General features: G+C 41.2%; 1 protein-coding gene, 2 non-coding genes and 1 pseudogene across 5 annotated transcripts; 2 read left to right on the top strand and 2 right to left on the bottom strand.

Annotated features, from left to right (window-relative positions):
• Positions 1–204,158: 204,158 nt before the first annotated feature.
• TRNAA-UGC (transfer RNA alanine (anticodon UGC)) lies at positions 204,159–204,231 on the top strand. Its single transcript has one exon. It is a non-coding gene; the product is annotated as a tRNA-Ala (tRNA).
• Positions 204,232–215,755: 11,524 nt separating this feature from the next.
• On the bottom strand, positions 215,756–1,142,541 carry AGBL1 (AGBL carboxypeptidase 1). Of its 3 annotated transcripts, none has more exons than XM_070358226.1 (23): positions 1,142,188–1,142,541; positions 1,070,778–1,070,841; positions 1,068,232–1,068,378; positions 1,063,698–1,063,829; positions 1,058,234–1,058,327; positions 1,011,177–1,011,214; positions 983,015–983,223; positions 973,405–973,570; positions 971,910–971,977; positions 964,944–965,060; positions 963,342–963,922; positions 960,864–960,947; positions 960,539–960,625; positions 958,023–958,171; positions 955,647–955,734; positions 944,340–944,484; positions 926,462–926,615; positions 783,761–783,941; positions 631,654–631,783; positions 614,088–614,219; positions 606,294–606,470; positions 472,308–472,471; positions 215,756–219,159 (listed from the first exon to the last, which is right to left on the bottom strand). In XM_070358226.1, the coding sequence occupies exons 1-23, from the start codon at positions 1,142,236–1,142,238 to the stop codon at positions 218,949–218,951; spliced, it is 3,369 nt and encodes a 1,122-aa protein (XP_070214327.1). In that variant the 5' UTR covers positions 1,142,239–1,142,541; the 3' UTR covers positions 215,756–218,948. The 3 variants fall into 3 exon arrangements, with proteins under 3 accessions (XP_070214327.1, XP_070214328.1, XP_070214329.1); XM_070358227.1 differs by lacking the exon at positions 1,142,188–1,142,541 and adding an exon at positions 1,078,178–1,078,315; XM_070358228.1 differs by lacking the exon at positions 215,756–219,159 and adding an exon at positions 399,405–399,477.
• On the bottom strand, positions 701,750–703,008 carry LOC102268698 (inositol polyphosphate 1-phosphatase pseudogene; annotated as a pseudogene).
• On the top strand, positions 913,688–913,791 carry LOC138984545 (U6 spliceosomal RNA). The gene has a single exon (XR_011461830.1). It is a non-coding gene; the product is annotated as a U6 spliceosomal RNA (small nuclear RNA).
• Positions 1,142,542–1,153,433: the final 10,892 nt, after the last annotated feature.

Below are 1,153,433 nucleotides of genomic sequence, written 5' to 3'. Positions count from 1 at the left end.
CCCATTTTGGAACCAGTCCATTGTTCTATGTCCAGTTCTTAGTGTTGCTTTTTGACCTGCATACAGATTTCTCAGGAGGCAGGTCAGGTAGTCTGGTGTCCCCGTTTCTTTTAAGAATTTTCCACAGTTTGTTGTGATCCACACAGTCAAAGGCTTTGGTGTAGTCAGTGAAGTAGAAGTAGGTATTTTTCTGGAATTTCTTGCTTTTTCTATAATCCAGTGGATCATAGAATTTGATCTCTGATTTTTCTGCCATTTCCAAGTCCAGCTTGTACATCTGGAAGTTCTTGGTTCATGTATTGTTGAAGCCTAGCTTGGAGAATTTTGAACATTACTCTGTTAGCATGTAAGATGAGTGAATTGTATGGTAGTTTGAACAGTCTTTGGCATTGCCTTTCTTTGGGATTGGAATGAAAACTGACTTATTCCAGGCCTGTGGCCACTGTTGAGTTTTCCAACAACACTGGTGTATTGAGTGCAGCATTTTCACAGCATCATCTTTTAGGATTGGAAATAGCTCAGCTCGAATTCCATCACCTCCACTAGCTTTGTTCATAGTGATGCTTCATAAGATCCACTTGAATTCTCCTTCCAGGACATCTGGCTCTAGGTGAGTAATCACACCATTGTGGTTATCTGTGTCATTAAGATCTTTTTTGTATTATTCTTCTGTGTATTCTTGATACCTCTTCTTAATATCTTCTGCTTCTGTTAGGTCCATACCATTTCTGTTCCTTATTGAGCCCATCTTTGCATGAAATGTTCCCTTGGTATCTCTAATTTTCTTGAAGAGATCACTAATCTTTCCCATTCTATTGTTTTCCTCGACTTCTTTGCACTGACCATAGAGGAAGGCTTTCTTATCTCTCCTTGCTATTCTTTGGAACTCTGCATTCAGAAGGATATATCTTAATGTTTATATTCATTTTTTTTCATGTTTAATGTTTATATTCATTTTATATTCATTCATGTTTAAGTTATTCATGAACCTTTCATCCAGTAGTTTTAGCAGCCATGATTGATCGTTGTCTATGTTTATTACACTAATGGGTGGCTAAATCTGATACAGTAAATTCCCTATATATGAAGGAGTTCCATTCTAAGAACATATTTGTAAGTCCAGTTTGTTCATAAGTATAACAAAGTTAGCCTAGGTACCCAGCTAACACAATCAACTATACAATACTGTACAAAACTAACACAATCAACTATAGTACTGTACTGTAACAGGTTTGTAATGCTTTCTGCACAAGTGATGCATAAAAAACAAATGTAAAAAATAGAGAAAATATTTCTAATCAAACAGTACACTACCTTGAACAGTGCAAGAGTACTGTTCAACAGCTGACATATAAGGGCTGACATGCACATTTGCATCTTTGAATGTTTGCAACTTGAAGGTTCATGTGTATTCTGTCATTACATCTACTCTTATGAACTTGGAATTCTTCTATAAAGAACTTTTACTCCTCTGCTATTAAATTATCTTGAAACATAATTGGTATGAGAAAGGCAGCTTAGATGCTTGATTTTACTCTCTTGGGTTTCTCTTGTGGCTCAGCTGGTAAAGAACCTGCCTGTAATGTGGGAGACCTGAGTTCGATCACTAGGTTGGGAAGATCCCCTGGAGAAGGAAAGGCTACCCACTTCAGTATTCTGGCCTGGAGAATTCCATGAACTGTGTAGTCCATGGGGTTGCAAAGAGTCAGACACGACTGAGTGACTTTCACTTTCACTTTACTCTCTTACCTTTTCTTTAAACTGGTTTTCAGAATGAGTTTATGCCTTGGCAGTGTCCTAAAGTGATTACTGAGATTTATTTTTGTGTCACTGTGAACTTAAGTGTGATGAGTTCTTTGGTGCTCTAAATGTTCGTTATTTTTTTAGTGAGATATTTATCACAGTGATGCTTATGACCCTTTTGGGTATAATCCAGTTAGGCATTGATAGCTTTCTTGTTTTCTGGTATATATAGATTATACTATATATAACAATATATTAAAATAATCATACACCATAATCAGTGAGAATAATTCCAGGGATGCAAGGATGATTTAAGCATATTTCTATAAGATAATAAAACTAGGTATGCCTGTTATCCATATTTATATTAAACCGAGCTCCTAATTCGATATTTTTGTATCCTTAAGGGCAAATTTTATATATCAACTTGGTAGACCATGGTACACAATGATTTGTTCAAACACTGGTTTAGAGGTTTGTTGTGAAGGTATTCACAAAGATGCAATTAACACCTAAATCATTAGACTTTGAGTAAAGCAGATTACCCCTCCATCATGCGAATGGGTCCCATGCAATCAGTTGAAAGCCTTAAGTGAGAAAACTGAGGTCCTTCAAAGAGGAATGGATTCTGCCTGCAACCTGCTTTGAGAATCATGACTGTATCATCAACTCTTCCGTGAGTCTCCAGCCTCACACTTCCCTGAAGATTGTGGACCTTCTAGTCTCTGTGACTGTCTGAGCCAGTTCCTTAAAATGAACCAGTCTCTCTGTCTCTGTCCATCTATCTACCTATCTCATATAAATTATTATTCCTTTTTGTCTAGCTTCTAATGGCTCCGTTTGGTGAAGATTTCATGACGTATTTTACTTCACCAGTTCCAATAATAGCCATTGGGGTATCTAAGTAGTTTTCAGTCATATGATATATGAAACTGCTGCAATAAATAGTCTTGTGCATACTTTATTTCATATTCTTGTCATGTATTTTAGGAGTCAATTTTTAGAAGAGAAATCCTGGTTCATATGATTTTTTTCTAGGTATTTTCCAGGAATTTTAAGAATCACTATAAAGAATGCTTTTCAGTCACTTCTATTTGGGCGTGATTTATCTTTAAGTCATACTTTGAATCTGAAACAAAAGCCATTTTGTGTATATCAAATGTAGCACTGTGTATCCGAAGGGTTCAGATGAGAAAATGAAGAATTCAAAAGTAAAGTTAAGTTGCATCCCAAAGGGTAAAAGTTAGTCAGCACAGAAAGGGAAGGAAATGTTTGCAGTGAAAATTGTGTGTACAGAGAAGCAATAAGAATGAGGGTTATAATTTAACTGGAGGTAGATCTGTACATCTGTGAAGAGAAAGCCCATTTCTTGGAGAAATGAACTAAGAGAAGATAGGCTGAAAGTCTATTTAAAACAAATGCTCCAAAACCAATAAACAACATTTTTCTTCTGCCTCCAACTAATGTGTTCATTGAGAACAACCAACTGTGTCTGTGGCTAGAGTAACTGACATATAATTGGATTGCAAACATCCTATATTTCATGCTAATTTATTCAAAAAGAAGATGATTAGACAAGGAATTGTGGGAGTTGGTAACATGCCCCAATATGCCTGTATGACTTCAGGAGGAAGGGACAGAATATGAAGAAGTGGAATCATTGGAAAGCAGTAGGGTTTAGAGAGCATGAAGGGAAATTGGGAAAAGAATACCTGGTCTTTATAACACAGCTTGGTGACACTTTAACTCTTCATTTGATTCTATAAAATATATTTCATATTTCACATGATTCCTGGATCTATTAATACTTCAGTGTTGCAAGTTGAAACAATTTTCTGTAGTCTCATTTCAGTAACTATCTCAAATCCTGCCCGTAAAATATTCTTGAACATCTATCTAGCCAGTAAAAGGATCCAAGAAAGGCCAGCATATATGCATTTTCTTTACCAAATTCCAGGTTCCCCTCTCCTCCACTATCTCCCAGAGTTTGTTCACATTCATTCTTTGAGTTGGTGATGCTATCTAACCATCTCATTCTCTTCTATCCCCATTCTCCTTCTGTGGCCAGTCTTTCCCAGCCATCAGGGTCTTTTCCAATGAGTTGGCTCTTTGCATCAGGTGGCCAAAGTATTGGAACTTCAGCTTAAGAATCAGTCCTTCCAATGAATATTCAAGGTTGATTTTCTTTTGGACTGACTGCTTTGATCTCCTTGCTGTCCAAGGTATTCTCAAGAGTCTTCTCCAGCACCACAATTTAAAAGCATGAATTCTTTTGCATACAGCCTTCTTTATGGTCTAACTCTCACATCTGTGTGTAACTACTTAAAAAATCATAGCCTGAGATATAGTAGGTAGGTGATCAATAAAAATGGGTCAAATGAATGATTGAAGCAATGGATTTAAATAAACACATTAACTAGCAGGTCTATATATCCTTGTAAGAGCCTTATCAACTGGTTAACTTTTGCTGAGTGACTCATGGACTTGGCATACATCAGGATCTCCTTAAACATCCCATGGGTGAGTACAACCCTCACCTCAATCTTCTTCTTAGGACCTAAGTGTTCCAGAAGGAATCCATTGGGCTTGCTAAACTCAGTCTGGTTGATATTTCTTTTTATGAGGGCCATCACACTGCATCTTTTGGTATTTTTCATTCCCAAGATTGGAAATATTTTGAGGCACACATTTCCTTTCTTCATGTACCACCTTATATCCCAATTGTTGTCAAAAACAAACAAGGAGAGTCCTTTGGCTTTGAGACTTTATTTGTTCATCAGTATAGGGAAGTGAAGAAACAACAAACCAGGCTGATGGAAACATTCAGCTTCTTCGTGTCTCTACAGTCAGGTTCTGCATTCTTTTTATTTCCTTTCTCAGATGATATCTGCTATGGACTAACTGTTTGCGTTCCCCCAAATTTCAAAGGAAATTAAACCAGTCAGTCCTAAAGGGATCAACCCTGAATATTCATTGGAAGGACTGATGCTGAAGCTGAAGCTCCAATACTTTGGCCACCTGATGCAAAGAGCCAACTCTTTGGAAAAGACTCTGATGCTGGGAAAGATTGAAAGCAGGAGGAGAAGGGAACAGAGGCTGAGATGGTTGAATGGCATCACTAACTCAATGGACACGAGTTTGAGCAAACTCTGGGAGATGGTGAGAGATAGAGAAGCCTGGCGTTTTACAGTCCATGGGATTGCAAAGAGTCAGACATGATTTAGCAACGAAACAACAACAAATTTCATTTGTTAAGATCCTAAAACCCACTGTGATGGCACTTGGAAGCTATACCTTTGGGAGACAATTAGGTTTAGATTAGGTCATGAGTGTGGGATCCTTATGGTGGGCTTAAATCTCTGATAAAATAAGGATTTCTCTCTTACTCGCTTGAGGATATACCAAGGAGGTAACCATCTGCAAAGCAGAAACAAGCTCTTGCCAGAACCCACCCATCCTGGCCTCCTGATATTAGACCTCCCAGGCTCCACAGTGGAAATACAGCTTTATTCTTTACGTTTCCAGTCTATAATATTTTGTTATAGCTGCTGAACTGACCAGGACAATACCTTAATATTTCACTGGCTTTCAATGATACTTTAATCTCAGAATGGCTTCACCAAACCTTTCTTCTTGAGACCCTGCTTTGTCCTCTATAATAAGAAGTCCAGTTCATGGAGAATAACTCCCTTTATGAAGTCTTCTCTCTCTAGTAAAGAGGCCCAAGAGTACAATTAGGGTGAAATAGCTGTTGGGTTCCATTGTTCATTTACATTTGAAGCCCGAATGTGTGTCATACATTTGTGGAGACCTTTGGGCTAAATGACCCCCATCACCTCAATCCCCACCTACCTTCCCATCTCTGTAGGAGTGACTATTTTATGCCATTTTACAAATGCCTCTGACAAGCTAAAATTAGCAATAAAACTGTCTTCAATTACCTGCTTAAAAATAGTGCCTGAGCTTCCCTCATGCTGTTATAAAGTCACTTTAACATGCTAAGCAGATTTCACACATTAAAGTCAAAAGAGCACACACTAAGAGTCAAATAGAATTAGATGGTTCATTCATGAATTCATCACCCTTGGTTCCCATACCGTTTTACTGTTACTGACAGTTTTTCTGGCTACCCTTCCCCTTTCAACTTTGCCTCTTTCCCCTCCTCCTTGTCTGCACTTTAATGCTTATCCTAGGTTCTCTACTGAGAATCTGCCTGCCAATGCAGGTAATGAGAGTTTGATCCCTGGATCAGGAAGATACCCTGGAGAAGGAAATGGCAACCCAGTCCAGTTTTCTTGCCTGGGGAATCCCACGGACAGAGGAGCCTGGCAGGTGCTAAAGTCCATGGGGTCACAAAAGAGTCAGACATGACTCAGCAACTAAACAACAGCAACTGTCTCCTTAGACGTTTTATTCAAGTCCATGCTTTCATGATCATTTACATGCCAATGAGAGTCAAGTATACTCCTTTAAGCCTGGACGGCTCCTAAGACTTTTGACCTAAGCACAAGTACTTAGATGTTTCAAGAGTTCCACAACTGAGCACAACATATCCACCCACCAAACATGTTTCTCCTCCACTATCCTGTATCTTGATCTCCCGTGGCTCAGTGGTAAAGAATCCGCCTGCCAATGCAGGAGATGCTGGAGATGTGGGTTCAATCCCTTGCTTGGGAAGATCCCCTGGAGGAGGCAATGGCAACCCACTCCAGTATTCTTGCCTGGGAAATCCCATGGACAGAGGAGCCTGCTGCTGCTGCTAAGTCACTTCAGTCGTGTCTGACTCCGTGTGACCCCACAGACGGCAGCCCACCAGGCTTCCCCATCCCTGGGATTCTCCAGGCAAGAACACTGGAGTGGGTTGCCATTCTCTTCTCCAATGTGTGAAAGTGAAAAGTGAAAAGTGAAAGTGAAGTCGCTCAGTCGTGTACGACTCGTAGTGACCCCATGGACTGCAGCCTATCAGGCTCCTCCGTCCATGGGATTTTCTAGGCAAGAGTACTGGAGTGGCTTGCCATTGCCTTCTCCACAGAGGAGCCTAGAGGACTGCAATCCATGGGGTTGCAATGAGTCAGACACAACTGAGCACACACACACGCATCCCTTGTCTTAGTGAATGGCAGCACCTGTGTTTCATGTCAGAAATCTAGGAGATGTTGTTGTAAATTTATATTTCTTTCTTCCTACCCATATTCCACCTACCATAAGTCCTATCAGTTTTGCAGCTTTGTCTCCCAAATATCTCTCACTCTCTCTTTCTCTCTCTCTCTTTTTTTTAACTGTCCTATACCAAGCTACAATTATTTCACTTGGACTATGGCAACAGCCTCCAAGTTATTTCATCCATGAGAATTCTACTCACTCCTTCAGCCCATCCTTTGCACTGTAACTTGGAACTTTTAAAGCACAAATCGCTTATGCCCCACTTCTCAAACTCTATTTTAAAAATAAAACTTCAAAAGCTTCTCTTTTTGCTTTTAGGGTAAGATCAGTTCAGTTCAGTCACTCAGTCGTGTCCGACTCTTTGCGATCCCATGAACGCAGTACGCCAGGCCTCCCTGTCCATCACCAACACCCGGAGTCCACCCAAACCCATGTCCATGTCGATGATGCCATCCAATCATCTCATCCTCTGTCGTCCCCTTCTCCTCCTGCCCTCAGTCTTTCCCAGCACAAGGGTCTTTTCCAATGAGTCAGCTCTTTGCATCAGGTGGCCAAAGTATTGGAGTTTCAGCTTCAGCATCAGTCCTTCCAATGAACACCCAGGACTGATCTCCTTTAGGATGAACTGGTTGGATCTCCTTGCAGTCCAAGGGACTCTCAAGAGTCTTCTCCAACACCACAGCTCAAAAGCATCAATTCTTCAGCGCTCAGCTTTCTTCACAGTCCAACTCTCACATCCATACATGACCACTAGAAAAACCATAGCCTTGACTAGATGGACATTTGTGGACAAAGTAATAAAGACTAAGGCATATTCTGGACCATGCCTCTTTTTCCAGTTCCCCTTATTATCCTTTCTCTTCTTATCTGTACTCTTGCTATAGTGTTTTTTGGTTTGTTTTTAGAATTTGTTGCTTTTTTTTTTCCATCCTACTTCCTACCACAGGATGCTTGCATATACTATTATTCCCTTTTATATGGAAATTCCTTCTGTATTCTCTTGACCTATTAAATCAAGGCCTTGCTTCTTATAGATGGAAAAGTGACTTAATGTACATCACAATCATATGTATAAGTAAACAAAAATTACCATTAAAATGCTTTTTATAAAGTGAAAAATTTTAAATATAAATATGCACTAATATTGGCATTACTAGACACGTTACAATGCAACCTGTGTTGGAATAGTATACAGTCATAAACTTAGAATATGCTTATTAACAAGTTGAATAATAAGAATGCACAATTATACAGAAACAAAATTCTAATTCTCTTAAACTCAAACAAATATGTGTTTGTGTATGCTTCAGTACATTTACACAGAGAGAAAAGTTGTGGATATATATCCACATATATGTAAATAATAATGTTATTGAAATGAAATCATAGTTGACTTTTATTTTCACATGTTTGCTTTCTATATTTTGCATATCAACTATGTATTGCTATAGTCTTTATAAACATCAACCTTTGAAGTTGTTTCATAAAGTGTAAATTTTTAAGTAAGTTTTAAGAGATTAGTGGCAGAGGTGTTGGACAGGGAAAGAGTGGGGACTCAATGTCCCACTTCTTCACACAGGTGTAAAAATGATTCGGGACTCTACATGGCAGGCTGGACAAGTATGGCAGTTGTATCATGGATATGATTTCTATTTTAATCCCCATCCTTTCCCTTTCTGAAATAAACATCAGGGAACCTTCTTATGGATCATCCTGACTATAAAAAAAATGATGGCCTTTTAAAATAGGACAAATAAAAGGAAAACTACAAGTTGACTCTTTTCTGCTTTGGGCTAAATTCTTCTCTTAGCTGTATGATAATCAATAAACTTTGACCCTATAGGAGACAAAGTCTATCTTTTGAGATTAGATTTTAAAAAGCAAGGTATGTGTTATGTCTGCCAAGATGTGGACAGGATTTGTAATATTAGAAGAAGAGAAAGAGAGATAAAGAGAAAGAGATAGATAGATGGAGAATATTAACATCCTTTCTTAAATTTTAACTTATGACCAAAATTATTTATAAAGCCTTTGGCCTTTGTAAAACCATACAAATATTTGAATGAACAACAGAAGTTTAAAAAAAGAAAGTAAAAAAAAAAGTTCAAAGATGTAATAAACTTTTGTTAAGAAATTAGCCATGGTGAATTTTTAGCAGGGACCACTGAGCAACCCAGGTGCTAATGGTAAAGAACCTTCCTACCAAAGCAAGAGACAAAAGAGGTGTGGGTTTGATCCTTAGGTTGGGAAGATCCCCTGGAGGAGGCATGGCAATCTACTGCAGTATTCTTGCCTGGAGAATCCCATGGACAGAGGAGTCTGCCAGGCTACAGTCCTTAGGTTCGCAAAGAGTAGGACAGGACTGAAGCAACTTAGCACCCACGTACTGAGCAACCAGTCTTCACAATCAGAGAGACACAGGTTTGAAATATGGCCCTTCTATTTCTTGTGCAAATTTGGACAAGTTACTTACTGTATTTCTCTATGCCTCCATTCTATGTAACACTTATCATGAGGAGTTTTTTTAAACATGAGAGATACTGTCTGCAACACAGATGAGTATTTAATCACACTAATTTTTAATAGGACTTTTACCTTAATCCAAACCTGATTGTTTAATGTTTAGGACTGGATTTTGCTGGACACAGGAAATAATGATATGCCCTCCTTGTCAGATTTTACAACTTCAAACCCATGAACATCAACAATAACCTAGAGCTCTGTAAGGCCGATGAGAAAGTTTGAGTTTATATTAAAGTTGTCTGGAGGGTAGGCAGGTGGCTCAGTCCTCTAGTTATTGAAAATCCATCCTTAGTTTAAGCTGGGCAACCAAAAAAACATGGCTGTCTCTCTTCTGCACTCCTTTTCTCACCATCCATTCTTACAATGATGCCTTTAAATGAAGGGCTATTTGACATTACAGCCAATGTTTGCTTTGAGAAATAATAAAGAAGCATTCTAACAAAAGTTGTTGCTGTAATTTTTGTAAATAGCATGTTGAGAACCAAGTCTGAATCAATCCAAATTTTATCTATTCCTCTCTGATCTCAGCACCAGGATTATTCATACTTCTGATTAATGAGTTTGCTTTCATCTTGTAGACAAATATGTAGTTGCTCATTTCCCCCACTTTCCTTGCTATTGCAAAACACAGTGAAACATGCTTGAAAGAGTGGTGGACATTTGAAACACATTTTCTGAATTTACCTTTCTCCTGGGATCATTAATTTGTTCTTTCATTGGAAGGACCGATGCTGAAGCTGAAGCTCCAATACTTTGGTCACCTGAACACAGAGAGTCGACTCATTAGGAAAGACCCTGATGCTGGGAAAGATTGAAGGCAGGAGGAGAAAGGGGTGACAGAGGATGAGATAGTTGGGTGGCATCACTGACTCAATGGAGATGAGTTTGAGCAAGCTCCAGGAGATGGTAAAGGACAGGGAAGCCTGGCGTGTTATAGTCCATGGAGTCGCACAGAGTCAGACGTGACTGAGCGACTGAACAACAGCATTCTTTTGTAAATTTCACATTTCCTCTGCACTTCCTTGTAAGCCATCCTAAGGCAGTTTTTGAGGAAACATAGAGAAGAAAGAGGACAGAAAGAGAGGGAGGGAAGAAATAAGAATGGAAGCAAGCAAAGAAGGAAAACATCAATAAATGGTCAGTGTCTATTTCACTCATGTTTGTGGCAGAGCTGCAATGAAAAATTTTGATTGTAATAAATTGAGTTGGAAAATAGATATTCAAGAAAGACGTAAAGTTATATGATGTAAAGTTATAGGACGTAAAGTCACCACTTTGGAAGTGGGTTCCCAACAAAGTTATTAGTCTTTCTTAAGTGAATGAATAGCAGCACTAAAGCCAGAGCTTGGACCTTCCCATAGTTAATTGCTAACACAGTTCAGAAGCAGCAAAGGCAAATCTTTGTTTCACAGTCTGTTGTAGTCTTATTGCTTGTGAGTATCTCATTATTTTCTGCAACCTAAAGTAGGTATGGATGGCAAAGATTTAGGTTTGCCAGTCTTAAAGTCTGCAGGGTCTTTGCCAGTCTAAAAGTCTGCACAGGTTCTGATGCTCCAACAGAGGGGAAAGAGCCAGCACTCAAGCAAGCAAATAAAAGATACTAGATCAAAAAGATACGTTTAAAGACAGTACATATACCAGCCCCAGGGCACTTCAAATATTTATAATTCTCTACATATTTAATCTTTAAGAGTTCTTGAGATGCTATGTTCAGAATGTGATAGTAACATACTCAGCTCAGTGCTGATCCTATCAAAGTCGCTGAAGAAACAAGAGACAGTGAGAGATGAAGGAAATACATGAAAAAGACAAAATAATCAGAACTCCTAAGGCAGTCCACATGACTAGATTCACAGAGTGACAGAATTAAAGGGGACCTTGGAAATCCCCTCCCTGTGTTTCACAAAGAGAACAGTAGGACATAGGGAGATTTCCCAGCATGGCCATATTATTCAGAACCGGATATCTTTGGAGTAAAAGCACAGTGCTTTCCAATGAGATGAACATATATAATGACTTGCCAAAAACCAGAGAATATTAACTCAAATGACACAGGTCAGCCACAATATGGATGAGAGTAGCACATAACATTGTATACTTCAAGGGGTGATACTAGTTACATTATTATTAGTAAAAGTGTCAGCTATCAATCAGTATATAATTATTATGGGTTCATCTTTGTGCCACACTAGAAGGAATGAAGGGGCTTCCTTGGTGACTCTGTGGTAAAGAACCCACCTGCAGTGCAGGAGACATGGGTTCGATCCCTGTGTTGGGAAGATCCCCTGGAGGAGGGCATGGCAACCCACTCCAGTATTCTTGCCTGGAGAATCCCATGGACAGAGGACCCTGGTGGGCTATGGTCCATAGGGTCACAAAGAGTTGGACATGACTGAAGCAACTGAGCACAGCACACAAAAAAAGAAGGAATGAAGAAAGTATAGAAGAAACATTGCGTAAGGACACCGTCACTGGCTTCAGTGAACTTCCATTTTAATTGGGAAGAGAAAAAAATCACTGAAAAAATACAACAAATGATTCATGGTTGTCCAACAAGGTGCAGATTTTATGGACGAAGATGTTGTAACACTCACGGTTATGCTACAGTGCCTCTTGTCTCAGTTCAGTTCAGTCCAGTCTCTCAGTCGTGTCCGACTCTTTGTGCCCCTATGGACTGCAGCACTCCAGGCCTCCCTCTCATTCACTATCTCCCAGAGCTTGCTCAAACTCATGTCCATCGAGTCGGTGATGCCATCCAACCATCTCATCCTCTGCCGTTCCCTTCTCCTCCTGCCTTCAATCTTTCCCAGCATCAGAGTCTTTTCTAATTAGCCAGTTCTTCTCATCAGGTGACCAAAGTATTGGAATTTCAGCTTCAACATCAGTCCTTCCAATGAATATTCAGGACTGATCTCCTTTAGAATGGAGGGATTGGCTCTTCTTGCAGTCCAAGGGACTCTCAAGAGTCTTCTCCAACACCACAGTTCAAAAGCATCAATTATTCGGCACTCAGCTTTCTTTATAGTCCAGCCCTCACATGCATACATGACTACTGGAAAAACCATAGCCTTGACTAGATGGACCTTTGTTGGTAAAGTAATGTCTCTGCTTTTCAACATGCTGTCTAGGTTGGTCATAGCTTTTCTTCCAAGGAGCAAGCATCTTGTAATTTCATGGCTTCAGTCACCATGTGCAGTGATTTTGGAGCCCAAGAAAATAAATTGTCACTGTTTCTATTATTTCCCCATCTATTTGCCATGAAGTGAGGCCATGACAGGTCTCTTTTTTAGCCCTGACTTATTGAAGGCATCAGTCTTCTCTAAAAATCCCAATAGGTGATTGTCCAGAATCTGCTTAATTTTCTGATTGACAAATCATTTTTCCTAATGCAGCCCATTCTATTTAAGAGCATTCTAAATTATAAAAACATCTCCTATATATGATCCCAGATTCCCTCCTTTTCCACATGCATATAATCCTATATATAAACTTAATTTCTCCTTCTATGTGACAAAACTTTGGATATTTTAAGATACTAATTTTGGCTTTCTTCCATCTTGACTATGAATTCCTTTAATCATTCCCCATATAGTATGGTTCCAGGTTCCTCCTGCACCTGAAAACTCCCCAGAATCTAATCCAACACTCCAGGTGTGGTCTCAGAATGGAGTGGTAAGATTGCCTCTTGTTTTGAAAAGTGGATTCTATTTCTGTTCTTGTTGCCCAAAGTCGCATTAGCATTTTGGCAACTACATCACGCAGTTGACTCATACTGAGCTTAGAGTCAATTAAAACCTCTGTCTTTTTCACATGTGTTATTGATAAACCCCCTCCCTATTATTCATGTGTGTGATTGTTGATGGTTTTTATTTTTAAATTTACATTTGTGCCTGATAAGTTTCATGATGCTATGTTCAGTCTGTTGTTGAAGCTTTTGAAACATTTTTTGGATCCCGTTTTAGCTCTCCTTCCTGGCTCTGTGTTCACATACAGGTTGATTTACCAATATGCATTCTCATTTCTAAGTTAAGGCCAATTAGATGTAGGTCAAAGCCATGACTGGGGATTTCCAGGTAGCTCAAAAGGAAAGAATCCGTCTGCAATGCAGAAGACTCCAGAGACGCGGGTTCGGTCCTTTGGTCAGGAAGATCCCCTGAAGGAAGAAATTGCAACCCAGTCTAGTATTCTTGCCTGGAGAATCCCAGGACAGAGGAACCTGGTGGGCTACAGTCCATGGGGTTGCAGAGTCAGACACAACTGAAACACACTCACGCAAAGCCACAATTAAAGAGTGACATTCTTTTAAGGTAAAACCTGTTCATTTGTTATCTGTCTTTGGGTCTTGTCATAGTAAAGGAAGACTTGAAGGTGAAGCATTCTATGGTTGGAGAGTAGTGTGAACACATTAATTTAGGAGGGACACAAACATTTGGTCCATACTAAGAAATACCCGCCTGCCATTGCAGGCATGGGTTTGATCCCTGGGTCTAGAAAATCCCCTGGAGAAGGAAATGGCAACCCACTCCAGTATTCTTGCCTGGAGAATCCCATGGACAGAGGAGCCTGGCGGGCTGCAGTCTACGGAGTTACAAAATAGTCAGACACAACTTAGTGACTAAACAACAGAAAACCCATATGTATTATGCTTAAATCATCGTAGCCCTGATCTACACACTCAACAGTTCTATTAAGGAGGGAAAACAGCGTGGCATGAAGTTGGATTTACCTTACATTTCTTTTTTAATTGAAGTACAGTTGATTTGTAATATTGTACTTGTTTCAGGTATACAACAAAATGATTCAGGTACATATAGTTTTTCAGATTATCTTTCCAGTATACATTATTACAAGTTATTTAATTAGTTCCTTGTGCTATACAGTAAATCCTTGTTTCTTATCTGTTTTATGTATAGGAATTTATGTCTGATAATCCCATACTCCTAATTTATCCCTCTCCCACCCCCTTGGTAAACATGTTTGTTTTTTATGTCTGTGAGTCTGTTTCTGCTTTGTATGTAGATTCATTTGTATTATTTTTAGCCTACATATTAAGTGGTAGCATATGATATTTGTCTTTTTCTGACTTACTTCCATGTCGATGCTACCTTACTTATTTTTAATGAACTTTGTGACCCCAAACAAATGATCTAATCTCTCTGAACTGTAATTTTTCTATCTGTTAAATGACCTTTGCTAAGTTGCTTCAGTTGTTCTCTTTGTGACCTCATGGACTGTAGTCCACCAGGCTCCTCTGTCTGTGGGATTCTCCAGGCAAGAATACTGGAGTGGGTTGCCATTTCTTCCTCCAGGGGATCTTCCTGACCCAGGGATGGAAATCATGACTCTTACCATCTCTTGCATTGGCAGGCAGGTTCTTTATGACTAACGCCCCCTGGGAAGCTTCTAAGTGGGTCTAATATTATCTAATTTGCAGAATTTAGTAGAGATGAAAATGACCAATAATACTCTCTTGGCACATCACAGTCATTAAACTAACATTACTCCTTACACACACCCACAAAAACAAATGGCAAAAAGATAAATAAATAAAAATGAAATCAAAGATCACTGTCATGCCAAACCAGATTGACTAGAAGAACAGATAAAAATTATATAAGGAAGTGTTTTCAAAAGCCGTTCTTTAGCCAAGTTTTCACCAGTCATCAATATGTAAACAGTAAGCTTCTAAAAAATAACATTTATTGGGTCTTTCACAGGCCTCCTTTCTGGCAACACTTCATTTGTTATAAGTGTATGTTAAAAGAGGTATGGATAGATTTCTTTAAAAATATTCTGAACTTAGGTTTTCTCCTCACCCACACTCACTTTCACCTCTTCATTCCAAGTCAGTGAGGCCTGAGGTGTGCTTCACATCTCGAGTTCTCTTCCTTCATTCTGCACTAGAGGCAGGGAGAGTGTCACAGTCCCTGTGGGTCCCAGGGAAAACAGGAGCTGATGACAAGGCGAAGAGATCTTGGGTGGTTCCCCAGTCATTTTTCATCTGCTCTTTTAGCATTGAGAGATGTGTGGTAAAAGATGAAGTCTTGTGGCCCGTGCCCGCGGCTGCCTTCCTGATGATTAATAACCTCATGTAGATTAATATTTAAAAGTGCACCGGCAGTTGGGGGCAGGGGGCGGGGGGAGTAATTCATGAGATGAGACAGAGATCGCCTCTTCCCTGTCACGAGCCTCTCAAAACGCTATTCAGAGCTAAGTTGTGTAAATGATGAAAAATAAAAAAAGAGAGAAAAAAGGAAGAAAGCATACTCTGGTGTATTAAAATTGAGCTTGTGTGCAAGTGCAAGTCCTTGGTGGATACTTTCCCACCAGGATGATTTTATCTGGCATCTTTCTCTATCAGGTGGGAATAAGACCATACTCCCCACTCTTGCCCCACCCCTTCCCCCCCACCCCATCAAGTTCTACAGATTTTAAAATTAAATTAAGAAACTACACCAATAGGACTGCATAATAAGCACCCGGCACTCCTTGTGCTGTTGCTGAATGTTCATGGTAATGTATTATAAGATTGCAAAAATTAGTGAAGACGTCTTGTTTCTTGTGATCCTGTGGTCCATGCCAGTTGCCCGGATGCCTGGCTTCCCAGCCTGGGGGAGGAAGCAGTCCTAAGTATCTGGCTGCTTTCCGGCCCCAGCATCTTTCATCCAGCCTGGAATTAAGACTTGTGAGGCAGGCAGTGCATGAGTGCTCAGTTGCTTTAGTCATGTCTGCCTCTTTGAAACCCCATAGACTATAGCCTGCCAGGCTCCTCCATCCATGCGATTCTCCAGGCAAGAATACTGGAGTGGATTGCCATTCCCTTCTCCAGGGGATCTTCCCGACCCAGGGATCGAACCCAGGTCTCTTACCTCTCCTGCACAGGCAGGTGTGTTCTTTACCCCTAGTGCCACCTGCCTGATAAATTCATCTGAGAGTCAGGATTGTGGGGAGGGCACAGATGTCAGGAAAGACAACATTCACTTGGAAATATGTTTGAAAGGAAGTGGCTGGTGTTTGGGGTGTTGGGAAGGCAGCCCAGAAGAGGCTGAGTCCTTCTGAGGGCTGGAAGGATCTGGCTCTCTCCTTTCTGTGGTGTTTGGGGAAGTGCTACCATGGCCAGAGGGATACAGCTTGGGGACTGAGATGGAGCCAGAGCTCTGTCTTCCTCCAGCTGCTTCCCTGTACCATCCCTGTAAGCAAGAGCTGCTGAAGAGAAAATCCATTAGCAGCCTTCCCTTGGAGCGCCGAGGGCAGTAGCAGCCCTGTTAATCCCTGTTTCCCATTCACTCCATGCCAGTGCTCACTGAGGCAGCCAAATGGAGCTGCCCACTTTGCGGTACCCACTCATTTGACTTATTAGTAACATGGTAATTATGTTGGAAAGGGATGAAGGGCAACGAGGGGGAGGTGATGGAGGCAATTTGTCCAAGATGGGATGACAGCCCAGCACCTCCGCCTCAGTGCCCAGGAGAGAGGGCGGGGCAGAGAGGAGGGAAAAGGTGGCTCTAATCACGACTGAGCTGTCTTGTGTGCCTTTTTAGAAACTTGCTTATGGGGAGTGGCCTCTATAATCAGGCCAGTCACCCACTGGTCCTTATGAAATAACTACCCACAGCAAAGCTGAAAAAGGGCCTTTGGAGGGTGCACTGCTGATGGATATTTCTCAGACAGTTATAGCTGCCTATTGTTTTAAACTAGCTTAATGATATCTCTTTCAAGAGAGTTAAGCTAAATTTAGATAAGCTAGTATGAAGTTTTGCCCAGCAGCTGGGATATTCAAAATGGGAAGCATCCTTTATGTGATCCTTCAATGAATATTTGTTGAAGACATACTATGTACTTGGCACAGATGCTGGGGACAGAGGAATGCATCAGACAGACAGATTTTGGTTGTTGACATAGAGCTTACAGTTTTGTAGTGGGGCAGAAAATAAATCATCAGATAAATAAGTACTTTTAGATTGTACAAAATGTTGCTGTGATGAAAAATGGGAATGTTTTTGATTGAGTAGTAAGCGAATGTTCTGTGAGTGGTGGTGTTTTTGCTATGTAATAGAAATCTGGGGGAAAATAGTATCTCTAGCAGATGGCTGAGCAATGTAAAGATCTTAAGTTGGAAGTGAACTGACATTCTGAAGGTTGGCGCCAAGACAGGAGGGCCAGAAGCAAAGGAAACAAAAGGTGTCAAGGTCAAGGAAGAGGTGAGAGATGCAGCCAGGGGAGTCAATCACATGCCATGATGAGTTATTTCAATATTATTCCAAGAAAATGGGAAACTGTTAAAGGATTTCCATCAAAAAGTGGCATGATCAAGTTCATATTTTCAAAGCATCTCTCCAATTGCTGAATGATGAATCAGTCATGTAGAAGCAAGAGAAACTAAGAGAAGTGGGGGTCTATTAAGCCAGACAACAGTTTATAAAAATGACAACATTCAAAGGAAACAAGTGGATTACAAAGGATGTGGTGTCACAGCCCCAAAGAAAGGAGGTGCTGGAATTCAGCAGCTATCATGTGTACTTTTTATATTGTCCATTGGCTTGACAATCTTGCAATGGATTTTCCATGTTGCCTATTATACTCCTGATGGGTACGTATCCCCATTAAACAGATGATAACACAGAGATTTAGAGTGATATTTAAAATATAACTGATTCATTTTGCTATTCAGCAGAAAGTAACACAACATTGTAAATGAACTATACATGGATAAAATTTTTTAAAAAATAAAGTGACTTGTCCCTCATTCCACATAATACTAGGTGGTAAAAACAGACCTTTATTTATTGGAATATACTTGCTTTACAATGTTCTGTCTGTTTCTGCTGTACAACAGAGTGAATCATCTATATGGATACATATACCCCTCCCTCTTGGATCTCCTTCTCAACCTCCCCATCCCATCCCACCTCTCTAGGACATCACAGAGCCCTGAGCTGAGTTCCCTGTGCTTTACAGCACATTCTATTAGCTGTCTGTTTCACACATGGTAGTGTGGTCAGGTACTCAGTCATCTATAATTCTTTGTGACCACATGGACTGTAGCCTCCCAGGCTCCTCTGTCCATGGGATTTCCCAGGCAGAGATCCTGGAGTGTGTTGCCATTTCCTCCTTCAGGGGATTTTCCTGACCCAGGGATCAAACCAGTGTCTCCTGCATTGACAGGCAGATTCCTTACCCCTGAACCACTTGGGAAGCCCACAAATAGTAGTGCTTAAGTGTGTGTGTATATATATATAATATATATATCATTATATTATATTATATATAGGCTTCCCCAGTGGCTAAGCAGTAGAGAATCTGCCTGCTAATACAAGGTAAGAAGGAAAAAAGACAATCTTTAGAATAGGATAAAATATTTTCAAATAAAGCAACAGACAAAGGATTAATCTCCAGAATATATAAACAGCTCATGGAGCTCAATATATTAAAACAAACAAATAATCAAACAAATGTGTGGAAGACCTAAACAGATATCTCTCCAAAGAAGACATACAGATGGCCAAGAATCACATGAAAAGATGACTAGAGAAATGCAAATCAAAACTACAATGAGTTATCACTTTACACAGGTCAGAATGGCCATAGTCAAAAAATCTATAAACAATAAATGCTGGAGAAGGCTTGGAGAAAAGGGAACCCTCTTGTATTGTTGGTAGGAATGTAAATTGAAAGAGAATTTGAACCCAGATGAATCACATCTGAAATATGTGTTGCTCCCAATATACTACACTGCCTGTCTTTTGGGGAGACCCTCTCCCAGGCACCAGATCAGATCAGATCAGATCAGCCGCTCAGTCGTGTCTGACTCTTTGCAACCCCATGAATCGCAGCACGCCAGGCCTCCCTGTCCATCACCAACTCCCGGAGTTCACCCAAACTCACGTCCATTGAGTCAGTGATGCCATCCAGCAATCTCATCCTCTGTCATCCCCTTCTCCTCCTGCCTTCAATCCCTCCCAGCATCAGAGTCTTTTCCAATGAGTCAACTCTTTGCATGAGGTGGCCAAAGTACTGGAGTTTCAGCTTTAGCATCATTCCTTCCAAAGAACACCCAGGGCTGATCTCCTTCAGAATGGACTGGTTGGATCTCCTTGCAGTCCAAGGGACTCTCAAGAGTCTTCTCCAACACCACAGTTCAAAAGCATCAATTCTTCGGTGCTCAGCCTTCTGCACAGTCCAACTCTCATATCCATACATGACCACAGGAAAAACCATAGCCTTGACTAGACGGACATTTGTTGGCAAAGTAATGTCTCTGCTTTTGAATATGCTATCTAGGTTGGTCATAACTTTCTTTTCAACGAGTAAGCGTCTTTTAATTTCATGGCCGCAGTCACCATCTGCAGTGATTTTGGGACCCAGAAAAATAAACTCTGACACTGTTTCCACTGTTTCCCCATCTATTTCCCAGGAAATGATAGGACTGGATGCCATGATCTTCGTTTTCTGAATGTTGAGCTTCAAGCCAACTTTTTCACTCTCCTCTTTCACTTTCATCAAGAGACTCTTTAGTTCTTCTTCACTTTCTGCCATAAGGGTGGTGTCATCTGCATATCTGAGGTTATTGATATTTCTCCCGGCAATCTTGATTCCAGCTTGTGTTTCTTCCAGTCCAGCGTTTCTCATGATGTACCCTGCATATAAGTTAAATAAACAGGGTGACAATATACAGCCTTGACGCATTACTCCTTTTTCCTATTTGGAACCAGTCTGTTGTTCCATGTCCAGTTCTAACTGTTGCTTCCTGACCTGCATATAGGTTTCTCAAGAGGCAGGTAAGGTGGTCTGGTATTCCCATCTCTTTCAGAATTTTCCACATTTGATTGTGATCCACACAGTCAAAGGCTTTGACATAGCCAATAAAGCAGAAATAGATGCTTTTCTGGAACTCTCTTGCTTTTTCCATGATCCAGCAGATGCTGGCAATTTGATCTCTGGTTCCTCTGCTTTTTCTAAAACCAGCTTGAACATCAGGAAGTTCACGGTTTACATATTGCTGAAGCCTGGCTTGGAGAATTTTGAGCATTACTTTACTAGCGTGTGAGATGAGTGCAATTGTGCGGTAGTTTGAGCATTCTTTGGCATTGCCTTTCTTTGGGATTGGAATGAAAACTGACCTTTTCCAGTCCTGTGGCCACTGCTGAGTTTTCCAAATTTGCTGGCATATTGAGTGTAGCACTTTCACAGCATCATCTTTCAGGATTTGGAATAGCTCAACTGGAATTCCATCACCTCCACTAGCTTTGTTTGTAGTGATGCTTTCTAAGGCCCACTTAACTTCACATTCCATGATGTCTGGCTCTAGGTCAGTGATCACACCATCATGATTATCTGGGTCGTGAAGATCTTTTTTGTACAGTTCTTCTGTGTATTCTTGCCACCTCTTCTTAATATCTTCTGCTTCTGTTAGGTCCATACCATTTCTGTCCTTTATCAAGCCCATCTTTGCATGAAATGTTCCTTTGGTATCTCTGATTTTCTTGAAGAGATCTCTAGTCTTTCCCATTCTGTTGTTTTCCTGTATTTCTTTGCATTGATCGCTGAAGAAGGCTTTCTTATCTCTCCTTGCTATTCTTTGGAACTCTGCATTTGGATGCTTATATCTTTCCTTTTCTCCTTTGCTTTTTGCTTCTCTTCTTTTCACAGCTATTTGTAAGGCTGCCCCCAAACAGCCATTTTTTTTTTGCATTTCTTTTCCATGGGGATGGTCTTGATCCCTGTCTCCTGTACAATGTCATGAACCTCAGTCCATAGTTCATCAGGCATTCTATCTATCAGATCTAGGCCCTTAAATCTATTTCTCACTTCCACTGTATAATCATAAGGATTTGATTTAGGTCATACCTGAATGGTCTAGTGGTTTTCCCTACTTTCTTCAATTTCAGTCTGAATTTGGCAATAAGGAGTTCATGGTCTGAGCCACAGTCAGTTCCTGGTCTTGTTTTTGCTGACTGTATAGAGCTTCTCCATCTTTGGCTGCAAAGAATATAATCAATCTGATTTGGTGTTGACCATCTGGTGATTTCCTTGTATATAGAGTCTTCTGTGTTGTTGGAAGAGGGTGTTTGTTACAACCAGTGCATTTTCTTGGCAAAACTCTATCAGTCTTTGCCCTGCTTCATTCTGTATTCCAAGGCCAAATTTGCCTGTTACTCCAGGTGTTTCTTGGCTTACTACTTTTGCATTCCAGTCCCCTATAATGAAAAGGACATCTTTTTTTGGGTGTTGGTTCTAAAAGGTCTTGTAGGTCTTCATAGAACCGTTCAACTTCAGTTTCTTCAGCATTACTGGTTGGGGCACAGACTTGGATTACTGTGATATTGAATGGTTTGCCTTGGAAACGAATAGAGATCATTCTGTCATTTTGAGACTGCATCCAAGTACTGCATTTTGGACTCTTTTGTTGACCATGATGGCTACTCCATTTCTTCTGAGGGATTCCTGCCCGCAGTAGTAGATATAATGGTCATCTGAGTTAAATTCACCCATTCCAGTCCATTTTAGCTCGCTGATTCCTAGAATGTCGATATTCACTCTTGCCATCTCTTGTTTGACCACTTCCAGTTTGCCTTGATTCATGGACCTGACATTCCAGTTTCCTATGCAATATTGCTCTTTTACAGCATAGGACCTTGCTTCTATCACTAGTCACATCCACAGCTGGGTATTGTTTTTGCTTTGGCTCCATCCCTTCATTCTTTCTGGAGTTATTTCTCCACTGATCTCCAGTAGCATATTGGGCACCTAGTGACCTGGGGAGTTTCTCTTTCAGTATCCTATCATTTTGCCTTTTCATACTGTTCATGGGGTTCTCAAGGCAAGAATACTGAAGTGGTTTGCCATTCCCTTCTCCAGTGGACCACATTCTGTCAGATCTCCCCACCATGACCCGCCCATCTTGGGTTGCCTCACGGGCATGGCTTAGTTTCATTGAGTTAGACAAGGCTGTGGTCCTAGTGTGATTAGATTGACTAGTTTTCTGTGAGTATGGTTTCAGTAGGTTTGCCCTCTGATTCCCTCTTGCAACACCTCCTGTCTTACTTGGGTTTCTCTTACCTTGGGTGTGGGTATCTCTTCACTGTTGCCCCAGCAAAGCGCAGCAGCTGCTCCCTCACCTTGGACAAGGGTATCTCCTCACCGCCACTCTTCCTGACCTTCAACGTGGGATAGCTTGTTCAGGGCCTCCTGTGCCCACACAGCACAGCAGCTCCCTGGACGTGGGTAGCTCCTCCCGCCACCGCCCCTGACCTCGGACGTGGGGTAACTCCTCTTGCGCCGCCGCCCTTCGAGCATGGGGTCCTCCCGGCTTCTGCCCCCCTGACCTTGGACGTGGGGTGGCTCCTCTCGGCCCAGCGTGTGCGGTGGCAGCCGCCTGCGCTCAGCGCGCCAGGTAGATCTCAAACACGGACTCTAGTCTGTATTACTGCTCTACCTCTTAACACCTAGAACAATGCCTGGCAAATAGTGAGCACTCAGAAATATAGTTCACAAATGAATGGCTGAGTAAACTGATAAAGGAAAGCTGGATGATAAATTAGACTATTTTCGCTCCTTCTGCCTGGGGTGTAGATTGGTCCTACGCACCATGTTGTCTAAAACGAAGGACAAGCAGTACGAGATATGCAGGAGGTGGGATGCTGAGATGGGGAAGTGGGAAGGACCGTATCGATTAGGGAAATGACTTGCCTGGTTATAGGTTAATCAATGAGGTGTGGTCTCAGGACTCACCTCTCACTCTCAATCCCAAGAGGCTGCATGGACCCCACGAAGATGTCAAAGGACCTGGATATAAATCCTGGAGATGATTACCCATAAACCTCAGCATTCTCCTCAGAAAAGAGGATAATATTACCCATCCTTCAGCAGTGTGGTGAGAAATACATGAACTAATTAAATAAGAAATGCCTCCATGTCCTGGCTATTATAAACAGTGCTGTGATGTACATTGGGGTACATGTGTCTCTTTCAATTCTGGTTTCCTCAGTGTGTATGCCCAGCAGTGGGATTGCTGGGTCATAAGGCAGTTCTATTTCCAGTTTTTTAAGTAATTAGCCTCCAATTAAAATAAATAAATTTAAATTAAAAAAAAAAAAAGAAATGCCTAAAAAACAAGTCTTGGCCTGATAAAATTTGATGAGCTCATCAAATATCAGTTTCAGGGTGATACACTCTGATCATATATTCTTGAATATTAGTAGTAAGTCCATGCAGAAGTATTAGAAATTACTCAGATTTCTTAATCTGCTAAAAATATGTGCACCAATGAGGAACATATCCTGGGCAATTTCTTTGGAAAATGTGCTATTTATCAACTCACAGAAATTCCTAATACACTTATTAATTCAACCAAGATTTTCTTAAAAACTATAAAAATGCAAGATGATTGATATTTTGCAACATTTGGGGAACCAGAGAATAGCACTGACAATCCTGAGGATACTTACCCACATGACTATTTCATATCTTGCAGTGTAGTGGGGGAGAGAGAAAATACATATGGGCTGATAGAGGAATTGTCAAAAGTAGTTTTGATATATGGGAAAGCTTCATTCGTTGGTGGCTGGTTTTACCTTGTAAAGACTACCCAAAGTTTACACATCTATACCTTATTCTACACTTACCAAATAGTTCTTAGGTGGCCCTGCTAAGTTTTCGCTGGTAGCACAGCAGTAAAGAATCTGCCTGCCAAGGATGAAGGAAATGTCAGTTTGATGCCTGGGTCAGGAAGATCTCTGAGAAGGGCATGGCAACCCACTCCAGTATTCTTGCCTAGAGAATCCCAGGAGGAGCCTGGTGGGCTACAGTCCAGGGGTTGCAAAGAGTCAGACATGACTGAGAGACATGACTGGGCACTGAGCGCTGCTAAGGATGAATGTTGTTACCTGGTTCATTAACTGCAGGCATACATGACTGTCTCCTCAAATTGACTATGAGTTATATAGTAAAAGGACCTCCTAGATTTATTCTTAACTATTCTCTTATAGCTCAGTCAGTAAAGAATCTACCTGCAATGCAGAAGACCCAGGTTCAATTCCTGGGTCGGGAAGATCCCCTGGAGAAAGAAATGACAACCCTCTCCAATATTCTTGCCTGGAGAATCCCATGGACAGAGGAGCCTAGCAGGCTATAGTCCATGGGGTCACAAGAGTCAGACATGACTTAGCAACTAAGCCACCACCATCGTTACCACAGTTAAATCTTTGCTAATACAGCTTTAATGTCAGCCAAGGTGCTCCTTCAGACTTAAAATCTAGTGAGATTGGCTTGAAACCTCATTTTTGCATTTTCCATGTGAAAATTCAAAGCAAATTGATCCCATGATTTTTCTTTTAAATTACTTGAAGGCTTGAACTGGATTCTGTTTTCTTTTCTATGATATCTTCAGTTCTCCATATTGCTTCAATAAAGTGACTCCATCTTCTTACTACCTTTCCAAAAGAAGATCAAACCCACCATTAAAATAACTAAGATCACAGAAAACTTCATAAAGAAGCTGAAAGGAGAGTTGGGAAAGAGTAGGGGACAGGGATAGAAAATATTTCATGCTAGAAAAGCAAGCAAAACAATTGCATATTATACAGATTTTTCTCCAAAATTCCTTTCTGTTCTCTCTGATGCCTACCATTTCTCTCTTTGCTATTTATTTTTGAAGTCCCTATTCTTTCATTCCCTGATCCTTCCATCTTCTTCCTCTCTTCTCTTCCACATATTTGCAAGCATGTTGCATTTACTTATTCTTCATGCCTTTAAAGTAGTTTTGCTTATGTCTCTGAGATTGGTCACTGACAGACAAGACCTTGAATTTGTCTCTATACCATGTTCATCAAGATACAGTTTCAACTAAAGACAGCTTGCCTTCCTGTTGTAGCCATGTGTTTCATGGGAAACAAACTCACTCAGAAGGAAAATGCAGATAGTGGAGTGCAGCTTATTACACCAGCAGGTCCAAGGCAGAGTCTCCTCTTAGCCAAGGACCCCAACCAGTTTTTGTGAAAACCTTATATACTCAAAGTGTACGTGACCAAACCCACCTCCCCAAATTCCCTGAAACTAGTCTAAACAAAGGAAAAGAAAGATACAACCAAAGTTAACTCATGATTCATATACCTGAAGCCTAGGTAGTTAACAGTGGACAATTATCAATAGGCCTGTGGTCATACCCCAATAAGCATAATAGAATTTATGATTCTATTCTGTTACACAGATAATTAGGTATTCTTTTATGTGACCAAGAGTCTAGGTATGAGCCCTTGGGCTCTTCCACCCGAGGGGTCTTGTTTTCCAGTTGGCATGTCATTTCCATAGATACTGGGCATATGGATCAAAGTCCACAGTCCAGCCCAAAATGGAGTCCTGCTTTCAAGACGGAGCCTGTTCTGTCTGTTTCTTCCTTCATTCCTAGTAGGAATTCAGGTGTCCACTGCTCAAATACTTGTTGGTTTTCAAGCTGCTTCCCTGTACCATCCCTGTAAGCAAGAGCTGCTGAAGAGAAAATCCATTAGCAGCCTTCCCTTGGAGCGCCGAGGGCAGTAGCAGCCCTGTTAATCCCTGTTTCCCATTCACTCCATGCCAGTGCTCACTGAGGCAGCCAAATGGAGCTGCCCACTTTGCGGTACCCACTCATTTGACTTATTAGTAACATGGTAATTATGTTGGAAAGGGATGAAGGGCAACGAGGGGGAGGTGATGGAGGCAATTTGTCCAAGATGGGATGACAGCCCAGCACCTCCGCCTCAGTGCCCAGGAGAGAGGGCGGGGCAGAGAGGAGGGAAAAGGTGGCTCTAATCACGACTGAGCTGTCTTGTGTGCCTTTTTAGAAACTTGCTTATGGGGAGTGGCCTCTATAATCAGGCCAGTCACCCACTGGTCCTTATGAAATAACTACCCACAGCAAAGCTGAAAAAGGGCCTTTGGAGGGTGCACTGCTGATGGATATTTCTCAGACAGTTATAGCTGCCTATTGTTTTAAACTAGCTTAATGATATCTCTTTCAAGAGAGTTAAGCTAAATTTAGATAAGCTAGTATGAAGTTTTGCCCAGCAGCTGGGATATTCAAAATGGGAAGCATCCTTTATGTGATCCTTCAATGAATATTTGTTGAAGACATACTATGTACTTGGCACAGATGCTGGGGACAGAGGAATGCATCAGACAGACAGATTTTGGTTGTTGACATAGAGCTTACAGTTTTGTAGTGGGGCAGAAAATAAATCATCAGATAAATAAGTACTTTTAGATTGTACAAAATGTTGCTGTGATGAAAAATGGGAATGTTTTTGATTGAGTAGTAAGCGAATGTTCTGTGAGTGGTGGTGTTTTTGCTATGTAATAGAAATCTGGGGGAAAATAGTATCTCTAGCAGATGGCTGAGCAATGTAAAGATCTTAAGTTGGAAGTGAACTGACATTCTGAAGGTTGGCGCCAAGACAGGAGGGCCAGAAGCAAAGGAAACAAAAGGTGTCAAGGTCAAGGAAGAGGTGAGAGATGCAGCCAGGGGAGTCAATCACATGCCATGATGAGTTATTTCAATATTATTCCAAGAAAATGGGAAACTGTTAAAGGATTTCCATCAAAAAGTGGCATGATCAAGTTCATATTTTCAAAGCATCTCTCCAATTGCTGAATGATGAATCAGTCATGTAGAAGCAAGAGAAACTAAGAGAAGTGGGGGTCTATTAAGCCAGACAACAGTTTATAAAAATGACAACATTCAAAGGAAACAAGTGGATTACAAAGGATGTGGTGTCACAGCCCCAAAGAAAGGAGGTGCTGGAATTCAGCAGCTATCATGTGTACTTTTTATATTGTCCATTGGCTTGACAATCTTGCAATGGATTTTCCATGTTGCCTATTATACTCCTGATGGGTACGTATCCCCATTAAACAGATGATAACACAGAGATTTAGAGTGATATTTAAAATATAACTGATTCATTTTGCTATTCAGCAGAAAGTAACACAACATTGTAAATGAACTATACATGGATAAAATTTTTTAAAAAATAAAGTGACTTGTCCCTCATTCCACATAATACTAGGTGGTAAAAACAGACCTTTATTTATTGGAATATACTTGCTTTACAATGTTCTGTCTGTTTCTGCTGTACAACAGAGTGAATCATCTATATGGATACATATACCCCTCCCTCTTGGATCTCCTTCTCAACCTCCCCATCCCATCCCACCTCTCTAGGACATCACAGAGCCCTGAGCTGAGTTCCCCTGTGCTTTACAGCACATTCTATTAGCTGTCTGTTTCACACATGGTAGTGTGGTCAGGTACTCAGTCATCTATAATTCTTTGTGACCACATGGACTGTAGCCTCCCAGGCTCCTCTGTCCATGGGATTTCCCAGGCAGAGATCCTGGAGTGTGTTGCCATTTCCTCCTTCAGGGGATTTTCCTGACCCAGGATCAAACCAGTGTCTCCTGCATTGACAGGCAGATTCTTACCCCTGAACCACTTGGGAAGCCCACAAATAGTAGTGCTTAAGTGTGTGTGTATATATATATAATATATATATCATTATATTATATTATATATAGGCTCCCCCCAGTGGCTAAGCAGTAGAGAATCTGCCTGCTAATACAAAGGTAAGAAAAAAAAGACAATCTTTAGAATAGGATAAAATATTTTCAAATAAAGCAACAGACAAAGGATTAATCTCCAGAATATATAAACAGCTCATGGAGCTCAATATATTAAAACAAACAAATAATCAAACAAATGTGTGGAAGACCTAAACAGATATCTCTCCAAAGAAGACATACAGATGGCCAAGAATCACATGAAAAGATGACTAGAGAAATGCAAATCAAAACTACAATGAGTTATCACTTTACACAGGTCAGAATGGCCATAGTCAAAAAAATCTATAAACAATAAATGCTGAGAAGGCTTGAGAAAAGGGAACCCTCTTGTATTGTTGGTAGGAATGTAAATTGAAAGAGAATTTGAACCCAGATGAATCACATCTGAAATATGTGTTGCTCCCAATATACTACACTGCCTGTCTTTTGGGGAGACCCTCTCCCAGGCACCAGATCAGATCAGATCAGATCAGCCGCTCAGTCGTGTCTGACTCTTTGCAACCCCATGAATCGCAGCACGCCAGGCCTCCCTGTCCATCACCAACTCCCCGGAGTTCACCCAAACTCACGTCCATTGAGTCAGTGATGCCATCCAGCAATCTCATCCTCTGTCATCCCCTTCTCCTCCTGCCTTCAATCCCTCCCAGCATCAGAGTCTTTTCCAATGAGTCAACTCTTTGCATGAGGTGGCCAAAGTACTGGAGTTTCAGCTTTAGCATCATTCCTTCCAAAGAACACCCAGGGCTGATCTCCTTCAGAATGGACTGGTTGGATCTCCTTGCAGTCCAAGGGACTCTCAAGAGTCTTCTCCAACACCACAGTTCAAAAGCATCAATTCTTCGGTGCTCAGCCTTCTGCACAGTCCAACTCTCATATCCATACATGACCACAGGAAAAACCATAGCCTTGACTAGACGGACATTTGTTGGCAAAGTAATGTCTCTGCTTTTGAATATGCTATCTAGGTTGGTCATAACTTTCTTTCCAAAGAGTAAGCGTCTTTTAATTTCATGGCCGCGGTCACCATCTGCAGTGATTTTGGGACCCAGAAAAATAAACTCTGACACTGTTTCCACTGTTTCCCCATCTATTTCCCAGGAAATGATAGGACTGGATGCCATGATCTTCGTTTTCTGAATGTTGAGCTTCAAGCCAACTTTTTCACTCTCCTCTTTCACTTTCATCAAGAGACTCTTTAGTTCTTCTTCACTTTCTGCCATAAGGGTGGTGTCATCTGCATATCTGAGGTTATTGATATTTCTCCCGGCAATCTTGATTCCAGCTTGTGTTTCTTCCAGTCCAGCGTTTCTCATGATGTACCCTGCATATAAGTTAAATAAACAGGGTGACAATATACAGCCTTGACGTACTCCTTTTCCTATTTGGAACCAGTCTGTTGTTCCATGTCCAGTTCTAACTGTTGCTTCCTGACCTGCATATAGGTTTCTCAAGAGGCAGGTAAGGTGGTCTGGTATTCCCATCTCTTTCAGAATTTTCCACATTTGATTGTGATCCACACAGTCAAAGGCTTTGACATAGCCAATAAAGCAGAAATAGATGCTTTTCTGGAACTCTCTTGCTTTTTCCATGATCCAGCAGATGCTGGCAATTTGATCTCTGGTTCCTCTGCTTTTTCTAAAACCAGCTTGAACATCAGGAAGTTCACGGTTTACATATTGCTGAAGCCTGGCTTGGAGAATTTTGAGCATTACTTTACTAGCGTGTGAGATGAGTGCAATTGTGCGGTAGTTTGAGCATTCTTTTGGCATTGCCTTTCTTTGGGATTGGAATGAAAACTGACCTTTTCCAGTCCTGTGGCCACTGCTGAGTTTTCCAAATTTGCTGGCATATTGAGTGTAGCACTTTCACAGCATCATCTTTCAGGATTTGGAATAGCTCAACTGGAATTCCATCACCTCCACTAGCTTTGTTTGTAGTGATGCTTTCTAAGGCCCACTTAACTTCACATTCCATGATGTCTGGCTCTAGGTCAGTGATCACACCATCATGATTATCTGGGTCGTGAAGATCTTTTTTGTACAGTTCTTCTGTGTATTCTTGCCACCTCTTCTTAATATCTTCTGCTTCTGTTAGGTCCATACCATTTCTGTCCTTTATCAAGCCCATCTTTGCATGAAATGTTCCTTTGGTATCTCTGATTTTCTTGAAGAGATCTCTAGTCTTTCCCATTCTGTTGTTTTCCTGTATTTCTTTGCATTGATCGCTGAAGAAGGCTTTCTTATCTCTCCTTGCTATTCTTTGGAACTCTGCATTTGGATGCTTATATCTTTCCTTTTCTCCTTTGCTTTTTGCTTCTCTTCTTTTCACAGCTATTTGTAAGGCTGCCCCAAACAGCCATTTTGCTTTTTTGCATTTCTTTTCCATGGGGATGGTCTTGATCCCTGTCTCCTGTACAATGTCATGAACCTCAGTCCATAGTTCATCAGGCATTCTATCTATCAGATCTAGGCCCTTAAATCTATTTCTCACTTCCACTGTATAATCATAAGGGATTTGATTTAGGTCATACCTGAATGGTCTAGTGGTTTTCCCTACTTTCTTCAATTTCAGTCTGAATTTGGCAATAAGGAGTTCATGGTCTGAGCCACAGTCAGTTCCTGGTCTTGTTTTTGCTGACTGTATAGAGCTTCTCCATCTTTGGCTGCAAAGAATATAATCAATCTGATTTCGGTGTTGACCATCTGGTGATTTCCTTGTATAGAGTCTTCTCGTGTTGTTGGAAGAGGGTGTTTGTTACAACCAGTGCATTTTCTTGGCAAAACTCTATCAGTCTTTGCCCTGCTTCATTCTGTATTCCAAGGCCAAATTTGCCTGTTACTCCAGGTGTTTCTTGGCTTACTACTTTTGCATTCCAGTCCCCTATAATGAAAAGGACATCTTTTGTGGGTGTTGGTTCTAAAAGGTCTTGTAGGTCTTCATAGAACCGTTCAACTTCAGTTTCTTCAGCGTTACTGGTTGGGGCACAGACTTGGATTACTGTGATATTGAATGGTTTGCCTTGGAAACGAATAGAGATCATTCTGTCATTTTTGAGACTGCATCCAAGTACTGCATTTTGGACTCTTTTGTTGACCATGATGGCTACTCCATTTCTTCTGAGGGATTCCTGCCCGCAGTAGTAGATATAATGGTCATCTGAGTTAAATTCACCCATTCCAGTCCATTTTAGCTCGCTGATTCCTAGAATGTCGATATTCACTCTTGCCATCTCTTGTTTGACCACTTCCAGTTTGCCTTGATTCATGGACCTGACATTCCAGTTTCCTATGCAATATTGCTCTTTACAGCATAGGACCTTGCTTCTATCACTAGTCACATCCACAGCTGGGTATTGTTTTTGCTTTGGCTCCATCCCTTCATTCTTTCTGGAGTTATTTCTCCACTGATCTCCAGTAGCATATTGGGCACCTAGTGACCTGGGGAGTTTCTCTTTCAGTATCCTATCATTTTGCCTTTTCATACTGTTCATGGGGTTCTCAAGGCAAGAATACTGAAGTGGTTTGCCATTCCCTTCTCCAGTGGACCACATTCTGTCAGATCTCCCCACCATGACCCGCCCATCTTGGGTTGCCTCACGGGCATGGCTTAGTTTCATTGAGTTAGACAAGGCTGTGGTCCTAGTGTGATTAGATTGACTAGTTTTCTGTGAGTATGGTTTCAGTAAGTTTGCCCTCTGATTCCCTCTTGCAACACCTCCTGTCTTACTTGGGTTTCTCTTACCTTGGGTGTGGGGTATCTCTTCACTGTTGCCCCAGCAAAGCGCAGCCGCTGCTCCTCACCTTGGACAAGGGGTATCTCCTCACCGCCACTCTTCCTGACCTTCAACGTGGGATAGCTTGTCTAGGCCCTCCTGTGCCCACACAGCTACAGCTCCCTGGACGTGGGGTAGCTCCTCCCGGCCACCGCCCCTGACCTCGGACGTGGGGTAACTCCTCTTGGCTGCCGCCCTTCGAGCATGGGGTCCTCCCGGCTTCTGCCCCTGACCTTGGACGTGGGGTGGCTCCTCTCGGCTGCGTGTGCCGGTCGCAGCCGCCTGCGCTCAGCGCGCCAGGGTAGATCTCAAACACGGGACTCTAGTCTGTATTACTGCTCTACCTCTTAACACCTAGAACAATGCCTGGCAAATAGTGAGCACTCAGAAATATAGTTCACAAATGAATGGCTGAGTAAACTGATAAAGGAAAGCTGGATGATAAAGTAGACTATTTTCGCTCCTTCTGCCTGGGGTGTAGATTGGTCCTACACACCATGTTGTCTAAAATGAAGGACAAGCAGTACGAGATATGCAGGAGGTGGGATGCTGAGATGGGGAAGTGGGGAAGGACCGTATCGATTAGGGAAATGACTTGCCTAAGTTATAGGTTAATCAATGAGGTGTGGTCTCAGGACTCACCTCTCACTCTCGATCCCAAGAGGCTGCATGGACCCCACGAAGATGTCAAAGGACCTGGATATAAATCCTGGAGATGATTACCCATAAACCTCAGCATTCTCCTCAGAAAAGAGGAATAATATTACCCATCCTTCAGCAGTGTGGTGAGAAATACATGAACTAATTAAATAAGAAATGCCTCCATGTCCTGGCTATTATAAACAGTGCTGTGATGTACATTGGGGTACATGTGTCTCTTTCAATTCTGGTTTCCTCAGTGTGTATGCCCAGCAGTGGGATTGCTGGGTCATAAGGCAGTTCTATTTCCAGTTTTTTAAGTAATTAGCCTCCAATTAAAATAAATAAATTTAAATTAAAAAAAAAAAAAGAAATGCCTAAAAACAAGTCTTGGCCTGATAAAAATTCTGATGAGCTCATCAAATATCAGTTTCAGGGGTGATACACTCTGATCATATATTCTTGAATATTAGTAGCAAGTCCATGCAGAAGTATTAGAAATTACTCAGATTTCTTAATCTGCTAAAAATATGTGCACCAATGAGGAACATATCCTGGGCAATTTCTTTGGAAAATGTGCTATTTATCAACTCACAGAAATTCCTAATACACTTATTAATTCAACCAAGATTTTCTTAAAACTATAAAAATGCAAGATGATTGATATTTTGGCGAACATTTGGGGAACCAGAGAATAGCACTGACAATCCCGAGGGATACTTACCCACATGACTATTTCATATCTTGCAGTGTAGTGGGAGAGAGAGAAAATACATATGGGCTGATAGAGGGAATTGTCAAAAGTAGTTTGGATATATGGGAAAGCTTCATTCGTTGGTGGCTGGTTTTTACCTTGTAAAGACTACCCAAAGTTTACACATCTATACCTTATTCTACACTTACCAAATAGTTCTTAGGTGGCCCTGCTAAGCTTCGCTGGTAGCACAGCAGTAAAGAATCTGCCTGCCAAGGATGAAGGAAATGTCAGTTTGATGCCTGGGTCAGGAAGATCCTCTGGAGAAGGGCATGGCAACCCACTCCAGTATTCTTGCCTAGAGAATCCCAAGGAGGAGCCTGGTGGGCTACAGTCCAGGGGGTTGCAAAGAGTCAGACATGACTGAGAGACATGACTGGGCACTGAGCGCTGCTAAGGATGAATGTTGTTACCTGGTTCATTAACTTCGTGCATACATGACTGTCTCCTCAAATTGACTATGAGTTATATAGTAAAAGGACCTCCTAGATTTATTCTTAACTATTCTCTTATAGCTCAGTCAGTAAAGAATCTACCTGCAATGCAGAAGACCCAGGTTCAATTCCTGGGTCGGGAAGATCCCCTGGAGAAAGAAATGACAACCCTCTCCAATATTCTTGCCTGGAGAATCCCATGGACAGAGGAGCCTAGCAGGCTATAGTCCATGGGGTCACAAGAGTCAGACATGACTTAGCAACTAAGCCACCACCATCGTTACCACAGTTAAATCTTTGCTAACACAGCTTTAATGTCAGCCAAGGTGCTCCTTCAGACTTAAAATCTAGTGAGATTGGCTTGAAACCTCATTTTTGCATTTTCCATGTGAAAATTCAAAGCAAATTGATCCCATGATTTTTCTTTAAATTACTTGAAGGCTTGAACTGGATTCTGTTTTCTTTTCTATGATATCTTCAGTTCTCCATATTGCTTCAATAAAGTGACTCCATCTTCTTACTACCTTTCCAAAAGAAGATCAAACCCACCATTAAAATAACTAAGATCACAGAAAACTTCATAAAGAAGCTGAAAGGAGAGTTGGGGAAAGAGTAGGGGACAGGGATAGAAAATATTTCATGCTAGAAAAGCAAGCAAAACAATTGCATATTATACAGATTTTTCTCCAAAATTCCTTTCTGTTCTCTCTGATGCCTACCATTTCTCTCTTTGCTATTTATTTTTGAAGTCCCCTATTCTTTCATTCCCTGATCCTTCCATCTTCTTCCTCTCTCTTCTCTTCCACATATTTGCAAGCATGTTGCATTTACTTATTCTTCATGCCTTCCTTAAAGTAGTTTTGCTTATGTCTCTGAGATTGGTCACTGACAGACAAGACCTTGAATTTGTCTCTATACCATGTTCATCAAGATACAGTTTCAACCAAAGACAGCTTGCCTTCCTGTTGTAGCCATGTGTTTCAGGAAACAAACTCACTCAGAAGGAAAATGCAGATAGTGGAGTGCAGCTTATTACACCAGCAGGTCCAAGGCAGAGTCTCCTCTTAGCCAAGGACCCCAACCAGTTTTTGTGAAAACCTTATATACTCAAAGTGTACGTGACCAAACCCACCTCCCCAAATTCCCTGAAACTAGTCTAAACAAAGGAAAAGAAAGATACAACCAAAGTTAACTCATGATTCATATACCTGAAGCCTAGGTAGTTAACAGTGGACAATTATCAATAGGCCTGTGGTCATACCCCAATAAGCATAATAGAATTTATGATTCTATTCTGTTACACAGATAATTAGGGTATTCTTTTATGTGACCAAGAGTCTAGGTATGAGCCCTTGGGCTCTTCCACCCGAGGGGTCTTGTTTTCCAGTTGGCATGTCATTTCCATAGATACTGGGCATATGGATCAAAGTCCACAGTCCAGCCCAAAATGGAGTCCTGCTTTCAAGACGGAGCCTGTTCTGTCTGTTTCTTCCTTCATTCCTAGTAGGAATTCAGGTGTCCACTGCTCAAATACTTGTTGGTTTTCAATAGAGTTGGGCTCTTGAGGAGTTACAGCCACTCTTTCTGCATCTCTTGTATCTCTGCTCCTGTACATTTCAGCCAGAATGAATTCTTTGTAACCAGGGCTTATGGACACTTCTTTATATTTGCATATTCTAATTTCAAAGCCTTGAAAAAGTCAATTTCCCCCTTGCACAGATGAAAGTGAAAGTGTTAGTTGCTCAGTCATGACCGACTCTTTGCGACCCCATAGACTATAGCCTGCCAGGCTCCTCTGTCCATGGAATTCTCCAGGCAAGAATACTGAAGTGGGTTGCCATTTCCTCCTCCAGGGGATCTTCCTGACCTAAAGATTGAACCCAGGTCTCCTGCATTGGAGGCAGATTCTTTGCCATTTGAAATTGCAACCTATTTTACAAATCAGCTTAAAAAGTAGCCTTCTTTAAGAAGAATTCCCTATTGCTGAGCAAGTTCACCACCTCTTCCCCCAAATGTGGGGAATATTCCTGGAACATCCCTGTGAACTTCTACAGTTGGCCTTATCATTCACATTTTAAGTCTGCTCATTCTCTTCTCATTTCCTTTCATCTCTGATTAACTGAAAACAAAGTTAATTTCATCTCTTTATCCTTATCTCCACACATCATATGTTATTTATAAAATACATTAACTGGTTGCTAAATGAAAGAATTAATAATGAATCAATTCATGATCAATGAATACTGTTGTAAATGATGATCTCTATCACTGTCTGTAATAAATATTATAAATATTAATAATTCTGTAATAAATATTACTGCATGTATGTGGAATCTAGAAAAATGATACCTATGAACCTATTTGCAAACCAGAAGTTATAGACACAGATATGGAGAACATATGGATACCAAGGGGAAACAGGGTCTTGTGGGAGGAACTGAGAGATTGGGATTGATGTATATATGCTATTGATGGGCTTCCCAGGTGGCCCTAGTGGTAAAGAAGCCGCCAGCCAATTCAGGAGACATAAGACACTCAGGTTTAATCCCTGGGTTGGGAAGATTCCCCTGGAGAAGAGAACTCAACCCACTGCAGTATTCTTGTCTGGGAAATCCCATGACAGAGGAGCCTGGAGAGGTACAGTCCATGCAGTTGCAAAAGAGGTGGACACGACTGAGCACACACTATTATGCTATGTATTAATTAGACAACTAATGAGAACCGACTGTGTAGCACAGGGAACTCTACTCAGAGTTCCATGGTGATATAAATGAGAAGGAAATCCAAAAAAAGAGGGGGTATATGTAAGCATATAGCTGATTCACTTTGCTGTACAGCAGAAACTAACCAATATTGTAAAGCAACTATACTCCAATAAAAATATATAAAAAACAATGTCTCTTTTTCAAAGAGAAATAAAAATGAAAATGCAACAACATTCTCTCTCTCTCTCTCTTTTTTTTTTTCCTTTTCTCTTCGTGGAATTGCCACAGGTTTGGCAGCAACTGGACTGGTTGGTTGCAAACACTATGATGTGTTTTGGCCCTTGAATCCTATACATTATGGCATATGAAAAATAAAAAAAACATAATTTCAAGATGATAATTTGAATGGAAACAGATGGTATTTCAGTAGTGATGCTCATAGATTCTTCCATCTTGCAGGTCATATTCCCTGCTCCCTTCCCTTGGGAAAATATTACATTCGCCACATTTCTTTCTCCACCTCCCTATTCCCACCCCTCTGGCCATATGTTTCATCATGAGGGCACTTAAAATATCATAGAATTGGCCTAGCTTCATGATATTTAAAAATGAGATGTGGCAATGTATTAAACATATTTCAAACACATGGGGTACATAGAAGGAGAGAAAGGCACCATAAAAAGTTCACACCATGTTATTTTGAGTGGAGGTCAGCAAGAAAGTAGGGGACATAATATAAGGAATTTCAGATAACAGAAAAACTGGCTACTCTGGCATAATGCCTGAAAGATGGTGTTTGGCAAATGTGTGATCAATGTTTTTGAGAAACAGACCATCAATCTGAAAATGTACATTTAAATTTATAGAAGCAAAAATCCCGGACCGCCCAGAGAGCTTAACTGTCTGTCCTCTGGTCTAGAGAACAGGAAAGGGAAAGGTCACCCATCTGGTTCCCTGGACATGGGGCTGCTGCTTTGCTGGGATCATCTGCCTCTTGGCCCACCATGCGGGGAACTTGGCTGGACTTGGCTGTGTTGGCAGCAGGTGAAATATCAAATAGGAAGATGATAAATAATAAATGGACCCATATTTCATACTTGGATGGAGGAAAATGTTAATGGAGTTAGGGAAAGTTTGGCTCCCTTGTTTCAAACAGCCAGGCTTTGATTAATTCAAGATTGACTAGTCAATCTCCAGAGGCCTTTGGATGGTATTTCTCTCTTCCAGAATGGGTAGAAAAGCTGACTGTGTTGGAGGGTCTGCATGATTCAGCTCCTTCTAGAGGTTCAGCAATTATAAGTCCAGCTGGCTTTTGATTTCCCACTTTCCCTTAAGACAAGCTTGGTGTCAATGTATGGCAAAAAGCACTACAATATTGTAAAGTAATTAGCCTCAAATTAAAATAAATTTATTAATTTTAAAAATAAAAAGATGCTATCCACCCCCCTGCAAAAAAAAAAAAAAAAAGACAAGCTTGGTAGATGTGAGAACTACCCTCTTCCTATGCTCCCTGCTTGTGAAAAAAAAAAAAAATCCTTCTTATACTTATTATACAGGGCTATGAGTACCCCAGGGGGCACAGGGATCTGCAGTGAGTATTCAACACCATTGGGTTATCATGGCATATCTTTTAGTGCAAAAGCTTTACTCTAATGATCAGAAAGAATATATCACTTTTGTGTCAAAGTAAACATAGATATGAAACCGAACATAAGACAAAAGTCCATCATAATTCTAGAGATAAAACAATCATAAGGTTAGGAAATAAATACTTTAAAGAAGAGTCTGGGCTTCCAGCAGACCTCTTTGTTTACATCTTCCGGTCCCTCCTCATATCTTCTCACTTCCCCCCAGCTACTAGTTCCCAGCAGTGAGTTGTGGTGGAGGGCTGCACCTAAGCCTCTTCTGGCAGAAACACTGGTCGTTCTGGTGGAAACAGAAGAGCAAATCACTTCTCAATTTTCATCTTGTTGGTTTCCCTCTAAGGAAATCCCTCTAAGGAAATCACACGACTCTCCCTGTCTTCAAGGAACTGATATTCATTTGGGTTTGGGACTAGGTAATGTGGAGTTCAGATCCACAGTGGAATCAGCAGAGTACCTCTTGGACTTCCTGTTTACTAATAAGTAATTGGAGGAACTGGCGCTAGCTCCTGTGTTCAGGCAAATGAGCTACTTTAGTGGTAATGGAGATGCTCAATAAGATAAGACAGTTGGCATCATCACTGATGGCAATTGTGGAGACAGAAAACAAATACAGAATATTGACTCTGAGACCCTGTGGACTGTAGCCCACCAGGCTCCTCTTTCCGAGGAATTCTCCACGGTAATTCTACTGTAAAGGTAAGAATACTGTAGTGGGGTGCCATTCCTTTCTCCAGGGGATCTTCCTCACCCAGGCATCGAACCTGGGTCTTCTGCATTGCAGGCACGTTCTTTACCATCTGAGCCACCAGGGAAATCCCATAGAATATTGAATATTGTGCAACTCAACTAATGTGCCTCCTTTGGAAGTTAATTGGGAAGAGATAGCTGGGAAGGATGCTCATTATGGTGTCAGTCTCAGGACCTTCCTGCAGAAACTCTGCTCCTGTTCTCTTTTCCCTGCAGTCCAAACTGTCTTCACTCAGGCTTGAAACAACATTTTAAATTACTTCATATTTCCCATACCAGTTCCTTCCTTTCTAATTCCATAATTAGATCTACTTTCCAGGATCCACTTTTGTAGTTGCGGGATCTACTTTCGTTCAGGCTCTCACTTTACACTTTAGATGTGCTACCAACTCAATTATCTTTCCATCCCTCCTCTAAGCTGCCTGAATGGCTTTTAACTACCACTCTGATCTTGGCACTTCTGTAATCAGAAATGGCTCCTTCCAATGGTTCCACATTGCCTAGGAAACAAAGTTTAAGCTCTTTCAAATTGTACATAAAGGGCCCAATCTATGTCACATCGCCCTCCCTCCTCACCCCCTCCATAAAGCTATTCAGAGCAGAGAGCTCCAGTTTTCATCCTCTGATACGCATACCCTGTTTTGCCACCTGCCTTTTCCATTTATTCTTCCTGTACTGCTGGCTTCTACCAGTGCTAGTTAACATTGTCTTGAAACTTTCAAAGAAGTCTTTCCTGATAATCTCAGCTTACAACATCCTGGTCTACTTAGGAAGCTTATAATGTAGGCAGAGTAACCACTATACACTGTCTTGAATTAGAAACATGGACCCCAATGTTCAAAGAAGCACTATTTATAATAGCCAGGAATCAAACTAAAAATCTATCAACAGACGAATGGATAAAGATTTCACTCACATATATGATGATATATTACTCAGTCATAAAAAGGAACCAAGCTGAGTTGTTTTTTGTAGAGATGTGGATGGACCTAGAGACTGTCGTACAGGATGAAGTAAATCAGGAAGAGAAAAACAAAAGTCAGAAGTAAAGAATCCACCTGGCAAGCAGGAGACACAGGTTCAACCCCTGGATTGGAAAGATCCCCGAGGGAAGAAAATGGCAATTCACTCCATGATTCTTACCTGGGAAATCCCATGGACAGAGGAGCATGACAACTATAGTCCATTGGATTATAAAGAGAAATCTCATGGACAAAGGAGCCAGGCGTAGCAGAGTCAGACATGACCTAGTGGCTGAACAGTAACAACAAACCTATTTACAAAGCAGAAATAGAGACACAGACATAGAGAACAAACATATGGGCACCAGGGGAGATAGGGGAGAGTGGGATGAGTTAGGAGACAGATATATATACACGATTGACACTATTTATGAAAGAGATAACTAATGAGAACCTTCTGTAGAGCACAGGGAACTCTATTCAGTGTTCCATGGGGACTACATGGGAAGGAAATCCAAAAAAGAAGGGATATATGTATATATGTGACTGATTCCCTTTGCTGTACGGCAGAAACTAAAACAACATTGTAAAGCAACTATACTCCAGTAGAAATGAAAAAAACAGAGAAACATTCTGTCAGTTCTTTCCTCTTCCCAACTATGTAAGAAACACTAGAAGAGCAGGAAGCTGTAGCTTTGAAAGATCCTGATGCTTAGTGGAGTGCTTTGAATACAGTAGATGCTCAATAAATATGTGTTGAGTGAATGATTGAATTTTAATTTCCTAAGTATGATAATGTAACTTAAACCCTTTAAGATGTAAATATTCCAGGCAACATACTGTCACTTACAGAATGAATTGTTTGCTTATAAATGCTGCTTGGAATAGAGATTAATCACACTGTGGAAATTACCCTGCATAAGTAGAGGTGAGGTTTCAGACACAGAATGGAGAACTAGTTTAAATTCATAAATTAAATTTCTGAAAGAAAAAAAAATCACTGCTTTCTGTAAGAGATACATCAGCTTATAGACAAGTTCAAGCCCAGAGCAAATTTCTAGCTATCTTTCAGGAACAAGTTTGTTTCCACCATAACAACTACAGAAGTCAGCCAGTGGGGTGGATTGAGCTCTGGTTTCCCTGAGCGTCAAATATCAAATCCAGTTAGACTGATAGATTTCAACGGGCAGGTTGAGAAGGCTTGGTTTGCCCGTATGGCACCTAGTGTCATGTGCAGGGCAGCAAAGGACACAGAGACATACAGAACCGGCTTTTGGACTCAGTAGGAGGAGAGGGTAGGATGATTTGAGATAATAGTACTGAAATATATACATTACCATATGTAAAAGAGATAACAGTGCGAGTTTGATGTGAGACCCTGGGCACCCAAAGCCAGCACTCTGTGACAACCTGGAGGGAAGAGGGTGGGGAGGGGAGTAGGGGGGGCTTCGGGGAGGAGGGGCATATGGATGCCTATGGCTGATTCATACTGATGTATGAAACCATCACAGTATTGTAAAGTAATTATCCTCCAACTAAAACAAAACAAAACAGTAAAGACAGGCTATTCCATTTCTAGTAGTCCAAGACAGAGGAAGTGGTATGGCAGAGGTTAACGCAGAGCTGATGATACAAATAAACATTAATAGAAGACATAATGCATGACTCTTGGTTGAAAGCCGTTTTTTACAGAACTTAATTCAAGTTCCTATTTATTTGCATTGGATTTTACCTAATCCCCTATTTGTGTCCATCCAAGATACAAGAAATGTCATTTATTCTTTGGCCAGACTTAACTGTGATGGCTTCTCAGATATTTCTTGCTTTTGACCATCTTGACAATTTTGAGGATAAATTGTCAAATATTTTGTAGAATGGGCTTCCCTGGTGGCACAATTTTAAAGAGCCCATATGCCAATGCAGGAGACACAGATTTGATCCCTAGGTTGGGAAGATCCCCTGGAGGAGGAAATGGTAATTCACTCCAGTATTCTTGCTGGGACATCCCATGGACAGAGGAGCCCGGCGGGCAGCAGTCCATGGGGTCTCAAACAGTTGGACATGACTTAGGGGCTAAACAACAAGTAAGTATGCAGTGGCCTCTTCCTGTTGTTTTTGCATATTCCAAGGGGACGACAGAGGATGAGATGGCTGGATGGCATCACTGACTCAATGGACGTGAGTCTGAGTGAACTCCGGGAGTTGGTGATGGACAGGGAGGCCTGGCATGCTGCGATTCATGGGATCGCAAAGAGTCGGACACGACTGAGCGACTGAACTGAACTGAATGACCAATGACATTGAGCAGCTTTGCATATGTTTATTTTCCATCTGTATATTTTATCTGGGCAAATATCTGTTTAAATATTTTGTTCATTTTTAGTTGGAAAATTTTTCTTCTTGAGTCTTAACTTTTATTTTTGTAAATTTTGAATACAGATTCTTTATCAGATAAGGATTTTGCAAATATTCCCTCCCAATCTAGTGCCTGTCTTCTGATTCTATTAAGAGTGTCATTCCCAGAGCAGAAGTTTATAATTTTCACAAAATCCAAAGTAGCAGTTTTTTCCTTCAGGAGTCACACCATGGTCTTATATTTGAAAACTTATCACAAAACTCAAAATTCGGTAGATTTGTCTCCTATGTTTTCTTTAAGGTATTCTACATTTTACATTTAAGTCTGCAATCCATTCGGCTTTTTTATTGAGGTATTATTGGCATATAACATTACATTAGTTTCAGGAATAGAACATATTGATCTGATATTTGTATATCCCAGAATACTCCATGGATACATTGTTCTTGATCTGTCTCCTTCAATCTCTGAACCCTATTGGATATATTCCCCTCTTAGGAGAGATGGGAAACCTGAAGGGGACTGGAATCGAAGGAATGTTCTTCCTGGTATAAGCCTTTGGCAAAGACTTTCTCCCTGGAGAGTAGGATTTGGTTAAATAGAAGTCTCTGAGCTTATTTCACAATGAGTATGCTTCCCCTTTCTCTGCCAGAACAAGGAAAGAGTCTGTTAAAACTTCACCATGAGAACTGGATAGAGTTCTGGAGATAAAACCCATGAATGTATGAGACCCCTCCTAAGAAAATGGTCTTCAGGATCTTTCCCCTTTCAAGCTTATCCATAATCAGCCTCCTGCAATTTATGAAATTTCCTGCCTAAATGTTTCTGTCAGGGGTCCCCACAACTACCCTAGGTTCAGTAATTTAGAAGAAACACTCATAGGATTCAGAATATCATCATACAGCTAGGATTTCTGACAGTAAAGTGACACAAAGCAAAATCCTCCAAGGAAAAATGCATATGGGTGAAATTTGGAGGAAACCAGCCATAAGCTTCCCCCAGTCTTGTCTCAGAGGAGGCACCCAGGATGCTCTTAATTCCTACAACTAGGAGTTGTGACAATGCATATTCAATGTTGCCTGTCAGGGAAGCTCATAGAGACTCAGTGCTCAAGGTTTTTATAGGGGTCACCTTCAGCCTGGCACATACCAAGCTTTCAGCCTCCCAGATGGGAAACAGGTGTCAGCTAAATCACATGGTTTATATAAACAACCTAGGCACCATGAGTGAACACTGTTCTCTGAACGGTGAGAACCCTTCCAAAATTTGAATTGCCAGGAACCCGCTGACTTGCAAGCAGATATCTCAAGGAGAAGTCTCAGGCCTGCTATGCAACTCTTCTGCGTAGTGTTCCTACTAGTTTATGATCCCAGTAGCTTCCATTTCCAGCAAGTAGATCTTGCTGCTACTGCTGCTAAGTCACTTCAGACTCAGCTGCTAAGTCACTTAAGTAGATCTTAAGTGGCTCTATCTCTCTGGATGTGTCTCTGTGTGTTAGTCACTCAGTCGTGTCTGACTCTTTGCAACCCCATGGACTTCAGCCCGCCAGGCTGCTCTGTCCATGGGGATTCTTCAGGCAAGAATACTGGAGTGGGCTACCATGCCCTCCTCCAGGGGATCTTCTCAACCCAGGGATCGAACCCAGCTCTCCCGCATTGCAGGCGAATTCTTTACCAGCTGAACCATCAGGGAAGCCCCCTGGATGTGTCTGTCTCTCCAGATTTCAGGGTAGTGGTCTATCCTGCAACCTCAGTTCTCTGAGAGGTCTAAGAGTAGTCATTGCTTTGCAATTTTTCCAGCTTTTTATTTTCTTTTTTAAAAAATTTGTTTGGCCATAGCAGATCTTAATTGCAGCATGTGAACTCTCTTAGTTGCAGCATGGGAGTTTTATTTGTGGCATGTGGGATCTAGTTCCCTGACCAGGGACTGAACCCAGGCCCCTTGCGCTGGGAGCATGGAGTCTTAACCACAGGACCACCAGGGAAGCCCTTACAGCTTTGTCTTATTGGAAGAATGGGAATGATAACTTTTAAGCCATTTAAATAGTAGAGCTGAAATCAGAAGCTCCAAGGTGAAATTTTAGTATCACAAATTCTACCTCAGAAAAATTCTTGCACAATTCTGCAGTTAACAACAGACAGGACTTTCTCTTCTTGGAGAAAAAAAGATTAAAAAAATGAAAAATTCAAGAAAGGATGTCCATAGGATACATGTATGACTGGCCAAAGAGAGATATCCAAAATTAACTGCTGAGGGACTGAAGCAGTACTTCTTACTGTCTACATATCAAAATCCCATGTTGGTGGGCGGGCATTCTGGAGGATACTACTGCTCCAGACCCATCCAAAACCAAGAAAATAAAAGTTTTTTTAAAGTACATGGAATTCAGGCAAGAAATTTTTTTTTCTGACTCATGATTTAATTTTTTTCACCTATACAAAGTGTGCAGTCAGATTAAATGCAATAGCCACAATAACTCTGTCTTGGACAAGTTTTTTAAGATGTGATTTAAATTGTACTGTTTCAAAAGAACTCATTAAATGGACAATCCTGGATATTTCTTAGACTACTAAACCATGATTTGGGGAATAGGAATGAAAAGCCAAGTTTAAGAACCCATGATATTAAGAACCCTCCGGATATTATCATGTATGTTCAAGTTTGAGAATCATTAACCTAATATTTTAAAGACATAGGTAGAAAATATTTTAAGTGACCCATCCGTTATCTCTTCCATAGAGGCTGTAGAGATTTAACCATGTTACCAAGGCTTCCCTTGTGGTTCATACAGAAAAGAATCTGCCTGCAATTCAGGAAATCTGGGTTTGATCCCTGGGTCAGGAAGATCCCCTGGAAAAGGGCATGGCAACCCACTTCAGTATTCTTGCCTGGGAAATCCCATGGACAGAGGAGTCTGGTGGGCTACAGTCCATAGGGTCACAAAGAGTCAGATACAGCTGAAGCCACTTAGCACATATACATCTATTTAAAGGCTTTTGAGAAACCTACCAATACTCTATAAAGATGGAAATATCCAAGAGTTGTCACAATAACTGACAAAATAGTCAGGGAAGCCAAGTCTTAATAAGGAAGAGAGGAAAATTTCTCAAGAATGAAACTACTGGTCTAAGATTGATTTCCTTCAAGCTCAAATTAGACTAGGAGCTGGCAAGGTCTGCCAGTTAAGCAAGGCTGGAAAGGGTATGCTGCCAATGACCTCCCCGACCAGGACCACCTGGCTAGGTGCAGAAACACAGATATCAAGCCTGTGTCTGAAATAATAATAATGATGTTAATCAGGGAAGAAAAGCAAGATCATCAGAGGCCGTTAATCATCAAGAAGCAAGATGGTACCTGAGATATAGCATCTACTAGCAGATCAAGAAGAGAGAAACAAATGTCATCAAGTCTAAGATGGCCTGAACCAAATCCTTAGAGAGGAACTTAATTTACAGCAGATTTTTATACCTAAAGCACATGCTGTGGGTAGATTAGGCACATGCATGTAGAACACATATTGTCTAACCTTACTTACATAAAATAGTCTTAAACAAACATTTCAAGATTATCATCTAGGAACTTCCCTGGCAGTCCAATGGTTATGACTGCCTTCCAATGCTGGGAGTGTGGGTTCGATCTCGGGTCAGGAAGCTAAGATCCCACATGCCTCACAGCCAAAAATCCAACACATAAAACAAAAGAAATCTTACAACAAATTCAATAAAGACTTTAAAATGATCCACATCAAAAAAAATTTTTTTTTAATTTAACTGTGTTTTTTTAAACTGTGGTTTTGCATTGTTGAACTTTGCTGTTTGATACTGGAATACATTCTTAAATAAATGTGGTTATATAATATATCATTTTAATGCACATTTCTCACTTTATGTTTTTTTGCTAATGACATAGTACTTGCTGTGTATTTTATACTTATTTTAGACTGGGGAAATGTTAGACAAAAAGCAAATTTGAGCTATTTTCTTATTCAAGTTCAAAACAGGTCGTAAAGCAGTGGAGACTACCCACAACATCAACAGCACATTTGGCCCTGGAAATGCTAACGCATGTATAGTTCAGTGGAAGGTCAAGAAATTTTGCAAAGGAAATGAGAGCCTTGAAGGGGAGGCGCATGGTGGTTAGCTATCAGAAGTTAACAACGACCAATTGAGAGGTTCACTGAAGCTGATCCTCTTACACCTACGTGGGAAGCTGCTGAAGAACTCAACATCGACTATCCTACAGTCGTTAGACTGTGGTGTGCAATGAGAAGTGGATTGTAAAGACAACCTGTGACAATCACTTCAGTGGTTGGATTGAGAAGCTTCAAAGCACTTCCCAAACCAAACTTGCACCCAAAAAAAGGTCATGGTCACTGTTTAGTGGTCTGCTGCCCTTCTGATCCACTACAGTTTTCTGAATCCCAGTGAAACCATTACATCTGAGAAGTATGCTCAGCAAATCGATGAGAGGCACCAAAAACTGAAACTCCTGCAGCTGGCATTAGTCAACAGAAGGGGCCCAATTCTCCTGCAGGACAACGCACGGCTGCATGTCCCACCACCACCGCTTCAAAAGTTGAACGAGTTGGGCTATGAAGTTTTGCCTCATCCGCCATATTCACCTGACTTCTTGCCAACCAGCTACCAGTCTTCAAGCATCTCCACAACTTTTTTCAGGGAAAATGCTTTCACAACCAGCAGGAGACAGAAAATGCCTTCCAAGAGTATGTCAAATCTCTCAGCATGGGTTTTTATGCTACAGGAATAAACAAACTTATTTCTCATTGGCAAAAATGTATTGATTATAATGATTCCTATTTTGATTAAAAAAGATTTGTTCGAGCCTAGTTCAGTTCAGTTCAGTTGCTCAGTCGTGTCCAACTCTTTGCGACCACATGAATCGCAGCACGCCAGGCCACCCTGTCCATCACCAACTCCCGGAGTTCATTCAGACTCACGTCCATCGAGTCAGTGATGCCATCCAGCCATCTCATCCTCTGTCGTCCCCTTCTCCTCCTGCCCCCAGTCCCTCCCAGCATCAGAGTCCTTTCCAATGAGTCAACTCTTCGCATGAGGTGGCCAAAGTACTGGAGTTTCAGCTTTAGCATCATTCCTTCCTAAGAAATCCCAGGGCTGATCTCCTTCAGAATGGACTGGTTGGATCTCCTTGCAGTCCAAGGGACTCTCAAGAGTCTTCTCCAACACCACAGTTCAAAAGCATCAATTCTTCGGCGCTCAGCCTTCTTCACAGTCCAACTCTCACATCCATACATAACCACTGGAAAAACCATAGCCTTGACTAGACAGACCTTTGTTGGCAAAGTAATGTCTCTGCTTTTCAATATGCTATCTAGGTTGGTCATAACTTTCCTTCCAAGGGGTAAGCGTCTTTTAATTTCATGGCTGCAGTCACCATCTGCAGTGATTTTGGAGCCCCCCACAATAAAGTCTGACACAGTTTCCACTGTTTCCCCATCTATTTCCCATGAAGTTCACCTGACTTCTTGCCAACCAGCTACCAGTCTTCAAGCATCTCCACAACTTTTTTCAGGGAAAATGCTTTCACAACCAGCAGGAGACAGAAAATGCCTTCCAAGAGTATGTCAAATCTCTCAGCATGGGTTTTTATGCTACAGGAATAAACAAACTTATTTCTCATTGGCAAAAATGTATTGATTATAATGGTTCCTAATTTGATTAAAAAAGATTTGTTCGAGCCTGCTGCTGCTAAGTCGCTTCAGTCGTGTCCGACTCTGTGCGACCCCACAGACAGCAGCCCACCAGGCTCCCCCGTCCCTGGGATTCTCCAGGCAAGAACACTGGAGTGGGTTGCCATTTCCTCCTCCAATGCATGAAAGTGAAAAGTGAAAGTGAAGTCGCTCAGTCGTGTCCGACTCTGTGCGACCCCATGGACTGCAGCCTACCAGGCTCTTCTGTCCATAGGATTTTCCAGGCAAGAGTACTGGAGTGGGGTGCCATTGCCACAGTTACTTTTTCACCAACCTAAATAGTTTCCAGTGTAAACAAAATGAATCAGCCATATGTATACATATATCCCCTCCCTTCCGGATTCCTTCCCATAAAAGTCTCCACAGTAGAGCTCCCGATGCTATATAACACGTTCTCATTAGTTACCTATTTTATACGTAGTGTCAATAGTGTATATGCTTCAATCCCAGTCTCCCAGTTCCTCCCACTCCTTCCTGTTCCCTTAAGGAAAGATGAAATACATTGATTTCTTTGGACCCAACTATGTGATCTGTTTTGAACACTTGTTTATAGGCAGATGTAATGTCAACAAGATTTTGGAATATGTTTGCAAAGTGGGGCTTATCTCTACTATTGCCATGGACATCACGTGCCCCAGTTAGCCTGATAGTTTGAGAGGAGACTCACACGGAGAAGATACTGAATTGCAGATATGAAAAGAGAACCAGAGCTGCTGCTATGGCCAACAAGTAGATCTATGAATATAAAGATTATTTTAAGCCACCGAGTTTTGCAATGGTTTGTTATCCAGCATTATTTTAATAATAACTGACTGACATAATAGTATAACTTACAATTAAAAAATGTAAAATCAAATGAAATATTCAAGTGTTGTTGTTTAGTCACTAAGTCATGTCTGACTCTTTTGTGACCTCATGGACTATAGCCCACCAGGTTCCTCTGTCAATTGTATTTCCCAGGCAAGAATATCGGAGTGGGTTTCCATTTCCTTCTCCAGGGAATCTTTCTGACCCAGGGATGGAACCTACATCACCTTCACTGCAGGTGGCTTCTTTACCACTTTGCCATCAGGGAAATTGTCTAAGTAAACGATGATATATTCATGAAATGAATTTGCAATCACTAAAAATAATATTATAGAAAAATATTCCTTGGCATATAAAATGCTCATAAGCTTTCTAAGTGAATATGTGGCTATAAAGTGAATCTGTGGCTATAACATACTGTGCTTAGTAATTTTTTTTTTTTTGGTAGAAAATATGTGTGTAGATTTCTACCTGTATACATCAATCCATTTATATATAAATTCAAATTTTTGCATGAGAAAGATTGAAAAGTTAAATATTAAAATATTGACAGTGGTTATTTAAGAATGCTGAAATAATAGATTTTCCTACCTTACTAAGTTTCACATGTTTTCCAATTTCAGAATTATAAGGGAAAGAGGGAGTTTTTTAAAAAAACTAAATATTCCTTGCAGACAGCTGTAGATTTCTCTCCAGTATTTCAGATATTGAGTCAGTCCTCTGCATGCTAATATTGATTGGAAACATCTGAGAGCATGTCTGTACATCTCAGTATTTGTAAAATCTGAATGGATAAACATTGGAATAAGAATGAAGATTTTATTGGTGTCATTAAGTGTTTTTGTCAGCCTAGTGTGTCTTTTGCAATCTGTTATCAACTCTTCTTTCTTGATTCAGGGTGGAACTTTCTGCGAAACAAAAATGTTGACACAGTAGGCACTTACTTAGTGTCTCTTTGGTGATTATGTGAATATGTGGTTGAAAGGCTGAGTCACTGATGGAATGAATGTCAGATGGGTCAGAGATTAGCAAGCAAAACAAAGGCTTTAGTCCAGCCCCACTTGTCTGCAAGGGGAGCAGGGGGGAGGCTGGCTCAGATAACGGTGGAGCTGGATCCATGTTCCAGAGGATAAGAGATGGCTCTGTACAATCTATCATGTGAGTGCTACTGTGATAGTGTTCCTCTCATAAGGAACGGTCTCTTTTAGAAACTTGTTAAGCCTATGTCTCAACAATATATTAACATAGGTAAATGGCTTGAATGATATATCTAAAGGCAAGATTTAGAGGCAAGATCCTCTAAATCTTTGTGCCACTAGAATACTCCCTTCAGAATAGTGTCTTCTTTGGGGACTTCCTTGGTGGTCTAATGGTTAAGACTCTGTGCTTCCAATGCTAGGGATATGGGTTCGACCCCTGGTTGGAGATATAAGATCCCACATGCCCTGGGGCAAATAAGCCCACACACCACAACTGGAGAAAGCCCACATGCCACAACAGACAGCCTGCACAGCATCCCCACGCCCCCCCCCTCCCCCCAAAAAAAGGTGCTTTCTTTAAGTGGATGCCTGAGCATGAAAAAGTTTGGAAAAATACTTGGAATTGGATCAATACTATATGTCATCTAAAATAAACCAAATAATCCGAGAACTAAGAGAATCTTCCTATCTCCAACAGACTTGCCCACATTTTTACTAGGAGTGATCTGAGTTTGCAAGATCAGCTGGTCTCAGGACTTCAAAACAATCAGAATCTTACAAACAACTCCTAGTAATGAAAACGCTGACTGATGCTGACCAAAGAAACAACTTCATGGGGACAGGAATCTGTAGTCTACTGAGCATTTAGATTTTTCTCTATATATTTAATTTCCAAACCATATCAACTCTTCCTTGCTGTGCAATGTGGAAGGCTAGCTGAATTTTCTGGAGTTACCTAAGCACGGTGCTGGGGAAATGCTGAGTGAGATGAAGCTGGAAGAGCTACCTTGTACTCCTTAAGTGAGAGAATTAACTCAAGACTCCTGATAAGTCAGATAATTTATGTAGTCTCCTCTAAAAAGGGCTTCCCAGGTAGCCCTAGTGGTAAAGAATCTCTGCCTGTTAATGCAGGAGACCCAAGAGATATGAGTTTGATCCCTAAGTCAGGAAGATCCCCTGGAGTAGGAAGTGGTAACTCACTCCACGATTCTGGCCTGGAAAATTCCATGGGCAAAGAAGCCTAGTACAGAATCGAAGAATAATGATGCCTGGCCACTGTGAAAATGAATGAGATTAGTCACATAAAATGCCTGGCAGGGATGTCTATTGCAGGCAGATTCTTTATCAGCTGAGCCACCAGGAAAGCCCTATCTGTGATATAGTAAACACTAAATAAGTATTAGAGTTCTCCATGACTTTTTCCCCTACCTTTTTTCTGTCTCTACTCTGTCCCTCCCTATTCTCTCCTTATTTCTGTCACCTCATAAACTAGGAATTACAGAAGAATATATATTTGATAAGGGAAACTCACATGTCTGGTGACAGAGATCCACATGAACCACAATAGGATAAATAGAACCTGAAGAACTATTGTTGCAAGTGGATTGAATAGACACTGACATGCTTAAATGAACACATTTCACTAGCATGTAATTTCATTCTATTACCAGCCTCAGAAACTTACCATTCCTGCAGCAAAAACTTGTTAGGTAATATAAAGAAGGCATGAATTTGAGCAAAGTCTGGGAGATAGTTGGAGAAGGAAATGGCAACCCACTCCAGTGTTTTTGCCTGGAGAGTCCCAGGGACAGAGGAGCCTGGTGGGCTGCTGTCTATGGGGTCGCACAGAGTCGGACATGACTGAAGTGACTTAGTGGCAGTGGCAACTGGGAGACAGTGAAGGACAGGGAAGCCTGGTGGGCTACTGTCCATGGGGTCACGAAGTCGGACACGACTTAGTGACTGAACAAGAACAACAAAGAGAAGACATGGAATGGTTTAGATGGCAAGATTATAGGAGCATTTTTAGCTGCAAGATACAAATCTATGAGTTCTCCTTTTTCACAAAGAAAAATTTTCACAAAGTTTTATACAAGAAGTAGTATGTAATATTACAATTTCTTCTCTAATCTTTTCCCAACTTAACTCTTGAAAGTGAAAGAGAAGTCGTTCAGTCATGTCCAACTCTTTGTGACCCTGTGGGCTGTAGCCTGCCAGGATTCTCTGTCCATGGGATTTTCCAGGCAAGAACACTAGAGTGATTTGCCATTTTCTTCTCCAGGGTATCTTCCCTAGCCAGGGATCAAACCCGGATCTCCCACACTGAAGGCAGATTCTTTACCGTCTGAGCCACCAGGAAAACCCAACTTTACTCTTCAATTCAGTTCAGTCATTCGGTCATGTCCGACTCTTTACGATCCCGTGAACCACAGCATGCCAGGCCTCCCTGTCCATCACCAGCTCCTGGAGTCCACCGAAACTCATGTCCATTGAGTCAGTGATGCCATCCAGCCATCTCATCCTCTGTCGACCCTTCTCCTCCTGCCTTCATTTTTCCCAGCATCAGAGTCTTTTCAATTGAGTCAGCTCTTCACATGAGGTAGCCAAAGTATTGGAGTTTCAGCTTCAACATCAGTCCTTCCAATGAACACCCAGGACTGATCTCCTTTAGGATGGACTAGTTGGATCTCCTTGCAGTCCAAGGGACTCTCAAGAGTCTTCTCCAACACCACAGTTTAAAAGCATCAATTCTTTGGCTCTCAGCTTTCTTTATAGTCCAACTCTCACATCCATACATGACTACTGGAAAAACCACAGCCTTGACTAGACGGACCTTTTTTGGTGAAGTAATGTCTCTGTTTTTTAATATGCTCTCTAGGTTGGTCATAACTTTCCTTCCAAGCAGTAAGCGTCTTTTAATTTCATAGCTGCAATCACCATCTGCAATGATTTTTGGAGCCCAAAAAAATAAAGTCTGCCACTGTTTCCCCATCTATTTCCCATGAAGTGATGGGTCCAGATGCCATGATCTTAGTTTTCTGAATGTTGAGCTTTAATCCAACTTTTTCACTCTCCTCTTTCACTTTCATCAAGAGCCTCTTTACTTAACTCTTACTTACTGTCTAAATAATGCAACCATTTCACAACTGATAAAGGATACCAGAAAAGAGACTTCTTTTCTGTGTGTCTTCTTTACCATTGCAACATCCACATCATCATCAATTTGAGCCTGAGTTCCAACTCCTGCAGAATACTTGGTGCCAATGTTGTGTATTTTCTGGGTCCAAATGTCCTTCCTATGACTCATGGTATCCATCCAGCATTTCAAATTACATGTATTTTTTTTCCCAGGAGAGAGACATAAAATCATGTAGATAAGGAATGTGGAAGAACACACACACTCACATTATCATATGGTTACAAAGACATCATCTCTAGGGGAAAAACGGCAGTTTCTACAGATTCCTGGATAGAATCCACATTAAAAGGAGGAAAATGAACAGTTTATAACAGACTATAAAACCTCTTCCAAGCATTTCCCTCCAGTTTCACTTAAATTTCAACATCAACAAGGCATTCCCCCAAGCACCATTATGTAGGAGACCTACCTACCCCTGCTGTTCAGATATGATAGGAGGCTTCGAGCTGTTCAATATCTTTTTCACCAAGATTCATTAAGGACTCAGCAGAGTTGGTCTTTATTTGCAGTGTGGTCATATATCAGCCTTGCAACGCACACACACACACACACACATAAACATATACAACTAAAACAAATTCACTTGTGCAAAACTATATATTTTTATGAAATACTGCCTATATGTCATTGATTCTATTAATTCCATCTCAAAATCAATTCATTGTGTTTAAAAAGAGCTAGCCATGAAATTGTCTGAACCTTTTATTGTGCTTTTTCACTGGTGTGATGACTGTATACTAAAGAACACATACCTATAAATACATCCTTCTGGGGCCTCAGAACTCAGCAGAAATGAGAAAGAGAGGCAAAGAAGAAAATTAAAAATTAGACAAAAGACAACCCTGAGGAATGAGCCAGAAAGGGGAGCAGAGAGAGATGACAAATTACAAAGGAAACTGCAAAGCATCCGTCCTGAATTGAGGTCCATTGAGCTCCCAGGCAGCACTAGTGGTAAAGAACCTGCCTGACAATGCAGGAGACTTAAAAGATGTGGGTTTGATCCTTGAGTCAGAAAGATCCCCTGGAGGAGGAAATGGGAACCCACTCCATATTCTTGCCTGTAGAATACCATGGACATAGGAGCCTAGTGGACTGCAGTCCATAGGGTCACACAGAGTAAGACACAACTGAAGTGACTCAGCAGGCACGCATGCACAAGAGAAGCGCATTAGAGTAGATCAATGGGCCAGCCTTGTTGGTGCTCTTGTTATGAGCCCAGAAATGGTGAAGAAGAGAAAACTGAGCCATGGCTGGGTTACACATCTTGCCCCAGGTCATAAAATAATAAAAAGAGGCTGTGATCTCAGGTAGCACAGGGTGTGGCCCCCAACCACCCCTTCTTCACAGTGGCTGGGAAAGAACCCAGAGAGGTGGGTGGTTGACATGGGACTGGGAATGAGAACAGTGCTAGGTACCGAGCAGGTGGCCGATGCTTATTATGTATTTCATGTGTCCTGAGGGGATTCAGGTAGTGGAAACCAGTAGGGAAAAATGTCTAAGTACATGGAAAAGGACCCATCATAAAATAAGGGTGGACAATAGGGAAGTCGGGAGAGAAGAGAAACAGAAATGATTAATTCAAGTAACAGAAGCCTTGAGTTTTTTTTTTTTTTTCCCCAGTATAATTGGTTTACAATGGTGTGTTAGTTTCTGCTGTAAAACAAAGTGAGTCAGCTGTACATATATATATACATAGCCCCTCCCTCTCGAGCCCCACTCCCATTCTACCCTTTGCCACACCCCTCTAGGTCATCACAGAGCACCAAGCTGAACTCCCTGTGCTAAACAGCACCTTCCCACTAGCTATCTGCTCTACACATGGTAGTGTATATATGTCAATGCTATTCTCTGAAATTGTCTTACCCTCCCTTCATCCAACAGACTCTAGGCTCATTCACATCACTACAAATGATCAAGTTTTGCCCCTTTTTATGGCTGAGTGACATTCCATTGTATATATGTGTCACATCTTCTTTATCCATTCCTCTGTTGATGGACATTAAGGTTGTTCCATGTCCTGGCTATTGTACATAATGCTGCAATGAACACTGGCTTACATGTGTCTTTTTGAATTATGATTTTCTCAGGGTATATGTCCACTAGTGGGATTCCTGGGTCATGTGCTGAGTTGTTTCATTCATGTCTGACTTTTTGCAATCCCACGGACCATAGCCTGCCAGTCTCCTCTATCCATGGGATTCTCCAGTCAAGAATACTGGAGTGGGTTGTTGTGCCCCCCTCCAGGGGATCTTCCCAAACCAGGGATCAAAACTGCTTGCTTATACCTTCTACGCTGGCAGAAGCGCTTTACCAATAGCACCGCCTGGGAAGCCCCAAAGCTGTGCTGAACGTGGGGATTAAACCAATGATCCTGTGATTAAGACTCTCATGCTCTACTGACTGAGCTAGCCTGGCCGCTATTTTTAATTTTATAGAAATGCGAGCCATTCCATGGGGGTCAGAGCCAGTCTCCACACAGTTATCAAGAGTGGCCTCCATCTTCACAGGCAACTCCCATGTGAAGTAGGGTGGTTAGATTCTGGGCATTGATCGTTTTTGCAACTAGTTGAACTCAATATCCAGAAGAGGGTGGCTCCTCAATAATTCAGTGTGTTTAAAACCTACCATGTCCCTACTCCAGGTCAGACAGGGATGACACAAAAATCTGATTTCAGTCTTTGGAATCAGTTCAGAATCAGAACCCCAGGATCTGCCACTTACTGTGCAACGACTCTTTGGCAAGTTTCTTTCTTTCTTATTTTTCTCTTTTTTGGCCGTGATGGGTCTTTGCTTTGGTGCACCAGTGGGTGGGGGGTAGTGCTTAGTTGTCCAGCAGCATGTGGGATCTTAGTTCCCCAACCAGGGATTGAACCCGGGTCCCGCGCATTAGAAGGTGGATTCTTAACCACTGAACCACCAGGAAGTCCCTCTTTGGCAAGTATCTTTACCTTTTCCCTTCACATTCTCTCGTCCTGAAATGTGACTAATAGTTGCTAGTATAGCACCTGTGGCATCCTAGCGGCTCAAAAGTGGGTAGTTGTTGAAGATGTTCTGTCCTGATTTTCAGAGTATTCCTGCACAGCCCATGACACTGATGGAGTGCACAGCTTTGTAAGGATGAGAAATGCATAAGCCGACAGTCACCTGGGAGCATGCAGGATGCCCTGGGGGACACAGGCGTGAGCTCTGGAGGCAGGCTGCGTTTCTCCCACCTGCAGGTTCAAGATACTGCCTCATTTTCAGGGAGCTCTCCTTGGGGGTATCAAAAAGGTTGAAGTGACAATTCAGCCTTCAGCTGCCTCAGCAATGCCTGAGGAAGGATAGAAAGACGCCACGAGAGACTTCAAACTTGACTCTTAAAAATATCTGAGAAAATGGTAGGGTTGTATTGTTTAAATATAAATTTCATCAGAAGCCTGAGAAATAAGTCTGAAGCTGGCAATTCAGGCTGCATACCTGAAAACAAACCTTTGTCAAACTAAGAACTCTCTCACAAAGCAGTTCCTCGTGTTAGTTGGCATTCGTTTGTCACACAGTAATTATCCTATTAATCCAAATTAGACCCTTATCTTAGGCTCTTCATCCAATATGTGAATATAACAATTACTGTGTTGGTGGGGGTGAGAAGGAGGGTAATTTCAGAAACATGCCTTGTCATGAGAGCATTTTTTTTTTTTTGCAGTAGAAAGAAATAAAACTTTAACATCTATAAGAACTAGTATAGATGCATGTATCTAAGAAATAAAATAAATTTTCGGTTTGTAAAGATCTTCGGAGTTCTTACAGTGTTGTTTTGTTGTTGCTTAGTCGCTTAGCGGTGTCTGACTCTTTGTGACCTCATGGCTCCTCTGTCCATGGAATTTCCCAGGCACGAATATCGGAGTGGGTTGACATCCCCTTCTCCAGGGGATTTTCCCGACCCAGGGATTGAACCTGCATCTCCTGCACTGCAGGTGGATTCTTTACTGTTGAGGCACCAGAGAAACCCCAGAGTGATCTATAGGGAGATTCAAAAAAGGCAAGCAGACTCAGTTACTGGGGATACCATGCCCTCTGGCACCTCATTCCAGACGCTTCTATTCAATTAACCAGAGACGTCGATAAAGGACCTTCTTAATACAGGGTTGTATGACACAGACCCAAAGGACAATAGCAGTGACATTCATGTGTGTGGGATTTTCCAGATGCCAGGAGTGGCTCTGTGCATCTACTTGGCCGAATACACTGGGCAGGGGAATAATAAGGCAGATACATGAGCTCCATTAAAAGAGATTTTATTCAGTAGGTTTACAGTAGGGTGCCAAGTTCTGCAGGTTTTTACAAAGCTCTATAGGTGATTCTGAGAGTTAAGAGTAGAAACTACAGTATGTGTGTTGCGGGGAGGGGACGGGTGTGTGCTCAGACGCATGTACTCAGTCGCTCAGTCAGGTCTGACTCTTTGTGACTGCCTGGACTGTAGCCTGTCACGCTCCTCTGTCCATGAGATCTCCCAGGCAAGAATACTGGACTGGGTTGCCATTTTCTGATCCAGGGGACCTTCCTGATTCAGGGATCAAACCTCGTCTCCTTTACTGCAAGAAGTCTGGTGAATTGCAAGTGGATTCTCTACTACTGAGATACCCAAACTACTGCCAAATACAAATCTTGCCCTAATGATGAAAATCACCTGGGATATTAATTAAAAAGGCCAATTTCCTGGTCACACTGCAGACCCACTGTATTTGGAATCTCCGAGTTCCAGGCCCAGATACTATATTTTAACTACTAACAGGTCAGTTTCAGCTTCTGGCCTGTTGCAAACCTATGCATCAATGCTTTGATGTCTACAAATCAATTTTCTAGCATCATCAGTCAGTTCCTAAAGGGAGCCATTTCTGAGTTTTATTTCTGTTCTTTGACCTACTAGACTTGTAATTCTGGGCAATACCTGAAGCACACAAAATCTCAGGTGACTAATTTGTGAAATGATCAGAGTTTATTGAAAAGACTAAAAAGTAACAAATGTAAAATCTTTAGCAAACTGGTGGTGATTGAATATTCATTTTTCCTTGCCATGACTTTATCTACCTCTTTGTTTTGTTCGTTTTGAGCCTGTGGGATCTTAGTTCCTGGACCAGGGATTGAACCCACACCCCCTACAGTGGAAGCTTGACGCTTTATTGGACCCACCAGAGAAGTCGCTATACCTTGTAATATGAATGTAAATTCACAAATTAGAGGGGATATAAAATATAACACTCTGATCAAAGAATCATGATCAAAACAAATGTGAGGTCATATTTCATTTTTACTAAAAAATAATGATAACACCAAATTCAGATGAAGTTGAAATGAAAGTGGTACACTCATATATTGCCACAAGCAATGCAAATTTCAGGTTCTTTTGAAGATTTGATATGCTTTTAAAATTGTAATAAAATACTCAAGATTTTTTTCACTTGGTCATTTCCTATGGAAAGTAACCCTAGGATGGAAAGTAACCCTAAGGACGGAAAGCACTGTTTTAATCAGGATGTTTGTTCTGGCATTTTTCAAAATAGGAGAGATTTTAAAGCAGCCTGAATGTCCAGCAATATTTAAGACAAGGTATGTGCTTGCATGCTCAGTCATGTCTGACTCTCTGTGACCGTATGGACTATAGCCTGCCAGGCTCCTCTGTCCATAGGATTTTCCAAGGAAAATCTTCTGGAGTATGTTGCTAGTTCTTCCTCCAGGGGATCTTCATGACCCAGGGATTGAACCCATGTCTCCTGCATTACAGGCAGATTCTTTACTGCTGGGCCGCTGGGGAAGCCCTTAAGAAAAGGTACATTCTTTTATATGTAATACTATGAAGCCACTAAGAGTAATTATTAAGATCATTGAGTAATAAAGAAAAGCTTTTGTCCTGTGATATGAGAAAGGAAGAGTAAAAATATATGTCTTATATGATTACAAGAGTAAAATACTTGGGTAAAATACAAGGGTAAAATATTTATGTACAGAAGATATGGAAAATTAATAATTAAGTTGCTATGGGATGAAGAACTTGAGTTTTTTTTTAATTTTTATTTTATACTGCATTACCATTATAGTACTGCTGTATGTTCCATGACTACTTTAAAATATTGCCTGTCCTTTCTATTATTTGAAAGAAGACAGCTCATAGGAATTGTTCCATCCACAGAAAGTCCTAATATAAAACCACTTTGATGATCTCTGACCATTAAAGAAAAACCTAATTTGTATTATAGGGCCATCCTGGTTAGTCAAGAGATCTTAGGCAGAAAATCAGAATCCAGTGAAAGGAAACCACAAAAGGCAATATGACAAGGGACATTCCAAGCTGGATGCAAGAAAATGAGCTAAGTCCAGAATGACTGGCCAAATGCAGGATGGGAAGAGGGTGTTGGCTTATAAGACAGTCATACCTGGAGAGGCTCAGAGTTATGAACACTGACAAGTTTGTAAGCTCATGAAGAATGATGAGATTAATCTGGCTCAAGGGTCCAGAGTGGAGTCACAGACATACATTTTCATGTATTTTAGAAAGAGTCTGGGTTCCTATTATACAGAGTGAAGTAAGTCAGAAAGAGAAACAAATATTGTATATTAAGGCTTATATGTGGAATCTAGAAAAATGGTTCCGATGAACCTATTTGTAGGGCAGAAATAGAGACGCAGCATAGAGAACGGACATGGCTGGGGTGGGGTAAGTGTGGGATGAATTGGGAGACTTGCATTTGCATATATACACTACTGGGCTTCCCAAACGGCTCAGTGCGAAAGAAGCCACCTGCCACTGCAGGAGATGCAGAAGATGAGGGTTTGATCCTTGGGTCAGAAGATTCCCTGGAGAAGAGAATGGCAACCCACTCCAGTAGTCTTGCATGGAGAATCCCCTGGACAGAGGAGCCAGGTGGTCATAAAGATTCAGACATGCCTGAGTGGCTGAGCACGCACGCACACATATACACTACCACATGGAAAATAGAGATCTGGTGGCAACCTGCTGTATAACACAGGGAGCTCGGCCTGGTGCTCTGTGATGACCTAGAAGGGTGGGATGAGGGGTGGAATGGAGGCTCGAGAGAGAGGAGATATATGTATGCATATGTCTGATTCACTTCATTGTACAGCAGAAACTAATACAACATTGTAAAGCAATTATCTTCCAATTAAAATAAATTTTAATAAATAAATAAATACAGTCTGAGTCAAGCGCTGACCCAAGCGTTTGCTGGGCTGCCCCAGAGAAGGCACTGATCCAATCTTCCTGCTCATTCTCTCATCCCTATTCCCAATATGCTCCAAAGCTATGCCTGGTTCCGTGGGCAGAGTTTTGACCGCATTACATAATTGCTGTATGAATTGGCTAGTGCCACCATAACAAAGTAGCACAGACTGGGTGGCTTAAACCACAGAACCAGTCTTCCCAGCTCTGGAGGTTAGACGTGTACAGTCAAGAGTTGGCAGAGTTGGTTTCTTCTGAGGCGTCTCTTCTTGGCTTGTAGACGGCCATCTTCACACCATATTTTCACATGGTCTGTCCTCTGTGTCTGTGTCCAAATGTCCTCTTCTTAGAAGGACACTAATCATTTTATATTAGGACCCACCTAAATGACCTCATTTTAACCTGATCACATCTTCACAGACCTTACCTCCAAATAGTCACATTGTCAGGTACTAGGGATTGGAACTTCAACATAAGAATTTTGTAGAGACAGAATTCAGCCCATAATGGTTGTCATGCTTTGTTGTTCAGTCACCAAGGCATGTCTGACCCTTTGTGAACCCATGGACTGCAGCATGTCAGGCTTCCCTGTCCTTCACTATCTCCTGGGCTTTGCTCAAACTCATATCCATTGAGTCAGTGATGCCATCCAACCATCTCATCCTCTGTTACCCCTTTCTCTTGCTGTCCTCAATCTTTCCCAGCATCAGGGTCTTTTCCAGTGAGTAGGCTCTTCCCATCAGATGGCCAAAGTATTGGAGCTTCAGCTTCAGCCTCAATCCTTGCCATGAATATTTAGGGTTGATTTCCTTTAGGATTGACTAGTTTGATTTCCTTGTTGACCAAGGGACTCTTGGAAGTCTTCTCTAGCACCACAGTTCGAAAGCATCATTTCTTCTGTATTCAGCCTTCTATATGGTCCAACTCTCACATGCGTACATGACTACTGGAAAAGCCTCACCCCAAATCCCTGAATAAACCAAGCAAATGAACCACACAGGAGAATGTTCATCATCTTGTGGGTCTGTTCAGCCAGTGAGCAGATAATAGGAGATTTGTGGGGCATGCAGGGTGATCCTGACTCTGTTCTTGAGTCACAAGTGTCTGCAGCAAGTATGAGCATTCACATCACATTCACAGAATGGTAGAGAAAGTATTTTCTTTCTAAAGTAGAATTTAATATCTCATTTCAGTTCCCATTTTGACAGACACAAACATTTACTCTCAATAGATTGAGAAGCATCTTTGTCAGTTGGGTCATGTCTCTCTTGTGTTGGGGAACAGTCAGAAGATGCCAAGCTTTGCTGGGGAAGGAGGTGAAAAAGATCTATCATCATCCAATCTTCACAGATTGTTGCTTCTCATTCTGGAAACTGGAGGCCAAGTCACTGCCTTCCTCAGCCATGTTGTGATCATGTCATGAACATCCTAGGATGTTCTTCTGGAATCCTAGAACATCCTACAGACCCTGTGTGCTTGGAGACACCAAGAACTCTCACTTTCCATTAGGGGCTCTGGGAAATCTGAGGCCCCCGGTAGGGGCAGGGGCAGAACCCAGGTCTTCTCTTTCAAGCCTATGGAATCCTAAGACCCAGTCTAGACTCCAGGATACACAGCACCATATTTAGGGCTCCCAAGCAGCTGAGTTCTCCCTTTCATCAGCTAACTGTCTCTTATCCACATAGTCCATAAACTTTCTACCTAATCTGCAGGCAAGTTTGCCTGACTCTTTATCTCTTCAAAGTAGCCTGAGGTTTATGCCTTCAATTCTTTGCGGTTTAGGATTTTGAAGATAAACTCTTATGTTTTCCAGTTCCCAAAGTATTCCTCTTCAAAATCCATTTTGAAACACAAAAGCCTGAAATTGATTTCTTTATTTTCTGGTCTCTGCAGTAACAACTCCAACCCAAGGCAGTGGGTCCTTTGCAGTCTATTTTGAGTGGAGAAGAGCCATAAGGTTAAAAAAAAAAAAAAAGATATGAAGGAAAATACACCATCAAAATAATGTCCTACTAGCTACCTTAACCAGTGAGGAAAACATGTGGTCAAATTCATCTAAAACCCAACAATGTTGCTAACTATGAGTTCTTAGGCATGATCTCTACTGTGGAGAGCAGGGAAATAAAAAAGAATCTTGAGGCTTTACAGATGCAATTCAATTGCTCACCTTCTTACTTCCTGGCAAGGTTGTGTCTGTCAATGGCTGGAAACTCTATTTTTATTTTTATTATCTTTCCAACTAACCCATCAGCTATTGCACATCCTAGCCCAGGGCTTCTCAAACTCTAACATGGATGCAAGTAACCTGGAGAGCTTGTCAAAATGCAGATTTGAGTTTAGCAGATCTGCAATGAAGCCTGAGATTCATTATCTGTAAAGCACTCCAGGACAGGAAGTATATACTTCCTATTACTTATGTGGTCAAAGGGTCCCCAAGGATGGAGAATTAGATTCTACCACGAGTTTTCAGCACAGAGTCAGAGCAGCCGTTCCAAACTGGAGCCTCTCCTCAAACTTCCAGTCCATAGATGGTGAATAGCACCAAGGTCATCTAAAGAAGCTCCAAAGTCTTCTAGAACAAGAGGCCATGCCTTTGAACATGGACATAGCTCCCAGGATGTTGAATACAATACTCACCTTTAGCTCACTCAGAAGCAATCTGCCAGAATGTTCATATTCAGAGAGGTATCCCTAAAGTTACTTGCTACTATCCCTAAAGTTACTCTGAGAGGTGACAGTTGGGGCAGCAACAGCATACCCAAGAATTTGATCTAAAAATGACTTCTCAGAATTTATATAGAGCTTCCCAGGTGACACCAGCGATAAAGAACCTGCCTGCCAGTTCAGGAGACCTAAGAGATGTGGGTTCAATCCCTGGGTCAGGAAGATCCCCTGGAGGAGGGCATGGCAGCAAACTCCATAGAGTGGAAGTGCAATAGAATCCTATGAACAGAGAAGCCTGGCAGGCTACAGTCCATAGGGTTTCAAAGAGGCAGACACAACTGAAGTGACTTAGTACACATGCATATATATATATATGGGCTTCCCTGGTGGTCAGACGGTAAAGAAACCGCTTGTGATGCGGGAGACCCAGGTTTGATCCCTGGCTTGGGAAGATCCCCTGGGGAAGGAAACAGCAACCACTCCAGTATTCTTGCCTGGAAAATTCCATGGACAGAGGAGCCTGGTGGGCTACAGTCCATGGGGTTGCAGAGTCAGATGTGACTGTGAGACTAACAGAGACAGATATATATATGTACATACACACACACATATAGATATGTATACACATTGGAATATTGCTCAGCAATAAAAAAGTGAAATAATTTTTTCAATAATTCATGTTGTCATTTGCAGCAACATGGACGGACCTAGAGATGATCACACTATGTGAAGTAAGCCAAACAAAGACAAATGTCATATAATATCACTTACATGAGAACTCTGAAAAAATGGTATTAATGAACTTATTTACAAGAGAGAAATAGACACACAGACATAGAAAACAAATTTATGGTTACTAAAGGTGAAATGGGGGGAAAGAGGGATAAATTAGAAATTTAGAGTTAATATATACACACTACTATACATAAAATAGATAAACAAGGACCTACTGTATAGTATAGGCAACTATATTCAATGTCTTTTAATAACTATAATGAAAAATAATATGAAAAAATGTGTGTATATGTATGTATATACATATAAATGTGTCTATACATGTATATATATATATATATATATATATATATATATATATATAGGCTTCTCTGATGGCTCAGAGAGTAAAGAGTCTGCCTGCAATGAAGGAGACCTGGGTTCAATCCCTGGGTCAGAAAGATCCCCTGGAGAAGGGAATGGCAACCCACAGCAGTATTCTTGCCTGAAAAATTCCATGCCCAGACAAGCCTGGTGGGCTAGTCATTTATATATATAAACTGAATATATAAACTTTGCTGTACACTTGAAACTAACACAACATTGTAAATTAACTATACTTCAATTTAAAAATTAAAATTAAACAAATAGTTCAAAACATAGAGTACCAGGGGTCACTGCCTATACTTAGAGCACAAATATTACAGAAGCTTTATTTCAATTGCAATTTCTCCATATGCAGCTTACCCTGCTAGCATGTAAAACATATGTAATTTTTATTTTTCTGTTTTGTTCATGCTGTTTGCCCTCTGTCTGCAAGAACCACCCAGACTCTCTGTTTGCTTAGTTGTTTGTATTTTTTAATCTTCAAGTCCAGCCCCTCATCCCTTGAGTTGTGTCTCTTGCCAAGGGAGTGTTGATACAGGGGCCGTGTTGTAATTTTTGTTTGTTTGTTTCCTTTTACATCATATTAGGAGCTCTTTACATAAATCATTTTTCTCCTTTCTCGCCACCTATTACAGTGCATCGTCTAAGGAAGATAACAGTAACCACTTGAATGAATGAGTGACTTTCAATTTCAAATCCTGCCAAGAACAGATCAAGGATCTGTTCCTCCACTAGGTTCCTCCACCGGGGTCTGAAGAAGAGTCAGAGATCATCGTGAAATTGGGTTTTGTCACTGATGAGAGTAATTAAGAGCTAGGACTATCTACACAAAATGATGCACTTTGTACCTCAAGTGCTCAGAGTCCGGCAACTACAGAGAGGTAAAGGCAAACGTGTTTCTGCTGCCCAAGGCTTCCAGGGGAAACTCACTGCATCCTACAGATCACAAGGGGAGGCCCAGAGTGATTATTAGCTTTTGAGGATGGTGGATTCATCTCTGCAAAAGCCAGTTTCAGGTTTGTTCCTATTAATCCCCTGCTTGATGAGAACGGCGGGGCGCACTGCTAATGGTTTCTGGTTGCTTGTGGGCTGATGTGAAATGCATGTGATAATTAGCTAACTAAATTACTTCTGTTCTCATTATTTTTTATATAAAGCAGTTTTATAAGGATGGCTTTTTACAGTGATTTCTGGTCTAATTTCTCATTATCACCATTGGAAAAAAGAGATAATATTTTCTCCCCATTTTCTGCAATATCTCTCCCACTCACCACGCTTGACACCTTCCATATTCACCCATGTATAATCTACTGCATGTTAAGCATGAAACCCTGTGGTTGCCTCAGTCTTCTCTTTTGGATCACTGCACTATCATGACTGTTGGATTTCCTCCTGGATATTCAGATGAGTGCAGGTTTTTTTTTTTTTTTTTTAATGACTCTAAATGTGGAGCGGAACACGAGTGATTTATCCAGAGCTTTCTGCTACTATAAACACTAAGACTTCCACCCCACAGCATGTTAACATCCCAGATGTATGACATGAGTCGCTCTCTGGGAATTGGCCCATCTGTTCTAAGTCTCAGCCACCTGGTGATTATACAGAAGGAGCAGCATGGAGCTTTTGTCCCCGAATGGCCATTAGGTTTTAGGGCTTTACAGATCCCTGCATATGCAACCTGCTCTGGAGAGCTCCCTATAGGGTTTTCATAGTGTTTTGTGTTGTGTTCAATGAGCTTCCTTGGTAAAGAATCCGCCTGCAATGCAGGAGACCTGGGTTCAGTCCCTGGGTTGGAAAGATCCCATGGAGAAGGGAATGGCAATACACTCCAGTGTTCTCTCCTGGAGAACTGAGCAACTAACACTTTCATTTTCTTTTCTTTTCAATGGGTTGAATTTGTACCTCCTTTCTAGAAGCAGTTTCTTATTTTTGAACAAATCAATGGGCAGCTTTATATGTGAAAATTCCTAGAGAATGTTGTGAATTGGATTATAGGACTTTACCTGTCTGTAGCTCAGCTACTTCATCAACACAATAAAACATTCTCTTGGGTTCATTTACCTGAAATGTGATCAAATGGATACTGCTATATGGTAGATCAAGATTCAATGGTCATCCTCAGTTACCATGGCATAACTTGTTAAAGATGACCGGAGATCCTTTGGGCTTCCCTGGTAGCTCAGCTGGTAAAGAATCTGCCTGCAATACAGGAGACCCTGGTTTGATTCCTGGATCCGGAAGATCTGCTAGAGAAGGGATAGGCTACCCACTACAGTATTCTCGGGCTTCCCTGGTGGCTCAGTTGGTAAAGAATCCACCTACAATGTGGGAGCCCTGAGTTGGGAAGATCCCCTGGAGAAGGGAATGGCTACCCCTCCAGTATTCTTGCCTGGAGAATCCCTTAGACTGTATAGTCCATGGGGTCACAAAGAGTCGCGGACATGACCGAATGACTTTCACTATCAGAGATCCTTTGACACTTCTTCCCATGACAGGTAGGGGTCAAATTCTCCATTCTTTCATTTGAGTTGGGCTCAGTGACATACTTTACCAAAAGAATTATACTTTTGAGACTTCTGAGGTGAGATATAAAACACCTTTCAGCTTAGGTCTCTTGGCTTGCTCCCTATCCTTCCTGGAGGGTGCCAACCATCATGTAAAGAGTCTGACCTTCTCACACCATCATGCATTCAAGAAGCTCACGCTCACCATTTGGAAGGTCACATGGAAGGAAAGAGAGAGATGCTTAGCTGGCCCCTCATGACCAAGCCATCTCAGTTCAGACACCAGACATGTGACTAAAGGTGTACCATCTTGGATGTTCAGCTCAGAATTTTCAGATGGCTTTAGGTCCAGTCTAGCATTACAGAGCCAAGCAAGAACCATCCAGCTGAGTCCTATTACTCTATGTAGCCATGGGAAATCAGTAGAGTATTTGTATAGGCCACTAAGTTTCAGATGATTTGATTTATTCCAAGAGGTAGCTAGAATATATGAGAAAACAACTCTGTTTCCTTATGTATTAAACAGAAATATCTATGCTGAACTGCTGTGATTATTGAGAAAGTTTAAGTATAAACTGGTAAATCCTTAGCACATTACTTGGCAAGAGTAATATCTTTAGATCAGCTATTCATCCCTGGTGTTGTCAGCTGGGGTAGGTTTGGGTGGCATAACATAAATCATAATGACCTACTGGGGCTTCCCATGTAGCTCAGTGGTAAAGAATCTGCCTCCCAATGCAGGAGACAGTGGTTTGATCCCTGGGTCGGGAAGATCCTCTGGAGAAGGAAATGGCAACCCACTACAGTATTCTTGCCTGAGAAATTCCATGGACAGAGGAGCCTGGTTGGGCTACAGTCCATGGGATCACAGAATTAGACATGACTTAGTGAGTAAACAACAATATTGGGGAGGGATTTTCCTGAATAGCAGGACAGTCATCTGAATGCCCGAGGAGGCACACAGTAATATCTAGACTACCTGAAGCTTAGTTCAAGTCCACCTAATGTCTAGTAAGCTGCTGCTGTTCCCACCAACATTACTATTCCTGTTCCTGTATTAATCCAGCCTATAGAACTTGATTTCCTGATTTGTGGTCTGCTTTCTCCTGACACGATGAACAGTCTTCCTAGAATCTCAAACCCTTTGATTGGGGCTTTGAAAATATCCCAAACCCTTGCCAATCCCAGTTAGTTTCCTCTGGAGTCTGGACTTTGTCCAAGCAGCTGCTGTCCAGAGTCTTAACTCATGTCAGAACCAGTGGCTTAGAACCAAAACATCACTAACATTGAATATCAACACTCCCTTTAGACTAATAAGGAACAAAGAACAAAACCAAGTCTTGTGTATGAGGGCAATTCAGAATGAGCCAAAGATCATCTCCCTCTGGGCGGCAGTGAACATTTATTAGCATTACCCCCAGTAACTCTAATAATGATTTCTAATATTCAGAGAATAACTCAACATGATCTATGGGAAACGTAATCTAATGAGCTACATTCTAGTCTTACACATATTGCATACAGAAGAAATGGTGGACTGGGGCTTGAGAGAAGGTCCCAAGACACAGGAGTGAGGAGAGACAGGATTCAAACTCCTTTAGCCACTGGACTCCAGAGCTTCAAAAAGCGCTAGCCCCACACCTGGTCTTGCCAGTCCTCCTCCTGTCTCTTTGTTTTCTTTGCAATTCAAGGACGACAGCTTAAATGCATCATGACCCATACTGTATGTGTCATCATGGAGTTGCAGCAAAGAAAGTGAAGTGGGAGAGGATGATCACGTCCCAAGCCTTAGGCAAGTGTGAGTTCTTAGTTTCGCCAAGGAAAGAATTCAAGAGCAAGCCATGGTAAAATGAAGGAAGGTGTACTCAGAAAGAAACACATCCCATAGATACAGTGTGGGCCATCTTGGAAAGCACCAGGGTATATGGGCTTATGAGTTCTTATGTGTGTACGTGCTCAGTTATGTCCAATTTTTTGTGACCCCATGAACTGTAGTCCACCAGGCTCCTGGGATTCTTCAGGCAAGAGTACTGGAGTGGGTTGCTATGCTCTCCTCTAGTGGATCTTCCTGACTCAAGGATCAACTCAGGCCTCCTGAATTGCAGGTGGATTCTTTACTGTCTGAGCCACCAGGAAAGCCCTCAATGTACTTTGGTACCATCCAAATGGAGATGGTTTTACTTAACATTTTAATTAACTATAATATAGAGAGCCATGTAAGTCTAGACTACACCCAATCCTTTAATTAACTCCATCCTAACTGACTGCTTCCTTGGAATCAGGTCCAATGAGACTCTTTAGCACCACCTAACAATCTTTTCTCTACTTCCTCAATTAGAGAGGTATAGCCTGACTCCTTGCGTTTCTTTCTGTTAGATCAGTTATATTCTGTATATTTGTGTACTTCTCAGTAGCACTCCAGGCTGATTATACTTGGTCTCTCCATAAGCCACGACAGCTCATGGCCATCCTTTATTTAACCCTCAATGTTCTTGTGTTCCCAATGTTTGGTCTGAGTCAGCTCCTCCAGCCTTGGGTAAGAAAAGCTAGATGACTTCAGAACAATCTTCTCCCTAGGCTAACTTGTCCAGGAGGTACTTAGCACATCCTTCTACATGATGTTCTATTCTCTCAAATCACCAGGAGCTTATCTTCAAAACACTTAGAAGAGTTGCTATTTTCCAAGTATAGTTTTACTCATTTGATTAAAAACTCTCTCCCCTCTTAAATTCCATGGGGCAGAGTTCAAGCAAATTTTTTATATCTCATGCCTAGAATGATGTCTGGGATGAAGCAAAGATGCAATAATATTTTTTTAAGTGGATGAATACTGCATGCATAGCTGGACTCATACAGACCTTTGCTCATACCCTAGTTCTCCCAATTTTAAGTAAGCAATTTGCTCTTTTACTAGAATTTATCTATAAAAAGAAATGAAAGAAAGAAAGAAGGAAAGAAAACAAGGAAGAAATAAGGATAATAAAATTCCTAATCACACAGTTTTTCTGTGAGGATTAAAGGGGAAGATATAATTAAAGTGCTTTGATAATAGTGCTGTTGTTGTGATTTAGTCGCTAAGTTGTGTCCCACTCTTTTTGGACCCCATGGACTCTAGCCCACCAGGCTCCTCTATCCATGGGACTTCCCAGGCAAGAATACTGGAGGGGGTTGTCAGTTCCTTCTCCAGGGGATCTTCCCGACCCAGGACAGAACCTGCTTCTCCTGTATTGCAGGTGGGTTCTTTATCGCTGAGACACGGGGGAAGCCCATGGAGCCCAGGGCCTGGAAGACAGTAACTGCTCAGTGTCCTCACCTCATCTAGTGTGAATGTTTCATCTTAAGAGAAAAATCTAGAGAACATGATAAGCCCAGCATCACACAGTTTATGGCAGATACTGCCTTGTGTTTTTCCCATATCAGAACCCTCTTTTCCTCATTGCTTTTCTAAATAACATACTCAAATTCCCGTTTGGACAAGATTCCTCTGACTACAATGTGTGTGTGTGTGTGTGTGTGTGTGTGTGTGTGTGTTGGGTACAGCCCCCTTAAACCCCTTTATCAAACCACACCCTGAACAATACTTTCTCCCTTAGTGGAATCTGATGTCCAGTGATCCCACACCTATAATGGAAGCTAGGAAAACATGATACAATTCACATATCTATTTATAAGGTTGGGTGGGGGAAGGTTATTATAATTCTAACTCACTGTTTTGCTCCATAAATTAAATCAGACAGTACCCGTGGATTTGCTTTGACATATTATAAAACACTATCTATGTGTTTGTATTATTGTATTAATAATACAAGCTTGTCAAGCCTGGGTATGCCGCATACATGCCTTAGGGTGCAGGCTGTTTAGTAAAAGACATCGCTTTTGCATGACACCTGTGTTCAGTGCCTCAGTCACCCGCGTGTTTTCTCTCCCTTCACAACAAGGGCTTCTGAACTTGGGCTTGTTTTACAGGAATCGGAAATAATCAGAAAGCAGCAAGAGAGAGGTCCATAGGGGGGCAGCTTTGGCTGGGAGGCTGCGAGTCTGTAATTCACAACTCCTTTCCCTGTGACGAAAGCAGCTGACTGACTGACAGCCTGGGGAGGGAGCCCTTTTCTGGCTGGTTCCCTGGGCTTCATTTACTTCTGTACTCTCCCTGTAAAGTATTCTTGCCTGGAAAATTCCATGGACAGAGGAGCCTGGCGGATTACAGTCCCTGGAGTCTCAAAGAGTCAGACATGACTGAGTGACTAACATTTTCATTTTCTCCCTGTAAAAGAAGGGAGAAGAATATTTGGTCTGAGATGCAGAAAAGGTTTTGGAAAGCTTCTCTCCCCAGTGCTGATAGCTGCCTGCAATTATAGTTATTCATCACGGTCTGAGCAGAGCTAGAGACCTGACTCTAATTTCTTGGCTTAAGTAGAATTTTCTCTCCCAAGCCTGACTTATTGTCTCGTATTTTTAAAAAGGGAGAGAGCATCCTTGCCTAATTGAATCAAGGCTCAGTGTTACAGACTGTATGTTTGGGACTCCAAGAACTCATATGTTGCAGCCTTAACTTCTAAGGTAACAGTATTTGGAGTTGGAGGCTTCGGGAGATACAGTCTGATGAGGTCATGAAGATAAGCATCGCATGATGACATTACTACTCTTATAGAAAAGACAGCAGATGAGATAAATAGAGAGAGAGAGAGAGAAAGCTCTTTCTCTTCAAAAAGCACACACTGGGGAAAAGCCATGTGAAGACACAGTGAGATGGTGGTTGTTTATTGCAGAGAAGAGCCTCAGAATGAAACCCACCTTGCTGACAACTTGATGCTGGATTTCTGGCCTCTAGAACTGTGAGAAATTTCTGCTATTCAAGTCATCCAATCAATGGTATCTAGTTATGGCAGCCCAACCTCCTCCAGGATAGTAAGTTATAGGCCACCACCTGATGAAAGAGATTAAAAAGGTGTCACTTTGGTGACTTCAGAGGAAACTGGCTACTTGGTGAATCTGGCAAAATGTCCTTTTATTTATCAGCTACAGAGGGCTAGGCCAGGGCCAGAGGGGTAGGATTTTTTGTTTGCTTTTCATTAGCACTTCTTTCAGCTGCCTTACAGTCAAGCTACTCCAGATTTGAAGCTGTGAGATGAAAATATCTCCTGCAGTATCAATAAACAAGAAATGTCACAACGATCAAAGATTTCTGGCCTCCAAATGTGAATGAGGGCTCCCAAAACTGCGATCCAGCGGATGCTGCCATTCCCCTAAGTGATTGCTGAGGAGCAAGGGGAATGCAAGAAGCAGCCATCTGCCACTCCTTAAGGTGAACAAGGAAACAGGATTTGGTCCCAGATAGTTGAGGTTCGTGAAAGGAATGAATTCAGTGAGCCTAGACGCTTGCATCTTCCCATACACAGAATGCTAAATTCCTTAGCTGGATATTTGACCTTTGATGTTCAGACTGCCTGCTCCCTTTGTTGCAAACTTGCATATGGCCTTTCTCAGAGCTACTGAGATGCTGTCTCCTGGGCTCAGAGTCCAAAACATTCCTACTAAATAGAATAACTCTCTACTTTGAGGTTGTGACTAGTTTTCAGTCAACAAAGCTCTCTTAATGACCTCAGACTCCAGCAGAGGCCAGTACAGTCTCACATTAATTTTTGCCATTTTTAAACCCCTGTGGGTGGTAACTTTCATTATTATATTAGTCTTCATGTCCTTCAGATCACCCTGGAATCTGGAACTGAGCATGAGGACAAATGAACTGATCATTTCCTTAGATCCTTGCAGTTAATCTTTCGGTTCATCTTTGACTCAGTTCTCCAAGAGTATGGGTCCAGCTGGAGTTATAAGCCCCTCAGCCTGCACTTTGGTGCTTTTATTTTCCAGAAATGATTAGGGACTTTCTTCTTTCCTTAGACTTGGGACTTTGACAAAACCTCAAGTGCTAATATTTGCCCAGCAAGAAGAGTGAAAGATCCAGGTCTAAAATTAGAGAAATCATATATTTAAAATGGGTAACCAACAAGATCCTGCTGTATAGCACAGGGAACACTGCTTGATGATATGTGGCAGCCTGGATAGAGGGGAGTTTGGAGGAGAATGGATACAGGTATGTGTATGCCTGAGTCCCTTTGCTGTCCACCTGAAGCTATCACAACATTGTTAACTGGCTATACTCCAACACAAAATAAAACATTTTTTAAAAGTTTAAATGTAGCTCAGCCATCACTCAGTCTTCCCAGAACTCAAGGCTCTGGGTTTGTCAAAATGAAAACATTAAACAGTCTCATAGAATATTTAGGCTCTCTCTGAAAATAAATGAGACTCGACATATTTCCCAGCCTCTTCATAACTTGGGAAAGGATTTTTAAATACATCTTTCTCGACACCAGCTGTTCACAAAGTATAAACCAGCAACATCAGCATTGGGTGAAAATTCATTAGAAATGGAGAATGTCACATCTCCTCAACACCGATCAGAATGGCCATCATTAAAAAATCCACAAACAACAAATGCTGGAGAGAGTGTGGAGAAAAAGGAACCCTCTTGCCCTGCTGGCGTGAATGAAAACTAATACAGCCACTAGGGAAACAGTATGGAAATTCCTTAAAAAACTAGGAATAAAACCACCATATGGCCCAGCAAAAACACTCGAGGAAAACAAAACTGAAAAAGACACATGTACCTCAGTGTTCATTGTGGCACTATTTACAATAGCTAGAATGTGGAAGCAACCTAAAGGTCCATCAACAGATGAGTGCATGAAGAAACTGTGGTGCATATATATGGTGGAATACAACTCAGCCATAAAAAGGAACACATTTGGGTCAGTTCTAATGAGGTAGATGAACCTAGAGCCTATTGTACAGAGTGAAATAAGTCAGAAGTTCAGTTCAGTTCAGTTGCTCAGTCGTGTCCAACTCTTTGCGACCCCATGGACTGCAGCACACCAGGCTTCCCTGTCCATCACCAACTCCTGGAGTTTACTCAAACTCATGTCCATTGAGTCGGTGATGCCATCCAACCATCTCATCCTCTGTCATCCCCTTCTCCTCCCACCTTCAATCTTCCCCAGCATCAGGGTCTTTTCCAATGAGTCAGCTCTTTGCATCAGGTGGTCAAACTATTGGGAGTTTCAGTTTCAACATCAGTTCTTCCAATGAACACTCAGGACTGATCTCCTTTAGGATGGACTGGTTGTATCTCCTTAAAGTCCAAGGGACTCTCAAGAGTCTTCTCCAACACCATAGTTCAAAAGCATCAATTCTCCAGCACTCAGCTTTCTTTACAGTTCAACTCTCACATCCATACATGACTACTGCGAAAACCATAGCTTTGACTAGATGGACCTTATCCATAAATCTGTTCTCTGTGTCTGCATCTCCACTGCGGCCCTGCAAATAGGATCATCAGTACCATACTTCTAGATTCCATATATATGTGTTAATATATATAATATACATTTTATATAATAATATTTTTATATAATATATTATAAGATATAATTATTATACTACTACTAATATTATTATATATATTAACACATATATATGGAATCTAGAAAGTTAGTACTGATGAACCTATTTGCAGGGCAGCAACGGAGATACAGACATAGAGAACAGATTTATGGATAAGGACCAGGGGGAGGAAGAAGAGGGTGGGATGAATGGAGAGAGTAGCATAGAAGCATATACAGTACCATATGTAAAATAGATAGCCAATGGAAATTTGCTGTATGACTCAGGGGACTCAAACCAGGGCTCTGTAACAACCTAAAGGGTTGGGAAAGGGTGGGAGGTGCAAGAAGGAGGGGACATTAGTACACCTATGGCTAATTTATGTTGATGTATGGCAGAAATCAAACCAATACTGTAAAGCAATCACTCTTCAACTAAAAATAAATACATTAAAAAAAAGATATGGAGAAACTCAGATCTCATCCAAAACCTGCTATGTCAGAAATTCTGCAGGAGGAACCCAGTGATCTGTGGTTTACAAGACCTCCTGGAGAATCTAATGCACATTCAACTTTGAGAACTATTCAACTTTTTATTCACCCTGTTTGTAAGCATCTCTAGGATCATTATCACAGTCTTCCTGCCCAGGTGATGGGCTCTGGTTGGGTCAACTGTTTTCAAGCTTAGGGCCGCTGATTCCTATTTGATGAACAAGATATCATTTCTCTCCACTTGAATGTGAATGGGGAAAGCTGAGGTCTGGATCACTGCTGACAATCTTACATGAGGAGGAAAGCCAGTGGGAAGACAAACTCCACCACGAAGGAGCACATGATAAAATAATGGAAGTGAGAAAGATGGTATTGATGACCCTATTTGCAGGGCAGCAATGGAGACCAGGACAGAGAACAGACTTGTAGAAACAGTGGGGGAAGGAGCGGGTGGGACACATTGAGAGAATAGCAAGGAAACATATGCACTACCATATATACACTAGATAGCAAGTAGGAATTTGCTGTGTGACATAGGGAGCTCAACCCAGTGCTCTGTGGCAACCTACAGGGGTAGGGTGGGGTGGGAGGTGGGACAGAGGCTCAGGAGGGAGGGGACATACGTATACCTGTGACAGACTCATGCTAATGTGGGGCAGAAACCAGCACAGTATTGTAAAGCAATTATCCACCAATAAAAACTAAAATAAAATAATAGTACCGAAATGGACCTAGATTCCTGATACATTCATGCCTGAAATCTGAATTGCTGCTAGAATTTCTAATTAAATAATACAGTAAATTCTCCTTATTCCTTAGCCAGTTAGAGTTGGCTAAGAGTTAGAGTTTTCTCTTATTTGCAACCCCCAAAGCACCCTGACAAATAGTGATAACAGAGTCCAATTAGGAGGCCATTGTAGAACCAGGGAATATGCAGTGTTGGCTTAGAGCAAGGAGGTGGTAGAAGTGGGAATAAAGATAAGTGAAGAGTTCCTACATATTTGGAAATAAGAAGCTAAGGAATTTAATTTTGAGTGGGAAAAGCTTTAGACTAATATGAGAATATAAGAATATAATATAATGTAATATAAGAATCAGAAATAAACCCCAGGTTCTTTTGTAATTTATTTATTTATTTGGCTGCATCAGGTCTTAGTTGCAGCATGCAAGATCTTTCTTCGTGGTGTGGCGTGGGCTTAGTTGCCCCACAGCATATGGGGTTTTAATTCCCTGACCAGGGATTGAACCTGCGTTCCTTGCATTGGAAGGTGTATTCTTAATTAGCAGACCACCACAGAAGTCCTAACTCCAGATCTTTTGATCTGGGGAGACTTTACTAGGGTCAACCCTCTCCCAGCTTCCATCATGTATCTTACCCCCATGCCCCACTTTTCATCTCTACTGTAATCCTCTCTCTTAATTTGTCTTTAATCCTTTCTTTATATCTCAACCTCATCTTTTATCCATTTCTAGCTCACATTATTTTGCTACCCTTCTCAGATTTACCCCCATCTCATCTTCCATTAAAAATATTCAAGCAAATATACATAAATAAATCAAACCTTAATAATCTAAACAAAGAATTCAAGGAATATCCTTTCTTTTAATTCACTAAGCAAACATAGTTTTAGGCAACACTTATGACTGAAGTCTACATATGCTGAGATAAGAAAGAAATGAGCTTATCCTCTATATTTTTATGATCAAGAACACGAACACGTGTCAGCAACCTTTGCTTCTAAAGGTTCATATAGTAAATGTCTGTGGTCATACTATCTGTTCCAACTACTCAACTCCACCATTGTGGAGTAAAAGGAGCCATAGACCACATGTCAATGAGTGGGTGTGGCTGTGTTCCAATAAAATTTTATTTATAAAAACAGATTTCAGGACAGATTTGACCGTGGCTAGACAGATTGCCGGAAGAAATATCAATAACCTCAGATATGCAGATGATACCACCCTTATGGAAGAAAGCGAAGAGGAACTCAAAAGCCTCTTGATGAAAGTGAAGAGAGTGAAAAAGTTGAGGAGAGTGTAAAAGGTTAAGGAGAGTGAAAAAGTTGGCTTAAAGCTCAACATTCAGAAAACTAAGATCATGGCATGTGGTCCCATCACTTCATGGGAAATAGATGGGGAAACAGTGGAAACAGTGCCAGACTTTATTTTGGGGGGCTCCAAAATCACTGCATATGGTGATTGCAGCCATGAAATTAAAAGACGCTTACTCCTTGGAAGGAAAGTTATGACCAACCTAGATAGCATATTCAAAAGCAGAGACATTACTTTGCCAACAAAGGTTCGTCTAGTCAAGGCTATGGTTTTTCCAGTGGTCATGTATGGATGTGAGAGTTGGACTGTGAAGAAGACTGAGCGCCGAAGAATTGATGCTTTTGAACTGTGGTGTTGGAGAAGACTCTTGAGAGTCCCTTGGACTGCAAGGAGATCCAGCCAGTCCATTCTGAAGGAGATCAGCCCTGGGATTTCTTAGGAAGGAATGATGCTAAAGCTGAAACTCCAGTACTTTGGCCACCTCATGCGAAGAGTTGACTCATTGGAAAAGTCTCTGATGCTGGGAGGGATTGGGGGCAGGAGGAGAAGGGGACGACAGAGGATGAGACAGCTGGATGGCATCACTGACTCGACGGATGTGAGTCTGGGTGAACTCCGGGAGTTAGTGATGGACAAGGAGGCCTGGCGTGCTTCGATTCATGGGGTCACAAAGAGTTGGACACGACTGAGTGACTGAACTGAACTGAACTGAGACAGATAGCTAGCCCCTGATTTAGACAGATAGTAATAAGAATGTGAGGATGCAATATAGAGGAGATATTAATAGAGTATTTTTAAAGTGAACTGAGTACTTGCCCAGAACCTCTTTACTGACCTTGAGATACCCAAACCCTATAATGAATTTACAGATAAATTTACAAAGAATTGACTCTTCACAATGTTGAATCTTTATTATCTACAAGGAATGTGCCTTTCCTTTGTCTCAATTCTTCTTTTATGTCTCTCAGTAGGGTTTTACTGTTTTCTTCCAACAGACACTGAACATTTTTCCAGCTTCTTTCCAGATTGTTTATCTTTATATTGCTCTTATAAATAGGATCTTTCCTGAATTTGGCTTTCTGACTTTACTGTTTATGTCTAGGAAGCAATTGATTTTGTATATTCATTTTTTAACTGGACAACTTATACACTCTCTTACTGTCAAAATAGTTTATCGGTTGATTCTCTTCCCAAATATAAAATCATATCATGTCAAATATTAATAAATTTGCCTCAATTTTTTAATACTCAATACTTTGCTCCTTTTCTTATTGTTCTGATTAACATTTCAAGATAATTTAAACAAAAGGTGGTTTGTTTCCTTATTCTAATGATAAGACTTCTTACATTTCACTTATCTGTCATGATAAGTGATTTACCTTTGATTTCATGTATATGTATCAGATTAAAGATTTATAAATATATTTCAAATTTACTGAAGTTTCACTGGTAAAATAAATAAATATCCCAGAAGTAGATCCTTGTATAAGTGTGAATTAATATAGATACAAGTATTCACGAAATCAATGGAAAATGATGGATTATTTAGTAACTGATACTAGTGGAATATTATCCATCACCAGACCATGTATTTGGACCCCCATCTTATACCATTCCCCAAAGAAATTCCCAGTGAAATAAATATTCCAATGTACAGGTAACATAGTATTGCTAGTAAAATATGTTATTCATAAATTAAATATATGATAAAAATGGATTTTTACCAAAGTTTTTTTTCTTTCAGTGCAGACACCAGAGATAACAGATGAAGGATTCATGTCTTTAATACCCAAAGAACATTTGCAAATTTAACAGAACATACATAGAACCCAATAAAAATTTTGAGCTTCCTGCTGCAACATTCAGAAATTCTGTCAGCATCCGTTTCCCAGGAAACTCAACCCACAACAGTGAAATACAGATACTTTACGATGCATCGTTTGTAGTGACAAAATGTGGAAACAATGTGAATTCCAATTATAGGTTGAATATTTTTATCTTATATCCATAGCATAGAATATTATACCAGAAATAAAATGCCTAGAGCTGCAGAAATGTATGTGGATAACTTTGCACTAGGGATTTTGCTGAGGGAGATAAGTACTATATACAAAATAATGCATATTATAAAGATATTTTGATCAAATAATGTCAAAACTCATAAACGATATTTGTGTATACAAATTTATGTATATGTCCTGAGTCTGTATGTGTATATGTTCATACACATATGGTTGTATGTAATTACATAAGCGTGAGCAAAAATTAGAGAGAACCTGTGCTAGGTTACTATGTGGGAAAGATAAATGCGGAAGGGGATGGAAGAAGAAAGAAGCAAGTAAAAAATAAATATTAAAAATTAAGCTTAGTTCATATGTACTATTTTTTAGATTCCACATAAAAGCGATAATATATGATGTTTGTCTTTCGCTGTCTTTACAAAAGAGATATAGAAAACAAATTTACGGTTACCAAGGGGGAAGTAGGGACGGGGGAAACTGGGAAATCTCAATTGACATATACACAACACTATATATAAATAGATAACTAATAAGAACCTACTACACACAGAACTCTATTCTTTCTGTAATGACTTTTATGGGGTAAGATCTAAAGAAGAGTTGTTCATTGTTCAGTAGCTAAGTCGTGTCTGACTCTTTGTAACTCCATGAATTGCATTACACCAGGCTTCCCTGTCCCTCACTATCTCCCTGAGTTTGGTCAAACTCATGTCCATTGAGTCAGTATGTCATCCAGCCACCTCATCCTCTGTTGTCCCCTTCTCCTCCTGCTCTCAATCTTTCCCAGCATAAGGGTTCCTCCAGGGAGTCAGTTCTTTTCATCAGGTGGCCAAACTGTTGGAGTTTCAGCTTCTGCATCCGTCCTTCCAATGAATATTCAGGACTGATTTCATTTAGGATTGACTGGTTGGATCTCCTTGCAGTTCAAGGAACTCTCAAGAGTCTTATCCAACACCACAGTTCAAAAGCATCAATTCGTCAGCTCTCAGCTTTCTTTATAGTCCAACTCTCACATCCATACATGACTACCAGAAAACCCATAGCTTTGACTAGACAGACCTTTGTTGGCAAAGTAATGTCTCTGATTTTCAAAATGGTGTCTATGTTTATCATAGCTTTTCTTCCAATGAGCAAGTGTCTTTTAATTTCATAGCTACAGTCACCATCTGCAGTGATTTTGGAGCCCAAGAAAATAAAGTCTGTCACTGTTTCCATTGCTGCTGCTGCTGCTGCTGCTAAGTCACTTCAGTCGTGTCTGACTATGCGACACCATAGACAGCAGCCCACCAGGCTTCTCTGTCCCTGGGATTCTCCAGGCAAGAACACTGGAGTGGGTTGCCATTTCCTTCTCCAATGCATGCATGCATGCTAAGTTGCTTCACTCCTGTCCCACTCTGTGTGACGCTATGGACAGTAGCCCACCAGGTTCCTCTGTCCACAGGATTCTCTAGGTTTCCATTGTTTCCCCATCTATTTGCCATGAAATGATGGGACTGGATACCATGATCTTAGTTTTCTGAATGTTGAGTTTTAAGCCAACCTTTTCACTCTCTTCCTTGACCTTCATCAAGAGGCTATTTAGTTCTTCGTTTTCTGCCATAAGGGTGGTGTCATCTGCATATCTGAGGTTATTGATCTTTCTCCCGGCAATCTTGATTCCAGCTTGTGCTTCATCCAGCTGGACATTTGACATGATGTACTCTGCATATAAGTTAAATAAGCAGGGTGACAATATACAGCCTTGATGTACTCCTTTCTAGATTTGGAACCAGTCTGTTGGCCATGTCGAGTTCTAACTGTTGCTTCTTGACCCGAATACAGATTTCTTAGGAGGTAGATCAGGTGGCCTGGTATTTCCATCTCTTTCAGAATTTTCCAGTCTGTTGTGGTCTGCTCAGTCAAAGGCTTTGACATAGTCAATAAAGCAGAAGTAGATATTTTTCTGGAACTATTTTGCTTTTTCTATGATCCAGCAGATGTTGGCAATTCGATCTCTGGTTCTTCTATCTTTTCTAAATCCAGCTTGAACATCTGGAAGTTCATGGTTCAGGTACTGTTGAAGCCTGAATTGGAGAATTTTGAGCATTACTTTGCTAGCGTGTGAGATGAGTACAATTGTGGGATAGTTTGAACATTCTTTGGCATTGCCTTTCTTTGGGATTGGAATGAAAACTGACCTTTTTCAGTCCTGTGGCCACTGCTGAGTGGTATGAGAATGGAGGTAGAAATATGAGAAATATGGTAGTACTAACCACAGGATTTACCTAGTGTGGATAATGTTTGTAAACATAGAAACCTGAAAACAAATTGTCTTCTAGTGTACGGGACAGGGGGTGCTCCCCAGGTGACACTAGTAATGAACCCACCTGCTAATGCAGGAGACATAAGAGGCGTGATTTAGATCCCTGGGTTGGGAAGATCCCTGTGGAGGAGGTCATGGCAGCCCACTTCAGTACTGATGCCTGGAGAATCCCATGAACAGAGGAGCTTGGTGGACTACGGTCCGTAGAGTCACAAAGAGTCAGACACAACTGAAGTGACTTAGCACATACAGTAGAGAAGATATTTTTCTTCTAGGTCTACCTTTTAAATCGCAATTTAAATCCTCTTTGACATGGATTAGTCATGAGACAAGAGAGAAGCTAAACTCTGCTAATTAATATTTTTCTATTCTTTTTCCTTTTATTGCCTGCCATTCTTGGTTACACATTTAAATTATTTTGTTATCTGATGCATGAAGACTCATGGTAATTTGATCTTCTTTGCATTTGTGCTCTTTATCATGCTAAAGATTTTTTGTCATTTATTTTTGTGTCTTGGATTTAACTTTGATTGATACTCATTTGGCAGTGCCATGAGACATGTGGGATCTAAGATCCAAGACCAGAGATGAACCCATGCCCCCTGCATTGGAAGCTGTGGAGTCTTAACCACTGAACCACCAGGGACATCTCTTCTTCCCATTTTCTACATCTTGTAAGCCGCGGTTCTTACTATTATATTCAAGTCTTTCCATCTATTTGTCCCTCCCTGCTTTTTAGCTTTATCTCCGTCACTTCCTGCCTCAAAGTTTCTGTTTCACTTATGGAGTTACTATAGCTTACACATTTATCATACTGTTTTATGCTCCTGAACCTATACCCACATTTCAAATACTTAACTCTCCTTGCTTATTTTCTGATAAATCTAATTTTTTCATAAAAACTCAGATTGGAATTTATATTCCAAGAACACTTTTATTAAAGTATAACTTACATGTAGAAAACTACAAGTAGTGAGTGTAAAGCATGGTAGTATTCACTCACAGATTGAAAAAAAATCATCATATAATCCACTGTAGACAAGGTAGAAATTTATTTGCTTGTGAGATCACCTCTTTCTGCACTCATAATCTCTGTCTTGCTCCCTTAAGGTTCCACTCTCCTAACTTATCACCACTAGTTGGTTTTATTATTTTTCTTTTCAAATTTTTACCATTTATATGCATGAAAAGATATTGTATGGGATTGTACTCAATATTATGTAATAATCTATAAGGGAAAGGAATCTGAAAAATAAATCTGTCTATACACACACACACGCACGCACACACACACACACACACACACACATATATATCAGTCAGTCAGTTCAGTCGCTTAGTCACATCCAGCTCTTTGTAAACCATGGACTGCAGTACGCCAGGCCTTCCTGTCCATCACCAACTCCTGGAGCTTGCTCAAACTCATGTCCATTGAGTCGGTGATGTCATCCAACCATCTCATCTTCTGTCGTCCCCTTCTTCTCCTGCCCCCAATCGCTCCCAGCATCAGGGTCTTTTCCAAAGAGTCTGCTCTTTGGATCAGGTGTCCAAAGTTTTGGAGTTTCAGCTTCAGCATCAGTTCTTCCAATGAACACCCAGGACTGATCTCCTTTAGGATGGACTAGTTGGATCTCCTTGCACTCCAAAGGACTGTCAAGAGGCTTCTCCAATACCACAGTTCAAAACCATCAATTCTTCGGCGCTCAGCTTTCTTTATAGTCCAACATCATACACGACAACTGGAAAAACCATACCCTTGACTAGACAGACCTTTGCTGGCAAAGTAATGTCTCTGCTTTTTAATGTGCTGTCTAGTTGGTCATAACTTTTCTTTCAAGGAGTAAGCATATTTTAATTTCATAGCCACAGTTACCATCTGCAGTGATTTTAGAGCCCCCCAAAAATAAAGTCTGCCACTATTTCCACTGTTTCCCCATCTATTTGCTGTGAAATGATGGGACCGGATGCCATGATCTTAGTTTTCTGAATGTTGAGTTTTAAGCCAATTTTTTCACTCTCCTCTTTCACTTTCATCAAGAGGCTCTTTAGTTCTTCCTCACTTTCTGCCATAAGGGTATCATCTGCATATCTGAGGTTATTGATATTTCTCCCGGGAATCTTGATTTCAGCTTTGCTTCTTCTGGCCCAGCATTTCTCATGATGTACTCTGCATTTAAGTTGAATAAGCAGGATGACAACATACAACCTAGATGTACTCCTTTTCCTATTTGGAACCAGTCTGTTGTTCCATGTCCAGTTCTAATTGTTGCTTCTTCCATACAGATTTCTCAGGAGGCAGGTCAGGTGGTCTGGTATTCCCATCTCTTTCAGAATTTTCCACAGTTTACTGTGAACCACACAGTCAAAGGCTTTGGCATAGTCAATGAGCAGAAATAGATGTTTTTCTGGAACTCTCTTGCTTTTTTGATGATCCACTGAATGTTGGCAATTTGATCTCTGGTTCCTCTGCTTTTTCTAAAAACCAGCTTAAACATCTGGAAGTTCATGTTTCACGTACTGTTGAAGCCTGGTTTGGAGAATTTTGAGCATTACTTTACTCGGACATGACTGAGCTACTTCACTTACTAGCTTGTGATACGAGTGCAATTGTGTGGTAGTTTGAGCATTCTTTGGCATTGCCTTTCTTAGGGATTGGGATGAAAACTGACCTTTTCCAGTCCTGTGGCCACTGATGCGTTTTCAGAATTTGCTGGCATATTGACTGCAACACTTTCACAGCATCATCTTTTAGGATTTGAAATAGCTCAACTGGAATTCCATCACCTCCACTAGCTTTATTCTTAGTGATGCTTTCTAAGGCCCACTTCACTTCACATTCCAGGAGTCTGGCTCTAGGTCAGTGATCACACCATCATGGTTATCTGGATCATGAAGATTTTTTTTTTTTTTGTACAGTTCACCTGTGTATTCTTGCCACCTCTTCTCAATATCTTCTGCTTCTGCTAGGTCCATACTTTTTCTGTCCTTTATTGTGCCCATCTTTGCATGAAATGTTCCCTTGGAACATTTCTAATTTTCTTGAAGAGATTTCTAGTCATTCCCATTCTATTGTTTTCCTCTATTTCTTTGCATTGATCACTGAGGAAGGCTTTCTTATCTCTCCTTGCTATTCTTTGGGACTCTGCATTCAAATGGGTATATCTTTCCTTTCCTTTGCTTCTTGCTTCTCGCTTCTCTTCTTTTCACAGCTATTTGTAAGGCCTCCCCAGACAGCCATTTTGTTTTTTTGCATTTCTATTTCTTGGGGATGGTCTTGATCCCTGTCTCCTATACAATGTCATGAACCTCTATCCATAGTTCATCAGATCTGTCTATCAGATCTAGTTCCTTAAATCTATTTCCCACTTCCACTGTATAATCATAAGAGATTTGATTTAGGTCATACCTGAATGGTCTACTGGTTTTCCCTACTTTCTTCAATTTAAGTCTGAATTTGGCAATAAGGAGTTCATTATCTGAGCCACAGTGAGCTCCTGGTCTTGTTTTTGCTGACTGTATAGAACTTCTCCATCTTTGGCTGCAAAGAATATAATTAATCTGATTTCAGTATAGACCATCTGGTGATGTCCATGTGTAGAGTTTTCTCTTGTGTTGTTGGAAGAGGGTGTTTGCTATGACCAGTGCATTCTCTTGGCAAAACTCTATTATCCTTTGCTCTGCTTCATTCTGTACTCCATGGCTAAATTTTACTCTTACTCCAGGTATTTCTTGACTTCATACTTTTGCATTCCACTCCCCTATAATGAAAAGAATATCTTTTGGGGATGTTTGTTCTAAAAGGTCTTGTAGGTCTTCATAGAACCATTCAACTTCAGCTTCTTCAGCATTACTGGTTGGGACATAGTCTTGGATTACCATGATATTGAACAGTTTGCCTTGGAAATGAACAGAGATCATTCTTTTGTTTTTGAGATTTCCTCTAAGTACTCCATTTTGGGCTCTTTTGTTGAGCATGATGGCCCCTCCATTTCTTCTAAGGGATTCCTGCCCACAGTAGTAGATATAATGGTCATCTGAGTTAAATTCACCCATTCCAGTCCATTTTAGTTTGCTGATTCCTAGAATGTCGATGTTCACTCTTGCCATCTCCTGTTTGAGCACTTCCAATTTGCCTTGATTCATGGACCTAACATTCCAGGTTCCTATGCAATATTGCTCTTGACAGCATCGGACCTTGCTTCCATCACCAGTCCCATCCACAATTGGGTGTTGTTTTTGTTTTGGCTCCATCTCTTCATTCTTCCTGGAGTTATTTGTCCACTGATCTCAAGTAGCGTATTAGACACCTGGGGAGTGTCTTCATCTTTCAGTGTCCTAACTTTTTGCCTTTTCATGCTGTTCATGGGGTTCTCAAGGCAAGAATACTGAAGTGCTTTGCCATACCCTTCTCCAGTGGACCACGTTTTGTCAGAACTCTTCACCATGACCAGTCCATCTTGGGTGGCCCCACACAGCATGACTCATAGTTTCATTGAGTATTTAAACTGTATGCTTAAAGACTTCTTCAGTGCTTAATTGAGCATTTACTTTGTCAATGTTTTCTTTCTTTTTTTTTCTTTTTGTCCATTAACCTCATACACATTGAGAACAAGCGCACTTCTCAAAGGAAATAGCTGGGAACAAAGTAGGTTCAGTCTAAGCTCTCACTGGACTTACTCTTTGATAGCATTTTCACTCAAATACTGTTTGTTTTGATACATTAGAAACTATCTCCTAATAGTCCCCTAAAACCCACAAAATCTAAATACAGAGAAATCAGAAAGTATAGAGAAAATTAATATTAATATAATATCTGCCTTCTATTAAGAGCCATTCCACTTTCTCTTTAAATTTGGGCTAATTTTTTTTTTATTCTTTAGGCCTGCTTATATTTAAGTTTTCTGATGCATTTGTGATGCATGGTGATTTGATTCCATGTGTGGTTCTTTCTCTTTCTTTCTAGTTTCTTTTTTTATTTGCTGAAACTATTCTTCTTTGAGAAAAATTATGTGAGAAATAATTTTTTGAGTTCTTCATATTTCAACATATGTTAAATTTGTATTCACATTTGACTTCTTTTGATATGTGTAAAATTCTAAGGACAAAATTATTTTTGCCTGAAGCTTTGAAAACATTAATTTGTTGTTTTCTGGTGTAGAGTGTTGCTGAAGAGAAGGCTAAAAAGTCTGACTGGTTTTTTTTTTTCCCCTTTGGGGAACAATATTTTTATTTTTATTTTTTTGCTTTCTGCTTGTTTGTGTGTTTTATCATGCTCTGACACTTTGGAACATTCTTTTCTTCATTTGTAGTATAGATGTGGCTGCTCTCATTCACATGACTTGGCACTTGTTGGGTTCCTGAAAACTGAAAACCTCTTTCTTTCTTAAATTCTGGTAAGATTTTTTCTTTTAGTTTATTTAATACATACTCTATTCATGCTTATTTTCTTTCCTGTAAACTCCTATTATAAAATTGTCATATTTCTGGTTAGTTCTCTCTCTTAGTTTTTTCTCAAATAATACATCTTTTTTCTCTTGCCAAACTATCTAGACTTAAATTTTTTTAACCCATCTTCCCAAGTAACTTTAAGCCTAAATGATATATTTTTGTTTTTCTCTTCATTATTACCTTTTGTGAAAGTGCTAAATCATATTTTATGTAATTTCTTATTTAATCTCCATAATGAAAAAAATCCTTTAAAGATTTTTTTCTGTTAATGATATGCTTTACTTTCAGTTTCAAATAGTCCATTTCTAATGAGTGTGTATGTGTGCAATTGGATTTCTTTGTGCATTTGATATCTGACTTGTTACTGAAATTATATTGGAAAATAGCATACTTTTATAAATTTGCCATGTAGGTAACTCAATTACTAAATTGTCATACTTATATTTTAATTCCCCCTTTTCTAAATAATATTCTTATTTCTTCTTTTTCTAAATGTATTGGTTGGAATTTCTAGGAAAACTTTGAATATAGCTAGATGAGTTTAAGGATGCATACTATATAGAGAATACATGCAATAAAATATATATATTACAGCATGTATAAAATAAAATTTTATATCATTTAATCATATTGAAATAATCAACTTTGAAGTAGTCATCATGTAATGTTAGTATTTTTCTATTTATAATTAGTGCAAAGCTTATTTTTTGTGACCGCACCACTTGGCTTGCTGGATCTTAGTTCCCAGGGCAGGGACCTAATCCCTGCCCTCTCCAGTGGAGGTGCAGGCTCCTAACCACTGGACTGTCAGGGAAATCTCTGCACTAAGTTTTTTTAAAAAATGTTTTTGAATGTAAAGTAATAATATAAAATTTATTCCAATTATTTTTCACATCTACTAATATCTTCTCTGGAGCTTCCCACGTGGTGCAGTGGTAAAGAATCTACCTGCCAATGCAGGAGTTTCAAGAGATGTGGATTTGATCCCTGTGTCAGGAAGATCCCTTGGAGGAGGAAATGGCAATCCACTCCAGTATTCTTGCCTGGAGAATCCCATGGACAGAGGAGCCTGGTAGGCTACAGTCCATGAGGTTGCAAAGAGTTTAAAACAACTGAGCAATTGAGCATGCACACACACACACACACGCACACACGCGTGCACACACACACACACACACAGTGTCTTCTCTGCTTATTAAACTACATTTTAATATATTAATATATATCTTAATTTGGGCTAGCCTCACATTCCTGTAAAGACTTTGTTAAACTATATGTTATTATTTTAACAGATTATTTTATATTTTTGTTTTATTAATAAATTTATATTCTTAAAAATTAGCCTGTAGGTTTTTATTGAATTATCTTCATGGTTTATTATGAGAACTATATTAATACTTGATTTATAAATTTAATTGAGAAAAAATATATTGCTTTCTACAACACAAAAAAATTTAGAGAGCATAAGCATCATTTGTTTTTTGTTTTTAAGAACTTAAAACTCTTTGGACCCATCATTTTGGAAAAAGTGAAAGTTGCTGACTCATGTCTGACTCTTTGTGGCTCCATGGAATATACAGTCCATGGAATTCTCCAGGCCAGAATACTGGAGTGGGTAGCCTTTCCCTTCTCCAGGGGGTCTTCCCAATCCAGGGATCAAACCTAGGTCTCCCGAATTGCAGGTGGATTCTTTACCACCTGAGCCACAAGGGAAGCCCTTATTTTGGAGAAGGCCTTCAATAACATGTTAAATTTCTTTCTTTTAATAAATGCATCATGTTACATCTTATGTTTTGAAACAAAGTACAGACAATATCTTATTTTATATAGCTTTTCAATGTTATTCATATAATTTTATAGTACTATTTCTTTTAAGTGTTTAATCTCTTCCACATTATAGCCCCTTGTTGGCATATAAATTTATTTTTAATTTCCTGAAATTTGTTTGATTTATAAGAATTTTGACTATTATTAAAATTACTCAAAACACTAGCCTTATGTACAAAAAGCCTTATGTAAAAAATGGAAAAATCCTTACATCTGGCTTTTTAATTTTTAAAATTTTCTAATATATTGATTCAGACTTTTTGCTTAAAACTTATTGTATTTTTACCAAGGTTTTCTTTTTTTTAATTATTTATTTATTTTTTACTTGAGAGGACTGGAGGAGGGAAAATGAGTTATCATTGAAGGGTTAATTCTCATTTTCCTAGTTCAATAACTAATGAGTGTGCTTCTAAAAATATTTTTTGCCTCCTTTAAGTTTTCATGGATATTAATTATTCTAATTGGCATTAATATCTAAGACTATAGTTGACATAATATATTGTCTTTGATCCTAGAGCTATCTAATAGACTGTTTTCATTGTTCTGTGGCCAAAAGCATGTTTTGAAACTCATCCACTGACATACCTTCCCACAGTGGTGATGCTTTAGGAAATAAGGACCATTTTGCACTTGTGCTTTATAATATCAAAAACAACAGCAGCTTCTCTTTAGAATTTATTGTTCCAAAAGAAATTGAATATCTTCTTAGAATATCTTCTCAAGAGACATGGCTCTATTTTCTATTTTAATTGCAAGTAGTTCTCTATTTTCTATTTCAAGTAGGTATGTATTTTGTAAACATTCTCTAATGAGCATATTTTTTTAGTATTGAAGTACTTGAGTCTCATTTGTAAATAATATTTCATCTTCTCCTTTGCTATTATTAGGTCAATAAGTCTTACCCAGCTACTATTATGATGTTCAACAGTCAGTTATGCCCCTAGTCCAAAAAGTTGTTTCTAATGTAACATAATCTGAGAAGTCATATATTCAATTTACTGTATTAGTACCTAAATCAAAAAATTTAGGAGATTTAGAGTTTTTCATAAGCCAAGGCTCATGAAAAATTTGGGAGTCAAGACTAAGTAATATTCTGTAGAGTATCACTTTTTTAAACAAACTTTTGTATCCCTCAGTTCAAAAGTAAGCCATAATCAAAAAATCTTCTAAAAATGAGAGGAACTGGGGCCATTTGCAGCAATATGGATGGGCCTAAAGGGTGTCATACTGAGTAAAGCCACATAGAGAAGTAGAAAGATCTCATGACGTCTCTTACATGTGGACTCTAAAAAGAAATGATACAAATGAATTTACTTACAAAACAGAAAGAGACCCACAGACTTAGAGAAAAAACTTATTGTTGCCTGGGGGAAGGATGAGGGGAAGGGATAGTTAGGGAGTTTGGGATGAACATGTACACACTGCTGCTGCTGCTAAGTCGCTTCAGTCGTGTCCGACTGTGTGCGACCCCATGGACTGCAGCCCACCGGGCTCCTCTGTCCCTGGGATCCTCCAGGCAAGGATACTGGAGTGGGTTGCCATTCCTTCTCCAATGCATGAAAGTAAAAGTGAAGTCGCTCAGTCGTGTCCAACTCCTAGAGACCCCATGGACTGCAGCCCACCAGGCTCCTCCATCCATGGGATTTTCCAGGAAAGAGTACTGGAATGGGTTGCCATACACTACTATATGTTAAATGGATAACCAACAAGGACCTACGCTATAGCGCAGGGAACACTGCTCAATGCTAGGTGGCAGCCTGGATGAGAGGGGAGTTTGGAGAAGAATGGATACATATACATGTATCACTGAGTACCTTTAGCCGTTCACCTGAAACTATCACAACATTGATGGTTAATCAGCTATACCCCAAGACAAAATAAAAAGTTTAAAAAAATCAGTGCATTTGGGCCAGAATTAATAACATGGTATAGTAATAAATTAGTTCTGATTAGAGCTGTGTCCTTTAGTCCTTTGAAATGACTAAATGATCAAAGAAGGGAAATGAAGCTTAGCAGAATTTGATGGACAGGAATTGTTTCAACACATCACACATGTATGGAAAGTCTATACTGTTTCAAGGTACTTACTCTGCCATTGATTTCCCTTTTGACCTTTCAGTAAGAGCAGGCTCATATTCACCAGGAAGTGTTCTCAGGACTTGGAATATGACAGCTGCTATCAAGAATCCTGTGGGTATGTCAGAAGATATCCTTTTGGAACAATGCATTCTAAAGAGAAGCTGCTGTTGCTTTTCATATTATAAATCACAAGTGCAAAATGGTCCTTATTTCCTAAAGCATCACCACTGTGGGAAGGTATGTCAATGGATGAGTTTCAAAGCATGACTTTGGCCAGAGAACAATATTTTAGCCTTCACCAGATGAATCACTGAAAAAAGTGTGTTAGTTGCTCAGTCATGTCCAACTGTTTGTGACCCCATGGGCTGTAGCCCACCAGGCTCCTCTATCCATGGGATTCTCTAGGCAAGAATACTGGAGTGGGTTGCCAGGTACTCCTCCCAGGGATCGTCATGACCCAGGGATTGAATTTATATCTTGCATCTCCTGTATTGGCAGGTGGATTCTTTACCACTGAGCCAACTGAGAAGCCCCATATTGTCTATGAAAGTGAAAGAAAGTGAAGGCGCTCAGTCATGTCTGACTCTTTGCGAACCCACAGACTGTAGCCTACCATACATTGTAGCCTACCATAGACTGTAGCCTACAGGCTTCTCCATCCATGGGATTTTCCAGGCTGGAATACTGGAGTGGGTTGGCATTTCCTTCTCCAGGGGGTCTTCCCAACCCAGGGATCAAACCCAGCTCTTCTGCATTGCAGGCAGATACTTTACCCTCAAGGCTGACCCTCCTTCTCACCTTTTGTCATCTAGCCTGTTTCCTATTTCCTATTACTCATATTTTTCAGCGCCTGGTTCCTATGTAAAACATCACGTCTTTGATTTATGATTGCATCTCCTCACACCTAGTTAACATCAGTTTTTGTTCTTGTCTCTGTCTCATAATAATAACAGGTTTCATGAGAAGTCCTTTCTTTGTTCTGCAACAGCAGGGAGTATGTATGTTTAGCTATTCAGAATCACAGAAACGTTCCATTTGAGTAGGACCAAGAGATTATTCCTGGTGGCTCCATGGTAAAGAATCTGCCTGCAATGCAGGAGACACAGGAGATGTGGGTTAGATCCCTGGATTGGAAAGATCCTCTGGAGGAGGATATGGCATCTCACTCCAGTATTCTTGGGCTTCCCATGTGGTCCTAGCGGTAAAGAATCTTCCTGCCAATGCAGGAAACACAGGAGATGCAGGTTCTATCCCTGGGTTGTGAAGATCCCCCGATGAAGGAAATGGCAACGCACTCCAGTATTCTTGCCTGGAAAATCCCCTGGACGGAGGAACTTGGCAGGCTATAGTCCATGATGTTGCAAAAAGTTGGGCATGACTGAGCACACACACACACAAGATTATTACTTTGTCAACCGTCTTACAAGTACAAAGTAAGAGTATGGCATTCCTAAGTTTATACACAGTGGTCTACAGGTGATGTAGGGCTTGAATCTAACTTTTCAGAGTCTAATTCTGTGTGTTTTCTCCTCTATCAGTTATTTTCCAACTTTGCAACACCCCAGCGTGCTTTAACCCACTGTAGTGTTCTTGCCTGGAGAAGCCCAGGGACAGCGGAGCCTGGTGGGCTGCCGTCTATGCAGTGACACAGAATTGGACACGACTGAAGTGACTTAGCAGTAGCAGCAGCAACATGCTTTAAATGATGTATTCTGTTGAGTCAAAGAATAGAAAACTTATTAAAGAGAACTAAATTAAAACAAATGCTGGAAAATGAGACTTTGTCTGTGCAACTTCCCCAATTCTTATCCTTTAACAGACCAAGAAGCAAGCCTGCAAACATGTAATTTGAAAACCGCTGCTGTAGAAAGAATTAAACAACAGAAAGGGCAATCAGGAGTGCCAGGGGCTGAGGAAGTAGGCAGTGGGATAAGTGTGTGGGGAAGAAATTGCAATTTTAAATATGATGCTCAAGGCAAACCTCACTGAAAAGGTGACACTTGAGCAGAGATTGAAAACAAGTGAAGGAGGCATCCATGTGGCTATCTGGCAGATGAACATTCCTGGTAATGGAAAGAACCATTGGAAACTCCTGAGTATGTCCAAACCACAGTCAGAAGTGCATTTGAAAATATGAGAGAAAAGGTTTAATCTTCTAGCTCTCCAGGTCAAATCAAGGAGCCCTGGTCATAACTGTGGTGACAAATGCAGCTAAATCACTTTTCATATCATCTTTATTGATAAGCCAAGTACTTCTATCACTCTTATCAGGCAAAGACTTTTCCAACCTTAATTTCTTTATAAATCTATTAGCAAGGAGCTTGTCAGTGGGTTGGTTCTAGATGATACCATTTACTGCTATGGTTTTAGACACCTAGTTACATGCTTGAGAACGATTAAACTGAGAATGTGAAACATCTTGGACACAATCATTATGTGCATATGAAAGTGAAAGTGAAAGTCACTTAGGCATGTCTGACTCTTTGTGACCCCATTGACTATATAGTCCATGAATTTCTCCAGTCCAGAATACTCACGTGGGTAGCCTTTCCCTTCTCCATTGGACTTTCCCAACCCAAAGATCAAACCCAGATCTCCCACATGGCAGGCAGATTCTTAACCAACTGAGCTCTCAGGGAACCCCTTATGTGCATATAAGATATATCATAGACAAAGCCTTGTCTAACTCAATGAAACTATGAGCCATGGCATATAGGGCCATCCAGAAGGATGGGTCATGGTGGAGATTTCTGACAAAATGTGGTTCACTGAAGAAGGGAACACCTTCAGTATTCTTGCCTTAAGAACCCCATGAACAGTATGAAAAGGCAAAAAGATAGGACACTGAAAGATGAACTCCCCAGGTTGGTAGGTGCCCAGTGTGCTACTAGAGATCAGTGGAGAAATAACTCCAGAAAGAATGAAGAGATGGAGCCAAAGCAAAAACAACACCCAGTTGTGGATGTGACTGGTGATGGAAGCAAGGTCCGATGCTGTAAAGAGGAATACTGCATAGGAACCTGTAATGTTAGGTCCATGAATCAAGGCAAATTGGAAGTGGTCAAACAGGAGATGGCAAGAGTGAACATTGACATTTTAGGAATCCCTGAACTAAAATGGACTATTGCTACTGGTAAGTTGCTTCAGTCATGTCCAACTGTGTGCAACCCCATAGATAGCAGCCCACCAGGCTCCCCTGTCCCTGGGATTCTCCAGGATGGGGAACACATGTATACCTGTGGCAGATTCATTTCGATATTTGGCAAAACTAATACAATATTGTAAAGTTTAAAAATAAAATTAAAAAATTAAAAAAATAAAAAGAACAATGGAGTGGGTTGCCAGTTCCTTCTCCAATGTATGAAAGTGAAAAGTGAAAGTGAAGTCGCTCAGTCGTGTCTGACTCTTAGCGACCCCATGGACTGCAGCCTACTAGGCTCCTCCGTCCATGGGATTTTCCAGGCAAGCGTACTGGAGTGGGGTGCCATTGCCTTCTCTGAAAATGGACTAGAATGGGTGAATTTAACTCAGAAGACCATTGTATCTACTATTGTGGGCAAGAATCGCTTAGAAGAAACGGAGTAGCCATCATAGTCAACAAAAGAGTCCAAAATACAGTACTTGGATGCCATCTTCAAAATGACAGAATGATCTCTGTTCATTTCCAAGGCAAACCGTTCACTGTCACAGTAATGCAAGTCTATGCCCAGACCAGTAGTGATGAAGAAGCTGATGTTGAACGGATCTAGGAAGATCTACAAGACCTTCTAGAACTAACACCCAAAAAAGACATCCTTCTCATAATAGGGGATTGGAATGTAAAAGTAGGAAGTCAAGAAATACCTGGAGTAACAGGAAAATTTGGCTATAGAGTACAGAATGAAGCAAGGCAAAGGCTAATAGAGTTTTGCCAAGAGAACACAATGGTCACAGCAAACACCGTCTTCCAACAACACAAGAGAAGACTCTACACGTGGACATCAACCAGATGGTCAACACCTAAATCAGACTGATTATATTCTTTGCAGCCAAAGATGGAGAAGCTCTATATAGTCAGCAAAAACAAGACCGGGAGCTGACTGTGTCTCAGATCATGAACTCCTTATTGCCAAATTCAGACTTAAATTGAAGAAAGTAGGGAAAACCATTCGACCATTAATGTATGACCTAAATTAAATCCCTTACGATTATACAGGGGAAATGAGAAATAGATTTAAGGGACTAGATCTGATAGACAGATCTGATGAACTATGGACGGAGGTTCATGACATTGTACAGGAGACAGGGAACAAGGCCATCCCCAAGAAAAAGAAATGCAAAAAAAGCAAAATGGCTGTCTGAAGAGGCCTTACAAATAGCTGTGAAAAGAAGAGAAGTGAAGCAAAAGAAGAAAAGTAAACATATACCCATCGGAATGCAGAGTTCCAAAGAATAACAAGGAGAGATAAGAAAGCCTTCCTCAGCGATCAATGCAAAGAAATAGAGGAAAACAATAGAATGTAAAAGACTAGAAGGCAAAGGCACCCCACTCCAGTACTCTTGCCTGGAAAATCCCATGGGCGGAGGAGCCTGGTAGGCTGCAGTCCATGGGGTCGGACATGACTGAGCAACTTCACTTTCACTTTTCACTTTCATGCATTGGAGAAGGAAATGGCAACTCACTCCAGTGTTCTTGCTTGGAGAATCCCAGGGAAGGGGAGCCTAGTGGGCTGCCGTCTATGGGGTCGCACAGAGTTGGGCACGACTGAAGTGACTTAGCAGCAGCAGCAGAGATCTCTTCAAGAAAATTAGAGATACCAAGGGAATGTTCCATGCAAAGATGGGCTCGATAAAGGACAGAAATGGTATGGACCTAACAGAAGCAAAAGATATTCTAAAGAGGTGGTAAGAATACACAGAAGAACTATACAAAAAAAGATCTTCATGAACCAGATAATCATGATGGTGTGATCTCTCACCTAGAACCAGAAATCCTGGAATGTGAAGTGAAGTGGACCTTAGGAAGCATCACTACAAACAAAGCTGGTGTAGGTGATGGATTTCAGTTGAGCTATTTCAAATCCTTAAAGATGAGGCTGTGAAAGTGCTGCACTCAATATGCCAGCAAATGTGGAAAACTCAGCAGTGGCCACAGGACTGGAAAAGGTCAGTTTTCATTCCAATCCCAAAGAAAGGCAATGCCAAAGAATGCTCAAACTACCGCACAATTGCACTCATCTCACACGCTAGTAAAGTAATGCTCTGAATTCTCCAACCAGGCGGCAACAATACGTGAACTATGAACTTCAAGATGTTCAAGCTGGTTTTAGAAAAGAGGAACCAGAGATCAAATTATCAACATCTTTTGGATCATAGAAAAAGCAAGTGAGTTCCAGAAAAACATCTATTTCTGCTTTATTGACTATGCCAAAGCCTTTGACTGTGTGGATCACCAAAAACTATGGAAAATTCTGAAAGAGATGGGGATACCAGATCACCTGAACTGCCTCTTGAAAAATCTATATGCAGATCAGGAAGCAACAGTTAGAACTGAACATGCAACAACAGACTGGTTCCAAATAGGAAAAGGAGGATGTCAAGGTTGTATATTGTCACCCTGCTTATTCAACTTATATGCAGAGTACATCGTGAGAAACTCTGGGCTGGATGTAGCACAAGCTAGAATCAAACTGCTGGGAGAAATATCAATAACCTCAGATATGCAGATGATACCACCCCTATGACAGAAAGCAAAGAAGTTCTAAAGAGCCTCTTGATGAAAGTGAATGAGGACCGTGGAAAAGTTGGCTTAAAACTCAACATTCAGAAAACTAAATCATGGCATCCAGTCCCATGACTTCATGACAAATAGATGGGGAAACAGTGGAAACAGTGACAGACTTTATTTTGGGGAGGCTCCAAAATCACTGCAGATGGTGACTGCAGCCATGAAATTAAAAGACGTTTGCTCCTTGGAAGAAAAGTTATGACCAACCTAGACAGCATATTAAAGAGCAGAAACATTACTTTGCCAACAAAAGCTCATCTCGTCAAGGTCATGGTTTTCCCAGTAGTCATTTATGGATGTGAGAGTTGGAGTATAAAGAAAGCTGAGCACCGAAGAAAAGAATTGATGCTTTTGAACAGTGGTGTTGGAGAAGACTCTTGAGAGTCCCTTGGACTGCAAGGAGATCCAATCCCTCCATTCTAAAGGAGGTCAGTCCTGAATATTCATTGGAAAGACTGATGTTGAAGCTGAAACTCCAATACTTTGGCCACCTGATGTGAAGAACTGACTCATTTGAAAAGACCCTAATGCTGGGAAAGATTGAAGGCGGGAGAGGAATGGGACAACAGAGGATGAGATGGTTGGATGGCATCACCGACTCAGTGAACATGAGTTAGAGTAAACTCTGGGGGTTGGTGATGGACAGGGAGGCCTGGTGTAATGTAGTCCATGGAGTCTGCACAATTCAGTCGGACACAACTAAGTGGCTGAATTGAACTGAACTGAACAACATCTAGACATGTGGTCTTCAAAGATGCTGTCTCTATATGTATATGAATAAAACTATAATTCAAAAAGATTTCATGCACCCTTATATTCATAGCAGCACTATTTGCAATAGACAAGGAAACAATCCAAATGTCCAATGACAGATAAATGAATAAAGAAAATGTGGAATATTACTCAGCCATAAAAATAAAAGCGTAAAGAGGATATGATAGATAAACTAATAAGAAGATATGGAATATTACTAAGCCATGAAAAGAATGAAATAAAGCCATTTGCAACAGCATCAGTGTACCCAGAAATTATCATTGTGAGTCAGAAAGAGAAAGATAAATAGCATAGAATATCACTTATATGTGGAATCTGAAATATAACACAAATGAACTTATCCAAGAAACAGACTCACAACATAGAGAACAGACTTATGGTTGCTAAAGCAGGGAGAAGGGGGCAGGAGAGTGTTGGACTGGGAGTTTGGGATTAGCAGATGCAAACTATTATATATAGAATAGATACACAACAAGGCCCTATTTAATAACACCAGGAACTTTATATATATATATACTGTTTAGTCAGTCCTGTCTGACTCTGTGTGACCCTATGGACTGTAGCCTGCCAGGCTCCTCTATCCATGAGATTATCTAGGCAGGAGTACTGGGTTGGCCAGGCCCTCCTCCAGGGGATCTTCCCGACCCAGGGATCCAACCTGGGTCTCCTGCATTGCCTGCATTGCAGGCAGATTCTTTACCTCTGAGCCACCAGGGAAGCATATATATATATATATATATGCAACTAAGTGATTCCGTTATGTGTGTGTATATATATATATATATGCATATATATGTGTGTATATGTGTATATATATAACTGAATCACTTAGTTGTATTCCAGAAACTAACACATTGTAAATAAATTATATTTCAATTTAAAAATAAATAAAAAACAAAGATGCTTCCTCCATAGTAGAATGAGTTGTTTTTTGGAGTCTAAGAAGCTGTGTCATGTCTCTGACTAAAGATTCAGGGAGGTCATTCCCAAGAACTGAGTTTAATCAAGATATCCAGTATTCCACAAAACACTGACCCACTCTGAACTCCCCAGGTTCCTGGACCACACCACTCCTTTCCCCATTGGTTTTCCCTGCCCTAAGTCCTTCCTCTGACCTTCCCTCCTTCATCACCCAGTCCACCTGGACAGCTTCTGTTCTTCCTCCAAGATCCAGTTCGTTGACACCTCTTCCACAGCCACAGTGAGGGACTCTCTTCTCTGTGCTTCTTCAACATCTGCGCTTCCCGTCTTAGCAGTGCAGTCTGCATCCTACCATTGCTACAGAAATGTTCATGGCTTCATCTTATAGCAGATGGTGAGCTCCTTGTGGACACACGCCGCAATTGATTCATTTCTGCATCCATGGGCCAAGTTCATCTGATACACAGTAGGCTCTTAATAAATGTCTATCTAACAAATGTGTGAATGACTCATGCTAGTTCAACCCTATTATACTGGTCCATGCTGTGGAAACTAACAGTTTGGACTTCCATGGAGACAATTTCTGCATTGAAAATCAAAAACTGAAATCTCCTGATATTACTTGTCATTGGGATGATAAAAAAAAAAAAAAAAAAAAAAAGCAGACCTCCTTTGGTCTCACCCTATATGAAGCAGACTTGCATGGAACCAGGTTTGATTATATAGGTTATAGGTCCTGGTAACTAGAACAATTACTCTCTTTCAGAAGATGAGATTTATAGTTCAGGGGAATAAAATGCCTTACCAGAGCTGCATTCATTTATTTATTTATTCCGTGCATTCTTATTGAGTTGCAGAAACTATGCTAGACACTTGAATATATCAGAGGAGGCCAAAAAAAAAAAAAGACCAAGATTTTTGTTCTTAAAAAACTTGCATTTCATCTGCAGTTAACAGAAATAAGTCATTGACTTCTTTTTAAATAGAGTAGAATAAGGGAGATCGGTAAATGGAAGGAATCAGGCAGCAGGTTTTAGTATTAATAGAGCAGTGAGCCTAATCAAGAAACGTGACCTTTGGATGGATATTTAAAGGAATAGAGAACTCATGAGACATTTCAGCTCAGCAGGGTCTTCTATGGATTAGAACCTCCTGTAGCAAGGAGCCCAGAAAAGCAATTGAAATAGCTGAGCAAATCCAGCAAACATTCCTGGGACCATTTGCTACATTATCCAAGTACCAGTAGCCTGCAGAAACGACATCTATCAAATATTCTAATGGCATAGCCATCTTTCAAGATCAATCCAGTCTATGCATTTTAAAGATAGAAAAATGTTTCCATCACCACAGTGCTTTGCAAATATTTTTAAAGATCAAGGAAATTGGCCAATTTGAAAATGCTTAAAATGGAACATTTTTTATATCACCTCCTATATTACCCATCCCTTAACAATACATTTTATGAAGCCTGCACAAGGGGTACAGTTATGCTCCACCACCACTTCATGGGATGAACGTGCTGAATAAATACTGTTGGTAACAGATGACATGATGATGGATTCATGATGAGTTCCCTGGTGGTAGCTATGCTCTGGGTAGCCTGGTATCCTTTCATTTTGTGAGTTCCTATCATATTTTGCCACATGGAGAAAATTGACTCGGACAGAGCTACCATGATTATTGCTATTCTTTTATTCTTGTCAGAAGCTGCCATTTCAAAGTTCTTTCCTCTCTGGATAGAAAAACAAAATAATGAGGCCAGGTTTTATCTCCTGGGAGGCCACATTCATTTCCATTCACTCATTGTTTACATTCTGCTGGTCTGCAATTTGAATGATGCTTGTGGATTGGCCTTACCAAGATAGCTAGGGCAAAGTGAGTCCCTAAAGCCTGGATATTGTGAGATGTGTAGGTTGTGCTTATGTGACCTCAGAGGTTCTAGTTCTTTCAGCATTATATCCATATACATGTGCTGAGACATTTGATAGGAAGCAGTTTGGGTCCTTGTTTGTTTTATTAAATTTCTGATGGTTCCATGCCTGTCTGCTCTTAGGTCTGTCATCGTAGATCAAGTGCCGTAGTGCTCTCTGCGGCTGAAACCTATCAGACCCCTGACCTGTCAGATTTTGTGTTGTTTTTCTTTTATGATAACTCACATTTATATAGCTTTCTCAGATGAAGAGTCTCTTTGTTCAAGACTAAACCAGATTATAGTAAGTCCCCTACATACGAACCTTCAAGTTGTGAACTTTTAAAGGATCTGTGTTCGTATGTCCAGTCAAGTAAAGTTAGTTCACGTGTCTGGCATAAACTGCCACATGAGTGCATCCTCTAGAAATGGTTGAACTTTTGTTTACTTCACTATGCAGTACTGGATAGAGGACAGTAGTACAGTATCTTTATTTCAAGCCCAGGATGCCAGGAAGCAAGTACAAAAGCAGTGGTGATGTAGCTGGTACTACTGTACTTTTCAAGGTATTGAACTGTTAAGATTCAGTTCAGTTCAGTTCAGTCGCTCAGTCGTGTCCGACTCTTTGCAACCCCATGAATTGCAGCATGCCAGGCCTCCCTGTCCATCACCAACTCCCGGAGTTCACCCAAACTCATGTGCATCGAGTCCGTGATGCCATCCAGCCATCTCATCCTCTGTCGTCCCCTTCTCCTCCTGCCCCCAATCCCTCCCAGCATCAAGTCTTTTCCAATGAGTCAACTCTTCGCATGAGATGGCCAAAGTACTGGAGTTTCAGCTTCAGCATCAATCCTTCCAATGAACACCCGGGACTGGTCTCATTTAGGATGGACTGGTTGGATCTCCTTGCAGTCCAAGGGACTCACAAGAGTCTTCTCCAGCACCACAGTTCAAAAGCATCAATTCTTCGGTGCTCAGCTTTCCTCACAGTCCAACTCTCACATCCATACATGACCACTGGAAAAACCATAGCCTTGACTAGATGCACCTTTGTTGGCAAAGTAATGTCTCTGCTTTTGAATATGCTGTCTAGGTTGGTCATAACTTTCCTTCCAAGGAGTAAGCGTCTTTTAATTTCATGGCTGCAATCACCATCTGTAGTGATTTTGGAGCCTCAAAAAATAAAGTGTATATTTTGTGTGTTTGTTTGCTATGTATTGTTTGTGTGAAAATTATTATAAACATATTACAGTACAATATTAGATAGTTGACTGTGATAGGTGGGTACTTAAGCTAACTTTGTTGGAGTCAAGAACAAATTGTCCTTTTGAAGCCCTCTTGGACTATAACTTATTCATGTGTAAGGAACTTACTATAGTGATAAGGTGACTTAGTAACAAGATATTTCTAGTTTTTCTCTGACCCCATCTAGTTTGAGCATTCAGGCCTTCAGCCCATCACCCTCTGAGAACCTACAAGGAAATCTCAAAGATGCTTCTTGCCTACCAGCTGCTATCCTCCTCTGCTTTATCCTGTGTGGATTTTTATCAGCTACTCAAATCATCAGAACTTCTCAAGTAGACAAGGATGGTTTCTGTTCTGGTTACCTTTGTATTGTTCTTGTTGTTCAGTCACTAACTCACGTCTGACTCTTTGAGATTTCATGGACTACAGCACGCCAGATTCCTCTGGCCTCCACTATCTCCCAAAGTTTGTTCAGATTCATGTCCATTGAGTCGGTGATGCTATCTAATCATCTCATTCTCTGTCACCCCCTTCTCTTTTTGCCTTCAGTCTTTCCCAGCTTCAGGGTCTTTCCAATGAGTCAGCTCTTCCCATCAGGAGGCCAAAGTATTGGAGCTTCAGCAACACTCCTTGCAGTGAATATTCAGGGTTGATTTCCTTTAGTATTGACGGGTTTGATCTCTTTACAGTCCAAGGGACTCTTCAAGGTTATCTATTGCCTCTTAACAAACACACTGAAACTTCTGTTCAGTTCAGTCGTTCAGTCGTATCCGACTGCTTGCCACTGCATGGACTGCAGCACACCAGGCTTCCCTGTCCATCACCAACTCCTGAAATTTGCTCAAACTCATGTCAATCAATTTGATGATGTCATACAATGATCTCATCCTCTGTCATCCCCTTATCCTCCTGCTTTCAATCTTTCCCAGCATCAGGGTCTTTGCCAATGAGTCAGCTCTTCACATCATGTGGCCAAAGTATTGGAGTTTCAGCTTCAGCATTAGTCCTTCCAATGACTATTCAGGACTGATTTCCTTTAGGATGGACGGGTTGGATCTCCTTGCAGTCCAAGGGACTCTCAAGAGTCTTCTCCAACACCACAGTTCGAAACCATCAATTCTTCAGCACTCAACTTTCTTTATGGTCCAGCTCTCACACCCATACATGACTACTGGGAAAACCATAGCTTTGACTAGACAGACCTTTGTTGGCAAAGTAATGTCTCTGCTTTTTAATATGCTGTTTAAACACCCTCTTCCAACAACACAAGAGAAAACTCTACACATGGAAATCACCAGATGGTCAACACTGAAATCAGATTGATTATATTCTTTGCAGCCAAAGGTGGAGAAGCTCTATACAGTCAGCAAAAACAAGACTGGGAGCTGACTGTGGCTCAGATCATGAACCCCTTATTGCCAAATTCAGACTTAAATTGAAGAAAGTGGCGAAAAACACTAGACCATTCAGGTATGACCTAAATCAAATCCCTTATGATTATACAGTGGAAATGAGAAATAGATTTAAGGGACTAGATCTGATAGACAGAGTACCTGATGAACTATGGACAGAGGTTCGTGACATTGTACAGGAGACAAGGATCAAGACCATCCCCATGGAAAAGAAATGCAAAAAAAGCAAAATCCTGTCTGAGTAGGCCTTACAAATAACTGTGAAAAGAAGAGAAGCAAAAAGCAAAGGAGAAAAGGAAAGATACAAGCATCTGATTGCACAGTTCCAAAGAATAGCAGAGAGATAAGAAAGCCTTCCTCAGCGATCAATGCAAAGAAATAGAGGAAAACAACAGAATGGGAAAGACTAGAGATCTCTTCAAGAAAATTAGAGATGTCAAGGGAACATTTCATGTAAAGATGGGCTCGATAAAGGACAGAAATGGTATGGACCTAACAGAAGCAGAAGATATTAAGAAGAGGTGGCAAGAATACACAGAAGAACTGTATAAAAAAGAGCTTCATGATCCAGATAATCACAATGGTGTGATCACTGACCTAGAGCCAGACATCCTGGAATGTGAAGTCAAGTGGGGCTTAGAAAGCATCACTACAAACAAAGCTAGTGGAGGTGATGGAATTACAGTTGAGCTATTTCAAATTCTGAAAGATGATGCTGTGAAAGTGCTGCATTCAATATGCCAGCAAATTTGGAAAACTCAGCAGTGGCCACAGGACTGGAAAAGGTCAGTTTTCTTTCCAATCCTAAAGAAAGACAATGCCAAAGAATACTCAAACTATTGCACAGTTGCACTCATCTTACACACTAGTAAGTTCAGTTAAGTTCAGTTCAGTCGCTCAGTCGTGTCCGACTCTTTGCGACGTAAAGTAATGCTCAAAATTCTCCAAGCCAGGCTTCAGCAATACATGAATCGTGAACTTCCTGATGTTCAAGCTGGTTTTAGAAAAGGCAGAGGAACCAGAGATCAAATTGCCAACATCCGCTGGATCATCAAAAAAGCAAGAGAGTTCCAGAAAAACATCTATTTCTGCTTTATTGACTATGCCAAAGCCTTTGATTGTGTGGATCACAATAAACTGTGGAAAACTCTGAAAGAGATGGGAATACCAAGCCACCTGAGAAACCTATATGCAGGTCAGGAAACAACAGTTAGAATTGGACATGGAACAGCAGACTGGTTCCAAATAGGAAAAGGAGTACGTCAAGGCTGTATATTGTCACCCTGCTTATTTAACTTCTATGCAGAGTACATCATGAGAAACGCTGGGCTGGAAGAAGCACAAGCTGGAATCAAGATTGCCGGGAGAAATGTCAATAACCTCAGATATGCTGATGACAGCACCCTTATGGCAGAAAGTGTAGAGGAACTAAAAAGCCTCTTGATGAAAGTGAAAGAGGAGAGTGAAAAAGTTGACTTAAAGCTCAACATTCAGAAAACTAAGATCATGGCATCTGGTCCCATCACTACATGGGAAATAGATGGGGAAACAGTGTCAGACTTTATTTTTTGGGCTCCAAAATCACTGCAGATGGTAATTGCAGCCCTGAAATTAAAAAACACTTACTCCTTGGAAGGAAAGTTATGACCAACCTAGATAGCATATTTAAAAGCAGAGACATTACTTTACCAACAAAGGTCTATCTAGTCAAGGCTATGGTTTTTCCAGTGCATGTATGGATGTGAGAGTTGGACTCTGAAGAGGGCTGAGCACCAGAGAATTGATGCTTTTGAACTGTGGTGTTGGAGAAGACTCCTCAGAGTCCCTTGGACTGCAAGGAGATCCAACCAGTCCATCTTAAAGGAGATCAGTCCTGGGTGTTCATTGGAAAGACTGATGCTGAAGCTGAAACTCCAATACTTAGGTCACCTCTTGAGAAGAGTTGACTAATTGGAAAAGACCCTGATGCTGGGAGGGATTGGGGGCAGGATGAGAAGGGGACAACAGAGGATGAGATGGCTGGATGGCATCACCAACTCGATGGACATGAGTCTGAGTGAACTCTGGGAGTTCATGATGGACAGGGAGGCCTGGCGTGCTGCGATTCATGCAGTCGCAAACAGCTGGACACGACTGAGGGACTGAACTCAACTTGACTGAGGTTGGTCATAGCTTTTCTCCCAATGAGTAAGCATCTTTTAATTTCATGGCTGCAGTCTCTATGTGCAGTGATTTTGGAGCCCTTCAAAATAATGTGTCACATCGGTATGAAAAGGCAGAAAGATATTACACTGAAACATAGGGGCTTAAAACAGTCACTCTTTTATTTGCCTGTGATCCTATTTTGTGGGCTGGGCTCAGCGGATCTTGCCAGTGCTCACTCCTGGAATTCCATTCAGTGGGCAGTCAGTTGGGCCCTGGGCTGAGCTGGGATGCTGGCACATGGGCATCTTGGCCTGTGTGGTCTCAAGCCCCTCCCATTCCATGGGAACCTTCACTTGTCTCTCCATGTTCTCTTGACAGTGGTGTGACTGGTCTTGCATGGAGACTCAAGGCTCCCAAGAGCACAAAAGCAGTAGTTTCCAAACACTGATAATGAGTCACATTCTTTCCATACCCAAAATATACTCTCCTTCTACCCTATTGGAGCCCAGAGTCAGACCAATTTTAACTTCATGCTTGGACTGAAAGTCCAGAGTACTGTCTTCTAAATCAGACCCAGGTGTAGGGGGGTTTTCATCTGTGACTTCCTCAGGGTCAGTTCAATATGTACAAATCCTCTTAATCTGAAGACCTGAAAATTCACCCCATCCATCAAAAGATATGACACAGAATTAGATACAGCAGCAGGATAACAAGAGTAAAAGAAGCTGCCTATCAACCTATCCTTCCTATCACTTGTTCATGGAAATTCTGAAAATCTACCTTGGCATGCATCTCCAATTCTTCTACCCCTGGAACAGAAAATATTCTTGTATAAGGGCCCAGTGGATTCAATTCTGGGCTTCCCAGGTGGCCCAGTGGTAAATAACCCACTTGCTAATACAGGAGGCACGAGAGACAGGTGTTTGATCCCTGGTTGGGACAATCCCCTGCAGAAGGAAATGGCAACCCACTCCAGTATTCTTGCCTGGAGAATGCCATGGGCAGACAAGCCTGGAGGGCTACAATCCATGGGGTCGTGGGGTTGCAAAGAGTCAGACACAACTGAGCACACACACAGATTCAATTCTACTCCTTGGAACGTGTGTGTGTGTGTGTCTTGGCTGTGCTCTCTGAGCTACTGGTCCTGACCTCTGCATCATCCTTCATTTTTCCTTTCAAAAATTAAGTAACCCATTTGTAGCTAAAGGCATTCTCATCCTACTGCTTCCTGTCTACATAAGTTCAGATGTCCAAAAACCTCTTGCCATTTGAACTGTCTCTGTTTCTTTTAGTGCAAGCTCCCTTTAATTGTTTAAAAACTTCGTAGGTTTTCTACAATCATGTCAGTGTTTGCTTTGTCCCTCCTCCCGCATCCCAAATATCTTCAAGACAAGTCATACTCTACTTTTAGCTGCTATGATAAAATATCTTTAACATTCTTAGCAATTTTTTTTTGTCATCTAGTTGAATCTATAAGGCACCACATTAAATCCTTCCAAAGTTTTAACAAAGGATTTTACACTTGCATTCTCAATTTACTCTTGACCCTAAGGAAACCCTTTACTGCAGAAGGGCTGGATTTGATTCTTGTCTTGAAGCCATTTCTGTTTTTTGTTTTTTTGTTTTTAATTCATTCATTCATTTATTTTTGATTGCACTGGGTCTTTGTTGCTGCTCACAGGATTTCTCTGTTGCCAAAAGTGGGGCTACTCTTCATTGGGGTACATTCTCATTCCATGGCTTCTCTTGTGGAGCACAGGCTCCAGGGCACGTGGGCTCAGCAGTTGTGGGATCGTCCCGGACCAGGGATTGAATTGGTATCTCATGTATTGGCAGGCAGACTCTTAACTGCTGGACCACGAGGAAGTTCCCTGTGGCCATTTCTTACTTTGAGAATATTTTTTCAAACTAGGATCTGGAAATGAGAAACAGTTTTGCTTTCCAAGTTCAGATTTAATTTCTTAAATATTTAGATTCTGCTCCAAAACTGAACAGTTTATTCCTTAGTTAACCCACCTCTAATATAGCTACCAAAAGTCAGCTGGCATTTTTAGCTTTTGATTTAGATATTTCCTCAGCTAGATGCGCAAATTCATTGAATATATTTTCTGTATTCCAAGTTACATAGGTGAGAGTGTTGCCAAGTGTTTTGCTACTGATTAGCATGACTCTCTTTCCTTCTAACTTCCACTTAGAAATTTTTCCCTTGCCTTTCTAGCCTCTGGCACATGTATTACATATTTCTTATGGTGGCAGCCCATTTAAAGTCACCAATGTCAGTTTTAGATATTTATTATTGCATAACAAGGGCTTCTCTGGGCTCAGTGGTAAAGAATTCACCTACAATGCAGGAGACGCAGAAGATGCCTGTTTGACTGTTTGATCCCTGGGTTGGGAAGATTCCCTGGATTAGGAAATGGCAACCCACTCCAGTATTCTTGTCTGAAGAATCCTATGGACAGAGGAGCTTGGCGGGCTACAATCCATAGGGTCGCGAAGAGTTGGACGCGACTGAAGTGACTGAGCACATACTTGTTCGCAAGGCCCAAAGAACCCTGGTGGTGGTGGTTTAGCCACTAAATTATTTCTGACTCTTGTGACCCCATGGACTGTAACCCACAAGGATCCTCTGTCCATGGGATTCTCAAAGCAAGAATGCTAGAATGGGTTGCCATTTCCTTCTCCAAACAAAGAACACTAGAACACAGTGAATTCAAACACCATCATTGTGCTTGTGTGCTTAGTCACTCATCCGGTCCGACTCTGCGACCCCATGGACCGTAGTCAGCCAGGCTCTTCTGTCCATAGGATTCTTCAGGCAAGAATACTGGAGTGGGTTGCCATTTCCTAATCCAGGGGACCTTCCCAACCCGGGAACCTAGGTCTCTTTCATTATAGGGAGACGCTTTACTGCCTGAGCCACCACAGATACTTGGTCTTTGCAGGTTGGCTGTATGCTGGGGCACTTCTCCAGCCCTTAGGCCATTTACAACTCTTCGTTAGTTTTCACTTCCTACTTGCTTTGATTCTTGGGATTAGGCAGAGGTGACAGCTTAGGAAATTCTCAGGTCTTTTTAAATGTACATCCTGTCCCGGATATTTCCAGGACTCTCCCAATTTTCCAGTGTATACAGGTGATTTTGAGGGATCTAATTTCCCAAAGAATTTCTCTTCCAAGACTGCTTTTCCCAGACTTTGGCTGCTCCACTGTTGCTTCAACCATTATCTTTTGCCCCAGGTGACTGTGGTTTGTTGAATTGCTTTACACTGTTTTTGAGGAAAGCTTGCTGCTTTAACCCTACTTGACACTGGAGCTGCGTAAAACAAAGGCAAGTGACTTGTGTCAGGCCTTGAGGCAGCCTCCAGGCAGATTGAAACAGACAAACACAATTCTTTTGCAAATAAGATCTATTCTGCTCCCTCCAAAATCAGTGACTAGGGTCCCACAAAAAGAATCTAAACCCTGAACTGTCTCCAAGACCACTTCCAATGGTAAACAGGAGGGGCAAAAAAAAAAAGAAAAAATGAGACATAACTTGCCTTTTGGTTCAGCAATCAGTTGGTTGCTCTAAACCTTTATTATTTTCCAGAGTTCTGACCGACTTGATTCTGACACCTTAGCTCAATTTTTCTGTGTTTCTTTTGGGAAAACAGGCTATTGGAACTGTCTACTCTCCCATGTTTGCTGACATCACCTCTATTTTTATTTATTTGCTTGTTTTTTTTTTTTTTTTCTAAAATGTCACCAGTAGACATTGAGAAAGAAATAGAGATGTAACAGAGAAAGAAACTTCTACTGCATTGCTGTTCTACCCAAGAAATTCACTTTGAAATGAAGGTCAACCTGGACTTGCAAAATTCAGTGGTGAAAGGCAGGTAGAGGTGTCCTAAAAGGACTTGTGGCCAAGCTATCATTCTCTCTGTTTCCTTCTAGACATCTCCATTCTAGCTGACATGATTCAACACTTTCACAGTCACCATACTGATCTAAGCAACATAAAGAAGTCCAAAAAATTATATTTCTCCGGCAGCGTAGCAGGGCTCTCAATTTTTCTGTTTGGGACCTCAGGTAATTTATTTTGGCAGCATATGTTCATTATCCAACAAATATATAAGAAGTTCCTAATACATATAATACCTGGTTCAAATGCATACTAGTTTACATATTAGAGGTACAGAGAAAAAAAAAAATCCCTGACCTTATGGAACTTATTTTTTTGTAGTGCAACAGTAGAAAAAAATAACATGAATGTATGCATTATGTGGTATATTAGTTTAAAAAAAAAAAAGGAGAGTAGGGTAAAGATAGTAGGGATTGGGATAATGATTCCAATGGAACGTGGTTATAATTTTAAGAGAATGGTCAGAGTAGACCTACTTCAGAGTCGTATTTCAGCCAAACTGAGGACTGAATGGAAGTCAAGCCTCAGAGATACTGGAATCAGGACCTGGAAAGTCAGTGGGTACACAGGTAATCCTCAAAAAGGTGAATGGTATTGGACCATCTGTGTATGTCATCAGATACAAAGATGACACCACCCTTACGGTGGAAAGCAAAGAAGAACTAAAGAGCCTCATGATGAAAGTGAAAGAGGAGAGTGAAAAGTTGGCTTAAAACTCAACATTCAAAAAACTAAGATCTTAGCATCTGGTCCCATCACTTTGTGGCAAATGGATGGGGAAACAATGGAAATAGTGATAGACTTTATTTTGGGGGCTCCAAAATCACTGCACATGGTGATTGCAGCCATGAAATTAAAAGACTCTTGCTCCTTGGAATAAAAGCTATGACCAAACTAGACAGCATATTAAAAAGCAGAGACATTACTTTGCTGACAAAAGTCTATCTAATCAAAGCTATGATTTTTCCAGTAGTCATGTATGGGTATGAGAGTTGGTCTATAAAGAAAGTTGAGCACCAAAGAATTTATGCTTTTGAATTGTGGTGTTGGAGAAGACTCTTGAGAGTCCCTTGGACTGCAAGGAGATCCAACCAGTCCATCCTAAAGGAAATCAGTTCTGAATATTCACTGGAAAGACTGATGCTAAAGCTGAAACTCCAATACTTTGGCCACCTGATGTGAAGAACTGACTCACTGGAAAAGACCCTGATGCTGGAAAAGATTGAAGTCAGGAGGAGAAGGGAATGACAGAGAATGAGGTGGTTGGATGGCATCACCGACTTGATGAACATGAGTTTGAGCAAGCTTCAGGAGTTGGTGATGGACAGGGAAAACTGGCATGGGGCAGTCAATGGGATCACAAAGAGTTGGACACGACTGAGTGACTGAACTGGGTCAAATTACCAGAATCTAAACAATTATGTGCAATCAGACAGTCACTTTATACAAAGGTAGCCATAGGGCCCTCTTATAGAAGGAATGGGGTATTTTCACGAAAGCAAAGGTGACTGAAGAATTTTACTATTCTTATAGTAGAGAGCATATTATGAGTAGTGTGGCACAGAAACAATTTCTTTCAAGTTTAACATATTATTTTCTCTGACTATATCAGTCAGTAATAGCCCCAAAGATCAGCTCAAGAAACCAGCTACATCTGTGTTGTGCAAAACAGTAGCCCTTAGCCATATGTGACTATTAAACACCTTAAATGAGTCTAGTCCAAAGCGAGATGTACAATAAGCACAAAATACACAATGGATTTTGAAGACCAAGTGCAAAAAAGAACGTAAAATAGCTCACTGACATTTTTTATTATTACATGTGTGGAAATACTGCATTGAGTGAAATATATGGTTGAAATTAATTTTGTCTTTCTTTTTTTACTTTCTTTAATGTGAATATTAGAAAGTCTTAAGTTATTTAGCTCACATATTTCTATTGGATAGCACTGGACTAGATTCAGAGTACATTTTGACACTGAATGAACAGCATAAACAGCATATGTGCAAACATTGGGAGGAGAACACATGGTTTAGCAAACACTGTCAATTCTCTTCCAAGTTCTTCTTGGATCTCTGAATTTATCTCCACCTTCTTTGCACTTTGCTATAAGTGGCGTGTGTGTGCGTGTGCTCAATCATGTCCAACTCTTTGAGATCCCATAGATTATAGCCCACCAGGCTCCTCTGCCCATGGGATTCTCCAGGCAAGAATACTGGAGTGAGTTGCCATTTCCTCCTCCAGGGCATCTTCCTGACCCAGAGACCGTGTCTATGCATCCTGAGGTTCCTGCTCTGGCAGGCAGTTTCTTTACCCCCTGAGCTATCAGGGTAGCCATAAGTGGCATGTACTTCTAGATAAACGTCTTTTGCCTACTGTAACCACCTTATCCTGTATGCCTGGGAGCTTCTATCCCTCTAGGAGAGCTTATAACTAAAGGCTGACTGTTACAGGATTAAGAAAGCCTAGCTCCACTGCTTTGAGTTTTGATAAACTGAGATGCAAACTGCAAACACTCCAGAGCCGTCATGGAATCAGGCTGAGATTAAACTTTGCCTGAAATCACCCTTGACTAACTTCTTGCCCTTCCCTGTCCTGTTTCTCCCAATCTTTTATCAGTTTACCTTGGGACCACTACCTTAATAAATCACTTGCAAGTGAATCCTCATCTCAGGCTCTGCAGCTTGGGAGTTTAACTAAGACACACGGTGACTTTTTTTAAGGGCGGTTGGACAGTTTAGTAATCAGGGTATAATTCCCAATGAACAACATTGTTTCCTGTGCTCCAGAGTATTTTGCTTAGAGGCATGAAGTCTACAGAAGTCTACAACTGCAGGGTCTTAATTGATATCTCTGTTCTCCACACCGCTGTATTTAAAATGGATAACCAATAAGGACCTACTGTATAGCACATGGAACTCTGCTCAATGTTACGTGGCAGCCTGGGTTGGAGGGGAGTTTGGGGGAGAATGGATACACATATATGTATGTCTGAATCTCTTTACTGTTTACCTGAAACTATCACAATATTGTTAATCAGCTATACCTCAATACACAATAAAAAGTTTTTTTTTTTTTTAAAGGTATCTTGTTCTCAAATGTTAGACAAGTAATAGTAAGTGCAGACTAGTCTGAAGAATGATGTTTAATTGGGAACTGCCTTTTCTTTGCCTACTGAGAAAAGTAACTTTATTCTAAAGAAGCCCAAATTGATCTGAAAAATAATCCTCTGTCTTAGGAGAAAAGTGCATTTGGACTATTCTTCTTCCAATGCCATGTGTAGATGTGTGCAGGGCACGCACGGCATGCCGTGAGACATCTTTGACTAATTATATAAGTGCCCCAGGGCTTGCCAGCTCTATTTGTCAAATTAAATATGGATCCATTCACAAGTTCAACTCTGGCAAAAGCAAAAGAGACTGACAAACAACAACAGCAGCAACAGCAACAAATAAAGTCAAAATAATTTAATAAACCATGTTGAAGTAAGTACAGAAATTAGAAGATATTGAAAAAGAGTGGAACTTTAGTGAAAATCCTGAGAGGCAAGAAACATAAATAATAAAATCCATTTATTTTCCCATGTTAAAAAATGACATGATTTGAAATAAAGATCTAAATTTTTACCTTCTCTTAAGACTGTTCTGTAGTCTTAGTCTAAGAGGTGAGCCATGGATTCTTGTTTGGTGCAAATGTATGTTTTCTATAAGAAATGTCTCTCTAGCCTATTAATACATCTCCTTTCTCCAATTTTCTCACTGACTAATCCCTCACTTTGTAATTATGGTTATATCAAGGCACTGTAGATATTAGTTAAAAAATATACTGAGAAGCAAATGATGCAAAATATCAGCAATATCAGGAAATGTTTAGAAAGTTACTTCCTTTAATACACAAAGCTGACATATGGAATGGTAAGGGGAGGTTGGATTTTTTTCTGGCTTACAGAAAGTCCAAGGTGTTTTAGTGGGAACCAAAGAAGTAAGCAAATATGTTTGCCTGGAAATGAAAAACCCCTTTTTTAACAACAGCAAATATTTGCCTTCAGTGGAGAGCAAATCAGTGTCACTCTTCTGGGAAGGAGCGCTGGTTATATAAAAAAGGCGACCCTGAGATGCCATCCTCTGCCATTCCTCATCTCTATAGTAACGCATCATGTGGGAGCAATGCTTCTAACTGTGGGAGGTGTTTGTACATGAGTGAGAGGCTGTGGCTGTGGCCAAGCAGAATGAAAGAGGTCAAGTAAACTGACAACAGAGAAATACATACCAGTGGAGGCACTGGGAGATTTTCCCAAGGAAAAAAAGAGTAAATTTTGTTCGTGAGGACACAGTACATTGGTGAATTTACTCCACATAGTTAACAATGCCATTACACAGATACATTGATTGATTGATTGATTTTTTATTTTTTTTCATTGATTTAAAATAAGGAAAAATGAATATGTTCAAAACAGCCGAGCTCCTCTGTCCATGAGATTCTCCAGGGAAGAATATTGGAGTTGGTTGCCATACTCTCTCCAGGGAATGTTCTCAACCCAGGGATTGAACCCATAACTCTTGTGTCTCCACCACTGGCAAGCAGGTTCTTTACCATTAGCACCACCTGGAAAGCTCATTACACAGATAAATTTATTTAACATAAGGAAAAATGAAGAAGCTCAAAGCAGCTTGATGCATATCTGGAAGCTACCAGCAGAAATTTTTGCTGAGCTTACTTTCAACATCATTGCTTTCTCTGCTCATTCCTCGGGTGTTGGCCTTGATGGCAAAAGTGTCTTTGATTATTCTTAAATGCCAAACATCAGTGATTTTGTTAATGATGTACTATATATCCGTGCACAGAATTTTAAATACGATGAAGGGAAAGGAAGAACGACTAACTTTATTACTAATTTTTGATAAGAAATATTTCTCTGAAACTCTTCGGTGGAAATAAAAACAGTATCTGGATATTAGGTTCTTAAAACCAGTTAACTATCTGGACATTGATATTCATAGTTGAGCTTCCCAGGTGGCTCAGTGGTAAAGAATCCACCTACCAATGCAGGAGTCGCAGGAGATGCAAGTTCAATCCCTGAGTAGGGAAGATCCCCTAGAGGAGAAAATAGTAATCCACTCCAGTATTCTTGCCTGGAGAATCCCATGGGTAGAGGAGCCTGGAAGGCTATGGTACATAGGGTCCCTTAAAAGTTGGACATGACTGAAGTGACTTTCCTCCTTTGCTTTTTGCTTCTCTTCTTTTCACAGCTATTTGTAAGCCCTCCCCAGACAACCATTTTGCTTTTTTGCATTTCTTTTCCATGGGTATGGTCTTGATCCCTGTCTCCTATACAATGTCATGAACCTCAGTCCATAGTTCATCAGGCACTCTATATCAGATCTAGTCCCTTAAATCTATTTCTCACTTCCACTGTATAATCATAAGGGATTTGATTTAGGTCATACCTGAATGGTCTAGTGGTTTTCCCTACTTTCTTCAATTTCAGTCTGAATTTGGCAATAAGGAGTTCATGATCTGAGCCACAGTCAGCTCCTGGTCTTGTTTTTGTTGACTGTATAGAGCTTCTCCATCTTTAGCTGCAAAGAATATAATCAATCTGATTTCAGTGTTGACCATTTGGTGATGTTCATGTGTAGAGTCTTCTCTTGTGTTGTTGGAAGAGGGTGTTTGCTATGACCAGTACATTTTCTTGGCAAAACTCTATTAGTCTTTGCCCTGCTTCATTCTGTATTCCAAGGCCAAATTTTCCTGTTACTCCAGGTATTTCTTGACTTCCTACTTTTGCATTCCAGTCCCCTATAATGAAAAGGACATCTTTTTTTGGTGTTAGTTCTAAAAGGTCTTGTAGGTCTTCATAGAACCGTTCAACTTCAGCTTCTTAAGCATTACTGGCTGGGGCATAGACTTGGATTACTGTGATATTGAATGGTTTGCCTTGGAAACGAACAGAGATCATTCTGTCGTTTTTGAGATTGCATCCAAGTACTGCATTTCGAACTCTTTTGTTGACCATGATGACTACTCCATTTCTTCTGAGGGATTCCTGCCAGCAGTAGTAGATATAATGGTCATCTGAGTTAAAGTCCTCCATTCCAGTCCATTTTAGTTCGCTGATTCCTAGAATGTCGACATTCACTCTTGCCATCTCTTGTTTGACCACTTCCAATTTGCCTTGATTCACATGCGAAGAATTGACTCATTGGAAAAGACCCTGATGCTGGGACAGATTGGGGGCAGGAGGAGAAGGGGACGACAGAGGATGAGATGGCTGGATGGCATCACTGACTCGATGGACGTGAGTCTGAATGAACTCCGGGAGTTGGTGATGGACAGGGAGACCTGGTGTGCTGCGATTCATAGGGTCACAAAGAGTCAGACACGACTAGCAACTGAACTGAACTGAAGTGACTTAGCACAGCACATACACATACAGCCATCATAATCATACTTTGCTTTATAGAGTTTGGGAGAAAATGAAATAAGGAATCCAATATGAGTATATGCTCCCAAAGGGGTAGCTCTCCTCACTATTCCTGTTTTTGTTGCAATTATTGTTGTTATTTTTGTTGCTATTGTACAGCTCCTTTAAGGGATGATCAAGACCAATACAAAAAGTATTAGAGAGTCAGATCATGCAAAAACTCAGCACTTCTCTTTTTGCCACTCAGATTGACTTTATTCTGGATTCTTCATTTCTATGTTTCAGTTAGTGGATGCTCCCGGAAAGTGATCTCCAGATACTTGAGTTGTTTCTGTACCCTGTAAAGGACATTTGGTCCTAATGTTAGGGAAATGACTCATGGCCCTTTGATACAAGAAGAGAGACACTATTTCATACTGGATGAAGCCTTAGAAGGAGAGCTTTTCTTTTTTTTTTTTTTTTAATTCATGAGTAGAAAATAGCCTGTGCATTGTGTAGCTTCTGGTTTTTCTTACAAGTGTGACAAAATGAGTACCCTAATCAAGATATGAAATCCCTTGCACTCATCTATGAATTATAGATCATTATAACTTAATTTAGTTTAGAGATGGAATGATCTCTCCATTCTTCCATCAGAACATAAGCCTATGAGGGCATGAACTTTTGTGTTTTGTCGACTGCTCCATCCCCAGTGCCAAGAATAGTGATTTACAACTAGAAAATGTTCAATAGATATTTGTTGAATGAGTGGGTGATCTAAAAATATGAAATGGCTAGGCATATTCCAAATATTTACATTTTTGATATTATAATTATTATAATTAAAATATTATTTTACATATGAAACTAACCTTTAACAGGTCTACCTGAAAGTGAACACTTGAATACAATTAATTCAATTCAGTTATATAATAAGCACATTTGAGTGCAAATGGACCAGGTAATTTGAAAGATAATATGGATACAAAAGTGAACAAGGAAGATAACCTCTATCTGCTTGACAGCTGGCGCTAGTTGTAAAGAACCCACCTGTCAATGCAGGAGACCTAAGAGATGCAAGTTCAAACCTTGGGTTGAGAAGATCCCCTGGAGAAGAGAATGGCAACCCACTCCAGTATTCTTGCCTGGAAAATCCTATGGGCAGAGGAGCCTGGTGGGCTATAGTCTATAGGGTCACAAAGAGTCAGACATGACTGAAGTGACTTAGCAAGCATGCAAGGTAGTTATATTATAATAGAGCTTCCCAAATATTTTCATTTTTTCCAGTAGAGAGAAGTTCTCACAAAGAAAATCTGATAAGTTACTACATTGAACTTTTTGAGGTGAATTGAGAAGCAAATAACATTGAAATTGCCCAGATCCAAAGTTATCACTGAAGCAGAAGGCATCAGATGAGAAGGCATGCTTTTTAGTGTCTTCATTTCATAGATGAGGCAACATCTTGAAGATAAGGATTTTGTTAAGATACCGTTTTCTGGGACCCTTTGCCCCCCTTTGCTCAGCCTAGTACGTCCCCATTCATTATTCAAGGCCCAGATCAAATGTTCCTGCAAGAAACCATTCCTAACTCCTTCAGGCTGAGTTGGTTGCTAAGACTGCACTTAATTCTTGCTTCTATTACAGCAACTAGAACAGTCATCTGAACATAAGAACATTCGATGCACTTATTAAAAACCCAGATCCATGGGACCCATCTCGGTACAAATAGATCAGAGATACTGATTTTTTGTGTGTATTACCTGACAGTCCCTCTGTGTTTTGTTTTGTTTTAATTTTTATTTTATATGGGAATATAGGTGGCTCAGATGGTAAAATAATCTTCCTGCAATGTGGGAAACCCAGGTTTGATCCCTGGGTTGAGAAGATCCCCTGGAGAATGAGATGGCTACCCACTCCAGTATTCTTGCTTGGAGATTCCCATTAAGAGAGGAGCCTGGCGGGCTGCAGTCCTTGGGTTCACAAAGCGTCAGACACAACTGAGCACACACACACACACACACACACACACACACACACACACAAATCACATAAATAGGTGGGGGATGAGCTGGTAGACTCAAGTGGTTTGACTCATATTACAGTGCTCACCTGTATACTGCAATAGAGGGAGGGAAGCTCCTTTAAGCAGACTCCTAATATGTGATACAAGGGAAATGGGAAGGTGGAAATGATATTCAGGGCAGGTCTCCTTGTTCAGCTTTTCCCCCACTGAGTCTGGCAATCCCAGTGATAAAATAACTTCTCTGCCCGAAATGTTCAGGACTGAGACACACTGAAACATCAGGGTGCTTCTCTGTACCTCTTCCTGATTCTGCCTTTGTAATGGACTTTATAATCACATATCCATTAATCTGAACACTTCTTAAGAGGTAATCATAATAACTCGCCTAGATCTAATGTTGTAGAGAAACATTTTATGGCCCTAGGATACATTTTCATCCAAGTTATTAAAGTCCAATTACATCATGTTTTCTTCCAAGGAATGCCAAGTACTTGAGGGACAATACTGCAGTCACTCTCATTCGTCTATTGGAAATAATTTACACAGAGATAGCCTTGATATTGCAGAAAAAGCCCTCTGCTCTTCCTCCCCAAAGAGATGGAAAAGTGCACTTGCTTGGCTAAGATTATACAATAGAATTACACAGGGAATATTGGAAGGAGAATGCAAATTCTCTCTTTTTCATTAGTTATTACATGTAGCCTTCCTTTATGAAAATATCAGATCTGTATATTGTGCTTTTGCTGAACGAGAATCTACCACGTTGAGTGGTCTAGTAAATTTCCAGTAAAAGGAATAAAACGTAAGCTTTTCTAAATATAATTTCTGTACTATGACTATATTATGACTCATCGCACCAGTGCCAGCCTTAAACCAAGCAGCCCACTGGAAATAATAATGAGAGAAATACTGATAAGACTATTTGCCATTTACTACTGTGTCTCACGTTTGGAGTAGATTAAAGGCATTTGTAAAGACTAACAATAACCTCTGTAAGGTACACTTTATTTTTCTATCTAGGGCTGTGAGTCTCAGATGCTATTTTTATATGGAAGTTCATACAGCTAGTAAGGGGTGGTTACCAGAATTTAAATCAAATGTCTCTATGTCTAAAAATCAAGACCTTTGTGCTACTCCATGCTGTTCTAGTATACATGACTTGGGAATTAAGGAGAACTCTATTTTGCTGAATTTGAACAAGTAGCTTCATATCTCATTGAGTGATTTTTTAACTAAATATAATATCTTCCCCTCCAAATTCTACAGCAAACTTCATGCAACTCCTCTAGAAGAGAAATACTCCCAGAATGAGGGGCAAGCCCTTGTTATCCACTAGAACCAGATAAAGTATACAATTATCATCACAAGACAATGCATGTGCCTTGGGACTTTGCTTACCTAGTTCTTCAATCAAAATAAACCCTCAGAAAACTTGCGGAAAATTCTTCCAACACAAAAGAAAAATCAGTTTAAAGTGAAAGTGTTAGTCACTCAGCCATGTCCAATTCTTTGCGACCCCTGGACTGTAGCCCACCAAGGTCCTCTGTCCATGGAATTCTCCAGGCAAGAATACTGGAGTGGGTACCCATTCCCTTCTCCAGGGGATCTTCCTGACCCAGGGATCAAACCCAAGTCTCGGGCATTGCCTGCAGATTCTTTATCATCTGAGACATCAGGGAAGCGTTTCTTTACTATAACTGGGTTGCAGCACTTTCAATGTTGTTGAAAGGTTCAAGCCACCTCTCAGTTCAGTTCAGTTCAGTCGCTCAGTTGTGTCCGACTCTGCAACCCCATGAATCACAGCACACCAGGCATCCCTGTCCATCACCAACTCCCAGGGTTCACTCAGACTCACGTCCATCGAGTCAGTGATGCCATCCAGCCATCTCATCCTCTGTCATCCCCTTCTCCTCCTGCCCCCAATCCTTCCCAGCATCAGAGTCTTTTCCAATGAGTTAACTCTTCGCATGAGGTGGCCAAAGTATTGGAGTTTCAGCTTTGGCATCAGTCCTTCCAATGAACACCCAGGACTGATTTCCTTTAAATAGTAGCAATTTCTTCTATAGTTGTTTGCAGTTAAAGCAGGATCCCAGCAGGCACATCTCTGTTGGCTCAGATGTTAAGGAATTCATCTGATTCCTTAGGATGGATCTAACAATCCTAAGGATGCAGAAGACCAGGGTTCTATCACTGAATCAGGCAGATCCCCTCGAGGAGGAAATGGCAACCCATTCCAGTATTCTTGCCTGGGAAATCCCATGGACAGAGAGGCCTGGTGGGCTACTGTCCATGGAGTCGCAAAGAGTCAGACACCACTGAGCAACTTTCACTCCCTCACCCCAGTAGGGACAGAACAGTATCTTACAGCAAATTAGAATACTCTGAACACCAATGGGAAATTCATGGAGAAAGCATGAAGAGAGCATGGGGTTGGGTCAGTTTGACCCAGACTCTCCAACATGCCAAACCTTTCAGATAATAGAGCATGCAATGTTGTTCAGTCATTAAGTTGCATCCAACTCTTTGTGATTCCAGGAAAGACTCACATCCAACTCTTTTCAAGCTCCAGGAGTTGGTGATGGACAGGGAAGCCTGGCATGCTGCAGTCCATGGGGTCTCAAAGAGTTGGACACGACTGAGCGACTGAACTGGACTGGAACTCTTTGTGACCCCATGAACTGCAGCACGCTAAGCTTCCCTGTCCTTCACTATCTCCAAGTTTGCTCAAATTCATGTCCATTGAGTCGGTGATGTCATCCAACCATCTGATCCTCTGTCACCCCTTTCTCCTCCTGCCTTCAAACTTTCCCAGCATCAGAGTCTTTTCCAGTGAGTCAACTCTTTGCATTAGGTAGCCAAAGTATTGGAGCTTCAACTTCAACGTCAGTCCCTCCAATGAATATTCAGGATTAATTTCCTTTAGAATTGACAGCTTTGATCTCCTTGGGGCATGCATATTTCAATTTGAAAGGATTTAAAAAAAATGATTATTTAATAAAATGAGGATGAAGTCAGCAAATAACTGGTGAGAATTAACATTTAATTTCCAAGTGTGCCCTGGGACAGAGATCAGGACTGAAGCCATTGCAATTACTTGGGAATTCACTGTCAAAAACATTAAACTGATTCAGGCTACAGAGAAGTACCCATCAGTAATATGAAGAAGGTCTAAGTGGCCTGGTCAGAAAATAAACAGTGTAGCAACACTATACAGGACCAAGGTTGAAGATTAGAAATTTCAAAATCAAAGGCAAAATATTCAGCCAATTACCTTCCAGCTCAGCATCTTATAGCATCAAAGTGCAGGGCCGGAAAGAGATTTGAGACGTCCTCAAGGGTAATCAACTCCCTCTAGGTTAGAATATTTTTCAGCCCACACTGAACTGATGGATTTTGACGTGTTTTTAATTTCAGGTTTCACTTTTTATTTAGATTCTAGCTTTCCATCTGGTCTTGTCCTGCTCCCAATGCCAAAAATAATTTTCTTTTTCATTGACCACACTGGACATGTTTGGGTTGGGATTTTAACGTGGCTCCTCCCATTTCAACACTAATATTGTAAAAGAGGGAATGGCAGGATACAGCCCCAGCTCACATTCAGTGTTGCCCCCGCCCTTGCTTCTTAACCCCTCATCCTTCCCTTGCGCATCATTTGTACATAAATCCTTCTTACTTGCAGACTGTAAAACACATTTCCTTCAAGCTAAGCCACTATGTCTTATTCAACCTCTACCCCCCTAAGCATATATTCAGTACTGAAGTTACACACATTTTACTAAACCATTTTCACACATATAATCACTTTTTCTCCCAACTCCCATGGGAAGAAAGTACCCTAGAAAAACAGTTGATATGGAAATTAGAAAAATCAAGAAATTGGTTTTATGTTACCACATTCTTGTTGGATTTTTTTTAACCTTGCTTGGATTGAATACTGAGTCAATAATACAAGTATCTATACATATAAATGTGTACAACACACACACACAAAATGTAAAAAACTAATTTAAAGGGTCACCTTGATTTAAAACAGCATTTCTGAGCCTGTTCTTTTTCTCAGCATTTATATTTCTAAATAGAGCTATCTCTATAAAAATTAGAGATAGTAGCCTCTATTGGGTCTTTTATAAACCTCAACAGAAGAAAATTAAATTGACCATTGTTTTTTTTTCAAGTTTCATGGTGAGATAGTTCTATGGAAAATAAATGGAATATGTACCAGCTTGTTCTCATCTCAAAAACTTTGATGACTCTTTTATAGATTTTCTGCAAAGTAATTAAAGTCCAATTAATTGGGAAAATGTACACAATGGGTGTTCCAAATATATCTCCAACAAAAGCAACTTTTATTACCTTAAACGAAGTGGCTAAGCCAATGTTGCAAGTTTAAATTCTGAGCTCCTAAGCAAATATCTGAGATATTTGCACTATTGCACAGTGCTGGCTCCAAAATAAATGCCTCTGCAGTAGGCAGGTCTCTCACCTCCTCTGGGAGTCGATTACAGTTCAAGCAGAATACTGATACCTCTTTCACAGCCAATGGCTATACACCCAAAATTATGCCATAAACACAATCAATATGAATGGACAGGAGAATTGGCCACTGATAGGAATGTAAAGGGAATATTTCTTTGATGCAAAGAATGACCAAGTCATTTGTCTGTTCTCTAAATCTCAACTTTCGCTTTCTAAACATACATAAAGTCAGCTACATAATGTCCTCTTTTGCTTCCATTTAGGCACTATTTGTAAATAATACTAGCTATAGTCCCAATTCAGTATTCTCATTGGAATAACACAGTAAAGGGTTTTTTAGTGCATCTTTTCTCTTTTTTATTGAAATATAATTCATATACTATAATACTGACCCTTTAAAGTGTGCAATTCAGTGGTTTTTCAGATATTCTCATGGTTGTACAACTCTCACATTATCTAATTACAGGAAATTTTCACTAACACAGAAAGAAACCTTTTCCCATTAGCACTCTTTCCTCATCGACCACCTACCACTCCCCTAGAGGCGGCCACTGGTGGTAAAGAACCCCCCTCCAATGAAGGAGACATAAGAGATAGAGTTTCGATCCCTAGGTGGAGAAGATCCCAAAGATCCCCTGGAGAAGGGAATGACAACCCACTCCAGTATTCTTGCCTGGAGAATCCCATGGACAGAGGAGCCTGAGGGCTACAGTCCAGAGGGTTGCTATCATTCAGACATGACTGACGACTTGGCTGGCATGCAGGCAATGTATCAATATTTCTATCTCTATGTATTTGCCTTCTTTGGACATTTCACATTAGTGGAATCACTATATGTAGATTTTTTTTCTGGTTTTACTTAGCATAATAGTTTCAGATTCATTCGTCTTGTAGCTTGAATCACTACTTCATTCCTTTTCACGGCTGAATAATACTTCATTGCTTAGGTATACCACATTTTTTTTACTAGATTACAGTTGCTTTACATTGCTGTATCAGTTTCTGCTCTTCAGCAAAGTGAATCAGCCATTTCTATACATACATCACCTGTTTTGTCTTTTCTTCCCATTTAGGTCACCACAGAGCACCCAGTAGAGTTCCTTGGGCTATACAGCAGGTTCTCATTAGTTATCTATTTTATACATAGGAGAAGGAAATGGCAACCCACTCTGGTACCCCTGCCTGGAAAATCCCATGGACAGAGAAGTCTGGTAGGCTACAGTCCATGGGTTGCAAAGAGTCCGACACGACGGATTTCACTTCACTTAGTGTACATATGAGATTGTTCAATCTCCCAATTCACTGCACCCCTTCTCCTCTCACCTTGGTGTCCATATGTTTGTTCTCTATGTCTTCTTTGCAAATAAGACCATCTGTACCATTTTTCTAGATTCCAAATATATGAGTTAATATGATATTTGATTTTCTCTTTCTGAGTTACTTCATTTTGTATGACAGTCTCTAGGTCCGTTCATGCATTTCCAGTTCAACACAAGCAATGTGGGGTGAACCTCTGTGTCCTTCAATTGCTCAGGGATTCAGGCCCTACTATGTGATGGCTTTTCTTCAGTACATAGTTCAGGGCTGCCCTGGCATAATCCAGCTAGCAGGCAGGAGGGAGAGAAGGGGGAACATGCATTTATTTATGTACAGCTTCTGTTACTTAACTATAAACAAGTTACTTGCTCTCTCTATCCGTCAGCAAGAACTTTTCACATGCCTCTTATGTGCAAAGGGGTCAGAGAACCCTCTTACAGGAAGAGAAAGGGAGTTTGGTAGGCATCTAGCCAGCCTTTAAACTTTTTCTAGGCTTTGCCTCTGTTTGACCTTTTCTTCTTCCCTTCCTGGCTCTCCTCCTTTTGCCAAATTCATCTATCCTGCAGATGTGATATTCTAAATTTTCTTCTTTATGACTTTCATTCTTTCCCCCTAGGAAGGTAACACATTCAGTTTCAGATTCGACAAACATCATTCAGCATCTACTACATGGCAGGCGTGATGCAAGGAATTGCCATCTGTGTTAGGCCATTTGATATAGAAAGAAGCATTATCATTTGTTTTAAGATGAGAAATCTAAGACCCGGGAATTGACTAAGCATACATAAGAAGTAATTTGTCGTGTCAGCATTTTTATTTGCTCCTGGGATGCATTTACTTATATATCTAACTGAGCTGATTCTCTTACCAGTAAGCATTTTACATACTTCTTTTTTTTTGGAATCCAGTAATTTCTTAATTCCTTTGTTGTTTATACTCACCTTCCCAACTTATCTGGTTATTTCTAAACAAATCACCTCACTCTTTCTGAGTCCCTATTCATGCCTATTATGAACAAGACTTGTGATGACAATATTTTTGTATCAAGAAAAAGCATGATGTTTTGGAAAGAAATCAGAAACAACAACATAGAGCTAGTAGTATCAATTTTTAAAGCTCTTACAAAAGCTCAGAGTCCTCACAAATTTTCCATAAAAACTGATTTTCTTGAGGAAATAATTCAGCTAAGTAATTTGTTTTTCTATTTTATTGGGGTTCATTTGGCTGTTGTTGTCGAATGCATTATTTCTAGAGTCTGGCATCCTGTGCTTTCATTAAAAATGTGTAGTGTTTCAGCTGCATTATGGTTATAGATATTTCTAGCTAGGCTTAGAAGCTGGTAGCAATGTAAAACATGACTTTCCTGGAAAAATTTGCTACATGTTTCTGATGACTACAAAAATCATTTTTCACATTAAATGTTTTTGTATCTCTATGTTTTAATGGGCATCATATTCATGGCTCTTTTTTGAAATATCCTTTCTGTAATTTCATTTGTCAACTGATTCTTATCCAATGCAAGAGAATTTAAACTAATTTTCTACCCTCCCTAGGGTTTTATGTATATAGATCATGACTTAGTTCTCCCTTACCTTGTGTCATATTCTTTGGTACTTTGGGGCCACCCACATACACTCTAGCTAAACCTCAGTCCCCTGTCTCATTCTTGACCCATGAAACCAAGATTCACATCTAGCCCTTTCTTTTTTTTTCTTCGAATTCTCATTCTTCACAAGATCTAGTCTGGGTTTTGGAATCTTGGCTCTGTGTGATCTTTGGTAGGTTGGAATAAATCATCTGAACTTTTTCTTGACCCCTAACCTTGCAGTCTGGAGAAGGCAATGGCACCCCACTCCAGTGTTCTTGCCTGGAGAATCCCAGGGACGGCGGAGCCTGGTGGGCTGCTGTCTATGGGGTCGCACAGAGTCGAACACGACTGAAGCGACTTAGCAGCAGCAGCAGCAGCTGTGTGTGTGTGTGCTCAGTTGCTTCAGTGGTGTCTGACTCTTTGCAACCCTATGGACTGCAGCCCGCCAAGCTCCTCTGTCTATGGGATTCTCCAGTCAAGAATACTGAAGTGGGTTGCTATGCCCTTCTCCAGGTCTCCACCCAGAGATCGAACCCAAGTCTGCTGCTTTGCAGGCAGATTCTTTACCACTGAGCCACTGGGGAAACCCAAAAGTCATCTCTATGTACCAGCTAATGACATACCTTGCAAAAAGGTTGCTAAGACCAAATGAGTTTCTTTGCTTCAGATCCCTCTCTTCTAATGTCTAGTACAGAGTTGGTACTCTTAACTCCATAGATATGATCTTCCTATGTAAATTGTCTATTGCTACATGAATAACTATAGTGAACAGTGGCTTAAGTTAATACAGATTTATTAATTTATAGTTTCTGTGAATCAGAGTCTGGGTGTGGCTTAATTGCACTGGTCCTTTATCAGCGTCTCTAGAAGGTCATACTTAAAGTGCCAGTCGGGGCTGGAATCTCATCTGAAGGTAGAACTGTGCTTAGACGCTCAGTCATGTCTGACACTTTGTAACTCCATGGACTGTAGCCCACTAGGCTCCTCTGTCCGTGGGGATTCTACAGGCAAGAATATTGGTGTGGGTTGCCATGCCCTTCTCCAGGGGGTCTTCTCTTTTTTTTTTTTTTTTTCCAGGGGGTCTTCTCAACTCAGGGATCAAACCCAGGTCTCCCTTATTGTGGGCAGATTCTTTACCATCTGAGCCACCAGGGAAGCCCAAAGGAACAACTGAGGAGGATCTATTTCCAAGTTGCCATAGTTACTGGCAGAATTCAGTTCTCCAAGGCCTGTTGGCCTGATTGCCTCAGTTCCTAGCTGGCTTTTAGAGGCTGCCCTTGATTCCTTGCCTCCTCAAGAAGACAACTTTTTTTGTCAAAACCAGCATAGGTCAAAGAGAATCTGCTAGAAATATGGAGGTTAGGAGAGAGGCATTTGATCCCTCGGTTGGGAAGATCCCCTGGAGAAGGAAATGGCAAACCACTTCAGTATTCTTGCCTGGAAAATCCCATGGACAGAGGAGCCTGGTGGGCTACAGTCCATAGGGGTGCACAGAGTCAGATATGACTGAGCATTCACACACTCTCTCTAATCTCTCATAACCAATCACTAAGGCAGCATCTCATCATCTTTGCTATATTATATTACTTAAAAGCAAGTCACCAGACTAGCCCATCCTCAAAGGCAGGGGATTATACCTAGTATGGATATCAGGAAGTAGAGATCATTGAGGATCATTAAAGATGCGGCTTGACATACTTCCCAATCACATTTCCCCCTAAATCACAGTAAGAGAGCTCTATATTGAGATTATACTATGCCTTAGCCAATATACTGAGAATTTAGTACATAAAGAGATATGAAGCACATTTCTTTGTCACTAAAGGACTCATAGTCCAGGGGTTTAGGTTCTTTTTTTTTTTTTTTTTTTCATTAAAACTCTTTTACAAAAGGAACAGAGATATTAAGTGTGTGGGATTTACAAACATGGTTGGTGGCTCTCTCTCTGTAATTTAATAATCAGGTTTCGAGAACCCATGAGAAAAAAAAAAAAATCCATCAAGTCCATCAATCATAAAATCATAGACTCCAGGCTTGAAGGAGACAGTCTATTAACTGATCAATCAATATCTACTGTGTGCTTTCTGTTTTCAAAGCTTTTCCTAGTTGCCAAAGTCCAGATTCTTAAGGGGGTTGAAAAAGTTACAGCAATTGAAAAGAAGCTTGAGAAATTGAAACTGAGAATTAATTTAGCTTTCAATTATTTTGATATATAAACAAATGTTGAAACAGGCTCCTTAGGGATCAGGGAAATAGAAGGAGAGGATACTTCAGGGAGAGAGAGAGAAAAAATAAATAAATAAAAGAATGAAAAGAAGAGAAGGCACTGCTGGGAGGTCTCCAGGACACAGGGAATCTAATTAGGGAAGTTGGCCATGCATTTGGTTATCTCTGAGATACAATGTATGGAAATCAGAGATAGGTATGCACAGCAAGACTCTAGAGTGCCAAGGGACCAGGAAATATGATTAGACCACATACAAATCATTTACGTTCAGAAGAAGGTTAGTGGATAAGGGACTAGTTCATTCAAAGATGTGTAATTGAACAGGTAAGAATAAGAACAGCAAGTATTTTCCCTTCTTTTTATTTTTGTTTTCAATTGCAGCCTTATACAGGTGATAAGATTGGGATTTTAGAAAAGCATATTTAATAATGAATATTTTATATACCTGGCTCTTTTTATTTTATTTTTTACTTATTTTTTATTAAAGGATAATTGCATTACAGAATTTTGTTGTTTTCTGTCAAACCTCAACATGAATCAGCCATAGGTGTACATGTATCCCCTCCCTTCTGGACCTCCCTCCCATCTCCTGCACTATCTCATCCCTCTAGGTTGATACAGAGCCCCTGTTTGAGTTTCCTGAGCCATACAGCAAATTCCTATTGGCTATCTATTTTACATATGGTAATGTAAGTTTTCATGTTACTCTTTCCATACATCTCACCTTCTCCTCCTCTCTCCCCATGTCCATAAGTCTATTTTCTATGTCTGTTTCTTCATTGCTGCCTTGTAAATTCTTCAGTACCGTTTTTCTAGATTCTGTATATATGCATTAGAATACATATATCTTTTTATTTCTGACTCACTTTACTCTGTATAATAGGTTCTAGGTTCACCCATCTCATCAGAACAGACTCAAAAATGCATTCCTTTTTGTAACTGAGTAGTATTCCATTGTGTATATGTACCACAACATCCTTATCCATTAATCTGTTGATGGATGTCTAGGTTGCTTCCATGTTCTAGCTATTGTAAATAGTGCTGCAATGAACAATGGGATACATGTGTCTTTTTCAATTTTGGTTTCCTCAGGGTATATGCCTAGGAGTGGGATTGCTGGGTCATATGATGGTCTTATTTCTAGTTTTTTAAAGAATCTCCATACCGTCTTCCATAGTGTCTGTATCAATTACATTCCCACCAACAGTGCAAGAGTGTTCCCTTTTCTCCACACCCTCTCCAGCACTTACTGTTTGTAGACTTTTTGATGATGGCCATTCTGACTGGTGTGAGATGATATCTTATTGTGGTTTTGATTTGCAATTCTCTAATAATCAGTGATGTTGAGCATCTTTTCATGTGTTTGTTAGCCATCTGTATGTCTTCTTTGGAGCAATGTCTGTTTTTTGATTGCCTTGTTTGTTTCTCTGGAATTGAGTTGTATGAACTACTTGTATATTTTGGAAATTAATCCTTTGTCAGTTGTTTCATTTGCTATTATTTTCTCCCGTTATGAGGGTTGCCTTTTCACCTTGCTTATAGTTTCCTTTGCTGTGCAAAAGCTTTTAAGTTTAATCATGTCCCACTTGTTTACTTCTGCTTTTATTTCTGTTACTCTAGGAGGTGGGTCATAGAGGATCTTGCTTTGATTTATGTCATCGAGCAATCTGCCTGTGTTTTCCTCTAAGAGTTTTATAGTTTCTGGCCTTACATTTAGGTCTTTAATCCATTTTGAGTTTGTCTCTGTATGTGGTGTTAGGAAGTGTTCTAATTTCATTCTTTTACAGGTAGCTGTCCAGTTTTCCCAGCACCATTTATTGAAGAGCCTATCTTTGCCCCATTGTATATTCTTGCCTCCTTTGTCAAAAATAAGGTACCCATAGGTGCCTGGGTTTATTTCTGGGCTTTCTATCATGTTCCATTGGTCTATATTTCTGTTTTTGTGCCAGTACCATACTATCTTGATGACTGTAGCTTTGTAGTACAATCTGAAGTCAGGAAGGTTGATTCCTGCTCCATTCTTCTTTCTCAGAACTGCTTTGGCTATTTAGGGTCTTTTGTGTTTCCATATGAATTGTGAAATTTTTTGTTATAGTTTTGTGAAAAATGTCACTGGTAATTTGATTGGGATCACATTGAATTTGTAGATTGCATTTGGTAGTATACTCATTTTCACAATACTGATTTTCTCTACCCAGGAACATGGAATATCTCTCCCTCTGTTTATGTCATCTTTGATTTCTTTCATTCAGATCAGATCAGTCGCTCAGTCATGTCCGACTCTTTGCAACCCCATGAATCGCAGCACGCCAGGCCTCCCTGTCCAACACCAACTCCCGGAGTTCACCCAGACTCACGTCCATTAAGTCAGTGATGCCATCCAGCCACCTCATCCTCTGTCGTCCCCTTCTCCTCCTGCCCCCAATCCCTCCCAGCATCAGAGTCTTTTCCAGTGAGTCAACTCTAAGCATGAGGTGGCCAAAGTACTGGAGTTTCAGCGTCAGCATCATTCCTTCCAAAGAAATCCCAGGGCTGATCTCCTTCAGAATGGACTGGTGGGATCTCCGTGCAGTCCAAGGGACTCTCAAGAGTCTTCTCCAACACCACAGTTCAAAAGCATCAATTCTTTGGCGCTCAGCTTTCTTCACAGTCCAACTCTCACATCCATACATGACCACAGGAAAAACCATAGCCTTGACTAGACGAATCTTTGTTGGCAAAGTAATGTCTCTGCTTTTGGATATGCTATCTAGGTTGGTCATAACTTTCCTTCCAAGGAGTAAGCGTCTTTTAATTTCATGGCTGCAGTCACCATCTGCAGTGATTTTGGAGCCCAGAAAAATAAAGTCTGACACTGTTTCCACTGTTTCCCCATCTACTTCCCATGAAGTGATGGGACTGGATGCCATGATCTTCGTTTTCTGAATGTTGAGCTTTAAGCCAACTTTTTCACTCTCCACTTTCACTTTCATCAAGAGGCTTTTGAGTTCCTCTTCACTTTCTGCCATAAGGGTGGTGTCATCTGCATATCTGAGGTTATTGATAATTCTCCCGGCAATCTTGATTCCAGCTGTGTTTCTTCCAGTCCAGCGTTTCTCATAATGTACTCTGCATATAAGTTAAATATGCAGGGTGACAATATACAGCCTTGATGAACTCCTTTTCCTATTTGGAACCAGTCTGTTGTTCCATGTCCATGTCTTTCATTAGTGTCTTATAATTTTCTGTGTACAGTTCTTTTGTCTCCTTAGGTAAGTTTATTCCTAGATATTTATTTCTTTTTTTAACAATGGTGAATGGGATTGATTCCTTAATTTCTCTTTCTGGTTTTTAATTGTTAATATATAGAAATGCAAGCGATTTCTGTGTATTGATTTTGTATCCTACAATTTTGCTAAATTCACTGATTAGCATTAGTAATTTTCTGATACTATCTTTATGGTTTTCTATGTACAGTATCATGTCATCTGCAGTGAGAGCTTTACTTCTTGTTTTCCAATCTGGATTCCGTGTATTTCTTTCTCTTCTCTGATTGCTGTAGCTAGGACTTTCAGAAATATGTTGAATAAGAGTCGTAAAAGTGGACACCCTTGTCTTTTTCCTGATCTTAAGGGGAATGTTTTCAGTTTTTTGGCATTGAGAATAATGTTTGCTGTCAGCTGATTATATACGGCCTTTACTATGTTGAGGTAGGCTCCTTCTATGTCAATTTTTTTTGAAAAGTTTTAATCATAAATGGGTGCTGAATTTTGTCAATGGCTTTTTCTGCATCTATTGAGATGATCATACGTTTCTTATCTTTCACTTTGTTAATATGGTGTATCACGTTGATTGATTTGCATATATTGAAGAATCCTTGCATTCCTGGAATGAACCCAACTTGATCATGGTATATGGGCTTTTTGATGTGTTGCTGAATCCTGTTTGCTAAAATTTTGTTGAGCATTTTTGCATCTGTATTCATCAGTGATATTGGCCTGTAGTTTTTTGTGTTGTCTTTGTCTTGTTTTGGTATCAGGGTGATGGTGGTCTCATAGAATGAGTTTGAAAGTCTTCTTTCCTCTGAAATTTTTTGAAGAGTTTTGGAAGCGTAGGCATTAGCTATTCTCTAAATGTTTGATGGAATTATCCTGTGAAGCCATCTGGTCCTGGGCTTTTGTCTTTTGGGAGATTTCTGATCACAGCTTCAATTCCAGTGCTTGTAATTGGGTTGTTCATAATTTCTATTTCTTCCTAGTTCAGTCTGGAAGATTGAACTTTTCTAAGCATCTGTCCATTTCTTCCATGTTATCTATTTTATTGCCATATAGTTTTTCATAATAGTCTCTTATAATCCTTTGTGTTTCTGCATTGTCTGTTGTAACTTCTTTTCATCTCTAATTTTGTTGATTTGATTCTTCTCTCTTTTTTCCTTGATGAGTCTGGTTAAGGGTTTGACAATTTTGTTTATCTTCTCAAAGACCAGCTTTTAGTTTTATTAATCTTTACTATTGTTTCTTTCATTTATTTTTCATTTATTTCTGCTCAGATCTTTATGATTTCTTTCCTTCTACTAAATTTGGGGATTTTTGTTCTTCTTTTTACAGTTGCTTTAGGTGTAAAGTTGGGTTATCTATTTGATGTTTTTCTTGTTTCTTGAGGTAGGATTGTATTGCTATAAACTTCCCTCTTGGAACTTGTTTTGCTGCATCCCATAGGTTTTGAGTTGCCGTGTTCTCATTGTCATTTGTTTTTAGAAATTTTTTGAATTCCCTTTTGATTTCTTCAGTAACCTGTTGGTTATTTAGAAACGTGTGGTTTAACCTCCATGTGTTTGTGTTTCTTGCAGTTTTTTTCTTCTAATTGGTATCTAGTCTCATAGTGTGGTTGCAGAAGATGCTTGATATGATTTCAATTTTCTTAAATTTACTGAGGTTTTATTTGTGACCCAAGATGTGGTCTATCCTGGAGAATTTTCCATGTGCACTTGAGGTGTATTCTTCTGCATTTGGATGGAATGTCCTGAAGACATCAATGAGATCCATCTCATCTAACATATCATTTAAGACTGTGTTTCCTTATTAATTTACTGTTTTGGTGATCTGGCCATTGGTGTGAATGGCATGTTAAAGTCTCCTACTATTATTGTGTTACTGTCAATTTCTCCTTTTATGTCTGTTAGTGTGTTGGTCTTATGTATTGACGTGCTCCTATGTTGGGTGCATAGGTATTTACAATTGTTATGTCTTTCTCTTGGATTGATCTGTTGATCATTATGTAGTGTCCTTCCTTATCTCTTGTAATCTTCTTTATTTTAAGGTCTATTTTGTCTGGTGAGGATTGCTACTGCAGATTTCTTTTGCTTTCCATTTGCATGGAATATAATTTTCCATCCTCTCACTTTCAGTCTACATGTGTCTTGATGTCTAAAGTGGGTTTCTTGTAGACAGCATATATACAGGTCTTGTTTTTGTATCCATTCAGCCAGTCTGTGTCTTTTGGTTGGAGTATTTAATCCATTTACATTTACAGTAATTATTGATATATATGTTCCTATTGCCATTTTCTTAATTGTTTGGGGTTGATTTTGTAGATCTTTTTCCTTCTCTTGTATTTCTTGACTATATAAATCCCTTGAACATTTGTTGTAAAGCTTGTTTGGTAGTATTGAATTCTCTTAACTTTTGCTTGTCTGAAAAGCTTTTTATTTATTTATTTGAATGATATCTTTGCCAGGTACAGTAATTTTTGTTGTAGATTTTTCCATTTCAGTACTTTAGATATACCCTGCCATTCCCTTCTGGCCTGCAGAGTTTCTGCTAAAAAAGCAGCTGTTAAGGATATGGGGTTTCCCTTGTATGTTACTTGTTGCTTCTCCCTTGCTGTTTTTAATATTCTTTCTTTGTGTTTAGTCTTTGCTAGTTTGATTAGTATGTGTCTTGGCATGTTTCTCCTGAGTTTATTCTGTATGGGACTCTTTGCACCTCTTGGACTTGATTGACTATTTTCTTTTCCATGTTGGGGAAATTTTCAACTACAATCTCTTCAAAATTTTCTCATATCCTTTCTTTTTCTCTTCTTCTGGGACCCCTATAATTCGACTGTTGGTATGTTTGATATTGTCCCAGAGGTCTCTGAGATTATCCTCAGTTCTTTCCCTTTTTTTACTTAATTCTGCTCTTGAGAAGTTATTTCCACCATTTTATCTTCCAGCTCACTGATTCATTCTTCTGCTTCAGATATTCTGCTATTGATTCCTTCTAGAGTATTTTTAATTCAGTCATTGTGTTGTTTTATCCCTGCATGTTTATTCTTTAATTCTTCTAGGTCTTTGTTAATTGATTCTTGCATTTTCTCCATTTTGTTTGCAAGATTTTTGATCATCTTTACTATCATTATTCTGAATTCTTTTTCAGGTAGTTTGCCTATTTCCTCTTCATTTGTTTGGACTTCTGTGTTTCTAGTTTGTTCCTTCATTTATGTAGTGTGTCTCTGCCTTTTCATTATTTTTCTCTTTAAACTTATCGTGTTTGAGGTCTCCTTTTCCCAGGCTTCAAGGTTGAATTCTTTCTTCCTTTTGGTTTCTGCCCTCCTAGGGTTGTTCCAATGGTTTGTGTAAGCTTTGTATAGAGTGAGATTTGTGCTGAGTTTTGTTTGTTTGTTTTTCTTGTTAGGCTGAGCGAGATGGTAATCACGTCTGTTCATGATTGATTTTGTATTTTTGTTTTGTTTCTTGCTGAGATGAGGTGTCCTGCAAAGGTGCTACTGGTGGTTGGGTGATGCTGGGTCTTTTATTCAAGCGGTTTCCTTTGTGTGAGTTCTCACTATTTGATACTCCCTAGGGTTAGTTCTTTGGTAGTCTAGGGTCTTGGAGTCAATGTTCCCACTCCAAAGGCTCAGGGCTTGATCTGTGGAAGGAACATGAGTATTACCCAGTTCATTGGTTCTCATCTGGGGGTGTTGGTTGACTGCTGTGGGGATGACGCTATTGGTGTCTTGTTGGGCCAGAAATGCCCAATCAGGCATGATAGTAGCCATTTGCTTGGTCTCTCACCAGGAGGTCCCAATAAGGAACACAGTGGAGACAAGCTGCTGCCAGACCAGTGTACCTGATTGTCTTAAATAATGTTGAAAGGTAAATGTACATTGAAGTCTTGGGAAAGAATAAACAAGGTTTTCAGTGTTCACAAGTTTTTGTACCTTTTTTTTTTTTTTTTTAGTGTTCAACTCAAAGTTTTCTGATTCTGGTTTATATAAATTTAAAAAAGAGTGTGAACAAATATAATTGTGGATTGTAAATGAGTCTATCAGTCAAAACCTTGCATTCAGTTTTCAAGTAAAAGATGGAAGACTGACCCAGTGAATTTATTTTCATTTGTTTTAAAATCTATATCTACGACAACATATAAAGAAATCAAAATCAACAATTTGATTCCTAAGTATACACCTAACAAAAATGTATATATATACATATATTCACAGTAATGGAGGAGGAAATAGAAATCCACTTCAGTATTCTTTCCTGGAAAATTCCATGGATAAAGAAACCTGGTGGGTTACAGTCCATGAGCTGCAAAGAGTCGGACGTGACTGAAGCAACTTAGCACTCACACACACACGTTTGCAGTAAGTTCATACCAGCCCTATTTATAATAGTTAAACTGTTACTCTCCAGATGTCTGGTAACAATACAAAATATAGATGAACTGGGCAACAGTTGAATCTTGATGTTATATACAAAAATGAGAACAAATAAAGCACAAATGCTTGCAAAAAATAGGTGAATTTCCAAACACAACTGAATAAAAGTCAGACCCCAAACTAGAAATCTGCTTATATAAAACACAGAAACAGACAAAACATATGATGTAAGAGGTCAGTATAGCAGATTGTTTTGGGGAGAGGGTTTAATGATAGGAAAGGTACAGAAGGTGGGTTTCTGAGGTATTTAATACTGTCTACTTTTTGCTCTGGGTGCTGATTATACAAGTACACTCCATGAATGCATATATATAGAATCTAGAAAAATGGCACAGATGAACCTGTTTGCAGGGCAGGACAAGAGATGCAGGCATGGAGAACAGGCATGCGGACACAGTGGGGCGGGGCTGGGAGGGGTTAGGAGAGCAGCACTGACGTGTGCATGCATGAGAGCCAAGCCACTTCAGTCACAGTCCACTCTGTGCCGACTCTGTGGACCGTAGCCTTCCAGGCCGCCAAGTGTGAAATAGATAGCTAACGGGAAGCTGTTGTATAGCACAGGGAGCTCAGTTTGGAGACTGGGATGGGGGTGGGGGGTGGTGGGAAGGAGGCTCAAGAGGGAGGGGATATATGTATACATACAACTGATTCACTTAGATGTGCAGCAGAAACTTACACCACATTGTAAAGTAATTATACTCCAATAATAAACTTTAAAAAATAAAAAATGGAATGCATTTGAGTCAGTTCTAATGAGGCGCATGAACCTAGAGCCTATTATACAGAGTGAAGTAAGTCAGAAAGAGAAAACCAAATATCGTATATTAAGGCATATATATGGAATCTAGAAAAACGGTACTGATGAACCTGTGTGCAGGGCAGCAACGGAGACACTTTAAATTAAAGACGCTTGCTCCTTGGGAGAAAAGCTGTGATGAATCTAGACAGTGCATTAAAAAGCAGAGGTACCACTTTGCCAACAAGGGTCCGTATAGTCAAAGCTGTGGTCTTTTCACTAGTCATGTATGTATGTGAGAGTTGGGCCATAAAGAAATGACAAGAGCTGAAGAATTGATGCTTTCAAACTGTGGTGCTGGAAAAGACTCTTGAGAGTCCCTTGGACTGCAAGGAGATCAAACCAGTCAATTATAAAGAAAACTTTTAGATTCACAAACCTCTGTGTCTCCCTTCTTCACACACACACCCAAGGTTTCACTGAAAAATAACATACATAGAGAAAAGTGTGGATAGCACATAGAATAATTGTAAAGCTTCCCAAAGTTTCACAAATTGAACACACACATGTAATGAGCACCTAGATAAAAAACAGAACACCAACTCTGTCTTTGGACCTTTCCCTGCCAGGCTTCCTTTAAATGACTACAACGACTCAACTGCAACAGCTCTCCTGCTTGCTGCAGCAGAAATAACAGGTTGATTTGCTTTGAGACTTCGTTTTGTAATGTCCCAATAATTAGGCTTAGGAATGTTTTGCTAACATATTGGTTTCCTTATCTGCTGTGGGTGAGGGGGTAATGCATATTTTATTGCCTAGCATAGTGCCTGGTGCTAGTTGGTGCTCAGTAACAATCTGGAATAAAGATTTAAAAGGAAAACAAGACTTGATAAACAAAACATCTTAGGAATAAACAGTGATTTGGAGAAGAGAAAATAGACGCCAGGCTACTGAAGACAGTTTGCATTCAGGGAACTGTGTCTGACCATTAACACTTTTAATTAATATCAGTTTAATATACTCCTGCTTGATATTACAGTTAGGGTTATAATGTTGATATTTTGAAACTAACTGTGTGGGATGTTGCATCACCTTTGCTTTTCATTTGAGGATAATAAAGAAGATGTTACAAATAATTATCATTAAAATGGTATACACCTTATTCTCAGTGAGTTGAGGACCTCTGCTCTATGTAAATTTCTCCACCCACTCACTTTTCTTGGAACACGTTTGGAATGTTCATGCCTCTTTGCATCCTTCAAGCCATTACTTCCTTTTGGAAGGGCCAGGAAGGAAAAACTGACTCAATAATAACATATTTGAAAAGCCAAGGCAGGACAGAGGTGGTCCTAAAATGTGTGTTGCTACTGCTGCTGCTAAGTCGCTTCAGTTGTGTCCGACTCTATGCGACCCCATAGACGGCAGCCCACCAGGCTCCCCCATCCCTGGGATTCTCCAGGTAAGAACACTGGAGTGGGTTGCCATTGCCTTCTCCAATGCATGAAAATGAAAAGTGAAAGTGAAGTCCTCAGTCGTGTCCAACTCTTAGCGACCCCATGGACTGCAGCCCACCAGGCTACTCCATCCATGGGATTTTCCAGGCAAGAGTAGTGGAGTGGGTTGCCATTGTTAGGCAGGCATTTTACAACATCTAGCAATTTAGGCATGTTTAAAGCTGTCATTTACAACAGACAGACTTAGAATTAAGGATGGCAGTGAAAATCACTACACAGAGCACAAAAGAAGGCAAGGATGGTTAGCAAGGAATATTCAGACTGAGACAGACAGCAATCTTGTCCCCATTCACTGAAGACTCTGGATGAGGGAGATGAACTTAAGCTAAGTGTACTACCTATACTTGCCCAATAGGCAGGATTTTAGTAAAAGACTATTTCCAGCAGGTTGTTGGTCAATGGGAAATAAATATATATAGTACTGTGTTTAACATAATGGATCAAACAGTGTTTTTCTGGGAGATGGGGAGTGGAATTCAAAAGATTTAAAGTAAAATAGGAAACTGTTTTTACATTAATCAAACATTTGCTGAGTGTCTAATACAGGCCTGGTATAGTAAAATGCAGAGAAAACAAAGTTGATAGTCTTAAGCCTTTGTATACTCAGCTCACAAGAATTTTTTCAGTTAATTCTAAGTCCCTAGAGCAAGTAAAACTGAGATTGAGATTCTGGATCTCCTTGATAAGTGCTGAGGGCCTGCTAGGGACCAAGATATCTGGGGGAATCATAAGCAGATAAGTTGTGAGCTAACAGTAAAGAACTGTGTGGACATGTGAGTGCTAAGTTGTTCCATTCGTGTCCGACTCTTTGAGACCCTATGGATTGTAGCCCGTCAGGCTAGTCTGTCCATGGGATTCTCCAGGCAAGAATACTGGAGTGGGTTGCCATGCCTTCCTCCAGAGGATCTTCCACACCCAGGAATCAAACCCACATTTCTTATGTCTTCTGCATTGGCAGGCAGATTCTTTACTGCTGAGCCACCGGGGAAGCCCTAAGGATAAAGAACTGATACAGATCTAAATAGCCATGCACCTCCATCCCTGTCCATAAATAGTGTATAAAACATATACCAAATAAAGTCAGACAAGGAAAAATATCACATGATATCACTGATATGTGGAATCCAAAACATGACACAAAGGAACTTATCTACAAAACAGAAACAGATTCATAAACATAGGGAACAGACTCATGGTTACCAAAGGGAAGAGGTGCAGGAAGCAGTAAATGAGTTTGAGACTAGCAGATGCACACTGCTATATATAAACCAGACAAACAACAAGGTCCTACTGTATGGGACAAGGAACTAGATTCAATATCTTGCACTAAAGGACAATGGGGAAAATATGAAATATTCTGAATATTTTAGAATAAATCAGTCATTTTGCTGTACACCAGAAACTAACCCAACATTATAAATTAACTGTGTGTGTGTGTGTGTGTGTATGCAGTAGCTCAGTTGTTACCGATTCTTTGTGACCCCATGGACTGTAGCCCGCCAGGCTCCCATGTCCATGGAATTTCCCAGGCAAGAATACTGGAGTCAGTTGCCATTTCCTTCTCCAGGGAATCTCCCTGACCCAGGGATTGAATCTGTGTCTCCTATGTCTTCTGGATTGGCAGGTGGATTCTTTACCACTGAGCCACCAGGGGAACCCCATTATATATATGCATATACACATATGCATTCATACACATATGAAAATACTAGTGTATACATATGTTTTGTGTACATATGCATTATTTTTATACACATGTAATTTCGTATATATGCAATGTTTTCTTCTCTACTTCTTTTCTGTCTTTTCTTCTCATAAACTTTGGTTTCCTAAGCATGTGAAAAACCAATTTTCAAAAAACTAACAAAAGATATGTCTGAAATGAACAAAAAGTACCTAAGGGGCTTGAAGGATTTCACCCTTGGGAAAAGATGGAAATGACCAAGCATGTGTAAACAGCTGGGATGCTGAGGGATTCTCAGAGGTATATGATTGACAGTTTTCTGCAAGGATAATAGCTTGGTCTTCTATGCCATCACACTAACAATGCAGGGAGCTTTATTTAGGAAAAGAAAAAAAAAAAGACAAGAAGAAAAGGACTTTTCTATATTTCAGCCAAGAAAATTCCAATTCAGCTCTTGAGTATTAAGGAATGGACATTCAGGGTAAGCAGGATAGGCGATGACAGCAAGGATCTTAGACCCTCTACTTCTTTGTCCTTTTGTCTGTTAACACTAGAGTTCCCTTAGGCTCTCAGATTCAAGGAAACTAGGTATCTTTTGGGGAGTTGGGGGGAGAATGGATACATGCCTATGTATGACTGAATCCCTTCATTGCTCACCTGAAATAATCACAACATTGTTTGTTAATCAGCTACACCCCAGTACAAAATACAATGTTTTAAAAAATAAAGCTAAAATAAAAATAAAGTAACAATAGTAACAGAAAAGTTATGTAAGTCTTCTCCCCCTGCACTAGTTTGTAAGCGGATCCTCTTGTATCTTTCCAAAGAATTGAGATTTCTGGCTTAAGCAACAAATACACCCTAGAATCATAGATGATTATTAAAGTGTCTCTAGAACTCTCTAGTGGGCTCTCAGGCAGCCTGTAAACCTGCCTCTATATGCCAAGGAACTCCCTTGCTCTTGGGCACTTTGGATACCTACCCGGTGCCATCTTTAGAGGTAGATTTCATTGTATCAGGGCTCCCAATCAATCCTCTGACCCTTTTAAAACAACCCCAGGGAAAGGGAAGCTTGACATGCTGCAATTCATGGGGCCATAAAGGGTTGGACATGACTTAGTGACTGAACAACAAACAGATATTTCACCTCTTGGCACCTCAGTTTCTTTGTGCAAAATGGAAGTAATAATAGTATTTATCTTCTGAGGGTCTTGTGAGTGAATGAAACAAGTACATATTGACACATCCCTTGGAGTGCCTGGCAATTTATGCTATAAGTAATAGTATTTTCTATCATGGATATTCAGTATATGCACTGAATCATAGTCTTTTTCACTCCCTCAAGCCACCATTTTCTCTAATCTGGAGTTTTGCCTCAGCCTTCTAATTACCGACTTGCTTTTACAATATCTTTGCTCTCTTGCTTTCTCACTGTCTTCCCCAAAGGAGCTGGAGTATTCTATTTAAAAGGAAGTCATGCTCAAAGTTTCCAGGGTCTTATCCACTTCAGAATAGAAGTCAGGTTCTGGCCATGTTCATCAAGACCCCATAATAAAATCTGATTATTTGGAACCTGCACAATCCAACATGCAGCTGCCTCTTTGTCTGTTTATTATGGAGCACTGCCCCTTGCTCCTCCCCGGTCACACCCCCTCTCTAGTTCTCTGTGGTTCTGCCGCAGGACCTTTGCACATGTCATTTACTTCACCTGGAAAGCTCTTTCTGCATGTATCCACATAGTTCCTTTTCTCCTTTTCTTCTAGTGTCTGCTTAAATGTCATTTTTTAATCATATTTTGAAATCAGATAGAACATTCTTAAACATTTTCTTAAAGATGAGGAGTCAGGGTGAAATCCTGTGGTCTGAATTCCTCAGAATTCATATGTTGAAATCCCAACTGGCAAAGATGATGGTATTAGGAGGTGGGATCTTTGGGAGGTGCTTAAGTTATGAGGGTGGGGTGTTCATGAATGGATGAATGCCCTTAGAAATGTGATCCCACAGAGTGTGTTAGTCCCTACCACCATTTGAGGACACAGCAAGAAGGTCCCAGCTATGAACCAACAAGAAGGCCCACGCTATGCTGGCACCTTGAGCTTGAACTGCCGATCTGTGAGAATTAAAATGTTGCTGTTTATAAGCTAACAGGCTTGTACTTTGTTATACCTGAATGAAGACAAGCACCATGCAATCTCTATCTCATTTTATTTGTGTATAAAACACTATTGCTGTGCCATATTATTTATTTATTTGTTTCTTAAAAATATAATTAAGGCTTTAATTACTATTCTGTCTTTTTCATTGTTGTAAACTTATCTCTAAATCCTAGCAAAATACCAGACACAAAGTAAGACTTAATGAATATCTGTGAGTGGAGAAGCAAATTCAACGTTTTTGCTTAACTTTAGAAAATATTTTAATAGTTTGCCTATGTGGACAGATTAAAAGGGAAAGCCTTTACAGTCTCTTCAATAGAAGGGGAGGAGTTGATAAAATTTAGCTTCTATATAAAATAATAGTTAAAACTCTCTTCAGACTTAAAGCAAAAGGAAACCCTCTTATCTTAATAAAAGTATTTACCAAAATCCCATCAGACTCTACAGTAAATGCTTAAGAGTACTGTTTTTAAAATCAGAAACAAACAAAAATGATGCTGACAATCACCACTTCTATTCAAAATTTAATTGGCAGTCTTCACCCATAAAGGAAGAAAAAAAGCAAATAAATATTGGTCATAAAGGAGAATAAAAGAAGCAAGGGAATCCACAGCCAATTTATTAAAATTGACAATTTTAAAACTATAGCTAGGTGCTTAAATATAATACCAAAATAAAAATAAAGTGAATTCTTATACACTAGCAATACAGAGCAATAAAGTATAATTTTAATGCAGTAATTGCATTGCCAAAATATTAAAAACTTAACTGTTAGATAAATCTAACAAAAAAGATACATGGAGAAAATGGCAAATCTTTATTTGATGGCACTTAGAAAGGTAAAAGTAAAGAACTTTTAGTAGGTATAGTCAATATTTTAAATAATTGTCTGCAAATTCATCCAAAAAACTTAATGCCATTGGAGTCTACATTAAACAAATATGAGCAGGTAATTCAAAGAGAAACAAGAATCAAAAGTAAGCAAAAAACAAACAAACAAACAAAAAACACCAAAAACCTGTATCCAGGAGATGTTAGTATTTGTTTACCAACAAATAAAACCACAAAGGGATACCAATGTGCACGGACCACACTGCAAACAATGGAAGGCAGACACCACTGGAAGTTTTCATGCATAAAGAGCAGCTAGCCATTTCATGCGTTTGTGAAAATGCAAACTGATACAACTAGTTTGGAAAAGAAGTTGGCATTGTCTTGTAAAGCTGAAGGAACATATTGCTTGTTTAAATATGTAATATTTACATAAGTGAATGGTACAGATCAGCGACAATAAATACGCCATAGTCAACAGCAACCTACTCCAGTATTCTTTCCTGGAGAATCCCATGGACAGAGGAGCCTGTCAGGCTACAATCTATGGGGTGGCAAAGAGTCGGAGAAGACTGAGCAGCTCACTACTACTACTATCACAGACAAATGGCTCCCCAGATGGCTCAGTGGGCAAAGAACCTGCCTGAGATGCAGGAGACACAGGAGATGTGGCTTTAATCCCTGGGTCGGGAAGATCCTCTGGAGAAGGAAATGGGAATCCACTTCAGTATTCTTGACTGAAAAATACCATGGACAGAGGAGCCTGGCAGACTACAGTCCAAAGGGTTGTAAAGAGTTGGGCATGACTGAGTGACTACACACAACACATAAGCACATCACATCTAAATAGACACAGATCTTAAAACACATCGTTGACTGGAGAAACAAAGTTCAATCAAGTAACTATGGTTTGACACCCATAATATGAAGTCAAACACACATACTCACATACACACATTCCATATGGTTTATGGAAATATAAAAATATATGATGAAAACATAATGGTTGAAGAATATGATAAAAATAAAAAATAGAAGAATGGTTATCATTGGCAGAAATGTATCTCACCATATTTGCAAGAGAAAGAAGATGGAAAATATGATCATATCAATAGATGCACAAAAACTATTTGATAAATTTTAACTCCCATTCATGATGAAATCTGTCAATAAACTAGAAAGAAAAGGGGAACTTTCTCAAGCTAATAAAAGGCAATGATGAAAATCTAACCAAATCCTACCATTTCTATTGAACAGTATTTATAGAGAATTCAGCAAGTGTAATAAAGCAAGAAAAAGTTAAAAGGCAAATAAATTGGAAAATGTTAAACTGTCTTATTTACAGAGAATAAAATCATAAATATAGAAAATTTCTAAGAAATCTACAAAAAATTTCACTGCAACTAATAAGTGAATTTATCTGTGTGGTTAAGATGGAAAAATTAACATATAAAAATCAATTGCATTTTATATACTAGCAACAATAATTGAAAATATAATGTAAGTAATATTATCATCAACTACAAATCAGCACTTGCCATTGGAACTTGCCAACTACCTCTGCAAGGATTAAATAATGTGCTGCTTCAGCTGTTGATTTTCAATAACCTCTGAAAGGAGTTCAGGGTGGAGAGCAGAAACAAGGCACTCTGTGCTCTGGGAAAAACTGGCAGGACAGGCCTTCAGACACTTAGATATTTTCAGGAGGCAATGTTTTGAGCACAATTCTTGTATCTGCTCATATCTAGAAAAGCACTAACATCTTTCGTGATGACAATTGCTCCTCACGATTAGTAGGAAGAGCAGTTGTTTCCGACTCTTTGCAACCCCATGGACAATAGCCCGCCAGGCTCCTCTGTCCATGGAATTCTCTAGGCAAGAATACTGGAGTGGATTGCCATTTCCTTCTCCAAGGGATCTTCCTGACCCAAGGTTTGAACCTGAGTTTCCTGCATTGCAGGCAGATTCTTTACCATCTGAGCCACAAGGGAAGCCTAGCAATAATGTTCTGCAAAAATATATGTGGTTGATTGCATGGACTCCCCCTTTACCAAAATCACATATATATTGACCTTCCACCCTATCTCTTTGGAGAAGTTTTTCAGAATTATCTGAAATTCTGTCCTCAGGGCTGTAGTCCTCATTCTGCAACAAATAAAACTTAACTCCTTATACTCACACTGTTCATGTTTCTTTAAGTCAGTACTATTGGTAGTGCCATCAAGAAAATATAAAACATTTAAGGATAAACTTGCTATAAAGTAATCAAGATAGTAAGTGAAGTGAAGTCGCTCAGTTGTGTCCAACTCTTTGTGACCCTGTGGACTGTAGCCCACCAGTCTCCTCCGTCCACGGGATTCTCCAGGCAAGAATACTGCAGTGGGTTGCCATTTCCTTCTCCAGGGGATCTTCCCAACCCAGGGATCGAATCCAGGTCTCCCAAAATTGCAGGCAGACGCTTTAACCTCTGAGCCACCAGGGAAGCCTGAAGATAGTAAGGTATTAGCAAAAGTATAGACATACAGATCAATGGGTTTGAATAGTGAGTCCAGAAATATATCCAAACATGTATGGTCAACTGATTCTCATAAAATATACCTAGGTAAATAGAGAAAATTATGGTTTTATTGTGGTTGTTTTTAAGCAAATGATGCTGGAACCATTGGTGTGTCTATGTGTTCACTCATGTCCAACTCTTTGCGACCCTATGTACCGCAGGTCACCAGGCTCCTCTGTCCATGGGGTTTTCCCAGCAAAAATCATTGCAATGGATTGCCATTTCCTCTCCAGGGGATCTTCCTGACCCAGGGATCGAATCCAGGTCTCCTGTGGCTTCTGCATTGGTAAGAGGATTTTTTTTTTACTGCTGGGCCACCAGGGAACCATTGATACCCACATGGAAAAATCTGAATCTCAGCATATAACTTTCATACAGTAATGAACTCAAAATGAAACACAGGACTAAAAGTAAAAACTAAAATTATAAAACTTCTAGATGCAAACATAGGAGGAAATTTTTAAAACCTACAGCATCAACAAAATTAGCCATAATAGAAAAAGTTGTTAGACTTCATTTAAATTAAAACCTTTTCCTCTTTGAAGATACCACTTGAAAAACTAAAAAGGAAGCTATAGAAGAGGAGTGAATACTGACAAAAGATACATCTGATAAAGAATTATATACAAAATAAAGAAAAAAACTTCCAAACCCACAATAAAAACACAATTGACTCTAATAAATGGGGCAAACTCTTGAAAAGAAACCACACCAAAAAGTTTTAGAGATGGCAAATAGCATATGAAAAGATACTCAGTAGCCTCAGTCATCAGGGAAAAGCTAATTATAAACATAATAAGATGTCACAGTATACACATTAGCAAGAAAATTAAAAAGGCTGATGATGGTAAATGCTGGTGAGATAAGCGATAACTTAAATTTTCACATCATTGCCGGTAGGAGTGCAAAATGATCCAGTCATTAGAAAATCATTAGGCAGTTTAGGGGTTAAACATAAATGAGCAGATAAACCTCAACCATTCCATTCCTAGATACTTACCCAAGCAGAATGAAAATAGATGTCCACATGAAAACTGGTACCACAACAGCTTTATACAGATGCAATTCAAATGCTCAGCAACCAGAGGATGGGTAAACATAATGCAGCCTATCTATGCCATAGAGCACTATTTCATAATAAAAAGCAGCAAGCTACTAAAGCAGGTAACAGCTGGACCAGCCTCCACGGGTGAAGCATGATGTTGAGTGAAAGCCTTCAGATATAAACACTGCATGTTCTCATTCATATAAAATCTAGAAAATGCAAACTAACCTCTTTTGGCAGAAGGCAGATTAGCAGTTGTCTGTCAACAGCCAGGAGTGGAGGCAAGGATAGATTTCAAAGAGGAAGAGAAAAAAAGTATAATGTAAATTTATTGTTGTATGCATCTTACTCATCACATGTGCACTTAAAATGGATACTCTTTATTGTATACATATTATACTGTAGTAAATTTGACAAAAAGGGCATCATTAAGGAAATGAAAAGGCATCCACTGACTGGTAAAAATATTTCTAACATATAAAGATAATTATAATTTATTTATATATAAATATTATAGAATATATAAGCATATATGTTAGAAATACATAGTACATATATATAATAAGTATATAATATACATTATATATAAACATATTATAGGAATGACATATACATATGTATACATAAATATATAATGTGATGTATAAATACATGTGCACATATGTCTATATTATTTATATTTATATATGCTATAGAAAATATATATTATAGGAATGATTTATCACATATATATACACAAAAATCTTGTATCTGAAATATATGAAGGAAATTTTTAATTCCATGATAAAAAGACAAGCTAATTTGAAAATAGAATGGACAAAAGATGTCAACAGATGAGTTACAAAGAGTATATAGGAATGAATGACCAATAAGCACAAGAAAAGATGATCAACAGCATTGATCCTTCTGGAGTACATTTTAAAATCACAGTAGCTAAAATGAAACAAACAAAAACAAAACCACTAAACTAAACTTACCTAGTGGATCTGGATTAAATAAAACACTCATGCACTTCTGGTATGAATGTAACATAGTGCAAATTGCTTTGGAAATGCTAAGAATCTAGACCTGTATACAACAATTTTTACATACAACCCAACAACTTCTTGTCTACTTATTCAAGAGAAATAACAGCAAACATCCACATGAAGTATATGCTCATACTTGTACATAAATATATTTTTAGTAGTTATATTAACAACTAAATGCAATGGAAGCAATTCAACTGTCTCTCAACAGGAGAGTGGGTATGCAAATTGTGGTAGTCAATGCAATACTACTCAGAGCTAAATAGTAACTTCCTACATACACATGATATAACATAGATAAATCTCAAAATTATTGCTGTGCAAAAAAGTCAGAGACACCAAGTACATACACAATGCAGGATTATATTTATATGAAATTTTAGAACATTTAAGACTAATCTTTAGTGACAGCTTATATTGGTTATTTGGGGCATAGTGTGGGGCGAATGGCCATTGATTGCAAAAGAGCACATGGGAACATTTTGGAAGTAATGGACATGATCTTTATCTAGATTACAGACATATATACTTGTCAATATATACTCTTGGAGGGCACAAACAAAACCTTATGTGCGCCAGGACCCAGGAGAAAGGAGCAGTGACCCCACAAGAGACTGACCCAGACTTGCCCGTGAGTGTCCAGGAATCTCTGGTCTCTGGCAGAGATGTGGGTCGGCGGTGGCCTGCTGCAGGTTTGGGGCACTGAGTGCAGCAGTGCCTGCGTGGGACCTTTTGAAGGGGGTCGCCATTCTCTTCATTACCTCTGCCATAGTTTGGCCTCTGGTCAAATAACAGGGAGGGAACACAGCCCCGCCCATCAAAAGAAATTGGATTACAGATTTACTGAGCATGGCCCTGCCCATCAGAACAAGACTCAGTTTCCCCCTCAGTCATCTCTCCCATCAGCAAGATTCCATAAGCCTCTTATCCTTCTCCATCAGAGGTCAGACAGACTGAAAACCACAATCACAGGAAATTAACCAATCTGATCACATGGACCACAGCCTTTTCTAACTCAATGAAATGATGAGCTATGCTGTGTAGGGCCACCCAAGATAGATGGGTCATGGTGGAGATTTCTGACAAAATGTGGTCCACTGGAGAAGGGAATGGCAAACCACTTCAGTATTCTTGCCTTGAGAACCCCATGAACAGTATAAAAAGGCGAAAAGATAGAACACTGAAAGATGAACTCCCAAGGTTGGTAGGTGCCCAATATGCTATGGAGATCAGTGGAGAAATAACTCCAGAAAGAATGAAGAGACGGAGCCAAAGCAAAAGCAACACACAATTGTGGATGTAACTTGTAATAGAGGTAAAGTCCCATGCTGTAAAGACCAATATTACATAAGAATCTGAAATGTTAAGGTCCATGAATCAAGGCAAATTGGAAGTGGTCAAAGAGAAGATGGGAGGAGTGAACACTGACATTTTAGGAATCAGTGAACTAAAACGGACTGGAATGGGTGAATTTAACTCAGATGACCATTATATCTACTACTGTGGGAAAGAATCCCTTAGAAGAAATGGAGTAGCCAACAAAAAAGTCCTAAATGCAGTACTTGGATGCAGTCTCAAAAACAACAGAATAATCTCTGTTCGTTTCCAAGGGAAACCATTCAATATTACGGTAATCCAAGTCTATGCCCTGACCAGTAATGCTGAAGAAGCTGACGTTGAACAGATCTATGAAGACCTACAAGGCCTTCTAGAACTAACACCCAAAAAAGATATCCTTTTTATTATAGGGGACTGGAATGCAAACGTAGGAAGTCAAGAAATACCTGGGGTAACAGGCCAATTTGGCCTTGGAGTATGCAATGAAGCAGAGCAAAGGCTAACAGAGTTTTGCCAAGAGAATGCACTGGTCATAGCAAACACGCTCTTCTAACACATGGTCACCACCAGATGGTCAATACTGAAATCAGATTAATTATATGCTTTGCAGTCAAAGACGGAGACGCTCTATACAGTCAGCAAAAACAAGACTGGGAGCTGACTGTGGCTCAGATAATAAACTCCTTATTGCCAAATTCAACTTAAATTGAAGAAAGTAGGGAAAACCACTAGACCATTCAGGAATGACCTAAATCAAATCCTTTACAATTATACAGTAGAAGTGACAAATAGATTCAAGGGATTAGATCTGATAGACAGAGTGCCTGAAGAACTAGGGATGGAGGTTCATGACATTGTACAGGAGGCAGTGACTAAGACCATCTCCAAGAAAAAGGAATGCAAAAAGGCAAAATGGCTGTCTAAAGAGGCCTTACAAATAGCTGTGAAAAGAAGAGAAGCTAAAGGCAAAGGATAAAAGGAAAAATATACCCATTTGAATGCAGAGTTCCAAAGAACAGCAAGGAGAGATAATAAAGACTTCCTCAATGATCAATGCAAAGAAATAGAGGAAAATAATAGAATGGAAAAGGCTGGAGATCTCTTCAAGAAAATTAGAAATACCAAGGGAACATTTCATGCAAAGATGGGCACAATAAAAGACAAAAATGGTATGGACCTAACAGAAGCAGAGCATATTAATAAGGGGTGGAAAGAACACACAGATCTATACAAAAAAGATCTTCATGACCCAGATAATCATGATGCTGTGATCACTCACCTAGAGCCAGACATTCTGGAATGAGAAGTCAAGTGGGCCTTAGGAAGCATCACTATGAACAAAGCTAGTGGAGGTGATGGAATTCCATTTAGCTATTTCAAATCCTTAAAGATGATGCTGTGAAAGTTCTGCACTCAATATGCCAGCAAATTTGGATGACTCGGTGGCCACAGGACTGAAAAAGGTCAGTTTTCATTCAAATCCCAAAGAGAGGCAATGCCAAACAATGTTCAAACTACTGTACAATTGCACTCATCTCACATGCCAGCAAAGCAATGCTCAAAATTCTCCAAGCCAGGCTTCAACAGCATGTGAACCGTGAACTTCCAGATGTTCAGGCTGGATTTAGAAAGGCAGAGGAACCAGAGATCAAATTATCAACATCCATTGGATCATAGAAAAAGTAAGAGAGTTCCAGAAAAACATCCACTTCTGCTTTACTGACTATGCCAAATCATTTGACTGTGTGGATCACAACAAACTGCGGAAAATTCTTCAAGAGATGTGAATACCAGACAACCTGACCTGCCTTCTGAGAAATCTGTATGCAGATCAAGAAGCAACAGTTATAACTGGACATGGAACAACAGACTGGTTCCAAATCAGGAAAGGAGTACAACAAGGCTGTATATTATCACCCTGCTTATGTAACTTATATGCAGAGTACAACATGAGAAATGCTGGACTGGAAGAAGTACAAGCTGGAAACAAGACTGCCGGGAGAAATATCAACAACCTCAGATATGCAGATGACACCACACATATGGCAGAAAGCGAAGAACTAAAGAGCCTCTTAATGAAGGTCAAAGAAGAGAGTGAAAAAGTTGGCTTAAACTAAGATTATGGCATCTGGTCCCATCACTTCATGGCGATAGATAGGGAAACAATACAAACAGTGAGAGACTATTTTGGGGGGCTCCAATATCACTGAAGATGGTGACTGCAGCCATGAAATTAAAAGAAGATTCCTTCTTGGAAGAAGTTATGATCAACCTAGACAGCCTATTAAAAAGCAGAGACGTTACTTTGCCAACAAATGTTTGTTTAGTCAAAGCTATATTTATTCCAGTAGTCAAGTATGGATGTGAGAGTCAGACTGAAAGAAAGCTGAGCACTGAAGAGTTGATGCTTTTGGACTGCGGCAATCCAACCAGTCCATCCTAAAGGAAATCAGTCCTGAATATTCATTGGAAGGACTGATGCTGAAGCTGAAACTCTAATACTTTGACCACCTGATGAGAACTGACTCATTTGAAATGACTCTGAAGCTGGAAAAGATTGAAGGTTGGAGAAGGGAACGACAGAGGATGAGATGGTTGGATGGCATCACGGACTCAATGCACATGAGTTTGAGTAAACTCTAGGAGTTGGTGATAGACAGGGAAGCCTGACATGGTGAAGTCCACGGTTCTCAGAGTCATACACAACTGAGTGACTCAACAGAACTGAACTGATACTTGTCAAAGGATGTCAAATAATAGACTTAAAATGTGTGCCTTTTATATTATGTAACTGTGACTGAACAAAATTGAGTTTAAAAATTCAAAAGTGGGGTTACTATAGGGCATGCAGAGGACTGGTAGTAATGATATTTTGCTTACCATGTGATATGATGTGTGTGTGCAGGACAAGAGCATTTTTTAAATTGTATTTTAAGCCTTCTATATGTATACAGTACATGAGTGTTTATTATGAAGGACATCGAAGATGTGGGGAACTGTCTGGACCCAGGAAGCAGAATTTGGGGGAATAAGATGTTTAAACTCAGCCTCCCCTTAATGTAACTCAGCTCATCTAACTCTATGGGACTAATGGTTTGAAATGGTGATAGATCCTGTTTTGTTCCAAAAAAGCTTCAATTCTCCTGGGCACAGAAGCTGGTGTTCATATGAAGCAGGTGTATTATAGGGGGATTCAAATTAAAAGCAGTTAAATCACATGAGGACAATTCTATCAAATTCACAAAAGTATAACTCTCCTGGAAGTGTGAGCTTCCCAGGTGGCTCTAGTGGTAAAGAACCTTCCAGCCAATTCAGGGGATATGACAGACATGGGTTTGATCCCTGGGTCGGGAGGATCCCCTGGAGGAGGGCATGGCAACCTATTCCCGTATTCTTCAGCCTGGAGAATCCCACAGAAAGAGGAGTCTGGAGGGCTGTGGTCTATGGGATCACAAAGAGTCAGACATGACAGAGTAACTTATCACACACACGTGTGTAAAGAACCTTACAAGTCACAGAGAGAGAACTAATGCCAAGAAGATAAACAGAAAAAAAAATCATGAACAAAATACTCATAAAACAGACTCAAAGAGCTGAGAGACATAAAAACATTTATTATAAGTAATTAATGAATTGCAAATAAAATAAAAGTCAGTTTTTCTGCCTAATCAAACAGTCAGAGTGCACTTAGAAGGACACTGTCCAATGAAGTTAAAAGTATATATATAAAATTTTTCTGGAAAGCACTTTGTTAAAATATATTAATAATTCTAAATTTTTCATGGGTTCTATTCAAGCAATTAATATTGTGGAATATTTCCTAAGGAGATAGTAAGAAGTGTGAATAAAGGTTTATTTGCTCTTGAGTTTAACTTTCATGTTATACACTTTAAAATATATTGGATATATTTGAAGGAAATGTTTAGGGAGATGAGAAAAGGGCTAGGTGGGGATGAACAAAGATTTTCTTAAGGGGCCCCCCCCCTTGCAGGTTAATATTAAAAAGAAATGGAGAATATATATTTATGAAGACATTTTCAAGCATGATTTATATTTAATCATTAGAGAAAGCTTACATGTTCATCAGAAAAATAAATTATGCTTATGCAATCATATAGCAAACCCATAATGTAAAATGAAAAAGGATCAACCGATTGAGAAAATGTAATGTACTGCAAATGTAGTCTAATAAATTTGAAAAAAAATAGACATTTATACACATCTGAGAAAAAGATAAACATCTTAAGTGTGAAAATCAACAGATACGTACAAAATAGGAACAAAATAAGATATTTAGAAAATGATAAATGTATGTAAAATGTATATGTATAAATTCAACAGATGCTTATAAAATGAATAAAATATATTTATAAATGATAAATATGCACATATATGCATTATGCATGTATGCATGTGTTTATGAATAAATTCAATCCTATTTGTAATCAAAGAGATACAAATTAAAATAAAATACAAATGTTGTCTGTCAACTTGGAAGAGTGTAAGAGGAGAAGAGAAATCATATTGTTGAGATGAGTATGACTAGATATTCTTATATCCACTAGTGTGAGAGAGCTCTGCTTTTCCTTTTAAAACAATCTGGCAGTATGCATTAAATATGAGATCGAATAATTCCATATTTAGAAACTTACCCTAGAAATAGGCATGAAAAAATTGGTGAAACAACTGTTTATTCCATCACTGTTTATAATAAAATATTTAAAATAGTCTAAATGCCAACAATAAGCTATTAGTTAAATAAATTCTTGACAAAAGGCCATGATGCTACTTAGCTATTGAAAATGATTTTGGTGGAGAATGTTTAATGGTTTTGAAAATTTGTCATGGTATTGTTAAATTATAAACAATGTATGCCCAGTAATCTGAAATTACATCTGTTTATCTCCAGGGTTGCCTGGTGTCTCTAACAGTAAAGAATCTGTCTGCAATGCCACAGACCCAGGTTCAGTCCCTGCCTCGGGAAGATTCCCTGGAGAAGGGCATGGCTACCCACTTCATCATTCTTGCCTGAATTCCATAGACAGAGGAGCCTGGAGGGATACAATCCATGGGGTCGTAAAGAGTCGGACATGACTGAATGATTAACACGTTCACTTTCATATATATCCACACATAGACATTACATAAATGCACTCATATTTAACTGGAAGGATTATAATAAATAACTTACTGATACATTAATAATGCTAGGTAAAATAATAAATGAATATAATTTTAAGAAATTACCAGTCCTATGTGACAGAAATAAAATATTTTATCCTATTTATAACAGTATTTTGAAATTTTTTCTACATTGAATATGTGTAAACAATAGAATAATAAAATATATTTTATAACTTTAAAATGTTCAGTTTCTTTCTTCATTTATTCAGTTATTCATAAGCACATTTAGCAATTATTATTGAAGAGCTGCAAACCTTTTATTAGGTACCAATAGCACTGAGTAAAATTCCCTCTTTTGTGGGGCTTGCACAGTTATGTAAGTAATTCAAGTATAGTGAAGCCCTGCAAGATAATACAGAAATTTCCAACATTTTAAACACTTTGGCCATACAGGATAAGAACTGACTTGGAGCCCTTGAGAAATTGTAACAGGGATCAAATTAGGCTAAGATACTCAGAGGATGTTTTCCTGAGGCTGAAGGTTAAAGGCTAAGGATGGGTTAACTAAGCAAACAGATAGAGAAAGAAGATTTAAGACAGAGGGACCATCATTTGCAACAGTCCCTTGTGGCAGGAGGAAGCCTGGTCCATTAGAAAACTTACAAAAATCTTGTGATTGAGTCTGGAGCATTGAGAGCCATGGGGATATTTGCAGAGAGAGTCTCAAGTTATAAAACTAGATAGAACGAGATTGTTTCTTAAGAGCAATCAGAAGCCATTGGGGATTTTTATCTTAATGCTGCTGTCAAAGGCTCTTTGGGTGAGGAGGCAGTATAAACTTGGTTCTGCCTCCAGAACTTCAGAGCAGCATGATGAGAAATGTGTATCTGGAGTCTTCCAAGAATCACTTCTTCTAGAGACCTCTTAATCCTTTGCCTAAGCTCCCTAACACCATGAATAGTCCCATATTCCCATAAAAAATTCTTTTATTTCAGATCCCTGCTCAGCTGATACAAAACAACTACCTAGAAATCTGATTTCTCAGTCTTCAACTCACTAGATGGTTCCTGCTAACCAACATGAAGTAATTTCCACCCCAGTTCTCAGCTAACTTGCTTGAGATTGTGTTTTCATCCTGGCCCTGAGTGGATATTAAAATAACGATACCTGTAATTATCTACCGTTGCTCATCTCCTCTCTGTTCTGATCAGCTTGTTATTATTATTTTTATTTTTGCAGAAAAGGGTTATATAAATATTCATGGCACATCGCAGATGTTTTCACAGCATTTAGAACCCTGGGAGGTGGGCGGATTTATAATTCCACTTTTCAGAGAGGAAACAGACTCAGAGATGTAAAAGGAATTGCTAAAGTACAAACCTGGGAAAGGTAGGCTTCTAGACACTGCAGTGAAAACCCCTTCCAGTACAACACACCCTTTCTCGTTATGAGTCAAGTTGCTGTTATTCAGTCTCTAAGTTGTGTCCAACTCTTTGCAACCCCATGAACTACAGCACACCATGCTTCCCTGTCCTTCACTATCTCTTGGAGTTTGCTCAAACTCATGTCCATTGAATTGGTGATGTCATCCTCTGTGGTCCCATTCTCCCCCTGCCCTCAATCTTTCCCAGCATCAGGGTCTTTCCCAGTGAGTCGGCTCTTCACATCAGGTGGCCAAAGTATTGGAACTTCAGCTTCAGTATCAGTCCTTCCAATGAATATTCAGGACTGATTTCCTTTATGGCTGACTGGCTTGATCTCCTTGCTGTCCAAGCCCTCTCTCATTCTCTCCAGAAAAGGGCTTTGTTCAATATGAGGTCCTAGATTGCTGCGGCTGCATCTCTGTAATTCACTCTGCAGAGCAGTTATCAGAGCATGTGCTTTTTTAGGTGCCTGAAATGCCTTTGAATGATGTGATATTTTTCCTATGATTGTGGTAGTCCAACCTGACATGAGAAAGCTTGGGAGACACTAGTTCCCTGAAGAGCAGTTGGGCTTTCTGACACTGAGTGACTAAGAAATGACATGAAGTCAGTTGAAATTGCTACTGTAGTTAAAATGTCCTTTTAAGTAATTATATGGAAAATAGATTTCTCACCATCAAGAACCTTCCACTGTTGATGGGATAGCAATGAACAATGGTTGATTAGGTTCAAAAAGTAAGTTTAGGTCTCACGGGTATAAAATTATTAGGGACCTGATGCTACGAACATGTCATCAAATTCCTCATGTGGTAATTTAATGCCATTGAAATTAGAAAGAAGAAATCATGACAATAGCTAATATACACTGAGTACTAACTAATGGGACTGCTAAGTGCATCTCTTCAACATTTTATTTAATCTCTACAAGAAGCTTACAGCACTAATAAATCCTATTATTACTATTTCACAAGCACAAACTGTTTTAGAAAGATTTTGAAGTTCACCGAAGGTCACACAACAAGAAAGTTGTAATTCTGACTTGTCTGATCCAAATTCTTTGTTTAATCACTCAGCTATTCTGTTTACTCAAATTATAATGAAAGGGACAGATGACTACTCCAGAAAGCTGGTTCTTTTTCTTGAGACACTACATTTACCATTATTGGGGTGGAGGCAGGGGGTGGGGGAAGAATCAGGGAAATTATTTGCAGGACTGTGCAAAACTTAGTTTTAGGGTAATGAAGAGAATTAGAATTTCAATATATTCATATAGAATACAAGTAAGAAGCCTAGCTTTTGTAAATCAGCATACTTGCATTAGCAAGATCAGGACATTTTTTTTTCCTATAGGGAAAGGGGAACCAAGCATATGCAAATGTTTGGTTATCATGGAATCAAAGAAATGCAAATGAGCCTTATGATTCGTACATTTAATGGCAAGTGTCCTAAAGCTCCATGTTTCCATGTATAAAACAAGGATATACATGGACAATAACGTGATATAGTAAAAGTACAGTGGAGAAAACTCCCTATTTCAAATCAGTGTGCGGGCGCTCAGTCATGTCCGACTCTTTGCTACCCCATGGACTGTAGCCTGCCAGGCTCCTCTGTCCATGGGATTTGCCAGGCAAGAACACTGGAATGGGTTGCCATTTTCTACTTCAAGGGATCTTCCTGACCCAGGAATCTGTGTCTCTTGTATCTCCTGCATTGGCAAGTGGATTCTTTACCATTGGTGCCACCTGGGAAGCATTTAATAATGTAAATTAAAACACATTAATTAAAATAAGCATCTTCATTTCTGATAGACCATTAATCACCTAAGTCTAGTTGACTATAAATCTAACTCTAGAACTACACCCCCCAAAAATGTCACTACTTTGTGGGAGTTGCCAGATTTTCACCTTTTCACCAGGTCGTATGCCAAGTCAGCTACTTCCAAGGATGCCAGCTATCGCACCTGTGAAACTGCTTTCTTCTTCTCTCCTCAGCATGAGAGCTGATAAGTAGAGTTCATACAGTGATAATCATCTGCCAATAGCAGCTTTATGATATACTGTGCTAAGAAGGATTCTGAGGTCTTATCCAAGATGAATAGAAAACTATTATGATCAGCTAGTGCAATTGGCCAGGCTTCAAAGGGAGAGGACTGACAAGTTCCTAGATATTTGTCATCTCTGAATTAAAAGATGGAAGTTTAACTTTTACAGATTTAAGAAACTTCCATGATTTTGCAACCAAATTAAATGAATAGTATTAGACTGGATTCTTGTTTTTAAAAACTATCTATAAAAGATATTAGGGAAGAAGTAAGGGAATTTGATGAAAGTGAAAATGGAGAGTGAAAAAGTTGGCTTAAAGCTCAACATTCAGAAAACGAAGCTCATGGCATCCAGTCCCATCACTTCATGGGAAATAGATGGGGAAACAGTGGAAACAGTGTCAGACTTTATTTTTCTGGGCTCCAAAATCACTGCAGATGGTGACTTCAGCCATGAAATTAAAAGACGCTTACTCCTTGGAAGGAAAGTTACGACCAACCTAGATAGCATATCCAAAAGCAGAGACATTACTTTGCCAACAAAGGTTTGTCTAGTCAAGGCTATGGTTTTTCCTGTGGTCATGTATGGATGTGAGAGTTGGACTGTGAAGAAGACTGAGCACTGAAGAATTGATGCTTTTGAACTGTGGTGTTGGAGAAGACTCTTGAGAGTCCCTTAGACTGCAAGGAGATCCAACCAGTCCATTCTGAAGGAGATCAGCCCTGGGATTTCTTTGGAAGGAATGATGCTAAAGCTGAAATTCCAGTACTTTGGCCACCTCATGCGAAGTTGACTCATTGGAAAAGACTCTGATGCTGAGAGAGATTGAGGGCAGGAAGAGAAAGGGATGACAGGGGATGAGATGGCTGGATGGCATTGCTGACTCTATGGTCATGAGTCTGAGTGAACTCCGGGAGTTGGTGATGGACAGGGAGGCCTGGCGTGCAGCGATTCATGGGGCCACAAAGAGTCGGACATGACTGAGTGACTGAACTGAACTGAAGGGAATTTGACAAGGACTGGCTATTAAAAGATTTTAGGGAACTGTTACCTTCATGTGGAAAGTGGTATTATGGATATATGTTTTAAAATTAAAATACTCTAAAAATTTTTAAGTATTTTAAAATACTTTAAATAAGTATTAAAGTATTTTAAAATGTTTTTTAAGAAGTATTCTTCTTTTCAAAAAAATGCATGCTAAAATGTTTAGAAATAAATTGTCATGGTGCTTGCGATTTACTTTTAAATACTTTACCAAAATAAATAGCAAATATGACAAAAACAAATAAAAAAAGATGGAGGTTTAATAACCTAAGTAATTTAGGAAGATAAGATGACCATATATTTTACTTTCTTAGTGGCATTAGATGCTGGGAAGCCAATAATTTATTTTTCCATTTTTCTTTTTTTCTTTTTCCTTTTTAACTAATTCAGGAGCTTAGTCAGGTTTCCCCCCCCCCCCCTGGCTTGAGCCTTTTCAGTTCAAAAGGACAGACCTCTCCCCTATTTCTACATACCTGGTTTAGTAAGAATAGTAAGTGAGGCAGGATCCAGCATTTATGTCAATGGTGAGGTTGAGGTTATTCCTCTTATCAGGGTTTTAACTTGATTGCAGGTGACCTTGGAACCAATTTGCCTAAGAAAATCTTTTTGTTGTTATTGTTGCCTTGTTGTAGGAAAGCAGTCCTTCTCATGTTGGTATTCTGGGGTTCCCAATGGTGGGTTTCAGTAGAAGGGTCTGGGACTTCCCTGGTGGCCCAGTGATTAAGACTCTACACTTCCAATCCAATCTGGAATCTGGATTCCCAGATTCCAACCTGGGATCACAGGTTTGATCCCTGACAAGGGAACTAAGATCCCACATGCCTGCCTCGTGCCACAGCCAAAAAATGTAAAGGAAAAAAAAAAAAGTAAGGTTCAGATCCATACCAGATGAGGTCCATAATAGCAAGACAATCAGAATGAGTTTGCTTCAATGAGGAGCATCTCCACCCAAACTCAAATGGCCCTGTATTTCCAGTGTAGAACTCAGATGCTGGATTCCAAGGAAATAACAAGCTTAATTTGCTCTTTGATATAATTTAGGATGGGAGGAGGAAGGGAGGAAGGGTTTTTATTCAATGAGATGAAGAATGAGAGTATGTCCTAGAGCATAGACAGCAAAAAGTTGAAGCTGAGAGGTAAGGAAAATATGTTCACATTTCAAAAAAAAAAAAAAAACAACTCCATTATAGTCCCTTGGCCTGGCTTCACAGATAATGGGAATTGCCCATTTCTTCTTCTGTCTCCTTTTCCCTTTTCTCTTGTCTTTTTTCTTTTTCTTTCTATTCCTCTTTATCTTCCTCTCCGCTCCCCGCCCATTTCTCCTTATTTACTCTCTCAATCATGCCTTGGTTCTAATGGGATATAATACTGGCATTTCTCATACAAAATGTTATTCCTGCCCAGCCTGGCTTGATTTCCTGCCTGTTCCAGGAAATAAAGCTGCAACATGTAAAAGGAAAGTTGAGAATCCTTATACTTTTTTTTTTTAATTCATGAACTTCAAGAAGGCAAAATAATTGTTCTCCTGGCTCCTTTTTGAAGGGGTTATGTTAGAATACACTCTTGATTTTCCAGATATAAGGGTTTTTCCAATACAGAATCATGTCAAACCCTTAAAATGAATATGACAAAACAGTTTACTTTCTAACATCCCCCTGCAAAGCTTAAGAAAATTCTCCTATACACCATTATAGCCACGTTGTATTTATAACTATTCCTTGCACTTCCGCTCCAGCAGGGGTCATTCATTCTATTCCATGACGCCTTTATCCCCGTGTACTTAAATATTGTCTTTCACATTACCCTGCTACTTTATCTCCATGGAAAGTGCCTTGATTTATAACCTAATCATCTCCTACTGGGTTATTGACACCATCTGTTCTCTGTGTGTTAGACATCATATTCTGTACCTTTGGGGCCATTCTTGAGTGAATCATTTGTTATCTTTTTCTAAATCCTAACAAATATGATTATAATACTAGTAATAATTTTATAAATAAACAGATATTTCCTACACTTAACACAGATATCATCAGTCAAATTTATTTGAAATGACCCTTTCCTTATATTTTTGTTACCTCCAGTTTAGGGAGCAACTCTTAAACCAAAATTGGGGGACCTTGTAAGACTTCCTTGAGTAATATGGGATCATTTTTAAAGTAGGAAAGGGCTGACTCTTAGTTGGTTTTCTGGTTGTTTATATTGGGTGGGGAAGGGGGTTGAGGTGGGATTTGAGGATAGGAACGTATTTGTTCCTTAAGGTTATGGCATTTAGAGTCCCTTGTCTATTCAATTCTGTTAGCCGGGGTTCTTTGGTTATAAGTGACAGAAAGCAAACCCAAACTAGTGTAAGTATAAATAAAGTTTTATCGAAAAAAACATGTGAAAAGCCTACAGAATCAAGGTGGAGATAAACCTCAAAGCCATAGGATATTAAGTAGAAGGATGGTAGACCCTGGGATATGAAAACAATAAGTTCTTATTTCTGCCCACTGACATCATTCTTTAGTCAAATCTTTCCCAGGCTGATCCTTAGCTCTCACACAAACCATCTTCACCAAAAAGGAAAGGAACCGGAAAAGACCCTGATTCTTGCTTTGGTAATATTTCTGTCATGAGACTTGGAGATGGCAGGGGAAAAAATATAATTATTTGTCTTCATCAGAACTACATGGCTAAAAATGAGGACAAATAAGTTTCCTAAAACAAAATGAAAGCAATCATAGGCAACCTGCTAAACCATCTACATTAGTGAAGCTGTAACAGTGGGCCGTGTTCATTAGATGATTTATCATAAAATGCTTACACATTCAGGATCCCAGGGACTCACTATGAATAGAACAGTCATTTTTAAGCAGGGATAATTTTCCTCCGGAGGACATCTGGCAATGTCTGGAGATATTTCTGGCTACCACAACTGGGGGATAAAGGGAAAGGGACAGATGTGTACTGGTATTCAGTAGGTAGAGGTACAAATGTTTCTAAATGTTCTACAATGCACAAAATAATCCCCCACAACGAAGAGTCATCCTGCCCCAAACGGCGGTGGTGCTGAGGTTAAGAAACCCTGGAATAAAGGTTAAGAGCCTAGTTTTACATGTTTGCTTTCTTATTCTGCTGCTACTTGCTCTGAACTTAACCTCTCTGGGCATATCTTTTCTCAACTGTAAAATTAATAAAATGATACTGAGTCTTCCAAGTTGTTTGAAGTAACATACGTACACACACGTGCATACACACTCTTCTGCACACACACGTTTTCTGGCTCAGATATTCCATTAGCTTGATTGCTTGCAAAGATGCCTTTCTCTTCTTAAATTGTGATGATGTTTTTTACCCTTAAATCACTCATAACTATTTCTGCAAGATCTCTTATTCCTGACTTTAGAGGTAAGAACTCTGAGCCCTTTCACTGGGAAGCTATCGTCTTCAGAGAGCTATTGTTCAGAAAAATCATTGAACAGCAATTGAACGAGGAAAGCAGTAAGTCAAAAAGGACTAACCACAGAGACTTGGCCATCTTACTCCATCCTCTAACCTTATAGTATACTAATCCTCCACTAACTCCCAGGGATATGAAAATGCACAGACAAACAATGAGGTGGAGGCTTTTTCCAAATCCTTAATCCAAATCCCAAATCCTCTGGTAGCTAACATTTGTCATGTATGTTTCTGATTAATGAAACTCTTTGCTATAACCTTATAATATGTATGTATTCAGAATGGTAGATTATTTCTAATACATCTAGTATACTGGATTATGTGCCCATCTACAGTATTCTTTCCTAGTAAATCCCATGGACCGAGGAGCCTGGCAGGCCACAGTTCATGGGGTTGCAGAGTCGGACACAACTAAACATGAGCATAAAAGAGAGGGAGGAAATTTCTCACTGGTCAGAGGACAGTAGAATACTCAAAGAGCACGTGTGCAAAATGAATTGATGAGTCCGTGAATGAGTAAATGAATAAGTGCTACAATAGTTATTTCAATTAAAATATTTCTAAACTTGGGGTTTGGTCCTCTTACAAGAATGTGAATGAAATGAAGATTCTGCAACCTGGAGATCATCATACTAAAGTGAAGTAAGTCAGACAATGACAAACATGTGATATTGCTGATACATGAAATCTAAAATCAAATGATACACTTGAGCTTATTTAAAAAAAAACGAAAAAAAAAAACAGAAATAGACTTATAGACATAGAAAACAAAAACAAACTTACAGTTACCAAAGGGGAGGGGGAGAGGGGTAAATTAGGAGTTTGGCATTAAAATATATACACTGCTGTATATAAAATAGTTAACCAACAAGAACCTACTGTATAGCACAGGGAACTCTACTCAATATCTTAAAATAATCTTTAATGGAAAAGAATCTAAAAAAGAAGATTATATATATATATATATATCTACACACATATATATATATGTGTATATATATAGCCACAAATTTAAAAGATGATTGCTCATTGGAAGAAAAGCTATAACAAACCTAGACAGCATATTAAAAAGTAGATACATCACTTTGCCAACAAAGGTCTGTCTAGTCAAAGCTTTGGCTTTTTCAGTAGTCATGTACAGATGTGACAGCTGGACCACAAAGAAGGCTGAGCGTCGAAGAATTTATGCTTTCAAACTGTGGTGTTGGAGAAGACTCTTGAGAGTCCCTGGGACAGCAAGGAGATCAAATCAGTCAATCCTAAAGGAAATCAACCCTGAATATTCATTGGAAGGAATGATACCAAAGCTGAAGCTCTGATACTTTGGCCACCTGATATGAAGAGCTGACTCTTTGCAAAAGACCCTGATGCTGGGAAAGACTGAAGACAGGAGGAGAAGGGGACAACACAGAATGAGATGGTTGGATGGCATCACCAACTCAATGGACATGAGTTTGAGCAAGCTCCAGGAGGTGGTCAAGGACAGGGAAGCCTGGTGGCTGCAGTTCATAAAGTTACAAGAGTCAGACATGACTTATGGACTAAACAATAACAACTACTACAACAATAACTTCAACTGTGTGTGTGTGTGTGTATATATATATATATATAGGCTTCCCTGGTGTCTTAGTAGGAAAGAATCTGCCTGCCTATGCAGGAGACGTAAGTTAGATACCTGGGTTGGGAAGATTTCCTGGAGAAAGAAATAGCAACCCACTCCAGTGTTCTTGCCTGGGAAAGCCCATGGACAGAGGAGCCTGGCGGACTATAGTTCATAGTGTTGCAAAAGAGTTGGCCATGACTTAGCAACTAAACAACAACAACAACAACAAAAGCTCTGTCTCTCCATATATGTGTATATATATATATATAGTCACTTTTCTGTATACCTGAAACTAACACAATATTGCAAACCAACTATGTTCTAATAAAAATTAAATAAACACATCAGATCAGATCAGATCAGTCACTCAGTCATGTCCGACTCTTTGCGACTCCATGAATCACTGCACGCCAGGCCTCCCTGTCCATTACCAACTCCCTGAGTTTACTCAGACTCACGTCCATCGAGTCTGTGATGCCATCCAGCCATCTCATCCTCTGTCGTCTCCTTCTCCTCCTGCCCCCAATCCCTCCCAGCATCAAAGTCTTTTCCAATGAGTCAACTCTTTGCATGAGGTGGCCAAAGTACTGGAGTTTCAGCTTTAGCATCATTCCTTCCAAAGAAATCCCAGGGCTGATCTCCTTCAGAAAGGACTGGTTGGATCTCCTTGCAGTCCAAGGGACTCTCAAGAGTCTTCTCCAACACCACAGTTCAAAAGCATCAATTCTTCAGCGCTCAGTCTTCTTCACAGTCCAACTGTCACATCCATACATGACCACAGGAAAAACCATAGCCTTGACTAGACAAACCTTTGTTGGCAAAGTAATGTCTCTGCTTTTGAATATGCTATCTAGGTTGGTCATAACTTTCCTTCCAAGGAGTAACCCTCTTTTGATTTCATGGCTGAAGTCACCATCTGCAGTAATTCTGGAGCCCAGAAAAATAAAGTCTGATACTGTTTCCACTGTTTCCCCATCTATTTCGCATGAAGTGGTGGGACCGAATTCCATGATCTTCGTTTTCTGAATGTTGAGCTTTAAGCCAACTGTTTCACTCTCCTCTTTCACTTTCATCAAGAGGCTTTTTAGTTCCTCTTCACTTTCTGCCATAAGGGTGGTGTCATCTGCATATCTGAGGTTATTGATATTTCTCCCGGCAATCTTGATTCCAGCTTGTGTTTCTTCCAGTCCAGCGTTCCTCATGATGTACTCTGCATATAAGTTAAATAAACAGGGTGACAATATACAGCCTTGATGAACTCCTTTTCCTATTTGGAACCAGTCTGTTGTTCCATGTCCAATTCTAACTGTTGCTTCCTGACCTGCATACAAATTTCTCAAGAGGCAGATCAGGTGTTCTGGTATTCCCATCTCTTTCAGAATTTTCCACAGTTTATTGTGATCCACACAGTCAAAGGCTTTGGCATAATCAATAAAGCAGAATTAGATGATTTTCTGGAACTCTCTTGCTTTTTCCATGATCCAGAGGATGTTGGCAATTTGATCTCTGGTTCCTCTGCCTTTTCTAAAACCAGCTTGAACATCAGGAAGTTCACGGTTCACATATTGCTGAAGCCTGGCTTGGAGAATTTTGAGCATTACTTTACTAGCGTGTGAGATGAGTGCAATCGTGCGGTAGTTTGAGCATTCTTTGGAATTGCCTTTCTTTGGGATTGGAATGAAAACTGACCTTTTCCAGTCCTGTGGCCACTGCTGAGTTTTCCAAATTTGCTGGCATATTGAGTGCAGCACTTTCACAGCATCATCTTTCAGGATTTGGAATAGCTTAACTGGAATTCCATCACCTCCACTAGCTTTGTTTGTAGTGAAGCTTTCTAAGCCCCATTTGACTTCACATTCCAGGATGTCTGGCTCTAGGTCAGTGATCACACCATCGTGATTATCTGGGTCGTGAAGATCTTTTTTGTACAGTTCTTCTGTGTATTCTTGCCATCTCTTCTTAATATCTTCTGCTTTTGTTAGGTCCATACCATTTCTATCCTTTATCGAGTCCATCTTTGCATGAAACGTTCCTTTGGTCCATACTATTTCTGTCCTTTATCGAGCCCATCTTTGCATGTTCCTTTGGTATCTCTGATTTTCTTGAAGAGATCCCTAGTCTTTCCCATTCTGTTGTTTTCCTCGATTTCTTTGCATTGATCGCTGAAGAAGGCTTTCTTATCTTTTCTTGCTATTCTTTGGAACTCTGCATTCAGATGTTTATATCTTGCCTTTTCACCTTTGCTTTTCGCTTCTCTTCTTTTCACAGCTATTTGTAAGGCCTCCCCAGACAGCCATTTTGCTTTTTTGCATTTCTTTTCCATGGGCATGGTCTTGATCCCTGTCTCCTGTATAATGTCACTAACCTCATTCCACAGTTCATTAGGCATTCTACCTATCAGATCTAGGCCCTTAAATCTATTTCTCACTTCCACTGTATAATCATAAGGGATTTGATTTAGGTCATACCTGAATGGTCTAGTGGTTTCCCCTACTTTCTTCCATTTAAGTCTGAATTTGGCAATAAGAAGTTCATGGTCTGAGCCACAGTCAGCTCCTGGTCTTGTTTTTGCTGACTGTATAGAGCTTCTCCATCGTATAATGTGTCAATATGACAATATTGCATATATGCTATTAAATACCTTTCCTTTCTCACAAGTAAATTGCTTTAAGTCCTAAACAGGTGAGAGTTGAGTCTTTGCTCTGGTTTTGCAGTGCCTCCTGCTATCCCCGTGTTTCATAATACATACCAACCTAGTTATTTTGATTCAAATTCAATCCTAATATGTGTTCATTCAAATCGGCCACCTATTCAAAGTTGACATGATATTTTAACACTTTTTTCTCTCTAAAATTGTTCAGTGCTCAACTTAAAAAATATAAATGTCATGAACCTTGGTGTTCATTTTAGTTCGTTTTTCAATCTTTATGCAGAAAGGGATAGAATTCGTGTATTTTAGAAAGAATGTCTCCTAAAATAGTCTTCCTCAAACTTTTGTGTGTGTGTGTGTGAACAGGAATCAAATGGGGCTCCTGTATATGATGCAAGATTTTGATTCAATAGCTCTGAGGCAGGGCCAGAGTTCTGCATTTCTAACAAGCTTAATGGGTGGAGGGGGTGGGGGAGGGTGCCATGCTGCTGTTCTAAGAAGCATACTTGGAATACCAAAGTTCTATATAGGCTGGCCACAAAATACATTTTGTAAATGTCTGTGGATGTTCATGGGAAGAGCCTATCTTGACATATGAGTCATATTTTCAATGGTATGTTCTCCACAATTTGAAGTATGTTTATTTTGCATCATTGTTTTGCAAAGTGAATTTGTGAAATGAAAGTTCCAAGAACTGCTAATAAGGATTCTTAAGAAAAGTGCTTTGTGGTCAAAGGTGAGGAGTGCTAACTCAACAAAGTAAACAATTTCTTTATTTCTGGAATCTTAGATGTGCCAGTATGCCTCAAAAATCTGTAGGCATGAGGGGCATTATGCAGTTTTTCCCAAGTCTCCTGAGTGCTAAGTCACTTCAGTCATGTCTGACTCTGTGACCCTATGCCCACCAGGCTCCTCTGTCCATGGGATTCTTCAAGCAAGAATACTGGAGTAGGTTGCCATGTCTTCTTCCAGGGGATCTTTCCGACCCAGGGATCCAACATGCATCTCTTATGTCTCCTGCATTGGCAGGCAGGTTCTTTACCACCAGGGCCATCTGGGAAGCCCTTTCCCAAGTCTAATTGGTTACACACACAAAGAAAGAGTCCCTCATGGAGGATCATTTTGGAATACCATTCCAGAGAGCACATAAATCCAAGTCTATCATACATCTTTTCACCCAAAACCTTCTTCCTGACTCTTACCCCAGTCCAGAGCTGGAATTGACTATTTTCAATTTTGCCAAGGCTAAAATGCTTTGTATCTATATATGTTTTTATAAACCTGGGTGTTACTTGTCTTTCTTTTCAAACACTACGAAGTTGTTTGGTGAGCTGTTTCTGGGATAATTGAATTTGAAAACTGAATTTGCAATTTGTAATAGAAAATGGTATGGCTTCCCTGGTAGCTCAGTGGTAAAGAATCTGGCTGCAACTCAGGAAAATCAGGAGATGCGGGTTCAATCCCTGGTTTGGGAAGATCCCTTAGAGGAGGAAATGGCAATCCACTCCAGTATTCTTGCCTGAAAAATCCCATGGACAGAGGAGCCTGGTGGGCTACAGTCCATAGAGTTGCAAAGAGTCAGACATGACTGAGCTTAACAGAGAGAGAAAATAAAAAAAGTAACATCCTCTGACTGCAAATAAGGACTCACCAACATGTCACAAAAGGTTTATTCAGTGTTTTATGGGGAGAAATGAAACACATGATGGATTTATCCTCACTTCCAGGCTTTCTGTAAGTTTGGCATTGGATCTTTCTCAACGGCCATGATTCTTCTACTGCTTCTGCTGCTGTCTCTAGGAGCACTGAGTAGAGACCTTGGTCTCCATAGCGATAGAGCTCTGTTGGTCAGGAATACTATCGTAAAATTGCAGCATGGACACTCATCGGCTCCATTTTGCTTCTCAGAGAGACAAAGACAATTCAGACTCTGGGTGGATTACAAGTATTTTCACAGAGGCCGTGGCAATGACCCTCTCATTGTCAAACCCCACTCAAACCTGATCTGTACCCTATGGAAACAAAGCATTTCCTAAGAGAGAGGTAACTGGGTTCATTTCAGTCAGACATTTCACACTTGTAAATGGTACGGCATTGCCTACTGTTTATAGATCTGAGTCGGAAAACAATATAAAGAAAGAGAAGCTCCAAAATAGAGTGACAACAATTTGACTGGATATGAGATTTAGAAGAGGAGCCTGAATAGGAAAAAAAAAAAACACAAACAGGAGACATCAACTGGAGTCTTGTGTCTGCATCTACTTAATGAATAAGGAGGTGTTAACTCAGACTGTGGAAAGCAAGATAAACAGCACTCTGTTTTTTCTAACTTTGTTTTTGATTCAATATAAAAAAAGTTAAGGAAGTTGGAGGCCTCCTGTTGAAATATTTTTAAAACTATTTTGAAATATTATCCATGATCCACTATATATTTTCCCCAAACCTTAAAAGAGTTCTTGTTATCTTTAGAGATGACACAATTAAAGTAGAACTGATCCCATTTCCCCTGAATAAGATAAATGAATAGAGCAATAAAGATCCAGTGTGGCTGTGTAAACATCTAATCAATGACCCACTGGTTAAAGTTAAATCTGTTCTGGAAATAGAGACGTGGGGAGAGACCCAGATGAGCATAATGTGCATCATTATTTTGGCTTTGAAAGAGAGAGATAAGGCTGGTGAAAGGATGTTAAAGCAAATGAGAACAGAGAGGAATGGCTGAGGTGAGAAAAAGAAGGGAAGAGTGAAGAGAAAGAGAAGAAGAGAGGGAAAGCTCATTGATAAACAGGAAGTAAAACAACATTGGCTTATCCATTATCTGTAATGTAGAAATTAAATTTTAATTCATCCTAGCCTAAAAGTCACACGATTTTAATTCATCCTAGCCTAAAGGTCACACAACAAAACAGAAAAAAGCTTTGAGTACATGTATTGTAATAATGATCTAACAAGCAAATCTCTTCAAAACAAGAAAAGGCAAATCCACATCCATATTGAGGCATGTGGAAATTCTATTAGTAAAACCAGAGAATATCCTGCCTTTGTGCAAGGACAGTTTTATAGGGGGAAGAATGCAGATGGCAAGACATCATTGAAGGTTATGAATGGCCTTTCAGTCATTCATTTTAATTATTTTTTTTATTTCTATAGATTTAATTTTATCCCTTTGTTGTTGTTCAGTCGCTAAACCATGTCCAACTCTTTGCGGCCCCATGAACTGCAGTATGCCAGGCTTCCTTGTCTTTTACCAGCTCCTGGAGCTTGCTCAAACTCACGTCCATTGAGTTGGTGATGCCACCCAACCATCTTGTCCTCTGTCATTCCCTTCTCCTCCTGCCTTCAACCTTTCCCAGAATCAAGGTCTTTTCCAGTGAGCCAGCCTTTCACATCAGGAGGCCAAAGTATTGGAGTTTCAGTTTCAGCAACAGTCCTTCCAATGGATATTCAGGGTTGACTTCCTTTAGGATGTACTGGTTTGATCTCTCTACTGTCCAAGAGACTCTCAAGAGTCTTCTCCAGCACAATTCGAAAGCATAAATTCTTTGGTGCTCAGTCTTCTTTATGGTCCAGCTCCTACATCCATACATGACTACTGGAAAAACAATAGCTTTGACTATACAGACCTTTGTTGGCAAAGTGATGTCTCTGAGTATTAATATGCTCTCTAGGTTTGTCATAGCTTTCCTTCCATTAGACATTAAAAATATATTTAATCAATATGACAGAACCAATAATTCTTCTTTATTTTTAACAGCACATTTTCATACATAGAAACATAAATTTTAATGTTTGATGTCAAGTACTAACATCTATTAAAATTTTGCCACCTTTTATTTAGGATTCTTTTTTTTTAATTGTAGACTTATATAAGCGTCTAATTAAAATCCCATATCATCTCATTGCCTTCCCTACCTTCTCAGAAAGGTAAGAAATTTCCCTTATGGGGTTCTATATATTTAATACATTTGTTGGCAACTATATACAATATATATTATTGTTTTGAAGGTTTTAACATTTAAGATATAAAATATCTTAATCTTAGTATCACTTTGCAACTTGCTTTCTGTTCTTGGTATTATATGTTTGAGGTTTATTCATGGTGATAATTTTAGATCCAGTTATTTTATTTTAACAGATACATAGTATTGAATGGTATATGAAGTTTATTTCTCTTAATGATGGAGAGTAAAACTGTTTGCATATTTTTGCAATGACAGACTGTGCCAAAGTAAATATATTTTTAAATGCCTTCTTAAATATATGTCTGAAGTGTTGCTTTATAGAAATGAAAATACTGTTAATGTTTGTGTACTGCTTTAATTTTATATTCAAATCTTCACATAATTTTTTTTTAAAAACCAGGGATTTATTTTTGTATAGAAGGCATAAATCTATGTGATTTATCATTTTCTATAATTTTCTAATTGTTGCAGTATTCTCTACTAAATTTTCCCCATTAACTTGTAATAGCACTTCTATACATCCCAAATTCCTCTGCAGGTTGGTCTGATTCTTCTTTCCTCTTTGTAATGATAATTAATATGCTTGTCCACACCTATGCTAGTATTAAATGGTTTAAATTATTTCCCAGGTTGTGCTAGTGAAAAATCCCATGGATAGAGGAGCCTGGTAGGCTGTGGTCCATGGGGTCGCAAAGAGTCAGACAGGACTGAGCGACTTCACTTTCACTTTTCACTTTCATGCATTGGAGAAGGAAATGGCAACCCACTCCAGTGTTCTTGCCTGGAGAATCCCAGGGACAGTGGAGCCTGGTGGGCTGCCGTCTATGGGGGGACAGGACTGCAGCGACTTAGCAGCAACAGCAGCAGCTCGTGGTAAAGAATCCTCCAATGCAGGAGACTTAAAAGACTCGCGTTTGATCCCTGAGTTGGAAAGATGCCCTGAAGGAGGGCATGACAACCCACTCCAGTATTCTTGCCTGGAGAATCCCAAGGACAGAGGAGCCTAGCAGGCTACAGTCATGGGGTTACCAAGAGTTGGTTACAACTGTAGAGACTTAGTACAGCACCACAGCACAGTGATGCTCAACCAGGGTGATTTCCCCACCTCAGGGAGCATTTGGCAATGTTTGGAGACATTTTTGGTTGTCATTACTGCAGAAGTAGAAGCCAAGGATACTACTAAACATTCTATAATGCATTGGACACTTTGCCCCCAACAAGGAATTATCTGGTCCAAAATGTTACAAGTATCAATGTTGAAAAATCCTGATGTAACATAAGTTGAGAGCCTGAGCATCATACATATTTGAAATCTTAACTATCCATAGTTCCATTGCCTTTTAACCTTTTCACTGTTTCAAGAAGTATATTGGGTGCTTGGTTTTTTATTTCTTTATATGAATTTTAGGAATAGATTCTTAAATCCTAAGAAAAACCCTTTTGACATTTAACAGTAATTAAGTTTGCTTTTAACTTTTGGAATAATATGGTAAGAATTGACCGTTTTGTTATATTGATTCTTCCAATTTACTATGGTATAGATCTATGCTCATTTTGGTCTTTTTAAAAGCCCTTTAGTTAAATTTTATATTTTTACTCTGAAAGATCATTCATAGTTTTGTTAAATATATTACAAGATCATTACTTGATTTATTTTTGCTGTTTCATATGTAATCTTTGTTTTTCCCCTGTGCTATACAATAGGTCCTTGTTGGCTTTCCATTTTGAAAATACCAGTGTATACGTGACCATCCCAAACTCCCAAACTATCCCTCCCACCCCAGCAACCATAAGATGTAATCTTTCTAATTGCATAACTTATTGTTGTTGCTGATCTATAGGACTCTGATTATTTTCCATTATTATTTTATATTATAGTATATACTAATCTAACATTCTTGCTGACCTTGTTCATCCTAATAAATAATCTTCTGTAGAGATTTCATCTATCATCTGAGAATAACAAGGAGCTTTGAACTTTTTTCAGTCATTACATATTATAAATAATCTTGTTCGTCAAGGCTGTAAATTGTCATCTTGCTTATTTAACTTATATGCAGAGTACATTATGTGAAATGCCAGGATGGATGACTCTTAAGCTGGAATCAGGATTGCTGGGAGAAATATCAATAACCTCAGATATGCAGATGAAATCACTCTAATGGCAGAAAGCAAAGAGGAACTAAAGAGCCTCTTGATGAGGGTGAAAGAGGAGAATGAAAAAGCTGCCTTAAAATTAGCATTCAAAAAACTAAGATCATGACATCCGGCCCCATCACTTCATGGCAAATAGATGGGAAAAAGTGGAAACAGTGACCGATTTTATCTTCTTGGACTTCAGAATCACTGTGGACGGTGACTGCAGCCATGAAATTAAAAGACGCTTGCTCCTTGGAAGAAAACCTATGACCAACCTAGATATTATGACCAAAAGATATGACCAACCAGCATATTAAGAAGCAAACACATTGCTTTGTTGACAAAGGTCCATACAGAAAAACTATGGTTTTTCCAGTGGTCATGTATGGATGTATGAATATTGAAATGGGTTGCCGTGCCCTCCTCCAGGGGGTTGTCCAAATCCAGGGGTCAAACATGTGTGTCCTGCCTCTCTCCAGTAAAGCGGATTCTTTACTGCTAAGCCAGTGGGGTAGCCTTCCATATTTATATATACAATGCTATTTAAGTACATGTGTATTTGATTTTATTTCAAATAATAGATTATTTTCTAAAACCATGACTTCCAGCTCTCACTTCCACCATAAATACATGAAGTTACCTGTTACTCCACAGCCACAATAGCATCTATCTTGTTGAATTTAAAATTTTTTACTTTTTTTGTCATGGTGGTGGGGGGTAAGGCTTGGGATTCCATTTCAATATATTAAAAATATAATCTAATGGATTTTTAAATTTTCCTCTTCAAAATCTAGTGTTTAAAATATTTTGAAGATTAGTTCGTTTGATCAAGTTTTATGGATTTAATCAAGTATATTTCATCATACCCTTTCAATACTTTAAAAACCTGTTAAATTTGTCAGTATACCTACCTTACATTCAGTGCTTATTTTCATCTTTCTTTTTCTTCATCATACTTCTCAGATTTTGTCTATAGTGTCTTTTTAGAAACTAGTCTTTAGTCTCATGTTCAAATCTTTTCTTTCAATCAGTTTTTACTTTTTTTCATTGTTTTTATCAACTATTTCTGCTGCTTTCTTTGGGTTTACTAACTTCTATTTCTTACTGCTTGAACTGAATTCCTAGTTCCTTCGTTCCTGACTAGTACTTTGTTTTCTGATAAGTGTAGTTGGGCTTCTGTTAGAATTGTAGGTTGCACTTTAAATGCTGTTTTGTTAGCAAGCTACCTGTTTTCACATGTAGGGTTTTCATTTGATTATGTGATTCAGTTTTAAGTGTTTGCTGATTTTTTTTAGCTTTCCTGGTGGCTCAGTGGTAAAGCACCTACCTGTCAAACAGGAGACATGGGTTCAATCCCTGGGTCTGTCAGGAAGATCTCCTGGAGAAGGAAATGGGAACCACTCCAGTATTCTTGCTTGAAAAATACCATGGACAGAGGAGCCTGGGCTCACAAAAGAGTCGAACATGAATTAGCAACTAAACAACTGTTTTTCTTAGAATTTCAAAATATTTTAACCACAATGGATATTTAATAAAATTGATTTTAACTTTAGATATATGTGATATTAAAGCTTTCTCTCATTTTAGTAAACTTTTTACCAGAATAAATATATTTATAAAATTTGCATAAATCTTAAGGCAAAAATAGGGCTGTGGGGTTTATAATATATGTAGCAATAAAATGTATGACAGAAAAATCACAAAACCAGGAGAGGAAAATTTATAGTATATTTTTGTATGAGTTTTCTACTATGTGAGAAGTAATTTTAGTAGGGTTTAGACTCTGATAAGTTAAACATATGTAAAGTAATTTTAGTAGGGTTTAGACTCTGATAAGTTAAACATATGTAAACATATGTAATACATGTAAATATGTATTAAAAGATGAATAAACCCTAATAAATCCTAAAAAAGCCTCTGATATACTAACAGGACTAAGTACTCTGTTGATATTAGTTAAGTAGTGAGTAAATAAAGATATAATAAAAACACAATATTCAATCAATCCATAAAAGTGTGACAAACAGGGAAAGTGCAATAAAGAACATAATGAGACAAGTAGAAAAAAAATAGCAAGATGGTAAACACAATCATATAAATGATCATATTAAGTGTAAATTATCTAAAAATTCTATTAAAAAGGCAGAAATTGTTAAATTAACAACACATTAAGAACTTACTATAGATTCCTTGCAAGAAACACACTTTAAAGAAGCAAACAGGTTAAAAGTAAAATGATGGAAAAAGATGTATCACGCTCATAACTGCCAAAAGAAATCAAGGTTGTGTATTTTCAATATCAAAGTAAATAGTGTTACTGAAAATAATGAGCATCATTTCATGATAGTTACAGGCCATTAAAAGGGCATACAAATCCTAAACTCCCATGTTCCTAGTGATAGAGTTTCAAGTATAAGAAGCCAGAATCAATAGACCTGCAAGGAACAATAACAAAAATTGTCCCAATAATAAGTGCACAGCTGACTAAATGTTCACAGTTTTCACTCTCTTCAGGTCAACTTATATGATATCACTTGCATTTCAGAAGTTCCTTTTGTCCTCTTCACAGTAAATTATTTCCCAAAAGTAATCACTTTTCTGAATTCTAATCCTACCAGTATATTGCACCTTCTTTTAAAATTATTCTAAATCGATAAATATGATCCATTGTGTTTGCCTGTTTTCACTCAACATTATATTTGTGAGATTAATTACATATGATGCTGTGTCTAGTGGCATTTTGCTCATTCCCATCCTTGAATATTATTCCATTGAACTATCACACAACAGAGTATTCACATATTCTTCTCTTGATGAATATTACATTTGTTTTTTGGAAACGTTACATTTTGTTTTAGAAATTTTGCTGTCATGAGAATCCTCATACTTGACATTTGAGAAACATGAATTAGTTTGTCTTGAGTATAATAACAAAAGTTAGGCTAGCTACCTGGAGGAGGGCATAGGAACTCACTCCAGTATTCTTGCCTGGAGAATCCCCATGGACAGAGGAGCCTGGAGGGCTACAGTCCATGGGGCCGCAAAGAGCTGGACACGACTGAACGACTAAGCAGAGCACAGACTAGCTATGTCATAGGTATGCAGATATGTATCTTTAGTAAATATGTCAACAATTCTATCAAGGTGGTTGTGCCAATGAAATACTTCCACTGATTCCTATCCTCACAATGGGTACATGCCTTTACCCAGTTGTAACCATCAGGGTCACAACTGGGTAGAGGCAAGTAGGGTTGAAAACTTAAGAAAGTGCTCACTCTCATTGAGTTCTATTGAGTTCTGTACTCTAATCTATTGCATGAACCTAAGAGGGTTTCTCCTTAAGATTTAGATGCCAAGAGCACAAAATGAAAGGAGGCACTCACCTTCGGATTTGTGCAGACTGTGCATCGATCAAATATAAAAGTACGCTCTTTCTCAAAATTTGCACCTTAGATGTCTCACTTCTCAGCCCTGCTTGATGTTAGTTTGACATTTGCTCAGTACATGTGCAGTAGCCTTGTGTTATAGTTTTATTTACATTTCCCTGACGATTAATGACGTCGAGTACATTTTCGTATGTTTACATACCATTTTGATGTACTCTTTTGTGAACTATCTGTTCAAGTCTTTTTTCCAATTTAAACTTAATTAGCTTTCTCCTGTTATTAATTATTTGTAGTTATTTTTATATATTCTGCCTGGGTCATTTGTCGTTGGTTTTTTTCCCATTGTAGATATCTTCCCTTACTCTGACTTTTTACTCTTGAATAGTTTCTTCTAATAAACACTGCTTCTAAATTTTAATTGAGATTAATTTATTAATATTTTTCCTTTCTTGGTTACTGCTTTTCTGTCCTACTACAAGGTCACTAATGCATTTCTTTTCCTTTTGAAAGCTTTATTGTTTTGGGTTTCAAATGTAGATCTACAATTTACTGGGAACTGATGTTAGCACTTAATGTGAGATAAGGTCAACATTACATTTTTTATATATGGGTATCAGTTAACTGAGCATCATTTATTAAAATTATCATTCTCTCCCTATTAACTATAGTGTCATCTTGTCTCATATGAGATAAACTTATGACTATGATCTCTCTAATCTGTTCCAGTAGTCTGTTTTTAAAAGCTCTATGTGAATTTCTATGACATTGTAATGTCTTGCTTTCTGGTTTTGCAATTTCTTTAACTCTGTTTTTCCTCAAGATTGTTTTGAATATTCTTGTCTTTTTTAATTTCGATATACATTTTAAAACATAAACTTTCTTCACTCTTCCCTAATACAAAAAAATGTATATAATAATATAATTAATCTGTTCTAACTGGAAATGTATTTAATACATAAATCAATTTGGAGAGAATTAACACCTATGTAAAGAAAGAAAGTGAAGTCGCTCAGTTGTGTCCAACTCTTTGCGACCCCATGGACTTGTAGCCTACCAGGCTCCTCCATCCATGCAATTTTCCAGGCAAGAATACTGGACTGGGTTGCCATTTCCTTCTCCAGCAGACCTTTCCTACCCAGGGATTGAACCCAGATCTCCTGCATTGTAGGCAGAGGCTTTACCGTCTGAGCCACCAGTGAAGCCCATTGTTATAATTTATAAGCATAATGTGGCTCCGTTTATTTAATTCTTTAAAATTTTTCCATAGTTTTGTATATTTCAGAGTAGGAGTCTTGAAATCTTTTATTATAATTATTATTAAGGATTTGATGTTTAGCAGCCAGCATAAAAAGTATCATTATTCAAATTTTATTTCCTTTTCATTTGTTACTGGTACAGAGAAATACAATTAATGTTTTATAAGAACCTTGTATCAAGCAACTTTGATACATTTACTTATTAGTTTTAATATTTGGTAGATTCTTTTTGAATTAAAATTATGTAATTGTAAACAATTATGTCAACTGTAAATAAAATTGTAATTTCTACCTCCAATCCTTACACTTTGAATTCCTTTCCCTTTACCTCATTGCATTGGCAAGTAACTTCAGTAGTGATAATAGTCTCCTTTGCTGACCCAGTATCTGGGGCGGAAGCTTTTAAGATTTTACTATTAAGTATATTTCCTACAGATCTTTTTAAGATATTGTTTAACAAAGATTACAGTTGGTTTGTTTACTTGTTCTATCACTTATTCAATAAAGTATACTAATAATCTTCTACCATACTGTGTATTTTTCTATTTTTTTTTAGTTCTTACAACTTTATTTTATGTATTTCAAAGCAATATTTATATAGAAGTTTAATATGATATAGGTAGATTGCTGCTGCTGCTACTGCTGCTAAGTTGCTTCAGTCGTGTCCGACTCTGTGCGACCCCATAGATGGCAGCCCACCAGGCTCCACTGTCCCTGGGATTCTCCAGGCAAGAGCACTGGAGTGGGTTGCCATTTCCTTCTCCAATGCATGAAGTGAAACGTGAAAGTGAAGTCACTCAGTTGTGTCCGACTCTTCGAGACCCCATGGACTGCACCCTACCAGGCTCCTCTGCCCATGGGATTTTCCAGGCAAGAGTACTGGAGTGGGGTGCCATTGCCTTCTCCATAGGTAGATTAACCCTTTTATTATTGTGTAAGCCACTTCTTTGTTTCTAGCAGAACTTTTCTCTTAGACTGTGATATATTAATATGGACTTCCCAGGTGCCACTAGTGTTAAAGAATCTGCCTGCCAATACAGGAGATGCAAGAGACACAGGTTTAATACCTGGGTTGAGAAGATTCCCTGGAGAAGGAAATGGCAACTCACTCCAGTATTCTTGCCAGAGGAGCCTGGTAGGCTACAGTCCATGGATCTGCAATGAGTTGGATATGACTGAGCAACTGAACACACACACAACTATTAATATATTCAAGCCAACTCTCTTTTAGTTCAGTTCAGTTATTCAGCCACGTCTGACTCTCTGCGACCACATGGACTGCAGCACACCAGGCTTCCCTGTCCATCACCAACACCCGTAGCTTGCTCAAACTCATGTCCATCGAGCTGGTGATGCCATCCAACCATCTCATCCTCTGTTGTCCCTTTCTCCTCCTGCCTTCAATCCTTCCCAGCATCAGGGTCTTTTCCAATAACTCCCTTCTTCATATCAGGTGGCCAAAGTATTGGGAGTTTCAGCTTCAGCATCAGTCCTTCCAATGAATATTCAGGACTGATTTCCTTTAGGATGGACTGGTTGGATCTCCTTGCAGTCCAAGGGACTCTCAAGAGTCTTCTCCAACACCACAGTTCAAAAGCATCAATTCTTTGGTGTTCCGCTTTCTTTATAGTCCAACTCTCACATCCATATAAGACTAATGGAAAAACCATAGCTTTGACTAGATGGACTTTGTCAGTAAAAGAAAGTTTCTGCTTTTTAATATGCTATCTAGGTTGGTCATAGGTTTTCTTTCAAGGAGCATGTGTCTTTTAATTTCATGGCTGCAGTCACCATCTGTAATGATTTTGGAGCACTAAAAAATACAGTCTCTTACTGTTTCCAATGTTTCCCCATCTATTTGCCAGGAAGTAATGGGACCTGATTCCTTGATCTTATTTTTTGGAATGTTGAGTTTTAAGCCAACTTTTGCAGTCTCCTCTTTCACTTTCATTAAGAGGCTCTTAAGTTCTTCTTTGCTTTCTGCCATAAGGGTGGTATCATCTGCATATCTGAGGTTATTGATATTTCTCCTGGGAATCTTGATTCCAGTTTGTGCCTTGTCCAGCCTGGCATTTCTCATGATATACTCTGCATCTAAGTTAAGTAAGTGAGTGACAATATACAGCATTGACATATTCCTTTCCCAACTTGGAACCAATCCATTGTTCCATGTCCAGTTTAAACTGTTCCTTCTTGACCTGCATATAGATTTCCCAGGAGGCAGGTCAGGTGGTCTGGTATTCTCATCTCTTTAAGAATTTTCCACACTTTGTTGTGATCCACACAGTCAAAGGCTTTGGCATAGTCAATAAAGCAGAAGTAGATGCTTTTCTGGACTCTTGCTTTTTCTATGATCCAATGGATGTTAAAAATTTGATCTCTAGCTCCTTTGACTTTTCTAAATCCAGTTTGAACATCTGGAAGTTCACAGTTCACGTACTGGTGAAGCCTGGCTTGGAGAATTTTGAGCATTATTTTGCCATTGTGTGAGATGAGTGCAATTGTGTGGTAGTTTGAACATTCTTTGGCATTGCCTTTCTTTGGGATTGGAATGAAAACTAACTTTTTCCAGTCCTGTGGCCACTGCTGAGTTTTCCAAATTTGCTGGCACATTGAGCAGCACCCTAACAGCATCATCTTTTAGGATTTGAAATAGCTCAACTAGAATTCCATCGCCTCCACTAGTTTTATTCATAGTGATGCTTCCTAAGGCCCACTTGACTTCACATTCACAGGATGTCTAACTCATGATGAGTGATCACATCATCGTGGTTATCTGGGTCATGAAGATCTTTTTGTACAGTTCTTCTGTGTATTCTTGCCACCTCATCTTCATATCTTCTGCTTCTGTTAGGTCCACACCATTTTTGTCTTTTATTGTGCCCATCTTTGCATGAAATGTTCCCTTGGTATCTCTAATTTTCTTGAAGAGATCTCTGCTGCTGCTAAATCACTTCAGTCGTGTTCAACTCTATGCGACCCCATAGACAGCAGCCCACCAGGCACCCCTGTCTCTGGGATTCTCCAGGCAAGAACATTGGAGTGGGTTGCCATTTCCTTCTCCAATGCATGAAAGTGAAAAGTGAAAGTGAAGTCGTTCAGTCGTGTCCAACCCCATGGACTGCAGCCTACCGGGCTCCTCCAGCCATGGGATTTTCCAGGCAAGAGTACTGGAGTGCGGTGCCATTGCCTTCTCTGGAAGAGATCTCTAGTCTTTCCCATTCTATTGTTTTCCTCTATTTCTTTGCATTGATCTCTGAGGAAGGCTTTCCAATCTCTCCTTGCTAGTCTTTGGAACTCTCCATTCAAATGTGTATATCCTTCCTTTTCTCCTTTGCCTTTAGCTTCTCTTATCTTTTCAGCTTTTTGTAAGGCCTCCTTAGACAACCATTTTGCCTTTTTGTATTTCTTTTTCTTGGAGATGGTCTTGATCAGTGCTTCCTATACAATGTCTCAAACCTCCGTCTATAGTTTCTCAGGCACTCTATCAGATCTAATTCCTTGAATCTATTTGTCACTTCCACTGTATAATCATAAGGGATTTGACTTAGGTCATTCCTGAATGGTCTAGTGAATTTCCCTACTTTCTCCAATTTAAGTCTGAATTTTGCAATAAGGTGTTCTGAACCATAGTCAGCCATAGTCAGCTGCAGTCTTGTTTTTGCTGACTGTATAGAGCTTCTCCATCTTTGGCTGCAAAACATATAATCAGTCTGATTTCAGTGTTGACCATCTGGTGATGTCCTTGTGTAGAGTCTTCTCTGTGTTGTTGGAAGATGGTGTTTTCTATGACCAGTGCGTTCCCTTGGCAAAACTCTGTTAGCCTTTGCCCTGGTTCTTTTTGTACTCCAAGGCCAAATTTCCCTGTTACTCCAGGTATCTCTTGACCTCCAACTTTTGCATTCCAGCCCCCTATAATGAAGAGGACATCTTTTTGGGGTGTAAGTTTTAGAAGGTCTTGTAGGTCTTCATAGAACCATTCAATTTCAGCTTTTTCAGCATTACTGGTTGGGGCATAGGCTTGGATTACTGTGATATTGAATGGTTTGCTTTGGAAACAGAGATCATTCTGTCATTTTTGAGATTGCACCCAAGTACTTCATTTTGGACTCTTTTGTTGACTGTGAGGGCTACTCCATTTTGTCTAAGAGATTCTTACCACAGTAGTAGATATAATGGTCACCTGAGTTAGATTCACCCATTCCAGTCCATTTGAGTTTGCTGATTCCTAGAATGTCAACGGCCACTCTTTCAGTTAGTTCCTGGCATGTTGTTTTTCATCCATTAAATTGCCATTTTTAATGCTCTCACATTTAAAATGCATGTCTGGTAAGCAGCATGTGTTCCTTTTTCCTTTAATCCAATTTTATTATTTTCTGTACTTTAATTGGAGTGTTTGAACCATTTATTGCACTACAAAAATCATTATAATTTAGTATACAGCCAGTATATGATTTATTTTTATTTTAGTTTCTCTTGCTTTATATGCCTTTTTTTCTCCTTGTTTTGTAATTTTATGTTAACCACTACACACTATTATAACATATATTAGAACTTCTGTCTAGTCTATCTTTCTCCATTGTAGGTTTCTCCTCTATTAAGCATAGTATCAGCAGATAAAATTATTTCAATCAGAAAGGGAGCTTTTAAAACTCTGGGTTGCAAGTATTATGACTCTTTTTTATTGTATACTTCACCCACAATTGGTGTCTACCTTTCTAGGTCTTAGCATGTCAGACCAGGTGTTAAGGTGATAGTCCATGTCAGACTCTTTGTGACCCAAAGAACTGTATCCCATGAGGCTTCTATGTCCATGGGATTTTTCTGGCAAGAATACTGGAGTGGGTTGCCTTTTTACTTCTCCCAGAGATCTTCCTAGCACAGGGGCTGAGACTGCATCTCCTGTGAATCTTGCATTGCAGGCAGTTTCTTGACTGCTGAGCCTCTGGAAGAAGTCTCTGCTACAATGTACTCTATCATAAAGAGAAACATAATTCTTGTTGCTATTATCTTTTTATTTTTTAATTTAATAAAGTTATCTTCTATTATTTCTATGCTTTTGATTTCTTGAAAATCATCACCTGTTGGAAATTTTACAACATTTTTGATAGTTTTTGTTCTCTCCATTTTTTAAAATTTTATTTTATTTTTAACCTTTACATAATTGTATTAGTTTTGCCAAATGTCAAAATGAATCCACCACAGGTATACCTGTGTTCCCCATCCTGAACCCTCCTCCCTCCTCCCTCCCCATACCATCCCTCTGGGTCATCCCAATGCACTAGCCCCAAGCATCCAGTATCGTGCATCGAACCTGGACTGGCATCTTGTTTCATACATGATATTTTACATGTTTCAATGCCATTCTCCCAAATCTTCCCACCCTCTCCCTCTCCCACAGAGTCCATAAGACTGTTCTATACATCAGTGTCTCTTTTGCTGTCTCGTACACAGGGTTATTGTTACCATCTTTCTAAATTCCATATATATGCATTAGTGTACTGTATTGGTGTTTTTCCTTCTGGCTTACTTCACTCTGTATAATAGGCTCCAGTTTCATCCACCTCATTAGAACTGATTCAAATGTATTCTTTTTAATGGCTGAGTAATACTCCATTGTATATATGTACCACTGCTTTCTTATCCATTCATCTGCTGATGGACATCTAGGTTGCTTCCATGTCCTGGCTATTATAAACAGTGCTGCGATGAACATTGGGGTACACGTGTCTCTTTCCCTTCTGGTTTCCTCAGTGTGTATGCCCAGCAGTGGGATTGCTGGATCATAAGGCAGTTCTATTTCCAGTTTTTTAAGGAATCTCCACACTGTTCTCCATAGTGGCTGTACTAGTTTGCATTCCCACCAACAGTGTAAGAGGGTTCCCTTTTCTCCACACCCTCTCCAGCATTTATTATTTGTAGACTTTTGGATCGCAGCCATTCTGACTGGTGTGAAATGGTACCTCATAGTGGTTTTGATTTGCATTTCTCTGATAATGAGTGATGTTGAGCATCTTTTCATGTGTTTGTTAGCCATCTGTATGTCTTCTTTGGAGAAATGTCTATTTAGTTCTTTGGCCCATTTTTTGATTGGGTCATTTATTTTTCTGGAGTTGAGCTGTAGGAGTTGTTTGTATATTTTTGAGATTAGTTGTTTGTCAGTTGCTTCATTTGCTACTATTTTCTCCCATTCTGAAGGCTGTCTTTTCACCTTGCTAATAGTTTCTTTTGATGTGCAGAAGCTTTTAAGGTTAATTAGATCCCATTTGTTTATTTTTGCTTTTATTTCCAATATCTTGGGAGGTGGGTCATAGAGGATCCTGCTGTGATGTATGTCAGAGAGTGTTTTGCCTATGTTCTCCTCTAGGAGTTTTATAGTTTCTGGTCTTACGTTTAGATCTTTAATCCATTTTGAGTTTATTTTTGTGTATGGTGTTAGAAAGTGTTCTAGTTTCATTCTTTTACAAGTGGTTGACCAGATTTCCCAGCACCACTTGTTAAAGAGATTGTCTTTAATCCATTGTATATTCTTGCCTCCTTTGTCAAAGATAAGGTGTCCATATGTGCATGGATTTATCTCTGGGCTTTCTATTTTGTTCCATTGATCTATATTTCTGTCTTTGTGCCAGTACCATACTGTCTTGATAACTGTGGCTTTGTAGTAGAGCCTGAAGTCAGGTAGGTTGATTCCTCCAGTTCCATTCTTCCTTCTCAGGATTGCTTTGGCTATTCGAGGTTTTTTGTATTTCCATACAAATTGTGAAATTATTTGTTCTAGCTCTGTGAAGAATACTGTTGGTAGCTTGATAGGGATTGCATTGAATCTATAAATTGCTTTGGGCAGTATACTCATTTTCACTATATTGATTCTTCCAATCCATGAACATGGTATATTTCTCCATCTATTAGTGTCCTCTTTGATTTCTTTCACCAGTGTTTTATAGTTTTCTATATATAGGTATTTAGTTTCTTTAGGTAGATATATTCCTAAGTATTTTATTCTTTCCATTGCAATGGTGAATGGAATTGTTTCCTTAATTTCTCTTTCTGTTTTCTCATTATTAGTGTATAGGAATGCAAGGGATTTCTGTGTGTTGATTTTATATCCTGCAACTTTACTATAGTCATTGATTAGTTCTAGTAATTTTCTGGTGGAGTCTTTAGGGTTTTCTATGTAGAGGATCATGTCATCTGCAAATAGTGAGAGTTTTACTTCTTCTTTTCCTCCATTTTTTTAAATCAGTGAGTTTAGGTTGATCAGTTCAGGTCATTCAGTCATGTCCGACTCTTTGTGATCCCATGGACTGCAGCATGCCAGGCTTCAGAAGGGAGCAAACCTTTCTTTCTTATTGAAGTAAAATTGACATACAATGTTACATTAGTTTCATAGTACAACATAGTGTACTATGGTGTACAACATAGTGATTCAACATTTAAATATATATATTTTCATAAAGAAACAGGCATATTAGGGTTTGTGGGCCATATAATATCTCTTGCAACTATTTAACTCTGCTGTTGTAGCCTAATAGAAAGCCGTTTGTTGCTAATCAGTAGCTAAGTCATGTCTGACTCTTTGCAACCCCATGGACTGCAATCCACCAGACTCATCTGTTCATGGAATTCTCCAGGCAAGAATACTGAAGTGGGTTGCTATGCCATCCTCCAGGGGATCTTCCCAATCCAGGGATAGAACCCGTGTCTCTTATGTCTCCTGCATTGACAGGCAGGATCTTTACTGCTAACACCAGATGGGAAGAACAACTTCACAAATTGGGTCTTTTTAAAATTAGGAAATCAAATGAGAAATGTAAGTCTAATTTGCCCTAATTCATTCATCTGCTAATTGGGGAAGCTGAGATTTGAACCATGGTGCTCAGTCGAGATTTATACACTTTTGTCTACTGCATCCACATTTCTTTGCTTCATGTTGTAAAACAAAATCTGATTTTATTTGTTTACTCTCGGCAAATGAAAAGACAACAAAATATCAAAAATAAGTGCATACATTAATAGAAAAACTTTCCTGGAATTAGCTTACAATATCCTCTCCCTTCCTACCTGAATCTGTAGTCAGACAACCATTTTAAATGCCATCTGCAAATTATAAGGTCTCAGAACAACATAAACTATTAAGTACCTGACATAAAGTCTACTGAGAATAATTTATGAAATATTTGCTATAAATTTCAAAGGAATACTAACTATTAAACATCAACAATATAAATTGAGGCCAGGTCTCTGAGACTAGGTTGTCAGATTTCAAGACTAGAAATTATGCAGATGTGAGTGACTGTCCTTTAATTCTGTGATTATTCAAAGCAATTATTTAAATATGAAATTAAGTGTCTGCTCTAACTCAAAAATATACATAATGAACAGGAGTCAGGAAGCTTTATATTCATTAGAATAAGCATCAGGAAACATATATTAGGGATTTATCCCATAACTCTTTTCCATCACTCACAAATTTAGCATTTAACTTCCAAAGAAATAACAATGGCAGATCTTCATGTTTCTAACTGATTAATTAAATATTCCTGGCTAGATTTGAGCCCTGACAAACAGTATGCTCACAAACCTAAATGAGAAGATGCACATTTCTGAGTCATAAGCAGAGGGCATGCAAAGGCTAAATTAATGCTTACGTGTGTGCCTGCCTGTTCAGTCGCTCAGTCGTGTCCGACTCTTTGTGACCTCATGGACTGTAGCCGACCAGTCTCTTCTGTCCATGGAATTTCTCAGGCAAGAATACTGGAGTGGGTTGACATTTCCTCTTCCAGGGCATCTCCCCCACCCAGGGATCGAACTAGCATCTCCTGTGTCTCCTGCATTGCAGGCCAGTTCTTTACAGGTGAGCCATCAAGGAAGCCAAACTAATGCTTAACTCCTTTCACCCACCCACACACTCTTTATGAACATCCCCTAAGATACATTAATAATGATAGCAAGTTTATTATAAATGAATAGAAGGCTTGTGACCCTGTGTTTTTGTTTATGGGGGAAAAGCTAAGCTAATACTTTAAACTATATAAAATAGAATTGGAGTAAATCTTACCAGGAAGAAAAATAAATCTTAAATGTTACACCCTTCAGACACAATCAAGCCTTCAGATTATGTGACTAGCATTGAATTTTTATTAAATTCAGTGTTTTACTTTTCTGGTGATCAGGCAAGACCCAATCTGCTAAGTACATCAGTAGTGCATATGAAGTTTCAAGACAAATTTTCCAGAGATCCCCTCTAACCCAATAGCAGCCCCTCAGCGCTGTCTGTAATAAAATTTCAGGTCACAGCCAGCGAGCCAGGAGGGCGCCAAGAATCTACCTTTGAAAGAAATTTGGACTCAGTGTTGAGAGACAGGAACTATATTCCCACCTTATCTCCAAACATCTTTTTGACTTTGGGCAATTAAGTTAATCTTTCAGAAATTCCAAATCTGAAACTGTAAAATGAGAATTATAATACCTGTCTGCTGTTGAGTAGATCAAATCAGATAATGCACATGAAAGCTCTTTAAAGTGGAAGTGCTATACGTTTGGGAAGAATTATTCTTCTTTGACTCTGAGCTGCCCTTCAGCTGAATTCACTAGTTAAAAACCTTGTTCAAGTCCACAAGTAACTTTTTAAAGACTTTTTACAGGACTCCCTAAACTGCTGACTAGTAAGAATGAATCAAGCTAGAAAATATGATTAAGTAAAGGAAAAGTACACACACACCACCACCATACACACACGCCATTCTGCCGTTCAGCATTTCAAGTTGAACAGTGTTAATATGCTGTAAAAGTCTACACTGTTTTCCTCCACACTATGAATAGAAATCAAATTTTAACTTTTCTCATATCTTAATGTATTGTGAACTCTTTTCATGGTATCAAATGTTTTATTTATAACTTCATTTTTCAACTGTGCATTAGATAATTTTATGAGAATTAGAATACCTATTTGTTTATTAATATCATACTTTTTTACTTTTCCATTATAAATATGGATGTGAACATTTCATGATTTTTATAGAAATTCCATGACACCATATATCCCTGTTTTCCCAGGATATGATTGGTTAACACTCGTTGCCCCACTGCATTTATAGTATAGCCTTTCACTCACAAAAGTGTCCAAGTTTGGTCAATAAATTATATTGTCATTCTATCTTGGTGATCCATAATAATTGCCCTTAAAGCAACTCCTGAAGGCAGAACTAAGTGAAAGATAATGATTAATTAAACTTGTTTTCTAAGTAATGTGAAACACATATATTCATCTCTGACAGTGAAGGCATTAAAAATATTCTAGTTCTAATAAATGCTGGAGAGGGAGTGGAGAAAACAGAACCCACTCACATTGTTGGTGGGAATGCAAATTGACAAAGCCACTATGGAGAACAGTATGGAGATTCCTTAAAAATAACTAGGAATAAAACTAACATATGACCCAAGAATCCATTGGTATATACACTTAGGAAACCTTAATCGAAGATATACATGTACCCCAGTGTTCACTGCAGCAGTATTTACAAAGGCTAGGACATGGATGTAACATAGATGTCCCCTGACAGATGAACGGGTGAAGAAATTTTGGTATATATATATATATATATATATATATATATATATATGCAATGGAATATTACTCAGCCATGAAAAAGAACACATTTGAGCCAGTTCTAATAAGGTGGATGAACCAAGAGCCTATTACACAGAGTGAAGTAAATCAGAGACAGAAAGACAAATGTTGTATATTAACACATTAACACATATGGAATCTAGAAAGATAGTACTGATGAACCTATCTGTAAGGCAGCAATGGAGATGTAGACACAGAAAATGGACTTGTGAACATGGGAGCAGGGGGTCAGGGAGGAAAGGGTGGGAAGAATTGAAAGAGTAGCACTGAAACATATCCAGTACCATGTGTAAAATTAGATGCCAGTGGAAATCTGCTGTATGATGCAGGCAGTTCAAATTTGATGCTCTGTGGCCTCTAGAGATGGGACGGGGTGGGAGGTGAGAGAGAGGTTCAAGAGGGAGAGGACATGTGTATACCTACAGCTGATTTATGTCTATATAGGGCAGAAACCAACACAATATTGTAAAGCAATTATCGTCCAATTAAAAATAAAGAAAATTAAAAATAAAAAGCAAAAGTTAGACAAAAAAATATTCTGCTCCTGTCTGTAGGTACTACATGTTCTTGTAATATTTCAAATACTGTATTTCTGTCCTTCCCTATTCCATTCCTCCCATGAATTCCATATGTCCTCAAAATTGCTAAAAGCCGGAACAAAAAGAAGTCCAGTGTAATGATATCTTGGAATGCATCTTTTCATCATCAGAAACAATTTTGAGTTAGTCTCTTGACTCTTAACCTAAAATTTGCTTTCTCTGCACATGTTGATCCTTCAATCTGAAACATACTTGCCTTGACTCTATCTCGAGAAGACATTTTTTGTGAGTTTTTGTGTTTTTGTTACTGAAGTTTAGTTGATTTACAATAGTGTGTTAGTTTCTGGAGTACAATAAACTAATTCAGTTATATATATATAATATGTAGTACATACATATATATTGCATATATAATAGATATTAATTTCAGATTATTTTCATTATAGTTTAAGATATTGAATATAGTTTCCTGTGAAATATGGTAAGATCTTGTTATAAGATCTACTTTATGCATAGTAGTTTGTATCTGCTAATCCCAAACTCCTGATTTATCCCTCCCTTTGCCCCTTTCCCCTTGGTAACCTGAAGTTTATTTCCTATGGTAGTGAGTCTGTTTCTGTTTGGTAAAAAAACTTATGTGTATCACTTTTTAGTTTCCACATAATATTATATGATACTTGTCTTCCTCTGCCTGAATTAGTTGACTTGGTATGACAGTATCTAGGTTCATCTATATTCTGCAAATGGCATCATTTGTTTCTTTTAAATGCCTGAGTAATATTTCATTGTATTATCATATCTTCTTTAGCCATTCCTCTGTTGATAGACACTTAGGTTGCTCCCATGTCTTGCCTATTGTAAACAGTCCTGCCTTGAACATTGGGGTGCATGTATCTTTTCAAATTATAATTTTCTTCATATATATGCCTAGAAGTAGGATTGAAGGATTGTATTGTAACTCTGTTTTTAGTTTTTAAAGGAACCTCAACACTGCCTCCATAGTGGCTGTACCAATTTATGTTCCCACCAACAGTGTGGGTGGGGTTCCCTTTTCAAGAAGCTAGACAAAATGTTTCTTCTCCTCCTCTGCCATGCTGATCTTGAAGACTGTGTGTTTCAGATGTGTAACTTGGGGAAGAAAGAAGGTTATTTCATCTGTATCTTACCTGAATTAAATGAGAGATAATCCTTTATTCTGTTAAGTCATGGAGATTTGAAGGTTGGTATGCTTTAACAGAAAAACTTACTTATCCTAATTAAAATGAATATCATTTCCAAAAATAGGGTATCACATGACAGAAGCTTGATGTATGTGATATTGGTAAGGGCATAAAGGCTGAAAAGATGATCCATGCTTCACAATGAAAACATTGAGAACAGAACATTTCCCCAAGTTTGCAATGCTAGGGAAATTTTTTTAAATAACTGTTATTAATGATATATTAGCTACTACTATGAATTTAGGAAAGTTGTTACAAGAAAGACATGAGCTGAATAAATTAACCTGTGTACAAGCAGAAATGAGTTGGAATGAAACAGAAAGAGTCTGGAAATGTGGAGCCTTGTAGGGTTGGAAAACTATTTCTGAAGCTCAAACTGTAAGAGAAGAAATTGGAAAAGACTTTGAATGACAAATGTCCAGACTAACCTTGTAGAGGGATAAAATGATTCAGGGCAAAGATCATATGGAATCTGAGAGCTTTAAGGTAATTTTAATTAAGTTGAGAGAGAGGTATGAGGGCAAAAATAAGTAGGCTAATGACTGTAATATATAATATCTCGGAAGCTATCAAGGCCCGATTACTAGCACATGGAGCTGGGTGAAAGTCAATGAATTGGAATCCAGCTACATTTTCAAAGGAATGAATCTAAGAAGATACAAGTTTGCAAAATGGCTCTGCCTGAAACTTGAGACAATTCTAGGACCTCTGATGAACCCCTCCTACAGCCAGGAGGGAATAGAGAGGAAATGGACAAATGAAACTTTCTAGAGAGCATGTGCAAGACTTGACTAGAACTCCACTCCACCAGGGGTTAAAAATCTTCACAGTTTTCAAGCAGAATCACTATGATCAGTATCTGCTGCCTCCATCACCTTTCTTTTTCCAAGTGTGTTCACTACTGTCATCTTATTCTGGTTACACCATTGTGTACTGAGTGAGAGAGAAGTGAGTGAGTGTGTGTGTGTGTTTAGTGGGGAGGAGCTTAAAGAGGAGAGTAGCATTTGAGTTACCAAGTCTCTGGGTTCAGAGTTGACACTGCGGTCTTAATGAAGAGAACAGGGTACATTGCCCAGTTTGAGATCAAGGCTTGTGCTGTTTACTGCCCACACACCACAACTACTGAGCCTGTGCTCCAGAGCCCTAGTGCCGCAGCTACTGAAGCCTGTGTGCCTTAGAGCCGTTGCTCTGTGACAAGAGAAGCCACCACAATGAGAAACCCGAGTACCACACCTAAAGAGTAGCCCCCACTTACCACAACTAGAGAAAGGCCCATGAAGCAACAAAGATCCAGCACAGCCAATAAATAAATAAAGGTTTAAAAGAACTGTTGCACCTCCATTGGCATCAAAATCCAGCCTAAATGAAGGCCAGCACATTTGGTTGGCTTCCCTCATCGTAGTGGGGTTCAGTATTCCCAACTCAGGCAGAGTAAAGGCCTCCCAGGTGGTGCTAGTGGTAAAGAGCCCACCTGCCGGATGCAGGAGACATAAGAAATGTGAGCTCAATCCCTGGGTCAGGAAGATCCCCTGGAGGGCATGGCAACCCACTCCAGTATTCTTTCCTGGAGAATGCCATGGACAGAGGAATCTAGGGGGCTGCAGTCCATGCGGATCACACAGAGTCAGACATGACTGAAGTGACTTGGCAGGCAAAGCATCGAGGCAGTACTTCTGTAGGGAGGCAGTATACTAGGCTTGAGGGGAGAAATACTTCCTAGAAAGGCTATGCAGAAGTGCAAACAGGAGAATGTGGAAATGTCAGAAGTGGCAAAAAGCAAGAGCCAGATGGAGAGAGGGAAGTATAAGGGATGGCATGAGAAGCAGGCTTTAGATCGGGCTCTTTACAGCAGAGCAATGCTGGAGTTCCGCTTTTGCCTGAAAATGACTCGTGCCCTGAGGTCCTGAGAGAAGACAGTTTTTTTAAAAAATTTGTCTTTGTTTTGTTTTAGTGAAGTTCCCCAGAAAAATGAAGCCAAATTAGTGTAGAAGCTCAGTCTTCTTTTGTCAGTAAGATCATCTACACATTTTCCTAGATTCCACATACATGTGTTAATATACAATATATATTTTTTTCTCTTTCTGACTTCCTTCATTCTGTATGACAGACTTATTGGCAAAGCAGAAATAAAGACACAGACATAAAGAACTAGTGTATGGACACCAAGAGGGGGACGGAGGGTGGGATGAATTGGGATTGACATGCATACACTATGATGCATAAAACAGACAGCTAACGAGGGCCTGGGCTTCCCAGGTGGTGCTAGCAGTAAGGAGCCTGCCTGCCAATGCAGGAGATGTAAGAGACGCAGCTTCAGTCCCTGGGTCAGGAAGATCTCCTGGAGGAGGTCATGGCAACCCACTCCAGTATTCTTGCCTGGAAAATCCCATGGACAGAGGAAGCCCTACAGTCCACGGGACCGCAGAGAGTCAGACAAGACTGAAGCGATGTAGCACGCACACAATGGGAACCTAACATACAGCATGGGGAGCTCTACTCAGTGTTCTGTGATGACCTACATGAGAAATAAATCCACAAAATAAGAGAAGATATTTGTATAGGTACAGCTGAGTCACTTTTCTGTACAGTAGAAACTAAGTCAATGTTGTAGAGTAATGGCAAAATGAAGATTTTTTTGTAAAATCCAATTTTTTTTTTTTCTTAAAGATCAGTCTTCCTTCTTGGATCTGTTAATCTCTACCAAGACAGAGTCTGCTTTTATATACCCAGACCTAAACAGCCAGAGTATCCCTAAAAGACTTTGTGGTGCTTCAACTTTGATCCCCCCAATTAAGAGAACTCCGCCATCTGCTTTGAGACTTCACATCTGCTTTGCCCAAATCCCCACAAGGTGATAATTACTTGGGTCAAATCTCAATTTGGTTATACATCTTAGGCTAGATGCTTGCAATTGCCGAATCTCCCTCCAGTGATAAAGAATAGTTCCATCCTTTCCCACCATATGAGTAGGAAAGGTTTAGCTTTCTATAGTATAAAACCTGATTACACAGGCTTTAAAAAATAAGACTTTGCTTTTCTCCCACAACAACAGGAGAAGTAGGCAATTCCTGTCATTTCAGTGAGTCAGCTCTAGTAGGTCTACTGGGTCTGGCACGCTTATAGCCTTTATCTTCTGATCACAGAAAGGTTGCTGCAGCTCCAGCCATTGTATCTGAATACAAGACAGGAAGTCTATGAAAGGAGTAAAAGTTGTTGGAAACCACATCCATTTTTGTTCATCAGAAAAGCAAGCATTTTAAAGATTACTTCTTCCCACCCCTTTCCCAGCAGACTTCCATTTCAATTTTATTGACCAGATTTGGGTTACAAGTCTTCCCATAGATGCTGGGAAACTGGGAATCGGGTTTATTGGGATTGTCTTTGAATAACCTTGTCTTTGGCTGGGATCCCCAAAAGTTGAATTTCTCACAACAAGGAATGCTAGGAGACTAAATGATCCAATCCCTACCCTGCTCCCTATGGAGCCACGTAACAAATAGAAATAATAGGGGCTTCCCTGGTGGCTCCGCAGTGAAGAATCCACCTGCCAATGCAGCAGATGTGGGTTCAATCCCTGGGTTGGGAAGATCCTCTGAGAATGAAATGGCAACCCACTCCAGTATTCTTGCTTGGGAAATACCAGGGACAGAGGAGCCCATGGGGCCACAAAAGAGATAGGGCTTAGTGACGAAACAGTAACAACAACAGGTAGTAGATGGCATATGATACTTCACAGGTTGAAAGAAAAGAAAATGTTAATAGTCCTGCTAACATTCTTCCTATACTTAAGTACTTAAGTGAAAGTGCTGGCATAAAGCCTCGTATATAGTATGATGCTGAGTCTGGATTCCTTGGAGCTGTCCAGCTCAGAGAACGTGCCAGAATGCACCAGATAATAGCCAGTTTGCCACAAGAATAAAGACGTCTAGAATTCCCACCTGCTACTACAAGGCTTGCCACAGAGTGAGAGCTTTGCTGTTGCTTCTTACTTTTTTCTTTTTTCTTTTCTTCCTTTTTTCTTGTCATTTTTTAAAACAAGTTGTTATGTTTACAGTTTGGAATCTGTCCTCTCAGAAGCACTTGTTGACAGAGCGGGGCTACAGCGAGAGTGGCTGACACGCTCTGGATTAATCCGCACGACAGGAACCCGAGCTGGAGCGCCTGCTTAGCGGATGCACCACGCATCGGACACATCCATCACCATCTGTCTCGCCTCCAGCCTGCTCAGCCGCTTCCCACCGCCTTCGGTCCCGCGCTGGTGGCCAGGGCTCTTCAAATGCCAAGAAGGACGGGACATGAGGCTGCTTTCGTCCAAGCTGTTTCGGAGCTTCCCACTGCTGAAATTAGAACTCTTTTGCTTGTATTTGTAAACTAAGTGGATGTGACAGGAGAGTTGTGGAAGAGAAATAAATCTGGAACGTTGAAATCCCTTTTTAGAGTCACATTTCTAATCATACCTGCCCTTTAAAACCCACGTACAATCATCACGGTAAGTTTCTCTGTTTACCAGTCTCAATTGCTCTCTGCAATCCCCCAGCGTGACAGGAACAAGATTTCATTATCACTCAGACCTGACGCGGGGCTGAACACAAACATAGGGCTCTCAGTGTTTCCATAAACTCTCACCTTAACAGAGCCGAGGATGGAGCGTGGGCTACTCGGAAACGCGGTGAGGTTAGAGACCACCGTGCGGCTGCCTGCGGTGGTGTGGCCCCAGGGATTTTAGAGAAGGCAGGGTAACAGCAGGAGTGGACCCCAGCTTGCCCCTGGAGGAGTTCAGCATCTCTGCCACCACCCAGATTGTAGCAGCGGAGAAGCTTCTCCCATCAGCTACTTGTTTCCAGGCCTAGAACGGGCCTTGTCCTCATTGCCTTCTCACTGGCCATGCCTTTCTGAGTAGGTCAGCTGCCTTACAGTGCAGTCCCTGGATTCAAGCATACACTTAAATTTTCTTTTCCCACCATAAGTGTTTAATGAATGGCTAAAGAAGGTCCCCGTCGGAAAGGCCCGCATCCCAAGTAAAGGCCAAATGCAGTAATATTTCAGAGTTGAAACCATGCTTCCTTCATGCTAGGACGTGCCATGTCATTTATTGAAACAAAACAAAAACCAAGCAGGGCCACCACGTTTGTGAATAGCTGCAGTTTGTTAAAGTTCTCTTAAAACATATGGGTGAGGGGAAAGTAAAGATAATCAGAGGGTCACTGTAAGAAAAACCTTTATGTCTGGCACCTGGGAGACCCCTGGAGAGGAAAAGAAAAATATAGTATATTAACTTATATATGTGGAATCCAGGAAAACAGTACAGGTGAACCTATTTGCAAAGCAGAAATAGGGATACAGACCTAGAGAATGAACGGGTGAACACATGGAAACCAAGACAGGGGAGATGAGTTGGAAGATTGGGATTGATGTATATATACTATTATTATAAAATAGATAACTAATCAGAACCTATGACAAAGCTAGACAGCATATTAAAGAGCAGAGACATTACTTTGCTGACAAAGGTCCGTATAGTCAAAGCTATGGTTTTTCCAGTAGTCATGTATGGATGTGAGAGTTGGACTATAAAGAAGGATGGATGCTGAAGAATTGATGTTTTTGAACTGTGGTGTTGGAGAAGAATCTTGAGAGCCTCTTGGACTGCAAGGGTAAGAGGAGAAGGAGTTGACAGGATAAGATGGTTGGATGGCATCACTGACTCAATGAACATGAATTTGAGCAAACTCCAGGAGATAGTCAAGGATAAGGAAGCCTCACGTGCTGCAGTTCATGGGGCCACAAAGCATTGCACACAACTTAGTCATTGAACAATAACAACTGTATAGGACAAGGGAGAAAAAGGAAGTACAATAAGTTTGTAGGACATATATTAAGCATACACTTAATTTTAATGTCACGTGTAAAACCACTTTCTTCCCCAAGGTAACTCACAGCACCCACATTATCGTCTAAGCCAGCTAACTTTTAAACACTGCAAGGTCCTCTAATTCCTCTCTGCTGTCACACAAGACATGAGGAGGGGGCTCCATAGTCAAAAGGATGGGATGGAGGCATCTAGAAGGTAGGAAGGTTGAGGAGTCAGGAGAAAACTAGCTGAGTTCATTTTCATGCCCTTAATAAAAAGAAGTCTTTTTCGGCTTGGAGGACCGATGCTACCCAGGTTACAGTGTAACTGTATTATCTGCCTTTTACATTTTAATGTAAGACCAATGTTTGTTCAATTTATAATTACATAAGCTTGGGCAATGTGGTGGGTGGTACCAAGGGAAGAACAGTCCAGAATGTTGAACTACATTTTATCCTTTTAACCACAATTTTTTTTTCCAAACACGGTGTTTTTGAAGTATTTATGAATATACGTAGGGTTTACTTTGGTTGTCTATGAAGGTTGTCTATGAAGGCTTATTATCTCCTTCAATTTGTGTCTGTGCCCAGCAAGGATCAACAGCAACTATTAATCCTATTAAGCATTTACTGTTAGCTACCTATGAGACACGCAGTACTTTGAGGACTGTATTAACTGGTTCCTGGGGCTGTAATCTTAGCCACCACACTATATTGACCCCATAACACATAGATAAAACATAGCAGCAGTCAACAGATACTTTTTTTAGCTATGCGTGACTCGAGGGAGAGCTTTCAGGGGGGAGTTTGCTTTCCGGTTACTCCCTTTTTACCTGTGTGTAGCTTAACATGGAGGGACATGTAGGAAAAGAGAAGAAAACCCATTACAAGCACAGCACACACCAGCAGGTTCATTCTCCCTCCCCTCAGTCCATTTTATGATTCACGCCCTCGGGTCTATTGGCCTAAATGGATGACCCCCTAAAACTAAGTTACTTATTCTTGGCCAGTGATGATTTATTAGAATTTTTCTTGTTTTAACTGCTTTCTGGATACTTAAAGAAAGATAATAAAAAATATATATATTATGTGATAGCTCCACTTTGCCAGTGGTAACATGTGGTTAACAGCACTCTGAGCCTGCAGACCCATTCTGCAACTTTATCAGAACAGGCATCTTCTCAGAGAGGTGAATTCACTCCTTCCTCTCATTAGCTCACAGAACCTTTTGGTTACATTTCATATTTCTGAACTTGAAGCACACGTTTGAAAAGACAATGGATGAAAACCATTCTATTAAAAAGATGGAGCAAGAAAACAGTGCTCTCTGATGACTGTATTATTTTGTTTCTGTGACTGAGATTCATCATAAAATCTACAGACGAAGGACATTGGAAATGATCTGGCCCAACTTTCTGGACTTTTAGACCGAGAAACTTAAATAAAGCCACAGAACATGTTTTGACAGTTAAAACTTAGGTCTCCTGATATTCAAAACAGAATTCTTTCCAGTGTATTGATTCCTAGGGCAAGGGAGCCTGTGTTTCGTGAATTGCATAAAATAAGAAGGATTACAATGGAACAGATTTAAGGAAAAAACCCAGGAGTGGGTGGAATAGAGCTGCTCTTTAAAGAACCAGATATATAGTGCTGTGAAAGAAAACACAACTGCTTGGCTAGAACAACGTGATTGAGGAAGGGCAACCTTTAAGGTCATGCTGAGAAACCAATTTGAAGGTCAGTTATGAGCAAGTCTGCAGAAAGTCTCAAACATCAGAATTAAAGGTAATGCTGTGTTGCTGATGATTCTATTATTATTCATTCAATTGCATTCACAAATTATGCCTCAATATTTAGAAGATTGACTCAAACTTGGCCTTAAAAAAATCACCATGGAGACCATAGCTAACAATTTTGTTTCCACCAGAAAGTCTCTCATAGAGAGTCAAGCCCAGAGCACTTAAATACTGGCTAAAAAAAAAACCAAAAAAACAAAAAAAAAACACTTCCCATCTGAAAGAAAATCAGTCTGGATTCATGTAACTAAACTTAATGGAAGGAAATTTCTCCAAAAGGTTAATTTCTGCCTTCAGCAAAGCCTTCATAATGGGCCATTATATGGTAAACAGTGGAACAGAAGAATGGGGAGCGTGCATATTTGATGTCTTTGCAAAGCAATTTGGAGACAAGATACAAAACAAAGGTCCAGTCCCTGAGAAGCAACCCTATCCTTGCCACAGGAGGTGATCTATATGTGACCTAATTGATGGTTTTTCTCTAAAGACTTGTGATTTGATTTACTTTCAGGATTCTCTTTCCTAACAATTTTCTGGCCTCTACTCCCAAGCAAATCTACACAGCAAGAAAAAAAGGAATGCATCTCCATATACCCTTTGCATATAGGCCCAATACACTGTCCAATCAGCTCCCTGTCCATACAGTCATCCATTTCAGAACCTGAAAGATCTGGACTATTGACATTAATCAAATGATTTAGTAAAGGCCTGAAGTCTCCTGCTGCTGCTAAGTCGCTTCAGTCGTGTCCGACTCTGTGTGACCCCATAGACGGCAGCCCACCAGGCTCCCCTGTCCCTGGGATTCTCCAGGCAAGAATACTGGAGTGGGTTGCCATTTCCTTCTCAAACCCACTGTTAAAGGTGTTGACAAAACTGTAACACTGGGTTTAGACAATTGCTTGGTTGTTTATAAGCACATTAGGGAAATTCACAGGATGCATAAGCAATAGTGGATATAAGAGGGCTCTTAAAGGGAATGTGTTGGAAGGGGCTTTGAACTAGGTCTCGGGAATCCTGGGTATGAGCCCTATGTCTTTCCAGCTTAGTGACCTCAGGACTCATCATCTTTCACTTCAGAGTCTTCATCAGTAAAGTGTACAAGCTACATAAGACTCACTAAATTCCTTCCATCTTTATAGTTCTGTGATTTCACAGTTACACTCATTGTGTCCCTTAGAACGTCAAACACAACCACAAATAGGCATTTAATAAACATTCCTAGATAGCATCACATATGATTTTTTTTTACTTGTACGTATTCCCCCAAACCATTCCATATTTTAAAGTACTCAGCTAAACACTCTGCAAATTGCACATTTCATTTCATTTATATATTTAGGCAACTATGATGCCTTCAGGGTTATGGTTATAAATGATGGTATTGACTTGTTTTAAGAAGCAAATAACTCCAGGAAAATGTGTCCCAATAGAATTCAAAGCATTTCCACCCAAAGTCCTCCTCCTCAACCACAACCACAACCACACACACACACACTTAATGTAAAGTTTCAAAATGTGAAAAATTTTTAATATTCATGTTAGCATGAGAGAATACAACAAACCAACAACATCATCAGAAAACACTGTTAGTCATTTTGTTGGTGTATTTTTTCCATTAAAGTAATTAACACTTTTTTATGTGGATGCCTATAAAAATAATGTTGAATTTTCATGGATAATTCCTGTTATCATTTTAGTTCCTAGATTCCAAAATCCTAGAATGCAAACCCCAGTTTGATGTCATAGCAGGTGGATGTATTCCTTTAAGATGCCAAAAATTACACTGTAATAATTGCTTATTTTTTGAAGAGATTTTTCTATAAGAGAAAATATTTTTTAAACAAAAGGATCAAACCAAACTGATTATTTCTAAGTAAACATCAGAGGCCCACCTTGCTTTTTGGTGATTATAAAATAAACTTATCTCTTAAAATAGAACCCCCTATTCAATGGGTCTCCTCTCAATGCTAATTGCTAACCTGACACTCTTCTTTCATTCATAGGCAGGCCTCTTCTACTTATTTAAGTGTTGAGTATGTTGCTACATGCATCATCCCATCTGTTCAGAGTTGTCTGAACTGAAAGGCATGACAGGGTTTTTCTTTTCACTCTGGAAGGTTTTTCAGAGATTAAATTACTTGTCTAAAGTCACACTCTCAGCAATTAAACTGGAACAAGAAACCACATCTCCTAATTCACATCTCAGCAATATTTTCACTGTATTTGGCATGATGGAAAGGAGTGAGCCACACTGATTGTATTATTCTTTGTCATTTACTCGTGATCTTTTTATTAGATTTGAGGGCAAGATAAATAGAAGTTTGATGGTATGGTTCCTTGTAAGCATAGTACAAAAGTGAAAAGGGAAATGCATAATAGATTGTTCAAATTCGAGAAAGCCAAATTACACATATACATACCTTTGCCAGATTATCTGCTTACCAAAGTTATCATTCAGCTAAAGGTTGTATATTGGGGAACTGGGGAAAGGCATGTAGGTGGTCTCAAGGCAGAGGCATCTAGTGGTTTACAGAGTCCAGAGACAATGCTCTGTGTATCTGTGAATGATATATAAGGCTTCAACTGAACACCAGAAATGAATGTTGATGGCCATAAGTATGGATATTTTTGGAAGTTTGCCAGTTATATTTAAAGCTGAAACAATGGCTGTCTGGACACCCGAATTCCTTCAAAGAGCACCAAGCTGACTGGTAATACCAAGCAGTTCTTGGATTTTAGAAACTCCTGAGTATTTAACTGGTTATCTGAAAGGGATTTCTGGACTCTTATGTAATTTTGTGACTTTTTAGTCTGGGAATCTCATGTAAAATATAAGTAGAAAAGTTAAGTTTGTTTATTCCAGTAAAATACTCGATTGCCAGAAACTTTGTGATTGAAAAAGTTTGCGATAGATGAGATAAAGGGGCACTTTTTAAATCATCTAAAGGAAACCTTGGGCTTCCCTGGTGGATGAGAATCCAAGCGCCAGTGCAGGGGACATGGGTTCGATCCTTGGTCCAGGAAGATCCCACGTGCCGCAGAACAACTAAGCCTGTGTGCCTAAACTGCTAAGCCCGTGCCCGAGAGCCCGTGCTCCATGACAAAAGGAGCCACCACAATGAGAAGCTTGTGGGTGGCAAGGAAGAGTAGTCCCTTCTCACTACAACTGGAGAGAGCTGGCATGCAGCAATGAAGACCCAATGCAGCCAAAAAATTGTAAAAAGGAGCCTATAATCCACATATGCAAACACATACATGTGAAAAAACGACTGAGCAATAGACCACACATACAGACTGATCTTTATGACTCATACCTTCTTCCACGCATGTAAAGGCTCCACTACACAATACCATGTTCTGGAAAAACCAAAAGCAGTGGGTCAAGCCAGTCTGGATTGAAATACCCACTCCTCTCCATGTTCACTGAATAATCTCAAGCAAGTGGCTCGACATATCTGAGTTTCAAGGAAAATCAGTTATTGTCAAGTTCGACACAGACTACAACTGGGTCAGAATTTTTTTTTTTTTTTTTTTACAATCAAGGCATCTTTTGAACCAGAAGCTCTCTCATCCTCCTGTATGAACTGTGTGCTTTCTCTGTCTTTGGTTCTCTCTGTCTCTTCTCTACCTATGATTCCTCAGCATCGCACTTTCTGCCAATACAGGGGCTCAGCATCTTGACATCTTCAGTTTTCATACTGTTCTTCTTGGGCTCAAATTTGCCTTGTAATTTTTCAGACTGCTGTTCCTTGAGCTAAATAAATCATTATCTCAATTCTCTTAGTTAAATGGCCCATAAAGGGGTCTGATTGGCCTAGCTCATTTTTGAAAGGTTTATTTTTATTTCATAAGCTATAATTATATGAAATAAAAAATATAAAGTTATATATGTGTGTGTGTGTGTGTGTTAGTCACTCAGTCATGTGTGACTCTTTGCGATCCCAAGGACTGTAGCTGACCAGGCTCCTCTGTCTATGGGATTCTCCAGGCAAGAATACTGGAGTGGGTAGCCATTCCCTTCTCCAGGGGATCTTCCTGACCCAGGGTTCAAACCTGGGTATGCATACACACACACACACACACACACACACACCTGCTGCTTTTGAAGTATTTGTTCACCTTTGGTCTAATAATGTCAATGGAAGCCTTAAGTGAGATTGTACAATATTCAGTTAGGTTTCTCTTTCCATCAGTGGCTTTGAGAGGAGTGAGTGCCCCAGAGGTCTGTCATAGGAAGATAGACACAATGACTGAAATTTCTAATACACTGGAGCTTTGAAATTTTCTTATCAGTGACTGCTACTGATTATGATGATCAATCCTGGATTCTACTCTTGACCTCTAATCTATGTCCTATGCACCTCTCGTCGATACCTTCTGTCTAGATCTTAGTCTTAAAATAACTTTCTCTGTTGTTTGTAAATTCAGCTTCTGTAAGGCATAAGGAATAGAGATTCTTAGCTTATCTCAAACAATTTGTTAAAATGATATGCAACCAGGCTTCCTAGTGATGGAAACTTTGTTCAGGTCTTGACAATAGTTCAAAGAATGATGATGCAGAGACATTTTAGTGGCTGTCCCATGGCTTACTATCCTTCAGACTATTGCTTTGGTGCCTTGGCAATTCTTTACTTCAACTCCTATTGTTAGCACTGTTTTTATATGTGTCTCAAAGTTAAACTCTTCAGCAAAGAAAAATCTGGTTAGCTTGGGAAAGTCACCATCAGGAAAAGGGCACTCTTGTTGGTATTGGCTACAGCTTGTATACCAGGTCACTTCATGAGCCTAAGGACTGCCTATAAACAGGCTGTTTGGGGGTCAGGAGTTAAATCCATTGTATTCAGGATCATGGTGTTACTGCACAAAAATATAGCAATCTACACATTATTGAGACTCTTGGAAAGAGGTTGTGTACATGGAAGGTGCCCTGATATTCAGAAGAGGTCATTACAACCATCAAACATCTTGCTCGGCCTGAAAGTTTCAAAGACTGGACACGCTTCAAGGTTCAAAAATAGTTGCATTCATTTTGTTCAGAAAAAGACATATATTGAGGATAAAGTAAGAAAAAATAAAGTCATGGAGATGGAAGTTGGCAGGGCAGATCATAATGAACTCATTCAACTAAGCTCTGTAGAGAAAGGGGATAGAGACTTGCAAACCTAGAGAAAATAAAAGGGGATAGATTAACAGAAAAGAAGCATGAGAAGAAAATGAGGGCAGAGGAGACAGAAGAAAAGAAAAATAGGAGGAAAAGAGCGGAGACGAAGCAGATATTAGTGTTTCCTTCCCTTAGAGATAAGTCTTTCTGTTCTCCTTGGTCCCATGAAAACAAACTCTTTTCTCAAGAAAAGAAGAAAATCTCCCATCAGTGACAACAAGCCTGTCATCACTGGTTTGGTGGAGAGCAACTTAGCGTTGGTAAGAACAAGGCATGAGATAGCATGAACATATGTATAATGTAGCAAACAGCTCTGAGATGAAAGAAAGAATATTGGTGTTGGTGTAGGGAAAATATTTAGGTTTGGTTTTAGGAAAAGTTTCTAACTAGTAGCATTATAATACATTTCCTTAAAGGGACCAGATGTTCCTATGATCACCTGGTGAGTCTTATGATCACGTGTCATGTCTGTTAGGACAGTGGTTCTCAAAATGTGTTCCATGGACTAGCAGGGTCATTATCACCTGGGAACTTGTTAGAAATACAAATCATTGGACCCCATCGTATACCAACTGAATCAGAATCTCCAGAATTTGAGCTCAGCACTGTATTTCAACAAGTCATTGAGGTGACTTTTAAGTGGCTAAAGTACAAAAGACACACAAGAAGGAAATGTTATGACTGTTTTCCTTAGGCACTTGGTGAAAGTCCAAAGCTGAGAAGTGAAGTTAGGTATCCAGGGAACCTATGAACAACTAGACTCTGGTTTCTTCCCTCCCACAGTCCCCCTCTATTTGTCAGGCTTCTTCCCACTTCTGAACCCTAATAAGTTCCAGAGATATTATGCCCCTCTCTTAAATAGAGAGCAAACCAGGAGCCTGAAAATACAACCAGCCTGCTAAGCTCCCTTTCCACTCATTAGATTTTCTGGGATCATGATTAACAATGAATGGACACAGAGCTTTTCAATAGAAGAAAAGAAAGTAAAGTCGCTCAGTAGTGTCTGACTCTTTGTGACCCCATGGACTGTAGCCTACCAGGCTCCTCCATCCATGGGATTTTCCAGGCAAGAATACTGGAGTGGGTCGCCATTTCCTTCTCTAGGAGATCTTCCTGACCCAGGGATTGACCCAGGTCTCCCGCATTGTAGGCAGATGCTTTACCGTCTGAGCCACCAGGGAAGTCTTTTCAATAGAGGAGTTCTTCAAAGGTAATATCACAAGGAAGAGGTCTCTACTTCAAAGTAATATGCTAGCCACAAACCCAATCAATAATCTCTGGGCACTCTCTCAATAAAATTGAGGCTTGAAGCATTCTGCTAAGATTTTACCCCCTTCTACTTTAAGTGGAATTAAAAGTTTTCCGTGTCCTTGCCAATGAAGATCATTCATTTCGCCATTGAGAAAGCAATGTCCTTTCAGGGAAATCTGTGTGTGGCATTGATCAGCTGATTTATCATGGTGCAAACATCTGTGTATGTGTATGCACATGTTTGTGTGTACATGTTACACATGAATAGGCATTCTGTCTAGGCAGACGGAATGATTTAATTTTCTAGATTTAATTATTTTCTAGATCTAATCTAGAAATCCTATGTCCCTGCTACAAATGTACAAATTGCAGGCAAATCGCCTACAGTAGCTGAAATACTCTTACGGAAAAATCTCTTTTGTGTACATAAATGTTATAAGCACTTTAGTGTGAAGTACCGTCTGGGCTGGAAACTCAGGGAAGGCATAATGACATCACAGCCTTGTTGGGAAAAGTAGAAGGTCTTTGTTGCATTCACATGGATTCAAATTTTGATTCTGCCCCTTATTAGTCACACGATGTAGGGCAGGTTTTTGAACTTCTCTGAGTTTTCATGACCTAGTCTGTACAATGAAGAAAGTAATCGTTAACCTTAAGTTTTGTAGTGAGCATTTTTGTGAGATAATATTGATCAACAAATTGAAATTAGAGAGTGGCAAATGATGAATGCTGTGATAGAAAGACATGGCCTGGCTCTCAGGAATCAAACAGTGTGCTTGTAGAGAAATGACAGACACATGTGAAGCATCAAATCTCCATAAAAGAGATAAATGGCCAATCAGTGGAGCATGAAATGATATGGATAATTATGTAATAAATGGTTTAAGGGGTCATAGATGGAGGAACAGAGCGAACAGGAGTTATAGGAGAAGATATTCAGATGAGGGGCAATTTAAACTGGCCCTTGAAGGGAGGGAGGAAGAGCAAGACAAGGTGATAACATGCAGGATAAACTTAGGAGATGGTGAATAGCCCATTTTGGCTAAAAAGCTGGCTCTGGGGCCACGTGTATTTGAAGATAAGCCTAGAAAGGCAGGCTGGAGTGGACTAAGAAACCTCTGAATGTCAAGCTAATGCATCATATGGACAACTGAAGGAGACCGTCGTTTCAATTCATTTTAATCTGTCCTAAACCCACATAATTCAATAGATCTAGTTATCCCTTCTCCCTATTTATCATGTTTTCAAAGTTACCTTGTATAAGAGGGAAACAGGGGCAGGAGATAAGATATGGGCATATCACCGGATGACTGATGTTGAGCTCTGATGATGCTATGGCTTTGTTCCTCACCCCTCAGGCCTGCAGCCTGTGGCTTCTTCCTGCTGCAATGTTCTGGGGAGGAATCCTTTTGCATTTTTTGTGTTTTTACTTTTCATATGCTTTGGTCACATTTCCCCAGTGAGATCAGAACGGCTTTTTTCCTCCCAGGTCTTTTATCATAGCTCTAATAATAAACTTGTTCGTATTTCTTGGGCTTCTCTGGTGGGTCAGATGGTAAAGAATCTGCCTGCAACACAGAAGACCGAGGTTCAATCCCTGGGAGGAATGGCAGCCCACTCCAGTATTCTTGCCTAGAGAATTCCGTGGACAGAGGAGCCTGGCAGGCTTCTTCTTACCATTCCTAAATCAGTCCTCTATCTCAACTCTTTATTCCGAACTTCAGCTTTTGCATTTGTAATTCTTCTCATTGGTAATGACTCCCGAGAAATTTTTACTCATTACCTCTTTTCCACGCTAGATTGTTTCATTATGAATATTTTATTTAGTTTTATATAATGAATAAAAATAGCTAGATTCCCTTTTTGATCCTGGTAGATATTCTGTGTCACTTAGTGGCATAATTTATAGCATTTACATTTATAACTACAATTATTAAATGTTGTCAGTCTTGTTTCTGTTTAGTTCTTTTTACTGTTTAATTTCTTGGCTTTGTTTTCTTGTTATTCCTTTTGTTATATGAACTGAACACTTTTACTGTAGTTTTATTGGTAGATTTCCAATGTTAATACTATTACTTATGATATTAAGACATTCTAAAATAAAATACTATTATTAAAATCAGCATTATTTTATATTTATTAACCTTTGTCTTTACTGAATTTCTGATTATAAGCTAACTTTGCCTTTAAGGATTTATCTTATTTCCTAACTAACCAAAAAATGTAATCCAAAAAGTGGAAGGTTGAAAACTATAAAATTAGCTTAATACCTCCTTGTGACTGAGTATAGGTACTTTCAAATAAGCCTATATGGAGACTTCACTGAAGAGCCTCTTGATGAAAGTGAAAGAGGAGAGTGAAAGAGTTGGTTTAAAGCTCAACACTCAGAAGACTAAGATCATGGCATCTGGTCCCATCACTTCATGGCAAATAGATGGAGAAACAATGGAAACAGTGAGAGACTTTATTGTTTTGGGCTCAAAATCACTGCAGATGGTGACTTCAGCCATGAAATTAAAAGACGCTTACTCCTTGGAATAAAAGCTATGACCAACCTAGACAGCATATTAAAAAGCAAAGACATTACTTTTCCAACAAAGGTCCGTCTAGTCAAAGTTATGGTTTTTCCAGTGGTCATGTATGGATGTGAGAGTTGGACCATAAAGAAAGGTGAGTGCCGAAGAATTGATGCTTTTGAACTGTGATGTTGGAGAAGACTCTTGAGAGTCCCTGGGACTGCAAGGAGATCAAACCAGTCAATCCTAAAGGAAATCAGTCCTGAATATTCATGGGAAGGACTGATGCTGAAGCTGAAACTTCAATACTTTGGTCACCTGATGTGAAGAACTCACTCATTGAAAAAGACCATGATGCTGGGAAAGATTGAAGGCAGAAGCAGAAGGGGACAACAGAGGATGAGATGGTTGGATGACATCACTGACTCAATGGACATGAGTTTGAGTAAGCTCCAGGAGTTGGTGATGTACAGGGAAGCCTAGTATGCTTCAGTCCATGGGGTCACAAAGAGTCAGACACTACAGAGTGACTGAACTGAACTGGAGACTTCACTGGTGGTCCAATGGTTAAGACTCTGCACTTGCAATGCAGAGGGCACAGGTTTGATCCCTGATCAGGGAACTAGGGATTTTGAGCTCAGATGGTAAATAGTCTGCCTGCAGTGCGGGAGACCCAGGTTTGATCCCTGGGTCAGGAAGATCCCCTGGAGAAGGAACAGCAACCCACTCCAGTATTCTTGTCTAGAAAATCTCATGGATGGAGGAGTCTGGCAGGCTACAGTCCAAGGGGTCACAAAGAGTTGGACATGACTGAACAACTTCACTTTCACATTCCAGGGAACTAAGATCCCATATGCCATATGGTGGGACCAAAAAAAACCCCATATAAGCCTATATGGATAAGCATTGGTTTATAAAGTTAATTTTCCATATAGACCTGAGCACTAGCACAGTACAGCCTTCAATTCAGGTGGGAAAAAGATACCCAGGGACATGGGAGTGGAAGTCTATTTCGTGAAAATTTCATTGTGTCTCAAATCTATCAGCAGACATTGCTAGATCCACTGCTGTTGATGGATACATGGATAGAGAACACTGTGAGAGTGGGGGAGGCAGCCCCTATCTGCTTCTCCTTTGTCCTACTCTGATCCCACTGGTACCTCTGACAGTGAGGCTACTTCTTAAGCTAGAGGTAATCTTAATGCACCATCTTTGCCCTATTACATGAAATAAGGTGTAATGACATCAATTACAAAGCACTGGGAGAGAAGTAGCTCCACTTACTTCTATTTATAAACTTCTTCCTCTTACCATGAAAACTCTGCTCTCTGCAATGGTTACCAAATCAGTGTCCTTGAAGGCTCCATCCATCTTGCCCTTTTTAAAAATTTTATTATTGGAGTTTAATTGCTTCACAATGTTGTGTTAGTTTCTGCTGTTCAACGAATCACTCAGATGCATGCATATATTCCCTCCTTCTTGAGCCTCCCTTGATCCATATAAGAGTTTTTCCTTAGGAACTAATGTGCACTTGTATGTGAGTGTGTGTGTGTGTGCATGTGTGTGTGTGTGTGAACATGGGGTAGGCAGCCAAACACTAACCATCTTAGGGTTTGAGTGTGGACTTTAACTTTTAGGATCTTGATTTTCCTTGCTAAGTGTCTCTGGTCCTGCCATCCTATAGTCACGGCAGATGAGGAAAATACCAACCAACTGACCAACAGAAATAAAAAGCATTCAAAAGAAGATCAGGAAGACTCTGGTCAAGTTTCGTCGTGGAAGAAACTTTGGCTTATACCAAATGACATGGAAATCCATTCCCAACAGAGGGAAGAGAAGATAAGAGGGCAAAAAGTGTTCCTCTTGGTGCTGTTTGCTGAGTCACCTTGTAGAGGTGATTGGCTCCCTGAAAGCCCTGGTAAATAGAAGTTAAGTGACGTTGAGAGGCAGTGACAGTTTAAGATTTGGAAACCAGAGAGCCTGACCTAATAAAGTAAATTAAGTATCTCTTAAAATGAGGCCATGGTTATATGGTGCTCAGAGGTCTCTGGGGGCTCCCCAGGTGGCTCAGTGGTAAAGAATCCACCTGCCAGTGCAGGAGACACAGGAGACAAAGGTTGGATCTCTGTGTTGGGAAGATCCCCTGGAGGAGGAAATGGCAACCCTCTACAGTATTCTTGCCTGGAAAATCCCATGGATGGAGAAGGCTGTTGGACTATGGTTCATAGTGTCTCAAAGAGTTGGACACAACTGAGCGATGAGCACCATAGGTCTCTGAATAAAAGCTCACAATGAACCCTGAACCCTGTATTCCAGAGTGGCTGCAAAATAAACTCTAACAAAAAAAATATATAGTCACTGTGAATCCCTCATATTGTTCAGAATATTCATAGACATGGTAGAAACCTGTGTAACCATTTCCTGACTCACAGCAGACACTTTTAGGAAAATCCTGCTGATTGGCGCCCCAACCTAATTTTGTTTGGGTGGGACCATATCCATCCATGAATATGTCATTTACCTTTAAAAATATTTCAAGATTTCAGTGTGCTTCATGTATTCCACATGCACATCACCACCCATCACCATCAACCCACCGAGAGATTCCTTCAGACGATCAGATGGCATTTTAACTGAGAACAATGGAAGGAAGATGGAGCAACAGTAAGGTTCATGGGTGCACTGAGAGAGGATAAGTCTTGAAGAAGTTTGAAAATACGATGCTGAAAATGAATTTGAGGAAGAAAGCATGAAGACAGGTTTGTCTCAAGATGATAAAAGAAAGGAGCCGCATTGCCGAGGAGGACCACTTACTTTATGGAGGCTTTCTACCACAAAGACCATGGGAGGGAAGGGGACACAGAGTTCACATCCAAACCTGGCCTCTGTCTTGGGTACTTACTTTGCACACACTCCTAGGACTTGCTGTCCTCATTCACAAAATAGAGGTCATGACAGTTACTTACCTAGCAAGGATATCATGAATCGTAAACACTCAGCCTAAGAAACGGTGCATGGAAAAGGACCATGGTCACTTGTTGTTGTTGTTTCATGATCATTATTATCATCACCATTTTCATAGACACATAAAATGGCTGAAACTTCCAAGCTGGAGTGTGGGAACTGTTATGCCCTAGAAACAAATTTTTGCAAATTTCCTGCTTCCACTGAATTCTCCTTGACAACCTCTACCCACAGTCTTTTTATCCAAAATGAGCAAACCTCATCTTCCATTTACTCAAAATATTGTTATTTGAGATGGTCTTCTTTTACTAAAGATTTGAGGGCATAGGTATGGGGTCCAATGAGACCCCACAGAATAAGAAACAAGTTAAAATCAAACATCTCATGTGATTTTTTTTTTTTTTAATAAATCAGAATTTCTCACGACCTTCCTTTTCTCCATGGAGCTGAGCCTCTGCCCATGTTGGGAAGTCCCCTCCCTCCCTCTTCTTTCCTGCTAGAGCCCAAATCTCTGTTTCTATATATGCACAGAGAAAGAGCTCTTAGTCCTTTTACCCTCACAATGTTCACATTTGCATATATCCCCAATTCATTGAGCCACCTCCTTTAAAAAAAAAAAAGAGTATAGTTGCTTTACAATGTTGTTAGTTTCTGCTGTATGTACACATAGGTCCCCTCCCTCTTGGCCTCCCTTCCCCATCCCACCCTCTAGGTCATCACAGGGCACTGAGATGATCAGCCTACGCTATGCAGCATCTTCCCACTAGCTATCTATATTACATGCAGTTCTGTACATATGTCAGCACTAGTCTCCCAATTTGCCTCACTCTCCCCTTCCCTCACTGTGTCCCAGTATCCATTCTCTATACCTGTATCTCTATTTCTGCCCCGCAAATAGGTTCATCTGTACCATCTTTCTGGATTCCATACATATGCATTAATACACGATATTTGTTTTCCTCTTTCTGACTTACCTCACTTTGTATGACGGACTCTAGGTCCATCTGCATCACTATAAATGACCCAATTTCATTCCTTTTTATGGCCGAGTAATATGAAGCCACTTCCCTTGATAAAAATTCCCTCTGCTCTGGATCTTTACCCTTAGCATCTGTGAGAACTAGAAGCAGCCAGATAAAGTGAGCAGAGGTAGTTTTCTTGTGCTGACTTGTGTTGTTGTTATCCAGAGACGCCTGTCTCCTTGTATGTGGTATGAATGCGCCTATCCCAGAGGCTGGAAAGTGAGATGCTCTTAAAAACTAGTAGCATCCTTTCCCTACCTAGCCCTCTTGCACACATATCGCCCTGAATCACCAGATTGAAACGCCGTTTCATTTGAAATCCAGAGTGTGTGCAAAGAGGAAGCAGAGTCCCAAAGCTGAGAGACGAGGTCAATGAGGGCAGCTGGCCCTGGCCCACGCAGAGGTTCAGGGACAGCAAGGGCACTGTTACAAAGCACTCTCTCTGAACAGCCAACAAAGACCAGGGATGAGTGGGCGGATCGAGTGTGTGGCAGAGAGGAAATGAGCCTGAGAAGGGGGTCACACCTCTGCTCCATGGCCTGCCTCCTATCCCAGGTGGCATCACACCCCCGTTCACAAGCGCACTGGCACCTCCGGAGCCTCCCGCAGCCCCATCCTCGCGGAAGAGAATGCATGAGACTCTTCCCCACACCGCCCCCCCCAGTTTGCTGACTCAATTCATCCCCCACCACTTTTAGGTCTTCCTGTTTATGTTGTCACTTGGTTTCATTATTTATTTTTAGCCCTGATTTCGGAAGCTTTTATTCTGCTGGGCTTTGGCAGGGTATCAACAGCATCATTCTGGGCTCTGAAAAGATCATTGTACAAGCCTGGCCTCAGGCCCTCCGGGGACAGAGCGCTAGTGTGGGCCACCTCATGCCTCCTCTTCATCCTCCTGGCCAGTCCAGGGGTGCTGGCGTTCCCCATAGGCCGGCTGGCTCAGTGGCCACGAATATGAGAAAGAGACATGACCTTAGATTTCACCTGGCCCAGCCCTCACTCTCCAATGGAGAAATGGAGACCCAGAGAACCGAACCATGAGTCCCAAGTTTATCCATGAAAGTGATAGAGTCAGACCCCACCCCGTGGGCTCTTTTCAGTCTCATGCTCTGTCCCATACACTAGGCAACAATTTACAGAACAAAATCAGTGGTTCTTAAATGATAGGAGCAACCAGCATGCCTTCTCCATTTATTTATATATATATATATATATATATATATATATATAATCGAAATAATATATGGAAGTATATTTTTTCTGGTCTCTGAATGCATGTACATTCCTGATAAACAAAAAGCTAGAACATCAGAAGGAGTTCCTCTCATGGTATCCACATGTCCTTCTATTTGTTATTGTTTTGCTTTAAGAAATACAAAAACATTTTTTTTTTTTTTTTGCTGCGAGCGGGGAGCAGTAAGCTTGTATGGCTTGCCTCCTCGGACTGCCTGCGTTAGCAATGAAGAAGGGACACGCTTCAGTTCCCAGGACAATGGTCTCTTTGACTGGGAATATACCAAAGCAGAATTACAAGTGTGCAAGAATAAACAAGGCTGGAGTCAATCTAAAGTTGTCTTGCACTCTGTTTTATTAAACTCAATGCATTTCCGTTCCTATGTGCAGCGCCTAGGTTTGCTTAATTATAGATACCCGGGGTGAATGCTAATGGACACAGAAGACAGTCCTGGATTGGAAACCAAGGCCCTTTTCTGACCTCTACAGGCCATTCGGAGGAAAAAAAGGAAACTGCATCTGGAAAATTACAGAGTAAGAGGCCCCACAGACCAGGGTCTGAGGGAGGTTTTTCCTGGATGCTTCACTGATGCTGCTCTGAGTTGGCCGGACACGTGTGTGCCCTACTTTCCTGCAAGCTGTGCTATCCATGTCTAATAGGTTACTGAGGCAACGGGTAGGAGGTCATTCTCGCGAGACATGCAGGCTGGAGATGGAGATCTTGATCATTCAATGTTTATGTATTTAACGAAGGCCCATCATTCTTTGAGCACCATGCTAGGCCCTCAGGATACTGCAGTGAACAAAATCATTTCTGTCCTTCAAAAAGATACAGTTTGGTGGGGGAAACAGAAGAGTCCCCAGGGAAAATCTTGCAACAAAAGCTATGATAGGGTTCCTACAAGGTGCTATGAGAACTCAGAATCAGATCATGGGAGACTATGTGGATGAGAATAGAATTGAAGCACACCATAAATAAAATTTGGCACACAAGAGGAAGCAGAGAGAATAAATGGGTAGAGTGAGTTCTGGAAACCAAAAGTGACTTTTAAGACCTCCGTATGGGTTTGTGTTAAGAGTGGAGACCAGGTAGTTAGCCAGTGGCTGGATCAAGAAGGACTCAAGGGGCTTCCCTGGTGGTCCAGTGGTTAAGACTTCACCTTCCAATGCAGGGGATGCAGGTTTGAACCCTGGTCAGGGAGCTAAGTTCACTCATGCCTTGTGGCCCAAAACTCTAGACATAAAACAGAAGCAGTATTGTAACAAATTCAACAAAGGCTTTACAAATGGTCCACATCAAAAAAAATCTTTTAAAAAAGAGACGAGCTCAAATGCCAAGTCACATTAGCATGTTAACCTTAGGACAATGGGAGCCCAGTGAAAGATTGTAAACGGCAGAAATAGAAACAGATTTTCCTCCCAAATCTCCTGTCTATATGGGAATAAAGGGCTGGAGAGGAGGCAAAGCCAGAGATGAAGACTGTAGTGAGGAAACCATTGATGAAACCCTGGTGAGGAATGGACCAAGGAGAAAGAGGAGCAGATTCTAAACAGAGCTAGGAGGAGGCTTGAAATTGTCCACTGAGTGAAGCAAAAAGTGCCTGACTTGGTCAGACATTGGGTCATACGTCAGGCACACATGGATTCCCATTGAGATGGTCAAGTTCAGGAACCAGGATATAGAGACTTTGCTGGGAGGAGGCTCTGACATTGAACTTGTTCAGTTTGAGGTTAAAGTAGAAATTATACAGGGATGTCCTGGAGGCTGCTGCTACTGCTAAGTCACTTCAGTCGTGTCTGACTCTGTGCGACCCCATAGACGGCAGCCCACCAGGCTCCCCCATCCCTGGGATTCTCCAGGCAAGACACCGGAGTGGGCTGCCATTTCCTTCTCCAGTGCAAGAAAGTGAAAAGTGAAAGTGAAGTCGCTCAGTTGTGTCCGACTCTTAGCGACCCCATGAACTGCAGCCCACCAGGCTCCTCTGTCCATGGGATTTTCCAGGCAAGAGTACTGGAGTGGGGTGCCATTGCTTTGTCCTGGAGGAGGAAATGCCAAATCACTCCAATATTCTTGCCTGGGAAATCCCATGGACAGAGAAGTCTGGCGAGCTAGAGTCCATGGGGTCACAAAGAGTCAGACATGACTTAGCAACTGAACACACACATATTTAGTGATGTCTGGTATGAGTTGTTTGTATTTGAGTCAAATACTGAAACCAACACTAATACATCTTTCTAGTGACAGAGGGAGATGGCCCTCTCCATGGCCCCTGAGAGGCCTTTAGGGTTCTTGGAAGAGATACTCTTCCCTGGAGTGCAGGCTCTGGGTTAAAATCATCATTCTGCTCCTTAACAGCTGAGTAATCTCAGGCACACAATCTCGGACAGCAAAGAGATTCAACCAGTCAATCCTAAAGGAAATCAACCCTGAATATTCATTGGAAGGACCGATGTCAAAGCTGAAGCTCCAATACTTTGGCCACCTGATGCAAAGAGCTGACTCATTGGAAAAGACTCTGATCCTAGGAAAGACTGAATGCAGGAGGAGAAGGGGACAACAGAGGACGAGATGGTTGGATGGCATCACCAACTCAATGGACATGAGTTTCAACAAACTCCATGAAATGGTAAAGGACAGGGAAGCCTGGAATGCTGCAGACCATGAGGTCACAAAATGTTGGACATGACTGAGTGGCTGAACAACAACACATCTTAGGCAAGTCCTGACCATTTTGCTCCAGCATCGTCACCTATGGACTGAGCATAGAAAGAGGGTTTATCTTGTAGGGTTGGGTTGTGTGGCTTAAACATGGTAACAAATGCTATGGAGTCAGACTACGGTATGTGGCAAGTATTCACATCCATCCCATTTTAGCAGCATCTTTTGGTTGTTATGTACTCTTACTGCCCAACCCTCTAAGGAAGTAAAAAGGATCATGGGTTGGAAAGTCAGACTTCTCTGGGGGTTGATACCAGTTCAGTCACTCAGTAAAAGTGTCCTTCTGTATAGGGCCAAACCTCTTTTTGAAAATGGCATCAGTTAATGCCCCTTTATCATGTAAAGTAGTCATGAGAATTTAAATGAGTGACGATGAGCAGAGTAGGAACACAGGAAGGCTTTTCCTCCCTGAAACCTTCTAAAATAACTTCTTCAGAATGAAATGTGTGTGTGTGTGTGTGTGTGTGTGTGTGTGTGTGGTGTAGGGGGGTGCTGGTTGATATTATTCTATCCAACATTATCCAATGAGCCCCCACACCCTCAAGGTCACACTGCTGGCCTCTGTGCTTTCTCACGCTGCCCCACGGCCAGTCCAGAATGGACCTCAGGGTCCCTCTGGCCCTGACCTCCAAAGTCAAGTCCACATTCAGACACTTCAACTGAACTGCTCTGAAGAACGGTGCTTAATGCTGATTATTTTGTCAGAGGGATGCTCATGATACATGTCTGCTCTTAAGAAATCATTTTAACCCGGTAAGGCCCTACACAAGATTATAAAAGATCAATAAAAGCTCCTTATCAGAACAACCAGTTTTGCTCCATGCATTTTAATAGTTCATTGCTTTGCTCTGTTTGGCTACTTGTTACAAGAGGCAATGTGATTAAATCGGTAATTTTCTCAGAACCATGCATTCTCTTCCAAAGAGAACTGGATCTTTTTCTCCATGACCTGAACAGGCTCAAAATATACACAGGCGAGAAGACCAGCCTATGTCAAATGCTGATGAGAGAGCCTCACATCCTACCCCCAGTTCTATGTGATAGAACGGAGTAAAATCATCATTTAGTTACTTCCTGCCTTTAGAAACAGGAACATAATGATAAACCTTTCTTCACTTACTTTGTTTTCTTTCCAAAAACATTGAACCTATATATATATATATATTGTGTGTGTGTGTGTGTGTGTGAATCAAGATCACTTTCAGCTCTCTTGTGTTGGAACATGTGTAACCGATAATTTTAAGCTATATACAATTGAATCTTTTTTTATTATTAGGTGCATAATGGCTGCAATATGATCCATTTTTATCTAAAAATTTCCTTTAAGCGGTTTCTTTTTTTTTTCTAAACAGCACTTTTTATCAAGAATCAGTTGGGCACGTGTCCCATGTGGAACCGAACTACAACACAAGCAGAAGAGGACATCTGTTGCGAAGACAGCAGCAGACTGCAAACCTCATGAATCCTTTTTGCCCAAAAAGGCCTGCGTGGTTAGTACCCGGGCTACCCTGCCATGTGTTTTTCCAAGGCCAGAGCCTTTAGAGGGCAGGGGCGGTTTGTACCAACAGGGCCAAATGAATCCATCACTCTGATGAGGGTGCAAGTGTTCAGCTCCACCATGCCAGTCTCTTTCCTGAGCAAGGATGACTCGTGTCAGGCATTTATTTCATGGAAATTTCTTATTTTGGCAGAGGGTACAGACTCCCCTTGGACTATGAAATTGACTCTACAGCTCTCTTACTCAGGGTGGGTCACGGAAGCCATGAGTGAGAATTCCTCCCCTTCGGGTGTAATGTGACCTTACTTATGTTGGCAAGGCTCAATGTAAGCTTTAACTCAAGGACCAGGTTCTGTTCAAATGTTCTCTGTAGCTCTGAATCCCTTTATTGGAAACCCAGGAGAAACTGGAGCCAATGGATGGGATTGAAAGAAGCACCCAGGCAGCCAAGTTGGCACAACGCACCTGGAGTCATGTGCCAGTTCACAACAAAGAGAGCCTGTGTGTTCAGAGCACCTTGATGGGGACGCAGCAGGAGACTCTCGGAGACTGCACCTCTGCTCTCACTGCTGTATCTAAACATTTGCATAATCTAGGCAAGGACAAGGCCACCCTGCTCCTTGGGAATCTAGCCCCACACAGGGAACAGTCTTCCATGGCAACCAATGGCTTGAGATGCTGGGCTATACTTGGGCAAGATGTCAACTGTAATGAAACCGATTACCCTTCCTATAACACACACTCTGATTTGAGAGGGGAAATGGAAGAAATTCCATAAATTTCCCAAATTTATGGAATTTCATTGAGACATTGGGTGTCCAGGTTTGAGACCTGGGGGAAGATACATTTTTGAGAAACTTTAATATTTCAGGTACAGGGAAACTGAGAAATAATAGGTAGGTCCATGCAACTTAGAGTTCTCTATTCATTGGCCAGTGGGGATGGAGCTGTAAAAAAACACATAAATAAATAAAGCTGTAAATGGCAAGCAGGCTATAATAGGAATTTATAAATCGTACATTAGGGTCACAGAAGAGAAATTACATAACTTGACTTGGGGTGATTAGGAAAGGTTTTATGTAAGAAAAATGATATTTGAAGCAGGTCTTGCTACCCCAAATGAGGTAAAGGGAGAAGCTTGTCAGAGACAGAATGAAAATGTGAGCAGTTTTAAAATAATCATGAAGGGCATTATGGTAGCTCAGGTAGCCCTAGTGGTAAAGAATCCACCTGCCAATGCAGGAGAAGCAAGAGAAGATACCTGGGTCCGGGAGATCCCCTGGAGGAGGAAGTGGCAACCCATTCCACTAACCTTGGTTGGAAAATCCCATGGACAGTGAAGCCTGGAGCTACAGTCCATGGGGCGACATGGGTAGAACTTGAATCTAGAAAGAAGCTGAAAAATCTCCCGCACAGGGAAGTGTCATGAAGAGACAGCAGATCCCACCCTTAGAGGATCAACGATGTTTGATCCTTAGGGGATTGTGAGAAGCCTGTGCTTCTCTACACATGATGATTATCCTGGGGGTGAAAAAGGCCCCCACCCCATTCCAGCCCTGCCATGCAGAGCCCCAGATGACAGCTGGCACAGGACAGCCACGTATGTGGCCTGGACTCCACTTCACCTCTCCAGACACACTTCTTCGCACAGTCTGAACCACATGTGCTTCCCATTAGCACTTTCAATTCCCTGGAATTCCTGAATAATCACAGTTGGCTCAAAATTTGGTAGAACACTTTTCAGGACAATTGGCTATTGTGGTTTGGCCAGCAAGAGACACATCTGGCTGAACTGGAAGATCCATATGTGACCTGTGATGAGCCTCCCCTCCCCTTACTCTGCTCCCAGACTCAAGATCAGTGAAGTGTAACACACAACAGCCTCGTGTCCTAGCAGGAAGGGAAGAAAGTCTGCTCTCCCCGACTCTCCTGCTCCGTCCAAGCTAACTTCTTCCCAGTTGACTTGAGTCTGGGTTCAGTGGCTGAGGACTTCCACCTGGGTCCCCAAGCTCACAGAGTGTAGCTTGACTTCTTCTACTTTCTTTCCTTATGTATTTCTGGATTCTAGGAGTTCTTTCTTTCCAATGGGACATCTTATGGATCCAAGTATTCAACGTGGCCCCAACTGCATTTCTTATCTTGCACCTTATCCCAAACCTGTGAAGCATTATTCACTCAGTCATCTCTGACTCTTTGAGACCCCATAGACTGTAGCCAACTAGGCTCTTCTGTCCATGAGATTCTCCAGGCAAGAATACTAGAGTGGGTAGCCATTCCCTTCTCCAGGGGATCTTCCCAACCCAGGGATCAAACCCGAGTCTCCTGTACTGCAGGTGGATTCTTTACCATCTGAGCCATCAGGGAAGCCCTGCTGCTCTAATGATACACTCAGCATGGTCCTGAGACCATCGAACAACCAGCATAGCAAGGGTGCAGATCGATCAGTCACAAGCATGTGGTACAGCAGGAATGATACGTACATGTCGACATCAGTTCTGGTCAAACCTTTGCTGAAAATCTTTGCCTCCACGCAGCATGTTCAGAACAAAGGCCAACATTTCCATCAAGGCAGGATAAGTGTTGTTGATCTGATAGATGTCTAGTTTGTCAATTTCATCTCCCGTCACTCCCCTCCTTTCCCCACATACAAGCACATCTTTTCCATCAGTCACACTGAACATTTTATTCCAACTCTCACTCCACCACAGGGCCTTTGCACAAACTCTTCCCACTTCTTAAGATGTCTTTCCTCTTCTTTATAACCAGGAAACTCTGACATATCCTTCCAACATCACCTAAACTATCATGTTTTGGAGTAGACTTCGCCCACCACTGCTGCCTTCACTGGATGTGGTGTTTCTGTATCATCCTCTGCAGCCCATAATTCTGCTCTATTGCAAAAAAATGTTTATTGTCCATCTTTGTCCCTGAACTTTGAGCAACTTCAGGACACAGTGAGTCTTTTTTTCTCTGCAGCTTTAGAGCCTAATGAACAAGACAGGCTTACCAGGTGGCTCAAGTGGTATAGAATCTGCCTGCCAAAGCAGAAGGTGTGGGTTTGATCCCTAGATCAGGAAGACCCCCTGGAGAAGGGGATGACAACCCATTCCAGTATTCTTGCCTGAGAAATCCCATGGACAGAGGAGCCTGATGGGCAAGAGTTCCATGTGGTCCCAGGGAGCTGGACATGACTTAGCAATTGAGTACACATAAAAAGAGCATGGCACATAGCAGGTATTTAATATATATTTGTTACAATAGCTGGATCAATAAACAGTCCATATTCTTGGCTTTTCCTGAGCACATCACATAGAAATTTACCTGCCCTACGCACATTCTCAAAAGCATGCTAAATAAACAATTTTGAGCTGAGATGCAAATTGATGATGTGTTAGGATTATTTCCATTCCTCTCACCATTTACATATTCAACAATGTTATCTTCTTGACCCTCAAAGCAATGAAAAAAACAAACAAACAAAAAATAGAAACAAACAGAAGCATTATTCCATCCTCTATTTAAGAGTGGAAATACTGAATATGGAAGAAGTTAAGAGATGCTTTCAACTTGGATTTGAATTCAGTGTCTTTGTTATTTCCCTCAAACTTCTCGTGTATGTTACAGAAATCTGAATACCTTAATATAAAGAATGAATTATTATTTCTGAATGATGGCAAAGAAATTTGAAAAAGAGTCAGAAAAAAAGGGACTATTTATAATAATAATAATAATGTAATAATAATATCTACTTCCTAAATCACAGCACACATAACTTTGTCACATCCATTGGGGCTAAATTATAGCAAAACATTTTTATTTTTCTATGGCTTTCTGCTGTTCTAGAAGTGTGGACTGTTAGTTTTCTCTGAAAGTATTCTGTTTCCAAAATCTCTTAGCAGTGCTAGGTATACTAGGAAAAGTTTCTTTGGCATGTTTTTGATCCTCAATATGCATCGTTTTCACTTCAGATTAAATTTCCAATTTTTAACCTTGCCTACTTCACTTTCACTTTTCACTTTCATGCACTGGAGAAGGAAATGGCAACCCATTCCAGTGTTCTTGCCTGGAGAATCCCAGGGACGGGGGAACCTGGTGGGCTGCCGTCTATGGGGTCGCACAGAGTTGGACATGACTGAAGCGACTTAGCAGCAGCAGCAGCAGCTTCAAATAAAGACTGCATTTTCCAACCTTCCTTTCAGCTACTTCTGTTCCTAGGACCACTTTCTGGATGGTGAGGTTAAGTAGAAGTGGTATGTATAATTTTGGAAATATGAAGAAGATGATATCCTATTTGTGTCCTTCCTAATGCTGACTGGGAAATGCAAAGTGTGATGCTTCTGCAGCTGTCTGAGACCAAGAGGAGAAGCAACACACAATGAGGGCTAGAAGGCTGCTGAAGCTGAGTGCCTGGCACCAGGCACTCATGGTGCCTGCTCTGGTCTGCCTATATCCGGAATTCCACATGACAGACAAATGGACTTCTGTCTTACAAAAGCTACTATGCTGTTTTGGATTGTCCATCTCTTGCAGCCAAACCTAATCATCACAAAATACGAATGGCATCTGGACAAACATACATTTGCTTTAACATATTATCTCCACTTTATCCTCCCTTTTAATCTGCCTTCCCAGTCTCTTCTCATCCTTTATGCTTTAGCCCTGCACATCGCATTGTTTCTATTTTCAAACTGTTTCCATCTTTCTGTTGCAGGGCCTTGCTGCGTTTTCACTTGCCCTAAGTGACAGCAGCCTCCTAGGCTCTGCTCCGACAGAAACTCCTGCCCTGATCCCCTCCAGGAAGAGAGAGTATTTCCTAACCAACCAACTCCATAGTCTGTTTTGTTAACTGAGAATACTTCCATAGCATGTTCTGCCTGTGTTACGGTGTAAAATAAACCAACTTTATTGTCTACAATGTGCCAAACTCTGTACTTTTACATACGATTTCATTTCATCTTCACAATAACTCTGTAATATAGACACGCTCATCTCCACTGAACTGTAGTTTAGGGAGATTTGATTACTTGCCTTGGTTCTCATAACAAGCAAATGCCAGATCTCGGATATGAGCCACATCTATCTGAGTCTGAAATGAATGAAGTGTCCACTGTGCCTTGCTGCCTTCTAGGATAATGGTAAGTGGCCTGAATTTCATAGCATTTTCAAATTTGTAAAGACTTTGGCCATGTTTTATTCATGTAAAGACTTTGGTCATGTCGTATTCACCATTATGCCCCTTCCAATAGGACAGCTCCTGGCCTTTACTGGATCTGCAAAATAGATACTATTAAAACAGACCAAGGATGATTACTCAGTTGTACAGTCTTCCATGTTCAATCACCCAGCAAGGGAAGACCCTGTCAGGACCCTCAGAGTCTCAAGGGGGCTCCTGCTGTGGGTTGAGGAGCTCAGAGGGTATAATAGGAAGATAGCAGGAGGCTATAACCCTCATATAGAGAACAATGTGAATGATCACTTAGAATTTTCATTGAGAAGACACGAAGAAAGTTGAACTCCTTCTACTTCTAGTCCATTCTGGTTTCAAGCAGAGATGGAAAAGAGCTCAGAACAGTCTTTAGAGGACCCATGGAAATTTTGAGAGTCTCCCATTCTAGCATAATGACAGCATACATCTAGCCATCTAACTACTGGGTTGGCCAAAACATTTGTTCGGGTTTTTCCATAACATCCGATTGAATGTTTTGACCAACCCAATATGTAAAATGCTGTGATTAAGAAGTAGCCACCCTCAACGCATAGTGAAAGTAGAACAAAATCTGGCTGTAGGGATGTTGACTTCACTCGGGCTTTCTGTGCTGACGCTGTGTGTGTCTGATGGCAAAGCAGCAGCATGGCAGCTAATTCAGTGGCCAGAGGCACAGAACTTGCAATGAACCTCAGAGTTACGGGATGGCTTTTCTTCCCTTCCCTGTCCCCTCCTCTTCTTCGTCTCCCTCATCCTTGTGGAAAGCACACTCTTGGATCTGCCGGTCCAGCTCTGAGAAGCTCCCTTCCTGGTCCAAGCTGCTGTCGGTTCCGGTTCCGTACTCAATCTCTTCCAGGCAGGGAGGCTCGTCATCCAGTTCTGAAGCTATGCTGCTGTTGCTGCTGCCTCTGCCGTGAGTTCCCAGAAAACATGGAGAAGAAAGGAAGGAGAGGAAAGGAGGGAAGGAAAAGGGAGGAAAAAAAGAGGGGAAGGGGAATAAAAATGGAAGTGGAGAGGAAGGAGGGGAAGACGAAAAGAGATGTTATCCAAAGAAAAGAACATTTATAATTGGTTGGAAAAGAGAGGGTGGGGATTATCTTCACTGAGTTCTAATCTCAAGAGCCCCCCGCTCCTTTCAACGTGTTGCATATAGCTCCCTGTGTTCTCAACCACTAGCTTGCAACGGGGGAGGAAAATCTGTAAAATCTACAGGCTCCCTTCTTCGTTAGCTAGCAGAGTCTGCATGTCTAAGTCCAATCAGAAGATTTCCAATCACGAGTTAGGAATGGTCTCATCTATTTAACATCATCAGGGTCCTTGAGGCTCAAAGTGAAAAATCAGAGGTGGCTGTCATTGACTCTCTGTGAATGTCATGTCAGTTATGCCCAGGAAAGAGTGGCACTGGAATGCTGATAGGTAGGATGCAAAAATCTTTAATGTTTCCCACTATAATGAACAGCACTATAAGTCATATTACACAGCTAGCCCTTCATCATGGTGGATGCCTGATTGAAATTTAAAAAAAAAATTAATCCAGGTGGACATTAAAGGAGAGAACAAGTGGAGAAACAGCACTCTCTTTCCACTATGTTTGAACGCCTGCGTCATCTCCCAGATCTCCCTCCAGTTTATTCACAGGTGGAAGATGACAGATACTGACCAACAGGAGTCAGACGGGAGTGGCAGGAATGAACAAGCCTGGACCGTGTATTATGAGCGGGAGAAATTTCCTCCCAAGGAACTGTATTATCCTCCTCATTTGCATGAGGTACCTTCTTTCCTGAAGACTTCTTAATCACTCCCTACTTAGGATTTAACCAATTAGGATTAGCAGCAGGCTGGGTTTCCACTCCGTGATTTATAGAAGGCAAGCTCTTCATAAATCAGGCAGAGATGTTCATCCACCTGCCTCGCCATAAACAATGAAAATAGGGAATCAGCAGCATGGTTACATTTCAGCTTGGGAAATGAATCAGAGGCCAGTTTCTTAATTGTTCACTAACGTTAGGAGCCACTGCATGCTCTCTGGGTACTCAGTACCCTAAGCTGAAGGTCTGGGGGAACATTTCATGAATGGACAGGAAAGAGAAGGAGTCTGAATCTTGATTCCACAGCATCACAGCATTAAGTTGTTATCATACCTTACAGGCTGAATGGTGGGTGATAAAGCAGTTGGGTAAAGGAAGGTAAGACCCGTCCAGTCGTAACACAAGCTCAAGTTGGCAAGGACACCAAGTGCCTTTAACACAACCGCCAACATGGTCAGTGTTGAGGGGACAATGCCGTACAAGGTCAAGAACCTGACTTATGATCCTGACCAGGGGACCTTGGAAAATCCCTTTCACCTCACAGAAGGGCAATAATAATAACTCAAACGTTGTTATGAATACCAAATAAGAGGACACACGGATGCAACCTAGTGGAGTGCTCTCCAAAATAAAACTGATCAACAAATTGTAATTCCCCTCTATTGTGGATACTGAAAAAGATGGTGAAATGTGGTGGTGAAGGTGAGTAGGAACTGAGCTGTGCTGCTTCACTCCTTCATTGCTGCAATTACTATTACAAAACCTTCCCAATTGGCAACACTAATAGTTTCTCTAAAACATACTAATGCATGTATATGGAATTTAGAAAGATGGTAACAATAACCCGGTGTACGAGACAGCAAAAGAGACACTGATGTATAGAACAGTCTTATGGACTCTGTGGGAGAGGGAGAGGGTGGGAAGATTTGGGAGAATGACATTGAAACATGTAAAATATCATGTAAGAAACAAGTTGCCAGTCCAGGTTCGATGCATGATACTGGATGCTTGGGGCTAGTGCACTGGGATGACCCAGAGGGATGGTATGGGGAGGGAGGAGTGAGGAGGGTTCAGGATGGGGAACACATGTATACCTGTGGCAGATTCATTTTGATATTTGGCAAAACTAATACAATTATGTAAAGTTTAAAAATAAAATAAAATAAAATAAAACATAACTTTTATGATGCCATTTCAAATTAGCACTATTTACAGTAACTTGCAAGAACTCGGGCTTGCTTACTAATGCAACATGAGTATCAGTGGATGGGATGTTCTTAAAGGGTCCAGTTGGCAGGTGTCCATGAGTTAACAGCAGAGTCATTCATCCCCTCGCAAAGCCCTGCCTTCCCTCCACTGTGGACTCTGCTCCAGTCTCCCATGGAATTGGACCTTGCCTATGACAGGCAAGTTAGCAGACCATTCCTATTGTGATCATTCAAACATACCAGGCTGAATGTGTTTTCAAGTCTTGATTATTCACACAGACAATTTCCTATATCGAAAATAATCTTCCAACTCCTCAACATCCAGCCAAATAAGATAGATCAACTGTAAAAGCTCATCTTAATTTCCATTGAATGATTGTTTCGATGACTCTCTTATTGAAATGTCTTCTTCTAAATATAAATTTTCATATATTCACTTAATTTGTTTTGATCTTTAATAGTGTTTATATAGTCTTATATTGTGATAAGGCCCCTGCCTCTGATTCATATTTATATCATTCTATATTGAAAAGCAGAGACATTACTTTGCCAACAAAGGTCCATCTAGTCAAGGCTATGGTTTTTCCTGTGGTCATGTATGGATGTGAGAGTTGGACTGTGAAGAAAGCTGAGCGCTGAAGAATGGATGCTTTTGAACTGTGGTGTTGGAGAAGACTCTTGAGAGTCCCTTGGACTGCAAGGAGATCCAACCAGTCCATTCTGAAGGAGATCAGCCCTGGGAGTTCTTTGGAAGGAATGATGCTAAAGCTGAAACTCCAGTACTTTGGTCACCTCATGCGAAGAGTTGACTCATTGGAAAAGACTCTGATGCTGGGAGGGACTGAGGGCAAGAGGAGAAGGGGATGACAGAGGATGAGATGGCTGGATGGCATCACTAACTCAATGGACATGAGTCTGAGTGGACTCCTGGGGTTGGTGATGGACAGGGAGGCCTGGTGTGCTTTGATGCATGGGATCGCAAAGAGTCAGACATGACTGAGTGACTGAACTGAAATGAACTGACAGAACACCTAGAATGTGCTGAAAATATAATAGAAACTCTTTGCATCTCCATGGACTATAGCCCACGTGGGTCCTCTGTCCATGAGATTTCCCAGGCAAAAATACTGGGGTGGGTTGCCATACCCTCCTCCAGGGATCTTCCCAACCCATGGATTGAACCTGCGTCTTATACATCTCCTGCATTGGCAGGGATGTTCTTTACACTAGCATTACCTGGGACTCCCAGATAGGTGATAGATAGATAGACAGATACCTGAAATAGATAGTAGATGTATGAGATAGATAGATAACTAGTCCCCTGTGTATATTACACACACCTACTGTCATTAGCAAGGCAACTGGAGAGGGTGGGAAGCAGGGCTCCTTCCCTGGCTTCAGAAAGGTGGCAGAAAAATGTCTTGACTGTGCACATCCATGAGTTTCAGCAATGCAGCGGGAAAGTGTGTTGCTTGCGTGCTTATGCTGAAGTTAGGCTGGGAGTGGGCAAGTGCCATGACCACTCTCACATGCCAGCCCCAGCCAGGGAGGAGGCGGGTACTGCAACCACCTGGGCTCTCTGGCTTCAGCAGGGCAGCGATATAGTACCATGACCACTGGCTCCTGTCCATCTTAGCAAGGCAGCAGGAGGGTGCTCTCTCCAAGCTTACTTGCCTATGCCAGCAGAGTATGTGGAGAGGGCACCTATCAATACCTCCATCTCTGGAGAAAATTTTCAAAGATCCCTGCCCCTCCAGCACATGTTTTTAGATTAGCAAATGAGTCTCTCTCACATACACTCCAGGCACTTTTCAAGCTGCTATTTTTCTTTTTTTTTCCTCTGTGTCTCAGGGTGGGTAAGACAACATGTGAGTCGTTTAGAAGGGAAGTCTCAGATTCTAACAGCACTTTGGACACCAGCCTGGTTGGATCCCTTAGCCAAACATTTTAGCGGTTCATCCCTCTGGTGCAGACCCCAGGCATTGGGTAGGACACCAGCCCCTCGCTCCTCTGATAGAAGCACTAGCTCAATGAGATTTCTCCATGTCCTCTGTTGCATGCTGGTTTTCAGGCACAATTCTTGCCAGGGCTCTGTCTCAAACTTTCCTGCCATTCTCAATGTGCTCCTTTAATTCTTTGTAGTGGAAAGCAGGTCATTTAATTTTCAGATCTTTTTCAGAGGGAAACAATTAGTATGTAGCTGTAGAGGTGTGGCCATGAACAGAGGTAGGGTCAGAATCATCCTGTCCTGTCATCTTGATCCCACATTCATAAGTTTTATGTATGAATTAAACCATTAATTAATAAGCCATTAATTAATTGTCAGTACATTTTAGTAATTTTAAATAAATATGGATTCCTTTGTCATTCATATTTATAAATAAGTATAATCAGTTCAGTTCAGTCGCTCAGTCATGTCTGACTCTTTGTGACCCCATGGACTGCAGCATGCGAGGCCTCCCTGTCCATCACCAACTCCTGGACTTTACTCAAACTTGTGTCCATTGAGTCAGTGATGCCATCCAACCATCTCATCCTCTGTTGTCCCCTTCTCCTCCCACATTCAATCCTTCCCAGAATCAGGGGATTTTCAAATGAGAAAGCTATTTGCATCAGGTGGCCAAAGTATTGGCATAATATATAGCTTAAATATATAAAATATTGCATAATACATAGCTTAAATATATATTGAGGTGTCGAAAAGTTCCCTCATGTTTTTCTGCATGATGCTACTGAAAAAACAGGACAAACTCTCTGGCTCATCCAATAATTAGTGTATAATGAACAATGTATAATATATTATAAAATTATATATCATTAATATATTTATATATTATATATAATGCATATTAATATGTTATGTATCTATATGTTAAATACATTTATATATTTTTATATATTTATAAATTAAGAAAGCCTGTGCTTATGTGCTCAGTAATGTCTAACTCTTTGTGACTCCATGGATTGTAGCCCACCAGGTCCTCTGTCTTTGGGATTTCCAGGCAAGAATACTGGAACAGGTTGCCATTTCCTCTTCCAAGGGATCTTCCTGACCCAGGGATCAAATCTGCATCTCCTGTGTCTCCTGCATTGGCAGGGAGGAATTTTACCACTTGTGCACCTGGGAATCCTTCAGTAGTTTAATTATATCTCTCACTTATTTGCCCAAATGTGTAAATATCCTGATGAGTTAGAGAACCACAAAGCATATTCAGGGACTCCCCACTTCTAGATAAACAGAAGGTTCTCCCTTTTCCTCTTCATAGCCCTCTCTGGATATTATATATTAAAGAAACTGAAACATGGATGAAATGTGGAGAGAAGAGACCAGACTAGATGGGGGCCTACTGGTCAAAGTGGTGGTATGTTCCCTGGATTTTCTTTTGGCCTCACATACTCTAGTCTTGGACCTAGAAAAGCTGACAGCCTGGCAATGCTAACAAGACAAAAAAATCCCTGACAAGAACTTGCTCTCTTTATCCAAATGATTAAAAAATGGAGTGACTTCACTAAAAAAAGTTTTAAATTATAAAAGCTCTATTCCAACCAAACCCCACAGTGGGTTAAAAAAAAAAAAAAACAAAAAAACCCAGCAGTCCTAGCCTTATCCTGCCAATAGAGGTGTGGTGAGGCTAGATTTCTGCTCTCATCAGACTGCATTCTAATGTCCAAAATTACAAGGAAGCTAAGGAAGCATCAGAGAAGGTAGAAAAGAGCCAAAACTTTCATCTCCAATGGGCACGAACATGGTTTCTTACCCGCTGATACCAGTGGGGGCCCTGTAGGGGAGCATGAACTTCCAAACACAACTATTGACAACAAGACCATTCACTACCAGTTTTAAAGCAGACCAATAGCACAAGGTACTCACACTGCTTCCACCCAGAACAATACTAGTGAAGGCCTGGTTAAGGCAAAAGCATTCACTAGTGCCCAGTAGTAGTAATTACTTTGTTGGCATTACTTTGCCAACAAAGGTCCATCTAGTCAAGGCTATGGTTTTTCCAATGGTCATGTATGGATGTGAGAGTTGGACTGTGAAGAAGGCTGAGCGCCGAAGAATTGATGCTTTTGAACTGTGGTGTTGGAGAAGACTCTTGAGAGTCCCTTGGACTTCAAGGAGATCCATCCAGTCCATTCTGAAGGATATCAGCCCAGGGATTTCTTTGGAAAGAATGATGCTAAAGCTGAAACTCCAGTACTTTGGCCACCTCATGCAAAGAGTTGACTCATTGGAAAAGACTCTGATGCTGGGAGGGATTGGGGGCAGGAGGAGAAGGGGACGACAGAGGATGAGATGGCTGGATGGCATCACTGACTCAATGGACATAAGTCTGAGTGAACTCCAGGAGTTGGTGATGGACAGGGAGGCCTGGTGTGCTGCGATTCATGGGATCACAGAGAGTAAGACACGACTGAGTGACTGAACTGAACTGAGTAGTAGCAAGGAGTTCTCAGCACCATGGGTGTCCATGGAGCCTAAGGGAAACCTAGAGTTTCACTTTCATGTGGTAATAACAAGATTCCTTCCTTTCCTGTCTGAGTGGTGTTGTAGGAGCCCAGTCCAAGCAGGAGAGTTTAATAAGGCCTATATTCTCATGGGTCTTATTCTCATATACAAAAAAGATCTTCATGATCCAGAAAACCACAATGGTGTGATCACTCACCTAGAGCCAGACATTCTGGAATGTGGAGTCAAGTAGACTTTAGGAAGCATCACCAAGACAAAGCCAGGAGAGGTGATGGAATACCAGTTGAGCTATTTCAAATCCTAAAAGATGATGTTGTGAAAGTGCTGCACTCAATATGCCAGCAAATGTGGAAAACTCAGCAGTGGCCACAGGACTGGAAAAGGTCAGTTTTCATTCCAATCCCAAAGAAGGGCAATGCCAAAGAATGTTCAGACTACCGCACAATAGCACTCATATCACATGTTAGCAAAGTAATGGTAAAAAATTTACAAGCCAGGCTTCAACAGTACATGAACCATGAACTTCAGATGTTCAAACTAGATTTAGCAAAGCCAGAAAAACCAGACATTAAATTGCCAACATCCGTTGGATCATAGAAAAAGCAAGAGAGTTCCAGAAAAAAATATCTACTTCTGCTTTATTGATTATGCCAAAGTCTTTGACTGTGTAGATCACAACAAACTGTGGGAAATTATTCAAGAGATGGGAATACCAGACCATCTTACTCGCCTCCTGGGAAATCTGTCTGTAGGTCAAGAAGCAACAGTTAGAATTGGACATGGAACAACAGACTGGTTCCAAATTGGGAAAGGAGTGTGTCAAGGCTGTATATTGTCACCCTGCTTATTTAACTTATATGCAGAGTTCAGTTCAGTTCAGTCCCTTAGTTGTGCCCAACTCTTTGTGACCCCATGGACTGCAGCATGCCAGGCCTCCCTGTCTATCACCAACCCACTGGAGTTTACTCAAAGTCATGTCCATTGAGTTGGTGATGCCATCCAACCATCTCATCCTCTGTCATTCCCTTCTCCTCCTGCCTTCAATCTTTCCCAGCGTCAGGGTCTTTTTAAATGAGTCAGCTCTTCACAGAGTACATCATGAGAAATGCTGGGCTGGATGAAGCACGAGCTGGAATCAAGATTGCCAGAAGAAATATCAGTAACCTCAGATACACAGATGACACCACCCTTATGGCAGAAAGTGAAGAGGAACTAAAGAGCTTCTTGATGAAGGTGAAAGAGAATGAAAAAGCTGGCTTAAAACTCAACATTCACAAATCTAAGATCATGGCATCTGGTCCAATAACTTCAGGGCAAATAGATGGGGAAACAATGGAAAAAGTGACAGACTTTATTTTGGGGGGCTCCAAAATCACTGCACATGGTGACTGCAGCCATGAAATTAAAAGACGTTTGCTCCTTGGAAGAAAAGCTATGATCAACCTAGATAGCATATTAAAAATCAGAGACATTACTTAGTCAACAAAGTCCATCTAGCCAAAGCTATGGTTTTTCCAGTAGTCATGTATGGATGTGAGAGTTGGGCTGTAAAGAAAGCTGAGCACTGAAAAATTGTCGCTTTTGAACTGTGGTGTTAGAGAAGACTCTTGAGAGTCCCTTGGACTGCAAGATCAAACCAGTCAATCCTATAGAAAATCAGTCCTGAATATTCATTGGAAGGATTAATGCTGAATCTGAAGCTCCAACACTTTGGCCACCTGATGCGAAGAGTTGACTTATTGGAAAAGATCCTCATGCTGGGAAAGACTGAAGGCAGGAGGAGAAGGGGACGACAGAGGATGAGATGGTTGGATGGTATCACCAACTCGATGGGCATGAGTTTGAGCAAGCTCCAGGAGTTGGTGATGGACAGGGAAGCCTGGTGTTCCACAGTCCATGGGGTTGCAAAGGCTCGGACACGACTGTGTAAATGAACTGAACTGAACTGATATTCTCATAGAATAATACCCAAATTGTTCAGATTTCACTCATTATATCAACCAAGACAACCAATAGATGCCAACAGCAATATGACACAGATGTCAGAATTATCTGACAAGGATTTGAAAGCACACACCATATAAGTATTCCACTGAGTCATTGTGACAGACAGGAAAAAATAACTGAATGTCCTAATAAAGAAATAGAAAATATCATCGAAAAATAAGGAGCATAAAGAAGAATCGAAGGAAATTGTAGAAGTGAGAAATACAATAACAGAAATGCAAAACTTGACAAAGAAACAGAAAGTACCAATAAGGAAACAGAACATATAAAGAAGAACCAAATGGAAAATTTAAAACTAATAAATATAGATATTTTAAAAATACATTAAAAAATTCAATGGTTGGGCTCAACAGTAGAATGGGAGGAACTTAGGAAAGAATCAGTGAACTTGAAAATAGAATAGAAATTATACAATGTGAATAACAGAGTGAAAATAGATTAAAACAATGAAGAGAATATCAAGACAAGATCTACAATATTCATTTCAGCAGTCCCAAAAGAAGAGAATTAAAAAAAAATATTCAAAACAGTAATGGCTGAAAACTTTTTAAACTTTGCAAAAGACATTAACCTACAAATACAATACTGAGCAAGTAGATAAACCCAAGGAGACCTGATAAGACAGGTAATAAGTTTGCTGAAAATTAAAGACAAACTAAAAATCTTGAAACTAAAAAAAAAAAAAAAAAAGAGAAAGAAAATCTTGAAACCAGTGTGAGAGAAAGTGTAGGGTCACAGCACTATAGTGGAAAAATAATTTGAATGGCAGCAGAGATCTCATCAGAAACCATAGGGGGAATGATAAAACAGAACACCGTTTTTCAAATTTGAAAAAAAAAAAAGATCTACCAACCCAGTACTCTTAAATACAAATATATATATACATAGCCTTCAAGAAATGAACAGAAAATAAAGACATCTTCATATAAAGTAAAATTTTGAGGATTTGTTGCCACCCTACCTTAACAGGATGGCTAAAGGAAACCCCCTAAACAGAAATGAATGAATAAGATTATAATGTTGGAATATGAGAAAGGGAGAAAGAATAACAAAAGAGTAAAAATATAAATACAGGCAATAGATTTTTTCCCTCTTGAACTATTAAAATTATGTTTGACGGTTGGATCCAAAATTACACAGTTTGTAATACAAAATTATACAGTGTGTTACAGTTCATATAAATATTTAAGCTAATTATATAATAAATGAGAAGGTAAAGGGATGTACAAAGGAGGAAAGTTTTCCACACTTGAACTGGTAAAAATGTGACACCACTAGGTTTTAAGTTATGCATATAAAATGTAATAGCTACAACACAAAAATATATATGTAGAGATAACACTCAAGATCTTATAAAGAAATAAAAACAGAATTGTTTAAAAAACCCACTAACAAGGAACCAGGAAAAAACAAAACTAGAGACTAAAAGGGAGAAAGAACAAACAATAAAATGGAAGAATTAGCTACAACTTATCAATAACATTAAATGCTATACAATTGTCTATCCAGTTCAGTTCAGTACAGTCACTCAGTCGTGTCCGACTCTTTGTGACCCCATGAATTGCAGCATGCCAGGCCGCCCTTTCCATCACCAACTCCTGGAGTTCACCCAAACTCACATCCATCGAGTCGGTGATGCCATCCAGCCATCTCATCCTCTGACGTCCCCTTCTCCTCCTGCCCCCAGTCCCTCCCAGCATCGGTGTCTTTTCCAATGAGTCAACTCTTCGCATGAGGTGGCCGAAGTTCTGGAGTTTCAGCATTAGTGTCATTCCTTCCAAAGAAATCCCAGGGCTGATATCCTTCAGAATGGACTGGTTGGATCTCCTTGCAGTCCAAGGGACTCTCGAGAGTCTTCTCCAACACCACAGTTCAAAAGCATCAATTCTTTGGCACTCAGCTTTCTTCACAATCCAACTCTCACATCCATACACGACCATTGGAAAAAACATAGCCTTGACTAGACAGACCTTTGTTGGTAAAGTAATGTCTCTGCTTTTGAATATGCTATCTAGGTTGGTCATAACTTTCCTTCCAAGCAGTAAGCGTCTTTTAATTTCATGGCTGCAGTCACCATCTGCAGTGATTTTGGAGGCCAGAAAAATAAAGTCTGACACTGTTTCCACTGTTTCCCCATCCATTTGCCATGAAGTGATGGGACCAGATGCCATGATCTTCATTTTCTGAATGTTGAGCTTTAAGCCAACTTTTTCACTCTCCTCTTTCACTTTCATCAAGAGCCTTTTTAGTTCCTCTTCACTTTCCACCATAGAGTGGTGTAATCTGCATATCTGAGGTCATTGATATTTCCCCCGGCAATCTTGATTCCAGCTTGTGCTTCTTCCTTCCCAGTGTTTCTCATATATATGAATTAAAAGAAAGATTGTCAAAGTAGATTTTAAAAATGTGACCCAACTGTATGCCATTCATAATACTTCACTTAAAGTATCATGAAATAGATAGACATAAACCCAAAGGATGGAAAAGATACACCATGCAAACATTAATCAAAAGAAACCAGGAGTGTCTGTATTAATAACATCAAATAAAATAGTCATCGGAGCAAAGAAAATAACAAGGGAAATAAAGGGATATGATGATAAAAATGTCAATACATCAAAAAGTCAGAGTATTCTTGTATGCATGTGTACCAACCAATAGAAGTACAAATTACATGAAGCAAAATCTAATAGATTTGAAAGGAGAATTAGACAAAACTATCATTATCATTCAAGACTTCACTCCTTTCTCAACAAGTGATTAAACAACTAGAGAGGAAATCAGTCAAGGCATAGAAGAGTTCAACAACATCATTAACCAACAATATAGATCTGATATTTATAACATACTTTCCACCAAATAACAGCAGAATACCTATTATTTTCCAATGCTGATAAAATATATATCAAGACAGACCATATCTTGAGCCATAAACACATTTGAACAAATTTAAAAGATCTGAAATAGTGCAGTCTGGGTTCTCTGACCAAAGGAATCAAGCTGGAAATAAAAAACAAAAAGAACATTTCCAAACATTTGGAAAGTAGATAAGAAAATTCAGGAGGTCAAAGTATCTGCATATATATTCATATATGTGAATCAATATATCAATATATCAAATTTTGTGGCACACAGAGAGAGCCATGGTGAGAGGAAAGGTTATAGCAATAAATGCATACCTTAGAAACGTCTAAGTCATAAATCTAAGCTACACCTCAAGAAAGTAGGAAAATAAGAGCAAAATAATCATTTCATGACAAATAGATGGGGAAACAATGGAAACTGTGACAGATTTTATTTTCTTGGGCTCCAAAATCACTGCAGATGGTGACTGCAGCCATGAAATTAAAAGACACTTGCTCCTTGGAAGAAAAGCTATGACAGATCCAGAGAGCATATTAAAAAGTGGAGACATTACTTTGCCAACAAGATCTGTCTAGTCAAAACTATGGTTTTTCCAGTACTCATGTATGCATGTGAGAGTTGGACTATAAAGAAGACTGAGCACCAAAGAATTAATGTTTTTAAACTGTGGTGTTGGAGAAAACTTTTGAGAGTCCCTTGGACTGCAAGAAGATCAAACCAGTCAATCCTAAAGGAAATCAACCCTGAATATTCATTGGAAGTACTTTTGCTGAACCTGAAGCTCCAACACTCTGGCCACCTGATGTGAAGAACTGACTCATTGGAAAAGACCCTGGTGCTGGGAAAGAGTGAAGGCAGGAAGAGAAGGGGACAACAGAGGATGAGATAGTTGGATGGCATCACTGACTCAATGGATATGAGTTTGAGAAAGCTCTGGGAGATGGTGAAGGACAGGGAAGCCTGGAGTGCTGCAAGTCCATGGAGTTGCAAAGAGCCGGACATGACTGAGTGACTGAACAACAACAATAAATACTAAAGCAAACAGAAGAAAGAAACAATAAAGATAAGGGCAGAAATCAATGTAATTGAAACAAAAACAATAGAGAAAATCAATGAAATGAAGAGCTGACTGTTTGAAAAGATATATACAACTACCAACCTCTATACTGAAAAGAAGAAAGCCACTAATTACCAATATCAGGAATAAAGGAGGGACTACAGATTTGGGGCTTGTCAGGTGGCGCTAGTGGTAAAGAACCTGCCTGACGATGCAAGAGACACAAGAGACAGAGATTCGATCTCGGGTCAGAAAGGTCCCCTGGAGAAGGGAATGGCAACACACTCCAGTATTCTTGCCTGGAGAATTCCAGGGACTGAAGAGCCTGGCGAGCTACCATCCATAGGGTTGCAAAGACTCGGACATGACTGAAGTGACTTAGGTCACACACACACACACTGCTGCTGCTGCTAAGTCGCTTCAGTAGTGTCAGACCCTGTGCTACCCCATAGATGGCAGCCCACCAGGCTCCCCCATCCCTGGGATTCTCCAGGCAAGAACATTGGAGTGGGTTGCCATTTCCTTCTCCAATGCATGAAAGTGAAAAGTGAAAGTGAAGTCGCTCAGTCGTGTCCGACTCCTAGAGACCCCATGGACTGCAGCCTACCAGGCTCCTCCATCCATGGGATTTTCCAGGCAAGAGTACTGGAGTGGGGTGCCATTGCCTTCTCTCACACACACATACACATACACAAAGATTATAGACACTGCAAGTATCTAAATAAAAACTGATGCCACAAAAAATCCCCATAACCATAAATTTGACAATTTATATATGAATCAATTTCCCCTGAAAGCAAAATTACCACATTTCACCCAATATTATATATAATTTGAATAGCCCTGTACCTAGTAAAGAAATTGAATTAATAGTTTAACACATCTTGAAAAAGAGTTTTCTAGAACCAGATATTTTCACTGGAGAATTCTACATAATTAAAGAAGACTTAAATAAACTACACACTCGCTTTCAGAAAATAAAAGAAGAGGAAAGACTTTTCATTCATGTTACGAGTCAAGTATTATTCTAATACTTAAAGCAGACAAAGAGAGTGTAAAGAAAGGAAAATACCGATATTTTTCGTGACTATAAATGCAACATCCTTAACAAAACATCAGCAAATTGAATTCAGTATTCTATAAAAAGAACTGCATAAGCTGACCAAATGGGTTTAATTCCAAGAATGTAAGATTGGCTTAATATTTAAAAATTAAGAAGTGTAATCCACTGTATTTACAAGCTAGAGAAGAAAAATCATATGACCATATAAATTTATGGGAAAAAATTGACAAAATTAACACCCATTAAAGATTAAAAAGTCTCAGACAATATAGTAATAGAAAGAGACTTCCTTGTATAGGTATAAAATAAAGCATCAAAAACAGACACTACAAGGTTGAAATCATTTGACAATCTGGTAAAGACTGCTGAGTAAGCATTTTTTAAATAATTAAGAAACTAGATAAGTTCTGGAATGATAATGAAAGCAGAAGTCATTCTTGATAAAGAAAAGATAAAATTGAAAATTAAACAGATTCTCTCTAAAAAAAGAAAAAGAAAGAAAGATACAGTGAACAACCCAGAGGAACATTTAAATGGAACAAAAGACCCTTATTAAGCAGAGAATTAATAAACAATAAGAAATATGTCTAGAAGTAGATTTCAGAGTAAATTGGTAAGAGGCAATATTCAAAAAGATAATAGCTAAAAGGTGATAGTCCTCAAATGGAAGAAATACCCTGGAAAGAAGTAAGATTTGAAAAAAAAAGTTCGCAATTAGATACAACAGGATGGAAACTAATTTAACAAAGGAGAAATCTTTGCCAGTCCAGGTTCGATGCAGGATACTGGATGCTTGGGGCTGGTGCACTGGGAGGACCCAGAGGGATGGTATGGGGAGGGAGGAGGGAGGAGGGTTCAGGATGGGGAACACATGTATACCTGTGGCAGATTCATTTTGATATTTGGCAAAACCAATACAATATTGTAAAGTTAAATAAAATACAATTAAAAAAATAAAAGATAAAAAAAATAAAGAAAACCAGATAACCCCCAAAAAAAAATAAATAAATAAAAGATGGAAGATTAGTTTGAAAATAATAGGTTGATTTGCTTCACTTTGGATAAAAGGCTTAAATAAATATCCTGAGCTTGCTAAAATTGCTTTAAAAATCTAGTCTTCCTTTCCTGTCAACATAGGCTTTGCAAGAATGGTTTCTCTGCTATGAGTGTTATCAAATCGAAACCTAAAACTTTACGTAGACATTACACCTTACGAGTAGCATGTCATCAGCCCTGTAATTTTTGTTTTCTTTTTTTCCTATGTTATGTTTGCTATTGTTTACTGAAATGTCATTTTGTCTATTGAATCTAATAATATAAAGTTTGGGCTTATATTAAAAAAAAAAAAACAGGAGAAATCTTAGAGAAATTGAAAGATAAAAGACGGATCACCCTTATATGAATGACAATCAACAGTGTGGTGGTTGTTCAGTCGCTAGGTCATGTCTGACTTTGTGTGACCCCAGGGACTGCAGCCCACCAGATTCCTCACTCCCCCACTGTGTCCCAGAATTCACTCAAATTCATGTCCATGGAGTCAGTGGTGCTATCTAACAGATCTCCCACTAAAAAAAAATAGAGGAAATTATATGAAGGAAACTCTCTGTGGTATCTCTGCAACGTGTCTATGAGTATAAAATTATTCCAAATTGAAAGTTTCATTCTAAAATGTTCTAAAAGTAATAATAATGTTAAAGCTAGTCAGAAAAAAAAAAAAGAATGACTATCTTAAAGATGCTAAGGGCAACAAATCCCATACTAGAACTATATATTGAAATAAAAGCAAAAATTTTATTTTTCTTGAATGAGGGTGAGCTAAATATTTTCCCACACACAGGCCATCAATGAAAAGACTACTAAAATATATACTTCAGAAAGGAAAAAACTGAATTGATAAAAGTAACAGGCTCACAAGACATGATTCTGCTACAAATACTAAACACTTGTATAGACTGAGAGGAGTCACATACAGGCAATAAGAATAGTGATTTAAAATAGTCACTGACCAAAAGAATGTGAGCAGAAGTGATGTTTGTCACTTGCCTCCAGAAGTGCCCTAAGCAACCTTCCATGGGCTCTCTAAAAATATTTACATACATATCATATGCATCATAATATTAATATCACCTGTAATATGTAAATAAATGCAAATGCCATAAAATGACTGTTTTAATGGGAAAATAAAACTGAAATGTTTTAAATTTGAAAGGATAAAAGAGAGGCTGGAAGGATAAAAGAAGGAAAAGAAGAAGAGAAAAAAGGAAAACAAAAAGGAGAAGGAGGGAGGAAGAAGGGAGAAAAGGGAACAGACAAAAAAGACAAACTGACCAACCTGTTGCAGGTTGCTATGTATATCTCCTGCCGCCACTTGGTCCATTATCTTATTCCTTTGAACAAAATTGCTTATCTAAAAAAATACAGTCAGATTGTCCTTGACACTCCTGCCAGTCTACCCTACCTTGAAGGTAAAGCCTGCATCCCACCTCTTCTTCTAAGTCTTCCCCAAGAACAGTAGCAAGCTGCCTTCCTTGTCTTCTTTTTTTTTCTTTCTTAACTTGTCCAAGCACTTAGCTTGACCATTCTCTTTGACATTTTGCTTATGCTGTTGTCTCATATTACTGTCAATGTTAATAAGCAGTTCCATGTGTGCAACCTTCTGCCAGTTGCAAGACTTCTGGTTGCACTGCCCTTGAGACCAGGGCAATGAGGATACCAGGCTGGTCCCATCTCATTAGCTGTTTGCTCATTCCAGGTAACTCCCTGTCTTCATAAAGAGCCTCACCCAGCAGATAAGAATAGCACATATATTGCTTGGGACCAGGGAGGGCCTTCTTCTTAGTGCAGCATTCTACATGGCAGAGGGCAGGCTCAAGTTATCAAAGCAAAGCTACCAATATCATTAAGAGATGCTCTCTCTGCAGCTTACAGATTCCGCTTTCACAGGACCAAGTCCATTTGGTAAGGAAGAGGAATGATACTGTCAGCAATATTGTGGTGTCCGTGATTCTCCCTTTCACTCTTTCTCTATGTTTCAAAGATGATAAATTCAAGAAGAAGCTATCATATATGCAAATTCAATCAAATATAAATTAAAGGAAATCACATGATGCAGAAATCAAACTGTGCCTCCAACAATAAGGTGGTCCTTAATACACAGATGTGGAAAATGTATGGAGAAAATATCTGAAAACTGTTTTCATTGCCTTCCAAATGCTTTGCTATCCTGTGTGTGCATGCATGCTTAGTCACTCAGCCGTGTCCAACTCTTTACAACCCCATGGACTGCAGTTTGCCAGGCTCCTCTGTCCATGGGGTTTCTCCAGGCAAGAATACTGGAGTGGGTTGCCATGCCTTCCTCCAGGGGATCTTTCCCACCCAGGGATAAAACCCAGGCCTCCTGCATTGCAGGCAGATTCTTTACCATCTGAGACACCAGAGAAGCCCTTGCTATCCTCTAAAAACACATTAAAAAGTCACCTTCGGTAGTGCTAGAGAATTATGTGGTGCAGTGAGAAAAATGTAAAAGAGGAAGAAAACATACTGTCATACAAATGACTGGAGGAAGGACTCCTGGTTTCCAAGCCCTAGTGAGAAACAGGAATTTATCTTCTCTGAGCTTTACTGTCTTCATCTGTAAATTAGGTATCTCATTGGCTTTCTTCTTGAAACGATATATAAGGAGCAAATTTCATAGCACAACACTGGACACATCGTTACTTAACAGAATCTGTATTCCCCTCTTCTTTCCACAGTGTTGGGAGATAAGGCATGAAAATATTTTTATTTTGGTGAGTTCATCACCTTCATCTTCAAGTATAAACCCATCAGTGCAGCTTTGAACACAGTTTCTGGGCAAAGCCATTAAGAAGACTCCATCCTTTGCAATTCTTCCAAGCCAGCCTGTACAGCAATTTGCAACTTTATGATGTGATAAATAGAATTTCTTTGTTTTGATTTTTCATTTGCATATTTATTGAGATATGACGATCTTAATTAGTTCTGCTTTTTGTGTGTTTGTTTGTTTTCTCGGTTGGGAAAAGACAGCTTTCTGTAGAGCAAAATGATTCTGTATGCTAACAGGGTGAACAAAACTTAGCCTGTGGCGTTCCTTGATGTGAATGCTGCTTAGAACACAGCTTTGTGGATTCCCTTTTCCCTTGTTTTCTCTTTAAATGCCGAGGTGATGTTCAAGACTTGGGTGAGGGCCAGATCTCAAGAGGCAGCTGTCTACTGAGAAGCAGTAGAACACTTTTTAAATTCTAGACACTTAGCTTCATCCAACACTTTCTCCCCAGCCTACGGATCACCTGTCTGCTTCCTGGAAAAGCTGAGCCCCATCATATGCCTCTTCCCAGTGAAACACAGCCCTGTTGCCTCTTGGCTTCTGTAGAAGAAAAAGAGGAAGTCTGAATCCCCTTGTTAATTGCATCCCAGGGAAGTATTTGGACATGTTGTTCACATCATGCTGTTGCAATCTGACCTTTGGGAGGATAGCTCTGTGAATGCTGTGTCCCACTGAGGAGGTACCAGCAGCCTATTAGACAACTCATAAACATCTAAAGACAAACAAATTATTCCCTCTGTGCATATCTCACCATCATCACCCAAAACAATTAGCAGGGTTCCCTAGTGTTTCCTATTTGCCAAGTTCTTCACATCATCACAGTCTGTCATTGATTCAACACTTGTAAGAGGAAGGGCATAATTTATTACTTTGCCTTTCTCTTTTTTTTGGTCTTGTTAATTGTTGACTTCAGTAATGGAGTATTTCAAGTATACAGAAAGCAGCACTAGGCACTATTAGTAAAGGAAAAATAAATAAATCAGTAACATTGTTATCACCTACTGTGTATTTGCATTTGCTCTCATTTCATTGAAATTTAAAAAAAAAGAAAACAAGCAAATATATAGGGTGACATTATCATTTCTGTTTCAGCTGGGAAAAGAGAGACCTTGGGTATTTAAATAATTTTCTCAGTATTTTAAATTTATACATGGCATAGAAGATGTATAATCAGATAAGATGAAGGGCTTCTGTAACCCAAATGAGCTGAATGGCTTAATTCATTCAACAAATGTTGACATATTAAACCTACTTTATCTCAGGAAAAACTGTAATGAAATAGCAATTCAACCGAAATCAAAGTCATGAAGTCTGTCATATGGTTTAGAGGTCTAGAAAGAAAACAAATGTTTTTTTTTTTAATTGATTTGTGCATTATTTTAAATTGGAGTATAGTTGCTTTACAACGCTGGGTTAGTTTCTGCTGTGCAGCAAAGTGGGCCAGCCGTACATGTACACGTGCACCGTCTTCTAGGTTTCGTTCCCACACTGGTCACTCCAGAGCGCCAAATAGAGCACGCTGTGCTATAGAGTAAGTTCTTATTAGTTATACTTTACATATATTAATGTCTGTGTGTGTGTGTTAGATCATGTCCGACTCTTTGCGACGCCATGGACTGCAAGCCACCAGGCTCCTCTGTCCACAGGGTTTCCCAGGCAAGAATACTGGAGTTAGTTGCCATTTCCTTCTTCAGGGTATCTTCCCGATCCAGGGATTGAATTCATGTCTCTTGCATCTCCTGCTTTGGCAGGTGGATTCTTTACCACTGTGCCACCTGGGAAGCATATACATATATATGTATGTGTGTGTATATATATATGTCAACCCCAATCTGCCAAGACCCCCTTTCCTCCTTAGTAACCATAAGTTTTGGGGACTTCCCAGGTGGCACTAGTGATAAAGAATTTGCCTGCCAATGCAGGAGACCTGGGTTTGATCCCTGGGTCAGGAAGATACCCTGGAGAAGAAAATGGAAACCCACTCCGGTATTCCTGCCTGGTTAATCCCATGGACAGAGGAGCCTGCTGGGCTACAGTCCATGGGGTTGCAAAGAGTTGGACATGACTGAAGCAACTTAGCACAGCAACCATAAGTTTGCTTTCTACATCTGTGATTCAATTTCTGTTTTGTAAATAGGTTCATATATAAGCAATATCATATATTTGTCTTTATTTGCCTGACTTATTTCATTTAGTATGACAATCTCTAAGTCCATCTATGTTGATGTAAATGATATTATTTCATTCTTTTTATGGCTGAGTAAAATTCCATGGTATGTATATATACATCTTCTTTATCCATTCTCCTGGACATTTACGTTGCTTCCATGTCCTGGATATTATAAGTAGTCCTGCAATAAACTTTGAGGGTGCGTGTATACTTTTGAATTATGGTTTTCTCTGGATATATGCCCAGGAGTGGGATTACTGCATTATATGGTAGCTCTATTTTTAGTTTTTTTGAGGAATCTCCATACAGTTCTCCATAGTGGCTGACCAATTTATATTGCCACCAACAGTGTAAGAGGGTTCCCTTTTCTCCATACCTTCTCTAGCATTGGTTTGTAGGTTTTTTGATGATGGTTATTATGATCAGTGTGAGGTGGTAACTCATTGTAGTTTTGATTTGCATTTTTCTGATAATTAGTGATGCATACCATTTTTCATGTGCCTCTTAGCTATTGTCCAACTTCTTATTGAATAAGTTAATCCATGATGGGGTAAGGATGGGGACCAAATTCTTCATAAAATTAGAAATACAGAATAGCAGAGGGTGAGAGTGGGAGAGAAGGCGTTAATGTGAAATGAAGGAGAGCAAAATACATGGGGAGGGGAGAGAGAGAGAAAGAAAGAGACAGAGGACAGTTTAGTGAAACTTGTTCAACCAACTTGTCAACAAGAATTTACCCCTAAGTTCTCATACCTGATATGATAAATGAGTTGATGTAAGTGGCTTGAAGGACAAGGTATGTAAATGTAAGATGCTGGTTCATTATAGAGGACAGTTAATGACTAAAAATGGCAATTATATGAAAGAAGATATTTGAGTGGCCCACTGATGATTCAGACATGTACTGTGAATTATGTATCATTATTTTCTGAGTCCTTCTCTTTGGAAACTCGCTGGGTGATTATAGAATTGGAGCTGGGGTACAAGGCTGTCTGTGTGTGTGTGTGTGTGTGTGTGTGCTAAGTTGCTTCAGTCGTCTCTGACTCTAGGCAACCCCATGGACTGTAGTCCGTTGGACTTCTGTGTTCATGGGAATCTCCAGGCAAGAATACTGGAGTGGGTTGCCATGCCCATACTCTGTGGCTCAGGGACCCAAGGAAGCTAACTAATTCATATACGGTCCAAATAAGGATAGTGATGATCTACTTGATGTCAGTTGATCAGACAGGATATTTTAGGGCAAGACAGTTTGCCACTTTAGAAATGAATGATGATGGTTTTGTTCAGACTACTACTGTTAAAGTGTCCAAAAGATAACCCATTCTTACGTCTGCTTCCCATCATTCTCACCATATTATCACAATGAATGGCTCCAATGGTCCCTTGAAAGTCCATTCTATTAAACCAGCAAGTCATCACTTTTAGCTACAGCATAACTGGGTATAGCTAAAATATTTTACCATTTGATACATTCCCATGAACATTGGAACACATGGTACAGTATAAATTTCTAAGTATCAGAAACTAAAATACCTTACTCTGACACTAGACAAACTGTGGTTTCTGTCTCACTCAGCTGCAATGTTGCAAAACTCATCTTCATCTTTCAAAAACTTGTAAAAGAACACTTTCTCATTGTCCAAAAGAAATCAGAAAATTTGAAAGAAATATGTGTTCATTGAAAACACTTAAATTTTTGGTTAGCTTTGGTCCACCTTTCCATGCTAAGTGGTATCACCACTTCAATTTTATTTTTTTAATTTTTTTAAATTTTATATTAAAAGGACTTTTCTTTCTTACATGCTTCAAAGCCACAAAGAAATAAATTTGGTTACTGCATATATAGTAATCAACATAAAGGGCACTATGTATGATGGGAAAGTCAGGAGCGGTTGCTCAATACAGCACAACAAATTAGGACAATTTAAAATATGGACATAAGTTTTGATCCTTCAAAAAGTTAAAAGATAATTAACTTATGCATTTATTTTCTGACTCACAGTTTATAGATATATGTCCCTTAAGTACCACTCTGCACTTACTTGTTATAGAACTCTTTATGTTATAAATGTTTATCTATTAGTCTCACTCCAGGAATGAAAACCATTGATTGCTCAGCCAATGAAATATAGTTTGACATTCTGAGCTTTCCTTACTTCAGAAAGTATCCATTTTTAACTCCTCCACAGTTTTCTCTTTCTGACTTGATTTTATGTTCTGGTGAACAGGTTTGACTCAGAATGGCTCACGAAAGATACGCAGTAGCAGCGCTGGAGGTGCACACAGCGAAAGCTAGGTCTAAAGCAGCCTGAGGCCAGGAGCACGCTGAAGGACCTGAAGGCTCAGGAAACAGATGATTAACGCCCAGCGCTATCTGGTGTCCCCAGAGAAGTCACTGGACAAATCTCCTGTCACTAAAATTTAGGACCACCCCGCCCTCTCCCATCCCCAGAAAACTCATTTTGTATCTAGATCCTCTTGGGTTGCCATCCTCTGTCCTCAAATCTCGGACATCTATAAGTCGATGGAACTTATAAAAAGCCAATAACTTTGAATTTCATTATTAATATTATCTTTAAAATATAAGTGCAAGCTTAAATTCTAATATTCTTAAATTCGAGACAGCTGGTTAGACGTTCTACCCTACCTAAAAAAAAAAAAATGTAAATACATAATTTTAGCTCTATATTTTAGATGGGTTGCTTTTATTGGTTTCTGTTTATTTATATATTTATTATGGCATCCAGTAGGTTTTCATGAGTTATCTATTTTATACATATTTTTGTATATATGTCAGTTCCAATCTCCCAATTCATCCCACCCTCCTTTCCCCACTTGCTGTCCATACATTTGTTCTCTACGTCTGTGCCTCTATTTCTACTTTGCTTTGACAGACAGTTTCAGTCTCCTGAGCATTTAGGTTCAACTGGACAGCCCAGTTCTTCTTCATGAAGTATCCCCAAGCGGGCCTGGCCACTGGCAGTAGAATGATTCATGGATCATGGTACTTCCTTCCCCCGCTGGTCCCAGGAATTGAAATTCTGTAACTCCCTGGGCCCAGAGAAAAAAAATTCCACTTTCCTGAACCTGGAGAGGGACATGGCAACCCTCTCCAGCATTCTTCTCTGGAGAATCCCATGGACTGAGGCGCCTGGCAGGCTACAGTCCATAGAGTCACAGAGTCAGACAGGACTGGAGTGACTTAGCACGCATGCAGCAAAGACCTGGAGGTTCTCACAGAGATGTGTCCAGCCTTTGTCATGCAGAGGCAGGAAGGGTGGTGAAAGGTTGTAACCTTAGGTCTTCTTCTTTCATTGTTTTCCCATTCTTTCCCAGAGAGTTTAGAGTAAATGGGAGGAAAGTGAACGCTTGCTGAGGTTTGCATACATCCTTGTAAACCTATGTCTCTCTGTTGAGACCCCGTTATCCTGAAAAGAGAAATGTTTTCTTTCTTTATTTTCCCCATTCATGCTAACTCAACTGGAGATTTATAAAAGTCCTTTGATATTATAAAGAGCTTCCTAAAACTCACTGTATCTTATGAGGTCCCTAGTCTGAATTGTGTGAGCTCTAGCTAGAAGAATTTGCAGTGGTAGCCTGGAACAAAGTCAGGGAATTCAAAGTAAAGGAAACAGCAGTTGTAGAGTCCAATGTTGAGAACTGGTGTTCATAGGAACTGTGTTGAAAGGGACGTGTATAGCTGTGGTTCATGCTGAACTCTCATTTCTACAAACACTTCCTTCTCTCCAGATACAGAATGACTGGACACTTTAGGAATTAAAAATCTAATATGAGGACACAGCAGAATGGAACGCTCGAGGGAAATAGTGGCTTTAAATGATTAGGTAGGAAAGTGCTGAAGGAGGTGTTTGAATCACATGACAATATATAAATGTATCAAATTAACATGTTCTACACCTTAAATTTGCACAACATCATATGTCAAAGATAGTGCAACAAAGAAACTGAGATTTACTGTGGTTTGAATGATGAAAATACTTAAAAGTAAGAAACAATTCAGATAGACTGATATGTAGATATATATACTTTCCATAGATGTAAATTATTATTTATATTTATTTTAATAAATAGCTTTTATGCAGCCGGATCTTCACATAAAGTTTAAATTTACTGATAACCAGTATTTTTTCTTTTCAGTTTGTATTGGAATATAGTTGCTTTACAATGTTGTGCTATTTTCTGCTGTCCAGCAAAATGAATAAGCTATATATATATATATATATATATGTAAATACACACAGATATATACATACACACACATATAAACATATATTTGCTACTGTTCTTTAGTCACTAAGCTGTGTCCAACACTTTTGTGAGCCCATGGACTGTAGCCCACCAGGCTCCTCTGTCCATGGGATTTTCCAGGCAAGAATACTGGAGTGGGTAGCCATTTCCTTCTCCAGGGAATCTTCCTAACACAGGGATCAAACTTGTGTCTCCTGCATTGGGAGGCAGATTCTTTACCACTAGCACCACCAGGGAAGTCTTTATATATATACAACATGCACACGTACACACATACACATATATATACACAAACATATGCATACATATAGCCCCTCTTCTTTGGATTTCCTTCCCATTTAGGTCACTGCCGAGCGAGTAGAGTTCCCTGTGCCATCCAGTAGGTTCTCATTAGTTATCTGTTCTATACATAGTAGGGTATGTATGTCAATCTCCCTTTCCCAGTCCCTCCCACTCCCCTTCCCCCTTGAAATCCAAATGTTTGCTCTCTCTGTCTGTGTCTCTATTTCTGCTTTGCAAATAGGTTCATCTTAAGGACTTCCCTGGTGATCCAGTGGTTAAGACTCTGCCTTCCAATGCAAATAGATTCATCTGTACCATTCTTTCTAGATCCCACCGTACTTTAACACATATTTTAAGCAAAGACATTGCACAACGGACACCTCGTGAATTTTCAGCAAACCTGGTTGCTTTCCCCACCCCTTTTCTTAATAGAGTTTTGGTCTATGCCATTTTCTATCACAGAGGCTTGATATCACATATCTAGGGAGAAAAAGGAGCTTCCACAGTCTCAGTTCTACTTATTTCTTCATCCACGTTTTTCAACTATATTCTCCTACATGATCCCTCCATTCAAGGTCACTTGGCCTTTCACCTCTCTTCATATACTCAGGACTGTGCTGTTTCTCTGATTTGACTCATCCTGACTCTGCCTCAAATGCTCTCCTTCTCCCTGCTGGTAACCGAAACCCCCGCTTGTCTTAAGACCAAGCCCACATGTTCTTTCTTTCACACATGCACACAAAAGTCCATGATTATGCAGGATAGAAATAATTCCCTGGTCAATTTGAATGCATTTATTCACTGTGTTTTCCCTTACAAATCAGAAACATGTTTCAGATTACCTTGTAACTCTCATCAGTATTAGCCCCTACCTCATACATAAAAATTGCTCAAATCATACACTATATTAAGAAATGACAGAAAATCTCACTTTTTTAATGTAAGAAAAATATACTCTGCCTGCAAATTAGGGTTATTCCCATGTCTCTGCTGATTTTTACTGGCCACAGACAGAAATTGAAGAGGTGAGGTGTTCAAGAGAATTCGTACTTTAAACAATGAAACTGCAGAAGACATGGTGCTAGAATGGGCCGTTTCTTTACAAGAACATTTGCTAAAACTTCAAGCTAATCAGTGTTCTTAGGTGAGATTCTAGTTTGCTTGCCATAGGCAGATACTGGTGTTCTCTGTCTTAGGAAAATAAGAAGTGCTTGAATAAGATGCTTACAGCTAAGATGAAAAAGGTAAAAATGGCTAGATGTTGAAAATTTGCAGGATGCGGGGGGCGGTAAGAAATTGGAGAGATTATTAAGAAACAAAATCAGTATTGCTATTTAAAGACTCTGTTTTGTTATCTTGGAAACCTTCTCCCAAATTCTATGTTTCTATCAGACTCTCAGGTTTCAGATAAAAGGATTTTGTGTTGCTATTGTTACACAGACTAAAAGAATTCTTTACACAGGTCTTTTTGTTGTAAGAACAAAATTGAATCTCCTTGCCTTCTGAAACACCCAGGGATTCCAAGGAGTTTAGAGAGCGATGAGTTCCTATCTCAGTTGTGGGAAGAAAACCAGATGGCTCTTGATTTCAGGACATAAATCTATATCCAACACCACCTACCACCAAATTGGGGGCAAAACCTGCCATTTTGTGGATGTTATTCTATTTTTGGTTAAGAGTAGCACATTTAATCTATGGATTATCACTTTCATCACGCATGTTTTCATGACATTTAAGTTACATGATAGCCAGGCAGAATGGCCATGATGGCATCATTGACTCAACAGACATGAGTTTGAGGAGATAGTGAAGGACAGGGAAGCGTGGCATGCTGCAGTCCATGGGGTTGCAGAGGGTCAGACACAACTGAGTGACTGAACAACGACAAACATCTCTGGAAGAAAACTCTGGTTAAGTATGGTTTCTTATAAGAATGAAGTAGTTATGTTTATCAGCTACTAAATGTTGTAGAGGGTGGTGATCTGTTTTGCCATGAAGTAGATAAATAATCTGGCTTCCCAGGTGGCTCAGTGGCAAATAATTCACCAGCCAGTGCAGGGGACATGGGTTTAATCCCTGGGTCAGGAAGATGCCCTGGAGTAAGAAATGGTAACTTACTACAGTATTCTTACCCAGAAAATTCCATGGACAGAGGAGCCTGGTGGGCTACAGTCCATGGAGTCACAGAAGAGGTGGACACAACTTAGCAACTACACAACAACAGATAAATAATCAACACGTGACATTTGAAGAGAAGTGAAGTATTGAGAATAGACTCTCATGTTGTACAGACTACGGAGAAATCAAGTCTTTTCACAAAATGTGGGAGAGAAAACTGTTCAGTACCTTCTGAGGGAGGTTATCCTAACCCCAAGAAGTCTATTTTAATTTATCCCACACTCAGTTCTAAGGGAACTTAATTAATAGGGTATTAACAGTAGAATCAATTTTGCTATAAACATGACTGTTGACCTTCAAGGAAATACTTTGATTTAAACAGTTTACTAGTCACAGCTTGAGTTGGGCTCATGAAAAAAAAAAAAAAGTTATAATTGTAAGTGACAATTATGGCCTTTTAAAAAAATATTAAAAGCTCAACTCTGTAAAGACAGCCTCTGAGGATCATAACTGAGGAGGAATTCCTTTCTCAGGGAATCTTCCCAACCCAGGGATCGAACCTGCATCTCCTGCATTGCAGGCAGATTCTTTATAATCTGAGCCACCAGGGAAGACTGGCAGGACATAAAAGACTGCAAATATCCCGTCCAAGGCAGATTAGAGAGAGTTTGTTACAAAGAATCAAAAAATAAATATCCTTCTAGGAGGGGCTGGGATAGTTTGTTATAAGCATCATGATAAAACATATTATGCAATGTACTATAATACCACTTGATATGATATAAAGATGCCACAGCAATTTGACCTAAGGCAGGAGTCAGTAAGTACCACTTAACAAAGCCATGGCACTGTATTATAAGAATTAAAACAAATGATAGTTTCTATATACATGTAAAGTTATTTCACAGATTATACAACACTATATATTTAGTTCATATATATTAATAGAAACTATTATACATTAAACTCTGTTTTTATCACTGTAAATTATTTTTAAAAGTGTCTTTAATATAAATGAAAATAGCAGTAAATAGGTGCTTTAGCATCAGCCAGTAGCATCTGCTATATTAGGTAGCTTTTTCCATTTACTAATTACTGAGTAACATAGCAGTAACAATAAGAAGCACGATAAAATGCATCTGCTGTGGAAAGCTTACTGAGAATTGTGTGGCTAGACACTTTAAATAAATTACCTCATTTAACTCCACGGCATTGCTTTATACTTTGTTTTTCACTTCTGATTTCAAAATATAAATATTCTGTCTCTGATCTTTCCTGTGCCTTAAGCCATGCACATCCCAGACTTGTGAAAATTCTTACTAACTCATTTAATCCACTCATTCATTCAATAATCATTTATTGATCATCTATGAATGTTCTTTTCTTCATTTATCTATTTACTGATTTAGGGGAGAAAAGTTAAGAAAAGCCAGCTTTCATCCACTTTTCATGTGCTGAGAGCTGTTGATGTAGAAGGGAATACAGAAGAGCCAGGGAGGGGAATGGGGTCAGACATACTCAGAGATCAATCACAGTGTTGTTCACTGAACATTCTATCAGAAGAGGGGGCAGTGCAGACTGGGAGATCAGAATGAAACAAGTGATTCAGTTGGAGGGGCTGGGGAGGTGTCCTCAAACAGGGAACGCATGAGCTTTGATCTGGGCTAAGACTAGTGGAAAGGACACCCCAGGATGAACAGTAACAGATAAAAAATCCTGGAAGAACATAGTCCACATAGCAACAGTGAGCCTTTTAGAGTCGGAAGCATAAACTGTGCATGGCGCTAATAGTAAAGAATTGGCCTGCTAATACAGGAGGCACAGGTTGGATTCCTGGGTTGGGAAGATCCCTGGAGAAGGAAATAGCAATGGACTCCAGTGTCCTTGCTTGGAGAATCTCAAGGACAGAGAAGCCTGGCAGGCTATAGTTCATGGGGTGAAGAGTTGAACATGACTGAAACACTAAAGAGCCTCTTGATGAAAGTGAAAGAGGAGAGTGAAAAAGTTGGCTTAAAGCTCAACATTCAGAAAACTAGGATCATGACATCTGGTCCCATCACTTCCTGGCAAATAGATAGGGAAATAGTGGAAACAGTGGCTGACTTTATTTTTCTGGGCTCCAAAATCACTGCAGATGGTGATTGAAGCCATGAAATTAAAAGACACTTACTCCTTGGAAGAAAAGTTATGACCAACCTAGATGGCATATTCAAAAGCAGAGACATTAATTTGCCAACAAAGGTCCGTCTAGTGAAGGCTGTGGTTTTTCCAGTGGTCACGTATGGATGTGAGAGTTGGACTATAAAGAAAGCTGAGCACGGAAGAATTGATGCTTTTGAACTGTGGTGTTGGAGAAGACTTCTGAGAGTCCCTTGGATTGCAAGGAGATCTAACCAGTCCATCCTAAAGGAGATCAGCCCTGGGTGTCCATTGGAAGGACTGATATTGAAACTGAAACCCCAATACTTTGGCCACCTGATGTGAAGAAATGACTCATTTGAAAAGCCCCTGATGCTGGCAAAGATTGAGGGCAGGAAGAGAAGGGGACAACAGAGGATGAGATGGTTGGATGGCATCACCGACTCAACGGACATGGGTTTGGGTGGACTCTGGGAGTTGGTGATGGACAGGGAGGCCTAGCATGCTGTGATTCATGGGGTTGCAAAGAGTCGGACATGACTGAGTGACTGAACTGAACTGAACTGAAGCAACTTAGCATGCCCATGTGCATGGAAGCATAAACTGTGTGTAGCTAATGGTGGGACATGAAGTTAGGAGCTGCTCAGCCAAGGAAACTAAACCAGCCTTAATTTCATTTTGTGTTTATAAAGAAGATGCTGGAATGCACTCCCTATCCCATTAGCATTAGATATAATTATTTAAACATATCTTGTTAGAGATTAGCTGTTTAATTTAAAAAACATAATTAATTGGAGCAATGTGTTAAATACTAATATTTGACATCATTAATGAGGGGATAATTATGTGTGCTATTTAAAAACAGCACAATACTAATATTTTCTTGTCAAATGAAGCAAAAGCTAACTATAAAGCACCTTAACTCTTTGACTTAATTCATTTTGGAATTCACATTCCTGGCAATAATCACTCAAATTTAAAAAAATGAACTTATTTTAAATTTCTCCATGCAAACTCAAGTAAATATAAGAAAAGTGGAGGCATATTTGCATAAAGAATAGGTAAGAAAAGGAGGGTAAGGGAGATTCCCATTGGGTACATGTAAATTACATGAACTCAAACTTAGCAAGACTTGGAGAAAATGCCCCCATAGAGTTGCTATTTAGCTGTAGAATATCATCAGGGTCCAAGAGAAGCCTGATTCTAAAAGAACTTGTTTTGCATTGATGGGGAGAAGTGTTGATGGGTCAATATTATGGACCACTTAGTAGGTGCCAACATCATGGACTGCTTCATAGGTAATATTTAACACGTTATATACACTGTTCCTCTAAGTTTTACAAAAGCCCAGTGGGCTAAGTGCTACACATATGCTTAATTTTTCTGAGAAGGATGAACAGGTTAGGATTTGCCCAAGGTCACTCAGCTAATAATCAATAGTGTCAGGGTGCATCCTGAGGTTTTGCTGACAGTTTTACACCGGGAGACATTGTACACTGACATCAGAAAGTTATAGTTCAGAAGCTAATACAGCAAGTCATTAAATATGGACATGGGTATATTTTATGATTTGACTTGAACATTGTAACTGAATCGTATACGGCTGTTCTTTGCTGTCTGTTATCTAGCAAAGAGTATCTGTGGAAAATGAGGTTCTGGGGTATCACTCTGGCTTATGTACTTCTGGGAGAGTAATTAACAAATGAAGTATAGCCAATTCCTCTAAAAAATAACTCCTGTTCACAGGATGCCAATAAATATTTGTGAGCTAGATAATGACATCCGGTTAAATTGTATTAAAGTGTTATTTTGTGAAGGTCAAGAGAGGTCCAGTATTGGCCAGTTCATATGTTTGAACTTAATGCTATTAGATGATTCTATTGAAAGGTCACCTTGAAGACATGAATAGCATGGAGTTGGGGAAATGAAACAAAAGATGATTTTGAGTAGTCTTGCAGTGATCCAGGGGAAAAAGAATGACTGCTTCAGTAAAAGTCATGTCTGCATTGATGTCTCTATTTCTGCTTCACAAGGAAGATCTTTGACACTGTTTTTTTCTAGTTTCCACATATATGTGTTAATAAACATATGGATACTAAGAGAGAAAGGGAAGGTGGGATGAATTGGGAGATTGGGATTGACATATTTGCATTATTGATACCATGTATAAAATAGATAGCTAATGAGAACCTACTGTAAAGCACAGGGAACTCTACTCATTGCTCTGTGGTGACCCAAATGGGAAGGGAGTCCATAAAAGAGGGGATGTATGTATACATACAGCTGATTCACTCTGCTGTACAGAAAAACTTACACAACGGTGTAAAGAAACAATCAAAAGTAGTTTCAAATGTATTTTTGAATTTACCAAGGCTAGATTTATGGCTCAGGATGTGATCTATCCTGGAGAAGGTTCCATGTGTGCTTGAGAAAAAGGTGAAATTCATTGTTTTGGGGTGAAATGTCCTATAGATATCAATTAGGTCTAACTGGTCTATTGTATCATTTAAAGTTTGTGTTTCTTTGTTAATTTTCTGTTTAGTTGATCTATCCATAGGTGTGAGTGGGGTATTAAAGTCTCCCACTATTAATGACAACCCTGTATGCGAGACAGCAAAAGAGACACAGATGTATAAAACAGTCTCTTGGACTCTGTGGGAGAGATGGGGTCGCGGGGGGGATGATTTGGGAGAATGGCATTAAAACATGTATAATATCATATAAGAAACGAATCCCCAGTCCAGGTTCAATGCAGGATACAGGAAGCTTGGGGCTGGTGCACCGTGATGAACCAGAGGGATGGTATGGGGAGGGAGGTGGGAATGGGGTTCAGGATGGGGAACATGTGTACACCGTGGCGGATGCATGTTGATGTATGGCAAATCCAATACAATATTGTAAAGTTAAAATAATAATAATAATTTTTTAAAAGCCCAAAAAAAAAAAGTAGTTTCAAAAAAGCCATGTCTAAGGAAGCATTAGAAAACTCTGCAAACTGAACTAACAAGATGATCAAGTAGAGAGGAGAAGCGAGAGAGTGAGAATTATCAGGCCAACGCTGAGATTTTTAATCAAAGAATCTGGGAACATCATCTGAGCTAAGATTCCTCCCAACAAAGAATTATCTAACCAGAGATTCGCTTCCTCTTTCTAGAGAGTTTATCCTATATTCCATGTTTGAGTCCATGTTAATTCAAGAAATACCTTTCTGTCTTAAAAGTAAACAGGCAAAGAAAAAGTGACAAAACCCAGACTCCTGAATTTGCCAAATTGAAGGCAGCCCTGCTGGTGACGAAAAGACCCCAGGAGCCTGCCTGCCACACACCCTTGGGGTCCGCATGCTCAGCAGCGTGGTGTGTAGCCCGTCCACTCAGCAGATCTTAATCGGCTCCTACCGGGAGCCAGGCTCAGTGCCAGCTGCCAGGTCTGGGGTGAAGCACACACCGTCTCTCTCGGCCTCTGTCCCGCCGCTTGTAGGGGAGACTGCAGTTCACTGTGCCAATGTGGCGAGAAGCATGCAGACCCTGATGGGCAAGGGGCAGCATGGGCTGGGGGAGAAGTGTAACAGGGGTCTTACCTGCTCTAATGGCTGTTGATGTTCCCTGCACACACACACACGCCACACTTGTGGACTCAGAAACACAAGACAACCAACCACCATTTCTAGGGTACCCTGAAGAGGAAACTTCTCGCTACTGCTCAGAGTCCGAGAACTTTGGCCTCCCGTCAGCCATCTTTGGGCTTCCCAGATAGCTCAGTTGGTAAAGAATCTGCCTGCAATGCAGGAGACCCCAGTTCGATTCCTTGGTCAGGAAGATCCGCTGGATTAGGAATAGGCCACCCACTCCAGTATTCTTGGGCTTCCCTTGTGGCTCAGCTGGTAAAGAATCCGCCTGCAATGTGGGAGACCTGGGTTTGATCCCTGAGTTGGGAAGATCCCCTGGAGAAGGGAAAGGCTATCCACTCCAGTAACCTGGCCTGGAGAATTCCATGGACTGTATAGTCTGTGGGGTCACAAAGAGTTGGACATGACTGAGCGACTCTCACTTTCACCAATCCTTAATCCTCCTGACACACCAAAATCATTCCTAAAGTTCTGTATCTTCTGATTCCCTGCTTGGAATGGTTACAAATTTGCTTTCCCATTTCTTCTTTTATCCACATATTTATAGTAACAGTTTTGAGTAACAGCTCCCATGAATAGCAATTCTAGGTGAAGGATCTTCTGCTGGGTGGATATAAGTGCTATAAATGGTCTGATTTCTGTTTTTATTATTGATATATTCCTATTAGTCACTCAGTTGTGTCCAACTCTTTGCGACCACATGGACTGTAATCCACCAGGCTCCAATATTCATGGAATTCTGCGGCAAGAATACTGCAGTGGGTAACCATTCCCTTCTCCAGAGGATCTTCCCAATCCAAGGATCAAACCCAGGTCTCCTGCTGCATTGCAGGCAGATTCTTTATGTCTGAGCCACCAAGAAAGCTCTTCTAGAGTCTGCTTTCCAGTATTCCTTCAATAAGAAAAGCTTTTATTGATATCTAACACTGAGATTCCGCAAACTCTGAGATTCCTTTGCCTGTTGTTACCAGAAAAAAAAAAAAAAATATATATATATATATATATGTATGTTTTGAATTTCTCTGATAAGCTCCCTTGCTGAAGGAGATTGACCACTGCCAGGACCAAGTAAACCATGTTGCTCTGCTTTTCCTTCTAGAACCTCCTGCATCTGATGTTTGCTTTCTGTTGCCTCCTCTCCAGATTTTCCCCAAGTGAATTGAAGTTCGTCCCTGAGGTGGAAGGACAGCCTAGGCTCACGGATCACGTGGTAGCTTCCCCCAAAGTGTAAAAGGTGCTGTGGCCGCCAAACAGAGCCACTCCTGGGGCCACCTCTGACAAACACCCGAAAACACACCTGTGTACTCAGTCACTAAGTCATGTCCTCTAAGAGTCCTCTCTTTGCAATCCCATGGACTGCAGCGAGCCAGGCTCTTCTGTCCATGGAATTTCCCAGGCAAGAATACTGGAGTGGGTTGCCATTTCCTCCTCCAGGGGATCTTCCCGATCCAGGGATTGAACCTGCATGTCCTGCATCTTCTGCATTGGCAGGCAGATTCTTTGCCACTGAGTCACCTGGAAAGCCCTGAAAACACACAGCAGAGCCAAATAAAGAACATTTTCACAATTATTCCTGGAAGAGCTGAGAAAAGCTCCTTCTCAGCATCCTCAGAATAGTGTTTTCTGGAACATAAGGCCAAAGGAAAAGAGTAATTTATTGTGGGGATTGCGTATTAATTAGTTTTCCGGAGTTCCTTGGGTAATTACAACCTGTAACATTTGTAATTGATTTGATGAGATTAAAAACGGATGCTTTGGTTCATCAGTGAAATTAGCAAGTGGCCCAGGAGAAGTTGGAGGAGGGCTTGTCTCACCTGAGAGATGAGGAGCCAACTGGTCTCAGTACAAGCCCCAGACAGCACCTTCCCTGAAGCTGAAATTGCCCCAGGCATCTAAGACTGCACACTCAGCACGTAAGTTCTCTCCACAAAAGACTATATGGGGTGGGTGGCCAAGAGTCTGAGTGGCTCTTTAAAAATCAGAGGAGAGCGTGTCCGGGTCTGGTGAAGTCAGACCTACCTCAAGCCCACCTTGATACTGATCAGGGCAACAAGACTGACATCATTAAAAATCACTCACTTTGTAAAACAAGAGGAAGGGGCCCTTCTCCAGGAAGGGATAAGATAGGATGAATGGGGCCAGGATGGACAAGGAAGCTGTCTCCTGCCAGACATACTCTCTGGCTGAATCCTCCCCTCTTGAGGCCTGCAGGTAGCCTTCTGTTCTTCATGACGCTGGACAAAAGACTCTTGACCTCTCTCTGCCTTACTCATGCCTCTGCTTCCTTTGTCCACCTGTCACAACCTTTGGGACTGCTGTGAACTGCAGCAGCAAGTTGGCTCTTTGGGGGTCTGGAGGGATACCTGCTGAAGGTCCTGGGACTCAAACATCCCATCTCAGAGGCTGCCCCCAAACTGAGAGGTCCCGTGGGTTGACAACACCTTGTTACAGAGGTGACGAGGTTCTGATAAACAGACCTGTGGAGGTTGTTGATCGGAGACCAAGGATGGAGATTCAGGAAAAGAATGAGTAGCATATCCGAACAAAATGGGCTTATTAGTTAACATTTATGGAACACTTTCTATGTATTAGGCGTTTTCTGTGGTTGCTTGTTGGTTATAACAACAGAGTTGAATAGCTCTGAGAGAGCTTATGCAAAGCAATACATTAAAAAAAATAGTGTAGCTGCTTGACAATGTTGTATTAGTTTCAACAATACAGGATAGTGAATCCTCTATACATATACATACATCGCCTGTTTCTTGGATTTCTTTCCCATGTAGTTCACCACAGAGCACTGAGGAGAGTTCCCTGTGCCATACAGGAGGTTCTCATCGTGAATGTGAATGTGTTAGTTGCTCAGTCGTGTCTGACTCTTTGCGACCCTGTGGACTGTAGCCCGCCAGGCTCCTCTGTCCGTGGGATTCTTCAGGCAAGAACACTGGAGTGGGTTGCCAGTTCCTTCTCCAATGCATGAAAGTGAAATTGAAAGTGAAGCCGCTGTCTTGTCCGACTCTTAGCGACCCTATGGACTGCAGCCTACCAGGCTCCTCCATCCATGGGATTGTCCAGGCAAGAGTACTGGAGTGGGGTGCCATTGCCTTCTCCAATAGTGTATCTATGTCAACCCCAAAAAAGATGTGGTATATACACAATGAAATACTACCCAGCTGTAAAAAAGAATATGTTGCCATTTTCAGCAATATGAATGGACCTAGAGGATATCATATTTAGTGAAGTAAGTTACACAGAGAAAGAGAAATGCTATATGACATCGCTTATACGTGGAATCTAAAATATAACATAAATGAATCTATATGCAAAACAGAAACAGATTCAGAGACATAGAAAACAAATTTATGGTTACCAACAAGGAAAGGGAGGAGGAGAAGAGACAAATTAAAAGTATGGCATTATCAGATATACAATATTATACATAATATAGGTAAGCAATAAGGATTTCCTATATAGTATAGGAAATTATACAGACTATCTTGCAATAACCTATAATCAAATCTAATCTGCAAAAATACACAAATCACTCTGCTGTATACCTGAAACTAGCACAGTAGCTTAGTTGTACCATAAAGCAACACAAAAGTGTAGTTTTTGTAAGTCAGTTACACATCAGTAAAAAACTTTTGATTCAAAATAAGCCAGAGATACTGACTTATACAACAGGTTTGCCAAGCTCTACTCTAGAATAAAACCCTAATCACAAGAGCACACCCTATACACAAGAGCCCATATTCATTCTTTCTCCAGGGTTTCATGAACATGATAATTTGTGGGCTGAGACATAGAGCTCCGTGTTGAAATCTGAGGACTATTTTCTGCTCCAGGAGGGAGACAGTTTGCCCTTTCTAGTGTTCTTTACTTTTCCCCATAGACATGGAGTAAAAGTGGAGGAAAGGCTCACCAAGATGGGGTTGGCTCCACCTAAAATACAGATGCATGCCATTAGAAATGTCAACCTTTTTTCGCTTTGATAATGGGGAGAAAGACTGTGAGAAGAGGGTTGGTAACCACACAGCCTGCATTGCAGGGGTAGGTTATCATGAAATAAATATTGCTTAATAAGTAATCCAAAGAAGTGACCAGAGAAAAGTTGCTAAACTATAGAGCACGAAGCTGGCCTCAAGTCTCTTTGCTTGGGTTTATCTCTAATAGCTGACACTTACAGACGGCAGATAAATGCTCACAGTCTTCTGGGTTCAGAGCATATGGTTGCCCATTAAGAATGGGACATGTCTAACTGGACTCAGAGATGCAGAGACTCATGTGGTCCTGCCATGGGTGGGGTTCATGCCTTCTCACTTTCTTTTTTTTTTTTTTTGCCTAATCACTTTCTACTTACTCCTTCCCCAATACTGACAGGAAGCAGAGTTTCCAAGTATCTTTCAATAAGATGGTGAGTCATCAGAGGTCACTGGTTTTATCCCACATCTCCAAGAAGAACACTAATTTCCTACAGAAGAGATGGCTATCTGCCTAGTCTCTTCCTCATGGAAGAGTGTGCCAGCCAGGTCTGGTGCATATTTTTAGCAATATCTTTTGTGTTTTTTGTGTTATTCAAACAGAAAATGGTGCGGAGCTGGGCACCTGCCACCTATTTTCCTCCAAGAAATGTGACTCAGGTTTTCTTAGCTTGTCCACTGTTGGGTGGCACTCAGGATGAGTGCAGTGAAGTAGGGAGCCCTCAGTGGGCACAGGGACATAGGGGTGAAGACTGATTATGGGGTTTCACACACTTGAACCCAGTTAAAAGTTTGAGATTTGATTAATTGATCCATGTACACTACTCATATGGACCTGGGAAGATTTTCTTAAGCGGAGTGAGTGAGATAAGTGGACGGAATTAGATCTTAAATGCCTCTTCATACCCTAGAAACTGAAAAGTAATATTAAATAATGATAATAAAGAGTATATCACTATTGCTATTGCTATCATTGTGCCTGGTCCTACATACCGATTAGTATCCATCTGTTCATTCAAACTCTCAAAAACCCTAACCCTAGAGACAGGTGTTATCACTGCATTTTAGAAAGGAGGAAACTGAAGCTCAAGGAGTCCAAAGCATGCTCATAGGAAGTATCAGATGAAACCTGGTCAGCTACAGATGTAATCTTTCTTTGGCCCAGAACCAACAGCAACTATTTCCATGAAGGACTCTCTCCTACAAGAAAGGAGGTTCCAGGGATTGTTGTTCTTACATCCAGAGCACCAAATCTGGATATTGCTCTGGGACCCCAGGGCAGCAGCATCTCCACTCTGATTCCCTGTTAGGTCTGAAGTCCTGCCCTGAATCATGGACCAGGTTACTAGATATGATCTTCCCACCTCCTTCCCATGGGACCTTCCTTGTGGTTGAGCCCTGCCTCTCTCACTGCTCTCATCCGCTTGGATGGGCCTCCTGCGTTATAACTGGAATCCAAAATGACAGCTCCCTAGTAACTGGAACTTCATGTTTCAGTTTTCAACATCTTGAGTATAAATCCTGTCCTGGATCAAACTGGAGTTCACTATATTCTCTTATATCTGGTGACAGAAGGGCCTCCAGGATTGAGGCAAATAAAATTCTGTATTCTGTCTGACAAAGCTTCTAGGATGATTGAGTTGCCAAAGGATGACTTGTTTCCTTCTTAACCAATTGCCTGATGGTGGAAGGTGAGTGATGAAGAGGAAATAAGATGATATCTCAATCCTGATCCTCCAGCCTAGATTTCTCTGATCTCCACTGAGTTTTTAGTGATAACCCCTTCAGGAGCCCCTTTGTCTATCTTTAATCCAGCCTTTGAACATAGAGGCCAGAAAGTTGGAGGAAAGCCAGGGGTTCAATATCCTATGTGATCGTTAATTTCTTGCCCATAGAAAACAAATCTGTATGTCAGTGCTGTGCTAACATTGCATCTTTAACATCATGGCAGTAGCTTTAGGCTAGTAAGCATTAACAAAACAAACTGACTTTCACAGAGGCAAGTCAGACACTAAAGAGAAAGCTATGAGGCTCACTGCTAATCCCAACTACTAATTCATCCCCTCCTCTCTTTTAGAATCTTGTATTAAAAAGTAAATAAAATAATAAGCTCCAATTAAGCCATGCCAGAAGGTATGCTATGTGTCTAAGGGACACTGGCATATTTGTCAACCGTGATCTGGATATAGAGATGTTATCTGGCTCTGGGCTTGTCCCATGAAGCAGGCATGGTTGTAAGACCTAGATCTTATTGATGGCCGCAGTAGCAGAATCTGATGGAGTGGATGCCCTAAGCAGAGACTGGGGAGGCCCAAGATTGATTTCATGCTTTATTGCTATTAAAAGATTCTTAGCATTTAGGTTGAGAGAAACTGTGGGGCTTTTACTCTGGAAGTTAAAAACAAAAAATCCAAGAAAGAATAAAGCATTTCTCTCTCTCTCTAAGGGGGTGTGTGTGTTAAGTCGCTTCAGTTGTGTCTGACTCTTTGAGACCATGTGGACTGTAGCCGGCCAGGCTCCTCTGGCCATGGGATTCTCCAGGCAAGAATACTGGAGTGGATTGCCATTTCCTTCGCCAGGGGATCTTCCAGACCCAGGGATAAAACCCATGGCTCCTGCACTGTAGTCAGATTCTTTACTCTAGAGCCACCGGGGAGGTCCCCTTGCTCCTCTCTCTCTCTCTCTCTCTCTATATATATATATATATATATTATGTATACTTAAAAATATAGAATATAGGTATAGATTTTGGGTTGGCCAAATGAACTTTTGTAATATTTTATGTAAAATATTACATAAAAATACAATAAAAATACAAAAAATACTTTTGTAATATTTTATGGAAAAAATAAACTTTTTGGGCAACTCTCTCTCTATATATATATGTTTCATATTTTTAAAACTTGTATTTATTTATTTTTGTGTTTATTTTGTCTGGGCTGTGTCTTCGTTGCTGTGCGAGCTTTCTCTCTAGTTGCAGCAAGCAGAGGCTTCTCTCTAATTGCAGTGTGTGGTCTTTTCATCACAGTGGCGTCTCTGGTTGCAGAGCCCGGGCTTTAGGCACACCAGCTTCAGCACTTGCAGCTTCCAGGCTCTAGAGTGCTGGCTCATAGCTGTGGCCCTTGGGATTAATTTGCCCTGTGGCATGTGGGATCTTCACAGATAAGGATCGAACCCAAGTCTCCTGCATTGGCAGGTAGATTCTTTACCACTGAGCCACTAGGGGAGCCCCGGTTTTATATTTTTGATCTCTTTTCAATTCAAAGTTCTGTCATGATCTCTTAGTTTTCTGATTTGCAAAACAGTAACAGCTGGCTTTGTTACTTATCAGACAGGGACATCATAGGGAACGACAAATGAAGTTATGATGTTGGAGGTCATACTTGGAGATACTCTGAAAGCATTTTTAAACTGTTGGATTGTTAACAATAAGGATGTCCATAAAATTATTTTTTAAAGATCATGGAGTGAATAGACCAGAAAGTAGCATATATTGCAATGAAAGTAAAAATAGGGATCTTTATTAACTCTTGTCTGCGACTGTGTGTATGTACGTTTGTGTATACTCGGTCACTGCATAAGATGTACTACACCATGTGAGTTGCATTAACAAAAAGCATTTAGAAAACTCTGTTCTAAAGATTGACCTTAGATCAGTGAAAGGGTGGAGGGAAATGCCCCATTCCTTCTCCCCATGGCTTATCCCACACAGAGGGATTCTTCTGATTCCGGGTCATTTAACTCTTAACTGGCAGATGGTATTTCCAGCCCCTCTAACTGGAACACATTCATCCACTTTGATTCCCTCTCAATCAGAACCAGGAGATTTTCTCAAATCAGGAGGGAAGTGGATTGAATGAGGAAGTGTAGGAAGAAGGAACTAACCGTAATTTAGTACTTATTATGTGCTCCCCGGTGGCTCAGTGGTAAAGAATCTGCCCGTCAATGCTGGAGACATGACTTCAGTCTCTGGGTTGAGAAGATCCTTTGGAGAAGGAAATGGCAACCCACTCCAGTGTTCTGGGAAATACCACGGACAGAGGAGCCTGGAGGGCTACAGTCCACGAGGTCGCAAAAGAGTCGGACATGACGTAGCAACTAAGCAACAACATGTGTTGGTTACTGGCCCCAAAATATTGCAAACAAAATGAAATAAACTTTATGGCAATTCTAGGGCAGATACCTTACTTACTTACTTTCACACATAAAGAAGTAGAAATTGAGGGACACAGCACCATGATTTTTCCAAAAGACTTCACTATTTAAAATCACTTTTTACCTTTTTTTATTTGAGTGTAGTTGCTCTACCATGCTGTGACAGTTTCTCTGCAGCAAAGTGAGTCAGCCACATGTATACATATATCCCCTCTCTTTTTGGGTTTTCTTCTCATTTGGGTCATCGCAGAGTAGTGAGTGGAGTTCCCTGTGCTATATTAATGCATATATGTAGAATCTAGAAAAAATCGTAAAGATGATTTTATTTGCAAAGCAGAAATAAAGATGTAGACTTAGAGAACATGGATACCATTGAGGGAAGGGGTGGGGTGGGATGAATGGGAGACTGGGATTGATATATATACACTACTGATACTACTCATAAAATTTACCTGGTGGCTTAGATGGTAAATCATCTACCTACAATTTAGGAGACCTAGGTTTGATTCCTGAGTCAGAAAGATCCCCTGGAGATGGGAATGGCTACCCATTCCATGTTCTTGCCTGGAGAATTCTAGGAAGAAGAACCTGGCAGGCTATAGTCCATGGGATAGCCTGGAGAGTTGGACACGACTGAGCAACTAACACTTTCACTTCCTTTTATAAAATATCTAAATCATTTTTAATTGAAGGCATTGTGTTAAGTGAAATAGGTCAGAGAGAAAAAGACAGATATTTTGTGACATTATTTATGTGTGGACTCTAAAAAATATAACAAAAATAGTCGATACGACAACAGCAAAAAAGCAGACTTTTTTAGAGAAAACCCTAGTGGTCATCGGTGTAGGGGGAGGGACACGGAAGAACGGGAGGTACAACTACGGGTGTAAGATGGGCTACAAGATGTACAACACGGGGAAAACAGTCAATATTTTGTAATAACTAGATGGAAAGTAACCTTTAAAAATTATATAAAAATAAAAAAGATTAATTACTTAAAATCATTTTTCCTCTTATTTAAATAATCTCTTGGACTGTTACTTTGGCCCGCGAAAAGGATTGGGACACACTGGCAAAACTGTGACTCCCCATAAGGGCACTTTATGTTATTTTATAGGAAATAATACATGTAGGTACATCAGGTTTCACAATAAACCAAGCACTTCCATAGTTTTGTCTAACTTGACCCTCACCATATATTCATCAGATGGGCAGGGGAGGAATGTTCCCATTATAGAGACTGGGAAATGAGAACTCAGATGGCAAATGAGCCACATGCTTAATAAGAGATGGAGTCAAATCTTGAACTAAGTTCTTGCTTTTGATTCCACTGTTCTTTGAACCATAACTACTATTGTTACATGATCATAGAGACCTTTGTGTATTGAGTCACATCCAATATTTTTCATTATGCTGGAGGCTAAAAAACAACATTACAAAAGAAGAGAGGAACTCACATTGTTATAAATCTGGAGTGGAGAGTTTTAAGACATCTTTAAACACACTCAAAACAAGTACATATTTTAAATTTGTATTTTCATTATGAATATCTCCTGGCACTCAGTGAAAACTAACCAGATTACTAAATCCTTATACAATACGGAGAATATTGTTCAGAAATCAACTCATCTGATTCAGCAGGGAAACATGAAAGACCAATATGCATTTGCTCCTACATTGTATCCACCAAGCTCTTAAAATGAAAAGCCAAAGATAAGGCTTTTCTCTGTCTTTTTAAACAGGGAAAATTAATTGCTCCTGCAGAGATGAAAACTTTACACTGGAACAGAAACCAGTGCAAAATGCTTTTTTCTCCTGTTCCCACCTGTGGAGAATGAGGATTTGGCAGCAAATTGGAGCTTACACAGAATAAGTCACAAAGACAAATACCAGATCCCTTCCTAATTAGGAAGTGGATGGTCTGTTAGACACTGTGCTCAGAAGATGACTGTAGGTAGAGCAGAAATGAGAGGAAGTGTTTTAGAATATTTACATGTTTGACAGTGATTATCTTCACATGGTCTGCATTTATATAACTAGACCAGTCTAGGGAACTGCTAAGGGAATATTGAGAATTAAATAAACAAGAATGTTGGTCATAGAGTTTGAGATTTTCAGCTGGCATAGGAAGTGTGTCTATGTATCTTTCTATTTTGTCTGCAACCTTTGCAGATAAGCTCACAATACCACTCATAGTAGAATTCAATACATTAATTTATGAATGACGTCAACTTGACCTGGTGGTTATTGTTGACCAGGATTCAGATCTAGGGTCTTTGATTTTCGCTTCTCCAATTGAGTGGTTTTAGTCAAATCAGACCATCAGTTTGTCTCAGTTTTCTCTATCTGAAAAAGTGGGGAATGGAAATATTTCCCTCTTTGACTTCAGAAAATATATTAAAAAGAGGCATGCAGAGTTTGAGAGGGACATGCACATGCTGCTATATTTAAAATGGATAACCAACAGGACCTCCTATATAGCACAGGAAATTTTGCTCAATGTTGTGTGGAAGCCTGGATGGGAGGTGAGTTTGGGGGAGCATGGATACATGTGGCTCAGTCCCTTTGCTGTCCACCTGAAACTATTACAACATTGTTAATTGGCTATATTCCAAAAAATATAAAGTTAACAAAAAGGGGCATGGAGGGCGTCTTCATAGGAATTCATATACACTGTTTGTGATTCAAATCAGCAGCTCTTCTGTCCTAGGAATTTAATTATTGCAATTGTCCTGATAGAGTGCCTGGGTGAGCTTTGGACTGCATTTGGAATCTGCTCTTTGAGTTCTAGATATGCCTCTGTTGATCAATATTAATTTGAGAAATCCATTTCAATATCACTTAAACCATTTTCTCATCTGAATGAGAACACTGGGACATAAGCATCACAAGGTTATTGGTTGTATCAGATGTGAAAAATATGTACCATAGTGCTTAATAACTGTAGTTGCATTTGAAAACTAAATGTGACATGTGGCAAGCATTCAGATAATCTGACCCATCATTTTCCATAGATAAAAGAAAGTCTTTCCAGAAAGATTAAGTACAAGGTGATCAAACTCTCTTTTAACACAAGCGGATGGCAGGGGATCTGGAGCTCAATTTGGGGAATGAGTTCTGGGAGCTAGGATCTTAGGCATGGGAGAAGGTCAGGGCTGATCATTATTTTGAAAAGCATGAAGATAACTGCTCTAGGAGTGATCACTGAGAAAGTATAAGATTGCATAGAAGGATAGGAGTCACTGAGGAATCAGATCACAAGCATTTCACCCTCTTTGCATGGAGCCTGTGGGAATAAGAAAGAATTGTGGGGAGTCAGTTTGCTGCATCTACAGAGACTTCATAATTCCTCTAATTATGGCCAGCCAAGGAGCTCGTGAAGGCTTGTTTTATTAATGTGCAACATCCCACTCGGAGGACTGATGTTGAAGCTGAAGCTCCAATACTTTGTCCACCTGATGCAAAGAGCCGGCTCATTGGAAAAGACGCTGATGCTGGGAAGGATTGAAGGCAGGAGGAGAAGAGGGTGGTGGAGGATGAGATGGTTAGATAGCATCACCAACTCAATGGACATGATTTTGAGCAAGCTCTGGGAGATAGCGGAGGACAGAGGAATCTGGTGTGCTGCAGTCCATGGGGTCATAAAGAGTTAGTCATGACTTAGTGACTGAAAAATAACAACAGACATCCCCAGAGCTGGACTTGTTCGGTTGACAGATTGAGGTTCAGCTGGACACTTTTGAGTGTCTCAGTACATACTCTTTGGAGGTGCTGACCACACACCTGAGAGGTGGGTGCCCTTAGGGATCTTGGACATTTGGTGACACTTTACTTTCATGATTCCTATTCGCAGGTCATGGGAAAAAAGCAAATGACAATGGCTATTCTTGGTTTAGTTTCTTGAGCTGATTTCCTGGTTAAGTCAGTCAAAGATGTTTGTCTGATTTAATGAAATGACTCCTATAGGAAAACATCACATGGGTTGTTGGGTGTCAGATATAAATCACTTGCTGTTGCTTAGTTGCTAAGTTGTGTCTGACTCTTTTGTGACCCCAAAAGTCTGACTCTTCTGTAGCCCACCAGAGGACAGGCTCCTCTGTCCATGGGATTTCCCAGGCAAGAATATTGGAGTGGGTTGGCATTTCCTTCTCCAGGGGAATTTCCCAACCCATGGATCGAACTGCATTTCCTGCTGGGAAGGCAGATTCTTTATCACTGAACCACCTGGGAAACCCTTATAAAGACTGCACCTACTCAATTAGCTGCTTATCCAAAGGCAACTTATCTAGTCTCTCAGTCAAGGCAATTAAGGGAACCCATATTTAAACATTCACTTGAGCCAAAAACTTTGAAAACTTCCAATGTTGTTTTTACAGCCAACTGGCCAAATTGAAGGATCAAATCCAATATCAGTTGTGATGAAATAGCAATCTCAGTCTAGCTGATATATTCCCTGCAGTACAGACAGCACCAACATGCTAGTTTACTCCAGAAGGAATCAGGCTAGGATTACACTGCATCTTTATTCCTCATGGTTTCTCCCACTTGCTTATTCATCAGATGCTTTTTTTTTTCACCTCCTCTTCCTTCTTGCTTTCAATATATCCATTCAAAACATGTCTGAAATAAATCCCAAGGCTCCTAAGAATATTTCTGCTCATGTAAGCGTGTGTACAACTTCCTTCCTCATGCTTTCACACAAGGCTTTCCTTTAAATGCCAAAGGAAAAGAAGACTTTCATTGTATTTTGTTTTCTTCTCTCTTTTTGGCAGATATGCTTTACTTGTTTCTTGCTAGAGTTAAACACAGGCTATGGATCCTTTTTTCCCAGGCAGAAAAAGGTAATGGAAAAGCTTAAATCCTGGCTTTGCCTATTTGATCTTCAACATGTGGCTTAAATTTTATTAACCTCTGACTTCTTTTCTGGAAACTGAGGATGAACAGTAAGATAGAACAAGAGCATCACATGTCGTCCATAAAGAGCACCGGATATAAGTGGCTATAAATTGATTTCCTTTCCCTTCCTTTTCTTATTAGACTCTTTTAAGACAATGTAAGCTCATTTTTTGAAATTATAAACAGGAATCTCTTAATGATCAAAGATATCTTTGTGTTAGGAGGTCTCTAAAGCACTTGCCATCTGAACAGGAGTGGGCGAGGACAGTAGAATGAAAGGGGGAAATGTCGCTTTGCTGCCTTCATTTCAAAGCAGGAACTTGTGGGCAGTGGAATGGCCTGTTTACCAGTTCTCCTAGATATAAGCCCAGATAAGCATCCAGGAACTGCCAAGTCAAGAAATGATGCTAGTGTCTTCTTTATGAATTCTCTGAGGAAGTGGAAAATCAATTTCAATAGTGGTCTAGAGCCAGGAAGGATCTAAAGATGACTCTGCTTAGACTTTGACCAACTGAGATAAAACATGAAGATTGCTTGGTACATGGCATTTCTAGTCACCATCTCTAATTGAGTCAGAAGAGAAGGTTGTTACTGTTAATGTTAGAAATATTTTTCTGGAATCAAATCAGGGCAAGATTTGGTAGCACTTATTTCTGTCTCCAGGCTCTACTTATGTATCAGATATACAAGATCTAGATAGGAAGTGTGTCTCTTGTGGTTTTTGGTCTGTGCCCCAATTCCTTGTCTAAAATAGAGGAACTCTGCCACAGCACATCCCATTCAACATTGCCGTATCTTAGAGGAAATGTCTACCAATTCATTTCTAAAGAAGGAAATTAAAGTGCAGAAAATGGCCATGATTACTGATCAAGGCCATTCAGAGGCTCTGAAGCAGGAGAGGAAGATGCCTGATGCTGGAATCTCAATGATGAACAGATGCAGGGACATTGTCATGGCCTTGGGGGTGGCCATCACCATGACCACTTCGAAGATGTCATAGGTGGCTTTTTGTGCCCTGATGCACCACTTCTGCTGTGTTTTCCCCTGGCACACATGGGAGTTTAGGGAATTATCAGAAAGTCCAACAGTCTTAAGTACAGCTTCATAGGATTTACTCTGTTTAAGTCAAATTCGGAAGCATTTATTACCTTGCCACCAAAGCAGTTGACAGCTAGGATACAAATGCTGCTCCAAAAATTCTTTCAAAATGATGCCTTCACTTATTTGAGACTGTATGATTTGAAAGACTTTGCATTTGGAACATTCTAAACTATGGGCTAAGGTAGGTATACCACTTTCTTTCATTATCCTCTCTCAAAAGCACAGGCCATTTAATTAACAAGTGAAGGTGAAAGTGTTAGTTGCTCAGTTGTGCGTGACTCCTTGTGACCCCATGGAATGCAGCCCACCAGGCTCTTCTGTCCATGGAATTTTTCAGGCAAGAATACTAGAGTGGGCTACCATTTCCTTCTCTAGGAACCTCCCTGACCCAGGTATCGAACCTGGGTCTCCTACACTGTAGGCAGATTCTTTACCGATTGAGCTATGAGGAAAGCCCCAGTTAATAAGTACTTTTTTTTTTTTTCCCTATTCTTCTTCCTTTATGAAACTGCTTATTTCTCAATATCTGTTTCCCATCACCATGGTGTGTTTCCAGACCATGAATTTGTATCACCCACTCATATCTACTAATGACTCACAGGTCCTACTCTTTAGTTCTGTTGGATAGAAACTCAGATACAAACCAAACCAGGTGATGTCACAGAATGAAACTTGTCTCTGAACTCCAAGGGTGAGTAGAAACCAATTTAATATTTTCCTAGGTCGCTGTATTTCCTTACAACATCATCTTCATGATTCCTTTACACATTTGTACTTCTTAAGCATTATTGTTAACTAGATTTTTTTTGAAGTTATGCTTAAAGTCATTGTGCTTTAGATTTTTTTTCTTTTTTTTCTAATTTTATTTTATTTTTAAACTTTACATAATTGTTTTAGTTTTGCCAAATATCAAAATGAATCCGCCACAGGTATACATGTGTTCCCCATCCTGAACCCTCCTCCCTCCTCCCTCCCCATACCATCCCTCTGGGTTGTCCCAGTGCACTAGCCCCAAGCATCCAGTATCATGCATCGAACCTGGACTGGCAACTCGTTTCTTACATGATATTTTACATGTTTCAATGCCATTCTCCCAAATTTTTTAAAATTTATTTATTTTAATTGGAGGCTACTTACTTCACAATATTGTATTGGTTTTCCCATACATCAACATGAATCCGCCACGGGTGTACACATGTTCCCAATCCTGAACCCCCCTCCCACCTCCCTCCCCATACAATTGCTCTGGGTCATCCCAGTGCATCAGCCCCAAGCATCCTGTATCCTGCATCAAAACTGGACTGCTTTAGTTTTTCCCTTTTGAAATTTTTAATTCTTTAAAACATATTAAGAATCTTCATTTTTTGCATAGTTTCCTATTTATGCATAGGAACCTAGAATGTTATGTCCATGAATCAAGGCAAATTGGAAGTGGTTAAACAGGAGATGGCAAGAGTGAACATCGACATTCTAGGAATCAGAGAATTAAAATGGACTAGAATGGGTGAATTTAACTCACATGACCATTATATTTACTACTGTGAGCAGAAATCCTTTAGAAGAAATGGAGTAGCCATCATAGTAGAAATGCAGTACTTGGATGCAATCTCAAAAACGACAGAATGATCTCTGTTCATTACCAAGGCAAACCATTCAATATCATGGTAATCCAAGTCTATGCCCCGACCAGTAATGCTGAAGAAGCTGAAGTTGAATGCTTCTATGAAGATCTACAAGACCTTTTAGAACTAACATCCAAAAAAGATGTCCTTTTCATTATAGGGGACTGGCATGAAAAATTAGGAAGTCAAGAAACACCTGGAGTAACAGGCAAATTTATTGAGCTTCCCTGGTGGCTCAGATGGTAAAGCGTCTGCTTGCAATGCGGGAGACCCAGGTTCAATCCCTGGGTTGGGAAGATTTCCTGGAGACGGAAGTGGCAACCCACTCCAGTATTCTTGCCTGGAGAATCCCACGGACAGAGGAGCATGGTAGGCTACAGTCCATGGGGGTTGCAAAGAGTCAGACATGACTGAGTGACTTCACTTCACTTAACAGGCAAATTTGGCCTTGGAGTACAGACTGAAGCAGGGCAAAGGCTAATAGAGTTTTGCCAAGAGAATGCACTGGTCACAGCAAACACACTTCCAACAACACAAGAGAAGACTCTATACATGGACATCAGCAGAGGAGGAAATCAGATTGATTATATTCTTTGCAGCCAAAGATGGAGAAGCTCTATATAGTCAGCAAAAACAAGACCCAGAGCTGACTGTGGCTCAAATCATGAAAACTCCTCATTGCCAAATTCAGACTTAAATTGAAGAAAGTAGGGAAAACCACTAGACCATTCATGTATGACCTAAATCAAATCCATTATGATTATACAGTGGAAGTGAGAAATAGATTTAAGGGACTAGATAGAGTGCCTGATAGAGTGCCTGATGAACTATGGGTAGAGGTTCATGACAATGTACAGGAGACAGGGATCAAGACCATCCCCAAGAAAAAGAAATGCAAAAAAGCAAAATGGCTGTCTGAGATGGTGTTACAAATAGCTGTGAAAAGAAGAGAAGCAAAAAGCAAAGGAGAAAAGGAACCATATACCTATTTGAATGGAGAGTTCCAAAGTTTTGCAAAGAGAGATAAGAAAGGCTTCCTCAGTGATCAATGCAAAGAAATAGAGGAAAACAATAGAATGGGAAAGACTAGAGATATCTTCAGGAAAATTAGAGATACCAAGGGAACATTTCATGCAAAGATGGGCACAATAAAGGACAGAAACGGTATGGACCTGACAGAAGCAGAAGATATTAAGAAGAGGTGGCAAGAATACACAGAAGAACTGTACAAAAAAGAAGTTCATGACCCAGATAAGCACAATGGTGTGATCACTCACCTAAAGCCAGACATCCTGGAATGTGAAGGCAAGTGGGCCTTAGAAAGCATAACTATGAACAAAGCTAGTAGCGATGATGGAATTCCAGTTGAGCTATTTCAAATCCTAAAAGATGATACTGTGAAAGTGCTGCACTCAATATATCAGCAAATTTGAAAAACTCAGCAGTGGCCACAGGACTGGAAAAGGTCAGTTTTCATTCCAATCCCAAAGAAAGGCAATGCCAAAGAATGCTCAAACTACCACACAATTGCATGCATCTCACATGCTAGTAAAGTAATGCTCAAAATTCTACACACCAGACTTCAACCATATGTGAACCGTGAACTTCCAGATGTTCAAGCTGATTTTGGAAAAGGCAAAGGAACCAGAGATCAAATTGCCAACATCTGCTGGATCATCAAAAAAGCAAAAGAGTTCCAGAAAAGCATCTATTTCTGCTTTATTGACTATGCCAAAGCCTTTGTCTGTGTGGATTATAATAAACTATGGACAATTCTGAAAGAGATGGGAATACCAGACCACCTGACCTGCCTCTTGAGAAACCTGTATGAAGGTCAGGAAGCAACAATTAGAACTGGAACATGAACAACAGACTGGTTCCAAATAGGAAAAGGAGTACGTCAAGGCTGTATATTGTCACCCTGCTTATTTCACTTATATGCAGAGTACATCATGAGAAACACTGGGCTGGAAGAAGCACAAGCTGGAATCAAGATTGCTGGGAGAAATATCAATAACCTCAGATATGTAGATGACACCACCCTTATGGCAGAAAGCAAAGAAGAACTAAGGAGCCTCTTGATGAAAATGAAAGAGGAGAGTGAAAAAGTTGGCTTAAAGCTCAACATTCAGAAGACTAAGATCATGGCATCCGGTCCCATCACTTCATGGGAAATAGATGGGGAAACAGTGGAAACAGTGGCTGACTTTATTTTTTGGGAATCCAAAATCCCTGAAGATGGTGATTGCAGCTATGAAATTAAGATGCTTGCTCCTTGGAAGAAAAGTTATGATCAACCTATACAGCATATTAAAAAGCAGAGGCATTACTTTGTCAACAAAGGTCCGTCTTGTCAAGGCTATGGTTTTTTCCAGTAGTCATGTATGGATGTGAGAGTTGAACTATAAAGAAAGCTGAGCACTGAAGAATTGATGCTTTTGAACAGTGGTGTTGGAGAAGACTCTTGAGAGTCCCTTGGACTTCAAGGAGATCCAACCAGTCCATCCTAAAGGAGATCAGTCCTGGGTATTCATTGGAAGGACTGATGTTGAAGCTTAAACTGCAATACTTTGGCCACCTGATGCGAAGATCTGAGTCTTCAGACGCAGAAGGAGAAGGGGACAACAGAGGATGAGATGATTGGATGGCATCACCAACTCAGTGGACATGAGTTTGGGTAAACTCTGAGAGTTGGTGATGGACAGGGTGGCCCGGTGTGCTGTGGTTCATGGGGTCGCAAAGAGTCAGACACGATAGAGTGACTGAACTGAACTGAACTTAAGAATCTTCATACAATTTTTAAAGGTTATTTTCTATTGGCAGTTATTTTAATTATTTGTAATTTTCCTGGGTTGTACAATATATCCTTAAGCCTACCTTACATCCAGTAGTTTGTACCTTCCCCTCCCAGGCCCAATATTTCCCTCCTGCCTCCCTACTTGTACCCACTACTTTCTTCTCTATGTCTGTGAGTCTGGTTCTTTTTTTGTTATATTCATTCAGTTTCATTTCAGTCACTCAGTCGTGTCTGACTCTTTGCAACCCCATGAACCACAGCACGCCAGGCCTCCCTGTCCATTACCAACTCCTGGAGTCCACCCAAATCCATGTCCATTGAGTCGGTGATGCCATCCAACCATCTCATCCTCTGTTGTCCGCTTCTCCTCCTGCCCTCAATCTTTCCCAACATCAGGGGCTTTTTCAAATGAGTCAGCTCTTCACATCAGGTGGCCAAACTATCGTAGTTTAAGCTTCAACATCAGCTTAAGACATGCACTGTCTTACACCTCTTGTATAGCATCCTACAGTGTGCTCTAGATTCAGACATTGTGAAATACCAAGACACTCAGTGCTTACATTTCTGTGACTTTCCCCTTCCCTTATTACAAATGGCTCTAGATTCACTGGGATCTGTGTACTTGGCATTTGTAACAAAGCTTAGAAATTTGCATGTAAGAGATAGATTAGTGATTCAGAACTTTAAACTCAATCCTACCCATTTCCTTTGTTTTAACTTACATCTGATCACTTATTTTCCTCTCCTTCTATTCAATATATATTGTATATTTGAACATCTATTTATCTTTGTTCAACACCATAAATAATAAAATTGAACCAAAAATACCTGACACCAAAGCGCCACGTAGTCCACACATTTTTCCATTTTATTGTTCTGGTTTTTAGAACCTGGCTTCCCCTCAGAAGTTTTTTCACATGAAAGGGAGTCTTCTCTCAAGTAAAGCACTATGTACCTTCACTAATATATTGAAAACCATTACTGTAATAAAAATAAAAGTGTCAAATGAAGTTATATGTTTAAACTAGGCTTCCCTGATGGCTCAGTCAGTAAAGAATCTGCCTGCCAATGCAGGATAGATGCCAGAGATGTGGGGTCAATCCATGGGTTGGGAAGAGCCCCTGGAGGAGGAAATGGCAACCCACTCCAGTATTCTTAGCTGGGAAATCCCATGGACAGAGGAGTCTGGCAGGCTACAGTCACAAATTTAGGGTCACAAAAATGTCTAACACAACTTAGTGACTAAGCCACCATTTTTTAAATTATTGTTTTTAGTACTGCCACATACAGAATTCTTCATTCCTGGGGTGGCCAGCACATATGCATACCATAAAATTCAGGAAATTACTGTCACCTACCTGATAGGAGAGCTGATCTGTAAAATGTAGTGATAGCAGACTGCCAACTCTGGGCGAGAGGAAAATTGAAGTGCCAGCACTTTCAGCACAGCCTTGAAAGAAGTGCTAGGCTAGGAGTATTCACACTCAGACCAACATAAGCAAAGAAAAATTAAGGGCCAAGTGAAGCTTCATTTAACTCTATAATGTTAATGACGATTTGTGATTTTGAAATAGGATTTGTCCAATCCTAAGAAATGGACAAAACTGAAATCTTTAGAACATGAGACGGAAATGTTTTTATAAGAGGACCCTTCTCTCTTGCTATCACTCCACCCACTCCCAAATTCCACATCACAGCCACACTGATATAGCAGATGTTTCCTGAGAGGGCTTTGCATTCTTATCTCATGCCTTTGCTTTTGCAGGCATTCATGTATTTGCACATTATGAATATATATTCACATATTCACTCAGTGTGTATGTGTGCAAAGTTGCTTCAGTTGTGTCTGACCCTTTGTGACCCTATGGACTGTAGCCCGCCAGGCTCCTTTGTCCATGGGATTTCCCAGGCAAGAATACTGGAATGGGTTGCCATGCCCCTTTTCAGGGGATCTTCCTGGCCCAGGGATCGAATACACATCTCTTATGTCTCCTGCATTGGCAGGAGGGCTCTTTACCACTAGTTCTACCTGGGGAGCCCATATATTCATAAATTTAGATGTAATTTCACCAAATGATAGCTCTGTTCTTCATCTTGCCAAACTCCTACTTCATCCTTTCAAATTCTCTTCTGATATCCCTTCTCTGAGAAGCTTTTCTAATTCTGCAGCCCAAGCTTCACAGGAACATCCTGGATCAAGAATGAGCCTATACAAAAATTTTGCCTTATATCATTCTCTGCATGTTTTTTCTCTGCAACAAATCCTTTCTTTATGAATTCCTTGATATCCGCTCTAGCATCCGATTTATTGCTGATTCACCAGTTTGAGCACAGAACCTTCTTTGGCAAACAGTAAGGTACTCAATCACTGTTAGCTAAAAGATTCATGAAAGAAGTAGATGAAGGTTGCATTAACCACCATTCCCTCTAGCTGGTTTTGCTTGCAGAAACAAGAGCCCAGTTTACATATCTCCTTTTCTTTAAGTGTGTGATCAATGCCATATTGACATGAAATAACCATTGTTTGGGCCACGAGGGGATGGCATTCGGTACTGAGGTTCAACAAACAAATCAGAAATAGTACACAAGGAAGTGATAGATAGGCATTGATCACTGTCACTGTAAGAAAAATCTATTGTCCTTCGTTTGATGACTCTAATTCATTCAATGGAATGTTTATTTTGAGCCATATTCCGGCTCTCAGAAGGCAAATGGTCTTGTTCGTACATTTAGAGGTATAATAAAAGGAAACTGTGGTTTGAAAGCTTAGAAGGGAGGTAAAGAGAATGACAGAGTAGGAAGAGATGTTTCTTGCAGCAAAACCCTGGGAGAGGAAAAGCTGGCTGAGGCAAGGTCATCTGAATGCACAATAGCAATGAAAATATAAACGGTAATGGCCGAGTTCCCAAACACTTGGTTACATACCAGGCTTAGAACTATTTCATATATATTAATTAATTTAATCATTTAACCATGGAAAGTTTGAAGTGCAGAGAAGCTACTTACCCCAAAGTAATCCCAGGAACCAAAGTAACTCAGTGACCCAACGAACTCATCCTAAAACTACACAGAAAGAAACAGGCAAACCTAGGGTTTCAACCTGGACAGGCTAACTACAGACTCTAGACATTTCACATCACAGACTGGGGAAAAGGGAGGTACTGAGGTACAGAGCATAAGACTTTGATGAGTATGACTTGGTATGACATAAGGTTGTAAGGGATGAAGCTAAAGTTTTGCTTTGGGAAAGTAATGCCATAGTTAGCTGTGGGTACATGGGATTTTTCTCTTGGTTATATTGAGTCAAGGAAACTAAATACAGTTTATCTAACCTTGTTCATCCACCTCAGTCCATTTACACTCTACATTTTCTTTAAGACTATCATGAAACTGAGAAGATAGACGTTGATTCCATTTGCCTGTATTCATGTCCCTGGTCTAATTATATTGAGTGTCTACTGGTAAAATGCTCAATTTAGTGACATACTACTTCCAAAATCATAGCATAGCTTCATCTGCAATGTAGTGTAATAAAAAATGTGGGGCTTGGAGTCAAAGCAGTTGGAGTCTTCCATGTTGTAGGACTTTGGACAATTCAAATAGCCTTTTTGAATCTCTAATTTCTCTTTGGTAAAAGAAGAAGTGAAATTTTGGCTCTCTCCTGGGGATGTTGATGACTATCAAATGAAATATTACATCGTCAAGCAGTTCCTAAACTTCAGGGGGAGGAGGTAAAGTGTTATGCCAGGATTTGTCAATGTTGTGTTCATTCAGTATTCACTCAACAGCTGGGTGCGTAACTCCCACAGTGCGTCAAATCTGTTAGGTGTGCTGGGGATTGTATAGTGAACAAGTCCTCTGCTCCAGGGAGAACAAATGTTTGCATGGGGTGGTAAAGAGAACAGCAAGAAACAAGTAAACACATGTAATTGTTTGAGAGTCCAAGTGTTATCAAAACATCAAAATATGGATATGTTTTCAGTTGTTTTCGCTATACCATATTCTAACCACTAGCATGGATTGACTGCAGAACATTAGTATGGTAAAGTGTCCTTTTCAAACATCCGGACCACAGTGGTATGGAATTCTGGGTGATGTGCGGTGCTGTCGAGCGCCCATAGTAACCCCGACAGCAGGCACACGGAGGCACATGGAGCACACGCTCGTTGAATGCTCCACTAAGTGGATGGCAGTGACTGACACTTTGCTGATGTCCCCTTGCCATGAAATAGTTATAAACGAGTTATGACATTTGGAATTAAAAGGTAACTCACAGTTTTAGAGAGTTCAGTATCGCGAAGTTAGTGGAGGCAGGCTAGCACAGTAGCGTGAGGGCAGACCCTTGAATGGGATGACCTAGGGCTTACTCTCAGTTCACACCAGTGATTATGGCCAAGTCACTTAAGCTCTGTACATATCCACTTTCTCATCTATAAAATGGGAGTAGTAAAAGTACCAGAGGCCATAGGGTGGTTGATCATGTTCTATAAACCAGCAATTCCCAACTTTTTTGGTGTCAGGGACTGGTAGACAGTCCCTGTCTACCTGGAAGACAGTTTCTCCATAAATGGGGGTGAGGGATGGTTTGGGGATGATTAGAGTACGTTCCATTTATCGTGTACTTTATTTCTATTTTTATTACATCAGCTCCACCTCAGATCATCAGGCATTAGATCCCAAAGGTTGGGGAGCCCTGATATAAACTAATACAAAATGTATTTAGAATGGTTCCTGAGTGCATTGAAGGCTCAATATATGCAATACATTTTGGTTATTGTTGTTTTCCTTCCTCCGTCCCTTCTTTCCTTTCTGTGTTTCTTCCTTTTGTCAATTGGAAACTTAGTCTTCCAGTTCCTTTGCCATAAGTCAAAGCAAATAGCGGAAAAACAACCAGAAATCAAGGTGCTATTTGGTTCTTCCTTCTATTACAGCTTGCAACTGTAGACTCGGGTGGCCCCTCTGGGCTTGGATTATTTTTTTCAAATGGGTCAGGCTAGAAATCAAGTTGATCTTTCCTACACAATTTGAGATGAAAGAAACTCTGAGCCTCTGGCAGCTGTTTATCTCATGGATACTCTGGTTTCTGTCTTTATGCAAAGCTGTGTTATCTAACTAGTGAGAAATCCTCTCGATCCAAGAGGCCCACATTGGGGACAAACAGGTGACATTTTGCTGTTTTGATTATTGGGAATTAATCATAAAAACTACCTTTGGTTGAAACCCTATCATAGACCAAATTCTAGGCTAAGTAGCTTACATATAACATTTAATTCTCATGGCAAATATATGAAATAGTTATCATCCAGCTTTTATGTTTGAGAAGAAGCAGTTACGTAACTTGTTTAGAATCACACAGTGGATTCTGGATCTATCTGACCTCAAAGCCCATGTAATTTCCTCTAGAAAGCATTCCACAGACAGCATCACCTTTCTTAGATTATGACCTTGCCATTCCTACGATATATACAGAGCTTTCTAAAATTTAAAATCCCAAAGTCTTGCCATTCATAAGGGGCACCATGACTCACAAACAACATGAACACTTCCCAGCACCTACACACACCAAACCCTTTACCTTGAGTAAGGGATGGTGACTTTCCTTACTTATCACAGGAAGGGAAAATATGGACATTTTCGGTAAAGGCACTGGTGGTGAGCTTTTCCCAGCAACAATTACTATGGCTTCCTTGTCTTTTCATAAATGAGACATCTATTTTACTCCCAAGAGCTTGGAGCTAGAGCCTGAGCCATGGTTACAGCAGCTAACATGGTGCAAATGTTTAAAGCTCTAATCAGATATCCAGTCATTGGTTACATAGTCACTTTTCCTTTTGATGAGGAAATATGCAATTCCTTAGGGATGAATGTCAAATGTTCATAAATAGAAAAGCATCTGAAATTTCCATGAGCAACACTTATTTATAGGGATCATTTATCCAGACTCTCTATGTGCATTTCCAGCTCCACTATTTATCTGTGGCATTATCCATCACCGTGTAGCACTCATATATCCACATGCTCTTTCTATTTATATGCATGGAATCTATCTCGCTAATTGTTCTCAAATCTCTAACTAGTGAGTACCGTAATTCACCTCCTGCCAGATGGCAGCACGTGTTTCTCCATGACTTCTAATTCTGTCCACAGTAAACCTATCGGCAAATCATTTGTCTGTTCATTCATGGTTTCTTGCTACATCAATCAGCAACTTCATTTATTTCTATCTACAACATAAATGTGGGGTTCTTTTCCATATACAATGCATTTTCCCCATTCAACTTTCCTCATACTTCTTCTTCTGACCCTCTCATGAGTGTCTGCCTGTATGTACATTCTCAGCAAAACCAATTATTGTTACCTAATGCTTATGACCAAAATGGTGAAAAGAACATCTGTTTTGGATTACGGTGATGTGAATTCAAACCAAGCTCTTGCTTTAAGCTAATTTCATAAACTAAGTCTCTTCATTAGCAGGACCTGATTAGTACTACAAATCTTATAGTTTTGTTTTGTTTTTGTAGGTGGGGGGGGGCTAAGCTGTAAATTACAATATCTGCCTATAAATATGCACTAGATCTTCCTAAGAACTTATCTGCTTAATTTGCTTAGCACTTATTCTGTGCAATGACTATGCTTTGTATTTTTCAAGTCACTTAATCTTCAAATAATTCTAAGAGGTAGCTACTGTTGTTACTTTAATAAAATGAGAAAACTAAACGCTATCAAGGTTGGTAATTTGCACAAGAACGCACAACTAGGAGAACAAGGAAGAAGTGAAGTGAAATTAAAGTCACTCAGTCGTGTCCAACTCTTTGCAACCCCATGGACTATACAGTCCATGGAATTCTCCAGGCCAGAATACTGGAGTGGGTAGCCTTTCCCTTCTCCAGGGGATCTTCCCAACCCAGGGATTGAACCCAGCTCTCCTGCATTGCAGGCAGATTCTTTGCCAGCTGAGCCACAAGGGAAGCCCAAGAATACTGGAGTGAGTAGCCTATCCCTTCTCCAGCAGATCTTCTCAACCCAGGAATCGAACTGGGGTCTCCTGCATTGCAGGCGGATTCTTTACTGACAGAGCTATGAGGGATGCCCAAGGAAGCAAGGTTCTAATCCTTGTTTTTCTGAATCCAAAATGCCAGATACACTTTTAATTGCTGAATTCTCAGCACTTAGGACAGTGTCCAGGGCTTCCCTGATGGCTCAGTTGGTAAAGAATCTGCCTACAACACAGGAGACTGCCTGCAACGCAGGAGATCAGAGTTCAATCCCTGGGTCGGGAAGATCCCCTGGAAAATAAAATGGCAACCCACTCCAGTATTCTTGCACGGAGAATTCCATAGACAGAGGAGCCTGGTGGGCTGCAGTCCATGGGGTCGCAAAGAGTTGGACACGACTGAGTGACTAGACCACCACCAGGACAGTGCCAGGCTCTGTAGCTCTCACTTGACATCTACAAGCTATTGCTATCATTGGAATTAAATTACACCTCTGTTCTTGTGATATTTAGTGACCATATAGTTGGTTTCACCCTATGGATAAATATGACAGTTAACTCATAAATGCAGATGAGTGCTTTAGAGTTTCAAACACATCTGTCTCTTCCCAGAAATACTGATGGCATATCGAGGACATTGATGAAACCATAGCTAAAAATAGCTCACATTTTGGTGTGCTTGCTATATACCAACAGACAATACTAAATACTCAATACAAATTACCTTATTTGATTTTTACAATAAGTCTAGGAGGTAGATAACAGTGTTATCCCAATTGTATAAATGGGGACACTAAGTAACAGGGAAATTTAAGTAATTTGCCCAAAATTATAATTATGGTAACTATTTAAGCTAAGATTTGAATCCCAGCATTCTGTCTCCAAAGCCTCCTTATAGTTGAGCTAGTCGCTAAACATCTTTAACCTACATTTAGGGTGCTAATATGATGGGGATGATAATATTGGCTAACACACAGGATTTTGAGAATTAAATGAGATGCTGTGTTCTTGAGCCAGTCCTTGCCACTTTGAAGAGTGAGCTCAGTGTATATCAGTCAGTACCATTAGTAGCTACTAGATTTCAAACTCCCTGAGTACAAATATCATGTCTAGTTCATTTCCATTTCCCCCACAGCACCCGGACACTGTTTGTTGTCTATTATTGGTGCATAATAAATGCCTTTGAATGAGACTGAACAGAGAATAGGACTCAATCAGTAAAGATCAAATCTCCTATGAGGAATTTAAGAGCAGTAGCCTTCAGGAGTTTCTAGGGGCTCAGGAAAGGTAGGGTTACTTTTAAGTCCCTTTCCATCCATAAGACAAAATATTGGGTTGGCCAAAAAGTTTGTTTTGGTTTATCCATACCATCTTATGGAGAATCTGAATGAACTTTTTGGCCAACCCAATAAATGAGCCCCTTATCATAACCTTCTTAATATCTGGCTTCCCAGATGGTTCAGTGGTAAAGAATCCACCTGCCAAAGCAGGAGATGCAGGCTTGATCTCTGGCTTGAGAAGATACCCTGGAGGAGGAAACATCAACCTGCTTCAGTACTCTGGCCTGGGAAAACCCCTGGACAGAGGAGCCTGACAGGCAACAGTCCACGGGGTTGCAAAGGAGCTGGACATGGCTTAGTGAGTCAGTTCAATTCAGTTCAGTCACTCAGTCATGTCCGACTCTTTGCAATCCCATGGACTGAAGCACGCCAGGCTTCCTTATCCATCACCAGCTCCCAGAGCTTACTCAAACTCAAATCCATCGAGTTGGTGATGCCATCCAACCATCTCATCCTCTGTCATCCCCTTCTCCTCCTGCCTTCAATCTTTCCCGTTATCAGGATCTTTTCAAATGAGTCAGTTCTTCGCAGCAGGTGGCCAAAATATTGAAGTTTCAGCTTCAGCATCAGTCCTTTCAATGAATATTCAGGACTGATTTCCTTTAGAATGGACTAGTTTGATCTCTTTGCAGTCCAAGGGACTCTCAAGAGTCTTCTCCAACACCACAGTTCAAAAGCATCAATTCTTCGGCACTCAGCTTTCTTTACTGTCCAACTCTCACATCCATACATGACCACTGGAAAAACTGTAGCTTTGACTAGATGGACCTTTGTTGGTAAAGTAATGTCTCTGCTTTTTAATATGCTTTCTAGGTTGGTCATAGCTTTTCTTCCAAGGAGCAAGCGTCTTTTAATTTCATGGCTACAGTCACCATCTGCAGTCATTTTGGAGCCCAAGAAAATAAAGTCTGTCACTGTTTCCATTGTTTCCCCATCTATTTGCTATGAAGTGATGGGACTGGATGCCATAGTCTTAGTTTTTTGAATGTTGAGTTTTAAGCCAGCTTTTTCACTCTCCTCTTTCACTTTCAGCAAGAGGCTCTTTAGTTCCTCTTCACTTTCTGCTATAAGGGTGGTGTCATCTGCATATCTGAGGTTATTGATTTTCTCCCAGCTTAGTGAGTAAGCAACAACAAAAACATTCTGACGAAGCCCTAGCTCTTGGAATCCCACTGAGTTCCTAAGGGCAGGAGCAACCCAACCCTCCCACTGCCCACACTCCCCCTCCAAAGAATGGGATCGCCAGAGAGACAAGCACAGCCAATGTCAAGGAACTGGTAATCAAAGAGCACCTTAATCACAACCTCTACATTAATATTGCCTTCTACTCACCAGAGACACAAGCAAGAGTCTCGATTTACCTATGGCAGGTGGCAGGCCTATGGAGAAGTTCAGAAGCAAAGAAGAGTGTTCATCCAAACATGTGGATATCTTCATACACAAATGAAAACATGTTCATAGAGGAAAAGAACAATCAGTGATGGTGGAGGCTACCAAAATTCAAACTCGCTGGGACTGGCTGTTGAACAGCAACTCCTGCTGCAGAACCAAGTTCCAAAGCATAATTTGTAGTCATGTAGCATGAATACAGTGTAAAACGTTTATAAATCAGACCCTAATGAACAGCGTCTGTGCTTTATAACTGCATTTAACTGTTTCTCACTTCTCTGCTGGTAGAAAACAAGAATGCATAAAAATATACTAAGAAGAAAGAGGAAAATCCTATTCCTAACATAATTTCACTTGCAAAAAGGGAATGAGGGAGAAGCACTCCTCTCGCTATGTTGTGATAATTAATAGTAATAATGTTTCTACTGCCTTGAGAACTCATCAGGTTTTGGGTAGTCACCTCAGGGCTATACATGCATCATCTGTAGTTCCAAACTATGGTGCAAGAGTGGGCATCGTTTTCCTTTTAAGGATCCCAAACTGCAGTTCAGAGAGGTTTAGTAATCTGTCCAGAGTTCAAGCTGAGCTATAGGACTTTTGATATCCAGCCCCCAAATCAATTATGAAGGTACTGCAAAAAGACCAGACTGAGGCAAAACTCAGAAACAGACACATGATCATGTTTCATTAGTTTCTACTCCAGATTTAATTCTCTGACAATCCTGGATGTAAGGTCTCATCATCTCAGCAAAACTGAGCTCAGAGTACGTGTGTAACTCTTGCAAGGTCACATCTGTTAAATGCTGGAGTGGAATTTGGAATCAAGTGTGTTGTCTCCAAATACTTATCAGCCCTAGAACATCAAGAAGATGGAGGTGTGAGTGAGTTTTCTTCTATACTTGCTACCATGCCTTCAAATGCTCGTGAACATCTGGGTATCCCTTCTTGTAGATTTTCTGCCAAGTATCCTTTCTGCTTCTAAGCTGACTTTCTCAATATCTGGAAGGGTTGGTTGACCTGCTTAGGACAAATATCGTGCACTTAGCACCCTCACAGAATAGAACTTGTCAAGATTTCAGAATATTTAACCAAAATCGAACAGCTTTGGTAGCAGCAACGTTTGACCTTAAAGGGCTGCTTCTCAAGTAGTATGGATTTATGACCTAATAGCTGTTCATAGCTCAAGGAGATCAAACCAGTCCATCCTAAAGGAAATCAATCCTGAATATTCATTGGAAGGACTGATGCTGAAGCTAAAGCTCCAATATTTGGCCACCTGATACAAAGAGCTGACTCATTAGAAAAGACCCTGATGCTGGGAAAGATTGAAAGCAGGAGGAGAAGGGGATGACAGAGGATGAGATGGTTGGATGGCATCACTGTCTCAATTGGCATGAGTTTAGGCAAACTCAGGGAGATGGTGAAGAACACGGAAGCCTGTCATGCTGCAGTTCGTGGGATTTCAGAGTAGGACATGACTGAGAGACTAAACAATAGCAACAAGCTGTTCATAGGAGATGGATTTGGAGGGGAGGGGCTAAAGGTCCCTCTCATTTGAATACCACTTTTGCATGAGGACAGCTCTCTTTAATAAAAAGAAAGATTTGGTAAAAACAGATACCTAGTGAGGAGATGCTAGATAGCACAGAGAGCTCAGCCCAGTGCTCTGTGATGACCTAGATAAGTGGGACGTGGGGAGTGGGAAGGAGGCTCAAGAGGGAGGGGATCTTTGTAGAGTTGTAGCCTATTCACTTCATTGTACAGAAGAAACTAACACAATATTGTAAAGCAATCATTCTCGTACATATGTATTTTATATATACGTATATATATATATATAAATCAATAAATTAAATACTGGCAAACAAATTAAAAATAAATTAAGATAAAAAGAAAGAGTTGCTTTTATTGTGGAATTCATGTCCTATTCATTTTTGTACCCTAGTATCTGGCACATGAATGCTACATTAATAGCCATGGATGTTCTTTGCATATGTAGAGTGTCTGGACCACCACTTGTCTATAAAGATCTCCCTGGGGTGTGACCAGAGCTGCTACAGGCATCCAAGGTGACTGGCAAGGCTGGAAACATTGCATGGATTTTTCCAGAGCTAAACCCATGCATCACCTCTATAATGTCTCAGAAGGCAGGAGGCTTGTTTTTTTTTTTTTTTTAACCATTGGATCCCAAAGGCCTAGAACTGTGTCTATATATTATACATTCTCAATGAATGTTTGGTGACTAAATAATAGCCAGAAAGTGGAAGCAACCAACATGGCCTTCAACGGACGATTAGATAAAAAAATGTAGCACACATATACTCAGCCATTAAAAGGAATGAAATTGTCATTTCATTTGCAGAGTGCCATTTGCAGAGATGCGGATGGACCTAGACAGTCAGACAGAATGAAGTAAGTCAGGAAGAGAAAAACAAATATTGTATATTAGCCCATATATATGGAATATAGAAAGCTGATACCCATGAATTTATTTGCAAAGCAGAGATAGAGACACAGGGGAAGAGAGCACATGTACGGATACCAAGACCGGGATGGGGGTGGGAAGAACCAGAACACTGAGATTGATGTATACACTATTGATACTATGTATAAAATAGATAACTATTTTATAATAAATATATGAGAACCTAGTGTACAGCATAGGGAACCCTACTCAATGCTCTGTGGTGAATGGGAAGGAAATTCCACAAAGATGGGATATATGTTTATATATTGCTGATTCACTTTGCTATACAGAGGAAACTGACACAATATTATAAAGCAACTAAACTGATCATTTTTTTAAAAGTGATTCTTGCTACATTGTAATTTAGTCAGCCTTAACTTCCTTTCCACACACATAACTGCACGCGCACACACACACACACCCATATAACATGCATGAAAATCCATGAATTTGCACACCGGTAGGCTTTGACCTGAGAATGCCTTGAGATCAGAAATTGTTTTGTGTTTCTGTCTGGCCCCAGGATTTAGAATGGTGACTGGTACAGCCTTAAGGGAACATTTGTTTGGGCTGGTAAACCATCTCCCAAGGATGTTTTCCAGGGCTCCATCCCACTGAGTTTTAAGAGGCTCTGTATATCTAATTTTTCAAAGCTTTTCTTCATGTTAGTATTACCTTCTCATCAATTATTTCTTCATTTTTATTCTGAATTTTTTGCCTTTTTCCTTGTTATACCTTCATCTACCACTAAACACCATGTCGCTCCTGGGGATTTATGTTGAAATCTCTGCTACAGAGTGTATCACCAGCATGGGCTTCTATTACACTTCCAAAGTAGTACCAAGGGAGCCCACTCCTCGTACAGTGACTATAAGGTGTTACTTGTACAAAATGAAAAGGGATGAACTGCAAAAATTATTCTGGAAAGAAAGAGGAATTCTGGTTAGTTAGGGCGCACAGTAAAGGCAAGAGCCCAAGACTGCAGCGTCCCCTCCCCCCACACACAAAACTGAAAGAAGAGACTCAGCTGCGGGATGTGGTAAAGAAACTGTAAACTAAAGAGGGAGCCAGACACACACACACACAGATTTAAGGCTGAATTGAGTATGCATGCATGATAAGTCACTTCAGTCGTGTTTAAGTCATTGCAACCACAGACTATAGCCTGCCAGGCTCCTCTGTCCATGGGATTCTCCAGACAAGAATATGCTGGAGTGGGTTGCCATGCTCTCCTCCAAGAGTCTTCCTAACCCAGGGATTGAATCCATCTCTCTTATGTCCTCTGCATTGGCAAGTGGGTTATTTAACACTAGGGCCTTATTCAGTCTTTATTTCAATCTATACTTATTGAGTTCCTTCTAGATATCTGTTGCCAGGATATTGGGTGCCAGGACACACACAGTCCCTGCCCTGTTATGCCTTAGACCCTAGTGGGGAGCGAGGCATGGATAAGATAATTACATAAGTATAAAATAAAAAGCTGATGAGTCCTGTAAATGTGTGAAAGAGGCTCCGATCTATTTGGAGGAGTCTGGAAAGCTTTTGCCAAAGAGGTTATTTATTTATTTATTTTTGTGCCTCACAGCAGGCGGGATCTTAGCTCCAGACAAGGTATTGAACCTATGCCCCCTCTGGTGGAAGCACAGAGTCTTAACCACTGGACCACCAAGGAAGTCCCCAAAGAGATCGTTTTTGAGTTCAGATTCAGAGATGGGGAAGAGTTAGCTAGGCAAAGGAAGGTGAGGGGAGTTGAAGGGAATTTAAAACAGAGAGGACAATACGTGCAGAGATTGTATTTGGGGAAAGAACACGTAAGAGGAAATGTAAAGAGACCAAGTGTCCAGAGCAGGGAGGCAGGAGAGCCGCCTGAGAGGAGGCCAGAGAGAAGGTAGAAATCCCTCACTGACTAGGAACAAAGGCCACAGAGGGGACAGTGACGTTCACCATAAGAAGGGTTGTTGTTGTGTAGCTGCTTCAGTTGTATCCGACTCTTTGCACCACTGTGGACTGTAGCCAGCCAGGTTCCTCTGACCACGGGCTTTCCCAGCAAGAATACTGGAGTGGGTTGCCATTTCCTTCTCCAGGGGATCTTCTCAACCCAGAGATCGAGCCCGCCTCTCTTGCTTGACAGGCAGATTCTTTACCACTGAGCCACCTGGGAAGCCCCATGAGAAGGACAGGAAGCTGTTACTGGGACTTAAGTCAATGGGTGATAGGAGACATTTGCACTTTTCAAGTTGACTCTGGTTAATATGGAGGAAATGGTCTGTTTGGAATAAACAATAGCAACAGGATGCCCAGTTGGACAGTAACTGCAGGATTCCAAATAAAAGATGATGGCTTGGACTAGCAGGGCAACGGGTTGAGGAGGAATGGGGTATGTTTGAGACATACCGAGATATAAAACTGGCAGGATTGCTGATGGATACAGTGTGGTGGGCGGGGCAGGGGGGGAGGGGGCAAGTTTCCAGGATGGTTTCTGGATTATGCAACTAGATGACTGGGGGTGTTACCTGTTGGGGCTTCCCGGGTGGCGCTAGTGGTAAAGAACACACCTGCTAATGCAGGAGACACCAGAGACACAGGTTTGATCCCTGGGCCAAGAAGACCCCGTGGAAGAGGAAACGGCAACCCATACTGTGTGAGGACTGAGTAGGCATGGACAGGAGCGTGCAGTTGTTTGGGTCCAACACTTGGTTTCCTCACCCTCTAGTCATGAAAATTCATGCAATAGATTCACCTCTCAGAGGTCAGTTTCCTTATTTGCTGTGTTAGAATAATGCCTTGTCTGTAGAGTTGTAAGAATCAGATGAGACAAAAATAAAAAAAATTGCGCAATGCAACACTGGTTCTAATCTCGTGTCCCACAGATAACAGTGGTCACTGCATTACTAACTTTGTGATCTCAGGCCAGAAAATTGACCTCTTTTCTCATCTGTGGAATGGAATTAATCATAGTGGCTTCCTTGCACTTTGCTGTGAAAGATAATGCAGAAACCGTGCCTGTTCCAGAGTGGTTGCTCAGTACACATTACACATTAATATTAAAGTTCCAGAAATGTACTTGATTTCTGTTTGGCTGGATGAGTAGGAAATAAGTGCATGAAATGAGGGGGAAAAAAAGTAGCCAGGAGCAAACATGAAGACACTTGCCTGTTTTTGTTAGTGTCTGTCTTTGCTGAGGCTGTCTTTTTCAACTAGACCTTCACTACCATCTCTGGGATGGAGATGAAGCTTATTTCTACTTCCTCTCCTGGTCACCAGGCAGAAGGTCATTGAAGAAAGGATCCTTTTGAGACTTCCCTGGTGGTCCAGTGGTTGGGAGTCTGCCTTCCAATGCAGGGAACATGGGTTCGGTCTCTGGTCCAGGAAGATCCTATATGCCATGGAGCAACATGCATCAAAACTACGGAAGCCTGTGTGCCTAGAGCCCATACTCCGCAACAAGAGATGCCACCGCAATGAGAAGTCTGCACAGCACATCTAGAGCCTGGCTCTCGCTCGCTGCAACTAGAGAAAGCCCGCGTGCAGCAACGAAGACCTAGTACGGCCATGAATAAATACATAACATTTTAAAAAACAGTCCAAATCAAAAAAAAAAAAAATGAAAAGACGCTTTGTCCACCTGGAAATGCTTGTGCTGGGAAGGGTACAACAGATGGCTGCGTTTCAGCACACTCGCAGAAAGAGGGCATTCTTCTTTAGAAAACTTAAAGATAATGTCTCAGCCTCCAGGGAGCCAGGGACAGCAAAGCCAAGAGATAATGAAAGAGGGAGGGAGGTGGACAAAGACACAGCCTGGAGCTAACCATGAAAGACAGGCTGCCTGCCTGCTGTCCACCCCTCTGCGGCAATGTCAAGTCAGGGCCCATCAAAGCTGATGAGAAATCAGATACAGGGACTACGAGAGGGTACATTCCAAGGAGTAATTCATCTCTGGAGGCTGAACCTACGTAATGTCCTTGCTAATCTTGGGCTCCCGGGTTATGAAGCCTGCCATGAGGGATGAGTTATATTTTCAATAAGTCATTCTAGCTAATCAGGCCCTCTCATGGTGAGCTGCTGAAGAAGAGACAAGAGGAGCCACTCTGAGCTTCTGAGCACGGGGCCCAGATGAGGAGAGAAAACTCAGCGGGGGCCTCCTGACCCCAAAGGGTGCTGCCATCCCCACTCCCCTTGCCAGTTGGCCCAAAGGGAAACACAGACCGCAAAAGCACAGGAAGATGACGGAATCGGTGTTTGATAAGGTTATGATTAAATCAAGGCTTTTGCTCTAATTATACTGCATTTAAATAAACGCGGCCTAGTAATTGTAATTGATGTGCAATTAAACGTGTATTTATATCACCATTGCCTTTCCCTGTGCAGCTGTCTGTTCCTGCTTCTCATTGAGGCTGGGGACGCTGAAATCTGCCTGATGCTCAGGAGGAAGCCCTGCTTCTCTCACGTGGGTTCCTGATCCAGGAGGCATAGCAGGAGCCCTGGGGCACACTTAGAGATGAATTACTCCTTGGAATGTACCCTCCCGTAGTCCCTCTATCTGATTTCTCATCTCCAACATTCCAGGGCCTGAATGATATTTGCAGGTCTTTTCAATCAGCCGTTCCAGGAGAGGCCAGGGGCTGAGGGTCCTTCTGCCCCTCAGAAGGTTTTCATCTTCTCATCTCACAGCTATGGAAAATATCATTGGTGTTATCAAAAAGCCGTGAGGGAGATCCTAGGTAGAAACTCTGTGAATTTCTAGGTGTTTCAGCTATATGGAAGATAAGACCCAAATATGGCAAGGTGGAGGAAAAGGGACAGGTAAGAAATTATATGAAGATTCAAGCTCAATTTACATTTCAGTGAACACTTATCAGTGCTGGTAGCTAGAATACATCATAAGGCTGAAGAAGATATGCCCTCAGGATGTTCATCACCTGAGCTATATGAAAGTAAGAAAACAGCTCAGGCAAAGAATTAAACCAGTGTAAATCAAAGAAGGTTGGGGGCATTAATGCTGAGCTCACTGCTGACTGCATATTTGAGACTTAGATGAATATCATAAACCTTTAGTCTCTTTCCCCAGAAGTCATGATGCCAGGGCTTCTCTTCACCCATCAGAGTGCTAATTAAGAGACGAGAGAAATACCACCGTCTACCTCATCTGTTTTTGTTCTCCTGTTAAAGGACACCATGCATCTCCCTGACAGCTAGTCATTACAGAAATGTATGGGCACCCGGACTTCTGCCAGAGACAACGAAGACCCCTAAAGATCCCAAGCAGAACCCTCAGCCATGCTGGTGCTAAGGAGGGGTGCATCTGCTCACCAGCTACTATGGCTGATGCAGATTTTAACTCCCAAAGGGGTTCAGTGAGGCAGACCTCAGTGGAATGAGGTGTCAGTAGACAGAACAATGGGGAAGAGGGAAAAACAACTAATCTTGCATTACTGCAACTCTCTGAGGTCACTTTCAAATCTAAGGCACTTGAAAGGTGAAAAATGGTTTTCAACATACTAAAATAACGCAGTACTTTCTACTTTCTTTCACTCTTCCTCATTACCAGGCACTTCTCTATGTGATATTTAATTGCCTTTATCCTATAGCAGGGATTATTATCTCTAAGTGACTCATTTAAAAAATGGAGACCTAGAGGGGTTAAGGGCCTCTCCAAGGTCAGAGGACTGTGCAAATGATAATGCCGGGACTAAAGCCCAGATATGTACTTACAAATCCAATGTTCTTTAAAAGTCAGTCAGGTAAATGGGCACAAAGCATCTTTAAGGATGATGGAAATGTTTTAAAGCTAGAAATGGTGATGTTTGCACAGCTCTGTAAATGTTCTAGAAACCACTGTACACTTAAAATAATGACCTTTATGGCATGTAAATTATATTACAATCAGCTTTTAAAAAATAAAGGCAACCAAGAGTAGTAAGCAGGGCCTGAGTTTTGTGTTATTATACCATGGTTCAGATCCTAATTCCAACTCTTAAATCCTGGGCAACCTTGAACAAGTTCCTTAACAAGTTCCAGAACAAGTTCTGTCCACATCTATTTCTTCTTCTCTACAATTGGAGTATTATTATCCACTTCTCAAGACTGCTGTGAGGATCTGGCACCAAAGCAATAGCAGCTAATTTTATTTCTGTTATTTCTGATGCCTAGGAATCCTGACATAAAAAATAAAGTCATTAGCCCTTCACTGCTTGCTTAATCAATAATCATATTCATATCAAGGCTGAAACTTGGATGAGCAAGAGACATATGATATTGTTTTGATCAAAGTCTCAAATCAGTACATTTCACCATCACTCAGTTAGCAACTAATTAGCTCAGCAGACCAAGGGCATCTGCATATTCACCTTCTCCTGCACTCAAACTCAAACTAAACTTCTTCTCAAACTTGACTATTCATAAGTATAGACTGGAGAGTTGTGAATTGGATGCCCTGGTCCCACCCTAGATCTAGCTAGTGTGTGCTCGGTTGTGTCTGACTCTTTGTGACCCTCTATCCATGGGAATATCCAGGCAAGAATACTGGAGTGGGTTGCCATTTCCTTCTCTAGGGGATCTTCTCAACCCAGGGCCTGAACCTGAATCCCCTGTAACTCCTGCATTAGCAGGTAGATTCTTTACTACTGAGCCCCCGCTAAGAAGACTCCCACCCCAGAGAACCTGATTTAAATCTGGTATGGAGTATAGACTGGGCATTGAGATTACTGAAATCTTCCCATGATTCTAATTGCTGCAAAGTTAGGAACCATAGTTCATCGGCTTTCAATTCTGACTACAAAACAATTCTCTTGAGGAGCTTAAAAAACCCAAGCCTGAGCCTCACACGCTAAGCTTCTAAAATAATAGATCCAGGGTGGAGTGTGGACATGCTAAACAGTCCCCAGGCGGTTCTAAAGTGCAGCTTGGGTGGAGAACCACTGCTTCCTATCTTGATAAGCAAAATGCCTTATGGGCGAAGGATTTATTCCACAGCCCTTCCCTCCATTCCTCTCCCTTGCATCCAGGACAAGAGTTCACAGGGTGGTATGTCAGGTATTCCTGTTATTGCCTATGAAACTGTGACCTCAGCTCTTAGGCCTGATGCAGTGAAGCAGGCCCTGGAGTTTTCAGTAATCCCAAGAACATAGGAAGAATATTATTAAGGAGAATGAGTCCATGTGCACGTGGACTCAGTTTTATCCAACTCTTTGTAACCCCGTGAACCGAAGCCTGCAAGGCTCCTCTGCCCATGGGGTTTCCTGGATGGGTTGCCATTTCCTCCTCTGGGGGATTTCCCGACCCAGGAATCGAACCCCCATCTTCTGCTTTGTCAGGCAGATTCTTTATTGCTGAGCGGCTGGAGAAGCCCATTAAGGAGGATAACTGATGCCAATTCAAAAGGAGCATGGGCAGAGTAGCTGAGTGTTCTTCAAGCCACATGGTCCACATAGGGCATGGAGACTGGAAGCCCATAAGAATAGAGTTTCCAGGAAGTGCAAGAGGTCATGGGGTACTGAAGAGACGCTCAGCAAAATGTCAACCACCCACTCATCCTTTCAACAGATGGGAATGGAGTTGCTCCACTATGGTAGGATCTGTGATGATGAGGAGCAAGGAAGGCATAACAACCTATTCAGAACTTAACAATGAAAATACAAACCTGCCTCTGCTGTAGTCAAACCATTCACTAAATGGAGTCTGAGCTGACTACCATCCCTGTCATCTTGTGTTATACCCAAATCTCTGTTATGTACTTATTTGGCTGCATTGGATCTTAGCTGTAGCACACAGGACCTTCGCTGAGTCATGTCGGATCTTTCCTTTCGGCCCATGGACCCTCTAATTGTGGCATGCTGACTCAGCAGTTGTGATGCATGGGCTTAGTCGATTGTGGGCATGTGGGGTGTTAGTTCCCTGACCAGGCATAGAACCCATATCCCTTGCATTGCAAGGCCGATTCTTAAATGCTGGACCACGAGGGAAGTCCCTCAGATCTCCACTGGTCACTGTTTCATTCATCCAGAATGGCCCCCACATTCCTTGTTGCCTAGTTCACTAATCACTATTCTTATTCCTTCCTGTCTTGGGCTCAGATTGATGCCTTGACTTTCTTTCCAGTAACTGCTCCTGTGCAGACCTAAAGTCTTTCTTTATCAAACCAGTTATCATCCTAGAGACCTTGAGGATGGGAGAATCAGGGGGTTCTATGAGTCAGGTAGAACTAACATGGGCAGATTTGGTCAGAAACACTTGCTCTTGTAAAGGAGTTCTCAGAAAACTCTGGGAAGACAGCAAGTTTCATTCACTGGACAGGTGAAGCATGTATTCTGTCACGTCAACCACATTTCCAGCTCCCAAGGATTATGACTGAGCAGTCATGTCCTGTCCTTGACCAAGTGATGGAAGGACCTGTCTTCGCTGTTTGCCCCCATCAGAATCCTTTGTGGCCCCATCCCACAGGGTCAGGTAGGCAGGGTGAGCCAATCCTGGTAGACGTAGAGCTGAGATAAGATCAGCATATACTCCAAATCCTGGTGATTTGTATTCTCAGGAAGTAAAGAACCTACAGGTCCAGCTCCCAATTTTCTCTCTGGGCTTTATATCTGTGCTTCTTTCCTCCACTTCTTGCCCTCTCTCCCAAAATAGTAAATGAGAGTGATGCTATCAGGAAAGCACTTAGGCGGGATAAGAGTGGGTGATGATCCTTCCACTGCTGTGATGTGTGACATCACTCACCCCTAATCAGATGGCCTGAAGTGCATTATCTATCCAGTCCACTCAACAATGGATCAGAAAGCCCCTCTAAACACACTTTAGAGGTGCTCTCAGAGGACTATTATTAATTTCCTACACTCTGATACCCTTATCAATAAAATGGACATGGCAATAATTAATGTGAGAAGTTGCTTCACATGGTATCTAATTTACAAATGTTACCTATTATTTATGTTGTTGGTGAACAGAAGGGAGTTTTTGTGAAAATTTTGTAAAGGTTTTGGAATGACCACATGATGTGAAGAGGAATGAATGAGCATCTGTCATGTGGTATGTATTATCGTAAGCATACTACTTATTATCCCATGTAAGCCTTACAACAATATATCATATAGATACTCTTATCCTTCCTACTTTATGGATGAAGGAAATTATCACAGAGAATTTAAATGACCATACCAATAAACATTCTCTGTGTTAATAAAAAAAATATTTGGAAGATTCCAATGAACATGTCCTTTGCATACTGGTAATTTCTCTGATACTTAATCCATGCCAAGTACAGACACTATTTAATACAGTTATGGATGAAGGAATGAATAAGTAATGCCCATAGCCTAAGGCAGCAAGTAGGGTGACATCTTCCTACTTCCCAGGCCTTGAAAGTGACTGTCTTTCTTAATCCAGTGATCAGAGCATTCAGCCTGTGCCAAATAGATGCTGGGAAATAGACTAATAAAGTCTTATCCTTCCCACTGTGCTCAACTGGGTTGAGAGAGACTGAGCTTCACAACACCAAGTAGGTGGATAACCTTATACTATGAAACCCACGAAGCAATAGCACTGAAGTCTCCCAGGCCAAGGTGATTGGCTGGTAAAGCAATGGAATGAATGACAAATCCTTCTCTATTTTCAAAACTGTAAAATGATCAAAATGTCCATCAAAGAAGAATGGTTAAGGAAGCTATGGTGCATATATACAGTAGAATATTATCATAAAAAAGAATGAATTGGGGACATTTGCAATGATGTGGATGGACCTAGAATCTGTCATACAAAGTGAAGTTACTCAGAAACAGAAAAGCAAATATTGTACATTAATATATATAAATGGAATCTAGAAAAATGGTACAGCTGAGCCTATTTGCAGGGCAGGGATAGAGGCGCAGAGAATGGATAAGTGGGCACAGGGAAGGACGAGGAGAGTGGAATGGACTGGGAGAGCAGCATTGACATATACGCAGGACCATGTAGAAAACAGACAGTGAGTGGGAAGCTGCCGCACAGCGCAGAGACTTCATCTCTGTGATGACCTAGAAGGGCAGGATGCGGTGTGAGAAGGAAGGAATAAATGTATACATATGGCTCATTCTCGTCATTGTACAGCAGAAACTAGCACAATATTGTAAAGCAATTAGACTTTCATTTAAAAATAAAAGATCAAAAAAAGCAGCTCCTGCTATGACCTCCCGTTAAAATTCAATCATGTCACTGACTTACTACTCTACTTGTAAGGCAGACATGGTCTTGTTAAGGTAGCAGAAGCTTTGCTTTCCTGGGATGAGGATTTGGCCTCAGAGTTATTGGGGCTAATGGTCCCAAGGGGTCCTAGATGCTAAGCCTGACATAACCTGCACCATTTCTGACACTTTTGGAACTTGGGATAAAATTGACCCGAGCTGTTACTTCCTCTGTTCCAGACATGATTCCATTTTCATCCATTATTAGGTCTATCAGGATTTCAGCAACATTATTTTCATGTGACTTGCTATTCTGATGCTTTCCTTGTGGTTTGCATGAGATTGCCACCCCCAAAACCATTAGAAAGTGCCACCTTATTTTCAGAATGCATTGTTGTGTTTACCTAATGTCCTCAGATTCAGCGGCTGCCAGCAATCGTGATTTCAATTCCCCAGTTCCGTTCTGATTTGTATGTGATTGTTCTAGTGGGAGGCATGGCTACTTACCATGCACAATGTACTCCTGATGTGCATAGAGGTCTGTAGATTTCAGCAGCCAGAGGACAGTCTTCTTAGCCACTTTTCCTGGGGACTTGCGATTTTGGGAGGCAGAGCAGAGGCTTTGGCTTAAACTGGAACCTGGCACCACTATAATGTTCTGTAAGATGGACTCCTTCAAAATTTTACACCGGTAGTCTTCTCTCCATCTCCTTAAGAACTGGAAGTGGTAAAGCGAGGCATTCCCAGGCTAGCTTCCAATGAGAAAGCTCCCTTCACTGAGTAGTGAGCTGCACTTCATACTCAATAAATGCCCAGGTCTGAACCCAGAGTATCCATACTCAAACTGGACTAGGTCTGTGATCTCAGCCAGGTTGATTATTTCAGCTGATTTCTGCTTTCTCATCAATAGGGCTGCAAAGATCAAAAAAAGCAATAACCTGCAAAACACCTAAAATCATGCCTAGAACATGAAAGATTTTCAGGAAATGTTGGCTTTTCTCTATATTACTACACTCTCCTTTGTCCCTGTGGATGTTTCCATTGCCACCATTAAAGACTGAAGGATAAAGATAGTTAAACTAACCATCCCAAACTTCTCCTATGGAAACTTAATCTAGCGTGGAACTACTTTCCCATCATGGATTCTCTGCCTGAGCCCAAACAAATCTATTAAAAAATCAAGTTGTATTGTTTCTTGTTTACTGCTGTTGAATGATAGACTCTCAGTGAATCCATTCTATGATAGATTAAGCTACAACTACCTGAGGGAGTTGAGGGAGACCATGAGGGAGACCATGCGTGTTTTATTGCATCCAGTTCTGGGGACTAAATAGTAAAAGAGGTGTTACATGCACCCAATGTTCATTGCAGCGCTATTTACAACAGCCAGGACATGGAAGCAACCTAGGTCCATTGACGGATGAATGGATAAAGAAGATACGGTACATGGATAGAATGAAATATTACTCACCCACAAGAGGGATTGAAATTGGGTCATTTGTAGAGATGTGCATGGACCCAGAGTCTGTCACATAGAGTAAAGTAAGTCAGAAAGAGAAAAACAAATATTGAGTGTTAATGTGTATATAAGGAATCTATAAAAACGGTACTGATGAACCTATTTGCAGGGCAGGAACAGAGGCACAGATACAGAGAAGGGACTTGTGTACACAGCAGGGGAAGGAGAGGGTGGAACAAACTGAGAGAGTAGTATTGACATATACACATTTATATGTGTATGTCATATGTGTATGACCTAGAGGGGTGGGATCAGGGGAGAGGCTCAAGAGGGATGGGATATATGTTTAATTTTAGCTGATTCACATTGCTGTACAGTGGAAACTATCACATTGTAAAGCAATTATTCACCGACTAAAAAAATTAAAAAGGGTGTTAGTACTCCAAATAATGAATTATAATCATGAGGAGACTTGATACCACATAATTAAAAGGAGGAGCATGGGATAGTGCATCTTAATTTTTTTAATGGGGTATACATGATAGCTACATTCTCATTGACTGATTCATGCTTGTCTTCTTTCAAAAACAAGGTTTTGAGACAAGACTTCTAATATGGCAAATCCTCTCAGCAAATTTCCCCCAAAATGAGCTACGAGACTGGACAAAGTTGTTAAAAACACATACACAATTTTAGGACATTGGAAATTAACCAAATGCCTATATTGAGTTTGGAAGCAATTATTCATGGAAAAAATACTGAATTTGGGGTACAAAAACTGAAAGGCTGTGTCATTCTTTCTATAAGAATGAGCCAGTTCATAAAAACCCAAGCTTCACTGATGGTGAGGGCCAATTTTATCTGCAACAAGCAGACAAGAGAGAAACCCTGTAACAGCTTTGTCGGTAACGTTAGCCATCTCTGTAACAAATGAAAGAAAGACCTCTTGCTCACTTAGAGGTGTGGACTTAGCTAGGCAAGTAGGAAACTGGCAGGCTAGACAGAAATTTAGCAGAGAAATTTGATAAATGACACAGCAAAAAGGGGTCTTGATCTTCCCCACTGGTCTCTAGTTGACTAGGAAGTTGTGCACACATGCTAAGCGGAGCAAAGAGAATCTATGTTGTTTATATATTGATGTCTGACCCTGTCCTTGCATATGTGCAATAGGACCTGGGAAAGTAAAAGCTGGAGCTGGCTTAAAAGCTGTAGGAGGTTCTCTGGTGCTCCAGCGGCTAAGACTCTGCATTCCCAATTCAGAGGCTCAGGTTCAATCCCTGGTCGGAGAACTAAATCCCACAATACTATATCTAAGACCTGGCACAGCCAAAGAAAATAAATAAATAAAACAAAAATAAATATTTTAAAAAATTGTATGAATTTGAATGTGCGCCCCAACATATACACAAATTCATTGATAGAGGGTAGAGACTTTCTGAATTGAGGTATTTAGCACAGATTTTCAAATATCACTGTTTGATCATGAAGTTATGCAGAAAAAAATGACTCCTAGGAAATCATGAGTAAAATAAAAATTTTTAAACAAATCAGTAGAAACAGTAGCAGTCACATACCACAAGTGAAATAGATTTCGTAGGTTTATTCATAGCAAGTTACTAAGAAAACAAAACAAAATTTTTAAAAAAGACTATAGAGACAAAAATTTCTGCATAGACAGGACATATCAGAATTCAGTTACTGTCATTCATTATCTAAAATATTCCCACTTTCAATAAAAATTATGAGACATGCAAGTAAAGGGAAAATATAAGGCATAGAGAAGGGGACACCAGAGAATAAGACAGTTGGTTAGCATCACCACTCAATGGACATGAGTTCGATCAAATACCAGGAGATGGTGGAGGACAGGGAAGGTCTGGCATGCTGCAGACCATGGGGTCGCAAAGAATCGAACATGACTTAACAACAGAATGAGAGCAGCAAAGGCATACTCAGAAAAGTGTTAAAAAGAAGTCAATAGAAAGTGTTTTTGAGTGGGGCCATATATTGGATTTAGCAGACAAAGATTTCAGAGTAACCATTACGAAGTATGTTCAAAGGACTAAAGAAAACTATGTTTAAAGTGTGATGACAGTGATCAACAAACAGAAAATCTCAACAAACCAACAGGAATTGTGAAAAGTGCCAACTGTAAATTCTGGAGTTGGAAAATATACTAATGAACCACGTGGCAAGAAACGGTGGATATTCTCTAGGAACTGCAAATCTGAAGGTGGCAGCATTATACACAGTAACGCCAAGCTGGAAACAGTCATAATGCCCATCAGCTGGTGAATAGATAGACAAAGTTGTGTACCAACACAACAGAACACTAACCCACCACAAGAAAAGAAAAATTACCAACACGTGCTATTCATATAAGATGAATAAATCTCAGAAACACTACACTAATTGAAATAAGCTACATGGGGAAGACTGCAAAGGGCATGATACTATTTATATGACTTGTCCAGAAAAATATATATATAAAAAATAAGAAAGATTAGCAGTTGCCTGGGTTGGGGCTGGGAGGACATTGATTCTAGGTGGAAACTTGGGCTAATGGGGTGGGAAGATTGATTCTTGGTGGAAATTTGGGGTGATGGTAATATTCCAAAGCTGGACTGTGGTGATGATTACACAAACTTTACTAAAAATCATTGAATCTCATACTCACCAGGAGTGAAACTCATTGGATTTAAATTATATCTCAATAAAGCTGTTAAGAAAACTCTTTAGTATAAGCCTCTTGAGGTCAAGGGTCCACACAGAGCTCAGTTAGGACACTTTAATTCACTCAAGTAATTAGGGTTGAAAAGCAAAAACTAAACACTTCATCATTCTAGGTTTCCTTATTCCCTTGCCTTGGGGACACTGTTTGAGATCCCTCCTTCCCAGCTTAGTGTCTTTGTAGATCACTTCATAAATGGGAACAAATAAACCCCTAGTTGGTCAGTTAGTTTATTTAGTTTGGTTAATTTTCCACTGCTAAATGCCCAACAATTTTTTTTTTTTTTTTTTTTTTTTTACAGCAGAAACTCTCCAAATCTTCAAATCTAACCCCACCTCTTTTTCTCATACCCATCCCTCTCTCTTTGGCCTTAGGGTTTGCAACTTGATGTTTAAAAAAAAGAAAAAAATCCCACCCCATGTTGCCTGCATTTAGAGTATACAGCTCTTGCTGTTGTAACATCTGTCACTCTCTCCATAGCAGGGCCATCAAACTGTCAGGGCTAAGTGAAGTTTGGCTGATTCAATGTACTCCTCCTTCGGAGATCCCTGTCGGAAGCATTGGGCTGTGGTGGATACAGATGTATGCTCTTTGGGTGACTTGCTTTTTTAGTTGTTGCCCATTAAAGACCCTGTTACTATTTGCTCATCTATAGCATTGAGTCAGAGGCACGCAGTCAATACTTGTAGCTCGTTGCTTGGAAAACTGCCTCCAAATGCACTCTCCCTACCTCTCTTCCAGTCACAGTGCCCTCTCAGCCCCCAAGGTGTGAGGCCTGACCTGCTGGCAGGAGCCCTGAACCCAGACAGCTTATTAAAAAGCAGGGACATTGCTTTGCCAACAAAGGTCCATCTTGTCAAAGCTTTGGTTTTCCCAGTAGTCATGTATGGATGTGAGAGTTGGACTACAAAGAAAGCTGAGTGCTAAAGAATTGATGCTTTTGAACTGTGGTGTTGGAGAAGACTCTTGAGAGTCCCTTGGACTGTAAGGAAATCCAACCAGTCCATCCTAAAGGAAATCAGTCATGAATATTCATTGGAAGCACTGATGCTGAAGCTGAAACTCCAGTACTTTGGCCACCTGATGCGAACTACTGACTCATTTGAAAAGACCCTGAGATTGGGAATGATTGAAGGTGGGAGAAGGGGATGACAGAGGATGAGATGGTTGGATGGCATCGCCAATACAATGGACATGAGTTTGAGTAAAGTCCAGGAGTTGGTGATGGACAGGGAGGCCTGGCATCCTGCATTCCATGGGGTGGCAAAGAGTCCAACATGACTGAGAGACTGAACTGAACTGGCCTTCCCAGGTGGCACTAATGGTAAAGAATGCACCTGTCAGTCCATGAGATGCAAGAGATGTGGGCTTGATCTCTGGGTTGGAAAGATCCCCTGGAGTAGGAAGTGGCAACTCACTCCAGTATTTTTGCCTGGAAAACCCCATAGACCGAGGAGCCTGGCGGGTTACAGTTCAGGGGGTTGCAAAAAGTCGGACGCAACTGAGCAACTGAGCACACAGCACAGGGCACTTGTAAGCATCTTCCAGATGGGATTCATTGAGTGTGAGGTCATTAAGGAAGGAGAAAAAGGGGAGTGCAGCCCTCTAATTAATGATACTGATGGGCAATTGCACACTGGCAAAAAAAAAAAAAGAAAGAAAAAGGCTACACTTTGAGCAGAATTGCAGGCAGCATTCATCTGGTAGCAGTAATCAACAGACCTCATATCAGTGAGGAATTCTGCACTTCCATTTGGAAAGAAAGAATGCATTCTCCCATTGAGTACTGGGATAATTGGTAGAATTAAGGAAAACTACATCATTCCATTTGGATCCAGTGCTAATTGGAGTGAACAGAATAATCAGCTCAGCAGCATGAAGCACAGTTTCTTACCTTCCTGCTGCAGAAAGGAGACTTTCTCTACACAATGAGCCGCCGTGGCCCCTTCATCAGGAGTTAGATCGCCTGCTCATCCAAAGCGCCCTGTGGGATGTCCCTGCATCATGTTTTCTGCCAGCCCGTTACTGATTCAGAAAAGCAAGACTTCTAATTTGTTGCAGTGGAACTGGAAGGCCAGCCCACAGCGAGACTGGGCTCTGCCTGGCTGCTGAGCTCAGGCAGAGGTGTCTGCAATATCACAGAGCGAGTTTCAAGGGCTTGATTCATTAGAGAGAAATCAATCTATCTGAGGAACTCAGAGTCCAAAACAAAGTTCTTAGGCAATTCCCGAGCCACCACTTCAATAAAAGCCTTCCGCTTCCTAAAAGCAAAAACACTCAAGACAGGTGAAGTTGTACTTTCTTCAATATTGATAGCTGAGGTCTCATGCCCTTCCTCAAGAATGAACACTGAATTCTTTCTCACTGCTGATAAGAGCGGACAAAACAAAGCTGTTTTCTTTTTCTAAGAATTCAGATGATACTGTTTTTCTCCTGATGGATTCAGAGTTTCTGATTTTTCAACCCATCCACCCCCAAATCCATTCACCCATCTCCCTTGCCTTTACTGAACATCTGAGCCAGACTCTACTAACTGATTGGTTCCATTTTATAGATGAGGAAATGCAATTTTAGAATAATTAAAGAACTTGTTCCAATCCCATATCTAATAAGGAGTGGAGCTGGTATTTTATAAATGTGATTTTTCTGACTCGAGCCCAAATCCTGGTATAAATAGTGAAAATGCCAAGTTTCAGATTGATTAAAATTAAATTTAAAAAAATGAATGAAAAAATAAACTTAAAAAGAGCATTCATAGGCCCTTCAAAATGCTAACATTCCAGCAAAACATTCTCTGAAATTCTCACCTGAATTCATATGTGCTTGCATTTTTACACACAGAATTTTCCACACACTACATTATTTTCCCTTTCTGACCTAACTCCTTATAGTCCTTCCATTTTCTCACTTTTGCTAACAAAATCTTTCTGGAAATGATCTCATTAGCTCAAAACGAATGATATATACTTCAGCAATAATTATATTTTATTTGGCCAATTGCCCTCTTCCTTTTTGTAAAAGGGGAACAGCCACAGAAATGCAGAATTGCTCCTAGGGCTTGAATACAGACAGCTACCATCCCCCACTCAGACTGATCCACTCTCCCCAAGTATAAGCATCACCCGGCTTGTTTTAGAACTTTTTGATTGGTAGGGAAAATTTTAAAAATTTTTAAATTTTGGGGGGAAAAAGTGACCTTCAAGTTCTACTTTCAGAGGATAGCTCTTTTGGCAAAGGGCTTTTGGCTGCTGATGGCAAACTGCAGGGAAACTAATGTATACCTTCCATTAAAGGGTTGGGCTCTATCCTAGAGAAAAAAAGGACAGGGACACAGATGATTCAGATCTGATGAGAGAGGGACTTCTCTAGTGGTCCAAGAGTTAAGAATTTGCCTGCCAATGCAGGGGACACAGGTTCGATCTGTGGTTTGGAAAGATTCCACATGTCACAGAGCAACTAAGCCCCGCACCACAAGAGAAGCCCCCTCACTGAGAGGTCCACTGGCCGCGACTAGAGAGTAGCCCCACTCACCACAACTAGAGAATGCCTGTGCAACGAAGACCCAGTGCAGCCAAAAATAAATGAATAAATGCCATTTTTTTTAAATGATAAGAGGAAAGATATATTTTAAAATAGAGGATGAGCATGAGATAACACCTTTGTCTAAGACTAGATAATGCATTTGGTTAGGATATTTGGGGATGTATTTTTTAGGAACTTAAGCTTTGTTGACCAGGGACATTCGTAAGAAATAGTTCCCATTTGAACAAATTGCAAAGACACAAGCCAAAGGAATACTTCCTTAATGGAGAGGGTGGAATTCCCATAAATTGATAGATGGGGTAGTTTTCATGTTTTAAGATGACAATACTTGCCAGTTGGACCAGAAAACTTTAAGGTCCTGATCCAAACCCAATGCACTACATGCCCATAGCAGATACAGCCATGGGATGGATCATGGGTGGGAGAAATGTATTGAAATTCGTTATAAAAGCACAACCAGGTAGAGTTAAGGTACAGAGAGGAGTAGGAGACTTATGTGTAATATACGAACAATCGTGTTTATTTTGCTTGAAGTTGAAATATCAAAATACCTCCTATGCACATATATGGAAGTGTGGAATTCCGTAGTATAAAACCACATACCCTTGTTGTCAGAAAACCTGAGCTCAAATTATTCTTTTATTATTGTTTTGAGGCACATCAGTTCACTTCTCTGAGATTTATTTTCCTTATTTGAAAATGAAGTTGTTGGACTAGAAGTTGTCTTCTTTCCCAAGCTCTATCACCCAGCTTTTCAATAAAAGGAAATGAAAATGTACATTAGTTAGGTTTCAGAATTAATTCAGTTGTGGGCTTTTTGATAGATAGTGTACAGATCTTAAATTTTGAAATCTTGTTCTCTCCCAATAAAAATATGATGATCTGTATAACTGAGCAAAAGTCTACTATAAATTTTCTCCCCAAGAAGATGTGAGAAAATTGTGACTTACTTGGAAAGACAGTTTAACATAGTAATTTTATGGAAAAAGAGTCTGAGTTAAGATTTGCTTTTTATAAACACCTTGAATTACAGTAAGGCAACCTCAGAAATAAAGTTGAATGATTAACTGTATGACTTTGGAATCTGGCTTGACTGGGTTGAATGCTTCTTGCCCTAAAAGAAAAGAATTAAGAGCAAATTTCTTTTCTTTTCATCCATCTATCCTGCTGCTGCTGCTGCTAAGTCACTTCAGTCGTGTCCAATTCTGTGCGACCCCATAGACGGAAGCCCACCAGGCTCCCCTGTCCCTGGGATTCTCCAGGCAAGAACACTGGAGTGGGTTGCCATTTCCTTCTCCAATGCATGAAAGTGAAAAGTGAAAGTGAAGTCGCTCAGTCGTGTACGACTCTTTGCGACCCCATGGACTGCTGCCTATCAGGCTCCTCCGCCCACGGGATTTTCCAGGCAAGAGTACTGGAGTGGGGTGCCATTGCCTTCTCTGCCATCTATCCTATATACCAGCAGTTCTCAGGCAGGAGCAACTTGAGCCCCAAGAAACATATTAAAATGTCTAGGAATGGAGGGTAGAGGCATTCTTTGATATGGGGGAAGCAGAAAGGGAAGCAGGCATGGGAGAAGCTGATGACTTGGCACTGAACACAGCACATGTGAGCTGTTTCTGGGACAAACCCATGGAGGTGTCCAGTTGGTCGCTGGAAGAGATGGAAGAAATTCCCATCTGCCTGGAGTTGGGGAAGGGTGTGGAAAAAGCTTCAGAGAGTGTTGACATTTTCATTAAGGCTACTAGGTATTCGCTAAGCAGATTTTTGCAAGAGGGGAAGAGAACAACACTCCAGGTAGGGATTATACAATTAGAAAGCCAAAGGATAAATCAGGGAAGAGCAAGCTTTTAAATAGGGTTGAAGGAAGGGGAGCCAATGGGATGACTTCCCTATGTGACATCCCACAGTCCATGGGACTTGTCATGGAGTGATCCTTTCTATGGGTGAAGGAGTGGCTGTGTGACAGTGATGTAGTATGACTTTGTGAATAAATCTGCAGACTCTGAAAAAAAAGTGTCTAGGAACAGTTTTGGTGTCATGACTGAGGGAGGGAGCTTGCTACTGACGACTACTTAGTAGAGGACACAGAGGTTACTAAACATCCTGTAAGGAGCAGACGAGCCCCTCACAACAAAGTATTACCCAGCCTAAAATATCAGTAGTGCTAAAGTTGAAGGACATGAATTTGAGCAAATTCTAGGAGATAGTGGAAGACAGAGCAGCCTGGCGTGCTACAGTCCAAGGGGTCATGAAGAGTAGGACATGGCTTAGCCACTGAACAACAATAACAAGTCTGTGGGAGGTAGCCAGAATCCTGAGTCCCCAGCCATAGACCGTGGAGACCTTCCTAAGATATCATCATGGACAGCCAGCCATCTGCCATCCCTCAGCAATATTGCTTTCATAGCCTAAAAATCAAAAACTGTAACACTGGAAGAGGAAAGGGTTGGAAAAAAATGAACGTAATATCCGGGATCTTCCACGCTGTTTTACCTCTAATTGATCTAAAGAGAAGCTAAGGGAAATAACAAAGTTTAACTCCGAAACAACTATAGCCTCTTATATAAGAAGCTCTGTGAATACTACACTACTTATAGACTTGTGATTTGTCTTTTTATATGAAGAGTATCTTGTTCAAAGTAGGAAAAAATGCAAAGAAATGTTTCAAAGGGGAAATGTGAAACTATTTTTTAGGTTAGAACATGGAAATTAGGGCTAAGTTGGTCAATCAGCCAAAAAGATTCCCAAGGCAAGGTAAGATCTTATGGGACTGCCTTGAGGCAAAGCCAATTCAATTATTTTCTGCAGCCTAACTGTCAGGACCCAAAAACTAGGTAGAATAATGAAGTGATTAAAACCTGTAATTGCAATTTAATGGGGGAAACAATTCATCATGAAGATGGCAATATTTTTACGCTCCAGACTGCACAGAAAAGACACAAACAAAGGTAGAACCTGGGGGCATGATGAAAACCTGAGGGAAGTGCATCTCTTAATAAGAGAATATAGAACCAGCCTGAATGAGGAGCTAGGTCTTCATCCAATGATGTTCTGTCTTCTGATTTAATGACTGAAACCCAGGCTTCTTGTTCTTGCTCTAACCTGAGACCCTGTTGAGGATACACTTCTAGTGAGATCTCTATAAAATTTCCTGGATTTTACCCAAAGCAAACACTAGTCAGTGCGCTCAGTTATCCCTTGATGTTTTGCAAGTCTTTTTCTCATACCATTTCTATCTTTGAACCCATATTGATTTGTGAAAGACGTGGGAGTCGCTCAGTCATGTCCGACTCTTCACAACCCTGTGTACTACAACCCACCAAGTTCCCCCGTCCATGGGATTCTCCAGACAAGAATACTGGAGCGGGTTGTCATTTCCTTCTCCAGGGGATCTTCCTGACCCAGCGATCAAACCCAGGTCTCCTATGTTGTGGCAGATTCTTTACCATCTGAGCTACCAGGGAAACCCATATTGATTGATTTGTTTCAAGGGTTAATCAACCAATATTTTGAGCTTTAAGGATTAGACTGTCTTTTGCAGCTCTTCAAGTCTGCTGTTGCATCTCAAAATCAGTCACAGAAAATGTGTAATCAAATTAATGTGGTTGTGTTCCAATAAAACTTTATTTACAAAAAATAGGTTGTGGGTCAAATATAGCCTGGAGGCTGTAGTTTGCTGACCTTTGTTCCACATACACAATAGTTACTAAAATAACATGTTAAGCAAAGTAAGAATTAAGAATAAATGACCAGTATACAATAACTTCCTTCATTTTTTAAAAGATTTTTTGATGTGGACCATTTATAAAGTCCTTATTGAATTTGTTACAATATTCCTTCTATGTTTTGATTTTTTGGCTTTAAGGCATGTGGGATTTTAGCTCCCAGACCAGAGATTGAGCCCACGCTCTGTGCATTGGAAGGTAAAGTCTTAACCACTGGCCCACCAAAGAAGTCTTTCCTTCATTTCTTGAAAGATATGGTGATCATTCTGTACTAAATGGCATTTTCTTCCAATAGCTAAGAAGACTTTTGGACCAGCTGGTAATAAAATGTACTAATGAGTGTAGGAATCCTGGGAGTAGAGTGTCTGGAAAATGTATAAAGCATACTTCATTTTATTAATTGTTCATCCTTTCACTCACTCCAAACAAGATCTGTGTGGCTATCTGTTCCAAACGCTTTTCTAGGTTCTAGGAATACAACATTGAACAAGAACAAAATTATTCTTGCTCTTTTGGAGATCATATTCTAGTATGAGGAGGCAGACAATGAACAGATACATACATAGGCAAGATAATTTCTAATCAAGAACATTCCAATAAGGAATAAAACAGTGGTGTTGTATGGACCAGATGCAGGTGGAATAGTTACTACTACTGTTTGGGAAGCTAGACAAGGCTTCTCTGAGATGATTCTTTCAGCTAATGGTGATAAATTTCATTAAAAGAAGAATTTAAGAAATAAAAGAGACATTGGTATGGTTGGAGCATATAATCGAAGTGAATGGGAGGGTACCAAATAAGAGGTGAGAGAGATAGGCTGGAGCCAGGTCATGCCTTGGGACCAGGTTTGAGAATCTGAACTCTATTTCTAATGTGAGGGGAAGGTACTGCGTGATTTGAAGGTGGAGATACATAGTCTAACTAGATTCGAAGGTGGAGATACATAGTCTAACTAGATTCTTCAAGGATAGCTCTGACTAGTGTGTGAGAGTAGACTCTAGAATGGTAACAGGGAAATAAATTAGGAAACTCTTGCATGATAGTGGCTTGTTCTGAAGAGTTTTCATTGCATTTCCATTTGGTTAATTTATGCATAATTAAGATCTTGGTGGAAACTGGTATTTTAAGCTCTATTACCTTTTAAGAAATTACTTCTACCAAAGGAACCAAGGTCTGGGTCTGTTGAGAGCAGGTCTTTTGTTACATTCTACATAAACATCCTGGATTTCATCAGTTTCTACTTTAAGGATCAACTATTTGACCTATTGCACAAATTAGCTGTGGGATTTCAGAACACAGTCTCCAATATTTCAGTTCTTGAATACGTTTTTAATCTGGTACCACACTATAGATTTTAAATAGGCAATCTCTGTTTAGCAGCACAAACTTGAACTTCTGTTTCTCGTGTATTTAAGGGTATGAGTGGTTTCTTCTGGAAGACAACAGAATAAAATGAAAAAATGTTTGGCTGAGAAATAAGCTAGAAGCAGCATGTTTCTGCTCAATAGCAGACTCAAAGGTAAGAAATCATTTTTCTTTCACTTTGTGAGTGGGATCTGATCATATGCCTGTGTGAGAAAAAGTGGGCTTTTCTTGATATAACGCAGATATATCAGTTGGATAAGATATATGTCTATGTATGAACTTGGGTCCAGCTTCTGATACCAGCTCTACATCTACCTCTTTGCAAGCTAATGCTCTATAGCCGCTTGCAATGACATTGAAGTGTCCTTCCTCATGCGAAATAATTCCTCCTTTAATCAAAAAAGCCCCATGATCTTTTAGCCATTGCTACAAACCACTGCAGGTCAAGGCATCCTGATTGCCACTCCAGCCTTCCTACCTCTTATAGTAATTACACCGGGCACATCTTCCTTGCCTCTGATGGCTAAGTGCTGCCATCTAGCCTCAGTCATTCTGGCATCTCATGATCAGCACTGATACCGCAGAGCTTTTTTCGATGTTAATATCTCCCGCTGTCAAACCCAGCCTAGAGAGGGCAACACACCACTGAACTTCTCAAAGATCCTGGAGCTGCCCCTCTTCAGCACATTTCTTATCGCCTTATTGTACAGTTCTCTCAAAGGGTAAACCTCAGAACAGTCACACTGACATCATGTGGGAGGACTCTGTTGGAGAGGGAGAGGGTGAGAAGATTTGGGAGAATGGCATTGAAACATGTAAAATATCATGTATGAAACGAGATGCCAGTCCAGGTTCGATGCACGATACTGGATGCTTGGGGCTGGTGCACTGGGACAACCCAGAGGGATGGTGTGGGGAGGGAGGAGGGAGGAGGGTTCAGGATGGGGAGCACGTGTATACCTGTGGCGGATTCATTTTGATATTTGGCAAAACTAATACAATTATGTAAAGTTTAAAAATAAAATAAAATTAAAAAAATAAAAAATTTAAAAAAATTTAAAAAAAAGGAAATATAAATTTTAGATCCCCAAATCTAATGGCATACTGAATTAGACTTTGGGGATGAGGTCCAGAAATTGATGTTTAACAAGTCTTTCTAAAGATTCTGTGCAGGGTTAAGTTTGAAAACCACTGGCTTCATGAAAGGAGTGTCCTCTGGGATATCACCTCTTCTAATATTTCCACTGTTCTGAGTCTTCTGATTTTATCCTCAATATTCAGCAAAGGCAATTTGATCTCATTATTGTGGGCCTTTGACGTGCACAAGCTTTGAGGAGGTGCACTGAAGATTTTTACTTTTGTTTGCACAGACACATGCACACAGAAATAAACTGAAGAAATCTGAGATCAGTGTGTTACATAAATGTTAACGTTCTAATTGTGATACTGGATTATTGTTTTGCAAGAAGTTACCACAAGGAGGAACTGAGAAAAATGTACTTGGAATCTCTCTGTATTGTTTCTTGCAAATACAGGGGTCTACTACAATGATCTACCTACTGTTTGTCTGTCTATCCATGTATCTATTGATCTATTCATATTTTGGGTTCCTACCAGCATTGAATAAGTGATTCAGTTTCTTCTCAGCTTCATCAGCATTTGGTGTTAAATTATTTATTTTTTTTAGCCATTTAATACATAGAGATATTCCATTTTGGGTTTTGCTTTTTTTTTTTTAGCATTTATCTGAAGGATAATAATCCTGAAAATATTTTCATGTCCTTATTTACCATATGTACATCCCTTTCAGTGAAGTGTCTTTTGACCACTTTCTAATTGACTAGTTTGATTTTTTTTTTTTACTGTTGTTTTGAGTGTTCTTCTAGATACAAGTCCTTTGTCAGATAAGTAGCTTTTGCAAATATTCTCTCCCAGTTTGTACCTTGTCTTGTCATCCCCTTCATATAGTCTTTTACAGAGCAGAAGTTTTTAATTTTAATGCAGTATAGCTCATCTTTTTCTTTTCTTTTTATCGATCATGCTTTTGGTGTCAAGTCTAAAAACAGTTAATTTTTAACAAAGTGTGAGGTTTAGGTTAAAGTTCATCTTCTTGCCTATGGATGTCCAATCATTCTGGCATCAGTTGTTAAAAAGTTTTCCTACATTGAATTTCTTTGGTACCTTGTTGAAATCAGTCAAGCATATTTATGTGGGTCTATTTCTGGGTTCTCTATTCTGTTCCATTGATCTACGCATCTATCCCTCTGCCAATATCACACTGTCTTGGTTATTGTAACTATAATTCTTAAAGTGGGTAGAGTGATTCCTCTCATTTTATTCTTTTCATCAAGATTGTCTCAGCTATTCTAGGACCTATGCCTTTCCATATAAATTTTACAATAGGCGTTTTCAATAGCTACAAAAAACCTTCACTAAGATTTTGATGGGTGTTTTATCAAACCTATAGATCAATTTATGGAGAATTGTCATCTTTACAATTGGAATTGTTTTGCAATCCATGAACACAGTGTGTCTCTTCATTTTAGATCTTCTTTGATTTCTATCATCAGCATGTTGTAATCTTCACTATTCAGGTCTTGTATGTGTTGTGTTAAGTGTCTTCCCAGGGGTTTTATTTTCTTTGGAGTAATTATAAATGATACTACATTTTAATTTCAGTTTCAGCATGTCATTTTTAGTATATAGAAACATTTTTTATTTTCATGTATTAATCTTACATTCAACAATCTTGTTAATTCATTTGTTAGTTCTTGGTGGACTCACTGGGGAAGCAGGGAGGGGGGATATTGTATAGAATTTTTCTAGTCCTTCCAGTCCTGTGTTGAACAGTAATGGTAAAAGTAGACATCCTTGCTTTATTCCCAGTCCTAGGGAAAAGCATTGAGTCTTTTGTCATTAAGTATGATATTAGCTATACTTTAAAAAGTATAATCTTTAAAAAGCTATACTTTTAAAAGTATAATCCACCTTCATTGGAAGGTGGATTCTTGACCACTGGACCAGCAGAGAAGTCTCCTGAGCTATAAATTTTTGGTAGATGCTCTTGATCAAGTCAAACTAATTCTCCATTTCTAACTACCTGAGAGTTTTTGTCATGAGTAGGTGTTGGTTTGTGACAAATGCTTTTTCTGCATCAATTCTATCTGTTCATGTGATGTTTCATTTTTGGTCTGTTAACAGTGTGCATGCGGCAAACTTCTAGAATCTGCTCTAGGTGTTTTTAACAGACCACTGAACTCAGAGTCTCGTGTGTCTCTATGTCAATACATCCTCCCCTACCCAGTATTAGATATCTGTCCCTACCCCAGTCTCACCTACTCAGGATGCACTCCCATACAGAGTCTCCTGGTTCTCACTCATACACACTAGGAAGCTCCTGCAAATCCTTCCACATATAGGCTCTGTTGTCCTGGAGCAAAGCTGTTCTTCCCTAATCCAGCTGCACTAAACCCTAACTCTGATTATTGCCCTGGAGGCAATCGAGGAAAAGGGGAAGCTCTTAAGGAGGATAAGCCTTATCTTAGAAGACTTGCTCTTCAGGTGACAAGATTGCAAGCTTCTAGGCAAGAAGAGTCTGTTTTCCTGCAACACATGAAAGGAGGTTGCCTCTGCTAGCCTCAAGAATCCAGGAGAATTTATTATTTGTAGACTTTTGGATCCAAATAATAAATGCTGGAGAGGGTGTGGAGAAAAGGGAACCCTCTTACACTGTTGGTGGGAATGCAAACTAGTACAGCCACTATGGAGAACAGTGTGGAGATTCTTTAAAAAACTGGAAATAGAACTGCCTTATGATCCAGCAATCCCACTGCTGGGCATACACACTGAGGAAACCAGAAGGGAAAGGGACACGTGTACCCCAATGTTCATCACAGCACTGTTTATAATAGCCAGGACATGGAAGCAACCTAGATGTCCATCAGCAGATGAATGGATAAGAAAGCTGTGGTACATATACACAACGCAGTATTACTCAGCCATTAAAAAGAATACATTGGAATCAGTTCTAATGAGGTGGATGAAACTGGAGCCTATTATACAGAGTGAAGTAAGCCAGAGGGAAAAACACCAATACAGTATAATAACGCATATATATGGAATTTAGAAAAATGGTAACAATAACCCTGTGTACGAGACAGCAAAAGAGACACTGATGTATAGAACAGTCTTATGGACTCTGTGGGAGAGGGAGAGGGTGGGAAGATTTGGGAGAATGGCATTGAAACATGTAAAATATCATGTATGAAACGAGATGCCAGTCCAGGTTCGATGCACGATACTGGATGCTTAGGGCTAGTGCACTGGGACGACCCAGAGGGATGGTATGGGGAGGGAGGATGGAGGAGGGTTCAGAATGGGGAACACATGTATACCTGTGGTGGATTCATTTTGATATTTGGCAAAACTAATACAATTATGTAAAGTTTAAAAAAAAAAAAAAAAAGAATCCAGGAGAATTTAAAGATTAAAGACTTTCAGGCATGTCCAACCAAATGCCCATATCCTAGGTTTAATGGTTGACTCTTCCTCTATCAAGACCCTAATTCTCAAAGGTGATTGATTCATTGAAGGGGAACATTCAGGTTCATTTACAGCTCAGCTATCCTTTTAGCAGCCTCTGCGATTTTCAGTGGCTTATACCTCATAGTTACAGAAGATGAGAGTCTCCTTAAAATCTGTTATAAAGGCATCCCAGGGTTCATAGCATGACTCAAGCGAGCAGTACACTGCCCTTAACCTATCATTTTCTGTTGCCAAGGCTACCAGCATTATTAACAGAAGTCATACTACTCTACTATCCTTATAATAGGCATCAGGTTCATTCTGTTCCATCACACAGCCACTGCATAATCCATGTGTCACCTTCCACCTACAGCTCGTCCTAATTATACATAGGTAAAGGCTATACAAAGGGATGCCCCTAAACAAGACATTATCATCATCCCGTTCTGGTACCATTATCTCAGCCTGGGTTCTAGAAAGATTAATACCTATGCACTGCTATTCATTGGGAATATAAATATCAGGGGAGCATGAGGAAAGTGAGGGAAAAGGGTGTGGGATAGAAAAGGATAGGGAACACTCTGAGGGTGTGTCACTGGCCACTACTTGTGATCAAGAGCAAACAATTTCTCTAAGTTGGCAGGTTGTTATTTTCCAAAAAGATGACTGGGAAGTCTTTATGAAGTAATTGGTTCACAGGAAAACCAATAAAGAGACAGAAAGGGAGACAAATACATTCACTGACTCCCATTCCCTAATGGTAATCAGTTCACTCTTCAGATCAGTTCAGTTCAGTTCAGTCACTCGGTCGTGTCCAACACCATGGACTGCAGCACACCAGGCCTCCCTGTCCATCACCAAGTCCTGGAGTTTACTCAAACTCGTGTCCATTGAGTCAGTGAGGCCATCTCAAACTCTGTCGTCCCCTTCTCCCCCTGCCTTCAATCTTTCCCAGCATCGGGTCTTTTCCAATGAGTCAGTTCTTCACATCAGTTGGCCTAAGTATTGGAGTTTCAGCTCCAGCATCAGTCCTTCCAATGAATATTCAGGACTGATTTCCTTTAGGATTGACTGGTTGGATCTCCTTGCTGTTCAAGAGACTCTCAAGAATCTTCTCCAACACCACAGTTCAAAAGCATCAATTCTTTGGTGTTCAGCTTTCCTTATAGTCCAACTCTCACATCCATACATGACTACTGGAAAAACCATAGCTTTGACTAGATGGACCTTTGTTGGCAAAGTAATGTCTTTGCTTTTTAATAGGATTTCGAGGTTGCTCATAACTTTTCTTCCAAGGAGCAAGTGTCTTTTAATTTCATGGCTGCAGTCATCATCTGCAGTGATTTTGGAGCCCCTCAAAAATAAAAAGTCTGCCACTGTTTCCATTGTTTCCCCATCAGTTTGCCATGAAATGATGGGACCAGATGCCATGATCTTAGTTTTCTGAATGTTGAGTTTTAAGCCAACTTTTTCATTCTCCTCTTTCACTTTCATCAAGGGGCTCTTTAATTCTTCACTTTCTGCCATAAGGGTGGTGTCATCTGCATATCTGAAGTTATTGATATTTCTCATTGCAATCTTGATTCCAGCTTGTGCTTCGTCCAGTACAGCGTTTCTCATGATGTACTCTGCATAGAAGTTAAATAAACAGGGTGACAATATACAGCCTTGACGTACTCCTTTACCGATTTGGAACCAGTCTGTTGATCCATGTCCAGTTCTAACTGTTGCTTTTTGACCTGCATACAGATTTCTTAGGTGGCAGGTCAGGTGGTCTGGTATTCTCATTTCTTGAAGAATTTTCCACAGTTTGTGGTGAGCCACATAGTCAAAGGCTTTGGCATAGTCAATAAAGAAGAAGTAGTTGTTTTTTCTGGAATTCTCTTGCTTTTTCGATGATACAATGGATGTTGGCAATTTGATCTCTGGTTCCTCTGCCTTTTCTAAATCCAGCTTGAACATCTGGAAGTTCATGGTTCACATATCATTGAAGCCTGACTTGGAGAATTTTGAGCATTACTTTACTAGCATGTGAAATGTGTGCAGTTGTGTGGTAGTTTGAGCATTTGGGGGCATTGCCTTTCTTTAGGATTGAAGTGAAAATTGACCTTTTCCAGTCCTGTGGCCACTGCTGCATTTTCCAGATTTCCTGACATATTGAGTGCAGCATTTTCACAGCATCATCTTTTAGGATTTGAAATAGCTCAACTGGAATTCCATTACCTCCACTAGCTTTGTTCATAGTGATGCTTCCTAAGGCCCACTTGACTTCACATTCCAGGATATCTGGCTTTACGTGAGCTATCACACCATCGTGATTATCTTGGTTGTGAAGATCTTTTTTGTACAGTTCTTCTGTGTATTCTTGATACCTCTTCTTAATATCTTCTACTTCTGTTAGGTCCATACCATTTCTATTCTTTATTGTGCCCATCTTTGCATGAAAATTTCCCTTGGTATCTCTAATTTTTTGAAAATATCTCTTGTCTTTCCCATTCTATTGTTTTCTTCTATTTCTTTGCACTGATCACTGAGGAAGGCTTTCTTATCTCTCCTTGCTATTCTTTGGAAATCTGCATTCAAATGGGTATATCTTTCCTTTTCTCCTTTGCCTTTAGCTTCTCTTCTTTTCTCAGCTATTTGTAAGGCCTCCTCAGACAACCATTTTGTTTTCTTGGGGATGGTCTTGATCCCTGCCTCCTGTACAATGTCATGAACCTCCGTCCATAGTTCTTCAGATCAGATCTAATCCCTTGAATGTATTTGTCACTTCCACTGTATAATCATAAGGGATTTGATTTGGGTCATACCTAAATGGTCTAGTGGCTTTCCCTACTTTTTTCAATTTAAGTCTGAATTTGGCAATAAGGAGTTCATGATCTGAGCCACAGTCAGCTCCTGGTCTTGTCTTTGCTGACTGTATACAGCTTCTCCATCTTTGGCTGCAAAGAATATAATCGGTTTGATTTCAGTGTTGACCATCTGGTGGTTTCCATGGGTAGAGTCTTCTCTTGTGTTGTTGGAAGAGGGTGTTTGCTATGACCAGTGCATTCTCTGTTATCCTTTGCCCTGCTTCATTCTGTACTCCAAGGCCAAATTTTTCCATTACTCAAGGTATTTCTTGACTTCCTACTTTTGCATTCCTGTCCCCTATAATGATGGCACTAAATCCTCTAGAGTTCAGGACTGTCATACATGGACATCCATCAGGTCCTATGATCCTACATATCTCAGAGATGATTAGCAAGCTGTAGCATAGAAGGTGAAAGTGAGCAGCACAGGTAGGAGCTCAGGAGCTATTGGGCTATGCCATTGTGGTATTGGCTGGAGTCCATGGATAATTATTGCAGAGGCAATCAGGGAATAATCAGTAACCCCAAGGGCTCTGGAGCTTAGTGACACTGATAAGATCTGAGGCAGCATCTTAGAGGCACAAAGCAATAGTTCACAGGATCGATTTAAGACTTGCATGAAATAATACTCATAATATTCTTATTACTACAAGAAGAAAATAGTCAATGCTCAATAAGTAGCACCTACTACTATTATCAGTAGTAATAATGACTTTTACACCATCCGCAAGCATCCATAGCCATCGCATAAGAGGAAAAATAACCATCAGCATAATATACTACTGTGTAACACAAATATTCAATTTGTGTGCCTTATCTTCAACAATTACCTTTTAAATCCCTTACCTTTTTTTTTTTTTTTTTAACATTTGATCTTGCTTTCTCTTCCCATCTCCATTACCTGGAATTACCTTCGGTTTTTCTACTAAAACATTGTCCTTTGTTTAAATCGAATTTATTCTCAATCTTGGGATTCCAGATGTCAACATTACCCTCTCTCCTACATCTCACATTCTTGCTAAAATATGCAAGGCACAGAGTAAATGTTTAGAACCTATTAATCTAAAACCCCTATTCTGCTTCCTCTTCTTCTTTGTATTACTATTACGACTGCTGTTGCTTTTACTACTAGCAACACCACCCACTATCCTTAGTATCATGGTGCCTTAAAAGGACAAACAAATATACTTCAAAGCTGGATTTTTGTCTTCATCCTTTTCTGCCTCAACTCTCTGTAATTCCGCATAAAAATGCTGCTAGGAAAAGGCACGGAATTGTAACAACATAAACAAAAACTCTATTACAAAAACTACCAATTCACCTAAATTTATTGAGCACTAAAAGGCACTGCAGTGAATGCTTTATATGGCACATGCCCTTTATTCTTCATAATAATCCCATGGTGAAGGTATTATTATATCTAGTTTGCAAATAAGTGAACAGAACCTTAGAAACCTTAAATAACATGTCTCCCAGCTTAAGAGAGGCAGAATAACAAACAACAACAGCAAAAAAGAGGGACAGGACCCATTTGTGTCCATTTATAAAATCACTGTGCTCAGACACAGGCTGGCCTGCCAGTCCCATGCTCAGTCACTCAGTTGTGTCTGACTTCACTACCCCATGGACTGTAGGCCTCCAGGATCCCCTGTCCATTGAAATTTCCAGGCAAGAATACTGGAGCAAGTTGCCATTTTCCTACTCCAGGGGATCTTCCCAACCCAGGGATAGAACCTGGGTCTTTTGCATCTCCTGCAGTAGCAGGAGGATTCACCACTGAGCCACGAGGGAGGCCCACAAACTTCCATATTTGGCCCCTAGGAAACACTCACCCCATAACTCTGTTTACTCCCCTGAAAACTTCCACACTTAACCTCCATTCAGTCACTCACAAAGTCTCTGTTCTGCTCAAGTTTTCACCACCCCATCTATGTTATATCCCTCCATGATAGCTCCCTAGGGGTATGATAACAAAGTCTCATAAACTAGGTGGCTGAAAACAACAGAAATGTCTGGTCTCCCCCTTCTGGAGCCCAGAAGTCTGCAATTAAAGTGCCAGCAGGACTATGGTCCCTCAGAAACCTAGGGAATTGTGATTGCTTGCTTCTTTTAGCTTCCGGATCAGATCAGATCAGTCGCTCAGTCATGTCTGACTCTTTGCAACCCCATGAATCACAGGACGCCAGGCCTCCCTGTCCATCACCAACTCCCGGAGTTCGCCCAGACTCACGTCCATCGAGTCAGTGATGCCATCCAGCCATCTCATCCCCTGTCGTCCCCTTCTCCTCTTGCCCCCAATCCCTTCCAGCATCAGAGTCTTTTCCAGTGAGTCAACTCTTCGCATGAGGTGGCCAAAGTACTGGAGTTTCAGCTTTAGCATCATTCCTTCCAAAGAAACCCCAGGGCTGATCTCCTTCAGAATGGACTGGTTGGATCTTCTTGCAGTCCAAGGGACTCTCAAGCATCTTCTCCAACACCACAGTTCAAAAGCATCAATTCTTCGGTGCTCAGCCTTCTTCACAGTCCAACTCTCACATCCATACACAGGAAAAACCATAGCCTTGACTAGATGGACCTTTGTTGGCAAAGTAATGTCTCTGCTTTTGAATATGCTGTCTAGGTTGGTCATAACTTTCCTTCCAAGGAGTAAGCGTCTTTTAATTTCATGGCTGCAGTCACCATCTGTAGTGATTTTGGAGCCCAGAAAAATAAAGTCTGACACTGTTTCCACTGTTTCCCCATCTATTTCCCATGAAGTGATGGGACCGGATGCCATGATCTTCGTTTTCTGAATGTTGAGCTTTAAGCCAACTTTTCCACTCTCCACTTTCACTTTCATCGAGAGGCTTCTTAGCTTCCGGGATTTGCTCTAAATCCTTAGCATTCTTTGGCCTGTAGATGTGTCGTTCTGATCTCTGCTTCCATCACCACATGGCTGTCTTCTACCTGTGTGCCTCTCTCTGTATCACTGCTCCTCTCATCAGGACTCCCTTTAGATCAGATTTGGGGCCCACTTTATTCCACGATGATGCATTTAATTTACATATTTGTTATAAATGCAAAGATCTATTTCCAAACAAGATCACATTCCAGGTAGCAAGGAGTTAGGGCCTCAGCATGTCTTTTTGAGGAGGGGACACCATTTCAATCTATATAATCTTCCAATTAGTGTGCATGCATACATGTACACACAGGCACACATGCACACACACACCATCTTATTTAACAGCTCAAGTTCATCTGACTGCATCTCTCACATCTTTGATGCACATTTCCACCTAAGTGCAGATGTGTGTCAGGAGCAAGGAAATGACCTGGCTCTTGCCCTCCATCTTAGATGAGGAGATCTGGGATTTTTTACCTACCCTGACACTTTGCAGGTACCTGATCTTGATTGATTTACGTACCTGATTCAAGACTTTGTTTCTACAATGTAAGATGAAAATAATAATGCTTTCTTTTTTTTTTTTTTTTTTACAAAGTCCCTAGGAAGGTCTAACAACCTACAGAAAAATATTTAAATGAAAAACTATATGTGTGTGTGTACCTGGAAATCTGTAGGGTTAGGTCAAATATTTCAACTCTCATCATATAGATGTATACACACCTGGAAAAATATTCAGTATTTTCAAAGGTAGAATAATATAACTTTTACCCTTTCTGACCATTGATCTCTAGGAAGGGGACAGTTTTCCTCTTCCTGGAGTCAACTGAATGACTCTTGCAGGTTTTTACTTTTTCTTTGACACTTCTCCATTTTAGTACCTCCAGATTTTCCCCTCAACTTAATTGGCTTCAAATATGCTGCTTTTCCTAATCCTGAAATGATTTTTAAGTGGCCCTAGTCATTACTTCGGAGGGCAATTGCAACCCACTCCAGGACTCTTGCCTGGAAAATCCCATGGACGGAGGAGACTGGTAGGCTGTAGTCCACGGGATCTCGAAGAGTGGGACACAACTGAGTGACTTGACTTTCACTTTTCACTTTCCTGCTTTGGAGAAGGAAATGGCAACCCACTCCAGTGTTCTTGCCTGGAGAATCCTAGGGACGGGGGAGCCTGGTGGGCTGCCATCTATGGGGTCGCACAGAGTCCGACACGACTGAAGCGACTGAGCAGCAGCAGAGCAGTCATTAGTTTTGCTTTTATCCTTCCCTTCATAGTGAAACTTCTTAAGGAATGTTTTTAACTGTGTTCCAATTTCCTTTTAACTGATTCTCCTGATATTTCTTTGGCATCCATTGTCACATGTCAACTGAGCTGCCTTTATGAAAGTCACAACACCGTTAAGTGACCTTGGCATTGAAAGCAACTAGCTGGGTGCCAACATATCTCTTGTTGGATTCCAAGCCTCTTGACAGTTCTGTTGTGTATCCCAACTGGCCACCCCTCCTTCTGGACTGTATCTTGACTTCTGTGTTGTGATAGAAGACTTGGTCCTCTTGCCTCTGTGAATAAGATCACTCAATCTTATTTGCTTCTACACAGAGAGCTTTTCCTCTCTGTCCTATAGATGGGCATCCCCCAGTTCTCAGACATTCATAATACCTCCTTTATTTAATTTCTCTGGAAGATTTTTCTGTGGCTTTGACTAACACCTACTATTCATCTTCCCACCGTTCCTTCTTCTTCTGTGCCCATCCCATATTTCTGGCTAAAAATGGAAACCACTCTCCAGCATCTGAAATACTGGTATGGTGCTCCAGGAGCCATCTCAGACTCCATGGATCTAAAACCTAAATGACCTGCTTCCTCCTTGCTTCTCCTTCATTCCCTTCACCAAAGCATCCTTGACTGAACTCCTCAATGCTATAGATATTGTTTTCTTTGTCTCTTTAATTCTTTATTCAACATCATAGAGTGCTTACTGTGCGCCAGGCCCTGTACTGGGCTCTGCAGCCGATACAGATACAAATATGACAGTGTTTATGCCTTACAGAGTTCATTGTCTTGAAAGCTACATCACAGCGTGCCCTGAGAATTTTGACACTTTGGGAGATGCTGAAAAAAATCCCTAATTCAGTTCTGTCTTTTTGCTCCTCCCCACCCCCACCATGCTATATAGTAGGTTCTCATTAGTTATCTATTTTACTGGTCAAAATGCAGGACACAGCTCTTCTGGGTTTCCCCTGTGGCTCAGCAGGTAAAGAAACTGCCTGCAATGCAGGAGACATGGGTTCAATTTTGAGTGGAGAAGATTCCTTGGAGAAGGAAATGGCAACCCACTCCAGTATTCTTGCCAGAAAAATCACATGGACAGAGGAGCCTGGTAGGTTACAACAGTCCATGGAGTAGCAAAGAGTCAGACATGACTGAATGAGCACACACACACACAATATATAGATATGTCAATGCCAGTCTCCCAGTTCATCCCACTCCGCCCCACTTGGTGTCTGTACATTTGTTCTGTACATGTGTGTCTATTTCTGCTTGGCAAATAGGTTCATCTGTACCATTTTGCTAGACTCCACATATCAGTTAGCTCAGTTCAGTTGCTCAGTGGTGTCTGACTCTTTGCAGCCCCATGGGCTGCAACATGCCAGGCTTCCCTATCTATCACCAACTCCCAGAGATTGCTCAGACTCATGTTGATTGAGCTGGTGATCCCATCCAACCATCTCATCCTCTGCCATTCCTTCTCCTCCTGCCTTCAATCTTTCCCAGAATCAGGGTCTTATGCAAGGAGTCAGTTCTCGGCATTAGGTGGCCAAAGTATTGGAGCTTCAGCGTTAGTCCTTCCAATGAATATTCATGACTGATTTCCTTTATGATTGACTGGTTTGATCTACTTAGATGTTCTTTTAACATCATGTCTCTGGATTCATCTCTGTCTACTCCATCTTCTTTGCTTCCCTCTCAAACCCTCCCCAGACCTTTGAGATTTATTATCCCCTCTTCTGTCCACAAGTTGGACCCACCAAAGCCTGATTTATAACACATAACCTGGGGGACTGTTTTCTCTTTGCTACAACTATTCTTCCTAAAAGTGCAATTAGGCACCTCTCTGCTTCTTGATAACTAGCAGTTTTCATCAATGGGTGATCTTGACTCATTTCTTTTTTTCTTGACTGTATAAACAGGCACACCTTGCCAGGAATGATTAGTCTCTTCAGTCTCTCTTATAACAGAAGTTTTCCCCAAGTCCTTACAAGTAAGAAATAATTCTTTACAATTTTTTTTTTTAAGAAAAAAAAATAAAGGAATATCAATACCATACTAGAAACTGGGAGTGGGCCCTATTAATTTCTTCCACTGACCTAGCCCAGCTCACCTAACACTTGCAAACTCATCCACTCATATATGCCCAATTTAAAAAATAAAATAAAATAAAGAAAAAAAAGTTAAAAGATCTCCTAAACCGTTCAATCCATAAAAATTTCTTGAGTCTCTGCTAAGTGCAAACTAGTTAGATCATTACTGTGTAGATATTAAATATAAGGCTGTTTATCAATCAATGACCTCATAAATAAATGTCAGTTATCTACCAGTACACAATATATTATATTATATTGTTACAAAATAATTCCCAGGAGATACAGTGGTGATCAACTGGCATATAAGAGGCCACCTTATGTTCTGACTAGTCTATGTAACTTAATGTAGAAACACAAGAAGCTGAAAGAGAGAAGTCAAACAAAATTTGTTTGCAAATTATTACTACTAAGAACCTACTATATAGCACAGGGAATTATAGTCATTATCTTGTAATAACCTAGAATGGCAAAGAATCTAAAAAAGAATAGGTATATATGTATGTATAACTGAATAATTTTGCTGCACATCTGAAACTAAAATAATATTGTAAATCAACTATATTTCAATTAAAAAATAAATCAAAATAAAATAAGTCAATGAAACTTGATCAAGTGTGTCTGTGATGATTGCTGGGATATCAGGATAATTAAGATATACAGAGTTTTTGCCTTGAGGGGGTATGTGTGTGTATATATATATAAACAGGGATAATTTCCTAAAGGAAATCAGTCCTGAATATTCATTGGGAGGACTGATGCTGAAGTTGAAATTCCAGTATTTTGGCTACCTGATGCTAAGAACTGACTCATTGGAAAAGACCCTGATGCTGGGAAAGATTGAAGGCAGGAGGAGATGACAGAAGATGACATGGTTGGATGGCATCACCAACTCAATGGACATGAGTTTGAGTAGCTCCAGGAGTTGGTGATAGACAGGGAGGCCTGGTGTGCTGCAGTCCATGGAGTCGCAAAGAGTCAGACACGACTGAGCCACTGAACTGAACTGAACAGGGATATAGATATTAACAGTGATAACAAAATCAGATTTGAATCAGATTATCCAGACACCACAGTCCCAACCCCTACTCTAAGTAATATTTTCTCCTTTTCCACTTTTCTTTCACCTCCTGGAATATGAAGTGTCTCCTCTGAACTCCATAGTTCTGGGACCTGGATCCTTCTTGGGTGAGGACTTGTGTATATCTATGGTATATTAACAGTCTAAGTCCTCTTTTATCTTCCTGTGTAGGCTCAGTTCCTGTCTATCTACCCCATCCCTTCCCATAAATCTACAGCCCCAGTCTTCCCAGGCCTTAAGCCAAGGCAGGCTGGAGTCATTGGTAGGTCAGACAGAGATCTAGACCTAGTTCTAGATCTAGACTAGATCCAGATCTAGTTCCACAATCCTGCATCTGCTATTCACTCCCTTTCAGTCCGGGCCTAGGGCCAATCACAGGCAAAAAGGGAGATTGTTTCTGCCCTTCTCTTCTAGTAGGTGCCTGGCTCAGAGGGTTGGGCTGGGTTGATCATCTCAACGCAGATCATTAGTTTTCTCTGGAACTGGAGATCAGTCCTGAGTCTTCTGGGGTTTGACTAACCCCGAAATCTCATCTTATTTATCCCCAGCCCCCTCTCTTTCTCTGCAATGTTGCCCCTTGTCTAATAACTGGTGTAGAGCTTGTTTCAATCTCAACAGATCTCCTTAGAAACAAAGAGGCTGCCAACCACAAGAAATGAGAGCTGGGTGAGGATTCTGGAAGCCTTGTGTGTTGATGTGGAAGGGATGGAGGCCAGAGAGGCCATTAGAATAAGGTGCTTTGGTGTTGATCTGCCTTGGAAGACAGCAGAGAAGTGGACAGAGGTTCCAAAAAATATGTGTGATTCCTTTACTGAAAGGAAATAAAAAGATAGAACCGATTTCATCAGAACATCTTTTCTGGTTCAGAAATATTATTAAGGATAACTTGGTTGTTGAATTTACATCATTAGAAAAATTAAAATAGAGAGCCATGCTGTGTTTTGAGAACAGCAGAATAGAGCTTCATAGCAAAGCATCTAAACCCCCCTCTTTATTAATTTTTATTGAAGTATGGTTGTTTTACACTAGTGTGTTCATTTCTACTCTATAGAAAAATGAATCAGCTATGTGTTGCTCTTTTTTGAATTTCCTTCCCATTTAGGTCACCATAAAGCATTGAGTCAGAGAAGGCAATGGCACCCCACTCCAGTACTCTTGCCTGGAAAATCCCATGGATGGAGGAGCCTGGTGGGCTGCAGTCTATGGGGTCGCTAAGAGTCGGACACGACTGAGCGACCTCACTTTCACTTTTCACTTTCATGCATTGGAGAAGGAAATGGCAACCCACTCCAGTGTTCTTGCATGGAGAATCCCAGGGACGGTGGGCTGCCATCTATGGGGTCACACAGAGTCGGACACGACTGAAGCGACTTAGCAGCAGCAGCAGAGCATTGAGTAGAGTTCCCTGCACAATAAGTTCTCATTAATAATCTATTTCTAAAGCCCTTTTTGACGACTCCCTAAAGACCTCTCCAGCCTCATCCATTGAGGCAGCCCACCTCCTTGGACTTGACTCATCATCAATCCTATCTTTCTGAAGACACCATGTCCTCAAGACAATTTATGACTCCCTAATCATGGGCTTCCCAGGTGGCACTAGTGGTAAAGCATCCACCTGCCAATGCAGGAAACTTAAGAGATGCGATTTCCATCTCTGGGCCAGGAAGATCCCCTGGAGAAGGAAAAGGTTGTCCACTCCAGTACTCTTGCATGGAGAATCCCATGGACAGAGGAGCCTGGCAGGCAATAGTCCATAGGGTCACAAAAAGTCAGATAAAACTGAAGTGACTTTGCACAAACGTGCCGCCCTACCTTCTTTCAAGAATATCTTCCTTCCTTCTCTACTCTCCTACCAGCTCCCTGCTCTCTGTTTCCGCTAGTTCAATTTATTGGAAAGTTCTCTTAGCCTTCAAACCCTGCCCAAAATTTGCCTCCCCTGTGAAGTTGTTTCTTTCTGATCTCCCTGTCCAATAGTACTCCCTGCTTTTTAATACTTCTGGGCTTTGCAACTTAGATGTCCATTGACAGATGAATGGATAAGGAAGTTTTGGTACATATACACAAAGGAATATTACTCAACTATAAAAGGAACGCACTTCAATCAGTTCTAATGAGGTAGATGAACTCAGAGCCTATTATACAGAGTGAAGTAAGTCAGAAAGGGAAAGACAAATGTCGTATATTAACACATATATATGGAATCTAGAAAGATAGTACCGATAATCCTGCCTGCAGGGCAGCAAAGGAGACACGAACATAAAGAGCAGACTTTTAGACACAGTGGGAGGAGAGGGTGGGATGATTTGAGAGAACAGGTAATGAAACCTATACATTACCACCTGTAGAATAGATGGCCAATGGAAGCTTGATGTATGATGCAGGGAACCCAAAGCCAGTGCCCTGTGACAACCTAGAGGGTGGGATGGGGAGAGAGGTGGGAGAGGGGCTAAAGAGGGAGGGGATATACATATACCTACGGCCGATTCATGTTGAAGTATGGCAAAAACCTTCACAGTATTGTAGAGTAAGTATGCTCCAATTAAAAATGTAAAATATATATATACTATTGGGCTTTCAGATACATATGCCACTGTAAAGATCACACTCTTATTAGGCTCACTTCTTTAGGGGCCAGGCATGCATACACCTGGAATGCCTTGTGGGCAGCAATTACGTTCATTCATTAATGTACCCAGCAGAGCGCCTGGGCTCATGTGAATCCAAACTGGTTTGCATAGTATTTCCAACAATACAGAGAGGAGGAGGTGAGAGGCAAAAGGCAATTTAGGGCATGTATTTACTTGTGAAGTTCAGCTATGATGAATAAACTTATAAATCTGAGACTGTGGGAACCCACTGACTGAAGCGCATATGAGAAATCACCTCTGGCTGTTTAGCTAGATCCGTGGGTTTGGGTTCAGTTACTCAGGGGAAATTCAGGATACCCTGACTTCAGAGGTCCTCAGTGGCTTGAACACCACAAATTATTTCAGAATTCCAAGGATGATTCCAACACCAAGACACAGTTGAGGATTCTATTCATCATTTTAAAGAAGCAGCTTCAGTTCAGTTCAGTTCAGTCGCTCAGTCGTGTCTGACTCTTTGTGACCCCATTAATCGCAGCACACCAGGGCTCCCTGTCCATCACCACCTCCCGGAGTTCACTCAAACTCACGTCCATTGAGTCAGTGATGCCATCCAGCCATCTCATCCCCTGTCGTCCCCTTCTCCTCCTGCCCCCAATCCCTCCCAGCATCAGAGTCTTTTCCAATGAGTCAACTCTTCGCATGAGGTGGCCAAAGTACTGGAGTTTCAGCTTTAGCATCATTCCTTCCAAAGAAATCCCAGGGCTGATCTCCTTCAGAATGGACTGGTTGGATCTCCTTGCAGTCCAAGGGACTCTCAAGAGTCTTCTCCAACACCACAGTTCAAAAGCATCAATTCTTCGGCGCTCAGCCTTCTTCACAGTCCAACTCTCACATCCATACATGACCACAGGAAAAACCATAGCCTTGACTAGATGGACCTTTGTTGGTAAAGTAATGTCTCTGCTTTTGAATATGCTATCTACGTTGGTCATAACTTTCCTTCCAAGGAGTAAGCGTCTTTTAATTTCATGGCTGCAGTCACCATCTGTAGTGATTTTGGAGCCCAGAAAAATAAAGTCTGACACTGTTTCCACTGTTTCCCCATCTATTTCCCATGAAGTGATGGGAAGCAGCTTAACAACCCCCTTTTCTCTTTGAGGCTTCTTCTACCATAAGTTTCGGTGCACTGATGGAGTGGATTGTGCTAAGCACTAAAGAGAGTGGTTAGAATTAGGAAGAGACTGCAATGGCTTCTGTGTGTGCATATGTGTGTGTGTTTGTGTGTGTGCATGAGTGAGTGTTTTATTTATGACAAAGTTAGTGTGCTATGGGAAAAGAAAGCATCTGGACTACATTCTTTTTGAAACTGAGTGAGGTGTGCAGAGAAAAATAATTCAATATAAAAGTAAACAAATTGTCATATGGTTAGGCTAGAAATCAGGAGACCTGAGTATTCATCTTGGCTTTGTCACTAATTAGCTATTTGCCCTTAGACATTATAATCAAAAGCCATTTATTCTGAAAGTACATTAAAGTTTACAAAGTGTTTTTCCATATGTTGATTGATCTGAGAAGCAAGCAAGAGAGCTATTTTCCCATGCTTTCAGAGTTGAAAAATAATAAGCTTTGGAGTAGATAAGTATCTTGAACATGGGTATAGCCAATTAATATGAATTAGTACACATGCCAGAGATGAAACTGATTCCAAGTCAGAAACTTAAACTGTATGTTTTCTGTAACTCTTTCCAAACCCAATGATAGGTATTACAGTGTTAGTTCAAAAAGACTCAATTAAAATTGTTGTCACATGTTACACTAGCCTCTGACTTTCTTTTTGCTATTGTGTTCCCAATAGGTATTTCCAACATCATGTAATTTGGAACTCACCCCATTAAAATCATTGGAGTCTAAGATTATTCCGTGATCGCTGGCTGACAGAAGGGCCATGCATACAAATATTCAACTATATTTAAATACAACAAGAAAAGAATCTGGAGAGATTTTTATACAGAGAAATAACAAAGAAACAAAGAAAATGTAACAAAGAAAATGTTACAGGGCCATGAAAGAGAAGTCTGGAGAAGGACTCACACTCACATTTGTAGCCCCAAATCCTGTTCCTCCAGTTGTTACATATCTAAACTTTCCAATAGCCTCCTGACTGTTCTCCCCATAAAAGATGGGGAGAGCCTCCTCTGGGTCCATACTTTTATTCTACTAGAGTAACTTAAAAACTCACATCTGCTAAAACATCTTCAATTGTCCCTCATTATCTGTAGGACAAGGACCATGTTCCTGGGCAGAATTCATATGACATTTCTTTTCCTAACTACTTTTTGGAAAAAAATATTTATATATTCATTCATTTGGCTCTGCCAGGTCTTAGTTGCAGCTTGCAAATCCTTAAGTGTGGCATGTGGGCTCTAAATCCCTGACTAGGGGGTGCAGAGTCTTAGCCACTGGACCATCAGGGAAGTCTCTTCCTGGCTACTTTTGATGCTCACCCTTTTCTATCACTCCACCTGACCTTTCTCCTCTAGACAGATTGGATAACTTCAGCTTTGATTAATAGTTCAAGAGTTATCCATATATTTGCACACTATCTTCCCCTTTTGCTTGTAATAACCCTCCTTGGTCCATCTGCTTGGTAGACAACAGCCAGCCCCTTAGGACTTGGTTCGTATGTTGCCTTCTCTGGTACTGTAGACGAAGTTAAGCACTTTCTCCTCCGTATGTCATAGAAACCCCATTTCCATCGATTTCCCCTTTGAAACTGACAGCCTCTTGCAGTGAGATTCAGGTATCACTCAACTTGGTCACTATCATCCCTACGTGCAGTGTTCAGCACATATCAGAAGTATAATCGTATCTGCTGATCAAATGAACATTTTAGAGATAAGCTGGTATTTAAGAGTAAAGACATTTCTCCACAAAGAAAGAAACCCAGTGAGAGGGGGAAAAAAAAGAAACCTTCTCTGAGCTGGCTCCTCACAGTACAGAGAAGCTTGGATTCTTAAGGATTCTGAGAAATGGGGCTAATTAATCAAAGCAGCACTAGAGAGTGAGATGACTTTAAGTCATTTAGTCCTGCCAAGACTATAATATTCCCCACAGTATATCTCCTAGTGTATTATCCTGTCATACGTTAAATATTCTTGGTAATGGGGCCTTTCAGAGGTGGTGATTAATAGGGTTTAAAGAAAGACTGAAGATAAGAACTACACGACAAGGAGGGAGCGATGGACACTGTGATGTCTTTGAGTCTAGAAGGTAAAACGGGCATCCTCTCTAGGCAGTGTGTGCTGGACACTGGTGAGAAAACCTTTGGTTGTATTGTAGCTAAACGGCAGATGAGAAAACCCCTACTCAGTCAGAAGGACTAACTATGAGCCAAACAGTCAAGGAGATTGTATTACAGATAATGTGTGTGTTTGTCTCTTTTTCTCTCTCATTGCAGAACTGAAAATCTGCTTAGTCCTAAAGAAAGGAGAACTAGTGTGTTTTTATAATAGCTTCCCAGGTTTGAACTCATTGGAGACATGATCAGCAGGACTGCCAAATCTCTCACTTCAAGGTGGAGCAAACCCAGAGCTGAATTAATGTGATATTTTCATAGGCTTTAAAAAGAAAAAAAAAAATACTGGAACCCAATATTTCCATGCCAAGTATTTTTGTTAGAGGTGATCATTTATTTATCTTGTTAACAATCTACTGATCCAACAGAGACTTGACCAATTAAACAATACACAAGACTCATACCAAGGAAACACAAGGCTAGATTCATCATTCTTTGTCCTCTTAGAAATTTTCCAGCCTGGGTGGTCTGAATTTTAATATTACAGTGAGAATGTGTGGTCTATCAAACTGTTGTAAATTACTGAGCCTAAGTACTTTTAATTTAAGTAAAGGAGACCTAAATGCTTTTAGAAAATGATCTGGCATGACTGGAAGTTCCCCAAGTCCACGTGTTCTTTTCCTAATGCCCAGGGAATGCCTGGATTGCTCAGTTACTAATCTCATGGGTTAGAGAAATGTCCCCAGAATGGTCCAACCAAATGAAGCAGCGTTGACGCTAGACCTACTCACAAGTTCGCACACAGCGTTAGTGTATCAGATTAGCTGGTTTCTGAGTAAGAATACAAATGAATGGGACAAACACCAAACGCACTTCGATAGGAAAAAAAAAAATCTGGGTGATGGTGTAGCTCCAAGAATGTGTATGTGGGGGAGAGGGTGGATTTAAAGGTGTTATCCTTGGATATGATAAAGATAGGAACTGATGGGGTAGAAGGAAATCACTGAAGTAAAATTCCCTCTGTCTCATATTTTGTCTGGGAAAGACCTTAGTAGTAAAAACTTTCAAGTCACCAGTTCTAAAAGGAGAAAAATGAGAAGACCAACATGAATTATTTCACACACACCCAAATTAGAATGAGCCATTGTTCTTCAGTGAAACAGATCTTGGATTGAATCATGAATCTATTACTTTCTAGCTAGTGACCTTAGGCAAGTTAATTATTTCCCCTAATCCTTACATGATGAGAATAAAATGAGACGATGAATGTAATACACTTCTTCTTTTCTATGTATTCATGTATAATTTTTTGAGTGGAAAAGAGCAACTCATTAAAGAAACCATAACATTACAACTCTGTTTGCCTTATTGGCATCTCACACAGTGTTTGGCCCAGTTGAATGTGATCAATAAATATTCACTGTGCATATAATTGAATGAATTGTCTAAATAAAAAGAGAAGATTCATCCATGATCACTGAAAATAAAGAAATTATAGAGACAACTAAAATTGAAGTCAAGACAAGAGAGGTAAAGAAACTATGATTCACATGAGAACAGAAGTAACTAAAGAAACAGTGGAGGGCTTCCTGCTGATTCAAGGGTAAAGAATCTGCCTGGCAACACAGGGGTCATGGGGCCGATCCCTGGTCTGGGAAAATTCCACATGCTTGGAGACAACTAAGCCCACGAGCCACAGCTACTGAGCCCATGAGCCACAACTACTGAAACCCCCTCACCCAGGAGCCCATGTTCTACAACGAAAGGAACCATGGAGGTGAGAAGCCCACACGCCCCAACTAGAGAGGAGCCCCTGCTCGCCACAACAAGAAAAAGCCCGTGGGAAGCAAAAAGGACCCAGGGCGGCCAAAAATAAATACATAAAATTTAGAACATAAATGTATGAAATGGCCAATTAATAGCTTATAAAAAAGAAACATTGGAAAAGTTGGAAAGAAAGAGGGAAGGAAAAAAGAAGAAAGAAAGGAAATCACAAAATTGTGTATAAACAATCAGTTTTTCATATTAGCAGATGTGGAATAGATTTACATCATATTTTATTCCTCTTTCAGTTCCTATGGGGCATTATTAAGGATGAAAGATCAATGGGATTTAGAAACAAGAACTTGTCTGCTACACTGAATCGATGCCTTACTATTAGAATCTTGGCCAGCTCATGAGTGTTTCTAAAAGCTCTTCTGTGTTTTTAAACACCTCGTGCAGGCACTTCACAGAGAACACCATCTTCTCCATGGGAAGGGCATGGGTGGCACAGAGAAGCATCGTTTCTGGAATTCTCTCAACTGAGAAATGCAGACCATACCATGGGTCAACCAGTGTCTGGGAGTCTTATTTCTCAAGATGGTTGTTCTGTATAAGAGTTATGGATTCTTCACTAGTTTCCATTCTGCTCCAATTACTTTAGCATTTTATCTTCTCATATCAATGTGTTTATCCCTTGTAATAGGCTTGCAACTTCCCTATAAGTCTGAAATTGCACCAAAATAAAAACTTAAGACAAAAAACTAAAATTATATAATATTTGGAAATATTGATTAAATGACCAATAAAATTGTGTTATATTCTTGGAGAATATATGGCTCTATTAAAAGTTATTTTCAAAAACAAAATTCTTTCTTAAACAGTTTTTAAAAAAGTTATGGATTGAAAACCTACTGGAAGAAAGAAAAAAAAGGAAATAAGAAGAGAAATACCACATAATAATTGCTCCTTTGCAGTAATTGTTTTTTTTTTTTTTTTTGCATTTAATCTCCCTGTAATCTATCAAGGTCAAGGTTCTTATATAACAATAATTATTATTATTATATATATGATAAAATTGAGGCTCTGAAAGTTTCCACAGCTTGCCCAGCTTTATACAGTTGCCAACTGTGGGGCCTATATCCACACTCTGATTGTTCTCTCTCCCTTTAAAAAAATATTGGAGTAATAGTTGTTTTATGATGTTGAACTAGTTTCTGCTGTACAGCAAAGTAAATCATCCATATCTTTTCTGGATTTCGCTCTCATTTAGGTCACCACAGAGCATGAGTAGAGTTCCCTGTGCTAAACAGTAGGTTCTCCTTAGTTATCCATTTTACACATCATAGTGTATATCTGTCAATCCCAACCTCTCAGTTTATCCCATGCCCCTCTTCCCTGCCTTGGTGTCCTTCTGCTTGTTCTCTGGGTCTGTGTCTCTATTTCTGCTTTGCAAATAGCTTCATCAGTACCATGTTTCTAGATTCTACACATATGCCTTAATATACGATATTTGCTTATTTCTTCCAGACTTACTTTGCTCTGTGTAACTGTCTCTAGATCCATCTGCATCTCTGAAAATGGCAGAATTTCATTGTTTCTTACTGGGGGGTGGAAGGCTTGGGACAGAACAGGTGCAATATTTGTGTTACTTCTGCTCTGTGGCACATGCTTTATGTATCGTTGCTCATTTGATACGTCTAGTCAGGCTTTTTTTCACCCAGGTGTCAATAAGAAAAAGTGATTCAGAAAACCCAACTCACGTATTCAAACTGAGGATTCACTTATGATCATGAAAGTTCCATATCTTGGATACTCTCTCATTCCAGCCAAACTGAGACAGTTGGTCACCCTATCATCCATCCTCCAATGTCAACACACATTCACAATATTCAGGATTTCTAAGATATATAGAAGCTTCGCAGGTGCTGCTATAAAGAACCTGCCTGCCAATGCAGGAGATGTAAGAGATGCAGGTTTGATCCCTGGGTCAGGAAGATCCCCTGGAGAAGGGCATGACAACCCACTCCAGTATTCTTGCCTGGAGAGTCCCATGGACAGAGGAACCTGGCGGGCTACAGTCCATAGGGTGACAAAGAGTCACCAAGACAACTGAAGTGACTTGGCATGCATGCACGCAAGGTATATGGTAGGCTGTGGCCTCTAGGCTTGAAGTATAAAATAATGGGATGCTCCAATCCATTCTTCAGAGAAATACAAAACCACAACAGCAAACATAATTACTTTTTCTCCTTTATAGTCATCAGCACAAGCACAAGCGTTAACACTGGTGGGTCACCCTCTCTGCACCAGGCACTCAGCACTTCAAATGCTACATCTTTCTCAGGGTGCTCCAACAAGTTTTTCTGCTATGAAGTAAAATGGTGATATGCATAGGGCATACTGTGATAAAAGCACGCATTGTCAGAGACAACCAGGCAAAAGTGAAATGAAGTCCCTCAGTCGTGTCCAACTCTTTGCGACCCCATGGACTGTAGCCTATCAGGCTCCTCTGTCCATGGGATTTTCCAGGCAAGAGTGCTGGAGTGGATTGCCATTTTCTTCTCCCAGGGATCTTCCCGACCCAGGAATCAAACTCAGGTCTCCCACATTGCAGGCAGACGCTGCAAGGGCCCTCATTTTCTCAGAACTTGTTGCCCATCTGCAAACCTGATGTGCCCACTGTTTAATCCACGTGTTACCTGTGCAGAGGACTCTGACTGGACTTCATTCTCCTAATTTCTTTAAATTCTCACCAAGATCTATTTTCAAGATCAAGAAACTGGGTGGGACTAGGGAAGGACTCTTGGCATTCCACAGCTAGTACGTGTTCGAGCTAGCTTTGAGCCAGACTACACGGACTTTTTCTCAGAAAATATAGAAAGCAATTACAAATTTTAGGGAAAAAAATGGACCTCGATGTATCCTCAGAAACTCTATGCTTATTGAGATACTAATAAAGAATAATGTGTAATACATGATATATGCTATATAACATACAGTATGTAATAAACATATTATATTACAACATTATATTAGCCTACCAGGCTTTGAGGAGCCTCTCAAGTCCATGGAATTTTCCAGGCAAGAGTACTGGAGTGGGTTGCCATTTCCTTCTCCAGGGGATCTTCCCAACTCAGGGATCGAACCAGGGTCTCCCACACTGCAGGCAGACGCTTTACCATCTGAGCCACCAGGGAAGCCTTTATTATATTATTAGTATACTGCTGCTGCTGCTGCTAAGTCGCTTCAGTCTTGTCTGACTCTGTGCAACCCCATAGAGGGCAGCCCACCAGGCTCCCCCATCCCTGGGATTCTCCAGGCAAGAACACTGGAGTGGGTTGCCATTTCCTTCTCCAATGCATGAAAGTGAAAAGTGAAAGTGAAGTCACTCAGTCGTGTCTGACTCTTAGCGACCCCATGGACTGCAGCCCACTAGGCTCCTCCATCCATGGGATTTTCCAGGCAAGAGTACTGGAGTGGGGTACCATTAGTATTCTAGTTATATATTATAATATATAGTATGATTATAATATGTAATTGTAGAAACTATATAATTATAATACTGTAATATTATTATATTGTTATAATTATATTATTAATTATGCAATTATGGTATTATAATACATGTGTTATATGATATTATAATAAATATTATTATATTATAACACAATGTAATCTATGCATGCATGCTCAGTCATGTTTTGAGTCTTTGTGATCCCACATACTGTAGCCCATCAGGTTCCTCTGTCCATCAGAGTCTCCAGGCAAGAATACTAGAGTGGGTTGTCATTTCCTCCCCCAGGGGATCTTCGTGATCCAGGGATTGAAGCTGTATCCTCTGTGTCTCCTGCACTGGCAGGCACATTCTTTACCACTAGTGCCTGCTGGGAATCTACCTCTATATATAATAATCTTTAACTATAATGTATTTATAAATTGTAATTCATATAATTAAATATGTAAATTGTGTATAATAAATATAGAATATATTTATTATAAATATAAATATTATATTATATTATAAATATGCAACAATACAAGCACTTGTATATTATTTTCCATGCATCAGCACTATCCTAAGTGCTCTAAATGTAATTTAACTCAATTTATTATCACAACAATCCTAGAGATAGATGGTGTCACTCCCATTTTACAAATAGGGAAGGGGAGACTCAGAGAGGTTATGTGACTTGCTTAAGTCCACAGAGCTAGCAAATGTTAGAATCAGAATCTGGACATAGCCAGCTCCAGCTGTGACACTAATCTGAGGTGTATCTCTTGGGATTTCCAGAACCAGGGCATATATATTATACAGTATTAACAGCTTGATTCTTCCTTGGGGAGCTTCAGTTTTGCTCAGCCACTGTGTAAGTGAAATCTCTCCCTAATTTTTCACTCCCAGGTAACATTTAGAGCCCTATGTGTCTCCCCACCCCGCCACCCTGGCTGAGCTTGCTTAAGAATGATCTGGTGGGTCCATCTGGAGTGGTCAAGATGGCTCCAGGCTCCAGTTTGACCCACAATGACCTAAAACATATTACATTCTCATTGTCAGAGTCAATGGTACTACAATGGTCAGACAATTTCTCATTGCCGGAAACCAAATGGTATTACAATGTGTTCTCTCTGGAGGAAGAGCTGGTTCCAAGTCTTGGCATGTATCTTTGTGTTTCCAGAAGCCACCCACTCTTCCATCTAATCCTTAATCCCCAACAGATTCCCCCAATCAGTCGAGCCAAGGTGTGGATATGCAGGCCTTGAGCTCTCTTGAGCTCTTGGCAGGAAGAATCCTCTGGGAAGGAGGCCCTGAGGTCAGTGAAGACCTTAGTGGTGTTTCCCAGAGTCTGAGATGTTGCAGAGCCCCGACTCCAGCATTACGGGCTGTTTTGATTTTCTCAGCCGATGTGCCTGTCAGGAACTAATTAGGACAAGGATAGTGTGGATGGACTTTGGGGAATTGCAGATGAGTTATAAAGGGCTCAGTGCTGTAGCTGGTTATGGAAAGTCTTTCAGTGCTTCTCCTTTGCATTTAGAGCAAAATTAGCATTTCATTTAGAAGAACATACTTCTCTCCTTCGAAACACTGTGCATGTTGAGGCATAGAATGGGGTGCCATAGGCATGGGGTGGTGTAGAATGGGGTAGGAATTTCAGAGAATAGTGGGAAAACCAATGACCATGTCACACCAACCTCAAGGGCCCGTATTAGGTTCTTGATGTCTTCATAGCAGCTAGAAGTTGTTCCAAGCAATTCTTGATTCTGTCTTCTATGAGACATATGACCAGCCTGCTTCTAATGAGCACATGTCCACATCTGAGTCCAATCTGTTCTAACCAGCTCCTCGGCAGGGTCCGCAGAGGAGGTCAGATGTGGCCCTCAGCCTGAGGACCTCTCCTCTCATGCTGAGCTCTGTTGTGCAGGGGGTGAGGTGTGCCGAGCAACTAGGCTCTTGAAGTCGGTTTGAGGGATGCTGGGAGGATTCAGAGAGGAGGTTCACGTGTTGCTTTTCTTCAGTTAAGTCACTATCCTGTGAGTTAATAGAAAACTTCAGCCTCTGGGGTCTATTTGCCTGGTGCTCCTTCCAGACATAAAATTCATTTTGAGAAAGAGGGAGGGAAAAATTTCTTTTTCCCTTTTTCTTGTAAAAATAATGGATTGTTATAATTTGTCATTGGCCCATGCGTGAGACAGCTCTGCTCAGTTCACCAATTATTTCCTGGGGCCAGAAAAGACCATCCGAGTCTTCACAATCATTTCATCTAACATGCTATAGAAGCTTGGCACTGGGCGTCCCTCGGCCTGCCTGTGGGACTCTGCTTACTCCCCAATGGTTCCGTCTCAATGGCATTTCCCTTGTTGGCTAATCTGAACTTTTACTGTGTCAGCTTTGAGCCCTTCTCATAGTCCATGGTTTCTGGCTGCTAATGCTTCTTTTCTCTGTGGATAGTGATCTTGGAAAAGAATCCTTTCAAATGGCATTTGTCCTTAAATACTAAGATCCCTTCTAAGTTATGTGTACAGTCTTCTAACGAACACATGTCTTCATCTGAGTCCTACCCGATCCTTCCATGCGGGCTTAAAAACTCAGGATCTTAACTTCTACCCGACTCTTTCACATTGCCTCATGTCCCTGTGTTGCCTCCCCCAGGAACAGTGGGGAGCTATTCCTGTGCAAGAGAGAACAGCACGACCCAGGTTGTTTGAGGTGTGTCTTGGGCCAGAGCCTAGAGAACTGGCATTGCATGTTTCCCAGTTTAAAATCACATTAAATTGCAATCAGGACACATGGACAGCCTTCCCATTTGGCTTTGCTTTCTGCAATTTTGCATCTTTCTCGAGGCCAGATTTGTGGTGGTGGCAGTGGTTGTTATTATTTTTCATTTGGGTTTTTTGTTGTGTGTCTGCCTCCATCATTGGCTTGATGCACGAAACTAGCAAAAGGGGAAACACGGTGACTTAGAAAAGGATCAGACTGTTCTGCATTACATTCTGATTCTCTCATTAGCCAGCTGTGTATCTGCAGGCCCAGTTTCTAAATCCCAGGTAATGCCACTTACTGGAAGTTGTTTTTTTATGACAGCAAACATAAGATATACTTAAAGCTTGTTATAGTATATACCCTTAAAAGATAGTGGTCTCCTTGCCCCTTTCTCAGATTCTCCAATATATAAATAATTGATATTGGAAAGTATTGTGATTCTTTTAACCCCCTTAACATTTCTTTATAATTATAAATACACGAAATTAAAAATTTATAGTGCTGAATTTTCTGTCCCTTCCCTTTGTCTTCTAGCCCATAGGTGACATTATTTTCTTAGGAGAAGCTTCTTTCTTGTCTCTCTTCCTGAGATGTCTTCAACAAACCACCGATGATGGACAAATACTAAACCAAACTTTCTTTCCCTATGCCTGTGGTCCTCAACTGCAGAACTGTTGGCATGCGAGGTCAGATAAGTTTTTTGTTGAAAAGGATGTCCTGTGCACTGTAAGATCTGTGCATCCCTGACTCTACTCACTAGATACCAGTAACCCTCCCTCTGCAGACGTGACAATCCCGAAGGTTCCCACCCACTGCCAAGTGTCTCTTGGAGGGGGTAATCTCCCCAGGTTGAGACCCAATACACCATGCCCTTCTCATTCTCGTCCTTCAAGAATTCCAAAATAAATATGCTTCTTACCAAGAAGCAGAAGCAGTATCACCACACTGTTTATAAAATCCCAAAGAGCTAGAAGATGAATGAAAACTCAAAAGAGAGACACAAATGGCCATGCACAGTTCGAATGGATCACCCATGAGAAGTCAGAGTTGCCTGTAAAGTTTTCTGAAATGACACAGGATAAATATTCATCCATGTACATATTAGTGCTACATAGGATGCTTTTGGGGCTTCCTTGGTGGCTTAGTGGCAAAAGAATCTGCCTGCAGTGCAGGAGATGCTGGTCTGTAGGTTCAATCCCTAGGTTGGGAAGATCTCATGGAAGAGGAAATGGCAACCCACTCCAGTATTCTTGCCTGGGAAATGCCATGGACAGAGGAGCCTGGTGGGCTACAGTCCATGGGGTCACAAAGAGTCAGACACATCTTAGTGACTAAACCACCATCACCACCATGATGTTTATTATATTAGACAAATCTGAATTCCTTGCCATAGTATTGCCCCTTCACATGGCTGGAGTTTCCTACACACACACACAAACACACAATACAAAAGAATATCCACTTCTCTAGGGAAACTTTCCCTGATTTTGGAGCAAAAATTAATAACAAGTCAAATAAATGCTAAATGTAGTGCTAAGTACCTTATACATCTTATACCATCAAAACTTTGCAATAGCTCTGTGATAAGTGCTTCATTAAATCCTTTTTACAGATGAAGAAATCAGAGCTCAGAAAGGTTAAGGACAGTGGTGATGTTTCATAATTATTGAGTGACTGAGTTACATTTGAAACCCAGGCCTGTCTTGCTACAAATCCCATGCTAACCGTCACCCAGCCTGTATATCTGTCTGATCGCTCCATGAATTACATTTATAGCATGATATTGAGATAATCTGCTTATTTACCTCTCCCTCCCATTAGACTGTAAGCAACTTAAGGCCAGGAACCATAATATGTATAGTCCCAGTTCCTACCTAAGACAAAGAAACTGAATCTCTTGATGAGTTTACAAGTGCTAAGTTGACATTTTTTGTTGCTGTTCAGTTGCTAAATTATATCTAACTCTTTGCAATCACATGGATGCCAGGCTCCTCTGTCCTCCACTATCTCCTGGAATTTGCTCAGATTCATGTCCATTGAGTTAGTGACGATATCTAACCATCTCATCCTCTGCCACACCCTTCCCTTTTTGCCTTCAATCTTTCTCAGCATCAGGGTCATATTAAGTGCTACTTATATGTTAGACTTAAGATAAAGCAGGTAGAATTATATCACTACATTGGGTTCTCTAACACTGAAATATGGCTTTAATTTGCAATTTAAGGAATGGATGCTACAGATCTGTGACTGAGCCTAGGCATTTACTCACTGAAGTTTCATGAGGCAAGAGATATTACTGAGGCCCTGCCAAGTGGTAGGCTCTCTGCTAGAAACCAGAATATAACGGTGAAATGGCAGACACAGCTTTGCCATCATGAATTTCTGTCTTATTAAACACTGAAGGAGCGATTTTTGAAGCTGTGAGATGGTCACTTGGAGGGTGATCCCCATCACACATAAAAGTTCTAGTTATCTCTTTTTTTGTCTGAAGACAAGGAGGTACCAAGAAGAGACATCTCAGTGGCCCTTTGCTGGAAAAATTTGCTTTAAAAAAAAAAAAAAGGTCCCCAACACTAATCTTTAGTGGGTAGTTCACTTATCTCACCCCTTAGAGCGTCACCTGGTGTAGCCTAATGCAGCGACCGCTGCTTCTGATAAAAAATAATTGCCTCCTACCAGGTCCTTCAGTCTTTGAGACCCGTCTTTGCCCCCATTCCCTGAGGTTCCACTTCCTTCTTTGTAAGTGACCTCTTTTTTTACCATCATCCAGGTAACTGTAGAGCAAATATTTTCAAATGGGAAAAACAGAATGCCAAACGTGTTCTGAAACTCACTTGCCAGGAGGCGGTGCCAGCATATGGCTCCCGCTTGAGCCTGGCACAGCTTGCCAAATTCCATGTTTAAATTATATCTCACATCTTAAAAATCCCCTAAAAACCTAAGTGGCCAGTTTTCTAAGCCAAACTGTTAAATTAGGTTAAGTGGAGTAAGAAAGGTATAGTCTGACACATGAGAGAAATCTCTGAGTACCAAACATAGATATAGGAGGCTGAGTTCCAGATTTCAGGTCTCTGTCCTAGAAGCTCTTAAAGGAAATACTGACCCTATCAAATCACTACTCTTCAAGGGTGTACTATTTGCAGAGACATAGAAAGGATATAAAGTAAAATTAAAATAAGTTTAAAAATCCTTGATTCAAATGATACACCAATAAACACAAAACTCTCTCTACATGGTTTCAAACATTTTGTAGCTCTATGGCATATGCTTTGCTACCTAAGGCCCATTAAAAATATCCCCAAATAATATTTGTAGATAACATGTGCCTATTAATTGCCAAGATCCATAGCAAAAACAATAATATTCTATCAAATGATATTAATCCAATTATTTCCTGGTGGTGCAGCTGTTTGCTAAAGAGAAACTGTCCTTAAGACACAAATTAGTAAACAAGCATGATATTGGGTGCTATATGAAAAGAAATTAAAGTAATGAAAAATTACTTGATGATCTCAAAAGGAATCTGCTATTTTGAGATACCCATATACATGAAGGTATTAATACTAAGCTGTATTTTATACCTTGTAATTATGTGGATATTTTTCTGTTCTTCACTGGAACCTTAATTTTCTGATCTAAGCACTGCCAGTTACATGGTAATTAATCTTTGAGCTTTTTGATGACTTCAAGTATTATTCAGCAGAAATCTGCAGAACCATTTCATTATAAGGTAATGATTAATTTTGTATACAATTCTCTAGCACTTTTCAGCTAAGAATTCCATAATGGCTTACAGATGCAAGATTAAGACGTTGGGGCTTTTTTTTTTTTTTCAGTTCAAAGTCAACAAAAAATCAGAAGTGAAGGTCAAAGTGCTTATTCCATTTCCTCAACTACCTTACACCTATAGAATTCCCCTAGAGCATGAATTCTAGAATCTAGCTACATGTGTTCCCCAACATGTATACCTGTGGCAGATTCATTTTGATATATGGCAAAACCAATACATTATCATTAAGTTAAAAAAAAAAAAAATAAACTGTAAAAAAAAATAAAATAAATAAAATTTAACCTTAACACACACACAAAAAAATAGAATCTAGCTAATTCAATCACAATATCTGAGGATTTTTTTTTAAATAGAATTAGCTACTCTGAAAACAAGTGAAAGCGTTCAGAAATTTGTGTTCATGGGGTGATTAAGCGCATGAACTATCCTGATGAAGAGAGAAGAGAAACTTACTTTTTGTGCAGTTACTTAGTCTGGGTTACTCTCTTAACACTCATCCTTTGGGCTGACCCATTTCCATGTGCTTATGCATTTTTGAAGAAAACAGAGTTAGATTTACTTAGTACAGAAGAAAAAAAAAATGTCTAAAACGTCTGCCCATAGCAAGAGGCCCTAAAATGTTATAACTGCATTCAGATGCAAATAAAAGGAACCAGAGATGATTCCTATTCAAACTAGACAGAACTCTGAATCTGCAATCTGGCGACTATCCAGACACTGAGTGCTAGGAATGAACCCTAGTGTGTAAGAAAGAGTTCCCAAAACGAAGACTCACCTCAGATAAATACATTTATTTATTTATCTTTTTTACTTTTTCCCAGATGCCCATCCAAAGGAAAACTGCCAAGCAAAAGAACTTCTTGCCAAATTCCTCATAAATTCTTAAAAGTCTCCTCTTAGTCAGGAGGTCTACTTAAAACAACAATAAAAAAAGAACAAAACAACAAACAAAAAAGTACCACCAATAATAATGGAATATCTGGTCTCTGTTTGTTTGTTTTTTTTCTTTCAACTCATCAATAAATATGAGATTCTGGGCTTTACAACCTAAGAATCTAAGTACATTCCTTAGATATCTGGTCATATTACCTACCACATATGTGGTGTAAATAGAACAAGTTACTTAAATTGGCTAACCTTCAATTTTCCAAATGTCAAGTGGGAAAAATAATATTTATCACCTATGGTTGTGGTAGCACTGAAGTTCGGCATGTAAAGCGTCTTAAATGTTGCTGTTGTTCACTTGCCAAGGCATGTCCAACTCTGCACCCCCATGGACTTCAGCATGCCAGGTTTCTCTGTCCCCTCCCATCTCCTGGAGTTTGCCCAAGTTCATGTCCATTGACTCGGTGATGCCATCCAACCATCTCATCCTCTGCCACCCTCTTCTCCTTCTGCCTTCAATCTTTCCCAGCATCAGGGTCTTTCCCAACGAATCAGCTGTTTGCATCTGGTGGCCAAAATACTGGAGCTTCAGTTTCAGCATCAGCCCTTTCAAAGAGTAAAGCATCTAACTTATTGCTATTACAGAGTAGTGGTCTATCTAGTGGGTGGTAACTAATCTTAGTAACAGAGGATAGCAGAGTCTTCTTTATTCAAATTTCTAAGAATGTCCAGGAATTAAAAATTATTCTGAGATTTAAAAAAAAGGTGTGCATTCTGTGTATTTTTATGCAATATTTACAATATAATTCAGGTTGTATAGACGTTATAGATTGACTTACTGGACTCTATTCCATCTCCTTTGTAGCATGCACTAAAAGTTTACCTAATGCTGTGAAGCTAAAGTCTAAATTTCCCTGACTCCCTCACAGTTAGGATTGCAGGAGTAATCTGGCTTCTAAGAGCAAAGAATCTCATTCAGGACTTTGAAGGAAGAAGGAAGCGTGGTGAAGCAGTGGCTGTCTGCCTCTTCTGACAAGCATGTGGTTGAGCAAATTATTTTGTTGTATTTCTGTAGAAATAGTGAAAGTTTGATTTTGTGATTGGCAGTCTAACAGCTACCAAAGGTCTGCAGTGACAGCCTCAGGATTTCACTTGGGATAGTTTCACAAAGTGGTTGGGAGAAGGAAATGGCAACCCACTCCAGTGTTCTTGCCTGGAGAATCCCAGGGACAGAGGAGCCTGGTGGGCTGCCATCTATGGGGTCACACAGAGTCAAACATGACTGAATCGACTTAGCAGCAGCAGCAGCACAGAGGGGTTGGGCATTTCTCCTGGCTGCATTGCTTATGACTGCATACCACCTAAGCGTAGCTATGTGAACTATCAGGAAATTCCATAAAATAATTATCCCTAACAAACCCTTCTCTGTCTACATGAAAACCATAACTAATACCTTAGCAGAGTATCTTTTGATAACAAAGTCATTACAAAAAAAAAAAAAGCTTTCTCAGACATTCAACTTCTTATATTACTCTGAGCTCTCCACACCCACTAGGTACCTTCTTTCCATCATAGTTTGGTTCAGGTTTGGTTTTAATCTACTTTGCCAATGTATTTTTCCCCTTCCTCTGCTTAAATATGTGAAACTTTAACTTAAAGATCCTTGCCTCTAAAATTACATCTACAGTGGTTTTGCGTGTGTGTGTCCTGCAGACAATTTGCCATTCTGCCATAGACATATTTAAATGGGATTTCTTTGTCCTGACCCGTCTCAATCATAATTAGCTAGAAGAGTCACTCAGAAATCCGAGAGAGTCGAGCCAAAGAAAGAGATCAATAGGGAGGGAACTATCAGCAATTAGCCACTGCCTGGTGCATTTTTTATTCATCAGAGTGGGCAAGTTGAGGTGTCTGCAGGATAACAGGTCCCTGGCAAGAGAGAGACAAAAGAAAGAAGGGAGAGAAGAGACAGGTCTGTACTTTTTCTGAAATGACTCAGCTTTGGCATTCCATTTTAGAGCTTCAAGGCACTTAGCCTCCTCTAGGCCATGCACCATTGGGATGTCCAAAGCCATCTGCTATCACAGAGAAGCTCAGGGATTGTTGTTGTTGTTGTTGTTTAGTCACCAAGCTGTGTTTAGCTCTTTGTGACCCCATGGACTGTAGCCCAGCGGTCTCCTCTGTCCATTGGATTTCCCAGGCAAGAATATTGGAGTGGGTTGCCATGCCCTCCTCCAGGGGATCTTTCCAAGCCAGGGATCAAACCTGTAGACCCTCATCTCCTACTTTGGCAGGTGGATTCTTTACCACTGAGCCACCAGAATAGTAGGAGCTAGTGTGAGTCCTCCAAAATGCCAATTTAACTGAGACCTTCATGAGATATGGTGCTCTAAGAATCATGTTGGAAATATCATTCAATGAGGTGCTTGTGCCTGGCACCAGGCTAGGTTCTACAAACACCCCAATCTGACTAAATCTTCAAATGGTCCACAAGGTCAGAATGATAACGTGCATTTCACAGATGAGGGAATTCAGCAGTTAAGTGACTACCCTAAGAGCACAGCCAAAAAGTTGTCTCAGTTTCAACCCAAGGTTTTCTGATTTCCAGAGTCCATGTTTTAGACCACTGCAACACCTCTTAGCCCTGTACAATTCACTTTCATTAGCACCAGAAAATAGACTTTGTAGTGAGAAAATACCAGAAAGCCCTTCCCTCTGAACCATAAAGCTGGATTTGAAAACTTCTCTTTCACTGTAAAAGGCCATATAGTAAATATTTTAGGCTTCGTGGATCACACAACCTCTGACACAACTACTCAATTCAGTCTTGTAGCACAAACACCCATAAACAACTGGCAAATGAATGGTGCGGTTGGATTTTTTAATAAAACTTTATTTACAAAAAAAGCAGTTGGAGGACTGGACTTTGCCCTCGAGTCATAGATTGCTGGCCTTTTCTTAAAAACCAAATGAAGTCTTTCAGTGTTACAGGGTCTGCTAAGTGGGATAAAGCAGGTGACTTGATACTTCTGAAGCCATATCTAAATCCTTGGCCATCCTTAAAGATGCTTATCATGTTGTGGGTGAGTTGCAAGTGGTCAGAAGCCTTTTGGATGGTGCAGCACCTGAGCCAAGCAATATGACTTTTATCTTTGACCCTTACACTTCTTTGATGACAAAGGATAGATTGAGACCAATGCTTTCAGGTTTTAGAAAGTTCACTTATGTGCTTTGGGGAGCTTAGACAGGAGCCTTTACGACAGAAATGAAAGGATAGAGTGCATTATATTCAAAGTCCAGTGACATTTACTTTTCTGACAGACCACATGTCCACTCAGCCAGCTTGTCTCTTCACTTCTCCTAATGTGAGGTAGAACAAATGTGACCTTTCAGATCAGAGAGAGTGAGAAGAGAATGCCAGTTCCAGCAGTTACTTTTTTTGGTATGACCTTGGGCAAATCATTTTCTTCCTCTGAGCCTGAGAATAGACTTCTGTCCTTGGAAATGATGAAGCCAGTGGGTGCCTTGTAAAGTGAATATTTTAGTTGCTTGGTGCATTGACGAAGACTGCCATACCATTAAGTTTGCACAGTGAACACGGGGCGTTTTCCTATGCTGGGGAAAAGGGGGGACCATGTCATCAGGAAAGCAGTCCACTGCTTCCTCTCTGTGTACCCCTGAGCTTCCCTTTGGGGCTGTAAGACCAGGAAGGAAATAGGTTGGTGACCAGTCTGATGACTGTGCTGGAGCATGGGTGGAGGGAGACAGTGTCTTTCAGACAAGTTGACCTTCTACTCATCACATTGAGGCTATGTCTCCAACAAGCAGTTGCAGAGTCATGTTCCCCAGTCCAGGTACTAGCTGTTGTTGCTCAGTTGCTCAGTTGTGTCAACTCTGCAGCCCCATGGACTGAAGCATGCCAGGCTTCCCTGTCCTTCACTATCTACCAGAGCTTGCTCAAACTCATGTTTTTCGAGTCAGTGATGCCATCCAACCATCTCATCCTCTGTCATCCCCTTCTCCTCCTGCCTTCCGTCTTCCTCAGCATCAGGGTCTTTCCCAATGACTCAGCTCTTCCCATCAGGTGGCCAAAATATTGGAGCTTCAGCTTCAGCATCAGTCCTTCCAATGAATATTTCCAGCAAATGTTTACAAAGCCTTTATTTCAAAGATGAGCATCTCTGAGTATGCAAAAACAAAAAGCAAAAAAAACCCTCCAGTCCCTCTTCTAAAGCCTAGCAGACTTTATAAAAGATTGGCTGTCAGATATCACAACAGAACTCCAGCAATCCTTCTTGTAAGCAACAATTTGCTCCCCTCTTCCTGCTTATTTCTCCTTTTCACCACCCAGGGATCCAGGCCAGAGCAGGTAGTCAATGCGAATTGATGAGCTGGCAATTAAGCTGAGCCTTCCAACTGAGCTGCACTGCTAGAGCCGGACCCTGCAGCCATCAGCGCCATGGAGACTAAATTGCAAATTTTGATAGCCATCTTCTTCAGCTGCCATTTAGCAGATGACTGTCAGTACCAGAACCCCAAACTGATAAATTGATTGCCCCTAGGTTGTGAAGTCTGCCATTTTTTCCCCTCCTGTGTCAATTTTCTTGCTTTGAGGCAGGTGCTGATCCACAGGTGGCGCTCTGATTAGGAACTTTCTGTGATATGATGATATAGCGCCATCCTGTCCCCTTTGGGACTTTCTACAGAACTAGCAAAACTACAAAATTACCTGCTCAAACACCTACGTACAGCTCTGTGTTAAGAACTGAAAGACAAGTGCTCATCCTGCTCAGAGGGCAAGAAACAATGATTCTGTTATATATAAACTCACCAGGTCTGTATCTAAGGGCTATCCAATTAAAAAAAAAAATCATTGAATCCAGGGTTGGGGGAAAGTGCACTTCATGATGAGAACCCCACTTGCTGTTTCTCCATTGAGGTAAAATCCATAAAACATTAAATTCTCCGTTTTAACCATTGTAAAGCATACAACACAAGAAACTAACACAACACTATAAATCAACTATGCTTCAAAAAAAGTAAAGCTACCATACAATTAAATGGCTTTTTAGGACATTCACAATGCTGTACAAGCATTACCATCAGCAAATTCCAGAATATCACCCTAAAAAGAAACCGCATACCCATCAAGCAGTCACTCCCTATTCCCTTTTTCCCCAGCAATCAACAATCTAATTTTTATCTCTACGCTGCTGCTGCTGCTAAGTCACTTCAGTCGTGTCTGACTCTGTGTGACCCCATGGACTGTAGCCCACCAGGCTCCTCTGTCCCTGGGATTCTCCAGGCAAGAATACTGGAGTGGGTTGCCCTTTCCTTCTCCAATGCATGAAAGTGAAAAGTGAAAGTGAAGTCGCTCAGTCATGTAAGACTCTTAGCGACCCCATGGACTGTAGCCCACCAGGCTCCTCCGTCCATGGGATTTTCCAGGCAAGAGTACTGGAGTGGGGGTGCCATTGCCTTCTCCATTTGATCTCTATAGATTTCCCTATTCTGAGCATTTCCTGAAAATAGAATTATATGATATGTGTTTTTTGTGACTGACTGCTTTCATTTGACATAAATGATTCAAAGATTTGCCCATGTTGTAACACGTATCGGTCCCTTATTCCTCTTCATGTGCATGCATGCTCAGTCCCTCAGTCGTGTCTGACTCTTTGCAGCCCTATGGACTGTAGCCCGCCAGGCTCCTCTGTCCAAGGGATTTCCCAGGCAAAACTACTGGCGTGGGTTGCCATTTCCTTCTCTAGGAGATCTTCCCAACGCAGTGATGGCATCCCTATCTCCTGCATTGTCAGGAGGATTCTTTGCCACTGAGCCATCTGGTAAGACTCTCTCTCTTTTTGACTGAGCGATGCCCCATTGCATGGATATACTATGTGTTTTCCATCGTATAGATGCACTGTGTGTTGATTTTCTGTTATTAGTTAAAGGACAATTAGGATGATTTCACTGTTTTGCTACTGCAAATAGTATTGATATAAGCATTCATGTGCATGTTTTTGTTTGGACATGTGTTTTTAATTCTTTAGGTATCAATTCAGTTCAGTTCAGTCGCTCAGTAGTGTCTGACTCTTTGTGACCCCATGAATCTCAGCACGCCAGGCCTCCCTGTCCATCACCAACTCCCGGAGTTCATTCAGACTCACGTCCATCGAGTCAGTGATGCCATCCAGCCATCCCATCCTCTGTCGTCCCCTTCTCCTCCTGCCCCCAATCCCTCCCAGCATCAGAGTCTTTTCCAATGAGTCAACTCTTCACATGAGGTGGCCAAAGTACTGGAGTTTCAGCTTTAGCATCATTCCTTCCAAAGAAATCCCAGGGCTGATCTCCTTCAGAATGGACTGGTTGGATCTCCTTGCAGTCCAAGGGACTCTCAAGAGTCTTCTCCAACACCACAGTTCAAAAGCATCAATTCTTCGGTGCTCAGCCTTCTTCACGGTCCAACTCTCACATCCATACATGACCACTGGAAAAACCATAGCCTTGACTAGACAGACGTTTGTTGGCAAAGTAATGTCTCTTCTTTTCAATATGCTATCTAGGTTGGTCATAAATGTCTGCTATAATTTCTATGCCATATGGTGATATTATGTTAACTGTTTGAAGAACCATCAAACTTCCTTCTACATATATATGTATGTATATATATTTTAGAGGTGAGTATATAAATTAGAAAAAGAGAAGTATATTCATGTCTTTATCATTTTTAAAAAATTGGGTTGTGTGTCTTTGTTGCTGAGTTGTTACATATTCTGGTTACTAGACCATTATCAGATATATGATAGGAAAATACTTTGTCCCATTTCTTTCTTGATGGTATCTTTTAAAACACAAAATCTTTTAATTTTTATTAAGTCTAATTTATCAGGTATTTTTTCTTTTGTCACTTGAGCTTTTGGTGTCATGTTAAAGAAACTATTTTCAAACTAAGATTTTGAAGATTGACACCTATGTATTCGTCTAAGATTTTTATAATTTTAACTCCTACATTTAGATACAATGTTCATTTTGTATTAATTTTTGTATATGATGTGAGGAAGGGACCAAACTTAATTCTTTTTCATGAGAATATAAATCTACATATAGAAATACCCATATATAGGTATAGATACATATCCATATATATGTCATATAGAGAGAGATTTATCATAAGTATATATATCATATATATAGATATATATCCATATATCTAACTGAATCACTTCATTGTGCACCAGAAACTAACATGACATTGTAAATCAACTATACTTCCATTAAAAAAAGAAAAAAGAACACGTTAGCATTTACTGAGCACCAGCTATGGGCGAGGTGTTTAACATGAATTATTTATTTTAACTTTTGAGATAACCTTATGAATTAAAAGCATCCTTAACCACCAAATGTGGAAAATCAGGAAGTTTACCCCAAATCATTAAAATAATCAATAGAGAACTGAGATTCATATGCTAACCCACTCAGAAATGTTAGCGTCAGCCTCAGTAGTTCACTAAGCAGGTAATCCAGTCACAAGGCAGCTGATGGGAGGGGTTCATCCTTAGCAGACGTCAGTGTTGGGTTCATATATTTTCCAGACTAGGGTGGTGATCTAAATCTAAGGGCTGGGTCTTTCCGTATTTCCAAATTTTCCTTATATTCCATGACTACCTCTCTCTTGATGATTATGAAAATTCTGATGGAGACTTCATCAGAAGACAACATCAAGAGATATTTTTACCTCTTGTTACCTTGTAACATGGATTGTTTAATTATTTTGTCTACAGATTTTGAATTTGACTTATTTTTTTCACTATTCTTTAAGCATTTGGGACTTATTACAACTCTTTCATGAAATTGCTTCCTGTGGGTTACAGAAATCATAGTATGTTGTAGGAGCTGTGACCACATGGAATAGATATACATTTCCTGAATACTCACTGAATTAAATTGGAAGCATGTTGGATGTTTACAGCAGGAGAGACTTTTAGCTGTTTAAGAGGAAGAAATCATGAAAGTGAATTGATAAATCCCTATGTTCTGTCATTTATTTCTTGCTGCCCTCTCCCCATTGGCATTCCAATGAAAATCATTTATTAAAGCTATACAATAAAAATAACAGGATCAAAAAAAATGAGGCCAAGTAGTCATCTTTTATGACTTAATAGTCTAGAAAAAAGGCAAGTTTGCCCTAGGGCACTAGCTTGCAGACCCTTCACTTGTCCACCAAGTGCTGAGAAACATTGAGAGAGCAGAGGCTGAAGAAATGTAGGGATTAACAAACATTTGCATGAAATACAACACTCTCTTAATCTCTCTCTCTGGGGGAGTGGCTCCTTTTCTACTCAGCTGGTGAAATTCATACACCACGTGATCTCCTTTCCTAGGCTGACAGTGTTACCCAGATACCTCAATGGGATAACATCTATAGCATCTTTCTTCTAGAGAAACAGTGTCACTTGCCCCCCACTGAAGCTTCTTTGAGCCTTGTGATTAGAAAATAATTGCCAAGTACAAAATGAAGGCTCTTTGCTTTCTCCAGAATGTTTTGCATTCCCTAGGAATACTTATTCTTAATAATAATGCATCAGTATGTACTGAAAATAATAACAACAAAAACATCCTTATTTTTAACTCATGTCTAACTTTAAGAAATCAGATATAAGATGAAGTGAAAATAGTGAAAATCAGGAATGGTTCTGATTAAAATGTGTGGTATCTCCAAGTCTCCTGGTGACTATTTTTATAACCAGAGACTATTTAAGTGATTGGAATCATTTATGCAGAACTAAGAGCCATAGAGATAGATTTGAGAAGACTTTGCTGAGCTATCTCCAGGGAAAGATGAGCTCTCTGATGTGCCCTTTTCTCAAACAGCATTTACTTGGTCAAGTGAATATCTCTATTCTTTAAAAACAAAGAGGAGGGTGTCGTTAAGTTTTATGAAAACTGCTAAACCTTGCATGTGTTTTAAAAGTATGCCCTTCAGTGAGTGATACTGAGAGCTACTGAGATGGGCACTGTGGAAATTTAGATGGTAGGGGCTGCTGCTGCTGCTGCTAAGTCGCTTCAGTCGTGTCCAATTCTGTGCGGCCCCATAGATGGCAGCCCACCAGGCTCTGCCATCCCTGGGATTCTCTAGATTAGTTTTGTATAGACCTGGATCATTGGCCAGGGGATCTGATTTAAAGGCTAATTGCTTGGACTCCACTAGCTTTCTGAGAGGATGGAGTCAGGTCCATTTGTATTCAGATGTCCGTCCCAAACAATGGGATCATTTATATACCCTCATGACATATTTGGCTACAAAACTTTCAGCAACCCAGTAGCAATGAGCAAGTTCAAAGTAGAAGCTTTGGTGATGGGAATTTGACTGAAACTTGCCTTAGATGACCCCAACGTAATCTTCTCACTTCTAGTTAAAAATCACAATCTGGGACTTCCTTGGTGGTACAGTGGGTAAAAATCCACCTGCCAATGCAGGGGACACAGATTCCATCCCTGGCCCAGGAAGATTCCACAGGCTGTGGAGCAACTAAGCCCATGCACCACAAGTACTGAACCAGCATGCTGTGAATACGGAAGTGCATGTGCCCAGAGCCTGTGCTCCACAACAAGAGAAGCCATGGCAATGATAAGCCTACGCAATGCAAAGAAGAGTAGCCCCCACTCGCCCCAACTAGAGAAAGCCCGCATACTGTGACAAAAAACCAGTGCAACCAAAAATAAACTAATGAATTAATTAAAACTGCTTTTAAAAAACATCATAGTCAGAGTTCTATTACATTCACATCTCTGGGGAAAAATATCCCCTTACTGGATCATCTCCAGGTTTTGGCCTAAAGATGGAGCCTATAGTGGTTCTAGGATGCTAGGTTAGGAGACACAGGTGTGTCAGCAATTGGGCTGATCCTGGATCTAGGAAGAGCCGCATGCAGCGGCCCACTGGACTTTGTGCCTGACACTCTGATTGCACAGGTTAATGGATTTAGATGCTGAAACTCGGACTTGCACAGCACATTAACTCTCCTAATCCCTGATCATGTTATGTCACGTGGCCAGAATGTCCTTTAGCTTATTCTCCATCCTTCCATACTTTGCCTAATGTGACCTCTTCTGCAAAACTTGACATCAACCCCAAAGTTCCCTGCCTGTCAGCAGATTCCACTACTCCTTTTTCTGTGATTTCTGTTTATTTGTGAACCTCAAGCTCATTCTTGCCTTGCAGACTTTCACTTTCTCTATTCTTGCTCCTCCCATATTTCATATGGCTAACTCCTGTTCATCTCTTTATGATCTAAAGAATGTACCCATGAAATAAAAAACTCTTTCTCCTTGGAACAAAAGCTATGACAAATCTAGACAGCATATTAAAAAGCAAGGACATCACTTTGCGGACAAAGGTCTGTCTAGTCAAAGCTATGGTTTTTCCAGTAGTCATGTGTGGATGTGAGAGTTGGACCATAAAAAAGACTGAGCACAGAAGAATTGATGCTTTCAAACTACAGCCCTGGGAGAAGACTCTTGAGAGTCCCTTGGACTGCAGAGAGGTCAAACCAGTCAATCCTAAAGGAAATCAACCCTGAATAATATTCACTGGAAGGACTGATGCTGAAGCTGAAGCTCCAACACTTTTGGCCACCTGATGCAAAGAGCCAACTTATTGGAAAATACTATGATGCTAGGAAAGACTAAAGGCAAAAAGAGAAGAGGGTAGCAGAGGATGGGATGGTTGGATGACACCCCCAACTCAATGGACATGAATTCAACCAAATTCTGAGAGTGATGGACAGGGAAGCCTGGTGTGCTGCAGTCCATGGGGTCACAAAGAATTGGACACAACTGAGCGACTGAACAACAAGAAAACTCCTGATTATCACATACCTCTCAATGCAAATGTTTGCTCCTCAGAAAGGCCTTCTCTGGCCACACCAGATACAGTAGACCCATGCTTCAAAACTTTTCATGTTATCAAATTTGTCTGGCATGATATGTATCATTGCCTGAATTTCTTGCTTATGAACTAATTTAATGATGACTTATCTATGGGGTTGATTTGTTCATTTATATGTGGATTGCTAATTGATCATCTCCCACCTTTAACAAATATATGTTTTATGAGTTCTTGCCTTCCTTGTTTCACAGCTGCATCCCTAGTCCCCAGAGTAGATGCTCCATAAATATTCCACCAACGAGTGAAGAAATCATTGGCTCCTGTCCTTAGCTCTGTGAGGCTCTTGTCACATTGTTATTTAAAGGCTTCCTTAGAGGTGGGTCTCTGACAACATGGAGTGCTCCTGAAGAGCAAGTTCTCTATCCTCTTCACACATTGTATTAATACATATGATAATGGTGTGCAACGTAGCACATGTTATGAGTTCATTAAGTGTTTGTTGGATAAGGAACAACTGAGAGAGTAGCCTGGAAGCATATTCATTACCATATGTAAAATAGATAGCCAGTAGGAATTTGCTGTATGTTGCAGGGAGTTCAAATTAGGTGCTCTGTGACAACCTAGAGGGGTGGGATGGGGTGGGAGGTGGGAGGGAGGTGCAAGAGGCAGGGTCCATATGTATACCTATGGCTAATTCATGTTGATATGGGCAGAAACCAACACAGTATTGTAAAGCAATTATCTTTGAATTAAAAATAAATTAATTTTTTAAAACTCCCACAAAAATAACAACTGAGTTATTTATTCTTCCTTCAATTCATACTTGGTTCTCTGATGATAAAGCTACTTGAGACCACAGAAAGAGAAAAAAAAAATCCAGGTTCTCTCAAAATCTCAGCCTCATTTGAGGGTCAGGTAGAGCTACTGGCTCAGATTGCATAACTTCTGAATCCTGAGCCCTTCCTCCTGGCTTCAGTAACTTCTTCCCACAATGACTACTTTCCAAAGATGTGATGTATGCTTCCCTTTCCCTGTATTTGACCTTTTACATTCAAAAAGGTAACCCCACTCAAAATATATCCCACAATTCAGGGGGATTTTCAATACAGCTATATATCAAGAAATTAGTGTCCAAATTATGTAAACACTCCTTGAAAGCAACATTTTAAAAAAGAAACTAAGTATAAAATATGGATAGGAAGTTCTTGAAGGAGAAAACCTGAGTGGTCGGATCTCAATAGGAGTTAAGAAAATGCAAACTAAAACCATCATAAGATAACATCAATCAAATATTCAATGGGCAGAAATGAAAAAGACAGGCAATATCAAGTATCAACAAAGAGGAGGCACATTGGGAGCTCTCATACTGGTGTAACCAGCAAGTCCTCATAATCACTGCTGCTGCTGCTGCTAAGTCACTTCAGTCGTGTCCGACTCTGCGACCCCATAGACAGCAGCCCACCAGGCTCCGCCGTCCCTGGGACTCTCCAGGCAAGAACACTGGAGTGGGTTGCCATTTCCTTCTCCAATGCATGAGAGTGAAAAGTGAAAGTGAAGTCGCTCAGTCGTGTCTGACTCTTAGCGACCCCATGGACTGCAGTGCACCAGGCTCCTTCATCCATGGGATTTTCCAGGCAAGAGTACTGGAGTGGGGTGCCATTGTTTTCTTCTCATAATCACTATGACCCTTAAAATCTGCAGACTTCTGTACACTTTCTAGAGCTTTCGTGTGTGTGTGTGTGTGTGTGTTTTGAAAGAACAGCATTTTAGGTAACATTTATCGAGCATTTGAGTATTGCTTTTTTCATGTATGCATTTATTCATTTAACCAATATTTTGTAAAGAATTAATACATACATAAAAAAGCAGTATTTTGTAATAACTGTAAATGGAAAGTAACCTTTTAAAAGTGTATATATATATATATGTGTGTGTGTGTGTGTGTGTATAAATATATATAAATATCTCCAGGTGGCCCTAGTGGTAAATAGCCTTCCTACCAATGCATGTAGATGTAAGAGACTCAGGTTCAATCCCTGGGTCAGGAAGATCCCCTGGAGGAGCGCATGGTAACCCACTCCAGTATTCTTGTCTGGAGAATCCCATGGACAGAGGAGCCTGGCAGGCTACAGTCCATAGGGTTGCACAGAGTTGGACACAATAGAAACGACTTAGCATGCATGCACATACATATATATATTTTTTTATTAAAAGAGAAACTAACTGGCATTAGAAGCAAAACAAGACATAATAGTGTCATGGCCCTGTTCATATCCAACCTGAGTCCCAGTCTCAACTCTCCTAGCTATTACTACTTAATATTTGAATTTTGCAAAGGTTACCAAACCTCTTAATGCATCACCTCTCTACTCTGTAAAGTGAAAGTAATGGTAATATCCATCTAACTCACAGGCTTACTGTAAAATTTAAATGAATTAATGTCCTAGAGCTTTTGAATCAGTAAGATTCCTAGGGGAGTCTGCTGGGCAGCCTGCCAAACACTGATCTGGATGATACTTCTTCCTAATCCATTCCGTCTCTCACCCAACTGCCCAATTCCCTTGCTAAGAGTAGCCTCTATGTGCTTCTCTACAACCAGGCCCTGGCTATCCTCCTCTGTGGGCCTCAGGAATGCAAAAGGGCTGCTACTGCCCCTTATTCATCCACTCTTTTCCTAAGAATAAGGTGAAAAAGCCTTATTCTTCCACCCAGAATAACACCAATTCCTCTCTACTGTGGGACTTTACCTGAAAAACCACACCAAATCTCTTATTGTTAGACAATGACATTACTATTACTTGTGAGACTGGGAGTTAAAAAGGTACTTGGGAAACTAAGAAAAATTCATATGTATTAGATGACATTGACTACAACATTGAGTATGCATTAGTCAATGGAAACATCCTAGGTTAAACCTCTTTTTTTTTTTTTTAATTTTTCTAATAAGTGGTTTGTAGTGACTCTCTCTTTTATTTTTACTTATTTACTTGTGATTCACCGAGGGGGCATGTGGGATATTAGTTCCATGACTAGGGATCAAACTCACGTCCCATGCAGGGTAGAGTCATAGCCACTGGACCACCAGGGAAGTCCCTTTAGGCTACTTCTTTTCTAAAATTTATATATTTATTTTAATTGGAGGCTAATCTAAACAAAATCTCTAAGGGTAGAACCTAGGCTTCTGCATTTGCAACAAACTTCCCAGGGATTTTTATTCACAGTAAGATTTGAAAACCACTGGGGCAGTGAATATACTCTGGCAGGCTGAAATAAATGTTAGCTATTATTTCTGGAATTTGCATAACCACATCTCCTATTTGCAGTCAACCCGTTCACAAAGCGAATTAACTTTCTGGCTATATTTTTTCCTGAATTCCATCAGTGGGTTGCTTCTGTGGGAAATAGTACTCTCTTTGCTCCACCATTATTAATATCATTATTAATATTTAACATGGCATGTAGGAGCTTATAATGTGCCTTCTCCATCCCAAACATTTTAAATACATTATCTCACTAAAAATTAACAACATCCCTTTATGGAAAGTAGTAGTGTTATTCACTGGAGAAGGCAATGGCACCCCACTCCAGTACTCTTGCCTGGAAAATCCCATGGACGGAGGAGCCTCGTGGGCTGCTGTCTCTGGGGTCGCACAGAGTCAGACACGACTGAAGCGACTTAGCAGCAGTGTTATTCACAAGTTACAGATGGAGAACCGAGGTTAAGAGGTAGGTAAAGGCTCACAGCAAGTAAAGGCTGAGTTAGAGGTTTAAACACATGCCACTCAACTGGAAAATCTATATTCTCATCTCTAGCCCAACACTATCCTTGCCCCAATCCAGAAGTCTAATTTTCTTAGTGAATGTGTCAGAACCCCATAGAACCTCACAGTGGCTCTTCTCCTATAATTTTTTCAGCTTTAAGAAAAAGCCTTAATGAGGTATAATGAACAAATAAAAATTGTATATATTGAAGGTATACAAGGTGATTTTTTTCAGTTTTTAAAAATTTATTTTTAATTGAAGGATAGTTAGGGCATTTGAGATGGACATTTACACACTGCTATATTTAACATGTGTATAGGACCTACTGTATAGCACATGGAACTCTGCTCAGTGTCATGTGGCAGCACAGATGAGAGGAGAGTTCAGGGGAGAATGGATATTATATACATGTGGCTGAGTCTCTTTGCTGTCCACCTGAAACTATCACAACATTGTTAATTGGCTATAAGCCAATATAAAATAAAATGCTCAAAAACATAAATAAATATTTTTTTCAAAAGCTTAAAAGTCCCAGAGATGCTAAGAAAGCTGTTGGCAGGGAGTCTTGAACCTTGGAGACAGGACTAGGCTTCCATGGATGAAGACTCCATTACTTACAAGAATGACACACTCTGCAAAGGAAAGAGAAACTATTCTAACTCCAAAAGGGAAAGAGAAGGTTGAAATAAATGGAGACCCTTTGTTTCAAATAATGGAATTTATGTCCAGAGAACTCCAGACGTTAGAAAATCCCATAGTAGCTGACTGACATGAACATACAGCAGGTGCGCACCTGTGAAGATGATGAGAAAGAAAGCAGAATGGAGGACCAGAACTTTCAGACTCCCAGTATGAGAGTGCACATCCAGCCAAATGGATTAAGGAGGAAAGGGAGCAATAAGGACGTGGCTGGAGGGTAGTGTTATAGCAAATAAAATAATTTCATTCAGTGGAAGAACTTCCTTCAAACAACTGGAAACCATAAGCGATTTGGAAGGAATGAAGCAATTTCATGGATGTGAATTCCCCAGAGATTCAGCTGTTCTTCTCAGCCTTTTAACTAATTATGCATACCACTGGAGAGACAAAGCATCACTTACATGAAACAAACAAGCAGAAGGTGGCCAACGAGTTGGTTACTGCAAGTTGAAACTGATTTCACTTCAATGAAAAGCAGACATGGAAAGCAGTTGGCTTTGGGGCTTTTTGCAAATTTAGCCAAGATATCCCCACTGTCTTTAATTCTTAAAACATTTCACGGATGATCTTCATGGGAATGAAATGCCTGCTTTACTGTTGTGAGACAGAGTTTCTGGGGATTTCAACAGGTACAGAAACACAGTCTAGGAATCCAGGTTGGCTCTTCTTCCTTCCCCACTGCCCGTCTCCCTGTTGATCAATCTTGAATTCCCTTGATACACTCAAACTATAAGATCAACTTGAAGAAGAGATTCGTGTAAGTGTTGATGTATGATACAAGATTAGCTTCACTCACAAATCACTTTCTAACTACTAGTCTTATCCCATCCCTCAAAAACCCACACCAAAGTAGGAAATGGTTCTTTCTGGATCTTGTTTCTAACTCCACAAACAAGATCAGTATGGACTGGGCAGTATTTCTTTTTTTTTTAACTTTTTACTTTATTTTGGAGTACACCAGATTAACAATAATGTTATAGTTTCAGGAGGACAGCAAAAGGATTCAGCCATACATATACATGTATCCATTTTCCCCCAAACTCCCTTCCCATCCAGGCTGCCCCATAACATTGAACAGAGTTCCCTGTGCTACACCACAGGTCCTTGCTGGCTATCCATTTTCAGTAGAGCAGTGTGTACACGTCCATCTCAAATTATTTAACTGTCCTTTCCCCATCCTTCTCCACCTTTGGTCTCTAAGACTGTGAGTCTGTTTCCGTTTTGTAAATTAATTTGTTTTAGATTCTGCATATAAAGAATGTCACTGGATATTTCTCCTTCTCTTTTGGACTTATGCTTCACTTACTATGACACTTTCTAGGTCCATCCATGTTTCTGCAAATGGCATTACTTTGTTCCCTTTAATGGCTGAATAATGTTCCAGTGTATATATGTATTTCAAACATTTTTAACAGAAAGCAATAAAATCCTACTGTCTCTCCTATAAAGGTTAATCTGAATTGTTCTGTCTGCCTTTTCAGGAAAAAGATAAATATTTTGGAGTGAGAGATCATATCTACCAGTTAGCACTGGGTCTAATAATGAGTCAGATGTGACATCCAAAAGATATATAAGTGCTACTGTCAGATAGTCCACAAGTTATAAAAAAAAATGATAATGATTTTGAAATGACTCAAGGCCCTTCGATAGATGTCAGTCAGTTCAGCTCAGTCGTGTCTGACTCTTTGTGACACCATGGACTGCGGCATGCCAGGCCTCCCTGTCCATCACCAACTCCCGATGCCTACTCAAACTCATGTCCATTGAGTTGGTGATGCCATCCAACCATCTCATCCTCTGTCGTCTCCTTTTCCTCCTGCCCTCAATCTTTCCCAGAATCAGGGTCTTTTCAAATGAGTCAGCTCTTCACATCAGGTGGCCTAAGTATGGGAGCTTCAGCTTCAGCATCAGTCCTTCCAATGAACATTCAGGACTGATTTCCTTTAGGATGGACTGGTTGGATCTCCTTGCTACCCAAAGGACTCTTGAGAGTCTTCTCTAACACCACAGATCAAAAGCACTAATCCTTCAGTCCTCAGCTGTCTTTATAGTCCAAATCTCTCATCCATACATGACTACTGGAAAAACCATAGCCTTGACTAGATGGACCTTTGTTGGCAAAGTAATGTCTTTGCTTTTTAATGTGCTGTCTAGGTTGGTCATAACTTTTCTTCCAAGAAAGCAAGTATCTTTTACTTTCATGGCTGCAGTCACCATCTGCAGTGATTTTGGAGTCCCCAAAAATAGTCTGTCACTGTTTCCATTGTTTCCACATCTATTTTCCATGAAATGACGGGACCAGATTTCATGATCTTAGTATTCTGAATGTTGAGTTTTAAGCCAACTTTTTTATTCTCCTCTTTCACTTTCATCAAGAAGCTCTTTAGTACTTCACTTTCTGCCATAATGGTGGTGTCATCTGCATATCTGAGGTTATTGATATTTCTCCCAGCAATCTTGATTCCAGCATTTCACATGATGTACTCTGCATATAAGTTAAATAAGCAGGGTGATAATATACAGCCTTAATGTACTCCTTTCCTGATTTGGAACCAGTCTGTTTTTCCATGTCTAGTTCTAACTGTTGCTTCTTGACCTGCATATAGATTTCTCAGGAGGCAGGTAAGGTAGTAAGTATTCCTACCTCTTAAAGAATTTTCCACAGTTTGTCAAAGGCTTTGGCATAGTCAATAAAGCAAAAGTAGATGTTTTTCTGGAACTCTCTTACTTTTTGATGATCCAACAGATGTTGGCAATTTGATCTCTGGTTCCTCTGCCTTTTCTAAATCCAGCTTGAATATCTGGAAGTTCACAGTTCACACTACTGTTGAAGCCTGGCTTGGAGAATTTTGGGCATTACTTCACTACTGTGTGAGATGAGTGCAGTAGTTTGAGCATTCTTTGGCATTGCCTTTCTTCGGGATTGGAATGAAAACTGACCTTTTCCAGTCCTGTGGCCACTGCTGAGTTTTCCAAATTTGCTGTCATATTGAGTGCATCACTTTCACAGCATCATCTTTTAGGGTTTGAAATAGCTCAACTGGAATTTCATCACCTCCACTAGCTTTGTTTGTAGTGATGCTTCCTAAGGCCCACTTGACTTCGCATTCCAGGATGTCTGGCTCTAGGTCAGTGATCACACCATCATGATTATCTGGGCCATGAAGATCTTTTTTGTATAGATGTAGTCCCAGATTATGTCAGGACTGGTGTTTGAATGAATGAGGTTGCGAAATGGTGACTTCACAGTCAGAATTTTTGCATATTATGAAGGTCCGTAACTTGGTCTCAGAGCCTGAAGACCTATGAGGTGTGATGGAGATAAATTCTGAAGAGCCAGGAGAAACTCTTTAGTGGAAATGAAAAAGCACAATTCTGTTAATTAATGCATTGAAAGTGAAAGTCACTCAGTCATGTATGATTCTTTGTGACCTCATGGACTATCAAGTCCATGGAATTCTCCAGGCCATAATATTGGAGTGGGTAGCCTTTCCCTTTTCTAGGGGATCTTCCTGACCCAGGAATCCAAACGGGGTCTTCTGCATTGCAGGCAAATTCTTTACTAACTGAGCTATCAGTGAAGCCCAAATTAATGCAAGCACCCCAATTAAAAACTTTTTTTGTTCTTTTAGGGCAGAAACTCTTTGTGTTTGCTCCTCCAACAGATGATCAGAGCGTCACCATATCTAGGTTTAACAAGTCACATGAGCCTGGATGCATTAAGCGTGTGTCACCTTCTCATCTCAGAAGTCTTAAGACCCCTACCAAGACTTCTACTGCCTTTAGAAAACTATTTGTATAGAAATATCCTTGCTACTTTTAGTGACTTTGTTCTTATGATAAAATAACTCAGACATCAAAGTCTGTTAGTTATCATAGGTTTAATGTCCAGTCCTGGAAAGATATATAAAGATTGATAAAAGGATACATAAAAGGAGAGAGAATGAGGGAAGATGATGATTTCTGTCTTTTGATAATATTGCTAAGAGTCAGAGGAATACTCATAATGATAATTACCATTTTTGAGCACATAACATAGGCCATGAGCTCTGAATAGATTGTCTCATTATTGCTACTAAATTCTCATATCAACTCCCACAAAGGAGGTATTATATTGAAATATTAAGGGAAACCAATAAAAGAATAAAAGTATAATGTGCATCTTCCACAACAGTAGAGAGGAAGCTGGGAATAAATAAAATTGATCAATCCTATGGAAGACAGAAAATATAGAGATCAAAATAAAGACAAACATGGTACATAGAAAATTCAAAATAAGTAAGAGGAAATAAAGTCATACATAGCATTAATTTATCATTAGTTTAAGTGAACTAAACTTGTCAGTAAATACAGAAATAGCTTGGAGAAAATCAGCTTTATGCTATTTAAAACAGATATGAAACATAATTCAGCATTAACAAACAAGTATATTTGAAAAGATACTATTTAGTGTAAAATGTACAATACTTAAGAAAAATTAAATTAATGAAAATTATATAAGACTTCTAAAACAAGACATTTCAAAAAAGTATTTAGAGGAGCTTAAGAAGAATCAATTTGGAGAAGGCAATGGCACCCCACTCCAGTACTCTTGCCTGGAAAATCCCATGGACGGAGGAGCCTGGTAGGCTGAAGTCCATGGGGTCGCTAGGAGTCGGACACGACTGAGTGACTTCCCTTTCACTTTTCACTTTCATGCATTGGAGAAGGAAATGGCAACCCACTCCAGTGTTCTTGCCTGGAGAATCCCAGGGACAGGGGAGCCTGGTGGGCTGCCGTCTCTGGGGTCGCACAGAGTCAGACATGACTGAAGCAACTTAGCAGCAGCAAGAAGAATCAATTAATTGGAAAGACAGTCCAGAGAATGGAAAATTTCATGTTGTTAGGTTGCAAACATACTCTGTGTGGAAGTTTGTAAGCTGATTCTAAAACTTTACATTAAAACACAAATGTCTAAGAACAGGCAAGATAATCTTGAAGAAGAAAAACAAAATTGAAGAACATACTTAAAAGAAAGCAAGATCTATCATAAAGCTGTAATAATTAAGAGAGTGTGGTTTTGGCCTAATGATGGACGAGCAGGTCCACGGAACACACTGTAGTCTGGAGATACTTATACACAGTCACCTGGCTGATGACAAAGGTGGCTGCAGTGTAGTGAGGACAAAATGGTCTTTTCAGTAAATGCATTGTGTCAACTGGATATCAACATCATGGCAAGTGACTGTACCTTGATCACTGTATCATGCTATCTACAAAAATTAACTAAATGTGGAACAGAGACCTATACATGCAAGTTAATATAATAAAACTTTAAGAACACAGAAAAGAATGTTTTATGACCTGGAGGAAGGCAAAGATCTCTTGAATAGGACATAAACAAGAATATCTATAAAGGGAAAACTAAGTCGTATTGCACTAGATTAAGAGTACCTATCATCCAAAAATACCATCGTAAAGAAGTAAAAAGTGTGTTGTGTGTTTGTGTCCAAAATTAATCAGAAAAAAACAACCAACTCAACAGGACAACGAGCAAAAATTGGAACAGCCTCCTCACAAATGAGCATACTCAAATGGTTCATAAAATACAAAAATTAAAGGCTCCATTTCATTAGTCATCTGAAAAAAAGTAAATTAAATCACAAGTAGACATCACTATTCTCCATTAGAATGAATCGATGATAAGGAAAGGCAATTCCCATAAGTGGCAATATGGAGCTTCAGAATTCTTCATAAATGTCGAAAAAATCTGTCAGTACTTACTACAAGCTGAATATATGTGTACAAATGACTCAAAAGAGAAACACCCTTGCAGCTTTTTTAGTTTATATATTTTATATAGTGGTTTATATTTTAATCTGGGTGATACAGGATACAAGAAGAGAAAATAGTCCAAGGGTTACAGAACAAAGAAACAAACTTTTGCGTATATGAGAGCTTGGCACATGACAGAGATGACATTACAAAGATTTTGATGGTGGTACTGAGACTGTTAATTGGCTGCCTATATAGGAAAAGACAAATTAGAACTCTCTCTGTATCTTTAACTGAAGTTCAGGTGGGATAAAAGATATGTGAGAAGCAATCCTATAGAACTTTTAGAAGAAAATTTGGAAAAAAAAAAATCTTCATCATGAGGTTAGGCAACAAATCCTAAACAGTACAAAATACACATCAATCCTAAAGAGACAAAAATCATGTAATTATTTCAAAACATATTAAATAAAACACAGAAATGAAAAACACAGAGAAACTTCCAGAAAGGAAATTTAAAAAGCAGAAAAATGAAAAGACAAAGTCACAGACTGGGTGAAAACAATTTTAATCCCTGGACCAAACAAAGGACCAAGTATCCGGGATATAGAATAAATTTCTCCAAATCCATAACAAAAAGAATATAACAGAAGGAGAAGCAACAAATGGAAAAATGGACAAAGTATATTAATAAGTTATTCATAGCAGAAGAAACTTAAGTGGCTAATAAATTGTGAGAGAAAAAGCTCAACCTCATTAACAATTAGGAAAATGGATATTAAAACAATAGTGAGATATCCTTTCACATCCAGATTTTCCAAAAGCAACTGCATGGATCACTATCTAGTAATGAGGATGTAGACCAACAATGCTGATTCACAATAGCTAACACAGAGAAACTTTCATGCGAGTGAAAGAACAAAGAGAAAGTTACTGTGTCCCAGTAAAAGAAATAGATCTATAAATGTTGAGTATCAATGGAATGGGATCTATATTATCCCAACCCAGGAATCGAACCTGGGTCTCCCAAATTGCAAGTGGATTTTTTACTGACTGAGACACAGGGTAGTCCATACTACTCTTAGAATAAATGAATGAGATCCACTTTTATCACAGACAAATCTCAAGAGCAGTATTTTGATTGAAGAAGACAAGAGAGAGAATGATCAAATACAATACAACCTGTGCAAGATTTTAAAATATACCGTGTGTTGTTTGTAGATATATACATGTTAAATAAATGCAGAAATATGCAGAATGACCTTCACCAACTTGCAGTGATGATTTCCTCTGAGATGTTAAGGATATTGAAGAGAGAGAGATCATGATTTAATTACATCTTCTAAAGGAAATCAGTCCTGGCTGTTCATTGGAAGGACTGATGCTAAAGCTGAAACTCCAGTACTTTGGCCACCTCATGTGAAGAGTTGACTCATTGGAAAAGACTCTGATGCTGGGAAGGATTGGGGGCAGGAGGAGAAGGGGACGACAGAGGATGAGATGGCTGGATGGCATCACTGACTCGATGGACATGAGTTTGAATGAATTCCAGGAGTTGGTGATGGACAGGGAGGCCTGGTGTGCTGCGATTCATGGGGATCACAAAGAGTCAGACACCACTGAGTGACTGAACTAACTAACTAACTAACTATCTGCCTAAGAAAGCCACCTAAAGCAAATCTGATACAAAGTTAACTTTCTAAAATGTTAGTGCTAGCTACATAGGTGTCTATTACATTATTTTCTGTACATTTTTATGTGTTTGAAATATTCATAATTAAATATTTAATTTAAGATATAGCTCTATCTTGGGAGAAAAAAATCTGCCATGAGTTAAAAATAGAAGAAAAACCTGCCACTGCAAGAGCCCTGGTCCACGAAGGAACCTAAGTATGAAATTTTAAATAGATTTTTGCATCTCAACCTGTACTAATCCCTTTTCATGTTAGCTGCCCAGAAATTGGCTATGCCAAGTGATCTATCTTCTGCTGAGCATATGACATATTGACAGCTCTCTCTAAACTGATTTGCAAAATTCGAATAGGTTTCTTTTTCTCCATGGAATAGGCTGAGCTCTGTCATGTCATTCCATCAAGGGATGTTTATGGTCACCAGGAGATCCCAGTTACACAGCATCTTATAGCTTCTATCTCTACATAATCTCTGGAATCCATTCATCCCTCCCAACTGCATTCTCTGCCTTGGAGTAAGCCGTCACTTTCTAATGGCGGGTTTACTACCATGAGACCCTTAAAAGCCATCACTACCTTCTGGTTGGTTTACTACCATTGCACCTTTAAGATGCCTCTCTACCTTCATCTTCCATCTCTTCATATCTCAAGTTTATCCCATCAACACTGAATCATCTGTGTAATGTCTGTCTTATTTATAAGCTTTGGCTTTCCCAGGTGGTGCTAGTGGTAAAGAACTCACCTGCCAATGCAGGAAACATAAGAGATGCGGGTTCGAACCCTGGGTCAGGAAGATCCCCTGCAGGAGGGCATGACAACCCACTCCAGTATTCTTGCCTGGAGAATCGCATGGACAGAGGAGCCATGTGGGCTACAGTCCATAGGGTCTCAAAGAATCAGACGTGACTGAAGCAACTTAACACACACACACACACATATTTATAAACTTCACAAGGTCAAGGACCATGCCTGCTGTGCACACCACTGTAGTCCCAGAGCTTAGCACAACGCCTGGTATAAACAGAGGCTTCGTCTGTTTTTTAATATGAATGAAGTAGTTATTAGTGAATATTTTCCAGAGTACCAGAGTACACACATGGAAAGCATCTGCTTTCCAGTTAAAACTGTTGTAAGGACCCAGAGATTATCATACTAAGTGAAGTAAGCCAGGTAAAGACAAAAATCATATGATATTGCTTATATGTGGAATCAGAAAAAAAAAAAAAGAAACATTAAAAAAATGAACCTATTTACAAAACAGAAATAGACCCACAGACATAGAAAACAAGCTATGGTTACCAAAGTGGAAAGTGTGCGCGTGCTTAGTTGCTCAGTCATGTCTGTGGACTGTAGTAGCGGATGAGAAATTAGGAGTTTGGAATGAATATACACACTGTATATAAAACTGATAAACAACAGGGACCTACTGTATAGCACAGGGAACTGTACTAAATATTTAAAATAGCCTATAAAGGAAAAGAATCTGAAATATAACATATATATATATATATATATATATATATATATACATATACATACCAGAGAAGGCAATGGCACCCCACTCCAGTACTCTTGCCTGGAAAATCCCATGGACGGAGGAGCCTGGTAGGCTGTAGTCTGTGGGGTCGCTAAGAGTCAGACACGACTGAGCGACTTCACTTTCACTTTTCACTTTCATGCATTAGAGATGGAAATGGCAACCCACTCCAGTGTTCTTGCCTGGAGAATCCCAGGGACGGGGGAGCCTGGTGGCTGCCGTCTATGGGGTCGCACAGAGTCGGACACGACTGAAGTGACTTAGCATAGCATAGCATACATATATATATACACATATATATATGGATTAATGTGTTGTACACTTGAAACCAGCATGACATTGTAAATCAACTATACTTCAATAAAATAATTAAAAGAAAAAAATCTGTTGTGTGCTGATGCAAAGGGTAACGTTATATCTCCTCAGATCCGCATTGGAGACCCTACGCGATCTAACCCCAGTTTACCTCTCCATCTCAATTACTGTACAGTAAGTCCCCTACATATGAGTTCCCATATGAGAACACATTCATAAGTCAAATTTGTTTTTAAGTCCAACAAATTTAACCTAGGTGCCCAAGTAACAGAATCAGCTATATAGTACTGCACTCATTATAATAATTATTGCATTATAAGCTTATAATAGGCTTCCCTGGTAGCTCAGATGGTAAAGAATCTGCCTGCAATGTAGGAAACCCAGGTTTGATCCCTGGGTCTGGAAGATCTCCTGGAGAAGATAACGCCAACCCACTCCAGTATTCTTGCTTGGGTAATCCCCTGGACAGAGGAGACTGGTGGGCTACAGTCCATGGGGTCACAAAGAATCGGATATAACTGAGCAACTAACACAAACTTATAATAGGTTTATAATACATTTTACACAAATAATATATAAAAAACAAACACAAAAAATAAATAGTACAGTACCTTGAAAAGTACAGGAGTACAGTACAATAGCTGGCACTCAGGGGCTGGCATCAAGTGAACAGGCAGGAAGAGTTAGTGATGGAGGAGGGAGAGGAGGTGGGAGGCGGTAGAGCTGGGGGGTCATCAGCAACAGGAGACGGAGGGCAAGCTGCCATGTCACTCACTCCTGACGTCGACAGAACACAAGTTCACATCTTTGAAACTGCACAACTTGAAGGTTCACATGTAGGGGACTTAATGTACTCCTATTTCATCCTTCTCAATGTCAAGTCATTGGTCATTCAACAAATATGCCCTGTTAATGGCTCCTGCCTTGATACACTGTTAGCACTTCATTGAACACCACTGTCTCCTTTTTCACTGATGCAAAAGTCTTCATTTTCCTTACAGTTAACTCCCACAGCATCCTTCCAGGATTCTTCAAATACTGGGTTCCTACCTCTTCCCAGGTCTCCCTGAACTTAGAGCTCTCTAAACTTCAGGCTCCCTGTTGTAGCAACTGTCTCACTGCACTGAAATGACTGCTGATCTCCTCCCATAGATTTGATGCATTTATATTAGATACAGTTGTTTCACAGTGTTACGTTAGTTTCTGCTGTACAGTGAAGTGAGTTAGCTGTATGTATACATACATCCTCTCCCTCCAGGATCTCACTTCCACCTCCCCCCATCCCACCCCTCCAGGTCGTCACAGAGCAGCACACGGAGCTCCCTGTGCTGTGCAGCAGCTCCCCACTAGACAGCTATCTTGCACATGGTGGTGTATGTGTGTCTATCCCCTCTCCCCATCCACCCCGCTCTCTCTACTGCCCCCAGTGTCTACACGTCTGTTCTCTCCATCTGCGTGTCTATTCCTGCCCTGCAGAGAGGCTCATCTGGAACATCTTTCTAGATTTCATATATATGCATTAATATGTGATATTCGTTTCTCTTTCTGACTTACTTCACTCTGTTTGGCAGACTCTAGATCCATCTACATAACTACAAAGGACTCAATGCTGTTTCCTTTTTATGGCTGAGTAATATTCCATTGTATACATGTACCAAATCTTCTTCATCCAATCATCTGTTGATGGACGTTTAGGTTGCTTCTATGTCCTGGCTATTGTAACTATCACTGCAATAAACATTGGTACATGTATCTTTTTGAATTATGGTTTTAAAACCATGATGACATATCATGTCACACTGATCAGAAAGGCCATAATTTAAAAATCTACAAACAATAAATGCTGGAGAAAAGTGAATCCTCTTACACTGTTAGTGGGAATGTAACTTGATACACTCACTCTGGAGAACAGTATGGAGGCTCCTGAAAAATACTTGGAATACAACTACCATATGACCTAGCAATCCCAATACGAGGTACATATTCTGAGATTTTAAGTTTTTGAGAGGAAATACTCTGTTTTGTTCAATAGTATGTCCCTTATCTACGAAAAGTGTGAAATAAATATTTGTTCCATGAATGAATTAATCAAACCAAGAAGACATGAAAAATGCCATTGTTCCTGATCCATGTCTCAGCTATCCCATTGTCATAGTTCAGTCACTAAGTCATGGCTGACTCTTGCAACCCCATAGACTACAGCAGGCAAGGCTTCCCTGTCCTTCACTCCCAGAGTTTGCTCAGATTCATGCCCATAGAGTCGGTGATATTATCTAACCATCTTATCCTCTGCCATCCTCTTCTTTTGCCTTCAATCTTTGCCAGTATCAGAGTCTTTTTCAATGAGTTGGCTCTTCGAATCAGGTGTGAACCATCCTGTACTGACCCTCAAACACAGTTATAATATCCCTATTTGAAACCATCCATCACTGAGATTAAAGGGCAAGATGAAAAGAGCACACAGAGCTTAAGTTTTTTGCAGGGAGAGTGACTCTGTTTTGGGGATCTGTTGGCCTGTCAGAAATAACTCATCTGGAGCAAGCAAAAATAAGAGCACAGATAAAGCAGTCAGGTTCAAGCTCAGAGACTTCTCTTATTACTATCCATGCCACTCTGATTTTTCACACTGAAGTTCTTTCACAGGACTGAAGTTGCAGAAACTCTTGGTTACAGTTGCTAGGCAGAGCCTTCTGGGATGGAACCACCTGCCCTAATTAATAGACAAATTTTTCTGAATGTGGGTCATTGGGTCCTGCCAACACCCACAACTCTGAGAATAGATTTTTCTGTGACTGTGTGGTCCCTTTCAGAGCCAAACTATTCATTTTCCATGGTTTGTTAAATAGGTTCCCATCTGTCAGGGGCTTCCCTGTGGAGCTGATATATTTCATTCTGAAACCCCACAGAGATAAGAAGTCTAGGAGTGATCTTTTCAATAGATACCTGAAAGCTCTGCTTTTTCCTTTTTTCAGTGCATGTAGAGCCAACTCGTGGTGCTTAGGCCCTGTGATGAATGTAAGTAAACTGACTTCTGGTTTTCTATACATTTATTCTATTGGGTTATTGACGTCCATATTTTATAGATGCAATTCACGCATGGAAGAGTTATCTTTCCACAAGGATAAACATAAATCCCACATACATTTCAAGACTTGGTTCAGCTGTCACATCCTTCAGGAGGCCTTTGCTGATCCATTTAGGAAGATCTCCTCTGTATTCCTTCACTGTGTTACTACATCAAACTAGACCACTATCTTTGCAAAGCTATGTTACATCTAGATGACAGCTCTTTAAAATCAAGACCCAAAGCCAATAATAACCCAGAGCCTAACACAGGGTATATATGTAATAAATGCTGATTGAATGTAAGTGTACCATGGACAGAGAAGCAAGCACACTTGCCCGCTTCATTCTGGACGAGTGTGCTTAGTCGCTCAGTAGTGACTCCATGGACTGTAGCCCGCCAGGCTCCTCTGGCAATGGGACTTTACAGGCGAGGATACTGGAGTAGGTTGCCATTTCCTTCTCCAGGGGATCTTCCTCATCCAGGGATCAAACCTGCTTCTCCTGGGTCTCCTACATTGAAAGGTGAATTCTTGACTGCTGAGCCACCTGGGATTATTCTGGGAGATCTAGGCAAATCTAACAGCAAATCTCAATTTTTCAAGTATGTATTAGGTTGTCCAGAAAGTTCCTGTGTTTTCCTGTATTTGATTGGCGAGAAAGTTCATTCAGATTTTTTAAATGGAAAAATCTGAATGATCTTTCCAGCCAACCCAGTATTTAGCTGCTGGTAGTTTGCTACTGCATTTGAAGGGCTTAATGGCTTGGAAGCATTATTTATGATAAGCCGTCTCCATTTTCTCATGCCTCACTCACTCCTCAACCCACTGCATCTGACTCTAGCTCTGATAACAGTATTGAAATGGGTCCTAAGGTCACCAGTGGCATGCACATGGCTAAATCTGATTAGTATTTCTCAGTGCTCAGCTTATTGGACTTGTCAACAGCAAACAGAAATTGTGACCACAAGATCCTAAACATTTTTCTCCTTCCTTGGTTGGCACAAAAAAATCTCCTTCACTGTGATGACCTAAAGGGGTGGGATGGGGGGTTGGGAGGGAGACTCAAGAGGGAGGAGATATATGTATATATAGCTGATTCATGTTGTTGTACAGCAGAAACTAACAATGTTATTAAGCAATTTTACTTCAATAAAAAATAAGTTGATTAATTTTAAAAAGGCCTCTTTGATTTCCCACTATCTCTCTGGTCACTGTTTCTCTATCTTCATTTGCAGACTCATTCTTTTTTATTTAGCTATTAAATGTTGGGCTCAATATATCCCCCAAGGCCCAGCCCCAGGTCTTCTCTCTATTGACTATTAACCTTTTATTTTGTGATTTTATACATGCCCATAAACTTAATTATCATCAGTTATAGATGACTTGCAAATGTATATCTCCTGTCCAGAGTGCTTCTCTGAAACTCGGGTCCAGTGTTCTAGCTATGTAACTGACATTTCCACGTGAATGTGATAAAGGTGTATCCCTTACAAAGAACTTGTGATCTTCACACCCCTTCCACATTTGCTGTTTCTGTAGGTTTCTCTATTTTTCCTTGGGTGACCCTCTAATTCAATCACTTTTCCAATCTAGAAACTCAGGAGTGGTTTTTAACAACTCTCCCCTTCTTAATTTCCATACTTAGTTGATTAATGCATTAATTTAATATCCTAACTATCTCCCTAATGTGTGCTATTTTCTCCATTCTGAGTTCACTACTCAGGTCTATGCAACTCACCTCTCTTATCTAGATCACCATAATCACCTCCACACACACCACTGCTGTCCCTCTGACATACACCCTCCACAGTGCAGCCAGTGTGATTTCTTTGAAACACAGACTTAAGCATGTCTCTAGCTTAAATCCTTCAATGACTTCTCATTGTTTTTGAGGGGAAAAGGTTCAAAGTCTTATCTTCGCCTAGAGGAACATGCCCTGTAAATGTTCCTTTAGGTTGCAAATGAGAACAAGCCCAATTCAAATTAACTTAGACACAAAAAGAAAATGCAGTTTCCCTAAAACTGAAAACTTAGAACATTTGGTTTATTTCATTGATGACTATATTTCTAGATATAATCTCAAATAATATGATCTGAGTATTTTTTTCCTCAAATCTTCTAAGACTGCTTTCTTCTGTGAGTTTGCATTTTTAAGCTCTTTTTATTCTTTTCAAGTTTTTTTAAAGTTTATTTTTAATTGGTTAATGGCCTTACAATGTTGTGCTAGTTTCTGCTGTATGACAACATTAATCAACCATAAGAATGCATATGTCCTCTCCCTCTTGAACCTCCCTTCCCCAACTCACCCCTCTAGGTCATCACAGACCACCAAACTGAGTTCCCTGTTAAGTTCTCCTTAAGGAATATCCCTGATGCCCCAAGGATTACCTGGCCCAGCTAATTAGATATATCTATAATCAGAGAGAACTTTGGCCCTAAGGATAATCGCTACTGGTGTTGCTTAGGCAATATGGCTGTTCTTATAACAGTCAGTGTGTCTGGGATCAGAGGTGGGAGATGGAGACAGAAGTAAGTAATGAGTCTAGTCTAGATCAGCTGCCCAATTCTGGAAATAGAAGGTCATGCTCAGTCCCAGGTAATTTTCAAGGACTAAGAACGGAGGACCGATAGTTTCCCAAAGATGCTGGGCAGACTGGCAAACCAAGGCCACGTGTTTTCCTGGCCTTGTTTCCTGCACTCTGAGACCCGGTGGAACTGGTCTTTTTGTTGTTGTTAAGATGTGTCATATCAGAGAGAGAAAGGCTGCTCCTCTCAGGCCCTGATCTCACCTCTGACCACAGAAGAGCTCCTAGGCTTACCCAGAGCTCATTCATGGAAACATGTGTCTCCTTTATGACACTATCTGATTATTGGTAACTCCTTCTTCCAGCAGCCTTGGGGAGCCATAAACTCTCCTACTAGGAAATGTGACTTCCAGCAGCTGGAAGACATAGCAGGCCCTTTGCTTCACGTAAATTTTCAATTCATTGAAGGAAAAGACATAAGGGAAATGATAAGCAACAGTATTTGTGAAGCTTCTGTATTCATCCCTTTGTGTCTGACAAGAAAGGTACCACTTATGCAAGAATGGTTTCTATTCACCAATCACGCTACCTCTTGTGCTGAGTCAAATATTTTAGATGATGAGAACACTGCAGTGGTGTCCTACACCAGGCATGACGAGTTGGAAGAAAGCTGCCTGTTCATCCTCCAAACCAGAAGAAAAAGGGAAGGCTAGGAAAGACGCAAACCAGTTTAGAGAAGCTCTCCCTCCATAAAGTTACACAGTCATTCAAAGCTACTTCTTCCACAAGGATAGTGCATAGCTATTTAGCATGTTGGAAAGATCGTACATTCAATTCCTAATTTTCTCCAGTTACTAGTATCTGTTATTTAATCCCTTGGAGCCCTTTCTCGTATGTTTAAAATATGGGTAATAGCAACTGTATTGCAAAAGTCATTGAAAGGATTAGGAATATTGAACCTAAAATACTTAGCACTATCTATACTAATTATAGTATCACTTCTTTATTTTTTTTAAACTGGAATAATTGCTTTACAATGTTGTGTTAGAGTCCGCTGTACAGCTAAGTGAATCAGCTATATGTATACATATGTCCCCTCCAACTCCCATCCCATCCCACCCCTCTAGGTCATCACAGAGCACCAAGCTGAGCTCCTTGTGCTATACAGCAGCTTCCCACTAGCTGTCTATTTTATACAAAGGAGAGTATGTATGCCAGTGCTACTCTCTCAATTCATCCCACCCTCTCCTTCCCCTGCCACCATGCCTATAAGTCCATTCACTATGTCTGTCTCTGTTCCTGCCTTACAAATAGGTTCATCAGTGCCGTTTTCCCTAAATTCCATATATATGCACCAATATATGCTATCTTGCTATGATAGTTCAAGCCTGAAATCCCAGGGGCCTACTACCATAAAATCTTGGCTTTTGCTCAAGTAAGTTCCAGCACAGTGTTTTTCATGCAGTGATGCATGGTCTAGCCTCCTTCCATCATTCGAGACCTCCATTCTTGGGGGCTTATAGTCCTTTGCTTCCGCCCACTGGCTGGGAAAAAGAGTGAGGACCACGTGTGGCTTTGTGAGTAGGGCCTGGAGGTGGACACCCCCCTGCTCACACCTACACCCAGTCATATGGCCGTTGCTTCCTGAGAGTGGAGGTGAGATAGGTAATTTAGGTGTGTGCCCAAGATGAACAGAAAACTGGTTTGAGAAGAGCTGACCAGTCTGCTCCCTTGTCCCTAACACAGAGAGATGCTTGAACGTGGTAGGTATGTAGAGACCTGTCCTTACCTGAACTACTTCTTATATCCTACTATAATGGGGTCCCCAGTATCCTTGGGGACTGGGAAGTTCTCTGGTAGGAAACCTGTGCCATATACCCCAGCCACTGAGAGAGTCTAATCCTATAATGTCCCTCATTTCTACCTGGAAAACTCCTAACTATCTCTATGAATCAGCTCAAAGGACAGTCCTTACTCAGCGCTTCTCTGGCAGCTCCGCCACTCTTCATTAAGTTATTAACTTCCCAAATATGCAATCACAGTGTCTTTTTACACCAGAGTCAGTGCTGTGACCCTTTTACAGGGTTTCTAAGTCTCAGCCCTATGCTCATTTTGGATCTGGTAGTTCTTTGTTGTGTAAGAGTCTTAGGAATTGTAGAATGTTCAGCAGCATCCCTGGCCTCTGGCCAGTAGATGCTGGTAGTAATTCCACCTTCCCTCATTCATGACAATCACAAGTGTGTCCAGACATTGCCGTATGTCTCCTCTGAGGACAGAATCAACCTTGTATATGAACCACGGGTAGTGAAGGACAGGGAAGCCTGGCGTGCTACAGTTCACGGGGCCACAAAGAGTCGGACATGACTTAGCGACTGAACAATACCACAACAAGAACCACTGTCTTACTATGACTTTCTCAACAGTCTAAAGAGACTTCCCTTGTGGCTCAGCTGGTAAAGAATCTGCCTGCAACGTGGGAGACCTGGATTCGATCCCTGGGTTGGAAAGATCCCTTGGAGAAAGGAAAAGATACCCACTCTAGTATTCTGGCCTGGAGAATTCCATAGACTGTTCAGTCCATGGGGTCACAAAGAGTTGGACATGACTGAGCGACTTTCAATATACAAAGAGGTCATATCTGTCCTGGCTAGACTAGCCTCTATCCCAAATCAAGTCACTCACTATCCCAAGGTTTACTGTTAGATTTCCTTCAGGGAAGCTATCATCAGATAAAAATTATCTGTTTAACTTGTTGTTTACTCATGCCCTGGAATGTAAGCCCACAGATCAGGAGCCTTTCTATGGAACTTAATGCTGTGTCCCAAGGGGCTTAGAAGAATCTCTCATGTATAGTAAGTCCTCTTTCAAAAAGCCATTGGTGATTAAACATTAAAAATATAGCACTATGCTAGACATTGTGGACAGTATGGAATTGTAAACTGGTCTTCCCAGGTGGCACATTGGTAAAAAATCCACCTGCCAATGCAGGAGACACAAGAGACATGGGTTCAATCCCTGAGTCAAGAAGATCCCCAGGAAGAGGAAATGGAAACCCACTCCGGTATTCTTACATGGGAAATACCATAGACAAAGGAGCTTGGTGGGCTACAGTTCATGGGGTCACAAATAGTAGGGTATGACTGAGTGACTGAGCACACACACATGGGATTGTAACCTACTTGCCAGCTAACATGAGACCTCCCGGTCAGAGATAAAGACAGATTATTACTCACAGCAAAAGCAGCTGCCAGAGAAATATGTTATATCAATTCCCAGTGCCCAATCCCCAGATCCAGTGAGGGCTTGATGGTTCCAGCACATGCAGTGGGTATACTGTAGCTGAGCACCCTGAAAGTAGAGCTGTTCATAGGTCGTCTACCCTAAACTCCAGAGAGAAAGACAATGTTGGAGTTGGACAGGGGGTAGGGGGAGGGTTAAATTGAATTTTCACTCTAGAATATAAGTAAATATTCTCTGGCAAGGGGAAGAAGAGGTCTGTACGTTTCCTACCGTTGAGTTGATTTCTGCAAGATCTCACATTTGAATGGAACACAAGTTTGCCTGACTTCTCAACTTTGGCCTCTTATGTCATCAGAGAGATAGTGGAAGATTTTTCAGAAAACTACTAGTGAGTACATCAAGAATAAGAAATAGTCCCCAGTTGTGACATCAGAGAATCTTACTCTAAAACTTCTCTTCTTCTGATGGACTGTGTGAAGTTGGGGAGAAACCTCAGAGGCAAGACTCAATTTTCTCAACTCTAAAATGGGAACATTAATAAATTCATGAGAAGTCAATGAGAACTCTAAGTCAAATGAGCCCACAAAACACTGTGAGCTCAACAGTGAAAGTCACTCACTCATGCCCAGCTCTTTGCAACCCCATGGACTATATAGTCCATGGAATTCTCCAGGCCAGAATACTGGAGTGGGTAGCCTTCTCCAGGGGATCTTCCCAAACGCAGGGATTAAACCCAGGTCTCCTGCATTGCAGGCAGATTCTTTACCAGCTGAGCCACCAGGGAAACCCATTTGGAGCTCAAAAAATGCTCTATTATTTCTTTCAAGATAGGGATTCTGCGTCCATCTGACTCTGGAATATTTGCTATGCTCTGAACTTCAAATCATACTTTTGGTAACAAGTCTACTCTGCATTTGTTATTAGGGAATCTAATAATAGCAAAAAGCATGCTAAGGTTCTTATAGTAAGAGGAATGTGTGTGTGTGTGTGTGTGTGTGTGTGTTAGTTGCTCAGACTTGTCTGACTCTTAGCAAACCCATGAACTGTAGCTCACCAGGCCCCACTATCCATGGAATTCTCCAGGCAAGAATATTGGAGTGGGTCACCATTCCCTTCTCCAGGGGATCTTCCTGACCCAGGGATGGAACCTGGGTCTTCCACATTGCAAGCAGATTCTTTACCATCTGAGCCACAATAAGAGGAATACAAAGAAGCAAAGAGAGGGTAGAAGCTATCTTCCCCTAGTTTAGCTTTACTTGTTTTAGAATAATATATAATCACATAAGACAAAGGCTGAATAGTCTATGTGCCTCCTCTCTGCATCGCCAGAATGCTTGCCTTGCTGCTGCACTTGATGACCAGAGGTTAAACTGCAGCTATCTATTTTCCTTGATTTTTCAGGGCTCATCTCTGCACAGTAAAGCACTCTTAAAGAATATATTTAGCAATTGGAACTTCACCTATTGCTAATTATGTTTAAAAAAATACTTCAAACAAGTGTTCAGAGAAGTAAGGCTTAGACACAACTGGATACTTTTTCATTAATTCTTAAATACAATTACTTTTTAATGCAACATAAATTTTCTAGTTAAATTTTAATATAGACCTTTTTACTAATTTACCCCAAATCATAATGTCTGGGTCATCATTTTTTGCTTTTCTTCTTGTCTATCCAACTAGATTTTAAAAAGGGGCTCTTTAGCTTGGCAGTAGATTCTCAGAGCAGTTTTGTGTGTGTGTGTGTGTATGTGTTGAGATACTCTTGCCACGATTTTTCTTTAAAAAGAAAAAAAGATTATTATCACTTCCCTGGATCCAGTGGTTAAGACTTCACATTTCAATGCAGAGGGTGCAGGTTCCATCCCTGGTCTGGGAGCTAAGAGTCCACATACCTTGTGGCCAAAAACCAAAACAGAAAATACAAACAATATTTTAATAAATTCCAAAGATTCTTAATATGGTCCACATCCATAAAAAAAATGTTAAGGAAAAAAAGATTAAAAATTCTAATCATCTCTGACTTTTGACTTAATTTTATTTCTTGACTTCACTAAATAGAAGTTTTGCTGTGAAGGCTTCCTTATTCTCATTGCTGTCTCACATTATAGACAGCAGCAGAAATAGGAATTTGATTAGGCCCGGCTGACTGAGAGATCTTGGAGGGTTAGGACCATGTCTTTTTGATTTTATATCCCTAGTACATTAGTCACATCCAGCATAGAGTTAGCATTCAATAGATATTTGACAAATGAATGGATAGATGGATGAATAAGAGAATCTCCACACTGAAATATAAATCACTATGACTTGTTCTTCTATATTAGAAACATTTTATATGCCCATCTATCTTTTCATATAAATTTTGTATGTCTTATAATTGATGGGTCTAGAATGAAATAAAAATGTTAAATGAAATAATTTCATTACCAATGAGTTTAATGATGACATCAATTATCAACTTGTCAAGGAGTCAGCATTAGATGTACAAAATCATCAGGTTATATCATCATCAAAAGATCAGTGTGTGGTCTAAAGAAAACATATTCCAAGTAACATATAAACAATCAAACAAGCAAAAATAGTGGAATGACTTTGAAAGTGGAAACACAAAATGGTTTTGATATAGAAAGTGGGATAGCACGGGAGTAAGAGTAGAGTTTCTGGGGGCAGACTGCCTGGGTTTGACCCCTGGCTACACTCATCAGCTAGCCTTGTGATCCTGGGAAAATTATTTAATCTCTCTGGGCTTTGTCTCTTAAATGAGAGAACTGCAAGCTATTTTATTGGGTTGTTGTGAGAGTTAAGTGAGAAAAAACACATGAACTCTTAGAATAATGCCTGGCACATAGAAAGAACTCAGTACGCATTGGTTGTGGTTGTTATTATTACTATTATGAGATATTACAACAAACCTGGGTGTTAAGGAGCTGGAAGTTGTTCAGTCACTAAGTTGTGTCCAGATCTTTGCGATCTCCTGTGTCAGGCTTCTCTGCCCTCTATTATCTCCTGGAGTTTGCTTAGATTCATGTCCATTGAATCAGTGATGATATCTAACCACCTTATCCTCTGATGCCCCTTTCTCCTTAGAAATGACTCTTTGGAAAAGACCTGGATGAAGGGAAAGTGCTAGAACTACTTTAACCTAGGTTGTGGGCTTCCCAGGTTTGATCCCTAGTATGGGAAGATCCCCTGGAGAAGGAAATGGCAACCCACTTCTGTATTCTTGCCTGGAGAATCCCATGGACAAGATTCCCTGAAGAATCTTGCCTGGAGAACTCCATAGACAAAGGAGCCTGGCAGGCTACGTGGTGCATGGGGTCACAAAGAGTTGGACACAACTTGCAACTGAACGACAGCAACAATTACAAGCTAGGTTGTATTCTTCCTTTCTTCCAAATAACCTAGTGACTCTATCTAGTTCAGTCTACTGAAAGCACTCTGAAGCCAGAAGGTCTTATAAGATCCCTATCATTCTGGTTAATTTATGTTTTATTGCTAGGAGGTATAATTTACCTCCTAGCCACAAATATATTTTTGTCTCCAGCCTCATCCTCCAATAGGGAAGCATCTACATTATAAGAAGGATTCTATTTTTAAAGCAGAAATCCAGTCATTACCACCTCAAAATGTTTCAACATCACGCCATGACTATATTCTGTACTTCAATATTTTCTGCCAAACCTCAAAAGTTGGACATGACTTAATGACTAAACATTATCAACCATACCTCAGCCCCTTACAGCTCCAGGTATTTGAAAGTACTGCTCCACATATGTGAAATATGCTCCATTTGGGTTAATTTTGTATGTCAAGTAGACTAGGCTAAGGGATGCCCAGATGGCTGCACACATGCATGCTCAGTCGTGTCTGACTCTTTGTGACCCCATGGACTGTAGCTCACCAGGCCCCTCTGTCCATGGGATGTCCCAGGCAAGAATATTGGAGTGGATTGTGATTTCCTCCTCCAGGGGATTGAACCCAAGTCTCCTGCATCTCCTGCATTGCCAGGTGGATTCTTTATCATTGAGCCATCTAGGAAGCCTGCCCACATAGCTGGTAAAACATCATTTCTGGGTGTGCCTATGAGGGTGTTTCCCAAAGAGCATAGCATTTGAATGGGAGACCAAGTGAAGTGCATCCTCACCAGTGCAGGTGGGGTACCCTCCAATCCTTTAAGGGTTGGAAGAACAAGATGATGAAGGAAGGGTGAATTTGCCCTTTTTGCTTGAGGTAAGACATCATCTCATCTTGCCATCAAGCATCAGCACTCCTGACTCTCAGGCCCTTGGACTCAGACCAAATTATACCACCAGGTTTCCTGGGTCTCCAGCTTGGAGTTGGTGGGATATCTTGGCCTCCGTAATGGCTTGAGCCAAGATACTTAACTAACACCATCAGCTATATAGTACTGTGCTATAATCAGTTTATAATACTGTTCACATAAATAATACATAAACACAAAAAATATTCTTCATCTTGCAGTACAGTACCTTGAAAAGTATAGAAGTACAGTACAACAGATGGCACACAGGGGCTGGCACAGAGTGAACAGGCCAGAAGAGTTCCTGATGGAGGAGGAAGAGGAGGTGGGAGACGGTAGAGCTGAAGGGTCGTCAGCAATAGGAGACAGAGGGCAAGCTGTGATTTGCCCTCCTGATAGAACTCACACCTGACACATAGGCACCTTTCAAAGTTCTAAACTTGAAGTGAACATGCATATGTATGGGACTTAACTGTATTCCATATGTTATGGAAAAACTCAAACTTTTTGGCCAACCCAGTAGACTTCCAGGTGGTGCAGTGGTAAAGATTCTGCCTGCCAATGCAGGGGGCTCAGGAGATGCGGCCTCAATCCCTGGGTTGGAAAGATTCTCTGGAGTAGGAAAGGGCAACCAATTCCATAGAAAATTCCATGGACAGAGGAGCCTGGTGGGTTACAGTCCACAGGGTCGCAAAGAGTTGGACATGGCTGAGCACACTCACACACACTAGATCTCTATATATCCTATTGATTCAAATTTCTGGAGAGCCCTACCCTACACACTCCATCATCTTTCTTATTTAGCCAATAAAAGAAAAGGTGCTACTTTCTCCAGGATGTTTTCTCTGACCCACCAGGTGTACCGTGGGTACCCTTCCTGTCCCACCCTAGAACACTGAGTGTCTTCAACAACAGAGCTCACAAAGTTGGGATCGCAGGTTTGTCACCTGCTTCTCTTTCTCACGTGACTCCTGATGAAACGGCCTGGATTGACTGTGTCCCTGTGTCTCTCACAGTGCATGGTCACTAACTAAGAACACAGTAATCATGTGTTTACAAAAAAGATTTATTTTAAGGACAATCATGAAAGGGAACAGGACAGAGTCCCAACTATCAGCAAAAACAGCAAGGGACTTCCCTAGCAGTCCAGTGGTTAAAACTTCCAATGTAGGGGGTGCGAGTTCGATCCCTGGTCAGGGATTAAGGTTCCATATGTCTTGTGGCCAAAAACAACAACAAAATATAAAACAGGAGAAATACTGTAGCAACTTCAATGAAGAATCTAAAAATTGTCCACATCAGAAAAAAATCCTTAAAGAAAAGAAAAGGGAAAAATAGCACAACTCAAGTGCTTTCCTGCTCTGGACCTGTGTCGTTTTCAAATATAGAAAACCACCCATGTCATCCTAATGTGGATCTACATCATGGCACGGGGCAGAACAGATTCAAGCCCATTCCCACCAAAACACACACCCTGTGGGTCTCACCACATTTCCTAGTACTCTGCTGCTGCTAAGTCACTTCAGTCGTGTCCGAATCTGTGCGACCCCATAGATGGCAGCCCACCAGGCTCCCCCGTCCCTGGGATTCTCCAGGCAAGAACACTGGAGTAGGTTGCCATTTCCTTCTCCAATGCATGAAAGTGAAAAGTGAAAGTGAAGTCGCTCAGTCATGTCCGACTCTTAGGGACCCCATGGACTGCAGCCTACCAGGCTCCGCTCCCCATAGGATTTTCCAGGCAAGAGTACTGGAGTGGGGTGCCATTGCCTTCTCTGCCTAGTACTCTAGTTTTTCCTAAGAACACAAGTCCACCATCTTGCCATTTTCCCACCTGTAATTGGAACAGCTCTTGGGGAATCAAAGCCATCCTAGAGGAACTGATTACAGATATTCTGTGCTTTCTGTCATTGTCTGGAAATAGGTTCATCAGAGTGCAGACTGAATAATCAGGTGTTTTCTGTATAATCTACATCTACACAGCTCAAAGTTGGCCCAAATTAACATTAAAAAGACACTTTACTCTTCACCTGCAAGATCTTAAAAAAAAACAAAAACTTCCAGATCAAAATGAATTAGAAATGTCATTATTCTTAATGACCTCAGCCACTGAGGCAAAGTGACATTAATAAAATTATGTTAGAAAACAAAGTACCCTTAAAGTAGATTATGAAATCTATAACACTATTATCACATTCTTGCTAATTATAAAAAATATGTTTATTTTTAAATTTTTTAATACCAAAAGGTAACTTAAATATACAACAAGTATGGAGGATTAATAACAGGGACCCATGTACTTCCTCATTTTATAAATTTAATACATGTTAACGGTTTACATACTTGTCTCAGATCCTTGTTACACAAATACACATACACACAAACAGAGCATTAGACACACTCAGTTAACTATTTCAGCCAATGCCCACATTCTATTTCTATCTGACTCCTTGGGTAACCCCACATGCAACAACATGTTTCTGTATTATGATGTTTTTATTTTATTTTTACATTTCAAGAGATATATATTTCTTCAGTGAATGTTTTTTTTTAAAGTAAAGTGATCAATGGGTTTCCCAGGTGGCCCTAGTGGTAAAGAATCTACCTGCCAATGCAGGAGATGCAGGATCGATCCCTGGGTGGGGAAGTTCCCCTAGAAAGGGAAATGGCAACCCACTCCAGTATTCCTGCCTGGAGAATCCCATGGACAGAGGAGCCTGGTATCCACGGGGTCATAAAGAGTTGGACATGACTGAAGTGACTTAGCACGCATGCACAATGTGATCAACACAGAATGTTTGAGAAACTGAATAAAAAAGAAGAAAGTTGATGCCCTCCCTCAAACCCACCACCAGAGATCTTCATTTTTAAATTGCAGTATAACTGCCTTACAATGTTGTGTTAGTTTCTGCTGTACAGTGAAGTGAATCAGCTACATTTATACATATATCTCCTCCTCTCGTACTTCCCTCCCACCTGTACCCCATCCCACTCATCTGGGTCATCACAGGGCACAGAGCTGGGCTCCCTATACACAGCTTCCCTCTAGCTTTCTGCTTACTCATGGTAGTGTGTTCATGTCAGTGCTGTTCTCCCAGCTTGTCCCACTCTCCCCTTCATCTGCTCTGTCCACAAGTCCATCTTCTATGTCTGTATCTCTCTTTCTGCCCTGCAAATGGGTTCATCAGTACCATTTTTCCAGATTCCATATATATATGCATTAATAAACTTTTACTACATATGACTGCATCCATGTATAGCTCATATTGGATCGTCCTCTACCTACACGTACAGCTACATGTACTGTTTTGTTTCTTTCTGCCTTTATCTCCCTCCATTGCAACCCCTGGTTTATTTCTGGAAGCAGGTCTATTGCAAGGCTCAATAGCCCCAAGCAGTGGCAACTGGATTAACTTTCTAATCGAACCTACTTTCTTGTTCCTCAGAAAGACCATCTAAGCACGCCAACTCCTCTGTTTCCCTCCACCTCTCCCCATCAGACATACTCTGCCACATGTGTTCACATTCACCCCCCAACCTTTGTCTGTTCATTTCCTACCCATGGAACGTAATCTCTCCCTCACTTCATTCCATTTTTGATCCATCTCCTGACAAGTGACAATAATCCTGGTCAGTAAAGCTAAGAGTTGCATTAGGCATTTACCTCCATCAGCAAAAAAGGAACCCTAGAGTCGGACACGACTGAGCGACTGATCTGATGGCCTTAGAAATAACATAACCTGAAGCAGCAGGGACTATAATCTCTAAAGTCCTATAGACCTCCTAGAAATTGCTCTTAGACTACCATTTCATCTATTTTCCCATCTTCTTTAAATATGCACTTTTCAATAAAATGAGCATTTTTATATTTTTTAATACCTCTGATTTGTTGAGCACAAATTATTAGCAACATTTCCTGCTTCTATTTATCAAGGATAAAAAATTCTCAGTACTCTCAATGGATACGAGTTTGAGCAAACTCCAGGAGATGGTAAAGGGCAGGGAAGCCTGGTGAACTGCAGCCCATGGTGTTGTAAACAGTCAGACACAGCATAGCGACTACGCCAGCATAGTCAACAGCAACAACTTCTTCAGTTATGACTCTCTAGGCTGGGGGAAGCAAATTTAGGGAGAGCCAATTAATTGCCCAAGCTGCTACTCCTCTACCACCCAGTTAATCTCTTCATTTCCCTTGACCATCATGAGGTTATGGTAACAAAGAAAAGACAGAGCTGCCTTCCACAAAGCCAAGGGAACAGCATCTGGGTTATTTATTTGTACAGAGGGAAGAGGCAGACAGGAGGCAAACTCTTCCTTAGCTCTCGCGGCAGCATCTGGCTGGCCAAGGTATCGATCATTTTGCTCTTACGTTGGTCCATTTACATTCACGGGAGCAGGAGGCAAGCAGCAGAGACATCTCTCAGTTGTGTGTTTCCATAATGTCCCCCCATCCTTCACCCCTTCTGCGGTTTTTCTCTGCATTTAGAAAGTCGTTGAGAAATGTTAATGGTCTGGGGGAAAACTAGCGATTGGCGAATGATGAATGGGCAAGTAGCGGAATGAGGGTGTGCAGCTAATGATTTCCTACAAGTGATGATTAAACATCGTTCCTCCATCTCTCAGCACCTAATTCTCCCCAAGGCTGATTTATGGAAGACACCCTGATGTACAGCTCCTGTAGTTTTATTAGCAGGAACAATTTAGCCGTGAGAGTAGCCTGCCCCTGCTTCTCATTTTCTTCTAGTTGAAGAAGAAAAAATGATCAAATGTGAAGAACAACTGGGGCCTCCTGCTCTTAATACTAAAAAGACAAAATAGCGTAATACAAAGACCACTAAGGAGGTAAGTAGTCATCGGTGGGATAAAGTTTATGAATGGCAAGCCATTACTCCATTGAAGTCATTACTTTGTCCCAGACATAAGGGAGGGAGGGTTCCTACAGTTCCTAAAGATGGAAACCTGCCGCTGCTATTTGAGTCTAAAAATAACTGCAAACCTCATTTTTCCAAATGTCAGAATACCTGCCTGCTTTCACCACTTTAGGAAAAGGTATAAGGTTACCATAAGAACCCAGACAAGATGTGGGAGTGTTTGTGATTTTAAAAAGTGATGACAAAAAATGTTCCCATGGTGGGCAAAGAAAAATTAGAAGCATGTGAGGATCATCAAAAAGAAAGTGGAGTCATCAAGATCTTTTCTTCCCTAAAAGAACTGACTTCCTTGTTTTCTGTCAAAGATGTTAACGTCTTTCAAGGTTCTGTATGGATATTTTCAATGAATGTCTAGATGTCATCAAAAATCATGACTTTCTACTGGAAGTATTGCAAAAATATAGGGCCTGTGGTTTTCAAAAAATACCAAAGCACATCAATGAATATTTATTAATTCCTTAACAATTTAATAATACACTACATTAATCCCTTAATTATGTAAGACCTAATACTCATTAGATCCTTACTTTATGTCCAGGGCTATGCTATGAAGTTTTCAAAGATTATTTTTTATTTTATCCTTATCAATTTTAGATGGAAGTTGCTATTTTTTTTTTGTATTTTACAAGTAAGAAAACAGAAGGAAACTAAATAATTTATACAAGGTCACCTATGACTATGCAGTATTTGATCTGAAGAGGTCTGATGCTAGAACCTACACTTATAGCCACCATAGTAAACTAATACTAATACTACATGCTTTCTCCTGTAATGTTCACCTTCCACTAGCCAACTAACTTTAATAAACATAATTCAATCCTATAGTATTTAGAAAGTATTAACTAAACAAGAATTCTGCAATATTTTGTATTAAATACAGAGTTTCGAATTGATCTGAACAGGATCAGAATTCCATATAAACATACAATTTAGAACTCCTTTAATTCATAGAAATCTATATAAAATCTGATCATACTCTCTGGTCTTACGAAGTATTGGTTTAAATTCTAATAAAAGTGGATCCTTGATTCCACGTGTGCCCTGTGACATAGGGCAGACATAGAGAACGGATGTGTGGACACAGCAGGGGAAGTAGGGGTGGGGTGAATTGGGAGATTGGGTGACATATATGCACTACCATGTGTGAAATAGATCACTAGTGGGAAGCTGCCGTGCAGCACAGGTTCAGCTCAGTGCTCTGTGCTGATCCAGATGGGTAGAATTGTGGGGTGAGCGGTGAGGGGTCCAAGAGGGAGGGGATGTATGTATATGTACATAGCTGATACACTTTGTTGTACAGCAGAAATTAACACAACATTATAGAGCAACTATATTTCAATAAAAAACCATAACAAAAACAAAACAAGTGGATCCTTGATGCCGGGACCAGGACAATTCAAGGGCAATTGAATCCCCCATACTGTAGCTCAGTATGTTAGAAAGTATTAACTAAACAAGTTCCAACTTCAGCAGGTACCACTGAGCACCTAAGTGCTAGTTACCGAGATTACAAGAATTCACAAAGGCAAACTTGGTCTCCATCATCAGGTTTATGATCCAGTGAATAAGACAGACATCGATCAGTTAATCACAACGCTAAATGCAAGTAACTATGGCCACTGTTAGGGCTTCCCAGGTGATGCTAGTGGTAAAGACTCCGCCTCCCAATGCAGAATACATAAGAGACGTGGGTTCGATTCCTGTGTTGGGAAGATCTCCTGGAGGAGGGCATGGCAACACACTCCAGCTCTTGCCTAGAGAATTCCATGGACAGAGGATCCTGGTGGGCTACGGTCCATAGAGTTGCAAAGATTGGACACAAGTGAAGCAACTTAGCAGGCATGACTGACCACTGTTACAGAGGAATGATATACGGTACTATGAGAGTACACAGCAGCCAAGGCTATTCTAGGGGCTAGGAAGTGCTCCCTTGAGGAAGTGCTCATTGATTGCGACAAAAGGAATGAGTAGATGTTAACTAGAGGGTGGTAAGAGGTATCAGGGCAAAGAGAGGCTATGAGAAAAACCTTTCAGCAGGAGGAAGCTTGAATATTTTAAGAAACACTCGGAAGCCAGTAGAAATGGAGCACAAGAAATAAAGGGTCTAGGGATACCAAATGAGGTTGGGGATGTGCAGGGGTGCGGACCTTGACGGGCCTTGGAGGCCATAGCTTAGTTTTTAATCATAAGAACACCTGGAAGTCATGAGGATACTGACTTGAAGTCTAAATAAATACAGGAATAGTCCTTCAAAAGCCCTGATGGCTGCCTGTCTTAAGATCTCCCTTCATTTTAAGTAGAGATCAGATCAGATCAGTCACTCAGTCGTGTCCGACTCCTTGCGACCCCATGAATCTCAGCACGCCAGGTCTCCCTGTCCATCACCAACTCCCGGAGTTCACTCAGACTCACGTCCATCGAGTCAGTGATGCCATCCAGCCATCTCATCCTCTGTCGTCCCCTTCTCCTCCTGCCCCCAATCCCTCCCAGCATCAGGGTCTTTTCCAATGAGTCAAGTCTTCACATGAGGTGGCCAAAGTACTGGAGTTTCAGCTTTAGCATCATTCCTTCCAAAGAAATCCCAGGGCTGATCTCCTTCAGAATGGACTGGTTGGATCTCCTTGCAGTCCAAGGGACTCTCAAGAGTCTTCTCCAACACCACAGTTTAAAAGCATCAATTCTTTGGCACTCAGCCTTCTTCACAGTCCAACTCTCATATCCATACATGACCACAGGAAAAACCATAGCCCTGACTAGACGAACCTTTGTTGGCAAAGTAATGTCTCTGCTTTTGAATATGCTATCTAGGTTGGTCATAACCTTCCGAATGCTAATCTCTGCATCAGAGATGGGGCCATGAAAGCCTCCACAAAGTGGAATGAAATGCCCAGAATCACTCATCTTACATTGCAAGGTCAGAGTCAGGAAGAGAACACAGGTTTCTGAAATTCAGATCTGCATTTATTTCCTGCTACACTATCATATAAGAGCAAAGAGCCCTCGATGGCAGAAGCACTAGTGGCCCAAGACTAGAAACTACAAATGAGCTTATCAAGGCATGATGGGCCAGATAAGGAGATTGGAGGAAAAAAATAGAAAGCCCAAGGGACCAGAGGGACATCGCCATGACAACTTTCAGGAATGGTGATAATGACCCAAAAAAGTGTGGAGAGACAAGATCATTTGTCATTGAGACCAAACATATCCATTTTATTTTCAGTTTTCCAAGGGTATTTCAGAGCTATGATCTTAGGGGAACTACTGACCAAAACTGCCCACTCTGGCCGGTTACCACAGGGACGATTCGCATGAGTTGGATTATGACAGGAGGTCCTGGAAAGGAACATGGAACTAATGCTGCTGGTGCTGCTGCTAAGTCGCTTTGGTCATGTCCAACTCTGTGCAACCCCATAGACAGCAACCCACCAGGCTCCGCCGTCCCTGGGATTCTTCAAGCAAGAATACTGGAGTGGGTATGGAACTAATGGGCCACCACCAACCAGAAGTAGACACAAGTCCACATGTCCTACCAACCTCCCAGAATTCTTCTCAGTGGAACCATCTTGGCTGAGCAATGAGTGCACGACCAGGAAGGACCCTGAGTCAGAGCGATTGGACAGAGACAATCTGCAAACTAAACCCATCACCACAAAACCTGAGACTGCGAGCCACATGGGAGAGCAGTTCTCCTGGGCTCCTTTACCTTCCTACTCCACCCAGGGGAGCTTTCTCAATAAAGTTTCTTTCTTTGTTAGCATGTGTGTCTCCTTGGACAATTCATTTCTGAGTGTTAGACAAAAGCCCATGCTCAGGCCCCTTCCTTCAGCAGTGTGAACACTGGACAATCACTTAACCTCACAGAGCCTTGGTTTCTTCTTCATAAAATCAGAGTTGGAAAATCCTTGCCAAGAGTGTCACTGAGGGGATCAAAAGAAATGGCCATGGAAACTGCATTTCACTTTAATAGTGGTTCACTATTAAATAGGTCACTCTTCTAGTTCACAGCGTGGGCTTCCCTGGTGGCTCAATGGTATAGCGCCTGCCTGCCAATGCAGGAGATGCAGGTTCCATCCCTGGGTTGGGAAGATCCCCTGGAGAAGGGAATGGTGACCCACTCTGGTATTCTTGCCTGGAAAATCCCATGGACGGAGGAGCCTAGTGGGCTACAGGGTGTGGGGTCGCAAAGAGTCAGACAGGACTTAACTAAACAACAAACAACTAGTCCATAGTAGAGCCTTTAAGTTGATAGCTAAGGAAGTGATCTATTCCCTTAACTGTGGGAAAGAAAATACCAATCCTACCCATTCATCTCACCTGTAGCCCTGCTACAAGAATAAAGTGAAAGAACACGGAGAGACTCTGGTTGCTGAGATTCAGTAAGAACCGCACCATCAAGCTTACATGAGAAATCTGAAAATAACACCATGCTTTCTCTATGCAGTCTCAGGAGACAGAATCTAAGGTTATTCATGAATAAATTTGCCTAGGCATCCAGAGAGGATCTGAATTTATAAACGCAGGGCAAATCTTATGCTGTTAATAGTTATCAATAAATTCTTGGCCTAATGAACAAATTTCAAAACCCAAGACAAGGCACAGCACTCTGGAAGCTGCTGTGGCATAATTAGCTCCATGTGGAATGAGTGGAGGATGGGGAGGAAAAAGACAGGATAACTGGATTCAACTTTAATCCACTCATCATGGGCCAAACTATGGACAGAGGGTGTATCTGAATTGCCAATGTCTTTGTTTTTAAAACCCTAAGGACTTCCAATTACCCTCTTTATAAAGTCTAAACTCATTATTTATAAGATAGGCTCAGCCTATTTGTCCCACATTGTCTTCTTCTGTCTATCTGCCAAGATTCAGCCATATGGAGTAACTCTTCTGAAGGTTTCTTGGATCAATCAGCCTCACATGTTCATATGTGCTGCCTCCTCCAGGGCTCTTCCTATGCCCTCCATCTCTCACTTCTGAACTCCTGCTCATCCTCACATCTCCATTTAGGAAGTACTTCTTCAGGAACGTCTTCCCTGACTGCCCTAATCCAGCTCAAATCCTTTCCACACCTTCCCATAGAACCCCACACTTCCTTTCTTAAAACACTCATAACATGGAAGAGCAGGATCTCTGTCTAGTTCACATCTCCCACCTGGACCAAAGTCTAGAGGGCCAGGGGCTTTATCCATCTTACTAACAACCAAATCGCCTATGCTCACACATAGGGGTTGCCCAAGAAAGTGCATGGGAGAATGAATGGACTCTGGAAAAGGGATTAGAAGATTTCAGAGCAACACTTACCTAGAGCCTGGGGCTTCCAAGGTGGTGCTAGTGGTAAAGAATCTGCCTGCCAATGCAGGAGATATGAGAGACTCAGTTTCAATCTCTGCATTGGAAAGATTCACTGGAGGAGCAAATGGCAACCCACTCCAGTATTCTTGACTGGAGAATCCCATGGACAGAGGAATCTGGTGGGCTACAGTCCATGGGATCACAAGGAGTCGGACAGGACTGAACATCTGAGCACTACCCGGAGCCTGGGAATTTTGTGAGAAAGCGGCTATGCAGCCTTCTTTTACGTGTGTGCATTTTTTAAATGGGGAATTAATGGAATTTTGTGGGGGACACATCTCATTGTATGGGATGAAATATACTTTTAATTGCATATTTCAGGGCATCTGTCATTCCCAGCATCAGGTATTGAAAGTTAATTTTATCCTTTCAGCCCTCTAGTCTTCATGAAAACTTACAACTGACCCTACCACCATCGCTATGTGTCCAGGTGCCCTTGGAGGATATGTTGCTCCCAAGAGAAGCAACAGCATAATATCCAAAGCAACTGGACTCTAGGCTAAACAGTATGGGAAATCCCAGTCTCTGGCCCTCTTTCATTGTCACTTTAGTGGACATCTTATTTTAGGGGACATTGCTTAGGAAACAAGTCCGTGTGTGTGAGGATTGCCTGATAGTCTTGGTACATTCTTCTCTCCCTTACCGCCTCTCTTCTCCTTGGTTTGGGTGAAGCAAGACGTTCCATGCTGGACAGAAGTCAACAAACAGTGAAAAGCCAGCATATACCACACGGAGTCCAGCAGTGGCTGTGTGGAGGTGAGAGCTGGAAAGGTAAAATCAAGCTAACCTTGTTCACCTTCAGCAGCCAGGTGGGAAAGCATGAAAAGAAATAGAGGGTGAGAGAAGAAGTTGACTTGCACACAAAACTAAGATAAAGGAGCAAGTAAGTATGTCTGGGTACAAAGGGGAGGACAGTCAATCTGGGAAGAACACCCAAAGAGGGGAATTTGGGAGTCAATACAAAATGAATGGTAGTTTACTGCTGAAAAAAAAAAAAAAAAGACATTTAGAAATGGCATTGGTGCCTCCTGCCCCTTGAAGAAGGCATGCATACATGTTCAGTCACTCACTTGTGTCCAGCTCTTCATGACCTCATGGACAATAACCCACCAGGTTCATCTGTCCATGGAATTTTGCAGGCAAGAGTACTGGAGTGGGTTGCCATTTCCTATTCCCGGGGATCTTCCTGGCTCAAGATCAGACTCACATCTCCTGCATTGGCAGGCAGATTCTTTACCACTGAGCCACCTAGGAATTGAAGAAGGCAGGCAACTCTATTTGTTCCAGGATTGCAACCTTTCTGGCATCATTTTCCTATCATCTTTGCTCACTCCAGACTCCAAAGATGGACTTCCCTAGTGATCCGGTGGCTAAGACTATGTGCTTCCAATGCAAGGGGCTTAATCCCTGGTCAAGTAAGGCCCACATAACATGTGTCCAAAAACAAAAAAATAATGAAATAGAGCAAAAAATAAATCCAAAAGAAAAGGCTTGTTTTCTCAGAGATTCTCTGTGCTACCAGTTGGCTGATCCTCAGCAATAATGATGACCTGGACTTGAAACTCAGGATAGAATTTTCTGCATTTCTCACTTTATGGTGTATTGAATGTTTTCATTCTGTTTTGCACAGGGACAGGAAGAACCAGCTTCTAAATTTCCTAGAGAGGCAGCCCAAAACCTTAGGTTATCCATCTTCACTTTTATTCGCCTGTCTTTATCTTTCTCCCTCCTTTTATTTTTCACTTTTGTCTTTTCCTTATAGCAGACACCAGTATGAAAATCCATCCACACATAAATATTCTCCCAGTCCTCTGTCTCTTCCTCAAGTCCATGGATGATACAATTTCCCATGGCATCATTTTGCAGTGAAAGGCTTCTGATAAATCTCAAACTTAGTGTCCTAGTCTTCTTCTTCTCTTTGTGCTAGGAAGGCTCCAAATGAGCCATTGGGAAGAAAATAAAATCAAAAGGCTGAAAGAGGGACAAAAAGGATCTAAGAGAGAGGGGAGAGAAGAAGGGGAAGGAGGGAGGGTCATCACAGCCAGGCAAAAACAAGGACGGATTGGGTTTTTTGATGGAACTTACAAAGTGGGCAAATTGAAAGGTCAGCACTGCTGGGAGGATAAAAGGATGAGAACAAAGAAACCACTTTATGCAGCGATATTAGTGCTACCAGGAGCAATAAAACTGCACGGCCACAATCGAACATCGGAGTGGAGGATGATGCTGGGGAGAGGCCCAGCCGATGCCTTCAGGATGCATGGGGCATTCACTGGGAGGGATGTGGACTTCAAAGCCCTGCAGGAAGCTCAAGGGGGAGCCCTTTGGACCCAAGAACGGACACGAGAGAGTTGAAATGCATGCCTTCTTTCTGCCACTGCCCACAGAGATCCCTCCATCCTTGAGCCACTACAGAGTAAAGAGGAAACCCAGACCTCAGCATGCACTTGGTGACAGTGCCATTAACCAATAGGTATTGTCTGAGCATCACTTACATTCCTTGGAGCCCTGGGGTTTCAAAAAACATGTGATTCATGGGGTTTTTTCCCTCAAGGATCTTGCAATCTAACTGTGGAAGCTAGCATTCGCTGCTGTCCAGTCACTAAGTCATGTCCGACTCTGCGACTCCATGGACTACAGCAGGCCAGGTTTTCCTGTCCTTCACTATCTCCCAGAGCTTGCTCAAACTCATGTCCGTAGTGTCAATGATGCCACACATATGTGAAAAAAATAGATGGGATTATTAATTAAGGTGGCTTCTCTAAGTTGAAATAAACACAAATTCCCCTCAAAGACAAATGTCCTCTTCAAGCTGTTGAATTCATTTAAAAAATAATAGTGTTTCAATCTGCAGACATGAAACATTATATTATATTTAAAGACAGCTAATAAATTTGAATACATCATAATTTAGTGTGATAGGTATTGCTCTGCTAAAGGCAAAGTTGTGACGCAGTTTTTATGATGAAGTTTCCCTTGTGTTGAAGTGAAAAACATCATGCTTAGTAAGATTCTCACCAAGATTTTAAGAACTTACAGTGTAGAGCACAGGAGCAGGAGGAAGACAGACTTCCTTTCTCTCAAGTTGTTTACATCTGCCTGGTCACAGAGAACAAGTAAACCCCCTGACAAGACCGAGATACAGGGAGACAGACCTGAGTCTAAGCAAGAGACAAACCTCTGCTTCAGGCACGCTCCATTGACTGTTCTGACACCGAGCTTAATATGGACAAGTGTTGTCAGGGAGACACAAGGGGGATCTTCCTCCTCTCTCCTTAGTCCCGTCTCACTAGACAGGATTTACAATTAGAAGGATAGCCTTTAAAAAGATACATGCATCACATTGTTCATTGCAGCACTATTTACAAGAGCCAAGACATGTAGTTCCCTGGTGGTCTAATGGCTAGGATTCGGTGCTTTCCCAGTCAAGGCCTGGGTTTGATTCCTGGTCAGGAAAGTCTCTCTTTAAATGCTTCCCTTATAACTCAGTTGGAAAAGAATCCACCTGCAATGCAGGAGACTCCGATTTGATTCCTGGGTTGGGAAGATCCACTGGAGAAGGGATAGGCTACCCATCCCAATATTCTTGGGCTTCCTTTGTGGCTCAGCTGGTAAAGAATCCGCCTGCAATGTGGGAGAACTGAGTTCAATCCCTGGGTTGGGACAATCCCCTAGAGAAGGGAAAGCCTACTCATTCTAGTATTCTGGCCTGGAGAATTCCATGGACCATATAGTCCACAGGGTTGCAAAGAGTCAGACACAACTGAGTGACTTTCACTAAGACATGGACACTACCCAACTGCCTATCAACAGATGAATGGATAAAGAAGAGATGGTGCCATGGAATACCACTCAACCAGAAAAAGAAATGGAATAATATTATTGGCAGCAACATAGATGGATCTAGAGATTACCCATAATCTCTAGATGGATATAGAGATTATCAGAGTAAAGTAACTCAGAAAGAGAAAGACAGATACCATATAATATCACTTATATGTGGAATCTAAAGCACTGCATAAATGAACATATCTATGAGACAGAAACAGATGCACAGACATAGAGAACAGAGTTGTGGCTGACAAGGGAGAGGGGAGTCGGGGAGGGAATGACTGGGAGTTTGGGGTTAGCAGATGCAAACTAGCATATATAGGATGGATAAACAACAAGGTCCTACTGTAGAGCACAGGAAACCATATTCAATAATCTCTGATAAAACAGAATGAGAAAGAAAGTGAAATGAATATATAAATTCATATATATATGTGTGTATAACTGAATCACCTTGCTGTATGATAGAAATTAATACAACATTGTAAACCAATAACAGTAAGTTGTTTTTTAAAAAAATACAGGCTTTATTCCTGCCTTGGATTATGCTTTTGTGTTTCTAAGCAAGTTTGTAGAAAAGGAAACTCTCTGGAATTGAAATAAACATTTATCTGGTGACTTATCAACAGTCAAACTTCTCAGCAAGCACAGTTAGAATGGAGACTTAGAAGAAAAAGTCCTGTTCTGGACTGCTCAGGACCATGTGAGACCGTATAATATAATAATATACGTAATATCACTTCAGTTCAGTCGCTCAGTCATGTCTGACTCTTTGCAACCCCAAGGACTGCAGCACACAAGGCTTCCCTGTCCATCACCAACTCCTGGAATTTACTCAAACTCATGTCCAAAGAGTCAGTGATCCCATCCAACTATCTCATCCTCTGTCGTCCACTTCTCCTTCTGCCTTCAATCTTTCCCAGCATCAGGGTCTTTTCCAATGAGTCAGTTCTTCACATCAGGTGGCCAAAATATTGGAGCTTCAGCTTCAGCATCAATCTTTCAATGAATATTCAGGATTGATTTCCTTTAGAATGGACTGGTTGGATCTCCTTGTAGTCCAAGGGACTCTCAAGAGTCTTCTCCAACACCACAGTTCAAAAGCATCAATTCTTCAGTGCTCTGTTTTCTTTATAGTCCAGCTCTCACATCTATACATGACTACTAGAAAAACCATAGCTTTGACTAGATGGACCTTTGTCAGCAAAATAATGTCTCTGCTTTTTAATATGCTGTCTAGGTTGGTCACAGCTTCTCTTCCAAGGAGCAAGCATCTTTTACATAACATAGTCTCTATATAACATAGATATGTGTTCTCTAAATGTATTTAGTCTCTGAGTTAACAGATATACACATACATATATATGGGCTTCCCTTGTGGCCCAGATGGTCAAAGAATCTGTCTGCAGTATGGGAGACCTGGGTTCCATCCCTGGGTTGGGAGGATCCCCTGGAGAAGGGAATGGCAACACAGTCTAGTATTTTTGCCTGGAGAATTCCATGGAGAGAGGAGCCTGATGGACTACATACAGTGGAGTTGCAGGGTCAGACCCGACTGAGCAACTAACACACACACACACACACACACACACGGTGCAGGAAAAAAAATTTAATTATATATATTTTTTCTTCTTTAATTTTATTTTTTAACTTTACAATATTGTATTGGTTTTGCCATATATCAACATGAATCCACCACAGGTATACATGTGTTCCCCATCCTGAACCCTCCTCCCTCCTCCCTCCCCCTCCTCCCCCTCCTCCCTCCCTCCCTCCCCTCCCGATCCCTCTGGGTCGTCCCAGTGCACCAGCCCCAAGCATCAAAATACAAGGAAGGAGTTGTCAGGGAGAAGCATATAGGATAGTCTCTTGTAAACAGTGCCTTGATTTTGGAAGGGCTGAAGGAAAGAAGGGAAGGAAGAAGAAGGAGAGAGAGAGAGGAAAGAAGGAAAGATAGATTGGTTATTCCGTGCTTAGGAGATTTTATATGTGAATACTGCAAAATTTTGTATGGGAATATTACAATATTCTGGTCCATTAATTCTGCCAATTTGCTGTCCCTTATCTAAATCATTTGTCCTTGATGATCGGTTGAGAAATGCAGTCACTGAAAAAAATAGCCCCAAAATAGCCACTCCTCATAAAACACAAAAGAGTTGGGCTACAGAGTTTGGTTTCATTTCATTTCCTTTCTCTCTGAATATAGTTCCCAGTGTGTCTATTCCTGGGAGGGTGGACAAAGCTGTCACCCTTAATGTCAGACTGTGTGTGTGTGTGTGTGTGTGTGTGTGTGTGTGTGTGTGCTAAGTCACTTCAGTTGTGTCTGACTCTTCATGACCCTATGAACTGTAGCCCACCAGGCTTCTCTGTTCATGGGATTCTCCAGGCAAGAATACTGGAGTGGGTTTCCATGCCCTTCTCCAGGGGATCTTCCCAATCCAGGGATTGAACCCAAGTTTCTTATGTCTCCTGCATTAGCAGACAGGCTCTTTACCCCAGTGCCACATGGGAAGTTATAACAGTAAAGAGGGCACAGGGACCCTTTATGCCTGGTCTCTGAGTCCTGAAACTGGGAGGAGGACTTAGGGGTGCTAAACTCTTCCTTCTCCCTAGAGCATGGGACCCTGCAAGGTAGTGACGAGTGAAGAATCCATCTACCTCTCCTTTCATCACATCATGTGAATCAGACCCATTACCCGGGGAAACACCTGGAGAGCCCTCTTACCAGACACAAGATGAATGACCTTGTCCTATAAACCTAGACAGATGAAGATGTATTTCAGAAACGCGTCTGTTTTGCTTCAGCAGCGAGCATAGCACAAATCCACAGGCTACACATACTGGTTCCAATGAGACTGGAAAGATGGATAAGCAGAAACCCAGGAAAACTGGAATAGATAAGGTGATGGGACCAGAGGTCTGAGTTAATGCATTAAGTGTTACAAACTCTTGAGGCTTCATTTAGCTTTTTGGTTTCCATCATGGCAATGCCATACACAGAGATTGGAGAAGTTTCCAGAATGTCCACCTATGGTACATCAACTCCTCACTAAGGCCACTGGGAAGGAAGTGTGATTCACAGAATAGCAAGAGATGAAAGTTAATTTATTTCATATATCACACATTGAACCAAGGTAATAATGTGTTGCTTAGGAAAGATTATTATAGATAAATATGTAAGAGTGGTCCATAAATCGAATTATCAGTTCTTTAATGTGAAATAAGCATGTGCAAAATTATAGGACCTGTAATTAAAAACAACAGCTTTATTTGAAGAGATCTGTGGAAGCCTGTATTTATGATTTGCTTTTTTCTTAAGGTATTGTTTCTAACTGATTTTAAGGCAGCATTCCAAGATATATGTCTACCATATTAGCGAGAAAAGATGTGTAATCTCACTTATAAAAATGATATTTAAATACAAGTCTGGAGGGGATGGGATGCACTGGGTGGTTAGGATTGCCATATATACACTACCATATATAAAAATGGACCTCCCTGGTGGTGGTGGTGGTAAGAATCCACCTGGTAGTGAAGGAGATGTAAGAGATGTGGGTTTGATCTTTGGGCCAGGAAGATCCCCTGGGGAAGGAAGTGGCAACCCACTCCAGTATTCTTGCCTGGGAAATCCCATGGACAGAGGGGTATGGTGAGCTACAACCCATGGGGTTGCAGAGTTGGACACGACTAAAGTGACTGAGCTTGCATACAGGCATGTATAAAATAGACAACTCAACAAGGACCTCCTGTATAGCGCAGGGAACTCTACTCAATGCTCTGTGGTGACCTAAATGGGAAGGAAGTCCAAAAAAGAGGGGATATGTGTATACATACAATTTTTGCTAAGAAAAAATGGGTAGAAGGGAAGGGGAATCAAGGACAATTTCTGAAATCTGACCAGGACCATAGTATTTACATGAAAATACTAAGCTTTCTGTGCCTTCTCACTTGGAACAAGTTGTCCATCCAAATAGTTGTCTACTAAAGGTCCAGAAATGACTGAGCTTCCTCAGAGGGGTGGTTTCTGATTCTCCAAAGCTCCTTCTATAGTCCATTTATTGATGTCTCTTCCTGTGCAGAGAATGATGCTTAAAAGAATAGACTTTGGGTCACACAGCCCTAAATAAAATATGCTTCACTTAATATCTTCCCTTTGTGTTGCCCAGTTCAGGTCACTGAAAGGTACAGAGCCTCTATAATATTTGTATGATGGTCTAATAACAAACCCTCCTTAAGGGTTCATATATTTAGAAAGATGTTTCATTGCTGTTCAATTGCTAAAAGTGTTAGTCACTCTGCTACTGCTGCTGCTGCTAAGTCGCTTCAGTCATGTCCGACTCTGTGCAACCCCAGAGACGGCAGCCCACCAGACTTCCCCACCCCTGGGATTCTCCAGGCAATAACACTGGAGTGGGTTGCCATTTCCTTCTCCAATGCATGAAAGTGAAAAGTGAAAGTGAAAGTGAAGTCGTGCCCAACTCTTAGCGACCCCATGGACTACAGCCTACCAGGCTCCTCTGTCCATGGATTTTCCAGGCAAGAGTACTGCAGTGGGGGCCACTGCCTTCTCAAGGGGATCTACCTGACTCAGGGATCAAACCCTGGTCTCCCCCATTGAAGGAAGATTCTTTAATGTCTGAGCCACCAGGGAAATCCTGTTCAATTGCTAAGTAGTGTCTAACTCTTTGCAACCTCATAGACTGTAAAAAACCAGAATGCTCTGTCCCCCACTGTCTCCCAGAGTTGGTCAAATTCATGTCCATTGAGTTGGTGATACTATGTCTAACACCTAGATATCAATAAACAGCAGTTGTATTATCAAAATTATCTATGTGATGATTCTTAAAATACCAGACATCGTTCCTAAATTGAACATACATCACCCTTTGTTCTTGTTGGCATATTATGATACTATGCAAATAACAACCACTGGCTACCATGTGTGTAGCAATAGTTCTAGGTCAGAGATGCCTCCGATGGCCTACAAGGCCCCTGACACTTGGTAGCTCTGTTCCTAAACGTGCCTCTGCAGAGTGACCAACGGTTGCAGGTGAAAACCTGGAGCAAAGGATAAGTGCTCTACAGATCAACAGGAAGACTTCCAAATGACACCGATATGCCTCTGTGTCTAACGAAGAATTCATAGCAAAACACTAAAAATAAGCTAAAGAAAACAGGGTTTCCCTGATGGCTCTGATGGTAAAGAATCTGCCTGCAATGTGTGCAACCCATCTCTCAAAACTATGTATTAGCTCAATCAACAGAAAATAACAGCTAGAGAAACGCCCTGTGATGGGGTAAGTTTCCTCCCAGGGTGGGGGAGGAGGAGGAAGAGGCTCTCTTTTAGCCCCTCCCTGGCTCTGGGGAGTGTCTGCTCCCTTGTTGTAGTCTAACACTGATCTACAGGGAAAAGTGCCTCTGCCCTTTGCTTTTGCAATTGATGGTCTTGGACTCCACTGTTATGGCCCCGGCTCCCTGAAAGGTCTATTGATTTATTTCTTTTATATTAGAAAACCATATCTGCTCATTATCTCAGAAGGTCACTGGAAGGGAGATATTTCTTCCAGCTTCAACATCAGATCACTTGGCCTTTTTCATATCTCTCTTGGCACGGCAGGAGCTTTGTGAGAAAAGGGGAGGCTGGGACAAAAAATAAAAGCACATTTTTCCTAGGCAGAAAGTTCAGTGCAAAGCCAGCAGAATACATAAATATACAAAGCAGGCTCATCAGCTAGTGGTCTTCAACTTCTATTTCAATTGTTTTTTTCCAATGCTAATTATTCCTAGGAAGTCCTGCCTTAACTAAGGGGGCTAGAGACTCTCAGTCACTGGATTTTTTTTTTTTTTTTGTAATTTCAGAGGCTTGAATTTCCCTTCTATTCATTTCCCAGCAGGGACCTAGGCTCAGCTAATATTTTCAAGACACATTTGAATAAGATATGGCATCATTCTAAAAAATTATTTTCACAAGAAAACTATATGTATTTAAATTACTTTTCCTTATGTATCCATGTTAGCTTGACTTTTCTTTTGTGCCTGTGTGTAAATGTATATTTAATTAGATGCCCCAGAAGGGCCATGTTAGGTAGATTAAACTAGATCTGCTTACGTCAATGGAATCAACATTTCAACACATAACCATTCTGATGTTGCTATAAATTCATTCAGTGTCTCTCAAAATAGTCTCAGAATAAAATAGTCTCTGTTGTTGAGTCGCTAAATCATGTCCGACTTTTTGCAACCCCATGTATCCTAGAACACCAGGCTCCTCTATCCTCCATTATCTCCCTGAGTTTGCTTAAATTCATGTCCATTGAGTCAGTGATACTATCTAACCTTCTCACCCTCTGCTACCTCCTTCTCCTCTTGCCCTCAATCTTTCCCAGCAGCAGGGTCTTTTCCAATGAGTTGGCTCTTCACATCAGGTGGCCAAAGTATTGGAGCTTCAGCATTAGTTCTTCCAATGAATATTCACAGTTGATTTCCTTTAGGATTGACTGGTTTGATTTCCTTGCTGTCCAAGGGACACTCAGGATTCTCTGGGACCACCTATACTTGAATCCTATTGGGATCTTATTTAAAATACAGTCTCCTTGGGCCCAAGTCAGCCATCCTGAGCTAGGAATTTAGAGGTGGAACCCAGGAATCTGTACTTTAAACACTCCTGATTGAGATCCTTTAGGCTCTTCAGATAAGAACTCTCAAGTGTATCTGTAGGTATAGGGCCTCCCTTCACTAAGACCACAGCCAATCCTTCATCCCACAGCCTGAGTGTAGGGGGAGCTCTCCTGCCAGAGGCCCAGGTTTCCAAGAGGGAAAAACAGCCCAGGGGGTTCTGAGATAAAAGGGATTTGCCAGAAAGCACTGTGCTCTGGGATCCTAGTAGATTACAGCTTTGATAATAGTCTTTTTAAATATAATTTTATTTACTTTTGGCTGTGCTGGGTCTTCCTTGCTGCCTGCGGTGAGCAGGGGCTACTCTTCCTTGTGGTGCTTGGGCTTCTCATTGCAGTGGCTTCTCTTGTTGGGCAGCATGGGCTTTAGGTGCTAGGGCTTCAGTAGTTGTGGCTCCTGGGCTCCGGAGTACAGGCTCAGCAGTTGCGGTGCAGGGGCTCAGTTGCTCTGTGGCATGTGGGATCTTACCTGTCCAGGGATCGAACACACGTCTTCTGCATTGGCAAGCAGATTCTTTACCACTGAGCCATCAGGGAAACCCTTGATAATGATCTTGAACCTCCTTAGTTTCCCTACAGATCAATCAGAGAAACACTGATCCTTCCTTTCATTATAACAAAAGTTGGGTCAAGAATAAATGCTACATCAATGATAATGTACTTAAATGGGTGAATATTATGAAATGTAAATTGTAGCTCCATAAAGCTGTTAAAGAAACATTTAAAGACAATTTTTTTTTTTTTTTTTTTAATGAATGTAACTTGAGTGTGAGTGTCTTCAGGAGGTAAAGTATGCGAGCCCTTAAGATCTTCATGGCAAAATTCTTTGGGGCTCTTCAGAATTCATCTGTTCATCCAGCTTATAATTACTGAGACCTGCTCTAGGCACAGTTTAAGACCAGGTACTACAAACTGAAACTTAAAAATCTTTGAATAAATTGTATATGCTAACTCTTGCCCCATAGCTTCCAGGGAATGAGTTCATACAACAAGCATTGAAGTATGTTGATTTTCAGTTTGATTTCCTCACTATTTGTTGAACCAAGCTACCTGTAGGCTTCTGAATCTTTCCAATGTAAGAATTTAATTTGGTGACTAACAGACCAAAGCGGAGAGAGCAGCAGGAACCATTGAATCTGCATAAGGAGAGTTGTATTCACTGTGATTCTATCAACCAGGGGAACAAAGGGGGCCCGGCAGGGAGGGCTTCTTTTTATGACACTGCCAATGTACTGAATTTAAGGAGTCAGTGCTCTCTGTGATAATCTGGGAAAATTCCTGGAAATGGCACAGCTCCAAGACTGACCTCCAGGGAGAGGACTTGGACAGCCAGGAGCCATTGGCTATACCTAGGGCTTCCCAGATGGCGCTAGTGGTAAAAAAAAAAAAAAGAAAGAAAATCTGCCTGCTAATGCAGGAGACGAAAGAGACATGGGTTCAGTCTCTGGGTCTGGAAGCTCCCTTGGAGAAGGAGATGGCAACCCACTCCAGGATTCTTGTCTGGAAAATGCTATGGACAGAGGAGCCTGGCAGGCTACAGTCCATGGGGTCACAGAAAGTCACACATGACTGAGTATGAGCACATCAGCATCAGGAACAAAGAGAAGATGAGGGGTAGGCTTTTCCCCTTCCTTCTCTGCACCCCATAATTAGATCTTATAATCCAGTGAAGCCCATGGAAACAACAAGCCAAAGAAAACATCTTTGGCAAATAGGTATTAATATAAGGTTAGATGATGGGAGTGACAACTTCAGGCTCTTGCAAAAGTTCAAGAAAGGTTAGTCACTTTTGTCATTTCTTTCTTTAAAAAAAAAGAAGAAGAAGAAATTCATTGATTTGGCTGTGCTGGGTCATAGTTGCCACGTGAGGAAATTTTAGTTGTGACATATGGTATCTAGCGCCCTGACCAGGGATTGAACCCAGGGCCTCCTGCATTGGGAGCACAGATTTTTAGCCACTGGACCACCAGGAAGCACTGCTGCTGCTGCTAAGTCGCTTCAGTAGTGTCAGAAACTGCTACCATACATTTCTTTACCAACAAACTCCACAAAGGCAGGGGGCATTGCTTCATTTGTAACTAATTTTAATTAATCTTCCCTTTTGTGGTGCCAGAAGAGCTGTGAAGTCTGATTTCATTTGCAGGAGCTCAAAACAAGTGCAGAGTGAAAATCCTCGAGGAACAGAACTCTGACAATTGATGCTGTGCAGTCTGGGTCACTTCTCTTTATTTCTACCCAATAAAAAGAATGCCAGAGTCATCAATGAGCATAGACGGCTCAATGTTTTACTGTCGGTTTTAAGTTATCACCAGCCTCTCAGCCTTCTTCTCCACTCAAAGAGCCTTAACTTTCCCTTTCATCATGTTTAGCCTGACATGAGTTTTAAACCACCCACAGGTTAAAAAATTTCCAGTAGATAAGGAGAATTAGTAGGGACCTAGATCTAAAGAATATTAGGGGGGGGAAGAGGAATTAACATATATAAAACATCTACTATATGCTGAATACTAGCCTACACACATTGTGTTAACCCTAAAACCAAATCTTCAATGTAAGCATTGCTCTTCTATTCTACAGATTGAATAACTAAAGCAAGAAGTTAAACAAAATGCCTTCTAGCAAACATTAAAGCCAAATTTGAAAGTTGAGCCTCACCTCTTCCATCAAACTGGTGTTTCAAAATTCAATAAAGAACTGGATTCTTTTCTTGAAGGTCAGTTAGCACAATGCAGAGTGTGTGTCTTTCCTAGTTCTGCTTGGTTGCCTGCTGATCTAAAATTTAAGGAGTTCCATCAGCAATCAGAACTGTGATGTCTTCATTACACTTCAAGACTTAAACATGGTCCCCATCACCATGGTCCATAATCCACTGTCCTTTCTCTTTTATATTTTTGGTGCTTATTTCCTTTCATGTCATTCTCTTGATTGCAAGCCATGTCTACTCTGGCTGAATTCTTCCTTTTTAGTTTTACCTCAGACCACCTGTCCACTCTAGTTAGGCAGCTCTCTTCACCATCTCAAGGTTTCTGCCCCTCTTTCTCCTTAACTTGGTGTGACATCTTGCAGTTGCAGCATCCCTTAGCTTCCCTGTTAGAAAACCTTTCCCTGTGGATATAAACAGTCTGCTCTCAAACCCCTGGAACAAAGCATTCTCTCTACTGTGTGACCCAGTCCCTGGGCGTGGCTGACTTGGATACAGTGGCTCGGTGGTAAAGAATCTGCCTGCAATGCAATAGACTTGCAGGAGACATGGGTTTGATTCCTGAGTTGGGAATGTCCCCTGGAGTAGGAAATGGCAACCAACTCCAGTATTCTTGCCTGGGAAATCCCATGGACAGAGGACCTTGGCAGACTACAGTCCATGGGGTCACAAGAGTTGGACATGATTGAGCAAACTGAACCACAGCAAACAACAACTCCAGAGGAGCAATCCATAGGCTGGCTGGTTGCCAATGACGTATAGGGTTCTTCCCACACAGAAAGAAGTTCTGCCAATGGAAAGCAGAGGCTATAACTGGGTGGAGCGTAGGCAAGATAAAGAATAAACTTGTGTCCTGTAAGAGGAAAGAGATTAAGCAGTTTTTTTTTTTTTTTTTTTTTATGATGGTGGGAATGGTTAAGTATAAAATTGCTAACAGTATTTAGGCTCCATTGGTCATACCTTGGGCCAATAGACCAGGGGTCTATTCAAGATGGTGGATTAGAAGGACAAATGTTCATCTTCTGTGAGAACTCCAAAACTGCAACTCCCTGCTGAACAACCGTCGGCTGGAGAATGTTGGATCCCACCAAAAAAAGATACCTCACATCCAGGGGCAAAGGAGAAGCCCCAACAAGATGGTAGGAGGGGAAAATCATGTTTAGAATCAAGCCCCATACCCGCCAGAGACGCTCAGAGGGTTCAAACTGAACAGTGCACACCAGGACCCAGAGGCCCCAGAGAGACTGAGCCAGACCTGCCTTTGAGCGTTTGAGTGTCTCCTGTGGAGGAACAGGTCAGCAGTGGCCTGCCGCGGGGACAGGCACTCTGACTGCAGCAGACCTAGGTCACAGAGCATGTGGCATAAACCCTCTTGGAGGAGGTCGCCATTAGCCGCACCATAGAGCCACCAAGCAGACAAGAACCCCCAGGGAATTTGACTTTGGGGACCAGTGGGACTTGATTACAGAACTTGCACAGGACTGGGGAAGCGGACTCTGGGACGGCACAAACTAAACCTCGTGTGCGCCAGGAGACAGGAGAAAGGAGCAGTGTCCTCATGAGAGGCTGAGTCAGACTTGCCTATGAGTGTCCAGGGTGGAGAGGGGAATACCAGGCCACCTTACGTGCCTCCAGGAGTTGGTGATGGATAGGGAAGCCTTGTGTGATGCAGTCTGTGGGGTTGCAAAGAGTTGGACACTACTGAGCCACTGAACTGAACTGAACTGGTATCTGGGACCCTCCAACTGAAGATCAAACCTATGACCCCTGCAGGGGAAGCACAGAGTCTTAACCATTGGACCACCAGGCAAGTCCTGAGCCAGAATTCTTCACAGGACTTTGAGTGTTCTTTGAAGGTTGGAGAAAGAGCCACCTCTGGATCCTAAAGCACTTTATTTCTCAAATTCTAGTCACCTAAAATGTAGATGACTTTTCTTTCCTAACTTAAATGTATAAAATAACCTTATCGTTGTGTTAAAATTGTATTTTTTACATGGGATACTTGAAGTCCATTCCTTTTTCCTTGCAAATCAAAGAACCCTGGTAGAATACTTTCCTTTGGTTGACCAACCCAATACTCAGCTATCTGTCTACCCACCTCCCCATGAAACCATTCCTAAATGAATGCAGCCTGTCTACTAATCTTAAAGTACATGTGATATGTGTTCCATAACTACTGTTCAACTTCACACTGACTGTTTTCTATTTTAGTCTTATGTCTCCAGTCCTAATATTTAGGGACAATTTTGGCTCAACCTGAATGTTAACACAACCCTCAATCTTATTCCTTCCATCAGATCTTCAGAGTAAAAGAAAATAATGGTGTGGATTATAGCTAGCAGCACTTTTGCACAGAGTCCTAGATCTTCCTGGTGGGCGGGCTGTGTTGTTACTGCATTAACCTCTAATTCACATATGTGAACACTCAGACCAGTTAATGGTCAGTCAGCTAATAAGATTCAGCATGAACTCTCATCCTGGAAGGTCTGGGGTGATCCAAATACAGATGAGCCAGATGGAGAATTTTACTCTATAACAAAGGATCAGCTTTCCACGGATGGGAGACCATCTAGGTCATAATGACACACACCAATAGGGCTTCTAGTCTCTAAATTATGAAGGCTCTAGCCAGGGCTCTTTTATTCTCTTTAAAAAAAAAAAGTAGTGACTTTCTAAAGCTGGGTTATTTTTATAGTAAGAGAGGTCCTGGAACAGTAAACAGGAGGTAAGTGTATCAGGCTTAAAGGTGAAAGGGGTTATTTAAGAGTGTTATCAGAGCTAGCCAGTTGCAAACACATAGAGTATCAGAAAACTATAAAGCTTTCCCTTCCTAGCAGGGCTCAATTATTCATCAGACTACCCTGCTGCAGGGGGAGGGTCCTTATAAACTTGGTGTCATAGAACTCTTGAGGTGTCCACACCTCTGAGCAACCTGCTGTACAGATGAACAGTTTAAAGAGTGAACATTATGCCTCTGTCCTTCCTTATCCCCAGTGCATTAGGGTTTTGAAAGTTATCAGGATAAAAATAATTTGTTGTTCAGTCACTCAGTCATGTCCCACTCTCTGTGACCCCATGGACTGTAGCACACCAGGCTTCCCTGTTCTTCACTGTCTCCCGGAGATTACTCAAGACTCAGGTCCACTGAGCTGGTGATGCTATCCAACCGTTTCATTCTCTGTCACCCGCTTCTCCTCCGGCCCTCCATCTTTCCCAGCATCAAGGTCTTTTCCAATGAGTCAGCTCTTTGCCTCAGGTGGCCAAACTATTGGAGTTTCAGCTTGGCATCAGTCCTTCCAATGAATATTCAGGGTTGATTTCCTTTAGGATGGACTGGTTTGATCTCCTTGCTTTCCAAGGGGCTCTCAAGAGTCTGCTCAAGCACCACAGTTCAAAAGCATCAATTTCTTCAGTGCTCAGCCTTCTTTATAGTCCAGCTCTCACATCCATACATGACTACTAGAAAAACCATAGCTTTCCATTTCCTGCCACTTTCCAAGTGCAAAGGTGAGTCTATTATTCTAAGAGTGGAAAAATTACTCATGGGAAATTACACAGCAAGTTAGTGGCAGATCTGGAATTGAACCTAAATCTTTGGAAGCTTGCAAACCATGATTTTGACCCGTTACTCTGACATTTCTTATCTCTCCTCCCCAAGGAACACTAATCTTGATTGATCTTGTAGGAAATCATTATAAAATACAGGAAAGGGGGGCTTCATGGTCAAATTATCCGCCTGCAGCATCTGCCTTTGGGAGCTGCACAGTGCAGGGTAGCGCATTGAAGGCACAGAGAAAGTCAGCAGCGGTGAAGCTTGCTTTTCTTGGTTAACTCAGATTCCCAAATTAATTTGACTGCAGAACCCTATTTCACAGCATTCTATTGCCAGGGACACATCTTGGGCAGCAATGCACACCAAGTACAGCCTTGGTGAGCAGAGCCAGAAAACCCCATGCAGTTAAAAATGAAATGATACTTTCCCTTATGGAGAAAGATAAAATGGACACAGAGAGAGATATATATTATATAAAAATGTACATTATAGTGTCCTAAATACTTTCAGTATACATTTCATTATTATATATTTTTTTCTTCTAATTTGCTCACTCACCATTAATTTTTTTTAAAGTCATATGTTTGAAACAGCTTTTTAAACCAAGGAATGCTGTCATGACTTTACATTGAATGTGCAGACTGTAGACACAGCAAAGCAGGAGCACAAAAGAAAAAGGGAAGCTGGATGGAAACACACCCTGAGCCTGGGGCAGGGGTGCCAAGAAGTCTCTTCTCCTTCCCTGGGGGTTTGCCTCACGCACGTGGAGTGAAGGCCCCATTAGCCCTCAATGAACAATGGCAGCAGTGGGAGGGAAGTCTTGCTCTGGGGTCTTCATTTTTGTCCACAGAAGACCATGTAAGAGTAACAGAGAGCTAAGGAAGGAAGCACCCAGTGGGAAGAAATCATCAGCCCCATCACGGAGGGAGCCAGTGTTATCCCAGCTCCCTTTTCTCCTGACGTGACATCATCACTTTTTTGCAAAGAAAGAAAGTGAAAACATTCGTAGCTCAGTCGTGTCTGACTCTTTGCAACCCCATGGACTGTAGTCCATCAGGCTTCTCTGGCCATGGGGATTCTCCAGGCAAGAACACTGGAGTGGGTGGTCATTCCCTTCTGCAGGGGATCTTCCTGACCCAGTGATCGAACCCGGGTCTCCTGAATTGCAAGCAGATTCTTTACCATCTGAGCCACCAGGGAAGCTCCAACTTTGTTGCAGTGGGGAAGCAAAGAGATCAATAGTGACACTGAGCTCTCACCAGGAAGGGGCTAGTAATGGTTCTGAGCGAGCATCAAGGTGTGACCTCTGCAAAACCAGGGGTGTATATTGTTTTTTAATTATTTTTACTGGAGTATAGTTGCTTTACAATGGCGTGTTAGTTTCTACTCTACAGCCACTATTCCAAAAGGCACACATATCCCAATGTTCATTGCAGATTTATTCATAATAGCCAGGAAATGGAAGCAACCTAAATGTCCACCAACAGGGGGATGGATACAGAAGATGTGGTACATATGTACAATGAAATATTACTCAGCCATAAAAAGGAATGGAATTGGGTCATTTGTAGAGACATGAATTGACCTAGACACTGTCATACAGAGTGAAGTAAGTCAGAAAGACCAAGACCAAGGTGTCTATTTCCACAAAGTTTTCCTTCCATCTTTCAGACCCACCCCTTGTGGACCTAGATTTGGTTCACACTTTTCTGCCTAAACTGTCTTACTCATCACTTCTTTTCCCGTAACAGTTCTTAGGCTCTGCATCTTTTCCAACTACAGACCTCCTGTCACTGTCTTCCATCATCTATACAAAACTCATCATGCCAGACTTCTCACTAAAAACAAAATTATGGTTTTACTCCCACTCTCGTCATCTTTTTTTATGGAGAATTTGGTCATGGTCATATTATATCAGCAATATTTATTTCAGGTCAAACAGTCCTAGTTTTCCAGCCTAACTATACTTCAAGATAACTGTGTGACTGGGAGGAAGTTTCTTAACCTCTAAGAAGCTAACTTTCTTGCGTCAAAAAGGAAGATACCATATAGATGTTCCAGGGTTGCTTATAGTCTAAGGATTTGAAAAATGAAAAAGAGTATAATATGCTAAATGCTTAGAGCAGTGTCCTGCATAAAGGTTTGATTTTAGTGAAAGTCACCTCCCTTCTTACCATGACACTGGAAGGGATCAAACTCAGCCCATGTGAGGGCTCATTGTTACAGACTGATGGTAGGTGGGAAGAGTTTAGTTCCAGATGGTGAGAAGTGCCTATTCTCATTAGTAAGTGTATGAGTGGTGAATGCTCTAGATATATGTGCCCCATGCAAAAAACAAACAAACAAACAAAAAAAACAAACCTGTCTTCTTCCCAAATGAGATTGCACAAAAATAAAGAGCCTTGCAATTAGATACAGATAAACCAGCTAAAGGGCTTCCCAGGTGGACCAGTGGTAAAGAATCCACTTTCCAATGCAGGAGATGTGGGTTCAGTCCTAGGGTCAAGAAGACCCCCTGGAATAGGAAATGGCAACCCGCCCTAGTATTCTTACCTAGAAAATTACATGGACAGAGGAGCCTGGCTGGTTACAGTCCACAGTGTCACAAAGAATCAGATACGACTGAGTGACTAGAAAATATCTTTGACCTTTCTGAGCATCAGTTTCTTCACCTATAAAATTTTGCTTTGGAGAAATTTCTATTTAGTTCTTCCACATATTTTTCCCCCAGTAGTAAGTACTATAGTACTGTATAATCCAGGGTTGGTTGAATGTATGGATAAGAAAGAATTATGCATACAGAGGAACTCAGTATAGGGAGGGACTATATATATTTAGAGAGGCAACTTATATGTGGATTTTCACCTGCATGGAGAGTCGGTGACCCCTAACCCCAACACCGTTCAAGGATCAATTGTGAACTATCATTTTTCTATGTTAAGATGAGGAAACTGACACAGATACATCTCCCTGACTTGCCTAAGGTACACATCTAGTATTTGGCAAATCCTGGAATCCAAATGTTAGGCATTCAGTTGTGATAGACTCTTTGCGACACCACGGACTGTAGTCAGCCAGGCTTCTCTGTCAGTGGAATTCACCGGGTAAGAATAATGAAGTGGGTAGCCATTCCCTTCTCTGGGGCGTTTTCCCAACCCAGGGATGAAACCCGTGTCTCCTGCACTGCAGGCAGATTCGTTACCACCTGAGGCACCAGGTCCTCTATTTGAGGCAGTCTAGCCTCAGAGCATTTCCACTAAGGGCTCCATTCTACTCTCTCAAAATTCAGAAAAATGAACTCCTGGCTGATACCCTGTATTTGAGAACACGATTTTTGAAAGAGTACCATATGTCATAATCTTCATAATATTTGGCATCCATCATGATTTTTAAGTGCCAGGAACTGAAAACAAACCAGTCTGACTTAGGAATACATAGAAGAAATATTGAGAAGTTCACAGCATGAACAGGAATGCTAGAGACCCGGGATCAGAAAAGAGGTATTGATAGCAGCACCTACCTAGATAAGACACCTGAAAATCACATCATATGATTGCATCAAGCCAACTTGTTACTGAGAACAGCTATACTGTGGCTCAGTTGCTAAGTTGTTTCCAATGGTTTGCAACAACTATAAACCTGGATAAACTCATACACACACACACGTCTATGCACATCATATATTTCAAGAAACTAGATTAAATGCATAGACTTTGGAGTCCCACTGCTTGAATTCAAAACTTGACACCAGCTTTACGGGCTGCATGGTTTTAAACAAGCATTTACTCTTGCTGTGCTTCAGCGGTTGCATTTGTAAAATGGGGGTTATAATAAAATCCATCTCACAAGACTCTTACACAAACCTTCTTGTTAATCTTTACATGGTAATCATGCAAGCAGAGTGACTGCAAACCAATTCCTAGAGGAATGCCACTTGAATAAATATGGGAGGGAGAATGAGCTGGAAATAAGATGGTAATGGGCAAAGTCATTTTGCAAATCTAAAGTCAGTCCGGTTGGGGTGAGGGACATTTTTTATGTGACACTGATAACATCCTCTTCTTTCTCTTTGCTTCTCAGTTTTTCCTCACTCAGTTCCAAAGGCTAAGCTAATGTCCTGCATGCATTTCTAAGCCTCCTACTCCCAAAGATTCCCAGGTCCGAGATTTCTAAACCTGCTGCCTATCCACAGGCATGCATGCATACTAAGCTGCTGCAGTTATGTCCAACTCTTTGTGACCCTATGGACTGTAGCTTGCCAGGCTCCTCTGTCCTTGGACAGAGTACTGGAGTGGGTTACCATTTCCTTCTCTATAGGACCTTTCTGACCCAGGGATCAAATTCTCATCTCCTCTGAGTCATTGGGGAGACCCACCTTACCTGCAAGCAACCTTTATTTCAAAAGCGCCCAGAAAACCTCTGGCTGCTCTAGGTTTCCTCGAGCCCAATGGCTTACCCTGCAGCCCCAACATCAGTCTGGTCAGGGGAGAGAGACATTTTTTATGTGACATTGATAATGTCCTCCTCTATCTCTTTGCTTCTTGCCTGTTTCAAGTTTCATCTGCCCTCATGACAGAAGGGAGAAAGAAAACCAATATGATTTCCTTCCTGTGAGTGCTGCAGGATCTGATAGAACCCCAGAAGAACAAAGCTGGAGTCTTTCCTGTTTGGTACATCATCACCTGAGCCGTCAGCTCAAATCTCACTGCAGAATATTTATTGCTGGTGATAATGTAAGAGGCAGAAAGATCGCAGCATGATTTGGGAATGTGTGGTGGCATTCGATCATCTCAGTCATGGGGGGAAAATCTCCAGCCTTAGGTTCTGAGAAAGCTGACTGCGAAGGTCAGAAAGAGAATCAGACACCACCTCCACACCCCCACCCATGAAATGATTCCTTGAGCATGTGAAATCTTCTTTCTAGGTCAGTGAACTGTAGAAAAGAAAAACCCAACTGAGCCCAGGCCAAAAAGGCCAGGAGCCTAATTCAACAATGTGGGACATATAACCCTGTCTTTTCTCTCTCTGTTGGTTATATTGGTGCAATGTTGTTTATATACAAATCTAAATCCAAAGATGTTTGCTTTGGCAAGGAATTAGTAATTATGCATTCTTAAATTCACATTACTTTTACCACTTGTAAAACCAACTGTCATGTGTTCTTATTTAATCTTACCAAACTGTTTATGATAACTTTTTATTATTGCCACATAAAGTCAAGTGATGAATTTTATGTCCAGAAACATCAGGTAATGTGGTTAAGGCTACCAAATTAGCAAGTGGTAGCTTGTGAGCTACTCTAGTGGCTAGCCAAGACAGAGAACCCAAGCCTCAAAGAATTGCCAGAACTTGGTGATGGGTCTCTAAGGCTCTGTCAGGTATAACTTAGAAAAAAATTAGTTGATTATAAACAACTAAGAACTATACAGTTTCACTGCATTTATTTATCTGATCATGCTTGCTAACTCACTTCATTAGCATCCAACTCTTTGTGACCCCATGGACTGTAGCCCACCAGGCTCCTCTGTCCATGGAATTTTCCAGGCAAGAATACTGGAACATGTTGCCATTTCCTACTGCAGGGGTTCTTCCTGACCCAGGGATCGAACCTGTATCTCCTGCATTTCTTTATTGGCAGGTAGGTTCTTTACCACTATTAATTGGGCTCCTGAATTTTGCTAAGTGATGTGCTAAGTTTTGTGGATACATCACAGAACAAAATACATAAAACTGTTGCTTCCATGGAACTTATTCTATGACTTCATCATTAATTTCTTAATTCAAACTAAATCTGAATGTGTGTTAGAGGCCTCTGAAAAATGGATGGAATCTGTCCACAATGATCTTAATTTTGAGATGGTGAACTCAAAGCCTACAATAAATCAAGGGAGTGTAGAGGTCAATCCAGTGGAAAATCCCAGGTGCAAAATTTAAGGAGAGAGTGGTGGTTAAAAAAAAAAAAGAAAACTCAGTAATCAAGATAAATTATATTTCAATGCAGTACTTTTAAAAATCAAAATTAATCCAAAAATCCATTATGTCTATAGTGTCAAAGTTATAAATAAAGTCAAGGTTTTTGTCTTTAGCTTCCTTAGCCTTGACAGGGCTCTGAAAATCAGAATCAAGCTCCTGCCCCATGAAAAATAAACTATTTTATTATTAAATAAATTATTTTATATACACTTTTTAATTTCAGTTGTATGTGGTTCTGAAGATCTTTTCTTATAGTTTAATCTGGAAAGACAATAAAACTAAAGAAAGCTAGCTTTCATTGTGATAAAAAATAAAAATAAGGTCTTGGGATGTACTATCCCCATGCTTTTCTCGTATCCAATAAAGACCCTTCTAATGGAGAATCTATTTTCAGGGCCTTAACACATGGAGAATAAACTGGAATTCAAAACATTTTTAAAAAATGACATCATCTTTCCAAGGTACCTTCTGCAGAGCAGCACAGTATTTGCCAGCCCATGTGTTACTGCGGGACACCTCAGCTGACAGTTCTGAATTCACAAGTTCAGTTAGCCTCAAGGCCATGAGAGCCTTCAGGTCTTCATCTCAGTGTCCCCGCTGTGATGTGGAAGGTCCCTGAGTATGGCAGGCTGTCTCAGCCCTTCACCATGTTTTCACTTGGTAAATATTTGAACAGTGCCATCACACTCCCTCTCAGGCCACTGTGTCATCAATGCTGTGCCTTTTGAATTGGTGTCCTGATCATTAGCATCCCCACGTTCCAAATCCTGCCTGATTCTTACTCTTCCTTCTCTTTGACTCAACAGAAGGGAGGGAAAACATGGTCTACATTTTCATATCCTTTTCTCCAAGTACATTAACTGTGCCAAAGCATAGAAAGTAAAAAGTGCCCATGGGCATCCAGTCAATGAGAAAAATGACATTCCCACCAATCATTGTAGTACTCTGTCACCAATGAACTGTCACTAAACATGGCACATCTAATGGTCATAACACTATGTATTATCCAGCAATTCTGAGTAGCTACCACTGCACCAGGGCTTCTATGATGGCTCAGTGGTAAATATCTGCCTGCTGATGCAGGAGATACAGGTTTGATCCCTGGGTTGAGTGAGAAGATCCCCTGGAGAAGGAAATGGAAATCTACTCCAGTATTCTTGCCTGGAAAGTCCCATGGACAGAGGATCCTGGTGGGCTACAGTCCATGGAGTCACAGAAGGGTCAGACATGACTTAGCAATTAAACAACAATACCCATCGTGCCTAGCTCTATACATGTTTATCTTGCAAGACCCTAAGTTAAAGTTTCATCATGCATTGGTTATAATTGTCCTCTTGATACAGATGGAGGAAATGTGCTAACTTGCTCAAGGTCACACAACTCAAGTGACCAAAGCTGAAGTTTAGATCCAATACCCACTTTTTTCTAACTGTTCCATGTTGGGAACCCAACTCTATAATACAGCCAAAATCAGCCCTGGCTTGGTTATGGCTGAAGCACAATGCATTTCCTGATCTTACATGTAGTACTGAACAATGGTTCAGAAAAACAGATATCTAGTCCCAGCTACTACAAGTATTTGCTTATGGCCTTGACACTCTCACACATTAATGGAGACACTGTTCTTCACTGTGTAAAATAGAAGATGATAAGCATGCCATATAACTCAGTACATTGTTTATGGGTCCAATTAGTCAGTGTACATTTAAATGTCTTAAAACTTACAAGTCACAATGTACTCTTAAGCTAATACTATTATATTCCATTACAGTATTGCTGAATGATTTATTTTGCATATTCCTCTGCTCTTTGACTTCAATACTGAAGGTTAAACAAAATACCATCAAATGGTTTTTCAGTTTATGCTTTATGCCAGACGTTGAGCTAGATGTAGGGGCCCCAGTGATGAGTAAGATATGAATCAGGCCCTTTCAGAGTTCACAATCTAGTGGAATGGTTCCTAAAACTACAGTTCGACTTAGAAGGGTTTTAGTGAAATCTTCAAGTATATATGTGTGTGCCTTGGTTTTTAGGACTGTTTCACCCATGAATGCATGTGGTGCTCCCACTGGCCCTTTCTCTTGATTCCATGAACTGTAGCCCACCAGGCTTCTCTGTCCATAGGATTCTTCAGGCAAGAATCCTGGAGTGGGTTGCCATTTCCTCCTCCAGGAGATCTTCCTGACACAGAGACTGAACCCATGTCTCCCGCATCTCTTGTTGGGCAGTCTCTTCTTTACCACTGTATCATCTGGGAAACCCATACCTCTTGCTGACATCAGACCACAGTTCAACAGGCCATCTTGGTCTTTGACGTGGTGGTGCACATACACTCTACACCCTGGCAGAAAAGGCAAAATTCACTCTACAATAAGACATTTCTGAAACAGTGTATCAGTATTAGAGGAGAAAGGATCCCACTGGGAAAACTGTCACAGCTGCTCACACAGGCACCTGAGCAGATACAAGCATAGGAAGATGATGCACACCAAGGCTTACCTAGAGATTCAGCCAGGCATTTGTTTGTTTGTTTGTTTGTTTGTTTTTAAATTTTTGATGTGGACCATATTTTTTAAGTCTTTACTGAATTTGTTAAAATATCACTCTTTTTTATGTTTTGGTTTCTTTGTCTGCAAGGCATGTGGGAGCTTAGCTCCCTGACCAGGGATCAAGCCCCATCTCCTGCATTGGAAGGCGACATCTTAACCACTGGACCACCAGGGAAGTCCCAGCCTTTGTCTCTTAATAGAGGACTGGAAAAAGAGGCAGCCATCACACTTAGGCTGGAACTAGCATTGTTTGATGGCCTCGTGCCTTTTGAACTTTTCCCAGGCTGTTTCCTCTCCTAACCTAACCTCCCAACAATGACTTAATCATCCCTGAAGCACCTGTTTCTCTAAGAAACCTCCTCTGACCGATCACAAGGCTCTACACCAGCCTGAAAGAGTCACTTGATCTTTCGTGTGTTTTCAAAACAGCTAAAAGATGTTTCTAGGCTCCTCTCTGCTCCTGTGAGCTCTTGAATGAAATTATTTATTTTGTCCCCTTATATATGAAAAGTGAAAGTGTCAGTGGCTTATTTGTGTCTGACTCTGTGATTCCATGGACTGTAGCCCCCTAGGCTCCTCTGTCCACGGAATTTTCCAAGCAAGAATACTGGAGTGGGTTGCCATTCCCTTCTCCAGGGGATCTTCCCAACCCAGGGATCAGATCAGGATCTCCAGCAATGCAAGCAGATTCTTTACTGTCTGAGCCACCAGGGAAGCCCTTAATCTATATATAGTGGCAACATAAAAGAAATAATCACAACTCTGCATTCATTCGTTTATTCAATCTACATTTAACTTTCAGCTCTATTGACAGTCTTTCAAGGATATTATCTCTGCTGCAGCACTCTCAAATATTGCCTGTTTTTTTTTTCTCTCATATCTCATATATCACTGATCATAAATATCCTCCTTGCTCTTCATTTTTACCTCCAGGTCACTGTTTCTTCTTCTTCTGTAAACTTCACCCCACCTCCAGCTCCTTTGTTGTCTATGCCAAAAGACTGTACTTTTGCTATTGATCATCATTCCCATAGAGTCACCTGCATGCTTCAGATCATTTCTCTTCATTCCTTGAATATTCTAGCACTAAACTGACCCAAAACTCTCTGTAATTCTTGAAGACTTCAACATCCAAGCAGATGACCCCTCCAAAATCCTAGCCCCTAAATTTCTTGGTTTCTTTGCCTCCAGTGGCTTTTTCTTTGATCTCATTTACTTATTCCCAAAGGTCATACCCAAGAAATCTTGTAAAGTTTTCTGTTTGTTTGCTTTTTTAAATTTTATAATGTGTTATAATTCAAACAACAATGTGAATCAGCCATAATTATACATATAGCCTCCTCTTGAGCCATCTTGAGCCTCCCTCCCTTCCCTCCATCCCATCACAGAGTGCCAGACTGGGCTCCCTGTGTTATTCAGCAACTTCTCAATAACTGTCTGTTTTACACACAATAGTGTATATATGTTGATGCTACTTTTTCCATTCATCCCACTCACTCCTTCCCCCACTGTGTCAACAAGTCCATTCTATTCATTCGTATTTCCATTCCTTCCATGCAAATGGGTTCATCAGCGCCTTTTTCCTATATTCCATACATGTGTTAATATAGGATATTTGTCTTTCTCTTTCTGACTTGCTTCACTTTGTATTGACAGACTCTAGGTTCATCCATCTCACTAGAAGTGACTCAACTTCATTTTTTTTATGGCTAAAGTATTAGTCACTCAGTCGTGTCTGACTCTTTGTGACTCCATGGACTTTAGCCACCAGGCTCCTCTGTCCATGGAATTCTTCAGGCAAGAATAATGGAGTGGGTTGCCACCTCCTTCTCCTTTTATGGCTAAGATACCTTTGTATGTATGTAGCACATCTTCTTTATACATTCATCTGTCAAAGAACATTTTTTTTAATTTAATCACCTCACCCCTTCTTTAATTTCATTTTCAAGCATCTTTTGTCTTTCTAGAAACTGTTATCTAGAACCTGACTCTTGGATTTCTCAACTCTGCCAAGACCTGCGTTCATGGGCCCTGTTGTCTTTTCAAGCCCCATGACTCTTTAGCATCCCCACTTTCCTTCTTATGGGCTTATTCTCCATGGTTTATTATTAATCACTCCTGACATTTACTCTTAAATACTTTGCTACCTTTACCGCCATCATTCTTGTCTGGCAAAACCCATGGTTACAGACAAATATTGCCCATTGCAGGTTTGATCACAGCAAGGATACACAGCTGAGGAACCAGTCACATGTTTACATTCATGGGCATGTATTGCAAATTGGACTTTGAGCAGGAAAGTAAACTCTTCTCACAGGAAATCCTACAGGTTCCGTGGCAAAGAACATGCACAGTCAACCCTTTATAGAACAATGAGAGAATGAATACTTGGACGCATTAATACACTCTTCGGTGGTAGCAATAAAAATAAGCAAGTTCGTTTAATATAAAGAGCAGAAAGGAAACATAAAAAGGAGAAGAAATTAAAAAATGATTCTTAGGTTTTGAATATGATAATTGTGTAAATATTAGTGTTATTTATCCCCCTTTTAAAAAAAATTAAGGAGGAATAAGTACAGTGTTGCAAAATGGACAAAAAGCTCTTTATCACCATTGGTTAGGTTAAATGAAAATGAAAGTGTTAGTCGCTCAGTCGTGTCCAACTGTGACTGTAGCCTGCCAGGCTCCTCTGTCCCTGGAATTCTTCTGGCAAGAATACTGTAGTGGGTTGCCATTCCTTTCTCCAGGGGATCTTCCTGACCCAGGGCTCAAACTCAAGTCTCCTGCATTGCAGGCAGATCCTTTACCATGTGAGCCACCTGGGTCATCCAAGGGAAGCTATCACAGAGGTGGCTGGCCATGTAAGTATGGGGCTCTGGGGAGAAGTCAGGGCTAGAGATAGCAATTTGAATATTCTGTATACATATTTGTTATTTGAACATAATAGGCTCCATTGAGGATAGAATATAAACATGTAAGAGCTGAGGGCCAAGAATTAAGCTATAAGGCAACTGGATGAGAAAGTCAAGAAATCAACAATTTGAGACTCGGTGAGTAGACACACTGGGGAGGGGCATCATGGAAACCAAGAGGACACTGGTGTGTGCCAGACACTTGACATACACTTTCCTGATCCTCACACCTTGCTGGACAGGCATTAGTATTTCCATTTAATGAGTGAATACATATTAAAAATTAGAAATACTGATGTGAACATCTAAGTTCACATAAGTATTATATTTTAACATTGGTAATCAAGCTGAAGTCCAGTAACTTCAAAATTCCTGTGTCCCTATACTACAAAGCTACAGTCATCAAGACAGAATGGTACTGGTACAAAAACAGAAATATAGACCAATGGAACAGATAGAAAGCCCATAAATAAACCCAGGCACCTATGAGTACCTTATTTTTTACAAAGGAGGCAAGAATAAACAATGAGGCAAAGATAGCATCTTCAATAAATGGTGCTGGGAAAACTGGACAGCTACGTGTAAAAGAATGAAATTAGAACACCTCCTAACACCATACAAAAAGATAAACTCAAAATGGATTAAAGGCCTAAATGAAAGACCAGAGACTATGAAACCCTCAGAGGAAAACATAAGCAGAACACTCTAAGACAGAAATCATAGCAAGGCCCTCTGTGACCCACCTACTGTGCCTAGTTGCTCACTATTGTCTGACTGTTTGTACCCCATGGACTGTAGCCCACCAGGCTCCCCATCCATGGGGCTTCTCCAGGCAAGGACACTGGAGGTGGTTGCCATGTCCTCCTCCAGGGGATCTTCCCAACCCAGGGATCGAATCCAGGTATCCCACATTGAAGGCAGATTCCTTCCTGTCTGAGCCACCAGGGAAGCATGAAACACCTGCCAGAGTAGCGGCAATTAAAACAAAAATAAACAAGTGGGACCTAATTAAACCTAAAAGCCTTTACACGGCAGAGGAAACTATAAACAAGGTGAAACGACAAACCTCAGAATGGGAGAAAATAATAGCAAATGAAACAACAGGTAATGATTACTTTCTAAAATATACAAGCAGGCCATACTACTCAATACGAGAAAAACTAACAGCCCAATCAAAAATGGGAAAAAGACCCAAACAGATATTTCTCCGAAGAAGACATATAGATGGCTAACAAACACATGAAAAGATGCTCAACATCACTCATTATTCAGTTCAGTTCAGTTCAATTCAGTGGCTCAGTCATGTCTGACCATATGCGACCACATGAACCACAGCACGCCAGGCCTCCCTGTCCATCACCAACTCCCGGAGTTCACTCAGACTCACGTCCATCGAGTCAGTGATGCCATCCCGCCATCTCATCCTCTGTCGTCCCCTTCTCCTCCTGCCTCCAATCCCTCCCATCATCAGAGTCTTTTCCAATGAGTCAACTCTTCTCATGAGGTGGCCAAAGTATTGGAGTTTCAGCCTCAGCATCAGTCCTTCCAAAGAACACCCAGGACTGGTCTCCTTTAGGATGGACTGGTTGGATCTCCTTGCAGTCCAAAGGACTCTCAAGAGTCTTCTCCAACACCACAGTACAAAAGCATCAATTCTTTGGTGCTCAGATTTCTTCAGAGTCCAACTCTCACATCCATACATGACCACTGGAAAAACCATAGCCTTGACTAGACGGACCTTTGTTGGCAAAGTAATGTCTCTGCTTTTGAATATGCTATCTAGGTTGGTCATAACTTTCCTTCCAAGGTGTAAGCATCTTTTAATTTCATGGCCGCAGTCACAATCTGCAGTGATTTTGGAGCCCCCAAAAATAATCTGACACTGTTTCCACTGTTTCCCCATCTATTTCCCATGAAGTGATGGAACCAGATGCCATGATCTTCATTTTCTGAATGTTGAGCTTTAAGCCAACTTTTTCACTCTCCTCTTTCACTTTCATCAAGAGGCTTTTTAGTTCCTCTTCACTTTCTGCCATAAGGGTGGTGTCATCTGCATATCTGAGGTTACTGATATTTCTCCCAGCAATCTTGATTCCAGCTTGTGCTTCTTCCAGTCCAGCATTTCTCATGATGGATTCTGCATATAAGTTAAATAAGCAGGGTGACAGTATACAGCCTTGACGTACTCCTTTTCCTATTTGGAACCAGTGTGTTGTTCCATGTCCAGTTCTAACTGTTGCTTCCTGACCTGCATACAGGTTTCTCAAGAAGCAGGTCAGGTGGTCTGGTATTCCCATCTCTTTCAGAATTTACCACAGTTGATTGTGATACACACAGTCAAAGGCTTTGGCATAGTCAATAAAGCAGAAACAGATGTTTTTCTGGAACTCTCTTGCTTTTTCCATGATCCAGTGGATGTTAGCAATTGATCTCTGGTTCTTCTGCCTTTTCTAAAACCAGCTTGAACATCTGGAAGTTCATGGTTCACATATTGCTGAAGCCTGGCTTGGAGAATTTTGAGCATTACTTTACTAGCATGTGAGATGAGTGCAATCGTGCGGTAGTTTGAGCATTCTTTGGCATTGCCTTTCTTTGGGATTGGGATGAAAACTGACCTTTTCCTGTCCTGTGGCCACTGCTGGGTTTTCCAAATTTGCTGGCATATTGAGTGTAGCACTTTCACAGCATCATCTTTCAGGATTTGAAATAGCTTAACTGGAATTCCATCACTTCCACTAGCTTTGTTCGTAGTGATGCTTTTTTTTTTTTTTTTTTTTTGTCCCTTGATTTTCTTTTTATTTTTTTTATTTTTTAAATTTTATTTTATTTTTAAACTTTACAATATTGTATTGGTTTTGCCAAATATCGTAGTGATGCTTTCTAAGGCCCACTTGACTTCACATTCCAGGATGTCTGGCTCTAGGTGAGTGATCACACCATCATGATTATCTGGGTCTTGAAGCTCTTTTTTGTATAGTTCTTCTGTGTATTCTTGCCACCTCTTCTTAATATCTCCTGCTTCTGTTAGGTCCATATCATTTCTGTCCTTTATCGAGCCCATCTTTGCATGAAATGTTCCCTTGGTATCTCTAATTTTCTTAAAGAGATCTCTAGTCTTTCCCATTCTGTTGTTTTCCTTTTTTTTTTTTTTTTTTTGCATTGATCGCTGAGGAATGCTTTCTTATCTCTCCTTGCTATTCTTTGGAACTCTGCATTCAAATGGGTATATCTTTCCTTTTCTCCTTTGCTTTTTGCTTCTCTTCTTTTCACAGCTATTTGTAAGGCCTCCCCAGACAACCATTTTGCTTTTTTGCATTTCTTTTCCATGGGGATGATCTTGATCCCTGTCTCCTGTACAATGTCACGAACCTCTGTCCATAGTTCATCAGGCACTCTGTCTATCAGATCTAGTCCCTTAAATCTATTTCTCCTTTCTACTGTATAATCATAAGGGATTTGATTTAGGTCATACCTGAATGGTGTAGTGGTTTTCCCCACTTTCTTCAATTTAAGTCTGAATTTGGCAATAAGGAGTTCATGATCTGAGCTCCCGGTCTTATTTTTGCTGACTGTATAGAGCTTCTCCATCTTTATTAGAGAAATGCAAATCAAAACTATAGTGAGATCTCACCTCACAGAAGTCAGAATGACCATCATCAAAACTTCTATAAACCATAAATGCTGGAGAGGGTATGGAGAAAAGGGAACCCTCTTGCACTGTTGGCGGAAATGAATTGATGAATTGATACAGCTACTATGGAGGACAGTGTCACGATTCCTTAAAATAATAGGAATAAAAGTACCATACAACCCAGCAAGCCCACTACTAGGCATATACTCTGAGGAAACAAAATTGAAAAAGATGCATGTAACCCAATGTTCACTGAAGCACTATTTACAATAGCTAGAACATGAAAGCAACCTAGATGTCTATTGACAGATGAATGGATAAAGAAGCTGTGGTATACACATATACACACACACACACACACACACACACACACACACACAGTGGAGTAGTACTCAGCCTTGTAATGAAGTGGATGAACCTAAAGCCTATTATCCAGAGTGAAGAAGTGAAAAAGAGAAAAACAGGGAATCTAGAAAGATAGTATTGGTGAAATTTTTTGCAGGCCAGCAATGGAGGCACAGACATAGAGAACAGATTTACAGACACAAAGTGGGCAGGAAGGAGAAGGTGGGATGTATGCAGAGAGTAAAATGGAAACTTACATTACCATATGTAAAATATATAGCCAATGGGAATCTGCTGTGTGACCCAGGGAACTCAAACAGGGGCTCTGTAACAACCTAGAGGGGTGGGGAGGGAGATAGGAGTGAGGTTCAAAAGGGAGGTAGCATATATATATACCTGTGGCTGACTCATGTTGATGTTTGGCAGAAACTAATACAATTCTGTAAAGCAAATATCCTTCAATTAAAAAATAAATTAATTAAAAATTTAAAAATTCCTATGTCTTTCATTATACCTTATTATTGTCATTGAAGATTTAAAAAAAAAAAAAGGAATAAAAGGAAGGAGGAAGGAAGGGAAGGAGAGAGGGGAAAAGTATGGACTGTGAAGCGAGGTGAGGGGAGTGAATAAATGAATCCTGTGTAGGTACACTCAGGCCATGTCCAACTCTTCATGACCCTATGGACTGCAGCCCGCCAGGCTCCTCTGTGGCAAGAAAACTGGAGTGGGTTGCCATTTCCACTCCAGGGGATCTTCCTGAGCCAGGGGTTGAACCAGTGTTTCTTGTGCCTCCTACATTGGCAGGCGGATTCTTAACCACTGAGCCACCAGGGAAGAGTGAATACATGAATTCCAGTTCATGGCAAAAAGGTTCAGGATGAAGTCTGGATTTACTCCAAAATTTATCAATCTCTATAGCATTGAAAAGAAGAAAAAAGAAGGCATTTTGACCCCCACTGTAAAGATTATTTCCATTTTTTTAAAGATTGGTGGATTTTTCCCTATCCCGTCTTTTGTATATATGCCCACTCAGGACTGTTATCAATTAACTTTTAATTTTAATTGACAGGTAAAGTGCTTGCAGTGTAGCAGAGAGCTGGGACTGTATAGGTCTAAAAATAAGATTTGTTTTCTAGCTAACTGCTTCTGACTTTCCCACACCGCTGTTCTTTACCATTTGATTAAGAGAAGCAAAGGTGGTCACGTACATAGGGCATGATTTCTCCCTTACAGATCTGCAGTTTGACTGGCTGATCATTACTCCTCTTTGTCGAATACTTACAGATTTCTTCTCATTATATTGATATTTGTGCCATTATTTACTAAACATTGATGTTAGGTTTCCCAGTAATTCATTCCCATTATTTTTTTTTCTCTCTCTCTTTGGAGAGAAAAGGGAAACTATTGGTAGAGAAAGGAAGTATTGGTGGATAGATTGTTTAATTTTTTAGGCAATTAGCCTAGAAGCCAAGATTAATAAGAGTACCAGCTGCAAGGACTCTAGTTCTATCTATTCAGAAATGCTTAGATTTAAGGGGGTCAGGGATAATGTTTTTTGTTTTGTTTTGTTTTCATGGGATCATCATGTTTCCACTGCTTTTCTCCCAGAGTTTCACTTCATTTATTTTCCTGTTCAAAAGACAGGCTTACAAAATACAATTTCCAAAGGAAAAAAAAAAAAAAAAATCCCTCATTCCCTCGCCTCCCGCAGCTCCGTGGCTCCCTGCCCCTTGTCTGGCCTTCAACATCACTGCCGACTTGTCAAGCTCTGTTTTCCTTTCACAACTCTAACTAGCCATATGTTTTCTCATCTTTTTCCTCATCTTCCCTTGGTTCTGGGGGTAGTTTGTTCTTCTGACTGCCCTTCATTAGGCTACACTGTTTGCCTGCCTTTGCGTGATGGCAGGGTGGTTTCTAGATGATTTTTTGTTCTTGCTGTTGTTATTTTTGGGGGGTACCATGTGGGGTCTTAGTTCCCTGACCAGGGATCACCACAGTCACAGTAATAAACATTCATCATCTCCAAAGCTTTCATTGTGCCCCTTTTGTTTTTGTGTTTTGTTTGTATGACTCAATGGACATGAGTCTGAGCAAACTCCAGGAGACAGTGAAAGACAGGGAAGCCTCGGCATGCTGTACTTTACGGGGTCGCAAAGAGTCGGACACGACTTAGTGACCGAACAGCAACAAGAGCGCCTAACATGAGATCTAAGCTCTTAACACATAAGTGCCCAATATAATATTGTTAACTGTAAGCCCTATGCTGTACAACAGATTTCAAGAAATTATTCATCCTGCATAACTGAAACTTTTCCAAGCCTTGATGAGCTGTTTATTTATTTTTAATCTTTGTCTAGTATCTTCCAAGCTACAGAAAATATAAACAGTGGTTTTTCAATGATGTATTTAGCTCAACTGTAAATCAGACTGGACAGAAAGTCACACAGAACAGAGGTGACATGAACTCTAGCTAGTCCAGGAGGAGATTTTAATCTACATGCCAGCAACCTAAGCCCCCTGTGGGGCCCCACTCCACTTGAGCAGCCTTTCAGGTTTCTCTTGTGCAGCAATGCTTACTAGAAATGTGAATCAGGCTGTGTGCTTGGCAATCCTTAGAGTAACTCCAATTCAATCCTCAAGAAAGATCAGGACTGAAAATGCCAGGGAGGTTCCAGACATCGAGAGGTGATCCCCAGAAGATCTGTAGAGAGGAAACAACACTCTCTATCCCATTCACACCATCGGGGTATAGAACAGCTCTCATGGGCATGATGTTTATGGACATAGCCATTGGAGAAAATATTTTAAAAGAGTGTATTTCTGAAGAATGTTAAATTGCTTTTATTATTTAAATAATTTTTAAAAATTATTTCTGGCTGTTCTGCATCATTATCACTGCACTTGGGCTTTCTCTAGTCTCAGCCATGGAGGCTCCTCTTCACTGTGGTACTCCGGCTTCTCATTGCAGTGGCTTCTTTTGTTGCAGAGCATAGGTTCTAGGCCTATGGGCTTCTGTATTTGTGGCTCACAGGCTTAGTTGTCCACAGCCTGTGGAATCTTCCCGGACCAGGGATTGAATCCTTGCCCCCTGCATTGGCAGGTGGATTCTTTACCACTGCACCACCAGGAAAGTCCCAAATTATTCTTAAATTATATGTTAAGTAGTAAAAGCCTCAGAGCATAGATTATTATTGCTACCATCAAGCTAGCAATCTAGGATGCAATAGAGAAAATAACTCATATCGTTCCTATTTACAGAACCACAAACAGATTGTTGAAAACTTACCAAATAATCTTTTCCCTATGCTTCGCTTTTCTCTTCCTTTCTGTTCTCTTAAATGCTTACCATCACACCTTCTTACTGATTCAATCTTGCAAATAATACAACAGATTCACGAAGCCATTTTCTCTCCCCAAAGACATCTGAGAATACAACAAATACAGTTTTCATTCTTCATAATCAGCTTCACATCAACCAGGAATGATTCTGGTTGCTGAAGACCCAAAGAAGGATACAATGAGAACAAATCGTGAAGAAAATGACATCAACTTGTTTGGGAGGTCAAAAACAGGGAATTTCCATTTCTTGCTATTAGATTATCCGGTATAAGCACTTCTTCTAGGGGGAGACCTCAGATGGGATCTGTGAGGAATGCGAGCTGCAAAGAGTGGTTTATCAGATTTGTTCCCTAGTGGCTTGTTTGTTGTATGTGCGATAAGGCTGATGACCATTATAGGAACAGCGAACAGTAACAATAACAGGGGCATAGGGCTCTGCCCCTAATTCGCTGTGCAGGGTTTAGGTTATTTCCCCCCATTTCTCTTGATTTCAGAGATGTGGTGAGAACTCCCTGTTCACTCCCTTCTGAACACTTGACTTTGCAGGCTTAAATCAGTCAAGTTGCTGGGTCAGGCCAATTTCCTGTGTCTCCTTTCCTAAAAGCAAATTAAGTTTCCAATTCTGGATGAGCAGAAGCACCGTGGGGAGTGCAGATGCCGGGCAGGACCTGGAGGCAAGGCCATAGGGAAGATCATTAAAGTACTTCCCTTTCTTTGAGGGACCCTAAATTTCAATAATCCAGAAGTGTTAAGTGGTGAGCACACAGCTTCAAACACTCAGAGTGCAGGCTGATTGCATGCCTGCTGGGAAGCCTCAGAAAGACAAGGATGATTCTTAAGAGGAAGGATGTTGAGGGGTCCCCATTCAAAGGTGCTCACTTACTTCCCTCCAGAGGATCCCTTCTGTCTTGGTAGACTGGGGAGGCACTTTTAAACCCCAGAAATGCCAGTCGGTGAGCATCCTTTTATACTTTTGTAAACAGTACTGACTTTCAGGAGGTTTTCCTGGTGGCTCAGTGGTAAAGAATCTGCCTATTAAAAGAGTTGAGTTTGATCCCTGAGTCAGGGAGATGCCCTGGAGAAGGAAATGGCAACCCACTCCAAAATTCCAGGGAATTTTTCCAGGGAAATCCCTGGACAGAGAATCTTGATGGGCTACAGTCCATGGGGTTACAAAAAGTCAGAACATGACTTAGTGACTAAACAACAACTGACTTTTAGAGTGTCTTTAATGACAAGGTCATGACCTGTGTCCACAATAAACTGAACTTTGTGAACTGAACCACGCCTGCTCTGGGGGTTACCATGGGCGTTCAGAGTCTCCACACTATTTAAAAAAAAAAAAAAACCTGTATCTTAGTAGTTTCAGTTTCTTACAGATCCTGCCGATCCCTACTGCCTCACACTAATCCAGACCATCTATTTGTGTTAATGCTCAAGCCCCTGGTTACCTAGATCCTCTGACGACTTTCATAAGGCGGGCTTTGCCCCAAATTCCCCAGAGTTTAAATGACTTTCACTTTTCCTCTTCTAGTCTAACTCTCCGCTTCTGACTCACTTGTGTTATGGGTTGGAATCTGTGCTGTGCTCCCATCTTGCCTTCAGCTTACACTGCTTCTCCCCCTGTCAGTCCACTGACATTTAACTACCCTCCAGGGTGTGATTCAAATATCACCTAAGGCTTGAACTCCTTTATCCCTGTCACCAGTGAAATGTGTCTTTACCTTCCGCTGAAACTCAGTGGCACAGGCGTTTTATTTCTTGGGTCCCTTTCCATATTCTCATAATTAACATGCTGTTTGCATACGCTCCTCCCCTACAATATATGTGCCTTTGAGGAGGTCACAGCCTTGTTTATAACTCTCATGCCTTCTAATCAGTGTTCAATAGACATTTTATGACCAGAAAGAGTAAAAATCCAGCTATTGGCATAAGTTATTCTTCCTTCCTGTTGCCCATGCCGCCCTCTTTTGTGTGTGTGTTTAAGGAGAGATGTGGCATACATACATTACATAATTTTCTCTAACAAGGGCATGCTGAACTGGGCAAATGTTAATTAATTAGTAAACTCTCCAGTAATCTGGGTCTACTTTATAGTGCTTTTGTGATTGATTTAAATGTAGTGCCTTTCTGTTAGTAGTTTTATTGAAAGAAAGACAAAACGAAAGAGAGAGAAAAAGAAAGGAAGAAAGAGAAAGAGAGGAAGAGAGGGAGGAAGGAAGGGAAAAAAAGAAAAATTCAGTCTCTGTTCACCTTAGTGACTTTCCTGTTCTAAGACAATCTAAGACATCCTAAGGCTGAATTAGCTTCCAGGTCATGTCCGGGTGTGCTATGTACCCTGAAGGTGCTTTAGGTGTCCACAGCTAAATTATAATGTTGACCTGAAACACATAGAAGGGTATCAGAGCATAGTTCCATCTCCTATCAGATCCCTCTGCAGCTGATATGACCCCCTTTCCTTCTTATTATTTTGTTTTTTCAAAATATAATTTAATCTCCACAACCTGCCTAGCACCTTACTGGGCACCAAGGATACCAATGACATGTTTCTAATTCTAATCATCCATGCATCCAGATCCAGAGTGGGATGACGTTTAAAGAAATGCAATGCAATAGCCACTAATTAAGTAAAAAGCAACTTAACCTCTGTGTATATAAACTTGAGAAATTCAGACGGCCCCATTCATAACCCACCACGATGCTTGATCACATACATCGTTGGCCATTGCAGGGCATTCTTCCACTCCTCCCCCATCACGTTTTCCCAATAAAAACTCTCTATCAACATGCTGCCTGGATTTTTCTATCTTTGTCCTTCTTCGATCTCTTTCATATTTAATGATGAAGCTATACTTAGCCTTCCTCCCTCCCAAAGAGAGAGAAAAGGAGAAAGCAGAGGGCAAAATAAGATTCTGTGTAGGAGGAGGGGAAGTGTAGGGTCTAGGAGTGCCCTAGTAAATAAGATAAAGACCCTGATCCTGACAAGTTGACTTTCTCATGGACAGACAGAAACTCAAGCACCACTGTCCCTTCTGTAGTTGGGCTATAATGCCTTGATTACACTGGAGGGTGGAATCCTACAAATGTGGTTGAATTCATGTGATGAGAGCAGGGCTGCAGCGTGGAAGGAGGGTGGAGAGGGCAGGAGGGACTCCATCCCACTGGGTCTTTGAGGCTTTGATCCAAGAGGTTCACCTTCAGGTATCCTCCTTGTTACACTCTTTGCTACCAAACAGTCTTCTCTTGGCCATCATTTCTAGTTCCTGGAAATAGACTTTCCATCTCTTTTGCTATCTAATGAGTCTAGAATTAGACTAGGTGCCTCAGTGTGTTCTAATCAGTGCCTTTATAAAGCCCGGGTGCACATGTGTGTGTGAAATTGCTTCAGTTGTGTCTGACTCTTTGCAGCCCTATGGACTGTAGCCCACCAGGTACTTCTGTCCATGGGATTCTCCAGACAAGAATACTGAAGTGGGTTGCTGTGCCCTTCTCCAGGGGATCTTCCTGAGCCAGGGACTGAACTCGAGTCTCTTATATCTCCTGCACTGGGAGGTAGGTTCTTCACCACTAACACCCAGGAAGCCTCCTAAAAGGGCAGGTATCCCAGCACTAAGAGAACATCCCTCTGCACTCCAGCCGACAGCACATTAGCTCCCTCCACCCCTGCTCACACTGAACCCAGAATGTAAATGCTCATCCTCTGAGTACACATGGATCTTTTTCCTCTGCCATATTAACTAATTAAGCACCATTTAAACTGTACTTAGCCTAGGCATTATTTCTACCTTCTAAGTGAAGTGCATCACTTAGCCACATTAAATTTCATATTCCACTTTGAAACCCATTTGCCTAATCTCTCAGAGTTTTTCCTGTGAAATGGTTCTATCTTGGTTTCTTAAACATTCCCTCCATTCCAGTGTCAGCGGTGAGTGTAAAAAATGAGCACAGCCCCTCTCTAATCCCTTCGATTAAAAACAAGCAAACCAAGAAAGAAATAGAATAAAGAGAAAGGGACAATTCATGGCAAACAAACTTGGAAAACAAGGCTCAGGCACTTTCAATTTTGGTTTTGTTTCATGTTTTTTAAACAAATCATTTTTATCCTAAACCCATGAAAGAAAAGGAAATGGAGACACTGAGAATTTAACGACTTGCTCATGGTCACTTAAAATGCCTATGGTAAGCATATGAGTAGCTTAGTATAGTATGAAAATCAAGGGCTTTGGAGTCAGATAATTTGGGGAAGGATGAATCTGAGCTCAGACACTGCTGAGCTCCATATTCTTAGGGCAGTGATTTCTCTGCGTGCCAGTTTCCTCATTTGCAAGATAAGAGGAAATAAGAGCCATCTTGCAAGGGCTACCAAACAAAGGTAGTCATGTCTAGTCTAATTAAAATGCTTTTGAGAGCTATAATGATGAAGATAATGATTGTGATGAGATCACATTGTGGATTCTTAACTTCTAAAGCAGGTGTGGACAGACTTTTTCTCTAAAGTTCCAGATAGCAACTATTTAGACTTTGTAGGTCACCTGGCCCCACATTATGCCATGATAGCATAAAAGCAGACATAGGCAACATATAAATGATAAATACAGTTGTGTTTTTTGTAGGCTGTTCAAAGCAGGTGGCAGACTGGATCTGACTGATGAGTCATAGTTTGCTGCCTCCTGTTCTCACCATCAGCTATTAATTCATTTAAATATATTTATCTGGGTACCTACAATGGATTAGCAACTGCAACATGACTAGCAATTCAAAGGACTTACAACTCAGAGAACAGACCAATAAACCTTATAGAAAAAATGTTATTTTCATATGATCTACTTACATTCCTGGGAGAGGAGGTAATGAATAAGCAAGAACAGAAAGAAAGAAAATGAGAAACATTCCAGTAGCATGTGGAGACCAGGCAGAGAATTAACAGAAGAGAGTGGCAGAGTGCATACATGAGGCTTCTTGCCACATCTCAACATGGAGCATAAAGTACTAAGATGGTCTTTCCTGAAAGACTTTCATTGATTTTTGTTGAAGCTTTTCTCTTACAATTTTTGCAAAGTTTTTGAGTTTCTTATTTTCAAAGAACTAAGCTGGACTTTGCAGTACTGATCTCTTCAGTAGGTGCTTTCAGGGAAATACTTGAAACACTATAGGGTACCAGGAGATCAAGGATGCATAGAGATTGGCCCTTAATGTTACCCAGACTCTTGACTGAAGTTTGAAGCAGTTGTTGTTTGGTCATGTCTGACTCTTTGTGACCCCATGGACTGTAGCCTGCCAGGATCCTCTGTCCATGGGATTTCCCAGGCAAGAATGCTGGAGAGGGTTGCCATTTCCTTCTCTAGGGATTCTTCCTGACCCAGGGACTGAACTCTCATCTCCTGAATTGGTAGGTGGATTCTTTACCACTGAGCCACCAGGAAAGCCCACGAATATTGAAGCAATCCCCTCCCTAAACTTCTTAGAGTTCTGTGTGATTAGGGGAAGCTGCCATGGCATCAGTGTTCTAAAGTGAGGGGGAAATATTACATGAATACCTGCTATATGCCGGGTCCTGAGTTCCACTCTTTAAAACCATCTAATTTGCTCTCCTCAACAGACCCTGGGTAGTTACCTGGATGCTATGCTATGCTATGCTAAGTCACTTCAGTCGTGTCCGACTCTGTGCGACCCCACAGATGGCAGCCCACTAGGCTCCTCTGTCCCTGGGATTCTCCAGGCAAGAACACTGGAGTGGGTTGCCATTTCCTTCTCCAATGCATGAAAGTGAAAAGTGAAAGTGAAGTTGCTCAGTCATGTCCGACTCTCAGCGACCCCATGGACTATAGCCTACCAGGCTCCTCCGTCCATGGGATTCTCCAGGCAAGAGTACTGGAGTGGGTTGCCATTGCCTTCTCCAGTTACCTGGAAGGTAACTAATAATATTATGAGACGAGAATATTGAAGTTCAGAAAGGTTATGACTTATCACAAAGCCAGTAATTAGTACTGTCAATCTTTGACCACAAATCTATCTGCCTCTGAAGCCCTCCACTTTTGGCATCTTGTGATTTTCCAGCCATTCCAAAGAATAGCTATGCTTCTTTTTATTCGGTTGGCCAAAAAGGTCATTCATCTTACAGAACACCCAAATGAATTTTTTGGCCAGTCCAATAGCTCTTCAATCCCAGCATCCATTGTCTATTACCTCTTAACTATTTTATCATAAACCTACCTGGAACTAATGTGTTGTGTTTAACACTAATAAAGAATGCTGTCAGGCAGCTTTTTAAAAAAGTCCAGTTGTACTAAATTTACTTGATTCCTGTTCTATCTAGTTCAATAGCAATTTAATTTTAAGAAGTAATCAAATATGTTTGACATGATTTATTTTCACAAACCTATACAGTCTCCTACCAATTAAATTGCACTTTTCCAAATTTAATGCTGAGCAGAGCCTTAAATATCAGCCCAAACTTTCCTCCCAATGAAAACAACAGAATAACCTTGGTCTACAGTCATTCATTCTTTATTAAAAAACAATGGGATGTTATTTTCAGGTTTATAATCATTCATTAAATCTTCCAATTCACTCCTAAAAGCAGATGCAATAAATGTTACCAAGTGAAATGATAGATTCTCTAATCAGGTTCATCCCCACCCCAGAGGCAGTCCATTAATACAAGGTGTTTTGTCTAATTATATCCTGTCTAAAGCATTGTAATACATCTGTAGGATTGGCTGTCTCATGGATTCTTTTTAAGGTGAGCAAATATATTGCTTCCTGTTGTGAAAGAAGAGTATGATGAAAAGGGATTATGCATAACCCCTTCTCTTCACTAATTAATACCTTGGCTATAGTACGTCTTCTCTAAAACTTGAATCTCTTTGCCCTCATTCAAAGCCAGTTCAGGAATCTGGCTGCATTTTAGATCTACTTACGCATGTTGCTCATCTTTGTATCAGGGAAAAGTTGGAGCAGCAATTTTGGCATGAAAGAGTATGGATGAAGGAATCACAAAGCTCTCTACATGGTGATTTTCAACGGCCACAAATAGAAATCAGGAGACTCTGCCTGCAGCATTTACCGTGAGCCAGGTTCCATGATGGGGCTTTAAATACGGAAAATATGGCTGAGAAAAGTTAAGTAATTTCCTTAGTAATAAAATGAAGAAGCAGATAGACACAGAATTCAAACTAGGTTCTGTTCAAAGTTCACAAGGCTTCCATCACACCATGCTGTTCTTTCTGTGCCACTACCTTCAAGATCCCTTTTAGTATTCAGTTCAGTTCAGTTCAGTTCAGTTGCTCGGTCGTGTCTGACTCTTTGAGACCCCATGAATCGCAGCACGCCAGGCCTCCCTGTCCATCACCAACTCCCGGAGTTCACCCAGACTCATGTCCATCGAATCGGTGATGCCATCCAGCCATCTCATCCTCTGTTGTCCCCTTTTCCTCCTGCCCCAATCCCTCTCAGTATCAGAGTCTTTTCCAATGAGTCAAATTCTTTGCATGAGATGGCCAAAGTACTGGAGTTTCAGCTTTAGCATCATTCCTTCCAAAGAACACCCAGGACTGATCTCCTTTAGAATGGACTGGTTGGATCTCCTTGCAGTCCAAGGGACTCTCAAGAGTCTTCTCCAACACCACAGTTCAAAAGCATCGACTCTTCGGCACTCAGCTTTCTTCACAGTCCAACTCTCGCATCCATACATGACCACCGGAAAAACCATAGCCTTGTCTAGATGGACCTTTGTTGGCAAAGTAATGTCTCTGCCTTTCAATATGCTATCTAGGTTGGTCACAACTTTCCTTCCAAGGAGTGAAAGTGAAGTGAAGTCGCTCAGTCATGTCCGGACTCTTTGTGACCCCAGGGACCGTAGCCTACCAGGCTCTTCCATCCATGGGATTTTCCAGGCAAGAATACTGGAGTAGATTGCCATTTCCTTCTCCAGGAGATCTTCCCAAACCAGGGATTGAACCGGGTCTCCTGCATTGTAGGCAGACACTTTACCATCTGAGCCACCAGGAAAGTCCCTTCCAAAGAGTAAGTGACTTTTAATTTCATGGCTGCAATCACCATCTGCAGTGATTTTGGAGCCCCCAAAAATAAAGTCTGTCACTGTTTCCCCATCTATTTGCCATGAAGTGATGGGAATGGATGCCATGATCTTAATATTTTGAATGTTGAGCTTTAAGCTAACTTTTTCACTCTCCTCTTTCACTTTCATCAAGAGGCTTTTTAGTTCCTCTTCGCTTTCTGTCATAAGGGTGGTGTCATCTGCATATCTGAGGTTATTGATATTTCTCCTGGCAATCTTGATTCCAGCTTGTGCTTCTTCCAGCCCAGCATTTCTCATGATGTACTCTGCATATAAGTTAAATAAGCAGGGTGACAATATACAGCCTCGACATACTCCTTTTCCTATTTGGAACCAGTCTGTTGTTGCATGTCCAGTTCTAACAGAAGCGCACCGGCTGCAATGGACTGGGCAGAAGCATGGCCAAGAGGAGCTACCCCACACCCGAGGTCAAGGGCGGTGGCCAGGAGGAGCAACCCCACGTCCAAGGAGCAGTGTCTGCGCAGGCACAAGAGGGACAAGAGGAGCTACTCCACATTCAAGGTCAGGAGGGGTGGCCAGTGAGGAGATACCCCTCGTCCAAAGTAAGGAGTAGCGGCTACGCTTTCCTGGAGCAGCCGTGAAGAGATACCCCATGTCCAAGGTAAGAGAAACCCAAGTCAGATGGTAGGTGTTGCGAGAGGGCGTCAGAGGGCAGACACACTGAAACCATACTCACAGAAAACTAGTCAATCTAATCACATGGACCACAGCCTTGTTTAACTCAGTGAAACTAAGCCATGCCCTGGGTGGCCACCCAAGATGGGCAGGTCATAGTGGACAGGTCTGACAGAACATGGTCCACTGGAGAAGGGAACAGCAAACCACTTCAGTATTCTTGCCTTGAGAACCTCATGAACAGTATGAAAAGGCAAAAATGATAGGATTCTGAAAGAGGAACTCCCGAGATTGGTAGGTGCCCAATATTCTACTGAAGATCAGTAGAGAAATAACTCCAGAAAGAATGAAGGGATGGAGCCAAAGCAAAAACAATACCCAGTTGTGGATGTAACTGGTGAAAGAAGCAAGGTCTGATGCTATAAAGAGCAATATTGCATAGGAACTTGGAATGTTAGTTCCATGAATCAAGGTAAATTGGAAGTGATCAAACAGAAGATGGCAAGAGTGAACGTCGACATTCTAGGAATCAGTGAACTAAAATGGACTGGAATGGGTGAATTTAACTCAGATGACCATTATATCTACTACTGCGGGCAGGAATGACTTAGAAGAAATGGAGTAGCCATCATGGTCAACAAAAGAGTCTGAAATGCAATACTTGGATGCAATCTCAAAAATGACAGAATGATCTCTGTTCGTTTCCAAGGCAAACCATTCAATATCACAGCAATCCAAGTCTATGCCCCAACCAGTAACACTGAAGAAGCTGAAGTTGAACGGTTCTATGAAGACCTACAAGACCTTTTAGAACTAACACCCAAAAAAGATGTCCTTTTAGTATTATTGGTGAGCAAAGATGAGATTGTGTTGGATATTCCTTGACATCTGGAGCACAAGCAGCAGTAACACCATCACTCATCCAAACAACTGATCTACTATTCATACAGTGTCTTTGGGTTCAGCTAAGAAATCCAAAATCACTGCAGATGGTGACTTCAGCCATGAATTTAAAACACTTGCTCCTTGGAAGGAAAGTTATGACCAACCTAGCATATTAAAAGGCAGAGACATTACTTTGCCAACAAAGCACCATCTAGTCAAGGCTATGGTTTTTCCAGTGGTCATGTATGGATGTGAGACTTGGACTATAAAGAAAGCTGAGCACCAAAGAATTGATGCTTTTGAACTGTGGTGTTGGAGAAGACTCTTGAGAGTCCCCTGGACTGCAAGGAGATCCAACCAGTCCATCCTAAAGGAGACCAGTCCTGGGTGTTCATTGGAAGGACTGATGTTGAAGCTGAAACTTCAATACTTGGGCCACCTGATGTGAAGAGCTGACTCATTTGAAAAGACCCTGATGCTGGGAAGGGTTGAAGGTGGGAAGAGAAGGGGACGACAGAGGATGAGATGGTTGAATGGCATCACCAACACAATGGACATGGGTTTGGGTGGATTCTGGAGATGGAGATGAGTCTGGGTAAACTCTGAGAGTTGGTGATGGACAGGGAGGCCTGGCGTGCTGTGTTCATGGGGTTACAAAGAGTCGGACAGGACTGAGCGACTAAACTGAACTGAATTGAAGAAATATACTACAGAGGAAGAATATATTCATATCCAATGCCATTTTAGTTTTTGTAAAGCCTAGATCACATAGTAACTGATTAGTAACAACTTCTTTGTTAGTAGGTTTGTTGGTTACTTTGTTAAAGATTTGAACCATGCATTTAAGGATTTTTTTTCTTTTTTTGGAAAAGTTGTCTCATAAACATAAGACAACACTGGAAGATACATAACCAAATACTAAAAGAAAAAAGAAAATACATTGCAAACCAAACACACACACATGTACACACACACACACACACACACACACACATAACTAGAAGACTTCCAAGCAGGGGGATCAATACAGACTGACATAAGAAAATGTATACAAGTAGTTGGATTGAGTTTAGCTTCAGATGATGAGTAGAATTTTTGTATAAGGATGGGAGAGGAAACTGTTTTCCAGGAGCAGGAATGCCATAGACTATAAGATCATAAAGACAAAATTGAATGTGTTGTATTCCAGTATAGCATGGGGGATCAGAGATTGGACATGAGAGCTTGAAAGGGTGATGCATTTTAATTAAGTGGGCTCAGATTTTGAACATACCTTAAAAGACGGGTTAAGGATTGGGGACTTATCCTGGCAACTCTTAGAGGGGCATTAAAAGAGCATGAGGTGAAAGTGAAGTAACAAAAGAGATGCTCTTGACTTGATAAGCATACAAAATTAACACAGATGCTGGATAACTGAGAAATGCTGGAAAGCTAAACACGGTGGCCTAGGGAAATAATATTGGTGCATGGAAGAAACACACCATTAAAATAAAAGTATGCTGTCATGGTGAGCTGTCATCTTTTGCTATGTGTATTGGGGGAAATAATTTAACCTCTTAGAAAACTGAAGAGCTCATCTGTGTAAAACCTCAATCATAAGGCTTTTATGAGGATTTATCTAAACCTGGGACAACATAAAATAGACCTGATTCTGGAATGATGTAATCAGCCTATGTCTTAGTTTGGGATGCTATAACAAATACCATAGACTAGATGGCTTAAGCAACTGAGCTTTATTTCCTCACAGTTCCAGAAGCTGGAAATCCAAGATCAAGGAGCAACAGCATTCAGCTTCTGCTGAGGGCCGTCTTCCTGGTTTGTAAACATCTTTCTTCCTGTGTCCTCACGTTGCCTTTCCTAGGCATATGTGTGAGAGAGAATGCGCTCTCTGGGGTCTCTTATAAGGACACGAATCCTAGCAAGTCAGGGTTCAATCTTCATGGATCTCATTTAAGCTTAATAACTTTCATAAAGTCCCTGTCTCCAAATAAAATCACATTGGAGATTGGGGCTCCCATATATGAATTTTGGAGGAACACAATTCAATCCATAGCAACTTATATGTGTTTGTATCCATGACATTGAGAGAACTGGCATGCGTCCACCTATATATGTTAATACACAATATTTGCTTTTTCTCTTTCTGACAGTTCACTCCTTATGACTGTCTCTAGGTCCACTACAATAAAAATTAATTTTAAAATGTTAAAATGAAAAGGAAAAAAATTGGCATGGAATGTTAAAAATGGAAATTGGCCAGATGTAGCCACTAACCAGAGAAGGAAAATGAAGAAATGGAACAAAGCAAATGGCGTGTCAACATTTGAGGAATCATGGTCCATATTGGAATAGTGTTTCCTATCTCTGTCTATTAACCCTCTTCTTCTAACTTCAGTTTCCAAAGGAAAAATCATTCATGCTCTCATCAAGGATGACCCTTTAAAAATTGATCACACGTTACTAGCTCTTCACTTCCATTAAAATAGAAAACTCAATTGTGGTTTCTACTTCCAGGAAAATTCTCAGAGGAACCCATGATATTCTTTTGGGCAATATTTTTTGTCATGAAAGTAATTTGACATGCTTTTTATTTTCTAATTCAATGTTTCTTCAACATGTTATACAAAAAGTCCAGAAAAGAGATTTCATTGACCCCTTGGGACTATCTTTCCTTTAGTGAGCTTTCTACAAATTCTACCCACGTGGCTTTGCATCATTTCCAAATTTTGAAAAAGTTATTGGAGGAAGGTATATAATATCCTATTACACTTCTACAACGTATTATGTTAGAGTTTACCAGGCGTGTGATGTGTGTATGTGCACATATACACATTTTGTTTGATGATTCCTCCAAAAAGAGCAGAGTTATGTGATTTCATGAAAACCTAGCCTTTTCTCTTGGCTTAACCGGGAAGTAATCATTTGAAGGGTACTGCCAACTTAAATGGGCTCCCCAGGTGGCACAGTGGTAAGGAATGAATCTGTCTGCCAATGAAGGAGACACAAGAGATGCAGGTTGAGTCTCTGGGTCGGGAAGATCCCCTGGAGTAGGAAATAGCAACCAGCTCCAGTATTCTTGCTGGACAATTCCATGGACAGAGGAGTCATAGCTACAGTCCATGGGGTCATCAGTAGTTGGCCATGACTGTGACTGAGCACACACCCTTTACTACCGAATAGATGAAATGTTAGGAATTGGGATTAACAGCATGTGATAGTAAATTGTATTGAATACAGAACAAACTTAAGGTTTTCCTCAAGAGGATATTATCTAGGAGATGAGCGTGGGGTGGACGGAGAGTTTTAGTGGTGATTTTCATAATTAAGTGCTATAATCAAATTCATAACATTTATATTACAAACTTCCCCCCAAGGTTAGCAGCCCAGGTCTAAGAACCTAGTTCTTCTGCTACAATTATTGACTCATAAAGTTTCTTTCCCTCATAAACATTTCATAAGCACATACCATTTTGTAAAAACTCAAGATGTTTCAAAACATTTTATACATTTTTGTTGTGGCAACAAAAAGTGGATTGAGGTTAAAAAACATTATTTTATATTTTATCATTAATGTATGGTATACTATAATATAAAGTGAACTTATTATAGCCTCCAAGAATATTCATAAACCTTGCAGACAAATTTTACTCTGTCATTTAATAATGGACAAGGGTTATTTAACATTTGATTTTAGATTGAAAGAAAGTCAGGAAATTAAACATTGATTTTCAGACCTAATGTGTGGAATGATTGCATTTCATACTTACAAAATAATTTGTTTACTTATTTTTAAATTTGTTTCTGAAATATGAGGTAAGAGAAGTGGTTTATGTATTCCAAGTGCAAGCACTTCACATAAAACATGTTGTTTGTGAGGATGCTGTTTACTCCCCCGAGACAAAAGTCAAATTGGATTTAATGATCACTAAATTTTCACTTTTTAGCACTGGTTTTCAAAGCACTAAAGACACCTTGATGTGCTCTGAGAATCTGGATCAGATGAATGCATCTTTAAGATCCCATGAAAACTGCAGCGCATCAGTGCTCCTTACGCTTCCTGTCTGCAGCCAACAGCACTTTATGAGCATGGATTCAATAATATGACTGAGAATAAAATAATTTAAAGCTGTGTCATGCTTACAGCCCCATAACCACTAGCAACACTCAAGTGAGGGATAAACTAGATGGCTAGGTCATTCAATTCACCCCAAATGATGAATATATTCAGGGGTGATTCCATCAACATGTATGGAGAACTCACGATGTACAAAACATTTTACATGGATATTCATTCTACTTTGATTTTCACAATAATTTTACAAACTTGGAACTATGCATGATGCACGTTCAATGGACTAGGAAACACAAGCTCATGGAGTAATAGTCAGTGAGTGTTTTTTTTTTTTTTCTCCTGTGTGGTACTCAGATTAAGGGGGCAGCAGAGGATGAGATGGTTAGATAACATCACCAACTCAATGGACATGAATTTGAGTAAACTCTCTGAGATAGTGGAGGAGAGAGGAGCCTGGTATCCTATAGTCCATGGGGTAACAAAGAATCAGACACAGATTAGCTACTGAACAGCAACAACTGCAACAGATTCTAAGTTCTTGAAATATGTTTTCTCATTTAATCCTTAGAGCAAACTCATGAAAGAGGTATTAGTACTATTTCCATTTAATGAATAAAGGAATTGAGATTTATTTAGTGGACACCATCTGCTGATAAAAAGAGCCAAAGTCAGGTCATCTAACCTCAGAGCCCAGGTTTCTCACCATCGTGGTTCATAAAAGGCAGAACCAATATTCAAACCAGGTTTATCCAAACCTCAGTTTACTTGATACCTATCCATTTATCTATGCATTTAAAAAATAAAAAACATGCTATTATCATTTATACTAGTGTGAACTCAGCAGAACACTCCACCCATGGTTGGAAACACTGACTGACTGTCACTGCTCTATGCAGCTGGTAAGAGCCTTTCAGTGTTCCTGCTCAAGATGCTTATATCTCTTGGCTTCTGGGACAATAAAAATATCTGATTTTCCTTTAAAACCTCTGACCACAAATTCTCATTTTTCTTTGGTAATTGCTCCCTGCCTTTTAAAACTTGGAGTGTGCTAGGACTCAGTCTTGAGTTACATGTTTTCATTTCTTTTCTGCATTCACTTTTTTTTAAAGATTTTCTTTCTTTTTTTTTTTTTTGAGCATGGTGGTCATAGTCCAAGTCATGGAGCTTGATCCGATTACTTCAGAAGAATGGGCAGAAAAAAAGGATAAGAAAAGGCAGTGAAGGAACTCCTGGAAAAATCAACAGATGAAGAGCAAACTGTGTGTGTGTGGGTGAGTACACATGGGTGGGTGTGATAACAGCGCCTGAAATCTGTGTTACTTAGTTGACTATAGAAATCATTTCATGATGTATATGTATATCAAATCATGATGTTGTACATCTCAAATATCCACAAATCTTACTTTAAAACTAAAATAAAGGAAGAAGACCAAATGAATGATGTTACTGACTACCCAGCCTGATAGGAGGAAAGCTAGAGGAGACGCAAAACAAAACACTGAACTGTGGGAGAAAAGCGTGGAGAGAGTTTAAAGGCAGAGGAAGCAAGGAGCCACTGCACTTGATGCAAAGCAGAAAATGCAAGGAGGACTTAAAAGGAGAAAGTGGATTGGGCAGCAGAGTGGTTAAGTGAGTTAAGTTTATGGAAGGAGGAGGAAGTGGAATCCACTGTAATTTTACAAAAGAGAGGAGAAGGGAATAAATGATGATAAAAGGTATAAACATTTCCACTCATCTACCATTCAGTATTTATTGAGCAACTACTTTACACCCAGAACTATTCGAGGAACTGGGTACACACAGTGAACAAAACAAAAAGATAAACCCTATCTTCCTATAGCTGCATTCGGACGGACAGATAAAAACAAATATTGCTATTAACGTACATGTAATATTATATGTAAAATACATACAACTTGTTAATTCCTACTTCTATTATACTAGTTTTGTATCTGTGCTAGCTTATTTACTATGTTGCTAAGTCACTTCAGTCGTGTCTGACTCTGTGTGACCCCAGAGACGGCAGCCCACCAGGCTCCCCCGCCCCTGGGATTCTCCAGGCAAGAACACTGGAGTGGGTTGCCATTTCCTTCTTCAATGCAGGAAAGTGAAAAGTGAAAGTGAAGTCCCTCAGTCGTGTCTGACTTTTAGCGATCCCATGGATTGCAGCCTACCAGGCTCCTCCGTCCATGGGATTTTCCAGGCAAGAGTACTGGAGTGGGGTGCCATTTACTATGTTAAGCTCCTCAAATTTAAAAACCCTCTATTTATTTTATTCATGCCTTATCTGTTTCTAATACAGTCTGTTTTACTTCATTCAATATAAAATATGTATTGGAGGGGACTCCCCTGGTGGTCCAGTGTTAAAACTTCACCTTTCAATGCAAAGGGTGCTGGTTTGACCTCTAGCTGTGGAGCTAGGATCCCACATGACTTGTGGCCAAAAGACTAAAACCATGAAACAGAAGCAATATTGTAACAAATTCAATAAAGACTTAAAAAAATGTTCCACATCAAAAAAAACTTTGAAAAAATTAAATTAAATTAAATATGTATTGGAAAAAGAAATAATAGGATTTGTTGATCATTTGCTGTGGCAGACCAAAAAGAAAAAAAAAGGTTTGGGGGCGGGATGAGAAGGAAAGGGAAAGAGGGGAGGGGAGAAGAGATTTGTGTTTTATCAAATTCTATCTGGTTCTCTTTACCTGCTTTCCTCCCCCTTCTCATCTTTGAACCATTCATGAGACCAGGTAAATTTCAACCCTTGAGTCTAAGCTTCTTTTCTCATGATCTAAGCTTAGTTTACCCAGAATTCTGATGACATATATCTTAACACACACTCAGCACAATTCTGCTTGATCATTCTTAACAACAAAGTGGATGTCCTCTTATTTACAAGGGTTTTCAGAATTACTGACAGTTCTTGGTTCACTATTGTGCTAGTACAGGGAACCAGAATCTCTATTTCCCCATCCTCCACCTCCCCAATAGAACCTCCCAATACACACATGGCAAACACATGCCACATTCTCTGAAACCACCAAATGTGAAAAACATATTCCTTTCCCCATACCAGTGAATGTTATTCCACTTCCTTACTTTATAAAGAGCACACAGGGGCTGATATTTTCCCAGCAGAATGTCATCATTTGCTTTTCAAAGCAGGCACCAAATTTAAAAGCATTGTGGGTAAGGAAATGCAAATGATGTAAGCTGGTATCTTACTAACAAAGTTAAACTGTTACTGGGCACCTGGAATCATCTTGGGAACGAGCATGGGACCAGTCACGGAGCAACTCTTCTAGTACCTTAGACCCTTGGTGGGGGGTGGGGACGGTGGGGGGGCCGTGCTCAGCATCACAGTTTCCTACTTGATTCCTAAGCCTTGCTGACTCTTGTCTTCCTTGCTGACTCTATCTCTCTGGGTTTTACGTGGAGGCTGATAAACACTAGCCCAAACACTAATGTGTTCACTTGGAAAAATCCATTTAATCTAAACCTAGTAGGAAGTTTGTTGACATCAAACAGCATCAAGTTTCTTGATGATGAACTAGACGCCATGGAGAAATTTATCTGTAAACAATGAATCAGGACAGAAGGAAAGTTAAGAGTACTTGAAAGACAATGAAATATCAAGGTGGCCAATACCATTGCCTGTACCTATGGTGTGTCATTTGTTTCTTCTTGATCTTAAATTCCCCCAGCTGAAAATCACCAGTTCTGATAATAACTCAAAGAGCATTGATGCCAAAAGTCTATGTCTTTCCTTAAGAATGGCTCCATATAATTGTTTAAACTCTTCCTTTTCAACATTAAGATCATCTTGAGAAAGAGGGGCATGTGTGTGTGTGTGTTGAAGGGGGTGTATTAGTTCAGTCTGCTAAAAAAATAATACAAACTGACACTTAGATCTTAGTTGCTAAATACCACCTTAAAATGAGATCAGATCTCTCTGGAAGACAAAGAATGCTTCAGAGAGGAATCAGGGACAGTACAAAATGAACTTAGAACATAAATCTGTACTCTAAATACAGGCATGCTCAAAGAATGATGGGGATGTGCCAGGGGGCTATAGGGGCCAGTAAGAAGGAATTTCTATTATCCAAATTAAGGACAGTTTGAGCATCAAAATAAAGAACTATTAGCAATTAATTATGACCATTGAAAAAATCAGTAAATACATAGAGATATAAATCAATCAGAAAGAATAGTTATTATTTACAATGGAGTGCTAACCAATAAATGTAGAAAAAATAGTAGAATTGAGAAATAATCATCTGGTTATACTACAAAAATTATACCAAAATAATACAGACAAAATACAACCAATGGACACTAATACTGATTGGAGATTGCTTGATGAAAAATGGAATACTTATATAATCTCCAGAAATTTTCCCACTAGATGCTTATTAAACAAAAAGGAAAAAAGTGACTTTATATTGGAGAAGCTTGGCAGTTTAAACAAGTTATCAAAGTGTAACATCATCAGTAATGGGACAAATATATATTATGTGGTTCTTAAAATGAAGCACTGAGAAAGATAAGACACTATTTCTGTGGTATTCTTGCCAAAAGTACACAACCTGATTTTAATCACGACAAGACATCAGGCAAACTTAGATTGAGAGAGAAATTCTCCAAAGTAACTGGCCTGAATATTTTTAATGTAAAGGTCATGAAATGTAAAGCAAGTCCAAGAAATTGTTCTACATTAAAGGAGACTCCAGAGATTTGACAGCTAAATGAAACTTATTATTCTGAATTGGATGCTATAGTCTTTTTTTTCCTTTTGTTATAAAGTGCATTACTGAAACAAACATTTTTGTTTTTTTGTGTTTTTTTTGTTGTTGTTGTTTTATTTTTTTCTAATTTTATTTTATTTTTAAACTTTACATAATTGTATTAGTTTTGCCAAATATCAAAATGAATCTGCCACAGGTATACATGTGTTCCCCATCCTGAACCCTCCTCCCTCCTCCCTCCCCATACCATCCCTCTGGGTCATCCCAGTACACTAGCCCCAAGCATCCAGTATCGTGCATCGAACCTGGACTGGCAACTCGTTTCTTACATGATATTTTACACGTTTCAATGCCATTCTCCCAAATCTTCCCACCCTCTCCCTCTCCCACAGAGTCCATAAGACTGTTCTATACATATCAGTGTCTCTTTTGCTGTCTCGTACACCGGGTTATTGTTATCATCTTTCTAAATTCCATATATATGCGTTATTATACTGTATTTATGTTTTTCCTTCTGGCTTACTTCACTCTGTATAATAGGCTCCAGTTTCATCCATCTCATTAGAACTGATTCAAATGTATTCTTTTTAATGGCTGAGTAATACTCCATTGTGTATATGTACCACAGCTTTCTTATCCATTCATCTGCTGATGGACATCTAGGTTGCTTCCATGTCCTGGCTATTATAAACAGTGCTGTGATGAACATTGGGGTACATGTGTCTCTTTCCCTTCTGGTTTCCTCAGTGTGTATGCCCAGCAGTGGGATTGCTGGATTTTGAATAAGATTTATAGATTATTTTTACAGTGTCAATTATTATTCATTTTTATAATAGTTCAGCTCAGTTCAGTCATTCAGTCATGTCCAACTCTTTGCGACCCCATGAACTGCAGCACGCCAGGCCTCCCTGTCAATCACCAGCTCCCAGAGTCCACCCAAACCCATGTCGATTGAGTCGGTGATGCCATCCAAACATCTCATCCTCTGTTGTCCCCTTCTCCTCCTGCCCTCAATCTTTCCCAGCATCAGGGTCTTTTCCAAAGAGTCAGCTCTTCGTATCAGGTGGCCAAAGTACTGGCATTTCAGCCTCAGCATTAGTCCTTCCAATGAACACCCAGGACTGATCTCCTTTAGGATGGGCTGGTTGGATCTCCTTGTGGTCCAAGGGACTCTCAAGAGTCTTCTCCAACACCACGGTTCAAAAGCATCAATTCTTCGGCACTCAGCTTTCTTTATAGTCCAACTCTAACATCCATACATGACCACTGGAAAAACCATAGTCTTGACTAGACGAACCTTTGTTGGCAAAGTAATGTCTCTGTTTTTTAATATACTGTCTAGGTTGGTCATAACTTTCCTTCCAAGGAGTGTCTTTTAATTTCATGGCTGCAATCACCATCTGCAGTGATTTTGGAGCCCAGAAAAAAATAAAGTCAGGCACTGTTTCCCCATCTATTTGCCATGAAGTGATGGGACTAGATGCATTGATCTTAGTTTTCTGAATGTTGAGCTTTAAGCTGACTTTTTCACTTTCCTCCTTCACTTTCATCAAGAGGCTCTTTAGTTCTTCTTCACTTTCTGCCATAAGGATGGTGTCATCTGCATATCTGAGGTTATTGATATTTCTCCCGGAAATCTTGATTCTGGCTTGTGTTTCCTCCAGCCCAGCGTTTCTCATGATGTACTCTGCATATAAGTTAAATAAGCAGGGTGACAATATACAGCCGTGACATACTCCTTTTCCTATTTGGAACCAGTCTGTTGTTCCATGTCCAGTTCTAACTGTTGCTTCCTGACCTGCATACAGGTTTCTTAAGAGGCAGGTCAGGTGGTCTGGTATTCCCATCTCTTTCAGAATTTTCCACAGTTTATTGTGATCCAGACAGTCAAAGGCTTTGGCATAGTCAATAATGCAGAAATAGATGTTTTTCTGGAACTCTCTTGCTTTTTCCATGATCCAGCAGATGTTGGCAATTTGATCTCTGGTTCCTCTGCCTTTTCCAAAACCAGCTTGAACATCTGGAAGTTCACAGTTCACATATCATTGAAGCTTGGAGTGGGGAATTTTGAGCATTACTTTACTAGCGTGTGAGATGAGTGCTATTGTGTGGTAGTTTGAGCATTCTTTGGCATTGCCTTTCTTTAGGACTGGAATGAAAACTGACCTTTTCTAGTCCTGTGGCCACTGCTGAGTTTTCCAAATTTGTGTACTATAGTTATATACAGGAATATCATTGTTTTTAGGAAATGTACACCGAGTTATTTAAAGACAAAGATAAAGACTTGTATGATGTTTACAGCTTATTCTCCAATAGCTCAGAAAAAAATACTATTGTGTTTCTGTGCACATGTGTGTGAGAGAGAGGAAAGGAAGAAGAGAGAGCAGATGTACAAAATATTGACATCTGAGGAATTTTATTGAAGGTATTTGGATAGTTTTTTCAACTTTTTGATAAAGCTGGAATTGCTGTTGTTGTTTAGTTGCTAAGTCGTGTCTGAGTCTTTTGCGATGCCATGAACTGTAGCCCACCAGGGTCTCATGTTGCCATTTCCTTCTCCAGGGGATCTTCCTGACCTGGGCTCAAACCTGCATCTCCTACAATGGCAGGGAGATTTGTTGTCACTGAGTCACCAGGGAAGCTCAAACCATAAATTATTTAGAGAAGATACAGGAAGCTCAAACCTCTGTGACAATCTAGACGGGTGGGAAGGCGTGGGAGGTGGGAGGGAGGTTCAAGAGGGAGAGGACATGTGTACACCTATGGCTGATTCATGCTGATATATGGCAGAAACCAACACAATATTGTAAAGCAATTATCCTTCAATTAAAAGTAAATAATTTTTTAAAAAGGTTAAACATTTTAAAGTTAAAAACTATATATAATATACATTGAAAGGCATGTCACATGAGATTGATGATAATGTATTCTCCTGGTTTTAAAGATTCAATTAGTTTACCTCCCCAACTTAATTATTTTAAAAGAAAATTTTACAGGCCTCTGGTGAAGTCTTAAAAACTGAGGTTCTGTCTTATCTTACCAGGAGTCCACAAGATCTTTAAATTACATACACAGCAAAACAAACATATCATTTGTCTGTAATTTTCAGGCAGTGGTCTGTCTTCAAACTTTACAAATGCCTTTGAGATTCATTTTACTAATGGCAGCGAGTTCCCAGAATGGCACTTCAGGGCTTGCCCAGAACACTTGGCTCAAAGTTTTTTTAGGCCTCCCAGAAGATCCACAACCAAGGATAAAGGAGCAGGATGGGGAACACCAGGGTTGAGACTCCTTGCCTGAGAAATTCTGATTAGTTACTTTTGTTAGTCCTGCCTGTCTCTTTGGAAAACAAGGATCAGCACTTAGACCTACTAGAATTACAGTAGGGAGGAAAGGTGATATAACAATCTTTTTTTTCTCCTTTTGTGGATTATCTTCCCCAAAGATGCTCTTTGGGAACAAAGGAAAAGCAGCAGCAGATGAAGAATTTGAAGTCAGATAGATGCTTATTTAAAACTGGGCAAATTGTTTATTTTTATTTTATTTATTTTTAATTTTTATTGCTGTATAGTTGCTTCGCAGCGTTGTGTTGCTTTCTGCTGTACAGCAAAGTGAGTCAGCTATACACATACATATATATACCCCCTCCCTTTTGGACTGCCTTCCCATTTAGGGCACCGCAGAGGACTGATAGAGTTTGCTGCGCTATACGGTCGATTCTCATTAGTTATCTATTTTGTAAATAGTATCAATAGTGTGTACGTGTGAATCCCAATCTCCCAATTCCTCTCATCATCCCTTTTTCCTCTTGGCATTCTTAAGTTTGTTTTCTACATCTGTGACTCTATTTCTGCTTTGCAAATACATTCACCAATACCATTTTTCTAGATTCCACATAGATCCACTAATAGATGGTATTTATTTTTCTCTTTCAGACTTAGTTCTGACACTTCCAGGTCCATCTACATCTCTACATATGACCCATTTTCATTCTTTTTTAGGGCTGAGTAATATTCCATTGTATATATGTACTACATCTTCTTTATTCATTCTTCTGTTGATAGATGTTTAGGTTACTTCTATGCCCTGGTTATTGTGAATAGTGCTCCTCTGAACATTGGGATGCATGTATCTTTTTGAACTATAGTTTTCTCTGGGAATATGCCCAAGAGTAGGACTGTTGGGTCACGTGGTAGCTCTATTTTTATTTTTTTAAGGAACCTGGGCAAATTATATTAAAGACTTCAAGCTTGGTATACTTATCTATGAAAACATGGAAGCTAATCATGTTGGGGTGTATTTCCAAAAATAAATAAGCTAAAATGTGGGACGTGCTCTATATTCCCCATTTTCCCCACCAGGTCTTCTCTTCATCTTTCTCCATCCTGTTCTGCGTCCTAGGAAACTGACCTAGAAGACTGGCTTCACAAGGCTTCCTTGGCTTGGAGCAGTTTGGACAAACTATGGCATAATGAGGAGATCAGAGTTAGCAAGAGAAAAAGGTACGGCATTCATTCCCTCACGTCCCTCCCTGTAAAGACATGGTTTGGCAGTGGCTGCAATATTTTTCCCTCTTGGACTCCCCTTCTCCTGCATGTACATCTCTCACAGGTTAAGGGTGACTCTCTCTTGGTTCTATCTGTCTCCTTCACTAAGGTGATACTACCTTCCCACCATCGCTCTTCCTAGAGTGCTTCACCATCCTTTCACAGTTCCCTTCATCTTCCCTTCAAAAATAGTCCCTTCATTTATCTCTCCTCAGTGATCCCGTTGCCATCCTCCAGCTGTTCACTCCTAGGACATAGACTGACTCAATTCCTGGCATTCAAAGAAAGCCAGTGTTACAATCCTGACTTCAACCGGCTCTGCCATAGTCAAGTTTAAGAAACCTCATGCTAATGAAGGACAGGTTCTCCTTTGAGGTTGGAAGGAGACTCTAGTATACTTCAACTTTTTCATAACAAAATTCTTACCAAGAACGAACTTACCAAGCTTTAAATAAAAAGCAATCTCATTTGCAAAGCAGAAAATAGACACAGACATAAAGAACAAATGTATGGACACCAAGAAGGGAAAGCTGAGGGGGGAGGGGAAGCGGGATGAACTGGGAGGTTGGGATGAACAATAGATGCATGACTGATACTATCTATAAAATAATAAATAATGAGAACATACTGTATAGCTCAGGGAACTGCACTCAATGCTCTGTGGTGACCTAAATGGGAAGGAAACTCAAAAAAGAGGGGATATGTGTATATGTATAGCTGATTCATTTTAGTGTACAGTAGAAGCTAGCACAACATTGCAAAGCAACTATACACTAATAAATATTATTATTATTATTTTATTTTTGAAAAAGGCAACCTCAATGATTAGCTATCGGGTCATGTCCCGGAAAAAAAGTCCAGACTTTGCTTCTTTGCTGTTCTGTGGCCCATGTACTAAAAAGATGAGATGATTCATGTTTAATGTACTGTTTATTAAGCATTAGCAATAATTCCCTTAATATTTTCTATAATAGCATCAGCCAAAGAGGGAGAAAGGAAAGGAGCAAATGAGCTTAATATAGTAAAACTCTATGATTACTGACCTTGCAGAGCAGTTTCATGTCTATGACCTTATTTATTTTCTTAGCTATTACTTCAATAGGCTGTATAATATCTGAAACCCACCTCAATTTGCTCCTTGTTCCTGGCGTTATTCCCTCTCTAGCACCAGACATCTGGGAGCATTTTATAAGGCTTTCCTGTAATCTGGCAAACTATGCACACACGTGTCTTTCAGGAGTCCAATTTTTTCCACCCAGTAATTGGCCAATGCAGAGAAACAAAGTATCATTTTATTTTACGTAACAGCGCTATGTAAAATGATTCACTAATTCCGTGCTGAAAAATAATAATCACAAGTTGGAAGATTGAAAAACACGTGTGAGAAGAAGCACCCAGGAAAATCTAGGTTCCTAGTGCTTACACAAGCTCTCTCTTGCCCCCTGCAGTTTGCCGAGAGACAGAGAAATAGTTTGCAATTGGCCTTGGGTTTTGCTTGTGAACTTCAGCTGAAATGTTCATTTGCCTTATAAGAAGCTGTCAGGACCTCCAGGAATACACCACACAACAGTGTTATTTAGAAATAATTTTGCTTCCACAGCACATAACAAATATGTCTTTGTTCTTTCTTTGTCTCCACTTCTTGTTAATAGAGAAAATTGTCCAGGAAAAAAATGCAACCCTCAACTTAATATGGATTACTTACTATGTGTTGTACTTCTTACAATTTGAAATAAATGTCTACATAAAAGAAAGATACAGCAATAGCTAATGCTTTTCCCTGGGTAATAATACAATTTTGAAGAATAGAATGCCTAAGTAAATAAATTGGGCAAGCTTATCTTATCGCCTGCAGTTTCATTTTACTAATGAGATTGCTGAGAAAATTTCCCCTCGAGAGCCCTGCAATTCAGCACCCATGCTTCTGGACAGTACTATCTCAGCAAGTATCTATGCGAAACCACCCAACTGAATGGAAATTGAGGAATATAAAATGATTTTCTGTGGTGACTAAGACCTACAAGCTAAATCCTTCAATATCCCCCCTCTATACTCTATTAAAAACTGCTATTTTCTGATTTAAGAAAAATTCAAAAACAAACACTTTTTTGTCTCCTAATAGCACAAGATAAAGTTCAAACAAGACTGCCAAGCAGTCACTCCTCAAACTTACTTTCACAGTCTATTATTCAATATCAATCGGAATTTAGGGAAGAATTCATGGTTTCATCTTTTTCTTTTAAAGTGAATAGACCACATGTCATACCAAATAAATGAAAACGAATGCCTTTATTAGTAGTAGGATACATTTTAATTTATAAGACAGTGTTAGTATAGATTCTAAATATACTGTTTTCCAAGTAGGAATTCACGAATCTTACATCTGCCCTACAAAGCCTTTGTCAAGTGCTATAAGATCCTGAAGTCATTCTATCTGTCGGCATCTCTAACTAAGCAAACCAGGTTGTATCAGGTATTAATAGATATTAGTTCATCGCATTTGTCAAACCAAGACTAGCTTTAATTTCTTTTCTTTAAGGGAATATCTGAAGACAGCTGACAAAATGACCACTGCCCTTTTCCTCTACTATTCATTACATGCACTATTTTTATATTACTCTTCTTACTATGATATAAGCAATCCATTGCAGCCATTTCCCTTTTTGTGGTTCAGGAACAAACTATAATACTTTAGGCTTTGTGTTTCCATGAGCAAAGCAGAAGGAAACTTGTGCCTCTCCAATTCTGTGTTTTATAAATCTATCAAAGCTACTGTTTTGTCATTAGAACTTTGACAGGCTTCTCACACTGAGCCTTCTTAAGCTCACTGTCAATTACAACCCCACGGAGACAACTGCATACTCTTCCAAGAGGCTATGTCATCAGCTGGAAGCAGAATTTACCCTTATCTAGCTTTATGTTTTCAGCACTATCTATCATTTCCACCTGTAAATATATTTTAGAATATCAATTACATCTTTTTTTTTGATTCTTTATTTTATTTTATTTTATTTTTACTTTACAATATTGTATTGGTTTTGCCATGTATCAACATGAATCTGCCATGGGTGTACATGTGTTCCCCATCCTGAACCCCTCTCCTGCCTCCCTCCCTGTACCATCCCTCTGGGTCATCCCAGTGCACCAGCCCCAAGCATCCAATATCATGCATCAAACCTGGACTGGCGATTCATTTCATATATGATATTGTACATATTTCAATGCCATTCTCCCTAATCATCCCACCCTCTCTCTCTCTCCCACAGAGTCCAAAAGACTCTTCTATACATCTATGTCTCTTTTGCTGTCTCGTACACAGGGTTATCGTTACCATCTTTCTAAATTCCATATATATGTGTTAGTATACCATATTGGTGTTTTTCCTTCTGGCTTACTTCACTCTGTATAATAGGCTCCAGTTTCATCCACCTCATTAGAACTGATTCAAATGTATTCTTTTTAATGGCTGAGTAATACTCCATTGTGTATATGTACCACAGCTGTCTTATCCATTCATCTGCTGATGGACATCTAGGTTGCTTCCGTGTCCTGGCTATTATAAACAGTGCTGCGATGAACATTGGGGTACACATGTCTCTTTCAATTCTGGTTTCCTCAGTGTGTATGCCCAGCAGTGGGATTGCTGGATCATAAGGCAGTTCTATTTCCAGTTTTTTAAGGAATCTCCACACTGTTCTCCATAGTGGCTGTACTAGTTTGCATTGCCACCAACAGTGTAAGAGGGTTCCCTTTTCTCCACACCCTCTCCAGCATTTATTGCTTGTAGACTTTTGGATCACAGCCATTCTGACTGGCATGAAATGGTACCTCATTGTGGTTTTGATTTGCATTTCTCTGATAATGAGTGATGTTGAGCATCTTTTCATGTGTTTGTTAGCCATCTGTATGTCTTCTTTGGAGAAATGTCTATTTAGTTCTTTGGCCCTTAAAAGATTCTGCACAACAAAGGAAACTATAAGCAAGGTGAAAAGACAGCCTTCAGAATGGGAGAAAAAACAATTACATCTCTATTATGTGTTGTAGATTCACATTATACAGAAAGAAATATCATTGTTTCTACAGTTATTTCTTTTAATTTTTTTAATGTGTAAAAATTGTGGAATAGGACAGGACTGAAGGTAAAGCTGTGGATATAAATCTTGAACAGAAAAATATCCATTAATCAACAGACATAGAATATATTACTTCAACTAATAACAATTGCATTGAATTATGCCATTATTCAGCCCATAGGTCTCCCTAATTTCCCATAAACATAAGATGAAAGACTTTGGCAAAGATTTATTTGTTCACTTATTTATTTATTACCTCCTATGCATCAGGCATTGTTCTGGGTGCTAGGAATATCCCTTTATACAAGACAGATAAAGTTCTTTTTCTCATGGGTTGCACATTCTCACTGGGAAAGACAGATGATATTGAATTAAAGTTGTCATAGTAGTAGTGATGAGGAATGCTACTCTAGGCAAGATGGCCATGACAAATCTTGCTGAGATGATGAAATTTAAGCTGAGATTATGACATTGAAGGCACGACTTGAATGTCAAGAAGGACCCAACTCTGAAGGAAATGTATACCAGTCTGAAGGAACAACCAGTGAAAAAAATTTAAATTAGGACTGATCCATCTCAAACTGTTAGAGAAACAAACATATGTGGCTGAAGTCCACATTTATTTGATCAACTAGCTAGTAACTTTATAAAAATAAAATAGAATCAAATTAGGATACAGATAAATCACAAGATAATGATGCTGAGTGAAAATGCCAAATGGGGAAAAGGAGTACCTACTATATGATTTCATTTACATAAAATTCTAAAAGTACAGACTAAAATTTGAGGACAGAAAGCAAATCAATGGTTGCCTCTGAGAGTTATGATTACAAAGGGACTCAAGGATATTTGGGGGGATGATGGAAATAGTTGTAATTTTTATTGTGATAATGGTACCATGAATGTATGTATACACGTCAAAGCCAATCAAAACTGCATATTTTAAATATGTGAGTTTATTGTACATCAATAATGTCTCAATTAAGCTATCATAAAATCAGATTTGTTTGAGTATCTTTCTTTTACAGAGAGTATTTGGTAGTTTTCAGTCATACCCAGTTCATTTTCTAAATACTTAATAAATCTTTCTCAATAATTCAACCTGTGCTTCCCTGATATCTACATCCTACTAACTTGCCTAGGTTTGAGAGACTATATCTCTTTCTAGGGTTTGGAGAGTAAAAGAACATATTTTCCAATTTCAGTTTGTAAACATGCCACCTCAAAGGTCTTGAACAAGAGTTAGATAATATAATACGCATATTATTTCAGAATTGCATTTTAATACAGCTAATCCAAAAACCCTGAACTCTTTTTATTGTCGTTGTTGTCTAGGCACTGAGTCGTGTCCAACCCTTTTGAGACCCTAGAGACTATAGCCCACCAGGCTCCTCTGTCCATGGGATTCTCAGGCAGGAATACTGGAGTGGGTTGCCATTTCCTTCTCCAGGGGATCTCCCAAAAGCAGGGATCAAACCTGCGTCTCCTGCATTGGCAGGCAGATTCTTCACTACTAAACTACCAGGAAAGCCCCTGAACTCATTTAGACTCAAACATATACTGGTAAACTTCCTCTCCCACCTTTGACATGTGTTCCTTCCTGGCAAGCTTTATTCTCTTTTCTCTCTCCTCCTCTCTCTCATCCTCTCCCTTTCTGCTCTTCATCCTTCTCAGTCTGAATATCATTATCTACTGGGTGAGAACAAAACATGCCATAGGTCAAAGATCTCCCTCCCTTTGGCATTAAGTCACTTGTAGCTCCAAAGGATATGTCATCCCTTTAGCTGCATTTCAGCCAGAAATGTAACTAATGGTGTGTTTTTGTCTGTTTCTCTTGGTTTTATAAATTCCAATTTCTTTAGGAAATTTAGTGTTCCTGACTCTATACTTATTCCCACTGCTAAAAAAAAAAAAAAAAAACCTGAGGTCTTAAGGAAGACACAAACTCTGTGTTGCTGACGGAGTTAATAACAATTATGCCATTAGACAGAACAGAATGCTTCCTGGAACATCTGTTTTAAATCCCAAGAAGTGATTTTGCAGACCTGGCTGCCTAGTTGCCTGCATCTCTCATGCTCTCACCATTCCAGTATTTACCTAGGGGTCTTCACAGAGCTGTTGTAAACATAAATAGAAACACCTAAAATAATGAAGAATTTTACAAATCAAAATTATCATAATTGCTATGCACACATTGGGAAGTCAAGAAAAATTTCAGATTTAAGAATTGCCATCATTCTACTCTATGGGAACTAGTGAAACCGACATACTGCTGCTGCTGCTGCTAAGTCACTTCAGTCGTGTCCGACTCTGTGCGACCCCATGGACTGCAGCCCACTGGGCTCCCCCGTCCCTGGGATTCTCCAGGCAAGAACACTGGAGTGGGTTGCCATTTCCTTCTCCAATGCATGAAAGTGAAAAGTGAAAGTGAAGTCGCTCAGTCATGTCCAACTCTTAGCGACCCCATGGACTGCAGCCCACCAGGCTCCTCCGTCCATGGGATTTTCCAGGCAAGAGTACTGGAGTGGGCTGCCATTGCCTTCTCCGAGTGAAACCAACATAGCTTATGCTTAATTCTGTTGTAACTCATACATCTGCTTTGAAGCCATAGATTTGTCTATTTGTAGGCAATAGTTTTTCAAAGTCACTCATGATTATATTAAAAATATTGATTGTTGTTATTTAGTTGCTAAGTTGTGGCTGACTCTGCAACCCTATAGACTGTAGCCCGCCAGGCTCCTCTGTCTATGGAATTTTCTAGGCAAGAATACTGGAGTGGGTTGCTGTTTCCTTCTGCAGGGGATCTTCCTGACCCGGGTCGAACCCACATGTCCTGCATTGCCAGGCAGATTCTTTACTGCTGAGCCACTATGGAAGCCCTTAGTATGCAACAACATATTGGTTCCATCGTTTCTCTCTGATTCTTATTAAAGTTCTGAATTAGAGCCTGCCAATCTATTTATCAGATTTGGAGGCAGAAGGAGAGAGTCCATTATTCATGGGGAGGGGGCGCATTTGTGGTAGAAGAATTGGGGGACGACAGACATGAGGGTCTTATCAGCTTTCAGGGAAGCCTTAGCCAGCTGCCTTCTTCATGGCTACAGACACAGAGGTAGGTAAGGACAGTTCCTTTCGGAGGACTCCAGGAGATGATGATGCAGATGGGGGAGGTGTCCTGAAAGATTTTGAGAGCCAAAGCACCTCCTGAGTGGGCTCTAAGAAACCTCTAACTTTCGCACTATTAACTGACCACAGAGCCCTTGCCTATGTCCCCACCGTTTTTCCAATGGTTTAATAAGCGTCCCCTTCCGTGTAAACAACATTCCGACCTGCAGTTCATAAAGGGCAGCTTGTTTTCCTAACAAAGTAAACAAGTACAGACACACATATGATCCAGTTAGAAAGAAAAGATTTGTGATTTTACAAAACCACCTCTGTTGTTTAAGCTGGTATTGTGGCTAAATGTGCTGGTCCTGGAGATGACCTCTGGGGTTCAGATTCCTGCTCCCTCACTTGTGAGTAACTTTAGTCAAGTTATTTAAACTCCCTGTATCTTGGTTTCATCTTTTTAAAATGGGGGCAAAATACTTTCTTTTACCTCTTAGGACTATTTGAGGGAATTTTAAAAGCTTATATGAATGAAAATTTAGAATGGTGCTTGGCACTTGTTAAATCAATAAGCATTGGTTATTATCATCAGTAGTGCCATTAACTCCTGTTTTTCTGATGAGTATATTCAATTCCCCAGGGTCTACTTTCCTACAATACTAATGGCTGAGTGGCAAACTAGGGCTCAGCTGCAGTGCAAATCATCTCTAGGTCCTCAGTGCTTCGATGATAAAAGACAGAGTCAATTCAACCTCTTCAGACCCTGTGTCCAAAAGCTAAGTCCATCCTTTCTAAGGCAAACCTTCAATAACTGATATTAGGTACCCCTACAAGATAATTGCACATCTTTTCCTTAGAATGTGGAGGAGACTATTCCTAGGTTATTTCTAGGTAATGAAATACATGAACAAAAAGAGCAACAACAAAGTTAGGTTGGCTGGTTTTGCCTTATGGTCGTGAACTTCAGTCAGTGAAAAGTTTAGAATGCTGATACTCATTTGCATGTATATTTCCTATCTCTAATGTGGGATGTTGTTATCTTCATATCTAATGCAGAGGAGCCAGTTCTTTAGTCAAGAACACCAATTAAAATGGATTATATTTCATGGCTTAAGTTTTTAACCCCTTTGGGTTGGAAACTACTTTATAAATAAGTTTTTTAAAGAATTATTTTAAATACATTTCAGGAGAAAAATTTGGGATCAAATTGATCAGTATTTGTCACAGATCAGCCACATAGTAGTGGCTTGGCTTTTATCAAACATTTAGCATCAAAAGCCTCCATTTAGTCATCTATAAGGTAGCAATTAATAATAATTATAATTTCCTAGTGCTTGCTCCATTTAAGATAACATACACATGCTATAAATATGCAAATATTTTATATATATACATATATAAATATATATATTTTACATAAATATATATATATATGAAGAGAGTGAAAAAGCTGCCTTAAAAATCAGCATTCAAAAAACTAAGATCAGGCATCCAATACCATTGCTTCATGGCAAATAGAAGGGGAAAAAGTAGAAGCAGTGACCAATTTTATTTTCTTGGGCTCCAAGATCACTGTGGATGGTGATTTCAGCCATGAAATTAGAAGATGCTTGCTTCTTGGAAAGCACCTAGAAAGCATATTAAATAGCAAAGACATCATTTTGCCTACAAGAGTCTGTGTAGTCAAAGCTATGGTTTTTCCAGTAGTCATGTATAGATGTGAGAGTTTGACCATAAAGAAGGCTGAGTACCAAAGAATTGAAATGTTTTCGAATTATGATGCTGGAGAAGACTTTTGAGAGTCTGTTGGACTACAAGGAGATCAAACCAGTCAATCCTAAAGGAAATCAACCCTGAACATTCATTGGAAAGACTGATGCTGAAGATGAAGCTCCAATACTTTGGCCATCTGATACAAAGAATTGACTCATTGGAAAAGACCCTAATGCTGGGAAAGACTGAAGGCAAAAGGAAAAGAGGGTGGCAGAGAATGAGATAATTAGCTAGCGTCACTGATTCAGTGGACATGAATTTTGAGCAAACTCCTGGAAATAGTGAAGGACGGGGAGCCTGGCATGCTGAGGTCCATGGGGTCACGAAGAGTACAACAGGAATTAGTGACTGAACAACAAAATAAGTGTATATATATATATATATATATATATTATATATGCATTTGACAGAGAAGGCGATGGCACCCCACTCCAGTACTCTTGCCTGGAAAATCCCATGGATGGAGGGGCCTGGTGGGCTATAGTCCATGGGGTCGAGAAGAGTCGGACACGACTGAGCGACTTCACTTTCACTTTTCACTTTCATGCATTGGAGAAGGAAATGGCAACCACTCCAGTGTTCTTGCCTGGAGAATCCCAGGGACGGGGGAGACTGGTGGGCTTCTGTCTATGGGGTCACACAGAGTCGGACACGACTGAAGCGACTTAGCAATAGCAGCAATATGCATTTGATAGACTTATCAAACCTTTATCACAGTTCCATCGCTATGACAAGTTACCACTCTGCTCTTCATTTTATTTATTCTGCCACACTCTGGCAAAAGAGAAGGAACTAGCCAGCTTCCCTGACTGGACACCACCACATAACAAAATGATGAGTACCAAGTCATTATAAACACAATGGCTCTAATTCAGTTTCCATTTTCATTGTACTGAAACAATATTGACTTATGCTGAGTTGCCTCCACTTTTCTTATAGACTCACCTCTCACCACAACAGAATCAGTAAGTCTAGGATGAGTTTTCACACAACTGAAGATATTCTTTGTCTTATTAGGACATTTTCTGGGTCTGAGTTGGACAAGGCATCTAAAGATATTAAAATGACCAAGCAGATGTGAATCACAACTCCTTCCCCCTCGAGGTCTTCACCTTTAGGAAAAGGATACAGTATACATTAACATTTGGGTTAAGAATATTAAGATCCTTTTTAAAGAATCATCTTGTACCAGATTCTACCTCTAATGTTGCATGGTTGGTTTAACATTCTTCCTCACCATGTTACTGTCTCTCAATTTGTGACATCCACTTATCAACACACTAATTTGTTTTACTCTCTCTTTTTCTCATTTATTTATAACTCCTTTCTATAACCTAAGGACTATTAAGCTTTTGTCCCTGTATTATCTACTCAGTAAGCATGGAGATAAAATTTAATTTTCATTTAACTAAATACAAGCTTTGCACCACTTAGCATAATCCAACAGCCCTGCCTTTTATGTCTTAAAGGTAGGGTTGTAACCTCATAGCCCATGTTGAAATGTGGGGATGTCAGTGGCCATAGCCTTGAGAATAAACATAAGGTATTCAAGAGGAAAGGAATTTAAAGATCTTGAATTTTAAAGCTAAAAAATTCTGAGAGTAAATAAGTTAAGCCACCTCCCCAAAGTCACAGAGCCAGTTGTCAGCGTTAATATTTTGAACCAGAACTGAGCGTCAGTGAAACTAAGCCACATGTCCTTGATAAAAACTGTGTTGGGTACTAAAGTGAGGGCTTCATGAAGAGCTGTGAGACAGAGAAAACCATGACAGATTATTTCATCTCAGATGCAATAGATTTGTCTAGATTACTTGATTTCCTTCTTAGAGGGGGGAATTGGACAAATGACCAAGGTGTGTGTTAGCTACTCAGTTGTGTCTGATTCTTTGCGACCCCATGGATTGTAGCCCACCAGGCTCCTCTGTCCATGAAATTCTCCAGGAAAGAACACTGGAGTGGGTTGTCATTTCCTTCTCCAAGGGCTTTTCTCAACCAGGGATTGAACTCGTGTTTCCTGTGTCTCCTGCATTGGCAGGCAGATTTTTTACCATTTAAGTTACCAGGGAGGGTAAAGAAAAATAATATAACCTGGAAATGTTCACAGAAACTTAAAATTAGTGTTTCTCTCCAACAATAGAGTCATCTAAATTCAGGATCTTACAAGCCAAAAATGTAAATTTCTGATTCTTTTTATTCACATGAGGATATTCTAGTTTGAATATCATGACCTTGATTTCTTCTCTTGTAAAGCAGCTTTCCATCCTTTCTCCCTTTTTTCTCATAACTTTGTTGTCACATCCATAGTTTTGCTATCCTCTATATATCTGGTAAACTTACAGGTGAAATGATTTGAACCCTAATACTAAATGGCTAACTCTTTGTAAGAGCCATAGGGGCTCATGGGGTGTCAAAAAGCATAACGCAATACTAAGAAATAAAGAGAAAAAGCATTACTCTAAAAATTAATGAAAAGCCACTGAATAAACTTAGGCTGTCCACATGCCAAGAAAACCATCCATAGGTTGCAAAGAGTCAGACACGCTGTTGATAAAGAGGGGGAAGAATGAGTTTTCTTGACTGAAATTCTTTTCAAGGGGCCGCTGGCCTATCTGTTTTCAGGTGTTTATAGATTCATAGGCAGGAGACTGGTCTTTCATTTGGACAAGCCTGAGGCATAATTGAATGAGACCCCCAGTGTTGACTGGCAATAGGTAAATCCCTTAACTATACCTAGCGGTACCTTGGGCCTTCCTGGGTAATGCTGGTGGTAAATAACCCTCCTGCCAATGCAGGAAACATAAGAGATGCAGGTTTGATCCCTGGGTCAGGACCATCCCCTCAAGGAGGTCACGGCAACCCACTCCAGTATTCTTGCCTGAGAATCCCATGGATGGAGGAGCCTGGTGGGCTACAGTCCATAGGGTCACAGAGTTAGACATGACTGAAGTAACTTAGCATGCGTGCACACAGTGGCCACTCAGGACTCCCTGGGCCCCAGGGAATCACTTGTAAAATAGGAATTCTTTTAGGTCAGATAACATTCATGGTTGTTATCAGGTGGTAATGTTTTGCAAATAACAACTGCACTATGCAGAAAATTCACTTTAACCCCTCTCTGTCTGTAATCACTACCATCTTTCTTTTCTGAATTCTTAGCTCCAGGAGTGGCTAAGCATTTAATCCATGGTGACATACATTCATCTAACACATACTTTTAGAGACTAAAGAGAAAAAGAAACCAGTAAGATTAAATTAGTTTTAGACTATGCATTTGAAGGCCCTCATCTCTGACAGTGGTTCTGTATGTTGCTGAAGCCACAATCAGCATGTGTAGAGTGTTAATTAATTTTTCTTTTTTCCATTTATTATTTGAAACTCTGAACATCATAAAGGGTAAGAACTTGAGCCTTGTCATGAAACAGAACTGAATTCAAAAGCTAGTGGTTCTTTTACAAGATTCATGACATTTGGCGGACATCTTAACCTCAGTAGAACAATTTCTTTGTAAAAGAGCCATTAATAATAGGATCTATCACACAAATTATTTATATGATAAAATAACTTAATACTAATAAAATGCTTAGTATAGCATCGAGTTCATGGTAAAGGTTCTAATGAATGTTTGTTCTTATTATCATCTTATACATGCATTGACACTCAGTATTTTCATGGTTTTGTGGTATTCTAGAAAATAATCAACCATGTTCTTTTTCTTTCCACAACTAGGAATTTGGGTTAAATTTATTTGGGAATATAAGTCTCATTGCTATAAATATCTATGTAGTAAATACTGTTTTCTGATAAGTTTATTTCTTGAGGGATAGTCAAGCTGGAAACAAGATTAAATGAGAAGTTTTAAGGACCTTCTTGAAAGTTGCCAAATTCTTCTCCAGAGGAAAGTAAACCAATTTACAGATAGCTGTATGATATTATTAAAGCTCTTTCTTCATAGAGGCACCAACACTGAGTCTTCATTTTTTTGTTTATTATAGAAGAATCAGCATAGAATCATACCAAAAATATTTGAATTAGCCTTTCTTTAACTACTAATGAAGCTGGGGAGTTTTGTTATTGTTTCCTGCTAAGATGGACACTTCTTCCTGGCTAAATGATTCACTTTCCTTGACTAGTTAGAGAACCATTTAATGTTTTAAAGCAATATGTGGTAACTCATAGTCCCAACAGATTCCCAGACTGAGTTCCATTCCAACATTCCTCCTTGTAGTCAGTGGACATTTGTTTGCCTGCAATTATGGAGTGAAGCTAAAACTATTCTCAAATACTAAATATTATGGGCTTAGGGTGACCAACAACAAGGGAAAATAAATACCATTATAATTGCTATGTAGCAACAATTGGAATTGGTGGAAACAGAGAGTAATTTACAATCAGAAGCACTGAGTTTCCATGAACCTTTGTGGGGAACCTTTCTCCCCAATACTATATATCCCATTTTGGTCCCTAGACATTGGCACTCCACTTCCAGCCCTCACTGGTATCTGCCTAAGAGAGGAAGAGGGCCATGAAGTTGCTGAGCACTGAATTAGCATGAGCTGCTGGTGACCCACATACTCATTCTCTCCCTGAACTCAATATGATTCATTGCTCCTCTATGCGATAAGGTTAGCAAGGCCAGCCCTGCTCCTATGGTTCTAGATAAGGAAGTTCAATTCTGGTGGGGCCATGCTCTCTAATTCTTTATTACCAGTAATAAATCAGGTAATTTTCATACAACGTATCTAGCTCCTGGGTTTTATTTCTTATTTGGTTTAGAATTTATGAGAGAAGAAAAGGTGTCATTCATTGTTCATCAAAAACCCCACATGGCTTAGTACTGACATCACAAAGCATCAAAGATACTAGGGCTTCCCGGGTGGCACTTGTGGTCAAGAATCTGCCTGCCAATGCAGGAGACTCAGGAGACATGGCTTCAATCCCTGAGTTGGGAAGACCCCCTGGGGAGGAGGAAATGGCAACCCACTCCTGTATTCTTGCCTGGAGAATCCCATGGATGGAGACGCTTGGTGGGCTACAATCCATGGGGTTGCAAACAGTCAGACGTGACTGAGTGACTGAGCACACACAAGCATTAAGGATACAGAGTCATACTGCCTGATTCGACTTCTGTGCTTGTTCAACTCCTATCTGATTCTTATTATCAGGTGAGAGATAAGTTATATGGCTTCTCTAACCTCCAGTTTCCCCATCTGTATATGGGATATAATAATAGTAAAAGCCTCAAAGAATTGTTCAAAACAGGAGTTGGCAAACTGGCTCACTGGGACAAATCCAGTCATTGTTTATTTTTGTAAATAAAATTGTATTGAAATCTACCCATGCCCATATATTTCCATATTGGCTACGGCTACTTCCACATTGCAACAGCAGAGCTAAGTAGTTGCAAAAGAGACCATATGGACCACAAAGACTAAAATATTTTCTATCTATCCCTTTGCAGAAAAAATCTGTCAATTCCTGGTTTAAAAGATAAAGCAAGAAGTGACGTATGTATACAAAACACATAGCCCTGGACATACAAAGAGTAAATGCTTAACATGTGTTAGCTATTATTATTATTGTCATTATTATCTACTAAGAGGTTGCATCATAGTCATTAAAAAATACTGATTCTTTAGCAAAACAGTATAGATTGAAATCTCAGCTCTACAACTTATCAACACTCTCATTTAGGCAAGCCACATATATTTTCTGAATCACAATGTACTCATCTGTAATACAAAGATAATAACATTTAGTGCATAGAGTTATTGAGAGATTTAAATGAGATTATACAAGTACTCAGTTCAGTTGCTCAGTTGTGTTTGACTCTTTGCAACCTCATGGATGGCAGCACACCAGGCCTCCTTGTCCATCACCAACTCCTGGAGCCTACTCAAATTCATGTCCACCTTTCAACCATCTCATCCTCTGTCATCCCCTTCTCCTCCTGCCTTCAATCTTTCACAGCATTAGGGTCTTTTCCAAATCAGTCCTTTGCATCAGGTGGCCAAAGTACTGAAGTTTCAGCTTTAGCATCAGTACTTCCAATGAATATTTAGGACTGATTTCCTTTAGGATTGACTGGTTAGATCTCCTTGCTATCCAAGGGACTCTCAAGAGTCTTCTCCAACACCACAGTTCAACAGCATCAATTCTTCACCACTCAGCTGTCTTTACAGTCCAACTCTCACATCCATACATGACTACTGGAAAAACCATAGCTTTGACTAGATGGACCTTTGTTGGCAAAGTGATGTCTTTGCTTTTTTAGTATGCTGTCTAGGTTGGTCATAACTTTCCTTCCAGGGAGCTATTTGGAACCAAGTAAATTATGGAGATTTCATATCACTGACATGAATATTTGCTGTCATCACTATCGCCATCATCATCATAACTGCTATTAGTTTCCCTCCATAGGATTCTAAAATATAAACATATTTTGAACAGAAGTTCATTAATAATATTAAGTATCAATTAGCTCACATATTTATTCAGTAAATTTTAACCAACCATCTTGAGGGAATCGGAGAGTCTCTGAAGATACAGATATAACATTTCCTTTCTCCTTAACTTCTGCAATGAAATCACCCCAAATCTACACTTTCAGGTCAAAGCCAAAAATACAACATATTATTGAAGAAAAAGCATCACCTATACCAAGAAGACTCTTGAGAGTCCCTTGGACAGCAAGACCAAACTAGTCAATCCTAAAGGAAATCAACCCTGAATATACATTAGAAGGACTGATGCTGAAGCTGAAGCTCCAATATTTTGGCCACCTGATGTGAAGAGTTGATACACTGGAAAAGACCCTGATGCTGGGAAAGATTGAAGGCAAAAGGAGAAGGGGGTGCAGAGGATAATATGGTTACATAGCATCACTGATTCAAAGGACATGAATCCAAGCAAATTCCTGAAGGACAGGGAAGCCTGGCATGCTGCAGTCCATGGGGTCGCCATGAATCGGCCATGACTTAGCGACTGAACAGCAACAAATCAAGCTACTTCACACTAAACAGGAGAAGCTGCATGCACGCAGCTAGACTACAAATTGTTTTAAAAAGCATTTAAACCCTGGGCTATTGAGTAATTTTAAGATAATAGAGCTCTCATGATTTAAAGATGAATAAACAAAAATAATGAAATAGAAGTTGAAAGAGGAGGACATAACAACCCAGTGGGCAATATGTTCTGCAATGTATAAGAACCCACAGAGCAATGGTGCACTTTGGGAAATGATTAGCCACAGGAAACAGACACTAGCATTCAGATCAGATAAGATCAGTCACTCAGTCGTGTCTGACTCTTTGCAACCCCATGAATCACAGCACATCAGGCCTCCCTGTCCATCACCAACTCCCAGAGCTCACCCAGACTCACGTCCATCGAGTCAGTGATGCCATCCAGCCATCTCATCCTCTGTAGTCCCCTTTTCCTCCTGCCCCCAATCCCTGCCAGCATCAGAGTCTTTTCCAATGAGTCAACTCTTCGCATGAGGTGGCCAAAGTATTGGAGTTTCAGCCTCAGCATCAGTCCTTCCAAAGAACACCCAGGACTGGTCTCCTTTAGGATGGACTGGTTGGATCTCCTTGCAGTCCAAGGGACTCTCAAGAGTCTTCTCCAACACCACAGTTCAAAAGCATCAATTCTTCAGCACTCAGCCTTCTTCACAGTCCAACTCTCACATCCATACATGACCACTGGAAAAACCATAGCTTTGACTAGACGGACCTTTGTTGGCAAAATAATGTCTCTGCTTTTGAACATGCTATCTAGGTTGGTCATAACTTTCCTCCCAAGGAGTAAGCGTCTTTTAATTTCATGGCTGCAGTCACCATCTGCAGTGATTTTGGAGCCCAGAAAAATAAAGTCTGACACTGTTTCCACTGTTTCCCCATCTATTTTCCATGAAGTGGTGGGACCAGATGCCATGATCTTCATTTTCTGAATGTTGAGCTTTAAACCAACTTTTTCACTCTCCACTTTCACTTTCATCAAGAGGCTTTTTAGTTCCTCTTCACTTTCTGCCATAAGGGTGGTGTCATCTGCATATCTGAGGTTATTGATATTTCTCCCGGCAATCTTGATTCCAGCTTGTGTTTCTTCCAGTCCAGCGCTTCTCATGATTGTACTCTGCATATAAGTTAAATAAGCAGGGTGACAATATACAGCCTTGATGAACTCCTTTTCCTATTTGGAACCAGTCTGTTGTTCCATGTCCAGTTCTAACTGTTGCTTCCTGACCTGCATACAGATTTCTCAAGAGGCAGATCAGGTGGTCTAGTATTCCCATCCCTTTCAGAATTTTCCACAGTTTATTGTGATCCACATAGTCAAAGGCTTTGGCATAGTCAATAAAGCAGAAATAGATGTTTTTCTGAAACTCTCTTGCTTTTTCCACGATCCAGTGGATGTTGGCAATTTGATCTCTGGTTCCTCTGCCTTTTCTAAAACCAGCTTGAACATCTGGAAGTTCACGGTTCATATATTACTGAAGCCTGGCTTGCAGAATTTTGAGCATTACTTTACTAGCGTGTGAGATGAGTGCAATTATGCAGTAGTTTGAGCATTCTTTGGCATTGCCTTTCTTTGGGATTGGGATGAAAACTGACCTTTTCCAGTCCTGTGGCCACTGCTGAGTTTTCCAAATTTGCTGGCATATTGAGTGCAGCACTTTCACAGCATCATCTTTCAGGATTTGAAATAGCTCAACTGGAATTCCATCACCTCCACTAGCTTTGTTCGTAGTGATGCTTTCTAAGGCCCACTTGACTTCACATTCCAGGATGTCTGGCTCTAGGTGAGTGATCACACCATCGTGATTATCTGGGTCGTGAAGATCTTTTTTGTACAATTCTTCTGTGTATTCTTGCCATCTCTTCTTAACATCTTCTGCTTCTGTTAGGTCCATACCATTTCTGTCCTTTATCGAGCTCATCTTTGCATGAAATGTTCCTTTGGTATCTCTGATTTTCTTGAAGAGATCCCTAGTCTTTCCCATTCTGTTGTTTTCCTCTATTTCTTTGCATTGATCGCTGAAGAAGGCTACTTATCTCTTCTTGCTATTCTTTGGAACTCTGCATTCAGATGTTTATATCTTGCCTTTTCTCCTTTGCTTTTCGCTTCTCATCTTTTCACAGCTATTTGTAAGGCCTCCCCAGCCATTTTGCTTTTTTGCATTTCTTTTCCATGGGAATGGTCTTGATCCCTGTCTCCTGTACAAGGTCACGAACCTCCTTCCATAGTTCATCAGGCACTCTACCTATCAGATCTAGGCCCTTAAATCTATTTCTCACTTCCACTGTATAGTCATAAGGGATTTGATTTAGGGCATATCTGAATTGTCTAGTGGTTTTCCCTACTTTCTTCAATTTAAGTCTGAATTTGGCAATAAGGAGTTCATGGTCTGAGCCACAGTCAGCTCCTGGTCTTGTTTTTGCTGACTGTATAGAGCTTCTCCATCTTTGGCTGCAAAGAATATAATCAATCTGATTTTGGTGTTGACCACCTGGTGATGTCCATGTATAGAGTCTTCTCTTGTGTTGTTGGAAGAGGGTGTTTGTTATGACCAGTGCATTATCTTGGCAAAACGCCCCTATTCAGGTTTCAGGAAAATTCACAGAAAATGACATCCATGAAACATTAAATAAAAAGATAACAGATCCAAATGGAAAGAAAACTCTCTATCTTGTAAGCATGAATAAAAGAAAAAACTGACAAGATAAAGAAATAGGTGTAATGAAACCAAAATGCAACATGTCTGAAAATAAAACACATCATCAGAGGAGAGTCCAGGCTGCAGAAAAGTGAATCTGTGAGGGCAAACTTTAGAAGCACTTGCAGACTCTGACATTAAAAGTTATAAGATATTATAGAATATTGAGCAGCATCCCCTTGATGAACAGTAGACCCTTGTTGGTTATCTATTTTAAACATAGCTGTGTGTACATGTCAATCCCAAACTCCCAATCTATCCCTCTCCTCCCCATCCTCCGCTGGTAACCATCAATTTGTTCTCTAAGGCCCGTGAGTCAGTGTCTGCTCTGTAAATTAGCTCATTGTGTCATCTTTAAGGAAACACAATGTTGCTAATCAACCACACTGTTATAAAGTAAAAATTTGTTAAAATATGAAAAAAAATAATTACAAGGTAGAAGTGATGAGAGTAAAGGAGAGGACAGACCCATATGTTGGGAAAACAGATATCAAACACTCCTAGTGAAAGGAAATGAAGACATAATGGAAACACTGCTATCTTATAACTGAAAGACTTGTCAGAAAAGGACAGAGTATTCAAATCCAAGATGAATCAAAAGGACCTAAACCTAAAAATAAAGAAGTAAAGAAATATTTTTGATGCAGTAGAAAAAGAATATTTGTGTTCATGAACAGGAAAAACTAGTAAGGCAGAAATATATGAGATACATACAAAGAAAGAAAAAATAGGCTGATTACTACTCTTTAAACATCAGAGTAAATTGAACCAAGCCTATACTGCTTTAATGAAATCTCTTGGTACGTAAAGTGGAACTGTGATGTAAAGTAAATAGGAAAATATTCAGATGTATACTAATATATCAAAAGTATCCATTGATTTAGTTTACAAAAAAAAAAGTTGTTCTCTAGCAAACAAGTGAGATGAATCAATATAAAAATAAGAAGGAGGACATGACTGCACAGAATGGACAGAGATGAACAACACAAATAATTAGACAAAACTGAATTTTAAAATGATCTGACTGTGACTATAAGACAAGCCAAATGCCACAAATACATCTTATATGAGAAAATAAGAAGTGGAAAAATAATGCTTTTGTTTAAAATAAATGAGACACAGATGGTTGGATTGGCAATATGTGTATGTTCAACACATATATATTCCAGATAATATCCTAGGAAATGCAAAGTGTTTCTAATGATTGAACAATACAGACGAAGTACATATTTTACTCCCAAAAAAGGGAAAAAAATTTCTCTACTCACAGTAAATAACATCAATATCTAGGATAAAATAATATTTTAGATCTTCAGCCAAATATATTTTCCTTATATTTTTAAGAATGGGTGAGTATTATAAAATCTATTAACATAATTTAAGACTATTAATTCAAAGTCATAGTCATTTTTCTAGACACACCAAAAAATTCATCATCCAATCCTGATTTTTTAAATTAATATGCTAAGGAAAAGTAATAATTAAAAAATAAGACACTGAACATTAATACCAACCATCAGACATCTTACTTAACTCTTAAATACTTAGAGTTATTCTCATTTTCAAATGAGGTTCACAGTGAATTTGCTCATAGAATCATTATTGTCTTTATACTACATTCTCAAAACCGAGTAAGTTTATAGATAAAAGTAAAAAGCAAGCAGAGACTTCTATGGTGATCTAGTAGTTAAGACTTGACCTTTCAGTGCAGGAGGTGTGGGTTCAATCCCTGGTCTAGGAACTAGGATTCCACATGCTTCATGGCCAAAAAAACAACAATATTGTAACAGAAGCATTATTGTAACACACTCAATAAAGACTTTAAAAACATCAGATCAGATCAGATCAGATCAGTCGCTCAGTCGTGTCCGACTCTTTGCGACCCCATGAATCGCAGCACACCAGGCCTCCCTGTCCATCACCCACTCCTGGAGTTCACTCAGACTCACATCCATCGAGTCAGTGATGCCATCCAGGCATCTCATCCTCTGCCGTCCCCTTCTCCTCTTGCCCCCAGTCCCTCCCAGCATCAGAGTCTTATCCAATGAGTCAACTCTTCACATGAGGTGGCCAAAGTACTGGAGTTTCAGCTTCAGCATCATTCCTTCCAAAGAAATCCCAGGGCTGATCTCCTTTAGGATGGACTGGTTGGATCTCCTTGCAGTCCAAGGGACTCTCAAGAGTCTTCTCCAGCACCACAGTTCAAAAGCATCAATTCTTCAGCGCTCAGCCTTCTTCACAGTCCAACTCTCACATTCATACATGACCACTAGAAAAACCATAGCCTTGACTAGATGAACCTTTGTTGGCAAAGTAATGTCTCTGCTTTTGAATATGCTATCTAGGTTGGTCATAACTTTCCTTCCAAGGAGTAAGCGTCTTTTAATTTCATGGCTGCAGTCACCATCTGTAATGATTTTGGAGCCCAGAAAAATAAAGTCTGACACTGTTTCCACTGTTTCCCCATCTATTTCCCATGAAGTGATGGGACCGGATGCCATGATCTTCGTTTTCTGAAGGTTGAGCTTTAAGCCAACTTTTTCACTCTCCTCTTTCACTCTCATCAAGAGGCTTTTTAGTTCCTCTTCACTTTCTGCCATAAGGGTGGTGCCATCTGCATAACTGAGGTTATTGATATTTCTCCCGGCAATCTTGATTCCAGCCTGTGTTTCTTCCAGTCCAGCATTTCTCATGATGTACTCTGCATATAAGTTAAATAAGCAGGGTGACAATATACAGCCTTGACATGCTCCCTTTCCTATTTGGAACCAGTCTGTTGTTCCATGTCCAGTTCTAACTGTTGCTTCCTGACTTGCATACAGATTTCTCAAGAGGCAGGTTAGGTGGTCTGGTATTCCCATCTCTTTCAGAATTTTCCACAGTTTATTGTGATCCACACAGTCAAAGGCTTTGGCATAGTCAATAAAGCAGAAATAGATGTTTTTCTGGAACTCTCTTGCTTTTTCCATGATCCAGCAGATGTTGGCAATTTGATCTCTGGTTCCTCTGCCTTTTCTCAAACCAACTTGAACATCAGGAAGTTCACAGTTCACATATTGCTGAAGCCTGGCTTGGAGAATTTTGAGCATTACTTTACTAGCGTGTGAGATGAGTACAATTGTGTGGTAGTTTGAGCATTCTTTGGCATTGCCTTTCTTTGGGATTGGAAAGAAAACTGACCTTTTCCAGTCCTGTGGCCACTGCTGAGTTTTCCAAATTTGCTGGCATCTTGAGTGCAGCACTTTCACAGCATCATCTTTCAGGATTTGGAATAGCTCAACTCGAATTCTATCACCTCCACTGGCTTTGTTTGTCACATAAAAAAAAATCTTTAAAATAAATAAATAAAATCAAGTATTTTTTTAAAACAAGTAAGGAAAGCTAATTGTTAACATTTATAAGCGATGCTATGATTTATCTAGAAAAAAAGAAAAATCTAGGGAAATACATTTAGGTATAACTACAGAGTGCAGTGAAATTACAAATAAGCACATCAATGAGTAAGAATCTTCATGTGTAACTAAGACCCACTATTTACCAATCTATGATGAAAAAAGACACTTTTTAGCATAACAAGAACATTAAAAGCTGGTGATAATTATCAGGTAAGTATATGAAAAAGATGTACAGAAAGAATACAAAATTTTCAACAATATTTTGTTGAAAATTAAAGACCTGAAGAAGTGGGATAAAATGTCAGATTTTGAAAAAATAATATAGGTAAATAGTCAATAGATGAAAAAGACTATAATGTTTTTACATTTAAATATTTTATAATGCCACACTTTAAAATATAATTTTAATGCACCTTAAGTTAAAATTCCAGTGCTTTCACTTTTGGCAGGTAACAACTCATAAATAAATTATGTAAAAAATGTGAAAGGTTAATGGGAAAATATTTGAAGTATCCAGGATGAACAGAGGTTGAATACCTTTAACATAGAAATTGAAATTAAATTTAAAAATAAATTTTAAATGATTAAAAGAATAAAGAACAAAATATATTATTTGGAAATTCATTAAAAAAATAATGAAATAGAAGAATGTAATTCATATCAGAAAAGATCAAACTATAGATTAAAATAGAACCCACTTTTCACCTATAAATTGCAAAGATTTTAATGCAAAAACAATCACTGTATTTAGAAGATGAGGTAGGAGAAAGCATAGATGACCTAGGTTTTGGTAATTATTTTTTTAGATACAACACCAAAGGTATAATCCCTGAAAGAAAGAATTGTTAAGGAGGACTTCATTAAAATGAAAGATTTCTGCTCTGTGATAGATGATGTAAAGAGCATGAAAAGACAAGCTACAGACTGGGAGAAAATATTTGAAAAAAATACACCTGATAAAAGACCGTTATCCAAAATATACAAAGAATTCTTCAAATTCAAAATAAGAAAACAATGTGATTAAAAAATGGGTCAACAACCTTAAAAGACACTTCGCTAAATAAGATATACAGATGGAAAATAAAGAATATGAAAAGATGTTCCACATTCTATGTCAACTGGGAAATGCAAATTAAAACAACAATGAGATACCACTATGTACCTATTAGAACAGCCAAAATATAGAATGCTGATGATACCAAGTACTGACAAGGATGCAGAGCAACTAGAACTCTCTTCCATGGCCGGTGGGAATGTAAGATAAGGTAGCCACTTTGCAAGATCTTTGGCAGTTTCTTACAAAACTAAACATACTCTTAGCATACAATCCAGCAATCATACTCTTGGTATTTACTCAAAGTAGTTGAACACATTTCCACACAAAAACCTGCACATAGATGTTTACAGCAGTTTTATTCATAATTGCCCACATCTGGAGGAAACCAAGATGTCCTTCAGTAGATGGATGGATAAATAAACTGTTAATATTATACATCCAGACAATGGAGTGTTATCAAGTGCTAAAAAAAAGAAATGAGCTCTAAAGCTATGAGAAGACATGGAAGAAACTTAAATATATGTATTTCTTAGAGATAAACAGACAATCTGCAAAGGCTAAATACTGTATGATTCCAACTATAGGATATTTTGGAAAAAAGCAAAATTATGGAGACAATCAAAAGGTCAGCGGTTGACAGAGGTTGATGAAGAGGAAGTGATGAGTAGAGGGAGCACAGAGGATCTTTTAGGGCAGTGCAATTACTCTGCATAATATATAATGATGGATACAGGTCATTTTACATTTGTCCAAATGCATTAGATGTATAACATAACGTGTGAACCCTAATGTAAACTCTGGACTTCGGGTGGTAATGATGTGTCGGTGTTAGTTCATTGATTGTCAAACATTTACCACTGTGGTGGGAGATGTTGATAACAGGGAAGGCTATAGCTATGAAGGGATAGGGTGCCTATGGAAAATTTCTGTACCTTCCTCTCAATCTTGTTGTGAATCAAAGTTTCTCTAAAATGTAGTATCTAGGAACTTCTCTGGTGATCCATTGGCTAAGAATCCTCACTCCCAATGCAGGGGGTAAGTTCAGTCTCTGGTCAGGGAACTAAGATCCTGCATGCTGCAAGGCATGGTAAATAGATTAATAAGTAAATGTAATTTCTTTTTTTTAAAGAAGTGTTTATAAAGTTGCAAGGAAAGGAAGTCTTATATATTGTTGTTGAGTGCGTTTTTTAATCAGTTTATTTACATGTAAAAAAGTCATCTAATTTCACCAAAATATTGACAATGATTATCTAGAGGTAGTTGGATAATGGGTGATTGAAGACAGAAGTAGGGTTGTATTGTTGTTGTTTGATTTCCAAATTATATTTTATTAAATATTCAGAAAACAAAACTGCATTTGTTTTAAATCAAGTATCTATAATTATTTTAAAAAGTATAGTTAGGTTTTTTAATGTCTATGAAAGATTTTTATTTTTTCTGTATTGTTTCATCAAATTAAAGAGATGAAACAAGTTTATATGGATGCTAAGGGGTCCCCCCGTTAATGCAACGAGACTGTAATTTGGGAGAATAAGTGAGATGTTAAGCCATTGCTAAGGTTCAGCTTGGAGACTGCACATTCTGTCGTTATTAATGGAAGGACGAATGGAGAGAGGGTAGCTGAACTGAAGAGTGAGAGGCAATGGAGGGATACAAATCGAGATGAACAGTGGCTGACTCGGCAAAACTATTAAATGATTTTGCAAAAGACCTGTCACAATGGATAAACGGTCCCTCCGGAAGAAACAGCTTAGCATTCCTGCAGTGCACACACAATAATTTCCAGGGATGAGGCTGAGAGGAAAGAGACAGAATGAAGAAAGGCAAGAAGTTCCAAGATGCCTTAACGAGTCTGCAGACATCTCTTGAATGAGCAACTGGGAAGAGAGCTAAAGAAGAAAAACCAAAAACAAAGCATGCATGTATTTCATTTTCAGCTTCAGTCACTGGGCAAACATCCACCATTCTGCCCTTTATCCGCTCATGAAAAATGGTGAGTTGCTCTGTGGATGTTGACTACATTCTAATTATTTCTGTGGTAAATGAGGCATGAAACCTATTGTCAAAAAACACGATGCCCACCAGCATACAGCCAGGCTTTATCTGCCCAGTAGATCACTCCTGGGCCTTGTCTAAAGGACTCTCAAAATAACACATGCTCACATATTTTTAAGGCAACTTTCAGGTCAATGATTGCCTTTTTTTTTTTCTAGCATTTACTTCTGTGCAAGAAAAGAAGAATTTTCTGAAATATATAATCCTATTACATTAAATAAAGGTAACACACCCAAGGATAAAAGTCAGGAATGGGCCAGGGGGTGGGAAGAGGGCAGCAGAAGTCTCCTGTTTAAAGCATATGTAACAGTTACACCCTTTTGTATGAAAATAAGAGCCCTGTTGCTAACACAATTCCTAGGATTCACTCTGCTGATTATTATACGTCATGATTTAGTTCTATTCATCGGAAACGAATCAAAGGTACTCAAACAGCTTGCTGCTGGTTTCAAGCCAACAAGTATCTCCTCTGCCATCCCTTAATGAATATACACTTACCGAAAGGGATATTTTCTGGGTCAAGACATTCTCACGGTGATTTCCCTCTCAACCAAGTAGTTTTCATGTCCTCTGGGTGGGAACCACCATCAACCATCTCCATGAGTAGACATATGATACAAATGTTTGGGTGGAAGAGGCAGCTTTCATTCTGTTGCTCTCCACCAGATTCCATGCCTCTCAAATTTAATTGAAAACTTTTCAAAACACACAGCTGAATCACATCCTATGTGTGGGTATCCTGCCCTGTAAGAAGTTGCCCCAGCCCAAGAAGGGTCAGACTTCAACCTTCAGTATCCTTGGATAGGTTGCAACTGAAAAGTTACTAGTTTGTTGTGTGGAATTACTAGTTAGTTATAAGGGATGGCATGGAGGTAAGGTAATACCCTGCTCTTATGATCACCCATAGAGAAACCACTGCATGTGGAGCCTGACACCAAATTCTTTAGACTTGAATTAGAAAAGGCATTTCTCTGATAGATTTCTTCTTGTTCCAGTTTACAGGCAACTAATCCTCACTGCATTGGATCAAACAGACGGGCACAATCAATTCAGGGAAAGCAAGCAATGCCAGGTCTGCTCAATCTTTCCTCAGTGAACAGCAGAGGAGACGGGAGGTGGTGGGGGGAGCGGCCAAGATGGAGAGAAAGAAAGAAAACGCAGGCATGTCTGCACCCAAGATAGCTCAGCAAAGGCGAAGATGAAAAGACACGTTGAAATATACATCCTGGCAGATGGAAGCACTTGCTGTCAGGGAAAGAAGCTAAAATACCAGCATGATGCCAAACACACCAAGCCTTTGGGTGCTGAGGGGCGTGGAAGGAGCAGGGGCAGACAGAAGCGGCTGTGATGTCAAAATGAAGTCAGTGCAGTGTCTCTGGGGAGGGAAGAGGCCTGGATTTACTTAAGTCACCGGAGTCTATGATCTATAGCATCGTGTGATAAGCAAGTTAATTACTGCACTTAGGTAATTAAATCTCAGAGAAAACCAGTGCCTTCCGAAGCATTATGAATTTAAGCTATTAGATCTTTCTAGGCTTGACTGGCCATTTGGTGAGAAGTCACATTGGAATGGCTGCCTAACAGTGGCAGGATGAAAATTCATGAAAATGAGCTGGAAGTAAGAGACCTCAATATAATGGTTTTCTCTCTGCCTTTGGATGTGAGGATGCTTCCTCAACTATTGGTAGCCACTTCTTTCCCCAGTGGCTCAATTCCCCTCTCCCTCCCTTTGCTTAAAATGTGGGCAATGACATTCCTTCCATCCTCTGATGTTTGTTGATACTCTTTTCTCTCTCTTGGCCATTATATCTCTCTTTCTTCCACCTAAATACAATTTGCCTAAAGTGCAGGGCATCAAAGGGGTTCATGTGGATAACAGTTATCCATCTCCTGACTCATTAACAATCCTCACCATCCTCAGAGACCCATCCTTTCCCTGACATGGCTGTGAGTCAGGTTCTCGGGCCAACGTATTCGTCAGCATCATGTATTCTGAGACGGAATGTTGCTATTTAAGAATGGGAAGATTAAATTATTCCTTGTCCCCCAGGCGTGCTGATATTAATGATGAGATTGCCTCTTCTGAGCTGACTAATGACTCCAAAATGATACCTGTACACATATAAACATGTAACTGTCAAACCATACATAAGTAAGTGTGTATGTGTGTTGCTAAGCTGCATCTTCTTTGTCATAAGCAAAATTTTATAAAAATGCATATTTATAAATGTACGTAGCTTTCTATGTGCTTTTATGTACAAGTAAGCATCCTCCTCCCTGTCTTCATCAAGAACTCAGGATGTCCCAAGTTTGGCTCCAATAGAACTCTACTGTCTTACCTTCATTTGGCAGTTTCTCCATGCTTTTTTCTTTATCAAACACCCATAGGTCCACGTGACTTTCACTTCTGAGATATTCTCCGATGGAAACACAAAGGTTCAACTTGTGAGCAACTTACCTTTGCAGGTAGACGTCCAGAGACTCTTCCTCAGCATTTAGCAGAGCTGCTGCGCGGGTCAGGAGTTGATGGCTGCAGCTTCCAGATTTGAGTTCCAAGACGAGGAGCCCCAAGCAGAACATGGCTCCCATCTCCTCCAGCTCACCAGTACCAAACTGTAGACCCTGCCGGTTAAAGAGAGCAGTCAACAGTGAGAACAGAGTGGAAATCAGTGAAGACAATCTGTGATTAGGAGGAAGGATTCCTGGATGTACATCTATCACAGAAATGATGAATTAACAGTATTTGTCAGTCACTGCCCAATGAGTTTTCTCATGTGCTTTATGGATCAGCAGTTCTCAGCCTGTATAACATCAACCTTAGGGGAGAACCCCCAAGACAATAATGAGTGGTTAGGGGTATTGAATGGCAGGAGGGTGCTTGAAGATCCAGGAGCCACTCCCCGCCAACTTCTGATAAAGCAGCAATGCTTCTAACTATATTTTACAAAAGGATTTCACAGCTGAAACAAAAGTTTGTAAACAATCTTACTAAGAGAGACTAAAAGTCTGCTTATGCCAAAATACAAAAGAAAGCAATAATAAATTAAAAGAGTTTCTTGTAGAAAAAAAAATGAGATATCCTTTCTCTCCCACAAATTTACCAAACAATGGAGAATGAAGGAGATCTTTCATGTAAAAACACTAAAACTCAAAAAATAAATAAAAACCACTCACCATTTATTTAGAACCACATATTCAGCTGTACTAAGATAACATATGAAAGCAGAGCCATGACATATACTCTATGATATTATTAACAATTAGCAAGCACCTTGAATGTTGACCACGTGTCATTCTGTTCTGAGCTCTTTTACATGCATTGACTCAGTGAATCTTTACCAAAGTCCTATGAGTTCATCATAGAGTACTGCACTGAGCTTCCGTGCTTTATAGCAGGTTCCTGCTAGTTATCTGTTTTAAACATGGTAGTGTATATATGATGATCTAGGTAGGTGAGATGGTTGAGGGGGGTCCAAGAGGGACAGGATGTATGTATACATATAACTGAACTGGAAAATGTCAGTTTTCATTCCAGTTGCAAAGAAAGGGCAATGCCAAAGAATGCTCAAACGACTGTACAGTTGTCTTCAGTTCACATGCTAGCAATGCAATGTTCAAAATCCTCCAGTCTAGGTTTCAGCAGTATGTGAACCGAGAACTTCCAGATGTACAAGCTGAGTTTAGAAAAGGCAGAGGAACCAGAGATCAAATTGCCAACATTCTTTGAATCATAGAGAAAAGAAGGGAATTCCAGAAAAATCATCTACTTGTGTGTGATCGACTACACAGAAACCTTTGACTGTGTGGATCACAACAAACTGCGGAAAATTCTGAAAGAGATGGGAATACAAGACCACCTTCCTGGCCTCCTAAGAAAGCTGTATGCAAGTCAAGAAGCAACAGTTAGAACCAGGCATAGAACAACGGACTGGTTCAAAATTGGGGAAAGGGTACATCAAGTCTCTGTATTATCATCCTGCTTATTTAACTTCTATGCAGAGTACATCATGCAAAATGCTAGGCTGAATGAATCACAAGCTGGAATCAAGATTGCCAGGAGAAATGTCAACAACCTCAGATATGTGGATAATACCATTCAAATGGCAGAAAGCAAAAAGGAAATAAAAAGCCTCTTGATGAAGGTGAAATAGAAGAGTGAAAAGCTGGCTTAAAACCTAACATTCAAAAACCTAATATCATGGCAACCAGTCCCATCACTTCAAGGCAAATAAAAAGGGAAAAAGTGGAAACAGTGATAGATTTTACTTTCTTGGGCCACAAAATCACTTCAGACAGTGACTGCAGTCACAAAATTAAAAGACGCTTGCTCCATAAAAGAAAAACTATGACAACCCTACATAGCATATTAAAAAGCACATATGTCACTTTTCCAACAAAGGTCTGTGTCATCAAAGCTATGGTTTTTCCAGTATGTATGGATGTGAGACTTGGACAATAATGAAGGCTTAGTGCCAAAGAATTGATGCTTTCAAACTGTGGTGTTGGGGAAGACTCTTGAGAGTCCCTTGGACTTCAAGGAGATCAAATCAGTCAATTCTAAAGAAAATCAACTCTGAATATTCATTGGAAAGAAAGATGCTGAAGCTGAAGTTACAATACTTTGGCCACCTGATGTAAGAGCCAACTCATTGGAAAAGATCCTGATGCTGGGAAAGATTGAGGGTAGGAGGAGAAAGGGATGACAGAGGATGAGATGGTGGGATGGCATCACCGACTCAATGGACATGAGTCTGAGCAAACTGTGGGAGACAGTGAAGGACAGGAAAGCCCGGCGTGCTTACAGTTCATGGGGTCTTAAAGAGTCGGACACAACTTGGTGACTAAACAACAGCAACAAATAGCTGATTCACTTTGTTGTACAGCAGAAACTAACACAACATTGTAAAGCAATTATATTTTTTTAAAAAGCCCTACGAGGTGTATGTGTGTGTGTGTGTTACTTCAGTCGTGTCCGACCCTTTGCAACCCTATGTATGTAGCCCACATGCGGAGCTCTTCTGTCCATGGGATTTCCTAGGCAAGAATACTGGAGTGGGTTGCCACCCCCGCCTCCTGGGGATCTTCCCCACGCTGGGGTCAGTCCTGCTTCTCTTATTTCTCTTGCTTTGGCAGGTGGGTTTTTTTACCATTAGCGCCACCTGGAGACTCATAAATTGATTCTGACTTAACAACTCAACAAACTGCTATATGTAGACTGGGAGGAACTCTGTATTACTTGATGAGCTACAAAGTGCATGCATTTTGAAGTTAAATTGGATTTGAACCCTCATTTTACTATTTTATGAATGTGTTATTTTAGAATTGTGAACTTCATTCACCTTGATTTTCTCATCCATAAAAGAGATTATAATTCCTCCCTCCACATACTTAGATGTGCCGTGAGAAAGAATATTTCAAAGTCCCCACAATATTGATCAGTTTTATCTCAATTTTTCTTTTCTTCTTCCTATAAAGATATTTAATACAACAGAATTCAATGTAGTTCTGAGGTCTTCGTGTTTATAAAGTACACTTCACTTACATGAAAAAATCAATAGTTGAATATTATATTTTTTAAAAAATAGATTTTCCATCCAAAGAATAGTAATCTAGAAGACAGGGATGTGATAGTAAAAATTTTAAAAGATTGGCCTAAGTGTCCCAAGGAAAAATGAAGTTCCAAGTTAGGAAACTATTTCATGAAAGAATTCCTAGGTAAAATGATAAAGAAATGTGTAAAGTCCTCAACTTTATTTCAGCTGTTTAAAAATGTGGTTTGCTGGATGTTTGGACACCTGTTTACCTGAAGAAAGGAGACATTACTTCAGAGTTAAGGGAAGTCTGTTCCTCTGTAAACAACAGCAGCAGGAGGGGAAAGACAGAAGTTTAACAAGTGGTTTTCCTTAGGTCAATCGAGAAGATCCCTTTTCACAAAAAGAGAAAAGATCTCAGTCTCTTTCCTGCTACAGCAGCTCTGAGGTCCAATGCTTTCCCTCCTCCCATTTTCCTGACTGCTCTGCTTCGTTCTACAATGGCTGGCTTGGTCAGAAACAGTGGAGTGGAGGCCAGACCGTCCTCCTCCACCCTCCTGCCTCGCTGGTGGCAAAGGGGAATAAACAAGGAGGGTATGAGCAAGAATCCAGGCTCTAGGGATAGGCAACATAACTGATCCACATGTGTTACCCCAGCATCCAGTCCAACATATAACAAGTCAGAAAAAAGAAGAGTCCTGGGGGAAATAAATCTCATAGCAGGCACAATATTGGCAGATCAGAGGAAATTTCTACATACAAGTCAAATTCTGTACAGCAACAGTCAAAAAGATAGCTTTTTTTTTTTTTTTTTTTTACTACCATATCGCCTTATTTTTTAGATTAATTCATTTTTAATTGGAGGATAATTGCTTTACAGTATTGTGTTGGTTTCTGCCATACATCAATATGAATCAGCCATAGATATACATATATCCCCTCCCTCTTGAACCTTCCTCCCATCTCTCAGCCTTTTAAACCCCTCTGGGTTTTTACAGAGCCCTAGTTTGAGTTCCCTGAGTCATACAGCAAATTCCCATTGGCTATCTATTTTACATATGGTATTGTATATGTTTCTAGGATACTCTCGCCATTCTTCCCAACCTTGAAAAAAAAAGAAAAAAAATAGCATTTTTATAATGCAAAAAGAGTCTCAGAATAGATATCAGTTCACTTATTTCAGTTAATGGTTAGTAAAATAAAATGACTAGACAAGAAGACATCAAATAAAGTAACTTACAGCATTTACTGACTGTGGGGCCTTGAGGAACACCTGTTCCATTTCGCTCTCTACTATGAATCTCACTTTAGTAACCTATGCTTTTTACTCCCAAACAGTATGAAGAACATTTGTTTATCCAAATGGCCTCTTCTTCTGTCCTACATCCAGCCTGGAGTGAAAATCTCAGAGGCAAGGATTAAGCAATATATGTTTTTTTATATCCCTGGCATGGAACACATAGTTCAGCATATGGTATATCCTCCATATATTATAAATGGGTAAGTAATGGCTATAAATGTATGGATATGCAGAGGCATGGGTGTGCGTTTCTTGGATACTTATTGTATTTGCTGAGTGGAACTATATTTCTCTGGATAGCAGATATAGGAATGCCTTTAAATTCTGTTCTCCTGTTGTTAAATGCCATGAGCAATTTTAAAAAATTCTTATTTTATTTTCACTCCAGGAGATGCATTTACTCCCTGGATACATTTGGGGAAACAGGTAAACAAAATTTAAAAATTCTCTTATCTACATTGGTCAGTTACTATGTACTCACAGCAGTAGTTTTATAGATAAATCTGGCTTTGGGTTAGTTTAAAAGTGTATCTTAGTAAAACAGAGAACCAATTTTACTCTCCCTAAGCTTAGTTCGATTAATTAGGATTTGTTTTTCACAGGCAATGACAAAAAGTCTGACTAAAGTGACTTAATAATAAATGGAACCTTATTTTTTGCATATCATAAGTTTTGATGGGTATTAAGTTTCTGGCCTTATTTCAGTTGTCTTAACAAAATCAGGGTCACTGTATCTGCTATTCTTCTGATTTTCTCATCATGACTGCAAGGTGGCTGCAGTAGCTCCAGCCAGCACATCACCATTCAAGGAAGGAGAAAGAGAAAGTAGGGGGGGGAAATGACAGCATTTTCTTGCTTATACTTTATTGGTCAGAATTATGTAATAAAGCAAACACTAGCTTTAGAATTGTCTGGTAACTAAATAGTTTAGATTGCTCATCCTTTTTAATAAAGATATGTAAGACAGAAGAGTGTTAGAAACAAGACTGGGTGAGTCCAGCAAGGACACACCAATATCCATGCACCAATGCTGCTGGAAAGTACAGCTCTTTATTTTTTCAACACATTGGTAAGCAAAACTCACTGGCACAGTTCTTTACATATACATATATTTTTAAACTTTTCTTGATAATCTACCCCAAAATAAGTGAAATTCACAACTATATTTGTTCCCCAAATTGGCTAATAGCCTCACCCTCATATAATTTTTAAATATCAACATGGGAAGAATATTTGTATTACTGTAGAAAATTACTTATTTTAATATTTTAAAATAAGTTTTAAAATAACTTTAAAGTCTAAAATTTAATTTTTTTTATTTTAATATTTGTATTATTGCAGAAAATTATATACTGGTAAGACAAACATAGAATCCACAGAAGATAAGTTTATAAAGCATGAATACTGATAAGCAAGATACTAAGCAAGATACTTATCAAGATACTGGTGAGCATAGAGAAAAACCAATTAAAAATCAAACATGGGGAAATATTCTATTTTATTACTTAAAAATACTTCTTACACTCTGCAAATTGGTAGATAAACACACTCAAATTGAAAATATTTAGTGCTGACTCTTATGATAAAAGCTGGCACATATCAAAATACAATGACTATTTGATATGATAATATTACTTCTGAGAATTTTTCCTAAGGAACCAATTCTAATAAAAGTGAAGCCATATGCACAAAATGTGTATCATGTCAAAGTTATACATAGTAATTAAAATTTCTTGAGAGAAAAGTCTAAATATTTAATAAGGAAAAATGACTAATGAAATTATAGTGGAATAAATTTTATGAGATATAATGAAGTAATAATTATAACAATTTGACAATAAGCGATAATGTTTATGATTTAATGATAAGTGTGAAAAGCAAAATACAAAGCACATAATGATGTGATTTCTGGTGAAGATTTAGAAATGAAAACCCCTCACGTACACTTTCAGACACTAGTGATATGATTTGCCTATGATACACAAACACATAGACAGGGGTAATATCAGTAAAACATCCATGTGCAAAATACTTTCAAAAATTATCACTCCCTAGAAAAATGTTTTAAAAGCTACGTAGGACTTCCCTGATGATCCGATCATTGAGAACCTGCCTTCCAATACAGGGTATGCTCATTAGATCCCTGCTCCCTGAGGATGCCACATGTCACTGGGCAACTAAGCCCAGGCACCACAACCACTGAGCCCAAGAGCCGAAACCACTGAAGCCTGTGCACCCTAGAGCCTCTTTTCCACAGCAGGCGAAGCCGCTGCATTGAGAAGCCCACGCACCGCAGCTAGAGAGTAGCGCCCATTCACTGCAACCAGAGAAAGCCCACGTGTAACGGTGAAGACCTGCTGCAGCCAAAAAAAAAAATCTGTACATAGCATGTCAATAAACTAGTGTAATTACATTTAGAAATTGTAGGATCTTCTATCATTAATATTCTGAAGTACAGTAAGATTTATTTCTTTTATGTGTAATTCAGTGACAGTAAAGATTGGTGTCTTTCATTAGTTCTAGAAAAATGTCACCCATTATTTCTTAGAATAATTTATTCCCCCATTCCCTATCTACTCCAAAACTCTTAACTCTACTTTCATATTTTGTTATTTCTTTCTATCTCTGTGATTCTGAATATTTTATACAAATACTCCATTTTCATAATTCTCTCTCCAGCTTTATTGAATCATTTTTCTAACGTATCCATGTCAAAACCTGTCTCTGAAATACTATAAACACAGTTATTTATATGCTCTACCTGATCAGTCCTAAATATAGTCTTTGTGTGAATCATTTATTGGTTTGATTTTTCTGTTTAGTGGCAATAACATAGGCTTCTTTGCTCATTTTATGATTTTTCAAGAATTCTAAATTTGCATATTATTTAATTCAAAGAAAGTATTTGTGGATTTATTTTTAATGTTCTTGCCTCCAGAAAGATCTTATGCTTGACTCCCCTAGGCACTTGGGAACAGCCAATAAAGGACCAGTATAGGCTGAAGTTTGGGCTTGAAGCCTTTTGGGTTCTACTGTCCAACTGAATTATGTTCCCAAATCTGCTTAAAGGAGGGTTTGTGTTGAGAAATTATGAATAAAAACTTTTCCATTTTTTCCTGCTCTACCCAAAGCCATGGCCAAAAGACATTCAGGCAAACCTACTTTCTTGCTTTTCAGATTGCATTTTCACCAGTTTACTGACTGCAGTTGTCATCTTCCGAGGACCTAACTTTGCGTGGTCAAGTCTTCAATCAGTCCTCAGATCTTGCATGGGCCTCTCTCTGTGTCCAAAACCCAAGTTATAAGTGAATAGGGATTAATTTCTGCCCCCAAAGACCAACAATGTCTGGCAAAACCTATCTTTATTTTTAATAAAACTAGACTTCATTGAACACCCTCTATAAGCAAAGAGGAAAGAGGTTACATGCTTCATGCTGTCATGTGTAGAAATACTACAGTTAAAAAGGGTGGCACTCAAAAGACACTAAACAAGTTTCATTTTTTAAAATACAATTACTTCCAGAAATGAGAAAACAATCTGGGAGATTTGTTATTTATATCTTGGAAATAATCAAGAGATATCATTGCCCTGGTGCAAGGATAGCAAAAAGGAATGATGAGAGAATAAGAAGTCAGAAGAAATTGCACTGCTGAGATGGAAAAGGGCATTTCTACATTAAAATCCAAATGGAAAGAGTTCACACACTATTCAACGCAGAAAATGAAATTCATTCTGTATAAGATAACCTTGAGAAATTTTCCAGCATCTCAAGGGAAAGCTGGATAAATCTGATGAGTTAAATATGTAAACAAGAATCATGGAACAGATTTAGGAAAAGCGATCTTGTACTTCGAGACTAGATAGTATGGAAGTCATAACACAAGTCAAGAAAAAGAAAAAAGGGATGAGGAGAAAGAAGAAAGAACTTCCTACATTAAAAAAAACAAAACAAAAAAAACCTAAGTCTGCAGATCAAACAAGTTCATCAAATACAAGTGCTGTAATTAATTAAAAGAAACCAAAAAAGTGTATAGATCCCAATAAATAATTTAAAATTAAATAGTAAAATTTGCTCACACCAATAGACACAAAAAATAGTAAGGCAATGACATATAGAACTGAGGAGAAAATATTGTGTCTTGAAAAATGTTGTTTACATGTGAGGGCCCTGCAGGAAGATAAATCAAGGATGAGAAAGAGTTAAATACAAATCACATATTGATAAGGAAAATTTCAGGGACTTCTGTGAAGGTCCAGCGGCTAAGACTCTGTGCTCCCAGTGCAGGGGTGCAGTTCTGATCATTGGTCAGGGAACTGAGATCCTACATGCCTCCCAGCATGGCCATACAAATAATCAGAACTCAAAAAATTCAGAATTTCTTTTAAAATATTATTATAACTGTATTGTTTATAATAACCAATACATGGAATGAACCTAAGAATCCATCAATCAATAACTTGATGAAGAAAATGTGATATAGACATATAGATATGGATCAATCAGAATATTAGTCTAAATACAACAGAAGGAAATCTTGCCATTTGCAGCAACATGTAAAGACATTGAGGGCATTACATTAAGTGAAATACGTTAAGGAAAGACAAAGACTGTATGATCTCACTTACATGTGGAATCTACGAAAAAAAAAAACACCTCACAATGAACAGACTGGCGATCGCTAAAAGTAAAGAGTGGAAGGAGGGCAACGTGGGTGAAGGTGATCAGAAGTTAAAATGTCCAATAGTAAAAATGTAAAAAATGTAAAATGCCCTCATAGTCAACGGAAGAGTCCAAAATGCAGCACTTGGGTGCAATCTCAAAAATGACAGAATGATCTCTGTCCATTTTCAAGGCAAACCATTCAATAGCACAGTAATCCAAGGCTATATGCCCCAACCAGTATTGTTAAAGAAGCTGAAGTTGAATGGTTCTATGAAGACCGACAAGACATTCTAGAACTAACAACCAAAAAAGATGTATTTTTCATCATAGGGGACTGGAATGCAAAAGTAGGAAGTCAAGACATACCTGGAGTAACAGGCAAATTTGGCCTTGGAGTACAGAATGAAGCAGGGCAAAGGCTAACAGAGTTTTGCCAAGAGAACACACCAGTCATAGCAAAAACCCTTTTCCAACAACACAAGAGAAGACTCTACACATGGACATCACCACATAGTCAATAGTGAAATCAAATTGACTATATTCTTTGCAGCCAAAAATGGAGAAGCTCTATACAGTCAGGAAAGACCGGGAGCTAACTGTGGGTCAGATCATGAACTCCTTATTGCCAAATTCAGACTTAAAATGAAGAAAGTAGGGAAAATCACTAGACCATTCAGGTATGACCTGAATCAAATCCCTTATGATTATACAGTGGAAGTGACAAATAGATTCAAGGGATTAGGTCTGATAGAGTGCCTGAAGAACTATGGACGGAGGTTCGTGACACTGTACAGGAGGCATTGATCAAGACAATCCCCAAGAAAAAGAAATGCAAAAAGGCAAAATGGTTGCCTGAGGAGGCCTTACAAATAGCTGTGAAAAGAAGAGAAGCAAAAGGCAGAGGAGAAAAGGAAAGATATATCCAAGTTGAGTGCCAAAGACTTGATATTTTGAACTGTGGTGTTGGAGAAGAATCTTGAGAGTCCCTTGGACTGCAAGGAGATACAACCAGTCCATCCTATAGGAGATCAGTCCTGAGTGTTCATTGGAAGGACTGAAGCTGAAACTCCAATATTTTGGCCACCTGATGTGGAGAGCTGACTAACTTGAAAAGACCCTAATGTTGGGAAAAATTGACAGTGGGAGAAGAAGGGATGACAGAGATGAGATGGTTTGATGGCATCATCAACACAATGGACGTGAGTTTGTGTAAACTCTGGGAGTTGGTGATGGACAGAGAGGCCTGGCGTGCTGCAGTCCATGGGGTCGCAAAAAGTCAGACACGACTGATTGACTGAACTGAACTGAACTGAACCCATTTGAATGCAGAGTTTCAAAGAAGAACAAGGAGAGATAAGAAAGCTTCCCTCAGTTATCAATGCAAAGAAATAGAGGAAAATAATAGAATGGGAAAGACTAGAGATCTCTTCAAGAAAATTAGAGATACCATGGGAACATTTCATGTGAAGATGGACGAAACGAAGGTCTGAAATGGTATGGAACTAATAGAAGCAGAAGATATTAAGAGGTGGCAAGAATACACAGAAGAACTATACAAAACAGATCTTAATGACCCAGATAACCATGATGGTGTGATCACTCACCTAGAGTCAGACATCCTGGAGTGTGAAGTCAAGTGGGGCTTAGGAAGCATCACTGCAAACAAAGCTAGTGGAGGTGATGGAATTCCAGCTATGCTATTTAAAGTCCTAAAAGATGATGCTGTGAAAGCGCTGCACCCAATATGCCAGCCACTTTGGAAAACTTAGCAGTGGCCACAGGACTGGAAATGATCAGTTTTCATTCCAATCCCAAAGAAAGTCAACGCCAAAGAATGTTCATACTACTGCTCAATTGAACTCATCTCACACGCTAGCAAAGCAATGCTCAAAATTCTCAAAGTCAAGCTTCAACAGTACGTGAACTGAGAACTTTCACATGTTCTAGCTGAATTTAGGAAAGGCAGAGGAACAAGAGATCAAATTGCCAACATTCGCTGGATCATCAAAAAAGACACAGAATTCCAGAAAAAAATTCTACTTATGCTTTATTGATTACACCAAAGCCTTTGACTGTGTGGATCAAGACAAATTGTGAAAAATTCTTCAAGAGATGAGAATATCAGACCACCTTATCTGCCTCCTGAGAAATCTCTATGCAGGTCAAGAAGCAACAGTTAGAACTGGACATGGAACAATGGACTGGTCCAAAATTGGGAAAGGAGTACATTAAGGCTGTATACTGTCACCCTGCTTATTTAACTTATATGCAGAGTACAACATGAGAAATGCTGGGCTGGAGGAAGCACAAGCTGGAATCAAGATTGCCGGGAGAAATATCATTAACCTCAGATATGCAGATGACACCACCCTTATAGCAGAAAGTGAAGAGGAACTAAAGAGCCTCTTGATGAAAGTGAAAGAGGAGAGTGAAAAAGTTGGCTTAAAGCTCAACATTCAGAAAACGAAGATCATGGCATCCGGTCCCATCACTTCATGGCAAATAGATGGAGAAACAGTGGAAACAGTGACAGACTTTATTTTCTTGGGCTCCAAAATCACTGCAAATGGTGACTGCAGCCATGAAATTAAAAGATGCTTGCTCCTTGGAAGAAAAGCTATGACCAACCTAGACAGCATATTAAAAAGCAGAGACATTACTTTGCCAACAAAGGTCCATTTAGTCAAAGCTATGGTTTTCCCAATAGTCATGTATGGATGTGAGAGTAGGAATATAAAGAAAGCTGAGTGCTGAAGAATAGATGCTTTTGAACTGTAGTGTTGGAGAAGACTCCTGAAAATCCCTTGGACTGCAAGGAGATCAAACCAGTCAGTCCTCAAGGAAATCAGTCATGAAAATTCACTGGAAGCACTGATGCTGAAGCTGAAACTCCAAAACTTTGGCCACCTAATGTGAACAACTGACTCATTTTAAAAGACCCTGATGCTGGGAAGGATTGAAGGCAGGATGAGAAGGGGATGACAGAGGATGAGATGATTAGTTGGCATCACCAACTCAATGGACGAGTTTGAGCAAGCTCCCAGAATTGATGATGGACAGGGAAGCCTGGTGTGCTGCAGTCTATGGCTTCACAAAGATTCAGACGCAAATGAGCCACTGAACTGAACTGAACTGAATTGTAAAATAAATGTTATAGGGATGTTTTGTACAATGTAGTGATTATAGTTAATACCGTATCATGTATTTGAAAGTTGCTAATAAACTAAATCATAAAAGTTCTCTCCATATACACACACAAAAAAATTGTATGTGTGTGTGGTGATGAATATTAATGAAAGGTGATGATGATTTCTCAGTCTATACATATATCAGATCACTATGTTGTTCAGCTGAAAGTAATATAATGTTATATGCCAATTATAACTCAATAAAAAGTTGGAAAATATTAGCATAACCCTAAATCCAAGAAACTGATCCTTATAGCATGTAAATAATGCAGTAAGACAAATAATTTTATAGCCTAATCTAGAAGGTATTTTTCTGAGAATGACATGTGGCTGGTGTTATTTGAAAATCTACTAACATAGATGTTAATGGATAGAGATCAAAAAGCAGAGGAGAATAGAGGAAAAATAAACAGGACCTTCTGGATATGTGCATCCATTTTGGATACAAATCTCAGCTTATGAGCTAACAGCACTTACAAAGATGAGAGGGCAGCATGGTGGGTATCAACACAGGCCCTGGGGCTCACATTGCTAGTGCCCCAATCCTAGAGCTGCCCTATGCTAACTGTATGGCCATTAAGAAAATCACTCTCGGTGCCTCAATTTTCTAATCTGTAGAATGGGAATAATAATAATAATCATTAATGATAATAATAATAATATCACTATCTACCTCATGGAACTCCTAAGATAATTCAAGGAGTTAAAATATATTAAAAAACTTGATTTAATACATGGCCCATTTCTCATTATACAAGTATTTATTATTATCAACAATAACAGCAAATTCTTACATGAAAGTGTAGTTGCTCAGTCATGTACCCCAGTCTTTGCAACCCCACAGACTGTAGCCTAACAGGCTCCTCTGTCCATGGGATTTTCTAGGCAATAGTACTGGAGTGGATTGCCATTTTCTTCTCCAGGGGATCTTCCCAACCCAGGGCTCGAACCCAGGTCTTCTGCATTGTAGACAGACGCTTTACTGTCTGAGCCACCAGGGAAGTCTTTCTTACATGAAACCAATAGTCAAAATTATACTTGGCATACACAGTCCTTCTTAAAACTATTGCATACTCTCACTACCATTATTTACCAATATTCAACAAGTTCCAAACAATTCAGTAAGATAAGAAAAAATGGAATCATACATATTAAAAAGGAAGGAAGCACGTTATCATTATTTGAAGACTGATTAGGTACTAAAGCAAACTAAAGGAATCAACTGAAACAGAAAATCTATTAGATAGGAGGCAAGAAATGAGTAAGTAGACAGGTAACAAATTAAATATACAAAAATCAATTTTCTTTCTATGAACCAGCAAAATAAATTATTAAGTATAATAAAAATTCCATCACAATAGCAACACAACTATAAAATATCTAGGAATGGAATTAATAATAAATACCCTAAGGATTATATGATAAATCTCCGGAATTTACCAACAGATAAAATGAAAAAATGTAAAGAAATGAAGGAGCATACTGAATTCTGGGAAAGCAGGGCCCAACAGCACGCAATATCAATTCTCACATTAGTCTATAAAAGCATAGAAAACCAAACAGCAGTGGGGATTTTCAGACTTGGCAAACTAATTCTACTTTAGAAGAATACATGGCAAAAATACCCAAGAATCATTTTGGAATAAACAGTGAAAATAATAATGAGCGTTTTCCTTTACAGATAGGCAAAAGATTTTACATATTTACAATAATTTACTGTTATGATATTAATGCAGAATATGGCCGTAGATCAAGGGAAGAATACAGAAAGTCCCCAAACCTTGGAATATGTGAAAATTTGCACAAGATAAGAAGCTTTTCAAGTCACAAGAAAATGTACTATATGGAGCTAAAACAAAGACAACTGATTAATATTTCAGGCAAAACTTCTCCCACAAATATAAAAATTTTTATTTTGATTAAAAGGTTAGATATTTAAAAATCAAACAACAATACAGGAAAAAAATACAGATTTTATGTTTCTCATCTCCAGACCAGGAGAAGGTCTTTTAATATATATCTGCAAAGAAGAAACCATAAAGGAAAATATTAGTGATTGAACAAATAAAATATAAAAATATGTAAATTGCCAAAAATATTACAAAAGAAACATGATTTTAATAAAGGGGAAAATTAGCTCTCTTGATACAAAATGCAAATTACTATATTATACCATACTATAACATAGCATGATTTGGTTTTCAATTCAGGTTTAGCCTTGATCCCAAAATTGTACTGATTTGCTGGTACAGATCTGTAAATTGGCAATGTTATTGCTGGTTACCAGTGGAAGTGCATGTAGTTGCAGTATTTCCAAAGGACAATTTGAAAATGCATCCTTAAGAATGCTTAAGCTCTTGGAGTTAATTCAAATTCCAGAAAGCAATATTAAGAAAATAGTCATAAGACAAACAATAAGAAATTCCTAAATAAGCATTAGTATATCACTAGTCAAATAAACTTGTGTATATTCATATCATGGAATATTAACATTATGTGTTTTGAATAGGCAACTTCACGGGGATAATTTCACAATTTAGTTTAAGCATCTCTGGAATGTTTAAATTTCCTTCTTTTAAAATTTTTTATTTTATTTTCGACTATAGCTGATTGGAACAACAGACTGCTTCCAAATCGGGAAATGAGTATGTCAACACTGTATATTGTCACCCTGCTTATTTAACTTATGTGCAGAGTATATCATGAGAAACACTGGTCTGGATGAAGCACAACCTGGAATCAAGATTGCTGGGAGAAATATCAATAACCTCAGATACATAGACAACACCACCCTTATGGCAGAAAGTGAAGAATTAAATAGCTTCTTGATAAAAGTGAAAGAGAAGAGTGAAAAAACTGGCTTAAAACTCAACATTCAGAAAACAAGATTATGGCATCTGGTCCCATCGCTTCATGACAAATAGATGGGGTAACAATGGAAACAGTGACAGACTTTATTTTGGGGGGCTCCAAAATCACTGCAAAGAAGGCAATGGCAGCGCACTCCAGAACTCTTGCCTGGAAAATCCCACGGGCAGAGGAGCCTGGTGGGCTGCAGTCCATGGGGTCGCTAAGAGTCAGACATGACTGAGCAACTTCACTTTCACTTATCACTTTCATGCATTGGAGAAGGAAATGGCAACCCACTCCAGTGTTCTTGCCTGGAGAATCCCAGGGATGGGGGAGCCTGGTGGGCTGCCATCTATGGGGTCACACAGAGTCGGACACGACTGAAGTGACTTAGCACCAAATCACTGCAGCTGGTGACTGCAGCCATGAAATTAAAATATGCTTGCTCCTTGGAAGAAAAGTTATGACCAACCTAGACAGCATATTAAAAAGCAGAGACACTACTTTGCCAACGAAGGTCCATCTAGTCAAGACTATGGTTTTTCCAGTAGTCATGTACGGATGTAAGAGTTGGACTACAAAGAAAGCTGAGTGCCAAAGAAGTGATGCTTTTGAACTGTGGTGTTGGAGAAGATTCTTGAGAGCCTCTTGGACTGCAAGGATATCCAACCAGTCCATCCTAAAGGAGATCAGTCATGAATATCCATTGGAAGCACTGATGCTGAAGCTGAAACTCCAGTACTTTGGCCACCTGATGCGAAGAGCTGACTCATTTAAAAAGATGCCGGGAAAGATTGAAGGTGTGAGGAGAAAGGGACAACAGAGAATGAGATTGTTGGGTGGCATCACCAATTCAATGGACATGAGTTTGAGTAAATTCTGGGAGCTGGTGATGGACAGGGAGGCCTGGTGTGCTACAGTCCGTGGGGTTGCAAAGAGTCATACACAACTGAGTGACTGAACTGAACTGAACTGATAGGTGATTTACAATGTTGTATTACTTTCAGATGTCCAGCAAAGTGATTTAGTTATGCATATACTATATCTATTCTTTTCCAAAGTCTTCCCCCATTTGGTTATTACAGAGTATTTGGTAGTGTTCCCTGTGTTGTATAGTAGGTACTTGTTGATTATTTTACAAATAATAGTGTGTGTATGTTAATCCCAAACTGCTAATTTATTCCCCTTCCCCTGTTTTTCCCATTTCATAATCACAAGTTTGTTTTCTAAGTCTCTGAACTGATTTCTTTTTTGTAAATAAATTCATTTGTATCATTATTTAGATCCACCCATAATGACAGTATGATGTTTGGCTTGGTCTGACTTACTTCACTTAGTATGATCATCTCCAGATCCATCTATATGGCTGCAAAAGCCATTATTTCATCCAATAGAATATTAAAAGCTAAAGTTGGCTACAGTGCAGTGTATCTTGCAATCCTAATTGCTAATTTTATTTAAAAAATTGTAAATGATTTATATGTCCTAAAATGTTCAAAGTAGTTAGAAATTCATAATGATGACAGTACCCACTTTATTTATTTTTCTTTGTTTGATTTTCCTTATTTTTAGTCATGAAAAATAAGTGATTGCTTTTTCACTCATATTTCCTTAAGCAATGCATGTAAGCTTGAAGAGAGTACTGTATCTGAATGAATATGTTATTTTATATAATATGTGATTTAAAATGTATAAGTAAAATTAAATTTAAAATTCATTCTAATAAATCATTAGTTAAATTAAAATTAAATTAAATATTTGAATTTAAATATTTCAAAAGGACAAAAGGCAAAGAATAAAGCTGGCTAGGCATACTGACTTATCTTGAGTACCTGTTTCTTCCTTCACATATATTACCTAGTATCCTCTGAAGGTGAAAGTGTTAGTTGCTTAGTCATGTCTGATTTTGTGATCCCCGTGGACTGTAGCCAGCTAGGCTCCTCTGTCCATGGAATTCTCCAGGCAAGAACACTGCAGTGGGTAGGCCTTCCCTTCTCCAGGACATATTCCTGACCCAGGGATCAAGCCCAGATCTCCTGCACTACAGGCAGATTACTTACTATCTGAGCCACCAGTATCCTCTAGATTCTCTTTAACTCCTTTGGGTCACTGAGCCTGTGCTTGTTTTCATTTTGGGGTTAAACATCTTAAGGTCTAGTAAAGATATAGCAACAAGAAATCTACTCCCTTGGTATTGTCCCCAGAAACATTCTCAGAATCTTTGGGAACTACCAGCATGAGTCGAGAGACAGTAACTTTGAGAGTTTTAAATGAGTTTGGAGAGGCTCTGAGCTGAATTAAGTGCGTACAACCTTTGTCCTGACATACACCCAGCAGAGAAGTTAAAACCAAGCCAATCCAGCCATGCGGATCCATGAAATCTAATAGGTGGAAGAGGAGAAAGTGAGAGAGTTGGTGGATAGGTTCCTTGGGTTCCTTGTTTATCGACCCCATCAAATGGACTCTAATGCTTTCACACTGAGGACCAAATCAATCGTGAAGCATGTTGGTGTCTCTGCCAGACTCCATCTGATGGGTTCCTGTGTATAAAGCCCCTCTGTATCCATCCTTTCAGCCAGGCTTCCTAATCCATTACTGACAATTGTTTCCTTAGTAACTGCAAAAAGGCCCTATATTCACAGAAACAGCAGGGCTGAAGGTGTGGGCTGTATTTCAAATGTGTCCTTTATTTCTAGGCTGGACCTTCCCTGGGTCTTTTATTGGTGAATTTGTGCTTAAGCCATGAATGACACAGCAGACAGCTAAGTCCTCTGTGATTGCCTTTTTATGTCTTTCTGGACCATACACCTGAGAGTAAATATGAATCAGATACTGTATTTTAGACAGCCTACAATTTGAGCAGAGGCAGGAACGTTACCAAGCTTAACTTTCCGTTTTATAGATGCATAAACTGACAATGCCTTATACAAGGTTATACAGCTAAGTGCTGGTAGAAACCGGGTTACAATAAATGTTCCCCTGACACTAATCAAATGTCTCTGTCAATACATATGGCTTTAAACATCACAAACCTGTTTAATAATAGCCTTTGGAGATTTGGAGTTCATCTTTTCTTACAGGTTATGTGCCGCCATAAATTGCACCTTCCCAACTTCCTCATCACCCCAAGAAATGAAAAGACTGAACCAGAATGGCAGCGGGCACAGGCACAGCCCAATCTTAAACAACTGGCCTGTCACCTCCCTTCTCTATCCCCACCCACTGTCCCTGTCACTCGTCTTCTCTGGCACTTGGATCCCTTAGCTCTGCCCTTGGTTCCTGAAGCCTTCATAGCCTACCTTAAGATGGCTAGCCAGAGCAATCTCTCTAGTTCTGGGTCCCTAGGGCCACTCTTAGACCTAGTTTTGAACTTTCCTTCTAGTGTCACAGATTCGGGGGGGGGTGCGGGGGAGGGAGAAGGTACCCTGCTACTGCCTATGAGTTTTATATAACATTTTGAGAAATTCATCTGAAAAAGACAATGACCAATTAGAACTGCTATGGTTTTTCCAGTGAGAGTTGGACTATAAAGAAGGCTGAGCACCAAAGAATTGATGCTTTTGAACTGTGGTGTTGGAGAAGACTCTTGAGAGTCCCTTGGACTGCAAGGAGATCCAACCAGTCCATCCTAAAAACCCTGAATATTCATTGGAAGGATGGATGCTGAAGCTGAAGTTCCAATACTTTGGCCACCTGATGCGAAGAGCTGACTCAATGGAAAAGACCCTGATGCTGGGAAAGATTGAGGGCAGGAGCAGAAGAGGGCAACAGAGGATGAGATGGTGAGATAGCATCACCAACTCAATGGACATGAATTTAAGCAAATTCTGGGAGACAGTGAAGGAAAGGGAAGCCTGGCAGGCTGCAGTCCATGAGGTCCCAAAGAGTTGGACACAACTTAGCGACTGAACAGCAATGACAACAAATTAGAACAAGTGCTGGTCATAGCAATGGAGCAGGGTTCTGCTTGGCCAGATCCTGTAGCTTCTGAACCTTGATGTGGTCCTGGAGGAATATGGAAGAAGAGTGAGGGAGAACAGTATAGTGAAGGGGTGGATGGGGGTTCCCCTGGAGGGCATTAGCAGCGGCTATTAACGTGCAGAAGTGAAAGTATTTTAATGCACTAACAATGGACATAGTCATACTGGTGCACCCAGTGGAATATCAACCCTAATCTTTACCCATGCCTCCAGGTTTCACTCCAGTCCATCCAAGTGCACCCAGGAGGTGTCTCCTTGTCTGATGAGAGGGATGGGACATAAACAAAAACTATTTTCAAAAGGTGGAACACCATTAACATGAAGCTGAATACCCCAACTTTCCCATATGACTTCTGCCAGGAGAGGGACCCACCAGAACAGGCCTTCACCAGACACTCTGGGTGGGGCACGCCTTGGGAGGGTGAGAGCACCATAGCAGGGCTGAAGCCAGTGCTTCTCAAAACATGATCCTCAGATTAGTGTTTGCCTGTGAAATGTTTGTGAACACTTAAAGAAATGGAACACCTGAGCCTGAATATAAATCAATCATGTGACGAAGCACACGTTTAGTTAAGCTAATTTTTACACGTTTAGTTAAGCTAATTTTTACACGTTTAGTTAAGCTAATTTTTACACGTTTAGTTAAGCTAATTTTTCTTCCAAGGAAGGAGCATGTGATTGTGTTTATTTATATTCTGGTACAAGCTACTTATATCTTTGTAGTAACAGATGAATCGATAGTTCAGGAACCAGACAGTTTGAGTCATACTGCTCCAGAATAGGCCCCAACAAGGCCTCTGCTTTGAATAGTGCGAAATAATATTTTTGGAGTCAGTTCTGTAGGCTCTGAATCTCAACACTGCCACTTCATATCCCAGTGGCTATTCAATTTATATAACCTATCTGAAATCAAGGCCTTTTTCCTTAAAATGGGAACATATTATCTATCACTCAATTGTTTCTATGAATACTGAATGAAATAAAATGTGCACATGTACCACACAGGTACACAGAGTAGATGCTCCATAAATGTGAATTTCGGGTACTTTTACCACATGCACTATCGTATACATGAGCGTAGCCATTTATACAGATGAGATACACACACACACACACACATATGAAACATACAAATATATGTATGTCCTTAAAAAGCTAAAAAGAGAGTCACCACATGATCCATGAATCCCATTCCTAGGCATACATCTGGAGAAAACTCTAATTCAAAAAGACACCTGCACCCCAGAGTTCATGGAAGCACTATTTACAATAGCCAAGGCTATTGTATTGCTGTGGAAGCAACTATTGCTCTCGCTCTCTCTCTCTCTCTTGCTCTCTCTCTCTCTCTCTGTCTACACACACACACACACACACACACACACACACAGACACCTAATGGAATATTACTCAGCCTTTAAAAAGAATGAAATAATGCCATTTACAGTGACACAAAAAGATCTAGAAACTGTCAGGCTAAATGAAATGAGGCAGAAAGAGAAAGACAAAAACTATGTGATATCACTTATACGTGAGATTTTAAAAAATGATACAAATATACTTATTTACAGAAGTGAAATAGACTCACAGACACAAGATACAAACTCATGGTTAACATGGGGGGAGAAAGGAGAAAGGAATGAATTAGGTGTTTGAGTTAACATATACGCACTACTATATATAAAATAGATAACTAACAAGGACCTATTGTATAGGTAAGTACAGCATAAACTATACTCAATATCTCATAATAATCTATAAGGGAAAAGAATTTGAAAAGAATGATACATATGGATGTGTGCTAAGTTGCTTCAGTCGTGTCCGACTCCATGTGACCCCATGGACTATACAGCCCTCCAGGCTCCTCTGACCCGGGATTCTCCAGGCAAGAAGACTGGAATGGGTTGCCATTTCCTTCTCCAGTGTGCTGCTGCTAAGTCGCTTCAGTCGTGTCCAACTCTGTGCGACCCCATAGACGGCAGCCCACCAGGCTCCACTGTCCCTGGGATTCTCCAGGCAAGAAGACTGGAGTGGGTTGCCATTTCCTTCTCCAGTGTGCACATATGTACATAAAACGATTCACAATGCTGCACACCTGAAACAAACACAACACTGGGAATAAACGAATACTTCAGCTTTAAAAAGTGTATGTGTGTACGCATATATAAATGCCACTCATCTATGATCAGATTTCACTTTCTTCTTTATTTTCTTCCATTTTAACCTGGTCAATTTGATGTGGATAAAACACAATGAGGCAAAGTACTGAGGGCAGGCATTCAAGAGAAGCTAGAGCTTTAAACCACCTAGATAAGTAAAGTTTTGGGTGAGCTGAGGGAGAAGAATCATATTCCTGGTATACAGAGACACCCTAGAGGTATGTCAAGTCCAGTTCTAGACCACCAGAATAAAGTGAATATTAGTGTGTACTCTAGTCTATCAAATGTTTTGGGTTAGGAGGAATTTCCTCCTTAACCTTCTGGAATTCTTCTGGCGGGTCTAATGATTAAACAGATATGAGATAGATTAATAGGAGAAAAAAAAATGGAACCCTTGAAAATACCAGAGCAAGCTATTTGTATATATTGTTTTTAGACAAAGAAACAATCATTTGTGAAGACTTAAGAAAAACTGTGGTGTTGGAGAAGACATTTGAGAGTCCTTTGGACTGCAAGGAGATCCATTCAGTCCATTCTAAAGGAGATCAGTCCTGGGTGTTCTTTGGAAGGATTGATGCTGAAACTGAAACTCCAGTCCTTTGGCTACCTCATGCAAAGAGTTGACTCATTGGAAAAGACTCTGATGTTGGGAGGGATTGGGGGCAGGAGGAGAAGGGGACGACAGAGGATGAGATGGCTGGATGGCATCACCGACTCTATGGACAGGAGTTTGGGTAAACTCTGGGAGTTGGTGATGGACAGGGAGGCCTGGCATGCTGCGGTTCATGGGGTCACAAAGAGTCGGACACGACTGAGCGACTGAACTGAACTGAAGAAAATAAAGGGATTTGTGCGTTGGGGTATAAATTCCCCATCTCTGGCAATAAGGATGCTTTCTGTCCTCCTGCTATAGGGACAATACCCTCACATGGTTCATATGGTAGGTTTATTTTCTGTTTTATGGAGAAAGATGGGAATATGAGTTGTTTTTTGTTTTTTGTTTCTGTGCCATGAAGCATGTGAGGGTTTAGTTTCCAGACTAGGTGTTGAACCTGAGCCCCCTGCAGTAGAAGCATGGAATCTTCACCGCTGGATTACCAGGGAAGTACCCGAGTACTTTTTTCAATATATTCTCCCCTCCACTAGCCATTTCTAAAGTGAATTTTATTCAAGATAATCAATATGCCATTGAGTCATATTTTGGGGTGGTCTTCCCTCAGCCCCAACAGTGTTCAATAGAATTATGTCTAAAAAAATAAAACCAATGTGCATATCTTAATAAAGAATACTTTATGCTAAAAAAAAATGCTTACCATCATCTGAGCCTATAGTGAGTCACAATCTTTCTGCTATAGTAATATCCAATATCTCTGATTGCAGACATAACAAATACAATAATGAAAAAGTGTAGAATATTTTGAGAGTGACCAAAATGTGAGACAGACACACAAAGTGAGTAAATGTTATGGGGAGGAAAATGCGGCTAACTGACTTATTCAACACAGAGTTGCCACAAACCTTCCATTTGTAAAAAAAAAAAGTGACAGTCTGGGGGACAAGAATGACTTCTTAGGGAGCCCTACACCCTGATGAGACCTTGGCACCATCACCGTTCTTAACTCCGTCTTCCAGAACCCTAGACCACAGTTTATGTGGGGACCAGCTGCTTGTTCCAGGGAAGAGGTTTCTAACTGGGTTTTACTGAACAATAGAAATGCAGGGATGGTTGATTATTACCGTCAATTTGAATGCAGATTTGTGTGGAGGGATCTTTTAGGAGGTGTCCTTGACTTCATGAAGAATTACAGGTTTTTCTGAAGGTTGACAACCTGGCTCGGTCAGCATTCATCACCAGTAAACAATTAGCATTGACGCCACTCACACACACACACAAATGGAAATTTATTTAGCTCTCACTACATGTACGTGATACTATGCTGGGAAGAAAGAAGCACCATGCCAACACTCAACCATGACTTATGTGCCTGTCACCTCCAAAAGACCACCTCCATCTCGACATCTGCAGCAGAGTGTGGTGCAGTGTATAATTTTAGAGGGCAGGGTTAGGCATTCAGAACATCATCAAAGGAGTTCAAAGAAGATGTCAACCTTCAAGGATCTGATCGCCTACTAGAAAAGTACAACTTACAGTAAAATGAGAAACATTTTGGATGTTCAGAGGGAAAATAACTGCTGTGGCTAAGGTCAGACTTTGCATGTCCCTGTACAGCATTTTTGTTGTTCTTGATATTTATTTAACTATGTATTTATTCACTTGGCTGCACCAGATCTTAGATGTGGCATTCAGGGTCTTTTAGTTTTGGCATGTGGGATCTAGTACCACCACGAGGGATTGAACCCGGGCCCCCTGAACTGGGAGTGTGGAGGCTTAGCCCCTGGACACCAAGGAAGTCCCAGTACAGCATTTTAAAGGAGTCTAACAAAATGTAAGCAGCTAAATACACACTTTCACACTTTCCTAGCCCTGTGCATTTATGTTATCTGCTTGGCCCCTGTTAATACCCAAGTTCTGAGCAATTCTAGTTACTAACGTTCTTTCTTCGATTTTTTTATTATTCCCCTTCAAGTTTTGCTTGACTGAATGCTTAAGAGAGAGACAGAATAGGGAGAAAACCAATACAAACAGGAAGAGGGGCTAATATCCATTAGGGCCTGAAGATGTATGTGTGGCTATCTGACTGAATGTAATATAGCAATTTTATATTCAGTTCAGCAAATGAAGCCTGACCAAATGCAGAGAAAAATCATCATTCAGGATTTAAAAGCAGTAAGATTGCAGTACAAAACTTTCATATTGAGTCAATAAGTAAATTAAGAAATAATGGTTAATTTTAGAATGTTTTAACCAAAAAATCAGTAAGAAAATATTATTGATAGCATTAATGGGAAATAGATGGGAAAACAGTGGAAACAATGTCAGACTTTATTTTTTGGGGCTCCAAAATCACTGTAGATGGTGATTGCAGCCATGAAATTAAAAGACACTTACTCCTTGGAAGGGAAGTTATGACCAACCTAGATAGCATATTAAAAAGCAGAGACATTACTTTGCCAACAAAGGTCTGTCTAGTCAAGGCTATGGTTTTTCCAGTGGTCATGTATGAATGTGAGAGTTGGACTGTGAAGAAAGCTGAGCACAGAAGAATTGATGCTTTTGAACTGTGGTGTTGGGAAGACTCTTGTGAGTCCCTTGGACTGCAAGGAGATCCAACCAGTCCGTTCTAAAGGAGATCAGTCCTGGGTGTTCATTGGAAGGACTGATGCTGAGGCTGAAACTCCAATACTTTGGCCACCTCATGCGAAGAGTTGATTCATTGGAAAAGACCCTGATGCTGGGAGGGATTGGGGGCAGGAGGAGAAGGGGACAACAGAAGATGAGATGGCTGGATGGCATCACTGACTCAATGCACATGAGTTTGGGTGAGCTCCAGGTGTTGGTGATGGACAGGGAGGCCTGATGTTCTGCGATTCATGGGATTGCAAAGAATCAGACACGACTGAGTGAGTGAACCGAACTGAACTGAACTTATTAAAAAAATTAACCCTAAGGGGAAAAAAAATAAGATTTTGTTTTCATCTTCTAGAGTTTTGCTCTGTTTTTTACCAAATGACACCCACCCAGCTGCAAATAGATTTGGAAAGTTGATTTGTACAAAGGTTGTGTTTTAAAACATGCACATAATGAGAATGCAAGGAGATTTATTTGATAAATTTATTCAAGAAAAGTATTTTTTCCTGTGTGCAAAGACCCTTGGACTGCAAGGAGATCAAACCACTCAGTTCTAAAGAATTTAACCCTGAATATTCATTGGAAGGACCGATGCTGAAGCTCCAATATGTTGGGCTCTAGATGCGAAGAGCCAACTCATTGGAAAAAACCCTGATGCTGGGAAAGACTGAAGGTAAAAGGAGAAGAAGGCGGCAGAGCAGGTGGTTAGATAGCATCACCAACTCAATAGCCATGAATTTGCGCAAATGCCCAAAAGTAGCAAAGGACAGAGGAGCCTGGTGTGCTGCAGTCCATGGGGTTGCAGAGAATTGGACCTGGCTTAGAGACTGAACAACAACAACAAAAGCATCAACAGGATGCATTGTCCCAAGCTGCAAGTCTAGGTCCCAAACAGTTTGGCCTTGAATATGCCTCTTGGCCCAGAGTTGGCAGGGAGATCTTGACACTTGAAGAACTTTTTAGATGAAAATGAAGAGGCTGCTCTCCTCTATTTTGCTTGCTGCCTAGAGTAAAAACCAATGTTTTCTGCAGGGAATCCTCTCTTTTCTGTGAGTGGAAGTCTAAACATCGCTGGTTCTGCTTACCAGATAAAGGGAAGATGCTAAAACCACATCAATCCAAGAGCTGCTGAGCAGTGACTGCAAACGGTGTGCCTGTGGCTTTGGGATTCCCCAGGGTTCAAGTCTGTGTAGAGAGGCCTTCAGAATCCATGAACAGAGAAGTAATAATAAGAGTAATAAAAACAATAACAGAGCTGAGCGCCGTCAGGCTATAATTGCTCCAGCATCAGAGCAAACAGTCCTCCTGTCGGGCCATGCGGCTTTGATACCCAACTGCTCAGGAGGGAACAGCTGGAGAATCCAGCAAGCAGGTTACATGTTAGCAGGTTTTGTTCACTTCAAATGGGGATAGATGTTTTATTTTTTAATGGAACTCTTCCCAATCAGTCCTATCTTCTTCCTTCCTGCCTCCAACCTCCTGTAACTACATAAGGGGGAGTGTTCAGGTTACAGCCTGTTGATGGCAGAATAAAAGGGATGTGATATCAGTGAGAGACACATACAAGTTCAAGGTGCACCCGCAGGTAGCAGGAGATAGGAGCCTGCTATTAAAATACCACAAACAAGGTTTCTGTTGTTTAGTTAATAAGTTGTGTCTGACTCTTGGCAAAACCATGGACTGCAGCATGTCAGGCTTCCTTGTCTTTCACTATCTCCCAAAGTTTGCTCAAACTAATGTCCATAGAGTCACTGAGGCCATCCAACCATCCCATCCTTTGTTGCCCCCTCCTCTTCCTGCCATCAGTCTTTCCCAGCATCAGGGTCTTCTCACATCAGGGTCTGTTCACATCAGCTGGTCAAAGTATTGGAGCTTCAGCTTTAGTATCAATCCTTCCAGTAAATATTCAGTGTTTATTTCCTTTAAGATTGACTGGTTTGATCTCCTTGCAGTTCAAGGACTTTCAAGAGCCTTCTCCAACACCACAACTCAAGAGCATCAATTCTTCAGCACTCAGCCTTCTTTATGGCCCAACTCTCACATGCATACATGATTACTGGAAAACCATACCTTTGACCATACAGACCTTTGTTGGCAAAGTGATGTCTCTGATTTTTAATACACTGTATTGGTTTGTCAAAGCTCTTCTTCCAAGGAGCAAGCATCCATTTTCTTTATATTCTAGATATCTCAGCTGGATGCAGCCTGAGATGGTTCTTTACTGTCTCCCTTTTGCACAAGCCACTCATCTCTGGGCCACAGGAAGCACATATGCACCCTTTACCTGGAGAACTGCTCTCAACCCAACTGGGCCTCTAATTCACCATCAGTAAGGTGATAAGGATAAAACCATGCTGTGAACTCCACGCTATTTCCCTTTCCCTGCCTCAAGCTGGGAAGAGCAGTGTAAGTAAAACCATGGGGATAGTCTGATAAGTGAGTGTAAAGTCTGGGATCCATAGTGCATTGGGATTGGGTTTCCATTAAGACTGCCTACAAGAAATGGGGTGGAGTCCACAACATGATTTTATCCTTATCAGCCGTCTTTCTACTTTGACCTCTTTCTAAATTCTTTTATTTATTTTAATTCATTTTTTTTTGTTGTTGAGTATAATTGCTTTACCATGTTATGTTACTTTCTGCTGTACAACACTGTGAAGCAGCTATATGTATACATATATCCCCTCCCACTTGAGCCTCCCTCCCACCCTCCTCCCATCCCATCCTTCTAAGTGTCATAGAGCCCTGAGCTCAGCTCCCTGTGCTATACAGAAGCTATGGATAAAGAAGGTGTGATACATATATGCAATGGAATATTATATGCTCAGACACATTTGATTTTCCATGAGGAGAAAGACTCAGATACAAAGTGGAAAAATTCCTAAAGGTAGTTGTAAATCTTCTTTTAGCTGAGAGACTCTCTGGTAGCATCCACTAACTAACCAAATATGTGGGTTTGGCATTGCAGTGTTCTACCACATTCCTTAGTGTTAGAATTGAATTAATATCTAGATTAAAATGTACGTGTTGTGTTGATTCTAGTGCCAAATGTGGTTGCTTTAGAAGTAGACTTAGGATTAAATAGGATGGATGACAGAAGTGGAGCTCATAGAGGAAAAACTTCCAAGGAGATGAGAAACTCTTAAGCTCAAGTACTGTGGTAAAGGTCTGGGTGTTCATCTTCCACTCAAGAGATAATCAGACCTCAATAATGAAACGATGCTCTTAAAATATGTCCATCTCAGTATCTGAACAAGTTGAGATAACCATTTGTAAATAGCATTTCTTACCCTTTTCTTTACCTTTCTCTAGCCAAAGACAATAGAGAAGGCACTGGCACCCCACTCCAGTACTCTTGCCTGGAACATCCCATGGATGGAGGAGCCTGGTGGGCTATAGTCCATGGGGTCACTAAGAGTTGGACACAACTGAGCAGCTTCACTTTCACTTTCAGACACTGTAGGTCATCACAGAGCACTGAGCTGAGCTTCCTGGGCTATACACTAGCTATGAATGTGGTACATAATACAGTGGAGTATCAATCAGACATAAAAAGAATTAAAGCGGGTCATTTGTAGTGACTTGGATCTTTCTACATATTTGATCTGGTTAAAGGGGTCAAATTCATGGACTAAATGGCAAATATTTCCTCTGAAAATTCCAATCTTTTTAGCCATGCTTTTTAGTATTGGGCAGTATATACACCTGGAAATTTCAGAAGTAATTTTCATACCAAATTACACAGTGGATCTACTCTGTTGCTGCTGCTGCTGCTAAGTCGCTTCAGTCGTGTCCGACTCTGTGCGACCCCAGAGACGGCAGCCCCCTTTGTATTTTCTATATACGACTTAAGGGCTTTGCACTGATATTACCAGTCTCTTGCATAAATTTTTGTATAAAATATATAGCAATTAATGATATCAAGGACCACAGTCTCTTATCAAATGGAAGAAATATTCTTATTTTTCAGGACACACCATTGCTGATTGTGTAGACAAACCCCAGTCCACAAAGCACTTGTAGATATCAATTTAGTTCAGTTCAGTCACTCAGCCATGTCTGACTCTTTGTGACTCCATGGACTGCAGCACTCCAGGCTTCCCTGCCCATCACCAACTTTCAGAGCTTGCTCAAACTCATGTCCATCAAGTCGCTGATGCCATTCAACCATTTCATCCTCTGTCATCCCTTCTCCTCCTGCCTTCAATCTGCCCCAGCATCAGGGTCTTTTCCAATGAGTCAGTTCTTCGAATTGGGTGGCCAAAGTACTGGAGCTTCAGCTTCAGCATCAGTCTTTCCAATGAATATTCAGGACTAATTTCCTTTAGGATTGACTGGTTGAATCTTGCAGTCCAAGAGATTCTCAAAAGTCTCTTCCAACACCACAGTTCAAAAGCATCAATTCTTCAGCGCTCAACTTTCTTTATAGTCCAACTCTCACATCCATACATAACTACTGGAAAAACTATGGCTTTGACTAGAGGAACCTTTGCCAGCAAAGTAATGTCTCTGCTTTCAAGGTTTGTCATATGCAGTCAAGGTTTGTCATAGCTTTTCTTCCAAGGAGCGAGTGTCTTTTAATTTCATGGCTGCTGTCACCATCTGCAGTGATTTTGGAGCCCAAGAAAATAAAGCCTGTCACTGTTTCCATTGTTTCCCCATCTATTTGCCATGAAGTGATGGGACTGGATGCCATGATCTTATTTTCTTTAATGTTGAGTTTTAAGCCAGTTTTTTCACTCTCCTCTTTCACTTTCATCAAGAAGCAGGTAAAGTGGTCTGATATTCCCATCTCTTTAAGAATTTTCCATAGTTTGTTGTGATCCACAAATGTGTAGATATAGCTCATCTTAATTCTCATGCGACCCGATCTCATACAATAAAAGGTTGAGTTTTTTTTTAAACAATGATAATTATGTAGACAAATATATGTGCAAATCTTACAGTTTAAACCTAAGTGCAATGACATTAGAAATCACTTTGATTACCCCAAAAGAGGAGCCTTAGTAATCATTCCCTTGGTTTCCAAACTGCATTCATTAGGTGGGACCAGCTGTAACCTGAATTCAGTAACAGGATGTGTTCCTGTTAGGGTTCATTCCTTTAATCATTCCAGCCTGTGAACCCTAACTGTGGAGCTTCTGTCTCTGGGCTTCCCTGGTGGCTCAGTGGGAAAGAATCTGCCTGCAATGCAGGAGATCTCTGTTAGATCCCTGGGGAGGAAAGAGCCCCTGGAGAAGCTACAGACCACATAAACTTCAGATTAGAGAATCCTGGACAAGATCGAGACTCCTGCTTCAAGTTTAGATAACTCTACACATGAGAATGAGAGTTGGACTGTGAAGAAGGCTGAGCGCTGAAGAATTGATGCTTTTGAACTGTGGTGTTGGAGAAGACTCTTGAGAGTCCCTTGGGCTGAAAGGAGATCCAACCAGTCCATTCTGAAGGAGATCAGCCCTGGGATTTCTTTGGAAGGAATGATGCTAAAGCTGAAACTCCAGTACTTTGGCCACCTCATGCGAAGAGTTGACTCATTGGAAAAGACCCTGATGCTGGGAGGGATTGGGGGCAGGAGGAGAAGGGGACGACAGAGGATGAGATGGCTGGATGGCATCACTGACTCGATGGACGTGAGTCTGGGTGAACTCCGGTAGTTGGTGATGGACAGGGAGGCCTGGCGTGCTGTGATTCATGGGGTTGCAAAAAGTCGGACACAACTGAGTGACTGAACTGAACTGAACTGAACGGACACGTGAGAAACACTCACTAGAACCAAATTCCAGGAGGCCTCAGAGTTACAATTATAAAATGGGACTCATAATCTCATTTTGTGAGACAGTTGTAAAAACTCAAATGAGGTAAGAATAATTAGTAATATAAGCCACTGGGATATTATTGAACCATATTATTTAGTCCAGGATCACAATAGACCAGTAGAGATGTCAGTGTCCATTAGTCACAACAAAACAAGTCAAAACATATGGTTCAGTCACCCAGAGATTTAAGAAAGACTAAGATTTAATAATCATTCATTCAAAAATATATAGTAAATTCCTTTCAAGTGCCAGACGCCATTACATTGTTCTCAGGCTGAGGACACAGGCCTTCCCCCTTCACGTAACCTAGTGTAGAGAAATTATGATAATAATTGCTTTATTGGGACTTCCCGGTGGTCCAGTTGTTAAGACTCTGTGCTCCCGATGCAGGGGGCCTGGGTTCGATTCCCTGGTTAGAGAGCTAGATCCTGCATGCCTCAACTAAGAGTTTGCATGCTGTAACTGAAGTCTGCACCTGCCACAACTAAGACCTGGAACAGCCAAATACAAAAAAGGAAAAAGATAACAATTGCTTATTGTAGTTTTGAAAGTGCTGTGACCCCAAAACGTAGAATGCTATGAGCATATGGTAAAGGGACTCTAACTCAAGCTAAATAATTATATTGATCATGTTCTCTTGTTACACATATACTATAGACATATATATGCTATTAACATTTATAAACTAGGTAGAAAGAGTACACAGAATATGTAGATGGATGGATTGTGGATAGATAGATTAGATAGGTAGATACATAGATAGATAGAGATGACACAAAGATAGAGTATAATCCTAAACAGTCCTAAGGAGCGGGTTGAAAGAAGGTGAAGATAAGATTATCTCTGAACCATCAATAACCATATCCCCTGACCATCAGTCCAGGGGTCTTCCCTCCAGGACATCACAGCTGATAGCCCACCAGAGACCTTTGCTATTTCCCTTTGTGATATACGCCCGCAGCCACTGGCCCATTCTCCCAGATGTAGGGGATTTAACAAAGATGTGCATTTTTCTATGATGGGAGGACCAGGTCCCCATGTCAAGTTCGGGCACAACAAGTCCACATATGGATGGCACTGTGATTATCCGTACGGAACAGAGCATCTCAGGAGGAAACTATCAACCATGAATTTGAAAAAGTGACCTCCATTTAGCAATAACACCAAGTCTTGCTTTGGCATTTTTATATCCTACTGTTAGTCACTTTTCCAATCCATGGGGCAATGGATTTCCACTCTAAACGTCACCTCTAGTCAATATGTATATATATATACACACACGCTCTATTTTATGCATGTTGTGATAGCTTTACACAGGCACAGTAGTTCTGTCCTGAGGCTGGATATAAATAAATTGACAGTCCGATTTCCCACGGATGCTGCCAGAGAATGCTCTTGTTGAATACGAATCACAAAGTCTTTTGTGAAATGAGAAAACTGTGTCAAAAAGCAGGAGGAAACCAACACATACTGGGGCCAGAAAGCCAGCTGGCCAGTAGGAACTCGGGGGACCTTTGGGGCTTGTGCATTTGGCTATGTCCTGGCTCAGCTTCCCCTTCTGGAAACACTTCTGGGGACCAGAGGAAACGCTTCCTAGACCTCGGTGGAAGGGCTAGGAGGGACTGTTGTTGCTATTTAGTCGCTAAGTCATGCCCGATTTTTTTGCAACCCTAAGGACTGTAGCCCAGCAGGCTCCTCCGTCCATGGGATTTCCCAGGCAAGAATAGTGGAGTGGGTTGCCACTTCCTTCTCCAGGGGATCTAACAAGCTCATGGATGGAACCTGTATCTCTGGCATTGGCAGGTGGATTCTCTGAGCCACTAGGGACGCCCCCTAGAATGGATAGCTGACCATATTCGCAGAAGAAATAAAACTGATAAATGAGGAAAGTGAGGGTCTCAGAAGCAGCAACAGTTAGTTGCTGAGAGGATCTTCAAAAGAAGTTAATTACCAGGAGGGAAGAATGGGGAGAAAGGGTAGTTAGGGAGTTTGGGATGCTTATGTACCCACTGCTATATTTAAAATGGATAACTAACAAGGGCCTACTGCCTAGCACAGGGAACTCTGCTCAACGTTATGGGACAGCCTGGATGGGAGGCGAGTTTGGAGCAAAATGGATACAAGTATATCTATGGCTAACTCCCTTTGCTGTCAATCTGAAATTATCACAACATTTTTAATTGGCTACACTCCAATATAAAATAAAAAGTTTAAAAAAAAAAGAAGAAGATAAGGGTCAGGGAACCGAAATGGACTAACAGAAAAATGCCCAAACTTATTAAAGACCTCCACAATTTGCTCTAATACACTTGGGAGTGCAAAAACCAGCCAGGAACCATGCTTCATGCTGTGGCTCTGTACATTATCTCATTAGCTATCTGAATTATATCTATAAAATATAATATGATATATATGGTGTATGATACATTATATACTATGTAATACATAATACCTAATATTTATATTTCTAGCAGCTCAATGGGGATAAGCATTATCATCCCCATTTTATAAATTCTCAAGAAGGTGAATTAACTTTCCAAAATTTGAATTGTCTGCTACAATTTGTGTCGATTCACACTTAGGATCTAGCCACACCACACCTAAGCCCACAGCCAGAGGTTTCTCACAATGTTTACCCCAACCTCAGCCTCAACTCTTGACTCAATTACCTCTCCTCTTAACTCTCCAAACTATACACCATTTTGCAGTATTTCCTGGTCACTACAAGGTCGTGATGTCCCCTCTCCCCAGGAACAAGAAGGACCATAATATCAGCAGCAACAGCATTTTTTTTTTAATATCTAATAGCACAAGTATCATCTCTAATTTTTCAAATGGTGTATTTTCTTTTTTCCTCAGGCAAGTCTTTACTGGGGTCCTTGCTGCAGCAGGGGGAATGAGAACAAGTAACATTGTCTCTGGCTTGCTGGAACCTGGAGGGGCTAGCTTAGTCCTCAAATGGGGTCAGGTATAGTGGTGTCCAAAGCTTGGACTTAGGTGGTTTGCCTGCCCTTTTGGTGGTGTTGAGTGCAGGGAGCATACAGAGTGCCCTGCTTTTGCTCCCAACACCCTGTTTTTGCTCTTGGCTCTTCAGAAGTGGTCATTGGGGTCTTCTGGTGTATGTTCTTCTTTTTGTCAATATATAATGTACTTGAAGGGCTTCCCAGGTGGTAAAGAATTCGACTGTCAATGCAGGAGAGGTTCTGGAAGAGCCCCGAGAGAAGGGCATGGCAACCCACTCCAATATTCTTGCCTGGAGAATCCAATGGACAGAGGAGCCTGGGGGGCTGCAGTCTATGGGGCTGTGAAGAGTCGGACACGACTGAGCGACTAAACAACACCACCAAAGCAATGGACTTGATGGTGAGAGAGTGCCTCCTAAAGGTTAGCTGTGTCCTGATTGGTAGGCAGTAGAAGACGCTTAACAAGTATCTTAAGGAGATAAGAAGTCTTATCAGTCGGGGGAGAAGAAGAGGGGGGAAAAAGGAAAGGAAAATTAAGGGGAAATATTAATTTCACCATTTCTCAATGTTAGTATGGAGAATTGAAACATCATTTATTTACATGTTCATATATTTTCCACTGACTACTTACCAGTGAAGATACAATGCAATTGCCTCTGTGGGTACTTAGAAACCAGACTTAGTTGGCTAGCTCTGTTTCTATCTTCCGACTGTGTGCTCAGTTACATTCCCACTGTTGGGAAACGGTGGGAAGGCAAGTTGCTAATAGGTGTTCACAATTGAAAGAAATATGAGAGGAAGGTTTGTTTGCATTCTCTGAACACCTGTACCTCTTGGCTCATGATTCTTCCAGGGAAGAAGGCATTTTGGAGTTTGGGATCAGCCCCAGATGGGTCCCACTAGATGCATTCAGAATGACTGTGCCAATGAATCCAATAAGCCCTTGCCTTACCACCTTTCCTGCACCTGCCCTTATGGATGAAGGCATCACCTCTCCTGGCAGGCTGTTAGTGTGAATTTGGGTTAACACAAGCCATCCTCAGCTGCTTTACCATAACGCAGCTCTGAAAAGAAGGAGCTGTTGAAAAGATGTTACATTCCAACCGAGCAAAACCAGTTGAAAGAGATTCCAGAGAGGCAATCTTTTGGTGCCTGTGGCTATATGAAGCTGCTGTCTGATTTTGATGGTTCCTGGCATCTTTAGCCAAGGGAAGGCTGTGTGTAATCTTTATTTCTCCATGGCTGGCTGACTTGGCAGGGCCAGGTCATCAGGAAAGCCTTACAGTGAAGGGAAGCAGGAGGTTTAAGACCACCACCTGCCCAAGAGGAGAGCTGCAGTGACACCTAGAGGAGAAGGCTTGAAGTGCAAGGGGGCCCCCAAAAGTTGCCCAGACTCATGCCATCTGTAACAAACCTAGACAGGGTATCAAAAAGCAGAGCCATCCCTTTGTTGACAAAGGTCCATCTAGTCAAAGCTATGGTTTTCCCAGTAGCCAAGTATGGATGTGAGAGGTGAACTATAAAGAAGGCTGAGCGCTGAAGAATTGATGCTTTCAAATTGTGGCGCTGAAGAAAACTCTTAAAGAGTCCCTTGGACAACAAGGAGATCAAATCGTCAATCCTAAAGGAAATAAACTCTGAATATTCATTGGAAGGATGGATGCTGAAGCTGAAGCACCAATACTTTGGCCATCTGATGTGAAGAGCTGACTCAATGGAAAAGACCCTGATGCTGGGAAAGACTGAGGGCAGGAGGAGAAGGGAATAACACAAGATGAGATGGTTGGATGGCATCACTGACTCAGCTAACATGAGTTTGAGCAAACTCCAGGAGACACTGAAGGACAGGGAAAGATGGTGTGCTGCAGTCCATAGGATCTCAAAGAGTCCAAATGACTTAGTGACTAAACAACTCTCTAGGAACCTACAGGCCATTGAGTTGCAAAGAGTCAGACACAACTGAGAGACTGAGCGCCCATGCACCCTCTAGGAACACATGTGGGTCCTACTTGGAGGTTTTTTAAAAAAAGAAGAAAATTCATGTGCTCTGTAAAGCCTTGATTAGGTTCCTGGGACTAATGAACTTAAAATGTCATTTAAAAAAAAATTTTTTTAAGTCATTCAGTCGTGTCCTACTCTGTAACCCCATGGATTATACAGTCCATGGAATTCTCCAGGCCAGAATACAGGAGTGGGTAGCCTTTCCCTTCTCCAGGGGATCTTCCCAACCCAGGGATTGAACCCAGGTCTCCCGCATTGCAGGCAGATTCTTTACCAGTTGAGCCACCAGGGAAGCCCAAACATCATAGTCATGAGCTCTTTCTTTCCAAGGAAGAAGCAAGATCATGGGAAGGTTGGGGCCCAACCTGGTAGCCCTTAGCTGGATCCAGCCCAGAGATATGTTTTAGTTTTATTTTGGCCAAGGCATTTTTTCCCCTAAATGAAATTTATTTCCCAGGTAATAAAAATGTGAAGGCTTTACATTAAAATAAATATTTATTGTATATATTTGAAAAATGGGAAGATCTGAAAACACGTCTCAGTTCAGTCCAGTCACTTACTCATAGCTGACTCTTTGTGACCCCATGGACTGCAGCAGACCAGGCTTCCCTGTCCATCACCAACTCCCAGAGCTTGCTCAAACTCGTGTCCATCGAGTTGGTGATGCCATCCAACCATCTCATTCTCTGTCATTCCCTTCTCCTTCTGCCTTCAATCTTTCCTAGCATCAGGGTCTTTTACACATGTCTACTTGTCAACAATTTGGTTGAACTGTTGAGAGGGGTGTTGCAAGAAAAGCATATATCTAGATGACAAAGATGCCCCTCCACAACATCTGTGCCTATCCCCTGCTTTCCACTCATTTATGTCTTCCGCTTGGCCCCTAGAGACATCTGAGCTGTGACTCAGAAGAAAACATCGGTGTTTTGATTATCAGCAAAAGCCTGCAGTCTTTCTGCCAAAGATAATGTTTTCCCTCTGAAAAGACTAACATTCTAACTGTGGTTCCTCTTACCTCTGCTTTGGGGCAAGTATTTTTTTTTTTTTTAATCATACAGCTCACATTTATCAGTTCTAATCTGTTTTCATATATAGCATAGATTAATTGTAGCTCCCTCATAAAGTTAGAGATGGGAAACGCAGCTGAGAAAAAAATATGAGCTCCAGGATTTCGTTTTGTTTTGTGATCTGTCTCTGGGAGCCTGAGATGTTCTCTGGTTACTCTGATGGCCACCAAAAGGGAAAATCATCATGATGGAAAAGAAGCGTTTGAAATTAGTTCTCCTCCCCTGAACCTGGTATGCCAGCTTGCATCTTTTCCATCTAGAAGCCCAGACAGCCTGTGGTCACTAGGGGACTAGCACAGGTAGGGTGAATCAACCCATTAGGAACAATAAGGATAAAACCTTGGCGCTTTTATGAGCTTTGATTTGTGTTGCTTTCGGGGCTCAAGTGCAAGGTTTATAAAAAAGAAGCCAGCAGTTATAGATTGTGCACTGCTCCTCGCTATGGTTTATATCCCATGTCTGTAAAGGTTTTATTGGATTATTGGTAGCGTGTTTATTTGCCTGAACACAAAAAGTCCTGCTAGGCCTTGAGAACAATAGAGAGAGAAGGGGCTTTGTGGTTTTATGGAGCTAGGGAACAAGAGGTCGGTGGTGACGCTCTGGGTGGCAGAGAAAGGGGAAATGAGCAGGCACTAAAGTGTGCTGTGCGTGGACCATAATTTATGTTGAGGTCACTGAATGGATGTGGAGGGAGCCTGCCAAGCCAGAGCTAACTATTCCTTATTTGTGAATCATGACCCCCTGAGATATTTGTGCTGATTTCACTCATTTTGGTTTGCAATTGAGGGGATTACAGAAGGAGCATGCGAAAAGGCCACTTGGCAGTATTCCAATTGGTTGATGGGTGAACTAGCTTTTCACAAAAACAAAATGAAAATACATTCTCATGGATAAACTTCTGTAGGCACTACACCAGGGATTCTCTGCCTCGGCACTTTCGACATGTGGGCTAGAAAATTCTTTGCTGTAGGGACTGACAACCCTGTGCACTTGCAAAGCAAACGGTTTAGCCGCATCTCTGCCTCTACCCACTAGATGTCCAGAATATGTCTCCCTCGTTAGGGCATTCCCAAATGTCTCTAGATATGGCCAAATGTCCTTGGTATTGAGGAGTGGGAGTGAGGGGCGAAATTTCCCCGTTCAGACTTCAGCTTTACACAAAATAAGGGTTTCCCTGGTGGCTCAGACGGTAGAGTCTCCCTGCAGTGTGGGAGACCCAGGTTCCATCCCTGGGTTGGGAAGATCCCCTGGAGAAGGAAACAGCAACCCACTCTAGTATTCTTGCCTGGAAAATCCCATGGATGGAGAAGCCTGGCAGCCTACAGTCCACGGGGTTGCAAAGAGTCTGATATGACTGAGCGACTTCACTTTCACTTACACAAAACAAAGTGTGTGTGTGTGTATGTGTGTGAGCACATGTTGGGGAGATTTAATGCAGTCACTCATAAAGTTAAGAGAGAAAATTCCAAAAAGAATAATTACAATTAATTGAATTTCATCAAAGTGAGTCTCAGAATGGGAACCCAGAAATTATATTTGGGAGATTTTTAAGAAAGAAAAGCAAATAAAGTCAGCAGAGCACTAGTTTTAGTTAAATCTAGCCCCCAAAAGGGCTTCCATCTACAACCTGATCTGTAAAATATGAAGCACTTACACTGCATCTTGGTGTGTTTATGTTGAGCCTGAGACAACATCTTTCTAGAAGTTCTAAGCTAAGAAGGATAAAAACCTCCAGTAGCCAGAAAAAACAGGTTTTGTTTTCATTCCGCTTTCCAACATCAAAGCTTGGTTCTGATCTTTAGATCTTCAACAATAACAGCAAAATTAAGAGGCAGAGATGTTTCTGTTTCTCAATAAAAGCCACAGAAACGGGCATTGATTTTGTCCCCTTTTTGACTAAGTGGAAGTCATATCACAGTACTGACATCTTCTGTATCACTTGAGTTGAACATGTGATGTAGGGAAACTGGTTTCCTCTCACTATTTTCAACCAAACTTCTGACCCCAAAATAACATTTAAATTGAAAATGCACTTGGGTTTAAGCACAGATGTCCAAGTCACTTTTACGGTCGAAGTTTTCCATTTATTGTATCTGTGGGGGGCGGGGCGGGGGGGAACGGTGCAAAATGGTGAACATCAGCCACTTTTTAGACTATCTCACATAGTGAAACTGTTCTGAGCAACTAGAATTCAACTGAGTCAAAGAGTGTCAATTTCCATGAAGACTTCTACAAAATTCTCAAAATAGGATCACATGGAGTGGGATGACACTGGTTAAAAGTAACTAATTCTGTGTTCCACGCCCAGATCCACCAAATCAGGAACTCCAAGGCTATCATTTGATAAAATGCATTTTGATCATTTTATGCTTATTAAAATCTGAAAGCTACTTCACTGGGTTGTATGTTGGAGGGACACAGTAAAAGATATGAAAGGGAGTCCTGAAGATGCTTGAATGAATAATATCAGAATTTACTTCTCAGAAGCAAGTCGATTTAAGGATTTGAACCAAGAAGTGCTAGGGGATTCACTAACAACAGGTTTTTCAAGATTCACTGCTCTGCCAATGAACTGTGAAGTCTATGAAATCCCCAAATCAGACTTATTTGGGATTTGTCCTTGGCAGAAGAGCAGTGTGGATAAGACTAGCTGTAGGCCACGGAAAATTACATGACACCTATATTCAAAGTCCATAGGTCTGAAAGACGAAGGAACTTGGAGAAGAAGAATCCAGAGGGTGTGCAGATCGGCACTCCTGACCATGTGCAAGTCAGTGTTCACTATTGGCAGGTCACAAATCTGAACTTTACAGGAGTCTTGACTTAGTTTTTAAATGCAGGTGTTTTCTTTTCTTTGCCCTTTTTAAGTGATGCCTGTTCCTTTTGCTTTTATTTTCAGATGATCTGATGTGAAATAAAGAGGAACAAGAAATAGAATGCTTGACCTGGAAAAAATGGTTTGTTGTGCTTTCATGCTCTGGGAAGGCTGCAATTCATCTGCGTTATCAAATATCTCACAATGACACTGGCTGGGTCTCCTGCATTGCAGGCAGATTCTTTACCATCTGAGCCACAAGGGAAGCCCTATGAAAAGTTAATTCTTTTTCACAATTATTTTGGCTAAAGGTATTGCCTCCACAGTGTCAGAAACCCAGGTTCATTTTTTTTTTTTTTTGAATATAATTGCTTTACAATGTTATGTTAGTTTCTGCTGTACAACAAAGTGAATGAGCTATAAGCACACATATATCTTGGGCCTCCTCCCTCTTGTGCCTCCTGCCAAACCCCCATTCCATCCATCTAGGTCATCACAGAGCACTGAGCTGAGCTCCCTTTGCTATATAACAGCTTCCCAGTAGTCAATATTGAGGGCAGAAGGAGAAGGGGGCAACAGAGGATGAGATGGTTGGATGGCATCACTACCTTAATGGACCTGAGTTTGAGCAAACTCCTGGAGAGAGTGAAGGACAGGGAAGCCTGATGTGCTGCAGATCATGGAGTCCAAGGAGTCAGGCACGAGTTAGCAACTGAACAATGAAGAAGTAAAACCTAATTTCTCACCTCCTACAAATCACACATTAAGGTAGAATCTTTTCTTTTCTTTTTTTCATTGTTACCTATTTAGTGATGAAAAATGTTATGATCAGGTGGGAGCACTAACTAATCACAAAACTAAGTGGGTGAATCCCTAATTCTCCGTTCAGAGCTATTCTCATAACATCATACAGGTTCCTCAGAGGGGAATCTCTCTTCACCAAGATTTTACGGAAGGTCACTGTTATGTATAAAACAGATAACTAACGAGAACCAACTGTATAGCACAGAGAACTCTACTCAGTGCCCTGTGGTGATCTTAAATGAGAAGGAGATCCAAAACGAAGGAGATATATGTACATGTGTAGATGATTTATTTTGCTGTACGACAGAAACTAATACAACACCACAAAGCAACTATACTCCAATTTAGAAAAATAAATAAATAAACTAACAACAACAACAACAAATCAAAGAACTAACTCAGACTCAGGGCTCAGAGTCTGAATGCAGGAAGGAAGCACCAGACACATCCCCTTACTCTTCAGGAAGACTGGGGCCAAGGAAAGTAAACAGAAAGATGTGGATAATGAAAACAAAGACATTGAAAACAAAACTTTTTTTCTGTGAGACAAGAATAAATGAGATTGGATAGCGCTCTCAAGTTCAAGAGGACTGTCAAGGGTCCAACATACCTATTTCCAAGGCACCTGCCTCTAGCCACTCAACTGAAATTAACAAATCCAGACAGAAGGAAGCCTTCCGTTTGGAGTTTTTACTGGCTCCAGGCAAGTCTGCATGGCTCTCGGCAGAACTATTTACATGGAATTACCCATAATGCCTGACACCACAATAATTCCCTTCTGCCCTGATGCAAATTTTACTGACAGCATTGAAACTCTGTCAAAGGGAAAAAGTAAATGATTCAGCAAATTGTTGACTTAAGACAGGGCAATAAACATTCAGAAGTTCTGCTGCATGCCAAGATACACTCCCAACCTGGCCAGGGAAAGCAAGCAAGGATCTTACCCATTCAGAGGAGTTATGTAAAATGTTCCTGAGTCAAGCAATCAGCAACGCCTGACTGACCTGTGGTCAGATGTCAAACATAAACGCAAAACATATATAGAGGAATTTGAGGGTTTTTTGTCTTCTTTGTAACTTTGTTGTTCTAGTGTTTCATGGCCCAGAATTCTTCCTGCAAAGAACCTTCAGATCTGTGGTGGTGCAGTGAAAATATTACCAATCTAAAAAATCAGAAAACCAAGATTGTAACACAGGTTCTGACACCTTTTGTTCACTGAACCTGAGCCAAACACTCAACCCTCTAGACATCATCATTTGTAAGATTAGAGTATCTGATGGACTTGTTCCATATCTATTATAAAATCCCAGAATGTTTTGGAACTTTAACCTTTTGGAACTGTCAGTCAACAGTATCCATGCAGTTTTTGTGGAAGGATCATACTCTAGACAATTCACCGAAACCCACTGAGCCTCAGTTTTCCCCATATGTGAAATGGAATCACAATGGAAAAGGTATTTCTCAGATTTTAAATGTCAGGATTAAATCACCGGGCAGGATTGTTTTTCACTTTTTTTAGTTTTGAAAAATTCAGCTCCATAGAAGAGTTGAAACAATAAGACACTAACATATCCATCACCAATGTTTAACATTTTGCCACATGTCCTTGCTATTTTTATACACATACACAAATATACATGTATGTATATTTCTTTGACTAAACCATTTTTTTATATTTGTTTTTATTTAGTTATTTGGCTGTATCAGTTCTATTTATCTGACTATACCAGGGAAGCCTGGCAAGCTGCAGCCTACGGTGTCCCAAATTGTTGGACACGACTGAGCAACTGAATGGAACTGATAATATCTATAGGATCTGGTTTCCTGACTAGGGATTGAACCTGGCTTCTAGCATTTGGATGGCAGAGACTCAGTCACTGGACCACCAGGGAAGTCCATTACTGAACCATTATTAAGCTAACTTGCAGACCCTATAATATTTGACTCTTAACTATATCATCGTCATCTCTGAAGAGCAATGAGACATTCTCCTCTACAACCATAAGATCATTAAACATTCAAAAAGTTTAACATTGATCATATCATATTAACTGATACACAGTGCATATTCAAAATTCTCCAATTTAATCATACGTTTGGTTGCCATAGCTGCTCATTCTCTTTTTCCCTAAATTAAGCCCTCAGCTTCATGTGTGTTTCCCTCTGGTGCCTCACAATATTGACTGTTTTTTTTTGGTTTCTTTCTAATTTTTAAGCATTCAAGCCCCTGGATTTATAAAACATTCCACACAAAAAATATGAACAAATCTCCCCAATACAATACAATGTTAAGACACTAGGAAAGCAGACAAAACCTATCTATCTCTACTGTTAGCATTAAGGACAGCAGCTACCTGTAGGGGTTAGTGACTGAAAGGGAACAGGAGGCTGAGTTATCGACTTTCAATTTCTTAATCCAGGTGCTAATTACAGCCTGTGTTCACATATTATTTAGGAAATCAATTATTTAACTAAGCAGTTATTTGTCAAAATTAATTAAGAAATGGAAAGAAATATAATGGAGTTGCTTTAATTCCCTACCTTCACTGGATAATGAAGTAGTCAAAACATATATGAATAGTGATGATTGGATTAACATAATTAACAGAAGTATGTGAACAGACATATATTTAATTTTAATCACAAATTTAAAAATCATTCTTTTTTAAGCCTTAAAGGTATGGCTTAAAAATTGTGTCTATTGGGATACAAATCTTCATTAAGTTCTGCAAATTAGTCACTGTACAGACCAACATCTTTTTTTATTTTTAAAGACTCAGCGAGAGCAGAAATTTCAAAAATAACTTTACAAGGTCCTAACCATAGAAGTAGAAAGCGGTTATTCTAAGAGCATTTTAAGTTAAAGATTAAATACATAATAAAATACTATTTAGGAACTATCTTCGGAAGCCTATGAAACTCAGTGGGCTTGTTTGAATCTGTCTGCCAATGCAGGAGATATAAGAGATGGATTTGATTCCTGGGTCCCAAAGATCCCCTGGAGGAGGAAATGGCAACCCATCCCAGTATTCTGCCTAGAGAATCCTATGGACAAAGGAGCCTGTCGGGCTTCAGTCCATGGGGTCCCAAAAAGTTGGACATGACTGAACACAAGAAGAAGAAAGAAGGAACTATCTTAAATAAAAATATTATAAATCCACATAATAAATATAAGCATATATAATCTGGATCTTTAATACTTTTAAATTAAATGCTGAATAACAATTTTTAATGATCAAGAATTCAAAAAAGAATATAGAGGCAGCTTTAAGGAAAATAGGAGGAAATTATAAAATGCAGCAAAAATTAATTATTGAAAAAAATGTCAGAACCAGCAGACATAAGCAAATCTAACAGCTAATTCTTTAAAAAGAAATAGATGAAAACAAAAATATTGTAATAAATCTTATAAGAGAGTGATTGGAAATATGATAACATATGCAAAGCTGTTTGCACAGTACCTAAGATCTCAACACTATCGTTATTATTCAAAAAGAAAATCAAAGCTATGGTAATAGCTATAGCAGCACATGTGAAAGAAATCAAAAAAGATTTAGAACCTTTGTGGGCTGGAACACTGTCTCAGAAGATGCTGGGAAGCCCAAGAAGGCATATCATGCACACTTAGCCCAGCTCCCAGTCAGTGGAGGGCTATGGCAATGGCACCCCACTCCAGTACTCTTGCCTGGAAAATCCCATGGATGGAGGAGCCTGGTAGGCTGCAGTCCATGGGGTCGCAAAGAGTCAGACATGACTGAGCAACTTCACTTTCACTTTTCACTTTCATGCATTGGAGAAGAAAATGCAACCCACTCCAGTGTTCTTGCCTTGAGAATCCCAGGGATGCGGGAGCCTGGTGGGCTGCCGTCTATGGGGTCATACAGAGTCAGACACAACTGAAGCAACTTAGCAGCAGCAACAGCAGCATGGGCCCTGTGGGTCTCTGAGCAGAGAAGAGCAGTTTGCAACCCGTGTATTGAGGAATCAGTCACTGGGGTTTAACCATGAAGTGAATTTTTCAGTAACTGCCCTCAACTGTGGTATGTTGACCCCCATCTTTCCTGCTGGATTGAGACTCACAAAGATGGTAACAATAACCCGGTGTATGAGACAGCAAAAGAGACACTGATGTATAGAACAGTCTTATGGACTCTGTGGGAGAGGGAGAGGGTGGGAAGATTTGGGAGAATGACATTGAAACATGTAAAATATCATGTAAGAAATGAGTTGCCAGTCCAGGTTCGATGCACGGTACTGGATGCTTGGGGCTAGTGCACTGGGATGACCCAGAGGGATGGTATGGGGAGGGAGGAGGGAGGAGGGTTCAGGATGGGGAACACATGTATACCTGTGGCGGATTCATTTTGATATTTGGCAAAACTAATACAATTATGTAAAGTTTAAAAATAAAATAAAATTTAAAAGCAAAAATAAATAAATAAAATTAAAAAAATAAAAAATAGTTTGAAAAAAAAAAAAAAAGATTGCCAGGAGAAATCAAGACCAAAGTTCCTTTATTATCATGGCTGATCAGTTGACCCATCTCTAATGTCATCAATTCATGGCATTTGATGGTTAAAAAGTACAATGGACTCAATTCAAGACAATGAAACATAAAGCAGAAGCTTTTTTTTTTCCTATGTATTTCTCAAAATAAGATACCTCCATCTTATGAGAGCTTATAGAAGCCAGCCCTCTCTCTTCTGAACAATGTGATGTCTCAAACTGCCACACTTTGCCCCAGTGAAGGGAGCCAATTTGAAAAGTTTTTTCAACCAGAATGCAGAGTGGAGAAGTAAAAAGAAACCATATCATTGATGTGAGAGGATCGCTGAATCAAACCAATGTCCAAACCCACCGAACCTCTTTACCATCTTCTCTGGTGGCTCAGATGAAGAGACTGCCTGCAATGCAGGAGGCCTGGGTTTGATCCCTAGGTCAGGAAGATCCACTGGCAAAGGAAATGGCTACCTACTCCAGTATTCTTGCCTGGAAAATTCCATAAACAGAGGAGCCTGATGGGCAAACACATCTATTCAAAAATAAAACATTGTGAGTTAGTTTTCTTCTAAAATAAAAATCATTTTTCTAGAGCACACAGAAAGATGGTATCTAACTCAGCATTTCTGGTGAAGGTAGTATCATCCTTATAAAACAGAATGAAGAAAACAAATTAAAATTGCTAATGTAAAATATAAAACCCTAAATAAAATATTAGTAAATAGATTTCAATATGGTGTAAGGGATACTTCACTAAAGCTAGACAGGATCTCTGCTAAGATGATAAAGATGGTTTAATTTTAGCAGTGTTTGAAGATAATATTTCATGACAATAGTGACTTTTAAAATAATCACCATAGTACTTTCATAGACAAAACTTGAATGCTGGTTAAATCTCTTTGTTCATTGGTAAATACTTGCACATGCAAGGAGATTGGCACACCCCACTCCACAGGGACAGGACCCTCCTAGAACTCATTGTATGCATCTCCTCCTGTGGCTGGTCATTTATTTGAATCTTTTATTATATGCCTTTACTGTTGTTATTAAGTCACTAAGTGGTATCCAACTCTTAGCTGCCCCATGCACTGTAGTCTGCCAGGCTCCTCCGTGCATGGATTTCCCAGGCAAGAATACTGGAGTGGGTTGCGATTTCCTTCTCCAGGGGATCTTCCCGACCTAGGGATCGAACCCTTGTCTCCTGCTTGGCAGGCTGATTCATTACCACTGAGCCACTAGGGAAGCTCATATTTGCCTTATTACGTATTAAACTAGTAAATGTAAGTAGTTTCTTAAGATTTGTGTGCCATCATAGCAAATAATCAAACTTGAGGAGGCTACTGTGGGATTTACGGCCAGTCATTTAGAAGTAATGGAGGCCCAGACTTACAATTAGCATCTGGAGCTAGGGGCAGTCTCATGGGCCTGAGCCCTTAACCTGTGGGATGTGATGCTTTCTCTAGGTCGCCAGTGTTAGAATTGAATTAAATTGTAGGACATCCAGCTGGTGTCAGAGAATTGATCCATATGAGAAAAAACCTTGTGTCTGACGTCAGAAGTGAAGTGGTGTCACTGTATAAAAGAAATAGAGTTTTTCCTTTCAGAAGGTAATGAAAGATTTTTAAAAATAAAACATAAAAAGAATGGATCATAAAGGCAAACGTTGATAAACCCATGAATGGAAAATTGAGAATTTGAGTTCATCAATCAAACTACATCATAAAGAGAGAGAAATATCATGCCATAAATAGGAAGAATATATTTGCAACACTTATAATGACAAAAAAATTAGAATAAAAAAAGAGCACCTGTGATTCAATTAGAAAGAGGTTTTCTAAAAAAGAGAAAATAAGCAAAGAATTTAAACATTGATCAGAAAACATGAATAACCTCTAAACACGTGAAAAGTGCTTTAATTCACTTAGTAATGAGCAAAATTATAATTAAAATAACCTTGAAATAACATTTCATATTCATCCTATAAGAAAAACTTAAAAACTCAGAAATCCTAAATGCTGTCCAAGGTAAAAAGCAGAAAACTTTGTTAACTGCTGGAATAAAAGGAAGCTAGAATAACTACTTTGGGAAATATTTTGGTGTTTATCCAGTAAAACTGAACATATTCCTATCCCAATACCCAACAACTTGACTCCTCAACATATTCCCTAGAGATAATTTGCAAATTTGCTCTAGGAAACTTGTCATCTACAAGAATGTCCAAAGCAATATTGTGTGTAATTGCAAAATGACAACAAAAATCCCTGAAAATAACCCAAAGGGTCATTAAGATTATATAATAGATGAAGTATGGAAAACTTACTATATTGCAGAGCAAATTAATTATGATATGCATCCACATGTCATTATAATTTAAAACTACAATTGTTGAATGAAAAACATGTGACAAAAAAAGGCACAATGTGGTTTTACACTTATATAAAGTTCAAGTATGAGAAAAGCTGAACATTGTATTAAGTAGGAATACACATATATTTGCAAACTTGCAAAGAAGAGGAAGAAAGTGATCATCACCAAAGTCAAAAGTCTGATTACCTTGGAGAATTGGAGAATTACGTGACTAGGGGACAGCCAATTATCAGCATTGGTTTTATGTGGATGGAAAATGTTTTAAAACAAAAATAAGCAGCATGATTCATAATTTGGGGGGGAATCATATATAAAAGCATAACAGCAAATGATATCTTAAAAAGTATTACAATAGTCAAAAGGTTAAAATAAGCTATCAAAGAAACTTTATCAATCAAGAAAGAAAACATTAAGACTCATCCAAAGTCAAGTGGGCAAAGGGGATGACTAAACCATTCCCAGAAGAATAAATGCAAAACACAAGAAAAATATCAACCTCAGTAATTAAAAAATACAATTAAAGCAAAGTGCAAGGATATTTCTATCAAATCAGCAGAAATTTTTAAATGATAAGTGATGCATTTAAGGGTGGGGATGTCCTAGACTCCTGGAGAAATATAAACTGGCAAATTCTTTCCAGAAGAAAGAAATTTATAAAAATATTGCAAAAGGCCATGCAATTGACTAGTAATTCAACTTTTAAGACTCCAAAGGATGCAACTAATATGTATAACTGAATCACTTTGCTGTTCACCTGAAACTATCACAACATTGTTAATTGGTTATGCATGCTCAGCGGATCGGTCATGTCTGACTCTGTGACCCTGTGTACCACAGGCTCCTCTGTCCACGGGATTTCCTAGGCAAGAATACTGGAGTGGGTTGCCATTTCTTCCTCCAGGGGATCTTCCCAACCCAGGAATCAAACATGCATCGATTCTTTGTATATGTGTATACACATATATATAGCACACATATCTAGGCGTGTAGCATATATATGATATATGTGAATGTAATTATATATGTATATACACATTTATCGGAGAAGGCAATGGCACCCCACTCCAGTACTCTTGCCTGGAAAATCCCATGGATGGAGGAGCCTGGTAGGCTGCAGTCCATGGGGTCGCTAACAGTCAGACACGACTAAGCGACTTCACTTTCACATTTCACTTTCATGCATTGGAGAAGAAAATGGCAACCCACTCCAGTGTCCTTGCCTGGAGAATCCCAGGGACAGGGGAGCCTGGTGGGCTGCCGTCTATGGGGTCGCACAGAGTCGGACACGACTGAAGTGACTTAGCAGCAGCAGCAGCGTACACATTTATACGAGGAGCTAAGAAATACAGTAAGTTGCCCAAGGTGGGGTCTTCTATTTTGTTCTCACTTTATTTCTATAGCTTTTATAGTTAGAAAAATAAAATATTTAGAAACCCAACTGACATTATATGTGATAGTCCCACTCTATAGTATTTATAATTTAAGGCAAATCGATGCACAAATATATCTTTGGAAAGGATTCGTTTATTCTGCTGCTCTTAAATTCTAAGGATCAAGACAGAGCATCGATCCAGAAGAGGGTCCATCTTTGAAGAGGGTACATAAAAGACGTGCTGGAGGGTGATGGTGATGATAGTAACAGTAATAACTGTACAATGTATACAGAGTGTTACCATTTACACAGCACTTTCAGGCACAATATCGCTTCTAATCACTAGTCTAATGGAAAAATACTCACAGCCCAGCACACATGCCATCTGTCTGTACCACTCCAGCCCAGCATTTGCTATGGCAGAATACAAGAAAGATAAGAACATGCTTTCAAGGGGTTTGCAGTCTGGTTAAGGAGATAAAACATGCACACAATAAATGCTATGTGATGAGACTGGAAACATTAATATAAGTGGGATTTCCAGCTTTTCTCCTCTCCTGCCTGCAAAAGAGAACTTGCTTTGCTCACTCTGTGTGTTTCCCTTCTCCACTCTCCAAAGAGAATTCAGCAACTGCCAGGCCATTTCGGTTCTGTAGCTGGAAGGTTTCTCTGAACTTTCGTAATCTAGAACTGGAAGATAGGATTAGCCATCCAGGAGGTTGTTTACAGAGACAGGAAGAGAGAAGTTTAACGTAATCATGGGGCTGTGTATGAGTTAAGTGGGTGGAAGGAAAAAAAAAAAAAAGAGAGATTTTCAGAGGAGATGGCGTAGTGTAGAAGACGCCTGTCTTCTGGGATGTTTGAGAAACAGTAAAAACTAACTTGAGTCAAGAGAAAATGTTTTTGGTTACTAGACTCTCTTTGACCATGACATTAATCTGAGCCTAGATTTGAGCTCAATGTTAAGAGTAATAATTTGGAGTCCTTTCTATGTAGAGGGAAATGTACTTAACCAATGAAGCATCTCTTTTCCTGCATCATGGCAGTTTCAACTTTTGTCACCAGATGTAGTTTGAGGTCAGAGAGGTTGGTGGACTTCTAAGGTGACTCCCAATGAGCTCCATATCCTGTATGTGCCCTTGTATATTAATAATACCCTCTTCTTGAGTATACGCTGGAACTAGTGACTTGATCCTCATTGGCAGTAAAGGTGATGAGATAACAATTCTACAACTAGATTCCAAAAGCTGGAACTCCTATATGGCTTGCATTCTCTCTGTTACCTTATCACACAGTTGTAGACATAAGTCAGCTGCAACATCAATAAAGGAAGAGACTCACATTGCAAGGAATGCAGGGCAGGTAAAAGCAGTGAGAATCAAGACCTCCTGAATGAGCCTGGAGGTATCTCCTTACCAAGTTCAGCCCCGCAATGTCTATAGACCAACTGACCCCTTGACTGTGCCCTGTGAGTGATCCCTGGAGCACTGGACCTAGTTCAACAATGCCAGACTCTGACCCACATAAGCTAAGCTAATATGTGTGTGTAGTCTAAAGCGCTATTTGATGGTCATTTGTGACTTAGCAATAGATGATTAATGCAGTTATATATTTACCTCTTCCTTCATTTTGCTCTTTCTCTCAGACATTTCTCATCTCCTCCAAATCCTCACCCTCTTTCTAATGCAAGTTTCCCATTTGGATTACTTAGACCCTAAAGCTGAATGTAAGGAACAATGTGTCAGGCTGAACTAGGTCTCCAAGGTGGAAGAAAAGGCGGTGTCGGTCACGGCCATCCACCTGGCCCATGAACCCACCAGAGCAACTGCTCTGCCCTCAGAGCCCCTTATCCACACCTGCTTCACTGCCAGATGAAGAAACAAAATGATTGCAGCTCTAACACAGATGCATAGAACAAAATTATGGACACCAGTGGGGGAAGAAAAGGGTGGGATGAATTGGGAGATTGCAATTGACATATATACACTATTGATACGACGTATGAAACAGATAACTAGTGAGAACCTACTGTATAGCTCAGGGAACTCTACTCAGGGCCCTGTGGTGACCTAAATGGGAAGGGAGTCAAAAAAGAGGGGATATGTGTATACATATATCTGATTTGCTCTGCTATACAGTAGAAATGAACACAACATTGTAAAGCAACTATACTCCAATAAAAATTAATTTTAAAAATTCATTGCAGCTCTATTGAGACCTTCCAAATTCCAAGACAGGCCAGGAGATGCAGATCACAGCAAAAACCCCAAGCATCATTTTCTTTGAAGATCATTAAAACGAGACAGATACTACACCACTTTCACTGAAGTATTCATGGAAATGATCAAGATGCATCTACGGATTAAACTGCCAACATCTGTTGGATCATCGAAAAAGCAAGAGAGTTCCAGAAAAAATATCTACTTCTGTTTTATTGACTATGCCAAAGCCTTTCACTGTGTGGATCAAAACAAACTGTAGAAAATTCTGAAAGAGATGGGAATACCAGACCACCTGACCTGCTTTTAAGAAATTTGTATGCAGGTCAGGAAGCAACAGTTAGAACTGGACATAGAACAACAGACTGGTTCCAAATAGGAAAAGGAGTATGTCAATGCTGTATATTGTCACCCTGCTTATTTAACTTATATGCAAAGTATATCATGAGAAATGCGGAGCTAGAAGAAGCACAAGCTGGAATCAAGATTGCTGGGAGAAACATCAATAACCTCAGATACGAAGATGACACCACCCTTATGGAAGAAAGTGAAGAAGAACTAAAGAACCTCTTGATGAAAGTGAAAGAGGAGAGTGAAAAAGTTGGCTTAAAACTCAATATTCAGAAAACTAAGACCATGGCATCTGGTCCCATCACTTCATGGGAAATAGATGGAGAAACAGTGACACACGTTATTTTGGGGGGGGGGGGCTCCAAAATCACTGCAGATGGTGACTGCAGCCATGAAATTAAAAGATGCTTACTCCTTGGAAGGAAAGTTATAACCAACCTAGACAGCATATTAAAAAGCAGAGACATTACTTTGCCAACAAAGGTCCATCTAGTCAAAGCTATGGTTTTTATGTAGTCCTTTATGGATGTGGACTATAAAGAAAGCTGAGAACCAAAGAAGTGATGCTTTTGAACTGTGGTGTTGAAAAAGACTCTTGAGAGTCCCTTAGACTGCAAGGAGATCCAACCAGTCCATCCTAAACGAAATCAGTCCTGAATATTCATTGGAAGGACTGATGCTGAAGTTGAAACTCCATTACTTTGGCTACCTTATGTGAAGAACTGACTCATTTGAAAAGACCTTGATCCTGGGAAAGATTGAAAGCAGGAGAGAAGAAGACAACAGAGGATGATATGGTTGGATGACATCACCGGCTGAATGGACATGTGTTTGAGCAAACTCCAGGAGTTGGTGATGGAGAGGGAGGCCTGGTGTGCTGCAGTCCATGGGGTTGCAAAGAGTCGGACACAACTAAGCAACTGAACTGAACTGAACTGAACTGAACGGGCTGTGTACTAAGTCATATCCAACTCTGCAATCTATGGACTGTAGCCTGTCAGGCTCATCTGTCCATGGAATTCTCTAGGAAAGAATATTGGAGTAGGCTGCCATGCCCTCCTTCAAGGGATATTCCCAACCCAGATATTGAACCCCTGTCTCCTGAATTGGCACATGGGTTCTTTGCTATTAGTTACCCCTGGGAAGCCCAGGGTGTATCTAAGGACATCTTAAAACCATGTTCTCTGTTATCAGTATCAGTTCAGTTCAGTTGCTCAGTCATGTCCGATGCTTTGTGACCCCATGAACCGAGCATGCCAGGCCTCCCTGTCCATCATCAACTGCCTGAGGCTACCCAAACCCATGTCCATTGAGTCAGTGATGCCGTCCAACCACCTAATCCTCTGTTGTCCCCTTCTCTTCCTGCCCCCAATCTTTCCCACCATCAGGGTCTTTTCAAATGAGTAAGCTCTTCGCATCAGGTGGCCAAAGGATTGGAGTTTCAGCTTCAACATCAGTCCTTCCAATGGACACCCAGAACTGATCTCCTTTAGGATGGACTGGTTGGATCTCCTTGCAGTCCAAGGGACTCTCAAGAGTCTTCTCCAACACCGCAGTTCAAAAGCATCACTTCTTCAGTGCTCAGCTTTCTTTATAGTCCAACTCTCACATCCATACATGACTACTGGAAAAACCATAGCTTTGACTAGACAGACTTTTGTTGGCAAAATAATGTCCCTGCTTTTTAATATGCTGTCTAGGTACTTTGGCCACCTGACGTGAAGAGCTGATTCATTTGAAAAGACCCTGATGTTGGTGAAGATCGGGGGAAGGAGGAGAAGGGGACGACAGAGGATGAGATGGTTGGACAGCATCACTGACTCAATGGACATGGGTTTGGGTGAACTCCAGGAGCTGGTGATGGACAGGGAGGCCTGGCGTGCTGCGGTTCATGGGGTCACAAAGAGTTGGATACAACTGAGCAACTGAACTGAACTGAACTAGGTTGGTCATAACTTTCCTTCCAAGGAGTAAGCATCTTTTAATTTCATGGCTGCAATCACCATCTGTAGTGATTTTGGAGCCCAAAAAATTAAGTCAGCCACTGTTTCCACTGTTTCCTCATCTATTTGCCATGAAGTAAAGGGACTGGATGCCATGATCTTAGTTTTCTGAATGTTGAGTTTTAAGCCAACATTTTCACTCTCCTCTTTCACTTTCATTAAGAGGCTCTTTAGCTCCTCTTCACTTTCTGCCATAAAGGTGGTGTCATCTGCATATCTGAGGTTATTGATATTTCTCCCAGAAATCTTGATTCCAGCTTATGCTTCATCCACCCCAGCATTTCTCATGATGTACTCTTCATATAAGTTAAATGTTCTCTGGTAATTATGCAAAATAGAATAGGCATTGACTGATGCATCACATGTCTTTATCTCAGCTGGGCCACCAGCTGCTACCATGTTAGATAGCCCTTCCAGGGTGGCCACCCCAGTAGGATTTGTCCAAAAGAACAAGAATAACTGTGTGTCTCAAGCTTGTGCTACCTTGAACAGATGGTAAGTAGCTCTGAAATGTGAAGTATGAAGGATGTTTCCTTTTCTTCCTCCAAAGTCATGATCAGGAAGCAAATACACAGGGATGGAAAGAAGACCAAAAAAAAAAAAAAAACAGCTAAGGAGCAGAAAGCAAGGGAAACCAGATATCAGATGCTGTATCTAGTACAACAAATTGCAAATCCATATTTGTTCATTACCTTCTATAAACTTGTTGCTGTAGGAATACAAACCAGCAGAAAACATGTCTAATGCTTGAAAGAACTCAGTCTTGCCACAAAGTTAAGATCACACTAAATACTATACGATCCTGCAATCCCACTTCTGGGCATATATCTGGAGGAAACTCTAATTTGAAAAGATACACGTGCCCCAATGTTCACTGCTGCACTGCTTACAATTGCCAACCTAAATGTCTATCAACAGATAAATGGATAAAGAAGAGATGGTACATATGTGCAATGGAATATTACTCAGCCATAAAAAGAATGAAGTAATCCCATTTGTAGCCACACGGATGGACCTAGAGATTTTCATACTAAGTGAAGTAAGTCAGACAGAGAAAAAAATACCATGTATAATTGATAAGTAGGATCTTAGAAAAATTATACAAATGAATTTATTTACAAAACAGAAATAGACTCACAGACATAGGGAAAAAAAAGTGTACAGTTACCAAAGGGGGGTGGAGGGTGGGAGAAGAAGACATAATTAGAAGTTTGGGATTATCATATACACACTGCTATACACAAAACAGGTAAATAACAAGGATCTACTATGTAACACAGGGAAATATACTCAATGCTTCATAAAAACCTGTAATAGAAATGAATTTCAAAAAGAATATATATATATATATAGGTTTCCCTGGTAGCTGAGATGGTAAGGAAACTGCCTGCTATGCAGGAGACCTGGGTTCGATCCCTGGGTCAGGCAGATCCCCCGGAGAAGGAAATGGCTACCAATCCAGTATCCTTGCCTGGAGAATTCCATGGACAGAGAAGTATGGCGGGCTACAGTCCATGGAGCTGCAAAGAGTCAGACGTGGCTGAGCAACTAACACACACACACACACGTACATGTGTGTAGGTGTGAATTGCTTTGCTGTACATCTGAAACTAATATAACACAGTAAATGAACTAGGCTTCAGTAACTTTTTAATTTTTTAAAAATAGAGATTATAATATAAAGCAAGTAGTCCAGCATTGTCCTCTCCTTCAATCTCCTCCCAATCCGTACACAGGTCCTGTCAATTCCACCTGCACAACTGGTGACCCTCCCCCAACTCTTACTGCTTCTGCACGAGTCCAGGTTACGATCGCTCCCTAAATGACTCCAGGAACCTCTTACCAGTACTTTCTTTCTGCTTCCCATCCACATTCTACATCATATGAGAACCGTATTTTTTAGTATCTCCAAAGTATTGCCACAGCACAGAATTGCTAACATGTCTCTAAGTCCCTTTAGAATGTAGCTTCTATCTCTGCTCTCTGGACCACCTCATGCCCCTATCATGGATGAACTGTAATTTAGCCCCGCTCACTTTCTTTCAGTACATTAAACAAGCCAAGCTTTCCCTGCCTTAGAGGCTTTCATACTTATACATCTCTCTGCCCAAAACATTCTACCCCTCTACCGGACTCACTCACACTTACTACTCAGTTTAACCAATGTGTCACCTTCTCAGACTTTAAGACTCTTGAATCTCAACCAGGATTTTCTTTCACTGTCTCTCAAATCTATTTTTTCATAACACATTGCAATTTACAGTGAAATAGCCAAGAATGTATGGAATTATTTCGTGCATGTCTTCCTCACTAGATTATAAACTCTGTGAGCACAGGACCCAAATATATTCTGTTCACCCCTCTATCTTCAAATAAATGGATGATAATCTCCCTATTAGGAATTTCCATAGTTTTTTCCCCATATCCACCTGCTACCCAGTATTTGTATTATACATACCAAGTATTTGTATTTGTATAGTTACCTGGATATAGTCACCTTGTTCTGCTAAAAAAAAAAAAAAAAAAAAATGAGCTCCTTAAGGAACTGAGTCTGTGTCTTATAAATCTCTATATTCACCTCAGGTTCAGCAAAGCCCTCTATGGAGCTGACACTGATATATATGATGGAACAACTGAATTGTGCCTTGTGAGTCATTAGAGATGGTTTTACAGTATTCTGGTTAAATACATTCAAGAATGTGATCTTTTCCTACCTTTTTATGTTTATCATAGTGATGGCTCATGAGATGCTGCAAGCCAATATGATAAGATTTAGATATGCTGACTCACAATGACTCAGTAAGCTAATAATACACCCATACTGAGAGCATTACAATGGATTTGGGATTTTTTTTTAATGCCTTTTATGAGGGGGAGAAGGTTTTCATCTCTGTGCTACAAATGGGAGATATTCTAGGAAAATGTATCTTGATAAGTGAGAGAATACTTTTTAATGTTGCTTCTTCTTCTGTAGTTCCTCTATTTTAAACCGGAAGCTTTCAAAATGTCCTAGGAACTTGTTATTCCTATGACTTTGTCCAAAAGATATGGGTGAAACAGTTTTATTTAAACGAATGTCTGCAAATGTCTCTGAAAACGAGAAGTCGGCAAAGATATATTTACCATGAAGTTAAAAAAGCTTAAGCTTCAAATCACATACTAATAGACTCTTTCCTATTGTCATAAAATGTACAGAATTGGGAATTTTAATAGCCATAGGTTAACCTTCTGCCTTTTCTCTGACAACACGACTTTCCACTCCCCTCCATCACGTTTCCTTTCCTGTGATGTGGTAGCATGGTGCCCATGGCCTTTTGAGCATCACGCTCAGGAGGAGTTGACTTGGAGTACACTTAGTTTCTGGTTAGTGGTACATATAGATAAGGTTCGTAGTGAGTCCAAGTGTAGTTACATCATAGCTACCATCCCGGTGTAGAAAGAGCTCCCAATAACTCTCCTACTTCCAGCTGTGCTGACTCGCCCAGTGATGTGATAAGAAAGTCGGGCCTGGAATTCTCCTGGGCTCCAAACACATCCTAGAGCACCAGGCTGTGAGAGTAAGTCTGGAAGGGGAGGAGAGACATAAAGTTTGAAATGAGCTTTTTTTTTATGTTGGTGGGGATTGGCAGCATTTTACCTGTATGATGTGTTATGTCTTCTGTCTAAACAGATACTCACTTTTGTAAGTATTTTTATATTTACAATTTGTAATATTTTTCTTATAGGGCAGTGGTCCCCAAGTACCTTTTAGGTCCCCTAGTACCACTCCAGTGTTCTTGCCTGGAGAATCCCAGGGACAGAGGAGCCTAATGGGCTGCCATCTATGGGGTCGCACAGAGTCGGACACAACTGAAGTGACTTAGCAGCAGCAGCAGCAGCACCTTTCAGGCACAAGGAACTAATTTTGCAGAAGACAATTTTCCCATGGACTGGGGGAAAGGTTTGGGGATGATTCAAACGCATTACATTTATTGTGCACTTTATTTCTATTATTATTACATCAGCTCCGCCTCAGATCATCAGGCATTAGATCCTGGAGGTTGTGGACCCCTGTTATAGAGGATCCCCAAATTCAAGTGAAGTCCCCACAAAGGCTGGATTTAATTCCAGCCCCAAGTACCTACAAAACAGCTTTACCTAGAGTAAAAACTCAGGGCTAACTATCACACACATCAGGCTCCTTAAATAATCTCTCTGGAAAGAATCTGGAAAAAACAGATCTTAGACCAGATTTATTGAATTAGCCTCCAACCAGGGAGCTAAGACAGTGCCATCTCCCTGTTGTTCCTTTAAGTTATCCCCACAATGACCTGACCTGAATGACTATTCAAGTTAACAGCCCTTGAGTGAGTGACCGCTAAGTTGCTTCAGTTGTATCTGACTCTTTTCAACCCCATGGACTGTGGCCCACCAGGCTCCTCTGTCCATGGGATTCTTCAGGCAAGAATACTGGAGTGGGTGGCTATGCCTTCCTCCAGGGAATCTTCCCAACCCAGAGAATGAACCCAAGTCTCTTACATCTCCAGCATTGGCAGGTAGGTTCTTTACCATTCTCCCGTGTCTCCTGCATTAAGAGACACCCATTAAGACTATCCAGGTTCTTTATCACTGAGCCACCTTGGAAGCCCCACAACAGTTGTTTGCCCTTGGTAGTTACTCAGAAATGAGAAAAAGCTGGGGGGTTCCCTGTCATTCTAAAACATAGCCAGAAGAGGAATAATGGTAAACTCTGAGCCTTACAGGCTTAAATAGAAGAAAATATGAAGAACTCAGTCTTCTCTATTCTCCACAGTCCCTTTCATGAGAACAAATTACAATTTTAATCAAATTGTTCTCCTTCTAATTTGCAGAAGAATTTTATGCAGCAGTAGTTCCTCAGTGCACATCCAGTGGGTCCCATTTAGACCACTGAGCCCATACACAAAGTGGAGCATGACAGCTCTTGTTAAATCCATGCCTACGGGTATTCGTTGTTGCTCTTTAGTCGCTAAGTCCTGTCTGACTCTTTTGTGACCCCATGGACTGCAGCCCCCTAGGCTCCTCCATCCATGAGATTCTTGAGGCAAGAACACTGGAGTGGGTTGCTACATCCTTCTCCAGCTTACAAGAATAATTTAAAGAAAAACTTCTTTTAGAGATTGTGCTATCTAAAGAGAGAAGAAATGTGGCAACTTCATGTAAATAGAATTGAATCGCTTTACTCACGTGATCGTCTAACTTTACTGGCTTCAACCAGTTTGTGTGAGTTTATCTGCTTCAGTAGTTTTCAAACATATTTTTTTTTCTTTTCTTTTTTGAAATACTGTTTTTTAGCTTTTTTCTTTCCCCCACAAAATTGTACAACTGCCATCATTATCTAATGTGAAAACACTTTTGTCATCCCAAAACAGAAACTTCATACCCATTAGCAGCTGGTTCCCATCTTCTGATCCCCCCAGCTCCAGGCAACCACTAATTTATTGATACTTTCTGTCTCTATGGAGTTGACTGTTCTGGACATAATCAATAAATGGAATCATAAAATATGTGCCCTTTGGTGTCTCCGGCTTCTTTGATTTAACATAATGTTTTCAAGGTTTATCTATGTTGTAGCATGAGTCAGTACTATATTCCTTGTCATGATATCCACTGCAAGGATGGATATATCATATTTTGTTTATTCTTTTATCAGCTATTGGGCTTTTAGTTTGTTTCTACTTGTTGGCTCTTATGAATAATGCTATCATTAATGTCCATGTACAAGTTTTTTTGTGGATATATGTTTTCATTTCTTTAGCAGGTATCCCCAGGGGTAGAATCATTGTGTCACATGGTAACTCTATTTTTAAAATTTTATGGGCTTCCTTTGTGGCTCAGTGGTAAAGAATCTGCCTGCCAGTGCAGGGACCTGGGTTCAATCCCTGATTTGGGAAGATCCTGCATGCCTCAGAACAACTAAGCCCGTGAGCCAAAGCTACTGAGCCTGGGCTCTAGAGCCTGGGAGCCACAACTACTGAGCCCAGATTCTGCAACTACAGAAACCTGCGTCACATGCCCTAGAACCAGTGGTCCTCAATGAGAGAAGCCACCACAACGAGAAGCCCGAGCATCGCAATTACAGAGCAGCCCCCTCTTGCTCCAACTGGAGAAAAACCCATGCAGCATCAAAGACCCAGCTCAGTAACAAACTAAATACAAACATAAATAAAAATTTAAAGAACTGTCACATTGTTTTCTAAAGTGGCTGTGTCATTTTATATTCTCAACAACAGTATACCAGGGGTCAAATTTCACCACATCCTTAACATTTGCTATTGTCTGTCTTTTTTAATTTTACTTATATTAATGAGTGGAAGTGAGAAATATATTTAAGAGACTAGATCTGATAGATAGAGTGCCTGATGAACTATGGACAGAAGTCCATGACATTGTACAAGACACAGGGATAAAGACCATCCCCAAGAAAAAGAAATGCAGAAAAGCAAAATGGATGTCTGAGGAGGCCTTACAAATAGCTGCGAAAAGAAGGGAGGTGAAAAGCAAAGGAGAAAAGGAAAGATATACCCATTTGAATGCAGAGTTCCAAAGAATAGCAAGGAGAGATAAGAAAGCCTTCCTCAGAAATAGAGGAAAACAATAGAATGGAAAAGACTAGAGATCTCTTCAAGAAAACTAGGGATACCAAGGGAATATTTTGTGCAAAGATGGACTCAATAAAGGACAGAAATGGTATGGACCTAACAGAAGCAGAAGATATTAAGAAGAGGTGGCAAGAACACACAGAAGAACTGTGCAAAAAACATCTTCATGACCCAGATAATCACCATGGTGTGATCACTCACCTAGAGCCAGACAATCTGAAGTGTGAAGTCAAGTGGGCCTTAGGAAGCATCACTACAAACAAAGCTAGTGGAGGTGATGGAATTACAGTTGAGTTATTTCAAATCCTAAAAGATGATGCTGTCGAAGTTCTGCACTCAATATGCCAGCAAATTTGGAAAACTCAGCAGTGGCCACAGGACTGGAAAAGGTCAGTTTTCATTCCAATCCCAAAGAAAGGCAATGCCAAAGAATCCTCAAACTACGGCACAATTGCACTCATCTCACACACTAGTAAAGTAATGCTTAAAATTCTCCAAGCCAGGCTTCAGCAATATGTGAACCATGAACTTCCAGATGTTTAAGCTGGTTTTAGAAAAGGCAGAGGAACCAGAAATCAACTTTCCAACATCCACTGGATCATTGAAAAAGCAAGATAGTTCCAGAAAAACATCTATTTCTGCTTTATTGACTATGCCAAAGCCTTTGACTGTGTGGATCACAATAAACTGTGGAAAATTCTGAAAGAGATGGGAATACCAGATCATCTGACCTGCCTCTTGAGAAACCTGTATGCAGATCAGGAAGCAACAGTTAGAACTGGACATGGAACAACAGACTGGTTCCAAATAGGGAAAGGAGTATATCAAGGTTGTATATTGTCACCCTGCTTATTTAACTTATATGCAGAGTACATCATGAGAAATGCTGGGGTGGATGAAGCACAAGCTGGAATCAAGATTGCTGGGATAAATACCAATAACCTCAGATATGCAGATGACACCACCCTTATGGCAGAAAGTGAAGAAGAATTAAAGAGCCCCTTGATGAAAGTGAAAGAAGAAAGTGAAAAAGTTGGCTTAAAGCTCAACATTCAGAAAACTAAGATCATGGCATCTGGTCCCATCACTTCATGGCAAATAGACATATAAAACCCTGGAAACAGTGTCAGACTTTATTTTCTGGGGGCTGCAAAATCACTGCAGATGGTGACTGCAGCCTTGAAATTAAAAGACTCTTACTCCTTGGAAGGAAAGTTATGACCAACATAGATAGCATATTAAAAAGCAAAGACATCACTTTGCCAACAAAGGTTCGTCTAGTCAAGGCTATGGTTTTTCCTGTGGTCATGTATGGATGTAAGAGTTGGACTATGAAGAAGGCTGAGCACCAAAGAATTGATGCTTTTGAACTGTGGTGTTAGAGAAGACTCTTGAGAGTCCCTTGGACTGCAAGGAGATCCAACAAGTCCATCCTAAAGGAGACCAGTCCTGGGTGTTCATTGGAAGGACTCATGTTGAAGCTGAAACTCCAATAATTTGGCCACCTGATGTGAAGAACTGACTCATTGGAATAGACCCTGATGCTGGGAAAGATTGAGGGCAGGAGGAGAAGGGGACAACAGAAGATGAGATGGTTGGTTAGCATCACTGACTCAATGGACATGAGTTTGAGTAAACTCCGGGAGTTATGATGGACAGGGAGGCCTAGCGTGCTGTGGTCCATGGGGTCAATTTTGCATATATGCTAGCATTTGAACTTTCACCTATTTTATGCCTGATGGATTGTTTATGAATTTGTTTACATACAGTACAGTACAAATGTAGGATATGTTGTATAAAACATCCACTAAAATTGTTTTAAATTCAAGAAAGAAGGGCTAAGACTTTCTACTAAGATGTCACAGAACGATTCTTTTTACTCTCTTGGAGTTCATATATCCCACTGGGAAACTATGAAGATGAAGAAAATTTAAAATAAGAATTCTACTGAAGATCAAGGATTCTAATATCCTTTCACAGCATTTATTTATTTATCCATGAGGCATTCTATTAAGTACTTTCCAGAACATGAAGACATAAAAGAATGTCCATAAAGTCAGATGTCATAGTCTAATTATTGTTATAACCAAGGTTCTCTTGATATATATTTCTTTCTTTTAAATTTGGAGCATGTGACCAGATTACATGAACAATAATTCATGGTGCAATCAAACACAGCAAAACTAATCTGGTATAACTTAATAATATAGATAATAATTAGTAGGTATGTAAGAAGCCATGAAAGGTAATAATTCACTTAGTATCACACGATTTAGTATCACACAACTCAGCTTTCATTTTGTACATATGTACCTCTTCTTTATAAGTATTAACTGGTATTTGCCATTTTTTCTATCTAGTTGTCCTCCAGATATTTTCTTTCAACTCTTCTAAATTTTTAGTGCAATGTATTTAAATGTAGATTTATTTTTTACTTGTGTGAAGAATTGATTTTGCCTACCTACTGAGAAGGGATAGGCTACCCACTCCAGTATTCTTGGGCTTCCCTTGTGGCTCAGCTGGTTAAGAATCCACCTGCAATGTGGGAGACCTGGGTTCAATCCCTGGGTTGGGAAGATCCTCTGGAGAAAGGAAAGGCTACCCACTCCAGTATTCTGGCCTAGAGAACTCCACGGACTGTATGGTCCATGGGGTGGCAAAGAGTTGGACATGACGGACCAACGTTCACTTTTACCTACTGTTGATAAGGCTTCCCTGGTAGCTCAGATGGTAACGAATCCACCTGAAGTGCAAGAGACCCCAGTTTGATCCCTGGGTCAGGAAGAACCAAAAGTTAATTTTCACAATGTTCATCAAATCTGAAAAGTTCTCATTCATTTTGTCTTCAAATATTGCTTTTGGGTTTTTGGTAAGCTCTTTGGTTAATAATTAAACAAATAAAGTGAGCAAAGAATGATTGGTTTGAAAAAAAAAAAAATCTGCATAATGATGAGAAAAAAATCAGTAATAATGTTAGCAAGAAATAAAATAAAATAAATTAAAAGTAACTGTGAAAACAAAATGATGTTGGTGTAAAACATCCCCAATTTTATGCATGCTTCTTAGGAACAGTGGTAATTAATATACTTGTTCAGATTCCTTTACCTCTAGGTAACCTCACCTAAAGAACAGCATGGACTAGTTGAACTCACAATGAAGTCAGCCCTTGTGCAAACAAATATGATGAGACCTAGTTACTGCCACAGTTATGAGGATGGACAGGGGGGAATCTTGACATACAGGAGCAAGATCTGACTGATCTGAATGATTTATGTGGTCCATATAAATTCCTTTCTTTGTCCTGAGTGGCAACTCTAAAATTCAAATGGATTTCACTAACTTTCAAAACTAGAGTAAGCCCCTACCTACAAACCTTCAAGTTGTGAACTTTTCCAAGATGCAAACATGTATTCACAAGTCCAATCACGTAAGTTCATGTGTTTGGCGTACATCGTCACATACACGAATCATTCACAAGTGGTTGTGCTTGTGTACTTCAGTGCACAGTACTGTACAGAGTACAGCAGCGCTGTTGTTCAGTCACTCAGTCGTGTCCGAGTCTTTGTGACCCCAAGGTTTGCAGGCTTCTTTGTCCTTCACCATCTCCCGCAGTTTGCTCAAACTCATGTCAGTTGGGTGGATGATGCTATCCAACCATCTTATCCTCTGTTGTGGCCTTCTCCTCCTTCCCTCAATCTTTCCCAGCATCAGGGTCTTTTCTAATGAGTCAGCTCTTCCCATCTTTCTAATGAGTCAGCTCTTCCCATCGGGTAGCCAAAGTATTGGAACTTCAGCTTCAGCATCAGTCCTTCCAATGAATATTCAGGGTCGATTTCCTTTAGGATTGACTGGTTTGATCTCCTTGCAGTCCAAGGGACTCTTAAGAGTCTTCTCCAGCACCACAGCTGGAAAGCCTAAACTCTACAGCCCTCAGCCTTTTTATGGCCCAACTCTCACATCCATATATGACTACCGGATAAAAATATAGTTTTGACTCTATGGACCTTTGTCAGCAAAGTGAAGTCTCTGCTTTATAATACACTATCTAGGTTTGTTATAACTTTCTTTTTAAGGAGCAAGTAGGGGACTGACTGTAGTAGAAAAGCAAGGAACCCAATGGAAACAAGGGAAGGCTGCCAATTTTTAGAAATCCTCAGCAAAAGAAGGAACAAGGGTCAGTGCAGGTCAAGGCAGTAGGAGGAGCCCATCAGCTCGTGGAAGAACAGCAATTTAGACAGAAAGAGATCCAGGACCTGGGGGCAGAGGGGGAGGAGTCACCTGACCCCTAGCTCCCTTAACAGCCTTTGAGCATCTTCCTGGGGACTCTTGTGAGACCAGGAAACCTCCAAGCCTCCTATGAAGGATGTGAGTTCATCCTTCCAGAAAGTTTTGGCACTCAGGTTGCCAAGCATATCTCATGGGAAATGATGCAAGCGATAAATAAAAGATACCAGTCGGTCTCAAATCAAACTACAGGTTTCAAAGAATGAGTAAGTCATAAGCAGTATTTTTTATAAATCAAGGGACATGGGCTATAGCTCTTCCTAGTAACTTGGCTCTGGGCAAGTCACTCAATCTCTCTGAATCTGTAGTAAGCTCTTCTGAGTTCCTTTATCTTTGATGTATGACATTACTGACCCATTAAGATTAAAACCTGAAATGTTTGTTAAGATTAGCACAAAGAGTGCTGATAAAAGTGATTTTTTTTTTCTTCTCCAAAATCCAGGTCTCCTCCTGACTTCCTTTTGGAAATCTGTGACATAAGGACACTCTTCCTAAAAATTAATAACTAGGGTAAGAATGAAAAATGAGGCAGGACTGCCCTGGTGGTCTAGTGGCTAAGATTCTGAGCTCCCAAAGCAAGGGTTTGATCCCTGGTCAGGGAATCAGATCCCACACGCCACAACTAAGAGCTCAAATGCTGCAAGTAACGATTCCACATGCAACAACTAGAGAGCCCGTAGGTAGAAACTGAAGATCTCCCACACTGCAACGAAGATTACAGATCCCACGTGCCTGCTGCAGCCAAGTAAATAGATATGCATAATAAAAAATTTAGAAATGAAGCAAACTCCAGTGTGATATCTACAGTTCTCACTGCCTCATGCTCTCACCTGCCTCTACATCTTGGGGGAAAACTCTCAAGGGGATTTTCCTATATGATTCCATCCCTGTTGATTCATTTTCTTTTACTTTGAAAGAAAAACTACATGGCCCTCTGGAGCTAGCTGAGCAAAACACTAGTTGTTTTTGTCACAGAAGACAGAGGGTTAAATTGAAGAAGCTGAAATCCATCACTGATCAGGGCAACTCCAAGCACTTCATGGACCAACAGCATCTGTACCCACAGAAGACTGTGGAATCAGCTCTGCTTTGTAACAAAGCCCCAGAGGCATGCACAGTAATGTTTGAGACACACAGCACAACCTCTCTCCCACCTTGGCATTGTTGCCCCTAATGTCCCTTGTCCAAGTCAGGGATGGTGTGTGGGGAGGTGTTGCTTTGCCCTCGGTCTCCATTTCAATCCATCATCCACGGCAGAGCCACTAAGGAGTCCCTGAGAGCTCACTGGCACACTCCATCAGAGCTGAATTCCACCAAAACGATCACGGGGGACTTCCCTGGTGGTCCAGTGGTTAAGACTTCGATTTTCAATGCATGGGGTGCAGCTTCAATCCCTGCTCGGGAAGCTAAGATCCCATATGCCTCAATGGTCAAAAAACCAAAACATAAATTAAAGCAACACTGTAACAAATTCAATAAACAATCTTAAAAAAAAAAAAAGGTCCACATCAAAAAAAATCACTATCACGGAACAGGCTAGTTCTCTCTGCCAGTGCTGGGGCCACTGTCTTGCGACCAGCCAAGAGAACAACAGGAAAAGGTGGGAGGGATCTAGATTCGTAATGCTCAAGGTGCCCAAGCAAGTTCGGGATACACCTTATACACAAAGGCAGGTGGACAGACCTATGGCCACTCACCCTGGGATCTGCATCCTGACTACACGGAAGAAGATCCACCGAAGGAGAAACTTTCAGTCTCTTAGAAGCACTAAACTAAAAAAAACTGAAAGATGCTGAATTTAACAAGCAAATGATACCAATGAATCTGCAATCAGAATAAGCATCTGCTTTGGGGGCAGCATCCTTTATCCCTGTGTGTATTAATGTAATGTTAATTCATTCTACTAATGAGAGTTATAACAGGAGGGTAATGACCAGAAGCTCCATACAAATTATTCTTCATCTATTTTCTTTTCGCTTTCTCTCTCTCTATCTTTTTTTTTTTTCTTTCCTTTTAGCAATGAATTGATGAGGGCCTGGAATGAAGGAAATGCAATATCTGTCAACTCACTATAAATATGGTTGGGAAATTCTAAGAGGGTTTTTTTTTTTTTTCTTCTGTTTCTTTGGCATTTGTTTCAGTGCTGCATGGATTTATTCAGAAATGAGCTGGGAAGTCAGTACCATAAAAATGACTAAATACAAACATAAAAAAATTAAACCTTTGTACCTTGGACCAAGCTGATGGTTATCCAGCTCCAGCCTCATCTCCATTTTTATTGGGAACAAATTACACATCTATGCATGATTCAAAGGGTGCTTCCTTTCACTCCTCCCCTTCTGAATGTGTGTGGTTCCAGCATTTTGGTTAGCTTTGTACTAGCAAAATGAGAAAACTTGCCTTCAGGCCTACATGTCCCTGCTGAAATAGACAGACAGACTGATGGATATGCAAGATTCATGCCGGCTCTGAAATCATCTGTGACTTCACAGAGACCGAAAAAACCCTGATGCTGGGAAAGATTGAGGGCAGGAGGAGAAAGAGGCAACAGAGGATGAGATGGTTGGATGGAATCATTGACTCAATAGACATGAGTTTGAGCAAACTCCAGGAGTTGGTGAAGGACAGGGAAGCCTGGTGAGTTGCAGTCCATGGGGTTGCAAAGAGCTGGACATGACTGAGTGATTGAACAACAGCAACAACAGCAGCTGATTCAGATCAAATCTTTTGCCCACAAACATGCATAGATCTCTCAGTTTCTCAGATAAACAAAATGAAACATATTTTTTCTCCTCCATGCTACTTCCTTAATTCCCAGCCAGTTGCTGTCTTTTTAAAAATGTCTAACAATCTGAATTCAGCAAATCTGTTTTAAATACATACTATGAGACAGATCTCACTTACCTACCTACACTGCAGGTAAGAGCCTTACCTGGCATACAAAGAAATCAGCAGAGATGTGCCTGACATCAAACAGCAAATAACAGAAAGACTTGGGATTTACCATAGGTCTTGTAATTAAATATCCAGGAATCTTTTCAGTAGCCCAGCACTTCTCAAAGTGTGGTCGCTGGACTAGTAGCAGCATCCACATCATCCAGGAATTTGTGAGAATGAAAATTTGGTTGACTCATCCCAGAACTACTGAATCAGTAACTCCAGAGGTAGAACCCAGCACTGCATGTAACCTAACCACCCTACAGGTGATCCACTACAGAGAAGATGCTAATGGTGCTTGGGCAGCTCCCATCAAAGGCCATCCTGACTTTTCTCATGAGCACATCCTGGGGCTTCACCTCGATCCCACTTAATCCCCAAGGCAGCTGCCACTATTGACCTTGGTTCTTCTTAGGGACCGTCTACGTTTGTAACTCTATGTCTTCACCGGTGGTTTCTGCCTTTCCATCAGCTTTACTGTCTCACATTCACTTCCTCACAGGTCTCCCCTAGTGTCTCACTTGTATTGACCTTCTCTTTATATGCTTCCTCTTGTAAGCTTTCTCGAAGCTTCTTTTTCCTCCTGACTTTTCTGCCCCTCTTAAGAGCACCTTCATTTTCCACGGAAGCTCAAAACCTCAGCCTCCTTTTACCCTTTATTCAATACTCCAACCTGTATTAAATCAGAAGCCACATCCTCGAGTTCATACCTTGGTGTCTCTCACATCTCGTTTTCACCCCAGTGCACCAAATTAGTTCAAGTCCTGCTTATCTCTAACAACAATTATTTCACTGAACATTTATCTGGCCTCTTCATCTCCTGCCTCCACAATACATCTTATATCGTACAACAGACAAAGAAGTTTTTATAGAAATTACATCACTAGCTTGCTTCAAAATTCTGTTTGGTTCTTCCTCGCTCACCAAGCTCCAAATTGTCTTTTGAGAAGACCGTCTACAATATGATTGCAAATTACCTCTCCCAGGTCTATGCGCCCCATAACTTCAATAAAAAAGACCACCAATAAACTTTTCCAAATGAAAGCTTTTCTTAACCTTCTGTTCATGGATTTCTTTCTTTCAGTTAGCTGAACCTGCTCTGTCTTGATACCTGCTCTATCCTGTGTGTGTGTGCACGTGCTCAGTCATGTGCGACCCCACAGACTCTAACCCACCAGGCTCCTCTGTCCATGGGATTCTCCCGGCATGAATACTGAAGTGGGTTGCCATTTCCTTCTCCAGAGGATCTTCCAAACCCAGGGATTAAACTCAAGTCTCCTGCACTGCAGGCAGATTCTTTAACTGCTAAGCCACTGGGGAAGCCCTGCTCTACTGTACTGTTCTTGCAAATCCAACTGAAATAACACCTTCTGCATGGCTCGGACGGAGTTCCACCAATGGTTGAGGTTTCCTTCCCTAGTAAATGCCCTCCGTGCCTTGCATGTTCTTCCCCAATCCTCTATTACTCTCCTTTGCCTCTGGACATTAATGTGCCTGGAATCACTTGCCCTCAAGAGATGCGTGTCCTCTGCTACCCTAACCAGCCATTTTCTCAGGAGAGAAATTCATTAAATATTGATGGAATGTAATTGAAACCAGTTTCCTTTCTCCTGTTTCTTCTTTACACACATGGATGCATAATTCTGTTTTGTTCTTAACATTTGATTCATAAATCAAATTTAGCTTCTACCCCAAAGATCCAGAATTTACCTTTTACAGAACCTAATTCAAATTTATCCTCGGTGTCATTTATCTGATCGTGTGTTACACTCGTTTCCTAGAATTTATAGGAGGTTTTGGCATGGCTTGTCAATTAACATCTCAACTATGATGGAATTAGTCTGAGCTTCCCTGGTGGCTCAGACAGTAAAGAATTTGCCTGCAATGCAGGAGACCCAGGTTCGATCCCTGGGTCAGGAAGATCCCCTGGAGAAGGAAATGGCAACCTTCTCCAGTATTGTTGCCTGGAAAATCCCATGGACAGAGGAGCTTGGTGGGTGACAGTATATGGGGTCGCAAAGAGTCAGACACCACTGAGTGACTAACACTTTAATCTGCATAAAATGTCTCTATTAGCTGACCTTTCCATTACCTTTTACTAGCCTCTCAGAAATTCAATTTCTGTGTCTATACACAGGGGGTAGGGTAATTCTTCTTACTTTAGAGGCTCTCCAGGCCAAATAAGGGACTTCCTTGGTGGTCCAGTGGTAAGAATCCACCTGCCAATCCTCAGGACATGGGTTCAATCCCTGGTCCAGGAGGATCCCACGTGCCAGGGAGCAACTAAGACATTAAGCCACAATTACTGAGCCGGCACGCCCTAGAGCCTGTGCTCTGCAACAAGAGAAACCACGGCAGCAAGAAGCCCTTACACCACAACTAAACAGGAGAGACCCCATTCACCACAAGTAGAGAAAAGCTGCACACAGCAACAGAGACCCAAAACAGCAGAAATAATGTTTGTAAAGGCCAAATAAGACAACAAAATCGAAACATCTAACGACAGGACAAATGCCAGAGCATTCTCTCATGCTTTGGAAGTGAAAAGATGTGCTTTCATTCTACAGATAAAGAAACCAAGGCCTAGCTCGGTGATCACCAGCTTGAAGGAAATTGAACACCACCACAATCATTGTCTTTTGACTCCCTGGCAAGCTCTTCTCCAGGTAAATCATGAATATCCCTCCCAGGGGCAAACTGGGTCTGATTAACTGAAAGCCTAAGAGGGAGCCAATCTTGAGCAGGGCTACTTCTGTTCCCAGCCCCTCACCACACCCACGGGGGCAGCCAGAATTTAGATCCCTTCCTCTTGTTACACAAGGAACCTCTCAAGGTCTGGGGAGCAATTTTGGAGCCATTCTGGCAGGGCCCTGGCAGATTCTGTGTGATTTCTGCAGCAGCAGCCAGCTGATTCAAGGCTGACTCACGAAGCCACCTGGGCAAGAGTGGGGGCCACCAGTAGCTGCTGCCTGACCTTTCAGACCTTCTCTCCTGAGTGTGTCTGGGAGTCTCTGGGGCAGTTGTGACACCCTGTGGCCAGCTTGGCTCATCACAGCAGAGTGTCCCTTAGTAAAACCAAGAGGAATAGGTGGGAACAGGTGCAGGCGGAAAGAGAGCTGTTTGCCTGAGTTTGTGGAACATTCCCGGAGGCTCAGTGGTAAAGAATTCACCTTCCATGCTGGGGACACAGGACACCCAGGTTTGATCCCTGGGTTGAGAAGATTCCCTGAAGGTGGGCATTGCAACACACTTGAGTATTCTTGCCTGGAAAAATCCCATGGACAGAGGAGCCTGGCGGGCTACGGTCCATGGAGTAACAAAGAGTTGGACACGACTGAGCGACTGGCATGTGCATGTGGGACATTTGGCATCCTGCCTTCAGCTCATGCCCAGTTTTTCTCCAATGCCCACACCCACTTACACTCCAAATAAATTTTTTGGCCTTTTGGAGTTAACCCTGAATGCGTCCGAGAGAGAGGAGGTTAAAAGAACAGAAGAGATGAAAACCATAGGAAATGACTCAGGATCGGCACTTCATACCTAAGAGGGCTGGGACCATGTCTTTCTCTTGGTAGCTCTCTAACCACCCTAGCAAGCTTACTGTATACTGCAGGTGCTCTATGAATGTTGAATATGTCCTTGCCCACAGCTTGATCAAAGGCTGATAACTGTTGCATTAAATCTGATCGATAGCTATAAATTAATCTCATAATTTTAACATACAATTTCAGTTTGACTTGCTTTTGCTCTATACTCAGTCTCCAACAGCAAGAAGAAGGAACCTCACCTCTCAATGCCTTCCTAGACAAGTTTAGAAGACAGGGTTGCACCAGTGCGCACTGATGGAGGAAAACCCATCAGACCACAAGTAGACAATGCTAGTCGCTGCTTCAGTCCAGTACCTGCGTGCTTTGCTTCACTGGCCCTGCCTTTGTTCAGCTTCCTTTCACTCTCTCTCCTTCCTCCCAATACTCATAGCCTCTTTTCTTTCCCTTTCGGAAAGGCCCCGACTTCGCCTTTTATCTTCATGTATGCTTTTATCTTTTGAGAAAGTGTTTTTTATTACATAATTGAGCACCACAGGACATGAAACGGGAATGGGATTAAATCTAACTCTGGCCTCATCTAGCTGAAGCTACATGACAGATCACAATAGAGTGTAGCTTTAGGGGAAGAAGCTCAACAGCTCCCAGCATAGGAAAACTCACAAAACAGGATTTGTAATTTTGTGAAATTATTTAGAAAGGTACTATCATGTTACTTGCACTGGAGGAACTGACCACCTGAAAAGCATCTTCGGTTTCTCAAAGTGTCTCATAGTAATATCATCTACTTCTATCAGATTAAAATACAATGAAAAGGACTTCCCTGGGGGTCCAGTGGTAAAGAATCCACCTGCCAATGCAGGGGACACAGGTCCAATCCTAGGTAGGGGAAGATCCCACGTGCCTCGGGACAGCTAAGTCTATGTACCACAGCTACGGAAACTCCTGCCCTAGAACCCATGCTCTGCAACAAGAGAAGCCACTGCAATGAGAAGCACATGAACTGCAACGAAAGAGCGCCCCACTCATTGCAACCAGAGAAAGCCCATGCACAGCAATAAAGTACAGCCAAAAATATTAAAAAAATAAAATAAAATGAAAAGAGTGAGAACAAGTATCCAGAGATGGTGTGGCCCCATGTTGGGAGAACCGGCTCCATTGGTTTCTGTCCACACTGCTGGCGGCCTTTCTAAATTGCAGCCAGTGGTTGTGGTTGTCCTTGGACACTGCTGTCACCAGTCACACTGGATCTCACCCAGCACCTGTGACAGGTCCAATCTCAACTGTGGTCTACTGGGCTCTCTACAATGTGCCTCGTCAAAATCTATCCCACGTCCCATTCTGTTCGATGTCCCGGCTTTCTGCTTCCTCCATCTGTCTCAGGGCCTTTGCACTTGCTGGCCCCTCTGCCAGAATACGTGTCCTTCAGCCCCTTGCACTGAGTGGCCCCTTGCTTCATTCAGAACTTTCCTTCATTGTTATCTTTTCAAAACTCACCCTCCCCGCTGCCCTCTATCATGCTCCATCCCACTGTCCTGCTTAACTGTGCCTATTTTTTTTATAGTGACCTATAAAAAAGTATGTATTTAGTGTGTTATTCTTAGTTATCTTTGCTTCCATGATGCCTGGACTCTGATCTCCTTTGATCAGTGCTTAATACTTAATAAAATTTAAGTGTTAGTCACTCAGTCCTGTCCCACTCTTCCTGACCCCATGGACTATAGCCCACCAGGTTCTTCTATCCATGGAATTCTCTAGGCAGAAATAGTAGAGTGGATGGCCATTTCCTCCTCCAGGGGATCTTCCCGAACTAGGGATTAAACTCAGGACTCCTGCATTACAGGCAGATTTTTTTGCCATCTGAGCCACCAGTATTTAATAGGTGTTCAATAAATACATATTCTGAAAGAATTAGGCCTGCCTGGCTTTCGTCTGCACCCCTTCTTCTCCAAAATCTCCAATTTTGTCTTGTAGTTGAATTAGAGGGAAAACTTATTTCTCAATTTCGTATAGAAATACAGCACTAGATCTGGGACAACTAATTTTCCAATCTGTAAATTATATCACATATGTTTTCCAACGTGCCATACCCAAAGAGCCATTGGACTTTTGGAGAAGGGAATTGATATTTACTGATGACTTAGTATATGCCCTTGTCAATTGCAAATTGGTACTTGCCATCTACCTCAAGGATTAAATCACGTGCTGCTGTAGCTGCTGATTTTCAACACCTCGTAAGAGGAGTTCAGGGTGGAGAGCAGAAATGAGGCCCTCTGTGCCCAGGGAAAACCTGGGAGGACATGTCTTCAGATAGAGATTCTCAAGAGCTGATTTTATGAGCCCAAATATTATATTTCTCCATACCTACAAGGGGAGAAGGAACTGGCAACCCACTCCGGTATTCTTGCCTAGAGAATCCTGTGGACAGAGGGGCCTGGTGGGCTTCTGTCCACAGGGTCGCACAGAGTCGGACACGACTGAAGCAACTTAGCATGCATGCATGCATTGGAGAAGGAAATGGCAACCCACTCCAGTGTCCTTGCCTGGGGAATCCCAGGGTCAGGGGAGCCTGCTGGGCTGCCATCTATGGGGCCACACAGAGTCGGACACGACTGAAGCTACTTAACAGCAGCAGCAGCAGCATACCTACAAAGCACTAAATCCTTCATGGTGACTACTGTTCCTTGTGACTAGAAAGGCGTCATGAGACTAGTAGAAAACTTCTGGAAAAATATGCACTTGATTGCATGTATTCGTCCTTCAACAAAATCACATGAATGCTGACCTTTCTGCCTTGCCTCTTTGGAGCAGTTTCTCCGAGCTACCTGAGGAGTTATCTCCCAGGCTGCCATCCTCATTTTGCCCCAAATAAAATTTAACTTACCACTCTCACATTGTGCATTTTTTAAGACAACATCTTCTATAATGTTAGAGAATTTCCAAACATTTTGTGATTTATTTCCCTCAACAACTACTCTCGCTGGCAATATTATCCAAATTTTATAGCTGAGGAAACAGACTTAAAACTGTTTGAGATTTAAAATTTTAACTAAGATTATAGTGGGGTGAATAGTGTCCCCTAAAATGATATCCCCAGGTTCTAACCACAGGTACCTGTGAGCGTAATCTTATTTGGAAGTAGAGTCCTGCCAGGTGTAATTAAGGCAATCTTTTTATTATTATTTTTTACCACACCATGAAGCATGCGGGATCTTAATTCCCTGACTGGGGATTGAACCCATAGCCCCTGCATTGGAAGCACAGTATCTTTTTTTTTTTTTAAGTAATTTTTATTACAGTATAGTTCATTTACAGTGTTAGTTTTTGCTGTACAGCAAAGTGAATCAGTTATACATATATCATTCTTTTTTTTTTAAACTTTACAATATTGTATTGGTTTTGCCAAATATTGAAATGAATCCGCCACAGGTATACATGTGTTCCCAATCCTGAACCCTCCTCCCTCCACATACCATCCCTCTGGGTCATCCCAGTGCACCAGCCCCAAGCATCTAGTATTGCACAGTATCTTAACCACTGGACTGTCGGGCAAGTCCCTTAAGTGGATCTTAAGATGCTCTCATATTGGATTTAAGGTGGGCTCTAAATCCAATGACTGACATTCTTATAATAAGAAGAGAGGATACAGAGACACAGCCACGAAAAGATGAAGGTAGAGACTGGAGTGATACATCTACAAGCCAAAAGCCTAAGGATTGTGGCCACCACCGGAAGCTGGAAGAGAAGCTTGTCACAGGTTTCACCTCCGGACTTCAGAAGGAACCAGTCCTTGACATTGAACTATAGTCCAAAACCATCAGAGAATACATCGCTGTCATCTTGTGACCAGACAGGACCCTATGCAGCCTTGTGGGGGCTGGGCGTGGACATGCCTTTCCCCATATCCTCTGTTTTAGCTCCTCCCTGAAGCACCTAGATAATAGTATTTGATGCAAATTTTCAGAGTTGTTTCCCAGATGTGAAAAGCTCCCACCACACGGAATATTAACTATTCGAGGGCCACACACACACAGTCCCAGGCCTCCTGGAGCCTAAAAACTGATCATGCTGACCCCAGTAACCCCACCCTGTTTTGTTACCATCAGCCAGTCAGAGACTTGTGCACGACCCCCTCCCACCCACCTAGCTTTTAAAAATGCTTTGATGAAACCCTTCGGGGACCTCAGGGTCTTGGGTCCTGAGCCATCTGTGTCCTTGCATGGCCTCCAAAAAAACTTTCTCAGCTGCAGTCTGAGACATTTTGGTCTCACTGTGTGTTGGGCACACAAACGTGCACTAACAATTGAAAGCCATCCTGTTTGTGGCCATTTGTAACCTGAACTAACACTCTGGGCTTCCCAGATGGCCCAGAGCTAAAGAATCTGCCTGCCAAGGCAGGATACTCAGAAGATGTAGGTCTGATGCTTGGGTTGGGAAGATGCCCTGGAGGAGGAAATGGCAACCCACTCCAGTATTCCTGCCTGGGAAATCCCATGGACAGAAGAGCCTGTCAGGCTACAGTCCATGGGTTCACAAAGAGTCAGACACAGCAACTGAACATAAAATCAGTAGCTAAAGCAAACCCCTGGGTAGTAAGTGGGAGAGCCAGGATTTGAACCTGGATTGTTAAGTCCAAGCACTGCACTTGCCCCACCATCCCAGGCAACTGCCCCAAATCTTACAGCAGAGAGTCATCCTTGTTCAACACTGTATTAGAATACAGAAAGATTTAACAGCAGAGCCGCATAACCAAATAAAATCTGCAAGGATGGTTGTTACCTTTGGTTGTATTGTCATTTATATTCATGCCCCAACGTGCAAAGGAAGACCTCACACGAAGGAAAAGTCTCAGGTGATTCCAAACTGAAAGGGTTGCAAATGTCAGGGAAAGAAGAAGAGACAGGCAGGGGAACATAGCAGCAATAGCAACGAGAGAGCAGAGTATAATAAAGGGAGACTTAACTGGAGGGAAAGAGCAGCCCTTCCCTTTGAAGAGAAATATTCAAAGCACAGAGCAAACTTGAAAAAGAATGGTGAAAAGTGACATGCAGGCAGCAACTGGGATTTAGACCAGTCATGCGATGCTGTAGCAGGGAGGGGAAAAAAAGAGCCAACATTTCGAAGTTCAGTTTCAGAGGTGGAAAAATCACACAGCTGGTAGGTTGCAAAGTCCCTTTTTATGAGGATCTAATGAGAGGATAGATTTTCTAGGATGTGGAAATGCACCAGCTCTGGATAAGAAACTGATGAAAGAGTTAAATAGCAGGGATGCCTGCAGAGGATGGATCAGTTTCTGGGGACAGATGAAAAGCAATAAGTATGTGCACTTGAGGAGGTGATAATTAAGGTCACTGGGGAAGCCCTGGGAGGAGGGCTGGGGTTGGGTGAGTGGTGGGTGGCAGCCTACAGGCAAGGGTGCAATTGCTTAGAGCATCACAAGAGAGTAAGTTAGTAAGTGAGAAGAAAACCCAGAGGGACCTCAGTGCAAACTTCCTGACAGCCTGAACTTTACTGTATCTCCCCTTAAGTCAGATTTCAAGTGACCTTTAGCCTTTTCCCAAGTGATGTCATTGCCTTTTTGGAGAGGTACTCTATGAATGGAAACATGTAAGTCTGAGTCCTAACAGACTGTGAGAAAATAAACACATCCCATCATTGTCCTGCCCTGATGCTTAAGAGACAGACTGTATGTGACCTCATGGACCTTTCTCTTCATCTTCTATTGATGGGAATTGTACCTGACACCACCAATTTGGTGCCCCCTTTTCCATCGGGGAAACTCACAAATAAGGGATATTACTGGAGACCGTGCTGTTTTAATCAAAACATGCTGAGGTCAGTAGTGACCCAGCTTGTCCGGAAGAATGGTTATGTGGCCAAGACAGGTGGTGAGCCTGGAAAACCCTCGATCTTGAAAGACTAGGTTCTGATCAAAGAAACGTGACTTAACTCTATAGGGAAATACCGAGGAGAAGACCCTTGCAGAAACCAAGCGTTTTCACATGTTCTCTCTACGTGCATCTGTTCCTTCACCTCAGTTGCTGTGTTATGTGTGGCAACTGCCATCTGAATTGGCCTCCCTGCTCCATCTGTCAAAGGCCTGATCACATATAATATAAGGCTTAATCCAAATGTCCCTTCTGCTGAGAAATCTTCCTTGATTTTCAGGTCAGCTGTAAGCTCTCTCTCCTCTCGGTACTATACCGCTACGTGTCACAGTCTGATCTCATTCTTCTAGCTGCTGTGGCCCAGGATCTGGGAGTCAGAGGCCAAAAGGATGAGACCCACACTCCATCTCTGTTCACCCCCATAGCACAGCCCACCCCATAGGACCATGCTTTACCAGCAGAGTCTAAATCCCTATAAATAGAAAAGATCCTGACAATGATTTTCTCCTGGCTGTGAATTAGCTAAAAAGGTCACCCAAAAATGTGACTTTTCTCCCCAAGGACCAGTGATATCAAAAGCTAATGAAATCTCAACTTTATCATTTTCCACTGAACTTTTCATTCTGTTGTAGGATATTAAAAGTGAAGCATGGAGAAAGGGAAAAACTGGAAGTCACGAGTTAGATCTTAAGAGGCTCTTCTCTTCACAGGTGATCTTTGATTTTTGGCCAGACACAAAATACAGTGGGGTCTCTATAAATGGAAGACATTGTAGGTTTGGTGAAGACAGATGTCACGTCTATTTTAAAAGTTGTATTGAGTACCTCTTAGGCACCTGACAGTACACACGTGTGCATGCTAAGTCGCTTTAGTCGTGTCCGACTCTGTGTGACCCCATGGACTATATAGCCCACCAGCCTCCTCTGCCCATGGAATTCTCTAGGCAGTGATACTGGAGTGGGTTGCCATGCCCTCCTCCAGGGGATCTGCCCAACCCAGAGAACGAAATGACGTTTCCTGCAGCTTCTGCATTGCAGGCAGATTCTTTACCGTTAAGCCACAGGTAAGCCCACCTGACACTATAGTTGAAATAAATATCTCTTGGTTGTAGGGTAGGCTCCGAACTCCAGTGTTCTTGGGCTTCCTTGGTGGCTCAGATGGTAAAGAATCTGCCAGCAGTGTGGGAGACCTGGGTTTGATCCCTGGGTTGGGAAGATCCCTTAGAGGATGGCATGGCAACTCACTCCAGCATTCTTGCCTGGAGAATCCTCATGGACAGAAGAGCCTGGGGGGCCCCGGTCTATGGAGTTGCATAGTGTCAGACACAACTGAGCAACTGCACTTTGTCGTAGCATGGTTTCTTGCTTATGTTGGCCTTCAATATATATTAGCCTCACGATTAATTAATGAATGAAGAAGAGGTCTGAACCAGATCATTGCTTCCCCTGGCCACAGATACCTGGGTATGCAGGTATGTATACAGACCCAGATACCACAGTCACAGAAAGGCCTGCAAAACGTTTTACTCTTAAAGTCATATTTTTCTTCTTCTAGGCTCTAAATGGGCACTACTGACATTTACTGTCTGCATTTGTTCTCAGGTCTAAGGGAAGGAGCAATTATAAAATAAAGGCAAGGGTTGTAAAAAAGGTTGTAGCCCAAGGGAAAGGGTTAATGTTAGATGTTAGTGAGGGCTTCCCTGGTGGCTAAGATGGTAAAGAATCCCCCTGGTTCAAGGTTCAGTCCCTGGGTTGGGAAGATCCCCTGGAGGAGGAAATGGTAACCCACTCCAGTATTCTTGCCTAGAGAATTCCATGGACAGAGGAGCCTGGAGGGCTATAGTCTGTGGCGTCGTAGAGTCAGACATAATCGAGCGACTAACACTTTCATGTTTTTCTTAGTGCAGGATGCAATAGGATCCATAGAGAAAAAAATAAAAACTCAAAATAAACTCCAAACTTTTTCACCAGATGTTACAGTAGGTCAAGATGGGATCTACTTTCCTGTTTTCTGATCAGGATGGGTATTCAATATCCAGTACACCTGAATGTATTGTTATACCACACTCTGGCTTAGTGGTTCTCAAATGTCAGGTATGTAAGAATAATTAGTAGTATTCATGTTACAGAATTACCATTCATTTACATAGCAGTTACTCAATGCCAGGCTTTTGGAAAAGACAGTTAAAATATAGATTCCCTGGCTCTAAGGACTTACGGAACACTCTGTAGTTCTGGTGCTGGAGCTCAGAAATCTATACTTTTAATAAAAGGTGCAAGTGATTCTGATGAGGGTGGTCCTGGAACCACACCCAAAGGAAGATGTTTTAGCTCCGTTTGTTTCATGACCTTAATCAATCTGTCCATGTCACTTTAAATTCAATGAATCATATTCCCACAGTGGGAAAGTCTTTTAAATCACCATAGCCTAATCCTCATGTTTTACAAATGAGAAAACCATGGTGCAGTTTGTTGTTCTTAACCAAAATTGCAGTTATTTAAAGGAAAGACTATGCACTCTATCTATCTATATCTATCTATATACATACACACACACACATATATATATATAAAATCTATGTGTGTGTATATATATATATTTAATTTTTGGCTTTTTAAATTTAAATTCTCTTCTCTGGCGTCAAAATTAGCCTCCTGCACTGTTTGGAATTTAAGAGTAATTTTGTGGTTCATAATTTGCTCCCCTGATTGAATATTCTATCAGGACTTCAGTTTCCAAAATATGCATAAGGAAAGCTAAGTCTTAGATGGGAGTATCCTGTAGGGTGAGTCCTGTTTCCTCAGTTTGTAGCTTTGTGATACTTGTTCCCTCTCTTTGAATTGCATCTTCAAAATGAGGATTAAAAAGGCCTACCTCTCAGGAATATTATGATTAAATAAAAATTTTTAAATATTTGACTCATAGGAAAGTGAGTGTCAGTTTCTCAGTCGTGTCCGACTCTTGGTGACCTCATGTATTGGAGCCCACCAGGCTCCTCTGTCCGTGGAATTCTCCAGGCAAGAATACTGAATTGGGTTGCCATTCCCTTCTCCAAGAGATCGTCCTGACCCAAGGATAGAACCTCAATAAATATAAGATCCACTACTACTGTATCATCATGGAACCACAGCAATAACATGATTTAGTAAGTGGCAAAACAACACTTTACTATCAAAGTTCTATTGCTAAGCACTTGCGTTGAGACAATGAATTAATTTCTTTCACAATCTTTCCTTCCCTCTTTCTCTCTCTTCCCACCTACCCCATGCTCATCTGTGTGTGATATAAAACTGAACCATACATAACTGATGCTGTCAATTATTTTCAATGTATGACAAGAGCATAGATTTCATACAGTTTCACTTTATATATAAGTAAAATGCATATATTTCACTTATATATGTAGTATAGAAGCTAGATACAGTTTCACTTAATATATAAAATATGTATGGCTATGATTTCAATGACATCATATTCTCATCTACCCCACTAAAATTTTACAATACTAGTTGAAGCTCCAATTGTCAGACTTTATCACATATTACAAGGTATCATCACTTATACAATTAATTAGTAGATGACAATTCAATACAGTTTCTCATCCTCAACTGTCTTCTAGACCGTTTTAGATTTTGAACACAAAGTCCTTCGTGCTTTAGTCAGAAGCATCATGTTTCCAACTGTCAAAGTCAGTTTGTGCAGTTCTTTCAAATCTCTTGTGTCTGGTCCTTAAAGCAAAAGAAAACAGTGACTCTAAAGGTCACAAGAATATCATCCTCAGCTATTGACTCTGAAATCCAAACAGCTGTCAGATTGCAAAAAACATCAATTCTCTCAAATGACACTAGCCCAAATTCCTGTCAAAGGGTCAATAAATTGTGTAAAAGCAGGAACCCTTATGAAATGTAATTAGAAATCACAGATCAAAGGGCAAGGCAGGCCAAAGGTAGCTTGCCAAGGCTAAGAAGCCCTGAGCTAATTCTCACATTTAAGCAGAGAGAGACTGAAGGAAGCAACACTTAAACTGGAAGGCGATTATGTTTATTAATAGTAAAGTATTACAACACAAACTCATACCAGCGAGCAATGGAACCATTGCTGGTGACGGAGGAGGCAGAAGAGATAGTTCTTTTTCACAATACTCACTAAGAACTAAGATATAGGACTAGCCCTTCAGATTTCTTTCTTTCTTTTTCTCCTTCTTAAATCAACTTTAAGTATCAATGATAAAAAGATAGGAAAATTGGTGCAACGGTAGATAGCCAATGTAAATGTCTAAAATCTGACACATTTATGGTAAATGGCAAAAATTCTTGAACATTTTTGTTTATAGAAAGTCAAGTATGATCATACTCTCAAACCTATGAATTTGGAGAAATAATAAATGACTTGGCTTTATGGAAACATACAATATAGCTTTTCCAGGGTTAAGAACAAGTCAAGTCCATAACAAAATGAGACAAGAAGTATGGAATTCTGTGTTCACACACCAGTCAGGACATTTTGAGACAGTGTCATCTACATGCCCAGTCCTGTCTCATGAACCATTTATCACTCACCCTACTGTGGGCTTCCCTGGTGGCTCAGACCAGTATTCTTGCCTAGAGAATTCCATGGACAGAGGAACCCGGTGGGCTACCGTCCATGGGGTTGCAAAGAGTCAGACAGGACTTAGCGACTAAACAACAACAGTGTAAACATTTATCTTTTTGATTTAGTGTAAACCAGAAACTAACATAATATTGTAAAGCAACTATACTCCAATAAACAAATAAATTTAAGTAAAGGGGGGTACAGTGCAGGGGGAGGGAATGCTCTTTTAAAGCAGCTCTGGGAAGACCTTCTGGGGACAGATGTTTGGGAAGTGACTTAAGCAAAGACTATATCAGCTCTCAGACTCAATTCTGGGGGCTTCTATTCGTATATTCAAAGATGCTTCACCTGGGTGATTCTGTCTCCTTCTGGTCAAGATACAGTCTCTTCAGAGTCCCTTCTCCCCTCCCTACACAACTTTCCAAGAGGTAAAGGGCAGAGCAGCAAGAGTCTAATCTGGGTTTTAGATCTGGGGCTTATTTGGTATACTGCTTTAAAGGATGAGGTTCACAACCAAATGACAATACTCCAGGTGTGTTCTGATCCCTGCAGAAAGGCGCATCACCCATCCGCCACTTATTTTAAATACTGGCTTCTAAGGCAGCACAAGATCAAATTAAACTTCTTGGCAATCTTGTCCTGTTGACTCACCCCGAGTTTACAGTAAACTGCCTTGAGCCTTTTTTGCATGTCGCCACTGTTTCCACAGTATCTCACAAATGGGCTTGCTCTCTTAATCAGAGCCACTTCTTTGGCCACTGGAGCCCGCTGGATATCATACTTTAAAAAATAATGTGATGATAATAAAAATCCCACAGAAATGTACATTGCTTTTCTACTTTCTGATTAGATTACAGGATAGGGGTTGGAGTGGGGAGAAAAAAATCCTTGGCTGAAGGGGCTGCAACAGATCTGTAGAAATCTCCACATTCTCTAATTCACTAGACTTGTACCTTGTAGCATTTGTGATTAGCTTTGTCCCCCATGCTGCTGAATATTCTTCTTACTATCTCTCTTTTTATTTTTTTAATTAATTTATTTATTTGTCATTTATTGGCTGTGTTGGGTCTTCATTGCTGTGCATGGGATTTCCCTCCTTGCGGTGTGCGGGCTTCTCATTGCAGTGGCTTCCCTTGTTGCAGACCACGGGCTCTAGAGCTTGTGGGCTTCAGTAGTTGTAGCGACTGGGCTCGGTAGTTGCTACTCGGGTGCTCTAGAGCACAAGCACTGTAGTTGTGGCCCACAGGCTCAATTGCCCTGGGTCACGTGGGATCTTCCCTGACCAAGGATGGAACCTGGATCCCCTGCATTGGCAGGTGGGTTCTTAACCACTGGATCACGAGGGAAGTTTCCTCTTTAGATTTCCAGTTGGGTTCAAATTCTCTGCCCTAGACAAACTGAATGGCTTCCAAATGGATACAAATAACTAACAGCATATTTTGTACCCTCCCTACTGAAATATTCTCCAAAGAGATTTAGGATTTTCTCCTGGTTTGGTGTTACAGAGAAGTAACGGCCGGGTGCCTGCTGATTTAGAAGGAACCACATACTGGGTCATGGTGGAGAGGTCTGACAGAATGTGGTCCACTGGAGAAGGGAACGGCAAACCACTTCAGTATTCTTGCCTTGAGAACCCCATGAACAGTATGAAAAGGCAAAATGATAGGATTCTGAAAGAGGAACTCCCCAGGTCGGTAGGTGCCCAATATGCTACTGGAGAACAGTAGAGAAATAACTCCAGAAAGAATGATGGGATGGAGCCAAAGCAACAACAATACCCAGCTGTGGATGTGACTGGTGATAGAAGCAAGGTCCAATGCTGTAAAGAGTAATATTGCATAGGAACCTATAATGTTAGGTCCATGAATCAAGGCAAATTGGAAGTGATCAAACAGGAGATGCCAAGAATGAACGTCGACATTCTAGGAATCAGCAAACTAAAATGGACTGGAATGGGTGAATTTAACTCAGATGACCATTATATCTACTACTGCGGGCAGGAATGACTTAGAAGAAATGGAGTAGCCATCATGGTCAACAAAAGAGTCCGAAATGCAGTACTTGGATGCAATCTCAAAAACGACAGAATGATCTCTGTTCGTTTCCAAGGCAAACCATTCAATATCACAGTAATCCAAGTCTATGCCCCAACCAGTAACGCTGAAGAAGCTGAAGTTGAATGGTTCTATGAAGACCTACAAGACCTTTTAGAACTAACACCCAAAAAAGATGTCCTTTTCATTATAGGGGACTGGAATGCAAAAGTAGGAAGTCAAAAAACACCTGGAGTAACAGGCAAATTTGGCCTTGGAATATGGAATGAAGCAGGTCAAAGGCTAATAGAGTTTTGCCAAGAGAATGCACTGGTCATACCAAACACCCTCTTCCAACAACACAAGAGAAGACTCTACACATGGACATCACCAGATGGTCAATATCAAAATCAAATTGATTATATTTTTTGCAGCTGAAGATTGAAAAGCTCTATACAGTCAGCAAAAACAAGACTGGGAGCTGACTGTGGCTCAGACCATGCTCATGCATGTTTAGTCATTTCAGTCATGTCCAACTATTTGTGACCTTATGGACTGTAGCCTGCCAGGCTCCTCTATCCATGGGATTCTCCAGACAAGAATACTGGAGTGGGTGGCCATTTCCACTTGCAGAGGATCTTCCCAACCCAGGGATCAAATCCATGTCTCCTGTATTGCAGGCAAATTGTTTACCACTGAACCAGTGGGGAAGCCCAGATCATGGAATGCTTATTGCAAAATTCAGACTTAAACTGAAGAAAGTAGGGAAAACCACTAGACCATTCATTTGATTCAGGTATGACCTGAATCAAATTTAGGTCATTCAGGTATGACCTAAACCAAATTCCTTATGATTATACAGTGTAAGTGACAAATAGATTTGAGGGATTAGATTTGATAGACAGAGTACCTGAAGATATATGGACAGAGGTTCCTGACATTGAACAGCAGGCAGTGATCAACACTATCCCTAATAAAAAGAAATGAAAAAGGACAAAATGGTTGTCTGACGAGGACTTACAAACAGCTGAGAAAAGAAGAGAAGTGAAAGGCAAAGGAGAAAAGGAAAGATATACCCATCTGAATGCACAATTCCAAAGAATATAAAGGAGAGAAAAGAAAGCCTTTCTCAGTGATCACTGAAACGAAAGAGGAAAACAACAGAACGGGAAAGGCTAGAGATCTTTTCAAGAAAATTAGAGATACCAAGGGAATTTTTCTAGTGAATATAGGCACAATACAGGACAAAAACAGTATGGACCTAACAGAAGCAGAAGATATTAAGAAGAGGTGGCAAGAATACACAGGAGAACTATACAAAACAGAGTTTAACGACCCAGATAACCACGATGGTGTGATCACTCACCTAGAGTCAGACATCCTGGAGTGTGAAGTCAAGTAGGCCTTAGGAAGCATCACTACAAACAAAGCTAGTGGAGGTGATGGAATTCCAGATAAACTATTTAAAGTCCTGAAAGATGATGCTGTTAAAGTGCTTCACTTAATATGCCAGCCACTTTGAAAAGTCAGCAGTGGCCACAGGACTGGAAAGGGTCAGTTTTCATTTCAATTCCAAAGAAAGGTAATGCCAAAGAATGCTCAAACTACCACACAATTGCACTCATCTCACATGCTAGCAAAGCAATGCTCAAAATTCTCCAAGCCAGGCTTCAACAGTATGGGAGCCATGAACTTCCAGATGTCCAAGTTGGGTTTAGAAAAGGCAGAGGAACCAGAGATCAAATTTCCAACATCTGTTGGATCCTAGAAAAAGCAAGAGAGTTCCAGAAAAACATCTACTTCTGCTTTACTGAGTACACCAAAACCTTTGACTGTGTGGATAATGACAAACTGAAAATTTTTTCAAGAGATGGGAATACCAGACCACCTCATCTGCCTCCTAAGAAATCTGTATGTAGGTCAAGAAGTAACAGTTAGAACTGGACCTAGAACCACAGAGTGGTTCCAAATTGTGAAAGGAGTACTTCAAGACTGTCTATTGTCACACTGTTTATTTAACTTACATGCAGAGTACATTATGGGAAATGCCAGGCTGGATGAAGCAAAAGCTGGAATCAAGATTGCCGGGAGAAATATCAGTAACCTCAGAAATGCAGATGACACCACCCTAATGGCAGAAAATTAAGAAGAACTGAAGAGCCTCTTGAAGACAGTGAAAGAAGAGAGTGAAAACAACTGGCTTAAAACTCAGCATTCAAAAAATGAAGATCATGGCATCCAGCTATGACTTCATGGTAAGTATATGGGGAAACAATGGAAACAGTGACAGATCTTATTTTCTTGGACTTCAAAACCACTGCTGATAGTGACTGCAGCTATGAAATTAAAATACTTGCTCTTAAGAAGAAAGAAAAGCTCCCCTTATAGCTCAGGTGGTAAAGAATCCACCTGCAATGCAGGAGACCCCAGTTTGATTCCTGGGTCAGGAAGATCCTCTGGAGAAAGGATAGGCTACCCACTCCAGTATTCTTGGGCTTCCCTTGTGGCTCAGCTGGCAAAGAATCTGCCTGCAATGTGGGAGAGCTGGCTTCGATCCCTGGAAGAATAGGAAGATCCCCTGGAGAAGGGAAAGGCTACCCACTCCAGTATTATGGCCTGGAGAATTCCATGGACTGTATAGACCATAGGGTCGCAAAGAGTTGGACACAACTGAGTGACTTTCACTTTCACTTTTCACTGGGAATATAAATGAGAAGCCAGAACTGCAATCATTGAAGTCTCATCCACAGGGTAGACACCCTGCCTGGGACCTTTTCCCAATTGGGACTCCAGATGTACTGTGATATGGGACTTCCCAGAACTGTTTAAGTCAGGATGTTGGTCAAAACCCAATTTGGTGGTGTATCCTCTACTGTTTCTCTTTCTCTTTTCCTTTAATGTTAGTATGTTGAAAGTAAGCTTCACAATTCTCTAATAAATAATTCTATTATTTATTTCTACATAACGAGTGGCTAAAATTGTTAACAAAGCCTTCGAACCTGAGAGGAACAGGAAAACTTTCGGAAAACACTAGAGCATAGCACAGCGTCTCTTAGATATCACGTACCCTACAAATATGTAATGTAAGGCAAAAAGCAAGAGATTGGAGGGAAGAGAAGAAAGAAGAAAAGTGAAAAAACGTGCTTATGGAAATGAGGTAAGGGCTGATTTTGGAGGCCTCTTGGAATGTCTCAAAAGAGTGTGAAACGGAGCTTTATAGTCCAAGTCTAAATCAGAGGTCCTTTTCATTCCCTCACAGATTTGCTGGAAATGGTTTAGGAGCCAGATTCGAGAGTTTCCCATTTTAAACACTGACAGTGAGTGGCGGGGGGGCATGGGGGGTGGGTGGTTGGAGGGGAGGGAGGTGGTGGTGCAGTTGGAAAGACCAGGATTCACTCTGAGAGGCGGAAGTTTCCAAGAACAGCATTATGTAGCCTAGGAAACTTTGTTAGTTTATCTATTTCTCTGTGGGGCAGAACAAGCTAATTTTCTTAGCTATCACCAAGCTACATGCTTCATTCCCATCCAAGAAAGTGTCTCTTCATAACTAAGGACCCAGAGGTAGATCTTTAAAATCCATCTGCTACACACTGAATATTTTTTTTAAGCATTCAAGCTTGCTTGATCTTAAACTTTTGTGTAGTATCACACGGACAAACAAACAAACAAACAAACAGTTGGTTGACTTAAGTTTTCCTCTTTCTGGACAGTTGTATTGGATCTTTTTTCACTAGTGTTAAACCTACAGCATGGCTCTGGTGAAACCCAGTTACCTGCACTTTTCACAACCACAGTTCTCTAATGACAAAAATATGCAATGACTGTCTTCACTTAATTGACTGAGCTGTGCATGCTAAATCACTTCAAATGTGTCCAACTCCTTGTGATCCCATGGACTGTAGCCCGCCAGGCTCCACTGTCCGTGGAATTCTCTAGTCAAGAATACTGGAGTGGGTTGCCATGCCCTCCTCCAGTGGATCCTCTCAACCCAGGCATTGAACCCAGGTCTCCTGCATTGCAGGCAGATTCTTTAACATCTGAGCCACCAGGGAAGACAAAGCCCAAGAGTAAATAAATACAAATCAACTCCTAGAACACCACATTGCCCTTCATTGGTATCTCTATTTCCTACCACAACTACTTATATATAAATGAAGTATGTGTAAGCCCAGACATAAGGCTTTTCTGACGTAAGAAACACCAGGGGCTGTTTCTCAGGTGACCACGTTCATCTTCCATGGAGCTTCAAAGACCTGTAACATTATGTGAGGGCTAACTTCCAGGCCTCTGCAACCTAGCAACTCTGCTTCCTGAAATTTCTGTTCTGAGTCTCTTCTCCATCCTGCTCCCTTTATAATCCTCCTTTCATCAGAGCCTGCCTGGTGCACAGGTCTTGAGGTCTAGTCACCCACACACAGAGGGCCAGTTTTATAAATCTTTACCTGGGTAAAACTACAGTGCCTTCAAGAATGGATTTCTCTCTGTGGGTAAGTGTTCGATAGATTAGGCAGCATGCAGAAAGGGAGTGTCATCTCCCATATTCAGGAGAGTCGACCAAGATGTTTTGGCATGAATATTTTCAAAATCAAAGAAGTATATGCTTATGAAATTAAACTAAAGGTGTTTCCTGTGTATGTTTTTAAATAGCTGCCTTGTGTTTGTCAAAGTGCAATTTCTCATCAGCAAATCATCATCAAAATGAACACCAGCAGCAGCAAAATGAACCCACATAGAGTGGACGTCATCAGCTGGAAGCCCTGTAGCAGGCCAGATCTCATCCACAGATACATTTTATTAAGGTCACAGGGCTGTGAACAAGATATGAACTCACTGCCAATATTTGAAAATTAGGAGATTTCACATGAAAATCTCATTCACAACTTCCCTTGAAAAATCAGATTGGACTCAGGTCTCCATTTTTCTAGCATGCAATGACCAAGCCACCCTTTCCAGTGGATAATGTTATCCAGTTTCCTATCAACATGTACCCACTGTGAATCCTGCAGTATATCCCAAGGTCACATAAAATGGACTCTCGGGGAAGGAGGCAGTTGAAGGTCTTTTTTGCTTTTCCTCTATCTCCTTTGTATTTCTCAGGACCCAAGCATTTTACTTCCCAATGAGAAGTTATAAGTCCACAGTCTTAAGCCCCATTTGTAGGTCATCTTGTCAATAGGGAAAAAGACAAGGATGTGTTTGGACACACAGTTTTCCCTGCTTTTGCATCCCTGGTTTGAAAAAAAAATCTGCAATTCAGAAATGAATTGGTGAGAAAGGACAAGAAACTGGCCCAAGCCTGTCTCTAGCCAAAGCAAAGAAAGTCTCTGATAGCACTGTGGAAATTATTGTAGTTTGAGATCAAAGACACATATTTCTGGTGCTCCTCATTATTGAATAAAGGGACAAAACTTTTCTGGATTTCAAACAATATATCCACAGATTAGCATGCATCTATTGAACTTGGTTTGAAAAGTACTGCATTAAAAACGAATTATGTCACTTCAGTGTCATTGATGTCAAAGCAATTGTAAATACCAATGAAAATGCAGGTACCAAATGTGGATGATAGTACTTGGTTATAAATTGGTCCTCTGGCTTATCCAGTGCATGCTTCTCTTTATAGGCATAACCTCAAATATCATAATAATTTGCAAACGTCTGACAATGTATCCATTCACTGCCAAGATTTTTCTTATATCTCAGTTGGAGAAAAATGAAATGTGCATAATACAACTATTTCTTCATAGGACTTTCCCTCTGAGACACCAGAAATCAAAACCAAAGCATAGTTTAAAACTCATCAATAAGAAAACAATCCAATTAGAAACAGGGGTGAGGGGGAGATCTAAGCAGACACCACACCAAAGAATACATACAGATGGCAAATAAGATATGAAAAGATGCTCTTTATCCTGTTTCATGAGGAACTTATGATCAAAACAATGAGATACTACTCCTCACCTATAAAAATGGTCCAAATTCAAAGTACAGACAACATCAAGTGCAGATAAGGACCTGGAGCAACATGAACTCTCACTCATTGCTGCTGCTAATGCAAAATGGGGCAGTCACTTTGGAAGACATTTGGGCGATTTCTTACAACATTAAACGTAGCCTTACCATACAATCCAGCAGTCACACTCTCAGTATCTACTCAAAGGAATTGAACGTTGTATACAACAACCTGCACATGGATGTTTTATAGTAGCTTTAGTTGTAGTTGCCCAAACTTAGAAGCAATCAAGACATTCTTCAGTAGGTGAATGAATAATGAACTGCAGTAAATTCCAACAATGGAATATTATTCAACACTAAAAAGACATGAGCTATCAAAACCATGAAAAGACATGGAGGCAGCTTAAATGCATATTTCTAAGTGAAAGAATCCGCCCTGAAAAGAATATACACTGTATGATTCCAACTGTATAACACTCTGAAAAAGGCAAAACTATGCAAACAGTAAAAGATCTGTGGTTGCCGGGGAAGGATGAAGAGACATAGCACAGAGGACTTTTAGGGCATTGAAACTATCCTGTATGATACCCTAATGTTGCATATATTTGTCCAAACCTAAGACATTTTATAAGGGCTTCTCTGATGGCTCAGCAGTAACTAATCTGCCTGCAATGCAGCAAGTTCGATCCTTGGGTGGGGAAGATGCCCTGGAGAAGAAAATGACAACCCACTCCAGTATTCTTGCCAGGAGAATCCTATGGACAGAAAAGTCAAGCTAGCTACAGCATGTGGAGTTGTGGGGTCTCAAAGAGTTAGACACAACTGAGCACAGCATCGCACCATTAGCAAGAAATATTATAATTAAAATGTCAAAAGTTAAAGAGAGGATTCTAAAGTCAACAAGAGAAAAACAAAGAGTTAACTACAAGGGAACACCCATAAGACTCTCAGCTGATTTTTTTTTTCTCAAATTCTTACCATTCATGTTGTCTCTCCATTCCCAGTCATCATACATGTAACCTCTGAGCCCAATTCAGTACAAAATGAATTATTTGACAAATGTTGAAAAATTAAAACCTGAGCCTCAACTAGAGACTAATACTGAACTAACAAAACCAATGTCTTAACTTCTAAGGGCAATTTCTATATTCCATGTGATGTTAGGAAAGGATCAGGTACATCAAAGATTCGAAAAGAAAAAAGGTCTTGAAATTGAAATTCCCCAGTTGCACCATCGTCTTCTATACAAATTTCCCCCAATGTAGAAGTTAATGTTTAGTGCCTTTAGCTGCTACACAGACTTGTGTGATAAATCCACAATGAAAAAGATTTATAAGAAACAGACAGATGAAATCAAAAAGCAAATCACACTGATTTCACAGTTAACATAAGAAAGATGTTTGGCTCTTGAAAGGGTCACCAACAAGACAGAAACACTACAATGTCCCTTTGGTAATGAAAAAGACTTTCCTTTGTATGAAAAGACTTGCTGCTAAGAGTGGAAAGAACATTAGGTTTCTTTCTTTCAAGCAATGCTGTTTAGAGTCTTCAACATCCAAATTTGTTCTTTGGAATAAACTTATTCTCTAAATGTCACCAGTTTTTACTTCTTGATATAAAAGTTAGAAAATAACAATCACTGTGATTCGCTGATGATTTTTACATAATTTTAATTACTTGATACTCTCAACTACCCCTCAGCCTACTCACCAGTAGCAGAGAGAATTTTGCTTCTCCTGTTTCGGGTTGGTAAATACCAATCCAAGTGTACAGGTATTGCTAAAAGGTACCAAAAATATGCCACAAGGAGAGAAAAGGCAGATAAATCAAGTGTAGGCAATCCGCAAGCCTAATCAGCCTTTACCTAATTAAGTCTTCACTGAGGCCTTGATTCCCTGGTCTTGGGACGACAAGACATGAATTGAGATTACAGCCCTGCCCCTTAGCTGGGTGACTCTGGTCAGGTTCTTTATCTCTACTGGAAATGTAGCTTTCTTTGAATCTATTAAGTGACAATATTAGCTTTTTTTCACAGAGTTGTCATGAGGAATAATTATAATACCCATGAAAGTCTATAGATTTGACATATGGTAAACACTTGATAATGGTTGTTTAATGAAAATGTTTATCATCTAATTGCCTACACTTTCATATTACAATTTTCTAATTGTTGTTTCTGTGTTGTCTAAATCTTTGTTGCCCCCCTTCCCAGACAAAAATTAAAAATCACCCATTTTAATATCTCCTGACATGGCCCTCTATGGGTTAGTCAAAGATGGGCTCTATTTTAGTACAAGGTGTCTGGATGGATAGTTGACACAATGAGCTGATGGTGTGAGTACACGCTCTCCTGAAGTTTCAGGTTGTGTAGATCTTAATGCAGAAGTATTTGAGGGTGTCTCAATAGTTCTGTCTGAGGTGACAGAATCCAAAACACCCCTTTGAAGTCTCTAAGGGACAATCTGTCCTCTTGCTTCTTGGAAAGGAAAAATGGAAATTTGCTACTTGGGGGACTAAAGAAGAAAAGAGAGAGAAAAAAAAATGACAAACAGACTGCTGCAAATGTCCACAAGGCCCTGTGGGTTCTTTTCACTAAAGGATAAGTTTTCACGGTTTTTTGGCACTTTCAGTAGAAATAATTAAACTTTGGCAACTTCCACATCTCTGTGTTTCTCTTCTCTTCCAGATGGAGGGGGTGGGAAGAGAAGGAAGGGGTCAGGCTCCCCTTCTGAGAGATATGGTTCAGTGCTTCCCTCTGAAAGCAAGGATTCCTCCTCCTCTGGTAGGTACTGTGCCAGCCTGATCCTGTTCTTAGGCACGTTGCCCAACTTGGAAGTGAAATGGTCGGGTATGAGAAACTGGGGGCTGAGGGAGAGAGGGTTCACGCATCACTGCAATATTACACTAAGCTTTTAGCCAAGTGCCCAGATTCTGGAGGCGGGGGGATGACAACGTTAAGAGAAACTTTAAATGGATTTTATATCCCTATGCCTAAGTCAGCTTCCAACCATTTCTTAAATAAAATAATTAACATATAGAAGTGAGATGTTAAAATGCACATCAGATGTTGGATCTTTCAGAGGGGAGAGTTTCTGCTGTAACTTAGGAAACCTGTATTTGGAAGGAAATAAATAAAAGAAAGTCTATAATGCAATGTGGGGAAGTGGGGAAATGCCGAGAGGTACAAGAACTTCCGGTTCTGAGAATCAGCTGAAACCAACTCCTCTGAGTCAGTGATGCCAGACATGGCTGCACATTCCCAACAGAGGCTGACCTCTCCTGCACTAACCCTGTCATTGCTTTCTAGTGAACTGAATGGAACCATTTGGCATGGGGCTTCATATTCAATTACTCAGCTGGTCCGCACCCAGCTATGTGTCAACAGCCAGGGTGAGAGGCCTGATTTAAGACGTGTCACTGCTGTGAATAGGGCCTCCACTGGTCCACTGCTGGAGAAGCTGAAATCCTAGAATTCCTCTTGGAAGGAACCCTTTTGATACTGATTGACTCCAAGAGACCAAACCATGGCTGAAGTCGCCCTTCCCCTCTGGACCTTATTCCTTTTCCCTACTAATGTATTTAACTTAGCACTCTCTCTTTCAAATTCTGAAGATGTTTCTTCCAAGGCCTGATCTTTAAATAACTTCTCACCTCCCTGACAAATCAGAGGCTGCCCATTCTGATAAATCGTGATTATGATTCCACAGGCATATTATGAATTCCATCATTCATTCATTCCCTACTAGCTGTGTTTCTTTTCAACCCATTGTAAATCTTTCACATGCAAGGAAAATAGGAAAATTGATGGGATTTCACCAGAAAGGGCATTAAACCAACTGATAACAATGCTTGGATCTGATCTCAAATCAGTGCTGTGTATTCTGTGACTCCACCCGCATTCTTTGAAATGAAGATGGATTTTTGTCTTCTGTTAAATTTCAGTTCCATTGTTGCTTCATGAACTGAACAATCCAAGAGCAATAGCTACCATTTATTGAGCACACACATCTCAGTGTAACAGAAGTTCAGGTAAGTCCATCACATAATGATCAAGCTTAATCCTCAGAATCATTCTATGAAGAAGCTATTTTATAATAACTCCCGCCATACTTTAGATGAGAAATTAAGAATGTAAGCCTGGGGGTTACTATGAGTAAGCAAGTTTAAGAGCTTGGTATTCAAAGCCAAATATATGTGTGTGTGTTTATATACATAAATAATCCCTTCAAAGCACATGCTAAGTCGCTATGGTAACTTTCAGAATGAGGAAGGAGGGATGAAAAGGTTTTATAAGTCCAAAACAAAGAGATTGCTGATGTCTACTAATGTCATGGTGCTGCAAAGAAAGAAAAATAGAAAACAAGGAAGGGAAGGAAAGAAGGGGAAAGGGGGAAAGAAAAAGGAAGGAAGGAAGAGAGGAGGGGGAAGGAAGCGGGTGGAGAAAGACTGTGAGAAAAGGTGGGGGGACAGAAGGAAGGAAGTAATTAAGGTATATTTAGCCACAAGATGTTTAAATCAGATGGAGATCATTTGTAAATTTTGAGGGGTGACATAATCTAGTGGAAAAAGGAAATGGCTAAGCTAAGAGAGCTGAACCCTGGATTCAATCCACTTATTAACCAGCTGTGTAATTTTAAGCACATTATTTACCCTGCTTGTCTCCATTTCTTTATCTATTGAATGGGATAATAGTGATAATTTGCCTAAATCACCTCAAAATAAAATGATACGGTTAATGTAGAGGACTTTGGGAAATTAAAACTGTTATTAAGTAGAATATGTTATTACTGATGATTCTGCTTAAAATACCAGTTTAAATGCCTCTTTGCTTCCTTTTGTTCCCATAGAAGACCACTCAAGACTTCTTCCTAATTGGCCCAGTAAAAAAACTGTCTAACTTTCCAGAGATGGAAATCGCCTTAATCATGTCTTTAAAAAAATAAAAATATTATTTGATCATTTGTTTATTCTTTCTTTCATTGGATTAAATAACTCACTTATGCCCAACTAAACCATGATTGGTGCTCAATTTTACAGCCAAATTTTTGTCCAATGTGCTTCATGTTTTCAATACCTCAACTGCTATTCAAGTAATGCAAATGTCAAGCAATGCAAATTAATGTATTATTGGCATAAGCAATGCATAATTGGAAAGCTACATATGCTAAAAAACAAAATCAAATAATGTCCTGTCCAATTTATTTTCACAATACCTGACTTAAGGATTCGAGAGCCCTCAACTGGCTGTCTATAGAAGAATATGTTCATTCTTAATTGCTGCTACTGCTAAGTCACTTCAGTCATGTCCGACTGTATGACCCCATAGATGGCAGCCCACCAGGCTCCCCCGTCCCTGGGATTCTCCAGGCAAGAACACTGGAGTGGGTTGCCATTTCCTTCTCCAATGCCTGAAAGTGAAGTCGCTCAGTCATGTCCGACTCTTCTCGACCCCATGGACTACAGCCCACCAGGCTCCTCCGTCCATGGGATTTTCCAGGCAAGAGTACTGGAGTGGGGTGCCATTGCCTTCTCCATCATTCTTAATTAAACCTACACAATCTCTTTTTTAACCAAATGCCTGTCACTGATCAGACCTGGTCCCCATGTTATCCCCATGACCTCCTTTGACAATGGGCCTTCCTGACAAGCTATTTGCTTCATGGGGTCTGTCTGAAGGTGAAGGCAAATAGGTAGATGGGAAAAAATGGCTCCAGTTACCACCAATCCTAGGATATTTTAGTAGCCAGTAGATTTTCACTAAAGGAGAAGTCTGCAGACATTACGAATGAAGTCAAGCAGGCTGTGGACACTTGGAGAGTATCAGAGCTGGCAGGGAATACTGTTAGAGACTTCCTCGTCTGCCTTGAGTAAATCAGCAGCATCAGCTGGGCCTGTTCTACTACAGGAGTGTTCAGAATGTCTAAGCTATAAAATTCCTTGAGACTATGCCACTGAAAGAGCAAGTCAGCCAATTTATGTCTCCCTTACATCCGCTCACCACGATAGTGCTTAGGGATAAATGTAGATTCAAGAGTTATTTTAGGGGTAAAGGCAAGGGTAGGAAAAGCAGTGTTCCCTACCAAGGCTCTTTTTTATATTAATTAATCAATTTGCCTGCACCAGGTCTTAGTTGCAGCACACAGGATCTTTTGTCGTGGTGCAAGGGCTTAGCTGCCCAGAGGCATGTGGGATCTTACTTCCCCAACCAGGGATCAAACCCACGTTCCCGTCCCCTGCATTAGAAGGCAGACTCTTAACCACTGGACCACCAGGGAAGTCCCATCAAGGCTCTTTCGGATTCAGCTTCCTGTCCTAGGAACCAGTTATCAGACTGCAGGCATCCATCTCTGCACCTACCCATCCAAGCTGCCTTCAACAAGAAAACAAAAGGCGAGTTGAGTGACAGGCGAAATCTACTCTGACCTTCCCTGGAACACGGTCTAGGAGGTGTATACAAAGAGGTATTGACAGGTAGGTTTCCACCCGGCAGTAAACAGAAAACTACATCTTATAGACCTTTTGCAAGAGCTTTTAGGATCTTTTAGGAACTTCATAGGCAACTTCCCAGGTGGAACTAGTGGTAAAGAATTCACTTGCCAATGCAGGAGACATAAGAGACGCAGGTTCGATCCTTGGATCATGAAGAGTCCATGGAGGAGGGCATGGCAACCCACACTAGTATTCTTGCCTAGAAAAATCCTATGGACAGAGGAGCCTGGTAAGCTACAGTCCACTGGGTCTCAAAAGAGTCAGACACAACTGAAGCAACTTAGCACGCATGCAGACACTTCACAAATCACATTGTGGTAGAACGAGCATATGCCATATGCATAGGGGTATCTGTATTTTTGGAAGACTTCCATTTATGCACAGAGTTTAGTAAACAGTGGACAAATTTAAGTCTGATATCAGAACAAAGGAACCTTATCAATTTAGAGCCATCACTTTTCCAGGTTAAGCATTCACAGCTCCTGCAAGTGACGCCTAAGGTGCTTCCAAAACCCCTCATCAATTTGTGAACTTCTTCTGAATCCATTTCTGGTTTTCAGTGTCCTTCCCAAGGATGTGGTCCAGAACTGAACACAACATTCTACACCTTCTCAGATCAGTAATAATAATAGAGAAGCAGTCACTTTTTACTCATGTAGAAGTAATTCCAAGTTCAATCTAACAAAGATGGCGGATCAAGTGTACCACCATTTTGGGACCCAAAGTCTAGCTATTGTAAATAGCTTGTATAAAACTCAGCTGTTTTTTTATGTTTTATGTTCAACATGGAACTTACATTGTGAGAAACCTTCTCATACGTATCTAACATGTACTGAACACTATTAATGTTATGCAAAACAAATCCAAGAACATTGTTGATCAGTTTGCTATTAGCCAACTGGATCCCACCATTTATCATTATTCCAAATGAATTTTGGATTAGGGCTGATAGTTATCAAAATGGGAGCCCATCAGCAAAAAAAAATTTTTGGATGTTGGGTAGTGGATTAAATTACTGGCAATAATAGTGATTGACAACTTATTCCATCTTCATGGAGCATGATGGTATCACTACTTACTGGTGCTTACCAAAAAGAACACCGATTTGCCAAGTTGTTACCCTTACATCCACTTACCCATCCTTTCATTGATTTCCTATTTCACTTCACAAAGGATCTGTGGGATTCAGAAGTGTGCATAATGTACATAAATGCCAAACATAAAAATAAAGAGTCAATACACTGTCATTTAGAATAGGAGACTGAGAACAGGAAGAAAAACCATAAATAGAGAGGCAGTTTGAATGTATGCAGTTAAAACATTTAACTGAAAATTTGCCCCTTCGTTTCATATCACTAAAATAAAAATAGGAACATCTTCAGTTACATGATCCACATAGTCTTTAAGGAGAAAGTATACCAAATTATTAGGAGGAGAACAGATGACTAATAGAATCCTCTGTGTGGCAGATGAAACGACATAAGGCTAGTCAATTTCCCTTTATAACTCTGGCTCAGAAACTAAGCAAAACTCAGTACACTGTGAAGCCAATCTCTATTTCTTCTATGTGATTACCCTAAAATCAGCCATTCTCTTTTCCTTAGAGTAGTTAGTCATCAATCAGCATCTCTCAAGAATCATTCTGAGTCACAGTGTCCTAGCATTGAAAGGGACATTAAAGTTAATCTATTTCAACTTCCCATTCAAAGCTAGAACCAGTGCCTGAAAGCCTTAAATAAGAAGCAGCCCACTATATTCTCAAGGCAGTGTCTACTCCATTTCCGTAGTTCTTATTAATGCCAAATTCATCCTTATATTGACTTTCAACAATGGACCATAGTTCTACTGCCAAAAGAGCAACAAAGTCTAAGTTGAATTTTTACATTTAAATGCCATTAACATGCTTAAATAGGTTATCTCAATATAATATCCTTAGAATAGATGCTGCCATTTTTTAAATGGACTCATCATTTATGAGAACATTCAGAGCAAACAGTGTAAATAAAAATACTTATCATGGACTCTGGCAGAAGTCGTTAAGGATACTACTCTGCCTTAGGTGAAATATAGATCAGTTTCACTCATTGACATGAGTAGGGCTGTACAATCACATTGCTCTACATTTCTTGCATGCTCATCATGGTGGCTTCTCTGTCATTGCTAATACGTTTTTGTATTTGGATCTAACAGACAAAGCAGGACAAGCTATACCTTGCATTATGAAAAAGATACTTAGATCTGCAAGTGTGATTCTCATAACCTCTGGGATTTGTACTCTTGGAAATTGAGGTTCTTAGGTCCAAAGTATCTTATCAGATCAGATCAAATCAGATCAGTCACTCAGTCGTGTCCAACTCTTTGTGACCCAATGAATCGAAGCACACCAGGCATCCCTGTCCATCACCAACTCCCGGAGTTCACCCAGACTCACGTCCATCGAGTCAGTGATGCCATCCAGCCACCTCATCCTCTGTCATCCCCTTCTCCTCCTGGCCCCAATCCCTCCCAGCATCAGAGTCTTTTCCAATGAGTCAACTCTTCGCATGAGGTGGCCAAAGTACTGGAGTCTCAGCTTTAGCATCATTCCTTGCAAAGAAATCCCAGGGCTCATCTCCTTCAGAATGGACTGGTTGGATCTCCTTGCAGTCCAAGGGACTCTCAAGAGTCTTCTCCAACACCACAGTTCAAAAGCATCAATTCTTCAGCGCTCAGCCTTCTTCACAGTCCAACTGTCACATCCATACATGACCACTGGAAAAACCATAGCCTTGACTAGATGAACCCTTGTTGGCAAAGTAATGTCTCTGCTTTTGAATATGCTCTCTAGGTTGGTCATAACTTTCCTTCCAAGGAGTAAGCGTCTTTTAATTTCATGGCTGCAGTCACCGTCTGCAGTGATTTTGGAGCCCAAAAAAATAAAGTCTGACACTGTTTCCACTGTTTCCCCATCTATTTCCCATGAAGTGATGGGACCAGATGCCATGATCTTCGTTTTCTGAATGTTGAGCTTTAAGCCAACTTTTTCACTCTCCACTTTCACTTTCATCAAGAGGCTTTTGAGTTCCTCTTCACTTTCTGCCATAAGGGTGGTATCATCTGCATATCTGAGGTTATTGATATTTCTCCTGGCAATCTTGATTCCAGCCTGTGTTTCTTCCAGTCCAGCATTTCTCATGATGTACTCTGCATATAAGTTAAATAAGCAGGGTGACAATATACAGCCTTGATGAACTCCTTTTCCTATTTGGAACCAGTCTGTTGTTCCATGTCCAGTTCTAACTGTTGCTTCCTGACCTGCATACAGATTTCTCAAGAGGCAGGTCAGGTGGAATTGTCCACAGTTTATTGTGATCCACACAGTCAAAGGCTTTGGCATAGTCAATAAAGCAGAAATAGATGTTTTTCTAGAACTCTCTTGCTTTTTCCATGATCCAGCAGATGTTGGCAATTTGATCTCTGGTTCCTCTGCCTTTTCTAAAACCAGCTTGAACATCAGGAAATTCACGGTTCACATATTGCTGAAGCCTGGCTTGGAGAATTTTGAGCATTACATTACTAGCGTGTGAGATGAATGCAATTGTGCCATAGTTTGAGCACTCTTTGGCATTGCCTTTCTTTGGGATTGGAATGAAAACGGACCTTTTCCAGTCCTGTGACCACTGCTGAGTTTTCCAAATTTGCTGGCATATTGAGTGCAGCACTTTCACAGCATCATCTTTCAGGATTTGAAATAGCTCAACTGGAATTTATCACCTCCACTAGTTTTGTTCGTAATGATGCTTTCTAAGGCCCACTAGACTTCACATTCCAGGATGTCTGGCTCTAGGTGAGTGATCACACCATCCTGATTATCTGGGTTATGAAGATCTTTTTTGTACAGTTCTTCTGTGTATTCTTGCCATCTCTTCTTAATATCTTCTGCTTCTGTTAGGTCCATACCATTTCTGTCCTTTATCAAGCCCATCTTTGCATGAAATGTTCCTTTGGTATCTCTGATTTTCTTAAAGAGATCCCTAGTCTTTCCCATTCTGTTGTTTTCCTCTAATTCTTTGCAGTGATCGCTGAAGAAGGCTTTCTTATCTCTTCTTGCTATTCTTTGGAACTCTGCATTCAGATGTTTATATCTTTCCTTTTCTCCTTTGCTTTTCGCTTCTCTTCTTTTCACAGCTATTTGTAAGGCCTCCCCAGACAGCCATTTTGCTTTTTTGCATTTCTTTTCCATGGGGATGGTCTTGATCCCTGTCTCCTGTACAATGTCACGAACCTCATTCCACAGTTCATCAGGCACTCTATCTATCAGATCTAGGCCCTTAAATCTATTTCTCACTTCCACTGTATAATAACAAGGGATTTGATTTAGGTCATACCTGAATGGTCTAGTGGTTTTCCCTACTTTCTTCAATTTAAGTCTGAATTTGGCAATAAGGAGTTCATGGTCTGAGCCACAGTCAGCTCCTGGTCTTGTTTTTGCTGACTGTGTAGAGCTTCTCCATCTTTGGCTGCAAAGAATATAATCAATCTGATTTCGGTGTTGACCATCTGGTGATATCCATGTACAGAGTCTTCTCTTGTGTTGTTGGAAGAGGGTGTTTGCTACGACCAGTGCATTTTCTTGGCAGAACTCTGTTAGTCTTTGCCCTGCTTCATTCCGTATTCCAAGGCCAACGTTGCCTGTTACTCCCGCTGTTTCTTGACTTCCTACTTTTGCATTCCAGTCCCCTATAATGAAAAGGACATCCTTTTTGGGTGTTAGTTCTAAAAGGTCTTGTAGGTCTTCATAGAACTGTTCAACTTCAGCTTCTTCAGTGTTACTGGTTGGGGCATAGACTTGGATTACTGTGATATTGAATGGTTTGCCTTGGAAACGAACAGAGATCATTCTGTCGTTTTTGAGATTGCATCCAAGTACTGCATTTCGGACTCCTTTGTTAACCATGATGGCTACTCCATTTCTTCTGAGGGATTCCTGCCCACAGTAGTAGATATTATAGAAACCAGTAATTGTTGTTTTATCACAGTAGTAATAACATTGGTCCAGTGTATTCTGTCCAGATACACAGAACAGTGTATCTGTTTAACAGAACAGTGTATTCTGTTAAATGCAGTGACATCTCTCACCCAATGATCTCCACCATGAAATAATGACAATGTCAAGGAGATCTCACAATACAGTTGACATTGTTGACAGTCACTGAGCACTAAAGATCTGGGATTTGAGCCTTCTCTGAATTGATCAATCTCTCACAAGCAAGAGAATGACCAAAATAGACACCAAAGAAACTGAATATACAGACAATGGCCAGACCATATATGACAATGGGACTCTCTAATTCACATGTGAAGCCCAGAAAACCCAACTGCAACCTCTGCTGCAATCAGCCAGAATGGTCAGGACTGGGTTAAGGATGACCAGCTCCCCCAACTGTCACCCCAACTCTCATCCAACTCAGGACAAACTAGAGAAAGCCACATATTCCTACCAAAACAATCACATAAGATGCCCCTCTGATATTTATCCACTTTCCCCAAGCCAACAGCCTCCAAGCTGATGCTTTCCCCTTTTCTCACTATAAAGCTTTTTTAACTACCTGATTGCCACTGACTCTCTGCCAGACAAGTGATGGTGCCTGACTCCCTTGCTATATCAATTTCTGAATAAATCACCTCTCTGTTCTCATTTATTTCCACAAAACACAAGTATAGTAAGAGTCAATTTGAAGCATCCTGCTATGTTCTGTTATGGGCTTCCCTGGTGGCTCAGCTGGTAAAGAATCTGCCTGCCAATGCAGGAGACCCCAGTTCAATTCTTGGGTCACGAAGATCTGCTGGAGAAGGGAAAGGCTACCCACTTCAGTATTCTTGGGCTTCCCTGGTGGCTCAGCTGGCAAAGCATCCTCCTGCAATATGCGAGACCTGAGCTCAATCCCTGGGTTGGAAAGATACTCTGGAGAAGGGAACAGCTACCCACTTCAATATTCTGGCCTGGATAATTCCATGGGTTGTATAGTCAGTCCGTGGAGTCGCAAAGAGTCAGACAGGACTGAACGACTTTCACTTTCAAGTTCTATTATATATTATAGTCAAGAATCCTATGCTTAGAAGTTTAACTGCTTGATGGCAAAGAATAAGTCTTGTACCTCTAATGACACTGATAAACAGGCTCTGGGGTTAAGGGGGGATGAGAAAAGCCCTTGTTTGTGGCATTTTCCAATTTATATAATGTAAAAGTTCTTACCAAGGCCAATTTCAAGCTATACTGATTTAACAACTGGGTTGTAAATTCCTGAATATTTAACAATCAGTTCTAGCAACCTGAGTGATCCCAGTCATCACTCTATATTTGTCTACCTTTTTCTCACACTATCTAACACTGTCCAACACAAGTAAATATACAAAAAAATAAATAAATAAAACACAAATGGATAGAAAACAGTAGATACTGGATGTTTGGAGCTGGTGCACTGGGACGACCCAGAGGGATGGTACAGGTAGGGAGGAGGGAGGAGGGTTCAGGATGGGGAACACGTGTATACCTGTGGTGGATTCATGTTGATATATGGCAAAACCAATACAATATTGTAAAGTTAAAAAATAAAATTAAATTTAAAAATTTAAATAAATAAAAGATAAAGGTAACAAAAGAAAAAAAGAAAAAGAAAACAGTAGATATAGATATATCAATAGATATAGATGTGCTAATAGATATAGATATGGGAATATATAAATTATAGATGAATTACTAATTTAATGGGCAGAAGACAAATAAATATTTTAGATAGATACACCTTATTTTAGAAAACCTGTCTAAATCATGATACATGCATAATATACTGGTACAAAAGGGAAAAAAAAGATCTCTGCTTTAAGAAGATTAAATTTTAACAGAGTACATACAATGAAGAGTAAATATAACAAATAAGTAAATTAGATATACAATAAAGAGTAAATATAACAAATAAGAAAATTATATATATATATATATATACATAAAAATTATATATATAGTTTAAGCTATGGTTTTTCCAGTAGTCACGTATGGATGTGAGAATTAGATCATAAAGAAGGCTAAGTCCCAAAGAATTGATGCTTTCAAATAGTGGTGCTGGAGAAGACTCTTGAGAGTCCCTTGGACTACAAGGAGATCAAATCAGTCAATCCTAAAGGAAATCAACCCTGGATATTCATTGGAAGGACTGACACTATAGCTGAAACTCCAACACTTTGGCCAACTGATGTGAAGAGCCTACTCATTGGAAAAGACCCTGATGCCGAGAAAGATTCAAGACAAAAGGAGAAGGGAGCAGCAGAGGATGAGATGGTTAGATAGCATTACCAACTCAATGGACATAAATTTGAACAAACTCCAGGAGATAGTGGAGGACAGAGGAGCCTGGCATGCTGCACTCATGGAGTCACAGAGTCAGACAAGACTTAGCAATTGAATAACAAAATTTTGTATTAGAAGGTGGCAAGTTATATAGAAATAAGAAAAGAGAAAACTGGGCAAGTGGAACTGGGAGCTCTGAGGGTGGGGATAGTCAAAGTAGGCAGCTTTAGGTAGATGAGAGTTGAGTGCTGACTTCAAGGTAGTGGTTCGCTGTGTAGAACTCCAGAAAAAGAGGGAGTGGTTAGGGCAAAGCCCTTGGACAGATACCCACCAGGAATTTTCATAGAATTGTAAGGAAAACACAGTTTTTTGAGCAAGGAGTAAGAAGGAGACACACCAGGGATCAGGCCTTGTAGAAAGCTGCAAACTGTTATAAGGGGTTTAGATTGTATAAGGAGTAAACTGGGGAAACACTGAAGTGTTTTGAGTAGGGGAGTAATGTAATTAAGCTCTAAAAATTCAGTTATTAATGTGATACAATATGAATGCATTGAAAATAGCTTTAGAGTTAGAAGATTTTTTTTTTTTAAGAGTAATCCAGGGAAGAGATGATGGTGGCTTAGATTGAAAGGGGCAGGAGAGACAGGAGTCATAAAAAAGTGAAGTTGCTCAGTCGTGTCTGACTCTTTGCAACCCCATGGACTGTAGCCTACCAGGCTCCTCCGTCTGTGGGATTTTCCAGGCAAGAGTACTGGAGTGGGTTGCCATTTCTTTCTCCAGGTGATCTTCCCGACTCAGGGATGGAACCCAGGTCTCCCACATTGCAGGCAGATGCTTTACCATCTGAGCCACCAGGTAAGCCCCAAAAGAGGTATAAAGGGTGATAATAATTGACAGCTCAATGACATGATGAAAAGTAATAAGATTCTGGATGTATGAGAAAAGTAAAGCCAAGGGAATTTGGATTTTGATCAACTATAAGAGATGAGTCACAGTTGAATCCAAGTATTTGGAACTGAATAAAGACAGAATTGACATCAACCAAAGTAACAAAGTTTATGCAGGAGAATTTATTATAGAACATGAGTTTGAAATGCCTATCAGACTTCTGAGTCTGGAACTATAAGACGGATCTGAGCTAAAGGTATAAATTTGAAATAATCAGCAGAAATGATACTTAAAGTTGTAAATCTGGTTGAGATTATCAAGGGATTGAGGGAATAGAAGGATGAGAAGATGACTTAGAACAGAGCCTTGAATCATTTCAACATTAAGGGTTCAGGAAGTGGACAGGAAGTCCCACAGGAAGTGAAACCATTAAACACACAACAATCATTGACTTAAGGAAAAACCAAGAAACACTGGTGTGTTCTGAAAGCCAAGTGAAGAAAGTATATTGAGGAAAGAGTGAATAACTTAGTCAAATACTGCTTGTGGGTGGCATGACATGACACAGGGACTAAAAACTTACCACTGGGCTTAGCAATGTGGAGGTAACTCATTAGCTTGACATCAGCAACGTCACTGGAGTAAAAAGGCTTCAAAAGAGTCGGTTTAAAGAAAATGAGTGTGAGTATACAAGGGGAGAAATCGGATAAATAAACTGTCATACCTGCATGAAATGAAATATTCTACAGTACTTGCATATATTTGTTGATGGAGAAATATACCATAATATATCACTGAGTTGAAAAGATTATACGTTGGGACCTCTCTGGGTCCAGTGGTTAGGAATATGCCTGACAATGCAAGGACAGTAGTGAAGCCACCACAGTGAGAAGCCTGAGCAGCGCAGTCAGAGAGTAGCCCTCACGGCTGCAACTACAGAAAGCCTGTGCAGCAGTGAAGAACCAGCACAGCCTAAGCTAAAGTTTTATTTTAATTAAAAATAAATATTATATTTTACTCCATTATATTATACTTCTGGTAATGAACAAGCAATATGTGTCATAGTAACCTGCCCCAAGATTATACATTTCAATATTGGACTAAATTAAATACATACATATTTTAAGTTACTAGAGGGTGACCTTTATATCATTATTAAAATTCTTTCCCACAAAGAAAATCCCAGGCCCAGATGATTTCACTGGTGAATTCTAGCGAATATTTGATGAGTGAATAACACCAATATTCTCCAGGCTATTTAATAAAGTATAGAAAGAAAGAACATTCTCTACCACATTTTAGGAGACCAACATTACCTTGTGCACAAAACTTAACAAAAACAACCTAAGACAGAAAATTCAAAACAAATGTATTTTAAAAGCAAAAACATACATATCTTTAGCAAAATACTTACAAAATAACTGTCGAAACATATAAAAAGATAACAAATTATGAACGAATATGGGTTTATTCTAGGAATGCAAGGTTGGTTTATCATTCAAAAATCAATCAGAATCATATAGATGAAGAATCACAAAAATATCATTCTGAGTAAAATGAGCAGAAACAGGAGGGGGACTTATTTTATGATTCCATTTATATCAAATTCTAGAAGTGGGAATATGACTTTCAATGACCAAAAGCAACTCAGTGGCTACCTTCTAGCTGATCCCTATAGTGGAGGATGAGAAATCAGTAGGAGGAAACCTGGGGGGGAGGTGTCAGAGCATTCTGTATTCCGACTGTGGTTGGTGGTTTCAGTGGTACACACATTGACAAAACTCTTCAAATAGGACAGGTAAAATGGATGCATTTGATTATTTATAAATTAAAATCAATAAAATATATTTTAAAATTAGTCAGTGCAATTCATCTATGAGTTGAAATATGCACACATTTCTTCTATTACCTCACCAGCTTTCGCATTATTGGAAAAGACAACTAAAATATGAAAAAGAGAAAGGTGAGGCTGTACTCTTTGGTCTTGAACTGGAGAAATCAACACGTCGTCTTGTTTTTATATACATGCGGGATATTTCTCTTCTTTTTATATACATGTGGGATATTTCTCTTAGCTCCTGGGTCTGTCCCATGAGAAAAATCAGTAGCAATGAGCACACATAGTTTTTAAAGACTTTTCTTCAATGAAAGTAGCCATTGTTTCTTGAAGGAAAATCTGCTTTCACAGCAGGATGAAGGAAGTATAAAATTAGCTGGGAATATTTTGTGTTGCCAGAAACTAAAAAAGTGCCCAGAGAATGATGAGAACATGCCAAAAAAAAAAAAAGAAGAAGAAGAAGGCATGAAGTGGCTCCCTTTGGGGAAATTTGAGCAATAAAATAAAATGACACTGATGGCCTATAAAATTCATTGAATAATCCGTGAGTCCTTACCAGTTTGCTAGCTAGAAAGGTAGATACATAGATAGATAGGAAGAGAAAGTTCTTTCTTGTCATACAAAGCTAACTAGTAAACAAAAAATAATGATAAAGTGGAAAAAAACACAACAACATAAGTAGATGTTAAGCTAGTGGTTTGATGAAAAATATTCTATTTTTAGGGCATTTCCCTGGGCCTAAAATATCTCCCCATGGGAAAACTATTTATTATAAGGGGGAAAACTATAAGTTTCCAGTGGATAAACCTGGAAGACAGCACTTTGATCAAGTGATCAAATTTAGCACTGATTCTGGGACAAACAAACTTTTGTACCTCCTGTCAAGCCCCAAAAAGGTTGCAGCGTCAATTTTGTGATATACCTGCCAAGGATGCAAACACTGAATCTAACGATGGGGGAACAATCAGACAGATCCACGCGAGGGACATTTCCTTCAAATATGTCAAGGTTAAGAGAGATAAAAGATGAGAAACTGTTCTAGATTAAAGTAAATGAAAGACCCATGACAGCTAAATGTAATATGTAATCCTGGATTGGATCCAAAACAAGGGGGAAAGAGCTATAAAATACATTATTGGGATAATTGATGAGATTTGAAGATGGACTCTGGTTAGACAGAGTACTGCATCAAGGTTTATTGTTTGATTTCATAATTTTATGAGAGTGTGTAAGAGAATATTTTATCGTAGCCATACAAGAGAATGTCCTTGTTTTTAGGAAACACACATTAAAAGGGTGTGATGTCTCCAATTACTCTCAAATGATTCAGAATAATAGGTGGACAGATACATAGAGGCTAGATTAGAGAAATAAAGATGTAGATTGATGGATGATAGGAAGGAAGAGGGAGGGAGGAAGGACAGAATCAGGTAAGGAAGGGAAGACGAAGGAAAGACAGAAGGAGAATTAATAAAGCAAATTGGGCAAAATGCGAACTGTTGATAAATCTGGATGATCAGAACTTTATACTGTTCCTGCAAAATTTCTCTAAGTGAAATAATTTCAGAATTAAAAAAACATACCCCCAAATGGTAGGTTTCAAAACAATTACAGGTCACTCTGGGGTCGAATAGAGTTGGACACGACTGAATCAACGCAGCAGCAGCAGCAGCAGCAGCAGCAGCTCCTACTTTTAAAACTACTTGTTTATATGTGCTTATGTACCAAAGAATTGATGCTTTCAAATTGTGGTGCTGGAAAAGACTCGAAGAGTCCCTTGGACTGCAAGGAGATCAAACAAGTTCATCCTAAAGGAAATCAGTCCTGAGTGTTCATTGGAAGGACTGATGCTGAAGCTGAACCTCTAATACTTTGGCCACCTCATGCGAAGAGCTGACTCATTGGAAAAGACCCTGATGCTGGGAAAGATTGATGGTAGAAGGAGAAGGGGGTGACAGAGGATGAGATGGTTGGATGGCATCCTGACTCAATGGACATGAAGTTTTACCAAACTTTGGGAGATAGTGAAGGATAGGGAAACCTGGCGTGTGTAGTCCATAGGGTTGCAAAGAGTCGGACACGATTTAGTGATTGACCAGCAAATGTACTTAGTATACAAATATATGCATGAAGATTCTGGGAAGACATACATGAAAATAGTAGAAATGCATGAGGGATGTTTAATATTTTTGCATTGCTCCCCAATCAGTATTTTCTCAGTTACCTCAGTGAACACTGATTACACATATTATTTGCAATCAAAAATTAACACAGGTTTAACAAAAAAAATCAAAAGACATTTGCTCTAGTTTTTCCTAGGGAAGGGTCAGTCACTCTCAACAAATATGAGTATTTGTTTGGTTTCTGTGCCTCCTCCTAAGGGCCGGTTAAATTTTTGTTGAGAAGGAGGACAAAAAACAAAGCTTATTTGGACTGCAAATAGAATGCTACAGGAAGAGTATTTCTCTGCTTTGGAGGTGAGCCTACTGTGTTCCATCTCAGCTGGCCTGGCACAATGCCAGGGCTGAATTTGATCGGATTATCTGGCTGTGGCGCCTGACCCCAGGCAAATGAGATGTAGGTTAACCTGAGCTTCAGCCTTATCACAAATGTTGAAAAGCCAAACCTGACAGATCTCAGCACTCCCTGCAGGAACTCTCCCCATGCAGGGCACAGAACACAGAATCATCCTCAATAGCTACTGCTGTTGATGAGTTTCTATCCGGACCGCCCCGTTGTTTGTGCAGGCAGAATTCCTATTGGCTGCATCCTCTTTTCACAGCGATCACTGGAGAGGACCAACTGCATCAGAGTCTTTGATAACAGAGTTAAGAGACAGAGGCCCCAAAGCTGAGGTTCTTTACACATCTTCATCGAAGAGACTACATTCCTTGTCACTAGAGTAGCCAGTAGAGGAGGGCTTCCCTGGTGGTTCAGATGGTAAAGAATCTACCTGCAATGTGAGAGACCTGAGTTCGATCCCTGGACTGGGAAGGTCCCCTGGAGAAGGGAATGGCTACCCACTCCAGTATTCTTGCCTGGAAAATTCCATGAACAGAGGAGCCTGGCGGGCTACAGTCAATGAGGTCGCAAGAGCCAACACAACTGAGCAACTAACACTAATGTATAACGTGTGATGAGAACAGTCAATCCAGACTCACTCTGATTTCAAATATCACAATATTCTATTAATGAAAGTATAATTCAGATCGTAAAATTCTTGTCATACACATTATCCTTATCTGTAAGTGTAATTTGCTAATTGTGCAGTTAAACATTCAGTTCAGTTCAGTCACTCAGTCATGTCCGTCTCTTTGCGACCCCATGAATCTCAGCACGCCAGGCCTCCCTGTCCATCACCAACTCCCGGAGTTCACCCAGACTCATGTCCATCGAATCGGTGATGCCATCCAGCCATCTCATCCTCTGTCATCCCCTTCTCCTCCTGCCCCCAATCCCTCCCAGCATCAGGGTCTTTTCCAATGAGTCAACTCTTCGCATCAGGTGGCCAAAGTATTGGAGTTTCAGCTTCAGCATCAGTCCTTTCAATGAACACCCAGGACTGATCTCCTTTAGGATGGACCGGTTGGATCTCCTTGCAGTCCAAGGGACTCTCAAGAGTCTTCTCCAACACCACAGTTCAAAAGCATCAATTCTTCGGTGCTCAGCTTTCTTCACAGTCCAACTCTCACATCCATACATGACCACTGGAAAAACTATAGTCTTGACTAGACGGACCTTTGTTGGCAAAGTAATGTCTCTGCTTTTCAATATACTATCTAAGTTGGTCATAACTTTCCTTCCAAGGAGTAAGTGTCTTTTAATTTCATGGCTGCAATCACCATCTGCAGTGATTCTGGAGCCCAAAAAAATAAAGTCTGACACTGTTTCCACTGTTTCCCCATCTATTTCCCATGAAGTGATGGGACCAGATGCCATGATCTTTGCTTTCTGAATGTTGAGGTTTAAGCCAGCGTTTTCAGTCTCCTCATTATTGATACCTTTAAATGAGTTAATATTTAAAATCACTGACAGTAGTGCACAGCATACATAAGTTAGTTATTAATAATACTTTCCCTATGAATACATTTACATACTAGTTATGTGTTTCATAAAAAGGGTCATGTTGAAAGATAACTGGCTTTCTAGTGAGTCCTCAGGGACTGTGGCAGAGTAAAAGGTTTCCTACCAGCCTGTGACTCTTATCTTGTGAGTTTTATCTTAATGATCCCCACTTCTGGAGGCGACCCAGCACAGGCACTCCTGCCTGATTAACATACATGTCCCCATGGCAGTATCTGCCTTATTCTTGGTCACTTTCTAAGGCTGTCCATTGATAGTAGCTTTGGCCAGTGTGCCCAAATCTCTTTCTAATCCAAACTTCTCTTTCCCCACCCTGAGTTCTTAGTTTCCCTAACTTGCTGTACTTTTAAGAAAATCTTCCAGGAAGGCATAGCTTATGTGCTTCAGGAAAGGCTAGCCCCTTTTCACTGCCCTAAACTTCTCCATGACCAACTGAACATTTTCAGGCCCATCCTGCAAAACTCAAGCTCTATGCCTTTGCTTATATTGTTTAATCTTCCTGAAATCCCTCCCTTCAATTTCTACCTATAAAATTAGCCCATTCCCCAAAGTTCTAGTGATACCATTCCTTCCAGGAACCCTTCTTGAACAATCCCTTACAAGCAACCAAATGTAATGTCCTTCTTCTCTGAACCAGGGAGGCACACCACCCTGTGTGTTACTCCAATGATTTCCTCTGTGCTGGGCAGTGGCTTGGCACACATCGTTGCAGCTGCCCTGCAGTGGGCACAGAGCACGTGGCCCAAAGACTGACTGCTGGCCAACTGGGTTGGAATCCTCACTCCTTACCAGATTTCTATGTGACTTTTGACAAGTGATTCAACTTCCCTGTCCCTCAATTTTGTCATCTGTAGGGAAAAAGATAAAAATAATATCTATGCGTCAGGTGGTGGTTAGAATGAATTAGGACCATGCTATAGCAAGCTCAAGGAAGTGGTGGAACAGACATAGCTACACGGAGCAGAGGCTCAAGGAGAAAGTCTGTCTGAGCCACAGCACAGCTCTTTCAACTTACTCTCTGTATGACTTTGGACATGTTACCTAATTACCCGCTGCTCAAGTTTCCTTATTCAAAGAGGTGGTAAAGAATCTGCCTGCCAGTGCCAGAGACACAGGAGATGTGGGTTCAGTCCCTGGATTGGGAAGATCCCCTGGACAAGGAAATGGCAACACACTGCAGAATTCTTGCCTGGAGGATTCCGTGGACAGAGGAGCCTGGTGGGCTGTAGTCCATGGGGTCGCAAAGAGTTGGGTACGACTCTGTGACTAAACGACAACCTTAAAGATTTACATTGACAGTTAATCTAACACGTGCAAACTTAAGAGTACAGAGTAAGCTCCAATAGTATTCTATTATAATATGTTATGAGGTCAAGGCCAAGCCAGGTTTCAAGATCATGGTAAGCACTTAAATAATGTTACTAGTCATCCTTCACAGTCATGATTGCTCAGTGTATGACTATGAAATTTGGCCTGCTGGATGGTTTAGAAGTGCCGGGTTAGGAGAGAAAGAGAGGGTAAGAGAGAACAAGCAAAAGAAAGACAGATTTAATATCCCTTCTTCTTTCTGATTGAATTTTGGCAAGCATTATCTTGCAGATGAGAATGGCCTTGTCTGTGAAGCCGGACCCAAATCCATTGGTTCTCTTCGGCGCGTGGAGTGTACTGACAGGCAGCAAGCCTGTGTGTCCAAAGAGACACTGACCATCACAAAAGCTCTTTGCATGGTGATGGCAGCGGAATGTGGAGCGTGGCTCGCTATCCTTAACCACCTTTTTCCTGCTGCACCCTCTTGGCCGTGCTAGAACTCCTGAGCTTCTGTTTCTCACCAGTGTTCTAAATGTATTAGTCATTCCTTTCGATGTACTCCAAAAGCAGTTCATGGATTTCACACCTAGCCAGTCTCTCGTCCTTGTGAAACTTAAGCAACCAAGTGATGAAAGCATAAACCTTCCCACAGACATGTGTGCTCTTAGGAAATCAGTTCCTGAATCCCTTGAACCTTTTTTTACTCCTGTCATCTGGTTATTTTATGTTTAAAAGAAATGATGTGGGCATTTTCAGACTTGACATCTGTTGGTTTTGTCTTCACTCCTATCTTCTTCTCAGGGTTGGCTACTTTTCTGCCATCTTCAACTCCATCATACGCCAGCTTGCTTCCAATCTGGGGTACTTTAGGGCATTAGCACAAATAAAATTTCGAGTTCCGGTCTCTAACAATTATTGTTATTTTTTCCTAGAGGAAACAGCAGCCCATCTTGTTTACATTCCCCAACTGACAACACCATGGTGTTTCTTTTAAAACAGTTTCATAACACTGTAGCATTTTTTTCAAATATTTCTGATTTATTTGGCTGCATTGGATCTTAGGTATGTCATGTGGGATCTTTCACTGCAGCACGCAGGGTCTCTAGCTGTGGCGTGCGGGCTCAGTGGTTGAGGTGCACAAACTTAACTGCCCTGTGGCATGTGGGATCTTAGTTCCCCATACAGATCGAACCCGCACCCCCTGCTTTGGAAGGTAGATTCTTAATACTGGACCACCAGGGAAGTCCCCCATTGTAGCAATTTTTAAACTTCAGGAGTCACAAAAGTCTAGGGTTTGAAAAATCGTATGGAACAAAGAATCTGCCTGCAATGCAGGGGACCTGGGTTCGATCTGGGAGAAGAAAATAGCAACCTACTCCAATATTCTTGCCTGGGAAATCCCATGGACAGAGTAGCTTGATGGGCTACAGTCCATATGGTTGCAAGAGTTGGACACAACTTTGCGATTAAACCAACACCACCAAAGACAATAAACCTGTTTCTCTGGCCTCCACATGTTCAAATGTCTTTAGAGCTAGAGGCTAAAAAAGTATTATCCAGTTCAATCTTCTGATTTTGTAGGTAAGGCATCCAAGCAAGATTCCAAGAGAGGACTTGGAAAACTAAGCAACTGCAGGTAATCAGTAGTTCTCAACTATGGGTGGTTTTAACCCACAAGGGGGCAACTGGTGATGTCTGGACACGTTTTTGGTCGTCACAAGTAGCATTTATTACTGGCGTCTGGTGGTTAAGGCCAGGGATGCTACTAAGCATTCTACAATGCACAGGAGAGCCCCTCGAAAAGAATTACCCAGCCAAAATGTCAATAGCACAGAACTGAAAAACTCTGAGATAGATTCCTCCTTCAGTAATCCAGTTAATGTCTCCTGCCAACATATATCTATACTCATTGCCTAAGAAACTCATAATCCAAATTAAACTCATATCTCGTGTCTTTGATGAAGAGAAGGCTGCTGGTCTCCATTTCACCACTTTGCTTGGCGATCTCTTTAATGGTTCCTAACAGAGACTACAAATGGTCTTATTTCTCTGCCAATGTTGAGCCAGTGAAGAAATATCTATGTCAGGGAGATTTGGGGGAGAAAGATTTCATTTCTGGGTTATATTTAGGGGTTGATTATGAACAGCTGTACTCAACCCATTCATGGGTGACTGAGGGGAGTCTGAGGAGCATTAGGACACAAAAATTGATTTGTTATGGGAACTGGCAATGCTTTTCAGGGGTAAATGAGATTTCAAATGGTTGATAAAATGATGATCCAATTTGGAAGTCAATCCGATGGTTGTTTCAATGGTCTCTTTTAGGACATCATTTCACAAAATTTAAAAAGTAAATTGACAAACAAATCCATGAATTCCTTTCTATGACAATATAGCTGAGTAAAAAAACATAAGAAATTTTGCCACTCAATCTTGCCATTACTAGATCTGGGAGTAAAAAGAAAGTAAGAAGGAACCTATCAAAATTATGAGATGCCAGAATTTAAGAATTATTTTTTAAAACAAATGTGGCCATTATATTTCTGTGCTGCCTTCCTTCCTATGCTTAGCTGTCCATTCATTCACTTTAAATGTGCTATGAAAAGTAAAAGTGTCAGTTGCTCAGTCATGTCTGACCTTTTGTGACCCAATGGATTATAGCCCACCAGCATCCTCTGTCCATGAAATTCTCCAGGCAAGAATACTGGAGTGGGTAGCTGTTCCCTTCTCCAGGGGATCTTCCCTGCCCAGGGATTGAACAGGGGTCTCCTGCATTGCAGGCACATTCTTTACCATCTGAGTCACCAGGGAAGCCCAAATTTGCTATATATATGGTTAAATTAAAAAACCCAAGTGAAAATGCAACTGTTCATACTGACCATAAGCAAAGAATCAAGGCCAAGGCAGGTTTTAATTTGGTAAATGATATTTTGCAATATCCAGTTCCATATTTTTTTTAAAGCACGTAGACTAGAAATTCCACTTTGGAACTCTAATCTATTTGTTGAAAATATGGTGGTGAGTAGGGAAAAGTTTATAGGTTAAGATGTTTTTCCTGAGAGTTGCATAAAACAGCCAAAAATTTGGAAGCAAACTAAATGTATAACAATTCAAGTAACTTGCAGTGTAATACGGAGAAGGCAATGGCACCCCACTGCAGTACTCTTGCCTGGAAAACCCCATGGACAGAGGAGCCTGGTGGGCTGCAGTCCATGGGGTCACTAAGAGTTGGACACGACTGAGCAACTTCCCTTTCACTTTTCACTTTCATGCATTGGAGAAGGAAATGGAAACCCACTCCAGTGTTCTTGCCTGGAGAATCCCGGGGATGGGGGAGCCTGGTGGGCTGCCGTCTATGGGGTCGCACAGAGTCGGACATGACTGAAGTGACTTAGCAGCAGCAGCAGTGTAATAAAGGCAATGTCGAGGGAAAATGCAGTTGTTAGAAGCATGATGTTTTCAGAGAAAAGTGGGAAACTCTTATGGTACAATGTTAATTGAAAACAATTCACAGGTGGTCTTGCCTTCTGAGATAGCTTACATTCTGTCTATGGTGTGTGTTTCTCTCTAAATAAATCCATTTTTCATCTGTCACTTTGTCTCTCACTGAATTCTTTCTGCGATGAGACATCAAGAACTGAGACTCGTTAAGTTCTGAGACCAGGTGTGTGATCTCAGTTAAAAGATCATGGGTTCAGGGGACTTCCCTGGTGGTTCAGTGACTAAGACATATGCTTCCAAAGCAGGGGACCCAGTTTCAATCCCTGGTCAGGGAACTAGATCCATCATACTGCAACTAAAGATCCAATGTCCTGCTACTTAGACCCACTGCAGTCAAATAAATAAATAAAAATAAATATTAAAAATAGACTGTGGGTTCGAGTCCCAATTTGCACAACATGGTTTTATATTCCTGCATTGACTTCCCTTCTCTGGACCTCCCTAGTGTCCACATTGGCCTAAGAGCTTTCCCTTTTCTTTTCTCTCTTTCTGGCCACACCATTTGGCTTGCAGAATAAAGTTTAAAAAAATAATAAAAGTAAATAAATGATTCACAAGTATATGTACTGATTGACAACTTTGTAAACATATGCATATGATCAAAGTCTAAAAGTAATATCAAAATGACAAAAGAAATGATAGCCATAGATACGAGTTCATACATTTATGAGCCATACTGTTTTTCTGTAATACGGTTAGAAGAAAAAAAGGCATATAGTCAAATCTGACCCAGGGCCTTTTTCTCCAGTCAAAATAATACCAAACTTATAGATTTGCATTTAGGAAGCTAGTAGCAATAAGGAAACGTATAATAAGAATTTTGGAGGATGTAGAATAACAAGCATTAGAATTTAAATTAAGCTGCAATGAGGATAAGGTCAGTGGTGTTGCAGCAGTAATGAGTATATGTTCAAAAGTTTCTCATAAGGTTAATATAGCAATTTCGCATTCTTTTCCACTTGTGGTCTGATCACAGAATCACAAACTTCTCCAAGGGAATTGGCCACAGAGTTTATCCATCAAGCCAGACTCTGCTTCTTTAGTTTCTGGTGCAAGATTCAAAGTAGCACTGAGTTCCCTTGCCCATGCTTTACCGCCTGACGCACTTGGTCATCCTTTCTCTCTCATGCATTCCCACAACGGTTCCACTTCTTACACTCCCGACCTTGAATCTAATCCAGAAGCCTGAGTCATCCTAGCCCCTTCCCATTTCTTCACCCCTCACTACCTCATTCAGCCCATTATCAGCTCTGGTCAAGTCCACCTCCTGAATATACATACATACATAATATATATATACATATATTTGGCTGCACTAGGTCTTCATTGCAGCACACATGCTTCCTCTAGTTGCAACACACCAGTTTGTCTTGTTGTGGCACGCAGGCTTCTCTAGTTGTAGCCTGTGGGCTTAGTAGTCCCACAGCATATGGGATCTTAGTTCCCCTACTAGGGATTGAATCCATGTCCCCTGAATTGGAAGGCAGATTCTTAACCACTGAATCACGAGGGAAGCCCCCTGAATATTTCTTAAATTTGTCTCTCCTGTTTGTTTTCAAGACCGCTGCCCTCCTTCCAACCATGGACTGTTGTCCCCAGTCCCAGTCAGCATACAGCTGTTAAACCACAAGTACGGTCTCATTACTTCTCTTTTTAAATCTTATTGATGGACACATTTTATCTTTTAAAAAATTTTTTTTAATTGAAGGATAATTGCTTTACAGAGTTTTGTTGTTTTTGTCAAACCTCAATGTGAATCAGCCATAGGTATACATATATCCCCGCTCCATTTTGAAACTCCCTCCCATCTCCCTCCCTCATCCCACCCCTCTAGGTTGATACAGAGCCCCTGTTTGACTTTCCTGAGCCTTGAAAGTAAACACCATCATCCTTATGATGGCTCCAAAGGCTCTTTCTACCTGACCGTTGCATACTTCTATTGCAATTCTCCCTTAAGTGCCTGAAAATCAAGTCATATTACTGAATGGAACACATTTTTTCTCAGTGCAATTAGACTGAGCTGGAGAAAGCAGAAATATCAGCTTTCTCACTCTAAGCATTATGATAATTTTAATGCAATTGACTATCATATTCACATTTCCAACAGTCATTATTCACAATTTAATCACATTACATTACCAGTAAGTAAAATCCCTAAATATTTTTTATAAAATTTCTTGTACTGGAGTGATTTCTTTTGGTTTTAACCAAATGCTGGACTTTGCAATTATCCATATTAAATTCCTTTTTTTATATTATGCCCATGATTCTATTTTGCTACAATATTTTAGACACAAATTTTTATCTGTAACTCAATAATTGCTTGTCCCAGATTTGTGACACCAGAAAATTTCATCAACATGAGGCCACGTGGTACCATTGAGTAACACAAGATTTAGTGTGTTTTAATTCTAATTACAACACAGCTTAAATTCTAATTCTACCACTGACAAATTACCAAGCATTTTGAATGCCTCATAAATTTTCTTTATCTTGGTATTCATGTCAGAAGCTTGAGTCTAACAATACATAAGGGAGATGCCCTCATTCTCCCCTTAAAATTTTAACTGAGATCCATCCAAAAGAATTCAAGTCTTTTGAGCATAAGCTACCCATTCTCCTTGCGTGGCTCCTGCAATATATCTTTCTCTGAACTGCATATAAATATGCATGAAACATTCATATATATTACTTATATTTATGGGAGATTATAGGAGGAGGAGGATGGTAAAGACAAAGATTAGTTAGCATTTTGTGTCTACTAAATGCTTCACATACAAACATGCTGAAGAAAGTACAATCATTATCCTCATTTTTTTCTGATGAGTACAATAAAGATTAAAAGGAATAGATCATTTACCCAAAATACAGCCACTACATAATGGAGCTAGTGTATAGAAATGCTAAAGACCATGTGAATTTAGTTATCTTCTTGCTTTAGTCCAAGTCATCCATCATTAAACAGACAATGTTTATTTCACCAATCCTCTACTGGTGGGAATTCAGGTCCTTTCCATTTCTTCACTACTAACAAGTAATGATATCCCTGTGTTTCATATTTTTGTGAATTTTGGGGATTAAATTTCTGGAAGTGAAACTTTAGGATCAAACGTTATGAATATTTTTATTGAGTATTGTCAACTTGTGTTTTATAATGTTTATAATTAACAATATAAAAAAGATTTTGGGAGGAATTGTGTAGGACATATGTTAGGTGCCTTCTCAGATTTCAGTGGTGACATCAGCTGTGGGCCCCTCAGTGGTGGGAGAATTTTGCCTTGGTGGTCATGGTTTTAGTCACTAAGTTTCGTGTCCAAATCTTGTGACCCAATGGATTGTACCCTACCAGGCTCCTCTGTCCACAGGATTTCCTGGGAAAGAATCCTGGAATGAGTTGCCATTTCCTTCTCAGGGGATCTTTCCCACCCAGGGATTGAATCCAAGTCTCCTGCTTTAGCAGGTGGATTCTTTACCAACTAAGCCACCAAAGAAGCCTTTAGGAAACCCAAGTTCTGCTTGGGCTTTCACAGCTCCACACTCTGGAGCAGACCAGTTACTGTCCAAAGAGAACTTCCTCCATTCCGGCTACCATAGCAGGCCAACCAGCCTCACCCTGAGTTTCTAGCTCCTCTCAGCATCTCTGGACTTAGATGAATGGCTATAAAAGAGGCCAAATAGTTCAACTCTCTGGGGACACACTTGGTCTACTGGGAGACAGGAAGGGGAGCTGCCTGCAGCAGGCAGATAAGTCTCTCCTTCTTCCCTCTCTACAACCCCTCTGGGAAATGGTTCCACACAGCCTGTCTGGACACACCCCATGGAGATGAGCAAACCTCCCTGCTGGATTTGGCCAGAAATACACTTTACATTACTTTCCATCTCATTCCTGACTCACTTTCCTTATCTCTCACTTTCATTTTCTCTCATGCTTGGTCTATGGTGGTTTTCTGTCTCATCTGAGATAATAAAGTTTATGAAAGCATTTTCCAAATTATAAACCACTCTGCAAAGGTAAGGTATTTTTATTGCTGTAATTGCTGCTGCTTTCAGGAATACTTGCAGATATACAGAAATTCATTTCATAAAGTAATCAAGATTACCCTTATTTGTATTTCATCATTCATTATCAGCCTAAGAAGGATTTTGAGACATTTTGATCTTTCTAATTTGACCGTGTGTCTTCAGGGAGCTGTAGTCAACTATAAGCCTCATAGAAACACCTGCAAAACATTTCTGTATCTTCCCAAGGAAGGCATGGTAGAATAAGGAGAAGGATATTATATTAATAGTTGTGTGCTCCAGTGGACCCAGATGCAGCCTAACACATGCCACCATCATGGAAGTCCACGGTGAGATTTAGAAATAGGCAATGGAAAGAAAGCATAAAAGGAAACTGGGATGAAGCAAAAGTCAAGAACTTCCTGAGCCTTTGCTACTTTCCATCAATTATATTCTATTTCATTACAAAAGTTACCTCCCCCAATTTTGCAAAACAAAAATAACTAATGGATAATTTATATTCTGCTCAAAAACATTTAAGGAAGGTCTAAAGGATCTCCTTCTGTGTCTCTTACAGCACTCAGTTGTTTTATAGGACTCTCTGTTGCTATTGCTTACTTAATTAACTTCCTTTCTGTCTGAACCATAAACTCTGGGAGAGTAAGAAGCTGTCATATATACTCTCTGTCATATTCTTGGCACCTAACATATTGTCTGGATTTTTTTAAAATGTTTATTGAATGATGAATGAAAGAAAGAATGAATGCAGAATGAAGATGAATTGACCATGTATCTGACTTTGGCTAAGTGTTTTCAGCTTTCCATATATATCCTCAAGTTCCTAGCTTCAGCTTAAAACAAAGTAGATACCTAATAAAAATGTGCTAACTAACTGATAAAACAATTATAAATCTATATAAAAATGTCTACTGCCTACCTTCTGACAACACGGTTCAAAGTATTTTTTTTTTTTTTTTTGCTGCTAAGTTGCTTCAGTCATGTCCAACTCTTTATGATCCTATGAACCGTAGCCCACCAGGCTCCCCTGTCCATGGGATGTTCTCTTCTCATTTATATGGAATGTATGGAAAATAGATGTAAAGAGAATCACTGCTCAGTTTTATAAAAAATTTCCAAGTCTACTCCACTGATGTGAAATATGATAAATAATATGGAAAAAATAGCTGGAAAAATAGAACCATTACCTGCCCCTCCACCCCCACCCCACCCCCCAGTTAAGGATGGTATTGTGGTCCAGGGTCCACTCCATGTTCTAGAGGAGACAACCCCACAGATAATACTTCCAAAACCTGAATCCTGCCTTCTCAGCACATTTGTAAGGAGATGCTACCCCAAGGAACTCAATCATGCACCAAGAACCAGAGAAATGAATCTCAGGCTGGGCCAATCCATTTTCTCTGTGCAAAATGTTTAATAATTAGATTAGGGAGTCCCCAGGCAGTCCAGTGGTTAGGGCTCCTCACTTCCACTGCAAGGGGCATAGGTTTGATCCCTGATCAGGTAACTAAGATCCCACATGCTGTGCAATGGGATAAAAAAAAAAAAAAAAAAAACCTATATTAAATGAATTCTTTCTTTGTTTTTATATCTGCTCCCTTAGGGCATCTGGGTTCTTGCATTTACATTAATCTCATGAGGAGAGAAAGATTTACAGAGATAAACCATCTTTTCTTCTTCCTGCTCCTTTGAAGCCAAATTATTTTTAACCTATCAGAGGTCATCAGAGGCTCATTGGATTATCCTGTGCTGCCTGATTCTGACCTTATTTTTGATACAATGAACCATTTTCTACAATGGGCATTTAAAACTCACAGCTCCCAGGGCTTTAGAAATCCCAGGAAAGGCCCCTGCTGGCAACCTTATTAGCATCTCTGCCTCTTGATTTTTATTTAATTCCTTTCAACAGTCTAATCATAAGGCTGACAGACTTTATGGAATAAGGGGATACAGAATGAGGAACATATTTCACTATATCATTAAGCCTGCAGTGAGTTAATAAATAGCTCATTATGTGTTTTGAGATATACAAAGAGGTTAAGAAACCAAAACAAAAGCAGAATATTAAGGCAACACTTGTTGAATCATTGTTCATAAAAAAAAAAAAAGAGAGAGAGAGAGAAAGGGGATTGACATGAAAGATTCAAATAGAGTTTCATACTAAAATGATAGGTTAGCATTTCGATTTCATATTTTTCTCTACAAAGGAATGGAGTGTCATTCCAATGACAAAGCAGATGTTTGGGAAATGGTCCTCTGTTCTGAGCCCCAGAATGGGGAAGGTTGATATAGCACAGAAAGTACAGCGGGGAAGAAAACAACAGCAAACTCATCCAGCGTTAAAATAGTTGCACATATCAACAAAAGGTCTCCTGTTGAAGATGGTACTGAAGAACCTGTTTGCAAGGCAAGAGAGAGACACAGACTTGGAGAATGGACCTGTGGACACAGCAGGGGAAGGAGATGAGGGGATGACTGGGAGGGTAGCACTGACATATATACACTGCCATGTGTAAAATCGACAGCTAGTGGGAAGCTGCTGGACGGCACAGGGAGCTCAGCTCGGGGCTCTGCGATGACCTAGAGGGGTGAGATGGGGGTGGGAGGGAGTCTCAAGAGGGATTGGGTATATGTATACATATAGCTGATTCACTTCATTGTACAGCAGAGACTAACAAAACATGGTAAAGCAATTATACTCTATTTTTTTAAAGGTCTCATATTAGGGATTATGTTAACCTTTTAAATCACATTCACATACAGCACCTCATTCCAGCTCACAAAATTTCTGGGAACAAAGTCCTTGTCTAACAGAAAAGTTAGAGCTCCCTAAGTTTTCCCTTTCTGGACCTCTAATCCTTTCTCAAGGCCCTGCCAACCAATTGTACGTATGCATGCATGCTCAGTCATATCCGACTCTTTGCAACCCCATGGACTGCAATCCATCAGGCTCCTCTGTCCATGGAATTCTCCAGGCAAGAATACTGGAGTGGGTTGCCATTTTCTCCTCCAGGGGATCTTCTCAACCCAGAAATCAAACCTGAGTCTCCTGGATTGCAGGCAGATTCTTCACCAACTGAGCCACCTGGGAAGCCCTCTCAGCAAACCAAGGATGCTCTAAATCAGGGCTTTCCTAGGAACATGGATCACCTGGGAATCTTATTACAAGGCAGATCCTGAAGCAGTAGGTGGGGCCTGAGACTGTGCATTAATCCCAGGTGAAGCTTGGGAACTGCTTCTCATTCTAAATGACCACCTGTACAAAGCAGAAAACATTATTGTCCTATGGGTAATCACAGAAGATTTAGATTGAAGTTACTCTAATACACACTTAATGAGATGCATCATTGTTCTTGCACTAATTGATAAGTAGACAGAGAGCGATTTACAGACCCCATTTGATTTTCACAAAGTCAAGTCAAACACTTCTGGGCTGATTTAAAAGCAGACGCTGGGAAGCTGTGATGGGCTCCCTGGAAATCTTGGATTCAATAAACTGAAGTATGAGCTCTTAATCTTTGTTTGTGTGTGTGTGTGTGTGTGTGTGTGTTGGGGGTGGGGTAGTTGCTCTCCCTTTAAAAATATCTTAAAAAACTGTAGACACTTTCCCCAGAAAAGTGTACACAAAGGCAAACAATTTGGTGTATAATTATATTAGTTCCTAGACCCTTTTGTTCTACAAGCAATTTAAGAAACTTTAACCTCATGCTGTCCGAAAAACTAGAAAAATAAACAAAACGAAAAATGTCTTTCAACTCACTGGGATATTAGGTAGTTTTTAAATACAACTTTTCTGGGAGAACTAAGCCAGTTACAACACAGATGAAACACAACATATAAAAACCAAAAAAAAAAAAATTTAAAGGTGGGGAGAAGCAGAAAATTTGAGACTTTACAATAAAAGCCATGAAAAAGTCTCCATAGCCCAGAGCAAATCAGGAGAAAGAGAACAAAAACAGAAACTACAAAAACTAGCTTCAAAACCATCTCCCCTTTTACCTCTGGGTGTCCCCCCTCATCTCTCAGTGACTAAGAATCTCAATTCCCAGGAGTGCTTAAAGAAATGCAGATTCCTGGGCCAAACCCCAGGTCTAACAGAGATGTGGTTCAGAAATCTGCACTATACACAAAAATTACAAGGTAATTTTTATGCACATTAAAGTTTTAAGTAATACTATTTTTCCAGTAGTCATGTATGGGTGTGAGAGTTGGACCATAAAGAAGGCTGAGTGCTGAAGAATTGATGCTTTAGAATTGTGGTGCTAGAAAAGACTCTTGAGAGTCCCTTGGACTGCAAGGAAATCAAATCAGTCCATCCTAAAGGAAATCAGTTCTGAATATTCATTAGAAAGACTGATGCTGAACCTGAAGCTCCAATACTTTGGCCACCTGATGCAAAGAGTCGATTCATTGGAAAAGACTGATGTTGGGAAAGATTGAAGGCAAAAGGAGAAAAGGGTGGCAGAGGATGAGATGATTAGATGGCATCACTGTCTCAATGGACATGAATTTGAGCAAACTCCGGGAGATAATGGAGGACAGAGGACCCTGGAATGAAACAGTCCATGGGGTCACAAAGAGTCTGAGATGACTTAATGACTGAACAACAACAACAATTCTCAAATTACATTAATGAAATTAAGATGCCCCTCGACTCTCATTCAGAGCTCAGAAAGAGTTATAGTCCGTATGAGGTTCCCCCTAGGATAGAAAAATTACTTCCAAGAGAACAGTGATCCAAAATATTTTCTGGAATTGTGCTCATGATCAGAATAGGGTTTAAAAAAAAGTCTCTATTGAGTTTGTTACATCGCTTCTGCTTTATGTTTGGCTGTTTGACCATGAGTCATGTGGGAACTCAGCTCCCTGACCAGGATCAATCCTGCACCTCTGGCCTTGGAAGGTGAATCTTAACCACGGGAGCACCAGGGAAGTCCCAGAGTAGGCTTTTAAATTCAGAAATTTTGGAGGAATTTAAATCTGTTTCCTTGCCCTGCCCTCTACTCCTCACTCTTCCCCTAAGAGCAGACTCACAAGTTTCCCTCCCCTTTCCTAGAACCTCATCTATAAACTATTATATAGATTATATTATTAAATAAAATAATAATATTATATATTATTCTTTTGATAGAATAAAAGGTAGATAATAGAGGAAATGTCTAAATAATACATACAGAAGCTGTTTCAATATACCTAAATCTATAAATATACATATATGGATATTCAGTTCAGTTCACTTCAGTCACTCAGTCGTGTCCGACTCTTTGCGACCCCATGAATCGCAGCATGCCAGGCCTCCCTGTCCATCACCAACTCCCAGAGTTCACCCAGACTCATGTCCATCGAGTCAGTGATGCCATCCAGCCATCTCATCCTCTGTCATCCCCTTCTCCTCCCGCCCCCAATCCCTCCCAGCATCAGAGTCTTTTCCAATGAGTCAACTCTTCGCATCAGGTGGCCAAAGTACTGTAGTTTCAGCTTTAGCATCATTCCTTCCAAAGAAATCCCAGGACTGATCTCCTTCAGAATGGACTGGTTGGATCTCCTTGCAGTCCAAGGGACTCTCAAGAGTCTTCTCCAACACCACAGTTCAAAAACATCAATTCTTCGGCGCTCAGCCTTCTTCACAGTCCAACTCTCACATCCATACATGACCACAGGAAAAACCATAGCCTTGACTAGACGGACATTTGTTGGCAAAGTAATGTCTCTGCTTTTGAATATGCTATCTAGGTTGGTCATAACTTTCCTTCCACGGAGTAAGCGTCTTTTAATTTCATGGCTGCAGTCACCATCTGCAGTGATTTTGGAGCCCCCCAAAATAAAGTCTGACACTGTTTCCACTGTTTCCCCATCTAATTCCCACGAAGTGATGGGACCGGATGCCATGATCTTTGTTTTCTGAATGTTGAGCTTTAAGCCAACTTTTTCACTCTCCACTTTCACCTTCATCAAGAGGCTTTTGAGTTCCTCTTCACTTCCTGCCATAAGGGTGGTGTCATCTGCATAACTGAGGTTATTGATATTTCTCCCAGCAATCTTGATTCCAGCTTGTGTTTCTTCCAGTCCAGCGTTTATTAGCCTCAGTAAAAGTCAAAATCTATGATTCTCAACCATGGCTTCATAGCAAAGTTAATAAAATCACAGATAACCTAATCTCCAACCCCAAAGGTTCTAATTAAGATCTGAATAAGACAATTATGGGTAAAAGTTAGAGCCGAGGTGTCTTTATTTAAAATTAAAAGAGAAAGTAATCATTAAAAATTTTTACATACCATCAATAATAGTACAGATGGTTAAAAAAAAAATGAATGTCTACTAGAAAAATAAAGATCCGTGTTTTACAGCCATTTGTTCATTCAGTCTTAACAGCATCTGCATAGGGAGGAATAGGGAGGAAATCGTTTTTACAACTAAACCTCGTAGAGGTCAGGTAATTGTCTCAAAGTTATGACTGCGTAGTGCAGAGGTCTCCTTGGAAATCAGTGTCTAACAGTGTGTCAGTCGCTCAGTCGTGTCTGATTCTGTAACTCCGTAGACTGCAGCCTGCCAGGCTCCTCTGTCCATAGAATTCTCCAGGCAAGAATACTGGAGTGGGTAGCCATTCCTTTGGCCACGGGATCTTCCTGACACAGGAACTGAACTCAAGTCTCCCGCAGTGCAGGTAAATTCTTTACTGTCTGAGCTGCCAGGGAAGCCTGGGTGTCTAACACAGACACCCACACTAAAGGATAAGCTGAGACTTCCCTGGTGGTCCAGTGTTTAAGATTCTGCTCTTCCAATGAAGCAGAAGCAGGTTTCTTCCTTGGTTGGGGAACCAAGATCCTACATGCCACTTGGCACAGTCAAAAAATGAAAAAAAAAAAAAAAACAAGATAAATAATTTTTTTTTAAATCAGCCATACTTCCTGTATGAATTTATGGGGAACCACTGATAGGTAATATGTGCGTACACATATGATATGTACACATAAATGTGTTTGGTCGAGAGAGAAAGAATGTACGTGTATTCCCTGACAGGGGGGCAATTTTTCAGTTTAGGACATCTGAGGAAGAGAAGTGTCCTCAAATAAAGACTAGTCAAGTCCAAAGAGCTGTGTGAGAACCGTAGTTCCCTGACAGGACAAGGAAAGCAGTCACCAGAAAGGAAAATGAGTTTAGAAGCAATGCAGGGACTTGTCTGATACAAACTTCAATAGCTTGTTTCACTGAAGACTAGCTCTGCTTCCCTCATTTTCCCCGCTGGTAGAAAGCTGTCGGTTCATAGTGTTACATTCCTCCAGAGTCTTTTTGTTTACTCAGCAAAGGCCAACAAAGAAACAGGTCAGGATGGATGAAGGGGTGTGAAAGGACGGGATGGATGAACAAAGGCTCCTGACAAGTAGCTGCTGCTTCTCACTTCCGTCGTGTCTGACTCTGTGACCCCATGGACTGTAGCCCACCAGGCTCCTCTGTCTAAGGGATTCTTCCAGCAAGAATACTGGAGTGGGCTGCTATTTCCTCCTCACAAATAGCTAATTGGTGCTTATAAAAGCACAGCAGTTTCCCATTAGAAAAATCACATGCCCAGCAGTGGTTACTGAAGATTTTTAGGGCTTTCAAAATCATGCCAAGTCAACCTGGTCTAGGTAACCCAAAAGCCCCATGGATAATCATCAAAGGCTGCCTATTTCAAACACAATTTACCAGAGACCATGCCCATGTCTTCGGTCTTCCCTGGAGGAGACCCAGGTTCAATTCCTGGTTCAGGAAGATCCCCTGGAGAAAGAAAAGACAACCTCCTCCAGTATTTTTGCCTAGAAAATCCCATGGACAGAGAAGCCTGGTGGGCTACAGTCCATGGGGTCACAAAGAGTCAGACTCAACTTAGCGACCAAACCACCACCACATGCCCATGTCTTAGTTCTAATTATGTCTTTTCTTATAGACAAGAAACCCATACCCATTGTTGCAGATTTCCTTGAAAGTGAAAGTGTTAGCCATCTGGTTGTGTCTGACTCTGTGTGACCCCATGGACTGCCTTCTGCCAGGCTCCTCTGTCCATGGGATTCTCCAGGCAAGAGTACTGGAGTGGGTTGCCATTTCCTTCCTCAGGGGATCTTCCCAACCCAGGGACTGAACCCACGTCGTTTACATTTCCTGCATTGGCAGGTCGGTTCTTTACCACCAGCGCTACCTGGGAAGGGCAGATTTCCTTAGTGATAGCCAAAAGCAGAAGCTGGGTCACCTGTTTCCCAAGCCCAGGATTCCTTCCACCAATGTCATTCAGCAAGGCAGAAAGTAGGGTGGGTAAAAGCAAAGATTCCAGGGCCACACGTATGTGCAGTCAAATCTTGAGTCTGCTGCTGCTGCTGCTGCTGGGCGGCTAAGTCGCTTCAGTCGTGTCCGACTCTGTGCGACCCCATAGACGGCAGCCCACCATCCCTGGGATTTTCCAGGCAAGAACACTGGAGTGGGTTGCCATTTCCTTCTCCAATGCATGAAAGTGAAAAGTGAAAGTGAAGTCACTCAGCCGTGTCCGACTCTTAGCCACCCCATGGACTGCAGCCTGCCAGGCTCCTCCTTCCATGGGATTTTCCAGGCAAGAGTACTGGAGTGGGGTGCCATTGCCTTCTCCAAATCTTAAGTCTAAAAGTTATTAACTGCATGGCATTGAATAAGTTACTTAACCACTCTGCCTAAGTATCCCAATTAGTAAAACAAGGATGACAGTGGTGATGATGATAAAACAAATTGACAGTGTTTTACCCTGCAGTATCAAAAAAATGGATTAACTTACAGCTACAAAAGATTTTGGTGGAGTGTGTTAGTTGCTCAGTCGTGTTCAACTCTTTGCAACCCCATGGACTATACCCAGCCAGGGTCCTCTGTTCATGGAGCTCTCCAGGCAAGAATACTGGAGTGGGTAGCCTTTCCAGGTTTTACACACAGTAAACAACATAGACTGTTTGTTATTATTGCTTCCTTAAGGGCATTGTATGTTATAATATTCAACCAGCACTAAACAGAATTCATTATCTAAAAGAAAAGTAAAAATAATTTGGGCTTCCCAGGTGGCTCAGACACTTAAAAAATAAATTAAAAAAAATTTTTTTTAAGAATTAATTATTTATGGCATAGCTCTCAAATTTGTCTTCCAAGAAATTCCAAGAAAATCTAAAACTTCTCATGTTCTTGATTGTGAAAACAAGACTGGTGATCATCTGTTTGGGCTTCACAGCACAGCAGTATGAAAACAAATAAAAACCTCTTTTCGGTTCTTAGATCTAACTATTCTGTACCTTCTTGTCTGACCCAGTGCACTAGATTAAATAATGTCTCCCCCAAATCAGTGTCATTCCAAGAACTGCACAATGTGACCTGATCCAGAAATAGGGTTGTTGGAAATGTAATTAGTTTCGATGAGGTCATGCTGGAGGAGTGTGGGTCCCAAATGCAATATAACTGGTGTTCCTGTAAGAAAAGGAGAGAAGACATGGAGACAGAGTCAGACAAGTGGAGAAGACCAGGTGATGATGGGAAGAGATTTGAGTGATGCGTCTACAAGCCAGGAAACATCAGAAGTGAAGAGAAAGCCATCAGCCAGATTCTTTCCTAGGGCTTTCAGAGAAAACATGGTATTTCTAACCCCATAATGGTGGATCACAATAAACTGTGGAAAATTCTTCAAGAGATGGGAATACCAGACCACCTGACCTGCCTCTTGAGAAACCTATATGCAGGTCAGGAAGCAACAGTTAGAACTGGACATGGAACAACAGACTGGTTCCAAATAGGAAAAGGAGTACGTCAAGGCTGTATATTGTCACCCTGCTTATTTAACTTCTATGCAGACTACATCATGAGAAACGCTGGACTGGAAGAAGCACAAGCTGGAATCAAGATTGCTGGGAGAAATATCAATAACCTCAGATATGCAGATAACACCACCCTTATGGCAGAAAGTGAAGAGGAACTCAAAAGCCTCTTGATGAAAGTGAAAGAGGAGAGTGGAAAAGTTGGCTTAAAGCTCAACATTCAGAAAATTAAGATCATGGCATGTGGTCCTATCACTTCAAGGGAAATAGATGGGGAACAGTGGAAACAGTGTCAGACTTTATTTTGGGGGCTCCAAAATCATTGCAGATGGTGACTGCAGACATGAAATTAAAAGACACTTACTTCTTGGAAGAAAAGTTATGACCAACCTAGATAGCATATTCAAAAGCAGAGACATTACTTTGCCAACAAATGTCCGTCTAGTCAAGGCTATGGTTTTTCCTGTGGTCATGTATGGATGCGAGAGTTGGACTGTGAAGAAAGCTGAGCGCCAAAGAATTGATGTTTTTGAACTGTGGTGTTGGAGAAGACTCTTGAGAGTCCCTTGGACTGCAAGGAGATCCAACCAGTCCATTCTGAAAGAGATCAGCCCTGGGATTTCTTTGGAAGGAATGATGCTAAAGCTGAAACTCCAGTACCTTGGCCACCCCATGCGAAGAGTTGACTCATTGGAAAAGACTCTGATGCTGGAAGGGATTGGGGGCAGGAGGAAAAGGGGATGACAGAGGATGAGATGGCTGGATGGCATCACCAACTCGATGGACATGAGTTTGAGTGAGCTCTGGGAGATTGTGATGGACAGGGAGGCCTGGCGTGCTGCGATTCATGGGGTCGCAAAGAGTCGGACATGCCTGAGCGACTGAACTGAATTGAATGGTGAACTTCTAGTCTCCAGGAATGTTACAGAATAAATATGTGCTGTTTTAAGCCCCTGAAAGTGTTAGTCACTCAGTCATGTCCAACTCAGTCATGTCCAACCCCTTGGACCACAGCCCCCAGGCTCCTCTTTCCAGGCAAGAATGCTCCAGGCAAGAATACTGGAGTGGGCTCCATTCCCTTCTCCAGAGGATGTTCCCACCCCAGGGATCAAACCCATGTCTCCTGAATTGCAGGCAGTTTCTTTACCACCTGAGCTACCTGGGAAGCCCTGTTCATTTTTGGTAATTCATAAAGTAGCCATGGGAAACCAATATACTCAACCTCCCTTCTGGACCACACAGCAGTAGACCACCAGTGTGAGGGGCTTCCCTGTTGGCTCCACAGTAAAGAACCCACCTACCAATGTGGGAGAGGCAAGTTCTATCCCGGGGTCACTAAGATTCCATGGAGAAGTAAATGGCTACCCTACTCCAGTATTCTTGCCTGGGAAACCACATGGACAGAGTGGGCTGTTGAATAAGAGAGCACTGGGAGCCTTGAAAGCCAAGTTGAGATAATTTAATTTTTATATGAAATTCATCCCTATCAACCTATCTTCAACAGCTTAGGTGCTTCATTCCAACATTTATGTTTCCTAATTTAAATCTTTGTGAAATACTGTTATAAGCTGTTTTGCAGAAGGATTTGCAAGAGAAGGGGGATACATGACATAATCCCACCTGTGAGTGGTGAGAAAAGCAGACTTGGGCTGAGGAGGAAGCTGAGCTTCAACACAGTTGCAGCTGAGGCTCAGATGACCCTACATGGACTTCTGGAGCTGGAATGTCCCTCTCTTTGGTGTTTTCTTAACTGGGCCAGGCACTGTACCCCCACATAGACCAGCCATGGGATGCAGGCTCACACAGAGAAGCCAGGACTTTGGTCAAAGCAGCTTCTACCAGCTCTAGGCAATTTCTGGTGATGGACACAGCTGTGAGCCAATGGGGAATCAGCATCTCTCCAGGGGGATGTAGGAGGTGCCTCGCAGCTTCTTCCACATGCACAGGTGGATGTCTTCCTGTCTAATCCTCATCTGTTATTAGAATGTGGCCATGTGAAGTTCCACACCTGGACTAGAATTGCCTTACTCTGAGAACGAATCATTAGATGCTCTTAAATCAAGTATATAGTGACAGGCCTGAGAAGTCTGAGTTGCATTCTTATTCATTTCCCGGTCTCACCCACACACTTTCCATTTCCATGAATTACAACTCTTAAAGTCAAATTTTAGAATGGCTTCTAATCACATTTAGACCATGGTGGGAATTTCATCTCCTTTTTCTAGTTATCCATGGACAGAGGAAAATCATCTGACCCTACCTGGAAATCACCATTTATTCATTCACTTATCCATTTATTGGTGAGACAACACACATACATAACACCTATTCCATACTAAAGAAGACACTGGGTATAAAAACGTGAATGAGGAGGGATGGGAAGTGATTAAGACTTCACCTTCCAATGCAGGGGGTCCAGGTTCAATCCCTGATCGAGGAGCTAAGTAAGATCCCACCTGCCTCACAGCCAAAATTCAATAAAGCCTTTAAAAATGATCTAAATAAAAAAAAATCTTTTTAAAAAAAGAGTAGCATGGAAACATAGATTCTAAGCATATATGTAGATAGCCAGTGGGAACTTGCTGTATGGCTCAAGGAACTGAAACTGGGATTCTCTGACAATCTAGAGGCGTGGGAGGGAGTGGGAAGTGGAAAAGAGGCCCAAGAGGGAGGGGACATATGTGTACCTATGACTGATCCATGTTGATGTATGTCAGAAACCAACACAATATTGTAAGTATTCTTCAGTTAAAAGTAAATGTTAAAAAGGAGTTTTAAAAAATCTTTGAAAATAATGAATGAGGAGGCTGTCAAAAGCCTCACACTGATGGTGAGGAGTTGGCCTCCCTCATGATGAGGAGTTTGGATTTTTTCCTAAACACGATGATGGGTAATGGGCAGTACTATGATTTGAATAGGCTGGGGCTCCTGAAATATCTCTCTCTTGGTGGAAAAGAGGATGGATAGCTGGGGAGTCCACAATACAAGGCAAGCAGCTGGCAGGTAGGGCTTGTCAACATGCAGTTGAGTCACTCTTCAGACCTCAGCTGAGTCACCCATCTTCTGTCCTTCCTCTGACTGAGACCCTCCTGGCCATCCCAGGAGTCAGCAACACTGCCAAGGAGCCTGTCAACAGCCTGTTTGGGTGGGAGTGTTCACATTAGCCTCCTAAGCCACCAGCAGCCCCCGGGGACCCAGTCATCAGCTTTTGAATATGCAAACACACCATGCATGTGACCCCCAGTCACAAACACTCAGTGTAAAGCACACAGCTGTCCACATAGGCTGAGTGACTTAAAAAATAAGCCTCCAAAGGATGCATCATTCCATCTTGGCTTTTCCTCTCAACAGTATCCACAGCTTTGGGCCAGTCCAAAGACAAGTAAATCTCTCAGTGGGTGGGACCTCCATATTAAATACAAATTATGGATCAGAGCATATAACCTAGCAGTACAGGCTATGTTTCAAAAAAAAAAAAAAACAGGAGAATTTTTTTTTCAACATTAGTCAACTATAGACTGGAAAATAGAAGGGAAAATATCATAGTATTAATAATTATTAGAAGGTGAGAGCTTATATGCTTCAGTGTTGTTCCAACATAAATGTCACTGTAAGAAATGATATTTCATTTCAGTACTATCAAATCAGATACTTAGTGTGCTGGGAGAAATGATTGGAACTACTTTAAAGCTGCATTAACCAGAGAAACTACAAAAATATTTATATTCTTATGAAGGAAGGAAGGAATGTCCCTCATGGGGGTGTTTAAGCACCCTCCATCTTTGGATAAATGGTAATGCTAAACAAAAAAAATGGAAAGATGACCTTAGAATAATAACCTCAGGACTCAACTGGGATTCGGCTTCTCAAAGTACAAAAGTCATTTGCAGTATGCTCAGGATGGAAATTTCTATACAGCTTTACAGCTCATAGATTTCATTATATACCTCAGACAAAAATCACCGAAACACCCAACTCTGGGCTAACTTCCTCTCCCCAGGGGGCCCCCAATATGTAAAATTACTCACCATCCTCTTGTTCAGTCTGCAATTCTGCTCAGTTGCTCAACAACAATTGTAAGAGCAGAAAAACAAAGGGAAAGGGAAAACCAGTCCTTTCAGAGAGGTGTTTCATATGCAGAATAGGATCTTGAAAGCAAAGCCAGGTCTGGCACTGTTAGGACTTTTCTCTGAGCCCATTCCTTCTCAGTGCTTCCTTATAGAGATCCCGTGCAAAGGCCATGTGGAAAATTTCACAGCACCAATGCTGAGTCCATATCTGAAAGCCATCCCACTGGGAGAGCTTCTTTCACTGTTTGCCATTTCCAACAGACACCGTGTGTGTTGCCTGAAAGATGGAGTGCTGGTGAGGGCCTCAGCCTATGAGTCACTTAGTTTTCAAACAACAGCTCCAAGCGCCTTTGAGTGTCTGGCTGATTTATTGTGAATGGCACTGATACTTATGTGACTAGAAGCTGTTAGCCTGAATTGGTGCTTGGAGAAACAAAGTCAATGAAAGTCACCAATCCAATAAATCTGTGAGCGATGCATGGAGTTGTCTTTTAAACAAGTGACTGGCCCATTTCCATCGAGAAGCATATGGCGAGAGAGGCACAAGTTGAGAAGCGTAACTTCTTGAGTCACAGTAGTCCAGAATTTTTTTTTTTCCCCAATCCTATCTATGGGTTTTGAATGTCAAGAGAGTGAACAGAATCCTAATGCAATAACCCTCCAAGTACTTTTGTTTATGTGTTTTCTTTCGACCTTTACAAAAATGTTGCCTGGCAGGAAGGAGCATGAGTGTGTGCTCAGTCGCTCAGGCGTGTCTGACTCTTAGTGACCCCATGCACTGCAGCCCGGCAGGCTCCTCTGTCCATGGGATTCTCCAGGCAAGAATACTGCAGTGGGCTGCCATTTCCTCCTCCAGGGTTATCAGGAAGGAGAGGAATCCTTAATAGTATCTGCATTTCATACATGAAACATAGAGGTTAATACAGGCAAGCAATGTACTGCCATTAATTGGAAGAGGGAGGTCTTTACTCTGAATCAGATTGATGTTTGTAAATAAAGATTAATTCATTCTCATCGTTTATTAATTCAGTAATAAAAACAATTCTTCAGGCCACTGTTTATAGACAAACTGACGATTTAACACAATTGATAGGTCAAACTGGTTGGTCAGGAGCCCTATGTTGAAAAATATCTCTGAGCAGATGGGAAGTTAGATAATGTTCATCACCCACCTGTCACTCCCTGAACTGCCTTTGATGGCTAACAGATTTCTACGAGCACCGGATCATGGAGATGCCAAGTGCTTCCTAATGGTTCCAGGAGAGGATCAAAGCCAACGCGGTGGGCTTTAACACTGGCAAGGTCCAGGAACACTTAGGGTTGAATAGAAGTCACCCAGGAGTAGTCTGTCATCTTGCCTAACACATTTAGAAGAGGCTATTGCCCTGGCACTGTCACCATGCCCCTTATTTACGGTCCTCTAGTGGGGGAGTGGGACAAGCAGCTCTCAGAGCTACCCAGCTGCTCATACAGATAATACAGCTGTAGGAAGAATATGATTCATTCCAGCCCTTTCCTTCACCGTTAAGACACGAGTCCCAGGCCCGCTCATCTCAGGGAGACCTGCATCAGGCACACACTTCTGTCTGCTCTGTGACAGCAGGATAACAGAGAGCAGCTGAACACAAAAGACAGAGAAACACCAACCATATATGTCTCGACAATATCGACGCCCTGAGCTATGCCTTTTTTGATGATGCATCGGGGACTGGTCTGCGTGTTGCAAAAGGAAAGAAAATGTTCTCATACATAAAACAGGGCCAGGAAGAGGTTCCATAAAAGGCAGGGGTGCCTGTCTGAGGTGGCTCCCTACCACTCGCCAGAGAGGGCAGACGATTGAAATACCAAATCAGCAGGCAGCCACAGATTGCTTCCAGGATCAACACAGATTGTGCTGCCAGGGAAAGCATTCATTGAACTAGTTCTTCTGCAAGATCAAGGGTGCTAGGCCAGACTTTCCTGGAGACTTCTTCCTCTTTCAGACTAGACAGAAGGATCAATGGGTATGCAATAGCTCTCCATCACGGTGCATTGCTGCTGGACAGAAAGCAGAGGTATCCCTCAGCCTCACATACCTGATAGGGACCCTGATTGCAACCACAGTAGCTGCTCTCCATGGTGTAGCTTCTGGACACCCCCATCTCTCTCCACACCACTACCCGGGCTGTGGATGCCCGAGATTTCTCCACAAGGAAGCTGCAGCTGCTCATGGTAAACGCTGGTGCGAGTTTATCAAGGATTTTGGGAAGAGTCTACAATTAAGAAAATCAAAGTATGGTGAGTTGCAGAGGATTGTATCTATGCATCATTAAAAAAAAATAATAACTTCTTAGTATTAAGCATTTCAATATATCAAACACTTAATATATGCAACTATAAATCTTATATCAATTCTAAGTATTGAGTACCAATTTTTAAATCCTTTTCTGTAGTTATTGTTACTGTTTAGTTGCTAAGTCATGTCTGATTCCTTGTGACCCCACTGACTATATCCCATCAGGCTCCTCTGTCCATGGGATTCTCCAGGCAAGAATACTGGAGTGGGTTTTCATTCTTTCTCCAGGGGATCTTCCTAACCCAGGGATCGAACCTGGGTCTCCAGCATTGGCAGGCAGGTTCTTAACTACTGTGCCGCTTGGGAAGCCCCTTTTATTCATTTTAAAGATGAGGAAACTGAAGCTTAGAAAAGTCAGAAAGAATTAGCTTAAGTTCAACTACAAAGTGGGTGGGATGGGATCCAAATGCCAACATGGCCAACTCCAAAGACTATGATCTTTCCACCTCATCTTCCTGCATCACTATGAACCACTGTTGCAACATATACCCAGCCTCATACATTACTGTGCTGAGCCCCACGGGAAGCCACAGACTTCACAGGGACCTGAAATTTAGAGAGTGGCTCAACCCAGACTCCCTGTCTTCTGGCTGGGTTTTCACTTATCTCAGACATACGGACCACTGGTGCTTCTTAAGCAGGAGCACATATACAGTTACTTTTCTTCCTGAAAGAGTATAACTGCCAAAATGAACTTCTCAATCTCATCCTCTGATCTATAAATCTGAAGTCGGGCCAATTATAAAACTTATAAAAATCCATACTCTCTGGATTCGTACATACCACGTGAGGTCACTTAATTTCCATTTAGAAGGTAACCGTATGTCCTGTGCGTGTGTGCAGTCGTTTTAGTCATATCCGACTCTCTGCAACCCCATGGACTGTACCTGCCAGATTACTCTGTCCATGGGATTTTCCAGGCAAGAATACTGGAGGAGGTTTCCATTTCCATTTCAGGGGACCTTCCTGATCCAGAGATCGAACCTGCGCCTCTTGCCTCTCCTGCACTGGGAGGCAGGTTCTTTACCACGGTACCGCCAGGGAAGCCAGAAGGCATCAATAGACCCTAGTCTATCTAAAGAGAGGGGACAACTAGTCCCTGGACCTTCCCAAACCCCAAGGATGGCATCCCAGAGTTGATAGTATACCAATACTACATTTAGACAGTTCAGAACTTTTGTGATATGAACACAGAGGGTTCTCTCACTTCGGTGTTAGCAAAATCTCCAAATATTAGCACATAGTAAAAAAGTATACAGATTAGATAAGAAATGGTATAATGTCAGTCTTTGGACAAATTGCTGGGAGAAGCTGAAGAAGTAGAACAAATGGATGAGAATGTAAATTAAGGAACTATTTTTCAAGAAATGCAGTTTTTGTTTATTTCTAGAACACTGAGCAAATCTCTTAATATCTCTGGTTCTTACTGTCCCCATGCTTAACATAGCTATCAGATTAATATAAGGATTAATATAATTAATTATAAAAACATTGGACATAAGTATATATTAATGTGTTTATTAATGTAATTTACTATGATCTCTAAGTTCCTACATAGGCTTCAGACCTATAGCATCATAATTTTAAGGGAAATGAAGTATAAATGTTATCCTCAGAGTTTCTCCAATTCCTCCTAATTGATTTAATCTATCCACTCTTGGGGACTTCCCTGGTAGCTCAGCTGGTAAAGAATCCTCCTGCAATTTAGGAGTCTACAGTTCAATTCCTGGGTCAGGAAGATCCACTGGAGAAGGGATAGGTTACCCACTCCAGTATTCTTGGGCTTCCCTAGTGGCTCAGATGGTAAGAATCCACTTGTAATGAGGGAGACCTGGGTTCAATCCCTGGATTAGGAAGATCCCTTAGAGGAGGGAATGGCTACCCACTTCAGTATTCTGGCCTGGAGAATTCCATGAACAGAGGAGCCTTTCATGAACAGTGGAGCCTGGCAGGCTACAATCCATGCAGTCACAGAGTTGGACATGACTGGGAGACTTTCACTCACTCACTCATCCATTCTTGGAGCTTCCCAGGTGGCACCAGCAGTAAAGAATCCTCCTGCCAAAGTGGGAGACACAAGAGATGTGGTTTCGATCTTGGGTTGGGAAGATCGCCTGGAGTAGGAAATATCTACTCACTCCTGCATTCTTGCCTAGAAAATTCCATGGACAGAGGAGCTTGGTGGGCTACAGTCCACGTGGCCAAAAGAGTCATACACGACTTAGTACACATTATTCTTGTCCCTCTTTTCCCATGATCCCTCACACTGTGTTTTTCCTTTAAAGTGTTCATCATAATTTTCTGTATGTAACTAGTTGCTTATTTGCAATCTCTTCTGAAGCCTAGAAGTTCCATGAGAGCAGGTCTGTATCTTCTCTGCACATGGATCAGTGCTGCTTATAGGGAGTACTTCATAAACTATTCATGGGAAAAAATAGAATCTGCTTATCTAAGCCTTTAAATGACTGCTTAAATAGACATAAATAGAGAACATTTCTAGTTTTGAGTCTGTACAATATTGTATTGAAAACTATAGCTTTGTATAGTCTGAAGTCGTGGAGTCTGATCCCTCTAGCTATGTTTTTCTTTCTTAAGATTGCTTTGGCTATTTGCGGTCATTTTTGTTTCCATCAGTTCAGTTCACTTCAGTCGCTTAGTTATGTCTGACTCTTTTCGACCCTATGAACCGCAGCACACCAGGCCTCCCTGTCCATCACTAACTCCCGGAGTCCACCCAAACCCATGTCCATCGAATCAGTGATGTCATCCAACTATCTCATCCTCTGTCATCCCCTTCTCTTCCTGCCCTCAATCTTTCCCAGCATCAGGGTCTTTTCAAATGAGTCAGCTCTTCACATCAGGTGGCCAAAGTATTGGCATTTCAGCTTTAACATCAGTCCTTCCAATGAACATCCAAAACTGATCTCCTTTAGGATGGACTGGTTGGATCTCCTTGCAGTCCAAGGGGCACTGAAGAGTCTTCTCCAACACCACAGTTCAACAGCATCAATTCTTCAGTGCTCAGCTTTCTTTATAGTCCAACTCTCACATCCATACATGACCACTGGAAAAACCATAGCCTTGACTAGATGGACCTTTGTTGACAAAGTAATGTCTCTGCTTTTTAATATGCTATCTAGGTTGGTCATAACTTTCCTTCCAAGGAGTAAGCGTCTTTTAATTTCATGGCTGCAGTCACCATCTGCAGTGATTTTGGAGCCCAAAAAATAAAGTCAGCCACTGTTTCCATACAAATTGTAAAATGTTTTGTCCTAGTACTGTGAAAAAAGCCATTGGTAATTTGATAGGGATTGCACTGAATGTGTAGATTGCTTTGAGTAGTACAGTCATTTTCACAATATTGATTCTTTCAATTCTAGAACATGGTATATCTCCCCATTTTTTTGTGTCATCATTGATTTCTTTTATCAGTGTCTTTTAGTTTCCTGCGTACAGCTTTTTTGCCTCCTTAGGTAGGTTTATTTTATCAACTAAAGTGATTGAGAATACTTGAATATAATTTCGATTTATCAATGCTTTGCCTTGTTGCAAAAAGTTTAATCTGACATCATTTAAATGATCTCTTCTTTCTTAAATTAAGTGAATCTTCTTTTCTTAGCTAGTATAATCTCTCTCCAAAAAATCACAGACTCTATTAATGGCATGAATTTGGAAAACTCCATAATCTATGATCCCTTTACTGGAGCCTTGGAGCCTGGAGGATGTGAAATTTACAAAGTGCAATGGGAACATCCTTTTACACCTCTACAGTGGCAATTTATCCATTCATTAAATACTGGGTGCCACACCATCTCATTTACAGTAAAGTCTTGCTATTTCCTTTTTGATTTTACATAGATGGATCTAGGTCAGGGTGAGCAATGAAGATGATGATAGCTAGGATAACTGGAGGTGGTTTGATATGTTTTGTTTTTAAATGATTAGGAAATTGACGAACTCTACACATGAATTGATCCACTGGAGACTTACTGCAATGATTCCTAGGATCCCCCAGCTTGAGTGGGGAAAGAAGGCTTGGGACATTCGACTCTTCCCCAGACACTTTCTCTGTGTCTTAAACCTAATTTCAGTTTCCCAAACATTGATATTGTTGTTGTTGTTGTTGTTGTTGCTGCTAAGTCGCTTCAGTCGTGTCCGACTCTGTGCGACCCCATAGATGGCAGCCCACCAGGCCCCAACGTCCCTGGGATTCTCCAGGCAAGAATACTGGAGTGGGTTGCCATTTCCTCCTCCAATGCATGAAAGTGAAAAGTGAAAGTGAAGTCGCCCAGTCCTGTCCGACTCTTGGCGACCCCATGGACTGCAGCCTACTAGGCTCCTCCATCCATGGGATTTTCCAGGCAAGAGTACTGGAGTAGGTTGCCATTGCCTTCTCCTAGATAGCTTTTCACTGAATGCTTACTATGCATTTTGCATTCATTAATTCATTTAACCATCACAAGTCTTTGGGGTAAGTTTTATTGTGTGTGTGTGCTCAGTCATGTCTGACTCTTCGACCCATGGCCTGTAGCCCACCAGAATCCTCTGTCCATGGAATTTTCCAGGCAAGAATACTGAAGTGGTTTGCCATTTCCTCCTCTAGGGCATCTTTCTGGCACAGGGACAGAACCTGCATCTCTTGTGTCTCCTGCATTGGCAGATGGATACTTTACCACTGTGCCACCTGGGAAAAGATGCAAGTTTTCTCATTATCTATGAATATTGTTAACTATTTTTTGGAAAAAGAGAGCAAAAATTCGTGGTGACTCTATATTTAAGGCTGGATAGTATAGATTCTTTAACTCAAGATGTACTGCTCATAAGAGATAATTTTATATAGGTCAGCATGATCTAGTAAGATGAAATGTTTTAATCCAAGCTAGTTTTCTAAGTAAGATTATGCAGTTAAGCTTCTTGAGGTTTATCACCAGTACTCTGGTTGAGCCTTAGAGTAAATAGGACATGGAAGATAAGCTGCTGTTTCTGCATTAATAGCCTTGGGGGAATTCTAGTGATCAATAGCAGTTATGCTTCTAATAGGCACGAATGAAGAGGGGGGAGCAATTCAGGACACGGGAAGTATTTTCAGGTGAGATAGAAGTTTGGTGGGTTTTTTCCCCCTTTTCATACTCACTAACCCTGAAGGTATTTCATATTCAGTAAATTCATATATCCAGAATGATAAGTGGTTGAAAGTGAAAGTGTAGTCTCTCAGTTGCAAGAGACTCTTTGTGGCACCATGGGCTGTTGCCCGCCAGGCTCCTCTGTCAATGGAATTCTCCAGGCAAGAACACTGGAGTGGGGCTTGAACCTGGATCTCCTGCATTGCAACAGATTCTTTACCATCTAAGCCACAAGGGAAGCCCCTAAGAAGAGGTTGGTACCATCATAATTGTGATACTGTCATTGCAGTAAGAACTATATATATTGGCTCTTCATTCCCAGTTTTGATATGAGATTCCTAAAACACTTGTAAATTCCTATGTGATAAGAATAACAGGAGCATATTTTCTTCTAATAAGGGGACTCTGGGTGGGCTCCTGAATCACTCCTGGATCAGGGCTGATCACTACTTCTCTGTGAAAGATTAGAGATGGAGTTAATAAATGATCAAGCCCATGTGAAGAAGTTTCCATAAAATCCAAATAGAATGCAAGTGGGGGGAGCTTCCAGGTTGGTGAAGCCTTCCATACACTGGAAAGTAATGTACCCCCACTGCGACTCCACACTTACAGAAACTTGGGACCCTCCCGTATCTATATATCTTTTCAAATGGCTGTTTATCTTGTCAGTGACAGTTTGCCACTTGCCATCCAATTCTACAAGGGTTAAATCATGAGCTACTGCAATTTTATGGACTTAATTTTTGTATCTCCTCATATCTAGAAAAGCACTATAAAATTCTTCATGGTGACGATTCTCCTCGTGACTAGCAGAAAACTTCTGCAAAAAAAAAAAAAAAAAAAGTTTGATTGCATGTATTACCCCTTCACTAAAATCACATATATACTGACCTTCCCTCCTGCCTCTCTGGAGCAGTTTTGCAGAATTATCTGGGGTCCTATCTCCCGAGCTATAGTCCTCATTTTGTCCTCAATGAAACTTAACTGGAAACTCTCACTTTGTGCACTGTTTTAAGTCAAAAACCTGTATCCTTTAGCATATCCTTAACTAAACTGGGAAATGTAAGTAAGTGTTCCTTTGAATACTATGAACTATTCTAGGAAATAACCAGACCCAAAGGGAAGGAGATCATGGAAACCCTTGATTTGTAGCTGAGTCAGACAGGAGTTGTGGGTAACCTGGGGACTTACTACTTGCAACTGGTATCTGAAGTGGGGGGGATGTCTCCTGGGACTGAGCCCTTAACCTGAGAAATCTGATGTTATCTCCAGGTAGACAGTGTTAGAATTCAGTTAAATTGTAAGACACTCAGGTGTTGTCACAGAATTGCCTGGTGGAGGGAAAATGCAAATACCTGATCCTCAGCAGTGTCAGAAATGGCCTTCCCAGGTGGTGCAGTGGTAAAGAATCTGCCTGCCAATGCAGGAGATGCAGGAGACATGGGTTCTATCCCTGGGTCAGGAAGATTCCATGGAGAAGGAAATGGCAACCCACTAGAGTATTCTTGCCTGGGAAATCCCATGGACAGAGGAGCCTGGCAGACTACAGTCCATGGGGTCACAAAGAGTTAGACATGACTTAGCAACTAAGCAACAGTGTGAGAAATGAAGTGTTCTGTGTAAAAGGAAAAGAGAAAGACAGAGGAGGAGAACCAGGTTTTTCCAACAAGTCATTTTTTTCCTTTTCCTGTATAAATTTTAAAGAAAGGCCAATTTTTATTTATTTATTTATTTTTTTTGGTGGGGATAACTTGACCTCTTGACGTCTTCCTAATACCCGGTAAGCAGCAAACTTGTCTACTTTATCCCAACAGGAAGAAGTCCTTCTTTCCTTTTCCCTCCTTGACCCCTCTGGGTTCAGTGTGGGGATAGCTGATCTCTAGCTACTGGAACCCAGAAAAAAAGAGAATTAGGTTCAGTGGATCACTGTCTACTTTTTATAGTATGCGCACACAGAGGAATGTGGATGGTGAAATGCCTTAATATTTTTCATCCCTTCATATTTATTTAAGATCCTTTCCAATTCAGTATCATTTTAGTCCTTCTGTAAATACATAACAGGGGCAGTGTTTTCATTATCCTTGTTTCACAGGTGACAGAATGGTGGTTCAGAGAGGTGATGTTAATGGATCATAGTCACACAGTTAATAGTTACAAAGTCAGGAATTAAAATGAGGTTTCCTATCACTATATCACATCATACAGGAAAAAGAAAAATTGAAAGTAACCAGGTAGAAAGACATTATTCATCAAAAGTGAGGAAAAGATACACATGCCTTCAACCTGCATGTGCTATAATCCTATAGTTAAAATAATCAAAATGCTTATTCAGGAAAATAATGGTTGAGGCAAGTCTCAAAGGCAAGAATCTGGACACAAATATTTTTATGTCATTCCCCCTAATGACTTACCCGGTAGCTGACATCTTCCGAGAGATTCGATGTACCTACAGTAGCCTCTGCTTGCCACAAGGTCTCTTTGATGCTGCAGCCATAAAGGAATACATTCTTCTTTTGGGAGTGGCCATGGAAATCACAGAAGACCTGCAATGACCAAAGAAAGAGAAGCTAAATCTGCTAGTTTCTTATATGCTTAAAATGTCAACTTTCTTAGGTAAATACTGTTTACTTAGCAGAACCAGACACATGGGGACCACTGTCGACTTCAGCAAGAGTTCTGTAGGTAGAGTTATCAAGGATGAAGTTAGGTTGGAAGGACCTCAGGGTCAAACAGGATGTAAAGAAATATAATTCATGTAAAGCTCTTCTGAGAAGTTTTCTTATGATGAGGGAGGAGACAGAGTCCAAACCAGAAGAGGAAATAAGAAATAACCTTTAAGAAATAGCTATTTATATCTTCCACTCAGTTTTAGATTGATTTTTTTTATATTGAGCTTCATAAGCAGTTCATATAGTTTGGAAATAAATCCTTTGTCAGTTGCTTTGTTTGCAAATACTTTCTCCCATTCTGAGGGTTGTCTTTTCATATCATTTATGGTTTTCTTTGCTGTGCAAAAGATTTTAAGTTTAATTAGGTCCCATTTGCTTATTTTTCTTTCTATTTTTGTTACTCTAGGAGGTGGGTCAGAAAAGATCTTGCTGTGATTTATGTCCAAGGGTGTACTGTCTGTTTTCCTCTAAGAGTTTTACAGTGTCAGGTTTTATATTTAATCTATTTTGAGTTTATTTTTGTGTATGGTGTTAGGGAGTGTTTTAAATTAGAACTTTTATATGTAGCAGGACCAAGAATCTATTATGTAGAATGAAAATCAGAAAGAGAAAAACAAATACCATATATTAACACTTATTTGTGGAATCTAGGAAAATGTACAGATGAACCTATCTGCAGGGCAGGTATAGAAATTCAGAGGTAAGGAATGGATGGGTGGACACAGGGAAATTGAGGGGGTGGAACGAACTGGGAGGTTGAGTTTAACATATATACACTGCCATGTGTAAAACAGAGTCAGTGGGAACCTGCTGTATAGCACATGGAGCTCAGCTCGGTGCTCTGTGATGACCTAGATGGATGGGGGGAGGCTTGGAGGGAGTCTCAAGAGGGAGGGGACATATGTACACATACAGCTGATTCACTTTGCTGTACAGCAGAAACTAACACAACATTGTAAAGCAACTGTATCTCAAAAAAAAAAAAAAAAAGAAATCACCTTTAACAGTTTTTCCATACAAACTCCAATTAATAAATATAGAAGAAATGAAGTAAATAGAAAATCACCATTAGAACACCGTTTAATAATTGCTGGCAAGATGGATGCCAAAATTAATGAGAAAGATTTGTGGAGCAAAAGGGTTATTTGCATAGTGTCAAAAATCTCTCCTCCAAGATGTTAACTACAGAAGGAAAAACAATAACTTTACCATGGAGAAATCTGGCCGACATTACCTTAACCAAGTAACCAAGGTAAACATCACCAATAACAGACGCGGTGACAAAATTCATATTGAAGAAAAGTTTAAAAATGACTAGCACTCTTTAAAATCATTGAGGTCATGAAAGACAAAGAATGTGTAAGGGATTTTTGCAGAGGAGAAACTAAGGAAATATGAAATCTAAGTATGATGAGGATTGTGAATTAATCTTGAAACAAACAAAAAAATTGGTCTGCAAAGCTTGTGAAACCCATATGAACTCTGTCATTTCATTTATAGCAGTGTTCCAATATTAACCTTCAGTTTTGATAATTGTACCATAATTGTGCAAAGCATTAGCATTAGGGGAAAGTGGATGAAGTATGTATGCGTGTGCTTAGTCGCTCAGTTGTGTCAGACTCTTTGCAACCCCACGGACTGCAACCTGCCAGGCTCCTCTGTCCACGGGATTCTCCAGGCCAGAATACTGGAGTGGGTAGCCTTTCCCTCCTCCAGGGGATCTTCCGCACCCAGTGATTGAACCCAGGTCTCCCACATTGCAGGCAGATTCTTTACCATCTGATCCACAAGGGAAGTATATATGGGTATTGTCTATTTTGGGAACTTTCCTAAAATTATTTCAAAACAAAAATGAAAAAATTATACAGTATAATCTTTAGTTAAAATCTAGAATGCAAAGTTAGGTTGTTTCAACATCAAAAATAATTCAATGTGATTCCCTACATTTATAGACTAAAGAAAGAACTAATATGATAATCATAATAGATGCATGAAAATGTTTGATAAAATTCAATACCCATACAGGATCAAAAAGTAACAAACAATCTTATAAGACAGGCTCAAGGATATATTGCACAACACAGTTAAATAGCCAATATTTTGTAATAACAGTATGTGGAAAGTAATCTATAAAATTGCATAAAAATAAAAAATGTAAAAACATATACATTTACAGACAGAATTTCCTTAACCTAAGAACCATTACCTAAAAAACAGTTAATAGTATAATTTTTGATGAAATATTATGCTTAGTCCCTGAACTCAGGAAAAGACCTGGCACTAAGATTCAATTGTAATTGATGGTATAATTGAAGGAAAAGAAAAATAAACGTAAGAGAAAAAAAACAGTATAAGATTTTAAAAGAATAAATAAAATTGTCTTTTATCTCCCTATATAAAGATTGCTAAATGCAGAATATAAAAAATCTATACATACAAATTATTGCAAAATTGCAGGTAAGAATGTCAACATATAAAAATCAAGTACATTTATAAATACTATAAATGTACCCAAAAAGCCTAAAGTTTAAAACAGTATTTTATATGCCATGAAATATGAAATGACCAAATTGTCAACTTTTGCTGGATCATAAAAAAAGCAAGGGAATTCCAGAAAATCACTTAACTTCTATTTCATTGACTACACTAAAACCTTTGACTGTGTGGATCACAAAAAACCTTGGAAAACAGTATTTAAAATAGCATAAAAGCATGAAACTCATAAGAATAACAGACATTATTATTGGTAAAATAATACATAAATTGATCAATAGAGAAAAGTAGATATTCCAAGGAGAGTCTCACAGTCACTTGATTCATGACAGAGTTCACACACTGGTGCAGTGGGAAAGGATGGTTTTAGGAGGCTTGAATCCCCAGGTAAAATATATAGAAAAATAGAAGTAAATATTTATCCTCATAATATGTTAAAAAGTATCCATATAAATTATAGATCCTAACATGGAAGATAAAATAATAAAGTCACTTGAGGGTAACATAGGTTACTATGTTTGACCTTGGAGCTGGGAAAGAGTTCTTAACGAGGACGAAAATAAGAACTAAAAATAAATAAAAACATTAAAAAACTAGATACATTTCATTGAGAATTTTTTTTTGAAGCAAAAACACCAGGAGAAATGTGAAAAGGCAAACCAAAGAGTGAAATAATATACCTGCAGATAGATATCCAACAAATGATTCATCGAGAATGTATACATGTATCAATAAGAAAACAACAATTAATGGACAAAAAAAGAAGTTCCAAATGGCTGTTAAGCAAATGAAAATGTACTCAACCTCAATCGATATCAAGGAAATATAAAACCACAGTGAGACACGACTGCATCTAATGTGTTATTAGGACTCGTAACATCATGAAAAGAAAACAGCAGAAGTGGAACTCTCAAACCCAGCTTGTGGGACTATGTCACCATACTGCTACTATAGAAAACAATTTGGGAATGTCTTCTAAAGCTGAATATACACGTATTCTAGAACCTGCCCAACAGAAATGCATACATTGGGCATGAGAAGATAGCAAGAATATATTGGGTTGAACAAAAAGTTCGTTCGGGTTTTTCTGTACCATCTTAAGGAAAAAACCTAAACAAAAATTTTGGCCAACCCATACACAGCAGCATTATTTTTCTTAGCCTAAATCTGTAAGCAGTAGAATTGATTAATACGTTGTGCTATAATCATTCAACAAAATACCATCCAGGATTGAGAATGCAAGAACAAGCTAGATGTGAAAGAGCACAGCCGTATGATTTCCTTATATGACATTCAAAAACAGGCAAAACTATTACACTGAAAGACGTTAGAATAATGTCTATGCTTGAGGGTAGGAGGACATTACATTATGGCCTGGTGTCTGGGTTGTGTGTGGTGTTCTGTCTCTTGGTTTGCTTGACAGTTACATGGTATGTTCATTTTGTGAGAATTTACCAAGCTGTAGAGGTGTAATCTGTGTACTTAACACTAAAATAGAATGCATACACACATCTGTGTTTCAAAGAGACAGAAGTCCCAGAATTTTGTTGAGGTATTTCCTCACATTTGTTCCTTAGTTTCTAGAAATGTAGTCTTTATGTAATAAGTTAAGTACCCAGCGTAGGTAACTGAAGGTGCTTGTCAGATTTGCTAATGATACAGAATTGAGGATAACTGAGGGAAGAATGGGCTTCTTAGCTGAGCTAGTGGTAAAGAACCTGCCTGCAAATGAAGGAGACATAAGAGACATGGGTTCCATCCCTGGGTCAGGAAGATCTCCTGGAGGAGAGCATGGTAATCCACTCCAGTATTCTTTTTTTTTTTTCCTACCAAAGTTTATTGTTCATTATCATGTCTATAACTAAAGAGAAATGACATGAATCCACAATATTTAGTACAGTTTAACATATTCCATCAGTTTCAAAAGATTTAACATATTAAAAGCCTGTTTCTAAATTTTTTCATAAGTTTTATGTCATTTAAATATTAATATACAATTAGGTAAAATTCAGAGTATATTAGAAAACAGGAAAAATTGAATTATAAAGATCTCATTAACTCGCTTAAGGGATTAAACACATACCTGCACAAGGGGAATTTTTTCTTTGAAAACAGAAATAGTCTGACTCATTTAATACAGAAAATAATCAGCAATATATTTTCTTTTTTTTTTTAATTTTTAAACTTTACAAAATTGTATTAGTTTTGCCAAATATCAAAATGAATCCGCCACAGGTATACATGTGTTCCCCATTCCAGTATTCTTGCCTGGAGAATCCCATGGACAGAGGAGCCTGGTGGGCTACAGTCCATGGGGTCTCAAGAAGTTGGACACAACTGAAGCTACTACACACATATGCACAAGAGGGTAATAATGACCTTGAATGAGTGAAAGCACAGTAAGAGCGGAAATGATAAGTGGCAAAAGGAGCAGAATTCGTGGAAACTGAAACACTTAAAGTAGAATAAATGCAGCTCCTACAATTAGACGCAAACAGTGGCAAAAGGAAAGAGACGTTCAGCGTAGCAGTAGGTTTTGAATGAGAGATTTGGAGGTTTTAAATGACAGTTTGCTCAAAATGAATCAGTAGCCATGGATGTCAAAATTAATCATAAATTGCTTCTGGAGAAGTTAAAGTGGTCATGCCTTAGGAGAGCAATCAGTCTGATATACCTCACACTGGTCAATTTATATCTAATACAGTGCTTTTCACTTCTGAGTGTGGCATTTAAAAACAAGCCAGGATGCCTCAGTAAATTGAAATCAGAAAGTCAGGGAAATGGGAATGTTTATAAACACAGATCAGGCTTCCCAAGCGGTACTAGCGGTAAAGAACCCACCTGCCAGTCCATGAGACATAAGAGACTTGGGTTTCAGTTCCTGGGTCAGGAAGATGCCCTGGAGGAGGGCATGGCAACCCACTCCAGTATTCTTGCCTGGACAACCCCATGGACAGAGGAGGCTGGTGGGCTACGACTGAAGGGACTTAGCATTCATGCACACAGAAACACAGATCAACTAACTATACTGGAGATGCTTACCCTAGGCGGGAAAAAAGCTCAGTAGGGTCTTGAGAAGCCCTCCAAATTTATAAATTCTCCCATTTGAAGCATGAATAAATAAACTTGCTATCATTTCAAATGACAGAGGAAGGCAAAAGGAAGGAGAATATGTACCATGGAAGTAGATTTCAGTTGTTGAATATTTATTATCAGCAAGAAATAACTTTCAATGGTTAGAGATGTCCTGCAATGCAGTGTCACACTTTTAAAAACTTCTGTTCTCTGGAAATAGTTTAGCTAAGGCCAGATAAATTGCTATCAACAATGTTGTTGGTTGAGAAATTAGATGAGATGAGCCTGTTTTCTGGTATCTGATCAAGTCCTTTTGTTTACTGATTGAATAAGAAGCTGTTGACACCAGGAATGACCCGGAACATGCAGGGTGCATGCATGGAGCCATAAATAAACACACATATGTAAGAAAGATTAAAAAAGGCAAATAGGTAGATGGTCTGCTCAGTCATAATGGGAGAAGATGAAAACTAATTCTTGAAGAGTAGATCAGAACTGATAAGGTGTGGTAGTTGATGGGCTATGTAAGCAGGGAAGAATTCAGAGATGTCAGGACCGATATCTGGAGTCAAGGTGGTTGGAGTCATCTATGAGGTGAGAGTTTTAAGAACTAAAGGACTTGAAGATATTCTCGATAAATTTACCTTCTTTCTCTTCTCCCTCTCTCTCTTAATTTTAAATAAGAGGAAGCTACTGGGCTTCCCTGGTAGCTCAGATGGTGAAGAATCTGCCTGCAGTGCGGGAGATCTGGATTTGATCCCTGGGTGGGGAAGATTCCCCTGGAGGAGGGAACGGCTACTCAGCCCAGTATTCTTTGCATGGACAGAGGAGCTTGGTAGGCTACAATCCATGAAGTCGAAAAGAGTTGGGATCAACTGCGAGACTAGCACATTAACTTTTACTTTTTCTTCAAAAAGCTACTATTTTATTGGGGGAAATTTTTTAATTGCATTGTGAATTTCCTGTTAGCAGAGAAGTATTTTAGGTATTTTTTTCTCTTAAAAATAAAAAAGGAATTTTATTATTGGGGGAGGGAGGAATCCTTAACTCATAGCTTCAAGTTAAAATCTTAGGCGAAAATAAAATCTCTCCAGCTTCTAGATATCATTGAGCTGTGGGTGTTCCATACAGAGTTGTGAGGAGGGAGTCAGTCCAATGACAAGACAAAAATATTGAAAAAGCAGCGGAGAAACAGTGAATGAGCAGAATAAGTTGGGTTGTAAAGGCTGAGATAATTAGGCAAATGTGCAGAGAAAAGCAGAAACCAGAAAATGTGCCCACAGAAGGAGAAAATGAGAGATTGACAGAAGATGTGTCTAGGGTTTGGGTGTTTTCCAGCTCTGGTTAGACATTTATTCGACTTGTTCAAAATTGCCACCTTGGTTTACTTAAGCAGGTTTCCGTTGTTTGCAAAAAAAATAAAAATAAAAATCCCCCAGGCCAGTGCTTCTCCATCCTGTCTGTGCACTGGAATCTCCTAAGGAGATTGTAGAAATATCAATGCCTGGAGCGCACCTCCAAAGATGTTGATTTAATTGGTCTGCAGTGACACCAGGGTGATGGGATTGTTAAAAGTTTTCCAGGTTTTTCTAAATGTGTAGCCAGGGTTTAGATCCACTGCATGCGTCTCGAGTCTAGAGCGGAGGGTCTGACACGCCATGAAGCAACAGAATAACCTGGAGGACTGGTTGCATCATAGACAGTGGCCCACTCCCCAGCAATGTGGCTACTGAAGCAAGTCTGGGTGAGGCCCAGGAACGTGCATATCTAACAACCCCAGGGGACACTCATGCCGCTGGACATGGGGCTATGCTTTGAAAGCCTCTAAAGGAACCGATCAAATAACTGTTCAAGGTGTGATCTTCTGCCATCATGAATTTCCCGCCAAGTTTTCTCTCTCACGCCTCAGTTTCTCCCTGGGAATAAACACCCACCATTCTCATGAAAAGTGTGCAAACAAATTAGGGCTGTGTCTTAGCAACAGATTTCTCAGCTGAACCAGAAGCTATGCCTCTGTGGTGACAGGTGCTCCTTAGCTGCCGAACTCAACTGGAAAAAAAGAATTTTATTTTTTTCTGATCCTTCAGATTCTGAAAGCTGACATAAATGATAAATTATAGACCTCTGCACCTGTTGGAATGAGCTCCACTCTGCCCTAGGAGTTCTAGTGGCCCCTCAAGATTGAAAATAAAGGAGATGGAGACATTGATCTACTTATTGTTCAAATGACATCCCTAAAAATAAAGGCACGTTAGTTATAGGAAACATGTGTTACTCTACATTGCAGGGGGCAATTACAAGACAATTATCAAGTTATTTCAGTTAAAGAAGCTTTTTTCTTTCTGATTGGATGACTTAATACTCGTCTACTTCCTTTCAATAAAAATCTGTAATAGGTAAGTGGGAAATGTGCCCAGTCATGACACTCTAATATCCATGCATTAATAAATGGCCCTATCTTGCTTATTCATCAGTTGATTCAACAAATATTTGCTGGGTGCCTGCACTGTGGCAGAAGAAATTAAAATTTTAATATAAGGCAATACTGCCCTCAATAACAATGACAAGAACAACAGTAGTTAATTTATTGGAGACTTACAATGATTCAGATACTGTGCTAAACATTTAATATAGATTATCTCATGATGAAGTAGGTGCTATAATTATCTCCTATTTTGCAGCTGAAAACTTAATTGCAAAAAAAAAAAAAAGTAACTTGCCTAGGCTTGCTCAAGCTCGCACCACTATTAAGTATGTGAACAAGTAATTGAACCCGCGTTCGCTCTCATCCAGACTTCATGTTTTAAAACACTTTTTAGGTCGATATTGCCTTTTCCAGGAGCAGTTTTACTGGGATGATCCCACAAGTGAATGTTGCTGTTAATTGCTAAGTCATATTCTACTCTTTGCGACCCCACGGACTGCAGCACGCCAGGCTCCTCTCTCCTTCACTATCTCCTGGAGTTTGCTTAAATTCATGTCCATTGAGTCGATTATACCATCCAACCATCTGTCGCCCCCTTCTCCTCCTGCCCTCAATCTTTTCCAGCATCAGGGTATTTTCCAATGAGTTGGCTCTTCGCATGAGGTGTCCAAAGTACTGGAGCTTCAGCTTTAGCATCAGTCCTTCCAGTGAACATTCAGGGTTGATTTCTGTAGAATTTACTGATTTGATCTCCTTGTAGTCCAAGGGACTCACAAGAGTCTTCTCCAGCACCACAATAGGTGGACATATTACTGTCAGAGGAGAAAGACACACAGTTCCTCTGGAAACCCAAATAAAGACAAGCTGCACAACTCCTGGGGTGTCTTCCACCATGCACTCTAAGGAACGGCACCCCTGAAGTGTATGATGTGGTGGTCCTGGGATTCTTTAGGGGGTGATACCTAAGATGAGCTCCACTGAAGGAGAGCTGTCCAAGCAAATGGAAAAATGAGAAATGACTATGCACATGAAGAACTGCAATCACTCAGAATAAGACTATAGACTGAAAGAGAGTGGATCCTGGGGACAGGCAGAGGTGGGCAGTGATCAGATCCCTGATGTGCATGCTTATCATTGCAGGATGTTTGGACATTTTCCCAACGGTGGGGAAGGAGCCATCAGTATTGTGGTAAAGAGGAGTCATGCACTCAGGTCACCAGAACTGGAGTAAGAAGGAATTGCAGGAGGACTTCCCTGGCAGGGGGCATCCCTGTTGGCTCAGATGGTAAAGAACCTACCTGCAATGCAGAAGACCCAGGTTCAATCTCTAATCCAGGAAGATTCCCTGGAGAAGGGAATGGCTACTCACTCCAGTACTCTTGCCTGGAGAATTCCATGGACAGAGGAGTCTGGCGGGTTACAGTTTCATGGGGTCACAAAGAATTGGATGCGACTGAGCAAAGCGACCTTCCCTGGTGGCCCGGTAGTTAAGATTTCACCTTCTGATGCAGGGTGTATGAGTTCGATCCCTGGTTGGGGAGCTAGGATCCCACATGCCTGAGGGCCAGGAAACCAAAACATTTTTAAAAAATGAAAAAAAAAAAAAAAAAAAGAAGCACTACTGTAACAAATTCAATACAGACTTTATAAATCATCCACTTCAAAACAACAAACAAAAAAACAACAAAGAATGAATTGCAGGGCCTGAGACCAGGCACAAGAGAGGGCAAACGCTTACTTTAAGGGAGAAAATGTAAGTATGGATACAAAGGATGTTTGGCGAGAGAGTAAGAAAGTAAAATCTATAGGAATTAGAGACTAAATGGATTCACAGGCTTAGTGAGGAAGAGGTTAAGAATGATACCTAAATTCTGATTACATAAATAGGCAATATGATGTGCTTTTCCCCAAGGCAAGGGACTTGGGAGAGACATAGATCTGAAGCTCTCGTTTAGTTAAGTTTTGTTTTCTTTGAGCCAGAGTGGTTAGTCTTACACTTGTTCACCCTGAGCTAAACTGAGTCCCTTGTGCCTCACTTTCTTCATCAGCCAAGTGTATACTGTGGATTGGATTACGATTTTGAAATCAGACTCCCATGCGTCTCCCTAGTACCTTTTCCCGTGAATTCCTATCTGAACTAAATTGCAAGGTTAATTTAATTCATGCAAACGTGTGTTCCATCATTTCTTGCTCAGCAAAGAGGCTGTTGAGGGCCCCATTAGTATGCTGCTCACACACCTTCACCATCTTTCCCTCCATTCCTTGGTCCCACCCTGGGTCCTCTATAAGCTAATTGGGAACCTTGTTCCAGAGGTTACTCCCCCCTCATCTCAAGCCCATCTCTCCTAGCCATTCCCCTACTCCCATGGCTCCGCTGTTCCTGATTGTTTACTGCTCTTTCTGCCAGCTTTAAGCTGCTGTGTTTTCCATTCCTGACATCTGGGTCTTGTTCCTGCTTCCTGGCAGCAAGACCTCCACATAATTTATACCCTTGCCACAAGAAAATGAAGGCAAGGCTGAAGCTCGAAGGAGGCTAATGCTGGGGAATGTGATGGAAATCCAAAACCACGATGCTTCCAATTAAACCAAACAAGTCTCACTATAGCCCTGGAGATTCCAGCCTGAGTACAATATTTTGCAGACAACATTCAGCCCAAGTTCTTGAGCAGAGTAAACCTCTCTAGGAGAGAAATGCTATTAGTGGAGTGCTTAGTTATCCAAGAACCCTGTTTGCAAGACCAGATTTCCCAGTCCTTTTACTGACAGGTGTGATCTCTTCTTAGCAAGAGATTCATCTGAGTTGTCAGCAACACCATTCATGTCTGAGGCTAACCACAGGGGGCACGTGCAGAATTTATTCCTATCAATACCTAAAAGAGGCAAGGTGAGGGTGAGGGTTGGCTTCCCCAGTGACTCAGCTGGTAATGAACCTGCCTGCCAATGATGGAGATGCAAGAGATGCAAGAGAGGCAGGGTTGATCTCTGGGTCAGAAAGATCCCTTGGAAGAGGAAATGGCAGCCCACTCCAGTATTCTTGTCTAGAGAACTCCAGGGACAGAGAAAGAAGCCTAGTGGGCTACAGTCCACGAGGTCACAAAGTGTTGGATAGGACTGAGCAAATACACAAACACAACTGAAGGAGGATCTGATGTTCTTTTCTCTTTCCTAGAGTGAGAGATTCTCACTTAAATTGGGCCATTATGGGTCAAAGTTCCAACACGGTCTTAGAAAAGCAGCCTTACTTACACATCAGCTTTGTCTACCTCCAGTGGCTAATTTGGGGTGAAAATTTTCCCATTTAACTCAGCAGAAGGCATCAGTAACTAATGGGTTATGAGATTTCTCACAGTGGGACCCTTTATTAAATATCATAAAATGCTGCTGGAAGTTTTCCGCCATTCCAGAGTTAGGTTATTTTAATGTCCTTCTTTCTAAAATAGCTCAATTACATTGACAAAGCCCATGTACATTAATGCAACATCATGCAGTCTAAAGTGTGGCTTTGTTTTGGATGTAGCTCCGTTCTGGGAACTAATAATGATTTTAATCTCTGCGGTTTACTTAAATGTTTGATATGGGCCAGTCATACTGTTAAGGTTCATGACATACATGTTTAATCAGTATAAAATTCCTGAAAGGAGGCTTTCATTCAAATTTACAAATGAGGTTCAACTTAGCATTGTGCTAAAGTTAAAGGAGGTTAAATAACTAGCACATAGCCACTCATTACTTAATCTTTATTCTGGTATCACGGGAACAATTTTAAATAAAAAAAATATGGGATCAAATTATTATTATAATTTATTTATTTATTTTTTTTTTTTACCCAGGACCTCCATGTTTTCTGTTGCTTGTTTCCTTTTTGGTATGGGGATTTTTTTCCCCTACTTTATCCTCAAATACAAAAATAGGAGAATTCTAGATTCAGTACCTTAGCCTGAGTCAAAGAAAATAAGTAACTGTAACACATGTTCCTTTGCTACTTCTGAAGAATAGAGTGCAGATAAAATAAATTGTGTGTACAGCGTATCCTTAGGTCCTTGGAGACAAGGATTTAGGAAGGGACATGCCATTTCTTCTTGTCCTCTACTTCCGTGCCTTTTTTAAAAAGAAGCTGATGAACTAAAAACATATGCCAGAGGGACAGAATAAGACCAGTAAAATAATGTTAGTAGCTGAAAGTTCTGTTTCATTGGGCCCCAGAGAAGGATAAACCCCAAATACACCCTCCCTGTCCCCTGGAAGAAGGCAGCCTATTTTGTGTGAGTGGTAAATGGAAATCAATGAGCTGCTCACGGAGCACTGCAATCTCTTTACCAACACGTATTCAAATTCTTGTCTGGGAAGTCCCATGGACAGAGGGGCATGGCGGGCTACAGCCCATGGGATTGCAAAGAGTCAGACATGACTGAGCATGCACGCACGCACACAGCAAGAGCCAGGGGGATGGAAACTGATACCTCTCCTAATTCTGAAGCCCAGATGCTCTGCAGCAGGACAGAGACCAAGCAGCTACAACACAGCTCTTCAGAAGACACTGCTGGTCTCGGCTCCTCGGAGCTTGCTGGAGCCTCAGCTTTCCTCCTCTCCCCAAAGCCGTGTCCTACTGCCCCAGTGCAGCATGTCTCCTGACCCCTGTGTGGAGCTCCTGGAAGATGAACATTTCAGTGCCTCCCACTAGTTGATTGTTAAGGCTGTCTGCTCTTCTGGGCTTCTCCACTTACATACCTCTCCTCTGACTGGAGCCTTCTGATTTCTAATAAATCTTCTCAGCCTCTCTACTCTGTTCTGGCAAAGATAATCTCCCCTAAATTGACTCGCACGCCTTTGTGCTGGTCAATTTTACTTTGAACATCCTCCTTTATCTCCTAGCTACATTTCAAAGCTCTGTGACTTTGCTTTGATTTCGTTAATTCTAAAATAAATGGAAATGGAAGTATGTACAAGTACAGAACTTGAAAGAGTTTTGAGTCAATGAGTTTTGTTGTAACTGACTCTTCATTCAAAATACAGAACAATTTCCAATAATCTAGAAAGTTCCCTCCTGGCCCCTCTTATTTAATACCCTTCTAGAGGAAACCACTGTTCTGGTCTAACTCATCTTAAACTTTGTATAAATAGAAGCATAGAATATGTGCTTCTTAATGTCTAACTTATTTCACTAAACATGTTCCTGACATTGGTCTGTGTTTTTGAGTATATCTGTAGTTGATTGCTACTGTCTTTAAGTTTTTATTGTTGAATTGTATTCCAGTGTATAAATATGCCAATACTGTGTGTTTCTGGGCTTATGGATCCAACATCTGCAGCATATTTCCTGATCTTCTAACAGGCAAGAGAGACATAAAATGGAAGTTCAGGACGATAGGAAAGGGAACATAAGATCAGCGTGATGTGAGAGCTATGCCATTAGTTAATAAAAGCTTCCTTTCTTTTGCTCCGTCTGGTGACCTTCAGACACAGAAATCCCACCAAGTCTTCAATTTCACAAGGAAGAAGATAAAAGAGTCCATAATCAGGCTTGTAGACCTCTAAAGAAAGGATATTTCTCTACTAGTTTATTGTGAGTGCAAGAAAAACCTTTACTCATCATTCAAGTACAACTCAAACGGCATCTTCAGTCTCTAGCATTTCCATAACCTTAAGGGAAAGTTACTCAAGCCCTCATTTGTGTTCCTACAACTCACAGGAACCTTGGTTTCAGTTTTTACTGACAAACTTTGTTTCATTTTTTACTACATGGGTTTCTTCACAGACTTGACTCCACTTTCTACCAAAGAAATTATACAACTCCTTAAAGAAAAGGTACCTTCTGGCACTTGGCACAATTATTATACACATGATGTAAATGAGTAGACAAATGGATAACTGCCTGGATGGATGGATGAATGGATGGATGAAAAGATGGATGGATGAATGGATGGAAGGGTAGATGGATGAATCAGTGAATGGATGAAACAATATATGAAAAGGGCTGTATTGCTTAAAACTGAATGAACTGTATGGTCTTTTGCAAGCTCCAGAAGTATCATGACGTTGCTTTCTCCCCATCTCCTGCATTCTCATTAGTCCCAGGAGTTTATATTATTCTACCTGCCAATATGCAAATGTCTCAGTACCATCTAGAGCAGGTAGAACCTCCTAACCACCAGAAATGGGCTTCCTAATGCTTTCAGAAATATTTCCATAAGAGTCAGTGTTTGTGTGGAGTTACTGTTAATTTACAACCATGTAGCACAAGAGACAATCTTGACTCAGTGGAAGACTTCCAGGTAAAGGACAGGCCTGAGTACTGAGTGAGTGGCAGTGCTTCTGCTGTCAGCAGAAGGCTGCTTAAATATAGCCACACAGGTAACTGAAAGGTGATGTTGGCCCTAAAAGAGAGCTTTGTAATGCTACGAACAGCATCTAGCACTCAGCTGTTTCTCACCCACCTCTCAGATGGTCCCAGCAGGAAACGAATCTGTGACTGTCATGTTTACAGTTAATTAATGTTTATTTATATTTTTAAACAAGGCTTTCACCTACCATGCTTTAAAATAAATGTTCTGCTCTTCAATTAGAGGTTGTCAGAGTGGAGAGGAATCCTGTTTGTTACGGATAGAATGTGTGTATGCTTAAAATGTGTATCAGGGTGGAAACTCTTTTTCTGTAAGTCTCTCTCTCTCTCCTCCCAGAGGCTGAGGCTTCCTACTTAGAGAGACACTTTTCAAGATCTTGACTTCGAGATTGGAGCTCTGCTATGCATGAGGCCCCGGGTAGGGACTTTCCAAGTGGTGCTAGTGATAAAGAATCCAAGCCAATGCAGGAGATACAGGTTCAATCCCTGGGTTGGGTAGATGATCCCCTGGAGTAGAAAAATGTCAACCCACTGAAGTATTCTTGCCTGGAAAATTCCATGGGCAGAGGTGCCTGGCAGGCCACAGCTCATGGGGAAAAGAGTTGGACAGGACTGAGCACACATATGCAGGCCATGAAGTTATTTCTAGAGGGCAGACAGCAGATTACAGTGTCTCCTTGGATGAAGAGTGTGAGGTAGCATGAAAACGTGGCACATTTTGACCAATGTAGAATAAGTGTTCTTAAGGGAAAAGCATGTGCTTTATCCTTTTGCAATAAAGCACTGACTCAACAAGCCTGAAGCATGTAAACCCTATATTCTCCAAAGAAAGGTCTGACCCTGGACTGGCTCCTGGGAGGTCACCTTGACTTCTGTGGAATATCCTAATAGACAAGAGTGTCTTTCTTTACCTGGGACCTTGGGCCACGTTAGAAGGTTGATGCCATGTGATATATGGTGGGGTTCTTGGGCCACAAAGCTTGACCTCTGAAGAGCCTGGAGACTAAGATTAGCCACGTGGACACCAGGGCTACAAAATGACTCCTGAGGGCTTCCCTGGCGGCTCAGTGGTTGAGAATCCACCTGCCAATGCAGGGGATAAGGGATTGATCTGTTGCCGGGAAGATCCCAGTATGTCTCGGAGTAACTAGGCTCCCGCGCCACAACCACTGAAGCACGTGCACCTAGAGCCCACGCTCTGCAACAAGAGAGGCCACCACGATGAGAAGCCCGAACGCGGCAGTTAGAGAGTAGCCCTCACTTGCCAAAACTAAAGAAAGCCTTCATAGCAGCAACAAAGACCCAGTGCAGCCAATATATAACAACCCTCACTAAAAACCCTGGTGGCTCAGGGGAGCGTCCTTGTCTGACAACATTCTACCTGTGATCACACGTCATAGATGGAGAATTAAGCATTGTCCATACAACTGCGCTGGGAGCAGACACCTGGGCTTAACACATCCCCTCAAAGAATAAGTGATGAAGGGAGAAGGGGTTGCAGGGTGGAAAGCCAGATCGACTCTACTTCCTGGTGATCCCAAGGACATCATCTGACCTCTTAAGGTTTTTGAGGTTCAAGTCAGCTTCTAAATTAGATATTCATCCATTGTTTCACTGGATACTCATTGAATGTGCCACTGTTTTAATCGTATAGTATATGGTCAAAAAGTGGTTAATGGTGGAGATGATTGTTTGAATTGGTCCATGTGTGAGCTTCTGCAAATTAGTTTAAGCTCCTTCAGTGAGGTAAGCACTCTAAATCTGTACATATGCCCTCTGCACTTTTGCAGATAGATATGTTCATAGTTTGTAGTCCATAAATGATTACTTTCATACAGTTACGTGGCTAGTATTACCTCCTATCTTATCTTGAGCCTAAGCCTCTGAATGTTGTTTCTCATCAATTGCACATTTACTATAAGCTCGAGAGAAAAGCCTACACGTGAAAGTGCCTAGAACGGTGACAGAATCATCTTTGGAACTTAATAAGTGCTAGTTGAATACGAATCTGAACATCTAGAGAATATTTTACTATTTAATAAGACATATACACTTTCCTTCTTGATGAATAACTGGAAAAAAAACTAAAGACCCAGGAAATGGGATGAAATGCAATTTTTTGTCCAGTTTTCAGCAATGAATATTGAACTCCTAGTTTGCTCTTGTTGCCAGTTAAATGGTTTCCCAAAAAGATACTCTCAATCCTTAATTCCCAGTACCTATGTATGTGACTTTATTTGGAAAAAGATTCTTTGCAGATGTAACCAAGTTAAGAGGAGCCCATACTGAATTAGGGTGGGCCCTGGTTCACTGTGGGCTTCCCAGGTGGCTCAATGGTAAAGAATCTGCCGGCCAATGTAGGAGATGCACATTCGATTCCTGGGTTGGGAAGGTCCCCTGGAGAAGGAAAGAGCAACCCACTCCAGTATTCTTGCCTGGGAAATCCCACGGACAGAGGAACCTGGTGGTCTACAGTCCATGGGGTCACAAAGAGTCAGACATGCCTGAGCATGTACACATTAGTCCAGTGACTGCTGTGCTAAGAAAGGAGAAATTTGTACACAGACACACAGAGGGTGAAGATGGCCCTCTGAAGACAGAGGCAGAGATTGGAGCTGTGCTCCCACGAGCCAAGGATGCTAAGGACTGATGGCAATCACCAGAAGCTAGGACGAGGCAATGAAGGCTTCTTTCCCAGAGTCTTTGGAGACATTAGGGGCTGCTGACATCTTAATTTCCAGACTTCTAGCCTCCAGAAGTGTGAAAGATAGGCTGCTGTTTTGTCTTTTTTTTAATCTATACAGTTTGTGGTATTCTGCTATGTCAGCCTTAGGAAATGAATATGCCCCCATTACAGCTTGTCATACACAGGTCTTGGGCTTGTGTCTGGTTTTCTTGCCTGAACAGAAAGTACTCTGTACCCGGAAGGTGGAGGGAACCAGCCAAGAGTGTGGAAGCAGAGGGAAGTGACTCACCATGGGACTCCGACCGATGCTGCCCAGGTAGTGGAGGAGTCCTTTGGCATGGTAGATTGTGGGCTGGAGATGAGCGCTGGGAGACAGCCACTGTCTGTTCAAGTCCTCCCCTCTCAGTGAGCATCTGTGACTGCGGGAACCAACAACAAGCAAATAAATACACATTTAGAAGAAAATAACTTGAGATAATAAGGCTCAACAAGACAATTAAACTAATGAATCCAACTTCCTTCTGACTTCTGCTCAATTAGCATCCACTGAAGATGCCCAGAAAGATGCAGATCCCAATTGTCGTGATTATTCACAGCTCCCCAGAGAACTGGAAACCATATTTAACTTGAGTCAGGGTCACCAGAGTTTGAAGATGAAGTTTGGGAAATATTGTTCTCTGCTACCTACTTCCGAGGAGAACAAGTTCAATAAATTTCTCTAGACTCTCCAGTTCCACAAATAATCATTATTAATAATAAGTTGAGATCAATATATCATGCTGGGCATGTTACATATGCTCTTTCTAGCTGGCCCAGTAATTCTGCCAAGTGGATATTATTGCACCCCAGTGAAGACAGTGACACTTAGAAATGGTTAAATAAATGCCCCCAAACCACCTAACAGACTTAGGCTTTCCATCCACATCTGTTTCCCTCCGAGAAACAGCATAGGGTCTTTCTCCTAACACGTTAACTCCACCCTATCCATATAGATGCCACAGAAAACTTGACATTTACTCAGAGAGCTGGAGGGTCATTTTCAGATACATCATCATGGATTATTAGCTCTAGAAATGAGCTCAAAAATCATACTTGTCCTCATTTGGGAAAAGAGGATGTTCCCATTTGAAAGTATCAAGTCTCTCTACAAAGGTAACACAGCTGGTTAGCGAGAACAGTGACTGCAATTCAGAGAGAAGGAAGCCGAGATGCTGGGTGGTGGGTAAAGGGAACCTTAAAAGCCCGGGTCCACCAGTGATTACCAATGGCCGCCCCTTCTCTAGGGAGGCAACCAGAAGTCCTGCTGAGATGTTATTTATTCAATAGGCTGACAATCAAGGTACCAGAGATTAAGAGGAAGCAGAGCAGCATCTCCATCATCTAGTCCTCCCAACCTCCCTACCCGGATCCCTACTACCACCCCCTGCTGCCCTTGTCCTTCTCTTTTTTAAAACATAATTTTATTAAATTATTTATTTTTGGCTGCCCTGAGTCTGCTGCTTTGCTCAGGCTTTTTCTAGTTGCAGTGAGAGGGTGCTATTCTTCATTGCTGTGCGAGAGCTTCTCATCCTGGTGGCTTCTCTGCAGAGAACAGGCTCTCTGTGTCCCGGCTTCAGTAGCTGCAGCACGTGGGCTCAGCAGTTGTGGCGCGTGGACGTAGCTGCTCAGTAGTATGGAACCCACGTCCCCTGGATTAGCAGGCAGATTCTTTACCACTGAGCCACCAGTGATGTCCTGCCCTTGTCCTTCTGTGCTTCAACTTAATCAAACTGCACACCACTCTCCCTGAGAAATTGTGCCTGCTGGTCTCATTGCCAGGACTCCCCAAATCTTCATCCCTTACTTCTTCAACATTCAGGGGTCAGTTTTTCAGGGAAACTTTCCCTGATCCCCAGACCCTTATGTTCTCCTGCTACTAAATATACTGCAACACCATCCTCAGAGTTCTCATAGAATCTTTTGGAATGGTTTTTATTCCATTTACTTTTGTTTCTTTCACCTTTGTTGTTAAACTGTAAGCTTCCTTGGGGACAGAAACAGTTTCTTTGTTACCATGTAGACCCAAATATAGTAACTGTGTCAGAGTTGGTATTAGTAAATACTTTGGAGTGAAAAATGTACTAACATTTAAATGTAGAATCAGATACTTTTTCTGTTCAAAGAAAAAACACTATTTTTAATAAATCTTGGAGGTGGAAGGAAAAAGGTTCAGCCTCCTCCTTTCAGCACTTTCTAATCTCATGTTTCTGAAATTATCTTTAAATATTAGTTTCCTGCTGCTTGTCAGGCCCTGTTACAGCTTGCTGGAAACAGAAAATCTTTAGATTAATCATTTATCCTGATTTCACCATTAAAATATTTTGACTTGAGAAATGGTAGGTTTGTTGCATCTTCCTCTATGACTTTTATTCTTTCCTTGCTTTACATCCCCCAAAGTCCTCTTTTTAATAGCAATGACATTTAGAAATAGGGTTTCTGCCTGGCGACCAAGGATGAAGATAAAATACAAAGCAAATCTTTCGAAAGAAGCAAATAGCAATAGAAAGAAGCCAGTGTCCCAGACTTTCTCCTAAGCCTATCTGCTGTGTTTAAATGAATTTCTTTTCTCAAATCAAGGTACTTGCCAGCACAACATCCCAGAGCCTCAGAATTTTCTGTAACTGCTCTGTGATTCTGCCTTGACCTGGAGTCTCATCAACCCTGGGTTGTTTTTTTTTTTTCTTTGTAATATCAAAAGTAATGAAATCAGTGGAGGCCCCATAAAAGTATTTCTGTTTGTTGCAATAAAAATGCAAGCTTTCTCTGTGACCAGTAGCCAGCAATTCCATGCAACTCTCTTTGCCTCTGCTTTCCTTCTGTTCCACAGAGATCACATTCTAGAGCAATGTCCACAAGGAAAAAACCCAGAGGTTGACAATGGCAGATATACCATTCCAGACAACAGTTCTTCTAAATGTAGGGGCGGGGTGGAGTTTTGTGCTGCGATCAGAATAAGCCTGAGTGTTGGTTAAACAGATCGAGTCTCAACTCAGCTTTGTCTCCAGATAAGGGGATTGGGGGCTTCTGAGAGTCAATACTGTCATATGCAAAAGAATACAGATACTCCTACCCTACCTCTCAGGATTATTCTGAGGGTTAAATGAAACAATCTCTGTTTTAGATATCTCCATGGAGAAACTACATAACTCTTTCTCCACCCGTCTATGTCCAGACCATGTCTACATCTATATCCACGTGCATAATCTCTACTTCTATCTGTATCTACATCTTCATCTTCAACTCTAATGCTCAGGGATGCCAAGCACCACTTGGATTATGGTCATTCATTCCTTATCTCATCCTAACACTTTTCCTTATGAATAATCATCAGAGAACTGCATGCACTTTGATTGGAAGGGAGAAGAATCTTGACTGGGAACCTCAAATAAGAGGCAGTGGTTAGTTTTTAAATTCAAACTGACTTGAACACATTTAAGAGTGGAAACCACGAGACTGAAGAGAAAAAGAGTTATCTAAGGAATGGTACAGACGAGGCTGTTTGCAGGGCGAGAATAGAGACAGACACAGAGAGTAAGTGTGTGGACATGGTGGGAAGGGGAGGGTGAGACATATTTGGAGAGTAGGATTGACATATATGCAGTACCATGTGTTAAACAGAAAGCTAGAGGGAAGCTGCTATAAAGAACAAGGAGCTCAGCTCACTGCTCTGTGATGACCTAGACGGGCAGGATGGTGGGGGAGGCTGCAGGGGGAGGGATATGTGGACATGTATAGATGATCCACTTTGTTGTATAGCAGAAACTAATACAATGTCATAAAGCAATTTCCAATAAAAAATAAAATGTTGTCTGAGGAAAAAAAATGCAAGGATATAACAATATAAATTGCGGAACAGACTATTTAATAGTCCCAAGCAGGCCATTAAATTGTACCAAGGGAAGGATGGCTTCTAAGATCTACTAGGTGTGCAGATTTGGGGAGAAACTGGACTCATTTGAGACTTAAACAAGTCTTTTCTCCTATTAGTCGGGGAAAATTTTTGCTGGTTTTTCAGGGGCGGAGACAACAATGCATTCCTTAGGTCTATCTAGGAGGCATGAACTTGGGAAACCCATATGTATTTGTATTCAGTGTTCTCTGCGTGGCTGTGGTTTTGAGAGTATCTCTGTGTGCACTTATGGCTTCAGCAGTTCCTAGATTTCTGCAATTTCACATTATTACAACAAGTACTACACCTAACTCGAGTGCTGCTCCTTTTAAAGCAAATCCATTTTCTTCCAATCTTCAAGTCCATTTAGCATTTTGCGTTAATGACATCAGCGATTCATGCAGTCGGAGGAACTGCTGTCGCTCTTCCTAGGGATTTGTTTTAAGCATTTGAAGATGAAATGCACCCCATCTTATTATCTACTGTAGTATTTCTGAAATGACAGCTGCTGCCTCTATGTGGAGAAAATTAGCAGATGGACAGTTATGACTGGCTGGCAATAAATTCAGCGCCTCTAATTTCTGAAAAGGGGTCATCCCTCAAATAGAGTTTGAAGTCTTGCTTTGCTTCTAACGAGAGGAACATGGTCAGCATTGCTATCTTTTTTTCCCCACTGAAAAACTGCAGACTTACAGAAGAGGGGAAGAAACACTTCCTTTTGATTTTCACAAAGGAAGTCATTTGACTCATATAGTCCTCCCCATTTTTTTAAAGCAAAAGCATTGGTTTAAGAGAGTGTCAAACAGAGTGAAGTAAGTCAGAAAAAGAAAAACTTCATATATGAATGCATATATGTGGAATCTACGAAAATGTTATAGATCAACTTATTTGCAAACCAGAAATAGAGACAGATGCAGAGAACAAGCGTGGATACCAAAGGGGATAAAAGGGGGAGGTGGGAAGAACTGGGAGATTCGGATGGACATGTACACTCTACTGTGTATAAAGTAGACAACTACCGTTTAGCACAGGGAATGCTACTCAGTTCTTTGTGGTCACCTGAATGGGAAGGAAGACCAAAAGGAAGGGGATATGTGTACACATGTAGCTGATGCACTTTGCTGTACAGCAGACACTAGCACGAGATTGTAATGCAACTTTCTTGTTCAGTCACTCAGCCGTGTCTGACTCTTTTGTGATCCCACAGACTGTACCTGCCAGGCTCCTCTGATCACGGGATTTTCCAGGTAAGAATACCGGAGTGGGTTGCCATCTCTTTCTCAGAGGATCTTCCCAACTCATGTATTGAACCTACATCTCTTGAGTCTCCTGCATTGGCAGGCAGATTCCTTACCACCAAAGAATCTGTGCCACCTGGGAAGCCTCTCTGAGTACTTTACATGTATATTATGAGCCTGCTTTTTTTAGGGTATTTGCAGCACATGTCTAGGATATCTCTAATTAAACCTGCAGTTTTTGGTAGGTCAAATCCCTTCCCTAAAAAAAAAAAAAGGCTTTTGGTCTCCTGAAAATGTGGTCATTTTATGACCCCCCCCAAAAAAAAACACCCACATATTAGCCAAAACTATCAAAAAATGAATCAGAAAGGACGGTTCTAAGAGTTCACTGAATAAAAGTCATCATCTTCATGGTAACCTAAGCATACCTTCAAGGCCAGATAGTCTAAAGGGAAATGATGTCACTCAAAACCACTTTTTAACATCGGTTGTGGACTTTACAATGGACTTCCCAGGGGGCGCTAGTAAAAAAAAAACTTCGCCTGCCAACGCAGCAGACATAAGAGACAGAGGTTCAATCCCTGGGTTGGGAAGATCCCCTGGAGGAGGGCATGGCACCCCACTCCAGTATTCTTGTCTGGAGCAACCCATGGACAGAGGAGCCTGATGGGCTACAGTCCATGGGGTCACAAAGACTCAGACAAGATTGAAGCGACTTAGCACCCACACATATGGGTTTATGTGTTTGCTAAATACAAAGATTATCCTAACCGGAGAATGGGAAATAAATGATCTAACCAAAGGCCTTGACACATAGACCCTGAACTACCAGGACCCCTGAAGCAAAGAAAGAATTAGAGGCCAGAGGAAGAAAGAGGAAAAGTGAGCTGCTTCCTGAAAGAGAATCTATAAAGCTGCAGTCAGACAATAAAATGATTCAAAAATCTCCCATCCAGCCGTGACTGATCAAAGGAGAGATGGGGCCCTTCAGACTGAATGAGTGATGCCAGGCTTGATAATATTAGTGCCCGCGGCACAGCAAGCTCTGTAGTCTGAAGAGAGGCAGCATGTTTGAGATTTAGCAAGTGCTTTACCATTCACTGCACGTCTTAGTAACAGGAGACAGCGTGGGTGCAGGAGAATATTTATCAAGGTAAATAGATGCACGAGAGAACACGACTGAACCGCACAGGCCACTGTGGGCCAGACACTGTACCCAGAGCTTTCCAAATAAAGACCGCCTGGATCAGGAAAAGGAGGAAAGAGAAAAAACACAGCAAAACACAGTGTCCTCCTAAGGCCATCATCACTCTACAGCTCAAACAATCAGGGTTTTAAGTGACATATTATGTTCAAAATAGTTTTGCCATACAAAGAGCTCAGATAGACAGTAGTCTAGAGTGAAGGAGAAAGAAGCAATCAAACCCAAGGGTCCCTCAACATATCCAAGAACCCAGCCACATGGTGCCAGAGGACTGGTCACCCCAGAGCCCGGGCAGAGGTAAGCTGAGGTCCTCAAATGATGGACAGATCTGCACATGACTACAGGGCTTCTCTGATGGCTCAGTGGTGAAGAACCTGCCTGCCAATGCAGGAGATGCAGGTTCAATCCCTGGGTCAGGAAAATCCCCTGGAGAAGGAAATGGCAAGCCCCTCCAGTGGTCTTGCCTGGGAAATCCCATGGACAGAGGAGCCTGGTGGGCTGCAGTCCATGGGGTTGCAAAAGAGTTGGACACAACTTAGCCACTAAACAATAGCAACAACAACAAAGAAATGACCAGGGTGGAAATCTCAACTTTGTTAAATAAATCACCCAGAGTTGACACTTGAACCTAGGTTAGTCCAAACCTAACCTGCTCATTTTCCTCAAAGTATGGGCACAGGAGCATCATGTGAGAGCTTGTTAGGTGTGTAGAAACCTGGGTCCCATTTCTGTATCTTCATTTTAACAAGAGTTCCAAAGAATCGGTATACACATTTAGTGAATGCCTTTAAAGGATTAGAATGTAAATTGGTATCAACACTATGGAGAACAGTTTGGGGTTCCTTAAAAAACTAAAAATAGAGATACCATATAACTCAGAAAAAACCTGCTCCTGGGCATACAGCTGGAGCAAACCATAATTAGAAAAGATACACTCACCCCTATGTTCATAGCAGCACTGTTTATGAGAGCCAAGACACGGGAACAACTAACTGTCCATCAACAGATGGATGGAGATGTGATGTGTGTGTGTTGTATGCGTAATGGAATATTATTCAGCCACAAAAAAGGAAATGATGCCATTTGAAGCACCATGGATGGACCTAGAGATGATCACACCAAGTGATGTAAGTCAAAGACAAATATTTGACATCACTTATATGTGGAATCTAAAAAACGATACAGATTAACTTATTTATGAGACAGAAACCATACACAGACTTAGAAAACAAATTTACATTTACCAAAGGGGAAGGTGAGGGAAAGGGATAAATTAGGAGTTTGGGATTAATGTATACATAATACTACACATAAAATGGATAATCAACAAGCACCTACTATATAGGACAAGGAACTCTACTCAATACTCTGTAATAACTCTATGGCAAAAGAATCTGAAAAAGAATATATATATGTATATGTATAACTGAATCGCTATGCTGTACGCCCGAAACTATTACAACATTATAAATCGACTATACTCCAATATAATTTTTTTCAAAAAGCCAAAGGCAATAATAAGCAAAATAAGCATTGCCTTATACTTTATTTTATGGAAAGAAAGAAAATTAACACTTATATAGGAACGTGGACTTTATAAAGGACTTTATTGCCAAAAAACTTGCAGGAATCTAGAGCATTTGCTGTTTAGAATCACTGGCATCTGACTCTGAGCAGCACCAGCTCCAAAAGCTTTAAGATGTATCTTTCCTACTTTCCCACCTAATTTCCCCCAGGATTGAATTAGCCTATTGCATGTTTTAATTTGAAAACCAATGTAGACTTAAGATGTAAGTGTGTTTTCTCTGAGTTATTTTGACAAGTCTGGTTTCATCATATCATTCAGACATCCAATGTAACAAAAGATAACAAGCGAAGGACAAGGTGAAATCAGGTCAGACCATATTATGGAGTGGGAAATGTAGGAAAGCCCTACAATATTATGAATATAAATCAGGAATATGTAACGTGTTAATTCAAATTTCTCCCTAGAACTGAGTCATATACAACTGACTCAGTAAAAGTAACAAATAGATTCAAGTGGTTAGATCTGATAGGCAGACTGCCTGAAGAACTATGGATGGAGGAGGTTCATGACTTTTTACAGGAGACCATCCCCAAGAAAAAGAAATGCAAAAAGGCAAATTGTTGTTTGAGGAGTACTTACAAACAGCTGAGTAAAGAAGAGAAAATGAAAGGCAAAGGAGAAAAAGAAAGATATACCCACTGGAATACAGAGTTCCAAATGATAGCTAGGAGAAATAAAAAAGCCTTCCTCAATGATCAATGCAAAGAAACAGAGGAAAACAATAGAATGGGAAAGACTAGAGATCTCTTCAAGAAAAATACAGATACCAAGGAAACATTTCATGAAAAGATGGACACAATAAAGGACAGAAGTGGTATTGACCTAGCAGAAGCAGAAGATATGGAGAAGAGGTGGCAAGAAAGATCTTCATGATGCACATAACTATGATGGTGTGATCACTCACCTAGAGCCAGACATCCTGGAATGTGTCAAGTGGACCTCAGGAAATATCACTACAAACAAAGTTAATGGAGGTGATGGAATTCCAGTTGAGCTATTTCAAATCCTGAAAGATGATGCTGTGAAAGTGCTGCAGTCAACATGTCAGCAAATTTGGAAAACTCACAAGTGGCCACAGGAATGGAAAAGGTCAGTTTTCATTCCAATCCCAAAGAAAGGCAATGCCAAAGAATGTTCAAACTACTGCACAATTGCACTCATCCCACACATTAGCAAAGTAATGCTGAAAATTCCCCAAACCAGGCTTCAACAGTATGTGAACCATGAAATACCATATGTTCAAGCTGGATTTAGAAAAGGCAGAGGAACCAGAGATGAAATAGCCAACATCCAAAAAAAAAAAAAAAACAAGAAATTGCCAACATCCGTTGGATCATAGAAAAAGCAAGAGAGTTCCAGAAAAACATCTGCTTCTGCTCTAATGATTACATCAAAGCCTTTGACTGTGTAGATAACAACAGACTGTGGAAAATTCTTCAAGTGATGGGAATACCAGACCACCTTACCTGCCTCCTGAGAAATCTGTATGCAAATCAAGAAGCAACAGTTAGAACTGGACATGGAACAACAGACTGGTTCCAAATTGGGAAAGGAGTACATTAAGCCTATATATTTTCACTTTGCTTATTTAATTTATATGCATGCATAATGTAAAATGCCGAGCAGGATGAAGCACAAACTAGAAACAAGACTGCCAGGAGAAATATCACAACCTCTGATACACAGATGACATCACCCTTATGGCAGAAAGCAAAGAGGAAATGAAGAGCCTCTTAATGAAAGTGAAAGAGGAGAGTGAAAGAGTTAGCTTAAAGCTCAACATTCAAAATACTAAGATCATGGCATCCATTCCCATCACTTCATGGCAAATAGATGGGGAAACAGTGACAGGCTTTATTTTTTTGTGCTCCAAAATCACTGCAGATGGTGACTGCAGCCATGAAATTAAAAGATGCTTGCTCCTTGGAAGAATATCTATGACCAACCTAGGCAGCATGTTAAAAAGCAGAGATGTTACTTTGCCAACAAAGGTCCATCCAGTCAAAGCTATGGTTTTTCCAATAGTCATGTATGGATGTAAGAGTTGGACTACATAGAAAGATGAGTGCCAAAGAATTGATGCTTTTGAACTGTGGTGTTGGAGAAGACTCTTGAGAGTCCCTTGGACTGCAAGGAGATCCAACCAGTCCATCCTAAAGGAAATCAGTCCTGAATATTCATTGGAAGGACTGATGCTGAAGCTGAAACTCCAATATTTAGCCAGCTGATGAGAAGAATGGACTCATTTGAAAAGACCTTGATGATGGGAAAAATTGAAGGCAGGAGGAGAAGGGGACAACAGAGCATGAATTGGTTGGATGGCATCACCTATTTGATGTACTTGAGTTTGAGCAAGCTCCGGGAGTTGGTGATGGACAGAGAGGTCTGGTGTGCTGCAGTCCATAGGGTCACAAAGAGTTGGACATGACTGAGAGGCTGAACTGACTGAGGTAGAAAAATTTATTTAATTTCTGAAATTTTAAATCCATTAATAATCTTTGCAAAACATTGCCAGAACAGGAAATTATAAAAGAATTTTTCAAAAATTGAGAACTAAGAATTACCCGCATAATGTTAAAAAAAATATATAAGAAATATTGTTTTGAAAAAAGTCAACACTCATGCCTGAGTAGGACAATCAAGAAAATAAGAATTTTTGGATACTTTCTGTGTCATAGTATGTGTATAAAAGTGCCCATCAGTTCTGATTCTACATATATATATTTTTTTAATATATATTTATTATGAAATAATAATAGAAAACCAATGTTTCACTCACACAATAAATAATTCAATAAGGTAACAGGATATAATATTACATTAGAGAAAAAAATGATCATATAAGAGAGCTGATAAGTATTTTGGTGTATTTAAAAATGGAATATTATGCAATTGTTAAGAAAAAGAGGAACATATCTATTTACTAATATGGAATGGTGATTTTCATGATATAAAGCTAAGTGCTAAAAAATTATATAAAATACAAAAAGCATATTTTAGAATGAAGAAGACATGATTTATATATATACATATATATATATATATTGATTTCTTTTAAATAACATAAGATAAATAAAAAACTAATAAGATTGATTAGGCTTCCCCAGTGGCTCAGTGGTGAAGAATCCACCTGCCGATACAGAAGACACCAGGTCCACCCCTGGGTGGGAAGATCCCCTAGAGAAGGGGATGGCAATCCACTACAGTATTTTTGCCTGGGAAATCCCATAGACAGAGGAGCTAGGCAGGCTACAGTCCATGGGGTCAGAAAAGAGTCGGACATGACTCAGAGACTAAAACATAAAGATTGATTACTTTCAGAAGGTGGATGGAAATAGGATATAAAGCATGGATGAATGGGAATTGGGTAGGAGGAATCAAGGGCAAATGACACTTCTCTAATCGTACCTTTCTGTATTGTTCCAACGTTTAGAATCATGTTAATGTCTCACATACTCATAAGAACAAATAAATATAAGAAAACTGAATAGAACTCCAAGTGGATTGGTTACAAATAAACTCTATGGCAAATAAATAACACTTATGGAAGTGAAGAAGGAAATAACTGACTCAAGTAACTTTATAAAACAATGTTACTACCTACTCTAAACACAAAAACAATAGTACACAAGTGTGTTTTTCACAGCAGTATGTAGTTCTGAGTTAGCAATTCTAAAATGACTTTAGATGTACTATGCTGCTGCTGCTGCTGCTAAGTTGCTTCAGTTGTGTCCGACTCTGTGCGACCCCACAGACGGCAGCCCACCAGGCTCCCCCGTCCCTGGGATTCTCCAGGCAAGAACACTGGAGTGGGTTGCCATTTCCTTCTCCAATGCATGAAAGTGAAAAGTGAAAGTGAAGTCGCTCAGTCATGTCCGACTCTTAGCGACCCCATGGACTGCAGCCTACCAGGCTCCTCCGCCCATGGGATTTTCCAGGCAAGAGTACAGGAGTGGGGTGCCATTGCCTTCTCCCTTAGATGTACTCTAGAATTGACTAAATAAGTAAATCAGTTATACATAATAACAACCAGGTATCTCACAGTCACAAAAAGAATTATAAATAAAGAATTAACTCTGTGATGTTGTTCTGGAATCAAAAGTATCAGCATGAATTCATGGTTTCATATAGAAAGTTAGATTAAATAGATACAAGTGTATCTGTAGTGGTGTATGTATTCATGCATTTATTTCCTAGTTCTGTCTACTGTAAGGACCTAGAAATAATAACCTCTGAGTAGTATGAACATATAAAATGCTCAGATCAAAGTTTCCAGGTAACATTATTTAATGAAAGACATCAGGGCTTCTTGAAGAAATACCTAGCTTCAGAGGTGGGGTGAGGAAAGAATATCAGTCTAGAATATATTACGATGCCAGAATTTTTAAAGCACTCAGAAATAATGGGAACATGTTGAAATGACAGAAGAATCAATTTCAAGGGAATCTCAATGACCAAATGTGGTAAGACTTAAACACTAAAATCAAGTAATTATTAATAAGTAATTATTCATAAGTTTGTGCTGATATAAGTAAATAAAGGAAGAGCTCTTCATTTGAGCAGAATTCCAGTCAGTTAAAACAGAAAGAGTGAAGGAAAATAAAGCTATCATTTGGCAAATATAATAGTAATTGTGATAAGCCAGAATCATCAATGGATGCTAAAATTAGTGGGTTATGATGAGGAGTAGAATATTTATATAGACTTGTGTCCCCATAAGATACTTATTAATTTCAAAGGGAAATTATTAGTAAATTTATGGTGAAGAAACCCAGCAGATACAACCTTAATCAACAGATCAAAGATAACATCATCATTAGAAATACATATGCGCTGAGGACACACCATCACTTACATGATGCTTTTGCCAAAAATACAGAAGATAAATTTAATCATCAGAAAAACTCAAATCAATGTGTACGCTCCAAATAACAGACCAGTACTCGTCAAACATGTCCAGATCAAGAAAAATAACAAAGGATGACAAGCTATTGTAGACTGGAGGAGATTAAGAAGACATGAACATGGGGCTTCCCTGGTGGCCCAGTGGTTGACACTTTGCTTCCCAGTGAATAGGGTGCAGCCTCCCTGGTGGGGGAGCTAAGATCTCTCAGGCCTCACAGTCAAACACCCAAAATATAAAACCAAAGCAATATTCAATAAAGGCTTTAAAATTGGTTCACATCAAAAAATCTTTTTAAAAAATTTTTTAAAAGAGAAGACATGAATACCACATGCATTGGGAAAATGATCTTTATTGGTGTAATTGATGAAATCTGAACCAATAAATACTAGTACCTTGATGTTATTTTCTAAGTTTCATCATTATACTGTGGATATGCAAGATGCTACAAAGTGGGTTAAAATATATATATATATATATACATATATATACACACACCCACACACACAAGGCTTTTTGTACAATTATTACAATTTTTACTTTTCTGATAGATGTTTATTATTTCAAAATAAATGCTTAAAGGATTTGTAAAAATTTAAATTTAAAAAGGAACATATCCTATAATTCATGGAAAAAATAACTAATTTTAAAAACTCAGAAATAACTCAATAAATGGTTAGAAAAAGAAATTAAGGAAATAAAAGCAAAAATAAAAAAATGGGACCTAATTAAACTTAAAAGCTTCTGCACATAAAGGAAACTATTAGCAAGGTGAAAAGACAGCCTTCAGAATGGGAGAAAATAATAGCAAATGAAGCAACTGACAAACAACTAATCTCAAAAATATACAAGCAACTCCTACAGCTCAACTCCAGAAAAATAAATGACCCAATCAAAAAATGGGCCAAAGAACAAAATAGACATTTCTCCAAAGAAGACATACAGAGGGCTAACAAACACATGAAAAGAGGCTCAACATCACTCATTATCAGAGAAATGCAAATCAAAACCACTATGAGGTACCATTTCAAGGCAGTCAGAATGGCTGTGATCCATAAGGCTACAAGCAATAAATGCTGGAGAGGGTGTGGAGAAAAGGGAACCCTCTTACACTGTTGGTGGGAATGCAAACTAGTACAGCCACTATGGAGAACAGTGTGGAGATTCCTTAAAAAACTGGAAATAGAACTGCCTTATGATCCAGCAATCCCACTGCTGGGCATACACACTGAGGAAACCAGAAGGGAAAGAGACACGTGTACCCCAATGTTCATTGCAGCACTGTTTATAATAGCCAGGACATGGAAGCAACCTAGATGTCCATCAGCAGATGAATGGATAAGACAGCTGTGGTACATATACACAATGGAGTATTACTCAGCCATTAAAAAGAATACATTTGAATCAGTTCTAATGAGATGGATGAAACTGGAACCTATTATACAGAGTGAAGTAAGCCAGAAAGAAAAACACCAATACAGTATACTAACACATATATATGGAATTTAGAAAGATGGTAACAATAACCCTGTGTACAAGACAGCAAAAGAGACACTGATGTATAGAACAGTCTTATGGACTCTGTGGGAGAGGGAGAGGGTGGGGAGATTTGGGAGAATCACATTGAAACATGTATAATATCATGTATGAAACGAGTCGCCAGTCCAGGTTCGATGCACGATACTGGATGCTTGGGGCTGGTGCACTGGGACGACCCAGAGGGAGGGTATGGGGAGGGAGGAGGGAGGAGGGTTCAGGATGGGGAACACAGGTATACCTGTGGCTGATTCATTTCAATATTTGGCAAAACTAATACAATATTGTAAAGTTAAAAAAAAAAAAAAAAAAAAAAGAAAGAAACCTAGAGTAGAAAGAATGAGATGAGTGAATCAATACAAATAATGCCTTACAAGAAAAATGTGAAAAAAAAAAAATTTAAACCTAAGGAAAGTGAAAGTGAAAGACGCTCAGTCCTATCCAACTCTTTGCAACCCTATGGACTATATAGTCCATGGAATTCTCCAGGCCAGAATACTGAAGTGGGTAGCCTTTCCCTTCTCCAAGGAATCTTCCCAACCCAGGTTGCAGATGGATTCTTTACCAGCTGCGCCACACAAGGGAAGCCCAATCCTTAGGAATCAAAGAGGTAAAAAGGATTTAAGAGAAACTGACACATAGTGCGTGACACATTGAAGACAGGCAAACAGTGACCCGTGGATAAGGGCATGTAAGAAAGAAAACAAGGCCAAGATCAGAACAAAGGCTATACTAAAAGCACTAAGAAACCTATATTGAGAAAACTCACACAAAATAATAAAAAAATTAAAATCACATTGCAATAATGTATTATGCATCTAAGATAAATAATATGGATCCAGAACCAACATCAAGACATAATCTAGTAATATTACTGGATTTTAAAGAAAAAAAAAAACTCATTGGGGAGCAAGGCAATAAAAACACTGTACTTAAAAAGGAAAAATTAGGTTATCTCTTTTGGCAGCAATGCTTCAGAAGAAAATTGAATAGTGATATTCAAGAAATTAAATAAGACATTTAAAGGAAGAAAACATGAGACAAATTTGTTTGTATCCAACAAAAGTGATCCTCAGATACAAAGAGAAACAGACACATTGTTATTAAGATTCAAGAACCCAAGGAATATTATTCCCGTGATCCTATCCTAAGAAATACATTAGACAGCAAACTCAGATACGCAAAATGATCAGAGAGCTATGGATATTTTCAATTTTTATAAAAATAACCTGTGGATATTGATGCCACAGAACTCATTTCACATTCATATTATAGTTTTCTCCACCAGAAGTTGAGCCCTTTGAAGGTAAAAGATAGTATCTTGTCATATCTCTGAATCCCAGAACCTGGTACAGCACCTGACCCACTGAAATTACTCACTGAACATATATGAATGTGAATAAGACAGCATTGAATTTAAACTTCTAATTTAAATGTCGTAAATGAAGTGTGCTTAAATAAATGCTTAATACAGCAAAATCAGTTAAGAAGCAAAACAGTTTTGAGTTTCAAATGTTTTCTGACATCACAAAAGCAAAAGCAGATTATTCCCAGCAATCACTTTTACCTTAGTTGTCATGTTTGCGATGTAAAATAAAACAAATACTTTTATTTTTTTAATAGTGAAAGATCCCATCACTATAAGAAAAACAATAAGGTACACCCCATCTTTTTATATCAGGCCAGAGGATCGTACAGCTGGTTTTCCTCCTCATCACCATCATAACCAACATTGAGTGCCAATCTTCTGTTACGGGGTTCTATGCGTTATCTCCGTTGATCTTCATGATAATCCTATAGGCATTGTTATTATAATTGCCACTTTGCAGATGAGGAAATAGAGGTTTGGGACAGTTAAGTAATTTGCCTAAATTAGCAAAAGTACAATAGTTTCTAGTTTCAGAGTAAAAGGCATAATACAGAAGAAGATTATTTTATGAAAGTCTTAACCACCCTATCCTGTGGACAGATCAACTCAATGTCCTCAAGGGATGAAAGGTGGGGAAGAAACCTACAGAAATGGACCATCTTTGCCTCCCATACCTACATGAACCAGAACGTCTCAGCTTGTGTCTAACCTGCACATTGAAATTTAGAGGCAAACTTTGTTTGAAGAAAGGATTACGGTGTTTAATACATTAATAATTGATGGCTTGTGAGTCAAGTGTCATTACACGATTCAGCCTTAGAAATCTGTTGACAATTTAGTATGCAGTTTTCTCATATGTAAAATTAATACTCCCTTTCATGCTTGACAAGTTGGTGTAAGGTGTAAAATTTTATTCAAAAGACAAAAGCGTTGTATAAAACCATGTATTATTCATTAATTCACCATATATTTATTGTTACAACATCTACAGAGCGTCAGATACTATTCTTATCCTGAGGAATACAGTCATAAACAAGCCCAACTAGGAATTTACATTCTGGGGATTATGATTAAGTGGCAATTAAAGACAGGCAGATGTCCGTCATATTTGTTAATTTTTCAGCACAGTGACCAGCGTGTGGTAGGCAACCAATTCATCATGATTGAAGGAACTCCCCATTCTACTGCTGAAGAATATTTCTTCTCTGGGAAGCCAATATCTAAACTAAAGCCACAACTAAAAAAAAAAAAAAATGTTAATTCCACAGATTTAATTATGGTGTATTGATTTTTTTCCTGATCATCTCTGTCTTGGCAAGCTCTCTGTACTGCTACAGTCTAAAAATCTCTCTGCCTTCCTTGTTAGAGACAAACTCTTGGTGAAAAAATTCCACGTAAAGACCAGAAGCATTAACACTGAGAAAAATAAAAATTGTCCTTTCTAAGACTGCAATTTGTTTCATTCTCTTAACCTTAATGCAAGTGCTGATATTACAGCTGAGATATCCCCCCAAAATCCAGAATTAGGGTCCTTTAATTAGACCAAATAACACCACATATGTTTCTTCCTGAATGGAATTAAAAAAAAAATTCATAGCTCTTTACTTGTTCTCTTCTTCTATGCCTCTGAGGCTTCTTTCACATTAAGGCAATTTTTCGTTGTGGACCAGAAGGTATACAGGACATGTACAACTCCCTGATGAGCGGGAAGCCAAAAGATATCTCAAGAGAGCAAAACTCTTCCCTCTCCAGCTAACTAGTAGAGGTAGCAAGAAAATTGATTCTCTGTTTCTCCAGAGGCTATCAATGTGTGTAACTCTGGTGTATAATAAAATCCAGATAAGTCTCTTCAGGAAAGAAACAGAGATGCAGGAAAATAATTTCTGCTGATTGGGAGTTTCAGTAGCTAGAAACATTCACCTCATCCCCTGAAAGCAACATTGACTGTCAGTACCATCCTAGGTAAAGGAATGAAGAAAGTCATCCAGGAAGTCTGGTCTTTCTTCTTCTTAAAGTCCTGGCAGGAGAAAGTTGAAAGATTGGGAGGATTCTACTTACAGTACTAAAGAGAAAGTCAGAAGACAAATTGAGATTTAGTCTTGATTCAGACACTTGCTTCTATGGGATCTTAAACATGTTCCTTAATATTGCTTGAGTTTTTCCTGTGGTCATGTACAGATATGAGAGTTGGACTGTGAAGAAGGCTGAGCGCCGAAGAATTGATGCTTTTGAACTGTGGTGTTGGAGAAGACTCTTGAGAGTCCCTTGGACTGCAAGGAGATCCAACCAGTCCATTCTGAAGGAGATCAGCCCTGGGATTTCTTTGGAAGGAATGATGCTAAAGCTGAAACTCCAGTACTTTGGCCACCTCATGCGAAGAGTTGACTCATTGGAAAAGACTCTGATGCTGGGAGGGATTGGGGGCAGGAGGAGAAGGGGACGACAGAGGATGAGATGGCTGGATGGCATCACTGACTCAATGGACGTGAGTCTCAGTGAACTCCGGGAGTTGGTGATGGTCAGGGAGGCCTGGTGTGCTGCGATTCATGGGGTCACAAAGAGTTGGACACAACTGAGCGACTGATCTGATCCGATCTGATCAGAGTTGTTATTTATTTTAAAAAATTAGGACACAGGATCTTTAGCCTATGTAACTCTTCTTTAAAAATTGACTATTTTAAGAAAAGAGAAAGAGAGAAAAAGAGATACACAAGGGGAGAAGAGAGTATAGAGGTGGGCTCTACAGTTTTACTCTTTGGAACACAGATTCCTAAACAGAAAAATTGCCCAAGATTTATCACCTCATAGGTGAATTGTAAAAATTGACTCCACAATGGCTTTCTCGCCTTCTATTGCTCATAATGTTTCTCTCCCAAAGACATAATTCTAAACCGATACTTAAATTCTTCCAATGACTTACCATTATCTACAGGAGGACATGTAAACTACTTTGATTGGCATTCAAGATCTACAGAGTGGTCTTGGCTCACCAACCCAACTCTTGGTGAGCATTCTTATTTTCATCATCAGCAAATACTGTCCTGAACTTTTAACAAACTAAACTACATCCAGTCCCATCACTTTCTGGCAAATAGAAGGGAGACAAGTGGAAGCAGTGACATTTTTCTTTTCTTGGGCTCCAAAATCACTGAGGACGGTAACTGCAACCATGAAATTAAAAGACACATTCTCCTTGGAAAGAAAGTTGTGACAAACCTAGTCAAGCAAAGACATCAATTTGCCAACAAAGGTCCATATAGTCAAAACTACAGCTTTTCGAGTGGTCATGTATGGATGGGAGAGTTGGATCATAAAGAAGGCTGAGTGCCGAATAATTGATGCTTTTGAACTGTGGTGCTGGAGAAGACTCTTGAGAATCCCTTGGGTGGCAAGAAAATCAAACTAGTCAATCCTAAAGGAATTCAACCCTGAATATCCATGGGAAGGACTGATGCTGAAGCTCCAATGCTTTGGCCACCTGATGTGAAGATCCAACTCGTTGGAAAAGATACTGATGCTGGGAAAGACTGAGGGCCAGAGAAGGGGGTGGCAGAGGATAAGATGGTTAGATGGCATCACTGACTCAATGGACATGAGTTTGAGCAAGCTCCAGGAGATGTTGAAGGACAAGGGAGCCTGGCATGCTACAGTCCACACAGTTTGAAAAGAGTTAGACACAACTGGGCAGCTGAACAACAACAACAACAAACTAGATATTTAGATTATAAGTCTGAGAAATACAGTGTTTCCTGCCATCTCAGTAAACAAAGGCTGTCACAGTCATGGATGACTGCAGCCCTCCAAGGTGAACACATGAGCTCTGAGGAAACTCAGGGCAGAAAACAATATCTGCCAACTGGCATCCAGCAGACTGCAGCCATTCCCCAAGGAACGAGCCCTGAGAAAACTCAGGATATGAAAACATAGGATACTGACCCCAGACAGCTGAGGTGCATATCAAAGGAAAGATGTCCGTGAGCCCCAGACTCTTGCATCTTCCCATACATAGAAAACTGATAAATACCTTAACTTGGGATATCTGGCTTTCTTTAATTAATAGTAATTTTTGATATTCAGTTTCCCTGCCCTTTGTTGCAAAATTCCTATATATCTTACCTCCCTGCTTGCCTCCTTGGAGCAGTTTCTCATAGCTATCAGAAAAGCTGTCTCCTAGACTGCAGTCCTAATTTTGCCCCAAATAAAACTTAACTCGCAACTCTCACAGTGTGCAAGTTTTTTTCAACAAGTCATTGGAGGATAAACTGTTCTTTTTTTTAATTTGCTTCCAAACTTATTCTTAGTAATCTTACTACTGCCTAACAAAACCTAGTGCTATAAGCAAGACAGATGTCCTGGTTGTTTCCAAAACAGTCTGTGCTCTCCCAAGGATCAAATACTCTCTCCTGATGGAATCATGTCTGAAATCCGGTCCTTTTCTTTTCTTTTCTTTTCTTTTCTTTTCTTAGTCTACCCACCTTTCAAAAAACTTCTCAAACACTGCCATGTTCAAGAGACTTTCTTTGACTACTCCCATGTACAGCATCAATTTCTCCAACTTCTGAACTCCTTAGGAAAACAAAGAAAAATTTGTGTATAGTCAGGCTTGCCTGGTGGCTCAGATGGTAAAGAATCTGCCTGCAATGCAGGAGACCCGGGTTCAATCCCTGGGTTGGGAAGATCCCCTGGAGGAGGAAACAGCAATCCACTCCAGTATTCTGGCCAGGATAATACCTTGGAAGAAGAGCCTGGTGGGCTACATACAGTCCATGGGGTCATGAAGAGTCAGACACAACTGAGCAACTAACACTTTCACTTGTGTATAGTCAGTAGAGTCAGGTCTGGTGCTGGAACTTGCCATGTATATTTGGCTAAATTATTTAACCTTGCTAAATTTAAGAATCCTTAATATCAGATAAGAATGATTCCTATCCCTTAATCTCTACCTAAAGGAAATATTAGTATCCAACTCACAGAATTTTGTTTGTTCATTTCTTAGAATTAAGTGACATACCATACTGAAAGTGAGACAGGCTGGGACCTGGGATTCTTTGCTGCAGGGTTGCAATGCTTGCACCTGGACAAACCTCTCCTCTAGCAACAAATAAAAATAAATTGTATAAGACTAAAAATAACAGTGTGCCTGCACATTTGGGGCAAATTCTGGGTAAAAGATACAAAGAGACCAAAAAATAACAACCACCACTCCTAAAGAAAGTTGCTCATTCGTGTCCCTTTTGTGACCCCATGGGCTGTAGCCCACCAGGCTCTTCTGTCCATGGAATTCTCCAGGCCAGAATACTGGAGTGGGTAGCCATTCCCTTCTCCAGGGCATCTTCCCAATCGAGGGATCAAACCCAGGTCTCCCACATTGCAGGTGGATTGTTTACCATCTTAGCCATCAGGGAGCAAAAACTGGGTACTGAGAGCAAAAGCAGGTACCACGTATGCACACACCACCACCAGAGAGGTGGGCAGACCATCTAAGTCACCTTCTCTGACCCCTGGACACCCTTACCCTCATCCCAAGTAAGGATCCCCCTTGCCCCTCCTTCCGGAAGGAGCAAGCAAAGGAAACTTGTTTGTCCTCACCCCCACCACTGCAGCAGAGGTCAAAACATAGCCTTGCCTGAATTTCTTGTCTGGCCTCTAGTCAGCTTCTGTTGATTGCGGAAGGCCAAGAACCCAGTTGGTAACAGGCACTTAACAAAATGCTTAGTAAATTCTCAGTGACAAAGAATAAATATTTGGCTTTGTTAAAACAATTACTTACAGCATTCACATTTGCATCACCCTCAAATACTGTCCTGAACTTTCATTTAACTAAGCTATATGTGCTTGTACTTACATTATAAGTCATTGGAGGATAAACTATATTTTGGCTGTTTATTAAATCTGCTTCAGTCCTTATCATCATGTCCTATATTCAATGGATCTCAATAACTACTCATTACAGAGACACTTAGCGATAAATAAGACTATAAATATAGGACTGTTCTCTTTCCTTTTTCTTTTAGATTTTCAGTAAAGCATGAGAAGTAAATAAAAATAACAGGAGAAAAACTGTATTTTTCATTTAATCCTCATAACAGCCTCCATTTCATATCTGGAAAAAAACTATACTTCAGAAGGTTTATGTAACCATCCACAGTCACACATTTCAAGGATGAATGTGAACCCAGGTTTTTCACCAAATTGAAAAATGGGTGGCCTGAAGGAAGTTTGGAAATTCATTTCCCTAAAAAATAATCTCTGGTATCTCTTTTATTGTTTGTCCTCATTTTCTCTTGACATACTCCACAATAGTTTCATACGGAGAGGTGTGGTGTTGGCTTCAATCTTACCCTGGCGCTCTGCAGCCCGTTTATTCTAGATTCCCCCATACCCACAGGGGATATGTTATCCACCTCAGTGGATGTCCTAGCTATGTGTTTCCTAGCATCACTGCTTCTGTGCTTTGAAGAAATTATTAAGGCTTATTTGAACAGAGCACTGTGATATCACGATGGTTTATCTGATAACCAGTATGGCTACTAAATGACTAATAGGCAGGGGGGGGCAGGTAGCATATCCCATGTGGAGCGCTTGGACAAAGGAATGATTCATGACCCAAGAGGGTAGAGTGTGACGGCTTGAAACTTCATCACACTTGCTCAGAAAGGCATGCAATTAAAAATGTATGAATTGTTTATTTCTGGAATTTTTCTATTTAATATTTTCCAGCCATATTTAAACTCAGGTAACTGAAACTCTGGGGGAAAAAAAAAAAACAGACAGCAGGGGACTGCTTATATTGTTCAGCTAAATTACACACACATACAGCGCCAGGAAGTTAAAAAGGCAAAGGAACTATTCATCAGATCTTATTAAAAAAAAAAAAAAAGGAGGTAACACTAATGACTTTCTCATTATTCTCAGCAAATGTCTCCCCCATTTCTTTGGCTTCTCAAACCAAATATCTTAGAGTCATCTTTGGGTGCCTCCTTATTTCATACCCCTAATCTCACTTATCAGCAAATTGTACAGACTCTGACTTAAAATATATATACAGACTGACTATGACTCACCACTAGCTTCCTCAAAGATATTTCCTAAAAAATTTGAAATTACTTTACTTTGGATCTTATTTCCATTAAGACCCAGAATTAAATCAGACAAGTTTCTCATTGCAGCTTGACTTCATCCTTTTATTCTGGGAGTTATTTTAGCAATATGAGAATTCAAAATATCTTTATAGCTAGGTCTCATGAACCAGAAAAAAAAAATGCTACCTTTGATCTACTGCATATTTTAAATGAAAAATATACACTTCAAGCTAAACATAGTTAATATAATTTTACATCTCTTTTACATAACTTTTACATCTCTTGTCAAAATTATATTTTATAGGAAAAATTCCCCTGTATAAGATAATATCTGTTCTCCTTCTTTCTCACCCCTCTTCCAAGGTAAGAAAACATAAATAAATAAATAAAACATAAATAAATTAAATTTTATTTCTTTATTTATTTCTTTTATTCATTCAATGCCAATTCTTTTAGCCTATGGCAAGAAGCAATCCTTTAGATAACATTGCATTGCTTCCCCAGCATCCAGATTGAGTAATCACAATCAACAGGAAGGTGTTGTTTTCTCCTTTCATTCTGTCATCTGTTCTTAATTTACATTTTCCTGGTCTCTAACAAGGATAGTGTAGCAGATGGCAAGTGAAATCTAATTAGTGATGTCTTGCAAGTTGTGTCAAGACTCTTCAATAAGGTTGTTTTGTTGAAAAGCCATTGGAGAAGTGTTAGCTCTTCCCTGATGACAGGCAAAAGGAATCAGCAACACTGGTCTTTATTTTACCTACTTCAGAGTTCGCCACGTGAAAACAGCCTTTCTCCCAGGGCATTTTTAAAAACCAGTCAGAGGCAATTGCTGAATATCATGGCTGTCCGAGGCAGAGAACAGCAGTTGGACAAACAATGAACTATACACAAAATCAAAACTAAAACCTGGGGACAGAAATGCCCATAGAGGAATTTGAAAAAAAATCTCAAACTATTCTGAGAATATACATGCAGAGGATTGTGTGAATACACAGATCTATGTGCATGCCTGTGTGCATGGCTCAGAAGACACCTAAAAAGGCCCTAGACTCTCACTTGTGACTAACCTTGAGTTTCTGTACAAGTAGGTAGTAAAGAAAAAAGCAGAGTTGTTAGCTTGCACTATTGATGGCATATCCCCAACTTGCTTGCAGGCCGCTCAGCAGAGGCTATAAACATCAACAGACACCTAAGAACATCACTAATAATTAAATGATCACTAAGCTAGCCAAGCAGGGACTTCAGTGACCACATATGACAAATAATATAGGCTTTAGAAAATTCATTCAAAAAATTTGCTAAACAAATGACAGTAAATCTGGGCATAGAGGATAAACCTAATCTCCAGAACTGAAGCATTATATTATTTAAAATTTCTACTTTTTATGAGTCATGCAAAAAAAGAGAGAGTAAAGAAGAAAGAAGAAAGTAAAAAGTATGGCTCATACATAGGAAAGTAAGTAGTTAATAGAAATTGTCCACGTAGAAGCCCAGATATTATATTACTGAGAAATATTCAAAACAGCTATTTATAGGTATGTCTATACCTATTCAAAGGAATAGGAAAACTGGATCTGAAGAACTAAAGGGAAGTTTGAGATCCATGTCTCAACCAATAGATATTATCAATGAAGAGATAGAAATTATAAAAAAGAACCAAACAAAATGTCCTGAGTTGAAAAGTACAACAACTGAAATGAAAAATTCACTAATGGTGCTCAATAGAAAATTTGAGCAAACAGAAGAAATATTCAATGAAATTGAAGATAGTTCAGTTGAAATTGTCCAATCTCAGGAACAAAATTAGCAAAATAATGCTCAAAATTCGCCAAGCCAGGCTTCAACAGTACAAGAACAATGAACTTCTAAATGTTCAAGCTGGATTTAGAAAAGGCAGAGGAACCAGAGATCAAATTGCCAACATCCGTTGGATCATCAAAAAAGCAAGAGAGTTCCAGAAAAATATCTACTCCTGCTTTATTGACTATGCCAAAGCCTTTGACTGTGTGGATCGCAACAAACTGTGGGAAATTCTTTGAGAAATGGGAATACCAGACCACCTGACCTACCTCCTGAGAAATCTGTATGCAGGTCAAGAAGCAACAGTTAAAACTGGACATGGAATACCAGACTGTTTCCAAATAGGAAAAGGAGTACTTAAATGCTGTATACTGTCACCCTACTTATTTAAGTTATGTGCAGAGTACATCATGGGAAATGCTGGGTTGGAGGAAGCACAAGCTGGAATCAAGATTGCGGGGAGAAATATCAATAATCTCAGATATGCAGATGACACCACCCTTAACACAGAAAGCAAAGAAGAACTAAAAAGCCTCTTGATGAAAGTGAAAAAAGAGAGTGAAAAAGTTGGCTTAAAACTCAACATCCAGAAAACTAAGATCATGGCATCCAGTCACATCACTTCATGGCAAATAGATGGGGAAACAATGGAAACAGTGGCAGATTTTATTTTGGGGGGCTCCAAAATCACTGCAGATGGTGACTGCAGCCATGAAATTAAAAAACACTTGCTCTTTGGAAGAAAAGTTATGACCAACCTAGATAGCATATTAAAAAGCAGAGACATTACTTTGCCAGCAAACATCCATCTAGTCAAAGCTATGGTTTTTCCAGTAGTCATATATGGATGTGAGAGTTGGACTATAAGGAAAGCTTAGTGGTGAAGAATTGATGCTTTTGAACTGTGGTGTTGGAGAGGACTCTTGAGAGTCCCTTGAACTGCAAGGAGATCAAACCAGTCAATCCTAAAGGAAATCAGTCCTGATTATTCATTGGAAGGACTGATGCTGAAGCTGAAGCTCCGATACTCTGGCCACCTGCTGCGAAAAACTGACTCATTTGAAAAGATCCTGATGCTGGGAAAGATTGAAGACAGGAGGAGAGGGGAAGACAGAGGATGAGATGGTTGGATTTCATCACTGACTTGATGGACGTGAGTTTGAGTAAGCTCCAGGAGTTGGTGATGGACAAGGAAGCTTGGCCTTCTGCAGTCCATGGGGTCGCAAAGAGTTGGACACGACTGAGCAACTGAACCGAACTGAACTGAACTGAATCTCAGGAACAAACATATGAAACAAATTTTAAAAATGAACAGTCTCAGAAACCATTAGGACACTACAAGCATACCAATATACACATAACAGAAGTCCCAGAAAGGAGAAAAGAGAAAGACAAAGTATAATGAATAGTTAAAGAAATAATGACCAAAAATGTCCCAATTTAATGAAAAGTATTTATTTACATATTAAAAAAACTCATCAAACTCTATGACTGATAATTCAAAGGCCACACTTAGACAGCTATAATCAAATGAAAAAAGTTTTGAAAACAGTATTATAGAAGTGACTAATCCTATAGAAGAAATAAACAGTAATATTAGAAGTTGATTACTCTTTTCAGAAACAATGAAGGCCCGAAGGCCATGAGATAACATACTTACACTGAAAGAGACTGCCAACTAGAAGGCTAAAAGTAACAAAACTATCCTTTTTGAAGGAAAAATGAAGAAGAAATTACAATAATACTAGATAAACAAAAATTGAGAGAAGTAATTGCTAACTGATGTGCCCTATAAGAAATTTTGGACTTTCCTCCTGGCTCAAATGGTACAGAATCTGCCTGCAATGTGGGAGACCCAGATTCGATCCCTGGGTTGGGTAGATCCCCTGGAGAAGGAAATGGCAACCCACTCCAATATTCTTGCCTGGAGAATCCCATGGACAGAAAAGCCTGGTGGGCTACAGTCCATGGGGTTGCAGAGAGTCAGACACAACTGAGCGACGAACACATACACACACATAAGAAATTCTAAAATTCTAAAGGAAGATCTTCAGGCTGAAATGAAAGGAGATTAGATAATAACAAGAATACACATGAAAAATGTAGTGTTGAAGGTAACAACATAGGTAAATATAAAAGACAGTATAAACATATTTTTAGTTTAACATTTTTCTCCTATCTAAAACACAACTACATAAATAATAATTATAAACTGTGTTGATGTGCAAACAATGTATAAAGGTATGATGTGTATAATCATAACACAAAGGAACAGGGGATAAAATGAAATTCTATATAAGCAAAAATTTATATACTGGTGTAATTCAGTTTGTATTCATCTGAACCAGATGCTTAAACATCAAGATATTAATTATAATCCCCAAGGCAAAAACAGAAAAGAACAAAAAAAAAAATTACAAAAGCAATGTCAGATTAAATCTAACAGTAGATAGCATTTATTTAACCCAAAGGTGATAGTAATGGAAGGATGGAAAAAGCAAAGGATTGAGGGCAGGAGGAGAAGGAAGTGACAGAAGATGAGATGGTTGGATGTCATCACTGTCAGTGGACATGAACCTGAACAAACTCCAGGAGACAGTGAAGGACAGAGAACCCTGGCATGCTGTAGTTCATGAGATCACAAAGAGTCAGACATGACTTAGAGACTGAACAACAACAAAAACAATGACATAGAAAACAAATAGCAAGAGGACATAGATAAATGTTCCGTATCAGTAATTACATTGAATATAAATTGATTTAACTGTTCAATCTAAAGGTAGAGATGAATAGAGTGGATTTTTGAAAAAAGTAAAGGTTATAGCTATAAACTGCCTACTAGAGACATACTTTAGATTCAAAAACATGATGGGTTAAAAGTACAAGGCTGGGAAAAGATACACCATGAAAACAGTAATCAAAAGAAAGAGACTGAGAAGGAGAGACTTGGTCAGGACCCGGGTCAGCGGAGGCCAGAGTGCTCCCGCACACCTTACTGGGCGAGTCCTGCTCCAACGACGAGGGCGCAGACCACGCGGCCCGCCGGCAGGGGGCGCGCCGGGTCCTCCACGCCGGCGGGCGGCCCAAAAAAAAAAAAAAAAAAAGAAAGAGACTGAGTGACTATACTAATATTAAACAAAATAAACTTTAACTCAAAAATTATTATAAGAGACAAGAAGGAATATTATATAATGATAAAGAATCAATTCATCAATAAGATATAACAATGTAAATATCCATGCACAAAATAAAGGAGTAGCATAATATATGAAAATACCTAAACTAATCAGAATGAGAAACAGTTCAATAACAACACTTGCAGCTTTCACTTCCTCACTTCCAGTAATGGATAGAACAACTATGCAGAAGATCAACAAGGAAACATAAGACGTACATAAAACTATAAACCAACTCCAGAACACTTGGAACAATCCAGCAAGACTACACAATGGGGAAAAACTATAAACCAACACCAGAACACTTGGTACAATATAGCAAAATGCACACTTTCTACTGAAATGCACATGGAAATATGTGCCAAGGTGGATCACATGCTAGGCCATAAAATAAGTCTCAACAAATCTAAAAGATTCAAATCATACAAAGTATGTTCCAGGATCAAAAGTAGATCAAGTTAGAAATCAATAGCAAAGGGAAATTTGAGAAAACTCACAAATATGTGGAAATTAAATAATCAGTGGGTCAAACCAGAAGAAACAAGGGAAACCAGGAAAATCACTGAGAGAAATGAAAAGAAAACAAAATGCACCAAAAGTATGGGATAAACTGAAAGCATTGCTCAGAGGCATATAGTTGCAAGTGCTTACCTTAAAAAAAAAAAATCAAGTCAGTAACCCAGCATTCTACCTTTAGAAACTAGAAAAGAAAAGAAAAGAAAATCAGGCCCAAAGCAAAAAGAAGGAAGGAAATAATAACAATTAAAACAGAAATCAATGAAACAAAAATGGAAAAACAATAGAGAACTCAATGAATTAAAAGTTGGTTCTTAGAAAATGTATAAACCTGTAGCTAAGCAGACACAGTAAAGAAAGAGAGAGAAAGTAAATTATTAAGATAAAAAATGGAAGAGAGAACATTATTATTAAGCTCATAGAAATTAAAAGGTTTATAAGGAAATACTACAAGCAAGGGCTTTCCAGGTCACACTAAGTAAGTAAAGAATCTGCCTGCCAATGCAGGAGACTTAAGAGACACGAGTTCAATTCCTGGATTAGGAAGATCCCCTGGAGGAGGGCATGGCAACCCACTCCAGTGCATAGCAACCCTGGAGAATCCCATGGACAGAGGAGCCTGGCAGGTTACAGTCCGTAGCGTCACAAAGTATCGGACGTGACTGAAGCAACTTAGCAGAGCACACATCACATAAGCAATTATATACCAACAAATTAGAATATATAGAGGAAATGGACAAATGTTGGGAAAGATAAATCTGCCAAATCTAAATCAAGGAGAAATATAAAATTTGAATATATCTATAATAAATAAAGACATTGAATTAATAGCTTAAAAATTCCCCACAAAGGAAAGCCCCAGACCATATGACTTCACTGGTAAAGTCTACTATACATTTAAAGAATTAGCATCAATTATTCACAAATTCTTCTAAAACATAAAAGAGGCAGAAATATTTCCCAACTCTTTCTTTGACTGTGTATTACCCTGATACCAAAGCCAAAGACATTACAGAAAACTTGATAGCAATACCCCTTATAAATACAAGTACATCTAAAAATTCTTCAAAAAATACTATCAAACCAAACAAAACAGTATATAAAAATGATTATATATGTTGTTCACAAACAAGTGGAATTTATTCCAGGATTTGAAGGTTTGTTCAATATATAAATCAATGTTAAAAATCAATCAATGTAATATAACATATTAATAAAACAAAGGACAAAAAAATACATTATCAACTCAGTAGATGCACAAAATCATTTTACAAATCTAATTCCTTTTCATGACAGAAAACACTCAAAAAAAAAAAAAAACAACTAAGAATAGGAGGGAATTCTTCAACATAATAAAGCATATCTATTAAAATCCCACATCTGTTATCATACTTAATGGTGAAAGACTGAAATCTTTCCCCAAAGATCTATACTAAACCAAGGAAGGCTGTTCTCACCACATGTTCTCAAATTTGTATTGGGAATGCTAGCCAGAGAAATTAGGCAAGAAGATGAAATAAAAAACACCCAGACTGGAAAAGAAGTAAAATTATCCTTATTGGCAGATAAAATAATTCTGTATATAGAGACTCTACCAATAAAACCAAAATAGACCTAATAAACAAGTTCAGCAAGAACACAAGTTGCAAAAACAATGTGCTAACATCAGCTGTATTTCTGTATACTAGCAATGACTGATCGGAAAATAAAATATTAAAACAATTCCATACATCATGGAATAGCATCATTAAGAATTAAATACTTAGGGACAAATGTAACCAAAGAAGTGCAACACATACACTTCAAAATATAAAACATTATTGAAAGAAATTAAAGAACACCTAAATACATGGAAGGTCAGTTTTCATTCCAATCCCAAAGAAAGACAATGGCAAAGAATGCTCAAACTACCGCACAATTGCACTCATCTCACATGCTAGTAAAGTAATGCTCAAAATTCTCCAAGCCAGGCTTCAGCAATATGTGAACCCTGAACTTCCTGATGTTCAAGCTGGTTTTAGAAAAGGCAGAGGAACCAGAGATCAAATTGCCAACATCTGCTGGATCATGGAAAAAGCAAGAGAGTTCCAGAAAAACATCTATTTCTGCTTTATTGACTATGCCAAAGCCTTTGACTGTGTGGATCACAATAAACTGTGGAAAATTCTGAAAGAGATGGGAATACCAGACCACCTGACCTGCCTCTTGAGAAATCTGTATGCAGGTCAGGAAGCAACAGTTAGAACTGGACATGGAACAACAGACTGGTTCCAAATAGGAAGAGGAGTACGTCAAGGCTGTATATTGTCACCCTGCTTATTTAACTTATATGCAGAGTACATCATGAGAAACGCTGGACTGGAAGAAGCACAAGCTGGAATCAAGATTGCCAGGAGAAATATCAATAACCTCAGATATGCAGATGACACCACCCTTATGGCAGAAAGTGAAGAGGAACTCAAAAGCCTCTTGATGAAGGTGAAAGTGGAGAGTGAAAAAGTTGGCTTAAAGCTCAACATTCAGAAAATGAAGATCATGGCATCCGGTCCCATCACTTCATGGGAAATAGATGGGGAAACAGTGGAAACAGTGTCAGACTTTATTTTGGGCGGCTCCAAAATCACTGCAGATGGTGACTGCAGCCATGAAATTAAAAGATGCTTACTCCTTGGAAGGAAAGTTATGACCAACCTAGATAGCATATTCAGAAGCAGAGACATTCCTTTGCTAACAAAGGTTCGTCTAGTCAAGGCTATGGTTTTTCCTGTGGTCATGTATGGATGTGAGAGTTGGACTGTGAAGAAGGCTGAGCACCGAAGAACTGATGCTTTTGAACTGTGGTGCTGGAGAAGACTCTTGAGAGTCCCTTGGACTGCAAGGAGATCCAACCAGTCCATTCTGAAGGAGATCAGCCCTGGGATTTCTTTGGAAGGAATGATGCTAAAGCTGAAACTGCAGTACTTTGGCCACCTCATGCGAAGAGTTGACTCATTGGAAAAGACTCTGATGCTGGGAGGGATTGAGGGCAGGAGGAGAAGGGGACGACAGAGGATGGGATTGCTGGATGGCATCACTGACTCGATGGACGTGAGTCTGAGTGAACTCCGGGAGTTGGTGATGGACAAGGAGGCCTGGCGTGCTGCGATTCATGGGGTCACAAAAAGTTGGATACGACTGAGCGACTGAACTGAACTGAACTGAACTGAAATACATGAAGGCAATGGCACTCCACTCCAGCACTCTTGCCTGGAAAATCCCATGGATGGAGGAGCCTGGTAGGCTGCAGTCCATGGGATCGCTAAGAGTTGGACATGACTGAGTGACTTCACTTTCACTTTTCACTTTCATGCATTGGAGAAGGAAATGGCAACCCACTCCAGTGTTCTTGCCTGGAAAATCCCAGGGAAGGGAGAGCCTAGTGGGCTGCCATCTATGGGGTCGCACAGAGTCGGACACGACTGAGTGACTTAGCAGTAGCAGCTGAGTATATAAGAGGTCAGAGGAGGGGGCCATAGCTGGAGATATAAAGTGTCTCATAAGGCCCCTGAGAGCTGAACCCTTTGCAATATAGTAATTTCCAAGTCTCCATGTACAATTGATTTGCTCTGAAAAAGTGATTCTGTATGGAAATTCTAGTTTAAGTCTGATTTCCCACTCACTGAAGTCTTTCTGGTCTCTGTTCCTTTGTCAACAATCTCTTCTTGTTCAAAAACAGAATAATATCCACCTAAACCAAACTATGGAGAAGGCAATGGCACCCCACTCCAATACTCTTGCCTGGAAAATCCCATGGACAGAGGAGCCTGGTAGGCTGCAGTCCATGGGGTTGCTAGAGTCAGACACGACTGAGCTACTTCCCTTTCACTTTTCTCTTTCATGCATTGGAGAAGGAAATGGCAACCCACTCCACTGTTCTTGCCTGTAGAATCCCAGGGATGGGGGAGCCTGGTGGGCTGCCGTCTATGGGGTCACGCAGAGTCAGACATGACTGAAGCGACTTAGCAGCAGCAGCAGCAATTACATGAAACAGTATCCTTTGTTCATGGATTTGAAGGCTTAATATTGTCACTGTGACAATATCCATCAGATTGATCCAAAGTTTCAATAAAATATCTATTAAAATTCTACCTGACTTCTTTCTTTCTTTTGTAATTTGACAACCTGCACTTAAAATTCAGAATACATAAGACAATCTTGAAAGACAAGAATCAAGTTGAAGGACTCCCATTTTCAAAACAACTACAAATGAGGGAGAAAAAATAATCTTTTCCAGAAATAGCGCTAGGGAAACTGAATACCTAAATAAAAGAATGTCTTTGGACCCCTATCTCATATCATACACAAAAATTAACTCATAATGGATTAAAGGCCTAAATACTAGAACCAAACTACAAAACTAGAAAGAAACATTGGATTATATCTTTATGACCTTGGGTTAGCCAATGGTTTCACATTATCAAAAGCAAAAATGACAAAACAGAGTAGATAAATTGTATTTCATAAAAAATTAAAATTCTTGAGTATCAAAGGACACCCTCAAGAAAGTAAAAATCAACCAATAGAATAGGAGAAAATATTCACAAATCACATATCTGATAAGAAAAACCAATTAAAAACTGGACAAAGCATTTAAATAAACCTTTCTCCAAAACAAATATACAAATGACCAATAAGTACATGAAAATACAATCACCATCACGAGTTATCAGGTGAAGCTATTTCAAAATGAAAATTAGATATCATTTCACACCCTAAATTAAAAAGCATCCCTAAAATTAAAAAGATTAAAATGTTAGAGAATGAATACAAATTGAAAATCTTATACATTCTAGTGGAATAAAAAGTTTTGCCTATTTTGCAGTAATCTTGCAGTTACTTAAAACATAATAGATTCCCCACGTGACCCCACAGTGTCACTCCTGGTGACCCAAGAGAACTGAAAAAATATCTCCACTTAAATTGTACGTGGATATTCATATCAGTGTTATTAATAATGACCAAAAAGTGGAAACAAGACAATTGTCTATCAGTGAATGAACTGATAAATACATGTGATATATCCATACAATGGAAAAAATACTGAGCTGGAAAAAAAAATGAAGTGTTAAAAAACAGTGAGTGAATGAACCATGACACTGTGTTACGTGGAGAGCCATATATGACTCCACATTACACAACACTATTTTCATGGAAAGTCTAGAATCAGCAAATTCACTGATACAGCAGGTACATTAGTGATTTCCAGGGACCACAGGGAGAGAAGAATGGCGAATGACAGCTACTGTATATGGGGTTTCTACTGGGGTAACAAAAATATACTCGAATCAGATAGTGGTGCTGGGTTGTACCACTGTGAATATATTAAAATCTGCTTGATTGTACACTTGCTATGGCTGAATTGTATGATATGTGAATTATATCCCAATTTTACAAATGCAATTATAAAAACTGTGAAAAAACTATTACATATTGTAGATACTCCATTAATTAGCTCCTTAATCACTGAGGTTTAACTCTATCAGCATATGCCTATGTATTTGCATATAGAACCTTGGAATAGCCTGTACTCAACTTTTAAAATTTATTAATAATCTGTTTGAAAATTAAATATGAATAATGCTAGAAATTCTTAACTCCAGCTTGCTTCCCAAATTTTCCCATACATGATGATGCTTTTAAAAACATCTAACTTATTGAGTGCAGTTTTTTTTTAGTACTTTTATTTACTTATTTATTTGGCTTTGCTGGATCTTTGTTGCTGTGTTGGCTTTTTCTCCAGTTGTGGCGAGCTGGGGGAACTCTCTAGCTGCAGTGCACAGGCTTCTCATTGCAGTGGCTTCTCTTACTGTGGAGCACAGCCTCTAGAGCATCTGGGCTTCAGCTTAGTTTTTCAAAACCTAATGACCATCAGGAAGCCATGAGACAAAGTTTTCCTCCACAAACATATGCATCAGAAAAGGATTTTCTGTCAGCCAGCTCCATAAAGTTCTTGAAAGTATTGGTCGCTCAGTCATGCCCAACTCTGCGACCCCATGAACTATAGCTCACCAAGCTCCTCTGTCCATGGAATTCTCCAGGCAAGAATAATGGAGTAAGCACCCATTCCCTTCTCCAGGGGATCTTACTGACCTAGGGATGGAACCTGGGTCTCCTGCATTGCAGGCAGATTCCTTACCATCTGGGCCACCAGCGAAGCCCATATAATGTTCTCAAGTTCCACCTGCGTGATGGATGTTTATTTGTGTATTCTTCAGAAGAAGAAAACAGTGGTACTGTCTTCAGTTGTTCATTTTGCCTTGCAAGGATGCATGGCCACAAACACCTTAATTATCCAGCTTTCTCACAGCTAACAGGAAGACTGCTCAAAGCTGCAACTGACAGGCTCTTGAAATAACCACGGGAGTTACACCTGAAAAGCTGCTAGGCATTAGCAGAAGACATCCCTGCTGCTGTGAAAATGTTAATTAATTTGATCTCGCAGAAGAGCAGGGAACATTCCCCTGCTTCCCACCGTTTACATAACAATTGAACGTTTCTGTGCTAACTCAGACCCTGACTGCTAACCAGGTCACTACTTTCACTGAACACCTTGTTGTCAGTTTAAGACAGCAGAATGAATTATTTACAATTTTAGCTTCCTTCAGTGTATTTAAAATGCACGCTTCCTGCTAGCTAAATCCAAGCTCAAAACCTCAAGTATGAGACTAGTAATGAAATGAACTGCAATACTAATTAATGGAGCTTGCATTTTTTGTCTGACATTTCACAACAAATGGGTTTCCAAACACTGAATCACAACTGTTTAAAGTTGGGATTTTTTTTACTCTGAATCCCAACTGTTTAAAGCTCCGACCCAGAAATCTTGTATGGGGAACTTTTCCTCAATTCTTAAAACATTCCCTTATTTAATCTCAGCTTCACTGCTTCCATTTGATTTTGTTCTAAATTGTATAGTCATAGACCTCAATTTGGGGCTTCCCAGTGGTAAAGAATCTACCTGCCAAGGTAGGAGATACGGATTTGATGCATGTGTTAGGAAGATCCCCGTGGGAAGGAAATGACAACCCAATCTAATATTCTTGCCTGGAGAATTCCATGGACAGAGGAACCTGTCAGGCTACAGTCCATGGGGTTTCAGAGTCAATACAGTTTAGTGACTTAGCAGCAGCAGCAGCAGCAGGCCTCATTCTTTCTCAAACCCACACATTCCCCTCTCCTGGAATTTCAGTGTATCCAAAATCCCCAGACCTCCTGCTTCTTTCAGGATAGATTAGACACTTCTCAGAACTAACAACGGTAGGTCTTTCTGCTCTAAGCAAAAATGATCATTACTCCTTTTTGCCTTCAACTATTCTGTGAGCAAAAATTTCTAGGATACCTATCAGTGTGTTTAACCATTTGTAATAAATAAGAACTTCATTTACCATTTATAAAAGTAGTGGTCCCTTTACCTCCTCTGCTTAAAAAAAATAGAGAAGAGAAGCTCAAAGTAGGAGTCATTTTCTGTTGGGAATGAGGGGCTTGGCTGAAGAGGTGTGTCTGTTTGGGCAAGGGTTCTAGGAGACAAGCCATTTCTGAGAATTTTGGCTCAAGTCCTTTCCTATTTCCAATCAAAAATTGGAGGGTGTGAGCTGTCTCATGGTGATGTTGTGAAAGGAAAATCAACATGGAGTCAACATTGTTAAGTGCGTTCTCTAATATGAAGCCATCACAGAAGTGTGACTTATGCACATCTCAGTCCAGATAGAATCTGACCTTTTGAGCCCTTATTGTCTTAAGTGATGAAGGCATCAGAACATCTATCTACCCAATGGACCCTTAGGCTAAAATAACTCATGACAGCTTAACCCTTAAGGACAAATATTTCCTTTCTTTCTTTTTTTTCAATAAGAAAAGTTATTATTATTGTTGTCTTTTATTGAGGTATAGTTGCTTCATGGGCTTCCCTGGTGGCTCAGATGGTAAAGAATCCACCTGCAGTGCAGGAGACCTGGGTTCAATACTGGGTTGGGAAGACCCCTTGGAGGATAGCATGCAACCCACTCCAGTATTCCTGCCTGAAGAATCCCCATGGACAGAGGAGCCTGGTGGGCTGCAGTCCATGGGGTCACAAAGAGTCAGACACGACTGAGCCACCAAGCACAGCACAGCACATGGTCGCTTCACAGTGTTGTGCTAGTCTCTGCTGTACATTGAAATGAATCAGTTATCTGTACATGTAATCCCCTCCTTTTGGGGTTTCCTTCCCATCTAGGTCACCACAGAGCAATGAGTAGAGTTCCCTGTGCTATACAGCAGGCTCTCACTAGTTATCTGTTTCATGTATAGCAGTTTATACATGTCAATGCCAATCTCCCAATCCATTCTATCCCCCTGTTCCTGCCTTGGCATCCATATTTTTGTTCTCTACATTTCCGTTTCTATCTCTGCTTTGTAAATAGGTTCATCTGTACCATTTTTCTAGATTACAGTGCTGGAGAGGGTATGGAGAAAAGGGAACTCTCTTGCACTGTTGCTGGGAATGTAAACTGATATAGCCACTATGAAGAATAGTATGAAATGTCTTTAAAAAACTAAAAATAGAACTACCATATGACCCAGGGATCCCACTATTCAGCACGTACCCAGAAAAAAACAATCATTCAGTAAGAAACATGCACCCCAAGGTTTACTGCAACTATTACAACTATTACTATTTACAAAAGCCAGTACATGGGAGAAAAGTAAATGTCCATTAACTGAAGATGTGGTACATATACACCGTGGACTTCACTTAGCCATAGAAAGGAACAAAACTGGGTCATTTGTAGCCATGTGTATGGACCTAGAAACAGTCGTACAGAGGAAATATTTCTTTTCTTATGCCAGAGTACAACCTTGTGGTTTTTGCTTTTATAAGACCCTGAGTCTTTCTCTTCCCTGGAAAACACTTTCAGTTTTACATGAATCTATGTCTCCTGAATTACAGGTCTTAAGACCTCCAATAAAGTCTTTGCTCTTTGCAGCCTTTGTACTGATTATTGCTCAACAGCACTCTTTAGGGGCAGAGTGAAAAAGGAAAGAAGTCTTCCCTGGTGGCTCCGTGGTAAATAATTGACCTGCCAATGCAGGAGACATGAGTTCAACCCCTGGTCAGGAGGTCCCATGACAAAGGAGATGTCAACCCACTCCAGTATTCTTGCCTGGGAAATCCCATGGACAGAGGAACCTGGCAAGCTACAGTCAATGGCATTGAAAGAGCTGGATACAACTTAGTGACTAAACAACAACAAAATGTAAAGAAAAAGTTCTACTTTGTCGCTGACATTGCTCCATGTTCTATTATCCCTTTAACAAACTCTTCTGGGTCCCAGCCTTGGTTTCTCATAGTTTTACAGAAAAAATGATGTTAAATTAGGGAATATTCTTGAATTTTCCCAATTTACCAATGATTATCCTTGCCAGTACTATGCATTCTTTGGAAGAATAAATAAAAATAAAATGAAATACACCTTGCAATTCTCCAATATTGCAGGGATGTGTGAGGATTAGAAAAAACATATATGGTATGGAAACAACATAAAAAAATAAATGAATTATATAAATATAGACTAATGCTGTTAATTTATCATTATTTGAAGATTTAATCTCCTCACAATGCCAGTTTCTAAAACATACAATCACTCAAATCATGAGACAAACCTGAGAGAAAAGTCTGTGAACATCTGGTTCAAATTTCTCAATGATGGATGAAAAATACTTGCTGGAGCTAAAGGTTTTTTGTGTTAATTCTGATTCTAAACTATTTAATGTTATTGAAGAAGAATTTATGAGGCAATCTCTTTGCACAAAGCACTGTGATAGATACTAATGATCCTCAAATGCAAAAGTGCCTTAAACTTAAACATAATCCTAACTAGTTCACAGTCTAGTTACTGAGGCCTGCCTACCAAAAACCATAAATATGTGAAGGAGATATAATAAGGATATAGAAGCAATTAATTCTGAATGGGGGTCAATTATAAAGAGGAAAGCATAACAGCCATTTATAATTTATAAGTTAATGTGCTATGTCTCACTGGGATTTTTCTAATTATGAAATGAAGGACTCTATCATCTGTTAATAGAATTTCCAGGGTCTGCAAAATCTTAATGGAAAGGATTTTTGTTTAAACACAGAAGATTGAATATATGCATCCACCCATTATATCTTCAAGAATACCCCCCTAAAATTACTGTAAAGGATTTAAAAATAGCTATAAATCTTCAAACCTACAGAAAGTAGGAGAGGAGATGACAACAGGCAAGAAATATCTAAATATTGAGAGATGGAAAGCAGATGGTCTGGTGGTATGTGATTTAACAGATCAGAGATTTCTCAAACTTATATACCAAAAGCAAGTAAGCCAAATTACAATAGGAAAAAAAAAATCAGAAATTGAGTGTAAAATGTGTCTCTGAGATGCAGAACAGACTTGTGGACACAGTGGGGGAAGGAAAGAGTGGGACTAGTTGAGAGAGTAGCATTGAAACATATACATTACCACATGTGAAATATACAGCCATTGGGAATTTGCTCTATGAAGCAAGGAGCTCAACCCAGTGCTCTGTGACAACCTAGATAGGTGGGATAGGGTTAGGGGTGGGAGGGTGGTTCAAAAGAGAAGTGACGTATGTATACCTATTGCTGATTCATGTTGATGTATGGCAGAAAGCAATACAACATTGTAAAGCAATTATCCTCCAATTAAAAAAAATTTTTTAAGTATCTCTGACTGTGAGACATAGAGAAATTGTCGAAACACGGTATTCGTTGAAAGTTTTTACAAAAAGAAATCAGGTCCTCAGATCCATGTCCCAGGTTGTGTAACTAAGCAGTCTTCCTTCCTCCTTTATGTCTGAAGGCTAAAGATTTATTCTCAATGATTAAACTATTCAGGTGTCAAACATAGGAACATCAGGCACAGCCAGGGTTAGTATGCAATGTGATACTAAAGATCAGATAACACTGCTATTTCATGCAATGAAAATTAAAGGAAATGGTCTTAAAACTATCAAATGAAAAAGATAAATTTCCTTCAAAGGAATAGTAATTGTATTGTGAATAATTCTAACTTTATTAATAATAAAAACCTGAAGCCAACAGAGAAAACATTTCAAAAAGGTGAGGGAACACAATAGTCAAACAAGAATTTTATATCTGGATAAAGTATCATTCAAGTGAAAATGAAGTGAAGCCATTTGCAGACATAAAATGAAGCTTACAGTTTAGTAAGCTGATTTATGATAAATCAGTAAGCTCATACTGATTTATGATTTCCATAAATCAGTATGGAAAGAGCCACTATAAGCTGTATTTTAGTACAAAACAATAATAATAACAGCAACAACAACAAAAACAAATACACAGTAAGATACAATTGGCAAATTTATGCAACTTGCCAGATTCAAATAGCTGAATTTCACTGTCTTGAATAAGTAAAATTAAAATTAAAACAAAATCAGAGAAGGTGGGAAAGAGTTTAATGACTAGTTTGGTTTGCTAACATCCTCATCTCACTGGAGAAAGTATAGAGATACTGCATAACTTTAGCTAATTTAAGAAACTTAATTAACTCTAAAGATTTACCTTTAAAAATATATTAATACTTTGTGATTTTGAAACATTGCAATCACATGAATGTTAATTCTGTGATAAATTAATTTTTTTCTGTGCAATTTCCTGTATGCCAACTGTATATCTACCAATCTGTCTGTCTATCTGTCTATATATTTGTCAATAGCCTGGTGTGATGATGTACTAGAGTTTTCTAAGATGTTACCATTGGGGGAGGCTGGATGAAGGGTACCTGGGACCTATCTGTATCAGTTTGTTTAGTCACTAAACATGTCTTTTTGATACCCCATGGACTGTAGCCTGCCAGGCTCCTCTGTTCATGGGATTTCCCAGGCAAGAATACTGGAGAGGATTGCTATTTCCTTCTCCATGTCATCCAAGTGAAAGTCACTCAGTGGTGTCCGACTTCTCGCGACTCCACGGACTATAAGGTCCATGGAATTCTCCAGGCTAGAATACTGGAGTGGGTAATCATTCCCTTCTCCAGGGGATCTTCCCAATCCAGGTCCAAACCCAGTTCTCCCACATTGCAGACAGATTTTTTACCAGCTGAGCCACCAGGGAAGCCCCCCTTCTCCATGCACATCAATATTTTTTTTAACTAGGAGAAATTTACAAACACAATAAAAATATAATTAGTAGTTTATAGTCTGGAAAAGGGGAAAAACAAAGGAATTTTTTAAAATTTATAAGCTAATAGAAGTAGGAAATGTGAGATTTTAAAAAGTAAGCAAATAAAAAATGTTCAATAGATAGTTCAAGGTAAGATTGAAGGAATTAATTGAAACTGATCAGTGCTCAGATTAAATAAAAAATTAAATAACCTATTAAAAGGCAGTACTATCTATTGAATTTTCTAAAACCAAACAACCCAAAGGAAAAAAATCTGCTATATAATATTTAGAAGATGAACACTTAAAAGAAATTACCAGAGAAAGATTAAAAATAAAAATTATGTGAAAAAAAAAGGATCACTATTTTTGTCTGACTTAGCAATACTAATATTGTGATGCGGAAGAGTGTTTGAGACAAAAACATTGAATAGGATAAAATAAGTCCAAGAACAACTAATATTTTTTTAAATAAACTTAAAAAAAAAGCAGATCAAATGGAAGAGAAAATAGAAAGGTGGATAAAATTAAAATAGCGTGATAAAAGCTTGTTCTTAGAAAGGTGGATAAAATTAAAATAGCGTGATAAAAGCTTGTTCTTAAATACTTATGTTTCCAACAGAGACTATGCCCGTCTTTATGCAAAATGTTGAATATCTATAAAAATTTATCAGGAACTATGTCACAAAGAAATCTCAATAAATATTAAAAAGTTACCTTCACAGAGTCCAGTTTCCCTGACCACAATGGAACTGAGTCACGATGGAAAGGAAAACTAACATCAAATTATAATTTACAAAACAAATTATACCAACAGTGATAACCACCTCTAATATCTGACACCCAAAAACAGAATCTAATCAATTCACAGGTTAGAGAAATGATTATGTAAATTACAAACTATATACAAATATAATAATGCTTGCCAAAAATCTTTTGTAAAGTTATACTTTAAAAAACAAGGTGAATTAAAATAAAAACAGGTTTGTTGAAATCAAAGGTTAAGGGTGTAGGAGGAGGATGGAGTAAGTTCAGAGAAAAATGAATGGAATACACAAAGAAGGGAGTTAAAAAAAATAATGAAACGGGTAAAGAAAAATGATCAGCAAGTCCCAAACTACATAGAAAAAAAGACTAGTAAATTAGACAAGTAATTATTGTGTAGTAGTAGTTATTAGACATTTGTCTAATTTATTAATGTGAATGAAGAGAAACACAACATAATCCTTAAAGGAACACTGCACTAAGATATTCTCACCACCATGAGTGTTTGTACCCTTAACAGCATCACTTCAAAATACAAAAGCAAAAATATTTAAAAGCAGAAACTGACAGATCACAATCACAGTGGGAATTTTTTTTTTAATAAACATCTTACAAAAGCCATCAGATCAGATCAGATCAGTCGCTCAGTCGTGTCCGACTCTTTGCGACCCCATGAATCGCAGCACGCCAGGCCTCCCTGTCCATCACCAACTCCCGGAGTTCACTCAGACTCATGTCCATCGAGTCAGTGATGCCATCCAGCCATCTCATCCTCTGTCGTCCCCTTCTCCTCCTGCCCCCAATCCCTCCCAGCATCAGAATCTTTTTCAATGAGTCAACTCTTCGCATGAGGTGGCCAAAGTACTGCAGTTTCAGCTTTAGCATCATTCCTTCCAAAGAAATCCCAGGGCTGATCTCCTTCAGAATGGACTGGTTGGATCTCCTTGCAGTCCAAGGGACTCTCAAGAGTCTTCTCCAACACCACAGTTCAAAAGCATCAATTCTTTGGCGCTCAGCCTTCTTCACAGTCCAACTCTCACATCCATACATGACCACAGGAAAAACCATAGCCTTGACTAGACGAACCTTTGTTGGCAAAGTAATGTCTCTGCTTTTGAATATGCTCTCTAGGTTGGTCATAACTTTCCTCCCAAGGAGTAAGCATCTTTTAATTTCATGGCTGCAGTCACCATCTGCAGTGATTTTGGAGCCCAGAAAAATAAAGTCTGACACTGTTTCCACTGTTTCCCCATCTATTTCCCATGAAGTGATGGGACCGGATGCCATGATCTTCATTTTCTACAAGCCAACTTTTTTACTCTCCACTTTCACTTTCATCAAGAGGCTTTTGAGTTCCTCTTTGCTTTCTGCCATAAGGGTGGTGTCATCTGCATATCTGAGGGTATTGATATTTCTCCCAGCAATCTTGATTCCAGCTTGTGTTTCCTCCAGTCCAGCGTTTCTCATGATGTACTCTGCATATAAGTTAAACAAGCAGGGTGACAATATACAGCCTTGAAGTACTCCTTTTCCTATTTGGAACCAGTCTGTTGTTCCATGTCCAGTTCTAACTGTTGCTTCCTGACCTGCATACAGATTTCTCAAGAGGCAGTCAGGTGGTCTGGTATTCCCATCTGTTGAAGAATTTCCCACAGTTTATTGTGATCCACACAGTCAAAGGCTTTGGCATAGTCAATAAAGCAGAAATAGATGTTTTTTTCTGGAACTCTCTTGCTTTTTCCATGATCCAGCGGATGTTGGCAATTTGATCTCTGGTTCCTCTGCCTTTTCTAAAACCAGTTTGAACATCAGGAAGTTCACGGTTCACATATTGCTGAAGCCTGGCTTGGAGAATTTTGAGCATTACTTTACTAGCATGTGAGATGAGTGCAATTGTGTGGTAGTTTGAGCATTCTTTGGCATTGCCTTTCTTTGGGATTGGAATGAAAACTGACCTTTTCCAGTCCTGTGGCCACTGCTGAGTTTTCCAAATTTGCTGGCATATTGAGTGCAGCACTTTCACAGCATCATCTTTCAGGATTTGGAATAGCTCAACTGGAATTCCATCACCTCCACTAGCTTTGTTCATAGTGATGCTTTCTAAGGCCCACTTGACTTCACATTCCAGGATGTCTGGCTCTAGGTGAGTGATCACACCATCCTGATTATCTGGGTCGTGAAGATCTTTTTTGTACAGTTCTTCTGTGTATTCTTAATATCTTCTTAACATCTTCTGCATTGAAGAAAGTAGGGAAAACCACTAGACCATTCAGGTATGACCTAAATCAAATCCCTTATAATTATACAGTGGAAGTGAGAAATAGATTTAAGGGCCTAGATCTGATAGATAGAGTGCCTGATGAACTATGGAATGAGGTTCCTGACATTGTACAGGAGACAGGGATCAAGACCATCCCCAGGGAAAAGAAATGCAAAAAAGCAAAATGGCTGTCTGGGGAGGCCTTACAAATAGCTGTGAAAAGAAGAGAAGTGAAAAGCAAAGGAGAAAAGGAAAGATATAAACATCTGAATGCAGAGTTCCAAAGAATAGCAAGAAGAGATAAGAAAGCCTTCTTCAGCAATCAATGCAAAGAAATAGAGGAAAACAACAGAATGGGAAAGACAAGAGATCTCTTCAAGAAAATCAGAGATACCAAAGGAACATTTCATACAAAAGCCATGGCTCACTAAAAAAAGTTCTATTACAGGTACCATTTTTGTTTTTGATGTTTTAAAATTTTAGAGTAGTTTTTCTACCTGTATGTGTGTGTGCTTTTAATTAATGGGGAACTTTAATTATCACTTTCTATAAACACAGAGTAAATTAGCCATGAAATGAAAGTGATAGTGTTAGTCACGGAGTCAAGTCTGATTCTTTTTAACTCCATGGACTGTAGCCCACCAGGCCCTTCTGTCCATGGAATTCTCCAGGCAAGAATACTACAGTGGGTAGCCATTCCCTTCTCCAGGGATCTTCCAGACCTAGAGATTGAACCTGGGGTCTTCAACATTGCAGGCAGACTCTTTACCATCTGAGTCACCAGGAAGCCCAAATTAGCCATACACAGGCATAGAAAAATTACCCAAAGAAAGCAAAGAGAAAACCTTAAAGCAAAATAGATAGATGATAGACAGATATATAGATAGATGATAGACCAACATTAGATTTGGGATAGTCATAACTTTGGAGAAGAAAGGATAGAAATTAAATTTGACTGGATACAAGAGGGTTTTAACCCTTATCCAAAATATTGTTTTTGTTTAAACATAAACCCTGACACAAATATATAAAAGTGTTAAAATTCATTAAATAGCATTACATTAGCTTTACGTTTGTTCCTTACATTATTCTCTATGCATTATTTATGTCTGAATTATTTCCTAAAACAAGTAAAACAGACACGAGTAATTCTGCTGTATTAACATGAAATGAGAATTATTATGACTTATTTTTTTAAATATCAGTGCTCCAGAGTAAAGAACAAACTATGTATTGTTAAAAACCAAGAACGGTTCCAAATAAAATAATTAACTGAGGAAGATGATGAGATCCTACAGCCACAGCCATGCAGTGTTGACGTCTATACTCAGCTAGTTCTGACACTGCAGTATCTGTAAAGGGTCTCACTGCTGGATCCCATTAAGCTGCTTGGGGATATGATCTGGTGCCTAAGACAAGATTTTACAGATGCTGCTACTGCTAAATCACTTCAGTCGTGTCCAACTCTGTGCAACCCCATAGAGGGCAGCCCACCAGGCTCCCCCGTCCCTGGGATTCTCCCAGCAAGAACACTGGGATGGGTTGCCATTTCCTTCTCCAAAGCATGAAAGTGAAAAGTCAAAGTGAAGTCGCTCAGTCATGTCCGATTCTTCGAGACCCCATGGACTGCAGCCCACCAGGCTCCTCTGTCCATGGGATTTTCCAGGCAAGAGTACTGGAGTGGGGTGCCATTGCCTTCTCCATACAGATGCTGAGTAAGGTGCAAATATTGGATCCCACTTCTACCAGGGCTGGATCCTACTTATCAGACTACCAAGCATAAATCCCGTATGTGTTGGGTGAACCATTATTTCTTCAAGGTCAGTGAAGAAATGACCTGGGTATAACCAATCAGCATGTCACATCCCCTCATACACACTGATTCATTTATGGAAATGCAAATGACTCAAGCTGTGTCCATCAAAGCTTTCTCCAGGACCACTGTTGAAACTGTCATGGCATAAGAACCCTATCTAGAAACCCTGAGAACCAAAAGTCTATATAAAGTTGATGCTTGTGGTAATCATCTTCTACCATCTAAGAAGCATAACTGAAAACAGAAGGAAGGAAGAGGAGATAAAGTCTAATTTCCCCTTGTATTTTTCTGATAAATAAGCATTGAGTCTCATTTTGAATTAAACTAGCTTTCGTGAGTTGCTTCCGCTTCCCCCACTCCTCAGTAAAATGTTTCTGACCCTATTACCCCAGCCATAAGAATCGGGCCAACACTCAAGAATTTTCATGGCTAATGAGTGCACTGATGCAGTGGCAAGCTGACATTCCCATGGTGGTGATAGATTTTTTGGGGTCATACCCGTTTAACTTTGTGATCAATGGCATAGACCTTTGAGACAGCTAGGAGGATAAAAGTGCAGCCTGTGACAACAGAACTGGGAATTTTAATTGCTTAAACTACCTACCCTGCATTAGAACCTCAGTCTCCTTCTTAACAGTCCACTAGGACACACTGAGATCCTCAACCCCAAACGGAAACATAAACCCTCCAGCATAGTACTATCCTGCAGAATCTATAAAATCAGCCTGGGAAAAACAAATGGAGGAGGGGGAATAACCATACTCAACAGTCAATGTCCTTTAGGTATGAATATAAACTACACTTCATAGCTTTGCCACGAGAACACACTGGTCATAGCAAACACCCCCTTCCAACAACACAAGAGAAGACTCTACACATGGACATCACCAGATGGTCAACACCAAAATCAGATTAATTATATTCTTTGCAGCCAAAGATGGAGAAGCTCTATACAGTCAGCAAAAACAAGAGTGGGAGATGACTGTGGCTCAGATCATAAACTCCTTATTGCCAAATTCAGACTTAAATTAAAGAAAGTAGGGAAAACCACTAGACCATTCAGGTATGACCTAAATCAAATCCCTTATGATTACACAGTGGAAGAGAGAAATAGATTTAAGTGCCTAGATCTGATAGAGTGTCTGATGAACTATGGACGGAGGTTCATGGCATTGTACAGGAGACAGGGATCAAGACCATCCCCAAGAAAAAGAAATGAAGAAAAGCAAAATGGCTGTCTGAGGAGGCCTTACAAATAGCTGTGAAAAGAAGAGAAGTGAAAAGCAAAGGAGAAAAGGCAAGATATTCCCATTTGAATGCAGAGTTCAGAAGAATAGCAAGAAGAGACAAAGAAAGCCTTCCTCAGCCATCAATGCAAAGAAATAGAGGCAAACAATAGAATGGGAAAGACTAGAGATCTCCTCAAGAAAATTAGAGATACCAAGGGAACATTTCATGCAAAGACGGGCTCAACAAAGAACAGAAATGGTAGGGACCTAACAGAAGCAGAAGATACTAAGAAGAGGTGGCAAGAATACACAGAAGAACTGGACAAAAAAAGATCTTCACGACCCAGATAATAATGATGGTGTGATCACTCATCTAGAGCCAGATATCCTGGACTGTGAAGTCAAGTGGGCCTTAGAAAGCATCACTACAAACAAAGCTAGTGGAGGTGATGGAATTCCAGTTGAGCTATTTCAAATCTTAAAAGATGATGCTGTTAAAGTGCTGCACTCAATATGCCAGCAAATTTGGAAAACTCAGCAGTGGCCACAGGACTGGAAAAGGTCAGTTTTCATTCCAATCCCTAAGAAAGTCAAAGCCAAAGAATGTTCAAACTACCACACAATTGCACTCATCTCACACACTAGTAAAGTAATGCTCAAAATTCTCCAAGCCAGGCTTCAACAATATGTGAACTGTGAAACTGTAGATGTTCAAGCTGCCTTTCAAAAAGGCAGAGGAACCAGAAATTAAATTTCCAAAATCCTCTGGATCATCAAAAAATCAAGAGAGTTCCAGAAAAACATCTATTTCTGCTTTATTGACTATGCCAAAGCCTTTGACTGTGTGGATCACAATAAACTGTGGAAAATTCTGAAAGAGATGGGAATTTCAGACCACCTGACCTGCCTCTTGAGAAATCTGTATGCAGGTCAGGAAGCAAAAGTTAGAACTGGACATGGAACAACAGACTGGTTCCAAATAGGGAAAGGAGTACACCAAGGCTATATATCATCACCCTGCTTATTTAACTTACATGCAGAGTACATCATGAGAAACGCTGGACTGGAAGAAGCACAAGCTGGAATCAAGATTGCTGGGAGAAATATCAATAACCTCAGATATGCAGATGACACCACCCTTATGGCAGAAAGTGAAGAAGAACTAAAGAGCCTCTTGATGAAAGTAAAAGAGGAGAGTGAAAAAGTTGGCTTAAAGCTCAACATTCAGAAAACAAAGATCCTGGCATCCGGTCCCATCACTTCATGGCAAATAGGTGGGGAAACAGTGTCAGACTTTATTTTTCTGGGCTCCAAAATCACTACAGATGGTGATTGCAGCCATGAAATTAAAATTGGCAGGAAAGTTGTGACTAGCCTAGACAGTATATTAAAAAGCAGAGCCATTACTTTGCCAACAAATGTCCATCTAGTCAAGGCTATGGTTTCCCAGTGGTCATGTATGGATTTGAGAGTTGGACTATAAAGAAAGCTGAACGCCAAAGAATTGATGCTTTTGAACTGTAATGCTGGAGAAGACTCTTGAGAGTCCCTTGGACTGCAAGGAGATCCAACCAGTCCATCCTAAAGGAAATCAGTCCTGAGTGTTCATTGGAAGGACTGATGTTGAAGCTGAAATTCCAATACTTTGGCCACCTGATGCGAAGAGCTAACTCATCTAAAAAGACCCTGATGCTGGGAAAGATTGAAGGCGGGAGGAGAAGGGGATGACAGAGGATGAGATGGTTGGATGGCATCACCGACTCCATAGACATGAGTTTGAGTAAACTCCGGGAGTTGGTGATGGACAGGGAGGACTGGTGTGCTGCAGTCCTAGGGGTCGTAAAAGTCAGACAAGACTGAGTGACTGAACTGAACTCTTTATAGGAAGCATCTTCTAGGAGGAGTGAGGTTACCTGTAACCACAGGAATGACCTTAATGTCCCATAGGCATGTCAAATGAAACTCACTTATAATAAAACCAGTCCTCCTCTGTTATTAACATGACCCCTGCACCAACCCTGTCCTGTATTTACCACACAGTGGTCAATTATAATCCATCTACATGTGTGCTAATTTGCTCCAATGTGTCTGACTCTTCATGAATCTATGAACCATAGCCTGCCAGGCTCCCTGTCCATGGGATTCTCCAGGCAAGAGTACTGTGGCTTGCCATGCCCTCCTTCAGGGAATCTTCTGGACCCAGAGATCAAACCTGCATCTCTTATGTCTCCTGCATTGGTAGGAGGGTTCTTTACCACTAGTGCCACCTGGGAAGTAATCCTTCTACTGCTGCTGCTGCTGCTGCTAAGTCACTCAGTCGTGTCCGACTCTTCGTGACCCCATGGATTGCAGCCTACCAGGCTTCTCTGTCCATGGGATTTTCCAGGAAAGAGTACTGGAGCGGGCTGCCATTGCCTTCTCCAGTCCTTCTACAGCCAGTAACTGATATATTTTGTATAAGAAATACTCAGTAAATGCTTGGAGTAAAAAGTGATGCTTCCCCACCCCTCACCTCCTGCCCCAAGGTCACAAGGGCTGGAGTGTCAGTGAGCAACTACTCTGCCTGTAAGTGTGTGTGTGTGTGTGGGCAATAGGGAGAGTGTGTTTTTATAAGAAGAAGTGAAAGGAATAGTTTCACATGGGGCTAAATATTGTGTAAAAATTCATTCCTACAGAACAAAGTGTGTAGACTCAAGAAATCCTGAGAACTGAAGCATCATGAAATCTTGGACATATTGGGGAACTTTCAAACTTCTGTAAATTAGGAAGGTGGGTTCAAGGCACTGTCCTGATTCTCAAGGAGCCAGGAGACTCCACCTGATGAAAGGTTATCCTGCTTTAAAAATGAAGCCATCATCCTTTTGAATATTTGAGGCATCCTCAGTTTCTCTCCCTTGCCCTCCATCCACATTCTACCCATGTCTACCCTCAAGCTCTTTCTTCCTCTCTAACTCCTCTACTTATAGTCTCCATCTTCAGTTCAGCACTCTCCACAATGGCCAGACAGAAAACGAAGTGATTCCTCATATCCTTCTCTCCCTACAATCCCTGGTCAGCTTGTTATCTCTACTCTCTTAAATGTTAGTCCTGCTTCATCTCCACTTCTACCACACTAGTCCATGCTTCTACTATGCCTTACCTAGAAACTGTCTTCTTTCAATCTTTTTTTTTTTTTCAATTTTACTTATTTATTTTTAATTTATTGATGAGTGCTTTACAATATTGGTTTGATTTCTGTCATACAACAACATGAATTAGCCACGTGCTGTGCTTATTCGCTCAGTCATGTCTGACTCTTTGCAACCGTATAGACTGCAGCCTGCCAGGCTCCTCTGTCTGTGGGGATTCTCCAGGCAGGAATACCGGAGTGGGTTTCCATGCTCTCCTCCAGGGGATCTTCCCAAGCTAGGGATTGAAGCCAGGTCTCCTGCATTGCAGGCACATTCTTTACCAATTGAGCCACCACGGAAGCCCAAATTAGCCATAGGTGTACATATGTCCCCTCCCTCTTCTTTCATCTTCTTCATCCTCTCCATAGTGGCATCAAAATGATTTTTCTAAAATACGTAGTTTTATCTTAACCCATACTTGCTTAAAAATTCATTTGGATAGTTTCTCACTGCTTTTATCAAAGTCCAGATTTAGCATGTCATACAGTCTCATTCTGCTTCCCAGGTGTCCCAGTGGTAAAGAATCCACCTGCCAATGCAGGAGATGTGGGCTCAGTCGCTGTGTTGGGAAGATCCCTTGGAGGAGGAAATGGCAATCCACTCCAGTATTCATGCCTGGAGAACCCCATGGACAGAGGAGCCTGGCAGGCTGCAGGCCATAGGGCCACACAAAATCAGACATGACTGAAGAGACTTAGCATTCACACATGCTATTTATAGTTTGCACAATGCTTTTACTCATGTTAGTTGAGCTTATGACCAGTATAGATATACCCTTCTTCACTGACCACATCCAATCAACTTCTCTCCCCCTAATGATAATATTTATGACTTCTGTCCTCTCTGACTCTTGTCACAGATCTGCTATAACCCTTTCACTGGAAGCTGAAAACATTATTATATAGCTTTAAAACTGGCTGTCCTTGAGGAAGGACCCCCACAAATAATGTTTAATCGGATATGCACCATTGTGTTACTTCCCTGCCTGGAAACATCACTGGTTCCCCAGAGCTCTTTGGATTAAGTTGGGACTTCTTGACAAATCTTACAAGGCCCTTCATGTCCTGGTTCCTAAATGTACCTCCAACCACATACCCTGCCACATACTACTGAAACAAGAGGGAAGGGGGCAGGGCACAGCCTTTAAAGAATGAAATAGCCAAAGGACACAGCAAAAACTGATTGGGACCAAATGGATCCAAAATGGTAGAAAATTTGACTCCCACTAGGCTTTGAATCTCATTATACACTCATCATAATACATTAGCATGCTAAATGGCACACTCTCCAGCACCACGATAGTTCTGAGGCCAACCATAAAAGGCCAAAAAGTGGGCAGTGGCCCAATTCCTGGAAATCTCTGCCCCTTTCCCCAAATAATTGGAATGATCTTCCTATTTATTAACCTATAAAATTACCCAGGCCATCAAAACTAACCATGCAACATTTTGAGAGATCACACCTTCTGAGATGGCACATATTATCTGTGGAGTATATTTCTCTCTACATAAATCTACTTGTTACCTATCACTTTGTCTCTAAATTCTTCCACAATGAAATTAAGAACCTCAAATTTATGGGGATCACTATCTATTTCTGCTTTATTGACTATGCCAAAGCCTTTGACTGTGTGGATCACAATAAACTGTGGAAAATTCTGAAAGGGATGGGAATACCAGACCACCAGACCTGCCTCTTGAGAAACCTATATGCAGGTCAGGAAGCAACAGTTAGAACTGGACATGGAACAACAGACTGGTTCCAAATAGGAAAGGGAGTTCGTCAAGGCTGTATATTGTCACCCTGCTTATTTAACTTATATGCAGAGTACATCCTGAGAAACACTGGGCTGGAAGAAGCACAAGCTGGAATCAAGACTGCCAGGACAAATATCAATAACCTCAGATATGCAGATGATACCACCCTTATGGCAGAAAGTGAAGAGGAACTAAAAAGCCTCTTGATGAAAGTGAAAGAGGAGAGTAAAAATGTTGGCTTCAAGCTCAACATTCAGAAAACGAAGATCATGGCATCTGGTCTCATCACTTCATGGCAAATAGATGGGGAAACAGTGGAAACAGTGTCAGAATTTACCTTTTCTGGGCTCCAAAATCACTGCAGATGGTGATTGCAGCCATGAAATTAAAAGACACTTACTCCTTGGAAGGAAAGTTATGATCAACCTAGACAGCATATTCAAAAGCAGAGACATTACTTTGTCAACAAAGGTCCGTCTAGTCAAGGCTGTGGTTTTTCCAGTGGTCATGTATGGATGTAAGAGTTGGACTGTGAAGAAAGCTGAGCACCAAAGAATTGATGCTTTTGAACTGTGGTGTTGGAGAAGACTCTTGAGAGTCCTTTGGACTGCAAGGAGATCCAACCAGTCCATTTTAAAGGAGATCAGTCCTGGGTGTTCTTTGGAAGGAATGATGCTAAAGCTGAAACTCCAGTACTTTGGCCACCTCATGAGAAGAGTTGACTCATTGGAAAAGACTCTGATGCTGGGAGGGATTAGGGGCAGGAAGAGAAGGGAACGACAGAGGATGAGATGGCTGGATGGCATCACTGACTTGATGGATGTGAGTTTAAGTGAACTCTGGGAGTTGGTGATGGACAGGGAGGCCTGGCGTGCTGCAATTCATGGGGTCGCAAAGAGTCGAACACGACTGAGTGACTGAATTGAACTGAACTGAAGTGAACTGAATATACCTCTTGCAGTTTCCTACATAAACAAGGTGGTTTCATGCTACCCCACTTTCTCTCCTGCTAGTGTTGCCATCTAAATAATCTTTCTTTTCTATCTTAGCATGATGACATTAATTCAATCACAGCTCTGGTACCATGTCTCAGAGGATGTTTTCCTGGACACTTGGATAGAGCAAAATATCCCTATAGAACCCAGACTATATCTCATATGATTCATACCAAATTATGTTAAAACCATATTTATATGTATCTGAATCTCCAGTACACATTAAACTGGTAAGGAGACATGATTAGATTGACTAATGAAAGGATGTTGCCGAGCTGTGAAAGACGCCAGGATTCTTGGCCTCCAGAAGAGAGGAATTCAATCTGGGGCCAGTGACAAGGCTTGATCACTCAGAGATTTTCTGCAATAAAGTTTTATTAAAGTATAAAAGAGAAATCTTCTGATATAGACATCAGAATGGGGCAGAAAAAGTGCCCCCTGCTAGTCTTTAGCTGGATGTTATAGCTACCAGCAGGCTGCTAATTAAAAGGAAGGTCTCAAAACTCAGAGACTGACACCAGGCCCCTCACCCACAACATGCATTTTGAGATAACATTGGCACCAGGTGAGTCATCCCAGGCCATAAAATTATTGGCATGAATCTTGAAGAAAGGCAGTTTTCCAAGTAAATATACAGCTTCATTATAGATAAAGTTCAGTTCAGTCTCTCAGCCATGTCTGACTCTGTGACCCCATGGACTGCAGCACACCAGGCCTCCCTGTCCATCACCAACTACCAGAGTTTATTCCGGGAGTAAACTCATGTCCATTGAGTCGGTGATGCCATCCAACCATCTCATCCTCTGTCATCCCCTTCTCCTCCTGCCTTTAACCTTTCCCAGCATCAGGGTCTTTTCAAATGAGTCAGTTCTTCACATCAGGTGGCCAGAGTATTGGAGTTTCTGCTTTAGCATCAGTCCTTCCAATGAACAGTCAGGAATGATTTTCTTTAGGATGGACTTGTTGGATCTCCTTGCAGTCCAAGGGACTCTCAAGAGTCTTCTCCAACACCAAAGTTCAAAAGGATCAATTCTTCGGCGCTCAGCTTTCCTTATAGTCCAACTCTCACATCAATACATGACTATTGGAAAAACCACAGCCTTGACTAGATGGACCTTTGTTGGCAAAGTAATGTCTCTGCTTTTGAATATGCTGTCTAGGTTGGTCATAACTTTTCTTCCAAGGAGTAAGCGTCTTTTAATTTCATGGCTGCAATCACCATCTGCAGTGACTTTGGAGCCCCCAAAATAAAGTCTGTCACTGTTTCCACTGTTTCCCCATCTATTTGCCATGCAGTGATGGGACCAGATGCCATGATCTTAGTTTTCTGAATGTTGAGCTTGAAGCCAACTTTTTCACTCTCCACTTTCACTTTCATCAACAGGCTTTTTTGTTCCTCTTCACTTTCTGCCATAAGGGTGGTGTTATATATGACACCTGCATATCTGAGGTTATTGATATTTCTCCTGGCAATCTTGATTCCAACTTGTGCTTCTTCCAGCCCAGCATTTCTCATGATGTACTCTGCAATAAGCAGGGTGACAATACTCCTTTTCCTATTTGGAACCAGTCTGTTGTTCCATGTCCAGTTCTAACTGTTGCTTCCCGACCTACATACTCATTTCTCAAGAGGCAGGTCAGGTGGTCTGCTATTCCCATTTCTTGAAGAATTTTCCAGCTTGTTGTGATCCACACAGTCAAAGGCCTTGGCATAGTCAGTAAAGCAGAAATAGATGTTTTTCTGGAACTTTCTTGATTTTTTCATGATCCATTGGATGTTGGAAATTTGATCTCTGGTTCCTATGCCTTTTCTAAATCCAGCTTGAACATCTGGAAGTTCATGGTTCACGTACTGTTGAAGCCTGGCTTGGAGAATTTTGAGCATTACTTTACTAGCATGTGAGATGAGTGCAATTGTGTGGTAGTTTGAGCATTCTTTAGCATTGCCTTTCTTTGGGATTGGAATGAAAACTGACCTTTTCCAGTCCTGTGGCCACTGCTGAGTTTTCCAAATTTGCTGGCATATTGAGTGCAGCACTTTAACAGCATCATCTTTTAAGATTTGAAACAGCTCAACTGGAATTCCATCACCGCCACTAGCTTTGTTCATAGTGATGCTAACATAGATGATGTAACTTAGAGTAGGTGAATAATGTATGAGTAAAACATACTGGTTTGTTGAGTCCTTATAGGTTCTGAGTCTTAAGCTGAACCAACTTGAAGAAAGACAGAGTCTAGGGTAAATACACAGTTCATTGTCATAGCTTAAGAAAAACATTTCTATAAGAAAAATGCACTGGTTAGCTCAAGGTTTGAGAAAAGTTAAGTTCAGGTGGAACTAGGTGTCATCATGGCAACATGGAATTTTAAAAGAAACCTCTTTATAAATGTGTATAGAGAAGGGGGAAATATCTGACACTTGTAATTTGTTTCCTCCTGCCACTTAAGAGAGAGAGAAAAAAACATCTGACTCTTGCAGTCTATTTCCTCCATTTGGAGACCCCTAGCCTTTCTGCCTGTTACCCTCTCATGCATAACTACAGTGCTAGGCAAAGCGCCTAGAAGGAGTATACGCTCAATGAAATGTTGCCACATTGAATAGAACAGAATTAAATTCAGTGAGAGCTTCCAAGGTGACTCAGTAAAGCATTTTCCTGCTAGGAGCTGCAGGTTCAATCCCTGGTCAGGAAGATACCCTGGAGAAGGAAATGCCAACCCATATCAGTATTCTTGCCTGGGAAAATCCCACCGACAGAGAAGCCTGGTGGGCTACAGTCCATGGGGTCACAAAGAGCCAGACATGTCTGAGTGACTGAGCATGCATGCTCAAATTCAGTAAGGAGCACAATACTGTGAGCAGCCAGATTTCTTACAAGAGGAAACAGGCTCAGAGAAGTTACGGAGCAAATCAGCCACAGCCTTAGAGTTTGTCATTGATGAAGCTGTGCTTAGAACCCAGGTCCTCTCATCCCAAAGTCTGTGTAATTTTAATATAACAGATGCCTCTGAGAAAGGATATTTCTGCATTCTCTCTATTTGCAAGATTTAACTCTGATCTGAAAGTCACTTAATCACTTTGCAGTCAGTTTCTTTATCTATAACCCAGTAATTAACTCAGTGATTTAAAAAAAAAAAAAACAGTAAAGCTAAATGAAGCTGCCAAGATAAAGAGGTAAATTGCAAATTCTCATGTTGGACTTGTTCTAGAATATTAGCATTGTCATGCAGATAAATAAAAAGCAGCTGCCTTTAGAAAAATTCATTGAGATTTATGAAAGTCAAAAAAATTGTCCACATGCAAAAGTTTCCGCACAGCTAGCCACATAGCTCATGACTTCTTAGCCCTGCAAGTGGCAAAATCTTTCAGAGATTACCAAAAAAAGGGAGAGAGAAAGAAAAGAAGAAGAACCCTTTGGTGTAACTGAGCAGAGGGTTACAAATGGACTCATCAGAGGAAAATTGCTACAATGCCTACAGGTGTGAGAGGTCCCATATGTTCAGTCTACTGAGGAATCCACTGAGAAAAAAAAAAATTAAGTTCTCAAGAGTGAAGGCAGCTTGCACCCACTCCACAGGCGAGCAAGGGGAAGAGAGGCACCCATATCTAATTAGGTTACTTTCAGCAGGCATCTGGAGTGACTGCTCAGGGGTAAAGATAACAGAAAGTGTGAGATAAGAAGGGGACTGGGATGGCTCACTGGGATGTCACAGCTGCCTTGTGGAACAGCGGAAGTGCCTCACTGAGCCTTTTGAGATATCACAACAGACCTGAGTGAAAAACCCTGTATATCCCAGAGTGTCGTTGCCCAAAAATTGACTGAAAAGGATGATTTCTTGCTGTTCATTCTTTACTTTCTCGTGCTTACTTGCTGATCTTTCTTTTTAAGTGTATTATTAGATCATAGGTCAGAAATATAACTCAACAATCCAGAGGGGTTCCAAAGGTAGATAGATTCCCCCTATCTTCTTTGACATCCTTCAAAGTGACTCGTGTATCCTGCAGTTATTAAAATCTAGACCAGCGGTCAACAAAATTTTTCTGCCAAGTCTCAGAGAGTAAATAGCATAGACCTGGAGGGCCTAACGGAGAAGGCAAAGGCACCCCAGTCCAGTACTCTTGCCTGGAAAATCCCATGGATGGAGGAGGCTGGTAGGCTGCAGTCCTTGGTGTCGCTAAGAGTCGGGGACGACTGAGCGACTTCATTTTCACTTTTCACTTTCATGCATTGGAGAAGGAAATGGCAACCCACTCCAGTATTCTTGCCTGGAGAATCCCAGGGACAGAGGAGCCTAGTGGGCTGCCGTCTATGGGGTCGCACAGAGTCGGACACGACTGAAATGACTTAGCAGCAGCAGGAGGGCCTAACCGCCTCTCACACTCTCCACCTCTGTCTGGTAGTCAGAAGGCTGTCGAAGACACGAGGTAATGAATGATCATGGCTGCTGTTCTGATAAAACTTTATTTACAAAAGTGGACCACAGGCCGAATTTGGCTCACAGGTGTGTTTTGCTGACCTCTGATGTAGATCCCCCCAAGGCCTGCAAAGAGGTATGCTGGATACCTCTTTGCTGGTATCCAGAGACTGGATAGCATCCGGTCTTGCATGCCATGGCCTCTTCTGGTTAAATTCTTAGTTTAAAATAGGTTGTATATTTGTAGGCTTTCTGGCTCATTCACAAAAGTGCAGAAAAAGGTGACAACTTGCTAATAGTCACATCAAGGAAATGAAATATGTGGAAACACTTTGAAAAATCTTACAAATGTACAAATGTAGGGCATTAGCACAAACGTATTCAGCCAGATTTGACTGCAGTTCATTCATTCACTGTTCAATCCACAAGCACTCTTTCTACGTGTATTTCAAAGACCAGGTACTGTGCAAGACCTCCAAGATACAAAGGAAAATAGAAGAAGTCTTCTTTTTTGTTGCTCTAGTACAATACATGGCTTTCCAGGAGGCTCAGTGGTAAAGAATCCACCTGCCAATGCTGAAGATTCAGGAGACGCAGGTTCAATCCCTGGGTCAGGAAGACCCCTGGAGAAGGAAACAGCAACTCACTCCAGTATTCTTGCCTGGAAAATCCCATGGACAGAGGAGCCTGACGGGCTACAGTCCATGGGGTCGTAGAGAGTCAGACACGACTGGGCACACACGCACTGACTGAGTGTACAAAACGTACACAAGCCAGGACAATGTAGTGCCATGGGCCCAAGAACACAGCCAGATGACGTTCCAGAGTAATCAGATTCACTTTCCTTTATTGCCCTCTTTGTCACACATCCTCTCCCCACTGCCCTTGAGCCTTTCTGCTATTGAGAACAGTTACTCCAGGACTTCCCTGGTGGTCCAGTGGCTAAGGCTCCATGCTCCCAAGGTGGGGGGCTCAGGTTCGATCCCTGGCCAGGGAACTAGATCCCCAACGCTGCAACTGAGAGTTTGCATGCTGCAACTAAAGATCTGAGTGCCACAACTAAGACCTGGCAAGCCAAATAAATAAAAATAAAAAAAAAAAAAAAAAAGACTAGTTAGTCCAACAGGTTGGAGATCAGTACTCCAGGGAAAAAGAAAACAAAGACATTGCTCAGTTTTCTTAAATCTACAGGGAAATAACCATCTTGAAAGATAAATTTCAAGCAGAAAAAAACTATGAAAGTTTGGTTACTTTTTCCTTCAATCAAGGTAATAAAATGCCAGAAAGAAAATTATGCATTGAAAGAATGACTAATGATCCAGCCTTTAATGAAGAATGGAAAGTGGAATATCTAAAGGAAAGGGAAGAATTCAGTAAAACTGGAATTCCTACCAAGAAAAGTCTATAGCAGCTTCCCGCCAAAAGTGAAACTGTTAGTCACTCAGTCATGTCCAATTCTTTATGACCCCACGGACTGTAGCTCACCAGGCTCCGCTGTCCATAGGATTCTCTATCACATAGAAAATTCTCCAGGCAAGAATACTGGAGAGGGTTACAATTTCTTTCTCCAGAGGATCTTCCTGACCCAGGGATTAAACCTGGGTCTCCTGCATTGCAGGCAAATTCTTTACCATCTGAGCCACCAGGGAAGCTTCCCACAAGTACATAAGCAAATATTCAAATAATACTCAGGAACACTAACGTTCACGGAAATCACAATCACCTGAAATAATGGACTCAAGGAAGTGGGTTTGCTTTATCCTTATTTATGGAAATAATTTTAATCTGAAAAAAAAAAGATTTTTTTAAACTTCAAAAAAAAAGAACAAATGTTTGGAAAATTAACTTTAGATGAAAGCATGAATACTTGACATAAGGGAAACGGTTGCCTTCTTGATGCTTGGAGAGAAGCTCAAGAAAGATGAATGTCCCCCTATCATTGGAACAGGCCTTATGGAGAAGAGTGATGAGTTATAGCAGTTGTTTGTAGAAAGGAGGGCATGTATCTAGAGGGCAGAGGGAAGGGGGAAAAGGGGAGGAAAGGAGACAGGAGTGAAGGATATGCCATGGAAAGTCAAATAAAAGAAACAAGAGGCTGTGCTCTGAATCTTTCATATGCTTTTTGTTGCATTGGGGGCTACTTTTGTGACCCCCATAGATCTCATCATAGACGTGCATCTGAGTCTTATTTTCCAGCATCAGCTTATCATCATTTCCCCATCAAATTTCAACTGATGCATCACCCTGGCTCCACCTTTGACTGGATTTACAAGCCTGGAGCTGGGTCAGTTCCTCAATAAGTAGCGAACATTGTCTGAAACTGGAACTAGACTTCACATTTTGGCTGTCAATCTGGGTGGGGAAAGGGAAGTGCTTTTCAATTGGGGTGGAGTGCATGATTGCTGGATGACAGCACAGAATATATTTCTCCTGGTGACTTCCCAGCTGCAGACTGCTGGGTGCAATTAGAAGCCTATATGTCTAGTCATTTTATCATTTTTATACATTTAGGAGCTCAAGTGTTTGCTCTAGCAGGCTGCAGCTGGCTTGCTGTCAACTCCCAGCTGTTGTTTAGCTGAAACCCCACAGCTAAAATTGTGGGCCAATATGACCGGAAACCAAATTGGGACCTGAATAAAAATGTTCAGGATTAGTGAATGATGTTTAGTGTTTATTTGCTTCAACCAGGTGAAACCCACTCATTTAGGAAAAAGAAGAGGAGGGGAACCTGAAACCAATCCAGATACTTTTGAGAAGCCTTCACATGAACCAGACTCGCCCGCAAACCAGTGTTCTCTCAATGATGAGGCAAGTTCAACACATGCCATCCCATTAGGCACTTCTCTGGTTTTTCTCACTTTCCTGGGATTTAAATCCAAATAAATAAGTGGATGCTTAGAGAAAGAATGCATTCAATGTATGACATTTGGGTAGTGTTGGACTCACCCACAATGAGTCTTTGTACAACTGCAGGAAAAATCCTGCCTTTGGGTCCTTTACAGATGAGAGGGAGGGGCTACCTGAATGCATTAGCTTTGTTCTCTGGCATGGCTCTGGGCTTCCTTGCCAACTCAGCCTTCATCTCCTTTTAGATTGAAGCCACTTCCCTTTAAATGGAAACAAAGGGCATTTGCTTTTCAAATGTTTAGCTGATGTCATTACCACGGTTGTCCGGGTTTCTAAGAGGTCTTTAAGGGACCCATATTCTTCATCTATCCAGCTTAGTAATACACAGTGTCCCTGATGAGTCCATAATGTCATATCATTTATTAATTATTATTTCCATCATCATTCTGTTCCCTGGCAATGGTGTCAAGTGCACTCCCAGAATCAGAAAACTGGGACTTCACTTCAGCTGTCCCAAGGCTGAGGAGCAGCTGGCTTGGGAGGAAGGCAGCTCCTTTTGCAAGCAAAGGGCTACAATAGGAAGAAAGGATATTTCAGGTGGAGTAAAGGTGTTTCTGGATAAATGCTACACCTTGCTGCCATTTCCTTACAACCTGACTTTTTTACCTTTTCATATCTGATTATAGAATCCTCTCTGGGGACAGTTCTGAAAGGTCAGGGAGGATGACAGATCAGAGCAAGAAAGAGCAGGCGGTCACAAGGACTAGGAGAGTGGCTAAAACCACAGAGCAGTGGATATCTACAGATCCCAGCTGGTTCCATGGAAGGATGTACAGGAATACTTGAGCCCTACGAGTTGAAGTGAAGATAAACTTCTAGCAGTTAATGTGGGGAGAAAATATGGAAATTTATAAAGGTCAGCTTTCTAGACTTGAACTGGGAACTCAGCCACGCAGTAAACATGTTGTCAAAGCTCACCAGCACTACATGTAGTATTCAAGCTCAATAAAATCATGCAGACAGGCATAGGGTCAATAGAGACAGGCAGAGCCAAGACCCAAGTATCCACAAGCCTCAAGACGGAAGGAAGGAGAAAGAATGTTTGCGTCCCAAATGACACATGGAGATTAATTGTACTGAACAATATCTCACTTCTAGGAATGAGGTTGAGAAAAAATTATAATAAAGACTTTCCAAATAATATTAAAAATGTATTTTCTTTGCTATTCTCAAGTTCTTTATCCATAACAGTGATGCAGGTGTACAATCACCCTTGAACAGCTCTGGTCAAAAGGTCTGAACTTTAGAATCACACCCAAAGCTCACCAGATATTTATCACCTTCATTCATGCAGCAAACTGTTGTTGCGAGCCCACTCTGGGAAACAGACTGTGCCAGATGCCTGGATAACAAAGTTGAATGAGAAAGTGTTCAGGTCCAGGGGTCTCATCACCCTGCCAGGGAGGCAAACATACACATGAGTGTAATGAAAGGCGACAGCAATTACGATGATGTGATTAACAAAACACAAGTAGGGAATACGGATTGTTATCTAAATAGGGGGTTGGAGAAGTAGAATGGGTTAAGAAAGATGTTAGAAAAGGTGTAATGAATATCCTCGGCCTAGAAGAATATAGAAATAGAAGGCAATGTGGTCAGAAGAAAGAGTATAAACAAAGAAGTATGTGTGTTGCTCAGTCATGTCAGGCTCCTGTGTCTACTGGATTTCCCAGACAAGAATACTGGGGTAGATTGCCATTTCCTACTCTAGGGGATCTCCCCATCCAGGGATGGAACCCAAGTCTACTAAGTCTCTTGCATTGGTAGGCAGATTTTTTTTTATCATTGTACCACCAGGGAAGCCCAAGCAAAGAAGACAGACATCCAAATCCACAGTGTAGATCAGGAGTGGCAAATAATAATAGATGTCCTTATGCAGGATGTATAATATGCACTACATTATATGAAGAACTGCATATTTTATCTTTATTTAACATTTGGCACAAAACTGGTAGGCAACTGCCGAAGAATTGATACTTTTGAATTGTGGTGCTGGAGAAGACTCTTGAGAATCCCTTGGACAGCAAGGAGATCAAACCAATCAATTGTAAAGGAAATCAACCCTGAATAGTTATTGGAAGGACAGACACTGAGGCTGAAGCTCCAATGTTTGGCCACCTGATGTTAAGCCAACTCATTGGAAAAGACCCTGATGCTGGCAAAGATTGAGGGCAGGAGGAGAAGGGGACGAGAGAGGATGAGATGGTTGGATGGTATCACCAGCTCAATGGACATGAGTTTGAGCAAACTCTGGGAAATAGTGAAGACCAGGAAAGCCTGGAGTGCTATAGTCCATGGGGTCACAAAGAGTCAGTGAACAATTGAACAGCAATTGTGTAATTATCTCTAAATTAAAGATGAGGAGGCTAAGGTGTATACAGATAAGCCCTTAATTAGCTCACAAACCTGGTAAACAGAAAAGCCTAGATTTGAACCCAGAGAAGTGTGAGGCTGGTCCTCAGCCTCTTAGCTGCTATGCAATTCTGCCTTCCTGAGGGTCTAATGTATGGCAGGGAGGAGGAAATGAAGTCAAGGTTTGTGAAGAGCTTTAGGTGTGATTCCAAAGCTTAGACCTTTTGTTCAGGGCTGCTCAAGAGTGATTCTATAAACCAGGAGTTCCCAACCTCCAAGATCTAATGTCTGATGATCTGAGGTGAAGCTGATGTAATAATAATACATATAAATAGCAAAATAAATGTAATGTGCTTGAATCACCCTGAAACCATCACCCCTACCCTGGTCCAAGGAAAAGCTGTCTACCATGAAACTGGTCCCTGGTGCCAGAAAGGTTGGAGACCGTTCCATAGACCGCCTGCATCAGAGACACTTGGGGAAGGAGTGACTGTGCAGGCCCCCAGACCTGTCTCAAATCTCCCAAATCCTGCCTTTGGGAGGAAGCCCAGGAATTTACATTTGAAGAAATGCTACTGAGGAATCAGGGAAAGTGAGAAACACTGCGTTAGGCCAGCACTTCCCAATCTGAGGATCTACAAAACTACCTAGGAACCTTGTTAATTATATGGAGTTCTGGGATTCAGATTCTTTCAACAGGTCTGAGTTGGGCTCATGAATATTTATACTAAACCTAGGGCTTGATGACCATTAAACAAGGGAGTAATGCATTCATATCTGTGCTTTCGGATCAAAGGAAAATAACTTCTGGTAGAAAGACAGAAGGGAAAACCAGAACCCAGCTGATTAGTAGACTGGTATTAAAATTTAAGCAAGAGATGGTGAAAATCTAAACCAGGCCAGACTGAAAATGAAACAAAGGGTATTAAAGAGGTAAAAACACTAAGATCTGATAATTAATTAAAATAAGGGTAGTGGAGAGAAGGAGCTGAAAAATGACACGAAGGTTTCCAGCCTAGATTCATGGATACAGGCTAATACCAAGAGGAGAGCTGAATATATTCTGCAGTGGCCACATGGGACAAGGCATTTTGCAAGTGCTATCTTGCGTTTGTTCTCGTTGTTGTTTAGCAGCTCAGTCACGTCTGACTTTGTGACCCCGTGGACTGTAGCCTGCCAGGCTCCTCTGCCCATGGGATTTCCCAGGCAAGAATACTGGAGTGAGTTGCCATTTCCTTCTCCAGGGGATCTTCCTTACCCAGGGATTGAACGCGTGTCTCCTGTATTACATGCAGATTCTTTACTGCTGAGCCAGCAGGGAAACCCTCAGCTGAGTTAGATGGATTGATTTTTGTCTCCAAATCCACATGCTCACAGAAAGCTAATTAACATTTTAGATATTTTGAGGTAGAGAACTGGGTTGAGGAGGAAAGATAGTTGGGTATATGTATCTGGCACTTAAGATAAAGCCCCTAGTTGAAAACAGACATTTGAAGTCACCTTCATAGAAGTCAAGTTCAAATAGATAAGCATCAATCAGGTATCTATGTGCCAGGCACTGTAGAACTGTGATAGATGTATAGAGACAAGATCTAATCTCTACTGGAGTAAAGTGACATGTCAGGAGTTCTTAACTTGAGCTTCATGGACCCCCCCATGTTGGGTAACAGACACCAGAATTTGAGGGTTCAGGATGGGGAACACATGTATACCTGTGGTGGATTCATTTTGATATTTGGCAAAACTAATACAATTATGTAAAGTTTAAAAATAAAATAAAATTAAAAAAAAAAACAATGATGTATGTAAAAATAAATAAATAAATAAAAATGCTGGTATATATGTGTTTTTTTTGGGTGATATAATTGATTTCATCAGACCCTCAAAGAAATCCAAGATCCAAAAGAAATTAAGGACCACTTATTTAAGACCTGGCAGTGTAAAAAAAAAATTAATATGTTTCTTGTTCATGCATTGTAATAGATTATTAAAAATGACACATATATTTGTGAATTGCTTGTGTGATCCTGCATGAAAATGAACGTCAAGTATTAAAGAGCAAAATCTGTGACTTCAGGAAGATGACTGAAAGGGCACCATATCATCTTGACGGTTACTCAAAGACATACTCTTATGCTTTTGTTCGCACCTGAAAGTTGGGAACATCTTCACTCAAAATAGCAAATTACAGACCATCTTTGACAAAGCAGTAGAGAAGAGATGAAACAGAGAAGCAAGAACCAAGACAAAGTTACATAGAAATTATGGGAAAATAGATGATTCCATTAAAAATGTGATGGAAATTTTACAGAGCAGAATGGGCAGAAAAAAAATGTACTTGGATATAAAATTAAAATTTAAACTTAAAAATCAGATTTCTTAGCACTTGAACATTAAGAGAGTAAGAATTATATTTTTTAAGTATCAATTATTCAAAAACAGTTAACAGTAATTGAATACTTCTTATGTGTCAAGCACTATTTTTAGAGAACTGGTTTCTATTACCCAGCCTGGAGGGCCCATGAACCTCAAGTTAAGAACTCCTGACTTGTCACTTTACACAGGTAGAGATTAGATCTTATCTCTATACTTATATCACAGCTCTACAGTGCCTGGCACACAGATACCTGATTGATCCTCATCTAACAATTCAGGTTACATGGATTTCTCTCTCTCTCTCTTCTTTTGTTGCTGTTGCTGCTTTTTGTTTTGTTTTGTTTTGCCACATCACAAGGCTTGTGGGATCCTAGGTCCCTGACCAGGGATCAAACCTGGGACCTTTATGGAGAAAGCACAGAGTCCTAACCACTGGACTGCCAGGGAATTCCCATGGATTTTCCTCTTTAAATCCTCATAACTATACTTGAAGATAATAACTTAATTTTTTTTCAATATTCTCAGAAAGAACACTGAGGCACAGATGGTTTAAAGAACATGCCCAAAGTTACCCAGCTAAGAGGTGATACAACCAGAATTTATGAACCTATTTGCAGAGCAGGAATAGAGATACGGACATACAGAACGGACTTGGGGACACAGCAAGGGAAGGAGAGGGTGGGACGGATTGAGAGAGCAGCGCTGACATACATACATTACCATGTATAAGACAGATGGCTGGTGGGAAGTTGCTGTATAACATGGGGAGCCTGCCTGGTGCTCAGGAATGACATAGGGGTGAGATAGAGGGGAGGGAGGGGGTATGTGGATACTCATAGCTGATTCACATCGTTGTAACCAACACAACATTGTAAAGCAATTATCCTCCAATTAAAAACAATTGTTTTTTAATGTACCATGAGACTCCCCAGGTGGTCTAGTGGCTAAGACTGCACTCCCAACGCAAGGGACCCTGGTTCAATATATTTAGTTGCAAGACACAACTAAAGATCCCACATGTTGCAGTGATCAAAGATAACACGTGCTGCAACTAACATCTGGCACAGCCAAATAAATAAATATTTTTAAAAAGTACCATGAAATGCTAAACTATAATCTCAGTTTTCTAGAATAAGATTGTTTTCTTGTCCTTATCCTGAATCAAGAGTTTGGCAAGATCACCAATAGATTAGCCAACAGCTCGCTCAGGACACGTTGACTGTTGTACTTGGCACAGCCCGCTTTGCCTGTGACTCTGCACGTGGCCTCACCTGCGCTCTGCTCTCTGCCAGGAGCTCTCAGAGATCCCTGAGGTCCAACGTTTGTTGCCCAAGAGCTTACAAGCCATAAGCAGAAGGAAACACACAGGCACACTGGTTCTAAAAGAGATGTAGGGGTGCAGAGAAGGGAAGGCAGATTAGAACAACCTAGGAAACTTCTCAAACTTTTTCAATTACCTCCAGTGATTCTTATCTGATCTCATGGGAAGCTTTGAAAATGTTCTCGGAGCAATTTTATAGTGTACTTTTGACTGACTAGCACAGTCATAGAGTCTGTAGGAAATAGACCCCAAAAGAAGGGAGAAGAGCTTAGGAAGTGCTTCACAAGATACAGGATAAATTGATAATAGGCTACTTTTTCAATGTGTCTCCCACTCAGGCAATAGCATATCAGTACGCCATGGGGAGGCAGCTTCCCCAGAAATGCAGAAGCAAATCAGTTTCCATCCTAACTTGCCACACGCCTCCTTAAGAATAAATCTGGACTCAGAGGACACTTAGTCATAGAATCAAAACAGTGCCTCCCAGATCCATGGATGATTCCTTGCAATTTCAATTTGGGAAAATATAATTTCCTAACTTTTGTCTAATCAGAGAGTGGTTCTATTAATGTATATTTGTGAAATCTAGAAAGATGGTACTGCTGAATGTACTTGCAGGCCAGTAATGGAGATGCCCCCTTCATGGATCACTGCCTTGTCATGGCAAAGGGGCTTGCATAACTCAGTGAAGCCAGCTTAAAACTAAATATTAAGAAAAACTAAGATCATGGCATCCGGCCCCATTATTTCATGCAAATAGAAGGGGAAATGTGGAAGCAGTGACAGATTTCCTCTTCTTGTGCTCTAAAATCACTGTGGATGGTGACTGCAGCCATGAAATCAGAAGACGATTGCTTCTTGGCAGGAAAGCTATGACAAACTTAGTGTGTTAAAAAGCAAAGTCATCACTTTGCTGACAAAAGTCTGTATAGTCAAGACTATGGTCTTCCCAGTAGTCAAATATGATTGTGAGAGCTGGACCATAAAGAAGGAAGAGCACTGAAGAATTGATAATTTTGAACTGTGGTGCTGGAGAAGACTCCTGAGAGCCCTTTGGACAGCAAGGAGATCATACCAGTCAATCTTAAAGGAAATCAACCCTTAATACTCAATGGAAGGAACGAAGCTGAAGCTCCAATACTTTGGCCACCTGATGCAAACAGTCAACTCCCTGGAAAAGATCCTGATGCTGGGAAAGACTGAAGGCAGAAGGAGAAGAGGGCGACAGAGGTTGAGACGGTTGGATGGCATCACCGATGCAATGGACATGAACTTGGGCAAACTCTGGGAGATGGTGAGAGATAGGGAAGCCTGGTGCGTGGCAGTCCATGGGGTCACAAAGAGTTGGACACGACTTGGCGATTGAACAACAATCTCAATGGAGATGTAGACGTAGGGAACAGACTTGTGGACACAGTGGGGGAAGGGGAGAGTGGGACAATTGAGAGAATAGCATGCAAATATATACATTACCATATGTAAAATAGATAACCAGTGGGAATTTGCTGTTATGATGCAAGGGGCTCAAATCCGGTGCTCTGTGACAACCTAGATGGATGGGATGAGGTAGGAGGAAGTTTCAAGAGGGAGAGGACATACGTATACCTATGGATGATTCATGGTGATACATGGTAGAGACCAACATAATATTGTAAAACAATTATCCTCCAATTAAAGATGAATTTTAAAAATGCTAATATAAAAAAAGAATATGGCACAGGCATCGTTGGATACACATTAACAATAACTTTTGTAGAGATGCACAGATTAAAATGAATCACGACTCTCCCCTGTGTGGTTCTTTCCACCTCGGGCTCCCTTGGAAGTTACACAGAGGCTCCTCCTGCAGTTCCATCTCCTCTCCTCACCTTCATGATTTCTGCCAAAGTCTATGCATTCTTGCAATTACAGGTTCTCAATTACATACCCTTGCTACTTGCTGAAGGGGACAGGAAGAGTGCTTCCTCTCCTGGCAGATGCTCAAGCCAGATGTTACAGAGGCAGGCTGTGATTGGCTGGCAGATAAAGGAGACTGGCTTTCCATGTGTTGGTAAGTAAAAAGATGTAAACAAACCCATTTCAGCCCTGAATCAGCAGGTCTTCGTTAACCTGATTGGAAATGTCCTTCAAACTTCTACCGGAAAGCAAGGAGGACGTTGTCACAAGAACGTTCAGCTGAATGCCTGTTGCTCCTCCCCTGGCTAAAATAGCAAGAAGCTTCATTTGGAGACATCATCACAGCATTCGAGATGAGCTGGGATTCATTTAAGCTGCATCTGCAGGGGTAAGCGATAATTGTAGGGATGCAGAAGTTTGTTTATTTTAACAGCTAAATGTTTGTATCTGGAAAACCAATGAAACTTTGCTGTAATCACTTTGGAAATGCACTGGAACCATTCCATCTGCCCAAATCTTTCCATTGTGCTTCTCGGTCAGTGACAATAGACAGTGATTGAGGCAGAATTAGTCAGCCACCAACTTCTCCCCCTGTGCCTCCTTAGGGCAAGCATGAAACTGAGGAAACAAATTTTGGCTTGGCTGCTTTGAAGCTTTGTGGAGTGGTCAAGACCAGATCACTGATTTAAAAAAAAAAAAATCTGGTCAAGGTGGACTGGATAATAGACCTAGAACAAATGTCCTGGGTGGCAAGAGGTGGTCCATATGACACAAGGTACAAAAAAATATTCCTTAGATAAAACTCTTTTGCCCTTTTCGCTCTTCTCATATTACAGAGCTAGTAAAAATCCATGGAGTTTCTTTGTGCTGCTACCCGATACAAAACACAAAGGGTCCAGCCTGGATTTTAGTGTAGTTTGTTTCCACTATAAATACCAAGAATCACCAGATGAAATAGCAAGGGGAAGAAGTAGTTCATTCAGAATATATTATGGATAATAATATTTTTTTTAAATCCTTCTAAGGGATTAAACATTTATTGTGCCCCAGACTGATACCTGCAACCATACTCCTGGGGATAAAACATGGCAGGGATCATCAATCTCCGTGACTCTGGGCAGGAGTTGATAATAATAATAATAAATAACCACTTGTGTTCTCAAGTTCCCCTCAACTGAGATCTCAGAATATTTTACTAACACAAATTCATTAAGCTTCAAACCACACCTGGGCATTCAGGAAGTGCTTGAAGGTTAGTTCTGTTATTATTTTATATTCATATTTCATCTTTCCTCCAAGGAGCTCAAAAAGATTATAAATATATTACCAAAGTAGGTTAACTCATCACAGTTATGGGTCAGGAAGACATCTCTTCTTTCTTGTTAGCATGGGAGTTTCTGTACTATGAAAGGCAGGTAAGACTGAAGTCAACAGAGAAGACTCTAGGACGTATCTCCGCTGCTGCTGCTGCTGCTGCTAAGTCGGTTCAGTCATGTCTGACTCTGTGCGATCCCATAGACGGCAGCCCACCAGGCTCCCCCGTCCCTGGGATTCTCCAGGCAAGAACATCTCTGCTGCTACTGCTAAGTCACTCAGTCGTGTCTGACTCTGTGTGACCCCATAGACGGCAGCCCACCAGGCTCCCCCGTCCCTGGGATTCTCCAGGCAAGAACATTGGAGTGGGTTGCCATTTCCTTCTCCAATGCATGAAAGTGAAAAGTGAAAATGAAGTCGCTCAGTCGTATCCGACTCCTAGCAACCCCATGGACTGCAGCCTACCAGGCTCCTCTGTCCATGGGATTTTCCAGGCAAGAGTACTGGAGTGGGGTGCCATTATCTCTAGCAACATCCAAACATTACTTTTTCTATTCAATGTTTAATCTCTCTAGAAGTAAACGTGACTTTACATCTTTCATTCCACTTCTCAACTACATTAAATGTCATTCCAGTGTCATGCAGCAAAGTTTTGAAGCAGAAAATACCTGAGATAATGGGAATTTCAGTAGAGTGGGCACGGAACCAGATGGCCACTGAATTTCCATCTACAAGCAGTCCCCAATTTAATGATAATTCAGCTTATGATATTTTGACTTTATGATGGTATGAAAGCAATATACATTCAGTAGGAAAGGCACTTCAAATTTCAAAATGTGATCTTTTCTTGCAGTATGATGCTCTCCCAAGAGGCTGGCCAGTGGTAATGAGCTACAGCCCCCAGTCAACCAGGTGATCATGAGGATAAACAACTGATACACTTACAAGCATGCTGCACCCATACAACCAGTACAGTTGTACAGTATCCAATTAATTACATGAGATACCCAATACTTTATTGTAAAATAGTCTTCGTGTTAAATGATTTTGCCCAAATGTATGCTAATGTAAGTGTTCTGAGCACTTTGCAGGTTAGGCTATGCTAAGCTATGATGTTCAGTAACTCAGGGGTGTTAAGTTTTTTTTTTTTTTTTTGCTGCATGAATATCATTCATTTATTAACATTAGTGTTGTGAACACATAATGGAAAAATGCTTCCCAAAAGAGGAAGATGAATGTTGACTGTCAATAGGACAAAGCTGTCTTCAAAAGACAGAGATATGGAAATCAGGTTCACAGTTGGGTTGTGGAGCCCATGAGGACGGAACACATCTATGTATGTGTATCCATAGGGGCCAGGTGCTGGAGGAGGAGGCTCAGGAATGTCTCCAGCTGCTGCTTTGATCTGTACGTGATGAGTCCTCCCTTGTTGGCCCACTGATCCACTCCAGCAGCCTCTTCACTTCCCACGTGATACACCAGCTGTGGCAAGTCAAGCCCCACGTCAGTGTTCCTTTCCAGGCATTCTTTTAAGTCCACCATCCCCACACCCATGGCCCCGAAGATGGCATGGGCAGCACAAGAGTACCACCTGGACGTGGTATCTTCTGAGAAGATGTAAAAATCAACAGGGCTGAAGAACACATAGAGGTTCTTGTAACCAGCCCCAGCTGCCTGGAGATGCACTTGCCACACACACGTGGCAGTGCTCACCCTTGATGGTCTCCTTTTCACTGGTACGAATGAGAACTGAGAACAGGAGGGAGTATTCAGAGCTGGGGTTTGGGTCATTTGGCTCTGCCTTTCACTGCTGCTGCTTGTAGAGATGGGAAGCAGAGGGAATGGATGTTGGTCCCCATGTAAGAAAGGCCCCAGTACACTGTCCTTTCCACCTGAGGGTGTTTAGGTCTTGTGATACAAAAGGTTGGTTGATGACTCCCATGAGAGGCACCCCTGTCTATATGTCATAGACATCAACTAAAATAGTGACACACTGAAGTCCCTGGGGAAGATTCCTTGGTTGGGTTTAATGCCAGCAGAACCTTTTATATACTGATAAGTTGAATCTATAGGATCCACCCAGATTCCCAAGATGTCTTGAGGAATGTTGATCTCTATTGAATCCAAAGCTGGGTCACTGAAGACAATCTTCTGGTATACAATCTCGGCGAAGGCCTCAGATTGTTACCATTAAGGACTTTGCTGAGAAGATCTACTGGTTCTTTCTCTGATGGACACAGTCTCATGATAATCTTTTTCCCCAAATCATTAGCAAATTAATCGGATTCTTTTCCAAAAAAATTTTTCCCCAAGCCTGGAAACTTGTTCTCCATATTCTGTTTGATAACTTCCTGTACCAGTACATCAGCCAGGGTTTAGAAAACAACTGCAAATCTTGTTCTTTTCTGCCTCTTTCTTTTCTTCAATCAGCAGCTGAAAGAGGGCTTCCTGCTGCCTGCACACCCAGGCAATGTTGGCAGCTCTCTCAGAAACTCAGAGCAGCTCCCAGAGGATATCTGACATTTCTGAACCTGGTTTTTTAGTTGCAGCAGCTGGTGGAACCAGCACCCACCCTATGGACTGTCAAAGTTCTGGAGACTGAAAGTCCAATACCAATGTGTTAGCAGGGTTGTTTTCTCCTGAAGCCTCTCTCCTCAGCTTGCAGATGCCCTTTCCTCTGTGAACCGCAAGTCCATTTTTGACTAAACAATACTTTCAACTAAGATGGGTTTATCAGAATGTAACCCCATCATAAGATCTGTGGTTTTGATGTGGTTTGACAGGATCTAGAGAAAATAATATGAAAACAGATAATCCACTGGACATTCATTGCATATGATAACCCAAGTTCTCCATCCCCGGGGATGCAGAGATATGAGTTAAGAGGAGAACCAAGAAATCCTGCCCATGGAGGCCTACACATACAGTGTAGGGCAATACTCAGACCATAGGATCTGGAAACGATGGATGTTTTATTCCCAGTGCTGTAATTTACAGATGGTGTGATCTTGGACTAGGCACATGACCTTACAAGACTTTGGCTTTCTTACACATAAATGTGGTTTAAAATATCTGCCTCACTTGCTATAAACATTCAGTTAATGGCTAAAAATGTGTCAACCACATAGTAAGCACTTGATAATGATGATTATGGTTATTGCCACAAAACCATCAAAAAGTTTTCTAAATGCGTCAAAGGACCAAGATAGGAGAATGGCTTTTTCTTTCTTCCTTTGTCTTTCAGCTGTTATGTCCATTTCATTTCAATTAAAAAAAAATCATACTCGTCTTTCTTCCTCTTCATATTTCATAATATCCCTCCCTTTGGACTGATAAATCCTATCCATTGAAACAGTCTTCAGGACTATTAAAGGCAGGGGAAAAAACAAACAAGAATACCCAGACAGTAATTTTGCCGATAGAATAAGTTTTGAAATTGGTTTCAATGTTGGTCAAAGTCTTTCACATTCTTTCTAGGCTCCAACTAGGCTGGACTACTTACCATTCCTTAAATATTCCTCAGTTCAGTTCAGTTCAATTCAGCCACTCAGTCCTGTCTGACTCTTTGCGATCCCATGAATCACAGCACGCCAGGCCTCCCTGTCCATCACCAACTCCCAGAGTTCACTCAGACTCACAGCCATCGAGTCAGTGATGCCATCCAGCCATCTCAATCTCTGTCGTCCCCTTCTCCTCCTGCCCCCAATCCCTCCCAGCATCAGGGCCTTTTCCAATAAGTCAACTCTTCGCATGAGGTGGCCAAAGTACTGGAGTTTCAGCTTTAGCATCATTCCTTCCAAAGAAATTCCAGGGCTGATCTCCTTCAGAATAGACAGGTTAGATCTCCTTGCAGTCCAAGGGACTCTCAAGAGTCTTCTCTGACACCACAGTTCAAAAGCGTCAATTCTTCGGCACTCAGCTTTCTTCACAGTCCAACTCTCACATCCATACATGACCACTGGAAAAACCATAGCCTTGACTAGACGGACCTTTGTTGGCAAAGTAAAGTCTCTGATTTTGAATATGCTATCTAGGTTGGTGATAACTTTTCTTCCAAGGAGTAAGCGTCTTTTAATTTCATGGCTGCAATCACCATCTGCAGTGATTTGGGAGCCCAGAAAAATAGTCTGACACTGTGTCCACTGTTTCCCCATCTATTTGCCATGAAGTGATGGGACCAGATGCCATGATCTTCGTTTTCTGAATGTTGAGCTTTAAGCCAACTTTTTCACTCTCCTCTTTCACTTTCATCAGGAGGCTTTTTAGTTCCTCTTCTCTTTCTGCCATAAGGGTGGTGTCATCTGCATATCTGAGGGTATTGATATTTCTCTCAGCAATCTTGATTCCAGCTTGTGCTTCTTCCAGCCCAGCGTTTCTCATGGTGTACTCTGCATATAAGTTAAATAAGCAGGGTGACAATATACAGCCTTGATGTACTCTAGCCTTTTAAAACTTTTGTTCATGCTGTTCTTCTGGCCTTATAATCTCCATCTTTTAAAATCCTGCCTTGCTTTGGTGGCTCATCTCCATGTCATATCTTCCAAGAAAATTTGACTCCATCACCCCTTTCGCTTGAGTCCATAAGAGTGTATATACTGCCTCTTCCTTGTCATATATTCATAGGCCACATATGTCTTCACAGGTATGCACAGGTTTTATCCCGCTATAAACTATGTGTTCTTTCAATGAATCACATCTCATTTATCTTTGCACAGTACCAGACATAACAAAAGTCTCATGCTTATCATAGGTGCTTAATGACTGTTTAACAGAATTTAAGTAATCGTTTCTGCAGCAAGTTCTCTTGATGAGATTTTTCTTTTTAAATATACATTAGCCTGATAATGAGGACCACCAACCTGAAGTCTGACATAAACGCTCAAAGAGGAAAGCAACTTTGAATGTTGGCAACACACAACCTTCCTTATGACTTTCAGAACAGATGCTCAGGACGTGGGCACTGTCACAAACTTCATGTAAAAGTGCAAGTTGGGACGTGTCTCTAAGCACAATTTGGTGCAACTTAGTACAAGAGAGAAAAATGTGAAGAGGCTTGACCTAGCAGTTCCATTATGGGAGTTATTCCTTAGGTAATAATCAATGATATGAGCAAAGATTGACAACAATAGCATTCATGGATATAACCGAAATTCCGACAATAGCAAATAAATTATTTTCCATCTTTGTGACAAAGTATTTACTATTGAGTCATTAAAAATGATGTCTCAGAAGAACAGTTTTGGCATGAGGAAAGGAAACACTAACACAAATTATATACATGTTCTTTTATTTTTTTTAAAAAAAGGCAAGGAAGCAAATATATATATCACAGTATTATAAAATTCAATATTATATATATTTGCTTCCAGTGGTAAAGAACCCACCTGCCAATGCAGGAATAAAAGACGGGTTCAATCCCTGGGTCAGGAAGATCCCCTGAAGGAGGGCATGGTAACCCACTTCAGTATTCTTCCTGGAGAACAGCATGGACAGAGGAGCCTGGTGGGCTACTGTCCACAGGGTCACAAAGAGTCAGACACTCCCTAAGTGACTTAGCACGCACACATTCATATAATGGGTGTAAGTAAATCTATTAAAATATTAACTATGATTAATCCCTTGGTGTTGAAATAATGGGTTACTTTTATTATTTTTGCCCATCTATATTTTCTAAATGTTCTCCAATTAGCATTTTCTCCCATTAGAATATTTATAATCAGATAAAGAAAATTTAACAAACACATACTGTAATAACTGTATTACAGTTATTACAGATAACTGTGCAGATAACTTTACAGATATAAAACTGTCTCTTTTCATTAAGTGTAATTTTTTTAATGTTTGGAAATACATCTAGTCATCAAAATGTCTACCACAGTGGTTGGAGCACAAAAGAAAGTCAGAATGTATTTACTGAAAAGAGTACTAAATACATGATGATGAATAAATGAATCTATCAGTGAACCAACCAATCAGATATTGGAGAATATCTTTGTCCAATGCCATACAACCTAATAAGCAGTAAGATAACTTACACCTTGACTAGGTCTTTTAATCTGCCTCCCTGATATAAATCCTAAGCTTCTCAGGTAAAGCTGGTGGTAAAGAACCTGCCTACCAGTACAAGAGACTTAAGAGATGCAGGTTCGATCCCTGGGTTGGGAAGAATCCCCTGGAGTAGGAAGTGGCAACCCACTCTAGTATTCTTGCCTGGGGAATTCTGTGGGCAGAGGAGCCTGGTGGGTTACAGTCCATGAGGCTTCAGAGTCAGACACAACTGAGCAACTGAACACAAACACTGACATAAATCCTAGTCAACTGTATTCATCTCCTGGGGCTGTCATTAAAAATTACGAACTCAGTTACTTAACAACAGAGGTTTATTCTCTTGCCATTCTGGATGCCATGATGCCAAAACTGAGGTGGGCAGAGCTGTGTTCCTTCCAGAGATTCTGGGGTAAAAGCCCTCCTTGCCTCTTCCAGCTTCTGGTAACTCCTGGCTCTCTTTGAGATCATAATCCAATATGATCTCACTTCCAGATTCTTACTTATATCCACAAAGACCAATCTCTAAATATTCACAAGTTCTGAAGGTTAAGACATACACACATCTCTTTTGGGGGCATCACCATTCAACACAATATATGCATGCTAAGTTGCTTCAGTCATGTCTGACTCTTTGTGACCCTATGGACTGTAGCCCACCAGGCTCCTCTGTCCATGATACGATTCTCCAGGCAAGAATACTGGAGTGGATTACCATGCCGTCCTTCAGGGGATCTTCCTGACCCAGGGATTGAACCTGTGTCTCTTACATCTACTGCATTGGCAGGTGGTTTCTTTACCACTAGCACCACCTAGGAAGCTCTCAAGACATTATATTACTCTTCAAATGCTCCTCAATTCTCTCCATATTCTACTTATTAAAATAGAAGCAACAGGATGCCCTGAAGATGCAAAGTTTATGCAGAGAAGCCACCATCACTGTAACCCAATGACCTCATCAAAGATTGGAAACAGGATTTTAAAATATCAATCAAAATCCACTTGACCTTCCCTGCTTCATTTAGGCAAATTGCATTCACAGAGGGGAAACAAAAAATTCTGTTCCCATTCAGTGTCAAGATTGATCATTCATCTCTCTTAATTCTGCCATGTCCCTCTCACATCCATTGAACATAACACTCTTTTAATAACCCTAATCACTGAAATATTAGCTAAGGAATTTCCAAACCCTGCTCACGATTCCTTGGTGGTGACAGGAATGGCCATAAACAAGAATCTGCCATTTAGAAGAAATAAGAACAGGAGTCTTACTGATGAGAGTTTCAGCCCAATTCAGACCCAATCACAATGGAAGCTGTGCCATTAAAGGGCTTGCAAAGACTGATAATGAGATGGTTTAAAACTTTTCACCAGCACATGAAATGATTGTCTCCTTAGCAGAGGAAAGAAAACAGGCAAACCTACAGTGACGTCCATACAAGGTTTCAAGTCCCTCTGGGGACAAGTGGCCTGCCCTTGAAATTAACCTGAACTGAAGCAGAGAAGCCACATGACTGGAGTGCAGATTCTACCAATGGAATTTGAGAAACTGCACCCTCTGCTTAATGTGTTCCTTATCATCTAGAGGAAATCAGCAGTTTGAGCTTTAGCTTGTCAAAATCTTTGCAATGAACAGAGTTTCTAGACTTCCATTCAAAAAGCCAGATATAGCAAGGTTCATGTAAATGTCCAATTGAGGACTAGTTAGAAGGTGACCAAGGCCTTGAATGCCTTGTCTAGTGCTTTCTTCCCACACAGCCAGTGAAGAAATTCACAAGCAGTTTTTAATCAAAGTATTTGTAGGTAGCAATTTCCCTGCCTGTCCCCATATGCTCATGATACACTTGTGTGTCTGGCTGTAGAGATACAATGATTTAAGTCACATCCTTACCCTCACGAGTTTACAGTCTAGGCGGGAAGAGAAATGCTATCAAAAAAAAAAAAAAAAGGAATATTCATAAATGGGGCATACACAAGTGAAAATGATACAACAAGGAGACAAGTCAAGAAGTTTCCCTGTGCAGTCAAAGACGATCTTAAAAAAGAGGAAAAATTTGATCTGAAACTTGAAGCCTTGGCAGAATCAATGATGATAATAAGAATGTCAACATCTATTGATCACCTATCACGCATCAGGCACACTGCACTCCACACAATGCATGGCAATCTGAACTCAGCCTCATAGCTACCCAGCAGAAGGGGCTCAGGATGACCATACACTTAGAAAGTGGTAGGAGTTGAACCCAAATCAGTCTGACCCCTTGTTATATTCTGTATTCTCAACTCTTATGTGGCACTGTCTTTTGAAATAGAAACTGGCAATGAGGTTTACCAATATCTATTTTTCAACTAGTAGAGCAGCTCAGGTTTTGCAGGCAATTGACTAAAGAAAAGGAATCCCACTCCTGGGCATAACATTATCTGAAAGGACACATGCACCCCATTGTTCATTGCAGCCCTGTTTACAATAGCCAAGACTTGGAAGCAACCTAAGTGTCCCCCGACAGAGGAATGCATAAAGAACATGCTGTACATATATACAGTGGAATATCACTCATTCATGAAAACGAATGAAGCAATGCCTTTTGCAGCAACATGGATGGGCCTAAAGATTTTCATACTGAGTGAAGTAAGTCACACAGAGAAAGAGAAATACTGTATGACATCGCTTACAAGCAGAATCTAAAAGGAAATGATACAAATGAACTTACAAAACAGAAATAGACTCACAGACTTAGAGAACAAACTAATGGTTGCTGAGGGGAAGAATGGGGTGGGGGAGGGATAGTTAGGGAGTTCAGGATGGACATGTGTGAAGTAAAGTGTTAGTTGCTTCAGTCATGTCTGACTCTGTGACGCCATGGACTGTAGTGACTCCAGGCTCCTCTGTCCACGCAATTCTCCACACAAGAATACCGAGGAGAAGTAGCCATTCCCTTCTCTAAGGATCTTCCCAACCTAGGGATCAAACCCACATCTCCTGCACTGCAGGCAAATTCTTTACCATCTGAGCCAGCTGGGCAGACCATGGACATGCACATACTGCTATCAATATATTTTAAATGGATAACCAACAAGGACTTACTGTCTAGCACAGGGAACTCTGCTCAGTGTTATGTGAAAGCCTGGATGGGAGGGGAGTTTGGGGGAGAATGGATACATGTATCTGTATGGCGGAGTCACTCTGCTGGGCACCTGAAATGATCACAGCAAGGTTAATTGGCTATACTAATATAGAATAAAAAGTTTTCCCCCCCCAAAAAAAAGGAATCCCAGACAGGAAAGACTTTGTATGGACTGAATAAAGCAGGGAGGGACTGGATGCGAGATTTCAAGCAATGGATGCTGCAATCTTTTGATCACTATGCGACAACTTTGCCACCAGGAGCATATGAGAAATAAGCAATCACCGTGAGTGAGCTACCCAGAAGTGTCACCAGGGGATTTCAGTAATAAAGAGAGATGAAAACTCCTGCAAAGGGAAAGGGAAAGAAAAAAATAGGGCACTAAAGATTAAAAGAAGGCTTTGAAAAGCACTGTTGATAAATATAAGCACACTGGCAGTGGGGGGGTGTGTGTTTAATATATGTCATATATAGTTTATGCTTCTATATACATAGAGACAAACATGTATGCATGAATGGTTATGTGATGTAAATATTAAGTTAAAAAATCATATGGCACATACATATATATTTGAAATAATGTTTCAACATTTATATATTGGTGTGATACTCCTGTGAAATCCTAAGTAAAAAAATCTGTGAGAATTAATGAGATCTTAAAACAAATGTGCATGGTACGTCTGCTCCAGGGAGACAAGTACTACGTAAACACCAAATGCTGTAACAAGTCCTTCTCGGATGGGGCTTGGGGGAGGAATGTGGCTAGGCACAAACGGAGTTCACTGCACATTCTTCTCTTCTAGAAAAGAGAGTTTGGGGGGCTTACCTGGTGGCCCGGTGGCCAAGACTGCATTCTCAACACAGGGTGCCCACAGTTCAACTCCTGGTCAGGGAACTAGATCCCCCATGCTGCAACTAAGGATCCCACATGCCACAACTAAGATCTGCTGCAGCCAAATAAATAGATGTTTTTTTAAAAAAGAAAAGAGAGACTCTGTGGGAGAAGGCGATGGTGGGATGATTTGAGAGAATAGCATTGAAACATGTTCGATGCATGAGACAGGGTGCTCAGGGCTGGTGCACTGGGATGACCCTGAGGGATGGGATGGGGAGGGAGGTGGGAGGGGGGTTCAGGATGGGGAACACATGTACACCCATGGATGACTTATGTCAATGTATGGCAAAAACCACTACAATATTGTAAAGTAATTAGCCTCCAATTAAAATAAATGAATTAAAAAAAAAAAAAGATGAAAAGAGAGTTTGAGCAAGATGCTACTGTGGTTGGTTCCTTTAGAAGCTCCTACCATGAAAGTGAAGTTTATTAAAAACCCAGTTCCACTACCCTGTGGGCCAGTGGAGGGGTCACAAGTCTTCCTAGGGCAGTGGGTTTCTACTCGGGACACATTAAAGGTTCCCAGAGCCTTTAAAAAGAGGAGGGGTGTGATCTGTAAAATTCTCTAGGGAACTCCATGTAAGATTGAGGTCCTCTGGCCTAGAATGCATATACCTAGAATAATTATCCAAAAACCAGCAAATGAGAAAATAAGATCATAACATCTTTTAACCTTTGAGGCAGAAAATGGTTTGTTTGGACACTAAACGACCAAATTTCTCACACGGGTCATAATGACAGAGATAAAGCTCAGGGTGAGTAGGAGAAATAGCAAAGGGCTATGATGTAAGAGACAGGATGGTGGGCTCCAGGAGATGCTAGGAGCCCAGTGAAGGGGTGCTCAGTCACTCAGTCATTTCAGACTCTTTGTGACCCCATGGACTATAAGCAGAGACATTATTTTGCCAACAAAGGTCCGTCTAGTCAAGGCTTTTGGTTTTTCTGGTAGTCATGGATGGATGTGAGAGTTGGACTATAAAGAAAGCTGAGCACCAAAGAATGGATGCTTTTGAACTGTGGTGTTGGAAAAGACTCTTGAGAGTCCCTTGGACTGCAAGGAGATCAATCCTGAGTGTTCATTGGAAGGACTGATGTTGAAGCTGAAACTCCAATACTTGGGCCATCTGATGCAAAGAGCTGACTCATTTGAAAAGACCCTGATGCTGGGAAAGATTGAAGACAGAAGGAGAAGGGGACGACAGATGATGAGATGGTTGGATGGCATCACTGAGTCAATGGAGGTGAGTTTGAGTAGACTCTGGGAGTTGGCAATGGACAGGGAGGCCTGGCATGCTGTGGTCCATAGGGTCACAAAGAGTCGGACACAACTGAGTGACTGAACTGAATTGTACTATAAGCCCACTCTCCGTGGTTTCTCTGTCCATGGGATTTTCCAGGCAAGAATGCTGGAGTGGATTGCCATTTCCTCTTCCAGGGGATCTTCCTGACCCAGGGATCGAACTTGTGTCTCCTGCATCTCCTGCATTAGCAGGCAGATTTGTTACCACTGAGCCGCCTGGGAAACCTTCCTTTAGGTCACTGGCTTTCAATGCTGCTACCAGAAAAGCTGCATTCCATTTTGCATTCCCTTGCTTCTGCCATTGTTCCCTGTTGTTGAATACCTACAACATTGGGTCCAGTGAAGGCAGAGCTGAGCTAAAGAGTCAATGATGCAGAACTAATAGTAAGGAACCAGGGAATCTGGGGGAAGTAGCAAGGAAAAACTAAAGGTAGTCCAATTAATTCTGACAGCCTACAAATTCCCTCTCTCCACAGAATCTCTCAAACTTCTCTAATAGTAAGAATCTGCTAGGATTCGTTAAAAATTTTTTCATCTATTTGGCTGTATCAGGTCGTAGTTGTGGCACATGGCACTTTCCAAGATCCTCCATTGCAGCTCATGGACTCTAGTTGTGGCACAAGGGCTCAGGAGTTACGGTGGTTGGGTTTAGTTGCTCAGCAGCATGTGGGATCTTACTTTTCCGACCAGAGATCAAACCTGTATCCCCTGCATTGCAAGGTGGATACTTAATCACTGGACCACCAGGGAAGACCCAGGATATTTGTTAAACATGGTAGTTCCCAAATGACGTCTCAGACTTTCTGGATCCTAGTCTCCAAGGAAGATACCTGGGAAGCTCTATGTTCAATGAGCACCCATTTATAGTTCTTAATACACAACTTGTCAACTTATGTCTAAGCAGCTGCATCTGACACCCGAGACAAGGACACCAAGCTGAACCCAGTGCCCAGTAAGCATCCTCTGTTTCTGAGTTGATCTGGCCTGATTTCTGAGTTGATCTGACACACAAAAAATAGTCCACCTACTGAGTTCTTTCCTCTACCTTATTCAGAAGCAGGAATCTTTTGTCATCAATTTATGTTCAAACTTTGATTCTAAATTCTTTCCTCATTTTGAAATCTTCTAGGATTTTAAACATGTAGCAAGTCACCAGGTAATATAGCTAGGTAAGCTGATTCCAACATAAGGATTGCTTTCTTAAGGAAGCAAACAAAATTATATACTAGAATCAAGGCTTAAATTGGCGCAAAATTTCATAGGATCTCAATTTTAAATCCCCACATCTTTATTCTCACCCCAATTAGGTATAAGAACGAGAATTGAGAAATGTACTTTCAATGTTTGATATAAGGATAGTGAATGAAGATTTCCTTGCTACTTACTTTCAGGCAAACTAACACCAAAGAGAGTAGATCTTAGAGTCAAATGAACACAGGTACTGACTATGGCTTCTGTTTCCTTCATGTTTTTGAGCACATACACCCTAGTCAAGATGAAATGAGACCAGAGGAAAATCAGAAGAAATGCAATTTCTAGTCATCTTGCTGAATTGGCAGCAAGTTCCAAAAATGTGAACCTTCTGGGAAAATAGTAGCAATAGATCTGATCTTCTTCAGAACACCTCCCCAAAGCAGGTACTATCAGAGGGTCCTATTATACTCACAAGATTATTGTATGTAGGTAGGCTAAGAAGGTAAAGCTAGAGCTTTCCAGGTGGCTCAGTAGTAAAGGATTTGATTGCTGATGCAGGTTCGATCCCTGCTTGGAGAAGATCCCCTGGAGGAGGAAATGGCAACTCACTCCAGTTTTCTTGCCTAGATAATCCCATGGAGCCTGGTGGGCTAGCAAAGAGTCGGACCTGACTGAGGGATTGAACACACATGCATGTAAGAAGGTAAAGCTACATGCCAAAATAAATAAATAAGACTCAGAAAGCTTTATTAAACTTTTAAGGCAAGGAGGAAAAAAGTTATAAGCTCATGGTTAACTAATTCTGTAACATATAAATAATTCATACAGATTTTGGCTGAACAGTGCTCAAAGGTACCCCAAGATGTCTAATTTCCCATCTATTTTCTCATCAACTTCACTTTCCTTGTAATACCTACCCTACATATGATATCTGCTATCAACCTAAAAACTCCCCTACAGTCTGCAACCCAGGATAATCAATCTATAACAGGAATGTAGTTCTAGCATGCCCTTAGGTGTACTCTTCAACCTCTTTCTGCTTCAATGTTTTCATTTCTTAAAAGAGACAATGAGACTGTGGCTCACGTAAAATTACTGGGGGAAATAGAACACCAATGCAAATGAATAGTGCATCGCCTGGCAAATAAGTGCAGCTTATTAGCATAAAGAATAATATGGGATATTATATCCCTAGAGAAGAGAATGGCAACCCATCCCAGTATTCTTGCCTAGAGATTCCCATGGACAGAGGAGCCTGGTGGGCTACACTCCAAGGGGTCACAAAGAGTCAGACACAACTGAGCAACGTATATATAAAGGTAATTATAATTATTTTTATTTTGTCATCTTCTTCTTGAAGTTTTACTTTCTTTTAAAAAAGAAATCCATCCTTTAAATGTTAGAGAAAACTGACGTGATCTTCATGTTTCTTCAAGTTGGTATCTAGTTGCAGTAGTTTACCTGACCTGGTTTCAGCCAGGCTGCTGAGCCTTCTTGTTGGGTTGATTTAACTCTTTTTGTTTGTTTGTTTTTGCAGGGCAGGGGTGGGGTGGTTCTCTCTCTCTCTCTTTTTTTTTTTTTTTTGGCTGCACCCTGTGGCATGTGGGATCTTAGTTCCCTGCTGCTGCTGCTGCTGCTAAGTCACTTCAGTCGTGTCCAACTCTGTGAGACCCCATAGATGGCAGCCCACCAGGCTCCCCCGTCCCTGGGATTCTCCCTGACCAGGAATCAAACCTGCACCCCCTGCAATAGAAGCACAGACTCTTAACCACTGGACCACCAGGGAAGTCCTGAACTCACGTTTTAAAGTGGTAAGAAGGAGGCAGTCGACCTGCTTTCCAACAAGAACAGCGGCACTATTTTCCTACTCTTCACCGGTCACTCTTTCCACGTTGATTCCATTAGTTCTCCCTTCACAGCAGACCTCTCAGGGCACTGAAGGCACCGCAAACGGACAGAGACCAAGGGTCTCACATGGAAGAGTCTGAGATTCCTACTCATCTCAGGCTCAGAAAATCTCGGAGGAGTCAGGAGACCAGATGAGTGTGGTGTGTGTTTCTAACACCCATTTTCTACTCTACTGGCAGAAAACAAATTTTTATTTTGAACTGAATGAAAGATGATGATTTATATACTCCTTTGACACCCTTTAAGCCAATAATCCTGCATAATTCTGGACAATATGACTACCAGGCAGATGTATCCTGCAAGCGGTCCCCAAAAGACTTCTAATCTTGTTTAGTTTCAAAACTGGTCTTGGTCCATATACACAATGCAGTATTACTCAGCCATTGAAAAGAATACATTTGAATCAGTTCTAATGAGGTGGTTGAAACTGGAGCCGATTATACAGAGTGAAGTAAGCCAGAAAGAAAAACACCAATACAGTATACTAACGCATATATATGGAATTTAGAAAGATGGTAACGATTACCCTGTATGAGAGACAGCAAAAGAGACACAGATGTATAGAATAGTCTTTTGGACTCTGTGGGAGAGGGAGAGGGTGGGATGATTGGGGAGAACGGCATTGAAGCATGTATAATATCATATGTGAAACAAATAGCCAGTCCAGGTTCGATGTAGGATACAGGATGCTTGGGGTTGGTGCACTGGGATGACCCAGAGGGATGGTACGGGAGGGAGGTGGGAGGAGGGTTCAGGATGGGGAACACGTGTACACCCGTGGTGGATTCATGTTGATGTATGGCAAAACCAATACAATATGGTAACGTAATTAGCCTCCAATTAAAATAAACAAATTTAAATTAAAAAAAAAAACTGGTTTCAACTCTTTCTTTAAGATATGAAGTTTGAAGCATAGTAGAGATGCTTTCCCTTAGACATGATACCCTAATCATACATTCCTGATTCCACAATTCTCCTGAATGAGCTAAGACAGATCTTTATAATGATCCCTTTTATGTTGAGTATGCCTTGGGTGCACTGTCCTCTTCAGAAAACAAAGATGTCAGCTATTGGAATTACTCCCAGAGGATCTTAAGTAAGGCATACGTGCATGAGCAGTCATGTCCAACTGTTGGTGACCCCAGGGACTGTAACCACCAGGCTCTTCTGTCCATGTAATTTTCCAGGGAAGAATACTGAATGGATTGTTGTTTCCTTCTCCAGAGGATCTTCCCAACCCAGGGCTCGAATTCACGTCTCCTGCATCTCCTGCATTAGCAGGTGGATTCCCTACAAGTGCACCACCTGGGAAGGCCTCTTAAGTAAGGAAATGGCCACGAACCTGTTGAGTAAGCCTCCTCTTCACCTGATGGAGTCAAAAAAACTTCATGTGCCAAGGATAGCCCCATTGCAAATAAAAAGCTCTCCATGTACATCCACAAAAGATCAAAGTTTGTTGCATATCTAACAAATCAAATGATTGCTCTGGTTTTTAGCCTTTAAGGAAGAAATTATTGCTTTTCTTTGTTTTTGGCCTCACAGCATGGTGTGTGTGATCCAAGTTCCCTAACCAGGAATCAAACCCACACCTCCTCCAGTGGAAGCAAGGAGTCCTAACTACTGGAACACCAGGGAAGTCCCAGAAGTTAATTTCATAATGGAAAAAAAATAGCAAAGTATATTTATTTAAGTAAAAATATATAATGAAAAATAGAGAGACTTTTCATTCTGTCCCTTTGCACATCTTTCTGGGGGTGGGGAGGGAGTAATTTTTTTCTAGGTTCCAGGATGAAAGGGACTCTGTCCATTTAGTGTGCTAACTTGTTCAGTAGCTCAGTCGTGTCTGACTCACTCTGACCCCATGGACTGCAATACTCTAGGCTTCCCTGTCCTTCAATATCTCAGAGTTTGCTCAAATTCATATTCATCAATATTAGATATGTGTAGTGATGTTCCTGGAGAAGGCAATGGCACCCCACTCCAGTACTCTTGCCTGGAAAATCCCATGAATGGAGGAGCCTGGTGGGCTGCAGTCCATGGGGTTGCTAAGAGTTGGACACGACTGAGCGACTTCACTTTCACTTTTCACTTTCATGCATTGGAGAAGGAAATGGCAACCCACTCCAGTGTTCTTGCCTGGAGAATCCCAGGGACGGGGGAGCCTGGTGGGCTGCCGTCTATGGGGTCGCACAGAGTCGGACACGACTGAAGCGACTTAGCAGCAGCAGCAGCAGCAGTGATGTTTCAGAATGTTTGTTTATGCACTAGTTCAGACAACTTTTCCTGTTACTTGTTCTTGATAAGTGAAAATTGCAGGGAAATAAAAATACACATCAAAACATGGAAAAAAATTCATATTCATTGAGCTGGTGATGCTATCTAACCATCTCATCCTCTGCCACCCTCTTCTCTTTTTGCTTTCAATTTTTCCCATCATCAGGATCTCTTCCAACGTGTCAGTTCTTTCCATCATGTGGCCAAAGTATTGAAGCTTCGGCTTCAGTATATAGCACTAGTTTATAACATGCTCTGTTCTGTCCTTCTCTCTCTCATATGAATATATAAGTGTATATGAATATACAAATATATGTATATCCTTTACTGATTCATTAAATCAGTAAAGAATAGCTAATAAATATATCAATCTCCAGAGTGCAGGGATGTTTTTTTGAGATGTTCAAATGTTGGCCATACTACCTCAGCCAACACAACAACAAAGGTTCTAAAGCCTGAACTTGAAAGCATTTCAGATAGACTCTGTTTTATAAAACCAATCAGATAAAACTGACATCCATTTAATAATGCGACAACTCCTTAAATTGAAGCATCAAAACTGTCATGAAACAGATTAAATTTTATTTGCTCTGGAGGCATGGTTAATCAGAGTTCCCTCCCTGAAATACCTTAATCAAGCTGTGGCTTTGACCAGAGCTTCTCTTAATTTCTTCTGATCTAGGACTCTTGCCCCACCTGAGATTCAGCCTATAGACATGGATGGCAAAGTGAAGAATAAACCACTCAGGTTTTATGAGGGCTTCTCCTCTGAATACCACACTGGTCAGAGTTTCTTCTTGTCAGTTGCTCTGGAAGGCATCACCACCACCATCTACCATGCCCAGCCCAGCCCTGTATGGTCTTTGGGAAGAATGTCAATGAACATCTGGACATGAGTCCTTTCACCATTCACAGCACAGTCAAAATCCAGCCGTCCCATGCTGGACCCAGCCAAAAGTTTTTTTAATAGCAAGATAAAAAGACATTGCAGATGGAACAAGCAGGACAGCTTTACGGGGAAGTTAGCCCTTTGTTAAGTTTTTCAACTTAAGAGGACATTATCCAGATAAATGTGTCATGAATTACTAATGTTGTATTTATCCAATTCAGGTTGGCATCATGAAAGTCAAACCATGCCACTGTTTTGTCTGCCTGATTGTTTTTGTTGTTGTTTAAATCTGGAGTATCAGCTTTCATCTGGAATAAGAAAAAGGTGACATTTTGAACAGAAAATGCAAATTCACAGAAAAAAATCGCACAACTTGCCATCTGTCAATCTAGTAGTCAACTGACATGAATGACAATGATGGGAGAATATCTGTGAATGAACATTAATTGTGAGATATATTTCAAGGGAAAATGCTGAGAAGCATTGATTCGGATATGGATGGATAGACGGATGGATGAGAGTATAAGGTAATGACTATGAGATATCCATATAGACTATTTGGATTTAAATCCTAACTTTGCCACTTAATATCTCTGTGACTGAGAAAATCTGCATGAACCTCAGTCTTATCTGTAAAATGAAGACAATGATGATGGTTCTATCTACCCCACAGAGTTCTGGTGAGAACTGAGAGATTAAATATGTTTTACAGCACTTAAAATAACATGTGGTAACTTGTAAGCCCTCAAAAACTGTTAGCTTTTCTAGTGATAGTCAAAAAGTAAGCCACATTTTACATAAAATCATGTTTATTTCTTATATTTCTACAAAGCTTTAGAGTTTTCTATAAATTGTTCACATATTTTAAATCATCTGATCATCAGTACAGGCACATGACTTAGATGTAAGACATAGTTATAATAACAATTTGAGCATATGAGCAACCAACTGGGAGATAATACACTTTGCTACTACTACTACTAAGTCACTTCAGTCATGTCCAACTCTGTGCAACCCTATGGACTGCAGCCTACCAGGCTCCTCCATCCATGGGATTCTCCAGGCAAGAACACTGGAGTGGGTTGCCATTTCCTTCTCCAATGCATGAAAGTGGAAAGTGAAAGTGAAGTCGCTCAGTCGTGTCCAACTCTTAGCAACCCCATGGACTGCAGCCTACCAGGCTCCTCCATCCATGGGATTTTCCGGGCAACAGTACTGGAGTGGGGTGCCATTGCCTTCTCCCACACTTTGCATTAACTCAAATTAATTTAATGGAAAAATAAATACTACAGATCAGGACTCAAAACCTGGCTTTGCCAATTAATTAACTCAGATTTTGGAAAAGTCACTTAACCTGTCTAACCTCAGTTTCCTTATCTATAGAATATGATAAAATGATGACATATTTATAAGATTGCTATAAGGTTTGTCCTGTTATTCAATAAATATTTATGGTGTGCTTCTTAGGCACCAGGCACTCTGCTAAAAATTGATATGATGAAGTAAAGCATTGCAAATTCCAGGCATTTCGAGCAATTGATACATTTTAATCACATTCATTGTTTTTATCATTGGTTGCTGTCCCAGAGATTTCATAGGAAGAGGAGAGCATAACCAGATATTGAACTCAGAACTTGTTTTTTATTCATATAAAAACTTAACAAAGTTTTCTAAAGGTCTCCTAATGGGTGAATGGTCACTAGAGTTTCAGGGAGGCAAGAGTTCTTTCTGGACAGAGCGTCTGGCAGGTGAAAGATGTGGATGAATACAGACTTTAAACATGAGTTCATTTGGTTTTCATTTTGTTTTGTTTTTACTTTAACTCAACAAGAAGCACCCATTTGAAGGGAACAGTTTGATGCATTTTCACACGTGTGCACACCCACATAATCACCACTTCAGTCAAGATATAGAACATTTTCATCACCTAAAAGATTCCCTCTGCCTGCTTGCCGTCAATACCTCCACCACTACCCCCAGGCAACTATCAATCTACTTTCTCTCACTTTAAATTAGTTTTGCCTGTTCAATAATTCCGTAAAATAGAATCACACAGTATACAGTCTTCCTGTGTCTGAATTCCTTCACTAAGAATATTTTAGAGATTCATCCATATTACAGCACATGCCAGATTTTTTTTTCCTTTGTGTTGTTGACTAATAGCCCATTGTATGGATATGTCTTCATTTGCTTTGCTATTCATCTGTTGATAAACATTTGGATGATTTTCAGTTTGGGGCAATTATGACTAGAACTGCTGTGAGCAATCGCTTGCGTCTGTGTTTTCATTTCTCTGGGGTAAATACCTAGGAATGGGATTCCTGAATCATAGAAGTGTGTGTTTGTGTGTGTGTTTAATTTAAAGAAAGTGCAAAAATGTCTTCCAAAGTGGTACTCTCACCAGATGCGTAGCAGAGTCCGAATTGCTCCACGTTCTTGCCCACTCTTGGGTTCACTTTACTTTTTAAATGTATTTTATTATTGGAGTAGAATTGAGATATAATGTTGTGTTAGTTTCCACGGTACAATGAAGTGATTCAATTATGTGTATACATATATCCCCACCTTCTTGAGCCTCTCTCCCACCCCCCGGCCCCGTCCATCTAGGTCACCGCAGAGCACTGAGCTGCGCTCCCTGTGCTATCCAGCAGGCTTCCCACTAGCTTTTTGTTTTACTCGTGGCAGTGTATATATGTCAGTTCCACTCTCCCCTCCCCTCCTCCATGTCCACAGGGACGTTCTATATGTCTGTGTCTCTATGCCTGCCCTGCAAATAGGTTCATCTGTACCATCTTTTCTAGATTCCATATATAGGCATTAATAAGTGACATCTGCTTTTTCTCTTTCTGACTTACTTCACTCTCTATGACAGACTGCGACTCCATCCACATCACTACAAGTGACCCAATTTCATTCTATTTTATGGCTGAATAATATTCCATTGTGTATATGCACCACATCTTCTTTATCTATTCATCTGTCAGTGGATGTTTAGCTTCCTTCCTTGTCTTTTACAAAAGAGGCAAGAATAAACAATGAAGAATACATGATGGGTTTACTTTTCTTTAATAATATGTTTTTTTTTTTTTTACTGAATGATGATTGATTTAGAGAATTTTGCTGTTTTCTGTCAAACCTCAACATGAATCAGCCGTAAGTATACATAGATCTTCTCCCTTTTGAAACTTCCTCCCATCTCCCTCCCCATCCCACCCCTCTAGGTTGATACAGAGCCCCTGTTTGAGTTTCCCGAGCCATACAGCAAATTCCTATTGGCTATCTATTTTACATGTGGTAATGTAAGTTTCCACGTTACTCTTTCCATACATCTCACCCTCTCCTCCCCTCTCCCCATGTGCATAAGTCTGTTCTCTATGTCTGTTTCTCCATTGCTGCCCTGTAAATAAATTCTTCAGTGCCATTTTTACAGATTCTGTATATGTGTGTTAGAATACGATATTTCTCTTTCTCTTTCTGACTTACTTTACTCTGTATAATAGGTTCTAGGTTCATCCACCTCATTAGAACTGACTCAAATGCATTCCTTCTTATGGCCGAGTAATATTCCATTGTGTATATATACCACTACTTCTTTATCCATTCATGTATCGATGGACATCTATGTTGCCTCCATGTTCTAGCTCTTGTGCATAGTGCTGCAATGAACAATGGGATACATATTTAGTTTCCAAAATATACAAGCAGCTTGTACAACTCAATACCAGAAAAATAGACAATCCAATAAAAAAGTGGGGAAAAGACCTACCTAAAGAGACTTTTCTCCAAAGAAGACATACAGATGGCTAACAAACAGATGAAAAGATGCTCAACATCACTCATTATTAGAGAAATGCAAATCAAAACCACAATGAGCTATCACCTCACACTGGTCATAATGGCCATGATCAAAAAGTCTACAAACAATAAATGCTGGAGAGGGTATGGAGAAAAGGGAATGCTCTTGCATGGTTGGTGGGAATGTCAATTGCTACAGCCACTATGGAAGACGGTATGGAGATTCCTTAAAAAACTAGGAATAAAACCACCGTATGACCCAGCAATCCCACTCCTAGGCATATACCCTAAGGAAACCAAAATTGAAAGTGAGTTGACTTTTAATGGGCAGAACGGTTGGTGACAAAGCTGAAAGGATCTTCGTGGGTACATACAAAGGACTCTCAAAAGCCCCCACTTCCCTTTTCTGTGTGCGCCTATAAGGGAACTTTTCTAACGTCTTCCCCACCAACTCAAAAATCCAAGAAACCTTTCAGCACTAAATGAAGAAAGCAAGCAAATGGCACATAGATGGGAGGGAGAAACTGAGGACAAGAAGATTGAAAAATAAACTATCCTAAGAAGAGACAAGTTGTAGCTACCATGGACCCGTGTGAAGCAGAGGGCGGAAAGCAAAGCTCCACACATTTCCACAATTATTTTCATTAAATGTTTATTCACAAAACAATAAGATGCAAAAAAAAAAAATATCCTAGATAAGAGATTTTTTTTCCAGTGGGTTCCACAGGGAGGTTTTTGTTACCATTATAATGAGGTTTTGCTCAGACATCCAGGACTTGGCTGTAGCCAACAAGGGCTCTTCATTAGCTTGCCACTAAGAATGTAAACACTGAAATCGGTTATTTTAGGGTCAGGCACTGGAAAAGATTCTAATAAAATAAATTGACCAGCTTCCCACGGATGAGAAAACTCTAAAACCTGATGGCTTTTTGCTGGTAACTGCAGCTGTAAATTCAGGCAATCCAGGATAAATGTCGGCCTCCTTTCTGGGATAAAATGCCTCTATCAAGCTACCAAAATATCATTAAGAGAGGTATGGAATTGCTGCAGGGAGAAGCATGCAGGCCTTCTCCTCTCCTCTCCTGATCTCCTTAAAGCAATGCCAGACATGATGGATTTTGTATTATTAATACCATTGTGCCCACATCGGATTTGAAGATGCAGGGACATGCATCTATATTTAATTTAGGTGTCTGTCTGTTGATGTGGAAAGGGGGATATGAATGGCCGGTGGGAACGGTTCCCTTTATTCAATCATCCCGAACACAGTCATTTTACACGCTTTGTGCTCCTTTACATCTTTTCGTGTCTTTAGCACATATTCATTTATTTAACAAATCGTAATGAGTACCTAGGTGCCCTTCCAGAAGCTGGAGACAGAAAGAGGACAAGACAAAGTTTTCATACACATAGAATTATCATATACATGGGAAGACATGTAATGAACACACTACTGAACATGTAGAAACTATTAAAAAGGGCAAGAGAGGGACTTCCCTGGTGACCCAGTAGTTAAGACTTTACCTTCCACTGCAGGCAGTGTGGGTTCCATCCTTTGTTGGGGACCTAAGATCCCATATGCTTTGGGGCCAAAACTCCAAAACATAAAAAAAGAAGCAATATTACAGCAAATTCAGTAGACACTTTAAAAATGGTCCACACCAAAAAAATCTTCAAAAAAATAAGAAAAGAAAAGATGGGTAAGGCAGATAGAAAGTGCCTTGAGGAGCATGCTTCACGATAGCTATTGGTCAGGGAAATTCTCTCCAATAAGAGGATGTCTAAGTAGAAACATGTGAACAGAAGTCATGTCAATATTAGGGAGATGACATTCCAGGCAGAGGCAACAGCCAGTGCAACACGGTCAGCCCAGAGCCCTGTAAAATTTTTAGTACGATGGGTGTATGGAGTGGGAGACAGAGTAAGAGAGAATCCCAGGAATGACAGAAGATGAGTCTGTAGATGATGCTCACATGATTCTTAAGAAGTCTAATGAATCTACATGAGGTCTTCAGAAAAGCTACCCTGGCTGGGACAGGGTGCCTCCATCAGTAGACACAGGCCACCTTCAAGATAAAAGAGTGAATTTATTGAAAGTCTAGTTCAGGTGTGTACATGCCAAGTCACTTCAGTCATTTCTGACTCTTTGTGACACTGTGGACTGTAGCCCACCAGGCCCTTCTCCCTGAGGGGATTCTCCAGGCAAGAATACTGTGGTAAGAATCCAGGGAATTCTGGGTTCTGTACTAAGAATCCAGGGAATCTTCCTGACCCAGGGATGGAAACCACGTCTACTGTGTCTTCTGTACCGCAGGTGGATTCTTTACCACTGATCCACCGGGGAAGCCCCCCGTCAGTGAGAGATTTCTAAATAATAAAATCATAAATATCAGTAGGACACAGATTTTGTAGGGCCTTGGATGGCAGGCAGAGGAGTTCAAATGTTATAAAATGAGAATCAGCAGTCATTGAAGGTTTTGATATATGGTAAAGGTGTTTAATCTTATCGACATATTCAAAACATATTAAAATTGGGAGAAAGCAATTACCAGGCTACAGGAGAAGTAGTTACCAGGCTACAGGAGAACAGAGACCAAAGCACAGGGACAATGGGAGACATGAAAGACATCAAGAAGGCAATTCTTGGGAAACTTCCCTGGTGGTCCAGCGAGTTAAGAATCTCATCTTCCAGTGCTGGGGGCATGGATTCGATCCTTGATGGAGGAACTACAATCACACATGCCACATGCCAGGGGTGTGGCCAAAAAAGAAGGCAATTCTTGGTAAGTAATGCAAGATGAAGAGGAGACATAAATTATTTAGCTTCTACTAATGCATCTGGGCTTCCCTGGTGGCTAGAGGTTAAAGCGTCTGCCTCCAGTGCAGGAGACCTGGGTTCGATCCCTGTGTCGGGAAGATCCCCTGGAGAAGGAAATGGTAACCCACTCCAGTATTCTTGTCTGGAGAATCCCATGGACAGAGAAGCCTGGTAGGCTACAGTCCACGGGGTTGCAAAGAGTTGGACACGACTGAGCGACTTCACTTTCACTTTCTAATGCATCTACTAAGGACAGAAATGGTATGGACCTAACAGAAGCAGAATATATTAAGAAGATGTGGCAAGAATACACAGAGAGCTATATAAAAAAGACCTTCATGACCCAGATAACATGATGGTGTGATCACTCACCTAGAGCCAGACATCCTGGGGTGTGAAGTCAAGTGGACAAAGACATCCTGAGAAGTCTGTATGCAGGTCAAGAAGCAACAGTTAGAACTGGACATGGAAAAACGAACTGGTTCAAAATTGGGAATGGAGTACGTCAAGGCTGTATACGGTCACCCTGCTTATTTAACTTATATACAGAGGGCATCATGCAAAATGCTGGACTGGGTGAAGCACAAGCTGGAGTCAAGATTGCCAGGAGAGATATCAATAACCTCAGATGCAGATGACATCACCCTTACAGCAGAAAGAGAAGAAGAACTAAAGAGCCTCTTGATGAAAGTGAAAGAGGAGAGTGAAAAAGGTGGCTTAAAACTCAACATTCAGAAAACTAAGATCATGGCATCTGGTCCCATCACTTCATGTCAAATAGATGAGGAAACAATGGAAACAGTGGCAGATTTTATTTTCTTGGGCTCCAAAATCACTGCAGATGGTGAGTTCAGCCATGAAATTAAAAGACGCTTGCTCCTTGGAAGAAAAGCTATGACCAACCTAGACAGCATGTTAAAAAACAAAGACATTACTTTGCCAACAAAGGTCCATCTAGTCAAGGCTATGGTTTTTCCAGTAGTCATGTATGGATGTAAGAGTTGGACCATAAAGAAAGCTGAGTGCTGAAGAATTGATGCTGTTGAACTGTGGTGTTGGAGAAGACTCTAGAGTGCCCCTTGAACTGCAAGGAGATCAAACCAGTCATTCCTAAAGGAAACCACTCCTGAATATTCATTGGAAGGACTGATGCTGAAGCTGAAACTCCAATACTTTGGCCACCTGATGTGAAGAACTGACTCACTGGAAAAGACCCTAATGATGGGAAAGATTGAAGGCAGGAAGAGAAAGGGATGAGAGAGGATTAGACGGTTGGATGGCATCACTGGCTCGATGTACATGAGTTTGAGCAAGCTCTGGGAACTGGTGATGGACAGGGAAGCCTGGCATCTTGCAGTCCATGGTATTGCAAAGAATCAGACATAATTCAGCAACCGAACTGAACTGAATGCATCTGGATCCTCCTTTGGAGGAATTAATTCTACTGCTTGGTGTGAAATCTTAATACAATTCTTAAACTTCCAAGTTCCTTCCTGGCCAAATGTTGACATAACCACATGTGTGACTAATTAATCAACTAATTAAAGGCTCAAAAATCTAAGAAGACTGTTTTTCAAGGGATTTTGGTAAAAGGAAAGTCTAACACAATTTCAATCCAACAACTAATTTGTAAAAGCAAGACAATGAAAAAGTGCTGAGAAAGTCAAACATCCCAAAAGTTTAATGCGTAGGAAAGAAAGCATTCAATCAGTTGAGTTATAATAGAAACACAATTTCAAAGAAGTAAAATATTCAGTGATGAGTCTCTATTCAATCACTAATAGCTTTGAGTACATCTGTGCATATATGTACATGTCTGTAAATATTTTCAAAGAAATGATGGCTATTTATTAAAACATATCCTAAAAGGTCTTATTACATTCTGACATGTCTCAGGTGAAAAATACCAATTTGAGTTTACAAATATTTGGGATATTAAGAAGATAAAGCAATAAGAATGTCTATTAATCAGTAACTAAGATAATTAAATTATTAAGAGTAATAACTACTGTTTAAAGCATATCCCATGTTCAGGTACTGAGCTGGGAAAACTGCACAGTGTCTTCTTTAAACCTAAACTGTGAAGTGGGCATTGCCTGCATTTTATAGATGATGATCAAAGACATGATATAACATCCTCAAAGTCAGTTAGTGCAAAACTGCACTGAATTTTTCTCTTTTAGCTGCGTTGCACAGCATGTGGGATCTTAATTCCCTGACCAGGGATTGGACCTATGCGGCCTGCATTGGAAGCACAGAGTCAACCACCGGCCCACCAAGGAAGTCCCAGCAGAACTAAAATTTGAACTCAATTGTCCCTAACCCAAAATCTACCATTTTGAGTCTATTCTAAAACAACTGTAATCAAAAAGTTAACTTTTAAATAAGCAAGGAGTCATCCTCCAGTCTTAATAAACAGAGCACAATAATGTCTAAAATTAATGTTAATTGAATCTAGGAGACAGGAAACATGTTTCCCCAACATTTCATTCCAGAGCAAACAACCAAAAAAAAAAACAAAAACAAAAACCCCATTCAACTTTTCAAAGATTTCTTGCCTCGAATTTGTGATTTCACTGTATAAATATGCAAGGAGCATTGTAAAAATACACATGACCAAACCCCATCCTTAGACATTCAAACGAGCTGGGTCTAGGGTAGGGATTTAACAGAGGAAAAATTACAGAGTTATAAAACAACCAGGAAGAGTTTCCTGAGCAAAGATGAGCACTGTTGACTTAGACAACAGTCAAATCCAGCATGAAAACGGGCCCCAGCTATCAAGGGGTGGCTGGACCGAGTAGCTATCATGCCACAGTCCATTTGTGGAGCCTTGGAGAAAAGCTGACTTTGATCAGACTACGTTCATGGACTCAGAGGTGTGCTAAGGATCCATGACTACAGGATCTGTGAGCTACTGGAGTAAGCTGGCATCGGGGGTCACAGGTAGGTGAGAAAAAGTATGCCAAGTTTCCTCTGGATAGTTTTTGCTTGTTTGTTTGCGTTTTGGAATAGGCCAATGGAACAGAAGGGGAGTTATTTGCAGTTTAGAATTCTGCAAGTGAAGCCTGGGTGTGCCTGACCACAGCAGCAGACCAAAGGCTGGCTCTCCCACGTGTGAGGACCAGGCATGTCATGTTTCAGCAGCTGCACTCACAGGCATGTTTACAGCATCCTGGAACCTGCCTCTCTGAGGTTCAGGAGGCTGTCCTAGCTGGATGAACGGCATAGCCACTCTGCCTAGTCTGAGCTGAGGTCTCCCACCTTACTCCACACTCTAAACAGATATCTCTTATGGAGCACTATACCAAGTATTCATTATTTAATCCTTGCATGGTGGATAAGAGGCTGAGATAAATACACAGAGGGAAATCTGAGTATGAGTAACAGGAAAAGGGGAAATTGATATTTAGATTGCAATTGATTTATTCACTATTCGATCATCAGAATCGAGTGGATAAACTTTTTAAATTTCAGATTTATGGACCTTATCTAAAGACTTCCAAACGAGAATCTCATTCTGAAGTCTGGGAAATGCATTTCATAAGACCTCCTCCTCTGCCGAGGTGAGGGGATTCAAAGCCTCTGACTTCTGTTTGTGCCTTCCTTTACTTCTATCACACGGGAAAGTAATGCAGGTTCATATTAAAAAGTTATGAAGCAATATTAAAAAGAAATATGAACACCAAGGAAAGTAACTCTGTAAATATGAGGTGTAAATATTCTCAATAAGCATTTCTACCTCCAATCTCATCTAAAACAAAAGCAGATGAGCCCCGGGGTGTCTGGTTCTGGTCTATCAGAATCACTAAAACAGATTTATTCTTTTACATAACATGATGAGCGGTTACATCTTTGAAGGGAGTGAGAAATCCATTTCTTCTCCTGGGTGCCCCTGGACTCATCCTGGAAAAGTTGCATTCATAACATCACAAAGAAAAATTCAAAACAAACGGAAGTTTTCTCTCCCCAGACACAAAACAATCAGAAAAGTTTGCATCCAGATAAGAAAGACAGACATTTACATGACTATAACAGGATGAAAGGCGAAGAAATCCAAAATGAAAGATCCCTCCTCGCACAAAACCTGCTCTCACACGAGGGGCTTCAGAGTGTTTGCTTGGACAATTCGAATACAGCTTGTCATGCCAATGAAGTCGCAGAATGCCCAATTCAGCCTGTCTGTCCCCAGAGAGATCCGACGCCCCTCCAGGGCGGTGTGTCTGGAGAATGAAAGGAGCGGAACAGCGGTGCAGCCAGCTCCAATCCCTCACCTGCCTGCATGATGGTTTAATACACTCAACCCTCGACCACATTATTTTAAAAATAAAATCAAGGGAGAGGAGATGAAAAGAACCCGGAGAGTGGCAGGTTGCTGGAGAGACTCACTGTCGTGTTCATCTTCCTGCATCACTTTTACTCTCTCAAGGGTAGGGCCTCCTTTCCTATCTTCTCCCAGCTATGTTGAGTCTTGCTTCCTCCTAACTCACCCACCTCTCAGCCCCCTCCCCAGAAGCGCTGCCCCCCCCACACATCATCCAAGTGTTCCAAGGAAGCCAGCATGATGGATAACAGATGTTCTTTGACATATTGTGTCATTTATCACACAACAGCCCCAATCCCGCTAACAGGGCCTTTCCCATATGTCACTGTCGGCTCCTGAGCAGCCCCAATGCATCAAGAAGAAATGGTTTAATACAATGTGCTGTAATTCCTGAGTCACAGCTCAATGGAGGGCTTTGGGATGCTGAGGTCCTTTTCCTTCCCAACTTATTTATTTGTATCAACTGGCACCTGTTCCTGATAAATGGATGAGTGGACTCAACTGAGACCAAGTGGAGGGGGAAACTGACCACCAAATTATGTGCCAGGTTGGAAGGAAAAGGGAGATCAGTCTACTGATCAGGAAGCAGAAAATGAACCCAGCAGTCTATCACCACGCTCCTTGTAAGGCTCTTGCTTCTTTCTGTGGAGTGGTTTGTCTGCCATGCTTGATGAGGAGCTTGCTGTGGTGAAAGTAAAAGTTCCTCAGTGGTGCCTGACTCTTTACGGACAGTCCATGAAATTCTCCAGGCCAGAATACTGGAGTGATAGCCATTTCCTTCTCCAGGGGATCTTCCCAACCCAAGGATCGAACCCAGGTCTCCTGCATTGCAGGCAAATTCTTTACCAGCTGAGCCACAGGGAAGCCCAAGAATACTGGAGTGAGTAGCCTATCCCTTCTCCAGCATATCTTCCTGACGCAGGAATTCAACGGGGGTCTCCTGCATTGCAGACGGATTCTTTACCAACTGAGCTACCAGGGAAGCCTGCTTGCGGTGGTGAAGATCTATAAATCCAAACTGGCACAGGAGTGCCCTACTGTGTCCCTGAAGGGAAGAGATTTCATTGCAGCAGCCAGAAGGGAAGTTTCCCTGACCAAGCCTTCACTCATATATGCTCCTCGTTTGACTGAAGCCAAGGTTGGAAAGACTGAGGCTGAAGCTGAAGCTCCAATACTTTGGCCACCTGATGTAAAGGGTAGACTCATTGGAAAAGACCCTGATGCTGGGAAAGATTGAGGGAAGGAGGTGAAGGGGCGACAGAGGATGAGATGCTTGGATGGCATCATAGACTCAAAGGACACGAGTTTGAGCAAACTCTGGGAGATAGAGAAGGACAGGGAAGCCTGGCGTGCTGCAGGCATGCGGTCACAAAGAGTCGGACATAGATACGACTGAATGACTGAATGGCAACAAAGGGTTGAGAGGCATTTCCTGTTATAACCCATTCATCTCAGAAGTACTGCCATAGCAACAAGTCACACCTTTGCAAGCACCAAAAGCTATCACACATTCACACACTTCATGGATTTCTTTCTCTCCAGATCCCCTTGGTGGACTTGCTACTCTGTTGGTGTCCCAGGGGTCACATGTTACCAGAGTGATGGGCTTCAAATCAGAAGGAGCACCAGCGTGACTGTTCTTGATCTCTCAGGTTTGGTTCACACCCACTTCTCTGGGAAGCAGAAAGGATGCTACTCCCAATAACACACACAGAGCAGAGTCACAAATCTATTCACCGTTCAGCTCAGACATTGCTCCTAAAAAGATATCTCCCCCGCCCTTTTACTCCCCACCATCCCACTGGATAAGGGAAATCTTAAATTTTCATGTTGAGTGGGGTATCTTGAATTTTTCTGGTTTAAAATTTTTTTAGGGGTTGGTTACAAACAGCTCTGTTGGGAAAAAACTCAGTCAATTCAGAATTTAACTCTCTATTAGAGCTATTTCCCCCTGTTTCTCCTTGCCCCAACACGACAGCTGGTTATAGGGAGATCCTATAGGTGGCTCAGATGGTAAAGAATCTGCCTTCAATGTGGGATACCCAGTTTCAATCCCTGGGTTGGGAAGATTCCCTGGAGAAGGGAATGACTACCCACTTCAATATTCTTGCCTGGGAAAACTCATGGACAGAGGAACCTGACTACAGTCCATGGGGTCACAAAGAGTCAAGCATGACTGAGCAACTAACACTTTCATTTTCATGAAGGTATGGGCAGCAAGTGCTCTTTCCTCTTGTTTCAGTCCTTGGGCTGCAGAGGGCCGGCTTGGTCCACAGGCTGTTTGTATGTATTATATTAAAGCACGGTGGCTCTGTTGCTGGCCCAGTCTGCTCCTGCCTATTCAAAGACGGATTGTTTTTTTCTTGACCTAACCACATGCTTTTAAAATCCAGCTGAGTATCACACACTGCATAACCGATATCCAATTAAAACCAGGCACAGCCTCCTGGCTTCATGCAAACAATTGTCTTAAAGCAGGTTTTGCTCCCTCCTTTGTTCCCTTCTCAGTTCCTGAGGCTACTGGAGTGTTCCAAGCCTCATCTGTCATGTTATCATCTGCCCCTTCTCCTATGGATTTCACTGTTTTCTTTTTGATGCTCAGAGCTCTTCAGAACACGACCTGAGCTTTTGCTTAACCTCTTCTTCTGACGTCTCCAAGAACTAATCTCACCACTGTCTGCTGGGCATGTCTCTCTACATGCAGAAGAGGCTGGCTTGACCCCCTGCCAATTCCACCTTCAACCCAGGGTGCTGACCCTTTGGTTGGACAACTGCCATGTTTATATCCTGGAGAAGGGGAGCTACCTGATCTCTCCCAATGACAGAGATACAGTGCCCTTCTAACAGGTGTACACCCTGCCACTTAGTCATTTAGTGACTTCAGGGCTTATGCTGGGGCCTTGGCATGGGCCTATTGGCACAGGTACCTGGATAGTCTTCTCGAAGCAAAGATATATTACTGGCACATCTAGCCTCCTATCATCTTCTACAGTTCTCAAAAGTCATTAATTAAACAGAATTAGCCAGAGTCTACTCTATGTGCTCATCTCTGCTCCAAAGGCCATAAACCTTAGTTGAGCAGGAATTGGAGAGAGTTGTTGAAATTATTTTTCCCTTTGGTGGCTCAGACTGTAAAGAACTTGCCTGAAGTGTGGGAGACCCAGGTTCGATCCGTGGGTCAGGAAGATTTCCTGGAGACAGGAGTGGCAACCCACTCCAGTATTCTTGCCTGGAAAATTCCAAGGACAGAGGCATGTGGTGGGCTAGAGTCCATAGGGTCACAAGGAGTTGGGTATGACTGAGCAACTTTCACTTCTGTAGTATGAGATGTTGAAGATTTTAGTTCCAAAGACAAAATACTAGATCAATATGAAAAAAGTCAGATTTTTGACTTCAGAAGTTTAAAGGATTGATGATCAGTGACATCCTTATTCAAATATCCCAATTACCTGTATAAACAAGCAGCAGTCTCACAGCTAATTAATACAGTCACATGACACAGGGCCACACTGATAGCCCTTCACAAAACGAGTCCATGCCAGCAAGCCTCCATCTGCTGGATTTGAGCACATCATCTTTCTTGAGTTCATGTAGTCAGATGGTTGCTGGGCTTGGTCATCAATTACACCTCTAATTGAAAAAGTTAGGGCTTTTACTCCATCTGTTCCTAACCCTCACTCTAATGCATGACTCTGACTCTGTTGTCCGTTCATTCCCATAACTATGCTGATCATGATGTTTCTTGAGCTTGTTTATCATACCTGACTATTCCACTTAACTCTTGGCACCTCATGTCCTCATGACAGGTAGTTTATTCCAAAACCCCTTGGTTTCGCTCTCATGTACGAGAGTGTCTTAGAGGTTGGTTGCTGCTCCCTGGCTCAATTCCTAAGGCATCCATGATACAGTTTCACAGCAAGAGGCCATGGTAAATGCATGGAGAGTAGCTTCTTCATCTTGAATTAGAACATTAATAACACTTCGCTAGTTATGTGGCTTGGGGCAATGGGCTGGACCCATTTCCTCATCTAATGAGAAAGGCAATTTTATAGGGTGGTCACGAGGAATAAATGAAATCATGGTCTATAAAATGCTTTACATGGTGACAGAAACAAAGTAAATGTTTAACTCTCATTCACCATTCTGAGTCTTATTATTATTATAATTCTGTATCCCACAGCAGGGGGATACAATCACACATGTCAATTTAGCCCTTGATGACAGGTTATTGACCGTAATCTCAACTTCTCCTCTCTTGATGCTCAAGAAGACTTTTACAAAGAGATCTACTTTTGTGCATAACCAAGTAATATATGAACCAATCATGAATGTATTATGGGCTTCTTAGCTTTTCCCCAGTTGGGTAAACTCCCTTATTATTTTTTTTAAAATTACTCCACACATCCCCCATGAAAATAGGATTAAATTTCCTCACCCAAAATGCCTCAGATCCTGATGAATGATTTTCAAAGTATCTTTTGCTCTTTTATTGTCATTATCATGCAGCCTAGGAACACAGTGTTTCCTTTTCATAAAAATATAATATGGCTGCACAGGAATCACATAGAAATTACGGCAGAAAATTAGTCAATAAACTTTTATTATACAAGCCCTTAATGCTTTTATTAATATCGAGGAACTTAAAATTAAGTTCTTTGCAGAGCAAGATTTACTGCTTCAACTCCAGAGATAAAGCTGGCTAGGACACCTAGTCCTAGACACCTAGAGGCCCCTTCTGTGTCTCTGGTTTCTTCTCTCCTGGACTGTGTGCACTGATATAAAAATCCTCCCTAAGAAAATGGGATGTGCATCTATTTACACAACCCCTCTGCTCTGACTCCTTGAGTGGATAAGGCATGAGAAACACGACTGTTGTCGAGAGGAGGAATTCACTAATCACGATGACTGAAAAGAATGTGTATGAGGTTAAGTCTGGTAATACTCGGAAAATCTATAGATTTCTGTGCTTTGTTCAGCGCTGCCCTATTTAAAACTCTGATTCTCAGCCCTGTTGATAATCTTGGTTGAATCTTGCTAAATAGAAACTGGTTCATTTATGTATTCATTCATTCATTCTTTCAATTGATAATGTTTTAAATACTAAGCCCTGGAGAAGCAAAGATGAATTGTCCCTACTCTCTTTAAGTTGATAATCTTATAAAAATATACCATACAGGTCCATAAACACTGAGCCATCAGAATGGAGTTCAACTGAAAGAGACACTCTCTCTACTGTGAGTTATCACAGAAAGTCTACATGGGGGAAAAAGGACATAATTATCCTGACCAGATTTTTTAAATTTGTGACCCATGGATAATTATTATAGCATTTGACTACTTCCAACATTTAAATACTAACAGATCACACGTACTTTATATTTTAAATTACCAACTACTCTCAGTTACTCTCAGCCTACTTCCCTGGTGGCTCAGACGGTTAAGTGTCTGCCTACAATGCAGGAGACCTGGGTTCAATCCTTGGATTGGGAAGATCTCCTGGAGAAGGAAATGGCAACCTACTCCAGTACTCCTGCCTGGAGAATCCCAAGGATGGAGGAGCCTGATAGGCTACAGTCCATGGGGTCGCAAAGAATCGATAGAACTGAGCGACTTCACTTTTCACTTTCACTTTCACTCTGTTAAGTTCGACTTTTAGACAAATAGATAAAATTTTTAGAAGTATTATATCTTATTAAATATTGCATGGGAAATACTTATCCTAAAACATTATCTTTGTTTTCCTGAAATTCAAATTTAACTGGGTGTCCTGTATTTTAACTTGCTAAATCTGATTACACTGCATGATTTCAATGGAGAGAGGAAGGGGATATGGAAATGAGGCTTGATAAAGTGAATGGTATAAAAATTAGAAAAAGGGGTAAAGCAAGTTCCTGAGTGAAGGAGTATTCCAATCTGCTTAGAACATGAGACTGGGGAATAGAACCAGAGATCAAATTGCCAACATCCGCTGGATCATGGAAAAAGCAAAACAGTTCCAGAAAAACATCTATTTCTGCTTTATTGACTATGCCAAAGCCTTTGACTGTGTGGATCACAATAAACTGTCGAAAATTCTGAAAGAGACAGGAATACCAGACCACCTGACCTGCCTCTTGAGAAATGTGTATGCTGGTCAGGAAGCAATGGTTAGAACTGGACATGGAACAACAGACTGGTTCCAAATAGGAAAAGGAGTACATCAAGGCTATATATTGTCACCCTGCTTATTTAACTTATATGCAGAGTACATCATGAGAAATTCTGGGCTGGAAGAAGCACAAGCTGGAATCAAGATTGCCGGGAGAAATATCAATAACCTCAGATATGCAGATGACACCATCCTTATGGCAGAAAGTAAAGAAGAACTCAAAAGCCTCTTGATGAAGGTGAAAGTGGAGAGTGAAAAAGTTGGCTTAAAGCTCAACATTCAGAAAACAAAGATCATGGCATCTGGTCCCATCACTTCATGGCAAATAGATGGGGAAACAGTGTCAGACTTTATTTTTGGGGGCTCCAAAATTACTGCAGATGGTGACTGCAGCCATGAAATTAAAAGACACTTACGCCTTGGAAGGAAAGTTATGACCAACCTAGATAGCATATTCAAAAGCAGAGACATTACTTTGCCAACAAATGTCTGTCTAGTCAAGGCTATGGTTTTTCCTGTGGTCATGTATGGGTGTGAGAATTGGACTGTGAAGAAGGCTGAGTGCCGAAGAATTGATGCTTCTGAACTGTGGTGTTGGAGAAGACTCTTGAGAGTCCCTTGGACTGCAAGGAGATCCAACCAGTCCATTCTGAAGGAGATCAGCCCTGGGATTTCTTTGGAGGGAATGATACTGAAGCTGAAACTCCAGTACTTTGGCCACCTCATGCGAAGAGTTGACTCATTGGAAAAGACTCTGATGCTGGGAGGGATTGGGGGCAGGAGGAGAAGGGGACGACAGAGGATGAGATGGCTGGATGGCATCACTGACTCGATGGACGTGAGTCTGGGTGAACTCTGGGAGTTGGTGATGGACAAGGAGGCCTGGCGTGCTGCGATTCATGGGGTCTCAAAGAGTCGGACATGACTGAGTGACTGAATTTAACCTAACTGAACCAGGTGGTTCAGTGGTACAGAATCCACCTGCCAAACAGAAAATGTGGGTTCAATCCCTGGGCCAGGAAGATCCCCTGGAGAAGGAAATAGCAACCCAGTCCAGTATGCTTGCCTGGAGAATCCCATGGACAGAGGAACCTGGCAGGCTCCAAACCAGGTTTCAAAGACTCGGACACCACCTAGCAATTAAAAAACAACAACAGCAAATTATTTAATAAAAATAAGATCTCTGTTAAACTGAGCATTTTGGTCTAGGTCCCAAGCTGTTTACCTAGATTAGCTTACTTTTTCTCTCAAAACTCACCTATTATCATATTACCCATTTAATCAGTGATACTTGTCTGGATTAAATACTTTGTCCAGTGATACTTGGTGATCAGGAAAGGCTAGATCTGACCACAGATATCTCTAGTTTCTATTCTGATTCTTCACTCTACACAGCCACCCATGATAAGAACAGAAAGGTAGAAGGAGAAAGTCACAGACACTGGGAGTTCAGAAGAGTAGGATTTGCATTTTTTCAACTTTCCACCACCTGATCCCTAAGCTCCACCTCATGGGCTTAGTAATACTTGAGGCTAATATTGCTGGAAGTAACAGCCACGTTAGTCACTTACCAGGATGAGCCATCTACTCTCAAGCAAGAATAGGTCTTAGGACCCAGCTAAGTTGGCAGAATGACCTAAGCATCAGGAGAAAATGGAATTGAAAGGACAGGATAACATGGTTCCATGGAGACACAGAACTTGGGAGGACAAACTGGATCTCATTGTTTCTTGAAATGATGATGCTCAGTCAATGTCTCACAATGCTAACCCAAGGGGGCCCTGAAGTAGGAACAAGGGTGCAGCCATCTTACTTAGAGCCCCCTCTCCTGCCTCTGCTGGAGAAAGGAAGTAGCAGAACACTGGGCTCCTGCTTCACCAAAAGCCAACACTGTTTCTATCAATACCAGGCCTTCAAGAGGAGAGCTTGTGCCAAAGCATCAAGGTACTTAGAACTCTATGCTTGAGAGTAATATTTATTATGCATGCTTCTCATTTCACCTCTCTAGAACATATCTTAACACATACTCAGTGCCCTCAAATTGAGATAATCAATAAAATTCTGAAAACAACAGCCCATTCAGAATCCCCCTCTCTTTTCTTTCTTTTTTGGCATATAATTACTCTACAGTATTGTTTTAGCTTCTGCTGTACAATGAAGTGAATCAGCTATATGTATACATATATCCCCTCATTTGGCAGGAAAAGAGATGCAGACATAGAGAATGGACTTAGGGACCCAGAGAGGGGAAAGGGGAGGGTGGGACGAATTGAGATCCCCCTTTTTGGCAAGAGTTCAGTTCAGTAGCTCAGTCGTGTCCGACTCTTTGCAACCCCATGAATCGCAGCATGCCAGGCTTCCCTGTCCACCAACTCCCGGAGTCCACCCAAACCCATGTCAATAGAGTTGGTGATGCCATCCAACCATCTCATCCTCTGTTGTCCCCTTCTCCTCCTGTCTTCAATCTTTCCCAGCATCAGGGTCTTTTCAAATGAGTCAGCTCTTCGCATCAGGTGGCCAAAGTATTGGAGCTTCAGCTTCAACATCAGTCCTTCCAATGAATACCCAAAACTGATCTCCTTTAGGATGGACTTGTGGGATCTCCTTTCAGTCCAAGGGACTCTCAAGAGTCTTCTCCAACACCACAGTTCAAAAGCATCAATTCTTCAGTGCTTTCTTTATAGTCCAACTCTCACATCCATACATGACCACTGGAAAAACCATAGCCTTGACTAAACGGACCTTTGTTGGCAAAGTAATGTCTCTGCTTTTTAATATGCTGTCTAGGTTGGTCATAACTTTTCCTCCAAAGAGCAAGCGGCTTTTAATTTCATGGCTGCAAACACCATCTTCAGTGATTTTGGACCCCCCAAAAATAGTCTGTCACTGTTTCCACTGTTTCCCCATCTATTTGCCATGAAGTCATGGGCTAGATGCCATGATCTTAGTTTTCTGAAATGTTGAGCTTTAAGCCAACATTTTCACTCTCCTCTTTTACTCTCATCAAGAGGCTCTTTAGTTCTTCTTCACTTTCTGCCGTAAGGGTGGTGTCATCTCCATATCTGAGGTTATTGATATTTCTTCCGGCAATCTTGATTCCAGCTTGTGCTTCCTCCAGCCCAGCATTTCTCACGATGTACTCTGCATATAAGTTAAATAAGCAGGGTGACAATATACAGCCTTGACGTACTAAAAAAAAAGCAGTTTTGATGGAAAATTCTTAAGAAGTCCAGAGTCATTTGATATAAACCATATAAAAGCTCATTTAGATCTCTTTGAGATTGATGGTTTTGCAAGATTTGACAAGGCCAGTTTGTTTTATTATGGTGGAGTTGTAGAATCTTAAAAAAGATTTGGAGAAGTATGAGATTTGGTGATTATTTATTTATTCCTTCATAGCTTTTTTCTAGAACCATAAGCAGATCCTCACTGTGTCTGAAAATTATTCATACCTTCCTCCCTCCATCTTTCTTTAGCTTATTCATTAACAATAATTAACGTTGGGTACCTACTCCTTATTAACACAGCTGATCTGCTTTATTTGTAAATAATAATTTTGAGATCATGGTTGTCAACTAATATTCATTTACTAAAATAATTCTTCCTATTAACTTAGTATAATAGCCATTGGAGCAAAGACCATGCCTCTGGTGTATATCACTCTACACAAGGCTTAGAGCAGCATCTGTCACTTAGTGGTAGTACGTTAATTATCTACTGAATGGATGGAAAATAGTTACAATTTCCCTACTTCCAAACTCTTCTTGCATAAAAAGCCAGCTCTGGGCAAGACCATCTTTACCACCAAGAAACTTGCTCCCACAAACCCACAGGACACATTGATCCTATTTTATACCTATTTTTTCATTAATTTTATGAGATGCCAAATTTGTCTATTTTATTACGTATTTTGGATTTCTTCTTTGGCTTGGCCTAAGTGGCAGCCTTCGCCTTTCTCCTACACACCATCTGATTCTTAGCTATGCATAGTTTGGGCCAGAGATGGAACCTTTACCAAGCTGATTCACAACAGGATGAAAATGAATGCCACCCCCCACTCTTCCTACCACCACAGGGAGGGATAAGTTAATAGCCATCTGTATGTATGCAAGGCTCAGAATCAAGGAGTTCAGTAAGAAATAGGTGAGCAAAGGGGAAAGAGGAAAGGGTTGGAAGAAAAAAAATTAAGAAACTTTCATTGCAGTCACTCCAGGGAGACATTCAAAGTATCATCTTAAGAGAAAGGAACCGAATTCAAATGATTCCTTAGACTGTGATGAATGCCATGAGAATAACTTTCAGCTAAAATAAGAAGCCAATAGAGCTGTTAATAATTCATATTGCATTGTTATGATATTGATAATTAACTGTAATAACAATAGCTGAAGATTGAGCAGTTAGTATTTGCCACAGATCTAGTTAAGCAATTTATTTGATTATCTCATTTAATGGATAGGTTTCATAATCTACTTCACTTTACTGGTAAGGAATCTGAGCCTCAGAGAGGTTAGCTATGTGTCCAACCAGGCCAGAAATTTCAGAAGTCAGGCCCCAAACCCCATATGTTCTTCCTCTAGTCTACACTAGATTAGTGACCAACTTGAAATTTAACTTTAGATGTTCTAATTCTAAAGAAGCCCACTGAGAATAAAGTATCACAGGACTATAAATCTGTAATTTGGTTAAAACTTCTGATTCACATGGAAATGATTACTGAAAAGTTAGCCTAATGATAGTTCATGGCTTAAAATAAGGACTCTTTAAAAATACAAATTTACCAGGTCTGACTAAAGTAAAAATGCTACTTCTTAAGTGGTGATAAGTTAAACATCAAGCAAGATTAGGCCTTCCCACCAAACTTAGTGGAAGATCTTCAAAGTTCACAGTTTATCCCCCTCTGCCTGGTCTTGACCTTTCCTAATTATTTTCAGTATAAAAACAACTCAGAACTGAAATAGTAGGTGGAAATCAAGAATATAAAGAAAACAGGGATGAAATTTTTAACATAAACATATTTTTAATATAGGACTCATATGTGCTTATATAGAGATTTACTTGGGTAAGTTAATGACCAAGAAAAAAAAAAAAACAAACAAACAAACAAAAAAACAAGAATTCTCTTCCCTTTCTCTTCCCCTTTAGAAATTACAAGAATTACCAAGTTGTCCAATCACTACTTCTCCCTGTCCTTCTTATGCTTCAATTGAATGGATTTACAGTAGCTCAAGGGTCTTTCACTGTACATATTCAATCAAGAAAACTTACTGTTGGACACACACCTAATTTATAAGCTTCAGTAATTGTTGTGGCTGCATGAGCAAGACAAGTCCAGAATAAAAGGACATATAAACGCTGGGTTTACAAGTTCATTACTTCTGTATCAATTATAGCTGGACTATAAACCACTTCTGGGAGGAAGCCTTGTCCATTTAATATTGCATACTACCTTGTATGAGCCCAGGAACACATCAGATATTAATTGTCACAGAGGTAACAATATAATTCCCCTGTTCAATTCCGACATTCTCTGGTGCCAGATATCTTGGCAGCAGGTTGAAAAGTAGAGGAGAGGGAACCAACTAATGGATTCTATTTAAGGACATTTGATGAAAATGTTGACTGGCCCATGATTGATTTTATTCTTAGCGCTTAAATGTTAGTTAGTTAGTCAGTTTGAATGTTAATTAGCCATAATGACAAGGAGTGTCTCTTTTTATGATCCTCTTAAAACGTATCCAGGGGCTAATAAGCAATGGGTGCATCCCATAAATATAATAAGTAAATAAATTAGCATCAGTTAATTTAAATGTAAGCAAACTGCACTGTGAGGTCTTTCCTGGGCTCATACTGCACTTGGCTTATTTTCCTCTCAGCATCATTTCTCCTCGCCTCACCAATTTCATGATCTAAACAATACACTCTACAGCGGAGGAGCAAGGTCAGACATTGAATTTAGAGTAAACCATGTGGATCTTGCTCACTTTTTAGACACATGTTGTCAGATAACTGGGCAGTTAGAATAAAGGTCAAAGGAAATAAGACTCATAAAACTCCGCTTTTGTGGACAGCTGATTTCACAGGGGTGATTAACCCAGATGGTTAGTACTGTCATCAAAAAGGTTAATTTGTTCAGGTAACTACCTAGATTCCATTTTGTTTAAAAGCTGAAATGACTAGGTAAATGACAGATCAAGTGTTTCAGCTACAAGAAAAGGACTGGCTGGACACGCTGTCTTTGAGTTGCTAAATTGTGTCCGATTCTTTGTGACCCCATGGACTGTAGCCCGCCAGGCCACTGTGTCCATGGGATTTCCCAGGAAAGAATACTGGAGTGGGATGCCATTTTTCTCTCCAGGGGACCTTCTAACCCAGGGATTGAACCCACATCTCTTGCATTTGCAAGTGGATTCTTTACCACTGAGCCACCTGCGAAGACCAGCTGGACATGAAGACAGGTCTTAAGATGCCTGTAGATCCCTCCACTGTCTGGATCAACTAGAATTATTTGTATCTGCCCAACTTTGGATGATGAAAGAGTTGGCAAAATCTTCCAAACTGGGTCCCATAGCTTAGGCTTCAGTAAGTCAGTGTCCGTAGGTGTAAGGTCTGCAGAAAGAAATTCAAGGTAGCAGAAAGGGAAGGAAGCTTAGGCTGGTAGCTTAGGCTAAGGGATGCCCTCCTAGAGGTGTCAGTGACCATTCAGCACATGCCAGAGCTCTCCCAGGACACACCCCTTCACACAGGGACGCTTCCTTCCCCAGGAAAAGTGCCTCACACTTTGCCTCACACACGGGAAAAGTGACGCACAAAGTGGATCAAGGGAGGACTTGGCAGTAACCAGGTTTCTCAGTTAAACACATTCTGTTTAATATTTCCCTGGGCCTCTCTCCCACTCTAACACTGACATAATTCCATGGAACATTCCTGAGCAGGATCTGCAACCATCCCCTTCTAGAAGGAACGGTTGTTGTTGCTGTTGTTGTTGTTCAGTCGCTCAGTCGGGTCCAACTCTTTGCAATCCCGTGGAGTCCTGCGTGCCAGGCTTCCCTGTCCTTCACTATCTCCAGGAGTTTGTTCAGACTCGTGTCCATTGAGTCAGTGATGCCATCCATCATCTCATCCTCTGTCGTCCCCTTCATCTCCTGTACTCAATCTTTCCCAGCATCAGTGTCTTTTCCAATGAGTCAGTTCTTCCCATCAGGTGGCCAAAATATTTGGAGCGTCACCACTAGAACTGCCAATGAATATTCAGGGTTTATTTCCTTTAGGATTGGTTTGATATCCTTTCAGTCCAAGGGACTCTTAACAGTCTTCTCCAGGACCACATAGGCCCATTTGGGATGATGACTACCATTCTGACTCTATCTAAAATTCCTCCGCCCATCCATTAAAGATGTGGCCAATGGCTAAAAAAAGAGCTAAAGGAACTCCATCTTCTGTCAAGGAATTCACTTGGAATCCTCATCTCTTTGAGGCCAACTGGGCCACTCCTCCTTGAGCTACCAGGTTGGGGTCCATCAGCTTTAGCTGCTCCTCTCAGACTTCCCCTGGCATGAGCCACAGCTGAGCCACCCTTGGGCATTTTGTTCTGCACATCATGGAGTGACGTCAGCCTTGATGAGAGCACCAGGACTGACCTGCAACCTCTGCTCTGGTCGCCCTGCAGCATGGCCCCTGGCAGCACCTGAGGGAGCTGAGGACAGAGCTCACTCCCCATGGCCAGCGGGGCCTGTCCCTCTGCCGGAATACAACCGCACAACAGTGGCCCACTCCTCATTGCTCTCAAGGAAAATTCTTTCCATTTTTCCTGCCGTTAGATCCAGGAACAAATTAAACCCCAAGCAGAATAGTCTCAGGCTTTAGATCTCCTGACCTTGTTCAGGCTTTTATCTAAGCTCCTCTTTATCTCTGCACTCCTTGGTGGTGACCTGATGTTATTTGAGTGAAAAGCACTGGTCAGAAAGAGTGCAGTATTGAAACGGGGGAAAAAAGAGAGTAACTCTACACTGGAAGAACCTGACAACACCAGCTCAGTCGGGTCAACATCACTAGCGGGAAGTCGCATTAATAGAATTACCTTTAATATGATGTGATGAAAATGACTCTTTACCTCTGTGATAAATAAAACCTATAACCCTAATCTAATCATGGGGAAAATACCAGACAAATTCCCAATAAAGGACCTTCTACAAACTACCTGACCAGTATTCCTCACAACTATAAAGGCATCAAAAACAAAGTCCAAGAATCTCATAGGAGATATGACACCTAAATGTAATGTGACATCATGGATGGGGTCCTGGGACCACCACCAACAACAACAAAAGTACTTTAAGCAAAAGCTAAAGACATCTGAATAAAGTAGGTTTTAGTCAATAATCATGTATTATTATAGAGTTATATTAATTGCAGTTTGACACATGCATAATTGCTTGTCTTGAGAATGGATACCAGGACAGGCTATACACAGGCACCTCAGCTGGGTCCTGGACAAACAGAGTTTAGAGCCACAAACTGGAGCTCAATCTGGGAGCTGAGCAGCACTGAAGACCCCAGCTTGGGGGAAGGTGGGACAGATAGGAGGCGAGTTCCTGGGCTCCAGGACTGCACGATAGGAAAAGAGATTCAGAACTTTTATGGATTTTCAGTGCACAGTCCTAGAGCCCCAGGATATTCAGATCTGCTAGAGAGAGGGGAAGCCTTTGAAGTTATTATAAACCACCTGCCCCAAGTCAGGGCAACCAGGAGTCTCCACTGAAGACATACTAGAAGGTAGGCTCCAGGAAGTCAAAGAGAAAGATCACACAGACCAGCACTACAGTAGGGTTCTGATGCAATTGTTACAATTCAGTCTCCAAGCTGATACAGTCTATTAAGTAAGCACTCACATTGTTCAATGAACATGGAAAATGATTTGGAAGGAAAGAAATAGAACTGTCACTATTTGCAGACGACATGACATTGTGTATAGAAAACCTTAAAGATTCCATCAAGAAACCGTTAAAACTAATAAACAAATTTGGTAAAGTTGCAGGATACAAATCAGTAGACAATCTGTTGTGTTTCTTTACAGAAATAACAAACTATCCAAAAAAAAGAAATTATGAAAACAATTCCATTTGCAACTACATCAAAAAGAATAAAATACCTAGGAACAAATGTCACCAAGGAGGTGAAAGATTTGTGAATTGAAATTACAACATATTAATGAAAAAAATTGAAGAACACAAATAAATGGACATCCATGCTCATTGATTATAGGAAGTAATATTGTTAAAATGTCCATACTATCCAAAACAATATACAGATTCAATGCAATCCCTATCAAAATTCTAATGGTATTTTTCAAAGTAATAGAACAATCTTGAAATTTGAATGGAGCCACAAAATCAATCTTGAGAAAGATGAACAAAGCTAAAGGTATCAAGTTCCCTGATTTCAAACTATATCACAAACCTTTGGTAATTAAAACAGATATGGAATTGACACATAAAACAATGAAACAGTACAGAGAGTCCAGAAAGCAACCCATGCATATATGGTCAGTTAATTTATGAAAACGGAGGCAAGAATATACAATTGGGAAAGAATAGTCTCTTCAATAAATGATGTCGTGAAAATTGGGCACAAGCAAAAGAATGACGCTGGACTGTACATCTTACATCCTTCACACAAATTAACTCAGAATGGATTACAGATCTAAATGTAAGACTTGAAACAACAAAACTTCTAGAAGGAAACAAAGGCAATAAGGTCCTAAACATAGGAATTGACAAAGATGCTTTTTTAATCTGACACCAAAATCAAAGGCAACAAAAACAAAAATAAACAAACTAAAACCAAAGTGCTTCTGTACACCAAAAAAAACTATCAACAAAATAAAAAGGCTACTGACTGAATAGGAGAAAATAATTCTAAATCATATATCTGAAAATGGGCAAATCACCAAAACATACAAAGGACTCATACAACTTAGTAGGAAAAAAACAAGCAAAAAATGGTTCAGAAATGGGCAGAAGATGTGGACAGACATTTGTCCAAAAAGAATACACAGACGGCCAACAGATAGATGAAAAGATATTCAGCATATTAATTACCGGGGAAATGTGAATCAAAATCACAGCGAGATAACACTTCACACCTGCTAGAATGGCTATAATCAAAAAGACATCAAATAATAATAACAAGTGTTGGTGAGGACTGTGCAGAAAAGGAGAGCCTGTGCACTGTTGGTGAGAACATAAATTGGTGCAGCCACTATGGAAAATACTACGCTGGTTCATCAAAAACCTATATAAAAACAGAATTCCCATATGACCCAGTAATCCACCTCTTGGTATTTATTCAAAGAAAATACAAACCAATTCTAAAAGATATATGCACCACATATTCTTTGCAGCATTATTTATAAGGCAAGATATGAAAACAACCTAAGTATGTTCATGAACAAAAGAATAAGGATATTATTAAAATGTATAATAGAATGTTATTGAGCCACAAAAGAGTGAAATCTTGCCATTTGTAATGCCATGTTTGGACCTGAAGGGTATTATGCTAAATGAAACAGGTCAGACAGGAAAAAAAAATACATCGTGTGGTCTCTCTCATATTTAGAATCTAAAAGAACAAGCAAAACAAAACAAAAAATCAAACTCATAGACACAGAGAAAAGACTGGTAATTGAAAGAGACAAGGGGCGGGGTGGGAGAAATGTATTAACTTTTTTTTTTTAGTTTAAACATATTAATGCATATATATGGAATCTAGAAAGGTGGTGCTGATGAACCTATTTGCAGGGTAGCAAAGGAGACATAGACACAAAGAACAGACTTGTAAAGACAGTGGGGGAAGGAGAGAGCAGAGCTAAATGAGAGAGGAGAATGGAAACATATATATTACCATGTGTAAAATACATAGTCACTGGGAATTTGCTGTATGAGTCAAGGAGCGAAACCCAGTGCTCTGTGACAACCTAGAGAGGTGGGATGGGAGATGGAAGGGAGGTTCAAGGGGGAAGTGAGGCTTTGAAGAGATCAAACCAATCAATCTTAAGGGAAATCAACCCTGAATACTCGCTGGAAAGACTGAGGCTTAAGCTGAAACTCCGGTACTTTGGTTATCTGATGTAAACACTGACTCATGGGAAAAGTCCCTGATGCTGGGAAAAATTGAAGGCAGAAAGAGAAGAGGACATCAAAGGATGAGATGGCTGGATGGCATCACCAATGCCATGGACATGAACTTAGGCAAACTTCAGGAGATGGTGAGGGACAGAGAAGTCTGGCGGCTGCAGTCCATGGGGTAGCAAAGAGTCAGACATGACTGTGTGACTGAACAACAAAGGCTGATTTATGTTGACATATGGCAGAAACTAACACAATAATGTAAAGCAGTTCAGTTCAGCAGTTATCCTCCAATTAAAAATTTTAAAAAGAAAGAAACTGAGTAAAAAATATCACTTTGCTGTACAGTAGAATCTAACACAACATTGTAAAAAACTATTCTTCAATAAAAAATTAAAAGCACATTGAATAAAAAATAAAATGCAGGTGGATTTCTATGGCTTGTCAGACACCACATAAACACATAGGGTTTGTAATAAAGTAAAACAAAATCTTATTAGCTAATATTAATAGTGAAAGTCATTGTGAGTTATAGAAAAGTTTTACATGTAATTGTTTTACTGTCTAGTACTGAGGAAAAAGCAAACTTAGAGCATCCCACCTCTCTAAGTTGTCACAGAGCTTTAATGTCAACTATGGGTGAGTTGGAATTGATAGATGGCAAATTACTCAGAGGGCTTCCACAGTGACTCAGTGGTAAAGAATCTGCCTGCAATGCGGGAGTTGCAGAAAACTCAAGTTCCATCCCTGAGTTGGGAAGATCACCTAGAGGAGGGCACGGCAACCCACTCCAGTATCCTGGCTGGAGAATCCCATGGACAGAGGAGCTTGGCAGGCTACAGTTCATGGGGTTGCAAAGAGTTGGACACAATTGAAATGACTTAGCTTCAGTTCAGTTCAGTTCAGTCGCTCAGTTGTGTCCGACTCTGCGACCCCATGAATTGCAGCACGCCAGGCCTCCCTGTCCATCACCAACTCCCGGAGTTCACTCAGACTTATGTCCATCAAGTCAGTGATGCCATCCAGCCATCCCATCCTCTGTCGTCCCCTTCTCCTCCTACCGCTAATCCCTCCCAGCATCAGAGTCTTTTCCAATGAGTCAACTCTTCACATGAGGTGGCCAAAGTACTGGAGTTCAGCTTTAGCATCATTCCTTACATGCATGCAGATAACTCAGAAATTTATGTGGTAATATATACTTTTATGAATTTCTCATTATGCACTAGGCACTCTGCTGAGCCATTCACATGTGTCATTTCCTTTCATCCTACCACATTCTGAGTAATGGAGGAATTGTTATATTTATTTTACAGGAGAGAGGACTACCTATAAAAGACTTTATGTAACTTTTCCAAGATCACTTGAGTAGTGAAGCTGACATTGAACCTGACAGTCCCAGAGTGAGACTGACCAGGGGGCACTGACTCTTGACACTGGGTCATGCTGAGCACTGAAGAACTGATGCTTTCCAATCATGGCGCTGGAGGAGACTCTTGAGAGTCCCTTGGACACCAAGGAGATCAAACCAGCCAACGCTAAAGGAAGTCAACCCTGAATATCCATTGGAAGGACTGATACAGAAGCTGAAGCCCCAGTCCCTTGGCCACCTGATGCGAAAAGCTAACTCATTGGAAAAGACCCTGATGCTGGGAAAGATTGAAGGTACAAGGAGAAGGGGATGAAAGAGGATGAGATGGGTGGATGGCATCATTGACTCAATGGACATGAGTTTGAGCAAACTCTGAGAGATGGTGAAGGACAGGGAAGCCTGCTGCACAGCAGTCCATAGAGTCACAAAGAGTCGGACACAAGTGAGCAACTGAACAACAACCACAGGCCCATTCTGGCAAATGGGTTCATAGCAGGGTCTCACAGTTTATAAGCAATTGGGTCCCATTAAAATGCTGATAGTTTAAACACCATGAGTGAAATAACTATGGTTTCATTGCACAGCTATCATTACATACTGGTATGTTGGAGTCAGAGCAGGTTCAAATCCCAGTGTCACTACTTGGTAGCTGAGTAACACAGAGAACGTTAGTCAACCCCTCTGGGCCTATGTTTTCTTTCCTGCATAGAGGATTTTAATATCATCACTCCCAGTGGGTTGTCACAACAACTAAATAGGCTTTTGTAATATAAATTACTAGCACTGTTACAGTCACATAATAAACACTGATTTTAAGAATTCTTTTTTAACAGAAACAGACTCACAAATATAGAAAACAAACTTATTGTTTACCAGAGGGGAAATTGGAGGGGATGAGTTAAGAGTTTAAGATTAACACATATACATTACCATATAAATAAACAGATAAATAGCTAGGACTTACTCTCCCTTGTGATAACCCATTAAGGAAAATAACCTGCAAAAGAGAGACAGAGGGAGAGAGACAGACAGACAGACAGACAGAGGAAGAGAGAGAGCTTTCATGGTGGCTCACACATCTCCCTGCAATGCAGAAGACGCCAATTCCATCCCTGGATAGGGATGATCCCCTGGAGAAGAGACTGGCGACCCACTCCAGTATTCTTGCCTGGATAATTCCATGGATAGAGGAGCCTGGTGGGCTACAGTCCCTGGGGCCTCAAAGAGTAGAACACAACTGAGCAACTAACACACTATATATATATATATATATATATATATATATATATGAGTCATTTTACTGTATACCTGAAACTAACACAATATTGTAAATCAACTACACTTCAATAATAAAATTTTAAAAACAAAAAATAATCCTTTTTTATCTTGACTCAAGAAAATCCAATATATCACAACTAAAACCTATGCACTAAAAGAATGACTTGCGATTTGTGAGTTGTTGTTTAGTGGCTAAGTCGTGTCTGACTCTTTTGAAATCCCATGGACTATACCCTTCCAGGCTCCTCTGTCCATGGAATTCTCCAGGCAAGAATGCTGGAGTGGGTTGCCATTTCCTTCTACAGGGAATCTTCCCAACCCAGGGATTAAACCCATGTCTCCTGCATTGGCAAACAGACTTTTACCACTGAACCGCCAGGGAAGCCCCATTTTTTTTGAGTACTCTCTCAATATATAATAACATTAATATTATGCTTTAGTGTTCAGAGTCTTAGAAATTCTAAGATTGGATAAGACAAAGCATGATATTCTATTTGCAAGAAAAGAAAATATTGGAATCATAACAGGCTAGATTTCATGATACTAGTCTCCCAAAAGAACAACTCCAAACTCAGTCATCAAAAGCTAAAGAGCTGACTGAACTCCAGGCCAGCATGGGCAACAGTAAAGAATATTCATCAAAGTCAATATATTGTGGCCATTTGTTGCAACATGGGTTTCTCTTAGGTTTCAGTTTATTTATGTCTCTGGCTATCTTGGCATTATTCACAGCAAAGCTCGAAGGCAATGATAAAAAGGATGCCTGATTGCACAAATAACATGCCCTGTGAGAAATTCATTTGCCTGAAATAAAATGAAAAATGCAGACATAGTTCAAGGTTGTATTCACCCACATGGTGAGAACAGAGCTTGAAATTATAGGGCTTATGAGCATCCAGGAGAGGAGGCCCTTCATGTTGATTCCTCAGAGATGAATTGAAGTTACGATCCCAGGCAGCATTTGTACCATACTTGTCTGTTCCCCTCTTTGTCAGATTTACATTGGAAGTCTGCAGGGCCCAGCTATAATTTTCAGCTTGATAGTGTGGCTGACAGTCTATTATGCTCAATGCATTTTTTAAACTTTTACTTTCAAAGAAAAATCACAGCTTTCCTTGTCTTTTCTATTTACCATGCATGTGTTGCAAAGGTGAAGTTTTAGATTTTTTTTTTTTTTCAATTCCAATGGTATAGAATAGACCCAGCCCATGAAGCTCTGTGGGCTTCCCTGGTGGCTCACGTGGTAAAAGAATCCTCCTGCTATGCAGGAGTCCTGGCTTCGATTCCTGGGTCGGGAATATCCCCTGGAAGAGGGTATGGCAACCCACTCCAGTATTCTTGCCTGGAGCATCCTATGGACAGAGGAGCCTGGAGGGTTATAGTCCATGGGGTCGCAAAGAGTCGGACACGACTGAGTGACTAATATGATGCAGCTCTGTTACAAGGTTGGCCCTGGAGGAAAGCAGAGACAAAGCTCACATGTTTTAGGCCAGCATGCTAGATACAAATGGGACTTCCCAGTGGCTCAGCAATAAAGAACTGACCTGCAGTGCAGAGGACCAGGTTTGATCCCTGGGTCAAGAAAATACCCCGGAGAAGGAAATGGCAGCCCACTCCAATATTCTTGCCTGTGAAACCCCACGGACAGAGGAGCCTGTCAGGCTACAGCCTGTGGGATCACAACGAGTCTGACACCACTGAGTGACTAAGCAGCAACAGCAAGAGATACAAGTGCGTGTCTGTTTTCCCACGGCTCTGGAGTAAGGAGACACCTCCCAACAGAGAGACTACTCTGCTTTCGGTTCTGGACCTAAGGTTCTCACAGCCTAGTGATGTGGGGAATGAGCACCCCTGGCAATTCCTTTGTGAGAAGAGATAGTGAAGAAGGACTGTTAACCCTTAGTTCCGCTCCTAGATCTGTTCTGTCTCTCAGTCTTCATTTGTCCATGGCTTTGTTCTTTGAGACTTCCTGCTCCAGGACACACCAAGAAATCCAGAAGATAAACCTTTCAATTATGCTTTTTACTTTCAGTGATCACTGAGAACATGAGTCAACCAATGTGCAAATGCATTTAATTACAAGGCAGGAAAGGCCTGCGTGTGTGTGCGCTTAGTCGTTCAGTCATGCCCAACACTTTGTGACCCTGTGGACTGTAGCCCACTAGGCTCTTCTGTCCAAGGGATTTCCCAGGCAAGAAAACTGGAGTGGGCTGCCATTTCCTTCTCCAGGGGATCTTCTCAACCCAGGGATCAAATTCGCATCTCCTGCATTGACAGGCAGGTTCCATATACATACACACACACACACACACACACACACACACACATATATATTCAACCATAAAAAAAGAATGAAATAATGCCATTTGCAGCAACATGGATGAACCTAGAGATGATCATACTAAGTGAAGTCAGACAAAAACAAATATCATATGATATCATTTATAAGTGGAATCTAAAAAAATGATACAAATAAACTTATTTACAAAACAGAAATAGACTCACATATATAGAAGGGAAAAAAAAGCAATGGTTAACAAAGGGGAAAGTGGGCAGAGGAATAAAGTAGAAATTCTGGATTAACTAATATATACTACTATATATAACATAGATAAATAACAAGGATCTATTGCATAGCACAGGTAACTATATTCAATATCTTCTAATAAGCTATAATGGAAAAGAATATGAAAAAGTATATATATATATGTATATGTACATATGTATAACTGAATCACTTTGCTCTACACCTGAAACATTGTAAATCTACTATACTTCAAGAAGAAAGAAAAAAGTTAAAAATTAAAAAAAAAGAAAGGGTTTTGTGCCACTTGCTGCTTTTGGAAAGACTTAGTTCATCAACTTCCCAGGCAGGTAGGAATCCAAAGACCTGTTAAAGACCTCCAGATCTTATTCTGTGAACTCTGCTGTGAATCCATCCTCATGACTGGCGATACCTATGGTGAATTTAGTTCTAGTCATAATCTTCCCCATTTCAGATTTTCTCTTGCTTGGTTTTCTCAGAGAAAACATAGAACTCAAGTCAACTCATAAAATAATAATTTAGCACATATTAAAAACACAAAGTGTATCCTCTTCCCAATATTGTCCCTAAACAGGACACTAAGAAGTAGATTATCCTTAATGTCCCAGTGTCTTAGTATATATAGAGAAAAAGATGAGAAGAAAAGCGAAGAATGTCCAAAGTAAGAGTTGGATCTTTTTTTTTCTTTTTTTAAAATTTTATTTTATTTTTTAACTTTACAATATTGTATTGGTTTTGCCATATATCAACATGAATCCACCACAGGTATACATGTGTTCCCCATCCTAAACCCTCCTCCCTCTTCCCTCCCGTACCATACCTCTGGGTTGTCCCAGTGCACCAGCCCCAAGCATCCAGTACTTTCCCTCGTCTTTACAATTTTTGCCCTACTTGAGGGTACTGAATAGTAAACGATATGATTCCTCAAGCCAAGGTTGGCACCTAGAGACTGCTGTTGGCTCCTAGGGACACTAAAATTTCCTCTTTGTCCAGCTCTTTGTTGTACAGTTTTCAGCCCAAAGCTGTTCTAGACAAGAGTTCCAAATTCCCAGAGTTTCATTTGCATTTGTGGACAATTCTGCCTTCACGCTGGCTCCGTTTTTCAGGTCACTCCCTTTCAATGGGGCTTAACTGGTAAAGAATATTCCTGCCAATGCAGGTGATGCAGGAGACTCTGGTTCAATCCCTGGGTTGGGAAGATCCCCTAGAGGAGGGCATGACAACCCACTACAGTATTCTTGCCTGGAGAATCCCCATGGGCAGAGGAAATTGGCGGGCTACAGTCCATGGGGTCACACAAAGTTGGACACAACCGAAGCAGCATAACAGGCACACACGCATGGATCTAAATGCTTAAAATGAACTGAAAAAAAAGAAAAAGAAAACAACCTAAAAGACACTCAATGGCAGTATAAAGCTGGAAATGTCATATAGGACTCTGGAGATGTCCTAGTTTGAAGCTCATAGAAATATTGCCTAATTAATGACCTCCAGCATGTACTAAAACGTCTAATGAAAGACGCTAATATTCATCCCTATGCAATTCCTGTTTCTTGGTTATGGATATTACAGAAAGGTCTAGCACATTTGTCATCACCCTATAAAATGAAGCTTTTATAATTTCATCTCATGAACTGTTCCTCTTTTTCCTTCTTACCATGAAAAAGTATTTCTCTGCAGTATCTTTCCCAGGAAGGATTTATCAGTTCAGCCGAAAACAGAGTAATACAGTGACGAAGAAAATATGAAGTACATTTCTTTAAATGATCACCATTTGACCTGAGGTAAATAAAATAAATACAAAGCATATAACAAAAACAGACAAGATAAATATCTCAGTAGACCCACTTGGGCAGCTTTAGAACAAGATCCATAGATGTCAACTGATGTGTGCATTTATACTGCATTGCATTCTCAGAGCAGAACAGACCTCTGTCAGGTCGCATTTACCAGGGACATTGCTCATTTCCACTGCTCACTCTGGCCACCTTTATCAGAGGCACCAGTTTGTCAGCTGGTCTAGCTGGCTAAGGTTGAAATTACCTGAAGCAGTCCTTTCAATGAGGGGCAAAGGAAGTTAGACACGTATGGATGAACCCACACTATGGAACCATATGCAATATCCTTTTGGGCTTACTTAAACAAATGGCTGATATCTTATACATATGGCAGCCAAACACTGCCTAAGATATACAGGACATAGTTTTCATAATGCATCACTATCAAAAATGCTCAGATATCCTTTACGATCTATGATCTAATGCATACACACAGACACACACATATATACATGTATATACAACACATACCATGATACAGTTCTCCAATAAAGATGACTTCCACACAGTTTTTTACAAAGGACTAAGCAGAATTCTTTGGTAGATATGGATAAGGAGATTTTCTTTGTCCTGGATCTCTAGAAGCTGAAGGTGGTTTTAGATTGTCCACTAAATTTTTCTGATCCCATGCGGATTTCTTCCCCATCTGCCTTTGGCAAAATGGATATTCCCTTGTATGAGATCTTCAACATTAACTTCAGAGATTTCTCAGTCTTTCTGTGTATAAGCCTTCAGTGTTCAGGCTCTAAGTACAAAGTCTGAGCTTCATTCCTGTATTGGTTCCTCTATTTTCTGCTACATGTGCTTGTTCTGTTGTGCTCGGTCATGTCTGACTCTTTCCAATCCCATGTGCTAAAGACCACCAGGCTCCTCTGTCCATGGAATTTTCCAGACAAGAATACTGGAGCAGGTTGATATTTATTACTCCAGGAGATCTTCCTGATCCAGGGAGTCAAACCCATGTCTCTTGCATCTCCTGTGTTTTGGCAGGCAGATTGTTTACTCCTGAGCCACCTGGGATGTTCCAGTGGACAGCAGAGATGTGGCCACCCTCATCTGTAGTGGATACTTTGAAAAAAATGCTTCCTGCCTCTCACATGGAGATGGCTTCTTCTTGTTCCTTTTGGTGAATTTTCTTCATATGTATAGTTTTTTATGTTTTTGTTCTTTCTCTCTCTCTCACACACACACACACGTGCACACACACACACACACACATATATATATACTTATATTCATAACCTCTCTTCACAATTCTCTGACAGTGTGACTGTCACAAGGCTTATGAAGACAAGTAGCATACTATTGCTCTATTTTCAGAATTATTTAATATACTAAAACACAGATTCCTAGATTCCTCCTTCGCTTCCTGAATCAGAAATCAGAAACTCTGAGGAGGTGACCTTGAACTCTGTGCTTTTAGAAAGTTCCTCAAGGCATTCTAATGATCAACCACATTTTTAAATCACTGGTGTAAATTACCAGAATTTTAACTGGAGACAGGAACACTTTTTAGTAGAAAAAAAAAGTCTTCTCACAACTATGAATTTAATCATTGATTTAAGTTGTTTCCCAAGTTATATTAATAGTCTGGAATTTTGCTGTTTAACCCCCTCAAACTTATCACAGGTGAACAACATTTTCATATTAAAAGTGCCTATAATAGGTAGGACATATATTTTATAATGTGTCATACATCAAAAAATGTGTTGATAAACTTTACAATCTAGGATCTAATCATAGCCAAGAAGGAGCTCTATTGGTATAAAGAACATTAAATCAATAGAAGTAAATTAAAAATATGTGGTATTTATATACAATGGAATATTACACAACCATTAAAGGAACAAAACTGGATCATTTGTAGAGAGGTGGATGAACCTAGAGACTACATACAGAGTGAAGTAAGTCAGAAAGAGAAAAACAAATATATGTGGACTCTGAAAAAATGGTACAGATGATCTTATTTGCAAACAGAAATAGAGACATAGACATCAGTTCAGTTCAGTTCAGTCGCTCAGCCGTGTCCGACTCTTTGCGACCCCATGAATCACAGCACTGCAGGCCCCCCGTCCATCACCAACACCCAGAGTTCACTTAGACTCACGTCCATCGGGTCAGTGATGCCATCCAGCCATCTCATCCTCTGTCGTCCCCTTCTCCTCCTGCCCCCAATCCCTCCCAGCATCAGGGCCTTTTCCAATGAGTCAACTCTTCACATGAGGTGGCCAAAGTATTGGAGTTTCAGCTTTAGCATCAGTCCTTCCAATGCACACCCAGGACTGATCTCCTTTAGGACGGACTGGTTGGACCTCCTTGCTGTCCAAGGGACTCTCAAGAATCTTCTCCAGCACCACAGTTCAAAAGCATCAATTCTTCGGCGCTCAGCTTTCTTCACAGTCCAACTCTCACATCCATACATGACCACTGGAAAAACCATAGCCTTGACTAGACGGACCTTTGTTGGCAAAGTACTGTCTCTGCTTTTTAATATGCTATTTAGGTTGGTCATAACTTTCCTTCCAAGGAGTAAGCATCTTTTAATTTCATGGCTGCAATCACCATCTGCAGTGATTTTGTGGCTCAGCAGGTAAAGAATCTGCCTGCAATGTGGGAGACCTGGGTTTGATCCCTGGGTTGGAAAGATCCCCTGGAGAAGGGAAAGGCTACCCACTCCAGTATTCTGGCCTGGAGAATTCCATGAGAGTTGGACACGCCTGAAGGACATAGACATAGAGAACAAATATATAAATACAAAAGAGGGAAAGGGAAGTATGGGACGAATTGGGAGACTGAGATTCACATGTATATACTACCGATACTATGTATGAAACAGGTAACTAATGAGAACTACTATATGGCACGGGAATCTACTCAGTGTTCTGTGGTGACCTGAATGGAAAGGAAATCCAGAAAGGAGGGGATATGTGTATATGTATGGCTGGTTCACTTTGCTGTAGAGTAGAAATTAACACTGAAAAATACTCAGATACTTTTCAGTATGAGCTTCCCTAGTGGCTCAAACAGTAAAGAATCTGCTTGCAATGAAAGAGACCTGGGTTCAGTCCCTGGGTCAGGAAGATCTTCTGGAGAAGGGAATGGCTACCCACTCTAGTATTCTTGCCTGGAGAATCCCATGGACAGAAGAGCCTGGCAGGCTACAGTCCATGGGGCAGCAAAGAGTCGGCCACGACAGAGCAATTTCACTACTTCAGAAACTAGCACAACATTGTAAAGCAACTATATTCCACTAGAAATTAATAAGTTGTAATAATTAAATAATAAATTAAAATTAAATAATAAATTTTAATAATTAAAAAATAAATCAATATAAGTAAAATAAAGATTTTTCTAGATTAAAATACCTGAAATCCCAATGATTTTGACCCATGTGTATGATTTAGTTCAGTGCCCTGAGGTCAAGAGAACTGCAGCTCTCATGCCCTTAGAATAAATCATCCTGACAAGCACTGCGCATGGGCTGTTCTGGGCAGAGGGAAAGTAAATAACACATCACCTAGAGATGACCCTGGGATGTTTGAGCTACCCTCAGTCAGGAGCTGAGGTCTCCTTTTCACTTTTCGAGGCTTTGACTGACTCTACCTGTAGCCGGAGTCAGTGGCAGTGGTCTATGGAGAATTCACAACAAGACTGAAGATGCACGCACGCCCCTCCATTTGTGAAAAGGAGAAAACAGCAGATAAAATCAGTGAGCTTGACAATGACCTTCAGCAACACTCTTAAACCTATTAACAAGGAAGTGTGGGGCTGCCCAGAAAAAGAAGCAGAAATCATAGAAACCAGCGCCTATCACCAAGAACAACTTAAGGAATTATTCCAGCTGTTCCAGCCCAACTTCATTTCACACTTTGACAGGTTATTAGATAAGGAGACAGAGTTTAACAGGCCTTCAGTGAGGAATTTGCAAGAGTCACTCAAGATACCCCTGCACATCATATAAAAAGAGATAGGTTCAATGGCAGCACTCAAATAGATTAGAATGTGCTTGAATGATCATAACTAAATGGATCTGTTTTGGGTGATATGTATTCTAGTCTATTGTACTTGATTCACTCAAGTTCAACAAATGTATCAACAGCAGAGTAAAAAAGATAAAAGAAATTCCTGTCAGCAGTGAAGTCTCCTTGCAAATGAGAAGAGGGCCAAGTGAAATGGATGGCAAGTTCAAGATCCAAAGTGGTCTTGTAAGAATGGAATCTAATCAGATGAAATTGGAGTAAGTGTAAGCTCAAGCATGTGGTCCTTCCAGATCCACTATCCAGGGATGTAGCTGGAAACATTCATGCTAATGGCCATTATTAGAAAAAAGGAGTTCAGGACTTTACTTGACACTAAATTGAAAATGAGTTAGCCATATGATGAGGCCATCCAAAGACCTTAAGTCTTCATACTTCAGACTTCATGAATAGCAATTTGATTTTCAGAATGATAATGGTGGTCATCTGAGAATCCTACTATAATAGCTCAATATTTCTAGACTTACAAGCATTCTGGCTTCTCCTATAGAGAGTTCTAATATCTCCCTACTTCTACTGTCCTATACATGCATTGCTCCTGGCTAACTCTTCCTTCAGCTCTCAATGTAGACGTCAAAGGAAGTTGCTCCTGATCTCAAGATTAAGCCAGGTGTCCTTCCTCTGAGCATCCCTACAGTTCACAGTTATCAGATCGCTTCAAACACTGAATTATATTGTCTTTGTCCACCTCTATACTGTGAACTGCTTAGTGAGCTCATTGTTGCACCCATAAGTTTACCAGATGATCAACAAACTTTCAGTGAATTAATGAGTGAGGTAAATCAGTGAGTAGTCAGGAGAGTGGGAGAATAAAAAACAGTGATCACAAGAGAACTAGAAGGAACTAGAGATGCTTACTCTGGAGGAAGGAAGTCTCATGGGAGTGATGTGAGGGTGGTTTTCAATTAGGTAAATGTCTGAAGAGGATTGATTTAGCTTATTCTACATGACATCAAGGACAGAATTTTCAAGGAGAGATATTTTAGCATGGTTCAAGAGAAGACATCTCTTCAAGAGAAGACTTTCTGATAGGAGTACCAGCAATGATATAAATTCCCATGAGATAAAACAAGTTTATACAGTATGAATATGCCAAAGCACACAATATTTGGCTATATGATGGCAGGAAAGCCATCAAGGAATATCAAATACAAGAAGAGAAGCTGGACTAAATGCTAAATTCTCTATTATTACATGGCTGAATGATTAAGTCACAGAAATATCAGTCAGTTCAGTTCAGTCACTCAGTGGTGTCCCGCTCTTTGCAACCCCATGGACTGCAGCAAGCCAGGCCTCCCTGTCCATCACCAACTCCCAGAGTTTACTCAAACTCATGTCCATTGAGTCGGTGATGCCATCCAACCGTCTCATCCTCTGTGGTCCCCTTCTCTTCCCACCTTCAATCTTTCCCACCATCAGGGTCTTTTCAAATGAGTCAGTTCTTCATATCAGGCGGCCAAAGTACTGGAGTTTCAGCTTCAGCATCAGGCCTTCCAATGAATATTCAGGACTGATTTCCTTTAGGATGGACTGGTTGGATCTCCTTACAGTTCAAGGGACTCTCAAGAGTCTTCTCCAACACCACAGTTCAACAGCATTAATTTTTCAGCATTCAGCTTCCTTTATGGTCCAACTCTCACATCCATACATGACCACTGGAAAAATCATAGCTTTGACTAGACAGACCTTTGTCAGCAAAGTAATGTCTCTGCTTTTTAATATGCTGTCTAGGTTGGTCATAACTTTTCCTCCAAAGAGCAAGCGTCTTTTAATTTCATGGCTGCAGTCACCATCTGCAGTGATTCTGGAGCCCAAGAAAATAGTTTGTCACTGTTTCCACTGTTTGTTTCCCCATCTATTTGCAACGAAGTGATGGGACCAGATGCCATGATCTTAGTTTTCTGAATGTTGAGCTTTAAGCCAACATTTTCACTCTCCTCTTTCACTTTCATCAAGAGGCTCTTTAGTTCTTCTTCACTTTCTGCCATAAGAGTGGTGTCATCTGCATATCTGAGGTTATTGCTATTTCTCCCAGAAATCTTGATTCCAGCTTGTGCTTCACCCAGCCCAGCGTCTCTCATGATGTACTCTGCATAGAAGTTAAATAAGTAGGGTGACAATATATAGCCTTGACATACTCCTTTCCCGATTTGGAATCAGTCTGTTGTTCCATGTCCAATTCTAACTGTTTCTTCCTGACCTTCATATAGATTTCTTAAGAGGCAGGTCAGGTGGTCTTATTCCCATCTCCTTAAGAATTTTCCACAGTTTATTGTGATCCACACAGTCAAAGGCTTTGGCCTAGTCAATGAAGCAAAAGTAGATGTTTTTCTGGAACTCTCGTGCTTTTTCAATCCAATAAATGTTGGCAATTTGATCTGTGGTTCCTCTGCATTTTCTGAATCCAACTTGAACACCTGGAAGTGCACAGTTCACGTACTGCTGAAGCCTGGCTTGGAGAATTTTTAGCATTACTTTACTAGCATACGAGATGGGTGCAATTGTGTGGTGGTTTGAACATTTGTTGGCATTGCCTTTCTTTGGGACTGGAGTGAAAACTGACCTTTTCCATTCTTATGGCCACTTCCAAAGTTTTCCAGATTTGCTGACATATTGAGTGCAGCACCTTCACAGCATCATATTTTAGAATTTGAGGTAGCTCAACTGGAATTCCATCACCTCTGCTAGCTTTGTTCATAGTGATGCTTCCTAAAGTCCACTTGACTTAGCATTCCAGGATGTCTGGATCTAGGTGAGTGACCATACCATCATGATTATCTGGGTCATGAAGATCTTTTTGTATAGTTCTTCTGTGTATTCTTGACATCTCTTCTTAATATCTTCTACTTCTGTTAGGTCCATACCATTTCTGTCCTTTATTGTGCCCATCTTTGCATGAAATGTTCCCTTGGAACATTTCTAATTTCCTTGAAGATATCTCTAGTCTTTCCCATTCTATTGTTTTCCTCTATTTCTTTGCATTGATCACTGAGGAAGGCTTTCTTATCTCTCCTTGCTATTCTTTAGAGCTCTGCATTTAAATATATTCACAGAAATATATTCATCTATAATTCACACTATCTTACTCTTTGAATTAATCCATGAGGAATAAGATATATGTCCGAGAAAATTACATTCATGGAAATAGTAGAATGGGAGCGTCATTTGTCTTTTGACTTGATCTTACCTATTCTGGGGAACTGAATAAAAGTTTATAAGCAGCATCAAATCTCTAAGTGTTTTTTTTTTTAATCTATAGAATGGAATGCCTAACCTGAACAAAGTAATTCTGAATAATTTTCCAGATTCATGTATACATACACACACACACACACACACATATATATATATATATATATATATATATATATATATAAATCTGGGAAACTATATATTTATACCCAGTGTGTGTATACACACACACACACACACACTTAGTTCTTCAGTTATGTCTGACCCTTTGAGACCCCATGGACTGTATTCTGCCAGGCTCCTCTGTCCATGGAATTATCCAAGCAAGAATACTTGAGTGGGTTGAAATTTCCTCCTCCAGGGGATTTTCTCTACCCAGGGATCAAACCCAGGGCTCCAGCATTACAGGCAGATTATTTTCCATCTAAGCCATCAGGGAAGCCCATATACATACATACACACACACACACACACACACACATGTGTGTGTATATAAAAACACTGTATATACACTTTCCCAGGTGTATATGTATGTGTGTGTGTATATATATATCCCAACTATCCAAGGGAATGCCTTCTGAAGGAGTAGACTGTTCTCATCACAGAGTCCTACATTAGTAGGGAAAGAGCACATCAGAAGATAGAATACTTGCTACTTGCTTTATTGTCTCACAGAGAACCACTGGTGTGAAAATATGATAACACAGAGGGACTAAAATTGTTTTCAGTTTACTAGGAGTAAAAAAATCTTTGTTCTTCCAATTTTCATGGGCTTAAATCTAACTACGAATTCCATGATAACTTATTTTAAGTATTGTTATCTTAATTATTCTTATTACCTATTGTATTATCTAAATTGTTGTCTATGCTATTATCTTAATACTTATTCATCACTAGTAAATAGTAAGCACATTGTACAATAACTCATTTAACCCATATCAATTTTATATTATGCCCACATTACAGAAGAGAAAAGTGAAGCACAGAAGAAACTGTGGCGTTTCACTCAGAGTATCCCTCTAGGACTGAAGAACTCATCCTTAAGCTGCTGTTGGCCACTGAGGCTCATGGCTGGGTACCTCCTTGAGGAACTGAGGAGTTGTCCAAAGGCTTTTAGCCAAGGTTGCACCCTCTCCCCAGGGACAGCCCACATTTAATGATTGGTCATTAGTCAGATTCACAAAGGAAAGGTTCAGTTCACACGGTTTAACTCAGGATATCCAAAGCCTACCCCAGCTGCAGAATTTCCCGTTCATCACCTGAGGCCTCTGCAATAACTTCGTCAGTAATCAACCCTACGCTAGTCCTGGTTCAGCTACCTCCATTCCCTCACAGGTGTTATTCTCAAAAGCATGCTACAATAAACATACTATAGCAAATCTCCCTCTCAGAACGTTTCCCACATAATCCAAACCATGAAAGCTTCTTGTCCAAGATCACACAGACAGTAAGTAGCAAGCCTAAGATGTACAACTCCAGAATGCGTGTTCTCAGCCACTATGCAAATATGCTTCCTTAAAAGTAATGTGCTTCATTTTACGTTGGCATCTCACTTAAAAGTCTTGAGCCACACTTTCCAAGTTGTTGCTCAGTCACTCAGTCGTGTCCAACTCTTTGTGACCCCGTGGACTGCAGCATGTCAGGCTTCCCTATCCTTCACCATCTCCCAGAGCTTGCTCAAATTCATGTCCATTGAGTCGGTGATACCATCCAACCATCTCATTCTCTATCATCCCCTTCTCCTGCCTTCATTCTTTCCCAGTATCAGTCTTTTCCAGTGAGGCAGCTCTTCGCATCAGGTGGCCAGAGTATTGGACCTTCAGCTTCAGCATCAGTCCTTCCAATGAATATTCAGGGTTGATTTCCTTTAGGATGGACTGGTTTGATCTCCTTGCTGTCCAAAGGACTCTCAAGAGTCTTCTCCAACACCCAAGTTGAAGGATCACTAGTATTCCTTTAAAGAGGCTTCCCTGGTGGCTCAGTGGTAAAGAAGCCACCTGCCAAGCAGGAAATATGGGTTCCTTCCCCGGGTGGGAAGATCCCCTGGAGGAGGAAATAGCAATCCACTCCAGTATTCTTTATTGTTTGTTTGCTTTTTCTCGCTTTTTTATTGGAGGATAATTGCTTTACAATATTACATTGGCCTCTGCCATACATCAACATGAATCAGCCATAGGTGTAGCATTCTTGCCTGAGAAATCCCATGGACAGAGAAGCCTAGCTGGCTACAGTCCACATGGTTGCAAAAGAGTTGGACCCAAATTAATGATGATACAGCAACAACAATATTCCTCTAGATCTTCTAGGTCTATATCAACAAGTATGACCCTGTTTAAGTAAGTTCAGTAAATGCCATGCATTTTATCCCCTATTGGACAGTCTCCATGCAAGTTAATATTCCAATAGGACTGGTAGGTTCTGAACAAAGAAATCTTTTTGCATTAAATTTGTAATGTCTTCCAACCAGAGCACCCATAATTTAAGAAACATCTATTAGCACCAATCTGCTAGCGTGCTTCAGACCCAGTTTGGGAAACATTGGCCTAAAGAAATCTTCACCATTCTTCCAAGAATGCTCTGCTTACCCTTTTGACATTTTGGCATATTTCTTTTCATTTATTTATTTGGCTGCATCGAGTCTTAGTTGTAGCATGCAGGCTCGGGAGTTGAGGAATGAGGACTCTGTTGTCCCGTGGCATGTGGGACCTTAGCTTTCCAAACAGGAATGGAACCAACATCCCCTGCAATGGAAGTGGATTCTCAACCACCAGCTCACCAGGGAGGTCCCTGTTTCCCCTGTGTAATCTCTCTTTGATGTCTCACCATTCCTGGGATGCCATCTTAGACTAGTGAGGGACTGCAGTTTTGCACAGAGAAGTACAGAATGTAGAAAGTACTTAGCTGTGTGTTACTTGCCTAAATGCCATAAGATTATGCATAAAGTTATTAATAAATGTCTACATTGGTTGCAAATGCATTAGCCTCACATGAAATGGCCATTCAGTGGGGAAAATTTTAGACTTAGCCTCTATACTCAGCTCCAAAATTCTAAGGATTTAAAAACCTATTGAACCTAACTAGGCATCATTTTTATCTTCTGTAAAGAAAGAGAGCAGGGCTCGATTTATTGAAATGCAAAGAGCCTATCCAGTGCTAACATAGGATTCTTTTAACTTTTGATATCATGTATAATGTATTGGTAAGTGGACAGGTTCTAGAAACACACACACAAACACAAACATACATGCACACACACATACACACATTCATACACAAACCTCAATTCTATACCCTCTTCATTATCTGTGTTCTATCTCCTTTTGCTCCTAAAATAATTTGTTGTTGTTGTTGAGTCACTAAGTTGTGTTCAACTCTTTACAACCTCAAAACTGCAGCATGTCAGGCTCCTCTGTCCTCCATTATCTTCTGCCATTTGCTCAAATTCATGTCCTCACGATTAAGTCATATTAGGGACTTATCACAGAGGGTTGTTATGAAGATGAAAATAGATAATGCATGCACAATGTTTAGCATTATCAAACAATTGCTAAATGCTCAATTAATATTTGCCACTTTATCGATGATGTTGGCTGTGTTTTTCAGAGATGGTTGCAGGAGTGACGGTTGAGAAATGAGACGGCATATTATGTGTTTAAACTGTGCATTTTTCCTGGATTTCAAATGTGTTCGATGACTAAGACCAATTGGCCAGAGTAAGTTAGATCACATGAGCACATAATGGATTAACAAATGTGATTATGTTTCTGTGATGCTGATGTTGAAGAATGATGCTCAAAGACATGATAAAACTATTATGCCACTCCTAAAGTGCCTTCCATACCCAGGGTAACTTGAAGAAGGCTAAAGAAACCAAACAGGGACAATTACAGTGTAGTTAAAAAATACTAAATGCAGACCATACAAGGACATAGTTTAAAGAAAAGAAATGATTCAAATACTAAAACGACTTGGAAAAATGGCTATCATAAATGAGATAATAGCCATAAATAATGAAGAAAAATAACTATTCCGCATTTCCACTCTGGACCACACAAGAACAAAGAGACATAAATTGCTTTCAGATAAAATTAGATTGGCTTCAAGGAAAAACACTGTAACAAAAAGAACTGGTCAGCACCAGCATGTTTTACAAAGGCGTGCTCTGTGACCTCTACTTAGAAATTCACAAATGACAGGATAAATACCCAGCTATTTAGATGATGAAGGAGGAGATTACCTATGATCAGAGGGAAGGATACCATGCAGTTCTTTGCAGTTCCCATGTTTTGACAATTATACAACTTAGCATGCAAAATGTAGCTGTTATCAACACAGGGCTGCTGACAAGGAAATTTCTCCAGGGATTCCTTGAGCCAAATTTTCCCTTCAAAGACCCAAAGTACAAGTCAGCTAGGGGCGGGTGTATTCAATGAGTGATAACAACACTCCCTAATTAGACACAATCTCCTAAACGAGGCATCCACAGAACAGTGAGACTGGTGCTAGTAAATTAGATTTTTTAAATCCTGTTGCAATCACTCCCCTGACATGCCCCCTTCCTTAAGCTCCACACTCGGTTATTTTTTATTTATTGTAATTACTTTAGTAATAAGATTTGTTTTCTTGTTATTATATATATTACTGTGCAGGGTAAGAAAAAAAAATAATAGCCAAAAAGAGTTATGTTTCTTATTTATCTCCTTGGCTGTTATTGGGCCAGGGGGAGGGGTGAGGAGCAGAGAGAAGCTGTAAATAGAAAAGAGTTTCCTACGCAGTGAAGATGTATAGGAACACATTTGCAACAAGGAAGCAGGGCAATAAAGGAATAAGACTAATAATTCAAAAGGGCTTGGTGGCTCAGGGAGATAAATAACCTTTTCCAAGAAAAAGACAACCTGGAAGCCAGGGTAGGGAGGGTGGAGCCACATTACCAAGGTTTACGTGCTGTCTTTGACTTTCCTGTTACGGCCAGCCAGGCAGCAGGACCCAGAATTTGCAAGAACAAGGCTCCCAGCACTTGCCCAATGCCAGGCTTAGAGGTGCATTTCCTTCTGGTTCCTCATGGGGCGCACTTTCACAGGAATCCAGGCTTCTGTGGGTGCTGGGCAATGAGGCTGGCTAAGATGCTGAGACTGAGTACACCAAGGAGGCAGTCCCTAGGCTGGGGGAGACAGATTCCACCATAGACACTGCTCATACAGATACCCCGAAACACTCTTGGAGATGCCCTGATGGAGGTTGAGGCTGAAGGTTGAGGTTGAGGCTGTGTTCTAAAACACAAGAGGCCAGATTTTCATCCGTTCAAACGGAACAACTAAATTTATTTAAAACGGAAGCAGTGACAGATTTCGCCCCCCGCTCCTTGGGCTTCAAAATCACTGAGGGTGGTGCCTATAGCCATGAAATTAAAATATGCTTGCTCCTTGGAAGGAAAACTATAAAAAACCTGCTGCTGCTGCTGCTGCTATTGCTAAGTCACCTCAGTCGTGTCCCACTCTGTGTGACCCCATAGACGGCAGCCCACCAGGCTCCCGTGTCCCTGGGATTCTCCAGGCAAGAACACTGGAGTGGGTTGTCATTTCCTTCTCCAATGCATGAAAGTGAGAAGTGAAAGTGAAGTCGCTCAGTCGTGTCCGACTCTTAGCAGCCCCATGGACTGCAGCCTACCAGGCTCCTCCTTCCATGGGAGTTTCCAGGCAAGAGTACTGGAGTGGGGTGCCATCGCCTTCTCCTAGACAGTGTATTAAAAAGCGGAGTCATCACTTTGCCGACAAAGGTCCTTATAGTCAAAGCTATGGTTTTTCCAGTTGTCCACGTACAGATGTGAGAGTTGGACAATAAAGAAAGTTGACCACCAAAGAACTGATGATTTTGAATTGTGGTGCTTGAGAATATTCTTAACAGTCCCTTGGATTACAAACCAGTCAATCCTAAAGGAAATCAACCCTGAATACTCATTAGATGGACTGATGCTGAAGCTGAAGCTCTAATACTTTGGCCACCTGATGTGAAGAGCTGGCTCATTGGGAAAGACACGGATGCTGGGAAAAACTGAGGGCAAAAGGAGCAGGAGGCAGAAGGTGAGATGGTGAGATGGCATCACCAACTCAGTGGACATGAATTTGAGCAAACTCCAGGAGACAGTGAAAGACAGCAGACCCTGGTGTGCTGCAGTCCATGGGGTCGAAAAGAGTCAGACCTGAGTTAGCAACTGAACAACAACAACTGATATTTATTTGAAAAGTAAGCATGAAAAGAAAATAGGCATTAGCTGAATTCTTCCAGTTCCAAGCCTCCCTAGTGCTGTATACTTTATACAATTTATTCAGTTCTCAACCCAATCCATAATTTTTAAATCATAATCACAAGTCAATCAAAGTTCTTACTAAAGAGGTTGTTGTCCTTGTGATTGTTATTTTAAAATTATGAAGTGGATGTAAGATCGATAAATTGTATACATATACATGTAATTATATATATATATACATATATATACACCATGTATATACGTATATATCAAATATATATATTAAAGGAGACTTTCTCACCTTTGACCTTATCCCAACCTCTGAAGAATATTTGTCTCATCTATTCTTGCCAAACCTTATCCTGATATCTTTGAAACACTAGAAAATGGAAGCAGGAAAGAGCCTGCTTGGCTTGGCGACTGAGAAGAACTTTGCACGTCCCACAGTTATAATACAGGCAACAGAAAACAACTGGAAACCATCAGGATGCAGATGGCAGAGTAGGAAGCTCCTGAGTTTACATCCTCTCACAGATACACCTGAACTACAATTACATATGAGCAATTGTGTCAGAATGACCTGGAGACTTGCATACAGATTTTCTACAACTAACAGCATAAAGAAAAGACCACGTCGAGACAGGTAGGAGTAGCAGAGATGCTGCCTAGTCACAGAGCTCACCCCACCATGGGGTCACTGACAACCGGGGGCAGGAGGCAGGTATCACGACTATGGAGATGCCCCCTGAGAAGTGAACAGCCTGAGCCCAGTGTTGTGTTTTCCAGCCTGTGGGACCTGTGCCAGGAAGAAAACACTATGAGCCCCCATAGTGTTTGCTTTTGAAAACCAGATTGGCTTACATTTAGGAGGCCAGAGGGTTGTGGCTAACCAAGACCCACTCTTGAAGAGCTTGTAAAAACACACCCACTGAGTTCCAGTGCAGAGGCACAGCCTGAAACGTGCTTGCATCATACAAGGAAATTTTACAATTTTATGCTCAAAGAGGTTAAGAAGTTGATGCTCAAAGGAGTTAAGTACCCAACCTCAGATCACAGCACAGGTGAGATGTGGAAAGGCTGTTGAGCCCTCATCAGTCTGACCCTAGAGTTCTGGTGCTCTGTGCTGTGCTTAGTCGCTCAGTTGTGTCTGACTCTTTGCCACCCCATGACTGTAGCCCACCAGGCCCCTCTGTCCATGGAGTTCTCCAGCAAGAATACTGGAGTGGGTTGTCATTCCCTTTCCCAGGGGCCTGACCCAGGGATTGAACCTGGGTCTCCTGCATTGCAGGCAGACTCTTTACCAGGGAGTTCTGGCTTATAACTTTATAGTGTGTACTAAACAGGCTAGGATCTAGTGGGAATTTCTCTGGGGAAATAAGTGCTGGTGGACACCATTTATTTTACTCTCCTTTCCCTGGCTTCTAGTTGGCTTAGCGCTAGTGAGCACTATGTCTGTCCCTCTCCATCAAACTAGTTAACACCACGCATCCCATCCTAGCATTCCCCTGAGGACCCTCCACACCTGATCCACCCACCCAAGCAGCCCCTCCAAAGTGACTCCCACTCTGGGGGGGCCAGACCTGTCCACAAGCACACTTGCAGTAATCTCAGCTGGGCCTTAGAAACAGCCTTGCCAAGAAGCAGCCCTACCCAGCAGGGCACCTGCAACCGCCACAGCCAGGCCTCACAGGCAGCTGGACTGGGGACCTGCCCCCACCACTTTGCTCACAGTCCAACCATAAGAGGAGGGCATTTGCCACCCACAGAGGAGAGCCTGTGTGGTGATCACGTATATGTAAGTCACTCTTCCAAGGCCCAGAGATGTAGCTGACATACCTAATATGTAGAAACATACACAGGGAGGTAGGGAAAGTGAGGAGACAAAGGGATACCTTCAAATGAAAGAACAAGACAAAACCTCAGGAAAAGAAGTAAATGAAAAAGAGAAAAGCAACTTACCAAGTGAGGAGTTTAAAGAAATAATCGGAAAGAGGCTCACAAACCTGGGAGAATAATAGATGAACTCAATAAGAACTTCAGCAAAGAGTAAGAAATTGTAAGTATAAGAAAGAACGAATCAAAACTAAAGAGAGGGAGAGAAAGAGAAGGTTGAGGGGTTTGGCGAAACAGGGAAAGGGAATTAAGAGGTACAAACTTGTAGTTATTTTATAAAATAAGTCACAGCTTAGATAATGTAAAACTTAGGGAATAAAATCAATAACATTGCAATAACTTCATATGTTGGCAAATGCTCACTAGACCTATCACGGTGATAAATTAGTAATGTATATAAATGTCAAATCACTATGTGTGTGACATAGTAGTATCATATGTCAACTATACCTCAATAAAAATTTAAATATAAAACATATTCCTTCCTCTAGTTAAAAAAAGAAAGAACACCATCCGAGGAACCCTTCCTTTATAATTCCATACAGTGCTTAACGGTTTCAAAGTGCTGTGGTATTTGACCACGATGATACCTAGGGAAGGTGTCTTCAAACACTGAAGAAACAGGAATGGAGAGCTTAAGTAACTTGTTCAAAGCCACATCGATGGAAAGAATACAACTCTGACCTAAATCAGCCTTTGGATCACCTGATGGAAAGTTTCTTTACTACACCTCCGTCAGTCATCCCAGATGGGAAAAAAAGAATGATCCAGGAAGAAGGCAGGAAAAGTTCAAACAGTTCCCTTTGAGAAAAGCAGTGAGGTCTTACTACAGTTCTCATAACAAGGGGACACAGGCTTACGTCCTCCTTCATAAAAGCAGAGCCTCCCCGAGGGTAAAAGGCAAAAGAAATAACACCCTCGGTATTGGCGGAGCTGTCACAGCTGTGCTTCGTATTTTCCAGTGATGGAAATTGATGGATTTTAGGAAGCCACATGACATACATCATTAAAAACATGGTAGACGTGATGGGAATTGAGAAATAACACATCCAAATTATCCTCAAGGGTTTGCTTTATAAAGACTTCTCAGTATGCTGAAAGAAGGTGTTAAGAGTGGTAATACTATAAAGAGAGATGTCTAAAGGGGAGATCTAGAAAGAAGAACAAATGATCTACCACCTCCCTCCTTGCCTGCATCCCTGCTCCACCTATAGGGGGAGGAACAGAGAAAAACTCCAGTGCAGACAGATAACAAAAGTTGCCCAGCAAATGAGGGAGAAAAGCATTTAACAAAACAAGCCCATTTCCCCAAGAGCCTCAGCTCCGATGTGATCAATGATTCTGCAACATTGAATCATTTTTAATTTAATGCTTCTGGGAAGAGAGGGGGGAACCCATCAACCACAGGCACAGTTGGCAAGAGCTGGGTATTAGCATTTGGCAGCATTTATTATCGCTGTTTATGATGGCATAAATTAGGTTTATGCTGATATAATTAATAATCCTAAATTTAGGAATAATAAATAGTAATACTTATTCGGCACTGCAATATCTGAGGAAGGCAAATGGAAGAGTCAGACTGCTGACCCCCCTCTCAGTGGGCAGGCTGTGGTAGGAAGGGGTGGGAGCAAGGAAGCCCTTGGGAGCACCCTCCCAGAACTATCCACCCAGAACTATGCATCATTTAACACTATGCAAATGACTTAGCAGCAGGACTTTCACAGTTCCCAGAGCAAATCATTTTCATTTTGTCTCTAAGAACAAGTTCATCAACAAGACTGTATCGGATCTCTCTCTAGAAGCAGTTCAGTTCATTTCAGTCGCTTAGTCATGTCGGAGTTTGCAACCCCATGAACTGAACCACACCAGGCTTCCCTGTCCATCACCAACTCCTGAAGCTTGCTCAAGCTTATGTCGGTGATGCCATCCAACCATCTTATCCTCTGTCGTCCCCTTCTTGTCCTGCCTTCAATCTTTCCCAGCATCAGGGTCTTTTCCAATGAGTCAGTTCTTCGCATCAGGAGGCCAAAGTATTGGAACTTCAGCTTTAACATTAGTCCTTCCAATGAATATTCAGGAATGATTTCCTTTAGGATTGACTGGTTTGATCCCTCTGCTGTCCAAGGGACTCTAAAGAGTCTTCTCCAACACGGCAGTTAAAAAGCATCTAGAACCACAACCCTCAAATGTTCCCTTAACTCACACTTTTCCTAAGAGGTACGCACAGAGGTTCAGACAGTGCCACCAAATGCCACGTTCTTCATGGATCTCTTTACCTCCTTCTGTCTCTTAGAAGGAACATCACAGATGTCCAGCAAAATCTCTGTAGACCATGATTTGAGACTTGCTGGCAGACATTTGCAAGGCAAGTATTTAAGGTAGAAAACAGTTACATTTGCAACTTTTAAAATAATCTCAAATGCATATGTGTCTTTCATTTTGTTGTTATTTGATGCAGGTGCAGAAAAGGGACATGAACTTGGAGGGGGAAGGGGCTGAGATGATGTGGGAGAATGGAATTGACATATATACCCTCCCCTGTGTAAAACAGATAACCAGTGGGAACCTGCTGTACAACACAGGGAGCCCAGCACCATGCTCTGTGATGACCTAGAGGGGTGAGATGCAGGAGCTGGGAGGGAGGTCCCAGAGGGAGGGGATATATGTATACATACCATTGACTATTATACAACAGAAATTAACACAACATTGTACAGCAACTATTCTCCGATGTTTAAAAAAAGTTTTAAAACTTTACCTTTTAATTTTAAAAAGAGCCTGTGAGATTAACACATTCCTGTAAGTGTTCCCTTTCTGTGCCTAGGAGAGCATCTCAGCGTTCACACTGGACTGACACATTCCTGTAAGTGTTCCCTTTCTGTGCCTAGGAGAGCATCTCAGCATTCACACTGGACTGACACATTCCTGCAGTGTTCCCTTTCTGTGCCAGCATTCAGCATTCACACACTGGACTGACACATTCCTGTAAGTGCATTCACACCTTTCTGTGCCTTCTGTGAGCATCTCAGCATTCACACTGGACTGACACATTCCTGTAAGTGTTCCCTTTCTGTGCCTGACACATTCCTGTAAGTGTTCCCTTTCTGTGCCTAGGAGAGCATCTCAGCATTCACACTGGACTGACACATTCCTGTAAGTGTTCCCTTTCTGTGCCTAGGAGAGCATCTCAGCATTCACACTGGACTGACACATTCCTGTAAGTGTTCCCTTTCTGTGCCTAGGAGAGCATCTCAGCATTCACACTGGACTGACACATTCCTGTAAGTGTTCCCTTTCTGTGCCTAGGAGAGCATCTCAGCATTCACACTGGACTGACACATTCCTGTAAGTGAGCATCTCAGCATTCACCCTTTCTGTGCCTAGGAGAGCATCTCAGCATTCACACTGGACTGACACATTCCTGTAAGTGTTCCCTTTCTGTGCCTCCTTTCTGTGCCTAGGAGCATCTCAGCATTCACACTGGACTGACACATTCCTGTAAGTGTTCCCTTTCTGTGCCTAGGAGAGCATCTCAGCATTCACACTGGACTGACACATTCCTGTAAGTGTTCCCTTTCTGTGCCTAGGAGAGCATCTCAGCATTCACACTGGACTGACACATTCCTGTAAGTGTTCCTTTTTTTTCCGGTGAGGGCATCAGGTAAATGGAGAAAACTATAGCTCCTCCATCCAAATAATCCTTTCTGGGTCAAAATAACATTTCCTCCTCCATCCAAATAATCCTTTCTGGGTCAAAATAACATTTCCTCCTCCATCCAAATAATCCTTTCTGGGTCAAAATAACATTTCCCCCTACTATCTATATAAAGAAAGTAAAGCAAAGAGAAAGAGGTTAAATACCTTTTGCCCACCTCTTCTCAGAGCCCCTAACACTGAGACCAGCAAACAAAGCAGAAACGGAGTCAGACTGCTATTTCCATCCAAAGAACCAACCTTCACTCCATATCCAAAGAAATTAAAATTTTCTTAAAAACAAATATCCATCCACTGATGACTCTGGTCCAGAGACTACAAAAGAGCAAAACATTCTGAATTTTCAAAGTCCGTGATTGCAAGTTTAAGAAACTTTTTCAGCTCCCAGGAAGAGAAATTGCATCCTACGTTGAAGGAAAGATGACTGGCATGGCTAAGCTCTAACTAAGAAACATGACCTTTGGCCAGCAAATATTTCCCAGGGAGATCCCATAGCAGGAGTGGTGGATTTCCTGGGCCTCACTGAAAGGAGAATTTGGAGCTGAAACTTTGGAACGAGAGTTCAATGTGGAGTATCATTCTCCTGTCATGTCACGGCATGGCATGGGATAACGACCATCACTATTTCTCCAGACAACATTTACTCGATCATTCATCTTCCCAAAGGCCACAGAGAATGTAGAACTTTCTTCTGTTAGGCTCTTTGGCTTGGGATCATTTTGGCCTTTGGACAGGAGGACAAAGTGCCTTGCTGAGACAGAGAGTGATACAGATAGAGGCTGACCGTCTACAGACAGTATCCCTCTGCCTTTTCTGGTCTCCCCTGTATTTTCCTGCTTCTCCTTCTCCCCTCTACAAAGGAGTGTCATCTGCTGTCCTTGCTTTTCAGGGCATAGGGCAGAGCTCATAAGGGCACAAATCTTCCCAGTGTGGAAGATGCTGATTAAACCTTAGCCTGTTGGAGACTGTCCAGACATAAAAACAGGCTCCCTGATATGTCATTCATTCAAAACAGTGAATGGGGACTAAAAGGATGAGAAGGGAATAGAGACAGTTAAGCATCATACCCCCAGGTTCAATAAAAATCATACCTCAAATGGGTAGGTTACAAATCTAATTTTCTAATTTTCTTGGTGTTGTTCAGTCACTAAGTCATGTCCAACTTTTCAAGATCCCTTCAACTGCTGAAAGCCTGGCTTCCCTCTCCTTCACTATCTCCCAGAGTTTGTTCAAACTCATGTCCATTGAGTCGATGAGGCCATCTAACCATCTCATTCTCTGTTGCCTCATTCTCTTGCCTTTAATCTTTCCCAGCATCAGGGTCTTTTCCAATGAGTTGGTTCTCATATCAGGTGGTAAAAGTATTGGAGTTTCAGCTTCAGCATCAGTCCTTCCCATGAATATTCAGGGTTGATTCCCTTTAGGACTGACTGGTTTGATATCCTTGCAGTCCAAGGGACTCTTGAGAGTGTTCTCCAGCACCACAATTCAAAAGCATAAATTCTTCAGTTCTCAGCCTTCTTTATGGCCTAACTCTAACATCTGTACAAGATTGAATGAAAAACTATAGCCAGTGTTTTGTAGTAAAACACTGTGAGTAGTACACCAATACTTGCTTACTAATATTTAACTGAAGATGTATCAGAAAGTTCATTTCTGACAGAGCTGGTTCAAAGCTCTTTAAAGCAAGGGTCTGCAACCTCCAGAATCTAATGCTTGATGCTCTGAGGTGGAGCTGATGTAATAGTAATAGAAATAAAGTGCAGAATAAACGTAATGCACTTGAATCATCCTGAAGCCATCCTCATCCAGTCTGTGGAAAAATTGTGTTTCATGAAAAGGGTCCCTGGTGTCAAAAAGCTTGTGGACCACTGCTTTAGAGCTCTTACTCTGGTCTGAAGATGAACTCTCTGGAGGGCCACATGTTAAAACACTTTAGAAAGGTCAGGTTCACCCTGAGTTAGACTTAACAGGTACGTATTAGGCGCTTACACTTCCCAAGTTCTATGCTGACAGCATTCGAAAGAAGCGTCACCGTATGACGGTATGGAAGGTTTGACATAAGTGGGACTGCACAGCCAGGTGGAAAGAATGGGAGGTTTGCAACCTGACAAACCTGGGTTTAATTCCTGAGTGTGAAACATCAACCGTGTGGCTGGCCTTGCATATGTCACCTGATTTTTGCATCCGATTTTTTTTTTCCATCTGCAAAATGGGATACGATATTTACTTTTCCACAAGTATAAAAAGTTAAATTTAAAAATCATATTTTTATCTTATCAGATTGACAAAGAATAAAAAGAATGATAATGTGCAGCGTTAAAAAGGTATGGAGACCAGGCCCTTTCATCCATCAGTGGGAGGAATATACATCTGCGTATCTTCTATAGAGAGAAATCTGGCAATGATAGGTATTAAATATGAAATGTGCATAACATTTCACTAAGAACACGACTTTTAAGAATTTATCTTAAAGGAAACGACCTGAGAAATTTGTCAAGAGACTGACAAGACTCTTCACCTGTCTGTTGTTTATAAGGAGAACTGTTTGAATTAATTATGGCCCAATAATACAGTAAGATTGCTGTTTTAAAAACGAATAACACCATTTGTATTCTTTGCCATTAGGAAGATGCTGTTTGTTTTTAAACTCTACTATAAAATACAGTATCTTATAAAAGTTAAAATGGGTCTGGATATAGAAATACATGTAAAGAAATAACTGATATACCCGAAGCTGTAGATTTATGAACAAACGCTAATGCATCTTCTTCATCTTCCTAATAGTGTATCTCTCTGTGCAGCCTGATTCAGGGAGGGACTCCATCTTACAAAATTCCACAGGCACAATGTAATTATCATAGATGATAATGTGAACAATACCCCTTGGAGTAATGCAATGTGTTAGCCTGAAATTTGGGTGCTTTTTAATTTCTTCTTTAAGCTTTTTCTCCACAGTGGGACTTTCTACAATAATAAAGCTTCATTTTCCCCCATTGGAGACAATAAACCACTTTATTTTTTGAAAACAAAGAAGTCACATATAAACAGTAATAAGCCCAATGCAATTGCATAATGGGCACTCTGTAGGTGGACGCTTTACGCTTGCTTTTCACCAGTTGTCTCTGAGCTCTCAGCCCACAATTCTGTCTCCTTCTCTGTCACACTGCAGCTAAAACTCTGCAGATTGCAATGCTCAGACTACCTTGCCAGTTGACTTCCTGCTAGGTTCTGAAATGAGAGGCGCTAGAGAGAGATAAGAAGGCAGGAGGAGGAAGTGAAGGGTACCCTCTATGTTTCCCAGTTCAGTAAAGAGACGAGAGCAGCACCAGGTGATTGGCTCAGCCCCTGCGTCTTAAGATGCACACCAATGGCACCACTGCATCCTCTCATGGGTGCCAGCAGCAGGTGGAATGTGTCCCCTTGCTATTTGGATATTACTCTCTTTGACCCTTTCACCTGTGACCTTTGGTCTACTGAAGCCCATGACAAGTCACATTTCCTTCTCAGAGTTCCAAACACCAGTGTTTTGAAGCCTTTCAGCCCCTGGGTTCCAGTAACTCCACAGCTTCCCTTTGCTTCCCCCAGGCTTGTAGGCAGTGCCTGCCTCTGCAAATATTAATCATCTGGTTTCTTCTGCATTCCCCTTTTGAACTTTCAAATTTCTATCACTGTGTGAATCAAATCCCATCTTCCTCAACACCTATTATCTTGATTGTATCACGTATCCTTTCATAATTAAAAAAACAATTTTATTTTTAAATGTCTCAATATTACTATGATTTTTAAAACATACTAGCCATTGTACTTATTATTCACTGTCTCCTTAAGAGTTTCTCTGAGTATGACCGCCACTGCTCTTCTTCACCAATCTGAGGCATAGATACTTTCTTTCAATCTCAATAACACAGCTGAAACAAGACAGAAAGGCTTATTAGCACTTTCAGTTCAGTTCAGTTCAGTCGCTCAGTCATGTCCGACTCTTTGTGACCCCATGAATCGCAGCATGCCAGGCCTCCCTGTCCATCATCAACTCCTGAAGTTCACTCAGACTCACGTCCATCGAGTCAGTGATGCCATTCAGCCATCTCATCCTCTGTCGTCCCCTCCTCCTCCTGCCCCCAATCCCTCCCAGCATCAGAGTCTGTATTAAGAATAAATATGAAGAGCTGACTCTTTGGAAAAGCCCCTGATACTGGGAAAGATTGAGGGAAAGAGAAGAAGGGGGTGACAGAATGATATGGTCAGATGGCATCAGTGACTCAATGGTCATGAGTCTGAGCAAATTCATGGAGATAATGAAGGACAGGGAAGCTGGAGTGCTGAGGTCCCTGGGTTCGCAAAGAGTAGGATACAACTTAGTGACTCAATAACAATAATAAGAATAAAGGATATAACAGATGATAACTACTCATAGAAAATTTAAAACTGATCATTGGTGATAGCTGTTCTCATTCTCAGGCAGCAAGTTGAGCAATTGCTTCTTCAGACCTCCTTGACATCCTAGGTGCCATCATTCTAAAATGACCCTCGATGATGTAAGGGGGACCAGAGTTTCTCTAATTTCAAGATCATAAGAATTGTATCTTCCCCCTAAAAGGTCCATTTGTCAGGAATCTTTTCCTGTTCCAGGATTCACTCCTTTCTGGGAAGATTAATACTGGGAATAGCCAATTCATTCAATGACTACATTGTTCTCTACCCACAAGGAAGTCTTCATGGCCAGTAGTACATGTATCGTGGCATGAAAAGTAAGAATGCTCACTTCCATGATCTAAAGATCGAGCAGCACAAACCTCTGAGTTACTTGTAGGATTTTATGTAAGTGAAGAGGCAGCCCAAGAAACATCTGATGTTGAATTTCTCATGAATCTGTTGGTCAGCAGCTTAGAGAGTATCTTCCATTCTTACTTGTGCAAATTCTTAAAAGATGATATACTCACTATAGTCCTTTTTTTTCAAAGGTGACTGATCTGTGAAATCTGAAAATCTGAGAATCAGTGCTACATGTTTTTATCTTGAAGAGATTTGAAATACATTCAAAGAATTGAGATCATATAAGAAGGAGCTGGTAACATATCAAAAAAAGGAAGGAAGAGGCCTAGCCAAGCCCAGAGGTGAAGTGAGCCCAAAGGGGATCACCATAATCACTTTGTGATCCTGAATAGTCACCTGAATGAAAATGTACTAGAGAGGACCGTGGAAGAGGAGCCCAGTGACCAAAACTATTCAAAGTCAGACGAGTGCTATTTACAGCCAGAAAGTTGGTGGCAACAGGAAGGATGTCTTCTACAATGGAAAAAGCTGGCAGGATATGGTAGAGTGTCCAGGCTTAAGCCAAGCTGGGAATTCAGATTCCATGAAGGAAAACCAAGGATAAACTGATTCATTTATCATGGATCAATACTGTGGAAAGCTGGGAAGGCTATGCCTTCTTTCATCCCTGTCACACTGGATGTGAAGATCAAGGTCAATAATTTGAGATCAACATGTACACACTGCTATATTTTAAATGGATAACCAACAAGGTTCTACTGTCCAGCATGGGGAACTCTGCTCAGTGTTATGTGGCAGCCTGGATCGGAGGGGAGAATGGATCCATGCATATGTATGGCTGAGTCCCTTTGCTGTCCACTTGAAGCCATCACAACATTGTTAATCTCTTTACTCCAGTATAAAATAAAAAGCTAAAAAAAAAAAAAAAAAACAGGACTAACTTTAGAAACCATTTCTGCTGATGGGGCTGAGGCTTTACTTCCATCTCCATCTAGTACCTCAGCTGGTAAAGAATCTGCCCGCAATGCAGGAGACCCCATTTCAATTCCTGGGTTAGGAAAATCCCCTGGAGAAGGGATAGGCTACCCACTCTAGTATTCTTGGGCTTCCCTGGTGGCTCAGATGGTAAAGAATCTGCCTGCAATCCTGGAGACCCCAGTTCAATCCCCAGGTCAGGAAGCTCCCCTGGAGAAAAAAATGCCAACCCACTCCGTATTGTTGTTTGGAGAATCCCCATGGAGAGAGGAGCCTGGCAGGCTACAGTCCACGGGGTCGCAGTCAGACATGACTGAGTGACTAAGCACACCATCTAAGTCTGGGAAGAGCTGATGGATTAAAATTGACATGGGCTATGGAGGGAGACGGGTCCAAACCCCAACCTTATCACAAGCTGGCTACACAACCTGGGCATGTGTGTGTGTGTGTTTGCCTGAGCGTTTTAATTATCTAGACAATTTTTAGTGCCATTTTTCAACTAGACTATGTGATAACTTATTTTTATCTGTTTAGTCTCAATTACCTTATCATTTAATGGACAGAGACTAAGTAATATACAAGGATCCGCCCAGCTAGAACATTTTAAGTTTCTTTTATTTTAATGCTTTTAAATCTCTATAGAAAGGAATGCAGAATAGACGGTAGTTATAGTCCTGCCTCTGTAATATCAGCTACTTAAACTGAACTGAATAGACAGCTAATGGGAAGCTGCTGTGGAGCACAGGGAACTCAGCTCGGTGCTCTGTGACAACCTAGAGGGGTGGGCTGGTGGTGTGGGACGGAGGCTCAAGAGGGAGGGGATATACGTATACTTACAGCTGATTCACTTTGCCATACAGCAGAAACTAATATTGTAAAGCAATTATACCCCAATTAAAAAATAAATAAACTGCTCTGAAGACTTCACCCTTGTATATGTATTTAAATTTATTTTCATACCTGAAAATTATACAGAAGATCTACTGATACTCCGGTTGGGCCATAATTACTACTGGATAAGAAAATACATGTAAAAGAGAAAGATTCTTTCTTGACTTAAAAAAGGTGCTAAATATTTTCTTAGATAAAGTCTGTGAGGGCTTTTAATGTAGTAAAATAAAGCCTTCCAAACTCACAAACAAAAGGCTATCCATACTAAGTTTAAATGGTCCTAGATAGTTAAAATCATCAATATTTTTATCTGATCTTTATAGTTTCATATGTTTCTTCTAGAGCAGAGAGCCCCAACTTTTTTGGCAGCAGGAGCTGGTTTCATGGAAGATAATTTTTCCATGAACTGGCAGGAGGGATGGTTTGGGGATGATTCAGGGCAATCCATTTATTGTGCACATTATTGCTATCATTATTACATCAGCTCCACCTAAGATCATCAGGCGTTAGAATCCAGATATTGGGGACCGCTGTCCTAAAGCAGTCAGCTATTACTTACAGCATGACCTTTGTTCTTTTTTTCTATTGGGGTAGAGTTGGCTTTATAATCTTGTGTTAGTTTCTGCTGGATTCAAGATGGCAAAACACCATCTTTACTGTTTTCTTTACTGTTGTTTACTTCTTTTCCACTGTGGTCTTGGAAGAGGTAATCACGTTTGTAGACTTGTATATATACTAAGGACAAATATACTAAGGACAAATATACTCCGATTCTACTGGGAACAAAATGTTGGCCTGTGTGTTGATTTTATAAAAAATTCTTTGTCACTACCATCCACCCAGCAACCAAAGTCCAAAAACTGGGATTCACATTAGATCTCTTCCTCTCCTTCACTTACTTGCCATGATGACCTTTTAAGGTATCGCCTGTCTTCTCCCACCTCCCGCTTTAACCAAGCCACCATTATCACCTCTGCTTTAACCCAACCGGTGGTCTCCTACTTTTATTGCATGTTGGGAAGAATTATAAGAATCAACGGATCACTGCGTCAGGCCTCCCAGATTACTTAGAACTCAGCCTAGTTCAATACAAATGACCAGGCCAACAAGATGGTAGGACGTTTCTTTTGGAAACCATCTTTGTGATTTGTTTTCCTGTTACAGACATATGTTGCTAAGATACCTTTGGTTTGGCAAGACCCTCTCTATTTCTGCTAGAAAATCCTGGCTTTGTCTCCCTGACCACTGCTATTAAAACCTCTCAGCCATCCTCAGAGTCTCCATTAGCATCAAGGAAACTACTCCACCTTTACACGATTTCTCAAACTCCATAGGGGCCCATCATTTCTTGTAAAAGAAAAGCTTCATGTGGTAGATTAAGTGCCAAGTTCAAGTTTGGGCTCTTTAATCTTTAGGCAAAGCTTGCCTCTTTGCTGGTCAGACCACACACAGGGAAGTTTTGTTAAGGTTAAGAAGCCTGTGAATAGGAATGTGTCCCAAGAAAACCAATGAAAGTCAGAACATCAGAAACAACATGACATAAGCAATGTTTAGGTGAACTGCATCAAACTTGGAGGGGGTTTCACCTGGGGAAGTTAAGACATGTAAAATGAAGGTAATATCTTATCCTTATTTTTACACATTTTAGGCAAAATGTGTAAAATTCATAAGATCAAAACAGAGAAAAACAAATCCACCTAATTATATACCATGGAATGTGTATGTCCTTAAATGGAATGTCAATGAAGAATTTAAGTGGACATTAGATAAACCATGGGCTTCCCTGGTGGCTCAGTGGTAAAGAATCCACCTACCAGTAGAGGAGATATGGATTCAATCCCTGGGTCAAGAAAATATCCTGGAGAAGGAAACAGCAGCCCACTCTAGTATTCTTGCCTAGAAAATCCCATGGACAGAGGAGCCTGGCAGGCTAAGTCCATGGGGTCGCAGAGTTCGACATGACTTAGGGACTCAACAAAAACGAGGTAAACCATATGTTAGGTGTGTTCTGGGAAGGGCTCATGAGCTGAGGATTTTAAGCCTATTTATCATGTGATGTTATGATTCCATGGCAGCCTCAAGTCTTTCAGTAATGATGTGCAATGACCTGGGGATTTTCCTTTCAGTGGAATAAGGGTATGATTTCCAAATCCCTCTCAGCCAAAATGGTTTGAGTGATCCAAAGTAACCTACAAAGTGCTTTGAGCTCCACGATGAAAGATGCTATATAAATAAAAAGGGTAAGTTAGTCATAATAAATAACGGTAATGATGATGAATGGTGGTGTCATAAAGAAGAAGCTGGCCTGCCATTAGGGAACCCAAAGCAACCAGCTGGAAATAAAGCATGTCCAGACCAGAAGGATATTCACTGATGAGACCACATTAACCTTTCAAACTAAGACCTGGACCAAGCCTCTGATTCAGAGGTGTGAGCATCTGAAATAGAAGAAACTATAGTATTTGTTCCAAAGCTTGAATATTACCTTAGGCTTTTAAGACCTTTACCCAGATGGGTCAACAGGGAGCTTCCTGTTTCAATAGAAGAGAAAACTAAGTAGGTCGGGGGAGAGCCAGAATTCCCAAGTAGAATTATGACTCTGAACCCAGTGCTTTTTTCACTCTCAGCCAGACTCCAGATAATTCAAGGGAACACGTAACTTCAGAAAAGAGCCAACTTGGATGAGAAAATATTTGAAACAAGGTCATGTCCCTCAAGATGGCTTGCAGAGTTGTTTTCCATCCATTTAGGCTAAGTAAGCATGCTAATAAAATCCTTAGCCCCTCAAGCAGGGAGGAGAGATTCAATGAGACTCTAGAGCTGATTCCTAGAGCTCAATGAACACGTGGTAGGAGCCAGCTGAGTGCTGTGGACCAGGAATGGACACTGTGCTTCAGGGCTTTGTCCCGCTTGAGATCTAAGAAGCCTGACTGCTGCCCGGGTCTGATTGATGGTACCTGCTAAGGGACTTGTCCTCTCATGCCTCGTATGTGCCAACCGGTCACCATATGCAAAAAGTGCCAGACTGTGCCAACCAGTCACCATATACAAAAAGGAAGGACCCTGTTCTTTGCCCACCAAAAAATTCCATCAAAAAAAAAAAAGAATTGGGGAGCTACAAAACTAGGAAACTTGTTAAGTATGCTCCTGTTTGTTTTTTAATTTTATTTTTATAGGCTTTAGCTTTCATTTGCTTTCATCTTGGCATAATTTAACATATTTTATCATTTGGAATTTATTCTGATCCTCTTTTACTATTTTACCATTTATATATCTTTAACCTTTTTAACTTCTCAATATTCTTTTTTTGTTCTTATCCTTTGAAACTAGTCTATTCTCAGCATTTCAACATTTATTAATATTTAGGATTTCTTTCCTGAAAGAAATTATTTTATATTTCTTAAAAATTTTTCTTATTTAAGTCATTTTATCTCTGAAATTTGCTTTTTCATATTTTTTATAATTCTCATTTTATCTCTCTTTATTTTCACATTTTCAATATTGCTCTATTTTCTTAGTTTCTAAAAGTATGTGTTTGCCTCTTTAATATGGATATTCTAAATTACAACTTCTTTTGCATCTTTAGCTCTTGAAATTATGTTTCCTTTCAATATTTCTATTTATCTTGAATTCTGGTTTTTCCATAGGATATCACTGTCTAATCCTATAGTAAAAATAATCATTTATTACCAAAGGAAGGAATGTTAAGCTTTTTTCCACAGCTTGAGGCAGGTATGTATGAATGTTCACCCTGTCACCCCCATCCACCGGCTGTGAGATATTGAGAACCTGCTCTGCTTTCTGGGCCTCAGCCCACAAACTCTGAAAATGCTGACTCTTTCTAACAGTGGAATGCATCTTTCCCAATATACATTCTGAAAGGCATGTAGGAGTGGGCTAGGAAAAGCACCACCCCAGTCTTGTCTCTTTCAGCCAACCGTTTTTCAGTCATTTCACTTTTAACCATTCCGTGGCCATTCTTCAACCATTTCAGCCATTCCATTTAAATACAGCTTATTACAGCTGTATCCAGAATTCAGTAAAACACTGCTGCTGCTGCTGCTGCTGCTGCTGCAGACTCTGTGCGAGCCCATAGGTAGCAGCCCACCAGGCTCCTCCATCCCTGGGATTTTCCAGGCAAGAATACTGTGGGTTGCCATTTCCTGCTCCAAGTAAAAACACAACTGAAAATAAAGACTTATCTGCAGGGTGTGCTCAATCACTTCAGTCATGTCCGACCCTCTGCGACCCCATGGGCCGTGGCCCACCAGGCTCAGAAGCAAAGAAAACACCAGTCTTAACTTCATCAGATCACAGTTTGAGCCCTGGCTTTGTCATTAACCCAGCCCAGGTGGCAGGGGGGTGGTGGGCGGGGAGTCATCTGATTATCATGGACATCAATTCCTTCCTTTTTAAAAGGAGAGTGTTAGATTCAATTCTTTCTAAGGATTCTTCTGTTAGTAATTGCCTATGAACCTATACTTTTCTATTAAAAGAAACTATGAGATTGATACCAATATTTATAGAGAATATCCTGATATTTGTACAAGGTAACAGAACTCAAGAGAAGTTATTCCTACCAGAGTACCAAGACCTCTCAAGTCAAATCCATTGAGCAGAACAACAATCCATTATCATGGTAACATAAATGTGACCTAAGTTAGGCCAGGTGCCTGACATACTTGCCATTGATGACACCATCTGGGTTGAGCATGGGGATTATCTTGAAAATGAAGTTTTCCCTCAAGAGCCTAGCCACAGGGTCACTGCTGACCAGGAACTCCAAGGTCCCCTTCATCACCCAGCTAGCATTGCTCTCTCCTGGGTGAACTCGAGCCGTAATCACTTGGTATGGGCGCTGCCCTGCAGAGAAAAAGAAAACACACACGCAAGAAAATTAAACCTAAATACAGTTTCCATATCCATCAAGACAATCTCCAGGAAGCCAGTTTTACACCTGACTGGCATAAAGCCTTAAATAGGTTGATTGTTTCTAATACACACCTAATGTGCATTTATCCATTTTCCATCCGCCTCTATAGTCTGTAAAACTCAGGAGAGTATAAAGTTAAAGCTCAAGGCTGTTATCCAAACCATAAGTACTTCATGGCATCAAAACAAGCCATGAATCAGATTTTAGAAGACCACCAAAGAAACAGTTTTCTCTTCAGGATCCAATAGCATGGTGCTGGATGTCCCAGATCTGAGACTGAATCTTATCTTCATCATTTACCAGTTGTAAGATCTCACGAAGGATTTAATTTCTCCAAGCCTGCTTTCTCACGTGTAAAATGAGGACAATGCTACTGACCTCCTGTAGCTGTTATAAAAACTAAATGATGTAATTATAAAGCACTTGGCATATTGCTTGCCATTAAGTGTGTACTTGTTAGCTCTCTACCTTCTCAGTTATAAAATCTGTGGTTAGGATGTTCCCTCTCATTTCCCAGCAGTTAGAGGAGTCAAGTACAGAAACTGAACTGGGAAACTTATGATTGACTTTATGACACTGAGACCAATCCTGGAGAGATTTCACAGAAGGAAGTGCCTAGAAGTTCAGTTTTGGAGTTGCAATACCTGCTTCACTTTGCAAAAGAAATCAGGAACACACTTTCTGCCAATCACAAGGAGTGTATTGACACAATATACCTCTATGCAGAATGCATTGAGAAAAGATAGACTTATTATCATCCTTTCTTTGTTGACAGAAGATGCACATAGCTTTGAGACCTATTCTCAGACCACATCTGGGCTCAGGTGGAAAACGCTTTTGATTGATTAGTGATGTCTGTCCTCACATACTTGAGGAAGTGGGAGGTGGGGAACATGTGATATCAGACAAGCAATGCACCATGTCTGCTCTAACCTCCTGCCTGATTTTGTGAGGGTTTTTTGATTCTCACTTCCTTCTGTATCCTCACCCAATTCCTTATTGCTCCTAAACTCATTTTAAAGACGAGAACTAAATTTTTGCCAGGTATAAATACACTAGCCACTAAACAGTCTAAAAGTTAAACAAGTCATTTTCTTCCTAATTATTCAAATCATTAGTTAAATATTTAACTATGAGTTTATGGCTTTTCTTCCCTTAAAGAGTAATATTTTTGAAGGTATAAACTGTATCTCTAATTCTATACAAAGAAAGACAAAACTGAATAACCTCAAGAACCCCTAAATAACAAAGAATAAAAGATACAGAGAAATAAACTATTAATTACCCAATCATATTACTATTATCATCAATTAAAACAAACAAAATCCCCTCTGTCAACAGCCAACGAGATGCAGGTTTAAGGGGCATATATATTCATGCACTTTTATTGACTATGTTGAGAGCACATTACTTCTCTTTGTAGATCCTTTTTATTTGGGGGATAACATTCAGCTTTTTCTTTTTTTTAATTTAAGCAGGTATCTTGAACATATTCCAGGAGCTGCAGGAGGCATTGAGTAGAAAAAGCTGCATCTATTATAGTTCTTGTTCTGTAAAAGACCAAAGCGCTTGTCGGCAGTGACAAACATTCAAGCTAATGATGACAAGCGAGCTAATGGAGGTGTAAATAAAGCACCAAAAATAGGTCTATCTGAGAGAGGGAAGGACACTTCCAGAGATGTGATGCTATTTATTTAGACTGGGTCCTGCAGAATAATTATCATCTAACTTGAGAGAAATGGCATGCCAACCCACTCCAGTATTCTTGCCTGGAGAATCCCATGAGCAGAGGAGCCTGGCGCTCAATAGTCCCTGGGGTCACAAAGAGTCGGACACAACTGAGCAACCAAGCACAGCTTGAGAGAGAAGATGAGGAAGGGTCTTCTAAGCAAAGAAAAAGACACATGCAAAGAACACAGAGGAAACACAACCAGTTTCCTGTTGTGTTTTTAATGTTTTTACCAGTCTGTGAAAACAATCAGTTTTTACAAACCGGTGCTTTCAAGAATCAAGAAACGCCATGAGTAGCTGAAGCAAAGGACTGGAAATGGTAGCTCATGAATTTAGAAATTAGGCTGGTGTCAAACTAGTAATATCCCTCCTCGTACATTTTGTTTTGGGTTTGGAGTTTATACTGTTGATCAGAAGTTCTCAGTCATGAAGTCAGTGTCTCACTGGTATGCTATGATCTGTGATGAGATCTATTGAAGAATCACTGGTTATTAATAAAAGTACAAATGTTTGCTTGTTTTATGTATAGATATAGACAAATAGAAATAGTTATAGATACAGATACATTCACATTATATATGTATATGCATGTGTGTGTACATGTGTGCTCAGTTGTGTCCAACTCTTTGCAACCCCATGGACTATAGCCCACCCTGCTCCCCTGTACATGAAATTTTCCAGGCAAGTATACTCAGATCAGATCAGATCAGATCAGTCGTTCAATCATGTCCAACTCTTTGCAACCCCATGAATCACAGCACGCCAGGCCTCCCTGTCCATCACCAACTCCCGGAGTTCACTCAGACTCATGTCCATCGAGTCAGTGATGCCATCCAACCATCTCATCCTCTGTCGTCCCCTTCTCCTCCTGCCCCCAATCCCTCCCAGCATCAGAGTCTTTTCCAATGAGTCAACTCTTCACATGAGGTGGCCAAAGTACTGGAGTTTCAGCTTTAGCATCATTCCTTCCAAAGAAATCCCAGGGCTGATCTCCTTCAGAATGGACTGGTTGGATCTCCTTGCAGTCCAAAGGACTCTCAAGAGTCTTCTCCAACACCACAGTTCAAAAGCATCAATTCTTTGGCGCTCAGCCTTCTTCACAGTCCAACTCTCACATCCATACATGACCACAGGAAAAACCATAGCCTTGACTAGACGAACCTTTGTTGGCAAAGTAATATCTCTGCTTTTGGATATGCTACCTAGGTTGGTCATAACTTTCCTTCCAAGGAGTAAGTGTCTTTTAATTTCATGGCTGCAGTCACCATCTGCAGTGATTTTGGAGCCCAGAAAAATAAAGTCTGACACTGTTTCCATTGTTTCCCCATCTATTTCTCATGAAGTGATGGGACCAGATGCCATGATCTTCGTTTTCTGAATGTTGAGCTTTAAGCCAACTTTTTAACTCTCCACTTTAACCTTCATCAAGAGGCTTTTTAGTTCTTCTTCACTTTCTGCCATAAGGGTGGTGTCATCTGCATATCTGAGGTTATTGATATTTCTCCCGGCAATCTTGATTCCAGCTTGTGTTTCTTCCAGTCCAGCGTTTCTCATGATGTACTCTGCATATAAGTTAAATAAGCAGGGTGACAATATACAGCCTTGACGTACTCCTTTTCCTATTTAGAACCAGTCTGTTGTTCCATGGCCAGTTCTAACTGTTGCTTCCTGACCTGCATACAGATTTCTCAAGAGGCAGGTCAGGTGGTCTGAAATTCCCATCTCTTTCAGAATTTTCCACAGTTTATTGTGATCCACACAGTCAAAGGCTTTGGCATAGTCTATAAAGCAGAAATAGATGTTTTTCTGGAACTCTCTTGCTTTTTCCATGATCCAGTGGATGTTGGCAATTTGATCTCTGGTTCCTCTGCCTTTTCTAAAACCAGCTTGAACATCAGGAAGTTCACGTTTCACATTGCTGAAGCCTGGCTTGGAGAATTTTGAACATTACTTTACTAGCGTGTGAGATGAGTGCAATTGTGCGGTAGTTTGAGCATTCTTTGGCATTGCCTTTCTTTGGGATTGGAATGAAAACTGACCTTTTCCAGTCCTGTGGCCAGTGCTGAGTTTTCCAAATTTGCTGGCATATTGAGTGCAGCACTTTCACAGCATCATCTTTCAGGATTTGGAATAACTCAACTGGAATTCTATCACCTCCACTAGCTTTTTCGTAGTGCCATTCCCTACTCCAGGGAATCTTCCCAACACAAGAATCAAAACTAGATCTACTGAGTTTCCTGCATTAGCAGGCAGATTCTTTACCGCTGTGCCACCTGGGAAGCCCTATATGTATTTATGCTGCTGCTAAGTCACTTCAGTTGTGTCCAACTCTGTGTGACCCCATAGGTGGCAGCCCACCAGGCTCCTCTGTCCATGGGATTCTTTAGGCAAGAATACTGGAGTGGGTTGCCATTTCCTTCTCCAATGCATGCATGCGTGCTAAGTCATTTCAGTCATGTCCGACTCTGGGTGACCCTATGGACAGCAGCCTACCAGGCTCCTCTGTCCACGGGATTCTCTATGCAAAAATACCAGAGTGGGTTTTCATTTTCTTCTCCATACATAGATATATATACGTATGTTCACAATATATATATCACACAAAATGTTGGTTACTTGTCCAATAAACTTTAGTCCCCTTCTTTCCTACTACCAGACCCCTGATTTCAGGGGAGGTTAAAAAAGTGCCCAGATCAAAACACCCAGCTTCATGAATCCTCTTAGAGGTAAGAATGGCCATGTGACAGGAGTGAGACCAGTGAGATGTAAATAGCAGCCAGAGGGTAAGTCTTTCTGGAAAAAAGGATTAGAAAGCACAGTTTGACCTGGTAAATGCCTTCTTTGATTCCTGTCTCTTTTATTTGTCTCTTCTTCCTTCCTTGAACATAGATCTGACACTTTAAGGTGAGGAAGCCAATTAGAGAATCCAAGTCACATGAGAAGATGGTAAGCATAAAGGTAGAAAGAGCCCGGGTTCTTGAAAAACCCCTTAAGCAGCTATCCTGCACCTTCACTAGCTTCTTCAATGCTTCTAGATGTTTGAGACAAATAAACCACTATTTGACTGGGCAAGTGTAATCACATATTTGTTATACTTTGTTAGACTCTAGTTCAATTGATATGAATAAGAAAACAGGTTTAAAATCATCTTTATAATATGGTTACCTTGAATAGCATGCACCTAAGTGTGCTTTCTGGACTGGGGAGAAAAGAGAGACACAAAGAGTTGTAATGAGAATATTTGCTAGATGTGTCCCAGAAATAAACAGTTGAGAATGTCTACTTTAAGAAATAGAGAGTAAATGATGGCTTTTAACAGGAGCAAGACATACCAAAGATTGTGCTTCAAAAAAATCCTGACGTTTCTATAGACAGTACATTTGTTTAGTCACAGACAGTACAGCCTACCGGAGTAGAGCACAACTTTTACTTTTTCAACTTTTTATTTTATATTGAATGGCGGAAAAGAGCTACCCAAGTCCAAGATCAGGGGCCGGGCCGGGAGGACCAACCCCACGCCTGAGGAGCAGTGGCTGCGCAGGCGCAGGAGGGCCTAGAGGAGCCATCCCACGTTGAAGGTCAGGAAGGGCGGCGGTGAGGAGATATCCCTCATCCAAGGTAAGGAGCAGTGGCTGCGCTTTGCTGGAGCAGCATGAAGAGATACCCCACGCCCAAGGTGAGAGAAACCCAAGTAAGATGGTAGGTGTTGCAAGAGGGCATCAGAGGGCAAACACACTGAAACCATACTCACAGAAAACTAGTCAATCTAATCACACAAGGACCACAGCCTTGTCTAACTCAATGAAACTAAGCCATGCCCGTGGGGCAACCCAAGATGGGAGGGTCATGCTGGAGAGATCTGACAGAATGTGGTCTACTGGAGAAGAGAATGGCAAACCACTTCAGTATTCTTGCCTTGAGAACCCCGTGAACAGTATGAAAAGGCAAAAAGATAGGACACTGAAAGAGGAACTCCCCAGGTCAGTAGGAGCCCAGTATGCTACTGGAGATCAGTAGAGAAATAACTCCAAAAAGAATGAAGGGATGGAGCCAAAGCAAAAACAATACCCAGCTGTGGATATAACTGGTAATAAAAGCAAGGTCTGATGCTGTAAAGAGCAATATTGCATAGGAACCTGGAATGTTAGGTCCATGAATCAAGGCAAATTGGAAGTGGTCAAACAAGAGATGGCAAGAGTGAATGTCAGACAGTCTAGGAATCAGCAAACTCAAATGGACTGGAATGGGTGAATTTAACTCAGATGACCATTATATCTACTACTGTGAGCAGGAATCCCTCAGAAGAAATGGGGTGGCTATCATGGTCAACAAGAGTCTGAAATGCAGTACTTGGATGCAATCTCAAGAACAACAGAATGATCTCTGTTCGTTTCCAAGGCAAACCATTCAATATCACAGTATTCCAAGTCTATGCCCCAACCAGTAACGCTGAAGAAGCTGAAGTTGAATGGTTCTATGAAGACCTACAAGACCTTTTAGAACTAACACCAAAAAAAGATATCCTTTTCATTATAGGGGACTGGAATGCAAAAGTAGGAAGTCAAGAAACACCGGGAGTAACAGGCAAATTTGGCCTTGGAATACGGAATGAAGCAGGGCAAAAACTAATAGAGTTTTGCCAAGAAAATGCACTGGTCATAGCAAACACCCTCTTCCAACAACACAAGAGAAGACTCTATACATGGACATCACCAGATGGTCAACACCGAAATCAGATTGATTATATTCTTTGCAGCCAAATATGGAGAAGCTCTATACAGTCAACAAAAACAAGACCAGAGGCTGACTGTGGCTCAGATCATGAACTCCTTATTACCAAATTCAGACTTAAATTGAAGAAAGTAGGGGAAACCACTAGACCATTCAGGTATGACCTAAATCAAATCCCTTATAATTATACAGTGGAAGTGAGAAATAGATTTAAGGGCCTAGATCTGATAGATAGAGTGCCTGATGAACTATGGAATGAGGTTCATGACCTTGTACAGGAGACAGGGATCAAGACCATCCCCATGGAAAAGAAATGCAAAAAAGCAAAATGGCTATCTGGGGAGGGCTTACAAATAGCTGTGAAAAGAAGAGAAGCAAAAAGAAAGGAGAAAAGGAAAGATATAAGCATCTGAAGGCAGAGTTCCAAAGAATAGCAAGAAGAGATAAGAAAGCCTTCCTCAGTGATCAATGCAAAGAAATAGAGGAAAACAACAGAATGGAAAAGACTGGAGATCTCTTCAAGAAAATTAGAGATACCAAGGGGACATTTCATGCAAAGATGGGCTTGATAAAGGACAGAAATGGTACGGCCCTAACGGAAGCAGAAGATATTAAGAAGAGGTGGCAAGAATACATAGAAGAACTGTACAAAAAAGATCTTCATGACCAAGATAATCACAATGGTGTGATCACTGACCTAGAGCCAGACATCCTGGAATGTGAAGTCAAGTGGGTCTTAGGAAGCATCACTACAAACAAAGCTAGTGGAGGTGATGGAATTCCAGTTGAGCTATTTCAAATCCTGAAAGATGATGCTGAGAAAGTGCTACACTCAATATGCCAGCAAATTTGGAAAACTCAGCAGTGGCCACAGGACTGGAAAAGGTCAGTTTTCATTCCAATCCCAAAGAAAGGCAATGCCAAAGAATGCTCAAACTACTGCACAATTGCACTCATCTCACACGCTAGTAAAGTAATGTTCAAAATTCTCCAAGCCAGGCTTCAGCAATATGTGAACCATGAACTTCCTGATGTTCAAGCTGGTTTTAGAAAAGGCAGAGGAACCAGAGATCAAATTGCCAACATCCGCTGGATCATGGAAAAAGCAAGAGAGTTCCAGAAAAACATCTATTTCTGCTTTATAGACTATGCCAAAGCCTTTGACTGTGTGGATCACAATAAACTGTGGAAAATTCTGAAAGAGATGGGAATACCAGACCACCTGACCTGCCTCTTGAGAAATCTGTATGCAGGTCAGGAAGCAACAGTTAGAACTGACCATGGAACAACAGACTGGTTCTAAATAGGAAAAGGAGTACGTCAAGGCTGTATATTGTCACCCTGCTTATTTAACTTACATGCAGAGTACATCATGAGAAACACTGGACTGGAAGAAACACAAGCTGGAATCAAGATTGCCAGGAGAAATATCAATAACCTCAGATATGCAGATGACACCACCCTTATGGCAGAAAGTGAAGAGGAACTAAAAAGCCTCTTCATGAAAGTGAAAGAGGAGAGTGAAAAAATTGGCTTAAAGCTCAACATTCAGAAAACAAAAATCATGGCATCTGGTCCCATCACTTCGTTGCAAATAGATGGGGAAACAGTGGAAACCATGTCAGACTTTATTTTGGGGGGCTTCAAAATCACTATAGATGGTGACTGCAGCCATGAAATTAAAAGACGCTTACTCCTTGGAAGGAAAGTTATGACCAACCTAGATAGCATATTCAAAAGCAGAGACATTACTTTGCCAACAAAGGTTCGTCTAGTCAAGGCTATGGTTTTTCCTGTGGTCATGCATGGATGTGAGAGTTGGACTGTGAAGAAGGCTGAGCGCCAAAGAATTGATGCTTTTGAACTGTGGTGTTGGAGAAGACTCTTGAGAGTCCCTTGGACTGCAAGGAGATCCAACCAGTCCATTCTGAAGGAGATCAGCCCTGGGATTTCTTTGGACAGAATGATGCTGAAGCTGAAACTCCAGTACTTTGGCCACCTCATGCGAAGAGTTGACTCATTTGAAAAGACTCTGATGCTGGGAGGGATTGGGGGCAGGAGGAGAAGGGGACGACAGAGGATGAGATGGCTGGATGGCATCACTGACTCGAAGGACGTGATTCTGAGTGAACTCTGGGAGTTGGTGATGGACAGGGAGGCCTGGCATGCTGCGATTCATGGGGTCGTGAAGAGTCGGACACGACTGAGTGACTGAACGGAACTGAACTGAATAGCTGATTAACAATGCTGTGATAGTTTCAGGTGCCTGGCAGAGTGACTCAGCCACACATATACACGAACTCTATATACACACATGTACCCCAACTCCCCTCCCATCCAGGCTGCCACATAACATTGAGCAGAGTTCTCAGTGATTCCTTGTTGGTTATCCATTTTATGTAGAGCAGTGTGTACATATCAATCCCAAACTCCATAACTATCCCTTCCCCCCATCCTTCCCTGCTGGCAACCATAAGTTCAGAGAACAACTTCAAGAGCTGTATTTCCAGAGTTCAAATTCCAGCCCCACCATGTTCTGTCCAAGACGGATTATGCAAGTTTCTGAAGAAACTGAGTTTTGGACTGGATGTTCGGCATGTTAGACCAAGGATTTGCTAACTGGAACTTACTAAGTAAGTGTATGGGGTCGGGGGTGGGGTGGTATACAATCAGCTAGTTAGCACAGTTGAAGTTAGTTGAAGTCAACTTTCCCACTATATCATTTGATCACAATTACTTTTCACTCCTTCCAAAGCAAGCTGTATTGACATGCCAATAAAAAGCTTATTGAGAAATAAAGAGGCTTGATGAAACTGTACCCAATCAGTGGCCTATTTTCAGTTCTATAATTCCATATCACTCTCTGTGGTTTTTGAACTATGCTCATTTACAGTATATTAAACAATAGTAAGTGTTCCCAGTCCATCAAGAAGAAGTAAAAAAAAAAGCTCAAGCTGTTGTAAATTTTCAACATCAACTGGATCCTCTCATTGTCTGGGCAAGTTGAGTCCCATTGCATGATAACCAGTACAATTAGTGCATTATAGTCAATAGGTCAAATGCAGCTCTTGCAAGAAAATATCAGTGATGTTTCTCTTCTTTGGAGAGTCAAGTTTATAATTCAATAGATTGTCATATGCCACAAAACCTAAGAGGCTGTCCTAAAGAAGCAAACAGGGAAACTGTGGGTTCTCACGAAGACACTAGTATAAGCAGCAGCTTAGCCATTTCTAGTAGATTTTCCTCTCTTCCTCTCTGTGATTCTAGGCAATTTTGCATTCATATTGGTGAGTTCAACCTATGGGACCGTTCAGTTATAGCAGCAAATGGTGCCCCAGAGAACCCATAATAGACAACAGCTGTAAACAGTATGCGACACACATACTACATGGTTTTTTTTTGTAATTGAAAATTTAAGATTTAATAACTCATCTCTGCTTAGGGGATGGCAAAGAGTGTAGGGTATACATCTTTTATTTTTCCTCTGCAATTTAAAAAATCTATTCTGGAGTCCATGAAGATCTACAGTGGAGTCGTGGTTTGGCATACTGTAATTCTTAAAGTCACATATTAAATTTATGTCAGTGGCAATGACATCTGTTAGAGAACTGCACAATCCTAAGAGATATCAGGCTCACGGCCAATGAAAAACTGAGAAAGAACTAAAGACATGTGTGATGTGCACCCAACTATATAAATATTCATTCATTTATTCCTTCTTTCTTTTAGTGGTATTAATAAGCTCCTACTGGCACTCTATAAGGGTCTTGAGATTCCAAAAGAAATGATTTTTGCCCTCAGGGAACTAATAATACTCTGGTGAGAAAGACAGGAAAACAGATAATCGTGATCTTATGTGATCAGGGGAAACTGTCAAAACATTTCCACAGCACAGAGGAATGCTCATTATGACGTTATTTACAGTAATGCAAGCACCTGGAAGTCACTTAATGTGCATCCACAGGAAATTAGTTAAGGAAACGATATATAAAGCAGAATACTATGTAGCCATTAAAAATGGCACATAGATCTCTTTCTGTTGATATTAGAGGGTTCAGCTCAGTTCAGTTACTCAGTCATGTCCGACTCTTTACGACCCCATGAATCGCAGCATGCCAGGCCTTCCTGTCCATCACCAACTCCCAGAGTTCACTCAAACTTACATCCATCAAGTTGGTGATACCATCCAGCCAACTCATCCTCTGACATCCCCTTTTTCTCCTGCCCCCCATATAAGTTAAATAAGCAGGGTAACAATATACAGCCTTGACGCTCCTTTTCCTATTTAGAACCAGTCTGTTGTTCCATGGCCAGTTCTAACTGTTGCTTCCTGACCTGCATACAGATTTCAAGAGAAGGCAGGTCAGGTGGTCTGAAATTCCCATCTCTTTCAGAATTTTCACAGTTTATTGTGATCCACACAGTCAAAGGCTTTGGCATAGTCTATAAAGCAGAAATAGATGTTTTCTGGAACTCTCTTGCTTTTCCATGATCCAGTGGATGTTGGCAATTTGATCTCTGGTTCCTCTGCCTTTTCTAAAACCAGCTTGAACATCAGGAAGTTCACAGTTCACATTGCTGAAGCCTGGCTTGAGAATTTTGAACATTACTTTACTAGCTGTGAGATGAGTGCAATGGCGGTAGTGGTTGAGCATTCTTTGGCATTGCCTTTCTTTGGGATTGGAATGAAAACTGACCTTTTCAGTCCTGTGGCCACTGCTGAGTTTTCCCAAATTTGCTGGCATATTGGTGTAGCACTTTCACAGCATCATCTTTCAGGATTTGGAATAACTCAACTGAATTCTATCACCTCCACTAGCTTTTCGTAGTGCCATTCCCTACTCCAGGAATCTTCCCAACACAAGAATCAAAACTAGATCTACTGAGTTTCCTGCATTAGCAGGCAGATTCTTTACCGCTGTGCCACCTGGGAAGCCCTATATGTATTTATGCTGCTGCTAAGTCACTTCAGTTGTGTCCAACTCTGTGTGACCCCATAGGTGGCAGCCCACCAGGCTCCTCTGTCCATGGGATTCTTTAGGCAAGAATACTGGAGTGGGTTGCCATTTCCTTCTCCAATGCATGCATGCGTGCTAAGTCATTTCAGTCATGTCCGACTCTGGGTGACCCTATGGACAGCAGCCTACCAGGCTCCTCTGTCCACGGGATTCTCTATGCAAAAATACCAGAGTGGATTTTCATTTTCTTCTCCATACATAGATATATATACGTATGTTCACAATATATATATCACACAAAATGTTGGTTACTTGTCCAATAAACTTTAGTCCCCTTCTTTCCTACTACCAGACCCCTGATTTCAGGGGAGGTTAAAAAAGTGCCCAGATCAAAACACCCAGCTTCATGAATCCTCTTAGAGGTAAGAATGGCCATGTGACAGGAGTGAGACCAGTGAGATGTAAATAGCAGCCAGAGGGTAAGTCTTTCTGGAAAAAAGGATTAGAAAGCACAGTTTGACCTGGTAAATGCCTTCTTTGATTCCTGTCTCTTTTATTTGTCTCTTCTTCCTTCCTTGAACATAGATCTGACACTTTAAGGTGAGGAAGCCAATTAGAGAATCCAAGTCACATGAGAAGATGGTAAGCATAAAGGTAGAAAGAGCCCGGGTTCTTGAAAAACCCCTTAAGCAGCTATCCTGCACCTTCACTAGCTTCTTCAATGCTTCTAGATGTTTGAACTCAGTAGATCTAGTTTTGATTCTTGTGTTGGGAAAATAAATGGCACTATTTGACTGGGCAAGTGTAATCACATATTTGTTATACTTTGTTAGACTCTAGTTCAATTGATATGACTAAGAAAACAGGTTTAAAATCATCTTTATAATATGGTTACCTTGAATAGCATGCACCTAAGTGTGCTTTCTGGACTGGGGAGAAAAGAGAGACACAAAGAGTTGTAATGAGAATATTTGCTAGATGTGTCCCAGAAATAAACAGTTGAGAATGTCTACTTTAAGAAATAGAGAGTAAATGATGGCTTTTAACAGGAGCAAGACATACCAAAGATTGTGCTTCAAAAAAATCCTGACGTTTCTATAGACAGTACATTTGTTTAGTCACAGACAGTACAGCCTACCGGAGTAGAGCACAACTTTTACTTTTTCAACTTTTTATTTTATATTGAATGGCGGAAAAGAGCTACCCAAGTCCAAGGTCAGGGGCGGGGCCGGGAGGACCAACCCCACGCCCAAGGAGCAGTGGCTGCGCAGGCGCAGGAGGGCCTAGAGGAGCCATCCCACGTTGAAGGTCAGGAAGGGCGGCGGTGAGGAGATATCCCTCATCCAAGGTAAGGAGCAGTGGCTGCGCTTTGCTGGAGCAGCGTGAAGAGATACCCCACGCCAAGGTGAGAAACCCAAGTAAGATGGTAGGTGTTGCAAAGAGGGCATCAGAGGGCAAACACACTGAAACCATACTCACAGAAAACTAGTCAATCTAATCACACAAGGACCACAGCCTTGTCTAACTCAATGAAACTAAGCCATGCCCGTGGGGCAACCCAAGATGGGCGGGTCATGCTGGAGAGATCTGACAGAATGTGGTCTACTGGAGAAGAGAATGGCAAACCACTTCAGTATTCTTGCCTTGAGAACCCCGTGAACAGTATGAAAAGGCAAAAAGATAGGACACTGAAAGAGGAACTCCCCAGGTCAGTAGGAGCCCAGTATGCTACTGGAGATCAGTAGAGAAATAACTCCAAAAAGAATGAAGGGATGGAGCCAAAGCAAAAACAATACCCAGCTGTGGATATAACTGGTGATAAAAGCAAGGTCTGATGCTGTAAAGAGCAATATTGCATAGGAACCTGGAATGTTAGGTCCATGAATCAAGGCAAATTGGAAGTGGTCAAACAAGAGATGGCAAGAGTGAATGTCAGACAGTCTAGGAATCAGCAAACTCAAATGGACTGGAATGGGTGAATTTAACTCAGATGACCATTATATCTACTACTGTGAGCAGGAATCCCTCAGAAGAAATGGGGTGGCTATCATGGTCAACAAGAGTCTGAAATGCAGTACTTGGATGCAATCTCAAGAACAACAGAATGATCTCTGTTCGTTTCCAAGGCAAACCATTCAATATCACAGTATTCCAAGTCTATGCCCCAACCAGTAACGCTGAAGAAGCTGAAGTTGAATGGTTCTATGAAGACCTACAAGACCTTTTAGAACTAACACCAAAAAAAGATATCCTTTTCATTATAGGGGACTGGAATGCAAAAGTAGGAAGTCAAGAAACACCAGGAGTAACAGGCAAATTTGGCCTTGGAATACGGAATGAAGCAGGGCAAAAACTAATAGAGTTTTGCCAAGAAAATGCACTGGTCATAGCAAACACCCTCTTCCAACAACACAAGAGAAGACTCTATACATGGACATCACCAGATGGTCAACACCAAAATCAGATTGATTATATTCTTTGCAGCCAAATATGGAGAAGCTCTATACAGTCAGCAAAAAACAAGACCAGAGGCTGACTGTGGCTCAGATCATGAACTCCTTATTACCAAATTCAGACTTAAATTGAAGAAAGTAGGGGGAAACCACTAGACCATTCAGGTATGACCTAAATCAAATCCCTTATAATTATACAGTGGAAGTGAGAAATAGATTTAGGGCCTAGATCTGATAGATAGAGTGCCTGATGAACTATGGAATGAGGTTCATGACCTTGTACAGGAGACAGGGATCAAGACCATCCCCATGGAAAAGAAATGCAAAAAAGCAAAATGGCTGTCTGGGGAGGGCTTACAAATAGCTGTGAAAAGAAGAGAAGCAAAAAGAAAGGAGAAAAGGAAAGATATAAGCATCTGAAGGCAGAGTTCCAAAGAATAGCAAGAAGAGATAAGAAAGCCTTCCTCAGTGATCAATGCAAAGAAATAGAGGAAAACAACAGAATGGAAAAGACTGGAGATCTCTTCAAGAAAATTAGAGATACCAAGGGGACATTTCATGCAAAGATGGGCTTGATAAAGGACAGAAATGGTACGGCCCTAACGGAAGCAGAACATATTAAGAAGAGGTGGCAAGAATACATAGAAGAACTGTACAAAAAAGATCTTCATGACCAAGATAATCACAATGGTGTGATCACTGACCTAGAGCCAGACATCCTGGAATGTGAAGTCAAGTGGGTCTTAGGAAGCATCACTACAAACAAAGCTAGTGGAGGTGATGGAATTCCAGTTGAGCTATTTCAAATCTGAAAGATGATGCTGTGAAAGTGCTGCACTCAAGATGCCAGCAAATTTGGAAAACTCAGCAGTGGCCACAGGACTGGAAAAGGTCAGTTTTCATTCCAATCCCAAAGAAAGGAAATGCCAAAGAATGCTCAAACTACCACACAATTGTACTCATCTCACACGCTAGTAAAGTAATGTTCAAAATTCTCCAAGCCAGGCTTCAGCAATATGTGAACCATGAACTTCCTGATGTTCAAACTGGTTTTAGAAAAGGCAGAGGAACCAGAGATCAAATTGCCAACATCCGCTGGATCATGGAAAAAGCAAGAGAGTTCCAGAAAACATCTATTTCTGCTTTATAGACTATGCCAAAGCCTTTGACTGTGTGGATCACAATAAACTGTGGAAAATTCTGAAAGAGATGGGAATACCAGACCACCTGACCTGCCTCTTGAGAAATCTGTATGCAGGTCAGGAAGCAACAGTTAGAACTGGCCATGGAACAACAGACTGGTTCTAAATAGGAAAAGGAGTACGTCAAGGCTGTATATTGTCACCCTGCTTATTTAACTTATATGCAGAGTACATAATGAGAAACACTGGACTGGAAGAAACACAAGCTGGAATCAAGATTGCCAGGAGAAATATCAATAACCTCAGATATGCAGATGACACCACCCTTATGGCAGAAAGTGAAGAGGAACTAAAAGCCTCTTCATGAAAGTGAAAGAGGAGAGTGAAAAATTGGCTTAAAGCTCAACATTCAGAAAACAAAAATCATGGCATCTGGTCCCATCACTTCGTTGGAAATAGATGGGGGAAACAGTGGAAACCATGTCAGACTTTATTTTGGGGGCTTCAAAATCACTATAGATGGTGACTGCAGCCATGAAATTAAAAAGACGCTTACTCCTTGGAAGGAAAGTTATGACCAACCTAGATAGCATATTCAAAAGCAGAGACATTACTTTGCCAACAAAGGTTCGTCTAGTCAAGGCTATGGTTTTTCCTGTGGTCATGCATGGATGTGAGAGTTGGACTGTGAAGAAGGCTGAGCGCCAAAGAATTGATGCTTTTGAACTGTGGTGTTGAGAAGACTCTTGAGAGTCCCTTGGACTGCAAGGAGATCAACCAGTCCATTCTGAAGGAGATCAGCCCTGGGATTTCTTTGGACAGAATGATGCTGAAGCTGAAACTCCAGTACTTTGGCCACCTCATGCGAAGAGTTGACTCATTTGAAAAGACTCTGATGCTGGGAGGGATTGGGGGCAGGAGGAGAAGGGGACGACAGAGGATGAGATGGCTGGATGGCATCACTGACTCAAGGACGTGATTCTGAGTGAACTCTGGGAGTTGGTGATGGACAGGGAGGCCTGGCATGCTGCGATTCATGGGGTCGTGAAGAGTCGGACACGACTGAGTGACTGAAGCGGAACTGAACTGAATAGCTGATTAACAATGCTGTGATAGTTTCAGGTGCCTGGCAGAGTGACTCAGCCACACATATACACGAACTCTATACACACATGTACCCCAACTCCCCTCCCATCCAGGCTGCCACATAACATTGAGCAGAGTTCTCAGTGATTCCTTGTTGGTTATCCATTTTATGTAGAGCAGTGTGTACATATCAATCCCAAACTCCATAACTATCCCTTCCCCCATCCTTCCCTGCTGGCAACCATAAGTTCAGAGAACAACTTCAAGAGCTGTATTTCCAGAGTTCAAATTCCAGCCCCACCATGTTTCTGTCCAAGACGGATTATGCAAGTTTCTGAAGAAACTGAGTTTTGGACTGGATGTTCAGCATGTTAGACCAAGGATTTGCTAACTGGAACTTACTAAGTAAGTGTATGGGGTCGGGGGGGTGGGGTGGTATACAATCAGCTAGTTAGCACAGTTGAAGTTAGTTGAAGTCAACTTTCCCACTATATCATTTGATCACAATTACTTTTCACTCCTTCCAAAGCAAGCTGTATTGACATGCCAATAAAAGCTTATTGAGAAATAAAGAGGCTTGATGAAACTGTACCCAATCAGTGGCCTATTTTCAGTTCTATAATTCCATATCACTCTCTGTGGTTTTTGAACTATGCTCATTTACAGTATATTAAACAATAGTAAGTGTTCCCAGTCCATCAAGAAGAAGTAAAAAAAAAGCTCAAGCTGTTGTAAATTTTCAACATCAATTGGATCCTCTCATTGTCTGGGCAAGTTGAGTCCCATTGCATGATAACCAGTACAATTAGTGCATTATAGTCAATAGGTCAAATGCAGCTCTTGCAAGAAAATATCAGTGATGTTTCTCTTCTTTGGAGAGTCAAGTTTATAATTCAATAGATTGTCATATGCCACAAAACCTAAGAGGCTGTCCTAAAGAAGCAAACAGGGAAACTGTGGGTTCTCACGAAGACACTAGTATAAGCAGCAGCTTAGCCATTTCTAGTAGATTTTCCTCTCTTCCTCTCTGTGATTCTAGGCAATTTTGCATTCATATTGGTGAGTTCAACCTATGGGACCGTTCAGTTATAGCAGCAAATGGTGCCCCAGAGAACCCATAATAGACAACAGCTGTAAACAGTATGCGACACACATACTACATGTTTTTTTTTTGTAATTGAAAATTTAAGATTTAATAACTCATCTCTGCTTAGGGATGGCAAAGAGTGTAGGTATACATCTTTTATTTTCCTCTGCAATTTAAAAATCTATTCTGGAGTCCATGAAGATCTACAGTGGAGTCGTGGTTTGGCATACTGTAATTCTTAAAGTCACATATTAAATTTATGTCAGTGGCAATGACATCTGTTAGAGAACTGTACAATCCTAAGAGATATCAGGCTCACGGCCAATGAAAAACTGAGAAAGAACTAAAGACATGTGTGATGTGCACCCAACTATATAAATATTCATTCATTTATTCCTTCTTTCTTTTAGTGGTATTAATAAGCTCCTACTGGCACTCTATAAGGGTCTTGAGATTCCAAAAGAAATGATTTTTGCCCTCAGGGAACTAATAATACTCTGGTGAGAAAGACAGGAAAACAGATAATCGTGATCTTATGTGATCAGGGGAAACTGTCAAAACATTTCCACAGCACAGAGGAATGCTCATTATGACGTTATTTACAGTAATGCAAGCACCTGGAAGTCACTTAATGTGCATCCACAGGAAATTAGTTAAGGAAACGATATATAAAGCAGAATACTATGTAGCCATTAAAAATGGCACATAGATCTCTTTCTGTTGATATTAGAGGGTTCAGCTCAGTTCAGTTACTCAGTCATGTCCGACTCTTTACGACCCCATGAATCGCAGCATGCCAGGCCTTCCTGTCCATCACCAACTCCCAGAGTTCACTCAAACTTACATCCATCAAGTTGGTGATACCATCCAGCCAACTCATCCTCTGACATCCCCTTTTTCTCCTGCCCCCAATCCCTCCCAGCATCAGAGTCTTTTCCAATGAATCAACTCTTCTCATGAGGTGGCCAAAGTACTGGAGTTTCAGCTTCAGCATCATTCCCTCCAGAGAAATTCCAGGACTGATCTCCTTCAGAATGGACTGGTTGGATCTCCTTGCAGTCCAAGAAACTCTCAAGAGTCTTCACCAACACCACAGTTCAAAAGCATCAATTCTTCAGCGCTCAGCCTTCTTCACAGTCCAACTCTCACACCCATACATGACCACAGGAAAAACCATAGCCTTGACTAGATGGACCTTTGTTGGCAACCTATCACATTATGATGATTGAAAGCAATACAGGTGAGATACCTGAATTGTAATGGATCCTATCTGTGTTTAATTGTATTAATAGATACTTAAAGGCATCTGTACACAGAGACAAATCTGTGAGTGGAGGCCATCTGAGTCATTCTTATGTCCTCTTTATCCTGACCTAATGTGTCTGTCTCTCCAGAAAATAACAATCATATGTAAGTTTTCATAGAGGCAAAGTATTTGTCAATATTTCCAATTTTTCAATATATTCTAAAATATTTTCCAATAGTAAAACACAGAAGAGAAAATTTTTTAAAAAGTAAATAAATTTTCACAGAAGAGGTGACATTTGATCTGGTTCATCCCATTTTAATTGGAGTTTGACAGATGAAGAAAAGAATGGAGGGAGATGAGGGACTTTCCTGGTGATCCAGAGGCTGGGACACCATACTTCTACCACAAGGGGGTTTCCCAGGTGGCTCAGTGGGTAAAGAAACAACCTGCAATGCAGAAGACTTTGGTTTGACCCCTTGGTCCGGTAGGTCCCCTGGGGGAGGGCGTGGCAATCCACTCCAGGATTCTTGCCTGGAGAATCCCATGGACAGAGAAGCCTTGCAGGCTACAGTCCATGGGGTCACAAAGAGTCAGACAGGACTAAAGCAACTGAGCACTCGTACACACATGCAGGGAACTAAGATTCCCCATTCTGCATGATGTGGTCAAAAAAAAAATCAGTAAAATACTTTAAAAAGAAAAGAAAGGTGGGAGATGATAGGAAAGGGATAAGTTGATATATTTGCAAAATAACAATGTCATAAAGCACATAGTGTCTGAAGAAAACCAATGTCATTTTATGTGACTGAAGCAATAGCTATATAGAAGATAAGAGTGATGCTATAAGCTAAATCTGTACCCGATTCTTTTAAACAGGTCTTTTAGCCAGGCTAAGGAGTAATTTTACAGGCTATGGAAGCACGATGAAAAATCATTCTACAATGGTGTGATTAGATGGGGACTTTTCTTGGAGCTAAAGATGGCAGGAGAAATAGCGAAAAAGCACATATTGTGATATTAAGGTCAAGTCAGCTAATGTGACCTTAACTCTGGAAGACAGTGGATAAAAATGGCCTGACTGAAGGGCAAGGGGGTGAAGAAAGAGACCAGAAAACAAATGGAAAAGAAAATGATATCATTTATATGCATAATCTTTTTAAAATGATATAAATGGACTTATTTACAAAAAAGAGACAGACTCACAGACTTAGAAAACAAACTTATGGTTTCCAAAGGGGAAAGGTAGGAGAAGGGAGGGATAAATGGGAATTTGGGATTGACGTGTACACATCACCACATTTAAAATAGTTAACCAACAAACCTACTGTATAGCAAAGGGAAATCTGCTCAATATTCTGTAATAACCTAAATGGGAAAAGAATGTGAAAAAGAATAGATACATGTGTATGTACATCTGAAACACTGCTGTACACCTGAAACTAACATGGCATTGTTAACCAACCAGTTAACCAACCAGCTCAGTTCAGTTGCTCAGTCATGTCCGACTCTTTGTGACCCCATGAACTGCAGCACGCCAGGCCTCCCTGTCCATCATCAACTCCCAGAGTCCACCCAAACTCATGTCCATTGAGTCCGTGATGCCATCCAGCCAGCTCATCCTCTGTCGTCCCCTTCTCCTCCTGCCCTCAAACTTTCTCAACAGCAGGGTCTTTTCAAATGAGTCAGCTCTCCACATCAGGTGGCCAAAATATCGGAGTTTCAGCTTCAACATCAGTCCATCCAATGAATATTCAGGACTGATCTCCTTTAGAAGGGACTGGTTGGATCTCCTTGCAGTCCAAGGGACTCTCAAGAGTCTTCTTCAACACCACAGTTCAAAAGCATCAATTCTTCGGCACTCAATTTTCTTTATGGTCCAACTCTCACATCCATACATGACCACTGGAAAAACCATAGCCTTGACTAGACAGACCTTTGTTGACAAAGTAATGTCTCTGCTTTTTAATATTCTGTCTAGGTTGGTCATAACTTTCCTTCCAAGGAGTAAGTGTCTTTTAATTTCATGGCTGTAATCACCATCTGCACTGATTTTGGATCCCCCAAAAAATAAAATCAGCTACTGTTTCCACTGTTTCCCCATCTATTTGCCATGAAGTGATGGGACCGGATGCCATGATCTTAGTTTTCTGAATGTTGAGCTTTAAGCCAACTTTTTCACTCCCTTCTTTCACTTTCATCAGGAGGCTGTTTAGTTCTTCTTTACTTTCTGCCATAAGGGTGGTGTCATCTGCATATCTGAGGTTATTGACTATACTTCAATATAAAATAAAAATTAAAAAAGAAAATATCAATGAAAGAAGATTCTGAGAAAGAAAATTTGAAAAGAGTTTGATGGAAAAAATTATATACTATATAGAATATACATGATACTAAAGTTTACCACCAAAGATAGCATGCTATGAACATTTTCTGTGTTGTGTGCTTTTCACTAATATATATTGGAGGTCTTTCTAGATCAGTATATAAAGATTTTTCTACCTCTCTTTTTTAATTAGCTGCATGTAGGGTATTGTTCTTTACAGCATTGAACTTTACTCTCAAAACCAGATGCATCCACAGATGAGCATGGTTTTCACTTTGGTCCAGCCTCTTCATTCTTTCTAGAGTTATTTTCCCACTCTTTCTCAGTAGCATACTGGATATATTGGACCATACCGACCTGGGGTAGGTGTCCAGTGTCATATATTTTTGCCTTTTCATACTCTTCGTGGGATTCTCAAGGCAAGAATTCTGAAGCAATTTGCCATTTCCTTCTCCAGTGGACCACATTTTGTCAGAACTCTCCACCATGACCGCACGATCTTAGGCGGCCCTGCAGGGCATGACTCATACCTTCATTGAGTTACACAAGGCTATAAATCCATGTGATCATTTTGGTTAGCTTTCTGTGGTTGTAGCTTTCTGGAGGCCATGGGATTATAGTTCTTGCTTCTTCTGTCTGCCCTCTGATGGATGAGAAAGAGGCTTGTGAAAGCTTCCTGATAGGGGGGACTGGCTCTGGGGAAAAACTGGGTCTTGCTCTGGTGGGCAGGGCCATGCTCAGAAAATCTTTAATCCAACTGTCTGCTGATGGGTGGGGCTATGCTCCATCCCTGTTAGTTGTTTGGCCTGAGGTGAACCAGTCCTGGAGGTTACAGGTTCCATGGTCTATTGGCAACCTTCAAAAAGGACTTATGCCAACATGCCCTTCCCTGGTAGCTCAGCTGGTAAAGAATCCACCTGCAATGCAGGAGACCCCAGTTCAATACCTGGGTTGGGAAAATCCTCTGGAGATGGGATAGGCTACCCACTCCAGTATTCTTGGCCTTCCCTGGAGGCTCAGACAGTAAAGAATTCACCTGCAATGTGGGAGACCTGGGTTTGATCCATGATCTGCCTGCCCTAGAGGAGGATGTGGTAACCCACTCCAGCATTCTTGCCTGGAGAACCCCAAGGACAGAGGAGCCTGGGGGGCTACAGTCCATGGGGCCACAAAGAGTCAGACACAACTGAGCGACTAAGCACATGCCAACATGCACCTCCCAGGACTGCTGGTGCCAGTGGCCCTGACCCTGTGGCAGGCCACTTCTGACCCACACCACTGCAGAAGACACTTAAATATTCACAAGTAGGTCTGGCTCAGTGTTTTGTGGGTTTTACCCTGGGTTCTGGTGGACACGAGATTTTGTTCATGCCTTCTAAGAGTCTTGGTTTCTCCCAATCCTGTGGAAGTCTTATAATCAAATCCCAATGTCATTCAAAGTCAGATTCCCTGGGGATTCCCTTTGCCAGATCCCCAGGTTAGGAAGTTTGACGTGGGGCCTAAAACCTTCACAGAAGTGCAAGAACTTCTTTGGTATTCTTCAGTCTGTGGGTCACCCACCCTGCAGGTATGGGATTTGATTATAACATGATTATGCCCCTCCTTCATTCTCCTTACAGGCTCCCCTTTGTCCATGGACAGGCTTATTTAACTTTTATACAGAGTAGCAAGATGCTGGGCTGAAAGACTCATAGCTGGAATCAAGATTGCCAGGAGAAATCAACAACCGCATATGTGAAGATGATACAACTCTAATGGCAAAAAGCAAAGATGGACTAAAGAGCCTCTTGATAAGGGTAAAAGAGGAGAATGGAAAAGCTGGCTTAAAACCCAACATTAAAAATAACTCAGATCATGGCATCCAATCCCATCAATCCATGGCAAATAGATGGGAGAAAAATGGAAACACTGACAGATTTTCTATTCTTGAGCTCCTAAATCACTGCAGACACGGTGACTGCAGCCACAAAATTAAAAGACGCTTGCTCCTTGGAATAAAAGCTATGACAAACCTAGACAGCATATTAAAAAGCAGAGACATCACTTTGTCAAAAAAAAGGTCCATATAGTGAAAGCTATGGTTTTTCCAGTACTCATGTATAGATGTGAGAGTTGTACCATACAGAAGGCTGAGCATCAAAGAATTGTGGCTTTGGACTGCAAGGAGATCAAACCAGTCAGTCCTAAAAGAAATCAACCCTGAATATATATTGGAAGGACTGATGCTGAAGCTGAAGCTCCAATACTCTGGTCACCTGATGCGAAGAGCTGACTCATTAGAAAAGACCCTGATGCTGGGAAAGATTGAGGGCAGGAGGAGAAGGGGACAACAGAGGATGAGTTGGTTGGATGGCATCACTGAGTTGATGGACATGAGTTTGAGCAACCTCTGGGAGACAGTGAAGGACAGGGAGGCCTGGCATACTGCAGTCCATGGGGTTGCAAAGAGTCGGACATGACTCAGAGATTGAGCAACAAGACATCACTTTATATTAAACTGACTGATTTTTTTCAAGTTGTATCAACTTTACACTCCTGAGAGCCAATCAATCTGATTATAATATATGTCATTTCTGTAATTCTAGATTTGTTCTTTTTTCCCTCAGGATTTGTGCATCTATGTCCCATGAGAGCCTGTAATTTTTCTTTCTTGTAATGTCCTTTACAGACTTAGAGATCAATGTATGATGAGTTGGAAGCCATTACCACTTTTTCATGTCTGTGGAAGATTTTCGAAGTTTAGAAGTATTTCTTTCTTAATTTTATTTTAGAATTTTTCAGTGGAGCCATGAGCCTAGATCTTTTTTTCCTCTGAAGATTTAAATAACAACTCAAATTATACAATAACAAAACCAAATCATTAAAAATCATTGGAGGAAAATGTAGGTGTTCTGAAACAAAACCCAATGTTCTTTTCATTTGACCATATATTATTCTGTTTGTATACTCAAGAGGAAGGCTGAAATTAATCCTCTTGAAATAAAACACAATGATATATTGATATGAAAACAAGCACCATGTCCATTTTGAGTTAGACAAGCTGGGTTTGGGGCCCAGTCTGCATCCTACTAACTGAACATATTAGGAAAGATTGAATTCTTCTGAAATCTAAGTCCCTCACCTATAAAATCAGGCTCTCTCAGGTCTTTGCAACACTAAATTCAATGATTATCAATGGCAATGTGAAATATTATAGATAAAAAAATAAAACTTTTTGGCCAGTGGTTTCAATCTCCTTTGATTCTATTATATTCTCCTGTATTCTTTTAAGAGAGAGCCTAACAAGAAGTGAAATTACAAGGAACTTCATCTCTCTTTTTTTTTCTCTTTCTCAAATATTCAGATGCAAGTGCTAATTAGTAGAGAAGTCAAAAGTCAGGTATTGGCAGAAAAAATAGAGAGCAGGTAATCAGTGCTAATAATAAGTTTCTGAACAATCAAGTGTGAACTGGATCTCCCTCGCTGCTCCTGATTATTGGGGCATAATTCCTTCCCAGATGAGCAGGGTCTACTTTTCACATGCCTTCTTTTACAAACACTTGAGGGGGCGGGAGGGGAGGTGGGCATGGGGCATGCAGGATCTTGGTTATGCAACCAGGGATTGAAGCCGTGCTCCCTCCACCGGAAGCATAGAGTCCTGACCACTGAACACCAGGGAAGTCCATACAGACTCGTAAGCTACCGGTTTTCTGGCCCATATGCCATGAGAACACACAACTGACCAGACTTCTGTTTCCAAACTTGTCTCATTTGGGGTTGCTCCAAATGGTGAGGTTAAAAACTTCAGTTCATCCCCAACCAATCATCTTCATCCCCACCCTCCTCCGGTGCAAGAAAGTGAAAAGTGAAAGTCACTCAGTCGTGTCTAACTCTTTGTGACCCCATGGACTATACAGTCTATGGAATTCTCCAGGCCCGAATACTGGAGTGGCCTCAGATCTTATCCCTCGCAGAACTCAGCACTCTGTCTTCCTCTCAAAGCTTGAGAAATGATCTCCTGACCACAGAATGAAAGGTAAACAGCCTGAGACCACTGTCTTCTTTCTGTAAAGAGATTTCTTATTTCTCGGCAGAAATACAAGGGCTCCTGTACTGACAGAAGGAGGAGAGAGGATGCTCACGCCCCCCACCACCGGCTGCCACGGCCTCACTGAGGATCTGGGGGGCAGCAGGGAGGAAGCTGTGGAGCAAAGGCTGACCTCAGAAAAGGTTTGCTCTGTGCACACGTGTGCAGTCACTTCAGTCATATCCAACTCTGTGACCCTATGGACTGTAGCCCACCAGGCTCCCCTGTCCATTGGATTCCTCAGCCAAGAATACTGAAGTGGGTCGCCATGCCCTCCTCCAGGGGAATCTTCCCAACTGAGGAATCAAACCCATGTCTCTTATTTCTTCTGCTAGCAGGCAAGTTCTTTACCACTAGCTCCACCTGGGAAGCCCCACTGTGGTTTAGTTGCTAAGTCGGGTCAGACTCTTTGCAACCCATGGATGGTAGCCTGCCAAGTTCCTCTGTCCATGGGATTTCCCAGGCAAGAAAACTAGAGTGGATTGTCATCTCCTCCAGGGGATTGTCCCGACTCGGGAATTGAACCTGTGTTTCCTGTGTCTCCTGCGTTGGGAGGCAGGTTCTTTACCACTGAGCCACCAGGGAAGCCCATAATTAACAGTAATTAACCTCTAATTAACCTCTCTATGCCCAGTTGTTTCACAATATATTTTACCAATTCTTGCAGAATCCATTCATTCAACAAGTATTTATTGAGACCTTATGATGCACCAGGCATTATAATACAAATTGGAGCTATAACAAGGCAGGAGTCAAAGTTCAGTCATCAGGAGCTTACTTTCTGGTAGGGAAGGCAAACAGTAACATCCTCTAAGTAATATGAAGAAAATTAAGGCAAACGGAGGCAACAGAGAATTTAGAGGAGGGGTGGAGGTCATTCATATGTAGGGGGCTTATTGTATTAACTTGAACAATACACCCCTGGACCCTCTTTCAAGTCTCTTAACTGATACTGTTCACCATGCTGCTGCTAAGTCTCTTCAGTCATGTCCAACTCTGTGTGACCCCAGAGACAGCAGCCCACCAGACTCCCCCGTCCCTGGGATTCTCCAGGCAAGAATACTGGAGTGGGTTGCCATTCCCTTCTCCAATGCATGAAAGTGAAAAGTGAAAGTGAAGTCGCTCAGTCGTGTCCGACTCCTAGCAACCCCATGGACTGCAGCCTACCAGGCTCCTCCGTCCATGGGATTTTCCAGGCAAGAGTACTGGAACTGTTCACCATACTCAGTGGTAAAAGTAAATACATTCCAATGTAATATAGTTGAGACATTAATAAAATGAATAAAAGAATAAGCCCCCCACACACACACACAAAACATTGTTTCATTGCCTTCTTTCTCATGAAACAAATCCAATCTTGAACTATTACAAACCCATATTTCTTTGCAAAGGGCAATCTCACTTTCTTATTTTGACTATATCTAGTCTTGCCTATCGCTGACTGTAAGAAAGCGGGTTTGGATAATGTATAAATGAAAAGAAAATCAGGAAATCTATTCCTGGGCAATTTTCAGATAACCAAGAGGAAGTGGTGTAATGGAGGCTGAGATAACAATTTTAGACTCTGCATAAATAAGAACAAATTCCTGCATTTCCTCATATGAGTCAGATTTTTTTCTAGAGATTTTGTTATACTATAATATGCTGGAAATAAAAATAATACATCTGTGCTATAATGATACACAATATATACAGTATCATAATACAGTATTTAGATTGGGTTTAAGAAATTTACTACCCACAGAAGCAACAGTCACTTGGGAGAAGTGAGTAATCGCATCAGGAAAATTGCAGACAGATGCTACTGCATCTCCAAATCCCCCCCCAACCCATCAGCTGATCTCAGTTAGGGATGCTCACATTTCTGCCTGGGATGTACTGGCTCACTGGTACCTCAGGACACTGGCTCCTTTGCCTCTGGCCTCCTTAATAGAATTAATTCTGTCCAGAGGAAAGCCCTCAAGCACCACAGGGTCCCAGGAGGGCTGTGTCACCTACAGACCACTGATGGTGAGGTCAAATCACTACCAGCTGTTTCTGAAAGAATGTTTTTAAAGATACAGCCGAAATTCCAGCAATCTTCAGCCAGAGCTCTCTGAGCATCACAATAACCTTGAGAAGCCTAAATAAATGAACTGAGTTGGAAGGAGACCTTTTCCAGCTCAGTAAAGATACATCCAACACAGCTCACCTTGTTACACTAGATTACATCTCATCAGGTTGAGGCATATTATAAAGCACTGAAAGATACAGATACAAATCTTGAAGAAAGAGATTAAAGAGCTATTGCTTTGCTCAGAAAACATTGAAATATCCTAGTGAATCATTCTGCTCCCAGATCACATACAACGGGTCTCTCGCTTTGCTTTTACCCATATTATTTGCCTGACTGTATTTGAAAGAGAAAAGAATTCAAAGTCCCTGAGGGTGCAGGTGCTCTGTTCTGAAGACAGTTTTTTCCATAAGCAAAGCGTCTGCCCCTGTGTTACCATAAACTGTTAGGAAATCTTATTGAGAGATACTATTAGGCATCTGTGAAGAAGGGAAGGGAAGTGAAAAAAGGAGTATTTCCTGCCATATCAATAAACAAGGATGTCACAGTCATCAGCTATTCCAATCCTCCAGGGCGCTCAGGAAGAATACCCGCAAGATCTAGCAGCCTTAGGGCTGCAGCCACTCCCTACAGTGAGCCCTGAGGAACTCAGGATGTGAAAATACAGGATACCAGCCCAGATAGCGGAGATATATATGAAAGGAATGATTTCAGTGAGCTCAGACTCTCGCATTTTCCCTCACATAGAAAAGTGCTTGTTGTTTTGCTGTCTAGTCCCTAAGTGGTATCCGACTTTTGTGACCCCATGAACTGTAGCCCACCAGGCTTCTCTGTCCATGGAATTTTCCAGGCAAGAACACTGGAGCAGTTTGCCATTTCCTTCTCCATGGGATCTTCCTGACCCAGGGATCGAACTCCCTTCTCTTGTATTGCCTGCATTGGCAGGAAGATTCTTTACCTCTGAGTCACCAGGAAAGAAATTCCTTAATTTGAGATATCTGGTTTCTTTTCATAAACAATAATCTCTTGATGTTCAAGCTAACTGTCCTTTTTTGTAAAACTTCTGTATAACCTGGCTCCTCCCCTCGCCTCCTCACAGCAGTTCTCTCAGGATTACTTGAGATGTCACCTCCTGGGTTTAAGTCCTAAAAATTTCCACTGAACAAAACATAGCTCTCAACTTTTGGGTTGTGGCTATGTTTTTAAGTCGACAGAAGTGATAAGAGGGACACGGGGGGAAACGCGATCTCCCGTGCAAGGGACATTTTTAAATAGGCAAACAGGATGATTCTCTCTTTTTTTAAATAATTTATTTTTGGCTGTGCTGGGTCTTCATTGCTGCCTAGGCTTCTTCTCTAGTTGTGGCGAGAATGGCTGCTACTCTCCAGTTGCAGAGCACAGGCTTCTCATTGTGGTGGCTTCTCTCGTTGCAGAGCACAGGCTTGACTGCAAGTGGATTTCAGTAGTGGTGGCACATGGGCTCAGTAGGTGAGACTGAGGGGCTCCAGAGCACAGGCTCTGCAGTTGTGGCGCACGGGCTTAATTACTCCACTACATGTGGGATCTTCCTGGATCAGGGATCAAACCTGTATCTCCTGCATTGGCGGGCAGATTCTTTACCACTGAGCCACCAGGGAAATGCAGATGATTCTCTTTTTAAATTATAAATTGCCAACTGAAAGCCTGCTCTCTTCCCTGCGTTTTCCTTCAGGAATCTTCAACCTCCCCCTTGCCAAAGCCTTTTTAGTTTCCGCTATTGAAGACGGCAGAAAAACCACCAAGTGAAAACCACACGATGAATAAATTATGGGCCTGAGTCATAAGGACCAAGAAGGTAGGAGAAAATCTAAGTCTTAAGCCCAAAACATATGTCACCACCTGACACTGGAGCAGAGTGCTTTAAAACTCAAATAGTGCCAGGAAATTTCAATAGCCACGTTGCTTGCCTTGAGATGTGGACCTTTTTACTCTTGCAAGGGTTGGCATGGTACAGGTTGTTTCAAGAACCTGGAGGTATTTAAGGAGCAGGAGAAGTCACGAATAGGGAGAGTAACTTTGCTGCTTAGTTACTCCACAAACAGAACCCAGAGCTATTCCGGCCACACTTGGGTTGAAATAGAGATATTATGTTTTAAAATTAAGGTTGAGCTGCTGATTTACAGGAAGAGATGAAAGGAGGGAGTGAGAGAAGATACAAGAGAAAAAGAAAGAGAAAGAGGATTATCACTGATGCTGTTCCAATAAAAACCACTACAGCAATGACCTGCTAGCTCTTCACTTGCATAACCTGACAAGGGTATTTCGGTTTCCCGGTTGCTTGGCAACCTGCCTTTCATGTTTAAGCCATTTAAATGTATTCACCTTCTGAATTAGGTATATTCACAGATGACTGGGCAACAAGAAAGAGCTCCTGGCAGGCCAAGGGCTCCTAGGATGTGTGGAATCAACAGAGTGTGTGTGTGGAGGGGAGGGGGAGTGGGTCTGGCCAGGAAGCCTCGCAGAGAATGTTAGTGACACATTTAGGCCTGAATCGAGAAATTGAGATCAGCATATAAAATCTTCCGCTGCTCCCAAACCAGGCTTCTATCAGGATCAAATACTTATTTCTGGCCCCTCTTGCTGATGTTTTCTTCTGCCTTTCCTGACATTTGCTGACACCCTCCTGCCGGTTTCTGTGGCCTGAGCTGACTGAGACAGCTGTCCAGAGACAAACCCCATGGCCTCGGGGCTTCACGGTCAGGGCCCGGCCCCGCCCTGCCCAGCGTGGCCTGTGCTGGTGAAAGTGTAAAGCATCACTGTGCCTCCACGCAACTCAGCAGAAACAGGGAGGTCTCACCAGACCCCATGCCACAGAAAGCGACCCCACACATAGAAAGTTACTGAGTCCTGTTATTTCTGCCTCCAAAATACCTTTCTGAGTATTTCACATCCCCCCACCCCTGTTCGTACAAAATATTCATCTCCCCCTTCCAACTGCCCTTAGGATAAAACTAAGACTTTCTTTTCACTGAAGTATAATTGCTTTCAAATGTTGCGTTAGTTTCTGTTGTATAACAAAGTGAATCAGCCATATGTATACATGCACTTCCTTTCTCTTGAGCTTGCCTCCCACCCCCTCCATCCCACCCCTCTAGGTCACCACAGAGCACAGAGCTGAGCTCCCTGTGCTATACAGCAGGTTCCCACTGTGCTGTGTGCTGATTCTCTCAGTCATGTCCAACTCTTTGCAACCCCATGGACGGCCGTCCACCAGGCTCTTCTGCCCATGGGATTCTCCAGGCAAGAATACTGGAGTGGGTTGTCATGTCCTTCTCCAGGGGATCTTATCAACCCGCGTCTCAAGTCTCCTGCATTGGCAGCTGGGTTCTGTACCACTAGCGCCACCTGGGAAGCCCGGGCTATACAGCCGGTCCTCACTGTGTATTTTACAGCTGGCAGTGTCAATATCCTCGTCTCCCAATTCGTCCCACCTTCCGCTTCCCTCCCAGTGTCTACATACCCGTTCTCTACTTCTGTGTCTCTGTTCCTGCCCTGCAAATAGGTTAATCTGTACCATTTTTTAGGTTCCATGTATATGCATTAACATACAATATTTGTTTTTATCTTTCTTACTTCACTCTGTATGACAGTCTCTAGGTCCATTCATGTCTCTACAAGTGACCCAAACAACAAGCATTTACTGTACAGAACAGAGAACTACATTCACTATCTTGTGACAAGCTATAATGGAAAATAATCAGAGAAAAAGAAAATATGGATACACATACACACACATATATATATGTATGCTGTTAAGTCACTTCAGTCGTGTCCGACTCTGTGAGACCCCATAGATGGCAGCCCACTAGGCTTCCCCATCCCTGGGATTCTCCACGCAAGAACACCTGAGTGGGTTGCCATTTCCTTCTCCAATGCATGAAAGTGAAAAGTGAAAGTGAAGTTGCTCAGTCATGTCCAACTCTTCACGACCCCATGGACTGCAGCCCACCAGGCTCCTCCATCCATGAGATTTTCCAGGCAAGAGTACTGGAGTGGGGTGCCATTGCCTTCTCTGATATATATGTATACATACATACATATGGGGTTTCCCGGGTGGTGCTAGTGGTAAAGAACCTGCTGCCAATGCAGGACACATAGACACAGGTTCCATCCCTAGGTCTGGAAGGTATATATATATATATATATATATATATATATATATATATATAAGAGAGTCCCTTGGACTGAAAGGAGATCCAACCAATCCTAAAGGAAATCAACCCTGAATGTTCATTGGAAGGACTGATGCTGAAGCTGAAGCTCCAATATTTTGGCTAACAGATGCGAAAAGCCAACTCATTAGAAAAGACCCTGATGCTAGGAAAGACTGAGGGTAGAAAGAGAAGGGGGTGACAGAGGATGAGATGGTTGGATGGCATCACCGACTCACTGAACATGAGTTTGAACTGCCTCTAGGAGATAGTAATGGACAGGGAAGCCTGTGTGCTGCAGTCCATGGGATCACAGAGAGTTGGACATGACTGAGTGACTGAACAACCACAACATGTGGAGATATATATATATATATATATATATATATATATATATCCAATCACTTTGCTATATACCTGAAATTAGCACAACATTATAAATCAATTATACTTCAGTATAATAAACAAATAATAAACAGGCAAACTAAAAATCTAGGGCTTCTTTCTGGGGCACAGGCCCTCCATGATGGGCCACCCCTCTCTTGGGAAGCCCACACCAGCACTGGCACTCCCCATGCACCCCCAAAGCACAGTGTGCAGCCGCTGGCTCAACAGGCTCCGTTCTGCTCCCCAACACTGGCTCTTCTTCTGATGGCACACCCTCTCTGCTTGACCAGCTCCAGTGGACTTCAAGTTCAGCTCAAGTTTCACTCGCTTCAGGGTAACCTCCCTGTTTACTTCCTTCTGAATTTGAATTAAATACCCAGAGCCTGTGCTCCTTGGCCATCTGGCTCACAATTCTACTGTGGCATCAGCGCTTTGAGTCCACCCCGCCTCGCACGTCTTGCTTTTCTTCCCTGTCTTGAGCTGGAACACACTTCAAGGCACGAAAGACATCCACAGTCCTTCACCCCTCAGGCCCCAAGCCACAGTGCCAGAGCCAACAGGCTTGGTAAAACTCAGAAAAGTATTTGAGACCTGAAATGTATATGTTGGCTCTAAAATATGAAACATTATTTGATGGCAATAGGTGTTTAATTGCCCCAAAATTAGAATATTATGTCAACTTCATTAATGAGTGAATTTAGGACTCATAAAAACTTTATTATCTTTGAAAGTCAGCGGTAGGTAAGATTTCCTCACTTCACAGAAATTCTTGAGTGCGGACAATGTTGGCTAAGGAATCACAGCCAACCATAAACTGAGTATCAGCCATAGCCTAATAATTGCAAAACAAACATGAAATTATTTCAAATTCAGTTTAAAAAGAGAAATGTGGGATATGAGGGCATTTTATTATGTTTAATATGATATATGATGATGGGGGCTCAAATTTTTAAAATGATTTGAGCCTAAGAAGATCTCAAAATGTCCCTAAGGATATCTATTTCATTCAATTTTGTTTCCAAAGAAACTCAGCATAGTAACTGGGGCATGCATGTGCAAACACACACACACAAACACACACACACAAATACACACAGATAAACACACACACAAACATACATTAAAAAATAATGCCAGCGAGAATGATGAAGGGAAGGGATAGTTAGGGAGTTTGAGATGGACATGTACACATTTTTATATTTAAAATGGATAGCCAACAAAGACCTACTGTATAGCAGAGGGAACTCTGCCCAATGTTATATGGCTGCCTGGATGGGAGGGGAGTTTGGGGGAGATGGATTCACATGTATGTATGGCTGAGTCCCTTTGCTATCCTCCTGAAATTATCACAGCATTGTTGATCGGCTATACACCAATACAAAATAAAAAGTTTTTTTAAAAATATGGGTTAGAAGAACAAAGCCTAGTGAGAGCAATATCACTCTGTCTGAAAATCACATGATTTTCATGTGATTTGCATGCTCAGCCATGTCCAGCTCTTTGTGACCCCATGGACAGTAGCCTGCCAGGCTCCTCTGTCCATGGAATTTTCCAGGCAAGAGTACTGGAGTGGGTAGCCATTTCCTACTCCAGGGGATCTTCCCATCCCAGGTATCAGATCTGTGTCTCCTGTGTCTCCTGCATTGGCAGATGGATTCTTTACCACTGAGCCACCTGAAAATCACATAAGCACTAATAGCAAGACTTTTTAAAGTTCTACGGGGCATCCTTTGAGACACGGCTTTAAAGTAGAATTAGATGAGGATGAGTAGCCTTAAATGGGCACAGAAAACTGGAGCTTATAAATAGATTTCTAAACCATGCATGTGCATGGATGAACTTGTAAATTAAGAGGAAGTTAATGAAATACTTCTTTTCCTCTTTCAGGCTTCAGAGACAGAAAGAACAACGGACACTAAAAGAAACAGAATGACCTAAACAGATAGATAGGAGGGAGGGAGGTGACTCTGTGCTCATGGTGTAAAGATTCTATCATGTGAGAATTTCTGGCCATCAGTTATTCCTGTGCAGTGTGTAGATTTGACGTTCCCCAGAAAGCCATTTAATACAGGCCAGATGACATCCCACTAGTGCTTTGCTTTCAAATAACCCCTTAGGCCAAGCCAAGGAACTATGTCAGAGGTGGGCCCTGCCGATTGCATGTAAATGGATATTTTAAAAATCAAGTCATCATTTAAATTTACTTGGAGAGCTCTCAATTTTGAAGCCCCCTGCTATGAATCTTTCGGAAAAGTTAGAATTCCTGCAGTTACTTTTTGAAGTGAGACATGGCTACACAGGTAAGATTGGATTGCTGCAAGGCACTTGCAGACAGCCCTGAGGCTGCGAGGACGAGGGCGCATAAACAGTGTTCCCATATGTCCTGAGCCAGCCAGCTCTCTGGTCTCAGACCTCGGTTATCATCTCAGCCCTGCATGCACACTGCGGTCAGTCACTTAAGTTCTCTGAGGCTTATTTGCAAAACTAGGGGGGAAATAGTACTGCGTGATGGATGTGTTAACTAACCTCACTGTGGTAATCATTTTGCAAGATGGTTCAAAGCATAACATTGCACACCTTAAACTCACACAATGTTATATGTCAATTGTATCTCAGTAAAGCCAGAAAAAAAAAGTATCTCATAAAATTGTTGTCCAAATTAAATAGGATAAACAAGTAAAGCCTGTTTTCAAAGAAAAAAGCACACATTAAATTGTTCATAAATGTAACTAATTAAATTGCATAATTATTAATTAAGGAGGATTATATTATTATTATTATTTGGGCTTCGCAGATGGTGCTAGTGGTAAAGAACCTGCCTGCCAATGCAGGAAATACAGAAGATGAGGGCTCCATCCCTGGGTTGGGAAGATACCCTAGAGGAAGGAATGGCAACCCACTCCAGTATTCTTGCCCAGAGAATCCCATGGACAGAGGAGCCTGGCGGGCAACAGTCCATGGGGTCACAAAGAGTCAGACATAACTGAAGCGATGTAGCATGCACACACGCATATTATTATTCATGCTATAGTAAATTAAATGAATGAATTAATTATTGAAAAGGCTGCATCAAGTTTGAATGAGAACCATTCAGATTCAACTTCAAAAACTTTTCTCTAAAACACAATAAAAAAAGATAGGGATAGAGAAGAGTGAGTTTTGTATTAATTCATGTGATATTATTATATTATATTCTGCTCCATGCAGGTAGGGTAGTGTCCATAATAGTTAAAACAAAGGGTTTTCAGCTAGTCAGATGGACTGGGATCTGAGATAGGGTGACCAACCACCCTAATTTGTCCGGGATGGTCCCTTTTTTTTCAGCACTGAAAATCCCAGAATCCTTCAGTCTTAGGCAATCCAGGACAACTGGTCACCCTAAATTTTAATCTTGCTGTTTCACCTCTAACTTGACCTTGTGTAAGTTATTTACAGCCAGTCTCAATTTTTCAGTGGCCAAATAGGGAGAATAATAATAATCCCACCTCATTAGGTTCTTGTGAGAATGAGAGGAGGTGACTTGAATGGCTTAGTGTGACCCAGACCCCTAGGAAGTCCTTGAGAAATGATAACTCTTTGTAAGGCCCTGTGAAATCAGGCTGTCTCTCAACACAGCCCAGAAGAGGTTAAAGCTGCTCACAGCTAATGAGAAACCCAGCACTGGGTCACCAGGTTGCCTTTCCCTCCTCTGGAGAAGCAGAGGGGACCCTAGGAGACCACACCCTGGAGACGGCCCCCAAAAGAACAAGCCAAGAGGAGGAGGCTGATGGGAAAAGATGAGAATTTCCACTGACACAGAAATATCTTCCATGGTAATCAGCACTGACGGGAAAAGGAAATAAGGGGAATTTATGTGACAGTTTAATAGGGTTTTGTGAAATATGATATTATTTTAAAGTTTGCCTGAGTGAGGCAGACAGCACATTAAGGTGACTCCAGCTTTAAAAATATGACAATACTGTATTTTAAACTCTGAAATCTGCCCCACTGTTTCTTTGCTGTATTAGGAAGAACATTATGTATTTATATTATCCATACATAGGTACACATTGCAGTGAGAGTCCCATTTACATGCAAAGTCTGTCTGTAGGCAAAGTGAAGCGTGAGCCTAGGTATATAAAGTCTGGATATTACATGAGAACTTTAAATTCTTATCCACAAATAACCATCTTTTTTTTTTTCCTACCATTACTATTTTTTTCATGGTCTCTTTTCTACCATACAAAGGAAGAGAGGGGTTTTGAGTGTGAGTTTCTCTCCCAGGTAATTTTACAAAGCACCCACCAACAGCCTGGTGGGGTGACAAGTTCCTTCTTGAAGGAGTGTTCATAATGAGCACCTCCCTTGTCATAACAACACTGAACAACACCCCTTCCATTGATGTGCGCATGCATGCTCCATCTCTAAGTTCTGTCCAACTGTTTGTGACCCATGCGCTATAGCCCACCAGGGTCCTCTGTCCATAAAATTCTCCAGGCAAGAACACTGAAGTGGGTTGCCATTTCCTTCTCCAGAGGATCTTCCTGACCCAGGGATCAAATCCACCTCTCCTGCATCTCCTGCACTGGCAGGCAGAGACTTTACCGTTGAGCTACCTGGAAAGCCCTCTTCCCTTGAGGCAGTCTGCCTTTTATTTTTAATTATTTTCATTTGAAGATATTGCACATTAAAAATACAGAAAAAGAGAAAGTATTCATCTGACAGGGTAACTAAGGAGGGTGAGGATGGAGGGCTCAGAGGTGGACCCCAAATCCCCAAGGCCTGAAATCTTTGGGGAGTGAGGGAAGAGCTCCTTGGAAATAGCAAGCATGGCAGCCCCCACAGTGGATGAGAGGCAGTACTAACCCACAGCACAGCGTGATTTAGAGCCGGCTCATCTGTGAGATTAACATGCCAGGAACCAGTTACTCTGAAATGTCACTTGTATAAAATGAGCTTGTAAATTGTAATATAAAATAATGTAATGAGAGAAACCTTTGGGATCCGATAAGAAATAATGAAAATGGAGACGTGGAAATTCAGGACTTGTCAGCACTGACCACGAGAAATTTCCCTCACATTTTAGGAGTCTGGTACAGTTATTTAGGCCAGTCCATCAGGCTGTGAGAACCCCCATATCTTTAAAGCCAGCTCTCCTTGCTCCAAGTCTCTGCTGACCAAGCCGCCTTCGCAGGTATATTTTGGTGTCCTGAATGGATAACTTATCAGCTCTGGGAACACCCTGGGGAGTGACCTCATCCTGTTCTATGTAAAAGTATGCACAAACACATGAGTGTGTGTATTTAATTATAAATTAATAAACTTGATACTGATTTCTTAAATCCATTTCTTGGGACTTTGGTCCATATAATCCAATCCACCTGGAAGAATGGATAGAGCTGAGTTTTCCCGACTGGAAAGTAAAGAAAGGCTAGGGCTGAACTCATGGTAGGTCTGGCCCCATTAGGCTCAACCAGAAAAACCAAGCCAGCACAATTCTCATAACATGATAATTATGATTCCTTTTCTGAGTATTAGGCCCACCCTGCCTGACTTTCCCACCCTGAGAGGATTACAAGCTTCTATGGTCTAGTTCTTGTATCCTCTATAACCTATGCCTCTCCTTCTGTCACCATCCTCAGGATGAGCTCAGGCTTCCCCAGTGGCTCAGCGGCAAAGAATCCACCTGCCATGCAGGAGACACAGGAGTTGCAGGTTTGATGCTTGGGTCAGGAAGATGCCCTGGGGCAGGAAATGGCAACCCACTCCAGTATTCTTGCCTGGAAAATCCCATGGACAGAGGAGCCTGGTAGGCTAGTCTATGGGGTTGTAAAGAGTCAAACATGACTGAGCGTGCGGGCACACGCACGCGCACACACACACACACACACACACACACAGGATGAGTTCATCAAAGGGCAACTCAAGGAGACTTCCCTGGTCCACTGGTAAAGACTCCACGCCTCCAGTGCAGGGTGCACAAGTTTGATTCCTGGTCAGGGAACTAAGGTCCCCCAAACTATGCGGTGCAGCATTAAAACAAAACAAAACAAAAAAAAAAAGGAAAAAGAGGGAGGGCGGCAACTCAAGACTTAATAACTATGGAATGAAAAATTAACTGTACATGAAGAGACTCCAGTCTTTCTCCTTGACTACATGGAGGTCATCCCTAGGCTCCAGGAACGTACTTCCTAATAAGAGTGACTTTGTTTGCCTGGGGATTTTGCCCCTTGGACAGTCTAACAATGAGATTTATGACAGGGAAAAGGCTCTGGGCCAGACAGTATCACTTCTGAGTTTCAGAGAATCTGAGATTACAGGTCAGCCACATGTACAGTAAGTGATCAAACCCGGTAAAAACTCAGCTCAGCAGAGTCTCGGGTGGGCTTCCCAGGTGTGCAGTACTTCCTGCATATTGTCGCACATCTTGGCAGGGAGCATGTACTGTTGTCCCTGACTCCACGGAGCTACGGCTAGCCAACTCTCTGCATATGGACCCCTCCTGGGTGGGTCCTTTCCCTGTAATAAACTATCACAGTAAGTATAATAGCTTTCAGGGAGTTCTTTGACTCCTCCAATAAATTATCTACATGGAGGTAGCTTTGGGACACTCCAAACTTGCAGTTGGCCTCGGAAGGGAGAGCAGCTTGGTGGGGACTGTTCCCCCAGACTTGGAAGTTGCACTAACTCTGAGTGATGGCATTCACCAAATACTGACCCCCTCTCATCCTGCTTATAACCCTCCCTGATTCTGATCTCCACCCTTCTTCTCCTTTGTCCCATCGAGTTCCTAGCTCAGCATCCAAGTTCAAAACACATACCATATCCTCTGCTAAAACTGTGGCACCTCTCTAGCATAATTCTATTCTCTGTCTGCTCACAGAGCCATTGGTCACCATAGATGAAAACCTGCACAAATCCAACCCTAATGTAGGACCCACTGGCCTGTCTCATCTGCTGTGATCAGACTCAGAATGTGTCCAGCCTTCTCTCAATAGAGAAGACTCCGCCCTTCTATTTCCAGCATGCACTTGACCTTACCACTGATCAGGGCTCAAACAAGCACCCTTCCTTGTTGACTTTGGTGTTCGTCCATTTCCCCTTCACCCATGAGCCCTAAACTTAAGTCTTATACCCTTTTCTGTCACATAGTAAGCTATGAAATAGGGGGTGGGGGCGGGTAACACAGAGAAAAAGCCAGAATGCTGAGTATACTGTCCTAGGACCACCCTAGGGCTGCACATGAGACTGTATTTCTTCACTGAATACTGACAAATACATACTCCTTCCTGTGGTCAGCACACACTACCCACATTCCCTGCATCAGGCACCTTGCAGGGCTCTGCAGACAGACCAGTGAAAAGGCTGACATGGTCTGGGAATGGGAGGGTTCAGGAAACTCAACATGGTTCCGTAAATCATCATCAAAAGTTCCATACCTTTCAAAACAAACTGCTGCCCAACTTCAGTCTCACCAGGAATCAGACAGGCATCCTTAGATTTGGCCAAAGACAAGGGCAAGCATTGCATCCCAAGTGGCTGAGTAGCAAGAGGGTGCGGCTGATTCCCCAAAGGGAAACGAAGAATCAGTGGCTTTAGAACCAGAAAATAACAGTAGATTAAGGAGCATTTGGGCTTCCCAAGTGGCACAGATGGTAAAGAATCTGCCTGTAATGGAGACCTGGGTCCAATCTCTGGGTAGGGAAGATCCCTTGGAGGAGGGATGGGCAACCCACTCCAGTATTCTAGCCTGGAGAATCCCATGGACAGAGGAGCCTGGGGGGCTACAGTCCATTGGGTCACAAAAGAGTCAAACGCGACTGAGCGACTAACACTTTGATTTTCAAGGAGCATTTAATGTGTGTCCACGATTGACTATGCACTTTGTTTCTTTTAACACACTTTGTCCTCAGAAAGCATCTCAGAATAGAGGTGCTACTGTAATCACCATCCTACAGATCATGATCGTTAAGTTACTGGCCCAAGGTCACTCAGAAAATGAGTAAGGGAAGCTGGATTTTGACTCAGGCAGACTGGCTCCTGAGTCCACATTCTTAATTAAGCTCTGCAACATATTGGGTTTGGATTCCCAGATGGCTCAGGGGTGAAGAACCCACCTGCCAGTACAGGACACGCAAGAGATTCAGGTTCAGTCCTTGGGTCAGGAAGATCCCCTGGAGGAGGAAATGGCAATGTGCTCCAGTATTCTTGCCTGGAAAACTCCATGGATGGAAGAGTCTGGTGGGCTACAGTCCATGGAGTCTCAAAGTGTCGGACAAAAGCGAGGCACTGAGCACACATATGGGGTTGGCCAAAAAATGCATTTGAGTTTTTCCATAACATGTTACAGAAAAACCTGGATGCACTTTTTGGCCAACCGAATGTTAGAGGCAAGTCAGTTCCAAAGAAAGTCTCGTGAGAGGAATACCCATGATTGAGGGCACTCTGACAAAGGAACAAGAAAGAAATTAAAAAGAGATTCAAGGAAACTGAGGGGTTCTTTGTTGACAAGACAGATGCGAGCGGCCACTGAGTGTGAGCGGTGACCCCAGCTTACAGGTTTAGGACCTGACTCACTCCACTCCAGTCAGATTGTTCTGGAACTCCAATCATTACTGGCATTGCCCGCAGGACTAGGATGGAAAAGTGGATAAATCAAAACAGTCCATCACCAACAGCGTATAAACAAGACACATCCCATGCCCTGAAGTCGGGGCTGCCTGGATCACACACAGCCTCCGTCATATGTTCTTGCTATTACTTTTAGGATATTTAGATAGATGCAAGCATTACAGTCAAATATGCAGACCTCTAGGGTGTTCATAAAAATGAAGCCATGAAACACAAAATTACACTTATCTTCAGAGACTTTGTCATAAATCAACAAAGTTTCCTCGCCAAGATGCAAATCTTACTTCACCCTGAATTCCTATTGATACAGTAAATGTTTTAAATGCTTAATTGGAGATGCCTGTGGGTTAGAATTGAGAACAGCTGGAGTTACATTTCTGGCTTTGCTTCCAACAACTGTTGGGATCTTCACCAAGACAAGTAACCATTCTGGACCATAGTCTCTGTTCGAATTGGAAATCAAGTCAAGCTTGAATAGGAGACCCTTCTCCTACTCCCTTGAAAGCCTCCGAAGTAGAGTCAAGTTCCATTCTAACGACTTGTGCCAGGGGGCTTTGCCTCAGGTAGGAAGGGGGTTACGTTCAGTTATTCAGAGCTTCTCTGCTCGGAGAAGCCCTGTACCAAGCACTTTGCACACATAATTTCACTTAATTCTCACCATAACAAAGCAAAAGAGTTTTATTGGCTCCACTTTAAGTAAAATAAATGGCTGACAGATGTTAATTATGCTCATGGACAGACTTCTCATAAATAGCATAACAAAAACTTCAATCTGGGCTTCCCTGGTAGTCCAGTGGTTAAGAATATGCCTTGAAAAGGAGGGGAGATGGGTCTGATCCCTGGTGTGGCAAGATCCCACACGCTGTGGAGCAGCTAAGCCCGTGTGTCACGACTACTAAGCTGGTGCTCTGGAGCTGGGAGCCACAACCACTGAGCCCAGGCACCCTACAGCTTGTACTCCACAACAAGAGAAGACACCACAATGAGAAGCTCACACACCACAACCAGAGAAAGCCCACGTGCAGCAGCAAAGACCCAGCACAGCCCAAAACTAAAAATAAATACAGAAAGTAGTGTTTAAAAAAAGGCACTTAAAGCCAGACCTGAATGTGAGACCTAGCAGACTCTGGTTTTTCCATGCTTGCTGTCTCACCTAGGGCTTTTCTGATACTAACATGTTTAACCAAAGGCTACTGACCCTGCGATGCTCAGAGTCCCCACCTAGGTCTTGAATTTTTGCGCCTGGCCTTCTGGCATAAAATCCCATTTTGCTTCCTGCAATCTTTGGGTTACTGTCAACCTCCCTGCCTTCACTCCCTTCTTCTCAGCACTGCTAAGTGTCTTATATTTCATCTCTGACTTACAGGACTTCCTGACACCACCATTCATAAAGCCAAACCACTGGTCTTGGCCCTCAAGGGCAAGTCCAGTACCATCTCCACCCCAACCCTGGACTATTTCTGCCCCATCACTGCTTGTGCCCCAGCTTATCAAGGCTACTTTCTCTGTCCATGGGAGCAGGGTTTCCAAATGCTGGAAGGGTCTCACAGCCTTTCTGGGGAAGTAAGTCTTCATGTTATAAGAGACACACAGACCCAAAGCAAATTACACGTGGAAATTCAGCCTAGAGAATTTTAAGCAGAATTATTACCAAACTTTTCAGGATGTATGGATTAAACCACAATGAATTAATTAGAGGAGGGTTGATGGGGTCTATTTATGAAGGTAATAATCCTTTGGGCTTCCCTGGTGGCTCAGTGGTAAAGAATCCCCTGCCAATGCAGGAGACGCAAGTTTGATCTCTGGGTCAGGAAGATCCCCTGGGAAAGGAAATGGCAACCCACTCCAGTATTCTTGCCTGGGAAATCCCATGGACAGAGGAGCCTGACGGGCTATAGTCCACAGAGTCACAAAGAGTCAGACATAACTCAGCAACTAAACAACAACATATATATGCGTGCATGCCCAGTTGCTTTGTATTATATATACGAATGTACACACACATATGTATACATATATATAATATAAATATTTAGTGTATGAAGTTCATACAGAGAACGGGCTACAGTGACCCAGATCTTGAGGGTGGGGGAAAAACCACTCCAGATTGAGTGGACCCCAGGTGGAAGTCATGCAGACAGCTCACTCCAATGAGCGTCCTGTTTCTCACACTTGCTGAAAACTGACCTTACTAAGGTTCCCAGTGACACTCACTGCTTTTACTCCAGTGGAATCCTTTAAGGCCTCATTGTTCTCTACCTGCCCGCAGCATCTAGCACAATTCACGTCTCCTTAGAACATGCTCCTTGCAGCCAGGCTCATGTTCTTGAGTCCCCCTAATCCCCACTGTACCATATGCCATCTCTCAGCTTTCTCCTCTGCCCACAGTAGTCAGTACCACTATGATCTTATCCCATCCCCAGGCTTTCAATACCATCTGAATGCTGATGACACTCAAGATCATGGCTTCAGTCTTGACCTCTTCTCTGAACTCCAGACCAACAGATCCCAGCGCCATCACTCTAGTGAAGACAATGTGTATATGCCTTCCACACTCAACTTGGTACTCAGCCTGTACCCTACTATATGCACACCACCATAGGCAAGTCCCCGATATGGGCATGGTGGGGGCTATAAAGATCTCTTCCCCTAAAGACCTTCTACTTAGTGGAGAGAAGAGAGTTAGGTTAAGCAGAGTCACTGATTAGTTAGCACTAAAGCCAACTGAGATGAGCCCTGGGAGCAGAGAGGTAGAAACAGAGAGCATAAATCAGCTTGCGTTGGAACCCAGAGGGTGTATTCTGGGCAGCTGTCACTTATCTTGGCCTTAAAAAGCAGAGGTGATAGGAAGATGAGGAGGAGTCTGAGAAATGGAATGTACTGGTCCATGAGACCTACCGGGTAACCACAGAGTGAATCTACAGCCCAGGCCACAGGGAAGTCACTCATGGTGTTCAATACCAGCTTAATGGGCAGAAAATATTATTTTAATTAACACGTTAGCTACGCCCCATATGTTTTGATGTGTTATATTTTCATTACTCTTCCTTTCAAGACATTTTGAAATTTCAGGGTGATTTTCTTAATGAAGAATTAAGTTTCTAAATATTTTTATGATTGATATGGAATTAAATTGCCCTCCATTCATAAAACCTGGCCTGTTTGTAACTGATTCTATGAAATTGCCTGAGAATTTTTCTTTTCTGATCTACAGTATGGTTAGATTTTGCAAGCCTATTTGTCGGGGGTGGAGTTCTATATATATCAATCAGACATATTTGTTGAAATCACCCACAATATAAATTGATCCATGTCTCCTAATAATTCTATTTCTCTCTGTTGGCAGACACCGTAATAAATAATTGTTATATTTAGGTACCAAATATAAAAAGGTAGCCCTCTTTATCTGAATTAATAATTCATTTAAATTTTCTCTCATCTGATATTGATATTATAACTCAAGTTTATTCTTGGTTTATATTTTCAGCCTTTCTCTGAGGGTCACCTTAAGTATATGTCTTGTTAACAGGATAAAAATCAATTTCCCTTTTATCAATCTAATACTTACAGTCAAAAGTATATAACTTTAATCCGATTACATTTATTGGTATTATTGATATATATATATACTCATTTTAGCCACTTTATTTTGTGTCCATCTCTTTTTTTTTTTTCTTTTCTTTGCTGCTTTTTTACGTCTACTTTCTGGATTCTGCTTCGATTGATGAAGTTTAATATATTCTGCTCTTTTCTTTCTCTGTTAGTTTCAAAATTATAGATTTTTATGTCTGTGTTTTAGTTGTCTCTTTACTATAAATCTTCTAAACAAAATTTAATTATTCACAATATATCCCCACCCCTACAAAGATGACAGGAAATTTCGCATATTTTAAGTACTCTTTGAATACTGTCTTCCTTCATGTTATTGCTATCTAGGGTTTACTTTTACCATGTTAAACAATAAATTATTTTTTGTGACCAATGCTTGTCATAGTTTTCTTATCGAATGTATCAATTTCTATGATCAGCATCATTTCTCCGACCCCACGTCTCCAATCTCTTGCTTACCCTTCTTTCTGCAGTAGACTTGTTGCTGCTAAGTCGCTTCAGTCGTGTCCGATTCTGTGCGACCCCAGAGATGGCAGCCCACCAGGCTCCCCCGTCCCTGGGATTCTCCAGGCAAGAGCACTGGAGTGGGTTGACAGTTCCTTCTCCAATGCATGAAAGTGAAAAGTGAAAGTGAAGTCGCTCAGTCATGTCTGACCCTCAGCAACCCCATGGACTGCAGCCTACCAGGCTCATCCGTCCATGGGATTTTCCAGGCAAGAGTACTGGAGTGGGGTGCCATTGCCTTCTCCAAAGTAGACTTGTTAATTGTCCTCCTTTAAAGGGTCTTATTGGAAAATTCTCCTCATCTTTCATGACTTAAAAATCTGCATTTAGTTCATCCTCTTTTGAAACATTGTGTCTTGTTGCTGTTTCATTTCCCTCAGTCTAATTGTTGTCTTTTTGAAAGTTATCTGCTGTTTTCTTTGACTATTTTTAAAAAGTTCTCTTTATCCTGTTGTTCTGCTGTATGAAGATGGTGTTTCTAGGGGTTGATTTATTTTTGTTTCTCATTTTTTAGTATTTAGAATGCATTTTTTAAAGATTCAAGTCTTTCTCCTGTTCTTCAAACTCCTAACCTATTATTTCTTCAAATATGATTTCTCCACCATTCTTTCCACTCTCTCCTTGAAGTTCTTTAGATGAATGTTGGGGTCCCTCAGCATGTGCTGTGTGTCTCTACCTAATCTTAATGGGGATATTTTATCTCTTTCTCAGTACTTTGTACTGAGTGAGTTTCTTCAAACTCATTAACTCTCTCTCCATCTGTCTCTAGGACTGAATTAGTCCCATTCACTTTTTTTGAATGAACTATATGTCCTTCATGTACAAGATTTCTAATCAGTTATTTTTCACCCCTGCCCATTCCTGTTTCCTGTCTGCCTCTTTTGTCTCATGTGTTCTTGTTCTCATCTGGGATTATTCCTTCATTTATCACTTTATGCATGCTGAATATAGTAAGTTTAAAATCAGTAAGATATTTTCATATATTTGATACGATTTAAGTGGATCTGTTCTTGTTGCTTAGTCACTGACTCATGTCTGACTCTTTCGTGACCCCATGGACTGTAGCCTGCCAGGCTCCTCTGTCCTTCAGTATCTCCTGGGGTTTGCTCAGATTCGTGTCCATTGAGTTACTGATTCTATCTAGCCATCTCATTATCTGCCGCCCCCTGCTCCTTTTGCCTTCAATCTTTCCCAGCATCAGAGTCTTTTCCAGTGAGTTGTCTCTTTGCATCAAGTGGCCAAAATATTGGAGCTTCAGCTTCATTATCAGTCTTTCCAATGAATATTCAGGACTAATTTCCTTTAGGGTTGACTAGTTTGATCTCTTTGTGATCCAAGGGACTCTCAAGAGTCTTCTCCAGCACCACAATTCAAAAGCATCAATTCTTCGGCACAAAAGGCACATAGTCACACATATATACACTTTTTATGTACATAATTTCAGGCTCTCACAGATGAAAGAAATCCAACCATGGACCCCATTGATCTAAAATCTCTAGCATAAGGACCTTTAGATCTATGAGAGTATAACAGAGGAGTCAGAAATGAGGAGTCTTGAGACTTAAGAACATATTTCCCCTTCATTGATCCTTCTCCATATGATAAAGCCTATAAAAACCAAGTTATCAGTGTGGGGATGCTTCAGAAAATGCCACCAGGGGGCGTAAGCATCAGTTGTATGCTATGAGCCTTAAACCAACATGGTTCTCACACAAAAAATGCTTTGTTAGAATTAATCTCAAAAATACACAAGCAGCTTATGCAGCTCAATCCCAGAAAAACGACCCAATCAAAAAATGGGCCAAAGAACTAAACAGACGTTTCTCCAAAGAAGACATATACAGATGGCTAACAAACACATGAAAAGATGCTCAACATCACTCATTATCAGAGAAATGCACAAATGAGGTACCATCTCATGCCGGTCAGAATGGCTGCCATCAAAAAGTCTACAAACAGTAAATGCTGGAGAGGGTGCAGAGAAAAGAGAACCCTCTTACACCGTTGGTGGAAATGCAAACTAGTACAGCCACTATGGAGAACAGTGTGGAGATTTCTTAAAAAACTGGAAATAGAACTGCCATACGACCCAGAAATCCCACTGCTGGGCATACACATGAGGAAACCAGAATTGAAAGAGACACGTGTACCCCAATGTTCATCGCAGCACTGTTTACAATAGCCAGGACATGGAAGCAACCTAGATGTCCATCAGCAGACAAATAGATAAGAAAGCTGTGGTACATATACACAATGGAGTGTTACTCAGCCATTAAAAAGAATACATTTGAATCAGATCTAATGAGGTGGATGAAACTGGAGCCGATTATACAGAGTGAAGTAAGCCAGAAAGAAAAACACCAATACAGTGTACTAATGCATATATATGGAATTTAGAAAGACTGTAATGATGACCCTATATGCGAGACAGCAAAAGAGACACAAATGTAAAGAACAGACTTTTGGACTCTGTGGGAGAAGGTGAGAGTGGGACGATTTGAGAGAATAGCTAGCATTGAAACATGTATATTACCATATGTGAAACAGATCGCTAGTCCAGGTTCGATGCATGAGACAGGGCGCTCAGGGCCAGTGCACTGGGATGACCCTGAGGGATGGGATGGGGAGGGAGGTAGGAGGGGCATTCAGGATGGGGGACACATGTACACACATGGCTGATTCATATGAATATGGCAAAAACCACTACGATATTCTGAAGTAACTAGCCTCCAATTAAATTAATTAATTCAGAAGAAGAAAATGCCTTGTTGAGTACCCATTCAGGGTGCTCTGTTTCAGGACCAGGCTTCATACCATGTATTTTGTCCAGTTTAGGAAATAAAATGGGGTTTCCCAGTGGGTACAGCAGTAAAGAATCTGCCTGCCAATGCAGGAGCTGCAGGAGATGCAGGTTCAACCCCTGGGTCAGGAAGATACTCTGGAGAGGGAAATGGCAACTCGCTACAGTATTCTTGCCAGGAGAATACCATGGACAGAGGAGACTGGTTGGCTAGAGTTCACAGGGTCACAGAGAGACAAAAATGAGCAACTAAGCACACACGAAGGGAATAAAACAACTTGTTCGCTTCCCCCAGAACACTTCTGAGTCTTGCAATAATGTCTCTTTGTCCTCATGGAATATGCTGTCATGTATACCTATACCATAACAGAGGCTGTCAAAAGGACATAAGGAATGGTCTAATATGGCTGAAACTCCGGTACTTTGGCCACCTCATGCGAAGAGTTGACTCATTGGAAAAGACTCTGATGCTGGGAGAGACTGGGGGCAGGAGGAGAAGGGGACGACAGAGGATGAGATGGCTGGATGGCATCACCGACTCGATGGACGTGAGTCTGAGTGAACTCTGGGAGTTGGTGATGGACAGGGAGGCCTGGCGTGCTGCAATTCATGGGGTCGCAAAGAGTTGGACATGACTAAGCGACTGAACTGAACTGAACTGAATATGCCACAAAATCAAGGCAGTCAGTGTAGTAATACTAATAGATTCTATAGAACAGCCTTGGGACAAAGTTTTGAACCTGATTCTAGCCCCCTGGAAGATACATTCTGAATCTGAGATAGATTTCTAAGCACAGTCCACACAGCCTGGATGTCCCCAAAGAACATGAGACACTTTTAGGATCATAACACTTAATTGTTAGAACAGAAACAATCGAGTAGCCCAGCCTCTCCTTATTTTACAGATGGATAAGACAGTAGACATTTCCCGAGACCATACGATTAGTTTCTGGCAGAACTGACACTGCACCTCTCGGAAGAAGTTATTCTAGGATTTGGGAAACTAGACATTTCACGAATGCTTCTGGCATAGTTTAGAGAATGTGAAGAAATATGGTTTGCAACATTATTCTAAAGAGTAGTCCTAAGAAGAACTGGAAAGGTGTCCATGAGGGAAGGATGATGCTAGGAAGGACACAAAGCAAATTGAACAATCTAATGTGGTGTCAGCATTGTAAAGTGATTAAAAGCATGGATCCAGGCAGCCTGCCACACTTGGGTCCTGGCTCCACTGCTTGCCAGCAACTTTAGTTCTCATTTGTCTGTGCCTTAGTTTCCCCATCTGTAAAATGGGTTTAAAAATCTGATGGTCATCATAGGGTTGTTACCACCATTAAATGTATGAATATTTACAGATCCCTTGAAATGTCGTCTGACCCACACATACAAGTATTTGTTAAATAAGTACTTATTTGTCTCACTCCAGCCTTAAACAATTTCTATTGCATTAACTGGAAAGGACAGTTCTCAGACATAATGTCAGAATCCTCAGGTCTTCCTAAATTTATGAAGTGGGGCTAGATGAAGAAAGTGGAGGAGGCCTGTATCCCTGCCATGGTGAGATAAATTTCTTGAGAAGAACCAGAGAGAAAACCTGAAAGCAACACATTAAATCAAGAACTTGAGCAACTTTACAGAAATAATTGCTGCCAGGCTAGGGGACACAAAAGGCTGAAGGAATATAAGGTGACTTTCTTCACAATGAGCAAGGGATCTGCTCAGCTTTGATTCAAGCTTCTCTAGGGGAAGAAAAACGTTTTTTTCTTAAATTATGAAAAGGCACTGCAATCAGAGTCTTCAATTATCACAGGGATAAAATATCAATTTTTGTCAGGATAAAACGAAGCACAGATTGGCCCTGATAGGGAAAATTAAATTTCTGGCCTCCACTTGATTTGATATTTATCACTCCTTTACTCCAGAAATGTTCTGTCACAAAACATTTTAAAAAATGTGTTCATCACACACCAAACAAACTTAAAGGCTCTTGGAAAGCAAAACTGACAAATAACAGGTGTAACTGAGAGAAAATCAAAGGGTTGAGTGAGAAAAGGGATAAAGGAAAAAAATAAATAATATAAATAATCTCAGGGAGTTCTGCAAAGAGAAAAATGGGTGTAGAGAGAAACGGCACAGATGAGTTTCACATGTGAGAGGCAAAAATTCCATCACCCGCTCTCTGAAACAGGACTACCCAAATGGTCACTTTCAAATCCCTCTTGCAGACGGTTGCTGAGACAACCACACCCTTCCATCCCAGATTACGCAGATCTATCACAAGTACAATATCCTCATCACATCCTCCTTCCCAGCTTTCCCCCCCTCAAGGGTATCAGAATTCAGGGAACTCAAAATCGGTTCCTCAAAATGAACTCTTCTGTCAAAAAGTTCAGACCATTACATGTCAACTAGAATAGCTTAGATGAATCTCTTCCATCTGTTCTAAGAAATCAGAATCATGCTCTAAATTCTAATTAATGAATTTTTTCCATCTATTTGGACAGTGACATGGCCCTTTCAGGTATTATCACTTGTCTCTTGTAGAAATGAGACTTTACTTTCTTCCACTTAGAAGCACAGCTCCTGAAGTGTAAATAAATAAATGCTATATATATATATATATATATATATATATATATATATATAAATCAAATGAGGCTACTTCAGTTGTCTAGCACTAGAACTAAGAGTACTAATCATAAAAGCATGAAAGGGGCCACTGTACTGAATTAGGACAAGCTCTTACATCGAGTTAATGTGCTACAAGTCAATTCAATTTAAATAAAGACACCGTGGCCTTCCCAGGTGGCTCAGTGGTAAAGAATCTGCCTGTCAATGCAGGAGACACAGGAAACACCAACTTGATTCCTGGTTTGGGAAGATCCCCTGGAGTAGGAAATACCAACCCATTCCAGTATTCATGCCTGGAAAATCCCATGTACACAGGAGCCCCACAGTTCATGAGGTCCCAAAGGGTTGATATGACTGGGCATACACACGTGATACTATGTTATAGAGAAGGTGTGCTCTGTTATATAACTTAAAGAATAAAAAAAGGTGGTGGACAAATGGTCCCTCTCTGTAAGGAGATGATAAATATCAGAACTAAGAAGGTAGGGATATGCATTGCTATAATAAATGTTTAAAGAAGTTATACATAAAAGTACAAAATAAATAATGTGTGATTTCAAATAGGGAGCAGGAATTAGTAGAGTCCTTAAGAGAACAGATAGTTTCTTAAAATAAAATATGTAGAAAATCATTCCAATCAGAATGAGATAGGGAAGATGCATTAAGATTTCAGATTAAAGTTGCACATGGTATATGTAGTATGCATGCTAAGTTGCTTCAGTAATGCCCAACTCTTTGTGACCCTATGGACTGTAGCCCACCAGGCTTCTCTGTCCATGGGATTCTCCAGGCAAGAATACTGGAGTGGGCTGCCATGCCCTCCTCTGGGGGCTCCTCCCAACCCAGGAATAAAACCTATTCTCTTACGTCTCCTGCATTTGCAGACAGGTTATTTTAATCACAAAGTTCACCTGGAAAGCCCAGTATATGTAGAGGACAAGCCAATAGGACCTCAGAATGGTTAAAGCTTCTAGAGCTTCTTTGAGCTCTAGACTCAAAGTCTTATAAACTGAGAACATGAGCAAATTACTTAAATTGTGAGTACCTACTTCATAGGGTTTAAAGTCACTTAACACAATGCCTAATCCAGAGTAAACATTCATCCATATTAGCTATTTTAATGGTTAAGATACACCGAGTTGGCTCTAACATCATGGAGAAACTCAAATTTCAAACTGTTATGAAGTCTGTCACTGAGAAAAAGCCAATAGTGGGGTCTGAAGAGAAAGATAATTTCTGAGTATGTAGGTTTTAACTGGAGATCACAGAGACTGCAGGTGTGGGATGAGTTAAGATGCTCTAAAGGTTCAGATGAAAAGGAATGAGCACCACACGAAAGCAGGGGTGGTGGGAATAGAAAGGGGGGCTCACTTGAACGGAATCTTGGGTAGGATATATAGACTAGGCACTGACTGTGGAGTAAGAGGAAGGGGACTCAGCTCTGATTACAAAATTGTGGGCCCGAGCAGCTTGGATAATGGTGGTATCACAGTCAAGGAATGAGCGTGAGGAGCTAATGGAGTGGGGGAGTTTACCACTCTGATTTTCACCATGCTGCCTCTGGGGTACACAGAAGAACCAGGGGGAGCTCTCTAACAAGGCATTTGGAAATCCAAGTCAGTAATTTGGAAGAAAGGTTGGAGCTTAAGTTAATGGATTTGAGGGCCATTTGCGTGCAGGGCTATGGCTGACCCTAAGTGAGCCTATGGTACAGCTGAGGGGAAAAATACAGAGGGAAAAATGGGAGAAGACTGCTCCCTGGGGAGTCCCAGGACAGGGTAGCAATAGTAGAAAGGGAATTAGCATGAGACTGCTCAGAAGTCAAGAGAAGAGAGGGCTTCCAGGAGGTGAGGGACTGTATCCAGGGCCACAGGGTCATGGAGAAATCAGAAGGACAAAGATCGGGAAGATGCTTCCATATCTGGCAGTTAGGATGTCCAGGGAAGAGAGCTTTTCATGATTTTGTTAATTTTTAAAAAGCAAGAAGTCAGAAAAGAATATTAGAACAAACACGTCCATGCCCATCAGTAAGTAGAGTGAGGAGATAAGAGTCGTATATCAAGAGTCTGTGGAGTGAGCATGAATCAGGACCAAGTGCAAACAAAGTCTTGCTTCACGAAAAGTTTCAGAATGGAAATGTGAGGGGCAGGGAAAGTAAATACCGTTCTAGGGTAAAGAAGAATGTGGTGTGTAAAAAAAGAACGTGCCACTGGGGAAAGAAGACACACAACTGAAACAGAGAGAGGGGGAAATTTTGATAAGTACACTGAGAAGGAAATGGGAGAAAAGAAGACTGAGCCCAGAAAGGTGAGGTGGTCTCTGCTAAATCCACAGAAGTTTGGATGAAGAGTAGAAATCAAGACCAAGTCTAAGTGGAATAAAATCTTTAAAAATTGTGAATCACTGTGTTGTACACCTGAAATCATATAATACTGTACATCAACTGTACCTCAATGAAAATAAAAATAACAATTTAAAAAAATATATAAAAGAGTATGGCCCTTCCCAGGTGGTCCAGTGTTGAAGACTTCACCTTCCAATGTAGGAGGGACAGATCTGATCCCTGGGTGGGGAGCTAAGCTCCCACATGTCTTTGAGGCCAAAACATAAAACAGAAGCAATATAGCAACAAATTCACTGGAGAATTTAAAAAATGAGCCACATCAAAAATCTTTTTAAAAATTAAAAAAATAAAATTTTTAATTTAAAAAAATTAAAATAAAACTTGAAAAATAGAGAAAGGGAAGTAAAAAGCTCAGGTAGGGTCATTTTAATTTTGATGGAAGCATTGAAGTTCAAGATTTGAACTATCAAGCCTTTACGTAATTACCTTAGGAGGCAGAGAACTCATTATCACATAAAAGAGTTAATTCCGTTTTTGAACAGTTCAAATTGAAAGCAAGTTCTTCCTTTCATGGGCTTAAATCTGTTTTCTTGTAATTACTACATCACACTCCTGCATCTGCCCTCTGGGACCCCAGGAGTTTAGATACATCCCTCTTTCACATGACTCCTTGACAAATATCTGAAAATAACAAACATGCCCCAACTGAGTTACTTGGTCCTAGCTAAAATATTTCCTGAGTTCTCAAATGTTCTCTCAGCCATGATTAAGCTCTGCATGGATAGTCTCTTGTTTGCAGAGAAACAAGAAACAAGTTTGTCCTCGGGGAATGCCAGAGTAGAAATAGGGTTTTAGTAATCAAGAAAAATTAAGAGTATTTAGATGAGTTCGTGTGGATGCTGCAGTGTGGAAAAAGTGAAAATGTTAGTCGCTTGATTGTGTCTGACTCTTTGCAACTCCATGAACTGTAGCCTACCAGGCTCCTCTGTCCATGGAATTCTCAAGGCAAGAATACTGGAGTGGGTAGCCATTCCCTTCTCCAGGGGGTCTTCCCGACCCAGGGACTGAACTTAGGTTTCCTGCATTGCGGCAGATTCTTTACCATCTGAGCCACCAGGGAAGCCCAGATGCTGGTGTGTGATGCTGGGCAAACAGTATCCATCTGTGACTCAGCTGCATCAAATGTAAAGTGAGAACCTATTTCACCTTATCTCTCCATTATTCTCCACAAAACGGATGCAAAACAAAATGCCAGCGATATCAACAAAAGGAACAGCTCCTTAAGTGACCAGGGGTAATAGATAGATAGTGAAGTCGCTCAGCCGTGTCCGATTCTTTGCGACCCCATGGACAGTAGCCAACCAGGCTCCTCCATCCATGGAATTTTTCAGGCAAGAATACTGGAGTGGGTTGCCATTTCCTTCTCCAGGGGATCTTCCCGACCCAGGGATCAAACCTGGGTCTCCTGCATTGTAGGCAGACACTTTACCATCTGAGCCACCAGGGAAGTCAGACCTGGGGTAAAGTCAGCCCTAACTCCTGCTCCAGCTGACAGCCTTGCTCAGGAGAACTGTAGCCCTAACTCTCACATCCTGCCAGTGAAACTCCCAGAGGAAAAAGTCTCTGCAGGGGCTTCCCTGGTGGTTTAGTGGTTAAGAATCTGCTTGCCAATGCGGGGGACACAGGTTCGATCCCTGGTCTGGGAAGATCTTACATGCTACAGAGAAACTAAGTCCATGCATCCCAGCTACCAACCCAGCACTCTAGAAACCTCGAGCTGCGACCACTGAGAATCCACCTAGAGAAACCATGCAATGAGAAGCCCGCACACCGCAATTTGGGAACACCCCCCTCTTGTTGCAACTGGAGAAAGCCCTTGAGCAGCAAGGAAGACCCAGTGCAGCCAAAAATAAATAAATCAATCTTGTTTTAAAAAAAGTCTCTGCAGATCATCAAAATCACGGGACATAGTATAGCATCTCTGCTGAGTCCATCTAATTCACCCTGTGAGTAAAAAACCTGCCTGCCAATGAAGAACCTGCCTGCCAATGCAGGAGACATAAGAAATGGGGATTCAATCCCTGGGTCAGGAAGATCACCTGGAGGAGGAAATGGCAACCCACTCCAGTATTTTTGCCTGGAGAACCCCATGGACAGAGGAGCTTGACAGGCTACATGTAGCTCATTGGGTCACACAGTTGGACACGACTGAAGCAATTTAGCATGCATGAGATAACTTGGGTTCAGCTTTTTAGTTCCACCTATCTTCCAGCCTACAACCAGCAACTTGGTCTTTTGTTGTTAATCACCTTCAAAAACTCAACAGCTACCTTTACTATTTCTAAAGACATAAACCCAAGGTTTGGAAATTAATTGATCTTCCAGGAAGGTGTGTAACTCCCTAAACTGATGTATATTTTTTTCTTTATCACTATTGCCTGACTAAGAAAAACATGCTTGGTCTATTTCCCTATATATAAATATACATGAGTTTTCCTAAGTTATTCTATCGCAGCCCCTCTCCGGGTTAACTCTAAAAAAATTCTTTAACCTCTTTGGTTTTATTCCCAATCAGTCTCTGTAAAATTTTCACTCCCTTTCCTTTCTCCCTTCCCAGTCTCATCCAACATCCTCTCCCTCTGCTATTGTTCTTCCTGTCAATCCAGCTCTTGCTTATCATAAATTAGCATTTTTCAGTATCCACATTTAGATTTAAAACACAGAGGACAGTTCTGTTGACTGTGTAAGAAGTGCACACAAACCGCCCAGAGAAAGCTGTCCATCCAGGCTGGTGCTGAAGAGAGACAGGCAAGCAGAGTGCTTGCTCTGGGGAGCATTCCATTAAATTCTTACGATCTGGGTGTTTGAGAGGAAAGAAACAGAAGATGTTTTTCTTTGTATAAACTTATCAGTGAGTTTGCAAAACACAGGGAATCACAACTAAAGGGATCCTGCGAGAGATGTCAGTCTGAGAAAAGGGCAGATTCAGTGTTGACAAAAATCAAATCTCCCCATCGTCCCTTACCGGCTCTGCCCCAGTCCACAGGAAATGAAGACCCATGTGTTTCAGCAAGGCTGGTGTCCAGTTCTATTCTTAACACATTAGAAAACTGTTTTGGAAATGAGAGTTCTATATCTGTGTACATATAGTAGGCACATACCCTAGACGCATAAACCCACGCACATGCATGTATATTGGCTGGAGAAGTTATCAAATTTGGCAAAAGTGTTGGGGAAGCCTGGAGCTGAGTTTGAATTTCTGACAATCTCTGTGAATTGGCAGCTCTTAAAAGCAGAGAGTACAATAATCTCACCCATGGAGTCTCTCTCTTTAATCACTGAGGAAGTTAAAAATAGTTGCACACATATATACGGAATCTAGAAAAATGAATTGATGAACCTGTTTTCAGGGAAGAAATGGAGACTCAGCTGTAGCACATGGCCTTGCGGACACAGTGGGGGAAGGAGAGTGTGGGACAAATGAAGAAACAGCATCAACATATACACACTGTCGGGTGTGGGATGGATGGCTGGTGAGCAGTTGCTTCATAGCACAGGGAGCCCAGTCTGATGCACTGTGATGACTCAGATGGATGGGATGGGGGGAGGAGAACGAGGGAGGGAGGAGATGCATGTATAATTGTGACTGATTTGCACTGTCAAATGGCAGAAACCTGGCAGGTCGGGAAGACACCTTGGAGAAGGGCATAGCAACCCACTCCAATATTTTTGCCTGGAGAATCCCACGGACAGAGGAGCCTGGTGGGCTACAGTCCATGGGGTCACAAAGAGTCGGATATAACTGAGAGACTAACACTCTTTCTTCATGGCAGAAACTAATACAACATTGTAAAAAAAAAGAAAGAAAAATTCTTTTAAATTTAAGTAAAAACAAAACCAAAAAAAAAAAAAAGTTGCATGCAACATGCTCTTAGACCAGCCCTCAGTGGTGGGTGCCAGAAGCATTGACCATAAGGCTGCATATTCCCATGAAATCGACTCTTTCCAGGATGCTGTATAGTATATGGTACTTTTGCTCAGATATGAGTGTTCACACATTAAAATAATGATATATATAGGGAGAGAGATATATATATAGATATATATGGAAAGATAGATAGGAGAATAGACTACTTTCCTTTTGTGACCATAACAAATTGCCACAAACTTACAGATTTCAAGCAAAACCAATTACTCTTACAGTTCCATAGGTTAGAAACTCAACACAAACCTCACCAGGCAGGGGACTGACCTAAGTGGGAAGGAAATGCAAAAAAAGAGGAGATATATATGTACCTATAGCTGATTCACTTTGCTGTACAGTAGAAACTAACACAGCAGTGTAAAGCAACTATATGCCAATAAAAATCCATTTTAAAGAGTCTCACCAGATAAAAATCAAGGTGTCACATGTTCAGGCCTCTCATTTGGAGGCTAGGGGAAAGGATCCGCTTCCAGGTTCACTCAGGTTGTCAGCAGAAGTCAGTTCCTTGTTACTTTAGGGCAAGAGACCCCATCTCCTCTCTGTCTGTTATCTTGGAGTTGCTCTCAACTTCCTTCCTCCATCCTCAAAGTCAGCAACAGTCCATCAAGTTCTGTTTCTGTTTTATCTTTCTGATTTTCCCACCTGTCATATCTCTTCTGCCTCCTTTTCTACCACATCTAACTTCAGCCACTGAAAGTTCTGGGTTGGACAGAACAGATTGGGCTCACTCCAATACTCCAGGATAATCTTCCCTAGTTTAAGGCCTATAATCTAAATTACTTCTGCAGGGTTCCTTTGCCATATAAAGCAACCTATTCACAGAATCAAGAGACTGGGGCAAGGACATCTTGGAGGATCCATTATGTGACCTACCACAGTGAATCCATGACCTAAATTCCTGTTTATACTAAACTTCAACTGACATTTCAGGAATATTAGCCGATTGTCCAGAACTATATATTTATTGGGTTGGCCAAAAAGGTCATCTTTTGGAACATCACATGGAAAGACCCAAATGCATTTTTTGGCCAACCCAACACAACACTCTTAAACATATCTCTTCTCTGTTAGCATCTTTCACCTTTCTAAATGCATTTAATCCTGATCATCCCACCTACTGATGACTTCCCCTCCAATTCCTCAACCATTTCTGACAGTGGCAAAGACCACAGACCTGTGCTACAATCTAACCAAAGTGAGTGGTCTCAGGCCATTGGTCTACCTCTCATCCAGGATGTTGAAAACATATCCTGGTAACTCATGCACTATGCAGGATACAACCATGAGTTATCCAATTCCTCAAAATCATTATACTAGCAATCAGACGGCTATATTAGCCCTGCCATGGGCACTCTCTACATTTTTCCAAATCACCAAATGATCCTCCTTCTTACTTAGGCCTCCCGGAACTGCTGCTTAGAAAGTGTTAGTCACTCAGTTGTATCTGACTCTTGTGACCCCATGGACTGCATAACCCACCAGGCTCCTCTGTCCATGGGATTCTACAGGCAAGAATACTGGAGTGGGTTGCCACACCCTTCTCCAGGGGAATCTTCCTAACTCAGGGATCGAACCCAGGTCTCCTGCGTTGTAGGCAGATTCTTTATAGTCTGAGCCACCAAGGCATCTCAGAATAATTTTGTTTAAATATTAGAGCTTGGGGGATCGGTAGTTGTGGTCAGGCGTAGTTGTCCTGAGGCGTGTGAAATCTTAGTTCCCTGACCAGGGATCGAACCCATGTCTCGTGCACTCGAAGGCAGATTTTTAACCACTGGACTACCAGGGAGGTCTCCACCCTAGAATAATTTTACCTTTACTCTCAGTCTACTTGAATGCCCCTCAGGGACAAGCTGCTAGAGTAAGGGACAGACTTGGTTGGTCCATAGATCGGGTCTGGGCATACCCCTTACTTAAGCGTATGGACGCTGTGACAGTCACCCCATTTAGCATCTGCTTCTATGGAGAAGTTAAGTGTAGATCATCTGCCTCATTAGAGGCCGATTCCACAGAGCTACACTCTCTGGAATTCAAGTATTATTCTGTGCTATAATCAGCACACTCTGTCTTGAGCCATGCATAAAAAAAAAAAAAAGAAGCAACTGTTTTGTCAGTTTATTACAGCCACCACCATGACTGTCGTATCTCCTCGCCCATACAACTTCACGCTCTGGCTCTCACATGACTCTCATCTTTCACGTATGGGACATCTGGTCTTTGACTTCTAATTTGACTTCCATACTTCCCTAAAAAAAAATCTGCTCTCAGTTGCTGAATATTCCACCAAATCTTTCCTCTGTGGCTATTTATATATTTCTCCCTCTCAGTCAAAATGAAACTCCAAGGGCTCTCATCCAAAGGATTTGTCATTTCCAAGATAAACCTCTCTCCTACCTGCACGTCTCTGCCACTTTCATTGTTTCACTTATCCTTCAAATGACTTTATCATAAAATCTCATACACTGCACAATAATTGGCAGAGCTTGCTGAATGGGAAGAAATAAGAGTGGCGTTTATTTCCTTTTCCTGGCGTGGCAGGGCCTTCCTTTAGAACCAGAATAAGTTTCATTAATGTCCTCCACAGTGATCACTTTTTCTTTCATTAGTAAATGAAGCTTGACCTAGAGCTGAGCTCAGTGGCAGGCCATTAGATATGTCCTCACAAGGAAGGACGCTGCGTTGTATTGATGGTCTCTGTTTAGAGGCGTGCGACCAGATTGAAGCTGTAGGACTGTCCTGATCCTGGTCAATTTAATTTCACAAATAGAGTTCTATGAAACTCTGTCTTACTATTTTCCTGGCAACAGCCTGAATATTTTCAAATAGCCCCCTGCAAAGCCAACTGATTTCCCCCACTCAACTCTTCTGCAAAGCGCGGTAGAAAAGCTACAGTGGATAACATGTTGCTGGACCAAGGAGCAGCAACTGAAAAGTCATATCTGAAACTTTTTGGCCAACCATCTCTCCATCTCCCAGAGTTTCTTTCAACTGACATATACTACAACAGATGCTTCATTAAAAGAATGATACAGTCCCCAAGAGAAGACTTTTAGCATCTCCTTTTTATAATTAAAACTTTACATTTTTTCTGACATATTTCTATAACAGAGTTCAATGCATCATCTTCCAATTAAGGCACTTTTCCCCCAAGGTAAGACATTCATCTTAGCCTGGGGCCGAGAAAACAGAACCTTGGTGTGAAGCAATCAGAATACAGCATTACCATTGTATTAGCCTGCTTTGGGCTTCCATAATAAAATACCCAAGACTGGGTGAATTGAATAAGACCTGTGTTTTCTTATTATTCTGCAGACTAACAGTTTCTGATCAAGTACTTCCAAATTCATTTTCTGATGCGCTTCCTTGCTTGTAGATGGTCGCCCTCTCCCTGGGCCCACACACAGCCTCTCCTCTGCGCTCATGCAAACAGAAAGAACCATCTGGTGTCTCTTTCTCTTCCTATTAGAACATAAATTCTACTGGACTGGAACCCCACACTATGACCTTTTCTTTTCTTTCTTTTCTCTTGAGGGAATATGAAACATTTTATTTAAAGATTTTTATGTTGGATGGACAGGCTTAGATCTCATATTCATTGTTACAAAAAAAAAAAAAAAACTTTTGCAAACCTTTTATTTCATACTGAGATATAGCCAGTTAACAATTTTGTGTAGTTTCAGGTGGACAGCAAAGGGACTCAGCCATACATATACATGTATCCTTTCTCCCCCAAACTCCCCTCCCATCCAAGCCGGCATATAACAGTGAACAGAGTTCCATCTGCTATACAGTAAGTCCTTGCTGGTTATCCATTTTATTTATTTTTTAAAAATATATTTTTAATCATTTATTTAGGCTTCACAGCACAGCATGTGGGATCTTAGTTCCCTGACCAGAGATGTGCCTCCTGCAGCCTGCTTATCCATTTCAAATACAGCCGTGTGTACATGTCCCTTTCAAGCTCCCTAACTATGGTTTCTCCCCAGCAACCATAAGTTCTTTCTCCAAGTCTGGGAGTCTGTTTCTGTTTAGTAAATAACTTCATTTCTATTATTCCTTTTTAGATTCTGCATATAAGCCTACCCTCATGATCTTATTTAATCTTAACTACTTTCTGAAAGAAACTTCTGCAGTACAAGAGACCTGGGTTTGATCCCTGGAGAAGAGAACGCAAGCGACTCCAGCATTCTTGCTTGGAAAATTATATGGAGAGAGGAACCTGGTGGGCTACAGTCCTTGGGGTCGCAAGAGTTGGACATGACTTAGCGACTAACCACCACCACTTCCTGAAAAGATCTATTTCCAAATACAGTCACATATTAGGGTTTTAACATATAAATTACGGTGGTGGTGGATGGAGAACACAAGTTAGTTCATAATCACCACGTTGACTCACAGCCTTCCATGAAGAGACAGACCGGGTTACTCAGCATGCGAGTAAACTAAAGACAAGCTGTAAAGAGAAATTCTACACCCAAGTAGTGAATGAAAGGGAAGAATGGGTGATAATTTGCCCACATCCCTCCTGTCTCCTGTTTCCAGCTGGTAAGAGTTCACTTCATGAGGTATTAAAACTTCTTCCTATCTTGGTTACTTTCATGACTTAAAATGTCACAACACACATCTTCAGTGTGAGTTTTCATCCAAGTCCAGAAATTGCTAGAAGAACTAGAAACTGCAGGCTTGCTACTGGTCTAGTTTCTCAGGAGCAGTAAGAGGGGGCTTTGCCTTCCAAGAGCCCTTGGGGACTGCAGTGTTGTGCAGGAGGTAGGCAGCTCCTCCCAAGGAAGAAAGGAGAATGTCTGAGAAGATCGAGAAGTCATGTGTCTAATATAGTGGAATCTACTTTGGTGTGTGTGTGTGCTCAGTCACGCCTGACTCCCTGCAGCCGCATGGACTGCAGCCCGCTAGGCTCCTCTGTCCAGGGAATTTTCCAGACAAGAGTACTGGAGCAGGTTTCCATTTCCTTCTCTAGGGGATCTTCCCAACCCAGAGGTGGAATCCAGGTCTCCTGCACTGTAGGCAGATTTTTTTGACCACTTAGCCACCTGGGAAACGCCAGAATTTACTTCTAATATGAATTAAAAGACTTTTACCTTTGGTATGTGCTTTCTCAGAACCAGACGACCCAAAAAGAGAGAGAATGAAAATATTTCTGATGTCACCATTCATATAGAAGTCAATGGCTTAAGTTTAGATAGAAGGCAGAACATATAAGAGAAATAGAGGAGAAACCAAAAGCCACTTATCCCTAATGGAAGGACATTTAGAAATATGTTTCATTTTTGACTCTTTTGGATATAAACTTCTAAAAATACAGAAATGTGAAAATTTTAGAGTAGACATCAATGATTAAGTTAATTTGATTAACAGGATAGTAGGAAGTTAACTTTTTTTCTCTCATGATCAAATATCTGCTCTTGTAGCATCTTGGCAAAAGAAAAACACTACTAAAATCTCTCAGTGATGACCATCACAAAAGGAGCCCATTCTTGGTCATTTTGCTAGTATCATCCTCAATATCCACACATATTCAGATTGACTGATCACGGGCTGAGTGATGAAAGCTGGGTCTTCCACAGGCAAGATTTACAGCACCATGTGAGCCCACAATGACCTTCAACCATTGGTACCACCGCCATTCTATCAATAGTACAGGAAAAGCATGCTTTCCATCAACATGGGATTCCAATGTGAATTTCCTGAATAGCAGATCTGGCATAACTATGCAGAATATGCTTAACACAGATAAGTAAACTATTGGGTTCACCAAAACAGTTCATAAGATGTTATGAAAAAAAACAACTGAACCTTATGGCCAACCCAAGATAAGACTAGCTTTCTCTTGCTGTGATTCTGGTTTCATACACAGAAATTATTCTCTTTGATATCACTTAAATGTATATGTTAAACTTGTTTTTTTTTCTTTCAAATGCCCCACTGAAAACTTGCCCATGGATCTACATATTTTTCTATCAGGACATAGCCCACTAGGACACGGACATTTTCTCAGAGGAGTTATCAAGTATAAGTTCCTAATATGAACCTAACCTGAAGGTTTAAAATCTTATATGGATTGCTACTTCTAACTCAGTATTTCTTCCCAGGACTTTAACCCTAATCATGCTCTAGCTCTGATGGCCATACTTCTGAGACCAACCAACTCAACAGAGTGCCTTGTAGAGCTCCTGAGGCCATTACTCATCATTTTCTCTTTATCCCATGGTGATAGACAATGCTATTAACCTTCACCCAACATATTGTGGGAACATGCTGGAGACCAAGCTGTAGTCATCACCAAGTACAGAAAACCAGCCCAGACACACCGCCAGGCAAGAGTGGCCACACAGAGACAATACCCTATAAACATGTGTTCACTTCACGTTACAGTAAGTCCCCTACATACGAACGAGTTCCGTTCTGAGATTTCTGTTCCAATTTGTTCATAAGTCCAAAAAGTTAGCCTACTTACCCAACTAACACAATCAGCCATAGAGCTGTACTTTAATAGGCTTATAAAAATTTTTACACAAACAATACATAGAAAACAAACAGAAAATAAAACATTTTCAATCTTACAATACAGTACCTTGAAAAGTATAGAGGTACCAGTTACATCACTCCTGCTTTTTCACTTTCTTCCAGACATCCTGGGCTTGAAATAAAGATACTTTACTGCTGTACTCTGTACAGTAAAGTACAAAAAAGCAGAACTGCTTGTAGAGGATAAATGCATATGACAACGTACGCCAGACACGTGAACTAACTTACGTGCATGGACATGGGAACACAGGTTTGCGTCTTTGAAAGTTCACAACTTGAAGGGTCGTATGTAGGGGACTTACTGTATTTACAAGATCTCTTCTGTTCCAGCACTACACAGGTTCATCATCTTCCTTTGATTTACCGAACAACTGCTCAGGACTTTTCTTGTAAGCTTGGCAGGGGGCAAGTGCAGTAGAAACATCATGGACTTTATGATCAAATCTGAGTCTGTCCCTACTGGCTTCAGCTCTTTGTGAGTTTCATTTCTCTCGCTCCAGACTTTGAAGAGCAATGGCTACCCCAGAGAGTTGTCATGAGAAAGCATGAACATGCCTGGCACACAGGAGGCATGTTCACACAACATAAGCATTATTCTCTTCCTTGTTTTCTGCTTCTGAGACACAACTCACAGCCCCATCGTGCATGTATTAATATTTATATCTCCCAGTCGTACCATTTTCCTGAAACAAGAAAAACATTTGTCCCAATTTTTACATGGATAAAAGATAAAATATTTATTTAGTACCTTTGTCGGACTCTTTATGTTGTTACCTGCTTGATTTTCTATATACCAGATGTAGCTAGTCTCATTTTTTAGGTAGAAAAAACTTAAGTTTAGAAAGAAATGTGAGATGCCCAAAGGGTTGGAAATTGAACCCATCTCCTGATTTTCATCCTGGAGCTCTTTGAGAAAGACCAGGCTTCCTCATCCACACAGGCCTTCCTTATGGAATTGAATGGTTCTACCCAGAGGCTTCAGACTTAAGAAACATTAGTCACAACTTAGGAAAGCACAACCTCAAGACCTCAGAAAATGTTCAGTTAACATGGCTGGGGACAGGTGCCACTGAGCTCGATCAAAGACTGGATAACCTTTGTTCATTTACTCAAGAAGCATTTTTGAGCTCCTACAGTATGCATGTCAATTAAGCAAAGAAAGAAATCAAAGAAGCAAATACAAACCCCATGCCATCCAAGAGTTTACTTAGTGGATTGCTGACATACAAAGGCACAAAAAGGTAAATGACATATAGGAATCAGGTTTAAAAAAAAAAATTGAATTGATAGCATAGAAACTGCCTCAAAGCTTATGTAATAAAGTGTTCAGTGAGAGTTATAGACCTAAGCTCTTTGGCAGATTGTCTCAGTCCTGACACTACCAACAATTGGACCGTGCAGTTCATTCTCACAGTGGGCTGCCTGTGTGTTGCAGGACATTTAAGGGCAAACCCCAAACAGCTTCTATCACCAAGTGCTGCAAACTGGATGGATGAAAGCAACAGAAATGTATTAGCTCGTAGTTCTAGAGGCTAGACATCTGAAACCAAGGTGTTGGCAGACCATGCTCCCTCCAAACTTTCTAGAGAAAAATACCTCCTTGCCTCTTCCTGCTTCTGGTGGTCGCCAGAAGTCTGGGCTTAGCTTGATTTGTGGCAGTGTAACCCCAGTCTCTGCCTCCATCATCCCATGGCTGTCTTTCCTCTGTCTGTGTCCCCACCTCCCAATTTCCCTCTTCTTATTAAGACACCAATCATTGGAACAGAGCCCAGTTTAATCCAGTGTAACCTCCTGCTAACTCAATTACATCTTCAAAGGTCTTGTTTCCCGTAATGTCGCATTTGCACTTTCCAGTTGGACATGAATTTTCAAGAATGGGATTCAAGCCAGCACACCTGTACCATCCCCACTACATTGTCCCGGCCCTCCCTTCCACAAGTCATGGCAATTAAAAATCTCTCCAGACATTGCCGAATGTCCTCTTGGGGGGAAAATGATCGCTTGGAGTTGACAACCACTGCTTCACAAGATCAGAAAAGGGAAAAACGCAAGTCCTTTTGTTGACAACTTTATTCAAGAGATCATCTTCCCTGGAGACTTTTTTTAAACTTTAGCCTAATCTTCTTGAGACTTGCTTAAGACTCTTAGTTACGATTTCCTAGGGGGCGCTTCTTTCACTAAGTGGATTGTCAAAATACCTTACAACTCCATCCCAGCCAGATTTTAGGACTGAGCTGCTGGTTAGAATTAAATTTCAGGCTGGCTCCTTCAATGGAACCCTATTGTCTCTGAGGATAGCAAAAGTGATGAAGAATCTCAGCTCCGATTTGATGGCAGGGATACTGAATAGATAGATAAGAGCAAAGAGTTCCAAAGTTGTAATTCAAGTCTTGTTCCACCATCAGACACCCATGAACGTGTGCACGCGCATAAACATAAACCTCAAATAAAATGAGAGATCTGTCTCAGCAGGAAAAAAAAAAGAAAACGAAAAATGAATGTGAGCTGAGTACTCAGTAAAGCTTTCAACAGGACAGGAAAGGGTCAAGGGAACCTGTTTCTCTGCCTTTGCAGTGTTGTCCCTCCCTCTTTTTTTAATACATTATTATTTATTCATTTATTCAGCTGCACCGAGTCTTAGTGGTAGCACTTTGGATTTCGATCATCATTGCAGCTTGCAGGATCTTTAATTGTTGCATGCAAACTCCGTCGTGGCATGTGGGGTCTAGTTCTCTCACCAGGGATTGAACCTGGGCCCCTGCTTTGGGAGCACTGAGTCTCAGTCACTGGACCACCAGGGAAGCCCCTGTTTCTCCTTGCTTTCTCTCCCAATATCATTGCTATTTCCTTCCTCCTCTTTCTTTCCTCCTTTTATGTTCTCACCTTCCTCGCCTCTCCTTTTCTCCATTTCCCTTCCTTCCTCCCATTCCCCGTCAGTGCCTTTCTTTCCCCCTTCCTTAAGGGCACACTGCTGAGGCTAGCGTCAGGAGGTAAGATGCCATTAAAACCATACAATGCCAGCTAGTTGGGGTGACTTGGAAATAAAGTGGTCACTACAGGCTCACATCCCCTGTCAGCTTGTGAAGAATGGCTCTTCTCCAGTCTTTTCTCTTTCAAGAGTTTATTAAATTCATTCAGTGAGAAGAAGGAGAGATGTAAAAGGAATTATGAAGTCTTGAGGAAAATTACTTTTTTTAAGGTTAAGTAGCATGACAATGGCAGCTGATAGAGCAAATTAAATTCTAACTGCACCAGTGATCTGATAGATATCATTTTGCTAAGTGTTACTGAGAAAATGCCGGCTTGGGGAAACAAAGCTGAAATTCAGAATGAGCGCTTGTCAAGTTGTGGAATCTGATTCAATTAGGTGAAGTTCATTAATATAAAGAGAAAAAGGGTCATATGGAAAATGGAAATTTGTAAAACAGATCCAGAGCATTTTTATGGCAAACATACATGCAACATCTTTAGGCAAGCAAGTATTTATTTAATTCAGGGTCTAAAAGGAAAGAAAACATTTCACTTCCACATCAGTGAGCAATCATAGTTGTAGCTTGCAATGGTTCATTTCTTATGACATTTGAGAAACATGCATAAACTATGCTTTGTCTTTGCGAATCCAATACAAAGCTTGCCAAGAACTTACTCATCCCAGGAAAACACTCTCAGTCACTTGGACATCGCTCTGTCGCCACAGGTAGCAAGAGAAAGTCAGTAATGACTGCAATTACTCTGTGCCAATCCTGCACATCAAGAATTTTGTACAGGCAACTGCCAATGGGGACTTTTCAGTAACCATCTAGTTATCCTTAAAAAATTTAGTAAAATGGGTGCTATAAAATGTCCACCATGAAATATTTATCACCCATTCATTAGATTGCTTCTCCTAAGGCATTCAAGCAGGGTTTGCTAAAACAGTTTCAAAATCTTATTTTGCCTAGATGCAAGCAAGTAAGCCTCATTAGTGATCAATTACCAGCCAAGTCCACCCTAATAAGTCATTAATATATGCCTTGTACTGTCAAATCCCTTAATTGGGTACCACATGTCCAATAAACCATCAGATGCTATTATTACTAAAGTTCTCAAAGCTCCACCAAGATCCATATTGTGAAAACAAGGTACCAAACAGGGTAATTTTTCATCACTTTCTAACCTGACCTACCATAGTGCAGACCAAACCAGCAAGCGCTCAGACCCAAAGGCAGAGTTTGGCTGTATGGCCCATTGTTAGCATCGATTCTCAAAGCTTCCACGAGTGGTGTCATTTACACGAGAATCTTGTTGGCTGGTGAGCCCCGACTACCTTAAAAAGGTCCATTTTTCAGAAGTTCCTGCTTCCTCCTTTTCAACAAAAGATTGTCACGTCAGTGATGTTGCTATTCACTCGATCTTAAAGAACAAGATCACATCCTGCACCAACTTGCTGCTGTTATAGTTTAGTCGATAAGTCGTGTCTAACTCTTACAACCCCATGGACTGTAGCCCACCAGGTTCCTCTGTCCATGGGTTTCCCAAGGCAAGAATAGTGGAGTGGGTTGCCCTTTCCTACTCCAAGGGATCTTCCCGACCCAGGGATGGAAACCTGTGTCTCTTAAGTCTCCTGCATTGGGAGGTGGTTCTTTACTACTAGCGTATTTGTATTCATTACTAAACTGTACATTTATGATCTGTTCATCGCAGTATGCCCAATGCCTAGCACAGTGCCTGGTGCATAGTAGACATGCAATTAATTGTGGCTGATTGCTGGTGTCACCGACCGCAGGAGGCAACTACAAACGGGATGGCTTGTGAGCAGCAGAAAGCGAGCAGGGCAAGGCCTTGAATAGTTCTGGCTTTACTATCCACAGAAAGTCTTCTCTAAACGTCACTGCCCCCCTCCTCCACATCCTTTTTCTTCTTTTCCTCTCCCTCACTCTTTCTCCTAATCAGCTGTCTCCCCGCAGGTAAAAATGAGAACAGAGCCATCCAAGGGAGACGTTGATAAGATGCTCAGGCAGACCAGCAGAAGCTGTGTCGAGGGCTTTGGGCATGACGTATGGATTGTCTTCTCTGCTCACTGCTGCTCCCCAGAGCCTAAGACAGTGCTAAGAAGGAGGAGGCGCTCGGCTAATTTACCATGAACAAATGGATGACTAGATTGATTAAATACTTAATTGACTGTGGAAAAGTCATGCTCCTCTCTGCTCACCAATGACGTTATGTGACTGAGGGATGAAAAGGAGTCAGGTAGGAACTGAGGACTCTGAACAGGACAGATCAGAATCCCTTCTGTGTCCTTCTAGTAATCATCATTTCTTGCTATATTGGGATCTGGGCTCCCACTCAGGGCCTGCGTATTAAATGATAAGAGCAGTAATAGCTAATGTTTAAGAATTGCTTATCGTGCTGAGCAAAGTGCCTTACTTACATTATCTGATTCCATAATCAAAACCACACAGGGAGGTGTTGTTATTATCATTGTATTTAAAGCCAAGACCCTGAGGCTTAGAAAATGTAAAAGACACACTCCAGACCATACAGCTAGCAAGCAAAAGATCTGTGCTTCTGTCCACGTCTTGGGGCTCCCTGCTGGCTCAGATGCTAAAGAATCTACTGGCAATGAAGAAGACCTGGGTTCATTCCCTGGGTGGGAAAGATCCCCTGGAGAAGGGAATGGCTACCCACTCCAGCATTCTTGCCTAGAGAATCCCACAGACAGAGGAGCCTGGTAGGCTACAGTCCATGGAATCTCAAAGAGCCTTAGCCTCCGGACTATGCTGTCTCCTTCTAGACCTAGAATGTTATAAACCCTGGTTCGCCCCGCCTGGATTCACAGGCTGTACACTGCACAACACCAGGGTGCTCTATTCACATGGATCACAACGTGACCAGTGCTCACGGGATTTGTGCAACACAACAGCAGTGCTCACGTTCGAGTTGCTGAGGCCCGCAGGACACCAAGCGACCACGGTTCAACCCTTGGATTAAGTTCAACACTCACTTCGATAAGCAAGCTGTGGAAAGAGTCGTCCTGCTTTGTCCACTCCATTTCAATGGTTACTCAGCGCGACAGTAACAATGATTCTAAGGCCCATGTTACAATTCTGCTTTCTGGTCTGAATCACTCTGGCACTGGAGCCATGCCCCCCAGCCCATGTTATGCCCATCAATACACATTGACAATAGATTTCATTCAACTCCAATGGTTCTCTGGTTAATTTACACAGTGCCAAACTGACCTTTCCCAATATGCCCCACAGCACGGTGAGAGGGAGAGAAATTTACTGCCAGGAATCAAAAATACGTTACCTTGTGAAATATGGGTTTTTTCATGGCTTGATTTGAACTTTATATCAGAAACTGTGGAGCGGTTCAATGATTATTCACCATTTGAGGAAGGGAAAAGGCAGTGCGGAGGCCTTCAGGGTCCATATTTCATAGCCCTATTAGACGTGCACACAGGTGATTAAAGGTCCTGCTAGCAGCAGGCTAGCAGGGCCTGGTGGTCACATTCTAGAAAAGGAGATGGATTACTTTGAAAGGGAAGAAACTTAAGAACCCACAGGCACTGGAAAAGTTGGTACAAATTTCTCCAGTGAATGCATTGGAAGGAAAAAAAAAAAAAGTTCCCCGACTTTTCCTTCTTTGTCTAATCTTTTGTTCTGCCATGAAATCCACTGCATGCATGCTCAGTCCCTCAGTCAAGTCCGACTCTTGCGACCCCGTGGACTGTAGCCCACCAGGCTCCTCTGTCCCTGGGATTCTCTAGACAAGAATACTGGAGTGGGTTGCCATTTCCTACTCTGGGGGATTTTCCCAACCTACAGATGGAACCTGCATCTCCTGCACCTCCTGCTTAGCAGGTGGATTCTTTACCACTGAGCCACCTTGGAAGCCTGCAAAATCTACGAAAGGCTTTAACCCATGCTTATCTGAGCTTAGATATGACTTCAATGATATTTGGATTCAGCCTCCATGAGGCATCTATCCTGTGAGGAGATGTAGAGGCAAGAATAATTTCTGAGAAGACCAGGGTATTGGGGCACGGGCAAAAGCAGAGCAAGAATCCAGGGGAATTATCCAGGCCCGATCAAGGACCTTGAGGCTTGCTGTGACCACTGGCAGGCCTGAAGGCAAAAAGCAGAGGGAGCCATTGCTGGTACCTAGAAAGGGAAATGGGTTTCCCAGGTGACCTGCCTGCTAATGTAGGAGATGTAGGTTTGATCCCTGGGTAGGGACAGTCCCCCAGAGGAGGGCATGCCAACCCACTCCGGTATTCTTTCCTGGAGAAATCCATGGACAGAGGAGCCTGACAGGCTACAGTCCAATGGGTCGCAAAGAGCCAGACATGCCTGAAGTGACTGAGCACACACACCCAGAAAGGGCAGAGGTTTGGAGAGAGGTGCCTCTAAGAAGTGGTGACTTTCAGAAGAGAGATATAGCCAACCCACAACCAAGAAGGAAGCGGGGAGAATAAAGAGATCTCACTCTTCTCCCTTTTACAATCTTTTATACTGCCTCCTACTGGTCAATCCAATTCAAAGCCACTCCATCAAAGGACCACCCCCCGCCCCAACCCTGCCACCATTGATACTGACTATAAAGATCAGTAACCTCCCAAATCATAAATTCACTCTCTAGAGTTAGAGAGTGGATACAGGGTATTAGGGGGGATAACTGGAAAATGTCTGACACACCAAGAAAATTCTGAAAATACACTTTTATCCTTGATCCCCCAGGAATCCCCCTAATTTAATGAAGACTATATGTGTGGTACACCAGTCTGGATGGTGTATGTTGCCGCTGCTGCTAAGTCACTTCAGTCGTGTCCGACTCTGTGTGACCCCATAGGCGGCAGCCTACCAGGCTCCCCCATCCCTGGGATTCTCTAGGCAAGAATACTGGATGGTGTATCAGATCAGATCAGTCACTCAGTCATGTCCGACTCTTTGCGACCCCATGAATCACAGCATGCCAGGCCTCCCTGTCCATCACCAACTCCCGCAGTTCACTCAGACTCACGTCCATTGAGTCAGTGATGCCATCCAGCCATCTCATCCTCTGTCGTCCCCTTCTCCTCCTGCCCCCAATCCCTCCCAGCATCAGAGTCTTTTCCAATGAGTCAACTCTTCGCATGAGGTGGCCAAAGTACTGCAGTTTCAGCTTTAGCATCATTCCTTCCAAAGAAATCCCAGGGCTGATCTCCTTCAGAATGGACTGGTTGGATCTCCTTGCAGTCCAAGGGACTCTCAAGAGTCTTCTCCAACACCACAGTTCAAAAGCATCAATTCTTTGGCGCTCAGCCTTCTTCACAGTCCAACTCTCACATCCATACATGACCACAGGAAAAACCATAGCCTTGACTAGACAAACCTTTGATGGCAAAGTAATGTCTCTGCTTTTGAATATGCTATCACAACCCAGATAATCAGGATGGTGTGATCACTGACCTAGAGCCAGACATCCTGGAACATGAAGTCAAGTGGGCCTTAGAAAGCATCACTACGAACAAAGCTAGTGGAGATGATAGAATTCCAGTTGAGCTATTCCAAATCCTGAAAGATAATGCTGTGAAAGTGCTATACTCAATATGCCAGCAAATTTGGAAAACTCAGCAGTGGCCACAGGACTGGAAAAGGTCAGTTTTCATTCCAATCCCAAAGAAAGGAAATGCCAAAGAATGCTCAAACTACCACACAATTGTGCTCATCTCACACGCTAATAAAGTAATGCTCAAAATTCTCCAAGCCAGGCTTCAGCAATACGTGAACCGTGAACTTCCTGATGTTCAAGCTGGTTTTAGAAAAGGCAGAGGAATCAGAGATCAAACTGCCAACATCCGCTGGATCATGGAAAAAGCAAGAGAGTTCCAGAAAAACATCTATTTCTGCTTTATTGACTATGCCAAAGCCTTTGACTGTGTGGATCACAATAAACTGTGGAAAATTCTGAAAGAGATGGGAATACCAGACCACCTGATCTGCCTCTTGAGAAATCTGTATGCAGGTCAGGAAGCAACAGTTAGAACTGGACATGGAACAACAGACTGGTTCCAAATAGGAAAAGGAGTACGTCAAGGCTGTATATTGTCACCCTGTTTATTTAACTTATATGCAGAGTACATCATGAGAAACGCTGGACTGGAAGAAGCACAAGCTGGAATCAAGATTGCCGGGAGAAATACCAATAACCTCATATATGCAGATGACACCACCCTTATGGCAGAAAGTGAAGAGGAACTAAAAAGCCTCTTGATGACGGTGAAAGTGGAGAGTGAAAAAGTTGGCTTCAAGCTGAACATTCAGAAAACGAAGATCATGGCATCCGGTCCCATCACTTCATGGGAAATAGATGGGGAAACAGTGGAAACAGTGTCAGACTTTATTTTTCTGGGCTCCAAAATCACTGCAGATGGTGATTGCAGCCATGAAATTAAAAGACGCTTACTCCTTGGAAGGAAAGTTATGACCAACCTAGATAGCATATTGAAAAGCAGAGACATTACTTTGCCAACAAAGATTCGTCTAGTCAAGGATGGCGTATAGAGTACACTAAATTTGAGCTCTGAGACTTCCCTGGTGGTCCAGTGGTTAGGACTCCATGCTTCCACTGCAGGGAACATGGCGTCCAATCCCTGGTCAGGGAACTAAGAGCCCATGCTGCATGGTGTGGCCAAAAATTAAAATAATGATAATTATTAATTAAATTTAATTTCTTCACCCGGTGCCAGTTTAAAGTGAGCTTTCTCCTTTGAATTCACAATATGCCGCACTTGGTGCAAATTCTAAAAATGTTATTTCTTTGAGTCTGTGCTTCCTTCTCTATTATAATAGAAACTCCTTTGAGGGAGACAGACATGATTTCCTAATAAACAACATAAATTGAGTACCTACTTACAGTGGGTATTCGCTACATTTACTGTTTCATTTAATCATCATAATGAACACATAGATGAGGGAATAAAGCTCAGAGGAGCTGAGTTTCACAAGGTGACGCAGCCAACATGGGAAAGATCAGAGAACTAAACGCAATTCTTTCTGACACTACCATTCAGGTTCTTAGTGACCTTGTCACTCTGCCTCTTTCTTGCTTTATGAAATTTCTGCAATACTTAGTAAGGCGCCCATACAAAGAAGACCTCGATATGTCTATTGGATGAATGAGTGAACATAGTCTAACAGAATAAAAACATGGTTGTGCGTCTCCGTCATTATCCCCTAAGCCAGATTCTCTTGATCTCCTTCATCAGTTCTTTTCACAATCAGTTACTGAGCCTGCACTCTCTTAATCATCCCAAAAGGTAACAAAGGAAACAAGAAACAGTCCTGAGTCTCACACTGTGTATTTCTGAAAAAAGCAACATATACAAGTCAAGAGACATAACTGAGTTCATAATCAAACAACTGTGTACAACATATAAAGAATGGCTGAATTCAGCTATTTCCCACATGCTTATGCTGAGAAAAACTTAAGCAATGCTTAAGAACATAATAAGTGCTAGGCAGTTTGAGACCCGGCAGTAAAGAAAGGATATCTTGCTATCGACCGAGGGATTTTTGCAGAAGCTAATGCCTGTGGCCATGATTTTTATTTTGGCCGGTCAAAAATGAATTCTGTTATTTCACTAACACTTTGCAAGTTATTACATTCAATAGTCACACCTGACACGTGTGTAAAGCCTTCTCCAGCACTGAGAGTTTCATTTTCACTTTCTGTATGATGATCAATCACAGAGGTTGTTTGTTTTTTTTTCTGTCTTTTTGTTGGCCTGATACATTGTCTGAATGAGAACTATATTCTGAAGAAATATCATCTTCTGAGGCAGTAGTATGTACGTCGCTTGGATAATCAGAGAAAGCACCTGCATAAAATATGCCGAAAAATTCTTCTTTACTCAAAATGTCATGGTGCATCATTTTTTTTAATTTTACATGAATAAGGTTGTGTTTATAATACAACACACAGGTTGGAACAAAAACCTAATGGAGAAGAATGTGAAAGAAAACAACAATCACAAATTGTATAATAAACCCTTGATCAATTTTAAGCTCTAACAATTTTGCATGGTAATGTTAATTGTATCACCCTCCAAAAACCTATTGATGGTCAATAAGACAAACGAATACATCTTTGGTCAATAATGTGATATTAGATAACAAGGTGAGAATAAAATTGAGAAAAGGGCCATTTGAAGGTGGCAGCCTTTTTTACTATGAGAAATGCACACAGGAGGAAGGTGCTGGCCCACTGCCTTTTACAAGCCAGGATTTCAATAAGCAATCACTGATTTGAACATTTGTGTTCATGAAAACATTCATGTTAGCTGAATACTATTTAATTCACCCTTGAAAGACTAGCTCTTCTGAGAAATCCTATGGTTAAGAAAATTCTCAAGTGAAGACTCTCCTTAGAAAGAAATGAGTTACAATCAATTTCCCTTCCTCCTTAAAGCAATGACTCAAGTGGCTAGCTCACAAGTAAAAGCAAGGGGCAAAGGAAATTTCTGACCAAAATTCTATTAAGGTTCATGGGCCTCCTAAGTGGGGGACATGATGAGTCTATGGGCTCATAATTAAAGCCATGACCTAGCAGAGTTCCCTAGATCTCTGTAGGGTCTGAGGACTATACTCACCCAGAAGAGCATCGAAGATAAATTCTACAATCTGACAAGAGTAAAGATGTGAAAAATATTTAGGGACTTCCCTGGTGGTCCAGAGGTTAGACCTCCCTGCTTCCAAGGCAGGGGGCACAGGTTCAATCCCTGGTCGGGGAACTAAGATTTTACACGCCATGTGGCATGGCCAAAAAAAATAGCTTTACAGGCAAATAAGGATTTCTACTTCTGGAAGCACAGTATTCAGTAGGTGTATCTTTCTTTCTTCTTTCCATATGATCATGATGTTTAAAACAAATAAAAGATGGCTCTAAGAAAGGACGAGAGGATGGTGAACCACCAGAACCTAAAGAGTGACAAAGGAGTCATCACTTGGAGTTTTTTTGTGTGGCTTTTTGTCTCATGCATCCCCATTCTAGAATGAATAAAGTCAGTAACTCAGAAACCCAACAGGCATAGATGAAAAAAGCCCAGACTAAAAACTGCTTTGTCTAGTCAAAGGATCAGAAAAGGGGGGAGCTTAGCAAATCAGAAAACTTTTAGATAATACTCTCCTACAGGCAACAGAAACAAACTGTTTCAAACCAACCCCACAGAAACAAACTGAGGTCCCACCCCTACCAGCAAATGCCCAGTGGGGACACTAGATTTCCACCTTGGATAGGTCTTATGGAGGCACCCTAACCCCCCTATCTTTACTCCCACAGCGGTGTATCAGAGAGGGCCATTAGGGAGCCTGCAGAGTTGGGAGACCACACAGGGAGCCTGGACTTGTACTCCACCCTAGCAGTAATGAGGTGTTGCGTTCCTGCCCCCACCAGGGTAGCATTAGGGGAAGACTAGCAGGAGTCAGGACTTTCAACACTTCCCAGGAGTAACACGGCCGCCTTCACCCACAGTATCAGAAGCAGCCATGTCAGGAGCAGGGATGAAGCACTCTGGCCCCTCCCAGCCAAGCTGGAATCAATGGAAGCTTAATGTCATCAGAACACCTATCCACAATCAGCAGGAATGCAGAGGTTTCTCCAAACAAAGGCCAGGTGGGGAACTAGGACTTCACTGCTGTAGCAGTTACAAAGTGGTACCCCCACCCCTTCCCCTGCCAGAGCATTTCATTTACTTCCTAAGATGACCATAACAAACGATCACAAATTTGATGGCTTAAAATGACAGGAACTTATTCTCTTACACTTTTGGAGGCCAGAAATCTGAAACCCAGTGGCCAGCAGAGCTACACTCACTTGAGGGCTCTATAAGGTCATCCTTCTTCGCCTCTTCCAGCTTCTGGTGGCTGCAAGTGTGTTCTGGCTTGCTGTTGTTCTGTCGCTAAAGTTGTGTCTGACACTTTGCGACCCCATGGCCTGTAGCCCACCAGGCTCCTCTGTCCATGGGATTTCCCTGGCAAGAACACTGGTGTGGACTGCCATTTCCTTCTCTAGGAGATCTTCCCGACCAAGGGATTGACCGATTTGTCCTGTATTGGCAGGCGGGTTCTTTGCCACAGAGGCCCCTGGGAAACCTGTTCTTTGGCGTATGACATCATAACCCCAAAATCTAGCTCTGTCTTCACGAGGGTTTTTGGTTTGTGTCTCTTTGTGCCCTCTCCTCTATAGAAAGGACAGCATCATTGGACTCAGGGCCCATCCTAAGTCCAGGATGAGTTAATCTAAATATTCTTAATTAGTTCATTATATCTGCAAAGACCATTTCCAAATAAGGTCACATTCTGAGGTCCTAGGTAGACATGAACTTGGGGGGGGCACTATTCAACCCATTATACCAGCTAAAACAGAAGATTTAAATAAGATCCACAGTCTTAGAGCATGATACCTCAGAATGTCCAGGTTTCAGTCAAAAACTAACCATCATTAAAAAAAAAAAAACAAAACAGGAAGGTTGTCCTGAAAATGGGCAGCCAATAGATAACAACACCAATGAAGAGGAGGGAACCTTCCTACACTGTTGGAGGAATGTAAATCGGTACAGCCACTATGGAATGTACTAGGGAGATTCCTTAAAAAACTAAAAAGAGCTACCACAGGACCCTGCAATCCCACTCCTGGGCATATATCCAAAGAAAAGCATGGTCTGAAAGGATACATAAAACCCAATATTCATTGCAGCACTGTTTACAGTAGCCAAGACACAGAAGCAACATAAATGTCCATCAACAGCAATGGGTAAAGAAGATGCAGTACACATACATAAGGGAATATTACTCAGCCATTAAAAAGAATGAAATCATGCCATTTGCAGCAACATGGATGAACCTAGAGACTGTCATACTGGGAGAAGTAAGTCAGACAGAGAAAGAGAAATATCATATGATATCCCTTACATGTGAAATCTAAAAAGAAGTAACACAAATGAACTTATTTACAACAAAAAAGAGACTTATAGACTTAGAAAAAAAAACTTATCACCAGTGGTGAAGTGTGGAGTTTAGGATCAACATATACACACTGCTGGATTTAAAATGGATAAACCAACAAGGACTTACCGTATAGTACAGGGGACTACACTCAATGTTATGTGGCAGGTGGAATGGAAGGGGAATTTGGAGGGAGAATGGATACATGTATATGTATGGCTGGGTTGCTTTCTGTGCTCCTGAAATTATCATAACATTTTTAATCAGCTATACTCCAATATAAAATAACAAGTTAAAAAAATAGATAATAACACACAAGAAAACAGAGGTATTAGAATTTTATGACAAAGTTTTAAAGAAGTCATCGTAAAATTCGTTCAGTAAGCAATTATGAACACACTCGAAACAATGAAAAATTAAAAGCCTCAACAAACAAGATATAAAATAAAAACTGCAGAACTGAAAATACAATTTCTGAAATAAAAAAATAATTACTGGATGAGTGAAACAGCAGAATGGAGGATATGGGGAAAGAATCAATGAAGTTGATAGCAGAACAATAGAAATTACCCAATTTCAACAACAGAGAGAAATTAGGCTTAAAAAATGAACATATCATTAAAGACATATAAGACAATAATATAAGATTTAACAAATCCTTGACTCATTGGAAAAGACTCTGATGCTGGGAGGGATTGGGGACAGGAGGAGAAGGGGAATGACAGAGGATGAGATGGCTGGATGGCATCACCGACTAGATGGACATGAGTTTGAGTGAACTCCGGGAGATGGTGATGGACAGGGAGGCCTGGCGTGCTGCGATTCATGAGGTCACAAAGAGTCGGACACGACTGAGCGACTAAACTGAACTGAACTGAGAACTAGAAGAGAAAGAATGCAGGGCTGGAAAAATATTAGAAGAAATAATAGCTAAAAAGTTCCTAAATTTGGCAACCTACAGCAAGCTACAGATTTAAGAAACTGAGCAAATGTCAAACAGGATAAACCAAAGAAACCCATAGCAAGACACTTCATAGTCAAACCTCGAAAACTGGAGGAAGAAAAAAAAAAAGCTCTTGGCAACATGAGAAGGAAACCCCTCACTTAAACTTACCTTACCTTACCTATAGGGGAAAAACATTTTCAATGACAGTGGATCTGTTTAAAAACTACAGGGGCCAGGGAATGCCCTGGTAATCCAGTGGCTAAGACTCCGCACTCCCAATGTAGGGGGCCCAGGTTCAATCCTTGGTCAGGGAACTAGATCCCACATGCCTCAAATAAAAGATTAAAGATCCCATGTACAGCAACTAAAATCCAGTGCAGTCAAATAAACGAAAACCACAGAGGCCAAAAGGAAGTAGAGAACTATTTTCCAAGTGCTAGAAGAAATGACTGTTAAGTGGAATCCTATAAGCAGTGAAGATAACTTTCAAAAAGACTTATTAAGTGATATAACTCATTGTGTTATTAATAGGATAAACAAGAAAAATACAGAAATGTGGAAGAAAGAATTTGATGAAATTCAACATCCAATCATGATAAAAAAGAAAACTCTCAGAAAAATAATAACAGAAGGTCACATCCTCAACTTGACAATAATCTACAAAAAAAACTCACAGCTGACACTGTCCGTGATAGTGAAAGGCCAAGTGCTTTCTTCCTGAGACTAGGAACAAGGTAAGGATATCCACTTACATCAGTTTCCTTCAACACTGAGCTGGAAACGCCAGCTTTACCTCAATGACTGAGAGCAGCCTCCATCCTGCTCTGGTTGGCTCCAGTCTTGGCAGCCTGTCTGCACTGTTTATCTGGAGGAGCATCCTTAATGATTTCTTTTTTATACATCACTTATCCAATTCATCAGCAAAATCTGTTGCTCTGCCTTCAAAATGGCTTCAAAACACAACCATCTCCCCTGTCTGTTCAAAGTCACTACTATTTCTTGCTGGATCAAAGCTATGAATCACCCAGGGTGGCACTGCTTCACCTTCATCCCTTAGAAGCCAAAGTGATTCTTTCCATGTATAAATCACACCATATTGTTCAGCTCTCCAGTGGAGCCACATCACTAAATGGAAAAGCCAGAATTCTTAGGACTACTACAGGAACCTGCAGGAACGGGCTCCGATCACCTCTTAGACCTTACTTCTGACTCTCCTTGTCCACTTCACTCAGCCACATGGATCATCCTTAGTAGAACCCACCAAGCATAATCCTGTGGGGCTTTAAAACACGCTTTTATAAAAAAGAGTAAACCTCTCTAATTTATTTTTGCTTTTTAAACATTTATTTATTTAGCTTCATCTGGTCTTTAGTTGTGATTCACGGACTCCGTTGTTGCACGAGGGTGAAGTAGTTGCAGTGCACAGGCTTAGTTGCTCCACAGCATGTGGGATCTTAGTTATCCAGTCAGGGATGGAACCCAAGTCCCCTGCATTGCAATGTAGATTCTTAACCACTGAACTACCAGGGAAGCCTCTAAAACATGCTTTTACTGAGGCTCTTTTGTACTTGCTATTTTCTCATGGGCTGAAGGACCTGGTAGGCTACAGTCCCTAGAGTCGCCAAGAGTTGGACACGACTGAAGCAGCTGAGCACAGACTGCCAGGAATGGGTCTGCAAGCCTCCAGCTGGCCCCTTCTCAAAGAGCCTTCTCTGACCACCTCTGACAACCCAGAGGCCACATCCACCTGGCATTCCCATCCCACACTGTTTTTCTTCCCTCCATATCCCTTAGAACCACTGACACATCATTTATCCTAGGCTACGTAGTGATCATCTATGTCCCCTCTTTAAAATGTAAACTCTCAGGGGTTTCCCTGGGGGTCCAGGGGTTAAGACTTCACCTTCAAATCCAGGGGGTTCAGGTTCAGTCCCTGGTTGGGGATTTAAGATCCTACGTTCCTCAAGGCCAAAAAGAAACAAAGCAGAAAGCAGAAGCAATATTGTAACAAATGCAATAAAGACTTTAAAAAGGGTCTACATTAAGAAATATCTTTAAAAGTTTAAAAGATAAATCAATAAAATGTAAATTCTCAGAGGGCAGGACCTTACCTATTTTGTTTTCTAATCAGTACCTAGAAATACATCTGGCACACACCAAATGCTTGTAAATATCTGTTAAATAAATGAACAAGCTAAAACAATATTCTATATATGTCTTTCTACCCCATCCTTTCCTTCCTTCTCTTTTTCTTTCCTTCTTTAAACAAATGTCTCCTGGTTGTGCAAGACAACAGATTGGATTCATGCAAATTATGCATGAATAGGTCTACCTGTTTTCTGCAAATATCCAGGTGTGTAAACAAAATCTCACATGAGACACAGATGGCAACTCAGTTTCCAAAAGTTTCACTAGTGTAAATCTCTGCAAATTTCTGTAGGAATGAGCGGCAGAAACAGATCACTTTCAGGAACACAAGCTAATGATTTTGCGTATTTCTAAACTAGTGATTTTGCATATCCACCTAATGCTTCACTCTTGAGAGTGATGCTAATTCTTGACAGCCAGAGTCTTCAGGAGTGCCTCCTGACAGCCTAGAAATAGAGCATGTATGTGGCTCCCCATGCCATGCCATGCTCAGTAGCTCAATCGTGTCTGACTCTTTGTGATCCCATGGACTGTAGCCCGCCAGGCTCCTCTATCCATGGGATCTTCCAGGCCAAAAATACTGGAGTGGGTTGCCATCTCCTCCTCCAGGGGATCCTCTCAACCCAGGAATCGAACTCTCATCTCTCGCATCTCCTGCGTTGGCAGGCAGATTCTTTACCAGTGCTCCACCTGGGAAGCCCCATACGCAGAAAATTTCTCTGTGCTAGAAGGACTATTCATACAGGACAGGTAGGTGGAAGGATAATTCTTACTGAGATTATGGGTTTGCACAGATCATGGGTCAAAATTGGAGCTTTTCTTGGGCCACTCTTTCACCTGTCTCTCTCTAAAGGAAGAGGGCAACCTGTTGTTTGATTTCAGAATATGAGAAGTTCCTGTTAAGTTTCTGCCTCACGGGGTATAAAGGATAGGCTTTCACCCATCTACACTGATGGTCTTGCCGGCTGCTCCCATCTTGGTATACATCATGGATCAGAGCTAAAGCATGTCCAGCAAATCCAGCAACCCTGTGCTAAGTAAACACTCCTCACTTCTCTTCATGCTGAAGCCAGACCACTGGGTAATAAAAGCACAATCAAATGCCAGCTCACACACAAGACTTGTTATTCCAAGCAGGTACTTTGTTCCAGTCGGCCCAAGAAGAGGGAGAGATTATTCAGTTAGCTCTAAATTCAATTTATTTTCTGAACTTGTTTCAGTTTGATTCTCTCGTGTTTTAGGCTCCATAATAAGTTTATCCTCTGTTCTACTTGAGTCGGCGAAACCTCAGGGGGGGTCTCTTTGCAAGTTACAGAGCGTGATGATTAGCAACTCAAAAACAGAAGCATGTTCTTTCGAAACATCCAGAAACAGAATCCAAACCCACAAGGCAAAAGGCAGCTCCGAGGGAAGAACTCAGGGCAGATGGAGCATAAGTCTTAGGAGTGAGAGATGCCCTGGGCACTGCTACTCTGCGCAAACTACTCCTCTGATTCCAAAGCCTCAGTTGGTCCGAAGATCTGGGCTGCTCAGGAGCAGCAGGCGGACGATGTGCTTTTTCCTCTTCCTTGGCTCCTGGATTATTCCACCCTTTCTCCTCCTTACTGTAGCAAGCTGGCCTCACACTTTGCCACCTCTCTGGGACAACACGTTCACACCACAAGTACACTGGGCTCTGTGGTGGAAAATAACAATCACTGGGCAAAATGAGTTGATGGCTCATTCGGCCGAGTCTTCTAAAAACCAAAACCAGGAAACAGCCCATGCAGGTTTTTCATCAGAGAATTTGGGTAGCTTAGCTAAATACTCACTGCAACAGACCTGGAATGCCTGTGTGCATGCTAAGTTGCCTCAGCAGGGTCCAAGTCTGCAACCCCGTGGACTGTAGAGCAACGGGCTTCTCTGTCTCTGGGACTTCCCAGGCAAGAATACTGGAGTGAGTTGCCACTTCCTCCTCCAGGGCATCATCTGGACCCAGGGATCAAACCTGTGTCTCTTGTGTCTCCTGCACTGGCAGGGGGATTCTTTACCACTAGCGCCACCTGGGAAGCCCATACTCTTGTCCTTACTGCACCCAAACACCGAGTGCATTGTCCATCTCCACTTGCAAATCCAGTTCTGTTCTTTTACCCATATGTCTCTTTCGAGCCATCTCTGAGACAGTCAAACAGGCCAACTACTTCTTCTTTATTTCTGGGACATGTGTGAATGTGTTTTCTCTCTAAATCGTGGGGCTTTATTTTTGTTTTTTTAGTTTTACTTGGCAACAATATCAGACTTAGAGAAAAGTTGCAGAAATAGTTCAAAAGATTCCTGTGTAGTCTTCACCAAGATTCCCCTAATTTTTAATGTTTTACTACAGTTGTTTTAATACCCTCTATCTATATATGATTATTAAGCACTGACACTTTGATTCCACTGTTTTAGTTCTTGTTCTGGAGAAGAACCACAATAAGCACAAGTTGATCTCCCATACATAAGGCTAGAAGTTCTATGAGTAGGTGTCAGAGGTGAGCAAATATCCACAGGCCAGGAACTCAGCTGAGAGCTTCTAATACTTGGTCCACAGAATAATAAAACATTGTGTATTGTGAACTTCACTGGGCTTCCCAGTGGCTTAGCCATAAAGAATCCGCCTACATTGCTGGAGATGCAGAAGACATGGGTTCCGTCCCTGGGTTGAGCAGATTCCCCTGGAGGAGGGCATAGCAACCCACTCTACTATCCTTGTCTGGAGAATCCCCATAGACAGAGGAGCCTGGCGGGCTACAGTTCATAGGGTCACAGACAGTCAGACATGACTGAAGTGACTTAGCACGCATGCACGAGCTTCATTTTTAAAATGATTTGTTTATTTTGGACGGGGTTTGCACTGGGTGTTCATTATTGCACAGGCTTTCTCTGGATGCAGCCAGTGGGGGCTACTCTATTGCAGTGCATGGGTTTCTCATTGTAGTGGTTTCTCTAGTGGCGGAGCAGGGCCTCCAAGGCATGTGGCCTTCAGCCGTTGCGGTTCCTGGGTTTAGTTGCTCTGCGGCGTGTAGAATCTTCCCAGACCAGGGACTGAACCCATACCTCCTGCACTGGCAGGCAGATTCTTATCCACTCTACCACCAGGGAAGTCTGAGCTTCATTTTTAAGAAAGAGAAAAATGGAGGCTTAAAGGCAAAGACATGCTCCAGTTGACATAGCTATGAAGTCCGTATAACTATGAAGCCAAGATTCTAACCAGATCCTTACTCCCTTTAAAACACATTACCTGAGTACTCAGGGAGCCAGATCACAACACACTCCATTTGAAACCCACCCTGTCTGAAGCACACCCTATCTGACAGCCGCCAAGACTTTTCCTATCATATGACCAGAGGGTACATAAATTAGGATAGGAGTGCTTTTTCCATCAGCAAGTAATTAGACAAGTCACACCTGCTTGGAGTTCATTCGTGGATACATTCTGGCTCCTTCTGGATTTATACCTGTCTCTTTTAGCAATTAAGAGACTCAGCTGAATTTCCTATGATTCACCTCAAGATGCCATATGCTCAGTAAAGGTACTGGTATAGAAAAAGCAGCTGATGCCTCTAGGAAAACATAAGCAAACACTAAGTGTACAAACATTTCTGCTGGGTACACATGCCTAGGATTTATCTTCTCTTATGTGGATTTTATCACTTCTCAGAATAAGCAAAACGAAACTAATTTCCGGTGACATTTGTATTCAGACCAGAATTTTGGCTTCCAGAAAGTAAAATTTATCATCAGAGAATGAGTCAGAGGTGTTGTAAACTTCAGCTTTCTGAGTAAAGGAAAACATCATGTCTAGCTATCACATATTAAGGGCAAATCTAGTGTTTAAAGTGAAAGTGATGAAAGTGTTAGTCACTCAGTCATGTCTGAATCTTTGCGACCTATGGACCGCTGCAGCCTGCCAGGCCCCCCTGTCCATGGAATTCTCCAGGCAAGAATACTGGACTGGGTTGTCATTCCCCTCTCCAGGGGATCTTCCCAACCCAGGGGTCAAACTTGGGTCTCCTGCGTTACTGGCGGTTTCTTTATCATCTGAGCCACCAGGAAATCTAGTGTTTGGATCATCCAAAATTTATTAGATAAGAACTTAGTTGGTTTCCCAGGGATGGCGGGGCCTGGTGGGCTGCTGTCTATGGGGTCACACAGAGTCAGACACGACTGAAGCGACTTAGCAGCAGCAGCCCCACAAAACAAAGGGTTTATGACCTAAGTCTCCTTTTATCCCCTAGTCTTCCCACTCCCTTGTCCTACCACCCTCAGTGTTGGGCCAGGCCATCCACTGACTTTCTCAGTTCCAGGAGACCTGCTGAGCACTGCTGGGAAAAGTACCTACCCACATAGACAGAAACCCACAAACCCATGATCTACATTTACACTTGTCTTTAAGTCCTACTCTGTCACCCATCTCTCCTTCATTGGTCAGCTTTTCCTCCATTCCCTTGAATGACTGTTTCTACTTTGACCAATCTCCTCAAATTATCCTCCTGTCCTACCCATCAGTGGATGATCTCATATTACTCCCCACAGACTATCAAGGCTAGGGGAGTGACCTCCTTCAATTTCCAGCTTCCTGTATCCATAAACTTATCTTCTAAAAGCCACCTTCTTCCTTTCAGTCTAAAGGCAGAGGCTCCTTTCCCATTGTTCATGACCGATCTATTCTAAACCTCTTCTGACTTTGCTAAACCATTTCATTCCCCTCTTAGGCTGTGCTTTAAATCTTGTCTCAAAACTGGCTTCTGCTCTACCCAGAAGATATTTTTAGAAGTTTCTCAAGTTTCTTCTTTAAATGAAACAAGCAAAAAGAAAAATCAAATAACACAAAGCCAAAATATACCACTCCTCTGTAATTATTGCCCTAATAGTCTCTTTTCTTTAACAATCACGTTTCTCAAACGAAGATTACCTTCATTCTCTTCTCTCCTACCAGCCAAACATCCCTAGCCAAGGAAAGGAATCTTTTCTTCTCTTGCATTTTCAACTTAAGTTGGCTTCACTGCAATATTTGAAAATTTTATTTATGTGCAAAGTAAACAAAAAATAAACATTCTCTATACCCTTCTCCATTCTATTTGGAAGCAAATACATAAATAAAATACAATTTCATGGTATGTTTTTCATTAGCTTTAAATGTCTGAGACAGAGACATTCATGGCTGTTGTAGCCCAATCCAGTGAATCCCCTACATACAAACTTTCAAGTCTTGAACTTTCAAAGATGTGAACATGAGTTGCATCAACATCAGGCATGAGTGAAATTCCATTGCCTCTGTCTCTTATTGCTGATGATCCTTCAGCTCTACCACCTCCCACCTCCTCTCCCTCCTCCACTCAGTAACTCTTCTTGCCTGTTAATTGGATGCCAGCCCCTGTATGCCAGCTGTTGTACTAAACTATTATACTTTTCAAACTACTGTACTGTAAGATTAAAAGTGTTTTCTTTATTCTCTGTTTATTTTGTATGTATTATTCATGTGTAAAGTATGATTAAATATATTACAGTACAGTACTATATAGCCAATTGTGTTTAGTTGGGTACCTAGGCTAATTTTGTTGGACTTAGAACTCGTTTGTATGTAGGAGACTTACTGTAATTCTTTGTTTCTTGCTTCACAGGAAGGTAGAAAACTATCTTCTCAGTGTTAGTGCTAAGTTGCTTCAATCGTGTCTGATTCTTTGCAACCCTATGGACTATACCCTGCCAGGCTCCTCTGTCCAGGGAATTCTCTAGGTAAGAATACTGGAGTGGGTTGCCACATCCTCTTCCAGGAGATTGTCCCAACCCAGGGATCAAACCCATGTCTCATGTTTCCTGCATTGGCAGGTGGATTCTTTACCACTAGCACCACCTGGGAAATCCTATACAATGGATTTCCATTGTCCACCTAAGACCGAACTGTGTTGCCCTGACCAAAAATAGAAAGAAAGAGAAAAAATGCTCACCTTGACAAAGTGTGCTAGCTTTCTAGGCAATAGTAAGGCAATTAACTATAACACTTGCTGATGGAGAGGATGAATGAGAGTCGGAGCACCTAGCTGCTTTCACCTGTGAGACTGCACTTTTCTCATCTGGATTTAAGACAAGCTCTTTACCATCTATCTGAAGCTGTATGTGATCAAGTTTGGAAGTTATAGGAGTTCAAGGAGCAGAACTCCATCCTCAGGTGGGAAGGCCTGGAATTTTCTGAAGGAGCAAGTGGGATACTGCCTCTGTGGGCTTGAGTGCAAAAGATTCAGGAGAAAAATGGAAGAAATTAAGAAGTGATATTTGAAGAAAGAAGTTATCCCTGTGAGGCACCATCCATTCAAAGACATAAGTCTGTATCAGGTACTTCCCATCCAGATGCAGGTGAGCAACTAAGCCAAATGAAACAGTAATATCTCCTCCCTCCCCTGAACACACACCTTGTAACTGTGAAATGTGTATGATCCACTAGAAAAATAGCACCCTACATTTCCACTATGAACCTCTAAGAACCAGCGTTTTGCCTGGTAAAATTACTAAGGAGGTACTAAGGAAAAGGACATTAAGGATCTTGCTAAGAGATCAAGAGATGGCTGTTCAGCAGGGATTGACTGTGGGGCTGGCCAACTCAGCAACAAAACAATGCCAGGCTGGCCACAGAGGTGAGGACGGACTCATCGTGTGTGGAACCTGTTTCCCCGCCAGGGTAGGCTGGCAAGTTACAGAAAAGGAGGGCCCTTCCAAACCTGTGTCCTTCTCTCATACGAACCCTGGCTGCAGTCACAAGCCCCAAACAGATCTGCAAGTCCACCAAATGCTATTCTCTTCCTGGACACGCTCAGGACCTCAGAGGTTACCCATCTATAGTAACTTGTTTGCCTTGCTCCAGAGACTTGTTACTCTTGCTGAATTTAGAGGTTTAAAAACTGACACCACCATCTACTCATGGATGCCATTTGTCACCTGTCTTCTTCCCCTACCCAAACATTTCTTACAAGATTCTTTCTCTCTGTTCCCATTTACACTCATTAGTTCCTGGCCATACTTTCCAAAGAAAATCATTGAGTGATTTTCCTACTTCTCTTCAACCATCCTGTCCACTAGTGTCAGTGGCATTCTTAAAATCCCAGATGTCAATATCTTTTTTAATCCAAAACCCTTCAAAGGCTCTCTATTAAAACCTTTTTTTCAAAAACGTTTTATTTTGTTTTGGGGTATAGCTGATTAACAATGTTGTGATAGTTTCAGGTGGACAGCTAAGGAACTCAGCCATACATACACATATATCCATCCTCCCCCAAACTCCCCTCCCATTCAGGCTTCCACATAACATTGAGTAGAGTTCCCTGTGCTAGACAGTGGGACCTTGCTGGTTATCCATTTCAAATATAGCAGTGTGCACATGTCCATTCCAAATTCCCTAACTATCCCTTCCCCCTTCTTTCCCCCCAGCAACCGTAAATTCATTCTCTAAGTCTGTGAGTTTCTTTTTGTTTGTTAAATAAGTTCATTTGTATCATTTCTTTTTAGATTCCACAAATAGGGAATGTCATATGGTATTTCTCCTTCTCTGACTTACTTCACTCAGTATGACAATATCTAGGTCCATCCAGGGTGCTGCAGATGGCATTATTTCATTCTTCTTAATGGCTGAGTGATGCTCCGTTCTGTATATGTGCTGCATCTTCTTTAGCCATTCTTTGCCAATGGACATTGAGCTTGCTTACACCAGTACTTCTTGCCTGGTCTACAGCGCCCTCCGAGATCTGTCACATGCCTACGTGTCCAGTGTCATTCACTGCATCTCTTCTCCTTCCTCCCCCCATACTCTGGCTTCCTTTTCATTCCTGAAACACATTAAGCTCATTCCTGCTACCCGGCTTCTCACAGGCTGTTCCCTCTTCCTAAAACCTTCTAAACCATTCCCCAGATTCCATCCCACCTCAGCACGTGTTGTGAAGTGCAAAGTTATTATGGCATTGACTTAAATGCTGCCTCTTCAAAGAGGCCATTCTTATCTAAATTACTTGCCACAACTATATCCCAACCTTATTTTATTTATCACTATAACCTACTTATTTTCCTTATGGCTATTACTATGTTATGTGACTATTCTCTCATTGGCTTCCTGGTTTACTGACTGTCTTACCTTATTCTGAAAGCTCCAAAAGGTCAGAGACCACATTTATATGTTTAACATCTGTTACAGTCTCTGGCACGGGCTTCCCTGGTAGCTCAGCTGGTAAAGAATCTGCCTGCAATGCAGGAGACCCTGGTTCAATTTCTGGGTCGGGAAGATCCTCTGGAGAAGGGATAGGTTACCCAATCCAATATTCTTGGACTTTCCTGGTGGCTCATATGGTAAAGAATTAACCCGCAATGCAGGGGACCTGAGTTCAATCCCTGGGTTAGGAAGATCCCCTGGAAGAGGTCATGGCGACCCACTCTAGTATTCTTTTTTTTTTTTTTTTTTTTTTCCTCTAATTTTATTTTATTTTTAAACTTTACATAATTGTATTAGTTTTGCCAAATATCAAAATGAATCCGCCACAGGTATACATGTTCCCCATCCCGAACCCTCCTCCCTCCTCCCTCCCCATACCATCCCTCTGGGCCGTCCCAGTGCACCAGCCCCAAGCATCCAGCATCATGCATCGAACCTGGACTGGCAACTCGTTTCCTACATGATATTTTACATGTTTCATTGCCATTCTCCCAAATCTTCCCACCCTCTCCCTCTGCAACAGAGTCCATAAGACTGTTCTATACATCAGTGTCTCTTTTGCTGTCTCAAGAGCACACACCGGGTTATTGTTACCATCTTTCTAAATTCCATATATATGCGTTAGTATACTGTATTTATGTTTTTCCTTCTGGCTTACTTCACTCTGTATAATAGGCTCCAGTTTCATCCACCTCATTAGAACTGATTCAAATGTATTCTTTTTAATGGCTGAGTAATACTCCATTGTGTATATGTACCACAGCTTTCTTATCCATTCATCTGCTGATGGACATCTAGGTTGCTTCCATGTCTTGGCTATTATAAACAGTGCTGCGATGAACATTGGGGTGCACGTGTCTCTTTCCCTTCTGGTTTCCTCAGTGTGTATGCCCAGCAGTGGGATTGCTGGATCATAAGGCAGTTCTATTTCCAGTTTTTTAAGGAATCTCCACACTGTTCTCCATAGTGGCTGTACTAGTTTGCATTCCCACCAACAGTGTAAAAGGGTTCCCTTTTCTCCACACCCTCTCCAGCATTTATTATTTGTAGACTTTTGGATCGCAGCCATTCTGACTGGTGTGAAATGGTACCTCATAGTGATTTTGATTTGCATTTCTCTGATAATGAGTGATGTTGAGCATCTTTTCATGTGTTTGTTAGCCATCTGTATGTCTTTTTGGAGAAATGTCTATTTAGTTCTTTGGCCATTTTTTTTGATTGGGTCGTTTATTTTTCTGGAGTTGAGCTGTAGGAGTTGCTTGTATATTTTTGAGATTAGTTGTTTGTCGGTTGCTTCATTTGCTATTATTTTCTCCCATTCTGAAGGCTGTCTTTTCACCTTGCTAATAGTTTCCTTTGATGTGCAGAAGCTTTTAAGGTTAATTAGGTCCCATTTGTTTATTTTTGCTTTTATTTCCAATATTCTGGGAGGTGGGTCATAGAGGATCCTGCTGTGATGTATGTCGGAGAGTGTTTTGCCTATGTTCTCCTCTAGGAGTTTTATAGTTTCTGGTCTTACGTTTAGATCTTTAATCCATTTTGAGTTTATTTTTGTGTATGGTGTTAGAAAGTGGTCCAGTTTCATTCTTTTACAAGTGGTTGACCAGATTTCCCAGCACCACTTGTTAAAGAGATTGTCTTTAATCCATTGTATATTCTTGCCTCCTTTGTAGAAGATAAGGTGTCCATATGTGCGTGGATTTATCTCTGGGCTTTCTATTTTATTCCATTGATCTATATTTCTGTCTTTGTGCCAGTACCATACTGTCTTGATAACTGTGGCTTTGTAGTAGAGCCTGAAGTCAGGTAGGTTGATTCCTCCAGTTCCATTCTTCTTTCTCAAGATCGCTTTGGCTATTCGAGGTTTTTTGTATTTCCATACAAATTGTGAAATTATTTGTTCTAGCTCTGTGAAGAATACTGTTGGTAGCTTGATAGGGATTGCGTTGAATCTATAAATTGCTTTGGGTAGTATACTCATTTTCACTATATTGATTCTTCCAATCCATGAACATGGTATATTTCTCCATCTATTAGTGTCCTCTTTGATTTCTTTCACCAGTGTTTTATAGTTTTCTATATATAGGTCTTTAGTTTCTTTAGGTAGATATATTCCTAAGTATTTTATTCTTTCCGTTGCAATGGTGAATGGAATTGTTTCCTTAATTTCTCTTTCTGTTTTCTCATTATTAGTGTATAGGAATGCAAGGGATTTCTGTGTGTTGATTTTATATCCTGCAACTTTACTGTAGTCATTGATTATTTCTAGTAATTTTCTGGTGGATTCTTTAGGGTTTTCTATGTAGAGGATCATGTCATCTGCAAATAGTGAGAGTTTTACTTCTTCTTTTCACCACTCTAGTATTCTTGCCTGGAGAATCTTATGGACAGAGGAGCCTAGCGGGCTACAGTTCACGGGTCACAAAGAGTTAGAATCAACTGAGTGACTACGCACAGCACAGTCCCTGGCACCTAGCAGATGCCCAGTACAAACTGGCTGAATGAATGACAGATGAATTAATAAATGAGTGCAGCCCATGAGATACTCATGGCTGCCTCATGCCAGTGGACCTTTACGACAATGACCCCTCATCCTAGAGAGAACTTTGTCCCCTCCCACATCCTGCTGAACACCCACACTGCACCCATATCTTTACTTCTGGCATCATTAGCTCCTTCAAATTTTCTCTGACTACTCTTCCCTCCCAGTTATAGTTTTCAGCTTCCTCCTTTATACCTTACCTCGAATTTGTATTAACTTCTAGCATAGCACTGTAACACTTAAATGTTCTATTTTTGTGTTTCTTTGTTGTGTTGCATATGTGCTCAGTCATGTCTGACTCTTTGCAACCCCACAGACTATAGCCCGCCAGGCTCCTCTGTCCATAGGATTTCCCAGGCAAGAATACTGGAGTGGGTTGCCATTTCCTTCAGGGGATCCTTCAGGGGATCTTTCCAACCCAAGGTCCCCTTAGGAAAACTCATTAATTTCTTAAGGATAGAGAGTATGCTTTAATCATCCTTGCATACTCAATACCTAGCCCAGTGTCTGACACTAAACAAGCTCTGTTGAAATTATTTTTGAATTAGGAATTAATGACAAAATGAGGCATGCTATGATTCTACTTCTTAACCTATGAAACATCCCACTATAGAAATTAGCAGAACATATTCTCTGTGCGTTTCACCATCCATTACCTGGAGCACTAAGATATACAGCAGCGCTAGTGAGTGAAGTCGCTCAGTCGTGTCCGACTCTTTGCGACCCCATGGACTGTAGCCCACCAGGCTCCTCCATCCATGGAATTTTCTAGGCAAGAGTACTGGAGAAGGTTGCCATTTCCTTCTCCAGGGGATCTTCCTGACCCAGGGATCAAAGCTGGGTCTCCCGCATTGCAGGCAGACGCTTTACAATCTGAGCCACAATAGCACAACCCTTAGGAAATTACAACCCTTCCAAAAAGCAAGACTTGTCAGATTGTGCAGAAAAAAAGGAGAAACACTGTGAAGAGAGGTCAGTAGTAAGTCCATTTAGTTTTCAAACTACTGTGCAAATCTGAGCACCAATGGTCCGTGAACCTAGTTAAATAAAAGAAATAATTTCAGAAGTCACACTGACAGCATTGAATATAGAGACTGCCAAGCAAGGCAGAGTTAGAGGCATTAGCCTTTTAGAGATTAATTCTATACCTGAATAAGGAGTATCACTAATAAATCAAGAGACCAAACACATTTAGTACAAACCTCCAAACAGGATTTTACACTGACAGTTATTTAACTTCTGATGACCTTGCCTCTAGTCAGACTATCTTTTGCATCATCTGCCAATCAAATGGTTCCCTATCCTGACAGTGGGTGGAGCTTTAACATATGGCTCTTTAACATAACAAATAGGCAATACCAAGGCTCACACAACCACCTTACAAGGAAGTGAACTTATCTCATTTTTCTCCCAAGCATGATGTCTATTTACATATTTTACATCAATTGTTAATATTATTCGCTGTTACCTAACTACGGAAAAGCAAATTTAAATAAGCAATGTATACAAGAGGCAATATATTATGACAAGTAGGTTTATCTCAGGACTGCAAGTTTAGCTTAATATTAGAAAATTAATTAATGTGATTTAACTCAATAGCAAATTAAAAGGGAAAATTATCTGATAATCATAATAAATGTGGAAAGAAGCATCTAATACAATTCAACATCCATTTGTATTTAAAATATTTTAGTAAATGTGGAATAAAAAGATACTTCCTTAAACTTATAAATGAAATGCACACAAATATGACCATGTACACACACACACACACACACCCTTCATTAAATACCATACTTAATGGTGAAATGTTGAAAGCATTTCTTTAAGATCAGGAACAATACAAAGATATTCACTATCACCATTTATACAATGTTCTTAAAGTTCAAGCCAATGTGTTAAAAACAAGAGAAAATTTTTAAAGATACAACACTTTGAAATGAAAGGAAAAGAATTCTATCTTTTACAAATGATATGATTATCCATATAGAAAATCCTAAATAGTGTGCAGAAAAAATATTAAAATTTTAAAAGAATTCCATTTTCTAAATAAAAAATGGTATAGAAAAGTCAAACTCATCTCTCTTTACCAGTAACAATTATTTTGAAAAGTAATTTTTAAAGAATATATCATTTACAGTAACTCACAAGTAAAAAATATTCAAGAATAAAATTATGATGTAGAAGCAAGCTCTTAATAAAAAAAATTATGAAAATTACTGAAGAATCTTATTTAAATGGAGAAATATACAAGCTTTTGGAACCATCATGGATATGAGCATTTGCTATCATTTTTTATATCATTTTCCCTGGTTCAGTTCAGTTAAGTCACTCAGTCATGTCTGACTCTCTGCGATCCCACGAAACGCAGCAAGCCAGGCCTCCCTGTCCATCACTAACTCCCAGAGTCTACCCAAACTCATGTCCATTGAGTCAGTGATGCCATCCAACCATCTCATCCTCTGTTGTCCCCTTCTCCTCCTGCCCTCAATCTTTCTCAGCATCAAAGTCTTTTCAAATGAGTCAGTTCTTCACATCAGGTGGCCAAAGTATTGAGTTTCAGCTTCAACATCAGTCCTTCCAATGAATACCCAGGACTGATCTCCTTTAGGACAGACTGGTTGGATATCCTTGCAGTCCAAAGGACTCCCAAGAGTCTTCTCCAATACCACAGTTCAAAAGCATCAATTATTCAGTGCTCAACTTTCTTTATAGTCCAACTCTCACATCCATACATGACCACTGGAAAAACCACAGCCTTGACTAGATGGACCTTTGTTGGCAAAGTAATGTCTCTGCTTTTTAATATCCTATCTAGGTTGGTCATAACTTTCCTTGCAAGGAGTAAGCATCTTTTCATTTCATGGCTGCAATCACCATCTGCTGTGATTTTGGAGCCAAGAAAAATAAAGTCAGCCACTGTTTCTACTGTTTCCCCATCTATTTCCCATGAAGTGATGGGACCAGATGTCATGGTCTTAGTTTTCTGAATGTTGAGCTTTAAGCCAACTTTTTCACTCTCCTCTTTCACTTTCATCAAGAGGCTCTTTAGTTCTTCTTCACTTTCTGCCATAAGGGTGGTGTCATCTGCATATCTGAGGTTACTGATATTTCTCCCGGCAATCTTGATTCCAGCTTGTGCTTCCTCCAGCCCAGTGTTTCTCATGATGTACTCTGCATATAAGTTAAATAAGCAGGGTGACAATATACAGCCTTGACATACTCCTTTTCCTATTTGGAACCAGTCTGTTGTTCCATGTCCAGTTCTAACTGTTGCTTTCTGACATGCATACAGATTTCTCAAGAGGCAGGTCAGGTGGTCTGGTATTCCCATCTCTTTCAGAATTTTCCAGTTTATTGTGATCCACACAGTCAAAGGCTTTGGTATAGTCAATAAAGCAGAAATAGATGTTTTTCTGGAACTCTCTTGCTTTTTCCATGATCCAGTGGATGTTGGCAATTTGATCTCTGGTTCCTCTGCCTTTTCTAAAACCAGCTTGAACATCTGGAAGTTCACAGTTCACCTATTGCTGAAGCTTGGCTTGGATAATTTTGAGCATTACTTTACTAGCGTGTGAGATGAGTGCAATTGTGTGGTAGTTTGAGCATTCTTTGGCATTGCCTTTCTTTGGGATAGGAATAAAAACTGACCTTTTCTAATCCTGTGGCCACTGCTGAGTTTTCCAAATTTGCTGACATATTGAGTGCAGCACTTTCACAGCATCATCTTTTAAGATTTGAAATAGCTCAACTGGAATTCCATCACCTCCCCTAGCTTTGTTCCTAGTGATGCTTTCTAAGGCCCACTTGACTTCACATTCCAGGATGTCTGGCTCTAGGTGCGTGATCACACCATCATGATTATCTGGGTGATGAAGATCTTTTTTGCACAGTTCTTCTGTGTATTCTTGCCACCTCTTAATATCTTCTGCTTCTACTAGGTCCATACCATTTCCATCCTTATCGAGCCCATCTTTGCAGGAAATGTTCCCTTGGTATCTCTAATTTTCTTGAAGAGATTTCTAGTCTTTCCCATTCTATTGTTTTCCTCTATTTCTTTGCACTGATCACTAAGGAAGGCTTTCTTATCTCTACTTGCTATTCTTTGGAACTCTGCATTCAAATGGGTATATTTTTTCTTTTCTCCTTTGCTTTTCAATTCTCTTTTCACAGCTATTTGTAAAGCCTCCTCAGACAGCCCTGGCACATAAGTAATTTTATAAAATTCCAATAAAAACCCTAGTAAGTACTTTTATACTGTTTTTTTGAAATTAACACAATTTCACACTAAAATTTATTTAGACACAAAAAGGTTCAGAAGAATTAAAATACTCTTGAATAAACAAAATAAAATACAGGACTTCCCTATTGCATACCAAGATATATTTAAAATAGGATTCCATAGAGATGTGGGATAAAGACAAACCAATAGCAAAATGGAGAGAAAAATGAACATACACATCACACCTGAGGGAATCCAAAAGACCTAAGGGTCATTTGAAAAAATGATTCATCTCTTTTGTAATCAAAGAAATACCAATTAACACTACAATGAGATATCATCACATACTCATCAGACTGGCAAAAAACGAAAAGTTTAACAACTCCCAAGTATTAGCCAGAATGTATATATAGCTACAGTAACTCTCACCTACAACTGGCTGTGTAGCCACTTCAGAAACCAGCTGTTTCCTACAAAAGTTAAATATCCATGTAGGGATGCACCAAATGATTCCTTTTCTGGGTACATACCCAACCTGGGGAAATTTTTATACACATCAAGAATGTCTATTTAGGTTGCTCACGTGCCTTGGCTATTGTAAACAGTGCTGCAATGAACACTGGGGTGCATGTATCCTTTCGGATCATGTTTTGCTCCAGCTATATGCCCAGGAGCAGGATTTTAGGGTCATGTGGTAACTATATTTTTATTTTTTAAGGAACCTCCATACTGCTCTCCATAGGGCTTCCCAGGTGGCAAAGAATCCACCTGCTAAGCCGGAGATGTGGCTTTGATCCCTGGGTCTGGAAGGTACCCTGGGAAGGAAATGGCAACCCACTCCAGTATTCTTGCCTGGGAAATCCCATGGAGAGAGAAGCCTGGCAGGTTTACAGCCCATGCGGTTGCAAAGAGTCAGACACGAACTAGCAGCTAAGCAGCAGCAGCATACTGTCCTCCATAGAGGCTGGACCAATTTACATCCCCACCAACAGTGTAAGAGGGTCCCCTTTTCTCCACATCCTCTCCAGCACTTATTGTTTGTGGATTATACGATGATAACCATTCTGGCTGGTGTGAGGTGATATCTCATTGTAGTTTTGATTTGTATTTTTCTAATAATCGGTAGTGATGTTGAACATCTTTTCAGGTACCTGTTTTCCATCTGTAGTCTTCTTTGCAGAAATGTCTATTTAGGTCTTCTGCCCATTTTTTCAGTGGGTTGTTTGTTTTGATGCTGTTAAGCATCATGAACTGTTTGTAAATTGTGGAGACTAATCTCTTAAATGTCCATTGACAGAGGAATGGATAAAGAAGATGGGCTACATATATACAATGGAATATTACTCAGCTGTTGAAAAGAATGAAATAATGCCATTTGTAGAAATATGGATGGACCTAGAGAGTGTCATACTGAGTGAAGTAAGTCAAACAGAGAAGGAGAAATATCATATGGAATGCCTTATGCATGGAATCTAAAAAGAAATGATACAAATGAACTTATTTACAAGACAGAAAGAGACTCGAAAACAGAGAATGAACTTACGGTTGTCAGGCAGGAGTCAGGGGGGAAGGATGGGAAGAAGGGATAATTACAGATGGACATGTACACACTGCTGTATTTAAAATGGATAACGAACAAGGATCTACTGTATAGCGTAGGGAACTCTGCTTAAAGTTATGTGGCAGCCTGGATAGGAAGGGAGTTTAGAGGAGAATGGATATATGTGCATATGGCTGAGTCCCTTTGCTGTTCATCTGAAACTATCACAACATTGTTTCTTAATTGGCTATACCCCAATACAAAATAAACAGTTCTAAAATTTTAAAAATGTTCACAGCAGCATGGCTTGTACCAGTAAATGCCCAGGAACAATCCAAATATATCAAGATAGAACTGATAAGTAAATGTGGCTATACTCTTACAATGGACTGTTGCATTGCAACAAAAATAAACTGCAGTGATAACATTTTTAATGCCTTTTCTGCATCAAGGTTGTAAGGGGAAAACTGATCATTCAGAAACCATGTCTGGCAGAATGCACTCAGACCCAAGTGACAGATAAACTGCCCAACTGAGTCCTGATATGCATCACAGCTCACATAAACTCAAACTCTTTCAAAACCCATTTATCTAGATCCATACATTACAAGATAAAATCCACAACAAACTGATCTAACAGAGTCACTACATGAACTCACACTCTACAGATACAAACACTGACTATTCTAGCAACGTGGCTTACAAATTCTGAGAAATCCCTACCAAGAAAAGTGATGGGCAACACTAGCCAAAATCTATAAATAGCCTCTTATAAATCCCCTTTTGGAATGCCTAGTGATTCTCCATTTTTCTTAGTTATAGCATGTTCATAAATCTAATTTTGTTTGACTACAGGTCTGACTCCACTGCTCTTTGGGCCCCAGGTTTTATCAATTGCTAAATACATTCGTGTGGATAAACTCCCCCTTCAAAAAAAAATTGTACCAGAGGAGGGTATAACAGGATGGTTCCAATAATTTTAAAAAGCAAAGAGGCAAAAAATTAAGCTACACAATTTTAAATGAAACATATGTATGAAGCAAAACATAAAGAAAATCAAGGAAATAATTAGCACAAAATTTTAATTAATGAGAAGCATAATGAGTCTTGGGAAAGACACAAAAATCTTAGATACTAACAGCATCTTATTTTTTGGTTAACATGGGTGGTGCAAAAATATATGTTTGCTTTATTTCTTATACCTTACATATATGTATTATAGATTGTATTGTATATATAATAGGGCCCATGATTTTTAAAAATTAGATTTCTAAATGAGAAAACCAAGGTTGATGTTGCTTCAGTGATTTCCCCATGCTAGCACAGCTAATTAGAACATAAAATCTTTCAAGGACAGAGATCCATGCGCTGCTGTATTCCCAATGCCCAGCACAGAATATTTCATGAAGCGGAGCCACAACAAATGTTTATGAAATAAACAAAGGAACGGGGATCCATCTATTCAGTACTGATCTTTTCTTTCCACTCACAATACTATACTGCATGAACCAGTACATTTTAGGGGGAGTCTGGTATCAATACTACCATCAAGGCCCTTTCCATTTAAATGCAGTACTCGGTTCTATAATCCTCTATTTCAAGAGTTCTCAGACTCAATCCAGCCTACATCCTATTTTTATAGTTTTATTGGAATACAACTTTCTTGTTTATGTATTGGCTATAACTACTTTGGAGAAGGCAATGGCACCCCACTCCAGTACTCTTGCCTGGAAAACCCCATGGACAGAGGAGCCTGGTAGGCTGCAATCCATGGGGTCGCTAGGAGTCTGCTACAACTGAGCGACTTCACTTTCACTTTTCACTTTCATGCATTGGAGAAGGAAAAGGCAACCCACTCCAGTGTTCTTGCCTGGAGAATCCCAGGGACGAGGCAACCTGGTGGGCTGCCATCTATGGGGTCTAACAGAGACGGAGATGACTGAAGTGACATAGCAGCAGCAGCATAACTACTTTTGCTTCACAAAATCAGAATAGTTAAGACAGAGACCACTGGCTCACAAAGCCTAAAATAAGTACTGTCTGACCCTTTATTAGAAAATGTGTTTCTATCTCTGCTTCAGTTCATTCTGAATACCAATGCAACATTCTCAAAGCTTGTCCCTGTGTTTCACAATCTCTGGCAAATTCCTTAGCCTCTCAAAGATTTAATGTCCCCATCTTGTGTGGAATTCATCATCCCATGAGAGCTGTGCAGACTCAACTTTCATAGTGACTGAAAGGAAACAAAACACTGCTCATGAGTGTTGCTAATTTCCACCCCCTAATTTCTCTGACAGTGTTTGGAAATGGTTCTTCTCTTTCATTGCTTTTTGGTTTATCTCCACCCTGTTCTTTATTACCAAGGAGGACTCTGTGTGAAGAGGATATTGCTTTCTTTTTCCTGTTTCCAAAAGTCTATCTGCAGTCTCACCACCTAACGCCTTGCTCGGGCCATCCCCTACTGTTTGTGACATCATGATCAGTGGCCATGAGAACAGATGAGCTAGAAATGAAGTCGGTTTAATGAGGTATAGGCACACTTCTTTAAGTACTGAGAGCATAAATTGATGCCTATCTCCTTGGAAAAAAAGAACTGAAAGGAAGGAGAAACAGGAAACAGATAAGAGGCAGTTCAGTTCAGTTCAGCTCAGTCGCTCAGTCGTGTCCAACTCTTTACAACCCCAGGGACTGCAGCGTGCCAGGCCTCCCTGTCCATCACCAACTCCCAGAGTTTACTCAAACTCACGTCCATTGAGTCGGTGATACCATCCAACCATCTCATCCTCTGTCATCCCCTTATCCTCCCAGCCCTCAATCTTTCCCAGCATCAGGGTCTTTTCAAATGAGTCAGCTCTTCACATCAGGTGGCCAAAGTATTGGAGTTTCAGCTTCAGCATCAGTCCTTCCAATGAATATTCAGGACTGATTTCCTTTAGGATGGACTGGTTGGATCTCCTTGCAGTCCAAGGGACTCTCAAGAGTCTTCTTCAACACCACAGTTCAAAAGCATCAATTCTTTGGTGCTCAGCTTTCTTTATAGTCCAACTCTCACATCCATACATGACCACCGGAAAAACCATAGCTTTGACCCAATTGCCTGCTTATAGATGTTGTAAACAAACATGGAAACAGTGAAGGATGCCAGACTGGCAGGTGTGGAGGCAGACACTTTCTGTCCACAGGACAGCTCATAGCCCTGCAAGTCCCAGTATAAGCTTCTGCCATCATCCTACAGGAGAGCGCTGCTTCTCTCTGGACGACATCATCCCAGCAAGGATCAGTTGCTTCCTCCAAGGAAAGAATATAAAGCCAGAGATCAATACCTAGTACACAACTGAGATCAGAAAGGACACAGTGACTGGGCCAGATGGAGATTCATAAAACAGAGTAAAGAAAGATGAGAATCAGGACATGATGGACAATGTGATGTCCCCATCTCTATATCCTCTGATCTCCTACCTGCTTTCCAGGACCCAGCTCCCAACTTCACAGATAGATCTCTATCTAGGCAGCCAGGAGGAGGATACTGCCCCACACAAAGTAAGGGACCCACTGAGCTTCCAGGTTATCCAGTGGTAAAGAATCTGCTTTGTAATGCAAGGGACACAGGTTCAATCCCTGGTCCAGGAAGATCCCACATGTGATGGAGCAACAAAGCCCCTGCACCACAACCAGAGCCCATGCATCACAGCTACTGAAGCCCGTGTGTCTAGAGCCCGTGTTCTGCAACAAGAGCAGCCACAGTGGTGAGAGGCCCATTCACCATGAGGAAGAGTGACCCCACTTGCTACAACAAGAGAAAGCCTCCACAAAGGAACAAAGACCCAGCACAGCCATAAATAAATGAACAAATCTTTAAAATAAAGAAAATGTAACAGACCCACTGATTCCCAAATCCTCTGAATCAGGTTCACCTCTGATAGATGCTCAAATTACAAAGTCTCAGAGCTGTGTGAGAAAGAGGGAAGTCATTCTACTCCTTGGGTCTGCATGTGGAGATAAATGAATGAAAGTGAAAGTGAAGGTTGCTCAGCTGTGTCTCTTTGTGAACCCATGGACTAATTCTCCAAGCCAGAATACTGGAGTGGGTTGCTGTTCCCTTCTCCAGAGGATCTTCCCAACCCAGGGATCAAACCCAGGTCTCCCACACTGGAGATGGATTCTTTACCAGCTGAGCCACCAGGGAAGGCCAAGAATACTGGAATGGGTAGCCGACCCCTTCTCCTGCAGATATTCCCAACCCAGGAATCAAACCAGGGTCTCCTGAATTGCAGGCAAATTCTTTACTGACTGAGCTTGAAAAGGAAGAGTTAAAATTTTGCCTCCTTCTGCCTCTGTAACTCACCTTGCCCCTTGCAAAGTCTGGATCACGTAGGTCATGCAGTCTCAGAAAGTGGGGACTTGCAATACTAGGAACTGGAGTTTATCTCACTCACCCTTGTCCTGCTCTTTGCAATCACCCAGCCCCTGCAAACCTGCTTAATCATGCCTGTCCTGGTCAGGCATCCCCTCCCCGTCTTGACCACTGTTCCCACATGTGTGAAACCCCTTAGTTTAAACCAGCCTATTAACAGCTAGTGTTGCCCACTACAGTCTGTCTATAAAAACTCTGTAATCCCTTTGTTCAAGGCTCAGAGCTTGGAGTGTTAACTCCTCTGGGCCTGCCAGTGTAATAAACCTGAGTTCTCCAACTCTCCGAGTGTGGTGCTTGGTTTCTCGAGTACTGGTTTCTGCAACATTTCTGGAGGCCTCAGCAAGATTCCCACCATGCCAGCCCCTTGAGCTGCAAGACTGGTGGCTTGCCTGGGTCAGAGAGGATGAGCCCTGAAACGATCAAGGAGGCGTGCCACCTGATGGTATTCTGGGTTCTTTTCTGGGCCAGCATTCCAACTCTGGATGGCTGAGCCCTGACCGAACTCATTGGAAGGACATACCAACTTACCAGGAATGGCCACAGGATAAGGTAAAGCCCCAGGGCCGGTCCCCAGGCAGGAACCTACCCCAATGGGTAGAAGAAGAGACTGACCACCTCCTTGGGCTCCCAGGAAGGAAGCATCAGATAGGGAGACCTATGGACTCGGGCAAAGGGAGGTATTGTGATAACCTCTGAGTGATTGTATATACATGATTGCTAACTGAAGGAAGTGAAAGTGAGCCCACAGTCCTCAGACTATGGAACTTGAGAGGGTCTAAAACCTGTAGTTCCGTGGTGAGCTCATAAGGCTGAAAGGCAGTGCCAGTCTCTGCGGGATTTGATCCTTCCCCACAAGGCTGGTCCGGGTCAGGGGTTTATACTGACCTGCCAATGCTAAGAGGCATCTTAAATCTCCCTTAGGAGAGCGGCCAGGTGGACAAAAACTGAATGTGAACATGTGTGCAGCCTGATCTGCTTGCACTTCAGGCTTGATTGTGTGGCTTCATGGCATTTGTGGCTACGGAGTCGGAGAGGGCCCTAACTTGCGGTTCCATGGTGACCTCATATGGCTCAAGGCGATGTCTGCCTCTGGGGACCCAGTCCCTCCCTGCGAGACAGATCCGGACCAGGGGTTTATAGTGCTCCACCAATGCTAAGAGGCACCTAAGTTCCCCCTGGAGACAGGGCCAAGCAGTCACCTGAATGGTCTCCTCTTTTGAGGGGGCCCCCACCCTTGTTTGTCTTTGTGCCACCAACTCAGAGTGGGATACACAGGGAGGGAGAAATTATTGGTTACTGGTTATTCTTCTGTCAACTGACTCCTTGAGCCAACATCTAAGAGATTAGGTTTTCCTCAAAACCCTGACAGGTAGATTACATTTGGCACCATGGGGGGAAGTTCCTCTAAGCCAACAGTTTTAGATTGCATGATAAAGAACTTTAAGAAAGGCTTTGTAGGAGATTATGGAGTCAAGATGACCCCCAGGAAGCTTCGTAACTTATGCGAGCTCGATTGGCCATCGCTGGACATTGGATGGATGCCAGAGGGCACGCTCGACCTGCCCACTGTCCAAGCTGTACACCAGGTTGTCACTGGGACTCCAGGACATCCAGATCAGTTTCAATACACAGCCTCCTGGCTTCTAATGGCACAGACCCTGTCCCCATGGGCAAGATTTTGCACAAACAGACAGGGACAGAGTAAGTATTTGTGGCCCAACCACCCAGAAAAAAAGAAAGAAGGAAAAAAATCTATATTCCAGGGAAATCCAGTGGAAGACCCACTACTGCCCCACAATACGTTCCCCTGACTCCACAAGCCCTGCACAGCCAGCACCGGACCCCTTGCCCGACAGCCCAGCTCCCTCCATGTTTCCCCACCACCTCATGAGCAAAACTCCAACCTCAAGGCAGTAGGGAGGTGGCTCCACTCAGCCAAACAACCTAACCAGCTGGCCATGGCCCATCAGATGCCACTGCGAGAAACTCAAGGTCTTCAGCAAGTGAACGAGGACGGCTCAATCCAGCCTGGTCGCTCCATCCTCTATTACGAGCCCTTCAGCACTACTGATCTCCTAAACTGGAAACACCATAACCCAGCATACCTGATAAACCACAGGCTACGATTGACCTCCTAGAGTCCATTTTCCACACCCATTAGCCAACATGGGAGAACTGTCGCCAGCTCCTATGTCTCTCTTCACCACTGAGGAAAGATGATGCGTCTCAACTGAAGCCCAAAAATGGCTCCGAGGACAAGCCCTCGCAGAGGTCTTAGATGTGGAAGGATGGGCATGAGAAGCAATGCCAGAGACAAGACCTAATTGGGATTTCAATTCTTGTCCTTCAACCAGAGAAGGACAAGAAACCCTGGGCTGATACCATGATGATGCCCTTCTCCATGGACTTTGAGCAGGAGCCAAAAAGCTCACCAATATGTCCAAAATTACAATGATAATCCAAAAAGTGGGTGAGAACCCCACCAATTTTTATGAGAGACTGTGTGAAGCATTCCGGACAGACACCCCTTCCGACCCTGAGACAGCGAAGAATCAAAGGATGATTAACGCTGCCTTTGCGGCTCAATCCTGTGCAGACATCCAATAAAGCTCCAAAAGCTGGAAGGCTTTACTGGGATGAATGCCACACAGCTCCTGGAGGTAGCAAATAAAGTCTTTGTGAACCGAGACCGTGAAGCCCAACGAGAAGCAGATAGAAAAATGAAACAGAAAACGGCCCTGCTAGCAGCAGCATTAAGGAGCTCAGAAAGGGGAAAGGGGAAACTAAGAAGAGATCATCAGTCTGCTATGACCAACGCACCCATTGCAAAGAGACCAGACCTGAAGGAATAAGTGCCCCCAATGCAGAGGGACATCTAAAGGGTCAAAGAAGTTCAGTCAACCCAACAGAGAAAGGTACCAGCCTGAGCCCGCTGTCCAAAACCTTACTGGCCTAGACAGAGCAGAACCAGACTAGGGAAGACCGGGCTCCCTGATCCTGGGTCCCCAGGAGCCCATGGTCACGATGAAGGTAGGGGGCCAATCAATGACTTTTATGGTGGATACCGGAGCTGAACACTCCATGGTAACCACACCTGTGGCTCTCCTCACAGGCTGAACAGCAACTATAGTTGGGGCTACAGAGGACACGGCAGCCCGCTCATTTTGCAAGGCCGGTTTGTGTCAGCTAGGGGGCCATCTGGTGACTCATGATTTTCTGTACTTACAAGAATGCCCCATTCCCCTGCTGGAGAGAGATTTACTGACAAAACTGGGGGCACAAATCACCTTTGCCCCCAGAAAGCCTGCAAGACTCACACTAGGGAGCCAATAGGCTCTGATGATGGCCGTGACTGTGCCCAGGGAAGGTGAATGGCATCTCTATTCCTCAGGGAGAGAACAAATAAATCCCCCTCAGCCTGCTAAAAGAATTCCCTGATGTCTGGGCAGAGGAGGGGCCCCAGGTTTGGCCAAAAATCACGCTCCCATTGTAGTGGACCTGAGGCCAGGAGCCACTCCTGTTAGAAATAATATCCAGTACCACAGGAGGCACGCCTGGGAATTCAGGACCATATCCGTTGCCTACAAGATGCCGAGATCCTAAATGAATGTCAGTCTCCCTGGAACACTCTGCTCTTGCCAGTCAAAAAGTCTGGAGGGAATGACTACTGTCCCATCCAGGACCTCTGCGCCATCAACAGTGCAGTGATCACCATCCATCCAGTGGTCCCAAATACTTATTACTCTCCTGAGTCTCTTACCCGCTCAGGCAAACTGGTTCACCTGCCTCGATCTCAAGGACACATTCTTCTGCCTCCGGCTGTCGCCAACCAGCCAGCCCTTGTTTGCCATTGAATGGAAAGACCTACACACCGGAAGAAAGACACAGCTGACTTGGACTCAACTGCCACAAGGCTTCAGAAACTCACCTATCCTGTTTGGTGAAGCCCTGGCTGTGGATCTTGCTGCCTTTCCCAGGGAACCTTTAAACTGCACCCTACTCCAGAACGTGGAGGACCTATTGCTAGCCAGTCCCACCCAAGGGGACTTCTGGAGAGGCACCAAAGCCCTGTTGCCTCTACTGTCCACCACAGGGTACAAGGTGTCTTGGAAAAAGGCTCAGATCTGCAGACAGGAGGTCAAGTACCTGGGGTTTGTCATCTCAAAAGGGCATCAGGCACTCATACATGAGAGGAAGCAAGCCATCTATCTGTTCAATACCTCGGCCGAACACCAACAAAGAAGTCCATGAGTCCTCGGGGCTGCTGGATTCTGTAGGATCTGGATACCGGGTTTCTCTGAAATTGCTCAGCCTTTGTTTAAAGCCACAGCAGGGTCTGGAAAGGACCCCCTAGAGTGCAGACCTGAAGAGGAAAAGGCCTTCGAGGAGATAAAGAGACTTGTGACCAGCACTCCAGCATTAGGGCTGCCAGATGTGATGTGGGACTTAAACCTCTTTGTACATAAGAAAAATCACACTGCACTGGGAGTCCTCACACAAACAATTGGGCCATGGCAGCGCCCAGTCACATATCTGTCCAAACAACTGGATCCAGTGACCTCTGGATGGCCGCCATGCCTCTGGGCATTAGCTGCCACTGTGGTTTTGGTCAGAGAAGCAGATAAGCTTATTCTAGGATGAAATATAAATGTAAAGGTTCCCCATGCTGTTACTGGCCTGATGAACAGCCAGGGGAATACGTGGCTGACCAGCACCAGGATGACTCACCATCAAGGTCTGCTTTGTGAAAACCTACAGGTTCAACTCGAGACTGTTCGGCTCCTGAACCCCATCACCTTTTGCCTACTGAAGCGGGAATCCCCAGTCATAACTATAAAGAGGTCATAGATGAAATTTACTTAACCAGACCGGACCTGATGGACATTCCCCTCTGGAACCCAGAACTTGAACTGTTCACTGATGGAAGCAGTTTCATCCAAGAAGGGCAGCCTAAAGCAGGCTCTGCCATAACAACAACTGACAAGATAGTGAAGCCTGAGGCTTTGCCACAAGGGTGGTCAGCACAATGGGCTGAGCTATGGGCACTCGCCCAGGTGCTAAGGCATGCCGAAGGGAAACGGGTCAACCTCTATACTGGTTCAAGGAATGCCTTTACTATTCTACATGTACATGGAGCCATTTCTAAAGAAAGGAGATTATTTACAGTGGGGGGAAAGGAGATTAAAAACAAAAAAGAAATCCTTCAGCTGTTAGAAGCAGCCTGGAAGCCTTCCCAAGTGGCAGTCATCCATTGTAAAGGCCATCAGTGAGGAACTGATCCAGTCAGCAAAGGAAATCGGTTGGCTGACCAGGCAGCCAAGGAGGCGGCGACCCAACTGAGTCCCACAGTGGGTCCTGAGTCAATCTTTAAGGTCCTCTTGGCACCAGAATTGCATCCATCCCAAGATACACCAAGGAAGAAGATCAGTGGGTTCTAAATGAGGGACGAATAAAAGAAAAAGAGGGCTGGTGGAAGCTTCCAGGCCAAAGACTCTTTGTTCCCAGTAATATAGCAATCCAGCTGGTAAAATAACATCATGAGACAACTCATTTAGGAAAAACTGTGCCGGAGAGTTTATTGAGCCACTGCTATTTCAATATTCCTAAGCTCCCAACCCTGTGTGCCCAGATCAGTGCTAGATGTGTGACTTGTGCATAAAACAACGCCAGCCAAGGATCAAGACCCAACCCAGGGGTGCAGACAGTTGGGACACTCCCCTTTGAAGATCCACAAGTAGAGTTTACTGAAGTCAAGCCCTATCAGGGCTGTAAGTGTTTACCTGTGGTAGTCTGCACCTACTCAGGATACACCTACTGAAGCCTACCCTGCACGCACTGAATGGGCACAGAAGTGGCCAAGGCCTTACTAAGAGACATAATCCCGAGATATGGGCTGCCTCTCTCCATAGGGCCTGACAATGAGCCAGCTTTTGTGTCTGAGATAATCCAAACTTTATCCAGGATGCTGGGCATCAAATGGAAGCTTTACACTGCTTACAGACCATAGAGCTCAGGGAAAGTTGAATGCATATATCAGACCCTCAAGACTACCTTAGTTAAACTCTGTCAGGAGATCCAGTTATCTTGGGTCAACCTGTTACCCCTAGCCTTACTCCGAGCCCAGTGCACCCAAAGTCCTCAGACTATTCTCCCCTTGAGATTTTGTATGGGAGAACACCCCCAGTGATAGGGAAACTCAAGGGAGACCCCCAACCAATAGCTGACCTGGAGATGTCCCAACACCACCAGGCCCTGAGAAAAGTTTTCTATCATATCGCCCGAGAAAGCTTAGAAAGGACACCCATTCTTTTGGGCAATTGGGTTCACCCCTATCAGCTAGAAGATGAGGTATGGGTAAGGACTGGGAAAAGGAACCACTTCAGCCAGTTTGGACAGGCCCTCACATGGTTGTCCTGGCAACCCCTACTGCTGATAAAGTTACGGGCATCATCCCTTGGATCCACCACACCAGAGTCAAGAAGGCAGCAGCTCCCTGTGCACAGTTCGGGACCCTGAAAACCCCCTCAGGGTCTGGTTCCAAAAGCAATGGCCCTCACCCATGAAGGATGCTGAGCCCTGCTCTAGTCTCTCCGGGAGCTGAGTAGTTAACACACCTTAGAAGCTTGAGGATTATTCAGCCTTGCTCCAGCCACACTCCAGCAGCTGGCTGGTCAATGCACGTGGAAGCTTGAGTATCCAGCTACCAAAATATCAATGGATTTTCACTGTCACTCCTAGACTGTACCCCTGATTGGTATTACTGCTGTGCTCTTTGCTACAACACTAGCTTCAGTCACACCCCAGGACTGGGATTTGGGTCAGAAGCTACGGTTAGCTGTCTGTTATCTCACTGTAGTGGGAAGCCTCATTCTTATTAGATGTCTCTTATGATCAATTCTCCCTATGAACTAAATTGCCCCACAGTATAACTGACCCCCCTTCACAATAGGCTCAGTTGCTATAGCTGTGACAACCCAAAGATGGGAAGGAAACCTTTTGCTAGTGTTCAGTCATCTGTTATGTGCAGGCTGTTTCACAGACTTTTGGAGTCCCTTGCTGTAACGGATGGTGCCATTCCTTATCCATCATGCACCTGTCAACGTTACAGTCAACCCTGGGAAAATCACTTACTCAACCACCAGCTAGAACAATGTATAGATAGCCAATGCTATAGGCCGGTTACCTACTGCCTTCATAACATGTGATGTATATCCGGGGGCCTGGGCACCAAAAATGTTTTCCAGTTATTCCCTCCACTGCCGCTACCTCTCCCCCACCAGAAGATCCAGACCCTGGGTGGTATCCTGACACCATGCCATTGCCATCATGCCCCTGTGCCTCTGTCTACCCCCAAATGCCACACAGATGTTACAACCCAGAACAGGTATCTGTCTGTCAAATAAATGGAAAGACCCACCGGACAGGGACAACAATGCAGACAAAATCACGGACCAACTTTGCCCTAAAAACTCATGCTCTGCCTGTTGGCAGTAAGACCCAGGCTACAGAGTTAACTCCCTCTTAGACCCCTGTCTGTGCCAGGTTCTCAACACAACTCCTTGCCATCTTAACGACACCAACCCCAGCTGGCCAGGGACTGCTGGCTCTGCTCATCCTGAGGAGCTCCATGGTACTTAGCTACACCAGTACCATTAAATAATGCAACAGCCATGGGAACTCCTATAGATCCACCCTTACAAGGGCCAGTCTTAAAGGCTACTGAGTTAACTCAAAAGGCTCCCGAATGCTTTACAAACGATGGCAGAACTGAACCTCTAGGCAATTTAGCAAGGACCACTGTAATCAAACTATAAAAGGTGAGTGGCCCACCCACCCTCCCACAAACACAGTATGGAGCCGCCCCATCAAGGCCTTTTCTTTGTGTGTGGGACAGATGCTTACTTGTGTCTACCAGTCAATTGGATGGGTATCTGCACCTTAGCTTCTCTCACTCCCCAGATGAATATTGTCCCTAACAACCAGACTCTAACCATAACTCTGGCAGCATATACATGGTCAAAAAGAGCTATCCAGTTTATGCCCCTACTAGATGGTCTAGGAATCATGGCTGGGGTAGGTATGGGAATAGCAGGAATTGCTTCATCAGCCACCTTTTACTGTCCACTATCCAAAGGCTTCACAGACAACATTAAGAGAGTAGCCAAATCTTTAGCGGCCTTACAGGACCAACTAGACTCCTGGCTGAGGTGGTTTTACAGAATAGGAGAGGGCTAGACCCACTGACAGCTGAAAAGGGAGGACTCTGCCTCTTCTTGAACAAAGAATGCTGCTTTTATGTAAACCAATCAGGAACAGTCAGGGACATGGCCCAACAGCTAAGGGAATGAATCATGAAAAGGAGAGCTGCTGCTAAGTCGCTTCAGTCCTGTCCAACTCTGTGCGACACCATAGATGGCAGCCCACCAGGCTCTGCCATCCCTGGGATTCTCCAGGCAGGAACACTGGAGTGGGTTGCCATTTCCTTCTCCAATGCATTAAAGTGAAAAGTGAAAGTGAAGTCGCTCAGTCCTGTCTGACTCTTAGCGACCCCATGGACTGCAGTCCACCAGGCTCCTCCATCCATGGGATTTTCCAAGCAAGAGTACTGGAGTGGGTTGCCATTGGGAACTAGCAAATTCCTGGGGTAACTGGAACAATATCTGGAGCTGGGCATCGTGGCTTCTCCCTTTAACTGGTCCTCTCTTCATGTTCTTTGTGGTGCTCTTGTTTAGCCCTTGTATTCTCAATGCAATTACCCAGTTCATAACCTCTTGGATTGAATCCATAAAGTTACAAATGGTAATAGCTCAATATAGCCCCTTAAACAATGGGGAGCTCTGAAGTCTTACCAAAACATGAGATGATGTTTATCTCATGGAAGTGATAGAAGCATCAAGAGGGGGGAATGAAGAGGAAAAGTTAAAATTTTACCTCCTTCTGCCTCTGTAACTCACCTTGCCCCTTGCAAAGTCTGGATCATGTAGGTCACGTAGTCTCAGAAAATGGGGACTTTCAGTACTAGGAACTGGAGTTTATCGCACTCACCCTTGTCCTGCTCTTTGCAGTCACCCGGCCCCTGCAAACCTGCTTAATCATGCCTGTTCAGGTCAGGCATCCCCTTCCCCATCTTGACCACTGTTCCCATGCACATAAAACCCCTTAGTTTAAACCAGCCTATTAACAGCTAGTGTTGCCCACTACAGTCTGTCTATAAAAGCTCTGTAACCCCTTTATTAGGGACTCAGAGCTTAGAGTGTTAACTCCTCTGGGCCCACCAGCATAATAAACCTGTGTTCTCCAACTCTCCAAGTTTGATGCTTGGTTTCTTGAGTACTGGTTTCTGCAGCAAGCTATCAGGGAAGCCCAAATGAATGGAGAGGTGTGGTTAGTCAACAAAAGCTAAGAGGTAATGATGGAGAATCTCATCAAAATAAATCAAGCAAGAAAAAAAAAAAAATGTCTAGTGAATTATCCGGGATCTGAAGGAGCACTTCACTTCAAGGTGAGCTGGGATTTATTTCAACACAGGAAGAGCAGCTGAATCTATTAAGAGATTGCTTCTAGACAATCAGTATTTTTAGAACACTTCTGCAATTTTGTCTAAACCCCTTTATGCAACATAATAGGGCTACTTCAGGCACTCTCCGTGGGTCTACCCATAGTAAACAAGCTGAGTGTAAAGAAAAGGGGTACAAGATAGAAGGACTGCTTTGGCTATGTTAAAACTGGTCATTTGGGGGTTCATTCAGAAAACAGGAGTTAAAAGACATCCTTAACTTGGTGTATCAAAAACAGACGAGATCTGGGACTTCCCTGGTGATCCATGGGCTAAGACTCTGCATTCCCAAAGCAGGGGCCCCGAGTCTGATCCCCAGTTGGGAAACTGGATCCCACATGCCACGACTAAAGATTCCACACGCCACAACTAAGACCCTGTGCACCCAAATAAATAAGTCAATAAATAAATAAAATAGACAAGCTTCCCCCACCCCCATCCCAGGAGCTTTAGGCCATTTGAGACAGGATGTTTTATCATACTGACGACTTCCTGCCTGCTGGTGTTATCTGAAATTACAAATGTGAAAGCTTACATTCTCCTCTTTGAGCAATCCCTCTCTGAAGTAAACACTAGCTACCGTAATGCCTATATAAGATGAGAACGGGAGGAGGGAGCACTACTGAGCCCTTACCTCGTGCCTGGCATTGTGCTTTACACACTAATGCTTTCCACCTTGATCACAGTCATATGAAAAAATATTACTGGTGTCATTTTACAGATGAAGAAACTGAGGCTGGTTCACTTCAGAGGTTGCCCAACAGTCAGTGGTCAGAGTCTACTGAGCTCAAAGTTGAATGCTAATCAGCAAGGTTCCAACAGCTGTGCTTGGTCGGTGCTCTTGACGTGACATTTGGGTAACTTGCCTCTCTGCTGAGTCTCACCCCCTGCTCCTCAATTCAGAAAGCTGTGTGCTAACCTGAGGGTTAAAATGGCACCAAGTAAGATGAGTGATGCATCAGCTTACAATAGCCAAGGATGGCAGAGACAGAATAGGCACGTGAGAATTTAACAAGCACCTTCCTTAAGACATTGGAGCTTCCCAGGTAGCTCAATGGTAAAAGAATTTGCCTGTCAACACAGGAAATGAAGGAGATGCAGAGACACAAGTCCGATCCCTGAGTCGGGAAGATCCCTGGGTAGGAAATGGCAACCCACTCCAGTATTCTTGCATGGAAAATCCCATGGACAGAGGAGCCTGGTGGGCTACAGTCCATGGAGTCGCAAAGAGTCAGACACAAATGAGCATGCATGTACTTTCTTAGACATTCTGTTAGGAAAATATACCTTACTGCATTAACCTCACCACCCTTATGAGGGCAATAATATCATCCCCATTCTACAGATAAGGAAACTGAAACCCAGAGAATTTAAGCCACTTTCCAAACTTCAAACAGAAAATCCAGGATGCCAGCCCAGGCCTGATGAAGAACCCATGCTTTCCCACTCTATCAAAATCTTTCCTGGGGCTTCCCTGGTGGCTCAGTGGTAAAGAATGTGCCTGCCAGTGCAGGAGACACGGGTTGCATCATTGATCCAGGAAGAGCCCACATGCCACGAAGCAACTAAGCCCGTTCATTATAACTACTGAGTCTGTGTTCTAGAGCCCAGGAGCTGCGACTATAGAATCTCACGCGCCCTAGAGCCTGTGCTCCGCAACAAGAGAAGCTGTTGCAATGAGAAGCCTGCAAACCACAACTAGAGAAAAGTCCATGTAGCAATGAAGACTTAGCACAGCCATAAATAAATAAAATTATTAAAAAATATATCTTCTCACTTGAAAATATGCAATCTCTTAAAGGCATTCACAAAAAGAAAGAAAAAAAAATGTAGCCTTAAGATAAGATCTTATTTCTTACTCTGCTGATTTCTGGGCAAGGTTTTGGAGGTTAAAGGGGGATCTCACTGGAGAAGGAACATCTTAGGAGAGCCAGAATCTTTCATCCTTGAAGGGTTTCTTAAGAGCTAAGAACCCAAGTGGACAACAGTAATGCCTCCCAGGGTGTTGTCAATAAAATCAAGCCCAGGTCCTTCAAGGAAGCCCATGGAAAGAGACTCACAGCGTAGGAAGGGCCATGGGACTTTGCAAAATTGGGACTCCCCATGTCCCACAATTTTACTTTCCCCTTGAGCATCAAACATAAGCGCATTCTGCAGCCATAACCAGGTTAACCTTGTCCTCTCCTTTTATGTTCGGCCTCAAGTGTGGGTGCATTCTCAACTCCTGTCTCTATTCATCTGGCATAGCTGAGGCCAGACTGGGGCTCTGAAGCAGGATTTTGCTAACCAGCTCCCCCTCAAAAAAAAAAAAAAAAAAAAAAAAGAGAGAGAGAGAGAATGTAGCTAGAAGTAGGGAGAAATAGGACGCAAAGGACTAATCTGGTTAAACCTGGTTTAAGTGGGATCACTCCTCTTCTTCAGTCTAAGGCCCTTCTAAAGGGCATTTTCCCAAACAGCTCCCATGCTTCCTATCTCTTGGAGAAGGGCATAGCAGCCCACTTCAATATTCTTGCCTGGAGAAATCCACAGACAGAGGAGCTTTGTGGGCTAGAGCCCACGGAGTCACAAAGAGTTGGACACGACTGAGCAACTAACACTTTCCTATCTCTAGCCAGGAAAGGTCTAATCTTTCCTCTAGAATCCCCAAATAACCTTAGGCAAATCCAACCCTCAAAGACAGACTCAGTAAACTCCAGAACAGAAATGATGTCTCTATATCCTGGGTCTGTCTCACTCACTGGCAGGTAATAGATGTCTTTTGGGGGAATAACTTTTTCAGTATGATCTCAGTTGAAACAGAAGGTTGCCCCCAATGTCAACTGGTAATTGACAAGGTAATACATTTCCTTGATGTTAGAAGTTCCAAGGAGTTCTTCTTCTCCCACAGTCTAAGGATAATCCTTCACATTGCCAATTCCATTTTCCTCTCTGAGGCCCTCTCTTTCCTCCCAGACCACTGATGAAGGAAGCACCCATCTCTTCCAGAAGAAATCCACTCCCTACTAAGGCAAGCTCTTTCTCAGTAAGTAGAATCCACTGGCTTAGGAGGCTGACATCATCTACCTCATTCAAAGGGCTTACTGTCCAACTTGAGCATGGGGTCTGCCAACTCCATCTTTAATTCTTAGAGCCAGGCTTTAAAAAGGCAAATGTCTGCTCCCTTTTATTAAACAACACAGGGTTGAGAAAAGCCAGCTCTGAACCAAAGATAATCTTACTTCATTAAAAATCCCATCAGCTTTATCTCTAAAGTTATTCCAAGAAAAGTGCTTGAGCATTTCATAATTAACATGTGGGCAGCAGATGCAGTGAACAAAGCAGGTGCAATTATAATAACTTGAAGTCAATAATTCATAAATGATAATGTATTATTAATCAATTATTGGGGCCTGAACAACATTTAATGAGATTAAGCTGATTGCCAGGCTGAACTGTTGGGTACATATTGATTCAGAGTGCTTAATTAAAGTATGTAAGTTGCCCACCAAATCATTACATCACAGCTTCCTTCAAAGGAGTACCGTTTCTACTTTTCTCCTCTTCCTTCTGAATTAGGAATTGTTATTGACTGAGAAGAAATTAAGATAAGGACTCTTGCTTTCCATAACAGCTTGAGAAACTACCATATGATCTGGCAATGTATCTCTTCAACTGTATGAATAAAGGTTGTTTGCACAAGCATATTAGAGTGCAATAAGGTATATAGGTTTTTTTTTTTTTTTTTTTTTTTGCCAAAGAATTCAGAATCTTAATTAACAGGGCTACATTTTAAGCCTAAACAAAGAGTTGCTTACAACCCTCCATTGCAAAGACCAAGAAATACAGCTTCAAAGAAATTAAAGTCCTACAAAATGCTGACATGAATCAGGATTCGAAGTCAAGTCCCTCCACCGCAGCCCTTTGCCAGCCTACAGTGTTTCCAAAACCTCAAATTAAACTTCATTCTGCTGAAGATCAGAGAGGCTTACCCGTTTGACTTCACTAGTTTCTAGTAGCATCTCTCAGAAGGTAAAATCTACTTCCCCAGCAGCTAAAAGTTTTCAGAATCACCCCTTACAACCACCATACAAAAACCTTTGTCTCTTGACATGCAGGTCGCCTTTTCACTTGTCACGTTGCTAATGATGGGAGTTATTTATGGTGAACATTGAACAAAATGTTTTTTGCTCAGTGTTCTAGCCGGATGATCCTGCCTGAGGGGAGACAGTGACAGCTCTGTTAAAGCATCCTGGGGTACAGGGCGCCTGCGGGTCTTTCTAATTAGGGTTTTACTCTGTCAATTTCATGAATAGCCACTTCCAACCCAGATGCACATCAGTACATGTTGAGGATGCCCTTGCCCTATAAAATTCTGGGATGTCAAAACCCACAGCTGCACCTGGGCTCCACATTCAATGAGCCACAGAAAATCAGCTACAGGGAGGGCGCACAGAGAACACTGGGGCATCACCAATTGCTTCTGAGTTGTGGAATGGAAGCTCCTACCGCACTCATCTGTTGCTTCGGAAAGGCAGCACCGCACATACCAGCTTAAGGTCAGAACTCCATCAGGAGATCATTACCAAAGTGGCTTTGGACATAAATTTCAGCGATCACATTTCAGGCAGTTAATATGCCCAGTGACTCAGCCCATAGTCTGTGTTCCTGAATCTTCTCCTGCGACTGGAATCAGTGTAGTGATATCCCTGCTATGGCCTCGAGAGATTCTTGTTTATAAAAGCCTGTGTGACCAAACTACCTTTTTCCCTCCAACTTGGTTTGCAGAATGAGAGTAGGAAACCACCACAAACAAATTGGATAATGTAATATCGTTCACATCAGTGTTATTCCATTAAATTCAATCCTTATTTTTAAGAAAAGAGAAAGAGCATTACAACATAGTCTCAGCATTTTGTAAGTCAGACTTGCAATGTGACCGTGTATGTTTTGTTTTAGGGTGGGAGGGAATGGCTACACACTCCAGTATTCTTGCCTGGAGAATTCCATGGATGGGCTACAGTCCATGGAGTCGCAAAGAGTCAGACATGACTGAGCAACTAACGCAAGTTAGCTTCACAGAGCAGACAGATGGGATGGAATAAATAACTTGTCTTTTGGAGGTTTCTGGTGTTGATGATGGTGTTGGTATGGGTGACTGAAATCAGAAAGAGGAGGTACCTCTAGGTGAACAAGTCATCTTAAAGGCAAAGAACAAAGCCAAACAAAAGCCACTCTTCTGATAATATTCATGATGTCAAAGAAAAGAAGCAAAAGGCACTGGAGCAAACCTGTCCTGAGTTGGATTCTCAATTTAAAATTTTCAAATTATTTCTTCATTAAAATCCTTACTTTCTGCTAGGAGAGAAAAAAAAAGAGTATTTCAAGAACCATAAAAGAAAGAATATTCTTTCAGCAGGACTAATGTCAATTCTAAATATAGAAGAGCAGATATACTATTTCAGATTCACAAACAGACTTTCAAATTCATATTATCCATTATAGTAAACAAAAAATAGTTTCATTTTTTCTTTCTAATGGAAAGAAGCAGCATGTAAAGTGGAAAGATCAAGGAGTGAAAACCTCCATTTCCAACAGAATAATAAACTAAATATTCTGAACAATCCCCCAAATGAAACAACCATCATACTAAATAAACTCTCTTTCTCCAAAATCATTTTCAATGCATTGCTGAGCTGATCTTAAATAAAGAAATCTGTAGATGCCAAAAACAAAGTGAGACCAAAGAAGTCTTGAAAGGTAAGCAAGCATCAAAGCATACTTTTCACCCAAGGATTTCTACCGAGCCTTGGAGACCATGAGTTCTTGCTTTGAAAGCTGCAGGAGATGCAGGAAAGTGAAGCATGTGGCTTATCCTTGGTGGGGCATCAAATAGAGATTCTTGCATAAAACTGAGACATCCCCCTCCCCAAGAGTCTTCACTCTTGATTCACAAAAAGGCAGAGCAAGAAAAGCTTATTTCAAAATTTCCCTAGGAGTCTATAACTATAAGAAAATGTTCACATTCATTTGAATTCATGATCCATCTGTGGTCCCCAAATTTAAGAAAGGTAAGGCAGTTATCTGAATTTGTTAGTGTCCTCAGATAACTAGCAAAAGCAAATACAAATGCTTTCTTAAGTAAAGCAGCCTCAATTTTGACCTCAAAGACCTCCAGGAGGTAAAATTCCAAGAAAAATGAGTGATTTGGTGTCAACAATTATGAAACACGCCAGAAAACAAGGCCCCATGAGTGAGAGGCAGCAGAGACAAGGAGTACCAGACTTGCAGAGACACAAGATACTAGATTGATGGGAAACAATATAAAATAACAACATAAAAAAAACCTATAATGTTGCAAGAAATGAAAGAGAAATTTGAGATATGAACAAGGAATGAGATTCTAAAAGCAAAATGCTGGTGTGGATAAGGATGGAATAAATTTCTAGAAGTGAAAAATCTAATAATTGAAACTAAAAAGTCAATAGAGAAAGGGATATTAATGGAATTTGAAGGGGTGAGAATTCCCATTAAGAGGAGAATAATAGACTAAATACTTTTAACAGCTTTCTTGAAGAAAACATGTAGAAAGCCACTGGACAATGTTTCTCTCATCCTAATGGAGGAAAAGAAGCTGAATAATAATCTATCCAAGACAGGAAGCAGACAGTGCATTCTTTAAAAGAATGGCATAGCCATGTGGCTGTGCTGTGTTAGTTGCTCATTCATGTCTGACTCCGAGACCATGGACACAGAAGAAAAGACAAACTTGTTAGAACTAACTAGGTTCAAGATAGCAGATCTGACTTCTTTGAGCCTCACTGAGCTTGTAATACATTAGCATAAGCTAAATGACACTCACAAGTACCATAACAGTTTTGAAGCCAACCACCAAAGATCAAAAAGTGAGGGTGGCCCAATCCCTAGAAATCTCTAAGCCTGCCCCAAGATAGTTGGAATAATCCTCTGCCTTATTAGCCTATGAAATTACCCAGCCAATAACAACTCACCATATCATATTTCAAGGTCCTCTCTTACCTTCTGAGATAGGCCACACTCTGTCTGTGGAGTGTATTTCTTTCAAAAAAAAATCCACTTCTCACCTATGACTTTGTCTCTCATTAAATTCTTTCTGTGATGAGACATCAAGAACCTGAGCTTCATTAAGTCCTGAGACCAGATGTTTGTTCTCAATGAACTGATCATGGGTTAAAGCCCCAATCTGAGTTGCATGATTTCATATCCATCATAACTTTTCTTGAATCTATCAGAGGTTAATATCATAAAGCAGCTGAATGCACTGAATTTCAAAGAGTGCAAAGACTGTATCTCCCAACAAGGGAGTAACAAATTTTTCTGCTTTGGTGGCATATAAGAGAGGAAGAAAGGCTGCTTGTAGAAGAGGTAAAATTTTAAGAAATCCCTGAAAGCCCTGGACACAAAAGCCTTTCAATTTTCCTATTTGCAAGATAAAGGCTTCAGTCTCCTAGACCTTCTCAGAGTTCCAAAGAGCAGATGCAAACAGTTGCTAATCAGGGAAGTACGGAAGGCAGAAACAAGAGGAACAATCAGAAAACTATAGTGCATCAATTAAAGCAGGAAAAGAACCTGATGCTGGGAAAGATTGAAGGCAAGAGAAGGGGACGACAGAGGAAGAGATGGTTGGATGGCATCACCGACTCAATGGACATGAGTTTGAGTAAACTCCAGGAGTTGGTGATGGATAGGGAGGCCTGGCGTGCTGCAGTCCATGGGGTCGCAAAGAGTCAGACAGGACTGAGCAGCTGAACTGAACTGAACTGTTGTTCCTCCTCAAGGAATATACATAACAATATCTTTGAGTTCTTCTGTAGGAACTAAGGCCTCCAGGAGATAGTCGATCTGTGGAAAACAATATAAAATAACAATATAATATAAAAAAACTATGTTTAAAGAAATGAAATAGAAATTTGAGATATGAGCAAGATGCTCACGAGCTGCTGATAAACAGGCAAAAAACAGCACCTCCTTCTTCGAGCCCTATCATACAAAGTAAAACTTAAACTGCTGTGAGAGGAGAACCAAACTCTCTCAATCTCAGGACCCAGGCTAATAGATCATGTTTTGGGGCTAGAAGGAAATGAAAAGTTGTTTGCTCCGGCTGGAAGAAATGGGCATGGAGACATAGGCTCTCTGTATTGCAAACGTGCTATTAAAAGCTGATGGTGGGAGAACAAGACGGCAGAGGAGGAAGTGGACATGGAGTACAACTCTCTCCACGGATACATCAGGAATACACCTCAGACACAGAAGTGCATGCAGAACACCAGCTGAGAGCAGACAGGAGTCCCTGGCCAGTGTTGAAGAATATATAGAACCACGCAAAACTCAGTAGGACCAAGGGACTAGGGAGAAAAACAGGAGTGTTAGTAGGACTGGACCTGCCCTCGGCGGGTCAGGGAACTGAAGCAGGGGTCCAATCCCCACATCGGGACAACTGTCTGAGTCAGAGGAGAAACATTTAAGGCTGAGAGTGAAACAGCTGATCTGTGGCCGCCTAAATGGAGTGAGAATCAGACAGTACTTGCCACAGCCATATATATGCCGGGCAGGAACACGGGTCTCCTGGAAGGTGCAGCGGCTCGGAGCTGGAGTTTAGGGATTGTGGAGCAATCTCAATGTGAGGGCTGCTGTTGACTGCAGAGAGACAGATCGAGGGGATTTGAGGGAGGAGATTGTGGTGGGAAATGCCTGTGAAGGAAAGCCAGGCAGCCATGGAAGCAAGGTGATACTGCTGAGTCATGCAAAGAGCATGGAACCATCACCATAGCCTCTCTTTCCCCACAAGCCAGCATCAGCAGCTGAACAACAGAGAGGCTGGCCCGTCAAATGCGCCTGACGCACTGAACTACAGGTAGGACCCCACCCAGGGGTCCCTCTTGGTGCCTGAACAGGTGGAGCTACAAAGAAAGACTGGCCAAAGAGGCCTTCTGATCACCAGCTACAAAGGCTCAAAAAAAGACTCTGATAGGGCCATAACTCCTGCTACAGAGGCAGTCTGTGTCCCTGCACACTTGGCACTGCCAGGGTCCCCACAAGCCAAGCAGCTGTGCCACCTTCACGCTCAACTCTCACTGGGGCAGAGCTGCCACAGGCAAAAAAATAGTCTTGTGTTTATGCGTGCAGGGTCACTTCAGTCCTGTCTGACTCTTTGCGACCCTGTAGACTGTGGCCTGCCAGGCTTCTCTGTCAGCAGGGGTCTCCAGGCAAGAATACTGGAGCGTATTGGCCAGTATTGGTTGCCATACCCTTCCAGAGCACTGTATTTCCTGCTACCCTAGCCGCCAACCCCCCAGAGTACCTGGTGCTGCCAGAACCCCTGTGACCCAAGCAGCTGCACCACCTCCACACCTGGCCCTCACAGGGGCAACCCCAAGTCCTCCAGGGCAGCCTCAGGAGCAAACCCCAGTGGACGACCCACATGTAGAGGTGGAAATTAAACCACAATTGAAACCCAGGGGCAGTGTGGCTAAGGAAGAAGATTCAAACCCTTCCCACCAGCTGCACAAGATGCAGATTAAATCCACATGATCAATTAGGCAGACTCTGTGTCTATGGAATATATAAAAGATCATTGAGAGCTCCCACAAAAGTAAACACACTAGCTCTGATAGCTGTGGACATTGGAGGCAAGAACGCACAGGAGTAGGACCAGATTAGAATCTGAGCTGCCCCCACAGCAGGTCCAGAGATCAGCACAGTGTTGGAGGGCATCCTAGGGAGGTGAGGCGGACTGTGACTCCCAGTGAGGGAAAGGACTCTGACAGCAGAGACTCAAGAAAAACATTTATTATTCTTATTTTTTGACTTGTTCTTTAGATTCCTTTGGATTTTTCTTTCTTTTTGTTTTCCTTTTCCCCTCCTCTGTTGTCGTTGTCGATTTTATTGACACTAAGAAATCCAATTAAGCTTTCGAACATTTTTTTTCTTTCTCCTCAGTCACATTTTTTATTGTTGTCATAAACCTCTGCCTCTACATTGGGATTTTGCTGTTCTGCAGAGTTTTCCTCTTTTTGCCTTTTCTCTTTTTTTTAATTTTAATTTTTTAAACCTATTATTATTATTTTTTCTACATGTATTCCTTTGTTTGCTTTTCCTACTGTCCTTTTCCCCTTGCAGTTAATCTTTAATGTATATAAATCTTTAGCTACCTCTATTTAACTTTGCAATCTATATTTCTTTTCTTTCTCTCCTTTCCTCCCAGCAAATTTGTTAGTTTTATTTTCATTGCTTTATTTCCCCAATTGGCACCTTGCTTTAGTTTTGTTTTCCAGTTTGTGCTTTAATTAGTGTTATTCTGGAGATATAATTTCATTTCCTTTGTTTGCCAGGTCAATCTATTGTACTTAAATTTTGTTGGATTGCTTTGATTTTGCTTATGAGTGTATACGTATATATTCAGTCACACTTCCTATTGTTGCAAGAAACCTCTGCCTCTATATTGGGCTTTTGCAGTTCTGTGGAGTTATCCTTTCTTCCCCTTTTTTCTTTCTTCCATTTTTTTTCTCTTTCCTTTTTTTTATAATTTTAATTTTTAAAACCTATTATATTTTTTCTACATTTATACCTTCGTTTGCCTTTCCTACTGTTCTTTTCCCCTTGCAGTTAATCTTTAATATATATAAATCTTTTTCATCTACCTCTGTTCAATTTTGCATATCTATTCTTTCTTTCTTTCCTTTCCTCTCAATGTATTTGTTAGTTTTGTTTTCATTGCTTTATTCCCCAGTTGATACCTTCCTTTACTTTTGTTTTCCAGTTTGTGCTTGTTAGTTTTGTTCTTAACCGGTAAATATAATTTTTGATCTCCTTTGTTTGCCGGATCAATCTACTGTACTTTATTTTTGTTGGACTGTTTTCACTTTGCTCATGGGTGTATATGTATATGTGTATATTCCATTATTTTAATTATTATTTGTCTGATTTGTAACTGCCATTTTTCTGGGGTTCAGCTTTGGTTTCTCAGTTTTTGGATGTTTGTTTTACTCTCCCTTAATGCCATAACAAACCACTTGTGAAATATTTGTTCCTGACCAGAGATCAAACCCTGAGCCTTTAGAATGGGAGTACTGACCCCGAGACCCTAGATTACCAGAGAACCAACCCTAAGGAGTATCAAACAGTGAGAACTCACACAAAGGAACCCACTTGAATACAAGACCCAGCATCACCCAACCACCAGTAGCACCCTGTGCAGGACATCTCACCTAAACAACAAACAAAACAAAAATACCAGCCCAATCATCAGCAGACAGGATCACCACCTCACTCAGCCTTGTGCTGAGTAAGCAAAAACAAAGGAAACAAAGAAACAAACAAAACTCAGCACAAATCTCACCCTATGCAAAGCTCACACAAACCACTGGACCAACCTTAGGAGGGCTGAAACAAAAAGGAAGAAAGAATTCAACCTTCTTCAAGGAAAGATTTCAACTTTCCTTGAAGCCTGGGGAAAAAAGAGACTTCAAACATAATAACTTTAAAAAAAAAATGAAAAGGCAGAGAATACTGCACAAATAAAGAAAGAAACTAGAAAGTCCAAATAAATGAAGAGGAAATGGGAAAATTACCTGGAAAAGAATTCAGAATAATGATAGTAAAGACAACCAAAAACCTTGAAAACAAAATGGAGAAAATGAAAGAGTCACTTAACAAAGACCTAGAAGAAGTAAAGAATAAGCATACAGAGACAAACAACACAATTACTGAAATTAAAAATACTCTAGAGGGAATCAAGAGCAGAATATCTGAAGCAGAAGAACGAATCAGTGAGCTGGAAGACAAAATGGTGGAAATTACTTCTGAAGAGCAAAATAAAGTAAAAAGAATGAAAAGAGCTGAGGACAGCCTCAGAGACCTTTGGGACCATATTAGATATACCAACATTTGAATTATAGGGGTCCCAGAAGAAGAAGAGAAAAAGAAAGGGTGTGAGAAAATTTTTGAAGAGATTATAGTTGAAAATTTCCCCAACATGAAAAAGGAAATAGTCAATAAAGTCCAAGAGGCACAAAGAGTCCCATATAGGATAAACCCAAGCAGAAACATGCCAACACACATACTAATCAAACTGTAAAGACTAAACAAAGAAAGAATATTAAAAGTAGCAAGGGAGAAGCAACAAGTAACATACAAGGGAAACCCCATTCATTTAACAGCTGATCTTTCAGCAGAAACTCTGCAGGCTGGAAGGGAATGGCAGAATATATTTAAAGTACTGAAAGGGAAAAATCTACAACCAAGATTACTGTACCCAGCAAGTACCTCATTCAAAATTGATGGAGAAATAAAAAACTTTTCAGACAAGCAAAAGTTAAGAGAATTCAGTACCACCAAACCAGCTTTACAACAAATGTTAAACAGACTTCTATAGTCAAGAAATACAACAGAAGGAAAAAGATCTACAAAATCAACCCCAAACAATTAGAAAATGGCAATAGGAACATATATATCAATAATTACTTTACATGTAAATGGATTAAATGCTCAACAAGACTCATATATATACTGTCTACAAGAAACCCACTTCAGACCTCAAGACACGTATAAACTGAAAGTGAGAAATTGGAAAAATATATTCCATGCAAATAGGAAGCAAAAGAAAGCTAGAGCAGCAATCCTCATATCAGACAAAATTGACCTTAAAATAAAGAAGATTACAAGAGATAAGGAAGGACACTACATAATGATCAAGGGATCAATCCAAGAGGAAGACATAACAATTGTAAATATCCATGCACCCAACATAGGAGCACCTCAATACATAAGACAAACACTAACAGACATAAAAGGAGAAATTGACAGTAACACAGTAATAGTAGGAGACTTTAACATGTCATTCACACCAATGGACAGATCATCAAAACAGAAAATTAATAAGGAAACACAAAGCTTAAATGACACATTAGATGTGATGAATCTCATTGATACCTTCAGTATATCCCACCTAAATGCAGAAGAATACACCTTCTTTTCAAGCACACATGGGACATTCTCCAGAATAGACCACATCTTGGGTCACAAATCAAACCTCAGTCAATTCAAGAAAAGTGAAATCATACCAAGCATCTTCTCCAACTGTAACGCTCTGGGACTAGATACCAATTAGAAGAAAAAAGCTGTAAGAAACACAAACATATGGAGATTAAACAACACGTTTCTAAATAACCAGCAGGTTACTGAAGAAATCAAAAGGGAAATCAAAAAATTTCTAGAAACAAATGAGAATGAGAACACAACAACTCAAAACCTATGGGATGCAACAAAAGCAGTTCTAAGAGGGAAGATTATTGCAATACAATCCTATCTTAAGAAACAAGAAAAACATCAAATAGACAACCTAACTTTACACCTAAAGCAGTGGTGTACTGGAAAAAGAAGAACAACAACAACAAAAAAAAACAAAATTAGTAGAAGGAAAAAAATCATAAACATCTGAGCAGAAATAAATGAAAAAGAAATCAAAGATTCATTTACTAATCAAAGTAAAGATTAATAAAACTAAAAGCTGGTTCTTTGAGAAGATAAATAAAATTGGCAAACGCTTAGCCAGACTCATCAAGAAAAAAAGAAGAATCAAATCAACAAAATTAGAAATGAAAAAGGAGAGGTTACAACAGACAATGCAGAAATATAAAGGATTATAAGAGAGTATTATGAACAATTATTTGGCAATAAAATATATAACCTGGAAGAAATAGACAGATTCTTAGAAAAGCTCAATCTTCCAAGACTGAACCAGGAAGAAATAGAAATTATGAACAACCCAATTACAAGCACTGAAATTGAAACTGTGATCAAAAATCTCCCAAAAATCAAAAGCCCAGGACCAGATGGCTACACAGGAGAATTCTATCAAGCATTTAGAGAAGAGCTAATGCCTATCCTTCTAAAACTCTTTCAAAAAATTGCAGAGGAAGGAACAATTCCAAATTCATTCTACAAGGCCACCATCACCTTGATACCAAAACCATACAAAGACAACACACAAAAAGAAAACTACAGGCCAATATCACTGATGAACAACAAAATTTTAGCAAACAGAATTCAGCAACACATCAAAAAGCTTATACACCATGATCAAGTTGGGTTTATTCCAGGGATGCAAGGATTCTTCAATATATGCAAATCAATCAATGTGATACACCATATTAACAAACTGAAAGATAAAAACCATATGATCATCTCAATAGATGCAGAAAAAGCCTTTGACAAAATTCAGTACCTATTTATGATTAAAACTCCAAAAAATAGACATAGAAGGAACCTACCTCAACATAGTAAAGGCCATATATGATAAGCCTACAGCAAACATTATTCTCAATGGTGAAAAACTGAAAGATCAGGAATAAGACAAGGGTGTCCACTTTCACCACTATTATTCAACATAGTTCTGGGAGTCATAGCTATCAGAGAAGAAAAAGAAATAAAAGGAATCCAGATAGGAAAAGAAGTAAAGCTCTCACTGTTTGCAGATGACATGATACCGTACATAGAAAACCATAAAGACAGTATCAGAAAATTACTAGAGCTAATCAGTGAATTTAGCAAAGTTGTAGGATACAAAATCAATACACAGGAATCACTTGCATTTCTATATACTAACAATGAAAAATTAGAAAGAGAAATTAAGGAATCAATCCTTAATGCAAGAAGCTCAAAGAATTCTAAGCAGAATAAATGTTACAAGCATATCTACATATATCTCACCTATATAGATGATAGTCAAACTGCTGAAAACCAAAGTTAGTGAGAAAATCTTGAGGGCAACCAGAAACAAAACACTAAATTGTTGCTATTGTTGTTCAGTCACTAAGTTGTGTCCAACTCTGTGCAATCCCATGAACTGCAGCATGCCAGGCTTCCTTGTCCTTCAATATCTCCCAGAGTTTGCTCAAATTCATATCCATTGAATTGGTGATGCCATCCAACCATCTCATTCTCTGTCATCCCCTTCTCCTCTTGCCCTCAACCTTTCCCAGCATCAGGGTCTTTTCCAATGAACTGGCTCTTCACATCAGGTGGCCAAAGTATTGGAACTTCAGCTTCAGCATCAGTCCTTCCAGTGAATATCCAGAGTTGATTTCCTTTAGGATTGACTGGTTTGATCTCCTTGCTGTCCAAGGGACTCTCAAGAGTCTTCTGCACCACCATAATTTGAAAGCATCAATTCTTTGGCTCTCAGCCTTCTTTACGATCCAACTCTCACATCTGTATGTGACTACTGGAAAAACCATAGCTTTGACACTTCAGACATTTGTCAGCAAAGTGATGTCTCTGCTTTTTAAATTTCATATGCTGCCTAGATTTATCATGGATTTCGCAGTCGCTCAGCAGTAAAAATCTGTCTGCAATGCAGGAGCCACAGGAGACATGGGTTTGATCCCCAGGTCAGGAAGATCCCATGGAGGAGGGCATGGCAACCTATTCCAGTATTCTTGCCTGGAGAATCCCACGGACAGAGGAACCTGGTGGGCTAAATCCATAGGGGCACAAAGAGTTGGACAGGCCTGAAGCAATTTACAGGCAATTTGTCATAGCTAACCTTCCAAGGAGCAAGCGTCTTTTAATTCCATGGCTGCTGTCACTGTCCACGGTGATTTTGGGGCCCAAGAAAATGAAATCTGTCACTGCTTTCACTATTTCCCCTTCTATTTGTCAGGAAGAGGTAAGATTGGATGCCATGATCTTGGTTTATTTAATAGTTAGTTTTAACCAGATTTTTCACTCTCCTCTTTCACCCTCATCAACAGGCTCTTTATTTGTATACATATTCTGTATGTAAAGGGCTTCCCTGGTGGCTCAGACGGTAAAGTGTCTGCCTACAATGCGGGAGACCCGGGTTCAATCCCTGGGTCGGGCAGATCCTCTGGAGAAGGAAATGGCACCCCACTCCAGTACTCTTGCCTGGAAAATCCCATGGATGGAGGAGCCTGGTAGGCTACAGTCTATGGGGTCGCAAAGAGTCAGACACGACTGAGCAACTTCCCATTCCTTCTGTATGTAATAGCAAACAAAACAAAATTGTAAATATTTCAATTAGCCATCAACAGTAAAATGGATGAATAGACCTAAAGTGATACCTGGGAGTATTATACAGTAGTGAAAATGAATGGCTCAGATGCAATTCCAACATGTTATATGGTTCAGTCTCAAATGTTATTAACAAAATAAGCCCATTATAACACAAGATTTACATACACAGTATGTTTCCATTTACCTAAAGCCCCAAATAGCAGGCTTGACAGTACGCTGTTTAGAGATATATAAATGTGATTTTCATGTATAAAGAAGAGCAAGAGACTACTTAACACACAAATCCAGGATGATAGCTACTCAAATGAAGAAACTGTGGGGTCATAGGAACAAGGGGCTTCCTAGGAGTCACAGTAGTAAAGAATTCACCTGCCAATGAAGGAGAAGCAAATTCAGTCCCTGGGTCAAGAAGATCCCCTGGAGAAGGGAATGGCACCTCACTCCAGTGTTTCCGGCCTAGAAAATCACATAGACAGAGGAGACTGGTGGGCTGTAGTCCGTGGGTCGCAAAGAGTCAGACATGGCTGAGCACACACATAGGAACAAGGATTACAGGGGTTAAAATATGGAGTAATGCTCCATTTCTTAAAATGGGAAGTATATCCCTGGGTGTCCATTTTATTGTTCTTAACCTAGACCTTTGCTGCTGCTGCTGCTGCTGCTAAGTCACTTCAGTCGTGTCCAACCCTGTGCGACTCCATAGACAGCAGCCCACCAGGCTCCCCCGTCCCTGGGATTCTCCAGGCAAGAACACTGGAGTGGGTTGCCATTTCCTTCTCCAATGCATGAAAGTGAAAAGTGAAAGTGAAGTCACTCAGTCCTGTCTGACTCTTAGTGACCCCATGGACTGCGGCCCACCAGGCTCCTCTGTCCATGGGATTTTCCAGGCAAGAGTACTGGAGTGGGGTGCCATTGCCTTCTCCATCCTAGACCTTATGTTATACGAATTCTTGTATAAGTGTTGCATTTAAAATAAAGCAATTTTGTTATTATAAAAGACTCAGTTTCCAATTTCTGGCTTCATACTTAATAGCTACGCAACCATGCACCACTCGCTTTTAACTCACTGGGCCTTACTTCCATCATCTTTAAAAATCATATTTTTTCCCTAACACATTACTTTCATAAGAATAAAGGAAAAAATTATTATACTGGACTCTATGAAAACTAAGCAAAGATGTTAACAAATTTAAAAAGAAGTGACAGACCCTAGGCACTAGAAAACATCAACCATTTGTTGCCCTATCTTAAAACAATGATCAATACTTACTAAATATTTGCTAAATAAATCAATGTTTAACAAAGAAGAATATTTCTAATATACAAAGAGCTCCTATTACATCATTTAGGAAAAAACAAAGCATCTAATAAAACAATAGACAGATGACTCTTAAAATTGAGTAACTTAAAAGAAAGATACATAAATAACATTTAAAAATATGTATCACTTGAGTAATGCACAAAGAGATTCAAATGGAAATAACACTGAAATGGTATTTTGAGAGAAGGGGATTAATTTTTGTAACTAACAGGAAAATGTAGAAGACTGGTAAATCCATTGTTGGTTGGGCCCTGGAGGAAAATATTCTCCTACATTTTTGTGGGAGTATAATTGGTAATACAGAATCTAGTGAGGTTGTCAACCTTGGAATTCATGGGAAAGAGATTTGGACTTTCACAGGACAGAATTGTCAGAAAGGCTAATTTAAGTTCATTAAGTCTGAATTTCAGGAATCAGTATGCATGAGTTCATGTGTTTATGTGTGAGTATATGTGTGTGCGTGTGTGTGCACTGAAGAAAAACATGAACCTGTTAAAAGCAATTGCTTAGGGAATAATAAGATGAAAAATATGTGGTTAATTTAATATTTTATACTAGTTTATCAATTTTTGATTAAGGATGACATGTTAACATTTAACATTTTAATTTAAATTTTAAATATGAAATACAAATATAGTAGGAAATCCAAAAATCAATAGGACAGACACTCATGTGCCTGCCCATCCAGATTTAAAAGCTCACACTTTCTGTCATATCTTCCTTAAAATTCTTTTCCTTTAAGAAATTCAAACTCCCCAATAAATATTCATTTTTTTCCTCTTTATGCTCCACCATCTTCAGATGGAATCACTATTTTTGAATCTGGTATTATTTTTTTTTCAGAATGGTTTTATACTTTTTCTATATATATATATAAATATCCATAAATAATCAACTACATTGTCCTTTTCTATTAAAATAAGGGATTTTAATAACAAATACATGGTCATGTTGCACATGTGTGCTCAGTCATCCAACTCCTTGCATGGACTGTAACCCATCAGGCTTTTCTGTCCATAGGATTTTCCAGGCAAGAATACTGAAGTGGGTTGCCATTTCCTACTCCAGGGATCTTCCTGACCTGGGGATCTAACCCAGGTTTCTCGCATCTCCTGCATTGGCAGTGGATTCTTTACCCACCAGTACCACCTGGGAAGCCAATCATGTTATGAGACATCCATGAAATATATGAATCAGAGTGTCTGGTTACTGCAGCCGCGTAAACTGAGTTTGATTATTTGGGGAACTGGAAGGTTGGTCATGACCCACCCTTGAGAACATGTGCTGGCAGGCAGGGAAGCCTTAGGATTTGAGGCTGGAAGACAAGCAAGGAGTATGAGTTTTCAGGTCTCAGGTGAGGGACTCTTGAGAAAGAAAAACATCTGAATAATGCAGACATGGGTTGCCAATTTGTCCCTGTCCAGTGTATGAAGAAGGAGCTTCTTTCAGAGGAAACTTAAGGCACTTTGGTGCCAAGCAGCATTGTTTTGAGGAGTTTTAGAGAGTGCTAATTCCTCCCAACTTTACACAGAATTAAGCAACTCTCTGAAAACCCAGCAATGGCAGTAGCAAGAATCCTTTCAGTAGCTTCGAGGACAGCTGACAACTAACAAAACAAGCCCAAGCATCAGGGAAAAATGGAGTGGCCCATAAGGGTGACTATATCCAACAGCTACTTTATGAGTACAGTTGAGGCTACCTGAGAGTAACCCATGAAATACCTAAGGAAAAAGTTAACTTTTCAAGAGGTGTCCCTGCATTGTGGGTGGAAGGAAAAATAGATGCAAAAATTTCATGTATTTGTTCAATAAATATTGAGTGTGCACTGGCTTTCTGCAGGAACTCTTAGACCCTAGAGATGTGTCTGTATGGAGTTCAGTCATAGGGGCTGTGAGGAAGATAGAACAAGGTCATGTAATAATGAGGTTCTGAGCAAAAGAACATTACATATGGTGACCCAGGAAGGTTTCCTCAACCTGAGCAACGATAATATAAGACACAGAGGAAATCAATCTTGCCAAGCTACAGAGGTAAAGTTTTCCACTCAGAGGGAACAGCAAATCCAGAGGCCTGGGGAAGATAATTTGGTTGCTGTGTTCAAGGAATAGAAAGAAGGTGAGTGTGGTTGAAGGGTATGGAGTGTTTAAGGGGTAAGATACAGGTGACAAGGGTTTTGCGGAGGCAGAAAGATTTCGATTTTACTAAAATTACAAGGGCTATTCTGTTCTAACGTGGAATTTCATGGTATCAATGGCAAAAAATAAAAATAAATTGTTGTGCTCACTTCAGCAGCACATACACTAAAATTGAAACAGTACAGAGATTAGCATGGCCCCTGCGCAAGGATGACACGCAAATTCGTGAAGCGTTCCTTATTTTTGAATGGAGAGAGTAGCGTGGAAACATATACACTACCATATGTCAAATAGACAGCCAATGGGAATTTGCTGTATGACTCGGGGAAGTCAAACCAGGTCTCTGGGACAACCTAGGGGTTGAGATGGGGTGGGAGATGGGAGGGAGGTTCAGGAGGGAGGGGACATAGGTATATCTATGGCTGATGCCTACTGGCATGTGGCAGAAGCCAACCCCTGAGATGTTCACAGCCAACAATATTGTAAAGCAATGATCCTTCAATTAAGAATAAGTTTTTAAAAAAGTTTACAGAAAAAGACAAAATAAATAAATTATTAATTAAAGGACTTGTAGTATAGATTTTTTTTTTTAATTACAAGGGTTATTAATGCTAATCAGACTACACAGGTACTAGGCACATTGGAGAAGCCTAGAATGTATTACCTGCTATATAAACAAGTATTTTTACATGCAGAGAATTGCACCTCAACGATAAAGGATTTTCTCTCATGACTGAAGAGCTGAAAGGTCCTAGAATATGGAATTAGGGTTATGGAGCTAGAGCATTTGGGGGTAAATCTGAGCTCCAGCTCTTACTAACCACATGACTTTTTAGGGCCTCAATTTTAACAGCTAAAAATGGAAACCACAAATGTAATTTTTTTTTTCTTTACCTCACAGAGCTATTGTGAGGAACAGTTAATCATATATAAACATTCTGTAAACAGTTAATTACCTTTAAAAGATATAAATTGTTAAATCCTATGAACATATTTACAGGATATAACAGTTTTGGCATGGATTCTGATGAAATATAGACTTCCCTGGTGGCTCAGATGGTAAAGCATCTGTCTACAATGCAAGAGACCTGGGTTCAATCCCCGGGTCAGGAAGAATCCCTAGAGAAGGAAATGGCAACCGACTCCAGTCCTCTTGCCTAGAAAACCGCACGGATGGAAGAGCCTGGTGTCCATGGGGTTGCAAAGAGTCGGACACGACTGTGCAGCTTCACTTTCACCTTCACTTTCACTTTCTGATGAAATATATTACATGCTTCTGCTTCAGTAACCACACAGAGTCAACTTATAGTATCCTTGCTAATTTAGAAAATTAATCAGGTAACGCAACTTTGTTTTATTTCCCTCTTAAATAGATTATATCTTATAGTATATTGGCTTTATGATCATGTTCAACCTGAGTTATATAATTTGCAGGCCTCTGGAAATGAATATTTCCAAAACTGAACTCAATATCCATTCATAACAGTCTCACTCTCCCAAGTATTCTTCTATTGGTATTAAACTGTGCACCCATCACCCAAAAGAGAAATAGTTCAACTCCTTCTTTATCCCTATTCTCTGTTAATCACCAAGACCTCTCACTCCTAACTTAGACATATCTCCTAAATTCAGACCCTCCCCTCCCATTTCCATAGACTTATCTTCCCTGGGAGGGAATGGCACCCCACTCCAGTACTCTTGCCTGGAAAATCCCATGGACGGAGGAGCTTGGTAGGCTGCAGTCCATGGGGTCGCTAAGAGTCGGGCACGACTGAGCGACTTCACTTTCACTTTTCGCTTTCACGCATTGGAGAAGGAAATGGCAACCCACTCCAGTGTTCTTGCCTGGAGAATCCCAGGGACCGGGGAGCCTGGTGGGCTGCTGTCTATGGGGTCGCACAGAGTCGGACACGACTGAAGTGCCTTAGCAGCAGCAGCAGCATCTTCCCTGGGAATCTCATCAACCAGGTAGAAGACTAACAGTTGATATTTTTCTTAAATACTGCGTCCCGTGCTCTAAGTCCTTTCACAAGCTTCAGATTGCCCCGTGAAGAAGGTACTGCTGTCACCCGCAATTTATAAGTGGAGAAACCTCAGCATGAAGTGTCGAAACATATTTTCCAAGCTCGTGAAGCTAGCAAATGGCAGAGTCGAGACCAGGACCCCAGTGAGTCTGAATCTGGGTCTAAATGCTTATGAGCTTCTAGGTGCTGGGTGTCATGTCACCATGTTCGCACTCCAGACTTCCCCTGCATTGTGTGTGCTCAGCTGGGTCTGACTCTTTGCGGCCCAGGGACTGCAGCCCTCCAGGGTCCTCTGTCCATGGAATTTTCCAGGCAAGAATACTGGAGTACGTTGCCATTTCCTCCTCCATCCCCTACATTCCTGCCACAAGATCTTCCTCCAAAACAGATTTGATCTTGTCATTTCTCTGCTTTTAACAGCATCCTATTACTTCATCATTGCCTTCAGGAGAAACTAATATGAAAAATAAGGTATATTTTTTAACTCAGCCCAATTTATCTTTCCCACCTTATTTTCTGATCCCATACTCAATCCACCATCCTGTAGTTCTGGCACCCTGAGATGTTCACAGCGATTATTTCTAGGCCTCCGTGTCTCTACAAAAGCTATTTTCCTGCTTGGGAAGACACACCTCCACGTCACTGCATGCCATAGTCTGAGTTCAAGACACAGATCCAATGGCATTGATACTGAATCTCAGTTTTATCATTATAGAACAAAGGAACTATAAGGACAAAATGATATATTATGTAAAAACTCTGTAAGAGTAAACTACATGATTGGGTATAATAAGCAAAACTATTCAACTGTAAGATTTTGTAGTTTTTCCCACTGCCTCCAACCAGCCTTGGAAGGAGAAAGAATTCTTCATCTTCCTTTTCTTAGAGTGACTGGGCCAAAATGGGAAGTAGAAAGGAGATACTTAACTGATCTAAATGTCATAGTTTAAAAGGTTTGTGTTGAAAAACGGTGGGATTATTGTGAACCTCTATTTGTCTGTGTAGATTGGTAACAGTAAGAAAGATGAAAAAAGATGAATTTACGATGGTTTGCATGCATTTTATATATTCCCCTTTTCATGTCTTCTCAAGAAAGATTTAAACAGTTCTTTAAATAGTTTTGGGATTGTCCACTGAGATTTCTTTAAAAGCAACGGTGTGTCAATAAAGGATCGTCACACACATGGGATTTTCAAAGCTGTCCCTCCTAGGTACCAGCCCTCCTTTGATTCCAAGAAGAAAAAGGCTCTCTCTTCAGTGCTTCCACTGAACTTTGTTCTTGTATAACTTCTGTATCATAATGACTTGTTTGCATAAGTCACACACATACACACAAACACAATGCTTATCAAGAGTGTCTCAAAGACTAGAATCACGTGCTATTCATCTCTATCTTCCTAATGTCTACCATGGTTCCTAGCCCTGGTTGCCTGAAAAGATGTATACTGTAGGACAAGAAAAGGTTAGAATTCAGTAGTTCTAACTTGTTTTTATTAAAAACTTCCATACAGAGAAGTTTTTCATACTCTTGTAGCTCATTTTTTAGTCCTAATAACTTGTCAACAGCAATGCATTACAAAAAAAAAAAAAAAAGGAGAGAGAGAAAAGCACTTAATTTAATCAGGAGATGAGAGGTCCGAAGTTTCAAACCCCATCTGCCATCAACCAGGTGGGAGACGAACACAGGTCAGTTCGTGCATCTGACCTCCAATCCCTCACTAGCAATGGAGGAATCTGGACTCCACGGTCTACAGATGCTGAAGTTCTAAAATTCAGTGATCCCTTAGCAGTACTCAGCCCCACGTGCCTCCAGGAGGGGTGGGGGACAAAACCGAAACAGAAATTTCCAAGAGGGAGAGGTTTCCACTTCAGGTTTCTGTTTTCCTTGGACCGTTACTGTCACTTCACACTCTCCTCATTGGAAAGTTCTGTTCTTCATACCTGATCAGGTGTCTCAGGAAGAGACAAAGGCCAGAGAGGGTGGAAAATGATTTGCAAAGAAGCCAAAAGGGGAATTCTGTAACTGTGTATTTTTCCACTCCATTCTAATTTAAAACCACTTACAAGTGACAACTCCCAACCCGAGGCAGGTGCTGTGTGGTAGCTCATTACACCCTGGGGACCCCGTGTAAATCTTTTTTTTCCTGAGAACAGCTATTGTCTTCCAAGAAAAAGCTTTTAGCATAATAGCAGGCTGAATAGAACATTGCTCTTGTACGAATATTTTTAAGGGAAAGAACAAGAGAAAGGTATTCTTTAACAGCAGCAAACACAGTCTCTTGTTCTGTACCTCAGGCCCCCTGGAAAGAACAGTGTGTGAGCCATCAGAGGCTATGGCAGACCTGTGAGATTACCTCACCTCCAGACACAGAAGGGTAGACTCTGCTCTTTCAGGTTATAATAAATGCCAGATAGAGGTGTCTCCAAGGGCAGAAATAGCAGATCTGCCCCCTTCCATTCACCTCTGTTTCTCATCTTCTCACCAGTCCGTGAGTCAGGCAGTCACTGTTCGCTTGGAGAAGGACAGGTTCTAACAAGAGAATGTCATTCTGCCTTGGAAAATTCTCACAGACTTGTTCCCCCCTAAGGTTCTTCTTAAGGATAGTCAAGCCAATGCAGCTCGGGGGCGTGGATGGAGAGATGTCCAAAGGGGAAAAGAATCAGCAAGAAAGTTCCTGAGAAAAACATGAAGCTTCCATCATAGAGATGTGACCCCAAACTAAAAAGGAACTCAACTTTCCCTGGACTGAAATGGTCATTGAAAACGTGAGGGACTTCCCTGGCGGTCCAGTGGTTAAGACTCCGAGTTATCACTGCAGAGGGGGCGCAGGTTCAGTCTCTGATGAGGGAACCAAGATCCCACACACCTCACAGGCAAAAAAGCAAAACATAAATCAGAAGCAATGTCGTAACAGATTCAGTAAAGATTTTTTTAAATGGTCCACATCATAAAAATCTTTAAAAAAGAAAAAAAATAATGTGAGGGGATGGGGGAAATGTGGAGAAAATAGAAAAGCTGACAGAATGACGATGGTCTTCAATAAGCAGTGTGTTTGGATTGTGTGCATTTCTGGGAAATTTCTCAGTGAGGGCAGACCCTAAAGAGGGGGATATTCTGGAACTGTGGGGTAGAGACCTGGGGTCTCCTCTCTGAGAAACCTCTTAACATGGGGCTTCAGGCTGGCTGTATACCCTTAGTGAGGCTTAACTTGGCCATCTGCAAAAGGGAGATAATGACAGCCCTTCCGCAAGAGTAGGAAGCCAGGTAGAGGAGTGGCTGAGCCCTCAAAAAGGCAGACCAACTGCCCTTCCTGGTTTTTCATCCACTTTCAATGGGGTTTGAGGAAACAATACTCCCCTCTCCCGAGACTTTTTTTTTTAACCTTCTGAATTGTTCTCTAGTTTTCTTAAATGCAGTATCTTCTCTCAGTTCCAATCCAAAAGCACACATATGCACACACACAAACACACACCACTCCTGAAGAGAACAGTCAAGTCCCCTACATATGAACTCAAGTTGCAAACTTTGAAAAGATGCGAGCGTGGGTTCACATGTCAATCACATAAGTTAGTCCAGGTGTCTGGCGTACATTGTCACCCGCCGTGCCTCCTCTCCAAGTGCTGTGTTTCTGTGAACTTTACAATGCCGTCCTGTACAGAGATCAGTACCGCAGTGCTGTGCCAAGTCCCTGCAGTCGTGTCTGACTCTTTGCGACCCTGTGGACCTTCGCGTGCCAGGCTCCTCTGCCCATGCGATTCTCCAGGCAAGAATCCTGGAGGTGGTTGTCATGCTCTCCTCCAGGGGATCTGGCAACCCAAGTCTAGAACCCGTGTCTCTTACGTCTCCTCATTGGCAGGCAGGTTCTTTACCACTGGTGCCGCCTGGGAGGCTCCTGGAGAAGAGTAGTACAGTATCTTTATTTCAAGCCAGGATGTCTGGAAGCAAAAAAGTAATGCTTATGTAGCTGGTACCCCTGTACTTTTCAAGGTTCTGTACTGTAAGATTAAAAATGTTAATTTTTTATGTTTGTATTTTATGTATTATTTGTACAGTATTTTTAATGTATTATAGTGCAGTACTGTCTGGGCTGGTGGCTCAGACTGTAAAGAATCTGCCTGCAATGCAGGAGATCTGAGTTTGAGAAGATCCCTGGAGAAGAGAATGGCTATTCACTCCAGTATTTTTGGAATTTCCTGGTGGTTCAAATGGTAAAGAATTTGCCTGCCAATGCAGGAGATGCAGGAGATCTGGATTCAATCCTTGGGTCAGGAAGATCCTCTGAAGTAGGAAATGGCAACCCACTCCAGTATTCTTGCCTGGGGAATCCCATGGACAGAGGAGCCTGGTGGCTATAGTCGATGGGGGTCACAAAGAGTGACTGAGCGACCAACACTTTCACTTTCACGGTACTATACAGATGACTGTGTTAGTTGGGTACCTAGGCTAACTTTGTTGGACTTATGACCACGCTCTTAGAATGGAACTCATTCATATGTAGGGGACTTACCATACACAAACTAAAGAAAATATGATTTCTCAACTCTTGGAATATCTGCTAACACACAACGTGTAGAAGGATTTAACTAGGCTAAGTGTAATTATGCCAGAAAATCACTAACCAATGGAGAGTAGTCTCAGAAAGCACCCAAATCCATGTCTGGGATAGATCTTGCCTACCAAACCTACCTCCAGACCAGCTCATCCAATGCCTTCTATTTCAACCTGTCAGAGCCTTTATCCCACCCTCTTAGACTCTGTTCACTCTTCACTGGCTCTCTGCTCTACACGTCCCAAACATCCAGGGTTCATTTGACCTCTGGAATCCTACCAGTTAAGAAGACCCAGACTGCCTAATTCCTCTACGGCTTATCCACTGAGAGTCTCTGATGCTAGAATGAATCATTTATCCTTTTTGTAACAGCTCCCTTTTATTCTCCATTTCTTTTCAAGTCAGTCTCTTCCACACGGCCTCAACGAGAATTTCTCGGAGAACTTCCCTGTTCACTATCGCACTGAAAGGGTGGACAGTGACTCTGCTCTCGGGGACCTGCCAGCATTTTGGCTCTGAGGCTTAGATCTCCAGGTCTAAAATGAGCCTTCTCTCTTGGGACCATTGTGAGAAGTCACTCACCCTCAATTCTCAGGAGAGAGATAAAACATATACCAGGCAAATCTGGCTACTTGTTGTTCAGTCACTAAGTCGCGTCTGACTCCTTGTGACCCCATGGACTATAGCCCACCAGGTTCCTCTGTCCATAGGATTTCTCAGACAATAATACTGGAGTGGGTTGCCATTTCCTTCTCCAGGAGATCTTCTTGACCCAGGGAATGAACTTATGTCTCCTAAATCTGGCTACTACTGAACCCCTGGTGGCTCAGAGGTTAAAGCATCTGCCTGCAATGAGGGAGACCCCAGTTTGATCCCTGGGTCAGGAAGATCCTCTGGAGAAGGAAATGGCAGCCCACTCCAGTATTCTTGCCTGGAGAATCCCATGGAGGAAGGAACCTGGTAGGCTACAGTCCATGGGGTCGCAAAGAGTCGGACACAACTGAGCTACTTCACTTCGCTTTTCACTTTCACTGAACCAAAACTATATTTATCAGGAAAGTAAGGCTAAATGTTTCCAGGAAAATATCTTTTAAAAAAATGCTTTAGAAAAATAAATCAAAGCAAATGAATCCTTCCAGGAAAGACTCTCTGGAGCCCAGAGTCAAGAAAGAATTAAAAGTAACCAATAAATTGTTCTCAACAAGCCCCTGGTCTAGGACTTTAGGTCAGACTATCAGGGAACCAGTCTCCAGTGGGGGGAAGTGTTTTCTCCCTGGGCCCCCATGCTCTCATTTCTTGAACTTCTAAAATAAGACTGAAGTGATAATCCTGCTCAGTGGAAAGAAAGTCTTCTAGTACCCAAAACCTCCTTATGAGGGATGAGAGGCAGCCGCTGAATCTGAAACCAGTCACATCACATTTAAATACAAGTGCAGGCTGAAGCTGGTGACCCAGGCAGGGAGGAAGCAGATAAGACAATTGAAGCCTGCAGGCAGGAAGAGTCCAGAGCTACTGGCTCATTGGCTATTTTCTTGTCCTAAAACAATGTGACACACTGCAGTTCAAAGGAAGTTGTTTTATTTCTGATTTACAGGCATGGTATTGTGTTTTGGAGGGTAGGTGATGTTCATATTCTGCTCTTTACAGTAAAGACCTGTGCTCATGTATATATTGAAAGCTGCTGAACAAATTGTTTCTGCAACCCATCAGGGACTATGAATCCAGCACTGAGGCTCAGGTCATGCAATCTCAGCTCTGTGCTGGGATCTTAAGGGTCTGGAGGGTTATGAATCTTCCTTCCTTCTTTCCTTCCTGCCACAGTGCCTGAAACATCCTCCATGAAAATGTTTACATTGGGTGAGGAGAAGAAAATAAAATTTACTGTGAGCAGGAAGAGGATAATGCATTTACCTGCGGTCAATTTAGTGTGAGTAGCTTTAACAACTAAACTAGCTTCCAATAGTGTGAGGACATAGAATAGGGGAAAGAGGAAGTTCTGGATCAGAGTGGAGCCTGAATGGTGATGTTGAACACCGGTTCTGATGACTGTGTTAGCGCATTTATTGTGCATATGCACCCAGGAGTCAGAAAAAGAAAATCAGGCACCACCATTGACTGTGATATTTAACTTCCCTGAGCCCCACTTACCTCATTTGTACATTAGCCTTTTCATTTTTCAGCTATAGGAACTTAGATTAGGCCTAGGACCAGCTGCTCAACATGAGGGTCCATTGCACAGTGAAAACACAGGGACTCCCCTGCTGGTCCAGTCATTAAGAATCTGGATTCCAATGCCAGGGACGTGGGTTTGGTCCCTGGTCAGGTAACTAAAATCGCACATCTCATGGGACAACTGAGCCCACATGCCACAACCACTGAGCACGAGCACCACAACAAAATGCAACGAAGACCCTGCAAGATGCAATGAAGACCCAACACGGTCAAATAAATAAACTCAAATAAACTTAGAGAAAACTCAAAGCCCCTTTCAGAACTTTTTTCTTAGGATTTTCAAGTTGGAGACTGAAGAGCATTAAACAAAGTTTGAGGCCCTTCTAAGCATGGCATCTGTGCAAATGCCCACTTGACACACCTGTAAAGACAGCCCCCATGGGTCTTTTCTCCTCGGGACTCAGCTCAGTGGTTGTCACTTCCAAGTCAATGATGCCCAAAAGAAGATGAACATCATTCATTTCTGGGTCCTCTCAACACCTGCCCATCTTGAGATGAACAACAGCTGACATGTTAGCACATGTTTAAGAGAGAAAACTCTAAAGATACATGAGACTGATGTAGGAGATAGTTGGGCACCAGGCTGAGCCACTGCATCCAGTCTCCTGTGGACACTTTGAGACAAAATAGCAACAGGAGCATCTGGCCCTGATTGGGTGAAAGACAAAGTGACCATATTTTTTTTCATATGTCCTGCCAAGCCCCCCAGAAACCTTCACGCTGTAATCCATCTTGGTTGAGAGATGCGTGTGCCACCAGGAAGGACCCTGAGTCAGGCCAAATATGGGCCCAAGCAAGATTACTGGCTAGAGACAAACACAGAAGACTGCCCCCATATAAGCAACTAAGCCGTTCTTATTGGGGGCAGTTCACTCTGAGAATTCGCCCGTGTGCTCTTCCATGCGTGCTATGTACTTGATCACTCATCTGTGTCCAGCTGTTTGTGACCCCATGAACTATCGCCCACCAGGCTCCTCTCTCCATGGGATTTCCCAGGCAAGAATATTGGAGTGCTTGTATATTTTGGAAATTAATCCTTTGTCAGTTATTTCATTTGCTATTATTTTCTCCCATTCTGAAGGTTGTCTTTTCACCTTGCTTATAGTTTCCTTTGATGTACAAAAGCACATGAAAAGATGCTCAGCATCACTCATTATTAGAGAAATGCAAATCAAAACCACAATGAGATATCACCTCACACGGGTCAGAATGGCCATCATCAAAAAGTCTACAAACAATAAAAGCTATAGAGGGTGTGGAGGAAAGGGAACGCTCTTGCACTGTTGGTGGCAATGTAAATTGATACAGCCACTATAGGAGATGGTATGGAGATTCCTTAAGAATCTAGGAACAGAACAACCATATGACCCAGGAATCCTATTCCTAGGCATATACCCTGGGGAAACCAAAATTGAAAAGACACACGGATCCCACTGTTCACTGCAGCACTATTCACGAAAGCTAGAACATGAAAGCAGCCTAGATGTCCATCAACAGATGAATGGATAAAGAAGTTGTGGTATATGTACACAATGGAATATTACTGAGCCATACAAAGGAATGCATTTGAATCAGTTCTGATGAGGCAGATGACTTAGAACCTATTATACAAAGTGAAGTGAGTCAGAAAGAGAAAGATAAATAAACATCATATTCTAATACACACATACAGAATCTAGAAAAAATGGTACTGAAGAATTTATTTACAGGGCAGCAGTGAAGAAACGGACATAGAGAATAGACTTATGGACATGGGGAGAGGGGAGGAGAGGCTGAGATGCATGGAAAGGGTAACATGGAAACTTTCATTACCATATATAATATAGATAGCCAACAGGAATTTGCTGTACGGGTCAGGAAACTCAAACAACCTGTATCAACCTAGAGGCTCTGTATCAACCTAGAGCGGGTGGGATGGGGAGGGAGATGGGAGGGAGTTTCAAAAGGGAGGGGGAATATATGTACACCTATGGCTGATTCACATTGAGGTTTGATAGAAAAAACAAACTTCTGTAAAACAATTATCCTTCAATAAAAACAATTTTTAATAATTATTAAAAAAAAAGAATACCAGAGTGGGTTGCCATTTCCTCCACGTGTACTTTGATTTTGATAAACACTTTATCTGTTTCACAATATCGCTCTCTATTGAATTATTTCTTTAAAGAAGACGGGGACCAAGGTCCTGCTTCCAGCCATCCCCACCCCCCAACAATAGTATACATGTATTATTACCAACCTTAGATCCCAAGCAGAAATGAGTCTCCATTGATTCATATAAACATGTGATAAGAAATATTTTCTCATTTTTTTTAACTGAACTATTTGGAAGTGTCAAATTGCTTAGGGGCTTTCACTGTGTGTCAGTGGCACGAGTGGTAAAGAACCTGCCTGCCAATGCAGGAGATATAAGAGACACGGGTTTGACCCCTGGGTCAGGAAGATCCCCTGGAGGAGGAAACAGCAACCCACTCCAGTATTCTTGCCTGGAGAATTCCACAGACAGAAGAGCCTGGTGGGCTCTAGGCCATAGGGTCTCAAGGAGTTGGGCATAATTGCAGCAACTGAGCAAGCAAGCACTGTGTTTCAAGTCCTTTCCTTAAAGGGAGAATGATCTCTGTGGTTATAATATCAACAAAAGTACCATTGTCAGTGTAAATAAAGATGCAAGCGCAGAGGCAACTCTATGTTATAATTACACATTGGGTACCTCTCAGCTCCTATCTAGAAACTGAGCCTGCAAAATGCAGACATACAAAGATCCACTTTCTTAAATAAATAATTGCTCTCTGAAGGTTGCCTGGAAGGATTACTGTCTCTAACTTCCATGAACTGCTCATCTGCAAGGGAAGAAAGTGGTAACTGTTAGAGAAACTGCTCTTAAATGCATGAACCACATCAGAGAACTTTTGGAAAATCCCTTATTATTCATTAAAGCATGTTATGGCCTTATTAATTCAGATGGGATAATCGGTTGTTGATTAGCCAGACAGTTAAGCATTCATTGTCAGATGCTGATGGGGTGTGAGAAATTACATTTCCTATCCACCAAAGATTCACCTGAATGCAGTTAGCACCTCATCAGGTAAGGCTGCCTCTTTAGGGGATAAATTAGCTGGATTTTTATTCCCCAGCCTTTTCTTTCATTTCCCAAACTTTTCCATATTGCAAAGCATGCCTCATTCTGTTTGGTTTTCCTTGCTTTTGTCTGAGGTTGAAAACTATGCCAGGAGGAGCCAACTTTAAAAGCTGGTGGGTTACAAAGAAAATCACATCTGTGCTCAGGATTCTAACATGAAATGGGTGTTGCGTGTGTGTGTGCATGTACATCTCTGTGTGTGCCTGTGTGCTTTGGTTTGGTTTTACAACTCTTGGCTAGAGCCTACTCCATACTTTTAGTTCTTCAGATCCAAACTGTATCCAGGTCATTCAGGGACTTATTGAGCCAGCTCTCCAAGACTCAGCTTCTTTTATTTCCAAATTGTGACTGACCATGAGGGTAGTATAACAGCAATAAGCATGGTGAGAAAAGTCCCTGGATTAGAGGTCAGAAAATGTTGATTCATTTTCCTGTTCCAGTTCTGTTTTAGGAGAACTGACTGACACTTTTAAACTGCTCTCAATTTCAACAAGTCATTTCATCTCTCTGACAATATGCAATTAATTTTTTTCTCCCTATGATAACAGAGCAACACTGATATTTAAGCTCCAATACTTTGGCCACCTGATGCGAAGAGCTGACTCATTGGAAAAGACCCTGATGCTGAGAAAGATTACGGGCAGGAGGAAAGGGGATGACAGAGGATGAGATGGTTGGATGGCATCCCAGACTCAGTGGACAAGAGTTTGAGCAAACTCTGGGGGATAGTGAAGGAGGGAAACCTGGCGTGCTGCAGTCCAAGGGGTCACAAAGAGTTGGACATGACTTAGCAACTGACCAACAAAACAAAGCAAGAAGAGTTGGGGTGTATTATTTCTACAAAGGTAGACCAGTACCCAACCCTTTGTGGAATTTCTGACCTCAAAGGGACAGAGGGCTTCCAAGACTAAGAGGAGCTCCCCGACCACCGTCACCACCAAATCTTCAAAGAAGGTATGTGATTACTCACGGAACTGCTCCAGGTGGTCAGCACTGTTAGACTCCGGCATGGCTGTGATGGTCACCAACGGACAGGAATTTCCTCCTAGCGTCTGGCAGAGAACCTCCTGTCGGAAGTAGACCTGCTTGTGGTTCACACTTTTTTCCAGAATATCAAGGTGAGTCTGGGGCATAAATGAAAGGAAAGTGTATTTTAAGATTTTTGATAATAACAATAGGTGAAAGCAGCAATAATGCTTATATTCCTCTAACTCCTGGTAGTTTAGAAGTATTTTTGTTAACCTAATCTGTCCGACAGGCTCAGTGGTAAAGAATCTGCCTGCCAATGCAGGAGATGTAGGTTCAGTCTCTGGGTTGGGAAAATCCCCTGGAGAAGGCAATGGCAACCCACTTCAGTATTCTTGCCTGGGAAATCCTATGGACAGAGGAGCCTGGCAGGCTATGGTCCATGGGGGTCACAAAAGAGTTGGAGAGGACTTAGCAACTAAAACAAACAGATCTGCCTGACACAGGGCATCAAGTCATTTAGAAGCAGGACTGTTTCTGCTCGCTGGAAGAAGTTCAGTGAGGCTGAACAGGAAACATAATTCCTGCCTGTGTCTGCACAATAGAGTATCTGATTTCAAGCTGCACTGACAGCAAAAGAGGAGGAGCATACAGCACTCTTCCCGTGACAATGACATGTAAAGAACACTGTTATCACAAAGACAGAGTACACGCAAGACGCTTGGGAACGTGAGACAGAGCTTCAGTGGTGCACATGACTAGATTTAAGCAATACAAGGAGGGCTGGGAGTGTATGGAAGGAAAATAGAAAGCAACCGATCCAGGGAAAATGTTAAGTGAAGAAAACTAACTGGTAACAAATGATTTTCCCTACTGTACCCTACCTTTGGGCTTTCCTGGTGTCTCAGTGGTAAAGAATCCACCTGCCAATGCAGGAGATGTGGGTTCAATCTCTAGGCTGTGAAAATTTCCTGGAGAAAGAAATGGCAACCCACTGCAGTATTCTTGCCTGGGAAATCCCATGGACAGAAGAGCCTGGCGGGTTACAGACCATAGGGTCATGAAGAGTCAAACACAACTTCAGTTCAGTTCAGTTCAGTCCCTCAGTCGTGTCCAACTCTTTGCAACCCCATGAATTGCAGTACACCAGGCCTCCCTGTCCTTCACCAACTCCCGGAGTTCACTCAGACTCACGTCCATCGAGTCAGTGATGCCATCCAGCCATCTCATCCTCTGTCGTCCCCTTCTTCTCCTGCCCCCAATCCCTCCCAGCAGCAGAGTCTTTTCCAATGAGTCAACTCTTCGCATCAGGTGGCCAAAGTACTGGAGTTTCAGCTTCAGCATCATCCCTTCCAAAGAAATCCCAGATTAGCGACTAAACAACAACAAAGGGTGTCCATGCTCCAAACTGCAGACCCTGACAATATGTTACCTTACATGGCAAAAGGGACTTTGCAGATATATTTAAGATTTAAGTCTATTTGAGATGGGGAGGTGATCCTGCATTAACCAGTTGGGGCCAAACTATTAATATATAAATCACAAATGCTTAAAAGCAGAGAACTTTCCCCAGCCACAAAGGACCAGAACCACATGCTAAGAACTCAGGCTTCCATGCTGGCTTTGAAGATGGAGGAAAGAGGGCAAAAGCTGAGGAATGTGGTGTCTTCTAAAAGCCAGCAAAGGCAAGGAAGTGGATTCTCCTCCACTATCCTCGAGAAGGAATACAGACCCAATACGTTGATTTTTTTGATCTCTGGTTCCTCTGCCTTTTCTAAAACCAGCTTGAACATCTGGAAGTTCACAGTTCACGTATTTCTGAAACCTGGCTTGGAGAATTTTGAGTATTACTTTACTAGCATGTGAGATGAGTGCAATTGTGCGGTAGTTTGAGCATTCTTTGGCATTGCCTTTCTTTGGGATTGGAATGAAAACAGACCTTTTCCAGTCCTGTGGTCACTGCTGAGATTTCCAAATTGGCTGGCATATTGAGTGCAGTACTTTCACAGCATCATCTTTTAGGATTTGAAATAGCTCAACTGGAATTCTATCACCTCCACTAGCTTTGTTCATAGTGATGCTTCCTAAGGCCCACTTCACATTCCTGGATGTCTGGCTCTAGGTGAGTGATCACACCATCATGATTATCTTGGTCCTGAAGATCTTTTTTGTACAGTTCTTCTGTGTATTCTTGCCACCTCTTCTTAATATCCTCTGCTTCTCTTAGGTCCATACCATTTCTGTCCTTTATTGTGTCCATCTTTGCATGAAATGTTCCCTTGGTATCTCTAATTTTCTTGAAGAGATCTCTAGTCTTTCCCATTCTATTGTTTTCCTCTTTCTTTGCACTGATCACTGAGGAAGGCTTTCTTATCTCTCCTTGCTATTCTTTGAAACTCTACACTCAGATGCTTATATCTTTCCTGTTCCCCTTTGCTTTTCACATCTCTTTTTTCAAAGCTATTTGTAAGGCCTCCTCAGACAGCCATTTTGCTTTTTTGTATTTCTTTTTCTTGGATATGGTCTTGATTCCTGTCTCCTGTACAATGTCACAAACCTCTGCCCGTAGTTCATCAGGCACTCTGTCTATCAGATCTAGGCCCTTAAATCTATTTCTCACTTCCACTGTATAGTCATAAGGGATTTGATTTAGGTCATACCTAAATGGTCTAGTGGTTTTCCCTACTTTCTTCAATTTAAGTCTGAATTTGGCTATAAAGAGTTCATGATCTGAGCCACAGTCAGCTCCCGGTCTTGTTTTTGCTGACTGCATAGAGCTTCTCCATCTTTGGCTGCAAAGAATATAATCAATCTGATTTCGGTGTTGACCATCTGGTGATGTCCATGTGTTGAGTCTTCTCTTGTGTTGTTGGAAGAGGGTGTTTGTTATGACCAGTGCGTTCTCTTGGCAAAACTCTATTAGCCTTTGCCCTGCTTTATTCTGTACTCCAAGGCCAAATTTGCCTGTTACTGACACGACTGACGTGACAGTCATAGCAGCAGCAGCACAGGTGTTTCTTGACTTCCTACTTTTGCATTCCAGTCCCCTATAATGAAAAGGACATGTTTTGGGGGGTGTTAGTTCTAGAAGGTCTTATAGGTCGTCATAGAACCATTTGACTTCAGCTTCTTCAGTGTTACTAGTCAGGGCATAGACTTGGATTACTGTGATATTGAATGATTTGCCTTGGAAATGAACAGAGATCATTCTGTCATTTTTGAGATTGCATCCAAGTACTGCATATCAGATTCTTTTGTTGACTATGATAGCTACTCCATTTCTTCTAAGGGATTCCTGCCCGCAGTAGTAGATATAATGGTCATCTGAGTTAAATTCACCCATTCCAGGTAAATTTATCAAAATTCACTGGATCATTGAAAAAGCAAGAGAGTTCCAGAAAATCATCTATTTCTGCTTTATTGACTATGCCAAAGCCTTTGACTGTGTGGATCACAATAAACTGTAGAAAATTCTTCAAGAGATGGGAATACCAGACCACCTGACCTGCCTCTTGAGAAATCTGTATGCAGGTCAGGAAGCAACAGTTAGAATTGGACATGGAGCAACAGACTGGTTCCAAATAGGAAAAGGAGTACGTCTAAGGTGTATATTGTCACCCTGCTTATTTAACTTATATGCAGAGTACATCATGAGAAATGCTGGGCTGGAGGAAGCACAAGCTGGAATCAAGATTGCTGGGAGAAATATCAATAACCTCAGATATGCAGATGACACCACCCTTATGGCAGAAAGTGAAGAGGAACTAAAAAGCCTCTTGATGACGGTGAAAGATGAGAGTGAAAAAGTTGGCTTCAAGCTGAACATTCAGAAAATGAAGATCATGGCATCCGGTCCCATCACTTCATGGGAAATAGATGGGGAAACAGTGGAAACAGTGTCAGACTTTATTTTTCTGGGCTCCAAAATCACTGCAGATGGTGATTGCAGCCATGAAATTAAAAGACGCTTACTCCTTGGAAGGAAAGTTATGACCAACCTAGATAGCATATTCAAAAGCAGAGACATTACTTTGCCAACAAAGGTCCGACTAGTCAAGGCTATGGTTTTTCCAGTGGTCATGTATGGATGTAAGAGTTGGACTGTGAAGAAGGCTGAGCACTGAAGAATTGATGCTTTTGAACTGTGGTGTTGGAGAAGACTTTTGAGAATCCCTTGGACTGCAAGGAGATCCAACCAGTCCATTCTGAAGGAGATCAGCCCTGGGATTTCTTTGGAAGGAATGATGCTAAAGCTGAAACTCCAATACTTTGGCCACCTGATGTGAAGAGTTGACTCATTGGAAAAGACTCTGATGCTGGGAGGGATTGGGGGCAAGAGGAGAAGGGGACGACGGAGAATGAGATGGCTGGATGGCATCACTGACTCGATGGACATGAGTTTGGGTGAACTCCGGGAATTGGTGATGGACAGGGAGGCCTGACATGCTGCAATTCATGGCGTCGCAAAGAGTCAGACACGACTGAGCGACTGATCTATCTGATCTGATAGCCAATTAACAATATTGTGATAGTTTCTGCAAAGGTTGTGAATATCAAAGAGACTCTGCCATACACATACATGTATCCTTTCTCCCTCAAACTCCCCTCCCATCTGGATGGCACATAACACTGATCAGAGTTTCTTGGCAAGATAGTAGGTCCTTGTTCGTTAAATACAGCAGTGTGTACGTGTCCATCCCAAACACCCTAATTATCCTTCTCCCTGGCAACCATAAGTTTGTTCTCTAAGTCTATGAGTTTGTTTCTGTTTTCTATGTTCATTCGTATCATTTCTTTTTAGATTGCACACGTAAGTGATGTCATAGGATGTTTGTCCTTCTCTGACTTCTCTCAGTATGACAGCCTCTAGGTCCATCCATGTCGCTGCTAATGTCATTACTTATTCTTTCTAATGGTTGAGTAATATTCCATTGTATATATTTATCACATATTCTTTATTCCTCTGCTGATTGCCATTTAGGTTGTTTCCATGTCTTTGCTATTATAAACAATGCTGCAATGAACATTGGGATGCATGTATCTTTTCAGGTTGATTTTTGCCCAGTGATTTTTACCCATATTGAACTTCTCACCATAAGAGCTGTAAGATTTTTTTAATTGTTTAAGCTACAAAATTGGTGATAATTTGTTACGGCAGCAATACAAAACCAATACACTGGGCAGTAAGAAAAAGAATTTTCTAAACGAAGTAGAAATCCTAGCATCTGGGTAGGAATGAACTAAATTCCACTTGTACTCTATTAGATAAATCTAGGACTTACAAGGAAAAAGAAAAAGTCCCAAGGAAAGAAAAGATGACAAATGATTCTGTGGCCTTTCCTATAGCTTCAGGGATACCTGAAAATTTGACCCTGAATTGCATCCTCCTTGCAACTGGGATCCTGAATCATCTGCCTCCACACAGCCTACTGCCTAGATTAATATGAATTTACTACTCTCTGTCTGCATCAACACAAGTTTACTGCCGCAGGAAACACTTGCCTGGGAAAATAGAAATTACAAATAAATTTACTTTTCATAAATTGATAATTTTTCAGGAACATCTGAACAACTCTTCAGTAGAAAGTATCAACTGGGGACTTCTCTGGTGGTCCAGTGGTTAAGAATGTGCCTGGCAGTGCAGGGGACACCGGTCCTCTTCCTGGTCTGGGAACTAAGGTCCTACATGCTGCAGAGCGACTAAGCCTGTGGGCCATGACTAGAGAACCCATGAGCCACAACAAAAGGTGAGGCATGACACAGTGAAGATCCAGCATGCTGCCACTAAGACTCGACAGCCCCTCTCCTCAAGATGCTTGCCCTACAGCCTCCACCAGTCTTAAACCATTTTATCATGATCTTTACCCATTGTTAATCAAGCCCTACATTAAAATACCAGAACTTCACAAAACTTTAAAATCTTAAAAAATACCTCAGGTTTGCCCTTCCTCCTTTGAGACACTATCAAGACTCTTCTCACATTCTCCCTTACCAAATATGTTCATTTCCTATCACTTCAGTAACAAATTACTGCAAATTTACTGGTTGGAGATGACACAAATGTATTGTATTACAGTTCTGGAGGTCAAAAGCCCAAAATGGGTTTTACTGTGCAAAAATCAAGGTGTTGGCAGGACTGCACTGCTCATGGAAGTTCTAGAAAGTAACTTCCTTGCCTTTTTAGCTTCTGGAGGGCAGCTATATTCTTTGTCCCATGATGTTCTCCTCTTACATTCAAAGGAAGCAATCACAACATTGCTACCTTGGTTTCCACGGTCAAATCTCCTTCTCTGACTCGGACTCTTCTGTCTCAGTGGTTCATGGTTAAGGACCCTTGTGATTACATTGGACCCAGTCTAATTGTCTGACATAATCTCCCCATCTCAAGAAGTTTAACTTAATCACATCTACAAAGTCCTTTGTGCCACATAAAGCAGCATCCTTAAAGGTTTCAGGGATTAGAAAATGAACATCTTGGGCTAGGGGCATTATTCTGTCTACCACACCGAGGTAAGCAATATCTTCGGTCTGTCTTAGAAACCGGTGGTATTTCTGAGAGCCAGCATTTGACACAATACTAAGAAAAGGAATTATAAGGACCATGGCTACCTCAGGTTCAAAAGGAGAATTCACCTAAGGCCCATATATCTGACCAAACCTTTGTGCTTCATTCTTCCTGTCATTTGTCAAGTGATGGTGAATACCAGGTATTGTTGTGAAGCACCTGCAATGGGGATTGGGAGGTGGTCTCATACCCCTGAGGAGACAAGGACGCTAGCTAGTTGTGCACACATACACACACACACTCTGCACACACTAGTTACAAAGGCCCTATGTAAATAGCCAAGTATGAAAGCTGAAGAAAACCCAGAACTGATGGCTCTTCTAAGCTGAGCTCAGCTTCATCTCTCATGACCACACACTTCCCTGGGCAAAGACTGACTCAGGCCAAGAAAGCTGTGTCTGAGAGCCCAGACTTTCACAGAGGCTCTTCCACGCATGCTGTGCTATGGCTTGCCTTTCTCGAGGATGCGTTCATTTGGTTCCAGGTAAAGCCTAGATGTGGAGAAGGCAATGGCACCCCACTCCAGTACTGTTGCCTGGAAAATCCCATGGATGGAGGAGCCTGGTGGGCTGCAGTCCATGGGGTTGTGAAGAGTCGGACACAACTGAGCGACTTCACTTTCATTTTCCACTCTCATGCATTGGAGAAGGAAATGGCACCCCACTCCAGTGTTCTTGCCTGGAGAATCCCATGGACGGAGAAGCCTGGTAGGCTGCAGTCCATGGGGTCGCACAGAGTCGGACACGACTGAAGCGACTTAGCAGCAGCAGCAAAGCCAAGACATATGTGTTCGATCACCAGTCTAAACCCAACATCACTGCTCCTTGTTGAGCAGAATGAGGGTTTCATTATACAATTAAAGTTATTTTTATAAGTGTGTGTGCGTGTGTGTGTGTGTGTAGAGATAAACCTATTCATGGATATATATAAATATATATACACATATATATATGTAAAAAGTTATTCTTGGGTCACAACTCCTTCTGCAGTGCTGAATGTCAGAGGAAATGAGTACTGCTTAGTGCTTGAAAGTACAATGCATAGCAAACCTATAACCAGCCAAGTTTTTACTCACACATTTCTTCTCATATATGCTTAGCTATGCAAGAGCACAGAAAACAAATCACCTCATCCTTATAATAACTTGAAGACAAATTTTAGCTGCCCAAATTCAAACTAAAGAGTGATATAAAAGGACAGTCCAGTTAAACAAGGTTCGTTTAGATGATCATTGGAAAACACAGTTACTACATAATACAGACATAAAAAAAGTTCTTTAGGGAGAAAACATATCATCAAATGTTAATCTCATCATCTGGTTCTGAAATGAAATTCAAAAGAAATGTGTAAGTGAAGTATAAAGTAAAACAAAATGTTCACTTTTCAGCTTACATGGACATAGTATTATTATTTAATTCTTAAAAATGGAAAGGCAGTATAGCAAGATGACTAACCATGCAGGCTCTGAGTCAAACCGCCTGGGTTCTAAATTTGGTTGTGGATTCTAGATAAATCGTGTAAATCCTATACTTAACCTCTTCGTGACTCAGTTTTCTCTGTAAAGTGTATATAAAATGGCATTACCTATGTCGTTCAGTGGTTGCTATAATTTTGTCATTTACTGTGTGTGAGAAGTGTCTGTCATACAGGAAACACTCAACTTCAGCTGTTATTATTCATGGATACATATATATTTAATTTTTTTAAGAACTGAAAGGGAAACACTAGTAGAATTATAAACACTGTAGGAAAAAAAATCAAAGAAAATATGGTCACGTCATGTTGCATAAAACAGAAAGAAAGAAAGGAAGAAATGAGAAAGAAGGGAGGGAGGGAAGGAAAAAAGGAAAGAAGAAAGAAAGAGAAAGGGAGGAAGGGATGGACAGGGGACGAGGCGGAGAGAGAGACAGAAAGAAAAGCAATGAAGCATGGAAATTACAAAACCAAAATGACAGACCCAACACCGAAAATTGTTTTAAGTATAAATAGGCTAAACAGCATTATTAAATGACAGAAACTTTCAGATTAGCTTTTCAAAATCCCACTGCCTATTGTATATAAAAGGAACTTTAAAAGAGAAGGGAAAAAAAGACCCATGATGTGTATGAAAAACATTCCTAAATTATCTTTTATTCTATTTGACTCAACTAAAATATTTTAAAAGAGAAATATGGAAACTAAATGGATAAGCAAACACAAATTAAAGTGGGCCTGGCAACAGTAATATATGACAAAGTCATATTCAAGAAAAGTGCATTAAATGGGATTTAAAAATCTTATTTTGATAAAGGGCATGATTCATAAAGAACATATAAGACTCATAAATCTCAGGAATTAAATAATGCAGAACTGAAATGTACAACGGCAAAACGGCAGAAGGGGAAAACACTGTACTCGGAGTGGGAGACTTTATAACAATACATCAGCCTTGAACATATCAATTGCAAAAAAAAATGATAGAGCATTTGAACAATATTGTTTTTCATAGATATATGTCAAACTGTCTTTACAGATAGCATCCTTTACTTTTTTCTCAAACGTTCATGGAACTGTAATAAAATTAATCATATACAAGACTATAAAAATTTCACTAAATTTTTTTAAAAGCAGAAATTATACAAACCACATTTTCTAACAATTAGATGAAACGAGACTTAAGTAAAATTTGTTTTAAAAACAGCAAATATAAAATGATTAAGGAATTCCCTGATGGTTCAAACAGTAAAGAATCTGCCTGCAATGCAGGAGACCCAGGTTCTATCCCTGGGTTGGGAAGCTCCCCCAGAGAAGGGAATGGCTATTACCCACTCCAGCATTCTTGCTTGGAATCCCATGGACAGAGGAGCCTGGTGGGCTACAGTTCCATAGGGTTGCAGAGTCGGACACAACTGAGCAACTAACTCTTTCAGGAATAAAAAATCATCTTCCTAAAGAAGAAACTCATCTATTAAAAGAAAAGTCAATATTAAATCAGTGTAATTAAAGCCCTCATCGAAGAAGTGTCCATTTGCCATCCCAGGAGAAAAGCCACAGACAGGAATAAAAATGACCCCATCAGAATGTCAGCCACCCTGGTAAAAGGACATTTCAGCACCTTCCTAAAGAGTCAATATCACCCTGGATTTAGTGATAGTCTGTGATCATAAGCAAATTATTTTAATCACTTTCACACATATCTGGGTGAAAGTTGTCCCAGTATTATTATTGAAATCTCAACTGAGTTGAACTCTGCCTCATAACTACCATCAAGATTCCAGGCCCCCAAACTTGGAAATCTATACCTTTTCCTGAAGCATTTTCCAAAATGTAATCAGCAGTATTTTACTAAATGCTGGAGTGTGGAGAGGGGGAGATCCAAAGTACCTGGGGCACAGTGAGTTAAACTTAATGAAGACATTTTCACGACTGCAGAACTGTTCAGACTCTTGTGCAAATACGCATTATATGCAAATACACATTACATGCAAATACGCATTACAAACTCATAGAAGAAAAACTAGCCAATAGGGCTTCAAGAATCTGTGTGACCCTTGAACCCTTTTCCTCTAAAGATCTTGGGACCCTGGAGAGTTGTAGCATGCGTTTTGGGAAACACTGTCTGCTGAATTGTTTCTATGAGGGTTTTTGCTTTGTTTTGTCTGTTGCCTTGTTCTTGCCATCAAAGCTATTTGTTTCACATTTATTATGGCTACAAGGATTCTCGACATATGAGGGTGATGGGGGAGAAATAGAGACCCTTCTCCAGAAAAGTACTGGCCATGATTTCTACGATATCACAAAGTTATTAGGCTGGCCAAAAACTTCTTTCAGGTTTTCCATAAGGTCTTACAGAATGGTCTGAACGAACCTTTTGGCCAACTCAATACAAATAGGCCATAGCTCTTCTTGCCAAATCTTGGGGTTGTTGTTGTCAGTCACTCAGTCGTGTCTGACTCTGTGAACCCAGGGACTACAGCACTCCAGGTTTCTTTGCCCTTCACTATCTTCTGGAGTTTGCTCAAACTCACGTCCATTGAATCGATGATGTCATCCAATCATCTCATCCTCTGTCACCCTCTTCTCCTTCTGCCCTCAAACTTGGGGAAACAAAATAAAATCTAGATTTTATAAATTAGATCCTGAAAGGTTTGGAAGCAGTTTTGCCTACAGAAGTCATCAAACACAATTAGATACAGGAGAAAAAAGGATAAAAAAGCAAAGTATCTTGTGTTCATGTACACTCTCCTTTAAAACACTGTCACCTTAATGAAGGAAGCAAAGTTTAAAAGTTTTCTTCTTCTATGAGTTCTTTGTTAATTTTCTCACTATAACATTTTTCATGATCACTAATATTACAACTCCAGAAATGCCAAACAACGTTTAGCTTAAGCCCATTTTCTGTAATTGCTCATGCAGTCATCTCCCTGTGTCCCTCAATGAACCCCTTGTCCCTTTGACCACTCCACCTGCCATGGAACATGTAACACCCCTGTGCTCATTGCATTATTCAGCTCCAGTCACACAGACGTCTTCCAGAAGTAAACCAATTATAAACTGCTGTTGGTTTTCCTTTCTCAAAAAATGGCTTTGTATCATTCTCCTGGAAATGAGTCTTAGGTAAATGTTCCCATCTCAGGTCCAGCGAGGCCATGCCTAATTAACTATTGCTGGCACCACTGATGAGAGAAGCAGGGCATCTGAATGCATGTGCCAACAAACAGCTGTAATAGCAGCCCTGTGGAAGCCGCAGGAGTGGGCTTCTTTGTGAAAATGGGAAAGAGTTCAGGGCAATTATGGAAACCTCCAGAGATGTTGTCTTCTTAAAAGAAAATCCTCCCTACCCAGGATAGACATCAGGCTGATAACTCAGTCTGCAGCCTCATGGTTGCTCCTCGGCAGGCATTTTCTGCCCACTTTTTTTTACCAGCTACTCCCTTAAAACTTCCATAAAAGACTTCACTCAACCTCAGCAGGCTACCCTGCTGATGGCTACTAATAAAGTAAGAACAACTCACACTCAAAAATCATTCACATCTCATTGTTAGCCCTTAAACAGCTGTACCTCCTATCCCCCTAATTCAGAATAAAGTTCACCCCTAAAAAGATGGCCTATTTTACTTTTGTACTGACTAGCTCTCAATTGTCACTTAGATACATTCATCAGAGAATCGAATCCTTCTCATCACAAGAGAAGAACCAAAGACACCTTTAAGTTAAATAAAAAACAACAGAATATGCTGTAACTAGGTTCTAATGAGCTTTCTCAAACTGCCCCAGTCTGCCAACACCACTTTCCCTAAGTGAAACAGATCCACTTTGAGACTGTTGGAAGTGATTCGTCTCTAGATGTGTATTCACAGATTTGCTGATTATAAAGAAAAGGTGATTTTAATATCCTTTTTCTGTTAAAAATAGATAAAGTTATATTGCTGGTGATTTGGAGAAGAGCTGCTGCTGTGCTGCGCTCAGTTGTGTTCAACTGTTTGGCAACCCCATGGACTGTAGCCCACTAGGCTCCTCTGTCCACGGAATTTTCCAGGCAAGAATACTGGAGTGGGTTGCCATATCCTACTCCAGATTGGATAAGAGAGTAAATAAAAAATAATTATAATCCACTACCCTAAGAAAACTATCAGTAGATTCTGTATGTATTTCTTTTTGGTCCTTTAATGGGATTTTGTTATAACATAATTTTAATTTTGTTATATATTGTGTATATATACATAATCAGTTCAACAGAGAAAATGATCACCCATCATCATTAAAAAAAGAGAGAATAAATGCTCTAAGGTCACTATCTAATACTGTTTACTAGTTGTAGACACTTGGCTAACACTTGCCATGTATCAAGTCATGTAATCTTGATAACCCATAGAAGAACCACTTCAATGGTTCCAATTCACAGGTGAGAAAACTGAGGCTGAGAAAAACTAAGTAGCTTGCCCATGACTACACTGCAAAACACAGAGCTTAGACCCCAATCCTGGCCACTCTGACTCCAAAGCTTGCTCTTCCATTGTGCTCAAAACCCTGGAATTCAGGGGTCCCTGTGGTCAATGACTTCAGCACCCATGCACACCTCAGCTCCTTCAGAACGGCCTCTCGTGTTCAACTCCTCAACATCAGGACCCTTTACTGATACCTGTCCTTTCTTTTGGCCCATACAAAGATAGGTGTCTGTTGATTGATTAAACGACAACACTGATTTATGACTTGCTCACTGCATCTTTGATCTACCACATGTAAGTCAATACTTCCCATCTGACATGTTTTAAATGTGAGCTCTTTCTAAGATGTTGTGAATATGGCATTCTAATTCTCAATACTTTCTTTCTCCCCTCCTCTCTCCCCGTCCCTTCCCTTTCACTTCCTACACTACCCTCCATTTTATCTCTAAAGATAAAGCTTCATCAGCTACTCCCTTAAAATTCCCATAAAAGACTTCATTTGACCTCAGCAGGTTACCCTGCTGATGGTTACTAGCACAGGGAGTATACATGCCTGGTGAAAAACCCTACTATACTCCTTAAAAGCCACAAGCTCTCCCAACACATCCATCCTATTTCTGATCACTTTTTTTTTTTCCTCTCTTGCCAAGTCATATCATTTTAAGTTCTCAGTGAGATTTCACTTTCTTACTCTCTAAAATGTCCATCAGAAACTCTCTTGGGATGCCAATACTCCTGGCTACCTACAGGCAATCCAGAACACGAATCAAATACTTTAACAAGTATTGCAAACAACACATTAACAATCATTGCAATTATTGAAAAAGCTTGAGATGGATGATTAAACAGGTCTTTTTTTGGCTTTGTAATGGCAATAATATTGTATTTCCTTCTTTTAGCATTATTTTAATACTATAATTGGGATGATTATCCAACAGAATTCCTGGCAAGCATCTGGAAGACATCAGTTTGAAAGAACCCAATAAATACTAATTCTCTCATTATAAGAGAATAATAAAATTTTTACAGTTCATGTTGAAAAACATTCAACATACATGTACCCTGCTTTAAAAATGTCTATAATTGTTAAACATAATCCATATTACAAGAGATTTACCAGTTGTGAATTCCACATAGAAATATATTTTTCACCCATCAGCATAACCCCCAAGTAAAATACAGCTAATTCCACCCTTGGGGTATCATCCACATTTAATTTATCACTGATCTGTTGGAAGAAAACTGTTTCTCCTTAGGATATGTCCAAAAGTAAAAATGACTAGTGTGCATTACAGAATGAACTCATTCTGTCCATGATGGGAGAAAGAGCTTTCTAAAAGAAGTCACAGAGTCAATTACTCTCTTAAACCTGAAGAGGACAAAGCCCATGCATTATTGGAAATGTAAAACCTAAAATCGAGTATACACGTTTTTCACCTCAAGTAACAAATTGTCTTTCTTACTCTGTTCTACTCATTTAAAAGGAATGAAAAGCTATCCCTTTTCCTCTCTTTTTCTCATTAACTCTCCTCAAACTTCCCTAATGCGAAGAGATTCAGTCAATAGGCTAAGTAACAAGCCAATAAGCATCAATGAATAAGATCTGTCTCTTTTTCTCACAGAGATCAGTTGATGGAAGATGAGACCATCTTCCAAGATCTTCTTTTCTTGAGTTTTTGTCCCCCATCAATATGAAATTTTCCTCAATTTGACCTCAATGTCTCCTAAACTATTAATAATTGTTGACTGTAAACTTGTGCTTCGGTATGACAAAAGTATTAAGTGTTCCCAGAGACAAAAGCTATGACTTACAGCAGCTACTACAATGGCAGCCCACTTTTATAGGTGCACATAGTTGTCAAGTTGTGTGATTATACAATATCCGATGGTTGAGTTCAAGTCACCAACCCACAATTTTTGTCTGTAACGCTATGGATGTGGTTCAGCTGAGAACAGTGTTATTTCCCAAACATGATCCCATTCTTATTCCAAGAAGCTTTAATGGGTCTTTGCTAAGTGCATACAAGCTGATTGAGATCTAAAATTCAAATTAAAAAGCCAGATGCAGCCAAGGTCAGCTGAAGGACTCTCAGAGTCTCCATCAGATAGGAATAGACCTCAAAGGCCACTACTCAGTTCTCTGGCCACTAGCTAAATGTGGGACTTCTAGGCTTTGGTTTTTGCATTTATGAATGATAGATGTGAGCTACACAATTTCCCAAACGCTTTTGAATTCTAAAGTTTTATACTAGCTGCCCCTGAGCTTCTCCACAGGGTCAAAGATAATCTTTTTTTTCCCTTTTGTGTTACTTTTTGTTGTACAACAACGTGAATCAATCAGCTCTCTCTGTCTGTCTGTCTCTCTCTCTCTCCCCTCTCTCTCTCTCTATATACATACACACACACACACACACACACACATATGCTGCTGCTGCCGCTAAGTCACTTCAGTCGTGTCCGACTCCGTGTGACCCCATAGACGGTAGCCCACTAGGCTCCCCTGTCCCTGGGATTCTCCAGGCAAGAATACTGGAGTGGGTTTCCATTTCCTTCTCCAATGCATGAAAGTGAAAAGTCAAAGTGAAGTCGCTCAATCGTGCCCGACTCTTAGCGACCCCATGGACTACAGCCTACCAGGCTTCTCTGTCCATGGGATTTTCCAGGCAAGAGTACAGGAGTGGGGTGCCATTGCCTTCTGTGATGCACATATGAGGAGACTAAAAAGTTGGCTTAAAGCTCAACATCCAGAAAACTAAGATCATGGCATCCAGTCCCATCACTTCATGGCAAATAGATGGGGAAGCAGTGGAAACAGTGGCTGACTTTATTTTTCTGGGCTCTAAAATCACTGCAAATGGTGACTGCAGCCATGAAATTAAAAGATGCTTACTTTGCCAACAAAGGTCCATTTAGTCAAGGCTATGGTTTTTCCAGTAGTCATGTATGGATGTGAGAGTTGGACTATAAATATAGCTGAGCACCAAAGAATTGATGCTTTTGAACTGTGGTGTTGGAGAAGACTCTTGAGAGTCCCTTGGACTGCAAGGAGATCCAACCAGTCCATCCTAAAGGAGATCAGTCCTGAGTGTTCATTGGAAGGACTGATGTTGAAGCTGAAACTCCAATACTTTGGCCACCTTATGCAAAGAGCTGACTCATTTGAAAAGATCCTGATGCTGGGAGGGATTGAAGGTGGGAAGAGAAGGGGATGACAGAGGATGAAATGGTTGGATGGCATCACCGACTCAATGGACATGAGTTTGGGTAAACTCCAGGAGTTGGTGATAGACAGGGAGGCCTGGTGTGCTGCAGTCCATGGGGTCACAAAGAGTCGGACACAACTGAGTGACTGAACTGAAATGAACACACATATATACACACACACACATATATCGCCTCCCTCCTGAGCCTCCCTTCCACTCCTCCATTCCACCCCTCTATGTCATCACAGAGCACCTAGCCGAGCTCCCTGTGCTGTTCATCAGCTTCTTGCGAACTACCTATTTTACACGTGGTGGTGTATATATGTCAATACCACTCTCTCAAACCATCCCACCAGCTCCTTCACCCTGAGTTCACAGGTCCATTCTCTAAGTCCGTAGGACAAAGATATTCTAACAAGTGAAAAGAACAGTGACCTGGACCCATGGACCATTACTCTGACAGAAAAATCAAACCTGTCTTTAAAAAGGAACCCCCTCCACCAGTAGACTTTTCAACATGCAGGGTTTCATAGATGAGACAGTAAGAACAGCTGTTGGAGGAGATCATGGATCTTGCCTGTTCTGAGGCCCTCAAGGCAACAAGCATGTTTTAAAACAAACATGCCTTGTTACAGCCAAGCTGGTGATGCACATTTCTTGGATTAAATTCTTGAGATCTCTAAGTGTGGTCCACAAATAATACTAGTTGTGTATCTTTTACAATCTGGGAAACAGTAAAAACAAATCTCTCTTTAGGTAAGCCAGCATATGGAGAGAAGGGCAGATGTACTTTTATGAAGCAGTTAGCTGAGTGGTTTAAGTTATGCCTTCTCAATGGAGAAAAAACAATGCATTTACACGTGAATATTTCTTTGGAGGGAAAAGGTGTTCTCAGTTATGATCTTTTCCAAATCCTTATCACAGGCTTGCAATGAAAATGCTTATCCTTCAGGCTAAGTGATATATATTTGCATATACACATATTATTATAAATATGCTAATAACATTTTGCATTAACACAGAGGATGGAAATACTTTATTAGATACTTTAGCTCATGACTCCACAGGATATCCATGAAATAGCTCAGGGACAGGGATGATTTACCAACTTTTTCAAATGGCAAGAAATGGCCTGATAAGATATCTGAATGATGACTTCAAGTTTGGACTGGTTGACAGTACACTCCTATTGTAAAAAGATCGTGACCCTTATTTGCAATGATTCAATGTTTTATTCTTCTACCCTTCTTTTCCACCCTGGATCCTTCTAGTCCATGGCCGAGGAAACCACTGGAAATGGGAAAGTGGCTGCAAGGTGATCTCAGGGCATTTTTCCAAGCTTCACCCCCTCAATCTCTGCTTCACACCTCTCAATGCATCCATGTCCTTTAAACTGGCATCTCAGCTGACCTGCATGGTGTTACCCCATTTCAGCTTAATAATCTCACTCCAATCTCATTCTTCTTGTTTAACTTGAGGGCTTTTTATTATTTTTTTAGGGTAAACTAATAGATATTTATTAGATCATGATTCCGACCTTTCTATATTAACTTAGTGTACCTGCATTTCTAAAATAAAAGGAAATAACCTTTCAGAATTGCTGTGGAATTTTAGTTAATTTTATTTAGACTGGGAGTACTTTTTAAAGTTATATTTGTGAACTTTTTACTTCTGGTAAGCATGAAACAAAAGTAGAATATCAGTTTTGCTGCCTCAGAATATGACAAGATGAAAAAAAATCACAGGAGGATATACAACACCCATGATCAAATTTGTTTAGCTGAGAAAATTTTCAAACTTTTTCTCTACTTTGGTTTTGGCCTTGGTAAAATATGAATTTTAATCTTCAGCCATTTGTCCTCCTGCAACAATGTATATTGAGGGCTATTTAAAGATAAAGCCCCTAAAAAGTGCCCCCTGCCCCTCGCATCCACACTCACCCTGGATATGAAGAGCACAGTGCACCACTGGGGCCGTTAGAATGTCGCTGGCCATGACCTCAGCCCGCGCTCTGTCCAAGGAAGGAAACGGGACAGACAGAAAGCCCCTGAGTCAGAAACAACAAACCCTGGCTCCCTCGGATGCCTGAAGCTCCCCAGCAGGATGTCAGGGTTTCCTGAAGATTTCCAGGAAAGCCTCAAAGAGCCCTTTCAGTCCAACCCGCGTAGGGCTGGCAGAGGAACTTACCAAGAGGGCACTGTAGGTGTAGGGATAGTGGTAAGCCAGATAGCAGGCATCTTCGGCATGCGGGAAGGTGACAGCAAAGGTCAGCGTGTAATAGCACTTCCCAGAAGCTGCGCCCGTCACGGCTGTTCTCTGGTGATAATGATTTCTAGAAGAGAAGGGAGAGAGAGGCGAATGAGTGAAAGGTGGGAGGAATTGTCATTTAGATGCCATAGACCCAAAATCACTGAAGCCATGAAGTTAAAAGACACTTGCTTCTTGGAAGAAAAGCTATGACAAACCTAGACAGTATATCAAAAAGCAGAGACGAAACTTTGCCGAAAAAGGTCCGTCTAGTCAAAGCTATGGTTTTTTCAGTAGTCATGTACAGATGTGAGTGGGACCATAATGAAGGCTGAGTGCTGAAGAAATGATGCTTTCAAATTGTGGTGCTAGAGAAGACTCTTGAGAGTCCCTTGGACAGTAAGGAGATCAAACCAGTCAATCGTATTCCCAATTTCCCAAGGGAAATCAACCCTGAATATCCATCGGAAGGATTGACGCTAAAGCTGAAGCTCCAATCCTTTGACCACCTGATGCAAAAAGCCAACTCATTAGAAAAGACTCTGATGCTGGGAAAGATTGAAGGCAAAAGAAGGGGATGGAAGAGGATGAGATGGTTTAGATAGCATCACTGACTCAATGGACATGAGTCTGAGCAAACTCAGGGAGATAGTGAAACACAGGAAAGCCTGATGTGCTGCTGTTCATGGGTTCACAAAGAGTCGGACATAACTTAGTGACTGAACAACAACAAAGATCAAAAAGCTAGTGAGTGCCTTGGACCCAGATCTGCCTGCAAAGCCTCTGTTCTTTCCACAACAATACTTTCTTCCCAAAGGCATACATTTGTTACCCCGACATGGTTCAACTTCTTACAGCTTGAGAATGTGTGCTTTCCTTTGTCAAAGATGAAGACCCAATTTTGATACTTCAGAGAACAGTATCAAAGTAAATTGCCCCCAGAAGTACACTCCCAGCAATATTTTCCCCACACGCTGCCAGTTACATTCCCCTTTTGTCTCTTGATGCTGAGACAGCCTGGCAGGCTTTCCTGAGAAATGCTATCATCAAGGCTGCATTATAATGCAAAATACACCCAGACACAGAAAGATGTAATTCCACCTTTGAACATTAACAACATTGGCTTTCTTGTCCATTGTGTTTTGGGGTTTCACTGGGGGGAAGGGTGGAGAGAGGGAAGAAATAGATAATTATTCTGTGTGTTCTTGCAAGTATAAAAAATACAGACTATTCTCTTCTGCCTTTTTTACCACTTTCATGACACCTCCCGCCAAAAGAATCAAGCAATTGAGAAAGGAAGAAATAGAAAATCTACCGTCTTGTTTCTAGTGGTTTGGTGGTTTTTCAACACAAGAAGTCCTCTACAGACAGATGAGTTCTGTTCCGAGAGTGTGTTCGTAAGTCCAACTTGTTGTTAAGTCCAACAAAGCTGGTCTAGGTATCCAACTAACACAATCGGTTACATAGGACTGTACTGTAAAAGGTCTATACTTCTTTTCACACAAATAATACATTAAAAACACACCAAAATAAAGAAAACATTTTTCATCTTATAATACAAGACTTATAAAAGTTCAGTACAGTAGTACAGTACAACAGCTGGCACTCAGCGGCTGGCATCGAGTGAACAGGCAAGAAGAGTTACTGATGGAGGAGGGAGAGGAGGTGGGAGATGGTAGAGCTGAAGGGTCGTCAGCAACAGGAGACGGAGGGTAAGCTGCAATGTCACTTACACCTGATATGCCATCAGTCACACGGATGGCACAGGTTCTGGTTCCTGGCTGGATTCAATTCTATCTCCCTCTTGAAAAAGCGATTCAGTGATACATGTTCACATCTTTGAGAGTTCAAAACTTGAAGGTTCATATATAAGAGACTTACTTGATTCATACAACTAAGAATGGGAGAAAGAGAAATTCACAGTTCCATGGACTATGACCTGCATTTCTCTTGCCTCAGCTTCTGCCAACATGGCACTCTGGGTCCCTGATCATTCTAGTGAAAGAAAGAAATTCCCAATGATGTAAGTGTCAAATGATGATCCCACCAAGCTTCTCAGCTTCCTATTAATAGGAGCCATAGCTTTTGTGACTACAGGATTAGAAACTTCAAAAAGGTATCTTCATCCATGGCTTTCTCTGGTCCTTGATACCTAATTGGGTCTACTCTCTCCAGATTTCCCTAAAGCTCTATAGTTTCTGCAGAGCTAAGGTTCTGATTATTAGCAAGTATGTAAAGAAGCAGATGGTAACTCAGAAAGCATGCAAACCACATACGCTCTACCTTTTATTCTCTCTGACTCCACTCGTAAAGGCTCTACTGCAAACACTCATTCAGTTTACATTAGCAATTATACCTCTCTTTGAAGTAAAATGAGCCAGTCATCATTTTGGTCAAATGGTCAACATTTTGACAACTAATCAAAACATGGAAGAGAGTTTTACATGCATGAGTGTGAAATCACACACACACCACACACACATACTCATGAAGGTAAAGGCATCTCCAAAAGAGGGGCCTAGCTACTCGCCATTCAAAAGCCATTAAAGAGGCCAAGCTGGTGGAAAGGAAAGTTTGCTTTATTTAGATGATTAGACGCCAACAGCTGGGGGGAGGGTGGACTCCTGTCCAAAGGCCAATGCCCCCTCACTCCTGACAATCAAGGGGCAAGGGCTTTTATAGACAAAGGGAAGGGGCTTCGTGCAGATACAACACACACACAACACAACTGGCAGTCATCTTGAAATTGGTCATCAGTGGTCTGACCGGCATCATCTTGATTGTTTTAGGTACAGTTGATCCTCAGTTCTGGGATCAGTTTGTTTCCATGCCTTTGAGGCCAGTTCTTGGAATTGTGGCAGCTTACGTCATGGCCACAGTCTGGTCATCATGTAGCTAACTTATTTCACCTGGTGGGAGTTTCAGTATCTATAAGACAACTCACAGGATATGGCTCAGAATATTATCTACAGCCCTTGAGCAGAAACTAAGTGTCATTGACTATGCTTAAGGACTACCTTATCGTTTATTTGGTCTCCTTTGTCTGTTTTCCTTAGTTTCTACACGATCTCGCTTCTCTAATTAAATTTGTTCTTTGGCTAAAGTTTTTCTACAGACAAAATGCAGGCTGAGAACATAGGGTACAAGGACCACAGGGTCCTGCTCTCTTTCAAAGGCAGGTAAAACACGCAACCAGTGCATTGGGCTTCCTCATAGCTCAGTCAGTAAATCATCTGTCTGCAATGCAGGAGACCCAGGTTTGATTCCTGGATCGGGAAGATCCCCTGGAAAAGGAAATGGCAAGTTACTCTGGTATTCTTGCCTGGAGAATCCTATGGACAAAGGAGTCTGGTGGGCTCCTTTGGGGTTGCAAGAGTCGGACATGACTTAGCGACTAAAACCAAACCAGTGCCTTGTCATCCCCAAGTTTTTCACCTACACGGAGTAGAACCAGAGCCCGCATCTTTACTCAAGATTAATAAGATGCTCCCAGGGTGAGTGGGGATGGTCTCATCTCACATGAGTCTTGTTTCTTTTTAGGTTTCCTACTGTATAATTAGGGCTAACCAGGTGACTCAGTGGCAAAGAAACTGCCTGCTGATGCAGGACATGTAAGTTCGATTCCTGGGTCAAAAAGATGCCCTGGAGGAGGGCATGGCAACCCACTCCAGTATCCTTGCCTGGAGAATCCCATGGACAGAGGAGCCTGGTGGGCTACACAGTCCATAGGGTCACAAAGAGTCGGACACGACTGAAGGGACTAAGCATGCATTCAGGCATACAACAAGTGCAGTAATCAGGACTCAACCCCAAATGGGATTGAATGGGATTGTGGGCTAACTCCAAAACCAAGGTGTTTTTTTTTTTCTTTCATTCTATCATCTGTCTCATAAGAATGGATAAAAGGGCAAGTAGTCTTTTGGTTTAATACAGCAAGAATTTGAAGTTTTGGTTTTCATAAATCAGGGCTACCTATAAACTTAAAGTCTAAAATAACTGAATGATAAATAATTCAGAGGAGATCTAGTGAATGTTATTTATTCACTATCATTCTTTATGTCATCAGTATTTGATGCCACTAAGATGCTTCTATTAATTATGAATCATTGCTACCATTCATGGAACATCTAGTATGCACCAGACACTTTTTATGAGTTCCATGGACTTTATCTTATTTCGTTTCATCTTCAGCACAGATCTATCAAGTGGATACCATTAACATCCCCTTTTACTGATGAAGAATCTGAAGTTGACAGAGGCTGGAATAATTCGCCCCAAGACCACATCATTAATGGGTGGTAGAACTTTGACTCCAAGAACTTTCTGTCCTTGATCTGTTCTTCTAGTGGGAAAAGAAGCCTGGGGAAACTCAAGTGTGCTCTCAAATTAGACCCTAGATGCGTTGTACATGCATGTTAAGTTGCTTCAGTTCAGTTCAGTTGCTCAGTCATGTCCAATTCTTTGCGACCCCATGAATCGCAGCATGCCAGGCCTCCCTGCCCATCACCAACTCCCGGAGTTCACTCAAACTCATGATCATCGAGTTGGTGATGCCATCCAGGCATCTCATCCTCTGTCGTCCCCTTCTCCTCCTGCCCCCAATCCCTCCCAGCATCAGAGTCTTTTCCAATGAGTCAACTCTTCACATGAGGTGGCCAAAGTATTGGAGTTTCAGCTTCAGCATCAGTCCTTCCAGTGAACACCCAGGACTGATCTCCTTTAGGATGGACTGGTTGGATCTCCTTGTAGTCCAAGGGACTCCCAAGAGTTTTCTCCAACACCACAGTTCAAAAGCATCAATTCTTCAACACTCAGCTTTCTTCACAGTCCAACTCTCACATCCATACATGACCACTGGAAAAACCATAGCCTTGACTAGATGGACCTTTGTTGGCAAAATAATGTCTCTGCTTTTGAATATGCTATCTAGGTTGGTCATAACTTTCCTTCCAAGGAGTAAGTGTCTTTTAATTTCATGGCTGCAATCACCATCTGCAGTCATGTCCAACTCTGTGCAACCCTATGGACTGTAGCCACCCAGGCTCCTCTGTCCAAGGGATTCTTCAGGCAAGAATATTGGAGTGAGTTGCCATGCTTTCCTCCAGGGGATCTTCCCGACCCAGGGATCACACCTGCATCTCTTATGTCTCCTGCACTGGCAGGCGAATTCTTTACCACTAGTGTCATCTGGGAAAGTGAAAGTCACTCAGTCAGGTCTGACTGTTTGTGACTCCATGAGCTATACAGTCCATGGAATTCTCCAGGCCAGAATACTGGACTGGGTTCCCTTTCCCTTCTTCAGGGGATCTTTCCAGCCCAGGAATCGAACCCAGGTCTCCTGCATTGCAGGAGGATTCTTTACCAGCTGAGCCACCAGGGAAGGCTAAGAATAAAGAAGTGGGTAGCCTATCCCTTCTCCAGTGGATCTTCCGGACCCAGGAATCAAACTGGAGTCTCCCGCATTGCAGGAGGTTTCTTTACCAACTGAGCTATCATCTGGGAAGCCCCCTGGATATGTCATCTTGGGTCAAGGATAATACGGAGAGATCAGTCATTCCACAGTTAAAAGGCTCCCCTCTGCTTTTTCATTCCCTGAACCATTTATCTTTGGAAGGATCTGCACTTTTATAATCATAAAGCCTTCAATGAAGCAAGGAGCAAAGTACACAAATGCATAGTTATGAACTCCATCTATTTCCGTTTGTACTTTAAAACAGGCCGGGAAGTCATATTTTTTATTTTATTTTTGGGAAGCTTTTTTTTTTTTTTCCTGTGTGTGTGCATGAAAGAAGTAAATGCCAAGACAGAAAGGGAATTAGATAATCTCATAATGACGATGGTTCTGTTTAACATGGGTGTATCATTTCACTTAACAGGATCCAACAAGGCCGAGCTGCCAAGTCACCGGGCTGCCCTGTGTCTGTGGCGTTTCTAATATTCTGGAGAGCACCAAATCTCTCTCCTGAGATCCCCAGCAAGAGTGCGCAACGGTAGAGCTCTTGTATGACATTCATCTTCATGAGTGAGCTGTTCCGTCCCCTCTCACAAGCAGAGATAAATGTCAGAAGAGATCAGCCGTGGTGTATTACATGGCCACTCTGAGTGGGCAGCTCCTCTCCCTCTGCCCTTCAGCAAAAAAAAAAAAAATACTTTAGACCAGAGCTGAGAGAGAATTCAAAAAGGTGTGCAGCTGTGTACGTTCAAGAAGAAGCAGACCTCGGGGAAGTAAATAAAGCAGAAACTAAAACTGCCCTGGCTTACTTTTATGAGAGCCATGGAAAAACAAGCCTGCCCATTTCTTTCTTTCCTCCGAGGATCCCTTTTGGTTTTCTGGCTTTAGTGGTCTGTAAGGTGGGTGGGCGAGGGGGTGGGATGGAGGTACTCCAGGGAAGGGGCAGAAAGATCAAATCAACTGAATGTGGGGAGAAGATGTGAGAATTCCCCTTTAAATGTATGGTGATCTTAGAAGAAAGAAACAAAGTTGCCTAAGGTTTAACATAAGGGTTGACACTGCTGCCAGTATGCTCTGCACATCAACCTACTGTGATGAATCATTGTGAAACAAGCTAGATGTGAGAGTTAGGAAAAACACTGGCTGAGACCACCCACCCTGACTAGGCACCACAGCAACCACTGGCATGAGTTATCCCCGGCAAGGATGCGCGACGGCAGAGCTCTTGTATGACCTCCTAACAGGAGGTCCTGGTAAGGAATAAGGGAACTAACAAGCCATCATCCACCAGAAGAATTCAGGAAAGGGCAAAAGGAGAAACTGCTTGTGCAGTCAACCTCCTAGACTCCTTCTCGCTGGACTCCATATTGGTTGAGCAATGCACACATCACCAGGAAGGAACCCAAGTCAGAATGATTGGCCAGAGACAACCGGGAAACTAATCCTATCACGGTAAAAACTGAGATGGCGAACTATCAGAGCAGTCCTCCTGGGTTCCCTTACCCTGCTCTCCACCTGGGCCCCACCTTAACAATAAGCTCTCCTGATTTGTCAGTGTCTCCTTGGACAATTCACTTCCCAGTGTTAGACAAGAACCCACTCTCGGGTCCTGGAAGGGGTCCCCCTGCCTGCAACAATAGTGTAACAGTGTTATCCATTCTTCTCTGTTGTTTTCCAGGGCTAGAATATGAAAAATATATTACATTGCATATCGATGGTTTTCATATGTCAGATAGTTAAGTATGAATTGCTACACAGGAGGCTTCCTGAGGGAGGGATGGGAATAGCTCACCATCTCTAATGGCAACCCACTTCAGTATTCTTGCCTGGAGAATTCCACGGACAGGGGAGCCTGTTGGGCTACAGTCCACGGGGTTGCAAAGAGTCGGACACGACTGAGCAACTTCACTTTCACTTTCTGGCAAGGTATTTAAATTTGCAGAAGACTTCTCAAGTGGATTTACAGATTATATTATCTACATTAAACCCTACAATACAGACAATTCATTTTTTCTAAATTCAGCTTGGAATTCAGAGACTGATAATATTACATTGTAAGCATGAATGACAAAGAGAAGGGAAGAACTGACATGATTCATCTCCTACCCTTAATACTAACTCTTTCTCAAGAATTCTTATTTGCATAAAAATTCACTAATTAGATCTGGGGAGTTAACCACAATTTTTCAAAATTATCCACCAGACACTTTACAACTATATTTTTCATGGTCAACTTTAAGGGTACAGGATGCCCCGAGTTATCAATAGTACAAAAATATAATAATTTTACATTTAAAATTTAAAGATTTAAATTTTAAATTATTTTTCTCATCTTTTCCCCATGATTTAAAATTCTAAACTTTTTGCATGTTTTCTAAGGGTACATAATATACTAGTACAGCAAGATTTATATAATTGAATTTTAAAAATTGTGAACAAATTATAAAGGTCCATGGATTGGGGCTTCTCTGCTGGTCCATTGGTTAAGAATCCACCTGCCAATGCAGGGGACACAGGTTCAATCCCTAATCTGGGAGGATCCCACATGCCATTGAGCAACTAAGCCCATGTGCCACAGCCGCTGAGCCTGCATGCCTAGGGACCGCGCTCTGCACAAGAGAAGCCACTGCAATGAGAAGCCTGCACACCGCAGCTAGAGAGTAGCCCCCAGCCACCTCTACTAGAGAAAGCCCGTGCTCAGCAGCGAAGACTCGCCACAGCCACAAATAAATAAATAAATCATTTAAAAAGTCCATGGATTAATATATGTTATCAAAATACTTTGGAGATCACTTTTTACGTGATGATGCTCCAACCCAAAAAGCAGTCAGCCCATTTCCTTAATTGATCATTATTGCTATCACTTTTTAAGGGAAATGAATATCCCATTCTTCCTGAGTGCTCTCTTTTTTCCTTTCACCTTCCCATAGATATACTCAGGTACCATGGCTCATGGTTCTTTCCACAATAAGCACCCAGCCGATCCTTTAGAAACGTGGTACTAAATCTAAGAATGTAAACAGTCAAAGGACTTCTGAGCGCCTGATGACACATCGGAGACAAAGAAATAAGGAGGCAAAGTTGTCCCAAATAAATATATTAGACAGAATAAAAGCAAGGATGAAGAAAAAAATAATCTTCTAGAGCAGAGTGAAAAATTATCATATATTAATGCATATGGCGGCTCAGATGGTAAAGCATCTGCCTGCAATGCAGGAGACCAGGGTTCGATCCCTGGGTCAGGAAGATTCCCCTGGAGAAGGAAATGGCAACCCACTCCAGAATTCTTGCCTAGAAAATCCTATGGTCGGAGGAGCCTGATAGGTTACAGTCCATGGGGTCACAAAGAGTCGGACACAACTAAGCAACTTCACTTTCACTTTTTCATGGAATGTAGAAAGATAGTACAGATGAGCCTGTTTGTGGGGCAGGAATTAGAGAACAGACATAGGAGAACAGACCTAGGGACATATGAGGGAAAGGGGAGGGTGAGACAAATAGCGAGATTAAGTCTGACATATATGCATTCCCATGTGTAAAACAGACAGCTAGTGGGAAGTTGCTGTAAACACAGGAAGCTCAGCTCAGTGCTCTGTGATGACCTACAGGGGTGGGGCGGGGAGGGTGGAAGGGGAGTGGGAGTCTTGAAAGGGAGGAGATATATACATACGTATAGCTGATTCACTTCATTGTACAGTAGAAACTAACACAACATTGAAAAGGAATTATACTCCAGTAAAAAAATTGAAAGTCAATGATTCACTCTAATAGAAAGAAGATGCAATTAATTGCAATAAAATACCATATATTTTTAAAAAGATTGTGTTAAGTAAAAGAGGGAAACAAATACATTTTCTAATCTAAGGCATTTTACCTTAGGGAAAATTACTCTGATTTGTGGTTGAATAGAGATACACATATCTATCCTGTTGTTAGATCACATTATTGGAAATATGTTAACACAATGTGGCCAATCATTGTAAAACAAGCTACGTGACTGGGTAGCAATCTTATCCATTCATCTGCTTGGATTCATGATTGGAAGACGAAAAATGAATTACATTACACATGCATGGTTTTCATGTTACCCCTCTGTTGCTCTTTAATCACATAACAATTGTCTTGTTAATGAATCTAAAAGCTATTAACATTAACACAGGCATTCTTTAGGCCAAGGCTCTGCTTTGGAATGTCTGATTTCTTCCTCCTCTTCTGGGCAAATGCTTAGTCCCCTTAAACTGATGCTTTATCCCCCAGCCAAGGAAGCAGCCTCTAGGGGGAGCTATTCTCTCTCCACCCTTACTCCCCAGAGGATGCTGAAAGTTAATGCTTGGAGAAGGCACTGGCGACCCACTCCAGTACTCTTACCTGGAAACTCCCATGGACGGAGGAGCCTGGTGGGCTGCAGTCCATGGGTCACGAAGAGTCGGACACGACTGAGCGACTTCACTTTCACTTTTCGCTTTCATACATAGGAGAAGGAAATGGCAACCCACTCCAGTGTTCTTGCCTGGAGAATCCCAGGGATGGGGGAGCCTGGTGGGCTGCCGTCTATAGGGTCTCACAGAGTCGGACACGACTAACGTGACTTAGCAGCAGCAGCAGTCTCTTACTACGGAGAAAGCAATGGCACCCCACTCCAGTACTCTTGCCTGGAAAATCCCATGGACGGAGGAGCCTGGTAGGCTGCAGTCCATGGGGTCACTAAGGGTCTGACACGACTTCACTTTCACTTTCACTTTTCACTTTCATGCATTGGAGAAGGAAATGGCAACCCACTCCAGTGTTCTTGCCTGGAGAATCCCAGGGACGGGGGAGCCTGGTGGGCTGCCGTCTATGGGGTCGCACAGAGTCGGACATGACTGAAGTGACTTAGCAGCAGCAGCAGCAGCAGCAGCAATGAACTAATAATTAATTACATCACTTCTACCTGTCCGCAATTCCTATCTTTTTTTTTTTTTTTTTTTTGTCTTATGAATTTCTATTTTATTTTCTATCAAAGGAAACTGCACAAATAAGCAATTCATGGGCCTGGAATGAATTTGTTTTATCAAAACACATGGATAATTCAAATTTCATTACAACTTTACAAGATAAGTTGATGAAACTGGCTACTGATCAAGAGTTGAAGATGAATTCTGAAATACTTTTCTCTTTTACTTTCGTCCAAAACGTCATTTGCTGTGGAGGAATAGTTACTTAGGTGTATTTGTCACATATTCACGATTACCTACTTTGGAAAACTGAAGTGCAGGATGGATAAGAATAAGCCAGAATATCTGAGACATTTTTGTTCACTGAGACAAATGGAAATAGGAAAGAAACTGAAGGCTGATGCCCTAGTCATAGGTTGAGTCTGTACCCAACAACAAGGTCTAAAGGTTTTGATGTGTTTAAATAAGAATAGATGACTTTTCACAAAACCAAAAGATATTTCTTGTGGTCTACTGTGGGTGTCATTTAACATGCTTATGCTTCTGAAAGACACAACATTTGTCATTGAGAGGGTGATGAGTAAACCAGAAAAGCACGGATTGATCAGGTTTATAAGATTAAAATGGAGAAGCAGGAAGGACTTCCCCGGTGGTCCAGTGGCTAAGACTCCACGCTCCCAATGTAGGGAGCCCAGGTTCAATCCCTGGTCAGGGAACTAGATCCTGTATGCTACAACTAAGACCTGTCGCAGAGAAATAAATAAATAGCAAATAAATATTTTTTAAAGACATTTTTTAGAATGGAGAAGGAGGAAGCTGAGAGAGAATGAGAGAGCAAGGGAAGCTAACAGTCTAACTTACTTGTAATAACAGATGTCGTAGCCTGTCCGTACCCAGGTGGGCCTGCCAAGAAGAGCCTCCTTCACGGAATACAGAGTCAGCTGCATCCCTACACAAAATAAAGGCAGGATTAATCCATGAGGGGGGAAAAAAGGAAAGGAGAGTTATGGTAGGCTGAATAACAGCCCTGGAACATACCCAGATCTTGGGCTTTTCCTGGCAGTCCAGTAGTTAAGACTCTGAATTTCCAGTGCAGGGGGTACAAGCTTGATCCTGGGTTTCCCTGGTGGCTCAGACAATAAAGAATATGCTTGCAATGCAGGAGAGCAGGGTTCTATCCCTGAGTCAGAAAGATCTCCTGGAAAAGGGAATGGCAACCTACTCCAGTATTCTTTCATGGAGAATTCCATGGACAGAGGAGCCTGACAGGCTAGCCACATGGGATTGCAAAGAGTCAGACATGATTGAGCGACTAACACCTTCGGAAACTAAGATCTCTCATGTCACACTGTGTGGCCAAAAATAAATAAATATATAAATAAAATAAAATTAGGAGTATGTGAAAAATAAAAAAGATACCCTGGTCTTAACCCTTGGGAGCTGTGTGTTAACCTTCTATGACAAAAGAGACTTTGTGGATATGATTAAATTAAGTATCTTGAGAGGAGGAGATCCTGGTTGTCCCTAAATTCAATCACACATGTCTTTCCAAGAGAGAGGCTGGGAGAGGTTTGAGTTTAGAGGAGAAGCAACGTGACTGAAGCAGAGAGACTTGAAGATGCCCTGACGCTGAAGATGGTGGAAGGGGCCATGAGCCAAGGAATGTGAGGAATACAGCTCTGAAAGTTGGAGAACAAAAATAAATAATCTGCTAGACTGTCCAGAGGAAGCCTTCCAACACCTCGACTTAAGCCCAGGGAAACTGATTTGGGACTTGTGGACTTCGGAACTGTAAAAGAATACATTTGTCTTCTTAAAAACCACAAAATATGAGACAATTTGTTACAACAGCTACAGCAAGTGAATTCAAGAGTCAAGGATTCCCTTTTCTCTTTCTATACCAGCAAAAGTCTATTAAATCACTGCCAAACAGACGCAACATCCTGTGCTTGAGCCTGGAGATGTGGGAATACTTTTTCTTTCCTCAAAGCCACTCAGTGCCTCAGTATATGAGCCAACAGTAACAGGCAGAACTTCCAGTTTCTACTCTTTGTCCCTTGAATGCCTCCTCTAAAATGGCCACAGGTGTTAGGGAGAATTTAAACGTTCTCCACTGTTTTCTGAGAGTGTAAATGAGCGTTGTCCCATTGAATTGTGCTGTTTGCCTGTCTGGCACAAACAGAGCAATGAGTGTGCTCCTGGGGGATTCACGAGATGGAGAGAAGGGATAAGTGAGAGGGCTCACTGACTTCAAAAAGTTCAAGCTGAGACAGGGAGGCAGGTAGTTGTGAAAAGTTATGTGAGGTACAATAAGCCCCCTACATATAAACGAGTTCTGTTCCAAGAGAGCATTCCTAAGTCCAATTTGTTCATAAGTCCAATAAGTTAGCCTAAGTACCCAACTACTATCATCAATTATATAGTACTGTACTATAATAGGTTTATGATACTTTGCACACAAATTACACATAGCAAAGATAAATCTTCTTTTTTTTAATTTTAATCTCATAGAACAGTACCTTGAAAAGTACAGTAATTCAGTACAATAGCTGGCATACAGGGGCTGGAATCAAGTGAACAGGCCAGAAGAGTTACTGATGGAGGAGGGAGAGAAGGTGGGAGATGGTAGAGCTGAAGGATCGTCAGCAATAGGAGATGGAGGGCAAGCTGCAATGTCACCCATGCTTGATATTGATGGCATAGGTTCTGATTCCTTGCTAGATTCAGTTCTATCTACTCTCTTGAAAAAAAAATGATCCAGTGATTCCTGGATTGTAATGTACCAGCTACAACACCACTGTTTTACACCTGCTTCCACACATCATGGGCTTGAGATAAAGCTACTGTACTACATACTCTATACATTACTGGACAGTACACAAAAGAACAACTCTTTATAGAGGATGCATGGGGGTGACAATGTACACCACACACATGAACTAACTTAAGTGGCTGGATGTGCAAATGCATGTTTACATCTTGGAAAGTTTGCAACTTGAAGGTCCATATGCAGGGGACTTCCTTTAGTTACATTGCATGGCAGAAGGAGAGTTCCCCATTCCCCTCCCACAGTAGAAATTTGCTCTAGGTTGGCGGCTTTCTTGCCATTTAGCTTAACCAAAACGTGCCATCCCAACTTCAAACCCTATGCAACCCAAGCAGAGCTTGGTCCAACACTCAAAAGTGACATCATTTTTGGTATTGTTGTGAAAGTCTCTCTTCCCTGAGTGCACATACCATAATTGAACTGGCTGTTGGGCTTCTCACAGTTGATGATGTTGAAGCGGTAGGGGACAGCAGCCCTCATACCGCTCACCTTGAAGTAGAACCACTGCTGGTGTTGCGTACTATTCACATCAGCATTGACCAGTAAGTCATACTCAAACCTGCAAAGGCAGAATCAAAACGGGTGGGTTAAAAGCTTTCAACAGAACTTCTAACAATGAGAAGTCCACACATCTCAGGTTCTGGATGACAGATCTAAGACCCAGGATCTAGTTGGTTGGTAAGCTTTAGTTTTCATCCTTGTCTCACAATTTTGGACACAGGCTCTAGAAATTTAAGGAGAGGGAAGCAGTATCCTGGTATTAAAAGAGTCAGTTATACAATTAGAGCACATCTTTTTATTAAACAGTAAGAAAGCTTCAAGTAGTCATGTACGGATGTCAGACTTGGACCGTAAATAAGGCTGAGTGTCAAAGAATTGGTGCTTTTGAATTGTGGTGATGGAGAAAACTCTTGAGAGTCCCTTGGACTGCAAGGAGATCAAACAAACCCTACAGACATGAATTTGAGCAAACTCTGGGAGATAGTGGAGGACAGAGGAGCCTGGCGTGCTGCAGTCCATGGGGTCACAAGACCCAGACATGACTTAGCAACTGAACGATGACAGTAACAATGAAGTGTTTATCCAGGTCGAAAAACATAAGTGTGCTATATTCCAGAGAAAAATGTGGTCACATCTGGTTGGATATGCCATTACTATCTGATGCTAGACATGACTTTTGAGCATCAGTCTCCTCATATGAAAATTAGAAATAGCATCTAAACTTGCAGTACTGTTTGTAAAGATTAAGTAGAATCAGATCAGATCAGTCACTCAGTCATGTCTGACTCTTTGCAACCCCATGAATCGCAGCACTCCAGGCCTCCCTGTCCATCACCAACTCCCAGAGTTCACTCAGACTCACATCCATCGAGTCAGTGATGCCATCCAGCCATCTCATCCTCTGTTGTCCCCTTCTCCTCTTGCCCCCAATCCCTCCCAGCATCAGAGTCTTTTCCAATGAGTCAACTCTTCGCATGAGGTGGCCAAAGTACTGGAGTTTCAGCTTCAGCATCATTCCCTCCAAAGAAATCCCAGGGCTGATCTCCTTCAGAATGGACTGGTTGGATCTCCTTGCAGTCCAAGGGACTCTCAAGAGTCTTCTTCAACACCACAGTTCAAAAGCATCAATTCTTTGGTGCTCAGCCTTCTTCACAGTCCAACTCTCACATCCATACATGCCCACAGGAAAAACCATAGCCTTGACTAGATGAACCTTTAGAATAGCATATGTAAATCCCCATCAGGGCAACAAACATGAATTAGACTAGTAATGAAGGATTTGTCTGTTTGCCCCCCACCTTTTTAATTAATTTAGCTTATATGCACTAAAGTATACAAATCTTAAATGTACAACTCAATGAGTTTAAACAAATTCATCTGGACACACCTGTCTGACAGTTCACTGGATCAATATGTAGAACAGTTCCTGCACCCCAGAAAGTCCTTATGTGTCTCCACCCTGTCACTATGTCTCCAAAAACTATTTTTTGAGCTTTAGCAACAAAATTGGCAATGCAGTTTTGACGTAATATTATCATCAGGTTACTTTGTTTTCAAAAAAGTCTTATCCCTGCCCCTGACACACTCTTTCTCATAAAATTGAGCTTTATTCTAAGATAACGTCACAGTAGGGTTTGAAGCAGGGGGAGGACTTGAATCAGATTTTTTTTTCTTTCAAGCACCCAGTCTTGTTAAGCAATTAATCAAAGTCAGTATCACCAACAGTAAAACAAAATAACATTGTGTCCTTGCCATTTTATGACATTAGGAAATGGCAATGTAAAATCATCACCAATGTAAAATTATTGCCAAAATAAATGTTTCTCTAGAATCTAATCATGAAACAGGAAACAGATTCTGGTTGTGGGTCCTTCTACAATAACCCACTCTGAATTTTTAAAAACACCAGTGTCAGTGTCATGAAAGGCCATAAAAAGATGATGAAGTGAATAGTTCTAGATTAATGTGTGTGCCAAGTATGTGGTCTTTGATAGAGTTCTGGAATTAAAAAAAAAAAAAAAGCCATAAAGGTATTTGTGACATTTGGGGAAATTTGTGTATAGACACTATCATTACATGATCTGTGAGTTGCATGTGGGATCTTCCCAGACCAGGGATCAAACCCACAGTCCCTGCGTTGGCAGGCGGATTCTTAATCACCAGACCACCTGAGAAGTCAGAGTCTCCACTTTCTTGACATCAGCTAATGAGTTCCCTGGTGGTGTGTTGGTAAACATTTAACAATCAACTGTTAGGAAAATAAAAAAACCTTCACATGCTGGGCTGTTTGTATGTTGTAAATGCTCCCACCAAGATAGATTTCAAACTATCAATGTGAGGTCCCTGAAAACAGAGAACGGGACAGATAGTCGCAAAATGCTGGCTTGAGCTGCCAGGACCTACCCCTGCAGCTTTCCTTACTTACTCACGCACTTGGATGGCTTTGCGAAGATTTCCGGACTCAAACGCAGAGAAGAACTGCAAGCAGTCAGAAGCAGTATCTTGCAAAGGCCTGAAATGAATTAAAGAACCTGTTATTATAGGAGTGACTGCTATTCTTAGACACAGTTTGACATTTCTTAGAGATAAGCTTTATCTTACAGATCTTTAACACGAATTTTCACTGTGTTGTTTTCAGGAGAAGGAATGGATTACTAACTTAAAATATTCGTATTCACATGCCATTAAAAGGTTATTCAATATGCCCACCACCCCTCACCCTTGCTCCACTGATGTTCAGGACCACCTACCAAGGCTCATCTAAACTGAAGACAACCTTATTTATAATATCACTTGGCTGGATGAGTCTCCGGACATCCTCAAGTATCTTGATCCTGGAATGGAAAATTGGAAACATTTTAAGGGTTGGCCTTCACTCCTTATCCCATTCATCCTATGTCATGTGGAAAGCACTTTGGGAGTCATCAGTGAATTATGAAAGAAAAATGCAATAATACCCCAACCTCGAGCTGAATGAGTACAAAAAGCAGTATGCCTCCTCCCTTTTCTTCATTATCAAGCAATAAAACTGCACCAAGCAGTAGGAATGTACGAAGCTGTGATGCCAGATTGTGGTTTTAGGAGAACTGTCTATTTGAAGGAGAGTTTTGTCGAGAGCATTCGGGCTGAAGGACTCTGAGAGCTTCTGGCTGTGGGAATAAGAGGGTCCTTTGCACTAAGACAGGAGACATCAGGGTTGCAGACTGTTAGTCTCCTCAGGGTCTAGGAGGTGCCAGTAAGACCTTAAACTTTGGTATCATTTATACTCCTTGGTTCTGTTTGCTCCAAAAGATTATGTCTAAGAAACATCTTTTGTCTAAGAAACAGCAAAGTGTGCTCAGTCAAATCTGATTCTTTACAGCCCCATGTACTGTAGCCCCCCAGGCTCCACTGTCCATAGAAGTCTCCAGGCAAAAACACTGGAATAGGTTGTCATTTCCTCTTCCAGGGGATCTTCCCGACCCAGGGATCAAACCCAGCTCTCCTGTGTCTCCTGCATTGGCAGGTGGATTCTTTACCTCTGTGCCACCTGAGAAGCCCAAGAAACAGCAATATCCGGGAGATTGAAGTACAAGAGAGGAAGGCTACCTAAGGATCTTTCAGATTCCCTCCCTAAATTTCCATTCCAGGTCTCTGTGGTAGGGAGTGGTAGGAGAAGAGGAAGGATAGGTCAACACGAGGCTTGAATTCAGGGGAAAGTATCCTGGCCAGAGGGGTGTGGAGGTGAGCCAGCCCCTGCCGTGAGTCTCTCGGGAAACAGAACATTAAGATAAGGTCAGAGATGTCAGATGTCAGAGACGTCAGCCAAAAGACCAAGTAGGAACACTTTTTTCTTGGGGTCCACCATCAATTTGCTGATGAACTTGAATATAAGTTAATAAAACTTACTGCTATGCACTGGAGAAGGTAATGGCACCCCACTCCAGTACTCCTGCCTGGAAAATCCCATGGACGGAGGAGCCTGGAAGGCTGAGGTCCATGGGGTCGCTGAGGGTCGGACACGACTGAGCGGCTTTACTTTCACTTTTCACTTTTATGCATTGGAGAAGACAATGGCACCCCACTCCAGTACTCTTGCCTGGAAAATCCCATGGACAGAGGAGCCTGGTGGGCTGCAGTCCATGCAGTCGAGAAGAGTCGGACACGACTTTCACTTTCACTTTCACTGCTATGCACACTTTACTGCATAGACTTAATGCATATATACTCATTTTTTTCCCACGGAGATAGGTTTTTTCCCCTCGGCTTTAGTAATTTTCTTTTTAATCTCACTAGGCCATTCCCAAGGCAAACTCCCTTCCATGCACGCTGGGAATAATCCACCACCCAAAGATGGAAGATGCCTTTTTTCCTTTCCTTACAATCCTCAGTGGTGCAGCCAAACTCTCCCCCAAGCCAAGTCAAGTTCTGTAAGGTTGGGACTGTTGCGTGGAGGTCACATCCTCGCATCGAGAGATCAGACTCCAATTTGCAGTGAATGAGAAAAGTGATCCCAAACAATCCACACTTGTTTGTTTGTTTGTCTGTTTTCCTGAGGAATTCCTTTAGGGAACGATCCCAGTGTTTGGTGGAACTAGATAATCTTTTCCTTTTGTAGGATTTGCAATGGACAGGAGCTAAGCAGTTGCACTGGAATCATCTAAGAAACTCATTTTGCAGACATACATCTACTACCTGGAGGAGGGCACGGCAAACCAACTCCAGTATTATTGCCTGGAGAACTCCATGGAGAGAGGAGCCTGGTGGATTACAGTCCATGGGGTCACAAAGAGTTGGACACAACTGAATAACCAACACTTTCACTTTTCACTTTAAGGTCTACCATTCTATACTTGGTTCTGAAATGTCCTAGTAGAGAAACAAGCTTGTATATTTGGCAAAAATGTTCTTAAAGGTCGTGGGGATTTAAAAAATTTTTTTTGATGTGGACCATTTTTAAAGTCTTTATTGAATTTGTTACAATATTGTTTCTGTTTTTATGCTTTAGTGTTTTTGCATGTGGGAGCTTAGCTCCCAGACCAAGGACTGAATCAGCACCCCCTGCATTGGAAGGTAAGTCCTAACCACTGGACCATCAAGGAAGCTTGTACTTAAGGGTTTTCAGATGCTCCTGACTAATGTTCACTTTCTTGAGGATAACAGAACTATCTGCACCAACCATTCCACCTACAACAATATTTACTGAAGAAGGAAAAAACACATAGCTCCCAAGTTAATAACACCATCACCTTTGGACTCCACATTTACGTTGCAACATAGGCTGGGCAGAGAGAGGTGGACAATGTCCCCAGAAATCAGGAAATGCCATCATGCTGAAGTCAGCCACAGATGTGGTTCTCCTGGCTTTGGCCATATAAAGATAGGGGTCATGGAAGACCATAGGCTTTGGATATGTCTGCAGGAGCTGATCTATGAATTCGGCAGTTTCTCTAGTCTTAGTGGAATTGGAAAAGGAAGCACTTATCCTTGGGCAGGAAATTGCATCCATGTCCCAGGCATCCTCTCGGAAGGATGCCTGAATGTCTGAGACGTCACTTCCAGAAGAACCTATCCCAGGACCATTAGAGTGTACATTTCGGTATGAATTCATCCCAGGTCCTCTTTTGGAAGTTACATGTACGCTGGACCTCCCCATCTTCACCCTGCTCAGAAGAGAGGTTTGGACCGGGACTTCTTTTTCTTGTCCCCCGGAGATTTGGTCCTTATTCAAGCAAAGCCCCTTTGGGGAGGCAGCAGTCGGAATGTGATGGTGATTGGCATACTCAGTCTCGTCAGAATTCAGATCATCTCCAGGCTTGGACTCCAGTTCCTTCAGGTTAAAAGGAGAAAGGAATATGTCATTGTTTCATTCCAAAAGAGAATGCAATCTGATCCCTGTCCTTACTCTCTGGGCACAGAGCTAAGCATAAATCCTGTCAACTGGAAAGCATTTTCCAAGGTCAGTCAACGAAAAGTCTAAGCTTCAAGAGTCAAAGAAATGGTAGAATCCTAGCAACTCGCACTTAGAAGGGGAATTCAATGGGTGTAGTACAGTTCTACATGAATGCCTCCTGCGATACCCCAAGTATTCAGTCTAGTCAAACAACTCACTTACAGAAGCTTCCTTGCATCCCAAGGTGCTTCTTTGCATTTGTGGGTGATTTTGATTATTTTTAAGATATTACTTTTTACATTTAATTAAAATTTCCTTCCCTGAACCTTTTACCCATTGATCCCCTTCTGCTTTCTAGAGCAAAATGCAGCATGTTAACTCTCTTCTATAAGTGACTTAGCTTATACTCTTAGAAGAGGCTAAATTCATGCTTTATTAAGAATCATAAGAAAAGAATGGAGGTTGAAAAGTAGGTCTAAAATTAGGTGGAAACAGCAGTAGCAGCGGCAACTAGTCACTAAACTGACATCACTAGGTATAAGGTTCTTGATTTGTATCCACTAACAAAGAAACCCTAGAATCAGGCTGGTCACCTTCAGAAAGCCAAGGAGTACAACCTTTCCATTTTGACAAGGGGACAATTAAATCACCAAGATTTTCACTGCTTATCAGTGCGTGGGGGTAGGCATCTTGCCCACCAGACAACAGGCTGCAACGTGAGCCTTCATCCTACTTCCTTCCTAGGTCCTGAGGCCACACTGTAGAACCCTTGCATGCATCTGTGGCTCTGCCACCTTCTCACGTTTGTGTTTAGCCTTATGCTTCTCTTTCAGAAAGATCCCAGAGCAGATTGCTAAAAATGAGTGATGCTTTCCTTGTGGAAACCTGTCTCGCCTCCCAGCACCTGCAAAGAACCCATGGGCATCACCAAGGAGCAGAACCACAGCTGACACCCTACCTCAAAGCTGCAGGAGAGCTCAAGACACATTGCCTTGTATTGCATTAGTTCTTCTTCAGGTCGGTCAAGACCAGGTTTGGAGCTCAGCTTGTTCACATCTGTTTCCAAGTCATCATCCTGCGATGGAATATTCAAAACATATGTTACCAACAGGCATATGTTTATTCAAAGCATATGCCATCCTGAGAAATATCGAGACAAGCTACAGATGTGATTCTTCAGAATCATGGGCACAGTTCCCTTGCCTCCAAATTATAGGGCTGGCCTAATCAAGGATAATTTAATATGTAAGATTGTATTTCTTAAATAAAAAGAAAGAAGATAATTTTTCTCAGCACTCATGTCAGTATTTATCAACATTCATCACAAATAAATAATTTATGCAAAATGAGATGAACTGGGTAAACAATATAAAAGAATTGCTTTTATCTCATCACCACTTTCTTCAACATAATTGTAATTGTCATATTTATTCATCTATCTACCCATTTAAATAATTCTTTTCACAAACATTTAATGAGCACCAACTATGAAAGGGTACTGAGACCCAGAGATAATGGAACAGACCAAGGTCCATGATCCCATAGAACTTACCTTCTAGTGAGAGAAGGAAGACAGGAATTAAGTAAGTAAATGCATGAATAAGGTGACTTGGAACAGTGATAAATGTCATGGGAAGAATGAAAGGGGGTAGAGTGATTATGAGTGAGGCCAGGGTACAAGAAGCTGAGGAAGTCACATTTAACTAGACCTAAATGATCATAAGGGCTAACTAGGCAAACACTTGGGGAAAAGAATTACTAACCAAAGAAAAAAAAAAACAAAAACAGCTTAAATTTGCTTAAAGAAAGAAGGTGGCCGAACCTACACACTCACATACAGAACAAGAACATTTATGAATGTATAACTGAATCACTTTGCTGTACATGAGGAATTAACACCACATGATAAATCAACTATACTTCAATAAAATATTTTTTAAAAAACTTTTACATAGAAAGAAGGTGGTTGAAGCGTAAAGTGTAAGAGGAAGCCTGGAGGAGTCAAGATGATGCTGGAACTCCCAGGCTTTGAGGAGGAGGTTGTAACCTCTGGCTACACCTTTATCTCTTCGTACACCTAAAAGTTTACCAAGTCACCACCAGCCATTTCTTCACTGGACTGAATAATCCCAGACCTTTTACTTCTTCTAGATCATCATTTCATAATAGTTTTATAACAATGGTGACTCTCCTCCAAACACTTCTCTATTTCCAAAGGTTATAGATTCATACGGAGAAAGGACATCAAGAATCAAACAGTTTAATCTCTTCATCTCTCTGTGCTTCTTCTAGATCAAATTTCCCTAATCAAATGGGGTGGCAGGGGGAATGCGGATTCTACCCTATAGTTTAGAAGTCTATTTTGTTAGTTAAGGAAAAATCTGAGAGTCCTGAGAGTCTGGATTATTCTTCCCTAAATCAAATAAATTGTGAAAATAAATGTTTATATTCCTGATTCAGGGGATAAAAATGCAATATTTCATCCATCTTCTGCAATTTCCCTCCAAATTTTAAAAGAAATACAGATTCCCATGAGGTTGATATAATGATATTTTCAGACGCAAATTCCTTAGCCTGGTATTAGAGATCCCAACACTTATCCTTCCCAGCTTCGTCCATCAGATCTTCCTTGCTTCCACCATCTCTGCTCCAGCCTCAGCCATGCCCTGAGGTGGCACCAATAGCAATGCAACCTGGCAAGCATTGAGAAGCATCTCCCCACCAGCAAGTAAGGCCAGTGTGTCTGGTGTGAAGAGTGTTCGGTAGCCCATGAGTTTCAGCCTAACTAGGTGATCTACTTAGCATTAGAGCAGAAGTTAGCAATCTATGGATTTCCCAGGTGATGCTAGTGGCAAAGAACCCACCTGCCAATGCAGGAGACATAAGAAACACAGGTTCAATTCCCTGAGACAGGAAGATCCCCTGGAAGAGGGCATGGGATCCAACTCCAGCATTCTTGCCTGGAGAACCCCATGGAGAGAGGAGCCTGGCGGGCTATGGTACATAGGGTCGCAACTGATGACCACAACTAATCACAACTATGAACATAGGTCACGACTGATGACCCACTGCTTATTTGTGTAAATAAAGTTTTATCGTAACACAACCATGCCCATTCATTTATATATTGTCTATGATGCCTTTCTCAAAGACTTGTAAGAGACCATTACTTTTTAAAAAATATTTATTTGGCTGCACTGGCTCTTAGTTGCAGCATGTGGGATCTAGTTCCCTAACCAACCAAGGACCAATCCTTGGCCCGCTGCACTGGGAGCTCGGAGTCTTAGCTACTGGACCGCCAGGAATCCCCCCAGAGATCCCTTCTGGTCTTTAAAGATTGAATCTTGGCCTCTGAATCTCCAGGCATTCAGGCAGGTTGTCAACTCCCTCCATATTTTACAAATTCCATTTATATTTATTTATCAGTAGACCAACTTCTCTGCAGTCACAGCAACCCAGACAAACTTCATCATCTGGGGATTCTGGAACCCATACAACCCAGATAAGGTCCTTCTTCCTCAGATTGGACCTTTCCAATACTTACTTTGGCCAGCATTAGATTTGAGTTCAACACCCTTTTGAAGGAACTAATTTGAACTCTGGCTGAGACAATCCCCAAGTTGACCAGACTGATTTCTTTGAAGATAAAATTGTGTCTCATTTGCTTCTGTATCATAATATCATCCCTAAGATGCAGGGATGCATGAGAGAGCATTTTGTAAATCATGCTCTTTGGAGAGACTACTCAGGTGAAGAATTAGAAGGAAACTAAGGACACTAGTATTTTTAAAGAGTAAAGGTATTTTCTTTTAAATATCTTTGGTAACTGAAAAATAGAACTTAAGATGTTTCTACATAGAATGTTTTCATATAACTTCAGCTTCATGCCTTTATATTTTTCTGAAAAGCTAATGAGTATCCAGATATATACTCCCTCAGTTCTCTCTGAGAAGCCTGTGAGGGGACTCTGTGTCACCAAGTAAGGGGACTAAGGAAGCAGCAGTTCCATGTACCACAGAATGGGTGCTAATTACGACTTCCACTTGGCAAGTTGAGACCGCTCGTTACTTCTCCATTACAGCTAGCAGCCTTTCAAAAATGTAACACTAACGTTGGCTTTGATTAGAAGGTAAAGGTGTATTCTCAGTGCAGGAGAAAATTTTGAGGCCTTATTTGGAATATCACCAAGTCTTTCACAGTTGTGTTTTTCTTTAGCAGTTAACTTTTTTTTAACAAATAGATATGATTCAGGGTCATAAATACATAGAATGTACTTGGTTACTTAGAATTTGGTTAAGGTGAATTTTGGAGAACAGAAAATAGGTTTTGGGGTCTCACTTCCCTGGTGGCTCAGAGGTTAAAGCGTCTTCCTGCAATGCGGGAGACCTGGATTCGATCCCTGGGTCGGGAAGATCCCTTGGAGAAGGAAATGGCAACCCACTCCAGTACTCTTGCCTGGAGAATCCCATGGACGGAGGAGCCTGGTGGGCTACAGTTCATGGGGTCGCAAAGAGACACGACTGAGCGAATCCTTAGTACTTAGTAGTAGTATCATCCCTAAGAACTTAGCATGCTGCTGCACGCACGAATCATATCCAAGAAAATATCTGAAAGAAATAAAAAGTTTAAGAGGAGGAAAAAAAGGAAGGAAGAGCTTGAATTCACTCTGTACATCCTCTTCTCCAGGGTCTATCTAAATCTAATGTTTATTTTCATGAAGGAAAAATCATGGCCAATTCCCAGTTGATATTCATTGTAAGTTTCTCCTTCCTTATGATGACACTTTTCAAAGAATAGCAATCTGACTATCCACACTCAAGACCCTTTACAGATATAAGAAGTTCCTTTTAATAATTCTTTCTAACAGACTTCTCCCAATTAGCAAATAAGATTTTTCAAATGAAAAGGCCATAAAGTCCTGGGTCACTTCTCTGACCAGCAATAAATACTCTTGGTTTCTTGCCCATATGCTGCTGCTGCTGTGTCACTTCATTCATGTCCGACTCTTTGTGACGCTATGGACCGTAGCCCGCCAGGCTCTTCTGTCCATGGGATCCTCCAGACAAGAATACTGGAGTAGGTTGCCATTTCCTCCTCCAGGAGATCTTCCTGACCCAGGGATCAAACCCGCATCTCTTATGTCTCCTGCATTGGCAGGCAGGTTCTTTACCGCTAGCATCACCTGGGAAGGCTTGGCCACAAATCTAGGAGAAAATGCTGCTGGCTTCTCCTGGGGAAAACAAGTTTGCTGAGGCACCAGTTCCCCGACTCTTGCAACACCCCCAGAATCAAGCCCTTACTCCACTGTTCCTCTGTTTCTCTACAATGCGTGCTCACACACTAACTTCTCACCGTCTCCTCGGCTTGAAGGCTCGTGATGAATTATTTCCAGGGCCTCACTCATTTGTCTTATGCTTCCTTCCCAGCTGGATTTATTTATTTGTTTAGATTCCACTCCATCCCAACCCACCATCATCTGCAGAGCCAGGGGTGGGGGCAGGGAGATGGTCTGAGAGCTCCCCACCCCACAACCCCGTGCTGTGTGAAGTCAGGCACCAGCCTGCAACTTGTGCCTTCATATCAGATACAAGAGATTACTGACGCTCTGCATCAAACATTCAGTTATCAAAGAGCCCGCAAGAGGGGAGGGAAAGTGGCATTGATGAATGACTGCAGCAGCACAGTATTATTCAAATAATTCAGCAAGTTCTCCATAGGCCTGCACCGGCAAGCCACAGCAAAGAGCCAATTTGCTTCTGATGACTTCAAAAATGATTCTGTTTATCAGCAAAACTCTGAGCACACTATAATATCAGTAACAGCCTTAACTTAGAGACCTCACTAAGAGGTAGACCCTCTATGTCTTGTACTAATAATAGCAAGGTGGGTGATTATTATGATACAGAATGCAAAAAGTCCCTTTCTCTCTAGGTAGATATGTAGGTGGAAGAGAAGGGAGAGAGGAGGATGGAATGATGGATGGCTAGATAGATGAACAGATAGATACAGATGAGCCTGATAGATGGATATAGATAGGTAGGCAGATGTGAGATATATAAATTGACATATAGATGATAGACAAGTAGATAGATATATAGATAGATAAAGGTGAAATAGAACTACAGATAGAGATGATAGGTAGATAAGTAGCTTGATAGACAGATAGATACACATGAGACAGGTAAATAGATATATACATAATAGAAAGGTAGTAGATGATAGATATATCAACAAAGATAGATGACAGATATATAGGTAATACATAAATAGATATGAGATAGATAGATAGACATACAGATGGTAGATGATAAATAGACAGATTTTTAAACTCAGACTTCATCTCTAGGAATGTCATAAAAGCTAGTGCATGCTTTTCAGTCTTATTTCTCTGGCGTCAAAATTAAGGAACTATAACTTGAAGGAACTTGTTCATGGCCACCAACAGAAATGGAGATATAATTATAACTCATAGATGAATTATCATTTTTCTAGAGCAGGAGTTCTCAACCACAGGGTGATCCCCTCCCCACCCCACCCCCAGAGATATGTGGCAAGTCCTAGAGACAGTTTTGGGCTTCTCGGGTGACTTAAGAATATAGGAGACTCGGGTTTGATCCTGATCCCTAGGTCAGGAAGATCCCCTGGAGAAGGAAATGGCAACTCATTCCAGTGTTCTCGCCTGGAGAATCCCAGAGGAGCTCTGAGGGCCACAGTCCATGGGGTCTCCAAGAGTCGGACACGACCTAGTGACTAAACAACAAGAGACAGTTTTGCTCGTGACTGGGGGTCAAAGTGGTGGGTGTCACCAGCACCCTGCGCACTGAGGTCAGGGGTCCTACTAAACACCCTACAATGCACAAGACAAGCCACCGCAGCTAAGAATTATCTGGTCAAATGCCAACGGTGCCAGCGTTCAGGAAGTCTTTTCTGGAAACGCAGTCAGTACACTGTGCCCCACTGTCCCTTTTGTCTGCACATCTGTCTACAGCTGCCTTTGTGCCACCACAGCAAAGCTGAGTCATTGAGAGACTGAAAGGTCCACGAAGCCTACAGCAATGATCATTTGACCTCTCCTAGAAAGTTTGCTGGCCTCCACTCTACAGCACAGGTTAGCAGTGATAGAGACCAACAGGCACTACTCTCCCACTGGTTAGGATGCTCACGACACAACCCAAAGGAATACAGCTCACATCGACTCCAAGGTACATGGAGTTGTACGACACAGTGGCCCTGTGTGGACAGAGTGAGTAGGAAAGGCTAACTTACAAAGATACTGGAGATCTACCAGAAAAATTTCCCTAGAAAATCTTTCCGTGGTCTCTTTGCCTGAATGCCATTCACACTTATTAAATACACCAACCAGGAGTGTCTACCTGAGGCTCATCCTGATGGAATACTAGTGCCTTAATAATGGATAGCCTCTGATGTGACAATAAGATTGTACAGGACCTACCAAGATGAAAAGGACAACAGTTGCAGTCATTAACTGAGCATCAGTATCTTTGGGGCCCTAGAGTGGAAGCACAAAGTGAAAGTCGCTCAGTCGTGTCGACTCTTTGCCTGGATTCTCCAGCCCAGAATACTGGAGAGGGTAGCCGTTTCCCTCTCCAGGGGATCTTCCCAACCCAGGGGTTGAACTCAGGTCTCCCGCATTGCAGGCGGATTCTGTATCAGCTGAGCCACCAGGGAAGCCCAAGAATAGTGGAGTGGGGAGCCTATCCCTTCTCCAGCGGATCTTCCTGACCCAGGAATCGAACTGGGGTCTCCTGCATTGCAGGTAGATTCTTCACCAGCTGAGCTACCAGAGAAGCACAAAAGTGTGTCCTTAAAATTTACTCTGGGTTCAGCTGCACATAGAAAAGGGCACTTTCCTTTGAGAATTGTGAATGTGGAGAGCATCTGAATCGAGGGCAAGTGTACCTACTTCCTCTTTCACATCTTCAGAGTCTGAGTCCTTGTCCTCCTCTTCCTCACCATCATCTTCATAATCTTCTAAGTGGGGGAAAAAAAACAGAGGTGGGTTGCAATTCTTACAACACAATGGTTAGTACTTTTTTTTACAACTAGGAGGCTATTATGAAGTGCACAAGACCTCAACACAGGCTAGTGATTATTGAATGTGTAATTTGTGCAAATACAGGCACACAAGAGCACTATCTCATGAAGTCTAAAGTGCTGCCCCATGCTGAATGCAAAACGAGTGCAGAATAAAATGACGCGTGGCTTCCCAGATGGCTCAAGCAGTAAAGTATATGCCTGCAGTGCAAGAGATGCAGTTCAGTCCCGGAGTTGGGAAGATCCCCTGGAGGAGGAAATGGCAACACACTCCAGTATTCTTGCCTGGAGAATCCCATGGAAAAAGGAGCTTTGTGGGCTAGAGTTCAGGGGGTCACAAAGATTTGGACACGGCTGAGCGACTTAGCAGGCACGTGGACCATTCTGGCTTCCTCCACCCGATATAGAAGTAGTTATGCAACTAACATTGCCAGGGTTTAGTGATCACATACATGTCAAAGCTGCTGTAATGTCGACAGCACTTTGACTGACTCCCTAATTTTAGTACGAAGGAACGTATTTAAAACAAAAGTCCAAAGAAAGCATCCAGTGTCATTACAACAAGAGGATGCCTACAGAAAATCTGTTCCCTGGAAAAAGGACAAAGTTGAAAACCACTAGACTCTTCTGACAATAAAATCTTCTTGGACATTGGACAATCACACTGTCACATATTCTAACATGACTACTGTGGGGGTGGTAAACAGCAAAAGTTTGATTTCAATTCCATCCTTAGGGCAAATTCATTCCAGAACCAGTCTGTACAGTGGAGGGGCTCCACCATGGGACTGGAAATAGATTTTTTTAACATCAGCTGAGATGACTATAGTCATTCCATCAGTTCAGTTCAGTTCAGTCACTCAGTTGTGTCCAACTCTTTGTGACCCCATGGACTGCAGCACGCCAGGTTTCCCTGTTCATCACCAACTCCTGGAGCCTACTCAAACTCATGTCCATCGAGTCAGTGATGCAAACTGGCAACAATTAATAATAAAGGACAAAATTAATGAGCTTGGTATTATGAAAAAACTGATTCTACTTTCATCCACATTCCTCTGAAATATTATCCAAATGCAAAAATTCATCATAAAGCTTACAGCTAGCAACATGAGTACAGAATAACTACCCACATATTGTGTATGTGCTTAGTCACTCAGTCGTGTCTGACTCTTTGTGACCCTATGGAGTGCAGTCTGCCAGGCTCCTCTGTCCATGGGATTCTCCAGGCAAGAATACTGGAGTGGGTTGCCATTTCCTCCCTCAGGGGAACTTCCCAACCCAGGGATCAAACCCGCCTCTCCTGCATTGGCAGGTGGACTTTTTACCACTGAGCTGCAGGAAGATCTGTATATCCACATATTTACCTTCAGTTAGAACACGTGGAGTTTCAGAGGTGACGATCCCAGGGACTGGAAAAGAATATGCGCTGCTGCTTGTGACCAAGGGAAGTGGACTCTTAGGGTAGCATTGTCTCAGGATCTGAAGACCAGTGGAGATGACAGGCTCCAGACTTTGGTCATCCAGGCAGTTCTAAACAAAGAGAATATCCTATCAGACACCACCATCTTGTGCAGAATCCCTTTGCTATAATGGTATTTTAGGTAACGAACTGCACACAGCCTAAATGCACAGCAAATACCCTAAAGGTAGACCATCTAATCTGAACATTCTAACGTAGCATTTTGTCTAATGTAGAATCTGCTTTGGTCCAGTCTATCATCTACAGTTTTATTTCTCTTTTACAGCTCATATATTACTGGAGTGAATTAAGTCTGAAAATAGACCTGAAAGATTTTCAAGGGAGGCTGCACCTAAGGTAAGACATTGTCTAGAAGAGCCAAGGGAAGGAAAGGAAATGGTATCTTCCTTCAACCACCCATGTGTCACTGTGAATTATCCCCTAAATTAGAAAATGAGCAGCTGAACTGATAGAAGTCTTACTGTTCTCTTTCAGCTATTATCTGAGGGGGAAATATCAAGGAAAATGTAAAATATGAAATCGGAAGAAAGATTAAGAGAATCCCAAGCACCTAAATTAAATAGCATGCCTCTTCTCAAAGCCCACAGTGTCCGTCCCTCTTGGTAGCAAGACAAAGCAAAGAAAAATTGAGTTTGCAAGAGCTAACATTTTGATGCTGATGGAACATGACAAGATCCTGCTTTTCGGGCACCGTGAAAAATCTAAGAACAAGTATACTAAACTGAGAGAAAGAGAGTGAGTTGGGAGTGGTCAGGATCTCTTTGGCAAAAGCATGGCCATTTCCTTCAGTCTCTTAGTAAACATTTTGTCTCCTGATTTGGTACAGAGAGTTGATTAATGAAAGCCTCCAGCATGATATTCCTAAAGGGCTTCCAGTAAGCTCTGAGGCCAATAAGTCATAGCAGGAGATATGGAGGACGCTTTAGAACATTCCACAGAGCAGGGACTGTCTACAGTGATGCCCTGCCTGGCACCTTCAGGCCCACATTACAGGCAGCCCCACAGGAAAGAACATGGAGGGGAAAAAGTTAATAAAATTTAAGCCATGAATTCAAGCTACCCAAATGACTCCAGAGTGAAATAAAAGTAAGCCAACTTTCAAAACAGAAAGTTCTTAATACAATCAAGAATGCCTGGGACTTCCCTAGTGGGCCAATGGGTAAGATTTCACCTTCCAATGCAGAAGGTGTGGGTTCAGTCCATGGTCAGAGAGCTAAGATCCCACATGCCTTGCAATCAAAAAACCAAAATATAAAAGCAACAAAATCAATAGTGTAACAAACTCAATAAAGACTTTAAAATTGGTCCACATCAAAAAGAAAAAACCACACTATCTCTCTTCAGTGTGCTCAGACAATACCAATCAGGTAACCTGAACCAACAGCAGGCGCACTTTCCATGGAAAATAAATTAGTTGAGGCTATTTCATCACCGAAAGACTTAGTCACTCAGTCACGTGCGACTCTTTGCGACTGTGGCCCACCAGGCTCCTCTGTCCATGGAATTCTCCAGGCCAGAATACTGAAGTGGGTAGCCTTTCCCTTCTCCAGGGGATCTTCCCAACCCAGGATCGATGCCAGGTCTCCTGCACTGCAGGGAGACCTGCAGTTACCATCTGAGTTACCCAGGAAGCCCACTTCATCACTGGGACTGCTCAAATAGTTTCAAGTGCTTAGTGAAAGCTAGGAGGATTGGAAAAAGAGAGAACTGAATGTGGATGATAAAGAGAGGTGAGTGAGGTGGATGACTGATCAGAGGTAATGCTCTGAGTTACAACCTTAGGAGATATGGAGCCAAGTCCAGGCCAGGAAACTTGCTCAAATCTGCCAGGACTCTGGAAGCCAGGTCTATGACTGTCATTGGTTTATTGCTGATGATGGAAACAATGCTTTACTTGGTGTGGGATGGTGCAGGTGAAAAAGCAAGTACAAGGATGGAGTCAAGTCCAAGTGTCCTGTTGGATTAGGCCATGCCATGAACTGACTTTGGGTGACAGTGTCTCCAGAAACCTAGACATTAGGGATAATGTTATGTTGGGTGTCTGCTCTACTCTGGAGAAAACATTTATGAATTTGAAGGTGATCCTTGGACTGATACTATGTATAAGATAGACCACTAATGAGAACCTACTGTGAAGCTAAGGAAGCGCTGCTCAGTGCTCCAGGTGACCTAAATGAGAAGGAAACCAGAAAAGAAGGGACGTGTGTGTGTGTGTGTGGCTGACTCACTTTCCTGTACAGCCGAAAGGAACACACGATTGTAAAGGAACTATGCGCACGTGTGCTCAGTCATGTCCAACTCTTTGTGACCTCATGGACTGTAACCAGCCAGGCTCCTCCATCCATGGTGTTTTCTGGGCAAGAACCCTGGAGTGGGTTGCCATTTCCTACTCCAAATGCAACCATATTCCAATAAAAATTAATTTAAAAGAACAAAGATAATCCTTGAGTCCAAGGTATTGTAACAGAAATGCCTAGATCTTTCACCAACATTTTCCTAGTATTAATGCATCATGACCAAGACCCAGGTGAGGCAAGAAGGGGCTCAGGACACAAAATTTAAGCAGGCATATACCCTCCGGCTCCTGCAAATGCAGGGTAGCCACTTGTGTTGTGTAACATCAAATGATAAGAGTCCAAGATATCGGATCTCTGTGGACAAATATCTCAGAATTGTGGCAAAGGTGACATCTATAGGCACACTCTTCCTGTAACTCTGAGTCATCCACCTGCTACTTGAAAAAGACGATGAAATACAAGACTGCTTAAAATATTCAACTCACATTTAATATCACTGAGTCAGCTGCGGGGTGATAAATATCCTACTTTCATAATACGTAAGTGAAATAGAGGATAGCACACAGCTCAGATCAGAGCAAGGCCATCTGAATCCAAGTCCTTGACTGCACCCCGATGTTCACTGCAGCACTGTTTACAACAGCCAAGACATGGAGGCAACCTAAATGTCCATCGACAGAGGAAGGGATAAGAAGCTGTGGTGCGTGTACACAGTGGAGCACTTCTCAGCCATAAAAAGAATGAAATGATGCCACTTACAGCCACATGGATGGACCTAGAGAGTGCCATACTGAGTGAAGTAAGTCAGACAGAGAAGGAGAAATATTGTATGACATCCCTTAAATGTGGAATCTAAAAAGAAATGATGCAAATGAACTTATTTACCAAACAGAGAGAGACTCACAGACTTGGAGAATGAACTTACAGTGGCCGGGGGAGAAGGGATAGTTAGAGAGTTTGGAAAGACCATGTACACTGCTATATTCAAAATGGATAACCTACTGCAGAGAACAGGGAACTCTGCTCAGTGTTATGTGACAACCTGGATGGAACAGGAATTTGGGGGAGAATGGATACTATATATGTATGGCTGAGTCCCTTTGCTATTCACCTAAAACTACCACAACATTGTTAACTGACTATACCCTAATATAAAATAAAAAGTTTAATGTTGAAAAAAAAAAACAAATCCTGGGCTGACGAGGACTAACTGTACAACTCAGAACCCTGGTGAGTTACTATACCTCTCTTTTCAACTTCCTTATCTGTAAAGAAGAGATGCTATCAGAACCTCTCTCATAGACTGTGTCTGAATTAAATGAGTTATATGTAAGATGAGTGCCTAATAGTAAACACTCAGTAAGTGAGCTAGGAGGATGCCAGGAGGCATCATTAGGATCATAAAATCTCATAAGAATCTGAAAAGATCTTAGGAGACCACGGCTAACTCACGGCGGAGTCCTAGAAACAATTCTTGCAATAACAAAATGAGATGTTCTAGTGGAAGAGGTGCTCAAGGAAGAAACAGTCCTGGGTTTAAGCTCCAGATCTGCTTCTCACTGGGCTTCCACGGTGGCTCAGTGGTAAGGAATCTGCCTGCAATGCAGGAGATGCAGGTTCCATCCCTGGGTTGGGAAGATCCCCTGGAGAAGGAGATGGCAACCCACTCCAGTATTCTTTCCTGTTGGAAATCCCATGGACAGAGGAGCCTGGTGGGCTATAGTTCATGGGGTTACAAGCAGACTGAGTGACAAGTGCTTCTCACCAGCCAAAGCCATCAGCATCTCCTGCCTCAACTCTCATGGTCTGACTTCTCCCCTTGCCCTGCTAACTCCTCCTCCTCTCATGCCCTGGGATACTCCTCTCCAGTGGCAGCCAGCATGATCCTTGACAAGTTGAAATCTGCTTTGCAAATAATCGTCTCTACCATGTGGGCGTGAGCATTAAGTCCCTTCAGTTGTGTCTGACTCTTTGCAATCTCATGGACTGTAACCCACTAGGCTCCTCTGTTCATCTGATGCGAACAGACGATTCATTGGAAAAGTCCCTGATGCTATGAAAGATTGAGGGCAGAAGGAGAAGAGAGGCTCAGAGGATGAGATAGCTGGATGGCATCACCTATGCAATGAACATGAACTTGGGAAATCTCCAGGAGATGGTGAGGGACAGGGAGGTGTGGCATGCTGCAGTCCAGGGAGTAGCAAACAGTCGGACATGACTTGGCAACTGAACAACAACAACAATATTCCATTGTAAACATGCACCACATCTTCTTTATCCATTTCCCTCTTGATGGACATTTAGGTTGCTTCCATGTCCTGGCTATTGTAGGTAGTGCTGCAACTTTTAAAAAGACTATCATGGCTTACTCTTGTGGTTCTCAAAGTGAGGGTTCCAGATCAGCAACATTAACATCCCCTGAATACTTATGAGAAATGCAGAATCTTGTACCTTAGCTCAGATCTAATGATGAGAAACTCTGGGAGTGGAGTCCAGTTATCTGCATATAAATGAGCGCTCTGGGTGATTATGACACATAATTAAGCTTCCAAACAACCATTCGTAGCAAAGTTTTAGGTCTCAGAAGCTGTTCTGGCTCCAGAGACTGAATGGCCCCTTTATCTGATTATCTCATACAAGTTTATTCCATCTGCAATTACCCATTTCTCAAAATTGGTAACTATCTCAAATTATTTCAGGGCATCCTAGCGGGGGTTCTTTTTTAACCTTACATGCAAACTGTCAGGATTCTTTGTCCTTCCTCATGCAGAGCTCCAGCAAGATCCCAGTATGTTACACACAACCTCACTGCATTATGGACAATGTGATCCTCTGAACATTTAAAGGATGCTCAGAGAATCTGTGCAAGGATGCAGGACCCAAGAAACAAAGAGGTGGGGTTATTGAGAGAGAAACACGGCAAGCAGCGACCTCAGCAGCAAAGTGAAGAACACTACGATGAGCAGGAGCTGTGGGAAGGACTCAAAAACAGTTCTTTCTCAGTCGCTTTCACGCCTAGTAGACTTGTAATGACACCACAAACACCAATAAAAATGGTACAGGACAGCGGTTCTCCAAGTGTGATCCCCAGTCCAGAAGCAGCAGCATCACTTAGGAACTTGTTAAAAACACAAATTCTAGGCTCCATCGCAGACCTACTGAATCAGAAACTCTGAGGATAGGGACCTTGCCACCATGTAGCAGCTTTGATCACACTCATTTTGAGAACTGAGTGCTTCTGTCCAATGCACTCAATTCTGGTGCATTGGACAGAAGCTTGGACTCTTAAGTAAGACCATGATATATACACTAACATGCACAAAACAGATAGCTAGTGGGAAGTTAATGTGTAGCACAAGGAGCTCATCTCAGTCTCTGTGATGACTTAGGGGGTGGGATGGGAAGGGTGGGAGGGAGGCTCAAGAGAGAGGGGAAAACTAACACAACATTGTACAGCAATTATAAGCCAATTTAAAAAAGATCATCAGTTTCAAATCCTTTAGGTAGATAGTGTTAGTCGCTCAGTCATGTCCAAGTCTTTATGATCCCATGTACTGCAGCCCATCAGGCTCCTCTGTCCATGGAATTCTCCAGGCAAGAATACCGGAGTGGGTTAATGTTCCTTTCTCCGGGGGATCTTCCCGACCCAGGGATCGAACGCGGGTCTCCCACATTGCAGACAGATTCTGTACTATCTGAGCCACCAAATCCTTTAAAAATATTGAAATCAGAAAGTCTGCATAAGCTGCTATGCCAGTCTTGGGCTATAGTAAGCATTCAATACAAATTTCCTCCGTGACCCCCGCCTCCCACCTCTTCCATCTCTTCCTTCATTTTCTTCTTCTTCCTCTTCTTCTCCTGCATTTTCAGTGTTATTACCATTAGCTGCAGCAGCAGCAGCAGCATAATATGCAATAGTGGCCAGAATGACATCCCCAGATCCAAGGTTCCCAGGTTGGCCGTCCTGCAGCTCCCGTGCCGTCTCTGGCAGGAGAGGGGAGAGGATAGATGTGAAGCCCCACCTGCAGCACAGCTGCAACAGCATCTGTGCTCAGAGCCCGGAGTCCAGGTGCTGGGAGGCCTGCAGGCAAGAGAAACCTGGCCACCAAATGCAGAGTCTGCCTCTCTCACATCCTGCTTCAGTCCCAACAGTAATTGGAGGCTGGGAGCTCACTGTAAATTTGCTTAATTGAGCAGTTGAGGTCTTTATCGACCTGCTGAGGAACTGCTTCTAGAAGCCTGCTTCTAGGCTCACAGCTGCTTTTATGTCTGGGCTTCACTTCGAATCTTCTCCACCCTCTCTGTGTCAAAGACCTGTACCTCTGGGATCAACATCTTCTGTCTTTTCTGCTCTTTTGTTTTGTTTTTTTTTTAAAAAAAAAAAAAACACAGATCTGAGAAACAGTCAAAAATGCAGAGGGCAGGGGCAGAGGAGCTGGCTGCAGCACACGAGCCAGAGTAGGGGGCTGTGAAAGATCAGCATAGCAGGGGGCAGTTTCACAGGGCTGGGAGAAATTTGAGATTTGGGGAACACAAGCTTACAAAGTATGGTGCAACTTGGAAAAATTCAGAGCATTTCCTCATCCAGAGGGACAGAATGGAAAAGGTAGCTATTTCATGACCGAGAAACTCTGAAAACTGTAATGATGGAGAGAAACCCAGAGGTGATAGCAGACAAAAAAATTAGATATTGGCTTGCAGTGCAATATTATGTTATTGTTTAGAGGGGAAAAGCTTTTTTAAAATGGTTAGAGTCTACAGATAGCATGATTGGAAAACGGCACTCTGGTTGACTGCTTCATTACCCCAGATGTACTCAGGTGGAGAGAAATTGGAAGGTGTCCAGAGAGAAGCAATGAGACAGATGAAGGGAGTACAGAGACTAATATGAAGATATTAAGCATTGTTTGGGCTTCCCTGGTAGCTTAGCTGGTAAAGAATCTGCCTGCAACACAGGAGAACCTGGGTTTGATTCCTGGGTTGGGAAGATCCACTGGAGAAGGGATAGGCTACTCATTCCAGTATTTGTGGGGTTCCCTGGTGGCTCAGCTGGTAAAGAATCTGCCTGCAATGCGGGAGGCCCAGGTTTGATCCCTGGGTTGGGAAGATCCCCTGGAGAAGGGAACAGCTACCCACTCCAGTGTTCTGGCCTAGAGCAATTCCATGGACTGCAAAGAGTTTGACACCACTGAGCGACTTTCATTTTCACTTTTCAAGCATTGTTTAGTCGCTAAGTCATGTCAGACTCTTTTGTGACACCATGGAGTGTGGCCTGCCAGACTCCTCTGCCCATAGAATTGCCCAGGCAAAAATACTGGAGCAGGTTGTCATTTCCTACTCCAGGGAATCGTCCAGATACAGGGATTGAACCCCATTTCTCCTGCATTGGCAGGCAGACTCTTTACCACTGAGTCGCCAGGGAAGTCCAAATAAGAAGACAGAAAAGAACATAATGTGTGTGAAACACAGCTGCTTTGGCCCCAACAGAGGGTGGGTGAACAGATGACGGGTACCTGGGAGACACTCACATTATTCATGGAGAACGTATAGGCAGCCTTGCAAGATGGTGCCTGAGTGTGTGTGTTAGTCACTCAATCCTATCCGACTCTTTGCGACCCCATGGACTGCAGGTCACCAAGGTCCTCTGTCCATGGGTTTCTCCAGGCAAGAATATTGGAGTGGGTTGAAAGTCTCTTCTCAAGGGGCTGTTTCCGACCTAGGGATCAAACTCAGGTCTCCTGCATTTCAGGCAGATAGATTCTTTACCATCTGAGTCACCAGGGAAGCCCACGATGGTGCTTACATTAGCCCTAATCAAGTGAAACTAAGGAATGTGTTATTTGGTTGAAATCCAGGAAACCCTAGACACATATTCCACTGGGGCAGAGATCAGTGACAGCTTTCGTAGGTGCTACTCCCTTTGCTTGGGATGTCCTTCCTCCTAAACTTGGCATGACCGGCTCCCTCAATAATTCAGGTCTCAGCTTAGGTGTCACCCACTCAAAGACCTGATGTCTCTAAGAGAAGACCTTCTCTCTGCCCATGCAGGAGTCACTGTGGACCCGTGCCCTTCCTCTATTGATCCCACAGAGCAATATGAAATTATATTCCAGACTGAATCATTTGCTTCCTTAATGTGTGACTCTCTGTTGGAACATTTGCCCCCAAAAGGTCAGGGATCTTGTCTATCACATTCACCGTGAGGTCCCAATAACTACTCGCTATTCCAATAAACACTCGCCCTCATAAAGCAGTGAAGTCATGGCAGTACCCTGCTAAACGAGATGTGTCTATGTTAACTTATCCAGGCCACGTAGAAAACCTAGATTTTATCACTTTCGTCTTTTTTTTTTTTTTTTTTTAAGAAGAAGGTTGAAACCCAGAGAGATGGAGTCACTGCACAGCAGTAGGCGCCAGATCTGAGATCTGAAGCCAGGTTCTCTAGCTTTAAAATCAGCACTAACACATGTATGTGGAATCTAGAAAAATGGTATGGATGAACCTATTTGCAGGGCAGGAATAGAGAAGCAGATGTAGAGAGCGGACGTGCAGACACGGGATGGGGATGAATCGGGAGATTGGGATTGAAGCATGTGCTCTGCCATGTGTAAAAAAATCCCTCTAGATTGCTAGAGGGAATCTGCTGAATAGCACAGGGAGCTTGCCTCGGTGCTCTGTAATAATCTAGATGAATGGAATGTGGGGATGAGAGGGAGGCTCAGGAGGAAGGGGACACATGTACACATATAGCTGATTCACTGTCGTACAGCAGAAAATAACACTGTAAAGCAACTGTACCCCAGCAACAAAAAAGCAACGCTCTCGATCCCGGCTCCGCTCAGTGTGTACACACTGTGCGTGCGTGCCTGCTCAGTCACTTCAGTCGTGTCCAGTTCTGTGTGATCCTATGGACTGTAGCCTGTCGGGCTCCTCTGTCCATGGGATTCTCCAGGCAAGAACACTGGAGTGGGTTGCCACACCCTCTTCCAGGGGGTCTTCCTGACCCAGGTGTACCCAATTAATAAGTGAGTCAATCAATACATGAGTGAGTGAAGGAACGAGGATTTGAGTCCAGAACATCTGCCCAGAGCAAGAAGCAAGAAACATACTGAGATTTCCCAGCTCTGTGAAGGGTGAGTCCTAAATGACTTCCTTCACATGCCATCCAACTACAGAGGCAGTCCCCATGCAGGTTACCTGTATGGTGCTGAAAAGGATCTCCATGCCCTGAGCTGCCAGGAAGGCCTCCCTGCCCGATCGGAGCTTGGCAATATGCTTGAGGCAGAGCAGAAGCGCCCGGCGGATCGGAACGAAGGAATTGGCCGTGTCGTGGCTGTGCCAATCCTGATGCAGCCTGAGCAAACCGGGGACGTAGCTTCTGTTCACTGCCCTGCGGCTGTTAGACTCTGAAACCAATGGGAAAAGGCAACATCAATCAAAGGCTCTCCTGGCCACACCCCCCTGAGGATGTCCCACTGTGCGTGCGTGCTAATTCCTCTTAGTCATTTCAGACTCTTGGCAACCCTGTGGACTATAGCCCACCAGGCTTCTCTGTCCATGAATAGTGGTGTGAGTTGCCATATCCTCCTCTAAGAGATCTTCCCCTCCCACAAAATACTAATTAATCATAAAAGGATGATATTAATTTTCCAGTGTAGAAACTGGTATCCAGTGGCAGATATCAGCTTAATCAAGTGACCAGGGTCAACAACAGAAGACAAGATGTTCTGAGAAAGACACAGCATCACTTGAGTATCCGTACTATGATATTCCTGAACCAAAATGCATAACCTGAACGTAACCACGAGGAAAATCAGCAAACCAAAGATGAGGGATATGCTGTAAATATCTGATTCACACTTTTCAAAAATGTGAAAGTAGTAAAAGGCCAAAAAAAAAAAAAAAAAAGACCAAGGAATTCAGCTAACAAAGACCAAAAAGACATGACACAGGGATATATGTATACATGTAGCAGAATAAAACTCAATATTCAATATTCAAAAAACTGAGATCATGGCATCCAGTCCCATCACTTCATGGCAAATAGATGGGGAAACAATGGAAACAGTGATAGACTTTACTTTCTTGGGCTCCAAAATCACTGCAGATGGTGACTGCAGCCATTAAATTAAAAGACGCTTGCTCCTTGGAAGGAAAGCTATGATCAACAGACACAGCATACGTAAAAGCAGAGACATTACTTTGTCAACAAAGGTCCATCTACTTAAAGCTATGGTTTTTCCAGTAGTCATGTATGGATGTGAGAGTTGGACTATAAAGAAAGCTGAGCACCGAAGAATTGATGCTTTTGAACTGTGGTGTTGCAGAAGGCTCTTGAAAGTCCCTTGGACAGCAAGGAGATCCAATCAAACCATCCTAAAGGAAATCAGTTCTGAATATTCATTGGAAGAACTGATGCTGGAGCTAAAACTCCAATACTTTGGCCACTTGATGCGAAGAACTGACTCATTGAAAAAGACCCAGGTTCTGGGAAAGATTGAAGGCGGGAGGAGAAGGGGACGACAGAGGATGAGATGGTTGGATGGCATCACCGACTTGATGGACATGAGTTTGAGCAAGCTCTGGGAGATGGTGAAGGACAGGGAAGCCTGGTATGCTGCAGTCCATGGGTTTGCAAAGAGTTGGATGGGACTGAGCAACTGAACAACAATAGCCGATTCATATTACTGAACAGCAGAAACAAACACAATACAACACAATAGCAAAGCAACTGTACTTCAATAATTTTTTTTAAAAAGATATGGCATGTAAGTACAATATATAGTGAGAATTTAGTCCCTGGACCAAAATTATTTTTTTTCTTTCCCTGCATAAGGCATTAGTGAAGCAGTTGGTAAAGTCTGAATAAGGTGTTTAGATTAACCCAGTGCTGCTTTCCTGCTGCAGAGAAGGCAACAGCAACTCACTCCAGTACTCTTGCCTGGAAAATCCCATGGACGGAGGAGCCTGGTGGGCTGCAGTCCATGGGGTCGCTAAGAGTCAGGCACGACTGAGCGATTTCACTTTCACTTTTCACTTTCATGCATTGAAGAAGGAAATGGCAACCCACTCCAGTATTCTTGCCTGGAGAATCCCAGGGACAGAGGAGCCTAGTGGGTTGCCGTCTATGGGGTCACACAGAGTCGGACATGACTGAAGCGACTTAGCAGCAGCAGCAGCAGCTTTCCTGCTGGCTCAATGGTAAAGAATCCACCTGCAATGCAGGAGACCTGGGTTCAATTCTGGGTCAGAAAGATGCCCTGGAGAAAGGAATGGCTACCCACTCCCGTATTGCTTTCTGGAGAATCTCATGGACAGAAGAGCCTGTTGGGAGCCCATGAGGTCACAAAGACTGAGCAACTAGCACACTTAATTACATAGTTTGTTCCCAGGTGGTTCAGTGGTAAAGAATTCACCTGCAGTGCAGGAGACCTGGGTTTGATCCCTGGTGGGGAAGATCCCCTGGAGAAGCATCCCTGGGGAAGGAGAAAGCAACCCATTCCAGTATTCTTGATGGGAAAATTGCATGGACAGAGGAGCTTGGTGGGCTATAGTCCATGGGATTGCAAAGAGTGGGGCACAACTGAGAGACTGGGCATGCACCCACACATAGTATTATGTAAATGCATATTGTTGGATTTTGATAAGCTGTGCTTAGGTAAGTGAATATTCTTGTTTTTAGGAAATCCACAATTGTGAATGTCTATAACTTATTCTCAAATAGTTCAGAAAAAGGATAATTGAGTGTGGAGGAGAGAGAAGAAGGGAAGAGAGATTCACCAGATTTCCATTCCTCTTTCTGGAATCTCAGTGGACTTGGGGTATGGTCATTTGAGCAAACTATAAGACTCAATCCAAATGGAAAGGAAAGGACCCCGAGTGAGAGACATCATGTCGGGAAGGCTGTCGTGTGTAACAGATGTGTTGTGTGTTTTCCTGAAAGAGACTGGAAGCCAGTTTACATAGTCAAGGGGCTGGCTCCATCTGGGAAAGGAATTCCTTGGAGTCAAGCCACCCAACAAGAGACTGGACTCTTATGTGGTGACGAGCATCCTGGCACCAAAAATACCCAGACAGAGGTTGGAAGTCCACCCAGCAGGGAGGTGAGGATGGGGCTTCCTTACGTCCTTCAGGGAGCTGTAATAGTAAGATCTTACAGTGCCTTTCCCCTCTTCCACACCACAACTGCAGTTTCTTTAAGTTTTTACATTGGAGTATAGAAAGTTACCAATGTTACCAATGTTGTGATGGTTATAGGTACATAGCAAAGGGACTCAGCCATACATATCCACTCTCCCCCAAACTCCCCGCCCATCCAGGCTGCCACATCACACTGAGCAGAGCTCCCTGTGCTCTACAATATCGCTGTATAATGGAGTTATTCAGTGGACACACTTGCTATATTTAAAACGGATATATAGCAAGGGTGTACATGTTGTTAGTTGAATGACTCTGCCTGAGAGTCTTACGGGAGGATAAGACCCCTCTGATTGATGTATGGTTTCTTCATTTTCTCAAGATACGGTCTTTTTTTTTACATTACCTATTTATTTATTCATTTGGCTTCCCAGGTGGCACTAGTGGTAAAGAACCTGCCTGCCAATGCAGGAGATGGAAGAGACACAGGTTCAATCCCTGGGTTGGGAAGATCCCCTTGAGAAGGGCGTGGAAACCCACTCCAATACTTTTGCCTGGAGAATTCCATGGACAGAGAAGCCTGGAGGGCTATAGTTCATAAGGTTGCAAAGAGTAGGATTGGAGAAGGCAATGGCAACCCACTCCAGCACTCTTGCCTGGAAAATCCCATGGACAGAGGAGCCTGGTAGGCTGCAGTCCATGGGTTCTCGGAGAGTTGGACACGACTGAAGCAACTTAGCAGCAGCAGCAGCAGCAAAGATCGGGATACAACTAAAGTGACTTACATTTATTTATTTGGCGAAGTAAAGTCTTAGTAGTGGCACTTTGGAGAAGGCAATGGCACCCCACTCCGGTACTCTTGCCTGGAGAATCCCATGGATGGAGGAGCCTGGTGGGCTGCAGTCCATGGGGTCGCTAAGAGTCGGAGACGACTGAGCCACTTCACTTTCACTTTTTCACTTTCATGCATTGGAGAAGGAAATGGCAACCCACTCCAGTGTTCTTGCCTGGAGAATCCCAGGGCCCGGGGAGCCTGGTGGGCTGACATCTATGGGGTCACCCAGAGTGGGACACGACTGAAGTGACTTAGCAACAGCAGCAGCAGGAGGACTTCGGATCAATTGTTACAGCAGAAAGGCTCCGTAGTTGAGGCTTAGTTGCCCTGTAGCCTGTGGGATCTTAGTTCCTCAACCAGGGATAGAACCCGTGTCCCATGCATTGCAAGGCAGATTCTTAATCACTGAACCACCAGGGAAGTCTCCTCAAGACACAGTTTAAATTCTCTTTGAAGAAACAAAGGGGGAAGAACGGTCTAAGAGACTTCTCTCAACAGCACACATACTCCAGTTTTCATGTTAAACTCCTCACCCTACAGGGCCGGCGGACAACCAACTACCTGTGGATTAGTGTGGACCTTAGTAGATGGGTAGATCCTCTCTGGATTCTGGTTCTCTCTGCCCTTGTCAACTAGGTGCCCTGTATAACTCTAACCAGCTGACTCTCAGGCACAACGGCCCATATCGTGCAGCTCTGCACTCTGACACTACATTTCTGCATTATCCATACTGTTCACACTGGTTTATAGACAATCTATGCTTTTGGCTGAGTGTGAGAGGGAGAGATCCCTTGTGCTGTAATTGGATAAGCAAAGTTTCAGCCCCGAGTCAGATTTTTCCCTAAGACCATGTAAATGCCCATGAGTGAAAAAAAATGACATGGAAATTGTGTTTTATTCCAGAAGGGTTTTCTCATAATGTTAATAGAATTCTCCTTTTATCCTGCTTGTTTGTCAAATTCTAAACTGTCAGGCTTGACTGAGCCCCACTGAGATTTTTTGACCCATTTGTGCAGTTGCTTTCTTTTTTTTTTTTTTTTTTCACTTTTCACAACATTTCATTTAGCCATGACCCTGAACTGAGAGCGATGAGCTTTATTCACTCTGTGATATATTTGTGGTGGACGGTTTAAATCACCTTCATTACCTCCTTTAATGAATTATTCTTTTGTATCAAAAATATTTCTCATCTCGGCTGGTCGTGGCCACAGAGCACTGGAGTTTCTTTGCTGCCTAAATGAGGTTCCAGCCTAGCCAATATCTGATGTTTAAAAGAAATTGAGGATTAAGTAGGAGGCATTAAAGGAAAGTATCGCCTGCTAAAAAGATGACAGAATGGCAAAAAGCAGTGCACAGAGGCCCCATGGGCAGCGAGAGGTTAAGCATTTTTGTCTTTCGTCTATTTTAAAAGTATGAGACTAACAATGTGTTATCTTCATGACCTTCATCTCCAGTTTTGTGGGGAGGGGGAGGGAGATACTGGGGTGGGGGGGGATCTTTAATTGTCTCCTAGAAAAATCCCTTATCAAATCCCGATGATTTTATTCATGGTTTCCTGCTAATCTTCAGCAAGCTGTCCTGTTTACTAACATCGAAAACCGCTACACCTCTCCCCCACCCTCTACCCTAAATCAGTCAGTCTTTCTCTGGGGATGGCTCGGGAGCTTTGCAAAAGTCAATATGCATCTCAAACCCGACAAGAGGAGGGTCATCAAGCTGAACCAATGCAGAGAGGACCCAAAGAATGAAATGAGGGTGGCTGGGATCAGCAGTTTCCAGGAGCTCCAGAAGGTTTGGGGGGAAGACTGTGCTTCTCCTGGGGAGGCCAGATAGCAAGGAGAAGATGTGGGCTTTCATAAGCTGTTTTGGATGAGCTCAGGGTTTGGGGGTGGGCAGGTAAGGACCCCCCAACCCCCCTTAAAACTGACAAGGTGCACTTTAGCCTGTTTACATAAATGGCTTCCTCCTAAGATTTTCTTGGGGAAAAAAGTTCCTGTTCTGTATTTTTTTTTTTAATTTCTGAAATGGATTGGTTTATCTTAAGCTGATTCGAGGATGGAGTGGAGTGGGCAGAGAGGACTTCTGAGAACCTTTAATTTAACAGTTCATCCTCAAATCCTAGGGCGTCCCTGGTGGCTCAGAGGTAAAAAATCTGCCTACCAACACAGGAGATGTGGGCTCGATGCCCTGAGTCAGGAAGATCCACCGAAGGAGGGAATGGCAACCCACTCCAGTATTCGTGCCTGGAGAATCCCCAGACGAGACCAAGGAGCCTGGCAGACTACAATCCATGGGGTCACAAAGAGTCAGACACAATTGAGCAACAGAGCACCCCAACTCCTACTTCATCCAAAGGTATTATGTCCTGTCTCCATCAGCCACTCCTTGGAGGCCTCCAGCTGAAAGTCTTCTCTGGCCAGTTTTCCTGTGGCAAGCCCACATCCTGGTCCCTACCTCCCGTTAACTCTCTTAAGTTTTACTATTTCTACCTACCTCTCCAGGTTTTATCCCCCTGATGTCTTATTTGTAGCTAATTCTCAGTCTAAAATGTGGTCTCACAATCTTATTTTTGCTCCTCATTTCTTCATAGAAGTTCAAATGTTTTCTTTAGTACAGACCCCAACGATGCAGCAGATTTTTATACTCAGGAAAAAAACAAACAAACGAAAAACGAAGGGAATATGCCAAGATATCCATAGTACTTATGAGGGAGGAAGATATTGATGATTCAATTTGCTGTGGATTTTTTAGCCTCAATTTACACTTCTCTGTAGTTTTTATTCTCCACGTCATCTACAATGAACCTTAACGAGAGGAAAAAGATAGGTTACGCTTTGACAGGAAGTCCATAGACTATATGCCACGTCATAAATGTTTGTGGGCAGGACAGGCAGTCCCCAGGTTGCCATAGCAACCAATGCACCTTTCTGGTCTTACCCCATCCCTTTCAAAAGTGAATTATCTACCTCACCCCTGAAGGTATTTGAGATCATGATCATCTCTATAAGGATGTTTGTCTTTTAACAAGAAACCTCAGAAACCTTTAAGACTCAAAACCTGGATTTCTCATGGGGAATTTCTATGCCAGGACAGGCTGATAGAGAAGTAAGTGCCTGATGAGCCAGATTATTATACCTGCAAGCAGCCCAGCACTCTGCTACTGTTATTTGGCAAAACCAGAGATTTCCACGGATGCTCTTTGTTCACCATGTCTGAGAATTTTATCACCCCTTTAGGGAGAAGTGATGACTCGAAGCGGAGGAAAGGTGGGAACCTGCAGTAGAAGAATGAGCTGCACGCTTTCACAGCCACAGCTCTAGGAATAAGACACACGAATCAGTGCAGAACTCCAAACCCACCTTAACCATCATCGTATGCTCCTCACTGCCTCAGTGGGCAGACCCTTCAGCTTTCTTTATGGATTCCATGCACAAGGCCATGACCTCCACTGCTTTCTAACTTTGTGACCTTGAGCATGTTACTTGACAGCTCTCATCACTAAGACTTAAAAAAAAAAAAAGAAACAAACAAACCTAATAACAATCTCCTCCTTGAGAATTGTTGAGAAAATTAAATGAGGTAATATATATAAAGTTGATAGCTCAATGCCTGGAATGTAATAAGCACTCAGTGGGCTAAATTGCTTCAGTCGTGTCCGATTCTTTGCAACCCTGTGGACTGTAGCCTGCAAGGTTCCTCTGTCCATGGGATTCTCCAGGCAAGAATACTGGAGTGGGTTGCCATGCCTTCTTCCAGAGGATCTTCCTGACCCAGGGATCCAACCCAGGTCTCCTGCATTGCAGATGGGTTCTTTACCATCTGAGCCCACCAGGGAAGCCCATAATCATAATAAGCATTATCTATTTAAAATTCCAATACTTTGCTCCACCTGAGGTGAAGAGCCGACTCATTGGAAAAGACCCCAATGCTGGGAAAGAGTGAAGGCAGGAGGAGAAGGGGACGATAGAGGATGAGATGGTTGGATGGCATCACCAACTCAAAAGACATGAGTTTGAGCAAGCTCCAGGAGATGGTGAAGGGCAGGGAAGCCTGGCGTGCTGCAGTCCGTGGGGTCACAAAGAGTTGGACACAACTGAGCAACTGAACTACAACAACAATTTATTATTTCAACTGGCCCTCTGTAATTTTGGACAGCAAACTGTCAAATGCGCAGGACATGAACACATTCCTTTGGATGGCCTCATGCAAGAACAGGAGCACGAGGGTCACATAGCTGCTGATCTGCATTTTGACTGTACCAGCTGCATAACCTTGGGTAAGTTGCTAAGCCACTCTGGACTACATTTCCATTATCTGCAAATATTAAAGCAAGATAAAAAGGAAACAATGACAGCATCAACCTTACATGTCCATTATAAAGAATGAATACACAGTGCAGCCCCTGGAACCACGTATGTGCTCAATAAAAGCTCAAGAGGATGTGCTCGAACAAAAACCCTTTCCGCATATGGATTCCATTCAAACTTCACATACATTTCACCAGTGAGAATAGGCCAAGCAAAAGTTTCAAAAGAAGTAAAATTGATAACCAGAGTCCTTCAATCCCCATGTAATGTAATTGACTTCTCACCCCAAATGACCATCCCTTTTACATAGCTGCCTTAGACACCCCAAAAGACATGCTGAGGATCACTTCCCAGTGTTATCCCAGGACCCCTTACAGACAATGTCCATAATGTAGACCTTAAGGAACTATAAGTAGTTCCCTCTCTGGAAAAATTTACCCCAGTTGGGTCCCATTACTAAAGCTTTTTTAGAGGCCTGGTTAATGTTGTGAGATCTTCTTGACTGATAATGGTTAACTGTTTAATAACTCATCCTTGCTTTTGATATGCACATATATGAGTAAGAATATATATCAGGATTCCAGGCCCCCACCATTCTTGAGAACAGAAATCATGTTCAACCATACAGCATACTAGGACATCACGCTCGCAAGAAATTCCTAGGAAGACTAAATAGATTTATTAAACAGCTTGATTTCCTTTTGTTTCAGGAACTTCATGGAAATTCATTCATATGAACTATTGGCAATTCAGCTAGCCCTTTTCAGGAAAGTGGTCCTCTTCTCAGAAGAGAAGACCACTCGCTGGGCTCATCAAACAAACCTTCCTCCCCAAGGTTTGCTTCCAAACCCTCTCGTCCCTGGATCCCCCAGACCAGAGCAATTACATCACAAACACTGCCTGATCTTCATCAAGACCCCATATGGAAAGATCTAGTTGGAGCCACAGAACTCACACTGTGTAATATCTCACCCTAGATCTCCCCCTTTAGAGATATTACTACAACCCAAGATAATGGTGACCTTAACTACAGCCAACAGATGCTTTTAGCGGTCTTTTCATGGAGTCCATTTAGAAGATGTTTCTGGAAAAAGCAGGCTTTTACCAAGCCTTCTAAGTCCTGTACATGAACAAAAGCTGCCTCTTTGCCACTTTAACACCAGTTAAAATTACTGAGTATTTATTTACTGACTGTTTCCTCTGTGCTCAGCATTGGGCTAATCAGCCTACATGATCATCTCATTTGTCTCATGGAAATGCTTGAAGATAAGCATTATTTGCCTCCTCTTACAAATGAAGACACAGAGGCTGAGAGAAGTTAAATAACTTATTTAAGTCCTGAGAGCTTGTAAATGGCATATGGAGAATTCAAATGGAATCCCCCATCTGCCTCCAAAGCTGACAACCCACATTGTTATCCCCAAAGCTCTGATGCTGGTTTGCAGAGATTACACTGCTTTGCATTCAGATAAAGACCCTTCATGGTTACCAGGAGAAGCAGCTTCCTGCAGAAGGTTTCTGAAAGGCCAAAGGAGATAAAGTCAGCAGAACACCCGAGGTGCTTGAGGGGTGTGGCTACCTGCCAAATCTAACCTGGCTCAGCCCCTCCACCCAATCACCCTCCAGCATCTTCTCTGCTACCTCCCAGGCCCCTAAATTGTGATGAGAGTTGATTTTTTTTTTTTCAAACTGGAGTATAATTGCTTTGGGCTTCCCAGGTGGCGCAAGTGGTAAGAACCTGCCTGCCAATGCAGAAGACATTAGAGATGGGGGTTCCATCCCTGGGTTGGGAAGATCCCCTGGAGGAGGGAGGGCATGGCAACTCACTCTAGTATTCTTGCCTGGAAATCCCATGGACAAAGAAGCTTGTCAGGCTACAGTTCATAGGGTCACAAAGAATCAGACACAACTGCAGCAACTTAGCGCACACACACACACACAATTGCTTTACAATGTTGTGTTAGTTTATGCTGTACAACAATGTGAATCAGCTACAGGTATGTATATATCCCCTCGCTCTTGAACCTCCCTCCTACACCTCCATCCCACCCCCTAAGGTCATCACAGAGCATCGAGCTGAGCTCCCTGTGCTATACAGCAGCTTCCCACTAGCCATCTGTTTTAAACACGGGAATATACAGATGTCAGCGGTGCTCTCTCAGTTCATCCCACTCTCCCCGCCAACTCCCCGTGCCCCCGTGCCCACATGCCTGTTCTCTGTGTCTGCATCTTTATTCCTGCCCTGGAAAAAGGCCCATCAGTACCATTTTTCTAGATTCCCTATGTGTGTGTTAATACATGATGTTTGTTTCTCTCTCTCTGACATACTTCAGAGAGCTGATTTTTTATAGGAAACTCAAGGTTTGTGCATTCAATGTGCTAAGTCGCTTCAGTCATGTCCGTCTCCATGTGACCCTACGGACTGTAGCCCCCCAGGCTCCTCTGTCCATGGGATTCTCCAGGCAAGAATTCTGCAGCATGTTGTCATTGCCTTCCTCCAGGGGATCTTCCTGACCAAGGTATGGAACTTGGGTCTCCAGCATTGCAGGCAGATTCTTTAGCATATGAGCCACCAGGGAAGCCCAAGAAGGTTTAAGGAGCCAAACAAACAGCCGATGGTTCTTGGGGTCACTGCAGGGGATGTTCAAGAGCTGTCCTGACACCTAGCAGTGATGCCCTGAGGCCAACCCCTATGTCAGGCCCAAGAGGTGAGTGTAGGGCTTCTGAGGAAAGGAGGGGTCAGCTTTCAGCCTCCGCTGGCAGCTGTATAGATGCTCCCCACAAAGGAGAAGCTATGATATATGTATTGAAACACAACTAATCTTAATGCCAGAAGTAATGGAAATTATACTCCATTATCTTTAGCTCAAATAAGAATAATGATATTGAATTAGCTTGCAGGTATTTTCTTTTTATCTTTGTAAAATAGATACATTTCAGTAAACCTGGCTATAAATTTGGATTTTAAGCAAATCTTGTTTTCCCATTGACTGCCTTTTGAAAATTAAAGATGCTTTTCCTAAGCTTCAGTGAGAGTGGCTGAAAAGGGTAAGAAAACATCCTTCATAGTATTGTTTTAAATCTAGACTCACTCACTGTTGGTTAGGTTGTTTTGTTTGTTTTTATCACCAACTCCTTCTAATGCCTTTCCATAGATACATTCCCAAGCTGGAGAACTTTTTCCACTCTTGAGAAAGCCTCAGAAGTGATATCTGCCTCTTCCTGCACACACCCAGTGCTTCCTCTGGCCCATCAAGCGTGCCACGTCCCAGTGTCAGGATGCACTGCCTCGGAGGAAGGGACGACTAGTAAGGACATACTCCAGACCCGAAACTGCCCCACCACTTCCCTGAACTCCATATGATGAAGCCATCTCATCTTGTACTTTATCAATTCTCAGACATTTTTTTTTTCACATTTTAAGCTGTTCCAAATTTAAGGTGCTTCTAACTAACGATGGTATTTCAATGGCAACTGGCAGCATTCTCTTTCTCTCAGTGGCATGTACACATGGTGCTTCTTATAATCAATGACATCTTCGATTTGAGGAAGCAGGATTAATTCTTCAGTATCTAGTTTGAAAGTTTTCTAAAAGGAGCTGGTTCCCAGCAAGCGGTGATCACATGAGGGCTTTGCTCAGCAAATGCAAATAAGCGGAGACAACTTGTCCCGAAAGCCAGACCTTGCTGTGACGAGGCAGGCAGTAAATCATCAGCTAGAACCATACTCCTACCCCCTAAACCCCAGACACCACTCCTCATTCATTCAACAAACACTGCTAACAACTGCTGTGTGCCAGTATGTGCCAGACATCACCGTAGGCCTTGGTGATATCTCAGCAGGAAATGAGATGGACCAAGTCTCTGTTCTAAGGGGTTTCTATTCCCTTGGGGGAGATTCAAATGGGCAAGAGCTGTGCTGTGCTTACTCACTCAGTCGTGTCCGACTCTTTGTGACCCCATGGACTGTAGCCCGCCAGGTTCCTCTGTCCATGGGTTCTCCCGCCAAGGATACTGGAGTGGGTTGCCATGCCCTCCTCCAGGGGATCTTCCCAACCCAGGTATTAAACCCAGGTCTCCCACATTGCAGGTGGATTCTTTACTGTCTGAGCCACCAGGGAAACCCAAGAATACTAGAGTGGGTAAGCCTATCCTTTCTCCAGCGGATCTTCCTCACCCAGGAATCAAGTCAGGGTCTCCTGCATTGCATACAGATTCTTTACCAGCTGAGTTACCAGGGAAGCCCTCAAATAGGCATACACAGACACAGATTAGGTAAATTCAGATAATGACAGTGAAAATTAAATAATGAGGAAATTCCCTGGATGGTCCAGTTGCTAAGACTTCCCACTCCTAATGCAGGAGGTCTGGGTTCGGTCCCTGGTCAGGGAACTAGATCCCATAAGCTGCAATTAAGAGTTCACATGCCCCAAAGAATATTGAGGATCCTGCATGCTGCAACTAAGACCCAGCATAGTCAAAAAAAATTAAAATTAAAAAAATAATAATAAAATAATGATTCTAGAGGGACTGGGTAGGGTAGCTATTATAGATCAGTGGTCGGGGCAGCCCTTTGAGGGGGACATTAGCACTGAGACCAGAATGTAGGAAGGAGTCAGGATGCAGACATCCAAGAACAGAAAATTCTAGCAATCTTGAGATCATAGCAAGTGGCTAAGCCCAAATTTGGTGAGTGCAAATAACAAAAAGCCTAGAAGCTAAAGGCAGGTGAACAGAGTGAGGGGAGGGCAATAGGAGATGACTGAAAAGAAGGGCGGGTGTCAGAGGGTGGGGCCCCCACCTCTTGACATTCCTCACAGGGGGTTGTGCAAGTTCAGGTCAGGGGAGGGACGGATATGTCAGGTAGATTTTCTCACTCTCCTTTCTATTATTTATTTTTGACATCTCTGCAAGAAAGCCCTTAGGAGTGAACATCTTTGTCCAGACCTAAAATTTCCCAGGAGTTTTCCTATCCATCCAGAGTTTTCTTCTGAATTTGGATTCTTATTACCTGCTAAGTCCTAAGACAAACCACTATCTCTTCTGGGTCGTTGTTAGTAACCTTCCTCCTAGTTTCATTTTGCCATTTCCATGTTCAGCTCATCAGAAGCTGACACTTAAAGAAGAAAGCCAGAATTATACCTGGAAGGAGAAACACAGAGCACTCGCCTTTCTCCGTCAATGGATGCAGGAGACACCTGTCTGCCGTGGCCTTGCCAGTGTCCAATCAGAGTGAAAACAAGCACTGTGGGCTGCAAGAAAAGAAATCTGCACGGCGGCGCAAAGGTCACATGCAAATTGGTTCACGCAGCATCATGCCTCCATGCCTCCACATGCGCAGAAGACAACAGCTAGGAGCTGAGTCTCCCTGCTCCTGGCGTGCCACCCTTTGGCCTGATGACACCCAATAGCACAGTGCTGTAAAATCCCACAGCATGCCTGAGCCTCCTGTGTCCTCGTTTAAACTCTACCCTATCGCCTGTAAATTACAGATGTGAGAATTGGGCCATATGGAAGACTGAGCATGGAAGAATTGATGCTTTTGAACTGTGGTGCTGGAGAAGACTCTTGAGAGTCCCTTGGACTGCAAGCAGATCACATCAGTCCATCCTAAAAGAAATCAACCCTGAATGTTCATTGGAAGGACTGATGCTGAAGTTGAAGCTGCAGTACTCTGGCCACCTGATGCAAACAGCTGACTCATTTGAAAACCCCCTGATGCTGGGAAATATTGAGGGCAGGAGGAGAAGGGGACGACATAGGATGAGATGGTTGGATGGCATCACTGACTCGATGGACATGAGTTTAAGCAAACTCCAGGAGATGGTGAAGGACAGAGGAGCCTGGCGTGCTACAGTCCCTGGGGTCACAAAGAGTCCAACACAACTGTGACTGAACAACTATCATCTGTCACCTGTAATCCTTCCAGTCCCCTCTCCTACCACCTGGAAGGTGCCAGCAGCAGCCTTCTCCTTGGCCCCATGCTTCCTTCTCCCTGCCACTGCTCAACACATCTTACTAAAATGCAAACTCAGATGCTCTCATCCTCTGCCAGAACAATGTAACAGCTCAGGGAAATCCGGAAGGTCTGTGAATGCCAACAGGGTCCTGATGTTCTGTGGGTCTCCTTGAATGGATAGGAGAGGTTGCCAGGCTGTGCACCCCTGGAACTCAGGGGTGTGTGTTAGTCCCTCAGTCGTGCCCAACTCTTTGCGACCCCATGGACTGGAGCCCACCTGGATACTCTGTCCATGGGATTCTCCAGGCAAGAATACCGGAGTGGGTTACCATTCCCTTCTGCAGGGGATCTCCCCAACCCAGAGATCAAACCCAGGTCTCCCACATTGCAGGCAGATTCTTTACTGTTTGAGCTACCTGAGAAGCCCCAGAATTAAGGGGAGGGGCTGAGAAGGAGGCTGAGTGGGGCCTCTGACCCCCACTTCCACCATGGCAGCTCTGCTGTCAGCTGTTTACATGCAACAGTCTGCCAAGGTATTTAAAACAGTTTTATTTCATTTTTTTTAAAGATCTGTTCTTTGATGTGGACCATCTTTAAAGTCTTTGTTGAATTTGTGATGAGGTTACTTTGACTTTATGTTTTCTGGGGTTTTTATTGTTTTTGTTTTTTTGTTTTTTTTGGGTTTTTTTTGGCACTGACACATGTGGGATCTTAGCTCGCTGACTGGGGATCAAACCCTCACCCCCTGCACTGAAGGGCAAAGTCTTAACCACTGGACCACCAGGGAAGTCCCTAAAACAGTTTTATTTCTTTAAAAGACTTGACCTCCTCTGGGAGTGAAACAGAGGGATGGATTTCAGTCCCAGTGTACCGAGGGCACATCACACAATCTTAGGCAAATCAGCAATCCTCTTTCAACCTCAATGCTTTGTCTATAGAACAGTTTTCCAGCCTCCACTATTGATATTTGGGTGTGGAGAAGACCATAATGCTGGGAAAGATTGAAGGCAGAAGGAGAAGAGGGAGACAGAGAATGAGGTGGTTGGATGGCATCAACAATTCAATGGACTTGAACTTGGGCAAATTCTGGGAGATAGTGAGACCTGGCATGCTGCAGTCCATGGGGTCCCAAACAGTTGGGCATGACTTGGCGACTGAACAACAACATTATGTCTTGGGGTAGGGTGGGGGAGAGCTGCCCTGTGCGTTGCAGGATGTTTAGAAGCATCCCAATCTCTACTCACGTGATGCCAGGAACACCCCACTCCCTGCAGATGCAACAACTAAAAATGTCTCCAGACCTTATTATTAATAAATGTTCCCTTGGGACAAATCACTCACTTTGAGAGCTGCTGCTCTAGAAGACTTAAATATTTACCTGTCTTGCAGGACTACAGTAAGCATTAAATGAGATAATATATGAAAAAGTGCTTGGCAAACTGCTCTTATTAGACGTCTGTAGGAAGCAGCTGACTTACAACCTGACAAATGCAAATAATTGTACACTCAGTCCTGAATGTGATGAGAAAGATACCGTGCACGTTCAGAGCCCTGAGATGTTTATCTTTTTGTCTATCTCTTTAAATCTTTGTGATACTTTATCTCTGTCAATCCATAGCCAGTCATTCATTATGTCAGGGTGACACGAATTCTAAAATCCAGAATATTTAGAGCTCAGCAATCCTGGATGTCAACCCCTGCTTCCCCAGAATGAAAATAAAGTATGTTTAAGGGCATGTGGATCAACTCAGAAGGCCTGTTCTTCTGTGTTCATCTATTTACTTACTTCTTTTATTGGAAAAATCAAAAAGCTTACAGAAGGAAGACAGACAGTAAAAACAACTCTGTATCATTCAGCACTGAGGCAGATGCTGGGAGACGGGATGACATTTCAACAGGAGTTATGCTCATGTGTGACCCATTTCTGAAACTCAGTATTCCTCAAGTGGTACTGATAATAAAATGAGAGTTGATCTTTATAGAGACAGACTAAGATCTAGCACTATGCTCCCGCGATGAGCACATCAACTTGCTTGTTGTTGTTATTTTTTAGTCGCTAAGTCGTGTTTGATTCTTTGCAACCCTGTGGGCTGTAGCCTTCCAGGTTCCTGTGTCCATGGGATGCTCTAGACAAGAATATTGGAGTGGGTTGCCATGCCTTCCTCCAGGGCAGCTTCCCAATCCAGGGATTAAACCAGAGTTTCCTGCATTGCCGGCAGATTCTTTACCACTGAGCCACCAGGGAAGCCCACCACTTTGTTTAAATCTTACTAATTATCCTTGGAGGGTATCATCTTCCCTGCTTTACCAGTGGGGAAATTGTAGCACAGAATCTTGACGGAACCCACCCAGCGTGGCCACGATTTGAGTTCAGTCTGTTGAGAGCCAGCATTGATACCATCGTACAAACACTCTTCTCCATCGTGTTTCATCCTTCTAGCAAGTAAGAGGTTTGAGCTTTCAGCAAACACAGGCTACCTTCACACATGACCCTGAGCCTCCCTGAATACATTTGCAGTGTTGTCAAAGCAACATCACGGCTCAAATCTACAGTCAGATAATCAGGCAGAGGGAAAGCACTAGAGGGAAAAGCAGGTCTTTAATGCTGGAGAAAAGGATCATCTGAAAACACAGCCAGCCTCCTTCTCGGGTGTGAGAGCCAGAATGGTTGCAGTCTTATTAAAACAATATATTCTGCAGACAACAGTTTTATGTCAAGCAGAGAAAATACACGACCACAGTCCACAGTTCTGTTATACCCCGTGTGGGTACCTGGAACACCCTGGCCACCTCGGGAAGGTGGTTTACCATCCTGCCCATACTAACAGGGCTTCCCAGGTGAGGCTAGAAGTAAAGAGTCCTCCTGCCAATGCAGGAGATGCAAGAGATGCAGGTTCAATCCCTAGATCAGGAAGATCCCCTTTAAGAGGGCATGGAAACCCACTCTAGAACTCCAATGCACAGAGGAGCCTGGCAGGCGACAGTCCATGGGGCCACGATAGTCGGACACGATTGAAGCGACTTAGCACACACCATACTAACAGTCTAAATTCCAATGAAAGCTGACCCTCCTCACTTAATTAGGTTAAGTTTAATTGCTTCATTAGTCCTCTTAGTCCCAAGAGCCTCAAAAGTTACTTGACTAGGGCTAAGGATGAAGATAACAATTTTGCATCTCTCGGCCAAACTGGAGGAGCTCTTCCTTAGGACCAGCACACAGTAAAAACGAGCGTAGTTTTCCAACCCTCCTAAAGGATTCATCTGTCCAACTTTAAATTATAATCCCTGACAATATACTGAGTTCTGAAAGTGCCTCATGAGAATATTTACTTCGGAGGTTCACAAGCTTCATTCCTTCAAACCCTAAGGAACATCCATGGAAGCTTCTCAGTGTCAGTCAAACGGGCCAGAGAAAGGAGAGGGGACAAGGGCGAGGTCAGGCTGTGATTCACTGGGCTCTCCCACCTCTGCTCCTGTTTCATCTGCTTTAGATGTGTCTTCTCCTCAGAAGAGGGCTTCCCAGGTGGTGCAATGGTGAAGAATCCGTCTGCCAATGCAGGAGATGCAGGAGACGTGAGTTTGATCCCTGGGTTGGGAAGTTCCCCTGGAGACGGGCATGGCTACCCACTCCAGTATTCTTGCCTAGAGCATCCCACGGACAGAGGAGCCTGGCGGGCTGCAGTCCACAGGGTCGCAGGGAGCCAGACGCGACTGAGCACACAGCAGGCATGCTCCTCAAAAGACTTCCTTTAAAAAAAAATTGTTTCTTCTACTAAAGCACTCTCAAACCACTCAATCTGTATAACCCTCCCTTTTCCAGAAAATGAAACTGAGTCACATAAAATGACAAAGAACTGATTAAAGGTCATCTGCCCATCAGCCATCAGGTTTCCTTGGCTCCAAGTGGGAAGCGGGAATCATCCTTGAAATAGGAAGATTTTCTGCTTTGAAGGAAGGCACAACTAAGTTCAAATCTTAGTTCTCCACTCACTACTTATGGGATCTTGGGGGAAAGCATTAACCTCTCCTAAGGACAACTTCCTCATATGTAAACTGGAAATATAAAATATGCGACAAGGGCCAGTGCTCTGTAATTAATAGTTACGATCATTATTCATTGAAGGTATTCTAACAATAATTCCCTTCCCACTGCCCACCTTCCTGCCCCCTTCCTCGAAGGCTGGCAGTGAACAGCTCATGAAACATATTATCAAATGGGATGTGGGATGCCTGTGAACCGCGGGAAGGCAGGTGGACATCTTCCTTAAGCGAGTAAGATACAGGAAAATACAGGTTATCACGGGGGTTCAAGGGAGATGGGGGAAGTAAGTTGCAGAATTTGCTGCCCTTGACCAGAGGCATCCCTCAAAAGAGCTGCTCGAGATGCCAGATGCCCCCGCCCGCAGTACATCTTTCTCAGTCACGCTGACCTCACCTCGAGAGCAACAAATTCCCGCAGCTTTTCCAACCCCAGGTTCCGCTCACCCTGCCTTCTTTCTCCCAGCTCCCTTAAATGATGGCTGAGCAAATGCCTCCGAGACCATCTTCAGCTAATTTCCTTCAAGACATGCAAGCTGCTAACGCTGGGAAGCACAGATAGTGTGGAATAGCAAATATGGCCAAAATTATATTAAAATAACCTCCTGATAAACAAATTACTCACTGAAAATAAATATTGGACTAGCGCGACCGAGATAACTAAAAGAACAGCACCACCACATGGCAGAAAGAGGAACTACAGGAGCTGCCTTTTGTGGCCAGCGCCGATCAGCTAGCTCCCCAACTAGGGGAAAAAATTTTCCCCAAACTAGGGGGGGCGGGGGGGGGAAATTACTCAAAAAAAAAAAGAACCAAGGGGGAAAAATACAAAGTTGAATGCGGCATGACGTATTAGAGGTCTGGAAGCCCTCCCGGTCTTGTCCCCTTCTCCTCTCGCTCACTGCATCGTTCACCAGCCTCACAGCAGATTCTGGCCTCTAGGGCAGCCACGTGTGTGTGTTGGGCACCCCTCACTGGGTCCCCTTCAGATGCTTGTATGGGATGGACCAGGGACTTTCTCAACTAAATGCCAGACGCGACCACAAAAAAAACGAAGAAAAAATCCTAAGACTTAGAAAGCATTTAACTTCCTTTCAGCTTTTGATTTTATCTTCTTTGGGCTAAATAAACCTACCCTCTTTGGTATCTATCCTTGGTATGCACAGGGCTCAGGTTTCAGGGATCTACAGCAGATAAGCTCTGCAGTCCACAAGCTGTGTGCATTACTTAAGCTCTGCAGGCCTCAGTTTCTATACCTGTGAAGTGGGTATGAGGAGACCTCCTTGCTAGGCAACATGTATATACATAGTTAATGACACTCAAGCCAGTCAATGAATGGTAGATATCTGTGCTATCATGTCCATCCCACTCTGTGCTGGCTGTAGCTTGCTAGTCCAGGTTCACACAAAGTCCATCACAGCTGTGCATCCCAGTGTGACAAATGCAAAAATCTATCCATATTATCTGAAGTTCATTTCTGGATCATCACAAAATAACCCGGCTCGCTTCTGCAGTAGTTATGGTGGCAGAAAGCACATCCGGTCTGTAATGACACCACAGTGCGATTCTTTCCAGGGACAGGAATTGGGCTGGTCTCTTCATTAAGGTATATTGAAAGCAGGTATATGAGGCTTAAGTCAGGAAATAAGAATTCTTCCTCAGTTAACACTGCGTTACAGCAGCGGTCCCCACCCTTTTTGGCATCAGGGACTGGTTTCAGGGGTGGGGGATGGTTTCTGGATGATCCAAGTGCGCTACATTTATTGCGAATCTTATTTCTAGTATTATTATGTCAGCTGCACCTCAGGTCATCAAGCGTTAGATCCCAGAGGTTGGGGACCCCTGTGCTAGAGTTTCTCTGGGCCCAGCTCAGTGAGAGGTGTGGGGGCTATAATAGGGACCCCAGCCCCCATGGAGGCATACCCTGCAGGAAAAACACATACATACATACACAGAAACACATACACACAGACTCATATGCAAAAATGCAGGAATCATTGATTGCAGATAGTTGGTTCTTACAAGTATGCATGCACATGTGGCTTCAGTCATGTCCGACTCTTTTCAACCCCATGGACTCTAGCCCACCAGGCTCCGCTGTCCATGGGATTGTCCAGACAACAATACTGGAACGGGTTGCCATGCCCTCCTCCAGGGGATCTTTGCAACCCAGGGATTGAACCCGAGTCTGTTGCATCTCCTGCATTGGCAGGTGGGTTCTTTACCACAGGCACCATCTGGGAAGCCCCCAAATGAGGAGGGGGGTGAATAAAACCAATAGTTTTTGGGGGGGATCTAGACAACAAATTGTATTATAATCATCCAATTCATTAAGAGACTGCATCTTAATTATTCCAACCACTAAAAAGAAATGGTAATTATGTGATGTGACAGACATGCAAATTATTGCTATAATGGCCACCGTAATATACAGTGGTAGCAAATCAACACTGTTACATGTATACAATGTTAAGTGTCACATATATTTCAATTTTAGAAAAGATTAATAGTATCCTAGGTTCTCAGGGAGCCCTATATTTTCATGAATGTGTCTCAGAGGCCACCTTAAGGCAAGAATCATTGGGAAATGGACAGAGAGCGCTCTCAGCTCTCTACTCAAAAAAAAAAAAAGATTGAACACCACTGCACTAAGCAACCCAGAAAGTCTTTTCCAGCTCTAATGGTCTGACTCCATGGCCCTCACCTGGAAACTAAAGGGAAAACACTCCCTAGGTAGAACCCATTGGAGAAGGAAATGGCAACCCGCTCCAGTGTTCTTGCCTGGAGAATCCCAGGGACGGGGGAGCCTGGTGGGCTGCCGTCTATGGGGTGGCTCAGAGTCGGACATGACTGAAGCGACTTAGCAGCAGCAGCAGCAGCAAGTAGAACCCAGGGGTACCTGGCTTGTCCAGAAGCCAGGAGGACAGATTCCAGCCCCCATGGTGACCCAGACTGTACATGTGAACCCCAAGAAGGCTATACTGCCCCACAGCTACTGGTGTGTGTCAGAAGTTCAAAGGAATTACCAAGCCTACCATCCTAAAACACTGATGCCCTACTGAGAACTAAGAGCTCCTAGAATTCCCACAAAAGCCTCAGTTGGGACATTTCTTACATGGCTAGTTCTCTGACATTTTGCCACAGAGCATCTCTCTGACCATCACGGCCTCTGGTCCCTGCACAGCTGCTTGACAGACCACAGGAGAAGACCGCTGAGAGCCTGAGAGGCACCAAAAGGCCCCTTCCCCTAGCAACAGGATGCACTGTCCCCTGGATCCCGCTGGACAGGCTTCTCTAGGGAGATCACAGAGAACCCCTCTTCCTGCCCGACTTGCCCCAACTCCCCTGCATTCGCCATCCCTCCACTAACTCACTTTGCCATTTCAAACACCCTCCATTGCCCCCACTTATGCAAACTCCCAGACTCCTCTAAATGAAAACTCTGAAGCTGGAGGGTGGTCTGAAGTAGACCCATCACCCTCTTATCAAGACATAGGGCCTGGGACCTCCCTGGTGGTCCAGTGGTTAAAACTCCACGCTTCTACTGCAGAGGGCATGGGTTCGATCCCCAGTCGGGGAACTAAGATCCTGCATGCTACATGGCCCATTAAGAAGTTTAAAATAAATAAATAAGATGTAAGGCCTGAGACAGAAAGTGCTTCAAGTGTTTCCTTGTTGTGGGCAGCAAGGTGACTGCCAAGACATCACATGAAGATTCACCACTGGAGCTGGTACAGATCAGAAAGAATCCCACAGCGCATGCTCATTCCAAGCATCCCTGCCAGGGCCTGCACTTCTCTGAACTCCATTTATACCTAATGCTCATGGAAGGATGTCAGGGTACATGCTACCTGGAAGCTTCCCTGGTGACTCAGTGGTAAAGAATCTGCCTGCCAATCCAGGAGACTCGGGTTCGATCCCTGGGTTGGGAAGATCCCCTGGAGAAGGAAACAGCAGCCCACTCCAATATTCCTTCCTGGAAAATCCCACGGACAGAGGAACCTGGCAGGCTACTGTCCATGGGGTCACAAAAGAATCAGACATGACTGAGCACACACACACACACACACACACACACACACACGGACACAGAGAACAGAGCAGTTGCCAAAGAGGAGGGAAGATGGGAGAGTCTGGGCTTAGGAGAAGCAAACTATGTTGGATGAACAACAAGGTCCTCCTGTTTAGCACAGGGAACTATATTCAATATTCTGAGATAAACCATAATGGAAAATAATATAAAAAAGAATACACATAAGTGAGACACCTTGCTGTACAGCAGAAAGTAACACAACATTGCAAGCCAACTATACTTCAATAAATTAATAAAAATTTTAAAAGGGATAGGGCAAAGGACCATGCATTGTTTTGATTTACTGGAGGAAAATAATTGCCTGCCATAGAAGCCTTATTTCTTAATTAAACCTTTATTAAGTTTTGTGGATAAAAAGCTAAATGTTTTTGTGTAGGATAAAGCATAAAAGGGTAAAACTTTCACTACAGGAAGATTTAGCATTTGCACATGTGTGGGTAGAAGGAGGGAAGCTGATAGAATAAAGGATTAGACTCTGGATTAGATGATTCCATGTACACACAAAAAGGACCCTTGAATGAGCAATGACCTTAATTATTAGGATTCTAAATTTCAGAAGGTATTGGGGAAAACACCTAGAACTTCCAAGTTTATTTTGCCTGCTGTTGCTTAGAAAGGGAAAGAGATGAGAGCTGTCTTTTGGTTCGTTTCTCTCTGCCTACCATCTACCTGCTCTTCTTTGGCTTCTCATGCAGAAGCTACTTGATGGAAAAAAGAGCCGAAATAAAATAACGAAACTGTCCTAATGCAAACTGGTGTTCTCTGCCTTTCTTTGTTACACTGGGTGGCTCCAAGGCTCCCAGATCCCCCAGCCCTACTCTGTTATTGGTGGGGGTTACCTCCCATCACCTACTACTGATAAAACTTTTTGACCTCAGATTCCCAAGCCCACCTGTGTTCACTGTCCGCAATGTAGTAGATATGTCCTTCGGGCTCTATTTTGACTGGGCAATATTCTCCTTTTGTGACACAATTATGTTGTTATTGTTGTTCAGTCGCTAAGTCCTGTCTGACTCTTTGCGACCCCCATGGTCGCAAAGGAGGATTCTTTACCACTGAGCCACTAGGGAAGCCCCATGATGAAATTATAGAGATATACTAAGAAGGACAACTTTTATACTGATAGGTATAAGTAGAAAGGCCAGAATAACCACCAGCTAAAAAGAGTGTGCTTTCAAGAGATAAATGTTCATGGAAATATTCTAGATATCAGTGTCACACAGTGAGGATTTGAATTTTAGACAGAAATTAGCTTCCTGCATTTAGGTTCAGTGGAAACAGTCTCATATGGGATCCAAAGTGACATTCCATGTCAAATCTTAACTATGCAAGAAGGCATTTGAAGACAACTGCAGAATTCCATGACAACCGTCTCCCCTGCAGTACCCCAGCCAGCCTAAATGCAGCAGCAGCACACACACTCAGACCTCACATGCCACACCATACCACTTAGGCTGGCAGGACAAAGATGGCAACTGCTCCTGCCCAAATCCATGAAAGACCTTGCCATTGAAACTCAGCCCTCTTGAACCTTCCTACGTTGGTGGTGGGAATGTAAAGTGGCAGCTACAGTGGAAAGCAGTATGGAGGCTTCTCAGAAACTAAAAATAGAACTACCATATGACCTACCAATTCAACCCCTGGGGGTATATCTGAAAAAAAACAAACAAAACGAATTCCAAAAGATACATACATCGCAATGTCCATAGCAGCATCACTTACAAGTGATCGCTAAGGTATGGAAGAAACCTACGTCTCTATCAACAGATAAATGGGTAAAGATGAGTACTGTATACACATATTATGGAACACTATGCAGTCATTAAAAAGGAATGGAATTTTGCTATTTGCCACATCATCTATAGACGGGACTTCCCTGGTGGCTCAGATGGTAAAAGCATCTGCCTACAATGCAGGAGACCTGGGTTTGATCCCTGGGTTGGGAAGATCCCCTGAAGAAGGAAATAGCAGCCCACTCAAGTATTGTTGCCTGGAAAATCCCATGGACAGAGGAGCCTGGCAGGCTGCAGTCCATGGGGTCACAAAGGGTCGGACACGACTGAGCAACTTCACTTTCACGGGGGCACTATGCTAAGTGAATAAGTCAGAGAAAGACAAATGCTATATGATATCACTTATAGGAGAATCAAATACAGCAGGCCAGTGACTATAACAACAAAGACGCAGATTCACAGAGAGAACAAACCAGCGCTTAAAAGTGGGGAGAGGGAAGTGGATAGGCGCAACATAGGGGCACAGGAGGAAGAGGCAAAAGCTATTAGGTATAAAATAAGCTACAAGGACATATTGTACAACACAGGCAATATAGCCAATATTTTATAATAATTATAAATTGACTATAACCTCTAAAAAGTGTGAATCAGTATATTGTACACCTACAATCTGTATAATATTGTACATCAACTATACTTCAATTTTAAAAAAAAGATAAAAACACAGTCCTCTTTCCTGCTGAGCTCAGCTGTGATCTCAGAATCCTTCTACCCACACATGGGAGTTGGCACTTGTAGAAGAACTTTCTGCCCTCCTTGTGCTAAGATTCTCTAAAGCTCGAGAACATGCTCCCTCCCAAGTAACTTCTGCATGTTCAACACGACTTTCTGCCATTCATATTCCTACCTCATTTGAGTCCACAGGAATGATGCCAGCACTGGGGAATTTAAGATCACTAATGGAAGGCCTTCCCTGGTAGTACAGAATCTACCTGCCATTGCAGAAAATGCAGAGTTCAATTCCCGGGTCAGGAAGATCCCTGGAGAAGGGAATGGTAGCCCACTCCAGTATTCTTGCCTGGGAAATCCCATGGACAGAGGAGCCTGGCGGGCTACAGTCCATGGGCTCACAAAGAGTTGGACACGACTGTTGCAACTAAACCACCATGCAAGACAAAATAAGCACTTCTATGAAATACCAATGAAGGTATTTAGGAGAGATCGTTTGAAATCCTGAACGAGCTCCGGCTCCTATATAGTCATATATACATCAGCAATTCTCAGAAGGAGGCAATTTTGACATGCTAGGGGATATCACCATTGTGTAAAGACAGTTTTGTTCATTACAACTGGGAGTGCTCCTGGCATCCGGTGAGTCGAGGCCAGGGATGCTGCCAAACATTCTGAAATACACAGGAGAAGCCTCAAGAACTCAGAATCATCCAGTTCAAAATGCCAAGAGTGTCAAGGCTGGAAAACCTGGTAAACAGTAAGGTTGATTAATGGCAGAAAGAACTTTAGAGAAGTTCTCATCCAACTGTGATAGGATGGACGTAAGATTCAGGCAAAATGTATGTGGACAGCTCCAAAGAATTAGCAAATAGCCCTATACAGCCTTCTAACGGGGCACAAAAAAACCAAACCTGTTTTATATGTAGAAGATGGCAGGCTATCACTTCCCTGATAGTCTATCTTTATAGTTAAACAGATATTAGAACTAAGATCATTGGTTCTATGCATTGGTTGTTGGATTCAGTAAAAGAGGGCAGTAGAGGATGGTATTGCCATTTTTATACATGTGAATATCAGAAATCATTCACTCATTTCAACATTTGGTACACAAATACTTGGAGCCTCCCAGGTAGCTCAGTGGTAAAGAATTCACCAGCCAATGGAGCAGATGCAGGTGACACGGGTTGTGAAGATCCATGGATCAGGAAGATCCCCTGGAGGAGAGCATGGCAACCCACTCCAGTGTTCTTGCCTGGAGAATCGCATGGACAGAGGATCCTGGTGGGTTACAGTCCTTGAGGTGGCAGAGTCCGACACGAACCGAGCAACTGAGCGCACGCACGCACGCACGCACACACACACACACGTGCACACACACAAATATTTATTTTAGCCTTTATATTGTGCTGATACAAGTAAAACAACATTCAGCAAAGATGACCCTTGCCATAAAAGCTTGCAATCAGCTGGAAGAGGTGGGCAAACAGCAAATTCAATGCAGTGCAATCAATGCTGAGTTGAGAGAGCCTATGTGTGCGTAGAGGAGGGACATCTATCTAGCCTGGTCTTGGTAGTTAGGTAAAATGTTTTCAGAGGGAATGATGGCTGAGCTGAGCTCTGGAGAGAGAGTAGACATTAGAAACTCTTAAAACTGAGCCCCTAGGACAGCCCACTCCATTTGCTAAGCTCGGCTAGTGTGTTGAATCTCCAAATCTGAATCAGTCAGTATTTGCACTGGATACAGTGGCAGATTTTATTTTCTTGGGCTTCAAAATCAACTGCAGACTGAGACTGCAGCCGTGAAATCAAGAGACACTTGCTCCTTGGAAGAAAAGCTATGACAAATCTAGACAGCATATTAGAAAGTAGAGACATCACTTTGCCAACAAAGGTCTGTATAGTCAAAGCTATGATTTTTCCAATAATCATGTACAGATGTGAGAGGTGGACCATAAAGAAGGCTGAGTGCTGAAAAACTGAGGCTTTCAAATTGTGCTGGAGAAGACTCTTGAGAGACCCTTGCACTGTAATAAGATAAAACCAGTCCATTCTCAAGGGAATCAGTCCTGAATTTCACTGGAAGGACTGATGCTGAAGTTGAAGTTGCAGTACTTTGGCCATCTGATGCGAAGAGTCGATTCACTGGAAAAGACCCTGATGCTGGGAGACATTGAGGGCAGGAGGAGAAGGGGGCGACAGAGGATGAGATGGTTGGATGACATCACTGACTCAATGGACATGAGTTTGAGCAAACTCCAGGAGATGGTGAAGGACAGAGAAGCCTGGCATGCTGCAGTCCCTGGGGTCACAAAGAATCGGACACGACTGAGTGGCCGAACAACTATGTAATAACAAAAACAACAAAAAGCAAGTCAAAGAAACATATTCCAATATGGAGATAGAATTGGCTTCTTCTCTGCAATATCCCCATAGCCCGCAGGTAACACTTTCTCATCGCCTCCCGCCTGGAGGGCTGTCTAACCGCTCACTCTTCACTCCCTCACCTGCTCTAAGCACCTCCCCTCTCCCTTCAGGTCAGGCACCTGTGGATAGACCTGAACACTGTATCAAGTTCCAATAAACCAAATGAATCCAAGATTCAACTACTTTTTCAGTCTACAAAGGGAAGCATTATGTGATACGACTCTTTCTCTGCACTTGGAGCTGAGACAGATGTGTGGTGGCCAGGTGGGGGGTGATTTTTTTTATTTATTTATTTATAGGTTTTATTAAAACTCACCTATTACCCACAGGCCTCGGGCTTCCTACAGAGAAACAACTATCACAATTGAAGCAGCTGGTTTCCAAGGTGCCAAATTACAATGGATCAAGAGGCAAGGGGGAGGGGGGAATAAAAACATTAAGCTGAGACTTCTTCCCTCCCAAGAGCATGGTGCCTTCTACTATATCGCTCACATGAAACTGACTCCCAGTGTAATTAGACCAGGGCTACGAGGCAAAAAAAAAAAAGAAAAAAAAAAACTCAAATTATTCAGACCCCCAGAGCTATGCTTTTGCAATCACTCAAGTAACCGAGAAAGGAGCCAACTTTTTAATATAAACTTGTTATCAGTATCTATACTGGCCAAGCTATTACAACACCCCATCTGCCTAAGAATATAGTCACAAGCTGAGTTGTGAATCAAAGGGAAGAGTCAGGCTTCCCACTCGCTCTCATAAACTTTTCATACGTAGGACAATCCAACTGGAAACTTCAGTTTATTCCAACAGTTCTTAAGGGCTGCTGGTCCCAGTAGAAGGAGCTGGAGAGTTCCTCGGGTCTGCAGTAGACACCAGGCTCCCGTTAGAGTGGCTTGTGCCGGCAGTATTATGTACGGGCACATCCACATCCATCTCTCTTTGCAGCCCCGACCTTGGAACTGCCATTGTACCCTCCCTCTCGCCCCAAAGAGCCAGGAATGGCTCAATTGCCTTCCAGGTTGAAAATGAACCATGGAGACAGAAGAGCATCTTTCACTGAACTCAGAGGGGAAAGACAGCACCATGCTCCAGAAGAGGCACTTACTGGATTTCAGCAGTGCTGCCAGGACTTCAGCGGCTGCCCTGGGGAAAGAGAAACAAGAGTGGTCAGATCAGTGTTCCCTGGTCTTTTTTAAGCCCAGGGATCCCACAGCCGGCCTGCTCATTGCTGCCACCTAACTGCCCCATTAGTAACCAGGTAGCAGGCATTCCATGGATTCTGCTGCTGACCATTAAAGGGCCAGGAATGTAGAAATCGTGCTGAGTGAAGCGTCTGTCTTGCAAATGGGTATCAAGAGTCCCTTCTGCTGCTGGGAGTCTCTCCCCATCCCCGCTCCCACCAGCTTCCTCACACCCCGCTCCTTCCAGCCAGAGCTCTCACAGGCCCTTGATTTATACCTGGAAACCCCGGGGACTCTGTGGAACGAGTTGGGAGGGGTGAGCCTTGGAGGCTGGGTGAGTACAGCAATTCACCGCAAACTTCTTGAAATACTCAGGGCCCAGGAGACACACTCGAAAACACTCACACACTAGAAAATGAAGCTGGTTCCTTAGGGTAGAAAATGGCTATATTGCATTTTTCTTCCAAATTCATTGTTTTCTTCCATAAAGGAATTTGACAGCCTTTGTAACAGCGAGAGGAGGCACAGAGGATGAAAATGCCTTTGGCCCAAGGCTTAGTGACTTCCGTCTGCTCCCTGTGCCTGGGAAGGTCATACGAAGACCCACTCATATGGCAGAAGGAAACCATGGCACTGGGGACTCTGTGGTGTGATTCTGGGAGGGAGAGTGGGTTTGCTTTTTTTTAAAAAGTGTTCTGCACAGCCCTACTAAGTTATCCTTAAAGCCTATTCAACAGTAATGCTTTCAAACTGTGAGGCTGGAAAAGACACTTGAGAGTCCCTTGGACAGCAAGGAGATCAAACTAGTCAATCCTAAATGAAATTAAGCCTGAATAACCATTGGATGGACTGATGCTGAAGCTAAAGCTCTAATTCTTTGGCCACCTGATGCGAAAAGCCAACTCATTGAAAAAGACCCTGATGCTGGGAAATATTGAGGGCAGAAGGAGAAGGGCATGACAGAGGGTGAGATGGTTGGATGGCATCGCCAACTCAGTGGACATGAGTTTGAGCAAACCCCAGGAGATAGTGAAGGACAGGAGAGCCCAGGATGCTATGGTCCATGGGGTCACAAAGAGTCGGACACGACTTAGCAACTGAATAACAACAACAACAAAAAAAAAAAACAGTGATATATTCCCAGCACCCTTCTGAGAACTGGGGGAACAGGCCAAAGAAAATATATCACTATTCCAAGATTTCCTAGACATAGGAGCGGAACTGAAACCCCAAACTCAGAAATCTCTCTTCCCATTTTTGCTTCCTACATCCACTGGTCTTCAGAGCTTATCTTGCACTTGCTTTGCCCCAATCTCTGCATAGTTGATAAAGAACAAGTCTCTTTGCAATATATTATGTACTATTTCCCTGGTGGCTCAGATGGTAAAGAATCTGCCTGCAATGCAGGAGACCCAGGTTCAATCCCTGGGTCAGGAAGATCCCCTGGAGAAGGGAATGGCTACCCACTTCAGTATTCTCGCCTGGAGAATTTCATGGACAGAAGCTACAGTCTGTGGGGTCACAAAGAGTCGCACATGACTGAGCAACTAACACTTTCACATTGAGCAATAGAGCCGACAGTGAAAAATAACAACAAAGGAATGAACAAAAGTAAACTAAACTAAAATAGAAATTAGGTGCTTGAAACATGATTGCTCCCCATAACCTGTGAGAGAATCCTGTAAAGCAGTGGTCCGATGCTCAAAGGCACAAATCCATGGTTGGGATGACCCCAGCCCAGTGAGACCCACCCAGCTTCAAGACACTTGTAAAGAAAGCAAGGCTAGTTTTCACCAACGGACTACATCACGTCTCCTTCCTAACCGCAGTTTCCTCGGATCAACTTTCAGCTTCCTCAGTCACCCTCTTTCTAACTCTACATAGTGGTGTTGCAGGAAGGGGAACAACTTCTTACCTAACATTTGGAAATGAATTGTCCTAGGAGACACATGTACCCACAAAACAAAAGGCATTATTGGGAAGGGGCGCCCGGTGGAGAGCGGGGGACCCAGGGAACTGCTCTGCCATGCGGCTTGCTGCCTCGGGTTTTATGGTAATGGGAAAGGAAACTGTAGAAACAGGAAAAGAAAGAATGGGGGCATCCCAAGCAAAATATCTAGCCTAGTCTTAGATCATGACCAGATCTTGGGGCAACCCTGCATTTTTGATTTGCATGGCATGTTTTTTGGGGGGATTCACTATCGGGTACTGCTCCATTGAAAAGTGAAAGTGTTAATTGCTCAGTCATGTTCAACTCTATGCAACTCCCACAAACTATAGCCTGCCAGACTCCTCTGTCCATGGGATTCTCCAGGCAAGAATACTGGAGTGGTTGCCATTTCCTTCTTCAGGGGATCTTCCCGATCCAGCGATTGAACCTGGGTCTCCTGCGTTGAAGGCAGATTCTTTACCATCTGAGCCACCAGGGAAGCCAGTAGTGTGATAACACAATAAATAAACATTAATCCAAACAGTGACGGATACAGCAGAAAACACATGGTAAGTGTCGTATTAGTCAAAGATGGGAGATTGATTCCTGAGGAACCAGAAAATATTTCTTTCTTCACAAATACTTTGTCCTTCTAATTGGGGGAGCAATCTGTGATACAGCAAAGGGCACATTTAGAGCAACGATGCACATCAGGTTGGAGACCAAAAATCCAGTATAAGTTTAGATACAGTTTCATAGATAATAAGAAGCCATTCCATTTCTTTGATCAAGAGGGTATGGTGTCAAGGATGGAAAAGCAAGAGGAAGAATTTGAGCAAAGAATTGAAACAGGAGGAAAGCGGGCAGAGTGAACTTTTAAAGGAATGGTGTAGCCACAAGACAGGACAAAGACTGGTTAGAACCATAGATGCAAGGTGGCAGGGGACTCGACTTCCGACAGATTTGGAGCCTCATTAGGCGCTCAGTGTGCTATATTAGCGTAAGCTAAGGGTCACACCCACCAAGACAGCTCTGAGGCCATAAAAGGCGAAAAGTTGGCGGTGGTCCAATTTCTAGAAATCTCACTCCTCCCTGCCCTGTGAAATTTATTGTTGTTGTTAAGTCGCTAAGTCGTGTCTGACTCATACAACCCCTTGAACTGCAGCCCGCCAGGCTCCTTTGTCCATGGGATTTCCCAGGCAAGAATACTGGCGTGGGTTGCCATGACCTCCTCCAGAGGATCTTCTCAACCCAGGGAAGGCCAGCCTATGAAACTACCCAGCTCATAAAAACTAACCACAGCGTATTTCAAGGCCTCTCTCGCGCGCCTTCTGTGAGACTCCACACTCTATCTGTAGAGTATGTTTCTCTCTAAATAAATCCACTTTTACCTATCACTTTGTCTCCAAACTTCTTATAAAGTAAGAACCTCAAATTCACCAGGAACAGAATCAATAAGATTTGACGGTAAACAGGCCAATGATAAAGGGCAAAGGAAAGGGAAGAGTCAATGAGAGCCTGGAATTTTTAGCCAAGGTAATTGGGAGACCAATTAACCCTGGAAGGAGGGAAATTGAGGTGTTTAGAGAAGATGTTGAGTTTGATTTGGGACTTGCTGAGCTCGAGATGATGGGGACAAAGCTACACAGAACTATTCAAAACGCTACTAGAAACACAGATTGAGGATTCTGGAGGACATCCAGAGTTGGGGTGTATATTTATGAATCACTACAGTAGCAACACCAGTTGTAGCCACAGAAACGGGGGATATCTGTGAAGAAATTCAATCAGGAGCTGAATAGAGAACTGGTCCAGGGAGGCATCTGAACTAGAGGGAAGGAAACCCCTAAGAAACTCAGATAATGCACAGTCAAGGGGAAAGAAATAGAGGGGGTTCAGTTTAAAACTAAGTCGCAAGATTTTCCAGGCACAGCGTTTTTCAAACTGTATGTTGTGACCCAACTGTTTGTTGCTTTTAGTCGCCCAGTCATTTCTGACTCTTTGATATTCCATGGACTGTAGCCCATCAGGCTTCTCTGTCAATGGAATTCTCCAGGCAAGAACACTGGAATGGATAGCCATTCCTTTCTCCAAGGGATCTTCCTGACCCAGGGATCAAACCTGGGTTTCTGCCACATTTCAGGCAGATTCTTTACCATCTGAGCCACCAGGGAAGCTGTAGGTTGTGACCCAATAGGAGCTGTAAAATCAGTTCAGCAGTTAACTAGCTTCATTAATGAAAATGAATAAATTGAAATGGAATAAAATATATCAGAGATATCTCATGCAGCAAAGCCTAGCAGTGATCTGGGAAACCTTATTTCAAGGCCCATACACACATTGTGTGCCTACTGGGAAGATAATATAAGTAATTTCCTCTAAAAAAAATTAAGCTTGTAAAGATGCAGGTTAAGGTATAGGATCCATATGAGATCTAAACAAGAGCAAACGACTGGAATCAGCTAATGAACTAATGAGCAAACAGAAAGTGTTTGATCCCCCACATGGTGCTGAGATCAGGCATTCATGTGAATGTCACCGAAAGCCTCTGAACGTTCACTCTGTCTGGTGGATAAATGTCTGGAAGACTGGTCCACTGTCTGAACACTGCACTCTGCTTCCCTCCTGACCCCCTGGTGTTACACTAAGAACGTAACACCAACTATTTTGCCAACCAATGGTTAAACCAACAAAAAAGCAAAAATGCAAGCGGCTAAAGTTTAAACAAGTAAGAAAATGAGTGAAAGTGAGTTACTTCCAGGCTAAGAAATAAGCCCACAGCATTGAATGAATGAATTGGTGTTCTAGACTGCCCCCTGCTGGACATGGACATTCAGCACCCATGGTTCTGATAGTTTCCCTGGTTCTATAACCATTTTTGAGATGCCACTATTCTGTTGGACATGGAACAACAGACTGGTTCCAAATAGGAAAAGGAAAAGTCATTGAATTAGGAATTAGAAGGCTGGGGTTTGAAGCAGTCTTGTGTTCTGGGGTTTACTGGATCACCCCAAATCTCACAGCAGCCTCACCAGTGAAGTAGATTTAATCGGGTCTAACTGATAACAGTGGTGTGAAGAAGGAAATCAAGGAAAAATTAAATTAAAATCTACCACAGTCCCTGGAACATACCATGAACTTGTATGTATCTCTAATAGAACCACTACCAAGCAAGGAAGTGAGGATTCATCTCTCTATACGTGTTCGCAGATGGTGAGCTGGCAGGATTGTCACATGCTCGTCAGGAGAGGCCCCTGGGGGAAAATGGGTTTCTCCCTCTTGGAGAAAAATAAAATAGCCAAACTATTTCAGGGAGGTCAAGTATTCTGAAATTCCAAAGGTCTAGATATAATGATCGTGATCTATATTAGTTATCTATGTCTATGTGAAAAATTACCACAAACTTAGCAGCTTAAAACAACACTTTCTATCTCACAGTTTTTCTGGGGCAGGAACTCCATGGCTTACCAGATCCTCTGTTTATGGTCTTTCAAAGCTGCAACCAAGGTGTCAGCCAGAAATGCATCCTTGTCATCTGAAAGCTCAGCTGCGGAAGGGTCTGCTTCCTAGCTCCAACAGATCATGGACAGAATCCATTTCCTTGCAACAGTGAGGCTAAGGACTCTGGTGTCTTTGCTATTAGTCAGCTGAAGACGAATCTCAGCTCCTAGACGCTACATAGGACCTGTCTACTAACCATCAATCATGAAATTTTGATAGGCTGTATGTAAACAAGATACAGTCTTCTAGAACACAATGCAATCATGGGGGTAACACACTCTCACTGTGGCCATATCCTATTGTCTAGAAGAAAGCCTTGGATCTTACCCATTCTCAAGGGGAGCTGTGCTCAGTCACTCAGTCCTGTCTGATTCTCCACAGTCCCATGGGCTATAGCCTGCCAGCATCCTCTGTCCATGGAATTTTCCAGTCAAGAACACTGGAGTGGGCTGCCATTTCCTTCTCCAGGGGATCATCCCAATTCAGGGATCCAACCCACATCTCTTGCACTTCCTACATTGGCAGGCAGATTCTTTACCACTAGCATCACCTGGGAACCCCCTCAAGGGGAGGGGATTACTCAAATGCATAAACACCAGGAGACGGAGGTTAAGGGGCGGGGGGGGGGGCCTACATTACAGTCTATACACCACCCAACGCTTCTTGCAATCTTTGCTATTTAGATACTAGGATCCTGATATTCTCCTAGCCAAGACATGACCCTCCCTGGTCTTCCTCTTCCCACAGAATAGAACTACTGCTATCTCAGAAACTGAGCATCCATCCTTCTGTCTGTGTGCCCTTATCATCCAGATCACCCCATGCACTCACACTCCCCCATTTTAGCTTCTAGAATGCTCTTAATTTTCCCATTCCTCTGTTGTTTCAACCCTAGTCCAAGCACATGGGGTCTGGTACTTCATGGAAAAATGTAATTTCTAGTCATTGGTCCTTGGTTGAAATTTACATTTTATTTTCTGTATAATAAATGTATATAAACTGCAGAATCATGTTAGATATATCAGAAAATAGAGTTGTGCATGAGTAAATGGAAGAAATTAAATCACACAAATATCTCTCACCTAGCTACTGTGATAACCCCAGAATGAATCTAACCATATCAACTCTAACATGTGTGTGTGTTCAATCACGACCAACTGTTTGCAACCCCAGGAACTGTAGCCCACCAAGCTTCTCTGTCCAGGAAATCTCCCAGGAAATATCTACTCCAGATCCCCTTCAAACTGGTCTTCAGGCTGCAACTAAAATGATGTTTTATCAAGATCATCTGATTAGAAAGCCCTCACATTGCAACTCCCACAACTACTTTCTCTTTTGGAAAAACACCCAAGTCTGAAACACGCTCCTGGAGACGCCACCAAGCCTGGGAGCTGCCACCCACTCCAGCCCAGCCCCAGCCCAGCCTCTCATGCTCTATAATTCTGCCCCACTGACCTTTTGCCAGGCTTTGAAACATGTCCTGTAACTTGTCTTCCGTCCTTGCCAATGACACAGCCTAAAATGCCATGGCCTTCCCCTCCTTCTTCACATCCCATGTAAGGTGTCACTCCCACAGGAAAGACTTTCAGGACCCCTAGCCTAGGTCTCGGAGAAGGCAATGGCACCACACTCCAGTACTCTTGCCTGGAAAATCCCATGGATGGAGGAGCCTGGTGGGCTGCAGTCCATGGGGTCGCTGAGGGTTGGACACGACGGAGCGACTTCACTTTCACTTTTCACTTTCATGCATTGGTGAAGGAAATGGCAACCCACTCCAGTGTTCTTGCCTGGAGAATCCCAGGGACGGGGGAGCCTGGTGGGCTGCCGTCTCTGGGGTCGCACAGAGTCAGACACGACTGAAGTGACCCAGCAGCAGCAGCAGCAGCCTAGGTCCAGGTCCTCTATTGGTATATTCATCCTTCACCCCTCCCCCCTTTTAAATTTCTCAATTCAGTTTGTAATTTTTCACTCCTTTCATGGTGATTTTACTAATGTCTCTCTCCCCTTCCAGTCTGCAAACTCCAAAAAACAGAAAACAGTTTGTTTTGCCTTATTCAGTGTATGTGACTGTATGCTCAGTTGCTTCACTCTTGTCTGATTCATTGATACCTCATGGATTATAGCCTGCCAGGCTCCTCTGTCCATGGGATTCTCCAGGCGAGAATACTGGAGTGGGTTGCCATGCCCTCCAGGGGATCATCTTGACCCAGGGACCGAACCCACATCTCTTATGTCTCCTGTGTTGGCAGATGGGTTCTTTACCACTAGATTCATATTCTACCCCCACCATTTAATAGTACTTGATTACAGAACACCATAAAATATTCACTTAACCTTTTCCAAAAATCAGGCACTGGTCTAGGAGCTTTATTTACACTGTCCATTCAGCCAACAAATATTTATTGAGCACTTACTGTGTGCTGAGATAAACTGATAAAGCAAAGATTCTTACACTCCAAAGGGATAAGGTTAAGGAAATAATTAATAGACAATAATTATTTTTTAAGAATATATTAAATTAGTATTCTCAATTGTGATCAGTGCCATGGAGAAAAAAAAATTAAAAATAGAGTAAAGGGATCAGATGCACAGGGCCAGTTTGCAAAGTTTTAAAGTTTGGCTAGTGTAGGCTTCATGGGGAAGACAACCTCTGAACAAAGTAGGGATGGAAGCTGTCCTATGCATATCAGAAGGAAGCATGCCCAGACCCTCTATAATGACAAGAGGCCTGATCTGTTCAAGGAACAGAAAGCTGGACTGGGCTGCTGGGGCCAAAATGGATGGGGGAAGAAGAGTAGGAGCTGGGGTAAGGAGGAACAGAGGGCCTGGTGTGCACTGAGAGGCTTCACCTACATTCCAAGTGAGGAATTCACCAGAGAATTTTGAGCAATGATATAACATATTTTAAGATTTTTCTGGCTGCTCTATTTTCCAAAAGAAAAAAGGACTCTAAGGAAGCCAAAGTAAAAACCAGTAGAGAACTTTGCGGAGCAAACCAAATACAGCAATGACTAAAAGGGATTATAGACAATGGTCAAGTGGGATTTCTCTTGACCCACTTGCAGGAATGCAGGGTTGGTTGAACCTCTGAAAATCAACCAATTAATCCATCATAATAACAAAATACAATACAAAAATCATATTATCGTTTTAATAGACACAGGAAGACCATTTGATAAAATTCATTACACTTTCATGATAAAAATGCTCAACACACTAGGAATAGAAGATAACTTACTAATATCTGATAAACGGATCTCCTTGTCTCTGACAAAGTGATCCCTTAAAACCATAGTTAACATGATACTTCATGGAGAAACAAGACTGGACGCTTTCCTTCTCTGATCCGGAACAAGGTTAAGATCTTCAGAATGGGAGAAAATAATAGCAAATGAAGCAACTGACAAACAACTAATCTCAAAAATATACAAGCAACTCCTACAGCTCAACTCCAGAAAAATAAATGACCCAATCAAAAAATGGGCCAAAGAACTAAATAGACATTTCTCCAAAGAAGACATACAGATGGCTAACAAACACATGAAAAGATGCTCAACATCACTCATTATCAGAGAAATGCAAATCAAGACCACTATGAGGTACCATTTCACACCAGTCAGAATGGCTGTGATCCAAAAGTCTACAAATGATAAATGTTGGAGAGGGTGTGGAGAAAAGGGAACCCTCTTACACTGTTGGTGGGAATGCAAACTAGTACAGCCACTATGGAGAACAGTGTGGAGATTCCTTAAAAAACTGGAAATAGAACTGCCTTATGATCCAGCAATCCCATTGCTGAGCATACACACTGAGGAAACCAGAAGGGAAAGAGACACGTGTACCCCAATGTTCATCACAGCACTGTTTATAATAGCCAGGACATGGAAGCAACCTAGATGTCCATCAGCAGATGAATGGATAAGAAAGCTGTGGTACATATACACAATGGAGTATTACTCAGCCATTAAAAAGAATTCATTTGAATCAGTTCTAATGAGGTGGATGAAACTGGAGCCTATTATACAGAGTGAAGTAAGCCAGAAGGAAAAACACCAATACAGTATACTAATGCATATATATGGAATTTAGAAAGATGATAACAATAACCCTGTGTACGAGACAGCAAAAGAGACACTGATGTATGGAACAGTCTTATGGACTCTGTGAGAGAGGGAGAGGGTGGGAAGATTTGGGAGAATGGCATTGAAACATGTAAAATATCATGTATGAAACGAGATGCCAGTCCAGGTTCAATGCACAATACTGGATGCTTGGGGCTAGTGCACTGGGACGACCCAGAGGGATGGTATGGGGAGGGAGGAGGGAGGAGGGTTCAGGATGGGGAGCACATGTATACCTGTGATGGATTCATTTTGATATTTGGCAAAACTAATACAATTATGTAAAGTTTAAAAATAAAATAAAATTTAAAAAATAAATAAATAAATAAAATGAAGAACAACAACAACAAAAAATATTCATTCTTACCACCTCTGTTCAACATTGTACTGGAAGTTCTAGCCAGAGCATTTAATAAGAAGGGAAGGAAGAAAGGAGGGAAATGCTGATTGGAAAAGAGGAAGTAAAACTATCTTATCTATAGATGGTTGGGTCTTACATATAGTAAGTAAATTAATCCACAGAAAAAACTATTAGAACTAAAAAGTTCTGCAATCAATACTCAAAAATCAATTGCATTTCTGTAAACTAGCAACAAATAGTTCAAAAATGAAGTTTAAAATAGGAATCTCATTTATAATGGCTACAAAAAGAATTAAATTCTGGGTAATAAATTTAAGAAAGAAACCCAAGGCCTTTACATGGAAAGCTAGAAAACACTGTTTGAAAAACAAAAAAAAAAGAATATCTAACCAAATAGAAATTACCTAAATGTCAGCTGTCTCCTAACTACTGCTGTAGCCCCAGAATTGATGTATCCATAGTCACTGTTCAGTTCAGTTCAGTTCAGTCATGTCCGACTCTTTGTGACCCCATGAATTGCAGCACGCCAGCAACCCACTCCAGTGTTCTTGCCTGGAGAATCCCAGGGACGGGGGAGCCTGGTGGGCTGCTGTCTATGGAGTCACACAGAGTCGGACACAACTGAAGTGACTTAGCTGCAGCAGCAGCAGGCCTCCCTGTCCACCACCAACTCCCAGAGTTCACCCAGACTCACGTCCATCGAGTCAGTGACGACATCCAGGCATCTCATCCTCTGTCATCCACTTCTCCTCCGCCCCCAATCCCTCCCAGCATCAGAGTCTTTTTCAATGAGTCAACTCTTTGCATGAGGTGGCCAAAGTATTGGAGTTTCAGCTTTAGCATCATTCCTTCCAAAGAACACCCAGGACTGGTCTCCTTTAAAATAGACTGGTTGGACCTCCTTGCAGTCCAAGGGACTCTCAAGAGTCTTCTCCAACACCACAGTTCAAAAGCATCAATTCTTCGGCGCTCAGCTTTCTTCACAGTCCAACTCTCACATCCATACATGACCACTGGAAAAACCATAGCCTTGACTAGACGAACCTTTGTTGGCAAAGTAATGTCTCTGCTTTTGAATATGCTATCTAGGTTGGTGGTCCCCTTTAAAATGTTCAGGGTATAACTACGGCAGAAGTCCCCAAGCTGTGGGCCACAGACTGGTACCTCCTATCAGATCAGCAGTGGCATTAGATTAGAAATAAAGTTCACAACAAATGGAATGCACTTCAATCATCCCAAAACCATCTCTGCCCTGATCCATGGAAAAATTATCTTCCATGAAACCAGTCGCTGGTGCCAAAAAGGCTGGGGACCACTGAGCTAGAGGGATCTTCTCAGGAAGAACACGGATATGTTTTGAATTTGGAGCTAACAGAATTTCTTGGCCACAACTATGAGAAGTAACATTAACTTATTTCTCGTGCATGGGTGTGTCCTCAATCGATTCAGTCGTTTCCGACTCTTTGCAACCCCATGGACTGCAGCCCTCCAGGCTCATCTGTCCATGGGATTCTCTAGGCAAGAGTACTGGAATGAGTTGCCATTTCCTCCTCCAGGGGATCTTTCTGACCCAGGGATCAAACCCATGTCTCCAGTGGCTCCTGCATCGCAGGCGGATTCTTTACTACTGAGCCACCAGGGAAGCCCTGACGTATATCTCATAACTATTCCCACTTTACAGATGAAGGGACTATTCACAGTAAATTAACCCACCTGAAGTAACATTAGAAAGCACCAGAGCAGGAACTTGGCCTCGAGTCTGTCTGACCCCAACATCTGGCTCTTACTCCAGACACCTAGCAACACCGGCAGCTCTGGGGTCAGAAATACTGTATTTCAGTAAACTAGCAATGAACGAGGATGATAGTTTTGAATATTGATCTTTGAATATTAATCAATATTTTTGAATACTGATCTTTTATCGTGGCCACATTGCAGAATCTGTTCATTTGTTCTGATAGTTTTTTTTTAATGGATTCATTATGACTTTCTATATACAAGACCAAACCATCTATAAATCAGATAGCTTTCAGAAAGAAAAAAGTAGGCAGCCCTAGAACTTAATGTTAGAGTCTCTCAAGAGCTGGCCATGGGATGCGGGGTTGTAGCAACAGAAACAGAAAGTGGAGGGGAAAAAAGAATTATTTAAAATAACAGGTGGATAAAGCAGGAGGACCTTTACAAGAGACAGAACATGTTGCCTGCAGAACACGGACATCCAGAACACCATCTGGTACCATCCCAGCCTCCTGCCTGGCTGGAGAAGGAACAGCACGATGGGTAAAAGCTCACAGACAAACGCACACACACACACACACACGGCCAGTTACCAAGGGAAACAGATGACAAGTGGATCTTTCTCATCACTATTTTCAGAAAGAAAGGAGAAAAAATAAATGGAAACTGAGATAACTCCTACACGGTGAAAGAAATGAAAAACCATGGACATATGGTGCAAAGGTCTCACCAGATCCTGTGCCCAGCATGGAACTTGTCCATTTCATTCTGGAGAAAGAAAAAGAAAAAGTACCTCCCCAACACTATTCAGATGCTGTCAAAGACACCTTGTGGGAACCATCATCTGTCATGGGAAAGTTTTATAAGAGAAATCAAAACCCTAACCTCAGACAGGTTTGTTAGAACATCAGTAGGGGATGTGGACATGTATGGATGTGATAGTTGGACTATAAAGAAAGCTGAGCACTGAAGAATTGATGCTTTTGAACTGTGGTGTTGGAGAAGACTCTTGAGAGTCCCTTGGACTGCAAGGAGATCCAACCAGTCCATCCTAAAGGCGACCAGTCCTGGGTGTTCACTGGAGGGACTGATGTTGAAGCTGAAACTCCAATACTTTGGCCACCTGATGTGAAGAACTGACTCATTGGAAAAGACCCTGATGCTGGGAAAGATTGAAGGCGGGAGGAGAAGGGGACGACAGAGGATGAGATGGTTGGATGGCATCACCAACTCAATGGACATGGGTTGGGTGGACTCCGAGACTTGGTGGTGGACAGGGAGGCCTGGTGTGCTGCAGTCCACGGGGTCGCAAAGAGTTGGACGTGACTGAACTGAACTGAACTGAGGGAATGTGACCGAGGAGGGTCTATGGCCTGAGCCAGGGAACCAGGAGCACAGCACCACAGTCCAGGCTGGGAGGACCCTTCCCGGCTGGTCCCAAGCAGCAACTCTGCAAAGGGGAACCGGTTTGGAAGTACTTCCAAATCCAGGGGCAATGGTATCAGGACCTAGGATTCAGATAAAAATTTTTGAGAATCCCCACAACCAGGATAGGAAAGGTTAACTCAGGGGAGGGAAGAGCAGAGTATGGATTCTAATAAGCTCTCACAAACAGGGGAGTCTCTTTGACTCTTGAGTTAGAACTCAATGTGACAGTAATGTTTTAGTTTCCTTAAATTATTCATAAAGTATAATATATATGGATGAGTGACTGTGACCCTATATATAAATGTATGTATAATAAATGTATAATATGCATGTGTATATAAAATATACATATAAATATATGTGTGTGTGCATATAAATTTGTATGTACGTATATATAAATACATAATGAGAACAGCGTATAATTATGCATATATATGCAAAATAAAGTGTTACAGAATGTTTTCTGTATTACTGTAGTAGAATAAGTGCTGTATTTAGTTGAATTCTTCTAAGATAAATGCATGTATGAGACCATCCTATCTTGAATATCTGGAAGCACAAAAAAGCTGTGCAAACCACAGAACAGGCACCTGGCGGATATTTGCTGATTTGATGAATGAACAGAAATGTATCTGATTTTACTCTTGCTGAAGAGCAAAGAAAAGACAGGCCTCATCCTTACTTGACCTATTTATTTAGATGTAACACAGCGACACACTTGGTACCAAGGCTTAAAGCTCCCATCACTAACGCAACCAGCACAACCAGCACTTCCAAAGGCTGTCATTCACAAAACACTAATATGGTAAGATTCTTCCCACTGATACGAGATAGATCGAATGGGCAAATGCATAGGAATACAAGCAGATTAGAAGTATCAGGGGCTGAGGGGAAGGGGAATGGGGAGTTATCGCTTAATCATCAGAGTTTTGCTTAAAGTAATGAAAATGTCAGTTTAAGACAAGAGTTTTTATTTGTTTAAAAGTTTTCAAACATTTAAATGAAACAAATGAAAACTTTTGCTTAAAACTTTTGCTTAAAATAATGAAATAGTGGTGATTGTTGCCTAACAGTGAAAATGTAATTAATGGCACTAAATTGCACACTTAAGGACAGTTAAAATGGTAAATTTCAAAAATTGAAATATAGCTGATTTACAATGCTTTAGGCATACAGCAAAGTGATTCGGTTTTATATATATACATATTCAGTTACATATATATATTTGGTTTTATATATATATTGCTTTTCAGATTCTTTTCCACTATAGGTTAATATGAGATTTGAGTACAGTTATCCAGTTAAGAGTCCCTTGGACTGCAAGGAGAGCCAACCAGTCTATCCTAAAGGAAATCAGTCCTGAATATTCACTGGAAAGACTAATGTTGAAGCTGAAACTCCAATACTTTGGCCACCTGATGCAAAGAACTGACTCATTTGAAAAGACCCTCCTGATGCTGGGAAAGATTGAAGGCAGGAGGAGAAGGGGGCAACAGAGGATGAGATGGTTGGATGGCTTTACTAACTGAATGGACATGAGTTTGAGTAAACTCCAGGAGTTGGTGATGGACAGGGAGGCCTGGAGTGCTACAGTCCACGTGGTCGCAAAGAGTCAGACACGACTGAGCAACTGAACTGAACTGAACTAACCTCACATTAGCTCCAGAAACCACAAAGAAACTGTCACCCAAAAAAAGGGCTTTTGTTTTTTTTTTTTTTAAGATTACCAGGAGTGGACTTTCCTGGTGGTCCAGTGGTTAAGAATCCATGTGCCAGTGCAGGGGGCATGGGTTCAATCCCCAGTCCAAGAAGATCCCACATGCTAGTTGGGACAACTGAAAAGTCCATGCACCACAAGTACTGAGCCCATGCAGTGCAACTAACGAAGCCTGCACACCCTTCTCCACAAGAACAGCCATCGCAATACGAAGCCCACACCCTGCAACTAGAGTAGCCCCCCAGTCCAGTGCACAGCAACAAAGACCAGCACAGCCAGAAATAAACTAATTCATTAAACAAACAAGCAAAAAGATTACCAGGAGTGAATTGCCATGGTGGGAGGAAGGGCAAGGGGGCAAGTAGGGCACTGAGAGCATAAGGGAATGTGGCACAGGACACACTGCTCAGCTTCACCACGAGGGGCGGACTGCACAGGGATTCCTCAGGGCGGCTCAACAAGCCTAGAGCAGAGCTGCCAGAACTACCAGCAGAGTCCACCTGCTATTTTCATCTCCCTTACAGAGACACTGGCTCTCTTCCCAGACCCCTCATGTACTATGACTCTCACCCTTCAATCTCCATCCAGAAGTGCCATGAAGAGGTTGATGGCTTGCTTAGATTGCAAGGTGAAGAAGTTCTTCTGTTTGCACGTCTTTTTTTTTTGCTTTTAGATATACTGACTCATTCCTATCGTATGCTGAACACATCTTTGCAGATAGGATAGATATATGGATGGATGGATGGATGAATACAATATCATATACAAGTATTCATATATGCTATATAATTGAAAATATACTTTACATGCTTTTGATTACTTGTAGTAGCATAATTATACTTCTTAAACCATCATTAGACGTCACATGCTTTAAAGATATGGAAGTGTATGCACCACCATGTGTAAAATAAATAGCTAGTGGGAAGATGCTATGTAAATCAAGGAGCCCAGACTGGCGCTCTGTGACGACCTAGAGGGGTAAGATGGGGTGGTGGTGGGAGGGAGGCTCAAGAAGGAGGGGATATATATAATTAAGGTTGATTTGAATCGTTTCATGACAGAAACCAACATAACACTGTAAAGTAATTATCTTCTGGTTAAAAAATGTTTTTAAAGTATATGCATGGGAGTTTGAATAAGAATATGATTTTTTTTTTCTAATTTAAGGAATCCATGATTCTTTGAGGCAATACTGTGATGGAGACCAACCGGTGGTTGCTTGGGTAGACCAGCTGGCTGAGCGTCAGACTTTTACTTTGAGGACCCAGGGTTCAAGCACCTGTCTAGGAGCCAAAAAGTAAATAAATAAACAAATTTTTTTAAATAAAAATATTTTAAAACACTTTTAAAGTTAAAAAATGGTAGCTACTACTCTAAAAAGATAATATAATGAAATTAAAAAGTGCTGTAAAATAAATACCTTTAAATAATGAAACATGGGAACTCTCTTAACCACCACAATCTGAAATCTGGGTGAATTGTAAGTCACCTTTGTCTAGAAAGACATCACAGATGACAAAACTGAGGTACTAAAGATTAAGTGGATTTGGGAAAGATTTTTTTTCTTATAATTCCTTTGAAATCAAGAGAGAAAGTTCATTAAAAAAATTTAAGTCTCTGATCCATCAATTTAATGACTCTAGTTCTTTCTCTTTTCCTCTACTTAAATGTGCTGTCACCTAAAATAAATTCAAGCCAAGACGAGCCTGTATAAAGGAAGAAATGAAAAATCAAATTGTTAGACAAATCTTCCAAAACACTGCATCTAGACCTTCCAACAACTGAGTCAACAAACTGAGATATGTGTTTAACAATTACCCACATTCATCTGGGGATTAGGTTTACAGAATAATCTTTCTGTTGGAACTCAGTCCAATCCCCAAATGAAGGTCATCTTTTGTCCATGATAAACACAATAATATCTTGGCTCTTGCAAACAGAGCGGTTGTGTAAACTCCCAGGCATGTTAGAATCACCCATGTTTATTTTAACAACCCCATTGGTAGGATTAAATGGGCTTAAAGACTAAATGACTTTACTAGGGTGGGTTTCCTATATTTATAGAGTGTCTTTTGACCATTAAAATTAGATTCAAGTAACCTACATAACGAGAAATGATTTTCCTCATAAACATTAGACCAATTGTTTAAACTTTTCTAAGGAGGCCAGAACCTTACATATGTTGCCAAAATCCTGCCTGTAAATTTATTAGTCATATTTATGCTATTGAAGCTACACGACCTGAGGAAGAGTTCATCCAAGATGGAATAAGTCAGTGGTTGAGTCATGTCACCATTTCTAAGTACAATGTCATGCATGAGAGAACAAAGTGTCTGATGCCCTAAAGAATGAGAAGTTAGCATTTCTAGAAGCACAGGGGCCAAACAAGAAGACTATCCAACATGCAATAATTCATTAGTGCCCTGTGCCATCGAGTCCTTTGAGTACCATCAGCCAACTACATTCTTCTGCGGTTAAACATCATAAAAGCCTCAAGACATTGTCTTATTTTAGGACAAGAAACCTATAATTCTAGAGCAGCAGATCTACCAATGTGCTGAACACAAATCTCAGGAGATATTCCATGTTCAGATACATGTGGGACCCACTTCATATGGCATCCTTCCACAATGAAATAGTTGAAGAAATTATGATTCATCTGCACAGAATATCCATGCAACCCTCATGAGGAATCACGTTGGGGTATATGTTTTGTTGAGAATGAAAATAAATGAATAAATAAACTTGCATAACTGTAAGTGGACTGTCAATGTTAAAAAATAAAGTCAACAACAAAAATGTATGTGTGTACATGGATAGGTGTGTTTACAGCCCATGAACATATATGTACAACTGGTAAGCCTCAAAAAGACTAGAAAAGTAGATTGCAAATCATTTTTAGCAGCAATCGCCAGGGAGGAATGGAGTTGGTATAGAGGAGGAGTATCTCATCATTTTTCTAGAAATTTCTGTACTATTTTAGGCTCTTATCACACTGAGGTGTATATTGGTCAGTGCAGGCTGCCATTAACAAAACACCACAGACTGAGTGGCTTGACAGCAAAAAATGTATTTTCTTCCAGTTATGGGGACTGGGAGTCCCAGATGCAGGTCTGACAGGGTTGGTTTCTGGTGACAGCGCGCCCCCTGGCTTGCAGACAGCCACCTTCTTGCAATATTCTCACCTGGCTTTTCCTTGGTGCTTGTACTTTCTCTCTCTCTCCCTTTTCTTATAAAGCCACCAGTCTTACCACATTAGAGCTCTACCCTTATGACCTCAGATGTTGTTGTTCAGTCATGAAGTCATGTCCGACTCTTTGCAGCAAGACAGGCTCCTCTGTCAAATTCATGCCCATTGAGTCCATGATGCTCATTTAACATTAATTACTCATAAAGACCATATCCTCAAATCTAATCAGTCAAAAGGAGGGTTAGGAGGGACAAAATTATGACTTTTAGGGGGGATAAAATTCAGTCCGTAGCAATGTGTTTCTTTAATGGACATTATTAGTGGCTTGATCGGCACTTATTCCCACCTAACACCTTCCAAAAAGAACCTCAGTTGTGTGCGGGTTTCTACCTATCCCATGCAGAGCCGGATGCTTAAGGGAGGCTCAGCCATCCTCCTTGCTATGAATTAGTTTAGGAATAAGGCTAAGGACCAATCCAGCCAAAGACCTGTGGGAGAGAGTCTATAGGTAGATTTTGAAACAAGTCGATTCTCTCGAAGAAAAAGCCCTAGGAAGAAATGGCCACTTCTTTTCTTAAGGATACTGCCACTATTGACGTAAAGCCTGTACCTGCTGCAGCCTGGAGAAGGAAATGGCAACCCACTCCAGTACTCTTGCCTGAAAATTCCCATGGGCAGAGGAGCCTGATGGGCTACAGTTCAAGGGGTCCCAAAGAATCAGCCATGACTGAGCAACTGGGCACACTGAGTATTCTTGCAGCAGCCATTCTGTGGCTAGTCTGCGTACAGAGTCAATTCTGACGATGGCAAAGGCCTGAGCCCTTGGTGTCACCACTGACCCACAGAACCAACCATCCAATGTCTGTGCTTCCAGCCACATGAAGACATCACATTTCTTGTTGCTCAAATCATTATAAGTCATAGATCTTGTACTATATGGAGCCTAAATCATCATAAATGATGCCGTTTCTGAGAAATAATAAAAATATATCCTGTGAAAGACTTTCAAAAATCTCCCTCTTAGCAATTTGCAACATATATTAGTGAATTAAAGACTCTGAGAAATCCCAGAGTTAAAAAGCTCCTATTGTATTTCAGCTGGAGCTCCCCAAATTTATTTGATAATGGGATCCTTTTATATTCTTTTCAGTAAATCCTATTGCCCTCAACAAAAGAAGATAGCTGTTGAAAGATACCCCTAGGGTTTTGCTAAGATAGACTTAGAAATGTGAAAAAATGACAGAGCTGAGCTCAAGAAAAAAAGGGGCAAAAATCCCCTAAGGAAGGAAATGCTTGAGGGACTTTTAAAATCTGGAACATCCGAAATTCAGGTTTTTCTCTTATGCTGCTGTGTGGTTTCACTACCACCACAACCACCTTCTGCCCCAAATCTCCAGTAAATCTTGCGAGGGAAGCGTTTACAGGTGAATGCTGGGAGTAAAAAGCTACTGGATTCCCACCAGATCTGGAGTTGAATTTCACTTTAATCTGAAGAACATGTAATTCCCAGCAAGCCAGATGATTTTCAGGTCAATATTTAAAATTTTTTTCTAGGTATCCCTTTTGTGATGGAATTATGTTTGGAGACATTTTGTCTGATGAATCTGATGAACTAAGTGATACTACCTAGGTATGAAGTGCAAATAAAAACTATCAAATCCTCTGAAAAAAAAAAATAGACAATGCAACATGACCTCACCTTCAGAGTACTCACAGGGAAGGGTGTGTCTGTAGATGTGTCTCATTAGTTCCAGGATGACCAAAGCAAATTCAACCAATCAGAACTCCAGAACATCCTATCCCCATATGCCTTTCACTGAGGTACTCTCCAATGACCAATTATCATTTCAGGGATTTTACACGTATTTTTGTGCTATAATGATTAACATTTGTCTTTCCCTATTACTTTATAAAACCCATCAGGATAGAGGCCTATCTATTCTGACTCACCATCCCATTCCAGGTGCCTACATGGTATTCAGTCTATAGTAAACTCCCAAAAGTGTGAAGAAAGAATGAATCCATCAGTGAATGAAATACTTAAAGACCTTCGTAGATCAGCTGAAGAAGTGAATCCTTTCAACACTTCATGCTTAGTGATTCTCATAAAAAAAACATATTCATTCCCATCGTAAAATGATGTCTCCTAGTGGAAGAGAACACATCAAAGACAGTATATCCATATCAGGTTCTGCAGAAAAACCCCAGTGACAAATAATAGAAATATGTCTCTTGCCTGAGACCTTGCTAGCTTGTTCCTTTCATGCCTATTTGGACAGACAGGATTAAATTGCCATAGAGTGAATTTTCAGGCTGTGATACCCCTGATGAAACTGAGGATTGCCTGTTCTTTGCCCACATATTGCCACATACTCCCTTCGTACTATCTACCCAATATGAGACCAAGAACTCATTCGATAATTCATCCTGTCTCTTGGGTTATCACCAAGGTTATCAGAGGTTAATTAGCTGTAAAACTGGTTAGTGCTTTAGGAAGTCAGATTTCTCAGTACAAAGGGACATAAACAGGAAGCCTCGATTTCCAGAGTGCTCTACTTCTAAAAGCAGTTTTGCAGAAATCCAAAAGCCCATTAAATGGACTGATCTTCTCTTTTGGATACGGGAAACAATGCTATCATCTGGCAGGCAAATGGGGAGCAGAAGGGGGAAAACGTGGGAGGAAGATCCCAAGACCACAGCCAAGTCGACAGCGCACCCAGTTCGCGTGTGACACTCCTCCTTTTTCTGTAAATGCCAAAGCGTTGGAGACCCAGACAGTTTGACAAATGAGTAGGCTCATGGAGAACTAAGGAGGATGATTAAGGACGTGGAATCATTGATATATGAGGAGAGAGGGCTTTTGAAAAATCTAATTATGAAGCAACCCAGCCAAACGATGAGTTTGCTGAGAAAGTACAGATGTACTTCTGGTTTGTACTTAGAAGCCAATCCCAGAGCAGGTTAGGAACAAAATGAATTTTTCTCACAGGATGTGCATAGGAATAAAAGGAAGAAATTTAAAAGATGGGGAAATCAAGACCCAGTGTCAGGAAAAAAATCCCTCAGGAGAATGTGTTATTCTGTCAAGATCTCCCCCTGCACCCAGAGGTCTCACCTCCAGATAGAAGATTTGGAAGCAGATGTCAGCTCCTCTCTACTGTGTCACTCCCTGGGATTGATGGACTTGTCAGAAGGACCCTGTCATTGCCAATTCGTGCAAGTGTTTAATGCAAACAGCTTTTGTGTTTGCAGTAGGACTGTGGTTAGAATAAAGAGGGAAAATATTCCAAAATGAGCAGGTCTTGAACAACCTTCAAAATCTAGCTAAAAGCCTGGATTAAGAGTATGTCAAGGATCATCTATTTTTTTAAAATATTTTTGTAATCTTTTTTCTTGGATGGACCATTTTTAAAGTCTTTATTAAATCTGTTTCAATATTGTTTCTGGGTTTTTTTATGTTTTAGCTTTTTGGCATGTGGGACCTTAGCTTCCCAACCAGGGATAGAACCCCAGCCCCGTGCACTGAAAGGCAAAGTCTTAACCACTGGACTGCCAGAAAAGTTCCAGGCACCATTCTTTACACACTGGTCTTCCCACTGTGTTGAACCACACAGTCCGTGATTTATTCTGACGTTTAACTGCTACTCCTCTGTGTTGTCAAGCTCTTCCCCCGAGAGATCCACGGAGCCAGGCCCCCTTTCTCTGCCTGCATGCAGGCCTTGAGCACCTCAACTGTGCCATCAAGCAAATGCAGCTCAGAATGAAGGGACGGTCCCACCTCCAGGGAGCTGTGGGTTGAGATCAGGAAACGCCGTGAGAAGCCAGAGTGGCACCTACAATTTGCCACTTTCTGATGCGGACACATGGTTCAGTGGCTCTGTTGCATCATTCTGAACTCCAGTGAAATGAAAAAAGTCAAATCACAGGGGGTTAAGGACTTAAATGTAAGACCTAAAACTATTAGGCTAGGAGAAGAAAACAAACAGCATAACTTCTTGACGTTGGTCCTGGCCATGATTTTTCGGTCATGAGACCAAAAGCACAAGCAACAAAACCAAAACCAGACAAACAGGAGTGCATCAAACCACAAAGCTTCTAGACAGCAAAGGACACGATCAACAGAGTGAAGAGGCAATTTACCGAACGGGAGGAAATATTTGCAAACCATTTGTCTGATAAGGGGTTAATATCCAGAATATTTAAGGGACTCCTACAACTCAAGAGCGAAAAAAAAAATTAAAAAAACTGCTTAAAATGTGGACAAAGGACTTGAATAGACATTTATCAAAGAAAACATACAAACGGCCGACAGGTAATTTTGGCGGGGTGGGGAGGGAAATCATTTTGTTTTTTGTGGTTGCTGTTGATGCTACAACCATGCCTATAGTCATCATCATTAGGAGCTGATCTACCCGTATTCATGTGTTTATTTCCAGGTTACAGACATCATTTTGCATTTAGAATATCTCCTGTCAATATCACACAGCTGGATTTTAATCTCTGTTGCCCCTGTTGAGCTCATTCAGATTTGTCGTAATATAGATGGACTTCTGCTCTCTTATTTTGTATTTCCCACTTACATTATTTCTCCTTGATTCCTTTTCATTTTCTTTCCTGCCTTTCATTCAATTGATTAAAATTTCTTTGCTTCTTTTTTTTCCCTCTATGGACTAAAATTTTGTCTTCTCCCCCTTACTTTCTTAGCTGTTTCCTTGAACTTTAAATATACATAATTATACATTAATTATGTATTTAGTAAGAATTTTACTTACAAAAACTCTTTTTCTTTTTAATTTCTCTGTATGTGTATTTTTTATTTTCTGGTGGTAAGAGACAGGGAGTTGAACAGGGATGTCACCTAATGATTTTCCCTATTTTCCTTTTTTCCCTATATTTTCCCCAAAGATACTTCCATTTTTAAATACAAATACATGGTTATAATTCAGGTAAAATTAAAGGGCTTATGTGAAAATAGCTATACAGCACCACACTTCTCTGTATATTTACATTTTGCTCCCTAAAGCAAACTCTTCAAATATTTCTGCAGTTTATTCCAGTATTTACCACCAAGCTTCTAAAAAATACACTGACATTGCTGCTTATTGAGTTATCGAATTTAGACAGTGCCTATGGACTTGCTGTTTGGGGAGATGGCTCTGGCTTGGGTTCCCAGACGCCACGGTTAACCCCTTGCCTTCCTCCACTATAGAGGAAGAATACAGAATACCTTCCCAGACGCCCTTGACGTGGGGTGTGGGCATGTGACACAGTTTCACCAATGAGATACAGTCAGATGTCCCTGGGAGAGCTTATCCTGTCTTAAAAACACAAACGCTCACTAGTAGACGCAATTGGCCCCATGTCCTTCATCCATGCTCCTGCCCGGAGTGTGGAAGCAGTGCATGAAGGCAGAGTGGCCACACACTATAGCTTCCCAGACAGCTTTAGTGGTTAAAAAACAAAACAAAACAAAAACTGCCTGTCGATGCAGGTAGATGCAAAAGATGCAGGGTTGATCCCTAGGTTGGAAAGATCTCCTGGAAGAGGAGATCCACTGGAGCGGCAACCCACGCCAGCACTCTTGCCTGGAGAATCCTGTGGACAGAGGAGCCTGGTGGGCTACAGTCCATAGGGTCACAGAGTTGGACACGACTGAAGTGACTCTGCACGCACTCAAAGAGGGTGGAGCAGAAGGAAAGAGCCTGATTCCTAAAGACATGGGTTGTCATTCTAGCAGGATTCCTGAGACCACTCTGGTAGGGTGTTCTTTCATTCATAACAATTCTATTTATTTCACTTTCTACTTCAAGAAGACCAATTATTCTTAGTTAAAAATATCATCTCTTACCTCTTTATCTATCGCTGTCATTTTAATTCCATTAATCCCTTTGATTTTCCCCCGCATTCAGAGTGATTATCACAAGGCTTTGCTCTGTCTTGCATTCACTTTTCTGCTAGGTCTTTTCTATTCCTATTCAGTTTCTTTCACTTAAAAGAGAGTTTGCACCTTAATTTTTTTTTTCCTCCTTCAGTAATCTTCCTTTTCAGCTCACTCTGTTGTTTTGGCAATTTATCTTTGAGTTCTTGAGTCACTGAATTCTTGTTCACTTTAAGTTCTACTCTGAAAAGCACTTACAGGAAATTTTTATTTCTTTCTTGGGTTGGGTTTTCTTGAGCTTAGACTCTTTTTGTTTGTTTGTTTTAATATCTGCTTTCTTGCATCTTTTAGACGGGTCTTCCTCCACAATGTTACTTTTCATATTACCAGTACTTTGGCCACCTCATGCGAAGAGTTGACTCATTGGAAAAGACTCTGATGCTGGGAGGGATTGGGGGCAGGAGGAGAAGAGGACGACAGAGGATGAGATGGCTGGATGGCATCACTGACTCGATGGACGTGAGTCTGAGTGAACTCTGGGAGTTGGTGATGGACAGGGAGGCCTGGCGTGCTGTGATTCATGGGGTCGCAAAGAGTCGGACACGACTGAACGACTGAACTGACTGACTCAGAGTGTATGTGTGTGCTCAGTCTGACTCTCTGCATCCACATAGACCATAGTCCACCAGGCTCCCCTGTCCATGGGATTTTCCCAGCAAGAATACTGGAGTGGGTAACCATTTCCTACTAAAGCAAATCTCCCCAACTCAAGGACCAAACCCGTGTCTCCCACATCTCCTGCACTGCAGGCTGATTCTTTGCCTGCTGAACCATCAAGGAAGCCCATTAACTAGGACAGTCCTTTTTTATACATTTTATTTGCTCTATAAAAATGAGGTTGAATTATCCATTAGTCCACCCTCACACCATTTGGTACCTCATTAGCTTCCTTTCAGAGTTTCGCTTGGAGGTCTGAATGTTGTCGGTTAGCTATGTTTTTGCACAGCCTCAGTAAGCCGTATCTGCTTTTGTGTATCCTACAGGAAGAGGATGGGGGAGCCCCAGTTGGATTAGAGTCAGTGTACTGCATTTATCTGGGTAGAATTAACAACTGTTTAGAAAGCCAAGCCAGGACACGGCCACATCAAACAAACAAACAAAAATCATAATAAAATACAATAATTATTCATGTATCTGTTGGGCCTCCCTGGTGGCTCAAACAGTAAAGAATCTGCCTGCAATGTAGGAGACCTGGGTTTGAATTCTCAAAGGGGAAGATCCCCTGCAGGAGGCAACCCACTCCAGTATTCTTGCCTGGAGAATCCCATGGACTAGGAGCTTGGTGGGATATAGTCCATGGGCTTGCAAAGACTTAGACACAACTGAGCGACTAACACTTTATCATTAATATAAAATATGAAAAGTAGATGTTTATTTGAAATCATAATTCTGTATTCTATACAAATGTTAATATTTAAACAAAAATAAGACAAGGTAATACTTAGCAGTATTTACTAATCAGTTCAGTTCAGTTCAGTTGCTCAGTCGTGTCTGACTCTTTGCAATCCCATGAATCACAGCACACCAGGCCTCCCTGTCCATCACCAACTCCTGGAGTTTACTCAAACTCATGTCCATCAAGTCGGGGATGCCATCCAGCCATCTCATCCTCTGTCGTCCCCTTCTCCTCCTGCCCCCAATCCCTCCCAGCATCAGAGTCTTTTCCAATGAGTCAACTCTTCACATGAGGTGGACAAAGTATTGGAGTTTCAGCTTCAGCATCAGTCCTTCCAACTAGATCTAAGCAAACCATATGTGTGAGAAATGTTTAATATTTTTATAATATTTCTTTCTGCCCTCTGATAGAGCAATTATTTAAACCTTTTAAATGTATTGAATATAACAGTGATGCTCTGTTACATTATGCTGTAATAGTATCTATTCTTAAGATACTTGAATATAATGCACTGTGAAAAAAGAGAACACAGGACTAGTTAAGCAGGTATTATTCATATTTAATTTAAAATAAAATATGTTTCTTTTGGTCCCATGACACAGTAAGCTACTTGTAAATCTAAATCCTTCTCAAACAACACTTCTCTGAATTTCCTGCAGCCTTTAGGACATCCTTTTTAATGTCGTAGTGATACTGACAACAGTCAAATATAAAATTCATTTTGTGTTGCAAATTCTGCCCTTATTAAGCCCACATCACACTGATTTCTGGTTTTGATGATGTCAAGCTAAACACCCTCTCCACAAAGCATTCATACACGGAATACTTACAATTTTATTTACTAGCAACACCAGGTTTTTAGACTTCTAGGAATTAGTTTCCAGTTCTTTACAAATGCTCAACCACATCGTATCTACTGGTTTGTTATGGTAGATTAGTCATCTGTCCATCAGTTCCTTTGCATCTCTAAATTTATCAAATACATTTTCTGTGTCCACAATGTCCATAATCTTGAAAAAAATCCAAAATTAAACCTCGTTCACAGAAAATGGTTTTAAAGCCAAGAAGCAGTGTGAATTTGTGGAATTGAAGTTGCATTCCAAATACATTACAGTTTTAGTAAATAAATTGAGAAAGTCCTGTTTAATTTGGCTGCCTGCTCTGTTGGCATTTTTATGAATTCTGAAACAGTTTTATTTCTTTCCAAAAATAAGGCTTCTTTTTTTTTTCCCATATAAGTGTTTTGCACAACCTAAAATATTTCAAGTGCAGTCAGTTCATCCTTTTCTAGAACTCCTTAATATCTCTTTAAAGATCACTGAAAAGCTTTGAAGAAACATTATATAAATCTCTCTTTTAAAGTAATCCTTTTCCCCATTTTTATCCTCAAGGTATTTCCAAATTAGTGAAGGAGATTCTTCTTATCTCACATTTGAAAATATTTTATAGCAGGCCAACGTTTTAAAACTTTTTTTTTTAATGGCCAAGAAAAATGTGTCAAGAGGTATCATGCGGTAGGACGCTATTTCCTTTCATTTCTATAAAGTCAAAATTTTATTAATTGCTTCTAATGTTTTGAGGAACTTGAAAGTGACAGAAAATTCACTGTGAATACCATGGATAAGCAAACCACATCCCTTTTTAGCAATGTTGTGTACGAGGGGTGCAGAACACTTAAAAAGTAAGATCTTACCCTTTCCCTTGGTAAAAAGTTTAGAGATTAAATAGAATTTGTCAAAATTTATATTAGCACTATCTAACAAATAAGCAGACAGATGAGCAAAATATAATTTGTCTAATTTGCATTTAGACAAGATTACTACAATCTTTTGTTTTATATTGTCTGCAATTTCATTAGAATCTTCTTAGAAATCATGACGATAGTTTGATGCTTCATTTTCTCAAAACAAATTGCCTAAAACCTAAGGAGAACTATTTTTTTTTAAATTTCTGTTACTTCCCTTCTTAATCAATATTATAGAAAACTTGATCATTAATAACAGCTAACAGAATGAACTCTACAGTGGGAAGGGCCAACAGGTCAACTATCAAATTTTCCCTTTGGTTTAACTACAGAACATTTTAATTGCAATATCTGAATCAAGAAAAGTAATAGTTTCACAGACGCTCAAGAAAACAATAATGTGTCTCCATTCATACAGTATGTTGAAGCCAATTCAGAAACCACTATTTTCTTTACTTTTTTTTTTGAGATTGGAGTATAATCGTTTTACAGTGTTGTAGTAGTCTCTGTCATACATCAACGAGAGGCCACTATTTTCAACTGAGTCCTAGTGCCTTTCAGTAGAGGAAAAGCACTTAAATTGGCTTAGAAGTACTTGACTGTCCCATTACAGATTGGTGAGATTCAGTCTCTATATATGCCTTCACATCCCTTCTTCAACATCCAAGATCCCAATTTTTTTCTGCGTATTGTACAGTATATTTGGCTTGATTATCAGTCTCCCTAATCCAGTTACAGGTACCCCTCCATCAGTTGTTAATATTATACTGGTCATTCAAAATCATAATTCAAAAAGATACATGCACTCTTGTGTTTATAGCAGCGCTATTCACAATAGCCAAGATATGGAAACAACTTAAATGTCCATTGACAGATGAGTACATAAAGAAGATGGGGTATATAAATACATATACACCCACACACAATGGAGTACTACTCAGCTATAAAATAGAATGAAATAATGCCATTTGCAGCAACATGGATGCAATTAGAGATCATCATCCTAAGTGAAGGAAGCCAGAAAGAGAACGATAAATACCATAGGATATTACTTATATATGGAATCTAAAATATGAAACAAATGAACCTGTCTATGAAACAGAAACAGATTCACAGACATAGAGAAGAAACCTGTGGCTGTCAAGGGGGAGAGGAGGTTGGAGGAGGGGTTGAGTAGGAAGTTGGGGTTAGCAGATACAAGCTGTTATATACAGAATAGATAAACAAAAAGGTCCTACTGTATAGCATAGGGAACTATGTTCAATATACCATGATAAACTGTAAGGGAAAAGAATATTTTAAAAGAATGTATATATATGTAAAACTGAATCACTTTGCTGTACAGCAGAAATTAACAGAATGTTGTAAACCAACTATACTTCCAAAAATTGCAGGGTCATTTAACTTTCTTCTTCAGTGATATCTAGGTCATGCTGAAGCTGGTAAAATATCATGATCATTCTCATTTTGTTATCCAAACTCTCAGAAAATCTGGTCACAATGTTCACAATGTTTAAAATTAAACACAGACTGTTAACGTTCACAATTACAATGTCCTTATATTCACACTCAAGTCTCATCACCCAAAATAGTCCAATAGTCCTTTATTATGAACCACAACTCATCACTGCCAACATCAGTGGTCAGAGAAAACGATGGTGACTACAGAGGATGCCCATTTATCCATCTATGCCATATCTGTGCATGTGTGCTAAGTCACTTCAGTTGTGTCTGACTCTTCGTGACCCTACGGACTGTACCCCACAAGATTTCCCAGGCAATAAAACCTGAGTGAAGGAGTGGGTTACCCTCCTTCAAGGGATCTTCCTGACCCAAGGATCCAACCCAAGTCTCTTATGTCTCCTGCCTTGGCAGGAAGGTTCTGTACCACTAATGCCACCTGGGAAGCCCATGCTGTAACTACCTGTCATTGAAAACAATACTACCTTCAGGCCCTAATTTGGGGGTTACCATGTATGGCACCCCACTCCAGTACTCTTGCCTGGAGAATCCCATGGACAGAGGAGCCTGGTAGGCTGCAGTCCATAGGGTCACGAAGAGTCGGACACGACTGAGCGACTTTCACTTTTCACTTTCATGCATTGGAGAAGGAAATGGCAACCCACTCCAGTGTTCTTGCCTGGAGAATCCCAGGGACGGGGGTGCCTGGTGGGCTGCCATCTCTGGGGTCGCACAGAGTCGGACACAACTGAAGCAACTTAGCAGTAGCAGCAGCATGTGAATTTTGTACTTTTCCATCAATTTTCCATACCCATCACCAGAAATCAAGACCTTTCCTATCTCCCTAAGGGATTTCCCAGGACACAAGATGTTTAGATTTTCATGCAAAATTTGAGACTGTCACAAACAGACTAGAATGGTTCACCTTTTTTACGAAATTTCTTAGAAATCTGGTGACAGAGTTCATTTCACTTGACTAAAGGCATATATTAATCACATGGAAAGAATAGTTGGGCTTTCAATTATCCCTGACAGAAGGTAGAACCCAACAGAAATCAACTCCAGGATTTCATTTCTTCCACTTCACCTACTTCTCCCCAGCAGCCAATGTAATGACTTCACAGCCAGAAAAAGAAAAATATTAAGTAAAACTGATGAATTTGGGTTACAGAGTTATTACTGTGCAAGGTTATGGGAAGTCTGCTAGGGTTCCTCAGAGAAATTGCCTTGTGTATTTTTCTTAATATGGCAGAGATTTGTTGCTTTTTCTACCCAATATCTACTTCTCCTTTTCATGGAAACAATGCACTAATTTTACATTGGAATAAAGCTGGGGTGGAGTCCATCACTGAATGAATACTCTGCACACACTTTAAAAGTCTGGCAAGATCAATGACAAAAAGACAACAGTTACAAAATAGGTTTTAAAAAAACTTGAATAGACCTTTCAAAAAGATATATAAATAGCTGATAAGCACATTAAAAAGATGCTTGATATCATTAGCCATTAGAAAAATGTAACTCAAAAACACAAACACATACCACTTCACACAGACTAAGATGGCTAAAATAATAACTTTTTAAGTGAAAAATAATGTGTTGGTAAGGATAAAGAGGAATTATTTGAACCCTAATGCATGACTGCAGCCATGAAATTAAAAGATGCTTACTCCTTGGAAGGAAAGTTATGACCAACCTAGATAGCATATTCAAAAGCAGAGACATTACTTTGCCAACAAAGGTTCGTCTAGTCAAGGCTATGGTTTTTCCAGTGGTCATGTATGGATGTGAGAGTTGGACTGTGAAGAAGGCTGAGCGCCGAAGAATTGATGCTTTTGAACTGTGGTGTTGGAGAAGACTCTTGAGAGTCCCTTGGACTGCAAGGAGATCCAACCAGTCCATTCTGAAGGAGATCAGCCCTGGGATTTCTTTGGAAGGAATGATGCTAAAGCTGAAACTCCAGTACTTTGGCCACCTCATGCCAAGAGTTGACTCATTGGAAAAGACTCTGATGCTGGGAGGGATTGGGGGCAAGAGGAGAAGGGGATGACAGAGGATGAGATGGCTGGATGGCATCACTGACTCGATGGATGTGAGTCTGGGTGAACTCTGGGAGTTGGTGATGGACAGGGAGGCCTGGTGTGCTGCGATTCATGGGGTCGCAGAGAGTCGGACACGACTGAGCAACTGATCTGATTTGATAAAGAGGAAAGTCAACTCTTGAATCCTAATCCATGACTGCTGACATATTGTTAATTTCAATAGTTTGGCAAGTTTATACTATACGTTCTTTCAAGTCCTGGCATCCCAGGAGCATGATGAGGAAAAGAAGTTGAAGGTGCAAAGAGAAGGCAGAATTCAAGGTTTTCAAACACTGCGAAAAGGGTAGCTATTATCTGTACCGTATTTTGAAGTTTCACATAAGCATCCACTTGGAAAGGGGGCTGGAATCTTCCACTTATAAAAAGAAAAATCTCATAAGAAATTAGACTTTAAAAATGTAAAACACTCTGTCTGTTTCCTTTCCCCATATCCTTTCTTATAACAGATCCATTGTAAGACTGCAATAATTAATCTGTAGATATGGGTATGTATTGGTTTTCATAGGAAAGTGTGAGTTTACAGCACAGTTTAGATATTTTTGTTGAGAAGCAAAAGGTAGATGCAGACATAAATGCTTTAGCTTTAATTAATATAGCATTAATATCAATGATAGCCCAGAGATCCTCAGATTATAGATAGAAATAAGCATAGACTTATGGACTGCCCAGGTGGCGCTAGTGGTAAAGAACCACCTGCCAATGCAGGAGACCTAAGAGATGAGGGTTTGATTCCTGAGTTGGGAAGATCCCCTGGAGCAGGATGGCAATCCACTCCAGTATTCTTGCCTGGAAAATTCCATGGACAGAGGAGACTGGCAGGCTACGGTCCACGGGTCATAAAGAGTCAGACACGACTGAGCAAATTAGCATGGACATAGGGCTCAAAGAATTTAAACAGCGAGACCTGGGTTCGATTCCCTGGAGATCGAATGAAGATCCCCTGGAGATCAAAGGAAGATCCCCTGGAGAAGGGAATGGCTACCCACTCCAGTAATCTGGCCTGGAGAATTCCATGGACTGCATAGTCCATGGGGTCGCAAAGAGTCAGAGACCACTGAGCGACTTTCACTTTCATCCATTCTATGATGAAAACAGATTGGGATTTAAAGTCAGATTGAATCTGACTCTGACCTGAATGTTCAGTCTGGTATAACCTTGGATATGTTGCTAAACATCTCTCAGACTCTGTTTCCTTCTTTGTAAAATGGAGGCCAAAATGCCAACTTCACAGTGATTTTGTATATTGTGAAAACATCTGACATGTATTAGGTTCCCAATTAATGCTTCATTTTTATTAATACTAATGATTCAAATTCTTGACAGCCTCTAGTAATGATACACTCTGTGACCTTTACTTTGCTGAGGACTTTGTGGAAGCCACATGGTTCCACGTCAGGCTGGCTCTTGAGATTAAAATTCTACTCCACAGCGAACATTTCAACAAGTCTGCATAGCCATTTGCCTTCACATGTAGCCTTACACTTGAAGTGGTGGATTGGAAGGCCTTGGAACACCCACAGCAAAAACAGTAATCTTTACACTGCAATTAATTTCTCTGTTTTTCCCTTTTAGTGGTCATGATATGCAGTTGATATTTGTGTTCGAATAAATACTTTCAGACCGATCATAAGAGGTGTCAAATGCACCATCCTCTCACTAAACAAATTGTCCAAGATCTGAGTCAATTGAGTTGTCCAAGCCATGAACAGCCATAAACCAGTTCCAGCTATGAAATTCCACCCTATGGGAACTCCTCAAAGGATAATTTTCATGGACAGAAGCTGACCCTGAGTGAAGAGAAAACACAGTTATTTTCAAAACTCTTTTCTAAGACACCAAAAATTACTTTATAACTCCTTTTTAAGCTGCTTGCCTTTATGAAACAAAAAATACAAAAACAGAATATATACAAAATTTCACAAAAATCAAAAGCCATTCAACAGTTGGCTTCCAAAATATGCTCTTATACTTCTGCTTCAAAACCCAGTCTCATATTGATCCAGTGACTAACTGTTCGATGAACTCATTTTAGCCTTCACTGTCAACTCTGACCAGGAAAAAAAAAAAAAACTAACTTGTGATGAACATTTATTGCCATCACAAACAAAATTCAGGAAGGCAATATTTGGGTTTTCCAAACTGCACAAAAAATAAAATAATAAATTGAATTTCTCAAGAAACTATTTTCTTTGAGAGACTTGGAAATAACATGTCTATAAATTTAAAGTCATTTCATTGCAACACTTTATACTGCTAACATCTTAATATGCCAGCTTGTATGAGGTAATTTGGAAATGTAATACCCATGACTAACAAGGAAGGGCAGTGGTCTATATATGTGCTCAGCGTTCGTGGGTTGCTGACATCTGGAACTGCCTTTCCTGTTTCTCCCCCTTAATGACTTTTTTTTTAATTGTTATCTATTTTATACACAGTAGTATATATATGTCAATCCCAATCTCCCAATTCATCCCATCTCCCCTTTCCCTCCTTGGTATCTAAACATTTGTCCTCTATGCCTGTGTCTCTATTTCTGTTTTGCAAATAGGTTCATCCATACCATTTTCTAGATTCTACATATATGCATTAATATATGATACTTGTTTTTCTCTTTCTGACTCACTTCATTCTGTATAACCATATTAGAGCCTCCTATGTCTCTGCAAATGGCACAGTTTCATTCCTTCGTATGACGGAGTAATAGTCCATTGTATGTACGTACCACATCTTCTTTATCCATCTCTCTGTGTATGGACATTTAGGCTGCTTTCAGTCCTGGCTATTGTAAATAGTGTTGCTATAAACATTGTTGGGGTGGGGGGCCCTCTCTGCCTCATTGATTCTTGATATTGTTTCAGAAAAACTCCCTTCCACTGTTCTGGCCTGATCATTTCCCACTTTCCTTCTTACCCCTTATAATCATAATTCTGAGGGTGTCAGGCTTCCTTGGTGGCTCAGTGGTAAAAAAAAAAAAAATCCTCCTGCCAATGCAAGAGACATGGGTTCAATCCCTGATCCAGGAATACCCCACATGCCACAGAGCAAATAAGCCTGTGCACCACAATTACTGAGCCTGTGCTCTAGAACCCGGGAGCCACAGCTACTGAAGCCCAAGCGCCCTACAGCCCCTGCTCCACAACGAGAGAGGCCAGCCCAGTGAGAAGCCCACACACCACAACAGAGAGTAGCCTCCGCCCTCAGCAGCTAAGAAAAAGCCTGGACAGCAACAAAGACCCAGCACAGCCAAAAATAACTGTTTAAAAAATAACTCTGCTAGTGCGTTATTTAATTTCATAACAGCATCCTATAATTGGCAGACCTTGGTACTAAATCTGAAAGCATTTTGTGGGGGTTCATTTGACCCCAAACATGCTATATAACAAGGGCCAAAACATGTTATATAACACAGGCCACAATATGCTATATAACACAGGACTTTATCGTGTGGACGATGATCACTATAATTAGTGTGGGCCATTTTCGGAGACAAATTATTTCAGTCATAGGCAACAGAGATGTGAGGGTCCCTCTTTCCTTTTTAGAGTCCTCAGGCTCTAGTCAAATGGTACACCACCTGTGTTTATTTTTTCAAGTAATTTAATATTCTAATGACTTTTATAAATTAGGGAAAAGGTCATCATGTTACAGCAAGGTATGGTAAAACTATGCTTGGATATTCCTATCAAATGCAGTATACTAACACATATATATGGAATTTAGAAAGATGGTAACAATAACCCTGTGTACGAGACAGCAAAAGAGACACTGATGTATAGAACAGTCTTTTGGACTCTGTGGGAGAGGGAGAGGGTGGGATGATTTGGGAGAATGGCATTGAAACATGTATAATATCATATATGAAACGAGTTGCCAGTCCAGGTTCGATGCACAATACTGGATGCTTGGGGCTGGTGCACTGGGATGACCCAGAGGGATGGTACAGGGAGGGAGGAGCGTTCAGGATGGGGAACACGTGTATACCTGTGGTGGATTCATGTTGATATATGGCAAAACCAATACGATATTGTAAAGTTAAAAAATTTAAAAAAAAAGAACTGGGATCTTACCTTACTTCTTCTACCCACAACCTGTGTAAATTACAGGAAAATCACCTATTTTGAACTCAGTCTCTATTTATCAAGCTGGGGGTACTGAAATGAGTACCCTCTACTTTCCTTCTGCATAAAATATTTCAAGATTCTATGAAAATTAAAAGCACTGCTGTCAGAGAGTCTAAAATTGTTTCATCCTTTTAAAAAATATTGTAGAAATATTTAGGTGGCAAAAATCATAGCAGTTCTGAGAAACAGGAATGAGATGCTCCCAAAGTATAACATTTAGAAAAACTCTCCTAACTGTGAAAGAAGAAAATGGACAGAGACTCTGGTAAACACTTAGAGAAAGACCCCACCCCAGAGAAGTAAGGACTTGCGGCGATAGCAGCGTGGGAATCTTTGGGAAAGCGTGGTCACCTTCCTCCTAGACTCCTGCACGTGAGAAGCGGCCAAGGTTCGCTTTTGATCACACGCATTGGAGAGTTAACCATGGCGCAGAGCATTATCTCGGTGATACTGAAATAAAAGAGCAAGACCGGGGGCTCTGTCCCACTACATTCCTTCTTTAGGCTGCCAGATCTCTAAATCGGCAAAACAGTAACTATTAACACTCGGATTTCTTTCTCTCTCTCTTCCTTCCTCTCCCTCTTTCCCTCCCTCCCTTCCTTTCTTTCTCTTTAGTCTCACTCTGAAGATCCTGCTCTGAAATATCTGAGTAGAGACCTATACCTAATTCCACCTTAGTCCCCACTCAACTGTTACTGACTACAAACAAATACTGAGAGACAAAGTATCTCTGTAAGACTGAAATTACAAAAAAAAAAAAAAAGATGAACTGAGTTATGTATATTAAATACATGGTTATGAATGTAAAACTTTATCAGAAGCAGTGAACAGCAGACAGACTATAGCAGAAAACTGAACTAGTCAAGTTTAATGCAAACATAAAGAATTTCTCTAAAATGGAAAAAAAAAAACCCTCATACAAACAAAGGTAAGAAAAGGAAGGAGAAGGGGAAGGAGAGAAGAATGAGAGAAGCCAAGATATAAAGATATCCTGCCCTGGTTCATATCTTTCTTTCCCAGGATCACCCATCTCAAACTTCACCTACGTTAATATCCAACTAATTCTTCACTCCACCCAAACTAGTCTGTTTCTTGCTTCTATGCATTCTCTTGTGCTTTTCTCTCCACCTACAAAAACACACGCTGCTTTTGCTCCCTCCATTCCCCATTCCCAATGCTAATGGGCTAAATCCTCCTCATTAATCAAAACTCTTCAAGTCCTTTTTGAATGAATGAGTAAATGAACAATCTAATGATCAGTAATGGTTTTGTTAGTTTTAATGCACGCATCCATAGCCAGACAATCCAATATAATATTTTGCAGACTAAACTTTACTGTAACTATTTTGATTTAGCTTTAATTTTCATCATTACAAAAGTAATGCCTAATAATTACAGAAAACACTTTTAAAGTTAACATTTAGTCCTGGTGGCTCAAACAGTAAAGAATCTGCTTGCCACGCAGGAGATGCGGGTTTGATCCCTGGGTTGGGAAGATCCCCTGAAGAAGGGAATGGCAACCCACTCCAGTATTCTTGCCTGGAGAATCCCATGGACTGAGGAGCCTGGCAGGCTATGGTCCATGGGGTCACAAAGAGTCAGACGCGACTGAATGACTGAACAACTCCCATGGATCACTGTTCTTCATTACCTGATGTCAATTAAATCTTTTAAAATAATTTTTAAATATATTTTATCTGTAGTTTTTTTCAGATGGGAAGATTAATCTGATCACAGTTCTTCCATCTTGGGAACAGAAATTGTCTGCATGTTCTTATACCTAGTTGAGATCATTTTTAATTTTGACATTACTTTTTGTTGTCAATATTTTATCTTAAGCTCATACTACTGACAAACAGCATTCCTAATGTATTTGTTGAGTGTTGCTACATGATATTATGATGTATAAATATATCCATGCATCCCATGCAAAGAGTTGGACATGACTGAGTGATATAACTTTCACCCATGTTATCACATTTTTTGTTTATAGTATTTCCAATTATAAATAATATCATGATTGATATTTTTGTACACAAATACTCATCCACATTTCTCAATGATATTCTGGACAAATTTCAAGAAGTGGAAAAATTAGTTTAAGGAATGGGAATGTGACAAAAAAAAAACCTGATGTACATCATCTCATTGTCTACAGGAAGATTTTATCAATCTACACTCCTAACAGCATATATGAGAGTTCATCTTTTGAATCCTCACCAACAATATTACTTTTCTAAATATTTGCCACTCTGATTTATGAAATTGGTATCCTGATATAAATTGTGTGTCTGTGATTACTGGCAAGCTGAATATTTTCATGGGATTATTGGTTTCTCTATTTCCTCTTCGTGAATTATGTATTTCCATTCTTTTATTGCTATTAAGATATTGGAGTGTTCCAAAACAACCGAGGTAGGCTCCCTGGCCCCATTCTGTTGCGATATACCCCAGTCATATATGAACCCACCAGCTTTTCTTGTTTTTTCTTTTTTGTTGTTGTTTTTGCACTTGTCTCTGCCTCTGCCTGGAGGGTTCTTCTTTTATAACATTAACAACTTTGAAAATCCTTTCCTATTTCAAATCAAAAGCTGCCTTTTTAAGTGAATTCTTCCTTGACAGTTCCTGGGTAGACTAGATCCTCCTTCTTTGAACATCCTCCCATTATATTATCATATTGTGAATGTATCTATAAGCGCCCTAAAGCACAAGAGCTGTAGATTTTCATCTCAAAGTCCACACATCTCCACAGATAATAAATGTCAAAGACACTTACTGAAGGAATAAATGGTTAAAAGAGTGCATCGCAAACAACAGTGTTCATTTATTCAAGTGATATTTATTGAATACCTACTGTCTACCACTTGAAATTAAAACCTAATTTTTTAATAATTAACTTATTTGAAATGGCAAATGATTGTTTTCTAGCCATTCTTCTCATTGGCTCTTTTAAATATAATTAATGATCACATGTGACCTAATATTAAAATAGCACTATAACTGAACTTAGAACATTTCCAATCTGTTCCCATCCTGCAATCTCTGTGTAAATTCTTTAAAGAAGCTAGCTATAGAAGGCTATACATCTGCTTAATAGATTTCTTTTGACCGTTGCTTTCTAGCTAACTGAGTTGGCCTGCCTCTGCTTAATAAACATACCCCAGACCCAGCACCCACTCACAGCCCCATAGGGAAAGCAGAATGTGCTCCCTTCACACATATGCTTCATAATTCACCTGAGTGTGGAATCAACCCCTGAAGAATTTGGTAATGGCCTATTAGAAGCATCTCTTCCTTCAGGACTGCCCTGGTGGTCCAGTGGCTAAGACTCTGCGCTCCTAATGCAGGGGACCCAGGTTCGATCCCCGGTCAGGGAGCTAGATCCCACACGTCACAACTAAAGACCCCACACGCCACCACTAAGACCTGGCATGGCCAAGTCAGTAAATAATACTTAAAATAAAAGCAATTCTTCCCTCAAAGCAAAAGGCAAAGGTCAGAAGAGTCTCTCCTGATACAGGTCTTTCTGAACCTCCCATCAGCTCTTCAAAACCCCTCACCCACATATTTGAAAGCAGTTATAGTATTGCGAGGAAGGCATGACTTACAGGAAGAAACAAATTTCTTTGCAAAAGTTTCTTGCTCATTCAGCCTGGGCTAAAAGATTAATAATCTATTGAAAGTGAAAATTCCTAAGAGCCTGCCTCCAAACTCCAGAGGGGAAATGGGAGCAAATCCTTGAAGCACATATGCTTCATCATTCAGTCCTGTCTGACTCTTTGTGCCCCCACGGATGGTAGCCTGCCAGGCTCCTCTGTCCATGGGATTCTCCAGGCAAGAATACAGGGGTGGGTTGCCATTTCCTCCTCCAGGGGATCTTCTCAGGGATGGAACCCACATCTCTTATGTCTCCTGCATTGGCTAGTGTGTTCTTTACCATTAGTGCCATCTGGGAAGCCCAAATCCATGAAGAGGTATGGGCAGAACAGGTTTCAGCACATAAAGATGGGAATGGAGTGTCGTAGAGAACCCTCACAGAGCCAAGGGGGCATGTAGGACCGTCCCGGGTACACAGGCCAAGCAAGTTTTATTCTGTTTTGCTTTGGAGCCTCTGGCTATACAAACAGCTGGACGTACCCCAAATCAGCATGTTACCAATGTTCCATCTGCCCCATCTCATGTCATGCTGAGGACAAAATACCACACCACAGGAGAGACCTGCTTGCCAGATCTCTTCCTTGAATCAAGGACTGGCCATGGGGTCCCTGGGCAACCCCATATGCATGTATTTTAGAGCTCCTCCTCCTTGAGGTATCCAATTCACCTCACTCAAGTATCAGGGTGTCCAGGAGCGAGAAACAGACCAGGAGCCCTGTGGATGCACAGCCAACCCAAGCCCATCTCAGGCCCAGAGGAGGACTTGACGCATTTCTAGGCAGGCTCTCCAAAGTCCTGAGCCTCCTAAGGATCCAGGTCCACAAGAGGAGGGCTTTCTGGCTCAGCTCTAAGGATCAAGGCATGATGAGGACATTTCCACAAAACAGGAAATTTGTCCATTTCACAAGCCCAGCACTGGGGTCAGGAAGTTCCTCCCACACTGTGCTCTTATGGTTGCCATAATTTGAACGCAGGGTTCACCTTCTGCTATTTTCAAACCCTCCTGCCTAGAATCAAGATAGACACTTACAATGTTCTCAAATAAATATCAAAAGTCCTAGTTCGGGGCAGGTTTGATTTGTATTACACAGTAGAGGATCTAAGAGAGACAGAGTTTTGACATCATGATGGAAGGCTGAGTTTGACCTCTTTGGGTTTTAACTGCCTCATCTTAAAACAAAGGAAGTGGACCAGCAGGTCCTCACGGAACTTCCAACTTTAGATCCTATGACTTGAATGTCTACAACTGGCCCTAATCAGGGAGAGATCACTGGCTTCCCAAAAAGATGACAGGGATTTCAACCAACAAACCTAGTCACCAAGGTTTTAATACATGTAGGAAACTCTCCATTCCATGATCAGCTACAGGCTTGGCGTCAGGTGGCAAAGGCACTAATCACTCTGTCAGTAAGTTGAGCCTGTGTGGCCCATCCCCAAAAGAAGCACTTGTAGGGCTGGGGTGGAATTTTTTTGTTCCTGTTCCAGGGTATTTGAGTCCAAGTGATCTGGAGCACACATTTTTTGAAATCGGCCATGTGAGCCCAAACCCTGGAGACCACAGAGTCTTAATTATATTAAACCGAGAACAGCAAAAGCCACAAAGCCATTCATGAGAAAGTAAGGGGGGAAAGAACACCCAGGGAGAAATTCAGTAGCTATTTTGAAAAACAGGAAAATTTGCTTCTCTGTCTCAGTGACAAAGTAGCTGAGTCACCAAATCACTCATGATCTCAGGGAACCCATGAGCTTTGGTTGAGTCTCCACTCATCTGTCAGCTACTCTGAAAAGTGGAATGGTAGGATGCTTGGAGAAATTCCAGAAGGTCTGGGTCTGCAAAACAGGAAAAATGTAGGGAGTTTTGCAAGGAGGGAAAGGAGGAGAGGGACATTTTTTAGAGCTCGTAAACTGAAGATGAAATCATTGTAAAGAACTGCCTGTGAAGCAATGTCTAGTAATCCTGCACTCAGGCAAAGCTCAAATGCCAGAGATGCTGTGAGATCAGGCCTTTGAAGGGAGAAGATCACTTAAAACTATTCTAAGCACAGACAACAAGAGGCTAAGCTGGAGAATTTGCTTATGAGGCTTGCTAAAGACCCGACACATTCATCTTCTCCTCTTGTCAAAGTGTTGGCACCCAGTTGAAGCACATGGTCTCTGAACGCCGTGGCCCCATAGAATGCTAGGCCCCCAGGAACTCCTGAGCCTGAAGAGCATAAATTATAGCATGAGAATCCTGCTGAAAGCCTGAGAGGACATGGATGGGATGGGAATATTGAAAATGTCCTCGGTGAGGGTTAGACCAGCAGGGTCCTGAACAACACATTTCCTGACCTCCTGACTTCTTGGGAAAGCTTTAGAGAAATTTCAAGTGAAGGATTTTGGCCTTTTTTTTTTTTTTTTTTTTTTTTTGGCCACAAGGCATGTAGGATCTTAATTCCTTGACCAGGGATCAAACCTGCAACCCTTGCATGGCAAGGCAGTCTTAACCACTGGACTGCCAGGGAGCCCCATACACTGATGTTTTTAAGGCAAAAGAGGTCAACAGAGTTTAAAGTCCTGAAAAATAAACTGATGCTCACAGCAGAAATTGCCATTGTTTTTACAGAACCATAGGTCCACCCTGGAAATGAGGGCACCAAGGTACAGGACGAGACATGGAACAAACACAGGCTCGTCTAAGGTCATAAGATGAGCCAGACCAGCAATCCATCTTTGCCTCAATAAATTTTCCTACTTAGCAAATTTGGAAAGCTCAAGGAGAGCTTTGGTGCAGATAAACAAACTTGTTCACAGGGGAACCAGCTAGTGAGAACGAGCTCACCCGGGCCTGGTGTCATTCCTTCCCCCCGCCACCATTCTATAAAAAGCTCCCCCATAAATTCTAAAGCCCCATAAATTCCAGCTGAATGGATTATCAAACCAAATACTGGAAGCCTAGCTCTGTCTCAAATAGGAAGCGAAGCCTGAATGTGAATGCTGCCTGTCACGTCCCCTCACACTCGGATCTTTCTCTTCTGCCAACCTCAGGCAATCCTCTAGACAAATCTGAGGAAGAGATAAAAGACGCCACGTGTGCCTTCCCTCCAGTGAGACTCTCTTCTCTCTCAAGCTGACGGTTGCTGCCTTCATTCTCTTAGCACGATTCCTCTCCCTCCAGGCACCTCAGTCTCTCACGCAAGAGACTTCAGAGAGATCTACCACATCATTTCCCAGACATGTTTAGACATGATAGAACCTCACATGTGAAGTTCTTGGTAACAAGGAATAAGATAATAAATAGGAAGTACCTACAATAGCACCCGGGCTTTCCCAGGTGCCCCAGTTATAAAGAATCCACCTGCCAATGCAAGAGATGCAGGTTTGATCCTTGGGTCAGGAAGATCCCCTGAAGGAGGAAATGGCAACCTGCTCCAGTATTTTTGCATGAGAATTCCACAGAAAGAGGGGCCTGTCACAGACGGTCACAAAGAGTCAGACACGACTGAACACACACACATGAAATAGCACCCACTCAATAAATGTTGGCTTTTATTAATCATCAGATAGGTTATTCAAAATATATATATATATATATTTTTTTTTTTTAATGAAGTTCTTTCTAATTAAGAGTATACCATGGTCTGGGCACTTGGGTTGGGCCAATGGAGAACAGCAAAATAAATATAATTTGACTTCTTCCTTCAGAAGGTTGAGAATTTCGAGGAGAGGGAAGACACACAAACCAACATGTGTGGTGCGTGCTCAGTCATTTCAGTTGCGTCCAACTCTTTGCACCCCTATGGACTCTTTGCGCCCCTATGGACTGTAGCCTGCCAAGCTCCTCTGTCCCTGGGATTTCCCAGGCAAGAATACTGGAGTGGGTTGCCATTTCCTTCTCCAGGGGAACTTCCCCACCCAAGGATCGAACCCACCTCTCCTGCCTCTCCTGCACTGCAGGTGGATTCTTTACCACTGAGCCACCGGGAAAGCCAACATGGGAGTCAAATCTGATATGTGTTTAAGGAAAATGTGAACAAAGAGCTGGAGGAGGGAAAATTCCTTCCTGTGAGGTGCCTGAAAAGGGGGGGGGAGTTTCTCCCATCCAATAAGACAGAGATGCCCTTCCAGAGGGAAGGAAGCACCTGAGGAAAAGGTCTGGAGCAGGACAGGGAATCCCACGTGCAGGGGCAGCTGACTAGAGAGATGAGAGGAGGACTGCAAGGTAAGGAAAGAGATGGAGATCAGGACATATTGGGGGTTTTTAATATATATATATATATTTCTTAACACATATGCACACATATATATGGGCTTCTCAGGTGGCTCAGCATTAAAGAATCCGCCTCCAGTGCAGGAGATGCAGGTTCAATCCTTGGATCAGGAAGATCCCCTGGAGAAGAAAACAGCAACCCACTCCAGTATTCTTGCCTGGAGAATCCCAAGTACAGAGAACTCTGGGAGACTACAGTCCATGGGGTCACAAAGAGTCGGGCATGCTTTAGCAACTAAACACACACACACACACACACACACACGCGCGCGCGCGCGCGCGTATTGGCTACACTGCATGGCATGTGCAATCTTAGTTCCCTATCCAAGGATCAAAGCCACATCCCCTGCATTGGAAGCGTGTAGTCTTAACCACGGGACCACCAGAGAAATCTCCCAGGACACATTCTTAATTGCCTTGAAGTTAGGGAAGGCCAACTGGAAGGCTAGAGGAGCCATCTAGGTCTGATTAAAAATGGCTCAGAGTAAAGCGATGGTCAGGAGGAAACAGGTTCAAGCTGACACAAATCTATGGCCCTCAGACTCTGCCAGCACGGAGGCTATTTGGGAAGTGAGGGAGGCCTGGAGCAGCCACCTCCCCTGAGAGTGAGGGTTGGCAAGAAGCCACAGAGGGTGAGTGACATTGCTCGGCATGCCCCTTCTCTCAAAAGGTATGCAGTTGGTGCCTCTGTCGTAAATCTCACCCTGAGTACTATCTGGAGACAGGGTTTTATTGGAGGACAGCTGCATAACTAATTTTAGGTTTGCACTGGAGAAATAGGGCAGGTTTAATCTCCAGGGCAGGGAGGAGTCACAGAAACAACGCTGAGCATCTGTTCTCGCTGAGGCATCTGAGAATAACTCTCCCGGAGCTTGCCAGCACTTGCAAGATGACCCTCTTGCAAGTAGAAGTAGAGCTATTCGGACCCCCTGACATGTTACTGCATCCCTGGAAGACCCTTTCAAAGCCCCAGGTTCTGGCATCCCAGTGGACTAGAGTCGAACCCACTGGGGTATGCCTTAGTTACTTTTTGGGACAGGGAGTTCATGGGAGAAGGTGAGTGATGGCAGAAACCTCCCGGCTGGGCGTTTGCCTCTAGCTTTGCTGACTGATCTGAAGCAGGCGGCCAAGTATCCAATAGCATTTATATTCCCAACGAGGAACAACATTAAAGCCCAGCAAAGCTTCTGAGATTTTTGGCACCTTCTTTCTTAATGCCCACAACAAACCTAGGAGGAAGGACTTGATATTCACACTTTGAGAAATGTGAGAGTTAAGAAAGGATAAAGGACTTGCCAAGGAATCAGCTAGAAGGAAGGCTATAAGGCAGGTCTTCTGATTTTAGCGCCTTTCTTCTTATTGTGCTGCTGGAGGCTGGAGGCAAGGCAGAAAATGAGGAAGCGTTGAGAAAGAATTCAAACGCAGAAGAACAGATCTTTAGCCTTTGAGAGGAAATAGTCACTCAACCGAAGAGAAAGGCTCCCCTATCATTAAGCGAATTGGTCCATGAGTTTAGAGGGTCACTGAAATTTAAACAAACTTTAAATGCTTATGATTGTCTTACCTATGGTTGTTTTAGAAATCAAATGCTGGAAACAGGCTGTGTAAGGTACGACGATGGTGGTTTACGAGCAGAGGCTCATGTATCAGACAGGGTTTAAATTCCAGCTCTTTCACTTAAATCCCAGCATGTTACTTAATTTCTTTCAGCTTCCTTTTTATTTTTTTCCCCCTGTTAAAATTGGGAATAGTAATAGCACCTGCCTCTAAGAGGAAAGGATCGAGTGAGATAATGCATGCTAAGAGCTTAACACAGGGCAGAGCACATAATAAACGCCATGGCAATGACAGCTCTATTGAAATGGCTGGTGGAAAAGCCTCTCCTCTATGGAGGTTTGGTTTTAATTTGGCGTTTGGATCAAGAAGGGGAATCGTTTTGTCTTTTACAGAACAGACCAGAAATGCAGGAATATGCCAAGGTCCCCGAAAAGTCTGTGTCATTGGAAACATCCACCACTGTTAATCCCTGGGGTCACTTTCCCATTTTTCTATACACCTTGATTGGATCTGTGGTGAATTCTACTCCTTTTGCAGGAGAAAAAGAGCAATAGAGAGGGCGACTAGCATGAATCTCTGAGAAGGGGGCTTCGCTGCTTTGTCATTTACTCCCCATCCCCCAGTTTGATATAAAACTATATGGATCCCATAAAGGAGGGGCCTAGGGCCAAGAGAAGCCAGGGAGGACTCACCTAGAGAAGCTCTCTAAACAACATGGTACCCGAGTGAGCACTGAGGGATACTGCTATGTGGGTGGGCCCAAGAGATGCTGCTAGATTTTCACATGATATAGGATAAGTACCAAATATCTTTGAGCTGTCAAAGAGATGCATGGAGACAACAGCAGTTTAGACGAGTCCTGGAGGGGCCTTCCCTGGCTGTCCAGTGGTTAAACCTTCACCTCCAAGTGCAGGGGTGGAAGTTCGATCCCTGGTCTGGAAGCCAAGATCCCACATGTCACCCAGCCAAAAAATCAAAACAAAATGGAAGCAATATAGCAACAATTTCAATAAAGACTGTAAAAATGGTCCACATCAAGAGAAAAAAAATAAAGCAATCTTTAAAAGGAAGCAGGGAAAATAGAAGAGTTCTGGGGAATAGGGCAAAAAGATACAGCTCATGGATTATTGACCAAAAGCCACATTAAGACTGCATATGTCAGCAGTAAAGGCCTACAAACCATGATAAAAACCAAAATATCCAAATCAAACATATTTAAATTGAATAATGAAGTTTAAGAGGGAAATAAAATCTATTCAATAATTACAGAGAAATCAAGAAAGTTAATTTTTTTGTCACTGAGCTTGTGACTCTGAAGTTTCATACTTAACTAAACGAGGATCCTTTGATAGAATTTAGTTGAACTTCATTTTGCAATACATTTGCACTTCAGAGATTTTTCAAATGAGGTACGTGCAACACAGACTCCCAAAAGAGAGGTGGTCTCCAAACAAAAATGGATCCCTAGCCAAATCAGTTTTGGAAAAGGGTATATACTACCTGGAAGCTTCCCTGGTGACTCAGTGGTAAAGAACCTGCCTGCCAACACAGGAGACTCAGGTTTGATCCCTGGGTTGGGAAGATCCCCTGAAGGAAATGGCACCCCACTCCAGTATTCTTGCCTGGGAAATCCCACGGACAGAGGAGCCTAGTGGGCTACAATCCATGGGGTCACATGACTGAGCAACTAAAGAACAATTAATACACTACATACCCATCTTGAATATTCTGAATTATGTGTTGGCTTTACAAAAGCTCTGAGAAGTCTTAGAGTAAGGAAATGTACCTAACTTTGTTTAACCCAGTACTTCTCGATATATTTGATGAGGAATTTTTTTTGACTGAGATATCATGCTTTTCACTCTAGGAATTGCTGGTGAAGAGAGGTGCAGGTGAGAATGGATGATAATGACATTGGTCTGGTGACCCAAGAGAAAAATAATCAGGTGGGAGATGAGCTGAAGATTGATGCTGGGATGCGGAAAATACCATGGCTGGGCATGGAAATGCTCCTTTGCCAAACGACCCCATATATCTTGGAAATTGGCTGAATTTTTTCTAATATTCTTTCAAGGTCCTTGCTGAGTCACTCCCATAAATGATGGATCTTAATGGTTCTGAATATCTCTAAAGCCGGCGTGTCTGACCATCTCCCTTTTTTTAAGTTTGTGATTCACTCCACTCCAGCAGGCAGGACCAGGGAGAACAGGCAGAGTTTCACTTTCCAATCATAAAAGCACATCTCAAAGCTAGCACGCAACCAGAATTTCATATCAGAGATTTAACTGGCCATCTCTTCAGAGACCCTGAGAACATCTCATTTCCAGGTCCTTTCTGGACTGTCTTTAAAGGGCTGTACTCATTATGGTAGAGTTGCTGTGATTAAAAGAGATACCTGAAGGCTTCAGGTAAAAAAAAAAAAAAAAAAAAAAAGACTTTTGAGTCAGACAGATCAGGCTGAATTCAAATCCCAACTCTGCCTTTTCCTGGCATTGTGATCTTAGGGACTCTCTCCACATTTAAGTTTCCTCATCTGAGAACGAGGATGGTGCTATACCCATTATATCATATCTATTCAGGTTTGTTGTAACATTCAGAGGAAGTGGTGCATGGGTGGATGGGAGTTGATACAGGATAAGGTCACTGTACCATATCTAAGGCGGTACAGTGATCGTAGCTATGTCAACCAATCACCATGAGAATATCTTTGGGACCATCCCCATCTCTGTATCTATTCAAAGGGGGGGAAAGTACTAAAAAGTGCTCAGTACCTGATTACTTGGGTGCGCTGCTGGGTGTAAGGGGTGATGACCTTGAGAAGCAGTTCCATTGCTCCGTTAATTCCCAACATGGCTCCTGTTGTGACTGAGAAAAACAAAAGCACAGTAGTTATTGACCCATCTGAACCAAGCATTATTTTCAGCATCACAGATTGAGCCTAAAAGAAAGATGAGGTCCATTGCCTTTCCTGCCAAAGGCAACTCTAAGTTGAGAAAGTCTATGGTCTTTCATCCCTGGCTTGGAAGTTAAAGATACCTGAAAAGCACTCATTATCTTCCCGTCCTATCTTTTTCTCAAAGGTTGCCAAAGCCACGAAATTACGTTTTTCATTTTCCGGTGGCCCATTGCCCTACACCATTGTATTCGAGGGCGGGCGGTATAGTCACTTTACAATGTTGTGTTGGTTTCTACCGTACAGCAAAGTGAATCAGCCACACGTATACATATATCCCCTCTTCCTTGGATTTCCTTCCCATCTAGGTTATCCCAGAGTATTGAGTAGAGTTCCCTGTGCCGTACTGTCACTTTTCACTAGTTATCTGTCTTGTACATAGTAGTGTATATATGCCAATCCAAATCTCCCAGTCCATCCCACCCCTTTTCCTTCTTGGTATCCAGACTGAAGCAAGTCAAAATGAGAAAAAACAAATATTGTGTATTAATGCATATATGTGGAATCCATTGTATTTTTAATCAGAATAGTCAAGGTAATTGCTGAGGAGCAGATTTCTCTTTAAGTAGACCTTTGGCTTTCTGGCAACTTCAGGTCAAGCTGTTTCACCCACTACCAACTTCCCAGATGATACATACATGCATGCACACACATGCATGCACACACAGACAAAATGACATTCACACGTGCATGCGCACACACACACACAGCCAGCATCTTAAGAAACACTTTCTTGGGTACATTTTACTGTTTGGAGAATTTACAATGAAGAAAAGTCACAAGTGGATGGGTTAAGGGTGAGTACAACTTGGATTCACTTCTTTAAAACTTTAAGGAACAACTTAATAAAAAAGATAGCACCCTTTCTGTTCCATGCCAAATCCAAATTCTCCTACTTTGGCATTCGGATCTCCCAACACTGAGGCTATGGCTTGACTATGCTTCTATCCATTAGTTGGTCCTTCTCAGAGGTAATTACCAGAAATCTTTGTCTTTTTGTCCAAGTGGATGGTTAGAGAAACATAGTGAGAGATCTGAATAACAGAAAGAGACTCAAAGGGGTATCTGGTCAACCTGGCAGCTTCAGGTAAGTATTTTGGATACAAAATCTCTGGATGCCACTCTCATCTCCAATGATGCTCCAGCTTCTCCACAATATCCCCAGCACCCCACTCCACTCAGCTCACTTTAGGAAGAGCTCTGGTCACATCAAAAAATAAGAGGAATCCACAGGATACAAAATGGAATCAGTTTGGCTGGGGGCAAAATGTTCAATTAGGAGAAGGAAAGAAGGTTATCTTCCAAGGTGTGACTTTTTTTTTTTCCCTTTACCGCACTGTTCTTGTGAAACAGAGCAGGATCCTATGGTCCTTGCCACCCACCCCCCTCCCCACACACACACTCTTCTGTCTATAGAAAAACTTTAACCAAAGAAAAAATTTAATCAGAAATGTGAGAAAATGCAGCAGCAAAGTCAAGCTATCAAAGGAAACCAAATAATAATAGTTCAGTCAATAAGCAAAGTCAAGGATTTTTCATTCCTTCTCAAGAGCTAGTAATAATATACTGAGTCATATCCTGTAAGCTATCTTGTAGATACTGAAATTCCCACCAGGTGGAAGAAGTTAAGTACATGATGAGCAGACTGTAGCCATGACATAAGCTGCCACAATTCCCAGAGTTGGCCTCAAAGAAATGGAAACAAACTGAACCTGGAACTAAAGAGTAACTGTACTTAAAACCATCAAGATGACCCTGATGGGACCACTGATGACCAGTTTCAAGGTGGCCGTTAGAGCCAACCGTGCTGCTTCTGCATGTAGTCCCCTCCCTCAGCCTATAAAAGCTCTTGACCCCTGACTGTTGGTGTGGGAGGTGTGGAGGAGGGCACGGAGTCGATCGTTGGACTGGCATCTACCCTCCCCGTCTGGTTGCCAGCATCCAAAATAAAGCAAACTTTCCTTTCCCCCAACCTGGTTTCTTTAAGGGCTTTTGAGTGGCAAGAAGCTGGACCCCATTTTCAGTAACATACTAAAACCTAGGACTGCCTTGTGCTTTGGGCCAGCTTTGTTCCAGGAAATATGAATGGTAGCAAGGGGGTCATGGAGAAGCAAAGAGGGAGAATCAAGGGAGGCTTATCCTGGCTTGCTCCAAGCCTCAGGAAAGGATAAAAAATGGAAAACTGGAGTCTCTAATATAGTTCATCCCAGTATAATCCACCAGAGAGAGACTGAGGCTGATGTCTTAGTTACCACGAGAAGTGTGTATTCCTGGAACATCCCCTGTGCATCCATTCCTCCTGAGGCTAGTACAGGCAGTCACTGCCTGGATCAAAATTCAAGAATTTGGCATCCAAGTTCTGTCCATCAATCTTCCACTCCCATGGCTACCCAGTCTTTACTTCTAAGTTGGGAAAACATGCTGGAGTAAACTCCTGGCAAATAATTCAGCAAAACTCTAGTATTAAGTACAGTTAGGGAGGAAATAGTTTTAAGAGCGTGAATTCTAGCATGGAAGGCTTTCAACTTGGAATTGAGAGAGAATAACAATAAAAAATCCTCACTAATTTCTTCCATGCTGGATGACTGCCCAAGGTTAGACCTCTGGCAGGTCTATAAACATCCCCATTGGCCAAGTGAAAGCTGGTGAAGGGTTTGCTGGCTGTCAGAGAGCCATTCTGGTTCCAGCCAACTTCTTTTGCAGATAGGAACTATTTAGAAAACTTGCTGGAACATTCGATAGTGGCTAACAATTCACCCAAGAGACAGCAATCCATGGGCTTCATGAACTCTGCTTGCCTCTCGTTAGTAAAGTTAATGTGTAGAGACTGATCATATATTTTTTAAATATCTTATGAAATAGTTTGTACAATAAATGTTGTCTTGGAATAGGGGACAAATGGCCACTTCTTCATATCCATAGGCAAATCTCCGCATTTTTCAGAGCTCCCTGCTGAAGGAATTCTTCAAGATCTCTATAATCAATGTATATAATGAGAGTAGGCTATTCATTTTAACTATTCTTTACAACAGTGGTCCCCAAACTTTTCAGCACCAGGTAGCAATTTTGTGGAAGATAATTTTTCTACAGACTGGAGTGGGGGATGCTTTGGGGATGATTCAAGTGCATTACATTTATTGTGCCCTTTATTTCTATTATTATTACATCAGCTCCACCTCAGATCATCAGGCATTAGATCCCAGAGGTTGGGAACCCCTGCTACAAAACCAAAATAAGATATCTCAAATCTCATGCTGCTGGCAAGCTCAAAATGGGAATGGCATACCTTCTGCCTACTTATCAATAAGAGTTGTCCTTTATGCAAAGCCACAGCCTCTCACTTAGAATTTCCTTTTTTTAGACATTGATTTGGATATATTCTTTTAACCTCTCTGAAATATTGTCTGATTATCTAGTCAATATATATGAGTGTGAATGGAGATTCTGTCTGTGAACATGGAGTCAAGCGTCTATCTGATTTTTCCCTAGAAATACTGTCTTTTGATGGGCCCTCCATGCTTATTCACTTCCAAGGTGTTTCAATGGTAAGATGAGGGTTCAATCCCTGGATCAGGAAGATCTTCTGGAGTAGGAAATAGCAATGCACTCTGGTATTCTTGCCTGGAGAATTCCATGGACAGAGGAGCCTGGTGGATCACAGCCCAAAGAGTCGGACATAACTGAGTGACTGAGCACACACACAAGTACATACACGCACACACCATGCTTATTCATGAAATTAACCAATAAAACATGTCCCTACTATTTTGGTAGTTCTGAGGCTAGTTACAGAAAAGGTCACCTATTAATTCCCTGTATGGGCATGCTTCCTATTATCTCATAGGACCGAGGGAAAAGAGGAAAGCAGAGAAGCAAAACACTTACTTAGCAACTGTTATGTGATGAGCTTACCCGCGAACATGATCTTACTCACCCATCCACCAAGTCTATGAGGTCTTATTACAACTCTGACTTTACAAAGGAAGAAACTGAGGTTAAACAAGTTAAGTGCCCATGTCATATGACCCTTAAGAAATGAAATCAGAGTCAAGCTCAGGTCTTCTTGGCTCTAAGCTCACGTTCTTTCCTCTAGAGAGTATTATATCTAAATAATTGCCACTTTTCTTTCTGCAGGAAAGGAGCTTAGAAAAGAGAAATAAAAGTCTATGTTCATTATACTGAAATAGGTGGTACAGAATATAATCTATTAATAAGAACTGTCTCTGTGTGGAGAGTAGAATAAACATGACTTTTGCAGTTAGAAACTCAGCCCTCATGACTTATCTGTATAAACTCAAGCAATTTCTTCACTCTCCTAAGCTTCCTTTTCTTCTTCTTAGCTATCAAACGCTAAGTCTACATACAGGATTGTTAACAATACTCAGAAATAATCCAAATTAGGAGATGGCAAATAACATCAACACTTCTACTATGATATATCAAATTACCTGAAGGACCATTTTAAGACACATTGGGAGATAAACTTGGGTAAAGGATGTCATGATGCATGCGTGACTTCAGGGACACAGTGGAGAGATTTGTGATGTGAGGGCTGCTCTTGACAGCTGTAACACATTGCACTGTGCCTTGGATGTAAGGACTCAATAAAGTCTGCTTTCCCCTGGAATAGGTTTTTTTCACCTTGTAGTACTGACAGAGAAATGTAGAGTGCTAAAACAAGTAGCTCCCAAGGGAAAACATTATGGACCTCTCATTTCAAGAACTGATTCAAGAGTTCTCCATGGACACTGACGTAGAGAACACATTTATGACACGGGGTGGGGGTACGGGGGGAGGAGAGGGTGGCATGTACGGAGAGAGTAACATAGAAACATACATCGTCATATGTAAAATAGATAGCCAATGGGAATTTGCTGTATGTCTCAGGGAACTCAAACCAGGGCTCTGAAACAGCCTAGAGGGGTGGGATGGGGAGGGAGGTGGGAGGGAGGTTCAAGAGGGAGGGGACATATTGTATACCTATGACTTATTCATGCTGATGTTTGGCAGAAACCAACACAATACTGTAAAGCAATTATCCTTCAATTAAAAATAAATAAAAGAAAAAAAAAAAGAGTTTTCCACAGCTGAGGAGGAGACAAAGAAATAGCTTCTCACCTCTACAGTCTCTAGAATGTGAGGATCCTCATGGTTTATTTATCTTGTTGGGATTACATCTGTCCTCCACCAAAGCCCTCCTTCCAACCATACTCCCAAACGGTTTCCAGGTGCTCCAGTCCAGATCTGGAAGCCCTCCAGAGAGCCACAGTTGAGTTGCTTACCACTAGAGGCGAACACACGCAGAGCCCAGAGACAGTGGAGGAGGTTCTGGCTGTGGCATAGGTTTTTCCTGGCCAGAATCAATGTCACATCAAGTGCTTCCAATTCCAGTGCCTTCTGTCCAAACTTTTTATCTGTGAACACATATCAATCCATCTTTGTTGTGTTGCACATTAATTCTGACAGTTGTATACTACGTGGGGGAGAGGACAGCAAAGACGGTGGAGGGAAGAGGATTGTCATGGAAATGACACTTTTCAGATCTAGTAGAAAATGCTAATAAATATGTCTCCATTAGAACCAGATGGCTCCAAAGAGCCCATCAAGGGTACTCATACGGTCCATTATTCTTCAAGTATTATTTACATGTGCCTTGTGGGTTGTATGACTCTTATCCCCTGTATGTAAGAATGCTTCTGGTTGTTCTCAAACATGAGCTAGATGTTAGTTGGGTATAAATTTATTTCTCTAAGACAGTTTTAGAATCAAGGATACTTAAGCGACATAACTTGGGCTTCCCTGGTGGCTCAGTGGTGAAGAATCTGCCTGCATTGCAGGAGATGTGAGTTTGAGCCCCAGGTTGGGAAGATTCCCTGGAGAAGGAAATGGCAACCCACTCCAGTATTATTGCCTGGAGAATCCCCAAAGACAGAGGAGCCTGGCAGGCTACAGTCCAGTGAGTTGCAAAGAGTCAGACACAACTTAGCAACTAAACAACAAGTTACATAAATTCAAATGTAGTGTGTGGACCTTGATTTGATCATTCCCTGAGCATGTCTGTAAAAGGCACGCTGAGAACATTTTAGAGAAACTAGAATGAATATAAATATGCATGTCTTGTTAATTTGCTAGATTTGTGATTCTGGTATTGTGATTATATAAGAAAATGTCTCTCTTCAAAAAATTCACTCAAAAGTGTGTAGGAGTAAAATGCTATCTCTAATTTTCCTTAGAATATTTCAAACAAACATAAATAGATTAAGGAAATATGATAAAATGTTAACAATGGTTTGATCTGAGGGATAAGTAAAGAAGAGGTCATCATTCTATATGATAGAGGACTTTAAAATAAAAGGTGAAAACATAATTTCAGAAAATATAATTTTCTCCCCAGATTTCTTGAAAATATTGATCAAAATAAACCTGATATTCAGACTTGTGGGTGAGTCATTATTATTTTAATAATAGTGAATAAGCATAAGAAATAAATAGAAAGTACTTTTTATTCTATGCACTTGGTTTTCACAGGATAACAAATGACTATGCCACCTGTCACATTTATCTCTGTGCTTTCCCAAGTGCAATGCCCAAGCCACGTTTATGTTAGCAAGAACACGGTCACTATCAGATTCATCACAGGGAGAAATGAGTAAAACAGGTAACATCCTAAACCTCAGTTACCAATATTTATCTCTGGACCAAAGGACACCAGCAAAGAGACTGTGACTGAACTCATATGACCCATTCCCTTTATCAGAAAAGAAAGATATCCGTTCATGAGCAGCCAATCTCATTGCTGTTCTGTTCAGCTCAGCCCCTGACAGCTTGAATGCTAACATCTAGGATTACAGTCTTTGATGGCAGAAGGTGTGGTGATGTAATTATGGCAATGGTAATATCGGGGTCTATAACTTGAAAATCACTTCTCTGGTTCATCTCTTTCTCCTATAAAACCTACATGACTCTTATTTGCCAAGCCTCTGACCCTACATGCTAAGCAGGTGACGTACAACCTTGCTTAATCCTTACAGCAAATGACCCAAGAATTATATACTGAGACCCATTTTGTCGATGAGAGCCCAATGGTAACTTGCCCAAGGTCACATTGCTAATAAGCATCAAGCCAGGGATTCCCTGGTGGCTTTGACGGTAAAGAATCCACTTCAAATGCAGGAGATCCAGGTTCAATCCCTGGATCGGAAAGACTCCCAGGAGAAGAGAGTGGCAACTCACTCCAGTATTCTTTCCTGGAGGATTCCATGAACAGAGGAACCTGGCGGGCTACAGCCCAAGGGGTGACAAGAGCCAGACCCAACTAACGACTAACACTTTCACTTTCAAGCCTAAAACCCAAGTCTGAGTCCCCAGCCTCTGCTATTTAGGGTGTATATCATGTTTCTTCTGTCTTCCTGGAGTTCACTTAGCCCACTCTTTGTTTCATTGACTTCTTCTCATCCTTCAAGATTAGGCTCAAATGTCACCTCTCTCTGTCAACACCATCTTAGAGGAACATCACCCTTTCTTTTCCTTCCAGTTACTACCTAGTTATTTATCACCATCTGCTATTATCTAGCTAATTATGTACTTCCTGCCCTTCCCCACTTGAATGTAATTCCCACAAGAGCAGACCCCCTTATCTGTCTTGGTGACAGTGGCATTCCCATGGGCCTAGAACAGTGCACAGCCCTGGGAGATACGCAGTCAATATCTGCTGAGTGATCAGTGGGTGATTTCTATGTGTTTTGTCTGGAACGTGACCCTGCAGGAGCTGGCTGATGCCTGGGTCTCAGTCATTGTTTGCGAAATGTTGAAGGGACTCAAAGCAGAATTCGAAGCATTGAAAGGAAGGAGTACCCCCAGAGCCCTGTGCCCTCAGCGGCTGCTGCCTTCACAACATTCAGAGGAACTGCGCTTCTTGATTGTGGTCTGCGTAAAGTGTTCATGTTAGTTGCTCAGTCATGTCTGACTCTTTGTGACCCCACAGACTGTAGCCCGCCAGGCTCCTCCGTCCACGGAATTCTCTAGGCGAGAATACTGGAGTGGGTAGCCATTCCCTTCTCCAGGGGATCTTCCCGACCCACAGATGGAAGCCGTCTCCTGCATTGCAGCCAGATTCTTTACCATCTGAGCCACCAGGGAAGAAGCCCTGTGGTCTAAGACTGCACACAATTAGAGCTTAACTGTTATGACTAATTTGTAACATTTGCATGCAGCCTGGGTGCCCAGGCTTTTTCAACTGTGCTCCAAAGGGTCCTAGGGTTTTAGGGAGGTGTTTCAGGGTCTTCCATGTGAAAAGAGAAATGGATGTGAAGCATAAGTGGGAAGAATTCTAAACCCCCATCTTCTCTTCAACCAGGGAAGCACCACTTCTACATGACTTATTTGGGTTTCTCTAGTAGCTCAGTTGGTAAAGAATCTGCCTGCAGCGCAGGAGACCGGGGTTCAATCCCCGGGTTGGGAAGATCCCCTGGAGGAAGAAATGGAAAACCACTTCAGTATCCTTGCCTGGAAAATCCCATAGACAGAGGACCCTGGTGGGCTGCAGTCCATGGGGTCACAAAGAGTTGAGCACGACTGAGCGACTAACATTATACACTCTATCACTAGTGAGCTGAAAACTGTCCTTCCAGCAAAGAGGGGTGGGGTGAATTGGGAGATTGAGATTAATGTATATATGCTATCGATGCTAGGTATAAAATAGATTAGAATGAGAACCTACTGTACAGCACAGGGAACTCTACTCAGTGCTCTGTGGTGACCTAAATGGGAAGGAAAGCCAAAAAAAAAGGCAATATATGTATACATATAGCTAATTCACTTTGCTACTGAGTAGAAACTAACACAACATTGTAAAGCAACTATATTCTAATAAAAAATTGTTTTAAGCAATGCCTTAGTCATGTCCAACTACCCCATGGACTGTAGTCCACCAGGCTCCTCTGTCCATGGAATTCTCTAGGCAAGAATACTGGAGCAGGTTGCCATTTCCTTCTTCAGGGGATCTTCTCAACCCAGGGATTGAACACCAATATCCTGGATTGCAGGCAGATTCTTTACTGCCTGAGGCACCAGGGAAGTCCTTGATAAACTTAACAAATGAATTTTTTAAAAATTAATGAAAAAAAAAAAACTGGCTCCCCAAAAGTCATGTCTGCCTGGAACCTCAGAATGTTATGTTATTTGGAAACAGTCTCTGCAGACTTAATTACTTAAGTAAGGTCGTACATATTTGAGTATGCCCTAAACACAATGAGGATTTAGGGAGGGCTTCTTTGGTGGTCCAGTGGTTAAGAATCCGCCTGCCAATGTGAGAGACGTGGGTTTGATCCCTGCTCTAGGAAGATTCCACACGCCATGGAGCAACTCAGCCCACGCACCACAACTACTGAGCCCGAGCACCTAGAGCCCACGCTCTGCAACAAGAAAGCCACCGCAATGAGAAGCCCATGCGCTGTAACTGCAGAATAGCCCCCTCTTGCTGCAACTAGAGAAAAAAACCTGCACAGCACAAAGACCCAGTGCAGCCAAAAATAAATAAATAAAGTTTAAAAATAAAGTGATTGAAAACCTCCTTGGAATATCTCCCCTCCGTCCTCCACACGTCTCATGCCCCAGGTAGTCCACTCCTGCTCTGGGTCCAGTCCTGAGCCCCCAGGTACCTGGGATGTGCTCGCCTGTGGGGCGGGTCCTGCCATCATCACCGAGGTGTCTAGACCTGCTTCCTCTCTGTTCTCCCATAAAAGCTTCCCCAATCGTTCCCATGATAACAACCCCAGATACCCTTCCAGCCATCCTTGGGTCTGGGGGCGTGGGTACCTCGGAGGCCAACTTTGGCCAGCAGCCGGAAGAGTGGCAGGAGGATGACGTAGTCTGGAGAGGCCGTCCTGGCCGTGTCCACCAGGGTCTGCAGAAGGGCTTCACTCCCACCCTTGCTGATCATGTATCGGATCCTCCGGTCTGTGCCTGAGGGGGCGAGCAGAGGGGCCCTGAGTCTCACATAACTACCCTCCTGTCCTTGGAGCAGGAAGCAGATCTCACAGCTAGAGACTGAGCAAGCGTTGATTCATCTCATCTCAGAGACAGTAAGTGTGGAGTTCATGAAGCATCTTGTGTAAAGTTGTGCTATTAGGTAAGGGGCCAGGGGTAGGGGTGACGGGTGAGAAATGGAGAAATAATGAAATATTTGAGAACTTGCAGCAGGTATAATAAACGGAGCCTAAACTCTACTTTCCTAAGACTCTATGAAGTCAGTGTATGTGGGTACTTGTGTTGCATGTATTTGTTGATGTTTAGTCACTAAGTTGTGTCCAACTCTTTGCGACCTCATGGACTATAGCCCGCGAGGCTGCTCTGCCTGTGGGGATTCTCCATGCAAGAATACTGGAGTGGGTTGCCATTTCCTTCTCCAGAACATCTTCCCGACCCAGGAATCAAACTCATGTCTCATGCGTCTCCTGCATTGGCAGAAAGATTGTTTATGACTGAGAAACCTGGGAAGCCCTGTTATCACATGTAAAGAAATATGCATGTAGGCTGATGTACAAAGTTATGACCAAGCTAGACAGTATATTAAAAAGCAGAGACATTACTTCGCCAACAAAGGTCTATCTAATCAAGGCTATGGTTTTTCCAGTAGTCATGTATGGATGTGAGAGTTGGACTGTAAAGAAAGCTGAGCACCGAAGAATTGATGCTTTTGAACTGTGGTGTTGGAAAAGACTCTTGAAAGTCCCTTGGACTGCAAGGAGATCCAACCAGTCCATCCTAAAGGAAATCAGTCCTGAGTGTTCATTGGATGGACTGTTGTTGAAGCTGAAACTCCAATACTTTGGCTGCCTGATGTGGAGAGCTGATTCATTTGCAAAGACCCTGATGCTGGGAAAGATTGAGGGCTAGAGGAGAAGGGAACGAGAGAGCATGAGATGGTTGGATGGCATCACCGACTCAATGGACATGGGTTTGGGTGGACTCCGGGAGTTGGTGATGGAGAGGGAGGCCTGGTGTGCTGCGGTTCATGGGGTTGCAGAGTCGGACACGTCTGAGCAATTGAACTGAACTGATAATCATATACTTGAATAAAGTGAGAATATCAGTATCCCTCAGCTATTAGGTTTAAATCATCTCTTAATAGAAGAAAGTTTAGTTTGATAGCTTATCTAGAATAATTTCATGGGTGGTATTAATGATTATTTTGTGCTGGCCTTCAGTAACTGATGTGAGGGACATATGGAAACAAGCAGAGTAATCCTTTGAGAAACAAACACCTAATAATATACCTAGGGAGTTTTGAAGAAGGTCTGGACTAAGGTAAAATATGTTGGTCTTTCTACCTTAGAGTAGTTTTAAAGAAGGACCTCCCCCATCTTACCCCAGGATAAGCCAAAAGGCAGTGGTTATGTTTCATCTTGGAAGGGGACTCACATGATTCTCCATGCTCTTGAACCAAGGTGGTCAACAGGGTAGGAGATTATAATCAAAGAAGACTCTCTGATTTTTCATCCTCTACTAAAGGGGCAATAATCAGTACCTATTTCAGAAAGAGAACTCTGTGGTTTCATTCTAAGAGTTCCAGACACCACTGGACAAACCGAAGTCAGAACTATCCCAGAGAACAAATGGGCTTCACCTCCAGAGGGTACCTGATGCAGAAGAAGAGGTGTCACCCTGCCACTGGAGCGCAGCACAGCCTGAGGGTAAACCTTGATACGAGTGGACCCTTCCTTCTGAAACTGTAACCTGAGGGTCTGGGGCTTTGGACCGACGTTCACTGTGGTATTTCTGTTTGGTACGAATATGTCTTTCTAATGCAACATGGCTGGCTTCATAGAAGTGAAAGCTAAGTGAATGCTGGAATGCTCAAGAAGCTGTGTTTTCCAAGAACTTCAGGTGGAAAAGAGCTGATAGAAGTGGGACCCAGTTGACTCAGTTGATGCCACCGTAGTGACTTCTGTCCATTTATCCCTCAAAATATAATGGCTGACCACACTGCTAAGTCTAGCTCCTGCCTCGTCTTCCTGTCTCCACTTGACTTAAGTGAGAGAGCTGCCGACACCTGGCTCTCTAAATGGGCCATGATGAGGGAAGAGGGGGAGGTGAGAGGTCAAACCATTGAGGGCTGGAGGTCCTTGGCCCCAGAGATGAGATGTCACAGAATAGCCACCCAGAGTCTAAATCCCTCCTAAATTTGGGCCACTGTAGGGCGGGTGACATGATTGAAAAGCCCAAAGGACATCCATCTTATGGTGACTTTGTCTCGCACAGAAAACTTAGAGCAAACCCCAGGCCACATAGTCTCTTGGGAGACATGGCATCTGCACGCCCCCACGTCCGCCACAGGAGGAGTGAGGTCATGACCTACTCACCAACCGAAAGCAGATCTCCGAGGAGCCGGAGGATGGCCAGGATGGACTCCCGGTCTGAGGAGCTCTGCAATGAAAGCAGATAGCCATCTTTAAGAAGAAAGGTGAGGATATAGCCAACTATGGAGAACCATATGGAGGTTTCTTGAAAAACTAAAAGTAGAACTACCATAAAACCCAGAAATCCCACTCCTGGGCATATATCCAGAAAAGATGAAAACCCTAATTTGAAACAATAAATGCATCCCAATGTTCATTGCAGCACTATTTATAAAAGACAAGACACAGAAGCAACCTAAATGTCCATTGACAGATGAATCGCTAAATAAGATGTGGTGCATGCCTGCATGCTCAGCCGCTTCAGTCGTGTCTGACTCTTTGCAACCCTATGGACTTTAGTCTGCCAGGCTTCTCTGTCCATAGGATTCTCCAGGCAATATACTGGAATGGGTTGCTATGCCCTCCTCCAAGGGATTTTCCTGACCCAGGTGTCAAACCTGCATCTCCCAAGTTGCCTACGTTGCAGGCAGATTCTTTACCACTCAGCCACAGGGGAAGACCAAAGAAGATGTGACACATATATACAATGGAATATCACTCAAGCATTAAAAATAAAGAAATAATGACATTTGTAGCAACATGGTGGATCTAGAGATTGTCATACCAAGCGAAATATATCAGAGAAAGACAAATACCATATGATATCACTTACATGTAGAATCTTTTAAAATGATACAAATAAACTTATTGACAAAACAGAAACAGAGTCACAGATATAGAAAACAAACTCATGGTTACCAAAGGGGAAAGGTGGGTGGCGGGGAGATAAATTGGGAGTTTGGGATTGACATATACATACCACTATATATAAAACAGGTAATCAACAAGGACCTACTGTATAGCACAGGGAACTCTACTCAATATTCTCTAATAAGCTAAATGGGAAAATAATTTGAAAAAGAATAGATGCATGTGTATATGTAACTGAATCACTTTGCCGTATACCTGAAACTAACACAACATTATAAATCAACTATGCATGCTAAATAGCTTCAGCCACGTCTGACTCTATGCAACTCTATGGACTATAACTCACTAGGTTCCTCCGTCCATGGGATTCTCCAGGCAAGAATACTGGAGTGGGTTGCCATTCCCTCCTCTAGGGGATCTTCCCTGCCCAGGGATCAAACCCACATCTCTTAAATCTCCTACATTGGCAGTTGGGTTCTTTACCACTAGCACCACCTGGTAAGCCCATACATCAAGTATACTCTAATAGAAAATAAAAATTTTAAAAGGAAAGAAGGCAGAAGAAGGGAGGTGGCATGGTCAAGGGTATGCATGGGAATGGCAGCTTCCTTCTGCCGAGAAGGACTTTCTACAATAAGGAATGGCTGAAGGGAGACTCCCATGGTGGTCTGGTGGTTAAGAATTCACCTTCCAATGCCAGGGACTCGAATTAGATTCCTGGTCTGGAAACTAAGATCCCACATGCCTCAGGGCAACTAAGCCCATGCACAAGTAGAGAGAGGACCACCTGCCACAATTAAGACCCACAGCCAAATAAATAAATATTTTTTAAAAAACAAATCGTTGCATGGTTGCTCCTTAAATAAAAACTGAAAAGGACTCACTGAGTGAAGCATCTCAGGGGCTCTATCTCCATATTTAGCCTTCAGAAACTGGCAACATCAGCAAAATGGGCAAAAGAAAACACTGATAGTTCAGGCAGAAAGGGCAAATGAAAAGGGGCTTTGTGGGCCAAGGTAGCAAAGCCTTTGCTAATTTCAGGAGGCTTAGATTATTGTTCAATCCAGGACAGAGAGCAGAAACAGAAATCCACTAACATGTTCACATGGAAAGACTTCCCTGACTCACAAAGATGAAGTGTTGTTTTCTTAAGAGACACCTGGGGTAGCAACAAATCTCATGACATAGCTCTGTGGGGTATTTGCAATCCTTGACACGCTCCCCTTTGTTACACGGGAGAGAACACCGAGACTCAGAGGGAGGGAGGGCTTAATCAAGACCTCTGTGGTGATCCACAATGCCAACGCCAGAGTACAGCCCAGGCCAGGCTCCCAACAACCAGGCCAGTGTCATTGCATGGTAATATGTTAATTTTCTAGCTCTCAAGCCCTTCTTTACCTATAAGTTGCAAGTTTGCACCCATAAACAGCACCTCTCCAAAGCCCCCACTCTCCGACCCCTCGTAAGCATCATTCTATTACACTCTCTGTTGCTGCAAGTTCAGCTTTCTTAGATTCCATATATCAGTGGTATCACACGGTATTCATCTTTCTCTGACTTATCTCACTAAACCTAATGCCTTCAAGGTCCATCTGTGTTGCTGCAAATGGCAGGATATTCTTTTTCTCGTGGCTGAATAATATTCCACTGTATGTATATACATCTTCTTTATCCATTCATCTGTTGAGGGACACTTAGGTTGCTTCCATATCTTGGCTGTTATGAAAAATGCTCCAGTGGACACGGGTGTGCAGATGTCTCTTCCAGATACTGCTTTCAAATCTTTTGAATATAAAGCCAGGAGTCTTATCTTATACCACTCACAAAAATTAACTCGAAATAGGTCAAAGACTTAAATCTAGGACTTGAAATCATGAAACTCCCAAAGAAATCACAGGAGAAAAAAAAAAAATCTCTGACATTAGTGTTGGCAATGTTCTCTTTGGTAAGACACCAAAAGAACGTGCAATGAGATTAAAATAAACAAATGAGACTACATTAGACTGAAGAGCTTTTGCACAACCAGGGAAACAATCAACAAAGAAACGTCAACAGAATGGGAGGAAATACTCACACACGATGGGCTTCCCTGGTGGCTCAGCGGTAAAGAATCCACCTGCCAATGCGGGAGACACTGGATCGATCCCTGGGTTGGGAAGATCCCCTGGAGGAGGGCATAGCAACCCACTCCAGTATTCTTACCTGAGAAATCCCATGGACAGAGAAGCCTGGCGGGCTATAGTCCATGAAAGAGTCGGACATGACTTAGTGGCTAAATAACAACAATTAAGATATTTTTTTAAATTTATTGGAGTATAGTTGCTTTACAATGTTGTGTTAGTTTCTGCTGTACAGCAGTGAATTAGCCATGCTGTTAAGTTGCTTCAGTCGTGTCCGACTCTGTGCAATCCCGTAGATGGCTGCCCACCAGGCTCCTCTGTCCCTGGGATTCTCCAGGCAAGAACACTGGAGTGGGTTGCCATTTCCTCCTCCAATGCATGAAAGTGAAAAGTGAAAGTGAAGTCACTCAGTCGTGTCCGACTCTTAGCGACCCCATGGACTGCAGCCTACCAGGCTCCTCCACCGTGGGATTTTCCAGGAAAGAGTACTGGAGTGGGGTGCCATTGACTTCTCCATATACATATATCCTCTCTTTTTTGGATTTCCTTCCCATTTAGGTCACCACTGAACACTGATAAGATACTCTTGTAAAGGTACGCTTTTACACACCAAAAAAGGCAAAAAAAAAAAAGGTCCATTATGGACAAAATGCCCAAACTTAATACTTTAACTCATCTTCCAGGTGTGATGAGACACCTGGGGTTCCCTAGACATTTGAGGTTTATACGCTTACCAAGGAAAAGACTTGGATTTGCTCTGGGAGCTTCTCCACAGGCAGCTGAGCCTAAAGAAGGCAGCCTCAGCATCACTTTTCTGATGCCTCCTATCACAGCTGCCCTGGACGCTAACAGAAGGCATCATTCTTTGAGTCCCCTCCAACAAATGTCATGCACAGCTGTGCTCCGTGTCAGTGTTCCCTGTCCTCTCCCACCCTTTGGTCTCCCAAAATCTGGGAACAAGAACCAAGGATTAGGGAAGCCACTGATATATCATCCCAGGGAATTTGCTAGTCTTCGGTTCTGGTACCAGTTCCATTGTAGGAGAGGTTCCCCCACATCCACAAACAATACTCTGGACACCATCAGGTTGTCCTACAGTTCATCTCCATTCTGACACTATCTACCCAGAGATAACATCAGATCCCAGAGGCTGAGGGGTCAGTCCTACAAGATCGCCCACCCCCACTTCAGACTCCAGTGGCAAGTCCAGGTTGTGACCCCTCCTTCTGGCCAACATATTTGTTATAAATCAGGGGTTCCAGTGAGCTCCTCTAATTCAGGGTGTCAATCACAAATCGAGGTTGTTAATCTGTCCTTCCAGTTCACTGGCTATAAATTAAAGATTCCCATAACCGACCTCCTCCTTGGGTGTGATTAATTTGTTAAATCCTCTCCCCGAACTCAGAGAAACATTTCACTTTCTGGATTGCTAGTTTATTGTAAAACAGTATAACTCAGGAACAGCCAGATGTAAGAGATGCCCAGGGCAAGGTCCGGGGGACTGGCACAGAGCTCACATGCCTTCTCCGGAAGCATCACTCTCCCAGCATCTCCACCTGTTCACCAACCTGGAGGCTCTCTAAACTTCATCTCTCAAGTTTCCTGTTTTCTTTCTTTTTTAATTTTGGGGGGAGAGGCACACCAACAGTATGTGGGATCTTAGTGTTCCGAACCTATGCCCTTGCCTTGAAATGTGGAGTCTTAACCCCTGGACTGCCAAGGTAGTTCCCCTATCCTTACATAGTCTATAGATTCAACTTCTGGCTTTTCTACCTTCCCTGGAGGTAAAGGGGACTTGGGGTGTCCTGGGGAGCCAGGAAGTCAGACTGAAAGTCCCAACCCTCCAACCACATGGTCAGTTCTCCTGACAGTCAGCTTTCCATTCATAGATGTGGTCCAAAAGTCAACCCATTAACTTAACAAAAGACAAGTTTATTGCTCTCATCACTGAGGATATTCCAAGGGTTTGGGGAGCTCTGTGCCAGAAACAAGAGGAAGACCAAATATCTATTTTTTACTATAAATCACAAAATATCCAGCCCTTTGAAAATGGACCCAAAGATGGCTGATGGTAAAAAAAAAAACAAAGTCCCTTCTCTGCAATGAATGATGTGTCTGGATCCACCAGCAGAAACCCCCATAACTGCTCTTCTTTCTGAAAAGAGGGAGGGGGATAAGCCATAAAAGCAAGGCTGGGCAATATCGCGTAACTTGGTATAAATGCAGGATTCATCAGTTAACTGTGAATAATGAGCAAAAAGGAAAACAAGAGAGGCAACAGGGTGATGAGAAAGGAGCAAAGAGAAAAGGGAGAGAGGAAAACTAATAAAGTGGAAACTGATTGAAGAGGGATAAAAAGATCCGTGTTTAATTTCCTTTCATTCAATTATTCATGCATTTGTCCCACAAATGCTCCCTGGAAATCATGCATGTTCCAGTCACTGGGCTGGGATACAAACAGATGGGAACACATTCAGCCTTCACAGGGCTCCAGGCCTGGCTGAGACGAACAGCTGGCAAACAGTTAGGACCCAGGATGGTTAAGGACTGTGACAAAGGTAAATGTGGATGCTAGAAGAATTCAGGGACGGGGTGTGTAACCCAGCCAGGTCCATGAGTGATACATCTGGGAAATCGGGCAGAAGCGGGGCAGGAGTGATGCTGAAAGCCCAGCTGCTCTGCACACGGGTGCTGAATCATATCTCAGAGACAAGTTTTGAGTGAAGTAGAAGAGGATAGATTTACTGCTTTGCCAGGCAAAGGGAGACACAGTGAGCTAATGCCCTCAAAACCATGTGTTTCCAACTTTGGGAAGATAGTGAGGAGTTTTATAACCGTTGTTCAAGGAGGCTGTGATCACTCATGGGCATTCTTCTGATGGGCTGACAGTGAGGTAAGCAGGAGTCAGCATCAGCAGCCTTCGGGTCCAACCAGTCTGGGGTCTACATGCTTGTGGGCCACCTGTCATCACCAATCATTAACTTCTCCGACCTGGAGGGGCTTTCAGTATCTGCGTGCATGCTAAGTCACTTAGTTATGTTTGACTCTCTGTGACCCTATGGCCTGTAGCCCACTGTCCATAGGCTCCTCCATTCATGGATTCTCCAAGCAAGAATACTGGAGTGGGTTGTCATTTCCTCCTCCAGGGGATCTTGCTGACTCAGGGATAGAACCCACATCTCTCACATCTCTTGCAGTGGCAGGCAGTTCTTTACCACGAGTGCCACTTGGGAAGCTCTTCAGTATCTGCAAAGAGCTCAAAGATATTGTTGTGTGTATCCCTTGATGGGGTAACAGGGCCTTGCCCCAAGGTGGCTCTTGACTGTTTGTTTCTCCCTGGTCTCGCATCCCCTCCCTTCCCTCATTAACAACTGCTTGAATCTGTCCCTTGGGACTCAGGGAAGGTCATGGAGGATAAATGAAAGCTGTTTCCTGTAATCAAAGAAATGGGAGACACAGTAAGGCCTTGTGCCTGGGAGCCCCACAGGGCCCTGCACCATATCAAGGGGAATGTTCCAGCTGTGTCACAGCCCTACTTACTCAGAGGAAAGCATGACAGAGTGTGGCAACCTTGGAGGATGAAGCTGCTTCCAGGATGAAGCAGATGGTGAAAGGAATTGTGAGTCTGTGGACAAGAACTAGGTCTCACTCATTTCTGCATTCCTGTGTCCTGAGGTGTAATAGATAATCGGTATATTTTATTGGATCCATTTATCCAGCTAAGAGATTGCCCACTTTTAGTTCAATGCCCACTAATGCTCCCTGAGAACAAGCACTCTCTCCTAGGCTTCTGCTGTACCTTCCAGCAGGGAGATAGATCTGGGTGTACAGAATCTACTAAATCACCGCCCCTAAATTGGTTTGACCTGTGGCCAACACAGTTGGCTGCACACACTCCAGTCGTTCTTCTATAATTGCTTCCCAGAAAATCCCATTTGTTTCAAGCCCGGGGCAGCAGCCTGCTGATGAAAGATACATACTCTACTTGTCCCCTCCCTGGGGAATGGGCCACAGTTCACCTCTTCTGTCTTTCTCCTTTTCCAATGGTTGGTTAAGATGTGAGTATGATCCCAGATAGGGGCTTACCCTGCTGTCTCAGCGGCAAAGAACCTGCCTGCAACTGCATGAGAATTTCTGCAATACAAGGGACGTGGGTTCGATCCCTGGGTGGGGAAGATCCCATGGAGCAGGAAACAGCAACCCACTCCAGTATTCTTGCCTGGGAAATCCCTTGGACAGAGGAGTCTCGTGGGCTATAGTCCATGGGGTCAAAAAGAGTCAGACATGATTTAGGGACTAAACCACCACACCACCATGAGGGCAGATCTGGGTAAGGAAACTCAAATAGAAGTCGACTGAGAGATTCCAGAAAAGATTATCCTCCAAGATTTAAAAAGAGAAACCATGAAAAGCAAAAACAAAGCAACAAGACAAACACTCTATTTCCTATTTGGGGCACCGCTGTCCGAGGACACAACCCTGGGTCACTGGTGACGTTGTTAAGCTGTGAACCAACTCTATAAAACCACCGACCTGTAGACTTTCACGGTTGTTCGGTTGCTCGGCTGTGTCCGATCTGCGAGCCCAGGACTGCAGCACGCCAGGTCTCCCTGTCCTTCGTAGACTTTCAGGCACATGAAATGGTAAGCATCCTCACTCATAAAAGCTATTTTCAATCAGGTTGTTTGTCACGAAGAGGGAGAAAAGAACATTTTTACACCTCTGCTTGTCCTCTTCCAAATCATGAGTTAATAAACAGGAAAGAAATTGATTTCACAGACTACGGCCAGCCCCGGAGAATCCTGCCATTCCACCGGTGCTAAGAGACAGTGCAGTCGTACAGATGCTTAGTTCGTAATGTTCTCGCTCAGCTCTGAGCTAGAATGAATCAGCACAATATTGTTTTCCTTTAAGTAAAAATTATGGCTATCAGCGGAGGGAAAAAACACGCCACAAAATCTCCACTGGCATTAATATATGCACTGCTATATTTACCAATAAATATTTTACACTATTTAGAAGAATAACACAAAACCATTATCTCACCCACAGTAATAATAAATGAGCAATTAAAGAAGGCAGGATGCGACATGCCTCCATTTTCCTTTAATGATCCTTTTAAATGAATCATTGAGTAATTCCCTGTTGTTTAAGACTTTCCTATTAAAAAAAAAAAAAAAAAACAGATTTGCCAAGCTTTCTAGTAGAGGCAGGCAGCTGAAAGAACAAACACTGTCTTTCACAGTCTATGGGGTTTTGAACTACAATTTTCTCAAATACTGTTCTGAATTTGTTGCTCACTTGCTTTGAAATATTTGTCTCCCTGTTGCCTTCCTCCTCCTGACTCTCCATGAAGATATAAGACCCTTCACATCGCTCAGCTTCAGGAGTTCCTCTCCATCCACTCCCCCAACCCCAATACCATGTATATTGGCCTCAAAGGACCAGTCACTGTGCCCCAAGCCCATCATAGGCTCCTATGCCTTCAAAGTTTTGCTCACATTGCTTCTACTGATGGAGTATTATTTCTCCTTGTGAAGAACATGAAACCTACTTGTATTTAGCCCATGAAACCTACTTGTATTTAGCCTATGAAACCTACTTGTACTTAGCCCATGAGACCTACCTGTATTTAGCCCAGGAAACCTACTTGTATTTCAATTCCAAGCTCAAGTTCCCTTTCTACAGTTTTTCCGCATTACCTACCTTCCTGGCACTCATTACTCAAAACTGCCACATGTCTGCATACGTTGGGCACCGTACAACTGCCAGGCATGCCATTCGCAAGGACTACCACATAATCAATGCCCTCTAAAGTGGGATGGTGCAGTGGCCCAGCCCGTCCAAGAACAGAATTATTTGCTCTAAATATTTGCTTTCTCACAATCCACTTTGCCCCTCCTTTTATTAGAATTCTAACTAAATCCTGGTTATTTTCTTGCCTCTGTGTTTTGGTTGTCTATTGCAGGGGTAACAAACCACCCTGATGCCTATTGAATTAAAGCAATAGCCTTTACATTTTCTCTCTTGATTTTGTGGACAGGGAATTTGGGCAGGGCTTAACTGGGAGAGTCTTCTACTTCCCAAGGTGTTAACTACGGTCTCTGGGTGGCATTCAGCTGGCAAATGAATGACTGGTCTGGAGGGTCTATGATGGCTTCATTTGTGTGTCTGATACCTTGGCACTGATGGCTTCTGTTTGGCAGGCTGAAGGACTGGGCTCATTGTGGACTATGAACCAGAATGCCTTCATGTGGCCTTTCCAACATGTTAGTCTTAAGCAACTTGGACTTCTTACACGGCGGATCAAGCATCCCAAGAGAACTGAGTAGACGTTGCAAGGCCTCTTTTGGCTTAGCCTCAGTTTAACCATCACCTCTGCCTCATCCTATTGGCCAGTCAGGTTACCGATGATAGCCCAGATTTGAGTGGATGGAATTAATCTCTACCTCTCAACTGGAGGAGTAGAAAAAAATTGAAGCAATTTTTAATCTCCCACACTCTCCTTAGACTTAAGCTCCTCCAGAACAAGTATTTTACCTCATTCCCCATTGGGGTTCTCAGGTTCTAGTGTGGCATCTTACACAAAGTAGGTATTCAGTAAACATTCTGAATGTTATAAAATGGGAAGAGATAGGATGGAAAGGAATAGAATGGAATGGCTTGGGAAGGGATGGGATGAATGGGATAAAATGGAATGGGATATAATGGAATGGAATGAAATGGAAACTTAATATGAAATCTGCCAGAGCCTTGCTATCCTATTCTCTTTGATGACAGGATTTACCTCAAAGCATATTCCAGTGAGAACATCCTTACACAAATTTATGACAAGCTATAAAGATCAACTTTTCTATGAATCCAGCAACCGAACAAACAATTATAGGCTGCCTAGTATCAGTTCAGTTCAGTTCAGTCGCTCAGTCGTGTCCAACTCTTTGCGACCCCATGAATTGCAGCACGCCAGGCCTCCCTGTCCATCACCAACTCCCGGAGTTCACTCAGACTCACATCCATCGAGTCAGTGATGCCATCCAGGATGCCTATTATGGTGCTAGTGGTTAAGAACCCACCTGCCAATGCAAGACACACACACACCCTAGGATCCCCCTGGAGGAAGGCATGGCAACCCACTCTAGTATTCTTGCCTGGAGAAGCCCATGGACAGAGAAGCCTGGCGGGCTACAGTCCATGGGATCACCAAGAGTTGGACACGACTGACGTGATGCAGCATCATGTGCCAAGAACTGTGTTAATAAATAGGGAACATCAATATCACCCCAGCCAATGTGGAGGGAAAAGAAGTATCCCATGCCTCTTTCTGAAATTTTCTCAAGTCTACACCCAACTTTACTGAACAGAGGGGAAAAAAGGCCATCCCAATCCCATTTTCTGTAACACCCCTGATATCACAGAAATAGAGTGCTTACACTCTGCTACTCTGTTCCCACAGATGGAAAGAATAAGCCCATGAAATTTTAATTCTCGATCTCTAGAGAATAAGACAGAACCTCTTCCAAATTCATGAGCCAAGAGCACAGGACACAGCTCATAGCCCAAGAAAACCATATTGCCAAAAATAAATTTGTTCTTCGGTCATGCAGTTTGAACACTCACTAGAAATGGTCCATTGGCTAAAGAAAAGATATTATTAAATTTGGAGCTGGTAATGAGTGATAAAAGAGGGTACTGATCACAAACTTCAATGACTGAAAATGATTATTATACCAGAAATGGTGACCAATAGCTTTCTGTCTTCACACAAGAAGAAACAGGAAGAAGTTGCATAGTTAGAAGTTTAGTTGGGGCAGAAGGAAAAACTTCCTTTCAGGGCTGAGACGAGTTCAAAAGAGGGAGAGTTGTTTTAAATGAGTATGGACTGAAATATCTACGAAAGTGTGAAAGAGTTAGTTGCTCGATCATGTCCAACTCTTTGTGACCCCATGGACTGTAGCCCCAGGGACTGAACACAGGTCTCTGGCATTGCAGGTAGATTCTTTACTGTCTGAGCCACCAGATGGTTATGAAATAGTTTTTATTTATTTATTTATTTAAATTGGAGGATAATTACACATTGTGATGGTTTTTGCCATAAATCAACATGAATCGACCATAGGCATACACGTGTCCCCTCCACCCTGAGCCCCTCACCCACCCACCTCCCTCCCCACCCCATCCCTCCAGGCTGTCACACAGCACTGGCTTTGGGTGCCCTGCTTCATACATCAAACTCCCACTGGTTATTTATTTTACATATAATAATGTATATATGTAGCTTCAGTGCTATTCTTTCAAATCATCCCACCTTCTCCTTAGTTCTAATGAGGTGGATGAACCTAGAACCTACTATATGGAGTGAATTAAATCACAAAGAGAAAGACAAATATCATATACTAACACATATGTATGGAATCTAGAAAGATGGAACCAATGATCCTACATGCAGGGAAACAAAGGAGACACAGATGTAAAGAAATGAGAGTTTTCTCAATATGATAGCTGTTGGGCTGGAAATAGCAAAAAAAAAAAATAAGAAGCTTGCCATAATTACAGAAGCTGGGTGATGTGGTTTTATAATATTAAAAAATAAACATCATTCCAAAATAGAATAAAGTGAAATGGTATGTAATGTTTTCTGTCTTAGGAGGACTCTTGAGAATGAACAAGTCATACAGAGGGCAGTAAGTCCAAAAGAGAAAAACAAATATACTATATTAAATTCATATATGTGGAATCCAGAAAAACTGTGTACATGATCTTATTTGCAAAGCAGAATCATAGACACAGGTGTAGAGAACAAATGTCTGGATGCCCAGGGAGAAAGGAGGGGATGGAAAGAATCGGGAGATTGGGACGGACACATATACACTATTGAGACTATGTATAAAATAGATAACTAGTGGGGATCTACTGTGCAGCACAGGAAACTGTTTAATGCACTGTGGTGACCTGAATGGGAAGGAAGTCCAAAAGGGAGGGACTTACGTACATTTAAGTGTATACATACGTATATATACGTACATGTATCCATATAGCTGATTCACTTTGCTGTGCAGTAGGAACTAACACCGGAGAAGGCAGTGGCACCCACTCCAGTACTCTTGCCTGGAGAATCCCATGGATGGAGGAGCCTGGTGGGCTACAGTCCATGGGGTCACTAAGAGTCGGACACGACTGAGCGACTTCACTTTCACTTTTCACTTTCATGCATTGGAGAAGGAAATGGCAACCCACTCCAGTGTTCTTGCCTAGAGAATCCCAGGGATGGGGGAGCCTGGTGGGCTGCCGTCTGTGGGGTCGCACAGAGTTGGACACAACTGACGCAACTTAGCAGCAGCGGCAGTAGGAACTAACACACCATTGTAAAGCAACTGTACTCCATTTAAAATTAGTTTTTTTTAATTTAAAAATACTTCACTACCAGTAAAAGAATGAACAATCCCACTAGTATCTTTCCTCATAATTCTTGGGCTCGGAATTTGACAAATGCCCTAGTCATATATTGGGTCTTACAAAATTAATTGTTAAGAATACAGTGAAGAGGAACTAAAGGGCCTCTTGATGAAAATGAAAGAGGAGAGTGAAAAAGCTGGCTTGAAACTCAACATTCAAAAAATGAAGATTATGGCATCTAGTCCCATCATTTCATGGCAAATAGGAGGGGAAACAGTGGAAACAGTGACAGACTTTATTTTCTCAGGCTTCAAAATTACTGCAGATGGTAACTGCAGCCATGAAATTAAAAGATGCTTGCTCCTTGGAAGAAAAGCTATGACCAACCTAGACAGCATATTAAAAAGAAGAGACATTACTTTCCCAACAAAGCTATGGCTTTTCCAGTAGTCATGTATGAATGTAAGAGTTGGACCATAAAGAAGGCTAAGCACCAAAGAACTGAAGCTTTTGAACAGCAGTGCTGGAGAAGACTCTTGAGGGTCCCTTGGACTGCAAGGAGATCCAACCAGTCAATCCTAAAGGAAATCAGTCCTGAATATTCATTGGAAGGACTGATGCTGAAGCTGAAGCTCCAATATTTTGGCCACCCAATTTGAAGAACTGACTCATTGGAAAAGACCCTGATGCTGGGAAAGATTGAAGGCAGGAGGAGAAGGGGATGACAGAGAATGAGATGGTTAGATGAGATCACCAACTCAATGGACATAAGTTCAAGCAAGCTCCAGGAAATGACAGACAGGGAAGTCTGGCATGCTGCAGTCCATGGGGTTACAAAAGCAACTGACCAACAACAAAGAATACCAATGTTCTCCCTTCTAAGTAAAGGGACATACATGGTTCAGCCTCTGGTAAAGTTAGAAGGTGGTCTATTTTTTATTTGGCAAATATTGTCAGGTACTTCCTTTGTACCAGGTACTGGGTTAGGTGCCAGGAATAACACTGATAGCATAAATACACACAGTCCCTGCCCTCATCAAACATTCAAGCCAGTTAGAAAGGCAGATAGCCAAATAGTCACCCAAAGAAATGTAGAATTGCAACTGAGGATAAGTACCCAAGTGTATGTTGTCATGTGACCATAAAATAAGGTTATTCGATGTGAATCAGTACAGGATTTCCTTAAGAAATAACACACTTATTTGCAAAGTGGAAATAGAAACACAGATGTATGGATACTAAAGGGAGAAAGAGGGTGGTGGGATGAATTGGGAGATTGGGACTGACATACATACACTATTGATACTATGTATAAAATAGATAACTAAAGAGGGCTTCCCAGTGGTGCTGGTGGTAAGGAACCACTTTACCTGCCGTTGCAGGTAGACATAAGAGATATGGGTTCGATCCTTGTGTCGGGAAGATCCCCTGGAGGAGGGCACAGCAACCCATTCCAATATTCTTGCCTGGAGAATCCCATGGACAGAGGAGCTTGGCAGGCTGTAGTCCATAGGGTTGCAAAAAGTTGGACACAACTGAAGGGACTTCGCATGCACATGCAATGAGAACCCACTGTATAGAACAGGGAATCCTGCTCATTGCTCTGTGGTGACCTAAATGGGAAGGAAATCAAAACAGAGGGAATATATGGATAGGTATAGCTGGCTCACTTTGCTGTATAGCAGAAACCAGCACAGCATTGTAAAGCCACTATGCTCCAATAAAAAAATAATAATAAAATTTTCCGTTTCTTTTTAAAAAAACAAGTAGCACTTCAGCTTAGAGTGAAAGAATAAGCTAGCATTAACTAGGAGAAAATTGGAGGGCAGAATGCTCAGGACGAAACCAGGCAAATGAGAGTAGTGTAGAGTTATATAGCTGGTAGAAACATGCAAAGATAAGGGAGATAAAGAAGGGCAGTAAAGTTAGGGTAGAGAAAGGGACAGGGGTGTTTGAAGCATGTACCTCTAATTCAAATAGACCTTGGTCACCAAAACCTTTGTACAACTTACTCTCTTTCCTACATTATTGGACTAATCACTGAACCCAGTTCAAGGATACAATTGGGTGAGAAATACCATAATGGATGCGAAACACTTAGCTCTCTGCCTAAGTCACAATAGATGTTCGATTGGCTATTGGGGAATAAACATGGCCATGAGCATGCCTAACAAAAGGTGAGTCGTCTAAAAACAGATCTGAAGATCTTTAGAAATGCATCTTCCTGGATCAATTTTACACCCAGATCATGATGTTTTCAATTTAGCAGGATACTCTTAAGGAGGAGAGAAAAATAACCAAAACAAGTGAAAATGGTGAGGTTGTGTCCTCTGAAAAGAGACCGTTTATAATCCTATGCTTTGTCTATGTCCAGCACATTTATTGCCACTTGGTAAACAGTAAAAGCTCTGAGTCATAATCATTACAACAGCAATCAACAGCATCACACCCTTGAGATGTTCTCTGATTTCTTTTAAATGACAATCACTGCAAAGCAGACTTGTCTCCATTTCTAGGAAGTCTGTGAAGTCGCTCCAGAACACAGTTGACAAACAACAGCACAAATCTTGCAAGTTAGAATTAAGGCTCGCTGAAAAGAAGTGCCAAATTGTTTTCAGCTTTTCTGAATGGATTCTAAACAGAGCCAGTAAATAACGTGTCCAGGTGCCTGTCACCCAGTGTTCAGTACCAAAGTGGAGGATGCGAGTGCTGCCTTCCTGTTCAATCAGCAGCTGCCACCCACTACCTTGATCCTCTCTGAATCCATCGACCTCCCAAGCACACAGGGAAGACTAAAAGCACTGGGACAGGGAGGCTTCATTCTGCCACTGAAAGGCCCCAGAACCAAGCAGTTTCCAAAACCACAAAGAAGAAGCCCTTTTCTGGGTTGTTCCACCCAGCTAGTTCTTAGCCAGCTGGTCTAAAGCACAGTCACGAAGCAACAAAAGTTTGACTCGGGTGTCCTCATGTCTCACATTTCAGGGACCCCATCATTTTGTGGTTTTGCTCCACCACTTGGCTGCTCTCTAACCTAGTCTTAGACCTTCCCCAACCCACTCTGAAAAGCTGCTTTTCAGAGGTATTCTGTACTTTGAGGGTTAAGAACTAGGCATCAGGTTATGAACTGACATTCCACATAGCCCATAACGGGGCTTCCCAGGTGGCGCAGGGGTAAAGAATCCACCTGCCAGTGCAGGAGATGCAGGAGACTCAGGTTCGACCCCTGGGTCAGGAAGATCGCCTGAAGTAGGCTATGGAACCTACTCCAGTACTTTTGCCTGGAAAATTCCATGGACAGAGGAGCCTGGCAATTACAGTCCATGGGGTTGCAAAGAGTCAGACACAACGGCGCACACACACACACAGCCCACAGTACTACAAATATTACCACCGAGTGCCCACTTGGCTTCGGATATCACTTACTCCTTAATCCTGAAAACTGTCTTGCAACTTGCATGCCGGATCTTAGTTCCCTGACCAGGGACCAAACCCATGGCCCCTGCAGTTCTGCAGTGCTTGCTACCTCTGAGTCCTAACCACTGGACCACTGGATTGCCTGAAATCGTCTTGCAATTTTGATATTTTTATTCCTACTGTACTAGTGAGGAGACTTCGGCCAAAGGAATAATTTCCTTGATAGCAAGAGTAACCTTTCTTCCTATTTTCTGAGTTGAGTTTTGAAAGCTACTAAATTTGAAAAAAAAAAAAATCACTTTCAAAGTAACTAATGTTTCTTTAGTGGAAACTCTCTGATTCTAGAGAACAAACTGACAATTTTAAAACATGCCTATAAATGCTTTATCATACCTACGACCAAGAGGCGGGCTTCCCTCATAGCTCAATTGGTAAAGAATCTGCCTACAATGCAGGAGACCCAGGTTCAATCCCTGTAAGGAAGATTCCCTGGAGAAGGAAATGGCAACCCACTCCAGTATCCTTGCCTGGAGAATCCCGTGGACAGAAGAGCCTGGTGGGTTACAGTCAATGGGGGTCGCAAGAGTTGGACATGACTTAGCAACTAAAGAGAGAGAAAGACTAAGAGGTAGAATCTATGGCCCATATTCTTGAATCTTGGTCAAGTGACCCCCTTATTACCAATAAGGTAGCAGTTCTTATTGGTACCAATAAGGACTGTAGCAGAAGTGACAGTGCTTAACTTCCACGGCTAAGCCATAAAAAGTGATGAAACTCTACTTCGGTCACTGGGATCTTGCATCTGGGGCCCTGTCCCGCCATGCGCAAGTACTGGATCCCCTAAAGCAGCCATGATGTGAAGATGCCCACACTACATTCACCTCCCATTGTTGTTATTTAATCACCAAATTGTGTCTGACCCTTTGCAATCCCATGGACTATAGCCCATCAGTTTCCTCTGTCCATGGGATTTCCCAGGCAAGAATAAAGGAGTCGGTTGTCATTTTCTTCCCCAGGGGAATCTTCCCAATCCAGGGATTAAAACCCTGTGTCTCTTGCATTGGCAGATGGATTCTTTACAACTGAGCCACCAGGGAAGCTGTGATAGACAGCCCCAATTTGAGCGGCTCCATAGGGATCACTCAGCATCAGCTGTGACCCATAGCAGCAAGAAATCTTGGCTATCCAGATCAGCTGAACCTTCAGATAATTGCATCCCCAGATGGCTTCCAATACAACACACAACAGACACCAACCAAGAACTACCCCGCCGAGTCCCTTCCAAACTGTGAGAAAAATGAAATGTTTGCTTTAAGCCACTGATATTGGGGTCATTCGTTACACAGTAATAGTAACTGAAATATAAACCCATCTCAAAAGTAGATCTATTAAAAAATGCGTTGAAAGTTTGATTTCCAAAAACCAGAATTTGGAACGCGTGACAGTAAAAGAAAATGAGAAGGACCTAGACCTTTTAAACTCTGAAATATCACAAAGATTTTAGGAGCTTATTTCATTGGTTTTTGTGAGAGACCACGTGACAGCACAGAAAACGTCAGATGAGGAGACAGTAGACCCACTTCTCACCCAACTCTTCCTTTACAACTTTAGAGACATCGTTTACCTTCTCTAGCCTTTACTTGCTTTCCTCATTCTTCAACTAAGAGAACAAGAAGAGATGGCTTCTCAGGTCCCTCCCAACATTATGACCCTGTGGCATTTGATGAGGTCAGACTGGGCCAAAGAGAAGATCTTCAGGCTAACAGGTTAACTTTCTAGTTTGGGCGCTGTAGGCCAAGAGTGGCTGCTTAAACATGAATCAGACTGAAAATGAGAGATGAGAGAGCAAGAGATGGCATCTGTTCATTTTCTGGAAAAGCGCTCAAGGGTCTCAGAGGACAGATATGCCCTTGGAGACCTCAAGCAGTGCATGATGCTCTCTCAAAGATATCCCTCAAGATCCAGAGTAATCCAGAAAGAGGCCAGTGTTAACTTCAGGTCCAGGATCCCTGCTCTTGCCACTCCTGTGTGTGCCCTCCCTCCCACGACCTCTCCTCACCTTTGTGAACTTAAGGCAGCACTCTGCCATTTTAAAAAAACAGCTCTTACATTTGGCATTTTTCCCAGGGAGAGATTCTTTCCCTTTCAGTTCACAGATGCCGACGTCCGGGTGATGATGAATCCCAACACTTATCTCCCATTTTCACACTTTTCTTCTAATGCCTTTCTGGCCACCCTGCCCATTCTCTCTCAAAACCTTCCACTCTGCCAACTATTTTCTCTAAAGGATTTGCCAATGAATTAGCTTACACTAAGGTCTGGTTTCTCAAACTCGATACTATTGATACTTGGGGCCAGATAATTATTTGTTGAGGTGAAGATGGAGTGCCGACTTATGCTGTAGGATTTTTTTTGTTTGTTTAGATTTATGTATTTATCTATGGCTGCTCTGGGTCTTTGCTGCTGTACGTGGGCTTTCTCTAGTTGCACCAGGTGGGGACCCCTCTCTAGTTGCGGTGTGCAGGCTTCGTAATGCGGTGGTTTCTCTTGCTGCACAGCATGGGCTCTAGGGTGCACAGGTTCAATAGCTGTGGTGCATGGGTTTAGCCATCTCTTGGCATGTGGGATCTTCCTGGACCAGGGATCAAGCCCATGTCCCCTGCATTGGCAGGTAGATTCTTTAACACTGAGCCACCAGGGAAGCCCTCTTTTTTTTTTCAGTTTTAAGTGAGGTTCATAACAACAAGAGACAAAGGGTTTTTAACAAACACAGTAACAAATGGACATCTGATTGGTAGGAAACATTATCCTGTACACATCATAATTTTTTGTGTATCCTCAAAATACATAGCATTTACAGAGAGAACCACTGTTGTACAGCACAAGAGTATCTGAAGAGGCTAAATCAGAGTCAGGCTGTTTAACAGACACATTTTTTATATATATACTCTAAATGAAAACAGATTGAACTTTTGAGCTGGTAGGGTAGAAGGCAACTCTGCCAGCATGGCAGTTACAGCCCCCACTTTAGTCACATTTCCACCGTCCCATTTGCATGCATGACACATTAACAGTATCTAAAGGTAAATGAGCGTTCTCTGGTGGCTGAGTGGTAAAGAATCTGCCTGCCAATGCAGGAGTCACGGGTTCGATCCCTGGTATGGGAAACTTCCACATGCCGAGAAGTGAGAAGGTAACAGGTAGGAAGGCCAGAAGTCCCCAAGTGGCAGGAGGAAATAAACTGCAAGTGGTAAACATTTTTTTTTTCTTCCCTTCACTGTAGATGAAACTGGTTCTGTCTGTGACGACTGCCTATGACGACTAACCTTTTTTTTTTTTCCTTTTCTCAAACGTTGGGCTAATAATGGATCAACAAACCAGTATTTGTGTCAATTGTTTATGGCCAGGGATGACACACCTCATGCCATCCTATCTCAGAAATGCATATTGTGGGAGAGGGGCCTGGTGAAACTCCCTCAGCCTTGAGGTGTCTCTCTTATCTGAGTAGCAGCTCACTAACAGACATAAAATGCCTTGCTAAAAACTAGCAAAGGGACCTTCTTTCTGTCCCCTTCTGATGTCTATGTCAAAAGCTTTCCCTATCTCTATTACACTTTAATAAAAACTCTGCTGCACAAAAAGCTCCAAGTAGTCAAGTCTCGTCTCTGACCCCAGATGGAAATCCTCTCCTCCGGAGGTCACGAATCCCGGAGTAACACACGGCTTGCAGAAGCAACTGAGACCGTGTGCCACAACTACTGAGCCCCCACGCCCTAGAGCCTGTGCTCCCCAACAAGGGAAGTCACCGCAGTGAGAAGCCCTCACCCTGCAATGAAGAGCAGCCCCCGCTCGCTGCAACCAGAGAAGCGTAAATGACACACTTTCTGGCAACCACAGCCATTGTTATGAACACGTTGCTCAAATTTTCTAGAACTAAACAGTCACTTGTACTCTCCTTTTATTTTTTAAAGTTGAAACATTCGGTGGTGCAGGTAAATTCCATTTAAGTTTATAACCTGTGCCACAGCAAGGAATGGTGATGTTCCTTACTCAACTTTAATAACTGAAAGTTGATTAACTGAGAAAAGAAAAAAAATTTTTTAATTTAAATATTCAATTTTAATAATAATAAAAATATTAATACTTTAATCATTATGGACAAAAGTTGTTCAAGAGGAGCTACTGAGGATGTGGGATGGTACAGGGCCCAATTGTAAATTTTCTTAAAAGTGCATCATCAGGTGTTCATCGGCATCCCTGGTTTGTATCCATTGGATCCCAATGCGTAGCCCACCCAACTCCCACTCCCCCTAGTTGTGAAAACTGAACAACACTGCCAAATTCAAAACTGGCACTGGTCAAGAACCACTCTACTAATGAATTAGTGACTAATTCCTGTGTAACACAATATCCCTCCCAGTATATCTAATGAGAATAACATAAATCAAAGAAATAAAGCTTTTCTTGTTTCAAGGATCAGTGAAAAGCCAAGTCACAGAGATACATAGGGTCCTGGATCCTTTTGGTCACCCCACAAATTACTTCTCCCAGACAACTGTCTGTTTTCTTCTTGCATTCACAGCCAGCACTAAAGTTCTGGATCAGAGGTAAGGTCAATCAGATTCATAAACACACACGTACACACACTTGGTTAAATTGCAAACTAGTTGAATTTGGCAGATTTCATTCTATAGTGGATGCCACCAGCTACTCACCTGCTGGAAACTAAGACAATCAACCAAGAATTAAAATAAAGGCATGGCTTTGCTCTTACATGGGACATTACATCTATTTTTGAATGATTAATAATTATCCTCTGTGTAAAATGGTTGATTTTGTTATACTGAAAGAAAACACCCAGTGCATTCTAATAGGTAAAGAGTAAGATTTCCTCTTTGTTTTATTTCCAATATTTTCCCTGATTTTCCCGTGATTGGCTCAAAGCAGCAAACTAACATAATCGGAAGACATGTATTGGGTTGTAAACATGCCAGGGAGGCCTTTGTAAAGAAGCCAATAAGGTCTCAGCTCTCATAGCTCCCTCAGTCTATGAAAAGTTTGCTTAACTAAAGTTTGGTACAAGTAAAATTAGTAGACATAATAGTTATATGTCCCAACTCCTTTCATTCTGCTGTGTAAGTATAAATTGCTTCCTCATCTCTAGTAGATGAACTCTTTGGCTTAAAGAGATAAGAAAAAGACATATGGATGAGTTGCTAAGTCGCTTCAGTTGCGTCCGACTGTGTGTGACCCCATAGACGGCAGCCCACCAGGCTCCCCCGTCCCTGGGATTCTCCAGGCAAGAACAATGGAGTGGGTTGCCATTTCCTTCTCCAATGCATGAAAGTGAAAAGTGAAAATGAAGTCGCTCAGTCATGTTCAACCCTCAGCGACCCCATGGACTGCAGCCTTCCAGCCTCCTTCATCCATGGGATTTTCCAGGCAAGAGTACTGGAGTGGTGTGCCATTGTCTTCTCTGATGGATGAGTTAGCATATACTATATAAAAACGCCCTGCCTCCATTAATAAAAATAAGGTCCAAATCTGTAAGTTCAGCTTGTAAGGATGGGTTGGGGACCATCATGTGGAGAGGGGCAACTGCAACTCTAAGATTAATTCTCCTGCTCATGGGTATTCACCTCCCTCCCAAGCTGCTAGGATAGCATATTCCAGAATCAGGACATGAACTGTGCACACAACTCCAGCAGCTGTATTAAAGGAAGAGGAAGTAGATCTGGTAGATGGCCAGCTGGGCTCTGACAGAGTGCAGTCTCCTCAACTTCCTCTATGGTTTCCCAACAGGTAGGATCTCCCATCATGCCCTTGGCTGGCCTCCTGCTAGAGGATGCCATCTTTCCCTCCATTCTGTCTAAACTTGCTAACTACAGACCAAAATAAGCAAGATCAGGAGACACTGGATATACCATCCTGCATCAAAGGCAATTTTCCAATTCTTATTTCCTGTGTGAGGACCCACCCCACTCATGAAAGGTTGACTCTGGTTTCCAGTACACCTTTTGCAAAGAACCAAAAGTTCAAATTCAACGATAAGCACATTACTTTATAAGAAAAAATAGAAACAGTAACAACAAGAAGGAGTCAGTATATCATACAACCTACGACCAAAGTTGAAATCACAAAGTCCTTACACTTCTGGGTGAGTTACAGCATAGAAAATAGTCATCAACAGCTAAAAGCAAAAATACCAAAGGCTGAACATTAAGACTTCCAGTAGGGATTTCACTGGTGGTCTAGTAATTAAGACTCTGCCTTGCAAGGCAGGGAACTTGGGTTCAATCCCTGATCAGGGAATTAAGACCCCACATGCCGAGGGGCAACTAAGCCCATGTATGAAGAGTCCCTGAGTAGCAAGGAAAGATCCTGCATGACACAGCGAACATCCCACATGCCACAACTAAGACTCAATGCACCCAAATAAACAAATAAATATTTAAAAAAATAATAATTCCAGTAGTTGTTTCCTTATTTGGAGGCCAGTGTGCTGGTGAGCACCTCAGAAAATGCCTGTCAATACTCAGCTTTAAGTTTCTATGAAAAGCGATTACTCATCCTATCTAAATAGCATACCCTCTTCATCACAGGAGGCACTTCTCAGAAGGATCTCAAGCCACTTCATGAGCTTTTGGACCAGCTGCCCCAGGCCAAACACCTCTGAGGAACCTCAACTGTGGTTTCCATCCTAGTCATTCTCATCTTCAAAGCAAAATGCTTCCAACCAAATATATCCAGGAATCTCAGTGTTATGTGGGCAGCTGCAATGGAGTTTGTTTCAAGATTTGTTATATTAATTATAGCCACAGATGCGTGCATGCTCAGTAGTGTCTGACTCCTCACAACTCCATGGACGATAGCCTGCCAGGCTCCCTGGTCCATGAATTTTCCAGGCAAGAATACTGGACTAGGTTGCCATTTCCTTCCCCAGGTGATCTTCCCAACCCAGGGGTCAAAGCTGGGTCTGCTCTATTGGCGGGTGGATTCTCTACCACCATGCGACCTGGGGAGTACCCCTCTCACCCCAGTGCAACTGCTCAACAAAAAGCAGTTTTGAAATAAGTTAGTAATGTTATTTATCTTTCCAAATATTCTATAGCTTCATTTTCAGGACACCCAAAGACTACTTAGGCTTCCCTCATAGCTCAGTTGGTAAAGACTCCACCTGCAATGCAGGAGACTCTGGTTCACTTCCTGGGTCAGGAAGATCTGCTGGAGAAGGGATAGGCTACCCACTCCAGTATTCTTGGGCTTCCTTTGTGGCTCACCTGGTAAAGAATTCGCCTGCAATGTGGGAGACCTGGGCTCGATCCCTGGGTTGGGAAGATCCCCTGGAGAAGGGAAGGCTACCCACTCCAGCATTCTGGCCTGGAGAATTCCAGTCCATGGGGTCACAAAGAGTCAGACACAACTAAGTGACCTTCACTTTCACTTTAAAGATCACTTAGTTAATAATGTATTTTTCATCTGTATCTCTATCACAGATCTTGTTGATCTCTTTGGTGAATGAAGAGGTTCAAAATGTAATCATTAGGTGACATGTATCAGTGAGAGTATGTTGCAAATCATTCTCCCAGAGAAGGTTCATTCCCTACCAATAGAAATTTCCTTTTAACACATGATTAAATTCACACAGACTCTCCCATCTATTTGTGGAATATCTTGGAGACCTCTTTGGAAATGTGAAATCACACACTGAAGTTATTAAGATCCACTGGTGTCACCCGAGAACTCTAACGGGGACACGGTGACTTCTTGAAGTACATTCCTCTCGGTTGTTCATAATTTCACAAGAGATTCTTCAAGCACTCAGACCTCATGAATCTCACTTATATTTCATGAAGTCAAGGGAGCAGGTCAGAGGTAAGGTGAGATGAAGATATTGATACAAACTGACATCTTTTTTTTTCATATTCATGTCCAAGAAACCAGAAGATTCTGGAAAAACAATGTTAGCAGGCTGGGTTATAAAAACTGATGAGAGTTGAGAGATTAAATAAATGGGAAAGATAATTTTAAAAAGAGCTACAAAGGGTAGAGGCTATGGTTCCACCTTCAAGGCTTCAAGGGTCAGAGACTGTAAAAGGCCAGTGGGAGAAGAATGGTCTATCAAAAGATTCAGCAAACAGGCCCTGGATATTTGGCAAGTAGTCAGTTAAGTCACAATTTTAATAGTCCAGAAAAGTGTCTGCAGCTGTGTAGAATCACATAAACCACAAAGAGGACATCAGGCAACTCTCTTGTAACTGCCAGGGCTGAATTCCAAGAACTAAGGAGATACTCAGCAAGCTCTTAGCTAAATGCTCCCTCTTAAGGAGGACACATTTGTTTCAATTCGCCTTTCTGGAACTCAGCTTTATGTTGAAATTACCAAATATCATGATGATGGAAGTTGCTTTTGATTGCATCTTTTCAAGGAATCTGAGAGACATGGCTGGTACACAGGTTCTCAGGGATGCAGTGGCATCTCCCTGCCTTCCAGAGAAGGTTCATTTCCCACCAGTAGGAATTTCTCTTTAACACATTATTAAATGAAGCTACAGGTTGAAGAGAAATGAAGGGAAAATTACTGCTTGAAAGTCACCAAGAAGTACAGTCACAGAGAGTCGTGATTTCCTACATAAGCAGTAGCTAGACACAAAAATACTGACATTTTATCCATGTCCATACTGAATTCAGTATATGAGAATGACTAATAGGAGTTCTGGGAAAAGTGTGTGAGAAGGGGATAAAATGTAATTGTGAAAATCTTCATTATGAAAATAAAATGGGGGCTTCTCTGGTGGTCCAGCGGTTAAGAATCCACCTGCCAATGCAAGGAACATGAGTTCAATCCCTGGTCCGGGAAGAGCCCACATGCCCTGGAGTAATTAAGCCCATGTGCCACACCTACTGAGCCTGTGCTCTAGAGCCCTTGAGCCCCAGCTACTGAGACCACAAACCACAGCCACGGAAGCCCGCGCACCCTAGAGCCCGTGCTCCTCAACAGGAGAAGCCACCGCAACGAGAAGCCCGTGCACCACAACTACAGAGTAGCCCCCACTCTGCAACTAGAGAAAGCCTGCATGCGGCAACAGAGACCCAGCACAGCCAAACACAAGTAAATCAATAAATCTTCTAAAAAAGAAAATGGTAGAGATGTATGCTGAGGAGGTAAGAAGTTCTTTCTAAATAGAAGCAACATTTATTTTGGTTAGCCATGACTATCTCGATTTCAAGGTAGAAATCTCTTCTTAAAACCTTATGAATTATTTCTAACTCTGTCTCAAGTTTTGGCCTTAATCTTCTTGAAGGAAGTCATCCAATTGTGTAAATAAAGCACCAGATTTGCCATGATTAAAAATTGAAGTTTTTTTTCTCTCCCATCAGGAAGACACGAATTAACTGGATAAGCAAAATCAAGGAGCCTTCAATCAATCAATTTATATAAAGGGATTGTTGTACTTTGGCAGGATGTTTGATCAAATTAGTTCCAAAGTCTCTTTCATTCTCTATAAAATAAAGTCTATCATTTGAACATCAACCAGTTTTATGCCCATTTACCAAGGGTAGTTATAACTGTGTCTTGTCATTACAGACTGTTTTAAGTTGATATATAATTAGATTAAGCATTAATGACCTTCTGAGTGATTTTCAGAGTTTCCATGGTCAATTGTCAAGCATTAGATGCTGAATGATCAGTCTAATCTTTTAGTCATAAGAAATTCATTTCAGAAGTCTGGTGTTTGAGCCACAGGATTAGAAATGCAGACATCCTTTGTAAGGAATACATTGATTTCCTGAAAACAATCTGATGAGTCAGTATCAAAGGCATGGACGAAGACCACTAATGAAATGGAAGAGAAATCTTCATAGAGAATAAAATCCTTGAAAATTTTCATAAACCTTTTAAATTTAGAATAATTTTTTGTTTTGGGTTTTTTCTTTTTATGTTTTGGCCATAACACAGGGCATGTGGGATCTTAGTTCCCTGACCAGGGATTGAACCTGCGCCCCTAGCATTGGAAGCACAGTCTTAACCATTAGACTGCCAGGGAAGTCCTCCTAGAATAATTTTGATTGGCAGAAAAGTTGCAGAGATACCTGTCACCTTCTTTCCCCATTGCTGACATCTTATAATGGTGTGGCACATTTGTCAAAACTAAGACACTGACATTGGTACATTATTAACTAGCCTCTAGATCTTCTTGGATTTGGCCAATTTTTATACTAATGTCTTCATTCTGTGCCAAATTCCCAACTAGGTTATCACATTGCATTTAGTTGTCATTTCTCCAGTCTCTTTTGGTCTGTGACAGTTTCTCAACCTTTCCTTTTTCCCATGACCTTGACAGTTTTGAGAAGTACTGAAAGGGTGCCCTCTAGAATGGTCCCTGATCTTTGGTTGTTTTTCAGTCGCTAAGTTGTGTCTGACTCTTTGGGACTCCATGGACTGCAGGACACCAGGCTCCTCTGTCCTTTACTATCTCCCAGAGTTTGCTTAAACTCATGTCCACTGAGTCTGTGATGCCATCCAACTAGATTATCCTCTGTCGCCTCCTTCTCTCCCCTTCATTAGCCAAGTTTATAAGTCTTCAGAAGGGAACTTCCCTTCCCATCATCTATCAGAGGTGTATGATAACATGATTCAACACTTGGATAAACTGACATTTGTCAGTTTTCTCCAATCGGAAGTTACTATGGTTCCCTTTCTAACTACCTTTTGGAAAAGCAAGTCACTATGTCTAACCTACACAAGCTGAGAGGGTGAAATTAAGCTCCATCTCCTGAAAGGGGTAGTATCTACAAAAATTCTTTGAACCCTTGACCTTGAGGGAGAAATCCATTCAATGCATTCAGCTTTCATGAAAATATCTACATTCTGTCCCATCCTATTTTTCATCATCGCAGGCCCATTACTTCACTTAGATCAAGACTTTCTACAGCATTCTGTCAGCACCTCCTTCGACCGTGTCAGGAAATGGACAAAATCGTGTTGCTCCAATGACTGTTTTGCCATCAGCAGTGGATTCTGGCTGCTGAGAGAAGTGTAAGGAACTCGGAGACCATTCCTTGGAGAGACAGCTCGCATTCAAGCACAAATGTGTGCAGTAATTAGGTATGATGGGCTGCAATTTTCCTACTTCCTTTTCAAAGTAAATTGTTTTTTGAGTTGAAATATTCTCTGGCTTTCTTTCTCTCAAGTTGGACCTTGTAAGAAAATCCCCCTTTTCAAAAAGCCAAATTTGTTTCATTTCATCCTATAACTAATTTAATGCTAATTGTGCAGTGACTATATTAGGCATCGCTAGATACATTGTGGAACGAAAACTCATCTGTCAACCTGAAAAGTGTAAGTAAGCCTAACAATGTATTCAAAGATTAACCTCTGAAAGGCTGCCTTTGAGGTCTAGGCTGGCTGAAACAGGGCTGCAGAAAAGTGCATTCTGGCTCTCAACATAGCAGACACTTTTAGAAACATGGGTTCCCCTTGAAATCCATGAGAATTCTACTAACAGATTAGAATCTCGGACTTTATAAGTTCTCTAATCTGACTATTGTCAAATGCATGAAATAACCCATGTTCTGTGCTGTGCTAAGTCTCTTCAGTCAAGTCTGACTCTTCACGACCCTATGGACAATAGCCCACCAGGCTGCTCTGTCCATGGGGATTCTCCTGGCATGCCCTCCTCCAGCGATATTTCCAACCCAAGGAACATCTGCATCTCTAAAGTCTCCTGCATTGGCAGGCAGCCTCTTTACCATTAGTACCATGTGGGAAGCCCAAGATAACCCATACAACACACAAATGATAAATTTCCTCATTTTTTTTTTTTTTTTTTAATACATCCAAAGACAAGGAATCCAGCATCTCCCAAAGCAGCTTACACCACTGTTTGAAATTCTAATTTTAAAGAAGGTCATCCTTAGGCTCAGGCTTTCCTGGTGACTCAGTGGTAAAAAAAAAAAAAAAAAAAAAAAACCACCTGTCAATGCAGGGAGATGCAAGTTTGATCCCTGGGTCGGGAAGATCCCCTGGAGAAGGAAATGACAACCCACTCCAGTATTCTTCCCTGAGAAATCCCACAGACAGAGGAGCCTGACAGGCTATATATAGTCCAAGGGGTCACAAAGAGTCAGACACAAATTAGTGACTGAAAAACAACAACAAATCCTTAGACTGGGGGTATTTCTTTGTGATTGACAAATTTATATGTCTCCTAATCTCTATTTAAAAGGAATGATCAAATTTGTTTTCAAAATATTCCACACCAATGTATTTTTTTTTCTTTTGTATATACTATGATAACAAAGAACAACTGAAAGCAAAGATTAAAGTCAAAGAAACAGATCCAACTTGGGGTGAAAATTGGCTCTTTCCTGCTGCTTTCTGAAGACTTAAGCCCATAATACTTAGGCCACTAAGTAATATGGAAACATCACTTAGCTTAGCTTTAGGAGTAACAGAGGCTGTTACAGAGAAGAATTTAGGGAGATGATGATAGAACTTTGCCTTGAAGCCAATTGATGTAGAAGATAGATGGGCTCCAAGTTAGACATTTACAGCTGGCCTCCTGTTTGTATTTCACGGGCCACAAAGAAATGGGCTTTGGGCTGGATACTTACAAATGTTAGCATTTTCTGAGACAAGAGATAAGTGGGCTCCAGTTAAGACATTTACAATCAGCCTCCTGTTTGCCCTCTGAAATGGAAGTAAGAACACAAACAAGGTAAACAGCCAGTGTTTGTCTCTTGTGAACACCTTAAGGTAATAGTCATGGCAGTAGTCAAGATAACAGTCACGGCAGGGACAAAGTGGGGTAAAACCCTGTTTGAGTAAAGGATTCAGGGATCTGATCTCCATTCCCCTCTCTTTTGGGACAGAGGAGACACTACACAGGCACAGAAAGGCTCCTTGTGGGTCAAAAGTCAAGGGATAACACCAGCTATAATGAGTCTTACTCCTCCCAGAAGCCTTCACTTCCAGACCCATGTTGGCTGAGGGGAGTGTGCACACCCAGGGGAGGGTCCCAGGGTAGGTCAGGTGTGGAAAAAGAAAGCAGGTAATTGGCCTAAAGGAAGGCAAAGAACCAGAAGTACTGATCTACATAAATGACTCAACCCCGTCTTCACTGTGCTCCTCCTCACTAGGGGGCCGCCCACAGCCTTTTATTCTGGGTGTGCATTTCTGCCTTGCTTCTATCTCTGCTAATGAAACCCTTTCTCTGTGTGCTCTCCCACTTGTTGTTGGGCTCTGCCCCTAATAACAAACCTTGTACCTGCATTTACAGTTTCTGCCTCCGTGAGAAATGCATTTTCATTGGGGACAATGATCCAGGGGAAAATAGCTTCTAGCCTCTAGCCCTTGCTGGTCTGGTGGCTAGGATTCCTGGTCCTCATCCAGGCTGCTGCTGCTGCTGCTGCTAAGTCGCTTCAGTTGTCACACAGTCGGACTCTGTGCGACCCCAGAGACGGCAGCCCACCAGGCTCCCCCATCCCTGGGATTCTCCAGGCAAGAACACTGGAGTGGGTTGCCATTTCCTTTTCCAATGCATGAAAGTGAAAAGTGAAAGTGAAGTCGCTCAGTCGTGTCCGACTCCTAGCGACCCCATGGACTGCAGCCCACCAGGCTCCTCTGTCCATGGGATTTTCCAGGCAAGAGTACTGGAGTGGGGTGCCATTGCCTTCTCCTCATCCAGGCTACTTAGGTTCAATTCCTGGGCAGGGAATTGGGATCTCACTTCACACTACTGCTCACTGCTGTCTTGCTGAGATCAAAATGGAGTTCATTTATCATATGAATGGACATTTATCATATGAATGTTCATTTATCATATGAAGGGCAAAAGGACATTGGAACTTGTACTAGAGTTCCAAGGATACACAAAGGAAGGTAAAAGATGATCTGCAAAAGTAGGCTTTGCTTTTTTAATAGTTAGCGGATGCTCAGAATTGATGCTGAGAACAGGTTATGAACAAACTCTTCTCTTCCATGGCTTTCCTTCCACCATCACCGAAACCCTCACTCTCTTATCTCTTGTGGGGAGCCAGCCTTGGTGACAGGATTAAAAGTGGTATTGTGAGGGGCTTCCCCCACAATGGTTAAGACTTCGCCTTCCAATGCAGGGGGTATGTGTTTCCATCCCTGGTTGGGGAACTAAGATCCCACATGCCTTATGGCCAAAAAAACCAAAACGTGAAACAGAAGCAATATTGTAACTAATTCAATAAAGACTTGTAAAATGGTCACATTAAAAAAAAAAAATCCTTCCAAAAAAGTGGTCACATGGCAAACTTATGCCCCTTCCAGGATGCACACAATCAGAAGACACCTGCAATCTGTCCAGATGCACTTTGGTCTGCATCTTTTGTCTGCCCATTTTCTACATACAGACACCCATGCAGTGTGCACACAAATATATATACTCACACATGCCACAGTCCTCATAGACCTCCTCTGCCCTATTCCAATTTTCTGTGGGATTCCTATCCACTGGCCACTGTGATTCAGCCATATATTTATACAACTTAACCTTCCTGCTGGCTCAGCTGAACCAGTCAATCTGTTTTTCTGGGCTGTCGAAGCTGGTATCTCTCTCTGGTGTCATGACTTTGTCATGTTAAACTCCAGAACTACTGGCAGCATGTGAGGAGAGTCAGCAGAAAGAGCCAGGAGAAACTAATTGATCACAGGAAGGAAGAGTGAACTCAAGTGTTGTTGTTGCTGTGTGGCCTCTAAGTCCTGTCTGACTCTTCTGCGACCCCATGGACTGTAGCCCTCCAGGCTCCTCTGTCCATGGGATTCTCCAGGCAAGAATACTGGTGTGGGTTTCCATTTCCTCCTCCAGGGGATCTTCCTGAGCCAGGGACTGAACCCACGTCTCCTGCATTGACAGGCAGACTCTGCCGCATGTTAATCAGATAGCTAGTGGGAAGATGCTGTACGGCACAGGAGCTCAGCTCAGTACTCCATGATGACCTAGAGGGGAGGGATGTGGGGTGGGGTGAGATGGGAGCCTGGGGTGGGAAGGAGGTCCAGGAGGGAGAGGATGTATGTATGCACAAGGCTGTTTCCAGCTTTCCAGTTGGCACTAGTGGTAAAGCACTCGCCTGCCAATACAGGAGACATAAGAGATGCGGGTTCAATCCCTGGGTCAGGAAGATCCCCTGGAGGAGGGCACGGCAACCCACTCCAGTATTCTTGCATGAAGAATCCCATGGACAGAGGAACCTGGTGGACTGTGGCCCACAGGGACACAGAGAGTTGGACACGACCAAAGCGACTTAGCATGCACGCATGGCTGATTCACTTCACTGTACAACAGAAACTAACACATCTTTGTACAGCAATCATACTCCAATTTTAAGAAATGAACCCTCATCAAGTCAGAGGTGAGATGCCACCTGGAGCAACTAGCGAAGACTTCAGAGCCTAAAGGGTTGGATCTTGGTTTTGCCACTTACTGGCTGTGTACCCCTCCCCTCTGCGTGCCCTCTCAGAGACTCCCAGAGAATACACGATATTCTCGCAGCATCTTCGTGTGGAAATGAGAAACCATGGCAATGAACTACCCGGAAGCCTGCCTGCAAATAGTGGATGCTAAAATGGGGGTTGCTATGATTATGCCTTCGGGAAGATCCCCTGGAGGAGGAAACAGCAACCCACTACAGTATTGCTGCCTGGGAAGTTCCATGGACAGAGGACCCTGGCGGGCTCTAGTCCACGCAGTTGCAAGGAGCTAGACACAACTGAGCAACTGAGCACACACACACACATGATTATGCCTACCTTAGGAGACCCTTTCTAAACAGCTGCTTAATGCTCTGAGTACATGAGAAATTGGTCATTGGTTATTAATACAAATTTGCTTTCTAGCTCCACCCCTCCCCCAAAAGCTTTAGTCTTCCTCATCCTTGGTTTATTGTGCTATTATAGAACCCAAAAGAAGAGGAATTCTCGTGTCCCACCTCATCACCCCTCCTCAATGTCGAGGCCTCCAGAAAAGCATTAGTATTCAAGATGGATATGACAGAAAACAAGGTACTGGGTTCTAGATTTTTTTTTGAGCAAATACATTTTTTAAAATATTTTCTTGGTCGCACTGCACAGCAGGTGGGATCTGAGTTCCAAGACCAGGGATTGAACACATGTCCCCTGCGTGGGAAGCACAGAGTCTGAACCACATCGGATGGCTAGGATATTCCCCTGAGAGTATTTTTAATCTCTGCACCTGCTCTCCAGCACTGAATTTACACAGACACCCCCAGAGCAACCAAATAAAGGATACTTAAAATGCAGTTTCTCGCTGCCTTTGTTTTTGAAATGTAATTATAATGTTGTCATTGGTGCTGATTTGCAGAGGGCCAACAGTGCGCGTGATGCCGCAGAGTTCTTACAAAGACAGCCTTTTGTCAGCATAAACAGAGGGGAAAGATGCCTTGAATATTATTTTTGTTCTCTGAAATCCAACCTTCCAATTTGGAGTGTTTAGACTTTCTTCTCATTCTCCCCTACCAGCCTTCACCCCATAAAGAAGCCAAGAGGGAGGGGCAAGATGAACAGGGGGTCCCCAACACCTCAATTAAGAGCAACTCTTACATAGCCTAAGCAGCACCCCTAGATATAGAACTGAGCCCACCCAGAACAAACTGAGAGCCCGCTTCTAAAAGAATTCCTGCAGGTAAATATGAGAAGAAAGATTACACTGACACTCCTTAGGAGGGTGGTAACAATGTCAATGTGATAAGAAATCTAGATATGGCTGTTTAATATGACAGCACAAACATTGGAACAGGCAAAGACTTTTCTATCTAAAAAGAGACCAAATTAAGGCCAGCAGCACATTTCCAGAAAGCTCTTCTTCTTGTGTCAGAAGCTCACCATGGATACACATCAACTTTTTAAACAACAGACATCTCAAGTCCATCCAGACCTACTGAATCAGAAGTCCCTAGAGTTGGACTTGAGACATATGAATTTTTATAGAGCTCTATGACATGGACTTCCCTTGTGGTCCAGAGGTTAAGAATCATCCTTGCAAAGCAGGAGACACAGGTTTGATCCCCAGTCAGAGAAGTGAAGTGAAGTCGCTGAGTTGTGTCCGACTTTGCGACCCTATGGACTGTAGCCTACCAGGCTCCTCTGTCCATGAGATTCTCCAGGCAATAGTACTGGAATGGATTGCCATTTCCTTCACCAGGGGATCTTCCCAACCCAGGGATCGAACCCAGGTCTCCCGCATTGTAGACAGATGCTTTACCGTCTGAGCCACCAGGGAAGTGAGATCCAGTGTGCCATGGCACCACCAGGTCCACACACTGCAACTACTGAGCCATATGCCACAAGTAGAGAGTCTGTGCGCTGAAACAGAAGATCCTGCATGCTGCAGCTAAGACCTAAGGCAGTCAAAGAAACAAATGCATTCTTTAAAAGCCCTATGAAAGCCCCTGATGCTGGGAAAGACTGAGGGCAGGAGGAGAAGGGGCAACAGTGGAAAGGATGATTGGATGGCATCGTCGGCTCAATGGATGTGAGTATGAGCAAACTCTGGGAGATTGTGGCAGGACAGGGAAGCCTGGCATGCCACAGTCCATGGGGTCGCAAGGAGTCAGACACAACTGAGCCACTGAACAACAACAATGACATTCTCCTAGCATCTCTGATCGAATTAAACTTGAGGTGGTTTGTTTATTTTTTTTTTCTGTGAAAACCTTGATAAATTGAAAACGATGAAGGGTCCTATTTGATAGTCAAGAGGCAAGCTTCAGGTTAAAACAAGGTAAATAGTGTTTTGGATACCTTGTGTGCCATGTGAAGTGTTAATCGTTGCCTATTGATCATTATTGGAAGTGCACTAACACGTTCTGAGTCTTGGTGTTCTCATCTGTAAAACAGAGAGAGTGGGGGCTTTGCTGCTGCTGCTGCTGCTAAGTCACTTCAGTCGTGTCCGACTCTGTGCGACCCCATAGATGGCAGCCCACCAGGCTCCCCCGTCCCTGGGATCCTCCAGGCAAGAACACTGGAGTGGGTTGCCATTTCCTTCTCCAATGCAGGAAAGTGAAAAGTGAAAGTGAAGTTGTTCAGTCGTGTCCGACTCTTAGCGACCCCATGGACTGTGGCCCACCAGGCTCCTCCATCCATGGGATTTTCCAGGCAAGAGTACTGGAGTGGGGTGCCATTGCCTTCTCCGAATGGGGGCTTTAGTAAGACTTAAATGAGACGATTGTGTAAAGCGCCTCACTTAGAGAAGTTGCACAGCTTGCCCAATTAGCAAAGTTAGTCCCAGGGAAAGCTGAAAATTATAGCCAGGTGAATCTGATGCCAAATCAACCTTATTCCACACTTTATTTTTTATACATTTGGACAAATTCCCAAATATTGAAAATAAAAGAAAGCAGTCAGTCACCACAGCAGAGACGGCTGACTTCTACTCTTCCTCCTTAGTAACAGAGCAAATATTAGTAGGACTTCCCAGCCACAGTTTTGGATCATAGGGTGATCTTAAGGAAGGTAATCATGCTTTGCAATAGTAGGGCAGAAAAAAAGTCATGGCCATGATGAGAATGGAACCCCATAACAGTTCAAGGCTGCTTACTTTCAGACTTCTTTAATGTGTAATAGAATAAAACCAAGATTTTTAGTTTTATTATCCATAGCCTAATCTTAATCAATACAGTAACCAAGTCTTCAATAAGACCGTAATGATGACAGTTGATAAATCATCAAGCAAATGGCCCAAGAAATAGAGAAACTTCTCAGAAAGCATTCTTGAGGCCAGAAGAAGAAAGATGACTAGTTGCCAACAAAGTGACTAGAAAAAACAAACAGGTAATCCCTGGACTTCAGCACTGGAGAGAACTAAGATTCAAATCCAGCTTTAACTTAGCAGTTGTGTGATGTTAAGCAGGTTATTTTTGTCTTTCTGAGCCTCACTTTTTTTTGTTGTTGCTTTGCTTGTTTTATTTTGCTTTGTTTTGGCTGAAATAAACTAGAATAATACCCACGAAACAGACATGAGATGAGAGAATAAAGGCAAATAAACCAGCACAATGATGCGAAAGAAAATCTAGGTTCCCTGCTTGTTTTAGTGGCATCATAAATTCTATTATTGTTCCCAATTAGTTACTTCCCATCTTCCAAGAGGATTTTCGGCAAGAAAACACGATCTTATTTAAATGCCAGACTGGTTACCATATGGAGAATGGATTTTAAGATCCATCCAAGTAAGAGATGGTTGTGGATGGACTCAAATTGAAGTAGAGAGGATAGGATTGGGTAGGTCTGGAGTGTGCTTTAAATGGAGAGCCTGCAGAATTTATTTACTAATTGGATCAGAGAAATTAAACAATCAATGGAAAGTACTAGATAACAAGCCTAAACAACTGGTAGATGTAGATTCCATTAACTGGGAAAATATATGGAAATTAGGTAGAAATTTAAGAGCCTAGTTTCAGACATGGTAATTGAGATGCCTATAAGAGATTCTGGCTCAGCCGTAGAGAATCCGCCTACAATGCAGGAGACCTGGGTTTGATCCTTGAATCAGGAAGACCTCTTGCAGAAGGAAATAGCAACCCAGTCCAGTATTCTTGCCTTGGAAATCCCATGGACAGAAGAGCCTGGAGGGCTACAGTCCATGGGGTCACAAGAGTCAGACACAACTTAGCGACTAAACCACCACCACCATAAGATATTCAAGTTAAGTTTAGTTCAGTTCAGTTCAGTCACTCAGTCGTGTCTGACTCTTTGCAACCCCATGAATTGCAGCATGCCAGGCCTCCCTGTCCATCACCAACTCCCGGAGTTCACTCAAACTCATGTCCATTGAGTCGGTGATGCCATCCAAACCATCTCATCCTGTTGTCCCCTTCTCCTCCTGCCCTCAATCCCTCCCAGCATCAGAGTCTTTTCCAGTGAGTCAACTCTTCACATCAGGTGGCCAAAGTATTGGAGTTTCAGCTTTAGCATCAGTCCTTCCAAAGAACATCCAGGACTGATCTCCTTTAGAATGGACTGGTTGGATCTCCTTGCAGTCCAAGGGACTCTCAAGAGTCTTCTCCAACACCACAATTCAAAAGCATCAATTCTTCGGCACTCAGCTTTCTTCACAGTCCAACTCTCACATCCATACATGACCACAGGAAAAACCACAGCCTTGACTAGATGGACCTTTGTTGGCAAAGTAATGTCTCTGCTTTTTAATATGCTGTCTAGGTTGGTCATAACTTTCCTTCCAAGGAGGAAGCGTCTTTTAATTTCATGGCTGCAATCACCATCTGCAGTGATTTTGGAGCCCAAAAAAATAAAGTCTGACACTGTTTCCACTGTTTCCCCATCTAAAGGCAGAGGATCACAGTGATGTTTCTGATATATTTCCTGAGCCATGAAGAACAGAAAGAATTTTTTTTAACGGAAGAAATAGCCAAGGAAGAAAAGATTTACCAGGACATGCACGTCAGTGCTACGTTTATACTCTAGCACAACCTAGTGGCGGTGTGTTTAACCGGCAGGTCTAGACAAGGGCAGAGCGGATGCCACTGTTCATCTTCACAGTCCCTGTCCCCTGCTGTGACCTCACAGGGCTCACCTGGATCACGAGATTAGCAGTAACCACCTAGAGAATGGCTTAAGCATCCTTCATGAAAGGCCTTTTCAGGAAAGCAAAAGTAACCTCATTGTGTCATTTTGGGAGAGCAGTAGCTATTTTTTTAGAAGTCAAAACTAATAACTCAGTTCTTTCCCCAAGCCACCCAGGAGTTTACCCATCACCCAATGGTGAACAGTGAGCGGAAAGTGGTGCAATTTGTCCTGCCCTTTTCACGTTGTAATAGGGGCGGGGCAGATGCACGCCTGTTAGCGAGTGACCAGTATGGGTCCCGCTCAGCGACTGGTTGCAGTGGGCCCCTCCCCCTTCCTTTGCATAAAAGGAGCCTGAATTCAGACTGAGGGACGATGATTTTTTTTTTTTTTTTTTCAGTCAGGTACCAAATCCACGCCCCCTGTATGGGCAGCATGGAGTCTTAACCACTGGGCCACAAGGAAAAATCCCCGGGAAGATGGTTTTTTGAGACACTCATCTGACAACTTCCCAGTCTGCTAGCTTTCCAGTTAAAGTCCTTGCCCCAACAACTCATCTCCCAGTTTACTGGCCTGTTGGGATGTGAGTTCATCTTGGTAACAACATTGAGATTATCATGGAGCTCAGCACAAAAGCTAGTGGAGGTGATGGAATTTCAGTTGAGCTATTTCAAATCCTAAAGGATGATGCTGGGAAAGTGCTGCACTCAATATGTCAGCAAATTCGGAAAACTCAGCAGTGGCCACAGGACTGGAAAAGGTCAGTTTTCATTCCAATCCCAAAGAAAGGTAATGCCAAAGAATGCTCAAACTGCCACACAATTGCACTCATCTCACACACTAGTAAAGTAATGCTCAAAATTCTCCAAGCCAGGCTTCAGCAATATGCGAACCGTGAACTTCCAAATGTTCAAGCTGGTTTTAGAAAAGGCAGAGGAACCAGAGATCAAATGGCTAACATCTGCTCGATCACCGAAAAAGCAAGAGAGTTCCAGAAAAACATCTATTTCTGCTTTATTAACTATGCCAAAGCCTTTGACTGTGTGGATCACAATAAACTGTGGAAAATTCTGAAAGAGATGGGAATTCCAGACCACCTGACCTGCCTCTTGAGAAATTTGTATGCAGGTCAGGAAGCAACAGTTAGAACTGGCCATGGAACAAGAGACTGGTTCCAAATAGGAAAAGGAGTACATCAAGGCTGTATATTGTCACTCTGCTTATTTAACTTATATACAGAGTACATCATGAGAAACGCTGGGCTGGAAGAAGCACAAGCTGGAATCAAGATTGCCAGGAGAAATATCAATAACCTCAAAAATGCAGATGACACCATCCTTATGGAAGAAAGTGAAGAGGAACTAAAAAGCCTCTTGATGAAAGTGAAAGAGGAGAGTGAAAAAGTTGGCTTAAAGCTCAACATTCAGAAAACGAAGATCATGGCATCTGGTCCCATCACTTCATGGCAAATAGATGGGGAAACAGTGGAAACAGTGGCTGACTTTATTTTTCTGGGATCCAAAATCACAGCAGATGGTGATTGCAGCCATGAAATTAAAAGACACTTACTCCTTGGAAGGAAAGTTATGACCAACCTAGATAGCATATTAAAAAGCAAAGATATTACTTTGTCAACAAAGGTGTGTCTAGTCAAGGTTATGGTTTTTCCAATAGTCATGTATGGATGTGAGAGTTGGACTATAAAGAATGCTGAGCGCCGAAGAATTGATGCTTTTGAACTGTGGTGTTGGAGAAGACTCTTGAGAGTCCCTTGGACTGCAAGGAGATCCAACAAGTCCATCCTAAAGGAGATCAGTCCTGGGTGTTCATTGGAGGGACTGATGTTGAAGCTGAAACTCCAGTACTTTGGCCACCTGATTCAGAGAGCTGACTCATTTGAAAAGACCTGATGCTGGGAAAGATTGAGGGCAGGAGGAGAAGGGGACGACAGAGGATGAGATGGTTGGATGGCATCACCGACACAATGGACATGGGTTTGGGTGGACTCCGGGAGTTGGTGATGGACAGTAAGGCCTGGTGTGCTGTGGTCCATGGGGTCGCAAAGAGTCAGACACGACTGAGCGACTGAACTGAATTGAACAGCAAAAAAGACAAATTCATGGAAAGCACTGACCACTCTTTCTATATTTCACATGAATTCACTGAGAAAGGACTTCTTGAAGGATCCCAGCATTGGTATGGACTGCTAACAGAATTAACTGGCAGACCTAACTCATCTGAAGTGGGCTAGACACAAGCTGCCATTTACACCAAACTCAACTAGGACACGGTATCTTACTGGCCATGTCTCAGTATGTGCAATCCCTAAACCAGCAAAATCCACAGCTTCAATAAGATTCAGATGCATCAGTGAAAAGAACAGCCCCTTCCTGGAACCTTCCAATCTTCTCTTTGTTTCAAAGGTCAAGCTCATATAAAGGAACTCTCATCGTGGAAGAAAGATATCTATGCCACACTGAGGTCAAGTCAACATTTGGGCTATGAAATCTAAAAAAGTAATACAAATGAAATTATATGCAAAACAGAAACAAATTGACAGATATAGAAAACAAACATTGTTACCAAAGCGGGTATCAGGAGATAAATTAGGATCTTGGGATTAACAGATATACTACGTATAAAAGAGGTAGCCAGCAAGGACCTACTGTATGACATAGGAACTATACTCAATATTTTGTAATAACCTACAAGGGAAAAGAATCAGAATATGTATATAATATATGTGTGTGCATAAATGAATCATTTTGCTGTACACTTGAAATTAACACAACACTGTAAATCAACTAGACTTAAATTAAAAAAAAAAATGTTTGATCCATAAGGAACTAAGTTCTATCACTTATCACAAAAGCTGGGCTCCAGGAATCCCACTGGATCATCAGTAAGGAGTGTCTTCTGCAGACCAAGCACACACAAGCCAATTGGCTTGTCGAGGATTGGGGCCACTCCCCCCAGCTTCAACTGAAAATGGTGCCTCTGAGCTCTTCTGAACCAGAAGAAAGGCAAATGGCCAAGACTAAGTGTGAACCTGCTCCCCCCACTCCCCACCTCTCATCTCCCCTGACCCCACCAAGCTTAAGTTCAAAGAGACCAAACCACTGTCCAAAAGCCAGTTTCTGACTTCAAATATAGCATCATCATAACATTTCAAATAGAAAAATGGCACGCATGTTCTAACAGAGTCCCTTAATTGGATTGTTCAACAAGACTAGAAGCAGTATTGGATTCCCATTTCAGCCAAGTTTGTAAATAATTTCAATTTGTCAAGGCTCAGTTATTAGCAAATATAGTCCATGAAATGTCAGTGGTAACTCACATATCTTATTTCAAGTGTAGTTAATGACTTACGTGTAGAATTCTCTTAATTGTTTTTTTACCACTGTAATAATTCTCAGCATTTTCAAAGAACCAATATAACACAGAGAACCTTATTAACAAAATTACCAGTCTTCCTTTGGGATATGGAGAATAAGAAGTTCTATAAACTCAGCTCATTTTTCTAAGACTACATACCAAGTTTGCAAAAGGACCAGAAAACTCAAAATCTGCTAGAATTAAAATAGCATTATTGGGATGTGGCATTATCCATAGTCATCCCACAAGAGAGAGCAGCTTTTATGGACAAGCCACTGTGTCAGAAAGATGAAGAAGAAACTGCCCTTGTCTTTTAGGAGCTTATAACCTAGCATAGGGCAGGGTAATCCCTCATCTATCATCAGTTTAATAATAAAACATAACAACATAATATAAACTCAGTCACTTCAGTCGTGCCCGACTCTTTGTGAGTCCATGGACTGTAGCCTGCCAGGCTCCTCTATCTGGCAAGAATACTGGGATGAGTTGCCTTGCCTTCTTCCAGGGGATCTTCTCAACTCAGGGATCGAACCCACATCTCCTGTATTGCAGGCAGATTCTTTACTGCTGAGTCAAGGGGGAAGCCCCATAACATAAACTACCTAATATAAACTATACTATATACTACATCATATTATATATCTATTTGATATAGATACTCAAATATCTAGACCAGGGGTACCCAACCTCTAGCAGTTAATGCCGGATGATCTGAGGTGGAGGTTGTGTAATAATAATGGAAATAAAGTTCACAATAAATGTGATGAGCTTGAATCATCCTGAAACCATCCTCCTGCCACTGGTCCACGGAAAAATCGTCCTCCATGAAACCGGTCCCTGGTGCTGAAAAGGTTGGGGACTACTGATCTAGACTACCAGAAAGCCTTTGGTTACCCCCTAAAAAAGATGCAATATATAGCCATGAATAGAATTCAACTAACGGAAAAGGTAACTCTGAGGCAAGGGCTAGGAGTTGAAACAACAAGCCTAAATTCTGCCCCTGACCCCATGGCTGGACTCATCACTTGCTAACAGGGACACCATTTCCTTTTAGACTGTCTCTTCCTTTTTCCAACAGGAGGCATGTTTTTGAAGTATAAGAACAAAAGATGATTTTTTTAATATAATTGATCCTAGTATCTTAGGGCGGAGAAGGCAATGGCAACCCACTCCAGTACTCTTGCCTGGGAAATCTCATGGACGGAGGGGCCTGGAAGGCTGCAGTCCATGGGTCACGAAGAGTCGGACACGACTGAGCGACTTCACTTTCACTTTTCACTTTCGTGCACTGGAGAAGGAAATGGCAACCCACTCCAGTGTTCTTGCTGGGAGAATCCCAGGGACGGGGAGCCTGGTGGGCTGCCGTCTATGGGGTCACACAGAGTCAGACACGACTGATGCTACTTAGCAGCAGCAGTATCTTAGGGAGAATTTCCTAAAGGAAAAGATTCTCTTGCACGAAAGAAATAAACTGGCAATTTACAAAAGCAGAAATGCAAATGGCTAATAAGCTTATTAAAAAAAAACTGCTCAATCACATTAGTAATCAAATAAATGTAAATTAAAACAAATTACCATCTTTCTCCTCTCAAATGGGCAAAGATTTAAAAGCATGATAAAAATCTAGCCCTAGTGAGGGTGAGAGGGAAATGGGCATTCTTCTAAAGCAATGAAGAGACTTAAATTGCTCCAACCTTCCTGGACGGGCAATTTAGAAATACTTAATCAAAAGCCTTTAAAATGTACAGACCCTTTGACCCAACAATTCTACTGCAATTATTTCTAAGGAATGGAGACAAACATCTATGTGCAAGGATCTTCATCATTTCATCACTGTTGCTAATCATGAAAAAATAAAAACACTCTGAATGTCTAACATTAAATGAATTACCATAATACAATGGAATAATATTCCATCATTGATAATGATGTTGTTGTAGGACACTTGTATTAATGCAAAAAGATATTCATGTTATATTAATAAATGTGCAAAATACTTTTGTAGCATGTCTGGTTTTTGTTTAAACACACACACATATATATGTGGATAAATGCACAGAAAAAATCTGGAAAGATATACACACCTGTACATTGTTCTCAACCTTTTCATCCATGGACAGTGTTTATTTGCCTATGACAATTCAATGCATGCCTTCTGCCCTTCAACAGTGTCTTGATCTCCTAGGAAACATCTCCAAGTCTTCAAAATGTAACTTGTTAAAACCAAGACAACAGGCCCAAAATGGAGTTGCTTTTGCTAAGCCTCATGTCACCAAACCAAGATTCAATTATAGTTTTAGCTCTCACAAAAATGGAGTCTTAAGCTGGTCAGTAAGGAATGCTCTGATCGGCATGAGTGGGGTCATCTGCCTGATAGACCCCTGCCATCCCCTAAAGGAAAGTAACTTTGCAATAACCAACCAGCTTTTTTGCCTAGAATGGCTTCCTTGTTCTTGCTTCCTTCTGCCTACTCAAATCTTTCATTTTATACAGCTCCTCAGAAGCTCCCTTCTATCTGCTGGATTGGATACTGACCAATGGGAATCAATTTTTGTTCACATAAACTCATTTTTAACCCACCTCAATTTATCTTTTGACAGTTTTGGTGTCAGAAATGGGAATCAAAGGCGATGCCCAACAGCTTCCAAGGGCAACAAAGAAGCAGGGTCAGTACCTGCTGAGCCTCTTAGCACTGCTGGTTTCTCTCTGCCTCTGGAAGTGATGGGTAAGCCCCCCTCAGATTCTAGCCCCACAGCTTTTGTGTTATGAGCCTTCAGACATTATCTGAGCACTTCTTTTCGCTGGATTCAGAAACTGGCCAGAGTTGGGCTGGGTCTGACCTTAAAGCCAACTGGACCAGGTCAGACTGAGTGTGAGCTAAGCCAGATTTGACTTAAGCTGGGCTGGGCTGAGTGTGATGTCTCAAGTAGATAAAATTTTGTTTTGAGGCTAAGCAAGCAGTTTACCCTTCCAAAGATAATCTTGAGTTACGGTGGCCACAGTGGAAAATGTAACTTAGACAAGCTTATCCACATAGGAGGTATAGCCTAGAGAAAAAGTGTTCTCAGCCAGTCACTCACCATAAAGTATAGAGGGGAAATTGTTTCTCCTCCTCTAGAGTGTCTGATGACCAGGATGACACCTGCTGGGACAACTCATTAGCTTCAAAACCCATAGATGACATCTGGGGAAAACTACCAGAAGCCAACAGAAGGTAAGAATCCTTAAAAAAGTCAGATCTCCATCTGTGATGCCTGGTCAAAAGAGGAAGGTAACATTTTGCGTTGTCTCTTCCTTTCCAAATTCACATTGGCAGACTAAAAGACACAGGTAAGAACTAGGTCTTTGAGTTGTGGCTTGTGAATCTGCTTTCGGATATCCATGGATGGTTGATTCTTCCTCTTCTGGGGACAGTGTATTGCTTTCTTGCTTGTCTCACTTGATTTATGTATTTCTGTGTCTTTGTTGCTGTGCAGTGGCTGGAGGCACTCTTCCTTGTGGGGCACAGGCTTCTCATTGAAGTGGCTTCTCTTGTTGCAGAGCACAGGCTCTAGGTGCACGGGCTCAGCAGTTGGGGCAAACACACTTGGTTGCTCTGCGGCATACGGGATCTTAGTTCCTGGACCAAGGATTGAACCCATGTCCTCTGCATTGGCAAGCAGATTCTTAACCACTGGACACCAGATTCTTAACCACTGGACACCCTCATTTTTCTCATTTTGTGTCCTGAGAACTTGACTTGGAAACTGTCAGGTTGGGATCCCCCAAAATATGGCCAAACAAAAATGTGGATTTGCAGCTAACTGGGGCCCTATTATAATAGCTGTTGTCAATTGTCAGGGGAGTTGTCTTTCTTTCTTTTGGTTATACTGCGGCATGGCTCTGGATCTTGGGATGATAGTATCCTTGGAGCCCTCTTTGGGGATGCCTCTTGCATTCACAGTGTTGCTCAATATTGACAAAATTACTCACTGTTTGTTCTGGTCAAAATCTGATAAGATATTTGGAAGAAACTGTTTTAAGTAGTTCTATGGACAAGTGTTTACCAGATTGAAAGCTGATACTCAGAGTCAGACAGGAATATTTCTTTAGGCTTCCTTCCCTAAGCCAAAATGAAACAATGTACCCAAAGGGAAAGAAAAATATTCTGCAGGCTTTGTGGAAGGATTAGGGGAAAACATTCCAAAGATACACAATTCTAAACCTAGAACATAAAAGTTTTTTATTTCATCTCAGTCAAAGATCTTCTCCCTGATATAAAATGCAAATAGAAGAAAGTATAGTTGTACGGGTGGATCAGCTTCTGATATTATTCAAGAATTGCAGCTCAATTATTTGAGGAATTCAAAACAACTTACAGAAGGAGTTTTACAAGAACAGAAATGTGCCCTTAGAAAAATTGAAAGCCCACCGATCCTTCTACTAATTCCCAAACCTCCCCTATTTCTTTCAAAAGGCTTGCACATACTGTAAAAAATCTGAAGTTAGGGAATAAAAATCCTTCTTGGTAAAACTTGTCTTCTTTCTCTGTGCCTTTTGAAATGCAAGTATCTACCTGGTCTTCTCCGGGAACTAAGGTAATTCTTATCAGAAGGAGGGGAAAAAAGGAAAGCCTATTTTGAAAATTAGGCCTATGAAGAATTTAAAAGTCTCTTTCACAAATATTGGTAAAAAGCTATAGCCATCTGAGTAGGTAACCTTAACTTATTCCATCTGCCAGAAAAATAGTTTGGGTCCAACTGTACACCAGTGAGTTTTGCATTATCATACCTGTCTCAGGAAAGATGTAAGACCTCCATTTGCAACTGCCCAGATGTCCAAGTATGTATGTCACAGGTCTGTTGTTTTGTTTCTGCCTCCACAATGTATCACCAAAATTAATTCATAAAGAGCTCTATGTAATATGCTTAAAGATAAACAAATTAAAAATTTGTTTTAATTTGCTTAAAAACAAAGAATCAAACACAGCTGAGCAAATAATATTTTCACACTTTCAAAGACAAACAAGCATTATTAATTTAAAAAGTGTATTCTCAGAAACACAGAAACTAACCCAAATGTTTCTCAAGCTCACTTGGTCTAGGATTGTGCATGTATGTTCAGTTGCTCGGTTGTGCCCAACTCTTTCGACCCCAAGGACAGTAGCCCTCCAGGCTCCTCTGTCCATGGAATTTTTCAGGCAAGAATACTGGAGTGGATTGCCATTTACACATCCTGGGGATCTTCCTGACCTAGGGATTGAACCCACATCTCCTGCAGCTCCTGCATTGACAGGTGAATTCTTTACCACTGAACCACTGGGAAGCCTTTGGTAAATAAAAGCTAGTTTAAGCTTGTTGGTTTAATTAAAACAGGTATATCTGTAGAATTATCAGTATTAAATATAAAAGTTTTATTCTACCTAGCTTTACTAAAATCAAACAAGCTCACGTTTTTTGTGTTACAGAATTTGTCAGCAAAAAAGATAACTTTGTCAGCAAAAAAAAGTGATGTTTAGCTCTTTCATGTCTCATGAAATTTTTATATGATAATATAATTGTTAAAAACAAGTAAATAGATAATGGATAAAAGTTTATAAGTTAACTTTTTAACAATAATTATGTTTTATGGTATGTCTACTTAAAAATAACTTGAAAGTTATACTGATATAAGTTAAATATTGAATTTCTAGTTCATTTCCAAACAAGCTGAAATTCTGAAACATTAATTATTGACCATAGGTTTATCCACTTCTGGCTTCCTTTTACAGAGTAACAAAAATGGGTCTTTCACACATTGTGCCATATTGAAAATTTCACTGTGAGGAAGAATATACTTCTAGAAATTATGAAACATGTTTATACATTTGCCAGTGCATCCTTGGAAGAAAAGTTATGACCAACCTAGATAGCATATTGAAAAGCAGAGACATTACTTTGCCAACAAAGGTCCATGTAGTCAAGGCTATGGTTTTTCCAGTGGTCATGTATGGATGTGAGAGTTGGACAGTGAAGAAAGCTGAGTGCCGAAGAATTGATGCTTTTGAACTGTGGTGTTGGAGAAGACTCCTGAGAGTCCCTTGGACTGCAAGGAGATTCAACCAGTCTATTCTGAAGGGGATCAGCCCTGGGTGTTCTTTGGAAGAAATGATGCTAAAGCTGAAACTCCAGTACTTTGGCCACCTCATGTGAAGAGTTGACTCATTGGAAAAGACTCTGATGCTGGGAGGGATTGGGGGCAGGAGGAGAAGGGGACGACAGAGGATGCGATGGCTGGATGGCATCACCAGCTTGATGGACGTGAATCTGAGTGAACTCCAGGAGTTGGTGATGGACAGGGAGGCCTGGCGTGCTGCGATTCATGGGATCACAAAGAGTCAGACACGACTGAGTGACTGAACTGAACGGAACCAAGAATGCTAATGTAACAGACAGTCTGTGATTGCTTACTTCTTAGTTTTCACTAAGAATAAAGAATTCTAAGGGTTAAGGAGTTTCATCAATGTACGTAAGTAAAACCACTTAGAAAAATAAGGGTGAAAAGAAACAAGTGTTCAACAAAAGCTGTTGTTGTAAAGGGACTGGCTGTTCCAGAATGAGAAAGCACACAGGACAAAAACTAAACATATATCAAAAAGTTGTAGGCTTGTGGAAAAGGAATGTTGGGAAAAGAATTTTATGTATGTTCAAGCTGGCTAAGATCAGAATGAATGCAAGTTTTTTTAAAAAATGAGTTTTAATACCATAAGTACATTCAAAGTGTATATTGTCCAGGCAAGACTAGTCATCACCCTCTTTTCTCTCACTCCCAGTCCATTCATCAAACGAGAGGGATTAAAGGTCAAAAGGTGATGCGAGAAAGCACTGGAACCCTCCCAAACTCACGGTCTGATCTGACTCCTAGGCACTGTCAGAAACCAGAATTTCTCAGGACCACCCAGGGAACTGGCCTGAGCCCTGCTGCCTCCAAGACAATTCTCCGCCTGCCCTGATGACTTTCAAAGGAGGGATGTCTGGGTAAGTCATTTTGACAGCTCAGTTCATTCCTTACATCTCACTCCCAGGGAAATAAAAGATAGGTCTGTCACAGCCCGTAATTGTAGCAGTGCTCAGTGGCACAGAGTTTTCATAGCTCTGCTGTGCTGGGGAAACTCAGGATTCCTTTGCTAAGCAAACTTTGCTGCAGGAGAGAGGCAGGAAGGGACAGGCTTAATGTGGTGACTATTTCTTCTTGCTCTTTCACAATCCTCCCTGGCCCCTCTAGGCTTGCTCCGAAACAGTTCTCAGAGTTGCCCACTGCTATGGGTATCTGAGACCTTACAACATCACCATTTTCACTTTAAAAGTAGGAAAAAAAGGTTCATAAAAAATGAAATGATTTTACCCAAGTTTGCAGAGCTAGTTCCCAAGTCCACTCATTCCCTTTTCTGAGTTATTTATTATTATCAGTGGTAGATTAACCATGAAGTTTAGGCTTCAGAGTCCCTCCCTTCCATGGAATTCTTTCAAGACCTGGGAGGGGTCCTAGCTATATGTTTACATTGTCATGTGTTTTTGTATAATTTACAGATGGAAGATATTTTGACTACAATTAAGACCCCTATTTATTTCTTCTTCAACCTCCTACTAATATGAGTACTTTGCCCACAAATTGAGTGACACTGGAATTGAGCTGAGAACCTAGGTAACCTGGGTTTAGCTGGATTTATCCCTATGATTTACAGTAACTCTTGTGTATACTTTAAGTTGGGCTTCCCTTCAGTAGTAAAGAGTCTGCCTCCAATACGGGAACTGCAGGAGATGTGGGTTCGATCCCTGGGTCAGGAAGATCCCCTGGAGGAGAAATGGCAACCCAGTCCAGTATTCTTGCCTGGAGAATCCAATGGACAGAGGAGCCTGGGGGGCTGCAGTCCATGGGGTCACAAAGAGTCAGACATGGCTGAAGCAACTTAGCACTCACACACACATACTTAAGTTGCTGTTAGTCATCTTGGCACAACAAGGGCTTCCAGAAATGTTCCCACATATGCAGATTCCCCACCATCATGACATGAAGGCCTCATCATTATGGAGATGTTGCCTACAGCATCCAGCCCTGGATGTCGGGGATGGAGGAGCAACAAGACACGGAGTGGGCAAAGCCAGAATTTGGTCTAGAACATGTCCTTTCAGAACTTACAGCTCTGTTAAAACAAACTCAATGGAAGCTTTCCCCAATTTGACAATACTTCTAAAAATTTACCTGACATGACCCCAAAACAAAGTTAGGACACTGAAAGAAAATGTTCTTGGATTATCAACAGGGAAAAATAAATGTTGATCAGCCATGCCAGGAAGAGGCTGAACTGTCCTTATTCTCTATGGAAGAGGATATAGTAAAATGTCCTGTGAATATGGCAAAGAACAGTCAGCCCCAAAAAGTTATGATAAAAAGGATTATAAAGAAATGCCAGGAAGTCAATTAAAAAATACATTATTTTTCTGGATTTCGTGAGGCCTGCGTTATTTGTCAGCTTTTTTAAAAGTCATTACTTTGTAAAGGTTTCTTATTCTAAATAAATATTCCCATTCGTGTTTAATTTTGTATTTGTAATTTTGTACTCTTCCTGTGGCTCAGTGGTAAACAACATGCCCACAATGCAGGAGACAGGGCAGGAGCCACAGCGTCAATTTCTAGGTCTGTAAGATCCCCTGGAGAAGGAAATGGTAACCCACTCCAGTATTCTTGCCTGGGCAATCCCATGGACAGCCCATCAGGTTGCAAAAGAGTCAGACTCAATTTAGTGACTAAACAAAAAACAACGGCTCTCTTTTTAATGAGGAACCCCAGAGTTATATAAGCTTCAAGCCCCACAAAATCTGGGTCCTCTCCTGATTATCATATTTGTTGCTGTTCTTCAGTAGCTAAGTCATGTCCGACTCTTGGAGACCCCATGAACTGCAGCGGGCCAGGCTCCTCTGTCCTTCACTGTCTCCTGGAGTTTGCGCCAAACTCCATAGCTTAGACTCGCCTCCCTTCAACATGCTCAGAACATTTGCATTAGCCTACACTTGGGCAAAATCATAGAAAGCTTATTTTATAATAAAGTATTTAACAGCTCATCTAATTTATTGAATATTTTATTGAAAGTGTAAACAGCATGGGTATCTGGGCTCAGAATGGTTATCAGTATACCTGGTGTTCACCTCCTCAACGATGATGTGGCTGACAAGGAGACTAGGAGCGAGGTTCATGCGTGCTGTCCAGCATCAAGAGAGAGTATCATATCACATATCACTAGGCAGGAAAAGATCCAGATTCAAAGTGGGGTTTCTACTAAATGCATATTGCTTTCACACCATCGTAACATGGAAAAATCATAAATCGAATCCCTGTTAAGTCAGGGGCCATTTGTCATGTGTGCCGAAATTGTGCTAGTACGTTCACAAATGATATCACCTTTCATTTTCACAACAGATGCATAGCATTTTCTGCATCACACTGAAGGGAGAACTGAGGTTTAAGGAAGCTAGATAACTTGCCTAGGAGCACACAGCTTATGAGTAGTAGGACTAGAATGGAAATTCAACTCTCTCTGGAGTTAAACCCAACATCTGGCCTCACTGGCAGATCAAAATTAAGCTCTACAATCTAACCATCATGCAGAAAAAGTAAGAACAGGATAAAAATCACAGAGGACCACAGTTCTTTGTAAAACCTTTCTATTTTATCTTCTCCTGTGAGCTGCTATCCACAGGAAGCAGTGGGAAGATGGATGAATATTCATCAAACATCTACAGATCATTCTCAACTTAAATGGGATTACATCCTGGAATTCTAAGTTGAAAACATCAGAAGTGCAAAATGCATTAAATACACCTAACCTACCAAACATCATAGCTTAGCCTAGCCTATCTTCAACAAGCTCAGAACACTTATATTAGGCTATAGTTGCACTAAATCACCAAAAGCCTATTTTATAATAAACTGTAAACCATAGGGGCTTCCCAGGTGGCACTAGTGGTAAAGAGCCTACTTGCCAATGCAGGAGACCTACAAGACGTGAGTTCGATCCCTGGGTCGGGAAGATTCCCTGGAGGAAGGCATGGCAACCCACTCCAGTATTTCTACCTGGAGTATCCCATGGAAGAGGGGCCTGGTGGACTACAGTCCATAGAGTTGCAAACAGTTGAACACGAATGAAGTTACTTAACATGCACACGCATAAATCATAGGGCAGCCTGGCCATCTTCATTTTTGGCACAGCCAGATCTTGGCGAATATACCTTTGCTTCCTGAATGATTTTGGACCCAAAATGTTTCCCACAGTGTGTTCTATTTTTAATCAACTCTAATTGGTCTTCTTCTCCCATTTGTGAGTTATAATACACTTTGCCTCCAGGCATGTGTCACTCACAGAGTTCAACAGCTCCTCCAGCCTGAGGAAGACATCAAAGCAAGTTGCACTGATCACTGCCAACTGGTTCTCAGGGCTCAGAAGCACACTGCCAGTGGGAATTAGGAGGAGGTGGGTCTGGAGAGAAAATGCCTGTCCTGAGATTCACTAGCCGGATTCTTCCATGAGCAAATCCAAGAATTAACAAGGAGAGCATCACTACCCTTCTCAGAGAAAGTATTATTTGGACCAAATTACACCGTGCTATCTGGCATTGTGCCATCTTCACTTTCAGCCTCAATTACTAAAACGAATAAAGGGCTGATTGGATAGAGGAAGGCTATAATCTTGGCATTGTTGACATTTTTAGACTGGGCACCTCTTTGGATGGGGGCCGGATCCTGTGTGTTGTAGGACATTTAACAGCATTAGGACACAAAGCAGTATAGGATGTTTAACCAGCAAAATCTTCCACAATTGTGACAATCAAAGTTGTCTCCAGACACTATCAAATGTCCCCTGTGGGGCAAAATTATTCCTAGTGGACAATCACTGGAGTCAACCAAAAAGATAATTATTATCCCAGATCAAATGGAGGTTTCCTAGCGCTGATCAGGGCTCAAGGCAGGTCCAGAGGTCATCTGCATCGAATCAGTGTTTCATCTCCATGCACCCCTAACATGCCATGCATGAAAACTGCTCTAACCATGGGTGGCTTGGAATGCATCCAAGCACGTTTTTGTCCTGAGTAATGGGAAATTAGCTTTCCTGAAAACATCTCTCTGAACCAAATCTCACAAAGGCCAAGTACGTGTAACATAAGCACCAAATTCACTGCAGAGTGAACTATCCCATTCTCTCTGCAGATTTCAGCAACTGACAAACACAACCATGTCCCAGGGAAGTTATCCATACATCGGGTCAAAGACATATTTATTTGTACATTATTATCATTTAAATTTGGTTCCTGTGCCATTTCCAGAATTAAATAACAGCAAGGGGAGCAAGACATTTAGAAGAAAAGAACAAAGGGATTCCCAGATGAGAACTGAAGAAACAGAGGGCTGAGTTGGCAGGCACTCTGTAAATACTAGCGTTAACTTCAGACACTCCGTGTGACTCATAGTCACACCAAATAAAACTGTATACATACAACTAACTCACTTCAACAGACCTCCTTGAATGGGGTCTGAGGACTGACTCTCTACCAAGAAGAGATAGAAAGAGCCATAAACAGAGCAAAGATGGGGTTGGTCCAGAAGAGAATAAGACGTACTAGTTTGTTCAATCGTACTTGAGCTATAAAATGTAAGGGATAAATTCCTCACATGAAGCATTTGTATTCAAAAGCTGAAAGGTTGTGGAAAGATATAGGGTCTCTCCCCTCTGCTTCCCTCCTCTTCTTGCACCTCCTCCTCTTTCAACTTGTCTTCTTCCTCCTCTGATATTAATATCATAAATGTCATCATCATCATTATTTATATATGGATATACATTTGTTTTATGATACAAGCAAAAAAGGCCTGATAGTCTCAATTCTTTGGGAATATATTCAGAATGTAGAACTAATTGAGTAAAGGAGGTGGTCCCACTAAGGTGAATGTCTTCAGATAATTTTCCTCACTTGTTTAATGGAGGAAATGGGTACAGACATAGAATTCTAGCCATCCTGTTGGCCAGTATAGTTGAATTCAAACTGTGTTGTGTTCAATCGCTAAGTCGTATTTGACTCTGTGACCCCATGGACTGCAGCATGCTAGGCTTCCCTGTCCTTCACTATCTCCTGGAGTTTGCTCCAAATCATGTCCATTGAGCGGATGATGCCATCCAACCATCTTATCCTCTGCCACCCCCTTCTCCCTTTGCCTTCAATTTTTCCCAGCATCAGGGTCTTTTCCAGTGAGTTGGCTCTTTGCAAAAGGTGAAGTCAATAAGAGATGCCAAATCCTGACATCTGGGGCTGAATGGATGCCAAGATTAGGAGGAACTATCTATCACCATAGCTGAATAAAGAATCGTGAGTAGTAACCCTACGTAAGCTTAGAATACAGCTGAAATGCAGAGAAAGCTCCCATCTCTACTCCTGATGCTGATCAGCATGTGCAGAGGTGACAGAACCCTGAAAGCAGGCCAGTAGGTTTGGGCAACCCAGTATAGGGCCTGATATCTGGAAGATATCACAGGTAGAATTTTCTAGCCCCTCCTATTAATGTGTCAATGTCCGGGGATAAACTGGCTAACTCGTCAGCAGGGAAACAGCAACTGAATAAGAAAATGGTGATCTCCAGATAAGAGGACCATGTGCTGTGATACTTCAGATCAGCCTCTCCTGAGGAGAGGGACTAGGTGTAGGGTAGTTCCCCACTCCATGGTGGCTCAGGTGGTAAAGAATCCACCTGCAGTGCAGGAGCCACAGGAGAGGCAGGTTCGATCCCTGGGTCAGGAAGATCCCCTGTAGGAGGGCATGGCAACCCACTCCAGTATTCTTGCCTGGGAAATCCCATGGACAGAGGAGCCTGATGGGCTATGGTCCATAGCATCGCAAAGACTCAGACACGACTGAAGCAACTTAGCACACAGAGCTGTGCTAAGCTACTCAAGAAAGGAGTGTCTACCATCTACAAGAGGCTCTTTATTCCAGGGGTATCAGGAGAGCTGAAGCATTGCATTCTGATTGCTGATCATCATGGCTACATTTCAGATATGGTGTGCTCATAATTTTAGGAACCCTAGCCAATAAATTTAATTCCTCAAGCTTCCACTCGGTACTCAATCTAATAGATGTATGACCTTAAGAAAAGTATAACTCACAAATATCTTCTCTTTTAATACTCCTTTCCCACAAGAAGAGAATCATGGAATAATACAATTTCACCCTAAAGGCTACCTAATTCAGTATTTTCTTGGAAGGTCACAAATCTTCTGCTGAGAGTATATGACCTGGATTTAGGCATCACAAGAGACAGAGCATTGAATTTCACTGAATCACTCAGAGAAAAATGTTTATTTCGGTGAAATGCTTATTCTTCTTTGAAGAAATGTCTGTTAAAGTCTTAGTTATTAGTATATTTCCAATTCTTCTCCAATAGTTGCTAATATTTTTAGAAAGCAGGGGCTTCCCTGTTGTCTCCGATGATAAAGAATCTGCCTGCAATGCAGGAGACCCAGGTTTGATCCCTGTGTCAACAAGGTCCCCTGAAGCAGTGAATGGTGACCCACTTCAGTATTCTTGCTTGAAGAATTCCATGGACAGAGAAGCCTGGCAGGCTACAGTCCATGGGGGCACAAAGAGTCTGACACAACTGAGCAACTAACTCTTTACATGTTAGAAAGCAGAGAGAAGGCCTCAGCTCAGAGACTCCACAGGCAATGTGGATTTTAACAGCACCACATTGTTTAAATTAAATATATTTTTACATATGGTAGTTACACATCTTCATGTATAAAATATATAGTAGAAGAGCTATATAACAGGGAGTCTGTACACAGCCTGATGTTCTGTGATGACCTAGAGGGGTGCCATGGAGATGGGGAGTGGGAGGGAGGCTCAGGAGAGAGGCAAAATACATATATTATAGTTGATTCACATTGTTGTACAGAAGAAACCACCCAAAATTGTAAAGTGCAATTATCCTCCAATTTTAAAAATTTTTAAAGAAAAAATTTCAATATATTTATTTTTGTGGCTACTTTCTATTTTTACTGAGTATGATAGCTTCCCTGATAGCTCAGTTGGTAAAGAATCCGCCTGCAATGCAGGAGACCCCAGTTCAGTTCCTGGGTCAGGAAGATCCGCTGCAGAAGGGATAGGCTGCCCACTCCAGTATTCTTGGGCTTCCCTTGTGGCTCAGCTGGCAAAGGATCTGCCTGCAAGGCAGGAGACCCCGGTTCGATTCCTGGGTTGGGAAGATCCCCTGGAGAACGGAAAGGCTACCCACTCCAGTATTCTGGCCTGGAGAATTCCATGGACTGTATAGTCCATGGGGTCACAAAGAGTTGGACATGACTGAGTGACTTTCACTTCACTTCACTACTGCTATATTTATGGTCATATATAAAGTGTCACCTTAAGTAACATTTAAGGTAAAATGAATAAACATGCCAAGTAAACAATATTATCGTTGATTCAAAATATGAAACAAAACTCATGAAAGTAGCATTCAAACTACTGTTTTGTGAGGAAAATATGATCTCATTCCTACTCCTTTAGAAAAGAAAAGATGAGGAAACTGTGACCCAGAGGGTTAGTTATATGGCTTGCCCAAGACCACATAGCTCCAAATTCCAAAGCCAGGATTTGAACCTAAGTCTTCTGATACCCAGTGTTATCAGATATCACCTGTAGCGGATGCTACACGTATGCTTCCTGGGTCTCCCCTTCAGGACTGAGACACTCATCCACCCAACCAAAGGAAATCACCAATAATGACAACAGGGACTGACAGCTCTCACCTGGGTCCCGCTTTGGGAACTACTGTTAAGTGAAGAGATCTCTAAGGTCATGCCCCCTGTTCAGAAGCAGCCTATACTGATGACTGGTCAGTGGTGTGGGGCAGGAGGTATAAAGGGCCAGCCCCCTGCTCACGGGAGGAGACAATTGCAAAGGGCCATCGGAGTTCTGGGACCCCTGCTGGGATCAGCTGGAGTCTTTGTTGAGACCACCTTGCATTTCATCCCCTCCCCCTGCCCAGACTTCCTTCCTTCCTTCCTTCCTTCCTTCCTTCCTTTCTTCCTGTGTGGTGCTGAGGCCCTCCCTGGTACACTTCCTGAATGCAACTTTGTGTCTCAAAATCTGTTTCCCAGAGAACCTATAAAACATCATCTTTCTTCTCTATTTTAAAGAGAAAAAATGAAGTTTCTTATCAGAATACCATATCACTAAAGAGAATACTATGGTTTTTCCAGTGGTCATGTACAGATGTGAGAGTTGGACCATAAAGAAGACTGAGCACCGAAAAACTGATGCTTTTCAACTGTGGTGCTGGAGAAGACGCCTGAGAGTCCCTTGGACAGCAAGGAGATCAAACCAGTCAATCCTAAAGGAAGTCAACCCTGAATATTCACTAGAAGGACTGATGCCGAAGCTGAAGCTCCAATACTTTGGCCACCTGATGCCAAGGGCCAACTCATTGGAAAAGACCCTGATGCTGGAAAAGATAGAAGGCAGGAGGTGAAGGAGACAACAGAGGATGAGATGATTGGATGGCATCACTGACTCAATGGATGTGAGTTTGAGCAAATTCCAGGAGACAGTGAAGGAGGGAGCCTGGTGTGCTCTAGTCCATGGGGTCGCAAATAATCTGATACGATTTAGCTACTGAATAACAACAAGTGAATGTAATATACTAATTAGTGTGATCAGATTACAGTTTTATAACTCATTTCCAAAGGCTGCTGTCAAACTTAAAAAGCAAGAAGGGAAATGGAGTATAATCATAGGAGTATAATCATAGTATGATCATCATATATGAGTTTGAGGCTTCCCTGGTAGCTCAGACAGTAAAGAATCTGCCTGCAATGTGGCCAGTGTGGGAGACCTGGGTTCGATCCCTGGGTTGGGAAGATCCCCTGAAGGAGGGCATGGCAACCCACTCCAGTATTCTTGCCTGGATGTCCCCATGGACCAAGGAGCCTAGCGGGCTGCAGTCCATGGGGTCACAAAGAGTCAGACATTGACTGGGTGACTAAGCACAGCACAACCTGAGTCTAAGAGGATGTGGGGGGTCAAAAATGAATCATCAGTTTGCAAATGAGAGTTTACTCTTCAACTGTCAAGTCAATCATAAATTTAGTTCTAAATGTTAAAGTGACAACTGCAAATACAGGAATTTCAATATTTGAATGTATATCCACAACAGACAGTAATTTTATAGAATTGTTTTAAAGAGTATACTATTTTAAGAGAACTTTTGACATAATTTCAAAAATATAAAATGGAATAGAAAATAATAGGGACATTTCCTCACCTAACAAACTCAACAAACATTTAATAAAGTCGTGCTAAGTACTTACAGGAATACAGACTTGAGAAAGACACTCCTATTATCAAGGAATGAGCAGTATATTAAAGGGTTGGGACTCTATTATAATTTCTTGAAAAACTGTTGCTGTCTCATTCTCTTCTGTCCTTCCAGAACTCCAATTTTAATACATGCTAAACCTTCTCTATCTCTTACCTGCCCTTCAGCATAGCATATTTAATCTTTTTGCCTTTTATGCTTCAGTCTAGATAGCTTCGTATGACCTGGTCTTCAATTCTTTCTTCAGCCAAGTGTAATCTACAGTTAAATCTATCAAGTTCTTAGTTTTGGTTATTTATTTTTTCAGTTCAAGAGTTTCTATTTGGTTCCTTTTTAAATCTGCTGTATAACATTATATAGATGATAGTTCATGGCCAATTTTTCAAACTTGACTTCAATATCTTTGAACATAATGACCAAAGCCTTCTCACATTCTGTGTCTGATAATTCTAGTTTCTGGAGTACAACAGAAATCCTGTATTCCTTTTAAAAAATTTTTTTTAATTGAAGTACAGTTGATTTACAATGCTGTACCAATCTCTGCTCTACAGCAAAGCGACTCAGTTATACACACATAAACATTCTTTTTAAATTTTTTTTCCATTATGGACTACCACAGGATCTTGAATACAATTCCCTGTTTCTGCTGGTGGTTACTCACATTGATTTATCTTCCCTTGTCTCTGGTTTCCAAATTATTTGTAGAATTAATGTAAAGCCCAGTATGATACTTTCTTCCACTGATGGGGATTTTAATTTGCTACTCCCAGGCGCCTGGAAGCTCCAGGAATCTGAGACTGCCTGTTCAAGTCTTAGGATTTTCTGGACCACCCAGGTGAGTTGAGGAATGGCTCAGTGTGAAGGTGAGATTATGTATGACTCGCCTTTATCTCTAGTGAGCATCCCTTCACGTCTCAGCCCAAAAGCAGAGAGTAGTTTACCAGGATGCCTATTCTTGGTAAGCCCTATATTCCAACTCCTGTTCTCCTAGACATGCAAGACTACAGAACATACAGCTTAATTTTTCAAGCCATGCCTTCAAAACAGTAAATGCCTCGAGGGCAGACGTGCCAGAGTTCCGCTCATCTCTCTGGATTTCCCACTTCTTCTGACTCCAGATCATTAAATGTTCATTATTTAGTTAGGACATGGATGCTTTTTATTAAAAAATTATTTATACTTTATATGTCTTTTTAACTGTCTCCAACTCAAGGGTTGGTCTGAATTATCGAATCAATCTGTTAGTCAGGAAGAGAAGGTCGTAGAAGACTGGAGATTGAACTTTCTTTTCTTCCAAGAATAACACACTCATATGGTGTTTTTGTTTGTGATTTTTTTGGCTTGGTATTGTTTGTTTGTTTGTTGGATGCAATGTTCTGTTTGTGTTCCCTGACCTGGTATTCAATCCAGGCCCTTGGCAGTGAGAGCAGAGTCCTGACAACTGGACTGCCAGGGAATTCCCTGGGCATGTTGCTATATCTTCATTTATAATAGTACTTTGTAATTGTTTGCTGATATGTCAAACCAAGCAGTCACATGGCATAGATTCGTATTCAAACTATGGGCAAATCTAAGATCTAAATGCTTAGTTAAATTGCATATGTATGATTATCTAAAGAAAGGGTCTGTAATTTTCAGGAGAATCTCAGATGTCTGTCTAGTTCCTCTTGATACAGTGAGTTCTGGGAGGACAAGGACCATGTCATATTTATTTTGGGATTCTCCATACCCAGTAAAGGTCTACTGAAAAATAAAGAACAACTTATGACAAAGCAAGCATGGATGATTTAAGAGAGAGGTACAAATTCTTAGATACTACTTCAGAGGAGAAAGAGAAGTATCATCTATACAATTTATCAAAAGAGGCTTTCTTTGAAAAGTAACACTACAGTTGATCCATCAAAAGTATTTATAATTTTCACAAGTATAGATCAGATATGAAAGATGTCAAGACAAAGTTGGAATCTGGATAAAAATAGTTTATTAGCTCATGCAGCTCAGTATAAGAAAAACAAACAATCCAATCAAAAAATGGGCAGAAGACCTAAACAGACATTTCTCCAAAGAAGAAAGATGGCCAGTAAACACATGAAGATGCTCAATATCACTCATTATTAGTGAAATGCAAATCAAAACACAATGAGGTATCATTTCACACCAATCAGAATAGCCATCATCAAAAAGTCCACAAGCAGTAAATGCTGAAGAGGATGTGGAAAAAATGTGTGGGAATCTAAATTGATACAGCCACTATGGAGAACAGTGTGGAGATTCCTTTAAAAAACTAGGGAAAAAACTACCATTTTGTTGTTGCTGTTTTTAGTCACTCAGTCATGTCTGACCCTTTTTGACCCCATGGACTGTAGCCCACCAGGCTCTCTGTCTATGGAATTCCCCAGGCAAGAATCCTGGAGTGGGTAGCCATTTCCTTCTCCAGGGGATTTTCCTGACCCAGGGATTGAACTCAGGTCTCCCGCATTGCAGGCAGATTCTTTACCACCTGATTCTTTACTATATATCCCACTACTGGGCATATACCTGAGAAAACCAAGGAGCACACGTACCCCAGTGTTCATTGCAGTGCTATTTAGAATAGCCATAACATGGAAGCAACCTAGACGTCCATCAACAGATGAATAGATAAAGAAGTCATGGTACATATATACAATGGAATATTACTCAGCCACAAAAAGGAATGAATTTGAGTCAGTTTGAACTGAGGTGGATGAACCTAGAGACTGTAACCAAAGTGAAGTCAGAAAGATAAACACAAATATCATGTATTAGCACATATATATGGACTCTAGAAAATGGTACTAATGAACATTTTTGTAGGGCAGGAATAAAGACACAGGCACAGAGAATAGCCTTGTAAACACAGCAGGGGAAGGAGAGGGTGGGATGAACTGAAAGAGTAACACTGAAACATATACATTGCTGCTAAGTCACTTTAGTCCCGTCCGACTCGGTACGACTCGGTACAACCCCATAGACGGCAGCCCACCAGGCTCCTCTGTCCCTGGGATTCTCCAGGCAAGAACACCCAAGTGGGCTGCCATTTCCTTCTCCATATGTAAAACAGATATCTAGTGGTAAGCTGATATATAACACAGGGAATTCAGCCCAGCCCAGTGCTCCGTGACAACCTAGAGGGGTGGGATGGGTTTGGGGGAGGAGGAAGATTCAAGAGGGAAGGGGATATATGTATACTTATAGCTGGTTCATGTTGCTGTACAGCAGAAGCTAACACAACATCACAAAGCAATTATCCTCCAATTAAAAATAAATAAAATAAAATAAATTCAGTCAAGTCCAAAGAGGGAAAACAAAGAGTCCATTCTTCTCTTCTGTATAGAAACTTGGTAGGCAAAAGTTAATCTGATTCAAAGTCTAGAAAACATACATTAGAGTCTTTTCCCTGCCCCCAAATCAATGCACACATAATTTCATACAGTAAACACATGTAATATGTGGCTTGCAAAGTACGGTAATTTATTATTTCACAGAAAAAGAATTTATTGTGCCCAGGTTAGAGGCATAAAAGGTAAGTTACAACTGGACAGATATATGGGGTTTGCTTTATGTGACAAGAACTGACTTCTACTATTCCAGCCTTAAAAAGCTCCATTCCAAAAAAAAAAAACAAAAACAAAAAACCAAGTAAATATCCTGAGGCAGTGAAACCTTATGGTGTAACTTATTACACTGAAATTGTTCACAAAAATTGGCGTGTGCATTTAGCTGGGGCAAGTGTCCTTTAGCTTTCATGGCACCAAAAAGGAAACTGTGGAACTCCCCTGGTGATCCAGTGATTGAGACTCCATTGCAGGAAGCACGGGTTCAACCCCTGGCCAGGGAACTAAGATCCTAGATCCTGTGGGGAGTAGCCAAAACAAAGGTGGGGCATCTGTGACACCCTACTCACTGGAAGAGAAAAAAAAGGAATGAAAAGGATTAGAATTATGACCCCGCAGTTTTTTAAAAACTGACCACATATGAATTAACGTTAGTACATAGGCGTAGCTAAACATGTTACAGCTGCTGAACCTTCAGATCTTCCCCCAGAGACTTGAGTAATGATAATACTGTGTTCTCAGCCAGTCACCACAGAATAAAATGGTCCGTGGGGGAAAGGAGGGCAGGTGTGACTGCAGTATTCCGGATCTCTTTCTTCCTGACATTAGTCATTAACATTTGGAAGAATTTCAGTAGGAAAGTGTCTGACTAATAAGATTCTTGAACCTTGCCACCCACTACCTAACACAGCCTCTGGCACAAGGGAAGCATTTAATACATGAATGAACCATTAACAAGAGAGTCATAAAATACCAAGGAAACAGATGATATTTTCTGGGCACATCTCCTAGCACTTAAATCTGAAAACAAAACAGAGGATGCTGGCCCAGGGATTCTAGGCAAACAGAAAGACAGTGGCTGGGTCCAAAATCAACTCTGGCCACCTGAAGTCCAGCCAAGGAACCTACACCTGTTTATCTTAAATAAACATTTATGGCAAATGTAAAATTTTCAAATATTATCAAGCAGAGCTCTATCAGATGTTACAGAACTGGCATCATCCAGTAAAAGAAATTTTAAGGATATAAACGTGTTTACTGTTGCCACATCCTGGTGAAGTGTGGTATGGCAGAGAAGCCCTGTGAAAGCGACGAGACCTACAAGAAAGAGAATGGTATGGCGTTAAATTCAAACATCTCTAAGTATAACAGATCCTGGGGAAAAGGTTTCATGGCCCAAAAAATTCATGAAAGTTTGAAAATGTTGATAAAGTTGATGATTAAAATGTAACACAACATCAAAAATAAAAACAAAACAGAAAGCAAGTCAAATTTAAGTGAAACACTAGAAGAAAATGTACTTCTGTTTAAGCCATAGTACATCCATATACTAAAGTTCTATGCAACTATCACAAAAGATTGAGTTGGGTCGTACATGCTGACTTGAAAGATGTACAGTTATACTGATATGTAGGAAAAGCAAATTGAATAGAGTGTGCTAAAACGATCCACACACATAGACATAGTTATACAAATACACATATCGCTATAAGTATGCAAACACAGAAAGAATACACAGCAGACCCTTGTGTGGTTGTCTTAGAAAGCAGGATTTGAGGGGGTGATTTTTACTCCCTAAAATTTATATCTGTATTTTAATTAGAATTTTATAATCATGAGCTTTTATTACTTTCTTTCATCAGGAAAAAAGCATTAGTGGTGAAAAGGGCAGGTAAGAGGAAAAGAAACTGTAGCCTGATGCGTAACAGCAACGAGCAGTAAGCAAACCAGAGTCAGACTGTGCCTAGGTTCACATCCTGACCCTCTGCTTAAAGCCTGTGTGATCTTGAGCGCCTTGGGTTCCTCATCTGTAAACGGAGATAGTAGTCGGACCGACTGCATAGGATCACTGTGACGGCTACATGAGATAACACGTGTCAAATGCTTAGACTGGCACATAGTAAGTGTTCAACAGTGTGAGCAGCTCATGGCAAAAACACTTCTTGAATTTTAATGTTAATTTTCAAATAATACCTTTTCAAATATCATTTTAGCCTCTTCCTTCATCTAAAATCTTAGCTATCATTTGGGGAATTTCTTTTCCTTTAGGACATGTAATATATATTTTATGATTTAATAATGAAGGGAAAGGAGAAAACAGGATTTTCTTATAGCCTCTTCTTAATCTACCTATTGTGATATGTAAAAAATATCTGCATTGTCGTGGGGTTTGGGGATTAATTTGAGTTTTAAGAGGGGTGGGATAAGGGTGCTTATGGGCCAGACATGTAGGGCACTGGGCTGTACTGATTGGTGAGATCCAAAGATGGAGATGTTAACACACATTGGGTTTGGGTTTTTTTAAGGGTAGAGGGAGAATTCATTACTGACCATTTATTGAAGAAGCTTCTATCTCTCCAAGTGCCCTAGGGAAAGTTTCATCAGATAGCCTGACTCTGAAATCTGACTCTGCCTTTCATCTGAAACCTAATGCCATACTTATCGCCATTTGGCCTCCTGATCAGAAGCAGAATGGCTCTCACGAGCTTCTAGAAGAACCTTTTTTCTAAACCTCCACATCTGTCACTTATATTCTCCCTCCCAATCAAGTAAGGATTAGAAGTCATGTCCACTCAAGGCCTACAGACAGGTTGGATAGTCATCAGCTAGTAGAATTCACCAAGTAGAGGAATGACCCTAGGTCTCCAACAGAACTAATTTCATATCAACTTGGATTAGAAATGTTTCAACATGCCAGAAGTCAGTTTCCAGATTTGGAGAAATTCAACCCTCAAAGACCTCAAAGCAATGATATAACATGGCCTGGATCTACAACCATTGTTTCCCAAATGTGTTCCATGGATTCTTAATGTCTTGTGAGGGACTTCCCTGGTGGCCCAGAGGTTAAGACTGGGCTTTCACCGTAGGGAAAGTGAAAGAAAAGTGAAAATGTTAGTTGTTCAGTCATGTCTGACTCTGTGAGACCTCATGGCTCCTCTGTCCATGGAATTCTCCAGGTGAGAATACTGGAGTGGGTTGCCGTTCCCTTCTCCAGGGGATCTTCCCGACCCAGGGGTCAAACCTGGGTCTCCCTCATTGCAGGAAGATTCAGGTTTGACCCGTGGTCAGGGAACTAAGATTTCACATGCCAGGTGGTTCAGCCAGAAAGAAAAAAAGAAAGAAACACCTAATGTTCTGTGGGATGGAATACTGGTGGGCATTTGCTGTAAAAAATTATTGCATCTCTGGGGGAAGGGAAAATTAGGGAGTTTGGGGTCAATAGGTACACATTGCTATGTTTAAAATGGATAACCAGCAAGGACCTATTGCATAGCACATGGAACTCTGCTCAATGTTATGTGGCAGCCTGAAAATGGCAGGGGAGTTTGGGGGAGAATGGATACATATGTATACAGCGGAGTCCCTTTGCTGTCCACCTGAAACTCATAATACTGTTAATCGGCTATACTCCAATACAAAATAAAAGTTTTAAAAAACCCCATCTCTAAGATGATTTTTGAACTGTGGTGCTGGAGAAGACTCTTGAGAGTCCCTTGGACTGCAAAGAGATCCAACCAGTCCATCCTAAAGAAGATCAGTCCTGGGTGTTCATTGGAAGGACTGATGTTGAAGCTGAAACTCCAATACTTTGGCTACCTGATGCAAAGAGGTGACTCATTTGAAAAGACCCTGATGCTGGGAAAGATTGAGGGCAGGAGGAGAAGGGGACGACAGAGGATGAGACAGTTGGATGGCATCACCAACTCGATGCACATAGGTTTAGGTGGACTCCGGGAGTTGGTGATGGACAGGGAGGCCTGGCGTGCTATAGTTCATGGGGTCGCAAAGAGTCGGACACAACTGAGCAACTGAACTGGAGGTGATTTAGAAATGCTATATATTATATCCCCAACTTGATAATTTACCACGCACATTCATCTTATTATTCAATCAATAAACATTTATTGAGTGCCTACTGTGTCCTAGAGAGTGCTTTAGGTAGTAGGGATAAAGGTGAACAAGACAGATGACATCTCTGCCCTGGTGGAAGAAAGGAAAGAAGGCACAGACAAGCATCAGGAAGTGGCAAGTTCTATGCAAAGTCAAACTAGGGAGATGGGACTCAGAGCCCAGTTCATTGGGCTGTCAGGAACATTGGGGTGTCAGAGCATTCCCTCCAAGTAAAAGGCATTTAAACTGAGAGCTGGAGGACATAAATGTTTGAAACGCTTTCAAAAGATTGATTATCGTTCAGTAAGCAATTCTAATAAGTTTATTTACCCCGACATCTCCAATCCATCTGTCAACAAGAACTTTTGTGAGTGGAACACTCACTGGCATCCAAGGGAACACTGGTGTTCTGTAGAAACCAGTCTAAGAAGTGCTTAACTGAACATGTCTTGTGCTGGAAGTGCTGTTGAATGCAAACAATATCTGCAAGACAATTGCCTACTACACTGGTGCAATGTGCTAAGTCAGCTTCGGTCATGTCCAACTCTGTGTGACTCCATGGACCGTAGCCCGCCAGGCTCTTCTGTCCAAGGGATTCTCCAGGCAAGAATACTGGAGTGGGTTGCCATGCCCTCCTCCAGGGATGTTCCTGACCCAGGGATCAAACCAGCGGCATTTACGTTAAGTGCTGCTAAAATGCCCTGAAAACCCTCCTTGGAGGATTAATAGTCTAATGTCTCCACTGGTACTTAGAAAACTGCAGGCAGCAGCAGCAGGAAATGACATACTGAAGTGTGCATTTCAGGTTCTGTAAGACTTGCCCCCAGAGGAACTCAGAGCATCATATTCTGTGCTGTCTTTGCAAGGAGGGCGGCCTGGAAGTTGAGGAGGACGTCCACACACATAAAGGAAGTTCCCATTTGGCAGCAGCCAGTCCAACAGGCCCCTGATGCACCACCTCTCGCCTTCTGTCCCTTCTCCCACCCTGACATACACCCTGCTTGGGCCCAAAGGACCTCCCGCCAGGGGTCCACCATCTATCACAACAGCCAAGGCCAGCCCATTCCCTGGTTTTTGTACACAAATCTTACTGCAAGAGAGCCCCTTCTTTCCCATGCCATCTACAACTACAGCGGCAGGGCTGAACAACTGTGACAAAGATCGTGTGGCCTGAGAAGCCTAAAAACTTTGCTATTGGACCCTTCAAAGTTTGCAGACACCCACTGTAGACACCTGTTCTCTGCCCTCTGGGCCAGTCCTGCCAGGACTGTGGGCACAGCTGCTGTCTTTGCCTGATGTGCCCAAGGGAGGGGGTCTCCTTTCTCCTCCACAAACACCTACCACCTGGGAAAATGTGTTCTGAATCTTCGCAATGGCCCTGTTTCTCCTCAGAGAGCTAATGCACCTGGCAAGAGCACGTCCACTCGTGTCAGATTCCCTCTGCTCACATTCCAGTTCCTCCACTCATTCACTGTGTGACTATGAGAAATGTATTAACATCTCCAACCTTCCCTTTGAGAGCTCTACAATGCAGACACTAATACCACCCAACTCACAGGGTTGTTGTAAGGATTAAATGAGACGATGCCTGTGAAGGACTTTGTACAGCTTCTTACATGTAGAAACTGTTTAATAAATGTTCACTATTATTTTAACTATTATAGTTCAAGGGACCAAGTAGAGGAAATTAGACACATAAGAACGTGAATTTGACAAAGTCTCTCCATGCAAAAGTCTTCTCCAGCACCACAATTCAAAAGCACTGGACAGCCAGGAGATCAAACCTATCAATCCTAAATGAAATCAACCATGGATATTCATTGAAAGGACTGATGCTGAGGCTCCAATACTTTGTCACCTGATGCGAAGGACCGACTCATATCAAAAGACCCTGATGCTGGGAAAGATTGAAGGCAGAAGGAGAAGGGGTTGACAGGATGAGATGGTTGGATGGCATCGCTGACTTAACATGAGTCTGAGCAAGCTCTGGGAGATAGTGAAGGACAGGGAAGCCTGGTAGGGAAGCCTGGTGTGCTGTAGTCCATGGGGTCGCAAAGAGTCGGACACAACTTGGCAACTGAACAAGAACTACAGTGCAAAGCATCTCAAGCCATTTTCAACTAACAAATATGAATGAAGCAAGTCAGGACAAGGTGCAGAGGACCCAGAGTGCTCTGTCTTCTTTCACACCCTTTGCTCTCCTCATTCTTGTATTCCTGGCATCTCTGCTATCGATTTCTCCTTCATCCTACACATCCTTTTCTCTCTCAAGAACCTGATTTGCAGACCCCTTGCTTTGAGGGAACCATGCAGTATTCTCTTGGTGAAAAAGCACAGATCCCACAAACCTTCAACTTCCTTCATTTCAGGTCTGGCAAAAGGATATGGAGCTCACACCCAAGAGGATACATTTCCAAGTGCCTATTTCTGAAATATGAAGAAGCACCTTGTCTGTTTGATTCATAGCTGCCTTCCCCCACACTTACAGGTATGGTACAGTGATCAGCCACCCAGACCAACTTCTCTTCCCTGGTTGCATGCTTTCCGAGCTCTAACCCAGACTGTGTTTGACTTTCATAAGAGGGGTTCCAATTTTCGTAGCTGAGTAAATTGTGGAGTGATGTTGCCAGTAAAAGTTGCCAGTTGTGGAGTAAATGTGGGTCTCTCTGTTGGCCATTAGCTTCAATATGTCACCAGCAAGGGCAAATTTTCAATTACACCTCAAAGCCATGCAGGCCTTCTGTCCCTCGCCTGCTGCCTTGGGGAGGTAGATGCTCAGGGAGGAAGTTGGATCCAGAGTCTGGGTTCAGTGGGAGCAGAGGGGAGCTCTCAATTACCAAAAGTGAGGATGGGACTTTTGGACTCAACTCGATAGTGGTAACAAACGTGCCTGCCAATGAAGGAGATGTAAGAGATGCACATTCGATCCCTGGGTTGGGAAGATCCCCTGGAGGAGGCCATGGCAACCCACTCCAGTGTTCTTGCCTGGAGAATCCCATGGACTGCAGCCTACCAGGCTCCTCTGTCCATGGGATGCAAAGACTTGGACATGACTGAGTGACTTAGCATGCATTGGTCCTTTTAATGCTGTGTTATTAGAACTGTTTTGACACAAGGACATTGAATGCTGCCTCTAAAATAATTTTGTTCCTTTTAAATTAAAAAAAAAAAAAGTTTAAACAGTGCAACTTCACCAATCCCTGAGCCATAATCCGTCTCTGACCTTCCCCCTGGAGGGGGATTAGAGATGCACAGTGGCTCAGGATGGGGTGAGATGCAAGTTTGAGTTAAGTGACAAGAAAGGGCTAAAGGGAGGGGATGGATAAGAAGAGGACCAGGATAAAAGTCAGGTCAGTGATGGGGAGGTTGTGTGTAACACATCACAGGGTGTGTGTGCACGCATGCCTGCACACCTAGTCGTATCCAACTCTTCGCAATCCCATGGACTATAGCCTGCCAGACTCCTATGTCCATGGGATTCTCCAGGCAAGAATACTGGAGTGGGTTGCCATGCCCTCCTCCAGGAGATCTTCCAGACCCAGAAATCAAACCTGAGTCTCTGGCACCTCCTATTGGCAGGCGGGCTCTTTACCTGTTGAGACACCAGGGAAATCTACACATCACATTACTTGGCAGTAAAAAGCAGAGATACAGTCATGGCTCATGTCCCCAGCCAAAGAGTTGTACCACTGTCACCTTGGCTGAATGTCCTGGAGTCCCCATCACCTACCTTTATGGATAAGCAGCCATTGCCAAGGGCATGATTAGATCTGAAGCTTGCCACTCAAGACTCTCAAGCATTTGAGCAAACTCCCATGTCAATCTCCTCTCTTCCCCTTCTCAGATTTTCTGTTTTAATCAAACTCAGTGTCATAGCAAATACTGAATACTCTCCACATTTTGATGCCATGAGAACGATCCCTGGGGACCCTCATTACCCTCTTAACTGCACCAATTTCTTCTGCTGAAAGTTGACCCATTTTTCAATGAAAATACAATGTTCTAGAGGAATAATGGGAAGATAAAAATACTTGTAGAGCAAGTTTGTATGTAATGAATGCCATGGTAAGGAATTTGGGAGAAGAGACTCCTCCTGACTGGATATTCAGGGAAGACACAATGCTTGCTATCTAAAAGGAAACTTGGTCCTTTTCCAAGGACCAAGGATTTTGGTCCTTTCCAAGCATTTTTCCAAACCCTTCTGTTGATGTCCAAGGGGAAAGCTCAGTTTCCGCCACACCAGGTCCTATGGATGTACGATAGATGGATATTTCTACATCCTTTGTGAAGTATTCTAGAAATTTTTAAGCATATGTTTTGGAAACAAAACCCCCAAGTGCTATGAATGAAACATATCAGTCATCATTTTTCCACCCATCCCCTCTTCGCAGCCCAGAGGCTGAAATCACCTGTTGTCTCAGAAATAAACCTTGAAGGAAGAAGTCCAAGGGAACAGTGCAGTTGCCACCTCCTCCAGGCTTTCTATTATCTGAGCCTGATGCTCACTCGGGACCGGAAACCGCACATGCAGCAACCTCATTCGCAATCCATAATAGATAAAGTTCCAGAGCCCAAGTCAAGCAAAGGAGCTTCACTATTCACCTTTGGCCAAGACGCAGAGCTGGGATTCAGTCTGAGCAGCTATAACATCAAATAATAAAGTGCAAATGCAAATAGCAAAAAATGTGCCCATATCACAGCTCAAAGTGTGTCAGAGATGGCATCCTGTGGGACATTGCCGGCTGAGGGCTCCCGGCTTCGGGGCTGGCCTGGCGCCCACATCCTGTTACCCTGGCAGCTCCCCATCTTCCCCATTAGCTCAAACCACACGGAGAAACAAGAGCAGGATGGACAAGACACCTCCCTTTTTTCCAGGGTTCTGGAGCCCATCCAGGAAATAGGGATGGGATGATGAAAAGCCTAGGCAAATGTTCCCAGCCTCTCCACTGAGTCCTCAGCCGGGGAAATCATAAAAACCAGAGTCACTTGAACTGTCGATTATAGTTTATAAGCACTTTTCAAATGGCTTCTCTTAATCCTGGCACAAAGGGCTGAGGAAAGTATTTTTATTGCTCCCCGCCCCCTACTTTTACAGATCTAGAAATGAAGGCTCAGAGAGGTTGTGGGGCTTGCCTAAGGGTATACAGCTGGTAAGTGCCAGGAATGGGGCAGAAGCCAGTTGTTCCTGTCTCTCACACCTGTGTTCTGTGCCGCCTTCCCTTCACCCAGGCCCTCGAGAGTCAATCTCATGATTTTCTGTCTCAACTCATACGGTAAAAGTCAGAGACTTGGAAAATGTCTGGGTAGAAATCTGATTCTCATCCTTTCAGGGCAGAGATAAATCTGTTGAAACTGGGGTAGGAAAAAAAGCACTTAGCCCTTTCCCAATTGTTAAGGGAAAGGGAATAGGTAAAACACTGATATTTCTTTTATATGTATTTATTTGGCTGTGCTAGGTCTCCACTGCAACATGCAGGATCTAGTTCCCTGACTAGGGATCAAACCTGGGTCCCCTGCATTGGGAGCATGGAGTCTTAGCCACTGAACTACCAAGGCTGTCCCTGGAAAACCAATATTTCTTAATAATCTAGTTGATTTTGTCATAGTCGCCCAAGGAGACGGAAGTCCCCATCATATCGTGGGGACATGGTCACCCCTGTGCGTTGTCTTCCTGGTCATCTGGTCTCTCTTTCTCCTTCCCTTGGCTATGTTCTGAGTGCTTCTGAAAGACATGGAGAACTCACATTCTGATCTCCTACTCAGACATAACCGCTGTTTTCTGCAGAGATTTGAGAAGCGGTACAAACACTTCGGTCGCTTACCTTTGTGCACAAGGAGGACTGGCTTGAATCCCTAAGACCTCTGAGACCCTCCATCAAAAGCACACCAGCTAAGCCCTTTTCAGAACTGTTCAGGGTCTAGTCCATGGGGATGGGAATGAGGAGGGGCAGGAAACTCATCAGGACACATTATTCCATGGAATATCTGTTCTGGGTTCTCGCTCTCCTTTTTTTTTAATATACCCTCAAAACTGAAACCAGACTCTGGCAGACACCTGGAGAGAGGGCTCAGCCAGGAACCCAAGTCAATTCCACCACCAGATTCTGAGATCAACTAGAGTGCACAGGGCAAGCGTGTTCCAATTATTTTAGTGTTTTGGTTAATTGGGAATAAGTAGTGCATACTGAGGGCTTCCCCAGTGGCTCAGTGGTAAAGAATCCACCTGCAATGCAAGGGATGCAGGTTGGATCCCTGGATAGGGAAGAACCCTTGGAGGAGAGCATGGCAACCCACTCCGGTATTCTTGCCTGGAGAAATCCCATGGACAGAGGAGCCTGGCAGGCTATAGTCCATAGGATCATGAAGGGTCAGACACGACTACAGTGACTTAGCACACAGGGTATAATGAATTTAATTCAGTCTTTCTTTGATGATTGAGAATCTGGAACAATCATTCTAAATATCAATCAGAAACCCCACAGTAGAAAGACAGGAGATTGAGTTTATCCTGCAGTGACTTCCAGGCCAACTGCATATTTATTTTCAGGCCCACTCCCACCGCCAACACTCCTAACCCAGATGCATTCTTGCCTTTGTTGCACCGAATAGAATGAGTCAAAGACACTTGGTCCATGGGATACTGAAGTTCTCTGGTGCTAGTCCCAGTTCCCCTATTAAGTGGTTACATGACCTTGGGAAGCTATTTCACTTCTGAAACTCAGTTGCCTTAACTGTGCACTGGAAGGTTGGATTTCCCGGTTTTTCAAATTTCTGGGGATATTTTGTTCAGTCACTAAGTCATGTAAGTCCAACTCTTTGACAGCCCCAAGAACTGCAGCACACCAGGCTTCCCTGGCCTTCACTATCTCCCAGAGTTTGCTCAAAACTCTAAATGTATGTTTAGGAATATAGCTTTTCTCAAGAATCCAAGGAAAACGAAACTTTTCAAAGCTGGGAAGAATGAATGTAAGTGCAAAACATTGACATTCTAAATCCATGGGTGGGGGTCATGGAGTCCCTGAAGCCCATTCTCTCGTGCCGCCTGTCCATGAACTTCAGGTTTAGAATCCTGGAATGGATGATCTCTTGGGCCCCTTTGAGGTCTGCTGTTCCCTGCATCCGGTTCAGTGCAAGCATCTACCCAAGTCTACAGAGCAGTGATTCATTGACTTTAGTTGCACTTTGAGCCCACCTGGGAGGGGAGGGTTTCAAAGATCCAATGCTCAGGTTACTCCCCAGATCAATTAAATCTGAATTTGGGTGGGTGGGTATCCACATTTTTTCAACACCCTCTGGGAGTGTCTAGTCTGCAGATAAGTTAGCAAACCCATGCCCTGGGACAAGAAATCTCAAAATCAGGAGTGACTAGAATCCCATAGAAGGCAAGGCAGATTCCCAGGCCCCCGCCCCTGGTGACAGTGATTCCTTCCAGCAGATCCCACTGAGAAGAGGCACTGTGAGCAGGCATCCTAGGTGATTCTGACAAGGACCACTCGCTGGGAACCTGGTAATGGCCATTCAACAGAAGCCCAGAGGACTGGTCTTCCTGATGCCCCCCTTTCCTCCTACTTCTATACACACACCTCCACCCCGGGGTCTCCTGTCCTGCTCAGGCAGAAGTTAAACAGGCGTACATTTGCCAAACAGCCTTTTTTTCCATCTTGCTCATCTCGAGCAAACCTGGATCTTTTAGCCTGAGCCTCTAATCCCACCAGGTTCAATAATTTAAGCAGCACACTCATCAACACAGTCAGGTTTAATATTTAAACACCAGAGCATCATTTAGGTCAGCCTCAAGGTGAGAGCTGCTGCTGACTCGGGTGTTACTGCTGGTTAGCAAACCAGGCCACTGCGGCCAGAGCAGACTGCAGGGAGAGCCCTGGCTCCCAGGCAGGCCCCGCGCAGCAAAGATCCGGCTGGCTAGCTCGGGCGGCCTTCAGCCTCTTGCCTACCTGGAGCGTGTGCAGTAGGACCTGCAGCCCACTGGCTTCTTGTTCGGCCATCACCTCGTCGGGTCCGGGGGAATCGGCTGCCTGCGGCCAGATCCAGATCAAGGCTGGAGAGGCAATGTCTGCCAAGCTGACCTCGCTGCCCGGGGAGAGGGCCTCAGCTGCACGCTGCCGAGTGTGAAGTGAGCACGCTGCAACCCTAGCCCTCAGCCCAGGTGCGGGTGCCCCCCGACACCCACTGCGGGGATTAGGTGAGCCCCGACCCGGGAAGGGAGGAGCACTTGGGCATGGGGGTAGAGAGGGCCCCCGGCATGAGTCACTCACCCACCTCCAGGCCCACGCAGGAGCCACCCTGGATGGCTGACAGGCATTCCCAGCTGACCTGGTCAGACTCCCTACAGAGGCTCGCTCGGCCCTCCCCGCCGGTCCCCCTCTCAACTTTATTTTGGTCTGTTGCCGGCTCCTGGGTAACAAGAGACCCGAGAGCGCTTGCACAACCGTGGCCTTGCAGGGCACAGAAGCCCAGGGCCCCCTGAGGTTCCAGGCTGAGGGACTGGAGCTCTGGCTGAGAAGGAAAAGAACTACTCTGGGTTGTTTTTTATCAACCGAGTCCCTTATATAATCTGCAGCTTTCACAGCAACCCTACAGACAGAGACAGTGCATGCTCAGTTGTGTCCGACTCTTTGCAACCCCATGGACTGTAGCCCTCCAGGCTCTTCTGTCCATAGAAGTTTCCAGGCAAGCATACTTGAGCGGGTCGTCATTTCCTACTCCAGGGGATATTCCCAACCCAAGGATCAAAACCGTGTCTCCTGCACTGGCAGGCAGATTCTTTAGCACTAGCACCAGGCGATACTATGATTGCACCTCCCTTTTACAAAAGAGAAAACTCAGGCACAGAGAAAGCTCTGGGCCATAGGAACAGAGCTTAGGAGGGTATGCCCAACCTGCCGAGGTGAATTGGCACCAAACCACAAGCAGAAGCCATTACACCATCCTGCCTCTTGCCGCTGCAAATGCATTGATCAAAGTCATACAATGCAGGCTGGGAGCCCTGTCCCCTGCCTCAGGGAGAGTAGATGCCCTGGTGGCTGGTTTCCTCCAGACCAATGCAGGATCCATCACTTCTTTCTATATCTTCTGCTCAGAATGTGTCACAAGAGTTTTAGTGGCTAGTTGGCCACCTAAACCTTGCCCCACCATGTCGACACCCACGTGTCTTATAGTCCTTTAGATATTGGCTTCTCAGAGTGTGGTCAGGTCATCACTTGGTGGCTTGTTAGACCCACCCCAGAACTCCTGAATCAGAAGCTGCATTTTCACAAGATCCCCAGGGGATCCACAGCTGATTGACAACAATATTAGAGGAGAAAACGTTCAGGAAGCCCCATTTCTGACCCCATTGACAACATGGCCACAGAGAGCCCGTGGGTTTGATGCCTGACAGCTTTTGTCTCCAATCTCCAGCAAGCTCCAAGCACAACATGCACGTGTGAAATTGGAGAGTGAGCTCATTGAACTTCATGACCGACCAAGAGCCCAGCTAGGCAGGAAGGCCTGGGCTCACAGCCAACAACCCCGTGCAGAGCTCGGGGAGCTCTCATGAGCATCAGAGCAGCCAGCTGGCAGCTGCCCAAGCCGGTTGTGGTGACCGAGGAAAGGGACTCTGCATTTCCTGATCCTACTTGGCTGAAACATTCCCAAGTTAGGAGACAGACAGCATGTCAGTTACTCCCTCTCCATGCTAGGCCAGGCCACACCCTCAGATTCAAGGATGAAATTCATGTGGTTTCTGCCCTCCAGAAACTTCCACTCTTGTTGCTGTTCAGTCGCTCAGTTGTATCCAACTCTGCAATCCCATGGACTGCAGCACCAGGCTTCCCTATCCTTCACTGTCTCTCAGAGTTTGCTCAAACTCATGTCTATTGAGTCAGTGATGCCATCCAACCATATCATCCTCTGTCGTCACCCTCTCCTCCTGCCCTCAACTGTTCCTAGCAGCAGGATCTTTTCCAATGAGTCAGCTCTTTACATCAGGTGGCCAAAGTATTGGAGCTTCAGCTTCAGCATCAATCCTTCCAAAGAATATTCAGGACTGATTTCTTTTTGGATTGACTGGTTTGATTTCCTTGCAGTCCAAGGGACTCTCAAGAGTCCCCTAACACCACAGTTTGAAAGCACCAATTCTTCAGCGCTCAGCCTTCTTTATGGTTCAACTCTCACATCTGTCCATGACTACTGGAAAAACCATAGCCTTGACTATACACACCTTTGTTTTTAAAATGAGGTCTCTGCTTTTTAATTCACTGTTTAGGTTTGTCATAGCTTTTCTTCCAAGGAGCAAGTGTCTTTTATGCTCATGGCTGCAGTCACCATCCAAAGTGATTTTGGAGCCCATGAAGCCATTCTTAATGGCTTTAAATATAAAGACCTTCCATGTAGGGACTGGACTATAACATCTCACATTAATCAAGTGTGGGGGTAGAGGGGCAGTTGATCCCTCCACTTCCCCCACCTCTGATGACAGGAGAGAAGAAATAAAGGCCCCTGCTTCCCAGGTGGCTCAGTGATAAAGAATCTTGCCTGCCAAGCAGGAGATGTGGGTTTGATCCCTAGGCTGAGAAGATCCCCTGGAGAAGGTATGGCAACCGACTCCAACATTCTTGCCAGGAGAATTCCATGGACAGAGGAGCCTGGCGAGTTATAGTCCACGGGGTCATAAAGAGTCAGACATGACTTAGTAACTAAACAACAAAAAGGCTTTACATCTCCTATAAGGAGTGGAGCTTTTTGAGGCACACATTCTATGATCCCTTAAAGGTCCAGGGATGCAGGAAGGCGCGCACTGTCCCATGTCATTACCTTAAAGGCAGATATTCACGCCCCTTGGTTGTAGGATAAAGCAAAGGGCAGGAGGAAAAATAAGCCCTCCCTACCAACATATATCTCAAAAATAGTTTAAAGGAAAAAGCCAAACTCCCCTGGTAGTCCTGTGGTAAAGGATCCACCTGCCAATATAGGGGACACAGGTCCAACCCATGGTCTAGGAAGATCCCATTTGCCTCGGGGTCAGCTAAGCCCGTGTACCACAACTACTGACCCCTCGTGCCTAGAGCCTGTGCTCGGCAACAAGAGAGGCCATCACAGTGAGAAGCCCACACTCTGCAAGTGAAGAATAGCCCCCACTCACCGCAACTGGAGAAAGCCCATGCACAGCATCAACGACACAGTGCAGCCAAAAATGAGTGAATGAGTAAGAGATTGGGAGACTAGGATTGACATATTCACACTGCTGCTGCTAAGTAGCTTCAGTCGTGTCTGACTCTGTGCGACCCCATAGACGGCAGCCCACCAGGCCCCGCTGTCCCTGGGATTCTCCAGGCAAGAACACTGGAGTGGGTTGCCATTTCCTCCTCCAATGCATGAAAGTGAAAAGCGAAAGTGAAGTTGCTCAGTCGTTGTCGACTCTTAGCGACCCCATGGACTGCAGCCTACCAGGCTCCTCCGTCCATGGGATTTTCCAGGCAAGAGTACTGGAGTGGGGTGCCATTGCCTTCTCCCATGCACACTACCATATATAAAATAGATAACTCATAAGAACCTGCTGTGTGGCACCGGGAACTCTAGTCAATGCTCTGTAATAGCCTAAATGGGAAAAAAAAAATCTTAAAAAAAAAAAAAGAAGAGTGGATATATGTGTAGGAGTGATTCACTTTGCTGTCCACCTGAAACTGAAACAACATTGTAAATCAACTAGACTCCAAAAACATTTTTTTAAATAAAAGAGAAAAAGCCCCTTTGTCCTGAGAATTCACACAAACAACTCTGAGGACATGAACTAAAGGTATTTTTGTGCTCATGGGCCCTTATGTTAGCACTGACATAAAATTGACGCCGTTTGAATCCCTCTCCTGGATTCTGTCCAAATGAGACTCTAGTTCCACGAGTGGGCTGATTAATTTCAGCTGGAGTATAAATGAGTGACAGTAGCTTAGTGTGCATGCCCCCATTAGTATTTGAGTTTCAGCAGAGACTTTCCTAAAAGGCAGGAGGAGATACCCAAGCTTGAAGTCCTCCTGGGCAAAACAGCATCCATGGAAGATTGAAATGAGCGCTCCTGACCCACACAGGGCAGTCAGACCCTGGGGAAGGTTAGCAAGGATGCTACTTTGCGCAGAAGAGAAAGTGACTTTGTACCTCTTGAAGAAGGCATTTAGAGAAACCTGGATAGAACTCAGTCCGCTGGCTTCAAAGAAAGGTACATTTAATGTGATCCAGAGATTTCCGTTGTAGTTTCAAGAGGTGTCCAACCCCACCTCCTGGTCCTGTAATTCACAAGAAGGATTCACACAACTCAGCAACAGTTGCCATGCTCATGTGCTCAGTTGTGTCCCACTCTTTGCAACTCATGGACTGTAAGTCCACCAGGCTCCTCTGTCCATGGGATTTCCCAGGCAAGAATACCAGAAAGGGTTACCATTTCCTACTTTAGGGGATCTTCCTGACCCAGGGATCAAACCCAAGCCTCTTGCATCTCCTGCACTGGCAGGAGGATTCTTTACCACTAGTGCCACCTGGAAAGCCCTGTTACAGTTATGATTCATTATAGCAGAAGGATACAGATCAAAATCAGCAGAACGAAGAGGCACACAGAGCAGGGTCCCAGAGACACCAGGCATGCGCACTCAGGCCACTGTGTGGTCAGTGCTTACTTTTCCCAGCAACAGTGGGTTACAACCTGCACAAAGCGTTGCCAACCAGGGAAGCTCACCTGAGGCTGGTTGTCCAGGGTTTTCACCGGGGTTTGGTCATGTAGACACAACAGACTTTAGTCTCCAGCCCCTCCAGAGGTCAAGATCACACCATGATCCAAGGTCCCCACCTAAATGATATTGTTTGCATAGTTCTGGAGGAGGGCATGGCAACCCACTCCAATATTCTTGCCTGGAGAATCCCCATGGACAGAGGAGCCTGGCAGGCTATAGTCCATGGGGTTGCAAAGAGTCAGACAAAACTGAGCAACTAAGCACACACATCTAGCATGGCCCAAGGTCCCCAGGTAAACACACTCTTAGACAGCATATTCAAAGGACTGAGAAATCACCTCTCTGGAGCCAAGCAAGAGTCAGAACTTTATTTGGACAGGGTTAACCCTTTACTGCATACCTGCCCTCTTATCCCATAATCTCAGCCCCAAGAATCTCATGATACTTTGTGAATAAGCCGGAGAAATAAGCACAGGTCTGTATAAATAGGAGGATCCAATAGCTAGTATACTGCCAGTATTCAAAGAGCGATAAATTAATAAATTGCTGATTCAGAGGGAATTTCCTAACGGCCTTCTGAGAATTCCCCTGGCCCTTCCTATTCAACATTTTTATCAATGACTTGGGATGAAAATAAAGACTACAAGCTTACCAAATTTTCTGATGACACCTGATTGAGAAAGACAGAAATATGTCAGCTGACATAGTTGGGATCCAAATAGATTTCAGCAGCCTTGAGTGGTGGACCAGATCCCACAAGATGAAATATAACAGAGCCAGATGGACACTCCTGCTCCTGGATCCTCCACACCAACTCTGCAAGAGTAAGGTAAGAGACGTGGCAAAACAGTGTTGACCATGGAAAGGTTTGGCAGGTGAGCCAGAGGGGAGAGCCACATGAGTGTCAGCCTGGCCCCAGATTCCCAAAGTGTCTTTTCAGTCAAATGCATCATCTTTGAGGGGCGTGAAAGTTGTACCTGTAACCAGGATGGCAGTGAGGCTACACTGAGGTCCCACCTGTGCAGGAGCTCAGCAAGGCACCTGGCACAGAGGACGTGCCCATCAGTGAGAGCTGGGTATTACTGTTATGGACATCACCAACGGATGACTCCTAACCGCAACAGAGGAGACCCTGGTCCTGCTCAACACGACTTGGCCTCTAGATGCATGACAACTGCCACCAGGCTGGAAAGGATGTGCAGAGGAAGGCAAGAAACAGAAGTAAAGGGTGGAGGTCCCAGGAGCCCAATGTAGGGCAGATGCAGAACTGTCCCGAGAGGGTTCAGACCACCACAAGGGGTTATTTCCCTGCCCAGCAGGGACCTGAAAAGCATTTGGTCAGAAGGTTCCAGAGGAAACTCCAGGACTGTGTGACCTTAACAGGCTTTATGTTCAGTGACTTGATGGGGTAGGAGAAAGAGAGGGACTCCCTGGCTCCAAGTCACACAGCCAGGAGATGTCAGAGCTGGAACAAACTCCCCCTTTGAATCTTCCCTGTGGAACGTGGCACACTCTCCCAGGTGGCCATGTGACTATCTGGGTGGAACTCAGACAAACAGTTTATGTTTTGATGGATAGGTTGTATCTCGGCCTGTATGAGAAAAAAATACCTAATTAGCACAATAAAACCGTTTTCTCAGGTATTCATTCGTTCCTTCTTCAAAAGAAGAACAGTGTGGAGGTTCCTCAAAAAACGGAAAATAGAACTACCATCCTGGGTCTCCCACATTGCAGGCAGATTCTTTACCAACTGAGCCACCAGGGAAGCCCCAGAACGACCATATTACCCAGCAATAAAGCTATATGCACCTGATGTTCACTGCTGCGCTATTTGCAATAGGCAGGCATGGAAACAACCTAGATGTCCATCAACAGATGGATGGATAAAGCAGACGTGTGGTGCCTACAGACAATGGAATGCTACTCAGCCATTAGAAAAGAGCAAAATAAAGCCATGTGCAGCAACACAGATGGGCTTAGAGATTATCATACTAAGTGAAGTAAGCCAGACAGATTAAGTCTGAAGTAAGACAAATACCGTATGATATTACTTACATGTGGAATCTGAAATATGACACAAATTATCTATGAAACAGAACCAGACTCACAGCCGTAGAGAAGAGACTTGTGTTTGCCCAGGAGAAGGGGGCTGGGGGAAGAATGGATTGGGCATTTGGGATTAGCAGATGCAAACTAGTATATATGGAATGAATAAACAATAAAGTCCTACTGTATAGAACAGAAGTTATATTCAATATCCTAGGATAAACCATAATGGAAAAGAATATGAAAAAGAATATATGTGTGTGTGTGTGTGAACCACTGATTCACGGCTGTACAGAAGAAATTAACACAACATTGTAAATCAACTATACCCATAAAATAAAGGTTTTAAAAAAGTGAGTCAATGTTAAGAAAAACATTAAGGGAATAATAGTGCATGTGACTCTCAGACACGGCAAAAATCTAGAGGGAGGTTAATAGCTAAAATTATGGAAGGATCACACTGCTCCACGCTTCCTGTCTAATACTCAGCTCAGATTATCTTTTCTCTCATCTTATAGTGGGACTAAATCTCTCTTAAATACTACCTAACACCCTCCTTCCTTGGACACATAATAAGCTGATTAATAAAAAGATTTACCCGAGTCCACACACGTGACCAGTCTGTCTATCATGATTTGCATATAATGCTACTATCTTAAAACGTTCCATTTCATGCTCTGGTTTTCTTCATTTTTACTTTCCTGCCCCATTTCCAGAACACCAGTGTGTTCCAGAACACCAGTGCCTGCACACACAGAGACACATTGTCCACAACCTTCTGCCAGTCAGAACAAGGCTGCATTCTTTTCAGTCAGTTCAGTTCAGTTCAGTCGCTCAGTCGTGTCCGACTCTTTGTGACCCCATGAATCGCAGCACGTCAGGCCTCCCTGTCCATCACCAACTCCCGGAGTTCACTCAGACTCACATCCATCAAGTTGGTGATGCCATCCAGCCATCTCATCCTCTGTCATCCCCTTTTCCTCCTGCCCCCAATCCCTCCCAGCATCAGAGTCTTTTCCAATGAGTCAACTCTTCGCATGAGGTGGCCAAAGTACTGGAGTTTCAGCTTTAGCATCATTCCTTCCAAAGAACACCCAGGACTGATCTCCTTTAGGATGGACTGGTTGGATCTCCTTGCAGTCCAAGGGACTTTCAAGGGTCTTCTCCAACACCACAGTTCAAAAGCATCGATTCATCTGCACTCAGCTTTCTTCACAGTCCAACTCTCACATCCATACATGATCACTGGAAAGACCATAGCCTTGACTAGACGGACCTTTGTTGGCAAAATAATGTCTCTGCTTTTGAATATGCTACAAATAACATTACTAAACTGTGGACTTAAAAGTTGGTGTGTACAAAAATAAACTTAAAATGGATTAAAGATCTAAACGTAAGACCAGAAACTATAAAACTCCTAGAGGAGAACATAGGCAAAACACTCTCCGACATACATCACAGCAGGATCCTCTATGACCCACCTCCCAGAAGATTGGAAATAAAAGCAAAAATAAACAAATGGGACCTAATTAAACTTAAAAGCTTCTGCACAACAAAGGAAACTATTAGCAAGGTGAAAAGGCAGCCTTAAGAATGGGAGAAAATAATAGCAAATGAAGCAACTGACAAACAACTAATCTCAAAAATATACAAGCAACTCCTGCAGCTCAACTCCAGAAAAATAAATGACCCAATCAAAAAATGGGTCAAAGAACCAAACAGACATTTCTCCAAAGAAGACATACAGATGGCTAACAAACACATGAAAAGATTCTCAACATCACTCATTATCAGAGAAATGCAAATCAAAACCACTATTAGGTACCATTTCACACCAGTCAGAATGGCTGCAATCCAAAAGTCTACAAGCAATAAATGCTGGAGAGGGTGTGGAGAAAAGGGAACCCTCTTACACTGTTGGTGGGAATGCAAACTAGTACAGCCACTATGGAGAACAGTGTGGAGATTCCTTAAAAAACTGGAAATAGAACAGCCTTATGATCCAGCAATCCCACTGCTGGGCATACACACTGAGGAAACCAGAAGGGAAAGAGACACGTGTACCCCAATGTTCATCGCAGCACTGTTTATAATAGCCAGGTCATGGAAGCAACCTAGATGCCCATCAGCAGATGAATGGATAAGAAAGCTGTGGTACATATACACAATGGAGTATTACTCAGCCATTAAAAAGAATACATATGAATCAGTTCTAATGAGGTGGATGAAACTGGACCCTATTATACAGGGTGAAGTAAGCCAGAAAGAAAAACACCAATACAGTATACTAACACATATATATATATAATTTAGAAAGAAGGTAACAATAACCCTGTGTACGAGACAGCAAAAGAGACACTGATGTATAGATCAGTCTTATGGACTCTGTGGGAGAGGGAGAGGGTGGGGAGATTTGGGAGAATGGCATTGAAACATGTATAATATCATGTATGAAACGAGTCGCCAGTCCAGGTTCGATGCACGATACTGGATGCTTGGGGCTGGTGCACTGGGACGACCCAGAGGAGAGGGTGGGGGAGGGAGGAGGGAGGAGGGTTCAGGATGGGGAGCACGGGTATACCTGTATGGATTCATTTTGATGTTTGACAAAACTAATACAATATTGTAAAGTTTAAAAATAAAATAAATTTTTTTAAAAAGTTGGTGTATAAATATTTTTAATCAGTGTTACTTGAAAAGTAAAATATAACAACTACAGAAAGAAAAAAAAAAGTCTGCCTTGACAGTACATCATAGTTGACTGGCTGTCCCTACTGCTTCTCAGAAGATTTCCCCCACCTTCTCCTGATGCATGAATTCCTAAGGGGAGTGGCTGGGAGCAGAGGAGTAGAGGAAAAGAAATCTGGGCCCAAGAGCTGGTGTTGTGTGTACCTGATTTAATGGAACCCTTGTCCTAGCCCTCTGAGTCAGACATTATTCCCACTTCCAGTTGAGAAAATTAAGGTTAAACTACATGAGGGTGTTGAGCAGGGATTTCATCCTGGATCTGTCAGCCCTCATGGTCCTACCCTCCAGTGAGAAGAGAGGCTGCAAGTGCAGAAGCCCCTGGAAGGGAAATTCTCAAGAAGCTTTCAGCCAACCCAATACATTCATAAATGACAAATGTGGATTCTTTCCTGAAGATAGAGGCAAGTGAAGGGAACAGGAGGGCATAGCCTGCAATGAGGTTGTGAGTGCCACCGGCAGGAGTCTAGAAAAGCATAGTGACTTAGATGCACACAAAGGCATGTACCTCCAGTAGAAGGGCAGGCCTGAAAACAGACTTCATCACTCAGCCTGGGACCAGCCCTCTGAAAAGCCTCTCTCCAATCTAAACATGGAACCCCCGAGATCAAACTTTTGCTCCCTTGCCTATTTGCTCTGTGACTATAGGAAAGAGACCTAAACTCGCCGCACCTCAGTTTTCTCATCTGTTAAATGGGGCGATGATAATGCCCAGCTCATCAGTTGCTGGGAGGATTCACTGGAACAGCATGATGTTCTTAGTACAGCGTCTGTCATCCAGTAAGCCCTCTGCACATACGGATGTTACTGATACTATTATGATTGCCTTTGTTAAAGATTCAAGAATTCCTACCTCAAGTAATTGGTGGGAAGATTAAATGAGCAAAAATATGCGTAAGTGCCTAATGTAAGGTGATGAATGGTGGAAATTATTAAGTACTGATGCCCTGGACTTCTGCTAAATAAGAAGGGACTAGGTAGAGGAAGGGGGGCAGGAGGAGAAGGGGATGACAGAGGATGAGATGGCTGGATGGCATCACCAACTCGATGGACTTGAGTCTGGGTGAACTCTGGGAGTTGGTGATGGACAGGGAGGCCTGGTGTGCTGCGATTCATGGGGTCACAAAGAGTAAGACATGACTGAGTGACTGAACTGAACTGAACTGAGGTAGAGGAAGTGACTTGACATCCATATTTCTGCCCAATGAAGTTCCGCCCTGTCTTTAGTTCTGTAAATTTTGGCTTCATGGAGTTTTATGTTCTATTAGTAGGCAACCAACAAAGGTCCATCTAGTCAAGGCTATGGTTTTTCCAGTAGTCATGTATGAATGTGAGAGTTGGACTGTGAAGAAAGCTGAGCGCTGAAAAATTGATGCTTTTGAACTGTGGTGTTGGAGAAGACTCTTGAGAGTCCCCTGGACTGCAAGGAGATCCAACCAGTCCATCCTAAAGGAGATCAGTCCTGGGTGTTCTTTGGAAGGAATGATGCTAAAGCTGAAACTCCAGTACTTTGGCCACCTCATGCGAAGAGTTGACTCATTGGAAAAAGACTCTGATGCTGGGAGGGATTGGGGAAGGAGGAGAAGGGGACAACAGAGGATGAGATGGCTGGATGGCATCACTGACTTGATGGACGTGAGTCTGAGTGAACTCTGGGAGTTGGTGATGGTCAGGGAGGCCTGGCGTGCTGC

The sequence above is a fragment of the Bos mutus genome, chromosome 21, assembly GCF_027580195.1.
Source record: "Bos mutus isolate GX-2022 chromosome 21, NWIPB_WYAK_1.1, whole genome shotgun sequence".
NCBI classification, from domain to species: domain Eukaryota; kingdom Metazoa; phylum Chordata; class Mammalia; order Artiodactyla; family Bovidae; genus Bos; species Bos mutus.
This window is presented reverse-complemented; position numbering and strand designations above follow the sequence as displayed.

Coding starts and splice junctions, on each gene's coding strand:
- AGBL1 (XM_070358226.1), bottom strand. CDS start 1,142,238: ATGGCCGAACAAGAAGCCAGTGGGCTGCAGGTCCTACTGCACACGCTC. Junction 983,224..1,011,176: donor GGCAGCACTGCTGAAATCCA/GTAAGTGCCTCT, acceptor CATTGGTTTCAG/AGTCTAACAGCCGCAGGGCA. Junction 614,220..631,653: donor GCATCGGTCGGAGTCCCATG/GTGAGTCACTTC, acceptor TGGTCATTGCAG/GTCTTCTGTGATTTCCATGG.